The 1091543-nt window shown below is 36.0% G+C and overlaps 12 protein-coding genes, 1 non-coding gene and 3 pseudogenes across 46 annotated transcripts; 8 read left to right on the top strand and 8 right to left on the bottom strand.

Annotated features, from left to right (window-relative positions):
* Positions 1-293: 293 nt before the first annotated feature.
* Positions 294-105094, bottom strand: ERBIN (erbb2 interacting protein). Of its 13 annotated transcripts, none has more exons than XM_019744011.3 (26): positions 104697-105094; positions 70253-70450; positions 67584-67701; positions 52223-52301; positions 50607-50696; positions 48434-48490; positions 44888-44951; positions 42897-42971; positions 42104-42248; positions 41028-41100; positions 40573-40702; positions 40160-40275; positions 38219-38288; positions 33534-33633; positions 26841-26962; positions 25505-25678; positions 24076-24261; positions 19626-19740; positions 17664-17847; positions 14385-15930; positions 10458-10601; positions 7759-7878; positions 5231-5440; positions 4044-4136; positions 3509-3583; positions 294-2330 (listed from the first exon to the last, which is right to left on the bottom strand). In XM_019744011.3, exons 2-26 carry the CDS (start codon positions 70439-70441, stop codon positions 2223-2225), a joined length of 4383 nt encoding a protein of 1460 aa, XP_019599570.2. In that variant the 5' UTR covers positions 70442-70450; positions 104697-105094; the 3' UTR covers positions 294-2222. The 13 variants fall into 13 exon arrangements, with proteins under 13 accessions (XP_019599570.2, XP_019599601.2, XP_019599590.2 ...); XM_019744042.3 differs by having other exon boundaries at positions 5231-5359; XM_019744031.3 differs by having other exon boundaries at positions 25517-25678.
* LOC109453942 (large ribosomal subunit protein eL33 pseudogene) lies at positions 46653-47126 on the top strand (annotated as a pseudogene).
* Positions 63083-63747, top strand: LOC109453235 (large ribosomal subunit protein eL15 pseudogene; annotated as a pseudogene).
* On the top strand, positions 99567-99672 carry LOC141570835 (U6 spliceosomal RNA). Its single transcript, XR_012495287.2, has one exon. It is a non-coding gene; the product is annotated as a U6 spliceosomal RNA (small nuclear RNA).
* A 74838-nt stretch (positions 105095-179932) lies between the features above and the next one.
* Positions 179933-270239, bottom strand: NLN (neurolysin). 7 transcript variants are annotated; one of them, XM_019743911.3, is made up of 15 exons: positions 270009-270211; positions 231993-232252; positions 227901-228049; positions 226957-226986; positions 226289-226324; positions 220188-220295; positions 217878-217980; positions 217102-217262; positions 212764-212899; positions 209631-209997; positions 203019-203220; positions 192539-192725; positions 192083-192211; positions 190722-190858; positions 180491-181815 (listed from the first exon to the last, which is right to left on the bottom strand). In XM_019743911.3, the coding sequence occupies exons 1-15, from the start codon at positions 270047-270049 to the stop codon at positions 181681-181683; spliced, it is 2181 nt and encodes a 726-aa protein (XP_019599470.3). In that variant the 5' UTR covers positions 270050-270211; the 3' UTR covers positions 180491-181680. The 7 variants fall into 7 exon arrangements, with proteins under 7 accessions (XP_074184993.2, XP_074184995.2, XP_019599470.3 ...); XM_019743902.3 differs by having other exon boundaries at positions 270000-270200; XM_074328889.2 differs by lacking the exon at positions 270009-270211 and adding an exon at positions 237269-237480 and having other exon boundaries at positions 203073-203220.
* Positions 270240-270421: 182 nt separating this feature from the next.
* On the top strand, positions 270422-306136 carry SGTB (small glutamine rich tetratricopeptide repeat co-chaperone beta). 2 transcript variants are annotated; one of them, XM_019743982.3, is made up of 11 exons: positions 270468-270665; positions 271964-272085; positions 278692-278795; positions 281829-281898; positions 284198-284297; positions 295126-295230; positions 298813-298951; positions 299059-299121; positions 300903-300940; positions 301168-301251; positions 302375-303772. In XM_019743982.3, the coding sequence occupies exons 2-11, from the start codon at positions 271986-271988 to the stop codon at positions 302484-302486; spliced, it is 915 nt and encodes a 304-aa protein (XP_019599541.1). In that variant the 5' UTR covers positions 270468-270665; positions 271964-271985; the 3' UTR covers positions 302487-303772. The 2 variants fall into 2 exon arrangements, with proteins under 2 accessions (XP_019599550.1, XP_019599541.1); XM_019743991.3 differs by lacking the exon at positions 295126-295230 and having other exon boundaries at positions 270422-270665; positions 302375-306136.
* TRAPPC13 (trafficking protein particle complex subunit 13) lies at positions 305555-340533 on the bottom strand. 4 transcript variants are annotated; one of them, XM_019743941.3, is made up of 13 exons: positions 340394-340533; positions 331873-331941; positions 331203-331302; positions 329995-330079; positions 325170-325297; positions 322346-322418; positions 321297-321341; positions 314612-314629; positions 312270-312403; positions 310804-311002; positions 309442-309542; positions 307094-307244; positions 305555-306969 (listed from the first exon to the last, which is right to left on the bottom strand). In XM_019743941.3, the coding sequence occupies exons 1-13, from the start codon at positions 340437-340439 to the stop codon at positions 306862-306864; spliced, it is 1257 nt and encodes a 418-aa protein (XP_019599500.1). In that variant the 5' UTR covers positions 340440-340533; the 3' UTR covers positions 305555-306861. The 4 variants fall into 4 exon arrangements, with proteins under 4 accessions (XP_019599500.1, XP_019599510.1, XP_019599519.1 ...); XM_019743951.3 differs by having other exon boundaries at positions 307094-307241; XM_019743960.3 differs by lacking the exon at positions 314612-314629.
* On the bottom strand, positions 336471-340503 carry SHLD3 (shieldin complex subunit 3). Its single transcript, XM_074328896.2, has 2 exons — positions 340394-340503; positions 336471-337558 (listed from the first exon to the last, which is right to left on the bottom strand). Exon 2 carries the CDS (start codon positions 337436-337438, stop codon positions 336683-336685), a length of 756 nt encoding a protein of 251 aa, XP_074184997.2. The 5' UTR covers positions 337439-337558; positions 340394-340503; the 3' UTR covers positions 336471-336682.
* Positions 340534-341062: 529 nt separating the features above from the next.
* Positions 341063-368768, top strand: TRIM23 (tripartite motif containing 23). Its single transcript, XM_019743889.3, has 11 exons — positions 341063-341244; positions 346156-346318; positions 349810-349931; positions 351765-352043; positions 352607-352789; positions 355016-355231; positions 356892-357026; positions 362596-362725; positions 363262-363372; positions 364593-364717; positions 366585-368768. The coding sequence occupies exons 1-11, from the start codon at positions 341164-341166 to the stop codon at positions 366762-366764; spliced, it is 1725 nt and encodes a 574-aa protein (XP_019599448.1). The 5' UTR covers positions 341063-341163; the 3' UTR covers positions 366765-368768.
* A 1081-nt stretch (positions 368769-369849) lies between these two features.
* PPWD1 (peptidylprolyl isomerase domain and WD repeat containing 1) lies at positions 369850-390605 on the bottom strand. The gene is made up of 11 exons (XM_019743876.3): positions 390369-390605; positions 387107-387209; positions 385322-385422; positions 385052-385172; positions 383313-383760; positions 379800-379990; positions 378771-378960; positions 375183-375364; positions 372893-372974; positions 371817-371999; positions 369850-370771 (listed from the first exon to the last, which is right to left on the bottom strand). Exons 1-11 carry the CDS (start codon positions 390556-390558, stop codon positions 370628-370630), a joined length of 1935 nt encoding a protein of 644 aa, XP_019599435.1. The 5' UTR covers positions 390559-390605; the 3' UTR covers positions 369850-370627.
* A 62-nt stretch (positions 390606-390667) lies between these two features.
* Positions 390668-424134, top strand: CENPK (centromere protein K). Of its 3 annotated transcripts, XM_088796530.1 has the most exons (11): positions 390770-390939; positions 392790-392844; positions 397971-398121; positions 399889-399945; positions 404020-404092; positions 408034-408080; positions 414145-414227; positions 414326-414424; positions 414761-414887; positions 420718-420771; positions 423251-424129. In XM_088796530.1, the coding sequence occupies exons 3-11, from the start codon at positions 398005-398007 to the stop codon at positions 423407-423409; spliced, it is 816 nt and encodes a 271-aa protein (XP_088652656.1). In that variant the 5' UTR covers positions 390770-390939; positions 392790-392844; positions 397971-398004; the 3' UTR covers positions 423410-424129. The 3 variants fall into 3 exon arrangements, with proteins under 3 accessions (XP_019598590.2, XP_074184998.1, XP_088652656.1); XM_019743031.3 differs by lacking the exons at positions 390770-390939; positions 392790-392844 and adding an exon at positions 390668-390763 and having other exon boundaries at positions 423251-424134; XM_074328897.2 differs by lacking the exon at positions 392790-392844 and having other exon boundaries at positions 390758-390939; positions 423251-424128.
* On the bottom strand, positions 400293-402306 carry LOC148758480 (large ribosomal subunit protein eL18 pseudogene; annotated as a pseudogene).
* A 14741-nt stretch (positions 424135-438875) lies between the features above and the next one.
* ADAMTS6 (ADAM metallopeptidase with thrombospondin type 1 motif 6) lies at positions 438876-701202 on the top strand. 7 transcript variants are annotated; one of them, XM_088796526.1, is made up of 26 exons: positions 438888-439488; positions 440248-440294; positions 446513-446651; positions 448812-449176; positions 459150-459318; positions 465062-465273; positions 465785-465868; positions 466386-466531; positions 541925-541968; positions 546170-546275; positions 574540-574686; positions 582903-583044; positions 599854-599961; positions 609717-609862; positions 611954-612017; positions 627909-628011; positions 633948-634081; positions 635606-635729; positions 636268-636348; positions 646109-646272; positions 646717-646855; positions 666282-666411; positions 674430-674634; positions 682929-683105; positions 685481-685637; positions 697834-701202. In XM_088796526.1, the coding sequence occupies exons 3-26, from the start codon at positions 446555-446557 to the stop codon at positions 697941-697943; spliced, it is 3354 nt and encodes a 1117-aa protein (XP_088652652.1). In that variant the 5' UTR covers positions 438888-439488; positions 440248-440294; positions 446513-446554; the 3' UTR covers positions 697944-701202. The 7 variants fall into 7 exon arrangements, 6 of the variants coding, with proteins under 6 accessions (XP_088652655.1, XP_088652652.1, XP_088652653.1 ...); XM_088796527.1 differs by having other exon boundaries at positions 440245-440294; XM_019743866.3 differs by lacking the exon at positions 440248-440294.
* Positions 701203-807223: 106021 nt separating this feature from the next.
* On the bottom strand, positions 807224-986496 carry CWC27 (CWC27 spliceosome associated cyclophilin). 2 transcript variants are annotated; one of them, XM_019743827.3, is made up of 15 exons: positions 986478-986496; positions 985929-985996; positions 978552-978648; positions 971487-971599; positions 969073-969216; positions 967553-967651; positions 966171-966274; positions 964256-964325; positions 952660-952739; positions 951662-951695; positions 948500-948648; positions 890835-890935; positions 835361-835470; positions 831161-831264; positions 807224-807639 (listed from the first exon to the last, which is right to left on the bottom strand). In XM_019743827.3, exons 2-15 carry the CDS (start codon positions 985968-985970, stop codon positions 807477-807479), a joined length of 1410 nt encoding a protein of 469 aa, XP_019599386.1. In that variant the 5' UTR covers positions 985971-985996; positions 986478-986496; the 3' UTR covers positions 807224-807476. The 2 variants fall into 2 exon arrangements, with proteins under 2 accessions (XP_019599386.1, XP_019599397.1); XM_019743838.2 differs by lacking the exon at positions 986478-986496 and adding an exon at positions 986321-986387.
* Positions 866944-1078388, top strand: SREK1IP1 (SREK1 interacting protein 1). 3 transcript variants are annotated; one of them, XM_088796525.1, is made up of 6 exons: positions 866944-867075; positions 994122-994169; positions 1008041-1008184; positions 1020446-1020518; positions 1022830-1022918; positions 1070947-1078388. In XM_088796525.1, exons 1-6 carry the CDS (start codon positions 867048-867050, stop codon positions 1071039-1071041), a joined length of 477 nt encoding a protein of 158 aa, XP_088652651.1. In that variant the 5' UTR covers positions 866944-867047; the 3' UTR covers positions 1071042-1078388. The 3 variants fall into 3 exon arrangements, with proteins under 3 accessions (XP_088652651.1, XP_074185002.1, XP_019599419.2); XM_074328901.2 differs by lacking the exon at positions 1070947-1078388 and having other exon boundaries at positions 866953-867075; positions 1022830-1024303; XM_019743860.3 differs by lacking the exons at positions 866944-867075; positions 1070947-1078388 and adding an exon at positions 986443-986611 and having other exon boundaries at positions 1022830-1025417.
* Positions 1029195-1045169, bottom strand: SHISAL2B (shisa like 2B). The gene is made up of 3 exons (XM_019743848.3): positions 1044685-1045169; positions 1040403-1040560; positions 1029195-1029369 (listed from the first exon to the last, which is right to left on the bottom strand). Exons 1-3 carry the CDS (start codon positions 1044873-1044875, stop codon positions 1029245-1029247), a joined length of 474 nt encoding a protein of 157 aa, XP_019599407.1. The 5' UTR covers positions 1044876-1045169; the 3' UTR covers positions 1029195-1029244.
* Positions 1078389-1091543: the final 13155 nt, after the last annotated feature.

Raw genomic sequence — 1091543 nt, 5'->3', positions numbered from 1 at the left:
ACCTGTTGCACCTGTAATATTTAAATATAATATGCAGACAATTAACCTAAGTTTAGATCACTGATGAATCAATTGTTCTCTGTGGCTTATTTCCTTTCCCCAAATTATAGTCTGTGTATCTGATTCTAGGTGAAATAGCTGAAAATGTAATAATTATACCTATTTTATGTATTCCTATTAAAAGCAGAATGTGAGTGAAAAATTGATCAAAACCAATAAAAAATGATGTGAATATTTTACAATGCCAAAATTAATATTTTAAAATAAACCATGAATAAAGGGAACACTGAGGCTTGTCTTAAAGAAGCTGTTTGTCATTCTTTTTTTTATAGAGATTACAACACATACAATAAATGAATTTTATCAAAATACAGCACATTTTTCTACTATATCCATAAAAATCAATTCCTATGTAAATAGTACTGAAAATCAACTAAAATGAGTTAAAATTTACAAAGAGTTGTTAAAGGGTTTCAATCAATATTAAAACTATACAATAACCAATTGATAACATCTTGAAAGAAGTGCAATATTTGAATTCACATCTTTTTAAAAGTACTGCCTATTTAATCTGACTAGCAATAAAGGAAGGAGTCTAACTCACTTTTGCAAAAATAATGTAGACTGCTGTTTTTGCTAGTCCTATAGAAGTCTTAATTAAAACAAGATTGAAGAACAAAGGATAACAGATTAAAAATTCCAAAATTATATTTCTTAGTAATTAAAAATGAATTGCAATAAATGAATATTGCTCTAATGAAAGGCTCTAGACTAGCCTTGACTAAAAACAGTTATTGGTCTTCTATGGCACTTTTATCTGGTCCAAATAACCATGCATTAATTCTTACCATTGCATGTTACTCAAATTTTATTTGATTACATAGACAGAACAAAACCAAATAAAATTAATGATTTGGATAGACAAAATTAATAAATCTCTATCAAATACGTTACACTAATGAGACAAAGGCAGTTGGTGGTAAAACACTACTACACTGATACACTTAGAAACCCTTTAAAGACTCTGAAGTGTCGAGTTCACATTTAATGTTACCTGTAGGAACAGCCCTTTATTTGAACACCTTTACACACTGGTGGCCCCAAGGACCCATCCCTTTGCTCTACAATTCCCCACAGCAATTCTCTATCACTGTGTCAGTTTCACAAACTTGCTTTGGTTTCCTAGCTCCATGCGTACTGTTTCCTTTTACTTTACCAAGGCAATGTGAGGCCAAACAAAATCAAGAGGCTTTCCTAAATCTTATATTTTGCATTACAGCAACAATAATCTTATAAAACTGGCCATTTTAGTTTTATTTGCTGCTTAAAGTAAAAATTATGAATTAAGATTAAAATGGCACACTAATTATAAAACTGATTGCAAGTACCACCATTTGCAAAAAAATCAAGGGATTTCCACATCACAGAAAAAGCATGGACATGCATCTACAGAGTTAAAAATTTCCTGTGACTAAAAAATTAAAAATTGAATCACCAGTAACAAATGTTTAGTCAATGGCTATGACAAGAACAGATTCTGTAGAGCTCATAAAAGACAATTATTGTCTTTTTATTTCTTTAAAAAGACATTACATTTTTATTGCATTATTCTATTAATAAAAACACATTAACAGATAGCTGTTTTTTCATTCTTTACTTCCAGATTTTTATAGAAATTAACTGTTTTAATCTGGCCTTGGAAAGTGAACCCACCAGCGCCACCTTCACCTACTCATTCTTCAATTCAATATGCACATAGCAAAAGCCAACACTTCAAATCTCTTGCCCACAAAAAAAAGTTTCAGCAGAAAACCATTAATATCAGTTGAATAAAAATAAGGGCATAAAAGCTATGAGAGAGATAGCTCTGCCATCTTTCTCTTGGCTACAATCAAGGCTAACTGGAGCCTTGCACAGAGTTCAGTCATGTGTATGAAATCCAAAAATAAACCTACAATCTATACAAAAACAACATATGCTTGTTTTTGTAGCCTTGATTGCTGTTTTTAAAAACCTAACAAGAAGTTTCATATGAATTCAACAGTCTTCCCTATATACAGTGGTTCTTTCCCTCTAGCCACAAGTTCCGTTATTTCATTAATGTACAAATTTCAACATAATTTTTTGAGTTCTTTATATATAAAAATAGTCAAGATATTAATTTCCCCTGCAAGTATCTTCCAATAAATCTTGCTGTCTTCCCCCTTTTCTGTCCACAGTTCTTATGAAGAAACTTCTCGTACAATGATGAGTTCTACTGTGTTCTGGAAAGTTTTTAGCAAGGACACTGCTTGTCCATGTTCAATATTGATAAAACTGTAGCCATTAGCCTAGAGGAAAGAAGAAAAATGTTTTAAGAAAAACATTTCATAGTAATCTATTTGCATTGGTGCTTTTAAATTTCTGCCAGGTAGTTCACAAACCTGGCAGAAAATAAGAATCATTTTGGCAATTTAAAACAACACCTAGACTCCTGGGCCCTACCCCTTAGCACTTCAAATAAAATCTCTGATGGTGGAACCCTGGAACCTATATTCTGCCCACATTTTCAGATGATTCCTATGTAGCAGTTGATGACAGGAAGCATTTAGCTAAGACTGTGTCATCAGACATGGTGTTTTGTGTATGCACTACTGTGTTACCTGAAGTCACCAAGCTGCAAAGGTAGCAAATCAAGAACACTACACTTCTTATAATGTAGGCTAAACATTTATTGAGGTCTTACGGTATACCAGATACACAGTCAGTGCTAAGGGCTTCTATGAGTTAACTAGAAAAGTTAACATTCCTGAACTTAAACTGCTAAGATATATCAAACATGTATTCAAAAATATCAGTATGACTTTTTTTTTTTTTCTCCTAAAGTATAAGGGTGGAAATATTTTAATATTTTCCCCCCTTCTTCCGCCTCCCCCCACTCCGGTTCAAGCCGTTGTTTCTCAGTCTAGTTGTGTAGGACACAGCTCCCTGGCCCATGCTGGTTTTAGGAGCCTTACGCCCCCTGCCCCCTACCCCACTGAGGCAGTCAGTCGCTGCTTGTCAGTTGGCTGCTCACGGCAGCTCACGGCAGCTCTCGCCAGCTGCCGGCGGCTCATGCTGGCCGCCAGATGCTCATGTTGGCACACGGTAGTCCATGGAAGCACACAGCAGCCTGCGGCAACCTCCAGCTGCTCACCGCAGCCCAACTCCAGGGAGAGCTGTTGTTCACAATCTTAGCTGTAGAGGGCGCAGCTCACTGGCCCATGTGGGAATTGAACCTGTGACCTCAGTGTTAGGAGCATGGCGCTCCAACCACCTGAGCCACACAGGGCCAGCCCTAGGTGGAAATATTTTAAACTATGAAAGCACTACAACATAGCCTTTAAGAAATATCACTATTTTTATTCACAAATATTTAAAGATAAACTTCATAAAACGCTTATTTTCAAATCCGGCACTTAATAATTTCTTGATGAGACAGATGTCATAAAATGAAAAATAAAGAAAATAGTAAGATGTACTTGATTACCTGAATAATTTTATCACCTGGCTGCAATAATTTTGATGCTGGTCCTTCAGGTTGTACCCTTGTTACAAATATACCCTTTAATAATAAAAAAAAATAATTATTTAATGGGAAGCAATACACATAAATAACAGAGTACGTAAGTATTTGGACCATGATACAAGTTTTCTCTGTCTTCTCTGAAATAACATTGTGATAACCAATCCTACATTATTTTTGCCTCTGGTAATCCTGATGTTAGTATAGTGATTTTTATTAAAGTGATGAAGTTACTACTATTGATGAACATAAAAATAAAAAAATTTAAAAACACCTCGCAATATGAGGTACATGTAAAATATTTGGTTAAATTTGTATTCCAGAGTTAATCTGAACTGATAACATTTCAAAACAAAAAGCTGAACAATACAGAGGGAAATCAAAGATGATGTCTGTCTAGAGTTATATAAATATCTTAGATTTTTACTTATGTATAAGAGGTATTAAATTAGTGAATAAAACTTTATGGGTATTTCAAGGATATACAAACAATACTCACATCATCATCAGGTCTGAATGGGTTTCCTCTTCCCCCAACACCTCCTGATATGCTAAATCCAAGTTCTGGATCCTTTTCAACTCTCACTCGCATCTGAGTTAATATGAAAATAGATCATTATTACTCTTTCAGAAAAAGCTGCAACACAGTAACATCCATATTTAAAGATTGGTAAATTAGGTTCAAGCAAATATCGCTATGTAAGAATTCATCTAAAATAAATATTTGGGCAGATGAAGTGAAACTATGACATGGAATATTATGTTAATGAGTTAGTAAGTTAAAGGCACAGCTGGGATTATAAAGCAAAGCTCCTAACTTAATCTACTGCTGTCTTTTGAGGATAGGCAACTAATTAACACTGACCCTATTGTACTTTTTAGACATCATGGATTTTAATGACACACAAAACATGTATTTTATTATTAGCTTACATTTGTGATGTATCTAAATTACATAGATCTGTCTATTGGGCATTTCATAGATGTATAAAAAATCCCTGTGTGGTTGTTGGATATTAACTCCTTATTTACATTTAGTATATGTTTCAAAGGAGTTGGGATTGATAATCAATTGATAATCCAGTTTTATAACCAAGCTATAAAAAAAGATGCAAGAACTAACTTTTTGTTACAAAATGCTCCATTTTCCCAAAGACCAAACCAAAATGAATAAAGCATTGGTTCTCTACCTAAGTTTCTAATAATATCCTTTTGTCAATAAACTATCAAAATATATGACTATATGATTAGTGATTTTTTAAAAATACTTTGTAAGATTTAATTCTCAATGTAGTTTGGAGACTATAGTCAAGTTTCAAATAACAATAGCAAACTGTAATATACCAATTCAAGTTTAACGGTCTACTATTTAAATTCTTGAAGAAGGTCTGATTACCAGAGTATCATTAACCAATTTTGGAAAAACAACCACCTTGCGGGGGGGGGGAGGGGGGGAACTTGCCTAAAACACTACATCCTATGTTAATTAATCAGAACATGGGAGATCACAAAGTCGAGTTAAACCACTAAGTTTAACACCTTATAAACTTAACAGGAAACTAAACCTTTAAACAAAATGGTAAAAACTATACGTTAATATTCTACATGGAATTATTGCTAACAATTAACCTATAAAATACATTAAAAGTGCAGTCTCGTATTTCAAATATTCTTGATTATTCTTACCTCTTGCCTTGCCAGTTCATGGCCTTGTCTAGGAGAACAATGGGGCTGTGTATATGGAGGCTGGTGGGCCACTTTCAGCATCAAGTAATCAATTAGTTGTTCTCTAGAGGGATGCCTTGCCACAGATGCCTGAGGAAGGGGGTGATGTATTTGACTATAATTTGCCTGAGGCCTGAGAGGCTGGCCCATCTGTCCATTACTCAAAGGCATCTAAGAAAAACACGAAGTGTCTTAAAATGACCAATAATAATGTCTTATTACAAATATTTGGATTTTCTTCTCAGAGCATTTCAAAAGCACTAGAGTTTAACATTCTACATCACACAATTTCATGCCACTTATTTTTTCTAGTTTTACATTTTTAAAAGAAAAATGCTATTAATGTTTTAATTCTAAACTTGCCTGAGTGCTTGCTCATAGATCCACTCTTTGAAGGTTTCAAATGAAAATAAATTGTATCTACATTTAAGTTTTGCTTTCCTGTTTGATATAAAGTACGTGTATGCATCTTTCTCATAATAGCCATGTGTTAAAATGATACACATTATGCCAAAAAATTTAAGTATTAGCCCATTAAAAGGGTATCTTTTCCTATACTATACTTAATCTCTCACATACACAAAAGATGCACTTATTAATGTTTTTCTTTAGAAAAAAGTAACTAATTTTGTGGTAGAATTTTTCCTACCTTTAACAAACCAATTCAGCTTTGTAGGAGAAAATTTATTTATTCCTCATGTGTATGCAACAAATAGCAATTTTTAAACTCTCTAAATATTAATTCCATAGAAAATTAACCAAAAAATTAAATTGTAACATTCTATTTTACTTTTCACAAGCTAAACAAAGACTTGAGATTATTTTGTTGTTGTTAAAAGATTATCCTTGTTTTAACGCCTCGTTTTTTAGAGGTTGATCTTAACTTCAGACTTAAAATCATCTTTGTAGAAATATGGCTAATACTCTGTTAGTGTGAGGAATTTATCTGAAAGATAAGGTTACATTTGTATTATAAGTATCTGCATATGAAAAGATTTTTGTGTAGAAGAAATAAATATGTTTAAGCTATTTAATCATTTAAAACATCACTGCTGATTATTAATAAAAAGGTGACCTCATTTACAAGGAAATTATGGGAAAACTGTGGGAAATATTTGAGCCTCATTTCCCTAAAATTATCCAAAAGTTTGGGAAAAGATTATGGCAATAGTTTCTGAACTACATGTTCTGTGAACCTTGCTGAAGGACACAAAGAAGTTTGTCTTTGGTGAAAAAGATTTTTACTTAAAAAACAGTTCTCTTTTTCACTGTGTTATACTTGAAAAAATAGTTAATTCTGAAGCCTGGAAACATACATGTGTGTTTTATGACAGACATGCTATTAGCACAAAGATGTTACTACTCTGTGACAAATCTTTTATTGGTTATTTACTATTCGATCACTGTAGATTTGAAGCAATTAATCTGTCCACCAGGAATACTTAAATGGTTGTGCTGTTATTTTCTTACTTACATACAACTCTGTAGGCAGCACTTGCTTTTCTCCATATTTATATCATTTTTTCCTATGTGAAGACGCAATACTTTTCTTCTGGGGAGAATTCTCCAGGCAGTAATTACTTCTGACCCATTCTCAAAGACTCCCTGACACCAAGATACTTGGTTGTGCCTGACATTCTACAAAAATGTTCAACATACCCATAGACTATATTAAGCTATGATTAGCAGATGGCTCAGGAGAGTAAAAAGCATAGACACAAACCTAAGCCACAAGATGGATACAAAAAAAAAAAAAAAGAAAGAAAGAAACTGGATAACAGGACTCAATTAAAAGAAAAACATCAACAAAAGGGCAAAATAAATACATATGTATGAACTTACAATGTTACATGGCTGGGTTCCTACTCTCAAGAGCAATGCAAAAGTTTATATAATACATAACTACACTTCATAATTATATCTGGTTACACTAGGACATGAAATTAGTTAAGAGAAAGAACAACTGAAGAAAAGAATTACCTGGCATCAGTGACAAAAAAGGAAACTTTAGTTACAAAAGTAGTAAGAATATAACCATTGTCTATTCTACCACATGCAGAAGTCTTTCAAGGTGATTTCTAATTACATTTAAAGTATTTTTTAAAAAATGCCTTTAATAACAGTAAAACATCCTCAAATGAAGAATTTAAGATAGGTTCATCTTTAACTCTCCAAATATTTACTATCAGGAATACCTAAAAACCTCTAATTCAAATGATAAGTAGATGATGCTATAGAAATCTAAAAATAACAACAAAATGATTCTCCAGTGTGAAAAAAAATCACGGAATAAATCGAGAAACAGCAATTCCATTTCTCAATTACAAACAAACAAAAAAACCAATCCTTACCAAGCAAGGGCAGGGGGATGGGGGGGGAAGTCCTCAAAAAATATTTTCAGAGTTAAAGCACATATGATATTTCTAGTTCAAAAGCCAAAAAACACAGTAAGCTCAAGATACCACTTCATTTATTTCCTGAGCACCTACTTTCATCAAGCTGTCTGGAGGGACATCTTTGTGACTAAGGGTAGCTGACGAGTAGTTGTGCTGTCCTGAAATGAATATATCATCTTGACAAGGATCTCCTGGACAGGATGTCTGGGGATGCTTCAAATTAGGGGAAAATAAAAAGTAAACAAATAATGATCTTCAAGATGTGCAACCAAAATGATGATGACACTTGAGAGATTAGAAAAAATATTGCCAGATAACAGAAAGATGAAGAACCAAATAAAACATTACCACCAACTGCCATCAACCTTAGTACCTTTATTATGGATGTTAACTTACTGTGGTGATCATTTCACAATGTGTACATACGTATATCAAGTCATCATGACGTACACCTTGGACCAATACAATGTTATGTGTCAATTATATCTCCATAAAACTGGAAAAAAATTAGTACTTTTAACCGTCTTCCAAAGTTAACAGCAAATGTTCTTGTAATGTGTGAAAAGTATATACAGATACATGCTGTTAAGCTATTTTGTTATAATGCTTTTAGTTTTATTTACAGTAATACCTAGTTTTTAACAGTTGGAGCAGTAAATTTAGCAGTAAATCAAACTCTTAATTCAACTTAAGAGTCTCAAATTTCAAGAGCAACTAAAATATACTACTGTTGAGCACCACAAGAAGTTTTTTGGTAAAAAAAAAAACCCAAAAACAAACCCTGATGTTCTTTTAACAGCAGTATCACTCAGGACTTCCTTTTTAATGATAAACACTACCAATAAAAAATACAGTCGTATAAAACTTGCTTTAGCTTAATTTTATCATACTAATATTAGTCAGCTCCATATTATCTAAAAGCAGTGGCCTGGCGAAATGCTTTTAAAATTAATTAACTAGAATTCATATTTTTATATATCAAATAATATCCTTATGTTATAGTTTATCTCAATGTTAGCTTTAGAGAAAAACAGACTCAATATTTCATCTCTGAATATTTCTTATAAATATGCTGGGAAGCAATATGCCTATATTTTTCATTTCAATTTAGTTCTAAACACACACAGCTGTATTTTAGAAAACTAGATTGTGATAAACAGCACCATTGCTACTTTCAAAACAGTATATGGCTAGCAATATAGATATGCAAATTACATCATCATGTTGAAAAATAATCTGAAATCTTGTGATATACCACAGGATACATACAAACCTAAAGGTTTATAATTTAATCTTAGAAATTCTACCTGCAACAGATCTATCACGTGCAGTTAGTTGCTAGATCAAACTGTGGCTTAGCATTTTTACTTGTAGTTTGATCTAATTTTGTGTATTTATGCAAAAATACTTTATTTTCTTTCTGTTTTTGAGATGTGCTTTTTAGGATGCATAAAAATCAACTTAGCTCATAACTTGAAGTTTAAATTCAAGCCTGAACGTATGATTATGTTTATGCAGTCTTGAAAAGAACAAGTATATTATAAATGAGAAAGTAAAATGCAACAGATTCAAAGGCTCTAACTTTAAGAATAACAAGCAGAAAATATTACTGTATAAGAATTTGGAAAGACCGACTGTTCCAGGTGATTATAAAGCTTACCCCTGAGTTAATAAAAGCCCCTGGTCTTTACTCTGGGGCTTCAGTTGGATTAAGTATCAGAAATGCAGGGCTCAATAGTCATCACCCTCTTCTCTCCCTGTTTCAAACTGATAAATTATAAAACATTTGCTGCCACTGTAACATAGAAACCAAGTGGTGGCAGGTGACAGAGGTAGGGCAAGACGGGTGATGCAAAGTGAATCCAGCAGACTGCTCCTACTCTAGAATACAAGAGAGCAGAGCCTGGAGTGTATTAAAAAGTGGGTGGTGGTGGTGGTGGTGGGTGGATGCTCAGGAAAAAGCAATGGACACAGAAGTAAGCAGAGTCAATACAGAAATAAAACTGTGGAGGGGATAAAATAAGGTCATAAGGGGAGAAAGGTCTTTTCAGGACGGAAGAAAAGGGGCAGAAGGAAATATTTATTTAGAGGCCATGCTACCACCTCAAGTTGTTATGAAGAGAAAAATCTTGAAACAGAGCCATACCAGAGCTGTTCTGTTCTTTCTCCATCTCTGCTATTCTTATCCCCTACTCTTAATTTTCATTAAAAGAATAAACCTTTCTTCTTAATCACTAATGACTATGCTGAAATGTGGGTAATAAAGAATTTGGGTTTTGCCTTTTCATTGGTACTTATGACAATTTCTCCAGCCTCACATTTAATCATTTCCGGCGAATTATGATTAAACTTAGTTCCACTTAGTTCTTAGTGCTTTTTATTTGCCAACATTCAATCATTAAAGTGAAAATTACTCTTTCCCACAACTCCTCTGTGAACTACATATGTCATAGCCTAAAAACTTTGAGTTTGGAGAGAGCAAACTAATTAAGAGAAAGAGAAGGCACTGTAAAGAATAATTGTTCTGAAAACCTTCAGTGATTCCTACTGCCCACCCCCTCTTAACATAAAAGACAGTTGACTACATTCTTAGTTATGACTACAGAAACTTAAGGGATAAAGACTAAATCAGCTTTGCAGAAAGTTTTAGCACAAAGCTGTGGAGGAACTGGGAGGTAATCAAGATATGTAACCCACAATAAAAGTTCATTTTCTAGAAACGTTAAACATAAAAATGTGAGGTTTATTTCTCTTCTATGTACTAACAGTACTAGTCTACTACAGGTACTCACTCGAAAAGTGTGCCCACCAGAACCTCTTCCGTCTGCAACACTCAAGGCAAGACTGCCTTGGCTGCCATGCAGATCCCTAGAGCTGCCATAGTGAGAGTTGCTTACAGCAGTAAAATTGGAATTAAAGGACCTTGACAGCATGCTCTGAATAAAGAGGGGATAGATTTAACAGAGATTAGTGTAGCATGCAAAATTCACAAGACATGTTACGTACATAGACGTGTTTACAATAGTCTCAATACCACACAGAAATACGCAACATGGAATTTTCAGTGCCACTGAAAGAAATTGGCACTATTTATCATATAGTTACATGACAACATACACACACACACAGTTACATGTAATCCAACTTTCAAACTTAAACACCAAAGAAGAAAGTACAAACATATAGATGCTTTTATGCTATTATTTCCTTTACTCCTGACATATCTTATTAGAAGTTTGTCAGAACACAGAAATTGATGTACAGATGTATCTGTACATATGAAGTTATATATGGAACACAAACTAATTCCTCTATAAAGATAAATTTTACCAACAACCAGTTATTTCTAAGTCAAATGGATTTCTAGAGTCTCATTTTATATAAATTGTCTTATTAAATAAATGCAGAGTTTAAACATACACAATATAGCACAAAGTATATTTGCAAAACACACAGGGCTCTTGGTCAGTTGCAATTTCTAAAAATACTTATCTTCCACATTTAGAAAATGTCTTATATTAGGGAAAAGTTTAATATAAACACAGAGTTTTCGGATATAACATTTAAAAGGCTCCGACTGCTCTATAATTACCAGAAAAAAAGAATTGAAAATGCACATATAAAATTTTTCTTCCATTCAATAGATGTTAAAGATTATATTTTAGGAGTTAGTAGTGGCTTTTGCTGCTTAAGTTTGAAGAACCACTAATGGAATCCCTTCCAAAGACTGAGTTTACATGAATACCTAAACACTAATCCCAGAGCTGCCTGAAAAATGTACCTTAATAAATAAATGCATTGCCTGATTCTCATTATTCCTGCTTGTTTATTCTGAGTTGTTAACTGCTGTTCTTTCATGTGGATGATTTTTGTCATGTCCCTGAATATTGAAGGTCTGATGGTGAAACTGAGAGAAACCGCATTTTGAGCAAGGCTTGTAATTAAGAAACAGAGAAATGCCTTAACAAGCAATTCTTTGTTCCTCTCTTAGGGAATCGTATATACATCTCCAGATTATGAAGTTGATGTCTAATACCAAGAAACTTTAATAGGACATTCCAGAATGAAAATGTTCTATAAATTACAATGTACACTTTTAGTTATTCTGTGAATTCTAAAGTAATGATTGAAGGAAAAGCTAAACTTAATAGGCTTATTATGCCCATACTTTTCCAAACCATTTCACAAAGAATAAGGATTTGGCAGTCAAATTCAGAGGTTCCATAAACATCTGATTAGAATGTAAAAATAATTATACACACAGCTACATATACACACGTTTTGTTTTAACATGTTGTTAACTTGAGAGCACTAACTGACCCTCTTTAAGGATACGTAGATCTGGAACAAAGCCTTTTCTGGCATTGTTGAACATACATGTATGAGGTTTTTGTAAATATTTCCCTGATTGACTAAGAAGGCTGAAGCTCAGAATAGGTCTGGTTTGTAATTCAGTTTTGTGCAGAGACATCCACATAAAACTGCACCCCATCACAACACGTCAATACACTGCAGTGCACGCTAATGCTTGTATAACAGCAACAGCAAGTGAACATGGAAACTATACTGTGTTAATCACATTCTGGTTGAGCAAATGCTGACATTAGTAATAATTCAACTTTGAAATAAAAATGATTATCATTTTTAGTGTCGTTAAGTTTTATTTGTAAATGTCTTGGTATTTTTGAGGTGAGATTTTTTTTTTTTTTAAATATGTTTGGGTTCCAGGTAGTTTGTTAGGGGGTGGGGAAGAGGTGTTACTACTACTACTACAAGGTTTATAAACTAACTGAGGATCAAAAACTTATCTATTTCTGTATTATTACTAAACTCTCAGCTGGGCAAAGCAGCGACTTTTGATTTGGGAATTTACCTCTAGAGGTAGGACAAGCATTGTGAAATCCACTAGAGAAATTTTTCAAATGTCTATCGCGCCATCAGAATTATGTTGGGGTGTAGGGGGAGAAGTTACAGAGGGGCAAAGAGATATCTTCCATCACCCCCCACATTGTCAACCAGTGCTTTCAACTTTAGAATTTAAATCATGTTGCCTTGTGTACTCTCAAGGCTTTTCTTAGTTTCACTGAACTAATTATTCTCACCTCTAAATTACCAGTGGGCACAATTGAGAAACTATTGTCATGTACTCTCCAATTATATGGCAAATTTCTAAACATGAAAAGCAGAGAGGCACAAATGAGCAATGAGGTGGCTGCTACTTGCTTCCTTTATTCCAGTCCAGGCACATCTCTGTCAGACAGGAAAGTTATGGGAGAACAGCTATCTGAGATGTCAATGTATAATACAATATAAAACAAACTCATCTCTTCTTCCAAATCTATTTAATAATTAATGGCCTTCCCAACAACTAGTTATTTAAGACACCAATCTCAAGCTAAATCCCTTTCCTTCAATGACCGATTACATGAATATTACAGTGAGACGCAAACTCATACAAAGTCTATTTCAGAACTGCCTCCTGAATTCACTCCTTTGACTCAATTCCACTGATAATTTCTCATTTATTTTCTGGACTGCTAGATAGTCTCATAACTCAATCAACTTAATTGTAGCCTCTTCCTACTCAAATCCAGTTCCACACTATCACCGGAAGTTTATTTATAAAACAACTATACTACTCCTCTGCTTAAGAAATTTCCGAATTCTTTAGAAAAAGCACACAGTTCAAAGAGCCTCAAAATATGTATCAAGTTATAGCTGAAAAAAAATAAATAGATGAGAATGAAGTTGCCCAACAGCTATAGATAACTCAGATATTTAAGGTTGAGAGGACAGCATTTCACAGAGCTAACAATTATAAGCATTTATTTCTGAAAAATTTGACTTAAGGAATTTTTAAAAATAATGACTGAGGTTGTATACGTTCAACTATTTTTAAAAAATCTATCTTATATTTAATAAACAGAGATAAGATAATTCTTGGGTAAAATCCACTGAGTGGTATGAAGCTAAATATTAAAGAATATGCCTTATACACTTGGGCCACAGAACTGTGGCACTAATATGTCAGTTTTACAGTTAACTCCTTTCAAAAACAAACATCTATGTATAAAGTTATAAACTGAAAAATGAGCATGTTATTTTACCAATGATTTCCAAACTACAGTAGAGCCATAGACACGTGAGTTCAAATAGGTCAGAAATGCAGTTCAGAAAAGAGTAAATGCCATGCCAGAAGCAATCTGTGTCAGTGACAGTGTTAGTCATATAACTGGGGACAAAAAATCTTAGATGAAGTATTTACATTTACAATACATTTCTTGTTTTTCTGTTAACTATATAGCAAACTGTTTATTTTTTGTACACATATTTACATAACCAATTATTACTAGATGATAACAGGTGGTCAGAAAATGCTAAACAGGTACACATGTACATACATTATTTATAGTATGTATGGCAAAATTTTAGATACACACATAAATACATAAAATGAATGTAAGCCTATTAGAAAACACTGGGGACTAAGAGAAGAGAAATAAGCTTACACTACCACCTCAATTGCTTTGAGTCTGGCTGAGTCTGAACTTGGAACTCTATTCTCAGTACGAAGGAAAAACTCCTAGAATATAAGTATATATTCAATAATTCACAGAGTATACTGTTTTACCTTGTTTAAAAAACAAAGAATGCCAAATATTTTAAAGAAAAAGTAGTAAATTCATAAAGAGGAGAATGAAAAAGTCATGTTTAATTACCTTTTCTAACTTTTTGGCCTCAATGTGTCGTAATACTTGTTCTCGCCAATCATGAGGAACTTTACTTTTTCCTGGAGGATCTAATAAAGAATGTTCAGAACCAACCCTTGCATTTGGTCTTTTCGAAGGACTAGTCCGTGAGTAATTGAAATCACTAACTGACATAGTTCTCTCTGGTATTTCACTAACAGAGGGGCGAGCACTTTGAGGCCTAGATGTATTTGGACCATCCATGCTGTATGTTCGTGCAGAAAGAGGTCTCTGTGATCCTGACATCATCGGAGGAGTTCTTCCCACTGCATGTAACTCTCTGTATGACAAATAATCTCCTTCAGGGATTTGGGCCCGCCTTGTGGGACCTGGCTCACCAAGATTTACAGAGGCTGTAGAGGACACGCTACTTTGTCGCTGAATTGTATTACGAGTTGCTCCAGGAATGAGTCTGTCATTTGGTGAGATGGCCCACATTTCCCCGTGTCTTCCTGGGCCAAGTCTCGGATGCAAATGGTATCCAGTATTAGCTCGAACATTGTTATGGTTAGAGAAATTCATATTGGCAGAATGTTTAGTGTAAGTCTGGCTTTCTGTGCTCTCTGATCTAGGAAGGCGCGGAGGAGGAAAACTGACATGATCTATTTGAGGATTTTGTTTGGAGTGCCACAAAGTGTCTTTGACTGCAGCACTGCTACTGTACTGGATATTATATTGTGGAGGACCATATATTTGAGGCATAGAATGTGGGCCACCTGTTGTGGGGCCTATTATATTTGGCTCTTCGGGATTGTGATTTGAATCAAACTTGAAAACAGCCTTTGTACCCGATATTAAATCAGAAGAAGAAGAAAAACCAGTAAACACTTGCAATGGTTGATCATACAAAAGTGTAGCAGACTTGCTCCTGACTATATTTTTTCCATCAGCAGTAGAAGTAACTTTAACTGTTTCAGTTGGCTGCTGAGGTCCATTATCACTAAGAATGTCATAGATTTTCAGCCCTCCAGTCTCCATATTAGTTATGCTATGAGATTTCACAACAGATCCAACTGGTCCACTTCTCTGTGGGGAGAGATCTTCAGTGCTTTTGGAAATACCCATATCAACAGAAGAATCGGGGTCATGTGGTTCAGTCATCCTAGGAGACTGTGGAGTTTCCTCAGAATGCCCATTTACCTTATTTATGCATTCCAGATCAGGATACTTGTTTCCATTTTCCAAGTGCTCTGCTTCTCCTTTAGCATTAATACTTAAAAAGCCCGTTCCAAGCACTATATCCTGTGTCTTTGATCTTTCCACTCTTTCTGGTTGAAATGTATCATTGGTTACAAGTTTATTAAGATTCATATTGATATGGTCTAATTTGTGACATTCATCAGATGTGGCTGTTGAGTCAACACCTTTCTCAATAAGAAGTAATTGCGCTCCAATATTCAAATCATATTCAGGTAAGTTAAAATCTTTTTTATCATGAACCTTGAATTTTTCCTCTTTTGAGTGGTTTAAAATATCTCCATTTTGTAAAACGCTGTTAAAATTTTCATCTTCTTGCCTAAAACAAAGATAATTTTATCACAAACATCATAAAGCCCAGTTTTCTTAGTAATGGGTAACATTAATAACTAGTTAATGCGCGAGTAACACAAAGTTAAAAGAGTTGATGGGAGTCACAGATGAAAGGCATTTATTATCAAGCATGTCATTTAAAAATATAGTAGTCAAATAATATGTATTAAATGGAGACAAGTGAAATATACTAATGAAAATTCATAGATAATGAAGATTAATCTCATCAGCATCATAAATCACTTAGTCACAATATAGATTAATAAAGCTAAACAATAAAGAACTATGGACTTATTCTCTTCAGCTCACCTTTTCACAATTATGCTAAAATATGAAATGCTTGAAAGATGAGCAGATACATGGGAAAAAGCCAGTAACTTGAATAGTGAAGAACACAGAACATTTTTATAAATCATTCTGAAACTATACATTATTAACCATAGTTAATCATTTTAACTAAGTTGCTAGATTAAAAAATATGGATAAAGAAATTACTAAACAATTGCTCAATGATCTACAAAATATTAAAATCAAAACAGAAACTAAATCTAATCACTCTTCTAAGTGACTACATTGTATTTGGCAAATATTTATAAATATGACATTCCAAAATTATAGAAAATATTTTATTTCTACTTGGTGATATGAAAACATATTTGTGTCCTTGTATATGCAAATTATATTTCAACAAATATTCCTTAATATTAACCTTTCCATTAGGTGACAGATAATATTCATGATAAGAAATACAATGCAAAAAGATGTGGTTATATCCCTTTCTTAGCCTTTATTCTATTCTATTACATAAAAAAACACAACTTAAAAAATACTAAACTACTTCCCAACATCAGTAAAATTTTATCATTCAACAAATTAATCATTATCTTAACACCTAAGAGGTTATAAAAATTAATGTTTTACCTTACTTGATCTTAACCTCAAATTCAGAGAAGAGATATAAATGATTAATCATAATTACAACTACATAATGGTTAAACTCATTCTGAGATTCAAAATTCGTCTTCCTTTTCTAATAATATAAATCAATACATACAAAAATTTGACTTAAATATGTTGCCTGGAGCTTAAGAACAATTTAACTCTAAAAAAATAATTAACAATATCCATACAATAAGCTTTGAGTTTAGTAGTTACCCAACTCTTTCTATCAAACACTCTAGCTGACATACTAACATGAAAGTAAAACGGTAATAGCCTTACTTTGATAACCAAACTTCTTGAGAGCCCAAATAGTAAATTTGTTTTAAACTTAAAAGCTAAAATTCCAGCCTGTAGGAATTAAGTGTTGTTTCAGAGTTTGACCTACAAATTTAAGTGTAAGCCAAACAAACAGCACTAACTGAAAGTATCTGAATGAACCCTTTAATGTCATCCCCCCAAAATAATTTTGCATTTCCAATCCAAATACCCCTTTCAACCTGAATAACACCAATTAGACTATAAAACTATTCAACCTTTTAATAAAGAGAACTAGAATGTATTTTAAATCTTTTCTTTCCCACTTAAAAAACAAACCTAAAACGGAAATGTATAGAAGTTAAATAATTAGTAATAAAATGGGGAAGAAACCATATACTGCCAGAACCACTTCTATAATATTAACTTATGCAATCTTTATGTTTTAATCATATATATTTATTTGCCTTACTATCTCTATTTACTGCACAAATAAATCATTTTGTTAAGATGTTCACAAACCTGATTTTGGAATTAATACCAATATGAGTTTGTTTCACTGGAGAGCAGAGTGAGGTATCTTGACTACTATCAGTATTAAGAGAAACTGAATCAGACATCCGAGATGGAGAAGAACAGTTGCTGTTATTCTGATTGCTATTGTGTGTAACTTCATCTGATAAAGAATCTGTATCCTTTGTATCATCTGAAACAAAAAACTTAAGCCGTTGATAAAGTCACCAAGAATTTGTATGAAATAATTTCTAGTGATGACAAATGGTATTCATATTGTCCTGGTTCAAAATATAAGGCAAAGAATTACAATGGATGAGAAGATAACCATAGGCACTTCAGAAAATTCAGTCCTAATACACATAAAGATTAAAGAGTTTAAAAATAGCAATACTTTTAGTTTAAAAAATATATATAACCAATGTTAGGGTCACTCGGAATTTGATTTAGTTTTAACTATTGAAAAGATGATATTACACAATGTTTTCTAAGGTCATCAATTAGTTTTAGTGAATATGCTTTTCCACTCATTTACAATTTTAAGAAGTCATAATAATAAAAAATATGGAGTGCAGTTCACAACAGTGGTAAACTTATCTGGGGAAGAAATTATTTCATACATGTATGGAGTTTTCATCTATTCTGACAATAAAAATAAGCAATGCAGTTAATCAAAAAACAAACACCAAACTCAAGGAATTTTCACAAGGTCAGTTCTCTATTCATGTTTATAAATCACTTCAAAGAATTGTATATGAATAGTGAACTCTTAAAATGTGAGGTGGTTTTGTGTATAACAATTATATAAACAGAAATGCACAACATTCATATTCCATTATAGGCAGGTAGTATAAAAAGTAGTTAATTCTTAAAAATAGTGACAAAAAGGATAATAACATAATGTCTTTACAGCCCTAAAGGATGTTTTTAATTGCCTCAATTCTAGCCAAGTCATAAAATAGCATATATAGACACAGTCATAGATTACATGAATTAAGGAGATTTTTGCTGTTTCAAATATCTCTGTTTAAGTAGTCTGGATTGTGTTTACAGTTAAAAACAGTAGCACAATGGGCTCTGTTTAACTTCAACTTTAAAGTATTAGGGTCTTGGATTACAAATTTTTTAAATAATGTTTAAGCTCTATGGCACTTAAATTCTTTCCAAGATATGTTCCTCTTCCATGGGGCAACTGTGATAATTAGATAATAACGTGTAAAATATTTAGCAGATAACAAGTAGCAACTAGTAAGTACTCAACAAATAACACTACCATTACTACTACGAAACCCAAGCTATCTGAGGGCCACCTTGAAATAGTAAATTTCACTAGTGCCATTAAGGCAAAGGTTGGATAAATATTTAGTGGAGATAGGTATTGATTTGTTCAAGCATTGGTAGGGAGGAGTGAGGGAAGAATACAAGGAAGGGAAAGATATTCTTCAAGTTCCCTTTCATTTCTAAAAGTCTGAGATTCTATGCTACATGAAAGAATGGCTGGGAAGGGGGTGGTGTAAAAATAAGTTCTGGGATAAATAAAATAACAAGCATCTATCATACATCAGGTGCTGTGCTAGATCTGAATACAGTGAATAATCTAATACATATGATATTCACAAAATCCTTCATTAGCCTCATTTTATATCAAATTAGATATTTACATACGGATAAAACTACGTAGCTCAAGGATCACACAGCAAATAAGTGGTAGAAATGGAATCGTATTCTAGGCTTGTCTGTCTATAAAGTCCATGCTCTTATAAGTAGATGTGTATGAAGAAAGAGAAAAGGTCTATTAAGATTTTTCTTTAAAAACAAGAAAGGGAAGAAACAGACTTTTTAAAAAGACATGTTTTAAAAATTGTTGCTAAAAAGTGTTTTAATAACATGACATTTAATAAAATTATTTAAAAAAATTATAAATTTTATTCAGCCCATTTCTATTCTTAGTGTTTTCCTTTAACAGCTAACCTTTTTTGTTATTACTAAGTGCTACCACTTTTGGCTGGTTAATAGAGGTTTCAATTAATGGTGGTCGCATCTCTGCCATTTTCATCTCTTCATCAGAAGAAAGTTCTTCAGATTCCTAATTTAAAGAAAAAAAATATATATTTATGAAAATAGATTGTTTTCTTTAAATGAATAAATATCGTCATAAGAACTTCAAAGAGAAAAGAATATTTAGAACATATATGAGACCTTTTTATGGTAACTGTAGTGACTAAAAGTAGTATATGATTTATTTTAAAATTTTCAAAATATGGCAGTTATTAACAATATGCCAAAGCACCTATGGGTTAATTATATGTGGCAGGCCTTAATTCAAGTGTATTAATGATTACTTGTGTCTGGTTCTATGTCAAGTGCCAGAGAAATAAAAATAAAACACCATTCCTGCCATTGAAAAACTCAGTTTGCGCCAATGAAGTCTCTTCGTAATCCTCAAATTTACTGACCTCAAGGATCACTGGAGTCTAAGGAATTAGGACTGGGGTGTTTTTCTGCTAAAATAAATTAATGGCAATTTTTGCCCAATTTGAAGATAGAATTTTATATTATGCTCCATGAATTTTTCTCTAATATTTGGCAATTATCCCAAGTAATCTATCACTGAGCACTATTAGGTAGGAATAAAAAGACCTACTAATGGAAAAATTTTAGTATTGTACAAAAATCAGATCTTCTGCAGGTTAAAATGTTCTCAGTTAATACGATGAAAATAAATACAAGGTTTTTAAAAGGTATTCTGTTAAAAGTACTAAGACTTTTCGGTACTCCTAAGTGCCATAATAAGTGGTACTCGTAAGTACCATAAGTGCCAATAAGATATGGACTGGGGTCGGCAAACTTTCAGTGAAAAGGCCAAAGAGTAAGTATTTTACACTTTGAGAGCCAGTCTGTTTCAACTACTCAACTATGTTGTTGTGCACAAAAGTAGTCACAGACAAAATGTGTGCCAGTGAAATGGAATTTCATGTAATTTTTCAAGTAATGAAATATTTTTCTTTTGATTTTTATTCAACCATTTAAATAATGTGAAAGCTGTTCTTAGCCTGCAAGCCATACAAAAACAGGCAGTGGGCCAGATGTACGCCATAGGCAGTAGTTCGCCAACCGTGTTCAAGATTGTACTATAATGGAAGAGTGTGACTGGTAATCAGTAGAATAGGAAAAGAATGTAAATTCGGTTTAATCTTGAAGGGTGAGTTACGAGGGAAATGACATTTTGAGTAGAGGAGAGGAAAGCATGGAAATAAAAAAAAGGTAGGGAAGTCAGCTCCACACAGTTGGAACTCAGGATAAAGACAGAAAAGGTGAACTGGATTGGATGTGAAATATTATGCTGCATGAGCTCAAGAATGGGTGGACATGATCGGAAGTTGCCAAGCCAGGAACTCAAAGACCAGACTATATTTTAAAATGAAGAATGTACAGGAAGAGCAGAGACGGGTGGAAAGGAATCTAGCTATCACAACAGGCCTAAAGAAAACAGATGCATTTGTCCTTAGGCAATGGCAGTGTCAGCTGGTAAAGAGAAAAGGAATTTCACAGAAATTTTGGAATTAACAGGACTTGATGACAATGAATGTGAAAAGGAGGGGCAAATGGTCTATCCTAATCTTTGATATCTGCAGCATTTAAATTGCTGACCAGACTTTCACCTTCATGAAATTATATTATACCTGGACTTCTGGGAACTGCAGTCTCCTAAACATCCAAATATTTAGTCTCCTTTACTCACATGACTTAATTTTTCTGCAGTTAGCTCTTTTTTCCCCCCTTTTTCACTCTTTCCCCCAGATACGCATTTTCTTTAATGATTATGTTTAATGTAAACAGTTTTCCAATTGATAATCTAGCTTTGATTTCTCGGCTGAGCTTCAGAGCCACATGTCCAACTACCTACTAAATATGTCTACCTGAGGGTCTTGTCATTTTTTCGAATTCCACATATCCAAAAACAAACTTGTCCTTCCAAAGCTGTTTGTTCTCTTGTCACCCCTATTCAGGCATGGTTATATGACTGTTCCCTCTTCTTCATTCCTTATAGGCAGGGGTATTCACACATTACATCTATAATATTCTCACAACTAACTTCCAGTCCGCATTTTCTACTATCATTATTCAAAAGCCCTCAAACTTGGAGAATTCAGTACCTGCTGCCGGATAACTCTAATACATAGCTCTATCATTAGTAATGCTCTGCTAAAAAGCGTTTAGTGGTTCCCCAAAGACTACAGAACATTAAGTCTAAACTTCTTAGCATGCCTTTCACGGGCTTCATTATCAGGATCCAATCTACTCTACTAATTTTATTTCATACTATCACCCCTGACATATTCAGTCATATGAAACACAGTCTTTTCTACATTTTCCAAACACCTTTCCTTTGCTTTCATTAGTCCTTCCACATTTCATTCAGTTTTAGTCTGTTACTTGAATGGTTTCAAAATACAGGTTAAATGCCTTCTTCATCTTAAAGCATCCTTGGATCTTCGTAGTCAGAAAATATCTTTTTTCTAAATTTCTGTGGCCCTAAATATTTTTATTAGTACTTTTGTTACACACTTAGCAAGTCTAACCTTATATTCTACATATACATCTATCCATCTGCCACCAAGGCTCCAAACACAGTCCTTACACACAGAAAATTAAACTAAATGAGCAATAAGTTCACAGACAAATCTAGTAACTTTTTCATAGTCTGTCATGCTAAGTTCAATGTATACAGAGGGTGCCAAAAAATGTATACATTTTAAGAAAAGAAAAAACTGTATTAAAATTTTAATACTCAATATATACCGATAACAAAAGATGAATACAAGTCACGTTTGACATCTGCAATTACAAGAGGTGCTCAAAGTGGTTACCATCAGCGTAATTTTAAGTTTTTTCCCTTTCTTAAAATGTGTTTACATTTTTTTTGACACCCTCTGTATAATAGTGTGAATGTGACCCATTCAGTACATTCAAAAGCCATGAGCTTCTTCCTATAGTAAATACAAGCCTACAGGATAACCATGAAGACAGATTATGTGCTTTGCACACATTTAAATTTTCAGGAATAAAGATGCTATTAAAAACCCACAATATCCATCTTTCTATACACCAGTGATCTCCAACAGAAGTTTCTATAATGATAGAAACGATCTGGTTCAACATAGTAATCATTAACTCCCCAGATGTGGCTACTGAGCACGTGAAACATTGCAAATGTAACTGAGAAGTTCAATTTTTAATTTTATTTACTTAATTTAACTTAAATGGCCACTAGTAGCTAGTAGATACCATAGTGGACACTGTAGCTACAAATCAAAAACATTTCAGAATTTCACTTTTGAAAGTTACAGCTTTACCATTTTCCATGATCTCCAGCAGTATATAAGGGGAATGGAAAATGATGCAACCACTTTTGGAAAACTGGCAGTTTCTCAAACGATTAAACATACAGTTACTATATGAACCAGCAATTCTCCTAGGTATATACCCAAGAGAAAAGAAAAAACACACCCACACAAAAACTTGTACACAAATATTTATAGCAGCCGGATTCATTACACTCCTAATGTAGAAATAACCCAAATGTCCATTATTTGCCATTACAATGGAATACCGTTTTAGACATAAAAAATGTCTTAAGTATTGATACATGCTACAATATGGATAATCTTGAAGACAATATGCTAAGTGGAAGAAAACAGTCACAAAAGACCACGTATTGTACAATTACATTTATATGAAATGCCGGAATAGTCATATCTATAGAGGAAGATAAAGTAGATTACTAGCTGCCTAGAGCTCAGGGGGATGGAGAGGTTGTGGAGTGATGGCTAAGAAGCATGGACTTTCTTTTGGGGGTAATGAAATGTTCTAAACGTGACTGTGGTGAAAATTGCACAACTTTTAGAATACTAAAGGCGACTGAATTATACCCATTATTTAAATGAGTGAATTGTATATCATGTGAGTTATACACCTCAATAAATTTATTTTTTTTAAAAGTTATAGCTTTCATTGATCCACTGGAAGAAACTCTGAAAGTCTCAGATATTCAAGGAAAAAAAACTTCACAATCAATAATTAATGCTTAAATAAGCCACGTAATTGAAGTATACTTATGACAACCTTTTTTCAAGTTATAGAAATAAAGCAATTACTATCACGTATTTTACAGAACTCGAATAGAACCACGACAATCTAATTTACATAGTAACTTTGGAGTACAATGGATAAAATAGTTTAAGTTTAAAGTGATAAATGAGTCATATTAAAGCAAATATTACGAAATTTCTCTATGGCAAATGCATTAGCATATTTTCTACTGTCAATATCAGGTGTTTCCTATCTTCGGTTAAGAACAATGAAATACTAAATTCTTATCGGATGTTACGATCATTCCAGAATAACCATAAAGCCATACCTCAAAAACATCATCATGATTAACAACATGCTTCAAGTTCTCAGAGGCTTTCATATTTGCAGCCACTGGTAGATTCCCAGGACTGATCTCAGTTTCAGGTTCATTGGTCTTCTGTACAGAGTTTCCTATCATATACTTTTCTCTTTCATCAGCTTTGCTTCTTACTGGAGTAGTACTTTCTGAAGTCTAAGTAAAAGAGAAGATAAAAAATTCACGTTCTTTATGCTTCACATCTGTTCTTTTACTAAAGTTCAGGTGAAAATTTAAAAGTAATTTCACATCTTCCTATGCTGGATAAATCAAGGAAATTTTAAACATGGAAATCTGTAGCACTAAGATAAAATGCTCATTTTGGGAACAGGTGGTCCTCAAAGGTCCATAAAACACATTAAACTTTACAATTTAGCTGAGGCTACATTTCATTTCAGAAGATGCAAAGCTGAAATTCATGAGTGAGTCACGTAGTTCACCAAGCTCAAAATCAGGATGGTTAAGATTGTTTTCTGCTCATTGTAGAATGTATACCTCTAGTGACATGAAAAAATCTTGTTTCTGTGATACAATGTGGGGGGAAAAGTCCATCAAAAGAACACACAATTTAGGGATTTGTGTAGGTTTCTGAAAGCTCCCAAGTAAATGCCAATGGTTTGTGACAGCAATTAAATTAGAATTGGGTAGAGTGAATCAATATTACCAGGGGAAAAAACTATTTCCATAACAATGAAATTTCTGACATTATCTTACTTTGTTTAGGCAATGATTTTTTAAAAAAATTAGCTTCAGGTGTACAAAACAATGTAATAGATATTTATCATTTATATCCCTCACACAGTGATAATCCCCATGCCCCCAATCTACTACCCCTCTGACATCGCACACAGCCATTACATTTCCACTGTCTCTATTCCTAATGCTGTACTCCGCTTCTTGTAACTATATATACATATATATGTAATTGTAGTTGACATTCATTATTGTTCAGCTTCAGCTTCAGGTGTACAGTGCAGTGATCAGGCATCTACATCATCCCTGAGGTGGTCTCCCTAAGGGGACAAGTGTCCAATGGATACCCTACAAAATCTTTACAACATTATTGATTACATTCCCTAAACTGACTTTTGTATCCCCGTGGCAATCTTGCAATGACTGTTTTTTTTTTTTTTTTTTCTTGCAATGACTTTTTAAAGGCTATGCTGACACTCTCCTCGGACTATCTGGACAGTCGGCACCCACAACCAAGTGGTAATAACGGCAATCAGGGAGTTCACTGATTATTACAACTTTTAGTTCAGGTAGCTGAGAACACCACCCTAAATTTGAGAGTCCATTTTATTATATACAAAAAGGATCAATACATCAATGCTCAATTATAAATTTTAAAGAACTTGAAATAGGTTTCGGTCAATTCTTTTGAATTGAGTTTTCTAACCTTCACACCCACATCATTATTTACAACTTGCTGATCTTCGTGTGGTTTTAAATCTTTTCCAGAGTCTTCATTAGTCTCTTCATCTTTTAATCTATGTACAATAGTTTGAACAGTTTTGACCATATTCTTAAGCTCATCTGGGTATGGTGTTGGATATCTCTTTAAATTTCCCTCCTAGAAAAAGAAAATAAGCAAAATTTAAAATATGAGTAAGTACCTATAATGTCAACCTCAAAATTTAATCTATAATTCATCTTAATTACATTGGCTATCTGGCTCATAAGGGTAACTGAAAACAGATGATAGGCCTTTGAAAGCATTTTAGGCTCAATAAAAGTATGGTTTCATGAATAGTCAAAGACGTCCCAGTTATAGCTTTCACTGTTCTAAAAACTTTTTTAGCAGATATAAAAATATTTATTTTATTTGGAGACACCGTGTTTCCCCAAAAATAAGACCCAGCCAGACAATCAGCTCCAATTTGTCTTTTAGAGCAAAAATTAATCAAAAACCTGGTCTATTTTACTATAAGACTGGGTCTTACATAATATAAGACCTGGTATAATATAGAATAGAATAGGATGGATAGGATAGAATAGAACCGAACAGAACCGAACCGAACCGAACAGAACAGAACAGAACAGAACACTGAGTCTTATATTAATTTTTGCTCCAAAAGACGTTTTGGTGCTGATTGTCCAGCTAGGTCTTATTTTCGGGCAAACACTGTGTACGGTGTGGATATTGCCAACATCGTCACTGTTTTGAAACAGATTATGCTTTCTAGCTAGGTATTTATCCAGACACATATAAATCACACATTTATATACTATGTCTTATGTGCTGGGAACCAAACACATAAGGTCAACTTAACTACGGTATCATTTTCTGGGATTTAGCTATTTGTATAAAGGGAAAGAATTATATGCGAAAGTAACTTGGAAATGTGTATTTGCTACTTGTATCACTGTGACACACATTCTCAATCCCATAAAGAAACAAAAGGTTCATAACAGAGTTCTTTATCCCTAGAAGATTATAAATAAATCATTACAGAAAGAAAAGGTGGAAAACAATAATCGGTTTCTTTTATATTTATATACACTACAAAAACTGGTTTTAAATCACAGTTTTATACTGTTCTCAAATTCTTTCACATGATATATGTGATACATAATTAATAAAACTTCAAGTGCCTTGAAAGCAAGGAATAGAACCAATATATTTCTTTGTAACCCCCAAAACAGCACAGTATGGGCATACATGTAAGTATAAATAAATACAATAAATATCAGCAGACCTGTTTCAAATTTGAAGGAAGAAAGAACAGACTCACCCTGGGAGGTGCCTCCCTTTCATCTTTGTCTTCATCACATTCAAATGCCACTTGAGCCCGCTGTTTCCTCTGTTCTTCCCATAATGAAGGATTAAAACTTTCATTATCTGATATGAACATAACTAGGAAAAAAACAAACAAAAATCCATTATATTTTACTTTAATTATGAAAAATTATTACTTGCTCATTATGTTCTTTATGAGACACATAAGTCAAGACTGGTCAATGCCAGCAGCTACAAAGCTACACTAACAACTAGGCTGTAATTCTAACATTTCTTTACAGTATCAATCACATATCTTTTCTTCCCTAAAGCTTATTTTTCTTGTTTTGTTCCTAGAGAGTTCCTGAAGAGAATCTAACAATTAAAACACTATAGATATTACACTTAAAACCTATATAATTTTACTAACCATTGTCACCCCAATAGATTTTAACTAAAACAAAAAACACTATAGATATGTGATTTTGCATGATTCCTTATAAAAAATAACATGGTAATATATAAATTACTTCATCCAAGTTCTCCCATTCAAAAATAATCTTCCTAATTCCAATAGTGCTCATTATGTATTGGGGCTAGGTGAGGAGGGGGAGGAGTTGTGTGGGGAGGGGGAGGAGTTGTGTGGGGAGGGGGAGGAGTTAAAGCAAAAACAGCGAGATATTTTGGTATAAAAAGACAGTGATATATATTACATGACCGTATGTAATTACATCTTTGCATTAAACATTATATATATCTTTACTAAGTAAAGAAAGTGCTTACAAAATATTCCTATATGAAAGTATAAGGAAAATTAAAAATTTAACATAAACTCAATACTTACATATCCTGATCTAAGGACTGTTATAGTTTCTTGCTTATTAGGCTGACCAAAAAGCAGCATAAGCACCGAAGGCTTGAGATAAATTCCAAATCAAATATAAATATCGTACTTTATCTGTTCCTTAAATTGAGGGTCTATTTTTAAGGTAGAGAAATCTTGTGCTGTTTTTTTAAAAAACATGAAAAAAACCCAAAAACCTCAAGGCTCTTCTAAATACAACAAAAGCTATCATCATTAACATTTTCCAGGCTCACCTAAGTGAAGCAAGGCAGGGTTGGGACTGTTACCACGTCCCTAGCCTTACCTTTCCTGACCTATAGCTTAGTAATAGATGGTCCCCCTGTGGCTTAAACTCGGATTGTCGGCCTGTCCCAGTCCCCTGCTTTAGAAAATTACCCTGAAACTCATGATTAATACCCTCAGGCTTATTGATCACAATCTTTATGGGCTAGCATTCTTTCCAGGCTACTCCCATCATTGTTCCTGGGTTGCTGACACCAGTGGAGAACCACAACGCCAGAGGGAAGGCTCCATGTAGACCACTCACACAGCCTTTAGAGGACCGCCCAGATTTTCCCTTTAATACCCTAAGCTGGCCTGAGAACGTTAAGGCAGTTTTTGAAGGTGTTACCCTGCTGCCTTCTCAGGTCACTGGTGCTCTAACAATGTAAAGCTTATTCTATAACCCTTCTCCTGTGTCGGTATATTGGCTAAGCCATGCAGGCAGCATGAGTCCCGGACTTAGTTGCCCTCGGTTTCAAAAGGACATGGTGACCATAAGAACAAAGTAAGGTATGATTCTTGAACGAGAAGCATTTATAACATAAAACAGTATAAACAGTATTATTCTGAACAAATGCAAAGAATAAGAGAGTTGCAAACTGTGCCCACACCCAGACCTATTCTCTGCTTTCACTTAATGGTGTGAATACCAGGAAATGGGTGCCATCGTGGGCCATTTTGGAAGCTGCCTTCCACAGTGAGGGGGGGGTCACAAAAACAAACAAAAAAATCCCAATAAACTCCCCCCAAAAAACCACTAAGAACTAAGCCTCAAAAAAATTAATCCATTTGACCATTACATTATCATCCTATAGAAGTCTGTGTAATGCAAAATACAACCACAACTTGTTTTCTGCCATTAAATGAGTATACCTACTCAAAACGTAAGGGATTAAAAGCACCTAAAATTAGCTAATAGAAAAAACTGAAATTCCTGGGATACCCAAATATAGTCAATTTGAACATTTATGCAAAAGTAGAATAATTACCATTTATTTTTAGTCCTTATTTTGGGCTTGTTACCCTTTATTTATTAATCTCATACTCAAACTAAGAATGCCATGAAACCAAATACTAACAATGGGAATGGAGTTTTGGGATTCAGCTTTTTCTTTGTGTTCATTACAAAGTTCAAGAATTTTATCTTTAATTGCTTTGTGTACTTCTTTAATAGTTAATGAAGTGGACAATTTGTTTTTGTTTGTTTGTGGAATGTAGTCAAACTGCTAGGAATCCCTACTGACATACTTTTATGGTATACTTGGAAAGGCAAGCAGAGCCAAGCAGTTTCCAACAATGTCTATTTCCAGGATTTAGAACAGGGGTGTTCAAACTTTTTTCAACATTTTTCAACAAGGGCCATATGCGGTAAAATACACAAACAGGCGGGCCACTCACTCGAGGTGAAGTACGGATTGCCTCACCTGGTTTATTTAAGTAAACTAAGTATATTTTTGGAATTTGATGCGGGCCAATTAACAATGGATCATGGGCCGCAGTTGGCCTGTGGGCAGCAGTTTGGACACCCCTGATTTAGAAGATTCCCCTCCCATACCAGGCAGTTAATTTCAATCACCAGCCTAACCCAGAGATCTAAGTTTTCGATTATGTCAAAGCAATTTTACAACAGAATTATTTCAGAAGCCCAAGGTAAATAAATAACTCTTACCATGTCTCTCATTCTTGTCAATCCTTGTTCTATCCTTTAGTGTCAATCTCACATCTTTTGAGATTCAGGTTATCAGGTAATATTACTTATTCTACATTTTAGGTGCCACTAGACCTGATAACCCTGACTCAATTCATTGAGGATTATAGTATTTAGTCTTTCTCTTCACTTAAAACCTGCCAATATTCTGAACTATAACAATGTACGATGACACCACTTCAACACTACAATTTCATAGTTCCTTGAAGCATTCAATTGCAATGTCCATCTACACTTCACCCATGTCATTTACAACCATGGTAATACTTAAGACCTTGGCTTCTGTAAAACTTTTCCATCCCTTGACCACTAACTACACTTGTTGTTCCAAATCATTAACTTCCTTATTATTGCGGGTAAAGTTTGAGTTCCTTGAGGTTAAGAAATGAGGTTGTTTCTTTTTCTTCCTGTAAAAACCACTCTAGGTTTTACTTCTCTGTTTGGCTTGGATTTCACGATCTATATATTATTTTAGCAACTCTCACCTTTCTTGCCCCGTTTCCTTAAGTCATACCTATCCAAAAAAACCCAGGATGTGGTACTCTAATCACCCACCTTCTTTGCTCTGCACCGCTGAATTCTACCATAGAAAAATGACATAACCTTGGTGCTTAGAATCACTATAAATTTATGGTATTCCCTCTTCTTTGCTCCCTCTTCAATGCTACCCAGAAATTCTTGTTTATTCCTAGTCAGTCTTTTCTTCCACCCCAAATCACTACCACGTCCCTCACATACCATTCCCCCGACCTCTAGAGGAAATTTTCTCTTTTCACTGAGAAAAGAAATGAAATAAAAACCCTTGGAATGATAATCCCCCTCAACATCCTATTCTCCCCAGCTACAAATTTATTGTTATCTGGATACATACTTCCCCTTCTTCCTGTTTAAGACTGATTTCTCTAATTAAGCCCAAGATATCATGTCTTCTCTTTCAAATTTATATATCATTATTCTCCTTTAGATTATGAGTTTCTTGAAAGCAAGGACTTTTATCTTTAAATACTTAATCTAACACACTGCCTGGCCCATAAGTGGCAATAAAACAGAATGAGTTAAAGGCGAAGAAAGCGTCTATTTCTCTCAAAGTATTTATAAAACTCCAACACCAGAACACTGTATTTTCTGACTTACCTATTACTTAGAGGCATGTGATAAAAGAAAAAGCTTTTCTTATAGTTGAAAAGAAATTCACTCGCTTGATCATACCAATGTAGTTTCTGATTTGGTACTGTGAGTGCAGTGTATTACAGCGTCATCCTTATAATACCCACAGCGAAATACTTTAATACATGAACTCTAAGAGGACTCTGAATATTATAACCTATCTCAGACATTCCCATTAAAGATTCATCTACTCCAAAACATCTCCAAAATCAAAAATTTGAAGTGGCAATATTTTACTTTACTACTTCTATTCTTTGTATCAGAAATAAATTTCTTACCTGAACTGTATCTTTTAAGAAAAAACAGTAAGAAAAGAGATGAGTAAGGTAAATTTGAATCATGAAAGTGGAAAATAGTAAAAAGAGAGATCAAGGCATAAGTATACCCATGATTAGAGCAGTTTAGAGAAGGCGTCAGCAAACTTTTTCTGTAAATAGCCAGATAATATATATACTAAGCTTTGTAGCCAAGAGAAAATATCGAGGATATTATATAGGTATTTGAATGAGAGAAATCAAATTTCCACAAAATTTTTGACAAATTTAAAATAGACTAATAATTGAGTACAATTTTTATAATACAGTTTTAATAAGAAGACTGAAATTCTTATTGGAATTACATTTTGCTTAATTGGGGTCAACATCAGTATGCACTGTCATCAAACTGATGCAAATATTCACCTATAAAAAGTATTATTTCATGGGCTACACAAAAACAGACAACAGGCCACATTAGGCCCAACAGGCAATAATCTGCCAACCACTTTTACTGGAAAAGTACTGTGACTAACAATATTTACCTGATTGTTCCCTGGAAGGGGAACAATGTCACAACTGTGTAGGCTAAACATTAATAACATTAATATAATAAAATCATCAAAGATTAAGAATGTTCTTTGAGGACTTTGGTTCAATCACAGGGGAAAAACAATTTTGAGAATCTTTCTTTGGAATAGTATCTGTATTGCTTTCTTTCTAATTTTTCAGTTTTCATTATTTTTCTGAAACAAGAAAAGCAAAATAAAGAATAAGAATGAATATTCCAAGTTTGCTTTTTCTATACTTTAAGATGGGACACTAAACTATTAAATCTGGCCCACTCTCTGTTTTTATATAGTCTATGATCTAAAAATGGTTTCAAATTGTTAAATGGTTGAGAAAAAAAGCCAAAAAATAATTATTTTATGACATACAAAATTACACGAAATCTCAATTTATCCATCAATAAAATTTTATAGGAACCCATCTATGCTCATTCATTTACATACTATCTATAACTGCTTTCACATTAACATGGCAGCATGGAGTAGCTGCAACAGAAACCTGATGTTCTATGAGGCCTAAAATATTTATTAAATGGTCCTTTATTAAAATTGTTTGCCAACACATGTAATAGGACATTAAAGTCTCTTCTCTACACTAAGAATCCATTCCCTCTCTTTCTATAAAGATTGGGTGTGGATTTAAATACATGAAAGAAAAATCTTGCTTATAAACCCATTCTTTAAGCCTTAATTACAGAAACTCCAATGAATGAAGCTATTTACCTCTGACATCTCACAAGTCTTACCTGCTAATTGAATTCAAAAGCGGAACGGTTTTGCTTCACCCAATTAAATCTCATCAAATATACCCAGGAAATAGTAACTTATCAAAGCCTCTCTCTTAGTCCTTGCAAAGACCAAGAAATAATTAGCACAGAGAAATAATGAGTTTTCTAATTATTTGTCACTAGTTACGGAACCGAAGGAAAATTATTTTAGTTTTAGTCTATTAAAGTATTTCAAAGCTGTCTGCTAATAAACCTGCCAAAAAAATGCAAGAACAACAACAGCCAATTTGATTTTGTCACAGTGCTAAGCCCTTTATATCCAGTGTTTCTCATTTTTATAAAAACCCTGCAAAATAAATACTATTAGCATTATTTCAAGACAAGGAGACTGAAGCTCAACAGTTTAATTTGCCTATGGTATATTTTATAAATTAAAACTAATGAATAATTTAGATTTCCCCACCCCCCTAATGTTTATATGTATTAAGAGTTAATTTAGAAATAACTTGGGGCCATGAAGATTTTCACTAGTTTCAGAAAAATACACACATAAAAATTGTATTTTTAAGTGCCACATATACATCACACACACACCACACTACAATATATATTAGAAACAATGTATTCTTTAGTCTAAAAGGCTTTCATATCATAATTGTGGAAAAATATTTGTGGCCAATAAAGGGTATATTCCCCTTTCTTGGTAAAATGTAATTAAGAACTTAGAACTTACATTTACAGTCAGAATTCTATAGGTTAACTTTATCAAGTGTGTACATCCAATGGTAGTATTGAGTCTACAACCAACAACAGAAGTGAACAAAATATTTCCTGGTTTAACAGTCCTAATCACATAACACTTAACATGTATTCCTAACATTTAGCTAAATGTGATTTAGAAGAGAGAGATCTGTAATCGATGTTCACTGTTTAATTTCAAGGAATCATTGTAATGAAGTATATTACATATATATACCTCTAAATTCCACTATCTATAACCCTGAGATGTTGCCTTCTTCTTCCATTTTCAGAGAACTTTACCGACCTATTCTCTAAATTCCCTTCAAACTAATAAAAGTCTTTGAGACTTAAAATTGACTTCACACCTTTGCTGTGATTAGTATTTTTTAAAAGAAAAGAGATTCTTAAATTCCTACCATCTTCAGTTCTTGGCTGCTGAGGGAACATGTAGTTAGTAAGCACCATTTTCTGGGTCTCTGCATCAGTCTCTTTTTGTAGAGGTATCAGGGGTTTGGACTAGGGAAAAGAAATAAATGTTTAATTTTTTTCCCCTTCTTCCGCCTGCCCACTCCCCACTCGGGTTCAAGCCGTTGTTTCTCAGTCTAGTTGTGTAGGACACAGCTCCCTGGCCCATGCTGTTATGAGCCTTGCGTCAACGCCGGCTGCTGGCTACTTACGCTGATAGCTCATAGCAGCCCACGGCAGCTCATGGCAGCCCAGCTCCAGGAAGAGCTGTTGTTCACAATCTTAGCTGTAGAGGGTGCAGTTCACTGGCCCATGTGGGAATTGAACCAGCAACCTCGGCGTTAGGAGCATGGCGCTCCAAACACCTGCGCCACCAGGCCAGCCCAAATGTTTAATTTTCAATAATCCTAAAGCAAATACATATCCAGCAATTCTTCTGAGTAAGTACTCACCATTTTTTTCTCCAAAGTATCAATATGCAGGATACAAACACAAATTTAAAAATACATAATAAAACTTGAAGCATTAATTTAAAGCCTCATAAAAATCTAAAGAATAAAATTGTTTTTATTATAAAGCAAATTCGTATTTGTACTGCAATTATCACTGATTATCAAGTTGTTGTTTTTTACAATTTTTTTTATTGGGGAATATTGGGGAACAATGTGTTTCTCCAGGGCCCATTGGCTCCAAGTCGTTGTCTTTCAATCTAGTTGTGGAGGGCACAGTTCATCTGCAAGTCCAGTTGCCATTTTCAATCTTTATTTGGAGGGGGCGCAGCCCACCATCCCATGCGGGAATTGAACTGGCAACCTTGTTGAGAGCTCATGCGCTCTTACCAACTGAGCCATCTGGCCGCCCCTCCGGAAGCTCAGCGGCAGCTAGCTGGCCCATGTGGGAGTCAAACCAGCAACCCTGTTGTTCAGAGCTCGTGCTCTAACCAACTGAGCCATTCAGCCACCCCTGATTATCAAGTTTTAAAAGATCTCATATACTAAATATATCCAAAGTCCACTAATTACTTATTACAGTGATTTAATCAAGCTGTACATAAAAATAAGCCTTTTTATTTAATGATATTTTCCCCTCATGTATCTCTTATTGTGCCACAAAACTTTTGAATAAAGAAATTTTCAAAACAAACAAAAGGAATAAATCTATGATGATATCGGAAAATAAGGAAATTATGCCTTCAAGAGCAATTGTGAAAAATCCTTGGAGGTTAGAAATTAAAAGAGAGAAACCAAGAGCAGAGAAACCACAACCTAAAACAAAGCTGCAGGGGTGGGGAAGCTCACGGCCACTAGCACTGTTCTATACACGCCCAAGTGGATACCCCAGAGGTACTTCAAATCCAACATGCCTAACTGGAACTTAACGTCTTCCCCATAAACATATTTCTTTCTCTCTGGTTCCCTATCATGGTTATGGTATCAAAGTTCACCTAGTACACAAGCAAAATCTCTGAGGCTCATCTTTTCTTTTATTCCCTTACTTCTCTCACATACATATACTCTTCAAATACTATTGTACTGGTGTGACTTTTTAAAGTTATGCCTTAAATATATCAGTTCTTCTCTGGTTGTGTTATCATTACTTCAAGCCAACTTTTTCTGCTGCCTTAAGTACGGCAATGCCCTCCAGGTGGTCTCCTCTATCTTCATCCTTGGCACCACCACCTGCTAAATCCATCTTCCATAATGCAGTCCAAACAGACTTTCCAAAATATCAATCTGATCACAGCATTTGCCTGGTTACACTGGATTCCCCATCTCCTACGGGAGGGTTTACATGTATCACAAGGATCACTTTTTCCTCTTAAATTGATGATATATATGAGTAACTGATCATGACTTTAACGACCAAATGCCAAATTTGCCTGGAATAATCCCATTTTACACATGCTGTTCTGACATAATTATCATAGATCCCCCTTTCACTATCAAAAGTACCCTAGCCTAGTATGGACAATAAATTACATAGTCACCCGATTCATAGCAATTTTCCACTGAGCCTGAATATGGCTTCAGAATTCTTAAACAATCTTTCAGAAGCCACATAATTTATCAGAGATGACATGCAAGATAAAAAAAAAAATCTATTTACCATCCTTGAAATACAATGCAAACTGTTTTGATGGCATACACTATCCACTATGACCTGGTCCCTGTCTACCTCTTTGGCCTCATTTCCTCCTCTTCCATCTAACAAGTTATGCCCTAGTCACAATGAACCACTTAGAGTTACCAAATATACTAGACTGCTTCAACAGTAAGGGCTTAGGCTCAAGATACTCCTTTTAACCAGAACACTCTTCCCTTTTCTTTGTTTAAATCCTATTACTCTTTTGAGAAGTAATTAGGCATCGCAGGCATCTACTCTTCTGGGAAACCTACACTTACATCCCCAAGTTATACTCCTCTTCTTTGATCCCGAAGCCTAGTCCTACCAAGTATTTTACCACATTGTATTAAAATGGCCCTTTTAAAAGTGTTATTTGGCCCACCTTATTTTGCCTGGCACAATAAATGGTTCTTGAATGAGAATGACAAAATGAATGAGGCAATGAATAATCAGTCGTTCTGTTCAAGCCTTCAGAGAGACTCATGAAAAATTACGTTATTGCATGTATTGCCTATAGGTGTACTTTCTACATGGTCAATAAAATATTCAGGAGCGATTCATTGTTATAATTCATAATTAAACCACTTTAACATACCTTCTCTCATACACTTTGTTCTTTTCCAAAGCAAAATGACTGCTTCTTAAGGGAGGTTTTATAGCTATGTCGGCTGTTTTACTATTTCTACTCTACTATTTTGTCAGACTGAGGAAAATACAAAGCCCTCAATACCACAATTTTGATTTAAAGTAATTAACAAATGGGGAGGAAGACGAGGAGAATGAGGGAGCATGGTAAATATGGAGCAACTGTATTAGGTATTAAATAATTTCACTACAATGAGTCATCTGGCATAATTTTTCTGGCATTGATTTATCCATCACAGTGCTATTATACTAACAGGCTCAGAGTCCTCAAGATTGGGAGCCAGGGCCCAGCAAATGTTTTGTAACTCTAGCCGCAAAACTTCAAATCAAGTTTCAAATGTAAATACTCAATTAAGAGAGATTAGTTAAGAGTTCCATATATATGAACTGACACATTTAATAGATGAAGTAATCACTTGTGTTTAAGCTCTAATAAAAGTAAAGGTATCATCATTTTAACATTTCCTTCCCTAATTTGCAGAATAAGTAAATACTACAGTCTGATTCGTAAGTGTGGATTGACATCAACAAGTAGGTTTCTTTACTGCAGTACACATCAGGATTGTTAATATAACCCCAAAGAGGAGCGTAATATAGCCCCCCAAACAAATTTGACTATTCAACTTACAAAATCCCACGTGACCAGTGTATCCAAACCTTGGGAAAACACAGCTTTAGATACATTATTATAAGGCATTACTCAAAGTCAAATACTAAGCACCACTTTATGAAAAAGATCAGCAAATTGTATATTCAACCCTGCTACTCTTCTAATGCCTATCAAGCTTCATTTTTCTTTGTGGATCTGAAACACTACATACATAATTACTTGTTTGTCTCTGTCTCCCATGAGAATGTAAACTCAAATGAGAATATAAGAAGATTCTATTTGCTTCACCAACATATCTCTAGATCCCAGAGCAGTTCATGACCTACTGATAGCTTTCAATAAATATTTGCCATTTATAGGAAAGTCCAAGGAATAATAACTCTTAATTCTTTAGAAACACTTCTTTCACACACTTTAGGTGTGTGAAAGTGCACAATTTGAAGTATAATTTAAATTATCAAATTTCTACGGATAGATATCATAGAGGATCAGTCTAAAAACTAAAAAGTTAAGGGTATTGTGTCTGATTTCCTAATCTCATGTATATTTTTACAGATTTAGAAGAAATTAGACAAGTCCAACAGGATTTATTGTCTATGAATCTACACATATTTCACAAAAATTACCTGTATCTAAATATTTTCTAAGATTTTCCTTATATATATAAAACAGTTTACATGTGTTCAAGAGTGTAACTGGGGGCTGGCCAGGTGGCTCAAGCGGTTGGAGTTCCGTGCTCCTAATGTCAAAGGCTGCCGGTTCGATTCCCACATGGGCCAGTGGGCTCTCAACCACAAGGTTGCTGGTTCAACTCCTCAACTCCCGCAAGAGATGGTAGGGGCTCTGCCCCCTGCAACTAAGATTGAACACGGTACCTTGAGTTGAGCTGCCGCTGAGCTCCTGGATGGCTCAGTTGATTGGAGGGCAGGCTCTCAACCACAAGGTTGCCAGTTTGACTCCCGCAAGGGATGGTGAGCTAACATCCCTTTGTTACTAACTAACAAGGGCAACTGGACCTCGAGCTGAGCTGCGCCCTCCACAACTACGATTGAAAGGACAACAACTTGAGTTGGAAAAAATCCTGGAAGTACACACTATTCCCCAATAAAGTCCTGTTCCCCTTCCCCAATAAAATCTTAAAAACAACAACAACAACAAAAAGAGTATAACTGCACTTAAATGAGCCTATTAAATTGGAATGCATACTCATATAGCACAATCGGAATTCCACTAATTTAGAAAAATCAGAATGCCCACCTGATTATCTGAGAGCCACATAGCAGTCAACTGCTGTAGCTTTGTAAAGCTAAAGGGCAAATTCTTTAATCTGTGGGAAAAATACAAACAAAAATTAAACTTTAAAATGAGAAATGTTAAAATATGAGAGTAAACATAATGTTCTTTTAAACAATGTTATATTATTACATATGAAAAATAGAAGAAAAATAGTTAATTCAGGGAAAACCCCAATACAAGTCTTTGAATAGGATATAAAACAAAATACTACCTGCATTTATAGCAATTAGTTTTTAAAATATAATTATTCAACTGAATAAATTTGGCTGGGGAAAAAATAATCTAATAACCTGAAAATATTATCTGATAAGAAAAGACAAAGACATATTAAGCAATGTCTCATAAAATTGCTTTAGATAGTTTATTTGTACTTAGAGAGAAAAAATTGTTATAGGAAGCACTCTTAGTGACAGTCTGTTATAAAAACTGCACTTCTATGTATTTCATTATGAGCCAGTACTTTCATACTCAAGAACACTATTTTAACATTATAATGAATAAAAACCAAGTAATACAAGTACTCATTAGACTGCTAAATAACAATAAAATTCCACTTAAAAATAGAATGTCTACTTAAACCTTCTGTCTTACGCTTATCTACTCTTTTATACCTATCTTCCAAGGTAATTTGTTGCAATTTAGGGCTCTAGTTTTAGGGTATAACGTGTGGGTCAAACAAAGACTTAATTAAAAAAAAATAGCAGTTGTACTTCTTAAATAAAATGGACCAGTCAGAATTATCCTAACCAGTCAGTAAACTGGGTTAACATTAAAGCTCTGTCCTACAAGCTGTATGAGTCACCTTAAATTTGAAGTCTTAATTTTCTCCTCTATAAAATGGGAATACCTGTTGTACCATAGGATAGTTTTGAATACTTTATAAGATACGATGGCAGCAAATCGTAAAAATGCTGTAGAAACACTCTTTCACCATTACAGTAGTTCCACCTTATCCAGAGAACACATTCCAAGACACCCCCCCACCAATAGCTGCCTGAAATCAAGGATAGTATGAACCCTATTTTTTTTCCCTATACATACATAAATACTATTTTTTTTCCCTATACATACATAAATTCATACATACCTTTTTCCTTTAAAGGAAGCACTTTCTGGCTTCTCTTTGGCATATCCAAATTGTCAACCTCACCACACTTGTCCTTTAAGGCCATTATTAACTAAAATAACAGTTACTTGAACACAAGCACTGTGATACTGGTAGCATATACAGTGTGGCTACTTTGGACAAAAGGAATAATTCACACCCAGAGTGGGATGGCACAAGATTTCATCATACTACTCAGAACAGTGCGCAATTTAAAATTTATGAAATGTTTATTTCTAGAATTTTCCATTTAATTATTTTCGGACTACAACTGACTATAGGTAACTGAAACAGTGGAAAGTGAAAACGTGGATAAGTGGGGGGCTACTTTTCTTTTTCACCTCAGGAAAAAATTATGGACAATCTGCTTTTAACTTAAACATTGTCACAATTTAGCAACCCTAGTGATCTATTTGCTCTGCACCTTGGCTATGCTGTCCAAACTATGTGAGTACACACCTAATCACACCTTTGCTTAGAAAAATACAAGGAGCAGATTAGATTAAAAGCTGCTTTGTTCAAAGATGAAGATCTGACTTTTGGGACTAAAAAAGGTTGCTATAAAGGAAAGAATAAAAGTTGTGTAGCTGCAGTCAACAGAAAATGACCAATAACCACAGTATGATAATTAACATGAAGTAAAATTAGATCATTCTTTCCGATAAAAATTCTATTTAAAAAAATAAATATATACAAGAGAAAAACATGCATTAGATTTTCTATCACATATAGGGAAACTTTAATTTCATCCAATCAATATCTTCCATAAACCAATTGATGAACACATTATTACAAACCTATTGTCACTTAAATTAATGACTTTTAATTTTTCCATATCACCCATTTCCTCTGGAAGTGTCTCAAGTTTATTGGAATGGAGAAATAGCACAGTTAAATTTTTCCAGCTGCCAATCTAAAAGAAAAACATAAAATTGGGGATAAAAATTTGGCCTACTGTTTAAAAGACATAAGCAAAATATCATTTTCAAAAGTTATAAAAATACTCTTCTAAAATATAAAATAAATTATATTTCCCATTTTTAATTACTAATTTTTAGGTAAGAAGAAAAGCATTTAGGTATCTCCTGTAAATCAAAATAGCTAAGTGTTATGCAGAAAATAAATAACTTAGTTACATAATTATTTTTGAAAGAAAATAAAACCACACTAGATAGCTATAATAAAATGAAAATAACTTTAAAATACATACCTCTGGGGGTAACTGTTGTAAGTAATTATGATCTGCAGCAAAGGTTCTTATATTAGTAAGCTGACCAATTGATGAAGGCAAAGCCTCAATTTCATTGAAGCTGCAATCCAGTTCTTCCATTGATACTAACCTTTAATGAAGAAAGAAAACATACATTAAAAAAAGATTTCCCATATATAATCCAAAACTTAAGAACGCGTGAACATCTGAACTGGACTTTAACAAAACTAGCAAAACTCTATCTCCACTAAGATAAACTTCACCAGTAAAAATCAGCGTATCTTTATTATAAATATACCCAACCTGTAACCATTGCTTTTTTTTGGCAACTAATTGCTTATTTAAATGTTTATGGAATCTCCTTTAGATGCTCTTTATGCAATTATCTGAAAATATATATGGCAGGCTGAACTGAAAGTAAAATCTTCTAGCTTATTAATTTATAAAAATCTTACCCTCCTATAGAGTCTGGTAGATACATTAACTGATTTTCATCTATTTTAAGAGTTGTTACATTCTTCAATGAACCTATTGAGAGAAGAAATAATATACAATTTTCCAGCTTGAACTAAAAAGCAATGTGAGCATATGTTACGTTTGACATGCATCATAACTTTTAAATGAACCTATCTAAAAGAGACATGACACCAACCCTGTCACTATTTCCCTACCCTATATTTTCAACTTTCACCTAAACATCACGTCTTACATGGTGCGTATTAATCTATTTAACCCCCATGGAAATGTAAGCTTCATGAGAATAGGGACTTATTGTCTGCTTTGCTCACTGTTGTAGTCCTGTTCCTTAAAATAATACCATCACACGGTTAAGACCATAATATAAACTTGTGGTATTAATGGATTAAAGAAACGGTAATAAGAAGATAGTTTCCATAGGTATGTAACAAACTATTCTATGTAGTCTATGTACACTAAATACTAAAATAATAAAATGGGAATTTAAAATTAAAAGTGCTGAATAAATTATAGGAGAATCTACAAAATGTAACCTGAGCTAAAACACCTATGTAATTCAATTGAAAAATATGTAAAAATGATTTTTGGTTTTTATATTTAAACATCTTGAAGATGCCAAGACTTAAGTTTTGGGTTCTTTAATCAAAATTCAATTCTCTTGATGCATCTTCAGACAAGCAACTAGACAACTAAATATTGACCTCATAGGATTTGCTAAACTAGTCTGTTTTCTTGCCTGAGTCTAAAATGAAGTAACACTGAAAAAGTTATCAGATAAGGGCTCAAGAACTAAACCAAATTTAGATCAACTTAACTCTACTTTTTAAAAATTACATTTTATTAGTGATAAAGTAAAAGAAAGTAAAGAAAAACATTGATGTCAACAAAGTAGTAAATTGTATAACTGTTCACAGCAGGAAAAAAATTCAAGTAAGATTCGTGACTGCAGCAGTACAGCAAAACTATCTCAACAAATCAAGCAATGGCAAATTCTTAATTTCTCAGACTTTTACATTAATAAAAATTAATCAATGAATTAGAAAGTGATACAAACCAATACTCTCAGGCAGTTGTTGAAGTGAATTGTTTGATAATAGGAGGTCTTGAAGGTTTTCACATGCTGAAATTCCTTCTTCAACCATTTCAATATTATTTTTAGAAACATCCAAATATGTGAGCTGCTTCAAACTACCGATAAACTATTAGTTAAAAAAAAGAAATTAAATGACTATCAACTGTAAATAATTTGCAAAATTTAGGTTACAAACCTAATACCAAGTTATAACTTATAATTAAATGTTTATATGAGAGAGGAGACTCATAATTTTTTTAAAAAGCCATTAGTAATGTATTCAGTAATAAAGCAAAGAGCTCCTATTAATTTCAGCCCAGCAGAGTGACAATGGACATACATTTTTCTTTGGAAACTCAGCTGTCCATAATCAGTTAGGGAGATAACACATACAGGGATTCTTATGCTTTAGATCTGGGAATGAACAAAATGTCATTTGATAAGACGGAAACGACATGGAAAATATCCTAGTTTCACAATTCTCTGGATAAACTGAATTAGGATATAAAGTCAACTGCAAGTTGAGTGGGAAGGACATGCTCCATGGTATTAAAAAGAGACTATTTTACAAAAATGTATAAGGGAAGTGTTCTGATTTTAATCAAGCATGTGTTGACAGTAAAAATAAAACATGATTTGTCTCTATTGAATAGTACTAAGAATAACCAGGCTTTATTTTTTACTAATTAAAAGTAATTTGAAAATGTACAATTCATAAAACTACAGAGGATATACATAGCAATAAGTAACGCCATTAAAAATTTGACATACATACCCCTGGAATAAAAGTCAGTCTATTACCATCCATCCAAAATTCTTTCAATCCACTTAGTTGCTCAAGTACTTCAGGCTGTTTGGATAAGGAGGAAGATGGGGGAATCCAATTATTTACTTGAATGTCTTTATTTGGTAAAAAAGCACCTGGAAATTTCTAATGACAACTTTTAGATTAAAACATTAAAAAAATAAAGGGGAAAAAAAGGCAGAGTCAAAACTCAAGCCTTTCCGCTCTATTTGTTATTGTACTATTACTAAAGGAGAACTCAAAGACAGACATTTCCTAACAGTAGACTGCATAAAACACATTTAAGCTTTTGATTACATAATAGGCTCAAGTATCTACACAATTAATAAAGAAATAAAAATAAGGGCCATTCCTTTCAAGCGTACAGTAAAAAGATACTCTCACAATCATTACCTGTAAAAAGCTGAATGCTTTTAGGAAAAAAGAGGAAGGAAAAAAGAGATAGGGCAACATACAACCTAAATGCCCAATAAGGAAGGGAAAGGTAAGTAAACTAAGGCATAAAAATATGCGAAGCATATTCTGTTATTTTTAAACTCCCAGCAACTACATGGTGAAATATTGTTTATAATGTGGTGTTGAGGACCAAAAAATTAATCAGAGTTGTAATGGACCTTGGTATTAAGACAAAATTTGATCTTGGGCATTTTTGCCTTTGGAGGCTCTTCTCAATGCCTCAAAGATATTTCTGTCACCTCACAAACCTCTGTCATAACAATGACATTGTGATGGCATAGAGTACCAGTATATCTAATCACCATTAACAACATGAGTAATACATAAAAGGCATGTCATTCAAATTTACTGTTAACATATAAATACAGGTAAGAATTCTAAGTGCAACTTGGATTAAAAGAAATCTTTTATGCTTTACTTGTTGTAATTCTAGTAGTAAGTTTTTTTTATAAATATATAATGTTCGAAGACCAAAATGGACCAAAAATTAATGATTCTGAATGCTGCTCTGGTTCATACAATTAATAACAATTAAGAATTTTCAAACAGTTAATATGGAAATAGATTAATACACATAAGATAAATACTGAGAAAGTACAATAGCTAGATAATTTAAGAAGCACAAAATACACATTTTTTTCACAAGCAGTAAAACCTCCTACAACACATAATAAAAGCCATCATAACCCATCTTCAATTAAAATACAATAAAGAGTATGACAAAGAGTATTTTAGAAAAAAATACCACCATGCTCCTCCACTGACTTAACTGAAAGATGACTGTCTATTTAGTGAACAAATGTACATACAATACCCATAGAGCAATCATACAGCTGACAGTGCTGACAAATTTTTGTTCTTAAGACTATCATATAAAATATACCACAATTTAACAAAAACCAAAAACTTGTAGGCATAATGTAAAAATTTTGATGATGATATTCAGGTTAATAAATTCCTCTTCAAACAAATGTATCTAGCTTATTTTGAGTTCTCTTGGAGAAATAACTAAAGTCAAAAAACTGCTTACATGCTCCTTTTCTTTTTCACTCAGCGTCAGAGTATGCTTTGCATTCAAGGCAAAACATAATGCAGAGGTCTCACCACCAACTCAAAAATAACAGTTGTTTCACTCGATGTTTTTCCTTTAGCTATTAAGTAAAATTATGGAGAAGTATTTTGTCATTGAATAAATTCCTAAGCAATACTCCCCGGGAAGTAGTACTTTTCTTGATGCAGTCTAGTCGTAAAATTTTGATTTTCCCTTATAATCTCTCAAACTTTCCACTTCCTATGCCTAAAAACTTTTAGTTACTTTTTTCCATGGGTTTCTCATTAATTTTACATTTTGCTTTTATTCCTGTCAGATGTTTCTATCTACCTGGTTAATTTTCCCTCTTAAGAACTTTCATATTTTGTCTCTCAAAAATATGTGTATATCTCTACCCAATTTTGTTCTTGATGAAATATAAGACTTTTGGATAGTGAGGCTGGTGAGAACTTACCACTTCTGTGAATTCATTACTTCCCAAATCCAGTCTTTCCAGCTGGGTTAGTCTATTCATAGTTCTGTACACAATGGATTAATAATGAATTAAGTATTACAAAAATATCAATGACACGCTAGCTTCAAATTAATAATGGAAAACATTCATGTGTATTGTCTAATGTTTAACTTTCACATGTTGACAAATTAAAAATAATTTTCTAAGAAAAGAAGTCATCATACAGTTATGACTCAATGACAGGGATCTGTTCATTGTTAGGCAATTCCCTCGTCCCAACATCATAGATCACACTTACAAACCTAGATGGTTCAGCCTACTACACACCGAGGCTGTATGGTACAGCTTACTGCTTCTGGGCTACAGCCTGTACAGCACTGAATACTGTAGGCAACTGTAGCACAATGATAAGTATTTGTCTATCACACAGAAAAGTTAGACTAAAAATATAGTACAAAAGATAAAGTGTGTGTGTGTGTGCGCGCGCACATGCACGTGCATGCATCTCCATCATGTCCGGAAATTTAACATATTAGAAATTAGTAAGTAAAATAAAAGTCACTTAAAATGTTTTCCTGTTTTTTTAGTGAAAAAAAACAGAACACACATCATAATTGTAATGTCACTACGTATACTATTGACCTAACATTAGAGGAAGCAAACTAATTTTCCTCAACCCTTCCATTTAAAATATGCCATTCTATCAACATTCCTTTCATTCATCTCACAACACCGATTTTTCTCAAAGCTATTTTATTTAACTTTCATTTATTGAGTGTCTATTATCAGATATTATAATTGTACTTCCCTTACTCATATCTGTCTTTGTCCAGAAAACACATAAGTCAGTTCTAGTTTGCTTTATAACAAAGCACAAGGTGTTTCCAGGATGTTTCTCAAGAAAGATTACATGCTATGATATTTAACTCCTATGTCCATAATGCTGTATCAGGTGGATGTTTCAGAAAAGTAAAGAGGGCTGTGAGGAGGGGGGAGACTGAAAGAAGAAAACATAATCTTATTTTTCTTAATTCAATATTCTTATAATGATAACAGAGAAAATTCACATGTAGCAATTAAATACTGTATCAACAAGGATAAGTTATAAAAAAGGGTACATAAAAGAAAAGCAATGCCATTAGAAAAATTCAATTACAAATGACATCCTTAGAAAGTTAAAACTGATTTAGGAAAATGTAAATGACATGTATATGAAATAAAAATGAAAAAATATGTTGTAGAGTTCTAAAAGAGCATCGCCTTCTCAACTTGTTGTAGCTAATACTGGCAACTTTGGTCCTACACATACGCCTCAAAAATCTGAGACACAAAGTTTCATTTTTTGATTTTCAAGTCTTTTCATTTAATATCTATCTTCCTACTTTAAGGAGAAAAGGAGAAATAATATGCCTCAAATTTCTTCCTGTTTACCTCTAAAATTCTTTTGTATTTAACTCATTTTATCTTTTCCTCTCTTCTCAGAGGAAAAATATACATCCTTTGTGTTCTTGGTACTGTGTCCGCCAGTATTAAGATGGTATTAAATTTCACTTTACATATCTAAAACAGCTTTCCCACTGCTGTAATCTTTTGATCATAAAAAGGTTCACTCACATAGCCTGAATGCACATGACTTTCTTTATAGTTTGTGAAGCCTCAAAGGTTTGAATCACAAGTTTTAAAAAGAAAGCAGAAAAGCCTTTTCCCACCGCCATCTTGGAGCCTGTGGAGGCCTGCTGGGAACAGGATTTCTAAAACGACAAATATGTCTAGAAGGCTGTGGTCCAAGGCCATTTTTGCTGGCTATCAGCAGGGTCTCCGGAACCAGAGAGAGTACACAGATCTTCTTAAAATTGAAGGTGTTTATACTCAAGATAAAACTGAATTCTATCCAGGCAAGAAATGTGCTTATGTGTACATGGCCAAGAACAACACAGTGACTTCTGGTGGCAAACCGAACTAAAACCGAGTAATCTGGGGAAAGGTAACTGATGCTCATGGAAACAGTGGTATGGTTTGTGCCAAATTCCAAAGAAACCTTCCTGCTAAAGCCATAGGACACAGAAGCCGTATAATGCTGTACCCCTCAAGGGTTTAAACTTATTGAAAATAAAGTGGATTTGTTCTCTTGTAGGAAAAAAAAAACAGGCAGGACAGACATATATATGCAAATATGAATGAAGCTAAGGAGTTAAAATAAGTGAATTACTTATGATATCAGATAGACCATATTAACTGTAGGCTATTTCAGTAAACAATTTACATCTTGGTTATTCAAATTTTCTAGAAAACAGTCAAGTTTTGAGCTAACAAGTCATCAATGCTAGTACCAAATCTGTAAAATATTTAAATCTTTTTGAATTTTAATATGGATAATTCCCACTTTAATTTATATTCACAGCTATCACTATAACTCCAATTGTTCCTGTACTGAACAATTGCTTGGCTAATACATAATGTCTCTTGAGAATCAAAACTAGGTATGTTCTCTGCCCTCAAAGACTTCCGGTCATGGGTTGGGGTAAGGTGGAAGGATACGAATGCAAGTGAGCATGTGCATATGTGGATCAGGTAAGAAGGGAGTGAAATGTATAAAAAAGGTTAGACTAATGTGGTAAACATCGTAACAGATATAAATAAGATGCTATAGAATTTGAGTAACTCCTGGGGAACTGGAAGGTGACAATTAACTCCTGACAAATTACAACAGGAGTCAGCAATGTTTTCTGCAAAGGGCCAGACAGTAAAATATTTTAGTCTTTGCATGTTATCTGTTACAACTACTCCACTGTACCACTATAGAGTAAAAGCAGCCATAGACAACATGTAAATGAATGAATGTGGTTCCAATGAAACTACTTACAAAACTAGGTAGTGGGTGGGCCAGATTTAACCATAGACTATAGTTTGCCAATGCCTAAATTGTAAAACATGCAGAAATGAATTCAGGGTGTTTTAAGACATTTCTTTAATAAATGGACACAGATGAGGCCGGCCCAGTGGCTCAGGTGGTTGGAGCGCCGTGCTCCTAAATGAACAGACTACACAGTGCATTCTGAGTTTGTAGATCTGTTTTAGTTTTATACTCTATTTGCTCTTCAACTGCCATCTCTTTTTGCTGTTATCTTACCAGTCGGGGGCCCTCCACCTTATTTCTAATTTACAACAGACTACAAAACCAGACAAACTCATAAAACTGTACTTAGCGGCATGCACATGAAGACCCTTTGGATCTCTCTATTGAGTACTATGTAAGAGCTCTTGTATATGAACTGGGACCTGCATTTGGGACTCAAGTAGGCTTTCATATTTATTATTTTGACTTTTGTCACACAAGTCTTTCCAAAGAGCTATGAAATCACTAGTAAATATCAAATAGAGATACACAGATTTTTATATTTAACACCACTAATTAAAATATGACTACAAATGTCAGTCTTTTAAAATAACTTGCACTCATATTTCAGATATTAAAAACTTAACATTTCTCTAAGGACTTAAGAATTCAAAATTCTAAATTTTAGGAAGGATGGCACCTTTACTTACTTTGGCAACATTTTCAACTGGTTTTCTCTAAGTTCTAATATTTGGAGTTTAATCAATCTGCAAAACAAAGAAAACAAATCAAGCACCTGTGACAAAGACAAAGAATTTAATTAACAAGTTCATGTCATACTCCAAAATTTTAAAGCAACCAATATTTATTGTGTAATTACAATGTGCAGAATACTATGTTGAAATTTACACAGGAATACAAAGTGATACAAAAAAAGAAAACACTATTTTATGCTCTCAGAATTAGTGTGTGTGGGGGGAGTGGGAGGAGGAGGAATACACACTTCCAGACGTATTCAAAGCACAAAATGATGTCCCTAAATATCAAACTTAGAGCACTTTACATCTCTTTGTAATTGTAAAAATGCCTTCCAAATTATTAGATTAGAGAATAATAATTAAACTTTAGAGTTCAGTTCTGAGAGGAAAACATAAGGGAACACAAGGAGACATGGAAAAGGAGAAATCCTCTGGCACTTCACTAATGCACAGTCCAATAAATGTGGAGGAAAAATGAGCCAATTAACTGGTACAAAGGTGCTAATTAATGCTACAATAGCAATCGTATTACAACATATAAATGTATACCTAAACTTACACAATGTTATGGGTCAAATATACTTCAACAAAAATAAAAAGTGGTCCAAATACCAGACACAGAAGAGGAATCTGACAAGTACATGAGTTTTGTATTTGTATGCATGTGTATAAACACATATACATACACAGAGGGTGCCAAAAAATGTATACACATTTTAAAAACGGAAAAAACTGTATTAAAATTGTAATACTCAACATATACCGAGAACAAAAGATGAATACAAGTAATGTGTATACATTTTTTAACACCCCTGGTATGTATGTATATAAACATATGAAGTATGATAACGTAGCTCCCCTAAGTCATTAGGCTGCAACAATGCTCAGAATATTTTTTTACTGAAATATAACTGACATTATGAAATGCAAAAACTTCCTAAATTTTTGGGATCTAAACAATTGCATAGATGCTTGAGAAAACAAAATGTGGATATTTTACGGTTATGTTTTTAGAATAGAATGCTTTTTCTTCCTATAATACACATTTTATTCTTTCTGGGTAGCCCCCCCCCCAAAAAAAAAACACAACAACAAACATATATATATAATCGACATATAACATTGTATTAGTTTCAGGTGTACAACATAATGATTTGGTATTTGTATATACTGCGAAACGATCACAATAAGTCTAGTTAACATCCATTATCATACATAGTTACACATTTTTTTGTTAAGAGGACTTTTAAGACCTCCTCTCTTAGCAACTTTCAAATATGCAATACAGTATTATTAACTATAGTCACAATGCTATACATTCTCGTGACTTATTTTTGTAACTGGAAACTCGTATTGTTTAATCACCTTCACCCATTTAACCCACAACCACTTCTTACCCCTCACATACCCACAGAAATCAGCAATCAATCTGTTCTCTGTGTCTATGAGCTTGGGTTCTTTTTGTTTTTTCAAGATTCCACATATAAGTGAGATCATATGATACTTGTCCTTATTTTTAGATCTAAAGATGACTATATAATTAACATGTAGCTGGATAGCACTTTCTCTAGCAATTAACTTAAATACAATAATAATCTGATACCTAGTATTGATTCATTTGTTAATTTGTCTTTTCATTTAAAAAAAATTACTCAGGTGTTATGACAAAACTGTTCTGCGTTCAGATACTGGGGGGTGGGGGCAGCAATGGCGTACACCCCAGAAACACATTTTCTCTTCTCCAGAATTTTGATTCCAGTGGAGAAGATAGATAAACCAATAATTAGACCATTTTCAAATGTGATAAATGTTAAGACTAAACCATTACTTATTTCAAATATACAAAAATTACCCCAATTTAAACTTTGTATTTTGCAATTTTTTTCAAAATTGATTCAAGTCTTAAATTACTTTTTCCTTTTAAATTTTTATTGCTTATTGTTTACTTGGAAAAATAAATTCAAAGTAAATAAGTTCTGACGAAACTATAAGAATCATAATGCTTAGAAATAATTACAAGAGGAGCCTATGACACTGTAATTAATAGTATTACTAAAGCAACTTGCAGTTTTATAAACTTTACAAGAGCTAACAAGAAAAGGTTTTAGAAGAAACTATAATTTACCTGCCAAAATTAGCTGGCAAGAACTCAAGAAAAGCATCATTCAGATATAACTGGGTTAGGTTTAACAGCTGAGAAAATCCATCAGGAAGCCTATATAAAATATACCAGAATTTAAATTAAATTCACATATATAATTTCAGTCTCTTATTAAAATCTCTCTAAGAATCTAACATGTTCTTAACAGATAATAGTCCCCTCTTTACTTTTATGAGTGATTTGCAAATTGAACTTTGTCTTTTACAACTTAACGTATTTCAATGCTTGTATCTTTATCTCTTGTAAAAATGTAGTGAGGCAATGTTTGTCTCAGTAAGATAAAATCTGCACAAAATTGTGAACTATGAATGAGGCACAATACACAGAAATGTATTTATGACATCCATAGTCCCTCTTGAAATTTGCCTCAAATAACATCAATCCAAAGGACTAGGTAAGGAACTCTAAACCTTGACAGCATTGACTCTTGGGGCTGGGTCTTCTGCGTTGCTGGATGGTTAGCAGCAACCCTGGACTCTACTGACTAGAAGCCAGCAGAGGAGCACCATGACAGGCTGTGAAAACCAAAAACGTCTCTAGAATTTACCAAACAAACTTGAGGGCAAAGTCGTCCCCATTTCAGAACCACTGGTTTAGACTATTTTCAATTTCCACATCTGGCCACTAAATAATCAAATAAAGATTGTACAATTTTATAATGAGCAAAAGAGAATATTAATAAACTCAATGACATTTTAAGGCCATATAAGAACCTATATATATTAGCTTTACTTTTATTCCCTCTGATTTACAAAATACAGCTCCAGAACTTGATGCTAGAGCAATATTTTCAGATGAAGATAAAGTATCTTTACTGGATTTTGTATGTTTGTCCTGGATTTCACCAAGTACAAAATTTTCTTGCAGTTAGACTATCAGTCTTTGACTCATCTTCTTTCTCCCCTACATTCCTCCCTCTTACACAGCAAGTAAAGCAACACTATGCTTAGAAAAACTCATTAAATACAGTATTATAATATATGAAACCTGGTTTCAGCTTAACTATACTAAGATATGTTTCACTCTATTTATCGTTTTTTTCACCACTTCACTTTTGCAAAATATAACAGCTTTGGTACCAGGAAAGTGTTCTGTTTATAGCTAGTACCATCATAAAAGAATATATATGACCTCTATTATATGGTATAACCAATCACTTGTTTCTTTTCCTTTTCTATTGTTTTTCTCTTCTTGACCTTTCATTTTCTTTTACTATTTTCACAAGTTTAAGTATGCCACACATTTGATTTGCAGGTGAACACTCTCTTATGTTGTGCAAGTATGAGAAGGAGACCTGGCTAGTTTCATTTGTGACATTATCTATCTGTGAAACCTGGAGCAAAACACTTGCATTACCTGTTTGAATGTCAAATTTACTGTGGCAAAATATGGAGTTGGAAAGATTATTTAAAAGGTTCCTTTTAAATCTAAAATTGAAATTTTATATAGATTTAAGATTGACAATAATTGTTCATTAAAATATAGAAAGTAATATTCTATTACTATTTCATAATTGCAATATTCTACCATAGGTTCATAGTTATTCACAATAGTAATTTATAATTCAACAGAGAACTTACTTGGAAATAGGGTTCACACTGGCCTCCACAACTGTTAAAACTTTACAATTTTTTATATTTTCTGGAAACTCCTGTATTCCTAAAAAATGAACAAATAATTAATGATCAAATTAAAAGAATCTATTACAGAGGACAAAGTAATAACAATAGCAATAACTGTGTACCTTGGAAACTGGAAATTTACCAACTGAGCAGATCTAGACAACAACATTAACCAAACAGAACTACCTCCTCAACAATTTCTCTTTTCTCTTGCATCTTTTGTTCATTTGCCTCTTCATAACTGCTAATTATCTTGATTAGTTTTACCTTCCTTTCCATCTCTTAGCTCTTCTGAAAATTAGTGTTTTCTCTATCTGATAAGGACACACAGAGATGCAGAACATAACAGTCTTTCTGCTTTTTTCACGTAAAAAGAAGCACCAATTTTGTAATTCTGGGCTCCAGACTGAGCTGGCCCCTGATATATATAAAATAACAAAGCTGAAAGCAAAGTTGAAGCTAGAGAGGTGGAAAATCCACATCACACATGCCAGTGGCTATGCCTGAAGGCAGTTGTATACCAATACTTTTGTTAAATACCAGAAAAAAGTTGTGACAAGTCATATAACAGTAAAAGCTTCTAAGTACTTATTTTTATTTCTGTAACTTGTCTTAGCAAAAATATAGTAACAGTAATTTATGAACAAGCAATAATCCATACACCAACTTCAAGTAGCACTGTTGTATTCTAGACTAAAGGAATGCCAATTAATAACTTTTTTATTAAATGTATTGGGGAGACATTGGTTAATAAAATTACATAGGTTTCAAGTGTACAATTCGATAATACTCGTACATCATCTATATATTGCATCGTGTGGTCACCACCCAAAGTCAAATCTCCTTCCATCACCATATATTTGACCCCCTTTACCTAATCTTTACCCTCTGGTAACCACTAAATTGTTGTCTATGAATTTTTGTTTGTTTCTTTTCTTGTTCATTTGTTGCTTTAAGTTTTATATCCAACATAATTAATAACTTTTTAAATATTCCAAAACTTCTGTGTTTTTAAGACCCCATTCCCTCCACTAACTTGATATGATTATTCAACAGAGTTGACACTAGAAGATCATTTAACCCTCTCTCAAAAGATTTCATCACTGTATGATTCTAAGCAAGTTTACCACAGTGCCAAGTATACAATTTCAGGTGATGAAAAATAAATAACGCAAAATCACCAACTGGCAAATACAGTAAAACTGTTCCATCAAAACTCATCAATGGATGCTAAAATTAGTGGGTAAAAAACTGCTGTGAAACAGGGTGCTAGTATAGTTTCAAAGTTTCTCTCCAAAAGATACTTATCATAATAGAAAAAAAGTAACTTTACAGTGAAGAAATCTCACAGGCACCACCTTAAACTGCTTCACAGTTAGTATCACCAGTCATCATCATGCGACACCTAATGTGAGGTGCATTGAGAAGGGATGCAGTATCACTGCTGTCACATTCTTGCCAAAAACACACAACCTGAATTTAATCATAAGCAAACATCAACTAAATCCAAATAAGGGAAATTGTAAGAGGCCAGTAATCTTCAAAACTGTCAAGTTGAAAAAACAAAAAGTTACAAAGGAAGACTGAGTAACTACCAGATAAAGAGGAGACCGGAGACCTGACGGTGGCTGAGTACCCACACCTACTACAATTATTACCACACACACACACAAACTGGGAAAATCTGGATAAGACTGGGGGACTGTATCAATGCTAATATCTATATAGGTCTAGAATATTTCAAAATGCTACCATTGGGAAAAACTAGGTAACGAGTACACAGGACCACTCTGTAATGTTTCTTACAACTGCATATGAATTGACAATTATTTCAATAAAAATTTCAATTAAAAAAATCTGGGTTTAATGATACCGTAAGGAAAGGTTTTTATTATTACTGCTGTTATTACAAATTCAATTTCTCTAACAGTTTCAAAATAATTCACTGTTTTCAATTTCAGTTTTAGGAACTGTCACTTTTGCTGGAATTTATGGAGTTCACGTCACTCTTCAAATCAGGAAATGTAAACACTGAGAGATATTTAATGATATTAAGGAATTACTGTCAGCTGTTATTTTTTAAGTGTGATAATAGTAAGAGGGGTTTCATCTTGAAATACTTATGTATGAAAGCTTGTGATTTGCTTAAAATAATCAGAAGTGGCAAGTAGGAGGTACAGACGACACTACAACATATTGATAAATGTTGAAGCTGGTTGAGAAGTACATCAGGTTTATTGTATTCTCTCTGCTTTTGTAAATGCTGAAATAGTCCAAAACAGACTCAGAGAAAACACAGAGAATAGGATTAACAGATAAGGACTTTAAAACAGCTATTGTTGTTAAGGGGAACAAAATGAACAATATGATGGGGAGGAAAAGGTTAAATGTAAGAAATAAATGGAAACTTTACAAATGAAAAATACAATATCTGAAGGAAAAATGCATGGGATAGAATTAAAATAAGATTAGACACTAAAGAAGAAAAGCTAGCCAGACGACATGGCAAGATAAACTAGCCAATCTGAAACATAGGGGGAAAACAGAATTTAAAAATGTGAACAAAGCCCAGTGATACATGAGACAATATTAAGCAGGCTAATATATAGAAGTCTGTTTAGCAGTCACCACTAAGTAAACACACTCTTTAAGGAGAGAACCTCTGCCTCTCTCCTTCACTACTGGAATAGGACATGGCACCATAGTTATTAACAACGTTACTAGATACTTCCAAATTCCTCTCCAGAATAGCAATACCAATTTTTATATTACAACACCTATTTACACAAGATCTTGTTGACATTTGACATTGTCTTTATTTTTTTGCCAATATAAGGGGTGCACCAGAAAGAGACATAAATTAAAACCATTTTCCTGACATTTTCTAGTGACACTGAATATATATTTTTGTTTACTGATCATTTTTATTTTTTTTAACTCCCTGTTCACTGAAGTTTCCACTGGATTACCTTGTAATTATTTATAAGCAGATTTTGAAACACCAGTATATCAAATGTTTTTCTTACAGCCTGTCATCTATTATTTTTATTTATATATTTTGTTATGTAGAAATTTCGATCCTTTATTGCTGTGCTTTTTATGTTAAATCTTTTCTACACCGAAGTCATAAAAATATTCCGTTATATTTTCTAATAGTAATTTTTTTGTTTTTCATATTACTATCCTTAATCCATTTGTAATTTTAGTATATACTGTAAAGTAAGTCTATTTTTACTATTTCCCATATAAAAACATTGTGCCAACACTCATAAAGGCTTTGTCTTCCTTATCCCATTGATTTAGAGAGATACTTCTGTCATACTGCAAATTTTCACATGGTTGTATTCACGGACACTCTTTTCTGGACACTCTTCTACTGATCTATTCCATAGTTTTGTGCTTTTCCTCCGTTTGGTTCATACTGCAGTTTGTGTTAAATTCTTCTCTAGGAATGTGTGATAGATTGATTACATCAGTGGCCTCACTCCCTACACAACTCTGCAAAGTGATGTTCCAGCTCCTCCCATCAAAATGTTAAGTATAAGGTCCCTAATCCTGCTTCTGGGCTCAGTCATCTGTTCTGCTTTGGCCAATGAAACATTAGCAGAGCTGATGAAATCAAGTGTTCAAAAAAGCCCTGGATAATTTCCACTAGCTCTCAGGTTCCTCTTCCCGTTTTGTGAGAACAGGCCTAAAATGTCCGGGCTAGCCTGCAGGAGGATGAGATGTACAGCAGTCATTCCGTCTTCCCAGCAGAGGACTCCCAGAACTTCAATTGCAACTATTGTTATGTAGTTTTATTATTAAAGTTTATCACTGGTACAGACTGAGCTGCAGACTTCCCCTCCTTTCTTTAATCTCTAGAATAGTCTTTATAATTTAGGGATTATCCCATCCCATGAAGGTTTAGTCAAACTTGTCCCTACATAAGCCTCGTAGTTTTTCTGACTAATAATTCAATTCAATATTGTATTCATTGGTCTTTTCAGTTTTCTACTTCTTGAGTTGATTTTGGAAATTTATTTTTCATTTCATCTAAGTTTTAAAATTTAGTGGCTTCATAGTGTTCATTCTTTGTCTTTTGAGTGAAAAGTAATTTTGAAATAAAATGATGGTAATAGGGATGTGAGAGATGTTGCTTTTGGAGGGTATGAGGGACAGAAGAATTTTTTTAATGGCAAAATAAAAACTTGAGAACCCTATTACAAGTCCCAAAATTGGAACCACTAATCTACAAAGCTTTTCTTTTTCCTGAACATTTAACAAAAACTCCAATTATAAATTAATTGTTTACACAATGAATCACTTCATTGTATCTTAGTATCTGTGTAGTTCTTATATTACTGCTAATAGGCTGACTCAATTCTCTAAGTGTAATCACATGCAACTAGAATATTGGACCTTTGTACAACAAACACTTTGCTAAATTTGACTTACCCACCAATAACACCACCCATATTTTTACACTAATTTTCTTCTTTTCTCATTATTTACATACAAAATATTTAAGGTAACTGAATCTTCTTCTTTAGGAAGTTCTTATAAAAGTTCTTCAACCTACAATTTGTTTCAAGTGATAATTCTATTGAAGATACATTAAAATAACTCTCCTAGGATATTAAAATAGGACCCTTTGCTAAATTGGCTGTATTTTTTAATGGGGGTGGCTGCAGGTCTAAGGGATATCTGGTGGCAACTCAGGGCTCTCAGGGCAGATGTGAGAGACATGGAGGAAAAGGGCAAAACAGGAAGCAGTTTTGAATTATGAAAAAGATGCTATAAACTTTTTTTTAAAATCACTTTATGGACATATTTCATTTCTTTTAGGTAAGCACCAATGAATGGAAGTGTTAGTTATATGTCTACTGATATGGTGAATTACACTGATTAATTTTCAAATATCAAATCAACTTTTAATGGCTGGAATGGGCCCAACTTGGTTGTGGTGTATAATTTTTATCATGCACTTTAAAAAAAACAAACAAACATTCCACATGTACAGGGAGGGCCGGGGGAAGAACATTTTATACCAGTCTCCTTAACACCCCCCATCATTTTAAAACTTATCTAAATATCTCATTTCTTTGTCTTTGGTTAAAGTCCATAAAGTGTCTTAAAATAGTCTATATAAAAGATATTATTCCAAGAGGTACAATATTTTTTGTATATGATAAAGTCTACCTAAGGAGAAAAAGACCAAAAAATTATAGTATATTCTACTGATCTAAAATTATATATGGAGAGTGCATAATTTCAAGAATTCTATATTAGACTTCTACAAGTTTAATATTTAATGCAAAATAATGCTTATATCATCTTCCACAATACAAACACACACTTCAAACTAAGTAAAATGAAGCAGTAGATTAGATATTACAAAACATGGTTATCCTCTTCATATAACTGTTATTAGGTACAGAAGAACTCTTTCTATACTGCTGAGAGAGAAAATACTTCCTGACATATAGGAGTTGGTCTGTTACTATCAACTAATCGTGGTCTTACTATGAACTAGCTGCCTGGCATTCAAACGGAGGCCTTGGTATTCTCCTGTTGAATTAAAACAATTTCACAGAATGTTGACAGCGAACCAGGCTATTCTTTGACTATGACAGATCAAGGCAAAAGCAAATTTGTACTCATGTCTGAACAGAGATAAAATATGAACATTGTTCAAGCCACAAAATACCAAACAACCTCCCTCTAAATTAATGAGTGACTATTTCTTTACCAATTACAGCTTTAGTCTTGCTATATAATCTGTCCTATAAATAATTATTAAAGAGTCCCAATTAAAGAATTACTCCTATTTCTTGACAGTTTCTCATCCACAGCAAACCCTCATATTCTTAAACCCTCCCCCAAATCACAAAACAAAAGCCAAGTCCTATAACAAGCTTTTTAACACCCTCCGAGATTCCCCTTCAGTCCCCTTGGGGTTTCTGCCTGCAGCATCAAATAATAAAGCCAAATTGTCCAACCACGCGTGAGTTCCTGGTGATCTCTGCTTGGAGAGGGCATCAATACTGCAATATCCTAAATGTAGAATGTAAATTAATAGTGCTTCCTTACTGTTTCTGCACTTTAAAGCTATGGTAATAAATAAACAGTACAGAATATAACACTGAGTTCCAGTCAAAACAGTCTGAACCAGGAATTGAAAACTCGAATAATTATAATGACCAGGGGATAAGAGATTATGATTTGGACTAGGTACAACACAGGAGTGGTAAGGACTACGTCAGGCACAGTGCGTGCACACTGCTTACCGTCTATAATACTAACACACTTGGCAGTAACCAGTGATCACTGGTCTAAATAATTTTAAAGTTCCAGGTCAGTTTAACATACAGTTTTTCTTCTTTCATTATCTTAAAAAGTAAAAAAATCAATGTATTAAAACAGCTGAACTTAAACAACATTAACTATTAAGCAAATTAGCAATTTTAGAAATTTTAAAACACAAGGGAAAAATATAGTGACTTCCCCAGCAATCTGTAATTTACCTGTCATCAATTTAACTTCTTTGACCAGTTTGTCCCCAATCATCAGATTTTCTCAGGTTCAATGAACTGCTTTCTGCTTTAACCACAAACTTTCAATTCATTCTTCCTGGGTTTTTTGACTCAAAAAAAGGCCTTATTTAACCTCTTTATAATTCCCGTATCAGATAGAAAGATCTGAGCTACTCTTTGTGGTTTCTCTGCCTTATAATTCCTGGCTTTTTATATAGGAAAGTTAATGACTATTATATATAGTCTTCATTTCTTTTATCTCTCCTCCCCACCAGCTTTCCCTATCAACCACTTTGCCAGAATGTTTAATCATCATCCCTATTAGTCTTCTCAAAAAGATAGGCTATTTGAACACAACAGATGATAATTTCTCTAACACAGATTGCTATTTGCAGTGGCTTGGGATAGTAGCTTGATGAACTTTTTATTTCTTTAAAAAGTTAACAATAAACCAAAATTTTAAACATGAAAGTGAAGGGCAAATTAAGATTCATAAATTAACACTCCAGTTTTATCATAGAGTGCAAATGATTAAAAATGAAGTCTTTATGAAATAAAGACAAATAGTAATATCTTAAATTTATACACCTCCTATACACAGAACAGTCCAAAATGTGGTTGGTAGTATCATGAGGCAGGCAGGGAAGTAGTAATATTAATAATATTATATATAGACTAGAATTAGATTAATTTACTATATATAAAAAACAGTAAACAGAGAAGCAATGTTTATAGTTCAATTCCTATTCCTAAAAAAGTGTTTTAATCACTAAACCATATTACCTGGCCAGTTGAAAAACACTGGAAGGACTATGCAAAACATTAGAAACTAAAAAAAATCTAAAAGTAAAAAATCTTAAAACAAGTGCTCTTAAATAAATATAGCTTGCTAAAACATAAATAAAATATGCCACAATGTTTCCTGCCTCTTCCAAGCAGGGAATACAGCTAATGAATATGAAGACAGTATCTGGCACATTAAAAAAAACACCTAAACGGAGAAACTCTAGAGCTTAGATAAACAATTATAACATCTTATTCAAGATTTAACATGATTAGATATTACAGGGTAAAAATTCAGGAGTAATCCAATTTTCTCACTCAGAACCTAAGATAAAACTCTCATCAATCTCTAAAATAGTGGTCATCTGAATATTATTATAAAAATTTTAATAATTTCAAAATCTGATAACTACTACTAATGTTTACTAACCTTTCTTTAATACTTGGGATACAGTAACATTTGATATGTGGCAGTTTATGAATAATATCGGGCTATACTATTCCATCTCTTACTAATTTTGCATATTGCCCTGCTTGTCTTTTCCATTTTTTCATTTAGCAATTCAGCAATTACTTCTTGACCACCTACTATTTTGTGTCAGTACTCTAAAAGATGGGGAAACATTGGTGTACCAGAACAACATTCTGACCTAATAATGCCTCCTTATGCATCGAGACCTTTCTTGACATTCCTAGGTCTAGGATGCTCTGTGCTACTACTTCCTGATGTATATTCTTCTAATTCCCTTGTTTCATTTAGCAACTTATCACGCTATAGAACTAATGATTACTAATGGGTTCCACTATTAGGCTGTCATTTTTTGGCAAGCTGGGTAGGAACTATATTTTATTAATCTGTATACACTGGATGCTAAGTGCCTGATACTCATTCTAAAATTTACAAATGTCTACTTCTCTCTCACTCCGAGGTAAGCTCTTAACATTTTGGAATATATCTTCCACTTTCTTCAATGTACATCAAACTTAACAAAGACTGTCATCCCAGGAGACCAATGACCATGTCATTTTACTTCTCATTACTAATTGCAATCCTACCTCCCAATAAAATACTTGGTACAGAGTGGTCACTCAATAAATATTTGTCGATGTTCAATTCATTTATAACATTGCATAATATACATATTTTTTTACCCTTTAACACTAGTGTAGATATTTCATATCAGTATGGATGGAGCTACATTAGGCTCTATTATCATGGCTATATCAAACTGTGTAATCAACAACAGATGTAACATTCCTGGTCAAGATGGCAGGATAGGTAAGTGCTCTGCTTCCATCCTCTCATGACTACATCAAAATTACAAATGAAGTACAGAACAAGCACAACTGAGAATCGTCTGAACTCTTGCTGAACAGAAGTCCTATAAGTGTAAGGATATAGAGAAGAAGCCACGTTGAGACTGGTGGGAGGGGTGGAGAAATGGAGAAGGCTGGTCCCCAGGCCAACCTGTGGCAGTTGAAGATTGGGAAAGATGTCTTGGCTGTGGAGGTCTGCCCTGGGGATGGTGGGGAGAGGGGTACCAGACCCACAATGGGCTCCCCAGTTCAGAGTCCCAATGCCAGGAAGAGAAGTCTCCATAATTTCTGGCTATGAAAACCAGCAGGATTGTGGTTGATTAGGACAGAAGGCAGCTGGCATCCCAGGAATTCCTACTGGGGTGTCCATACATGGACTTGCTTGCTAGTGGATTTGCTTGCTCTGGCCTCCAGCACTGCAGCATCAGCTTGAGAAATGCCATGGACATATGGGAAGGAACTGAATTGTCTGGCTTCAGAGTGAGAGCTGGAGGGGAAGTTTTTTCCCAGATAGAAGTACTGGCTGAAGCTACTGTTCATCTGTTGAGTTGTCCCCCCACACAGTGTGCAGACACAGATAGCCATCATATCTGAGTCTCCACCAACCTGGCTAACACCATTCGCCCCGTCCTGGTGAGATTCCATGAGACCCCACCCCCACCAACTTGCAGGCCCACCCAAGCCGCTTCCAGTGGCTTTTCCATATAAATGGCCTCATGCTGCAGACTTTTCTAAAAGCTCTTCAAGGTTCAGATACCCCAAACAAGATGCACCTGGCCTCGGTGTGCCATGTACCTGTTGCTAAGCAGCCCCCAGCACCAGTGGTAACCGACCTCAGTTCACAGCTCAGCCTCTCCCAGGTACCTCCAAGCCCAGCACAGATGGAAGACATCTGTGTATCACTTTGTAGCTCATGCCAGGTGGTCCGGGCAGGGCACAGGTAGAAGCTGAACTTGGCCTGTGGCAGGACAGTGCAGGAGCACCACCAGGATACCTACAGAGATGACACACCCAAAAGGCAAACTGGGCAGGCACCAGGGCCCCACTAAAGTGAACCCTGCTCCTGCACAACTTACTCCACTGTAGTCACACAGCTAGTCCTCACAACTAATCAGCCATAGGGTCTATCTCTCACGCTGGTGTACAAAAAGCAACTAAGGCTTAACTACTACAGAAGGCCACACACAACCCACACAAGGGACACACTTGCAACACCTGGCTCAGGTGACCAGGGAGACTGTCCCACTGGGCCCCACAGAACACCTACTACGTAAGAACACAAACTACGTAAGGCCACACTACTATGACCATGACCCATAGCAGCTCTAACTAATACACAGAAACAAACACAGGAAGTCAGCCAAAATGGAGAGACAAAGAAACATGTCCTAAATAAAAGAACAGAACAAAGCTCTAGAAAAAGAACTAAACAAAATAGAGACAAACAATCTACCAGATGCAGAGTTCAAAAACAGCGTTTATAAGTATGATCAATGATCTCAGGGAGAGCTACAAGAGATAGAACTTCAAATGAGAACCAGTCAAAAAGGAAGAATATATAACTGAAATAAAGAATACATTAGAGGGAATCAACAGTAGATTAGACGAAGCAGAGGTCTGAATCAGTGATTTGGACGATAAGGTGAAAACATCCAATAAGCATAGCAAAAAGAAAAAAGAACCCCCCACAAAAAAAAATGAGGAGAGTTTAAGGGGCCCCCCAGATGATAACAAGTGTACCAACATTTGCATCATAGGGATACCAGAAGGAGAAGAGAGAGGGCAAGGAATTGGAAAATGATTTGAAGAAATAATGACTAAAACCTTCCTTAACCTGGCAAAGAAAACAGACATACAAGCCCAGGAAGCACACAGAGTCCCAAACATGAACCCAATAGGCCCACACCAAGACACATAATAATAAAAATGCCAAAGGTTAAAAACAAAGAGAGAGGCTTAAAAGCAGCAAGAGAAAGACATTTATCTACAAAGGAGTTGCCATAAGACTGTCACCTGATTTCTCAACGGAAACTTTGTAGGCTGGAAGGGACTGGCACGAAATAGTCAAAGTAATGAAAATCAAGTGCCTATGACAAAGATTACTCTACCCAGCAAAGCTATTACTTAAAATTAAAGGAGAGCCTTTCTGTCTGGCTGCAGCCATCAGGTAAGCCAAGATAAGCACTTATAAGTACATCAGGAAACATGGAGGAAGAAGTAGCCTGATGTAATGTGGTTTCTTCTCAGGATGCACTGTTGGCAGTACCACCAACGCTCTGCCCTTCACAGGGCCCTCTGCCTCACCCGGCCCGATAAAGCATGCAGGCTGGGATACAAGGCCAAGCAAGTTTTTGTCCTATATTGGGTTAGTGTGAGCTGTGGTGGCCACAAATGCCCAGTTTCTAAGGGAGTGAGCTATGAGAAGCTTGTCAATCACAGTGTTAACCCGCTAAAGTTTGCTTGAAACCTTCAGTCTGTTGGCGAGGAGCAAGTTGGGGGCCACTGAGGGGCTCTGAGACTCCTGAATCCTTACTGGGTCAGTGAAGATTCCACATACAAATTCTTTAAGGTTATCTTCATTAATCTATTCCATAAAGCTATCAGACGGAATCCTGACACCCAGTGGACCACCAAACCAGTCCACAGCAAAGGGAGATGCAAGGGCTGACATCTGCAGGCCAGAAAAGCCATGGCCTTGGAAAGGGCCACAAGTTCCACCACACTATTGGTGGTTCTCACCGTGCAGCTTGGAAAAGGCGCAATACTCTCCATCTCCACCATTACCGCTAATACGAGTAATGTTTGTAAAATGCTTACCTAATAAACAATTCAGGACAGTCATGTTTGCTTAAAAGTGTTCTTCGTCTCTTAAAACTAGTTGTCTGCAGATTGTTTTCATGAATGCATTGTCAAATCATGAAAGTTAAAGTGTAATAATGTTTGAAGACTAAGTGATGGTCTATTTTGTTTCTCATAACATACTTTTGTCTTTGCTTTACCTTAATAGGGAGTTTATATGTCAGTGTTTAAAATGCTGCTTGGCATAATAGGTGAAAAATAAATTCCATGAAAGAGGAGTGTAGAACTAGCAATGTAGATTTGCTGGTGCCTATGATGAAACTTATAGCTTTATTGGGGTAATGCAATGCTGTTGGTTTACTCTCAAGGGGTTGTGTTTTGGAGTTTGGCAAGGACAAACATTTTAAATTGAATTTTGCTTGGAAATGTGAAGGATATACTAATCCATTCTCATGATCATGAAGAAAAATAAGTTGACTATGGGGCTCACATTTTTTGGATTTAACTCAATATTCTGTTTACATAACTGCTGGTTCTGAAAGGAGAAAAGTTTAAAAGAATGCCACCATTATCAGGAAAACTGAACAACCCTGTTGCAGGGGAGTTCTCTTACAAATGAAACGAATCCTAGTTAACCTACACAAAATTGGCTTGGTCTCCACAATACTACTATTGAAGTTCACAAAAGGTGGAGGCTGCTGGTTCAAGCCCATGATTCCATGTGACCTGTAGAATACTGAATTTCATGCAAAGTAGTCAGTAATGGCAATTATGCTGTTGTATACCGAAACTGAAGGAAATTGAATATAAAGTAAATGAGAAGAGAATTATTAGCCTTAAGGTTGTTGTGTTAATTTGTGACCATTATGAGCTCTCTAGCCATCTTAAGGGAAAAACTATGGTTGGCTTTATTTAACACGTTGCGAACGGCAGGGTTTAAATCCCTCATAAAAATCCACTCAGAAAAAAACAAAGATTCTCGTGATCCGTACGCAACGTGTTACGAGCACTTCATTGTCTTATTCAATCAGTCTTACAAGTTATCTTGGGTCAACCTACTTGATCCATTCCCATAAGGCTACTGAGAAAAGTCATGTACTTGGTGTCAATACGACATGGTTTCCAATGTAACCTTATGCACTGTCTAGTTATTTTTTTATCCCTATTCAAACTACCCTCAAAATCCCTACCCGTCCACAAAATTTCCAGGCTGTCAGTTGTGTTCACTTTAATGTTAAAGCACACCACCACATTCTGTTTGTCTCATGTTTTCGAATAGACTGGACTTCTGTTTCCCAGAGTGAACTAACGTGTGTAGGAAATACAGAAGAGGAATTGCCCCAATTTCTAATTCTGTGCTTGTTGACTTAAGAGTAGGTAGTTTGATTCCAAAGTCTAATTGCAGGTTTCCTTCAACCAATTTTTCTATTTTCTTCAGGGGTCTTAAAAGGCTCAGTTAAATGATTTCCAGAAAACATGTAACAGACTCTTAAAACCTTGAGACCTAAATTCCTTTCCACTCAAAAATCTTAAACCATCTATTTTGTGTGTAAAGGTTGTTCAACTAAAGGAATAAATGTCTGTTAAACTAATACATACATATATATATATATATATGTATATATACACACACACACACACACACACACATATATGTATATATATAAAATAATATTTATATAATTATATAAATAAAATAAAATTGAAGGAGAGATAAAGAGCTTCCCACACAAGAAAAAGCTAAAGGAGTTCATAACCACCAAACCTGTTATTACAAGAAATGCTAAAAGGACTTCTTTAAGAAGAAGAAAAGATCAAAAACATGAATAACAAAATAGCAGTAACAACCTATCTATCAACAATTACTTTCAATGTAAATGGATCAAATACTACAATCAAAAGACAGAGTAGCTGAACAGGTAAGAAAACAAAATCATTACATATGCTGCCTACAAGAGACTCACTTCAGATTAAAAGACACACACAGGGGTCAGCCCGGCCCGGAGCTCACGCGGTTAGAGCTCCATGCTCCTAACTCCGAAGGCTGCTGGTTCGATTCCCACATGGCCCAGTGGGCTCTCAACCACAAGGTTGCCAGTTCGATTCCTCAAGTCCTGCAAGGGATGGTGGGCATCGCCCCCTGGAACTAAGATTGAACACGGCACCTTGAGCTGAGCTGCCACTGAGCTCCCGGATGGCTCCATTGGTTGGAGCGTGTCCTCTCAACCACAAGGTTGCCAGTTCGACTCCTGCAAGGGATGGTGGGCTGCGCCCCCTGCAACTAGCAATGGCAAATGGACCTGGAGCTGAGCTGCGCCCTCCACAAGTAAGACTGAAAGGACAACAACCTGAAGCTGAACGGCACCTTCCACAACTAAGACTGAAAGGACAACAATTTGACTAGGAAAAAAGGCCTGGAAGTACACACTATTCCCCAATAAAATCTTTTTTTAAAAAAAAGGAAAAAAAAGAAGACACACACAGACTGAAAGTAAAGGGATGGGAAAAAGATATTTCATGAAAATGAAAAAAAAAAAAAAATGAAAAAAAAAAAGCCAGGGTAGCAACGCTTATATCAGACAAAACAGACTTTAAAACAAAGACTATAACAAGAGACAAAACAGGACCCAATAATCCCACTTCTGAGTATTTATCCAAAGAAACCCCAAAACTGCTTCGAAGGGACATGTACATCCGTATGTTCATTGAAGCATTATTTACAATAGCCAAGATATGGAGGCAACCTGGATGCCTATCAATGGATGAACAGATAAAGAGGTGGTACATATCTACAATGGAATATTAATCAGCCATAAAAAAGAATGAAATCTTGCCATCTGCAACATCAATGGACCTAGATGGTACTGTGTTGAGTGGAGTAAGTCAAAGACAAATGCCACATAATTTCACTTATACGTGGAATCTAAAGAACAAAATAAATGAACAAACAAAACAGAAATAGACTCATAGTTACAGAGAACATTTTGATGGTTGCCATGTAGGAGGGGAATTGGAGAATGGGTGAAAAAGGGGAAGGGTTAAGAAGTACAAATCGGTAGTTACAAAATAGTCATGGGAATGTATAGCATAAGAAATATAGTCAATAATCAGTAGTAGTGTTTCCCCCAAAATAAGACCTAGCCGGACAATCAGCTCTAATGCATCTTTTGGAGCAAAAATTAATATAAGACCGGACATAATATAACATAACATAATGTGGTATAATATAATAATATAATACCGGGTCTTATATTAATTTTTGCTCCAAAAGATGAATTAGAGCTGATTGTCCAGCTAGGTCTTATTTTTGGGGAAACACGGTAAATATCCCTGGTGTCAGATGGGGTACTAGACTTATTGGGATAATCACTCTGTAAGTTATATAAATGTATCATCACTATGCTATACACCTGAAACTAATATACTGCTTGTCAACTGTGATTGGAAAATAAGTTATTATAAAAACACAATGGACACTTGTTACTACTTCCTTATTACAAACAGGGCAGTGAATATATGTATTAGGTTGGTGCAAAAGTAACTGCGGTTTAAAAGGTTAAAATTGCAAAAACCACAATTACTTATGCATGAACCTAATAAATATGTAAATTTAAGGATATATGAATATGCACATACACACGTATCACAGCATTTTAATTAAAAGTCAATTGAAATTTTCTATACTTACTCTCTACCTTGCTTTATGTTCTCATAGATCACATATATATATATATATATATATATACACATATATACATATATAAATTTTATATCTATTAAAGGTAATACAATAATACATTATAATCTGACATTTTAATTTTATATTTTTATTTAATACACAACCGTAATCTTACTAATGTAACATGTTCCCAAGTACAAAAAGTTAGGGAGAAAAAAAATCTTACCATTCTTGCTGACATCCAGTTCCCTGAGATTAATGAGATTTGCAATAGATGCTGGTAATGCTGTTAAATCATTGTCTGGCAAACTCAGTTTGTGTAGAGACTGACAGTTAAAAAGTTGCTATTGAAACAAGGGAGGAAAAGATTTTGATTACTTCTTAACTTTTCTTAAATATTTCATTTATTAACCTTTATACAAAGAAATATTGTAGTGTCATTAAAACAATGAGTTATACCTACACAAATACTAGAAAAGATCTCTTATTGTTTTATGCTATTGAACTGCTCATAATGATTTACATCCTCACACTTCTGCCCTGAGCAAAATGCACTTAGAGAATGAAAATAAACATACAATTATATTCTGTTGATGCAGTATAAAAATAAGGGGCTGTTAAATACAGAAACTTTGGAGCTTATGTTACAAGCATCTTTATTCCAAAATAAATAGTTATATTAATTAAATTCAAATAAGTACAACTGATTTAAAATGACTCAAAATAGAGCATTCTGATTTGGGAGGACAAAATAAATAAGGGGGGGCAAATATAGTTAAGCTAAAATCACAACAGTAAAATGTGGCCTAAAAATGTATTTAACCAAAAGCAATATGTTAAGGGGTCACTTCTGTCCATGCCACAAAAACTGTATGGAGCACAAAGAATATTTAGGGCAATGAAAATACCTTTGTATTTTCTATAATACTATAATGATGAATACAGGTCATTATACATTTGTCCAGACCCACCGAATGTACGTCAAGAGTGAAGCCAACGTAAACTACAGACTTCAGATGATTATGATTTTTCAACGTTAAGTTCATCAATTGTATACAGGTGCACCACTTTGGTGGGAGAGGTTGATAATGGTGGAGGCCACGTATGTTTCAGGACAGCGTAAGTATATGGGAAATCTCTATACCTTCTCTTAATTTTGTTATGAATCTAAAGCTGTTCTAAAGTCTTTAGGAAAAAACAAAAAACAAACTTGTCAGAATGACAATGAATAAGCCCTATTTAAGGACATTCTTCCAAAAAAGAAAAATTGTTAGGTATGATAAGTGATTCAGTTATTTGCACTATCATAGCAAGCCACAATTCCAAGACTGAGATCCTACCGGTTGTGATTAGAGAAAAGGACTAATCTTACCATGTTTCCCCAAAAATAAGACCGGGTCTTATATTAATTTTTGCTCCAAAAGACGCATTAGGGCCTATGTTCAGGGGACGATATCCTGAAAAATCATACTAGGGCTTATTTTCCCTAGGTTAGGTCTTGTTTTCGGGGAAACACGGTAGTCTTCCATGATCTCTAGAAGAACTAGCTAAGGAAGATAAACTATTAAGTTGGTAATTGCGGTTTTTGCAATTATTTTTAACCTTTTAACCCGCAATTACTTTTGCACCAACCTAATATTTGCTGAAGAACAACATATAAGGAAACAGTAAATTACAAAGCACCCTATTACAACCCAGGGAAGTAATTCATAAACATGCAGCCCATAACCTTTAAAATTTTATCCATAGCCACATAGACTTCTTTACAATTTTGGATGGCACTGGCTTTCAACTTTTTTTTACTAATGGCCACCAGAAAAAAGCCTTTTTCAAAACCCTACCATCTAGTATGTATGCAACAGACACATAAATCTAAACCAAATTTCATGTAACAATGGATACATGCAACACACTCTATTTTCTATTCTATTATAGTACAGTTGCCAGATAAAATACAGGATGCCTAATTAAATTTGGATTTCAGATAAACAACAAATAATTTTTAGTAAATGATTTATATATTGCATAACACATTTATACTGAAAAATTACTTGCTGTTTATCTCTAAATTGCAATTAAACTGGGTGTCCTATATTGTTCATATCTAAACTTGCCAGTTCAAATCATAGCTTGTTTTTGGAAATGCCACATATAATAAATTGATTTTTAAGCCACCAATGAGTATATACCCACAGTTTGAAAAACACTGCTGTTTGGGTGGTAAACAGTTCTAACAATTAAATTAAAGCTATTGCACCTTTCCATTAAAGAAAATTGAACAGAAGATAAAGAGGGATTAATATTTAAGGTAAAAAAGTAGTCACAGAAAAATTTTATTTAAGAAGTTGATAATGTGAGGAGATGTTTCACAGCAACAAACCAACTTCATACGTCTAGTTGTTTCTACATTTCAGAAATATTAAGGTCCAAAACATTTCCAAACAACCAGATGTGGGGGAAACAATACTACCTCTTAAAGCTGGTTTGACGATTATGATGTGGTAACTAAAAACAACCCTAATATGTCCTCAATTACAATAATACAAATCAATGTTTTCTAACAAATAAAAAAAGTACTAATTTCAGTTCTTTGTCTAGTTAATTCTACTGGCTGCAGAAATTGTGGTCTTATTATCTACCTTAGTGGCTATAACAAAACTGTAATTAAATACAAAACTTTAAGTTATTTACACAAGTATTCAAGCAGTTAAAGAGATAACTGTTAAAAATTATATTTTAAAAACATTTGACTTGTACTGCATATCCTAAGATAAAATTAAACCAAAATGAAAATAATGCACACATATATATCAGAAGCATTAGACAACATTGGGAATATCACATTTCTAGGCATAAAAATAACCAAAGGCAATTCTTGAAAGAGTTTTAACATACCTTTGGAAGCTCTTCAATCTGATTAGCATCTAAATAGAGCTCCTCCAAAGTTTTTTCAAAAGTAAAAATCTCTTTGGGAACCTGTTCCAAACTGCAATGAGAATAATCAAGAGTAGTGACAGTCTCCTCTTCCCCTCGTAGGCAACGACATGGTACCAACCGCACAAACAAACTTCGTTTTGTAGTCATTTTTAGACACTGGAATATTCAAATAAAAATAAATTTGGTTAAAACATGCATATTATAACCAACAATTTTTTAAAACAAATTATTCCTATTCATTTATCACAATTTATATATCACAGATAAATACCTCCTTCCCTACCCCCAATGAAATGCATTTAACTGCTCTACTATAAAAATTTATATATACTGAATTTCAACCTCAAGCACTTCTGTACTTCACAAAAGATCCGTTTAGTAACCATATGCTTCTAGAAGAACCATGTTTTATGAGTCTGCTCATCCTCAATAAGAAAAACACTAATGCAACAAAGATAATTCTTAATTTCTGGCTAAGAGCTGTTTGTTTCTTAATTAAGATCTTGACTATGCAGTTTTGAGTCGGAAGTGGGAATGCGAAGATATTTTCAGGTCTTCCCAACCAGCCATCACAATCAATCACCTTTTATTTTCCTATGACTCTCCCACATCAAAATTCCAATCTATGCCAAGTATATTTTGTTTCAAGTAAGTATTGGTCTTTTAATTTTCTGAAGAGCTTATAGGTCTTACATTTGTTAAAGGTTATACACGAGAGAACAAACTTGCTTCAGTAATGTACAAACTTCATCATTTCAAACTTACTGGAGAAAAGAAAAGGTTCAATTCTGAATTAGTGAAAATTCTCAAGGCTCATTGTATTAAGAACACAATGTATGTACACAGGTTAATTCCAGCTAGGCTAAGATCATATTAGTCACGAAAAGCCTACTTCAATTAAATAAGAATGACTGCTAATTAGTGTTATCAATTCTTTGTAAAATGAGAAATTCTTGCCCTAGGCAGAAGACTCTGTTACAGTATTAGACTCCTACCAAGCAGGGCCAAAAAGACTAGGTTGAAACCAATGAGGCAAATGCCTCAGGCACAAAATGTAAGGAGGCACCAAGAAAACTCAGTAATCAAATTAAATATTTTAATGCAATATTTTTTAAAAATTAAAATGACTGGGCCAGCCCAGTGGCTCAGGTGGCTGGAGTGACGCTCTCCTAACGCCGAGGTCGCAGGTTCAATTCCCACATGGGCCAGTGAGCTGCGCCTTCTACATCTAAGATTGCGAACAACAGCTCTCTCTGGAGCTGGGCTGCTGTGAGCTGCCATGGGCTGGCTGAGTGGTGCCGTGGGCTACCGTGTGCTGCCATGAGCAGCCAGTGGCCAGCATGAGTAGCCAGCAACCATCATGGGCTGCTGTGTGCTGCCATGAGCGGCCAGTGCCCAGCATGAGTGGCCGGCAGCCAGCATGAGTGGCTGGAAGCCATTGTGAGCGGCCAGCAGCCGGTGAGAGCTGCCGTGACCTGCTGTGAGCAGTCAACATAGTCATCAACCAACTGCCTCAGTGGGGGGGGGGGGGCAAGGCTCATTAACACCATCATGAGCTGCGTCCTACACAACTAGATTGAGAAACAACGGCTTGAACTGGTTTGTGGGGGGAGGGGTGGAAGAAGGGGGGGAAATTAAAATCACTAAAACCATCCATTTATGAACAAAATTGCTGATTTTTAAATAAAAATAGGATCAGTATTACCAATTTTTTTCTTTTGCCTCAGGCTCCAATATGGCTCTGCAAGGCACTGCTTCTAACTCCTTCAATTCCAATTATAGGGTATTCTTAAAGTATTTACCAACAATAGGATAAGTATTTCCCTTGCAATCTGTTTAAAGATCTGACCATTCTTAATCACTATGTGCCAGGCACCGTGCTAATAAATTCTTTAGAGAAACTATATGCATATTCTCATTTCCCCCTCATATAGCTTTCTAAACAATGTGCTATTATTATCCCTATTTTTCCATAAAGAAACTGATTCTGTGCTCTTACTGTTCTATACTGTGTCTCGATATATAATAATATACTTGAACTCAGGTGCTCAAAATTATTCAACTATCAATAGGCCTTTACTACATACTTCTTTAGGGCTTACAAAAATGGAACTACTGATGTGGTTCAGGGCATACCACCCCAAAATATAGCACCTTGGTATATTGACTATTTTAAACTGAAGGAGTCTGAGAAAACAGCAGAAGCAGGAAGGTCATCTGAACTTACCCCGCCCTTCCCCCCCAAAACAGGTCATAAAACCCTCAGGTGACAGGTGCCCTCCCTGTACACAGAGGAAAGGAACAGTCTTATCTTTGAAGGCAAAGGGAGAAGAATCCTAACAAACAGGCTTTGCTAAATTCCAAGTTTACTATAGTTGCCTCACACTCTTTGACCTATTATTAGTTATATATACATGACTGTCCACTCTTCATCAAACCAGCATAAAAATACTCGGGTTTAACAGTTTCTTTGGGTCTTCATTTTCTTATGGAAGCTCACATGTCACTTAAAACTTAAAAAAATGTAGATACTTTTTCTCCTGTTAATCTGCCTTTGTTAATTTTCAGACCCAGCAAGGGACCCAAAGAGAGCTGAGGAAAAATTTTTCTACCCTTCATTATGTCAAACATCAATTGTTTCCATTTAAAATCTTTGTCTCATGGGGATGCAATGTACAGGATACCGTGTTTCCCCAAAAATAAGACCTAGCCGGACCATCAGTTCTAATGCACCTTTTGGAGCAAAAATTAATATAAGACCCAGTATTGTATTACATTATATTTATTATATTATGTTACATAAGACAGGGTATAATATAATATAATATAAATATACTGGGTCTTACATTAATTTTTGCTCCAAAAGTGGCATTAGAGCTGATGGTCCGGCTAGGTCTTATTTTCGGGGAAACTCTGTAGTTACTACAGTTTATTACACCTCTATAAAAACAACAATACAAATCTTGGTCAACAAATACCGAGAAAAATTTACTGAATGCTTATTAAATATCTATGTTTATATGAAGATGTGGTTTACTGATAAGAATAAGCAGTTTTATTGATCTAATAGGAATTTAATTGCTAAAGGAGAATTTAGCTTAGACTTGTGTGTTTATGAGGTAATAAAAAAGATTCCAGAAATGAACGTTAAAATTTTTTGTTCAAGATATTCCAAGACTTCAACTGATAATGAGTTAGGAGGATACTTAAGAACAATGGGAAAGAGCTCTATTTGCTCTGTCCAATGTGGTAACTGCTACACACAGGTGGCATTTTAACCTTAAAATTCAAGTTAAACCAAATAAAATTTAAAATCTAAATCTAGTTTATTGGTTTCACTAACCACATTTTAAATGCTCAAGAGCCACATGTGGCTATGGCCACTATATTGGATAGGGGAATATACAGAACATTTCTAACACTGCAGATTGTTCTATGGAACAACACTGGTGAGATGTCTCAAATTTTACTCTGGTCCATCATATTATAACTACCGTATGCTTATATTTATTTAATTGAATGGTATCTAAGAACATGGAAAATATGGCCTAAAAATCCATTTTCCAAAAATCATAATGGACTTGGGAGTATAATTTCTGAGAATAAAGGACATGAAACATTATCAAATACATGTGATTACAGAAGAGTTTATTTATTTTAGAGGTTATCATCTGTGCAGGGCACTTGAGGTGTGAGGCAATTTAGAGGGCAGAGTAATCATTAACGAAGGTAAAACCTCCTCCAAGATTTTTCTGTAGTGCAGATCATAAATAGATGTAGACAGATGATGGTCCGACTGTAGAACTTCTCAGAAGGGACAATGAATTCAGGAAAGGAATTAGATGCTTATCTCTGGGAAGCTGCAATGAGTTCACATCTTTAATGAAAATTCCTGAGGACAGAGACTGTGAAGACCTCAGATTAAATTCAGTAGGACTCAACCCCAAACAAAAACGGACCCCAATTTAGCAGACTAAAAACTACTGATTGATAAGAAAGGAGGGGGACTTTAATTACTGAGGGCAGAGGAGGAAAGTACCACATGAAACAAGAAATAGATGAGTAACAACATCCAAAGAGATCCTCTCTTACACAATACTACAAAGGAAGTAAACCAAAGGGAGTAAGCCTAGCCTGGTCTAAACAGGAAGTGATCAGAAGGGAGACTGCTAATTAGAATTTCAGTGTTGTGGTAAGTTAAGAGCCACTTTCTAAATCAGACTTAACACGGTAAATGTAAAAATTTTCTAATCAAATGGAAAAAGAGGAGATAGCCGAGAAAGGCATAATAATAAGTCAAAACACTTTCTAACAAAAGAAATTAAAGCCACTTATCACTGGGTTGAATTTATCTCCCTGCTATTTCTTAATTGAGCCAACATTCTATGGAAACCAAAAAAAGGAAGAAAGGTAAGAAGGAAGGGAGGAAGAGAGGGAGGGAGGGAGGGAGGGAGGTAAGGAGGGAGGGAGGAAAATTAAAACAAAAATATATCTTTATGACTTTAAGGAACACCTCTTCTAATTTCTTATTTACCTCAAAACATAAATTAATTCTCAAAAATTCACCAGTGTAAACTGACACACACAAATTTGCTAACTTCTAAATAAATGGCTAGTTTCTTAACCAGTCATTGGATTGTTCTTAATATACTTGTAAACTATGGAGAGTCCTCCTCTATATCAAATAACAAATACCCCTTTATCTACCATTAAAACTCCATTATTTGATCTTACTGAGGAATAAGTTTTTCCAAGAAAATGAACTCTAATCACCAATTATACTTAAATTAAGTAGTTTTTGATGGTTTTAAGTGGCAGAAACTGTTACCTGCTTATCAAATTCCTCCTTTCCAGAATTTTTCTCCTCTTAGGGTGGTAACAGACCCTCTGAAATATCCACTTTTGAGCTTTCCAAGAAGGGTGGATAGGGGACGACGAATGGACCACAGAGTTAAAATCAATGACACATACTCAGAAGTCTGCTTCAGGGTAGAATGAGGGTTGGTTCTGGGGGGGAAAATCTGCTTTCCTTATTCAGGGCCAGATGTGAATGTGATGTCTACTGCTATAACAACCATCCTAACCTACCAACCATAAGTCAACAACAAACATGATTAAAAACCAAAATCAGTAAGACTGACAGAGTAGAAACACAAAACAAGCTGTGGGTCTGTAGGTCTCTAACAGTGTTGTTAGAATTAGCTGAACTAATGCCAACTACTGCCTACTTCTAGATTTCTTGGTTTGTAAGAAAACTAAATCTTCCATTTGCTTATTAAACCATTGCTAGATTTTCTATACCTGTAGCCAACACATTCCAAAGTGAGATCATCTAAAATCCAAAACAATAGCATTGACTAAAAGTATATACATCATAAATAAATAATCTTTTTCCTAAAAATTCAGTAATATTACTAAATGTGTTTCAGAGTTTTAGAGTCACCCTGAATATATCTGGCTATTTGACTCTATGCTAAATGGTTTAGAATTACTGAATTGTTTAATCTTCTCCACAAATTCTACATACAGTCCACTCCGCAAACAATACCTTCATGTGTAACAAGCAAAGCTGGCCACTAACTTTGTCATACAATATACTACTCCCCCATATGCTGATAGTCTGGTAGAATGGAACTGCCAATAAACTGAGATGGAATAAGACTACGGAAAGGGCAGGGTGCAGAAAAGGGAGAAGAGAAGTTTGTGTTTAGAAAATTTAGTTTGAAAGATATTCTACTGGGATTCTGAGTACGCAGTTGGATATGGGTATTCTGAGACGTAAGGAAGAGATCCAAGTTGAGGATATAAATTTGGAAGTCATCTGCTTAAAGATGATATTTAAAGCAACAAAATTAGATGAAAGCATCAAAGGCACGAGTGTAGACAGAAAACAGGTCCAATGACTGAACCCTGAGATATTATAAAAATAGGTCAGAAACAAGAGACAGAACCAGCAAAGGACACCGAAGAAAAACAGTGAGTCAAGAGAAAGCAAACAAAAAATGTGTGATATCCTAACAGCCAAATGAAAAAAAATGTTGCAAGAAGGAAGTTATCAACTACCATATTTTGTCATGTAAAATGTGCATTTTTGCCCAAATTTGTGAGTGAAAAATAACGACGCACATTATACATGGGTAGTACTAATCCCATATCTATATAAATGTTTTTAATCTTTTAAATTATGCTTATAGTTAAAAAAGTATAACTCTAGAAATCAGTAACGAGGTCAAACATATGGTGATGGAAGAACTAACTCTGGGTGGTGAACATACAATGTGATATATAGATGACGTATTACAGAACTGTACACTTGGAACCTATGTAATTTTACTACCTATTGTCACCTCAATAAATATTAATTTAAAAAAGTCAGTAACAATATCCATATGCAAAATAATACCCTGGAATACGATAATTGGCTTTGTTCAACTTACGATTAACTTGCATGATGAAGAGTTCTTGGCCTTCTATGATGTGTAAATATCATAAATTTGTTACTGGTACATAAAATTTCTTGCACCTTATATCTGTTCCTGTGTTTTGTAATTATTTGTTACATAAAATTTCTTGTACCATAATATGTTAAAAAATAAATGCTAGAATTTCTTTATAATACAAAAAACAAGCATACCTAAATGTAAACAAATAAAAATTTGAATTAAAAATTTAAAACAAAAGATTTTTTCTCCTGAAAGTTTGGGCCAATAACGTGGGTGCGCATTATACACAGCAAAATACAGTACGTTAATGAAGGATTAGAATTGCCGCTGTGCAGTAATACAAAAGTCATCAATTATCTTGACAAGACCGATTATTGTGGAGTAGTGGAGACAAAACACTATTTGGAAGGGATTCAAGAAGTATGAGCATCACTTGACGTAACAGACAATTCAGGTAGTTTGGTTATAAAGGACATTAGAAAAATAGAGCAGTAGCAAGGGTAGCATGTGAATCAAGAGCTGCAACAGTGGATTTGTAGGCAGATGGAAATAATCTACTTAGAGTAAGAGAAGATCCCATTGATCAATTTTTATAAAGAGATTTAGGCAACAATTCACAGACTGTCCTAACCAAATCTCTCACCAATAAAAAAGCTGCTTATGAGGAGGAAAACAAAACTAAAGAAATCTTGTTTGCAATGGTAATAATTAGCTGAATAAAATTTACTTATTTTTCAAAAGTATAGGTTACCTTCTAGAGACTCTGATTTAGGAGATTAGATACAAAACTCAAGATTCTTTATCTAAAACAAAATGCCGATGTGATTCTTTTCCCCAATTGTTTCAACAATAATCAATACTGCTAGAGCTTATTTTATTTATACTCAAATCATCATCTTTCCTCCCTCCCCATCCTCTATTATTATTTTGACAAACTCTCAGTTTGGGAATTACTCTAACAATTGAAAAGTGAAATCACCATAAAGGTTTTTAAACATATAGTGTATTCTCTATTGATGTAAAGAGATCACAAGTTATACTTGGCTAGGTTTAAGAGAAATCTTATGTTGGAGCAATCTTTCTAAATGAGTTCAGAAGTTAAAATGCACAATAAAAGTCCTCAGGCATGTTCACAGTGATTAGATGGTATTTAGTGTTTGTATAAGATCATTTTAATCATGTCTATCACAGTGTTTGTTAATCTGTATTTAGTATACCTATGCTTAGTTCTGAGGCTTTTTATGAAAATTATTAACCCATTTACTGGTACGTACATGAAGAGTAAACAATGAAAAGTGATATTAAAAAGAACAAGAATAGAAACTTACGTAATAAAAAAATTACAAATGATGTATTTTTTTTTAACTTTACTGGGGAATATTGGGGAACAGTGTGTTTCTCCAGGGCTCATCGCTCCAAGTCACAGTCCTTCAATCTAGTTGTGGAGGGCACAGCTCACTGGCCCATGTGGGAATCGAACAGGCAACCCGGTTGTTCAGAGCTCGAGCTCTAACCAACTGAGCCATCCGGCCACCCCTATAAATCCTGTATTAACAGCATTTATTCTGAAGGACAAATCAACAACTGAATGTATAAAATATGCTATGCCTACAACATATACAGAAGATGAGAAAAGAAGGTTGATGGAATAGCTAGGTTTCACACTTATCGCTATAAAATCAACAGCAATGTCTCATGCCTACTAGCCTAATTCTAATCCAGTAGAAAGCTGAGTTTCTTCAGTATCCGCTTTGTTAATCAAACTTTTGTATCAAACCATGATTAGTGCATACATGTATAAAAAAAAATCTTAATGTGGAATAAAGTAGTAGACGTATATACTGAACTTACTAAGGAGTTCCCAGCTTTGCAGAAATGTCCATTTTTATATTTTTACATATAATTTACATAATGAAATGGACAGATCCTTAAAGTTTAGCTTGCCAAATGCATACATCCATGTAACCAACAGGAATCAAGATATAAAATCTTTCCATCACCTCAGAAAATTCCCATGTGCTACTTTCTAGTCAACACCCTGACCACGGCACCCTGACCTGAATAACAGCGCTATAACGTTTGTGCGCAGCTGTGAGGAGAATGCAGGGTTCAGTTCTCATGGGTAAGTACGTGAAACTGAAATTGCAGGGTAACAGCCTATAAGCATGTTTAATTTTATTTAAGGAAAAAAACCAACAAGTTGTTTTACAAAGTGATTTTAACATTTAAGACTCCCAGATTTCTAGTTACATCCTTACCAACACTTGATATTTTCCGTCTTTCTTAATTTTAATCTGTAGTTGGTGCACAGCAGTATCTCATTGTGTTTTTATTTTGCATTTCTCTAATTACAAATGGCATAGCGGAGGCTCATCTGTACTTGGACCTCATTTAGATGATAAGATAATGAACGTCAAGCTTGACATTCTAATGGGATCAGACTTTTGAAGAGAATGACCACATTTTGTGTATGGAGGAATATAAACTATTGTGCAAGAAGATACACTGTATTGGAAAACAATTCTCCACAAACCTCTGGTCTCAGTCTTCTAAGCAATGTCATTCACAGCCAATTTAAGATGTTTGTATACGGAGACACTCCAAGATTATTATGTTTAGCAACAGTGAGACAGTCCAACATCCTCTCTCCAGAGATTTGCTTATATTCCAGAGTGAAAATAAGGTCTCTCTCTGTCCAGAGGAGAGGACAGACAGGTCACCAGCGGTCCTCTGTAATGTCAGAGTTTCCTAATTTGGGTTTCCTCTCCTGTAATGCACACTACTGCTTGAGCAGGTACCATTTGACCCTCACTGTGACAATCTGGCTCAGGTAACTGACACGAGATATTGCCTTGGTTGCTGCTTTTGCAGTAATAAACTCTGTCTCTGATCCAGAAGTCCTGCGTTTTCTGACAGGTTAACATGAGAGCTTTTAAGAAGGGTAATACTCAGACCCTTTACTGTCTCTGATTTAACCACCGTAAATTAAGAAACACAGCTACAATGTTTTACACCACCTAACATCAAGATAACAAATCTATTTCCCCATTCCTTGAATTTGGGCTGACCTTGTGACTTGCTTACATAAAACTCAATGGGGCAGAAATTTGCTGGGCAAGTAACAGTGCCTAACGTGTTTCCCCGAAAATAAGACCTAGCTGGACCATAAGCTCTAATGCGTCTTTTGGAGCCAAAATTAATATAAGACCCGGTCTTATTTTATTATAATATATTTTATTATTAATATAAGACTGGGTCTTATATTAATTTTGGCTCCAAAAGACGCATTAGAATTGATGGTCCGGCTAGATCTTATTTTCAGCAAAACACGGTAGGAGCAATACGTTATACCAAGTAGGTGTATTTTTCCTCCCATCTTAAAAAGGACCTCTCCAGCTATCAACCCATTTCTCTGCTCCCCTTTACGACAAAATTCCAAACAAGCTGCCTATACAATATACACTATCTTCAATTATCCCATCAATAGTTCTTAAACCCACTCCATTCACACTTCTGTCCCCATCACCTCAGTGGAAACTGTCGTCCCTATGTCATCAATGGCCTGCCAACCTACTGCTAAATCCAACGAACAATTCTAAGTTCACAGCTCAGCTGACTTCTTAGTAGCATAGCTCCCAACTACTTTACTCATTTCCTTCACTTAGTTGCCAAGACAACACATCTTCCTAATTTTGTTCCTACACCACTGGTCACACCTTAGTCTCTGTGGGGACAAAGTCCTAGAGAGCAGTTTCCAGGCTCTCGGCCTCCCGTGGAAAGGTGCTGGCTCGGGTAGTAGATGGCCGTCGCTGTGACTAGTTACCAGTTAGCTATTAGCCACTGAGATAGCTGCCATGGCTGTGCTGGGGGGCTGGCTGGTTGGCAAAGAAGCAGATGGTGGGTTGCAGCTCCTGCTTCCTGTGTCTCCAACCCAGACACCAGCGAGAATATAGTGGTATGACTCCCCTATCTATGGCTCTGTGGGTGTTCCTTTTCGGCCTCACCATATCCTGCTTTCTTATGTGGGGAGCGGGAGCTGAGACCCTGCATGACAGTCTCCTTTGCTAGCTGCTCCACCTTATGCCAACCTTTCAACACATTATAGTGACAGAGAGCCAGATCTTGGCCCTCTTCTCTATCTATACACATACTCTTGGTGATCATCTAGTTTCAAGTCCTGAAGTATTATCAACTCCTTAAATACTAAGTACTCTAAGGACACCTGTCTTAATTTGGGTTCTCCCAAAAGAAAAGCCTTAAGAAAGGACTTGAGTGCAAGTAGTCCGTCTAGGAAACGACCTGATGGAGCACGAAGAGTATGACAGAGACAGAGGAAAAGCCAATATAAGAAATGGTACTGATATCAGTCATCCCTAGAGACAACAGGGGTTCACTCTACTTAAACCTCCCGAGAAGCACATAGGGGTCTCAGGCTTGTCTGCCCCACAGGATGAAAGGTGAGCTATTGTTATCCACCTGCTCCTGTCTCCCACTGATTTAGAATTGCCTCTGTGGGCACTACCTTTGCCTCACTACCAGCCCATACTTGCTTTGTTTCTGGACTGGCTGGTGTCCCGCATCAGAGAAATCACTGGAGCTCACCATCACTAGGAAGATCAGCCTGAGGTGCTTTCTTGCAGCCCGGGTTAAATCAGAGGTGAGCCGCGAGGATGAGAGGGCAGACCCCACAGCGGCCTGCGGCACTGAAGACTGGGCCAGGCAGCGCTAATCCCAGACGTGCACATCCAACTCCCTATTCTGTCTCCAGTTAGTGATTTCAAGGAACAAGCAGTTAAGTCATGATTTAGAAAAGAGAAAGAGTGAAAATGATGAATGAATCCAAGAGCTGCTTCTGTTTTTGATGGGAGTAGCAGAATATAAACATTAAGAATAGACAATTTCCCAGCAAGTCTAAAGATACAAAACATACCAGTAGGAATCAGAATGGGAATTGAACAGCACAGATAAAAAGTATTTTTGTATTTGAGTACATGTAGACTTTTACCTACCATACAAGGCAAAACAAAAAGGTCTTTTAAGTTCAAATACACAGTGATGTATTTTAGATTTTGCATGACTTTCTATATAAATTACAAAATTATCTCAAGAAATATAGAATCATGGATGCAATTTAAAGGTTTATCAATAAATTATTCTCTAAAAGACACTAAGGGACAGGTGCAGATGCCAGACCACTGCAGTGTACATGTGAAACTGAAGCTGAATTATACTTAATGTCAACTATAATTACACACACACACAGTCACAGGATGTGGAGCACAGCACATGGAATAGAGTCATTGGAGCTGTTCACAGATATATACGGAGCCAGACGGGTAGTAGCTTGGGGGGAGGGGCGTGATCACTTTGTGAAGGGGGTAAATGTCTATTACATTGTTTTGTACACCTGAAGCAAATTTAAAAAAAAGACACTAATCACCTAAGGACTAAGGAATGGAATTTAATCACAAGGTTCAGGACTCATAAGAAATACGTAAAACTTTGCAATTCATGTTACAAACTCAACATAACTGATACCAACACCTATCAAAGCTGACAAGTATACATAAACTAGTCATATTGAGGAATACTTGAAAAAAACCTAAATTACATAAAAGAAACTCAAATGTAGTAGCATACTATACACGACTAAGAAGAATAAATTCTAGGAATGCCAAGATGAATAAACATGAGACAAATCTATTAACAGTAGTACATCATGCAAACAGATGAAAGGGGGGTGAAGGGGGAAAGATCTTCTTGACACTGCCAAAAGGGAATCTAACAAAAGACAACATTCATTCTTGACAACAATCTTAGTAGACTAGAAACAGGATATTTCTTTCCTCAATTAAAAAAGCAACCACCAGCATCATCTTCAAGAAAAGAGAAGAAATATTAGAGATATTCCCATTAAAATTAAAAAGAATATCAGCCCTATCAAGCAAGTGAAAAAAAAACAACCCACAGAATGGGAGAAAGTATTTGCAAACCATATACGTGGTAAGGGACTTTCATCTATTAACAGACTATATAAAGAACTCATACAAGTCAACAATAAAAAGACAAATAAAAAAACTTTAAATGGCAAAAGATTTGAATAGGCATTTTTCCAAAGATATGCTAATGGCTAATAAGCACATGATAAGATACTCAACATCATTAGTCATTAGGGAACTATGAATCAAAACCACAATGAGATAAAATTTTACACCAACTACGATGGCTAAAGGGCAATAACAAGTGTCAGAAAGGGTGTGGAGAAACTGGAACCCTCATATATGATGAAAATTTAAACTGACGTACGTAGTCACTTTTGGAAAAGTCTGGCAGGTCCTCCAAAAACTTAAACATAATTACCATATGACCTTCAATTCCACTCCTTGATATATAACCAAGAGGAATGAAAACACGTGCTTTCAGAAAAACGTGCTACTACTGTTCACAGCAGCATTATCTATGGTGGCCAAAAAGTGGAAACAATCCAATAACCTTCAAATAACGAATGAATAAATAAAATGTTGTATCTCCATACAATGGAATATTACTCAGCTGTAAAAAGAGACAAATACTGATAACATGATACGACATGGATGAATTTTGGAAATGTTATTCTATGGTCAAGAAGCCAGATACAAAAGGCCACACATCATACTTATGATTCCATTTTTAGGAAATGGAATCCTGAATAGACAAATTCATTGAAACAGAAAGTAGATTGGTGGTTGCCAGGGTCGAGGGGCAGGGGAAACACCAGTGACTGCTAATGGGTAGAGGGCTTTGGAGTGTGATGAGATTTTTTGGAATTGGATAGTGATGATAGTTGCAGAGACTTGTAAATGTACTAAAAATTACTGAATTGTACACTTTAAAATAGGTGAATTCTATGGTATGTGAATTATAGCTCACTGAAAAAATGCTTTCAAAAAAGAAATATACCAGGACACAAATTAACGCCACTATTATGTTTTTCTTAATGCTGCATGTATACTACCCCAGAAACAACCAAATTTATTGAAAAGCATGACCTGATTTGAGAATCCTGGACATGAGTGCCACAATGCTTGAAGTTCCACCATTAGTTATTTATTTGGGACCCTCTCCAAACAATCTCTATTAAAATGCAAATTCACCTGCTGTAGACAAGGCTCTAATTTCATAAGGTGAATTTCTTTATAAATATATTTTTTCTAAGTTTAAGAGAAGCTATAGAGAAGGAACTAAGAGCAAAGAACAGAAAAAAGGTAAAAATCAGCAAAAAACAAAAACACATGAGACGCCAGTTATAAATCCTCATTTTTTGGTAAATCTAATGTGTTTGCTTTGGGGTTAATTTAGGGTATGATTATAAACATGACAAACCTTCCAAAGAAAACCAGAACACTCTCGACACTTTATCACAGAAGAATTAAAAGCTTAATTATTAACACTTACAAGTGAAGCTTAAAAATACCACCACACAAGGAAAGTCTTATCTATTAAGTTTCACTTTAGTAGGACTCAGATTAATATTATAGGTATAACATCTATAATTCCATTAAGTCATCCTCAACATCCCTTAGGCCTGAAGGCTCATTTTTTAAGTAAAGTAGCATCATATACAGAAAGAAGACTAGAAAAAAACAAAAATTTAATTTTCTTCTAATCAAATATTACTTTTTCTTATATTTTTTAAACCACATCATTTAGTCCCCTATTTACTGACTGCCTTGCTACTAGGGTATTGTGGGAACATAAAGTATAGTGATTCTCTGATCTTAAAGGACTTAGAAACATGATAGGGGATACAAGACAGAAATTCGTTTTTAAAAGTCAGACTAAAGGGCAACAGTTAAAATGGCACATAGTTAAAATTTTGCTAGAAAGCAAGGGATAAACATTCTGAACACCAGAAAGAAAACTATTACCTTTGTTGCTATTATGTAGAAGAATGATGATGTTTGGACTTTGAAGCGATCCCAAGTGTAAGAAATCACTAGAGTAGAGAATGTACAGTTTAAAACATTATCTTGCTGTAGTGCAAACTTTCATAAACTGTTCTATTTAATCGAAGTGGAATTAGAAACTCCTCTTGACATTCTTAAAGTTATAAGAAGTGGCTGTCCTTTTTTTTTTAATTAAAAGTTTATTGGGGTGACAACTGTTAGTACAGTTACATAGATTTCAGGTGTACAATTCTGTATTCATCATCTATAAATCCCATTGTGTGTTCACCACCCAGAATCAGTTCTCCTTCCAACACCATGTATTTGATCCCCTTTACCCTCATCTACCACCCTGCGCCCCCTTTACCCTCTGGTAACCACTAAACTATTGGTTCTCTGCTTTTTCAGTCTGACTTATTTCGCTTAGCATTATAATCACAAGATCTATCCATGTTGCCACAAATGGTACTATTTCATTTTTTCTACCGAATAGTATTCCATTGTGTATATATACCACAACTTCTTTATCCATTCATCTGTTGAAGGATATTTTGGTTGTTTCCATGTCTTGGCCACCGTAAATAAAGCTGCAATGAACACTGGAGCACATTTGTCTTTATGTATAAATGTTTTCAGATTTTTTGGGTAGATACCCAGGAAAGGGATTGCTGGGTCATATGGTAATTCTATTCATAATTTTTTGAGGAACCTCCACTGTGCCTTCCATAGTGGCTGCACCAATGTGCATTCGAAGTGCCAGAATTTAAATTAAGGTATATAGTAAGTCTCACTACTTGATACAAAGTAAAAACAAAAATGGACATCTATTGATTGCTACTCTGTGCTAGGTACTCTGCTAAAAGCTTACATGCATAATCTCTAGTACTCAGAATAATCTTTAAAGTAGGCTCTAGTTTTATTCCCATTTCACAGATGAGGGAAGTGTGTGATAAATAAGCTTGTACAGGTTTTCCTCTGCTATCTGAAAGCTCACTTTAAACCATTTCACTTTTATGCTTTTTTAAAGACTTAAGTTAGTACCTGTTTTCGCTAACCAAAAGAAATCCAAAAAGGATCTTTGCTTTTACGAAAAAAGGCAGAAAGTGAAAACAGTGTTCAGTGTTTGTTTTGCAGTGGGTCGTAATAGAGGCAGCGTGCACCCCAAGCAATGAAAGTGGCATCCTGCCAAGCTCCTTCCCCGGGAACTGTACGTGCATCTGCCATCGCTTTGAGCTGGAAGTGACTGTGAGCACGTGTCTGCGAGCATCTCTGCTTTATCTCAATGTATTTTGTGCATCTGTTAGCAAGCTGTGCCCTAAGGTGTCAGAAAAGCCTACAACTGGACATAACTAAGCATTTTAATCATGGTGAATGAAATAAAGGTGATGTGTTATTTGGTATGATTTGCTAGATTACTTTGGGGGTCTGGAATGATCAAAAAAATGTTTCCCATATAAGTCAATGTTGATTGCTTCTTTATTCCTGCCGTTTCAGCTTATGAACGGTTTTATAGGAAAGCTCTGCTTTCAGATAGTGGGAAAACATGTATTAGGAAGGTAACCAAGTAGAGCTCCTGAGCTCATCAGCCCTGTTGGCTCCACAGTTCCAGATCTTAACCACTGCAAATGCTCTTTGTAGAAACACCCTACCTATACTTAAAACCTCTTGTGCTTATCTAATCCATGATGTGTGGAAATAGCCTTGATTTTTCAAACATTATTTCTGAAAGTACTTTTGTTAAGTAACAAATTTTAAATTCGCTGTAGAAAAAGTAAGTGGGAAAATGTCAGAGCAGCTAAGAACTGCTGGTGCTTTGTGCCAAGTTCATTCATATGCATTGAACTGACAACCCTCTGCAGTTAGGTATTTTATATACATTTAAATATGAACAAAGGTCACAGGACAAATAAGCAGTAAGTCTCAAGACTCAAAAGTACAATAGCATTCCACAACATCAATGATTTTCAATGAGTGCAAGTACACCTTAGGTTCAAAAATATCAAGGACTGACACGATACTAACACTTAAACAATATTCCTGTTGGAAAAACACTTACATGCATATAGATTTGGGAGTCTTTTGCAACAAAACCCCATGGCCTCCAGACAGTAAGGGGGAAAAGGTGTGATAGATGAGGGTAAAAGGGATCAACTATATGGTGATGGAAGGAGAACTGACTCTGGGTGGTAAACACACAACGTGACATATAGATGATGTATTACAGAATTGTACACTTGAAACCTATGCAACTCTACTAACCATTGTCACCCTAATAAACTTTAAAAAAAACAACAAAAAAAAACCACCAATGGCCTCTGGGTGGGAACCATTCTAAAATTTCAATACAGATATTCTGCCTATACTAAAACGGATAGGAAAAATGACACAGCAGACATCTTTAGAATAACTTCCCAATTCACAATGACCCCTCCTTTCTCTGAGAAAAGGTGACTACAAATTCATAAAATACATGAAACTTTAAAAATACAGTTATATTTTTAAGACAATACAATAGAGCAAAGACGTTCTTGCCAACAAATGGTACCAGAACTGGACATCCACATGCAAAAGAATAAAACAAAATCTAGACACAAACCTTATACCCGTCACAAAAATTAACTCAAAATAAATTAGACCTAAATAAATGTACAACACAAAACTATAAACTCCTAGCAGGTGACATAGAAGAAAACCTAAATGACCTGGGGTATGGTGATGATTTTCTAGATACAACAGCAAAGGCATGATCCATAAAACGAAATAATATGCTTGACTTCACTGAAATCGTAAACAACTGCTCTGCAAAAGACAATGTCAAGAGAATAAGACAAGCCACAGACTGGCAGAAATATCTGCAAAAGACACATCTGATAAAGAACTGTTATTATACACAAAGAACTATGAAAATTCAACAAGAAAACAATCCAATTAAAAAATTGGCCAAAGATCTTAACACACCTCACCAAAGAAGATATACAGATGGCAAATAAGCATATGAAAGATGCTACCCCTCATATGTCATGAGGAAAAAAATAAATTAAAATGATACCACAGCAAACGTATTAGAACGGCCAAAATCTGTAACACTGAGACCATCAACTGCTGATGAGGACAAGAAATTCTCATTCAATGCCGGTGGAAATGCAAAATGGTACAGCCACTTTGGAAGACAGTTTGGCGATTTCTTACAAACCTAAACATACGTTTACCATATGATCCAGTAATCATGCTACGTGCTATTTATACAAAGCAGCTGAAAACATATCTCCACAAAGACCTGTACATGGATGTTTATTGCAGCTTTATTCATAACTGCCAAAACTTGTAAGCAACCAAGATGTCCTTCAGTAGGCGAATGGATTAACTATGGTATAATACATCCAGACAATGCATTATTCAGAGCTAAAAAGAAATGAGCTATCAAGTCATGAAAAGAAATGGAGAAACCTTAAAAGCGTATTGCCAAGTAAAAGAAGCCCTTCTGAAAAGGCTACATACTTGTACATACATATGAATCCAACTAAATGACATGCTGGAAAAGGTAAAACTATAGAGACAGTGAACAGATCCAGTTTCCAGAAGTTGCAGGTGGGAGGATGAATATAGTCAGAGCAAAGAAATGAAACTACCCTGTATGATAACTATGATAAATACATGTCATTATACATTTGATCAAACCCATAGAATGTACACCACCACCATTAGTGAACCCTAAAATAAACCACGGACTTTGGGTGATAATTATGCAACAATGTAGATTCATTAATTGTAACAAATGTACCAGTCTGGTAGGGGATGGTAATAACGGGAGAGGCTACCCACATGTGAGAACAAGGGGTATATGGGAAATCTCTATACATTATGCTCAACTGAAACTAAAACTGCTCTGAAAAGTCAAGTCTATGAAAGAAAACGACAACTGGTCCTGACATTACCTTATTATGAAAAAATGAATGGCTATACATTGATTGGAAGAATCACAATCTCTGCTCTCTGTCAGTGTCACTCATATTCCAACATGCAACCATTTAGTGTTGAATAATACCTCACTCTAAGTTACCACTATCAATTACCTGAAAAAAGTTTTTGTTTTCAAAAACAAATTACCTGAAAGTTTTTGTTTTTCTTTTTAAAGCTAACTCAGTCAAGCAAATCGGGACACCATACTGCCCCAAAATTGACATTTCCTGGGACTATGAGGATTTATTATTATAGCAGACATGTGACTGGTTATATACTATTGGAAATCTTGAAAAATCTCTTAAGCTAAAATCATCTGTATCATATTCTTTGGTGTTTTTAGGGATCTGAATCAAGCTTTGCATTAGACGCCAGGAGCATATCTAAACCTGCCTCCTGAGGAAACTACAAGCTTTGTAACAAGTACTCTTGTAGAGAAGAGAAATGGCTTTCTAGTCAAACATAAATACTTCTCAACGTTCTTAATACAATAATAAACATACCATTTCCTCAAATGCTGATCCAGAGCATCAATAAGCAAAACACAATTATAATATGCCACTCTTTCATTAGAAAACAAAATCCTAAAACTGTCTGCTACTCAGGTTGCAAAAGTCAAAGTTAGAACAATGGTGGTTAAAGGAGTGCAAAAAATACTATATCCATCCATGTCTAATTTACCCTCACGTCAAGTTAGAGTACCAAAAAACAAAAAAATCTATTATTTAGAATTATTTAGAAGTATATTACCCTATTGTCATATATAATTCATTTTCGTTAAGTTTTTTTTGTATGTTATATCCCCTTTTACTAGTTAAAAAAAAAGAAATCGTTATGAAAAAGATCCTGAGAGCCATAGACTATGTGCTATTAAACTTGTCAACAACACTGTCCATTCATTACTCAGTAACTCTTAACTTAAGGGAATTCACACTGTAGAAATCATTTAGAATTTAACGCTAGGAAAATCTTTGTCTCCTCTGGAGAACTTCTGATATGTTTCTTTATATAGAGTAATGAGACCCATTGGTCACAGGAAGCTTGGCTAAACCTGATGTTCTATCACAGCAATGACGCCCAATTACTTAAAAGTTACATATCTCCTCACTCCTTTCTTTGGATCTGATTTTATATTTCTATTAACTATAGTACTCATATCCTATGAGTCACCTCAAATCTTATTTTTAAGAAGATCAAAATTAACAGTAAAAATAAGTCAAATTGAAATATAGGGATTTTATTTAAATAAATAAAAATAAAAGGCTGCCCTTGAAGTATAATTTGAAAAGGTCTCCAGACGGAAAAAAAAGAAAAACAACCTAGAAAGAAAACTAATTGCATACATAAAGTGTCAGACTGGCACAATGGATCCTGACAAAAGAATGCTTTTGTGCCTCAGTTTCTTCATTTACCACAATAAACGTAAGGCTACTTATAGATTAGAAACAGAATTAAGCAGGACTTCATGTATTTGTTCCCTGTCCTCTCCCCTGAGCCTAGAACAGTCCTTAGCACAAAGTTGGTTCTTATATGCTGTTGTTATATATAATGTTTAAAGCTAGGAGAATAGAATCTAGATTCTATTTGTCTTCCAGAAATCTGCCTAACATAGTTGTTCCTACATGGGAAGTAGATTAGACACTGTAGGAAGAAACTGTGCTCTATAAAAAGATACACTGAAATCTCTTCACCTCATATACAATTCCAAGAAATACTCTACTCAGAAAAAACGTGCCAAATACTAGTAATATATACTGCAGTGCTTCACAGAGGTAGTAGGTAAAAAGTGGATAAAAATAAAATAGGATTGTCTTTTTAAGGTAAATGCTATCTGAGTTTGGTAAGGGTCTAAATTAATTTAACAAGTAAAAACTGAGCATCTATTCATTATGTGTTGAATCTTATACTATGAAAAGAAGAATGGAAACACTAAAACCCCATCAATAATAAAAGAAAATTACATAATCATTAAAATGATGTCTTTTATGAACAAATGGAAAATTGCTCATAATAAAAAGAGAACAAAGCTAGGAACAATTTTTGGTTTTCTAAAACAAAAGTATATATAATCTTATGCACAAACACACAAGCTTAAGACAGACAAGAAGGAAACACAATAAAATATTAATAGAGATTATCTCGGAGAGGTGCAACTGCATGTGATTTTTATTTTCTATTTGGTACCTTTCCTTATTAAAAAAAACAAAAACAAAAAAACGCCCATACACACAAATATTCTGAACTGAATTCCAACAAAGATGCAAAGCAATTCAACAGAGGAAGAATGCAGCCTTTTCAAGAAATGGTGCTGGAACAATTGGACATCCATAGTCCAAAAAAAGAATTCTGACCTAAATCTCACACCTTACACAAAAATTAACTCAAAATGGATCACAGATATAAATGTAAAATGATAAAACTTTCAGAAAAAGACACAGGAGCAAACTTTCAGGATATAGGGATAGGCTAAGAGTCAGATTTAACAAAAGCACAATCCATAAAAGAAAGACTGATAAACTGGACCTCATAAAGTTAAAAACTCTTAGTCTGCAAAAGACTCTATTTAAAAAATGAAAAGAGTTATAGAAGAAAATATTTGCAAACCACATAATCTAAGAAAGAATCAGTATCTAGAATATATAAAGAACTCTCAAAACTCAACAGTTAAAAAAAAATTCAATCAGAAAATGGTCAAAAAACATGAACAGATATTGCACTGAAAAGAATATGTAGATGGTGAATAAGCAGACAAAAGATGTTCAGCATTAGCCAGAAGGAAAACACAAAGTAAAAATATAAGATACTACTACCATGTTTCCCCGAAAATAAGACCTAGCCGGGCAATCAGCTCTAAGGCATCTTTTGGAGCAAAAATCAAGACCGAGTATTATATTAAATTATATTATGTGCTAAATATAGCAAAATAAGACCGGGTCTTATACTAATTTTTGCTCCATAAAACGTATTAGAACTGATTATCTGGCTAGGTTTTATTTTCAGGGAAACACAGTACGTACCTTAAGAATGGCTAAAATAAAAAAATAAAGAAAAAGAAATGGTAACACCACCAAATGCTGGCAAGGAGGTGAGGATGTGGAAAAACTGGATCTCTCGTCACTGCTTCTGAGAATGCAAACTGGGACAGCCACTCTGGAAAATACTGACTGTTGCTCATAAAACTAAATTATACAACACAGCAATTACACTCTTAGACATTTATCCCAGAGAAATAAGAATTTATCTTCACACAAAAACTTTACGTGAATGTTAATAGCAGCTTTATTCATAATAGCCAAAAACTGGAAACAACCTAGATATCCTTTGATATGATATGATTACATCCATACTGTGGAATACCATTCAGCAATAAAAATGAATAAACCATTAATATACATACACATCTTTGATGACTCTCCAGGAAATTGGGCTTTGTACAAAAGCCAATCCCAAAAGTTACATACTATATGATTCCATTTGTACAGTTTTAAAGACAAAAATGGGGAGTGGAGGAGTATGGGAGGGAAACAGGTATACTAGTAATAAAAGTTCAACAGGAAATCTTGTGATGATGGAACTATTATTCTGTATCTTGATAATCAATTTCAATATCCTGGTTGTGATCGTGCGCTATAATTCTGCAAGATGTTGCCTCAAGGGGAAAACTAATAAAAAGCACACAAGATCTCTGTAGTATTTCTTAAAACAACATGTGAGTCTACAATCAGAAAATAAAAGGCTTAATTCCAAAGAGAAGCCTGAAATAAAACATAAACTGGGGGAAGGAGAAAAGAATGTTAGCATTTTGATTTTTATTTAAAAAAAATTTTTTTAAGTTAGGTTAACCAAAATATCCAAGAACAATGAAAAAACAATGCAAAACAGTTTATGTATGTAAGTTTTAAATTAAACAGCTACACAGCACTTTTAAAAAGTTATAAATCCAAACTAAAACTCTTAAAACATAGGGCAAAAAGCTTTATGACAATAGATTTGAGAATGAGTTTTTGGCTATGACACCAAAGGAGACGCAACAAAAGAATAATTAGGCAAACTGGATTTCATGAAAATTAAAAAAAATATTTTTGCATCAAGCCACTATCACAGAGTAAAAAGGAAACCCACAGAATATTTGCAAATCATGTATCTCATAAGGAGTATTATAAATATCCAGAATATAGAGAACTCCTACAGCTCAACAACAACAAAACAATATGATTCTACCATGGGCAAAAGGTTTGAATAGACGTTTCTCCAAATAAGACAAACAAGCACATGAAAAGATGTTGAATATCACTCGCCATTAGAGTAATGCAAATCAAAAGCAGGAGATTTCACATCACACAAATCATGATGGCTACTATCCAAAACAAAACAACACAAAAAAGAACAGTGTTGGCAAGGATGTGTTGAAATTAGACCCCTTGTGCAATGCTGGTAGGAATGTAAAATAGTACAGCCACTGTGGGAAAAAAATGACAAGTCCTTAAAAAATTAAAAATTAAATTATCCTATGATCTAGCAATTCCACTTCTGAGTACAAACCACCAAAAACTGAAAACAGGGTCTCAAAGAGATATTTGTACACCCATGTTTGTGGCCGTATTATTCACAATAGCTAAAAACTGGAAGCAACCCAGGTGTCCAAGACAAATGAATAGTTAAGCAAATTATGATATATACAATGGAACATTCAAGCTTAAAAAGGAAATTCTAAAATCTGCCACAACATAGATGAATTCTGAGAACATTACGCTAAGTTAAAAAAGCCAGACATAAAAAGACAAATATTATATGATTTCATTTATATAAGGCGCTTAAAGTAGTCAAAATCATAGAGAAAGAAAGTGGAACAGTGGTTGCCAGCAGCTAGAAGAGGAAAGGAATGGGGAGCTATTGTTTGTGTAAAAAACTGCAAGTTTGCTAGATGAGAAGGGTTCTAAAGACAGTTGGTGTTGACTGAGGCACAGCAATGTGTACTTAATACCACAAAACTGTATATTTAAAAATGGTTAAGAAAGTAGATTTTATGTTACATGTATTTTACCACAATTTTTTATAAAAAGTTACAAATCCAAAGGCAAAAACTTATTAAATATCTGACGGAGCTTCCGTGGAAACTGTACTTGAATTGGGCTTGATAGATGAGTACAATGTGCAGCAAGAGGTCAAGTAGGAGTTGTAGAACAATGACTAAAAATTTTAGTGATGAGAATGCTACTCCTTTCATCTGTAATCGTTTGCCTGTTTCTCAGAAACGAAACATGCCAACATTTACATTTTAATTTTCTAGAAACTGTGGACATGAATTACCAAAAGTTGATCATTTCCTTAAAATTCAATTTCCAAACATTCAATATAAGTAATTTTAACATCTATATTGTATTATTCCTGCATATGTGCCCGTAAAAATGAATTTGATCTCAAATAATACAAGTACCTTATAACAGAGTATTCCAAATTCCTCCCCTTCTTCCCTTGTAACAGTGTTGTCATTAATTTCACTTATCCATAAACTATCACCACTAAAGACAGTTATTAGCAACAATAGTAGATGTCATTGTCAAAACCCATAGAATGTACATCACAGAATAAACTTCAAGGTAAATGAAACGTGAGTTACTAGTGTATCAACATTGGTTCACCAATTGTAACAAATGCACCAGTTAACAGTAGGAGAAATGGTGGTGTGTGTGTGTGGGGGGGGATTTGGAGTATACAGAAACTCTACACTTTCTCCTCAATTTTTCTATAAACCTGAACCTATCAAAAAATACTCTATTTTTTTAATCTGAAATTACAAATTACATACTGCTTTAGGATAAATCTCACCATGGAACTTCATGGCTCAAATACTGATGTTAACATTTTTGTAAACTGAGCTATACTCCAGTCACTTCTCAAATTAAAAATAATCATCTATGACAAACTGGCATCTGCCAAAGGGGAAAAAAGAGGTATATTAATCCAAGATTTCCTCATTTATGTTAACCCAGACTTTTTTCTATAACACCTATTAAAAATATTTGGAACATAGTGCTATTCTAGCTTCCAGTTAGGAGTAGAGCTCTGAAGAAAAAAAAATACGTAGTTCTGGGGATCTAATGCACAGTACTGTAATTGATTATAGTTAATAATACTGTATTATATACTTGAAAGTAGCTAAGAGAGTAGATCTTTAATGTTCTCACCACAAAAAAAATAAAAGGTAATTATGTGACATGATGGAGATGTTAGCTAACCCAATAGCAGTAATCATGTTACAAAATATGTGTATCAAATCAACACATTGTACACCTTAAACTTATACAATGTTATATGTCAATTATCTTTCAATAAAGCTGGAGGTGAGGGGAGATGAAAATTGAAAGGAGGCACAAAATAAACATTCAGCACAAAAAAATAGTGCTATTCTAAAGAAATTGTGTACTTCAGAACATACCTAGAAAAATGCTGGTATAAAGGAAAAACCAATAATCAGGAAACCTTGATTTATTTTTCTAATCTCACTTATATGTCACTAACAAACTAAATGACCTCTAGGATTTCACTTCCCCCTCTGGGTCAATAACTTCCTCTTCTGATAATTAAGAAGAAAAAGAAGGGTGGTTACACAGACTAGACTATTTCTGTCAGTCACTTCCAGTAATAAAATCCACAGAACATGAGGAAAATATCAGCATCCTGGGGAACTTATCTTTCATTTACACCAAATTATCTATTAAATATATTACAAGGAAGGATAAGATCAGGCCAGTAAAAAAAACATATAAATTGACAAAAATAAACCCTAGAAGGTAAGTAAGTAGTGGCAAAGATCTCTTGGGAAATATTTATTTGTATAAACTATGTAAGTAGGGAATTTACTATTATAATGAAATAAAGGACCAAAATAACTGATTTAATGATATACGTAATTATCACTGTGCATCACACTACACCCTAAGCAGTAAAGGAAAATGTTTATAATTAATATTATTTTTTTCAGAAATAAATAAAAAAGCAGTGAAGGAACAACAAGGTTCAAGAAGCCATTCTCATACCACTGAAGATATCTTCAAGGAGCAGAACAGTACTAGAGGGGACCAACTTCTACTTAAATCGTATACTCAATTTAGCAAATTTTCTTTTTCTCCCTATTTCCACAGCCAGATAATGCGAAAGAAACCAAGTCCAGTGTGATTACATGAAAGCTCCCAGTCAGCAAAAATTCCCTACCCCCTCAATGAAGATTAATCAAACTGCTATCCTAATGTTGAAGAATGATATCAAGCAATGAAAGAAAACTGAAGAATTTTACAGTAAAAAAGATGGGTTAAGTACTTGTGTTAGTATGTACGTCAAATTATAAAATATTAGAATATACAATATTTTATGAATCAATTAAAAATAAAAGGTACTATTATTACTAGTACATCTATACTTATATACCTAGAAGACCCAAGCATATCATCTAAAAATCTATTAGCAATTTTCTTAAGTCTCCAGTAGGATGTAGTAGATAATATTAAAAAAAGAAAACTAAATCCTCTCCCTCTTTACATATCCAGATAAGAATACAATTAATGAAATAGCCTCATTCACAATAGCAGCAGCTCTCACCCTCCCCCCATTCAGTTTTGGGAAATGAACGTAACAAAAAATACACATATTTCTTAATAACAACAAGAAATATGCCTAGTAATAAGAAATATGGATATGACAAGAAGAAAACAATAAACACCACTAAAGGGCATAAACTTAAATGGAAAACTTAACTTCCTAGAAAAGGATATGCTATTGTAAAGGTATCAATTACTCCCCAAATTAATCTACAGATTGATTCAAACCATTCTCATCAACATACCAACAAGAATTATTTTTAGAATTTAATAAGAATGATTCAAGTCCACCTAGAAAATTCTTTGAAAAGTAGAGTAATATGACACTTCCAGATATTAAGCATACTGAAATAGGGAGGAGTGGGGGAAATCAAGACAGCATAGTATTGTCATAACAAAAGCAATACAATCTCAACATAAATTACATATATTTGGAAATTTACTACTGATAAAGATAGAATTTTAGAAAAGATGATTTATTCAACAAATGGTGTCACAGCTGGTTAGAAATTTGGAGAATAAATCTAAATAATTATTTTAACACTTAAGCCAAAATAAGAAAACTTAGGTTATTATTTTAAAATCTTGGCACAAATCCTTTCTAACAATACCATTAAATCCAAAAATGCATAAAAACTAACAAATTTGATTACATTAAAATTTAAACTTTTTGGGGGTGGCCAGTTAGCTCAATTGGTTAGCAAGCACTACTCTTAACAAGGTTGCCGGTTTGATCCCCACATGGGCCACTGTGAGCTGCGCCCTCCACAACTAGATTGAAACTATGTGAGTTGGATCTGATGGGTCCTGGAAAAACACACTTAAATTAAAAAGTGAAAAAAAAAATTAAACTTTTTATATGAGAAACAACATAACCAAAGCGTTTAAGAAGAAATCAATTAAATCCAAGTGGAACACAAAAAGCATACAAATACGTAATATTTCTAAAAGAATTCTTATATTTAACTTGCTAACGTCACAGTAAGTACTAGCAGATTTAAATCCAGGCAATCTGACTCCAAAATCTATGTTCTTACACAGTATACCATATATCGCCTGTCTCAGATTTGCGTAATTTTAAGATAGCTAATATCCAATTTGTTCAAGAATGCACTTAGAGAGTAAACTCACACAATTGGTGGAAGTATAAATTGATACAAACTCTTCAGAGGGAAATTGATTCTGTCAATTTTAACGCCCCCCACCCCCCACACACACACAGCAAATGCACTTTGGGTATTTATCCACAAGAAAAAAATTTCATGTGAAAATGAAAAAAATTATGTGCAAAGAGTACAAGAATAAATCTATATTCTATACAGCACTGTCATGTATAACAACCTAGAAACAATCCCTACGATAATTAACACAAATACCTACTTATCCCCCTTTACGTAAATGAAATATCTCTCATTTCTCCTTAGATACTTGTACATACGTGCACACAGATGTGTTATAATATTCATATATATAGAAGTGTTCTGAAGAATACACAACACATTAAATAAGAGAATCTCTGGGAAACGGGATTATGGAGCATTTTCATTTTCTCTATTATACTTTTTTATATTTGAAGTTTTATAACCAGGAAAAAATTAAAATAATTGTTTTATTAGCCATTTGCCTATCAAAAACTTCTCACTGCTTGTACAACATTCAGCCTTCTTAGTATACTACCCTAAAATATCTCACTCTATAGACACTTAAAAGATAGACTTAACATAAATAGTATTGATTTCAATAACTAAGGTCAGGAAGATAAGGAACATGGGTTTTCAAAAGAAAGAGCACACAGGACACTGGGGATATCAGGTATCTCTAACAAATCAAACTACCTCTACTATACACAGTCTCTGCAATTCTACAATTAGCCCCAGGACAATTAAGTAAATCTTTTGAAGTCCCCAGAGATTCACAGGGCATGGAGAGGATCCACTTGCAGCGGCCAGGATCCTTATCTTTCCTAGAAGACAGAGTAAATCTATTCTAGTCACTAAAAGATGGCCCAGTGTGCCTCTTAAATCACGTCCACAATCTTCAGAGATGGAGAGGTCAAACCAACTTTCTCTAGGCTGTGTGATAGCCCTGGCAAGAAGATTCATTTTTAGATACAGGCTTCTTGCACGGGCTATAATACAAAACCACCTCCATCCCAAACCCACTACCCAAGGGTCTAGAATTACTCTTTGGTTTGAAACTCCAAGGACACCGTTATCAGGAAGACAGATACATTCTTGCATCAAAGACACTGCACTCATATTAACATCGAGATTCAACATTATCCCCACAAGGAATTTACCCCATGTATACTATGAAAGTACTGATTCTTTCCTTCCACCTTTCACCTGGTAACCTGGATTACTGAGGAATTAACTATTTCACTTAAGGGTATTTTACCATATATTACATTTTAGAATTTTATCCCTTTAAAAATACTTTAGAAATTAATTGGACTACAAGGACTTCTGGCTGAAAATGTGTCTGAACAAATGCTTTACCTCATCTCCCGCACAGAAAAAACACAAACAAAACTAGTTATCACTGTCAGAGACAATTTACAAATATGGGAAGGAGAGACACTAAAATAAACCCTGTGGTGCTGGATTAGAATTGGAGGTTATCATTGTGAAATCACTCTGTATTTATAGAAATATAGATGTAAATATCAATGTCTACATGTGTGCACATGAAAATGTCTCCTAGCTCTATACATTAAAAAGGCCTGGCGGCAGCAACACCCCAAGAGCAATGAACACAAGAAGTGCCCAGATCTTGGCTTCTAAGTATTTTCCATTAGAAATAACTGAAAAAAGTTTGAAGGTAAGTCTGGAACATCATATTGTGCTACACGGAAGTTCTCAACAAAGGAAGAGCTATGTCAAAAAGAAAATAAGCCAGCTGGAAGAGGTTCCCACTAGCAAAATGAAAAACAATTCCATCACAATAAATGACAATAGAGTATAACCCAGTGAACATGACAGATAACCATGTATATGCAGAGGCAAATAAATGAATTAAAATAAAAATCTGATGAGTAACAAAATATTTACAGTTTCAAAGTACCTACCCCCAAAAAGTTACTAATTACCAATGAGGAAAGAGAACCTTCACACTGGAGATGTCTGGCAGTTACAAACCTTAATCATATAATCAATGACTATCAGTAAGTAATGGGACAACTGAAACTGCCTGCAACCTAATAAGATGCAAGAAGAGGAATGCAGTATCAGGGTTATCCATGATAACCCCGTCAAAGATCTAATCATAAAAATATCAGAGAAATGCAAATTAAGTGTTATTCTACAAAATAACTAGATATATAATCTTTAAAAGTGTCAAAACCTTGGTGCCTGCTTCGGCAGCACATATACTAAATTGGAACCATATAGAGAAGATTAGCATGGCCCCTGCGCATGGATGATACACAAATTCATGAAGCACTCCACTAAAAAAAAAAAAAAAAAGTGTCAAAACCTTGAAAGACAGAAACTGTTCCAGATCAAAGAAGACTAAAGATACATGATAACTGAATGTAATGCATGATCTAAACTAGATCCTTTTGCTCTAAAAGACACTGGGACAACTGGTGAGATTTAGATGTTAGTAATGTATTCTTGTTAATTTCCTAATTTTTATGGTTATATCATTGTATAGAAGAATGTCCTTGTCTGTAGGAAATAAACATTAAAGTATTTGGGGGTAATAGTGCACCACGTGGGCAACTTACTGTCAAATGGTTCAGGAACAAAAAAGTTCTTTGTACTATGCTTCCAAATTTTCTGCATATTTGTCAGTTCCAAACTTTAAAAAATATGAAAAAAAATTACAAAAAAATTTATAGCAGTACTGAAAAAACCTGGGAGGAGTATTATCTACAGATGAGAACAGAGGAATTTGTAGAAGATACAAAGTTTATTTGGGGGAAATGACAACACAACACAACATAACATATCTGAGGAACCATATACACAAAATAAGCATATAGTGAGATCTCCAAAAAATAGATAAGTTTTCTTAGCAAGAAAGATTGCAAAAAGAAGAAGTGTGTCCTGGGCAGTCAGCCAGGTAATAATACCACAGTAGAATAGCTGCCATGGTTAAGGCTCTCTCTGTACTATAGGAGATCTGACACTTGGGCAGCATAACAGTGAAAATAGGAGAATATTATCTCCTGGGGGACTGGAGACTTGTGTAAGAAGACAAACGACCCACATACCCTAAAAGAGAAGCCCATTAAATAGATAAATATTCCAAGGCCAGAACCCAAGGGATTCACTTGGGTTGGCGAAATACATTTAAATGACCAATATGGTATACAGTCTGGACCACAATACAAAACTGTAACCACAACAACAACAAAAATCTAACATTTGAAGAAAAACCAAAGCATGATGGATATACCAAGTACAGTAAGATCAAATTTCCTATAATGTTAATAGAGGAAACAGAAAACTGTGTAACAATAATAAAACCAACTCCTATGAAAACTCAAGAGTTCTTAGAAACACTAACCCCCAAACAAAAAAAGTAACAAAATAATTGAAAAGAACTGAAGACCAAATCAGTGAGCTAAAAGAGCAATCCTCAGGATTACGCCTGAATACCAGAAGACAAAAGACCAAAAAAAAAAAAAAAAAAAAAAACCCAAAAGAGTAACGAAAGCTCCATAAATCTCAACATCCACCTGCATTTTAAAAGTATTGTCCATGGGCCCTGGAAGTCCTGAAACACTCTCAAGGAGTCTTCAAGGTCAAAACTATTTTCATTAATAGAAACAGAACATTGTTTGCCCTTTCCCATTACTATACTGACAGCAATGTAGGTAAAAACGCTATTACAGCTAGTAGTGCATACAGAAGCAGTGACATCAAGCTATACTAATATCACTACATATTCCCAGATTTCTTTTTAAATGCCACTTGCATTTAAGAAAATCTCTAATAAAGCAGTGAAAATAATTTTATTAAATCTCATCACTTCAATACATGTGTTTTACATATTCTATGTGAAGGAATGGAAATCTCAGGGAAAAGCACTTGTCTAATTGAGTTATGAGCTAAATTAGCCTTTTTTCAATGGAACACCATTTAGACCTAAAAGAACAAATGACAAACTATGGTTATACAGACTTAGGACTTTTGCAGGTATTTTCTCAAAAATAAATGCAAAAAGAATATTCAGAATTACATGGGGCTGATCAAATAAACTTTTTTCTACTCATGTTTTAAAGTTTTTCCGGGGTAATAAATATGGACTAATAAAGTTTAGAAATGAGAGGAAGGGCAAAATATTGAGAATCAACAACTGAACATGGAGAAAATATGGGAAGTATATGAAGCTAATTATAAAAATAGGAAGCAAAAGGAGTTGGAAGAAAAAGCTGAATAAGTAGATTTCTTTTCTAAAATTAGGAAACTCAAGACAGGGGAAAGCTAAAGAGTAATCTGAAATATGGGTATAGTATAATTCAAGAGTTAATGATGACAGGCAACAAAGAAAAAAATGAAAATGTGGAGTAAATCAAAGTGGAAGGCAGAAGTGCTGAGCTTATTTCCTTGCAAAATTCAAATGAACATTATAGAGCATAATTCATACATACATTTTCTATGCAAGAGCAAATAGTGTGCATTCAAAAACAGAATCATCTATTGTAAACAACAAAACACAGGGTCCAACATTTGTTGCCAGGAAAGAAAAAGAGACAGACATCTTCAGGACTTTTTCTGGTGTTCCCAGAAAAAAACAAACCAGGTAATAGGGAGAGAAAGAGATGGGCAAATGAAAAGAGTCAAAGTAAAAATGCAAGCATCAAAGTGTGTTTAAAGAAAATCCAGATAATAGCAATTACAAAAAGAACATGACTTTGCTATCCACACCACTAAAATTCTGCATTATCCCAAATACTTTGTAAACACTGCCATAATCTATTTCTAAACCCAAAACAGCTTAAACTATAAATCATGTTATCTATAAGCAATAATTTAAAACAAATGTCTAAATATGCACCTAATTTTCTGAAAATGTAAAGTATGTTTATTAAAGAAAGGTAGTGTTTATTACCAAGAGCTCAGTACCAATATCTTTAAAGTAAATGAATTTTAGAGATTTACCAATGCTATTTGTAAATTGTCTATAATTACACTTCATTAAGAAATATGCAATAAAAATTTGGTTTCCATATTTGAATCTCTGTAAGCCAGAAATACATGCAAAGTTTGCAATAGCTTGTTCTCAAACAGCAGGCAAGGCTTCATAATACTTGAATTAATTAGTTGAAGGATGAAGTTTATCACTATTAAAAACTCCTAAGTACCTTTAATAAATAGTGCCATTAAACGTGCATTTTTTGCAATATAAGCAAACTTTGGAAATACTCTAGACTTGCCAACTTAATGTAAGAAAATGCACAGAATACTAAGAAGATCCAAAATTTGAAATCATTTAAAAATATTTTAATTTATTATCACTTTTTTTAAAACCTCTATTTCCAATCACTTTCATATTTTAAACAAGGCTTTGAAAATACTTATAGTTTAGCAATGGATAAAGCCTAATATTCATCAAGTTAATCCAGTGCTAAACTAACAAAATTTTAAGGAAACCAAAGTAAATTTTGCTTGTTTAGGGGAAAAAAGGAATTAAAGGCAACTACAAAGGTGAACACCTCGCTTTTAAAAAATGTGTTGTCTGCATCTCAACATACTATTATTGCTCCCTCAAGAAAAAAAAAAATCAAGAACTAGAAAATGGGATTTAAGTAGTTATTTTTGAGTGCTACAATACTTTTCATATGTAAAATTTACTAATGCAGAGAAACATCTTCAAAAAGGATAATTCTCTGTAAAAGACTCGCTCTATTAAGGCTTTGTTGCTCTGAGGCCAAGTATAAACCATATAAGGAAACTGAAGTTCAATGCCATTTATTTTGCTGTGCTCTTTCAGATGCCCAAGAATAACCTTTCACTGCCTAATGATACGTTCCAAAAATCATAAAGTAGATCAGTTATGCACTTAAATTCCCTGATAAAGCTACTTTGACTTAACAGGAATTTCTTGATGGTTTACAAGTCTTACCAGCAACTTAAAAGAAAAAAAGATCTCCAAAGACTAACGTCTAGAGGGAAAAAAATCAAAACAATGTATTACTATATATATTAATGTATATCAACTAATATATACCAATATATATTAATATGTACATTAATAGTTACAAGAATTGAAATGTACGTAATAAAATAACAAAGAACAAGTTGTGAAATAATTCGAGCTTGCTCTTTCAAACCTGCCTTTCTCTGTTTTGAACTAAAGAAGACAACAATTTTTCTTGGGGTAATATGGAACATGAACAAGCCGAACAATTTATATTTAAGATACACCTACCAACAGACTACCACATTCATTTAATAATTATTCAGGTGCACAGCATTATCTGTCACCTCCCTTTACCACAAAGTACTGGGTCAAAAACTGAATTTTAAAAGACACCACTAAAGAAACATTTTGTATTTGCTGTGACTAAAACTAGTTTGATCCATAAAGACTGCCGATTGGTTCACAAGTGTTTATAACTCTGACTGGTGGAAAGTTTCCCATGCTTCACTAATTCCTGCCCCCACAGTAGTTACCTATCACTTATTAGGCTGAACTGGCCGAAACATTAGAACCAACACAAAAATGTAAATACTGTCTGTACTATTCAAAAGAGCACATCTATTTACCACAATGTGATACCCATGAAAATCGTTTTAAAACGTTTTACTTCCCCTCCTGTATGTTCTGTTCTAAAGTATAGTGAAGTCCTAACAAATCAAACTTACAGGTGTGTTTTTTAATTATAACTCCCTCTTTATCCCTAACACTTACTCCCTTTTTTCCTTCCACCAAGCCAGTTACAAGAAAAATCTAGCAATCATGAGCTTTCAATTAATTAAACAAGTATTATAAGGTTTTAAATGTCTGAAAGAAACAAGTTACTAAAGAAATATATTACCTACATAGAAAAAAATACATTTACAAGGGTTTGAACTAAAACAATATCTGTACGATTAAAAGCAAAAGCCAAATTGGTAACAGTGTACACAAATGTGGCAGCCATCTCAACAGCAAATCACTCGCTGCAGCGACCTAACTTCCTTCCAAAACAAAAGTTGCCAGGTTCAGCAACTTAATAAAAAATATACATTGTATATGTTCCGGGAAACCAAGACGTCTGGACCTTGCGCTGAACAAAGGCACTCTTTCTTCTGATTGCTTAAAACTTTTCGTCCCACTGCATTCTTACAAGCTCTTCTAGAATAACCAGAGTCCAGATGGTAGGAAGGGGGGAAAATCAGTTCTATTTAGCACCTGAAACACTATCCAGTTCGACATTAGAAAAGAATTAGGACAACGTGGGGATAAGTGAAAAACATGAAAGTATTCTCTCTCTCCTGGCCCAGGACCTTTGTGACTTCTAGACACTTTTCGTGATAATTACCTTTCAGTCGGGCAGTGTCTCAGGGCAGCTTTTTCAAGGTTTCGCCAGACATGATTTCCTTCCCTTCGTTAGTCACTTTGGCTCCAGCCGAATTTCTCTACGGTGAGAGCGGATGTGGAGTGGCCTCCCGCAGGAGGACGAGTAGGCTGCTTTGGTGGGGGCTGGGAAGCGGGCTGGTCTTCGACTTCTGCAGGAGTTTCCCAGCCCCAACTAGGATCTCCGCCGGAAAAAAAAAAAAACTTTTCACTCGTGACACCGCCCGGAATTACCGTGCGAAACTCACTTCCTGCCTTGGCGAGAAGCAGGATCCAGCTCCGTCCAGGGGAACCCGGAAAACCAGCTCCGCGCGCGCCGAGGGGGCAGGGAGGGGGCGTCCGCCGCGAGCCGCTGGCCCGGGGCGCCCCGCGCGCCCCGCACTCCCGACGGTGACAGAACCCAGCCGGCGCGGCCACCGACGCCGCCGGGACGTTGGACGAACCTTGGCCGCGCTAGGCCGCCACCTCCTTCTCTCCGCCGCCGCCCCCAGAGCCGGGCGGCGGGGTTATTGTCTCGATAGCGCCTGCCGCGCCCTACGCCCGCGCCGCCGCCTGGACCCGGAGCCGAGGGGCCGAGCTGGCTCGATGGCGGCCCCCTCCCCGGGCTGTCCGTCGGGCCGGCCGTCCTTCTGGCCGTCCCTCTCCGCCTTCCCTACTTGCCCTCGAACCCTCTCCTCCGCCCTCTCCCGGTTTCCCGCCGCCGGCCCTTCGCTCCCCTCCTCTTCTGCCCCGGCTGTGGGGGCTCCCCCGGGAAGCGCAGGGGGTGGGGGCGGGCGGCGGCTGCGTCTCCTCACGAGCTCGCGGGGCCGCGGCAGGGGCCGAGGCTGCGTCCCGCGCCGCCGCGCCACATTCACTCGAGCGAGAGACTGCGAGGGGCGGGGAAGAGAGGGGAGGGAGGGAGGGAGAGGAGAGAAAGGAGGAGGAAGGGGGCTGGGGCGGAGGAGAGTCAGTGCCTCACAGGCCGCCGCGGCTTCGGCGCCACCGCCCCGGCGGCCAGGGGGCGGGGGGACGAGGCTGCGCGCCGCGGCTCCGCGGCGGGGGCGGGGCGGCCTCCCGCTGGCTGCACCCCAACCGCCGGCAGCTGGGCTGGAGGCCGGCGCGAGCCAGTCACCGCTCGCGGGGGCGGCGCAGGCCGACGTCGGCGGCGGCAGGGGGCGACGGGCCGGGGGCTGGGGTCGGGGGGAGGGGCCGGGGCGGCCGCGGCTTCGCGTGCGAGGCGCCGCGTGAGGCCCGCTCTTGTCCCGGCAGGGGGAGGCCTGTCTGCTGCTCCCCGGCAGCCTAAGGTGGGGGCGCTTAGGACGCGGACCCCGGCGGCTCCGCGCCCGGCCCGGAACACGGAGAGGCCGCTGACCTCCGCTGGATCGGCCGCTAGAGTTTCTTCGTACGACACTTATCGGTGCTCAGGGTTCAAGTGTCGCTCGATTTTAAGACTGCGGGTATCTCAACTGCAGCACTCCAACTTCCTCTAATGGCACGCTCAGTTTGCAGGAAACCACAGCGGCGGCTCCGGGGAGCTTCCCACGCCGGCCCTTGCTCCGAGCTGGTTCGCACAGCAACGCAGCTGGGGCTCCTCCAAGTCTCAGCCTCACCCGCCGGGGAGACAAAGCTGGCGAGGGGAGGGGGAAAACGGCCCGCGAAATTGCCTCGAGATAGTGCCTTTGTTAGAAGAAACGTTGGATACACTCCGAATGCGACGCAGGCTTCCACCGCCAGTGGTTTCGGTGGTGCAATCGTTGAATTGCGCTGGCCCTAATAATTCAGCCTGGCAGGGTTGGCGTTTATTGCAGAAAGAAACTTAAGCTTTCTATCAGCACATATGGCAGAAATGCCTCAACCATAACATTGCACAGTTTTTGCAGTTACTGTTTCAAATATGTTAACAGACAAGACGGCCTTGTTTTACCCGGAGGAGGAACGTAACAGATACGGAACAAACCATTCCCCGCCCCCAGTCTGCTGTATTTAACTGTGTACAGTGATGGTAATTAGTTTCTGCGTCCCTGCAGTCACTATTTCAGTTCTTCGTCTGTGTTCCAGAGATAATTATTTATTATCAAGTTTGAATAAAGAGCTGTATGCCCTACAGATGATTTTTGGCTTGCATCCAAAAGAAGGAATTCATCAAGTCCATCAGAGAATTGTTTACCGAAGTGAGTTGTACGTTACTGAGACTTGAAATAACTCCAAAGATATTCAAGACATTCTATTAGGGGTGGGAGCATTTTAACTACTTCCAGAACTGCTGAAATTAACACAGGTAGTTTCTTCACGTAGAGCAGAGGAAGGTTCACAGTACCAAAGTGTTCAGGCTTAATTCAGTGCTAAACTGGAGGTAAGACAGCATTATACTAGAAGCTAGGAAACGAAACGGCAACCAGGGTATACTAGTAATACGAAGCTAGTTATCCGTTTTTTGTGAACATGACTCTTAGCCATTGTATAAATTCTAAAGTTAGCCTATTGTATTTTTAATCACAAAAAATATTTCCCATTCCACCTTCAGCAACTGGTTTGGGTCTGACCAGACTCAGTGGTATAGCTCTAAACTGAAAGGATCACTTCCCTAAAGCATCCCGGGGTGCAGTATCTCCCATACCAGCTCCAGCTGGATTTTGGGATTCAGATATTGCATTTCGTCTCAGATTGATTCAAGATCCTTTCAAATGTGGCATCATATTCTAGTAAACCAACAGCCCCCACCCCAAACCTAAATGAATAGGACCAGACCAGTTCTTAGGCTAGGACCTGTCCTGACCCTAGCCTGTTTGGAAATTTTAACTGATCTGGGGCACAGATCTGGCTGATTACCATTTAGCTTAGAAAAGTCCCTATAACCCAAAACCTCTTCTCCAATTCACCCGATATTTTCCCACTAGAGTTTAATTCCTTTTAGCATATTTCTCTATCACAAAGCCTTAATCCTGAGAAAGGTAATATTCTAAGCCTTTTAGTTATTTATATCTAACTCATCAGATTGTTTCCCTAAAGCAGCTTTGATGGGAAGGAATATACAGACAGCATATGCTGAGGCTGAGTATGTAGGAGAGGGAAACGTAACAGGGGGCAATGTGGAGAGAACAGAAGTATAGATAATAAAGTGTCCCATTTGATTGTTATGTAAGTCCTACTTACTCATACTGTAAGATCCCCAAAACACCGGTCTTAAAAGGATAGAAGACAGGATGCACTTATTAATATAACCTATTTTTTCTTTAAAAATCCCTTTGTAAAGTATCTTCAGGAATCCTCATCTGTGCTCACACAGAAAAGTGACATAACAGCTACCATGTTTCCCCGAAAATAAGACCGAGCTTATATTAATTTTTGCTCCAAAAGACGCATTAGGGCTTATGATCAGGGGATGTCATCCTGAAAAATCACGCTAGGGCTTATTTTCCGGTTAGGTCTTATTTTCAGGGGAACACGGTATATGGTCAGGGTAGTCAATAATCAGGACTAATAATTCATCTTTGTTATTCATTGCCGTCTATTTAGTTCCAACTCATGAACAGCACATGCAGATATAGCCAAATCTTCTACATGTTCTTTTATTCCAAGGCATTCCTGGTCTGTGCTTTATAGATTAGTTTTCTTAGAAAATCCTCCCACAGTTGAACTCAAGATGGACTTAACAGTTTCAATTATGATTAAAAGAACTAAAACCCCACGTTAAACAAGGCTGCCTAAACCACGATTCTGTAATAATTAACTGAACTCCAGGACCAATTTAGAGAGTAAGCTAATAAATATATGTTGATAGTATAGCTTTATCTTCCCCACTGTGATTCTCTAAATAATTGTCTGTGAAAGACAGGGAATTCTTTGAGATTTCCCTTCCCAATGGCTGGGTCAGGAGAGGAATTACTGTCTACTGGAGATAAAGCCACGTATCTGAATGGAAGCTTCAAGACCTTGCCAAACGCATTCCAGAGAATGTACACAGCATCCATCAGAAAAAGTGTCTTAGCAGAGCGCCTATCCACTGCTTTAAAAAAGGTCCCCCTGTCATCTCCCCACGCCAGTCAAGCAGCTGTGCAGAAACATTATGGAGACAGTAAGCAGAAGACAAGGAAGAGACTAGGATGATCATTCTTCTTTTCTCTCTTCCTCAACACCTAGTAAAGAATTGGTTACCTGAAACCAAAGTTTTTATCGCAGAATTTAGGGAAAAATTAATCTTTGGTCCAGATTAGAGTTAGGTTCAAAAAGAAAAGTCTAGAAGCATTAGATAAATTAGATCATAGGGACTGACTTCCCTATTTTCACTTCCATCTTATCCCCTTGGTAGAAAGGGCAGGAGGTTAGGGTGGCAAGTATGCAGGAAACGGAGCTTGGGCTCAAAAGAGGCAGTACATGCAAGAACAAAAAATAAGGATTTTATAATACTTTGGGGATGTCATCATCCCTCCTATAGCATGTTTCAGCCTTCAGACATTTTCAATAATATTTTATAAATCAGAGAAGTCTGCCTCTTTGTGAAAAACTTTTTTATAAAAAGTTTTGATGTTTTCCCCCCTTGTATATGCTTGATAACCTTTTTTTCTATCATATACATTTTGTAGCCTATCAAAATTAAATTTCTTTCAGATGGCTTACGATATTTTTTTAAGTGTGGAAAAAATAAATAATGTATGGTGATTATTTGTGTTACCTCTGAAACAAGACTGCTTGACTTAGAAACTTGGCTTGGTGACCTTGGGCAAGTTCTTTAACATCTATAAACAAAGTTGAGTTTCCTTACCTTTTGGGGGACTGTAATACTGGGACTATAATACTAACAGCCTCATAGCTTGTTCGGAGAACTACTACATGGGACAATGCTCATAAAGTGCTTAGCACAGTGCTTTGCAGACTCAAAAGTGTTAGCTGTTATTAGCAGTGCACTTTAAAGTGCACTGACAATATATACTATGCTTCCCTCATATAGTGTATCATCCAAACTAGAATACTTTAGAGAGTTAATAGACATTGATAATAATTTCAAAGGGACAACAAATGTAAAACTAGGACATGCTGGGTCAACTGCAGCAAATAGTCACTCTAATAATTTCCAACTTTATTACCTTCCTCTGATCCACCTCCCCTCCCAAATCTTCCCTGGTGTGAATCATAATCTATTTCAATAATATTTTAATATATATACTCTTTTCTAAATCATAACAGTATTAAATTCACAAATGAAAAGGTTAAATATTGCCGCTTAATGCCCTTCAGGGCGAGCTTTCACTTAAGAATATTATCTTTCATTGGGTAACAAAACTGCTTTTTCCTACTCACTTAAGTTGACATTAACTTTACTTTTTTTTCTATAGTATTTTGTTTTAAAAAATCTAGCGTCAAATATACAATGAAAATAGCGAAGTAGTAAGCATAATTTGAGGCATAGTAAGAGGCTAAATGCCCTGCTCTAAAATGCCAACTATGTTACATAAAACATTTTTTTCAGTTAAGCAGCATATCATTCCTTTTTCAAAGTAAGGGTAATGGTTACGACCATATTGTAATCAGTATACAGGACAAATCTTATCTAAATCCGGTTTAACCAGTATTTGGAAAATGATATTTCTCAACTGGATTTTCTAAAATAATTCTGGATATACTTTCATGCTCGTACTTTCCTCCCTTGGAAAGAAATTTATTTTCTGGGAATTGACTGCAAATATCCTTTTAAAATGTCTATTTAAATAATAATATTTTTTAATGTTTCTGCTGTCTTCTGTTTTCTCTAGTCTAATCCCTTTGTTTTTATGCCGTTAAATTAATGTCAGCCATCAGATCAAATCATATAGCATTTTAGTTTTCTTCATTTTTAATTAATCTTAATTTTCTTATTCTTCCAGTTTTCATCTAAAATAGACACTGAATTTCTCTTCCTTCTACCTCTGGAAACTCTCTCTGAAGGTTTTTTGTTTTCTTATACAAAACTTTATGTAGCATATTTTTCATATCTCCTGTTATACAGCATACCAAATATTAGTAGGAATGTCCTTTTCCTTCCAAAGGGTTTGTACTTCTTTATGTAGAAATAAATATGTAGAGAAGAAATAGTTTTCAAATATTTTATTTTACAATTTTCAACATAATTTTTCTTTTTTATTCTTGATGTTTTGTTTCATTTACCTGTTTTCTGGCCACCCTATCTCATAAATAATTGATATTTCTATTTTGTATTCTGAAGTAATGAAACCTAGCCAATAAATTCTTTCTCATCAATATTGTCATATTTCAGAAAAGTTCTATCACTAGCATTACCATGTACTAGGTGGTGACCTTGAACAAATCATTTAATCTCTGTGCAGTAGTTCATGATCTATAAAATAGAATGATAAGCTCAGTCTTATCTACCTCACAGGGTTATCGTGGACACCAGATGAGATGATGTACATGAAAGCATACTATAAACACCAAATAAATAAAAGATACCTTTGTTCTCTTACATTAGTAATACTTTTCATTATAATCAATAAAATATCATAAGCCATATTCAATGTCCATTGACATGGGGGCTCTATAGTATGCACACTTTAGATTACATATTAAATGCAGTGTGTCTATTCTCTATAAAATCTATAACCTGTGAGAGGAGGTAGGTATAAACTCATCACATTTTATATAAAAGTTTGTCATTAATTCAGATGCCAAAAATTCATTAGTTTTGATAATTGAGCCACTGGCTAGATTTTACACTATGAAAACATTGCTAGGCAAATTAGAAGTGTTCATTTCAGGAAGAATGCTTGGCCTAATTAAAGAAAATAAGCTTTGAAAATTCTAGAATCTGAGAATTTTCAGTAGTAGTTGAACAATCAGGAAGAGACCTTAGAGGTCATCTGGTTGCTAACCCAGCTGCATTTTAGAGGTGAGGGAACTCAAGTTTTGAGACTTGCCCAAAGTCACACTACTGGATAGCAGCAGACGCATAATGAGAACCCAGTGTTCCTCCATTTCAGTATATGTTCAGTTATACCACCTTGCCACCACATAGTAATCCAAACATGGAAAACCAAAAACCACTAAAGGAAAGTCTGACAGATAGAACTACTTAAATTTTTAAAACTTCTGTTAGCAAAAAAACACTATAAAGAAAGACAAATGACAGTTTGAGAGAAAATATATGAGAAACAATAGCTAATATCCATAGTATATACAGGGCCCTTATATAACGAGAAGCAAATTAACAATCCAACAGAAGTATGCACAAAAGACATAAACCAAGCAGTTCACAATAAAGAAATACAAAGAGGCAATAAACATTTGAAACATGTTAGAGCCTCAAAAATTAGGTAGGGATCAACCCCATTTAAAAACCGGGATAACTGAAACTCTAGCTAGCTTTTGTTGTTATTGTAGTTGGGGTGGTAGTTCCTTTTCAGCTCTCTCAATGAGCAAAAGGAACTCTAGTGGGCTATATCCAAAGGGCTATGACCGTGACAGAGAAGTGAACCAATCTGATAACTAATAAATTGGAATTAAACTGGCTCGAACATGGTCCCAGAAATGAGACATAGTCTCTCTGGTGCCGCTGTCCGTGCATATCTGTAGGGAGGCTCAACATCACCACCTCACAAAGGTCAGACCTGAGCACACATTAGTGAGCCCCTCTTTGGGCATGTTCCCCTAGGCCAGACAACCAGGCTTTTGGATATGTATTTGCCATTGTTTGCCCAAATTTCAATGATTATATATAGTTTGGACACTATGGATTTTAAGATTTTAGGTTGCTCAAATAAAGGCTGAGAAGGGTGAGATGGTAGCAAACTGTTCTAGCAAATTAAAATGCTGTATGTGTAATGAGTTTAAGGACCTGAAAGGAATTTCCCCAATTCCCCCAGGTTCCTGGACTAAGGTTCTGATGGGGCTGGAAAATCCTGTGAAGGATCCAAGGAGGCAAGTGCAGGAGTAGCCATAGGAGTGAGGGAGGGAAGGGAAAAACGCCTCTCTCCTTCTGACTCTATTTGTAAGGGGAACTCTCTCCACTCTTCACATTTCCTTGGACTTGCTTCCTGCCAACTATTATAAAGACACGGAATAGAGAAACAATATGTGATCAGGTAGGAGAAAAAAAAGAGTAGGCTTAAATAATTTATTTTAAAAAGACTAACACAGGACTTAAAACTAGGAAATGAAGTAAAATCGTTTTAAGAGATCAAAATAAGTTTGTAGACAACACAAATATAAAGGGAGACAGGAAATCAGTTAAAAATCACTAAAAAGAGCAAGTAGAGAGTAAAAAAGATTTAAGGTTAAACTTCTAAAAGCCAAAAAAATGAGATTGATTTCAATATACTAAATATAAGAAAAAAAGTTTAAAAAAGAGGAATAGCATTGAGTATGGGTAAACTGCCAAAAAAAAATCTATAATAAAATAACAGTTGTGAATTAGTTAAAAAGAAAGAAAACTGCTAGAAGCCATTCAGTTTCTGAGTGAGTCTGATATCCCTGGAAACAGGGTTCTGCTGTACCAGGAGCTTTGTAAGTAGAAAATTAGTGGACCGGACTACTCTGACTTCCTTGGGACACTCCGGGGCTCATAGCTCCCAAGTGTCCTCATCTACTTGTGGAAACAAGTATCAGACTTCTACAGTTGATCAAAGCAGCACAGGCTGGCCTTTGTAACTTCTCCCAAGCCCTTGACTCCTCTTCTTCAATACATCCTTATCAGAATAATAAACTATGGTGCCAGTTAATAGATAACCTGCCTGCACAAGGTCACCTTGCCAGGAAGTTGTAGAACTGGAAAACAAACCCAGTAACTTAAGACCAGAGAGTAAGTGCCAACCATTAAATTCTGTGTTGTCCTGTAACTACTTTTAACACCTGTACCAATAGACTCTCCATTTCATACACACACACACACACACACACACACACACACACGGTGCCCAAAAAACGTATACACATTTTTAAACAAGAAAAAGCTGTATTAAAATTGTAATGCTCAATATATACCTATAACAAAAGATGAATACAAGTCATGTTTGACTTCTGCAATTACAAGAGGTGCTCAAAGTGGTTACCATCAGTATAATTATAATAGTTTTTCCTTTCTTAAAACGTGTATACAATTTTTTTGGCCATATATATACACACATATATATACATGCCAACATTTTCACTTTTAATCATTGGGGATTTTTTTCATAATTCACAACCTTCTGTCGAATAAAAACAAAAGCAGTTTTGATTTCATATTGAAACACTTCCTGTTTTTTTGTCTTCCTCTTCCTCTGCTTCTTTAAAACAAAAGCTGGTGGCTTTCTTTTCTTCTCTCTTTTTTTTTCTCTCTATTATAAAGGCAATAGGTATGCCTTGTAGAAAATAAAGGACTTAAAAAATACAAATAAGAGGAAAATCTTCCACCAAGTACAGACAGCTAAAAATAGGACCCTGGTAATGATGGTACTCAAGTCCATTGACATGGTGGCTCTATAATATGCACACTTTTGATTACATATTAAATGCAGTGTGTCTATAAGCTTTCAAATAAGCTTTGAAAACTCTAGAATCTGAGAATTTTCAGTAGTAGTTGAACAATCAGGAAGGGACCTTAGAGGTCATCTGGTTTCTAACCCAGCTGCATTTTAGAGGTGAGGGAACTCGGCCTGAGCATAATTGTAGAGACGAGGTGATTCAAGGCCCTTTGTCCCAACGTAATGCTCATTTTTTGTGTAGCAACAATCAGTGATAGTGCTAGATCCATAACTAGAGTCACACCTTCTTTATTCTTGGGATTGAATATTTAAAAAATGAACCATTCCAATTTAGTACTGCAGTAATTTATCTTGAAGTGATAAAACTGTTTTCTCTTAACTTCATTTATAATCATGTCAACTCATTTTACCAAAAACCACTTGCGTTGGCATCTTCTGCTAATCATTCTTTACACATGTCAAATGGAGTATAACAAAAATAGAGTGAGCATGGCTTCCATACTGATATGCTACGTGGTATCTAATATTTTGGTGTTCTTTTCCTTTAATGTGTATATGACTCATTGATGCTTCTGAGCAACTAGTACAGAAGGTAGTTTAAGAATCACTACTGACATAAATTTCCATCCATAGACTCTACCTGTACTTTTTCACACCACCTCATTTAACGTCTTTTGTGTTGAAAAGTATGTAATAGCCCTAAAAGAAGGTATTATGTGTTTCATCTGTTGCTCCAAAAGAAGCGAAAAACTAGACTATTAACCTGCTGTGTAATCCCTGCACAGACTACAATGGCTTTCAGTGGGAAGCCAGGCTCTGCCAAGAGCAGGGAGGATTGCAGTTTAAACATTACAGGGTCAAGTTCAACATTTGTTCCATTCACAGAACTCCCACTGACATCAATGAGAATTTTGTGCGGAGTAGAATTTCTTCCTCAGTTAAATGATTTCTGTAATGCCATCTATTTTGCCAGAACACATCACACAAAGAATGTAATAAAGAAAATATATGTAGTACTCTTTTTTTTTAGGCCTACTCTTGATTTCAATAAATTGTCATCTACAAAAAAGCATTTTTCTTACAGGACATGATTTAGAAGGTAAATAAGCCATTTGGCTGAGAATGTAAAGACTCATTCTAGGCTCATCTGTTTGCAATTTTTGAGATTTTTTTTTTTTTTTTTTTGGCCTGTACCTGTGATATAAAAATCACAATTGAAGTCAGTCACTAGCCTTTGAACCTTTGAAATTTTATGCCCTATGATATATCACAACTGGCTGATGGGAACATGGAGTTCTTAAAGTTGTTAGGCCAAAGTATGTGGAGCTAAATATCAATTCCACAAATATCTGCAGGTAAATAAAGGCTGCTAAAGATGAAAAGTGAAGGTACTGAATTTTATATAATTGTTGGAAGGTTAGGCAATCAATATTAGCAAAGAGTTTGAACAGTACAATGTAATTTTATTGTTATTCAGTAACACAATAACATCAATGAAAATTAATAAAGTATTTTAGCAAATGAATACTTATAATTAGCCTATTGTTTATGTGACTTGTAATTTTAAGGGAACGTTTAAGGGAAAAGAAAATATTAGATTTTCTTTTTTTGAATAGCTATAGTAATTATTTGATTAACATTTCTATCAGTTTGAGAAATTACATAATTTGTAATGTAATATCATAATTTAAGGTAATCTTTGACTTTTAAGAATTAAAAAGAAAATTGGAGGTTTCCTATAGTCTTAAAAATCTGGTATATGTTTTGCTTAATCTTAATTTTAAAACAGATTATTTCTAAACATCACTAGTATTCTATAAAAAGCTTTGGCATGATGTATTCACACTTCACATAAGGGAGATACTCCTATTTTTCTGTTGCTCAGGACACTTTAAAAAGGCAATCTGGGGGAAAAGAACACAGGTAGGAATTAAAAACAAAATGGAAAACAAAATAGGGACTCTGACCTATGTAACAATTTACTCTGTTATCTCTAAACATGGCTGAACTGCAACATTTTAGAATGAATTGTAGTTTCTACAAAGATTCCATTCCTCTTTCAAACTGTAACTGTGCCAAGCTTTTCAGAAAATCATGAGGTCACACCAAATACGATTTATTAATAGTGTGTTCAAACAGTAAAAAATTCTGAGGAATTCAAACAAATATATCACTAACATTTGTAGAGTATCTATTGTGGATCCAGCACTAGGTCTGGCCATCTCACATGTGATATCTCCTTAAATTAAAAGATAACAAACTATGAAGTTTTAGATAAATCCATAAGGTACATGGGAATTTCAGGAGGAATCAGTTGTTCCATGGTCCAAAGAATCAGGAAAGTCCCCACTTATGAGTAACCATGATAAATAGACTGTCAATTCTTCTGTGGTCTTTCGAGTTGGGAACTATTCACCAGATGTGTGGGATGATACAATTTATGAACTCTCTCCTTGAAAATGGGCTGATTTTGGCTTCTGCTTCAACCAATAGAGTACAGTGGAAACGGCACTATGTGACTTCCCAGGTGGGGGCACAAAAGGCAATGTGTTTCCACTTTGTCCACGGGAATACTAGCTTTTGAAGACAGCAGCTACCAAGTAAGCATTCTGTCTGCCTTGAAGCTGTCATGCGTGAGAAAGATCAAATTAGCACTTATGGAGAGATCATAGGGAGAGACCCTATGACTACATATATTAAAAGAGAGCTGTCTGGCCAGTCTCAAGCTGTTCTAGTCTTCCTTCCCCACTCTACCCTGTAAAACCCCTGCCAATCTGTTACAGCTACAGCCACCATCACATGAAAAATTTCGAGAATAATTATTGCATATAAGTCAGTACATTTTGGGGCGATGTGTAGCTGGGGTGTAGTTCCTGTAAATGAAAGTTGGATCAAGAGAATTGATTAGATTCAGAGTCACACACACACACACACACACACACACACACACACACACACATACACACCCTGCCCCGCCATGGTGATACTTGATAAGTGTTGTGTGCTTCATAGCACATCACATCAGAAGGCACATGATACCTGTGCCTTTTAGAGATGCTCCACTTTTAGAGATGCTCAGATTGAGCAGTCATGTGCTGACAGCCTTATTATCCCTCATGGTAAAATTCTCATTCATCTTTCAACTAATGGTTTCATTCAATGATGATTGCTGCCTAAATCAAGTATTTCATCATTGCTATTGGGATATCATTGCTTCTAGGCCTTTTCAGTAGAAAGTACTAGGAAATATGCATATTTGCAAAGGAAAATAAATGGTGATAGAAGTGATATTTCTAATTCAAATTTAACAGTGTAGCAAAATAATCCTGTAGGATTTTTTACAAATTTTTTTACTTTGTACTTATTTTTCTTACACTGAAACTCTTTGTCCCTAATGTCAACATGATTATTATTTGCATCAACTGACAGTATATTTAAAATAGTTTCAAAATAATAATAGCAATATAGCCTCTACAAATCAGATACAGAATATAGCTTGTGATTTCTTTGTACCTCTATTTGTTCTTAGAATGTGCTCTGTTAGGGCGTCCCCTTAAAATAATTATTTTGCTTTTATCTTTTCAGTTATGTCTTTTTGTGTTACTGACTTGACATTAAGGTCATTAGTTTCCATTCATTCATTCATTCATTCATTTAAGTTCAAGTTAGGTTCATTTGTTTAAGTCTGTTTTTAAATTTTATAGATTGCTTAAAATTTATTTTATTTTATTTTTTGCATATGTGAAACATTTATATACTTACATGGCCAAACTACCTAACAAGACGTATACAGAGAAGTCAATTCATTCCTTTTCCTAGCATGCTGTTTCATCTGAGATAGTCATTTTTATTAGTTTTGGTTTGAGTGTTATATTTAAAAAAGATTTTTCATTTATTTTATGTTATTTTGAGGCACTATGAGGGATGACTATTAGGCTTTCGGCTTAGTTGCTACAGTAATTCTTAGGATCATGACAGCTGTACATTAAGGAATAATTAGTCTTCAGATGAAGTGGTTTTCATTAAAACTAGTCATTTTGGCCTTTTTCTCCTCACTGCTTCCCCATGAAAGCCTTTTAAAAGTGGAAAAGTAGTTCTCTGTCTCTTTTCTTCATAATTATTTACCACCTCTACTGAAATGTGCTTACCTTGTTAAAAGATGTTTTAAAGTGGTTAAAAAATAGAATTCATAATTCTATTACATACATATATTCGCAAGAGGAAAACTAATGACACAATATACAAAATATTAATGTTACATATTTGTGAAGAGTGAAATTTCAGATGATTTCATTTAACTTTCATTTTTATCTATATTTTCTAATTTTCCACAGTGGTGATATACTTGCATACTATTAAAAGGAAATGTGTTTTCCATTATATAAAAAAATAAAATAATCATTTAAAAATGACTACATGAATGGAGAATTATTGCTATAGGTACAGAATTTTTGTTTAGGATGATGAACAAGTTCTAGACATGGATAATGGTGATGGTTGCACCACACTGTGAATGTGTACTTAATGCAGTGAATTGTACTCTTAAAAAGGTAAGTTTTATGTTATGTATATTTTGCCACAATAAAAAGTGAAAACAAAGAAGTTAAAAAATTTTTACTACCGATTAGCCCTAGTATTAAATGCAACTTACTAAATACCATGATCTTGCAATACTTCAGTTCTGTTCTTTAGACAGGTATCCAAAACATCATTACTTGCTTGGTGTATAAGAATGATAAATATAAACTAATATTTACTGAGGGACTGAATAAGCATTTCACACATATTAAGTCATTTAATAGTGCCAAAAGTCCATGTTATAAGTGCCATTGTTATCTCCATTTTGTAGATGAAGAAACTGAGTAAGTCACTTGTCAAAGGTCACTCAGGTAGTAAGTAGCAAAACCAGGGTTTGACCCAAGGTCTGTTTGACACAAATCACTGCTCTAACCACCATGTTACAGCAGTTTGACTGCACCAGCTCTATACTGCTGCAGGGACTTGTTACACGGCATCTTTGTGGTTATAAAAAATTATTTTGTAACTTTCCAGCTATGAGTATACTTTAAAAGGCTGCCATGTTCACTTTAAAACTTACAAAAGTTTTATTTTTTTTTTTCAATTACAGTTGACATCCAACATTATTTTATACTAGTTTCAGGTGTACAGCACAATGGTCAGGCATCCAACATACACAAGTTTTAAACTTTTGTGTTTCAGCTATGTTTAAAAATTGGTTAATTGAGCTTTCATGAAAACAATTCCCATGATTATTATTCTTATTATTTTTACAGTCATGTCAAATAGTGATAATCATGATACATTTACTCTATTTCGGCTAGAGACAGAGTCAATAAGAAGAAGCAATTAAAGATACATTTTGAACACATTTTTCCAAGATGAGGTCAATATCTTTCTAGAGATGGAGAAAAAAATCACACAGTTATCTTTCTAAACCCAGCAACTTCAGAGTCTCCAGCGTCTGGGGCGAGGAACAGGGTTTGGTTTAGGCCCGACTTTAAGAAACATAATCAGCTCACACATTCTTCTTTCGTTTTGGAAGCTTAAAGTACTCTTTGATAGTAACTCCCATGGCAGCATGTGAGTACACTCCTTACTTCTTCCTCATACAACAAAGTTCTTAGGAGTGAGTTCTGGGTTGTTAGAATTTGGACCCACTAGGATCTTCTGGCGTGGCTTAGAGCTCGTGCAAGGATTCTGGAGCCAATCCATTCCCTTAGATGCCATCATGCATTTCAATTCTGAACCAGACATGTGGCCACACTCTAGATGGACTACTAATAAAAGCACATTTCTTTTGATTCTTTCAACTGACCCTTAGACACCGAAGACTCAGATTTGGGATGTAGTCACTAAGCTACCTAGTATTTGAAGAGCAGACGGGCAGCCACAAAATGAAAGTGTCTCTCCAGGGAGCCTGCTTACAACTTTTCATTCTATTGACTTAATTTTCCCAAATAAAATATAATTTATTCATTTAAAAGAAGGAATGCTGTTTCCAGAGCTGTCAAGACAAATGTAAATTTAAGAGCATTCCAAGCTCTGTCCTGAAAGAAACTGTATAAAGCAATTAAAAATGATCAATATTAACAATACTTTTAGTATGAGTACGAGAACGCAGGGTTCAGGCCAAGAATTTGTCCAGTCATGCAGAACTGAAGTCTGAGCATGCAAGTAACTCAGTTGATTAGGGTTAAAGGAAGATAATGAAATAGGCCTTTAAGGTATAAAAAGAATATATAAAAATTAGATGAATATGCAGAAATGCCAAAATCCAGAGGCTTATCCTTCTTGGAGTCCAAAAGATTAGACTCCATTGAGAATATTTTTCACACTCTTAGTTAGGACTCCATGAAAAGTTCTTCACATGAATTTCTACTGCCCAAAATATGCCTCAGCCATTGGACAAATAACAGGCATTAGACATTCCCATTTGAAAAGAAGGTATGTCTACCACTGACAAGAGTTCACAAGGAATAACAAATGCATATTTAATATCCATTACCTTGTTCATGGAGGGAAGCTGTGGGATAGAGCATCTGAAACAGAAGATATCCCCCAAATCACACATACTTCAATTTGAAGTGTATTTGTTAATTGTGAATTACTCTTCCCTATTTTATCTTGATTTAGGCCAGGACTTCTCAACCTCCAGACTACTGACCTTTTGGACCTGATAATTCTTTGTGGTGGGACCCCATGCATTGTAGGATGTTACCAGCATCCCTGGCTCCTATCATTATACGCCAGTTCTAACAACCAAACATGTCCCCTAGAAAAGCAAGCCCAGTCCCAAAACCACTGATTTGCACCAATATCAGAATTAGTTTGTTGTTTCTGCTGGCACACACCAGCTGGATGGCAGGGAACGTGGCCTAACAGAGTCCAAGAGTAAGCTGGTCTAAGACAAAGAAAATTTAATGCAGACAATCTGCCTTGTAGATAATCAACAAGTAATTTATGAAAATTAAATATAGAGCTATGAGCATCTCATTAAAACCAAGTTTATCCATTGGTAGACAGTGAGTGATTGAGGTTGAAATAAAAACCGGACGTAGTTATAATCACCTTCCGGCAGCCAGAACCCAGCTACTGAAGATCCAATCAAGTATTCCTTTTATAGAACTGCATGACTTGATACACGTTGTGCAATTGAGAGCTTGCTTGTTTTTCATTCCTTGACAGCTGGTCTAGCGAAAGGCTGCCAGACGCTTGGGTCACGCAATCAAATCTCAAAAAGCATATTGGGCCTGAGAAGATATAGAGGTGATGACTAAGGACTTTAAGAAAGAAGAAATAATATCTTCTAACTTAAACATAAATTTGATGGTGTTTCTGACGAATTTAGGCAAAGTATATTTTAGCTTTCTTTATGTGTTGTGCATATAATTTTATGAACAAAAATCTTATTTCTGTCAGAAAGTCTTAAGTGGGATGGCACATACACGTAGTTAGTACTCCAAAGAGAAGTACTGCAAAATACAGGCTAAATCTTCTTATGCTCCCCTCCGGTCACTACCTCCTTCAAGTATAACCACTAGATTGACTTCTAAACAGCCTGGATACATTTTGCCTGTTTTTATACTTTACTTAAGTGGAAAAATATAATGGGTGTTATTTTGTGTCTGGTTTCTCTCACTGGACATTATTTTGTGAGATTCGTCCAGGTTGTTGCATGTTACTGTAATTTGCTCTTTTTAATCACTCTGCATGATTCTAACGAGGTAATACATCACAATTAATTACTGTTTGGCTGTTTTCCATTTGGAATTATTAAAAATAGTGACTCTGAACAAAATACACGCTAAAAAAGGTACATTCTTTAGGAGAATACATATATTGACTATATATCTTCTAGTTCTTCCATTAGTCACACTATGGCCTGAACTCTGTTGTCTGCCCAGTGTGAAGCATTTAACAAAAAAGTTGTACAGATGTGCTTGTGGACTAAGAAAGTTTACTCAGTTATATTTATGTCAGATTCAATGATCATACTCGTCACATGTTCATTAATAGATTTCTATCAACTTATCCACTTAAAGAAAAAGATAGAGTTCAGAGATGTTTCTAGGGGTTAACCCTTGAATCAATTTTATTGGCGAATTTAAGGAAGTCCCCCAGAAAAGGCATTTCCTGTATATCTAGCACAGTGCCTGGCACAAGGAGGCCGCATATTTGTTGAATGAATGAATAAATGAACAGATGGATGGCACAATGTGTGTCACATGACTAAGTTAGGAACAAAGTCAATATGGTTAGTGAAAAAAAAAAAAAAAGAATGCTATTTAAGAAAATAATAACATTAACAAGATAAAGCAGTTTGCCCGAGGTTAGACAGCCAGAAAACGGATGAGCTGGGTTCCAAGTCCAGGCTGTAGAAACTTTAAAGCACTTAACCTCTAAACCAGAAAAGAAATGCTCAGAAAAGAAATGCTAATAAGGATGAATGCAAATTCCTGAATTGACGAGCAAAAAATAAATTGCACAAGTGCCAAACTGTCTACTGTTAATGGCCACAGTTCATATAAGAGACCTGATGGCTTGGGTTGATCACAATCTCACCTGAGCCCACAGTATGACGTACGACTGAAAAAGCTAGTGCCTTCTGAGGCTGTATTAATATCCTACTCCAAGCAGGTAAGGTCCTATTCAAACCAGCTCAGCACCTTTCACTTTTCTCTCCCTGACCAATGTCTTCGATAGGATGTTGTAAAAATGTTAAACTCCTTGTCTCTGTGTTCCTGTGTTTTATTATCACTGGAAATAAGTAGGCTTCACCTCATACAGACAAATAACCGAAAACAGATTAAGACACTTCAATTTAACCATCCTAGATTACCAATCTGGTAATCTGGTCCAATTCATGTCCTCTGACTGTTCCCCTCGCTTGACATTTTGGGTTGTCCCTTATTTTTGGTCCACACTTACATGAGAGGTGGCTCCCAACTGTCTTTGCTTATACCTCCCAGACCCAAGACAACCAACTAAAAATCCTGACCTGGGTCAACGTCTGGGCCTTACTAATTGGGAAAGGGAATTGGGTACTTCTCAGTTTACTCTATGATGGAACATTGAATTTGTTTATGGAAGTCTTGTTAAACCAGATACTGATAAGCTAAGGGTGGCCAAAATGATGAAATCCTTGGGAACCATATCACATGTACTACACATTTGATCTTAGCCAAAAGACTGCAAAAGAACGTTATACAAGGAAAAGCTGAAGAAACTGGAGTGTAACCTTGACCAAAAAAGGCAACGGTGTGTGGTAGGCATGGCTGTGTTCTGCATGTGAACAACCATTATGCAGAAAAGGGAATCATCTTAATCTCATTTTATAAGTAGGAAATGCAAATGGATAGAAGCTTTAAAGGGGCACTTTGAGTCTAATGGGAGGAAGAACTTAACCACAAACAGGTATCTATATCAGTCATGTTTATACACTGAATGGAATGTACTCTTTTGAAACTGAAAGATTCAGAGGCAGGGTTGGCTTCAGACTTGAGGGGGAAACGGGGCAAAATACAACAGAGGTAAGAAATCCACAACATTGTTGAGTCATTTTAAATGATCTCCAAAGGTTGGAGTGTTTTTGGATCAATTTTTTGGAAGAGGTTGGTTTTAAAAGTATTTTGAATAGAATGGAGATGATTTTCAGGGAGACAGTGAAAAGTTGTTCAACATAATACAGCTGGGGTTGAGAGAAGAGATAATAGGTATAGGAAGGGATTCTCTGTTTTACTAGATTGGAACAAGAAGTGTACAGAAGAATGAAAAGATAGGAAATTTGAGATAGTGGCAGAACAACTGATGAGTTAATCTTATTCTAGCCCTTATGCTATATATGAAACACAGACTCCTAAAAATTCTTAAATGTATCCTTAAATGTAAAATGAGATCTGTTAATTTGGAAAAGAATTATTGTATTATTTACAAAAACATATCAATATGTTTTTAAAATATCACATGGTATTAAATAATTTCCCAACAAGTCTATGACAATACTTATAGGCTTGACAGTTCTAAAGAAAATATCAAAGTAATATATAAAGTATCAAGATGCTATGCTTCAACATGTTTCTATATTCATAGCATATCTTTGGAAGAAGATACAAGAAACTGGTAGTAATTGACTCTAGGAAGGAGATCTACAGGGCAGGGGTGGGGGTAGGAGGGAGAATTTTCATTTTATGCCTTTGGCACTATTTGAAATTTTATATTATATATATGTATACTTACTCAACCTTAACTAAATTATTAATTAATAAAAATGGTAATCTTTTATTCCTGTTTTAATATCAAAAGTTTGAAAGACTCTATATAAATTTTCCATTGATCTGGCTCTCTTCCTTTCTATATAATTTGGATATTGTTTTAACATGTTCCTTTTGACAAGGATCATGGCAGCTTAAAATACCTATTTGATCCAACTTGTTATTTGAGGCAAACCCTTAAATCAGACTTATCTTCTTCTCCTTGCTATTGGTCTTTGTGGTACCTTGGTAGGAAAATTCCTGAGGCAGAAATGGTTAGAAGCAATTTAAATGGTCACCTTTCAAATGTGTCCAATTTTCTCCATCGCTACTAGTCTAACCTGGGATATCAGATTCTCTCTCCTGGTCACCTCCACAGTCTCCTCAATGTTCTATCTTTAGTCCTGTCTCTCTCCATTTTTTTTCACCACATTGTAGCCAGCGATCTAATCATTTCACTCCTGCTCAGAACCCCTGGATGGCTCACTATTGTCCTCAGCAAGAAGTCCAGACTCCTTTATAGACTTACAAGGCTTTTCAGGATGTGGTCCCTGCCTCTTCACCATCATCTTTTGCCAGCTTCTCCTTCGGTGCTCATTCTTTCCATTCCTGGAGCTCACCGTGCCTTCTCTTACTCCTGCAACAGTCGGCAAGACCATGTTTGTCCGGTTAACTCCTATTCTTGAATTCATTTAGATATCACATCCCTCAGAAAGCCTCTCAGTCCCCCAAATCTGCGTTAAGAAACTCTCCCCTGTGCTTCCAGAGCACCCTGTGCTTCCTTTAATTGTCTGTTATTTCACTGTGCTGTACCTACTTTACTTCCCTTGCTTCCGACACAAGTCTCTTAACTCCATGAAGATAGGGACCATATGCATATGCTCAGTTATATGCCCAGACTTCAGCACAAGTCCTAGAATAAATAAGCACTTATGTCAATTAGAAGTGTGTGCAGAAGAAAGGAACTATTCTTTCTTATGTGCTGAAAAATAAGATTGACATATTTGGTAACGGAGACTCGCCTGACAGGAACCACAGAAAAGAGGGATCTTATCAGTTTAATTTATTAAATTGTGTTCATATAGTTTTGTTCATGAATATTGTCTCCACTGAATTCCTGGAAGGAAGGCATTAGACTGTTTCCTTTGGGTTGAGGGAATATTTATAATCAGGACACACATTAATAAGGCTGGCTCTACTGTTAAAGAATTCAGTAGTGTACAAATTGGTTGTTACACAATAGTCATGGGGACGTAGGGTATAGCATAAGGAATATAGTCAGTAATTCTGTAATAACTATGTATGGTGTCAGATGGGTACTAGAGCAATCGGGGTGATGGATGGGAGGGGGTGGGGGGCAGGATGAAAAAGATGAAGGGATTAAGAGATATGAATTGGCAGCTACAAAACAGTCATGGGGATGTAAAGTAAAGCACAGGGAATATAGTCAATAATATTGTAAGAACTATGTATGGTGCCATGTGGGTACGAGACTAGTCAGGGGGATCACTTCTTAAGTTATATAAATGTCTAACCACTATGCTGTACACCTGAAGTTGATATAAAATAGCATTGAATGTCAATTGTAACTGACAAATTTAAAAAGGGAGGAAAAGATGAAGGTGAATAAGAGGTTCTCATTTTCAGATATAAAACAAATAAGTCATGGGGATGTAATGTACAGCATAGGGAATATAGTCAATAATATTGTGACAGTGTGGTACGGTGTCAGATTGTTGCTGGACTTACGTTGATCACTTCTTTAGGTATATAAATGTTGAACAACTATGGTGGACACCTGAAACTAATATAATATTGTATGTTAGCTATGTTTTAATAAAAATGTTTTTTTAAAAAAGAATCCAGTATTATAAGAATACCTGGCATCTGATTTTATTTGATTAGGACTTTATTAAATTTTCTGGAAAGTCACTTTTTGCTTGCCACCACTCTTTCTCTTATAGTTCCTACCTCTGAAAAGAATACTTCTAAATAACTTCTTTGCACTTTATAGTATTTTGTCCAAACATGAGCACATGCTTCTACCTCTGAATAAAGTGGTATGAACTTCAATTTTTATAAAATCATACATTGTAGTTCCTCAATTTTAAGATGCCAAAGATTTTTTTTTTTCCTTTTCAGGGAAAATATATGAAATTAAATGTAGCCAACAATTTAAGACTCACCACAATTTCAGATATATTATAATATGAAAGAATCTGTGTCTTAAACACACACACACACACACACACACACACACACACAAGCATACATACATTTGAAAAAAAGAATGGAAGAAAACACAGCAAAATATTAAGGTTGGTGAGCTGTGGGGCTACGATTAATTTTTATTTTTTTCTCTCATATTTTTCCAATGTATCTACAAGGAGGATGGCTGTATTTTTTGCATAATAAACACAAAACAAAATTAAAAGATTTGGTATGATATATTTAATATGTCTTTTGCTTCTCTTACAGATGCTTAGGTCTCTGAGTTCTCAATTTATGAAATGAGTCAACACACTCTTGTCTTAACTTTGGGCTATATACTCTATCCATTTGAGTCTAGTATTATGGATCTGTTTTTATTCTTTGCATAGGAATGCATTCTTCCTTCTGGATGTAATTCCATAGAAATCTTTTACATAGTCCTCAGCTCATTATTCTTTGTGTGGCTGCCAATTTTTCTCTTCATTTGAACTTGTATGTTTTAGGACATTCAGAGAATGAATTAAGGCCTCTGACATAAATGCACATTCTGATACAAAAGCGACATTACAAATATCAGGTTCTGAGAACTTGCATACGGTACTAGATTTGGTCACTATTTGATTGAATTAGTTAATGATGGAGAAAGTGCTTCGTAAGTGTTCTGTAAATGACCCTGTTTCCTTCTCATGCTCATGATGCCTGAGACAAGAACAAAGCAGCTCCAGAACCGTTTCTTCCTTCTATTTCTTTTCCCTGTAGTATTTCTTACCCAAACAGTCTCCAGATTTTATGAATCGCTTTTATTTATAAAAATTTAAACAAACAGCTTGGAAAATGGCACTTCCAGCAAAGCAAAGTTAATTCCGGTTCTTGACAGTTTGCCTGAGAACTGCTACCCTGGTTCACAGGGGTACTGAATTCCTGGAAGGAGCAGGACAAAGGTTATGACCTTGAGAGAAATAGCCAGGACAATCAACATTTGTACAATCTCAAAGTACTTTACAAAGAGCTCATTAGGTAGAAGAAACATGGGAAGATGCATGGGCTCCCTCAACTAGTAGTGTAGAGACCTCTGAAAAGAAAATTTTCTAACTTGTTCACTACTTGGTCATTCAAACTTTTGAACCATGTTGGGCACTTAGCCTTGAACTTAAAAGCCTCCAAAATCTGAAAGCAATAATGATACATTGCTTCAGTGTGTCTTTTGTCTTTTTGATAGCACATTTCTATTCTGTTTTAGCTATTTTCATTGAAGAAATCAATTGCTTCTTAAAATATTAATTGATTTTTTTCAACATGCCGCATGAAGAATAGATCTTACCTACCCCCATATCTCCCGTTACCATCACTATGCCAGTGACTCCCGGTTCTCCATCTTTTGCCCAGATCCCTGTCCTGAGCCCCAGATGACCAACTGCCAGCTAGATATATCAATTTGGATACACCAGAAACACCTCACATGCTGTGTATTCAAAACACCATCTTCTTTCCATCCTCTTCTCTCATCTTTAATTTCCTATGCAGGTGAATGGCCTCGCCATCAACTAAGTTTCCAGCAAACTGTCGCCTTTGACCCATCCCTCTCCATAATGGTTCATATTCAAATGCCAAGGCTTGTTGATTCTACTTGCTGAACATACCTCAGATCACTGCTCTCCATTACCCCTGCCTCTCACAATGTCGGCCACTAATATTTCTCACCTCGATTTCTGCACAAGGTTTCTGAATCACACTGTTGCCTGTGTTCTGTCCTTAAAGATCCAATCTGTGCACTGTAGTTAGAGTGATCATTCTAAAATACAAACCTAATCACGTCACTCTCCTGCTACAAATAATATACTGGAAGTCCACTGCTCTTAGAATTAAGCCCAAATTTCTCAACCTGGCTTATAAGATTTTCATGATTTGGTTCCTACTTCTTTCTATAGCTTCACATACTCCCACCTCGCCTTCCCCCAAACCTTGCTGTAATTACAATGAGCTTTTTTGTGTGCTCTCTATTTCCTGGTCTTTGCATATGGTGCATTCATCACTTGGAACATTCTGGTTTCTCTGCATCACCTAAGGCTGGTTATCAACTATACTCAGTCTTAGATCTCAGTGCAAGTGCCATGTTTTCTGCCTTCCCCGCATCACTCCCACCCTACACTGAGTTAGGTGCCCCTCAATACTCCCATAACACCCCATACTAACTCCTGTATTTTAAAAAAAACGTTTTGTTTGCCTGTGTCCCCCAACTAGATGTTAGCTCCCTTAGGACAAATATAACATCTTCCTTACTTTTATATCTCTTGTAAAGTGATCTTGTAAAGGTCTTGTAAGGAACTTAGTAAAGTTCTGGAACCAGAAAGCTCTCAATTACCATTTGTTGAACTCATGAATAAAATTAGAGAAGTAACAGGTTTCCTGGCTATTAAAACGTTTGCAAATAAAGCTTGAGTTACTCAGATTGACTAACTCGGATTAGCAAGTATACCATCAGATCTAGGCCAGACTGGGGAAAATAAGAATTTTTACTTTTGATATAGGATCTGGCCTAGATTAAACTGACTCCAGAACCAGTAGTTCCCTTGCAAGTCTGAGGCATGTGACTTGTAAAAAGCCACTAATCCTTGATTCTGATAGAAGGAACGTCATCCTCAAAATGAGTTATAAATTAGGCAAAGTGAGTTTCTTATCCTTTTTTTTTTGTTGGAGCATTATTCTAGGGATCTGATGGTTTCAACCCTAGATCCCAGAAAAGCATGCAAGTGAAGATGAAGATTAGCGCTGGAGAAATGCAGAGACAGAGTTTTTAAATGAATGGGTTGAATAGTTGGAATATTTTTATGGGACTATGCTAGAAACAGAGGTGAACAAGAGACAATGCCCCTGCTGTATAGAAGGGAAGAGTCAGACAATAAGCAAACAAATAAATCAACAAGATAAAATCAGAAACAGATCAATGCTATGATGTCAATACAGGGTGACGTGATAGAGGGTGGGGGTGGGGAGGTGGCTGCTTACAATAGGGGGTTAGGGAAGGCCTCTTCGATAGGTGACATTTGAGCTGAGACCTGAATGGTGAAAAGGAGGCAGGCAGGCATGTAACGAAATGAAGGAAGAATAATCCTGTTGGAAGAAACAGCAAGTGCAAAGAATAAATTTGCAAGTTCAACGAACAGAAGAAAGAGCAATGTGAATGCGCGGGGGGAGCGGGGGAGGCGGGACATGGTTGCAGATGAAAGCAAGGAGATGGGCGGGGGCTGGCCCAGCAAGGCCTGCAGACTGTGCTGGGGAGTTTGGCTTTAATAATCAGTGCCCTGGGAAGCCACTGGCGGGTCATAAGCAAGTGACTGACTTTACCTAAATATCCTTGAATTTATAGACTGAGGAGGAAGGAGTTAAAAGTGGGGAAAAAAGGGTTTTTTTAACCTCTCCTACTAAATGAAAACCATGTGTTTGTGCTTTCTCAGCGTTTCAGTACTCAGATTGAATAGTTGACATGTTAAAATGCATTTATTACACATTTAATTTCCTTAATTGAAGGAGAACTTGGAAATACCCCTGCCGTTACTGATTCTAGGTGAAGAATCAATATTCCTTGCACATTTTAATTTTTTTTTCTTACTGTTTCTACCCAATGGGAGATTAGAAAGTAATTTTGTTTAAGAACTAAAATTAAAGTAATTACTAATTTTAACCTCTTTTGCTCCCATGTGGTTACTGCAATTAAAATCAGTATTTATAACATTCACAGCTAACCAGCATTTCAGGGTTTTAAAACCTTTCATTCTAGACCTTCAAGTACATAGCTGAAATCTTGCAAATCTTCTGTGGTTAACTGCAATTTACACATCCTTTCTAGTGAAACTCTGAGGTCTATAGGTGAATTGAATCTGAGTGCAATTAAAAAGTTACTTGGACAGCATTCCTTGCTAAGAAATGTTATCTATGTAGCATTTGTTAAGGATTATAAAGCTTGGTTTTTTATCTATAATTCAGAAACTTTACGTGGGTCTCTTTCAAAACAAAAACATAATATATTATAATACTGAAAAAATATTTTTTTCCTGAGGAGCTCAAAGCACTTTACTGATGTTTTCTCATTTGTCGCCACCATTTCCCCAAGGCAAGTAGATGGAAAATGTTATGCACATTCAATAGATGGGGGAACGAGGCCAAGAGAAATGAATGAACATGCCCAAGGTCATGTAATACGTCAATGGCAGAGGAAGGATGAGTCTCAGGTCTTCTAATTCCCAGGGACCTGGCATTTTGTAACATAGAGCAAGGTACCAAACCAGTTCTGGTTTGATTTGGTACATACAAGTCCCCACGTATACAATTACAGTAAATTAATCAGACATCTGTTTTGCGGTATATCTCTATGTTTGGTGTTTACATTGGCCACAATTCTTGTTATTTTTAAATGAAGACATGGGGGAGGTGTTAAAAAATTCAGTAAGATTAAAATATTTATCTCATATATTGCATGTGAGTTGTCTGGCTAGGAGCCTATACGGGCTATAGGAACTTTATCATTTTGCTAAAGTCTACATTTGTTGCCTGCTATTTAAGGAATTAGAAATACACACACACACACACACACACACACACACACACACACTTCATTGTATCATTTTCCCATAGAATGCTTTTCCTCCATAATAGGATATTTGAAAATTGTGAGCTCCTATGAAAAGTTAAAGTTGTTTAAGCTTTCTTTCTTAAGTTTTAAAATGTTTATATGTCCTTTTATATTAGTATTTAAGTTCTTGCTTTTTTGTCTTTTGTCTTTCTCCTATGCCTGAATCTTTATTGTAAAAAAATTCCAAACACAATAAGCAGTACAAGAATAGTACAATAAACCTCCATGTACCCCTTATACTGATTATAATTACATGTAATTATAACCAAATAATTATAAAGATTTTGCAACATTTATTTCATTTGTCTCTTTTTTGCCTTTGCCAAACTTTCAGAGAGTAAATCTCAGATATCAAGTCATCTCATCCCTGTATACTTTTCCTACAAATCTCTAAAAATAAGAACTTTTAGATCATAGTCTTAATGCCACTGTCACACTAAAACTTTAACAATAATGCCATTATATTATCTGAAATCTATGCCTTAATAAAATCTCTCAGATTGTTTAAAAAAACAAGCAATCTTTTCATAGTTGATTTGTTCAAATCAGGATTCAAACATGTGGCATTTGGTCGCTGTGTCAGACTCTTGTACTCTAGGGCAGCTCTCTCCCTTTTCCTCTGCCCACTGCTGTTGACTAGTTGCAGAAATCAGGGAAGTTCCCCTGAAGAGTGTCCCATATTCTGAAATTATGTTTGCTTCTTTGTGGTATCGTTTCACTTATGTCTCCACCTCCTATATTTACTATGCAAGGAAGTTAACTCTGGAGGCTGGATTATATTCAAGTTCTTTTTTTTTTTTTTTAATTGTTGCTGCAAGAACACTTCATAGGAGATACTGTGAGCTTCCTATTACATCATATGAGGAGGCCCACATGTCTGGTTGTTCCACCCTTATTATGCTAAGAGTATCAGAGGGTTCATATGGTGACAGCCTGACCCTTCCATTAAGTTCCCTGTCAGCCTCTCAACTAATGGTATCAACCATTGATGATTTTTGCCTAAATTAGTTATTGCAGGGGTTTCAAACAATTATTTTTTCATCTTACTATTCCTTCCACATTTATTAGCTGAAATTCTTCTGTAAAGAACTTTTTCTCCTCAACTAAGCCTACAAGGTTAAAGAGAGAATTAATGCTTAATTCTTTCCTTTTATTTGACAAGGGAATGGTATCCTAGTTACATTCATCAGTGTCCAATGAGGTGGATTTCGTTTAATTCATGATTCTTCTTGATACTCAAATTCAAGCACTGAAGTTTTGCTTCTAAAAAGAGTAAATATGGAAACATGCAACACAGATGGAGTACTCACCATGTACTGGTTTTTTGGGGAAAGCAATGTAACAGCACACAGACCTCCCCCCCCCCAGTACAAGGCACTTCCCTGTCTCAATCAAATCCTTTTTTAAAAAATTTCTCTTGGCTTTCCTTCACTCTCTGGTGGGTATGAATGGGGTATAGAAACCAAAGGCGGGGTGGGGGTGGAGGGAAGGCCAGGTATAAACAAGAAGGAGAGAACTATGATTCATGGTTTGAAGCCAACCATCCTGGAAAAATGAAATACAATAAACACTTACTTCAAAGGAAACAGAAAATACTTCTCTACCATCTCCAGCCTTCAAGGAAGTGAACCAACTCCAGAAAGTTCTTTATACCTCTGTTCAAAGCATATACACTGAGTTTTATCAGTCTTTTGCCTTAATAATAGTATAATTAATTGGTGAGAGTAGCTAAAATGGGGAGATGCTGATGACTACTTGCAATGCTAAATCTTTTGTGTTGTCCATTAGAACAAGGTCGCTAGGGAGAAATATGCTTACAAACCCATAAACCAAGGTGAATTGCACTTTTGATTTACCTATGAGCTCACAAGGTACGTGGGATACCCACATTAGCAGGCAACATGGCCCTCTTTGCGCAACTACCACAGGCCTAACTGGTTGGATAACTTCTTTCTAATGGCAAGACTTTATTCAACAACAATATATTTTTTATTGTAGATGTCAAAAATAACTTCATCTTTTGCTCATGTAAAAAATGAGGTTGGGAGACTAGCTTTCAGCAATGAAATTTACACCAACATTTTACTATCTTGTAATGTTAGAGATATTTACATAATAGTAAAGATATTTACAAAACTTTAATCTCTAAGGTTATTTTACAATATTTTTTGAATGGTCCAAAAATTCATATAGAAGATTATCTCTCAGAATAGGAATGCTTTGTGTTTCATTCAATTTCCTGTAATGGATATTAATCCCTTAAGATGTAAAACTGACAAATTACACATTCTAAAAATCAAATTTTATAATACAGCCTGACATTCCTCAAAGATAAACAACATTAAGGATAGAAGTCTTAGAATATTTGAAGACAAGGTGGAAGTAGTAAATTACTGACCTTTAATAGACAACAAGCTTAAATGGTGTCTTTTTCTAAAAACAGTTTAAAAGAATCTTGACACTCAATTTTGCTATCAATTTAGTGGTTGTCCTTCCGGGGAAAGTGATCCAAAGGTTAGATTGAATAAAGTTTGAATAATGAGTTTTCAGAGGTTAAAGTGGAAATAATTGATTTTGGCTGTTTTGACAGTATTTCTCATTAATTAGCATATATATTTATGGATGGACATATGAGAGTGGGCATAAAGTGTGAAGATCTTTGTATCACACTTTAATGCCCACCAGGGATAATCTACTATGAAAGAGGCACTAGGCAACCAAATAGACGAAACGAGTTGGTTGGTTGATGTCAGTTAGCCAACGTCAACGGCCACCCCAGTGCTAGCATGATGGGCACACGAACAGAGCCGGGGGAAAGTTGGAGGCTGTACATGAGCCCAATTGCATTGGCTATCACTCCCTAAATCTGATCTAAATAGTATTACTGCCAGATTGGCAATGTGTCAGCATCAGAAATCCATGTTGAGACACCAATGCAACACTATCCCCCAAATAAACCAAACACCCACTTGCTAAGAAGTTGAATACACTGGGCGTCTTCCACTCATTTGTTTTCTGACCATGATAGACAAATATTCTAGTTATATGTTAGCTTTTCCTGCCTACAGAGCCTCTGCCAACACCACTATACTAACATTTATGGAGTATTTGATCCACCAACATGGGATCCCTCATAACAGCCATCAGACCGAGGGACCCACTTTGCAGCAAAGGAAATGTGAAATCGGGTTCATGATCATGGAATTCCCGTGGCTTTATTACACACCACACCAACCAGAACCTGCTGGCCAGTTAGAGATTTTGAATGGTTTGCTGAAGACATGTTTAAGTGCCAGCTCAGAGCCAATACTTTGTAAGGGCACCATTCTCTAGGCTGCAGTATCCCCAATAGGAAAAATTCATGAGACTGGGAACTAAGGAGTCAGAGCAGGAATGATCCTATTTATCTTCACTGTCAATAACCCACCTGGGGAGTTCATGCTGTCCATCCTCATCACAATATGCTCTGCAGGGTTAAAGACTCTGATCCCCAAAGGGTTAGCACTTCTCCCAGAGAACAAAATCAGAATCCCATTGAACCATAAGCAATCTGTCCCTGATCATTTCAAGTTCCTTGTGTTAAAGGACCAGGAAACAAGAAGAGGAGGGATAATTTAGGCAGAGATAATTGACCATGATCATCAAGAGATTGCATGATTATGCAACGGGGCATGGAGGAACATGTTGTGGAACTCAGGTGATCTACTTGGACACCTCTTGTTACACCCTTGCCAAATTGTGATGGAAATAGATGAGAGTAGTATCCTTAGCCTGAGAAGAGCATGGAAACAAAGGGCTCATTCCTCTCAGGAATGAGAATCTGGGTCATGCCACCAGCTAAGCCACCAAAACCAGAAGAGATGCTAGCTGAGAGGGAGGGGATTTTAGAATGGTTAGTGGAGGAGAGATAAATTAAGTATCAGTTTCAGCAACAGCTTAGTTTGTTCTACTAACTTTCCCCTTCTAAGGAAGAGAGGCCTACTGGACATACAGGAAGCAGTGACTCTGAATAGCATAAGGGGTAGCCAGGGTGTGCAACTGACACACAGCCTTCAACTGTCAGATCTTGTAGGGCTTACCTCAGCTGCAGAGATCCATCTTACCCAAGGTCACATCTTACACGAGGTCAGATCCTTCTGGGGGTAGCCCATATCCAATACATGATTAAGGTGAGGATATAAAGGCCTGGCTAATTTGGCCCAATGTGGGACAATTCTGAGACAATTTCACCTCCAGAGCTCCCCCAAGGAATTGGCTGTGGCTGCCAGGCTCTCATCACAGCTTGATTTATCCCTCTGCCTAATACTTCTTTCTCTCCTTCCCTAATAAATATCCCAAACACTAAGCTCTATGTCAGAGTCTACTTCCCAGAGTACACAAATGAGTACTGGTTACAGAGAATCCTGTTTTCATGAATTTTCCTCAGTCTGCCAAATTCCTCTGTTAGTCATGTCCGTGAGGGGTCTATAGATTGCCCAAGCAGAGTTGGCCCCTCACCTCTTTGTATCACCACAGCACTGAGTTTATTCTTTTCATTATAGCACTCACCACGTCATGTTGAATTGTTATAAATGTCAATGTGTCAGTCGGCCTCTCTGGACTGTTAGTCTCACTCTTGAAACCAGCGATGCTCTCCCCACCGGCCTTTGTGTTCCAGTGCCTAGTGTATAATCAGGGTGCAAACTCCGTAGCTGAGCAGTGATGAATGAAGGAAGAAGCCTTAACTTTCAACAAGGCTTTTGTTTCACTCCTTCTTGAAGTGCTAAGCCCTTTATGAACAAACAAAAACGATCTTTATTAGACTATGTTCTATATTTGACTTTGTGTCAAGAAAGTCATACTGTCACATCAGAAATTATTTTCCCTTTGTGTTGAGTATGAGTCAAGTGGTAAATGGCTAACAGTAGCAGAGCAGCAATAAATTTTCCAAGCATGGGTAAAGGGTGAATGAATCCTGTCAACTTCTTTGGCCAACATCCTGGAAGTCAGTGCCTGTCTGCTGATATAAGCAGTTGTCATTTACTGAGAAGCTGCTATGCAACAGGCATAGAGCTAGACCCAGGAGTCAGAGAGAGGAAAGACAGTCCTACCCTAGGAAGGCTAACCTAATGAGGAAGACAGACGAGAAAAAAAGTTCGATATAGATGAGATATTTTCTTCCTAAACCCCTGTAAAACATCAATATCAGAATGAGAGTAAAATGTGAAGGATTCTTTGGAATAAAATAATAAAAACCAATGATAACTAAGGTTTCATGGGACACACACACACACACACACACACACACACACACACACACTTTCTCTACAGGAATCACAAATCTTTCTAGCAGAAGATAGTTATAGAAAGGGAACACCATTTACTAGGAAAAGAAATTAGGTGATTAGGTGATAACGAAGGGTTTGTGCAGCAGAAGCTCTAGGAAGATTGTATCAAAGATGAACCTGGGGCTCAATAGAGCACACTGGAAGACTCGTCTTTTTCTTATCTCTACTTTGATGGGGATGTGGATTTGGGACAGACAGAAGAAAAAGTGGACTCAGAACCCTTTCTTATAAAATGAGAAACTATCAAAATACCATGTTTCCCTGAAAATAAGACCTAGCCAGACAATCAGCTCACATCTTTTGGAGCAAAAATTAATATAAGACCCGGTCTTATTTTACTATAAGACTGGGCCTTATAATATAATATAATATAATATAATATAATATAATATAATATAATATAATATAATATAATATAATAAATATAATATAATATATACCGGTCTCATATAACATAGTGCTATATAAGACCATATCTTATATGACATAATATAAGACCGGGTTTTATATTAATTTTTGCTCCAAAAGACACATTAGAGCTGATTGTCCGGCTAGGTCTTATTTTCGGGGAAACAAGGTAGTATTATCCACCAGTGTTTAAATGCATCGGATAAGAGGATAAGAAGCAGAGGGAAAGCTTCTTACCAGGATATCAATCAATTACGTACACCTGGAAAAAGAACAAATTGTCAGAAAGCTAACAAACCTTCTAGAAGACTAACATAAGCGCTAACATCAGAGAGATAATAAATTTTACACTTAATTAACGTGCTGCCTTTTGTCCACAATGAGGATGCCTCAGCAGCCCCATCCATAGGACTTGCTCTTCTGGAAGAATAATAGCAGATTTGCCCTAAGCCGGCTCTATTCTTTTACTCCTTGGTCAGGAGTCAGAGCAGTGAACAGGCTAGGAATTAGCAAGACCTATAACTAGATATTCATGGAAGATCACATGATCAGGGTAGAACCCTGTCTAGGCAAGTGTCGTGTTCAAAGGAATAGAATAAGGAAAGATGCCAGAAGATAAGAGGAACACAGCTAATTGAGGCAAGATGGAATGCCTGGCTATCATCCAAGTGCCTGCTGCAACACTCCAGGAAAGGCACTAGTAAGCTTTGGTGCTGAAGCCTACATGGAATCTTAAGTCTCAAAGCGGGGTAGATTGTATGGGACTGTTTTTCTTACAACCTAAGGTCTACCCTGAAAGCACACCCTCTCCTCTAGGCCCAGGACTGAATCTTGGTTTCACCACTGCATTGGTGAAATGAGCCAAGGGGAGAGATACCCAAGGAAAATTAACTGATTAAAAGAATATAGATTAACAACAGGAATAAATCGCACAGACATAACAACAAACAAAGGCCAGACACAAAAAAGAACATGTTGTATGATTCAACTGATCAACTTCAAGAACATCACAACTAACATGGCGATAAATGTCAGAATGGTAGTTATCTCTGGGTCCTGGCTGGTGGGAGTGTGCCTGGGAAGAGATTCTAGACATCTTTCTGAGATGTGGGAAATGTCCTATATCTTGTTTTAGGTAGCGGTTACCTGGGTGTAACCAATATGTAAAAATTCATTAAACTATACATTTACAATTTGTATACATTGTGTATACTGTCCATCAGTAAATAGAAAAACTCCACTTATTTTAATCCCAGGTCTCTTCCTTCCATCACACACACACACACACACACATACACACACACACACAAAACAGCCCACCTACTTTGACCAATTTACATCTGAGCTCCTCTTCCTCAGGAAACAGTGTAGGGAGGGGCAACCTTGCCTTTCCCCTAAGTGGGTGCCAGGGATGTAGCGGCATATGACACAGTCCCACAAAAGGGGTTGGGTATGAGTAGAACTTCATTTCCTGAAATTTGGTAGTGAGGTGGACAAGTCCGGAACTCTAAAGGAAAGGGGCATCTAGAGGTAAGACTAGGTACTTACAGGGACGAAAAAGACCTGGCTGCAAAAAGCAACACCCGAGGCCTTTCTTGCCTGGAAGGTATAAGAACAAAAGAGAACCAGCAATGATTTTGCTGAATACCATGGAGCTAATAGCACAGGTTTTGTGATTCCCCTGGTGTAAGAACAGGATTAGTTCTAGAGTCTGCAGTGGCATTAAACTACAGGTAAGGATTGTTGTGTGGCCCCATTTTTGTGAAAGGAGCCAGAGCAATCATTAGAAATACTATCTGAGGCCATAGAAACCAGAGAAACTAGCTCTCACCAAGGGATTCACCTGAAACCTTAGGCCCATTAGCATTGTATTTTAATCAAGTGTCTTCCAAAGAGGTAATAGGCACTCAAAACAAAAGCAATTTTGAGCCTTTTCAGGAAATGAGACCTCTTCTATTGCTTGCATGGCTTTCAGCTTTGAGAGAAATACAATGTGTCACTGGGATCCTACACATAACAGAAGGGCAGGATAGGATCTCACTGCAATTAGCAGAATCATGAATATAAGCATGGCTTGTTCAAGATCAGACATAGATGCTATTGTAATCAGAAGGACAGAGCAGCTCTCCATGCAGTCATTTAAGGACAACCATTTGAGCGTGTTAACCATTTGAGCACGCCAAGACCATCATGCTGTCAGAACAACAGCTGCACTGGAGAGCACGCGGCTCATCAGAGAGCACCACCAGAGTCGGCAGTCAAATAGAAATCCAGTAATTAATTTGGAGATTATTGCAAGCAAGCTACTGATCTGAGTCACCAATGCCATTTACTAGAAGCAGGACAAGACTACGTGTTTATAAAGGTGAAGATACTATGACCAGGGAGACAAACTGCTGCGGGATTCCCCTTCCTGAAACACCTCCTCCAGGCTGCGTCTCCTCTGCTCACAGTTGTTTTTGGCTTTTCTTGCCAACTATCAAATATACATCATTTTAATTGTCTTTAAAGGTATTTCCATTATCTGGCCTCCTTTTGTGTAGCAAAATTTCTTTCTAACATCCTGCCTGATTCCTTCCGCTTTGGCAAGCCTTTCCTGATGTGATTCCCTTTACCTGGGCCACTCCCTAGGTTTCCCTCCCACCTATTCCAACCCTGAGCAGGCTTCAGACTCCACTTCTAGATTCCCCTTCTACAGATGTGCCACTGATCTTGATCTAATCAACCCTAAGTGAGCTCATCCTCAAGTCACTTAGCATGTAACCTCCCCAGACAAGTTAGCCCTTCCTGTTATCGAAACAATGTTTTGTTTTTGTTATTGTTTGAGACAATCTAGCCTGTTCTAGTACCTTAGGAGCCCCCCATATGGCACCTTTCTGATGACATCCTCATCCCTCCCCACCAAGAACTTTATTGCATATTTTTGTGTGAGAGTTTCTCTAGAGTATATACGTAGGAGTGGAATTGTAAGTTGAAAGGTACATACATCTTCAACTTTACCAATTCCAAACTGATTTATAAGGTGCTCGTATCAATTTACATTCCCACAAGGGAAGTAGACTCTGAGACAGAGATTATGTGCAGAAAGTTTATTAGGGAGTACTCGTGGGATCAACCCCTGTGGAGGAAAGGGAATGTAGCAGCACTGGACAGAGGGATAAATTGAACTGTGATGTCATCTCAAAGAAAGCCTCAGCTCACCTCACAGCAAGCTCTGAGGCTGAAATACTTCAGGGTTGTCCTGTTTGGGGCTAGGCCACTAGGCCTTTATAACCCCATGTGACCAAGCTATGATCAAGTGCTACCCCCATTGGATGCAGGCTGTCCCCAGGAAGAGTACATAATTTTGGGAAGACAATTCTCTTTAACTGGCTGATTTATACCACTTTGTCATAAATCAAGTTTCCATAATGTGTAGTTTTGTTTCTGAGCAATCTGTTCTGTTCCTCTGGTCTATTTGTCTATTCTTCGACCAAAACCACATTGTCATAATCACTTTCCCTGCACTGTAGTTATATAATAGATCAATTTTGTGAGAATATTCTTAAAATATTGAGTCTTTTTATCTAAAAAGATGGCTTATCTCTCCAGATAATGAAGTCTTCTTTAGTGTCATTCAATAATGTTTATAATCATTTCCGTATAGGTCTTGCATATGTTTTGTTAGATTTATTTCCAGGTACTTTATACTTTTTATTGCTATTGTAAATGGTATTTTCCAATAGCTTGTTGCTGCTGCTTAGAAATACAATGAAGATTGATTTTTACTTGCAGTCTTAATATAAATTCTTACGTTAGTTCTAATAATTCTTTCTGTAGATTCTTTTTAGTTTTCTAACAATCATATCTATTTCATATTATCGAACTGACAGCCTGTTTCTGTAATAATCCATTACAATACAAAGATGTCTAAAACAAAGCGAATTATTCCTCTTTTCCCTGCCACATTCTGCATTCTGTGTCTTCATCTTCCTGGGTTTACCAGTGTTAACAGCCTTCCACACTTTTCTCCTTGTAATTGACCATATATACCAACATTCAGGGGGGTTTATTAGTTTGCTTTTACTGGAATAGGACTATAACATAATTCTGCAACCTGCTTTTTTCACTTGTCTATTATCATGAAGTTCCCTAATCCCATCTTTTTTTCTAATATCTTCATACATTTACATAAATGAACTCAGATCATATATGCAGAGTTTTTGTTGTTGCTGTTTGTTTGTTTGGTTTGTTGGTTGGTTTGAGTGCCTCACTAAACCTGACTGGATAATGAGTAGACCAAATGCGAAGGACTTGAACTTTCATCAAAAGATTGCTGAACTAGTTGCACGTATAATTTTAAGATTAAATAAAATATTTAATGTATTGATGCATCTTTTAAAAATGATTCACACTAACTTTTTTGATTAACTAACGAGCTATTAGGCACAATAAGAGTTGGACCCACAATTACAAAATCGGTTCAAGTAGTGAGCAGACACACAAACAAATAAGAAGACATGTTCAGTAAAACACTTGTTAGGCATCCAAAGATAAAATAACAATCTGACTTTATTTGTCCTAGAGTAATGTACTCTATCAGGTGACGCCAGTTGTTTCACTGGCACTCGGCCGTGCCACACAGATCATGTCTGTCCGGTAGGATTAAGTGAGAACAGAAACTGTTCCAATCAAGTTGCCAATAACTTTACCGAGATTTTAAAGCTGTAATCTAGTAGTGATTTAAACTAGAACAACGTGAGGAACTAAACATAAGAAGACTTGGTCATTCTTGCTGTGTCTATGCAGTAGAGCATTCTATTTCTATGACAGCATATAAAATCCATCATGTCGAAATTCTAGAACACATGGAGCCTGCTGCAGAAGCATCATGTGCTATCTGCCAAAAAGATATTAAACAAACTGAATTCATCTGGTGTTTTCTGTAAACAATTTACGGTTACTGTCTAGCATCTTGCAAATCTTGACTGTGTGAAAATAGAATTCTAGGAATAACTTACCCTATTTTGTGTGATTTCACTGAAAAGAAAAAGAACATATTGCTTTAGTATTTGTATATTTCATGTCAGCAAAGTTTTACTAGTATAATTCTATGTTAATATTTTACTTGTGGTACTACGAAGTTATAATATTTTCCAAACTAAGTAATTTGTTACTTTTTTGAAAGTTAGGAGAATGTACATTTCATAATCTTCATTGTCATCATCAACAACAAATATTAAACGTGTATAATATAGAAAGCCCTACTGCATAGATGTGGAGAAGGATACTGGAAAACATGCATGCAGTTGCTACTATCTGGAAGTTGACGGTCTAAATGTAGAGCTATGATGTCAATAGATGAAAAAGATAATCACGATACCAGCTTTTCCTGAACTATGAATCACTATGTTCTGGTATTGTGCTACGTGCTTTTCATAATTATCAGAAGCCTCACAATAAACCAAAATGATAGGTAATATGTTTCCATTTTACCAATGAGAAAACTAAACTTAACAGCAACTTGAATTTGACTGTGAAGAGTCATTCCTTCATTTGATAATGACCACTTCTTTAGTATCAGACATTATACTAGGTTGGTGCAAAAGTAATTGTGGTTTTTGCAATTATTTACCTTTTAAACTGCAATTACTTTTGCACCAACCTAATATAATATACAGGAATTCAAAGGAGGTAGAGCTCTACTTGGTAGCTCTGGATCATAGCGTGGTTGCATTTTAGCGAATGGGGAGGAAGAGGGAGAGCGTTCCAAGCAAAGGGTATTCCTAAAGGTCAAAAACATGAAAGCAAATTTGATGGGAATAGCTGGGCTCAAGGGAGTGTAAGTAGGAGAGTGAAGACGAAATTTACATCTATCAACACATATTTCTAAAAGACCGGCAAAAGTCGTTTGGGCATAAATTGTTGAGTGCTTTAAGTGTAAAGCTAAGGAATTTAGACTTTATTCCACAGAAATTGGTAAGTCAAAAGTGATTTAACACAAATTTAAATTCTTTAAACTATGGTAGTAACATATGTGCACTTTAAAAAATTCAAATAGTACAGAAGTATAGAAAGAAGAAGGCAAATTTCTCCTCTCCCCCACCTTACCAGAATTTTACTTCCCAGAAATAATCAGTGTTAATAGTTTGGTTACCACTTTCCAGCCTTTTAAAATTCATAAAAATATAAATCTACTTTTTAATGTAAATGCATTTATATTATACGTGTTTTTGGGGCCACCTGTTTGTTTTTTTTCCAACTCAGTAATGTATCATGAACACCTTTGCACGTCGATACACGCTATGAAGACTTTTGAACAGCCTAAAGCACTCAAGCATTTCAAAGTTTAGAAGCACTAAAATGACAAAAAAAAAAGTCTGGCAAACATATATTAACATAACCAATGTTGTGATAAATATCTTTTTATGATTATCTTTCTACACTTGCCCAATCATTTCTTTAGGCTAAATTCCTAAAAGTGGAATTGCTGGATTAAAATTTGATATATATTTTCAAACTGTCCTCTGGAAAAATGATATCAAGTTATGCTGTCAGAGGACGTGTTTGAATGTTTTTTGTTCTGTACCTTTACCAATATCAGATATTATCAACAAAGAAACTTTTTGAGCAAGAATATGACAATGATCATAGCTGTTGTGTGTCAGGTAGCTGGCCTATTCTAGATCACTGTTTTTAATGCATGATTCATTGTCTATTTAAAGTTGTTACGCCAACAACTGGGTAAGCAGACATTAAGGAAATGTAAGATTTCTAATGTATTAGGAAGGTGACTAAACAGAATTAATCTCACTTGGCAGAAAATTAATCCAACTACTTTAAGTCAATGGTTCTCAAACCTTGGCACACAGAGAAATCATCTGGGGAGCTCTAAAAACTATCAAAGTCTGATATTTTTAAATATCAAATCATTTTAATTGTAGTATGATTTTTTAAATTTTCAATGCACTTTGCAATTATTCACAAATAGTCTGAATATATACACTTGCTATAATAATATGAATAAGAATGTTGAGAAAGAATGCATTTGAACAAAAACATTTAAAAAAAAATGTTTTCCAAAAATGTATGGTACATCAGTATCAAGTAAAGTACAAACACCTAACTGTCATTATTTAGGCCCAGACTTTCTATTCTCAAACGCCTAATAACTATCATAAATATTATTATGGAAAAATCACTCCAAAATAAAGAAATAATTAAAGCCAAAACCAAGAAACTATCAATGTCTGGATCCTACACCCCAAATTCTCATTTAATTGATCTGAGGCTGAGCACTGAGATTTTTTTTTTTTAAAGCCCTTGAAGTGACTCTAATGTGAGCCACAATCAAGAATTTCTGCTTTAAATGTGAATATTGAAAGCTCCTGAACTCCATGCCCACTCATCTCATAAAGATGCCTGATGTTGCTTCCTTTTTCTGTAGCTCTCTGGAAAGTATGATGTGGGTTCCATGTTTTGGGGAGATCTCACGAGATCCAAACCAGGAACTACATAGTAATAGTCTGAAGAAATGTGTATTTCTTTTCTTGGCAAAGGCACTGGATTGTATTACAGGGCTTAACTGCATTTCTACACTTTGAGCCACAAAGACTAAGAAACGTCAGTATTCACAATCTTTAATCAAACATTATGTTAGGCCTCAGGTGAATTAAATACAGGCCAGGTAAATCTGCAGAAAACAAACAAAATAAACAAACAAACCTGGTTCTTAGAACATTCCCCAGAAGATGAAATGTGCAAGTTAAAACAGGTCTGGCCTGACTGACACACAGAGAAGGCAGGATTTACACAAGGCAATGTTAGTAGAATAATGAATAACCTAGTCCTATGAAGAATTGTTTTTCAGGTATTTCAACTGTGTAAGATCTAATTTCTCCCATCCTGTTGCCACATAATCTTCAAACACAGCCATTGTGATTAATGGTATTAGAAGGGAAACCCCATCATGTTTTGAGGGATGAATGTCCCTTCACTTTGCTGACCAGGAGAATGAGTCACCCATTTTCCACCGACCTCATGATATTTTGATGCTCCATGTCCATCTATCATTGCCAAGCAGCAGCTGACACTTTAAAGTGAACTTGTGCCCTTCAGAAATGTAAACTGAGCTCCAAATATCAGTATTCTGAGTTTTGCATTTGCCTGGGTTGATAACTTTTTAGGTATTATAAGAGTAGGTTGCTGATCGTGGCAACAGAGCGTCAGGCCTGGGATTCATTTACTGACATCTCACTGCAAACAGGATGGCTCTACACAGTACTGTGGTACTAAAGCAGCTCTCTGCAGGGGGAGTCATATGCCAGGGGGCTGATTTGCAGCATTTGCAGATTTCTGTGGTGTAAATACTCCCATCATGGCTGATTTCAGGCTACTATGGTTCAATAATCAGCACTCAAAAGCCTCAATATTTAACAATAAGCTCTCTCCAGCTGGTTCCAGCATGCTGCTGGCTCTACCTCACTAAGAATCAACAATCTTCGTTTTCTGGTGGGTAATTGCAGATTGACAGCTACTGTGTTCCCCCAAAATTAAGACCTAGCTGGACAATCAGCTCTAATGTGTCTTTTGGAGCAAAAATTAATATACGACCCAGTCTTATTTTACTATAAGACCGGGTATAATATAATATAACATAATATAATATATAATATAATATCCAGTCTTATTTTACTATGAGACCGGGTATTACATTATATATTACATTATGTTATATTATATTTTACTTATAGTAAACTAACACCGGGTCTTATATAACATAAGACTGAGTCTTATATTAATTTTTGCTCCAAAAGATGCATTAGAACTGATTGTCTGGCTAGGTCTTATATTCGGGGAAACATGGTAAAATATAGTGTAATTATTAGACTCAAGACCATTTTGTTGTTCAAAATTCAGCCTAAGAGTTCAGCAAAGCCCAATTCACACCTATACCACAAATTTCTCAGCATCTATTAATATTTTCAAAGACTCTAAGGGTCTAACAATGCAAAAACCCAGCTATTAGCACTTTCAAAAGGTTATTTATAAAACTATTTATAAGAATTATAGTCTAAAGCAAATTATTTTGGGCTGGGACCATGGAATGAATTGAAACTTAAAAGTTATTTAATCTAAGAACTAAATCAACTTATCAGCAGTAATGGTTACATGCTTGGCCATGCATGCTCCCTTTTTCTCATGAAGTTCAAATGCTCTTAGGAGTGAGCAGCTGTTCCAGATCCCATTTTATTTGACCCAAATTTGAGTCATGATCTCTTTGGAAAAAAAGACTTCTCTGTTTTCCTTGTGAAGTCCTATGTTTACCAAGTGGATGGCTCTGGAATAGAAAGAGGCACTAGTCGGCCTGGCATCTATTTGAGAAAGAAACCAGTCTACGTCTTCCTAGGAAATGTTCGTTTTTTTAAATACACATTGGTAAGAGGCAGTCATTATTTTTGTTAGCACTGTTCCCTTACATATCAGAAATATGTGAGTAAACATGTTAGTATATTACTATTTGAAACAGTCACCTGTATGTGCTTTCTATACCATCATGTCATAAAAACTGCTCATTATATTTCCATACAAAAATAATATTAACATATTGTAGAGAGGTTAAGAGTAACCTGGAGTCTGAACAGATATTAGTTTGTATCCTTCCTTGTATCCTCAATTTGTAAATTAATATCCTCATTTGTAAAAACAGACAAAAAAATAGTACCTACTTCATGGGGTTATTGTGAAGGTTAAATAAAATAATATGAATACAGAACTTAGCATAGGCTTGGCATTTAGTAAATTCACAATAAATCAAGAAATTATTTTATATTGTTATTCTTTTGATCTTTTGCAAGTTTCTTTATTTAACCCAATCTCATATGATCTTTTATTATAGTTATATTAAGTATGTAAGTATTAATATAGCCCTTTTAAAGATAAGGAAACAAAAAAAAACAAACAATCCAATTAAAAAATGGGCAGAGGACCTGAATACACATTTCTCCAAAGAGGAAATACAGATGGCTAATAGACATGAAAAGATGCTCAACATCACTAATCTTCAGGGAACTGCAAATCAAAACCACAATGAGATATCATCTCATACTTGTCAGAATGGCTATTATCAACTAATCAAAAAACAAGTGTTGGGGAGGATGTGGACAAACAGGAACCCTTGTGCACTGTTGGTGGGATTGCACACTGGTGTAGCCACTACAGAAAAGAGTTTGGAGGGTCCTCAAAAATTTAAAAACAGAACTACCTTATGACTCAGCAATTCTACTTCTAGGTATTTATTTGAAGAAATCCAAAACACTGATTGGAAGAGATGTATGCACTACTATGTTCACTGCAGTGTTATATATAAAAGCCAAGATATGGAAGCAACTTAAGTGCCCATTAATAGACAATTGGATAAAGAAGAGATGATACATATATACAATGGAATATTACTCAGCCATAAAAAATGAAATCTTACCATTTGAGACAACACGGATGTATCTATAGGGTATTATGCTAAGTGAAATAACTCAGATATAAAAACCATATGATCTCACTTATATATGGAACCTAAAGAAGAAAATAAACAAACAAAAAAATAAAACAGAAACAGACTCTTAGATACAGAGAACAAACTAATGGTTACCAGATGGGTGGGGGTTGGGGAACAGGGTGAAAAAGGTGAAGGGATTAAAATTTACAAATTGGCAGTTACAAAATAATCATGGGGATGTAAAGTACAGCATAGGGAATATAGTCAATAATACTGTAATAACTATGTATTATGCCAGGTGGGTACTAGACTTATTGGGGGGATCAATTCATAAATTACATAGATGTCTAACCACTATGCTATACACCTGAAAATAATATAAAATAACATTGAATATCAACTATAATTGAAAACAAACAAACAAAAAACAAAAATAAGAAAATGAATGCTCAGAAAAATTAGCAATTTGCCCAAGATGGAATAGTTGGTAAATAGCAGAGCTGGAATGGGTTTTCGTATAACATATTATATATAATTAACCATAATACTACTCTGCTGACTCAAAATAGTGCTAAACTAATAAACAGCAATAAAACTGGCATTCTAACTAGAATAATTTTTTTCATTCATGAGTAAGGTAAATATTGTTAGCTACTGATTTTGGAAATACTATTATTCCTTGAAAACAACCACAAGTTTCTTCTATTAGTAGCAGCAGCAGAAACTATTTCTAAATATTTCTGACATGCCAAGCACTACACTAAACACTTTATATGCTCATCCCTTTTCATCCTCAGAACTACTCTCTATGGTAGGTACTATCTTCTTTTTTACAAATAATCATAATAACTCACATTTATGACCACTTAGTCTGTGCCAGATATTGTGCCAAGTATTTTGGATGCATTGTCTCATTTTCATCAGCCCAACAAACTTCTGAGATAGGGAGCCATCATCATCATCATCATTATTATTATTACTATTATTCCAGTTTGCTAATGAAGATAATATATAGACAAATTTCCTGTTAAAATTATAGACCAGGAAACTTTTTATTAGACATTATCATCTCAGTGTAATTACATAATTTAAAGGTCCTGTCAAGATAATCTTGCTAGAGTCAGGTCCATTAAAAATAATCACTGAAGTAGAGATTGGAGAGAAAACAGTTGCTGAGGCAAAGTTATGTTCAAAGTATGTTTATGCATTCCTCCCAGAGTTGTAGAATAAGAAATGCTGTGAAAAACTTGAATTTTGGGGACTCATTGTATTAGTCAGACCCTATCTAGTTTGTGTAAAAATAAACTCTGTTTGGCAACTGCACACTAAAGAGTAACTATTCTTAACACCCAGTAACACATCATAGCCTTTCCAAAGATAAAAACAGTGATGGGGTCAAAGAAGTATGTTGTTTCAAGGCGTATGTTACTATTAATACAACAGTCTCTCTGCAGGAAGTATACACAGACAGCTCACAAAAACAGGAAAGTCACTCAGGAACCTGCTTTAAAATTCTCAGTCACAAATTAGAGTTAAAGAGAAGAACACAGTCTTTCTCATTCTTTACTCAGGCAATACTGTATTTTCAATCTTGTGAAGGCAGATCTAGACAAATTCAGGAACATAACTTTTTACACCAACACTGTCATTTTACAGATAAAGAAACTAAGATCATGGATATGATGGACATCTAATGTTTTTGCCCGCCCAGAATCCATTTCCCCTTCTGGGAACAACCCATTCCCATGGACTTTTCTTTGGTACTCCTCCTTGACTCATGGTCTTTGGGTTTGGAGAGGGCTGATCTCATCCCCGGTTCCAGGGATGGGCATAGACCAGGCCTGGGCAAACAAGGTCACATTCAACTGTTCACTGACAGGCACGAGAGAATCTAAATTAATTTAATACAGAGGTTAAAATAAATCAGAGACCACACAGTTAATGCCAAAGCTAGGACTATATTCCAAACCTAATGCTCTTTTCATACTCACATGCCACATAACCATTTAAGTAAAAAAAAAAAGTTATTATTAATTTAAAAAATACTGGGGATGCCAAAAAAGGTATACACATGACTTGTATTCATCTTTTGTTATCGATATATATTGAGTATTACAATTTTAATACAGTATTTTTCCTTTCTTAAAATGTATATACATTTTTTGGCACCCTCTGTAGTTGCAGTTCCATTTCAGGGCTAATAAGTCAGACTGCCTCAGGGTCTAGTCTACTTCCTGTTTATATAGTAGGTAGCTGGAACATATGCCCACATGTCTTTCTATTTCCTTAAAGAGGATAACAATTTATACCCGGGTAAGAAGAGGACTGTATACATAGACATCACCAGATGGCCAATATAGAAATCAAACAGGCTATGTAATCGGAAGCAGGAAATGGAGAAGCTATATATTCTCTGCCAAAACAGGACCAGGAGCAGATTTTGGTACTGACGATGAACTGCTAATATCAAACAGAGTAAAGCTAAAAGAATCATAGTGCCAAAATATAACATAAATAATATTCCTGGTGGATTTAAAAAACAGATTTGCACTGTTCAATTTGGTTGACACAGAACCAGAAGAACTACAGATTGAAATGAGAAATATTATTAGGGAAAAATGAAAAAGACAATACCGGAACTGAAAAGGAAAGAAAAGTCGAGGTAGATGACAAAAGAAACACTAAAAACTTAAAGACAAGCGAGAAGCAAATGCTAAAGCCGACAAGAGCAGGGTTAGAATCCTGAATGTAATTTTTCAACAACTATCATGTAGAGATAAAGAGAACTATTACAATCGTCAATGTAAGGAGATGGAAGAAAAAAACGAAGAAGAGATCTCTATCTGAAGATTCAAGAAATAGAAGAGAAATCCACACCTAGACTAGGAATGCTGAATGACCAATAAGGAAGCACATTATCTGACCAAGAGAAAATAAAGAGAAGGTGGAAACAGTAAATTGAAAATCTATGCAAAAGAGACAAAAGGATGACAGAAACCTTCGAAGAAGATGCCTATGAAGAAGAACCTGTAATTCTAGAAAGCAAAGTGAAAGCTGCCCTGAAAAGTATAGGGAAGAAAAAAATCACCAAGGGTAGATGGGATACTGATAAAATTATTTCAAACCACAGAGACCGAATCTGTCAAAATTCTAACAAGAACATGTCAAGAAATAGGGAAAACAAAACAATGGCGACAGACTGGAAATGTTTACTATCCATCCCAGTCTTCAAGAAAGGAGGTGCCATGGAGTGCAGTAACTATAGGACCATTGCTAACTTCCCAAGCAAGTAAAGTGATGCTCAAGGTGATGCAACAAAGGCTTCGACCTTATATGGAGCAAGAAATGCCGGATGTTCAAGCTGGATTCAGAAAAGGAAGAGGCACTCAAGATCTAATTGCGAACATTCATTGGATACTGGAGTGCACCAAAGAATTTCAGAAGGCTGGTCTGTGTTTTGTAGACTACAGTAAAGCTTTTGACTGCATGGATCATGAAAAGCTATGAGTTGCTCTGAAAGAAATGGGTGTGTCTCAGCACTTAATTGTCCTGAGGTGTAACCTGTATTGTGGATAGGAGGCCACTGTCAGGACAGAATGGTTTTCTATAGGCAAAGGTATCAGACAAGGGCGCTATTTATCTCCTTAATTGTTTAGCCTGGACACAGAACCCATATAAAGAAGTGGGCTAGACTCAAAGGAAGAGTGAAATTTGGTGGAAGAAGTATCAGTTATTTATGTAGATGACACCGTCTTACTGGCAGAAAGTAGTAATGATTTGAAACGACTTATGATGAAAATGAAAGAAGAAAATGCCAAAGCAGAACTGCATTTGAACATCAAGAAGACAAAAATCATGACAAGGGAAGAAATATACAACTTTACCATAGACGAGGAAGACACTTTGAAATTGTTCAAGGTTTTGCTCACCTTGGTTCAGTCATTGATTCAAACGGAGACTGCAGCCAAGACATCAAGAGAAGGTTGAGACTTCAAAGCAACAGAAGAATTAGGAAAGATCATCAAGAGCAAAGATGTGTCTGTCATTAGAGACCAAGGCTGGGATGATCCACACCCTCGAATTCCCAATTCTTATGCACAAATGTGAACGTTGGACAGTGAAGAAGACTGATAGGGAAAAAAATTGATTCATTTGAAATATGGTGTTGGAGGAAAGCTCTACGGATACACTGGACTGCCAGAAAGATGAATAACTTGGCCCTACAGCAAATTAAGACTGAAACATTGCTGGAGGCAAAAATGAGAAAACTGAAACTGTCCTGTTTTGAGCCCACCATGAGAAAGCAGGGTTCTTTGGAAAAGACCATAATGCGGGACAAATAGAAGGCAGCAAGAGGAAGACCAAAGGTGAAATGGACTGACTCCATAAAGAGCCATAGGCATGAATCTATAGGAGCTGAGAGCAGGGAGGTTGAGGACAGGACGTCGTGGACATCACTCATTCATAGGGTTGCCAGCAGCTGCCTCAATGGAACATAACACACACACGAAGAGGGCCATCATAATTTACTTCATATTCAATGCTACTCTAAGGTCATTTAAAAACTTATCTTATGCCACTGGGCTATCACTATATATTTCGTTCTATCGATCATTGGAGTATGATTTATGGCCACGTGAAAAGGGGCTAGGTAAGAAATGTGAGGCCGGTGTCGTGTTCCAGAAGGTTTACGGTGATTGCATTGGAATGACTAGATTATAAATAATTTTCTCTCATTCTTTTACTTTCCCATTTTGGGAGGTAAGAATATATTTCAAAAATTAAAAAGCTTACACTTTCCTTAAAAATTTAATTATTCAAAGATCAACTATCTCTGCTTCAATTTATTCAGGCCCTTTTTTTACTCTCTTACAACTCTGCCTTGCTTTTTCTATTTTGGCCATTCATCTCCCCGTTTATTCTTCTAGGAGAAAAAGATGAGACTCAAACTAGACAATATTCTGCCTATTCTGGGGCATAATTTTCCTAAGAGTGCCTGTGTGTAAGTGTCGCTGGATTAGGGCCGGTGTATCATGGCTGCCAAGAAAGCAGCTAACTCCCAGGAAATCAGTACACAATGAAGTCTTGGGAATTAGGAAGGTTTAGGAACCTTCTGGAGGGTTAGGAATTACCCAGAACAATTTTAATTAACTATATCAGTGTGGACTTTCGTTACCTCAGGAAACTTGGAGTTGGTATTACTTAAAATTATATTTGGGTGTTACACCAAGCCTCAAACAGAAAATGTCTGACCTGAATTCCTTCTTTTCCCCTTTCCAAAATAGTTATACACTCTATGCACCCATGTCTCTCAACTCTTCCTCATTCTTCCTCACTCCCTATAATTAATAATTAGTAAGTCCGAATGTGTTTTCTTCACCATTCTCATATTGCTACATCGCCAGTTGCTGTTGGGACTAATAGCTTCTTAGCCACCCTTTAATCTCCTCCTCCCTTTAATCCTCCACCCCAATCTTTAATTTTAATCTTTAAGATCACAAATCCAATCCTGCCATGCCCCACCCCACTTCCACTCCAACACCAAACCATTCAGGGGTTCTTTATTTCCTTCAGGATAACAGCCAAACTTCTCAGCATAGCATTCAAAGCCTGTCAGGATCTGGCCTCTGGGTATTATTTTCGTACCATCTCTCACCAGCTCCTGTACACTCATTGGCTTCCCTTTAGTCACATCAGACGACAGTTTTACAGTCCACTTGGCACAAATTATTGCCTCTATCTGGACTACCTTGATCCTTCTATTTGGGGTTGATTAATTTACACTTGTTGACAAAAGAGTTTATATTGTGTTGTAGCTTTGGTATAAAACATGAGACTATTTATATGCTTTTTATATGCAGTGTTTCTGGAGGATTACATAAGAAACTGGTAATATTGATTGCCCTTGAAAAAGAGAACTATGAAACTGAAATGTAAAAAATGGGAAAGAGACTTTTCACTTTATACTCTTTTGTGCTTTTAGAATGTTGTGTCTTGTAAATATATCAATAATTTAATTAAAATTAAAGATATGTCTGCTCTATGACTAAGCAATTATACTCCTTGGTATATTCCCAAGAGAAATGAACGCATATGTCCACCAAAAAACATGTACAAGAATATTCGTAGCTTTTCTCCTAATAAACAAAATCTGAAAACAACCTAAATGTCTATCAACAAGAGAATGGTTATATAAATGGAAATATATTTATTTAATGGAATACCACCACATAGTATTTAAAAAAAACACCAAAAAACCCTTAAAACTATGATATAGCCTCTCAGGGACATAGTGTTGAGCTAAAGGATTAAACACAAAAGAATAAATACTGGATGGTTCAATTTTTTCAAGTTCAAAAACAGGCAACATGAATGGATGGTGATAGAAGTCAGAATAACGACTATGTCAAGCAAGGGTGAGCATGGAGGCCTAGGAGGTTGGCATGAGAGGAAACTCACTGGGAAGGGGGAGACGCTTTGGTTAGGAGTGTTCTGTAGCTAGAGGTGGGTGGTGGTTAAATGAGTATATACCTATTAAAACATATATATGCAATGGATAGATATACATGTGTAAAAATAATTTAGCTGTACACAGCAGATTAGTGTATTTTACTGTCTACATGTTGATACATTTTTAAGTATTTAAAAAGCATAATAAGTACACACTGCCAATTTGAAAAAAGGAAATAATTTTTTAAAATCTCATTCAAATGTCAAATGATCTCTCCCTTTACACGGACAAAAGTCAATGCAACACCACACTAAAAGTTTATAAAGAAAAAAGCAACAGGGAAAATACTAAGAATTTTTTTAAACTAAAGAAAAAGTTTGAAGCGACTATTAATTGTAAGAATAAAATTCTGATTAAACCAATTATAAAACAAAACCAGAATTTTCTATCATGAACCTCAGACCTCAAAGACTATACTATAATGCTTCAGCCCACAAGAGGCAAAAAGGTTCTTTTACAAATTTATTAAACAACTTTTAGAAAAGTAAATGAATAAGATGGTACTTAAGATTGACATTTTATCAGAGGACACATGGTAACCGGCAGAATTCGGTTTGTGGAAAAGTGGCAGCTAGAAATGCAAGTGACAAGGGCAATATTATGTAAACCAGCTTTATGTGGTCCACAAAGATGCAGCACAGTGATCTTTGCAGGTAAAAGGATAGAAGAATCAGGTGGTCAAGAGAAAGAGAAAGAGGCAAAGAAGAGACTAGGTTCTAGACATCCAGAATATTTACAAGTGAATTTAAAAAGGCATGTGAAATTGTGAAATAAGCTGCTTTAGAATATATCAGCTCAGGAACAAAGGAAGGGAGGGGGAGAACCACCCAAAGTGAAAGCAACATGTGCTTTTAAAAGAGACTTTCAGTTCAGGAGAGGCCGTAAGGTACCAACAAGAAGATGTTTAGGTCGGCCCTCCCACTCCCAAGATTTAATACTTTGAAAATCTAATTTGTTAGGTTTTTACCCTCTTAATAAGTTGTTTTTCTTTTCAATTAAAAAGTAACAGGGCTTCACTGTAGAAAATTTGGGAAATACAGACAAATTTTAAGCAGAACCCAAAAATTGGTCAAGAGATGATGACTCTAGAATTTCAGTGTAGGATAATTTCTAATAGGCAGACAGGACCTAAACGCAAGCAGATCAGAGGTTCTCCTGCCCTGGGAACCCAGATGAGTTTATTATTGGAGATTTGTCATTTCTACTTTATTGGTGCATTTTCCCTCTAGAAGCTTCACGAGGGCAGAGATTTTTATCTGTGTTGTCCACTGCTGTATCCCAGTGACTTGTACTTAATAGACACTCCAGAAATATTTATTGAACTATTTTTCCATACTTATGAAGATTAGCTGCTACTTCTTTTTCCTTCATAATTAAAAGACTTAAAGTTCTTTTCATGTTGCATTTTATGACTTTTCTTATTTATCAGGACAATCTAGTTATTAAATAAAAATGTCTATTAAAGTAAGGAAAATGATAAATGTAAACAAAAGCTTCATGAAGTTCTTATTAATATCACATTGAATTTCTTCTGTGATGCCTTGTTGTACACACTTCCTGAATGGTGTAAGAAACAATTCCTTCAATTCCTTATGTTAATCTATTGCCCATATAACTTACCAAACAGAACTTGAAAACCAATTTAAAATCTATGGCATTGCAACTCATTTTTTTTTTTCTAAAACTAGGATGTCTTTAAAGAAATTTTTTTTCCTCCAAATTCAGGCCTTGCTTTTGAAGAGCGAAAAATGAGCAAGGAGATTCCATGATACTTAGAAGTCTAGTAAAGGAAGTTGAGAATATTGAATATTCTTACAGTAAAAATTTTCAGGGAGGGCAGATGGAATTACTCAAGCTTGAAATATATGCAGAATTCTGTAGTCAACATTCCCACTCTTGGAATTAAAACAGGACCCTTGGAATCTTTCAGAATCAGAGGCAGTCAGGGCCCTTCAACCATTCCAAGGCAACCAAGGTCCAGCCTGGGAGCTACGACAGTTATTTTGGGAAAAACAAAAAAAGCGTAGTTAAGCAAAAGGGGGTTTTATTGGCTTACATAACTAGGAAGGCTAGAGGTGGAACTAAGCTGGGCATAGCGGGGTCCAGGGGCTTAAACAATGTCAGGGTTCTGTCTTCCAGATCAAATCTCAGGAGACCGACTGGTCCTCCTTCGATCATGTACCCTTTGCTGGATCATTAATAGTGACCAGAGAATAAGATATTTGAATTGGCAGGGCATGGGAAAGTCCTGGGACACATACCCATCCACATAAGGAGGAAAATGGCATCAGTCTCACCCAAATCAAGTGAAGTATATTCTCCACAAGGGGCATTCTGTCACCACAGAGAGGGACAAAGGGTACTCCTGACAATGCCGAAATTTACCTGAGCACTAATGCTTCTGGAACACAACCCCCTTTCACACACACACACACACATCTCCTCACCCCTTGTGTGTCAGGAAATGGCTCATTGAGAGGAACCTCACCCATGTGACTTAGGTAAGACTCGTGGTGACCCCTTGTCTACTTATGATAACCAGACACAAACCCTCTAAGTTTCCATTCTTTGTCTCATAAGTAATTAGCTGAACTGTTTGTCCCACTGAACAAGCTGAACAAAATGCCCACCAACTTAGCTTGATTAAACTTTAGTAAGGCTTTTCTCCTTCGCCCTAAACTTGGTCCTACCTTTGAGAATAGGCAGACCTTGGCGATATGGCAGGTTCAGGTCCAGACCACAGCAATAAAGCCAGCCTCACAATAAAAGGGTTGTAATCTTTTTGCTGGTGGATGTTCTTGCCTTCAATTTGTAAAAAAAAAAGCAACAGCTGTGAAGTGTTATAAAGCCAGGTGCAATAAAACGAGGTATGCCTGCTTTAGAGCAAGGAATCCTTAACCACCCCTTCTGAGAATCAGCTGATTTTGTAGGGGGGGGGGGAACATTCCCTGCTTGACTTCCTTATAACTCCATCTAGCATCCCAATCCACACCTGGTTTCTTCCATCCTTGTTTACTCTTCCTTACCTGCCTGACCTTTGAGATGCTTGCATATCAGAGCGGTCTCCCTACTGCAGCGGTCCCCACTCCTCATTGCAATAATCCTTTGTAATAAAATCTCTCCTTGCCTCAGTCTACATTTGGTTTTGTACTTGACACTGGCCAGACAAAGCAACAGATGTCTACCACAACATTCTATTATCCAGTCTGATGGACCTTAAGGGAATGAAAATTAATTATGCCCTTCCTTCCTACTCTCAGTTTTTAATCAATTGAGAAGTAGAAATAGAAGCTGGAATCATGCAGATAAGAGCTCAAAAAGTCAGCTTCATTGATGGATGAATGGATAAAAAAAAATATGGTATACACATACATTGGAATATTATTCAGCCTTAAAAAAAAAAAAAGGAAATTTTTATACATACTACAACATGGATGAAACTTGAGGATATTTGCTTAGTGAAATGAGCCAGTCACAAAAGTCAAATACTGTATGACTGCACTTATCTGAGTTATCTAGAGTAATCAAATTCACAGAAACAGAAAGTAGAATGGTGGTTGTCAGGCGCTGAAGTATGGGGAAAACAGGGATTTGTTGATTAATAGACAGAGTTTCAATTTTGCAAAAGGAAAAAGTTTTGGAGATTGTACAATTAACATTACTGAATTTTATGCTTAGAAATGACTAAGATAGTAAATTTTATGCACTTTTTTACCACAATAAAATACTTTTACGAAAAGTCAGCTTTATTACTAGTAAAGTTGGTTGGAGAATGTGACATACTCATATATCAGTGGTCAAAAAGAGCTTATTAATACTTCACTAAATTAAATTTCTTCAAACTTCAGGCCTTCTTGCAGGACAGGGCCTCCTCTATTAAGATGATCATAAAGGCACGTCCTTAAGGACAGCCACTCTGAAAGAAAGAAGGGCTGAGTGACACATTAGCAGCTCCTTGCCTCAATCTTACCAACGAAGGTGCTTTTTCTCAAGAGGAGAATGAGCAAAGAGGGAGGCCTGAGTCCCCCAAGTTGTCTCTTCTGGAGAGCAGACAGATTTGAGGGGATAAGCATTTACTCCTAACCAGTCTGTTAAAAGAAAAAACACATTAGAATATAAACTGGGAAGGAATATGTAAAACTGGGACATTTTTCATAGTTTTTAAATTAGAATAACAAGATTTGGAGTCATCTTTCTCTTTTCTCAAAATAATTTTATTGGATATTATCAGAGAAGGTCCAAGATAGTGGAATAGGTAAAGGCTATGTCTGCTGCTTCTTATGGTCACATTAAAATTACAACTAGACATAGAAGAAAAGATAGGTACTAACCTTATGGACCTTGGGTTCAAAGAGCATTTTATGAATTTGACTCCAAAGGTAAGGGAAATAAAAGCTAAAATAAATGAATGGGACTATATCAAACTTAAATGTTTCTGCACAACAAAATAAAGAGGCAACCAACTGAATGGGAGAAGATTTTTGCAAGCAACGCCTCCGATAAGGGGCTAATATCCAAAATATACAAGGAACTCATACAGCTCAACAGCAAAAACAAACAACCCAATTGAAAAATGGGCAGAGGACCTGAAGAGACATTTCTCCAAAGAGGACATACAAATGGCAAACAGACATATGAAAAAATGCTCAACATCACTAATCATCAGAGAAATGCAAATAAAAACCACAATGAGGTATCACCTCACCCCAGTTAGAATGGCTATCATCAAGAAGACATATACTGACAAGTGTTGGAGAGGCTGTGGAGAAAAAGGAACCCTCATACACTGTTGGTGGGAATGCAGACTGGTGCAGCCGCTATGGAAGGCAGTGTGGAGGCTCCCCAAAAAATTACGAATAGAATTACCATATGACCCAGCAATCCCTCTCCTGGGTATCTACCCAAAAAATCTGAGAACATTTATCCATAAAGACATGTGTGCTCCAATGTTCATTGCAGCTTTATTTACGGGTGGCCAAGACATGGAAACAACCAAAATGTTCTTCGATAGATGAATGGATAAAGAAGTTGTGGTATATATATATATATATATATATATATATATATATATATATATATATATATATATATATACAATGGAATACTATTCATTGGTAAGAAAAGGTGAAATAGTACCATTTGTGACAACATGGATGGATCTTGAGATTATAATGCTAAGTGAAATAAGTCAGATAGAAAAAGTAGAGAACCATATGATTTCACTGATATGTGGTATATAAAACTGAAAACAACAAAAGAACAAGACAAATAAATGAAGGAACAAAAACTCCTAGACATAGACAATAGTTTAGGGGTCACCAGAGGGTAAGGGAGGAGGGGGCCTCTAGAAGAGGGTAAACGGGTCTAATATATGGTGATGGAAAGAGAACTGACTCTGGGTGGTGAACACATAATGTGAGATATAGATAATGTATTACAGAATTGTACACCTGAAATCTATGTAACTATACTAACAATTGTCACCCCAATAAACTCTAATTTAAAAAAAATTACAACTAGATTTGGGTGGCCATATGGCTCAGTTGGTTGGAGCACAGGCTCTAAGTATTAAGGTTGTCAGTTCAATTCCCACAAGGGGTGGTGGGCTGCACCCCCTGCAACTAAGATTGAAAACGGCAACTGGACATGTAGCTGAGCTGTGCCCTCCACAACTAGATTAAAGGACAACTACTTAGAGCTGATGGGCCCTGGAAATACACACTTTTCCCCAATTAAAAATAAAACGTCTTAAAAAAATTACAACTAGATTCTAGAACAACCAAGCTCAAGGATCATATGAAGACTAGCTGAACAGAAAGATATAAAGAAGAGGCCATATTGAGACTGATAGAAGGGGCAAAGATGGGAAATAGTCTGACCCCAAACCCACAGTAGTGGTGAAGGGGCACCTCAGCAGCTGGGATGCAAAGTTGGTTCGATACCTGCAAATCAATTAAGATGCTATACCACATAAACAAAATGAAGGCTAAAAATCATTTGATCATATCAATAGATGCAGAAAAAGAATTTGACAAAAATCCAGCATCCATTATGATAAAAACTCTCAGCAAGTGGGGATAGAGGGAACACACCTCAACATAATAAAGGCCATATATAACAAATCCACAGCTAACGTCACACTCAATGATGAAAAGCTAAAAGTGTTTTCCTTAAGATTGGGAACAAGACAAGGATGTCTACTTTCACCACTTTTACTCAACATAGTATTGGAAGTCCTAACCACAGCAATCAGACAAGAAAAATAAAAGGCTAAGTGAAATAACTCAAACTGAGAAAGACAAATACCATATGATCTCACTTATATGTGGAATATAACGAACAAAATAAATGAGCAAACAAAACAGAAACAGACATATAGAGAACAAACTGACGGTTGACAGAGGGGAGGTAGGTGGGAAGCTGGGTGAGAAAGGTGAAGGGATTAAGAAGTATAGTTACAAAATAGTCATGGGGGTGTAAAGTACAGTATGGGGAATATAGTCATCAATATTGTAAAAAGTATGCATAGTGTCAAAGAGGTACTAAACTTATCAGGGGGATCACGTCATAAATTATATAAATGTCTAACCACTACACTGTATGCCTAAAACTAATGCAAAGTAATATTGACTGCGAAGTATAATTTTAAAAATAATAGTTACCGGGATATAAAGTACAGCATTGGGAATATAGTCAATAACATTATAATAACTAGGTACAGTGTCCAATGGTAATAGGCTTATTTGGGTTATTACTTTGTGAGGTATATTAATGTCTAATCATTATGGTGTTTTGTACACCTGAAAGTAATAAAAAAAAGGTAAAAAATACCCCACAATTTTATTGGTATACCTTTTTAAAATTATAATTTTGTTAACATTGGAAGTAACACATTTGTAATAATTTGGTACACTCAATTTATTAAGTGGTTGAAAGGGGAAAATAAAAGGGATTATTAATATACAGTTCACATTTTATAATTACGTTAACTGTTTTCTGGCTTTTTTCATGTAAAGTTCATTAATGCTACCAGTGAAGCTAAACAGTTTCCAAATGCTTTTAATTGATATTAATGCCAAAACAAAAGGCTAATTTTGCACTGTAAAGCAGAGCTCTGACTTACATATTTTCATTTGAAAAAATAAGACATACCATACCCTTGGGCACAAAAAATTCAAGGTCAGATACATGTAGATTAGATATATTTGGAATCACATTTTTAAAAAATGACTTCAATTTACTATAGTACTGGATAACCATGTTTTCCAACATCTGTATGGAGAAGGCAGGGCAGATTTCATTTTTCTAGGTTATCAGATGAGAAAAGAGAAGCATATTATGTTAAATTATGCACTTCGGATCATTTACCCAGGAGTAAAATAGCTGGATTTAAAACTCCATTCTTTTCTCTTTGTACTTTCCAAAGAGAGTATGTTTAAACTATACTTCTCTCTCATTAACGAATTTTTGGTGAAAGGATTATCTCAAAACGTGCGGAAATTTGCAGTCGGTTTTTAAAGAGAAAAACTTATTCACATGGCACATAAATTATACCTTAATTGAAAATTTAAAAAACATAAAACAAGGTTGGGGAAAAAAATTCCTCTGTGTGAACTTCAGACAGTTAACGAGTACATTAGGTATAGGCTGTGGAGAGACACTTTGGATAGTAGAGAGTAAAACACTTTGCATTTTTAAAAAAGGATGGATACTGTTATGTCAAAAAAAACATGTGTATCCTCTATCGGCTCAACACACATTTGGTTTGAATAATTTCTACATCCTCAGAGATATTCTCTCTCTAAGGAATCAATCCATTTAGGAAATTACTTCCTAGAACTTGTACTAAAAAATGAAGTGGCCTTATCTATCACATTTGCTTTGAGGGGAAAATGGTGTCCTTTAGATAAAACATTACAGTGACCAAAATACCTCCCATCTGTCAACTTCATATTCCTCTCTTTTAGTTTCCCATTATGCACTTTGCCAGGGAGTAAAACAGACAAGAACCTATTTTTACCACTGGAAGCATGCCAATTTGGCAAGGGGGTGGGACAATGGGCACTCTCATACATAATAAGACTATAAATTGGTTCAGCCTTTCTGGAAGGTAATTTGGCTATATACAGGATATGAAAATTTTAAATATGCATATCCTTTGGCCCAGAAATTCTACTTCTGAGAATTTATCCCAGTCAATAAATTAGACAAATATGTAAAGATGTACATAAAGGGCCTTCATGAAGCATTGTTTGCAATAAGTATGAGTTGGAGACCACCTAAAGCTTTTATCTCTAATGGACTGAATAAATACATCAGTGGAGTATTTTGAGGTGAGTGGAACAATCGTATATACAGTCATATCTTGGTATCCACAGAGGATTGGTTCCAGGACTTGCTGAGGATCCAAAATCCTCAGATGCTCAAGTCTCTTACATATAAAATGGCATAGTACTTGCATATAACCTACGCATATTCTCTGGTATACTTTAAATCATCTCCATATTACTTATAATACCTAATACAATGCAAATCTTGTGTAGTTGTTATACTGTTGCGAATAATGAGAAGAAAAAAAGTCTGTACATGTTTAGTACAGACGCAACCATCGTAGGCCTAACTACACAGTACATGTCAGTAACATGTAACTTTATTTTTAAAAATAGTTTGATCCACAGTTGGTTGACTCCACAGACATGGAAACTTTGGATATGGACGGCCATCTGTACTTGTGTTCATTGCTAAGATAAATTATAAAATAGCATAGTCTGGGTTGCTAGGGTTGCAATAATCTGGGTTGTGAAAAATTTTCTACATGCATAGAAAACAGCCTGGAAGGATGTACAGCAAAATAATGCTGTTTTCCCTGGGTTGTGCAGTTTCAAGTAATTTTTAGTTTTTTATTACTTTTATGTTTTTTGAAACTACACCATAAGCATGTATTACTTGTTAAGTCATAAAATATGTGTGTTCTGGCTTGAAAAAAATTATAACATGCCACCTTAAAAACAATTACTTCAGGAGAAAATATTTGCAAATCATACATCCGATAAGGGATTAGTAACCAGATTATATAAAGAACTCCTACAACACAAGAACAAAAACACAAACAACCTCATTAAAAAATGCACATAGAACTTGAATAGACATTTCTCCAAAGGAGATATGTAAATGGACAATAAGCACATAAAAAAAAATGCTCAACAACACTAATCATTAGAGAAATGCAAATCGAACCCACAATGAGATACCATTTCATACTCATTACAACGGCTAGTATAAAAAAAACAACACAGAAAATAAGTGTTGGAGAGGATGTGGAGAAATGGGAACCCTTCTGCATTGTTTGTAGAAATGCCACTGTGGAAAACAATATGGTGGTTCCTCAAAAAGTAAACATAGAATTAGTATATGATGTGACAATTCCACTTCCAGATGTATACCCAAAAGAACTGAAGGTAGGGAGTTGAACAGATATTTGCACACTAATGTTCATAGTACTATTAATCACAATAGCCAAAAGGTAGAAACCAACCAATGTTTATTGATGAAATTAATGGATAAACAAAATGTAAGATATATATATTATTCAGTCTTAAAAAGGAAGGAAATTCCTGTAGCATGTTGATATATGCTACAACATGGATGAAACTTGAAGACATTTATGCTAAGTATAATAAGCCAGGCATAAAAAGACAAATATTGTACGATTTCACTTATATGAGATATAGAGAGAAGTTAACTTCATGGAGACAGAAAGTAGAATGCTGGTTGCCAGGAGCTGGGGGAGGGTGGAATGGGGAGTTGCTATTTAATGGGTAAGTGGTGATGGTTGCACAACAATGTGAATGTACTTAATGCCACTGAACTGTAAAAATGTTTAAGATGGTAGAGTTTATGTTATGTATTATTTTACCACAGTAAAAAAACAAAAAAACAAAACACAATTCTTTTATATGTAGAGGTATCTGTTTCTATCATGACTAAGAAAGACCTAACTATCATGACTAAGAAAGACCTAACTTGTCAGAAAAATATCTATAGACTTCAGAAAACAGAAAACTCATATTCATCTCAATTCATTCCTCTTACCCATGGCCTGGCCTACGTTGGAAGGTATAAGTGACATTAATCCAAATTAATAGGAATTGAGTTAATCCTCTTCATTTCCCTTAATCCAATTAGGTTATTTATATGTGACTCATTATTTTTCCAGATTATACAGATACCTGAAAGACATGGAGAGATTATGGGGTAACGACAAGCAGATGTTTACTCCAGACATGTCATCTCTTCAGCCCACCTGAGATAGTCTGGCTTGGTAAGTGATTAGAGCTCTTCAGGTTTTCAGAAATAGTCTGGCTCTTACCCAGCTTTTATCTTTATCGGGGACTCAGCTGGTGGGGGCCACTACTGCTTTGACCCCAGTGTGTGCTACTCTCTGAAGCATTTTCAACACCCAGGCTAATGGCGTCAAAATAAAACACATAAGCTTCTCTTCAATCTGATGGTGAGTTTCTGCCCTTTGCAGGGACCCTCTCCCCAGGGCTGGGAGCGGCTTTCACCTCTTCTGATGGGTGAACTTTATCCTGGTGGGGAGCTCTTCATCCCAACGTCCCCTCTGCTGCTTCTTTCAGTGCCCGTGGTGAACTAAGGTGGACACAGTGTCTGGGTTAGGACTCGGGTGAGGATGGAGTGGCACTGACAGCAAGGAAGGCGATGACTGCAGACACAGGCAGGAGCTGGGAGGGAAGGATGAGTGGCAGCCTCTGCTCAACCAGACCCAGGCAATTCAGCCGTTGCCTGGTTCTCTGTAAAAGACCTTCCGACAGCATCCAGATAAGAAATCTACCTTTTAGCATCTTCCATGTTTTGCCAATTTTCCTTCTACTACCAAGAGAAAAATAAAACAAACACAAACATTGTCCCACCTATTCCTTTTTACTACTCAAAGTCCCATTCTTACTTAGTTAAAATCACCTTCTCCTCTAGGAAGAGAAAGGAAGGGCATTTTTTTCTGTTGTTATATCCAGGGGACTCACACTTTGCACTGTCCACAATACTACCCATGGCCTACGGAGCTTAGGAGAACCTCAGGCGGAGAGGACTCCTGATTGCCTGCTCTGTACCTTCTTCCTTAGGTGAATGGGTGTGTCAAACACTACTTTGATTCTCAATGCCAGAGGACATAGGCTAATGAGACTTCAGAGCTAAGAGGGACACTGAAAAATAACTATTTTAGTTGCTTTAGTTTTTGTTCCAGGACATTATATGATCTGACCAAGAATACGGCCATTGGGTTTAGAAATCTCCACCATTTAGTCTAGGAATAATTAAGGCCTCGCCTCTCTCCTTTGCCCCCCACCCCCCAATCATTGCTTTAAGTATCATCAGTGGAGAAGTGAGGTGAGAAGAAGAATCTCAAATTAGTCATTCTTCGTAGTTGTTCACAACTTAAATGTAAGGTTTTTGTACTGAAAGAAGGTGAAATTCATAACTAAAATGAATGATTTTTTAAAACTTTGTATTTGCTAAGTAAGCACTCTCCCATTCTCATGGATATGCAAGAGTTTACATTTTAGAATATACAGAATGGTTAACAACTGGATAATACAGCAAAATAGCTAGTTGAAAAATAATTTAATTTCTGAAAATAATCAGTCAAAAAGTTAGGCTCTCTCTCTCTCTGAATATTTTTAGTCTCGGTTTTGGAAACTGGATTCCACTTGCTTTTGGAAAAACCCTTATTCTCTGACTTGTGGTTAATTAGAATTGGTCTTTCTACCATCTTTTACAGCCCTGGGATTTGGAAGCTTGATGGCGTACTGGGGGCTGCATGCCGTTGGTGAGGTAGGGAAGATTTAAGATCTGCCCATCGAGTTTGGATGGCAAGTTGGACCTGGCTGCTAAGGTTGTCTCCAGAAGCCTAACCAGCTAGAACAGGCAGAGCTACTCATGCAGTGTCCAAAGGACACAATCATTTCAATTCAGACATGGTGAACACTAGGCTTCCAATAAAGCAGGCTGGGCACAGTAGTAGGAAATTCAGATGGTATACACCACTCAAGACTCAGGCCCCTGAACTAAGGGCAAGAGTTAGAGGGATAAGGAAGGGCTTAAGTTTGGGATAATTTGGGTATAGATAGCAGTACAAAGCCCACTCCATCATAGGCAGGGAGAGGGAAGAGATGGGTAACATATCCCTAATGATTCAGGGCTCATCCCTGCAGACACCTTAAGTGTAGGTAATAACATGAGTACTTGGGGAATAATTAGCCCCAGGGATTGTCATTACGATGCTAATAATTGGAAGAATTCACATTCTTTCTGCACTCCTGCATGCTTTTCATATATATAATGTCACACTCACACACACACACACACACACACACACACACACACACAGAAATTTATTGAAAGGAATTGGTTTATATAAGGAATTTTGCTTTATACCATGTCTCCCAAAGGAAGACAAAGGTATATAATTTGGGGTTTAGGGAAGCAAGTATGGAATCCACAGGGCAGGCCATTAAAGGGCCTGAAAGATAGGTTGGAAACTCTCAGGAAGGAGTGGACACTTCAGCCCACAGACAGAATTTCTTCCTTGGCGAAACCTTTCTGTTCTTAGAACTTGCAACTGATTGTGTCAGGCTCAGCCAGATTATTAAGGGTACTGTCCTTTCTTTAAAGTCAACTGATTGTAGGTGTTTATCCCATCTACAAAATACCTTAACAAAACACCTACGTTAGTGTTTGATTGAATAACTTGGTACTGGATAGCCTTAGGCAAGTTGACAAAAAAGACCATAGTGCCAGTTAAGTATCATTGAGTATCTGTCAAGTATCTGATTTTAGATTTGGAATCTGAGATTCTGAGAGGTAATGACTCTTGTCCTAGGAAACAGGCTCTGGTTTTTTGTGTGTGTGTTTTTTTTTTTGGTTGTTTTTTTGCTTTATACCATGTCTCCCAGAAGGAGACAAATGCATTCTAGCCATCTATATGATTCATGTTCCCAAGATCTTACAAATGTGGGAGAGACAGAACCAAAACTGTATTGCTTGTTTCAGAGGTGTATAAATATGAAAACAAGTGAGAATGAGCCTTCTGGTGAAGTGCTCAGTGGTGCCAGTTGTGGAAATCAGGTAGGGTGGAGGTTAAGGGAGGTGGCATAACCTCATAAAAAGATGATGGACTTTGGAATCAGACACACCTAGGTTTGAATTATACCTGTACTACTTTACAAATGCTGAGGCCTTAAGCAAATTATTAGTTTTAAAAAATTCCCTTTATTGAGGTATAATGTATATACAGTATAATGCACCCATTTAAGTATACTCATATATATCAATGAGTTTTAACAAATTTATACATCTGTGTAACCATACACATAATCAAGATACAGAACTAGTTCCTATACTCCTTCCCAGTCAACTCTGACTCACCAGCCCAAGGCAACCACTGACCTGCTGTCCCTATTTATTAAGTTTTATCTAATACTTATCGAGCACCTACTATCTGTCAGGCATAGTTCTGGGTATTGGGATATAGTAGTGAATAAGACAGACAAAAATAGCTTCCATTATGTAGAGGGAAATAGAAAGCGAACAAAATGTATGAGGAAATTTGTGTTGGATCACATGGTGACAACTGGACAAAAACAGGGGAAGTGACTGGGGAGAACCAGAGTGGGGGTGGGGCATGCTGGTCTTTTCAGTAAGGTAGTCAGGGATCGCATCACTGGCAAGGTGATGTGTAAGCAAAGATCTGATGTAAGTGAGGGTACATGCAGTATGTATACTAAGACAAGAATGTTCCAGGTGGAAAGAACAGGAAGTATAATGGCCCAATGGTGAATGTTGCTGGAATGTTTAAAAAACTGCAAAGAATCCAGTGTGGCTGGCGTGAAGGGACAGAGATGGGAAGCAGAAAAAGATAAGAAAAGTAAAGAGGTCCAGGTAGGATAGGACCTTATAGCCACTGTGAAAACTCTGACTTTTAATCTTAGTATAATAGGGTTTTGAGAAGAGGTGTGACATCATCGGGCATGTGTCTGGCTTCTGTGTTGGGAAATGACTGTAGAGGACAAGTTCAGAATTAATATAAAGTGCCTGGTACGCAGTAAATGTTCAGTAGATTTTAGCTATTTGGAGGTTACTGATTTCTTAGTAAAAATGAGGCTGTGACCTCTTTTTGTTTGTTTATTTCTGTACAGTGCAATTACAGATTCATTCATTTCCTTAACATATTTGTGGGACATGACTACACTAGGTGCTGGGGAATGAAAGTTGAGTTTAAAAAAGATAAGACCGCTGCAAATTCATAGAAACAGAAAGTAGACAGGTACCAGAAATGGGGAAAGGGGAAAATAGAAACTTGTTGTTCAATGGGTACAGAGTTTCAGTTTTGCAAGATGAAAAAGTTCTGCAAATATGTAGTACAACAATGTGAATATACTTTACTGACCTACACTTAAAAAATGGTTAAGATGGGGGGATGGATTTAGGACAGGAGTCACCATCCTCCCAGAATACCAGCAGTTTGAATAAACCTGCTTTTCCTTCCACTGGGAAAAAAGTGCTTAAAATGGTGAATTTTATGTTAGTGATTTTCACCACAATTAAAAAAAATATTTAATAGCAAAAAATATGTATATGACAATTGTTAAGGGAGCTAATAGACAAATTAACGAGAAATACTAGGTAGAAACAAGTATTTGTAATGAAAAAATAATGGTGATGTGCTGTAACTGAAGGGCTATTTAAATTGAAAAAAATTAAGACTAGTGAAAAAAGAGAGTATGGCCCTATTTATGTAAAGATAGATGTCTGCTTTCTGACTAGACCCTACTCACTTACAAGCAATATCCTAAATAATATGAAACATTTGTACTTCTTTTTTCCCTGGGATGTGCAATCAACTATATATTTTAGAAAATAATGCCATTTTTTGTCCTACTAAAAACAGATGTGTACATATATGTATGTATATAACACACACACACGTCATACATATGTATGTACGTGTATGCTTATGCATATATACTCATATGGATGTGTCCACATGTGTACATGCCACATTAAACAGATAAATGTCTGGTTGGTTATCTAGTGTCCAGGTAATAAGATGTAATTTGGGGTGATTTTCATTTTTGTACTTTTCTTCATTGTTTGGATTATTTAAATAATAAGAATATACCATTTTCCTTAAACGAATAAAGCTATTTTAAAAATCAAAATGACAACAACTTAACAATACAGTTCTGCTGCATAAGTTGGTAAATGAGAAGTGCTTGGAACATATCTGGAACACAGTAAGTGATAAATAAGTATTGGCTGTTTATTCTGCTTGTGACTATGTGGCAAGCCCTGCTCTAAGTACTTCACAGTATTTTCTCCCTTAACCCTCACAGATAACGCAAGTATTGAGATACAGACGGATTATGCCAAAGATCACACAGTTAAGTAATATTTTACAAACGTCTTTTAACCCTTTTAACATAAATGGCTATTCAAAATGCCTTGGCCCTGTACTTGTATAAGAACTCATTGCTGAGAATATTCTCAACTGATACTATAAATATGTAACTGCTTCATGTGATTCAAAGAATTACCTATAAATTCTCATAAGATTTCTGGAAGTATCACTTTAAATTAAATGAATTAAATAACTATACATTCTAAGACATGTGTAATTCATATAGTGAACTAAAATTTGTATCTCCAACTCCATAGCAAAATTAATAATAGTACCGGTTTGTCCTCAAATAACAATTTATTGTTCACAAAGCATATTCACATACATTGGCTCACCTTGATCTCAAAACCAGTGAGTGAAGCAGTGAGGCAGGGCAGGCACTAATACCAACCCTTCCTTCTTACCCCTGAGGAAGCTGAATCATATATGTATGCTTCAGTGAGAATGCCTTTCGCCACAAGTAACAAAAACCCAACTTTAACTGGTTTAAACAATATAGAAATATACTGGCTCACTTACTTGGATGCCCAAAGGGTGAGGGGGTCTTTAGGGTTGACGTAATCTAGTTGCACTGACTCTATTTTCTGTAATTCTCTTGGTTCTTTCCTTCACCAAGTATTGCCTTCATCTTCAGCCTGATGCAGTTCTGGGCCTCAAAGCTATACACAAGAATGCTGGAGGAAAAGACCATTTCATTCTGTAGCTTTATCTTGAAAACTAGAAAACTGTCCTCAGAAGTTCTTAGCAAACTTCAGTTATCACTGGCTCAGATTAATTCATAGGCCCATTCCCGACTCAATTATTGGCAAAGGGTATGGAATTACCCTTAGATGAATCAAGATACTTGGTGAAAATCTGGGCTCTGCTATAGGAAGGAGGAAAACTGGGGGTGGGTGATGAATACTGGCCGAGCACTACACCCTGGGAAGGGGCAGCCAAGATGAGTCCAACCCAACTCTTCTAATTTAAGACCTGAGGCAAGCCAAGATAGCAGGACTCAGGCCTCCTAACTTTCATGCTTTTCATAAAACAATGTCAACTCTTTCAGATTTTCATTAGATTAGAATGCTCAGTTTTAGTTTTTATGGGAACACCCAAGGGGCATTCTTAAACCAAAAATTTGAAAGTGGGAATTCCATATGACTGGGTGAAGTTGGATGGACTGGTAAAACTCTGCTTTGAAAGCTACATTCTGACAGATCTCTCAGAAGTACAGTATTATTCCTTTTCTTAATTATAAAATATTTCAAGCAATAAAAAAACAAAGGTTTTTGGATGGACCTAGAGAGTATTATGCTAAGTGAAATAAGTCAGATTGAGAAAAATAAATACCATATGATCTCACTTATATGTGGAATCTAAAGAAAAAATGAACAAACAAAACAGAAACAGATTCATAGATAGAGAACAAACTGATGGTTACCAGATGTGGGTTTGGGGGTTGGGTGAGAAAGGTAAAGGGATTAAAAAATATAAATTGGTAGTTACAAAAAAGTCACAGGGATATAAAGTACAGCATAGAGAATATAGACAATAATGCTTTAATAACTATGTATAGTGCCAGGTGGGTACTAATCGGAGGAATCACCGCATAAATTATATAAATGTCTAACCACTATGCTGTACACCTGAAACTAATACAAAATAATACTGAATGTCAACTGTAACCGAAAAAAATAATTTAAAAAACTTAAAAAGAATCTTAACATTGTTCCCTATTTGCATTGAATTTTTAAAGGAAAAAAAAAAAAAGATTGCGGTTATAGTTGAAGGCCCCTAAGTTATCTCTCCTGGCTCCCATTCTCCGTTCTCCCTGATCATAGTCCTGAATATCGTGTCCATTTTCATAAGGATGTCTTTATACTTTTAATGCTATGTATGTATCCAAGATACATAGTGTTATTTTGAACATACATGATTTATATGTGTATACATATATAAAAATATAAAACACACACACACTAAAACTATATAAATAGTAACCAGAATATATCTTCGGCAATGGTACATTTTGCTCAACATTGTTCTCGAGTGGTATTTATATTGATATGTAACACACGTATGTAGCTTTAGTTCACTCATCCTAACTGCAATATAGCCTATTATTCAAACAAACCCCAAAGCATTATCCACTTTTCTGTGGATGGATATTTTGTTTTCATTTCCACTGTTTGACTGTTCCAAACAAAGCTTTTGTAAGCATTCTAGTAGATATTTCATGGTACTCATGTAGAAGAGTTTGTCTGGTGGTACCTACCCTGGAGTGGAATTACTGGATGTGTTCATCTGCAACTTAATAGATATTGCCAGATTGCTGTCAATCTGATGGCTGTGAAATGAAATTGTATTGTTGGTTTCAGAAGTATAATAATTTCTTTTTTTCCTTATATTTCCTATGTATTTGAAACTCTCCAGTTTCTTAAATTTATCCTATTTTCCATATTGAAAAATGTTCTTTCCTTTATCGTGGAAAATTGTAGTGGCTATTATGAGTCTCTTCATCTTGATATATCTTATTTAAGTTAGCCTATGTTGTCCTTTGAAATATATTGTGTTATTTATTACACATAGAGCAATGACAATGAGAAAAGAAGAAACACACATATACAGACACTTGTTTTGGTTCCAATTTGTTATTTAAGATACAGTAATTTTTCCTTGATAATTTCTTGCTCATTTGACTAAGAATATAATGTGATCTAAATTTTTGTATTTTGTACAGGGAATGGAATGTATCCCCCTTTCTTTTCACTGGAAAAATCCCAAGATCAGAAGATTTAAGAATAACCGTGATAACCAATTATTTTAATTAGTATTTGGCAACCCTGTCTAGCAGAATCCTTGGACTTGCACCTGGAGTTTAGAGATGACACTGCTCAATGATTCCACTTTAGCATCTTAAAGCACTACTCTATTTTGATCGGTCTCTACCCAGGAGATTCAGCAGCACTTGGACACGCTTCCAGCAAGCTCCCCAGAGTTTCTGTGTGTTTGTGCATCAGCAAATCAAAATTTACACCCTACTGACCTAGGAAATACAAAGTCAACACAATAAACAACAATGAGATCATATTTCCATTTTGGTTGAGGACAAGGGGAACATTTAATCCTGACAGAGTGAGAGAGAGAAACAGGAGGAAATAAAATGCATGTTGATTGAGACTGTAGTTTTCTCTCGCAGTTTGCTTTGCAAAATCCAGATGGAAAAGGAATAAACATTTATTTCTCTCGCTTTCCATACTTACCTTTTAAGTGTCTTAGTATCAAAAGAAACACCCAGCCTGACACTGTGTTTTCTTTACTCAAACACTGTGGTGTGAGAATGTGAAGGCGGGGAGTGCTGAGCTTTGTGGGCATAAAGAAATACTCAAGATAAAAATCATGATAAAAATGATAATTTCCAAGACTTAAGACAGATGCCTCTGATGAGGGAATTATTTATGTTGGTTATAGGTTCTCAGAGAGGTGACTACACTCTGTGTCCTTTTAGTTTATTGATTAAGCTGTTTAAAAATGTAACAAACTGTTGTCAAGCTGTTTTTCAAACAGCTACTTTTATTGCTTCCTCTAGAGTCTGTAGGTGACAGCTCGATTTTTCTGGCATGCACTCTAAAGGCCAACTTTTGGTAATGTTCCATTAAAAAACGACTACAAACATTTTTATAGATGAGGTAATAAGGAAGTTTTTAGGAGTTTTCTTCTAAATCATACCTTTTATTACTAAAGGTTAATAAGACCTGAAAGTGTTTGGGAAGTGGTTAGATATTCTCTTCTATTATTTTTGAAAAAGGAAACTTCCCTTACTCACCTTGAATTAAAATAATAATTTGTTAATCAAGCATGTCCTTGAAGTCAAACATTTTCTTCTTTTGACTATTAGTGCCCCCTCCCACCCTGATTCCTGAAGTTGCCCTAGTTCACAGCCAGCACTTCCTGCTGTTAAGTCCTTGGCCCTCCATTCTAACACTGACCTCCCAGCACTCACCTTCTGATAGGCACATTGAAACTTCAGCCTCCACACCAACCTTGGTCATTACCATCTCAAATATCACAAACCTCAATGCTCCTTAAGTGGCATTTCTGCCTCACCCTCTCCTGGCTGCTAGAATCCTCCAGCTGCTGAATCAGTGACCTTAACCTGGGAGTCAACATGTTCAGGGTGAGAGATGTGAATTCTGGACACATGATTCAACATGATTCATTTCCTAATGTAGTAACTTCATTTCTATTACCCCAGAGGAACGCAGCAGAGGTAGTGACATTTTGTCTACCGGGACCACGGAAACTGCGTTGCTGCACTAACACATCCCGGCTGAATTCTGACAGGGTCCTGAGAAACTTACTAGGCAGACAGAGGAACTAATTGGAGCTTTGTAGACTTTAATACAAATACACACCACCCTTAGAAAACAAGTTGGCTTCAACCAGGGGAAAGTTAAACTAGGGCTTTAAAAGTTTAAGCAGGGCTTCACTTGTTTCCGCCCCACCACCACCCCCACCCCCCTTTTAATTTTTTTACTCTAACCTGAACTTCAGTAGATACAGGTCATCTAGGTAACAGTCTGGCTTTCCTGGAACAAGTTCATAACCTTACTTTAATTTGGTTGATGAGTTATGAAAGAAGCCAAACCTTTCAGAGCACTATGTATCTTGTGTAGACATTTTAAAAAGGCATTTACTTTTAGGAGTGGTTGCATATAGTTTGCCCTTACTTGAATCCTTCCAAACCTCTTATTTAACCTGCAGGCGTTAGAGTACTGACTGGGACTTAAAATGGGATGTTGTAAGAAAAACCCTCCAAACCCCACTCTCAAAGGAAAAAGCACCGAGAACATTGCCCATGGTCTCACTGGCTACGTTGCCGGCCTCACACCTCTGTTGCACTCTACTGGCATTGGAGATTTGCTCAGAATTTTTCATGCATCTAACTAGTCTTTTGGAAGAAAGAAAGATGAAGGGAAGGGAGGACATGAGAGAAAGATGCTTCAGATGGCTGGTTAGACCCCAGGATGTAGCTTATCTACTAGAGAATTAGTGACATGAAAATAATAAAACAGAAAGATTGAGCTCTGTGAATCGAGGGTTCTGTCTTCATTTAGATAAAGTCACCATTAAGCTACTCCTATTTCCCTATTCTTAACTAACCTAGAACTAGAAAAGGAAATGTAAAATTGAGTCACCTTCCCAAATGGCTTCAGAAAAGTTTTCCTAACCAGGGATTCCCAAAAGCAGAAAAATGTACTGGGGTGTATGAGCGCTTCAGAGATGAAGTGTGAGAAATTTCTCTCTTGCCACCTGATCCCAGTTGGAAATTCACTGGCTGTGTTGCTGACTGAACAAAACAGAGCATAATAGCCTCTGGCTGAAGATTTTATAATTGAAGCTGAGACCGAGTGGGCCATGTGCATGTTCAGAACAGTGATGGCATTGTGAATTACAACAGAAGTCCCACTTGTCAGACACACAAATGTTTAAGACCACAGAAAGACGTCTGATTTGGGACAGGGATGACAAAATGGAGCTTTTGGTTTCCTCCACTTTGCCCTGATTACAAAGGGACTGATGGCTGCTTTGTTCTGGGATCCAGTCTTACATTCCTGTTAGGACCTACCCAATCATTAATAGAGAAAGAAAATTCCTGTCTGGAATTACTCCTACTACTTTCTGAAAGAAGGAACCTTGTCCTCATCACCCAATGGGGGAAGAAAGCAATATAAGTGATATCACAGCCAGATTTTTTGCTTTGTTTGCTAATCATCAGTTTTCCTCGTTTATCTTTAGTGACCGCCTCAATGTTCAACAATAGTAGTAAACAGCATTAAGAAACATGGCGTCAGTTTGACAGTGTCAACATTTAAAATGCTTCTACCCTTTAAACCAGGAATTAGACTTTGGAGAATTATTTAACAGAAAAGAGACAGTTATTTAACAGATAAGCTGACAGATGTGGAAAACGACATATTCACAAAGATAATCTTGGCAGCACTGTTTGTAATGTTCAATGAGTGAAAATGACTTAAAAGTTCATCAACAGATGATTGATGAAATAAATTACTGTACCTTTGCATAACTTATGGGGTGTACGTTTAAAGTCCAGTTCCAGTCTTTGTCATAAAACCTGGAACTCCGAAGTTTTTTGTTTTTTATTATCTGCTTAAGTAGTTGCTATATAGGGAAGTTACAAATAATAGGTAGTCAGGGATTGAAGTTAGGTTCTTTTCCTTTAGTTTTTATTAGTATAATGGAAAATTATTAACACTGATGGGAGATGGAAAGAAGGAATCCTGACTAATTCTAGACCATCTCTAAATAGCTCAATGGTCACCTTAACAGCCTGTTTTCTAGATTTATAGGCTGCACCAATGCCTCTTGGGTATATTCTACTTACCAGGTCAGAAGAGTCCCACATCATTCCTCTTAAAGCTAGAATTTTATAGCCATTTGATCACAATGCATACAAATGGTTAGAGTGAATATTTTCATCTCTCACTTGTGAGTTCTTTAACTACAGGGTCTAAGAAACTCCTGGATATAACAAAGACGGAAGAACACCATTTATTCCCACTGTTGACCTGCTGAAAAGAGAAAATCAACCATTTTGTTAGAAATAAGTCTGTGGTGTCAAGTGGCATGGTAATCTTAAAATTGTGTGGCACAGAGCTTTAATTGTACAGTGGTCAGCCAGTGTGGGGGCAAACAACATAAAAGCTTTTTATACATACCTTTGTTTTATACTTTATCTCAACGAACTTATTACTTGCCTTCCTCGTTACACTGTGATCAGCTTAGGCTCAGGGTTGTTAGTCACTTGTGTCCTCAGTGGCAAACACAATGCCGAGTAGATAATGGACACTTTATAGTCTTCAAATTGAATCCAAAACCCAAAGTTTGAAAACAAATTGTTTAAGACAGCAGTTCTTAAATTTTTCTGATTAATGCTAGGGATCCTTTCCCTAGAAGAAATGCACATATCTGTGTACACAAAAATTGTAATATAATTTCAGGGCAATCATGGATATATGCTTTCTCTCCCCCTTTCCTAGATCTTCTAGGATAACAAAGATTCCAGATTAAGGAATTCCTAGGTTTAGAATATAGAATCAGAGAGAGAAGTGATCTTTAGAAACATGCTCCGCCTCTCACTTTTTCTTTTACAAAAAGCACACTTCTTTCATCCACCTCATACAAACTCTTCCAGAATACTAAGGAGAAGTGCCCCTTCCATAAAAGGTGTAGAAAGCATGTATCTATGTAGTTTTAGATCCATTTATAAATGAGATATTTTGCAGTTATTGTAGAAAAATGCATCCTTACAGCAAAAGGTAATTTTAAAGAAGGTAAGCTTATTTAACAAATATCCATGGACTATTCACTATGATTCAAGGCCTGTGGAGAACGGGATGGAAACCATGACTTGAAGACATCACATTATGGTACATACTCAACTGGGTATTTGAGTTACATTTTGCCTCTTGTATATGTGTGATGAAGACAGTGGTGGGGGGAATGGGCAGAGAGCAACTGTAAATTCTATAAAGGAAGAAAATGAACCTTTGTTCATTCTATAAGAGTTTTTGGCTTTATTATGGCCATATAGGACTGCTATGCTCTCACCTTCAGTTACCACACTACCCATCAGAAGACTGATAGTAACCTCTAGATATGCACTGGCTGATCACAGATGAGGAGTAAGTTAATGCTTAAAACACGATGCTTGAACTATAATCCTGCAGTATGAGGGAGCTGCAACCACCTAAATACCATTTCTAAGATCCAGCATGTAAATGTTTCTTTCACCTGAGTAACATTTTGCTGATGATCATTATATATTTGCTGCATCTTAAACTCTGGAGGAGACCTCAAAGCTGCTCTGGTAGGAATGTCTACTCCAAGGATGAATCCCCTTTGTAAAAACACTCCTGGCAGTCACAGGTTTTGTTTGAATACTCATTAGCAGTAGTAGCAGAATGCATCTGTAATCAACAATAATTATTAGAAACTGCTTCCTCATACTGAACTAAAGCCTCCTTATATTTTCCAACCATTTCTCAGAATTATCCTATTCTTTCTCCCCTATCATTCAAGGATTTGAAAAGAGCTATTTATATTTCTGAATTTGTCTCTTGATGGAACTTCCCTAATTCTTTTATGCAGTTCTCTTGAGAAGTATTTTCAAGGTCATCACCCTCCTGTTGACTCTTCCAAACACTGTAATACTTGGCCAGTCTACTTAAAATGTGACACCTAGAACAGAACATGATATTCTAGCTGTGATTGATCTTACCACACTGAAGTCCAGAGGGATTATTCTTTTGACCTGGACATTCTTCCATCAATAGACTCTTATAAAGCTTTCATTCTCTCCTATTGCCCTCCCCAGGTGTGCTGTACTGTGGGCTTATGTTAGAATACGGTCAAATAAAACTGCCAGGTCTTGTTTCCTGAGTACCACTATCGAGTCAGGTTTCCCCTCCTTTTACTTTGGCAATGGAATGTGCCCAATTTCACCTTAAATTTATCTCAGCACTGAAATAATTTTAAATCACAATGTCATCGTATTTAACCATTCTTGCTCTTTATAAATTTGATAATACTTTCTATGGACTTCATTGTGTCTTCACCCAAAGGACTAAAAATTTCCCACTGTTTAATGTGAATCATTATTCAACTCTCTTAGGTTGTGTCCATAGCTAGGAATCCACCTGGCTAACAATTACCCAGTCGTATCCTCATCATGGCCACAAAGATGTCAACAGAGATGTCAAGAGTCTTTTTGGATTCAGTGAACACTGTGCCTTTAAACCAGTCTTTAAGCCATGTAATTTCTCTGACGACAAATGCTAGACATTTTATCATGGTAGTTAATTTTTAGGTGAGCCTCCAGGAGCTATGAAATAAGCACCTAAAATGTGTGTCAGCTCATGCGATGCAGTGTCGTATTCACCTCTTCCCTTTTCTTGTACACACACACAGGACCAGATGCATTGGACCTGTACTTTATCTGGAAAGGAAACTACGAGATAAATTCAACCAAATAAAAACTCAAGAATCATTTACTGGAGAGAGGTATGTGAGGGGCTGTGTTGATTATCTCAATTTTTCAAAAAATTTTTTCAAAGTCTCCATGTATAGTGTTATTGTGGGTATGTTGGAAAAGACTACATTGATATAGTATTTAGATTTTGTGACCTTTGTTCTTTGCTTTGATATAGTTGGTACTAGATCAGTTTCAGTGGAATTTCTCCATTAAGGATGACTGAAAAAATAAACTTTGGACATTGACTGTTTCAAAGAAAATGGAAGCATGTATGTCTTTTTTTGCTTTTATTCTCACCAAATATTCATAAGAGAAGGCATATTCAATTTTGAGAGGCTATCCAATTTCAGGTGGGAGATGCATAACTGTAATAATGTTGTGTTGAGGGAAGAAAGAAGCCTTGGTCATTGCATCTAGTCAGATGAAATAGGGTTTCTCTTTTAGCACTCTGTGGGGCTCAGTTAACTATGCCTAAACCCAATTTGGGGGGTTAGTATTTTAACGCCATTTCCTTAAGAACATGTCAAATTCTTGTGCATGATAGAAATGAAAAACATGAAAAAATGGTCATAAACAAAGCAGTTGACCCACGGAGGAGGCAGGATTACTCTACACCTTCATACACAAAGGTTAAAGGCAAAACAGTAAAGGAGAAAGTTAAGTCATTCTCTATTAGTTAAGCCAAGTACAAAGTATAAGTACAGATCCGATCAATTTTTTTAAAGAACTATTTTCTCTATTTTGGTCTCTTACACCATGCAGTTTGTCAAGTCAAAAGAGCTACAGATATCCATTTTTCATCATATTAGTTTTAGGAAGGCAAGACAGGCATGAACAACTCTTGAAGATAATCTTGTTATTTTAGGGAACAAACAACGTTTCTCTTAGAGGAATAAAAATCTGCATTACGTGGTATAACATCAGGACTTTTCTTTCTCTTCTCTGTGGCATCTTAAAGTTAAATCCTTCGGCATGTCTACTATATATTAATATAAAATGACTAAGAACTTGCCCTTAGCAACGTACTGATGCCTCCCCCCAAACCTGAAACAAATCTAAATCTTCTGGATCAATAACCAAGAGAGATTTTATTACTTGTGACTCAGTCCATAAATCTGAAGTGTAGGTTGTCCAATGACAATTTTTATAGTTATCCACCCTTCAGAGTGCCTCACCAACACTCTATGCTCTGATCTGGAAAAAAAGAACAAGCAGATGGATGGCCACATTCAAAAAGGCTTCAAAAAATAAGTCCTTAGTTTTGAATTATGGTAGAGAATATTTTTGGGTACTTGATTTTGTGGCTTTTCCTTGGTAGATTTTAAATATTAGTTGTGGACCCTAAATAAAAAGCATATTACAGAGCTTTTGCTCTCTCATGCATTTCAGTTTTTACATTAACGTATGAAAGAAATGTTTAAGTTCGTTCTCTTGGATAATAATGCAATTTTATTGCGTGCAGCCTTTTTCACAGCAAGTATTAGTTTTTCCATGTGAAATAAGATTTAAAATGATAAAGTTATTGTTAAGGAGACACATTAGGCAATAGAAAAAGCTGAAGAGAGTTTTTGTCTGAAACTGGAAAACAGAACAGTCTGTGGGGGAAAAAAGATATGAGAAAAGTACACAGGTTGCTAAGACCAAAAAAAGAGCTTTGGGGACCAGAGGCAGTGACCTTGAGTGAATGTGGGAGAAAGAAGGACCAGGCAATTATCTCAGTCAGGAGGGTAAGATTGCATGTGGACGTTTAAGCTGTTTGCTTGACAATAACCATCTTAGAATTTTCTTCTGTGTCACCAAAGCTCTGGATTTTTCCTGCTGTCTATAATTTTATTGTGCAGCATAATATTTTTTTTTTTATTTAGCACAAAGTCCATTTGGACTAGAGAACAGAAAGGTTTTCATTTTGTCCCTGGCCAGTGAAGTCATACCTCAGGTACCCAGTGGGAAACAACTGGAAGACTTATGCAGAGTACATTCAAAGTTTGTTTTTTTGCTTTTTCATTTAAAAAGTTTTCTTGTCCAGTTGTAGTTTTCTTATTGTGTAGACTCCTAGAGGAAAAATAAGTACTGTGAGTTTACTGGTCTGCTGCAGAATTGGAATTCAGGCCCATATTTAGTTGAAGAGAGATCCCAAGGTTCATGTCAAATAAAAATCACCAGACCAAACAGACCACTGAAGAGCCATTTCCCCGTGGCTGAGTTTAAGCACACGTGTAACACTTGGGAGCAGCTGTCCTAAAGCGCTTCTGTCTAGAACCCACTCTTCTGGAGTTTCTGAACTCTTATGCTCTGCATCAGGTTCAGCTCTCTAAATAGCCATTGGTGACATGTGTACCCGCCACTTTGGGAGGAGGTCAAGTCCCACCACTTCTTAGAAACCGAAGAAGAGATACACTTCCTTAGTGTTCTTATTAGCAAATATGCCAAAAGACTGACAATCTTGTATGCTGACGTGGAAGGGCACCTCTAATACAAGATACAAAAACCTGCAATGTACATTGGGCTAGTTCAGTTAAAACTCATACTGTTTGGTACCCTTTGACTGGACGTTAGACAGAAAAGACACCCAAGTGGAGGACTATAATTTAAGTGTGGCAGAAAGTTGGGAATCACACGGCCTTCAACTCAAAGATAAATGAATGCATTGCTGAGGCATATTCCCCTGGCCCTGAGGTATGTAGGCAAAGAGGTCACACTTGACTGTGAGACAGAGTCAAAGTTGATGCAGAGCTCCCAGAAAATATTTACCAGAGGAATATGGTGATTCATTTATGTCCAGAAATCCCAAGTATAAAACTGCATGATATAAGAAGGATCAAATTATGTAATGTATATGATTCAATTTAAAAATTCTGAGCCCTCTTACATTATATTATCTAGATTACAAGAGTACAAAAAAAATCAAATTACATTCATATGAAACTTTTATAAAAAAAATCAAATCTATTTTTATGAAATTTTATAGTACAATTATTTTCGAATGGGCCTCTTCTTAGGTCACAGTATTTATAATTCCATTTACATCTGTGTAAGTTTTCAACTCAAACAACAAAAGGCAGTCAATAGAAATCTAAATTTTCACTTGCAAAACTCCCTTCAGTTTCCAGGCCAGTGACACATGGTGGTGTCGACTTGTCCTCCAGACGTGGATGGCTACCAAAGAGCCCCAGCCTACGGAGCGTGCAGGCCTCTGCTCATTAAGAACGCCTTTTGGTTTGGCTCACGTTCCAAGAAATTCTGGAGCATGTCCATGCCGTCCAGAGATCCCCCAGGTTTCAGGATTAGGTTTCTGTATTTCATTCCAACCTAATAAAATAAAACATCATGCCTAATAATTCACGGTTATAGCAGTTTTCCAAATCTCTAGATGCAAAAGAGAAAAGGGAAGGGGTGAAGAAACAGGGACCTCAGCTTCATTCTGTCTGGATGTTCCCTTGTGCTGGGCCTGTGGCGCTGTGGTATTTATTTATTCTGGTAGCTAAGCGATCTGAGCTTAGACCTCCAGTCTCCTACACTTCCCTTTATTACTGTCTCGTCTCCCTTGATTCTCAGCAGTGAAATGACAATGTGAGCAAACAGACGCACAAGAAATAAGCAAATAGAATACAGAACAGGTTCCTATTTGTTACGCCCTTTCAAATGGGATTTCAAAAGGGTTTACAAAGCAAGTGTTCAAGAAGGCCACAAGGAGGGGTTCCGTGTACCTGGAAATAGTGGCACATCTATGGCCCACATGACTTCTGATCTGTTTTTATGAGGGGCTCATAAAAAACCCCTGTTCCTTGGGAGAAGGTGGTGGGGGCGGGGGAGGGGGGCATAGGACAACACCACAGTCCCATGGTGCAGGGTAAGACATTTCTGTGGGCCCAACGCTGGGAATGAGGACCTTTGTCAAGTGTTCTTTGAGGACCAGATCTATAATTTTAAAACATATCACAGTTTCGCTGTTTTTATTTACATTTAACATAGGAGCAGATAAAGTGAAAGAGAAGAATTGTAATTCAATATCAGTGTTATTCAATATTTTCACTTCCTTTTCAGCATTCTTTTAGGGAAACGAGGCAAGACAGTTCAGTGAAGCATAATTCTAAATACACATGTAAAAGAAACAGTTCACAGAGTAATACTCCTAAATTTATAGCTATTATATCATTTGATCAATAGGACAAGGAGCCTTTCTGAGTACAAGAACAGCTAGAGAATTTCCAGAGACAAAAGTAATACAACTTTTGACTTGTAACAATGATTCTGCTTGGTACAACCATCAGAGATCAGACTAGTCAAACTGTTCAGGAAAATAAAACGTGGATGAATGGAATCTACCAAGTCAGATACAAAACTATTTAATGCTCTACAGGGTCATAAAATTAAAACTTTTGGGATTATCTTTTGGTTATAAACAGATATCATCTGCCACTTATTAATCATCCACAGGCTAACATCTAACTTTACAGTCTAGGCCCAAATCAGGGGTAAATAATTAGCCAAACAAAATTAACGTCTCATAAACTCTAGGGCAATAGAGTTTGACGAATAGAAATAGAATGTGAGCCACATACATAGCTTAAAATTTTCTAATAATCACATTTGAAAAAGTAGGTGAAACTAATTTTAATAAAATATTTTATTTAAACCAGTATATCTACAATATTATTTCCACATGCATCAATATAAAAAATTATTGAGATTTATTTGTTGTTGCAAGACTCAAATGTGTTTTTTACATTTATAGCACATCTCAATTCTTCAGTTGCACTAGTCACATTTCAAGTGCTGAATACCCACAAGTGGCTATCAACCTAGAATCTAAAATGTGAGTGATGGCTATTCTTGTCACAGACTTTATTATTCTAAGAAGTAGCAGATCAGAGCTCTTCAGCCCAATCGCAGTTTACCTCTTTTCCCTTTCACTCGCTGCCCAATGTGTCTAAATGTGACCAGTGTTAAATTAGTGGGGAGAAGAAAGGTAAGGAAAGACTATATTGTCTGAGGATAGCAGTATAGGAAGAACTTAGACAATGTGAGTTAAATTTATCTGCAGAATCATAAAAATAGTTTAATCCCTTTATGATGGAAAAATTTTAAATATTTACTAATAGCAAAGAAAACAATATCATGAACTCTCATGTACCCATCATTCAACCTCAGTAACTAATATTTATCTGCCGACATTCTTAACGCTCACGATCTGAGAATCTTTTATTTATTAAAAATAATTTCATTATACAAACACAGGACTACTCAGGGAAATCTAAAGTGAAAAATAAATCACCCAAAATGCTGACGTCTGACCAAGTATTCTCATCTTTTACAGAGACCTGTAGTTTTAGGTGGAAAAGAAAAGCAAGTCTTTGATGAGCTATGTAGCTGTGTGGTGTTGTGAAAAGTCAGCTCATGCCTCTTCCGAATGGGCAAGCCAGTCAGAGCAGGCCCCTGTTTAGTCTCACAATATGTGGCTCAGTACAGCTCTAGTCCTCCTCCGCTCAGAGCTCCAAACAAGTTGATTCAATTTCCTGAATTACAGAGCAATGGCCTTTTAATAGTTTCATTTCCTTTGCAACGAAGTTTGGAGAAGAGTTTAAGACTCGTTTTGGTAATAGGATCTTGCTTTTCTTAAAAAAAAAAAAAAAAAAATTAAGTGAATTTTTTGTGTCTCAGGAAGGTACCAGCCTCTGTGGGGGAGAGGACATGGCCTGGGAGACATATGCCATAGGAGAAGGATTCTTTGTCATAAGTTGTTCCGCTTTGTTTGTATAGTAAAGAAACTTGAACTTCGAGGAAAGCAGAAATAAATGGAAGCTCTAAGACAATAATTAAAATTTTTCATGCTAAAAAAAATCCTTCAGGAGGATCTGCACATAGTAAGAGCTCCTGTTACCTGTTCTATGAAGGAACATAACCATCAACCACCTCTGTGGTTTTTCATTCTGGAAGATTAGAGTGTATCTTTTGGCAATTGTGCAAGTCCTCTCTAGAGCAAGATCAGGCGTTCTGGAGTCAGGCCCAGGTTTGAATCTTGGCTTCATCCTCAGCTATGTGCTCTTGGGCCTTGGTTTCCTTACCTGTTCATTGGGAATATGCCTCCCTCACTCAGTTGATGGGGAATTAGAGGTGATGATTTCAGCCCATTGCCTACTCCCTACCATAATACCTGGCACGTATAGTGATATTCAATAAATCTTAGTCATCTTTCACTCCTTTCATTTCCTTTTCTCTCACACTGCCCCAAAGTTCAGTTTCTCCTAAACAGTCCTGGGAAACAAATGCATTCCTGGTTTGGTATGTCTTTAAAATTAGTTTTGTCTACTAATAGAGCTAAAAAAGAAAAAAAAAAAGAAAGAAAGAAAAAAGCACAAGAGACTGTACCTCCACTATTAGTATGAAATAGAATATATAATTCAGTGGGACTATTAAGTAGGAGAGACAAGGCACTCATTTTATCTAAGAATATGTATCTTTTATTTGAGGTAGTACTTTGAGAGCCACCAGAACTATGTGAATGAAGGATGTCCATCATCTATCCGTGATGAGAACATACAAATAGGAAACAGATCGGGTCTCATGCTGTCTCTGGCATCTCTGAAGCAGCACATGCATGTTCCCACTGCCTCCCAACCCTCCCCACTTCCTCCTCATTGTGACTGACTCTGGGGAGTAGAGCCAGAGTCGCCTCCTTCCTACACTGAGTAACAGGCAGCAGGGCAGAGAGCATCCACCCAAGGACAGGGCACCTAGCAGGCGCACCAGCCTGCTTTCAAAGTGGACTTTGAAACCTTTGCTTCCACAGCCTATCAGTCAACGCCTTCCCAACAGCACACCCTTTGTTTCCTATGAGGGTGGAGAGACGGTGGGTGGAAAAGGAACACCTTTGACAACAACGAAGGAGGGAGAGAGTGAAAAGACTGGTGCTGGGAGTCAGGGCGATGAAAATTAGAACAGTGCTGGGAATCTTTACTTGATTAGAAGAGGCCTTCTGGAAACCTTAGGCAAAGTTTCCATGTGTGAGGATAGAAGGATAAATCTTTATTTAAGTGGAGGGAGGAGATCGGAGGAAAAAGGTACCCTGGGTAGTAGTATGCATTAGGGTAGTAGAGGAATGGAAGCAGATGGGGGCGGGGAGGAACTACCAGTTAGGTCCAAAGAGGTACCCATTTGTAACAGTGATAATTAAATGTAACAGTTTTGAAGCAGAGGACAAACACAAAGATGAATAAAACAGTTTCTATTACAGGGCCTTAGGGTCTAAGAGGTGAGATAAAGAAGTAGACAATTAACAAGGCAGATTATTAGGACTAAGAGAAACACAAAGAAGGGCTGTCAGAATACAAAGGAAGAAAAACCTCTTTCAGCTGGTTGGGATTCAAGAGTTAGAAGGTCTGGCCTTGTAAATATTCAAGAAGTAGGTTGGAAATCAATCCTACTTCCTTCCTCGTCCTTTAAATCGGGCAAAATCTAAATCTGTTAGAAAAGGTTGAAGTGTAAGAAAAGTCAGCCTTGGGGTGGTTAGGACAGGAGGGCTGAAGCAGAAGTTAATCCATTTGTAAGGCCGTCAACACAGAAAGTTTCATATTCTCCCGTGACAACATATAGCAGGAACTGGACCCCGGATTCTGTTTGAAAAGCACTCGAATACTTAGCTTGACATTACACATTCTCTGTCAGGTAATTCTTTTTCAGGTTTAACCAAGATTCTTCATGTTTCTGTCTGTTATTGCTTGTAAGATGTAACTACTTCCTTATGACATTCTGTGTTAAAATATAATAGTTATACTTTATCTTGATTTTCTTGGCATTCCTTTCAGCAGTGAGGTTTGGTTGTGTTTCTCCTTCATTGATGGAAAAAACAAAGCTTAGCAATTTCTCTAATGCAAAAAAGATTATTCTAGCTTAATAATATAATTGCCTTTGAATCCACAATGTTTATTACCTCTTAGGAAAATTTCCCACAATGAAGTTGCCTTATAAAAAGAAATGGCCCTAGTTAAATGCCCCCAGTTTTTCAACCCTATGATTAGCTGCTGGATTTTGAAACTACATTTGGTGACCTTCAAGCTATCCTTAACGAGATCTTAGAGCTTGCTGGAAAAGTGTTAATCCCAAGCAGATCCTTTTCCCAATTATTTAAGGGATCACCTGGAGTAGTAAAAGCTATGTCTGATAATGAGACTTCTCCATAATCCACTAGAAACAGACTAGATAATATTTACCAAACCAATTAAACAGTTAAGCTATTGTATCTACTTACTATGAGGAATATATAAAACCAGAGGTAGCAAACTTTTAGGCTATTATAGGTACATGGCCAGTTCTAACACTTTGATAAAAGCCCTCACAAACAGAATGGAAACAATTGTACCACAGAATATTCTATTGCTACCATTTGGTATTCAGCAGGCTAGAGGTTTACATTTGATCCTTCCTATTGCTGTTTTCCCAGAGGAGTGACACGCGTTCTACAGTTCTACTTGCTAAGAAGTGGAATGGTTCTCAGAACAGACTCTGGGCTTTGCAGGATGGCACGAGGTTACAGTGAGAAGGCCTCAGGATGTTCTTTTGCTGATCCCAATAACCATGGCCAATAATGTCCACAATATATGATCTTTCAGAGATTGGGGACGAAGAACAGCAGGCACTGACTCCTTGAAAGGCCATCCTGCTATCTTAAAATGATCCGAACACACTAGGGAAGATGAAGGCCTTGAGACAATGAAGTCTGCATGACATATTGGGATTGCTCTGATTCTCGTGATTTCAGATCAAATACAGTATTTGATCTGAAGCCATAAAAATTCTTTCTCTTCATCACAACATAAAAATTCTTTCTCTTTATACCATAAAAATTCTTTCTCTTCATCACAACATAGTTGTAATAATGACCTAAGTTTTTTTGGAGAATAGGATTATTATTCCAAAATATTAATTTTGAATAAGTGATATTTGAATTTTGTAAATTGGGTGTTATTTTAGTGCAAATATTTCTAAAAAACAAAAACAAACCAAAAAAAACCCGCCACCAAACCAAACAGACAGTACACGGTAGGAGGAGATAAAATGTCTATTTAAAAAGCTGTTCCAGTATCTGCCATAAAAGAGTGTGAGGGTGAGGCGCAAAGGGACTCTCGTGGTCACTGGAGCCACACTCACTATTGTCGTGACAGCAGGGGAGCAATAAATGACATGACATTCCAGAGTATTTGATAAGAAAGGAAAAAAGAAGGGATTAAAGCCAGCTTCATGTCATAAGACAAGTAATAATATACAGCCCTGTTGGATCCAGAATTTTAGTAAAACTGAAAACTGTCTTAATATCACAAGTAAACAAGTCCAAGTAGTTGGTAATCTTGTTTTCTCCAAGTTCAACCCAATTCCTTTGTTTAAATTACGAGTAGTCTGGCTCCCTGCCAAACTGTGAAGCTGGAGAATAGCAGGAAGTACATAGAAGCATAATGGCAGGGTTGCTTCTGCTGGACTTGCAAGTTCCTTCCGGGGGATCCACTGGGATCAGTACTTTGTACCTGGGCTATTAACCTTGGCAGCTGGAAGAGGAGATGAATGAGGAGGCTTCATTGAAAGAAGTACTGTAGCACTTATGCCAGGAAGCCTCACCAACTAATAAGAGCCAGTAAGAGGTCATAATCATGCCTTTACGTACTGAGACTTTGTGTTTCTTCAAACATTGCTTTCCAATTTCTACAATAATACGTACTCTACGTAAAAATAAGAAAAAGCTACATAAAAAGTACAGAAAAATATTTAATAATCACTCATAACTCTACAACCCAAAGATAACAATTGACAACATTTTGATGTACTTTTCCCCTACACATATGTTTTAAAATAAAAATTTGTGGGGTGGCTGGATGGCTCAGTTGGTTAGAGTGTGGCCTCTGAACATGGGGTTGCCAGTTCGACTCCCCTATGAGCCAGTGAGCTGGGCCCTCCACAACTAGATTGAAGACAATGAGCTGCCATTGAGCTTCCGGAGGGGCGGCTGGATGGCTCAGATGGTTAAATCACGAGCTCTCAACACAACGTTTCTAGTTCAATTCCTGCATGGGATGGTGGGCTGTGCCCCCTGCAACTAAAGACTGAAAACGGCGACTGGAATTGGAGTTGAGCTGCACCCTCCATAACTAGATGTAAGGAAAATGACTTGGAGCTGATGGGCCCTAGAGAAACATGCTGTTCCCCAATATTCCCCAATTAAAAAAAAAAAAAAAATTGCATCCTCTGGTATATAGTATTTTATAATCTGATTTTTTTCACTTTGCTTGATAGTTATGTTAAACATTCCAGACATAAGAAAAAGCTTACTGAAGCCTTTCCCCCAAGCCCAAGCCCACTCTTCTGTTTAGAGGATGGAAAAGTCACTTTTGGTTTGGATGATTTGAAAGACTTCATAAATGACCAGCCACTTGAGAAGAGCTTTTAAGAATGGAAGGGTTTCTGAGAATCATAGACAAGGAAGTCGTACATTTCAGGTGGAAGAAATACAATGAATAAATTTGTGAAGATGGAAAGATCTACAGGAACACAGAAATTTGGCTGACACACAGGGAGTTCTGGGAGGTAAGGAAGGAATCTGATTGCGAACCTCAGGGCTGTGAACAAAGAGAGGAATAACAAGAAGTAAGAAATAGAAAAAAAAACAAAAAAGGCAGATCAGGGCCTTTGGAAGTTGACGATTGGGTCATCAGTGGTAATGCTGGAGAGAGGATAATTTTCCAGTTTAGTTGATGGAAGCAAAAACCAGGAAACAGAGGTTTGCAAAGACTGTTTCTTACACTAAGAAATGAGACTGTGAAAGGAAGAACACCTGAGTAGGAGCAATGAGATTATCAGAACCAATAGCAATAACCCCAGTTTTTTTCCAAGATGGCAAATGAGGAAGGCTTGGTATTAGAGACATCTCCTCAGGCAGGAGGAAAGACGATAAGCATTGATGTATAGAAAGAATAACAAAGATGAAGGTACTTGTGCTCAGTGATCTTAATTTTCTTAGTAAAGATCATCTGCCCAGAGAAGACAGAGGTGGTGGGACTCAGGGAAGTGGAACATGACTGCAGAGTAACACTGGGTGTCCAGTTGAGGTTGGACAGCATGACTTTGTAGTTGGGCATGTTAATGGAGTCATCTGATCTTCTCCGGAACATTCTGAATCCCAAGGGCACCATCTCTAAATGACATGATGGAGGAATCCAGGGCTGGGCACTGGCTGAAGGTCATGCAGAGGTCAGGATATTTATGAGAAGTGGTTGACCATTGTAAATGAGTTGGCCAGGGAATGGAAGGAGACTTAAAGGGAACTAACAGCCTGGGTAGGGTGGGATGGAAGATGGAGTGATTAGCAAGTCTAGTATAGAATGTAGGTACTGTGGAGATTTTTTTTGTGTGTGTGTGTGATTGGGGGAGGGATGGTAGTCTAAATTACATCAATGTATTTCAGTGCATATGTGTAGGGCACTATGCAATCCAGAAATATGAAGTTTGAGGAACAAATCAGTTGGTTGAAATAAGCACAGAGAGCCTGATTTTGATAATTTGCTCTCCTAATTTCTGAATCAAACAGAATGAAAAACACACTGGCAAATGCACCAGCCCTAGAAATAATCTGACAGCTGAGTCTTCAACAAGAGTGGAGACAGGGGACTGTAACTCAGGAAGGTTGGCTGGCAGCCACCTGGCAGTCCATTCGCTGTACACGGAAAGGAATGGCTCAGGTTAATGAAGCAGCTTAAATTACTTAAAGGCATTTAGGTTACAAACTATGTAGTAGGTGGGGTTTGCCAGCCACAGAAAAAGGGTGGCTCCCACAGAAAATGTATAAGGAAAGTGTGTAGAGAGTATCAAAACATAAACAAACCATTTATATCAGGAAGGAGTTTAGTTTTCTTTCCCAATCTTCTATAAAACTAAAACATTGTATGGTGCATGTCAAAACTAGCAGCTATAAATGCTTAAATGCATAAACAAAGCTTTGAATTTTAATTATGCAATATACTGGAATGTTAATAAGCGAGAAAATGCAGGGTTTTTTTTAAACTTACAAAATTAATCGTTTGTACACTACAACATGATGTACGATTTAAGAAGATTCAAGACTTTACAGTTAAAAATTAAAAGCTGTTACCAAACCTCTTACTCTAAAATCTACGAGTTAAAGGGGAAGGAGCAACTACGAAATAAACAAAAGGAGAAAAAAAAGACAATACCTCTGGATTCATTATCCCTTCTTTTTTAAAACAGCTGTAAAACATATCCATGGAAAATACTTCACTCCAAAGATATCCATAATATTGGCCATCATATCCTCCTGCCAAATGTCCAAAAGTAGCTGGCATATTTGTACCTTTAAAGAAAGATACATTTCAATCAATGTCATGGCCAAAGTTAATTACCAGGTTATCTGCTAGCTCAGGTTTCCCTACAGGGAGCCCAGGTGTGGGAGGAGAGAGTGATAGGATTTCACCTCTAGTACACCCAAGGTTTCTGTGTGCCCTTGGTCAAGATGTTTACAAACTTCTCTCCTGAGATGGCTCAACCTCAGAGCTGGTTTCGGCCCTAAGCTCTGGAATGCCTAACCGTAGTTTCAGAGGCTTTGTCCACACCCATCAGATGTCTCAGTATTTCAGATTCCCTCAGTCCTTTCTCATCCCTTACACACATAATGTACTGTATCTTACAAATACTCTAATATTAAGCCTATTCTTTGTCACACATCTATATATTTAAATAGTGTGTCAGAAAGGCACTTATTTTACATTCATAATTACTGAAAAAGAACTCTTTACTTGAAAAGCTAAAAAAAATCTTCCTAATTCAATTGACCTTTAGGGCTACTTTAAAAAAGGATTTTGTCAAAATGGCCTGAGGCACAAAGTTGCTGTAGGGTTTACTATAAACAGAGCACACAAGAAAAGTGAAGCCCTAGATAGACTCTACCGACTATTCTGACCTTTGTTATCTCTATAAATGTGAATGATTCCTTTCAATAACAACTTCCTTGGTGGAAAAAAAAGTCACCTTACCAATTACATATACTTACAACTATATGTTGGCTTCAAACATATAAATATAAATGTAAACATACATCTGTGCAGCTATCCACACACCCACATGAATCTCACAAATGTAAGGTTAGAAACTGCTAAGTCAAGCTGCCTTAACAGAATCCGAAACAAGGCATAAGTTTGTGCTTTCTCTCTGCAATGGTACCTTCTGGCAGTTTCTTACTGAAATAATTGGGAAGTCGTGGTGCATCCAGGGAGGGGGAACCCAGGCGGGTGCTGCCAAATGTGAATGGCTTTCTGGGCTCTGGGGTGGAGGCCAATTGCTCACGCCTGATTACACTAAAATGCTGCAAGGCTGGAGCCACCTTTCCTTCAAGCACATTTGGACAGGGTAACTCATGTGGCCAGAGTATGATCATCTGAAAGTCATGGCCTGATTACAGAAACGAGAAACAAATTACACTAGGTAATCTACCTGACAAATGCTTACCTTTCCTGGCAGTGTGAGGAGAATACCCTGTACTGCACAGGAGAAATACACTCAACCCATAGTATTTACCCACCTGGAGTAGCAGCAACGCCTAAAATTTCTGTGCAATATTTGGCATATTCACTTGCAGCATCCAACGACGCATCGGTATGGAGAGACTGATCAACTTTGCTCAAAACAATCTGGCGTAAAGTCAGAAGACCTAATAACATAAGAATGTTTGGGCATGTTTTGTAGAAGAGAACTGTGTGTTCTAATATCACAAGATCATAGATTTCAAAACTGATTCCTGTAGTACTTGTTACAAAAATGGGAGCAGCAAGACATCTCATTTAAAATTTAAATGAGATGTAGTTTTCTTCTTGGACGTAATCCCAGGGTTCAGTATTATATTCAGCGGTCTTCCCGTATTAGCAGTTTTGGGGTACAATCATTATTAAAGGAGAACTAGTTCTATAGAAGAAGATGCCTGCAATTCTCTATTAAGTAATTTAAATTTATTTTCCTTTTCTAAAATTACAAGTCATACCTGTGTTGACCAGTCTAGAAGCAACGAGTTTTTCCAGCAGATCATCCATAATCGGTCTTCCATCTTTATAATGTTTGGATAGTCTTCGGAGGGAATCAATGTCCCACACCCAATTTTCAAGCATCTGTGATGGTGCCTCTACAAAGTCAGTTTCCACATTTGTTCCACTAAATCGTGCAAAATCAGTCTAGAAAGTAAGCATAGAGGGCTTTTAAAAAAAACAAGCACACACTGAATGAAAAACAAATATGTGATGAATTGCAATTAAGATTCTCTAAAACTTAAGTCAGAATCAGTCAATGGCTCCTTTGAATGAAGGTAAGAAAACCTCAAACTTAAATGAAAATAAAATACACCTGCCTAGCAGCATGAAAAATACCCCACAAATAAATCGATATTAAAGTAATATTTTATTCTTTGGAATCCTAATCAAACTTGGAGCAATTATCCAGGAATCAAATTGAAAAATAAATCAGCATAAGCTGATTTTTCTACTGGTTTCTAAGCTGATTTATCTCTGCTACTTAACTACTCAAGTTTTAATCAAAATCACTTAGCGTTAAGTTACAATACTACAGACAGATATCCTTTGTGTGTGTGTGATGTTTTGTGTTTTAAACTTTTAATTAAGTGGGTCTAAGATAACCGTATTTGTAGAAAGCCTGAGTTGTACCTGTCAGGTTGGGCAGAAGATGTTACCTTAAAAGGAGAAGCCACTTCAGTGGGAGTTAAGGCTGTATATTAGTTGGCAAGTGGGGTGAGATAAATGTAGCTAAAGGAAAAGAGAAACAAAGAATATACTCATAAGTTTAAGTACCCCTCTGTGAATGACAAAGGGGCGCTCTAAGAAGTCAATGACCGAAAGTAACCTCATGGGGTGATCCGATCATGAATTCCTAACTGGGCAGGTCATGGTGGGTGGGTAGTCATGTGCCAGGCCTTCCCTAACCACATCCCTAGTAAAAGGTTGTCCTTGCCTTAAATGAGCTCTGTCAATTGTTTTTGTGCATCTAGGTTAATATACCTTTGAAATACTTCTTATTTAGACCCCTCAGAAGACCACCAGCAAGAGAACACAGTATCTAATGAACTGTCTTCTAATCCAATCACAGATATTTTCCAGCTTTGCTTTCTCCCACCTTCATGTAATCTTCCTTACTTTTCTAATTAATTTACTTTTCTATTAATTCCAGAAACGAACTGCAGAACTGTCATTTGCTTGAGCATTTGAGATCTTGCTTTCCTGGCATGTCCTTAGCTTGGCTCAAATAAATTCTCACAAAAATTCCTACAGGTTTGGGTATTTCTTTTGTTGACACCTTGTAAAAATAAAAGACTTATTCTGAGGGTCGGGGCTAAGAGTTTAATTTTTTTGGTTTTTTTTTTTTTTTTTTTTTTTAAAGGAAAGTTTAGTAAATTGTTGAGTCAGATATCAGAAAAGCTCTTGAGCAGAAAGATGAGAATTCATTAGAACAGGTTGGTATTTTTTAACGTTCACACCATCCAAAAAACTTCTGTAACATTGCTATTGGCAAAGGAGACCGAGCATTCACCCTGCCAGGTCACCTGTAAAAAGGGGGTGACCAGTCTGCTGTCTTTCCCTGAACCTTTGTCCTATTTCCCTCTTCAGATGCTTTACATCCAAACTTCTCTTCCTAACTTCATCATCCTGGGGGCTCTACAGGCAAGGGAAAGGAAGAAGAAAGGGAACAGATGGGATGCCAAATCAGCAGCAAATAACCATTCTGCTTTTGGCCCGGGGCAGAGACACAGATGTCAACGCCATCTCACATTCTGCCTCCCTCTCTTGATGCAAAAAAATGTTTTGCTTGACTTCCCATTACAATTGTGCTGATTCTAGATATGAGGCACTTCAAATACTGAAGGGCCAGGGGAAACTGAAATTACTAGGCGCTGGACTAGGCCACCTGTCCTTGAGGACATCCCAATACAAAATTCTCACAGGAAAAGAGCAAGTGTTCCAGAAAATGAAACATTTTGCCTCTTTCTGGGATATAATCTTCTAAAATAACTACATCCTACATTTTGATACAACAAACTTATACAATAATCATAACAGGTAACATCTATGGAGAATTTACTGTATCAAGCATTATGCTAGATCCTTTACATGGATCACCTGATTTAAATACCAAAACAATTTATTCAGTAAATACTGTAATCTCTATTTTTGATATAAGGAAATTGAGGCACACCTAGATTAAAGTAGAAGTAGGATTTGAAACCATGTGGTCTGACTCCAGAACCCACAATTTTAACCTCAAATGCTATAATGCCTCTCCATCTTATAGAAAAATGAAAAGAAAAAAAAAGTAAAAGAAAATGTTAAATTACATTGTTACAAAGTGACTAAATACTCTAGGAAGGGATCTAAAGTAGAAAAGTCTTATATCAAATTTGCCTCTATGTGAAGAGTAAAAATGTGGTTTCCGTGTGTTTCTGTAGAAATCTGACTTCCTCTATGTACTGGAAGATTTTTCAAAGTCCAAACATGAGGTTGAGGTGTAAAAACCAGCCTTGGTAACCATCTATCCTAGACTTGGGATTCTGTAATACAAAGTGCATGATTTTCTAAAGATTATTGTTTTAAAATAAGTACTAACAGAAAAAATAAAAGCAAAATCACACCATCAATTACAATATTTTCACAAAAATATAAATTTTGCATACTCTGCTTGTGTATTTTTCAGGCAGTGTTTGCAGATGAGGGGGAAAACCAATCCCAAATAACAAGAAAATGCATATGTGTGTGTGTGTGTGTGTGTGTGTTTGGTGGTGGGGGAGGGAGTGTTTCAGAAGCTAGAAAAAAAACAAACAAATGAATAACTCATGAGTTAAAATTGAATAAAATAAGAATTAACACAGTTATGACACTCAGAGTAGAGAAGAGAAGACTTATGCTATTTAAGTCATCTTGTGGTAGGAGAGAGAGCAGAGCAAGTGAATGAACAAATCAACAATGTCTTCCAAAGAACAAAAGGAAATGTTTGCAAGGAGTAAAAGCTAAAAATAACTCTACTGCTTACTAATTTCCCGAAAGTTAGTCATGCTCTGTTTCTCTGTATGCCCTCTGGGCAATATCATTTAAATACGTTTCAAATGAGTAGGACAAAGAACCTACAAAATTCAAAAGCTAGATTTCCAGCAAACAACTAAATTTTAAAGAGAAAAGAATCCACAGTCAGCCACTGCCTTGTCTACACAGAAACCCTGGGCAAGTCTTAGGACCCAGCAGCCTCTAGGGGCCTGAAAGGCAGAACAGCTTGCCTGTGGCTTATTACTCATTGTGGACTAGCCAGCAAATACCCCTCCCCAGCTTTAAATTGTAGATTCCAAAGAACCCTAAAAAAATACTTGATATAGTTTTCAATCTGAACAATTTCAAGGTATTGAATATAGCAGCTTGTGAGGCATAGTAACTATCGATACTAATATACTTCCCAGATAAAGCACAGTAGTGTAAAATAAACACGAAGTAAATTAACAAGTGATTTTGCAGGTGACACTTCAAAAAGTTTTAGGGCATTTTGCTGCAGGAAATATTTTGACAACAAAAGCTTAGAAAACAATATCAACTTAGATTCCTATTTGGTTAGATGTTCTTGAGAGGAAGAAAGTTGTGTAAAACTATGAGATTTTTCTTCATTATCTTTTTAAACAGGCAATAGGATGCCTAAAATATACTCTGTTATAGATTTTTATAAAAGATGACTCGGTGCTGCAGAGAGTAACTTCTTAATTCATACAACACAGTGAGAGCTGGAGCAAACGTTATATAAACTACAGCTCAGAAACTCATGTGAGCTTTTGTTGTATTTAAAGACCAAAGTCCTATGGGCTTTTTCTAATTAAGAGGCCAGTTGCATTTACTAGTTACAACTAAAGTGTTATTTTCATGATAGCAAATCCCAACTCAAAGAAAAGGCATTTACTGAAATCTGTAAGTGTATTGTGTTTAGGAAAATGAACAGGCCTCAGGAGGACTGACCTTGGCTGTCTGAGGTGAACCCCTATTGATTTCTTTGCAGTCATTCCACATCCTGACCTGTCTAATCTACCCTTAAATCCAGGGATGATGGGAAAGTTTATATAACAAGGCATTAAAAAAAGAAAAGTGCTACTGTCTCCTAGGCTTTGTCATAAATAGAGGGTTAAAGGTCATAGTTTCCACGTCACATATGCCTGGAATTATCACCGGAAGTAATAATAGTAATAGAGAGAACCTGAATAACATACTTAACATTCTTATTAAGTTTCACAACAGTCTTACAGTTCAACAGGTCAGTATCACCACCATCATTCTAAAGACATGTGAAACAACACAGAATCCGCCGGAGTCTTGAATACTGCACCTCCATACACTTACCCTCAAACGGGCTATACCTTCCTGACTACTACTTCTTATATAGAAATCGCTTCTTTTCAGCTGAAAAGAAATAAAAGTCTTATTCAAACTCTAATGCGAAGAAGGTTGGGGAGTATGCATGCCTTATTCACCACTGCATCTCCAAAATCCAGCATCTGCCCAGAAAGTTGTAGATGGTCAACAAATATTTGTGAAGCGAATGAAGCTATGAGGAGAATGCTTCTATAGGAAGACTCAAACTTCAATATTATCATACTTGACCTGACCTCTCAGCCTCCAACTCAGCACCACCTCACTACTTACTCTGTCTTCTTTCAATATTTAATAAATATTTGCAGCATTTTACTTAATAACACTGTTTTTAATTTTTAAATTTTTACATTTCATGTCTTCAAACTAAACTCTAAACATTCAGTATCTTTTTTTGCTTTTGAACCCTATCCTACCATATCTAGGGTAACATGTCAGACGCACTAGATGATCAATAACTCTGTCTTTAAGAAATCAACTAAACATTTCTTTCTCTTTTAAAAATATTTTTCTAATTATTAAAAAAAAGTTAAAAATACTAGTAAACGAAAGAAATAGCTTGTCCCCAAACAGAAATAAACAATGCATAGATCATCATATTGGGTTTGACTTTAGCATTTATTCTACGTACATACGCTGTGCATGTATTATATATAAACAAATAAACACAAATAAATAAAATAAAAATGAGATCCTTAAAGAATTCCCTTCTAACACTGACCCTGGAAACTATAACAGCATACAGGGTTGGAGGTAGAGAGCAGAGGCTCCAAGATTGTGGGTAGATGTTTACTGTATTATCGGGGCTGAAACCGAAGAGGTCAGCTTATACTGAGGGATACGTGGAACTCGCTACACTCACTTACTCCACATAAGCTTGCATGAGCTTGATTTAGATGGAATGCCATTTAAGAAACTTAGAAGAAAAAAATCCATCTACCAAATGCAGGCCACAGGACAGAGTACTAGTGTCTCCAGTGCATGGATTGAGCTAAGAATGGTTATAGACAAGAGTCGTGAAGAGCACAATGGGCAGACTCTGGACAAATCATTGAACCTTTCTAAGCTTCAGTTTTTCCCATTTGGAAATGGGGAAAAATAATAGTATAATAATGGAAACAGATTGGTAAATCTACTTCAGAGGACACTGTAAGGACAAAACTAATGAATGAATGTAAGGCACGGAATGGAGTCCCAGGCATATGGAAAGCGCTCTGTACATCTTGGCTGCTGTTATTTTTAGCCTTGCCAGTTTGCCTGACCAGGTGTGGTTTTGGCTGGTCTGACCAAACCTGTCCTGCTTCCTCCAAGTATCTATTCTTTGATGTTAATGCTGATGATAAACATACCCGCATTTCTCTTCAAAGCTCCCACCAACCCAATACAGCAGGTCCTCAAATAACGCCATTATTTTGTTCAGCATGGTTTTGTTATAACATTGATAAGATGCCATAGGAACTTAACTCTTGTTTATATCAGTTAGCCTTGGTAAAATTGGTTTCATTATATATCATTTCTCTTAAAGTCGCAGAAGCTGTGGAAGATGTTAAGTGAGGACTTACTTTACTCTAAACTGTTTATTCTGCTCAAGCTTCAGGAATCACCTTCTAAGTAGGCAGCAATCATTAAAACAAAAGAAAAACAAACACAAACCTGATGGTTTCCAATCATCTTCCACAGACCTTCACCCAAATCCCCTGAAGGTAGGCAGCATTTGTGAATTTTCTTAAATGACAGTACTTTGCCTTATGGCAATGTGTTCCTCTCTTAAATTATGACTTGTGTGCTACTTATTGATCCCTGGAGGGTTGAATTACACATAAGCACAGTTACAAGAATACTTCAAATATGTATGGCACTTTATGCTTTCCCAAGTACCTTTTCACACACTATTTAGTCTCACCAGCAGCCCAGAGAAGTAGGTATGAGAACTGTTGTTATCCTCATTTTATGAATAAGAAAAATGAGATGGTTCAAGGAGGTCGAATAACTTGCCACAGGTCACACAGCCAGACCCACCAATACACGAATGATTTTTAATCTAGTTCTCTTGTCATCACACCAGGGTGCCTTCCTGACTGCTCTGGGATATATTTATTTATAACAGGATCTAACTCAACATATTTATAGCAGACACGATGCTCTATTAGTCTTTTGACAAAATTAACAGATTATTTGAAATCACATAATTTGAAGTTTTTCTGTCCTCCATCTCTTTCATTGATTTTATTTTTTTTTACAGCCCTTTCATTTTTAATTACTAAGGCTTTATGGTGATGCTAACGTGTTGCTTTAAAATAATCTCTAACAGTCCAAAACTGATTACGGCTCTGCAGGCACAATCCAACACAGGCATCACAATGGAGGCTGTTAACTAACAAGACTCTTTCTTTTCTACCCAAGTTCAAAAGGCCAGTGATGACTGAGAGGCGAAACCACAATAAAGCCACGGAACAGGAACAGCCACTAGAGATACGACATGTTGATGGCTATCTTCAAAATTACCTTCCCTGTAGTGCACACACGAGAACATGAATGAAACGCCTCCTGAGAGACATGGCAGGCATACTGAACTAGCGCATCTATATGTGTGAAATCTGGATGTTCCTGCCGACACATTTAAACACCACTGTGACAAGCTCCAATGAGCTTTTCTGGTTATCACAGTTGCAAGCTGCCCCAGTGGAGAATTCAAACCCTGAGCTGCGATATATGGAAGCCATCTACTAAATACGCATATGTATGGCAACTTTTTCACTCGCTATGTATTTCCTAGGTGAGTCACAAGTATTACTGAACATGGATGCTATTAAACTCCTTACTCACTACTATCCAGTTTCGGTCAGTAAACAAGGTTTTGAAATTATTATAAAGCTGCAAATATATAGATCTATGCCTATTTTAAGACAAAAGTAGTGACCACTGGTTCCAGGTATGATTACCTTTAGTTCTTAAAATGTTACAGGACATTTGAAAAAATTAACAGACAAATAAGAGATTTTTCAAAGATCACCTTGTGCAGAGATGACCAAGCAAGGGATGGTACTAACACACTGTTCATCTGTGTGATACATGTGTGTTCATGAATGAGGCAAACTCTAAGACTTGAATATAGTCTACTTTGTCAAGACACCAAACTAATGAGTGAAATATATATGTATTTATTTATAATAGAGTCATGAGTAAAACAGTTCTAAAATGACATAGTACAAAGATAGTATTTTCCAGTACCAAGGTGGCTATCACAAAGGATCAAAGGTAATATACAAAATAATGAGAATAACACAGAGTCATGGAGAACTGTACTATGAACATATGATAAGTATATGCTATTAAGGTTATACAAGGACTGTGTCTGAAAACAAGAACACGTATCAAGAGTACTGAAAACCTTATTTGAGGATCACTGTTACTAAATGTGATTAAGATACCAAATTATGTCCTCGTGACATCATTAGCTGATAATCAATACCCAAATACGGGGAAAACTGCTATAACCCAGGAGTTAACTTGGAATTCATTACGGTCTCAGCTTCAAGGGCTCTGTGAATCCTCTGGAATTCCATGTAAATCTGCCTGTACGAGTGTATGTACATTTTTCTGGAAGAGGTAGTCACAGTTTAAATCAGATTTTCATAGGGTCCTTAGATCCCAAAAAGTTAAGTCCACGTTCTAAAAGGAGGCCATTATTTATCTATGTATAAATTCATTACTAGATCTTGGATAATCTAAGAAATATCCCATAAGTCTGAAATTAAGAAAATTATTTGACTTTCATTCATAAAAATATTTTAGAAAAATATAAACTAGGTTTATCTTAATTAAGAAAACGTCAACCATAGCAAGGATACTGATGGAAAATAAGTATTTCAGGAACCCTATTGCTGTGAGAATGAAAATTATCTAAGAAAGAAAATTTAGGTTATCCTGAAAGATTTCTTTTCCTTGGATTAAAGAGAGGGTAGAAACGGTTACATCAGTATATCAGGACTTAATTATCTGAACAGATTCATATCCAATTCCTGTTTTTTAAAATAACACATGGAAGCTCCATGATGTAAAGATAAAATGTTTAAAGAACTAACAGGCTTTTTTTTTAACAAAGGTGATAGTAGTATTTTGGAAATGAGTGGGGACATTTTTGGCTATTACAATGATTAGAAGCTACTCTGGGGGCTAGGGATGCTGGATGTCCAGGACTGAACTGCACATGTTAGGACAACAAAAACTGTCCCATATTCTGCATGTCATTCATATGTCCTGCTAGACATTCAAATAAATGAAAAGCCTATAATTAAGAGAACCTCGAAACTAACTCCATTGCACATATTTTTGCAAAAATACTTTTTACACACTTTTAATTTTCAAGTCACTAACTGCTGGGATCAACTCTGTAAATCAACGTAAGATTACTTTTTTATTTGGAAGTTTCCCAAGAGGTGTTCACGGTTTTGGAAAATCATGTCACCACTGGTGCTTTTGAGTGAATGTTTGTGTCCCTTCCCCCCCACCCCCATAATTCATATGTTGAAATCTAACCCTCAGTGTGATGGTAGGAGGTGAGGCTTTTGGGAGGTGATTAGGTCTTGAAGGTGGGGCCCTCACGAATGGGATTAGTGCCCTTACAAAAGGGGTCCCATGGAGAGCCCTCATTTATTCTACCATGTGAAGAACACAGTAGGAAGGCACCATCTCTGAACCATAAAGCAGGTCCTCACCAGATGCCAAATCTGCTAGCACCTTGATCTTGGACTTTCAATCTCCAGAACTGTGAGAAATGTCTGTTATTTATCAGCCACCCAGTCTATGGTATTCTGTTTTAGCAACATGAACTAAGAAAATGGCAATGCCATTCTTGGACTTGGGTAAGAACACAAAGCACTTACATTAGTCTGTAGTGTTTTGCTGCTGGATCCAGGACAATTCACATACGGTACAAATCCGTGAGCACTTCATTATGTGTTACTACACAGTCTTGCCAAAGCATTACCATTTGAAAACCGTAAAAAATTTCTTTCTTTTATGTTCAGTGAGGACATTACATCAATTTAAAAAGAAATTCTCTAGAGAAAGGCTGTTAGGGAAAAACTAGCAAAATACAAATAAAGTGTAGCGTTTAGTTTGCCGTACTGTACCAATTTTGGCTACTTGCTTGTGACAAATGTACTACAGTAAGATGCTAACAGTCGGGGAAGAGGGATAAGAGGTACATGGGCAATTTTTGCACTACTTTGTAACTTTCCTGTAAACCTAAGATTATGCTAATACAAAGTTATTTTTTAAAAGTTTAGTTTTAGAGATGCACAGAGATTTCAGATCTGGAAAACTTTCCCTACATTTATCAGTTTTTTAATAAATGTTAGGTTGAACTACAGAGCTAGATGTTTTCATATGTCAATAACAATTAAATTTTAGCAACTTCATATGGTTTATCCTAGAATAGTTTGGGTCTATTTTACTAGACTGTGTTTCAAAGTTGAGAATAAATGTACTTTTCATTTTCAGAAATAAAGAAAAATCTGTTGCAATCCAGTACACGCACATACATGCACACACTCACCCACCCTCTCCCTGGCAAATTTTCTCCATGGTTATATTACCTATGATTTTAATTTGAGGCTAGTAAAGAAAGGTATTATAAAATATTTATTATTAAAAAAGAAGTAAGGAGTCTGAGGTAGTTGAAAATCATTCAACTAAAAGCATTAACAAGCAGAAGAGAGAGATTACAGCACAGTTTATCTGTGAAGCTTATACCAAATTCCCATGGAAAAGAAGTAAAAGAAAAAAAGCAGAGTATTTGTAACCCTTCCTTAATGATAGTCTGCTTCCTTTTCCATAGGGTGGTATTTAACGAAGCTCTTTCATCAGTGGATTAACCTCTAAGTAAAAAAATATGTTGTGAAAGAGGACACAAGAAAAGTTTTGTGCTTTTGCAGAAGGCTTATGAAATTTCTGAAACTTTCAGTTTCTGAAAAAACATGTTAAGAAGAGAAACCTGACCACAGTGGGGGGAAAAATCTGGAAAAGCAATTGGCAGGTTTACCACCCCAAATCACTCACCTGTGCACAAATCTGATGCATGACATGACCAAATTCATGGAAGTAAGTCCTCACCTCATCGTGCCTCAGGAGAGAGGGACGATCTGCTAGAGGCTGTGAGAAGTTCACCACAAGGGCGGCCACAGACATCATGCGGCTCCCGTCCGGGAGGAGGCAGCCAGGCTGGAGGCCAAAGCAGGCTGCATGGTTGTATTTCCCTTCCCTAGGAACCAGAAGCAGAGTTCGTGAGATGTGAACATCCTTCCGCAGCAACAACATTGCCCGGGTCTCTCAATCATTAGGTCCTATTTGCTACATGTTTGATAAAAGATGCTTTGAAACATTTAATTCCCCTTTTAGAACCTAGGTCAACATTTTGTTCAAATGGAAAAACTAAAGCAAATATCCGACTATCACTTCACATGAGTTACATCTCCAAAGTTTCTTTTGTTGAAAAATTTTAATGTCGGGATTAAGAATATAGGCCACACTTTGTACACAGCTGCACGCCCAACTTATTTTAATGAGTTCCTGGTTTTCTTCTTCAAAGGTGGTATCACTGAACACTAACTAGTGTTGAAGCAAATCTGAGATGAAAGATACAATTTGAGTCACCAGGTAGTTATTCCTTAAAAACAGAATTGATGAAAACTAAATTCTGTATAATAAGGTTGTTCCTTTTATTCAAGAAGGAAGGAATCAATATTCACAATTAAATGAGCTCCTCTGATAAACTACACAAGCCTTTTGGAAACAGAATGCTTTTAGTTAGCCTGGGAAAAGCATAAATTATACTATAAAGTTGTCTACTTTGGACAATGTGGTATCAGTGATGGTCTCTCCAAAAGCTATGGGCCATTAGACTTTATTTAGGAGTAGGCTCCCTTCTTTTTTTTTTTTGCTAGGAGTCTCTAACAGTACTTCCACGTTTGAGGTGGATTTTTTAGTTTGGTTTGTATATATATTTCTGTCGTATCTTTCTTGGTGACTCTTATTACTCTTGGGTCTTTTCCTGCTGATGCTATTCAAGTTAAAAAACAAACAAACAAACAAACATACAAAAAAAAAAATCCCTAGTCTTTTTCCAGGTATCTATTATGATGTATAAAGCTAGAAAGGGCATTGCTCCTATCCTTACAACAATAACACGCTGGACAATCCGCAAATCACAACTTGTCCTGAAGGCATCTGAAAGCAGAAGTTGAAGGGCAATCAATTAATCTATAGTCTAAGACAAGTATCTCCAAGGAGGGAGAGGAAAGAAGAAAGCAAGTATTTTTTAAAAATGACTTTATTTACCTGAGGCAGATACTGCAGACACTACTAAGAAAAACTTTTAACAAACTGCTAAAGGCTCATGGTGGACCAGCAAAAATCAGGAACCGCCAGAAGCTGTAGATAGGGAAATTCTGCATCCTTTTACAAGGTCCTCTCTGAGATCTCACTGGATGAGGCAAAAAGACTGGGAGAAGGATGAGAGCCCTCAGGAAGCATCAGTCCTGACCAGGCCTGGGAGAAGGGGCAGCTGCTGTCCTAAAGACATAAAGCATTGCCTAGGCCCTTTCACCTTCTCTTCCAGGGAACAAAAGCCTTAAACTTCTGGACGAAGGACAACAAACTCTGTTGCCTTTAAGAGCACTGGTGAAGATCTGCTACCACTGGGCGAAGGAAACAGAAAAAACCCACTACACCTGAAGGGAGAGCAAAAATACACTGTAGGCCCAGACCTACCTCTAAGGGTCGGGTAGGATCACTGAGTCCTAAGACCCAAACCTTACCTAAGAGTGACGCTTCATCAGCGCAACGAGAATGCCCTCTTCCAAACCAGAGCAGTGAGCATCTAGTAACAAATAATCGTCTACTGCTGAGAGAGGAGCAAGAGCATGAAAAGAGACCTGCTCTGAAGCACAGCACAAAGGAAAGACCTAAAACTGATGGTGGAACAAACACTGAGAAAAACTCAGGCAAACCAGCTTCCATCCGAAACACGAGCTATAGGAATGTGAAGCTTTAGGTGCATTGAAGTTAATCACAGCAACAACAAATCTCAAACCCAACTCAACTACTAAATAGATTGAATCAAACACACATCAAAGGCTTAGAAGAAGTAATTATGTGTCCATTTTCAGGTTTTAAAACTATTTACCTCAGTCTTTACTGTCTTATATAAGACATCTGGCTTCCAAAAAAAAAAAATAAATAAATTGTGAGGCACACAGAGATGTCAAGAGGCAAAAAAAAAACACAAGAAAACAGACTCAGACACGACAAAGATGCTGGAGCTGTCAGGCAAAGGATTTCAAATACTTAAAATTGTTCATTGTTAAAGGTTCTAGAGGATGTCACCTCTCACAACTCATTTTCAAAATCATACTGGAAGTTCTAGCTAATAACACAAGAAAATAAAATAAAAGGCATACAGATTGGGAAGGAAGAAGTGAAACTGTTCTTGTTTGCAGATGACATGACTGTCTGTAGAAAATCCAGAAGAATCAACAAAAATTCTTGAAACTGATAAGTGACTACAGCAATGCTGCAGGATGCCTGGTTAACATACAAAAGTCAATCACTTTCCTATATACTGGCAATGAACAAGTGGAATTGGAAATTAAGAACACATTACCATTTACACTAGCACCCCCCAAAATGAAACATTTACAGATATAAATCTAACGAAATATGTACAAGATCTATGTGAGGAAAACTACAAAACTCTGATGAATGACATCAACGAATAAATGCATATTTCACGTTCATGGAGAGGAAGATTCAATATTAGCAACATGTCAGTTCTTCCCAACTTCATCTGTAAATTCAATGCGGTCCCAATCAAAATCCCAGCATGTTATTTTGTAGATAGGGACAAATTGAGTCCAAAGTTTCTCAGGAGAAGCAAAAGACTCAAAACAGACAACTCAATATTGAAGGAAAAGAACAAAATCAGAGAGAACTGACACTCCCAGACTTGGACACTAACTATAAAGCTACAGTAATCAAGACAGTGTGGTGTTGGCAAAAGACGAGACAATAGATCAACAGAGCGGAATAGAGATCCCAGAAACAGATCCACATAGTCCACTGCTCTTTTACAGAGGAGCAAAGGCCATACAAAGAAACACAGATAGTTTTTTAAACAAATGGTGCTGGAACAACTAGATATCTGCATGCAAAAAAAAAAAAAAAAAAAAATTAAAAAATGTGTCTAGACACAGACTTTTTATATCCTTCACAAAAATTAACTCAAATGACCTATATGTAAAATACAATACTATAAAATTTCATATATATGTACATATACGTGTGTGTGTGTGTGTGTGAGCAAATCTAAATGACTTTCTAAATCTAAATGGTTTTGTGATGATTTTTTAGATGCTACACTGAAGGGACGATCCATGAAGGACTCAAAAGCTGAACTTAATTAAAATGAAAAATTTCTGCTCTGAGACAGATACCATCAAGAAAGAGAAGACAAGCCACAGACTGGGAGAAAATATTTGCAAAAGATGTATCAGATAAATAAAATAACTCTTACAACTCCACAATAAGAAAACAACTCAATTGAAAAAAATAAGTATATGAAAAGATGTTCAAATATCATCAGGACCATGCAAATTAAAATACAATGTGATACCACTCCATACTTATACAACACCGACAACACCAAATACTGGTGAGGATGTGGAGGAACAGGAACTTTCATCCACTGCTGGTAGGAATGTAAAATGGTACAGCCACTCTGGAAGATAGTTTGGCGGTTTCTTACAACATTAAACATACTCTCACCGTATGAACCAACAACTGTGCTCCTTGGTATTTACCCAGAGGAGTTGGAAATTTATGTCCAAACAACAATCTGCACACAGATGTTTACAGCAGTTTTATTCATAGTTGCGAAAACTTGGAAGTAATCAAGATGCCCTATAGTAGATGAATAGAATAAACTGTGGTACATCCAGGAAATGGAATTTATTCAGTGCTAAAAAGAAACCAGCTATCAAAGCCATAAAAAGACACGGAGGAACCTTACCTGCATATTACTAAGTGAAAGAGGCCAATCTGAAAAGTCTAGATACTGTATGATTGCAACTATCTGACTTTCCAGAAAAGGTGAAACCATGGACAAAGTAAAAAGATCAGTAGTTTCCAGGGATTGGGGGTGGGGGTGGGGTGGGGAGAGAGGGAGGTAGACCACAGATGATTTTTAGGGCAGTGAAACTACTCTGCATGATACTATAATGCTAGATACGTATCATTATAATTTGTCCAAACTCACAGAATGTACAACATCAAGAATGAACCGTATGTAAACCATGACCTTTTGGTAATAATACTGTATCAATGTAGGTTATCAATTGTAACAAATGTACCACTTTGGTAGGGGATGTTGATAATAGGGGAAGCTATGCATGTGTGGGTCCGGGATATATGGGAAATCTCTATACTTTATGCTCAATTTTGCTGTGAACCTAAAACTACTCTAAGAAATAAAATCTATTTTAAACAAACAAACAAAGAAACAAACAAACAAACCAGAACCATGCCAAGGCTGAGCTAGGAGAAAGCAGGGACGTTGAAAGGGAAGGCAGACAGAGGAAAGGCAGAGGAGAGGATATGTACCCCGACACCATACTCTCAATTTGATAAAAATTTCAGGCAGCCCAACCTTGGGTTGTTCAATGGGCCCATCAGTGTTTCTGGAATGATTTCATGGAGTTAGCTGGAAATGTGTAAACAAGTAAACAGATCTACAAATCTTATTTTTAACCTAGGAAAACTAAAGTAATCTGGGAGGCGTTTAACCTGTTACATTTTATACCTCTTGGTATATTATGAAAGGCAACAAAATTATTCTTGATTTGAGAGTAATATGGGTGCTACTGTGTTGGAGAAACAACAGCTGCATTTTCTTCCAAAAATATTTGGAGAATTAAAAAAAAAAAAATCTAAGAATCGCTTAAAATCTAAGACTTCCTACCAATTAAAAAAAAAAAATCAGTGACATTGAGGGGTTTTTACCTTTCTTTAAAAAAAATAAACTTGATTTATTTAACTTCAAAGGATTCCTTATTCTGAGATTATGCTTTTTTACATTTTTAAAAATAAAATGCTGGTGATTTTAAAGAATGTCCTTAGCTGGCATCTTATGTTGGAACCCTCAGAGTGTTTTTGTTTTGTTTGAGAATCTTAGTATTTGATTAGTGAAAATTGAAATGTGATATAAAAAATGGTCTGTTCCTGAATCTAGTCCATGTATTCTTTTTTTGAGTTAGACAAAAACAAACAAACAAACAAACAAACAAACAAACCCCCAAAACCCAACTTAATCCTTTAGGAAGCAAGCATGTAAGGTGACAGGAAGTGAATATTAAGTAGGTCACTTGTCATCACTCTCACAAAAGATCGTCCTCTGGTCCCCATACCAGACTGCTGGTAGCAACGGCCAGATCTCAAAGAAACCAATTATCTCTTGGCAGAGAGATAGCAGGATGGGGTGGCAAGAACTATCTTTGACAAGGGAAGAGAATATGGAGACAGTTATAAGAAGCTCCAATGTTGAAGGATTAACCCCTGAAAAAGTTCTTGGCTTAAAACTGTATGCTGACACTTTTCAATTAAAAATAGACCTACCTATCTACATTTGACATGGGTTTATTTTTAGCTCATCTCAGAAGTGCAAGAAAGTCCATAGAGCATTGGGATAAGATATCTCTGCCCACTGTCTGAACAACAGTTTTCTAGCCTTTTTGCAATCAGCTACCTGATGTCACCCAAAGTCTGAATTTCAAACTTGTTATTGCTACTGAACTAGATAAATACCGTAATATCCTTTGGCATATTTATAGTAAAATGGATTAGTAACTGTAACACACTGGCTTTGTTTTAGAAAGCAGGCTAGAGAGAAAGTGATCCTTTTCTGTCTGATGAAACACTGTAGAGTCCCAAGTTACCACATGCTACAGATATAATAATATTTTTAATTCTTACCATTAACTGAATACCTAGCCTGGTAATTTGCATATATAGTTTAACGCACAAAACAATCCTGCAAAGGGATAATCAGTCCCATATTACAGATGAGAAAACAGAGTCTCAAAGAGGTTATGTCACTCAAACATTCCAATTCAAGTTTGACTGACTACAAAGATTTTGCTGTTCCTACTATATAAGACTCAGGGGTAGTGGCTATAGATTTCAGAATACTGGCAGACACATCACCTGAACAACAAACATTCTGGGGGTCAATTTTAAATGAAGTAAATGCAGTACACGAACTAGATGCTGCTGCTGCTGCTGCTGCTGCTGCTGCTGCTAGTAGCTGCTAACATGAAGCACTTGCCATATGCTGGGTAGTCTCTGATTAATGCTTTGCACGTAATTAGCCATTTATCCTTACAACAACCCTACAAAGCAGGTAGGATTAGCATTCCCATTTTATAGGCCTGTAAAGAAACTGAGGCACAGAAACATGAAGAACCTGCCTAGTAAGTGATGGAGCCAGACATTCTGGCTTCAGAGTCCACATCTTTAATATCTTTACTAAGCACCAGGGAAGAGAACGATGGAAGACAAGAGCTTTAGTCTGGGTAGGAGTCAAATCCCTAAAGTCCCTTCAAACAATGTGATCGTCAGTACCTTGGATAGAGGTCCAAGTAGAACTGTCCCAAAACTTCTCCCGTGGCTTTGTCCTTCACGGTGTAAAGTGTAACACTTTTATTCCACACATGAGCATCTGTCACTTGCTCAAATGCAAGTCCCAACAACTCCTGGTAGATGTTCAGCAAGCCTTGGGTGACCGCTTCGATTGGGAAGTATTCCTTGAGGATGTCTTGGTCTATGGAGAACTTGAGTTCTTCTGTCTGAGTCATATAGTAATGCAGATCCCAGGCATTGATTTTCCCATCATATTCAAAACCCCTCTCTTCACATTCCTTTTTCTTCAAATTCAAAATGAACTCTCGTTCTGCCTCACCCAAGGGTTTTAATTTCTGGCTTAAATCATCTGTAAGGGAAGTGTGAAAAATCTCAATGATCTATTGCTCTTGGGGGCAAGCATGTTCCCACATACCACTCGTGTGTGGCATGGTGCTTTCTTCTTTGCAGTACTTGATACAGATAAACTGAAAGCGAGGCAGAGAAGCAGGGAGGGAGGGATAGAGGGGGGAAGGGAAAGCAGACTCCATTGTGACAGCACTGCTGTTCTCTTCAAGATAATCTATTTTATGGCTCCTCGCTCCTTTTCCTTTTAGCACCACCCAAACCAGGCCACTTCCTCACAGCATCAACAAAGCTGAAGTTTATCTCAGAGAACTCTGACTCAAGAGTGTTATCAATTCAGGGAACAAAGCAATAGTGAAACTAAACTCATGGGCATGATTATTCTTCAATGAGCTGAGGCTCCCCAGGAAGGCAGGGAAAATAAACCCAAGGCGACCTGTGATCAGTACTAAAACTGCTCAGTGCCTTTGATGGCCATGGGTGTAGTTGTCACTACCCCATTCCTACAAAGAAATCTATTTTGACACAGCAATTCCACTGTTTAGATGGATACCACAATTTATATACTGTGTTTAATTAATTTGACTATTTCACTGTATTTGGTGAAATAAATATGCTCTTATTATTTATTTATTCTTCACAATGTGTTCCTATGTAAGACAAACGTGTTTGGCTCTGTAAGGGACAAGGCAGTTAGGGAGGCAGCCCCACTGTGTGGGGTGAAGGTAACAGTCTGAGGCGTGCTGCGAAGAGAAAGGGGGAAACTCATAGGAGATACGAAGAGATATTCTGATGAGGCCTGTCAGAAAATAAGTGACTATGAGCAGCAAGAGGACAACTCAGACGGGAATATGACCATTTTAAATTGGAGGGAAAACTACTTTAAAAAATTAACTTAATCAAGTCGTTATTAAGGAAAAATTTCAGTAGATGCTGTCACCATTGAAGAAAACATTCTCACCAAATCTGTTAACTCCCTGAGCCATTCTCTCCTATAACATGCATTAGACTAGATGGCAATTACCTGTTCAAAAATCTGTTGTCACCACTCAGTGGAAAATTCAATAAGGAAAAGACCTCATCTTATTCCTTTCCATGGTCTTACCATTTAGTGCACTGCCTAATATAGAGAGAAGTTATTTCATAAATGTCTCATGAATGAATGAATGAATGAATGATATAATAACAAATAGCTACCATTTATGGAACACCTGCTACATGTCATATCTGATGCCAGCATATGAGGTTGGACAATTAATTTCGCAAACTCATCCTAGAAAAAGTGCTACAAACCTCATTGCTGAATATCAGTACGGTCACCTTTGAAGTACTCTCCTTGGGAATCTATGCACTGACTCCAGAGCCTAGTCCACCCTTCAAAGCAATTTGGGAACTCTTTTTCTAGAATGGCCATCAGAGCTATCATTACATTACCCTTGATGTCCTGAATGTCATCAAAATGTCTTCCTTTCAATATTTCCTTTATCTTCGGGTAAAGAAACAAGTCACTGGGGGCCAGATCAGGTGAGTAGGGAGGGTGTTCCAATACAGTTATTTGTTTCCTGGCTAAAACCTCCCTCACAGACAGTGCCGTGTGAGCTGGTGCATTGTCGTGATGCAAGAGCCATGAATTGTTGGCAAAAAGTTCAGGTCATTTTCGTCTAACTTTTTCACGCAGCCTTTTCAGCACTTCCAAATAGTAAACTTGGTTAACTGTCCAGTTGGTACAAATTCATAATGAATAATTCCTATGATATCAAAAAAGGTTAGCAACATTGTTGCAACAAGTTCATGAACTTAACTGTCAGACCTCGTACATATTAATAACTCAAGGTATGTGCATTAAGGACATAGTGGAGTAAGTCTTGGGCTGAAGGCTGATTTTAACCCATTATTAATAATACCCAACTTAATTAAGCTAATAAAAAGACACCAAAGTTATAGGCTACAAACTTTGACTGGTTGTTAAAGGCGAATCAAGTTTGAAAAGGGTCAATGAGGAAAGTTAAAAAAAAAATCATACTTCAGTGAACTCTGATTAGAGACAATTACAATGAAAATCAGTATCTTTACCATGGCTATGTTAGTCAACCATTTTCACTAAGATGAAAGAGAAAAACAGAGTGACTATTGGAATAGTGATACCTAGACTGAGATAGGGATGGGGAAGAGTGATAGAGCACCAATGACTAAATGTCACAGACCTAAGAACCTTGATTTTAAAAAGATTAATGAAAAAGTGCTTTTAAATGAATGTGAATATAGTTATCAGATAACAGTTTTCACGTATATTATTTTATATTAGTTTTGTATATAATAAGTGGCTTCTGGAATATAAAATGCTTATTTTTTTGTTTATATATTTTATTTTCATTTGTTTCATATTTGTCAGCTTATTTCATATGGATTCATAAGTAGCCATGCTATAACTACCAATTACTTATTGGCACTGGGCTAATATAATACTGTCTTTTAGGACGCTAGATGTCTTGTTAGGCATTAGTATAAAAATTCCAAAGATACAAGCTAGAATGAAGCCATTACTATTACTATAATAGTAATATAAACAATGATCAAACCTTAGAACCAAGCACGTTACCTGACACAGAGTAAGTGATCAATAACTTTCTCTTAAATGAATGAAAAACAGGATGTCCTCAAAAGCATATTATGTTCGGAGACCCTCTGTCAAGTTGGTACTATGCAGCAAAACAGTCATAGAAAAAAAGAAATGTAAATATACAAGTGACTGGAAAAAGAAGAACCTAACCTAGAAAAGCTGTTACATGGCTTGTACTCTTCGCAGTATTCATTTCAAGGACAAAGTCAGCATGTGTGCTGTAGCCGAGTAGTTTGGCCACTTTGGCCCGAAGTGGGAGTAGCTGTTGCAGAATCGTGGTGTTTTCCTAGTAATAAACAACAAAAAATAATAATTAGCTAGCTCTAAAACTTTAAAATAGTTACTACATGTATTTTTAGGTTGGTGAGACGTCAAATATTTTTAGACCATCTCAACTTCTAGTAAATTATTTCAATGCTACAGAATTTCTTTTTTTTTTTTTTTAATTCATGATCCAATTGTATTTCTGAAATAACTGACTTTTTAAACCTCAGGAGCTAGGTATGAGGTCTTAATAAAATTTTAGGTACTGTAAACTTAGAGTAAAAATGTATTCTTAAAGACGATAGTGATTCCGCATTTAGTTTCATTGACAGGACTACATCAAATATTGATACCTAAATATTTTTTACATTGTGGTAACATAGTCTTCTTCTTTTAATTAATTTATTTTGTGGTCACATATTCATAACACAAAATTTGCCACTTCAGAAAAACCCAGAAAATAACAAGTGTTGACGAGGATGTGGAGAATTTGAAATCTTTGTGCATTGCGAATGGGAACGTAAATTGCTGCAGCTACTGTGGAAACAGTCCTCAAAAAAAAAAAGTTAAGCAGAGAATTACCAAATGATCCAGCAATTCCACTTCTGGTTACATATCCCAAAAAAGAAGAAGCAAGGACTCAAACAGATATTTGTACATTTGTGTTCACTGCAACATTATGTTAGTAACAGCCAAACGGTGGAAGCAACCCAAATATTCACCAATGGATAAACAAAATGGGAGAACAATGACTTAGTGTGTCATGCGTATGGAGTTTCAGTTGGGAAAGATGAAAACGCCTGGAGACGCATGGTGGCAATGTTTGTACAACAATGTGAATATGCTTAATGCCACAAAACTCTACACTTAAAAATGTTTCAGAGATTTTTCTTAAATTATTACAAACATTTTTCTGTATTTTATTTGTGTTCAAGATGCAAATAATGATATTGCTTTATAGTTTTTTTAAACAATAAAAGGAAAGGTAAATAAATGTCAAGGGCACCCGGATGGCTCAGATGGTTAGAGCTCGAGCTCTAAACAACAGGGTTGCCAGTTCAATTCCCACATGGGCCAGTGAGCTGCGCCCTCCACAACTAGATTGAAGACAATGAGCTGCCGGTGAGCTTCCAGAAGGGCAACCGGAGGGCTCAGTTGATTAGAGCGCAAACTCTCAACAACAAGGTTGCCAGATCAGTTCCTACATGGGATAGTGGGCTACACCCCCTGCAACTAAAGATTGAAAACAGCAACTGGACTTGGAGCTGAGCTGCTCGCTCCACAACCAGACTGAAGGACACGAGTTGGAGCTGATGGGCCCTGGGGAAGCTCACTGTTCCCCAATAAAAAAACTGAAAAAAACAAAAATAAAAAATAAATGTCAAAGAAAAACTTCTCCCAATGATTAAATCAGCAAATTATTTATAGACCTCTTTCTAAGGAACATCACACATCGAAGTCAGACTACCTGGGTTCAAAATTTGTCTCCACCATTTACCAGTTGTCTGACAGTTGGCAAGTCCCTTAACCTTTCTAAGCCTCAGTTTTCTCATCTGTAAGATATGGATAATAAAAGTAGCTAAGTCATAGGGCGATTCAAATGAAAATGTATGTAAAGAGCACAGAAAAGTGCTTGGTACAAGAGCAAACACTACGTAATTATCTGTTATAATTATTATTACTTTAAAATTAGAATGGAAACATGGATAAGAGAAAACACATAGTATAATTCTCCAAGGTCTAAAATTAACTAGGTTGTGTTTGTCGTTTACCTTTTTCAGTTTCCTCAGACCTTCTCTCCAGACTACCAATTTTCTCCCAATATCTATTCCCCTATTCTTCCTTCTACTACTAGAATTCTCTGAGTTTCTGCCGGACACATGGTCACCTGACTACTTTCCCCAGACTTCCTTGAATCTAGTTGTGGCTAGATGATACACAATGGGACAGTGGAATGTTAATGAGGTGATGAGTGAAATTTCTGGGTCATCTCTTTATAGATGCTTGTCTTGCTAGCTGTATTGAAGATGACAACAATGACCCTAGAAGCCACATAACTAAGGATGGCAGAAATGTCCTCCAGCTCTGGACCATTCACCTCCAGCTCTAGACCATTCACCTTTTTAAAAAAAATTGTGGTTAAACACATATACCATAAAATATACCATTTTCACTATTTTTAAGTGTACAATTCAGTGGCACTAATTATATTCACATTGTTGTACAACCATTACCACAATCTGTTTCCAAAACTTTTCCAACACCCCAAACAGAAACTTGGTAACCATTAAGCAATAATTCCCCAGTCTTCCCACCACCTGGCAGATATTTATCCTCTCTGAAGAGGTATTTTTATCTTATTTGAGTCACTGTGCTTTTGGTTAGTACAGTAACTTTTGTATAGTTGCATAATCTATACCCTAATATCCACAGAGACTGATAGCAATAAGGCGCTGTTATGACAAAAATGAAAAATATAAAGAAATGGAAAGTGAGGATGCAGACATTGCAGGCTGGGAAGCTGGTAATCCTCATTGTATCATGGATAACAGTTAAAACTGCTGCTTGCCATAACTAGGAGAGCAGGCCAGTTACCTACTGAGTCTTAGCTGTAGGGGAATTCTTTGGGAAAACTAATAATGTTTGGTGTATATTTGTTGGCATTTGTTGCTTTTAGAAAGGTTACATGACAGAGATAAACACAAGTGAGAATTGATCAGTTTGCAAAGATGGAAGGAAAAGAATTCCGCTAAGAGAGGTTCTGCTTAAGGATGGACCACAATCTGGGGCTTCGGATGCCTGGAAAAGCCAATTGCCCTGTAATCCTAACATCAGGAGAAAGGACTGTGACTCAGAGTTATTGAACTGCAGAAATTTGAGAATCATGCCTTTCTCCTCAAGCCAACTGTTTCAGAGGGCCCCAAAGTGGACTCCAGCTAGTATATAAGATTTCGTAGGTTTAAAAACTATGACCAAAAGGAATCTTTGCATACAGTTATTTTAACATGAGGCTGATGGAAGCAAACAGACAAGAAACCTACTAAGGTTTCAATGGGATTTTATTACCAAAGATATAAGCCTGGCTTACAAAAGCTTATGATTGTTTGATTCCTAAAGCAACCCTCAGGCTTCAAACTGACATCAGCAGGAATCTGCTTCCTGGATATGGTCATGGAGGGTAATGGACAGGAAAGAATTCCCTGCAGGCAAAACCAGGGGCCATGGAGTATAATTGTTAAAGAAATTCCTGCCAGAAAGGAGACTTAGTAAGTACAATGGGCTAGCCAAGGAACTTCACCAAGTGGAATCCTCATAATTCCTGCCAAGCTGTTTCTGAAAATCGGTATGGGCGTGCTACATTTCCCATTCTTTCTTTTTCCAAATGGGAATTTTCAGTGTGGTTATTCTGTTCCTATTCTACCACTGGGTGTGTGTGTTGGGGGTGAGAGGGCCAGACAACTTGTCTTCCCTTTCATACGTTTCATGAGAAGCAACAACTGGGGCGGACTTTGTTATCACTCAGAGAGCCTAGTCCTAGAGGCAGTAACTGGTTGGGATATGACACATGGTGAATGGATTTGACATGGGGTTAACAAGGTGCCCATGGTGACTTGGATAGCCAGAAAGACAGACCGCGGGGCAGCTGGGTAGTTGATTTTTAAAATCCATTTCTAATTTTTACTTTTTTCCTCTTACAAATAGAATCCACTCAGTTGAGCATATGGCTGTCAAATAAAGACTACATTTCCCAGTCTCCCCTGCGGTTAGATATGGCTCTATGATGGAATTTGGGTCAATGGGATGTGAACGGATTTGATGTATGTCATTTCCAGGTCATCCTAAGTGCTTGCTTTGTTCTATATTTTCCCTCTTCCCAACAGGCTGGGAAATGGTGACAACTGAAATGCCCTTGAAAGTCACTTGCTGAGGAAAGAGAGATGGCCCACCAGCCGTGGACTGTTGACTTGGGAGAAGAATACAACTTTCAGTTTATTTAATCCAGACTACTTTTATTAGAATAGCTTCGCCAATGGCCATACCACGCAGGTTGCCAATGAGCAAGCAAAAAGCTAAATCTTGTAGGTGTGAGGAATTAGGAAGCATGATGCTCACACAAATAGGAATATTAGTCTCTGAGCTGACTTCAACATTGGTAAACAAAACAAACCCTTTTCTTAAAATCTTCCATAAAAACAACAACAAAAAGGCAAACATTTATAGTACCTCTTTACACCTTGTATTAAAAGCCATTTCCAACTTCCTTCTGGTTTCAGGGATACAACATTTCTTCATGACAGGAAAATAGTGTGGATATTTTAAGGTAATTTTATACTTGTCATCGACTGTCTTTTCTAAACTTTCAATGAAGTCATCAGGAAGAGCACCTGCAAAAAATCATTTTCTCACACATCAAATTTTCCAACTCATTATTGGTTAATTTAGCATTGACGTGGTGTCTTGAAGAACTCCAGAAATTTTGTGAAGTAAAATTCCAGTAAAATAATGAAAATTCTCACAATATCATTTTGATGTTATTGGAATGGGGTGGTGTTAGAGAACAGGGGGCTTAGGAGATGGTGATTCAAATTATAAATAGGCTTCAGTGCACTTGTGCAGATGGCGTTAGGATGAAGAACAGGCAGAAAAGCAAGCCAAGCAAAACCCAGAACAGAATAAGAAGAGACTAGTTTACTTACACTATACAGGACCTTGTGAAGCAAAAAAATTTTCAGTGCACCAAAGGCTGTTAAACAGCATAAATTATCAAGAAAGATTATGAAATCTCCTCAGGACTGTATCTAGAAACAGTACATACTCTTATTGGCCTAAAATCTACGCATGGTTTGGTTGTCTTTTCTGTGGAAGGGACAGTGGGTTATGTAGAAGGCACAGTATCACTTTTTCAAAGAATTCTTTTAACTTTGATTTGACAAACTATAAGGTGAATTATTTGCCTAAATTATCTAATTTAATCTAGAAAAAAAATAACAAAATTTTACCAAGTTCAGCCTTGGAAAACACAAGGAAGGTATCATCCTCATTGAGGTTTTTGTTAAAGTCTATACATAGCTTACTCATTCTTTTCTTCATTGCTTTGATTTCCTGAAACAAAGACAGAAATACAGGACATTAACAGTAAAATGAAACTTCCATACTTATCATCATCAGTCAAATAAGTTTCACTTTTATATGAAGATTGACTTCTGTACCCAACCCTCAGGAAATACTTTCGTAGAGATGTGCTTGATAAAATACTTTTCTGCAGTCTTCTGTGTTGTGTCCATGAGTATCTGTATGTAATATGTACAAAAAGGCAATCCAGGAGATATGTTAGAAATTGTTGTAAATGTGCAAGAACTAAGTAAATTTACGAGGTATAGTCAAAGCAGAAACTAGTACACAGCTCACCCACAATAAATAGTTGCTGAGTGGATGAATGAATCTAGTGCCCATTAATATTAACAACTAGCATATTTCCTATCTTTTCCAATTCAAAATTTTAATTTAGTAAACCAGTACTTGGCGCTGAAGTAAGTCAAGAGATAAGAACTGAGTAATCAATTCTATGGCTACTTTGGGAAAAGTTATGTCTGAGTTTTGTAGAACGTTTGCAAACAAAGGTGACTCATGAGCCCTAACATTTGTATAAAAAGTATTAGGTGGGACATCAAAGGAAGCAATAGAAGGAAACCAGAAGAAAAAAACAGGAAATAACTTTATTAATCTGTCTCACTCTTCTAAAAATGCAAGATAATGAAATTTATATAAACCACACTGGTTCTCAAAGTGTGGCCCTGAGCAGAAGCATCATCATCACCTGGGAATTTGTTAGAAATCCAAATTCTTGAGACACACCAAATCTACCAAAACACAAGCTTTCAGAGGTAGGTCCCTCTAATCAGAGTTCTAACAAGCCCTCCAGGTAATTCTGAAGGCCACTAAGTTTGAGACTGCTGACTTAACACATATTTAGTGCCATTTGCAAATGTTCTGGTTGTCTCCCCAAGTTCTCTCTCACTTCCTCCCCACTCTGCAGGACTCATGTGGTTGGAGCGGGACCCGATCTGAAGTTCCAAGGATGCGACCTCTGCACCAGTTGGGTAATCCCATCCGCGCTGCAGTAGCGACTGGTTCAGATGACCCAGGCCTGGCATTCCTCTGACTAAAGGGGGACTCAGGATTAGGCATAGGATTCAATCTGGGCTATTAAGACATGAGGGGAGGCTTGATGAGGGTTACTCTATGTGCTTCTGGATGGTGGGGTTTTTAGATTTGCAGCCATTTTAGAAATAAAAGGTAGCCCCCTTTGGATAGTAGTAACACTGAAGAAGGCAGAGTAGAGAAATAGAAAAGTCGCCACTGAGCATCTGGACCAAACTAACCCCTGAAGCCCAAATACCTCTGGACCTCCCAGCTACACAAGCAAATAAATCGCTTTTACTGTTTCAGCAGTGTTGTTAGCTGCAACCAAACACATTTTAACTAACACAGTGTTTGTGCCCCAAACAGAACTGATTAACCAAAGGGCAAGTCAGATAAGACAGATCAGTTATATTTCTCCTGTAACTAGGATCAAGAGGATAGAAGATGTTCAAAGAGCATTTAGGTGGGAGAAAGGTGCCATATCTCAGTGGTGCCTTCAGGTATAGCTGCCATGCTGACATCACTTGGTTTGGATTTCTTTCTAACTTGTGTCTAGTTTTACTGCCTAGAAGAATCGCCTGGAAATAAATCATGGGTTGTTTTTTTCCTTTCCAAAAGAATAAAGTTAATTCTGCAGCCGAGTTTATTTCTGAAACCAGAAGATCTGACGGGCGTTATACAAAAGAAAAGTTTGAGAAGCACTTTGAAGCAGCTAGTCTCTCTGCCCACAAGGGGCATGCATACTTGTATATTAACCATAGGGCACTCCATTCCAAAGTGCCGGCTTAAAAATTCTCCATCATAAGGATTTTATTACCAGTGCCCTATCTCTGTAAGACCATGGGAATGAGAATCCAAATGAACTATGAAGACCTGGAACTAGCTATCAGAGAACAAAACAAAGCAGAGAAAACAAGCCCAGAATACATGGAACAAATAAAAATTGGAAACAATTAAAGAACAATTCAGTTATCAGTTGTTCGTCACTGACCATGACGTTAATAAGAGTTGTAGAATTTATTACCATTGACTATCAAATACATTGTAAATGGATTTGCATTATGCGTTATTTCCCATAATACACGTTTCCCTAGTTCCAGTTTTTTGTTGTATTTTGTTTTATTTATTCTTTTTTGTTCCAATAAGAAAAGGAAACATAAACTCACATTTTGTACTTCTGCTGGAAGATGGAGCCCATTCCTTTTTCCCATTTTAATTGACTTTTCCAAGTATCGTCTGGCTTCAGGCTTTATCTTTCCTAGATCACAGGTTTCCTGAAATTAAAGAGTGTGACAACCATTTCTGTTACAACAGTGCTTGGGTCAATTATAAACCATGAGGCCAAAGCAAATCTATTCATCATCTTAGTTGGGCCATGAAGCACATAGGTGATTATGAAGCAGATCCTTTTGAAGACCTAATTTCTCTACGCTTTAGTGAGCTTCTGTTCATTTAAAACAGAAAAATTAAACACATAAAAAGCTAAGCAGATTTACCTTGCTTTGCCTCAGAATCAAGAGTGCCTGTACCATTTGCAAGTGTGATAACAGAAACATTTGCATAATCTCATTCTGAGCATTCTCTATGACCAAGTGGTCTTTTTCACAAAACATATTCCTTATCATCAATCACCTGAATTTAATTTTCTATTATTTGCTACCCTGGTTCCATTTCAAAGGTAGGAATAAAAATAAAGAGCAAATTCTACACAAATGGAGAGTAGGACTCTTTTGCCAACATACCAAAAAAAGGACAGCTGGATAAAACCCCAGGAAAAGGCTTCCAACACTTTAAAAATACCTTATTGTCATTTGGCAAGAGAGATCAAGGGATTACAGCATGCTGTGTACGTACAGGTATCTGGGGAAAATGAGTCAGCACTGCACACAGAGGAGGAAAGCTGGATAGTACTGCTGAACCTGCAAGGGGCAACTCAAACAGCACTCACTCCAAATAAAGAAGGGCCCTGGGGGAAAACGGAAAATTCCCCTAGCCACAGCAAGGTACAAAAACACCAGACAGTTCTTCAAAACAGGTGGCAGAATATATAGACCATGTTTTCCTGAAAATAAGACCTATCCGGATAATCAGCTCTAATGCATCATTTGGAGCAAAAATTAATGTAAGACCCGGTCTTATTTTACTATAATATCTTATAACATAACATAACATAACATAATATAATATAATATATAATACCAGGTCTTGTATTAATTTTTGCTCCAAAAGACGCATTAGAGCTGATTGTCTGGCTAGGTCTTATTTTTGGGGAAACACAGTACATGGCATACCTGGATGGCTGGTCAGTTGGGGTGCCTGGCAGGAAATGGACTCTGGACAGACTCGGCAGGTGTAATGGATTTGGTTGAGTCAATGAAGGCCTTCTGTCTCTAGAGCCTGAGAGACCTCTCAGCCTTAGAGACCTACCAATAGCTGCACTCTCTCCCCATGAAAGATCTGGGCTGTCCATCCCTGAGCTTTAGATTTTCCCAACTAATTATATCTTTAAAAGAACTGTGCTTAGCTCTAGAGCCTGCATTTGATTGTCACAAGGCTCTTGCTGCAATAGTTCTGTAATGTTTTTACATTTTTATTGCAGCAGATAAATAGTTGTATTCTAACTGAGGGTACTACTTAATACAACAATCTGTATCTCACTTTGCCGATCAATAAAAAATTTTATGTCACAGTAGTAAAATACTTGTTGTGCATACATTACTCACACTTTCCTCTGAGTTTATGCTCAGTGGAGGCAGAGAGCAGTCAGACTCTTTTTTCCATAATAACCTTCTTTAATGTCCTTGGAGAATTTCTGAGCATGCTGGCAAGACTGGAGTTGGAACACTCCCTAGCTGGTATTGGCACAGACTGGGATCCCAGCAGCCACAGGTGTCTGCAATGGGAAGAACTCAGAATCGCTCGGGAGATAACTGGGCTAGGGGCTGGTTCCCTCAGGGATGGCCAGCAGTTCAAATTACAGTGCTCATGTAGATGTGATAAACCCCATGCTTTAAAAAAAAAAAAAAATGTATTGGGGAATATTGGGGAAGAGTGTGTTTCTGCAGGGCCCATCAGCTCCAAGTCGCTGTCCTTCAACCTAGTTGTGGAGGTTGCAGCTCAGCTCCAAGTCCAGTGGCTGTTTTCAATCTTAGTTGCAGGGGGCACAGCCCACCATCCCATGAGGGAATTGAACTGGCAACCTGGTTGTTAAGAGTTCATGCTCTAACCAGCTGAGCCATCTGGTAGCCCCTCCAGCAGCTCAGAGGCAGCTTGGAGGCAGCTCATTGTCTTTAATCTAGTTGTGGAGGGTGCAGCTCACTGGCCCATGTGGGAATCGAACCGGCAACCCTGTTGTTAAGAGCTCAGGCTCTAAGCAACTGAGCCATCTGGGCGCCCCTAACCTGGCTTTAACAGCGCCAGGAAGTCTGTCCTGAGGTGTGGGCCATGGCAACAGGAGTCTGTAGACAGTACAAGACTGGAAGTTGTAAGGTTGAAGAGAACGTAGGCAGTAGCTATGTATAGCAGGGGGAGAAGGAAAAAATCCCCAGTGAAAGGGGCCTGGCAAGAGCTGGGTAAGTTGTGAAGGACCCAAGTGAGCAGGCTGAGATACAGAGCAGAGGGACTTCCCAAGCAGGGCAGTGACCAAGATAGGAGCTAGGCACACCACTGGACAGCAGTGTGTGTACCTGGGTTCTCGGGGTTCACCAGTCACATTTAGCTCTGGGCTAAGGACAGAGGCTCATAGCAAGTCTCACCAGCAAATGTAAGCAGAATTCTTACTCTACACTCTGCTTGATCAAGATTGGCTCTTGTAGTAGGGGGGCCTGGACTTGCCATATCTGGGAATAGCAAGGCTGCTACTTCAGAAAGCCTAGAAGTATACGCAGCATAGTAAACTCCAAATTCATGGTCTAGATTAGGTAAAACCACATACTCACCAAGTAGTTAATATAAGTATAAACACGTAGAAGAAGGATGTTCTGAGATCAATCAGCCCTGAATTAGGTCCTATTAAAATGATTAATTATCTGTACCAAAATATGTGACTTACCACAAAAATGACACATAACAAAAATCTGACTCAATTATAACCAGACATCCTTTGCCAGTCAGACTCTGAGGTCTCGGAAACCTGCAGAGGTCTCTGGTAGGAGTAAGGTGCTTGTAAAATGTGCTTCTTTAGCACATTTCTGGCCCAGAGCTGATCACAGTATAATAATATTCTCCCTTATGCTAGCCAGCCAGCGTCAGAATTACACACTGCTCAAAGATTTTCTAAGAGGGAATTAGCCAACACTTCTAGACTGCTCTGCTGTGGTTGCATCTTCCTTTCTAAACAAGAATTTAATACCCTTGAATCTGAACCAGGTCTCAGGCCTTTCATGGGTGAAGTTTCTCCTCTTTAGGAGTGGGGACGGGGCGGGAGGGGCTAAAGTTCTCTGAAGAAATTTTCAAATTTATATAATCTGACAGCAGGGCTCTTTTTACATCTCTGTGGTGACAAGATTTAGTTTCCGCTCTAACTTCCTCCTGCAACGAAAAGCTTTTATATAAATGTGTGAATGCACACACATACTCTTACACACATATGCTTATATTTTGCATTTTAATTTTACAAGAAAACTGAGGGTCAATGATTCTCCTAAGATCACACAGCTATTAGTGGTGAAAGTGGGGACAAATAAATTCTTCATATTCTTAGTTTTGTTCTTTGCCCGACATGCCATACTACTACATTACCATCCTTAATTCATTATCATTCTTTAGAATTTCATAATAAAAAAAATGAAAAATTTTCTCAATTTCCCCCAAACCTTCCCCACTGTCTTTCCCATGACCTTGCCGTTTTCTCCACAAGACCTCCACATTCTCAGTTGCTAACTTCAGTGGGATTTTCTGCATTGTCCACACAAAGTAGAAATTGCAATGTTGTTAAAAGAACTCTGAGGATTAAGCTAGTATGTTCCACTGAATATCATTTAGAAAAACTGATTCATAAACTTCAAATATGCTAAAGAAATATAAGGCAAAAGACTATGATAATCCAGATCCTATTGCAATAACTAAAACAGAAGTATAATTTGTTCAATTAAATGTTATTTTTGCAGTTTTTTTCCTGTTTGTTTTTTTCAACCAGTTACATTTACTGTTAAGTTTCTGTCCTATTGTACAGAGGACATCCTTGGGAGGCTGTGGACATTCTGGACAGAAAGGCTGCCAAAAGGCCTGCGTGCTAACTACAAACTCAATATGCCATCGTAAAATGTGCTGCTTTTGTGTGGGCCACAGGCAACGTGAGGACAGAGGGGGGAACCACACTGCATGAAGACACATTTGAATTGGGCCTAGTTCAGTTCCATTCAACATACATTTACTGAGCTCCTATTCGTGCCAGGCAGCAGGGAAACAAGGTGAATATCCTAGGGGTGCTTTACGTCACACGAAGGGAAAAAAAGACACATGAGCAGATAATGTCAGTATCATGTAGTGAGTGAACAGAGAGGTAAGTACTTGGGAAGCACCAAAGAGGGGTGCCTGTCTAGTGGGGAAACTAAGGCAAGGTAGTTGATGCTTTATATGGGATCCCTCGGCTTTTAAGAGCTTGACAAAGGTGCAAGTTTCAGTAGTATTGGCTATGACCAATGACTAGACTCAATACATTTCAAAATAAAAAAGGCTTGCTAAGCGACAGGAATTATCATTAATTACCATGCCGAATTTTGGACATAGTTTCCTTCCTCTCCCCTTCCCCTTTTCCTTTCCTTTCCCTTCCTCCCTCCCTTCCTTATTTCCCTCCTTTTTTCCCTTCCATCCTCCCTTCCCCCCACTCCTTTTTTTGCCATACTTTTAAGGTACTGATTCTTGTACTTTATTTTGGTACTAGGTCTCCATGGCTAGTAGCGTACATCACAATACTTAGTCCTGTGACCTATTCATTTATACAGTAACATTAAAACTTTTCTGTTTAAATCACTAAATGGCTAAGATGAATTGCAAGACCAAAGCCCACAGCTCTGAAAAAATATAATTATAATAGATAACCACATGTCTCAATTTAGCCTGCATAATTCAGACTCTACTTCACTACCATGTTTCCCGAAAATAAGACCTAGCCAGACAATCAGCTGTAATGCGTCTTCTGGAGCAAAAATTAATATAAGACCCGGTCTTATTTTACTATAAGACCAGGTATAACATAATATAATAATATAATATAACATAATACCCAGTCATATTTTAATATAACATAAGACTGGGTCTTATATAATATAAAACCGGGTCTTACATTAATTTTTTGCTCCAAAAGACACGTTAGAGCTGATTGGCTGGCTAGGTCTTATTTTTGGGGAAACAGGGTAATAAATTCCTCTTCTGTACTTATTACTTAGCAGGCCACTGGAATAAAATATTATATACCTGGATTGTTTTGACATGAAGATACTGTATTTTTCCCACCAATGGATGGAAAGAGTGTCTATAAAACCTTTTTTATCTTTGCTGGATTTTAGGTAATAATTGAGAAACCTTTGTCAGGACTGTGAAATGAGATTTACCATTTATTAAAGTGCCCAATTCTAGAAGAAAACTAATACTGATAGTTATAGATTAAAAAAAAATACTGCCTATATTAGACTTATTGGGGGAATTAGTCCATAAGTTATATAAATATCTAACCACTATGCTGTACACCAGAAACTAATATTATATTGAATGTCAACTGTAATTAGAAAAAAAAATTTAAAAACACTGCCTAAATAAACATAATTATTTGTCAAGGAAGGTACTTAAAGATAACTAAATCCAACAAATAAGCTCCAATACATAAACAACACAAAAGTTATTTTTTATTGTTCTGATGTAGCCTGAACAGACATTGTAAAAACCCCTAATGACGTCCCCACAATAAACCCACAGGGATGAGGGTAATCAATCCATTAGAAAGTGGAAAAATTACGGAACCAAAGCTAAAACTACTATAAATCATTACAATAAAAACCTGAAGCTGACCAGCCCAAACAAATACACAAATCTGATGAATGTGCTGATGTTTACTATCAGGTCACTATGCTGTGCTAGTCTACTGTACAGGAAGCAATTTGTCCCGAAATTTAGTGGGCTAAGTCTGCAATACATAGAAAATTTAAAAGTATAACAAAGAAATCGAAAGTGACAAATCTCCCATATCTTGATGACATTGATAAGAATCAGAGAAGGCAGAATAGTAACAAAACATTACACTCTATTAATAACATGAAAATTGAAATACCTTTACTTTTTGAGGATAGAAAATCCCAAATGAGAACTAGAAGTCAGGATGAAAACAGAGTAATCAAAGACAATTAGAAAATCTGAGGAAAGTTTTAAAATATATATATACTACTAGAATAGAAATTAGATTATTTTGGGATGAAATGAAAATAGGAGACTATAAAGGCCATGATTTTAATCAAACAGAACAATAACTGGGGTCAAAAAGAAAAAAGGAAACAATTTGACTAATAAAGAATAATCATAAAGTTATTTCATGTTATTTTTGTAGTCCCAAAGATCAACAATACTGAATCACATAGATGATTATAGATCATAGGGTGAAAAATGCTTGTCTGACATGAGAGAATAGACAGCATATATTCTTATATGTCTAAATAAAATCTTGATTACATAGTCTATAGTGAGTTACAAATAAAACATTTGAAATAACACTGCTTTTTATTTCAACTCTTGTCAAAATTTGCTAAAAGGAACAGAAGTTTTGAGGTTTTGCATAATAAAAATGCAAAATAAAACAAAAATGCCTAGGATTATAAAAAATTGGTTATTTTCCAAACAAATTGCTGAAATAAAAATTCAAAGCAAAGATATAATGATAATGCTAGAAAGCAAGTCAACATTGGTGATAAAAAGATCAAAAACACTCAGCACAGACCCACTTACAACATTCATTATCCATGATTTCTGTGAGTCCTGAAAAATGTAAGGATAAAAACAGGAATGACTCTGGTGTGTACAATCAACAACCTGTCATCAATATCATAGCCAAAACTACACAATATTTATAGATAAACAACTCAATTCCATTTGCTTCTAGTTAATCTAATCTAATATAAACCTTGTAATATACTGAAAATTCAAAGAGGTTTTTACATTTAACCATCAAATTCATGATGGCTAAAAAGCCTTAGATTTATGATGTTCTTTTACAGCTGGTCTTTAATTTTTTTTTTTTTTTAAAGATTTTATTGGGGAAGGGGAACAGGACTTTATTGGGGAACAGTGTGTACTTCCAGGATTTTTTGTTTGTTTGTTTTCCAAGTCAAGTTGTTGTCCTTTCAGTCTTAGTTGTGGATAGCGCAGCTCAGCTCCAGGTCTAGTTGCTGTTGCTAGTTGCAGGGGGCACAGTCCACCATCCCTTGCGGGACTCGAGGAATGGAACTGGCAACTTTGTGGTTGAGAGCCCGCCCTCCAACTGAGCCATCTGGGAGCTCAGCTCAAGGTGTCATGTTCAATCTTAGTTGCAGGGGGCAGAGCCCACCATCCCTTGCGGGACTTGAGCAGTTGAACCAGCAACCTTGTGGTTGAGAGCCCACTGGCCCATGTGGGAATCGAACTGGCAGCCTTTGGAGTTAGGAGCATGGAGCTCCAACCACCTGAGCCACCGGGCCGGCCCCTGGTCTTTAATTTTAAGAGAATGTAAATAGCAACGAAACAGAAGCCTAAGTGGTATCATACAACATCGTATAATACTATGCTATGCCCATCATTATAATAATTAGAAACAATACCCAAGAGCATTCAAATGATTTGTATTTTTGGTCAAAAGTTTCTACTTTATTATTATAGATTGCTTTCCTTTTAAAGTGATTTATAACACCATTTACCTGTAAGTGGGAAATTCTCAGAAATATATCTTCTCTCATGCTCATCTCGATATCAAAACGAGAAAGTCTTTCGTCTGCTTCTGTACTCGCTGCCCGTACTTGTTTGTCAGACGAGACATGCTGGGGAAAGTCTAGCATGGTTCGTTCCACTGTTAACAGAGCAAAAAACTATAAGGACTCATCAAATCAGTATTAACATTAATACCTTCTATCTAGAAGAATGATTACTCTGATAAAAGTTTTTCATTTTATAACGTTCTTTAACGGTTCCTAAGGAACAGCATGTAATGCAGGACTTAGCTTTCCCAGTGGTAGTATTCGGAACAATAGGTTGTGCACTGAACACACGTTAAAGGATGTCAGGGTGTAATTTATGAACTAGGAATGTAGAAAGGTAAAGATATAGTTCTTATAGTGAGGCATTTTATAATCTGGGGCGGGAGGGACAGGGAAGAGTACATAAAAAGATAAAAAAACTGTACAGGACAGAGCAGATTCATTGTCAAATGAAGGGATAGTGATTCAAAGGCAACAATAACAAGGGCTGGGGCACTGGGTGATGCCTTAAGGAGAAGGCTAGACCATAGAGGATGGGTGGCAAGAGGAAGAGCTCAGTAGGAGCTTGGAGAAGTAGACATTGCAAGCCTGGGGAGCAGCAGAGACAATGTTTAAGAAACAAGAGGTACAGCATAGGGAATAGAGTCAATGGAATTGAAATCGATATATATGATGTCAGAGGGGCAACAGATTGGGGGGGGGATATCATCACTTTGGGAGGGGTGAAATGTCTAACTATTACACTGTTTTGCACACCTGAAACTAAAAAAAAATTAAGAAAGAAACAAGCAGACGAATTTAGTGGGATGGGGTTTATTTAGAAGTTCTTAACATTTACTACAGACTTCTTAGAGAATTTAATAGAAGTTATAGACCCTCGCTCAATGCAAACATTCATATAAACATAAAAAGTTCCATGCAATTTCAGGAGATTCCCAGAAAGCTCAGTGGACATATCCAGTAAGCATCTGAACACTGGGGCTATCCCTGTGAAATGATGGTGGTAATGTGGTCTACTCTAATTTTCACACATGAGGTGGACAATTAACTTGTTGCAATTATGTTGCTCACCTTTTTTGGTATCAGTGGTATTATTCATCATGAATTTGTACCAACTGGACAAACAATTAACCAAGTTGACTATTCGGAAGTGCTGAAAAGGCTGCATGAAAAAGTTAGATGTCCTGAACTTTTCGCCAACAAATTCATGGCTCTTGCATCACGACAATGCACCAGCTCACACGGCACTGCCTGTGAGGACTTTTTAGCCAGTAAAAACACCCTCCCTACTCACCTGATCTTGCCCCCAATGACTTGTTTCTTTACCCAAAGATAAAGGAAATATTGAAAGGAAGACATTTGGATGACATTCAGGACATCAAGGGTAATGCGACAACAGCTCTGATGGCCATTCCAGAAAAAGAGTTCCAAAATTGCTTTCAAAGGTGGACTAGGTGCTGATCTCAGTGCATAACTTCCCAAGGGGAGTACTTTGAAGGTGACCGTAGTGATGAGGCATGTAGCACTTTTTCTAGGATGAGTTCACAAACTTAATTGTCCAACCTGGTGTTAAAGTTGAAGGTTGGGTTTTTCATACATTTGTATTTTGACTTTAATTGGGCAAAAATCTGATGTCAGTGAAACCTATACTATAGAAAAAAGTAAGGATGGGTTACAGTGATGGTTGTGGTTATGTGTGACAATGAATACATTTTTGCTTTGTAATCTTTAGTACTTTGAAGGTATTATAAATAGGTAAAATTTACTCACATAATATATGGTAGACAGTAGAGCTATACTTTATATACCAAGAAATTGTACAGTTAAACAAGCTACCTCACTCATATCAGTCCTCTTTATTGTTACAAATAAAGGTACAAAAAATTGCCACAAATATTTGAATAAATTCATAATGTGTGTTTTAAAAAATTAGTCAATTATTCTTTTAGGATTTGATTTAGTATATAATTTTATGTCCCTTAATTACAGAAAGAATGGAACAGATTTAAAATTGAATCTATACAGCACTTAAGTGATATAATTAACTATATAGTAATAATTTCTTTTTACTTTTTAAAATGAACTCAAAAAGATTATTAAGAAGCAATAAAAATTGCACAAGAACTTAAATGAGCAGCATAAAATGTAGGAGCCTAAAATTAGAAACGTATTCTTAAACAAACAATAATAATGAAAACCATTTCCTTCCTTACTTTGCCACAAAGACCTGGAACCAGACTCATGCAGTCACTGCCAAACTATAAACAGTGCCGATGCCCAGGACCTGACACAAAACGAATGGGATTTTAATAGCTATTGCTAGAGGCAGAATGAAGTCGAGAACATACACAGATAAGAGAAAGTCAGTCTTTAAAAATGTATTCCTAGTAGGATTAACCCACAAAGACAAATTTATGGGAGAGCAAGAACAGATATCACAAAAGTAAAATTATATTTAAAAGCTGTATTATTAGAGAAAAAGCAGAATTTAAAATAATTCTTTAAGAATATTTCTTTTCCCCCACTGATTTTTATACCGTGTTTCCCCAAAAATAAGACCTAGCCGGACAGTCAGCTCTAATGTGTCTTTTTGGAGCAAAAATTAATATAAGACCCGGTATTTACATTACATTATATTATTACATTACATTACATTACATTACATTACATTACATTACATTACATTACATTACATTATATTATGTCATATTGACTGGGTCTTATAGTAAAATAAGACTGGGTCTTAAATTAATTTTTGCTCCAAAAGACGCATTAGAGCTGATTGTCCGGCTAGGTCTTATTTTGGGGGAAACACGGTATCTGTTAAATGTGTAAGTTACTAGGCTAACATACCTTCCTGGCCATAAGTGAGTGAAAGACGTATCTGAACCCAGGACAAACCCCATACAGGGTGGGAGATGTATATGAAATTGTCTGCCGGGAAAGCTCTGCTTAATGGGGACCAACCCTTTGTGCCTAATGGTACCAATCAGATCCTTTTTATTTAGGAGTTTAAACTCAAGGCTTGTAGCAAGATTTAGTGGCCATTAATGAGAATGAAGCAGTTGGTAGATAGTAGAGTCAGAAACTGAAACATAACTGCAGAGGTCAGAGAAAGTAGCCAAGTCCCCATTATGGTGGGACACAGGGTAGGAAACTCTTGGTGTTCAGGGATTGTTGAGGGTAAAGAGATGACCAGGTCACTAGGGCTGTGGAGGATTCTGGACGACCTTCCAAATTCCAGAAGACATATAAATGTTTATGATATCCAGTTCTACAGATACAGTACTACTATATTGTGAAGCCTGGATACACCACCACGTTGTTCAGCCATAAATGTCCTACAAAATACATTCAACCCTTAAAGGTCACTAGTATGAATTTTTATTTCATATAACTCAAAGGGTTTATACTTATATTATAAAAATAATGTATTTTAAGTGTAGAATATATGTAAATAGAGAATAGCATAAAGAGAAAAATAATAATCAACCTTAAACCCACCATCCAAGATATTAACCATTATTCAAATTTGTGTATTTTCTTCTGGTTTTCTATGTCCTTTCTTTCTATGTCATTAAATACTACTCCTAAACATGATTTTAATGGCTACACAGTGTAACAGAGGGTGAATGTATTATAATTTATTGAGCCATCCTATGGGTGGCCACCTGCTTTTGCTATGATAGAGTACATAAATTTATACATGATTTTTTTTCTGTATCTGATTATTTACTTAGATTAAATGCCTAAATGGGGAATTTCTGGATTCGGGTATGAACTTCTTAAAAGTTTTGATATATATTGTCAAAATGCTCTCCAGATAGTGGGTGTAATAAGAGTGTACATTTTATAGCACCTTTGCCAATGTAATAAAAAAATTTATTAGGTAATTCAATTCTAAGCAATTAATTAATCATTATGTAAAAATCAATGTCTTGTGAAATTGGAAAACAAATTGCCAAGACATAAAGCATAAAATGGTTTAGAATGTCCACAAAATGAAATATTGATGTGATTTTGCATCCTACTCACCTATATATTTCACTTCTACATCGGCCAGTGCCTGCAAACAGTTCTCGTAAGTTACTTCCTCAAGGTCAAGCATTGCAATAGCATCGTACACCTGTTTGGTGTGCACAATGAGCTCCTCAGTTCTTGTTTTAATTTGCTCTGGTGAAAGATCCCATCTTAAAACGTTTCTGCCAGCCGCAGTATAGGAAGACATTGCCTGAAGAGGAGACATCACTTCTCTTCCTAGCGTCATTCTGAATAAAATCCTGCAACCACCAACTCTGAAAAGAATCAGAAAAAGAATAAAATTTAGACATTTTTGTTGGTCCAAAGTCAATACACAAATGGGCGTTATCTAATTAGATTTTAAATTAAAAAGAAGTTTTTAAATAAAATTGAGTACATTTTTTTCAGGTGAACACATATGCACAAAATTAACTGTTCTTGTGTGTTCATTTTTTCTTGAATACTTATAGATTTAATAGAATTTGTACTTCCTAAACAATGAATTGTTTATATAATTAAATCATCAGAAAAATAAGTTTAGGTGTCAAAAAACAATTGTCCTTTATAAATTAAATCAGTAATCTTTTTTATTTAAATGTTTTTCCTGTGCTAATGTCCACCTACTATGTATGTAGACTCAACAAAGTTTTGGTATTCAACAAGGAAACATTTAAAAAGTTCTCTTTTTACGTTGAACACCAATTAAAATTTTTTTCCACCAAAATTTCACGTAATTCTAGAATGGGAATTTGAATTTAAGACTTGGAAAATAAACTCTGGTATAGCTATGACATTATCCTAACAGAAAAAAGAAATTAAGAATAATGATACCAATCCTTCACCCTCTTAAACAGTGAAACTAATAGTTGATGCCACACATCTATCTACCTACACTTATGTGTGTTCATGTATATAGATAATTTTAGAGCTTATAAATAAAAATGCTATAATAGATAACACTGATTATGTGTTTGGGCACTGTACTAAATGCTTTCCATTTATTAACTCAGTTCTTATAAGGACCCTATGAGGCAGACAGATACTGTGGTTATTCTTATATTACCAAAGAGGAAACTAAAACACAGAGAACTTAAGTAACCTGCCCAAGGTCACATAGCTAGTTATATGGTAGAAGCCACGATTAAAAGCCAGGTGGTACAGATCCAGATTCCACACTCTAAACCACTATGCTAAACTTCATTTCTATTATCTGACAAGAACCCTAAACAACCTTATGAGGTAGGTAGGACATTATTCCCTTTTAATAGATGATGCAATTGAGGCTCAGAGAGACTAAGTGACATGTTTAAGGTCATTTGCTCCACAAATCTTTTTTTTTTTTTTTTTTAGGAGGGCGCAGCTCACTGTGTCCCATGCGGGGATCAAACTGGCAACCTTGTTGTTAAGAGCACCGCACTCTAACCAACTGAGCTAACTGGCTATCCTCAGTGCCACAAATCTTTATGAGCATGTACTGTGTCTGGTCACTGTGATAGGCACCGAAGACAAAAGGCAAATCGACTGGGACCCTGCTATTACAATATAGTGGAGAATACAAATTGATAAACAGGAAATTACACTGTATTGAGATGAGTGCTCTGATAGGGGTAAATTGAGGGAACGCTGAAAGACCACAGAAGGAACTTTTCTAGGAAGATTTTCCAGAGGAGCAATGAGCAAGCCAAGATCTGGACAATGTACAGAAACTATCCAAAGGCCAAAGGCCATAAAGAGAGAGAAGTCGGAAAGTTTGAGTAGGAAGTACTGAATGCACAGCCTTGGGAATCATTAAAGAGTTCAACCTTATTCTAAAGGCGACGAGAGAGCCATGAAAGGGTTTTATTCAGGTCAGAGATGAGATAAAACATGCATTTTAGAAAAATCACTCAAATTATAGTGAGTTGAAAAGTTTGGAAAAGAGAGATAATTCTAGAGGGAAGCTATTACTGTAATTGGGGTATAAGATAATGGCACACTGTACTAGGAAACAGGGGGAATTGGAGTGACTTCAAAGATATTCAGAGGTAGAATCAATATGAGTTGGTACTACTGAATGGATGTGTGGGGGAGGTGAGGGAGTCGAGGAGGATGCCCAGGCTTCTGTCTTAGAACTGGATGGATAGATGGTGGTGCCATCACTAAAGTAGGGAATGGAGTTAGAAGGGGGAGGAGGAGGCTTGGGGAGAAACAGAGAAATTCAATTTTGGACATGCCAAGTGGCTGTGGCACATATAAGTGGAATTCATTATTATTAAGTGGTAATTGAAGTTCCAGGGGTGGTTGACGTGGCCCTGGGGACTCTGTAGAGTGAGAACAGAAGAACTGGGCTCTAACTCTAGTTTAACCACTGACGTAGAAGGAAAATCAGGCCAGGCTGGGTCTAGGAGACTGTGAAAAGCAAGCACTGAAAAAAGGAGGGTGTGAATAACAGTACAATGTTGTAAAAATCTCAAGAAAGATGGAAAAGTCTCTGTTGAATATAGCAACCAGAATGTCTTTGTTGACTTTAGCAAGAGCGGTGTCAGTGGGGAGGTGGGGGGGAAGTCAGATTACTATGATCGAGGGGTACTAAGGTAAAGAACTGGAGAGAGTGCACTTAAGCAACTCTCTAGAGTTGGGTGAAAACAAGGAGAGCTAACTCTGAGTAGCTGGAAGAGGCTGGCGATAGAAGGGATGTGTTTCTAAGATAGGGGAGACCTAAATATTGACAGCCTAACTGTCTCTCCACATTAACTGATATCTCATATGTGAAACATACTGGTCAATGGTTACACTCAAGCCTGACAGACTGTTTTCTAATATATTTTCACATTTCTCCTTCAACTAGTTGAGTTATACATTCACCAAGGGTCAAGTTTCACTTGCTCAAAAACCTGTTTATGCCTATTATACTTGGTTTCATGTAATTTAACTGATTCAATGTATGCAAAAAAGAATGACTTGTTGTTTAGGTAAACTGTTATGTAAACACTTTTAAAAAGACAGTTGCTAAAAAGCCAACCTAAAAAAACTGCTATTATAGAAGTTTGAGAAAAGAATTGTGAAGATTAAGAAGATTTCTGACTTTAGATTACTTGTCTTCATGTGTAATCTTGTTCTACTTTAAAGAACTGAAATGGGAAATAAAAAATGATGCATTGTAGGTGTAGTTTATGCAAGGACAGTGAGGAACACCATTCAAATGATTCAGACTTGACAAAAAGTCCTTAGCCTTACACCAACCTATTTGAGAATGAACATACATTTTTGTTTTGTTTGAATACATTATTTAAGCAACCTATCATTTTTTATGATTCTACTTGAAACCATTTTTTTTCAACTAATTATTAAATGACATATAGAGCAAGATCCTAATGGAGGTGGGAACAAATGGCATGTAAAACATGAGCAGAGTAATTTGTTTCGGCTAGGAAGAGAGACTACAATATCAGTAATATCAACAAAACAGGTAAAATGGGAGTAGTTAAGTTAGAGTAAAAAAGTGAGATGTCTCAATTTAAGAATTCAAAGGTTAATAAGCAGTCTGACAACATCCAGGTTATCTTCCTGAAAGTGGATGGTTGATATAAACAAGTTGAAGAGTGCAAAGAGCTGACAACCTAGAATAGATAAACTGTCCCCCTTGAACACTGGAGTCAGCAGCTTGATAGTTAGGCCTGAGAGTAGAAAAGAAGACTGAACCAGGAACCAAATTCTTCAAAGAATGGAGGGGACCAACCGGGTGGTTGGGAGAGGGCAATACGGGCAGGGCACAGAATGGTAAAACCAGATTGAGTCTTGGAGGTGTTTTTATACACTGGTGCATAAGTATTGGTTTGGGAGAATAACTCCCAAGGTAGGAGCTGGGGAACAAAGAAGGTGTGGATCTTTCCTCCTTACTTTGTGGTATGGAATGTGGAAGAAAAGGGATGTAGGGGAAACACTTTCGTTAAAGTTGAGGGAATTTCAGTAAAGGTTAAAAGGAGAAAAGATGGTCCAGAGAGTATGAAAGAGTGGAGGGTCGTTTTTTTTTGTTGTTTTTTTTTGTGTTTTTTTTTTTTTTTTTTTTTTAAATATGGGACAAGTTTCCAGAAATAAGAAGGAAGAAATCTAAGAGTATAGGAAATAAATATGTGCGGCTGTCCAGCCATTGACCTCTTCCCTTATGTAATTATACACACATCGTCTTCTAGTGCCCATGCATCCTCCACACACACACACAGTTCACGATCTTTAAAGGTGGCTGCGCCTACCCTGAGAACTCCTGGGAGAGAAAGGGGTCTTATTCCTACTCAGTGTAACGGAGCAAGCTGGTGTCCTTGACTGGAGCTGGCATCCATCTTATAAGAGTGGAACCTGACTTATGATGAAATGAACACTGTGAATGGAAGAATAAAGGAAGGAAACCAGTACTTCCTCACATCACTAAGCCCCTAGATCAATTAATTCTGAAGTCTGACCCAGAGTTAGACTTTTCAGTTATGTAAGTCTGTTGTTTAAGCCAGTTTGAATGTGGTTTTGTTATTTCCCTTATACAGGATCCTGACTAATAAAGGAATAAAGACTGATAAAGGAATGAACATAGAAAAAAAAAAAGTATGAAAATCAGAATAAAGAAATGATGGCTGACTGGAGGTCTTGGTGATGGCCTAAAACAATATGAAGTTCAGTGTGTGGAGTTGGCTGAAAATTTCCAAAATAGTTATTCCCACAATTCCTCATGGATACACAGACCTGAGACCTTCAAGGAGTCAGCCATGACCATGATTGCTTTGGCTTCTAAGGAAGTTCTAGTACAGGTGAAGAGGTTGCCATGGGATCCCTGAGGTAGTGAAAAGCAAGTAGAAGACGGATGACTAAACATAGGACTTCAGCATCTTAATACCTTGCTCTTTCCACTACTCCTCTTAATACAAACCAACTACCATGGACACATTTTAATTATTGGTAAACAGCTTTAAAAGAAAATTACTCCAAACATTTCACCGATAAGATGACCTTGACTGGTTTTCATTTATTTACTAACATGTATCAAAAGGGTGAGTGTTTGGTCACAGCACAACCTGCTTTTAACTCAGTCAAACTGATAAAGACGGCAGCACCTTCACTTTGGCAAATGGATATACCCGTAATCCCCATAATCACCCTTGTACAACTTCTGTTGTGACAAATGAAACACCACCCCTTTCTTAAAGTAATATTATTCCCTGAATGTGGAAGGAGTAAAAAGAAAGGAACAGAAGTTAGAAATCATGATTTTTGTGGGTTGATAGTACACATTAATTTTTTCATCTTATACCTTATTTTCTCACCTTCTGGGTTTTTGTCTTATTTCATCATGGGGTTTATAATTCTTGTTACCAAGAGAAAGGAATGGACAGAAGGAGCCCCTTATACTTCGAACTAAAAGATTTTGATAAACAGATTTTTCTGTCTGCATTGTCTCTGGTTTCCTCTTCCATTGTCAGTTTGCTGTCCCTCCTCTTCCCCTTTGCAACAATTTCAAGTTCACTCAATCCTTCAGATGTCAGTACGTTTCTCTCTTCCTTCCCTTCAGTGCCCCTGCAGCTCTGGAGAACTGTACCTGGGTGGGAAAACAAGGGCACCTGCAGTGACTCTGGCAACTGTGTGTGTACCCTTGATAATCTGGGGAGGATTTTTTTATTGACTTTCTGCAACTGAGAGCTACAAAAGTTGAAAGCAGGCAACACAGTGTGATCCTGTCTTTCTCTACAAGAGTTATTATGTGCAAGTATGTGAAAATTCAAATCTAGATTAAATCTGATATTTCTATTGTCTAATTAAACACCAGGCGATTTTTTTTCCCCCACAAACTTCCAGGCTTTTTATTACTTCTGTCCCAACCGCACCTTCTTCATTGTTTCTTCTGTCTTTGAAGCACTTTTCGGCACACAAGGCTTGAAATTTCTAACCAAGATATAATACAGAATATTATACTGGAATTGACAGAAAGGTGCATTTGTCAGGCTGTAGTCTCCTGTACACAACAAAAATGAAGTACTTAGGCAAAGAAAGCAAGTGACATAGATTTTGATAGAGATCGCTAGGTTGCAGAATTTCATTTGGACAAATGAGCATGCCACAGCTATTTTTAGTTAATTATTGTCTTAAAACTTCTGCAAAACATTTCATGGAATGTACTTTCAGAAATGTTCTGACTTACTGGATTCCTTTGCTTTTGAAGTAGTCTAAAGGCCTCCGTTTCTTCCCAGCAGGTCTTCCTTGACCATTCCAGTTCATCCAGATCTGAGCTTCTATCACCTTTCATCTATGCCATTCATTTTAAACATTTAAATTACCGTCATCCACCTATCCAAGCGGCTTGTCATATATTCTAAATAGACTAGGACTTTCTCAAGCACAATAACCATTTATATTTATTTTCCCACACCTCCAACTGTAACACATTGCACACTGCTGAGTACATAGTAGATGCTCACTGTATACTTGGAATGAGATGGGATTGAATGGTAAGGTTAAAACATTTCAGCAGCATTATCTTCCGTCATTATCACAAATAAACATCCATCAGGGAAATGTCTTTCATTAGAGCCAGGGCTAAGAAACTCCATTATATCAAGTGTCATAACTTCTGTTTCCCTACAATTTACATTTTATCCATGTTCTCATCCTATAGTGCTCCTCTGTTGAGGTACAAGGTTTGCATGGCATTTCCTGAAATTTGCCCCAATTCTTCAAAACACTGGGCAAATATTCTGCGTATTTACTTTGGAACTAATGTTTCTCTACAAATTGCTATTGAGGGCTGCATTTCATCAATCCCTCCAAAATGGAATTCCTGTGTGTTTATTTTAATGAGCTCTCTAGTTCCATTTCATCAGAACCACTCCCCTCTAATCTTGATTCCTACTGTTCACAAAGTTGTTGTTTTTCTGTCACTGATTTAACTAAGTCACCACTCTCATTATGACTTCTCAGGCCATAGCTCAAGTCCAGGCTCCTTTCATTAGAGCATATAGTGCTCCTTAATCTTAATCTTGGATGTCACCAATGCCAAAGCCGAGCCAGGCGCCTCTCCGATGCTTACTTGCTCCTTTAGGCACTTAGCTCACTTCTACCTGAAAACCTTCATCCAAGCAGCTCTTTATCCACTACAATTGTCCTGTCTAATAGTAGCCACATGTGGTTATTTAAATTTAAATTAATTAAGAGTAAATAAAATAAAAAAATTCAGCTCATCAGTTGCACTATGCACATTTCAAATACTCAACAGCTACCATGGCAAGTGGCTATCCTATTGGACAACACAGGTAAGGAGAACATTTTCATCACTGCAGAAAGTTCTAATGGATAGCATTGCAGTAGACAATCTCATTTCAGGAATGAGATGTACATTTGTACCCTCCTGTAGGCATCCTTTATGTTTTCCACTCTCAAAGAAGGAATGCTCCCTTGGTGTCTTCATTGGAGGAAAGACAGAACAGAAATTGAGGAAGGGATAAGTCATTTACTGAGCAGTTCCCATGTGCCAGGCAGTGTAAAAACACTCATTTAATGCTAACATTCTGGGAGATATGTATGAGTAAGCACTACTTTCAAGAGCAACAGTGTAGTAGAAAAGAATTTTAGTTCTTTCTACAAGGAATAGGGCCAAAGGTACTAACACAACTAGAATATAAAAGTGGCCTTTCTACAGATTGTTTAAATTTCACAAATTCTTTATTTTTACAACTAAGAGTTCATCTTATTTATTAGTTGTGCTTACAAAGATAGAGGTCAGGTTACAACATTGTACCTAAAGGTTCCTGGTACTGGTAATAGACACTCAACACATCAAACATTTGTGAACTTACTGTGTTCTGTCTTTATCTTTTCATGTCTCTCATTTCTGTCAGTCACCAAATGTCAAAGCATCTCTGACTGGTGAATCTCTCCCATACATCCAGTCTCTCTCTTGATAAACAAATTCCCTTATATCCTCAACCTCTTTACAGAGCACATTGTCTTAAAAAATTTTTGTTTTAAATTATGTCAATTACAATTGACATACAATATTATATTAGATTCAGATATATTGCATAGTGGCTATATAACTTACAAAGTGATACCCCGGATGAGTCTAGTACCCACCTAGATTTATCACATGTAGTTACTACAATATTATTGACTATATTCCCTATTCCGTACTTATATCCCCATGACTATTTTGTAACTGCCAATTTCTACTTCTTAATTCCTTCACCTTTTCACCCCATCCTCCCAACCCCCCTCCAATCTGGCAACCATCAGTTTGTCCTCTGGATCTATGAGTCTGTTTCTGTTTTGTTTGTTTTTTAGATTCCACATGTAAGTGAAGTTATATGGTATTTGCCTTTCTCTGTCTGACTCATTTCACTTAGCATAATACTCTCTAGGTCCATCCATGTTATAGCAAGTGGTTAAGACTTCATTCTTTTTCATGGCCAAGTAATATTCTATTGTATATATGTAATAATCTTCTCTATCCAATCATCTATGGATGGACATTTAGGGTGCTTCCATATCTTGGTTATTGTAAATAGTGCAGCAGTGAACATAGGGGTACATATATCTTTTCCAATTAGTGTTTTGGATTTCTTCAGATAAATACCCAAAAGTGGGATTGCTGGGTTATACAGTAATTCTATTTTTCATTTTTTGAGGAATCTCCATACTATTTTCCACAGTGACTGCACCAATTTGCAATCGCACCAACACTTGTTATTTGATTTATTGATGACAGTCATTCTGTAAGGTGATATCTCATTGTTGTTTTAATTTGCATTTCTCTGATGATTAATGATGTTGAGCATCTTTTCATATATCTATTGGCCATGTGTACGTCCTCCTTGGAGAAATGTCTATTCAGGTCCCTGCTTATTTTTTAATTGGATTGTTTGGTTTTTTTGGTGTTGAGCTGTATAAGTTCTTTGTAAATTTTGGATGTTAACCCTTAATCAAAAGTATCATTGGCAAATATCTTCTCCCATTCAAGAGGCTGTCTTTTCATTTTATTGGGTTTCCCTTGCAAAAACTTTAGTTTGATGTAGTCCCATTTTTTAATTTTTTATTTTGTTTCCCTCACCTGAGGAGATAGATCAGAAAAAAATATTACTAAGAGTAATGTCAAAGAGTTTACTGCTTATGTTTCCTTCTAGGAGTTTCATAGTTTTGGGTCTTAGATTTAAGCCTTTAATCCTTTTTGAGTTTATTTTTATATATGGTGTAAGAAAGTGGTCTATTAATAGTTTTTTTGAGTTGCTTTTTTTTTTTTTTGGCATGCCTCTGTCCAGTTTTCCCAACACCATTTATTGAAGAGACTCTATTCACCCCATTGTATAGTCTCACCTCCTTTGTTAGAGATTAATTGACTATATAGGCGTGGGTTTATTTCTGGGCTCTCTATTCTGTTCCATTGATCTGTGTGTCTATTTCTATGCTAGTGCTAGTACCATGCTGTTTTGATTACTATAGACGTGTAGTATAGTTTGATATCAGGTAGCGTGATACCTCAAATTTTGTTCTTCTTTCTCAGGATTGCTATGGCTATTCAGGGTCTTTTGTAGTTCCATGTGAATTTTAAGATTATTTGTTCTAGCTCTGTGAAAAATGCCATTGGTATTTTGATGGCATTGAATTGAATCTATAGATTGCTTTGGATAGTATGGATAGTTTAACAGTGCTAATTCTTCCTATCCATGAGCACGGTATATGATTCCATTTACAGAGGTACCTCGGTTTTCGAACGTAATCCGTTCTGGAAGTCCGTTCGAGTTCTGAAACGTTCGAATACCGAGGCATAGTTTCCCCATAGAAAGTAATGCAAAATGGATTAATCCGTTCCAGACCTTTAAAATCAACCCCTAAAACTGCACATTTAGCATGAATTTTACTATCTAATTGTACTGTAGATCCGTAAAATTTACAGCTTTCGTAAACCAAAATGTTCGTCAACAGAGATGTTTGAAAACCGAGGTACTACTGTATTTCTATCTTCTTCAGTTTCTTTCTTCAGTGACTTACAGTTTTCTGAGTATAGGCATTTTGTTTCCTTTTTTCAGTTTATACCTAGGTTGTGTTTTTTTATGCTATTGTAAATGGAAGTTTTTTTGTTTTTGTTTTGTTTTTTAACAGGACTTTATTGGAGAACAGTGTGTATTTCCAGGACTTTTTATTGGGGAACAGTGGTGTGTTTTTCCCAGGACTCTCATCAGCTCCATCCAAGTCAAGTTCTTGTCCTTTCAATTTTAGTTGTGAAGGGCGCAGCTCAGCTCAAGGTCCAGTTGCCATTGTTAGTTGCAGGGGGAGCATCTAACCATCCCTTGTGTGAGTCAAACCGGCAACCTTGTGGTTGAGAGCCTGCATTCCAACCAACTGAGCCATCCGGAACTCAGCGGTAGCTCAGCTCAAGGTGCCATGTTCAATCTTATTTGCAGGGGGTGCAGCCCACCATCCCTTATGGGAATCAAACCGGCAACCTTGTGGTTGAGAGCATGCGCTCCAACTGAGCCACCTGTCTGCCCTGGAGTTGTTGTTTTTAATTTCTCTTTCTGACAGTTCATTCTTGATGTGTAAAAATGCAACCAATTTCTGACTATTAATTTTGTATCCTGATACTTTACTGAATTCAATTATGTTCTAATGGTATTTTGGTGGAATCATTAGAGTTCTTTCTATATAGTATTATGTCATCTGCAAATGATGAGTTTTACTCCTTCCTTTCTAATTCAGATGCCTTTATTTCTTTGTCTTGTCCAATTGCTGGGGCTAGGACTTCCAATATTTTGTTGAATAAAAGTGTTGAAAGTGGACATCCTTGTCTTGTTCCTGATTTTAAGGAGAACACTTTTAGCTTTTCCCTGTTGGGTATGATGATAGCTGTGGGTTTGTGATATACATTGTTTATTAATATTATGTTCAAGTTCCCTCTATTGCCATTTTGCTGAGGTTTTTTTTTATTATCATAAATTGATGTTAGAGTTTTTCAATTGCTTTCTTTGCATCTATTGATATGATCACATAATTCTTATCCTTCATTTTGTTTATGTGATATATAAAATTAATTGATTTGCAGATATTGAACCAACTTTTCACCCCAAGAATAAATATCACTTGATCATGGTTTATAATCTTTTCAGTGTATTGCTGAATTCGGTTTGCTAATATTTTATTGAGGAATTTTGCATCTATGTTCTTCAGGGATATTAGTCTATAATTCTTTTTCTTATACTCTCTTTTGTTTTGGAATCAGGGTGATACTGGACTCATAAAAGGAGCTTGGGAGCCTTTCCTACTCTTGAATTGTTTGGAATAGTCTGAGAAGGATAGGTGTTACTTCTCTGAATGTTTGGTAAAATTTATCTGTCACTTGGTCCAGAACTTTTCTTTGTTGGGAGTTTTCAGATTACTGATTTGATTTTGTTAGCTGTTATTGGTCTGTTCACATTTTCTGTTTCTTCACGACTCAGTTTTGGAAGATTGTATGTTTCTAGGAATTTATCTTTTTCTTCCAAATTGTCCAATTTGTTGGCATATAATTGTTCATAGTATTTTCTTAGAATACTTCGTATTTCCATAGTGTCAGTTATCACTTCTTTTTTATTTCTGATTTTATTTACTTGGGTCCTCTTTCTGTTTTTCTTTTCTTTTCTTTCTTTCGTTTTTTTTTTTTTTTTAAGATTTTATTGGGGAAGGGGAAGAGGACTTTTTTTTTTATTGGGGAACAGTGTGTACTTCCAGGACTTTTTCCAAGTCAAGTTGTTGTCCTTTCAATCTTAGTTGTGGGGGGTGCCGTTCAGGTTCAAGTTGCTGTTCTTTCAGTCTTAGTTGTGGAGGGTGCAGCTCAGCTCCAGGTCCAGTTGCCGTTGTTAGTTGCAGGGGGCACAGCCCACCATCCCTTGCAGGAGTCGAACCGGCAACCTTATGGTTGAGAGGATGCACTCCAACCAACTGAGCCATCTGGGAGCTCAGCGGCAGCTCAGCTTAAGGTGCCGTGTTCAATCTTAGTTGCAGGGGACGTAGCCCTCCATCCTTTGCGGGACTCAAGTTGTTGAACCGGCAACATGTGGTTGAGAGCCCACTGGCCCATGTACGAATTGAACCTGCAGCTTTCAGAGTTAGGAGCATGGAGCTCCAACCACCTGAGCCACCAGGCCGGCCCTTCTTTCTTTTTCTTTTTCTTTTTCTTTTTCTTTTTTAACATACCTAACTTGGGTTTTTCCACTTTTTCTTTCTTTCTTTCTTTTTTTTTTTTAATTTTTATTGGGGAATATTGCAGAACAGTGTGTTTCTCCAGGGCTCATCAGCTCCAAGTCGTTGTCCTTCAATCTAGTTGTGGAGGGAGCAGCTCAGCTCCAAGTCCAGTCGCCATTTTCAATCTTTAGTTGCCAGGGGGCACAGCCCACCATCCCACGCGGGAATTGAACCTTGAACCAGCAACCTTGTTGAGAGCTTGCGCTCTAACCAACTGAGCCATCCGGCCGCCCCTCCAGCAGCTCAGCAGCAGCTCGTTGTCTTCAATCTAGTTGTGGAGGGCGCAGCTCACTGGCCCATGTGGGAATCGAACCAGCAACCCTATTGTTGAGTGCTTGCGCTCTAACCAACTGAGCCATCCGGCTGCCCCTGTCTCTTTTTTTCTTGATGAGTCTGGTTAAATGTTTATCAATTTTGTTCATCTTTTCAAATAACCAGCTCTTTATTTCATTGATGTTTTGTACTGTTTTTTTAGACTCTATTTTATTTCTGCTCTGATCTTTATTCTTTCCCTCCTTCTCTCTGGGCTTTGTTTGTTGTTTGTTTTCTAGCTCCTTCAGGCGTAAGGTTAGATTGTTTGAAATTTTCTAGTTTCTTGAGGTTGACCTGTACTGCTATGAATTTCCCTATTGGAACTGCTTTGTTGTGTCCCATAGATTTTAGGTCGTTGTGTTTTCAATTTCATTTGTCCCTATGTATCTTTGGATTTCTTCTTTGATCTTGTTGTTGACCCATTCATTACTTAGTAACATGTTATTTAGCCTCCATTTGTTTGTGTGCTTTTCAGTTTTGTTCTTTTTTATTTATTTGGCAGTTGATTTGTTTGAATCAAGATCCAAAGTCCATACACTGCATTTGTTTCTTTTTACCTTTATATATATATATATATATATATATATATACACACACACACACACATATATATGTATATATGTACATATATGTACATATACATACATATATACATATATACACATATATACACATTTCAATTTTTTAAAATTTTCATTGGGGTATACTGGGGAACAGTGTTTTTCCAGGACCCAGCAGCTCCATGTCGTTTTTTTCCTTCAATCTACTTGTGTGGGGGGTGCAGCTTAGCTTCAAGTCAAGTTGTTGTTGTTTTTTCAATGTTGTTGTGGAGGGTGCAGCTCACTGGCCCATGTGGGAATCGAACCGGCAATCTTGGTGTTATGAGCACTGTGCTCTAACCACTGAGCCAAACGGCCGCCCACTTGCGGCTCAGCTCCAAGCTCAAACTGTTGTTTCTCACTGGCCCATGTGGGAATCAAACCGGTGACCTTGGTGTTATGAGCACTGAGCTCTAACCACTGAGACAACTGGCCACCCCCAGTTTTGTTCTTGTAATTGATTTCTATGTTCATATCATTGTGACTGGAGAAGATGGTTGATATGATTTCAATCTCCTTAAATTTATTGAGACTTGCTTTGTGACCTAACATGAAATACTAGAAAATGTTCTATGTGCACTTGAAAAGAATGCATATTCTGCTTCTTTGGGGTAAAGTGCTCTAAAAATAGCAATTAAATCCATCTGGCCTAAAGTGTCACTTAAGACCAATTTCCTTGTTCAGTTTTTGTCTGGATGATCTATCCATTGATGTTGATGGGGGTGTTAAAGTCTCCTACAATTACTGTATTACTGTCAATATCTCCCTTTACGTCCATCAATATTTGCTTTATATATTTAGGTGCTCCTACATTGGGTGTGTAAATATTTACAAGTGTTATGTCCTCTTGTTGGACTGATCCCTTTATTATTATGAAATGTCCTTCTTTGTCTCTTACAGATTTTGTTTTAAAGTCTATTTTGTCTGATATAAGTATTGCTACCCAGCTTTTTAATTATTTTTTTCCATTCATATGAAATATATTTCTCCGTTCCTCTCAGTCTGTGTGTGTCTTTCAACCTGGAGTGGGTAGAGAGCATGTGTGTGGGTCTCATTTTCTTATTCATTCAGCCACCCTGTCTTTTGATTGGAGCATTTAATCCATTTACATTTAAAGTGATTATTGATAGGTATGTAGTTATTACCATGATACTATTCATATTTAGGATATTCCCCCAACCCCTTCTTTTTCTTAGAGAAGTCCCTTTAACATTTCTTGTAGTACTGGTTTGCTGGTGATGAATTCCTTTCGCTTTTTCTTATCTGGAAAGCTCTTTATCTTTCATTCAATTTTAAATGATAGCCTTGCTTGGTAGTCTTGTTTGTAGTTCCTTGCTTTTCATCACTTTGAATATTTCATGCTAATCCCTTCTGACTTGCAAAGTTTCTGTTGAGAAATCATTTGACAGTCATATGGGAGCTCCCTTGTAGGTAACTAACTGGTTTTTTCTTGCCGCTTTCAAGCTTCTCTCTTTATCTTTAACCTTTGGCATTTTAATTGTGATGTGTTTTGGTGTGGGCCTCTTTGGGTTCATCTTGTTTGGGACCCTGCACCTCCTCTGCTTGCGTATCTATTTCTTTCACCAGGTTAGGGAAGTTTTCAGCCATTATTTCTTCAAATAGTTTTCCAGTCCCTTGCTCTCTCTCTCCTCTCCTTCTGGTGCGAATGTTGGTACACTTGATGTTGTCCCAGAGGTCCCTTATATTATCCTTCTTTAAAAAATTTTTTTGTTTTTGTTTTTGCTGTTCTGATTTGGTGTTTTCTGCTTTCTTGTCTTTCAAATTGCTGATTTGATCCTCTGCTTCATCTACTCTGCTGTTGATTCCTCCTGGTGTATTCTTCATTTGAGTTACTATATTCTTCATTTCTGACTAGTTCTTTTTTATGGTTTCTATGTTTTTTTATTTTCTCTAACTCTTTGTTGAAGTTGTCACTATGTTTATCTATTCTTCCCCTAAGTTCATTGAGCATCCTTATAACCAGTGTTCTGAACTCTGTATCTGGTAGATTGCTTGCCTCCAGTTTGTTTAATTCTTTTTCTGGAGTTCTGTCCTGTTTTTTCATTTGGGCCATGTTTCTTTGCCTCCTCATTTTGGAACCAAAGAACCCATCACCTGTCCCATGAAATATGCTTCTTCTTTCAAGCTCCTCATGGGTCTTGTGACAGGGTGAATTTCCTTCTCCATCCCCAGTGCTGTTCCCAAACCATTACTGTGCCACAACTCTGATCTTCTGAGGCTGCTGCCTTCCTGCAGTATCCCTTGCTATTATCAACTGACCTCTTTGCCATTCTCTCACATTTATTAAAGACTTAGCTCTACAGTCCTTTCCATCTTAAGCTCCAAAATCGTCCCTGAGAGACTCTTAAGGGTAGATGGATGAGCTATAACATTCCCTTAAACTCCGTTTATTGACATACTTCACTCCCAGCACCTTTATGTTTATTCTGCTTACCACCACTTAGAGAAGCTCCTCAGAGATGAGGAATTCTGATATTCTGCTATCTGATGACAATCTCCTATCTTTTCTGCTTCTACTTCTCTACTCCTTTGATTCTTATTTTTCTAGCTCCTTTAGACTTCCAACACTTTGATCCTTCTATTTTCTCACTCACACAAGCTTCTTCTGTAGCTCTGCTTAGGCTTTAGTGATTAGCACTTTAGAGAGCCCTACTTTGGGCCTCCTGCTTCTGCATTCTGCTCAAGAGAGCTAAAACATGGTGCGCACATGGAGCCTACTCCACCCTCTCAAAACAACTATGCTTTGAGTACCCAGGACTCCAGAATTCCTTGCTCAAATGGCTCCCAGAGCCTATGTGGGGCTCTTCCTTGGGTCAGTCCTCCTGAGGGTGAACTGCACTATCGGTGCACACATCTCTTGGACTGAGGGGTGGTTTTTAGTAGGAGAGAGTGTGGTTGGAGCTTGGACTTACAGGTGGGGGTGCCCATGAACATGTGAGGGACCCCATGGGGCAAGAGGGGTCCAAGGCAGTCTTCCAACTGTACTGCTGTCCAGGTTACACAAATGTCAGAAGTAAGCCTCATCTATCGATTCAACCATCCTTCACTAAAATCCCAACTGCCCTGCTCCTAGTCCTTCTGCTATATCCAGCTTGAAAACCTTTGCCCAGGACCATATTAACCAGCCATCTTTCCTATTCTTATATCCACCTTACTGAACAGGGCTATGGGTTTTGATGCTGTTACATTAGTCTCTGATTTGAGCTGGACTATCAAGGCTTCAGGAAAATCCATCCATTTCCCACACCAGTTATTTTAAATTGTGACCAGCCGACCAAAATTTCTCCTTTCACTGACACTAGCTGACCTTGCTGCCTACATTACTCAGATATGAATTCCTTCAACTTCCCACCTACAAACATAGCTACACTGACAGTATCCTTTCGTCTTTACTCTTAACTAATATAAGATGTAGCTATTATGTCTGAAGTCAATTTCTCCGTCTGTACATGGGTCCTATCTGATCTCTTCCAGGACACCACTCCATGAAATATTATCTCTTTTAGTAGAATCTTGAATGTCTCACTTGTACTACCTCTTTATACACATATACATGCTTGAGTGCTTAAGTTTCTTCATTTAAATAAAACAAAACGAAAACTTCCTTGATCCTGGGTCCCTCACTAGAAACCACCCTCTATTTCTCTCCTTCCCTTCATTCCCAAGATTTTTCAGCGTGGTCTAGCCAGTCTTGCCATCCTTATAGCCTCTTTATCTCTCTTTTCCTCATCAACCCACATTAGGCTGGGTCCTGGCCTCTTAAGAACTGTCATTCTTTGGTACTTATCTACCTTGACTTTTTGTGATATTTGACAGTGTGGCTACTCCTTCCTTTTTTTATTCCCTCTTTTTTGGAACTTTTTTCTCCCTTAGCATCTGATAGTGATTACTCTTCTAATTCTCTGTCTTTAGCTGTATCTTCAAAACTTCTATCATCTGCTTTTTCATTCTATTCTTTAGAATTCCTTGGTGTTTCTCAAGATTCAGTTTTGTGCCCTCTTTTCTTCTCTTTTCATTTTGTACATTCTTCCTGGGGTGTCTGGTCTCCTTGAGTGGCTGCATACACTACCCATTGCTAAAGACGCCCAAATCTGTACCTCTAGTCCAAATCTCCAGAGTTTTAGACCCATATATCTAAAGCCTATTGCGTAGCTCCACTTGGATGTCAGTGGTCACCTCAAATCCAGTATGTCTAAAATTAAACTGACCACCTTCCTAACCCCCCAGAACTAAATCTGTCCTCCTCCTGTATTCCTTATCTCTGTGACAGCAAAGAGTATGCATTCAGTTGTCCAAGTCAAAACCCAGGAGACTTTCTGGATGTCTTCCAATCCATTCTTCAGATTGCCTTCAGAGTAAGCTTCCTAAACTGTAAATCTGATCATGGCACTCCCCTTCAGTAGCATGTCTCCCTTGACAAACTTATATTCAGGATCATGTACTGACTTCAGTGACTTCAGGATCAAGTTCAAGCTACTTAACATATACTCATAAGGCCCTTCTGGATCTGCCCTTTACTATTTTTCTGGCTTTGTCAATGCCACCCTTGCCCTCAAATCTATGCTCTAGGCATAATGAACTACTTCCAATCTCCCTAAAGTTGTTAAGCTCTCTTGAGGTCTTTGCAGTGTTTTCCCCTCTGCCTGAAACACCTTTCATCTCCCTTACCCGAGGAACAACATCTCTGTCATCTCTTACTTATTTTAGATCATATCTGGGCTCAGACTTCACCTTCTTCAGTAAGCCTTCTTTAACTACCTCCAGCTGTTTTCGGGTGTCTTCTGCTACAATACTCCTTAGAACCCTATAGTTACACTGACCAAAGCACTTATACTGAAGAGTATTCACCTATTTACTCAGCTGTGCCTCCAATAGACCTTGAACAGAGATTGGGTTTTAAAGATATTTGTAGACCCTGAACCTATCAGCATTTGTGGTATATGTATATTTTAACTATGATATGTTTATCCAAAATCCCACGTAGGTTATTTAACACTTTTCTTCTATTATCTACATGTCCAATTATACAAGTAGTTCCATCTGAGAGTGCTTATATAAAGCCCTGATTGGCAATTAGGGAGGATGATGTAGAGTGGATGCAATGGCATATGAGTATACTGGATATTCAAGCATCCTTAAGGTTGCTAATAGTTTTTGTTCTGAATGGACCGCTCAATTGGGAAATCAGACTCACGAGTAATACTCAACAATAATTGAGCACTTCAGTTTGGATATTTATAGCCCCCTAACAAAGGTAAGCATCTGGTATTTGAGTTACTAGTGTTCCAGACAGCAGTTTTTTCATTTAAGGGTTTTTCCTTTTGGCTTAGGATCAAATTGTTTTATGAACAGCATGTTCTAGAATTAAATGCCTTGGAGTAAATCAACATTTACCAGTAAACAGAGACACGTGTCCTTAGCTAAAATTCTTCCTTTTGTGTTCTTTAGTAGAATTAATATCCAGAAAGATCATTCTAGCTTGGTTTCTGAGTTTACAGGAAATATAATTAAGTATGATAAATGTATTTATACGTTTACCCAATCCCACCTTCTTTCTCTTAGTTTTAAAGAAAGACGTGTGTCCTAACCTGTGGTCTTCAGCTTTTGCTTCCTGTGAATGTCCCATTTGATGCCTCCACTTCCTTGCCAATCACTAATTCTTCCACATTATTCCTCTAAAAGGTCTCTGGGAAAGGTCCCTTTTCCTTTTTCCTTGTCCTTCCCAGTCCTTTTCTGACTATTTCTTCTCAGTCTCCTTTGCCGACTTCTGTTCTCTTCTTTGACCCATTCAAAAAAAGTTGGTGTCTCCATGATTCCATCCAGATCTCTAGCTGGAACTCTAGACTCATAGACATCTCAAATGCAACATGTTCAAAACTTGATCTTTCTCATGAATTCCCAGTCTCAGTTTACCATTCTTCATCTAGGATCCTAAGCCAGAAATCTGTCACACATACAAGTGATGAGCACCATCATCATCCCTAATATTTGTTAAGAGCCTATTAATGTGCCAGGCACCATACCAAGAGTTTATGAACATTTTCTTATTTAATTTGTTTCTTATTTAACAAGCCAAGAGGCAAGTATTATGAACCCAATTTTACTGGGCACAGAGAAGTACCGTATTTCCCTGAAAATAAGACCTAACCGGAAAATAAGCCCTAGCATGATTTTTCAGGATGACATTCCCTGAACATAAGCCCTATGCGACTTTTGTAGCAAAACTTAATATAAGACCCGGTCTTATTTTCGGGGAAACTGGGTAAAGAAGTTTGTTCAAGGTCCAGCTTGTGTGGGGCTGGGATTTAAACTCAGGTCTGATTACAGAGCCCATATTCTTACCTACTATATTATACTCATGTTGTAATTGCATTCCAAAAAAGGAAACCATTAGATTTCTTACCAACTGCACCACCTCTCTGATCTTCCAGTTTGCTTATAATGGGGAGAAACTAAGGTAAATACACTAGTTAAAGCATGCATATTGACATCACTTGTCTGGTTTATTATCTATACCACTCCCTGAAGGATTGCTACAAGGGCTGAGAAGGAGTGTCCCACTTGAGCTTTCATCCAGCTCTGAAAAACAGGCCATGTAGGCCTGGGCAGCTTTTAGTCACCCATTTCCAAAACAGTAAAACAACTGAAACTGGGACAACCTGATGGCTACCCTCTGCACCCAAGTCTCATTCTTTTTCAGAGCCCTTTAATGAACTGCTCTTAGGCAAACAGTAAACCACTTGAAAAAGTGTACTCCTAGGAAGTTGCAAAGATTTTCTTAAAGGCAAACAACCTACGGTTTCCTATAGCTAAGATTCAGCTGAGGCATTAAAAGAAAGGTTGCTATGCCACAAATGCTAGTTCTTTATTCCTTGGTGATTGCTCAGAAAAGAAACATTGACTTGTTACCATCATCTGTGACTATGCCTATATTGCAGATTAATAATACCAAAAACATGGCTCATTATAAAGGGATTTCACATGAAGTAAATTAGTTGATTCAGTCGTTTCTTCAGCAAATATTTACTGAGGTCCAATGATGAATAAAACATAGTTATTACACTCCAGGAGCTTAAAGACTCGTGAAGAAGAGACATAGAGATAGACTAGAATACCAGACAGCAGATCCTGTGTGAATAAAGTGATGAGGAATTCAGAGGACAGAGCAAGTAACTCTACCTTAGGGAAGTCTTTCCACATTTCTTAGTTTACACGTACACATGCTCACCTACACACACCCTTAGAATTTGATTCTCCTTTTTTCTATTCTTTGTATAAAATATATTATTATTATTATTATTATTATTATTATTAGCTATTAGTAAACAGCTAACAGAATTGACCTAGAGTATCATAGCTTTATTTTATTTCAACTAGCATTTGTGGAAGGTCTTCTAAGTGTATTCCAGGAAATGTTACTCACATGAACTACTTCTAACTTCTAAATTCTTTAAGTTCAATGTTTTAGGGTCCATGTCCACTGCTTACTTGCTCTATACAATCTGTATTAAATTTTTTTTAAACAAACAATACATCTCCTGAAGACTGTTTCATCTGTTTTAAATCTGTTGGGAAAACAGCACAAATTTATAAAATTAAGCAACAAACAACAAATTTATAAAAGTTGTTGAATGAATTAAAATCTGTGTAAATACTGAACACTAACCATAGATTGGTTGGAGATGTGCTAGGAAGGATGAATGTTCTGTCCCACACCCAGGTCAGGGGAGAAATGAAAACATTCTCCTTCTACTGGAATGTAAGTTCTTTGAGAACACGGGCCGTGTCTTAGTCATCTTTGTATTTCTTGGCAAACGTGGAAGAATGTGTCAGTGCACAGCATATATGTTGCAACTGCTGAATCAATGAGTATGGAAAAGTGATAAGAAATCTAAATTACTCTGTCCTGGAATGACTACTAATTCAGCTCAAGACACCAAGTAAATAAGGTTATAAAGTAACCAAGAGAAGGTGCTAAGACAATAAAGTTGTTGAAGAGAAGTAATTAAGTGAGTGATATGTCATAAAAATACTTTGAGTCACGGATAAATTATCTACAGAACATGCCAGTACACTTGGAAAGCAAAGTACTACAATTTGACTGCTCTTGCTTCCACCTGCTGGTACAGGAAAGTAATTTTTTCAGATCGGGCAGAAAACCTTTAGCAACTCTAGAAAAAAAGCTTTATGAAAACATTGAACTTTCAAAGTGCTCTTGCCAAGGTAACACAGTACACGTCCTATAAACAGCCCCTAACAAAAATGTACACCATGAACTCAACTACAAATATTTGGAGTACAGAGCAGGACTACCCCAAACATGGAGACATTCCAGTGGCTTTTGTTCTGAGTAGCCTCCAGTGGCTGATAAAGCCAAAATATTATCCATTTTTTCTCATTGTACAGTCCTTTTTTTGTACTCACAAAAGTTGCATTTAAATTTGATGACTAAAATGACTAATGCAACTATAATGATCTAATCTTAGCCTTATATAGTAAAAATATACTAGTTATTTTTGGAGACAGTGCCACATACAACCTCAGTTGTGTACAACTTCCTCTATCAGTAAGGCTTAAAAGGAGGAGAACTAATTATATTATACAAAGGCTACCTCAGGTTGAACGATGATTTACTTTCAACTCTTTCTTAAAATGCTAAAGAGAGAAAAAGGCCGTTTTATTTTAGATTTTGGTATGTAATAGAAACAAGTCCTTGTTTCCAAATTTTGTTGCAAGGAAATGAAAAGAGACTCTTTAGTCATCTTTTCCAAGAAATAGGAATAAAAATGAAAAAATGATAGAAAGAAACTGCTTAAGGTTATATGAAGAACTGGACGACACAAATATCTGTAATATTTCTCCTTTTGACAAAAAAAGATTTTAGAAAAAGTTCATACTATAAAATTACAAAGAATGAAAAAAAAAATCTCAGGTTCTGCAAAATAAGAAAAAGGTAATAATTTAATTGATTTTCACCTAATTTGGTATATAGCGCAAGTGGTTTAATAATTATAGGTTTCAAATACATTTATTATAAATGCACATGAAAAGGTCCCTTCTTAAATCCTTTAACTTGCTTAAGTAAAACCACCTGAGACCACAGAGCATCTAAAATCAAGTGCTATGTCACAAATGAAATCAAGACTTCCTTAATAATTCATCAGTAAAGGGCCGACCCACATACATAGAAAACCATAACTCAAAAAAGACATTCCACTTTTATTTTTCTCTAGGAGGATTAATAAATTGCTTCTGGCACATTTAATTGGTGTTTGGGGTATACTTTTTGGAACTGAAATCCTTAGTAAATTACTCATGAGAGAGAGCCATCTCTCCTCAGTACATTATTTAATACTTGGGCCATTTTTGGCAGGGGTGGTAATCTGTACATGGATATTTTGTTGACTGAATGATGACGCCTAAATCCTCATCCCAGCCCTGGCTAATTACTAGTTTCCTTTTTTTTTTTTTTAAAGACTGGTTCAACCACAAACAGGTATTTATTGTTTTTACTTGTGACAACAGTACTGTGATTATGTATTTTTGAGAAATCATCTTTTAGTACTATACATTGAAATACTTATGATTAAGGTAACATAATGCGAGGCATATGTTTCAAAATAACTGGAGGAAGAAGAGGTGTATGAAAAAAAGATTGGCCATGAGCTGACAATTTTGAAGCTTGGTGATTAGTTCATTAGACTAATTTCTTGAATTTTGCTTATAATTAAAAATTTACATAATAAAAGTTAAAAAATTAGTAAGTGTTTATGTGCCTAGCTCTAGCTGCTATTCTAAATTCAGATATGTGGCCTGAAAAATATAAACTCAACATTAAAACAATACTCATACTGACAAGCACATTAAAGAGGATAATAGATGGAGCAAAACAAACCCCAAGAGGAAACGAGAGTCCCAGTAAGGATAACAATATTTGGCCACTAAATGGAGATTCATAAATTCACAATTGGAAGGGGACTTAGAAACCAGCTAGTCCAAATCCTTTAATTGAGGAGGAAGCCCAGTGACGCGTCATGAATGACTAAAGCCTATGCTTAAGCACTTGACTTTACTGCGGCTCTAGTGAATGTTACGTCACAAATGGATTATTAGAGAATATTCAAGTGGTACTGCTTTCTAGTGTATATAAAATTTGTGGCTGACGACTTTAAGCATTGCTACCAGGTGGCTGGCATGCTACGTCATCTAGTTACAGGTAAGCCTCTGGCTGCTGCTGGGCCACTGCCAGTCATGCCTGCCACCACCATCAATAATAGTACCAATGTCCAACATTTATATGAGGGGCACTGTTCTAGGAGCTTTATATATACTAACTCGTTTAACCCTGCCAACAGGACTGTGACATAGACTCTATTATTACCCATATTTTTAGGGAGGGTAAAACTGAGGCAAAGAGATTTAACTTACCCAAGGCCACACAGCTAGAAATGGCTAGGAACCCAGGCAGTCTTGCTCCAGAGTCAATACCATCGAATACCAGACGATACTACCAGTCACACCAATCACTTTGGCGGTTCTGCCATTCTCTTCAAGTTCCCCACAGCTATTAACCTAAGCCCTTATCAGCGCCTGATACTTTTCTTTATTATCCCCTGTCCTAGCTGAGACACAGGCAGAGAAATAATCAGAGGGCATGGCCTAAGTGGCTCTGTGTGGATCCATGCCAAGTCCGGATTCTCCTGTTGCTTTGGCACAGCAACCCCTAGAAGCCACTGCCATTCACACATGTGAGAAATAAGTAAATCAACAGAATATGTGAGGAAAGAAAATAACAATGACACCTTGTGTTTCTGTAGTATGTGTACATTCTTAGCAAATTTTACCTCAAGATGGTGATGATGGCTTCGAATTCTTTGACCATCTATTTATCAAAAGGCTACACTTTAAAGCAGAGGTTTCCTCACCAAAAAAAGATACAAGGCAGGTTTTTAAAAAATTTCCTAACAAAGATGAAAGATGAATAATTACCAACCTTAGAGCCTTTAGATTTGGAAGTCACATTGAAAGCAAAGGAAAGCACCTTCTTGAATATAATACAAGGTCAATTACTTACTTAGGAAGTGCTTATTACGTCTATGCCCTATGCTAAGTGTTTACTATGCATTATCTCATTTGATCTTCATTATAAATGAAAAAAACAGAGGTAGAGAAAGGTTGAATTAATCACTCAAAAGTCATACAGCTAAATAAGTATAGATCTGGGATGTGAACCAGGCAATCTTATTCTAGAGCCTGAAATCTTAACTATTTACTAAGTTGCCTCTTTCAACCTAAAAATGTTATATTGTTTTGTGTAATCCAAGCTGCTAGTTATCAACAGGATAATAGAATTTCAGAACTGGGAGTCATCTAGACTGATTCTACTTTCTATAGCAGCCCTAACAAGACCTGGTGACGTGAGGGTGGGAGGAGAGGGGGACTCGAAGATGATGACCATGTTTGTGTTTGTCATGGATCTGAGTGACAGCTAGAGGACTCAGGAGGAGAAGCAGATTAGAACATTTCTCTTTTTGGGGTGGGGGTTAGACGGATGGGGGAAACAGAAGCTTTACATGCATTTGATTTTAGACATATTGAGTTTTTAATGCCAGGAATATATCCAAGTGGAGATATACAGTAGGCATTTCGAGCGCAGGAGAAAGTGAGCACAGAGCTAGTTGCTAAAGAGAAAAGATGAATAAGGCCTCAAGGAACTTACTGGCTAATATGGCAGAGAAACACATTAGACTTAATTTAGCAAATACTTATCAGTCACTTACATGTATCAGACTCAGAAAATGACAGCATAGTGTTACAGATACGCAACTCTACAGTTACCTTGTACAAGATGTTATAGGTGGATAGAGGAACAATACTTAACTCAGACTGGGGAGTCAGAGAAAGCTTCTTGGAGATGGGCCATGAATAGGAATTATCCAGGAAAGGATGGGGTCGGGGTGTGTGGAAAAGCCAAAGAGCAAGCCTGGAATAGTGGAAAGGACTGGCAGAGGCCCATTTTCACACACTGTCATAGCGTATTCTAGCAATTACACCCAATTTGGAAGTTAGAAACAGGAATTAGAGAACAATGAGGCTGAAGAGGTTGATAGGCAAGAGAGGTTTATGTCGTGCTAAAGAGCTTAAATTTTGTATTGCGGGCCATGGGAAGTCCTGAGTGAGGGTGAGATTCGTATTTTAGCTAGGCACTCAGTAGCTGTGGGAGGTGTGGAAGGCTGATTTTTAGGAGGCAAAGGAGACCAGTTAGGAGGCTGCAGTAATCCAGATAAACAATGAGAATGAAAAGTGAGAGTAGGTGAGAAACAATGGATTCCACGACTATTTGGAGGAAAATTGGCAGGACTTTGTGAAAGACAAGGAAACACAGCACATTTACTATTGGACAACAGAAAATGCAAGAGCAAGATCAGCTTTGGGGAACAGTGCTAGGTAAGTTTCAGACGTTGATTTGTGAGGGCCTGTGAGACATGCCAGGGTGTGGAAGTTGGTGATTTGGCAGTTAGATATATGAACCTGAAGACTAGGCGAGGGCTCTGGGTCGGAGACAGAGATACAGATGTTTTCAAAGGTACAGTTCTCAGAAAGAACTGGGACATCTAAGAGTGTAAAGATACGAACAATAGGGGAATTTGAAAAAGTCTGCACACTGGCTGGATTGAGGGAAGGTTTCAGACAGGAGGGTGTATCTGGAAGAGACCTCAGCACATATGAAGGCTCCAGGAAGAGATTTACAGAAGCTCAGAATAGAAACTTGAGAAAAACCAGCACTTGAGGGTCAGGTGTCAGGAAAAGGAAGCATGAAAGAAATTTGCGGAATGCCCCTAGTAAAGGAAAATGAGGAATTCGTCTCTCTGGAAGTTAAGAAAGAATGTGTGGCCAACAGTGTAATTGTTACATGGAGAACAAGTCAAGTCAGAACTGGAAAGTATCCATTGGATTTGGCAACTAACATCTATGACTTAAAGTATCATCTGATTGGTGACTCTTTTCCTCTCTTGTTCTTTGGCAGCCACATCAATCTGCTAACTCATTGGAAACATGGAAACAACTCAAGGTTCTAAGGTTCTTTCCTATGTGCTATTCTTATGCCATCCTGCTGTCATATAGGTGATCTGTTTAGCTCCAATACCTGACTTCATATTTAATACTATTAAGAATGTGCTTGTTAGAATGGTGTTCTAGTGAGCTAAGATCCTCTGGAACTTAAATTTTTCACTTTTACTTAGACTCACCTGAATATTTTATTATCAGTAGGTCATCTATATCCTTCCCCAAGTCACTGATAAAGCATTTGTAACTTTCAGTATACACACATAGTCAGTTCTTAATTATCCAAATCCTTAGGACTACTTTTTCTCTACCTTGAATGGAAGATAGAATATTATAAGTTACTACCGTGTTTCCCCCAAAATACGACCTAGCCAGACAATCAGCTCTAATGCGTCTTTTGGAGCAAAAATTAATATAAGACTGGGCCTTAAATTATATTATGTTATATAAAATCCGGTCTTATAGTAAAATAATACTGGGTCTTATATTAATTTTTGCTCCAAAAGACACATTAGAGCTGATGGTCCGGCTAGGTCTTATTTTCAGGGAAACAGGGTATGTAGCTACTTGGTATCAAGCACTATGCTAGCTATTTTCACATACATTAGGTCCTGCAATCCTTACACAAATTATAAGAGGTGGTTAATGTTATCTTTATTTTAGGGTTGAAGAAATTGAGGCTTATTGAGATTACACAAACCCGGTCTGCCTCCAAAGCCATGTGCACATTCTCTTTCCTTTATTTATTTTTTTGTGTGTGTTTGTGTGCGTGTAAATTTCCACATACCAAAATTTGTATTTTTGCAGCTGCACTGAGATATAATTCACCTGTAATATTATATAAGCTAAGATGTAGCACATTCTATTGCTTGAAGTCATTTCATTAGTTTTTAGCATGTTTGCCTTGGACAGTCACCTTACTCAGTGTGGCTGTTTATAAATTTTGATAGTTTGGTGGGGAGAGAACACCCTCCCCTGGTCTTCACATGTCCAAACCCTACCACCCTTCAAGGACCAATTATGACCATGTCCTTCCCTTTTATCCTGGTCATCTCTCCCTCTCCTGAATGCCTATCAATTTCTCCATTACTCTCCGGGTTACTTATCACCTTTTACCTTGTTTCTAATTATTTATGTATGTGCCTTATCACCCTAGCTAGGATGTACTGCATTGGCCTTTTAAGAAAGGTCAAAATAAGAAATAGCCCTAATAAAGTCTACTTCTGCACTTATTATGTAAGTATTCTTGAGGCTATTATTCATTGTGTTTACTTAATTTCCACTATACAATGCATCTGCATAATACATTTATCTCACAAACAGTACCAGGAAAACCTTTGTTCCTAATAATTCTTAACAAGGTGTTTTACTTTTGCCCTTATTGCCAGAAAGCTCACAGTTAAAAATCTGGAACCAATTTAAACAACAAAGCTGACCCTAATTTTCCTTTAAATTTTTTTGTCCAGTATTCTTTTCCCTTTATTTTGTTAATCTTAATGTTTACTTTTTAGGTAAGCAATCACAAATTAATTTTGGTAAAGAAGGGAAGATAAATTTTAACAAGGAAATAATATCAAATAGAATCTAGGTTTGCAAATAGGATCTAGGTTTCTTTTAAAAATCTATTCTCGTGCTATTTAGCACAGCCTTCGGCATATGGTAACTGCAGTCAGTTAATATTTGTGGCATGAGTGAATGAAGATTTGGAAGTTACGTGTAGCTTTCAAGAAGCCACATTCTATTACCCACCATTTCTGTAATCTTACAATTTTTCTTTCTTCTATTATTATTATTTTAAAGATTTTATTGGGGAAGGGGAACAGGACTTTATTGGGGAACAGTGTGTACTTCCAGGACTTTTTCCAAGTCAAGTTATTGTCCTTTCAATCTTAGTTTCAGGGGGTGCAGCCCATCATCCCTTGCGGGAGTCGAACTGGCAACCTTGTGGTTGAGAGGACGCATTCCAACCAACTGAGCCATCTGGGAGCTCAGCGTCAGCTCAGTTCAAAGTGCCATGTTCAATCTTAGGTGCAGGGGGTGGAGTCCACCATCCCTTACGGAAGTTGAGGAATCGAACTGGCAACGTTGTGGTTGAGAGCCCACTGGCCCATGTGGGAATCGAACCCGCAGTCTTTGGTGTTAGGAGCAAGGAGCTCCAACCGCCTGAGCCACCGGCCGGCCCCTCTTTTTTTATTTTATTGTTTGTTTTTAATTAAAATTCTTACAATGTTTCAATGTCATCAACAACATTCTTGATGAGCTGTTATACACCCTATTGAGTAGGCTTGGGTCCTTTTTGCCATTCCAAAAAAGTTTTCCATGTTTTTACTACCCTTCAGCTACTTCTGTGCAGTTATGGACATACAGTACTTACAGCATAGGGTCTATATCTACCAGAACAGGCGTGAGACGTATTCCAGGATATGAATTCATCATCATGGTTTCTTGGGGTTCTCCTGGGTACTTTTTTCCACCAGGTAGGGCAGGCTGCTTGTCATTACCTTCTTGGTCTGACCAACGTGTATTTCTGCTTTTCTCAGGATTGCTCTGCTTAATGTCACATGTTTCACCAGTCCTATGTACCTCCCAAGTCATACAAATCCAGAGTCTGGCTGCCTGCCCTGGGCTGACTCCAGGCCCATTCATGAGAAGTTTGTTTCTCAGCTTGGTTGCTTCTGACCCAGTACTTCAGAGATTGATACCTCTTTCAATTTCTTTCATATCCAGGATGATATACATAAAATAAGCTTTACTCCCAGATTATTCATTAATTAGACTATTACTCTACAAATCCACCAACTGGGTCTGTAAGGTACTGAGTGACTATTTGAGTGCCCCCAGTGCTGACAAGGGAATATGGGAAACATCATGTCTTTTAACATACGGCTTTTCTTCTGCCTCAAACCCACCCAGTAATACTCAAAATTGCTATATATCTGTTGGTTACGTTATCTTCTTACTGCATAATACTCTAATTTTTTTTATTACATGATGAGGTCTAAATTAATACTTAGACATAGTAATTTCTCCTGGCAACTTTTTTTTCTTTTTTTTTTTCCTTTTTGCATAAAGAAATTTGCAAGGAACTATTTCATAAAGGGTTTAAAATATGTACTTCCTACTGAAAGTTATACCTGTCACTGTCAATATCAAAATGCCAAATCTAGGTCTGTACTCCTTAGATTGTAGCAGCGAATGCTGAATTTTCAGTTATTATCACCGATGACATTTTTTCATCCATCCACCCAAAAAGTATATTGTGGGGACAGAGCCAGGAGTGCAGTTTCCAGGCTCTTGGCCTCATGTGGAAAGGTGCTGACTCAGGTAGTAAATGGCCATCAACTGTGATTGGATGGCCATCAGCTGTGGCTAGGTGGCCGTCAGCTGTAACCAGTGAGCCATTGGCCACTAATATAACTGCCGTGGCTTTGCTAGCAGAAAATGGGGGCTGGCAAGAAGATGGTGGCTGAGCTAGCAAGAGCAGATTGCAGTTAGCACAGCGGATGCCACCAGTGAGAATATGGTGATATGACTCCATTACTTATGGCTCCATGGGTGTTCCTTTTTGGCCTCACCATGTCCTGCGTTCCTATGTGGGGAGCGGGAGCAGAGACCCTGCCTGTCACCCTGCACGACATATATTTAAAAGAATCTAGTATGTGAACAACTTCATGCTAAATGCTAAAGATACAGAAATAAACAACAACAAAAAAACAGACTCCTGATGTCAGAAAACTTGTCAACTAGTGCGGGAGATAAACACTACTATTAATAATGTGTGTGCCAGGAAAACACTTATGATATATAATAGTATAGATGCCATGCATTGTAGCAAGCAGGTTTCACCTGAAAGCTGTGATTCTCTCTGGCACTACCACCCTGCCTAAACTGTGAGGCATAGAAAGAATTTTGCTCTTGGTCTAAGACCACGAATGGGCTTTAGTATCAAAGATACCAGCTAAATGAGGCTGGGAAATAAGAGGCTATCCTTTTGAATGCCAAGCAGAGATGCAGATAACCTCAGAGTAGGTGGCAGATCAGAAACCCATATTTTGTAAGAGGGACTTTCTCTTATACTTCCTGAAGTTTCTGTTGATTGCCGTTTTGCTTCACTTAATCATTTTTTAAAAGTCTTTAAAAAAAATGTCAGTCTTCATCATAAAGGGTTTAAATGTGAAAATGAAACATAAAAGTACTAGAAGAAAATGGGTGATTTTCGAAAATTTACAACCCTGCGGTAGGGATGAGCTTTCCAGGTATGAGACCAAAGGCACAGCTACAAAGGAAAAGACTGATGTACAAAATTTAAACTTCTGTAGAGCAAAAAAGCAAAAGGCAATTATCAATCCATCCCAAAATTCAAAGACAAAACAACAACAAAAACTGCAACCTCTACGAAGGGCTCCTACAAATTAATTATCTCAATTTGAAAACCCCCAAAATGCAACTATGCAATTCACAAATGTAAACGTAATAGCTAATATTTGAGCTTTTATGCGGCAATGTGGTATGCTGATTGTTAAAATGGCCTCCATTCTTCACCCCTCTATGTATCTGTGCCGTCTTATAATTTGAGATTGCTGCTCCTCCCATCAAGAGACAGTGCCTTTTCCCCCATTTCTTGAATCTGGGTTGGCCCTGTGACTTGCTTTGGCCAGAAGCATGCGGCAGGGTTGATGGTGTTCCCGTTTTCAGCCTCGGCCTCAAGAGGCCTTTATACACTTCCTCTCTCGTGGAACCCTGCCACTGCCATGAGAACAAGCCAGAGTCAGCATCCTAGAGGAGCAGAGATAACATGGAAGAGAGCTAAGTGGCCCAGCTTTGGCCATTCTAGCACCCCAAACATGTAAGAGAGCTTAGCCAAGATCAGTAGAGCTGCCTACACAACCCATGGCTGACTGTAGGTACAGAATGAATCCAGTTAAGACCAGAAAAGTTGCCCAACAAACATCTGGATTTGTCAGCAAAAAGAAACATTTATCATCATATGCCACTGAGATTTAGTTTGTTACAACATTCTTATGGCAAGAGTAATGGATACACCCAGGCAATGTTCAAAGTGCTCTACATTTATTCTCTCTCAACCTTAAAAAGGTGAGATAATAAAAAATATATATTGGTCTCTGCCGCTGGTTCCTGGCACAGAACTCCTAAAATTCTCATAATTTCCTAAGTGATAAGAGCACTAGGAGCATCTTTTGTTCTAATATGTGGTCATTGGCCTTGGTTCCTGACACAGACTCCTGAAAAACCTTTGTTAATTTCCTGGGCAACAGGAGTATCTTTAATGAAGTGACCCCTGGAGGAGGGCTGATCACTGAAAAGACCAAGCCATGATTAGAAGCTTGGAATTTTCAACCCCACCCCCCATTCTCTTGAGAAAAGGGCTGGAAAATGGTGGTAATGATCGATCATACCTATATGATGAAGCCTCCATAAAAATCCCCAAAGTTTGGGGTCTGAAGAGCTTCTAGGTCAATAAATAGATCCACATACCAGATTTATGATGTACCCCAAGTCCATGAGGACAGAAGCTCCTGTGCTCAGGCTCTCGCAGACTTCCCCTTCTGCTTCTCTTTCTCTGGCTGTTACTCTGTATCCTTATCATATTGTGGGGACAGAGCCAGGAGTGCAGTTTCCAGGCTCTCGCCCTCACATGGAAAGGTGCTGGCTCAGGTAGTAAATGGCCGTCAACTGTGATTGGATGGCCATCAGCTGTGGCTAGTTAGCCGTCAGCTGTAACCAGTGAGCCATTGGCCACTAATATAACTGCCGTGGCTACACCAGCAGCAAAATGGGGGCTGGCAAGAAGATGGAGGCTGGGCTGGCAAGCGCGGATTGCAGTTAGCATGGCGGAGTGTGGGTTGCGCATTGCAGAGAAGTGGACGGCAGGTTGCGGATAGTGTGGCTCCTGCTTCCTGTGTCTCCAACCCAGCTGCCAGTGATAATATAGTGGTATGACTCCCCTACCTATGGCTCCGTGGGTGTTCCTTTTTGGCCTCGCCATATCTTGCGTTCTTATGTGGGGAGCGGGACTAGAGACCCCGCATGCCACCCTGCATGACACATATCCTTTAACAAACTGGTAAACATAAGTGTTCCCCTGAGTTCTATGAGTTGCTGTAAAAAATTAATCGAACCCAGGGAGGAGGCTGTGGGAACCTCACATTTAGAGGTGACTGGTCAGAAGCACAGCTGACAATGTGGACTTCAATTGGCTTCTGAGGTACGAGCAGTCTTGTGGGACTGAGCCCTTCACCTGTGGGATCTGATGCTACCTCCAGGTAGATAGTGTCAGATTGAGTTAAACAGTTGGACACCCAGCTGATGTCACAGAGAATTGCTAGTTGTGGGGAAAACTCCCACACATTTGGTGACCAGAAGTGTCAGCAGTGAAGTGCTCTGGGTGAGTAGCAAAGGAGACTCAGGAGAAGGGAGAACTAGGTTTTTTTAATACAGGTGAGTACAATTTTTCCCTTTCGTATCTCATTTCGTATTCATTTGACATGTATTCCGTTCTAGTCACAGTGGTTGCTTGACTTTCTCAAACGCACCCGGCAAAGTATCACCTTGTCCATGCGTCCTTTCCTCTACCTATAATTTCATTCCCAGTACTCAGTATCCCCCTTTTCTGCTTCACTTTTACTCTTTAGTACATTTCCCCATCGAACATACTCAATATTTTCCTTAATTGTCTCTCCCACTAGAATGTAAGTTCCATGATTTTTGGCTGCTTTGTTCACTACTGTAGGCCTAGACTTAGAATATTGTTTGGCACATAATAGACACTCAATAAATATTTGGCAAGTGAAGAACTCAGCCAATCAATTCCCAATTTACTTATGAGGAAACAGACATACAGAAGTTAACTAACTCTGCCTGAGATCAGAGTGCTGGCCTGTGGCAGAGCCAGCATTCAAATTTAGGCCAGCTGGCTTCAGATTACAATAGCCTAGCCTACTATGCTATATGCCTTTCTACTAGAGCGATTGGCATATACATATGTACCCAATAAATACCAATTTCCTTGCTTCTTCATATTTTAATCTAGGTATTTCTCCACAGAAGTTCTATGCTTTGTCTTAAACAAAGAGATGGTAATATTTAAGTTTGAGAAAGTACCAGAATATTTCTGTCCAAAACCAGGGGTAAAGAATAAAAAAATAAAAAAATCTTCCTCTACAACTTTTAAAATTCATTTTTACAAATAATCTCAGTCCAGCCTTTGATACTTATAACTTAAATACTTTTCTTTATTAGTCTTATATTTTTTCTAGCATCACTGTCCCCAAATTTGAGGGCTTGTATCTATTGGATTTGGGGGTACAATCTCAATTTTATTTAATTACAGTCAGATACATAAACACTGTTAAATTTATGAATAACTGTAATTTTAATTTTTCTGATTTTCCAAGACTTCCCATATGAATAAATTCTCACATTAGAAGATAAGCAAATTTTCTGGTTAGAGACTCAGATGACGAGTCCTGAATTTTTGTTTGAGAATTATACTCACCAAATAAACCCTCAAAAATGTAAATAAATGCAAATTATAGTAAGAGAAATTTCCACTTATCAAATTGGTAAGGATTATAAATATTAAAATGCTCAGTGTTGGTAAAGATATAGGAAACTAGCATTTACATACTCTGCTGGTGAGAGTATAATTTGGCAGAAACTTTTTGGAGAATATGATAGTAAGTACCAAAGGCCTAAAAGATATGCATGCCCTTTGATGTACAAATTCCATTGCTAATAATTTACACTAAGGAAATAATTAAGGATTTGGAAAGAGACTTAATAGCAATATTTATTTAAGCACTGTTTAACACATAGTATGAAGTTGGAAATAGTTGACATGTCCAAAAGTAGGGATTAAATTATCATACATCCCCAAATGGACTACGTTGTAGCTGTCTGTATTATGGAAGGATGTTTACATTACATAAAAATTATAATAAACATGGTACAATCTCATATTTGTAAAAAATGTATATGTAGAAAAGATTCTGGAAGCTCTTAATTGGTTCTTCTGGATGGGTACATTATATGTATTTTCATTTGCTTGTCAGTATTTTCTACGTTTTCTATAATGAACATGCATTGCTGTCATAATTTTATAAACCAAAGCTTCTTTTTTTAATTAAAAGAGGAAACTAGGGTTATTATAGCTATAATCTGAACCAAATACTGCTGGATCATCTTTCTCAGTTGTTTTTTAACCATGCCATCCACCCCTCATTGTATATTTTTTAGATTTTGCTTGGCTCACATGCTGTGCATTTTGGCTGAGGTAGCAGTTTAATTGCTATGGCAACAACAATTGAAAAAAAATCTTAGATATAATTTAGTCTAGTCCTTTTCATTTTACAAAATAAGGAATTCGACAGAGATCTAAGAGATTGAGGGATTTATTTAAGGTTATAAGGTTAGTTGTACAGTAATCCCAGTCCTAGCTCCAGATTCCTGGTCCACTTATCAACCCTCAGAAACTGGGTTAATGCTTCCATCAATGATCCTGGATGCCAAGCTGTCTTTGGGAAGGGTTATAGCAACTCTGCCAATAGGATAATCCACGAGAAATCAAAGTCAGTTGACCAAAAACCTAATTAACACTTATGACACAAAAATGAGCTCCCAACTGTCAGAGGAAACAGGAAAAATATACCAAGAGAACATACAAGCCTTCTGTATTGTCTAGTATTGATTCCTTTTGGAAGACACAGATTTGGAAACAAAGAGATTCTGTGATTCAGTCAGGTCTGCCATCCTTGGGAGTGAGGGTATGGGGAGGGGTCCTTGAGACCATTTCAAGGAGTCTCTGAGGTTAAAAGTATTTCATAAGAATACTAAGACAGTATTTACCTTTTTCACTTGGTTGACATTTGCACTGATGATGAAAAGCAATGCTTTGATAAAACTGGTGGCACCTTAGAACAAATCAAGGCAGTGGCACTAAACTGCTCTAACAGTCTTTATATTCTTTACTGACACTCCCTCATGCTAGAAATAATGTCAATTTCACTTTAGAATGTTCTTGATGAAACAGTAAAAATTATTAATTTTATTAAATTTTAATGATTGAATATATATGTGTGGCAAAGCATGCATAAAGCACTTCTGCGTTTTGAGTACAATGGTTTTCCAGAGGATTTGGCTGTCCAAATCAAAAGCCCTTGTGTAACTGATTGAATTATGAGCCAAAATAGCTGCTTTTTTCATGGAACCCCATTTGTACTTGAAAAAAATGACTGACAGACAAACCGGTTATTCAGGCTTAAGTATTTGGCAAAAATTTTATCTGAAATGAAACAAAGTGAAACTGTCACTTCAAGGAAAACAGCTGATAGTATTTGTTACCAATTATAAAATTTCAGCTTTCAAATGAAAATTAGAATTTTGAAAAATTTTCTGCCACTTTTAACTTGCCAGCTTTCTAATACTTGAAGACATTTATGATGATGGATGATGACATTAAAGGAATACAATTGTGTTTGATATTGTATAATGAAATGTGTCAAAATTAGGAAGAACTGTTTAACACAGTGAATCACTACTTTTCAAATAACAATGTTTGATATTACAAAATTATGCATGAGTAAAAGATCCATTCACAGTGTAAGATAGACTCATGGATTTTAATGTAACAGAACAGAAAAGTACATATACAGTTTCGTATTCCACTTTGCAACTAACCTTTATAAATTACCACTTGTCAAACTCTGATGGGCTATCAAAGAACATCCATAATTATCTAAGAAAATCTCCTAAAATATTCCTCTTTTTCCAATTACATATGAATAAAAAGTGGGATTTTCTTAAGACAAAACAGTGCAATAAATATAGAAGCAGAGGTAAAAATCCAGCTCTCTTCTATTAAGTCACACATTTGTTTTGTCAAAGTGCAAAACAACGCCACTTCCAGGATGGGTCTTATAAAAAACAAACAAACAAACAAACAAACCCCAGAAAACAAGTGTTGGTAAAGACTGGAATCCTTGTGCATTGTTGGTGGGAATGTAAAATGGTATAGCTGCTGTGGAACAGTAATGTGGTTCCTCAAAAAATTAAACATATAATTATCATATGATCCATTAACTCCACTTCTATGTATATATCTCAAAGAATTAAAAACAGAGACTCAAACAGATATGTGCACACCAATGATCACAGCAGCATTATTCAAAACAGTCAAAAGGCGGAAATAACCAAAATGTCCATGGACAGATAAACAAGATGTGGTATACCCATACAATAGAATATTATTCTGTGTTAAAAACATTATGCTAAGTGAAATAAGCCAGTCACAAAAGAGCAAATATTGTATACGGTACCTAAAATATTCAAACTCATAGAGACAAGAAGAATAGTGGTTACCATGGACTGGAAAGGGGATAAAAAGTTACTGTTTAATGGATATAAAGTTTACATATGGGATGATGAAAAAGTTCTGGAGATAGATAGTGGTAATGGTTGCACAACAAAGTGAATGTACTTAATACCAATGAATTGTGCACTTAAAAATAATTAAAATGGTAAATTTTGTGTTATGTACGCTTAACCATAATTTTTAAAAAGCTGAAAAAAAGCCAATGCCACTTTTCTCATTTTTTTGAATAATTTTGAAAAATGGTTACTTTTCATAAAATGTTATTTATCCATGTAATGAGTTTATTACTGTTTTTAAATAAACAATACTTTAAAAATCTCTCAGTTTTCATTTCTAATAAAGTAAATATGGAAGGATATAAACAGAAGTTCTTGGTATTGAGTAATTCCAAGAGGTAAAGGGGTCCTGAGACTAAAAAGTTTGAGAACCACTGTCTCAAACTGTATGAATATGTTTGAATATGAAATGTATTCTCTCTTCGTTATGTGAAGACCTTCATTTGTTGGTATAGCTTCATATGACAGCTATACCATTTGCAGCATGCAGACTGACATATGGTCAAACTCATACTATTGTCCCCTGGATGCACCTTAACTATAAAGCAGCAGCACAAAGCTCCACACAGATGAGTGGCAATACACAATAGAAAACTGTTTAAAAGCTTAAATCCTGATATGTTCCAAGGTAGCTGCATTGTTTCTGAAAAACCACTCCATTTAGCGCATCCATGCAAAGAATTCTTTCACCATTTTGCTACTGGTCTGTTGAGGAGGGTGGGGTTAGGGAGCTAGGAGGCAATCCAAAACAGCATCCGAGGCTGCCCCAAACCGTGTCCAAGCAATAATTTCCTCCATTTTGGGCCAAGTCAATTTGCCCAGACAAAAGGTCGAATGTCTTTTGGGTAGGAGGTAAATAAAAAGGGTATTAGAAAGCCTGATTGGAAATCATCAAAAGCACAGCGGTTTCATCTTGCGTGAATACTAAACGATTTGTATGCTAAGTGTGTGAGGGGCAAACGAGAACCGTTATTCTTGAGTCTACAGCTGCGGCACTTTTAATGACGGATCTGCAGTTCTGGATGGGGAAGAAAGACAAATGATTTTCTTATCCGGACCATCTTTCTACATTCTTTTCGGGCCAGGCCTGTGACCAGTCTCGTTAACTGCAGCTGAGGCAGTTCCAAACAAAGGGGAATGGATACACTCCCGAGGGAGAAGACAAGAGAAAGGTGGCCCTCCGGTTCTCGCGCCAAGTGGCCCTCAGGGTAGAGCGTGCGGGTCACGAGGAGGGAGGGTCCCAGGAGAGTCGTACGGATGAGGTTGGGAAACGCTGGGCCCGGGCGCAAGCCACCACCGGGGCAAAAAACCCCGCCCTGCCCACGGTCAAGGTTAACACGCGCACCGGAGGTACCTGTGGAGGTCTCGCACAGCCGAGAGGCACCGGGTGATCATGGGAGCGCCGAGAGGCGGCGACGGCGAGCGCGCTGTCCTCCGGTTTGGGGGAGAAGAAGGCGGGGCGCCAGTGAACCGAGAGGTGGTCTAGCCAAGAAGCCAACAGCGGCTGCGGCGGTAGCAGCGGAGGCAGCAGCTGGTCCTACGCGATCCCTCCCACGTGCGGCAGCTCCACGCCGGCGCCCACGACAGCCACCGCCCCCCGCACCGCCCCCCGCACCGCCCCCCGCACCGCCCCCCGCACCGCCCCCCGCACCGCCCCCCGCACCGCCCCCCGCACCGCCCCCCGCACCGCCCCCCGCACCGCCCCCCGCACCGCCCCCCGCACCGCCCCCCGCACCGCCCCCCGCACCGCCCCCCGCACCGCCCCCCGCACCGCCCCCCGTGCGTCCAGCACCGCCCCGGGGGCGGTTCTGATGAGACCTAGCGGCTACAAGCGAATCGCACCGCCAGGTGGGCTGAGGGGCGGCGGTGGCCTGGGAGCCGGGGAAGTTTGGGCGACCCGTGCCAGTGCTGCGATCCGGGGCCAGGCTCCAGCCCTGAGGACCAGGGGGCGGGCGTACCCGCTGACGGACGCCCGCGGGCCCGCTGCCATCGTCTTGCGTCCTCCTGCCTGGTAAGGGGCATCTGCCTGGGAAGGGTGCATCCCCTGACGCCCCGACCGGGCCTGCACCGCGCACCCTCAGCAATACCCGTCAGGGCGGAGGCGAGGCCCGGGTACCGAAGGGAGGAAGGAGGAGGTCGATGTGTTCTGGGGAGAGTAAGGGAGAGAAGCCTGGAGGAGGCTGGACATCTCCATTTCCCTTCTGCACCCTTCCCCGTCCCCCCATTCTTTTTTTCACCTTCTGCCCTGGGGCTTTATTTAGTACTTGCGACCCCATGGCCTAGAAGCGGAGCTTGCCTTTAAAATAAGCACACAAATAGTAAACATCCTAGCCGCGGGTACCACACCCAGGTTGAGAATTAGGGAACGGGGGAGCAGATGGATGATGCGATTTAGTGGAAATAAGCCATTAATGCCGGCTGGCCCTGCGCCACTATTTGGATGCAATAGTATTCCCAGTGAATGAACATGACCAGGAGCTTCCAGCTTGTCCACGAGAGCACAGCTACTGCAGACAGCACTGGTCGGTTTATAGTATCCATCGACTTAGGCAATGATTTCCTGACATGTCTGGTGATTGAATAGAAATGCCATTTTTATTAAGAACGACACTCAGTGGAACAACCTTTCGTTAATATATTTCCTCATCAAATAACTGTCTCAGCCTACCAAAATACGTGGAGTGTAAATTATGCATACATTTTTAAAAATCTCATGAAATAGAGGAAGATGCTCAGCGTGGATCAGCTTCTGAGTCAGCAGTATGAATTCTCCCTCAATTGAGCACTGAGGCCTTTTGGGGACTTCTTGTATCTTTATCTATACGTTTATCCTTATCTCTATCTGCACCATGTATATATGCTGTTAAGATATAGTGAGATATTCAGTTAGAGTCTAAGCTTATGTTGTACATGTTTTGAGAAAGATTTTACTTTTGCAAGTTTTAACATAATCTATTACTACTGGGTATAAATAAATATGTAATACCTTACCATAACAACACTGTGCTCTCCTGACTCTTTAAAAATAGAAAGGAGTGAAGGTAATACAGATTTCAGTTCTTGCTTTATACTTAAAAATTTTTTTAATTAAATTTGTTGGGGTGACATTGGTTAATAAGATTATGTAAGTTTCAAGTGTATAATATTATAATACATCATATGTATATTGTATTGTGTGCTCATCACCCAAAGCTTAGTCTCCTTTAGTCACCATTACTTTTAATATAATTTATAACCCTTGTTATTTATAACCTTTCTGACCGATTCTGTAAAATAACTTAGTTCAGTGCTTTTCTTTTTCTTATCAAGGAAAAGTGGTTAAGCATTTACAATGTCGTCTATCAAGCACCTAGTTTATGCAGTTATCCGTTTCTTACGGGAACAAAGTCAGGTGGACACTTATACTTCAGATGAACAAGAAAGTTTGGAAGGTAGGTACCTGTTCTTTATGTTCATTTGTGTTATAATTATAAAGACTTAAAATAGCTATAAGCCTGACTTTGATCTATTAAAATCAGAATATTTTGTTGATCTTTCAAGAGAGACCAAACTATAAGGTCATCATGTTTTCATTCTCTGAGGCTTGTTTTGTTTGTTTTAATTAACAAGGTAAGCGGACTACTGTTCATTTTTTGAACTGCTATCATGTGTCAGAACTATGCTATTTGTATTGTGGAGAAATTTTTCTTTACAGTGAATGTTAAATTAGTATTATCCCCACGTAACAGATAAGTAAATTAAACCAGATTAAGTAACATAACACAGTTAATATGTGGCAGAGCTGAGATTTAAATCCTGATTTTTACTCTGAAGATCTTGTTGTCTCTTCTTCCTAACAGAAAAGCATCCAATTGAGACTTGATATATGAAAATACCTTAGTCATCATAAAAGCACTATGTAAAAGTCTAATAATTATGTCACTATTAAGCTTTGACAGCTCCCTACCTGGGGACTTGAAATGAAATGAGAGGCTTGCACCCCCGTTTTATGTGGGCTTTAAATACTAGATTCGGTAATCTGTAAAATGCAGCAGGACTTGGATGACAGATACCATCACATGTTTCCTTGACGGGTTCCTTTTCATCACATGTTTTCCTTTTCTGCTTCATGTTTATACATTATAAAATTTACATTCAATATAACCATAACAAGATAGAATTCTGCAGGTGGGCTTGTGGAGGTTCAATGAGCCTAAAGACTTAATTATTGCAATGAGACAGTGCATTTGGGAAAACTTACTGACAGTACAATTTGAATTTCCCATCTTGAAGCTGTTTCTCCTGTAAAGGGGACACATCTATTAATTTCAATAAGCACTTCCCTTGTGAATATGCTTTTCGGAGGTAGGGATGAAAATTGGGTATTTGTTCTAAAACTGCTTGTAGTCTGGGGAGATGATGTCTTTCCAGGTGGCATTGAGAGAAGCAGGTGACATACAGTCGGACAACATGGCCATCAGTCCATTTAATATTAAGGTCTTTTGTTCTTGATGGTTAGACTATAACTGAAGGTAAAGGTGACTGGTTATCTAAGGAGGATGCTGGTTGTGGCTGCTCTGTAGCAAACTGATAAATGCAGTCATTTAATAAAAGATGTTTCTTTTCTAATCAAAGGCACTATAACACTTTTAAGGGCCAGAAGGAAAATTCAGAATTTTTAAAAAACCAACATGTTATGTCCTATTTTTAGCATGGTAGTCAGCCAAAAATATGTGCCTTCAGCTGTTTGTTATATATGGCATCCAGAAATGGTGCCAATTGGTTTTGATCAACCCCTATTTTTGACTCTTTCTGAGTCTAATTTTATTGAATATGAAATCATTTAGAGATGTCTGCCCCCCTTCGAGACATTTTAAGAAGGCTTAGAAAACAAGCCTAAGTTTAGTACCGGCTTTACCACTATGATGAGCTGGGGTATTAACAGCTTTGAGTCTTCTCATTAGATTATGTCATCCACTCCTCTTAATTGTTGTCATCTTCTGACAACCACTTCATGTTTTGACTATTGTGGCTTCTGCTCACTGTCATGCTCTCTAGCACTACTCCTGTCTTAATTCTTGGCAATTGCTGTATATTCAGAGATGATTCTTCCACTTCCCTTGGCTCTCAGTTTCTTGAACTTCGTTCCTCCAGTGATCTCAACTGCTCACTCCCTCGGTCAGACCGTAGACCAGTAGTTCTCGACTCAGGGTGATTTTGTGATATCTGGAGATGTTTTGGATTGTCATGACCGGGGGGACTGGCATCTAGTGGGTAGGGGCCATACATACTGCAATGCAGAGGGTGTCTCTCAACAACAACGAATTATCTAGTCCAAAATGTCAGCGGGCCTGAGGTTGAAAAACTCTTCCCTAGACCTTGTCATTATGCACACTACATTCCCTCCATAAACTCTATCTTAAATGTTTCACTTCCTGACCACTACTGCCTGTCTTTCCAGCTCACGCCCTCTAGAATCCTTCCCCAAACAATTCTTCCACCTTACCAATACCTCCAATCTCTCAACCCCTTACTTTTTCACACCTCTGTTCTTACCTAGTTTAAATTCTATGATTGATCATTGTAATGATAGCCTTGTACGTCCCTCCCTTCCTTGCAAAACCCAACCCTGTTTAAATCCAGCTCTTCATCTACTCTTTGCCCCACCCATGTGAATGTATATGGATGGAGCAAAACACACAGCCTTGATGACTGGTCCCGCTTTAACTTCATGACCACAAGCCTCAGGTGGACCTTTAATGCTGTCCAGCAGTCACACCATCTGTTCCAAGTTCACACTTTTGCTCTCCTAGATGACCACTTGAACATGTTCTCATGTCTTCTCAAACCTCCAAACCTCCTTCCTTCCCTGTGCTGCCTGTTGCACCAAGGAAATTGAAGTAATAAGAAAATATCTTCCACAGACTCTCTCTGCTCCATCTTGCCACCATCAGCATCTACACCCACATACTCTGCCTGCCTGCCTGTTACCATATGCTAGGGACTAGATATGATTTTTTTCTCCCAAAACTCCTATGTTGAAACCTACTGCCCAGTGTGATGGTAATAGGAAGTGGGGCCCTCATGGTTGGGATTAGTGCCCTTATAAAATAAACATCAGGGAGCTCCCTCGCTCCTACCATGTGGGAACACAGTGAGAAGGTGCTATCTATGAACCAGAAAGTGGTACTTACCAGACATCAAGTCGGCTTGCACCTTGATCTTGGACTTCCCAGCCTCCAGAACAATGAAGAACACATTTCTGTTGTTTAGAAGCTACTCAGTCTATGGCATTCTGTTATAGCAACTCAGACAGACTAAGATTGCAGAGATGAACTAGTCATTGTCCTTCCTAAATGGAACCCCTGTACTGGCACACTGGGTCCCATCATGTGTCACCTACTCCAGGATGTCACTCTCGTTATTCTACCCTCCTTGTCTTACATCAGCCGATTTTCACTCTCTACTGGATCATTTCCATCAGAATATAAACTTTCCTTTATTGCTCCTTCTTAAAAAAGCATAATCAATAAATAATTACTCTTGCCATACTATTAATACCTCTGTCCCCCCAAACTACTGCCTATTTTTTTGGGGGGGGTCTCCCTTTGCAGGTAAACTCTTTGAAAGACTTGTCTTTACTTGCTTTCTCCAATTCCTCTCCAGATGGGCTTTTGCCTCCATCTCTCCACCCATACTGTTCTTATTAAGGTCATCGGTGGTTTCTGTGTTATTTAGTTCAGTAGTCATTTCTCAGTCTGCATCTGATTAGCTGCCATTTAGAAAGTTGCGGATCACCCCCTCATCCCCTGGCCCCTCATACACTATTCACTTGACTGCCCGGATACCTAAAACTCTCTTCATTTTCTTCTTATCTCGTTGTTTGCTCCTTCTCTGTCTCCTTTGCTAGTTCCTCTTTACCCTGACCTGGAGTGCCCAGGGTCTAGTGGTTGATCGTCTTCTCTTCGATATCTACACTCACTTTTCTGGTGATATCATTCAGCTTCTTGGCCTTAACTATTCTTTATATGCCGATATCTCTCAAACGCATACCCTCGGCCCAGAGATTTCTTCTGAACTCCAGACTTCTGAATATCTCCATCAGTAGGCATCAGTATGCCTATTGAATATCTCTATTTGTGTGTCTAAGAGGCACCTCAAATCCAACATTTCCAAAACTGAAATCCTCATCCTCCCACCCAAAATCTGTTCTATCCACAACTTTCCTATCTCATTTGATGGCCACTCTATCTTTTCAGTCGCTCGGGCCAAAAACGGTGTGCGTCCTCTCAACCACAAGGTTGCCAGTTCATTCTGGACTCAGTTCTTTCTCTCAGACTCTGCATGTAATCATTCAATAAATCCTGTTAGCTGTACCTCTCAAATATGTCTAGAGTCTGACCACTTTTTCCCACCTCCACTTGATGTCATCTCTGGATAGAACGAAGTATTCCTCATCGGTTTTACTGTGATGGCCTCTAACTGGTGTCTCTGCTTGTATCCTTGCAACTTTGCTGACCATTCTCAACACCGCTGCCAGTGAGCTTTTAAAACAGGGTATGTCAGATTCTATCATTTCTCTGCGTAAAATCTCGCAGTGACTCCTCATGTTGCTTATTCATTGTCTGAAGGATCTATATAGTTTGGACTTCTGTGATGTATTGTTCCCAGACTCTTCCCTTTTCTCATTTGGCTTGAGCCAAATTTGCTTCCTTACTCAGCATGCACCAAATCCTCTTTCCTACGGGCTTTTTACGCTAGTTGTTTTCTCTGACCAAAATGTTCTTCCCCCACGTAATGGTACTACGCCCATTTCCTTTAAGACTCTGTCAAATCTCTTTCTGAATGAGGCCTACCCTGAGCACTCCATAAATCTGCAGCCTGCTTTCCTGCTCTGTTCCCCACACTCCTACCCTCCTTGCCCTGTTTCACATGTTTATTGTAGAATGTCAGCCCCAAGACGTCAGCGTTCTTTTTGGTTTTATGCACTGATATACCTATCCAAAGCATCTAGAAAAGTGTCTGACACATAGTAGGTGCCCAATAAATATTTGTTGAATTGCTGAATTGAATCAAGTGATCCTGGGCAAATCACTTAGTTGGTCTGTATCTTAGTTTCTAAGTTTATTAGGTGGAGCTATCTGCCCTCTCTCCATCTAAGAGATTTGTTAAGAGAATCTGGGGCAGTGATGGCAGTTACTTAGCATATGAAAGGTTTTGAATAAAGTACTATACAGAAGGGAAATGGTACTATTGAATAGATTCTTCACTTGTCCTTCTCCTCATCAGTACCAAACAGACTTATTATTTGGTGTTAAAGTAGAAAAATGATTATATACAGTATTTCTTTAGATTTTTATGACTTATTCCTAAGTATAGCCTCATGAAAGGGGATCAAATGTAATAATCCTTGTTTCATAAATGAGAATCTTGAGGTTAAAAAAAAGAAATTACTGCACTCAGGTATTTGATACACTTTTTTTTTTTTGTGGCTGGATTAATGATGATAATGAGATAGTCTGGAGTTCCAGGGCTTTACTCACTAAACCATACGTCTCTCTAAAAAAAAGCACGTGTGTTACTATTGAGCACTAAACATTGTGGCAATTAGGTTTACTTATCAAAAAATTGTGTTTATTTATATGTAGAATCTAAAATAGTCAAACTCATAAAATCAGAGAGTAGAATGGTGGTTGCCAGGGGCTGGGGAGAAGAGGAAATGGGGAGGTGAGGGTCAAAGGGTACAAACACTTTCAGTTACGCAAGATGAGTAAGTTCTGGAGACCTACTTTCAGCACAGTGCCTTATAGCTAACAATTCTGTATTATATAGTTAGAATTTGCTAACAGTTTAGGTTTTCAGTGCTCCTATCCACTGCCCTACATACACAATAAAAGGGGGTGAGAGGAAACTGGGAGGTGATGGATATGTCTAACGTATTCACGGGTGTATACTTATCCCCAAATTCATCGAGTGGTATACATTATATAGGTACAGCTTTTTATATGCCAGTCATACTTCGGTAAAGTGGTTTTTAACAAAACCCAAACAATTGTGTTTAACACAAAACGGTGACCTCCTTTAGTAAGACTTAATTGTGTCTAGTGTGTCTGGGTTCTAAGGTTAGCGGCTGCAGAGGTACAGAAGCTGGACTGGATTGCTCAACAAGGTAGAGCATAAAATTCCCTCACAGTCACCATATGGACGGTTCACCAGAAGTGTTTAGATGGTGGTTAGTCAGTTCGGTGTTAAGTCAGTGTTTAGCTCTGACATGTCCACACCCTCCAACTAGCATAGTCTCCACGGCTTTCCACCCGGTCAGCATCCTAGCCATACACCAACTGTAGATAGATGAGGCACCTCTCACCACTTAACATGCTATGTGTTTTACTTATTGTGTTTGTCTGCCTCCTATTAAATGTAAGCTTACATTTAATTGTTAAATAGATAGTGATATTTGTCTGTTAGGTTAACTGCTTGGATTTTTGCTACCTTAGAATAGCACCTTGCACATAGTAGGTGCCTGGTAAATTTGCATACATGAATGAAGTTTTAAAAGCCAACCTATCTTTACATAAATAAGCACACCAGGATTAATATTTAGTGCTTCCTATGTGCCAGAGACTGTTTCTCTTAACGATTTTTAATCAGGTTGAGAATTCTATTTCTCACATTAAAAATGAAAGGTATATATTTTTTAGTTTTAGTCAAGGTATTGGGACATTGGTGGTTAATCAAATATTGGAAGTGGGGAGTAGTTGTTTTTAATGACTTGCTTCAACAAGAATATGATGTAATACATACATTGAGAAATTATATTCTAGGTAGCATTTTTCTTTAAGTGACGAATAAGAAATCAAGTTGTCTTCCCTCAGTAGCTGGTCTATAAACAGAAATCTTTATGCATCTGAACTATTTAGTTTTCCTTATGTTCTGTGATCATAAATGCTGAATTATCACAGATTGCAACAGAGAGCAGACTTCCACCAGAAAAAAAAAAGGTTGTTTCTTTTTTTAGGTGTCTAATATTTTTTTTCACTGTTAAAATTTATTTCAAGTTGCAATTCAGTGCTTGGAGACAGTTTTTAAAATCAGCTCAGAAGATACCCATCTAGCAGTTTCACAGCCTCTGACAGAAATGTTCACAAATTCCTTCTGTAAGGTAAGCTGTCATTGTTTTCTCATTAGTGTCTTATTTAAATATGATGACAATACTATGTTGGATTGTTAATATTTTAGGGGCCATGCCTATAAGTAACTAATTTCTTTCTGGATATAAGATAAGATAGTCCACATGAATATGATTCGGGACCGAAAATAAAAGTCTTTTAATGTGCTTTAGGTTTTCATATTAGTAGCTATTATCATCCTCTCACCTTCTTTTATATGTATTTAAGGATATTTTTTAGTTGACTTTTTAAGTCCTTTATACTCTCTGAGTATTTTTAGATTTCTGACATCTCAATTGACATTCCCCTACAACATGGAATACAAGTTAAAAATGAAAGTTTTAATGTTTAGGAAGCAACCGTGTAGAAATAGATTCACCAGGAATTGAATCATCATTTTGAAGCAGATTTCATCAAATTTGGCCATTGATGGGGCTCTTTAAAACAGGGAGAGGTTCAGGGTCAACGTGCATAAAACTAAGACCGGAGCCCGTGTTTTCTGATTCCTCCTCCCAAGGACTGTTTTCATGCCCACTGGTCTCGGGCATTTTCAGGAAACACGGGCCATAGATTGTCTGCAAAAGTTTAAGGTTAGTGAGTTTAGAGCCCCAGGGTGACCTCCCAGGTGTATTTTCATTACATTTTGGTGCCTCACGGACAACTTTTGTTATTCTAGCTCTGTATTTAAGCTTCAGTACAGAATGAGGAACTTGGGAGAGAAGCTGAAACAGTGCTCCAGCCTGGCAGGGACACTGCTGAGAATACCACGTTGACTGTTTCTAGAACTTGTTGTGAAGAGGTCCTTAGAGTTGCAGTGAAGATGGTAATTTGGCCGTAAATCGCTCCCTCTTTTTATACTGGAGAAAGAATACAGCTATACATTAATTGTCAAACAGATGAATTCTAACGATATGACAAGATGTAAGGGATAGCAGTATGTCTCTGTGTTTCTTGTCAGGAATTCCCCTTCTGTCTCTTTGGTTGCTGGGGTTCTTTCCTTGTCTGGGCTTGTGGGCAGAAGCCAACTTTCCTCCTGCCTAGACTCCTGAGAGGCCTGTGCTTTAGATGGTGCTTGGATTTAGTCAGTCTTTAGCTCCTGTCACTGTTGTACCTGGTACTGAGGAGATCAGAACGATTTTTGTTTTTTCTTTTAATCTCCCACAAAGCTGAAATTAACTTTTACACCGTTTAAATAGAGCTCCTTTAAAAAAATTTTTTTCTGCTATTTCTCTCTGATTGTATTTAATTGTAAAAGTTTGTTGCTTACTGTTATTAAAACACAATTTTTTGAAACTGGCTCCATAGTATATTTGCATAGTATTATTTGTGGTAGGAATCCTTTCGTACTCCTATTCAACAGCTGTGGCTTCATTATGGATGTGTTTGTTAGCAGAGTGTGGCAGAGGAAGCCTAAAACTTCTCTGAAGCGGCATCAAGACTGTTATAATTAAAGAAATTGTCTCACCAAGTATACTTGGTTGTTATATTGGTGATTTTATTTTTAAGATACTGCTTTTCTGTTTTTTCCCCTAAGTTTATATACTAAATGGATTCATTCTTTCTATATAAAGTAAATAACACTTGTCCCTCCATGAGCTGCTCAAGTGCATTCAGTTAATATGAGAATTCATTTTCAAAGTTGTAAAACTGGCAATTTTATTAAAATAATTCAGAAGGATTTAGAAGACAGCATGGATTATAATCCATTTTTCAATATGCCATTTTTTCTGACTCCAGAAAGTTACTCTTCTTCATGCATAAGCTGCCTAGGCTAGAGAAGATTTGAAATAGAAGGAGCCCTAAAGGCAAGTTACTATGGGGCTGTAATGTGTCTTTGAAGTACACTTACATCCTGAGCGATCACAGGCGATTTTAAGTAGTGACCTTACTTGTGAAAGTTCTGAAGTTGATTCTTTACTTTTTGGTTCCAATACTTTATGTTTAGAAAAACTGTTTAGTAGAGAAAGATTTTTTTAAAAAAAAGGAAAAGAATGACTCATATACTTTATCAGTGATTTTGTATTTGTGAATATTTGTGTGTAATTAGCAAAGTATATTTCCAATGTTACAGTTATCAAGTTTATTGAAACTTTAGTCAAGACAAAAGTAATGGAGGATAGATATATTGTAAATATAGAACACAGGTATACTGGCTACCAATTATGCTTTCTTGAAAATTGTAGACTTATTAATAAAGTTCAGAGTCAAGTTTAAAAGCAATACAATTTTTAAAAGATCTTCCAAAAATGGAAAAAATACGTTGTTGTTCCCAGTGTCACTCAAGATATTTCTGAATTTTTCATTTAGCTTACAAGCACCTTTGGTTTGAACATTATTAATGCAAAAAAGGTTTGAGGATGATAGTAGGTATTAAAAACAGGAATGTTATTCTGTTTATTGTCTTCTGATAAAATTAATATATGCACATTGTTTAAAAAATTTTGGACAATATGGAAAGATATACAGAGACTGAAAATTTTACCTCCAAATATTACTACTGTTAACCTTTTGTTTATACCTTTCCAGTCTTTGGTTTTAGCCTTTGTGCGTGTGTATGTGTGTGTGCACATTTTTAAATAATAAGATCATATAATAAATGCTTTTTTTGTAGACTGTGAATTTGACTTAGGAGAATATCTCTTAGTATAGGGAACATTATATTTCAGAATTTTCACTAATATAACCAATCCCTTGAACATATTTCTATTCTTATTCTTTGTATACTGATTCCTTTTTTGTTCATGAAAAAGGATTTCTGGGTAAAGAAAAATCAAGTAAAATTTATTTTGATTCACAGTTGCCCATTATCTTCTAGAAAAATTCCACATATTCGTTTGTCTAATAAAAGTATGTCAGAGGAGTTTCCCCCTATTTCTTGCTAACACTATTATTTAGGTGTTAGATTTCACGACATTGGAATTACAGATGATTTACTATAATATGGGTAATTCATGATTGTCTTACTTATAGATCTCTGGGATGATTCCTAATGTAGGTAAATGGAAATTATTAATTTTTAATTTCAGAATGACATTATGCCTGTCTCAAACTCAGTGCCTGAAGATGTGGGAAAAGCTGACCAATTAAAAGATGAAGGTGAATATTTCATAGAAAAATTTTTTAGTTAGTAAAACTTTCTGAAACTCTGGCGAAGGTGACTCTGTCAATCGACAAAATTCTGGTTTACACTGCCAGACTGGGTTGTCATAACTCACATGGCATTTGTGAAACAGGAATGAATGTGACAGGGAAGAAGCCTGAAAATATAGAACAGCCTGTGGGCCACATAGGTGTATGGCTTGCTTTAAGAGAAGCAGATCTGTCATGCGTAAAACTTGCAAAACTACTTAAGGGTGATTACTTGTAACTGTATTTGCTATGTATACTCTAGGATTCCAATTCTTCTTCATGCTTAATCAAAAGATGACAATGATTTGCAGTATTTTAAGTTTCATATATTTAGTGTTTTTGATTCTTTGAAATTTATTAAGTGCATAAGGCACTTGATGTGTTTATTAGCTAGCACATTGTGACTATATTATCAAATTTTCTAATCGTGAATATTGAAGCATTGTTGATTTTAATAAATAAGTCATTGTTGTGTGAAAACAGATGGCCGTGAGAGGTGGTCAAGCATAAGGTTACTCCAAGCTGTATGTTACACTTATTGGTGTTAATTAAGGCTTCTGGCCAACTAACACCTTCCTGGAAGGTGGCTTTCAAATATTTTTTGTGTGCTTTGCTTCTGAAGAACTCTGGTATAGTCTGATGAAACCAAGAAGAGAGTACATTGTTGTTATTCCCTGACACATCACAGAAATATAGACATCTCTCATAAGGTTGTTTTGATAATTAAAGGAGACAATTTTATAGGAGAGTACCATGTAACTATAAAGTGCTGTATAATGGTTAGTTAGATCTATCTGAATTTTTTCATATTATTTTGTGAATTGCAGCTTTTTTCATTAATGTGTATAAATGTATCTATATGTATACATACATTTGAAGTGGTTTACCGGAAAAGCCATAAAATGGGTTTTAATAATAATAAATAATAATAATAATAATGATAAAATGCTACACTGAGACCAAAAGGCCCAACAGTAACAAGGAAATCCCAATAACTCAGAAAATGTAAATCTTTTTATATGGAAGAAGCAAATCTATTTAAGTACTTAGGCTAATGTAGTTAACTTTGTGCTCAGTCATAAAAGCTATGTTATCCTCTTAGCTGCCTTAGAAGCTTATATTCATTTTGTGGGGGGTGGTGGGGAGAAAAATTAGTTTTTTTAACTTTTAAAAAACAGCCTTATTGAGTTATAATTCACATACCATGCAATTTACTCCTTTAAAGTATGCAAATTCCTTGGTTTCTAGTATATTCAGAGTTGTGAAGTTATCACCATAATTATAGAACATTTTTATCACCCCAAAAGAAACCGTCGTGTACTCATTAGGAGTCATTCTTTGTATGTATTTCTGATTCTTAATTTGCAGTAACTTCTTGTGATTTTAGATGCTTTTATCTACCTGCATTTAATTTCATCGTCCTATTTCTGTTCCCTGCAAATTTACACCCTCCTCCCATTGAGTAGCTAATGATCTATTAAAAAAGAAAGTTAATAGGAGAGCTTCTGTTTTAGGGCCAGCTGGAAGGAACAATAGAGGCTTCTGGGATGCAAATCCTTCCTCCTAATCCTACTGTTTTAAAATCTTCCATTTTGAACACTGGCACTTAAAAGTGAACAGGGCACTTTTCTGTTGAATGGAATATGAAAGATAGCCAATGAGAAATTCCTTATTTTACTGGCCAGTTGTTAACCTAGCTAACTTATTGTGATGTATCTGCAGATGTTCTTCCTGAAAATCAGTATCCTGTAGGCTAGCCATGGTATCTGAAATTCTGTCTTTCTAGAAATTAATCTCCAATAATCTCCCTTTTAAAAAGAATCTGTGTCTGGAAGAAATAGCACATATACATGTTATCTGCCCATCACATGTTAGCGTGATCAGCTTTCCCAGCTTACCAACACAGCAGAGCTCTGAGGGCTTGGTTACTTAGCAGATGTATATTTTGACAAGGAAGAAGTGGAATACAAGTCCAGATGGGGGAGGGTGTTGCGTTGGCTCTAAAAGGAAGGAGAGAGATGAAGATAAAAAGAAGGTAAGAAGAGATTAGATTTTGCCATGAGATAATCGCAATTGTTGCCTTTACTCATGTATTGAAGCCTGAATTTTATAAATACAAACATTAATATAATAATTTATTTCCTGTGTGACTGAAAAATCATGTTGCTGACCTTCGTATTATTGTAGTTTCTATGATTAAAACTTATCTTTCAGACTTTATATTTTTCTTGTATATTGTACTTACTATACCTTCTGATTATTTTAGGCAATAACCACATGAAAGAAGAAAATTATGCTGCTGCAGTAGATTGTTACACACAAGCGATAGAACTGGATCCTAATAATGCGGTTTATTATTGCAACAGGTAAACTGGCACTATTGTGGCATGTTTATAGTTCTAGAACATTTGCATTAACGTTCTGAAGGAGAACTGTAAAATTTATTTATTTAGAAAATTTTGGAAGTTCAGAAAAGTATAAAAAAGGAAAACAGTAAACTCACCACTTTGAGGCACCCACTGTTACTAACCTTTTGGCATATTTTGTTTGATGTGTAATCAATTTTAGATTCAGCTTTATTCATTAGGCATATCATAAACATGTTCTTCTATTATTGAAATCCTTCATCAACATTATTTAAATTGATATAAATTAGTCTATTATTACTTCTTTTATAAGTATTATTACTACTTATAAAATCTTTTTAATATTTCCAGCACCTATCACTGTGGCTGACAAACACTCAGTGTTCTTTTAATAAGTGGATAGATGTATCTTAATTTACTTATCTGTTGACCTACTGGAAGACATTGAAGTTGTCCTTTTTTTTTCTTCAATATTTTAAAGCCGCAATGAACATCTTTGTTTCTAAAATTATTTTCTGATTTTTTTAAACTTGAGTTATCCTTGGAAATGCACTCGGGAGGTCTAACTGTATAAACATCTAAAAATTGTTCATGCAAATTGGAAAGTTATTCCAATTTCTTTTAAAATATTTTGAAAATTAATTTGCTCCCCTAGGAGTGTATGAGTGTATATGTTTTTACCTGTTTTATACCTTTATCAGCACTAAGTACATGAATTATTTATTATTAATTTAATAATGTTATTTTAATAGTAATTGTTCTAATTTATACTTAATTTCTAGTGAGGTAGGGTATTTTAAAAATGTTGGCCATTTTTTCCCCCTCTAAATTATCTATTTGTACCTGTGCCAGGCCTTACCCTGTTTGACCTCAGACTTCTTTCTTTCCTTGTTCTATCCCTTTTAAAAGGGGTCTGACCCCTACCAGCTGCATTTTGCTGGCTCCTTTGTCACTTGAGTTTTGCCTGGGTTTAGCCATGGGACATGCTGGCTGGCAGGAGTTTGGACAGAATGAAAGGAGAAGTTGGGCTATTTCTTCTCCTCTTTTTACATCAGGGAGTTTATCCAGCAGGGGCTGCTTCTCATCCTTGTCTTCAGCTCCCACGCAAGATACCTGCTATGATCCCAGCTTTTGCCAGGTGATGTTGGGTTTTGGACTTTGTCCTGTTTTAGGGAGTAATGGCTTCCCGCTGTCGCTAATCTCTGGATTGCTGTGCCGCCTTCCCCCCATTTGGCACCTCAGCTCTTCTATCAGCTATGTAATGAATTCCTTGCACTAAATTACTCTGTTTTAAATATACAGTTCCAATAGAACTTTCTGTAATGATGAAAATGTTTATATCTGAATCGTCTAATACAGTAACCACTAGCCACCGTGGCTGTTGAGCACTTGAAATACGGCTAGTGCAATTGAGGACCTAAATTGTGAACGTTTAATTTAATATCAATTTAAATTAATTTAAATTCAGTAGCTGCATGTGGCTTGTGGCCACTGTACTGGACAGCACAGCTCTATATTAAAGATACAATCCCTTTGTCCTCAGTGTACAGCTTATTGCTTGCCTTTTAAAGGATGTTCTTCACATGTAAAAGTTTTAAATATTTATATAGAAAAATTTGTTTTCCTTTTTTTTTTTTGAGTTTTACTCCAATGTGTTTAGGCATAAAGCTCTCCCCATTTACAGACTTGACAAATCACTTCTATTTTCTTATTTTTCCTTTACATTTAAATTTTATCATTGCAAGTCGATTTTGGTGACTGGTATGAATGTTTTAACCAATCTGAAGCTTTTTATAACAGTGCCTTATAAAGATGACCTTTCATTATATAGTAAGTTCTTACATTTGAACGAGATCTTTAAGTTAATTTGGCCTTTCATTGAGTTATTCTTACCATATTAGGGTATTCGTACTCTTCTGAGATAGTCCCTTCTCCGCCGACTTTTTCTTTTGTGGTTATTTTTGTTAGAAAATTCTGTCTTCTTTATATTCACACTGAATTTGTTTTCATGTAGCTCCTGTAGCTTCACTCAGTAGGCTTTATTTTTATTCTTAAGGGCATTTATTTACAGAATATGTATGTTTCTTCTTTTTTTATCACAGTACTCGACGGTTTGAAGTTTTCTACCATGTTCATTTGAGTTCTTTTCTCCGTGTTAAATGTTCGCAGCTTCTTCAATAACTTTTCAGATTGTACAGCTTTATGTCTTGCACTTTTGCTCTAAACTTGTTTCAGTTTACCTGTATCTATTACTGTGTAGCTCCAGAAGTTAACACAGTTTATCTGGCATTGGTCTGAGAGAACAGTCTTGTAGGGCTTTCGCTTAATCTACTTCTAGATAACATAATTGTATGTTAGCATTTTATAGCATTATTTACTAAATTCATATTTTGCTTTTGGTTTATTAAAGCCTCTCTTTGTTTTTCACACATTCTCTCTATCCCAGGGGTGTCCAAACTTTTTTCAACGATTTTCACCAAGGGCCATATGCGGTAAAATACACAAACAGCCGGGCCACTCACTCGAGGTAAAGTACGTATTGCCTCACCTGGTTTATTTAAGTAAACTAAATATATTTTTGGAATTTGCTGCGGGCCAATTAACAATGGATTGCGGGCCACAGTTGGCCTGCGGGCCGCAGTTTGGACACCCCTGCTCTATCCTATCATTCAATCATGTATTCATTTGACATGTTCTTGCCAAACACCTGCTGTGTACCCGTGTTCTTACTGGAGGTAAAGTTGGTTGTCTGGATTCAAATGCAGGATCTTACAGCTTATCCTTGTAGATTTTTATCTTGCTACAGTCTCTTATTCATAATCTTTTTGGATCATTTGTAAAGTAATGTATTTGCTTTTGCTCCTAGTTTCATGTCACCCACAAATGTGAGAAGACTACTGTGTCTACATTATGTTGACTACATGATGTCAGTTATGAAGTCAGCGAAGGGAGCAATCATAGGGAAGTGATTAAGAGCTGGGGTTCTGAGCCAGACTCTTTGGATTCTAATTTTCGGCTCTGCCACTTACTACCTTTGTGACCTTGAGCAAATTACCTAACATGTGTATGCCTTAGTTTCCTCTTGGTAAAATGTGGATAATAGTATTTACCTGATAGGATTGTTGTAGAGATCAAATAGTTAATACAAATAAACTGCTAGTAAAGTGTCTCGTAAAGAGAGTTGTACACAACAATAGCTACTACCATTATTATTTGTGCAATGTGTTTTTTTTTTTTTTTTTGCCCTGATCAGAATATAAACAGATTCCAAATTTATTGGGTCCAAATATGTTGTCAGTTGTTTTTCTCTGATGTATCAGTCTAGTGGTAACCCTGTTAAAATAAAAAGGAAATGATGTTAGTTTGATAGGCCTTGTTCTGAATTAAGCTAGTGTCATTTTCCTTCCCTTTCATCGTTTGTAATATTTTTAATAAAAATTTTCAAAATTTAAAAAAGTTTGCAATGAATACGCATGCATACATAGATTTTGCCATTTTTAGTATAGTTGCTATATCACATATTTATTTATCTTTCTGTGCCTCTATTCATTATTTATCTTATTTTTCATGCATTTCTAGGTAAATTGCATCCATCAGTCCCCTTTTCCTTAAATACATTAGCATGTATCTCATTAACTAGAGTTCAAAATTTAACATTTTTTTTGTGGTAAAATTTACATGCAGTAAAATGCACAAATATTAACTGGACTTTCACTGAGTTTTGACAGATGCATATACCCATGTAACTTAAAACCCCTAACAAGTACTGAAAATTACCATCAGCCCAGAAAGTTTCACATGCTCTTTCAGAATCAGTTGTCTAAAACACTCGCCAGAGGCAACCATTGTTTTGGGTTTTTTTTTCCACCATAGATTAAATTTATTCTCATTTAAAATATCACATGAAAGGAATCATACAATATGTACTTTTTCGTGGGGGACTTTTTTAGCTCAGCATAATGGTTTTGAGATTCAACCATGTTGTTGCATGTATCAGTGGTTCATTCTTTTTTTTTAATTGCTAAGTAATATTTTCATTGTTTGAATGTACCACAGTTTGCTTAGCCATTTTCCTTTTCATGGTCACCTGAGCTGCTATTAGTTTTTTCTCTTGTTTTTGTGGTTTATAGTTGTTGTTTGTCTAAGAGTTGGATCCATATGGATTTACTTGACGATACTGGAAACCTACATTTTCTTTCTTCACACAAAAATCCCATTATTAACCTGTTCTAATATTTTAACCCAGAAAAATAGAAAATCCAAATAATTTGTGGAGAATGAATTCCCCAAGCTGTGGTTTTATGTTTGAATTTCATTCTCTGTAATTAGATGTAATTACATAATATTTTAATTTAGCATGTGAAATCTTGAAATACATTTAGTAGCATCATAAAATGTTATGACCAGATAGATATAAATGTTACCAGAAAATTGCTTATTTATAAAGCACAGTGAGCCATACACTTTTCACTATGAATATGGTAAATCTGAGCCTAAATCAATCATTCATTTTTAATGAGATTAAGGCTCATTAGTAGTCTTAGGCCCACTAGTGCTGTATTAGAGGATGTTCTTGGCAGTAACTATGCTTGCTTTTCATTTAATTATTGTTAACTTGAAGTCAATAACTATACTTCTCTTTCGCATTTAAATGATATATTTATTGACGAGTTCAGTAATAGAGCATGCAATTTAATATTAAATAATTAGAAAACTGTATTTGATACACGTATTAAATAAAGCTTTAGGATCTTTTTTTTAAGACTCTAGTAGCTATAAATATCTCAATAGCCTGTAATCTTGCCAACTGCCCCTTGCTATTTTTCTTAGCCAGTTGGCTGCCAAGAGTTGGAAGCTCAGAATAGCAGATCTAAATCTTCCTTTTGATACTAATTTTTACAGTTTTATTACTAATCAAAATATTGTTCTTATATTAAACTTACTAGGAGGAACCCTAGTATACCGTTTATAGAAGTGACTTTTTATATGTTAGAAAATGATCAGTTGGCACAGGTCTTTCTTTTCTAACATTTTTCTTCTATTTTGACCTTTTAGGATTCTAATGATGCTTTAGGCTCAGCTTAGATACCAGGAAAACCTGAGTCCTTCCTTGAAAACCTGTTAATTATTTTTGCTTTTTTTCTATACTCCTAGCACTTACGATGATATGTAACATTTATGTAACTTGATCATATACTCTGTCTTATCTTACAGTTATGTGCACACTTGTTTTATTTCTTCAGGTGAAGGGCAGAGATTGGATCTTGTATCTATTTGTATCTCCTATAGTACCTATAGTACCTCACAGGAGTTCTGCTAATTTTTATAGGGTACATGGAGGACTACAGAAGAAATATAAGAAATTTCCATCAATGTTGAAGTGATTAAGCACTCACATTAACACTTTATACATAAAACAACAAACGATTGAGTATAGGTCTAAAACATTTCTAAGTACTTTACAATATTAAATGATGTTTCATATTAAACTAGATAGTTTTCTATGTCTTCTGTCCCTAGATAATATTCTTATTTCTTTTGTACAATGTCATTGCTGAGTACATTACTTTACCCATAGCAGTCTCATGTTTCTGGGGTGGTTGGATGGTTGAATGACTGAAGCAATAAACAGAATTGAAGATAGACAGGAAAGAGAGCGTGATGGAAAGAATTTGTCTGGAAGGCTTCTCCCGTGATGGGGAATTTGAGTTGGAGCTGGATTTGATGGACAGCTAAAACTTGGAAAGACAGAGGAAGGGGGGAAGCCATTTTAAGTTGGAAAGTGTACTTTGAAAGGCAAAATTAGGAATCATTAGGGCATTGTACCAAGGAATGCTAGTGACAGCGTGAACTCTGAGAAAGATAGGAACAGAGACCACATTGTTTTGTATTTTGTTTTTTGTTTTCACCTCCATAGCACCATGTAGTCATTAGGTTCACTGGGATTTGGACTTGGTTTGTTGAACTTGGCGTTGAATCTCACTCAGTTCAGCCCCTTACTAGCTGTGTGACCTTGGGCAGCCACTTAACCTTTTTGAGCCTCAATTTCCTCACTTGTAAAATAGAGATAATGCTAACCAGTTCTCAGGGTAGTTGTGAGGAGCAATAATGTATATATATATATATAGTCCCTAGCATAGTCCTAGGCCTTTAATATCTGTTTCTTTGAAAAACAATGTCATTCCTAGTTGTAGGAACAGGTTTTTGCGATAATTTATTTAGCAGGATACATATAGTGTGGGAAATGTAAGATACCTGTGATTTCTTGTTTGCCTTATTTTCTATAAAAACAGAGCACAAGTAATATTCATGCTCTTGCTCTAACAAGCTAAAGAAAGCAAGGTTGTTTGAAAATATGGGAACTTGAACTGTATTGTCCTGCTGGAATTCCATTAGTTATGCCCTGATAACCAGACGGCAGGGGCAGAGAGAGCAGACCACATTGTTATTCAGGTCACACACTGGCATGTTTGGCCTCATCTCACAGGAGATTAAAATGTAGCCTGACTTCTCTTCCCTTTCCTGGCTTCAGAGGTTCAGTCTCTCTCCTCTTTCTTTTGTGAATGAGGCAAATCCGCTTCCATCCTAGCTTGCAGTTTGTATGTAAAGCGAAAGTTATCAAGATTGAAACTGTCATTCTATTCCCATCTGCCCACTCTTTCTGGATCTGATTCTCCCTGCTGTATTCCTGGTTTTATTATCAGTATCTGAATCCAGAGATCAGGGTGTCTTCCTCTGTTTCCCTGTCCCTATATTTCCCAAGTAACTCATTTGTTACCCCCTCCTTTTTCATCACTGCTCCCTTAGTCCAGGTTCTTAACTTTTCTAAACTAGTGGCTTCCCATTTCTACTTGCACTTCCCACTCCATTCTTCTGCCAAAAGGATCTTTCTAAATTGTGACATTAATCATCTGACTCTTGGCTTTCTGTTCACTAGTTCCAGATGCCTACATGATTGAATTTAAGCTTCTCAGCATGATACATAAAATCTTTTATAATCTAGGCTCTTCCTTTTCTTTTCACTTTATTATTTTTTCTTCCTACTCCATTCCTCTTCTCTCTACTTTCTATGCACTTGTAATGTGAAATTTACTGATCTCTTAAAAATACCATGGTGGGACTTTTATCCATGCTTTTATGTACTCCTTCCTGTGTCTAGAATATTTCCTACTTTATCTAATTGGTCAACTGCTGGTCATCCTTCAAGACCCTTTAGGTGTTGCTTCTCTTGGGAAGACTTGCTTAATTTCTTTTCTACGCAACCTCCTGACCATGCCCCTATGCCTCCCCTGCCATGTCCTGTGAAGTGGTGCTGCCCAATATGGTAGCTCCTGGCTACAGGTGGTTGTTTAACTGTAAATTATTACAATTAATAAAATAAAAAATTCAGGTCCTCAATGGCACTAGCTTATTTCAAGTACTCTTTAGTTACACGTGGCTAGGGGCTACAGTATTGGATAGCACAGATAAAGAACTTTTCTATCACAGAAAGTTCTATTAAACAGCTCTGCATAGGGTTAAACCACACCTTTCTCTGTTGTCCCTTCCTTTGATACTTCCATTGTTGTATTTATCATACTGTTTATTTATTTACATGTCTATTTCCCTATTAGACAGTGAAAGATTGGAGAGCAGAGATATATTTTTTTCATCTCTTATATTTGGTTTTGAGGTCAGTGTTTAGCTGATTATAGATATTCAACAAAAGTTTGAGTTGAATTGATTCAGTGAATTTTAGAAGGCAGAATTGCCTCAACTTGAAGACTTCTCATGGTGAAGCAGTCATATGGCAGCATGTGAGATAGATATATATATATATATATATATATATATATATATATATATATAATTTAAAACTTATTTATAAACTATTTAAAATTACTGTAAAAGTAATATGATGAAGATCCATACACATGTACCCTAAAATCAGTAGTAACTAACATTCTGCCATTTTTACTTCCTCTATCTCTCTGTCTCTATGTGGGTGAGTGAGTGTGTGTGTGTGTGTGTGTGTGTGTGTGTGTGTATAAAATTACAACTTTCTTGCTGATCCTAAGTACACAAATTATATCTCCTAAGAATAAGGATATATTCCACATTAGTGTCATATGATTCACATGTAAGAAAATTAGCATTAATACTGAAATATCTCAAAAAAAAATACTGAAATTTCTCCAACTTTCCTCCAAATACCTTCTATAGCTATGTCTTGATCCAGAATCCAGTCAAGGCTCATGAATTGCATTTTGATATTTCACTTTAGTCTCTCTTAATCTAGAAAATATCCTTGTCTTTTTTTATTGTTTTTCATGACATAGACTTTTTGAAGAATTCAGGCCAATGATATTATAGAATGTGCCTTATTCTAGATTTGTGCGATTGTTTACTCATGATTAAATTTAGGTTAAATTTTGGTATGAAGTCTTCATAAATGATTATGTGTACCATTTATTGAATTAAATTAGAAGGCACATAATTTCAAACTGTTCCATTAATGGTGTTCTAAGTTTGATATCTTGGGGTGGTGACCACCATTTCTATTATTCCTTTTGTAATTAAAAATAATCTGTGGTGTCAGATCATGTGAACATCCTGTTTCCCGACAGTCTTTTACTCAATGTTTTATCATCCGTTCAATGATCTTTTCCTAAATCATTAATACGCTGATAGTTACAAAATGATGATTTTCTAATTTTATCATATCCTTTACATATATTTCCTTATGTATTTCTGTAGAGAGCTTTCTTCCCTTTACCCCCTTTTCTGTTTTCCTCCTCCTTTCTCCTCCCCCAACTTTTTGGAGTATAATTATAAATTCATAAATTTTAAAATATTCACTATTCAATGTGTTATAATAAGTTACCCTTTTTATTATTTTTGTATTTAAATTATCCCCATTTGGCTAGGGAGAGCCCCTTTAAACTGGCTGTGTGTCCTTTTATATAACTTCATTTGTTTTTGAATACTTGGTTGCTTTCTGAGACAAGTTACTGTGTTTCCCTGAAAATAAGACCTAGCCAGACAATCAGCTCTAATGCGTCTTTTGGACCAAAAATTAATATAATACCCAGTCTTATTTTACTATAAGACCTGGTCTTATAAGACCCGGTATATAAATATGATATAATATAATATAATATTATATATATATAATACCGTGTAGGTCTTATTTTCGGGGAAACACGGTATTCCAGATTTGCCTTGTACTTTCTCTGCCCTAGATGTGGGTTCAGCTATTTCTACTAATGGTATTTAAAAACCAAGATCTGGTTGCAAGAGGTTATCATTGCTATTCAAGTGTTACTGCTTCCAGGTCCTTTTAGAACTAGGAAATATTCTTTTTGAAAAGTCATCCGTTTATACAGATAACATCAATTCACATTCCAGTGTCACAGTGTCCAGTGTTTTTCAATCCCTTTAAACTTCAACCTGTGTGTGATTATGTCTTAAGTGATATTTATACAATTTGAGAATTTGATTTTTATCTAGGCAACTTTGTAATTACTTGTATATTTGAATTGTTTTCTGCTATCTTATTTTTTTAGGTTTTTTTCCTTCCCCCTGGCTTTTTTTTTTGGAGGGGGGGCTTTTCTTGTATTGACTGGGTTATTTTATTTCATTTTTTCCTTCATAATTATTTGAAAGTGATAATTCTATCCTCTTCTTTTAGTGACCATCTTGTCATGCTGTTAGTTTGTATTATTCCATCAAATAAACCCATACTTCTTTTTCACATAAACTACCAAAATAGGTTTGTTGATTCCTGTACTTTTTTTTAAAGTGCAGCAAAGGAGACTGTATACTTCTTTCAAGTTTTGTAATCTTAGTTTGAGAAGTAAGGGTCTCAGTCATGCTATAAAAAGAAAAGCTGACAGAAAAACGGATTCACCTCCAGCTTTCTTTATAGCCTGCCAGCTCCCTCCAAATCCCAACCCCAGGAATCTAAGCAATATTGAAGCAGGAATATTAGTTTGATTACTGCTCTATCTATTATGCCTAGAAAAGTGTGTGTGCATTAGCTAACCCTCAATAGATATATTAGTTAAATGAAGAAAGTATAACTATGTAGTCTGGAGAAGAATGAATGGGGTGGTAGTGGGAAGCAGGGCAGGGGACACGTTGGAACTTTTCAGTTGGAAGGACTTGCACGTTGAACAGAAATTCTACTGGTCTGCTAGTGCCCTGAGGGTTGGAGTCAGCCCACTGTAGGGAAACAGAGAGCTGTCTGCTCTCAAGATTGTGTAGAGGGGTAGTGAGTGCGTTCATTATATTGTCAGGTCCCAGTTATCCCAGCAGAGTTTTGTTAGAAGTAAGCTGGAAGGGATTAAACAGTCCTTAATTGCTCTGAGATTCTGTGCTAAGTAGATGGAATACATTGCCATCCTTCATTTACAGCCAGATTTAGGCACACAGGTAAGTTGGATTTTTTAACTTAGATTTGCTAGGTGATCTTAACCGTACTAGGAAAGTGATCATTTAATGGCACAGCACTCTGAGAAGCCGTTCTCAGTGTGCCTCCCTAGTGACACCAAATGTCCTAGTGTTTTCAGTTTGGGCAAATTAAAAAGGCAATAAATAGGTAGATCAGTTGTGTGGTCCGCATGTTTGTCTTTTCTATAGCAGAGCAAACAGTGAAAGGCAGCCTGCATATTTTCTCTGAATTTTGTTTTCATTAGATTATAGAACTATCTTAGACAGTTTGATTCAGATGTTTACTGGGAGTGATATACAAATTGGGACAAGGGAAATGTAGTTTTATTAGAACCTGAAAATCTAAATTAATGCCTTGAAGGCTGCTTATCATAAAACTCTCTTTTCTTTCTCTTAGGGCTGCTGCTCAGAGTAAATTAGGTCACTACACAGATGCAATAAAGGATTGTGAAAAAGCAATAGCAATTGATTCAAAGTACAGCAAGGCCTATGGGAGAATGGGGTAAGTTCAAAGTCGTGCCAAGTTGTATCAGATATGCTGTTCTTAATGGCTTGGTTTTGAATTTCCTGCTTAATATTGCATCCTCTCAACTAACAAAAAGATAAAATATACATTGAGGGAGAAAATCACTGCAGTTTCTGTGATTTGGGAGAGAAATGATTAGTTATATGGTGAATGGTTGGTTGTTAGAGAAAATCATATAGCCATAATGAGTAGACTCACTTCATGTTTAAGGCTACAAATCTCATGAGCACTCAGATTTTGGCAGACAGTCCTACTCTACTTCCTCCTAAATTCACTGTACCGCTCTCTAGTTGATTGCTTGACACCTACTCTTCTCTCTTCAAATTTCTACTACATCCTCCATGGCGACTCTCAGTTGATGATATTGCTTTGTACCTGAGAAAATAGAGGCATTTTGAAGAAAAGGAGCTCATCTTCCTACTTCCAAATCAAACTACCTGCACTTGTGTCCACACAGACTGCCTTTTCTACTGTTAAAATGGAAGGGTTCTTACCTAAGACTAATGCCTCCTTCATTCATGCTTCAGATCTCATCCCTTTGTACCTTCTCCATCCTCTCCTTTCTTTTCTCCAACATCAGTTTTCCTGTCTCTAACAGTGATGATGACCGCATGTGAAAAGGTCGTACAGAATCAGACACTGGAATCATCCTTTCACAGGCTGCGTCATTTCTCAGTTCCTCTTTCTCTTCAAAGCCCCTGATAGCTGTTTGTACTTACTGTCTGATCTTCATCCTCTCTCATTCTCTCGGCTCACTCGTCTATATCACTCAGCTGAGAGCTCTGCTCAAGTTCACCAGTGTCTATGTTTTGCCAAGGCCAAAGTTTAGTTCTGTATCCTCTCCCTACCCGTCTTTTCATATTTGGCATGATCAACTTATTTTATTTTTTTGAAAATCAAATACAAAAGGTGTTATTTCTGAAATCATTCTTTAGGCTTGTGTGACACCACAATTCCTGGTTTTCCTTTCTTTCACTGGCTGCTCTTTTCCAGTCTCCCTTATTGCTTCTTCCTTTTTCTGCCCCCTTTAAATAACAGTGTGCTTCAGGGCTCTGGCCTTTCCTCTGCTGCCAGTCTCTCAGGTTCTTCTCTCTTCTGATTTTATCCTGTCCCATGGTTTTGAATTCCATCTATAGTTGATACTCATTATTCATGGATTCTGTATTTATGAATTCACCTACTTGCTGAACTATTTTTGTAACCCCAACTCAATATTCATTGTGCTTTTGTGTTCATTCACAGTGTGGTGAAAATTTTGAGTCACTTGACGTGCGAGATCTGAGCTGAGGTCAGATAAAGCGATGCCCTGCCTTTTTGTTTTAGCGCTCAAGCTGTAAATGGTGTCCTTTTTGCAGTTTATTTAGTGATATATATATATATATATATATTGCATTTTGTGCCTTTTGTTGATTTCCCTGTTTACAATGGATCCAAATGTTGGCTGAAGTATTTTCTAGTGTTCCTAAGTACAAGAAGGTTGTAATGTGCCTTATGAAAAAAAATACACGTTAGGTAAGTTTTGTTCAGGCATGAATTAGTACTATTGGCTTTAAGTTCAATGCTAATGAATCAATACTATATATTCAATAAGGTTTCCACAAGCAGAAAAACCCATAAAACAAGGTTATGTATTGATTGGTCGGCGAAAATGTTGTGACCACAGGAACCTAACCCCATATTTCCCCTAGGAGCAATTGTTTAGTGTTTGCTAAATCAGTGTTTGTGGTAGCTTTATAGAACATAACTACTCTGAATAATGAGAAATCAACCGTACATGTTGATGGATCTCTTAAGTTATTACATATCTTAAATTATATGTCTGAATGCCATATTAATATTCAACTTCTTTTCATCTCCATTTATATGTTTAATAGGTATTTTAAACTTAACATGTCCCATACAGAACTCTTGTTCTCTTCTTCTATCTTTCCCATCTCAGTAAATGTTACTATCATTCACCTACCAGTGCTCAGGTCGAAAGTCTAGGTGTCATCCTTCATTCTTATATCTGACACATTTTATCAGTAAGTCCTGTTAATTCCAATTTCCACACATATCTTGAATTCAAGCACTGATTGCTATTTTGCTTATCACCCTAGTCCAAATTACCATCTCTGACCTAGGCTACTGCAATGGCTTCCTAACTGGTCTCCCTGCCTCCATGCCCTGCCCTGCCCCGCCTCCCCTCTTTGTGGAGCCTCTGGAGACCAGCCAAAGAGAGCTTTCTAAACCGTAAATCAGATCATGTCACTCCACTGCAACCAGAATAAAAGCCAGACTCCAAACCATGGCCCTATATTATCTGGCACCTGATTACTCCCTGACATCATCTTTCTACACTTTGATTTCTGTTCTCCCTCCTCATCCTTTGTCCCGTTGCCTAAGCACACCAACCTTACGTCATTCTCAGGCCTTTTGCGTTTACTGCCGCTTCTATTTAGGATGCTCCTGCCATGATTTTCAAATGACTGCTTCCTTCTCATCTTTCAGGTCTTTTCAATGTGGCTGCATTTGAGCAGCTCCCTTATTCATTCTCTTTAATATTATTATTTTATTTGCATATTTGTTGCTTGTCTTCCCCAGGTAGAATGACATTTTCTTAAACTCAAGAACTTTACCTTTTTCATTGTGGAATCTAAAATTGTGCCTTGTGCACAATAAGGTTTCAATAAGTATTTATTGACTGCTGATTAATTGAGGACTTTGATGAAGTATCTTTCATGGTTGACTGGTAGAAAACTAATTAGTGTCTGAGAATTTCTCTGTGGGTAAGCACTGTATTTTATTGAGATCAGAGGTCTGTGAGGTAATTGGTGTAATTTGTTAAAAACAAACCTAGAGCAAATTAAAAAAACCTCAATACTATCTTTCCATATATACCGTTATTGTTTAGTTGTGAAGTCATTTTCCAATAAATAAACTCTAACTCAGTGGAAGAAAACAAAAAAATTTAACAACTCTAGACTAGAAGAAAAATGTTATTTGACTGGTAAATGATGCTAATTTTATCTATCTAACAAGTAACATGTCTTGTTCAGGAATAGTCGGATGATAGCCCACAGTCTATTTTTATCTTTTATGGTGAACTGATATTTACTGTGACTCAGTGTCTCTGCTAGGAAGTAGGAAGAAAGCGTGACCTTACGAAGCACAAATCTAGTTCAGAGTCCTTGAAGTGGTTTTAGCATCATGGAGGTATGTAACCACAAGATTGTTAGTCAGTTCATACCTTTATGGAGCTTAATCATTTATAAAGCAAATTACTTCACATATTAGTCTTAAAAATGGAAGGGTAGGTACGGTTCATTTCTAAGCATTAGGTTCATGATTAATATGGGACAGCCAAGGTGTCAGCAAGCAGAATGGAGAGATTCCAGGCTTACAGAATCTTAGAATTAAAAGTAATTTTAGGGATATTTCTGTGAACCATAGTATAATGAATAGACTAAGTATAATTTGGATTCAAATTGAATACCAAGGCAGAAATTGGACAATGTGTGTGATGTCCTGATGTTCTTTAATCATGTATCTTACACTCTGTTACTCTGTTCTTTTCAGGCTGGCCCTTACTGCCATGAATAAATTTGAAGAAGCAGTTACAAGTTACCAAAAGGCACTAGATCTTGACCCTGAAAATGATTCCTATAAGTCAAATCTGAAAATAGCAGAACAGAAGTTAAGAGAGGTATCCAGTCCGGTAAGTTATTAATGTTAAATGAGTGAAGTATTTTCTGTCATTCACAATTTATTGTAATTAAATTTCAGTGGTTAGTATAATTCTCAGATATTATAATTGTTTTACAGACAGGAACTGGATTGAGCTTTGACATGGCTAGTTTAATAAATAATCCAGCATTCATTAGTATGGTGAGTATATTTCCTTTTCTGCTCTGCTGGCTGTTTTCCATAAAGCTGTATTATTCCAAAACTTTTTAGAAGTAAATAAGGGAGCCTTTGTGATGGCGGTGGTAACATAACAGAGTGGTGATGTAATGCTGTGGCTGAGGTTTTTCATCTGCCCGTGTACCTGTTTATGAGAAAGCCATGGACAGACTTCAGGAAGCCCGTGGATTCCCTGAAATTGTATATAAACATTTTTGTACCTGTGGATATGTGCATTTTTCTAGGGAATCCTTATTTTTTGTCAGGTTGGCATAGGGGTCTGCATGTCTACAAAAGGTTAAAAACCATTCTTTCACATGAAAATAGCCCTAGGAAAATATCTAATAATTGGGGTCTGAGGATCTTGGCTATTGTGGCTCCCAAGCTCTCCTGTCAGCATTATCTGCTTCCTTTCTATCTTAAGAGTTTATTTGAACTTTTAATGTAATTCTCATTTATATGTACCCCATCTTTCAAACCAACAAAATCACTTATAGATCTTTTTGAAAACACACATGCTCTTGTCTGATATGTGGAAACTCTGGTTTAGTGGCGCAGGTTGTTACCTGGGCAGATAAAGCTCCTTAGGTGACTGCATACCTCTGGCTGAGAACTATTGTACCAGATGCTGCACCCTTGGAAGGCAGCCCCACTTCTTACTCATCTTTGTTTCCATAAAAAAATGTCTTGCATCCACTAAATCTTCAGTTGAGATGAAGTGTACAGATGGCTCATTCCTAGTGAGATAAAAAAGTCTTTTGAACATTTGCTAGGTTTGTAGCAGTTGGTAGTTTAAAATTGTTAGTTGAAGTCTTTGTAGACAGTAGTTAATTTTTGAATCACTGACTCTAAATGAGGTATTTGGAAAGCCATCTCTTGCTTTTATTATCAGGGAAATAATGTTCGACTAATTTACAAGTAATTCGGTAACTCTTTGTGTCTCAGGATTGAGGCCAACCAATTTAAGTGGGTCTTACTACCTAAATACAACAGATGTGTCTCTCTGAGGTTTTGTCTTTTCAACATTGTTGCCCAATTTTAGGCCTCAGGTTGTGCTATTGCAGCAGGGTACGAAAATGGATTTCTTTTGGTTTCTGATTTGGCTTAGCCCTCAAGATGCCAAGTACTGAAGTGAGGTGTGGGTTAAAAACATTGTGTGACTCTTCAAATGGGTCAGTTTGATAGAGATTAAAGGAGGAGTTTTGGAGACAGCTGTTAGAGTTACTACTGTCTACAAAGATTAGACTAAAACTAAATTTTACGTGAATATTGTCAACTACCAATTTGAGGCAAGAAAAATTTATTTATGCTTTCAAAATGGAACGTTTCAAAAGTGTATGTGTATAAACAGTTCCCCTCCTACTTAAGGATGGGAAGGATTGAAACTGTTATGCCCCAGGGAACAAGGTCTTAAGAGTACTCTTTTGAAGTGGACCCTCTCAAGTGTAGGAGGTTCTTTAACTATACCTTTAAAGTTTCTTTCTCCTTCTGACTTTATTGATCTGATCAGTAGTAATAAGTATACTGCTGTCAATATCCTTATAGTGTTGTGTAATCTCTCTATCCTTGCAACATGTTTTAAATGACATTTTTTTCTAGTACCTTTTTCATATTACCCATTCATTTTGTATAGCACACTAAAACACTACAAAATCTTAGTACATTCATGGTTTAGCTTTCATTCCTGTTTGGTTTCTTAAAAATCTTTGTTAAAGTTCCCTAAATATTAACTACCTTTAACGAGAGATGCCGTTTTTCAATTCCAGGCAGCAAGTTTAATGCAGAACCCTCAAGTTCAACAGCTGTAAGTATGTCGAAAGAAAGAATTACATTTTCCCCCTTCCACTTGGCAGGATCCTAATTTGAGCACATCAGCTCCAAAATGATAAAACTGCCCTGTACGCCAGTCAATTGGAACTTACACACACACATTTGCCCTAACTTCTTACACAATGTACGTATATTCAAGTGACTGTCCTTGGCCATTATCTTACCTGTAAAGAATGTATGCCAATCTCTTGCCTACTCTAGAATGTCAGGAATGATGACAAATGCCATTGGGGGACCTGCTGCTGGAGTTGGAGGCCTAACTGACCTGTCCAGCCTCATCCAAGCGTAAGTGTTACTTAAAACAGAAATAGTAAAAACGTGTGTTTTACATTTTGTCAATGAAGGGACCAGGGATTTCTTTTTTAACTTTTACTGTTAGTATCTGTGGCCTCACTAGTTATTAAATCTAAAAAGTTGACAAGTTGGAATTTTCAGACTGAAGGGCAGGAATATAGAAGATCTGGATCCAAGAAAAAGTTTTCTGGCAGATTTGAATAGCTACTCAAGGATGAAGATGAAAGTCAAATAGCTACTTAACATATACTTTCATTTAGGTCCACCTATATATTTCAAAATCACATATTACATATATTAATGTTCAATTTAGGAGACTATTACGAAAAAGTAATTCTGGTTTTTGCAGTTATTTTTAACCTTTTAAACCGCAATTACTTTTGCACCAACCTAATATATTGTTTTTCAGTGTGTGTCATCACTAAAGGGACTCCTTGTATCTTCTCATTACCTTCACTTCCATCCATGTTGCTTAAGATACTGTACTCTGCATTTTGAATGTGTGTGTGACGCTGTCACTGAAAATTTTATACGAAGCCACAAATACCATTTGCTGTTTGTGATCATGACCACATAACACCATTTGCAATATTGCATTTTTTTTTAAGTGGCATGATTATAGTGATGTCTAACACTTGCAACTGAGGGTCACACTTCAGGAATTTGTATTAAATTTTTTGCCTTTCTAAAAATCAGTTCTATTCAGTGACTTCTCTGCACATCCCAAAAAGAGTGTGACACCTGTCATGAAGACTATTAAGACTTGACTAAAAGAGCAAATACCTTGCTTTATGTTTGAGCACATACAATAAAAGCGTGTACATTTTAGCCCTCTGCTTATTTGTGGTTAAGCACCAGATGGGATGAATTTCACCCAATTCAGGAACTCATTTTTTAGCTTGGGTGTTTCGTTTCTTATAAAAAGCAATGCCCTATAATAATACCATCTGGAGGCATTGGTAAACTTGCAGATACTAAAGCTGTGATTCTAAAACTTGTTTTTATAGAAAAAGTTCTCTTTGGGTGGTACCCACATCCTTTGCAGTTCTTTCTGCATCAGTGTTGTGAGACTGGAAATCCCCTCATTCATACCGCTTTGCCTCTTTACTTACAGGGGACAGCAGTTTGCTCAGCAGATACAGCAACAGAATCCTGAACTTATAGAACAGCTGAGAAATCACATCCGGAGCAGATCCTTCAGCAGCAGCACCGAAGACCATTCCTGACTTGGCCAGGGACCCCAGTCCAGAGTGTAAATGGTTATGGCTCTGAAGTGTTTGCTGTACATAGTGACCAAAAACCAAAAACAAAAACCCTGAGGAATAAATCTGTCTAGACAGTAGGTTTATCACAAACAGACTTGAACATAACATGACTTCTTTGTAAACGAATCATCAGTAGCCTTGTTAAGTGGCAGTACAGCACTGGACAGCGCACCATTTTCAAATCTTCATCATTGTATTTGTACATTAGACTTAATAACAGAGTGTATCGATTGAACAGTAAGGCTCTTTTATTGGTGAGCTCTCTAGCTCCAAATTCCCTTAAGCAAACTTTTTTGAAAGGGGAGATGACTAAGAGGAAAGGTTTCTCATGCTGGGTTAGAAGTGTACTTGCCACTGAGCAGCATGTCTGGAGAGAAGAAATTTTTTACCTAGGTTTAGCTTTGATAAGGATGTCAGTCACGCATACATACCCTAGGGGCAGGACTGTCTTTAATGCTACTTGTTCTGATGGGTAACAGGGAATCCTGGGAGCTGGTGGAAAGCAGCATTTAGTGGAAGGGTTGTTGTTTTGAAAAGAAAAAATAGATGCTGTGAATGTATAAAAAGTGAAGTAGGTAGGATGCTCAGGTTTTCTTCACAGTTCTTAACTAACCTTGCCTGCAGTTTTGTATTGGTACCATTAGCATGGCCAGTTATGCTAAATACATAATAAAATACATTTAGGAATCCTTAATGGTACTGGTTAGGTCAGTTGTATAACTATTCAGTTTAACTAGCACAATTTCCTCAGTGGTAACCTTACCATCGAAACTCTCAAATATACCTACATTTAAATAAGCCAATGACTTGGCCCTTAAGGATTTTCTAAGTGGTGTTTAGTTATGTGCCCATAAACACCATGTTGTTTTTTTTAAACAGTAATTATTTGATGGATAACAAAAAGCATCTATCACTAACAATTCTTGTTCATGTAATCCTCTGCTATGATTTGGTTTGGCATGTTGGTTTTATGCTTCACCTTAATTTGATACAACTTAAACATAATAGGGGGCTTAAAATATACTGCAATTAGAATACATATCAGTTTGTGGAGAGAAATGGCATTGTTAGGTATTAATGACATGGCTCTAACTACAGTGATGGGTGAGACTGTTCTAATTCCAACTGGAATTTCTTTTGTTTGTTAATTATGGAATTGGTTAAGTTGGGCAGACTTGTCATGATTTCACAAGTGCTTGAGAGAAAACAAAAATAAAGTAATGCTGATGATCAGGGCCTTACTCTAACTATTCTCAAAAGACTACTTATTATCTTGAAGTTTAAAAACCAATGTTTCCTTTCTTTCCCTTTGTGAGATTAGACCAGTGGTTCTATAATTTCACTGTAAGAATCATCACCAGGGTATTTATTAAAAATGCAGATGCAGGACCACACTTTCAATTTTTATTTAGTAAGTCCTATAATAAGGAATCACCATTTTAAACAGTATACCAGGTGGTTCTGCTATAGATCCAAAGACTCTAAATTAGAGCAGCACTAGGTTAGAAATTTCTCCTCAGTGAGACCAGCAAATACCTAATCCCCCTGAGTTCAGGCTACAATGAAGACCTATACAAACACATAGTTTTGGCCGGAGAAGAGCAGGACTTGAGTCTTAGGCCCTCTGAATTAAATGTCCTATATTCCATCTAAATTAACTTAATTTTTCATAAGTTAAATTCAGCTTCTAGTGTTCAAGTGTTATACAAAATGAAGTACTAAATGAAAGTGATGACTGATGAAAAAAAGCAAAGTTGATCCTTAATTAAAATTAGTCACTCTTATTCAGTGTTCAGTAAATAAAAGTTTCTAGTATAACCATCTTGAGTGCATTAAAAATGCTTTCAGGTTGATAAAATTGGTAAGCCTCCAGCTTACTGACTAGGAAAATAGAGAAAATACAAATCAACAGTATTAGAAGTGAAAGGAGATATTACTGCAGATATCCTGTAGACATTAAAAGGATCATTTGAAAATAACACAACGAACTCTAGGTCCATATATTTAACAACTTAGACAAAATAAATCTCACAGAAGAAATAGATATCTTCCAGAAAAGAAAACTACAATAACCCCAAATGATTTCAATGGGGAATTCTGCCAAACACTTAAGGTAAAATAATATCAACGCTATACAATCTCTTCCAGAAAATAGAAGAGGAAGAAACATTTCCAAACTCATTTTATATACCTATTACTCTAATACCAAAATCAGACAAAGACATTATATGAAAAAACACTTTAAAACAATGTCTTGATTTGCTAGTATCTGTTGTGAAGGTAGTCATTCATTTTATAAGAAGTAATGGGAAGTGGTGTTTTTCTTCCTTTTTTCTATTCCAGTTTGGGTTTTTTTGCTAATATACCACCTATAACAAATTCATTCTAGACGATATCTGTCCACTTACCTGGATTTCCATTGAATTACAGCCAGTTTTGCTTTTCAAGTACCTTCATCACGTTGGAATCACTGCATTTCGAAAAAGTTTTGTGTAGTTGGATTTGCTAGCTATTCTTAAAATTTTAAGGAATGCCCCCAATAGCATTCTTCCTTATCTAGAACAAGACAGCATTGAGGAAAATCTTTATATACAGTCTACTTAGGAATGATTAACTCCCATTAACCACATTTCAGTGTAGAAGCTGTAGCTGTTATCATGCTGTTAAACTTAAAATGTCATTTTTATGCAAATTACATTTTCATTTAATATGCCAAATTGTTTATCTAATTTTTATAATATGGTGTAAACAGGTCCTTTCTAAGATGACATTATCTAACCTTTACTTAAAGAATGAACAATATGTGTCTAGGTTATTGCTTATAAAGAGACTTTGTAATTAAGTCAAATTATATAGCACATTTCAAGTGACCATTATATATATGTTACTTTTAAAATTTGAAACAGAGTAAAATAGAAGGCTCAGTCATGAAAAGATGCTTAACAAACAATCAAAACACCCAGTGCAATGGCTATAAAATCTTATTCGTCACTTAATCAATCTTATTCATTTTGGAAGACAGACAGACATTTTATACTTCTTGTACTTTATTTTGCACAGACATTTCATTATCATTCCAATTTAAGGGGCAAATCTCATTCCAAATATAACTTTAACTTTGGACCAGTTTGTCATTGCAATCGATAATTATGCATTTAAGAAAAAACAATTTTTGTATTTGACTTAATGTACTCTTACATTTAAGCAATTATATATACATCCTTGAGCTGCAATTTACCAAAATAAGTTTTTATTTAACAGCATTACCTTTTGTTTTCCTGACAAAACATTGAAACTTTTAGTACATTCATGTTGCAAAGTTGTTTAGAATCTTAACTTTTCACTGTTTTGTTCATGGCATAAGTAAATTAGTGTAATTACATGCAGAAATAGAAAGTTTAATAATATGACATAATTTAGAGTTCAAAATCAAATATCAGAAGCTGGAAATCCTTTAAATATGCCTATGAAAATAAGTGGCTTATTTTTTAATGGGAATAAAAACAGGACTTTTGGACTTAAAAATTATCAGGCTTCTTAATTAAAAGTTAGCAGAGTAATTAATCAACAGTCTAAGAAATAAAACCAATTCTGATCTGCTGTAACTGAAACTTAGATGTGTGTGTTTGTATGTATACACAAACACAGATACATACCAATACAATCATTTTGAAAACAACTGGCCAAATTCATACTGTGTTAGCAAATGTAAGGTTACAGGAGGGCTAGCCCTGTTGTTTTAAACATTTTCTGTTGACTGAGGAGCTGGGATAAACATGGGGTTAAATGAAATATTTCTAAAAGTATTATACAAATTCTAAAGTATGAAGAAATAGCTGTATCTTCTAGATCGAGGCCTGCAACTATGGCCTGCAGGCCAGCTGCCCGGTTTTGTAAACACCACTGTGTTCCTGTTGCCTACTGGATACTCACATACTACAAAAGCAGTGGGGTATTTTCAACAGAAACCACATGGCCTCCAAAGCCTAAAATATTTAGTATCCGACTCTTGACATAAAAATTTTCCTAATCCCTGTTCCAGGGACACATGGCCTCAAATACAGAGCTTTTGCAAAACAAAGTCCAATGGTCTTCTAAAATGAAATCAAACAGACGTTGTGTAGAAAATGTACAAATGTTAATTTAGCATATAACTTACAAGATAAAATCAGTAGATGGTTTTTTTGAAAACAAATACTTAGTACTTTATCTGTTGTAAAGGAAAGAAATTTAAATAATATATACTTATTTTTGCTGTTGATCATTTTACAAAGATGACAAGAATACAGAAAGTTCTGTTGAAACTCAATGAAAAGCGTAACACTGGAAATTTTCTTCAGCTTTCCACTTTAATGGCCGAAGATACCACACAGACTTGTGCGATGTCATCATATTCATATGTTCTCTTTAAAAACGTGTCTGTTAGTCTTAAGCCGGAGATGCTCTATTGAGAGAAAGATACAGGCCTAAGTTTCATTCATTGGTAATTACTAGAGAAAATATGGATATAATATATGACTATGGGTTAATGGCCCCCAACTATTGAAATTATTGAAAAGAGAGCATACTTGCAGTCCCTGTACTGAAGACAGTAGAGTAAGAGCAAGGCAGAGAGAAGAACTTGGATGTAACTTTCCAAGCTGTCTTCCTGAAATGCCGCACCAGTGGATAGAATTGGTATTGCACATTTCCAAAACCAGATCCATAGTCCTTTCACTGCTGGAGGAATCAGAAAAATAGGAATAAATCTTGTTCCTTTCACAAAGAGGTATGCGATATTCTTCCACTACTGTCAGCAAATTTGTTTTCTGGGTGTCTCGGACAATAAAAGCCAGAAACAGAAATGAAAATATGTCATTTTTATTTCTCTTAAGAAAAAGAATCAGGAAAATGAAAGGAGATGGCATTTTCTAGGGTTTAAAGTGGCACTGAGACTAATCTGCCTGTCTGGATGTTGGCCTTCTGGTTCTGTTACTGAATACCGGATCCCTGCTGCTGATGTTAACAGTGTTGTCATTTCTCTGGGAGACTTCCAGACACCTGTGTCTATCTCGTTGCTATGCATCCTTCCGATTTCTGTAGGTACTCCATAGGAAAGAAAGAGATAACACTGAGTCTGGTCTAGTGCTTCTGCTATTTATGTTTCTTTACCATGCAGATAACATAGAAAGTGACTGACAACATTTACAAGAAGTAAATATTATTCGGTTATGTTCACTTTACCATGAAAAGCCTGCTTCTGCTTATAATTAACATCACCAGTTCAGCTTAAACATGTTAAAAAAAAAAACTGTTAATGAAAGTAGCATTTTTTAAAAAAACACACAAAAGGCTCATGATAAAAAAGTTTCTTACTCTACCACCATTCATGACTACTTTCAACTCTTTTAGCTTTTTTCCCCTCATAGATGGCTTCATATTTTAAAATACTTAAATTTTAAATGTTAATTTATTGATTTTTGGACATAATGATTTAATGATATTTAGCTTTTATATGCCTCTGTCTCCCCAACAAACATTTTAAATAGCCACTATGTGGCACAGTCCAGGTTAAATGAATTACATGAATTTTCTCATTAAATTTCACAAAAATCCTTTAAGTATATTGTACGTGTGTGCACGCGCACACGTGTGTGTTGGGGGCAGGGTAAATCCCATTTTTATAGATGAGGAAACTGACAATCTAAGAAATAAGTGCTTTTTAGAAAAAAGTTATTTGAATCACAAAGTTAAAATGAACACCGAAAGAAACTGAATTCATTTTTTACAGCACTTTGTCTTTTGGTCAATATCTGATTTGCTATACCTCAAAAACCTCAAAAAATCCAAAAGCACACTGTAAATGCACAGGATCTTTACCCTGTGTGTGGTGTTCACTGAGCAACTATGATGTGGCAGTGCAGAATAAGACAGGATCCCTTCTCTTGAAAAATTCAGTCTAGTAAGGAAGAGACTAATAACTGTAGCAATATATGAATGTCATTAAGAATGATATTAAAATTTGTTATGGTAGAGAAAGGGAAGATTAACTGCATGGGAGGGTCTAGGTAGCTTCATAGGGGAAGCAGGTATTTTGTAATTTTGAAGGATGACTATTTCCTATCCCCTTCTTTGCAAGGTTGGAATGGATATGGAACTAAAAAGGATTACACACATTCAGACTGTGAGGGTTGGAATTCATCACTGCAATATTATCAAAATGCCCCAACTAATAGTACATACAAGTAGTAATAGGAGTAGCAAAAGTGACAGGGCTGGAATTTAATCCTAGGGTGTTTTTTTTTTTTGGCTTCAAAGTGCTGTGGTCTCTTTGCTTCTCAACAGCTAGATTATACTCTCCCTTTATTATCAAAGTTCTGTTTTCCAATCTATGATTATCCCTTATATTCACAACCAGTTTTTACTTTCTTAATACTAAAGATACAGCTCAGGTATAGCATGGCTCAGAAAAATCTACCTTATTACATTAAATCTATAATGTATTATTCCATAAGAATCTACTAGTTCATGCTTTAGTAATCTGAAGTCTGAGGGAAGTGTAAACAATGAAAAGAATATGGACTTTGAAGTCAAATATATCTGGTTTCAAATTCTGGCCCCATCTTTTCTAGTTCTCTGAGCTTGAGTCAACCTCTGAGTTAGCTTTCTCTTGCATGGAATGTGAATAATTAATAGTTACCTCATAGGATATGATGAATGAATATAATCAAATACAGAAAATGCCTAATATAGTAGGACCTCAAAAATATGTAATACACAGCTATCAGATGAAGAACTTCACGGTATTCAACATCAACATCAGAGAGGCTATATGTCAAGAGGAAAGTTAAAAGGAGACAGCAATTTAAAAGATCTTAAAATTCTCTTTTAGGTAAGTGAGAAGGAAAGGACATCCATCCACAAACATTGGCATTACCTGCAGTTTGTTATTTTACAGGTAATGTGAAAAGGTTCTTCTAGGTTTACGGTATCTGGGATTGCCTCCAAAGATAACCTAACATCTCCATAACCTGGAGCCTAAGAGAAAAAAACAATACAGTTAACATCCGTTATAAAATCTTTCCATTTTAATGACAGTACCACATCAATACATTCACTAAACAGTTGTTGGGTGACCAAGCTGATGTTCTGAGAAAATATTTTTCAGTCATTCTACTGTTCTTCATTTTAACTTCCTTTGCAGTTATTACCTGTGGAATAGCACTATAGACCCTGACTGTTTTTGCTATAATTACTCCATTGTTCACTAGAGTTACAATGAGTCTCATAGGTAGTCAATAAAGAAATTTCAGGAGGTCTGAATCTTAAAGGGATTTTTTCCGAAGATACTGTAGCTTATACATCCATAACTCTCAGTAGGTAAGGTTACCGCCTGAACAGAAAGGGGATGATCACTTTGAAATGATCCAGGAAGAAAAGCATGTCTCTTCAGACATATGGGCAGGGATGGACCACAAAAACATCAAAGCTTGGAACGTGCCATGGCAGGAGGACAGCTAATTGCTACATTTAAAAATAGGCCCAGTGATAGTAGACTTACTGGGTTGATTACTTCATAAGTTATGTAAATGTCTATAATCACTATGTTGTACACCTGAAACTAACATAATATTGTATGTCAACTGTAATTGAAAAATAAAAAGGCCCAGTGATAATCTTTTTTTTTCCAAATTGTTACCTCAAATGGTTAAAGAAAAGTAAATTTTAGAATATATCAGAACAGGTAGTATTTAGCACAAAAGGAGGATTCTATAGCATAGTCTAACAAGCACAAGAAAAAGAAGCCTGGCAGCTATCCCTGCATTCAGAGCAGAAACTAAGTAAAATATCCAACCAATGCTTACAAGGTAACTTTAGTGGGACTCATTTTCTAGGTTTCAGATGATTCAGATTTTAAACATCTTTTAAAAAAAAGGTATGAAATGAGTAGGTGACTGCAGAAAGACTTTTGGGACGTTGCAAAAAAAACTTTAATATAGAGGAAGTCAGATGAATAGTGAGTGTGAATTACATAGGAGGGAATGATTGATAAGCAGTTATTTTAATTCCTGTTTGGGAAAGTAAAAAACTATGTATCACGTAGAAATTAACATTTGCACATTGTTCATTAATCTCAATACCAATTTTCTACGTAGAGATCAGGGAAATTATTAGTCTTTTATCTCTTATTCTCTTTACAGTGCTCTGATTTTTAGGGGTAGACCTAGGAAAATTTAAATTGTTCTAACTACCTACCACCTCCCAAATCAAAACTTTCACCAAGGTTTTTTCCACTCACCATTCTTTGAAGTTGGCTGGTCTGTAATCTTCCCCTTTCACCTAGATTTGTTTTCCACACAATATCCAATTTTCCGATTACTGTTACTCCCTTAATGATGCCTGCTTTTTCTGCAAACTCCTTTTTGGGTTTTAGGCAGTACAAGTACTGGCGTGTATCCATTGGTTGCAAATATGTTCTTGACCCAAATGTAGTTACACTGACAGGTGGAAACAGAGATGGAGAAAATTCTCTAGCATCTTTTAAAAGAAAAACCATGGCTGTAATTGTTCCTTTTGACAGGAACTGAATAATTTACTATCCAAAGATCTACAACGGAACAGCTCAGTGGTTTCAACACAAATGAAAAGGATTTGTACTGAGAGGATTTATTAATATTTTTCAGTTGATATAGAAAATCTTGAGGTTCTTTATAATAGAATGCAATATATTACCTAAAATATTGAATATGTATCAATTAACTGAAAACATACAACAGAAATTAGAACTTTAAGTATCCTTTCCATTTTTTTCTACAATTATCAAAGAAAATAGTTAAGAATAAGAAGAAACATAACATTATAAACTAAGTAATCATTTCCAAAAGATCAGGAAGAGAATGGAAAATTGTTTTCCCTAGTGGGTGTATGGGAGGCTATAAACTTTTCTGTATCTAATCACCATAATAACATAAAAGTAAACTTTCCATTTTTAAGAAAGTCAGGTACTTTGTCCAGCTATTACCTTCTTATCCATATTAATGTCAACATTACATTTATTTATTCTTATTCTAAATTACCTATATAAAGACGTATGTATTTCATTTTCACAAAACATTAAATCCTGCATTTCTACACTCACTCCTTTTGATGTTGGGAGAATATTTCCTCTTAAAATTCTCCCTCATCCTTACCTTTTCTAACTTCCCCATCGTTCCTTCCCACCATGCCTCAGTTTTATCATTTGCAGGAAAAGATGAAAGGTTCCATATTTATTTCACTGAATTATTATGAAAAATTAAAAAAAACAGTACTTTAAATAGTAAAACACAAAATGCAAACAACTAGGATCTTTAATTTTTATGAATAGGTAGAATACAGGAGCTTTTTAGGGCAGTGAAACTATTTTGAAATGTACAGTAATGGTGGATACATGTCATTAGATTTGTCAAAACCCATAGAGTGTACAACACAAAAAATGAACCCTAATGTAAACTATGGATTTTAGTTAATAATAAGTATTAATATTGGCTCACCAATTGTAACAAATGTGCCACATTAAAACAAGATGTAAATAATACGATACTGTGAGTGGGGAGGGAGTCATATGGAAACTTCTTTTGCATCAGTTTTTCTATGAATATAAAAGTTTTCTAAAACAATAAAGTCGTTAATTTAAAAACAACTACAAACCATCTAAGAGTAACATATGTTAGAAAAGTTCATACCTTTCAAAATAAGAACAAATACCTCATAACTCATATTTACCATTCTCCAGCTTGGTGGACTGAATTTAACTCTGTTACATTGTACATTATAGATGGCTCCAACGAGACTTTCTCCATAAACATGGGTGAGGTTGTAATATTCTGAATCTGGGCTTCCAGAAATACTTCATCAGTCTGAGGGTATGAAAAAAATATCCACCAAAGTGTGACGGTATTTAAAATATTAACCTCAACAAAAACATCTGATCTATATAAAGAAAAAATATTAACCACAAATGTGATTAGTTCATGCCTGCAAATCAAAGTTATCATAATGCAAGAAAAGAAATCTTCATCCTAATGTGATTAACAGGGGCAAAGTCAAGTGTTAGTCAACTGATAACTTGTCAAACAATGGATAGGGGATAACTATAATACTTTTTGTATTAACATCCAAAAATATTTAACTGGAATTTTATTCACAAGATCCTAAATCTTTTAGTAAGTCATTAAAATGTTAAAACAAAATTTAGTGTGAATATACCTCTGCACCTATCAGTTTAGTAATATGTTAAGATAATTAGGTTTTCGCAATAACTTTGGAGCATAATATAACTTCAATTGTCATATTACTTCAATTTAGAGAGTATAGGGACCACTAATACAGTGAATTATCTATTTTATATAATCTTATAGGATTTAACTTTAAAACTGATTGTTAGTGGTCATTAGTAATTTCTTGGTTTACTTTGAACGTATATTTAGAGCTAAAAAATATGTGAATTGTACCAGACAATCTTAGAACTTTTAAATAAAACTAAAGCTATTTTGTAGCCTTAGTGATGGTTTGAAAATTGACACTATTCAGTAGTTTAGTCAATGGATAATTTAAATATTTTTATAAAAAATTTTTATTCCGATTATGTTAAACATCTTTCTTTTTATGCTATTTGATTATTATTTTTGTGTGTGCAATTGAAGGATAAGAAACAACTTGGTTCATTTTTTAAACCCACCTATATAAAAAATGATATACTAAAGATATTCAAGAATTAATTTGTTCAAAAGTTTCATAGCACTATATATAGAAACAAAACAAAATAAACTATGACCAAATAATTTGGCACTTACAAGTGTTTTTACCAGTAAATCCAGGGAAATGGAAATCACTTGCAAAAATATAATGATGAAAATATAATCTACTGTTTCCCGAAAATAAGACCTAGCCGGACAATCAGCTGTAATGCATCTTTTGGAGCAAAAATTAATATAAGACCCAGTCTTATAGAATATAAGACAGGGGTTGATATAATATAATAAATATAATACAATACAATACAATACCATACCGGGTTTTATATAAGACAGGATCTGATATAATATAATATAATTAATATAATATAATATAATATAATATAATATAATATAATATAATAGCGGGTCTTACATTAATTTTTGCTCCAAAAATTAATTAGAGCTGATTGTCCGGCTAGGTCTTATTTTCGGGGAAACACGGTATTATCTAAAATAAAATAGATTCTTCAGTCCTCAGCACATGTGCTCAAATAAAAAGAAAACTACGATGATGTATATATCAGTTTAAAAGAATATACCATGTGAAAGCATTTTTCTGTTACTTTTTCTCAAAAAAAACCCCCCAAAAACCTACATATATCCCATCAATCCATTGCTTTAAAAATAACCATAGACCCACATTTCAATTTTAAAAATTCAATTTCTGCATAAATTTACAGAGTTTAGATAAAAATGAAAGAAAAACAAGCAACATAATGGAAAATTAAGTTAGTATGAACAGTTAGTATAAAATAGACATTTGAAAATTTAAGAATTCAGTGCTAAGGCAGTTGTTATTATAGATGTAATGTAACACTGCATATGCAAATACTGCTTAAACAGAAATTTGACAATATGATTTTAACTAACCTGGACAAATTTGATTTTCTCGTGTTTATTGTTGTCAAAGGGCCATCTTTACCTGACCCAGACTTAAAACTAAAACCACTGTGCATTTGAAAATAAATTTCAACTAGTTTATTCAGAGAATTGAAGTAAAGTAGGCTAATTTATACTATGATGGTGAAAATCCCAAGGTTATTTTAAACGAGGTTAAAATGCCTCTTTTAAAAAAACACCTAAGGGAAAACACTAAAAGTGAGAATATAATTGTTTCTGTATGACAATTTAATCGCTGATCATTTTTTTTTCTCACAGAATAAGACAATATAAAAAGTACAAAAAAATACATTTTTTTGAAGTCAAACAGGTCTTATTCACAACTAACTTCTTTTTCCACTATGTTTTGTAAAGAGAGGTTTATTAGGCAGAGATCAAAAAGTGGTGAGTAAGGGAAGCATATAAATTTATAATAAAAAATCAAATTACCACAGAACTGAGGTCACTCTAATGGGAAAATAAAAAAGAAAAATTAGAAAAATCAGAATTAAATGTTAAAGAAAAAGAATAACTTTAAAATAAAATGCATTTCTGCATTTTTTTTTAATTTACTAAATAAGACAGCATTAGTAAAACGAAAGTAAACAGAAAGCAACATAAAGAAATACGACAAATCATTTTTCTAAAAAGGTGAAACTGCGAAGGTTAAATGAATAGAGAAGCACACTATAGGTGAATACTTAAACAGAAGCAAATATTCAAAGGCACATCTTGGGGGATAGAGGTATATTTCATGCCTTGCTGGTTCTATAAATTCTTTACTTACATTGTAATTCTTCATAGATTACCTAAGATTGATATATACTATCCTGTAGAGCTTCTCCTAAATTTATCTAATAATGGAATTCTTTTTCCAAGGAGCATCTTGGGTGATTAGGGTTCTATGGATCATAATTCAGGGAATGCTGGGCTAGACCACCTCAGACTAAATTTAGCATTTATTCTCTTCTTGTTAATAGATTTCATAGTTAGTCTTTTTCTTTTTCATATATATTTCTAAAGTTACCTGTTTATCAAGTACCATTTCAAATGTCCTTCTTTTGTGAAACACACAGCTGGAAATCATATTTCACCTCTGTATGTTCTCGGAGTATTAGTACACTTTATGATCTAGTTGGGGAGGGCTGCTTATAATTGTAGTTATGTCACACCAGTCTCCTCCACTAGATCTAAGTCACTTGAGGACTGGGAAGATGTTCAGCCTATATAGTCCTCTGCAGTACCTGGAATGGAGCTCTGTACCCAGCAGGTGACCAAATGTTTGAATCCTAGCTTCTAATGTCACCGATCTCCTTGCAAGGCTTTCCTATTTTAGAAGACTACAACAAAGTTTCTCAAAACTTATTTTCCTTTAGGTGATTCACATATTAGAATTCTTAGAAGCAGCATAAAAAATGTTCCCGACAATCGTAGGGCTAATTATAGTTGTTGCATAAGGACTATGGCACGGAGCAATAACCATCACCTACTATTAGAGTAGTTTACTAACTCCTATCATTTTCCTGAATTTCCTAGTTGGGGTCCTTAGAATCTGCCTCAAGCTACAGGCTGAACAGCATTTGTTTGCCTAACAGGTATTACTGAGTATCTTAGAGACCCTAAATCCTACTTGTTTACTCCTGGTTTTTAAAGAGTTGTCTATTTTCAAAAGTTTAGAATTTCACTAGAATTGTTATTGCTGAAGTTTGTTGGCAAAATTTAAAGATTATGTCTATATATAATGTTAACTGAAAAAGGCAGCCAAAATTGTTACTATGATTATAAAAACAGATTATATATAAATGAGTAAACTGAGAATATGGATTAATAAAAAAAATCAAACACTTTTTTGTGTGATGAAATTGAGGGGTTTTTCTTTCCTTTGGGGGAATATGTCACTTTTATATTACTCATGGAATAACTATTAGAGCAATTTAAAAAACTATTTGTAAATCACTCTGAATATTATTGTTACAAAACTACTTGTCAAGTATCTTAATGTACCAACACATTTTCAACAAAGAAAACCTAAAATAGCTTAATATATGCTTTCCTAAGAGCCAATTACAGAAAAAAAGACCCCATCTAAAGCCCTATTTATTTCTCATTTTTCTTTTTTTTTTAAATTTTATTTTTTTATTAGTTTTGGGTGCACAAAGCAATGTAATAGTCATTTACACCCCTCACATAGTGATAACCCCGCCCCCCCCCCCATCTACTACCTGTCTGGCATTGTATATAGCTGTTACAATTCCATCGACTCTATTCCCTATGCTGTACTCCATATTCCGTGATTCTATATATACATATATATTTAATTACAGTTGACATACAATATTATTCAACTTTAGCTTCAGGTGTACATTGCAGTGGTCAGGCATCTACACAGTCTATGAAGTGGTCTCCTTAATAAGTCCAGTGCCCATCTGGCACCCTACATAATCTTTACAACATTATTGATTATATTCCTCAAACTGTATTTCATATCCTTGTGACAATGTTGTGACTACTAATTTGTGCTTTGTAATCCCTTTACCTTCTTCCCCATCTGCGCTCTCACCTAGCAACCATCAATTCCCCCCCCCATTATCTCTGAGTCTATTTCTGTTTTGCTTGCTCGTTTATTCTGTTCTTTAGAGTCCACATATAAGTGAGATCATACTGTATTTGTCTTTCTCTGACTGATTTATTTCACTTAGCATAATATTCTCTAGGTCCACCCATATTGTTGCAAATGGTAAAATTTCATTCTTCTTTATGTCTGAGTAATACTCCATTGCATAAATGTACCATGGTTGCTTTGTCCAATCATCTATCGATGGGCATTTCGGTTGTTTCCATGTCTTAGCTAGTGAATAGCGCTGCAATAAATATAGGGGTGCGTATATTTTTTTGAATTAAGTGTTTTGGATTTCTTTGGATAGATACCCAGGAGTAGAATTGCTGGATCATAAGGAAGGTAGAGTTCCATTTTCAATTTTTTAACGTACCTCCATACTGTTTTCCATAGTGGCTGCACCAATCTGCAATCCCACCAGCAATGCACAAAGGTTCTCTTTTCTCCACATCCTCACCAGCACTTGCTGTTTGAATTATTGATAATAGCCTTTCTGACAGGAGTGTGGTGGTATCTCATTGTGGCTTTTATTTGCATTTTTTTAATGATTGAGCATTTTTTCATATGTCTGTTAGCCTTCTGCATGTCCTCTTTAGAGAAATGTCTCTTCAAATCCTGTCCATTTCTTATTTGGGTTGTTTGATTTTTTTGGTGTTGAAATGTATAAATTGTTTATAAATTTTGGATATTAACCCCTTATCAAATATATCATTGGCAAATATCTTCTCCCATTCAGTAGGATGTCTTTTTGTTTTATTGATGATTTCCTTTGCTGCAAAAAATCTTTGTAGTTTGATGCAATCCCATGTTTATTTTTTCTTTTGCTTCCCTTATATTAGTAAAAATATTACTAAGAGTAACGTCTGCAAATTTACTTGCTATATTTTCTTCTAGGAATTTTAAGGTTTCGGGTCTTACATTTAAGTCTTTAACCTATATTGAATTTATTTTTGTATAGTGAAAGAAGGTGGTCCAGCTTCAGTTTTTTGCATGTGTCTGTGCAGTTTTCCCAGCACCATTTATTAAATAGACTGTCTTTACCCTGGTGTAAATCTTTGCTTCCACTGTCACAGATTAAATGACCAACAGGCATGGATTTATTTCTGGACTCTCTATTCTGTTCCATGGATCTATGTGTCTGTTTTTAGGCCAATACCATGCTGTTATGATTACTATAGCCTTGAAGTATGATTTGATGTCAGATAGCGTGATACCTCCGACTGTGTTCTTATTTCTCAAGACTGCTGTGGCTGGCTATTCAGGGTCTTTCATGATTCCATATAAATTTTAGGATTATATATTCCAGTTCTATGAAAAATGTCATTGGTAATTCGATAGGGATTGCACTGAATCTATATATTACCTTAGGTAGTATGGACATTTTAACTATATTAATTCTTCCTATCCATGAGAATGGTATGTTTCCATTTACTTGTATCTTCTTTAATTTCTCTCTTCAATGTCTAATAATTTTACTAGTACAGGTCTTTTATTCATTGGTTAAATTTATTCCTACGTATTTTTTGGTTTTGAAGCAATTGTAAATGGGACTGTTTTCTTAATTTCTCCTTCTGATAGTTTGTTATTGGTGTATAAAAATGCAACTGATTTCTGAATATTAATTTTGTATCCTGCTACTTTACTGAATTCATTTATCAGTTCTAATAGCTTTCAGTGGAATCGTTGGGGATCTCTATATATGGTATCATGTCATCTGCATACAATGACAATTTTACTTCCTCCTTTCCAATTTAAATGCCTGCCTTTAATTTCTTTTCTCTGTCTGACTGCTGTGGCTAGAACTTCCAGAACTATGCTGAATAAAAGTGGTGAAAGTGGGCAACCTTGTCTTGTTCCTGATCTTAAGGGGAGTGCTTTTAGTTTTTCCCCATGGAGTAGCATGTTAGCTGTGGGTTTATCATCTATGGCTTTTATTATGTTGAGATATGACTCCTCTATTCCTACTTTGCTAAGTTTTTATCATAAATGGATTCTGGATTTTGTCAAATGCTTTTTCTGCATCTACTGATATCAGACCATATGATTTTTATTTTTCATTTTGTTATGGTGGTATATCACATTAATTGATTTGTAGATATTGAAAACAACTTTGCATACCAGGAATGAATCCCACTTGATCGTGGTGTATGATCTATTTAATATATTGCTGAATTTGGTTTGCTAATATTTGGTTGAGGATTTTTGCATCTTTGTTCATTAGGGATATCAGCCTATATTTTTCTGTTTTTGTAATGTCTTTGTCTAGTTTAAGGATCAGGGTGACAGTGGTTTCATAAAATGAGCTCCTTCCGGATTTTTTGGAATAGTTTGAGGTGATAATTCTTTTTTGAATGTTTAGTAAAATTATTCACCTATGAAGCCATGTGGTCCAGGGCTTTTGTTTGTTGGGAGCCTGTTGATTACTAATTCAATTTCGTTGGTAGTAATTGGTCTGTTCAGATTTTCTGTTTCTTCTTGATTCTGCCTTGGAAGAATGTATATGCTTCTAGAAATTTATCCATTTCCTTCAGATTGTCTAATTTGTTGGCATATAGTTGCTTGTAGTATTTTCTTAAACTTTTTTTGTATTTCTGTGGTGTCTGTTGTTACTTCTCCTTTTTCATTTCTGATTTTATTAATTTGGGTTCTCTCTCTTTCTTGATGAGTTTGGCTAACGATCTGTCAATTTTGTTTATCTTTTCAAAAAAACAGCTCTTGGTTTCACTGATCTTTTGTATTGTTTTTTTGGTCTCTATTTCGTTTATCTCTGTTCTGATCTTTATTATCTCCTTTCTTATACTCCCTTTGAGTTTATTTTGCTGTTGTTTTTCCAGACCCCTTAGGTGTAAAGATAGACTGTTGATTTGAGATTTTTCTTATTTTTTTAGGTATGCCTGCATTGCTATGAATTTCCTTTTTAGGACTGCTTTCACTGTATCCCATAGATTTGGGGTCGTTGTAGTTTCATTTTCGTTTGTCTCAAGGTATCTTTTGATTTCATCCTTGATCTCATCGTTGAATCCTTCATTATTTAGCAACATGTTATTTAGCCTTCTAATTTTCTAACATATCTATTCTAACAGAATAGTTAGCAATCTCCTCTCAAGCTATGAACGAAACATTTCCTAAGAAAATAAGAAATAAGACTATTTAAAGTTTATCAATCTGAATACTATATTAATGAATAGTATACTAGTAATATCAAAAAATGTGGAACAAATATGTAGTATTCCAACTTCCCTGCCCCCCAAAAGAAATGTGAACTCTTTAACATCTAGTAATCTCCTTGACGAGACTGTACCCTCTCATCAAATATGTATGCTCTTCACTACAGTATTCCACGTGTTTGCAACTCTTCTTAGAATTCCTTCACTGCTCTGACATTTTGATGTTTCCAACATCCATTCCTTCTAGACTGTTTCCCTCCTCTTCTTCCATGAAGCTTCTTCAGACTATTCCAAAATCTCATCCTCAGAATTCCTGTAGTACACCTTTTTATATCATTCTCTTTAGACTCACTGTATACTCTATTAGGTAGTTTCGTTATTTTATGCCTTTTTTCTTTTTTCCTAACAGGTCTTAACTGCAGGTCAGGTTCCTTATCTTAGACATCTTAGTAAGCCCAGTTGTAGACCAAACTTTATACTGAATAAAAACTCAGATGCTGTTGGTAAAAATATCTACCAAATTTGAGATGTGATTGCAAATTTCTGATCATCTGGTTTCAGAGTAATAAAGATATAATTTCCTTTCAAAATATTGTAGTTAAACATCTTTGAATTTATCACTGTGATATGAAATATAACTTTGGGGGGAAAGGGACCAATAGGAAATCTGCTTTCTCTGGAGTTCCTGAAGCAAGGATTAAAATAAAATTTCGTAAAAGAAATTCAAGCAATAAAACCTTTCTCCAATGGCAAATTCTATTTTATCTCTTTTGTTAGGATAGAATACAGATTAACTTCTTTTCTAAAAGTTACTTCTTTCTATATTTTTGCCAAACTTATTTTTCCCAATAAGCATTTCAAGCCAGTTACCAAACTCAGCATCCTAACTCTGCCTGGCACACTGACTTCTCGGGACAAGAATATGCTGAGCTCTACTTGTTAATACTTTTCCATGTAAATATTAAATCTTTTTTGCAGTGTTAGATCTACTACTTAAATTTTTGTAGTATCAGAATTACATTGTAAATATTCAATAGATTGCTAATGTTTTTAGACAGTAACAACAACCATTAAATGAAATTATAGGGCCATCATTTAATAAAAGAGGTGAAAAAGACTCACAAAATTAACAATGAGAATAAAAATCAAGACATACTGATTCCATTTAAATTGAAGACAGCAAATTAAAAGAGATCTACAATGAAATTATTCACTTTTGATTGAACTTTATGCTCATTTTTCACAATCTGCAATAGCAATTTACTTCAATACAAAATGTAATACAACAGAATTTTAGTCAAACAAGATCTTAGTGTTTAATCTGAAATCGCATTAAGTGCCCAACACTTACCTCTGCATTGTAAAATTTGGTTTTCACATCCAGTGGTTTGAGAACCTAGTTGAATAAAACATATCAATCAGAGATTCTTATCATTTGACCATTTATTTTTGTTTGTTTGTTTTAAATAGTAGGGTTTAAAATTATCAAAGGCATTTTCCAATTTTAATTGTAAAATACTTTTCTAATGGGTATGCAATACTCTTGCAAAAACAAGAAACAATTCTAAACGCATTTTTTAAAAAAGGTAACCATTTCTTGACTGGGTGATAGTTACATGGATTTTACTTCATTACATTTTACTATAAACTTAACACATATTTAAATATTTTTCTTTATGTACATTTCACAAACAAATGTTTACCAAAATAAGCAAATGAAGCTCCTTTTATTTTCTTTTAAAAGGCATGCAAAATGTTAAACAAATGAGCAATGTAGCAAAGCAACAGCAAAAACGATTCTATTGATAATACTTTTCTCTTTGACTTACAGAGGAATGAAAAATACACATAGCATCATATATATAGAGCTCTCTCTACGTATAGATCTATATATGGTTGCTTTCCCGCCCACACACATACGTATGTTAAACCAGTGGTTTTTAACTATATTTGATCATTGATCTTGAAAACTGTGTATAAACCAAAATTCTACCTACAATTTCAGTGACTCATGGAGTCTCTGATGAAGCTTGGTCTACTCAGCCCAAGTCAATAGTCTCTCATTTAAATATGTCTTTAGAATTTTGATACTTGACACTCATTGTTTCCCCCATTCTAGGTTCTCATGTGTTTTATCAAGTCATGAAAACAAAACTTTTTTTACGATAAAAATCTTCAAGTTTCGTTATTAAAACATTACATTGGTAATGATAATTTCTCTGATTTTATTTAACTTAATTATGTCTAACTTTAGATTGCTACTAATATGACAAATCCAAAAATATTAAGCTATTTACTTTATTTGGAGCCTTTTTTACACTGTAGATAAAGTAGAAATAACTGCACACTTCCAGGGAAGAAAGGCATCGAAAAACCATTTACCATTGTCATATTCAATACCTGAAATTTGAAGAATTTTCTAAAATACATTTTTTCTCCACCCTGGGTTGTATAACTCACCGCACACACCAAGCTGAAACAGAAAGCTGTCTTAATGATTCTGAAACATTTTCAATTTTGTATCTTAATAGTAAATCTAACACACCTCATTTCTACCTACAATCTGGAAAGAATTTATACCAGTCATGTGAAAGTGTAGTCAAATGAGCCTATAGCAGGGAAAAAAAGCGTTCCAGCAGATGTAAATATAATTACATGAATAAGGAAGCTTTGATTAGTAAAATGAGATATACAATTTTTGGAGCAGGAAGTCTGTACCTTTTCCTTCAAAAGGTGAAATATATTCCAAAATAAATTCCAGAATAACCCATTAGTTGAATGTAAAAAGTAAGTTCATATAAACTAGAAGAAATACAATTTTAAAAAAAATTCCAGCATGGGGAAAGACTTCATAACATAAATGCAATGGGAAAGAAAAGCTTCTTAAAGTTTTTAAAATTGAGTAAATCAAAGACACTAAAGTAAAATAAAAATGCAGACAACAAACTGGGATAAAACACTTCTAACAATACATGGAGAAAACGGTTAGATGTTTAATATACAAAGAATTCTTGCAAGTCAATAAGGAGAACATTCATATCTCACTCAAATTAGGAGGAAAGGAATACATAAACTGTAATACCATACTGGATAACAAGAATGTGAAAATGTTCGGCCTCACAACCAATCAAAGAAACAAAGTAAAATAATGAGATAAGATTTTTTTCATCTCTTAAGGTTTGGCAAAAAGTCTTTATAAGTGATATCACCGTTGATAAGGATGTAGAGAAACCGACTCTATACTGCTAGTGATCATAAGAAATTTAGAAAATAATTCTTCAATAAAAGAGCCTTAAAAATGTTTATATGCTCCCATGGTACACCCACTTCTAGCAATCTATCATAAGGAAATTTTAAGGGGTACATCACAGTGTTATTTATAATAGTGAAAAACTGGAAATAAAATCCAAATTTAGGGTAAACAAAATATATGGTCCCAATGTGAAAGATAAAGCCATTTAAAAATAATGTTTTCAAGAAAACTCACTTATGTTCATGGTGACTCAAGAAGATAAAACCATGGGTAGTATGATAAAAATTTTGTAAAGTATTATACAAATTATTTACACACATCTGTTACCTATATGCCCATACAAAAAATTTGAAGAAATATACCAATATTTTAATAGTGGTTATGTGAGGTGGTGGCATTGTAGGTAATTTAATTTCTCCTTTATACTTATACCTAGTACTAAGCCAGGTGCTAGGAATATAGAATTGATCAAAACACAATACCTGCTCTCAAAGTGCTCACAGTAGAAGCAGTTTAGTAAGGTAAAGATTTTGAGGTTAGATTTAGATTTGAGTTCTATGCCATTATTTACCAGCTATTTAATTCTACAAAAGTCTCATTTTCTATAAAAATGGGGACTTTATACATTTAATACCATTTGTTGAAACTCAATTTCAACAAATATTGACGTATTTTTTTTGCTGGATGCTGGGCATATAGCAAACTTGATGAAACTCATACTTTAATGGTGATGGTAGGCACTCAATAATTTAAGTACAAAAGGCATTTAAAAAAATGACAAGTTGTGGGTGCTATAGAATATACAAAAGGGTGACAATCAAGTGTAGGTCAGAAAAGCCTCTCTGAGGAAGTCATGCTGTAACTAAGAAATGAAGAAGTAGAAGTAAACTAAACTAAACAACGTAAGAATTTCTTTGTAAGGGAAGAATACATTTCAAATCATGGAGTTCAGGGGTAAAAGAAGTCCCGTATGACTGCCATGCAGAGGGAGAGAAGACTGATAAAAGGTGGAAACAGAGTGTCTCGTAAGAATTAGGTTGTGGAGAGCTTTCTAAAATCTACACAAAGTCAGAATTTCCTAAGGGTAGTGAAAGGTCACTCACAAGGTAAATGACTTATCTGAGATCACATAGTTTAATAAATGATGAAGCTGAAATTTAAACTTCGGAAAAATTTGACTCATACCAATCATAGAATATACAAGTGTATTTAAAAATGCCTACAACAGATCTTGTCACCAAAATGAACTGATTAAATAAGATACTATTACATACTTTAATATTATATAATTATTTAAGACAAAGAAAAGCAAAAGTAGAGATGAAGAAGAGACAATAATGAGAGATAGTTAAGAATAGGATTTGCGAATTGATTGGATGTGAGGGTGGTAAGGCAGATGGAGAAGTCTAAAATTACTTTAGGTGGCTGAAATGTTCACATTTGCTTCTCAGAAAGAAAGAAAGAAAAATACAGCTTTACCATTCAAATACATACACAGGCCAGGATACAGAAATTGAGATTTTCTTCTCATAGATTGTCTTACTTTGGTTCTGCATTTCTGAATTCTCAGGGTACAGTACATAGACATAGTTAAACACAGAATACAGAACTGAAAACTTGTGAATTTAAAAATAAATGCTATTAAAATCAGTTGCTAGCATTTCAAAAGATAATAAATGTACTTTTAGAGTGCTACCTGGGTTTTAAACATTTGCATAACTTTTTATTTTTTAGATAAAATTGTCTGTAGGTGCAAAAATGAAACTAGAGATAAATGAGGATAAATTAAGATTTTTTTTTCCCCTATCAAACTTTCTGTTTAAAGTTTGTTTCTGGTAAACATGTAAAAGTGAAACATAAAAGGGTCTGAAGTAGGTTTTTAGGTTTAATGATAACTAGAAATAAAGCAGAAGTTTCAAATAAAGGAATATATAAGCAAAAGCCTTCAAGAACTAGTAAATTAATCCTTACATGTGTGTTCCAATTTCCTTTACTTCATGATGTATGACATCATCAATACAACAATCAGGTTTAAGTTCAGCCACTGCAGCATTGGAGGCTGAAAGGTTTAAACGCTGAGAGCTTGTCTGAAGATCAGCCTTGAAAGAAAGTGGTAAGAAAAATCCAAATGAGACTGGTTACACAGTATGGATGGGTACAAGTGTAAAGGATAGGGGAAAAGGAACAAAGAAGTATGATGAATGGGGAGCAACATTTCTCTGTGTAAATCTTTCTGTATAGCTCTGATGCTTTGAACCATGGTAATGGTTCACACACACATGCACATTAAAAATAAAATCAACTAAGTAGTAGGGTAAATCCAAAATTAAATACCAAAGGCTCACACTGCTGTAGAGTGTGTTTTTGACTTAGGGATATCAAAGCACCCCAAACTGCAATTCACAGAATACAAAGTCACCAAAAGTCTTCATCAAAAATACTATTAAAAAAAAACAGGTAACAAGAATTTAAACAATTCATTGATAAATATTGCTATCCCTAACAAACTGTGAAACAGAAAAAAACTGTAATGTAATACTTAAATTGAATTAAATACCTTCAAAAAAACATTAGGAAATATGAAAAAAAACACCTTGAATGAGAAATTTCAAAACTATAGCAAAAATTTAAAAAAGCATTTAAATTTTTTTTTTGTAAAAGTTGACTGAACTCAAAAAGATAAAGACCATATCAGAAACAAAGACTAAATTACAAGGCATCCCCAGAAAGATAGATCTGAATGAATATTTAATAAGGGACACTAAAGAAAAGGAGGCAAAGAAGAACCAGTTTACATATAGAGTTTGTAAAATAATAAATGAAAACTTTCTGGAAATAAAAGATCTGTATCTATAAATTGAAAGTGTCTACTTGGTATTGAAGAAATCACATCCAAGACCAACTCTGAAACTTATAGAAAATAATCCCCTGGGCTTCCAGAAAAAATTATCAAATAACTTACAAGGCAAGAAAATTAGACTGGCATCAGTCCTCTAAAAAACAACACATACAGCTAGGTAAGAAAGGAGTAACATTTTCAGAAAACATAAGGAACATAAATGTAAACAATGGATTTTAGCATTTTCAGAAAATATAAGGAAAAGAAAATGTAAACAAAGGATTTTATATCTAGCCAAACTGTTCTTCATACATGGAAAAACACTTCTGAACATGCAAGGACTTGGAGAATACTGTATCCACAAGCATGTCCTGAGCCATTTACTTGAGAAATCTCCATCCAACCAATATGCAAATTAAAAAAATAGGAAGATATGAGACAGGGAAAAGGAAAGTGGCATACATAGGTGGAAGTTAAAGGATGCTATTAAAGACTAAAAACTCTATAATAAGTAGCTGTGTAAGAAAACAGGGAAGAGGGAGCATTATAAAAGAGGTAAATACAAAGGTGAGAACTAGAACAGAAATACACACCTTTCTAACTACAAAAAAAACATTTTAAAAAATGAGCAATGAAAACACATTGTGTGGAGGAAAAAAACAGTAGATATAACATAATACACCCAATATGTAAATATCAAATGAGGTGACATAATTGAAACCACGCATGTCAAACTTATCAAAATATGTGAATGAACTTAATTCATCTATTAAAAAAATTCAATTTGGCTCCCAAAGCAAGAACTAATTATATGTCATATAAAAAGACATAAATAAAAATGAAATGACTCAAAAACAAAAATAAAGATATGGGCAAAAGCATACCAGGTAAACAGAAATAGTAAGAAAACAGGATTAGTGATACTGATACCACTACTATGATTTAGGCCAAAATGGATTAAGTGTAGCAAAGGAGGATACTTTTACTGCTAAAAGCCACAATTCATAATGGAGAATAACAAGTATAAATATGTATACACCAAACAGCATAGTCTTCATAAAGCAAAAAGTCTAAGAGACATGAGACTTAAACAGAAACACACTAGTAATATAAGATTAGAATGCCTCACGCAGTATAAGACAGATCAAGTTAAAAAAAAAAGTAAAGATATAAAAGATCTAATATCACAATCAATAGAGTAAATATTATGGATATCCAGCTTTATAGCTGATAATAAAAAATACACTTTCTTCTCAATTATACATGGAATATTCATTAAAAAATAATATTAGGAAACAAAACTTTGGAGTTCTATAAATAGAAATATTACAAGAAAATTGTGATTATAATACAATAAAAGTACAAATTATTAATAAAAAAAAGGCCTTTCTGTATGAAAAACCTTCTATTAAACAACTCTTGAATAGAAGGGAAACACAAAGGAAATTACAGAATTCTTTAAAAAGCAATCACAATGAAAATGCTACATATCAGAATCTGTAGGCTATATCTAAAGCAGTGAATCAGAAAAAAAAATTCATTTTTATCAATGGAGATAAAATAAAAATAAACAAACTAAATCCCCAGCTAAAAAACTGAAAAAGAACAAAAAGCTGAAAAAAAAAAAGCTGAAAAATCAGAAGCACAAGAGATAGTTAAAAGCAAAAATTAATGAGGTATGAAATAGAAATACATTACATATAAAGTAATAAAAGCTGTGTTTTTTTGAAAAAACAATATGCAAACCAAGAGCTAGCTAACTTAATCAAAAATATGCAAAATAAGAAATGACCAGGGGGAAATAATACTGAAACAGAAGAAATGTTAAGAGACTACTTTGTAGACCTGTATGCAAATAAACATCTGCATAAAATGGATCATTTCCTAGAATGAAACAGTTGAACAAAATCTACATTAGGTATAGAAAACAGACTAATCTCCAAAGGAAAAAAGTGAAAATGCTAACAAGTAACTTCCCCCACAAACAGCACCAGCCCATGATTTCACAGAATTCTACAAGCCTTTCAAGGACCACAGAGTCTAAATGCTCCATTTATTGTTCCAAAGCACTGGAAATGAAAGGAAATTTCCTAAATCTTTTATTAAGCAACCATAATATTGATATTTAAAACTTGGTAAACAAACATGAAAAAGAAAAATTTAGGCCAGTATCATGCCACGCTTCTTATATTGTGTTAAGTGATTTTGATGTAAAAAATACATTGACATCTATATCACCTCAAGAGAATCTGATGTAAAAAATGGCTGTGAGTACATCATGAATCTGAATAGCTATTTGAGACTAAGAAGACTCTTGGTGGGCACTGCATCGCTCAACAAACATTAGCTGTTGTTGTTATTACTTTAAACACCAGTGCCTTTATAGAAATTAAAACTAAATAGAGCCAACAGAAATATACATTCGTATTTTATAAGTATGCTATTGTATTGTTTGCTCTTTTTAATACTGAATTAAAGTATATGCTTTTGCTGATTTGTTCACCTTATAAAAATAAATTCAACATTTACTGAATACCAATTGTATGCCAGGAAAAAATTATATATTCTCAAACTTCTGAAGGTCTCTCAAAGGTCTGTAAAGTCAGACCTTTTCATAATCTCAAGCAGAGGTTGGCAAACTTTAAAAGGTCAGACAGCAAGTACTTTAGACTTTACAGGTCATACAGTCTCTGTCGCAACTATGCAACTCTGGCGTTGTAACTTGTATCTGACACAAATAACACATAAATGAATGAATGTGGCTGTCCATCAATACATATTTATGGATACTGAAATTTGAATTTCATATAATTTCAAAACCACTAAATAAGCTTTTGTTTCTTTACAATCATTTGAAAATGTGAAAAACATTCTTAGCTCAAAGGTCTTATAAAAAGAGGCAATAGACCGAATTTGGCCCACAGGCTTTTTGCCAATGCCTGATCTACTGAAAGGCAAAAACCTCATCAAAAGTATGACAAACATATGTACATGATGCAAAAATCTGAATCCAGTTTCTGGAAATTGAGTCATACATAAAATTTGGAACATTGCTCTCTAAGGTCCTTTTCAACTCTAATACTTGCTCATCATTTTCAAACTCACTCATTCTAATTGGACTTCCCTTTTAGGCAATGCCCTAGTGACCCAAAAGCACTACCTGAAGACAGACAGCTTTGACAACAACTTCTCCCCGACATACAGTGAAGTTTTGCTTTCTTTATGTCCTTTGTGAATAAATTTCAGGTTGCTTAATCCAGTTAGCATATTCTCTCTTACTTTCTAAACGACTGCAAAAATCTTCTAAATGGTCTATTATCTATAAACCATCCCATACCATGTTTTCATGTCAGTCTTCCAACACAGTGTGAATACCTCTGTTCAAAAGTTTGCACTGAGTGCCCACTGTCTTTAAAAAAAAAAAAAGGCTAGAACCTTAGCCTCAGCCTCCCTTTGAAGATGCTCCACTATGTGGCTACTACACATCTCTACAATCTTACCTACTCTTACCCAGTGAATTCTGTTCAGTGCTACTAAAACACCATATGTATTTCTATGTCTCTGCTACCCATTACCATGTCCCTCGTATCTTTTTCTCTAAACCCTACCATTCTTTCAAGATCCTCTTGTGTTCCCTCTCCTCCAATAAACCTTCTTGAGTGATGCAATTCCCTGTGATCTTTCCTCCTCTTTCAAATGTTATTGTTAACCACAAGTTATTAACAAAAACATTCTGTTATTTACCTTTGGTACATTTTCTCATCTAACAAACTTTGAGGATAACAAAAAATGATTCTGTGCTCAGCATACTATCCTATAACTGTAGGTGTTCAATTACTGCTTGTTGTTAATGACAAAAAGTCTTGTATCAAACAAATTTAGTTAAGTTTCAAAAACATCAGAATAGAAATTTGAAAGTTTTTTTTTTAATATATCCTAAGCAAGAATGCCACTTACTTTTACCAATATATCTTTTACAACTTGATTGCTATCATTGTGAACGCTGATATAACTGGAAAAGGTCTCTCCCAAAAAAATATTCCTGTGAAATAAAATAAATTTTTAGGCAGAAATCTATTCAAGTTTTATCACAAATATTCTATTTGAGCATCACTGAGAACTTCAAATGGAGAAAAATTTATTAAAGGATAGAGATCGGTAAAATAGCGTTGCAACATTCCTTGTTTACACTAGGCTGCTCATTTATTACCTAGTGCAATTCAAAGTACTGACTTACTCTATAAAACATGATATATATCTTGGGCTTCAACTACTACACAAACGGCCAGTCTCCTGAAAATAACTCATTGAAATCAGGTCCATTTTAAGAGTCTTAAGATTGGTTATTGAAGAGGACAGAAAAAGGCAATTTTTGAAGAGGACAGAAAAAGGCAATTTTTGAAATAACTTATACCCTAAATCTAGAGGAGATCTAAGTAATTGATCTCAGAGTATTTTTCACCAATATATTTGATTTTTCTACGTTATTCTAATAAAAATAATGACTAGTGGCTTTACTTTATATCTTTATAAACTATGTTTTATAAAAATATATATTTATTAATATGTATTACATGAAAATATTTAACGGCTATATTCCTAAGTTTTCAAGACACAAGTCTATGACCACATTCTGTAAACCTTTCAAAAAAACCTGAAAAATTCCTTTTGGTTTCAAATTCTCTCAATGGAAACAGACTGGAGCTAGGGGCTTCTACCTCATTAATAATTTAGAAGAGAATAGCTAAGAGCAAGAGAAGGAATAAAAAATTTAGAGTTCCTAATTAGTTGACAAGTCTGATAACTTATGTTGTGAAGCTGAATAAAGAGTTCTTCTGAAAGACATTTAGATTAAATCAGTTAAAATAAAAAGAAATCCATGGACATTAATAAATATAAGTTCTAAAGAAGAAAGTTAAAATTCTATCACACTAGGAACCACTATTAAAACTTTGGTATGTATCTAATTTTTTTCAATCATATGTGTCTTATGGCTACTTAAAACCCAGAATCACATAGTGCAATTTTGGTAAAATTTTTTTTTTTTTTTTAACCACTTAAATGTCCCATGAGCATTTTTCCAGCTCATAGTTATTTTTTGAAAACCAGATTTGTAATGGCTTTAAAATATTGTTGCATTTCTTATGTGACTACATCATTCTTACCCGAAATTCTGTGGTAAAGTCAACATTTCACCCAACATTAAAATTTCTGCACCATTTACAGTGGAAGGATCATCTCTCATGAGTTGGTTAAAGAGATCTCCTGCAGGAAAAGAAAAACATAAAATTCTAAGCTCTATCTTGTAAATAAGTTTTACTTACATAAAGAAATAGTTGGGAGAAATATTTTTTATAAATACTCTCTTGACAAAAATTATATTTAAAAAACATAATTTCTAATCTTCAATACAATTAATGCATGCCAAAAATTGTTTTCACAGAGAATGAACACTTCAGAAACAAAGGAAAATATGTAATATAAAATATATTATATGAATCTCCAATAATTTTAAATAAAGGGAATCCTAATACATTGATGGAACATTTGAAGATAAATGTAATTTCAATAGTATCATGACTATGAATGCATTGACACTAAAATGAAAATAAAAGTATCTTGCTGCCATGAGATATCAATAGTATCTTGATTTACAGATTATGAGTGAAATCTGTTACTCAGATGAACACCACTCACATGGTACAAAAACGGGCAACAAAGAATGCAGCAGAGTTAGCATAAGATTGGCAAGGACTAGGTTTATTTCAACGTAATGCAGGCAATCCAACTTTCAACTTTTCCCTAGGTACAATTAGAATAAAGCATGTGTCATACCAGGTAAGTCTTTTTCTTCACATGTTACTGGAATGTTGGTGAATAAAGTAGGCTTAGTTAAACGCATCACTGTAAATTTAAAAAAAAAAAAAAAAAACACAAGAAAATATTAATATTGCTTTGGGCTAGCTAGTACTCCAAAGTCAAGTGTATGGTATTCATCAATTTTATACTAATATAAAATATAACTAAATACTTCCTAAAGATAATATTAAATACTTCCTAAGATTATTACACAGTAGTGATTTACTAAAAATATTAATATATGAAAGAATTTTATATGAGAAAAAAGAGAACAATTTTGCTTTTACTTACAACCTAATTAATTGTAAAAATAAAATGTAAATGTAATACCACTCATTGTAGAGAAACTGGAAAATAAAGGAATTCTAAAGTTTAAAATATATTAGGAGAAAAAAGCTTTAAAAAACTCGAGTGACTTCACTGTAAACAATATCAATAAAATATTAATTAAAATTAACCTCACAGGGAAAAACTTTTAGATGCACCATTTTTAACATGAAACAATAATTTTATGCCAAAAAGATCTTTGTAAGCTTTGTCCCTTTGTTAGAATTACAGGCAACTGGAAGTTCAGTAAGTGGACCTTTAAGTAATAATTCTGTGATGAAGTTACAAAAGTATCAGTTAATGTATACAGATTTATGTAATTCCGTCCAAAACTATGATTTGTTCTCAGGACATGACAGAATGTGTCTAAAGTTTATCTAGAAAAACAAATAAATGCAAATAAGAAAATTAATGGGAAAAAATGAGGAAGAACTCGACTTACAATATATTAAACCATTTAAATCCATAACCGACTAGTTGGCTTATTAATGCAAGACCATAGTGATATATGGATCAGATAGTTTTAAAAAAAGATTAGGATACAGCAAAATAAATCAACATTATAAGGTGCTAGGACAACTGGTTAGCCGAGAAAAGTAGAATTTAATTTACAAATTCATTTCAAATATTAAATAAATTACACATGTATCAAATAGACAAAAAAATTAAGCCACAGAAAACTAGAAAACATGAAGTATTTATTAAATCTAGTCTAGCAAGGATAGAACATTCTAATTTTTTTAAAAAAATCTTTTTCAACTATGTCTAGATTGACATTTGACCACATCAAAATAAAGACAAAAATATAAAATTAAAAGTCATAACAAACAAAATATTTTAGAAAATGAATCACAGATTTTTTATACTCTATTAAAAATGGTCATTCAAATCAAAACCAAAAAACTTTAAAGACTATAGGCATAAATGGTCAATTCACAACGTACGTGGTATTATTCACACATGTACTACCTAACCATTAACTATCTATATCATACATGTCAAATTTAGTGCCTTTGTCATCCAGGTCTCAGCTTAAGTGACATCTTTTTCAGAAAAGAAGTAACAGGTCACCTTGTTTCTCCCATCATACCTTGTATTTATCATGCACTGTATTTATTTACTTGTTTATAGCACTTCTACCTAAACTCCATGAGGTTTAGGCTCTCATGTATCATGTTCAGTTTTGTGGCCTCCTCATTTGACACAGGATCTGGCACATAGTATATTCTATAGAGCTTTGCTAAATTAAAGAATTAACACCTCATCAAAGTCCTTAAGTAACTTGGTATTATTTTGAATCTATACAATGTTGTATTAAAAAGATGGCTTCTGAAATAGTCAACAAATGCTAACCTTAAAATTTCTGAAGTTGCTCGTGTAGTTGGTATTTACTGAACATGTACTAGTGGGAGACACTATGCTACTTTACAAACATTAACACATTTCATTCTCATGGTTACTCTACAGAGTTGGTGTTATCATTATCCCCCTTTTACAGATAAGGAGAAGTTAATTTGCATATAAAAGATTACATAGCAGATAGGTGGCAGAAATTTGAACCTGGGTGATTTCTTTCATTCTGTTAAAAAATAAGTCTTAAATTATTAATTATAAGTACGGGTCACGAACCTGGGATGTCATGCCTTATCAGAAAGCATCCCATGAGAATTCAAAGTAGGACCCTATCTCAAACACAGCATTAACCACCTATAGATCAAAGACTTGGGAGAGGGGGTTAAGGAGGTGTTTCTGACCTTCTACTTCACTCTTATTTCTAAGCAAAAATATTAACACTAAGTAAAATCTAAAAGGGATAAAAAGGTGCTCTGAAAACAATATACAGGAGAGTTTTTCTCACAATCTAAATATCTAAGACTCTAAGCTCACTATTAACACCAATTAATGTTTTCAGTTTCTTCCTGATTTTTTTTTTCATTTCAGAAGAAACCCAATCTTAACAAATAAAGAGGAAACACACTCTCAAGGTAATCCCGAAACACTTTTTAAGTGTCCTCGAGTTTACCCAAATGTGTAGCCAATTTATTTGCTTATTATATGGTCAAGCTTCCATTATGTACAAAACTCCTATAAAGCTTACTTTTTGCTGATTCTACGGGGTTTTTTTCCCTAGGAGATGAGACAGTAGGAAGTGGGTAAAGAACCACTTTCCATTAAAAATAAGATCTTTAAGTTATTTGATAAGTTGCCAAATGAAATTAAATTCATGTGATGCCCTCCACATCTTTTTTCTTTGAATTTGACTGTTATTCGAAGGTAGATGCAATGTCAGGGAAAAATTAAATTATGGCAGTTGCCACTTTCCTGGAGAGTAAATGCTGACAGTATTTTAGCAAATGCCCTCACAGATTCACCTTCTTGTACATATTTTTGTTTCCCCAAATTATTTCCATGTCTATGACTTAACAGTGGAACCCAGAAATATTGCTGAGTCCTATCAGCTAGTGTTAGAATCTTGAGTCCTGAGGTTCTAAATACTCTAAAAGGATTCGAAGAAGGAGCTGTGGATTCTGAATTCTTAGGCCTTGATTACTTAAGTACTGTCTAGGTAGAAGAGAAGTGAATCTCTTCTTTTAAGTTCATGGAAATATATGCAATAAAATTTAATCTTCAGTTTCCTAGTTCTGAATTACCTTTTCATTATTTCTCAAATGGTTAGAAAGCAATTTATATAGAATAAATTAGAAAAATTTAAATCTACCATATATGAAGACAAAGAAGCTTTTTTTTAACGTGATTCTTAGATTAAAAAGCTACTCATAAGAATCCTATGACCCCTGACTGTACCTTGTATTTTCAGCTCTGTGTACAGTCATTTCAAAATAATAAAATTATCATTAAAAAAACATCGTGTTCTGTGTTGACTGTCTTATGAGTACCTAACTTTTAACCTTTGAGTAACAATCTTACAGTAAATAAGACCTGAACAATAAAAATCAAATTTCACCATTTATTATTCCCTAATAATATTAATCAACTTTTATTTGCAAGCTTGCTGGCAATACTGAATAATTCTTGATGTTTCTCCAGCAGTCTTGGGTTGAAAAGATGATTAATGAACGAAAAGAGGAAGTAATTACTGAAGAAGTTACCTTGGAAACTTCCTCTATACCTAGTGACTTTTTATTTAAAGACTTTTGGAAGCATTCATGCATATGATGGTTATTTTCTAGACAGTCTCATTTGCGACAATAAAATGGTACTAAAAGGGTTTTAAAAAAACGTTTGGCTAGAGTAAAACTTAACTGGAAAAGATGATCTTTAGTTAAAAATTAGTAGACTCCTCAGATTTTAAGCAACCTCAGCTTACGAAAAATCCCTCCAAAGGGCACATTTACCATGTATTATGAAGCCCCTACCATGCCAACCACTATGCCACCAGACACATATGTCTGCCTTCCAGTGAGTACAGTCTTACTAGCTTTTCTCAGGATTTAGTTTTACTACTTAATAGTAGTAACTCCATGTAAGCTCTGTGAGAGCAGGGTCCATGTTTGTCTCCTTCCCTACCACATTCTAGTACCTAGCTCATGGTAGGCATTTAAATTTGTTAAATAAATACATGCTTTTATAATACTTTTATTCTATAATCACTTTGGTTATTTTTATGAGGTGATGTGTAAACACAATTTATAACACTTCGGTTACGGCAAACCAACAATAACTCCAAGAACCAACCAACTAGTAATCAGCATTAATGGTTATTAAAATTTAATTACCTGTATTAGAATAAATAAAGAATAATTTCATCACTTATCACATTTGATACTTTGCTTCAAAACAGGTTATAACCTTAGATACATTATGGTCTGAGGCAAATTATACTTTTTTTTTTAACCTTTGTTTCAAAACAACACATCAACAATTGTCTATTACAGATCTTTGGAAACATCAGCAGAATCTGGACTGGTCTTGCAATTTGAACTACATTCATGCCACTTGAATAGCTTTCCCAATGGAATTAGTTTTAGTTTTATTTAAAAATATATTACGCTTTATGAGAGTAAATAAAATTACTGTAAAATTATATTTTAAGGATTCACCCAAATCCAAATTATTCACTTTAATTCATAGGAATATCTAATTCAACCACCGGAAAAGTAACAGAACAAAAGGAACAGAATATTTCACCTCTAAATTCAGTATAAATAATAATTTATCACAATTCATTTAAAAGAAGACTGCCAAAAGTAAGACCCAGAAAGTTCTTGACTTAAATGACAAGCCTAGGCATTCACCTGATATTTATTTCTGGGATACAAACTGTATACACATTACCACATAATTATTTTTCACAATGTTAAGAATAAATAGGCTACATTAGCAAAGGTTCAAATAAAAAAATTTAGTCATTAAAAATTTTAAAAATTTATTAATTCTATTGTTTCAGTTCATACTGTTCATTCAGAATATTCTTCTTTTTGACAATCAGTGGAATTCATTACATACTTAAAATAACACCATATTTATGCACAAATAAATTCATTTTCCCAGTAAGAGCCAATCTTCCTTTAAGGAGATTTCCCACATATTCACAGTACATAATGTCACAGAACACCCATATTTGGCCTAAATGTCTCTGAATTGTAGCATTACAAGATGGAAGTTCATTGTGTCTGATAATTTGATTGAGTTTTGCCCAAATGTCTTCCAGAGTTTGGTTGTTACAAATAGTGTGTTCTATTGTCCATCTTGCTCTATAAAAGGAATGTATATTTAGTGCCTTTAAACTATGTTGCAATTTTTCAGACAAAGGAAAAATATTTTCAGTACAATTACTGCTGGGAAGTGAAACACTCCAAGACCTCTTCTTTTGCTGGTTTCCTTTTTCTGATTGTTTATCCAGATTTCTAGAATTAGTCTGTTCATTCAGTGTGTGTGATCGGATTAAGTGCTTCTTTTCTTTCAAATTAGGTTGAAACTCCAATAGATCTACTGTGCAATCATAACTCTGTAATTTAACATCATGTTCTGAAATAGTTAAGTACTGTCTCACATCTTCAGCTGCCTCTTCAGAAATCATAGGTGCTGATCTTTTAGGTTTGAGTGGAAGTTTGGACCCATCATGTGGAAACCAAGGAATAAATCTTGATAGTGGACGTGTAGGAAAGTCTTGAATTGCTTTCTCTGCAATTTTTAGCAGTTGTGTGGGATCACTCTCATATGGTCGATAATGTAATATTACTTCTGTTGTCATTCTGCAGTAATCCAGTTACTCTTATATGGAGAGAAAATTTCTTAGCTGAGTTCCTCAGAGCTAGAATGTAATTTATAATTACAAGACTGTCTTTCTTTCCAAATCAGAGGGAAACAGGACCTAAAGTGGAAGTATTGCAGAGAATAAGATATGGAAGGGATAGCCTACATACCCATAGGCAGGGAGAAAAGGAAAAACAAAAACCAATCCCAATATGTTTTTACCAAAGTGCTACCGGTAAATGTGAATATAATCCACAAAACTGGAAATCTTTTCTCACCAAAATAAGTGATCTGGATTAGATGCCCTATAAGATCACTTCCAGCCTAAAAATGCTAGTAGTCAACATGTTTAACTCAACAGATATAAAGGATTTGGACATAATGATATTAATATATTAGGTAATAATAATCTTAAGACTATTATCAGAAACAAAGAGCAAATTAATAATTCTTAAAATACTGGATTTATAGAAAGATAACTAAAAAAATGTACTAATACTTAAAAATTTGAAGACAACCCAGTAGTAAACATTAAAAACATGAACATGGCTTAACTTTGCATTTAGGCTAAGGACTGGTTTTGTGACAGTCTCCTCCGTATAACTGGGGCACTTAAGCAGTTTCAAGACCTTAGCACGTGGCTCCTGAATTCCAATTTGGAGGAGGAACAAGAAGGCTAGACCCTTATTTCTTTTCCTCTTAAAACACAGAAGTCCTCAAGTTGCCCCACATTAAGTCATTAAGTTCCAGCATACGGTATACAGGGTCAAGAAAGGAGCCTCACAGGATCTGCAAGTTAGGCTTCCTAACCAGGTCCAAAGCTGCAAGAGTTATAAGGCAGGTTTGTTTCATATCCTTACTGTAGAAAAAAAAGAGGTTGCATCCCTTCTCCCCCCCAAATCAGTAGAGAACTACTTGACGAAGGTTCTCCCATTGCAAGGATAACAGTGGAGGGGACTCCTGGCATGGTATCACAATACTCATTTGACAACTGATTCTGAAGAGTTAAAAGAAGTAATCTCACAATTTTTTTTCACCTACTATTAATGCCCACTAACAGATTTGACAACTCTAAATTCATAAATGACTGTCATCCTTAATATGAATAACTTTTAATATAGATCTAAATATAGATAGCACATTCTTTCAAGAATTAATGCTCTTGTTTTCTTCCCTCTTCCTTACACTTTCACACCATAAGATATAGCATTGAGAATTCTTCCACTGTTGTCTGAACTTATTCAGTGTTGTACTCCAGATTCTGAAGTTCTGACTGTTTCTTAATATTTTACATATCTAAGAAAGTAAACTTAAATGACCTTATAAATTTTGGCATCCAACATCAGTAAAATTAAAAACTTGTGAAATTTTGATTAACTAGGACATTGGAGAAGAATAACAACACCAAAAGAATTTTAATAAAGCTAAAACTATTAGTGAATTTCAAAGCACTTGTCCTTTAAGCTGCTAAAATACTCTTTCCCAAGGTATCTCCTGCTTTGGAAAATAAAGAAGAGAAAACTGAAAATTCCTAATGGCAGTCAGCCTCTATATTAGTGAAGTTTAACTGAGTTTAACAGCTTCCAATTTGTATAAAATAATACCTAGCAGCTAATAGAACTATTCCAAATTCCCATCAAAGTAGTTGATAAGGGAAGGATCTGTAAAAATGCTGTTTCCTTCATTAGGAGGCAACATGGGAGTCTTGGAAAGATTGAGGAGGGCCTTGTGTTGAAATATGGCCTCAATCACTTATTAGCTTGGTGATCTTGGAAAAGTTTCTTAACTTATGAGAGTTACGTAACATCTATTCTACAAACTTGATATGAGATTGAAAGATAAAGAACTTTACAGTTCCTTTTCTTCTTTTTCTTTTTCTCCAGGAATAAACAATTTCAGTCCAGCTCATTTGCTCAAACTAAGCTTACAGGTCCTATTGTTATATTACTTAATACTGCAATTTCTTAATTTTACAAATCAGAGACAATCCTGTTAACCCTAACTATCAGTTTATGATTTTATGTTACAAATGGGACTGGTGAGCTTCTGGAACGTTTCTTGCTTAACATCACAACTAAGGCGGTGGTGGAGGGAAAGAAGGGGTAAGGTCCCTCAAAATGGATACAAGAAAGTTAGTGCAATTCAACTGCATCCAAATGTCTACTGAGCATTTTCTCAGCTCAGTCCAATAAGGTATAGGTAACCACATAGAGCATCCACGAAATGAAAAGTGCATCTGTGGTATAGAAAACAGATGAAATAAAGCGGAAAGCATTTCAAATAAAAGTTTTTCAGAAAACAGGAATTCCAGAAAAACTGTCCGATTTTTCCCTAATGATCTAATTAAATCATCGAACTTACTTAAAATTGTTTGCTGTGTACAGAAAACGAAAGTTGCCATGAATTTTTCCATATACACAATATTTTGAAGTAAACTACAGTAAGTTTTCAAAAAACCTAAATTATATGTTAGTACTATGTATTTCTACATCTTTGGCACTGCTTGTCGCGCAATACTAAACTAATTTTACAGATGAAGCTGAAGCCCCGAAACTTTGTCAGTGCCACATTTAGAGACAAGAGACAGAAGGAAACCACTCTGGATGTCAGCTGTCATCCACCAGGTTCACAGAGCTTTCCCCGGGTGGGGTGGCGACGTCAGCTTCTGTGGCTAAAATCTATCTGGTGACTGCAGCAGCGCATAACAGAGTGAGCGATTAATCAGGTACCTATCTATCCCATTCTAGAGGGAGGCTCTCAAACCCAAAAATCAAAGAGCAGAAATTGCTTCCTGCGGCTCGGCCAAGGGACCGAGCAGCAGGGCGAGCACTGACAAGAGTTTAAAAAGGATGAAGCCTACAACCCAGAGGCCAGGTCTGTGAGGCAAAAGCTTCGAGAACTAGAGAAAGAAGGGGAGAAAACACGTTAAGGAGAGTAAGGTTCACAAGTTTACCTTTCAGGGCCAGCAGGTGCTCCTGTTTGGGGGGATTCACTTCCATTCTGACCGACACTTTTGACTCAATTACGGAGGCTGAAGAGGTTCAATCCAACCCGGAAGTAAACAGGAAAGTACACCCAACAGTTATTCTCTTCCGGTGGTATCAAGGTCTCTTCTTACCCAGTCCGTCACGGACCCATCGGCTTTGTTTTACCAAGGACATCTTAGAGACCTGTATATAAAATACTGTTTTTCAGCCACAATCACACATCGCGACTTCAAGAAACCACTTGCCAGGAACAATACAGGGCCTTGGAAACACCTACACTGCGGAGTATAAGATACCGATGAGGCACACTGGAATTTGTAGTTTATACAAAAAATCGCATTGCATGCTGGGAGATGGAGTCTCCCCTCGTCCCTCCGTTTTCTCCCCACGCCCGTTTTGCAAAAGGAGAACAGCTCGTTACTGGAGGAGGAGTTTCACCTCAAAACTTTACTTCTGTTTTATCCCTACTTTTTTCTTAACTTTGTTCCTTCCATGACTTGCAGAGTCCTTAATAACAATAAAAATAAAGCACCCGATCGCAAGGATAGGTATGCAGCCAAACAGCTGGTGACCGGAGGGAGGAGGAGCGAGGAGATGGTCGGAATAGCCCCACCCCGCGTCCTACTGCGCGTGTGCGCCAGTGGTGAGCGCCCAGGCCTGTGGGTAGGTGGTGGCTCTATCCCGCCCCTCAGTTGAAGGCTCTGACGGCTGCTTCTGCGGCGCCGCTCCTTTGAGGATGGCTGCCCTGGTTGTAAACAAGCCTGGAACGGGACTAGACAGTGGCCGCCAGGGCAGCCGGGGGACGGCCGTGGTGAAGGTGAGGGACCTTGCGTGCTCTGTTCTCCACCATTGGCCACTCTTTCGGTTCATCCCGGAGATCTGGCTGCAGCGCCGCGGCCCTGGCTTCTTTGGGCAGGATGCGCGGCCTCTGGGCTCCTCTCGGCTTAGCAAACCTCGCCCTCCCCTCTGTGACTTTTATCACCGCAGGCCTGAGGTGGCCTGGTCTTCTGCTCATGCCGGTCCACTGCTTGGCATCACGTAGGGGGACGTTTGAGAAAAGGAGTTTATGGGCCAATGAGAGTGACCTGGGTTGTTCTTTCCCCTGGTCTTCTGCTTTTAGTTAAGCTCAACAGGCATTAATTAGCTTTAAAAAAAAATCTATTAAATCGAGCCATTATTATCGCCTGGTACTGTGTTAGCTATTTTAACTCGTTATTATCTACTCACGAGGTAGATGTTTATTCCTGTTTACAGGTGAGGAAACTCAGGTTTTGGGTTAACATGGTGTGTGGCAGAGCACGGTTGTTGACTGGCTCTAAAGTTTCCTTTTCACTATTGCATTACTTCTATAATCAGACATCTGTCATTGGGTTGGTCTGCCCCCTCCTCTCTTGGTAGTAGTTTGTCAACACTTTTGAGAAGCCTCCAACAGCTGCATAGCTGGGCATTATGCTACTGTATGTGAATTGCCCAATGCTTCAAGTTTGAAACTTTACCCTGTGTAAGTGCTCCAGGATGCCTTTACTAAAAAGCAACTGGAATACGTGGAATTCGTTTTAACCTTCCACTATATATATGGAAAAATCTGGAAGAGGGGACTGATCACAACGGTTTGTAGAATAACCTTCAGGATTACTTGTAATCTGAGAGGTTGATAATTCTCGTTCCTGGCTACATATTAGAACCACTGAGAACTTAAAAACAAAACAAAAAAAACCCAAAAAACTGATGCACTCTTCCCCCAGTTCTGATTAAGTTGATATCTATATTTTTTACACTTCCAGAAATGATTTCAATGTGGAACCAGGTTTGAGAACCAACCCAGATAATATCTGAAGTTCTTTTAAGATCTTGAATAATAGCCACCTGTGATTTTTCACCTAATGTTGGTTGTATATGATAACAAATGTTACATTTCTGCTTACAACTATGTTATCAATATTGGTGGTGTTGATTCATCTGACCTTTATATATTAATGAAATTATTCTGAAGATGCACAGCATATCAGAGAGGTGGAGGAAGCCTTTTATTATTAGCCATGTTGTTCGGTTGAGATTTTATTTATTGAATTGTGTTTTTTCTAAGTAGAGAATACCTGAAGATTATTTTGTGAATTAACTTGAACTAATAAGTTGTCATTAGAATAGATATTTCTGTATCTACTTTTGTCACCCTGTTTGCCTTAAAAATCTCAAAAATATACCAAAATTTGATGTAACTCCAATTTATTATAGCACATAGTTGGATATATTAGAGACTCACTTTGTTCATTTTCATCTTTACATGTGAAATGTGCATGAGCAGTGCAAAGGACAGCCCTTTTTGGGAAACAGCCTCATGCTATAATTTGTGAGAAGTATGGTGGCATAAATTAAAAAAAAATGTCATTGTCATTTTCATAGATGAAAGCAAGAAGTATTAGTTGGAAGGTAAAGGTTGAAGTATACTAATGCTAGTATTATGTGAACCGGCATCTTACTTAATGAACAAGTTGATAATGACATGGCTTTTATCCTTAGGGAAACAGATTAAAATCTGATATTAGTAAGTTATTTACATTCAGAAAAGAATCAGGAACATTTCTTTTGAACAGTGAGTCTTTGTAAGTTTCTTTTGAATAGTGAGCCTTTGTAGTCCTTTTAAAATATGGTCTGGTTTATTAAATTTGATTTACATGTAATAAGCACATGTAATGAAGTCCTTGTTGGCATATTGGTGAAATTTTTTAAATTAAGAGCTTTTTTCCTATCTAGAACTTAATTTCTTATATTGTTAGCTAAAATTCCTAATAGTCTAGTAACTTTATTTTTTGATCCGTGTTTGGCTTACTGATCAGACTGTGGAATTTTACTAGTGCTTTTTGGAAAATCTTGTAGTAGCAACATGAGTAAGTTATTTTACCTTGTGTAATGATAAAATCAGCGATACAAGATATGAATGAGCTAAGTAAATTTTTGTTTTTTTGGAGCTTATTGTCATAAACAAGTAATATTTATTATGGTGTCACATTAATGATAACATTTATAAAATGTTGCATTTATTTTATATCTAATTCTGTGGTGAATATGTTTTCTGTATTTAGTAAAATTTGATATTTAGGTGAAACTTTTTCCCTGCCTTTTAAAAAAATATAGGATAAATTGGAGTGTGTGTGTGTGTGTGTGTGTGTGTGTGTATCATATATATAATTTGTGTGTAGCTGTTCTGCAGCTATTTCCTTTCCTCATAGGGAACCACTTTTCCAATATAATCAGTTTCCTGTGTATCCTGCCAGGAAGATAGTATGCCTGTATAACAATATATACATAAATATATGTTCCCTTTTTCTCCCCATCTTTACACAAAAGTTAATATGTTCTAGCTCCCTTTTCACTTGGCTTTCATTTGAAATCATTCTGTGTGTATACATGAAAAACTTCCTAACTCTTCTTCACTAGACTACATAGTTTTGCAGTATATGAATGTGCCATAATCATTTTCCAGTCTCGTGTTGATGTATATTTACTTTGTTTCCAATCTTTGGCAAATGGTGTTGTAAGGAATAACATACAGATCTTCTCACACATGTGTGACATATTTGTAGGATAAGTTCCTGAAAGTAGAATTGTTGAGTTTTTCAAATTTTTGATAGGTATTGCAAATTGCCTTCCAGAGAGGCTATATTAATAAATCATTTCACAGCAGCCAGCAATGTATGAGAGTATCTGTTCACCCATTCTTTCACCAACACAAAGTGTTATCAACCTTTTTGATATAATCTGAAAAAAAGTATACTACCGTAGTGTAGCTTTAATTGCATTTCAATGTGTTTTGAGTGAGGTCGAACATCTTTCAATATATTTAAAGAGCTGTTTTCATTTCCTTTTTTGGAATCATACTGGGATGTAAGCCAATTATGAATTATCTGTTTATTTACAGTGAAAGATGTTTGCGTTTCAAAGACTTAAGTCCAAAATAATTGCAGTTAAGATTAAAATTTTAATGGATTAAGTCTGATTTCCACTCTGGGTTTTCTTCTTCCTTTGTTTCTTTTCTTTTCTTTATTTTTTTTCTTTTCTTTCTTTTTTCTTTTATCTTGTGTATTTGTTGTGGACAGTGGTTGGCTGGGCTCTTTTTAATTTTTTTTTTTTTTTTGAGGAGGGCTAGCTCAGTGGCCCATGTGGGGATTAAACTGGCAACCTTGGTGTTATCAGCACCACGCTCTAACCATCTGAGCTAACCAGCCACTCCTGTTTTTAAATTTTTATTTTGTTGGATTTCATTTATATAAGCATGTAGTGTTGGTATTTGGAATACCCTGTTCCTGAGGCTTTTTGGGTCTAACAGGGAAAGACAGGCTGGAAAGCCAGTAAAGATATTCAAGTATTTTGAATGTTAAAACAGACACTCATCATACATGGGGGGGGCGGGGGAGGGGTAAGGGATGCTAGTGGTCATTTCATTTGGACTGAGCTGTGGGTAGACTGGAGAGATATGGTGTTTAGGAATTTATTGGTTTATTAATGTAAAAAAGGATCCACTAGAAAAATGTCTATTTTGCTATTTCCTCAACATTAGCATAAAGAAAGACACAAGAACAGTTTGTCATGTTCTGGGAACTGCAAGCTATTTGATGGAGTTTGAGAATAGAGCCTGAAAGGGTGTAGCAGTGAAGCGATAGGACAGAGACCAGATTGTAGCAGGTCATACATACCGTGTTTCCCTGAAAGTAAGACCTAGCTGGACAATCAACTCTAATGTGTCTTGGAGTAAAAATTAATATAAGACCCAATTGTATTATATTATGTTATATTATTTTATGGTATAAGACTCGGTCTTATATTATAGTGAAATAAGACTGGGTTTTATATTAATTTTTGCTCCAAAAGACACATTAGAGCTGATTGTTCAGCTAGGCTTACTTTCCGAGAGACATGGTAGGTGGCAGGCATAGAAGTTTGTGATGCAATTAAACAGTTCACTGTAGCTATTTAAAAAAAAACACACTAAAATTATGAAACACTTCAGATATATTAACAAATGAAAGTACCAAAAATCCTTCATTGATGTAAATACTGTTTGTTGGCCAATTATAAAACAAAAACTCATGGGCCTGGGAATTTGAATATGCTGATTCTTGTCAGCTTTCTTTTGACTGACTTCATGGCCTTGGGAAGATCATATACTTGTGATTGGAGCTAGATAGACAAAATATTCTCTAACCCAGTGGCATATTTATTAATTGAGAACAACAAATTGAAATTTAAGTCTAAGATGATTGCTCTCTTGCCTTTACATTATAAGTGATGTAAATGGATAGTATAAGATACTTCAAAATTACTTACAGTCTTCTTAACAAGTCCTTTATCATTTACAAGGGTGAATTTCCATCCTAGCACATATTTCAAATTCTGTGTCCAAATTAATGCTGATTTTTTGGAGGTTAGGTAATTGCAGAGATATTGTTTAAGAACCCATCTTTGTTAGAATTATTATATATTGTTACAGATTCAAATATAACGAATCAAGCCATAATTTTTGAAAGATAAAGATGATGTTAATTTACATTATCTTAGTCCCCAGCACTTAACATTTCAAGATTTCACTCTGGTTTAATTTTGGTATGGTCTGTCAGATGAAATGATAAATGGTGATTTAAAGTTTTACAACTTAGACAGTTTTTTATGGATGAATAAAGTGATTTAACAAGATTGATTCAAAGAGCACATATTCCCTTTCAAATGTTAGGTGCTGGAGTGTGGAGTTTGTGAAGATGTCTTTTCTTTGCAAGGAGACAAAGTCCCTCGCCTTCTTCTTTGTGGCCACACGGTCTGTCATGACTGCCTCACTCGCCTGCCTCTTCATGGAAGAGCAATCCGTTGTCCTTTTGATCGACAAGTAACAGACTTAGGTAGGAAAATATATATGTATGTATTTAAGATTTAGAATTTTTTATGTAATACAAATGTCATGGAAAACAATTTCTTTCTTCTTGATTTTTAAAATTACATAATTCCAAGGAGGTTTCAGTTTCTATTAAGCCAGTAGTCTTGTAACTATAAACTAGCTTACTCTTAGGTGGTAGTTTTATTTCATCTTCTGAGGTGTTTATATTCAGTACTTCCTTATATCTGAAGAGTTTTAAGACACCTGAGAAAAACATGCCAACTTTATTCAAAGAAATAAGAAAATTCATTTGCCTGAAGCCATTAATCCATCAAAACAATGTTCCTTTAATAAATGAATAGGCCAATAGTGAAATACATATAAGTAATTTGAGTGTCGGCATGTTTTTATTTACTAGTATCAGAAACAGAAGTATTTGTAGCTTGTGATAATGACTTGTTTTCTTTTAAAATAAGCTTAATGTTTTTTGTGGATTTTTTTCAGTTCCTTGCAAACTTCTGAAATTTCACTTTATATATTTCAAAATGAGTTATTACGGTGGGATACCAGATTTAGAAATAATAACATTTATTAACATTTGAACAGTTATTTTACAAACATGAATTCTATAAGTGTACTCTTTTTGATAACAGAATATTCTCCAAAATAAATAGTTTAAGGGTGTCATTGTTTTTCAGGTCAGTAGCACTATTTGTTTTAAGGCTATTTTAATGTATTCATACTATATATCAGGTGGAACACATTCAAAATAATTTATCCACCAATAAAAGAAAGCAAGAATAACCAGATTTTTTTAGACTAGAGAGCTTTAAAATGCTAAAAAATATGATTGTAAAATGTTTTCTTCTAGGGGAAGATAAGGTTTCTTAAGGTTTTGGTAGACTTTGATTGAAATAAATCCGTAGTATGTCATTTGCCAGAAAACTAATATAGGACAGTATTAGCATTATTACAGATGACATTAACTTACTTAACCAAGAAATTACTTAGCCAAGAAATAATAGGGATGTGAGGGGGAGATGTCTGTATTTTGACATTCTTTTATTTGGCCTTTTATTCTGTAAGATATCATACCATCTTTATAGAAAACTTTAGAAATGGTAATGTTTTGCAAACAGAGGCTGGACCTCTCTACCTTTTTGAAGGGCACTGTCCCTCCTCTCCGTAAGTATCGTAGTATGGCTTGTTAACATCCTCAATGTTTGAACTAGAAATTTATGACAGGCAATGGTTAGTCATCTCCTAGGTTAAAATTAAACATGACTGCTATTGTATTGACATTAGGAAAAGCAAATCAATAACTCTGTCTTGGGTATAGATAGTAATTACTATACCTCGTAGATTAGGTTTTTACTGTGATTTTAGTCTATGGAATATGTGTTAATGAGCCGTGATATAGTTTGATGTCATTATTTTTTAAAATCTATTTTTAATTGTACTATAGAAATAATGTATATATACGTTGCAGAAAATTTGAAAATCTAGAATGGTATAAAGAAGAAAAAAATCATTTGTAATTCCTCCTCCTAGAGAAGAAATCTACTGTTAATGTAAGAGAATCAGAATGAGAATTCTTTTCTAGTCCAAGAAGAATATTTATCAGTACGATTCAGCAATGTCTCTGGTTCTTCTTTTCTGTACACATGGTAAAATTATACTTCCCTGTCCTCTTAGAGTTAGGTATGACTGTGTAATTTCCTTTTCACTAGTGACGTATGACTAGAATTGAGGTGTTAACTTCCAGATAGAAGCTGTTCAGAAGGGGTCTATTGTAGGGAAGAGTAGTTTTTTTAAGGTTTCAGTAGTCTTTGATTTAAATAAATACATAGCATGGTTTGCAGTAACTGCTTTTCCCTGCAGCAGTGCGGTGGTCCAGGGGGTTGGAGGCTCAGTGTCCTGTGCCCCTGATCAGGGACAGTAGGGAACACAACCTTCCTTATCTTCCCCAATCCCTGAGATGTTACATGAGCAAGAAGCACATCTCAATGTTTTAAGCCATTGAGATTTTAAAGTTATTTTGAGAGTTACAGAAGTATTAGTGATATAGTAGGCAGTAGATAGATACTTCTAGGAGTTTATGTGTACATATTCATTAAAATGACAATATTTGGAAAATTGTCATGACAATATTTTTAAATAAAGGACTTGCTTAGTATACTTCTTAGCCATTATATAAGTAGAGTAGATACAACTCAGCTTGTTGCAGAATACATGTGAAAATTGAAAACAATGAGAACGCCTTATAGGGTGGCAAAGTTGAGGGAGAAATGCTGGGTGGGCTGCATAAAAATACTTGGGAAAGAAGGTCACAAAAGTCAGATAGAAGGCTAAAGTTGTTTACCCTAATTTGAACCCTTTTTGGAGAACCACAAGATGTGGTTTCTTTTCTTTCTTTTCTTTTTTTAAAAAAACAAACAAACAAGGAAAGGGGGCTAAGAGGAAGAGGAGCCTTGCAGCTGGTGACCTCATCATCCTTTTATTTATTTATTTATTTATTCGTTCATTCATTCAGTGAATATGTATTAGGTGACAGCTATGTGTCAGATGGTGTTTGTGCACAGAAGTGCACCATCACGGACATATTCCTTCTAATGCTGAAGGATCTTGCTTTTATTTATAGGCTCAGTGAGAGAGAGAGAGAGAGAGAGAGAGAGAGAGAGGGAGAGAATATGAGAATGAGACTATGCATGCATGCACGTATGCATACTCATCTGGCCTTTTCGGGTCAGTTCTGGGGAAAGAAGCATCGTTCCATATTCAAATGTGCCTAGAGTCTTACCTACCTAAAAGGTGTTGTCTTGCTTTAGTGTGAGGATCTGTATTTTTGTGTGAGAAGGAGTTCATACAGTTACAGACCGCTGTAGTGTTTTAGGTTAGAGGAGGGGTGGGGGGAAATGTTATCTTTAGTGTTTTAGTTCCAGTTTAGATAGAGATGGAGTTATTTTAGGTTAAGCATATGTTTCATACAGTGGTTTTCAAACATGAGTCATAGCTTGTTTGTGGTCATGAAATCAATTTAATTGGTTGTGACAGATATTTTAAAAAATGAAATAGAACTAAAAACATCAGTGTGTTGCACACTGTAAGGGTAAATATTAGTGTGTGAACTGTTTGTTTCAGTTATATATACGATACATGATCCTATGAATACAGTGTAAATTGTATTTCTTACTGTAGGTTGCTATAAAAGTATTTCAAAGCACTTGTTTTAGAATATATAGTAAAAGTCAGTGACGAAATAGGATTTATAAAGTTAAATGATAGAAAAATAATAGAACTTTAAAGTATGTTTCTACTGAGAATGCTGAAGAGTTCTGTTTTTTTTAATAATAGTAAGATAATTGTTCTAGCATAAAAGAAAATGGGGAAAATTTGAATTTTTAAAATTTAGACATTATTAATGACTAAACTGGATGACTTAGATATTACTATTGAGGTTTGAGGTAGAATGATTAATACTCCATTCTGTTAGATCTAATTATTTTTATATTCTAGGAGATTCAGGTGTCTGGGGATTGAAAAAAAATTTTGCTTTATTGGAGCTTTTGGAACGACTGCAGAATGGACATATTGGTCAGTATGGTGCTGCAGAAGAAGCCATTGGGATATCTGGAGAGGTATTGATTGATGAAATATTTATTGGTGAAATATTTATTATAAGCATAAATTTCTACATTTAATTTAAAATACTTGCCATTAAAAGCACAATATTACCTCACTTACTCCAGCAAGTAGGACCCCAGAAACACTTTTCGTTACATTACAGTTCTTAAAGCAACAATGCTCCCAGTAGAACAGAAGTAAAACTGAAACTTGAATTCTCCGAAAATACTATACCCAAACTATGTTTTGTGTATAAACTTGTCTCTTTATTATAGTTAGTTCTATCTAAGGGTAAAGTGAAAGAGTAAGAAAATTATGGAAGCGTAAGGATACATAAGCTATATTAAAGCAGAGGAGGCAAAAGTGAAAGCAATCAACAATAAAGCACAAAGAAAGAGGAACTCCATGAAAGAGGCAATTTAGTGTAGAGGTAAAATGCCTTAAAGATACCAGTGGCTCTTGAGGGAGTTACTACTAGTAAATATCTTCATGAGAAGGATAAATTATTTGTAGGTGTATTCTCTTCATCCAGATGGGGTAAACATCCAATAAATATTAGAAAGAAGTATGCTAACAGGTTAAAATACATTTTTAACACTTAAAGAGTTGTCTGTATAGCTCATAGACTGTTCTGGATATAAGAATAGAGGTAGTAAATAATAATGATTTTGGTGATCAACTTTAAAACCATATGTTTAATATCACGGAAAAAATACCAGATTGATTTCCATTTATCTTTTATTAGATCATGATTTCTTTACGTATAGTGAGTCAGTGAAATGAATTTCAAACTGAAGCATTGTTTTCTGAGATTTTTTCAGTTCTTTCACATGCTATATCTTACCTGTATTTCAAAAGACATTAGAATATTGTCTAATGTTGATCTTGTAAATTATTTACCACGTCTGGAAAATAGAAGTCATGAATTTTTTATTTTATATGTGCACATCTCTTGTTGCAAACAAAATTGGTTAACTTTGGGTTCCTTTTTATTTCATGTGATAGTGAATGACATCATTGACGTATTTTCTAATTTTTATTTCTGGAAAAACTTATGCCAAATCTCTCCCTTTCCAATTATGGACTTTTAATATTCACCAAAAATTTCCAAAGTATTCTTGATTATCTGACATGTAAAACTTTCCAACTTGAAATGCTGTTTAGTAATTCATGAAAATTATAAATAATATATAAAAGCTTACATATAACAGGTTATTTATTTATTTTTAATTGATTAAATCAGTGACTTTCGACCACAACCATGCAATGGACTCACCTGTGGCGCTTTAGAAAAAAATGCACAAGCTCAGTCTTTACCCTACTGAAATAAGTATTTGCCAGGTTGAAGTCTTAGAATCCGTATTTTTAAAAGCTTCCCAGCTAATTCTGATGCATATGCCTGGTTATCTAAATAGCACTTGTGCTTCTCTCCTTCCTATACATCATCATGACAAATAATATTTAAAGCAGTGGGTGTGTATTTAATATTAGCTTTTTCAGTCTTTAAAGAAGACCTCTAACCTCTATTGTTCAATTTCTTTGTGTAAAGTGAGGGGATTTTATGGCAGATATCTTTGTACTGATTGTGAATCTATGAGAAGAGTTTTATTTTTGGCTTCAAATTCACAGCATATATTGATAATCAATTTTGGGAATAGTTTCTCACCCGTAGAAATGAATACTTTCTCAGGTGAATAGCAAATGACCTTTGTACTTAATTACTAGTATATTTTCCGATATTAAGGCTGGTTAGTTAAAAAAAGAGATTATGGGCTTTAGTATTTCAAAATTCGTTATGTTACAATGATTGGGGTTCAGTATTAAGACCTGAATTTTTTGTTTGTCAGAGCATCATTCGTTGCGATGAAGATGAAGCTCACGTTGCCTCTGTATATTGTACTGTGTGTGCAACTCACTTGTGCTCAGAGTGTTCCCAAGTTACTCATTCTACAAAGACATTAGCCAAGCACAGGCGAGTGCCTCTAGCTGATAAACCTCATGAGAAAACCATGTGCTCTCAGCATCAGGTGCATGCCATTGAGTTTGTTTGCTTGGAAGAAGGCTGTCAAACTAGCCCACTTATGTGCTGTGTCTGCAAAGAATATGGAAAACACCAAGGTCACAAGGTATGAATAGAATTAAACTGGATGACTCTACCTACGTTACCAGCCCACCATTTGTTTCCACTGACTTGGTTCTTTATGCTAAAAGCAGGGATTGAAGAAGAGTTAAGTTGAGCTTGATAGCTTGAAAAGAAATGAGAGATTTAATTTCTGAATTACAATAATACAGAGAGGCCTCATGATTCTTTCTTTACTGAAAAATAGCTTTCCAGTAGGAAACAAAGTTCTCTTCTTTGTGTGCATGTTTTCAAAATGAACTGTATTGTTTTAACAATATTTATGTCTACAATATTTATGTCTACTGCTTATGATAAAATTTGACAGAGTCTCTTGGGTTCTTATTTAGTGATAAATGAACTTCCAAATTTTAAATAATTTCTTTGCAGGATAAACAGTTTTTGCATGAAAGCAAATTAGTATTTCGTATGCTGTTCTTTTTTGTAAATGTGTTATAAAAACCACTTATGGCTGATGCTGTTTTTTATTAATAGGAGTGATTTAAATAGCTGTTTATATCATTAATCAATACTATGCATTCTTTTCTATAATTGTGTTGTATTTTGTAGCATTCAGTATTGGAACCAGAAGCTAACCAGATCCGAGCATCAATTTTAGATATGGCTCATTGCATACGGACCTTCACAGAGGAAATATCAGATTATTCCAGAAAATTAGTTAGAATCGTTCAGCACATTGAAGGAGGAGAACAAATAGTGGAAGATGGAATTGGCATGGCCCACACGGAGCATGTATGGATTTTTCTTTCTTCTTTATCTTTTTGCTCTTTTTCCTTATTTAACCTCCTAATCTTTATTGAGCAATTGAACTGTGCCAGTACTGCACTAATCACTGCAAATAATTCTTTTAAAAAGTGTCTGTCTTCATGGAATTTATAATCCGTCATGGAAGAGAGACAGTTTCAAGGATGGTAACTGTTTATTTTGTGGGAGCAGTATAGGGTGCCTTGGGAGTGCATAGAGGGGCAGTAATTTAGGTGAATCAGGTAAAACTTCCCAGAAGACGTAATATCTAAACTGAGATTAGAAGGGATTTAGTCAGGGAGAAGAGTGGGGTGGGGAGTGAGTTGTCCCAGACACAGAAGCATCTGTTAAAATGGATAGTTAACTGGGAGGGTCAGGCCTGATGTCTGTTTCTACTTTGCCCAGCAGGGCACTAATGGGGGAGAAGGAAGAGTTTTGGGAGGGGATAATGGGACCAAGCTGATAAGTTTAATTTAGAAGTCGAATTATTATTCCTGTGAAATAATGCAGGGGAGATCCCCTCCAGTGAATTAGAGAGTTGGGAAGGCAGTGTGTTTAACTTTTAAGAAATTGGCTGTGAAGAGAAGAAGGAAGGAACTATGGTGGTAATTGTAGTTGCTTTTTAAAATTGAATTATAGAGAAAGGAATCTTTTTAGATGGGAATATAAAATACAGGGACAGACAAAATGTAATGTTTTTCTTTGGTAACCAAACAAATTTAAAGCTAAGTCACTGAGGAATAATGTTAGAACTGCTCTATCAAAAAACAGTAGCCATTAGCCACATGTGGCTATTTACGTCGAAATTGTTTAAAAATTAAATACAAAAATTTAAATTTAGTTCTTCAGTTTCACTAGCTACATTTCAAGTACACTTCAAGTACCTGAAGCTAGTGGCGACTGTATTGGACAGCACAGCTATAGAACATGTCCATCTTCACAGAAAGTTCTGTTGGACATTGTGCTAGAGTGGAAATATTTTATTCCTTCCCTTGGCAAATATTATTGACACATACCAACTGCTAGACACTGTTCTAGCACTGTTCTTGCTGAGGAGACACCACTGTACAAGTCAGAAAGCTCTGCTTTTGCAGACTTGACATTCTACTGTGAGGAGAGGGACGATAAGTAAGTAAAATCTTTATGGCAGAAGTATTTTAGGTGCTTTGGAGAAAAACAAGGGAAACAGGGAGTGCACATTTATATGGAGTATTCAAGGACAGATTCCTGAGAAAGGGAGATTGAGCAAAGACCTAACGGAGATACGAAAGGGAACCATGCAAGTATTTTGGAGAAGAGCATTCCAGGCAGAGAAAAATGCAAGTGCAAACAGGCCCTGAAGTAGGAGTGTGCCTCCTGTGCTTAAGAAACTGAGGAGGCAAGTGTAGCTAGAGTAGAATGACTGAGGAGGGCCATAGCAAGAGTTGAAGTCAGAAGGGGCCTATGTAGGCACTTGCTCTTCTTTCCACCAGGGACGCTCTCCCTCAAGATATTTGTGTGCTTCCCTCTCTTACCTCCTTCAGCTCTTTGCTCAGGTGTGCCTTTTGCAGGGAGTCTGTCCTTGAACACCCCATATAAAGGACTCTGGCATTTACTCTGAGAGGAATGGGAAACCATTGAAGAGTTTTGAGCAAAAGAAAAATTATCTTTCTGACCTACCATTTTAGTAGGATCAGTCTGGCTGCTGGATTGAGAATACGTTGTAGAGGGGGTGGTACCTAGTGAGACCAATTAGAAGACTGTTAGAATAACCAGGTGAGAAAGGGTAGTGGCTCGGATCAGGTCGATAGAAGTGGAGGTGCTGAGGCATGATTAGATTCTGGATATATTCTGGAGTCCACAGAATTTGCTGAGGGACGAGTTTTGGGATACGAAAGAGTTGTGTTAAAGATGATTCCAATTTTTTTGTCTTGAACAACCTGGAGGATGGAGTTGTCATTTATTGAGATGGAGGAAACTAGGTTTGGGTTTGGGAGAGACTGGAGATTAGGTGTTCCATTTTGCTTGAGATGCCGCTTAAAAAGTGTGATATCCAAAGGCTGTGGTTAAGGGGAAGTATCTAGTGTGGAGATACAAATTTGAGGACTTTTAAGGATATAGATGATATTTAAATATTTATTATTTCACATACACAGTCTTATGGTTACAGTTGTTTAAAACTTATTTTTTTAATTAAATTTATTGGGGTGATAAAACTTGTTTTTATTTCCTTAGGTACCAGGTACTGCAGAGAATGCCCGGTCATGTGTCCGAGCTTATTTTTCTGATCTGCATGAAACTCTGTGTCGTCAAGAAGAAATGGCTCTAAGTGTTGTTGATGCTCATGTTCGAGAAAAACTGATTTGGCTCAGGCAACAACAAGAAGATATGACTATTTTATTGTCCCAGGTTTCAACAGCCTGTCTCCATTGTGAAAAGACTTTACAACAGGTAGGTAGTTTAAACATAGGAAGGACATAGTTTAAGAAGGGGGATTTGTCAGGTTAAGTAGATAATTACCAGAGGTACACACTAATGTGTTTTAAGTCACATTAATAAATATTTGTATATTATTATATGTAACTATACATTGACATTGAGCTTAGGACAACCTCTAACCTTGAATTGCTCCACCAGCCCTGTCAGTGTCTTCTCCTTCATGTGCCCTCCCAACCATAACACCATTGGTTCTAGAATCTAACTTCTTGTCATTCTTCAGTCATGCCAAGCCCTTCTACTCTTCTTTGCCAAGCATGTAGTATTGTTTCTGCTTGGTTGGCTTATATCTCCCTCTTCTGATAGTGGAAAGCCTTCTTCAAAGGCTAGTTCAAATATTTGCTATTCTTTGAAGCTCTCTCTTCCTTATTCTTTTTATTTTTGGGTGGACGGTGGGAGGGGGAGTTGTCTCTTCCAACCTGTACCTATCTCTGCTCTAGTTCAGTGGTTGGTTGTTAACTTTGATGTCACGGCAAACCTGTTTTCTGATGGTTGTGGTATCATAAGCAATTTTTACCCAGTCTGCAGATAATGTACTTTTTAAATAAAGGTTTTTCTAACAAAAATGTCAGTCTTACTCATTTCTGTTTTGGATTTGCATTCATGAGTGGGCAATGTAAGGCTGCAGTGTATCTTATCTTTACTGATATATTGCTAATAATTGTGTTGATTTCAATTCATTGTAGAGCTAAACTTTGTTGACAGATTGTATGTGGGGCGTTAGGGAGGAGAAGGCAAGACTGGCTTCAAGGTTTTTGTTCTGAGCAACTGGAACAATAGAATTGCTATCAACTAATGTGCAGCATATGCAACAGTGATCAAAAACCAATACCACCACTGCTCTCATGGAACTTACATATTGTTGGGAGATCTCTGTGTTATGAAGAATAAATTGGCGTATGTATCGAATATCTGGAATAATATTTAAGAAACTGGAAAGTGCTTGACTTTCGAGGAAAGGGCCTGAAGATCTAGAGTGAGAGGGAGGCTTGTCAGTTTGACCTGTAGTCTTTTAAAAAAAATTTTTAAACCAATACATGGATATCTTAAATTATTTTAAAAACATTTTATAGAAGTACAACATACATATAGAAATGTATTCTTAAGTGTTCAGCTGACTGAATTTTCAGACTGGACATTACTATATAACCAGTGCCCAGATCAAGTAATAGGACATTACCAGCACCCCAAAACCCCTCAGGCTCCCTTCTGGTAACTACCTGCCTTTCCCCTCAAAGATAAACCACTATCCTGATTCTAATGCATATTTTATTTTTGCCTATTTTGGTAATTAATATAAATGGAATCATACAGTATGAACTCTTCATGTCATTTTTTCTTTTACTCTGTATTATGTTTGTAAAATTCCTATCACATCGAATTGTGGCCCATTCTCATAAGTGGTATGTTATGTTGCATTTGTGAATATACCACCGTTTATTTATTCATTCTTTTGTTGATATGTTCTTAAATTATATATTAATTATCCTAGTCAAATTTACATTTAATTCTGAATACTGTAATGTTAAAAGAGCTTTTCTTGAGTTTTGATGATACCTCTTTTTTCCTTATTTCTTTAACATGTTTCTAAGAAATACTGTCTTCTCTTTCCTAGGATGATTGTAGAGTTGTCTTGGCAAAACAAGAAATTACAAGGTTACTGGAAACATTGCAGAAACAGCAACAGCAGTTTACAGAGGTTGCAGATCACATTCAATTGGATGCCAGCATCCCTGTGACTTTTACAAAGGTAATGTACTATGCTTCATTTTTAGGTTTGTTTTCTGACAGATTATAATTGTTTACATTCCATGATAATCAGCCTGAAAAGACAAGGAATTCATGAATCATAGGTTTAAAAAAAACAATAAGCTTTTATTAGTGGAAAATAAAGAGTGGTACAAGGAATCTCCCTGTACCCATCACCCACTTTATCCCTTAAAAACTTTTAATGTCATCTCCCCTTTGCCCATAGCCCTTTCTATCTGCAGTCTCCCAGGTTATTTTGAAATGAAGACCAACACATTTCATCCCAACACCATATCATTTCATCTATGAAATATATGTGTGTATATTTCTAAAAGGTAAAGACTCTTTAAAAAAAAGTAACAAAATACCACTATCACAACTAAAATATTAAATAACAAATAATGTCCATCATCCAATTAGTATTCAAATTTCCCAGATTGTTAAAAAAATTTTTTTTTAAGTTCCTTTTTTGAGGCAGAATCCAAACAAGGCCTGTATATATTTTGGTCTCTTTTAAAGTGGATCCCCCGTAATTTAAAAATTCGTGTGTTCCATTTTGCTTTCTATTTTTAGGGACTTTTTTATTTTAAATTTAATGTTGGTTTGTAATTATGTGAAACATTTACATGATCCAGAGTCAGATCTGTAACGCAAGGTTCATTCAGAGCAACTTAGCTTCAATCCCTGACCCCTCTACCTTTTTTCTCCCTTCCTCGTAGTAACCGATTAATAATTTTTTCTTAGTTTTATTTATCATTTAAAAAATTATGGAGAAATATTTTTATATATTTATTTGCACACTCCCTACATTTAAAGGTAGAATACATTACATACTTCTGCACTATGCCCTTTTCACTTAAGTGTATGTCCTGGAGAACAAAGTATACAGTGACATTTTCTGTTCCTTTGTTACAGTTGCAACATACTTTATTGTGAGGATGTACCACTTTTTTATTGTGGCAAAAAACACATAATATAAAATTTACCATCTTAACCATTTTTAAGTGCATAGTTAAGTATATTCAAATTGTATGAAACAGGTCTCCAGAAATTTTTCATCTTGCAAACTGAAACTCTATACCTTATAAACAGTAACTCCCATTTCCTACCACCTGACCAGCTCCTGATAACCACTATTCTACCTTCTGCTTCTTTGCTTTTGACTACCCTAAATAGCTCATGTAAGTGGAATCATACAATGTTTATCTTTGTGTGACTGGCTTATTTCATTTAGCATGATGTCCTCAAAGTTCATCTATGTCATAGCATGTAACAGAATTTCATTGAGTTTTAAGACTAAATAATATCCCATTGTTCGTATATACCACATTTTGTTTATCCATTTATCCATCGAAGGACATTAGGGTTACTCCCACCTCTTGGCTATTGTGAATAGTGCTGTTATGAACATGAGTGTGCAAATATCTCTTTGAGACCTTGCTTTCAATTCTTTTGGATATATATTCAGAAGTGGGATTACTGGATCATATGGTAGTTCTATTTTTAATTTTCTAAGGAAATGCCATACTGTTTTCCATAGTGGTTGTACCATATTATAAGCCCAGCATTATTGAGTTACTTGATTTTTTTTGTCAAATCGTAGGAATTTTCTTATATATTCTGGATATGAATCCATTATTAATCCATTGCAAATATTTTCTCCCAATCCTTAGGTTGCTCCTTCACTCTGTTGACTGTCCTTTGATTCACAAAAGTTTTTAAGATTGGTATAGTCCCATTTGTCTGTTTTTGCTTTTGCTGAATGTACTTTTAGTGTCACATCTAGGAAATTATTGCCAAATCCAATGTTACAAAGCTTCCCCTCTGTTTTCTTTTAGGAGTTTTATAGTTTTATGTCTCATGTTTAGGACTTTAATCCATATATTTATAATCCAACTATTTATACTTGTTATGTCTTCTTTGTAAATTTACCTTTTTATCACTCTAATGACCTTCTCTCTTATAATGGTTCTAACTTAAAAATTATTTTGTCTGATGTTAAGATCGCCATTTCTGCTCTCTTCTTGGTATGATTTGCATGGAGTATCTTTTTTTCATCCTTTTACTTTGAGCCTATGTGTGTCATTAGATATAAAATGACTCTCTTGTAGAGAGCATATTGTTGGATCTTGTTTATTTTTTTTTCCATTTAGTTAAACTTTGTCTTTTGATAAAGGAGTTAAGTCTATTTATAATTAAAGTAATTATTAATAGGTAAGGATGTACTATTGCCATTTTGTTAATTGTTTTCTGTATATCTTATAGCTGTTTTTGTTTCTCCTTTCTCCTCTGACTGCCATCTTTTGTGTTTTATTGTTTTGTAATGACACGGTTTGAGTCCCTTCTCATTTCTTTATGTGTATATTCTATGGATTTTTTTTTTGTGTTTAACATTGTAAATACATAATACATTTTAATTATAACATTCTATTTTAAATCGACAACACTTCAGTTGCATAGCAAAAACCCTACTCTACCCCCTGCATTTTGTTACTGATGTCACAAATTACGTATTTATCTGTTTTATACCTATTAACAGAGACTTGTAGTTTTAAAAATAGTTTTATTTCAATTCTATAAAAATTAAATTTATGCACCAAAATTACAATAATACAGGTTACTATTTGTTCATGTATTGACCCTTACCATTTTATTATTTTATATATCTTTGTGTTCCTGTCTAGCATCCTTTGGTTTCAATTTGAAGGACTTTGGTATTTCTTGAAGAGCAGGTCTAATGGTAATTATTCTCTCAGCTCGTTTTTCTGGGAAAGCCATTTTTTTCTTCATTTTTGAAGGACACATTTGTCATACGTAGAGTTCTCAGTTGACAGCTTCTTTTTCTTTCAGCACTTTGAAAAGATCCTCCCACTCCTTTCTGGTCTGCAAAGATTCGGTGGAGAAATTGGCTGATAATCTTAAGGAAGCTCCCTTGTATGTGATGAGTCACTTTTCTCTTGCTGCTTTTAGATTCTCCCTTTGTCTTTGTCTTTTGACAGTTTGATTATAATGTGTCTCAATGTAGATCTTTTTGGGTTTATCCTAGTTGGAGTGTGTTGAGTTAGAATTTTTATGTCCATTTCTCTCCTCAGATTGGGAAGTTTTCAGCCATTATTTCTTCAGGTAAGCTCTCTCTGCCCCTTTCTTTCTATTCTTCTGGGATTCTCATAATGTGTACATTAGTGGGCTTGCTAGTGTCCCATAAGTCCCTTAGGCTCTCTTCATTTTTCTTCACTCATTTTTCTTTTTTCTCTTCTAACTTGATGAGTTCAAATGATTTGCCTTCAAATTCGCTTATTCTCTCTTCTGCCTGATGAAGTCTACTGTTGAAACTCTACTGAACTTTTACAGTGCAGTTATATTTTTAGCTCCAGAATTTCAGTTCTTTTTTTTAAAGTTCTATCTCTTTGTTGATGTTCTCATTTTGCCTATTCTTTGTTTCCTGATTTTGTTAACTTGTCTGTGTTTCTTTTGGCTTATTGAGCATCTCTATGACTGGTGTTTTAAATTCTTTGTCCAGCAGCTCATACCTGAATTTTTTCAGGGTCAGTTTTTGGAATTTTATTTTGTTCTTTTGGTTGGGTCATATTTTCCTGTTTCTTTGTATGCCTTGTGATATTTTGCTGAGACTTGGGCATTTGAAAAAACATCCACTTCTCCCAATCTATTAACTGGCTTCTTCGTTAACTGGGAAGACCTTCACAGATCAGCATAGCTAGAGACTCTAGGACTTCTCAGATCTTTTCTGGGGTATATTTTCTCTGGGTTTGTGTGTGTGCTTTTATTTCTCTCAAATTCTCTAAGCTGCTTGCCCCTACATTTTCTCAGAAACTAGCAATCTCTTGTTCCCCATGGTGTCTCCCTGCACAACTGCAGCTCCAACGTGCCATGTTCTTGCCTCTTTCCAGTGACTTTCAAATTATGCCACTGGTCCCTAAGAGGTCCAAGTCAGGTAAGACAGAAACCAGTCTCTATGGCAGACCCCAGAGAAGCCAGAACATTGGACGCTTAGTCCATTCTTTTGTTTCATCCCTAGGAAGAAATGCGGTATGGGAGCTTTCCTCCTGGCTGTGCCAGGTTGGGGCAGGGGCTAAAATGTGTGTGCAAAATTCTGTGAATTTTCCTACCCATTTTGGTGGAATCCCTTCCTACTTTTATGGTGTCCGGGTTGCTGTAGCTTCTCAACTTGTCTCTAGAGTTCTCTCAAAGGTATTCAGGTCCACATATTTTTTCTGAGGGTCAGGACTCTACTGAAGATACAGATGGTAGTTGAAGCACATGGAGTAAATGAGAATATACAGAATGAGAAGCAGGCCTCATATAGATTCTCAAAAATACCAACATTAAAGAGGTAGATAAAAGGAAAATGAGAGGGAGCATCTAAAAAGGTAGAATGAAAACCAGGAAACTTTTGTATCATAAAAGCCAAGAAAAAAGTGCTAAAACAAGGAGGCAAAATGATAATTGATGACACTTATATAGCAGTTATTATATGCCAGGAGCTGTTGTAAGGACTTTTATATGTATTGTTAAAAATTAATACTTGCAAAAATCGTGTAAGTTTGGTACTATTTTTATCCTCATTTTATAGATGTGGGAAGTGAAGTATAGAGGTCATGCAGCTAGTAATATATACAAGTATGTTTATTGTAAGTATGTTCATTATTTGTAATATAAAACAATGAGAGATAACCTAACATCTGTCAATTGGAGATTGGTTAAATTGTGGTTTATGGACTATAATGAAACAATTAAAAGAAAAAGGTAGGTCGTTATGTTTTGAAATGCAAGGATTCCATAATATACTGTTGAGTATAAAAGTTACTGTGTTTCCCTGAAAATAAGACCTAGCCAGACCATCAGCTCTAATGCGTCTTTTGGAGCAAAAATTAATATAAGACCAGGTATTATATTAATTACATTATATATTATACTATATACGACCCGGTCTTATTTTAATTATTTTAATATAAGACCGGGTCTTATACAAATTTTTGCTCCAAAAGATGCACGAGAGCTGATGGTCCGGCTAGGTCTTATTTTCGGGGAAACACGGTAGTTGCAATGTGTATGGTTTTTCATTTAATTTTTTAAAAAAGTATATTTGTTTTGTTTGTATATGTTAACCAGTGTGTGCATAGCAAAGTGCAGAGATACACATGAAATCGTTAATCGGATATTTCTGGGAAGAGAGCAGCAATTTTCATTTTTAATTAATATACTTATTAATATATTTAGCACAACATAAAGACCTTATTTAAAGAAGATTCAATTGAGCTAGAAAACCTGGGGAAATTAAGTGGGTGTATTATTTTTTATTTACTTGTATATAAAAAAATTGTCCATTTTACTAAGGGATTTAACAATACTAAGTGATTGTTTTCTCTGAGAAGATCAGATTCAGGGTATTTTAGGGACTACAACTCAGATTTCAGTTGGTTGAGGAATGAGTAGGAGAGAAGGCAATAATTAACCGAGACATTTTATTTTAAAAAAAGTGTAAATACTAAGGCTTTCTAACTCCGTATCAAAATTAAAAGTTTTTTTGTTTTGTTGTTTTTAAATTATAGGACAATAGAGTTCACATTGGACCAAAAATGGAAATTCGAGTTGTTACATTAGGATTAGACGGTGCTGGAAAAACTACGATTTTGTTTAAGTTAAAACAGGATGAGTTTATGCAGCCTATTCCAACAATTGGTAAGTATGAGTATTGCTCTTTACCTTAATAGGCATTTTATGGACAAAACCTAGCTTACAGCTGAGTTCTTCGGGTCTTGTTTTATGCCAGTTTGGGATGGAGATGGGCTTTTTTCTGGCTCTGAGACACCAACGATTGAGGAAAAATGACAGATTCAGTGGCTGTGGGGTTGAAATGAGGATTGTGGGATAGTAAGGAAAAGAGTATTGGTGAGACAATTGGAAGGAATAAATTGGTGACCCTGGCTGAGGGTTAAGGGAGAGGGGGTAGCAGTAGTGCAGAGTTGGCAGGTACCTGGGTTTCCAGGTCCTATGGACCCTGGTAGAAATTTAGACGGCTAACAGGTGATGAAGCTATAGTCTCCCTGTGTCGGTTTATTAGGAATGGAGTTGTTTGGGCAGCAGTAGATACTGCTGTATGAAGATAATTTGTAAGTGACAACTATAATATAAACAAGAGGTTGCCTTGTGTTTGGTGTGTCATTCACTGTAAATATAAGTTCAGTATTAAAGTAACTTTTTTTTTTTTACAATAGGTTTTAATGTGGAAACTGTAGAATATAAAAATCTAAAGTTCACTATTTGGGATGTAGGTGGAAAACACAAATTAAGACCATTGTGGAAACATTATTACCTCAATACCCAAGGTAAGAGGCAAAAAAGACATCTTAATTTTTCAGATTTTTAGGATGCTAGTTTTCAGTATATTGATTTAATTAGTAATGGTGACATTTAAGCTTTGATTAAACACTGATTATACCTTTAAATATTGGTGGCCAGCCACACATAATTAAAAAAAAATGAATGTAGAAAGACTGGGATATATACTTGGGTACCATAATTACAGCATAAAAACAATACCTAGCTTATATATGTGGGCCGTTAACAGTACTTACCTCTTTCTGCTCTTAACAGTTAATTATTAGTGTTTATGTGAATCTGATCACTGGCAACATGGTGGAGTATTGTACAATTTGTGGTATATGGTTCTGCTCATTTCAGTTCAACATTTATCCCATTATAATATCTCAATAGCTCCATTTCCATTTATCATTGTTATCTGCGGAAGAACCTACAGTGGTTTGTTTTTGACCAAATTGTTTTACATCACATATATTCCATCTAGCATTTATTAACATTTGGCACCCATTATACACTTTTGCCTCCTATACCCCAAAATGAAGCTTATATTTATTGCCACCTGTTCCATTTGTCATCCTACTTTCCACTTAGAAGAGAGACTAGATAATTGTTTTTATTTTAGGACTTTTGATGTTTAGTATGAGCTAATGATTAATGGCACAAAAAAATGGCATTATGATCATGAGGAATGGTTGAAAGTCTGTGGATGTTTAGCTACCATAAAGTAGCTGGAAAAATTTTAGAAGAGTATTAATTCAATAGATATTTATGATATTTCTGCTGTGTGTTTTGAGTACAGTCTATGTGGAAAGTGCTGTCCTAGGCACCTAAAGAGAGTGCTTTGAAGAGATCAAGATGGTGATTTATTTATTTTTAAAGGACTATCTTTTGGTAAAAGAAGTAATCAAAGAACAAGTAGCATCAGTAGGTAGATCACAAGAAGTACATTTTCATTAATTAAAATATCGATATACACAACTTATGTTTGGTAGAGCAAGTGTTACAGATACTGTTGTAGATGGGGAAATGAAAGCTGAAAAGTACATGAACTACTTGAGGTCATACCATTAATGATTGCTAGGTGCTCCTATAAGAATGAGCAGCCTTTCTGTGAAAATAGTCATGGTAGACTATCCATAATGTAGTAATGAGAGCATTAAAATATTTGGTCCATTTACTGAAACTAACAGGTGACTAACTGAATATTTTTATCGTTTTTTGGTAGCTGTTGTATTTGTTGTGGATAGCAGTCATAGAGACAGAGTGAGTGAAGCACACAGTGAACTTGCAAAGTTGTTAACGGAAAAGGAACTCCGAGATGCTTTGCTCCTGATTTTTGCTAACAAACAGGTAACCCATCTGTATTTCAGAATACTTATTTTAGTAGTTTTGTGCATTTCGCATCATAAGGTAGTTGGAATGATTTCAAGGGAAATAATTAGTAGATATTAATGAAGTTTCTGCTGTCTTGCGTGCAATCTATGTGGAGAGTGCTGTGCTTCGTACCTTGGAGTATACAAAAAGAAACAAAGTAGTTGATGTTCACCAGAAACTCCCATGTATTAGGTTGGTGCAAAAGTAACTGTGGTTTAAAAGGTTAAAAATAATTGCAAAAACCGCAATTACTTTTGCACCAACATAACATGTATATGAGTAAATGTGTAAGTGAATCTATATGAGAATCTAATACAAAAAATTGGTAAATAACTTCAATAATATTAACAAAATGGTATGGGAAATGAAGAGAGTAGTTCTAAAGGTGGCATCTTGGATGATATGTGAAAAGTAGGATTAGAGTTGAAATTATGATAAGTTGAAAGTACCAATAAGACTTTGAGTCAGTATGTGAAAGAGAATATTGTAGCCAGAGATTTTATATATATATAAACACACACACACACACACACCTATATCTATCTATACACATAGCTATGTGTATGTGTGTGTGTATATATATATATATATACACACACACACATACACACACACACACACATATAATGGGGGTGCCAAAAAAATGTATACACATTTTAAGAGATGTTATCTATGTATTACTTTTCAAAGTTGAGTTGAATTACTCTAGCGATATGTAGTATGATGTTCGCTCAAAAGATGGCATTAATCAAATGAATGCTAGCATCACCATGTGACAGGCAGGATAGTCAAAGAAAATGGTGGAAGCACAGTTGTCGTTCGAGGAGCGCAAGACCATTATGAAATGGTATTTGATATTCTAGAACATTGTGGAAGTACAATGACAATGGAGGCATATGTGACAGAACCTCCAACAGGCCTAACAATTGCATGCATTTGTGATAAGTCTGAGACACATGGTGCTGTGTGTGATGAGCACAAAGGAAGATGCGGGAGGCCTCGCATAGCAACAAGTCCTGCTGCTCCTGCTGTGTTGTTGGATCCGTTTACACGCTCGCCACAGAAGTCTACCAAACAGTGTTCGCCTTAATCAGAAGTGTCTGGATGCTGATGGTAACCACTTTGAGCACCTCTTGTAATTGCAGAAGTCAAACATGACTTGTAGTCATCTTTTGTTATTGGTATATATTGAGTATTGCAATTTTAATAGTTCCGTCCTTTCTTAAAATGTATATACTTTTTTTGCACCCTCTGTATGTACGTGTATGTATGTAATAGCACATAAGCACCCAACTTCAATCTAAATAGTATAGAACTGATGAAGAAATTATGTTGCACCTACACAATTCAGATGTTAAAACTAATGTGGAAAGTCTGTTTGTCCTGATAATGGAAAGACATCTATCTCCAAGAAATTATCTGGAAAAATATGAGATTATTACTGGTGGTTGCTTCTGGGAAGTAGGGGTGTTTGGAATAGTTTAATAAACTCTTCATTATATAAACCCTACATATAAGTCACTTTTCATGATATACATGTTAATTTTTCTTTTAAATTGATGCCTTATAATGACTCTGGCAGTATCATTCAGGTTGCATGGCCTTTATTGATTTCATTGTAAGGCTATTCTTAGTAATTTTAAATATTATAAATAAGTAAATTATTTAACCAAAACTAAATTTTTTCCTATTCTTAATCTCAGATAACTGAAAAAGGTGAATCTAGGTTTTTAACTTTAGGCTTCTGCTAGAATGGTACCAACAGAATTGTATATAAATAGTAATAATTAGAAAAATATTGATGGACTGATAAAAAAAATTCTAATGTGTATATATCTTTCAGGATGTTGCTGGAGCTCTGTCAGTAGAAGAAATCACTGAACTTCTCAGTCTTCATAAACTGTGCTGTGGCCGTAGCTGGTATATCCAGGGCTGCGACGCTCGCAGTGGTATGGGACTGTACGAAGGATTGGACTGGCTCTCACGCCAACTTGTGGCTGCGGGAGTATTGGATGTCGCTTGATCTTTAATGCAGCAGTTGTTTCAAGTTTTGTGGTTAAGAGTTATTTTGCACATAATGTGTTGTATGGAATTCTACATCTTAAAGATAGTTAATTTAGGATTTGAGTACACATTTTAAAAGAAATGTACATTTGTTATTTAAGTTTTCCAGATTATATGTGACCCATATATTGGGAAGTAGTTACAGAGAAAGCGTAACGGAAGGTTTATTCTTACAGACAACTGAGTGCCTAATGGAACCTCTGTGTGAAGCAAGTGAAGCATAACTGTTTCTTTAACTTGCTTTATCACTGAATTTTGGCAGTATTTAGTAGCAAAAACGGCAGTTACTTAATGAAATAGAATCCACGAACTGCAACTTCGGGTAATGGAATTACTTTTATCTTTAGTATAACAGAATACCTTTAATGCTAAGACTATAAGCTATAGAAAATTAATTTTATACAGTGTTTTATTAAAACTTTCTCCTAAAGCTTTTTGTATAAAACCCAGTGAGTCAGAATGAAATATTATCTAACTAGGCCTGATCGTCAGATTTGTACTAAACTGAAGAACAATTAGTAAAACTGTGAAAGTCAGTTATGTTCTAGTTATTCTTCACTTATGAAAGACCCATTTCCAGGACTGAATCTGGATGTATTATTTCCTACAGAGCTCTAAATTGGTCCTTCTACTTTTTCAACATACTTAAAGTAGTTAGTAGTGTTTCTTTTAAAAATAATATTGCATCCTTAGTGAGAATGACTGTATGTGAAATGTAGTAAGTTACACATAGAACCGGGGTTGGTTTTACATAAGAGAGAGATCAAAGTAGAAAACTACCTTTAAGAGAAGTCATTTAAACAGTGGAGAATGCTTACTACATCAATTACTATAAAATGCTTTACCCAAATAAGTGCATTTACCTTGACAATAAAACATGAAGGCTCTTTATGACAAGGCCTTGAAAAGTTATTTAAGAGAAATAACATGTCTAAGGAAGGAAAATAAATGTTCAAAAAGTTTACATCACATTTATTATGCAGTGTTGTAAAAGTTGAAAATTTTTGTGCTCTTTACTGTTTTTCATTTTTAAAGGATACTTCCTTATTATGGCAGTACAATTTATTATATTTAAACATAGCTAGATTGGGTTTTATGGATTTTTTTAAATACTTTTTATATTTTAGGATGAAGTTGAATCCTAAATCGTAGTTTAGCTACTATGTGGACTTTGATGTGTGATGACAAGATGTGATGTTCAGGTGGTACTGTGTTGATTGAGTCTCTTCAAATGTATTTTTGTTTAAAAACAACAAAACTTTTAGAAAACAAAGCATTAAAAAAAAGGTCCAGTGGTATGGGCAATGTGTAAATAAGTATATATAATTATGTCGTCCCTTTATTTTTCAAGTAAAAGGTCATGCTGTTACAAGTATAGTTTGTGAGTATAAGTACTACTTGTGAATTAAATTATTTAATATTTCACTGATTGCAATAACTGTGAAAAATAAAAATGGTGTTACATTTGCCTGTGAGCCCTTGAACTGTTTTCTCTACTAGGTCTAACACTAACATGTAAACTTACTTTCCTTGTAAATTATTGTTTATTTCACCAATTTTGTTAAACTTTGTAATTCACATTTTTAGCGTATTATTAGTTGTGCTTAGACCTAATTGTAATGTATATAATAGTGTTTGTGATTTTTTTTTTTAAGAAATATTTTTCTCAGGCTCTTACTATTATTTGTGGTTGTATTCTTTCACTAATTATGATTGTGCTAGTTCCCTCTGGGAAACATCAAATTTAAGAATGAGAGAGACATTTTAAATATACTCTATTAGGATTTGCTTCCTAGCTCTGAATTTCTGTATTAAGCCTAAATATTACTGTATGATTTATATAAAGCAGGTTTTTCAAGTGTATAGCCCTGGTCTATAATTCTGGAATGCATTATAATCACCAGAAGCCACTATTTGCATTATACATATGACCAGCACAGACAGCAATAAAATGTTAAAATAATTTTAAAGAAGTCCTATCATTATTCTAAAAATTCTTTTTCTTGAACCATCTATCTTGTAGTAGTGCTAGTAGCCAATTCAAAGTCTTATTTGTGCTGTGGTTAGAGAAACTATAAAATAAAATAGGATAGGGACTCACATGTCAAATTTGAGATGTAGTTTAAGATTTAGAAATAATTTATTCTGTATTTTCAATGTAAGTCATGTTTAAATGAGTATTATAACTGTAGTGTTTTGAAAGGAGCTAAAATTTTGCATTGAGCAAAGAGGAACTTTTTAAAAATGTAACCTTGTTTCATTTGAGAACATTTAGCATTTTAAATAACCATTTTGGAAAATGGCTTGGAAAACTTAGCTGTCATCTATGAACTAATATTGCTAAGAGAAAGATTTTTATGAAACATTGGGATACTTCTCAATTTGCAAAGTAGTAATAGGGAAGATAGTGTTACTTGTCCCCTAAATGAATGAGTGAAAAGGACTAATGAATAAGCATCAGATGGTATCTTGCTAATGTAAAGCATGCTTTAAAAAAACATCTAGCAATTTATGTGTTTAGGTCTACTGATTACATTAAATTTGTGACATGGAATGGAAAAATTCATTAATCGAATATGATTTTGACTCAAAGCAAAATATTTTGAGGGAATGAGGCATCACCACCACTTGGTGGCAGTATTACCAAAAATGTAAGCGCGTAGGAATGAATAAATTGCTAGCTAGGTAAGTCTAAACACCTAAAATTAGGAAGGAAAGGTAAATGTCACAGTGAAAAGTTATTTTATGTTCAACTTTAAGTTGTTTTTAAAAGAAGGACACAATTTTACTTTAACGTAGCACAATTTAGCATATCCTACCATTATACAAGTTTGTGGTACAAAGTGAATAAAGGAAATAATCCTGATCAATAAAAGAAAAAGTGAAAGCTGAGATTTAAAGCATAAGAATGTGAATTCCCTAAACAAGTCTGTTAAACATGTTCCTCTTTTAAGTTCTTGAAGAGTCCGTCTGGAAGCTAGAAAAGGTAGTTCTTAATAGTTACGAAGTAAGTTATAAGGATAAGTGAAGAAAGGAAATCAATATAAGATTTTGAATTCATTGTTTTATTGCTCCAATTTCTTCTAATCTCTCCATTTATTAGATGCCCAAAGTTTTACTCATTATATATTTTTTGATGGCATATTTAATAAGGTAAGAAAAGATATGCTATAAACTTGAGGACAGAAAAATTATTTAGCTACATTAGAAAAAGAATGAAATAGTAAGTGAATCTGTATATAAAACCAAGGACTCAGGTATTCATTTACTCAAATTCTTATATTTGAAAGAATATTTGATAATTATTAGGGCATTTAACACTTGACTGAAGGGACTTCCTATTTTATACATTAAGTTTTACTTACCATTGCTTACTACTTAACAGTGATCAAAAGACAAAACTAATCCGCATAGAACACAAACCTTGTAAAACAAAGGAAATAGTATATACAGTCAGATCCTGGTGCCCTTTCTTTGTGGATCTGACGAAACACGAGGACAGATTTGGCATGTTTTAAGAAGGTAAATGCATACCATTCTTATTATTTACTATGGTTTTGAGTCTCATGAGAAATTACGTATAAGGAGTACTATTTGCCTGAATTCAGTCCATTCCAATGTTTCACCTCCCAGGATGAGAAATATTGCAAGAAAAAGGCAAAGTTTTTAAAAAGTGGCCTTTAATGAAAAATATAAAAATATAAAGCTGCATCCCTGAAACATGATTTGTATGTTCAGCAAGTCTTAAGAGATTTCTAATGTAAACTAATCCTGTGTTTACAATGTGTATTTTTGTTTACACAATACAATGAAACAATCAGTTTACTTGACAGTAATATTTATGATGCTGACATCCTCATAGGGTTTATCTGTTTTGGGATTAACTTTGACGTTGGAGATCCTTTGTACAACTTCCATTCCTTTAGTCACTCGTCCAAATACCGTATGCTTATTATCAAGCCAAGGCTGTGTTGGAGGACAAATGGAAAATCTTGGTAAACCCAGATTTCTTACATCACACCCTCTGGGTGAGCAAATTAAAGATGATTTAAATTTATGCTTCACTTCTTTATGTAATTAAAAAGATTTACAATAATTTCACTTAGTAGATTTTGAGTGATTTCATGTTTATAAGAAAAAATATAAAAGCATAGTTTAATGTAGGTATCTGTATGTTTCAGACCAAAGGGAGGTGGAAAATGTTTGCTAGAGGTAAGTTTCTTTGCATGGCTTAAAGAATTAAAGCTAAAACTTTAAAATCTCTCTGCAGGAATCCTACCTGCACAATTAAAGGCAATTTGGAATAGTTTAAGGAGCATGTGCTTTGGCACTAGAGAGGAGCTCAAATGCTAGCTCTGCTACTTAGTTGACCTTTGGCAAGTTACTCATGTCTCTTTGTTTCTCATCTATTATTTAAAACTTGGTATACTGATACTAGAAGTATTGTGACTATTATGTGAGACTACGAGTATGTAACTGGCATATGATAGTTATAAATATTTTTCATTCATTGCTTAGTGCTTAATTTCAAAAATTAAGTGTATAGTTTTATAATTTTGTGGAACTGCACAGCAGTAGAGTATACTGTTAAACTGTATTCCATCAAATCCACAATGCCATGGATTATTGGTTGCATTCTGACTTCAGATACAAATATGTGGGGAAAAAATGTCTTAAAATCAGGAATTTATATATTCTAATCTTCCCATTCTAAAAATGAGCAAACAGGCCCAGAGGTGAAATAATGTGTTTTGTGGATTGTACAAAACATTAATGGTAGCAAAGCTGACAAGAACTCAAGTATTCTAACTTACAGGAGTATTGTTTTACAAAGTAAAATCGGATTTGTTAGGTAATTTTATAATACATTTGCTAGTCTAAATGGTTTTCATTTTTACATCCTGGCAGATAGAAATAATGGTAGGGAACAATGCAGCTCTTTCTTCCACTGAATTCACTCTTAGATCACAATTATAAACTTCTGACTTACAGAAAATACTGTTCTACTTACCGTTGGTACTACTGTTATGAAAAACTGAGATCCATTAGTATTTGATCCAGCATTGGCCATGCTGAGTGTATATGGTCTGTCGTGTCGTAACGTTGAATGAAATTCATCTTCAAACTCTCCTCCCCATATGCTTTCTCCTCCCATACCAGTGCCTGTTGGATCTCCTGTCTGAATCATGAAGCCCTTAACAGAAAGTATACAAAAAACATTACACTGTTGTTTTCTATATGTATGCTTTGGAGTTTTATGTTTGCCAAGAGTGCTTTGTATTCAGTAAAAACTTTTAACAGTTAGTTACTCCATAAAGTGATTTTATTAAACTCTTATTAATTTATACTTTAATTTGGATGATGTATTTCCATTGTGCAACTGCTACCTAATTTCAATGATTAAAACAAAAATGCAAAGGTCTCCTCACTTATAGACATGTATTATCTTCCCCAATAATCTAACTAAAACCAATTAATAGTGTAAATAAGTTTTAGCATCTGTATAGTATTTAGGTCTTACATAATTGCCTCACTCTTCTTCCTTTCCCTAAGCACTTGGATTTTCTGGATTTCATTTCACTAATTCCTCCAGAACCCTGAAATGTGATTTTTCTTCTGCCATCTCAGACCTCTCAGTAACCAAGAACTACATCACTGCACCACCCGTTTTATGGAATGCTGCTCAACAAAATCCTGGGCAGAGTTCATTCTGCTCTTCAGGTATTAATGGTGACATCTGGGCTCTTCTATTATTTAAATTCATTATCTTCTAGATCTAGACCTTCTCTAGCCACTAGGAACCAGTTACTTTGGCTATTGGTTTTATCTCAGCATGACCCTCTCCTCATCTGACCCCGTTTTCAACTGTTGACAAGAGTATTGCTGCACTGTTTCTAAAAAGGTAACTATGCTACTGTTCCTGTCTTTGATTCTAGATCTGATATTCATGACCGTTCTTTTGGCTTCCATAGTCCATGTTTCCTATTCCTTTCTAATAAAGTGTGAGAGATTAAGACTCCTTAGGTTTAAACCTCTTGTTATGTAATAACATACTATTCCTTGAAGCATAATATTTGCATAACTTACCTTAATTATACGGTGAAATGTATGTCCATTATAATAACCATTTCTGCTGTGAACACAGAAGTTTTCCACTGTCTTAGGGCACCTAGTAAGACATATTTTAAAAATATGAAATCTATTCAGAGCATCTTAAGACAGTTTCTTTGCAGTTCTGCTTCCTAATGGTGTTTTCAATATCTTCTGAATGTTTCAGAAGGACAGTATTTTTTTCATAACCTCTTCTAATCTGAGGACAAGCAAGAGTTGAAAGGACATATAAGCAGTTGTATGTTATTTTTTAATGTATCTTTAGATCAAGATTGCTTATTATTTCAGTTTGACAGAATTTAATTTCAAGGTTACTTATCAGTTTAAAAAATAACAACCATAGCACCTTCAAATATATAGTTTCTGTGTATAGTGGGTTAAGTTCCTAGGAAAGTTAATTTTTTTTTAATAAACAATGTTATGGTACAGTGAAACATCCTCTTGTGATTAATTTTTACCTTTGTAACAGTTAAATTAGAGGTAAAAACCAAAAATTATTTTCCTACATTTATCAAATGCTGGTAACCTTAATAGCATCATAGCTGCTTATAATATGTCAGCTAAAAAACGAGTACACTATATGGGCCAGACACTTTACCAAACTTTGGAGATTGAACAGTCAAGAAAACATAGTGCCTGTATTTACGAATTTTATATCACCATGAGGAGATGACAGGGTCAGCAACCAAAAAAAAAAGAAAAACACTAAATTATTACAAAAAGCATGACACCAACATAAGGAGGCACACCTAACCCAGACTAGATATTCAGAGAAGCTTTCCAAGTTGAGATGTGAATTATGAGTGGGAGTTGGGGAGAGACGTGTGGCTGGCAAAGGGAATAGCCTGTGCAAATGCTTAGGAGGTAAAAAAGGATACTCAACTATTGCAAATGGGATCAAGTTCAGTATGTTCAGTGTAGCAAACGAACTGAAAATGGAGAAAGATAAGCTAGGAGGGCCAGCTAATGAAGACAGCTAGGAAGTCATTAAAGGATTTAGGGCAGAGAAATACAGGAAGTCTTCACTTAAGGTCAATGATAGGTTCTTGGACACTAGGACTTGAATCAAAACAATGTAGAACAAAACCAATTTTACCATAGGCTAATTAACATAAATGGGATAAGTTCCTATAGCTTTCTTTCTGGTCACAAAAACATCACCAAACTTCTAAATAAAGACCCAAAACACTTCTAATATTAATCATTAAAATAAATGTGAGCTATATATACATTTAAAAAGATTAATAAAAGAAAGCTAACTATTTCCCAACCCAATTATTCCAGTTTAGGTAATTTTTTATAAAAATGTTATGGTACAGTGACATATTCCTGATCAAGGACTTACTCACTGAAGTATCTCTTATATTTAATCAACTTTAAATAACAATCACACACGCTGAATATGAAGCTTTCTAAATAATATTAACTAATCTCATGGAAAGTTTAATACGGTACATCATGTAATAACTAGCTCTTCGAGCTGGGAATGGAAGGGAAAAATCAAGAGAATCTTGCATGAAGTACATCAGGGAATAACAGGCTTAAGTGGTTCATGGGTTCTGAGCACTTGAAATGAGATGGTCCTGGATGCTGGAACTGCCTGGTTCTTTGTTCAGTACCACAGTGTGGTATGATAAAACATCCATAACCAATAAATAAGTCCTTTTAAGTAAAGGTGTTGTAAAAGATGCCACCCTTTGCATTAAGACTAGCCAGATACTCTATTGTATTTGGTATTCTATGTTCATTTTGCAAACTTTTAAACTGTCTAGAATACTTTTCTTTTTTCAATGGAAGCCCTTATTTGTTTTATTGGAATTTATTTTTAAAACATGTTAACTTCTGGGACTAAGGAAGAGGTTAAGTAGATGTCTGGCAACTGTCAGGAAGGAAAAATAATTATCCTCTCCTTAAGGATTTGCTTTGAGAGGAAAGCCAGTTAAAAATAAGTGAGCCACAAAACTTATTGTTGGGATGAGCAATTAACAGTAATAATAATATGTTTGTATATCACTTTACAGTTTACATTTAGCACTGTTACATTTTGTCCTTATTTTATAAGCCTGTTATATATGTGTATATATGTATAAAAAAATTTCCCATTTTCTAGTGGAATGATTATCAGAAATCTCAGGGTTGTTGCTCTTTCACACATTTCAATTCTTTAAAATTTCTTAAGTCAAAATAACAAGAGTTTTAAGTTGCATAGTTTCTTCAAATATACACATTTACATTGGTGTTTTAAGATGACAAAAACAGTACATACTCAACAGGAAAAAGTTTGATGTGAATGTCTCCCATGCTTGTGTGGATAATCGCACTGTCTGAAACTCGTTTAGGTCCTTCAGCCTGAGTAGCTGCCATGACTTCTTCTTTAGAAGGTTTCTCATTAAAAACATCTCGGTCAGAATCTGCACTTTTGGTATCTTCTGGTTCTCGTTTGGTAAACTCAAGGAGGAAAATAAAAAGTGATTGAATGAATTAAATTTTTCATCAGGTTAAAAATTATGAACAAGAAAATTTCATTACTCAAATTTAGTAACTTCTTTAATAGCATGTTGATTCTTTAAAAAACAAAATTATTGTTAAGTTATAAAAATTAATTTATGATTTTGATTTAAAAAAATTCATTTCTAATGCAGTATTTGAGGAAAGTAAGAATTCACATCAGAAGAAATCCTTATTTCAGGAATTACTTCCTATTATAGGATGTATAGGCAGTTAAATTATTTTTATACTTATCTAATATGAAAATAATCCATATAATGAAGATGTACAATTTTAAGTAAGATTTAATATCCTTTGGGGTAGAAATATTGGGGGCTCACATTTAACAAGATACAGTTTTACGTGAGGGACCTCTCTACTTCTGCATTCTAGCATGTCCTAACCTGCCACCTGTTGATAGCTTTTCAATCTGGAATCTCTGGGTTTGAATTTCAGCTCTGCCATTTACTAGTTATGTGACTTTGGGGAAGTAAATTTATTTTGTCCATTTCCTCATTCTAAATGATGATAGGAATCCATTCTAAATGGAATAGGAAGTACCTCAAAATGATACCTTGTGAAGATTAAATGAAGGGATGAAGTGCTTAGAGAACAGTTTTTACTATACAGAGGGCACTATATACACATATTAATAATTATTATGAGCAGGACCGCATGCTAGGTAGGATGAGGATTCAAAGACCAATCAGTAATGGATCCTGACTTTTTTTTTTTTTTTTTTTTTTTTGCAGAGCACCATCTAATATAGCTGAACCCTGAAGTTTGGAAGAAAGAACACAAATTTTGAATGAAGTTGTAGAAATCTCACAATCCTCAGGGTATAAGGAGAAGTGAGAAAAACCTTTCAGTTGTTAAAACTCTGGACTTCCCAAAGCCTCTTTCTTTTATCTAACTCTAAATAAGTAGACATCTTTCCTCCCAAGAAAGCTCTACTTGATGCCAAATGAGTTCCAGGAAGGTAAAGCTAGTGCCCCAGGCCCTCTTGCCTAATATTCCTTGATCCATTTGGACAGAATCCAAAAAAAAGAAACAACCAAGCTAGGATGTTATTGCATTAACATCTTATTCTCCTGTTTTCAAAGGAATATTAAATAATATTATTTATATTAATTTTTAAATACCTTGATTTAGCTCACATATGGTATTACTAAAGTTCAAATTTTGTAAAATTTTACTTCATAATACTGGATTTGAAAAAAGGAAATCGCATACATATATATGTACATATATTATAAATATATATATAATATATATATATATACCATTTTAATTTTGCTTAAGACTATGTACATGTAATAAAACTGAAAGCTCATTCATGAAAATGTTAGCTATATAAAGACAGTACGAGTCACTTATTTTTGTTTTTCTATTTCTTCAAAGTTTACAAGGAACATGTGTGATTTAATCAACATAAAAGTAAACTCTGGGGAAAGAAAAACAAAACACAACTTGTTACTTAGGTTTTTAATAAAGTGGATGGAAATTGTATGTGTTTTTAGTGTATATCAAGGATTCTCTTTTGTGATTAATTTTTACCTTCAAAACAGTTAAATTAAGGTTAAAAAAATTATTTTCCTACATTTATCAAGTGCTTGTAACCTTAACAGCATCACAGCTGCTTATAGCATATCAGTTGAATGAATGAGTGTACTATAGGGGTCCAGACACTTTACCAAAATTTGTGGACTTAATAATCAAGAAAACAGTGCCTACATTTACAGATTTTATATCATCATGAGGAGATGACAATGTCAGCAACCAAAAAACAAAGAAACAAACAAAACACGACCAAATTATTCCAAAGAGTATGATACGTGACACCAACATAAGGAGGCACACCTAACCCAGACTAGATATTCAGAGAAGCTTTCCAAGTTGAGATGTGAATTATGAGTGGGAGTTGGGGAGAGACGTGTGGCTGGCAAAGGGAATAGCCTGTACAAATGCTTAGGAGGTAAAAAAGGATACTCAACTATTGCAAATGGGATCAAGTTCAGTATGTTCAGTGTAGCAAATGATCTGAAAATGGAGAAAGATAAGCTAGGAGGGCCAGCTAATGAAGACAGCTAGGAAGTCATTAAAGGATTTAGGGCAGAGAAATACAGTAAGTCCTCAGTTAAGGTCATTGACAGGTTCTTGGACACTGGAACTTGAATCAAAACAATGTAGAACAAAACCAATTTTACCATAGGCTAATTAACATAAATGGGATAAGTTCCTATAGCTTTCTTTCTGGTCACGAAAACATCACCAAACTTCTAAATAAAGACCCAAAACACTTCTAATATTAAACATTGAAATCAAACATTGAAATAAAATGTGAGCTATACCTGTATTAAAAAAGATTAATAAAGTAGATAATTATTTTCCAACCCACTTATTCCACTTTAGGATCATAGGTAGCTGGAGCCTATCCCAGCAGCTCAGAGCAGGGCTCAGGGTAGGAATTACCCTTGGACAGGACACTACTCCATTGCCGGGTGCGCTCGCCCTCTCTCTCTCACACTGGGACAATTTAGACACCAATTAACCTATCGTGCACATCTTTGGGATGTGGGAGAAAAACAGAGTACTTGGAGAAAACCCACATAGACATGGGGAAAATGTGCAAACTCCACACTGACATTGGTCCTGGCCAAGAGTCAATTTTTTTTCTCATCAAAATTATAATGAAACGTTATTTAAGGACCTGTAGTCACATTCGGGCCTTAGGAAGTCTCTGACTGCAGTGAAGGAAAGAATGTGAGGGCAGGGGTCTCTAGGCTTTATAGACATTTCTGCTTGGCTGAACAATTAGGACGATGTTACTCCTAGGTAGTTTGATTTTGAGCCCAATTTTAGTTAACATGCAAAGTACTTGTAATTAATTCTCCCAGAAAAAAAAATTCCTCAGGAATAAACAATTCCAAGATAGCAACGTTACAATGCAGTCAAAAGATAAAAAAAACAAATGTGTAGAGAAGAAAGTTAAGTGTGGGGGAGATGTATTCAAGAGTAAAAACTGTAAAATAGTAACAGAAGAATTTTTAAAACCCCATAGCAAAACTATTTTGGATTCAATTATTACCATAACCACTTACTTCCTATCGTCTTAGACAACACAAATAGTTGTAGAAGCCAGGTTGAAAAATTTTCAAAACAGGATGGAAAACAGTACAGAAATACTTAAAATCAAGTCCTAGTTAAAAATTCTACAATATTAATGTTGTAAGATGGTATTCTGGTTGTTTAGAAAGTCTGCTATTATTGCCAACATTCTCTTCAGTTGAAAGCACAAGCTAAGAAAATAAAACTCCAACCAAACTGGAAGAAACATTAAGATCTATCTCTCAGTACTTCCACATACCATATAAAATCTATTCTTTTTGAAAGATGTGCAGACTATTGTTGGATCAGCTTGAATATTCTGAAGAACAGGGTTTTCAGAAGCTTTCATTTCTATAGTAGTTGCAGCACGATGTTTTTTGGCTATCCCCTGGAACAAAGCCAATTGCATCACTCTAATATTTTCTTGCTTGCCTAAGATCCGCACACACCTGGAAAATACGTTTTATCAAATAAAATCATCAGAATTAACTCTAATTATAACAACTACACAGATAAAAGCAGGGAATAGTTATCTTTATCTTTGTACAAAACAACTAGTGAAAGGTTTTTAAAAAGTATTTCTCTACCCCCCCCCCAAAAAAAAGTTATTTAAAATTGGTAGGCAGCTATAATTTTTAGGTTACAAAAATACAATCATTCACTCATACAGTTTTAACCTATCCCTATTATTTTAACCTATCTGCAAACCTTCAAAGATTTTGTATTGCCAAGAACTACAATACAAATTTGTTTATATGTGAGAATGTACAGCACAAGATTTTTTCTCCTTAAAATATACTTTAAGTTCTTTTTATTTACATTCAGTGATAGTATCTGATTGTAACTATTCTGTACTAAGACCAAATGGACTGTTTGTACAAAAGGCTTATTGTGGTTTCATGCATTTTAACTTCTGATTTTATGTCTAGCAGGATGTAATGCTGAATTCTGTGGTTAAAATATTTGGCAACGTTTAACATGAACCAGGCTAATTTAAATCAATAAGCAAAAGACAGACTATAACTTGTTAAAAAAAAAACAAAAAAAACTTGAAACTATGCATATCTTCTTTCCATTTCTTTTACAAACATGAGTGGAAACTTTTTACATAAGATTATAAACAACCAAAAGACCACAGAAAAATCCAGTCAAAACATTTGGTTAAGTTTAGACATTTGGGACCATTCCACTTGTCTTGGAACAAACAAAACTCCCATTGTTTCCCCGACCGAGGAAATGGTCCCCCATAAATGCATTTTTAAAAAACATACATCATATTAAAGCTTACCGGTTTGTTTCTACATTTATTACTTTAATGCCCAGCATTGTTCCATACAGCACAAAGTGTCCAGTTTCATCAAAAACTATATTAATTAATCTCACTGCATCCACCTTCTCCAACTCACGTTCTACAGCCATTCGTCGGCCAAACTCCATGTCTGGGAGCTGCTGCCTCATCTGCTGTAGTTCAGTAAACATCTAGGAAACACACCACTTATTAACAAAAAGCTACATAATAAAGGGAATGAGAATTTAAATAGAAGCAGAGTATACATGAAGAGTCACTGACAGTCTGTATACTTATATATGTTCTTAAGGAGGATTCCAAACATTAAGCAGGAAATAAAAAGATATCAGTAAGTTCAATCATAAAATATATTTACACTAACTGGTTTCTCCAATTAAAACAAAACCAGTTAGTTAATATAATTACTGCTTTTCCTACAGAAACAACAATATATCTGCTGCCTTTTATAAGCTATAGACTAGCACTTTCTGATAGAAATACAATGCAAACCATATATGTAATATAAAATTTTCAAATAGCCACATTAAGCAAAACAGGTAAAACTAATAATGTTTTATTCAACCCAATATATCCAAAATATTAAGCAATTTAATAAAATTGAGATAAATTATACCTCATATTAAGGTTTGAAATCTTGTATTTTATAATTTTAGCTGATCTCAATTTGGACTAGGCACATACCTAGTGTTTAAGAGCCACATGTGCCTAGTGGCTACTACATTGGGCAATACCGTGTTTCCCCGAAAATAAGACCTAACCGGAAAATAAGCCCTAGCATGATTTTTCAGGATGACATCCCCTGAACATAAGCCCTAATGTGTCTTTTGGAGCAAAACTTAATGAAAGACCCACTCTTATTTTTGGAGAAACACGGTAGCTATAGACTATGAGGTCCTTATTCAAGGATCCTGGGGTCTGACATACGAGTTGTATAACAAGCACTCCATTTTTGTTCAATGAATGAACTCTTATTATTCCACTAATGTGTAACAATTTCATGATATTTCAGAAAATGTTTCAAGTTATTTTGACATTGAGCACAACTACAGTTAGAATATCATTAGATAACTAGGACATAGGATAGATATGGGTGCACTTTAGTATGAAAATTTTGTTTACTTTTCTTTAGAATAGTTAAAACACAATTTTCAAAATAGGGATCACATCTTAATTATTATGTACTATTACACTATAAGCCTCCCAAAAGATACGTTCTTTACATTCAGTTTTCCAGATGTTTAGGGCATCAAAGAGCAGAATTCAAAAGTAGCTCTCCAATGCAGATTAAAATAGGCCAGACTTAGGTCTCATCTACTTCTATCCTTTTTTCATGCTTGTGTTAACTGGAAATCTCCAGGGTTTTTTTTTCGTTTGTTTGTTTGTTTTTTAGATATGGAAAGAACAATATACTCTGAAAATCAAAAGGCAGTATGTGTGTTAGGGAACAAACAACATGTATTTCATAAATGTTAACCCAATGTGATAAGCACATCAAAATCTTTTTACAGTATTCTAGCAGGGCCTCTGTAATACACAGTTGTGTGGCCATATGCAGTGATTCTGGTTAATAAATACTAAAAGATACAACTTCACACCATCCAATTAAATTTCTCATCGGTTATACTAGGACACTTAACTGGTTAGACACCTCCCCCTGTAACATGGAGCTGTGAAATTCCAGTCACTGACTACTCACTAGCATTGTAACTAATTTAATTGGCATTTGCTTTTTTTTTTTTCAAACTCTCATTATGAATCTCAACTTCTATCATAGGCTTTACTACTGTACTGACCATTGACCTCTTAACACTTTAGTTCTGTCACTTCGACAAATGTTGAAGACAACAAAGGAGTGGATGGAACAGCTCAGAGTATATATATTAAGAGATTTACTAAGTTCAATCATAAAATTGATTGAGATTAAATTTATGAGACCAATCATAAAATACCCAGGGACTAGGATTTGAATATTTCTTTTCCTAAGGAATCTTGGAAGAGCTGCAAGTTGGTAGAGTTTTTAAATTATACTTAAATTGAAACTAATAACTCGTTACCAGCCACCACTAAAGAAGAAAACATCACCACCAAGGTTTCTTTTCTTAAAAGCATAGTAGAAAGCTATCTTCTTCCAATAAAATGAGTCATGAATCCGGATGATTTGACTAGCAAATAGAACTTTATGTTTGTCTCAAGTCACATTACTTCAGGCAGATAATCTATCTAGCTTGTTACCCTTGCCACCAAACAGGAGTGTACTTATAAAGTGACAGAATTTTTGAAAAGCTTAATGCCAAGAATATAATGTAAACTGGTCATTACCAAGACTGTGGAATCAACACTGTCATACAGTAAACATTATCGCTACAAAGGTTCAACCCACAGATTCTCAGGGCACACCATCGGCAGAGAACCACCTGATGAAAACAGTTGATGAGACCCAAGTTTCCACAAAAAGCAGTTAACTTTGCATTAATAAAAACTATACAACTATATGCTCTAACAAATTCTTGTTAGCAGTAATTACGTGTCAGATCCTGTTCTTAATGGAGATAATATCATGAGCCAAAACAGATACAGGACCACAGATCAATCGCATAGTTTAGTCTACTGGGAGTTGATACACATTAATCAAATAAGACCATACCAAATGCTTTAAAATAAATAGTGATATACAGTCACATACAAAAAGTTGTCCTAGACTGAATGAAAAGTGAAAAATTCCCAAAAGAATTGATTCTTTGAGATTTGAAGAATGAGTTCAATAGGTAATGGGAGAAATGAGGGGGGAGGGGTCAAAGGAGGACATGATCAGTATGTTCTTTTAAAAGACTGCTCTGGGTATATAGCATGGAAAACAGATTAGGAGAAAGCCAGAATAGATACAAGCAGTAGGCCATGCAATAGACCAGGCAAAAAATCATGATAGGATAGTGACAGTTATGCTGAAATGAAATGGATGGATTTAAAGCATATTTAGGAAGTAAAATTGTCAGGACTCATGAGAAATTAAATAGAGGGGTAAAGAAATAGAGTTATGGAGGACTCAAATTTCTGGCTTGTGCAAGTAGATGGATGTTGATGCCATTCATGAAAACGGAAAAAAGGGATAGGACCAGGCCTATTAATAATAGAAAGCTGGAGAAATAAATCTGGGAGTAGTCAGACAGGAGCGAACAGAGTGGGAAGAGAAGGGGGCCTAGAATAAGTTTTGAGGATCTTAAGAGAATCTGCTTACAAATAAAACAAAACTGAAAAAACAGCCACATAAGTAGAAGGGTAACTGGCTCAGAAGACCTTACATCATAAACCTAGGGAAGACACCCTTGAAGAGCAACAATACAAGACAGCAGACAGTTGAATACTATCTTTAATGTGCTAAGAGAAAATAACTGTCAATCTAAATATCTATATTTAGAAAAATATTTTTAAGAAATAGCATTAAATAAAGATTTTCAGAAATGTAAAATCTGAATAAATATAAATTGCACTTACACTTAGTGATTCATCAAAGACTCTCATGAGTTTTCCAGTTAAAAACCTAAAAATTCTGACTTTTCTATCAGTCCCAATTGTAGCTATTTTCTTTCCATCCGGTGAAAAACATATGCTGGTTGGAAAAGCCTTGCACTTGGCAAATTCATATAAATCTGTGTCAGTTTTATATTCCCAGTTCACATTTTTGGGGAATTTATATTCATGAGGAGGCCCAGTCCAGTATTCAATCATTCCAGATTTGTCAGAAGACACTACTGCTTTGTAAACTGGGTTTAGCCGTATCTGAGTAAGAGGTGATGTATGGAGTTTGTCAAAAACATGAAGTGGCTGGTTATCTCCTCGACCATCATAAATAAAAATTTTTCCTGTACTCTTCTCAGAAGCAGCAACTGAAGATATAGCATCCCCTGGGCAATAGATCCACTCACATTGTCCAGGAAAATAGCTGAAATAGTAAAGAATTGAGGGGAAAAAAGAGGTCAACACAAGTAAGCATCCCTCTCCATTCGTACCACCAAAAAATGTCCTGGCCAGTGATTTAGCTAGTTTTGGATTCCTTGCTCAAAAGAAGCAAAGAGATACAGAATGGAGAGGAATAACTAAGAACAGTTACTAAGTTTTCTCTTCCTGACCTCACCAATGAAATGGTAATAAATTCTGAGGAGTTATCAAACTACAAGAAGAGAATTGCATAGCAAACCATTTACTTCTCTTGGGTAGATAATGAAACTTAGTCAGACCTGGGCCTTAAAATATTGTGGGGCATTACTTTTGGGATCTCTATGTGTCAATCGATGTACAACTTACTCTTAACTAGGTTAGCATGTAACAGTATACATTACAAATCCATTCTTGAAATATTCAAGTTCAAAATATTTCAGTTTTGACTATGCTCAAAAGAAAAACATTTTTATATCACACTCTCATTATTAGTAACTAGAGAGTGGGGCCCTATTCCCACATGCTTGTGGCCTTCCAAGAATAGGGAGATATCATTTCCTCTCCCCAATGCCAATGAAGACACAGTGTAAAACACAGAAGAGAATCCATACCAGAAACCAAACCCTTCTGGAACCTTGATCTTGGACTTTGCAGCCTCCCGAACTGTGAGAAAATAAATTTCTGTTGTTTAAGCCACCCACTCTATGTAGTCTTTTATTATGACAGTCTAAGCAGACTAAGACAAGTCCCAAAACTGTTTCTGATAATGCTATAACTTTCAAGCTGACATTTATTTAGAAATATGTAAATTTAGTGCGTTATCTTAAAAAAAAACATACTTAAAACAAAGTATTAGTCTCATTATTGTGCAGTTTAACCACAAAGTTAGGGTATCAGTATACTTCAAGTTTAAAATCATCAACAAATAACCTCAATTCCAAAAATGTGCATAAGATTTGTAAGAACACAACACCATATTACTGAAAAGAGCACAACAAAGAAGTTAATTCTAGGTACCAGTAAATGAGATATGATGATCCTTCTTGTTAAGTAGTGTTAAACGGATATAATAAATTCTTGCCATGATGCTGTTTGGAAATTTCTGCAGTGATTAATGACAAACTCACAGCAGAAGCCTCCACATAGCATCAAAACAAGAATTCACCATATCTAATTTTCCCAAAGGTACATTTTTTAATGGCATGGTAATGTATTGTTTAGAAATACCTATGAAATGATGTAGTTTAAATATTATTTCCCTAAATTAAAAAATCTATCATTTATAAAGGACTCACCCGAGCTTCAGCATATTGATCATGTCGAAGTTCACGACATCAAACACCTTCATTGCCTTATCGTCGCCCACAGAACAGAACAACGCTCCCTCGGAACTAACTGCAATACTCTCAATAACTCCTATTTAAATAAACCAAATTAAAACATCAAATACCAATGAAATAAATGCACGATTGAAAGCAAAAAACACTTTAAAAGAAATGTTACCCAGTACAGTTTTAAAAAGTCCCCCACCCCCCAAAACAGAAAGAAAAATTTGAAATTCTTACCCAGGTGACTACGAAAATGTTTAACAAATTCAATTCCCTCTTCCACTTTTTTCCAGAACTTAACATGTCCATCATGACTGGCAGTAATAATAAAGTCTGTCCTGCATATATAAAATTGTAAAAGTTGATTTCTAAAACAAATCTATGAATCACTCAATACCCCTTAAAGCAATCATTCACTGACAATCTTTGACTCTTTTATAATAGGTTTTCAAAAAAAACCAAATCTTCGTTTATGCAGGCCACTATATTAGAGTAGATAGAACATTGCAAATGTTGAAGCTCATTTCTGGATATCACAACAGTTGGTGTCGTTAATTTTAATCTTAAGAGCTAGGATCCAAATTGAGCTAGGATGTGACATTAAAAAAAAGAAATCTCACCAGGAATCACGAGACCATGGGGTCCTTTTATGCTAAAATTACCCTATAAGCAGTCCTTTCACAAGGAAAATGTTCTATTTTTCAGAAGCTGATAAATAATTCTCAACATACTGCTTTCATATATAGTAAAATTCAACGTGTTTGTTTTATAACCTAGGCAAGGTATTTTGCTTGTTTAAACTATGAAAAAGATTTTGTACAGAATCATCTTGCCTATAAGGTACATAAAAATAGAAACTATTTATTGAAACCTAGTATGTGTCAGGTACTTGACACACATTAGTCTTTACAGCAACTCTATTAGAGTGGGTATTTTTATTACCATTTTACAAAATAGGAAATAGTTTTAAAATGTTAACTGTATTTGCCCTAGGTCCATAGCTGGAGAATGGCATTAAATTATCAGATCTGCCTAACTTCAAAACCTATTCTTTCTATTATACTCTGTTGCCTTGGGTTAAAAAGAGAAAAAAAAAAAAAATTGAGAGAGTGATAGCAATGCTAGTCCAATATGCTGCTTTATACACTACAGATATTTTATTTAATTAAATTTATATCTTAAATTGTCTCCAAGAAATCAAGAATATATTGATCCAAAGAGCAACGTAATTAATTTACTTCTTTCCATAATTACTGCCAATATCATCCATCACATCTCATCCCAATTTCTATACTAATCTCCTAACTGCTCTCACTGAATCCATTCTTGCCCTATTTAAATCCATTCATTTCACCACAGCCAGAGTGGTCTTAAAAGTAATAAATCTGATGTTATTCTCCTGATTACAGGTTCAAAATCCACATAAGGAATATAAAACGCTGGGATTTAGCCCTTGCCATTTTTTTTTTCTCCAGCCTCATCTAAAACTGTTTCCTTACTTATAAAATGCAGATTATATTGCTACTTCATAAGCTTGTTCTTAAGATAAATAATTTGTGGAAAAACTTTAGAACAGTACTGGGATAATATGAGCTTAACATACAGAAGTATATTACTATTATTATCCTGTTCCAAATCCCCGTTCATCTACCTTGAAGGTGCTGTGACATTTCCACAATGTGTTAGTTCTCATCATTTTCCCCATTAGTACTGAAGAGGCCAGTTACCAATTACTCCCATCTTAAGTAATATACTCTTTCTTCTGGGAAGCTCAGACAATACCTGGTTCATCCCCTTTTGGCATTTTATCTCCAAAAGACATACACACAAACTAAAGAGTTCTTAGAAAATATAATGCATTCCTTGTATGACATAGGAAAGAACATGTAGGACTTAAAACTATTACAGAACCTGTGGAATTATATAGAAATCCATAATATCTTAAAGTTACTTCTACAAGTCCACCTCAAAATTGAAGCATTTAAAAAAAAAAAATCTTGGAAAAAAATGTGATCGACTTACTTGGTGCATACCACATGGGTAATAACATCTCTGTGCATGTAACTGCGCTCGTACATGGATGCACTGGGGAGATTATCAAGATAGACTCTTTCAAACTCTAGAACTGAAAAAAAGCAAAGAAAAAAAGTTATTTTTAGCAACTGAAACTAAATACTATTTTGTATTTTCTTTAAGTTTTCTAAGTTCTATTTTGTATTTTCATCTAGATTTTCTTTAATTTCTGTCAATTCCACATGTAATGAAAATAAAAATCCAGTGTCTCTCATGTCAGTTTTAACTTTTATTATTGCACGGTACTGAAAAGCACTATTATTTATTAAGTCAAGATGAGTTTCAGGTGTTAATATAGATGCTTCACTGTCCCCAGAACTTAAGAATTGAGTTTGAAGATTCCATTAAAAAAAACAAAACAAAAAACCTTAAAAAGCTTCATGAAAATACTACAACCACCTTTCTAACCATGTAGATTCAATTAGTGCTAATTTAAATAAGTAATAAAAAGCCAGGGGCCATCTATTAAGATGTCTCATATCTTTAAGGCACTGATCCTCTTTGAAGTCACTGATATTGGGATTTTTTTAGAGCTGAGAAAATCCTAGAGAATATCCAGTTGAGTGCTTCTCATTTTTCCGGGGCAAAACATTTGTAAGAGCGGTAATCTGAGGACACAGTGATTGCATTACATGCGCTATAAACAATTTTACTAGTAAAAAAATGACATTATAAGTGTACCTAATAAAAGTCCAATGATGGCCAAACTACCTACAAAAAGTTGCTAAATTACATATGATGAGTTACTTCACCTTTTTATAACTACTGTATAGCAGACTCAAAGCTAGTCTGACAAACTATTTTTCCCTTCATTTTTATTAACAGAATCCCCATTTTTATAACAGCAGCTGTAAGATGACCTTTCTCACCTTCTCCTGCCGTTAGGTGTGACCATGTGTCAATGAGATAAAAGTGGAAGAGTTGTGAGATGTTAAAATTGTATGATGGTAAAGAAGTCTCCTTGAAAAGGTGTACCATTCTTCCCTTCCTCAATCCAGCTTGAATTGGGATACGTGCACTGTAATTCTAATAACCATTTAGGATGAAAATGAGGGCCATACCCTAGTGATGTTAGGGCTAAAAGCTGGAAACGGCCTAGGTTCCTTTTGAGCCCCTACATCAATCCTAGACTGCCTACTTTGGGGCTTCTTTTCACGTGAGAGAAGTATACCTCTATCTTTTTAATGTTACTGTCATTTTGGGTTTTTCTGTAATATGCAGTTAAATTTAATCCTATTTGATACACATTCCTTTTGCTGTTTGTTAGTTCACTTGTTGAATAGATTTTATTGAAAATGAAATAGGTTTTAAGGCACATGGGCATAAAGAAGAGCAACACATAGTTCCTGTCCTTGAGAATCCATGAATTAAAGGTAGTGCCATATAATTATTCATAATGTTTTTCTGAAAATGTATACAGAAGTTCAAAGTCCAAAGAACATATTAAAGGGAATGGTTCCATTCCTAGAAAGCTAAAACACTGTCTTTTTAGATAAAAATCTTCATTGATTTTTTTTTTTTAACATTTAATGTGTTTTAAAATTTCAGTTTTATTCAAACTGAATACACTACTGACTGGCTTAAATACAATAAGCATCTAATTAAGGGTGAAGATTTGCACCCCTAATGATTTCTATCTCTGAATTGTATTAAATTTATAAGATCTTTTTCTCATAACACTAATATCAGCACTTCGGTATTTTGGGATTTTCCCATTCCCCCACTTATTTCCATAGAAGAGGATATGCAAAAATATTCTAAATCAATCATAAACACCATAATATTCATTCATTCGGTAAATACTGAGTATCTGCTATATGCAAAGCACTGTACCAAGCACTGGAGCAAAACTAGCTCCTATATCCTTATAGTCCTAGCAGTAGAGAGAAACATTAATCTATGACATGAATAAATATACAATTTAAAAATGTAGCAAGTGAAATGAGGAAAAAGTTGCTATGGAAACATTTATCAGGAAGACCTGGCAGTAAAAAAGGTAATGCACTTTAAGGGTGTCAATGTACAAGGTTCTAAAAAGCAGCTTCTTCAAAATTTGGACACATAAAATTTGAAAGCTACCTGTAAATTCAGCACCATAAACACTACCTCAGAGTTATCAGCAATGTGCTTTAGAAACCCAGCCCAGAATGGAGAAGTCACAGGCTTCCCAGAGGTGATGGCTGAGTGCTAACGGATGAACAAGTCAGCCAAGTGAAAGGGTTGAGGGGAATAATTCCAGGTAGAGAGACACTATGACAGCCTGACCCTCATCCAGAGGAGAAAATGACTATGGCTGGAGCGCAAAGGAGAAATGACGGGTTAGGAGAGGAAAGTATGGAAATATGCTGGTCGGATGAGAAATCATATCATGAAGGGCCTTATATGCCATGTTAGGGAGATTAGGGACTTTGTTTTGAAAATAATGAGAAATCACTTAAGAGTTAAGTAGGGAGAGTGATAAAGTAAGATTTGAGCTTTCACAAAGATCACATTTTCATGGTCCTATACGTTTAAGGAAAACATTTCATTGAACAACTTGAAAAACAAGAAAATTTAATCTATCCCTTTACCCACTCCTTTTATTTGATACAATTTTGTCACTATTCCACATTAGTGGCAAGATGCTTCATGCCATGGTATGTAACGAGCACGGATTGAGAACCACAGACCTTGGCTTTCAAGTGAAAAACGTGTGATCCAGGTAACTTACGTAACTTTCCCTAGGTCAGAAAACTCATTAGTGGAAGAGTCAGGGTGGAAATTAGCTTTACCTACACTTCACGATTCCAAATGGGCACCGCCGTCCCTCCGCTGCGCAACACACTACCACTCCTCGGCTAAAAGCCTGAGAACCAGGACTTTTTTCCCACAACTGCTACACGGAGTTAGAAACTCCAACCTCATATGGCTGCAGGGATTAAAAGAGAGGTGCTAAGCACGTAGTAAGTCTCGGTACAACTAAGCATTAGCATCTGTTATAACAAATCGGTGATTAATAGTATTTGGTATTATAAAAAAGACACTGTACTGCGCCCAAATCACGCTTTCAGGAGGACGTACAAGTACAGAGTGGCCAGAAGTGAGAAGACGACCCTCTGTTCTGAAGGCACAAAACCCCACAAACACACCACCCGTTTTCGAGTCAGGCTTGAACTCTCCTACTCGTGGCTCGCAGCATTCCACCTCGCCCGGGGCTTATCCCTGTAACTACCTTTCCTCTTCTTGGCCAATGTTGCCTCTACAGGTAAAGGCCCAACCCAGCGCTCTTCATTATCCTCTTCGTTCTCTTGGGCCACTGGTACTGCCACTGTCAGCTCTCTTTCTTTGAGCTCCGTTTTTTCCGGTTCCTCCGGGTCCCGGCGCCTTCTCCTCTTTTGCTGGGAATCACCTTCTGCCGCCATGTTGACCGAATCGTCGGAAAAGGCGCGACACACACAGAGCGGCAACCAATCGCAAGGCAGCGGCGCAACTTTACCGTCAGCGGCCGAGCGAGTGTCAGGATTGGCTGCGGCGAATCCAATCAGCAAGCAGCGCGCGCTCGGTCCTGGGCGCGGAAGGCTTGTCTACGTTAGGCTGAGACGGCTTGCAGTCTGGGACTCCGTAGTGGTAAGAAAAGGGCAGGGGAGTGCGCAGTAACGGTTTTTACTTGTCCCCCGGGCTGGCAGCTCCCACGATATGGAGCTGTAGCCCCGGTTGCTGGGACCCTTACCTCCGGGGAACTGGATAGCCGACTTCCAGCCGGGCCTTGAGTCCCGCTCTTCTCCGGCTCTAGAACCTCTCAGGTTAGGAGAGAAAAAGACAAAGGGGTGGGGAATTGAAGGAACTGGTTAACTTGGGTCTTTCTTAAGTGCTCCAGGCATGTCTTCTTTCCTGAGCGTCTTGGTTCTGACACGCACTCTCTGAAGGAGGTGGTTAGCGTTCGTTACTGTTTTTGAAGGAGAGACCCAGCCACACCAAGTAACCTAAGTTGCCCACGGTGGGACCACTCACCCTTCTGCCTTCACCCTGGTCTAGGCGTCCATCTCTTAGCGGCCATCTGGATTTCAGCTCTCATCTTAAACACAAGCAAGCAAAACAAAAAATAAATAAAAAGAAAGATATTTGTTGTGGTAAAAAAAAAAAAAGTAACAAAATTTACCATCTTTATCTCTTTTTGTCTTTTAAATACATCTTGTTCACATGACCTTCCTAAAACACTGCTTTCAAAAACCTATTCAGCAGTCTCCTGGTTGCCTGTTTCAAACCAGATAAATTACTTTTGCTTTGAGGTGGACAGATACAGGTAAAGAACTGAACTGCCCATAGTAAGCACTTTTTAAAGTTTTTTTTAATTTTTTATTTTATTTTAAAGGCTCCCATTATTTGGCCCATCCTACCTAGCAAGTCTCATTTCTTCTCTGCCTTCTGCTCTAAGCGGATCACTTTTTGTGTGTGTTGTGTGTCTCACAAATTTCCCATGCTCATCCTTGCCTTCCAGTCTTAAGTTTTCATGCCTTGAAAGCATCTCCACAGCAAATCTAGCCTTCACCTTTTCAGATTCTCATCTGTCAGACCCCATGGCAAAAATAATGAGGATAAGGATGATGATGATAATGGTAGTGAGCTAGTAGTGTGTACTAAGCACTGTACTTAGCCCTTTATTCTTCCAGGTAGATTTCTCTGATCTTCTCTATCCTGAGTTCTGAAAGCATTTGTAGTCTGTATTGTGTAATTTACCGCACCATAGCACTTCTCACTACCTGAAATCGTATCAGATATTTAGTTGTGCATTTGTTTATATTGTCTCTCAGTGAAAAGGTAAACTCCGTGAAGACACTTTCACCTACACAGCTATAGCCACTGTGTCTGACAAATGGCACACATTAAGAACATAGTTGTTGGATAAATGAATACAGCTTAGAATTATAGGGGTACTTTCTGTTACTTTATTTCATGTATATTAGTCTTTTCCCAATAATAGTATTCATTTCTTTAATTTGGTTTTCGATCTTTTAAGTTTCTATGGGATAGTATTCCCAACTATAGCAGTATTGTTCTTCAATAAATAATTGGGAATTGGAGTACTAACTGAGGACCTTGAAAAGTTGTCTTGTTCTATTTCCAGAAAGATAGATTTAAGGATACAAAATGTGGGAGCAGGATAAAATTAATTTCTTAAATGTTTATATTTATTTGTATTCTAATGCTACATTGAGCTGCAAATCCAGCTAATTTGTTAAGTGTCTGTCCACATAGTCATTACACGCAGCTTCACATTCCTTTTGCATACTGATAATGTATTTTATCAGTTAGTAGTCTACAAAGTAGGGAAGCTCAATCTGCACTTAACTTTTAAGTTAAGGTATACTATTTAAAATATATGTGATATTTGGCTTTTTGCTTAAAAATATTCTAAATTATTTATGGCTTGTAAACTTAACTTTTGTGTATGGCAAGGAAGATGTTTAATGTCAACATTTTTGGATCTAGCATGTTATTTAACCAGTCTTCTAGTTGACATTCACATTGTTAATAGTAATGTTTATAGCTAATACTGATCTAGCCATATATGCTAGGCACAGTTCTAAGAGCTTTACATTATTAACTCATTTAACCCTACAGGGTAAGTAGTATTACTATCTTCATTTTACAGATAAGGAAACTGAGGCACAGACAGTTTAAGGGACTTGCCCAAAGACACATGGCTTGTAAGTATCTCAGCCAGGTTTTGAACCTAGATAGTCTTGATTGCAGAGTTCATACTTGTTTAGACTTATGCAAATATATCTATCTGTAGGATTATTCCTAGGAGTAGAATTTCCTGGGTCAAAAGATTAATGCATTTAAAAATTTTTTGGATATTGCTTATTATTCTACAAAGTAATTGGTCTACCAACAAGTACATGGCTTTGTTCTATGCTCTTGTCAATACTGTTTTTTACCAAATTTTTCATTATTGCTACTCTGAATGAAAAATAACTCCTATTTAATTTGCATTTTTAAAAGTTATGACTAAAGTTAAGAATGCTCTTTTTGTGTATTTAAAAGGTATTTCTTAGTTTTTATTTTTTCTTAGAATTCCCCATTTGTGTCCTTTGCCCATTTCTATTGGATTATTTTGTTGTTTACCTTTTTTTTACTATAAAGTAAAATATAGACTTAAAAAACCACATAAAATAAATGTAAAGTTTATAAATTATTATAAGATGAATACTTTTCTTGATCACCATGCAGATCATGAAATAAAATTTTGATACCTCAGAAGTCTCTCCATTTGGCCTATCCCATTCATAGCCCTCCTCATCTTTCTACCTCCTTTTTTCCCTCCCTCCTTCCCAAAGTGGTTGATATCCTGACTTTTATAGTGATCACTTTTTAATGATAGGTTTAATTTTTTCTTATTAATTTGTAGGCACTCATACATGAACAAAATTAGGTCTTGATGCCATATGTATTATAAATATTTTTTCTTAGGTTTTTAGGTATTAAATTTTGACTTTGTAATGATATCTGTGCTCATGTAAAATTTTAAAAATTCCTATATAAAGATTTTGCTTAATTTTGTTTAGAAAGGCCTTTCCTGCTTATTCTTCATGAGAATCTTGGCTGTTTTTGGCTCTTTGCACTTCCATATAAAGTTTAGAATTAGCTTGACAAGTGCCACAAAAACAAACAAAATCTTTCAGAATTTTAATAAAAATTCAATAGATTAACTTGGGGGAAATTAAAATCTTTACTATGTTGAGTTCTCCAATCTATGAATATGATATACGAGGTCTGACAAGTTCACGAACTCATCTTAGAAAAAGTCCTGCATACTTTATTGCTGAATATCACTATGGTTACCTTCAAAGTACTCCCCTTGGGAAGCTATGCACCACCGCTAGTGCCTAGTGTGCTCTTCAGAGCAATTTTGGAACTCTTTTTCTGGAATGGCCATCAGAGCTGTTGTACCACCCTTGTGACAAGTTCACGAACTCATCTTAGAAAAAGTCCTGCATACCTTATTGCTGAATATCACTATGGTTACCTTCAAATTACTCCCCTTGGGAAGCTATGCACCGACGCTAGTGCCTAGTGCACCCTTCAGAGCAATTTTGGAACTCTTTTTCTGGAATGGCCATCAGAGCTGTTGTCGTACCACCCTTGATGTCTTCAATGTCATCAACATATTTTCCTTTCAATATTTCCTTTATCTTTGGGTAAAGAAAGAAGTCATTGGGGGCCAGCTTAGGTGAGTAGGGAGGGTGTTCTAATACAATTATTTGTTTACTGGCTAAAAACTCCCTCACAGACAGTGCTGTGTGAGCTGGTGCATTGTTGTGATGCAAGAGCCATGAATTGTTGGCGAAAAGTTTACGTCGTCTTTGTCTAACTTTTTCATGCAGCCTTTTCAGCACTTCTAAATAGTAAACTTGGTTACCTGTATGTCCAGTTGGTACAAATTCATAATGAATAATCCCTCTAATATCAAAAACATTAGCAACATTATTTTGACTCTTCCCCCCCCACACACTTCTTCTGCACCCCCGCCTCCCCTGCCGGCCGCTTACGATGGCTGCCAGCCACTCATGCTCGTGCTCCATCCACCTGAGCCACTGGGCCAGCCCCATTTTGACTCTTGGTTTGGACTGATGGAACTTTTTTGGTTGTGGAGAATTGCCTGATTTCCATTGTGCACTTTGACGCTTTATTTCAGGATCATATTGGTACACCCATGTTTCATCACCAGTGATAACACGGCCCAAAACATTGTCTTGCGTCTCCAAAAGGTCTTGGCAAACTTCAGCTCTCTTTTGCTTTTGATCATCGGTGAGCTCCTTCGGGACCATGTTTGCACATAGCTTTCTCATGCCAAGATTTTTAGTTCAGATTTTCCTGTTTCTCTATAGGTGTTTACTTGGGTCTGCTACTTGGGTCTCATGGTCAGCCAACAATTTTGGTGCACAATTTGATGAATTTTTGCAATGTTTTTGTCATTTCTACTCGTTACTGGCCGCCCTGACCTCTCTTCATCAGTGACACATTCTCTCCCCTCATAAAAACATTTAATCTATTTGTATACTGCCGTTTTCTTCATGACATTATCCCCAGAAACTTGGACTAACATGTCCCTGATTTCACTTCCACTCTTGCCAAGTTTAACGAGAGATTCATTAGTGCATGTTTTTGTGTGCCATCACAAGAGTATCTGAGCTTGACTTAGGGCAACGAACAAACATTAAACACCACTCAGCAAGACTGCCACATGTTGACACAAACACAGCTGTGAGCCAGATATACCAAGATTATGAAACCTTACCGAGCTGTTTGTACAGTGCTGCCAATGTATGTACATGGTGACAAGTTCGCGAACTTAATTGTCAGACCTCATTACGTCTATCTTAAGCCAGTCCCTTTATTTATGGACTAGCTCCCATTCTTTTTCCTTCTCTCCTGCATCAGCAATATTTCCTTCTGTTTATCATAATAAGATGTTGTATTGGGGGAAGAAACAAAGATGTGTTTTCTCCCATCTTAAAAAAAAGAAAAAATCTCTTGATCCCATATCTACCTCAACTGGGACCTTGTTTCTTTTCCTTTAGAGAAAAGTTTTTAAGAACACTTGATGTACTGGATATATCCAGTTCTCTGCCTTCTATTCTCTTGAATCCACTCCAATGAAACTTTCACTCCCACCATTCTACTAAAATTACACTTAATAAAGGTTAATAATGGCCTCATTTGTGCATATTTCCCCCAGTGAAATTGTTGTGACAAATCATCCCAAAACTTAGATGTGTAAAACAACCATTTATCATGCTCTGTGATTCTGTGCATCAAGAATTCAGGCAGGTCTCAGCAGGACAACTTGTCTCTGCTTCACAATGTCTGGACCCTTGTCTAGAAGACTGCCTGGGTGCAGAATCATCAGAAAACTGGTGCGTGTGTATGATGTGTATGTCTGATGGTTGATGCTAGCTTTTGGCTGGGAACCTTTTTAGGTATGTGCTCTTCTCCATGTGATCTCTTCAGTTTGGGCTTCCTCACCGCTTGGTATTTGGGTTGCAAGCATCAGTGTGCAGAGAGAGACAGATGTAAGCTGTATTGCCTTTTATGACTTAGTCTTGGAAGTCATGTGGCAGCACTTCCACTGTATTCTATTCATAAAGTCATATTCAGTTTCAAGGGAAGGGTAAATAGGCTCTGCCTCTGGATGGAGAGTGACAACCTGAAATATTACTGTGACTATTATTGGAAAATAAAGTCCCCAATCCATATTGCTAAGTAAGTTGTCCATTATCTTACTTGACCTATCTCTAGTATTTCGCATTTCATCATTCATTCCTTCCTTGAACACTTTCTTATCTTGGAGTTCAGGATACTGTACTATTGATTTCTCTCTTATCTTACTGGGTTCTCCTTCTCAGACTATTTAAGTGGTTCTTCCTCATCTTCTCAATCTCCAGGTGTGGAACTTTTCTCTTTTCTATCTGTACACTTTGCTTTTCTGATCTCACCCAGCCTCATGGCTTTAAATAACTGTATGGTGATGACTCAAATTCTAGCTTCAGACTTTCCCTTGAACTCCAGGCGGGTATATCCAGTTGCCTAACCAGTAGCTCCACTAATAGACACCTTAAATTTAGCATGTCCTAAACTTAATTCTTTAAAAAAAAAATTAGTTGAGGTGACATTAGTTAATAAGATATAAATTTCAGGTGTACGTCATTATAATTTGGTATCTGTATATTCTATTGCATGTTCACCACCCAGAGTCTAGTTTCCTACTGTTACCATATATTTGACACCTTTCACCCACTTCGCCCTCTCCGCAACCCTCTTCCTTTCTGCTAACCACCATTCTGTTGTTTGTATTTATAAGTTTATTTTTGTTTGCAAAACTGAATGCCTAATCAGCTTTCCCCCACATCTTGCTGAATTTGTTTCTTCCACCATCTTCCCCATCTCAGTAACTGGCAATTCCATCTTTCCAACTAGGTAGGTCCAAACTTTTTTAGTAATAATTTGACCCCTCTCTTTCTTTGACACTATTTATATGCAGGCTGACACTATATATATGCAGGCTGTTAGAAAATCCTGTTGGCTGTATTTTAAAAGTATGCTTAGAATTGGACATTTGGTACTGCCTCAGTATTCTCCTGGTCTACATCTTGCTTGGATTATTGCAGTGGCTTTCTAACTGGCTTTCCTATTTCAGTCCTTTTTGGCTGTAATTAACCAGAGTTATAATGTTCAAACATAATTCAAATCATGTCATTCCTTTATTTAAATTCTTCTAATCGCTTATTATTTCAGCTTAAGTCCTTAAAATGTCCTACAAAGCCCACATGATCTCATTTCTCTTTCCTCTCCGACCTCATCATGTTTTCTCTACCTTACATACTCTGCTCTAGTCACAGTGGCTGTTTTACTGCTTCAGGAACAGGCAGTCATATTCCTGCCCCAAGGACTTTGCACTTGCAGGTGGCTCTGCCTGGAACCTAGTCCCCTAAATATCCTCATGTCTCACTTCTTTATTTCCTTCATGTTTCTGCTCAGTTGTCAACTTCTCAGTGAAATTACATTGCCCCTGCCCTAGCATTCCCTGTGTTTCTTCCCTGCTTTGCTTTTCTCCATAGCACTTATAAATAATTTGATGTACTTGAGTATATAGTTAAAATTTTGGGGGGGCGTTTTTGTTGAACTAGAATGTGAGGGATTCTAGTGGTAGGAGGGATTTTTTTTTACCTATTTTGCTTACTGTTACATCTTTAGCTCCCAGGTGAGTATTTGGCAGGTAATAGGTTTTCAACAAATATTGTTAAATGAATAAATATTTTTTTTACTTTAGTTTTTCTTAAAAGGCTAAGAAAATCACAAGACACATGTCAGTGAGTCAGGAAGATCGAGATCCAGATAGTACTACAGATATAGAAGATGTTACAGATACTAAAGAAGAACTTATTAAAAAATGTGAAGAAATGTGGAAAGATATGGAAGAAGTAAGTATTGGGAGATAAAAGTGATAATTAATGTAAGAGTTAATTCCATTTCAATAATAGACTTAGAAAAGACATAATTATGCTGATTCCTAAAAGCCATTATATAATAAATATTTTTATAGTTTTTAGAACTATAAACATTCATTCAAGGAACTTTATACTGGGTGAGCTGTAGAAAGAAAGAATTATGGCAGTCCCTGCCCTCAAGGAGATTATCATCTAATGGAGGCAACAGTCATGATGTTAGAATTATTGTGGTAGAAGCGCAAAGGCTATAATTAGGAGGAGTACTAAACCTAGACTCAAGGGGTCAAGGATAGCATCCTAAAAGGGGTAATGACTGCAATTCATAGGAGTTAGCCTGTGAAAGTGGGAGAGGTAAACAAAACACAAAGAACAAAATATGTAAAGGTTGGGACAGTTGAGAGATCTCCAAGTAGAATACTAGTGTGACTTAGGTAAATGAGGAGAAGAAGGAAGGACTTGTGGAGTGAGACTGGACAGGTAATTAGGGGTAAGAACATGAAGGATTTTGTTGAGTGTATACTATAGGGAGCCATTAAAGGACTGAACACAAGAAGTGACATGATAAAGATACATAGTTTGGGAAAATTACTCTGGTCGTTTTAAAGAAAGTGGAATGCAGAAGAGTAAGACTACAGGTAAAGCATTTAGGAGGTTCTAGTAGTAGTTCTGGTAGTACTAAAGGGCTAAATCCTGTCATTGCAAATAGGGAATGGATTCAAGAGGTATTAAGGAGATAGGACCAAAAAGACTTGGAGGTTAATTGTTGTGAAATGGGGGGAGTTATGGATAGTTTCAGGTTCTTGGTTTGGGCCAATGGGTGGTTGGTGGAGATACAGAAGTGGAATGAACACTTAATTATGTGAATTTGAGTGGAAATGTGGAAATATGAATTAATTTATAAAATGTGTGTAATATATGTACATTTTCTGAGTTAGTGAAATAGAATCACTTCCGTTGCACTACAGTATATTGGTAAAAATTTGTTCTACTTGAATTAGCGTAATGTATGATATAGGTCACGGACATATTTCGCGGTTTATTCTTCCCAGTAAAGTTTCAGATTAGGGCAGAGTAGTGTGATTTTTTTTTCCTTTTTTTTTTTTCTAAAATTATTTTTTAACACAAATCTTTGGTACTCTCTGTATTGTGAATGTATTTTCAAGATAATTTATATAATCTTTGCTTTTGATATTTTTCAGTATAGAAATTTGATTTTAAAAAATAAAAGTATTTTTTTGTAGAAAGATACTGGAGATAGAAATGACCACATATAAAATTTAAATTACCCATATTTTTACTCAGATATAATCACCATTAATGGCTGTGGCTTTTTTTAATGGCACAGAAACAATGTCTCCTGGAGGTTTTATTTTCTTATGGTCTTAACTATCTTATAGTATCTCTTTTGTTACTTTTCTGTAGTGCTTTCCCTCTTGTTCCTTATTTTCCCATTATTTAGCTTCTAATTCACTCTAGTTATTAGTTGTTGTTCTTTTTTTCTTAATTTTTGTACTCATATTTTCATTCTGTATAGAGTCTTGTATCCCCTTTTACTTTCGATGTATTCACCTTGGGACCTGTTTGCTTGCCTTTCTTATCCTCTTGCTTAGAAAGTGAGGAATTTAAACAAACTCTTCTCTTACATCAGATAATTAGAGGAATATAACATTGACTGGTATAAAGGGAGGAGAATGGAATTGTGGGTTATTCTGTGTGACTTGTTTTTCTTTTTAAATCAAGTGTCAGAATAAATTATCGCTTGTTGGAACAGAGACACTCACTGATTCAAATGCTCAGGTATGATTCCTTTTTTTCTTTCTAAAAATAGGTAAGTGGAATTATTGTGTTTTTGTTAAGAAGTGTATCCATCTATATTTATGTATATTAATAAACAGTTTTGCTAATACCTGTATGTTTAATTATTTGTAAAATTCTCTGCTATTTTTTATTTAAGAGAACTACTTATAAAAATTTTTGAATAAGCTGTTATAAGTAAGAGAATATTTTCTTTTTTATCTTTTAACAGGTACACATACATTTAATTTAACTGTTGAGTGAATTGCTCATTGGCTGCTATTATGATACAATAACCTTTTAAAAATTAGACCAAAGACTTTTCTACTTTGTGTTAGGTACAGTAGCCACAGTTTATTTTACTATGTGTGTTGAATCTTAACTGATTTTCCCTAGGTTTTAAAAAAAAGGATTAAGATCTCCATTTTAATAATCAAAGACCTATGGAATTGGTCTAGGAATACACCAAAGGATCAGTGCAACAGATTAAGAATTTAAAATTTGACAAATATGATAGTTCCAATCTCTACGAAAGGGATGAATTAGTTAATAAATGATAGTAGTGCAGCTACACATCCATCTGGGAGAAAATAAAATCCAACCTCCATCTTTCGTTACATAAACAAATTCTAGCTTGCTATAAAAATCTTAAAAGAAAAGTATGGAAACTGCAATCTAGTGACAGGGAAAACTTCTTGGCTATTAATAGAAATCCAGACATTACAAAAGAATACTTAGATGCATTTGATCACATAAAAAGTTAAAATTGTTTTAGTAATAAAAATTCTAAGAACAAAGTCAAATATATAAATGAGTCCAGTGAAAGTTCTCCAGAACTGGTGGGAGCATGTCAAAAGATATAGGGACCAATTAAAGTCACTCCTGCTGTCTAAATTTGGTATCATTTGAGCATCAAAAGGAATACTGGTTTTAATTCATTATAACAATATGAAAAATAATCTATGAGCCTAATAAAACTCAATAAAAAATGAGAGTGATAGAGAAAGGAGGGGGAAATAATAATTTGTCACTTTTGGACGTGACTAACATCAGATCTTTAATCTAAAAATTGATAAAGAAATAAGCCATCTTTTGTGAAAATTCTTGTATCCATCAATAAATATAGAGCTCTTGTATAGGGTAAAACTGAATATTGTATTTGGAAAAGCATTATACAGTAAATAAACTATCAATGTGTTTTCCTTGGGAAATGTGGTTCTGACTGTAGAAATTGAGACCTACTGAATCAGAATCACTAGGGAGAGGGATTATAAGTTTCCTAATGGTTTTCATGCAATGAGCCAAACACTGGCTTTGAAGGAAATACTTATGTAGTTGTAAATAATCAGTATCCTGAGATAGTCAATAATAACATCTAAGGAATCTACAAAATGTATTTTCCTATCATGTTGAAGGTCCCCGAGATTACTCCCCATATGATGGTTCTCTTGGGGGATTCACAGGACTCAGGATATGGTCCTACTCATGGCTGAGATTTATTACATTGAAAAGATACAGAGTAAAATCAGTAAAGTGAGCTGGACCATGGGGTGAAGTCCACAGGAAACCAGGCACGAGCTTTCGGGAGTCTTTTCCCGATTCCTACAAGAGGTGCTTAACTCCCCCAGTGAGTTGTGACAAGTGTGAAATGTCCTCCTTACAGACTCAGTGTCTAAGGTTGTTTGTGAGGGCTAGTCACATAGGCATCCTCTGCCTAGCAGTTATCAAAATACTATACTCTCAGAAGGAAAGCAGGTATTCAGCATAAATCATATTTTTTGCACGCACAGTTTTAGGCACAGTGAGTGACTTTTTTTTTTCTTCAGCATCCAAAATCTTTTTACTACCAAGGCGGGATGTGGGGTTAGTTTTTGTAGCTGTTGCTGGCCCATTGGTCTCTGGTGCGGATGAACTGCCGGCCCTTGAAGGGCACATAGCATTTGGTGTGGTTGTGCGGGATTCCAGGTGCCTTGCCAAAATTCCTGTGTACCTCTTGGCCCTTGTGGGGACCAGAGAGCAGGACGGTGCCATAGCCCTGGGGGAGTCCAAGGTCATCTGGGCGCAGGTGAGGATCTTGCCACCGGCCTTGAGGATGTGGCTCTAGGCACAGCTTCTTACACGGAGTGTACACACCTTCAGTTTGGGGACCACCTGGCCACGCACATCATAGGTTGTAGTTCCTACAGCCACAGTGGTTTGCCCTCCCTGCCAGGAAGCTTCATCTTCCAGATCATCTGGGAAAGGGACAGAGGTGATGGATTGGTGCAACTCATGAACAACCTCTTCAGTACCACCTGGTTGAAGGTGGAGTTGGTTCGTCTGGCCAGAAACCGGTACAGCTTTGACCATCAGCCTTAGGTAGATGTCATGGCTCTTGGGCTGCTTGCGCCAAACCTTCTGTCTTTGTTGTGGCGGATGTTGACTTCTGTGATGATGCCTCCTGCTCCACGAGATCTGGAAAAAAAACCGAGCCACTCATATTATTTAGGTTGGTGGGAACCATCACAGAATCCAAATTCCCCGATGCCCACCCAGGGTCAACTGTGCAAGTAGGCCTGTAAGGATAATCTCAGGCTTGCTTTGTCAACTCTTTTCTGCATACCTGTTAACTGCAAAACTTCAACATTAAAACTCAATTTATTTTCTAAAGCAATAAGTTAAATATTAAAAGAGAAAATGGCAGGATTTCTCAAATTTTTGTGTTTAAATAACTTTAGAAATGCTACTGTTTGTTTATTTTTTTTCTACAAGGGGTTGTTCAATTTTATAACAAGGTCAGAAATAATTTGAGTGTTTACCTTAGCTGGGCTTTGACAAGGTAAGAGCTGTGTTTCATTAATACAGTACGAAGTTGAGCAGTATGAAATTATTATACTATTTTTTAATAGATCAAAACTTGAATATTAGTAATTTTGCATCTGTCAACCTAATATGTGAAGGGAAAGTGACATGGATTCCTTATCATGATAGTTTTGCATAGTTTAGATACTATTTAAGAATTTGTTATCCCTTCCTAGTAATAATAATAATTTTTTAACACTTATAAGTTGCTTTATAGTTAACAGAAAACTTTTTCGCGTTCTTATGTAATTATAAGAAAATAATGTTAAACTCTCCTTTGGTAAAAAATTTAAACACCTATAAATGCATTTTCATGTAATTATATAAAGTTTTCAAAGAGACTTTTTTTCCACTGACTATTCAACAGGCAATGTTATAATATAGAGCAGGGTCTTTGAGCTACTGACTCTGTATCAGGAAAATTGGTTAAAAAGGCAATACCTGGTGTTCTTTTAGTGTAAACGTTATAGTGATATGCACTGCATTTTTGAAATGTGCATTTTTTATCTGGTTGGCAACCCGTAAGAATTATATAGAGGAGATAAAAAATGTTCTGAAATTTAACTAAGCATACAGAGACTTTAATTTTATGGTCTAATTCGGCATAAGATTTATAACATAGATTTGTAATGCTCAAAATTACAATGATTGGAGCCACCTAATATCAGAAACATATTCATCCGAATTTAACTTTGGCTAAAGAGGTACACAATTTACAAACTATTGTGTAGTAAAACTGGTTTTTATGTGGCATGTGGAATTAATTTCATAATTGTCTCTATATACGTATTTAAAGTTATTTTTATCTACTCAGCTAAAAACAGTTGCAGTGTTTTTGAAAGTGCATAGAGAGGAAAAAGAGCATCTTTAAATCAAATTTGTCTAAAAAAAATGATGGCAAGAAATGACATCCTATTTTTTTGAAGAAATGCTAATTTAGGGAATAAACTTAATATATGTACTTAGGTTATTTTATTTTAGGTTGAATGTTGAAGTAGAATTGACCATTTTTAAATACTATATCACTAGTATAACATACGAGCTATAATTAGTGTGGTTTAAAGCAGAATTCTGATTGGAATGATAATTTTTTTTATAGTTTCGATGGCTATTACGTTACCCATTTATGTTAAGACTTTGTATTAAACTATTAAGAAAGTCTACACTTTCATTTATAAGTAGTTAAGAATGTTCCATAAGAAATGATTTTGTTTTATTTTCTTGTTTTTTTTATAGCTGTCATTATTAATTATGCAAGTGAAATGTTTAACTGCTGAACTCAGTCAATGGCAGAAAGAAACTCCTGAAAGTAAGATTCTTATTTCTAGGTTTGTATTTTTGTATACAAATTAATGGCAAATCACAAGAATAATTACTAGCTCCATTTAGCCTTCTTGAAATTGCCTAAATTCCGTGGTATCAGAAAGCCACCTCGTGTTTCTTTCTTTGCATATATTATTTTGTGATTATTGTATTATTATAGGTGAACATATCTGTCTCACATTAGATATAGCAATCTTGATTATGAAGACATTACCACAGTTCATCCTCATAGACACTGTCTTATATGCTAGGTAGAAACTATAAATTGTGTCTTAATGAATGAAACTTAGTGGAAAAGAAAAGTTATTTTAGATACTTATTTGCATAAGGGTACATAGATTATATGTTGCTTCTTGATTTGTCCAACTAAGACCAAGTATATTTTTACCTTAAGTTGAGAAATAGATGGCTTAAAAATCTGTAGTTATAACACCCAACTAGGAGTTATTTTTCTATTATGAAAGCCTACATTCTTTAAGCCATCTGTATGTCTGTATGCGGTATTCAGTATGGATTGTATCCTCTTTTTCCACACACATCTCCCTTCTCCTTTCTCCTGCCCCTCTGTCTCCTTTCCTTTAACTCCCCCCATTTCCTTCTTAATCTCCTTTGAGTTTATCATCTTCTATCCCAGTTACTGGAATTCTTTTCATTCTCTTCCTAGACAGTTTCATATGCATTCTTGGTTGTAATTAATTCATGCCAATGTCTACCATTGTTCCACATCCTCACTACCATCTAGTAGTCTTTTTAATTTTAGCACTTCTGAAAGAGGTTGTGTGTGTGTGTGTGTATACACACACATATATGTAATTGTGATTTTAATTTTAATTAATCCAACTCTATCCTTTTGCCTTCTGAGCATCATATTGAGCATCTCAAAGGCTGTTCATATTCTAATGTTAAAATGTTGGTGTTCCCCAGAGGACTATGCCCAACACTTCACTTCGTGCTCTAAATGCTATTCCAGCATTATATTTTCTGCTCCTGTTTTTATGTGTTATATCTAGGTTAATGACTTCTACATTAGGTTGCTAGGGCTGCCATCTCAAATACTATGGATTGAGTTGTTTGGATTGGGTTGTTTAAATCACAGAATTTTATGTTCCCATAATTCCAGAGGCTAGAAGTCCAAGATTAAGGTGTTATTTTCTGCTGAGGCCTTTCTTCTTGGATTATAGACTGTCATCTTCTCCCTCCCTGTGTCTTCACATAGTCACTGGTCTGTATCCTAATCTCTTTGTATAAAGATGTCAGTCACAATGGAGTAAGGCCCACCTTAATCACCTCATTTTAACTTTTTAAAGACCCAATTCCAAATATAGTCACATTTTGAGGTCCTGGGGATTAGGACTTCAACATTTGAACTTGGGGAGGGAGGGGCTACACAATTTCCATAATAACTAAAAGTGTATACCCAAAACAGACTTCTCTGTAACATCACACTTATATATCTCTCTACCTTCTAGACATTTTTTCCAGAATATTCGACAGAAACCTCAGATTCATGAACTAGTCTTCATTCTCTGACCCATTGAATGGAATCTATTTGATTTGCCATAAAGTTCAGTACCTCTAGATTCTTCCATTTTCATATTTCACATACAGCCTGTCATTAATCATTGAACCTTATTACCACAGATTTACCTTAGGCCTTCATCCTTAGTCCATTAGTTTATTATAATAAACTTTTTGCTTCTCGATCAAGATTTTTTTTAATTATAGAAATTTAAACAATTTAAAGAAAAGTTAAAGGTCTAACTTTATTCTTTTGCATGTGTATTATCTACTTTCTCAATACCAATTATTGAGAGGGTCGTTTTTCCCACTGAATTGTCTTGTCACCTTTGTCAAAAATCATTTGACCATATAGTGAGGATTTATTTCTGGGCTTTCTATTCTGTTGGTCTATATGTCTGTCTCCATTCCAGTAGCACACTGTTTTGATTACTGTAGTTTTGTAGTTGGAAATTAGGATGTGTGAGACCTCCAACTTGTTCTTTTTAAAGGTTGTTTTGGCTATTTTGTGTCCCTTGAGATTCCGTGTGAATTTTAGGATGGATCTTTCTGGTTACTACAAAAAAAAAAAATTTACTGGGATTTTAATAGGGATTACACTGAATCAGAAGTTTGCTTTGGGTAGTATTGACATCTTAATATTGTCTTCCTTAAACACGGGATGTCTTTCTGTGTGGTGGTATCTTTAATTTCTTTCAGCAACATTTTGTAGTGTTCAGCATACAAGTCTTTTGCTTCGTATGTTAAATTTATTCCTAAGTATTTCATTCTTTCTTTTTAAATTATTATTAGTTTCAGGTGTACAAAACAATGTACTAGTTAGAAACTTCTTCTCCCCTCACAAAGTGATAACCACCTGTCCCCATTCCATCGCCCCTCTGACATTGTATATATCTATTACAATTCCATCGACTCTATTCCCTATGCTGTACTCCATATCCCATGTCATGTTGATGGTATATATCAAAGAATTTTAAATTTTAAATTTTATTTTATTTTTTAAAATTTATTGAGGTGACAATTGTTAGTAAAATTACATAGATTTCAGGTGTACAATTCTGTATTACATCATCTATAAATCCCATTGTGTGTTCATCACCCATAGTCAGTTCTCCTTCCATCACCATATATTTGATCCCCCTTACCTTCATCTCCCACGCCCCACCCCCCATCCCCCTTACCCTCTGGTAAATTTTTCTTATTATCATCATCCCTTACACTTGGTACTGTTAACACTGAATACACAGGCTGCCATGTTGGTCAAATACCCACCTTGCTTAGGGTTGCCAGGAAAAATTTTAAAAATCTTTGTATTTTTAGAAACTGCCATATTTCATTGGTTGAAATGATTGAATGAATCTTGAAATGCTACTCTTGGCCACACTGGCTAAGAGGGAGATTTTTATACTTTATGTTCTTAGAATTCGCATTTATTGAAATGATTTAGTAGCCATCCTGGGGCTTCCTATAATCAGTTCTAATACAGGGCCTATTAGAAAGATAAACTATTCTAAATATAAGGGTTGAACTTTTCTAAGTATAAAGATTTCATTTTGCTATACAAAATTAAAATGAAATAGTAGTTTATACTCATCAGACCAGCAAAAATTTTGGTTTGTAATATCTTTTGTTGTTTCTTATTCATTGGTCGGAAATTTTTAGAAAAGAATCTGGTAATCCTGTATTAAAATTCACAATACACATTTCCTTCTGTGAAATTCCATTTCTGGGACTCTGTCCCACAGAAATGAAAGTACCAATACAGAAAGACATAAATAAAAGAATGCTTACTGCATCATTGTTTTTGCAACTAAAAACTACACACAAAGGTAATGCCCCGTCAATAGTGAAATCACTAAACACATTATGGTATTTTCACTCTGTGGAAGGAATATTATGTAGCTATTTAAAATTATGAATTAGATTTCCACTAGATGAATAGAAAGTTTTTCCATGGGGGTTCTATTGAGTGCAAATAAGAATAATGTGTATGATATAACCCATTTTTATACAACCAGCAATGACAAAATTAATAACCTTTGCATGTGTATGTACAGATATATGTATATCTGTACATATATATGTATGCATACATAGGATCATGTGACTACAGAAGGAACACACTAGAGATTATTTTAATTCTGAAGGATTGGGAAAACAAAACAAGAAAAAGACACTAAAAACAAAATGTATAACATCACATTTGTCTAAAATTATATATAAGTTGGTTATATATGTAAAGATATTAAATAAAAATAATTTCATAAAACTACACATATTTCATAAGAATTTTTATAACATACAAATGGAAAGGGAAATGGGTATCTTAGAAACCACAAAGTCAAATTCTTGATTTTTTGAGAGTTAACTAAGCATATGTATAATTTTTGGTTTGTTTTGTTTCTGTAGTAATCCCACTGAATGAAGAAGTTCTGGTAACATTAGGAAAGGAAGAGGTAAGTCACTTAATGAATTTGTAATAACTTCAAATAATTTATAACTAGAAGTGTTTTAGATAAGTCCATCACAGAAAAAGTAGGATGAAACCACTTTAAAATCATAATAATTTTCTGTTCTGATTTTAATGTTTTAGTAAACAGAATATTTCAAAATATTTGAATTTTGAACTCAATTTGAACTCAATATCAGCACTATTGCTAAGTCAGTATATGTGAACCTTACTCTTATACTTAATTTTCAGTTGATTAAACTCTTTTAATAATAAAAGTAAAAAAGTAAAACATAGCTAAATGATCATACATAAACATCTATCCTTTTCAAATCTTCACATAAATGTCAATGAAGACATGGTTTTAAAGTGTAAATCCATTAGGTCAAAGTATAAGAGAAAAGAAAGAATCAAACAAAAATTTTAATAAGGTTGTAGAGCATGGAAAGAGGTAATTATCTGTATGCCTACAGACAGAAGAGAAATGAAAGATTATCTGCCTTACAGAATTAAAAAAATGCCTGGGATTTGAAGGTACCCGGTACTGCTACATTCAAGGTTCAAGTGAGGAGCTAAAAACAGGAAATTTCTTTAAAGTTGGAACACAGACCAAAAGAAAAAAAAAAGTTAGAACACAGACTATTATATTTTCTCTCTCATTCTCTTTTTTGCACTCAAACAGCTAACTGTTTTTACACCCATACCTGAAAACTGGAGGTATGTGGTATGGAGACATAAACCATTGAGGTGCTGGACTCAGGGACACCAGGTTGAGTGTTAGTAGGTGTGGTATACAGGTCAATAGTCAAACTAACAGAACACCAACTTAAAAAAAGGAGCACTTCACACCCCCAAGGATGGATATAACCAAAAGACAGTAACAAGTGTGTGGATACTGCTATTCGGAATGTAAAATATTGCAGCCACTTTGCAAAACAATCTGGTAGTTCCTCAAACAGTCAAAGAGTTAGTTATAATACTCTTTGAACCAGCTGTTTCACTCCTAGGTATATACCCAAGAGAAATGAAAATGTGTGTGTGTGCACACAAAAACTTACACATTAATGTTCATAGCAACATTTTCTTAATGGCTGAAAAGAGGAAGCAACCCAAATGTCCATCAACTGGGAAATGGATACATAAAATGTGCTATATCTATACAGTGGTACATTATTTGTCAATAAGAAGAAATGAAGTACTGGTATATGCTAAAAATCGGTTATACCTTGCAAACATTATGCTAAATGAAAGAAGTTGGTCACAAAGGATCACATACTACGTGATTCCCCTTATATAAAATTACCATACTAGGTCAATCTAAAAGAGACACAAAGTAGATTGTTGCTTGTTGATTAAGGCTGTGTGATTGGAGAGGAAATAGTGAGTGACTGCTCACTGTAAAAAATATGACCAGTAGAAGTTCCAAAATAGAAAGTAAAAAAAAGGAAGGGAAAAAATAATAAAATAAATAATATATAAACATTTTCCCAGAATTAAAGATAATGATTCTTCACACTGAAAAAGTCCACCAAGAGTGATACATGGCATAATGATCCAGCATCATTTTTTTTCTTTGATAGCAGCCATTAGGCTAGCAACTATAGTTTGGACTGGCCGAAATCCAAACTTGATGCAGTGTCAGCATCTGCCTCAACATTCTACTTTCATTTTACCTATACAAATAAAAATAATAAGGGGGTTGAATATTTAGCTTGTTTCTCATTATTTTGCATTTCCTTACGATTCAGTGAGCCAACTCTGGGAATTGTTTCTATCATTTCTAAATTTCATTGATAATTTCTACCTGCAGAAATTGATGACAGTGCAGCTGTTATAGCTTTGTTGATTCAGTAACCATCAGGCATCAAAGATTCATTATCATCTGCTCCATCATCTTTCCTTTTCTCAGAGTGCTTTTGCCAGGGTTATTAGAGCAAATCCCACTTCTGATGCCACCTGTGTCAGGGTTTTCCCCAAGACCACTCTCAGGTTCAGTGATTCGCTAGATTGGCTCACAGGACTCAGGAGAGCTATTATACTCATGATTATGGTATATTATAGTGAGAGGATATAGATTAAAATGAGCAAAGGGAAAAGGCACATGGACCAAGCTTATAGGAGTCATTTCCCAGTGGAGTTGCACGGATGTGATTAATTCTCCCTGAAACTTTGAGACAAACATGGGTAAAACAAGTTCCCCTGAGCCTGTTGTTCAGGGTTTTTATCAGGAGTCAGTCCATATGCATGTAGGGCCTCTGATTGACTCCAGCTACTCAGATGTCAGCCTCCAGAGCAAAATTGCATTCACCATGAATCACACAGTTAGAAATCAACTCTGTAATCAAACTGGTACCAACTGGCCCAATGCTGCAGGCACACACAAGCACTCTATCTGGCAGAATATTCCAAGATCTCAGAGCTGCTCTTCTACGAGTCCACCGGGAACCAGGGACCAGTCCTGAAGACAGGACTTTCTTGTAATGTGCAGAGTTTGTGCAACCTTGGTCTCCTGGGTTAACCCTTTCCTGCATACTTGTCTTTTTTCTTCTCTTAACTGTCTTTTGAAGAACATAAGCTCCTAATTTCATTAACTCCATCTCATCTAGTTTTCTTTTACAGTTTGTGCTCAAGTATAGGAAATATTTGTCCAACTTAAGGTCACAAAGATTTTCTTGCATGTTTTCTTTTAGAAATTTTAAAGTTTTAGGTTTCACATTTACATCTATGATCCATTTTGAAATAATGTTTATATATAAAATGAGTTATCGGTAAAGGTTCATTTTTTTTCATACAGATACGAATTGTTTTAGCACAAATTGTTGAAAGAAATAGATTTTTCTTGAATTTTCTTTGTACATTTATTGAAAATCAATTGACCATGTACATGTGGATCTGTTTCTAGACTCATTTGTTCTCCATTCTGTGCTGTGGCTGTTTCTCTTCCTTTGTCTGTGTTTCTGTCTTTAGGCCAATAACATATTGTTTTATTTACTGAAACTTTATAATGTGTCTTAAAATTAAATTAGTATGAATTATCTAACTTTGTTCTTTACCAAAATTGCTTCATATTTTCGTGTAAATTAGAGTTGGCTTGTCATTCTATCACATATAAAAGCTTACTGGAATTTTGAGATTTTCCTGAATCTATAGTTTAATATAGGGAGAATTGACATCTTTAATGTACTGAATCACAATTCAAATCCATAAGATAAGTTTGATCTCTGCATTGATTTAGGTATCCATTTATATGGTATTTAAAAAATGTATCTCACCAATGTTTTGTACTTCACTGTATCAATAGACTAAAAAGGAAAAAAAAAAGAACTTGACCATCTCAATGAATTCAGAAAGAATAGTGACAAAATCTAATATTAATTCATGAATTAAAGGAAAACTTCATAAATTGTAATAGAAGTGTGCAGGTATATTACATGTTCTGTTAAATTCATCCCTTTAGTATTCCATATTTCTGATGCTATTAAAATTATATTCTTTTTTAATTTTCAATTTCTAATTATTTACTGCTGGTATATACAAATGCAATTAATATTTACCTATTGATCTTGCACCTAGTGAGCATGAGAAACTTTTATTCTAGTAGCTCTTTTCTAGATTCCATAGGATTTTCTATGTAGCTAGTCATGTCATCTGAGATCAAAGGAAGTTTTACTTACTTCTTTCCATCTGGATGCTTTTATTATGTTTTTCTCGACTTATTGTACTGTCCTGGAACATTTAGTAATATATAGAATAAAAGTGGTGACAATGAACATTTTTGCCTTGATCTTAATCTTAGCGGGTAGCATTCACTCTTTCGCCATTAAGTGTGATTGTTAGCAGCAGCAGGGTTTTCATTGATGCCCTTAATTAAGTTGAGGAAAATATCTTCTGTTACAATTTATGAAGTCTTTTTAAAAAATCATAAATTAATATTGAATTTTGTCACTTATTTCTGAATTCATTGAGAAGATCAAAAATTTGTTTTCTGTTTTGGTCTATTCATACAGTAAATTACATTGATTGATTTTTAAAAGTTGATTTGGACTGTTTGTACATTCCTAGGATAAGTCCCACTTTGCTGTAATGTATTAATTTGTTTTTATTTCTTGATAGATATAATTTACTAAAATTTTATTAAGACTTTTGCATCTATGTTGATGAGAGATGTTGGTCTGTGGTTTTCTTTTCTTGTGACATATTTGTCAGGCTTGGTATCAGGGCAATACCAGCTTCATAGAATAAACTGAGAAGTATTCTCTCTTCGAAAGTGTTTGTATAGAATCAATATTATTTATTCCTTAAATGTTTGTTAGAATTCACAGGTGAAGCCATCTGGGCCTGGTGTTCTTTGTGGGAAAATTTTTAACTACAAATTCAGTTTTTTTGCTGCTAGTCAGGTTTCCTGTTTTCTCTGAATGAGCTTTTGTAGCTTGTGTCTTTCAAAGAGTTTGTCCATCTCATCTAATTTGTCAGATTTATTGAGATAAACTCTTCATAGCATTCCCCCATTACCATTTTAATGTTTGTAGTAATGTCACCATTTTTATTCCTGACATTGGTAATTTGTGTCCTTTTTTTCTCCTATGATTAGTCTGGGTAATTCTACTGACTGTATCAAAAAATCAGCTTTGGAGTTCCTTCATTTTCCCCCATATTTCTTTCTGGTTTTTTATTTAATTGATTTAGGTTTTTATCATTATTTTTTCTTCAGCTTAATTTTTGTTTTATTTGCCCTTTTTCTAGTTTTTTAGGATGGAAGCTGAAGTCATTAATTTGAGAGCTGTCTTTTTTCTACTATAGACTTTTAGTGATATAAATTCTCATCTGAGTACTGCTTTTGCTTCATCCCAGAAATTTTGTTTTTATTTTCAGACAGTTTATAATAATTTCTTATTTTCCTGTTGATTGCTTCTTTGATCCATGGGTTATATAGAAGTCTGTTTTTAGTATCCAAATATTTGCATATTTTTCCAGGTATCTTTCTATTATTGATTTTTAATTCCATTGTTAGATATTATTTAATGTAATATCAATATGGTTACATTGAAATCTATATACTTGAGTTTTTGTTTCTATTTGTTCTACCTTTTCTCTGTTCCTTCTCTCTCATCCCACTTTCTTGGATTAATTGTATTAAAAAATAACCCATTTTATGTACACTATGGCTTCCTTGTTTTATCTCTTCATTTTTCTTCATGATTGCTCTACTGTTTATAATATACAACTTTATATTATCACTGATTTAAATGTAGAAAAAGCTAATGGTAACCTTGATATCAAGAGAATGGAACACTAGCTAATGTTTTTTGAAACAAAAGGATACTAGAAAAAGTTCAGAATTTATTGTGATTTCCTATTGCCACACAGTCCTCTTTTATGTTCCTCAAATACGTCAAGTGTATGCCTGCCTCAGGACCTTTGTACTTACAAATTTCTGTCTGGAACATTCTTTTGCTAGATAGTGACATGGGTTATCTCTTGCCTTCTTTTTCGATTGCTAAACTGTTAACCTGATCAGAGAGGTCTTCCCACATCATAATATCTATCATATATCTCATACCTGCTCCTCCTTTCTGTATTCCTAGTTTGACTTATTTTTTTCTTCATGGAACTTATCACTTAGTGGAGTTACATGTTTATTTTTTTAGATTCCTGACTTTGTTCTCTTCACCTTTGCTTCCCTGATTCCTTCAGTAAGCCTGGTAGTGAATACCTGATCAATAAATATTTGTTTAATGAATGACATTCATTTGTGCCTGTTTTTTCTCCTTAGAAAAGAGACCTGATCTACTTGATTACTGAAAACTCACCATTAAATTGCCTTTCAATAGGAAATTAAACTTTATTGCTTAAAAACCCCTTCTTAAATTTTGTATTATATTTAACAATTAAATATTACAAAGAACTTAGTACCTACTATATATTTCCCTTTCAAAGACTGCCTGCTCAGCTTTTTTGCAGTTGATTTCTGAATATATATTTTAGAATTATATGTAAATTTTACTGTCATTCTGAAATATAACTATTTATAGGATTAAAGACTAAGCAATTAATTTATTATTTTGTTCTAGTTCCAAAAACTGAGACATGATCTTGAATTGGTACTATCTACTATTCAGTCAAAGAATGAAAAGTTAAAGGAAGACTTGGAAAGGTATATTTATATTATAATTACCATTAATCATTGATATGTGTCAAATTGGCATTATTGTTTTATTTGGCTATTGTTTGTTTTGCTTTTCCACATTAAAGGGAGCAACAATGGTTGGATGAACAGCAACAGGTATTGGAATCTCTGACAGTACTACACAGTGAATTGAAACATCACATTGTGACAGTTTCTGAATCAAGGTACTATTTTTATGTTCTAGGTTTTTAAACTAGGAAAAAGTAATTTATTTTTTGTTGTATGAAATACATAGATGAAAAGAGGTAAATTCACCAGAAATTGTGAGTCTTACCATAACTTTTGCCATCTATTAGTTACATGATCTTCTATGAATGACTTGACTTTTAGTTTCCTTATATATTAAATAGAGAATATTACTTTCATAAAGCTAGATATATTTGTTTTGAGCAAATGAAGTTTGAACAGAGTTCTTGATCAACCTTATGGGTAACCAGTTACATACACTTACATATTTTTTATCAGTGAAATATTTCTCTTAATTTTTTGAAACCTGTTAGAATCTTTAATGAGCTGAAAACTAAACTGCGTGATACGAAAGAATATAAGGAGAAACTATTGATTACCTTGAGTGAGTTTCTAGAAGACCACTTTCCTCTGCCTGATAGAAATGTTAAAAAGAAAAAGGTAAGTTTTAGAAAAGACATTCATGTAGATATTCATGGATGAATTTGTTTCAGATAGGGTTAAATGTAAGTTTTCTGATAAAGTTTTATGTTTATTGTACATTACACACACATGTAAATGTAGAAAAACAGTCCATCACCACATTAAAATATTGATTGAAAAATTAGAAGCAACCTAGTTGTTCAATAATATAGGATTAGTTAAATACATTTTTTATGTTGTATCCATATGATGGGGAAAATGGATAAAGCACAGATGATTAAATTGTATAATTTGTACCAAATGATGTAACAGTGCTTATGTCTGGGGACTAGGATTGTAGATGAGATGTGTTTTCATTTTTAACTATTTTCTAGATTTTTCCATGAACACGTGTAACTTTTAAAATTAGAAGAATTATTGTTTAAAATCTGTTAATGCAAGTTACTATTTTAATAGTAATTAAGATGGAATAAACCTTTTCCACAAAAGCAAATAAATATTTCAATGGATGACAGAAAATTGAGAACATCCACTTAAATTTCTTTCTTATAACAGAATATTGTGTAAATGAAACGTGGAAGTAGAATAGGCATTGAAATTGGCATCAGAATGATCTTTTTAAAAATATATAGTTTAATCATTTTTCAATGTAAAGCTTCTGATGGCTCCCTACACAATGAAGTCTATAAGCTCCTTAGAGAAATGAATTTATACGCTGGACTTTGTCTCTTTAGCCCCCTTTCCAATCATTCTTTATCCATCTCTTGCATGAATCCATTCAACCATACTATTATTGTTCCAACAGGTTTGCAATGACCTGTCACCTTTTGTGCCTTACACATTATATTCCCTCTGCTTACAAAATGCTTTCTATCTGTGAGGATAGCAAATTCCCACTTATGACAACTCAAACATCATCTTTTGTGTGAACCATTGAATGAAGCTTAAATGTGATCTTATTAGGATTTATCGCATAATTTTGTAGTAATCATTTATGTCGATCTCCTTATTCCCCCACCATGCACTGAGCTCCTTGATGTGTTTAATTCATCTTTGTGTCTTTACTATCTTTCATATCTATTATGTACCTTCTAAGTTCATATTTATTGAATAATTGTAAGTATGTATACTAGGAAAAGGAGAAGAAGTTCTCTTGATTTTCTTACAGTCTGGTTTTTTTTTGTTTTTTTTTTAAGTCTTGCCTTTATTGTTTTAACTATCAGTAGGCTTTACATTTGTTACGGACTATCCTGTTTCCCTGAAAATACGACCTAGCCGGGCAATCAGCTCCAATGTGTCTTTTGGAGCAAAAATTAATACTATGTCTCCCGTTCTATCCGTTGTTACTTTTACCCCTTATTTATTTCTGAATTGTTAACACTTTATGTTAACTGTTTTATTAAGTTCATGATTCTTTATCTACTAATGATAATAATGCCACATTAACACACTTATTTTCTGATCCCAGTCTCCCTGTTTTTCAACTTTTTTTTAACCTGTAACTTCTCCACTAATAGAACCAGAGGTTTGAGGCATTCTGAAAAGGAAACATTGATTACCAGAAGTCATCATTTTTTCATTAAGTTGTATTTGATAAGCTCATTTTTTTAAATGGAATTTATGAACTATTGATATGTCACAAAATGATACTTTCTGTCAAGCAATAATACTGGATGTAATACTGGATGTATTAATAAGCTCAAGCTGTTATAACAAATTACTGCAGACTAGGTGGCTTAAACAAAATAAATTTATTTTCACACGGTTCTGGAGGCTAGATGTTCAAGAGCAAGGTGCCATCAGAGTTGACTTCAGCTGAGGCCTTTCTTTTTTGCTGTGTCCTCACATGGCCTTTTCTCTGTGAGTATAGAGAGAGAGAGAGAGAGAGAGAGAGAGAGAGAGAGAGAGAGAGCTCTCTGGTGTCTCTTCTTCTTATTATTATTATAAGGACACCAATCCATTTGGATTAGGGCCCCACTGTTATGACCGTATTTAACCTTAATCACCTCATTAACAATAATCTCAAGATCCATCCATATTGTCGCAAATGACACTATTTCATCTTTTCTTATGGCAGAATAGTATTCCATTGTGTATATATACCACAACTTCTTTATCCAGTCATCTATGGCAGGAAACTGGTTGTTTCCATGTCTTGACCACTGTAAATAAAGCTGCAATGAACATTGGAGCACACATGTCTTTATGGGTAAATGTTTTCAGATTTTCTGGGCAGATACCCAAAAGAGGGATTGCTGGATCATATGATAATTCTACTCTTAGTTTTTTGAGGAACCTCTACACTGCCTCCCATAGCGTCTGCACCAATCTGCATTCTTACTATCAGTGTATGAGGGTTCCTTTTCCTCCACAGCCTCTCCAACATTTATTATTATTTGTCTTGTTGATAATAGCCATTCTAACTGGTGTGAGGTGATATCTCATTGTGGTTTTTATTTGCATTTCTCTGATGATTAGTGATGTTGAGCATCTTTTCGTATATGTGTTGGCCATCTGTATGTCCTCTTTGGAGAAATGTCTATTCAGGTCCACTGCCCATTTTTTAATTGGATTGTTTTTTGTTGTTGTTGTTGAGTTGTATGAGTTCCTTATATATTTTGGATATTAGCCACTTATCAGAAGCATTGTTTGCAAATATCTTCTCCTGTTCAGTTGGTTGCCTCTTTATTTTGTTGATGGTTTCTTTTGCTGTGCGGAAGCTTTTTTAGTTTGATATAGTCACATTCATTTATTTTAGCTTTTACTTCTTTTGCCTTTGAGGTCAAATTCATAAAGTGCTGTTTGAACCCAAGGTCCATAAGTTTAGTACCTAGGTTTTCTTCTATGCAATTTATTGTGAAGTAAGTCACAGAAAAGTCGAGAACCGTATGACTTCACTGGTATGTGGGATATAAAACTGAAAGCAACAAAGGAGCAAGACAAAGAAAGAAAGAAACAAAATCTCATAGACACAGACAATAATTTAGTGGTTCACAGAGGGTAAGGGGATGGAGGGATGGTACATGAGGGTAAATGGGGTCAAATATATGGTGATGGAAGGAGAACTGACTCTGGGTGTTGAACCCACAGTGTGATATATAGATGATGTATTACAGAATTATACACCGGAAATCTATGTAGCTTTACTAATCATTGTCACCCCAATACATTTTAATTAAAAATAAATAAATAAAAGCTTTTCAAAGTGAAAAAAGAAAATCACTTGTTTAAAGGGTCTCCAAATATAATCACATTGGTTAGGACTTCAACATATGAATTTTGGAGGGCACATTTCAATCCAGAACAGTGGACTTTATCATTCAAAGATGTATACGCAGAAGAAAGAGACAACCAGAATCCGTCCATGAAATCATTAACATTAGGTGAATATCTATTGAGACATTTTTCTAAACCCATACATGTATAGAAACATAAGTAGAATGATGGATGGGTGGATCAATATAATTTTGTATAGGCTAATATAAAATAAGTATTAGAGGGAATTTTACTTACATTTGATAGAAGAAAAGTGAGTGAAGTTGAATTGTTGAACTCAGATACATATTTCTTTGCTTTAAGTGATTTTAGTTCTGGAGAGATCCCTAATATAAAGAAAATAAATTAGAAAAACATAAAAGATTATAATAGTTTGTTTAATTTTACCTTTTAACTTTAAGCAGTATTCATTGACTCCCTGCTATGAAAGATGAGGAAATTAACATTCTTCCTCTTAACCCTTATTCCAATTTGTGTTATTTATTTTTACTTTGGCAAGTCTATAGCATTTATATTCTGTTTTGATACTATCATTAATGTATATGCTTAGTCTTTATATCACATTGTATGGGATTCAATAAGTATCATCTTTTACCATTCATTTTTGAATTTTTAAGTTTAATTCATTGTTTCATTTGATGGGTTTCTTTGACAAGTAATTTGTTCAAGAATTCCTAGGTGCTTTATTTTTTAAATTTTTGAATGCTGAAAATACTTTGTTTGCCTTATACTCAAAGGATACCTTCGGCACATTTTAAAAAAACGTCTCAAGACTTGGTAGGGATTGCTCCATTCTGAGATGGAATGTGCAGTGGAGAAGTCTGAGGCCAGCCTGTAGGTGTCTTGCTGCTTCTGAGTATGTGCCTGAAGACTTCTTTATCTTTGACCTTCAGTGACTTAACCGGATACGTCACAATGTTGATCATTTATTAGTCATTTTGCTCTGAAGATGAGACATTGTTTCCAGGGACAGATTTATGTCACCTTTAATTTTAGAGAAATTTTATTTTATATCTTACATTGTTTATCAAGTCCTTGTGTTGAAACATTTTTTCTTTGTTTGCTTTATTTTATTTTTCCTTCTGTGTTTTCTTTAACTGTCTCAAACCTTTATATTTTAATCCATGCCTTCCTGCTTATTTCTGTATCAATTCTATAATTGTCTTTGCTTTCATCACTAGTGAATCATATGCTGCTTTTCACCTCTCTTTGATTTAGCAAGGTATTAGAGGTGAGGAGACTTTGACATCCAGCTTTACTGAGAAATTACATTTATTTTTTGTGAGGGTTATTTTACTATTTCTTTAATATTTTTGTATTTTTGTAAGACTTTATATGAACTGCATGTTACTCTTTGACTGGTAACTGTAATGTACTAGCTGTCACTATAGTTGGTGACTTTGCAGTTAATTCAATGTGTGAACTCAAAAGCTGCTGATTAGGATTAGTATTATCTTGGAAGATTTCTAGCAGTTTCCCTTAGCGCCTTGTCCTGTTCAACATTTTAAACTGTTATTTGGATAAAGAGGTAGAAGACTTGGTCATCAAAGGTTGGGGAGATATGAAATTGTAAGGGCTAGATAGTAAATACTTGTATATTGGATGACAATTAGGACTGTATTTTTCAGCTGTCCAGGAGTGAGGCCAAATAAAATAGGATGATATTTAGAGGAGGTACATTGAATATTTTTCTTGGGTTTAAAAAATTAAATAAAGATTGAAGGTGACATATCTTAGATAGATGTATGAATAAAGCTGGCATTTTAGATGATAGTATGTTCCGATCGAGGTAAGCAGGGAGAAATAGATGTCCACAAGCTAATGCAATCTTCAACTTAATGAATAGAATTCCAGCATCTACAAATATGGATATGAGTCTTCCTTTTTTGTCTTTGGTGTTTGAGTCATGCCTATATCATTTGGAAACTGGAATAAAAAAGCAAAAAAGACAAATTAAGACACTTTCAGAGAACAACCATAATACTAAAGGGCTGCAAGTCTATGGCTTCTGAAAAAATAATTGAAGGAACTAATGATTAATAAGGAGAAGAGTTGAGGCTCATAATTACTGTCTTCAAATATGTGAGGAACTTTTGCAGGGAATTGGATTGAGATTTATTCTCTGTCATTTCAAAGGAAAAAAGCTACAGTGAGTTAACTTTGGGAACTGTCAAGAACTATAGCAAGGTGAACAAGTTTCCTGTCCTGAAGCTGTAAAAATACAGTCTGAAAATGTCATTTATTGGGATATTTTGATTGGGCAGTTCAAACACTAGACTTTTATATATGAGTGTATGTAATATGTATAACATAACTCATCCCTTATATATTTATAAATAGTCTGAATTGTTTCAACTGTGTTTTTATGAACCTTGCTGTTTAGTAAAAGTAGGTTGTTTACTTTCAGAATTCTTTTTAAATCACCTAATTATAAATGTTTGGCTTTAGTATGCCTTGTGACATTGTAATTAATAAATGTTAATTTTTTGAATTTTATAATAAATACAATCTAATATTCTGCCATAGGCAGAATTGAAGTGTTAATTCTTTGTTATTCATATTTCCCTCAAAGAAAAATATTCAAGAATCAACTGCACAGCTGATAACACTGCATGAAATATTAGAGGTGAGTGTTTTGTATTAAAGATGTAGCTTAGTTACTGATTTGTGAACAATTATACACAGGCTTGAAAAAAAAATACTGCTTCAGAAAAAATACTTTAGTTCTTAAGGTATACACCAATCTTAGACATATTAATTATCTTTAATATAAAATTAGTTTCTGTTTTTTATACAGTACTAGAAATAATATTTTCATTTCTTAAAAGAACATGAAATTAGAGTCTAACTCTTAATCATATTCCCAAGATTACTACTTTAGGAACATTTTTATGATGTTATTTAGTATTTACATGGTGAAATCGTGTGCTGTTACATGGATGGCATCTTAGTTGGCAATGCAGCATTCTATGAAAAATACGTAAGTGAGTTTAAGGATTCTTTCAACTAGGTTGCAGAAATTCATGCACAATTTTTTCTTAAATAACATCAGCTTCTTTTTTCATAATGCAAGGACTGAATAATCCCAACTTTTTCCGCTTGACATTTACCTTTCTTAACAAATATCTTTGATCTTTTTAAAACAATCTTTTTGAACTTTGCCAGTTATCAAATATGTTAAATATTTGATAAGATCTTGATATGACAATCCATTGCAAATTGGGCAGAGAAGAAGGTAAAATAGTCTATGAAGAAAGAGATCTTTAACAGTTAGCATATCTTTTTAAAATCATTGGTAAGATTAGAAGAAAGAGTGCTATTAGAAAACTTGTTTCATTGTAATTTTATGAATTGGATGCTGAAGTCTCTATTTTTATCTAGAGTAGTAGTTTGGTGTTTCAGGATATTTTAATATAGACTATTGCTTTGGAAGTAAAATACAGATTATTAGATTTGTGATTAGCCTCTTTTAACATATTTTTAGTTGTTCTAGTTTATACTGAAACTAATAAATTATTGTTTCTCATGGATGACTTAACTATTTTTTTTAATAAAATCTGTCATAAGTGGAAGATATTGACAGTTATTAACTGGGAAATATATGAGTATTTTTTGAATATTATACTATGAAATTCCATCTAAAACTTATAATTACAAACCATATTTTGTCTCCAACACTTATATTATCAATGATAAAGGTAACCAGTATATAAGCTGCAATTCAGTGAAATATGAAACAATATATATGTTCATTTTAAAGTTAAATATTAGCATTTAATTATTGCTGGCATCTATTAGAATTTTAATTAATATAATTGAAAGTTAGAAATGAAAAGTAAGGATGGTTTTAAATTGTATTAAAATAAGCAATTGCTCTAAAATAGGAATAATATTTAATTATTTTATCATCATACCTTAAAGAATGAGACCAAAAGATTCTTTTTCCCCAGTATGTGTACTTGAAAGAGCTAAAGTTCATGATAGATGAAAACATCATTTCAAGAATTAAGATACTGATATTATTATGAAATGTGATTGAGATGAGAGCTTCATAGTTACACTTTTATTTTTATGGCACTTAATATTTGTATAAATTATGCTTCTTTTTCATATTCCTTAAGTAATATCTTTTAATTATAGCTTTGGTCTGGCAATTCAGAGATACACTGTCTAATTCATGATCTGCCACTATAACATTCCCCTTGAGGAATCTCTTAACCTTTCTGAATTCTGGTTTTGTAATTTGTGGAGACAGTGTATAGTAGCTCAGGAGGCAGAATAAAAATTGATATACATTTAGCATTTTTCATAGAACATTAGTGTTCAAAGAATTTCAGTTATGTGTTTCTCAAAAAAAATTTTCCTAATGTCAGTGGATCTGGGAACAGGTGGTTCTCGGTGCACATTAGCAATCTTTCCCCACCTTATTTGACCAGGGAACCCTGGTTTTCAAGACTAAGAACATCCTTAGGGAGACCAATTCAATGGAATACTTGTACAGTTTGGGAAATGTTAGCTTATATAATTTACTACAAATACTCAAAACTTCTGTTTGTAGTTGTAATCCCTCAACATCCTTAGTAAAGAAATCAAAGATATTCAGGATGCAGTTGAAGGAAGTGATGATGATAGAATTAGTTTTGAAGATTTATCATAAAAACAGGTGTTTTGGAGGAGGCACAGGGCTGGTGATTTCTTGTTCCCCCAAATATTAAGACATGCATGTATTTTGAATTTTGCACATATTTTATTGAGTATTTATTTAACTTATTTTTATTTTTAAGAAGTAGTTACACCCAAATTTCTAACCTAAAGAAATTATTAGTGCCAAAAGAGTGGGAGAATTGTAAATGCCTTTTAACTAGTTTTTAGGAAATGTTTTCAAAGTTAAGATGTAGAGATTCATTTTAAAGTTTCTTCTTTCACTAATATCTATAGTGAATTTTTCTTTTAAAAAAAATTATTTAATACATAGAAATTATGATATAAACAATTATTCAAAGAAAAAAACATTCATTCTTTGGTAAAAAACTGTATTAATGTTTTATTATAGCTGTATCCATTTTTTTCCCAAGTAAGGTTTATTTTGAATGTTTTTCCCTTAGATTCTTTTAAATAGATTATTTGATGCTCCACATGATCCATATGTCAAAGTTAGTGATTCTTTTTGGCCACCTTACGTTGAGCTGCTCCTGCGTAATGGAATTGCCTTGAGACATCCAGAAGATCCAACCCGGATAAGATTAGAAGCTTTCCATCAGTAACAAGATGGTCTCTTTTTTCACACAGTACTTAAAGAATCTTGGATTATGAATCAAGAATAATGGAAACACTGAGGATTACTTGACTAAAGAACACTGTTTGCAAATTAAAGTACATAGTACTTCTTTTATCCTTACAATGACACATGCTGCCATCTATTATTCATTTAAAAATGGTCCTTTCATATTTGAGTCAGTACTTCGGTGTTTTAAACTGAATGGACGAGGATGCAAGTAAAAATATTCTAGACTTAACCATTCTAAAGCATTTAATGTACCTTACTTTTGCAATGCTTTTGGGGAAATTCTTTGTTAATTTATGGTATTGCTAATGTAATATTTTTCTTTTAAACTTCATGACAGTTTCTTTTATGCATTTTTGAGTTCTGTTTGGTACTTACCTTCTTTAACTTTAGGAATTAAAATGGAAAGTCCACTTAATTTGCAGATCGTTTTAAAATTGACTTAGTATCCGATGTAGAAGGAAGCATAATTTAAAAGTATTTAGTAAATCCGTTCCACGTATACTGTCTTATTTTTATATTTGTTAAAAATTGAAATATTAAAAAAAGTATTGGATAGAGGTAGAAAACTGTATTTTAATGTGTATCACATAACAATTGATACATATTAAACCACTCATGATTGTTAATTATTACTAACAAAATTGTGTTCATAAAATTTTTGTTAATCTTTGTGACTTTTCTTTAAATAAAATTCTCTTATTGAAAAATATTTAGCTTTTTTGGTGATGTGGTATGATATTTTTAGAAACTAAATAGACTTTTTGATAGGCAGATAATTGAATATATTGTAGGACTCATTCAGGATTACTTACAAGCTAAACGAGAGAATTTCAAACCCATTTAGAATCCTTAGTTTTGTAGGAGGACTTAGTGTGTACTTTTCATTTGAAAATGCTTTCTACTGTATATCATCCAAGTGTCTTGATTACCTTTAATACTTCATCTTTTTAAAAGTAAGCAAATAATACTCCAACTATACCATGTCCCTTTTTGTAGAAAATACAAACACTTATATTTTAGTAAACATAAGTTTTTTTACAGGAAGATATATATACCTTTCTAGATTACTCCAGTTGGGAGTCAAGGGAATGAGCCACTTTTTATTCCTTGAAGTTACTGGAGAAAGGGAGAAATGGTTCTGGCAATAAAAGCCTGACAGTAATTCTACAGGGCAGGTACTGATGTTGTCCATGGACTTCTCTGTGTTGCAAATTACAGAAATAAGGAGAAAGGCAATAAACAACTCGATTTATTTGGTAAGTCTTCATTTCACATTTTACTGATAAATCTACTGATTAGATCATTTTACTGCCGTATCTTGTGTAAGGCTCTAAAAAAAAGTGATTGCATCCTACTTTAATTTGCAACCTCCTTACACAGCAAGATTATTTGCCCACTTTTGATCTCAATCAGCAAAGTAAACTATAGTAGAATTAGTCTTGATTTGTACTCCATCTAAGCTTACAGTCCTTGAAGCTTTTTGTGGTTGTGAGTATGTTGGAGAAAATGTTTCAAATTCTGAGGATCTATATGTTTTTTCACTTTTTCACTGATTTAAGGAAATCACTGAAATTTGTTAAGATTTAGAATGTATTTTTATTTATAGCTCTTAAATATGATAATGCAAAATATCTGAAAATAATACCATATTCTAGCTTTCCCACACCAGATAGTGATGTTAACATAACTTAAAAACAAAAATTTGTTTTAATCTGCCACAAAGTATATTTAACTTTGTTTTTGGTTGGTGTGTACACATGGATTGATTTGGGAGAATTTAAATCTCTATTTGGTTGAAATTTTAACCCAGTTGAATAAGACCTAGTTTAGTCATATCTGATGTTTTATGTGGTCGTACATCTGTATTAACACTTCTGACTCTGTTATTTTCCTTAGTTTACTTTTTGTTTATTTATCTAACTGTAGTTAACGTTCCTGTTGCTTTTACCAAGGATTATATTTTTCAATTCCAAAACTACCACAGCCAAATGGCATTTATTCCACGTGTGCAAGACTGGTTCAATATTGAAAAATCAATTAATGAAATCCATCACATCATCAGACTACAGCAGAAATATACGATCATACCAATAGATGACAGAAAAGCCATTTGACAAAATACAGCACCCACCCATGATTAAAAACTCAGCAAGCTAAGAATAGAAAAATTCCTTTCCTTGATAAAGAACATCTACAAAAAACAGCTAACGTATTTACTTAATAGTGGAAAACTAGATGCTTTCCTTCTAAGATCAGGAAAAAAGGCAAGAATGTCTCCTTCACCACTCCTACTAACATTGTACTGGAAATTCTATCTAATGTAATGAGAGAAAAGTCCCAAGAATCAACAAAAAAACTCCTGGAACTAAAGTCCAATTATAGCAAGTTTTCAGGATACGAGGTTAACATACAAAAGTCAATTGTTACTTATGCACTTGACATTCAAACATTTATATTACACCAAAGAGAGAGAGAGAGGGAAGAGAGAGATAATTAGTATAAATCAAACAGTATGTACAAGATTTACTAGTATGTAAGGAAACTGACAAAAGTTAAAGAAATCAAAGGAGATCTTAATAAATGGAAACATATTTCATACTTATGGATAGGAAAACTTCATGTTGTTAAAGTCTCAGTAGTTCCCAAATTGATTTATTGATTTAATGCAATCCCAATTAAAAATCCCAGCAAGTTACTTTGTGGAAATCAACAACTTGATTCAGGAAAAAGACCCAGAATACCTGCTACAATATTGAAGAATAGCAAGTTAAAGGACTGACACCAACTTAAGACTTGCTATAACACTATAGTAACCAAGACAGGGTGATATTGATGAAAATGGATGAATTAATCAATGGACAGAATGGAGAGCTCAGAAAATAGACCCTTATAAATATGGTCAGCTGATCACTGACAAAGGAGCAAAAGTAATCAATGGAGAAAGCTTAGCCTGTCTTTTTCAACAAATGTGCGAGAACAACAGTACATACACATGTCAAAAGAAGAGGAGGAGGAGGAGGAGGAAGAATGAAGAAAGAAGAAGAAAGGAAGAAAAGGAAAATTAGACACTGACATTACATGTTTAACAAAAATTAACTCAAAATAGATCATAGACCTAAATGTAAAATCTACACCTATGAAACTTCTAGAAGATAAACTGAGAGAAAATCAAGTTTGATCTTGCATTTGTTGAAGACTTTAGATACAACACCAAAAACACAATCCATGAAAGAAAAAATTGATGTTGGATTTTATTAAAATTAAAAACTGCTCTGTTAAGGACACTGTTAGAATGAAAAAGTAAACCATAGACTGGGAGACAATATTTGCAAAACACATCTAATAAATCACAGATCTAATAAAAATATTCAAAGAACTCTTAAAACTCAGCAGTATGACAACAAACATCCCAATTTAATGGAGGGCAAAAGATCTGAACAGACACTTTACCAAAGAATATATACAGATGGCAAAAAATAAGCAGATGAAATACATCTCCACATTATATGTCATCAGGGAAATGCAAATTAAACAATGAGATACCACTACATACCTCTTAGAATGGCCAGAATCCAAAACATTGACAACATCAAATGCTGTCAAGGATGTGGAGGAATAGGAACTCTCATTCATTGCTGGTGGAAATGCAAAATGATAATAGTCACTTTGGAAAACAGTTTGGCAGGTTCTACAATAATAAGCATATTCTTACTGTACATCCCATTGCAATTATAATCCTTGGTATTTGCTCAAATGCATTGAAAACACATGTCTACACAAAATCCTGCACACAAATGTGTATAGCAGCCTTTTTCATAAGTGCCAAAAATTGGAAGCAATTCAGATATTCTTTAATAAGTGACTAGATAAATTGTGGTACATTCATACAACGGAATATTATTTGGCCATGAAAAGAAATGAGCTATCAAGCCATGGAAAGACATAGAGGAAACTTAAATGCATATTGCTAAGTGAAAGAAGCTAATCTGAAAAGGCTGTATATTCCAGCTATATGACATTCTAAGAAAGGAAAAATTATGGAGACAGATAGAGATCAGTGGTGGCTGGGGAGGGGAAGGGTAAGAAGGGGTAGAATGAATAGGTGGAGTACAGGGACTTTTAGAACAGTGAAAATATTCTTTATGATATTGTAATGGTGGATACATAACATGCATTTGGCAAAACCCATAGAACTGCACAATACAAAGAATGAATTCTAATGTTATCTATGGATTTTAATTAATAATAATATATCAATATTAGTTCATCAATTATAGCAAGTGTAACACAAGCATAAAATGTTAATGATAGAGGAAACTGGGCAGGGGAAATGGAGTATATGGGGACTTCTCAATTTCTCTGTAAACCTAAACAGCTCTAAAAATAAAGTCCCATAAGGATGGGATAAAGGAGAGAGAACAAACTATAAAAGCTCATTTTTATATAGACACTGAAACTGAGAAAATAAATGCTTATTGTTTTAAGCAATTAACTTTTGGGTTATCTTACATACCCTGTTTCCCTGAAAATAAGACCTAGCTGGACCATCAGCTCGAATCGTCTTTTGGAGCAAAAGTTAATGTAAGACACGGTATTATATTAATAATATATTTTATATTATATTATATTATATTATATTATATTATATTATATTATATTATATTATATTTATTATATCATATCATATCATCATATATCATATCATATCATATCATATCATATCATATCATATCATATTATATTAATACCATACCGGTCTTATAGTAAAAATGAAACCGGGTCTTATATTAATTTTTGCTCCAAAAAACACATTAGAGCTGATGGTCCGGCTAGGTCTTATTTTCGGGGAAACATGGTAGTAACAGATAATTTTATCATGAGAATGTTAAAATGCTGTAATAACTGGTTATGGACTTGGGGGTGGGACAGACTAAAGCAATTTTAAAACTCCTAGGTGAGCAAGGATCAAAATGGAGGAAGAAGAGAATAAACATGACAAACCATAAACAACACTTTTCCTAGTAAAATGACCATGCAAACCAAAATGTTAAATAAGTAAATGAATTTAATGCAAAGATAGCCAAGACAGCTGATTTTGTTGTTTGCCTCTGCTCTTTTCTGCTTTTAACAGAACTACATTTTGTTTGAGTAATCCATTTTTGTATACACAGCCATGCCATTTAATTAACCAAACATGGTTATCTGAATCCCTTTCTCAGTGATTTACTTAGGAATACTTTTGATGCAATATTGAATCTCTATGACATTTTGGGAAAGTTTATTTTTTTTTACTGACTAAAAAAATGTGTAGGAAGAGATGGCTTCTTTTGTTCTGGTGGATATTATTGGGTCTGCATGGAACATCTGGGACTGTTTAGTCATTTTGTAACCATAAGGAGAGTCGCCATGGACAAATCTGGCATTTTTAGTATGGCAGAGTCACAAAAGAGAAAGAAAAATTCTGATAATTTTATTGAGCCACTGAATTAACTATCCCTAGAGCTGCTCTACTGGGGAACATGATATGTAAGATAATAAATTTCCCTTCTGGTTTAAGTCAATTGAGACACGTTTTTTATGTTACTTGAAACTGAAGGCATGCTTGCTGGTTGCAACATCCAACAAAATCATCAAATGAAACATTCACTCTTGATGAAATTACTTTTATGGAACAGTCTGACGAATACTTTAAAATGTGAATTTTGAGGTTGTTTGAAGAAATAAATTTCTTCCATTTAAAATGGTCTGGGAATTAACAACACAAAAATAGCAATAAGTGAAATAACATTTTGTTATGAAAGGGAATTCATTAACAAATCCCGTATCAGATTAAATATAATAATTTAAATACAAATTCTACAAGTGAGATAGTCTTGACTGGATAGAGTTAAAGTTTGAATTAATGAAAGAGAATTTGAAGAATTCACCCAGAAAGAGATACAAATTATGAATGAAGAGAGTAGAAGGAATGATAGGCAAGTAATATTTGGATATATAATAGCTAAAAAATGTATAGCATGCAGGACAACAGAAATCCTCAGGAAAACAATGTACACATCGAATATTACACAGGTTAAATAAAGCTAAATCCACACCTTGAAAAAGTTTTGTAAAACTGCAAAACTTCAAAGAGAAGAATTTTCAAAAATACCAAAGAGAAAACATAGTTTAGAAACATAGAAATAGCAATTATGTCTTTCATCTGCAACAATGTATATGGATCCTGAGGGGAAAGAAGACCATTAGCCTAGAATTTCATACCCAGCTAAACTATCATTCAAAAATGAGGACAAAATTAGTTTCCTGACAAATAAAAAGTAAAAACCTTTGCCACCACACATTATCCCTAAAAGAACTGTTAGAGGACATACTTTGACAAGAAGAAAAGTTAATCTAGGAGGACAATGGGGATAAAAGGAACAACCATGAGCACATAAATTTATTTAATATCAGTTATGAAAGGAAGGCATTTGGAAAGAAAAAATGTTTCTGGAAAAGATGTTGCAAGGATATCACACTTCAGAACATCTGGCTATTTGAATAAAAAATACAACCTATGTTTAAAGGAAAAACCCACACAGTTGCCAAGTTTGTATTAGCCTGTTCATAGTGGGGAAAAAATGCAATTTTCCGCATCATATAATCATATAATAATCATATAATCATATAATAATGATTATATGCACGTAAGTTGTGATGTTTCTTTAGGCATCAGAATTGCAGAAGTAAGGAATAAGCATTTGATAGTAAGTTAATTTATGGGAAATACTTAAAGTTTTTTGGAGATGTGATAGGATTTCCCTTTCATTTTTGGCTTACCTTAGGATATAAAGTGTTTTGACTGTGAATCATGATATGCATTCTTACTGTGTAATGGCAGCAGGGCAAAGGGTTGTTTTTGCTTTAGAACAGTCGCATATTATAAAGAAACCAATGGTTTGTTTATTTTTTGCTTTTTTGCTTTTTTGTTAGAAAAAGATATAGCAAGTAGGCAAAAAAACCCAAAAACAAAAACAAAAAAAACTAAGGGAATATGAACTACCCTAAACATAAAAGGGAAAAAGTTGAAATGTACTATATTAAAATTAAGAATTTCTGTCTATCTATAAAAAAAGGAAAACTCATTTGGAAAGACTCAGAAGTCAATGTATAGAATGGGAGAAAGTATTCACACTATCTATATCCAACCAAGAACTCAAATATGAATTACATAGAGTGCCCAAAAATCAATAAAGTGAAGACAGTAATCTATATATTGTTAGCCTGTTTGGGCTTTTATAACAAAATGCTATAAACTGGGTAACTTGCAAACAACATAAATTTATTTCTCATAGTTCTGGAGGCTGGAAGTCTGAGATCAGGGTGCCAACATGGTTAGGGGAGGGCCTTCTTCCTATCTTATAGCTGGTGCCTCTCACTATGTCCTCCAATGGTGAATGCGATGAGAGGTCTCTGTATGGTCCCTTTAATAGGAACACTAATCCAATTTATGAGGGTTACACCTAATAACCTAAGCACCTTTCAAAAGACCCACCTCCTAATACCAATCACATTGAGCATTAGGATTTCAACGTATGAATTTTGGGGGGACAAAAGCATTCAGACCATAGCAGAGAGGAGTTCTAGTTTCCAACTAAGATGGAATAGATGCAGTTCTCTCTAGTCCAGTTACGTACAGCTAAAAACTGCACATTATATATAAAATACATGTTAAGAACACTGAAAAGTGAACTGAAGAAGGCACAGTGGCTAGGGACATGGTGAATTGTGGTTCCATTTACTAGATGGGAAACACAGAAACAGGTTGAATTCTGTTTAAGTCACATGAAGTTTGTGTTGCCTGTTAGCCATATTCAGGTAGACATTTAGATACAGGAGTCATTGGCATATAGATAGTCTTCAAAGCCATGAAAAAGGATACATTAGTCAAAGAAAGAAATCAGTCAATAGGGAATAGAATGGATCTTGGGACTAACCCCTGGGCATTTTAATATTTAGTGATTGAGCAGAGGAGGAGGAGGGAGCATTGGGGTAGTGTTACCATAGACTCAAAAGGTCCGCTTGCCAGTGCACATTAAGCCAAAAAAGATACAAGCAGGAGTTTGTAAGAAGTTGGTGCCAAGTCTGGAGACACAGGTGAGCTCATGCTCTCAAATACCTGGCTCCCAGATGGCCTCTAGCAACTGGGTTATATATGGGGAAAATCATTAATCATGGTTACTATGGGAGCTGGGGTTGTGGGCTCTGCTGATTGGTTGGGGATTAAGGCAGGGAGCAACTGATCATGGCTTTAGGTCCTGATGTCAGTCATGGCAATGTTCGGTCTGGTTTCCAAGGGATGCAGTCCGTGGGGTTGTTCTGCTTTCATGAGTCTGGAGCGGAAACAACTGAGGCCCAGGTGTTATCTTGTTTTACTAAAATATTCTGGTTTGGGATTTGGTTATTGTATCTTGGTCATGGTTGACAGACCTGAAGCTTTATTCATAAATGAGTTTGATGTTGAACAGAACCTAATGTCCTAAGGGCTTAATGATTAAAAGGAGTGGACGTACAGTATATGAACAGGTAGAAGGACCTGAGGTAAGAATGCAAATGAGTTACAGTTCTATCTGGCTAAACAGTTACCTAGGATTAAAGCAAATTGCATGCTAACAAAATGAAGTTCATGTGTGGTTACAGTAGGAGGGGAATTATAAGACTATAGTGTCACAGAAGCTGAGGGAAGAAAATATAGCATTTCTAGAAGTTGGGAGTGATCAACTAAATTGAATGTTGCTAGAGTTCAGGTAAGAAGCACAAAATTGACCACGAGAGATTTGGCAACATGGATGTCAGAAAATCATTTAGACAATCATCGAGTGCTCTATTATTTGGAGCCCATAACACTTACAATATATGTTACTAAATTATGTAACTTATTGCATTTTCCCTTATCACTCTTTGATTTTGTTTTCCAATTTGTAAATGTTTTGAGGAAAGGAAACTTGCCTTATATTTGTATACTTCTTTTCCCTTTGCATAATGCTAAAGAGTAGGCAATTGTTATTAGCATATCAAGGACTTTGCTGTTAGCTTTCACTTCATTTTCTCTTCCTTCTTTTTGAATGTTAGATATTATTTGCACACTATAGTTATGAACCATTGATTATACCCAGTCTCCTCAAGTTTTTTATTCCTTCCTGTTATTGATCTCATTCTAATAAGAAAGTAAATAAGGAAAGAGAGGTTGAAATGAAACTTGTTTTGTTTTGTTTTGCCACTATTGGTGGTAAAAATTTGGGGTAGAAAGACTGAATTTATAAGCTAAATCTAATATATGAATTTCAGTTAGCTTTGCTCATCCATAATATATCATTGTATTGCTAATTGCAAATTTAAAATATGAAAGTCTCTCTGAAAATAAATTATAATAACAAATAACAGTAATTTTTATTTCTTTTTCCTTTTTGTAAAGTTGTAAGTCATTCCAACTATACAGAGATTAAAATAATAAATACCCATTGTGGATGAAAAAGAGTTTACGGAAAGTAAACTCACAGGGTGATCTGATCATAAATTCCTAACTGGGCAGGCCATGGTGGGTAGTCACTCCCCAGGCATACACTTCTTTAGTGAAAGGTTTATCATTGCCTTTAGCAAGCCCTGTCCATTGTTTCTATGCATCTAAGTTAACACAACCTTTGAAATGCCTCTTTCCAGACCCCTCAGAAACTACCCTCAAAAGAGAACCCAGTCTTATAAACTATCTTGTACTCCAATTCATGCTTTCTCCCACCTCGTGTAATCTTTCTTATGTTCCCTCCTTAATTTCAAATGTATAAAAGAAACTGTAAATCTGTTATTCTCTGGAACTTTTGTGATTGTGCTTCCTGGCAGCTGCCATCAGTTTTGACTCAAATAAACTCATAAAAATTCTCTACAGGTTTGGTTCTTATGTCAACACCATGTACATTCAATGCCCGTAGTTCGCAGATGTTAAATATTTTACACTACTAATTCAGGTTGCTTTTCTTTCTTTTTTTTAAAATTTTTATTGGGGAATATTGGGGAACAGTGTGTTTCTCCAGGGCCCATCAATTCCAAGTCATTCAATCTAGGTGTGGAGGATGCAGCTCACTGGCCCGTGTGGGAATCGAACCAGCAACCCTGTTGTTCAGAGCTCATGCTCTGACCAACTGAGCCACCTGGCCACCCCCTTGTTTTGTTTTTCAAACAAAATTTTATAGATTTAGTTGATGTCCACTTTGTGCTCCTCCTTAATTCCATTCTTCTCTTTCTCCCCCAAATAACTATGATCTTCAAGATTCTGTACTCTTCCTGTGCATACATTTGTAAGTTTGAGATATATATTTGGTGTGCTACCAAAAACTTATATAAATGGTATCATCATATATATATATATATATATATATATATATATATATATATATATGATCCTATCTTAATATGCATTACAATGTAGCCTAATGCATCCTTTCAACTCAGTTATATAATTTATCCACAGCAACACCTGTAATAGCCCATCGTTTAACTGTTGTATAAAATTCCACTGTAGGAATAGATTACAGTTTATCTCCCTATTGATAATCATTTAGGTTGTTTCTAATTATTCAATGCTACAAGTAGTGTTGCCATAATTATTAATGGGGATTCACATGTGCAACAATTTCTTAAGGTTATATACTTAAAAATGAGACAACCACGTCAAAGTCTATGCACATCTTCTTCTTTATTAGATATTACCAAATTGCTAGTATTCATGGTTATTGCACTTAATTTTTACTTTCATCAACAGTGTATCAGATGTCCAGTTTGCCCTATCCTCCCAAATACTTGATATAATCAAATTTTAACATTTTTACCACTCTAATGAAAGAGAAACATTTCCATTTCCATGATTGCTGCCAACATTGAATACTTGCTTCATTCATTGGTCCTTAGCTTTTTTTCTCCTCTGACTTTCCTATTCATGCCATTTTCCTATTTTTAATTTTTTGGCCTGTGTCTTGCAAATGAAAAAGGGGCTACATACTAAATCTGACAAGCTCAGAGGAGGCCTGCATGGTTGACCTACCAATTCAGAGACCAAAAGTAACCACATAGGATGGTCTGAACATAAAAATTCCTAACTGAAAGCGTGTTATGGCAGGTAGTCACATTCTAGGCCTGCAGCTTCCTTGACAAAGGTTAATCTTTACCTTAAGTGAGCCTGTCTATTGTCTTTTTGCATCTAAGATAACATATACTTGAAATGTCAGAGTAATCTTCTTTTCCAGACCCACACTAGAGCAGGAGACCACAGAACCCCTTATTGTTATCTTGTTCCCCGCATACCATCTCTAGGTGCTGTAAATGTTAGTTATGAACTGTCCTGTAAATGTTAGTTATGAACCAATGTAAAAGAAGTATGTGTCTCTCCATTTTGCTTTTTATCCAATCCCAGAGATTTCCCCGCTTTGCTTTCTCCCTCCCCCTTAATCTACCACCAATGGATTTCATGTAACCCTTCTTACGTGTCCTCCTTTTATTCTAATGTATAAAATAAACTGCAAAACTGCCATTCTCCAGAGAATTTTCTCAATCTGTTGAGATTTTGCTTCCCGGCAATTGTCGTCAGTTTGGCTCAAATTCATGAAAAATTCTCTACAGGTAGGTTTGGACATTTCTTATGTTAGCACTCGTATCTCTTATAGATTTGTGAGAGTTCTTTCAATGTTCTAGATATTTATTACGTTTTACTTACATGTGTTGCAAATTCCTATCCCATTTTCTGGCTCACGCTTGTCTTTTTAGTGGTTTTAAAAAATTTAATGAAGTTAAACTCATCAGTCTTTTCCTCTATGCTTTGAGCTTTTGTATCTTATTTAAGAAATCCTACAATAATCCTTCAAAAAATTAGAAAATATTTATTTTCACTATATCAAATTCAAATCCAGTCTCATTGAAAGAATAAAGTGTATTGTGTAGAAAGCGTATGGAATTTGGTTTCAATGTGTTGAATCTGGTTTTAATGTCTGGGAGGTAGAATTCAAAATTCATCATCTTTTGAGATAGTCACCTGCTCCAATTTAATAATCCAAGCAGGCATAAAATCAGAATTCTTCATCTCATTTTTCTGAAATACAGGCAATAATCTAATTTTAAGAACTGCCTTGGTTTTAACTAAAAAAATTAATATATATGCAAATATATGAACAATTATAGGTTAGAAGTTATTTTTTACCTCTAAACGTTTCTCATTCCTGATTCACTGGTTCTCAAACACTTCTGTTGCTTCTGTTTTTCAGTCCCTGAAATACATACATATAAACTTGCATGCATACATCCATATTCCTTCCTTTCCCAATTTTTCATTTATTCCATCTTTGATTTCCCGAAAGGGCCCTCTTCACTTAGATTTATTAGGCTTCTGAAGATTGCTGGCACAGCTTTCTTTCAAGTGTTAGGAGGGGGTTTGTTGTCAACTGTACTCTGCCCATATTCTTCATTTAAAAGAAAGGGAAAGCTGTAGGGAAAAGTTTTCAAAGACTAAAGGATTGGTCATTATAAAAACTTTAAAGAATTTCTACTGAAACTTAAATTCATATAGTGTTTAACTTTGCTTCATATAATTCAATTGAGAAATAATGCATGGGTATTGCACTAAAACATTTCCATGCTAACAGAAGTGCTGTGTATAGTATAAAGAAGGCAAAATATTAATATAGCATTTATATTGCAAGATAAAGAAGAAATGAGGGGGAACTGATAGATTGAAATAGATTAAAAGTTATATGGTTACATGGGCAGGTTCATTTTGTGAAAGTTCATTAGACTGAACACTTTCATCAAGTTTTATATTTATGCACTTTTCTGTATACATAGTCTACTTCAACAAAACGTTTAAAAAAAGAGACAGGAGATCAACCTAATTCAATATATGGATCCGAATTTCAATAAAAAGTTTTTTTTAAAGCCTTTATTTGCAATTGAGGAAATCTGATATCTGATGAAATTAAGGAATTATTGTTTTTAGAGTAATAGTGGTGTAATAGTGGTTATTTATTATTTTAGTCCTCGTATTTTATAAATACAAGTAAATATTTAATGGATGCAATGAAATGTTATCTGGGATTGGCTTCAAAATAATCCAGTGGGGTGGAGGAAGTAATGGGGAAAACTCGATCATGTGCTGACACTTGTTGAAACTGCATGATGGATATGTTGGATGGAGTTCATTATGTGATTTTTTTTTTACTTTTGTATGTGTTTGAATTTTCTGTAATGCAAGTAAAATGTAAACATGCAAACACACACATATATAAAGTTAAATCGACACAATCCATTACTCACGCTAATAATTTTTCACCTTTACTCATACTGTTTTACTTAACTCAGTCATTTGGAGAAAAGGAATCTGTTGGAAAATTTTCATTACTCTGTTTAGACGCAGGATGGCACTCTTTGAATAAGTAATTAGCCAAAGTCCATTTCTCACTGAAATAAACTCCTCTACAATGTTGCTGTTTCCTAGGGCAGTTTGTCTTAGTTGAGAATAAAAACTTTTCAGATAGCTTATATAGATAATTACTACTCACACCTTCACTTTAGTTTTCTGTGTTGGCTGTGTCTATCCACCATCAGTTTTGAAAAATTAAACACAAGGTTCACAACTATTTAAATTGATGGTTTGATGCAAAAACACTCTGTGCCCACTCATCTTATTTTCGGTGTTTACAATTATTGCTACGAGATTAGCCACCTCATGTATGAATGTTAATGCAAATATATATATACACATATATACATTTCCCTATGAATCACCTTTATTTAAAACCGTGAATGCCAACCACAGGGCGTATTTCTATGTTTTACATGGCGTTGAGCCAAATACTACTGATTTAAGGTCAAGATGAGGACTATTGACTGTGGACAGATGCTTTCCCCTTTCAACCCTCAAAAAAAGAATGGAAATAACTGTATTCTTGGACGTTCTCAGTCTGATTCATGCCTTCTCTTAGCCAACTATTCATGTATTCACCAGAAGAATTACACCTACTACCTCCGGTGTAGGAAGAAAAAAAAAAAATCAAATGAGCAATAATGTTAGCAGAAGCTTGAAACTTAAGAGCCGGTCTTCAGAAGGTCCTCCTCCCCACCCCCTTCCCTCCGGTCCAATTCCCGTTTCTGGTTCTGGCCATCGGAAATTGACTTGGCGTTAACTACCGCCTGGAATTGAAAGGCGTCAATTCCCCCACCCCACCCCCCAACCTCGGAAACTCTTAAACCTCTTCCTATCCTACACTCAACGGGAGAGACAGATAAATGATGCAGCAGATTACACCGCTGAAAGACAACATTTGTCCTGAGCTATTTTCACATTTTTTTCCTGTTTCCGATTGGTGTGCCAGACTTTGTTTGCTTGCTTAGGACATGGAAAACATATTTGGGCATTTCCCCCTCAGTTTAATGCCAGTGGCTTTCTCCCAGCAAATGAAAGTGAAAGTGCTACGTTGTAGTGGTGTTTTATCCTTAAAGTATAGACTGGTAGCTGGTGTGTGTGGAGGGGGTGCTGGGGCGAGGAACGGGGGCTGCGGGAGGGTGGGATTAGGAAGCTTGAAGAACCAGTTTTGAGGTTTTGTTTGTTTATCTTGAGATCGCAGCAGGGTTCCTGTCCCCCGCCCCCCTTTTGGGGGGTTCTGACTTCGGATTTATTTTCATTTGGGCAGTCATTGAGATTTCATTCAATGTACAGACTTAAAAAAACACTCCACTTGTAGCCTTCCCCGGTTGCACTTTAAAACAGCATCCAGTCTCACCCTCATCTGGAAATAATGCAAGCTTCTCTCTTCCCCCGCTCCCTCCTCCCCCACTTTTTTTTTTTTTTCCCTTTTAAAGCCCCACATAACCTGAAGTCGGTAATCAGATGGAAAATGTGCTGGTTTTAGTTTACTTTAGTCTACTCTCCCTTTTGGTGGCAATTTTACTCATGGAGGTGTATTTAAAAAAAAAAAGAAAGATATTTTGTGCACATGTAGCTTACCGAGTCTTGAAATCTGCCAGTGATGTAAGTTTCCTATAAATTTCTTCAGATATACTGTTTATGTGCAACTTTTAATATTTTTGTTGTGTGGACTTTAAAAAAAAAATCCAAGGAGAAGGACACCAGAGATCTTAACAGTGACATTAGTTCATCTAAAGTCATTCATCCTTTCCCTCCCCCTTCTTTTTTCCAAGAAACAACTAATCACAAACCAGGCTAGAATTTCTAAAAGAGGTTAGAGGAGGAGGAGGAAAAGAGGCGGAGTGGGGTAGGGGATTGAGGTTAGAAGGGCCAGAATTTCTCTCATTCACAGGGTGGAAAAGTTGACATTGTCTAAGCCCGTCTGAATGGCTTGTAGTTAGTTACCCCGATTGTACCTCTACCTCCCCTCCCCCTCCACGTGACGACCCAGGACACATGCGCACCCGACGCAGCCCGGCACATCTGCAGACTGACGTCAGTGTGCTCTGCCTCCGAGGAAAAGCTGCCAAAATTTTCTCCTGCTGCAATTCAAGTTGGCTGGGGGCCGGTAGTGAGGGCTACTTCAACAAAACTTTGCTGCCCTTCCTGCTCCTCCTGTCTTCTTTTCTCCTGATACCTTTTGATGCTCTTCACATGTTATTTGCATAGCAAAGGCACTAAGCTGTCCAGGAAGAGAGGGCACCACTTCCACCCCCAATAAGTCTTTTTTTTTTCTTCCTTCCTTTCTTTTTTTCCTTTCCTTTTTTTTTTTTCTTTTTTTGGAGGTGGGGGGCGGGAGAAAAAGGGGTTTGCAAAGGCAGCATCTCAGGATGATAGCCTGGATGTATTGAAGGCATCTCTTTTTCTGCCAAATCAGAAAGTCCGATCTCTAAAGCCAGGGTTAGCCAGACTATAGGGTTTTATTCTGGCTGCAGAATAACTAACTGACTGCTGTGGCTTTGCAAAGGGGGGCAGAAAAAAAAAGTTAAGAGAGGAGAGGGAGTACGTGAGTCGTCCAGTGCAATCTCTATTGTTTGAAACTTACTTTTTATCAGAATTTGAAGATGAAAACGGTAAGGAAGACTTCACAATATTCAATGAAACCGTTTTTTTTTTTAAATTAAAACTTGTGCTTTGCTTGTCTTCCGAATAACGCGTAGAAAACTTTTTTCTGTGTTTTTTTTTTTTTTTAATGGCAATGAGTGAGCTTGACTGAACTCATTTTACAGATAGAAATCTTTTTAACTCCAGACTAGTCGGGGGGTTGGAGAATTCTGGGTCTTGCAAGTATTTTATGATGCAAAAATATATACGTTTATTATACGAATAGACATGTTTTGTGAAGTATGACTTTATTATGATTATTGTGGTCTTTTAACTCATCACCAAATAGTAATCGGGAAAGTAATAATGATGTGTATTTTAAACCGATTTCCAGTTTTCTTAAAGAAAAACCTTCTGCATTTTATAGTTTCATGTCAGTGTCTTAAATAGTCAGACAAGTGCATAGTTTATGCCTGGGCTCAGAGGGCAGAATTAATGTGCTAGCTGTAGCCCCGATGCTCTAGGATATGTTAAGCTCTTAATAGGCTAATCAAAGAGATGGTAGCGTGTGTTTTTGATTTACTTTTGGCCACTTGGGACGTGCTAGACTCATAACCCTCCGGAGCCTTGAATATCGGGGTATGTCTGTATATATGGTACATAGGATCAAAGTTCAGAGATTTGGGGGGCGGGGGGTGAGTGCTGGAGGGGTTATTGGAAAGCTGCCTTCTGATAATGTGTACTACAATTCCTGTCTTTGGTAATTTCTTTCCTTGTTGTACTAGAAGAAAAGAGAGCGAGAGAGTGAGAAAGCGCACTGAGAGGGAACAAGAGAGTGAGTTTCTTACTCTTGTTTTTATTTGAGCTGCCGGTGCAACGCGTTTGGGCCAAATGCCAACTGTCTGGGTCACACGCGTTTTATCCAAATAGATTTAGCGCTGCTGTCTGGAAATGGGCTGCTGAATGTTAACTTTAGGATCAACTCAACCAGGGCAGCTCAGACTGTTACCCTCTGTCTGGGCGAAGTGGGATTGGGGTGGGGGGGACGGTTGGGGGGCGTGAGGGTGTACAGAAGTGGGGGGAGGAAAGGGATAACTGCACCATTGCTTGGAACTTTTAAAAAGACACTGGAGTGTGATTTTCAACATATTCTTTTATGTTTAAATTTCCTGGACTAGTTTTCTTTCTTTTGTTTTTATTGCTCTTTTTAGCTTATGTTGATTGGCCTGAAACTTAGATGTGGGAATGACAGTTCTCAAAATTCATTGCAGGGAAAGAAATGTAAAATAAAACTGGTGTAGTTGAAGGAAATTGAGAAAATTAATTTTGGAGATAATTGTTTTCCTGTATTTCCCCAAAGTGGTAACTGCAGATCTGGTTTATATTAATTTAGTGTTTAAACGTGATCATTGGTGTTTTGGATTTTTGAAGAATAGCGTAAAGAAGCAAATAAGTTGATTTCAAACAAATCAAATTCATTCATTTGCCACAAATGGCAGCAAATGAAATGTATGTTGTGGTGTTAGTATTTTTGTAATTCTCAAGGAGAAAAATCTCTAACCTCAAGACCTGAAATATTCTAACACTTTTCATGTCTGAGCCAATATGTGTGAGACTAATTCTTACTCTTGTCTACTCTTACCACTTCCTCTTCATTTCCTTAGCAACCACTAGTAGCTCTTAGTGGCTTAGGACGGTCTCTATGCCAGATCTTACCCTGTGTGTGACTTTTGTGAGACAATAAAGAGAGTAAACATGTTAAGAGAGTTAACAGCACATCTTCAGAACACTTCTGGGGTGGGGGTGGGGGGGCAAGAGGAAAATGGTGGAAAGGTTGATAGCTCTCTTGGTTATACCAAAAGACATAGTTGATTATCAACATTTTGAGCTAACCTCATGAGAAAAAAGTATTTCTGTTTTTCAGGAAAGAAGTTATAATACAATGTATATCTAACTTGCCATCAGTGGGGGGTTGGGGGGTTGGAAATAACAGTTTGGGACTATATGTAATTTAGGGCTTGATTTTTGTAGAATGATGTTTTATAGTTTTGCTTTTGGCTCATTTGCTTTTCTTATAAGTTTTGAGTGTGTTTAATTACACCTTTCCTTGGAAACCAATCTCACAAAGTTTATAAATGATCTGGAAAACCTTTGTACTTTCAGCTTAGTGGTGTCCTTGGCATATAGTATAAAACCATAAATATTTGTTGAGAGAATAAATGGAAAATGAAATGAGACATTAATTTACACATATAAAAATTAAATATCTGAAGAGAGCATAGTATTATTGCTTCCTCTGTGAAGACCAGATCAGCCTTAAAAAAACACAAAACCAAAACCAAAACAAAACAAAACAGAATTAAGATGGATGAAAGAAGTTGAGAAGGATGTTATACATGTTCTTTAGCTCCATAATAATAGCTCAGGAGAGGAAATTATTACCTTGGCTACTCCCAGATCACTTGAGTGGGAAGTAAAGATGATAGAGGAAAAAGACAAGTAAGTACCCTTCAGCCAGGGCAGACTACTGGGAGAATTACTGCAGTGCAAGTTGTCTGATCTTATTTCTGCTTAGCTAGTATAGCTTTGATCCATGGAAGCAGGTAAATGATCCCTTTACTGGCTGGTGCATTTGTATTAGGAAAGAAGCATATGTGAAATAAAAGTAAAATGGCAGTTTTGATTCTGTTTTTAAATTTCAAGTGTCATAAACCCAGTTATCATGACCTAAATTCTTTACTGTTTGCTGTAAGACAATACAAAGTAGTTGATTGATTCCATCATCATTTCTAACTATTCCACATTTTTGAGGGAAGCAGGAACATGAAACTATCTTTGAAAGAAAGCTTTTGAAAAGTGATGAGTCAGATAAGGAGGAGAGGGGGGCGAATATTTGTTTAGTCATTAAAGTGAAGTGTGTGGACACTTTACATCATGTGTAATCTAATTTAATCTCTCAACAAGTCTTTGTAAGGTAGATATTATTATCACAGTTTTATAGATGAGGAAACAGATTCACAGAGTTTAAGGAACTTGAAGTCAAGCCAGGACTCAAAGCCTTTGAGCTTTCCGCAACATAATAATGTTTCTGCTGTACAGTGTAAAGAGTTAATGCCTTATGATTTCTGGAGAGTTATGTAATATTTTAATGTTAGCCTGAATTTTGGAAACTATGGAAAAGTCAGTGCCTATACATATTTGATGATGCTTTCCAGCAGATTAAGCTATCCAGCAAGTGTCAGAAAATAAGTTACCCATTCACTTTTATTGTGAGGTGACAAAAAGTGGTTAGATATGTTAGTTATTGTTGATATTAGTTGAATATGAGCCAACTCATTTACTCACTGGTAAGTTTCTTCACTGACACTGGAGGCTTGAAAATAGTGGGGAGTGAAGGCGGAGTGAGAAAGGAGACAGAAACTCAAATTTATTGAGTGCCCACATGCCAGATACTGTAGCTAGTGCTGGAAGCAAGATCGCAGCGGGTTTGTTTAACTTCAGAGCTCCTGCGCTTTCTGCTATGTACCAATGCCCTTTCTACTATAAGCCTTTAAATCAAACGTTAGTCTACTTCTGGCCAAGTAGTTACAGATTACTTGTTCTGTTAATGCTACTGGTTTACTTACCTTGGGTGTTTGTAGGACAGTGCTAGTAATGGTAAGAGTGGAGGTTACAGAACTGTCAAGAGCAGGACATTTTTCGAGGGGGAAAAGAATTGTTCCGCAAACTCAGCTAACTATATTGTAAATTTGTCATTTGTTTCAAAGCCCAGCAAAATAGGGAAAAAAAGGATGAATGATTCAATACAAATCTATCATCACTACTAGATAATTAACTGAAATGTCAATTATGTATTCCTCTTCAATGGAAAATTACTTCAAAATATAGGAGAGACTCATTTAATGTGGGACATTATTATAGAAACACTTAGTTGATCTGAAAAAAGTTAAAGCAATGAGGAGTGAATGTTGTTCATAAAAAAGCAATTATGGAGTTGGAAACTGTATGTAGTAGGTTGGGAATCAAGATAACTGGATTATTTTCACTACTGTTATTGAATAATGGTGTGACTTAATCTCTTTATAGAGGGTTTTGCCTGAGAAAGGATATACGTATGTCTGCTGTCTTGACTAAATCATTGTAGAGGTAATTTTGAGATGAAACAGTTATTGTGTATAAAGTTGCTTAACACTGTTCACATTAATTAACCTATACCGTTTTATGAATATTTTATTTCATACTGGTTGTATGCAACTGCTATTGATTTTTAAGTTAGAGTGCCTTAAAATGTAAGTGTGATGTAGTAGAAAGAATTTGGACTTTGGAGCCAAGTAACTTTGTGTATGACTCTGGGCTCTACTATTTTCTAGCTTTCTGACTACTATGGGCTTCAACTTCTTTATCTATAAATTGGCAGCAGTCTTAGTTATCAATTGCTGCAAAAAAAAAAAAAAAAAAAAAAGATACCTGAAACTTAGTGGCTTAAAATTACACACATTATTATCTTACAGTTCCTGTGGTTCGGGAGTTTGTACATGGTTTAGCTATATTGGGTACTTCAGAGTCTCTCATGAAGCTGCAGTCAAGGTGTTGGCAAGCACTGGGGTCACCATGGAAGGCTCGACTGGGAAGGGATCTGCTTCTAGCCTTCTGTATTAGTGAACAGGATTAAGTTTCTTGTAGGCTATTTCATTAAGGGCCTCAGTTCCTTGCCAGTGGTTATCTGATGGCTGCTCTCAGTTCCTTGCCACGTGAGCCTCTCCATATGGCAGCTTGCTCCATCAAAGTCAACAAGGGAGAGAGCCTACTAGTAAGATGGAAGTTAGAATCTTTTGTAATCTAATCACGGAAGTGACATCCCCTTCACATTGAGGTCTTCAGTTGGAAAGGATCCAGTTACTTAAGGGAAGGGAATTACACAAGAGCGTGAATATCAGGAAGCAGGATCATTGGAGTCTGCCTGACACAGGGGCAGTAATACCTACTTCACAAGATTGTTATGAATATTAAAAGAAGTAACATATTTAAAAGTCTCTTTATTTTTGGTCTGAACTTAAACTACTTTTCCAGATATTACTTGTTAGTCTTCTGCATAGGAACCAAACTTACTATTATTACTAATATTTTCTTTTTTTTTTCTTACCACTTAGACTTTGTAGAATCTATTTCTTTAATTTGTAATGACTGTCCCTAGCAATTTGACATCTTCCAGCGCCTATCTCAAGGGCTACTTTTTTGATAAACTTTCCTTGACTCATCTTTCTCTGATTCAGAAGTCATCTCCCCCATCTGACCTCCTATAACACCTTTTCATAACTGCTTTATGGCATATGTCAGTCTGCCTTGAATTTTTTCCTTATTACTTAGATTATGAGTAATGATTGTGTCTTAATCTTTTCTGTATCCCTGTGTTGTAATAACATCATTTGAAAACATAGGAAGATAATATTTGTTGATTTATGAATTAGTTTTTTCAAAGTTTACCAGTTTAATAACTTGTAGAGACAGACAAGGAATTTTAAATAGTTGTGGTTGTTTTATATGTTGTAATAACTGATATTTCTAGCACCATAGGGAGTGAAAGTATTCCACATACGTTAATTTTCCAGTTAACTACAAATATACTTTTATAAGCCTAAAGTGATTTTATTTTAACCACTATTTATTTATTCATTTACTCTTTCATTTTTTTAACCAATAAATATGTAAGCATTTATTATATGATAATGCCATATATTAGGGATGTGTGATTAAAATCGAATATCTTTTGTGTACTTCTCTATCTTAACAGTAAATTATCATATTAAGAGTAATTTAACCTTTTCTTTCTGACTCAGGCATAGTATTTTGAGTATCAGATACTGAGCTATAACAGTCATATGCACAATAGGAACTGCTAAACCATAGAAGGACTGTTTGCCTGTGTCCCAAGCTGTATTGATTTGGGATTTTAAAACTACTTTTTTAGTTTTTTGTCAGTTTTGTGCTGTTAGTGAGCTAGTTCTAGTCCCTTTGTTAATTTCTTTTTAAGTGCTTGTGTGCTGGGAAATCTGGTAGCCAAGTATGCTACTTTTCTGTATAGAATGTGAATTCATGGACTCTGAGTGAGGTGGTAAGTCGAAAGGAAAGTACATGAGATAGAACATGAAATCTGTTGTGATACTTGAAATGAATTTTTTAAAATGATTTTCTTTTCAGAAAATGGATTTCTTTTTCTTTCAGTTAGATTCTAGATAGTTGATGTTGTCTTACATGCGTTGCCCTATGAGTCATATATAAGACTTCCAGATAAAGTCAAAGGTTACAGTAAATATGGTTCAACTTTTTTAGAAGTTTAGTTTGTGTTACTGTCTGAGTGTTCAGACAGCAGCTAAATGTCACTATGTGTTTATAGATCTACTCTGTAAGAAGAAATGATAGGTGCCTCATAAAGCAACAAGTCAATCTCTGGATATGTGTGTTCTAAAAAGCATGTTACAGAATAGGATCACATACTGTTTCACACTTTCATAAAATGAACTTTGATTGTGAAGTCAGTCTACTTTTTCTTTTATCAAAAGGGGTTAGTCACTGTACCCACACATAATCTTCAAAGTTCTTTAAAAAAGAATTTTTATGATTTCTCTTCAGATTCCTTCTTTGATTATTAAGTAGCTCTGACATTATCCTGCTAAACATTTAGGTTTCTAAGTCTGTGTTTAGTCTTGTGGATTTTATTTAGACTATACAGAACAACAATGGTCTAATTTAACTATATTAAGTTATTTTGTAGTGTATGTCCTTTGGCAAGCATTCAGCAATATAGATCTGTGCATTCAGGATCTTTTTCAGTTAACTTAAATTTTTTTTGTTTTTCTAGGTTAAAAAATGGCCATACTTTAGTAACTAATCAGCCTAATGCTTTGCTTATGAAAATTTTACCATCATTAATTTTTTCATTTTGGATTGAGAAAAATGAATCCAGATATAGAAGAAAGTACGGGATGTTGGAAAAAGTACCTGTTAAACAGTGGACCATCTAATAACTAATTTGCTATGGTATTGACTCTCTAGCACATAGGTAGCCCTCCAAAAAATCATCCAGTTTTCTAAATTATGGAAATTTTGTGGAAGACGTTGGCCTGGATTTTGAGCCTCATCATGGCTTCATCGGAATTTCATAGTGACCACAGGCTTTCATACAGTTCACAAGGTAGGATTTGTGCTTTTGAAACTGACAAAAACTATTGTTATTATCTGATAAGAAAAGATTCTGAATGTTTAGTTTGGGTGAATATTTTCTTTGGGATATGTAATGATAGGAGAAGAAGCCTGCTATGTCAATTTAGTGCTTGTTTCATAAATGTTAAGGGCTCTAGGAGCCTTTTTACCTTGTTCTACTAGTATTTAATATCCAGTGGATTTTAGCCTGGTCTTTCTCAGAAGATAATAGACCCAGGCCTCTCATTCTTCTTCGGAATCCTAAACTTTAATAGGTTCATTCATTGCTAAGGTTTATAGGCAATGTCATGTTAAAAAGGGATCCAAAGGTTTATGTTATGAATGAACAAGAAACCAGACAAATTCTGATATGAGATTTTTCTAATATGGACCCTTAGTGGAAAAATGCTTGTCCTAACTTAAGAATTCTGATCTAAGCACTAAAACCTGGGTAAAAAAGTAAGAGATGTAAGAAGTTCAATGTTTCAAATTCCAATCCACAGGTCCCTATGATTTTCATCTATGGAATTGAACTTTATGTCATAGAAAAGTTCTTAACAGAGAGGTCCCAGGAGCGAATGCCATTTTGTTTTCCATGGATCGGTCCAAAACTTGTAGAATTATTGAAAGCATATCTTTTGGATTCTCCTGCCATGAATGTGTAGTGACAGATCATTTTTCGGTGCTGATGAATCAGATTTTCAAGGCTATTACAGATTGATGTCTAGAAATCCATATGTATAAAATATGGCTTTCAAAGTATATCAACAAAGCCACCATAGCATTTAGTATGAACTTTTATTCATGAGAGGTAAAATAAATGCTATCTTTCAATTTATTTCAATTTGATCATGGTTTCATGGTTTCTGTTTGTGGGTGAACTCCACATACAGACAGTGAGGCATCAGGCAGACATTTGGTTTTCCTAGCTAAAGAAAGATATGGTTGAGATGGTAGATTGGTAATATTTACTATGCCTAAGTGAGGAAGTTATATTTAATAATGTTCTGAATTTTTTGTCAATTGATGATTTTAACAGCTTTATTGAGATACATATATACCATATAATTCATCCACTTAAAGTTTCATTTACAATTCAAATGGTTTATTATATTTACAGAGTTGTACAACCGTGACAACAATCAATTTTAGAACATTTTCATTATCCCCAAAAGAAGCCCTGTACCCATTAACAGTTACTCCCAAATTCCCTTCAAACCATCCTCCACTCCTAGCCTTAGGCAACCTCTACTCTGCTGTCTCTAGAGATTTGCCTATTCTGGATGTTTCATATAAATGGAACCATATAATATGTGGTCTTTTGTGACTGGTTTGTTTCACTTAGCATGTTTTTATAATGTTAGACAATGAACTTTGATTATGAAGCTGTTATTATGAAGGGTCATTTATGCCATAGCTTGTATCAGTACTACATTCCTTTTTATTGCAGAATAATATCCCCTTATGTGAATATACCACATTTTACTCATTTACTCATCAGTTGGATATTTGGGTTATTTCCTCCTTTTGGCTATTGTGACTAATGCCGCTATGAACATTCATGTACAAGTTTTTATGTGGATATGTGTTTTCATTTTGTTGAGTATATACCTAATAGTGGGTCAGATGGTAGTTCCATGTTTAATCTTTTGAATTGAACAAAAAAATTTCAAAAAATTTAATTTTTTGAAGGACTGCCAGACTGTTTCACAAAGTGCCTACAGTCTTTTACATTTCAACTGATGATTTATTAAAATTTTTTCTACAAAGCTATAGAGATTCTGTATAAACTCTCTTGGATAACTTCAACAAGCATATTTTATCTGAGCTAAATTCTGCTCTTTTACATATGTGTATTTTTCACTGTTTTAAATTTCAATATAAAATATTCATATTTCCTGCAGAATTTAGCTCTTAGAATCCATGTTTTTAAAATTAAATTTAAAAAAGGAAAATAGTCTTTCGAAATAATTTTAAAACAATGTTATTTTGAGGAGTGAAATAATTGGAACTTATTTCATCTTTAGATGCCTCACACATGATGATGCACGGTGTTAACTGATATAGTTGTTGTTTATACTGCTACTTCTTTGTTAAATTTTGTTTTCTTCCATGTGTTTTTTTCTGGATTCTCTACCTTGTGATTACAAAGAGGAATTCCTGACTTATCTAGAACACTACCAGCTAACTATTCCAATAAGGGTTGATCAAAATGGAGCTTTCCTCAGCTTTACTGTGAAAAATGATAAACACTCCAGGAGAAGACGGAGTATGGACCCTATCGATCCACAGCAGGCAGTATCTAAGTTATTTTTTAAACTTTCAGCCTATGGCAAGCACTTTCACCTAAACTTGACTCTCAACACAGATTTTGTGTCCAAACATTTTACCGTAGAATACTGGGGGAAAGATGGACCCCAGTGGAAACATGATTTTTTAGACAACTGTCATTACACAGGATACTTGCAAGATCAACATAGTACAACTAAAGTGGCTTTAAGCAACTGTATTGGGTTGGTAAGTAGATGTTTTAATTTTAAATTTCTGATGGGGAAATAAATTCACAATGTAAATGTCTTTCTTCACATTAAGAAAAATGTATATGTATATATGTACATACATACACATATACATATACATACATGCATACATAGGTGGTTTAAATAGGGAAAGTAAGTCTAAATTTTTTGTTATTTTCATTGGCTTTGCTTTTGATAGTCTTTTTGATAATGTTTGCATTGACTTTTGAAAGTAAGAGCTATTTTTAAAACTCTACATTATTAGTAGAACAATGAATGAAACCTCAGGTTTAATTTTAGGTCTAAGTTTTCTGTTCAAGTAAGATATCTTTTATGCATAAACAAAATTCAGTCATTGATGAAGAGTTTAAGATTGTACGTGTATGTATGTGTGTGTATTATTTCAGGAAGCCACAACACTGATTTCTTCTTTAGGTTTTTTTCTATAATATCTTTCTCTAATAGGCAACATAGCTTAAAATTAAGTATGACCTACTTGTAGTTATCAATTCTTGAAGCAAAATCTTTTATACCAATATCTCTTTATGAAATAACTTTTTCCTGAATATATCTGAAGATTGATAATAAATCTTATTTTACTTAGAAAATAGATTTCAAAAGTGTAGGGTCTATCCTGGGTATTTGAGTCTATTCTAGTCAAAGGTAAATACGCAGTTCAAAGTTGGGCCCAGTAGTGGTTGCAGAACAAAGCATACTCTTACACTTCCTTTACCACTTTTACCCTATTTAGTCTAACGTAGATATTTCATTAAAACTTTGTGTAAAACAGCACAAACATTTTGATGCTCAAGTCGTTTTAGAAACTATGTTTCTTCCTTATACTATCACATTCAGATTTTCATTCCTACTTCAATATAAAAAGGCTACATAATTAGAGTTAAGTTTAAATAAGTTCTAAATTTGAAAGGAGTATCGAGAACCAGTTTAGGAAAATTTTCACTATAGGTATTTATAAGAATTAGCTCAGATTGTCCATTTTCTATAATTGTCAATGGGTCAAAATGATTACTTGGAGTTTAAGATTTGGGTTTAATTTCTATAAATAGATACATTGAGTACATTTATTGCTAGTTTCTTTTTCTATAAGCAGTGTCAGTTTTATATACAAAACAGATTTATCTTTTTGAATAAAAATAAATTATCCAAAATAAATAAGTATTTTAAAACTTTTCATTATGTTGAAATACCGCTTGCTGATAAATATGATAGAAAAAGACTCTTCCTAATCATTGATCAAGCCCTTTAAGTTTGGCATTAACATTAATTATGCCGTTGATAGTTTTAACAGGGTGGTGAAATGAACAAATTTGAGATTTAGAAAAAAAACAAAACTAATTCTATTGTGAGATTTGAGGGAAGAGGAATGATTGGAGCTATGAAAATGAGTTAGAACGTGAAGGACTATACAAAGACTATGGTGCTAGGAACGGAGAAGATAGAATGAATTTGAACAACATCTTGGTGAGAAAAATGAGAGGATTTGTATCTTATTAATTTTTTTCCCCCACTGGCATCTAATAAGACATATAGTACATAGTAGATATTTAATAATATTTTAAGAAGTTGAAATAGAATTGAACTGAGTGTGGAATGAAGGAGAGAAAGTAATTGAAGATAGCTGAGGTTTCTCTTTTTGAAGAGGGTGGTTTATGAAGTTTACTAGTTGAGAAAGGAAATGCCAGTGGAATGCTGGATTGGAGAGGAAGATGAGAGTGATTTTGATATAGTAAATGTGAGGCATCTGAAGAAATAAAGGTTAAAGATGTCTAATTGGGATTTGGAAAATACAGCTCTGAAATTTAAAAAAGGATTTAATTCTGGGAACAAGTAATTTGAGAGTTATTAATATAAATGTTTATGAAGTTGTGAAAGATGTTTTTGAGGAGTCAAAAGTGAGAATAAGGTTGAAAAGGGAAACTTTTCTACACTTAGTGGGATAGCAGAGGATCATCCCTCTCTTCTTTATCCTCAGTGAGATTTTCTGTCTTGTTTTCTTTCCCTTTATTTGTGAACGCCTTTCTGTTTCCCTTTGCTTCCTATTAAAACTGCGTGGTCCATGTTAGCTAACTTTGATTGCTTGATTAAGGCGAGGTCTGCCATGTTTGTCCAGTAAAGCTACTCTTTTCCCCTTGGCAACTGATAAGAAATTTGTGAGCAGACACTCTGAGACTATGTAAATATCCTGTTTGTCATCACACTTTTACCCACCAGTTTTAGTAATCCTTGCCTTCATTCTTATTTTGTATCATGTTACATTTTTAATAAAATGGAATATGTAAACAGGTTTTAAAAAAATCCTACTTTTTAAAGGCCCCTATTAACCAATTCTGTTTTTAATTGTTCTATTAAAAAGAGTATCCAATGTAGAGATCATTGAAATCAGTGTTACAACCCTTGCATCATTAAAAGGAAAAAATTTCCTAACATTACAGTCTATCTGCTGTTTAAAATGGTATCATATTTTAGGACTATGGATGTGTTATCCAGGTATTGTTTTTCCAGAGTTTTTAATTTTATTTTGTGTTATTGAGAATTTTTTTTTTTTTTTTTTTTTTAGCCACATGATCAATATCATTCAGTTCCTTAGTTCTTATATGTATTGCTTGGAATATATTTCATTCTTCTTGGAGGCTTTTTCTTAGAGTCTTCTAGTTAATTAATTTCTTGAGTTGCTACACATCTCTCATCTTGGGATTTCTTTTTTCCGAGGTTGGTTCCATATCTTCCTCTTTCTGTATTTACATTCTGGTTTTATTGGAGAATATCTTCAAGTAATTACCTCAGAAAAGGTACCTGGGAAGTAAAATTTCTGATTCCTTACCTATTTAAAAGTGACTTTATGTTGACCTCATGTTTGGTTAATAATTTAGCTGTATGTGAAATTCTAGGTTCAAAAATCATTTTCCTTCAGAACCCTGGATGGTGGAATTGGGAAAGGGAAATATTGAGCATCAAATTTAGGTTGGTACAAAAGTAATTGCGGTTTAAAAGGTTAAAAATAATTGCAAAAACCATAATTACTTTTGCACCAACCTACTATATGGTTTTGTAGCTTAGGAAAAGACTTACAGATCTAAAAAAATTAGCATTGATTCATTTTTGGGTGTCAGAATTCTTCTTGTTCTATTTTTTCTTAAAATTTTTTCTTCAATGAAAGTGATCCTTATACTACTTCCTGTTTCAAGAATTTTATAATAATGTGGTAAGTTGTGAGTCTTCATTCCTTACCTCTACTTAGTTTTTAATGGGTGCTTTCAATTTAAAGACCCGCCTGTAGCTTAGAGCAATTTGAAAAATAATTTCCTAATAATTTTGTCTCCTGGTTTCCCCCCCAACCCTTCAGTAATTGGGTCTCTGCTTTTCTTACCTCTTTTCCCATCTTTTCCTTATGATCTAAGTTCTATGAGTTTCCCCAAGTTTGCGTTTTTTCCTTCAATTGATTTAAAAATTACAGCAGTATTATTTCTAATTTTAAAGAGATCTTTTTTTGTGTGATTGTTTCTTTCTTTATATATTGTTCTTAATTCATGCTAAATAATTTTTTCAAATCTCTCTGAAGATACTAAAGACTATATAGCTAGTTAAAAAAGACCAGTGACTCCATTAGACTTTCTATTTATTTAATTGTATTCATAGTTGCCTTTCTACTTTTTCCATTATTCATTCATCTATTCACCCAATACTTATAAATACCAGATAATAGGCACTGTTCTAGGTGCTAGGAGTTCAACAGTGAACCAGACAAAAATCCTTATCATCATATAGCTTGCATTTTAGTGGAGAAGATACACAATAAGATAAATAAATAAAAATCATAGTATTTTGGATAACGTTAAGTTCTGAGGTGGAAAAATATTGAGTAAAAACTTTAAAGAAAATGAGGAAGGGAATGCTGACATCTGAGTGATAAGATTTCTAGATGGAAATCTTCAGCTACAGAGCCCTGATCTTAAGAGTGTTTGAGGAACATAGCCAGTACCATGGCTAGAGCTAAGTGAAAAAGAGAAAGAATAATGGAAGATGAGGTTAGAAAGAGAACCTGGGACAAGATGGTAGGTTTTAGAGGACAGGATAAAATCAGTGATGACTCCAAGCTTGAGTCCTTGGCAACTAGAAGAATACAGCAGTCGTCAGTGGATATGAGGAAGACTCAGGCATTAACTGAGATGGAGAAGCTATAGGAAGAGTAGGTTGGGTAGTGGTGTATATCATAAGTTCAGTTGGACATGTTAAACTTGAGATGTATAAAATGTTGGATATACAAGTATGGAGTTCAGGAGAGAGATGTGAATTATGGACTTATAAATTTGGGACTCATCAGTATATAGATGACAGCCAAAGCCAGGAGATTCTATGAAATTGCTTAATTGGGGAGAATAGACTAAAGAAGAGGTCCAAGGGCTTAACCTTTGGTCACTCCAGCGAAGAACAGTGAAATAAGAAGTTAAAGGAAAACCAGGCAAATATCCTAGAAGCCAAGAGAAAGAAGTATTTAAAAAGAAAAATGCTACTGAGTCAAAATAAGAGTAGGACTGAAAACTGACCATTGAATTTATCAATAAAGAGGTCATTGGTGATCTTGACAAAAGTGGTTTTGGTGAAATCATGATGGGGTATGGAAAAGAGGCAAAAACCTGATTGAAGTAGGATTAAGAAGAAATGGGAGAAGATAAAAGACTATATAGACAATTATTTTAAGGAATCTTGGAAAAGCAAGAAATGATCAGTTGCTGCAGGCAGAAGTGGGGGTGACAGGAGGTTTTGTTTTGTTTGATAGGAATGATTATGTAGAGAGAATCGAAATTTCTGGAGTGGTATTCTTGATAGGTAAGAAGGGATGGAATCATATGCATAAATAGAATAATTGTCCTTAGCTAGGAGAATAGACAACTCATTCATAATAACAGGAAATAAAATAGATTATATGGACATGAGATTCAGGAAGGTGGGATATTTGTGGTTGTAGGCGTAGGAGGTTGTGCAATGTTCTCTATTGGAACGGAAGATGGAAAGATGAGCTGTTAGGGGGTTAAGAACAGAGGAGAAAATATGAAATATTTATCCAGGAGAGTGGAATACTGAATGAACCAGAGAAACATAATATAATTGCCATGAAGCATTAAGGACACAGTTGAGATTATGATGGTGAATTTAAAGTGAGACTCGACAGCATGTTGGTGTGTTTTCCTCTGGCTAAATGAAGCTGCAGGGGTGTAGACCCAGACTAGCAAAATTGGATTTAATCAGGGTTGTAGTTTAGCCAGATAAATCCCATGAAGGGAGAAAAGAACAAGGAAATGGAAGGTGGAATTGAAGCTAGGTTAGGAGGCAAATGAAGACATGAAGTGGGTGGAGGACAATGAAAAGCATCAGTGGGTCCTGGTGGGCATAAGGACTGTCTCTTGGGGTTGAGATAATAGAGGGATAGTACTGGAAAGATAGAAGAAGGGGGAACTTGAAATTGAGACTATGGCAAAGTTGCAAATATTGATAATGCTGAAGTCTAGTGTGTGACTATGTACCCATATGCATCCACGAGTGTCTAAGGTGAGGTGAAGGATAAGATATTTGGAAGGGAGGAGGTCCAGGAATGGAGAGGGCAGGGATTCAAGAGGCCATCTATGTCAGTAGTTCTTATCCTGGGGTTCATGGATGGAATTCAGGGGGGTTGTGAACTGGAATGGGGAAAATTACATCTTTATTTTTGCTAATTCTGAACTGAAAGCTAACATTTCCTTCTTTTATGAATGTCGCTAACAAACCAATAAAGAAATAGCGGTACCTGTGACTTTGTCTCCAATAGAAATTATTGATATTTCCATGTCATTGAACAGTTTTCGCAGGTTCTTCAAAATATTATTTATGTTAATCACTGTTGTGAAATGATGTTAATTATTAGACCCACTGCATATCTTTAAGTGTTACAAAAGATATATGTATTACTACTACATTTAAAAAATCTTTTGATAACTGTTTTTCACTACAGTGGGTTTTATTTATAATTGTATATATTTTTTCTGCAATTAAAATATTATTCTGAGAAGTGGTCCCTAGGCTTCACCCCTAGACTTCCAGAGGGATCCATGACACGTGCACGCACACGTACACACAAATCTTAAGAACCGATGATATAAGAAGATACTGAAAACGATTATTTCAGGAATGGTACTGCAGAGAGTGACAGTGATCCATAAGCTAAAATCTTTAAGGGATGAGGGAAGCAACTCTGGGTCAGCAGATAACCGCAACTAGCAGAGGGAGAAGGTGATGGCTTGAGATTTGAAGCTGGTGGGTTTTGTTTGGTTGGTTTTTTGTTGTTGTTATTGTTGTTTTGGAAGAGGGCGAGAGAGGGAAAATTGTTTGGAAATGGCCATGAGTCACAAGGACACAGTCCCTACTTCAAGGTCCAATAAGAGGCTGGAGGCTGGTAGGAGAGACAGCAGCCACATTTCAGAGGATTACAGGGAAGAAAGTGTCATTTCGGGAAATTCAGGTTTTTGTTTGAGCCAGATGAAGTGAACATTCACAGATGAGGCTGAGGGTGCAGGGCATTTTGTTGGCAATTGATTTGAGTTTGAGAGGGCACAGTAGAAGTATTTTAAATGGTGAAGGGGGGAAGTAGCAGGTAAGATCAGAAAACATGACGTGTATAACCATATGGGCAATAGAACCCAAGGAATGGGTCTTGGTCTTCTTGTAAGGACAGGTGTGGCAGGGAAAGGGAGTTCGATGGGATTACTCCTGATGGTCCTGAGGCAGACAGTGCAGGGGTGAGTGTGGATGCTGAGGAAAGTCAGAGGCCGGGCGCTTTGGAGGCACGCACAGATTTCTGGGACTCCCACTTAACTCAGCTCTTTCATCATCTGGCCTTCAGCACCTTTCTAATTTCATAATCATTTCCCCCTTCCCTCCCTCTAGCCACAGTTGCTCCTTGCTGTTTATCAAATACTGCACTCATGCTCCTACCGCATTGCCACGCAAAGGCAATGCTGTCCCACTGGTCGCTTCTTCCCTAGGTATCTGTTTGGCTTGCTCCTTTACTGTACTAAGGTTTCTGTTCCAATGTCATCTTCTTAGAGTGGATGTCTCTGGTCACCCTAAATAGCTTGTGTAATTCCCTCACTTCTGATTACTCTCTGTCCCCCTACACTGCTTTATTTTTCGTCTGAACATTTATCTCTACCTGATGGATCATTTATTTATCCAAAGAACGAATTACTTTTTTCTAGCTCCTCCCAACAGAATGTAAGCTCAATGATAGACCAGGCACTTTGTTTTGTTCACTATCGTATCCGTACTGCTTAGAACAGAACCTGCCATGTGCCAGACAGTCACAACATACTTGGTGAATTAATAAAGTCAGAAACAACCCTCAGACGGTAGGGGAATTATAACATAGTGACTCAGAGTACAGGCTCCAAAGTCAATCCAGTGAGCTTGTTACTTACCTTTGCCCAGTCTTGGTTTCTCATCTGCAAAGATGAGCTGACAGTAGTTCGTGCTTCAAAGAGCTGTTAAGATTAAATGAGATAATGTGTGTGAACATCTTACATAGTACCTAACATAAAATCTCTGGGTTTTCTTCCAGAGTCGTTCCATTCTTGATGTTAGAGATTGTGTGTACTTAGGAGCCTTCTGACTCTGTTTGCCCCCAGCAACCTGAGTTTCTCGTCTGGGACCTTAAACCGTTCTTCTTTTTCACAGTCCAGCATGACATAACTCGAGCACTCTTCCTTTTCTGGGCAGTACTCTGGACCCCACTTCCTACACTTCCCTCTTACCCAAGCTTCTTACATATGCCCTCTTTTCTGCAGGAAAACATGCTCAGTTTACTATCATATTGTTAAATCTTCCCGGTAAAGTAATTCATGTTCATCTTTAGAGTTTGTTAATGGCATATGATGTTATTTCTGTCAGTGCTTGCATTTAATTTAGGGACTAATATCTTTAAAGTAAAGCAAGTGGTGGAGAAAATAATATGAAGTGACTAAGGGCTGCTTTTTTGTTTTGTTTTGTTTTTGCATTCCTTAGTTCATTTCGTATAGGTGGTTGCCAACTTCATCTATAAGTCAGAGCAGTTCTGATTATGTCTTATCTTTCTTTCCAAGCATGTGATACTTAACATGAATTGCCCTAAACAGAATCATAGAGGCTAAGATTCAAAGGGACTTTTGAGATTCTCTGGACTAGAGGCTTTCAGCTTTTTTTCTTTTTAAAGCAACAAACCCTTTTCTCAAATGAGATGTTATGTGGAAACTTAATATATAGATTAATAAAAGCACAGCTGATTCCTAAACCCAGGAATCCAAGCCATGTAGGTCTGTCTTTGTTGTCTGGGGCGATCCCCTGAGGGCACTTCCATGGAACCCTTAGGGCTCCCCAGAGTGCTGTTTTAAAACCACTAATTTACACCAACCCTTTCATTTTTCCAGCTGAGGAAATACACCCAAAGAGTTTGTGTTTTATCCAGTGTTACAGGGTAAATTAGTCAGATTAAGAGCAGTCCTCACATGTGCCACACTTATGAAAACACTACCGTGTTTTCCTGAAAATAAGACCTAGCCAGACAATCAGATCTAATGCATCTTTTGGAGCAAAAATTAATATAAGACCGGCATTATATTATATATTATATTATATTATATTATATTATATTATATTATATTATATTATATTATATTATATTATAGATTGGGTCTTATAGCATTTTAAGACCAGGTCTTATATTAAGTTTTGCTCCAAAAGATGCATTAGAGCTGATTGTCCAGCTAGGTCTTATTTTCGGGGAAACACAGTATTAGACAAGGATGGAAATTCTTATTTCTGATGCAGATAACTTTTACTATCTCCTTTCTTTTAATCAGCAAATTTTTATTTGGTATGCACAGTATATCTGAGACACTGTGCCTGTAACTGATATAAAGAAATATGAGACATAACCCTTTGCCTTAGGAAAGCGACTAGTATAGTTTGGAAGATAAAACATGCAGTTGAAAAGTTATACCAACTTTAAATATAGCTTCAGGACTTGAGATGTAGCAAAGCTGTGTGGAATTAATTACAAATAAATTAATTAAAAATAAATAATAAGCTGTGTTGGAGCTCATAGGAGGGTGAAGTTATTCCAGTTAGGCAAGAGGAAGTTTTAAAGAGGAGCTATGACTGAGCTGAGTAGGAGTTGGCTAAATAAATAGGTGTAAGGCAATATAATACTGTGAATGAGAGCAGAGCTTTGTGTGAATTCCAGCTCCCTCACTGACCTCTATACAACATTGGGCAAGTTCTTAACCTCTGAGCCTGTTACTTCATCTGCAAAATGCGGATATGTGGGATGTATATTAAGGACATATCAATTGGTGTAACGTAACCTTAAAATATCAGTAGTTACCACAATGGATGTTTATTTCTCCCTTATGTCAGCATTTCTGATGGACAGCTTTCCATGAGGTCACTCAGGTACCCAGGTTCCTTCTCTTTTGGCTTCTACCTTCCCCAGGTCTTTTTTTTTTTAGAGAGTGGAGAATTCCACTGGGAGGTTTTCAGGGGCTGGGCCTGAAAGTGATATACAACACTCTGCCCATTTTCTATTGGCCAAAGCTCAATTACAAAGCTATACCTAAACACAAAGGATGTAGTTAATTGTGCACAATTTGAAAAGGAAATAAGCCTTAGTGAACGCATAGAGATCTCTGCTACCTCATAGAGTTGTTAGGAAGATCGGAGGAAATAATCTATGTGTCATGCTTAGTACAGGGCATAGCATGTGGAGGCATTTAAACATCCTTTTTAAAGAAAAGGAAAATTCATATAATATTTTGCTGAGTATAGACAATTCATTAATTTTCTATTAACGTGTTTTTTGGAGAGATATAAATTTATTTTTGAGTTTTGGTAATGTTAATATTTCAAATGATTCTTCTTGGTAAATTCTTTGTTTCTTTTTCTTTTAGCATGGTGTTATTGCTACAGAAGATGAAGAATATTTTATTGAACCATTGAAGAATACCACAGAAGATTCCAAACATTTTAGTTATGAAAATGGCCATCCCCATGTGATTTACAAAAAGTCTACCCTTCAACAACGGCATCTGTATGATCACTCTCATTGTGGGGTTTCGGGTAAGTGAACGTATGGCATTTAGAAAGCATATTGTGTTGTTTGCCACTCACTTTTTTCTGACATGTATAATAAAAGTAAATAAGAATTTGAGTAATTAGAATGATAATGCCCAGAGTCATTTCAAAAGTATCACTAGTATCAATAGTTTTAAGTCAATTTTGGAAGCTCTTTCAGAAGTCTTTAAAATGTAAGTCTGCGTAAAATTTGATTTTTTGTTTCTTTGAAGGGGAAGTAGAGCCACCTTAATTTGCTCAGGTAACAGTTATAGCTTTCATGCACAGGTGTTCCCATAGTACTGTGTACTGTTTGGTCAGCCTGATATCTTTATGCTAGGGACAGGAATCTAGACACTTGAATACGACTTGAAGAGTTTTAAGGTGGTATTCAAAGATGGTGATAATTAGGGTACTGTAGAACTACATAGTAGGGACAATAAACCTAAACTTCAGTGGTCAAAGAAGGCTTCATGGAGGAAGTGACTTCTAAGCTGAGGCTTAAGGGATAAGACAAGGTAGCTGGGCAGAAGTGGAGGGAGCAATGGGTTTATATAAAGGAAACAGAATTTACAGTGGTTCTGAACCTAAAGAAAGAATGTCACGTTCCAGGAACTGACAGTTTATATAACTGGATATTAGAATGTGGGTTGGAGAAATAGGGGTAAGAGTCATAGTGGGTGGGGAAGTGGTGGTGAGAGCGATAAGAAGGGGCCAGATCACAAAGGACTTATAAACCATGTTCAGGGGTTTGTCTACCCTAAGTGCGCTGGAAATCCATTGAAAGGTTTATGTAGTGGTGTGGGGACAGAGTCCCAGAGAGCAGTTTCCAGGCTCTTGGCCTCACGTGGAAAACTGCTGGCTCGGGTAGTAGATGGCCATCAGCTGTGACTATAGTTGGCCATCAGCTGTAACTGGTTAGCCATTGGCCACTGATATAACTGCCGTGCCTGAGGTAGCAAGGGCGGATTGCAGTTAGCAAGTGGGTTGGTTGGTTGGAGGATTGCAGATCGTATGGCTCCTGCTTCCTGTGTCTCCAACCCAGCTGCCAGTGAGAATATAGTGGTATGACTCCCCTATCTATGGCTCCGTGGGTATTCCTTTTTGGCCTCACTATGTCCTGCGTTCTTGTGTGGGGGAGCAGAAGCAGACACCCTGCATGACAAGTAGGAATCACATGATCAGGTTTAGGTTTCTGAAGATTACTCTGGCAGCCACGTGGAGACTGAATTAGAGAAAAGCAAGACTAGAGGTAGGGAAATAGGAGGCTGTTTAGTTTAAGGGTTAGGAAACTTAGAGAAACAGAGGACACAGTCTGGCATAGTAGAAAGAACATGGGCTTTGGTGTAAGCTTTGGACAAATTACCCAACTTCTCTGAGTACTCCTCTCAGCACACATTACTTACTCAGTCGAATTGTAGCTATCATCATTGTTGAGACGCCTGTTTCTAGCATTTAAAGGGCTATTATATTTTTTAGAAGATTAGATTTGTTCTATGTAGCTCTACTAACTGGAACTAGGGGCAAATTTCAGCTTAATACAAAGAAGAGTTCACCAGCAAGTAAACTTAGTGAAAAATGGGGTGGGTTCAATAGGTAGATTTGTAAAAAAATGGAGTGCATTGCCTTACAATTAGTGAATGCATTGCCCTTTTGTTTCTTAGTATTGTTCATGGGCTCCTTATTTTCTGCTTCAAGTATAAGTGTTCTTTAAAGTTCTTTCCTCAACTGCCTGTTCTCATAACACATTCTCTCTTGAGTAATCGCTGAGGTTTTTAATTACAAGAGGTCCTGTTGGTCAAGAATAATTGGTACTAGAAAAAGTCCACTTAAAGTGAATCCACTTAAGACATTAAATAAAATTTTAAAATAAATACTAATAAAAAAAGATTTGATTGGTCTTTGTATTGATTAATGAAACTAAATATTATGGAAATGGTGTGCTTTATTTTTGTATTCAACAAAAGTTAGGCTATAAATACAACTACATATAAATTCTTTTAAAACTAGGACTTAAATATTCAGTTGTTTATTGTAATATAATTGTTTTATATTCAGATTATCCTCTTTTGACGTGCCTATCTTGTTAACTGGTGTTACTCAGGCAAATCCTTATTTTTCAATGGTTTAGGCTTGAGTCAAACAGTTCTGCAACTCCACTCTTACTGCCATCATAAAATTCTGTCCTTTTGCGGGAAGATTTTCTTCTTCTACAATCTTTCCCCCTAGGTTACTGAGGCTATTTCCTAAATGGTCCTCGCTTTTAATCTTTGTTGATTTAGTTGATTTAGTTCAGACCCTCACTATCTCTTGCCTAGACCACTGTAACAACTTTCTAACTGGTCTTCCTGTCTCCAGGTTTGTCTTCCTGTCTATAGTTAAGTCTGTCTCCTAGATCCGGCTATATTACACACTTTCAAACACTTCACTGGCTTCCCAATAGTGGGAATATAGTAATAGTTCCTTAATTTCCATCAGAATGTCCCTAGATGTTATTGAAAAAGAAGCATTTTGTAAATTCAGTAAGTTTGGGAAATGTCAGGTTGAGAACTACTGATCTTAGTTATGATACTATTTCAACAGCTTAGTTCAAGTGAGATGTACCTTTGTAGGCATACATTGCCGGTTAACCTGTTATTGGGAGCTCAAGTTTATATCAAAATACGAGCTTTAAAAAAACCCCCTTTGACTGTGGGCATATTTATCTCATATTCAGATATGAATTTTCCTATTTTAATTAGATTTAAGATATGAGTTAAGTTTTTTTTTTGAAAGTAATATCTATTCTTTGAAGAAAATTTAGAAAATACAGGATAAAAAGAAAAAGAAAAAAGGAAAATGAAGTTACTTTTATACAAACCACCCAGAGATAATTGAATGTTCTTATACTCCATTGATATAGATATTATGTTTCTATACCTGCATTATCTACTTCTGAATTTTTTAAATAAATATTAACTTAGCATATATGTGCAAGGCTATTCTGGGTGTTGGGGATGCAATAAATAAAGCAGGAAAACTCCCTGCTTGCATGAAGCATATATTCTAGTGAGGAGACAGTTAACTAAGTAAGCAATCAAATAAATAAATACATGTCCAACTGTCAAGATGTAATAAGTGCTATAAATGAAAAACAAAGCAGGTTAATGAGATAATCTTGAATTGCTCGCTATATTAAAAAATATTTTGAAATTGATCAATTGAAATCTTATTTTTGACTGCAAAGAGATGAATGTATTTGGTTTTGAGGAAAAGTTCTTTATTGTATGTGCTTATGAAGGAATGTTTTCTTTAACATTCTACACTCTAAAGTTAAACTGAGCAAAGCGTATGTGATGAGTATCATTTGAAGAACTACTAATCTTCATTTTGAAAAAAAAAGTCAGTTGTGTATTCTATTTTAGACTAAAAATATATTAGTTACAGATCATTAAGCTTAACATGAAGCAGTCAATTGACAATTGTAAAATGTAGATATTGTTTTGCAATGATCTAATCATGCTGGATTAATTTTTAAAATGAACTGCGGATGTTATCTTTTTTGATTTTATACATTCAGTGTTCTTACATTGTATGTATATCGGACAACAAGTTTTCTGAGTATAAGAACTCTTCATTTATGAATATCCAGCAAAGACATTATATATACATATGTCTAATGGAATGGTAGCCATGCAAACAATTAAAAAGCTAAAAGGTTGAAATTTATGAAAATGATGATTATAATAACAGCCCCTACTTTGTATTGAATGCTATCCAAGGAGAAACACCATTGCTAAGTGTTTATTTTGCCCAATGGTGTGTAATTCTTTTCACAACACATTAAATAAAAATAGGAAGAAATTGGTTGGATCAGAGAAGTGAAAATGATGAAAATAATGGAAATTAAATTTTATGTTTAGACATGTAAGCTATCTAGTCAGAGGAAGGGAAGACTAGGCATGATTTGAATACGTGAGTGGTTTTATGATCACAGGAGAGTGAGCAGGAGAAACTGGAGTTATGTAATACAGAAAAGATTTTAGCTGTTTCATAATAATATTGCTCCAAACCCAAAGGCTTAAGTAATACACTTTTATTATGTCCCAGTTTCTGTGGACCAGGTGTCTGTGCATGGATGGGTACCTACTTAGCCTCAGCCAAGGCTGGGTTCTCATCTGGAGTCCTGACTGGGGAAGAACCCATTTCTCCACTCCCATGGTTCTTGGCAGCATTCCATGGGAGTGGAGAAGTGGATTCTTCCCCAGTCAAGACTGAAAGCTTTAGTTTTTGGGTTGGTTGTCTGCCAAAGGCCCCTAGCAGTTTCTTGCTATGTACGGTTCACTAACTTGGTTGCTTGTTTCCTCTAAGCCAGCAAGGGAAAGACTCTATTAAGATAGATGCTACAATATGATGTAACACAATTATTATGTACAGTACTCCTATACATTTCATCATCTTTGCTATATTCTGTTGGTTAGAAACAAGTCCCAGGTCCCATCCATATTAAAGTGGAAGAGATCACAGAAAGGTGTGGTGAACATCAGGAGGTCCTGGGGGCCACCTTAAGAGTCTGTCTGCCACAACTGGACATAGGGGAATACTTCCTGGCTGTCTTGGGGATATACTATTGAAATAAGAAATAGTATGTATCTGCTTCTCTTGACCTTTAGGAATAAACACACTATACGAGTTTCAAAAATATTTGACTGATACTTCTCTTGGTCCCTTTCATCTTATGTCTTAAAATTTATAACTTCACCAAAGTAATTTTTAAAAGGGAAAGGCTAAAGAAGTTAGAGAAATTGAGAAAGTGCCACTTTCTGTCAAGTATGCCATATAAATTAATCTAATTTTTCTTCACTAAATTGTTCAATAAGTGGAGGTTCGAAAGATTTCTGTTCAATATAAGAATGTGAAAGTGAGGTGTGCAGAAAGTCTGTATGCTCAAGTTTATTAAGTGAAGAGGAATGTAAATGAGGCAAGCATTTCCAAGTGCCATAGCACTGCAAGGTTTCCTGTGTACTGAAGAACCAAAGGTCTAGAAAACCAAGGATACGCTACAGTCCACACTAAAATGTAGTTTAAAGTGAGTCGTGCTGGCATCATGAACTTTCAACTCTCATTCTATTGCCCTTTACCTCTAGGTTTTGGAAAAGGAATACTTTGAGTACTCTCAAAGTGTAAATAGTTGGGAGACCACAAAACTAAGAGCAAAAAATAATTCACAGCTTTTTAGACTAGAGATTTCTAGAACAATAGAATTGCTCTAATTAAGATAGTTTAATAAAAGCATCTTACTTTAAATGCTCAGAAGCATCTTAAGAATAGATTTTTGCAACATTCATGTTCTTCATCAGAACTATCTTAGTGTGTTTAGAAAGTTAATACTCTAGTAGCTTTCTAAACAACTTTAAATGATTTTTTAAAGTACCCATTCTAAATTTAAAAGTATTATAATGTACTTACTGGAATATTATGAAATGCTTACTTGAAAATTCTTTTTTATTAAGTAACTCATTAGATTTATTTTCTTTTGCTTTCATGAACAGTTGAGTATGATTAATGTTTAATTTTTTTCAGAAAATGTAATTTGAAAAATTTAAAGAGTTTAATTTTCTCACTACCGTATTTCTTCATCTCCTCCTGTCACTTTGAAAAATCTAAATATGTTAGAGAATTTATGAGAAGCATGTCTATTTGAAAAACCTATAAATAAATAAATTTAATTAATGGACCTGTCTGAATTAGTTAATTTTTTTTATTGTAGACCTCATAAAAAATGGCAAACCTTGGTGGCTGAATGACACCTCTGCCTTTCCTTCTGCACTGCCAATTAATGGCACACATATCCGCCACAGACAGAAGAGATCAGTAAGCACGGAGCGGTTTGTGGAGACATTAGTAGTGGCAGACAAAATGATGGTGGGCTACCATGGCCGCAAAGACATTGAACATTACATTTTGAGTGTGATGAATATTGTAAGTTTGATCCCTCTACATAATATTTTAACTTAATCATTTGTTGTGGTTTTTGACTAAGGTCATAGATTTTTTATTGTGAAATAATGAGTTCAAGAATTTATTTGTCTACTGTGAGAAAGGATTGATCTACTAATATTTCAGTTCCATAGAAAATAAATTTAAGGATGATTTTATTGTTCATTTTCAGATAATAGCGAGTTTCTGAATAGTATGTGTTAAATTTTGTTTAAGAGGTTTTCTTTAACTTGAAACATTAGCTCACCCTCTCAATTAGTATGTTGTAGTTCATCTTTAGGAGAAAATATTTCTTGAGGTAGACTTGTATAACAAACCTTTTAAAAGGCATTTTGAGGGTATTGTTTTAATTGATATGGGATAAAAGAAAACCTTTTTATATACACAGTGGTTAAAGTCATGAAAAATTGCTTTACCACTCTGTAAAAAAAATAATGAATCACCCTATGATTTTTGTCTGACTTTGTGTCTTTTCTTATTTTCTGGAGGTCAGGTTGCCAAACTTTACCGTGATTCCAGCCTAGGAAACGTTGTGAATATTATAGTGGCCCGCTTAATTGTTCTCACAGAAGATCAGGTAAGAATGAGTTAGTTTACAAATCTAAACTTCTAATAGACAGGCTATAGAATTATGTATTATAAAATAATTTAATTTATTATTGCTCCTCTTAGGAAGTTCTAGTTGAATATGATTTTCAGCACTAAGCATTTAGTATTTGAAGCAAATTTTAAATAGTTTATAAGAATATACCTCTTATGTCATGTTAAAGCTATATATTTGTATATTAGCTGTATATTTCAGTCTAAAGGTGAGCATTTGCATGACAGACCTTCTAATAGTGGTTTTGGTTGTTTTTGTATGCTGATAATCACATATATTCACATTATCATTAAAGCTGGAACTGGAAAGAATGTTTGTTCAATAATACACTAAATTAACTCTAGGTCAGATATTACAGAGATAAAAATTGGCAAGAGATTATTCCTAGAAACCACTGCTTCTAATTATAGTCCCACTTTTAGTCTTCAAAAGTTTTAACAAGTGACCTTAGTAATTTGTTTGGAACATTTCTGGTATGCATGTTGTATTGCAGCCAAACTTGGAGATAAACCACCATGCAGACAAGTCCCTCGATAGCTTCTGTAAATGGCAGAAATCCATTCTCTCCCACCAAAGTGATGGAAACACCATTCCAGAAAATGGGATTGCCCACCACGATAATGCGGTTCTTATTACTAGGTATGGTTTGTTGCAAGTATTTTACCTTTGATTGTTGTGTTTGATATTGTAACTATATTTGGTTCTATCTAAAGCCTCATTTAGGTAATGAGTATAGAGAAAGCAAAATAGTAATTTATTATTCACCACTGAAAAGAATACATTACACTATTATTGTGTTTGCATCAAATGAGCCAAATAAGAAAAAAAGAAAGATTTAGAGTTGATGTAGAAATTTAATAAATAGCTTTCCTTCTACTAAGATCTAGTCATAAGGTTTAATTGGAAGTACACATATGCTTTGTTAACTGAACAAAATATGCTATAAGCAAGATTTTTAAAAGTATGAGAAAATTGTACTTTAAAAATGTCATCACTCTTGGTTGTAAAATATTATTCTTTCATTCAAATTGTTAAAAGGGAGGACATTGGTAGTTACACAATTTACTTAGATGAATGTTTATTTAATTAAAAATATTTTAATTAAGAGATACAAATATAAAGAAGCAGATCTATTATATTATACGTTAAACAGCTTTTCTCTCAGGCAAATTATTTTTTATGATAACCCAATGAATGCATATATTTCTTTCCAGTTTTACAAAACTGCATTCCGATCCGTTTTATTCCTTACTGTCCAAGAACAACTCTGAAAAGTAGATATTGTTATTATTTTCCCATGTAAGAATGAGGAAACTGGTTCAAAATACTTAAGTTGCTTAAATTTATTCAGCTAATAAGTGAAAGAACAGGTCTCAAACCCTGGTGATTCTTCTTTGATTATATTATGCTATTTGTCTTCATTTTTTAATATTCTAATTATGATTGTTTAGAAACACGATTAAATCATAAGTTAAAGATAAGTTTGTCTTTAGACCTCTTACCAGCATTTAAAAATGAAAGCAGTAACAAACAACAATAAGCAAAATGGAATCATCATTCAATCTTGGCTAAATGGACTAGCCTTTGTTCTTTTGATTGTTTCTTTTAATTTGCAAGGCAATATTTAACGTATACTTCATCTGCAGTGTGCTCATGACTTTACATTAAACTCCATGCAGGGGGTATAAAGTATACGAAATCAGATTCTTTAGACCCAGAATCTTGAGTAAGATAATGTGAACTTAGCTTAAAAACAAATTCCGTGTTAGCTGAGTTGTAGAGTTAAAGTTTTTGAGTTTATTTTTTTTACAGTTAGACTTACTTTAATTGCCTTCATCTACCTAACATCGTAAACCAGAAAATTTTGTTTATGACATGCTTGCTGAATAAAAACAACATTGTATAGTTCTATATTCATATGTGTTGACACGTCAGTCTGATAAATTCTGCAATTCCTCAGAGTCTTGTGGTCTGGAATGATTCCCAAATATATTTGAGGAGTTAAAAATATACTAGGAATTGTGCAAATATAGAAAACTTTGTGTAAAAATATATATGGATATCATTAGCGTCAAGGAAATTACTAAAGGAATATGTCTTTCATATAATGATTATAGATATTTACATTGGCTTCTGTATTTATATTTATAAAGCCCTACCTTTGGCCAAAAAAGCAATACCCAGTGGGCTCCGAAAGCTTCACATTTTTATTATTGTATCTGCATTGGATTTTTAACTTTTGCATCAAATGACCAAAGTTATACCAAGAGTGCACATTTATAACTATTCGAGTATTGAAATACATCTGGACAGTTAGCCACCCTTTCTTTGCACTGGCTACAACATTTGGCTGTCTGACTTGTTACTCTGAATTGGCCCAGATATTTTTCAGATCTTCTGCAGAGCTCTTTTTTGCTTTAATAAGCTATACTTTTAGTGGTTTTCTTTTTTTCTTTTTTTTATGTCTGAGATCTGAACATAAAATTTTTAACTTTTCTTTTTAAACTTGTCTCCTAATGGTCAGATTAGCACTAGAAATGATCTCAGGATTTAATAGGACATTACTTCAAAGAGTTCATATCTCATATTATTTTATATTGGTTAAGTAAAGGAGGTTAGAAAAATGCCTGTTTGGGGCAGCTTAGAATGCCCTTTTGAATTGTTATTAAAGTCTCAAAGTAACTTTTAGCTTGTTTCAAATTCTACAAATATCTTTGAACTATTAGGGCCACAGAGTGACTTATCCAAAGAAGATGACTATCATTTGTAATATTCAGGGTCTTTTTTTGTTGTTGGAGCATTTACCAGTGCTTGCCTCTCCCATATAAATTTTTGAATTGTGAAATTGAACATATGTTTAAATCATACTGCTTCTTTTAGTAAAAATAATTATGAGAATTTCATAGATGATTTTATACTAATGTTGAAAATTGCTTCATGTAATTCACTTATTAATATGTTCAGGGTTATGACTCCACCATTTAGAGGTAAGATCATGATTTATGATTGCTTGAAATGTCAGCTCACTAGGGAGAATGGATAATGTGTTTATCGAGAGTTCCAGAGAAAAATTGATGGATATGTTTATCTCTAGTAGGCCTAATTTTGTCCTAGGGATTTAAATGTTTTAAACAGAAAACCATTTAGAACTGTAGTTACTTAGGTAGTAATAGTTACTTTTAGAAAAAAGTATAAAAATTCAAAATGTTATCTCCTCTTAGCAATGGCATTTCATTGTTTTATTTTACTGATATAAATTTAAAACAAATTGTGCTCTACAAAGCTATCAGGTCACTGTGACTAGACAGAAAGAAAATAAAGTAAAAAAAATTAAAATTTTGTTGTTTTCACCTGGTATAAAAAATGTTGAATTAGCACCAAGAACATCTTAAAAAATATTTATATATACATAATGTTTTAATTTTTATGTACACTTATGTTTATTTTTGTATATAAGTGTATATAAAATATAGTGAACATCTGTTATACATCAGCTAACTTTAATCTTTTTTTAAAAAATTGAGGTATAATTGACAAATAAAATTCTGTATATTTAAAGTATACAACATGATGGTTTGATATACCTTGTGAGGTGATTACTATAATCAAGTTAATTAATACATCTGCACCTCATAGTTACCTTTTTTGTGTTTCTTTTTTGGAGTGAGAATGTTTAATATTAATAGCTACTCTTAGTGAAGTTCAAATACCCATACAGAATTATTAACTATAGTCACCATGCTGTATATTAAAATCTCAGCATTTATTCATCCTACAAGTAAAAGTTTGTAACCTTTTACTAACATTTCCCTATTTCCCTCATCCCCCATTCCTGGGCAGCTACCATTCGACTCTCTATTTCTGAGTTCAACTTTTTTAAAGATTCCACATATAACTGAGGTCCTACAACATTTGACTTTATCTCTCTGGTCTATTTCACTTAGCATAATACCCTCCTTGTTTATCCATGTTGTTGCAAATGGCAAGATTTCCTTCTTTTTTTATGACTGACTAATATTCGTGTGTGTGTGTGTGTGTGTGTGTGTGTGTGTGTGTGTGTGTGTGTGTGTGTGATTTTATTCGTTGATCCATTGATGGATGCTTAGGCTGTTTTCATATCTTGGCTGTTTTGAATAATGCGGTGAACATCAAAGTGCAGCTATCTCTTCAAGATGCTAAACTGCTGTTTTACTTTCGGCAGAAATATACCCAGAAGTGGGATTGCTAGATCATATGGTAGTTTTATTTTTCAAATTTTGAGGATCCTCAAAACTACCAGCAGTGTAGACTCCATGAGGCCTTATCAGCTGAGATTAATGTTGGAAGACTGCAGGGTTCTTCAGTGGCCAAGGCTGCAGTTGCCTTCAGCAGCAGTGAAAGCTTCTGGGGACTGCCTGATCTCTCTTTCTCCCATGGAGGATGTCGTGGTGGTGGGGATCCCTCTTGGTGCCAGGTCCAGCTTGTGGGCGTCCATACCAGTGCTCGGTGTGTGGTGGAATTGTGCAAATATAGAAAACTGATTATAGTTTTCTATCACTGTGGAGCTGTGATGGAGATGGACTGGAGTGCCAGTGCTCGCAGTGCAACAGCAGCTCTGGGGTCTGGTGCCCTGGTTCTGCTGCAGCAGCTATGTGTGAAATGCAGGTGTGTGCGAGGTGGCCACGAAGGCGGAGTTTGAAGCATGGGCATGTGCACAGCAACAGTGGTACTTGGGTCTAGGGTGCTGGCTAGCCTGTAGTGTCATTAACTCTGATTCTTGAGATGTGGGCATGTGTGGAGCAGCCACAGGGCTGGAGTCTGGAGCCCGGGTGCACACAGAGCGGACTTGGAGCGAAGGTGTGGAGAGTGGGAGCAGGTGGAGCAGCTGTGGCTCTGGATTTGGGTGTGCTCAGGGTGAAAAGGTGCTGGCAGCCTTGGTCCCAGGGAAGCACAACAGCAATTCCTTTTTGGAGTGGGCACAGCAGCATCTTCCCCCGGTCTGAGGCCGTGCTGGCTATTGGTTAACTTGGTGATGAAAGCTGCCCGGGTCCTCTGTGGAGCAGGCTGCTGGGCCTGTGCTTCCCTGTGGAAGCTGTTGGGGGTCTGGCTGTGGTGAGGGCTGTTGAGGTCCTCAGCAGCAAAGGCTGCTGGGTTCTCTGCGTAACAGGTCACTGAGGGCCACGATGGTGTGTGCCTCATGGCTTGGCACTTTGTTCCAAGTTTCCTCCAGACATCTCCACTAAGCTGATCTCTCCAGAAATTCTTTCTGTGCGGTTATTGTCCATTTTTTGTTCCACTATGTTGCTGTAGGTTCTTAATTGCACTCTTGAGCCCTCCCAGGGCTATTTTCATTTGTGGATAGTTATCTCATTGTTGTTTTATGTTGGGGGATGAAGGTTGGTATCTCCTACTTCACCATCTTGCTGATGTCACTCTCATAGCTTTATCAGATCTTAACATTTTGCCATACCAAAGAGCAATTAGTTTCATGTCACTTTCTAAACTGATGTATGGATACTTCTCTGTGGTGTATCAACTATGTGACATCTTAGCTCTGAACATAAGAGTAAGTGCTATAATGCATAAATTTGTGGAAATATAGTCATATGAAATAAACAAACATTAGTGGTGGAATAAACAAATTGGTCTTTTATTTTTGTGATCCATTTTTTAGTTAAAATAGTAGTAATATATATTGGTTACTTATATAGACTAGATTTATTAGAATTATTTGATGATTATTAGTGTTTACTTAAATCAGCTTGACATTTAGTAACTCTTTTCAAAATAATGGACTATGACACCATATAACTAGGTCAAGAAATGATTAATATTTTGTACTCGAAATTCTGGAAACAGAATTTAAGAAATAGGACTGTATGTATACACTTAAAAAGTTACACTTTCCACAAAACTTTCAGATTATCTATATTTACTTTGTATTGAGAAACTAAATTAATAGTTACTTAGAAATAAAAATCTACTATTTGACAGATTATTTAAAAAATTATTTGTATTTCCACATGAAGTCAGGACATACCCACCACAAAATTAAATTCAAGCCAATTTCTAAATTTATTTTGTGGCAAAAGTGTTAAATCCATTTATAGTCCTGAAAATCGGTAGGAATTTAGTGACATAAATTGTACTTGCATCAAAGTTGAGCGATTAGCATGAGCAGATTAATGTATACATTTCCTGGCTTTGCCTACTATTTAGCATTGGAATCATGTTTTTCATCTTTATGATATTAATATATAATGTATATATTTCAGATAGGAATTATAACCTAAACTCTTCTTTTTGGTAACAGACAGCTTTATTGAGATTATTATAATTCATAGACCATACAATTTACCCATTTAAAGTGTACAATTCAATGGTTTTTAGTGTATTCACAGGTTTGTGCAACCATAATTAATTTAAATAGAGTTCTATCATTCCCAAAGGACGTCTTCTCTATTCCCTTCATCTTCCTCATCCCAGCCCCAGCCTTAGGCAACCACCAATCTTGTTCGTCTCTATAGCTTTGCCTTATCTGGACTTTTCGAATGCATGGAATTATACAACATGTGGGCTTTTGTATCGGGCTTCTTTTATTTTGTATATTGTTTTCAAGCTTCATCCATGTTGTAGTATGTACCAGGACTTCATTCCTTTTATTATCCTAAATTATTGAAAATTCAAGGTACAGATCTTTAAGAATTTCTCTATTAATAGGATATTCTGCCATAATTATACTTCCTTTTCAATTTTCCATTAATGAAATATATAAGACATATAACTACATTTCAAAATACAGATGCAAAAATTTCATACTAAGTCACATAATTTAGTCATTTAATTAAAATGAGCATATTTATCCTCTTACAGGATCACGGCAATTTGCTTTGATGGTGCTGGATTTTAAAGGGATTAGAATTTCCAAAGTCAACTAATGTTTTCAGATGGGAGATTAAAAATAGCTATAAAAATGAATTTTTGGTAAAACTTGGCCTCTAATATGTAGATTTAAACAAGTTTCCTGATATTTTTAAAGAATGTTATCTATCAGAATTATATATTGGCTTCACAAATATACATTAAAACAGAGGAAAGGGAAATTCAGTGTGGTACATTAACATTTATTTGGTATTTATTTATGGTTGTTTCTTTTTAATCCTTAAGGAAAAGCCAGTTAAATTTTTTATGAACTATTACTAAGCTTTTAAGAATATGCTAATGTTATAGGCCACAGAGAGATCCTGAATTCAGATTGTGGATGAATTGATTTTGGCATTTGGACATTTTGAAGCATTCATTATTCTCTTATCACTCTGGCTCGATCGATCATTCTTACTCATCCCCATCATCCTTCTTCCTTTTTAAGTTTCTTTCGCTTGGTCCCCAGTTCATTGATTCCTTACTCAGATGTGTTTGAGTAGATTATTTCCATTTCGATCTAGGGTTATGACAAATTTGGGCAACCTTGATTTCTTGTGCATTTTAGGATACTTTCAAGAGAGAGCGTACTATTGACAGCTATTTCTAGACAATAGGCACAAACTAGGACCAGGTAAAAGAGGATTATGGTCATCCCAGGCATTACCTATGTTTGCTTGTAAAGCTTTAATTACCAATGGGAATAAGAAAATACTTTTCCCTCAGTGTCTCAGTACATGCAATTTAGTAAACTGTCTTTGTATACACCTTGAGTAAAATTGTGCTTTATTTGTAATAGGCACCGTTAAATAATTAAATCCAAGAAGGATGTGTCATAATAAACACTTAACTTTGAGGAATAGTAAGTTTAGTATCTATAATGGTTTTATGGATATATTTATGCAGTTTCTTATGTGCCAAATAAGTAAGTGTTTACAGACATTTAATTATTTAAACCTCACAATAACTTCATGAGATAGATTCTGTATTATCTCCATTTTATAGATGAGAAAACTGAGGTACAGGGAAGCTAAATGATTGGCAAGATCACACATGAATGAGAAGACCCAGGATTTAAACCAGGCAATCTGTCTCCAGAATCCTTTTAGAGGAATTATAGGAGTGTTCAGCAAAAATAATGTGGTGACACATTAACAATAGTGGCTACTGTGGTAGTTAGACTTCTAAGTTGGCCCCCAATAATCTCTGTCCTCCGGTGTTCGAGACTTTGTGTAATCCCCTTCTGTTGAGTTTGGGCTGGGCCTAGTGAATTGACTTTTAACAATGCAGATTCTTCCTACCTACAAAAAAAGTGTATCTCTTTGTCTATTTAGGTCTTCTTAATTTCTCTCAGCAGTATTTCGTGGTCTTCTGTTTTTAGACCTTTTGTTATTTTTTGATGTTATTGTGAGTAGTATTGTTTTACAAATTTCATTTTATAATTGTTTACTAGTATATAAAAATACAATTGATTTTGTATCCTTTTTTAAATTTATTATTAATTTTAGTAGCTTTTTAAAAGATTCTAATGGATTTTCTACAAGAAAGATGATCATGTTTTCTGATATTAAAGGTAGTTTTACTTCTTCCTTTTAATCATAAATGACATTTATTTCCTTTTCTTGCCTTATTTCACTGGCTAGGGCCTCTAGTACAATGTGGAATAAAGATGTGATAGCAAGAGATCCTTGCCTTGTTACTGCTCTTAGCGGGAAGGCATTCCGTGTTTCAACATCAATTGTGATGTTTCCTGTAGGGTTTTTGTAGATGGCCTTTACCAGGCTGACAAAGTTCTCTTCTCCTTCTAGTTTGCTGAATTTTTATGAGGAATGGCTGGTGAATTTTGTCAAATACTTTTTCTGCATTTATTGGGAGGATGATATGTTTTTTCTTTTGTTTATTAATACAGTGAATTGCATTGATTGATTTAGAATGTTTATATAACCTTGCATTCCTTTGATAAACCCAATTTGGTCATGATGTATTATCCTTTTAATAATTGTTAGATATGATTTGCCAACATTTTGTTCATACACACACACACACACACACACACACACGCACACATCTATATTTACGAGGGATTTTGTTGTGTAGTTTTCTTATGTCTTTATCTGGTTTTGGTGTTAGGGTAATGTTAACCTCACAGAATGAGTTAGAGAATATTTCCTTCTTTCCAATTTTCTGCAAAGGTTCATATAGAATTAGCATTATTCCTTCCACAAATGTTTTATAAAATTCAGAAATGAAGACATCTGGATCCGGAGTTTATTTTGTGGGATGATTTTTAACTACCAATTCAAATTATTTAAGAGATATAGAGCTATTTAGGTTATTTTATTCAATGTGCTTTGGTAGTGGAGTCAAGAAATGTATTTCTTCTGAGTTGTAGAATGTATTGGTATAGTTGTTCATAGTATCTTATCTTTTTGATATCTGTAGAATCCATAGGGCTTTCCTCTCTTTCTGATATTGGTATTCTTTGTTCTCTTTTTTCCTAGTTTCTCTGGCTGGTTTTAATGATCTACTCAAATTTAGTTTCTGTGGTTTTCTCTATTGTTTTTCTGTTTCTTTGATTTCTGTGATGATTTTTATTGTTTCCATTCCTATATTTACTTTGGGTTTAATTTGCTATTCTTTTTGTAATTTTGTAAGGGGGAAGCTGTGGTCATTGATTTGCTACCTTTATGCTTTTTCTGGTATAAGTGTTTTGTGTTATAAAATTTCCCCCTAACTACAGCTCTATCACATCTCACAAATTTGTATGTGTTGTGTTTTTATTTCCATTCAGCTCCAAATACTTTATATTTTCCTTTAATTCTTTTTTTGACCCATGCAACATTCAGAGTTGTGTTACTTAGTTCCAAATATTTGTTTTTTTCCCCCTCTGAGATCATTCTGTTATTTATTTCTAATTTAATTCCACTGTAGTCAGAAAATATACTTTGTATGACTCATGCTTTTTAATTTATTGAGACTTGTTTTATGGTCTTTCTTGCTATATGTTCCAGGTGCACTTGAAAATAATCTGTATTCTGCTATTGTTGGATGGAATGTTTTGAAAATTCAACTCTTCTATATCCTTACTGATTTGAACAATTTTAACTCTACTAAGTACTGGCTAAATGCTCTACAATGTGGTTTTCCCAATTTTCATACTTGAAAGCACTATAGGAGAGTTCCAGTTTACTCCAATTTGCCTAACACACCGCTTAGCTTTATAATGCTTGATATATTTTAAGTAGTCAATTAATGTGTTAGTAGTTAGTATTAGACCTAAATTAATGGCATTTTACTATTTAAAAATTTTTTAAAATAAATAACAAGGGACGATTTAGAGCAGTAATTTGTGCATTTATCTGTTATGAACTTGTCATTTCTTTGAGTTTTAGTTAGTAGCTCATTGTAATGTACTTTTTTCACCGTGTCACACATGAATAAAATCAAGGGTAGGTCCAGTTCTATCAGTTTCTTTTATTTTTTCTTAACAGCTCTATTGACATGTAATTCATATATTATACCGTTCACCCATTTAACATGAACAATTCAATGGTTTTTAGTATATTTACAGAGTTGTGCAGCTTTCACCGCTACCTATTTTAGAACATTTCTATCACCCCAAAATGAAACCCTGTACCCATTAGCCGTCACCCTCCATTTCCCGTAGTCCTAGGAAACCACTAAACTACTTTCTGTATAGATTTGCCTATTCTAGACATTTCATAATGGTATCATAAAATATGTGGTCTTTTACAACTGGCTTCTTTCACTTAGAATTTTTTCAAGGTTCATCAGTGTTGTAGCATGCATCAATACTTCATTTGTTTTTATGACTGAATAATATTCTATTCTGTGGATACACCACGTTTTATCTATCCATTCATCAATTGATGGACATTTGGGTTGTTTCCCTTTTTGGCTGTTACGGATAATGATGCTGTGGACATTCGTTTATACGTTTTTATGTGGATATATGTTTTAATTTCTCTTGAGTAGATACCTAGTAGTGGAATTGTTGGGTTATAAGGTAACTATATTAACTTTTTGAAGAAATGCCAAACTGTTTTCCAAAGTGGCTGCACCAGCAATGTATAAGTGTTCAAATTTCTCTACACCCTGGCCAACACCTTTTATTGTCTGTCTTTTTGGTCATAGTATTTCTAGTCAACGTGAAGTCTTATCTTATTGTGGTTTTGACTTGCATTTCCTGGAAGACTATGTTGAGCATTTTTTTCATGTGCTTATTAGCTACTTTTATATCTCCTTTGGTGAAATACATAACGTTCTTTTATTTGACTAGATTGCATTTCTTTTCACATTTATATAAAAAGTTAAAAATGAACATTTAACTTTATACAAAATCAAATATTCTTTTTGAGGAATATATTTATTGTTCAAGTATTTATTCAATAGATGTTGAATAGTGGGAAATGGTCTTTGTAGTCACACAGACCTTGAATCCTACCCCTGGACATCTGTTAGTTGGTGACCTAGGACTAAGTACCCAAGCTCTCTGAGTTTGTAGGATGGTGTAATTTTATGATATAATGTGTATGAGTACTTGGTACACCTTGTAGGGAGACATAGTAATAATTTGGAGCTATTATTAACTATATATTAGGCACAAACCAGGTTTTGAGAAGACCAAGTATAGTGGAATCATAGAAGAAGCATCTAATCTTACATGGAGGAGAATCCAAGCATAACTTCATTCAGAGTATAATACTTGACCAGGGACTTGGAAGTTCAATAAGAATTTGAATAAATGATGGGTACCTGTTCAAGAAAGAAGCACTGCATATTCAGTAACATAGAAAATGTGAGAGAGAAAATGGCCTCCTTTGGGGATCATAAAGCTCAGTATTTTTAGGGAGGAAAGTATGGGTGAGAAATTGTAGGAGATGAGGTGGGAGAGGTAGAAATTCATTTACTGATTCATACATTCAACCTTTATTTGTTGAATTGATAATATGTCATGGTGCTGTTGGCTGCTAGGTATTCAGTGGTGAATAAGTCAAAGAATAAGTTTGGTGGGTTTGAGGAAAATAAGTGAAATGTAGTGAGCAAATGGAGAGAATAATATGCAATAATATAAGAGAAGTTGCAGAGGCCACGGCATGGAAGGTTTTGTGTGCATATTTACAAATTTAGTAGCATAGTATAGAAATAATAATGTTCCCTATTCATGGATATTCAAATTGATTTCTTTTGTTTGGTTTTCAGTTATTAAAAACAATGGAATTCTCTTTGTACTCATGTACAAATATGTCCATATTATGAAATGCAAATCAGGAATATATGGACATGGAAAATTCTTCAAGAAATAAAATAAAGCAAGCAAACAAAGTTACATGGAGGAGAATCTAAGTGTACCTTCATAAAATATTATTTCTTTTATGTTTAAAAAATCAACAAAACTAGTAAAAAAACCTTAGCTTTTATTTTATGTTATTTTTTACATAAGGGATGACATTGGAGAAATCTAAGCAGAAAAGTGACATGATCAGATTAAAAAAATGTCCCTGGCAGGAGTGTGGAGGATAAGTTGTGTGTATGTGATTAAGTGCTAATATATGCAAAGCAGTGAAAAATGGGTGGAAAAAAATTCAATGCCTCTTTTCTCTCCAGTTCAGAAAGGCTTTTTAGAACCATTTGAATTAGCATTTCACTTTTCTTTTTTACTTATCCTAGAGAACCGGATGCCGGGCAAAAATCTTAGTTTCTGATGTTGGAAGATGAGGCGTTCATGATGAGTGAAGTAAAAGGGTAAAGGAAAAGGAAAGGAGATTTGGGGAATAAAAAGAGGAAACTGCATTTAGAGACATTAGAAGTTACACTTCTTTTTTGATTAAATTTTTACACTGTATTATTTTGGGACACTATTTATATTGGCTATATCTTTCCTACCCCACCCTTCCAGAATTTATCAAAAACTAACATCCCTACAAGTGATATCTTTCTCATTTTATAAATTCTCAGCACCTTAATAATAGCCCAATGTTAAAGAAATGTTAACAGAAATAATTCTGAAGTCTTTTCTAGAATAAGAAAAAGCAATGTTTATTTCACCCACTTCTCTCACACTATCTTCTCAATTTACATTTACTTTCAGTAATCTCATTCATTCTCATGACTTAAGTACCATTCAGTTAAGTACACCTATACAGCTTTAAGCACCATTTATATCCAAATATACATCTCTATCCCCGACCCTTCCTCTAAACTCTCTATTTGTAAATTGAATTGTAATTGACATCTCCGTGCATCTCAAACTTAACATGTTCAAGACCATATTGCTAGTCTTTCCTTTAAACCTGCTCTTTCTGCAGCTTTTCTGATTTCAGCTTCTCCCTACATGGCAATTACAGTACTTTTGCCTGTTATACAAACAGCAAAGAGGCTTCAATTAGGGAATTAATATTAAGGAATTAATAACATGACATTGGAAAATTAATATATACTAGGTTTAGCTCTGCAAAATTTTTAAGCATTTCCTCTGTTTCCTTGCTTTACACTGATATTTTTTGTTTGCTAATCTCTGATATCTTTCTTCCTATCACCTAATGGTTAGTTTACATATATCATGAGCTAAACATACATACTTAAAAACTCTATTAAGAAGGAAGAAGATGAATTATAATTCTTGGAAAAGTATGTGAAGTATTTAGGGGATCCTGCTCCTGTCTACTAGTCCATTTCTTTAGAGTTCTGGGCTTAACTTTCCAAATGGGTTTTTGGGCCTGAAAGATAAACTTATAATGATATAGTAACTTTTCAGAAGTTCCTTAAAAAAAAAATTGTTTCTCCATTTTACTGATAATAAAGGATATTGAGAGAGCAAAGACTAAGAGATTTATATAAGGCTTTATATGGCTGCAGTGGAAAGACTAGAAAAAGGAATAGGAAAACTATTAAAAATAATTTTGAGACACACAGAAATTATCTTCTCCAGGAAATACTGTAAAGCTGCATTTATTCATTCATTGAGACATTCAACAAGCATTTATTGTGTACTTACTGTATGTAAGTTGTTGGGAATCACATAACAGTGAGGAAGATAGATAAGTCTAAGTTTTTAGCTTTCACTCTAGAGAGAGATAGATTATGAATAAGTGAAAAAAAGAAGAAATACATAATTTTAATGTGGGATATGTATATAGAATAGAGAGAGTGACAAACGTCGTAAGGAGGTAGAAAAGTCTCTGATAAGGTAACTTTATTTAAAAGGTGTGAAGGATGAGGAGTCAGCCATATTGGAAGAGGAGAATGACAATGGCATGTGTTTTAGGCAAAGAAAACACACATGCAAATAATGAATAAACTCTAGTAAGTAAATGAGGTGGGAAAGAGTTTGGCTTGTATGAGAATATTTGCTACAAGTGCATACACATGCACTCTTTTTTTCCTTGCTGTTTATTTTTGCTTTCTCTTTTTTTTTTGAGCTGCCTTGGCTGGCTGTTCATATTGAAAAAATACTATTTAGGAGCCTTATTTACATTGGTTAAGGCTTGTTGATGAAAGATTTCCCTCAGGGTGATTGGATGTTTGTTCACTTTTTTCCAGGGGAGGCAAAAATGACGGTGTCCTTGGGTCTTTTCTGTGAGACCATTCAGTTTCTCTAGAAAATAACCCAACAATTTCCTGCCTAATTGCAAGTGTTCTGAAAGCCAGATGGGGAGGGTGTGGGAAGGTTCCAACTAAGCATGCTGTTACTGGTTTCAAGCCTTGGACTTTACCTTTGCCTCCACTAGCTAAGGTGTCCTTGAAACTGAGCCTCTCTAGTTTAATTTCAGAGAACGAAACTGGAGGTCAAGGTTGTGGAAGACGAAAGTTTTCTAGTCTTGCAAGAGTATACCTAATCTTCTGTATAAAGATTTTGAACCAATCTCTGTTTTCAACCTCATGCCTCAGCCTTCTCAAAGGTGGTTAATTCTTTTTTTTTTTTTAAATTAGTTTCAGGTGTACAAAACAATGTAATAGTTAGACATTACACCCCTCACAAAGTGATAACCCCCAGCCCCTAATCTACTAGCCTTTTGACAGATTTTGTAGGGTGTCAGATGGGCACACGCCTTATTAGGGAGACCACTTCATGGATGGTGTAGATGCCTGACCACTGCACTGTACACCTGAGGCTGAAGCTGAATAACAATGAATGTCAACTGTAATTTATTATAGTTTCTAATTTTGTTTATAAATTCTTGATTATTCAAATAGTATTGTGTATTTTTCTATATCAAATGTATTACTAGCTTTCCATTTTATTGACTTTCTTTAAAAACATCTCCAATTTAATAATTTAATTTTAATGTTGTCTTGTTATTTGGGACTGGTTAATTCTGACTGATCATTCAGTAGTGTGTGGTAAATATTATACATACAGTAAATTTATTTTTAACTTCATGTTCACTTTGTTTTTCTCTTTTTCCATTGACTCTATTCTTTCCAATGGCAGTTTCTCACTTCCTCAGATTCTTTTGGTTGTGATCCTTAGGCTAGGTAGGAAGAAAGCTTTGATTTCCTACTTCTGGTACAAGTGTCAATTCAATATAGACTGAGTATGCCCTTTGGACTTCTCCCACATAAACTCTCTAGGAAGTCATCAGGATTGCCAGATAGCAAGGTACTTTGTGGTGTAGCTGGGTCCTCAGGAAAATTCAAATATGTAAAATAAGTTGTTTAATAGTTTCCAGAAAAATGTAAGCATATTATTTACCCAACTTGGGTACAGCATGTAAATTAAGGAGTCATATTGTGCTTAGCCGGCAAGTACTCCTTGAAGCCCTTTAAATATGCTCTGGCCTTCCTCCTTGGGCATGTAAATACTTTTAATTTTCCATAGAGCTGTAGAAGAATAATGATTATATTCATGAATCTGAATGTTTATTAAATGAATGGTGACTAAAAATAGTAACACTTTCTCAGTGTGCTTAGTGAACCTTTCTAGTTGAAATAGAGGCAACGATTGAACTATTTTGAAATCATGGTTTTTGAGCTTTTGAAATGAACTTGTTGTATTCTCCTTTCTCATAAACAATGTCTTATAGCAAGAGAAGTTTATAATAAAAATTTCTGTATTTAATTAATTATGATTAGAATTTTGATCGATTAAGTTTTTTTTCATTTTCAAAACTTAACCTTTTTTTCTAGAACTATAGCTTTAAATTAAAGAAAAAATATTTTTTCAAATATTGTTCTGAGTCATTGTGGCATTTTGACTTATACTTGCATTAACTAAATTTGGTTATCTATCTACTCTTATTCTAAACTTTGAATTTGTTTGTATTCAAGTAAATATTTGCACTTTCAGTGAGTTCTTTCTACCACTATTGTTTTTATGCTTTTTGTAAGCCAGTTCTGTTTGCCACTAATTGTAATCAGTCACAGTTTTAGGGATCAGGGCATTATATAGGAAACTAAAACACACTTGTAGTTTTCTTATTTCTTTTGGATTGAGGTTTTATTTTTATTTTTGTAACAATTTTATTTAGATACAATCCACAGACCCTAAGATTGACCCATTTAAAGTATACAATTCAGTCGTTTTTGTATATTCACAAAGTTGTGCAACTATCACCACAATGTATTGATTGAATTGTTTGCTTATTCGTTTTTATTATTTCTTTTTCCCCTCTCCTTTATTTGTATGGGAATTATATGTTTCATTTTTAATTTTTTGATGGTTACTCTTGTAATTTTATCAAGAATATTTAATGAGTAAAACTAATCAGTATTACTCTTTCCCGAACAAATCAAAAACACTAAAGCATGTAAGTATGTCCACTCCACTTAACATATGTGGTATCGTGTTCTGTATTTTATTTCTAATTTCTTTTTAACTCCACAAACTATATACTACCACCATCATCATCATTGCAATTTTTATATAGACAGCAGTTATTTTTATTTATTTACATATATGTCAATTTCTTCACTTTTTTTGCATATTAAGGATCGTTTTCCTTTTTCCTGAAGTACATTTTTTAGAAGTTTCTTTATCGAATGCCTATAGTAAACATTTTCCCCTCTTCCTCCCCCTCATCCTCCTCCTTCTCTTTTTCATCCTCCTCCTCATCCTCCTCCTCTTCCTCCTTTTTTACAATAGTTCTTGAAAGTTATTTTTGCTAGATTTACAATGGTAGGTTGATAGTTGCTTTCTCCCAACATTTTGAAAATATTATTTTATTCTCTTTTGGCTTCCATTGTTGCTGTTAAAATGTGTGAGGTTAGTGTGATTGTCATTGTATGTATGATCTGTCTTTCCAGCTGCTTTCAAGTTCTTCTCTGTATCTTTGCCATTCTGAATTGAATGTATCTCTTGGAATTTATTCTGCTTAGTGTTGAATGTTCCTTTTGTATCTGTGGATTTATATCTGTCATCAGTGCTGGAAGTTTCTCAGGCATTAGATTTACAAATATAGGGTATTTTGAATTCTTTCTAATCTCTCCTGGGTCTCTTTGTATGTTTGACCTTCTCATTTAGCCTGTGTTCTTATAATCTTTGTTGTTTTTTTTTCATTATCTTGATCTACCTGTCACTCTGTGGTGCAGTCTGGGTAATTTTTTCATATCTATAAGTTCCTAATTATTTCTTCAGTTGTGAGTAATCTGCCATTTAACTCATTCACTGAGTTTTTGTTTTAAAATTATACATTTTAAAAAACGTTGTTTTTCCTCAATTCTGCCTAGCTGTTTTTGAAGTGTCCTTTTCCCTGTTTTTAAAAATATTCTATTCCTTTTTTTTTTTTTTTTCACATTTTCATTCACTTTCATTTTCTTCATGGCTCCAGTTCCCCTATGAAAATAAAAAAGTAGGTTAATCTTGAAGCACTAACTGAACTCATATAGTAAATTTACCTTTCCTCTTTTAGGTGTGTTATTTATTTTTTTACTTGGTAATTAGATGGTGTTTTTGGAAGATGTAAAATGATAATGAATTAATTGGACTAGAGACAGAGACCAGTTAGGAGACAGTTTGATTTGTTTTCCATAGTTTAGCATTTAGTATACAACTGTTGATTGAATTGTATAGTGTAGGCAAAAGGAAATTACAGTTATTTAGAGAAGGAATAAGATTAATCTAAAACACCAGTAAAATAACAATCTTCAATGACCACTGAATTTGTAGAGTGTGTATTTTTATTGATTCTTTATTAGTTTTATGTTTCTAATGGATAAGAAAAAAATATATTTTTATTGTAAAATGATTTTTTACCATATGACATCAAGTTACAAACGCACTTTTTTGTGTAATTAGAAATGGAAGACATTAGATGAAAAGATTGTTTAGGGATAGAGAGGAATGCTGCATTATATAATTTAACTGGTCAATTAGGAGTAATTAATAATATTGTTTATTTTAAATATTAATCTTCTTTCACAAATGGAGATTTATAGATAATAGTGAAAAAGTTTACTTAAAAAGAAAAAAATCCCTGCAGTGCTTGTTATTGGAAATGTTTCTGGAAAACCTGAGTAATGCATTGCCCTACTGAAGAAAATTGCCTGGGAAAATTGTGACTGACAGCTTATGTTAAGGTTTGCAATCTTGCATAGGTATCATGCCAAGTTTTCATTTATTCACTTTCTTGAAAGTGCAAAGAGACTTAGAAAATATAGGCTTACCACAGAGTTCCTTTAGAGAAACCATTGTCATATGAGAGGATGTCCCGCTGAGCCTGCCTATAGTTGTAGTCAGTGATTCTTTAAGAAGATATGGAGGCCTGTTGCTAGGTTTTATAAGGTCATTTTGAAAGGCTACAGATTGATCAAAAAGACAAGTTCTTCCTTTTGGTGCCACAGAGAAGTAAATACAGTTTCATGAACTTTGATTTTTGGTGTGTAGGTTAAGGCTATTCATTAGCACACTAAGCAAGTTATAAGGGTTTAGTAACACTTCATATTCATAAAATTAAGCAATACAGTAGAGACTACTGAGATACACATGAATAGGGAATTGTAAACTAATACTAAACATTTTCAGGTGCAAATAGTTGGATTTTCAGAAAAACACTATATCAGTGTGATTTGAGTTAGTCAAGGTCTTCAGTGACTTCACTTGTTGCTTTTCTATTATTAATTTAGTTTCATTTAATTTGTTATTTTTTATCAAGTACATTTTTTGCATAAACAAATTGGTTTGTTTTTGACCTATAATATTTCAATAACACAAATATCATATATCTCCTGTATGAATCATCTATAATATTATTGCTAAAGCAGATGTATACAAAATACCCTCTTCTCCAAATTTATTTGTGTAGGGATATATTATTGGTGATTTGTTCCTATGAATGGATAGCATGTAAATAGCTTAAAACATACTGTTAAATTAAGAACAATAAAATTATTGCCTCAAAAATATTTATAGGACATTGTTTTATGACATAAAATTATGTGTATGTGGTCAAGTAATATGTGTGTATGTATGTGTGCTTGCACAAAAAAGTGCTTATACATGATTTACAATCCCAGTCCACTCATCAAGGAGTAATTTTATTACGTGTTGCCCTGAAAATAAGACCTTGCCGGACAATCAGCTCTAATGCATCTTTGGGAGCAAAAATTAATATAAGACCCAGTCTTTTATATTATATTATATTATACTATGTTATATTATTATATTAGACCTAGTATGTTATATTATATTATTATATTATATTATATTATATTATATTATATTATATTATATTATATTATATTATATTATATTATACCTGGTATTATATTATGTTGTATTATGTTATATTTTATAAGACCGGTTCTTATAGTGAAATAAGACTGGGTCTTATATTAATTTTTGCTCCAAAAGATGCATTAGAGCTGATTGTCCAGCTAGGTTTTATTTTCAGAGAAACACGGTAATAGGTGGGACTCTGCATTAGAGTTTGTCATTCTACTATTACAATTTAATTTCTTGGTTCTTAAAATATTTTAGCATTTGATATTCTTGTTTTCACTTTATAAAATATGTATTCTTCCAGAATGTAATCACATCTTAATCATTTATTATATTATATATATATTCCTTTTTTAAAAAAATCACTTTACTAACTGTGTGTCCTTGGGCAAGTTACTTTATTTGTTTGTGTTTAATTTTCCTTGCCTATAAAATGGGAATTATAATAATGACCTACCTCATCAGAGTGATTGTGAAGGTTAAATAATTGTAAATATCTTAGATCAGTGCGTGGTGCAAATCAGCATTCAAGAAATGATAGCTATTATTAATATTTGGCACTGTAGCGGGATTAATTTGCTTGATAGGAGACTTTTGAATGAGATATGTAGTAGGGTGTTTCTAATTCCCTCCTTTCGCACTCATAATAAAGTGATCTACAGGGAAATCTAGAAGTTTAGCTTGTGACAGACTTCCACAAATCCATAATTTCTTTTGAGACTTCTGTGTAAAGTTTACCCAAAAATATATCCATGTTAATATAAATGTTTTTAGTTATCATTTAAATAGTTTTCTTTTCCCTTCCCCAATACATCCCTATAAAATTGATTTAGTCTTAGCTCAGGTTGCAATGACAAAATACCATAAACTAGGAAGATTAAACAACAGGAATTTATTTCTCACAGGAGGCTGGGAAGTTCAAGATCAAGGTGCTGGCCTTCTGTTCCACAATGAGGGCTTTTGCCCTGGCTTGCAGATGGCTGCATTTTTGCTGTGCCTTCACGTGGCAGAAAGAGAGAGCAAGAGCAAGAGTCAAATGTATTTTCTTTATTCATTAATGAATTAATGATATCAGTACTAAAATGTGAAAGATTATTAGAATTTTTTCAGGATTTGATATATCACATCTGCATATAATTGACAAGTTGTGTAAAGATTCTTAAGCGGTGCTTTTAGATTGGGAGAATATGTAATATTCATAATTTTTTTTTTATTGAGCACTTATGTGCAGTGCATTCTAAATGCTGAAGTATAGCTGTGAACAAACAATTCCTACTATCTTTTGAAGAGCTTACATTTTAGTAAGGGACACACATGAAAAGCAAGTTAAATGAATACAGAATAAGTTAACTAGTGATAAATACATGAAGATATTAGAGTCTAGAGAGTCATAGTATGTGTTTATGTATGTGTGTGGGAATTACTATTTTACATAGTGTGGTCCTAAGATGATATTTATTTTTAGAGACTCATTTGAACTAATGGAGTAAGTCTGGTGGATATTGGGAGTAGGGCATTCTGCTCAAAGGGAAAAGGAGAATAAAGACCTTGAGGCAGGAGCAAGCTAAACATATTCAAGGAAAAACCAATGGGCCAGTGTGGCCAGAGCTGAGTAAATGATGGGGAGAGGTAGAAGATAGGATCAGAGAGGTTCAGGGACCAGCTCATATATGATCTTGACAGTATTTTACTCTGAGTGAGAGAGAAAGGCATTACAAGATCATTTTGACTTCTAGATTAACAACATGCTATAGAAGAGCAAGGGTGAAAGTGGAATTACCAGTTAAAAGTTATTCAGCATTTTCAGTTACATAATGGGAGGTTGGACCATTGTGTTGGCAGTGGAGTCACGTTCTAAATATATACTTAAAAGGCACAGTCAACAGATTTTTTACCAATGTATTGAATGGGATGTGTGAGAGAAAGAGAGGAGTAAATGAATGCTCCAAAGTTTTGGACAGATTGGTTGAATGGAATTGCTTTTTACAAGAGATGGGGAGACATACTGTAGGAACAGGTTTGCAGGGGAAGATCAAGAATTTGTGGTCTTGTTAGTTTTAAGATGTTTATTAGATAGCCAAGAGGAAATGCCAAGTAGTCAATTAGATACATGAATTTGGATTTCAGTAGGGAGTTAAAAATCTTGGAAAAATCAGTATATAGATGGTATTTAAAGCCACTCAACTAGATTAGATCACCGAGGAAGTAAGTGCATATAGAGAAAAAAGGTAGTCCAAAGTCTGAGTCTGGATTACTTCAATGTTTAGAGGTCAGGGAAAAGAGGAAAAGGAGACTGAGAAAAAACAGTCAGTGAGATAAAAGGAGAACCAAGAGAATGTGGTGCTCTGGAAGACAAGTAAAGAAAAGTGTTTTAAGGAGGAGAGCATAGTCAACTATGTCAAATGCTCCTGATTTAATACAATGAGGCCCTAGAAATAACCATTAGATTAGGAAAGATAGAGACAATTGGTGATCTTGAAAAGAGTGGTTTCAATGGAAGGGTGAGATGAAAGTCTGATTGGACTGGGTTCGTGAAAAAATAAATGAAAGGAAAAGAAGTGGAGACAGTAAATATACAAAAGTTTGTTTCAATGAGTTTTGCTACCATGTTTCCCCGAAAATAAGACCTAGCCAGAGCATCAGCTCTAATGCGTCTTTTGGAGCAAAAATTAATGTAAGACCCGGTCTTATTTTAATATAATATAAGACCCGGTATAATATAATATAATATAATATAATATAATATAATATAATATAATATAATATAATATACAACACTATACTATACTATAATATAATACTGGGTCTTATATTAATTATTGCTCCAAAAGATGCATTAGAGCTGATTATCCGGCTAGGTCTTATTTTCGGGAAACACGATATATAGTCAGACAAAAGAAGTAAGGCAGTAGCTGGAGGGATCAAGGAGTCCTTGGGGGTTATTTTGTTTTGTTTTTTAGAATGGGGAAATACTACGTGTGTTATATGATACTAAGAATAATCAAAGACAGGTAAAATTGATAATATAAGAGAAAGGGGAAATCTACAGTAACTATGCCTGAGAGGCTGAAAGAGATGGGATCCCGTACTATATACGAGGCAGTGTCATTAGTTAGGGGTCTGGGGGATGTATAAGACGTAGGAGAGAAGGCAGAGTATGTGCGTCAGAATATAGTTGGTTAGATTTGGTGTGGAGCATCGGGTTGTCTTCTGGTTGCTTCTATTTTCTCAGTGAAATAAGAAACAACCAACTGAGAGTAAATGAAGTATTAAAGATGAAGGAGAGGAGACGTGAAATAGTCATTAATGAAAGTAAAAGAATGACTAGTGAAATGTAGTAGCATTGTTGGAAATTGCTAAGGGCTTACTTGAAGTTACTTCTTTAATTTAAAGTGAAATCAGTCAACATTGTTATGTTTTTTTCTTCAGTGACACCCACCTGATTAGGTGCAGGTGTAGAATAGGTGGAGATTTGGATTTCCCTAGGTTTGGGGTTTTTGCAAGTGGGAACATTGGAGGGAGAGAAGGGAAGGGGACATACAGGATACACGCAGGAGGGTGATAATAATGCTTGACCATGGTATTGAAGCCTGGTAAGGAGGGACACACCTTCATTACACGAAGGTGTTGAGGAACAGGGAAAAGTGGTAAGAAGCTGGGAAGACAAGAGATGGAGGTCAGAGAATGGAATGCTTGATATGAGTAATGACTAGGTTTCGGATATGATCATGGGAGTAGGAGGCTGAGGCAGACGGAAGATAAGACAATTGGAAATAAAGATGTCAAGTAAATGAGAGGCCAGGGTATTAGGATGATGTAAGTTGGTATTGAAATCATTGAGAGTAAAGTTACATAGGTTGCAGGTGTACAATTCTGTAATACATCATCTATATATCACATTGTGTGTTCACTACTCAGAGTCAGTTCTCTTTCCATCACCATATATTGGGTCCCCTTTACCCTCATCTACCAGCCCCCTTCCCCTTCCCCTCTGGTAACCACTGAACTACTGTCTGTGTCTTTGAGTTTTTGTGTCTTCATTTGTTTGTCTTGTTCTTTCGTTGTTTTCAGTTTTATATTACCACATATCAGTGAAATCATATGGTTCTTGACTTTTTATTTCTGACTTATTTCGCTTACTATAATAATCTCAAGATCTATCCATGTTGTTGCAAATGGTACTATTTCATCTTTTCTTACTGCTGAATAGTATTCCATTGTGTATATATACCACATCTTCTTTATCTAATCATCTATTGAAGGACACTTTGGTTGTTTCCATGTCTTGGCCATTGTAAATAAAGCTGCAATGAGCATTGGAGCACACATGTCTTCATGGATAAATGTTTTCACATTTTTTGGGGTAGATACCCAGGAGAGGGATTGCTGGATCATACGGTAATTCTATTCATAATTTTTTGAGGAACCTCCACGCTGCCTTCCATAGCGCCTGCACCAGTCTGCATTCCCACCAACAGTGTATGAGGGTTCCTTTTTCTCCACAGCCTCTCCAACACTTGTTACTATTTGTCTTCTTGATGATAGCCATTCTGACTGGGGTGAGGTGATATCTCATTGTGGTTTTTATTTTGCCTTTCTCTGATGATTAGTGATGTTGAAGATTTTTTCGTATGTCTATTGGCCATTTCTATGTCACTCCAATAGACTTTAATTAAAAAAATAAAGGAAAAAGAAATCATTGAGAGTTATAACAAGTGATAGTTGAGAGAGAGAAAAGGAGGAAGGCAGGAAGGGTTGGAAAAGTAAGAAAGAGATGGGGAGGAAAAAAACAAGTGGGAGTGACCTGGAAAAATGGTACCTTTTCAGTGCAAATCACTTTGCTAGGTATTGTAGTGATTACAGAAAAGTGTAAGATGTAAGGATCTAGGCAATTAATTCTTATATTAAAAAAATACCTGTTCTAAAAGAGGAAGAAAAATGAAGAACTGAGATTGTCTTAGAGAAGAATAGAATAAGGGTTAACTTAATTATTTTAAGTACCCAAATGATATTTGAGTGTAAGATGCTAAGTAATTATTTTTTTGTTTTCACTGAGGATGGCTTATGTGTTTATGCCTGATTATTTCAACTCTGTTCTAATGCACTGACATGGCACCATTAAGAAATCAGCAAAATAACAAGTACTGTTTTGCTTTTTATGACTAGAGGAGGTTTTAAGCAAATTGCTGTTAAATAGTCCTTGAGTGGACCTAATAGAGGAAAAATAAGTAGAGGAAAGCTGTCAGGGTTATACAATGAAACAAAAATAAACCAAAACTGAAGTTAAATATCAAGAGCAATTATGGGACTTTTTTTTTTTAAGCACCTGTTAGGATTTAGGCTGATGTCCCATCTATTTCATACAGAATTGACCATTGAACATTGGGAGTGATGGGCGCTGACCCCTCCATAGTCAAAAATCCTTGTGTAACTTTTGACTCCCCCAAAACTTAGTTGTCCCTTGGTATCTGCAAGGATTAGTTCAAGTACCTTCCTTGGATACCAAAATCCTGAGATGCTCAAGTCCCCTATATAAAATGGCGTAGATCAATGCATACTGTTGGCCCTCTCCATCCGCAGACTCCCAACCTCGGATTGAAAACACGACAGGTATTTATTAAAAAAATAAGTAAGTAAATCTATGCACTTCAAACTTTGTTCAAGGGTCAACTATCTATACAAAATTCACAGGAATAGAGACAGTGGAAATGTAATGGCTGTGTGCGATGTCAGAGGGATAGTGGATGGGGGAGGGGGGTTGTCATTGTGTGAGGGATATAAATGATAAATGTCTAACTAGTGCATTGTTTTGTGCACCTGAAACTAATAAAAGAAATGTTCAAAAAAACAAAATTGACACTTTCTGCTGTGAAAGCTAATTGTTGAAGAGGAGGTTGGAGAGTTAGAAAGAGAAGAAGGGGAGAGATTGATAGCATAGATGAGATAGGTTAGGTGAGGAATGATCAGGGGAAACTGGGTGGCCATAGATAGGAATTGTCTGTTCCAATCAAATGGTGGTGTTTTTGTTCTTATCTCATGATCAAGACAGTTTAGCACTGTATGTTTTATTGTAATGTTTCTTTTTCTGAATTTAAATGTTTTACTTAGATAAAGAGTGTTATCTCAGTCCAGTTCTTGGCAAGAATTAAGAAAATGTCATGTACATGCATAAAAACGGGGAGTGGGGTGGAGAAACTAGAAATGACGTCATCTGGACTATTCACTTTCCAAAGAAAAGGGGAGGGACAAAATGTTTTTAGAGTTCTAGAGTTCTAGTTTGCATTCTTGAGATAACTAGTTTACCTTATTATTGTCTCTGTAAGTTTTCTAAAGGGAAATAAATAATCAGGTTAAACTCTCTTGGCATTTAATTGTATTTATTTTTTTATTTTTTAAGCACTGAAGTGCCATTCTAGTGATTAAGCAAGTGCGTTATGACCTAGTGGGTTAATGTGACAAGTATGTGGCTTGAAGCCAGTGAAATGTCTGCATGTTTCCAACCATACTTAGTTGTTTTCAGACATATAGCTGTCATAATTACTGTGCCTGTTATACTATACTGTTATGATTGCGTCTATTGTAATAGTACAACTAATTGTTTAGGTATCAAACTGGAAGCTGTGTGGTTTCTTTGTACCATCAGTTAGGAAGAATTTTTTTTTGGTATATCTTTTTAATGTTGCAAAAGGGACCAGGGATTTACAGTAGAACTACAGAAGCTTTAAAATATTAACAGCCCATTAAGTACAGGATATGGTTCATGAGGTTTAATGGGAAGTTGTTAAAAGGAGATGGAACTATTCCAATGGTTGGGGAGGGGTTGTTAGTGGCAAAGAACAGGGCAAAGAATAAAAAAAGCTTGTTTTTCTCATAAATAGACAATGTTTGGGTACACTGAACAACAACAGCAACGGAGCTCTTCTGTCCTGATGAGCAGTACTCGGAGCTCCACGAGAATTCCATTTTGTCCATATGGTAACTTCCCTTTTCAGAGGATATCCAGCAATGTTGTGTTAAAAAAAAATTTCCTGTGGATTTGAGATGCTTGGCATTCATTAAATCAAACCTTTGGACTTTGAAATAGCACCTACTTTGTTTAACATTTAAAAAATTACAAGGCTCCTGAGACTAGTCCTTGGAGTAGCCTTTAGTGATTATCCAGAGAATAATAAAATACAAGTTTTTCAGAGGAGGGTATTTTAAAAGCAAAAGGGTATAACACTTAAGAGTATAATATTTAATCTACACCCGAGTCTTTGTTCCTTGGAGAGTGGCACACTTATAGCATGTACCACACGGCCACTGACAGTTAGAATCTAATATGTCACGTGTGTTCCCTGCACATACTTAGGTCTTAGCTGCCGGGTCAGGGTAGCAGGCTTCGTCCACTTGCTTGGTTTAAATACATCCCCCCACCCCGCCACCACCCGCAGCTCTTCAATCCTGAGCAATTTATGTAGCTTTTCTGAGTCTCAGTTTTCTCTTTCATAGTATTATTTGTAACCAAATGAAATTATATTCATAGAAGCAGTGTGTAAGTTATTAAGTGATATACTTGGTATATAGAATATTATGAGATTCAAATAGGTAAATCGGAAGCTAAGACTCTGGCATTTTGTAGCTAGGCCCAGTGATAGGAATCAGAGCTCTACTCAATGTTGATTCTCTTTTCAGCAGACCAAAGTTAGTTTCACCACATATGCTTCAGGACTTTTTTGCTTTGGATTTTATATTAGATCGATATTATTGAATGAACTTTGAAAAACACTGAGAACCCTTTAGAAACCTGAATGAGAATTACAATAAACATTCAATATGACTTTCACACTTTTAATTCCTTACATGGCCTTTTCTTTCAACCCAGCCCATGGTATTGTTCAATATTCACTGTCTGGAATGCTGACAGGTTACAGTTATCTGTTGCTTTGTAATTTGTAGTAAATCACTCCGAAACAGTGGCTCAAAACAACAACAGTCCAGTAGTTTTGTATCATCACTCACAGATTCTCTGGGGCAGCGATTTGGGAAGGGCTCAGCAAGACAGTGCTGGCTCCTTCTCTGAGGTAGCAGTTAGACTGTGGCCAGAGCAGTGAAAGGGGGCAGAAGCACCTGGGGACTGCCTGGGCATCTTTCTCTATTTATGTGGTTCCTCCGTGTGGTCTAGTTTGGGCTTTTTCACAGCATGCTGGCCTTAGGGCAGCCAATCTGCTCTCATGGAGGCTCAAAAAGCCAGTGTCCTGAGAGAAACAAGCGGAAGGTGTAAAGCCTTTTATGACCTCCCCTCGGAGGTCGCAAGCCTGCAGGATTCAAGAGGAAGAAAGATGGATTCCACCTCTTGATGAGAGGAGTGTCAAAGTCATAGATCTGTGGGAGATTATTATTATGGCCGTCTTGGGAAAAAACTGTGTGCTGCACAAGTGATGATTAATCCTGCCTTTTCACATATAGCTCTTGCTTCCTGTGAACCTGACCTCTCTAGGGCCACAATATGGATTTACTCTTCTTTTTCTTTTGTAACTAAACAATTTTCCTGTTATATGAACAAGGAAGAAATAAAAGCTAACTAAAAGTAATAGCACTATTCTTTTTGTACCCTCTTAAATCTAAAATCAGCCTCACTTGGAAAGATTATTTGATACATGTAATGAAAAAAATAAAATCCTCAATTTCCTTTGTACACTTGCCAGAAAATGTGCTACTAAATATTGGTTTGGAAAGCACATATTCAAAGAATGTAATGCCACTGATTTGCATGAAACCTACAGAAACTCTTGTTTGGAGAACAATTTATCCTCTGACAGATAGTGAGAATGTTTATTCTTATTTCATATAGCACTTTTAAAAAAAATATTTTTAATTTTCAATTACAGTTGATGTACATTATTAGTTACAGGTGTACCACATCGTGATTAGACATTTATATAACTTATGAAGTGATCACCTCGATAAATCTACTACCCACCTGGCACTATACATAGTTATTACAGTATTATTGACTATATTCCTTATGCTGTGCTTTACATCCCGATGACTATTTTGTAACTACCAATTGGTACTTCTTAATCCCATTCCCTTTTTCCACTCATGCATGCTTCCAACCTCCCTCTCGTCTGGCAACCATCAAAATGTTCTTTATATCTATGACTTTGTTTCTGTTTTGTTTGTTCGTTTATTTGTTCTTTAGATTCCTCATATAAGTGAAATCATATGGCATTTGTCTTTCTCTGTTTGACTTACTCCACTCACCACATACCCTTTAGGTCCATGTATGTTGTTGCAGATGGCAAGATTTCAATTTTTTTATGGCTGAGCAATATTCCATTGTACACATGTACCACCTCTTTTTTATCGTTTCAGCCATTGATGAACAACTAGGTTGCCTCCATATCTTGGCTATTGTAAATAATGCTACTATGAACATATGGATACACAGGTCCCTTCAAAGTAGTGTTTTTGGTTTCTTTGGATAAATATCCAGAAATGGGATTACTGGGCCCTTCTATGTCTCTTGTCATAGCGTTTGTTTTAAAGTCTATTTTGTTTGGTATATATATTGCTACCCCAGCTTTTTTTTTTCATTTCCATTTGGATGAAATATCTTTTCCCATCCTTTTACTTTCAGTCTGTGTGTGTCTTTCAATCTTAAGTGAGTCTCTTGTAGGCAGCATATGTAGAGGTCTTGTTTTCTTATCCATTCAGCCACCCTATGTCTTTTGATTGTAGCACTTAATCCATTTACATTTAAAGTAATTGTTGATAAATATTATTGCCATTTTATTATTCATATTTTGATCTTTGTTTTCCTTTTCTTAAAGAAATCCCTTTAGTAATATTGGTTTGGTGGTGATTAACTTTTTTAGTTTTTCTTGTCTGGGATGATTTTTGCTATTGAGTTGTATGAGTTCCTTATACATTTTGGATATTACCCCTTATCAGATATATGGCTTACAGTTTTTGCCTCCATTCTGTAGGTTGCCATTTCATTTTGTTGATGTTCTTTTGCAATATGGAAGCTTTTCAGTTGATGTAATTCCACTGTTTGTTTGGCTTTTGTTGCCTATGTTTTTGGTGGTGTATCCAAAAAAATCATTGCCAAGAACAATGTCAAGGAACTTTTTCCCTATGTTTTTTCCTAGGAATTTTAAATCTTACATTTACATCTTTATTCCATTTTGAGTAAATTTTTGTGCATGTTGTAAGATAGGGCTTCAATTTCACTTTGCATGGGAATATCAAGTTCTCCCAACACTATTTATTCAAACGACTATCCTTTCTACATTGAATTTCTTGGCTCCTTTGTCAAATATTAGTTGACTGTATATGTGTGGATTATTTTAACAAATTTAACTCTTCTGATCAATGAACACAAAATATTTGTCCATTTATTTGTCTCTTCAGTTTCTTTCATTAATGTTTTATATTTTTAAGTGTACAGATCTTTCACTTCCTTGGCTAAATTTATCCCTAAGTATTTTATTGTTTTTGATGTTATTGAAATGAGATTGTTTTCTTTATTTCTTTTTTAGACAGTTCACAAGTGTATAGAAACACAACTGATTCTTGTATGTTGATTATATGTCCTTCACTTTACTGAATTCATTTATTTGTTCTAACCATTTTTCTTTTGGTGGAGTATTCAGGATAGTCTATATATAAGATCATATAATCTACAAACAGAAGCATTTTATTTCTTCCTTTGTGATTTGAATGCCTGTTTTTTTTTTTTTCCTTACCTGATTGGTCTGACTAGGACCTCCAGTACTCTATGTTGAATAGGAGTGGTGAGAGTGAAGAGGGCCCATGTTTTGTTACTGATCTTAGAGAAAAAGCTTTCAACCTTTCACCATTGAGTATACTATGGCTGTGGGCTTGTTATATTTGTTATATGGGCCTTTTTTATGGTGAGCTATGTTCCTTGTATACCCAATTCGATGAGTTTTTATAATGAAAGGTTGTTGAACCTTGTCAAATGCTTTTTCTGCATCTACTGAGATGGTCATATGATTTTTATCTTTCATTCTATTCTTGTGACATATATATATATGTAATATATATATATAATATGTATATATCTAATTTATTGATGTGAGTACTTCGAACCATCCTTGCATCTCAGGGGTGAATCCTACTTTATCTGGTATATGATCCTTTTAATCTGCTTGTTCTTTGTTTGCTAGAATTTTGTTGAGCATTTTTGCATCTTTATTCATCAGGGTATTCAAAAGGAGTTTACAATGACATTTTTTCTACAAACTTATTTCATCAATCTTGCAAATTATCAGCTATCCGTATGTTCAATAAATGTAACTTTTTAAGCCAAAAGAGTAATAAAAACATTCTTTTTATCTTACTATCTATTTTCCCTCTGGAGAAAGGATAGTTTTTCTAAATACTTTTTGGCTTTAATGTTTGAACTAATTTTCAAGATTGGCTTTAAATAAATGGCTGTAGAATAACAGATAATATGAGAACATTTTAAAAATCATCTTTTAATAGAAAAAAGAAAAGCATTGCCAATTTGAAATGTTCAGAAAATTTGGCAGAGTTGGCAGGGAATATTTAGAGAACACTACTTACATCCTGAGATTCTAGGTAAGTCATAAAGGAATATAAAGTGCAATATTTTAAAATTTTATGATTATCATGTCTTAGATGACTCTAAAGTTACTTTAGAATTAAGACACTTAAACTTTTAAGCAATTGGAGAGTTTTACATTTGAAATCATTAGGCAGTTTGGCTTCTTCAATTTTTACAACTTGCTAAAAGTGATCTTTAAATTCTAAGAATTAGAAATATTCTAACTTTGCAAAGAAAAGGAGAACCTAGAGACTCCTCAGGAAAATGGCTGATTTCAGGAGTAGATTAGGGTCAGTGCTCAAAAAAATGGTAGTTTAATGTAGCAAGAACCCAAAGCCTGTTTGAAGGGGTTTACATTGGCCAACCTGGGACCAATTAAGCCCCAGAATAATTAAGTACCATAATAAATTATAAGCCATTGAAAAAACAGTAACTGATGTGTCTATAAATCATAGAAAAATAGAGGCTCTTGTTTATAGAAGAACACTGAAGCCTGACTGGTAAATATAGAGGAGATCTGGAGTTAGAAAATCATTATGATAAACATTAGATCAGGCTAGGATCATGTGTGCATGCTAAACTATAGGGAAATTTTGATGAGCAGCAGGATATTTGATTGACTTCAAGTCTCAGGCTACTTATTAAGTTGCAAGAGAGGAAATAATCCCAGTAATTATGCAGTGGAGAAATAAGGCAACAGCTTGACCTGGTGATAAGAGTTTACAGAATGAATGATGGACAGATAGACCTGGTAAGTGTCTAGATATTATATTCAGGTCAAGATGCCTGAGTTCATCCTCATCACATCAGACAAATGCAAAATGAGGAATGTTTTATTTTAAAAAAAGGAGGGAAGACTGTGTCCTTTAAAAAGGTCAATGTCATAAATGACAAAGAAAGGCTGTGGAGGTGTTCTCATCAAAAGAGCCTAAAAAGACATGACAACTAAATGTATGTAATGTCTGATCCTACACTGTTTCCTGTATTGGAGGAGAAAAAAATAAATGCTATAGAGGACATTATTGGGTCTACTGACAAAATTAAAATATGGACAGTTTAGATAAAAGTGTTAATATCCGTGTAAATTTATGCAGTTGATGTTCTCTGTGTTTATACAAGAGACTACTGCTAGGTGGGTTTCTTAGGAAATACACACTGACATTTTTAGAAGTAAAGGGCCATGATGTATGTAACTCACCATCAGATGATTCAGAAAAATTTTTTTATGTGTGCGTGTGTAGAGAGCATAAGTACAAATAATAAAACAAATAGAGTAAAATGTTAACAGTAGGTGAGTCTAGGTAAAAGGTATATAAGTGTTCTTTGTGGTATTTTTGTTTTTGCAACTTTGTGTGAATTTGAAATTTCAAAGAAGAAGGTTTTTTTAAAAAAATTTTTTTAAGGGAGCTGAAAACACCAGTTGATGTTAGAATTAAAGAAAAGCAAATAAAAGCAGAGTCAAAAACTTCCCAAGACATAATTTCATTATTTAATAAGCTGGTAATCGATTCATTACTTTGAGACATTTGCAACTATTTCTAATAAAGACATGAAGGAGATTACTTGATGAAGGCATCAAAGTGAACGACATGATATAATTATTTCTGATGTCTGTGATTCTTTCTCTCTGTGATTTTGGCAACTGGTATAACCAAAGATGTGAGGAAAAGTTGTTGTAGTAAAGATAAAACGCAGTAACAGTGAGCTTACTGATAATGTCATAAGTTATTGTTTCTATTATTTGGGGGTATTCAGATGTGTAATAAGAAAAAAGGGCCCAAACTATTATCACTTCTTTTAGGATATGTAGAATTACAGAAGAAACCGTATACATTATTTTCAATGACTTGAATGACTATGAATTTATACTGCTGCTTGTGAAAACAGTTGCCTGACCTGTGCTAGTATATTAACCATTTATTTGTCTATATCTTGCTTTGAATCCTCTCTTTGCTTCTGTCCTGCAGCTCTGAATTAGATTCATTAATCTTCTAATCTCCCCTAGATTTCATCAGTTCACTGAAATCTCCAGTACCCTGCTCTAACAATGTCTTCCCTACTTACTTTCTCCTCTTGTCTGTGACCCAGTGATAGAGTTCCTCTTATGAACTATTTAGCCAGGAGGAATTCAGACCAATCTTGACCAAAAGTTTAAAAATGCTTGACTGAGCAAGTCACACCAGGTGATATCTCTCTCTGTAGTAGACCGGGGGTGTATGATAAAACGTCATATTTCTGAAATTTTGTTAATATTAACGTACTTATACAAAACTATTTATGGAAAGGGAAAGAGACAGATTCCAAATAAATGAATAAAACCTGGTTTTCAGTGACTTCCTACTTCTACTTTCAGAACTGTTTCCGAGGGCTAGAATTGCTATGTAATCTGTTAGGTCCCTAATTACTTCTGCTTCGAAGAAACTCTATGATTCCAAGCTTGGAGAGTTCTCTTGAACACCTTATATCTTGTTCCTCTCATTAAACCAAAGAAATACATTTGTAATGATAAAATTCCAGGAATGGCCATTAAAGGTGACTTTTTTTTTCATTTGAATGATGCCACAAGTGATTATTAAATCTGCCAGTCTATACCCATTGATTAATTTCTTCTGTATAAAGCCCGAAAACTGAAATCAAATCATGCCCATGAGACCACCCCTTCTCCCCCAACCTCATTATTACCATAGACAGGAAAAAACAAACTTAGCCAAATGCCAGAAACCTATGTAATGATAAATATGTACAAGGAAAGGGATAGGTATTAAATTTTACTAAGAGCTACATTTCTTGGGCCAAGCACTATTTATACATTTCAGTTTCAAAGAGAGAAATATACAGATTCTTTTTAAAGAAAAAAATATTGTCTCAGACCCCCCAATATTAAATTAAATTCTTTCTTATTATCAGTGTTATTTAAATATGTACAAATATAAAACAAGTATAAGTTCTTTATGCTTATAGCTCTTATAGACTCATAAAACCAAAATAAATTACAATTTTAATAACAAAAGTATGAAACCAATAAAAGTCACATCACTATTACTATGAAGGCAAAAACTATTATTGAAACTAAATTTCTTCTTAAAGTGAATATGACACAGGTTTCTCTGAGTTCAGCAGGCCTGTACTGCTGTCTGATGACTTCTCCCATTATTTTTCTCTATTCAAACTGTTATAAGCCTTAGTTTATACAGCATTATGCCCTCATTTGGCCTTCACTTGGCACAAAAACAGTTTTTATGTAAGTATTCCTCTGTTGTTTTCTCATTAGGCTATGGCAATTCTAGTACTATTTGGGGATAACGTGATCCAGAATACAAATGTCAAAGCAGGCATTGAAACTATACTTTGTTTTATGATGTTTATTCACTTTATATGTTTAGTCTTACCATGCCTACATTCATTATTTAAAAGAAGATGGTCTTCAAAATGAAAACCTAATACCATATATATCTATATCTATCTATACCTATATCTATATCTATCTATATATCTGTATCTATATCTATATATCAGTAAACCCCTGACCAGGAGTTTGTGGACTCCCAGGATGAGAGACACTGCATTATCAGATTTAATCCTTAGAACAACCTTAATAGATTGATATTATTTTTACCATTTTGCAGATGAAAAGATTGAGATTCAGAGAAATTAAATAACTTAACCTCAGATCACATAGAAAGTAGGTTTAGGAGAACCCTTAGATGCATTGGGCAAGAGAAGGGTGCTAATTGGAAGAGTGATAAGGATGAGGTTGCATGTTATATTTAGTGTGGCAGTCTTAGAACAGTTACTGGACAAAATCTGTCATTTATTTATTTTCTCTTTTGGTCTCAAAACTTATACAGTTATCCTAAGGTCGGAAAGTGCTATGCTATGTTACGTTCACTGTGGCTCGCATGCACTGAATAGTCTTTGTATGTGGTAGCACATGGTAATCTACACTTTTTGCTTTTTCTCTTTCTGGCCAGAAGATTAACCAACAAACCTCACTTGGGAAAATTCCAGGGTAATCCATGAGTTTAATCCACATGAGGTTCACATCAAATGAGTTATTGATGCTCTCCTTCTTCCCCACCCTCTGAGACCGTAAATGTCACTACTATAAAACTGCTGCTGATTACCTGTTTGGAGAGTAAGAAACTTATTCATGCAGCCAGTGCCCTGTTCCATCACTCAGACATCAGGTTGGCTTGAGGTTTACAATGACCTTACTGTCAACCTGTCAGGCATTTCTAACCTTCGATTTAAAAGGCACACTGTAACCATATATAAAGTATGAAATGCTAGTCCTGTGCTGGACATAGAATTATAAAATTTTAAAAATGTAATACTGAGTACCCAGATAAAATGGTTTCATGGCTGAGGATTGAAGGAATTAGCTAATCTATGAGGTACATTTTATCTCTTATTTTGAATACGCTTTAAATGGAGTGAATATGAATCTATTTTTCTGTTTAAGGGTAAATACACACACACACACACACACACACACACACACACACACAACGTATAAAGCTAGCTTTCTAGCTTTAACACTGAAACTCAGATTAACAGTTTAGATTTTGTTTCTTAGCACTAAATATTTTTATTAAAATAAATAAATCACCTATACCGAGATCAGTAAATGTCAATTATCAAACACACTGCCCCATGTTTTGAACCAAAGAATGCCTTTTGTAATGGAATTTCAGGTGCCATGGAAGGCCAACATGAGATCAGTTTGAAATTGTACAATTTCCAAATAACTGAAATATAAACTGGCTTGCGTTATTGTTCTTCCATCCACAACAAATCCAGCGAAATCCTCTTTGTTTCCCAATAATCATCTTGTACTCATCAGGAGCAAAAAATTAATAGAAATGTTTACAGAAATGTTGATTAAAGAAGCTAATGGTCAATGCTTGTTAAGCATGCTTGTTAAGATATTGTGTCCAAGGCCCTCAGTCCTATGTGTGGTAGTATAAATTAGTATAATATTACTGAAAGGCATTTTATAAATAGGAATCAACAGCTTTAAACATTTATATACCTTTTGATCCATCAAGTGCATTTCTAGGAATCCTTTTTAAGGACATAAACAGATACATGATCAAAGATTTGTGTACCAGGATATTTGTTGCCATATTATTTATAATATAGAAATATTGGGTGCAACTTAGATGTCCAGTAAAGGAGGATATTTAAATTTAAAATTTCAAACATAGAATAGATGTACTCATTACTCAACTTTAACAAGCAGTGGTTTATTTTTTTAATGGGCGTTGAACATCTTTTCATATGTCTATTAGCCATCTGTATGTCCTCTTTAGAGAAATCTCTCTTCATGTCCTCTGCCCATTTTTTTTTAATTAAAGTTTATTGGAGTGACAATTGTTAGTAAAGTTCCATAGATTTCAGGTGTACAATTCTGTAATACATCATCTATAAATCCCATTGTGTGTTCACCACCCAGAGTCAGTTCTCTTTCCATCAACAAGCAATATTTTTTAAAAAGGGAAAAGTGGGATATTTTCAATGTCAACCATGATGTGATAATAATGTATGGGTTCAAATTCAATCAGAGGAAAAACATCTAAAGATGTTGCTAAGATACCACTGATCTAATTCTTCATAAAGCACTCACCACCCTGGTACTATTATAGCTTACTTAGTAAGTTAAAGAGCTTATATTGTTAAAATGTTCAAATATTAGGCTGGAGAGTTTCTGATAAAATAAACTAAAATCTGGTTGGCACAAGGAGCTTCTCTTTTCTCTGACCATAGAGGTCATTACTGCCCCATAATTCTTAGTCCATCCTCCACGCTCGCCCAAAACAAGAAGTGGTGCATTGTCATTGACCGCGTCGAACCTTCCATTTGGGCAGAGTGTATACTCGGAGATGGTTCACATAATCCATTATTCCTTCTGTTAATTTTAAACTTCCTACAACCTCTTCTGAGGTATTATAAAATTGGCTGCACTAGCCCCTTTCTTTGTAAGCTACTTAATAATTGGACATGGCACATCCCATAACAAATGGGAAGAAGGAGTATCCCTCTGTCCTGATGCTTTTCCCTCTGTCCTAATGCTTTTCCCTCTGTCCTGATGCTTTTAAAATATATTGGGAATCAGAATTGATTTTCAGAAATTGTTGCTCTTTATAGAAAAAAATGACTCATAAAATATAAATAATAATATTCAAAATGATAAAAATGTAAATGACAATAAATATAATAATTAAATGATAACAATAGTTTTTTCCTGAGTAATACTATGAAACAACGCTTTTCAAAGCACCTTATACATGTTAGTTCATTTAAACTTCATAGCAGTTTCATATTTATTCTGCTCTCATCCTCACTTCATAGTTAATAAAACTGATGCACACAGGAGACTTACCCAAGGTTACCCAGGTAGAAAATGGCAGAGCTGAGATTTAAGCTTAAGAGATCTCTCTGATTGTAGCTTGTAGTAATTGCCACCCCCAATATTTATTGGTATTTATTTATGGCAGGCACTGGGTCTACATTCACGAATAAAACATCCATGCTATCTGTACTTCTGGAGCTTATATTCTAAGAAGAAAAGACAGGCACTAAACAAGTAAACAAATACAAATTTACTAATTGTCATGAATTCTACACAGGAAAAACATTATACAATGAAAGAAAACAGTAAGGGATGTACTTAGATCAGGGTGGTCAGGAAAGGCATCTCTGAGGAGTGACATTTAAGCAGACACCTGAAAGATGAGGAGAGGTCATTTGTGGAGGGCAAAGGGAAGATTTATTCAGTCCTAACAACAGCATATGCCCTGAGGCAGGACGGAGACTGATAGGTCTAAAGTGAGATGACACCAATATAGGGAGGGAAAAAATGTATGAAATGAGGTTGGAGATCAAATAAGAGTCAGGGCTTCACTCTTAGAAGGGCCTGATGCTTTATTTAATGCTCTGCTGTCACCGTCTTGAAATTCTTAATTTTTGAACAAGGAACCCAGCATTTTCATTTTGTACTGGACCTTGCCAATTGTATAACCGGTCCTATTTGTGAGTTATGGGAAGGAAACTGGATGGTATTATAATGGGATGTCTCCAGTGTTTTATGCAGGGATTCGACCTGATGACTCGACATTAATATATAGAAATTAAAATAGAATGTGACAGTCATGACCCAAAGTATAAATGTCCAATTCCAAATGAGTACATTCAGAATTCAACTTGTTCAGGAGATTATGTGGCTCAAATCAGATATTCCATAGGAGCAATATTGAGACTTTTTATATGTCCAAGGCAGATGACAACTAACACTTTTGCTAAACATTTTTTTATAAGTTTTAATCAGTGGATTTAAGCTTCTTCTTAAGAAAAATCTTAGCTTTGCCTGAGATACTCCTGGCTTACCATCTAGGTGAAATTACTGCTATGGCTTTTATAGTATTAGAAAATCCAAGAGTTATGGATTTTCCCTCAGTAAGAGACATGGAATATATGTGCTTCTGGCTCTTTCTAACGGCGCCAACCTTAAATTGTCTGTGTACCAAAAAATAGCTGAAGTAAGTGATTTTTTTTCAGGACAATAGTCCAAAGGAACTGTTAGTTATCCACTCCTCTAGACTGAGGAGTATGATATGTTACCATGTCTGGGTCATGTTAGTCTGCTTCAGTGTGGACACTCAATAAATGTTCGCTAATTTCAAAATCACCTTAAGTCTTCACAGAATTGTGTTTATTAAGTGATACTTTACCTCTGCAGCTCTAAAACTATTATCAAGATAAGATTTCATCTGTTTCCTGAATGTAGTTTCCTATGTGATAACTTAAAAAAAAAAAAAAAAACACAAAGAAAACCTTTTCATTATGAAGAATTTCTATTAGGAAAAATTTGTATCTTTCAAAGGATTGATATGGTTTCTTTTATCAGCAACAAAAATGATATAATCCTTAATTTACCCTTTTGCTTTGACTGCCTGGAAGCTTATAGCCAAAATTTAATCTTTAATACAATAATAGTTGCCTTTCTAATCCCAGAATAAGGGTATCATATTTGCTTCTTTCTTTATTTGACCACTTAAACATCTATGAAAAATATTCTATCATACTCATAGTAACAGGAATGTGAAAATATATTTAAAAAAATTTTTGCCCATTAAATTAGTGAAATTTAAGAAATGATAAGTTATGTTTCCAATATATATTGAGTGGTACTATAAAGTAATTATTATTAGATCTGTGGGTACTGATATGGAATAATTTGCAAAATATATAGCTAAATTAAACACACACACACACACACACACACACACACAGAGTACAGAACCTGAACACTTTGGTCAGAGATGTTCTGCTGAAACAGCTCTCTGGAGAAAAAAAAGCACTCTGATTCAAAACAGGTTTAGATTTCTATGGTATATGAGTAAATACTCCTACAATGGCTGATTTCAAGCTACTGACATGAAGTCACTGAACGTTGAGTTGGGAAGAAATGTATTTTATTGGTTCTCATGAACCAGTAAGAGCTGACTCCAGCACACTGCTGAATAGTATAGTGCATATGTTAAGAATTCAAACAAGTAAATATGAAAAATGCTTATGATGTAACCTTAAGTGAAAAGGCAAGTGTATGTATTATACATTTATTGCATATTTGTAATAATTACATATGATTATGTATATAAACACACAGGTACCTATGTGTGATCCCATTTTTTTTTTTTTTTTATTAGTTTCAGGTGCACAAGACAAAGCAAAACTTAGACGTTTCCCATTTTTATTTCAAACATACATACTGTAAGTGTGTGTGTATGGGGTGAGAGTTGAAGGAGCGAGAGATAGAGAAGAAGAGAGAGAGAGACACGATTGTTCGTCAGGTGTTGGGAAAGTGAAAGTCCTACCAACAAAATGAGTCCTCTCCACAATGTAGAAAAGAAAGAAAACTGATTTGTTAGTAGGTAAGCATAGTAGAGTTTATGCATATAGTAGCCTTCTAGAGGCTATAAAGATAGGATGAAATCTCCCATGATTTATACAGCAAAGAAGAGGAAAGAATAAGAATTTCTCTTATCACTTTATGCCAGTCTTTGTACATCTCACAAGAGCCCTGAGCTAATTCTCGTGGTGCACGTTTACATATCATAGATTATTTGGCCTGCAACATTGTTTGTATCTCTCCACTATAAAAATGAGGGAAGAGACAGGGTTCACTCCCTAGAGAGATTTGTTTATTTTCCAAAGATTTTAGTAGGACTTAGATTCACTATATTTTCAAGGAAATACTGTACAAAGAGGGGGCGGGGGATGGCAGTGGTCTCTTTGCCGTTTATAAATGGAGAAAATAATTTTCATTTAGTCCTACACATGTTGAAATGAAGATTAGAAGGGAATGCCCCAAGTATTTATACTAATTATTTGGTGAATTGTTTGTATTTTTTAATGATTGCCTGTATTTTCCAGGTATTCCTAATGAACACATATATCTTATAATCAGGAAAAAAAATGTTCTTTGATCTTAAAATGAGACTATATCATTATATTTTATCATTTGAGATTTCATTTTTAAAATCTCAAGTTGTTTATTGTTAATCCTTCTATGCACAATTTCCTCACGATGTACTACTTTTATTCAGTTCTGGGGAATACATAAATAAGCACAGAAAATGTCCTTGTCTTCAAAGAGTTTTTAATATATTCAGAGAGTTAAGTTAACTTACATGGAACAATAAAGCAGTGAATGATATAAGCAAATGACACACAGCCCAGGACTAGATTGTATGTAGTATGGTGCTGTGGTATTTCTCCGAAAATAAGACCTAACCGACCATCAGCTCTGATGCATCTTTTGGAGCAAAAATTAATATAAGACCCAGTCTTGTTTTATTGTAATATAAGACTGAATCTATAATATAATATAATATAATATAATATAATATAATATAATATAATATAATATAATATAATAATATAAATACCAGATCTTATATTAATTTTTGCTCCAAAAGATGCATTAGAGCTGATTGTCCAGCTAGGTCTTATTTTCGGGGAATCAGGGTAAGATGAGAACGAAATCAGAGCATTCTTAAGTTCAAAAAAGGTTATTTGGAAGAAGTAGATTTGGGAAAGTTTTGAAGGTTACCTTTTTTTTTAAACGTTTTTTATTTTATTTTATTTTATTTTACTTTTTTAAATTGGGGAACAGTATGTACTTCCAGGGTTTTTTCCAAGTCAAGTTGTTGTCCTTTCAATCATAGCTGTGGAGGGCGCAGCTCAGCTCCAGGTCCAGTTGCCTTTGTTTGTTGCATGGGGCACAGCCCACCATCCCTTGTGGGAGTCTGACCGGCAACCTTGTGGTTGAGAGGACACGCTCCAACCAACTGAGCCATCTGGGAGCTCAGCGGCAGCTCAGCTCACGGTGCTGTGTTCAATCTTAGTTGCAGGGGGCAGAGCCTGCTATACCTTGTGGGAGTTGAGTAGAACTGGCAACCTTGTGGTTGAGACCCCACTGGTCCATGTGGGAATTGAACCGGCAGCCTTTGGCATTAGGAACACAGAGCTCCAACCGCCTGAGGCACCAGGCTGACCCCAAAGGTTACATTTTTTAACTAGATGAAAATCTCATCGGATGAGTTTAATGTCATAAACCAAATCAAAAGTCAGGAATGAACTTAGAGATTTCTATTAAAAAATATAGCTAATATATCAGTTTCAGGTACACACCATAATTTTTCAACATTGATGTCACTAAAGAAGTGATCACCATGGTAAGTCCAGCAACCATCTGACACTATACCATGCTATCACAATATTATCGACTATATTACCTATGCTGTACATTACATACCCATGACTTACTATACCTGGAATAGTACTTACTATACCTGTACATTACATACCCATGACTTTATACCTGGAAATTTGGAACTCTTATTTCCCTTCACCTTTTCCCCCCTTATAAAATCTTTCAGTTACAGTTGACATTCAGTATTATTTCATATTAATTTCAGGTGTACAGCATAGTGGTTAGACATTTATGTAATTTAAGAAGTGATCCCATGACTAGCTGTGTACTATTCTGGCACTATGCATAGTTATTACTATATTATTGGCTATATTCTCTATGCTTTACATATTTTGTAACTACCAATTTGTACTTCTTAATCCCTTCCCCTTTTTCATCCATCCCCCAAACCCCCTCCCATCTGGCAACCATCAAAATGTTCTCTGTATCTATGAGTTTGTTTCCGTTTTGTTTATATTGTTCTTTAGATTCCATGTATATGCAAAACCAACATTGCATTTGTCTTTCTCTGTCTGATACACTCCATTCAGCACAGTACCCTCCAAGTCCATGCCGCCACAGATGGCAAGAACCCATTACCTTCTATTGCTGGCCAATATTCCATTTTATATATGTACCGCCTACTATTTATCCACTCATCCATTGGTGGACACCCAGGCTGCCCCCATGTCTCGGCCATTATAAGCAGTGCTGCAGTGGACATATGGATGCGTTCACCCCTCAAAGTAGCGTGTTGGGTTTCTTCGAATAAACACCCAGAAGTGGGATTACTGAGTCCTTCTTTGTCTCTTATTATAGCCTTTGTTTTAAAGTCTATTTTGTCTGATATTAGTGTTGCTACCCCAGCTTCTTTTTCATTTTTATTTTCATGAAATATTTTTCCATCCCTTTACTTTCAGTCTGTGTGTGTCTTTTTATCTGAAGTGAGTCTCTTGTAGGAAGCATATGTAAAGCTTTTGTTTTCTTATCCGTTCAGCCACCTTATGTTTTATTTTGTTGTTGTTTGTTTATTTTTTTATTAGTTTCAGGTGTACAAAACAATGCAATAGTTAGATATTTCATCTCTCACAAAGTGATAACCCCCCTCTCCCAATCTATTCTCCCTCTGACATCGTATATATCCATTACAGTTCTATTGACTCTATTCCCTATGCTATACTCCATATCCTGTGACTATATAAAATTATAGTTGACATACAATATTATTCAACTTCAGCTTCAGGTGTACAGTGCAGTGGTCAAGCATCTACACCGTCCATGAAGTGGTCTCCCTAATAAAGCATGTTTTGTAGGTTTCAGCCCCCTTGTGTTTTTGATTAGAGCATTTAATCCATTTATATTTAAAGTAATTGTTAATAGATATGCAGTTAGTGCCATTTTATTAGTCATATTTTCTATCTTTTTTCTTTTTTTCTTTTTGTCTTAAAGAAGTCCCTACAAGATTCCTTGTAATACTGGTTTGGTGGTGATGAAGTCCTTTAGGTTTTTCTTGTCTGAGAAACTTTTTATCTGTCCTTCGATTCTAAATGATAGCTTTGCTGGGTAATCTTGGTTGTAGATCCTTGCTTTTCATCACATTGAATATTTTGTGCCAACCCCTTCTGACCTGCAAAGTTTCTGTTGATAGATCAGGTGATAGCCTTATGAGAGCTCCCCTGTGGTAACTAATTGTTTTTCTCTTGTTGCTTTTAAGAGTCTCTCTTTGTATTTAACCTTTGGCATTTTAGTTGTGTCTTGGTGTGGGTCTCTTTGGGTTCATCTTGTTTGGGACTCTGCGCTTCCTGGGTTTGTATATCAATTTCCTTGACCGGGTTAGGAAAGTTTTCCATCATTATTTCATCAAATAGGTTTTGAATTCCTTGCTCTCTCACTTCTCCTTCTAGTACCTCTATAATGTGTATGTTGATACACTTGATGTTGTCTCCTTATTTTTTTGGATTCTGTTTTCTTTTTGCTGTTCTGATTGGGTATTTTCTGCTACCATATCTTCTAAATCACTGATTCTACCCTCTGCTTCATCTAATCTTCTGTTGATTCCCTCTAATGTACTCTTTTTTTTTTTTTTTTCAAGATTTTATTGGGGGAAGGGGAACAGGACTTTATTGGGGAACAGTGTGTACTTCCAGGACTTTTTTTTTTTTTTTTCCTAAGTCAAGTTGTTGTCTTTTCAATCAATCTTAGTTGTGGAGGGTGCTGTTCACTTCAAGTTGTTGTCCTTTCAGTCTTAGTTCTGGAGGGCTCAGCTCAGCTCAAGGTGCCGTGTTCAATTTTAGTTTCAGGGGGCGCTGCCCACCGTCCCTTGCAGGAGTCAAGGAATCGAACTGGCAACCTATGTGGTTGAGAGGATGCGCTCCAACCAACTGAGCCATTCGGGAGCTCAGCGGCAGCTCAGCTCAAGGTGCCGTGTTCAATCTTAGTTGCAGGGGTGGCTGCCCACCATCCCTTGCGGGACTCAAGCCCTCTAATGTACTCTTCATTTCTGTTATTGTATTCTTTATTTCTGACTGGTTCTTTTTTTATGTTTTCTATCGCCATTTTTATGTTTCCTATCTCTATGTTGAAGTTCTCCCTGAGATATTTGAGCATCCTTATAACCAGGGTTTAGAACTTTGTGTCTGGTAAATTGCTTGTCTCCATTTTGATTAGTTTTTTTTTTTTTTTTCTGGAACTTTGTTCTGTTTTTTTTTATTTGGTACATGTTTCTTTGTCTCCCCATTTTGGTTTCCTCCCTGTGTTTTTTTCTATGTATTAGGTAGGACTGCTTTGTCTCCTGGTGTTAGTAGAGTGGCCTTATGTAGTAGGTGTGCTGTGGGGCTCAGTGGCACAGTCTTCTGAGTCACCTGAGTCATGCACTCCAGGTGTGTACCTTCTGTGAGTTATGTGTGCCCTCCTGTTGTAGTTGAACCTTGGTTTCTGTGGCATGTCAGTGAGAGGGATTGACCCTCCAGCTCACTGGTTGTGAGGACTGGCCATGACTGCAGTGGAGGAATTGTGGTGCAGGAGTTGACTCTACCGAGCAGGTCTCCCTCAGCAGGGCTCTGGTGCCTACCCAATCTGCCCCTTGAGTGTGTTGTCCTTGGAGGTGGCTTGGTGATGCTCTGGCTTATTTCAAAGCTGGCCACTGGGCATGCCAGTCCCTGGGCCACCTGGGAGAGGACCTGCTGCAGGTCAAGTTCAGCCGCAGCTTGTCCCCCATCTGGGACCACCCAGCAAGAGCGACAAAGCTGTCCGCAGATGGCTGCCACCCACACCATGCTTGGAAGTACCTCTAGAGGCCAAGCCATGAACAAAGGTCAGCTGTCGCTAGTGCTGGGCTTAGGGCTGTCCAGCCAGAGATACAGGACATGCTCAAGCCAGATGCTGCTTGTCTGGTTTTCGTGAACCTTTGAGAGACCCTAGGAAAATCGGTAGCATGAGCCAAGGCAGGTGGTTTGTACAGAAAAGCCACTGAAAGCGTCTTGGGTGTGTGCGAAAGTTGTGTGGGGCAGGGTCTAAGAATCACTGGGGTGTGATGTCCACCAGCTTGATGGAGACTCAGATATGGGTGTCTGCAGGCCGGGAAGGGGGAGAGTTCAACAAAGAAACAGTGGCTTCCATCAGCTCCTTCGTCCAGGAGAAAGCTGTTCCTCCAGCCCCAGTCCTGAAGCCGGACAGCTCAGTTCCCTTCCTACCTCTCTCCTCTCCACCCCAATATGTCCCGTTGCCTCTCCAGCTGCTGCCCCAGTACTGGAGCTCAGAACCAGTGATTCCACTGGTGAGTAAGTCTGTCCACAGTCCCTTTAAGAGGAGCACCTGGGACACCAGCTGCCCTCCATCTCTCTCAGCCACAATCTTCGCTGGTTTTCACAGCAAAAATTATGGAGACTTCTCTCCTTGGTACTGGAATTCTGGACTAGGGAGCCCAGTGTGGTGCTGGGACCCTTTGTTCCTTTAGGGGGGACCTCTACAGCAGAGATATCCCTCCCAATTTTTAAAGATGACATATGGGTGTGGAACCAGCCTGTTGCATATCTCCGCCCCTTCTGTAATACCAGTCTCCAGGTGGGTTCAGTATGTCCTTAGTTGTAGGGCTTTGGTTCAACAAGATTTCAGCAATTCTCAATGATGGTTGTTTTGTAGTTTAGTTGTAATTTTGATGAGGTTGTGAGAGAAGTAAGCATAGCCTTTACCTACTTTACCATCTTGACTGGAACCCCCACCTGAGAGTTTTCTAGTCTCTATAGTAGAGGAAGGCAAATGAAAAGAGTCAGTGAAATGGGTACTGAGTGACACTGTGAAGCAACAAATAATAAACCATTTCATGACTAATAAGTTTCAGACCAATTGAGTTGGACTTGTAGTCTAAAGGCAGATATGCTTTGCATAACATCAGGATCCAAAAGAAATCCTGTTGCTGGTGAAATGATAGCTTAAATAAGCAAAAGGAGTTTCTCCTCTTGAACAAATTGATTTCTGATAACAATATTTACTACAGGGAAATGGGAAATTAGCATTAGGACGCAAAATAGACATACTAGGACCAACTTTAGAAAGTTAAGTGACCTTAAGTTTTATCTTTATTAAATCTTTCCTTTCAAAACAGAGCTTTCTAAACCCTCTCAATGTCATGACCTTAATGAAGGTAGACTTTCATCATTTGATTGTTTTTTCCAAATAAAAATAAACCCTGAATTAAGAAAAATAATTTTGTGCAGTAAGATATTATGTAGATTGATCTTAATGGAATTTTATGTGGTTGGTTATATATGTGGTCTTGTTTGATTTATATATGACATCCTTTTAATTTACCTACAGCAATTACAGGTTGGTACCTGGGAAGCAGGATGAATATGTAGGATGTTTGTTTGGGAGAACTTTTGGTATTTGTTCCTATGAGGGAATGGAAGCAAACAGGATTGGGCTGAAGGAGGAGTAGGGCTGTGATGCAGTGAGAACAAAGGCCCCAGTCAATCCCATGGGGAGGCTGTTTGGAGCAGTTCCAGGTTGAAGGAAGGGGGCTAGGTCTGTTTACCCTTACGCTGACCAGTCATCTAATGTAAGCTGCCCCCAGGAGGGGATGTGATCTTGAGCAAGGTGATCTATACAACTGAGAATAACTCCCAGAGAGGACTGAAAGCTGAGGACTGGTAGCAGTTGGGGAATAAAGTCTTCAAACCTAATTTAACATTGTAACTATGAGAAAATCAAACTTAACATGTACATTTTAGTTTTACATTATACTTTTTAGGAATATTACATAAGTACAAGATCTATTGATATATTCTCATTTAAGATTCTGGATTTGGAGTATTAAAGGTGACTTATTCCAACTCAAAGAGGTGTCTTTTTTTTTTTTTTAAGATTAATATGGAAGCTTCGCTTGAGTGTCCCCCACCTCCAGAAATATTAAGTTAATTCTGTTAAATCACTTATCTGTAACATCATTCTGCATATGCTGAATATTGAATAAGAACAGTGAGTTGTCATTCATTTTTTTTAGTTTTTAATTCCATTTGTTCATGGGAATTTTAATTTCAGTACAGCTCCATGATGATCTTTGTAATATTTTGGAGGATGCTGATGTCAGGCGTAATTCTCCATTCCCTTGTTCTGGCTCATACATTAACTGGCCTATATTAAAAGAGCCCCCCCACCCTCACCCCCATTCTTTTTCTTGGAATGGAAGCTTAAAAAGAGAGAATCTGTCTTGGTTGTTATGCATGCCTTTTTTGCCTCTTGGATAGACTACTATGATTTATTTTCTTTTGGCCTTTCCCTGAAAGTCATCCAGAAGCAACAGTATTTATAGAACAGAGCAGCTCTACTACTGAACATGGCAGGGGGCAGGGGGCTGGGTTATCTTCTGGAGTTTGTATTGTCTGCAAGAACAGCAGTCAGATGGATTGAATTTAGATTTTACCGATTTAACACTTAGAATAATCTAGACTTTAAATCTATTACTTGTTTGTGAGAATATGGGATCAGTAAGATGATAGCTTTAGGAACATGGATTTTGATGAAGCTAGATTAGAACAGGCACACTAGTTATATGTATGAGTCTCACATATTCTATATAGCAGAGTTACAATTTTTGAAATGTAAGTCCACAAGGCTGAAAATATCAGGAGTGGTTGAAACATCATTTTACTCAGTTTCTAGGAGCATTGCAACTAACTTTTATGTTCATATAGTCTTGTTCTTGGATGAATTCAAGTATCATTGGTAGATTTTCATAGAATTTCTATATTAAGTATTTTCATCTTCCCTCTCTCACTCTTCCTTCCTCCTCTTTGGCTATTTTAAGACATAATCAGAATGGAAATTATAGGGATAGTACTTTTATAAAGACTGACAAACTTTTACGATTACCATTAACAATTTATAGTAATTCATGTAGGTTCTCTGAATAATAATTCTCACTTCTACCTTTATGTAACACTGAAGGTTTTGTATCCCTTTGTTTCTTAGGTGATTGTATTTATGAGGTTAGTTGTGTTTATCTGAGATCTGATAAAATGATCTGTTTTAAGCCTGGAACATAAAAGATTTTTGTTTTTGAAGTTTGTTGATGACTTTGTGCCTGTAACATCCAAAGAGGTGTTTTTGGTTTCATTTGATGACTATAAAGGTCAAAAACAGAACCAGAAACTTATCAGCTAACATTTGATTATATAGGAATGCCCATGCCCTGAAACTATACATGTATTGTATTAAATCTCTTAAGTGCTAAAAAGTCTGTTCCAAAGTGAAGTAATTGACAAGACACTATTATGTCTTCTAATAATCTTTGTTTTACCTTGTAGAAATAAATTACATTGCATGCTTCTCTAATTCAGATTTGAACTAATTTTTCATAAAAAATGTGACCCATCTAAAAAATGACACCGTAAATATGGCCCTTAGAACAAATAGACCCTTAGAAATTTTGTTCCAAATAACTTATTTAATACTGTTGTGTTCAATTAATATTAAGACTTTTTCATTAAAAATTTACTTATTTACAACTGATATTTGCATACTGTATATCAGTGTATGGAGAGCACTTTGGCATATTTTCTGGTCCTTATCATAATAATTCTATGGCATGGTTAAGATAGTTATATTATTGTCCCTAATTTATAGAAGAGTGATCTGAGACATATAATTAAAAAAAGTAGATCTCCTAATTCCAGTGGTCTTTCTGCCACATGTGCTATATCCCATGGATGATCATTTGTTTTGATTTTCATAGATGTGAAGCAGAATTTCTCTCTGTTTCTGCCACGAGCAGGCAAAACCTCTTTTCAAAAGGCAGGAATAGGTGTTGTGTAGGTTGTAAGAGATACCAAACTTGATCAGGCTGGCAAGAACTATAAATTGGTAAGGCGGTCTGATCTGGTCAGCATATCTACAATAAGCAGACTGTATCAAAATAAGTCAGGATTCCATGGTCAGGAACTTAGCACGGAAGCAGGAGAGCTTTAATGATGATGGGGACAGTAGGGCTGTCAATCAGTTTCAAAACTCCAGGGGCACACCATTATTGTATTCTCTGTGAATATGATCTTCTGTAGTTGTGCACCATGGCAGTGCTCCATGATATATTAAGAGTACTAAAAGAGCAGTTATGCAGTGAAGAAGCTCTGAAGACTGAGGCCTTTTATTATGGCTAGCTCTGATAATCAGTAAGTCATTTTCCCAGACAGAATCCTTTGGTCTTAAAAAGCTGAGGTCAACTCTCACAGCTGTAGTTTCTCCAGGGATAAATAGTCCTTGTGCTTAGCCAAAAGCCTTTCACATCAATATTTGAAGAAAGAGAACCATATCCTGAAGTCAAATTGAGGATTATTTATGCCCCTTTCCAAACACAGAGAGGTTGGCTTCTTAGATGGTGAACTGTGTTTGGCAAGGTGACAGGAGTTCAGAACACCAGAGTCCTTATCGTATCTTCATGTGCTTTCTGCACTTCAGTTTTGCGAAGTTCATAATAGATTGTGAAGGTTGCTCTTAGTTATCTCTAAGAACTTTCAGTTATGGCTTAGATCAAATTGAAATATTCTGGGATGGTTTTTAAATGATTTATAGTTAGGTACAAGCTTTTAATGATGTTAACATTTCTATTTGACACAGAATATCATTCTTTCTGAATAGTTGATGATTTATTTTGATTTGAAATTATAAATCCCAAAGATAATTTTCTTTCCATGAACATTGTGTTGTTTGGCAGGTAGTTTTCCCTAAAGATTATTTAAAAGTCTCTTACCCTTAATTGAATATGTTACACAGCATAGAAGTCCACTAAGCAATGCTTCCAAAAAGTATTTTCATTTAGTGGATATGTACAACCCCCTTTTAGATTTGATGAAAGGAGTCAATAATAGTAAAGTAAGCTCAAATGGATTTTCAACATGTTGAAACACTCAGTGCCAAAGAGAAAAACAAGTATTGTTCTGAAATGAATGAACAATAATCTTTGTATTTTATACCAGAATGTATCATGGGAGGGGGGGAGATAAGAATTTTAAAAATTCATGTGAATGCTAAAATTTTCCTTTTACTTTGCTAATGCTCGCTTTAAAAATTTTCCAAGTTGCGTTATTTGCAGTCTAGGCATAGGGATATATAATTTTCCAATTATAAAAAAGATTGAAGCCCTTGTTATATCCTGTTGGCCATGAAATCTTGTAGTGTCTTACCATACTGACTTAAGTGTAGAAATAGAAAAAACAGCATTTGAAGCAACTTATGTTGAAATTATATCAGTAACATGCTATAGCAGTCTCTATTTTTTTCCTTCAAAAAGATGGAGAATTAGATATTGTATTTACATGAGGATTATAATATTTTTTCCATGGATTAGTATGTATTCACAGAACTAGAGTACAATAAATACTTAGTAATATGAAAATACTTTGAATATAACTTAATATATGATGAATCAGAAACTCTGACAGGACCTTGCATTATCTTGGGTACCTCTTTATAAATTATACAATTATACAATACCATGGAAAAATGCTAGTTGTTTCAATTTTACCTTTTGGATTTAGATGAAAGGGTTTGTTACATATATTCCTTCTACATTCTTTGATGCCAAATTTTCATAAACAAATTGTTTTTATTCAGTGATATTTATGAGTTTCCTTTCTTAAAAAGTTCTCTACTGAAATAGGAGCACTCAATTTGGTTTTTAAAATTACATTTATGAATGACTCCTCTACTGGCATGAAAATTGTAGACTAGGTGATGTTTGTCTCTCCCCCCAATGAAGGCAGAAGTCTTTTTCTGAAGTCAGTAACACTTTAGAAAGAGAACAGAAAAATATGTGATTGAAAGAATTGAGCCCAGTAATTCCTGCTATTATGGTGACTTTCATCTGAAACATGTGGAGTGCTCTTCAAGCTCTATTTCCCATTGTTGAATTAATATAACAAATATAGAATATGATTTTGAGCAGTATGTTTACTTTCCTAGATTTAAATTTGTTTTTTTAGGAAACAGTCTGAGCAAAGTACATACTTAGCCTTGAATAATTATTTTTAGAGGACAAATAATATTCACTGACAGAATACTCTCTGGGTAAAAAAAACAAAAAACAAAAATGAAGTTATTTTATTAACTTTGGTTTAGTTATTAAGTACTTTTCTGTTCATGTAGAATATTTCATCTGGCTCTCCTGGCAATGCTGTGAAGCTGAGAGAGACAGTTGGGGAAAATAATGGCACAGTGAGATGACTTGCCAAAGGGACTGTAACTGGTAGCTTCAGAAAGGACTAGAACTCAGATCTGACAGGCTAACTGTGTGTTTTCTTCAGCCGACCACAGTCTCATTTTATAACCTGTTGATCACGATGCAGCCAAAATTTTAACATTGTAAAAATGAGCACTTTCAAAAATCTACCAGAATGATTCCTTCAGGTACTCTACCATTACTTCATACAAAACAGGTTTTTTTTTGAGTGATAAATACAAAATTTCCATGGTAAAAATAATTTTTACTCGAAAAGATAGAGAATGGAAATAAGGTGATGCAGTGGGTTAAGTCACCAATTTCTAGCCCAACCGACTTAGATCTTTATCCTGGCATGAATTTGGTGGTACCTCCTAGTCCCTCATGGATTTTTCCACATCAGACAAAACCACTGAATGGTTTTGTGCAGTCTGGCAGGATTGTTAGTTGCAGTGGTGTAGAAACGGAAACAATTTGGGAGTTGTAGGTTGAAACTTAGGTGCCTGGTTCTATGAAGTGGTATTGGTACTGAACTTTGAGTACCAAATTTATGTATATATTTAAAACAATTTTTTTAAGGTGGATGGTAGTGGTGGCTATTTGAGTGTCTTTGGAATACTGAGACATTCAGTATAATTGTACATCTTGTAAAGAGGAATTTTGGAGCAGGATGGGTTGTAAATTCACTGCAAATTTAGAATCCAAACAAAACTCATTTCATGTTTGTATAAACTATTTTAAGCCATTTTGTTCTTACTAAAATTTTTTCTCTAGTCTGTAGTTTTTGTTTTTAATGCCAGCTTCCCCTTTTTCTCAATGGGATTCATATGCATGGATCTGAAGAATCATTTCTAGATGGTCCCAAAAGAGATTAATGCCACTCTACTTGCTTACATACATTATAATCTTTTTTGCAAATCATTATTGAAGATCCACAGAATTCACTAAGTTCTTCAGAGAGCTTATATGGTAGAGAGATGATGTGATTGACATCTTCCTAACGTTCACTTTAAAGAGGCGTTAGACCAGCATAGTAAACCATTAAAAAATGTGAAACATTTTATAAGAGAGATACAGCATTAGGGGTGTATTTTAGCAACTCCTCTACATGAAATAGATAAATTTGGAATTGTTTCGAGGACATACTCTCTTTCTTCCCTGAACTCTTTTAACATTCAGTCTTAGTCTCTGGATTAAAGGACTAAATCACAGTACTTTTTAACAGCAAACTCTCAATGTGTGAATGAGATAAGGAAACTGGTTTTGAATTACAAAATTAATATTGCCTTAAAATCTACAATTTCATTATTTTTTTACAAATTGATATTGTGTAGTTGCTTTGCTAGTAATTATAACACATGGAGTCATTTTATACATAGTTTTGAGTGCAGTAAGTTCTATTAATCATGCTTTTATTATTTCATCCACCTCTCCTCCTTTACCTTCCCTCTAGCGCACACCACAGCAAACTCTATCCCAAACCCAGTTAATGTATGCCAGTCGACACTAGAGGCTACTTCATTAATAATCTTACCACTCTTGAAAAAATGTGTGATATCTTCATTTAAAATAAAAAGCTAAATAAAAGTGAGTTTAGATATGGAAGGAAAGCAGAGCTAGAAAGTTCTAAACATCTTCAATGTTTATTCTCCAAAATATAACAATTTTAACATACCCTAAAACTTTAGGGAACAGCTGCTGCGTCAATATTTGGTTGGAACTTAAAATCCCTAATAAATTCCAACTTCCCAGCAAGCTAGAGTTTGAACAAAGCTATAAATGTAGTGTGGTGTCATTGGCTTGAATTAATTTGAAGAAACATACGCAGAGGGTATCCTTCACAGTGATGAAAATGCATATAAACAGAAGATATTAAATGCTTAACAAGAAAAGGTGCAAAATATTTTTCTCTAAAACAAGAATGGAAAAGTGTGGCTTTCTGGGGCTAGCCAGTTGCTATCTGGATCCTGGAGGTGAGGTCCTGTTGTTTGGCTGTTCCTTTCATATTACATGCCTTCCATTCTTATGGAATATGCTTTTGAGATAAACCAGGCAGAAACAATAGTAGTCTTTATTTGACCTAATTGTAGAGAGTCATAATTGTCACACTACAACCACAAACAGGATGCAGTTCTCCTATTTGCTGAGAGCAGGGCTCTTTCTTTTGAGGACAGCTAGTTAGTAAGAGATGTACAAAAATGTTTTATTTTCAAGATAAAATATTTACAAACAGACTATTTCAGTGAATTTTTATTAGCTATGTATGTGTCTTGCTCTAATTTTTTGTGATTCCTTGTATTTTTCTGACTATCAATCAAGCTTATAAAATAAGTTGATGAATTGAATGTATGAAATACATAGACAAAACCTGAAATGATGTAAATTTTTAACTATTTAAATGTAAGCTAAACATATGCCTACTAAAAGTGGGAACCCTGGTACTAAAAAATCTCCTCCTAACATGAATGGTTTCTTAGCATTAACTTATTGTGTAAATGTGTGTGTTTGTGTTTCAGCTAGGAGTGAGTAATGGAACAATGAAATTAGGGGATGGAAGGAAGCAATGTAAAAAATAAAGAAACAATTAAAATAAAACCCGATGTTATGACGGCAATTATAAATTCTAGACATATTTTCTGAAATAATCTCATACCTGAAGAGTACATTATTAGTTTTACTAAACATGCACCTAGTCCTATTATAATTACTAACACAGACTCTAAAATTTTAATTAAAATGAAGCTGATAATGTTAATGGAATTGAAATAGAACCTTGGCCATGGTTTAGAAAGGGTGTTTGATTTCCCATGTTTAACCTTTGTTTTACTATTGCTCATGAGTAGAGTAAACCCAGTTCTATTTATCCAACGGTGGCTTTGTGTTTTATCTCTCAAGTAGTCACTATTTTGAAACCTAAGTGGCTAACTGCCATGACAGGCTAACGATGGATTTAGAGAAGGAATTTGATTTGAGTGAGAAAAATGACTATCTTTAGTTTGGTCAACCTTTCTTTTCTTGGTTCAGTAATGCCAGATGTGGGCGTCACAGTTCCATTTTCATTTTGCCATAATGATTCCTTGGTATGGGTCATATATAGTACAGGGACTGAGTAAGTTGATAATGGGAATTGAAACTTTGGGTGAAGACAAATTTTCCAATTATCTTGGTATTTGGGGAGTTATTCTGAATTCTAGAATCTTGCTCTTTATGTCTAAAAAAAGTCCCCACCTTGGATTATTGCCTTGTCTTTGAGCAGTTTTAACATAACATTGTCATCACATTTTAAAACTATTCATTCACACAATGATTCATTTCACATAATATGTTGATATTCACATCAATTACGATGATTTTGTGACAGAACATCACCACTTCACGTTGCTACACACCCTTGGATTATGATGAATCCACAAGAGTGGCCATCAGGACTTTTGGTCAGAAAAATTTTCAGTTTTGGAAGCAATGTGAGTGGCAAGGAATGAGAGGAAAAAATTAGAAGATATACTAGATTTGGCCAACAAACAGCAAGAGCACTTTGGGGATTTCGAATTTGATTTATAACTATTCTTTTAAAAAGTTGACTACTTTTACAGTGCTCCCAAAACTAAAAGAATAGTGTTTTTGGAAGAAAGGTTGAGGAGTCTTTAAATTGGCAGATGGAGAAAATTTACCAGCCAAATAGGCCTTCATACTTGCCGCAAAACCTTTACTGACACTTCATTTATCTTAACTACATTAGGACTAATAAGTTTTTAGGTTAGCAACCTCCAAGGAAAGCCTTGTTGAAGATTCAGAATAAACTGTGAGGCAGTTCTCAACTTTCAATTAGTTACATTATAATACTATAAATATCATCTTTCAGTGGGAATCTACAGAAAGTAGGATAATTTTAATTGCTTCATAATCTTTAGTAAAAGAGTTGTTGTTATTTCTATATTATGAAGTTTACTGGTGTGAAATTTAGAATTTGTGCTTAAGTTTTAATATACAGATGAAAGAAAAAACCAAGTTACTAGTATTATCAAACATAATTGCAAAAGACCAATTCCCATTAACTACTGAGTGGGATTAACCTAATCAATTAGTTCACAAATATTGTTCACAAAAGCAACAATAATTAAAATATCGATAACATTTATTAAGCATTTATTGAGCTAAAAATGCTCAGTATATATGCAGTACCTAAGTTTATCCATAATGCAATTCTAGGAGCTATAGTTACTGTTATTTCCCCAATTTTATAGATGAGAAAACAAGTTATACAAGTAGATGGGGAGTAGGATGGTTCTAGAACTAGAATCTATGTTAGAACCCTCTTAGGAAGATACAGTAGTAGAAACTATTGCCTTTGCTCTCAATAGGCTTACAAACTAGTTGCAGAGATAACTTGAAAAAGAACAACAAAAATATGAGGCAATATATAATTAATCAATAATTTGAGTGCAGCTGGAGCTCTAAAGAGAGATCAACAAGAGTCAACAGAAAATGCTTCCTAAATAAGATGAATCTTCGATTTATCATATTTGTATAGAAAGAAAGTAGAAGAGATAAGGGGAAAGAAAATTAGAACATGTATGGAAGAAGCAATTAACTTTGCATTTGAAACCAGTCATAAAAGAACAGTGAACTTGTATACATTAGTCATAAGTAGCATAAAATTTCTTACTTATCTCACATATAGGGATAAAACATTTTCATCAAAATTTAGAAGGTCTTTATTATTTTTTAAATAATTGTTTTATTTTTCAATTACAGATGACATACAGTAATATGTTAGTTTCAGGTGTACCACATAGTAATTAGACATTTATATAACTTATGAAGTGGTCACCCCAATAAATCTAGTACCCACCTGACACCATACATGGCTCTAACAATATTATTGACTATATTCCTTATGCTACACTAAATCCCCATGACTGTTTTGTATCTACCCATTCGTACTTAATCCTGGCCTTCTTTTCAGCCATTCCCCCAAACCTCCCTACTATCTGGCAGCCATTAAAATGTTCTCTGTATTGATGAGTTTGTTTCTGTTTTGTTTGTTTATTTTGTCCTTTAGGTTCCACATATGCATGAAATCATATGACTTTGTCTTTCTCTGTCTGACTTACTCCACTCTGCACAATACCCTCAAGGTCCTTCCATGTTGTTGTAGATGGCAAGATTTCATTCCTTTTTTATGGCTAATTAATATTCCATTGTATATATGTACCACCTCTTCTTTACCCATTCATCCATAATGGATACCTAGGTTGCCTCCATATCTTGGCTATTGTAAATAATACTGCAATGAACATATAGATGAACAAGTCCCTTCAAAGTAGTGTTTGGGTTTTTCAGTTAAATACCCAGAAGTAAAATTACTGTGTCCTTGTCTTTTGTTATAGCCTTTGTTTTAAAGTCTGTTTTGTCTGGTGTAAATATTTTGTCTGGTCTAGCTTCTTCTTCTTTTTTTTTTTCCATTTACATTTGGACGAAATATCTTTTTCCATCCATTTACTTTGGGTCTGTGTGTGTCTTTCATTCTGAAATGAATCCCTTGTAGGCAGCATATGTAAAGGTCTTGCCTTGTTATCCATTCAGACACCCTCTATCTTTTAATTGTAGCATTTAATCCATTTACATTTAAGGTAATTGTTGATAAATATATAGTTATTGCCATTTTATTATTCGTATTTTTGATATTCTCCTTCTTTCTTAAAGAAGTCCCTGGAACATTTCTTTGTGTGTTGATGTGTTGTGTGTTGATTTGGTGTTGATGAACTAACTACTGTAGCTTTTTCTTATCTGGGAAGCTCTTTTTCTCTCCTTCAATTCTAAATGATAGCTTTGCTGGGTAGAGTAGTCTTGGTTGTACGTCCATACTTTTCAACACTGAATATTTTGTGCCAGTCTTTCTGGCCTATAAACTTTCTGTTGAGGAATCAGCTGTCAGTGTTATGGGGCCCCTTGTAGGTAACTAACTGCTTTTCTCTTGCTGCTTTTAAGATTTTCTCTTTGCCTTTAACCTTTGGAATTATAATTATGATGTGTCTTGGTGTGGGCCTCTTTGGGTTCATCTTATTTGGGACTCTCTGAACTTCCTGGGCTTGTATGTCTATTTCCTTCACCAGGTTAGGGAAGTTTTCTTTCATTATTTCTTCAAATAGGCTTTCAATTTCTTGCTCTCTCTCTTCTTCTGGTAACCCACTGATGCAAATGTTGGTACACATGATGTTGTGCCAGAGGCCCTTTGGGTATTTTCTGCTACCTGATCTTCTAAATCACTGATTCAGTCCTCTGCTTCCTCTAATCTACTGTTGATTTCCTATAATATATTCTTCATTTCCATTATTGTAGTCTTTATTTCTGACTGGTTCTTTTTTATATCTTCTATCTCCATTTTTATGTTTTTTATCTCTTTGTTGAAGTTCTCCCTGAGATCTTTGAGCATCCTTATAACTAGCATTTGGAACTCTGCATCTGATAGATTGTCTCCATTTTGTTTAGTTCTTTTTCTGGAGCTTTGTTCTGTTCCCTCATTTTAGACATGTTTCTTTGTCTCCCATTTTTGGCTGACTCCCTGTGTTTGTTTCTGTGTATTAGGTAATGCTGCTATGTCTTCTAGTCTTAATAGAGTGGCCTCATGTAGCAGGTGTCCTGTAGGGCCTGGTGGCACAGTCTCCCTGGTCACCTGAGCCAGGTGTTCCAGATGTCCTTGTGTGGGTTGTATATGCCCTCCTCTTGTAATTGAGCCTTGATTTCTGTTTGTACCTCAGTATGAGGGATAGACCATTGGGCTGATTGGTTATGAGGACTCGGTATGACTACAGAGGAGGAGCTGCTATGCTGGGACTGACCCAATGTAGCAGGACTCACATTAGTAGGGCTCTGGTGCTCCCTATTCTGCCCTTTGTGTGTTTCAGCTGTGAAGGTAGCTGTGTGGTGCTCCAGCTCAGTCTGAAGCTGGCCATCAGGTATGCTGGCCCTGGAGCCTCTTGAGAGGAGCCCTCTCCCAGCCAAGTTCAGCTGCAGCTTGTGCCCTGCCTAGGGCCACCTGGCATGAGCCATAAAGCAATTTGCAGATGGCAGCCACCTGTATTGGGTGTGGAGGTGCCTGGGAGAGGCCAAGCCATGAACCAAGGCCAGCTGCTGCTAGTGCCGGGCTTGGGTTGCTCAGCAAGAGGTATGGGGCATGCTGAGGCCAGATGCTGCTTGTTTGGGTTTTGTGAAACTTTGAGAAATTTTAAGAAAGTCTGGAGCATGAGCCAAGGCAGTCAGTTTGTACGAAAAAGCCACTGGAAGCGGCTTTGGTGGGCCCACAAGTTGGGTGGGATGTGGTCTCAGAATTACAATGGCTGGGTGAATGAATGGCATCAGCCAGTTGATGGACCCTCAGACATTGCAGCCTGTGTCTGCATACTGGGAGGCAGTAGGGCTCAACACAGAAATAATGGCTCTGCCAGCACTTCTGTCCGCAAGAAAGCTGCCTCTCCAGCGCTCATCTTGAAGCCAGACAATTCAGGTCTTTCCTCTATGTTCCTAGTTGCTTTCCAGCTGCTGCCCAAGTGCTGAGCTCTAAGAGAGTGAGTCTGTCAGTGAGTAAGTCCTTGTGCAGTCCCTTTAAGAGGAGTGTGTGGGACTCCAGCATCCTTTTGTCTCTCTCTGCCATAATCTCCCTGGTTTTCACAGCCAGAAGTTGTGGGGACTTTTCTTCCTGGCACTGGAACCCTGGACTGGGGAGCCTGGTTTGGGCTGTGACCCCTCGCTCCTCTGGGGGACCTTTGTAGCCAATATATTCCTCCTGATTTGTAGCCACCACTCGTGAGTGTGGGACCAGCCCTTGGGTGACTCTGTCCTTCCTACCATTCTCAAGGTGGTTTCTTCTCTGTGTCCTTAGTTGTAGGATTTCTGTTCAGTTAGACTTCAGGTGATTCTCAATGATAGTTGATCTGTAAATTAGTTATAATTTTGGTGGTTGTGAGAGGAGGCAAGCTCAGCATTTACCAATTCTACCATTTTGACCTGAAATCAGAATATCTTTAATATATTTCCTAGTATATTGTAGGTGCTCAAAGGAATTTTGGTAAAATGTCTGACATGCATTAGTTGATTAAAATTAAATATTTAGTGTCTTAATATTCCCTATTAGGTGTTTTTTTCAGTGAGAAATAAATCAACATTATTTAATTACTTATTTTCTTTCAAGAATCTATTGAAAGAAAAGATTTAAATACTCTTCTATATATATTTTGAGGTGGTTTTTTTTGTACATATTATTGCTATAGTATCAATATTTACTAAAATTTACATTACCCAAATTTGTTGTAGGGAGACTAACTCCCTTTAGAAGTAAAGAGGCAAAGAAATATAAACTATATATATATATCTTTTTCACTGCTGTATTCATAGAACTTAGAACAATTCCCAGCACATGGTAGGTTCTCATTAATTATTTGTTGAATAAATGAATGAACACACACACACACACACACACACACACACAGAATTTGTTGAGTAACATCACACTTTTTAATCTGAGAATATTTAAGCATTTTCCAAGTGTTATCCATTGGCAGTATCACAGTCATTTTGTTTAACTAGGGACTAAAGAATAGTGAGAGATCATGTTTACTCAGTGCTCCGTAGTGATTCAAATATTGGGGATAAGAATCTTCAAATGTCCTCCCTCCCAAATGTAAAACTTTCCACTGTGTCACCCTCAAGAAACGATAATGGCAATAAATTATTTTTCAAAATTGGTGGGTTAGAATCCCATAGTTATTTAACTTCTGTAAATCTCAGTTTGCTTAATCATAGAATGGAAATAATACCATTTTGCTTCCTACACCATGGACGTAGTTATGAGGTCTAAATGAGAAAATTTCAATGGGAACTATTAACACTGTACAAATGGCATATATTTTAAATTGTTTTTAAAATACTAACAATGTTTTAAGCCAACACATGCAGTGTACAGAACAGTATAATGTTAAGCCTGTTATTACTATGGCACTGATTATGGAATGCAAGTATATATTAATAAGGTAAGTTTCATTCATTCATGTGAAGATCTAGGGATGAGTCCTCAGGTTGAAATAAGCCTTGCATATTTGGGGAAGAATGTAGGTCCGTGTGGTCAGTTCAAGTGAGTGAGAAGGAACATAGTGCTGGAGAAGTAGGCAAGACCGGATCATTTAAGCCTTACAGAGTATGATGACTAGTCTGAGTTTTTTGTGAGTGTAATATTATCATTATGATTATTTGAAAACAGTATTCTGCAACTGAGAATGGCATCGTTACCCTTCCTTATAACTGCAAGTGGACTCAAGATAAGAGATCTTAAGTTTCATATATACTCAAGTGGATTATAAGAGAAGAACAACTATGTATATGCCGGGAGGCATCCTGCACATTATTTTAGACTAAGAAAAACCATTAATGGTCCCCTATGATTATTGAATACTCTGTCTTATATTATTATTTATTGGTATTGTTGTCGCCTAATCTATTCTAAATTTCTTTTGGCCATGGATTGTGTTTTAAACAACCTTGTGTAGAACAGGTTGGTTGTTTTGGTTGTTATTGTTAAGTTTTTTAAATACCAAAATAATATACTATTAGGTTAATAAACAAAAGTCTCTTTCCCCATCCCTTCCCTACTGTTATTTCTGGAAGTTAGTGCTCTATCTCTAAATTAATATGATTTTACAATAGTTTTTTGATTTATCCATTTTATATATTTTCTTTTATTTGCTTCTCTTGTGGATAATAATTTAGCTGATTTAAACCACTGACTGTATCCTTGTCTTTCTAATATATTTAATCATTTTAAATATAAATGAAATATAATCATTTCCTCTTTTGGTTACCATTTAAAATTTAAACAATACACCTTTGTTTCTTATTTTATCACATATAAGCATCTTTTGTTTCTACACCTTGCAGAGAACAATGTAAGTGCTGACCAGATATTTTAAAAAGCTGGCTGAAACAGCTTTGTTCATATGGAGCGTAGAACAAACACCATCGTTACTTTTCTTCTCCGTAGCAATTAAATACTGATCCTTGTCTTACAGCTCTTAAGTGCATTTGCTCTTGAACTATATACGATATATAATTCATGTATGTGGGTTAGCAATAGATGACTTGATGGATCCTGTCTGGCTATACATACTTTCATGTTAGTCAGTTGTTTAAGTGTCTAGTTCCTACACAGTAGAAACCAGGTCAGTTTAATTTTCTTGGTATTTTATCTGGCATAGCTCGACATATAATGAGGGCATTCTGAAAATGCTTTTTTGATATTTATCAGTAAACTTATTCAAACAAATCTTGTTCAGTTATTAACAGCACAGAAGGCCTAGTAGGGCAAGGTAACCCAGATAGTTATACTGTGTTGTGATCCTCCAAGCTTTTCATTGTTTTCTGCAAAGAAAACTGGTCAGTATATTGGGAACTTTTAATCTAACGCTTTGAGACTTTATGAAGTTATGAAAGCATGTTGGGTTTTTATACCTTATACCCTTTACCCCGCGAGACTGCCAGTATTTGGCTGGGACCTGAAGGTGATGGAGCAAATTTAGCAAGACCTCCACAATCATACTTTTTTTTCAGAGGGTGATGAATTCTGGCACCCAGTTTTTTAGAGCACTTAAACCTTTCTTAGTAGACCTGTAATGATTAAATGTTCTAATATACTTAATAAATTATTTGCAATTTGAATTGGAGAGCAATATAAGAGGAATCAAAGCCTTATGTCACCTTATTATTTTTGTTAGACTAAAATTATTTAACAAATTGGAATATTGACTAGATACTAGGATAAGGACGTATAATGGCAGACAAATACAATGCAATATGTTTAGAGAAGAAAAATAGTGTAGACTCCAGAGGATAAATAACGGACTATATTTAAGTGAATTGGAAAGCCCCTGAGCAGTAAAGGAATAATAAGATTAGTGTGAGTTAACAATGCAGTGTTTTGGTTAAAGCCAACAAAGTACAAAGTCATATAAATAAGAATGAAGAATGTAGGAAACTTGAGATGACCTTCTCATTGTACTTGCCACTGGTCAGACCCTTATGAGAGCATTGTTGCTGGTTCTGGGCTCTACCACTAAAGGACATGGTGAACTTGGAGAAAGTTCAGAGGAGGACCACAGAGATGATTAAAGGGTTGAAAAAGAAACCTAAAAGAAAAATTTTTAAGTAGTAGAGATTATTATTGTTGCAGAGAAGAAAAGATTTAGAGGTATTTAATTTGCGTATAAAAGTTAGAGACCAGATGTTCTGAATCTTCTCTGAAGGTCAAACAAAAAGTAATCAAATTAACCTGCAGCATGATGGATTTAGATTAGATAGGAGGAAAATTTTACACTTAATGTTAGAGTAAGTGCCTCTCAGGCATGTGAAATCTTTTCTAACACTGTAGATCCTCATTGATAACCTCAAACTGCTCAAAGGGCATTTGAAGCATTTATCATTCTAGTACCTCATCAGGTAGACCTACATTTTAAAAAATGTTTTCTGACTGAGAAAAATTAACAGTTGATTGCTAAATTATGACTTATGATCAATCCTTGTAGAAAGTGTATCTGGTTGACTTGATAGAGGTGATGTAATTTGAGTTGTAGTCAATTCTGTTAAATAGACAGTGTAGTATAAAGTTGCATTAAATCAGAAGGGTAGTCAATATGACCTCTTCCCCTACTTTCTTTTAACTAGACCACACTTTAGAAGACAAATGACAGTTGTTGCTCATTAATAGGATTGATGCTAAATATCAGTAAAAAAGAGAAAGGATTATGTTGAGGTTTAAATATATTTTTATTTAAAATGTTAACTTTTATATACATATTTACAAATGATAAAGTGCTGTGGTGTTGTTTTTTTCTAAGAGTAACCCTTTCATATGCAATTTTAAAATGCAGCCAGGCTTTCACAATCAATGTTGTTAAATAGTTTGACCATAAATAAAAATTATTTATCTTTGCAAATCAACTACCAAAGTACTGCCTAACTAAACCAGACTACTGGTTGTTTGTGGCTAGATTTAAAAAGCCTGTATACTAACAATAGAAAAATTCTTCTCCCTATTGAGCAATGTGCTACATGTATATTATGCTTTTCCTTTTTTGCTTTAAATAGCTTTGTTGGTTTTGAGGTTTTTGAGCAAGAAGACAAAATAAGCTGTGTACTTTATTTTAAGGCAAAGAGCTGTTGTGGTCTGCCATGTTCTGTAAAACTAAAAAGATGCTATAGTAAAATTTTAGAAAAAAAATTTTAAATGTAGTAAGTAAAGTTATTTGTATAAACTGTCCTTATATTATAAATAATATAAAATGACTGATGATTTTTTCATTGCCTATAAAGCATTTCCATTACATGTTGATGTTAAATGTAGTTTTTTTCTTAATACTGGAGGAAGTTGTATTCTTTTCTTTTTCCTTTTTTCCCCCCTTCTTTTACCCCTCTCCTCCCCCCTGTTCAAGCCATTGTTTCTCAGTCTAGTTGTGTAGGACACAGCTCTCTGGCCCATGCTGGTATTATGAGCCTTGCGCTCCCCCCGGCTGAGGCAGTCGGTCGTCAGTTGGCTGCTCAACCACCTGAGCCACCGGACTGGCCTGAGGAAGTTGTATTCTTTATAGGGGGTAATTTGTTTTCGAAGCAAAGAATAACCTGGTAATTATTTTTTAGAAAAAATTTTTTATTCAAAAATTTTATATAGTTTTGTTCTAGGTGCTGTAATTGTTGTAAATATTTTAATATTAAAAATACATGGTGTGCTTGTTCATCCAACTGTAAGGGAATATTGGGATTCTTGTTACTTACTCCATAAGAAGACAATATATTTTTCAGGGTGGTATTTATTAATTAGGTGAATTTAGTATACTTCCTCTTCTTCCCCTCCTCTTCCTCCTCTAGTGATGGGAAGATATTATTATATACCCTCAATACTGCTGATGGTATTTGGGAGGAAAATGAGTCTTATGTGAGTAATTGAATGTGAAACACATGAATGCTGTGATAATTAGAGAAGGGATAGATCACTTCAGTTTTCATGAAAGATGAGGTCTTTGAACTGAGCTTAAATGATGCTTAGAATTTTACAGTAGAAATAGCAGGAGGATATTGCATGAACAAGGCATGGATACAGGAAAGATTAAGATCTTCTTAACAAGTGGTGAGTATATAGTCAAATTAGAGTAGAAGACATATCTAGGGAGAAGTAAGCTAGATTTTGAGCTGTCTTGAGCTCCAAGCTAAAGAGTTTAGATTTTTGGAGACAACTGCAGTTTTGAATGAGAGAATGGCATGAGCAGAGCTATGCTTTAAGAATAATAAGCTATATATAAGAGATACAGTTGGATAAAAGATACTTGCATTCATCCCAATAAGAAATACTTAAGGATATAAATTAAGGATATAAATTAAGAAGTTGTAAGTAGGGTTGGAAGTGAAAGGATGAATATATCTACACTGAAGAAAAATTATCCAGTTCATGTGAAAGAACAAAGGAAAAGGAAGGCACAAAAAAATAACTCTAAAATGACCAACTTCAGTCCAATAAATTGTACTCCAGTGGTAGAAAAGTGTGAAAATGCTTTCTCTTTCTGGTAATGCCTGATTATATCTTTACTGATCTTAGAAAAGTTTCTAAGCTTCTTAAGATGAGGGGTATGTTAGTCTTGTACATGTTTTTCCCTACCCCGACACATGATAAGCTCTCAGTAAATATTTGTTGAAAACTGGCTTAATTTTTTGATCCATTAAAATGAGCGAATCTTTTAGTAGACAAATTTTTAATGGGTCAAACCTATTCCATTATCTGCTTTTCAAGGCAACACTGTATTAAATATGCCTTTAAATATTTTTTGCTTTCCTGACAAACACACAGAAATTTCATTATCCAACTGTGTTTTGATACCTTAAAAATAACTTTCTTTCTACTAACTGTTGACAAAGGTATTGGGAAGTGGGCTTGTGGAAGCATAAATAGATAACAGCCTTTTTAGAGGGCATTCGTTCTGTAAACACTGAATACCTACTGTGCTCCAGGGATTGTGCTGGGTGCTGGCATACAGTAGTGAGCAAAACACATCAGTCCCTAATCTCAAAGATTTTGCAATCTAGTGGGAAAGACATGTACATGAAATTACCAATCTGTTTTTAAGAGTTATGAAGGAAAAAAATTTGGGAGCTCAACAAGTGTTTATTAGGGGAACCTTATCGAATCAGGGAAGATTTCTCTCAGGAAGTGCATTGACCTAGGATCAAAAGATTAGTAGGAGTAATCTAGGAATCTGTAGGAAAGTTTCAGATGGAGGGAGTAGCAAGTTCAAAGTGCATGAAATGGGAGGAAACATAGCATGTTTAGGAATCAAAAAGAAGGCAAATATGGCTTGAGTTTGCAAAGAGGGGATAGAGGTGGACATAAGGCTAGAGAAGTGGGCAGGGGTGAGATCATGACAATATGAATGAATGATAATCCTTAAATGTGTTTCACTTCTAGGAATTTATAATAGAAAAATTATCAGACAGATCTGCAAAGATATAGTGATAGTCATTGTGTTTAAGTTTGTATCAGAAAACTTGGAGACACTTTAAGTTTTCAACAATAGGGAATTGTTTAAATAAATTTTGCTACATCCATACAATGGAATTTGCATATGTCATAACTGACGTAGATCTTCAAAATATATTGGTAACTAAGAAGAAGGAGACAAACCATGTAATATTACATTTTTGTGATGTGTGAAAATATAGTAACAATGTATACATTATAAATAAATATAGTATGATTTCGTGACAAAGCAAAGAATAAATTATTTGGTTAATGAGGAAATGGAAAAAGACTGAAATAGTAATGAGAAAAGGCCCAGAGGACAAATGTAATAAGTAATCTGTTGAACTGATGATTGCAAAGGGGTGACAACCCCATATTGGTAGGCTTTTTAACTTAGATGTGAAAGTCTCAATCTTTTCCAGTAGTTTGGGGACAATTTTGCAAGGGCAAAAGACATTGCTGGCTAACTATCTCTATGTTTCCCAATAGAAAATCCCTACTAGAATGAATGGAAAATTCATGTTATGATGTGAATAGCCACCAAGGTATTTTACAAACTAATGGTAAATCTTTAATTTATTCCATGAACAAAATCATGGGCAGCCTCTAACATATGTTAGGAATTAGTAGCTAAAAGTATCCCAGTATTTATTAAGCAAATAACCATGACATATCTTGAGAACTATTGTATAAAATGTTTACATAATAATAAATAATGTTGCCTCATTAGATAGTATACATATGGTTAGTCTTAGGTTTTAGGCATTCAAAAATATCAGCAAGTAACTTTCTTCAGGTAATAAATGTCATTCAGATAAAGAGATGAATGTTATTAAAGATGTAACCTGTGAAATGAGGTACATAAACTTAACCAAATTAACTGTGTAAAGTGGTGTTATGGACTGAATGGTTGTGTCCCTCTAAAATCTGTATGTTGAAACCTTAACCCCCAGTGTGATGATATTAGGATGTAGGGCCTTTAAGAGGTAATTAGATTTAGATGAGGTCATGACGGTGGAAACCCCTAATGGAATTAGTGCCCTTCTACGAAGAGAACAAGACCGGAACCCTCATTTTCCACCCTGTTAGGATATAGCACAAAGGTGGCTGTCAGTAAGTCCGGCAGCGGCCTTTCACCAGACACCACACACCTGCCAGTATCTTGATTTTGGACTTCCAGAACGATGAGAAATAAATTGTTGTTTAAGCCACACAGTCTATGGTATTTTGTGGTAGATGTCAAAGGTGACTAATTCAGCCATTGGTACTAAGAAGTTGGGTGCTGCTGTAGCAAATACCTAAAAATGGGAAACTTCGGAACTTGGTAATGAGTAGGGGCTGGAAGAATTTTGAGGTGCATGCTAGAAGAAGCCAGAATTGCCTGGATGGGACTTTTAAAGACAATTCTGGTGAGAGCTCAAAAAGAAAAAAAGGAGAGTTGCAGAAAAAGCTTTCATCTTCTAATGGAATAAATAAATAATTGTGAACAGAATGTTTGTGTAGAAATATGGATGATAACGGCCATTTTGGTGATGTCTCGGTCAGAAATTAGGAATATGTTGTCAGACGATAGAGAAAAGTAGGGTTTTCAGGTGGGAATTCCCGCCCGTTCTCAGGAATTTTTTTCACTTTCCCGTTCCCGAATCCCGAGAAAAGTTGGTCAGGAAATCGGGAAAATCAGCTCCTTGAACCCAAGTGGTTGGCAATATCGTCCATCACTTTGTGGAAACGATCCATTGTGGAGAACAGAGAACAGTTTATATCTCGGGATTAGGAAATGGGAAAGTGGAAAAAAATTCCTGAGAACGAGCGGGAATTTCCTCCTGGAAACCCTAGAGAAAAGGTGGTTCTTGTTATAAACTGGCAAAGAACTTGGCTGAATTACGTTCATATTCTAGTGTTTTGTGGAAGGTAGAACTTGTGAGTGATAAAGTTGGATACTTAGCTGAGGAGATTTCTAAGCAAAGTTGAAGGAGCAGCTTGGTTCTTTCTGACTACTTATAGTAAAAATGTGGAAAGAGAAATGTATTGAAAAAGGAATTGATCAAAAAGGAACTGGAACTTCAAGATTCGGAAAATTCTCAGCCTGTCCATATTATAAAAGGTGAGGAAGCATATTCAGAAGAGAACAGTAAGGATATGGCCGACTGACCCTTTCATGAGGAGATTCGTGTGGGTGTGAACTGCAGACGTAATCAGCCATCTCAGCAGAGCCAGCAGTGGAGATAAGATTATACCAGGAGAAATATTGCCACCTGGGACTAATGCAGAGGACATAGTAAAAGGGAATGAAGGAAGGCTGTGAACATGTTACATCTTCAAAACAAGGCAATTCAGAGATGATCTCTGGGCCTGCTTACTCCCACCCCAGGTGCAGCGTGCATGGCCTGGGAAGCAAGACTGCCTCCACCTTGGTTTCTAAGAACAGGAGAGCTGCCTGGGATGGCCTTTGCAGACAGTCACGTGGGCAGTGCTCTGCCTAGCTAAAGGCATGGGGTGACGTCCCTACTGCAGAGGGTCCAGAGGGCAGCACATCACCCAAAGAGGATTATTCTCAAGCCTTAAGATCTACTGGAATTTGCCATGCTAGGGTTTGGATTTACTTGGGGATCCATTGCCCTTTGTTCCTTCTGATTTCTCCCTTTTGGAATGGGAATGTGTATTAAATGCCTGTCCCTCCATTTGGTTTTGGAAATACATAGCTTTTTGGGGTTTCACAGCCGAAAAGGAATTTTGCCTCAGGATGAATTATACCTGGAGTCTCATGCATATCTGATTTTGATGGTATTTAGATGAGACTCTGGACTTTAGAGTTGATGCTGGACTGAGTTAAGATTTCTGTGATTGTTGGCATGGAATAAATGTATTTTGCAGGCAAGAAAGACATGAATTTGGGGGGCAAAGGTGAAATTTTATGGACCGAACATTTGTTTCCTACCCCCGAAAATTCCAGTGTTGAAGTCCTAATCCCCAATGTGTTTGTAATTGGAGGTGGGGCCTTTGGGTGATACTTAGTTTTAGATGAGGTCAGAATGGTGGACACTTATAATGGGATTAATGCCCTTATGAGATGAGGAAGAGACACTAGAGCTTTCTCTCTCTTCATGAGCAAGCACCAACAAAAGGCCATGTGAGTACACAAGGAGAAGTTGCCTGTCTATAACCTAGAAAGCAGGCCCTCACCTGACACCAAATCTGCCAGCACCTTGATCTTGGACTTCCCAGCCTCCAGAACTGTGAGAACTACCTGTCTGTCATTTTAACCACCCAGTCTACAGTATGTTGTCACAGCAGCCCAAACGAACATAAGTCGTCTTGTAATCTTTTTCATTTGTCATAAAAAGTTGTGTACATTCTTGCGTGCATTGTGTTAAAGTAATTTTTTCTCTGTGTTATTTTATTACAATTGTTTTTATAACTGAAATCAGTTTTATAATGCTGGTGCCTCAGTGAGTTTAAGAAAGCAGAAAATCGCTGTGTCACTATCACTTGGCTTTCACCACCACATCTAAGAGAACGAAATGAGACAGCACAGTACCCAGGACATTCTGTTTGGAAGTAAATCAGTGACTCAGTGTTAAACAAATGAGACTCAAAGTTTAGATTTTGATTTATTCCATTTCAAAACTAAATCACTGAAAGGAATGCTTCTTTGCAAAGACTATTGCTCTTGCATAAGAATGGAATGTAGTTTTTGGAAAAGGTTTTAAGAACCCATCCAGGTATTTCATCATTGTAAGGTAGTGCTATGTTTTGCAGATCTTGAAATGGAACTTAATCGTATGTTTTGGTCAGTTTCTTCTGATAGCCATGCCTAGCCAAAAACGATTAGGAGATTAAAGAGTTGAAAGTAGTCACGGCAGAAAAGTATATTAATATTATAGTAACAGATATTCAGCCAACCTCTTTGGTTTTGATCTTGCTCAATCAGTCCTACCTTGAGAATTTAGGATAAGGGAATGACAATGTATACATTCATCTACTTATCCCAAAACAGAACTCTTATTTCCTTTAGGTGCCTGGCTTTATGTGGATTCCTAAGATCACATTTCTTAGCATTTTTTTATCTGCCCAGAGGCCTTTATTATTCTTTCATGAAAAGAAAATAAAACAAGTACTACAGTGACAAGGTGGTGTTTTTCTATCTAAATTCAGAATCCAGAAACCTTTTCTAATCATATTTCAGCTTTTCTGCCCTGTCTTAGGACTCTGGTATACTTTTTAGCCCAGCCTAAGTTTAGACCAAAGGCCAAAGTTTAGGGACTCCTGCCACGTCTGGGATGGTCAAGATTTAGTAGAGACTGATTTGTTTAAAGGTGGCTGAGAGCAGGCAATGGGGAACTCCTTTTACTTAGTCTCTTTTGTTTTCAAATCTTATGGCAGCAAGATAAGTCCTAAAAGCACACCAACTATATCTTTGGGGTAAAGCAAGAATCCTTGCATTATTTTTCTTCGCAGTTTTTTTCTGAACTGGCACAGGTCTGGAGGAAAATCAGGCAAAACCATAGTATGGCAGAGAAAGTTGATAGGATATAGGGTTAATGTGATGTAAGGTGAAAATGAGAAAGTCAGGAGAAAGAAACCATTTCTCGAATTAAGCCAAGTATGAACCAGCTTCTTTCACCTCCTGTATACATCTCTCAGTTTTCTCACATCTTACCTTTAAGCATCATTTTTCAACATTATGCCATATAATCCTCATAAATGATGTTTAAAAGTAAGATGTGAGAAGACTGAGAAATCCTGGTTTAAGTGTAATGTGGCTTGAATTAGATAACTTCTCAAGATTTTTATCATCTGTAGAATATGGCACTGACAGCAAAGAATAGTTTGTAGGAAAGAATCAGAAATTCATACATGAAAAAGAAGGAATGATAGTATTGAGAGAATGGGCGGAATCAATAGCACACAAAAAAGAAATTAAAAAGCAAAATGTGAAAGAATAGTATGTTTATAAAAATATAAAAGTAAATGAATTAAAGCAATTTTTAATTTTTTACATGTCTCAAATGATTACCTTGAACTTATGATGAATATTTTATTATGTACAGGTAATACAGTGTTGAGCAAACACATACAATCGAGGTTTGGAAAAATATTTGTATTAATCAGTCCTGTATTGAAGTTGAGGAAGTTTATCTTGAATAAAAACTTAGGTTTTTTAGATTTATCATTCCCAATTTTGATATAAATACAACTTGATTCTATATTACAATTCATGGGTAGGACTCTGTAAAGTTTTTAAGCCATGGCTAAAGTCTACTCATAACTATAAGAATAGCCTGAAGAAGAATAATCTTTTAGAGGTATGTATCTTGATGGATATAGCCAAATATAAAATTATTTTTCTTGTTAACCATATCAACTCTTCCTTCCATCAATCAGGAATTTCTATTGTTTCAAACTGAACTAAGCTAGTATGGCCAGGCAAACCCTTAGGGGTTGGTGAGTGAACATTGCTCTCAGTTATAATGAAGGGATGTTTTAGCTCAAATTCCATTCAGCATACAAATATTTATTAAACAAACAAGGAGGTACAAAATAGTTCATGCTCTTTCTTTTGTAAGCTTGACATTCCAGCTGTCTGTTATTTAGGTGCTCTGGCAACACTTTGTGTGAAAAATGAACTCAATGGGTGTGTGAACATATTTTAAAGCAGAATTCTGTTACCCTTATATTTATCATCTGGCACCATGATCCTCCAAAACAATGAATGGACACACAAGACCAATCTCAGATGCTTTATCTAAATGTACAGCCTACATAGTTTGCTGGATCCTCGTATGTGTTCATGCAGAATTGGGGAGTGCCTCTGAAATATTCTAGCCAATCTACAGGTCTGGAATGCCACTAATTTCTTCCTTTAATGAAAAACACATTTTCAGTATTTATTAAACATTCATTAGGCTAATTATCAATCATTTCTTGTGTTGATCATCAGCGAGGCATAGCTGAAACAATTTCTAATTAAACGTTGGTTATATAGAAATGTATATAATAGAGTGAAAATCATTATACTCTCCCTACTCTCCCACTTCTTCCTTAGATACCCACTGTTATCCTTCCAGGCTTTTATTTATATACAAACTTAATTTGTATACACCCTCATATAAACATACTTAAAATATTTTTTCCTACTTTGCAAACTATTTTCGATGCTTCTTTTCCCTATAGGAAAAAACAAATTAGGTTTGGTGTACAAAGTACGTAATAATCTGTCTCCCAACACCAACTTTCTAAATTTATTTTCTGATATTTTATTCTATACAGTCAATGTTCCACTCAGCCTCTGTGGACTTCTCATAGTTCCCTGCATATGCTTTACCCTTTCCAGACCCTGTGCCTTTGATTATTCTGTTCTCTGCCTGGAATGCCTTTCTTTACTTTTCTTTCTTTCTTTTTTTTTTTTAAGTTTATTTTTTAGATTTATTGGGGTGACAATTGTTAGTAAAGTTACATAGATTTCAGGTGTACAATTCTGTATTACATCATCTATAAATCCCATTGTGTGTTCAGCACCCAGAGTCAGTTCTCCTTCCATCACCATATATTTGATCCTCCTTACCCTCATCTCCCACTTCCCACCCCGTTTCTTTACTTTTCTATTTTATCTGGCTAAGTCTTTAAAATATGTTTCAGATATTATGTCCTATATGAGTCTATTTCCTAGTTTTCTACTGTGGAAGCACTCCTTCCTCTGTATTTCCATGGTATTTTATATATAACTTAACTGTGGCAACTATCATCACTATAATAGCTAACATGTATTGGCTCTATTGTATGTAAGTTTAAGTTTTTTTTTACATTTACTTAATCATCTTTACACATTATTTTGTAACTTACCTGCTTATGTGTCTTTTCCCAAATAGACCACAACTAACTTACTTAGTCATCTTTAGATTCTAGTATATGGCACTACTCCTGGGCATATGATAGGTGTTCAGCAAATCCATAAATGAAAGAATGAATATAAAAATGTTACTCTTTGGTATTTTGTATTAAAAGTAATGCATATCTCATAATGAGGACTCTCTGAGTATAGACTAGAGGAGGATAAAGTGTGAATTGAATTGAATGCAAAAGCCACGAGGGAATGGCATGCCTTTGGACTACAGAGTACCCTATAGAGGATTCTATAGGTATGTTAGAGGATTGGGGAAAACTGAGGAAAATGCAAATACAATTATCTTAGGCTAACATGCTTTCGCTTGCATTATTTGTTGATGGCTTTAGCCTTTTGAAGGTATTCTGGGGAGTCATGATAGAAGGGAATAATATTCATCAGAAGTGTAACATAAAAGGTGTAGGCAAAATGAGACCAATGAGAGGAGAGGAGAAAGGACTGCTATGAGGTGGAAATACCAGTTATATTTGTTTGTGATCTTTAAACTTTTTGCTTAATTTGCTCCCTAAAATCATTTTGAAAAATTATGTACCACTTTGCATATTTTAAAGTTGCTATCTAAAATACTTTTTATCATAAGCTAAGTAGCTACAGAGATTCTAGTGAAAAACATATTGTATGTAGTATATATGCTTTAAATAAATTTTGTCAAAACTTTGGAGTTGCCTATTTCATTGAAGCATGAAAAATGTTCACCATATAATTTAATTGGCTAAATCAGCCCTCATTGCCAAACTACTTAGTTATGTCAGACTTATTGTTTGTCAATAATAAGCCTGACTTCATTTTTTAGATCAAATGAACACGTTAATACATTCCATGACAACCATATCATGTCTGAATTCTAATTGTGAGGTAGATGTATAAGCAGTCCAACAGACTGGTGGAAAGACATAGAGTCTTGCCAGGATGAAATAAGCATCATCCCCTTCAATTTTTCTTACTTTGCTCATAAGAGATTATCCCCAAGATCAACATGTTCCTGAATTATCCCATTTGCATATGCTCTGGAGACTTGTATGCCCAGGGAGCAATACACCACAACAAGGTTTGGGATGGGTGGGTGAGAAGTAAACTGGAAACGGCGGTTGTGAAAGACAAAAAGGAGGGAAAACTGGTGGCTTGCAGGTACATTCTCAGACAGATGAGTTTTAGGAAAGGGCACATATGGGAGATGAAGATTTGGAAGTAGATTCCACTTCAACATTTATATCTGCATTACCTGTGAGAAGTCTTTATTTACATTTTCTTGAAGACTGCTGGTATGGTTTGTGTCTATGTAACATCACAGGTATTACGTACATATTATGATCACAGGATAAGTTGATTGTGACACCCAGAATATACTTTCTGGTGCTTTGGTAAATACACCAAGTACCCTCTCTACCATGTTTCCCCAAAAATAAGACCTAGCCGGACAATCGGCTCTAATGCGTCTTTTAGAGCAAAAATTAATAAAAGACCCGGTCTTATTTTGCTATAAGACTGGGTCTTATATATTACTATATTTTACTATAATATAAGACCGGGTCTTATATTAATTTTTGCTCCAAAAGATGCATTAGAGCTGATTGTCCAGCTAGGTCTTATTTTTGGGGAAACATGGTATGTCTTACGTTCAAAAGTGCACCAGATTGTACAATCACGTAGTTTACCAATTGCAAGAAAGAGAGAGGTTGAGTGTGTGAGTGGTCAGAAAAGAAAGTTACACAAGAGGAGAAGAAATCCCTTTCTTCAAATGTAAGGAAGCAACATTTGTAGAGTTTGAACAAGATAAAGATGAAGAATTGATTAGGGGATTAATTAGCAGCCCTTCCCCCAGTAATATGGTAATATACAGTACAAGAGAGCTTTTACAACTTGGATTTTCCTGCAGTTTGCGAAATTTTATTTTTTACTTGAAAAGCTTTTTATTTCTAGAATGAGTCATAGGCAAATAAAAATATTCAGTCTTTTTAAGTTTATTTTTTATTCTCACTTTAGAAACTCCTAATATGTTTGGTTTTAAAAACTGGTTTACAAGAATATTATAAAAATGCTTAAAATAAATGTTCAAATCAATATTGATTCAGCATTCTCAATGTAGTATGTTTTAAAATATACAGCATATTTATGGACTCCATCATTTGTATTAAGTTGTAATGCGACACAGCACTAGGATAAGTCTGGCCAACATTAGGAAAGTCCCATTGATCTATTTATTTAGCTGTTTATGAAAACCACTTAAACATATTTGTGTGTGTGTGTGTGTGTGTGTGTGTGTGTGTGTTAAGGAGGGCGCAGCTCACAGTGGCCCATGTGGGGATCGAACCGGCAACCTTGGTGTTATCAGCTCCACGCTGTAGCCAACTGAGCCAACATATTTGTGTTTTAACCACACTAAATTGCTGGTATACAACTAGGAAAACTATCAATTTCATTCCCATTGCTGTATTGCACTAGTTTTTGTTTTGTTTTTTGTTTGTTTGTTTGTTTGTTGTTTTAAACAAGAACTTGTGTTAGAGTTGAAAGAACTCCAAATAGTGTTTGTAGCTCAGAAGTATAAAATACAGTCTGTTGGCTATAATAAGAAAATATCCCAGCAGTTTCATTGGGAATAAAAAGCCACCCGTTTGCTGTTTGCAGAAGCAGTAGCAATCTGCAGACAAGCTATTCTAGCGTCAGAACAGTCAGGTAGATGGTTTTATGGAACTCACAATTACAAAAATCCACTTTAACCTTATTTTCTTGCTGGCAGGTGTCCCACTGGCTTCCAGCCAGAGGCTGCGAGTGTAGTGCAGCCGGCGGTGTTCCCCCAGAGTGCTGAAAATGCCAACACTCCAGCTGGCTGCTCATAATTGCACTGATTGTGGTCTGACAACCAGAGCTCCAAGAAAGAAATGTGACGAATATATGAAAATATTTTACGAATTTGATCAGATTACAAATTTCATCTCTCTTTTTTCTCCTCTATAGATATGATATCTGCACTTATAAAAATAAGCCCTGTGGAACACTGGGTAAGTATTTTTTTATAAAGGGAGGATAGTTCAGATTGTCTCTTTGGTCCACTGGCTTTACTCATTATTATTAATTTGGTCATTTTCTTTTGTGATACATCTGAAATTATTCCTATAAATTGTTAAATCTGACCTTTGTAGGAAACAAGTAGAATGATGATTAAAGGACTTACTAGGAAACAAGTAGAATGATGATTAAAAACAACTTAGAAGATGATTCAAAGTCATCAAACAATAAAGATAAATCAAAAATTTCCACTCATATTCATATAATCCATCTCTAATGTATTTTCCAAATACAGCATCTTCAAATCTCAAGCTAGAAAAGAAAAGGAGAAAACAACAACAACAACAACAACAACAAACTTTGGAGATACTTAAAGGAAGAGGCAGTGAGAATAGTGCTTTGTTTGATGCAATTTGATGGCAATAGTATATCCCCATAAATTAAGATATTATTGGAAATTTTTAGTACCTGACCAAAAAAAAAAAAGAAATTTTGTAAAATATTACAAACAGTAGTAGAGAGAAAGAACAGGACTGTATTTCTTGTGCTTCCCAAATATCATTTATATTTTAAAAAGCATTTCTGTAGTATTCTAGAATTTAAAAAAATCACATTTTGTTGCAGAGCGTAACTTCATACTGGTAAAAGTTAACTGCAAATACAAATGGCTGGGAGGAAATGGTAGCTTTCAAGTAGACTAAATTATTAAGCAACTAGAGTCATTTTAAGAAACAGGAGCTTTTTTTCTTTGATAATTCTTTAGTGTCATTAAGACTTATTAAAGACTCACAAGTTAAGCAACTGAAGCAGAATTCTGTAGTTTCTCTATAACAAGTCTCAATTTTCTTATCTGTCAGGGGAATAATTATGAAATCTATTCCTATGCACCTCTTAAGAATTTTGGGAAGATCAAATTAAAGTAGAAGTGGAAGAAAAGGTATTACCCAACTTCCTGGGGAGTTCAGTGAATTATCTCTTTAGAGTTTAAATTTTCTCTTGATGATTTTACCTGCCTTCCAGTCTTCTCCCACCTCATTTCCCTCAGGATTTATGGCCAAAGAAGAAATCCCAATTAGCCAAGGATGAGTATTACCATGGAGAAGTTTGCTAGTTAAAAATGTAATGCAGAAGAAGCTGTCTGCCGAGAGAGCTTACATCAAAATGATTTTCTTTGTAGTATTTTAGGTTAACAAGACCAACATAATCCAGTGGAAGAGACCCTGAACTTGAAACTAACAACTGGCTCTGACAGTTTCAGTGCATTACCTTTTATAGTTTATTTAACTTTTTGTTCCTCAATTTCCTTATCTATGAAGTAGAAGTAGTGTCTGCCCTTATGCTGCAGGGATATTGTGAAAATCATTGAAGAAAATATAACAGTGTTTAGTAAAGAAGTACTATAAAAAATGAACTTATACTATTTAATGTGGAATCTATACTGTTTCATTTACCCTTTCTATTATTGTTCAAATTCTGTAAGTACTTACTAAGTGCTAAATCAGTTTTAAATTCAGTAGGCACTAAGCCTCAAAGAAGGTACAAGCTAGAACTTGTATTTCTCTAGTGTATGTACACACACACACACACACACACACACACACACACACACATATATATGGAAATATATGCATATATATGTACATCCATATGCATATATCTATACATATTCTATTCTGCTTTATGAAGGTAGATTACTTACAGTGAGATGATATGTTCTTCATTGGGACATTACTAATAACACTGCCTAGTGCTTTGTCATTTTTGCCAAAGTAGATTTGAGGTGTTTTCCTAATCTACCTCTCCTTTTATTTTTTTCAAAATAATATGTTCAAATTTTTATAGTTTATTAATTTCTAGAATCAATACATGTTAATGCATTTTTAAGCTCAATGTAAATTATTTTTCAAATTACAAATCATTACAAATTATCTTCTTTACTGCCTCAGTGAAAACTGAATGAACTACATAAATACACAAGGTTTGACCTTCTGATGTGGAAAATATATTATCGGTACAGAACTGATGAGGTTTTTTCTTTTTGAGTGGTCATTCTGGTATCTTTCGCATTGGTTAGAATGCTGATACTTGCATATTCTCTTTCTTAGTACCTCTGACAGGCAATTGTAGCATGGCTAAGCAGATTTAAGGGTGCAAACTATGGCCATCAAACTGAGGAAATCTAAATGACCCAAATAGTAATCAAACCCCTATTAACACAATCACACATAAGAACTTTGACAGCTTCAATTTTATAGGAACACAGAAAATGGTGGGGGGTTGTGAAAATACATTAGCTTTTAGATTGTTCTTTTATTTTACATAAGATTTACCTTTATATTTTCAATAAATAGTAGTTATTTCCCAAATAAGTTCTTTCTTAAGTTGAGCTAACAATTTTATATCAGATATAGAGGTAAATCTGTGTTTGCAAATACTCCTTGGGGAGTCATTGAGAATTCTCAATTAAAAGTACAGTCACATGGCACATACCAACCACAACAACAACCACAACAAACAAAAAGCTAACCGATAGAATAAAATATTTGAGGAAATACAAGAAATGTAATTTAATGATAATTATTTTTAGTAATCTTTTTTTTTAAACCAAAGTGCATAAAGCTCAGAACAGAAACAGTTTTGGCATTGTTCTTCCCATGTCATGGACGATATTGAACCCAATAGCTTAAAGCCAGATAATGTACTGCAAACTTCTTTTTTTCTCTCTCTGTCTCCCTTTCTCTCAGTGGAGCTTGAAAGTAACATTTATTTTTTATTTATTTTTTATTAAAATATTTTTGATTAACCAAAAAAATTAAGTCACCTTGCCCCTCTTTTTACATCTTCTTCTTCAACTAGTCGCTCTTTTTACGGCCTCTACTTCAGGTTCCAGGACTTCTAAGTGAATGGAAGGCAACACAGGGTGACACTAGTTATTTATAATAAATCTATATGGCAGAAATCAACCCCTCCCCCAACTCCTGCCCCATCCACATAAAACAGTAGGAAAACTAAACAATCTAATAGCAAATCCAGCACTAACCTCATCTCTGTTCCAATGTGGTTATTATGTTGATAATTTATATTAGAAGATATGGAAAAACAATTTCTAGAGATTTCTTGTTAGTAAAAATATAAATTGAATAGCTTTTGCTGTTCCAAATTAGTGCAACTGGGAAATTGTACCTAGCACAGAACATTGTTTATTGTGCTAAATAAATAGTCATTGAATTGGATTAAAATCACTTTTGGTGGGAAGATAATTATTTATATTTGGATGATGATAGTAGACTACCAACATAAAGTGTTTTTCCTACTTTTCCTTCAGTTTCTTCTAAGTAACTTTCATCCCTATGTGTGTTAAGTATGATTTGGTATCTGTTTCCCTATAACACATGACATTTTATCATTTTGAAATAAATCTTAAAGCTTTTACATACTAAAATTCCCAAGGGAAGAATACTTTGAGTAACATAACATTTCACTAGAATCAGCGAATTAACACCATAGTTTTTGCTTTATTAGTAAAACTCTAATGCATTGAAGAGGGATGGGAGAGGGGAGAACTACACTGAATATGTGAATGACTTTCCTACCATTAAAATACTTAAAGAAATTGTTGCATCACTATCAGGACTAATTTCAGAATATTAAAAAAATGCAAAAACTTCCCATCTTTAACAGTTCTCCTTTTTCTCTTTTGAATCATTCATTTTTGTTTTTATAAAAATGTCATTTTTAAAAACCATTTGGGATTCCCTTTTTTTTTTGTAACTAAAAAGTTGCTTGTATATTTTTATGAACCCACTAAATTTAAACAGATCTCTTTAGAAAAATAATGTGGATATATTTTGCTTTCTACAGCCTGTAGAATGTTAAAATAGAAATGCTTTCTTGAATTCCCTCTTCTGGCTCAAGTTACTAGGTGGTCCCAAGTTACCAGAAGTAAAATTTATAAATCTAACCCCTAGTCTAGACATTTTCCAGCACTGACTGCAGTTCAAAAAATATTAATGTCTAGCCGGCAAAGTGAAACTCCCCCCAGTGATTTTGCAAATGACTAGAAAGTTAACCTTTTGCCAACTGCTCCTTCTGTGCATGGAGGTTATTAAAAAGAATCCAGGCATTTATAAGCATGGGCTTTTTAAGACTGAAACACCTTGGCTTGACCCTTTGTGTCTCCTTGTGTTTATTCAGGCTTGGCCTCTGTGGCTGGAATGTGTGAGCCTGAAAGGAGCTGCAGCATTAATGAAGACATTGGACTGGGTTCAGCTTTTACCATTGCACATGAGATTGGTCACAAGTGAGTGAGTTTAAGAAAATCAAAATAAATTTTAGAGCTCCACTCTTTTGAGCAAACTCATAACTACTGTGTGGAACGCATGTGCTCAACCATATTTTACTGCCTCTTTGTCTGAATTCAGTCGAGAATGTTATCATTCTGGGTGTTGGGATAAATCATCTTAAGAACTGGAGACTTGTTAAATAATCTTTCTAATTCAATGACTAGTATTCTCGGAGTGGTGAATGCACCACACTTAAGTTTTGTTATATATGTACATTTGAAGTAATTTACCTTTAGTACGGTCTACTCAACACCCTGTTCCTCAAAGTCAAATGGTTGAAATGATCTTTCTTTTCCTCAAGTGACAACACCTATATATTTTAAAATCATCATTGACACCACTACCATAAAATGTATTTTGAGTTTTCACGCTTTACACAGCTGTGAGCATATCTTTTCCAGGCCTAAAATTTGTGTGATCATTGCTATGTTACTTATATTTTCAGGTGTACTTGTATGTTATTGGGGAAAAAAATACTGCTGTTATAAGAGTAGTGAGATATCCTCCTCACTATTTTTTAAGAGGATCTAGAGTTTTTAATATTTGTTTTAAATAAATGTGTGCCAAAAACTGTCCTATGGCTCCCCACTTTCCCTCCAGCAATAAAACCCTTACTTTCTGTACTTCAAGCAACAGACAATAAGTAAATGTAAAAGCCTGTTTATGTGGAGGAAGAGAGAAGTTTGAAAACTTTAAAAGGATAGTCAAACATTTTTATTCAAACAAACAGCCTATTTGCAAGAACTCCTGACATTTGTATGATTTAAGTTTTACAGTCTGCTTTTTTGGTAGAGAAATGGGTGAGGGAAAAAAAAAAAAAAACCAATAAAAATGAATGTTTATTATACACTTGCCTCAGAGGTCATTCCTGAAATAAATCTGTAGTTCAGCTTTTTTTCTTTTTTTTTTTGAAAGTGGAGAGTAAAATTGGGTCAATCTGTTGCATTATTTTGAAAATTGCAATTGAAATTTTACCAAATTGGTATTGATTTATGTGTAACTTCAAGTAACCGGCAAGTTTCAAAGTTGATTTGATTCAGACATTGGGAAAAGTCAATATTATATTCTTAATGAAGTCCTAAAACTATCGGTATCCTAGTTCCCATTGCAATACGCAGCAGGGAACAAAAGGGAAAAGCCCTGTGAAGCGGTCAGTTTATCTTCAACACACTTAAAAATCTGGCTCATTAATGACTGTCATAATCTTATGCAGCCAGACTGACTATAATAGATTCTGTTAGATTCAATTAAATTGAAAGGTCAAGACAAGTAACCCAGCGGATGAGTAATGTGTGTATGAGAGCACTGTTACTTCCTGCAGTCACAAGTTAGTCTATGCCAACATATGCCTATGCATTGCGAGCCCCTTCTGGTATGGACTTAACTAGCGGGTTGAGGGTTATCTCTGTATCTTTGAAGATTCTAACTGAGCTGCTCTCAGCCTTCCCAGGTTTTTTTGTAGGCCTAGTGGGTAATTCCTTTTAATTTTTCCTATGATGAATGGTTTATACCTTATGTGTAAAAATTGTGAAAAATGTGAATGTACCTCTTAAGATTTTATGTGCCTTGGAGTAACTTTATCTTACAGCTAATTCTTGTTTGATAGTGTGAGTGTTAAATATGCGGGGGTGGGCTGGGGGTGGAGAATCTATTATATATTGAGAGCCAGAAGAAATATTTCTATTGAGACTATTATTTGACAGACTAAAAATTAGCTTTCTTTCCACATCCAGTTGATTACTATGTGACCATTCCAACCCCTTTTTCCCCAGACCACTAGGCAGGATGTGTTGTTTAACATATTATCTTTTTCAATATGTTAAATTCTTATTTGGTCAGTTAGGGAAAATCTATTTCATGGATAAAGATTCCTTTACTTGCATTTAAGATCTTAGGGTTTAGCTTTGAGGCACTTAGCAAGTCAACTCTGGCACATCTCGTAATCCCTAAAATACAGTGCTCTCTATTCCTGAAACAAAGTAACAGCTATGGTAAATACATCGAGTATACGTTTCAGGTAAAGTGTACTGAATTTTTGTAACTTTTATTGTTTAGTAGGGTAGATGTTAAGTGATGTGATGATACCTGCAGATTCATTGCACATGAATTACTGATAAGTGTCCCTGCTGAGGCACTGGAATGTGATTATTGTCTATCATTCAAAAAACTGTGTAAAATATGGTATTGCACCCACTGTATACTTGTGTAGGGTTATAATACCCATTTTAAACAGCCATGTGATAGCTTTCTTCTTTGGCTGGGCCTTAGTGACCACTTTTATTTCTCTCCACGCCTTTGTGAAAACAACAAATTAGTTTTCTTGTCAAATGAAAAAAATGAGGTTTATGCTATATTTAAATGACATGTCTAACTTTAATGTAGGCTATAAACCAAAGGCACTTAATGAAACTGTATATAAAAGAATGTTTTCTGAAAGATATTTTTGAATTATGTAGTTGCCATAGGTTTTAGAAGTGGAAAAATATCTGATGTTGGAGAGGGGTTGCAAGAATTCAACCAGACCTCTAGTATATTGAGAAAGTGATCTAATGTATCCATACTGTACAGAAATAATCTTAAAAAGAGATCTTAAAAATATTCATGTTTTTTAGAGATGCACATTGAAGTATGCAGGACTGAAGAGACAGGACGCCTGAGATTTGCTTTTAAAAGAAAGGGAAAAAAGAGAAAGATAAAGCAAGAATAGCAACATGTTGAATTTCATAATCTTGATGTTGTGTGGATGGGAGTTCATTATGCTACTTACTCTCTCTACTATTATATGTCTGATTTTTTTTTCACAAATAAGAATAGGTCCTAAGATCATAAATCTGTTAGATGTGACAACTCATTTATTAATTGATAGTGATTGAGTGAACTAGGACTGTGATTCTGAGAAAATTTAAAGAAGTGTTAAAAGAAGTATTGAAAACTGCAGGGATATATTTGGTCTTGCTTTTGGAAATCAGCATCAGGTTTTGATCTTACCAATAGGAATATACTTTCTATAGAAGACTGGCTAGGAGATATATTTTTTTAAAAAGAAGAAATGTGGCAAAACTTCAGGATAAAATTGTTAATTAGATTACCTGTGTTAGGAAGCTCCTATTACTGTTTTTTTTAATCCAACCTTCCCTTCTGCTGTAAGTACCTAAGTGCCTTTATATGCTTGATCAGTGCTGTGTTTTCATAAGAGAAGGCTAATTATAAACATATACCAAGGTATTTGCAACTTTAATGCCTTCCGTCTAGTTTTGGTATCAAAATAATATTAGTCTTATAAAATTAGTTAAGGAGTATTCTGTTTTCTGGAAGAGTTTGCTTTCTCATGAGTACATTTTAAAACATACTTAGGCATAATTTACATATAATAAATGTACATCCATTTTGTGTACAGTATGAAGAATTTTGACAAACGTATATAACCATGTAACCACCACCACAAATCACATATCCACCACCACAATCAAGATATCAACATTTCCATTACAAAAATGTCCCCTAGGTCCCTGTACTGTCTCCACCCTCCTTCCCCTTTCCCTGGCACCAGACAACCACAGATCTATTCTCTATTACTATAGATTAGGCGTGTTTTTTCTATAATTTCGTTTAAATGAACTTAAATAGTGGGTTCTCTTTTGTGTCTATGTTCTTTCCCTCAGCACCATGTTTTTGAGATTCAGCTATGGTGTTGTATATCAGTAGTTTTGTTTTGTTTTGTTTTGTTTGTCTGAATAGTATTTCAAATCACATATCACATTTTAGATTGTTTTTAGTTTGGGGCAATTATGAATAGGACTTCTGTGAACTTCCATTTACAGGTATTTGTATGGTCATATGCTTTCATTTATCTTGGGTGTTACTGCTAGTAATATGATATGTGTTAGTTTCACTTTTACATTCCCACTAACAATCTATGAGAGTTCTGATGACTTCAGATACTTGCCAACATTTGTTATTATCCTTTTGATTTTAGCCATTATTATGCATTTTAGTGGTATCTCATTGTGGTTTTAATTAGTTGATTATTTTCTGATAAACTAATGAAGTTAGTGATGATGAGCATCTTTTCATATGCTTATTTGTCATTCATTGTCTTCTTTGTCTATTCAAATCCTTTTCCCATTTTTTTTAAAAAAAGATGCTTTCTTCTTATTGAGTTGTAAGACTTCTCAATATCTGGGTAAAAGTCATCATCATATATACATGATGTGAATATTTTCTCCAAGTCTGTTGCTTACTATTCATTTTTTTAAAGGATTTCTTGTGAAAAGCAGAATTTTGATTAGTCTAACAAAATTTTTCTTTCACGATTTGTGTTTTTTGTGTCCAAAGAAATCTTTGCCTACATCTAGATTGAGAAAAATTTCTTTCATATTTTTGTCTAGAAGTTTTATACTTTTAGCTTTTATGTTAAGATCTGTGATTCATTTTGAGTTAATTTTTTTTTGTACGGTATGAGGTAAGGGTTAAGGTTGCTTTTTTTTTCCATAGAAGTATCCAGTTATTTTAACACAATTTGTTTAGGAAAATTGGTTGATTTATACTTTTCTGTTATGTCTTTGTCTAGTTTGGGTATTAGTATAAAGTTAGTGTTATAAATTGAATTAGGAACATTTCTAGTTTCTAAAAGAGTTTGTGTACATTAGATGGATGTTATTTCTTCCTTAAATGTCTTCTAGAGTTTACCAATGAGACCATCTGAGCCAGCAATTTTCTTTGTGGGAAGATTATAAATTAATAATTTAATTTTTATAACATGTTATCTAAATCTTTTGTCTTTTTTATTATGTCTTTCAAAGTGTTAGACTATTTTAGCTAAATTGTCAAATTTATTATGATATACTTGTTCCTTATATTCCTTATTGTCTCTGTAATATAAATAATTATTTTCCATTATTCATTCCTGATATTTGTAATTTGTGTTTTCTCCTTTTTTCTTTTTTCCAGCTTTATTGAGATATAATTGACATATAGCATTGTATAAGTTTAAAGTGTACAATGTGATGATTTGATACATGTATATATTATGGAATGATTATTGTGATAAGGTTAGTTAACACATTCATCACATCGTGTAGTTACCCTTTTTTAGTATGTGTGTGGTGAGAACATTTAAGATCCCCCCTCTTAGTAACCTTCAAGTGTACAACACAGTATTGTTAACGATAGTCACCATGCTTCTTACATGAGACCCTCCAGAACTTATTCATCTTATAACTAGAAGTTTGTACACTTTGAACAAAATTTCACCCATACTGCAACACCTGACAACCACCAATTTACTCTGTGTTTTTATGAGTTCAGCTTTTTAGATTCCTCATAAAATGTGACATACAATATTTGTCTTCTCTATTTTATTTCACTTACCATAATGCCCTTAAGGTTAATCCATGGTGTCACAAGTGGCAGGTTTGCCTTTTTTTATGACTGAATAATATTCCATGTATACAATGGAATATTCTGTTACACACACACACACACACACACACCATATCACTTTTTTTTTTTTAACCATTGATCCATTGATGTACACTTAGGATGTTTCCATATTTTAGAATTGCTTTTTCCATATCCAATAAGTTTTAGTATGCTGTGTTTCCATTTATGTTTGCCTCAAGATAGTTTCAAGTTACTCCTTTGATTTCTTTTTTGACCCATTGATTATTCAGCAGTGTGTTGTTTAGTTTTCATGTATTGGCAATTTTTTTTTTTTTTGCTTTTTCCTGTTTTTCATTTCTAGTTTCATACTATTATGATCAGAAAATAGATTTAAAGTGATTTCAGTCTTTTTAAATTTGTTAAGACATGCGTTGTAACCTATTGTGTGATCTATCCTGGAGTATGTTCTGTGTGCTCTTGAGAAGAATGTGTATTCTGCTACTGTTGGATTCAATGATCTATATATGTCTTTTAGGTCCATGTGACATAAAGTGTAGTTCAAGTTCAATGTTTATTGATTTTCTGTTTGAGTGATCTATACATTGTTAAAAGTTGGGTATTGTAGTCTCCAATTATGGTTGTTTGCTTCTCCTTTTTGTTCTGTTTGTATTTGCTTTATATATTTAAGTACTTCAATGTTGGGTACATAAATATTTACAACTGTTATATTCTCTTCATGAACTGATCCCTTTATCATTATATATGACTTTCTTTGTCTCTTGTTTCAGTTTTGGAGTTAAAGCCTATTTGGTATGGTATAAGTTTAGCTACCCTATTCTCTTTTGGTTTACATTTGCATGGAATATCTTTCTCCATTCCTTCACTTTGAGCCTATATGTGTCATTGAGGTGAGTCTCTGGTAGGCAGCATATAGTTGAGTCTTAGTTTTTTGTTTTTTGTTTAATCCATTCAGCCACTCTCTGTCTTTTGATTGCAGAATTTAGTCCATTTACATTTAATGTAATAATTGATAGGTAAGGACTTAGTAACACCATCTTATCAATGGTTTTCTGGTTGTTTTGTAATTTTGTTCATTTTTCCTCTTCTGTTGTATTTCTTTGTGAATTGATTTTCTGTTGTGATGTGCTTTGATATCCTTCTCTTTATGTTTTGTGTATCTACTATAGGTTTTTGCTTTGTGATTACCATGAGCCTTACATAAAACATGATATAGACATAACAGTCTATTAGAAGTTTATAACTTCAATTGTATAGAAAAACTGCCTAATTACTCCCCATTTATATTTTAAATGTCATGATTTATATCTCTTTATATTATATATCATTAAACAAATTATAACTATAGTTAGCGTTATATTTATATTTTATTTGTTCTTTAACTTTTAGTTGAAAGTTAACTTCTTTAACTTTTATAGTAATTAACACACCTCCATATTACAATATTGGAATATTCTGAATTTCACTTTATACTTTCCTTTACCAGTGTGTTTTATATTTTTATTTGTTTTCATATTACTTATTAGCATCCTTTCATTTTACCTTGAATAACTCCTTTTAGGATTTCTTGTCGGTCTCGTGGTGATGAACTCCATTAGCTGTTTTTGGTGTGGAAAAGTATTTATTGCTCCTTCATTTCTGGACAATTTTGCCAGGTTAAGTGTTCTTGGTTGGCAGCTCCCCCCAACTCCCCACCCCCTGGCACTTTGAATACATACCACTTTCTCCTGGTTGCAATGTTCTGCTGAGAAATCTGCTGACAGACTCTGAGGATTCTCTTGTATGTGAGGAATTTTTTTTTCTTGCTGTTTTTAACATTCTCTTTGTCTTTGATTTTAGACAGTTTTATTTTCATTTATCTTGGAATAGATAAATGAAAATTGAAACTATTTGAGCACCTATTAACTTCATTAACTTGGATGTACATCTTTCCCTAGATTTAGAAAGTTCTCAGCCATTATTTCTATAAATAAGCTTTCTTCTCCTTTCTCCCTTTCTTCTCTTTCTAGGACTCCAATAATGCATAGTTTTTTGTTTGTTTGTTTTTAATGGTGTAATTGTGTAATTGATATAAACTTTCTCCACTTTTTTTCATTCTTTTTTGTTTTGCTCCTCTGAAGGGATAATTTCATTGACTTCTTTGAGTTCACTTATTTTTTTTCTTCTTCTGCTTTGTCAAGTCAGCTGTTGAAGGTCTTTATTGAATTCTTTAGTTCACTCATTGTATTCTTCATCTCTAGGATTTCTTTTTTTTTTTTTTTGAATGGTCTCTATTTTTCAGTTGTTGAACTTCTCATTTTTTCCATGCATTGTTTTTCTAATTTCATTTAGTTGTATATTTGTGTTTTCCTGTAGTTCGCCTAATTTCTTTAAGAGAATTATTCTGAATTCTTTGTCAGACAGTTCATAGAACTCTGTTTCTTTAGCGTCAGTTATTGGAGCTTATTAGTTTCCTTTGATCCTGGAATGTTACCTAAGTTTTTGTGGTCTTTGTATCTTTGCATTGGTATCTGTGTATTTGCGGAAGCCATCTCCTCTTTCAATCTTTTACAGCTCTTGTGTGGTGCTACTAATGTACTTTGTTGTCATAGCTGGTGTTAGATGTGCTGCATTTCTGCTGGGAATCACTGGTTGGGCAGGGTTGGAGGCTGTGCTCAGCAGTTGGTTTGGATCAGTGACTTGCTATGTGGGTGAGGCTCTAAAGTGGGTGCTGGGCTGTGATAGACTGATGTTGGGAATCCAAACCTGACAGAACTGCCCAGCCAGAAGGGGTCATTGGCTGAGCTTTGCAGATGAGGGCAGCCACTAGTTGGGATCTTTGCTGTGGTACCAACATTAGCAAGAATGTGAATGCTCATTACTGTGAACCTTGCCTCCCTTCTCTGTCTTTTGCTGATTTGCCTAGTGATCCCTGTGAGGCAGTATCTAAGTGGGCCTCCTGGTAAATGTCCTAGAATTCTCCAGAAGCTGGATGACCACTTTGGGCTTTCCTTTTTCCATTGGAGAAACCCTTGGTGTGGTACTTCTTTGGCCAGGGAGAGGTGCAATATTGTCAAAGTGAAACTGCTTCTCTTACCTTTCTAGTGTGGTTTTTGTCATTTGTGTGTGTGTTATTTAAGGGGGTGCTTCTGCCTCTCTCCCAGGTTCTAAGATCTTCACAGAGGTATCTGATTTGTGGATACTTGTTAGTTGCTCTTTCTGTGAAGGGGACAAAAATTGGGAACTAACCTATTTTGCCATCTTCTCCTTTTTTCTTGATCAGTATAGCTGTAGGTTTATTACTTCTACATCTACATTTTTTAAAACCTTGCTTTTGATTTCATTGATTTTCTCTATTGTTTGCTCATTTTTAAATTTCATTGCTCTACTCCTTATTTTTTTCTTTCCTTATGCTTACTTTGGGTTTAGTTTCCTGTTTTTATTCTTTTAAAGTAGAAGCTTAGTTCATTGATTTTTGCATCTCTCTTCTTGAATAAAAACGGGACTTAGAGCAGTAAATTTCTTTCTGAATCCTTTAGTAGCATCTCGCAAGTTTGTTAGTCTGCATTTTCATTTTCATTCAGTTAACAATGTATTATATTTTTGTGATTTCTTCTGGAATTGTGATCAGATAATATACTCTGTGATTTTAATCCTTCTATATTGACACTTGCTTTATGGTCTATCATGTTTTACATGTTGTTGAACGTATCTTGCACCCTTACGAAGAAAGTGTGTTCTGTTGTTGTTGTTGGGTGGAGTGTTCTAGCATTGTCATTTAGATCCATTTGATTGATAGTGTTGTTCAAGACTACTGTATTCTTACAGCTTTTTAAAAATAGTTTATCTATCAATTACTACTAGAGAAGTACTGAAATTTCCAAATGTATGTGCAGATTTGTTGATTTCTCCTATCATTTCAGTTTCACATATATTTTGAAGTTTCCTAATTAAATCCATCCACCTTTAGGATTATTACGTCTTTTTGATCAATCAGTCCTTTACCTTTTTGTACTTAGTAATATTTGTTCTAAAATCTACTTTGTCTCATTAATTAGCAACTCCAGCTTTCATCTTATTGTTTGCATGGAATATCATTTTTTAGTTTTTTTATGAACTTACCTATGTGTTAATATTTAAAATGGATTGCTTTTCAACAACTTATAATTGAGTTTTGCTTTTTTTATCCAGTCTGACAGTTTTTATCTTTTAATTGTATTGGCTACTTACATTTAATGTAATTAGTGATATCACTGGGTTTTGTCATTAAACTTGCTGCTTGGTTTCTAGTTTTCCGATTTTTTCCATTTTTTAAAAATTTTAATTAATTTAGTATTTAAAAAACGTGTAGTTTTTTTCTTTTTTATTGTCTCTTTTAATTAAAATATATTGGGGTGACAATGGTCAACAAAACTACATAAGTTTCAAGTATACAATTGTATAATACATCATCTATATATTGCATTATGTGTTCAACACCCAGAGTCAGTTCTCCTTCCATCACCATATATTTGACCCTCTTGACCCTTTTCTACCATCCCCCCATACCCTCTAATAGCCACTAACCTGTTATCTGTGTCTATGAGTTTTTGTTTATTTATTTGCTTGTCTTGTTCCTTTGCAAGTTGCCTTTGGTTTTATATCCCACATATAAGTGAGGTCATATGGTTCTCCACTTTTTCTGTCTGACTTATTTCACTTAGCATAATAATCTCAAGATCCATCCACGTTGTTGCAAATGGCAGTATTTCATCCTTTCTTATGGCAGAATAATATTCCATTGTGTGTGTATATATATATATATATATATATATATATATATATATATATATATATATATATCACATCTTCTTTATCCAGTTGTCTATCATAGGATACTTTGGTTGTTTCCATGTCTTGGCCACCATAAATAATGGTGCAGTGAACATCGGAGTACATGTATCTTTACAGATAAATGTTTTCAGATTTTTTTGGTAAATACTCAGGAGAGGGATTGCTGGGTCACATGGTAATTCTATTCTTAATATTTTGAGGAATCTCCACACTGTTTTCCATAGTGGCTGTACCAATTTACATTCCCACAAACAGTGTATGAGGGTTCCTTTTTTTCCACAGCTTCTCCAATACTTGTTATTATTTGTCTTGTTGATGATAGCCATTCAACAGGTGTGAGGTGGTTTTGATTTGCATTTCCCTAATAGCTAGTGAAGTTGAACATTTTTTCATCTAGCTGTTGGCCGTTTGTATGTCTTCTTGGGAGAAGTTTCTGTTCATGTCCTCTCACCATTTTTTAATTGGATTGTTTGTCTTTTTGTGTTTTAGTTGTTGTGTTGTATGAGTTCCTTATGTATTTTGGATATTAGCCCCTTATCAGAGGTGTTTACAAAAATCTCCCATTCAGTTGGTTGCCTCTGTTTTGTTGATGATTTCGTTTGCTGTACAGAAGCTTTTTAGTTTGATTTAGTCCCAGTCATTGATTTTAGCTTTTACGTCCCTTGCCTTTGAGGTCAAATTCATGAAATCCTCTTTGAATCCAAGGTCCATAAGTTTAGTACCTATGCTTTCTTCTATGCAGTTTATTGTTTCAGGGTCTTATGTCTATGTCTTTGATTCATTTTGAGTTAATTTTGGTACATGATTATTGGCTATACCTTTGTGGTTTGTTTATCTATTTTTCAGTGGTTTCTCTATGGTTTGCAATGTTGCACTTCATCTGTAATATAAAGTATTATATGTTTTTTCTTCCCTCGCATCCTTTCGTTATTATTGCCAGAGATTTTTACTTCTTCATATGTTGTAAGTCCTACAAGTCTGTGTTATTTTTGCTTTAGGCAGTCAATTATCTTTTATAGAAAGTAACAAATAAAAAAGCATGTTTTATACTTACACATATATTTACCATTTCAGGTGCTTTTAAAAAATTCCTTCATGTGGATCCATGTTTTCATCTATTATGTTTTTTCTGCCTGAAAAACTTCTGTTAGTATTTTTTATAAATTCCTGGCAACTTTTTCTAACTTTTATTTTTCTGAAAATTTTTAATTTTATTTTCACTTTTGAAGGATATTTACATTGAGTTAAAATTCGCTATTGGCTGATTTTTGGAGCAAATTCACTGAAATATAAAAGAATATGATGCATCATGATGACTGCATGGACTTTAATGATACTGGATGGTGAAATGCTTAAAGAATTGTGAGATGAAACTGGTGAGATAGACAAGTAAATGATAAATATAACATATAAATAATAAGGAGCTTGCATGTTATCTCTTAGGACAGTGGAAAGTGACTGAGTAATTTTGAACATAGATGCCATGTTCAGACTTTCATTTTTGGTAGTTCATTCTAGAAGCGGCAACAGATATGACTTTCACATGGGAAACATGGTCTTAGTGATTAGTTCTTTTGCTACATTACTGAATTTGATTTGCTAATATTTTGTTGAGGATTGTTGCATGAGAAATATTGGTCTTTATTTTCGTTTCTTGTAATATATTTATCTGATTTTGGTATTAGGTCATTCTTTATTCTACTGCTGGTATTCCATTTACATGTGTATTATACCTTCAGATAGTGCCCCAGAGTTTATGGATGTTGTATTCTGTTTGTTTGTTTTTCCTTTTCATTCTTTTTTTTTTCTCTGCAGTGCAGTTTGGGAATGTTCTATTGACCTATTATCAAGCTCACTGATTCTTTCCTCGGTAGGCTGTACTGAGACCATCAAAGGCATTTTGTAACTCTCTTACAGTTTTTGATTTCTAGCATTTCCTTTTGATTTTTTTCTTATAGTTTTAATCTTTCTGCCTACATTACCTATCTGCTCTTGCATATTGTCTACTCTTTCAATTAGAGCTTTTAACATATTAATCATAATTATTTTAAATTCCTTGTCTGTTAATTCCAGAATTTTTGTCATATCTGGGCCTAGTTTCGATGCGTGTTTTGTCTCTTTTTACTGTGTTTCAAAATGCCTAGCTATTTTTTAAAATTTAGAACCAGACATGATGTATTGGGTAATAAGGACTGAGGTAATGTGATGTGTCTTTTAATGTGACATAATAGGCATTCTGTCAATAATTTTTAATGAATGGATGAGTCATGAATGTTTATATTGTAAGGTCTAAGTCTAAAATGAAACTTGAAGTTCTTTAAGGCTTTCGACCTTTTGGAAGAAGCAAATTAACTTCTTTTTAGCATGGAAGCATTTTTAGTCAATGGAACATGACTGAAGCATTTTACTCTGTCAGTTGATTAAGCTTCAGAGCTGTATAGTACCATTGTTATTTATACAAAATACTTATACCATGCATGATAATACTATTTTCTTATTTTTCCCCATTTACATTAAATTTTGTAAATTTATTATAAAATTTTATATTTTTCAAATCATACCATATTGCTATTATTATTAATATGGTACTCATTATTGTCTTTTTATAAATATTGCATTTTGGTCAGGCCTGTAAGATGACAAAATTATGTTACTAATGTGTCCACATACATACTGCATGCACATACATACACATGTATATTATATATACAAAATATATTTTCATGTAAACGAGTAGACAGGCACATATGTAAGCATGTTCCCAAAGTAGCTAAAACAATGAAATTAGTTTTTCAGGAAAGTTATTGTAATAAAGTTTAACAATCAAATTATTTCAGTAATTAAGCCTTTGCCATGTTATCCACTAATGACCAATAATAGATAAGTCCAGTCAGGTAATTACAGCATTAAGTATCTTGAATTATAGAATAAAGTAAGTACGTATGCGTGTATGTGTTAAAGAAGTAATAAACCTACTGAAGTAGAATTTAGTCAATATCAACTTTATTAAGGGATTCCCTTCATTTTGCTGGAAAAACAAAGAAATCAATTTGTTGGCAGAAAGTATCGTACTAATTGGTTGATATGAATTTCAGCTGCCATAAGCTAATTTAGTTACATTTTCCCCGTAGTACAAGGAAAATCATAATGGCAAAATTCCCTTTTTCTAGCTACCTTCCCTATCTTTGCTGTGATTATTACACACACACACACACACACACACACACACACAAACACACACCAACACCACACCTAAAATCTTGGTATATCTCTAATAGTTTGTTTCCTCTGGTCCCTTCCATCTTTACAGTTTGATGAAAGGAAAAAAGTACAAAGTAGTAGTAGAAACGATGTAACTGTATTACAGTGATTTCATCATTGGCTTTGGAAACCTAACTTTCAACTCAGAAGTGATTATACTAAATGCAAATTTTCTTTATACAGGTATGGAAAGAGTCTAGATTCTGCAAGGCACACCCCTCCCCCATTAAATATTTTCCTGAATAAGTTCAAAATCTTGAGTTCACTTAGTTTAGTAAATTGTATATAAAGTCAAAAAGTAGAATTGAGTTCCAAATTCTGTTTTAGAAAACACATGAGCAAATTGTAATAACTATCCTATTGGGTAACTATTAAATCTAAAAATGTTTGCCAGATGTGGGCATAGACGGCTCTGAGTACACCCATTAAATTTTGTCTTTGCTTTATTATAACAAGTGATTCATAGCCAAGATACGTTATAAATAAGAACAGATCAAAGCGATTACAAATGGAAAATAATTTTAAAGAAAGATGTCTCGTTATTCCCTTATATTTTTCTGCTCCAATGTTAGTTTTGATATTTTATAATTGTCACAATTTAGACTATCATCATCTCATCACTTTTTAGAATGAAATTTAACAATTTTTAAAAATTAGGAAACTTATTTAACTCTGTAATTGTATATGTGTTATCTTTTTGAAGAACGGAGTCAGCATCTATTTTTTTCTTTAGTTGCTGAATTTAAAAGTACACGCTGTATGTACTAGTGATTGTTTAACAATATGCAAGACAGAGTTTAAATACCATGATTATTTAACAAAAAAATGATGTTGATATATTAGCAACACAGTAAAATTAAGATTGTTTACATGCAAAAATTGAATTAGGCATTTTAAGATTTTCCTTCTGTTTGGTTTGAAAACATCTGTTACGATTTTAAAAAGAATCTCCAGACTAAATGCATATTAAATTTATACTCAGTAGTCTGTGTTTACTCTTTTTAATTTTACAAATCTCCCAAAAAAACCAATAAGAATTGTGTACCAAAATCAAGAGTAAGCTATTATTTTCTAGTATAAAATATATTATATTACTTTTGCAGTAAGTGGTCATATAATATATGGTGAAATGATATAAAATAGAATCATAAATGAGCTGCCTCTTATATATGCTAAAAAATAAAAGTAAATAAGGAATTATCTCCATATGTATATATCTAAAATCTCCATATATGTATAGGAAACTATGTAATTTACTATAGAAAAATATTTGAGAAAAGCATGTTGTGTCAGTAGATTGATGCATATGATAGACTGAGTCACAGAAGCTTAATTTAATGAATAACATTTATTGCACAATCTTTCAGTGTCTCTATAGTAACCACTTTGTCTCTGAGTGGTGAAATGACTTATTTTGACCCAAACTCTGCCCTTTCCTCCTTTTTGTTATTTATTATATGATTTTCCATATCATTATTACATTATTCACCATCAAGAGAGGTGTATGTACATAGGATGCTTCCCAAATTCTTTCTCTTACGTTTTACAGTTGCTGTAGTTAGTCTTCCCTTTTGCACAATGTGATTCAAGAGATTTAATGAGTACCTGCTGTACTTACCTAACATAAAGTATATTGTGGATTCAGTGATGATGAGAACAAAGCTCCTATCCTGAAGGAGCACCTCATTTTTGTTCATTTTTGCTATGTCATACAGTTGATCAATTGCCCAACTGTTGAGCAATTACTTCAAGAACAACTTCTGACTAACTCTCATCTCATGAATTAAATAAAAAGCAAAACCGCTAGGCTGGGGTTTTGTAGTGATCATGGTCTATCTTTATGAAGGAAAATGAGAAAAACTCAAATTTTTGAATTTAGACTTAATATAATAAGAACCATTTACCTGTAGAACTTTTTGATAATACTTACAAGTCCTTTTAGAACTTATTCAATACCTTTCACTTATCTTTTCCTTTATTAAACTAGCTTTTCTCCTAGTAATATTAATTCTGTGGAAAAATTTAAATATGTTCCATTTTGTTTAGTAGTCACTTCCAACAGTGTTGTCATATACTATTTTTCATTTCAGAGGCACAAACTTTGTCTGTAAAATAAGTTAAGTAGGTTTATGTGGAGGCTGTCCTAGACATACAATAACAATGTATACCATTATTTCTGGAGTAAAATGTTCAAAATCCCAAAAAACAGCCTTAAAACTTTAGAAGTAACATTTTACAGTTTACAAAACTCAGCTATCTTGTGTCGCTGGACTGAGAGGAAAATTTAGTTGCTAAGTTTTAGATCAAAGTATTCTGTATCTATTCAGATACTTGTAATTATATAGACATTTTATTTTGAAATGTTTTACTTTGAAATACTTTGTGTAAATACATGTGTGTATATTTTAACATATCCATGTGTGCACTGTTCAGATTTAACCCATGTTAATATTGTCCCATATTTGTTTCGGAGCTTTTATTGTTGTTATTTTCAAAGGTTCCCTTTTCCAATATCATGTTATTTTATTTACCATGGTTTTATAACAGATATTGAAGTTCTCTCCTTCATCAAAATTACTTTGGCTCTTTCTGGCCCTTTATTTTCCTATATTAATTTTGGAATCTTGATGTCACTTTCTACAAAAAGCGTCTGCTAGGACTTTAATTAACCTTTTTATTAAAATGACATGGATAGGTTACCAGGAGATTTGCATGATTCCTGAGTGTTTCCCCATGTACCGAAGGAAACTTGTCCTCATTGGGATAAAGTCCAGAACCTAGGTTGAGTTTTAGTGAGAGGACCATCCAGTAAGGATTGTGCCCCAGAGAAGATAAACCCTGCTGGATAGGGTGGGTGTTGAAATCAGGCCTAATGAACAGAATAGAATGCCTTCCCCTCTTTCCCCGCCCCCTTTAATGGGATAGTTGCAGTTCTTAAGATCCTATGTTATTTAAAATTGTGTTTTAAAATATTATTTGCAAATGAAAAATTGATTAGCAACCAGAGTTTCAAATTCATAATATTACAGTTATTTTCCCTACATAAATTAAACTACTAAAGGCTTTGATCAAACCTAACAAAACAAACCTAATTGTGTCATCTTTTTCCTTTTAAGCCACAATCCACAGTCACTGTCTTCTGTATCCCTTTGGCCTTCACCCTTTATTTTTGAGTGGAGCACAGTACATAACCATCCCTAGTTCTTAGCAAAAGCACGCAAAATCATGAGTAAAATTAATAAGTAACTAATAAAATAACTACGTGTTCCTATGCTACATAGCAGACACAGCTTTATTTCTGTAAATTGATCTAGTTCCCTATACGCCTTGTTGTATAACCAATAGGGGTCTATTTAAAGCAAATTATATTCACTAATTAATTAAGCACATTATATCCAGTTCCCATTATGAAAACTTTACTAATTTAGTCTGGCTTAAGTAAAAATCCAATCAAGGAACAGTCACTATCATGAAAGTCCTGTGCATAGCTGTGTGTATCCCAGAGCGTAGAGCAGAAGGGAGCCTGGGCTACATATCCAGGACTTTGATACTCCAAAGCCAATGGAATCCCTGCTCAATAAGCACTGGAATACTACTGTTCAGGAGTCTCAGGAGCAGGTGAAATAAACAAGGGATGGAGTTACTGAGACTCAGGTATAAGGTAGTGTCTTCTTCACAAGAAACAGGACCAGAGCCAAACTACAGATTACCTCAAAAATTAGCATACCGTAGAACTGGACCAACAATCTGTCATTAATGCTGCTCCACAAAGCTATTGGCTTCAATCTCTTTAAACTCTCCCTCGCAGTGAACAAAACTGGTCCCAGAACCCACAGGTAGAGTTGAGCCTTCCTGTAAGTGTGAGCTATGTAACTCCAGTTAGGGGATTTACAAGAACAAGGGAGGCAGGAAGGAATGAAGTTCATCATAGTGAATGTAGAACTCACATCGGCTTCTATGGATCCCATGTTTATAAGAGAATGTTTGTTAGCATTTTATCGGCATTTTAACCTTGTGAGTCTCCTCAATTAATTCAAATTAGGTTTCAAATGATAGAGTTTTCATCCACTTCACTAAGCCCCTATGCACTTCATCACCAGTTATTAAACTCTGATTATATGGGACTGTGGATAACATGAAATATAAAAAATACTTTCTGCTCGGTGAAATAACATACTCGTAGCAAAAATGGATCCCAGTGTCAAGCCATACATAAGCTTAAAGATTTATTATTAGCAGCCACTTTGGAAGACAGTTTGGCAGTTGCTTAAAAAACTAAATATACTCTTACCATAGGACCCCAAAATGCCTAAATGTGGAAATCAAACTATTACTGGTTTTGGAACATATGATAGAAGTGAATTCCCATGACCTTAAGGCAAAGAGGAATTTTTTTAAAAACAAGACATAAAGAACACTGATCATGAAGTAGTATATGTTGACCATTTTAACCACATTAAGATTAAACATTTAATTAGAAGACAGCATAGAATGAAAAGGTGGGACAGTGTCAGAAAAGATGTAACTCCTGCAAATTAAATATGCAAAGTATTGAATATTTTGCAAAAGAAGAAATCCAAGTGGCCAATAAGCATATAAAAAGATGTTCAACTGATTAATAACCAAGAAAGTGCTAATTATATCCATCATGATTAGCACAAATTTAATAGTCTGACAATAGCAAATATTGGTGAAAATGTCATGCAAAGAGGATTCTTATACACCACAGGTGAGAATGTAAATTGGTGAAACCACTTTGAAAAGCTGTTTGGCATTGTCTAGTAAAGTTGAAATTTTACATAAACACGTATCCTAGAGCAGTGATTCTCAAATTGTTCCATGGACCCCTGTTTTGAAACTATTTTTAGACTGAACTATTTTCATAATACTAAGACTTAATTTGCCATGCATTTATCTGTTTTTTTATTTATTTACTTTTGGTTTTTAACTGTGTTGATGTTTACAGTGGTTGTCCAAAAGCAGTGGTCATTGTGCCAGCACCTTAGTGTGAATCAAAGCAAACATAATTGTAATTTGTCACCACCATGTCAGTTGTGCTTAAGCATGTCCTTGACGAAGCCAAAAAATGATTAATTTTATTAAATCATGACCCTAAGTACATATCTTTTAAAAATATTTTGTGTGACAAAATGGGAAATACGTAAAGCACTTCTTGCTCTATATCTTAGTCTGATGATTGTCACAAAGAAAAGCACTTGAGATAACCTAGCTACTTTTTTCCCCGGAGCACAATTTTTATCTGAAAGAACTATTGAGAAACTATGAGTAGCTGGCAGAATTTCACTTGAAAAATAAACAAATTAGCTTGTTATTCAAGGAAAACAACAAATACTGTATTGCCAATGATAAAATTTGAGCTTCTGAGCAAAAGTTAGAATTTAGGAATGATTGTATGTATTGTGATCTTGACAGCTTCCTAAGACTTTTCTGATTGGATTGGTGACATTAATGAAACAGAATGCATACAGATCATTGATGTGGTTTCAGAATCCACTTTGCGATTAACATTTAAAAAATTACTAGTTGTCAAGTTTTATTGCAATATCAAAAAAATCTAGTTATCTGAAAGGGCTATGAAAATACTCTTTTTTTTCCAACTGCATCTTAATGTGAGGCCAAATTTTTGACATATACTTCAACCAAAATACTACAACAGGTTGAATAAAGAAACAGATATTAGAGTCTAGCTATTTTCTAGTGAGTCAGACACTAAAGAGATTAGCAAAAATATAATTATATGATTCTACTCTTCTCACTGCAATCCTTTTGTTTTGGAAAATAGAAAACTTTCAATTGATATGGTTATTTATATTAAATATGGGTTTCTTATTACTTAAAATGAATTACTATTTTTAAATCTCTCGGTTTTCATTTTTAATATGATGAATGACACTGCACACAACCTCATAAACAAAAGGTCTTTGGGGTCTTCAATATTTTTAGGAGTGTAAAGGATCCTGAGACCAAAAGTTTATGAAGCTGGTTTCTAGAGATACTCTTATATATATAACCAGGAGATGTGTTCAAGAAAGCTCATAGTAGCAGCATTGTCCATAACAGGCCCTAGAAAGAACCATCCCAAATCCATTGTCATGGAATGGATAATTAAATGGTGTATTTACAGTAGAAATCAACATAGCAGTGACAATGAATCATGTACAACTAGACAGCTCAGCAGAGATCACTCTAACAAATTGTGTAATGAAAGAAGCAAGTTATAAAAGAATATATACAGTGTGGTTCTACTTCTATTGATTTTAAATCCAGGCAAAATTAACATAAATTGTTTAGAGATGCATAGGGAATGGTTACAACAAAAGTCAGGATAGTCGTTCTCTCTCAGGTGAGAAGAAAAATGCTGGGGGTGCCAAAAAAATGTATACATATGACTTGTATTCATCTTTTGTTATCGGTATATATTATTACAATTTCAATACAGTTTTTTCCTTTCTTAAAATGTGTATACTTTTTTTGGCATCCTCTGTAGATTGTGAAGTTGAACACAAGAGACAAGCTTTTATTATTCTGAAAATGTTCTATTTCTTAAATTTGGTAGAGATGATATGGATGTTTCTTTATACTTATCCTTTAAAATGTAAATACTTTTTATTTCTTAAGTATGTAATATATAAAATATCATATGTATGTAAGAGACTAAAATTAACCTCACAAAACACAACAGCAAAAAATTTAATTAGGAAGTATAACAAGGGAGTTAATTGGGCTGGTGACCAATTTCACTTGTGTTACATGCATTGCCTGTTATGAAACTCAAATAGAGTCAATAAACCATCAAACTTTCCCATTATTTTTAAACAAAGCTGACATTTATCTTTTGGCATTTTTTTGTAAGAATGATTCATGAGACCTCTATTCCTTGAGTTCTTGTTCAAGATGATTTTATACTCACTTTGGCTGGATGCAAAATTCATGCTAGGCATTGCTCCAACATGTGCTCGTTCGTATTAAATGTCACCAGGGAGAAATCGGAGGTTACTACCATGTTTCCCCGAAAATAAGACCTAGCTGGAAATCAGCTCTAAGGTGTCTTTTGGAGCAAAAATTAATCTAAAACCTGGTCTTATTTTACTTATAATATAATATAATACATATAATGCCGGGTCTTATATCAATTTTTGCTCCAAAAGATGCCTTAGAGCTGATTGTCCAGCTAGGTCTTATTTTTGGGGAAACATGGTATGACTGTTTTACTATTAATTTGTTCTTTTGCCCCAATTGCCCCAAATATATCTCATTTTTGAAGACCAGTAAGTTTACTAGGATGTGGCTCAGTGTGGATTCATTCTGTGACAGTTTTCCCTAGGACAGATACTAGTGCACTTTGATCAGATTGTAGCCATTTTTATTTCTTGAAAGTTTTCATGAATTATTTAATCATTTTTATTTTTTTATTTTTTTATTTTGGTTCTTTTGGGACAACAGTGATGCATATGTTGAATTCCTTTACTTTGATCCTTTTAAGCTCTTTATCCATTTTAATATTGCTTTCTCTTTTTACTCCTGTGAGAAATGTTTTTAGTATTTGCCTTTTTTTTTTTTTTTGCTACCTCAACATGGCTTTTTTCCTGTGATGGGTTTATTTTTTTCCTTTATTTATATCCTCTGACAGTTCATATTTTCATCTCCTGTCTTGCCATGTCTTCCCTGATTGCTTGTATCTCTGCATTAAATTCTTGTTTTTATAAAATGAAAAGTTTGTTCAAAGTCACGTGCTCAGTTTTTATCTTTTCTGTAGCAACATTTTTTTCTGCCATGTCCATCTTCTATTTGCACTTTTCTGTTATTTTTTTTAATTAGATGTATTTGTAGATCCATTTATTGTTCCTTTTGAATCACACAGCTTTGCATATGTTTGATTTTTCTAGATAAACTATTTCTAGAAGTTTATGTTGGATAGGGGCCAGAGCTACTTTCTCAGCAAGAATTTATTAATAATAAACAGTATTGTATGGATTCCAGTTCTTTAACCCTGTTTTTCTTTGTAAAACTGCTAGTGAGGTAGAATCTTTCACCTTTTCTCACTGGCAGAACGCTTCCTACAAATATGGTTTGTGTCACTAACCAGTTAACTCAGTCTATATTTCTGACAACTAGAACAAGGGAGTATATTTTAACAGTTTGCACCCTTGTTCCAGTTGTTTATAAGAAGGTACTGTTAGTTATGCCCCTCAGATTGTTGCACTGCACTTTGGAGAAACATGCTATGTTCATTTTATCTTAAATCATCAGTTTTGTTGTCTTTTTCTGTGTCTTTCTGCATTCCTCTTTGATTTTTCTGTATTCAGGTCATACTTTCACATACATTATGATATTGTGGTTTATGGTTTTTGAAGTTTCCTGCTTCTCATTAAATATAGAGTTTGTATTTCTGTTCCTTATATATCTTTCTTTTAAATTAAAGTTTATTGGGGTGACAATTGTTAGTAAAGTTACATAGATTTCTGGTGTATAATTCTGTAATACATCATCTATATATCACATTGTGTGTTCACCACCCAGAGTCAGTTATCTTTCCATCACCATATATTTGATCCCTTTTACCCTCTTCTATCACCCTCCTTCCCCTTACCCTCTGGTAACCACTAAACTATTGTCTACGTCTATGAGTTTTGTTTCTTCATTTGTTTGTCTTGTCTTTTTGTTATTTTCAGTTTTATATACCACATATCAGTGAAATCATATGGTTCTGGACTTTTTCTGTCTGACTTATTTCTTATTGCTTTTGGATGATATCTTAGAGGAAAAGGGGGAAAACTTTTTATCAACAATGTAGAAATAAGAAGTGTCCTTTCAACTTTTGAGATAGGAACAGAAATATGAAGATATGAAAAAGGGAAAGGGTCTTTTACTTGTATCCACTGGGAGCTTTAATTGAAAATCTTCAACACTATTTGGGGGAAGGCAACAAAACAATTAACTTTGTTGTAACAGATATTACTGAGAATTTGGGCCTCATTTTTCTGAAAAATTCAGACTAATTTGTAGTACTTTGCTTTCAGGATTACTTAGCTTTTCATATTTGGTATGTTATACTAATCAACTACAAACTTCTGTCTCATTGAATTTGACATTTGATTTTATGTACTTACGGTATAGGCTAATAAGTGAGTCTATTACTATTGCATGGATGCTAGCAAAAGACATGAAATTTCTGGGTCAGAAACAAAGGATTTTATTAGTTAAGAGCGCAACAAACAGCATAGGCATCAGCATATTTATTTTGATTTGTCTTGGCCCCAAATCTCACAGGGGCAATACAGTATGGCCCAGATGAATGCTGCACATGCTATGGGTTTGCATGAAAACTGAGAAATACTGAGCTTGGCGAATCTACCACTTTTTTTTTTTAAATTTATTGGGGTTACAATTTTTAGTAAAATTACATAGATTTCAGGTGTACAATTCTGTATTCATCATCTATAAATCCCATTGTGTGTTCACCACCCAGAGTCAGTTCTCCTTCCATCACCATATATCTGATCCCCCTTACCCTCATCTCCCACCCCCCACCCCTTACCCTCTGGTAACCACTAAACTATTGTCTGTGTCTACGAGTTTTTACCACTTTTATTGCAAATACAGTAGTCCCCCTTCATCTGAGGGGGATATATTTCAAGATCCCCACTGGATGCCTGAAACTGTGGATAACACCAAACTGTGTGTGTGTGTGTGTGTGTGTGTGTATACATATATATATATATATGTGTATCTGTATATGCTAATAAGTGAGTCTATTACTATTGCATGGATGCTATAAATATACTATATATATAGTATGTTTTATTCCTGTACATACATACATACCTACGTATGATAAAGTTTGTTTTTAAATTAGGCACAGTAAGAGATTAACTCAATAACTAACAATAAAATAGAACAATTATAACAATGAGAGTTGCTTGAACACAAGCACTGCCATATCATGATAGTAGATCTGATAACTAAAATGGCCACTAAGTGACTAATAGGTAGGTAGTGTATATAGTGTGGATATATCGGCGTAAGGGATTCTTCATGACCAGGGTGGGACAGAGCAGAAAGGTGCAAGATTTCATCACAGTACTCAGAACAGTGCGCAATTTAAAACTTATGAATTGTTTATTTCTAGAAATTTCCATTTAATATTTTTGGAGTGTGGTTGCCCTCAGGTAATTTAAACTGCAGATAAGGGGGACTCCTGTAGTCAGTAAACCTGCTCTTTCTCCAGGAGTAGATGTTCCCTCATTTCTTGAAGTTATCCTGAGAAATGGCCTGCGATAAGAGCCAGCCTTGCAGACTTAGCATACCCAGCATAATGTGGGGAATCACAAGAAGCCCAAGGAAGACCGTCTCTCCTAACCTCCCATCCCCCACCTCTGTGCCTAAAACCCTTCACGAATGAGAACCATTATTACCTTTATGTAATCTGAAATGTTTTATTAAACACATAACATCAACCATAGAAGTGTTCTCTTGTTAGTACTGTTCACTCATCATGGTGGGCCACAGGTTCACCAAACTCTTTTTTGTTCTTGTTCTTCTTTTTGTAATTATTATTTTTGAAACTCAAGAGCAGCGAGTTCAGTTTATTTTATATTTATCCATCCATCCATTTATACATCCACCCTTAGTTCTTGGCACATCATTATCAATCCCAACATATGGTTTAATATATGCAAATGTGTATTTATTTCTATATTCCCATTCCCCGCTCCCATTTGTTTGCTCCCATAGATAGCTTCTCTAGTAATTTTGATAGTATATTTGATTCCATATGTATCCTTGTAAAATATTGAAGGTTGTTTTGTATATGTATGTGTTCATTTTTAACTAGTTAAGTTTAAAATGATTTCGCACTTATAGAAAATTTGGTATAATATTTCCCATGTGCTCTTCACCCAGATTCAAAAATTGTTAATATTTTGCAACATTTGCTTTATCTCTCTTTCTGTATATATACTTGTATTTCTCTTCATTGTTTGCGAGTAAGTTATAGGAATTTCTCTTATCCCCAAATATTTCAGCATCTGTTTCCTAAGGAGAAAGATAATCTCTTACATAACCACAGTACAATTATGAAATTAGAAAATTTAACATTGAAATACTTCTATTATCCAATACACCATCGTACTTAAATTTCATCAATTGTCCCAACAATGTTCTTTATAACCTTTTTTACCCCCTCCAATCTAGTTTTCCTTGTACTTAGTTATGTCTCTTTAGTCTTGAATCTGAACAATTCCTTGGCCTTTCTTTGTTAGATGAAAGTGTATACGTAATTTTGTTTACATATTTGATATAGTGTAATAGACATTGTTCCTTATCTTATTGTTGCACTATTTTTAAGACGAACCCAAACTTATGTAGACATCAATCTTTTTTACTCCTTAAACTTCTGTTTAGTATTGCACAATATGCATCTGCCAAAGTTTACTTATGCATCCCCAGGGACAGACACCTAGATTGTCTTCAACTCCTTGCTATCATAAATAATTCTGTCGCGGACACCTACATATGTGTCCCTTTTGGGAATATTTCTAGGGTATATATCCACAGGATTGCTGGATCATAATATATCTGCCTATTTAATTTGACTAAGTACTGCTGAATTGCTCTCTGGAACAGCTGCCCTGACCACACTACAAATGTGAACTAAGATCCCAGTTTCTCTACAACACTGCTAACACTTAGTTCTAGGTAACATTCTAATTTTTGCCAGTGTCATGGTTTTAAAGTAGCCTCTTGTTTATTCTCTCTGATCACTAATGAGTTTCACTTCTTGTGTTTTTGCCAAACTCTTCATTGATAGAGTTCTCTCAGCAGGGAAAAAAATCTTTTCCCTCATGCACTTCAGAATGATTTTTTAAAACCTATGTACCCTATTGTGTTTTTCAGTTGATGTCTAAAATTTTGTATATTATGTCTAATTGCAAAGGACAGAATTTCTTGGTGTACTAAAAATGTTAGTTTATAAAAGATAAAATTGTTTCATACCTCTTTTAAATATATCCAGTTGAATCTAAATGCCATAGCAATTTGGTAACTATTGTTATGCATTTAAGAAATACACAGATTCTTCTTTTATAGTAAAAATTTTTATCACTTTTTTTCTCCTTTAACTCAATATGTCTACTTTATTCTCCCTCCCAGAATATTTCCCTAATGTATATTTTACTATTTTTAATATATTTAAAAATATATTTTATGCTTAAAGGTGTTTTTAATTATATCAAATGTTTTCATAACAAAAATATATGTAAATTGCAATTACATGTAAAAATTTCCTGTAATCAAAATGGAATTTTTTTCTGGATTATATGTTCATTACAGTACTTATTAATTAATGATTGCTCACAAGAGCACATATATATTACAGATTTTAATAAATAATTGAATATAGAAATAAAGTTTTTATTAGAAGATGTATCTTTAATTAGATGTATTTTTTCAATTACTGTATTTATCTCTGTATTGCTATAGAATGAGGCAGGATTTCAGCACCAATTCAATTTATTTTGTGTCTGTAGATGATGAATGCTTTGTTCACATAAGTAAGTAGATGAAATGAAATGAGTTTATTATAAAAATATCACTCAATCCTTTAACTTCTTTTGAATTATTTGTCAAAATGTAGCCATGGTGATCTATGCTCAAAAAATATTTTTGACAACCCATCTGTTAATTTTATTATAGCCTCCTGTAAATTTGATGAAAGCAAGAAAGTACATGATAAGTTATTCAATCATTGAAGTCATTCTCTTTCTCAATACTGACACCAAATTCTTCCAATTTCTCTTTTCTTGACGCTCATGTTTTTAAACACCAAGGCAATGAGCTATTGTAAAATTATGGTCGGGTGAAAGATAAGGTTTTCTTTTGTAAGTGGAAGAAATATGATTTCAAAAGGAGAAGGCTGACTTTTCTTTTTTTAGAAGAGTACATAAGGAAATTGAGGATCTCAAAAATGATTTTCTAGAAGGCATCTGTGCCTGCCTGCACCTGTCTTAACATGACTCAGGGATATTTAAAAGGCCACTGCTAAAAGGAAATAATATTTTTAAAGTTATCATTGTTTGAAAAGAATTATAGTAGTATTCACACAGTACCACTAACCTTTGAGATAAATATAGACTAACTAAGTTTATTGAATTAAAAATTTGCAGAAAGGAGCTTTTTATATAAGTTTGTGACTGATTGTTTTAACAGAATATATGTCTAATTTAACAAACTGTAAACTCCATCATCATCTTCCTAGCCATTCAAACAGGTTGGCTCCAGTGTGTTGATGTAAAATGGGAAGACTAAATAGTGGTGTTCTTGGAAAGTTATTTGGTATTTTAACATAGGGCTCTGGGTACTTTCATACACTTCTCTTCCTTTGCTTATGTTACTTCCTCCACCTGAGTTACTGGTTCCTCTTTCCTGCCCCCCATATATGAACATATTATATGTGTTCTTTATAGCTCTTTTATGTTGTATTTATGAAGACCCAATTCATTCAGCTTCCTAAGCATGTCTCAAGTCTAATTCTACCTCTCTATCCAGTACCCTAATTCAGACCCACATCATTTCTCAATTTCTCAGTCTTCTATCTGTTCTCCCTGTCTCCATTCTCTTCCCACTCCAGTGTCTCCATCACATAATTACTATAATGACCTGTCTAAAATATAGATCAATTCCATATTCTCCCACTGAAAAATCTTCAGTTCTTACAAATCTTCAATGTCTCTACACAGCCAAAAGTGTTAATATTTACTTTCATTTATTATCTTGTAGTTATCTGTTCTCAAAAATATTTCCAAATTTTTCTCCAGCAACTGCCCTCATCTGTTTTATACTCTTGTCACACAAATCACTTATTTCCTTGAACACATGGTGCATTTATTAGAATGTCACAATGGAAACATAATTTCTTTTAATAATAGTCAAACTAAACTTATGGCTACTTGTGAATAAAGGCTAAAATTTATTCATAGGCAGTGGGTATATTCTTTACAGAAAAATTTTATGATTTATCATTGAAATATGTTTTCAGATCTCATTGATAGCACAGGAAAAAATGACAAAGAAAAGCTTTGAAAAGTGAAGGGAGGCCATGGTAAAGAAAAAGTCTGTCTCCATAATCCTTAAATGTATCAAGATTTTTCACAATGTGTTTTAAAAACATACATACACACAAACATAAATTACATATGTATTTAATTCTCCTTTATTCATATTAGTAAGAGAAAGGACTCTGTGTTTGGACTATAACCTAAAACTCAGTGGATTATAACCATCCTTTTGTAATTCCCTTCTGGATTCAGCATAATGAAGTAATGCGAACTCGAGCATGTTGAAAGGCAGGTTCTAACACTTTCAACACTTAATTTTATGATCTTTAATAGATCTTTTTACTAAATTTCCGTTTTTCTCATCTATAAAGTGAGAATTAATTCATATTCCCTATCTGTTCAAGGAGAGATGGTATCATATGAGATAACGTTTGAGATGTATGATCAATTTAAAGAGATTTAGAAATACATTGTAACATTGAATTATTCCTTAGTCTCTTGAGCTTTAATCCTATATTTCCTTAGAGGATCTAGTCTATCATCATGGGAGGCATATATTGATAAGGCTAATAAATGATCAAATAAGGAAATAAAGGATGTATTGGAGGTTTGTTTGTTTTATTTTTTTTCTTATTTCTTTTATGTTTCTTATGTTTCTTCCTTGTTAAAACAGTTTTGGTATGAACCATGATGGAATTGGAAATTCTTGTGGGACGAAAGGTCATGAAACAGCAAAACTTATGGCAGCTCACATTACTGCAAATACCAATCCTTTTTCCTGGTCTGCGTGCAGTCGAGACTATATCACCAGCTTTCTAGAGTAAGTAATCTCTGGAGAGTGATGATGAATTACTCCAGAAGTAAGCCATTGGTAGAAGCCTAATATGTAGTGCTTCAAATTTTGCATAATGAGTAACTTTTATAGGGCCCAGTGATATTTCAGGCTGTTCCCAAAATACTTTAATGTATCATTGTGCCAAATGTTTTCCTTTGTACTCAAACAGAACTTACTGAATAGATCAGAAGAACTGGAGTGAGGATTTAAGTGGAGTGATCATGTGAGTGTTAGAAATGTTCAATAAATGGGAAGCAGTGTCAGGGAAAAAATGTAGATTTACATAATTTAATAGAGTGTAGGTCAAACTTTAATTCAATGATTACATATTTCATTTTCTTGGTGAAAAAAATTGAATTCTATAAGAATGCCAAAGTATCTAATAGTAACAAACAACAACAACAAAAAATCAAACACTCAGGAAATAAAAAGGAGAAAATGAAAATTTGTCTTCAACAATTTATTAAATGACTCATCTTTTCTACTGTTTGGGACCTTTTTTGCTGGTCCTTTAATGTATAGTCCAAGTCTGGTTACATAACTGTGAAGAATATAAATTAGCTAATGTATAACTTTTTTTAAGAAAGCAGATTTTCTTCCACATCTCACCTGCCATAGGGCTTCAGTATTGAACTTTGGAAACTAACACACTTAGGTCTCACTTTCTAACTGTGTGACCTTGGGCATGTTGCTCCACCTTTATAATCTTCAGTGACCTCATTTGTTAAATGAGTTTAGGTAATAATACATCAGGTATGTATATAATTATGTATAATGCTATAATGCATTAAAAAACATTTAAGAGACATTTCATTAAGTGGTAAAATATTATTATTTTAAATAATATCAAGGTTTTAAGCTTTACTGCTCTATCACTACCTTCAATATTTTGTGCCATTTTTTTCCTTGGGGAGGAGAGATTGAATACTCCATGAAAAGTGAGTCATGCATAAAGCACAGGCAAGCAACAGAAATCTTTTTAAAAATTGTCGTTGTTCAAAGTTCACGTTAGCATGATAATAGTATAAAATTTTAAAAATTCAGCTGTGTTATGTAGGGTAACATTATTCATTAAAGTTTTGGTTCACCTCTGTGAATGGCCAGATCATATCCTGAAAAGTTATAATTATATTTTTTTAGAAGCCTCAAACAAGAGATTTTAAATTACCTAACACAATGCTTTGCTCAATCGCAGATCAAAAGATAAATGTTTAAAACCATCTCTTTTGAATTAACTTATATAATAATGAAATTGACAGAACTGAAAATTCATTTTGGAAAGTAGCTCTTCTGTAGAACCTAACAATTTTTAATCCTAGTAATAGATAATTATGACACTGTACTTGCCCAATGCCAAAACTGGGTGAAGGGCCATAAAGATAGACCACAGATAATTTGTTTGACATCTTTTGGTAGTTTTTAACACAATGCACTAGCAATATCATTTTCCAAGATGTTTTTAATGAGATCATATTACCTAAATGGGGAGATCTGCTCCCCCCAGAAATCAAGCCAGATCTGCAATTTCTCCCTTGACTACGCTCATATTTTCATAATGGAATCTTAGTGTCTGTCACCAGAAAGACAAACTATATAGCATGCTCGGTATTCCTGTGCATTTTCAAAGGCTTCCGTCCTCTTGTTCTCTTCAAGTACCATTTTCTTGCTCCTCTGTCCTATTTCTATTGCACAGCCCATTTGCTAGGACTGTCTCTGTATGCATAGTAAATACAAGGACCAATTTTTCGTCTTTTGCCAGCACCTGCCTACCTGAAACCATGTCAAGGCTGTTAAAACACTCCAAGGGGGAATCCTGAAATTGCTGATAAAACACAGTTAAGAAATCACCACTGGTTTGGTGAGAAATGTAAAATTATTGTTAGTTGCAATAAAGTGTTCCATTGAATTAATTTAATAATCCAAAAAGCATTAATTAAGTGTTATTGCCTCTTTGCATTTTATATGTGTAAGCATGATTAGAGTTGACAGCGTTCTGATGTGCTTATTTATCCTGTAATTTATAAAAATATTTCTGTTGTGTATTCCTGTGGGGATACTCACAAAATTAAAGGCATTTGTGAAAGGTAGTTGTGTAAGACAATGGGTAGAGATTTGGGGGAAAGTTGGCTTTATTCCCTATCTTTAATAACTAAATAACTCTGATCATAATCTGACCAAGCAATAAAGGTTCTTAAAACACAAGGCCCTTCAAAAAGGTCAGTTCATTGGAGCACAAAGACATAATAGTAACTTGCTTGAATTTCTTTGTTCCTTTTTACTAATGCAGTGGACTTAATTGCTTTAGCAGCTATGTGTGATATTTTCTAAAATCCAGTGATATTTTGATCAGGGATTGAGGTTACATTTATGTTTTATAGTTGGCTCAAAAAGACTCATAACATTTTATTTCAGTTTTTCCTCTCAAGAAAAAGAAATCTTGAAAGATGAATTGTTTAGGAACTGCAGCCCAGCCAACAAAATGCATACCTTTCTCTACTTAGTGACTGTATAGGCCAAAGATGATGGTGGATTTTAACAATGAGCTTTCTATGATTTATAGAGATTCACTATTCACTATGTTCAACTGAAAACAATTCCATGGCCTTTAAATGCCAATAGAGTAAAAAGTCTCTCGTGTCATTCTGAAACACTACGTGCTATTGATCAATCAGGAGATGGTGTTTACCAACTCCCAATATTTTTTTTCAGATTTCTTAAACTCGGTGATTCAATAAGTGGTTCATGAATCGCCCAGAAGCCGTCCTGATTAAATAATAAAGAACCCATTTCCGTTAAAATGGACGTGTTATGCCAGCTTCTGATGTTTTCGGCGGACGGCTTTGCAGGTAGTGTCCTTCCTATCTGCCTGCGGGACTTATTTATTTATTTACTTACTTAGAAAATAGAGGAAACTGACCCTGGTATGATGGCTCACTCTCACTGATGACAATGGGCTAATTTACCAGGCAGTGGAAGGCAGCCAAAAGTCATTTAGGCCAGTTTTTTTCATATATTTTCCACCACTTAGTGGTAGTACAGAGTAATTTCATATAGTTTTCAAAAATTCCGAGGCCTCTGTGAATCAATTCTTGCTCTATTTAAATTAAAGTCTGTTAAATTGTTTGAACTGTCAAAGATACATAGCAAAATTTCCTACAGTTCCAAATTAAATAGAGACCAACCATTTTCACAGAAAGGATGGAAGCTGGAAAAAGGCAAGGCAACGTTATGGTTGAAGGTGAACTAGGAAGAAAGGTGAGTAGTAGAGCTGCAAGAGAAGTGATACAAGATGAACAGGATGACCAAGGCACTCACATTTTCTCTGTAGCAATTATGTTTGAAGGTCAAAATCAATAATCTATTAGACAGAAAACAGTTTTACCAATAGGACCTTTTTTTATATATATATATATGTATATGGAACCCATGGAACAGCTTAGAAAAAAAGGTTTCTTCTCTTTCCATTTATTTGACACATTTTGGGGACTTCATTCAAACCCATAAATATCTTTGGTAAGTCATAATTACATGTGGAGAAAAAGAGAATATAACTAAGTAAACCATTATTAGTACAGTGTTTGTATATTGGAAGCCTCAAGTTCAGTTGTGTTCAAGCACTGCAGTCTACAGAGGGCAAGGGAGAAAGGTCTGACTTAAAGTAACTCATTTTAGGAGGTGATGCATTGTTAGTTTTGTGAAGACCGATAGAGCAGTTTATGAGAACATAGTAGGTAAGACACTTGATTTGCTATAGATGATGCCAACCTAATTCATTTTTGCTTAATTTAGGTATATTAGCATAATTTTATGGAAAAAAAATAGGAGATGGCATTAAATGTTAACTTTTTGTTGTTGTTGTTAAGAGACTGTTAAGATATGTACAGGGTTATATAGAAAGGTTTGTTTTTAGTTGACCAACTGTATGGTATAATGACGGTCTATACTTTATAGTATAATAGAGTGAAAAATAAATCTAAGATTACAATTAGGGGTATGTCCTCATGTGTTCTGGAAACAGAGCCAAGAGTGCATATTTTACATAGGGATCTGTAAATTTTAGTTGAAGACTCAACCCTGGCTCATGTTCCTATTTTCAAGCTAACTCTTGAGCTATGTAAATAAGACTTCTCTAAATTAGAAGTAGAATACATAAAATACGACTTTGCTATCATGCTGCAAGAATTTTTTGGAAACGTAAATATACTTTGATTTACTAAGAATTTCATAATCAAGGAAAAAGCATATTCTCAAACTTATATACATTTTATTGCCTTGTCTTAGCATAAATGAAAATCGAGTCTATGAATTCAATAATTATCTATATTGCTATAGATTTTAACTAGGATTGGGTTTTTAGTTGTGAAATATATGCCGCTAGGGAAATAATCATAGTTCTACTTTTTGTGTATACAGTTTTGCTCTGGACAAGAATATCTGTGCTTAACAATAGTAAGTTGTATTAGCTTCTTATAGATGGACACTACTAACAATATCCTTCATTTTATTTGTTAATAAGTGAGGTTTATGTTTTCTGGGTAGAAAAATGCTCATATGACACTAAGGCACAAACTATGTTTAAAAGTGGTATTTGATGGGCAAATTCAAGAAGATTTATATATAATATCACTATTATCATTTTGATAATAGTAGCATAAATAACACTAGGCTCATCATAAGAATTGTATGGTTACATCGATTAGTTAGAACCCTATATTAAATAAAAATTACAACTTCCATTTTGTTAAAAGGAAACAATTACGAAATATATAAAAATAACATATCTAATATCTTTAAGAAAGAGAAAACATTTATACCAGGAGACCTATACAAAAATATTTATATCAGCATAATTTGCAATTTGTAGAAATTAGAAATAATTCAAATGTTCACTTCATACTTGTAGCATAGTCTTAAATGAAATATTAAAGAACAATGTAAATAAACAGTCTATAGTTATACTCATCAATATAGATATATCTCACAGTCATAATACTGGGTGAGTGAAAGAATCAAGTCACACACAAAAAAAAATCTGCAGTATGTCTCTTGTTTTATAGAGTCCAAAAACATTCAGATGAATAATTGGGAGGTAAAACTACTAACAAAAACAAGGAAATTATTTATAAAATCAGGATATTAGTTACTTCCTGGGGGAAAATGAGGGCTGTGATTAGGGTAGAGCACTTGGGAATTTTTTAAGAAAAAAAAAAAAAAAAGCTCTTACCGGGTTAAATATACATCTCTCACATCCATCTCCTCTACTTTCTGTACCTATATCTGTGATATTTGATGATAGTAATTGATGACTCAGGAGCATGGAAATACCCAGAATTGTTATTTTCTAAGAGTTAGTTAATAATTTATAATGGTGAGCTATAGATTTAACTTACTTGAAATTAGCAGGAAAGTGGCAGACAAATTTTAGTAACATTATGCAGAAAGCATTTTTGTTGCTTAACCCTCAATTAAGAATTAAAATAGAAAACTACCCCACTCCCCAAATACTTTAAACAAGATATTATTGTACAATATACACCAGATATGGTGACTAGGAGGAAAATATGTAATACATTCTCTACCCCAAATGTAGAAACAATTGAAGTCAACCTGTCCCACACTTGCTTTCCCAGAGCCATTAATAGTAGGTAAGACACTTGACTTGCAAGCATTATTAATTTGTACAAATACTACCAAACCCATCTCAAAAGGCCTTTGTGGATGCCATGTTCCTAAATATACATGTTCATTTTTTAAAGATTTATATGATTTTTCATTATTTTACTTCATATGGTTTCTTCTTCTGTGAAAATATACTGGAAAAGGGAACAAGACTTGTTTAGATATTTAATTAGACCACATTAATACAAAGTGATAGGTAATTCCAAAGAACTGAAACAAAATCCACTTTGGGATAAGCTTTCTCAGAAGAATGTTTCAGAAGACCACAGTACATGGCATTCTTCATAGTCTGGAGGCCCTCGCAATGGTCATCTGATTTGGTATTTTTAAAGAACATGAACCATGATTGGAAGACCATTAATACCTGGGAAGAAGAACTTTAACGAAGTAATTAGTTTTACTTCCTCCTGGATGAAGTCAATTTTCAGTTTGCTAACAAGAAAGAATATTTTCCTTAGAGTATTTATTCTTAAACTTTGAGGTCCTCATAATTCTACCTCTACATTTTTAGATTAATTTTCTGTATTCTTAAAGGTAATTATGTGTAATAATTTTTCATAGATTTTGAGTTGATGCCACTTAGGTGAATATATTTTATACTTTCTTTGTTATGCTATTGGCATATATTTTTACCTATAGGATCCTGTATTTAAGTACTTCAGTCCTTAAAATTTTCCCATTGATTTTTAGTAGTATTTAACTTGATATTTAATTTTTAGTACAAATTTAACTCCTCTCAGCAAGACTTTATTATTTGGTATAGATAGAGATGAAATTGATACTTTAGAAAGAAAATTAAAGATTTAAACTACTAATTCAATTATTTCACAAATATTCCATATTATCAAAATGGACTGTCTTCTTCCATTATATTTTTCATGTTGACGGTTTTATCATTAACCTTAATACATAATTTCGAATTTACTAGTACAAATACACTTGCCTACCATTTGTGTACCTGTATAGATTAAAGATATTTTAAATTTTAAAATAAAAAAGAACTTTCTATTGTGAAAATTTACCAAGAAAGAATTTTTCTTACCAAGGTACATGTCAATTTCTAAAAGTACAATAAACAGGAAATAAAAAGAGTTCTGAAGTGAAAACTGGGTAGCTGGGTGAAAAAATTTGTTCTCTTTTAGTTAGATACCTTGAACAGTGACAAGTGAAATAATTGTAGTAGCCAAGAGCAAAATTCATCTATATTAGTAGCACTTTTAATAGTCCATCTAAATATTTTTATTGATTAAAAATTAATCAAGAGGTGCATAAATGAAAGGAAAAATGTATAAAGAAGACAGTATTCTGTCCCCTGGGTCTTTGAATCTATCACCTTATAAATAATATTGTTCTGTTTTTAAAAGATATTAATTTGCTGCTGTGCAAACACAAGTTTTTATGTAGCAAATTAACTTTTACATTTTAAGATATGATAAAATTTTAAGTAATATGAAACTCATTGTTATGCATGATTCTTTCTTACTTATCTATAAATGAAAATTTGTACTGTCCTAAATAATAGTTGAGGAACTTCTACTTGTGAAATTATTTTCCTTTGGCAAAGTAGATGGAAAAGATTTGGAAAAAAAACACAAGTGCTGGCACAATTGACAGGAATGTTGGAAAAAATTTTTAAATGTTGGCATAGGAATTCTTTAAAAATTCTAACTTACTCACATGTGAAATGAAAGTAAAAAAGCATCTGTCCTATTTTATGCACACTGACTCAATAAAAATGAACAATTATATTTAGCAAAGTATAAAGCTCTTTAAACTAAGGTATTCTGTCTGGTTTTTGGCGATCTTTATGTTATTTGTTCCACTGAATTAAATATTATGTTTGAGTGCAAGCACACTTTGAAAAGCAGAAATTATATAGAGAGGAGAACATTCCCTTTCCTAACTCTGATGACCCTAGATGAAATATGAAATTTTTGAGAGACTAAACACTTCTAATATACTTGAGAGCAGAACTTTGGATCTTGGCCTCATCTGTCATTCAGCCCATTTATTACTGAAATATTTCAAGAACCTTTGGACATGTCTTACTTACTACAGCACCTATTGTTCTACTCAAGGTGGAAGTATATAGATTAGATCTTTAAGGATTACAACCACAATTTTTTATTTTAATTTTAATTTTCCACATTTTATGTTTTTAATTCTACTACCAGATGTGGTTATATTTTCACTGAAAACAAACAAGAAACTTAGAGCAATGTGAAATTCTGTTTTGATTCCTTCAGAAATTAGTTGAAATCAGTGTTTTAAGGCCAACATGACATTTTTATATTGTTGCCTGAGAGATGCTTTTATTATGTCTTGGTGCTGGAAAAACTACTGGAGCTCTTATTCAGGTTTCAGTAAAGCTATTCTATTTTGTCATGTGATTATTTCTTGGTAGACTGTATTGTTTTTCATGCATCAAGTTATTAAAACAAAGAGCTGAACAATGGTTTCATAATTGTGATGGAAATCGTCCATAGTGTTCCTAATTTCCTTTGATCCTTTATGTTGAACAGTTCAGGCCGTGGTACTTGCCTTGATAATGAGCCTCCCAAGCGTGAATTTCTTTATCCAGCTGTGGCCCCAGGTCAGGTGTATGATGCTGATGAACAATGTCGTTACCAGTATGGATCAACGTCCCGCCAGTGTAAATATGGGGTAAGAAGTCTCAATCCTTATGTTTAGTTATTTATACGTGTTCACACACATTAGGATGGAATTTTGATGAATACAGTTTCCCTCTGGTAACATCATGTATGCTAATGTGGCCTTTGACAGTGCTCTTTTTCTGACACCATTTGTATGGTATCTATTTCTAAATGTTTGAGTAATCCAAAATTAAATAATTTTCAAATACCTTGTGAAGGGTGCTGGTAGAATTTTATTAATTTCTAATGTATTTCTTCTTTCAGTCCTGAGTTTATGATGCCACCTTTAGTTTGTTTTATGAAATGTTACGGTGTTGAAACCTCTCCCCGCACCTCCGCCTTTTCTGATTCTCTAATTAATTGGGTTAAGGACATTTTATATTGGCCAGGAGCTTTTACTTTAATTTATACTTTCTAGTACTGAGTCATTTCAAGTTGCTTCCATCCACTGCCCACATTCCTACACAACAAGCAAGTAGGGAAAAAATGACGTTAACTCAAATAGAGAAACAAAATGGCTGTGGGGGAAAAAATAGGTATCATAATTGATTCTTCATGTCTGCCTAAAGATGTCTCAGTGTCTATTTCAGAAGATTCTTCTCAAATTTCATAGAGAAAGATTTCAGTGTCTAGGATAGGGATGTGTTTATAGTAGGTGCACAGTATAAGCATGCTGAGAGAAAGAGTAGGATTTTTTAATAAATTGTCAAAAAATATTCAGGAGTCAAAAATACATTTATAACTTGGTTCCTATTTTTATGCAAATAGTGTTGAAAATCCCTTTTTTTAAAGAAATAACCATAAAAAGAATTAAGTGTTAAGGTAATTAAGACAAAACAATGTATGCATTGTACTGTACTAATTATTCCTCATGGGTACAATACAAAGGAAAATGATTTTTAAAATCTCCCTTGGGTGACAAGTCTCTTATTCATGGTTGGCTTTGGTAGTACATTTTGTGTGCTAGATTTAAAGAATGTGTGCAACTATCTGAATATCTAGAGCCTTGAGTAAAACTTTGGCCTTTCTGGTCTCTCTGTGAAAAGTCTTTACTTCTATTCTCATTTCTGTATGATTTTAGTTTGTTTTTTTCTTGGGTTGCTTTTTCCCTCAGAAAAAGTCAGCCAAACTTTAATCCTAGTCTTTGTATACACTGTTAGATTACTCTTATCTATGGTCTTTCATTAATTTGTTAGCAAGTGAAATAGTTAATCTATGTTTAGTTTTTCTATTGGAAACTTGGTTTTAGCTCCACCTACATATTTCCATATTAGATAATTTATGTATTATTAGTTTTACAGGAACTATGAAAGCACTTTTTTCCTTCAATAAATTAATGAAACACTTTTAACCCAATTATCTTATTTCTATGTAAGTATATCATTTGTTTCAGACCTCTTGGTTTGAAGTGAGATAAATATAGTAAGTGGGAAATTATACATTTTCAGTTTATATTCCTTATATTCATCTTTTAGGTTCTACTTCTTTATGTGTTATATTTATAAAGACTTTTGTAACAGATATGAAATAAAATTGGAAAACAAGGGAAAGACATTAACATTTTACAATCCTATACAATTTCATGTTTTTTATTATGAATCTTTTCACATTGATTTGCAGCAAAATGATTTCCTTACACTCATGTACTATATCAACATGCTTATGTTACTTCTTTATGAAGTGCTATACATTACTAACAAAGTTTCTTGAGTCATGGGAGATTCTTTATAATCATCCCACCTCTTAAGGTTGTACCTAAAAAATTGGGTTTACACAATTGATAGCACCCAGACACACACCATGTTTTATCAGATGAACCCTGAAGATTTTAAAGGATTCAGAGTACTACTTTAGAAAACAGTAGTGGCTTTGAAGTTGAGCGTTCAGTCGGTAAACAAACATGCTTGAGATGGTAGCTAACAGGGAGACAAACCAGCCCTGATTTAGATAGCTGACTGTTGCATCCCGAGGTGAACACTAAACATAAATAAGACTGGGGGCTTAGGAGAGCACTGCAGCCTTTTAGTGAGGGCATACTTCTCGTGCTGAAGCATCACGAAGTGATCCCTCTTTCAACTGGAAGGTCCCTCATGTTGTCAGGGAAGATTTTAAACAACTACAAAATGACCCATAACTGCTGAAGCAATCAGCTTCCCGTCTCTCCTACTGGTCATCATGTGGTCATTGCTGAGGTTACCAGGGATTACGTGCGTACTGATGAAAAATCTGGCCTGAATTCTTTGTGAGTAGGTTCATTACTTACATTTTGGGATTTATGTGAAAACTTTGCTTTTTTGTTTTACTCTAGACAACATTTTCTACCATTCTCCTTGTATATCATCCATTTATGTTTTCCAGGTATACCGTAATTCCATTAGAAGTATGAGGAGATTGTAATGGCTTTAAATACAAAGAACAAAGCAGTATAGCACAACATACAGAGTAATATAGGTGTATAATGTAATAATTTATAAATGATAAATAGTTTCTGTTGATTACACTCTTTTTTTCTGAGATACTTCAGACTGCTTTGGTTAAAATTGTAATTATGTTTTATAGCTGGAGAAACTAAAAATACAGAATATGATTTACCTACCCCAAGGTAAAACATACAAATGTACCTAAATCTGTCAGTTCTGCTTTCTATTAGATATAGTAAATATGTTAATAAAGATAGCAGACATTGTATTTCAGGAGACACTTTTATCGGTTTTCATCAGGTGATGCCTATTTTTAAGCATCTCCTCAAAACTCTCCATTTTGTCCCAGTCTTTTTTGTGAGAGAGATGATCAGAAGAGCTTCCCTAAACTTATTTTCAGGATCATAAATTCTCAGGTGTCTAGAACCCTGAGTCTTGATTTGAGTTTTATTTTCTTTTACCTTCTACAAAAGGTTAGCACCTCTTCAGGGCACGATGCAGGGACAGACAAGCAGCATGCAAAAACAGGTTCCAACAAGATCATCCAAAAAAAAATCCGTTAGCAGTTTTCTAAGAGGGCGTTGATTCATCCTTGATGAAAATGCATTGCAAAAGAAACAGTATCAATTTAGTCCAAAATATGTTTGTTTGCCTATTTAGAGGCAAATTGCTTCCTATACATCTCTGTAGAATCTATTGTCTCATTCCTCTTCCATTTTCTATTAGTCTACTCTCTCTTAGTAGAAGAGAATTATTAAAATTAGATTAACAAAAACATTTCACAACAACAATAATAAGTTTAAACATAGGAAAGAAGTCGCTGATGAGCCTATATATTGTAAGACTGTGGATGATCTCTTGACTGCTTTCCAGAAAGCACAGATTAATTCAGGGATCAGTCTCAAACATAGTTTCTTTCTTTTTCTCTTTCTTTCTTTCTTTCTTTCTTTCTTTCTTTCTTTCTTTCTTTCTTTCTTTCTTTCTTTCTTTCTTTCTTTCATTAAAGTTTATCGGGGTGACAATTGTTAGCAAAGTTACATAGGTTTTAGGTGCTCTGTATTTCTTTATTCTGTCACTTTAAATCATATCCCAAATGTTGTTTTCAAATACATTTAATGGTTTGATATAGGTTAACAATATAATATCCAGTACATAATTTACTGGTAGTAATCAAGAGGTGATTTCCCCAATGCATTTTTTAACAGAAATAAAATATCCTGAAATTCGTATAGAACCACAAAAGACCCCAAATAGTCAAAGCGATTTTTGAACAGTGTGCCAAGAATACACAATGGGGAGAGGAGAGTCTCTTCAATAAATGGCACACAAGGGTTCTCTTGGGGAAACAGGGAAAACTGGACAGCCACATGCAAAAGAATGAGACTGAACCCTTACCTTACACTGTATGTATAACCCCAAACTATGGACCCAAAATGGATTAAAAACTTGTACGACCCCAAACTATAAAACTCCTAGAAGAAAAGAGAGAAGAAGTTTCTTGGCATTTTTCTTGGCAGTGATTTCTTGGATATGACACCAAAAAGCCCAGGCAACAAAAGTAAATAAAAATAGACAAGTGGGACTACATCGTACTAAAAAGCTTCTTCACAGCCAAGGGAACTGACTACAAAATGAAAAGGCAACTTATGGAATGGGAGAAAATACTTGCAAGCGATATATCTTATAATGGGTTGATATCCAAACTATATAAGCAACTCTTACAACTCAATGCAAAAAAGCCCAAATAAGCCAATTAAAAACTGGGCAGAGGACCTGAAGAGACATTTCTCAAAAGAAGACAAGCAAATAGCCAACAGATGCATGAAAAGGTGCTCGATATCATTAATCATCAGGAAAATACAAATCAAAACCACAATGAGAAATCACCTACACCTGTTAGGATGGTTATTATCCAAAAGACAAGAGATTACAAGTGCTGGCACAGATGTGCAGAAAAGAGAACCCTTATACACCGTTAGTGGGAATATAAATTGGTGCAGTCATTACGAAAAACAGTATGGAGATTCCTCAAAAATTAAAAATAGAACTGCCTATTATCCACCAATCCCATGTCTGGGAGTATATCCAAAAGAATTGAAATCAGGATTGCAAAGAGATATGTGTACTCTGATATTCACTGCAACATTACTCACAGTAGCTAAGATATGGAAGCAGCCTAAATGACCATTGACAGATAAAGGGATAAAGCAAATGTGGTTTATACACACAATGGAATATTATTCAGCTTTAAGAAAGGAAATCCTGCCATTTGTGACAACATGGATGAACCTGGAAGATATTATGCTGAGTGAAATAATGCCAACACGAAAGGACAAATACTACATGATACCACTTATATGAGGAATCTAAAACAGTCAAACTTACAGAAGCAGAGAGTAGACCAGTGGTTGCCAGGAGCTGGAGAGAAGGGGAAATGGAGAGATACTAGTCAAAGAATACAAAGTTAAAAAAAAAAAAAAGAATACAAAGGTTAGTTATGCAAGATGAGTAAGTACTAGATCTCTGCTGTATAGCATAGTGCCTGTAGTAAACAGCATTGTATTGTATACTTACAAATTTGCTAAGAAGGTAGATCTTATGTTAAGCGTTCATATTATATACACAAAAATAATAATCAAGAGGTTGGGAGGAAATTTTTGCAGGTGATAGATGTTTACGGCCTAGTTTGTGATTATGGTTTCATGGGTGTATTCTTATTTCCAAACTTACCAAGTTGTATATGTTAAATATGTACAGCTTTTTGTATGTCAGTCATACCTCAATGAAATGGTATAAAAAAGAGAGAGAGATGATGCTTAGCCACAGGTAGAACTGAATATCCAGGACAAAACTAGAGAAATTTTATAGACATCATAGCCTTGTTTAATTTATGGAGAATTATTATTATCTATGAAGCTTATCACATCATATAGACTTAAGAGTTAGCATGTAAATGTGTAATAGTGTGTTGTACATTGTTATTACTTACTTTAATGGAGAACTGTACAGTGTTTTATTAATGGGCCATGTATTCTGAACCATAAGTGAGAATACATGATCTAATACATGGTTTCACAATGGAACAGAATATTTTTCGACAGTGTTTTAGATAGAAGGTCTGTTTACTAACAGCATTACCTATGACCTCAAATCGATCATCAATAGATTTTACTCAGACACTTTTTCCAGTGAACAACCACCTTGTTGTTGTAAACTTCAGATAGCAAAGGGTATGACAAGCATGCAAAGTGCTTTTCATTTACCTGGCACATGGCAGACATTCAATAAATGTTTCCCTTTATCTGTATCTGTTATCCATGATACCATTTCTGTATAGCAGGTACACTGGTAGTGCTTTAGGAGAATCTGAGCCATCTGTACTTTGGGAGGCATATTAAGATATTTCAGGGGTCACATTTTGACTAATTCTCATCCTTCAACCTCAGCTCAAATGCAATTTCTCTTCAGACAGGCTTTCTGTCTGACCAATCTGTATGCAAAGAGTTCTCCCAGTTACTCTCTTTTACATTATGCTTTTTATTTCCTCCATAGGTCTTATAACAATCCATAATCATTTTGTTTATTTGATTACTTGTTAATTATTTAAATGTGCTCTAGATATGGCCTTCCCTAACAACTTTATCTAAAGTGATCTGCACACACACGTGAACAAACACTCTTACTTCCTGTCATTTTTCCTTGCTTTATTTTTCTCCTTAAAATTTACTCCTTTCTAACATACTATATATTTTACTTGTTCATCTTGTTTATTGCCTGGTTTCCCTACTAGAATCAGTTTTCCTTGTGGGCAGAGATTTTGCCTGTTTCATGCACTGTTCTATCCCTAACATTTAGGACAGTACCTGTGTCATGGCAGGTGCTCAATAAATATTTGTTGAATGAATGAACTGATAGTTATAATGAGAATATAAGTTTCATGAGAGCAGGAATTCCACTTTTCTTGTTTATGGCAATTTATATAGTAATACAATGCCTGCTCAATAAAAAGAGCTCAGAAAATACTTGTTTAGTGAATGAGTCAGAAGAATGATCTGGAGAAGAGATGGTGGGGAGAGGACCTTTGTGAGCACTATGTGGCTGTGTATTTGAAGAATTGAGAGAATGCCTTGTAGCTGAAGCTCTCAGCAAGCACCATATAAATGAGACAGGAAAACAGAGTAGGAACCTAATCTGACTGCACTTTATAGGCCACGTTAAGAATTCTAGGTTTTTATCTTAAGAGCAATGGGAAACTATTGAAAGGTTTATAATGAATGAGACCAAGAGTGATTATTGAAGTACAGAAGATCACAGAATTTCCAAGACACATAGGAAACAAATATAATTTTGTAATCTGGGAAAACCATATTGGAAAATTGAATACTTTTGTAACATGATCTATGTCCGCCTCGTTCCCCTTTTCTCTTCCCCTCCGAACACACCTTACACAGAGAGTAACTGAAGCAATTCTGCCACTGATGATACTCCCTGGTAGCAATGCCCTTGCTTTTCTAGGTAAATGTAAATTTATCCTTTTCATAGTGGAGGGTACTACACCATAATTCTCAGGTGAAATGAATAGAGGTGTTTAAATGTAGAACTGTATGGGCTCCATAATTTCGACTTTAAGATTGCAGAATACCAGTGTATTGTGGTGGAAACAGAACATACAAGAAGAAAATATGACATAACTTTGTAAACTTTAAGACTTTTCATTAATGTTGAATCTTTCCAGGTGAAATGTATTTGTGTCAAGGGCTTTATTTTATTTACAGATCATCAAACTTTTTAATGTTTTCTCTTCTACATTCTTCAATTAAGTGACTAATGACAGAATAATCTATAAGTGGTCAAATATATACATTTGTTCCATACTTCAGGTGTTGAGAGATTTTTAGGATCTAATATTAGAAATGAAAGGTCAAAGGGAATATATGTTTACATATAAAATTATATTTATTAATTTATAGTAAAAAAATACAGCTTCCCAGTTTATATTTAGTCAACTCTTCTAAAATCTGAAAATTTTATCATCTAATGAAATCTACCCAATTAGGTCAATTTATTATCAAACAATTGTTTGGTAAACATATAATTAAAATATGAGAGTATTTTTATTAGCATGCTAATGAACAACTTTAATAAGAATGCCATCAAGCTATATCTGCCGGAAGTACAGCTCTTTGCCGTCAGGGTAACCTGCTAGAGAGAAGATAGTTGAGTTCTCTCAGTAGGTTATCTTCCTCCTGCAGAATGCTTTATAAAGACTGACATATTTTGTCTCTCAGATGCTAGTTTTTAATGTTTTCATGCTTACTCCCCTTTGTTTACTATTTTATCACTACCAATTAGCTGAGTCAAGTCGCTTTCTTATTGAGAATCATTCCAATAAAAAGACTTGATTAGTCTTTTTTAGGGTATTGTTAGCGTCTACACTTTTTTTTTTTTTTTTTAAGAGATGCAGATAACTTGGGAGAGGATAAGAGTGAAATACTTAGAAGTACATATAAGGAAAGTTTAAAGAAATTGAGTTTGAGTGGCCTGTAAAAAAGAAAGCTAAATGTTGGCCTCAAAACCATCTTCAGGCTTTAGAACATTTGTTATAGTTTAATTGCTGGTAACAAATTGTTCTCTTTCCCTACCAAGAGCATAAAAATACACAGTGGCCTTAATTTTTACAGCTGGGAGGTTGTAGATTAGGTAGTAGGAAGAATTTCAAGCTATTAAACATTGGAATTTTGCACTGAGAGAGATTGTAGAATCACTTTGCTTGAAGATTTTAAGGCGGTATAAATATTCTACAGTGTGGTCTGATATAGGCTTAGGGAATAAAAGGCTGGGAATTTTTAGCACCTTAGTATTCTTTTGGATTCCAAATATGTATGTTTATCAAGCACATAATTGACAAAAAGTTGACTTGATTTTTATTTTCCCTTAAATTTCAAGCCAAAATTATAGGTTCATAGTCACTTGTATCTTTAAAGATCAGTAATTTTTACTCTGGATTTGCTTCTTAGGGATGTATATTTTTAAAACCATTTAATTGTCTTTTTAACCTCTTCCAATTGATGATTATTTCATCTTATTTCTATATTAGTTTTTTGTTTACTTATTTATAACAAAAACATGTATATATACCTACTTTTGTGTGTGTGTGTGTGCCTTTCTAAGACCTCTTGCACTTAAATTACTCACATCATAGAATTAACCTATTTAAGGTGAAATAAGGGTATATTATTCTCTCGCTTCAGATGGCCAGTAAACACCTGGAGCCAGGCCACGGGGTCACCATATGTTGGTTTTCAATTTTCCTTTGTGTGATATAATGATAAGTAACTTTTATAATCATTGATGCTCCTTCTTGACCTCTTCAGGACTCTGCTCTCCCCCTTGGTCATCAGGATCCTTTATTGCAAACAGCTGTTGAGAGATGTTACTGATAGGGTAATGAGGACAAAGAGAACGTTTCATATCCAGAGCCAAGGACCCAAAATGGCATAGGGTTTAGGGTTTCTCAAGGGCAGAAAATTTGTGTGTATGTCTTTTATGGTCTTTAAGTGGTTAAAATAAAAATAACAAATAACACTATCTACATTAAAGATGGCATTTTCTCTCCATATACTGTTTTACTTCCTTAATAATATAATAATTATAAAATCATCTTGCACTTCTATGATACCCCTTTCCCCTTAAGAAAACTGCTAATTTCAATTTTCCCAGGTACATCAAAGAGCTTTTCTTTCCATTTTTAAATATCATTTAACAGCTACAGATGCTTGAAAAGGATGGAAATATTAGAAACGATAATTCCAATTTCTTTTATTGTTCTGAAAGGATCTTTGACTATAAAATAATCAGTTATTCTATTCTGAAGAAAGGAGCCCTAGTTCAGTTCTTTACAAAGTTATTTTCTGAATATCAGGCAAATTATTTTACATTAGATAATTACTTTAAAACTCCACTCTCTATACATGCTTTTATTATGATTTATATTTTTATTGTTAATATTTGCAAACTGTGTTTCATCTGAAAAATTAAATAGACTAGAAATCTGGAAGATGATTTTAAAATTTTAAATAAGTAGGAATATTTTAAATATGAATATGCTTACAACAGTAGTTGACAGTGTCCCCTGAAAAAGTGTTAGTTCCTTTCTTTTCTCCCTGCCTACAACATCACTTCTAAGAGGTGATGAAGTTATCTGCTAGAGTTTTTCCAGTGATGGGAAATTCAGTTTCATTTCATCATTGTTCAGCTCTTTCAGGGGATATTTTTATACATTGAACTGAAATCTACCGCCTCTTAGGTTTTTTTTTAAACTTCCTTTTTTCCAGTTTTATTGAGAAATAATAGACTTATATCACTGTGTAAGTTTAAGTTGTACAGCATGATGGTTTGATCTACCTGTGCCGAAAATGGTTACCACAATAGGTTTAGGTAATATTTAGCAGCTCATATAGATACAGTAAAAAGAAAAGAAAAAAATTTCTCCCTGAGATGCATACTCTTAGGATATACCCATTGGTTGAACTGACTTCTCTTCTAAGTTGGCATGTATATTTTGTCTCCAATCCTTTATATAATTGGATTTTTAAAGTATAGGAAAAGGGTTTCAGTTTCAAAACCATGACAAACAGCAAGCACAATCACTCCTCCAGATATAAAAATAGAAAATAGTAGATAAATAAAATTAACAAAACAATTAAGTATCATTTATTTAGCTACAGCATGTATTTCTGTGATGAGAAGAGACATAGATATAATGGACAGATTGTGAAATGATGCCAGCATAATGCATAAGTCTCGTTGTTCATATATGATTGTTTACGAATGCATTAGTGATGTAAAGGTATCAGACAAGCTTTCTCAGAAAGAGAAAATCTATAACACTGTATAAAGACTTATAGAAACAATTGAAAGTCCTATAGAAGGTTCTTTATTGGAATAGTGGGTAGCTTACTGACTTCATTTCCAAACTTTTGAGGTTATGAAGGCAGATACAAAATCTGTGAAGATACATCCTTTTGTGTTATTTTATTTTAAGTTGATTGATCAAGAAGCTATTCCCTGAATCTAATTTTTAATTTTTACAAAGTGGTCTCTGTTGGAGGCAGGTACCCTCAAAGACCTACATCTCTTAAGAAGGAAGCATCACAAGCCACAGGGTTAAGGTCACCAAGGATCCACTGATTGGGATGCTGAGAAAAAAATGCCAGCAGAGATTTAACTGTGCAACCATTTAATTAGTTCTGTTGATGTTTTTGTTTTTTTTCTGGCTATAAAGTTAAACATAGTTTTTAAGTGGTCTGCTCCAACTCTTATTCTTACCCCCCGCCATAAGCCCTGTTTTTTTCATGTTATTTTGCAGAATGTAGGGGTTTTTCACACAATGCATTTATCACCTTGCAGCAGGAAGTTTCTATATATCCGAACCAAAAAAGGAGGTAGAGGTATGCCAGAACTGAAGGGTTTTAGTTCAAGTGGTAGCTGGTGAGCTGATGTTGCCCATATGGGAATAGGAGACATCGCATTGGCCCTGCACTGAGAAACTGGAACTGAGACCCTTTCATAAAGTCACAACGTTAGAAGGGTCATCTCTACTATGAAGAAAGAACTAAACGGAAGTGACAAATAAGCTTGTCTGCCCTTTACTCTGGGTGGGGAAAAATAGCTCCCATGAGAAATTGAAGCCCTAAGCTTGTGCCTCACATAAGAACAGAGTAAGACTTTATACAGTCTACATACATGGTGCTCACAAAATAAATCAACATGAAAACTGCCTCAGTGAAACCTTGGAGTGTATGATAGAAACAAATGGATGAGCCTACACTTCTACCACTCAGGAAGGCACAGGATACTCAAAGAAAAAACAATATTCATTGAAGGTAAGTTTGAATACAAAATAACAAACGAAATGAGGAAACAATCCACTGTGAAGTCAACGAGCAGAAGGATTAGCCCCCCACGAGAAAAAGATATGGAAAATATGAAAAGAAATCAAGAGAGACGTGGTGGTTAGAATGAGAAGATCCAATATAAATTGAACAGGAGTTCCAGAAGAAAGGGAAGATGTATAATAAAAGAGATAACAACTAATAATTTTTCAGACTCAAAGAAAGATACGAATTCTCAAAGCATGAATCCCAAATATAAATGAAAAGAACACGTGGGTAAAGTGGTGAAACAGACAAAGAGAACTCTTGAAAGCAACTATAAAGACTTTCTCACAAAGAAACTCCAGTTAGACTGGCAGGTGACTTTTCATCCGCCTCCATAAAGTTTCCAGATGACAATGAACTTAATGCCTTCAAATTCTGAGGTAAGATTAAATATCAGCTTGGAATTCTATATTCAATTAAAATATCATTTTAAAAATGAGGGCAAAGTAAATATATTTTCAGATAACTAAGAACAAGAGTCCCTTTGCTAAATTAACTACTAAAGGACGTAAGTCAAGAAGAAATTGAATTGAGAAGATAGTGGTGGTGAAGCCACTGGATATTAAAGGCATTGGTAAACACATAGGTGCATCTAAACATACATAGATGATCAAGTTTTGGGCAATGAATGGTTTACAAACTTTTAGACTTTTGTACGCAAGGAAAATTTCTCTCCAAAAATTAGTGTATCAACACAGGACTGCCAATTTTTAATTTTACCAAGGAGAAAACATTTTGTAAATGCTGCCATAAGCAAACACACCCTTCCCTAAAGAATCTTACAGTCTACTGTAACACTTAAAAAGCAAAAAGAATAAGACTTCATAAATAATCGTAGTCCATTAAAATGTAACATTTAGTTTCCTGAAAAACCTAACCACGTGGACATCATTCTTCTAATTTTGTCACAGAATATTAAAAGCTTGATCACAGAGCAGTACCATTCCATGGCATTTGGGCTATGTGTCTCATTATACTTTACCTTCTCCCTGGTTCCCATAAATTCTATGTGACAGTATTTTTTCCAAACACTAACATAATGCCCGGTGCACTGTTGAGTAGCTGCTCAACAAATATTCTTGAATGAATGGGAAATAATGCCATTACTTTTGTTTTACCAGGCAATTCTGATTGGTTAGAAGTTGATCCCATGAAATTAAGAGATTCCATTTCTAATTTTCAGCGTCATGTGACAGAAATTTCCCTTAGTGGAGATTGTAGGTAACTTCTCTCTCCTTACTTAAACACAAAGACAAGCATAAAGATCCAAATTTCTCCTAGAGAGTCTTCCCAAAATGAATTGTAGGATTAGAGAAGACAATTAATTGCCCTAACACATAGGCAATGATTTATTAGTACCTAGAGGTCGTGAGACTAATCCTAATAAATCTTAACTCCTCCTATAAAGAATCACGGGTGTGTGAAAGATAACTATGATTTTTCTAGAGCGAAGCAGGTGGGTAGACAAATCATTAATCCCTCTCACTAACTATACTCCATCACTTTATATATTTTGTTTAGAGAAATCAATCCACCTTCTAGGATGGTTGTTATACAAATTCCTCAAGAGGCAACACATTTTAGCTTGCATTTAACTTTACTGAGCTTGGGACCTACCATAGGGTGCTCATTTAACAGCTGATAATACATGTGCAATTGAAACTGACACACCCATGCAAATGGGTCATCCATGATCTGGGATCCAGTGGTTTTGATAAAGAAGGGTATTTCTGAAAGTAAAATTCTTCTCAGCTTCTTTCAGGAAGTGTACCTCTTGCTTTCTTGGTATGAAATGAAATTTTCTTGGGTTTTATCTTTCAAGAGAGATTTTTTCTCTTGGGAAATCTTAATTGGGATATCAAAATGTTTATTATCTGAGTTGATATATGTTAGATGAGAGATCAATTTGAAAACTCTTCAGAGCTTTCTCCAAGACTAGTTTAACATCTTGGGAGATTTTCCCATACATATAAGCAGATTTCCAGTCCCATACTTTACACAGTGAGAAGTTAATGCCCTAGCAAAATTTGAATCCATAGAAACTTGCTAAGGTAATAAAATCCCATGAAAATTGGGAATCTACATTACAAAACGTGTCATTCTCTAAAAGATAAAAGGCCTCACTCAGAGGGTTCTATTGTGAATTTTGAAACTAAAGTTTTGGAGAAAAAGAATCTTGAGCACTTGTCTTTGGGTAGAGATTTTCAAGGCCCTTTTGGAAAACAGAGTTTCTGTAACTTGACTAAATAGTATGTTTTTCCTTTCAATGATAGAATTTTCATTGCATAGTTCTACCTAAAGTAAATGTTAAGTTTTTACTTCTGTCTAAAGTAATATTTAGGCCTAATAAAAAAGTCATTAAAGATCAGGAGTATGGTCCAGGATTATGGATAAATTTTTATCTCTTAATACATTGTTCTAGCAATGCTTCTCTGTTTTTTTGAACACATTTTTCTTTGAATGTGGGTATTTTTGACACATGGGAACAATATTTTAAGACCCTAAAATGTTAGTCCTACTGCTTTTTAAATATCAAACTAAATGAATATATTTAGGAACATGTATTAAGAAACCATCTCTTATAGAAAAGGAAAAATAAAGTAGTGTAAGTAACCTGTCTTAAAACAGAAATGGAAACTTTGAAAGAAAGTAGAATTTGAAATAAATCGGATTATAAGAACAGGAAGTTTTATTTTGTTTTGTAAATTTAATTTTATATATTTTTTATATTAGTTTCAGGTGTACAAAACAACATAGTGATTAGACATTTACACCCCTCACAAAGTGATAACCGCCCCCCCCAACTCTACTACCCCTCTGACATCGTATACAGCTGTTACAATTCCATTGACTATACGCCCTATGCTGTACTTTACATCCCATGAACATGTATACTATATACTATATACTATAGTTACATAGTCAACTATACAGTTATAATTGACATTCAATATTATTCTACTTCAGCTTCAGGTGTACAGTGCAATGGTCAGGCATCTACACAATCTATGAAGTGATCCCCCCAATAAGTCCACCCATCTGATACCCTACATAATCTTTACAACATTATTGATTATATTCCCCATACTGTACTTCACATCCCCTTGGCTATTTTGTGACTACAAATCCCTTCACCTTCTCCCCTATCCCCCTCCCATCTAGCAACCATCAGTTTTTACTCTGTATCTGAGTCTACTATTTTTTGTTTTGTTTGCTCATTTATTCTGTTTATAAGATTCCACATATAAGTGAGATCATACAGTATTTTTCTTTCTCAGTCTGACATATTTCACTTAGCATAGTACATATTCAATAGGCCCATCCATGTCGTTGCAGATGGTAAGATTTCATTCTTATTTATGACTGGGTAATACTCCATTGTATAAATGTACCAGTTTCTTTATCCAATCGTCTATTGATGGGCATTTTGGTTGTTTCCATATCTTGGCTATTGTGAATAGTGCTGCAATAAATATAAGGGTGCATATATATTTTTTAAATTAGTGTTTTGGATTTTTTTTGATAAATACTCAGGAGTGGAATTGCTGGGTCATAAGGTAGTTCTATTTTTAGTTTTTTGACAAACCTCCATACTGTTTTTCATAGTTGCTGTACCAATCTGCAATCCCACCAACAGTGCACAAAGGTTCCCTTTTCTCCACATCCTCGCCAACACTTGTTGTTTATTGATTTGTTGATGATAGCCTTGCTGACAGGAGTGAGGTGGTATCTCATTGTAGTTTTACTTTGCATTTTTCTAATGATTAGTGACGTTGAGCATCTTTTCATATGCCTATTGGCCATTTGTATGTCATCTTTAGAGAAATGTCTCTTCATGTCCTCTGCCCATTTTTAAATTGGGTTGTTTGTATTTTTGGTGTCAGGAAGTTTTATCTTTATATTATGATTGACAGTACATGTTGTTTTTCTTTTCTAATGTTTTAACTCTCGCCTAATCCAATAGTTCTCCAAATGGAGTTTAAAGCAGATAAATAAAGTAAAATGGAGTTTAAAGTAGATGAAATAGATAATTTTTAAAAAGTATTTTAAAAGTCTAATAGAAATTATGTGTCTCATTCTCTGCCTGGTGAGAGAGTAGGAGGAGTAGGGGTCCTAGAGAAAGGCCCAAATTAAAGAGATCCCTTTAATTTGCTATTCTCTGTGGGGCATTTCCATTTGTAGGAATGTTTGACTAAATTCAGTATTTTACCAATTATTTCTGAATTGTGTTAATGTGACATAAGTTATTTTTAATTTAATTGAGATACAATTGATGAATAATATTATATTAGTTTCAGTGTACAACATAATGATTCAATATTTACATATATTGTGAAATGATCACCACAGCAAATCTAGTTAACATTCATCACCATACAAAGTTACAAAAAATTTTTTTCTTATAATATGTGACATAGTTCTTATAGTTATGTTTTGAGAGTTTAAAGAGCAGTTGGAGAATAATAGCAATAGAATTGAATGTCATATATAAATTTATCTTTGCATCCCAGATTAATATGTTTTATACTAAGTGGTCCTAGTTTAAATTAAAATCTTGTAATGTTACTAATGATGCTAGCTGGTGATCCTATAAAAAGTGAAACTGAAAATTTTGAGTATTTCTTCAAAGTAAGCTTTTTTTCTTTTTTGTTTTTTGGCTGTTATTTCATACACTTTAATCAAGGATATGTTGGACAGCTTATTTTAAAATTTGATAATGCGTGAACAGAATGAGGTATTTTATATTGCCAATATTAGAATAAATGTTGTAAGTCTCCCACGCTGAAGTAGGATAATGAGAAATCATAGTGAAGAAGATAAGACAACTCCAAACAACATCTGAGATAGGTCAGCTGTGAAAGTGGCACATAAATAGCAGCATTGGTTTAAAGCCAAATTTCCTTTTTATGACAGTGGGCTATGTTGATGCACTGCAAATAAAATTGCTAGATTGTTCTTTAGTCATCTTTGAATTTTACAAATTACTCGCTGCCCATTCCTATGGTCTCTTGTTTCTTCTTCCAATGGTCCTTATTTGAAAATTACAGTAGATCTAGGAAGTCATCTACCAGGCAACACTCCATTAGTAATTGGTAAGTTTGTGTTATTGTATATTTTTGAGAGTGATAAACATATATTTACTTTTTACACATTCATTCTTTTTCTCTACTCATCTTCATTAATGAAATTTCTGCACATTATTTTTAAAAGCTCTTAATCAATATTAAAATCTAAGATACTTTCCCCACTAAAGTAAGAGTTATAAAGACAAATGGTTAAATGATTCTGCAAAATGGGTAAGCCACCTTCTATCAGAGCCTTCTCCAAAATCCTCATCTTCGATGCTTCGGCACCAGCAAGAGACAAGTAATGCTTAGTGACTGTGGGTATATTTTATGGAAGAGTGGACATGATTTTAGTCTGTACTTCTGATCAACTTGCTTTTGCCTTCTTTCCTAGGAAGTGTGTAGAGAGCTCTGGTGTCTCAGCAAAAGCAACCGCTGTGTCACCAACAGTATTCCAGCAGCTGAGGGAACACTCTGTCAAACTGGGAATATTGAAAAGGGGGTAAGCTCAAAAGAATTATTAGCTACTTGATAAATTTCTGGTGTTGATACTCAACCACTAGGAAATCATGCATACTAATTAAAATGTACTTGAGAAAATAATAAATTCCTAGTCTAATGAGTTAATTGTCATATCTTGATATCTGGAAATATGCATTGTTTAGGAAATTACAGTAACTCTTTTTTGGGTCAGTTTCACTTTCTGTATGTATGTGTATATTGTACAGAAAATGTCTAACAACAATCTTACATAATATAGTCTGCTTAGTCATATGTCTGTTTCTTTTTCTGATAAATAATTCCCAAGAAAATTATGTGACCCCGAAATATTTTATACCTATAGTCTAACTAGAGTCACTTTTAAATTGCGGTTTGGAAGGGCTAGAAATGGAAGAATAATTAAACAATTTATTGAGCATAGAAATTGGAGCTAAATTATTTTAGTTTCATCAGTCTCATTTTTCAAATATATCATTATTAAAAATTGTTGAAACAGATAGGAATAGTTTATGCTATTCCTGAAGTTCTTTAAGAATTGCTATATATGTGAATTCTAGAATTTATTGCTGTGTACTGAATTTACAATAACTACTACTGTCATCTGTTCCCAGTTCTGACTTCTTCCATGTTAGCTGGGCTAGTTTCAACAAAGATTACACTGAATTTCAGCTTGCAATCTGATGTTTAAATAAAAAGAATGAAAGCTTTTGGGCAGCTGTCACAGTTTATTAATCCTTGCTGACGGCTTCATTCAAGACCCATGACCTAGTGCCATGTTGATGGCTTTTCCATGCTGAGTTTGGAAATGTTGGTAAATTATGCTAAATGTATGAATTGATAGGGTCATTTTTAAAGGATTAAGGATCTTTTTTTGAAACTATGTAAGTAGCCAATAAAAATACAGAGACCTTCACACACTACCAAAAATTCCTTCTTTTTTTTTTCTCCGAAGTAATAGAAAATATTAGGAACCACATTCTTGAAACAACAGTCTAGGTTTATTTTGGAACGAACAATTCTTGTCAACGACAAGTAGCAATTTAAATCAATCTGTACTTAGAAGAAATACACAACTGTAAGTAGGGAAATTCATAGTGAGAATCTGCTTCTTTTTTTTGCCATTGATTGATTATCATTCTTGTAATCTAGTCCATTGGCCACAGTTTCTGTTTGCTTGCAATAATACTGTCACGAGGCCTGATGGCTCCTTTTATTTCACTTTATGTTTTCACCTAAAGCATACAATTTTATTCTTTTAAAAACCTCTGAGTTCTCCTAAAGCAATCTATAAATTACATAATCACTCCAAGTAAGTAAATCACAAGTAGTGGCTATCTGAGAAGATATAGCTCAACCCCACCAATCATTTACATGATAAACACATATTTAATATCTTATCATTTATGCTTAATTACAGGACCCTCAAATGGCATATTTTATAACTGTGTGCATATATGTGATGGAGATGATATATTTCCTGAAAATTACAGACAATTTTGAGTGATATTTAGAAGACACTCTCAATAATAGTGAACAGTATTGAATTTCAATTTAGATAAACAAATGGAAGGGAAATATAATTCTTCTAAGCATAAATAAGAATAAACACAGACAAGAGAAAGTGAATAAAATAGGCCAAAATATATTTGATTTCTAAAGATTCATATTTTTAATTTAAATCAATAGTTGTCAACTTTTTGATCCCTAACTCCTGTTTTCAAATGAAGTCTACATAATTCTGATATATGTATATATATATATACATATTTTCTTTTTAAACTTTTTATTTATTTTAAGTGTATTTTTCCAGGACCCATCAGCTCCAAGTCAAGTCATTGTTTTCAATCTAGTTATGGAGGGTACAGCTCACACTGGCTATTTTTTAAAATGGAAATTCTCTAGTTAAAAGAACCCCTTGCCTGCCTCCTTACCCGGTCTTTGGACCCTTGTCACCTTCTGACATAACTTAAAAGAACATCTGGACTCAATGAAACATTATTTAAGAGCCTTGTAAGTTTAGCAAAGCTTGTGTACCAAGAGGTCTTTCATATACACAACATTAGAGTTTGGTTTCATAAGTCAATATGTTGGATTTCACCATCTAAAATTAATCTACAAAACAAATCTTAGCTGTTGTTTCAGGGATGTGGAAGTTCGGTAGCCTGCTTTAGGAATGGCACTAAGAAATTTTAAAATGAATGAATGAATGAATGAATGAATGAATGAATGAATGAATGAATGAGTGAATGAATACAAACACATATGTAGACTCCTAGAAAGAAAAAGGATAGCACGCTAGGAGAAAACTCTTAATATATTCCTATCATTAATTTTGAGTTAATGAATAGTCTTTCAAAGAACTAGATCAACCTATATTTTTAAGGAGAAAAAAAAGTACAAAGTATTAGACATGTGAGCTGAACAGTTCTTAATTTATTTTTAATTTATTTTTTACTAATTGCATTTGTCATACTATGTATTTATGAATTTTTGTTGTTGATTTCAGTTTTGTTTTTTTTAAGAGAGAAGTGTGTTTACTGTTGCCAAATGCAGATTTTCCACCTAAGGCTATATTTATCTGGAAATTAAACCACAGTTCAGAATTTTGACTCAAATCAAAAACCCATGCAAAGAGCTAGTGACAGAATTAAAGTGGAATTTTCAATTGGTGAGGTCAACTTTGTGTGGCCAGCCTGTATTCGTGGTTTTTTTTTGTAATTAAAGTTTATTGGGGTGACAATTGTTAGTAAAGTCACATAGATTTCAGGTGTTCAATTCCAGTCTGTATTTTTGTCATCTAAAAATAGTTGGCAATACCAATAACAATGATGATGATGAATATTTTTAAAGTACTTACATTGTGCCAGGCACGTATTTGTTCTGTTTAATGTTGACAAAAATCCTATGAGGTGGGTACTGTTTTAACCCCATTTTACAGATGAGGAAGATAAGACTTGAAAGCCCAAGATTATACAGCAATTTAATAGCAGAGCTGAGATTCCAGCCCAAGTCTTTCTAATTCCAAAGTTGAAAACTGTGCCCCTCTATACTGCTTCTGATTTAACTTTACCTTTAGATGGGGAATTTTGCAGAGAAAAAAGCAAATTTTCATTGTCACAGGAATAAAGTGAGTCACTAAGCTTTGGATGGGTGGTAATAATGTAGTTTACCCTTTAATACTAAGTGGATTTTTCACTTATCCACCTGTAACAGTTTGTCTCAGGAATCACAATAAGAAGGTACTGTGACAGAATATTGAGCTAAGAAAACACGATTGTGTTACAATTGGCAAAATAATGACTCTCCACTTTAAAATGAGAGATAATCTATTTCTGCATTTTTCACAGAGATATTGTTAAGATGGAATGAGATAATATCTCAGTGAGATTTTTATGGGCTTCCTCCAAGGGAAGGTGCTAGTATATATCACTAGAACATCATCACTACTTTTGATTATTATTTGCCAACCTTAGGTGATTGTGGGCAGAACATTTTTTTTCAGCCTGTCTTAACTGATAAGCATCAGAGAGTATAAGCATGAGTTTCTCTCAGAAACATGAATGGAATAGATACAACTTCTGATCTTAAACTGTAAATTTCAAAACTACTCTCATCAGAAGAAACAAGCAAGAACCTACATCCTGTCTAGCCAGAAGGATAAAACCAAAGCTGCTCATAGTTTTTTGAATAAATCTTTTTTTGTTTGTAATGGTCGGGGGAGAAGTATTGCTCAAGTGATAGCATAGACATATCCAGAGGACTGGATCCACAATGATCTCGTCAAACTCTGGCTGCAAAAGATATGGGATCCCTGCCCGAGGGCGCAGTTCCACAAATGTTCCATGTAAGTATGGGAACTGTTCCATGCACATTTAGCAGATGGAGTAAGAAATATGGCCAAAAAATTAAAAACTGATCTTTGGGTGAGTCCTGGGGGGTCTGACATTGCTATTACAGCCATTGGATGTTTGCCTGAATAAGCCATTCAAAGATTGAATAAGAACCATATGGTCTGAATGGATGTGTTTAGGGACAGTAGCATTAACCAAAGGAGGAAATTTGATGAGCCCAGACAGTGCGCTGGTTGGTACTGTGTGTCCACGGACCAAACTCCTACATATCAATCAATATAACTTTTAAGCCAAACACACTTTAGACATGGCATCAGCAATAGCACTTTGGACAACAATCGGAGGGATGCCATATTTGATGATATAATAAACAAAGATTTAGACTGTAAAAATTTTGATAGCAGTGCTGGGATTGTTACTGAACAGGGTATTAAGGATAATCAAAACCCAATCCTTGCAAACTCTGATGGTGACTACAAAAAGGGTTTCAATTACTTGGTTTATAGCTGAAAGATTTATTTAGTGATTCTACAACACCCAATTAGAGATATAGCCCAGGATTTGGACTTACATATATATGACATTGATTCCTAATATCTTTTCATGGGAAATGTTGGGCTGGATTAGAATAGGATGATTATATGCTCTTCTAAAGCACTGGATATATAATAGGATATTTGCAGCCTTAGATCTGAGAGTAGAATATAATATGTTTTGACTGGGTCCCAAGCTATGAACACAGCAATTAAAAAAGGAGTAGCTCTTCCAATTGCTCTAGAAATTTAAATAGTATGGGATGACAAGTTCTGATTTAGGATTTGGGCTGAAAGAAGCTTCAGCATTCCAGCACCTGCTCAGCGGAAAGATAAGGCTTTTAATAGCGCTGTCCTCCAACTTTCAGCTTTTCTGACTTGGGAAGAATGTTCTATATTGAATCACCAATATCACTTCCTTTAAAATCTTAGGATTTCTTTAGAGGCCTCTCATTCCAGATGCTGGCTTGACCCAGTGCTGGCTATGGTACAAGATCTACCATAATCACATCTTAAAATTACTCTAGTTAAAAATTATGTATATTTTAAATATTTTTTTAAATGTTTAAAGCATACTCATCTTGAAAATTTTTTGTGTGGAATTCTGACAAATTCTCAGAATTAGATTTTTTGATTTAGCATGTCTTTTGCTTGAAGACAATTCCCTGATGTGGATCATGAAATTCAGTGGTCTGATAGCAAGAGATGTATTTAATAATTGTTTCTTAAGAAAACTTTTAAAGCCTCACGGGAATATATCCTCTTTTTAGATAGTTTTAAAAATATATTGTTTTATTTAGAAGGAATGTGAAAAACAAAAATAATCTAAGATTTTATTGTTGGAATGCAATAGTTTCACCTTTCTGAATCTGATTAACTATACTTGAACTAGCCAAAAAAAAAAAAGGCCAAATTTATCCAATCTATATGAATCATTTGGGCTGAAGTAACGTTGGTGATACTTAGAATATATTACTTGATAAGATATAACCTGTCAGAACAAATATTAGAAACTGGTTCTCATTGAAGACTTAACTCTTCTAGTTTAAGAGAGGAGGTGAAATTCTATGCCTATGGAAATAGAGCTTTTACAGGTTTGGCAACTTCAGGCAAAAAAACAAAAAAAATTAAAAAAGAAGAAGAAGAAGGATAAAAATAGAAAACAGAACACCCGAAATTCTCACCTTTCTGTGCTCATAGGATTTATCTACTTCAAGTTGCTTTATTTGGCGTAATCCAGTCATATTACTTATGACTTACATTAAAACCAGCATATATTGATTCATGTAATCACCTAGAAAATTAATTCAACTAACTTGATCCACATGAAGTCCCTATGGATTTCTCAAAACACTTATTATTAAGTTAAATAAGTTTCTTCTCTTAAAATCATGTGCTACATCAAGATACTACTACCAGAGGAGGGAAGTAGTAAGAATTCCAAAGAGGTCCTTTCCTATAAATACAAGGTGGTGGGGAGGGGGAGCTAAACAAAACATAAAAGAACACTATGCCAGAGATCAAAATCAAACAAGTCCTTTGAAAGATTTTTAACTTCTTTGAAGGTATGTCTGCATAGAAATAATTTCTAAAGTTGTCCTAATCCAAAGCCATATTGGAATCGAAAACTAAAGGTAGTCGTCATTTCATATTTAGGGAAACTAAAGAAAAGAAATAAATGACTGACTTTGGACTAAAGATTTTGTTAGAATGAGAACTCAGGTTTATAACACAGACTACACACAGACTGAAGTTGTTAGCTTGTTAACTACTTGACTAAGTGTGAATTAGTTGTTAAAGTAGTTTCTTGTCAACTGCTAAATGAATAATACTTATAATATTATTATGAAGTCTTCATTTTTTACCTATTTGTCTTTGTTGTTTAACTTTCTGATATGATTGTCTATTATGTTATAACTCCATGGAATAGATATAATCAATAGTGTGAATTTATACAGTAAAAGGTTCTAGCACAGCAGTTATGAAATACTACTGCTATATAGGTGTTAAATAATGATGAGAACTGAGCAACAGTTTGCAAACTGAATATTGCATTTATCTTTTACCATAAGAATTTTAAAAGGAAAACGAGAATTTTTTTACTTTTTTCCCTGTCCATCACTTTGTGAAACTCCAGGAAACATGTATAACAATATTATTAAAAACTTTGGAACCTACATCTTTCAGTATTCTTAAGGCCTTCACAATTCCTTTGTCCTCTGAAAAATGGAAAAAGTGAATGTTTTTCTCTACCAATTATGAGTAGTCAAGGAGGTCTGAAATAATATGTGGGTGTTGCAACTAAGTGGATTTTTTTAAATCTCTAGTGTTATTTTGTATTTTATGTATTAAAAATAGTCCAGTAAAGTATATTAGAGTATTCTTTAATGTCTTCGGATATATAATTCTACACCTCCAGTTGATTTTTTTGTGCTGACTTTTTTTTTTTTTTTTTTTGGTAATTTTGGGTAGATAATCCCTTTTCCGCCAGTAAGTGACCTTGGGCAAGTCACCCTCCTTCAAGCTCTGGTTTCCTCATCTGAAAAATGAAGTACTTAGACCACATGAATGCTCAAGTTCCTTTGAGCTTTAGATGCAGCTCTGTGATTTCATAAAATGTAAAATCAAGCTTAATGTTAATTAAAATCAGTAATGCTAAATTTCCAACTTGAAACAAAGTAGGCAAATTTTTAAGATTTGGTATTTTTTAAAGTGTTGTCATTAATTGAAACCATGGGAAAAAATGAGTAATTGCTGGTTAATACAACATGACTCAGTATTCTCACAGGAAAATAGATACAGGCATAAATATTCTTACACACAGCTACTTCTAATAACAAAAATGTAAAACTGGAGTTTAGTTGGCCCAATGTTGTGCCTTTTATATAGGTGAAGGTCTAACACAATTGGTATATCACATACAAATAGTTGGTCTTCAAGATCGATTCGGTAAGTCATAAGCTGGCAGATGGAACATTCTCTCCCTCTCAAGTGTACATTACCAGCAGCCCTACTCTCAGAGTTGATAATATATTATCGGTTCAGCCAACTACCTCTGCTTCATCGCTTAGGTCAGATGATTTTTTTCATGGTAATTTTCATTGTCAAACCTCATAATCTGCCTTAATGTCCTACTTAAATATTTATTAGATTAAGGGTCAGAATGTTCTGCCTTATAGCCAACCAAATTTTGACTTTCTCTTGCCTAATGTTTTATGGACAAATAATAACTGCTCAGCACTTCTCTAAAAAGTCTTTCATGTTACAACTATTCAAATGTTTACTGAGTGCCAACTACCAGGGAAACAAAGATGAATTTGACTTGGTTTACCCTCCAGTATTTCCAGTTCCTTCCTGACATGTAGGAACCAAAACAGGACACAGAATTTTAAGATTTAACTAATGTATTCATTCATTCAATGCATTTTTGTTGTTTATTTACTACATGCTAGGTACTGTTCTAGACATTTAGCATTTCCAATAGAACATTCTGTGGTGATAGAAATGTGCTAGATCTGCTCTGTCCAAAATAGCCACTGACTACATATGGCGATGAAGCCCTAGAAATGTGGCTAGTGGGTCTGAGGAACTGAATTTTTAATTTTAATCAGTTTAAATGTAAATAAGCACATGTGGCTTTTACACACCAATGAGAGGAGACAATGAAGTAATTTGAAAAACAAACCGGGTAATTTAAAGCAGTGTGAAATGGAAAGACTGAACTAAAACAGGAAGATGTAATCACGATGACACCCTGGAGTGGGGGGAGCGGAGTGTAGGGGGCTTGTTGAGGTGTACTACTTCAGAATAAAGGTGGTCAAGGGAAGACCTCACTGTTGAAATGACACTTGACATGAAACTGAATGATGAGGGTACAGCAGCATAAGGAATTGTGAGAAGAGTATTCCCAGGACCAGCAAATGAGCTCCCTATGGAAGGAAAGCTTAGTGTATTAAGGAAGAGAAAGAAGGCCAGTGTGTCTGGAGCAATGAGTGTGTGTGTGTGTGTGTGTGTGTGTGAGAGAGAGAGAGAGAGAGAGAGAGAGAGAGAGAGAGAGAGAGAGAGAGAGAGAGAGAGAGAGAGAGAGACTGAGAAAAGGAGGGGCAGGGACTAGATCCCAAAGGCCACTATTGACCAGAGTTAAGGGAAGTAGGAAACCACCACAATCTTTTAAGCAAAAATAGAGACATAATGTGATCATTTGTTTTTAAAAGATCTCTCTGAATGCTTACTGGAGAATGATTGATTATAGGTAGAAAAATGTGGAGGCAGGGAGACCAGGTAAGAAGCTATTCCATTTGCCAATTTGGTCTAGGGTGGTGGCAGTGAAAAAGGTGAAAAGTAAAATAATTCTGGGTGTATTGAATTAGTATAATAAACTGATTACTTTCTAAGCATCACATGTCATAATCTCTTTATGTTTTAATATGAGGTTGAATTTGTGTCTAACATTGCTGACAGTTGTTCAACTCTATTGCCTATTGTTATTTATATAAACAAATGACTTTCATAGCATCAGTATGGTTTGTCAATGTTTGATGATAATTCACAAAAAATGTACCAGTAAAAGCCTAGAAATGCTTGTATTTTTTTTAAAGTCTTTCATTTTTACCATATTCTGCAAGTAAGATTTATCATGTTAGAGTTATGAGCTGATTATTTGATGTCTGCGTCTCGATAAATTATTCCTGACTTTCTACTTACGTGCAGTATGTGTGGTTTATTGCCGAGGGTAAAGCTGAGAAGAATTCCAGGACACATGTTCATGTAGGGGCTATACACACGGCTAGTCAGCGTATATAAGGGTTTTTTTGTACCCAATCCCTAGTGTCTTGGCATTACTTTTATTATGTCTGCAGTACTCATGTAGATGAAATGCCACAACACATTCTTTTACTATTGTAGCCTCAACCGGGCCTTTTTTTTTTTTTTTTTTTAAAGAAAAAGCAATTACCATCATAAAAATTCCTTACTGGGGAACTTTCCATATTGCGTTATCATTCCATGAGCCTAATAATAGTGGAATATAAAGAAAAAAATGTTTAATACTAAAATATCTAAAAAAGACTTTTGAGGTCTCTGTAATGAGAAACACTAAAAGTCTGGAGTAGGAGAAATAAGGAAAAAGAAGTCAAGTTTTTTAGACTTCTGGTACGTGTCAGAGATTTATAAATCATTGCCTAGCTAAAGATAATTTGCAAATCACATGCACCTTCACCAATGTCTAAACACAGTTAAAGAACCCTCAGTCTGTTATCTATTGGGAGAATGCTAATGCCTATAATTGGTCATTGCCTGACCCTTATGTATTTCTATCCTGATAGGTCTATCTGCCTAAAAGCTAATTCTGTGTTTTCTGTGAAATCTTGCAGTGGTGTTATCAGGGAGATTGTGTTCCTTTTGGCACTTGGCCCCAGAGCGTAGATGGGGGCTGGGGTGCCTGGTCACTATGGGGAGAGTGCAGCAGGACCTGCGGGGGAGGCGTCTCCTCATCCCTAAGACACTGTGACAGTCCAGCGTAAGTAGCTAAAGTAAGCCGGAGCCAACAAAAAGACACAGTTGGAAATGATTCAAAGCTGTGGTTTCACATGTTATCTGTAAAAACGTTTCACTAGTGAGCCAAGTGCTTGTCTTCAGAACAAGCAATAGGCACAGGAAAGCAGGAGTCTTGTTAGACAGACTTTCCTTTTCTTCCCTGTCCCTTACTATATAACTGAAAACAAAAGAAAAAGAAAAAAGAAAAGGATTGTGTATCTATCCCAGGTATAGCCAGACTTTTTAATCTAGTACTAATCAGATAGATTTCCTCCTCCAAAAACTACTGAATTATGGATGAATTGGGTCTGGTCTTAGCTACCCTACCATTATTCCCAGGAAACCTAAGGTCTTTGCACATGTCACATAAAATTATTACTGCTACATTAGTATTAAAAGGACCAATGAGAGCACTTCAAGGGTTGAAATGCCTTGATTCGCATCACAAATCACAATGAAAAGAATACTGCCCATGTGTTAAAATAGTTTCCATTCACATGCCCCCGTTAATCATTTTCCGGAGTTGCCACCACTTTTCTCCCCGTGAGAGCTGTGTGCAGGTCAGACTGCTCCTCTTCCTCTTTTTCTCCAGTCAGAGCCCCCCTGGAGTAAGGCTGTCCCCACCAGTACTCTTCGCTAGCTGTGTTGCTTCTCCCTTCCACCAGTGCTCATTGCAGGCAGACTATTCCTCTGGTTGGTCTTCCCTGTCCTTCCAGAAGCTAAACTGCTCCGTTAGCAGCTGCAGGTCAAGTGCTTGCATTTTTGTCTAGAACTCAGGTTGACGACCTTCTTTGCTGACAAATACTTTGGTGCAGAATGATGTTATGATATCAATTCTGCCTTTCCCCTCCCCGCCCCTCTGGGGTAAAAGATGGTCTATTTTTTTTCCCCTTATTTTAACTCACGATCCCTTTCTTTGCTTCTTCTCTCTAAATGTCTCTTTCCTTTTCTTTTTTCTCTTTTCAGCTTGAAATTGTTTCCCTTTATATCAGTTGTGTGTGTTTCCATTCTCCTACTTTTTATCGTTATTATCCTCCTGCTAAATAAAGCTCACTGTTACCCACTCATAAACTAGTCATGCTACCACCATCCCCACTACCTTGTTTTCATCTGACCAACCCATTTCTCCCAAGCTGGTTCAAGCTGGGACATTTCTTTCCTTTGCTTAGAGTCAGCATTCACTGCCATTCCAAATAGATTCAAAATTGTAATTTTAATTACCCCATTGATACCAGTGAGCCAAAAGTATAATTTAGACAATCCTTTTTAAACAAGTACAGAATAATTAACCTAAGTTCAAATGCAGGCTACTGTAAATTAATAGCCAAATACTTAAGATACCTAAGAGAATGACCGGACCTCTTTTAAAAGGACAAGTTAGTTTTCTCCATTCAAAAACAGCATTCAAATAATAACATATGGCTTTCCCTAATGTTAAGTACTTCAAAAATTAACTTATGTAAATCAAATATTTGACATCTCACTTTTTCATTGATTTGAGTATAATATAAAGTATTTATGTAATGCAAACCCATCTGATGTTTAGATTTAATGTTTTAAAACTGTATGTTTGAAATGAAATAGAAATTCATTTCTGCATTAATTACTTTAAATTCCAGAGAGTTATTTAGTGTCCTCCCCTTGTTTCCAGTCTGGAAAAAAACAAACTTTCCATTTCCTACTTGGTAAATATATAGCATCAGATTATGGGTTTTGTTGAATATGATTCAAATGACTTTTCATTATAAATAAGTGATTTTAAAACTCTCATCGAACTGATCACCTGTTTACTATGATAGTTAGAAAGTATATTGATTTAATTGAATTATCTTTAGAATGTAAATCATGATAAGAGTCTTATAATGTTACTCATAGTAAATTGACTTAATTTTAAATTCAACAATCATAGTCATTATTCCTAACAATCACCAGCATGATTTGAATAACTAATAAATTGTCAAATTTTGTATTTTCTTAAAGTAAATGTGGATATGTTTTCATCAAGCAATAATATATGTACTCTCTATGTGGATAGATACATTATATTCACATGTTAAACAAAATGTGTTTTCAGACCTTCAGGAGGTGGAAAATATTGCCTTGGGGAAAGGAAACGGTATCGCTCCTGTAACACAGATGTAAGTAAAACCAAACTCTGCTATGAAACATTAGCTTACATTTCACTCAGAATAGGGAACTTTCTTTTTAATTGTAAGCTATTTGATCAGAAATCCACATGTGTAATGGTCACATAAATTTTTATAATTGTTAATGATGAAGGGAACTGGCTTCAGGTCCATCCATTCCATCAACAAGAGTCAAGAGGAAGCTCCAGCACTAGGAGAAAATACACTCTCCTCCAATAGGGATCAAGAGAGAGCTACATACCCGTTGAGCTGCCCTGGTCCTCCAGACTCTCACAGCTTTGCCATCATTCTTTCTTGAGCCCACCGAGAATATCTTATTATGTTTTATATCCCATATTATGTTTGCTGCTGCAAGAAGACCCAGACTCCCGCATCATTCTCATCCCTGCCATCCAAGCCCAGAAAGCTATTTCCTATCCCTGTCCAACTGCTAAAACTTCTGTGTCCTCAGGAATTATTCCTCATCAGCAAAATCACTTATATCCTGACATCTCTGAATTTCTCTTCCCTTCACCTTCTTGTTCTAATGGAAACTGGCTTTCCCCGAGGATACTGAGTCCTCTGTAGCTCTTTGAAGTTGGGGACTTGTGTTTTCTCCCTTAGCTCTTGAATGACCGGGCCTGAAAGTGGATTGCCTATCTTTTTTATATCTCATTACTCCTTCCAGATAATTCTTCCTCCCTCCTATCTAAAAAGTCACAGCTTTTAATTTCAAGTCATCAGACTATTACCCACTATCTTCACTCCCATGCTCTCAAACCCTATTACCTTGGTTATTTCATAAGTATGTAGATGATTTTTCCAACATCTCTTCTGGATTTTTCCATACTCATACAAACATATTGTTATTTCTCCTATTTTGAAAAAACAAAAACCTGCCCGTTATTTTCCCATGTCTTTTTCTCTCCTTGAAACAAAATTTCTCAAAAGAGATATCTGTACTTACTATATCTAATTCCTCTACTCATTTTTTTCTTAAAATCGATCCTGTCAAGTTTTCACCTCCATCATTCTACTGAAAATGATTTGTGACATCACAGGTGACTTCCGTATTGCTAAATCCAATAGTCAGTTCTGAGTGTTTGTCTAACTTCATCTTCACTAGACTTCCATGACACTACAACTTCTTGGTTGTCCTTTTATTTTACTGCTATTCTTTCTCATTTGCCTTTGCTCATTCCTACTCTTTTCTCTGGTGTCTAAATGGTCGAGTACCCAGGACTTAGTCCTTGGCCTTTTTCTCTGCCCTACCAATACTCATTTCCTTGATGATCTCATCAATTTTCATGGCTTTTGATATCATTCATATGTCCTTTGAGCCACAAATTTGTATTTTCAGCTAAGACTTCTTCTATGGATTTTAGACTCATATCTTATTATTGATTGAACTTTTAATAGACATCTAATATTTAACACGTCCAAATGTTATCTCTAAAACATTTCTACAAACCTGGTCTCCCAGCAGTTTTTCTCATCTCAGATGTCAACTCTGTCTGGCACAAGCCCCAAACCCTCAAGTTATTTTCGATTCCCTTCTCTGTCTCACAGCCTATATCCATTCCTCAGAAAATCCCATTAGCTTTACCTTCAAAATGTATCAGAGATCTGACTACTTCTCACTACCTCCACTGCTACCACTTTTTCACTGGATTACTCTTTATGGCTTTTTTAGAGTTCCCCATGCTACTCTTGTTCCCTACATCCTTAATAAAGGAGGCAGAGTGAATCAGATTATATCCTTTTCTCAAAACCCTTCAATACATCCCCATTTTTACTTAAATCCGAAGACCTTGCAAAAGCCTGCAAGGCCTACACACTCTGGCCTTCCATTACTTCTCTGAATTAATCTCTTATTATTTCTTCCTCATTCTCTCTGCTCCAGCCATAAGGGCCTCCTTCTTTGTACATGGTGGATGTGTTCCCAACTTACAGTTTTACATTGTCTTTTCCCTTTGCCTTGTATTCAATCCCCCAAAATATCTACATGCTAACTCTCTTACCTCACCTTTACTCAGCTGTCACCTGCGCAGTGAGGCCTAGTCTGAATACCATATTTAAAATTGCAACTCTCCCTGCTCCCTACAACCCTGGGAATCCTAGTCTTCCTTACCCTGCTCTTATTTCTCCCCACACCACCTTCTAACACACTCTCTAGCTTATTTATCACATTTAATTCTGTTAAATTTGCATCTTGAAATAATGAAATATAGCCTCAGTTACAATGATTATTTCAAGTTACTAGCATTATTTTTGCATTCATTCAACAAATAATTGAGTGCCTTGTGAATATCAGCGTGTGCTAGAGTGAAAAAAGCAATTTCTGCCCTCAAGGATCTTATAATTTCCTGGGAAATCACTTACATGCAAAAAGTTACAATACAGAATGAGGAGTGATATGATATGATAGAACAAGTATGCGATGCTATAAAAGCATATAGAATTGGCACATTGCCTAATTAGGGATTTAGGAATTACTTTTCATAGGAAGCTCAAGATCTGCGGGGCAAATAGGAGCTGAACAGAAAAGAAGAAAGTGACAATGAGCATTTTAGGCAGAAGGAAAATTAAGTGCAAGGTGTGGAGGTTGAAGATCTTTATCTTGAGGCATGAAGAAACCACTGAAACATTTAGCCCCAAGTGTATGCTTTATATGAGACTGGATTGGAGAAAGGCAACGTTACAACAGAACAACAATGAAGTCAAGAAGAATGTAAGGATACTGATGAAAACAACTAAAGTGTTGAGCCATGTGTTCTATGTTAGGAATGACAGTGGAGTCTAAAGACGGCTAACGGGAGAAAGTTAAGGACCTAAATTTAAAAAATCCATAAAATCAAAGAACCAGTGTTGTAGGAAAAGCAGAGTGAAGGAGATAGAAGGTGAGGGGATCAGGGAATGGAGTGTGTTTGAATTTTAAATGTGAGAAGTGAGACTGTTCTCGATGACAGACCTGGAGTATATTCATGGTAGTACGTATCTACCCTTGAGTGGAGGTAAAGGAGTTCAAGGAAGGCCAAGGCTAGGTGGTTTGGGGAGTCTCCCATGTGGATGTTGAAGTCGCTCGGTGATGTTAGAACTTGGAGCATATGGTGGAACTATGAACCAGGTATCAAACTCTTTAATAAATGAGGGGAAAAGACCATCGTGAGGTTGGTAGGAAGTAATGGTGAAGCCAGATAATGATTTGGCTGAATAACATGAATCTCAGAAGAAGAGAAGTTTTAGACAAGGGTAGAAGAATTGAATACTTAGTATATGTCAGACTATATGTTAGGTAGGAGTGAGAACGCCAAACCTACCTCTCATTTTCCATTGTTACATAATTGTTTGGGTAGGCACGCACTTTGGCGCTGATAACATAGGTAGTATATAATATGAGTAATGTTTGATAGGTAACAGAAAAAGAAAACAACATGCCAGACATCTCAGGATTGTTGCGTTTTACCCATCAACTGTGTTTTAGATGCTCAAATTATAGAGCTTGCTGTTGGCATGTTGACTTTTCTATTATTATCTTTTTCTGTTTCAGCTTTTATCAAATGATAAGGCGATACAGTTAACATGACTATATCATGAGCATACAAATAATTAACTTTTTTCCCATTAATCTTGACTTTACTAGTTCAGAATTTGAGGCAATTCATTTACTGCACTGAAATTTATTTTCATATTATCCAAGTTAATAAAATTGTCTGAGCATAAATTGTGTAAGCTGGGGCCTTTTAAAATGTAATCTGACATGTGAAAGTTTCAACTTTCAAAACACATAATCTAGCCTGGCGCTGTCCAAGAGAACTTTCTTCAATATTTCTTCAAATATTTTATATGTGCACTGTCCAGCTTGGTAGCCACGAGTCAAATTAGCTATTTAGCACTTGAAATGTGGCCAGTACAATTAAAGAACATAATTTTTAAGTTTAATTCATTTAAATTCGAATAGCCACATGTGGCTAGTGGCAACTGTATTGGATAGCACAGAGCTAGACAGTCTAGCTATGCAGTAGAAAAATAATTGTTATAAAGAAGATTGTAAATATTATATGTAAAAGTTATCAAAATAAATTAGTCTTAGTTCATTTTAGAAACAAATGTAAGAAGACACTTCCATTTTTGGTAATGACAGATTAGGTTATTCTGACAAATTAAAAAAAAATGCTAAATAAGATTTGTTTTCTTTTATTATTTTAAAATCAACAGGGAGCTGACAAGATAGTGAGGGAAATGCCAAAAGGTTAAATTATTTGAGCCAGGGGAATTCAAAAATAAAAGGGGAGCATCAGAGCACCTAAGATACTTTTGCCCTACTAGTATTTAGAGGAAAAGAAGAGATAAACTGCTCTAGTATCTCTTTCTTAAGTCCTGTATAAAGTGTTCCCCCAAACTACTCACCTGGTCCCCTAGCTAATTTCCTTCACGTTTTATTGGCCAGGAGGACACATGCTCTTAAACCAGTCACTGGCAAAAGGAATGGGATTACTATAATTGGTTTAGACTAATCCAGATATGCTTTTAAAATAGGTTAAGGTAACCTTCCCTGAGAGGTAGATACCTGAGTAAAGATCAGAATTTAGTTAGCAAGAAAGCAGGGAGTGATAGATAATGGATATGCTACAGATGTCTGCATCAGAGCCCTTTTAAATTCCTTCTTTACAGTAGTCCTCCTGCTGTTTGAATGGGATACATTCCAAGAACTCCAGTGGATGTTTGAAACCACGGATAGTACCAAACCCTACAAATATTGTTTTTTTCCTATACATGCATACCTATAATAAATTTAATTTATAAATTAGGCACAGTAAGAGATTAACAACAATAAGTAATAATAAAATAGAACAATTATAACAATACACTGTAATAAAAGTTATGTAAATGTGTTCTCTCTCTCTCTCAAAATATCCTGTAGTACTGTATTCACCCTTCTTGTGATGATGTGAGATGATACGCTGGACAAAGGGATGATTCATGTCTTGGGCAGGATGGAGAGGGGTGATAAAAGATTTTATCATGCTACTCACAACAGAATTTAAACTTAAATTTAAATGGAATTTAAACATAATTTAAAACTTATGAATTATTTCTGGAATTTTCTATTTAATATGTTCAGATTACAGTTGACCTCGGTAACTAAATCAGTGGAAAAGGGGGACTACTACACTGGCAGAAGTAGCAGCAACAGTAGTAGTTGTAGCGGTAATAGCTACTGCTGATTTACTGAGCACTTACACATATCAGAGTTATTATTTTAACTATATTTTCTTCCTATACTGAGAGTTCTCAGTAGTGACTTGGGTTGCTAAGATATTTTTAATTTCCATTTTTCAATATAAATCTAGAAAAGCTATGATAATTTAAAGTTTTGCTATACTCTGTTCTGTTACAACCTTGTTTTTGTAATACAAATTAACTCATAAATGATTGAGTTGTTTTGTGCCACTAAGCAATACAGCGGCTAAAGTCAAACTACATTGATACAGCTAAATAACGGGAAAATTGTACTGTACATGAAGACCATTCGTCCCAAATTCTTCTTTTTTGCTCAGTTTGGTCACATGCTCTGTTGTAGAAGCCTCTATTGTGTATTTCTGCCTGTTCTTTGTACATTGGCCTCTTGTTCTTACAACCCAGTCCTCAATCCTTCCTTTATTAACTTTTTTCACCTTTTTTTTAAAAAAAAAGATTCAAATCCTATGTTTACTCCAGTTATATCTTTGTTGAGAATGTGCCACGTGTTTTTGAAATTGTGCTACTGTTTTCTTAGAATTGTTACTGTTTTCGTTAGTGTTCTGTCTTTGAGTTGCCTGCCTCTAATGCTGTTTTCCCATATGCCTATAATTTTTAGTGTGCAATTTTGCAGAAAGAGGTTTTTCAGGAATGTATATATATATATCACATTAGAGCAGAAACTCCTGTATTTTAAAAATCTATTCTAAAAGTTTCTATTATATAAACTACATTATAGAATAGAGAATTTTATAATAAATCATGAAGGGTGAAATGACTGGAGTTAAGAATCAGTAATGCAAAATAAAAATAAAAAGAATGAGTAATGCAAGCTTCAGTATTTTCCCTTAGCATAGAATGGATGTTGCTACAGGAGCAATATAGGGCTATTTGTTTGTATCCTTTAGGTTCATCTTGGGACTTTTTTTCCTAAAGTTATAATGCTTTAAATGTTCTTTTATGTTATAATGACCAGGTGTCTGTTTTGAGCTATCCTACTTTAAGGGATTCAAAGGAGTATACTTGTCTTTTACCAGATCGGCCTCCTTCCTTAGCACATGTTTTATAAATTTAATACTCATCATATTTAGTAAGTCTGTAAATGAGATCTGGGAGAAAACTTTCCAATTAGTTAGAATCAATTTGAGAATCAAGAACTAGAAAACAATTCATACGCATTTTTAGCTTGGTCATTTGTGATCCAAGAGCTTTTCTTGAGACTTAAATCAGGGTAATATAAAAGATAAATTCCAATGACACTGGAAGAATTCTCAAATCAGTGCCCAGGATGAGATCATGTCAGGCCGTCAAACTGCAGGAGGAGTAGGGCTCTTTATTTAGTGGCATGAATCTTTGCTCTGTGCTTTCTAATTTACGCCCTCATGTATTTGATCAATCTTACTTATATTCCTTTTAAGATCTTTACACATAGTCTATCAGTTTCCTGACCCTCTTGTTTCCATGGTTGACCAGATGGTACTATAGATTACTGCTTAGTTCTCATGTTTTTATGCATAATAATAATTATCGTTATTGTAGCTCTCTGATTAGAGTTGAGTTAGCTTCATTACAATCACAACTGAAAAACAGAATATATTAGAAAATCACAGGGAAAGGAAAATAATAGAAAGCAGGGGTCAATACCTTAAATACCGTGTTTCCCCCAAAATGAGACCTAGTCGGACCATCAGCTCTAATGTGTCTTTTGGAGCAAAAATTAATATAAGACCCAGTCTTATATTATATTATATATTATATATTATATTATACCCGGTGTTATGTTAACATAAGACTTGTTCTTATATTAAAATAAGACTCAGTATTATATTATATTATGCTATATTATGCTATATTATATTATATTATATTATACTATACCCAGTTTTATATTAAAATGAGACCGGGTCTTATGTTAATTTTTGCTCCAAAAAATGCATTAGCGTGGAAGATCCGGCTAGGTCTTTTTTTCTGGGAAACACAGTATGTACCATAAATTCCTTCCACCTACTAAAGGCGAGTCACAAGTTTTGCTCTGAATTTCCTAGTGACCTGAGTAAAGAGGCAAACACTATCACTTCTAAGATTCATAATGCTTGGTAGCTGTGACAATAGGAGACATAACCACAAAGGAACACTCTACTATTTTGAAGCTTTATTAACTCCTCTTGTGTGGATCCTACACGGCGGTAAATCAGATTGAAACATACATGGTTGATAGCACTCCTTTTGCTTAGGTTAGAGGGGAAATTAGTTCTAGCTTAGAACCTAGAACCAATGTAGGCCAAACAAAAGTGGCTAGCACAAAAAAAAGATAGCCACACTTTCTCCCTGATTTCATTCCCACCACAGACATTTGCGAGGTATAGGAGTGGTATGAAGAAAAGAGCTTTCCAGCGGAATGGCCACAGTGTTCCCAGAACTTCCTGTCCCACTTACCCCAGTTTCAAAGAGGTCCATAGAGATAGAAAGGCAACTTACAAAGAAAAGAAATCTCAATCTTTGAAGATTTTAAAATAGATTTGAAAAGGGTCTCTAGTTATAAAATTGGCCTGACCACTCTCAATAACAACATAACCGGTCTAGAGGCCCAAGGTATTTACACACAAGACTCTGAGGCTTGATTATCTGCAGCAGGATGTCTTGGATGGGCATCAGCATTGGTCATACTCAAAAGCCTTCGAAAACATCTTGACGAGGACTCTTTCTTTGACATCCACATGATGGTCTCCAGGACAGAAGAGCAGATAAAGACAATAGCTGTGGCAGGAACAAATGACTATGCTTTTCATCTTAATACTACTGAGAAACCAGGAGTATTTATTGAAGACACTTAGGAGAATTGGATGAAGTTTGGTCTTACCATTAAACCAGGAACTACAAAGAATATTTGGTATCATAAGGCCATCTCTATGAGATGGCCTTGTGGAACTATGGTTTGGAGAGCAAAGTTTTATAGATGTAATAATACTATGAGTTCATTAGCTGAGGACACAGTTCCCCTCTTTGGACACAAAGATAAGTGACTGATAAGGTCCTGACAATTTTTATAAATGTGCGTATGTAGGATCTCACATGCCGATCTGATAATGCCATTATGAGAAGTAAAGCGCCCAGATCTGTACCCAGTCGGCTGAAAAGTTCTCAAGAGCTGCTTAAAAATATAATTTTGATTTTTATGTGTATGGAATCTCCTTTTTACTGGCCTAAGAGAATATTGACTATTAATCAGGCTTTTCTGCTTTCCTGAGCAAGTTTTCATGCCAATGACTTAAAGCTATCATGCAAAATGTTCTAAGGGTAAGCCTTTGTGTACATAGTATAACTTTTAAATAGCAGAATTTATCGGTGTTGTGAATGAATACCTTACTTGATAACTTGATTTCTGTAAAAAGTAAAAATATGGCTATATCTAAGTTTATAAACCAAATTTTACATCAAAGCCTACAGAAGAAATATTAGTTACTGTGAAAAGGACTTACCCACATTTTTAAAAAGAATTTTCTGATGTGCTTAGCTGTTTTCAAAACTGAGAAAATCCTTGTGTTTTTCCTGTTTCATATTATTTGTGATTTGTGTATCTGCTTGATAATGTGACTAGGATAATACTTCTGGTGGAAAACCTAAGCTCCACTTTGGCTGAGATGGAAAGTAATATTATTCTTGCATCTTAAATATCTCATTTTCCTCCTTTACTTTATGCATCAAAATTATTTTAAAAATTATGGAGTAAAAAAGGGTTTTCCAGGTCATCGGTGTTCTGTTCTAAAGTTTAAACATAGATTGTATATTAACAGGGTATTTTCTCAATCAGCTTTGCCAGAGTTACCTGCTATTCTGCAATTATCTTCTCCTTTAGTCATTGCTTGAGGTCATTAAACAGTGTGATTGCCTTGGTTGTGGTACACAGGAAAAGTACAGCCTGTAGTTAGAGGTAGAATTATAGTGAATAAAGTATGGACTTTGGATTTAGACTGGTTTAAATTTAAATCCTGAACGTAACACTTGTTGCTATTTGACCTTGGCAAGACACCTAATCTCACTAAACTTCAGGGAACTCATATGTCAATCTAGTATGATTATATCAGACTTGCAGGGTTGTTTGAGCATTACAAAGAGGTGACGTGTAAAAAATCTGGTGCTGCTCCTAGTACTTAATCTGTACTCAATACAGCTACACTGTATTGAGTTTATATTATTACATACATTTATGTTCTATAGATTAAAAAGTACTTTCATGCATGATCTCATTACATCTTCAAATCACTGTTATAGAGAGGAAGGACAAGTATTTTTAAAATGAGGAACTAAAGCTCAGCAACAGGCTAGTACTATGGAAAGGATTCAGTAAGGTATAGCATTTCTGAGCACTGACCTAGTGCTCTTGTAACAGATACAGCCCTTAGAAGGTAGGGGTGGCAAGGTAAGCTTCTCTGAAAGAGTTTGGTCACCTTTGTCATTGTCCTACTTCCAGTCTAACCTTATGCTGTATCAGAACCAAATAGCTGTGGACATTCTGAAACTATACCCTTTGCCCTCAGGGAGAGGTGTGAAGTGATGACAAGGAACAGAATAGATCCGTTAACTAACAGCGTTATGATCGTATCTCAGGTTATAATTAGAAACAAATATATATCAACCACTCTGTTCTTATTACTATTATATATAATATAATATAATACATATATAGCAAAAAATAACAGGAGCAGTGTCATTGCTTATCTTTAGGTTGGTATGAATTTTATGATATGCATCATGTTTGGAGACATAAGGACTAGCTTTTAAATACAGAATAGAGCTTGATTATTTTGTTCTTAAAAGGGATGTTTAAAAACTTACAAAGGAAATTTTTGTTCCTTAACCTTTTTATAGGCTTAGGGGAAAGGGTTATGCTATGGATAGGTGGAGTTTTAATTAAATTCAGACTATCCATGGCATATTAGAAACTAATTTTGAAAACTTGCATAGAAGATTATCATTATCAAGTATGTCAGCCAGAATCAAGCTTGTCTGGACAATGTAGGTTTATCGGGCTTTTGTTTTCTTTTTTCTTTCTAAATAAATGTACAGTGAAACTCCAAACAAAAAATCAGAAGTTATGTGGGACAGAAAAGATAAAGAGGTTGAATCAAAACTGAGGTTACAATGATTCAGTACTTTCATGGAATACAAAATTTAACCTTAGAAGTGTCCTTATGAATTACTTTAATAAGATAATCACAGTACCTGATAACTGGGAAATCAGAAATTTTGTTGGCAACTTGTAAGAGAGGGTGTGGAAGCAAGGCCTTTGTTAGCCCATGTGGCAATTTTTGTGTAATTTAGAAAAAGATGCCTATCTGGGTGAACAAACAGAAATACGTCCCATGTCAAATGCATAACTTGCTAGGGGTTGGATTCAGACTCCACTTATTCAACTAATGGGGCATAACTGGCTAATAATATGTTGCTATCCTGGAAAGGAAGAAAATAAGTTTGGGGAGTGTAGAAGGTTAGTCTAGTGTAATAGTCAAGAAGTAATAGTGCATTTGGTGTGAAAACAAAAAAGTAGAAAGGAGCAGAAGGTGGAAAAGAGATAAAGAAAGGATGTAGAACAAAATGCCAATTTTGCTCATTTCGCAGTTTTCCCTGAGGCATAAGAATCCTAGTATCTTCCCCCTGCTCATCTTCTTTCAGAAGAGGAGAGGAGAGGAAGAGAGGGAAAAGGGTTTTCATTCTCGGCAGCTCCTCACTCTTTGTTATCCATAAGACATAGTACAGTATTTTCAGAATTTTCCTCATTTGCAGAACATTTGGGGATGTATTTCTCTTAAAGGTTAGGGCATTTGGGGGGTGTATTTTGTAAATGAAAGAAAAATGACACAGAGGGGTTCCAGGACAAGGTCACCCTATTCTTTGAGACAAAACCAGGATTAGAATCCTAGTAATAGAAATGCCACTGGAAAGTTTGTCCGAGAAGCTGAGGTTTCTTTCTATAGCAACATTTATGCCCAATGAATTATTGTGTTTTAGATTTATCTACCAATAAAAAGTATTAAGTTTAACCAAAAGGAGATGTTTTTAAACTATCAGTAAAATTGGAAGCATGAGATAGTCTATAGAATCTGCTAACAACACAGATCCCTGAAAAAAAAAAAGGTGATAAAAATAATAATATTAATTTTTTATTTCTTTGAAAATACTCAGATCAAAAGATGCTGAGACCTGCAGCTTTGCTTTCTGGATTTATTTGGGACCCTGCTGGTCACTTTTTAAAAGGAGAGGATGCTTGATTAGCGTTAACACTAGGAAGCTCATAACCTGTCAAGCTTTACAAAAAAAAAATGTGTAATGCCCACTGTTTTCTGTTAGGATTTCTGCATAGTGTCAGCATTTATAATCCCTAAGTAATTTAAAAAGCATTACTCCTTAAACTCTTTACTATTTTTAAACAAAAACAAAAATACATTTTATGTAATTTTGTTTTAATAAATTACTCTTTTCTTTGATCACTCTCATTCTTTGGAACCGGCATATACAGCTCCTGCTGGGCTTCTTTCTAATCAACACAAATTCAGAGCATTCACTGAACAAAACATTGAAATCAGGAGAACAGAAAGACTAGAACACTAGCTTGGGATATTCTAGAAACAGAAAGGAGTGGGGTCAAGTTCCCAGGTCTACAATTCTATTAGGTCTTTCCATCTTCCATGCTGCTCAGTGGACATCCTAACACACTCCTGCCTAAGGGCCTTTGCATTTATGGTTTCCTGGGACACTCCTTTCGCAGCTACGTACATCAGTCACTCCCACAGTTTCTTTTTAACTCGGCTGAAGTGCCACCTTACCCAGGAGGATTTCTCTGACCATAATATTTAAAACAACTTCCCTCCATCTCACTATCAATCTCCCTAATCTGCTTTATTTCTTTCTTTCTTATCTCCAACTACAGTGAGCTCTATGAAAGCAGGGACCTAGTCTACTTTGTTTATTGCCTTATCCCCAGAGCCTAGATCATATGTGACACAGAGTAAGCATTTTATATATATTTGCTGAACAAAAAGAAAAACGCTTTAGACCAGTTCTTGGTGCCTTGTTTTAAGAAGACTAATGATAAATTAGAATGTGCCCATAGGAAAGCCATCAAAGTCTAGGTGCCTTTTAGTTAAGGGTTGGATTTGCTCAGTGTGGATTCAGAAGGAGCAAGACCACTGGGTTATAGGAAGACAGATTTTGGCTAAAAGTAAGGAAGAAGCTGATAATAAGTGCAGCTGTTTGAAAAGTATGTGATCTGTCTGTAGATATTTATACAGATTATATGACTACTTTGGGATAATGGTAGAGGAAATTTAAGCATCTTGTGCAAATTCGATTATATTACTTCTAACAATTCTTCAAAGTGTATGATTTGGTATTGATTGACTCAAAAAATTAATTGAGTTTGGTTCTTCTGCAAAGTGCTGCCAGTATCTATTATGTTAACACCCTAAATCAGGGATTGGCAAATTCCACCTCCTGGGTCAGATTTGGCCTGCCACCTCTCTTTGTAAATAGAACCTTATTGGAACAGTCAGGGGACTGTTCATTTACATATTGCCTATAGATTCTTTCACATTGTAATGGCACAGTTGAGTAGTCCCAAGACACTGTATAGAACACAAAACCTAAAATATTTGCTATGCAGCCCTTTATAAAAGTTTGTCAACCTCTGCTCTTAACCAATAAGCTGCAAAAAATAACTTACGGAAATGTACCTGTATTCAGCCTACTAATTTCTTCTCCTCCATCTCCTCCTTCTTCTCCTCCCTCCTCCTCCACCTCCTCTTCCTGTACCTCCTCTTCCTCCTCTTCTTCCTCCTCCTCCTCTTCCTCCTCCTCCTTCACTATTATTATTATTGTTGTCGTTGTATCAGTAAAGATCTAACCATAATATGCTAGATGGGAAGGGATTGGGGGCTGAGTGAGAAAGGTGAAGAGATTAAGAAGTACAAATTGTTAGTTACAAAATAGTCACGGGGGTGTGAAGTACAATATAATGAATATAGTCAATAATTTTATAAAAATTATGTATAGTGCCAGGTGGGTACTAGACTTATCCAGGGGATCACTTCATAAATTATATAAATGCCGAACCACTACACTGTATGCCTAAAACTGATATAAAATAATATTGAATGTAAACTATGATTTAAAAAATATATAGTCAGGGGATGTAAAGTACAGCTTAGGGAATATGGTCAGTGGTATTGCAATAGCTATGTACGGTGTCAGATGGGTAGTAGACTTGTTGAGATTATCACTTTGTGAGGTTTGTAAATGTCTAATTAGTATGTTGCTTTGTACACCTGAAACTAATTTTAAAACAAGAGAAAAAATCCAACCATAATAATGTAAACCACTCTGAATATTTAAATAGAGGTAATTTAATGCAAAAAAAATAGATTACATGGGTGATGGAAGAGGTTGACCAGCCCATAGAGCAGCATCCGCAGGAAGATGCCACCCCTCCTACGGGGAAGACCCAGGAAGGAGGTGATTGTATCAGAGTCCAGAGGCTGGAAGCAGAGGATGAGGTGGGAGTGGGGGCTTCTGTTGCCTGAAGCTGGCACCACAAAAAGATTCTGCTTCTGAGATGCTGCCTAAGGTGGAGGGGGCTTCTCCCACTAGTGCCTTCCATTGCCTGAACCCAAACAAAAGTCAATTGACACCAAAGCCTGGAAAAATGGAGTTTTCAGGGTTCGTTCCCCTAAAATATAGGGCAGAGAAGGTGAAGTCGGAGGATGAGGCTGAGGTTGCCTAGACCCAAGACCAGCACAGCTGTTAATGGTTATTCTGAGCAACCACATGTCAGAGCTAAACAGTTTACATGAATCCTCACCTTGCTATTTCACCTGTATACAGCACCTATAGACAACCTGTTACATGCCATCCTAGACTTAATTGCCTGAAACAGTGCTGTAAATTTTCTGTTTATATCTTGTTTCTCCAACTAGATTGAAAGCCATGCTTGGATGAACTTTTAGGTGGTTGGTGCTTTCCAAATACTTAAGTTTTATGTGAAAACTTGTAACTAGAGTTAAAATTATTTGTATTTTTAAAAATTGATATTTGCCTAAAAGCTAGTCTTGCTGGATGGCAAAGGCACTGACAACCTTAGCCCTTGTGTGGGATTCCCTGAAAATGGCTAGAAAAGGAAAGCCTTAGCACACCATGAAACAAAAGACTCTGGAATCTGGAAGCCTGTATTTCCACATGATACAGTATGTAGCCTATGGCTAATAGTTATTTTGCATTAAAAAAAAAGGCAAGAAGGGTAATTTGACAAGCAGAATCATTAGATTTGGCCTTGCAGTGTCACATTTTAATGTGCAGAAAAACATTTAAAATGCAGGCTCTTAACAGAATGTACACCTGCTGCCACTAGTTTCAGAATCCGAGGCTTTGAACTTGATATGGTAGACATTTGAACCACAGTGTATAGGAAGTAATGATGACCATGCAAATATTTGTACATTGTGGTCTATTATTTTTGCTCGTGCTTCAAGGGACTGTTTACTGATCTCAGAAAACTACGAGTATAAAGTAAATGTAGAGATCTAAGGGAAGATTGTAAAACAACCTCAAAATTATCTCTGAGAGTGTAACATACTCCTCATTTATTCACAATTAAAACTTTTATCTGATGATTTCTTCTGTTCTTCCATATTTAAGGGGGATTTTTCTCGGTCACTGTTTCAAAAGTAGTAGCTTTGTGTTTTAGGTGCTACAGCTGCAGAACTCCAAAAGATAAGTCAAATTAGGTCATATTGCTCAAACACTCAGAGATGTTATACTTTTATTTCTTTATGAACTTAAATATTGAATTTAGGATGGCCCTGTGGTATTTGGAAGCTAGACCTAGCTACATTGGCAAGATTTCCATCCCAAAAAAATTCAGGTAGAAGAAGCATTCCAAATTTTTGAAAACAAATAATTCTCTCTTCACCCTCTCAACATCCTTCTCTCTCCTCCATCCAACACATGTATATGTTTTAAACCAAATTAGTATATTATTTTCTGTGGTGTCAAAGATTAAATGTAAATCTTAATAAGTCCAAATTCCTTGAATTTGAAGGTGTTTAAACTTGAGGCCTAGCATTTTGCCCAGTTCATTCCATGTCTAAAATATGGTTTTTGTCAGGGCTAGACAGTAAACAGCTATAGTAGTAGTGATCCAAACCACAATTAATAGTGCTGAATGTCATGTTACAAACCTGCCTCTTGATTCCTTAAAATAAAGAGTTGGGAGTAGCTGTGGCAACTGGACCTCAAATACTGCTCCGAAAAAAGATTTTATGTTTTAGTTTCTTCACCTAGTTTTTATGTGCATTTATAAGGAGATACCTGATGGATTGATTGCAAAGTGGGCTATGACATACATCTGAGTATAAACTTATATGGAAACTGTCTAACACTTAACTTTGTTTAAATGACTTCAGTTATTTCTTCTGTGGCTAAGATTACAATTCAGACACTTCAGTCTGAATACTGGTTGTAAAACAGTAAAGCAAATGCCAGAATTATGGCCAGAGAGCAAGGCAGTGAGCTAATGTGGTGGAGTTCAGGCAATTTTAATTTTAGGGACATTGTCCCTTGGTTTTGGAATTTTTCAACAATCGTACCATTTATGATTTTATTTTATTTTAGCCATGTCCTTTGGGGGCCCGAGATTTTCGAGAGAAACAGTGTGCAGACTTTGACAATATGCCTTTCCGTGGAAAGTATTATAACTGGAAACCCTATACTGGAGGTAATGTATAACCTGGCAGAGCATTCATCATGCTTGAGAGCTTTGCAAACATAAAAGAATATATAAACACATACAAACACACACACATACATTCCTACATGTACTAGTAAAAATTAGTGCTTGCTAATGAAAGCAGGAAAGTGCTTATGATTCTATAAAGGTCTCATGTTTTAGTTTCCCTGTAATAAAGTTTATATGTTAGTACAAAACAAAAATCATTTTTAAAAACATTTCTATTTAACCATGTACAAAGGTCCTAAAAAGGATATAAAACTAAATGATATTTTTGAGTTTTTGAAACTCGGGGTATACGGACGTTACATTATAATCACTGAATATTTGGAATTATCACCCTAAAAACAAATTATAACAATATAAATCAACTCAAAACAGGCCAAAGGAATCTGTCCTTTCTTGGGGAAAGGCCAAAGATCTTTTATAGATTTTTATTATCCTTGTTTATTGTTGGAAAACATTTTTGCTCTTTAATTTGGGCACATACCGAACACTAATTGTTCAGCAAGCACAAGAAGTTTTCTTCTACTTTCAAAATAGAAACTGAATTTAAAATTTTCTCTTGGGAAAATTGAATGTATGTTTAAATTTTTGTATTGTTTATTTTGTGAACATCTTTGAAAATTTTTCAACCTAGAACAATATTAAAAGAATTTTACAGTAACAACTGTTTACCGACCACCACAAGTCTACCATTAACATTTAGTATATTTTTTTGTATTATATGTCTAGTCATCTCTCTATCCATTCATTAATCTACCCTGTTTTTTTGGATGCACTTAAAATAAATTGTAGTCATTAATATACTTTCTCTAAGTATTTCAGCATGTGTAACATTAATCACAGTTTCAATATTTATTTACCTTTTTTCTTTTGAGGTAACATTATGTACAATGAAATGCATAAATCTTAACTATGTGTTCTCTGAGTTTTGTCAAATGCATACACCTGTAAAACCCTACTGAGATATAGAACATTACCATAACCTCCAAAATTCTCATATACCTCATAGTCTTCCCCAATGAAGAGCTGCCTCTACCTAGTTCTTCCAAGATGCAGTTACGGTTGTGATTTTTTTTCTTTCCATAGATTAGTTTTCCCTATTCCAGAACTTCATATAAATGAAATCACGTCTTATTTACTCTTGTGCAAGTCTTCTTTAAGCCTAATGTTTTTTTAGAGCAATCCACATTATTGCATTTCATAGGAGCTCATTCCTTTTTATTGCTAAGCAGTATTCTATTGTAATAACCAGTTTGTTTTTCCATTCTGCTATTGATGGACACCTGAGTGTTTGTAGTTTGCAGCTGTTATGAATAAGCTGCTATGATATTTGCATACAAATCTTTTGTGGGCATATGTTTTCATTTCTCTTGGATAAATATTTAGGGGTGGAATTGCTAAGTAATAGGGTAGGTATGAGTTTTAAAAGAAGCTGCCAGGTATTTTTCCAAAGTGATTGTACCATGTCACACTCCCACCAACAATATATGAGAGCTTTGTTTGTTCCACATCCTTATCAACATTTGATATTTTCAGTCTTCTTCTGGTGGGTTTATGTAGTTTTAATTTGCATTTCTGATTATTAATTATGTTGAGCATGTTTTCATGTACTTCTTGACTGTTTATATATCTTCTTTTGTAAAGTGTTTCAATCCTTCACCGATTTTTAATTCATTATTTATCTTTTTATTCTCTAGTGGTAGTCATTTATCAGTTAACTTTGACAAATATTTTCTCACAGTCTGTCACTTTCCTATTACTTTTTAAATTATATTTTAGATGAGTATAGATTTTAATTTTTATGAATTCTAGTTTTTAAATTTTTATTTTGTTTTATGTTTACTATGTTCTGTGTCCTGTCTTGGAAATCTTTGCTTACCTCAACTGAAGAAGATATTTTCTTATGTTTTCTTCTGAAAGCCATGTTTTTGATCTTTACATTTAGATCTACAATCTAAACATAATTTCAGGGGTATGGTGTGTATTTGTAGTGTATTTATGGACTAGATTTTGTTTAATCAATCTATTTGTCAACCCTATGCTAGTAGCACACAGACTTAATTACTGTAACTGTGTAGTCTTGGACACAGGTAGTTCCTCCAACTGATGTGTTTTTCAAGAGTACTTTGGATATTCTAAGTGCTTTGCAATTCCATATAAATGGTAGAATTTGTTGTTAATTTCTACAGAGAAACATGCTGGGCTTATGGTTGATGTTGAATCTATAGATCAATAGAGGGAGAACTGATACATTCAAATATTGAATTTTCCATTTTATTAACATGGTATTTATTTTCTTTAATTTCTTTAATTCCTCTCAGCTATGTTTTGTAGTTTTAGGTATAAGGTCTTACCTATCTTTTGTTAAATCTATTCCTGAGTAATTTATATGTTTTGATACTAATCAGGTTTTGTTTTGTTTTGTTTTGTTTTTTGGTTTTTTGTAGATTGCTTAGGATTTTCTGGTAAATAGTTATGTTATTTGGAAATAGAGACTATTTCAATCTTTATGTCTTTTATTTCATTGTATTGCCTTAATGCACTGGCTTGGCCATTTGGTATAATTTGTTCATGTGCTGATTATATGTGATTTTCTTTTTTATTCTGTTAGTATGGTGAATTACTTGATAAATTTTATAATGCCAAACCAACCTTTTATTCCCAGGATAAACCCCCTGTGATTATGATGATTTGTTATCTTATTATATGTTATTGTGGTGGATTTAATTGCTAATATTTTATTTAAAATGCTTGCATCTATGTTCACGAGGAATACTAGTTTCTAAATTTTATTTATTTTTGTCAAATCTTTGATGAGTTTTGATATCAGAGTTACTCTGGCTTCCAGAAATAGAATCCTTATTTATTTTGATTCTAGGATTGGTATTATTTCTTCCTTAGAATAATACATTTCATAGTAAAACCATATAGGCTTGGTATTTTCTTCATAAAAAAATTTTCATTACAAATTCAACTCCTTTAATAAACAAAGAGATATTCAGATTTTTTAATTCTTAAATCAGTTTTTGAATTTGTATCTTCAAGAAGTTTGTTACCTCCATGTTGTCCAATTCACTGACAGAAAATTGATCATAACAGCCTGTTATCTCGTTTAATATCTGTAGGATCTGTAGTGATGTATGCTCTTTCATTTCTGATATTTATAATATGTGTTTTATTTTTCTTGATCAGTCTTACTGGTTTATCAATTTTACTAATCTTTTCAAAAACTCAACTCTTGGCTTAGTCCTTTCTCTATTACTGTCTTTTCTCTCTTCAATTAATTTTTGCTCTTATGTTTATCGTTTTCTTTTTTATTATGGTTTTTTTTACTCTTTTGCATCTCCAAAATTTGATGTGTTTTTATTTCCCTCAGTTCAAAATATTTTCTTATTTGCATTGTGATTTCTTCTTTGACCCTTGGTTTATTTAGAACTATGTTATTTTACTTACAAATATTTGATATATTCTAGTGGGTTTTTTTTGTTACTGGTTTATAATTTAATTCCGTTATGCTCAGAGAATACTCAGTATGATTTAAATTTTTTTAAATTCATTGAGTTTTTTTGATACAGCTTATTATTCATATTGGTGAGTGTTCTATGTATATTTGAAAAGGATGTGTTTTCTTCAGTTGTTGTATATAGTGTTCTATAGAGATATCCATGAGGTCAAGTTGTCTTGATAGAGTTTTTCAGATCTTATGTGCTTTCTGAATGTTTCTGCTCTAGTTCTATCAATTACTGAGAGAAGTATGTTAAAATCTTCAACTACTATATGGTTTTGCTTTCTTTTTTAAAGGTTTTGTCTCGTGTATTTTGAATCACTTTTATTAGATGCTTATACATTTGGGATTGTTTTGTCTTATGGTAGAAGTAAGTGTCTGAAATAATTCATAGATTTAATAATTAGCATCTAGGTAGTTGTGTGCTGAGTGAATTAACCCTAAATTCATAAGCTTTACCTGAAGGTAATTGATAATGTGTACTTCCATTTAGCCAATCTTAAATCCCTTCTTGAAATAACAGCAGTACATCTTCTGAAAACTCACTGTAGCAGAAGAATCTGAAAACATTTTCAGCAGTAAAAACACAGAGGAAATTTATTCCTATTATCACATACTGTAGTGGGCTGAGGAATACAACCGTAACATTTTATGTCTTGCCTATCAAATACTACCTTACATAATTAAAATTGAGTAAACAAAAGACTCATGTTCTCTTTTTAAAGCCTGATGCATAAAAAGCTACATTAAATTTCAAAGAATTGCAATTAAAATTGGGAAAAGAAGTATATTGGATAGTAATGAAAAAAATCCCAGTAATGTTCATGAAAATTTAGAGTACTTTTATTCATGAGAATCTTTCAAAAATATAAATATTTTGATTGTCAGTTCAGTAAGAAATTATTCTATTTATTACTTGTTATTCCTGTGCTCAGTACAGCAAAATGTATGATTAACCTAAGCCTAATAATACCATTATAAGTTATATAGAAGTTCTATAGCCTGTAGACAAAGAAAATGGAAGAAAACATGAACTTAGGCCAAAGGCTGTAAACTGGCAGTTCATGAAGGTTTTACTTACCGTACATGTTTTAGCCTCCACAGTATTTTTGAAAACTTTGAATGAGTTGCCAAGAAGAGCTTATATTTTAAAAATCTAGGTTTTCATTTTCTCTTATGAAAACAGGATGTCTGACAATATTGGGCAATCTTCTTGTAAAACAACAGTCAACTGTAACAATGATCTCCTTTGGTAGAATGTTCTCTCTCCCACTTATCAATGTCTTCACTACCCAGTTGGCTTCTCTCTTTTACTTCACATGCCTTCACCCTTCAGCAGCCTGGTTTCTACCTCACTGAGACCTAGGCATATCATTTCATTTTTCTGCTCTATTTTCTTTATTAGAAGTTGTCTTTATTTCAAAGAGAAATTTTATCACCATAATTAAAATAAGACCAAGTATTTTAAACTTCATGAGGTGAAGATCCAACAGAAAGTATTCTTAAGTCATATTTTTAATCAATAGTTACATGTTTGTAAATAGCTTTTTCCTGCAGTTTCAAATAAAATAAATTCATATTTATTGCTACTTTTCTAATATACTATGGTCATGATATATACTGTTTGTTTTTTTAAATTGTTATTATTTATGCCTATTTTTCACATCAACCTTAAAAACTACAAATTTCAATGACAAAATGAAAACGCTCAAGTTATTATATGCGTTTATTCACAAAATAAAATTAATGTTTTAATAATTCAATTTTAATGCTATATGTAATATTTATCTTTGATTTATTAATCTCACAAGAATTATTCAAATTTAATGCTATATAACTAATTTTATCTTTGATTTGCTGATCTGATAAGAATTTATATCCATGCTAAAGCCATGTTCATGAAATATGGTATATTTAAAGTAGGTACAAATTTAGTTTTATTTTACAGCTACCATATCCCTGCTTGAAGTAGCAGACTTTTTGTATCAGCTTCAGTAACAAGTTACATATGTTGCAGGAATTCCTATTTGTCATATGAGGTTATTGTCTCAAGCCTCCTTAAACTTTATTTCCTTAGTTGACTTTTTAAAATAGTTTTAACTCCATTTTTTTCAATCAACATTCAGTACCTTCACTGTGCTCCCTTTTGACCTAAAATATATTGTAAATATGTATTGGAAATACCTAAAAATTTTAAACTTTAATACTGCTTAGTGTGTCCTTCATCAAGTTGCACAAGCAATGAAAATAAACATGAGCTTTTAGCAAAAGAGGAAAGAAATCTACACGTCTAGCTATATAGTCAAGGAATGATGTCTATATGAATTACAAATTTGCTGTGAATAACATTGAATCACTGTTCCGTAGGAGAATCACTGCATCTATTTATTTCTTTTCTACAATGTTTGTCCAGGTGGGGTAAAACCTTGTGCATTAAACTGCTTGGCTGAAGGTTACAATTTCTACACTGAACGTGCCCCTGCGGTGATTGATGGGACTCAGTGCAATGCAGATTCACTGGATATCTGTATCAACGGAGAATGCAAGGTTGCTCAGATTATGAATTTCACTTCTTGTTGTTGGGGGGGGTTTGAGAGTTTTCTTATTTTCTTCAGATAGTAGCTCCTAATTAATACCATGCTCAGTTTTAGTAAAGAAAGCTACAATTTCCAATAAAGATGACAATATACATATAGTTAAATGTAGAATGACCCATTGATATTCAAGCACCATGCAAATATGATTTATTCTGGTGTTTTAGCTATGTTTATAATGGTGGCTTGAGCTATGAAAATATTTTGGACTTTAATTTCCATTACTCAGATTCTGTTCTGTTTATAAACAAGATGATAGAGAAAGAGAGGGAATGAAAATTCAGCTCTTATTCATGTAGCTACCATATGTTCTCATTGGAAGATTGTTTGAAAAATTTCGTAGCATAATTTTTTTCTCAGTGTGAAACAACTATGTTCCTCATACTTTGTCTCCTTTTAAAGAATTTACAATGGTTTTCATTATAGACTTACTCTTTATCTTATTAAAGAATTTACTCTGGAGAAGTAGCCAGACTAGTTTGGAGTTGTAGGAGCAAATTCATGCTGTTTTCCTACACCTGTGTAGGAATCTTATCATAAGCTATAAAAACCACTGTTCTCAATTTTTTTCTTGTTTTACTTTAAAAAGAAGCACATATCCCTAAAACTGAGAAGGAAGAGATAAAAACACTGTATATTTTACTTAGTCTATTATTTCTTACCAAATTTTCTATCCTTCTGACTACTGGCTTCCAAATGTATCTGATAATCGTGTGTGTGTCTGTTGGGGGTGGGTGTGTACTTGAGGGAAAGGTTTTGTGACAGTATTAAATTTTTTTTTTAGATAACTAAGACCTAGGTACAGGTTTTACTCAGAGATTACATGCCTGGTGTTTATGGCTAAATGTCAAATACACAAATTTAAGTACCAAAATATATAAAAATCCACATTTCTATGATTAAATGCAAATTTGAAAGGTAGAATTTCAGCTTCTAAAATTTTATGCTTTTATCTCCTTTTTGTTTATGGCAATTGTATTCAGTTAAAATGGATACAGGTATTCGTTTTTAAAGGTTTAGCCAGATATGAATTCCACGCCTAATCCTTGACACTAACAATTGGATATCTAAATGAGCCAGTGCTTTTAGAAAGGGCAAATCGTAACACTCAGTCAAGAGTCTTGCTGTTATAACCCTGCATAGTTCCAAATACCATTTTTCTTATTTCTTGCATTTTTTAATTTAAAGTAAGAGCCCACTGTTAACTGATTGGAGCATGAATTCTATAAATGAAGAAGAAATCTAGGTTAGAAATATAGACATACATTCCTGGGGAATCAGAAATTTTTTCTTGAAACTTATATGTTGAGAAATGTGAGCTAGAACTTACTGGAGAGTGAAGGTAAAAGTGGAAAGAGGAAAATATTTCCTGTTTTGATTTCCTTTACTGGAAAAACAAGTAAATAAATAAGTTATATTTATTTCGTTAGTAAGAATTCCTCTTTTTGACACACTGAATATTCTTCTCTGTTTTCAGCATGTAGGTTGTGATAATATTTTGGGATCCGATGCTAGGGAAGATAGATGTCGAGTCTGTGGAGGGGATGGAAGCACATGTGATGCCATTGAAGGGTTCTTCAATGATTCGTTGCCCAGAGGAGGTGAGTGTGTAGAAAGAACTCTTCCTCACACCTCTGGTGTATTTGGAATAGCCAAAACATTTGATTCCCCTCCCCCCTTATTTAAATTTCTTTATTTAGGTAGACATTGTTTTTTCCCAAAATTGCTTTCAGTTCTTTAAGTATTAAATGTGGCTACATGTAAGATATTTTAAGTAAATGTTATTCCCTTTCTAGTACTTGACTTCGTTTGGCCATGTTTCTTTGAGATGGGAATTCCCACTGTGCATTGATGTGAGGATCCTGATTCAGAAAAAGAAAAAGAAAAAACGTGATCTAATAACATACATGTTGAGGCTTTAAAGCTATCTTGAGATAATTTTAGAGAAAAAGAAAAAATATTCTAGAGGTATTCTTGAACCCAAAGGGGAATGTGCCCATATTTCATAATTTATAAAGTGAAAAGTCAAAGAAAGCTTCGAAAACTAAGGACACTGTTGTTATTGAATGGTTATTAAGCACTCGTTTTCTGACTGAGGCTGCAGAACCTACTTATTCCGGGCTGTCTTCTGTGTTCCAGGCTACATGGAAGTCGTGCACATACCAAGAGGCTCTGTTCATATTGAAGTCCGGGAAGTTGCCATGTCAAAGAACTATATTGGTAAGTAGCGCATTATTTGTTTTAGCAGTCAAATCCCCCCAGCCTTACCCTAGGCAAACATTCATCTCTTGTCTGATTGCATATTTAATTTTATTTATCTGGAATTTCACATAAATGGGATAATACAGTATATACTGTTACATCTGGCTTTTCTTTCACTAGACATGTTTTTGAGATTCATCTGTATTGCTGAGTATATCCGAAGATCACTCCTTTTTATTGCCAAATAAGGTCCCAATATGTGAATATATCATACTTTGTCAGTTCACTTGTTGATGGATATTCAGATCATTTTCAATCTTTGACCATTATGAAGAAAGCTTCTTTGAACATTTAGAGATAAGCTTTGTGTGGACATTATATTTTCATTTCTCCTGGATAAAAAGCCTAGAAGAGAAATGGCTAGGTTATATGATAATTACATGTTTAACTTTACAAGAAATTACTAAACTGTTTTCCAAAGTGGTTGTAGAACTAACGTAGAAGAGTCCCAGTTATTCTACATGTTTGTCAAAATTGTCAGTCTTTTTAATTTTACCTATGCTGATATCTTTTTTTCTGTGGGAAGTGTCTAAACAAATATTTTGCCTAGTTAAAAAAGTGTTATGAAGTTATGAGTCATTTATGTATTTTATACCAGTCTTTGTTCAAATATATATTTTAGGAATAGTTTCTCACAACCAATAGCTTGTTTATTTCCTGTTCTGAATGGTGTCTTTTAATTTTAATGAAATCTAACTTACTAAATTTTTTATGGTTTGTACTTTTATGTCCAACCTTTGAAATTTTGCCTACCCCAAAGTTGCAAATATTATCTTCAATGTTTCCCCCAAGAAATTATAGTTTTAGCTTTTACATTTAGATATATGCTCCATTTTGAGTTTATATATAAAGTATATAAGGGTTGAGGTTCAATTTTTTTTCATATGGATATTCAATTACTATAACACCATTTGTTGAAAAGACTATTATTTCTCCCATTTTATGCCTTAATACATTTGTTAGAGATCAATTGAACATGAATGTATGGATCTGTTTCTGTTCACTCACGTTGATATATATGTCTATGCTAAACCAAAACCACTTTGTATTGATTGATAGAGTTTTCCAGTAGATTTTGAAAATAGGAATTATTAGGTCTTCAAATTTGTTTTTCTTTCCTCAAAATTATATTTGCATTTTGGGGTCCTGTACATTTCTATATGCATTTTAGAATCAACTTGTCAATTTCTACAAAAAGAGAATATATGGAATCTATAAATAAATTCGAGAATTGACATCTTAAAAAAATATTATCTTCCAATACATGAAAAGATTTAACTATATTTATTTAAGTTAAATCTTTCACCATTTGTCCACCAGTGTTTCTTTTTCAGTGTATAGGTCTTGCACATATTTTTTCTTTGTCACTAAATATTTCATGCTTTTTGATGGTATTGATATTTTAATTTTACTTGTCAATTGTTTATTGTTATTACATAGCAATACAATTGATTTCCTTTGGCATTGACCATATGTCCTGTCACCTGGTTATACTCACTTACTAGTTCTAATCGTTGTTTTGTAGATTTACTTTTCAACATAGACTGTCATGTCATACTTGAACAAAGGCAGTTTTGCTTCTACAGTTCCAATCTTTATGCCTATTATTTCCTTTTTCTTGCCTTATAATAGTGGTCAGGGCCTTCAGTACCATGCTGAATAGAAGTGAGGAGAATGGATATCCTTTCAATGCTACTGGTCTTCACAGGAAAGTGTTCAGCTTTTTTTAAACATTAAATTTGATTTAGGAAAAAATAAATTTGATTTAGCTAGAAGATTTATGTAGATGCCTTTCATCATATTGAGGAAATTCCCTTTTATTTCAAGTTTACTGAGATTTTTCTTCATGAATAGGTGTTGAAGTTTTCTGAATCTATTGCATGCTTAGTTTTTGTTTTTTTTTTTCCTTTTGCCTGTTAATATAGTAAATGCATTGATTCGTTTTCAAATGTTAAATCAATCTGGCATTCTTGGGATAAACACCACTTTGTCATAATGTGTTAGCATTCTTATATATTGCTCAACTGATTTTGTTAAGCATATTTCCATCTATGTTCATGGGTAATATTGGTCTGTAGTCTTTTTCTTATAATGATTTTATTAGTTTTGATATCAGGATAAACTTAGCCTCAGAAAATGAAATGGGAAGTGTTCCTTTCTCCTCTATTTTCTGTGAGAGTCTGTGTAAAATTGATATTACTTCTTAATGTTTGATAGAATTCAACTGTGAAGCCTTGTGGGCTGGAGTTTTATTTGTGGAAAGTTTTTAATGAAAAATTCGATTTCTGTAGTAGCTATAAAGTTGTAGAATTTGTTGGCATAAAGTTGTGCATAATATTCCCTACTATCCTTTTAATGTCTGTAGGGTCTGTAGCAATGGCTTTCTCCCCGTCCCCCACCATGCATTATTTTTTAAAATTAGTTTCAGGTGTACAAAACAACATATTGATTAAACATTTACACCCCTCACAAAGTGATAATCCCAACAAGTCTACTACCCATCTGACACCATACACAGCTATTACAACACTGTTGACTATATTTCCTATGCTGCACTTTACATCTCATGACCATGTTTATATATATACATACATATATACTTTACATCCCAAGCCACATATATATACTTTTTTCTTAACTCCTCACATTGGTAATTTATGTGGGTTTTTTTCCCCCATGATCATTTAGTGAGGGCTTTATTAACTTTATTCATTTCAAAGAATAAGTTGTTGGTTTAAATAATTTTTTCTATTATTTTTCCATTTTTGTTAACAAAATGCCCACTCTTTATTATTTCCTTTTTCCTTTTCACTTTTGTGTTAGCTATTTTTCTAGCTTCTCAAGATAGAAATTTGGATTACAGATTTTTAAAATATTTTTTCTACTCTAAAATAAGAATTTGTACTACAGATTTCTAAGTACTGCTCTAACTTCATCGCACAGATTTGGATATGTTGTATTTTTATCATTCAGTTTTAAATATTTTCTTAATTACCATGTGACTCATTGCTTAGAAGGTATTATTTAATTTCCAAATATTTGGGGGTTTCCCAGATCTTCTTCATTATTGATTTCTAGTTTAATTCTATTATTAGCAGAGAACATACTTTGTATAATATTAGTTCTTTTGTTGAGGTTTGTTTTATGGCCCAACATTCAGTCATCTCAGTGAATGTTTCATGTGCACTAGTGGAGAATGTATATTCTTGGGTTATTGGGTTTAATGTCTCATAAATACCAGTTAGATTAAATTGGTTGATAGTTTTGTTTCAGTCTATTATATTTTTACTTATTTTCTGCCTTTTTGCTTAAGCAGTTTCTGAACATGTTGAAATCTCCAGCTAGAATTGTGAATTTGTTTATTTCTCCTATTATTTTGTAAGGTTTAGTTTCAGAGTTTAGTTTAGTGCAGATTCATCTTTAGGCTAGAATCTGCTCAGACTTAATAATAAAACATGATTCTCTTTGGGTCGCTACTGAATGCCTAGTGGTTGAAACTCTGAATTCTCACTCTGGAAATTTTTCTGCTAATAGCTCCCTAGTAGGTGTTTGTTTGTTTGTTTTTGTTGTTGTTTTTCCCAGATTCATGGAATTTTATTCTATACATACAGAGATTACTATTCAGCAGCAGATTCCCTCCTTCTACTCTAGTTCTCTGATCCTGCAAATTCCAGATATCTTAGCCTTTCCAATTTCTGATCTCCATCTTCTGAGTGAGACCACTATGCTCTACTTGGATTCTCTTGTTCTACACTAATAGAAAGTGCCTTCAGGCAGAAAGCTGGGGAGATTCTACAATGCACCTTGTTTCCCTTCTTGCATACATCACAGTCCTGGCCAGTGTCTAAGAACAGCTGATTCATATATTTGTGAGTTTTCTACTTGTTTACAGTTGGAGGGCAAGTCCACTACCAGTTATTTCCACAGGAAAAGAAGTGATGCTTTTATTTGATACTTGATCCTTTGAGTTAGTTTTAGACTCTCCAGAAACCCTTAGTGAGACCTGGATGAATTCTATTCTCTTTATAATATCATCCCCTTTTTGTTTAAGTCTTTTAAAAATAAGAATACATCTAGAATGCATATTTAGATAGCACACCAGTATAATCAGACTCTTCCTTCCTTTATTTAAGAAGACCCCTTTGTTTTTACATCGTAATTTTGAATTCTTTACTGCATTAGCAAGACTCAAAACAAAAATAATATTTGTAACATCACACTTTTCCCCTTTTATAATTCTGTGTTCATAATGCCACATTTTCCTCCCTTAGTAAATTATTAGTTATTACTTCTTAAATGCTTGATGTTTTTTGAACTACATTATCATACCAGCAAAGATATGTTTGGATTCAGTCATTGAGTAGTTGAGAAAATGGAAAGGGAGAGCTCAAATTAAAGGAGAATACAAAGCTGTGGGGTGGGGGTTATTTTTATTTTTATTGTTTCATATTATACAGTCTCAGATGTCTTTATATAATTTAAGTAATTTTGATGTTTTAAATGAGACAGAAAACCACTGTGAAACTTGAAATACAAATTTTTAAATATAAGAAAAATTTAAGACTAAATAATCCTTAAAATTGGTTGACATGTTCCTATCTCAAAAGGTTAGATTTATTTTTGATAAATGAGTCTTCATAACATATCAAATATCAAGAAAGTATAACTATGTATGCCAGAAAGTACAAATATATATGCCAGGCAGATTAGAGGGGGGGTATGAAAATGGTCTATGCTATTGAGGACAAGTGGTAGAGGTCCAAGGAGTCAGAGACTGCACTATGACCCTTTCAGTCATTTTGGGCTGCTTGTTCATCTGACCTGATAATGTTTTTGAAGAAGCTAGAATAATAACAACAAAATTAAACTGACGTGTTCATCATTGTGAAACCATGATAACATTATCAAAATTATCAGTCTTATTTATTTATAGGAATTTTGTATAATAGTGCTAATATCCTTTTTCTGTCACATATTTTAAACATTTCTAATAATTTGTTTTTCCATAGAGGTTTAACAATTATGCACGCATATTTATTAATCTTTTCCTTTTAGTTTCTGAGGTTTTGCCATGCTTAGAAAAGCTTTTTATATTCCATTGTTATTTTTTTAAAAGTTTTCCTACATTTCTCCTAGCATTTTATGATTCAACTATGTTTATCTTTAAATACCCACCTGGCATTTATTCTTTTTCTCTGTTTTTGTTTAAAAAAATTCATTTTTGATAAAAAATTTCAATTACATAAAGTAAATGTTCAGTAAACGTTTAGATTTGCCATACACCCACCACCAAGATTTAATAACTATTAATATTTATGTAAATGACATAATTTGCTTCACTATCTTTATATAAACATATAAATATTGTTTTGGGAAATTATTTTAAAGAAAGAACAGATATAAATCACTAAGTATTTTAGCATTTATCTCCAAAAAGTCAGGACATTTTTCTACATGACTACAATATCATAAGAGACCAAACCTTATTAAAAATAATTTCCTCAAATCATTTAATGACTAGTACTTATTCACATGTCACCAACAAACTGACCTCAAAATAGGAAGAACCATTGTTTTTTTACAGAGCTTTTTTTTCGCTGTAGTATTACTAGCATAAAAGAAATATTAAAACCTATATCTAATATAAAAACTTTAACGTGTTTGTTTTTTGTTTTGGTTGTCATTTTATTTTGTTTTTTGGAATTATATTTTATTTTTAACAATTTTTTAATTTTTCAGTTATAGTTGACGTACAATATTATATTAGTCTCTGGTGTACAACATAGTGATTAGACATTTATATAACTTACAAAGTGATCACCCTGATAAATCTAGTACCCATCTGACACCATACATAATTATTAAAATATTGTTGCCTATATTCCTTATGCTATACTGTACATCCCCATGATATTTATAACTATAATACCAATTTGTACCTCTTCATCTCTTCCCCCTTTTCACCACCACCCAAACATCCTACAAGCTGTCAACCATCAAAATATTCTCTGTATCTATGAGTGTGTTTCTATTTTCTTTGATTGGTTCTTTTGTTCTTTATATTCCACATATAAGTGAAATCATATGGCATTTGACTTTCTCTGTCTGACTTACCCTTGAGGTGTATCCAGGTTGTTGCAGATGGCAAAATTTTGTTCTTTTTTATGGCTGAATAATATTCCGTTGTATATATGTACCACCTCTTGTTTATCCATTCATCCACTGATAGATACCCAGGTTGTGAACATATATTAGCTTTTATAAATAATGCTGCAATGAACATACGGATCCACATGTCCCTTCAAAGTAGTATTTTGGTTTTTTTCAGATAAATACCCAGAAGTGGAATTACTGAGTCCTTCTTTGTGTCTTGTCATAGCCTTTGTTTTAAAGTCTATTTTGTCTGGTATAAGTATTGCTACCTCAGCTTTTTTTTTTTTCCACTTCCATTTGAATGAAATATCTTTTCCATCCCTTTACTTTAAATCTATGTGTGTCTTTCTATGTGAGTCTTTTGTAAGCAGCATATGTAAAGGTTTTGTTATCCATTCAGCCACCCTATGTCTTTTGATTGGAGGATTTAATCCATTTACATTGAAAGTAATTGTTGATAGATGTGTTGTTATTGCATTTCATGATTCATATTTTTTAATTTTTTTTCTTCTTCTTAAAGAAGTCCCTGTAACATTTCTTGTAATACTGGTTTGGTGTTGATAAACTCCTTTAACTTTTTCCTGTCTGGGAAGCTATTATCTATTCTTCAATTCTAAGTTATAGTTTTCCTGGGCAGAATAATTTTGGTTGTAGGTCCTTGCTTTTCATCACTTTGAATATTTAGTGTCAATCCCTTCTGGCCTGCAAAGTTTCTATTGAGAAATCAGCTGATAGTCTTATGGCAGCTCCCTTGTAGATGAATGTCTTTCTCTTGCTGCTTTTAAGATTTTCTCTTTGTCTTTCATGTTTGGCATTATAATTATGACGTATCTTGGTGTGGGCCTTTTGCGTTCAAGTTTGGGACTCTCTGCGCTTCCTGGGCTTGTATGTTTATTTCCTTCACCAGGTTAGGGAAGTTTTCCGTCATTATTTCTTCAAATAACTTTTCAATTCCTTGCTCTTTTCTCCTTCTGGAACTCCAATGATGTGAATGTTGGTACTCTTGATATTGTCTCAGAGGCCCATTAAACTCTCTTCATTTTTTTGGATTCTTTTTTTTTTTCAGCTCTGATCAGCTGTTTTCTGCTACCTTAACTTCCAAATCACTGATTCGATCCTCTGCCTCATCTAATCTACTGTTGATTCTCTTTAGTTTCATTTCAAGTATTGTATTCTTCATTTCTGACTGGTTCTTTTTTTATATTTTCTATCTGCATTTTTATATTTCCTATCTCTTTGATGAATTTCTCCCTGAGCTCATTGAACATACTTATAACCAATGTTTTGAACTCTGCGTCTGGTAGATTGCTTGTCTCCATTTTGTTGAGGTTTTCATTGTTTTGTTTTGTTTTTTGAGTTTTGTTCTGTTCTTTAATTTGGGACATATTTCTTTGTCTCCCTATTTGGCTTCTTCCCTGTGTTTATTTCTATGTACTAGGTAAATCTGCTCTCTCTCTTGGACTTGGTAGACTGGCCTTATGTCCTGTAGGGCCCAACGGCACAATCTCCCTGGTCACCTGAGCTAGGTGCTCTAGGTGTGTCCCTTGTGTGGGCTGTTGTGCCTTGCTGTTGTAGTTGAGTCTTGGTTGCTGTTTGCTTGACATAGGGAGGGATTGACACTCGGGCTAATTGGCTGTGAGGACGGGGCTGTAACTACAGTGGAGGAGCTGTTATTCCGGAGCTGACCCTATGGAGATTTTACAAAAGACTGCACCATGAGCTAAGACAGGCCGTTTGGATGGAAAATTCACTAGAAGTGACTTGGGTGGGCCCACAAGTTGGGTGGGGCCAGGTCTCAGGGAATCACCAGGTTTAAGAGAACATTGTTAGCCAGGTTGATGGAGACTCAGATATAGTGGCTGCCTCCATCTACATGCTAAATGGGAGGAGGGCTCAACAAAGAAATGATGGATTCTGTCAGCTCTTCTGTTTGGCAGAAAGCTGCTCCTCCAGCCCTCACCCTTAGCCAGGTAATTTAGTTCCTTCCCATATGTCCCTGGTACCTTTCAAGCTGCTACCCCAGTGCTGGAGCTCAGAGTGAGTGAGTTCATCAGCAAGTAACTCTGTGTGTGGGCCCTTTAAAAGGAAGGCCTGTAACTCCAGCAGTTCTCCGTCTCACTCAGCCATAATCTCCACTGGTTTTCATAGCTGGGAGTTGTGGGGACCTTTCTCCCTAGCACTGGAACCCAGGCTGGGGATCCTGGTGTGGGACTGGGTAGGACCTCTCCACCAGGCGAAACCTCTGCAGCTGATATATCCCTCCCGATTTTTCACCACCACATGCAGGTGTGGGACCAATCTGTTCCATGTCTCCGCCCCTCCTACGAGTCTCAAAGTGGCTTCTTCCATATGTCCTTAGTTATAGGACTCTGTTCAGCTAGACATCAGTGATTCTCAGTGATGGTTGTTCTGTAGTTTAGTTGTAATTTTGATGTAGTCATGAAAAGAGGCAAGCACAGCATTTATCTACTCCACCTTCTTGACCAGAAACCTCTCTTTTTTTAAACTGTATTTTTATTGAGGTGAAATTCACATAACATAGAATTCAACCATTTTTAATTGAATGATTTAGTAGCATTGTATACATTCCAAAATATTTTCATTATCCCAACAGGAACGCTGTGTCCATTAAGCAGTCCGCCTCCCTTCCCACCCCCAGCCCCTGGCAACAACCAATCTGCTTTCTTTTTCTATGGATTTACATATTCCAGATATTTTATATAATTTGAAGCTTACTGTATGTGACCTTTTCTGTCTAGCCTTTTCCACTTAGCATGATGTTTTTGAGGTTCATCATCACTGAAACATGTATCAGTACTTCATTCCTTTTTATGGCTGAATAATATTTTATTGTATTTGTTTATCCATTCATTCATTGATGGACATTTGGGTTGTCCACCATTGGTTACTGGGAATAGTGCTATTATGAACATGTCTGTACAAATATTTGTTTGAGTACCTATTTTAATTTCTTTCAGATATGTACCTAAGAGTGGAATTGTAGTATTGATAAAGAATTAGATACAAATTCAGCATTTTTTTCCCCCAAAAGACTAGTCTTTTGTCTTAGGTTGATTTCTTGTTATCTATACTAATTTAAGGTGCTTCCTTTGTCATATACTAATTACCGTATGTGCTTGGGTTTATTTCTGAACTATCTGTTTGGTTCCATTGTTAACTGTCTGTGTGTCGGTACCATTGGTTCTCCCCAGCACATATTCATACAACTACTATTTTAATATTTGGACAGGAAAGTCACTTTCTATGCCTCCCCCATCCCTAGTTATTTCTTTTGTCATAATTTTCCTTGCTGGTTCCATATGTTTATTTCTCTAGATAAACATTTTATTCCTTTCTATTGATAACATTATAAATACTTAATATCTTCTTGACATTCACATGGAAAATTACCATTTTAATTTGCACTAAAGAAAATGGTCAAGAATCCCATTTCTAAATGGACATGTATATTCATTGTATACTCCAGTGCAGTTATTAATCAGTGACATTGTGGTAAATGAAGTTTCATATTTTTAGGTGGACTGTGATTTCTTTTATTTTTTAGCTTTAAAATCTGAAGGGGATGATTACTATATTAATGGTGCCTGGACTATTGACTGGCCTCGGAAGTTCGATATTGCTGGGACAGCTTTTCACTACAAGAGACCAACTGATGAACCGGAATCCTTGGAAGCTCTAGGTCCCACCTCGGAAAATCTCGTTGTCATGGTAAATGTGTCTTTGCCACTTCATTTTCTACTGTTTGTCATCTGTCCTGTGAGGTATGAAAGGACAGGCTTTATTATCTGTTTTATAGGTGGTGAAATTAGGTGAATAAAGGTAAAATGGTTTGCCTAAGGGTATAAAATCTGTGTAAAGTTAAGGCCATAGCACTCTTTGACTCTTTGACCATTTTCCATATGACTCTTTGACCATTTCATGCCTGCTTGAATAACATTTTTATAACCAAATAAGTTATATGAGAGAAGTGGCTCTAAATTATCCATGAAAATGGAAAGAGAAAATTCAATATAAATGCATGTGTTCTAAAAGTTGTCTTAAATTTCCTATAAGACTTACTCTATGACATTTTCTTCTTCAAAAGAAATAATAAATATCTGAATGGAGGCTCATTGTATTTTAATTATCTTCACCAGTTGTTTTCAATGGCAGGTTCTCCTTCAAGAACAGAATTTGGGAATTAGGTATAAATTCAATGTTCCCATCACTCGAACTGGCAGTGGAGACAGTGAAGTTGGCTTTACATGGAATCATCAGCCGTGGTCAGAATGCTCAGCTACTTGTGCTGGAGGTAAGACACCCACTAGGCAGCCCACCCAGAGGGCAGGATGGAAAGTAAAACATATTCTGAGCTATGCTTTGTGTTGCTAAAAAAGCTAATTGGAAACATTTCTTGCAGGTTTGCTTCAAGCTGTAATTTAGCAAAAGAAACTTTGCTTTAATTATATTATATTCCGTTTGTTTTTAACCTCATGTAATTTGTACAGATTTGTTGGTAAAATACATCTTGGCACAATGAGTGTCTCTGCTGGTGCTTCTCCCAAGACTATCTTGAAGGTGGGCAGTTTGCTTTTCGTGAACGCATTCTTGGTAAAGAACATCAAGAGTTTTAAATAAGAAAATGAGCAAGAATCAGACGACACAGATACTACTTGTAATGGGGGATGAGAATGTATGTCTGTGTGCTTGTGTGTTTGTGTTTGTGTGCTTGTGTGTTTCCCACAATCCTATTCAAACTCCCTTCTCCTGGCATCAAAGTTAAGGGGCTATATACTGGGATACTACAATAATTACTGGTGTCTGGGTATGTGGGTTAATGGTGTATGCTCACCCCCAGGATAGTCCCTCAGAAAGGTAGCTGCTAGGCGGTGGTTGGTGATGTGTTGGTTGTCCCATGTGCGTTTTTCATGGGTGCCTTTTCCCCACAATTTACTCTATTCCTAATCCTCCTCCCTCTAGTGGCCACCAATGCAATTCTTTACCTCTGGCTGGGAGAGCAGGACAGTTGGCTTCCTTCAAAGCCAACACCCTTGCTGCTGCATGGACTGGTGAGTAGAAGTGCTGTGCAAGCAGCATCTTCCTTCTCTCTGGAGACTAAATGCATCGCCTCCACCGTACACCTTGATTGCAATAGGCAAGGAAGCAAACCTATCCCTCAGGCTTAGGCTGGACTAAAGCACCTCACCATTCTGAAAGCAAAGATTGAATTTTTGAATAATGACATTTAGAATGGGAGAAATTGAAATAAAATGAATTATCCCATTTTACCCCATATTCCAATGTATTACCTAGTTTTACTTTCTAAACTTCTTGGAAACATATGCTTTAACATCAGATCTTGTCCTATATTCAGTGAATCTCTAAATACCTATGATACCTTAAGGCTCGAACCAGAGAAATTATTTTCACAGAAATGATGATCAAATAATAGACTCAGTATTTTTAGACTCATATAGAATTAATCATTGATTAACTACAACTCCAAATTCAGTAGCAAACACCATACAAAATAAGAAAACATAAAGTAAATGAACAATAATGTTTTCTCCTATGTGAAGTATCATGAAACATGGTTATGTATAATTTGTGGTATATTTAAAAGGATCTCTAATTCCCATCCATTTTATTTGTGAAATGGCTGGTGAGTTGTACAGTTTTTAAAACTGTAGGGAATTACTATTTCTTTTAGTAAAATAAAGGATATTTAAAATTAATTGTTCAAGTGAATGCCATTATATTATTCCTCAGTGGCATTTATAGATAGATATTTCTTTGTTTCAGTTAAGTTCCTTTTTCTTCAACCTATAAGTTAACTTTCCCCTTTTCACATACCAAAAAAAGTCTTCCTGATAACAGTACATATATAATTCAGGCCCTGAGGTAAAGTGAGATAGACTTATTAAAGAAGAAGAAAAAATCATTTAAATTTAGGAAATCTAATGAGGAAAGTCTAAGTGTTGAGGTTGATTAGCTTGGTGAAAAGAAGGCTAAGGGGAAAGTGTATTAGTATCTTCAAGTATGTGACAGAATGTTGAATGGAAAATTCTTAGTGCCTGTTCATCTTTGTACTGAAAATTGCTATATTTGGGAATGGTTTAGACACAGTCTTGTCTGAGGCCAAGGAGGGATTAAGTGAATTCTTAGTGTTCCTTCTAACCCTATGATTCTTTTGTTCAAAAAGGGGATAGTCCAGCAAAAAAAGAAAAAAATAGGGCCATAAAAAATGAATTTAGAAGAAAAACAATGGTTTTATTAAAGTAAAGAAATATGAAAAATCTAAATGGGTGTTTTTCTTTTCCGTAACACTTGTATTGAGAAATCATAATAAAAAAGTGATTTCTTGTGAGATGGGATAAAAGAAAAGGAGGAAGAAAAACCCCCCAAAAGGAGAATTTTCTCTTCATTATTTATACCTTTTTCTTCTCTTCTGAAGTCACTGACCCTAGATATTGAGGTGGTTCTGGGAATTAGAATTGTGCTCAGTTAAACGTGATGATGACAGCATTCATGGGGCCATTGCCTTCTTTGGAAGAGAGATGTACAGTGCTTGAAAGTTGGCAGGCATAGTGTGAAGCACTCCCATTTGTCTTGGTGAGTGGTTCTCAAAGTGTGATCCCTAGACCAGCAGCATCAACATCGCTTGAAAATGTGTTAGAAATCCTGATTTGCTCCGCCCTTCACATCTTAAATCTACAGACTATAAAGTCTCTGTGCTGGACCCAGCAAGCTGTGTTAGCAAGCTCTCCTGGTGCTTCTGGTGCTCACGCAAGTTTGAGTACCACTCGTCGTGGGTGACAGAGTAACTGAAACCTAGCACTCTATAGATACATAGAATCCATGTCCTCCTCACTGGAGTCTGTGCATCTTTCCAGACTCATTTTGCACCTATGACAAGATACTGGAAGATACTAGGCACTCAATACATATTCATTAATGAGTGAATGAGCAAAAAAGGATTAATAATTTTGGCAATTATATATTTGTGCTAGTTCTTTCCAGTATGGAAAATGAGAGCTTAGAATTGCTGGTTTTTCTTAGGATGTGGGGCAAAAGGATTACCAGGGAGAGACAGTATAATTTTGATAAGCGTGGATAAGTAAAACCAAGCTTCTCTCTTTTGTTTTCTTTAGTTTGAATAGGTGGAAAATATTTCCTAAGACATAGAGTACAGGTATCAATTATTGGAGTTATTCTTCTTACACATACCCCCACTTTTAACCCCAAGTTATTTAAATACAGGAAGCTTATGAATGAGGGAAGTAAAATCCCTTAGGACTCAGATATCTTGGTCAAAGAGAGAACCTGAGTCATCTGCTTGGTAATGGTAACTGGAACTTCGTCTATTTGAGGAATCTTAAAGGAAAAAGTCAATTCCACCTAGTTTTCACTAAGTAACTAAAGGTGAATACTAAAGTCAGTTCTCAATTGGGATACTTCACTCTCATCTTTCCAGGGTGGTGCTAGGTGTCTTGAGAACTTTTAAAATTGGAAAAAGAGAAAACAAGAAAGATCTCAAAGAACTTTCTTTTGCAATCTCACAAGCCTCTCCAATGTCCTTACCTATCACTGCCCTGCATGTGTTTTATTTAATGGCAAGACCTTTGGACTTTGTATTTGGGAGCAATGGTGATAGCTTTTTCTTACGAGATCTTTTAAGATAAGTTTTGAGACTGTTTTTTTGTTGCTTAGCAGACCCAATGACAAATCTAATGCTGCAGGAAACACTGCTGGTGATTCAATCCAAGTTATGGTCTTTTCTCTGAGTCAGTGATGAAACACTTCCTTAGCCTGAATAAGAACATTGAAATGCTGTGGGGTGTTGTCTTTGGGATAAATGTGATTTTCAATATACAGTTGTGACTCTTCCTCTGAGAGAAATCCAAGCTCAGTGAATTAAAACTAGGCTATTTTCTGAACCATTATTACTCCTGCTAGAGTTTTCTCTTTTTTAATTTCTTATCCAAAGTATGTATACTCTGTAATTTATCTGGCTCCCAATTTTATACGCTGCCATTATATTTATGATTAATGTGTTAATTGATAGTTTGGCTGGATAATGAGAATTGTATTATTTTAAAATACAAATATTTGGGAGGATTTTTTAATGTACTAGTAATTTATCCTACTGTGCCTTTACACTCTGATTTCTAAAGATTCAAGTAACAAATTCTGTATATTCATCCTTTGATTTTAGTCATACATACTCTCTTTTTACTAATGTTTGGCTTGATGTGTGGTTCTCAAATTTTAGTGTGTATCAGAATTACATGGAGGGCTTGTTCAAACAAGATTGCTAAGTTCTGCCTCCAGTTTCTGATTTGGTAGGTGTGGCCTAGATTCCAAGAATTTGCATTTCTAACAAGTTTTCAGAGGATGCTGGTGCTACTGGTTGAGGAACTATACTTTGAGAATCACTGGGTTAGACACCTAAGGTTTCATAAAGCTAATGTTTATTTACAAAGTGATAAATATTTTAGGAAATAATCCACATTATAGCCAGTCTTTTTAATGATAAATGGTTCTGCAGCTCAGCTGTGTAATAATAAATAAAAATTTACATTTTATAAAACATTTTCTGGTGCCCTGTTTCATTTGATCATCCTCAGCACCAGGAGACAGGTAGTCATTGCTATTATTGTTCCTATTTTATAGGTAAAACTTGAGTGAAGTAACTTGCTGACATAAAGACTTAGAAATTGAATCTCTAGTGATTTTTAAAATGTAGCATTTTCTCTCATAATAAAAATGGTTCTTTACCTTGAACAAAGCCTTTTCAGTAGTTGACAGCGTCAACAGAGCAATATGCTATATCACCACTCAAAAAAATCTCCTTCGCTAGCTTGAAATTTCATTTTTTCAAATGCTTTCCCTAAAACAGTGCATCTCAACTGTGGCTGCATGTTGCAATTGCCTGGAGAACTTTAAATAATTCTGATGTTTGGGCCCTGCCCCCAGAGATTCTGATTTAATTCGTTAGGAGTGTGGCCTGGGCACCAGATTTTTAAAAGCTCCGTAGGTAATTCTTCTGCGCAGCTAAGGTTGAGAAGTAATGCCTTTGAGGCTGATTGAAAGTTTATTTAGTCTTCAAATGATTTACATTCAGATGCAAATACCTCTGGGAGCATTACTATTAATAACTCACATATTTGTTATTAATTGGCTGCTAATTGAATGCAAAGGTTAATGAGATTTAGATGTAAGTATCTGGGGTGGTAGATAGGGCATCAGAGAAGAGAATGCAAAAGGTGATAGAATGCCAATTTCATAATTTTGTTTAGTTTTGGCATTGGCCTTGGACATGCCTTTAAAAAGCTGCTTCTGTAGTCTATTTACATGCTTTCTTCTTTATCTGATAGATCACTTATAAGCATCTAATTAATGCTTTTAAAACTAACTGAAATTGTGCTAAATATCGTTTCTTAGCCTTTTGGCTAAGATCAAGTGAAATTGTGCTAAACAGATTTTGAAAGCTCTTCATTTTTATTTCAATTTTTGTGGTACCTAGGGAGCTAAAATGAGTAAGTGATAATATACACAACCGACTTCAATTTAGACCCACAAGTCAGAATATAAGAGGCATGTGACCTGTTTTAACTCAATATTTATGAAAAATGATAACAAACACTTTTTTCTCTTTGTGACTTATAGTTTTAATCAGAGAAGCCCTTCTGTTGTTTTTAAGAAAATGTTTTTTGTTGGAGAATGAATTTTTGTAAAATGCAGCAGTATTCATGATACTTTCCTATCTTTCTGAATGTACTCTCATTTCCCAGTATTCAAACCATTCCCTTGTATCCCCACAACCCCCCTAACCCCTTCTCTTATTTAATACAACTCTTAGGCTTTAAAGCAAAACCTTCCAAAGCAAATTAACTGAGAGTTGATGCTGTTCTGTTGCCTTTAATTTTGTACCTGTCCTGTTACTAAATAAGCCTTAAGGATGCTTTCTTCGTGGTTCAAAGAAAGGTCAGAAATACATATTCATTCTGCATGTATTAGTTTTAAATTTATACTCTAAATATATACAGTTTTGTCCGGCAACCCACTCTATTGACATTTCTGATTACTTTCTCCGAATTGTTTTTTTTCTAGGGTTTTCTTTCTTCCTCTTTGTGTAGAAGTACAAAAATTGTATACCAAAGAACTCAATTTGAAAACTGAAATCACACAAACACATGGAGACCAAATAACATGCTACTAAACACTGAAAGAATTAACATTGTGATCAAGGAAGAAAGCAAAAGATACCTTGAGACAAGGGAAAAGGAAAACACAATGACTCAAAATCTATGGGACATAGTGAAATCAGTCCTAAGAAGGAAATTCATAGAAATACAAGCCTACCTCAAGAAACAAGAAAAATCTCAAATAAACAGTCTACTCTTACATCTAAGGAACTGAAAAAAGAACAGCAAATAAACCTGAAAGTGAATAGAAGGAAGGAAATAATAAAGATCGAAGTGAAAATCAATGAAATAGAATCTTAAGACATAGTACAAAAGATCAATGAAACCAGGAGCTTGTTCTTGGAAAAGAAAAACATAATTGCAAAACCTTTAACCAGACTCATCAAAAATTAATCAGAGAGAACTGAAATAAAATCAGAAATGAAAGAGAAGTGACAACTGACATACAGAACTACAAAGGATTATAAGAAAATACTATGAACAATTATATGCCAACAAATTGGACAATCTAGAAGAAATGGATAAATTCCTAGAAACATAATCTTCCAAGACTGAGTCAAAAGGAAACAGAAAATCTGAACAGACTGATAGCTACTAACAAAATCGAATCAGTGATGAAAAAACTCCTCAAAACAAAACTCCTGGACTGGATGGATTCATCGATGAATTTTACCAAACATTCAAAGAAGAATTAGCACCATCCTTCTCACACTATTTCAAAATAATTCAAGAGGAGGTAATTCTCCCAAGCTCATTTTACAAGGCCAGCATCACCCTGATTCCAAAGCCAGACAAACACATGACAAGAAAAGTATAGGCCAATATTCCTAATCAACATAGATGCAAAAATCCTGAACAAAATATTAGTAAATTGAATTCAACAATACATTAGAAAGATCATGCACCATGATCAAGTTTGATTTATTCCTGGGATGCAAAGTTGGTTCAATATCTGCAGATCAATGAACATGATATACCACATAAGCAAAATGAAGGATAAAAATCATTTCATCATATCAATAGATGCAGAAAACGCATTTGACAAAAATCCAGCATCCATTTGTGATTAAAAACTGGAAATAGAGGGGACATATCTCAACATAATAAAGGCCATATATAACAAACTCACAGCTAACATCATGCTCAACAATGAAAAGCTAACATCATGCTCAAAGATAAAAGCGTTTTCCTTAAGATCAGGAAAAAGACAAGGATGTCCACTTTCACCACTTTTACTCATCATGGTATTAGAAGTCCTACCCACAGCAATCAGACAAGAAAAACAAAAGGCATCAAAATTGAAAAGGAAAAAGAAAACTGTCATTATTTGCACATGACGTGATACTATATAGAAAGAACCCTAAAGATTCCACCATAAAACTGTTAGAAGTAATAAATGAATTCAGTAAAGTAGCAGGATACAAAATTAATATTCAGAAATTGGTTGCATTTTTATACACCAATAATGAACTATCAGAAAGAGAAAACAAGAAAATAATCCTATCTACAATTGCATAAAAAAAGAAGAAACCTAGAAATAAATTTAACCTAAGAAGTAAAAGACCTCTACTTGGAAAATTATAAGACATTGAAGAAAGAAACTGAAGAAGATATAAATAAATGGAAGCATATACTGTGCTCATGGATAGAAAGAATTAACATCATTAAAATGTCCATACCACCCAAAGCAATCTATAGATTCAGTGCAATCCCTATCAAAATACCAATGGCATTTTTCACAGAACTAGAACAAATAATCCTAAAATTTATATGGAGCCCCAAAAGACCGCAAATATCCACAGCAATCTTGAGACGGAAGAACCAAGTTGGAGGTATCATGCCCCCTGATATCAAACTGTACTAAAAGACTGTAGTAATCAAAATGGCATGGTACTGGCTTAAAAAGAAACACATAGCTCAGTGGAACAGAATAGAGAGCCCAGAAATAAACCCATGCCTATGTGGTCAGTTAATCTATGACAAAGGAGGCAAGAATATACCATGGAATAAACACAGTCTCCTCAATAAATATTGTTGGGAAAACTGGACAGATAACCTGCAAAAAAATGGAAGTAGACCACCTTCTTACACCATATACAAGAATAAACTCAAAATGGATGAAAGACATAATTGTAAGACATGAAACCATAAAACTCCTAGAAGAAAACATAAGCAGTAAACTCCTTTAAAATGTCCTTTGAAATATATTTTTGGATATACCTCCTAAGCAAGGGGAACAAAAGATAAAACAAACAAATGGGACTACATCAAACTAAATTTTTTTTGCACAGCAAGGAAACCATCAACAACATAATGATAACCTACTGAAAGGGAGAAGATATTCGCCAATGATATATTCAATAAGGGGTTAATATCCAAAATTTATAAAGAACTCACCAGAAAAAAAAAATAGTCCAATTAAAGTATGGGCAGAGACCAGAATAGACATTTCTCCAAAAGGGAGAAATATGATGCCAACAGACATGTGAAAAGATGTTCAATGTCACTAATCATCAGAGAAACCAAAATTAAAACCAAAATGATATATTACCTCACACCTGTCAGAATGGCTATCATCAATAAATCAGCAAACAACAAGTGTTGGTGAGGATGTGGAGAAAAGGGACCCCTCATGTATTGTTGGTGGGATTGCAAATTGGTGCAGCCACTATGGAAAACAGTATAAAGGTTCCTCAAACAATTAAAAATAGAACTGCCTTATGACTCAACAGTTCTACTTCTGGGTATTTATCCAAAGAAATCCAAAACATTAATTCAAAATGATATATGCCTCTCTGTGTTCATTGCAGCATTATTTACAATAGCGAAGATATGGAAGCAACCTAAATGCCCATCAATAGACGATTATATAAAGAAGATGTGTTGCATATACACAATGGAATATTACTCGGCCATAAAAACAAATGAAATCTTACCATTTGCAACAACACAGATGGACCTAGAGGGTATTATGCAAAGTGAAATAAGTCAGAGAAAGACAAGTACCATATGATCTCATTTATATGTGGAATCTAAAGAACAAAATATATGAACAAACAAAACAGAAAGACTCATAGATGCAGAGAGCAAACTGGTGGTTGCCAGATGGGAGGGGTTTGAGGGGGCTGGGTGAAGAAGGTGAAGAGATTAAGTACAAATTGGTAGTTACAAAATAGTCATGGGGATGCAAAGTACAGCATAGGGAATCTAGTCAATAATATTGTAATAACTATGTATAGTGCCAGATGGATATTAGACTTATCAGGGGATCACTTCGTAAATTATATAAATGTCTAACCACTGTGCTGTACACCTGAAACTAATATAAAATGATATTCAATGTCAACTGTAATTGGAAAAAAATTTTAAATGTCAATTTGGTCAAGTTTCTGCTTACAAAGAGACAGCTCTGCTAAACATTCATTGCTCAAGATCTCAGGGGAAAAAAACAGATAGGTATGCTTAGATTGAGGAGAAGGAGGAAGGAAGCAGGTTTATTTTTAGAAGCAATTTTATTTTTGTTTAAAGATCAAAGAGCACTGATTTTTCTTACATAAACTATGGGGTTACTCAAGAATGTGTATGATCAGTTGTCACTGACCATTTAAAATGTTATCATTATTTTTTCCTCTTACATTTACGTAGCCTAATTAATTTTTCTTGTATGTTCCCTGGATGTCATCTTAAGCCGTGTATGTGTGTACGTGTGCATGTGTGTGAATAGCATATAAACTTAAAATATATTTTACATGTTTCTTCTAAGACATATTCTTTTTATCTTACATTTTGTGATTTCACCTGAATCACCTGGATTCTTATACATTTTGGAACTGGTCTCTGCTTTTTCAAAAGATTTTTAAGATGCTTTACATTGTTTCCAACTACTATTTTGTATTTTCCTGATTTACAGCCACGTTTTCCAAACTGTACCATGGGGGCACCAGGATATTGCAGCGGACTCACAGAGGCCCTGCAGACTAGATTGTACATTTTCAGTGAAAACAGAGTGACTTCAGTTGTACACCACACGAATCATTACTGTTAAGTTATTTGGACCTAGCTACTTAATAAGTGAAACTTACTTATTTTCTCCTGAAAAGATTCCTGGGGCACTAAGGGTGCTGTAAAAACGAAGAAAGTTTGAGAACTCTTCATTTAGGGTAAAATGAGTGTCATTAAAGTTGGATAAAACTTAGTCATCTCACTTCCTTTTAATAGATGTTGAATTTCATTTCATAAGAGGAAAAAATGCATATAAACTTCATATTCAGGGTCTTGATGATGTTCAGAGTTTAAAAATGAGGCCCTTCTGCACTTCCAGTTAAGGAACTACAGGTCTTAACTAATGTGTAATTTCTCCTTAACTATTCCTTAAATATTTAACATAGGCACATCTATATTAAGTATTTTTTCTGATGTGCCCTCCCGATGATGTTCCTTCCTTTGTCTCTGTTATGTTATTTCAGTTTAAGAGTTTAACATTGATGGGTGATTTAAGAAAAAAAAATAAATAAAGAAAAAAAGAATCTATACATTTAAAAGAGCCCCTGATAGCAAATTCTTCTTTGCAACTTAATACCTAATAAGTTATGTAATAATCTACACTATTCTATTTATTAATAACATATTTTTTCAACTTACTTTAATGAAGCTATCATGCAGAGTATCTTAGCTCCTTTAAAAAGTTGGATATTTCTGCATTGTTTCTGTGGAAACATTGTATGTTCATGTTATATATTTTATTGTTTTCAGGAATGATACAACAGAAATATAACGTACACTTAAACGTATAGTAAGTCCATTCTAAAAATAGCAAATATAAATTGTTTTTCCAAAGCAATTATTAGAGAAAATATAATGCAATCTTTAGGCCAGCACTAGTACCTGACTAAAAGAGAACAGCTCTTGAAGTATCAGATAAAACAGAGGCAAATCACAGAAATTATTTTTACACCTGTCCTTTTAATTTCTTTGCTAGTTTTTAAGTGACTATCACATTTAACATCACTAAAAATGGTCAAGAAGGGTTTTGAGACTTGACTTTTATAGACATAATAACAATAACAATGACTAACACTTGTCCAGCTTATAAAGGACATGTACACTGTATGTAACTGTGACTAAAACTCAAAGTGGAGGAGGCTCAAAATGGAGCAGAGGAAAACAAACTGCGAGTGTTTATTAAGATACAAAATAGACGTGATTGAAATTAAGTGTGAAAGACATAAAAAAGTTGAGTCTTATAAGTAAGTTTGCTTCCATTTGATTTAGGATTTAGCATCTAAAAGTTAAGTAAAAGATAACAGATGGAAATTTTAAGTTGAAGAAAGCCCTTTACTCATTGTCATTTATTTCCCTTTGAAGAAACATAGTTATGTAATTAGTTTTTAAGAAAAATTCCCTCTGAAGTTTATATTTGTGTGAGGTTTTGTACTGTACTATTGTTTGGAACTGTGAGGGTCCTTTTACGTTTGATTCCTGTATATACCAAACTTAGACATAAAAAAGATCATTGTGATATTTTTAATAATACAAGTCCGTTGTAAAAAGTGACTTGAGTTATAACTTCATTTATTATTCCCTAATTTTCTCTTTGGTCTTTTAAAAAGAAAATTTTTGTAAGACTAGACAACGGTCTATCATTGCATTGGCCATGGAATTCCCCTATTCACTCTCTCCCACCATCCCTTTCTTTCAGGTCATTTTCAATGTTGAAAAAGAAGAGTACACTTTAGCATACGGGATTAGTTGTACCAGGTATCATAGCAGGGCATCTGTGAACGTCACAGCTCCCAAAAATATACGCTCTGTAGCCATCAGTTGCACCTGGCTTGATTCTCATGTATCATACCCTTGAGAGGAGTAACCTCTAGATAAACTCATGCTCATGGCTTGTTCACGCTTCTGGAAGTTAATATGCTTGTTTGTTTATTTGTGCATAATAACTGTATTTATCTTTTTCCTTAAGCATTTGTCTTTCCCTATATAATACCCTTTTTAAAAACTCTTGAAATTCTCCTGCGTATTTTCAATATAATTTAAGGTTTCTAACCAGTCTTAACTAGACTTTCTAACAAGTCTTATACATGAATGCTTAGTTTGATAACCTGACATTTTTTACTGTTTACCCCTGCATGTTGTGACTTGCATCTTCTCTAAAGCCAGGATTTATAACTGAGGGCAAGAAATCTCTGCTGGCCTAGAGCATTTCCTCTAGTGCTGTTTTCCTTCCTCTTTCATATCATTTCTATTGCTTTAGAGCAGGGGTGTCCAAACTTTTTTCAACGTTTTTTACCAAGGGCCATATGCAGTAAAATACACAAACAGCCGGGCCACTCACTCGAGGTGAAGTGCGTATTGCCTCACCTGGTTTATTTAAGTAAACTAAATATATTTTTGGAATTTGCTGCGGGCCAATTAACAATGGATTGCGAGCCACACTTGGCCCGCAGGCCGCAGTTTGGACACCCCTGCTTTAGAGATTATATTCTCTCATGTGATTAGGGTGTAAATATATATTTACTCACTAAAAAGCTTAAGTAAGACTGAAACCAAAGTTTGCGTGCCTTCTTATTATATTAATGATCTATGTGTCACAGGTTATGCTTCACTTGACAAAAATTCTGTCCAAAATATAATCTTTAACCATCATAATATTATGTATCTTTACCAGATATCATGCATAAAAAACTTTTGGAAAAAATAAAGCTTTTTGTAATGATAAGCATCATCATCCTGATTTTATAGGACCTTATGCTGTTACTATTTCTACTGTTTTTACTTGAACAAAATGAAGAGTTTAGTTTAAAAGCTATGTAGCTTGTTCATGATTGTGTCCTTATTATAACTCGAATTTGAAATATTTACTTTTTGGTTCCAAGGAAAGGATTTTATATATAATTAGAGAAAACCTTCAGTATTGGTAATAAATCCATCACAGTGAGTGATGGCTTTCTTTTACTGTCAGCATTCTTCCACTAAAAAAGTTTTAATAAAGTATCAAAAACAAATAAGCTCCTACTAAAGATCATGGAGATTCTTTTTATTATAAGTTGAGTTAATTTTTTATATTAGGAAGTTTGCCTCTCACGTGTTCCTATTTCACGTTAGTGTTCTGCCTCTTGACATGTCCAGCCCTCTTGATCTGTACCCCACACTGGTAGGAACTCAAGCTCTGAAACAAGACTGTAAAACCAAATGAAATCTGACAAGTGCCTGTTTTCCAGATTTATTATTCTGCAGAGCACAGGGGGAAAGCAGACATAGAAGGAAAAAAAAAAAAAAAAAAAAATATATATATATATATATATATATATATATATATATATAATGTATAACATATATATAAAGTTATATATATATAACTTTATAGAATTTTTAGAATTTTGGATCTCGAGAAACATTAGAAATCATGTAATTTTTTAAAAAGAATCCTATTTATTTATTTTAATCTTTTTAAAAATTTTATTGGGATGACATTGGTTAGTAAAATTATATCGGTTTCAAGTGTACAATTGTGTATCATCTATATATAGCATTGTGTGTTCACCACCCAGAGTCAGTTCTCCTTCCGTCACCATATATTTGACCCCCTTTAACCTTTTCTACTTCCTTCCCTCCCCACTAACCCTCTGGTAACTACTAAACTGTTGTCTGTAACTTGATTGTCTCCTTTTACAAAGGAGAATGAAAACTTGCCTTTCATCATTTACCTAAACTGCCTAGAACTCAAAAGAGGTAACTAAACATAACAGAAATTGGAGTGAGGAAAAATATAGTAACAAGATAAAGTGAAAGGGAGTAACATCATAGACATTTGGCTATGAAAATAGTTCATAGGATCGAATGAAGATCAGGGAAACAGAAATCAGACAACAATATAACAAAATGGGGGACAATAAAATTAAAAATATTAGACCTGGAATTCATTATTTTATTAGCTAAGGTAGCTCCTGTAATAGAATTGTAATGACACTTGCCTTATCCATCCCCGCTTTAGTGTAATCTTATTGCAGTCAAGACTATCTCACTCATTTTCCTCCATATGATAATGAAAAAAACATGCCTTAGACATAGTATGAATTCAGGGAGTTAAGTAAAGTTAGATACTTTCTATGGAAGAGATTACTGTTAATATCTAATGAGTAGTAGGAATTCCTCCAGGGATAGTGTGATTTCAGATAAGTGGAATATATTTATGCTCCACATCATTATCACTAAACACCACTGCTCTAGAAAACTAACAGTATTTTTGGAGCCATGTTTTCCTTAGTCCTGTTTCCTTGGGACATCTAGTTTTGCTAGGACAGAAGGGAATACACTGGAAAGGCAGAGAAAGAAAGCCTTTAAAAGGTAACAACTAGCAGGAGGCTTATTAGAAGATGGAAGTATATGGGTGGAGCTGACTGGTACCCTGGATGCCAGCTGTTAGATCCAAGGCAGATGGGCTTTGCTCTGCTCTGTCAATGCTTGTGTCTGGCCAATAATCACACAGCACAATAGCCAGATTCCAGCAGTGAAAGGCAGAGCAGAGAGACATTTTTTTCCTGGCATTTGTTGTTCTTTGGATGCTATCTGCACTGAAGATTCAGATTAAATTAATATAGCTGGCCATATGCTTTGTATACTGTAGTTATATAGTCTTGTCTTGGTTGCTAGCTACTTTGGATGCTGTAGTTAAGCAAATTGTTGCTTTAGCCACCAACCACATTTTTAGTATAAGCTCTGACTTACTCACTACTTTCCCCCTTCTTCCACTTCAGAAAACTGTGCTGTGATATAGTGTGCTACACCACTAAGTTCAAATTATCTAGATTTTGGTTAGCTCATCAATGCCAAGGATACTTTTATACCTTTCTTTTCTTTCTTTCTTTGTTTCTTTCTTTGTTTCTTTGTTTCTTTCTTTCTTTCTTTTCCTTCCTTCCTTCCTCCCTCCCTCCCTCCCTCCCTCCCTCCCTCCCTCCCTCCCTCCCTCCCTCCCTCCCTCCCTCATTGACTCACTCACATGTGGTTATAGACTGCTAGCTTACCAATTCAATGGTCTAGAACTGAAATGCTGGGTTTTAGGATTAGATTTGAGATGACCTAGAAGGTCTTCCTGTAGCCCTTAACCTCCCCACACCATTCCTGGTTTAACACAATAACTGTTTTGAGTGAAATTCAAGTGGTAATTTCTGTGCATTTTAAGCACTGTCTCTACTTTCAGACAGTGAACTGCCCCAAGAAAAGCAATATATTGCAAATATTGTTACCCATGTGTATAAAATTATGTCATTATCTGAAAGAAGAAAGAGATAGGACAGGAGAACATAAGCAGCTTACAAGGGAAGTAAAGGAGGGACTTGAAAAGGAGGTGAGAAATGAACAAGAACTGTGGTCTCTGAAGTGAGGACTCAGGACTGGCCCTAGGAATGTAGCTGTTGAACAAAGACCTATGTTCTTCCCGTGAACCATCACTATCTCCCAGAGTAAGCACAGCAGATGAAAGGTTCCATCCAGGACTCACCGCATGGTGGACTTCTTGCTCATTTTCCTGTGGTATATGCTTCAAAATGTTAAAAACCACTTCTTGTTGTGTAACTAGAGCAGTGGTTCAAACTGGGTACTTCCTCCTCCCATTGGACAAAAACCTTTGGTGGGCAAACAGGTCATCTGTAACTTTTAACTACTGGCAGAAAATTAAATCTAAGATCTGATCATTTTAAATTTACAGACAAAAAGTATGGGTTACGTTTCCATGTTAAGAGCCATCATATTTGTTTCTTTAAAGGTATGCAAATCAAAAGATTCTAAACAGGATATATCCATTTTAGAGAGTTTAAAGTAAATAGGAATTGGTAATGGCATCTTTATACTTAAATTTTATAATATGAAACCATTAATTTTTTTTTAAGCATAGTAGAGTGGCTGCATTTAATGAAAGAATGGGTATAGAGTTTGCATACCAGTAACTTTAGGTGTGTAAGAATAAAATACAATTAGTGCAGTTTTAAATTTGACTAATTAAATTCTGCAGAACATCTGCATATCTCCAGGGGATATATGGACACTAAAAGCCACTAGAATTTTGTTTTCAATTAGGCCTATACTGACTGGTCATGTGCACATTTTATGTTTTGGGTTATAAACTATAAGTCTTCAGATTTGAAAGCATAGTGGCTTTGTGTAACTGGGTGTAATTATTCCCGACAGGGTTTAAATCAACTTCATAGCAATGTTTTACAGATTACTTTAAAAGAAGCTATGTACAAGAGGTTTGGTCATAGAAACATTCTAAACTTAATCATTTCTCTCGTTGACTTAGCTTAGATTATTTCCAGTTGATCGGTATTTTCTACTTTCTAAAGCTAAAAGCTGCATTTTTTTTTCCTCCAAAAGTATGTGTCTAAAAATATGTCCATTAGGTGCATTGGTTTAGAGAGTTATCCTGTTGCCACTGACTTAAAAGGAAAAGAAAAAAAGAAAAACAACCTGTAAACCTGCCAAGTGTGGGGGTAAAAGTTGGAAGGAGATTTGTATGGTGTTGGAGGAAGATAGTTCATTATTGTAGGAAGATTGGAATAGATTACTGGTGTAGTCAGTTCTTAAGTGTGAAATACCACTGTCTAATATAGCATTTTAGAAGAAAATTAATAAAAGATGAATGTGAAGAAAAATGCATCTTCCTAAAATATAGAGTATTTGTTTATTCAGCTGTGTATTCAAGGACTTTAATTTTTACTTCATAAAAATAGCATTCTAAAATTGTAAAACTGAAATACACCCCAAAATACCCTAATTCCTAGTTTTTAAGAAGTCTGAGAGACATAACCAAAATGAAGTCAATTTGTAATTCTTAGCACCTAGCCCAGTATCTCATAAGAAGCACAGTGCCTTGTATGTAGTAACTATTCTCTGTTGAAAGAATGAATGAGTGAATGAATGAAGGACCTGCCAACCACATTTAGCTGGCGTTTTTGGTTTGTGTAGTATGTAATTTTAAACTAATTACTGGATCCTACGAAAGAGCACAAATAGTCTTAAAAAATAAAGGTCAAGAACGAAAATATAAGATTGTGGATAATTTTTCATTTTGTTCTTTGTAGTTTTGTATATTTTTCAAAATTTTAACAATAAATGTTATATAGCTATTTTTTTTCAAGATACATACGTGGCTAGAATTTATCTTAAAATGAAATATAAATCTCACCTCTAATAATATCTGTGATACAAATTGCAGAGGCCTTGCTTTTACACTAAAGTCTACTTTTAAAAACTAATGTAATTGTAACCAAACAACAATTCTAGGGTTAATTTAAAGGAAGTAGTATTTTACCTTAGAAATTGTAGAAACTGAATGTTTTGGCCACTGATACAAAGCAACATCGTTCCATTTTCTAGTATTGAAAATGTTTATCCTTTTCTGAAAAAGAAGCAAGATACTAAACTGAATGCCAACTTTTGTTGCAAGTATAATCATATTGTTTTTATTATTAAACATAGTTATAAAAGTTGGGTAAAGTTGTCTTTTATGTAAGTGGGTGGTTTGAGTCTCTTCTCTCCAAGTATAATCATATTTGAATGACTTAAATAAAAAGAGCTATGCTGACCAATAAAAATAATCCCCTGCCCTCCCTAATGTTGAACCCCGGTGGATGGATATTCTGAGCCACTGTGGCAGTTGAGAGTTGAATCCTATGACTAATGGTGGAGATTTTTCTCTAGGTAGATCACATGGACTTAGTTATCTGCCCACTGGAATGACACAATGGGGAGATAGCTGATGAATATTGTGGAACATCTGTGAATGGATCACAGCTATGCCTGATGTGAATCATTCTTCCCTCAAAAATCTAAAATTTAATAGTTAAAAAATTCCAAACCGTTGTCACATAAACTGAGATGTTTGGCCTTTTCTGGGAGTTAGGAGGGAAAGAATACAACACATACTCTGAGACCTTTTGCTAGTAAGTCATTTGGCTCTGTTTTAAACCTCTAAATTTAGGAAAACCTTAGAGGTTGTCGAAGGTCATTCACTAGTGAGAACCTTGGGTCACTCACACAAGTAATAAAATATACCTTCTTCAACTGATCTCCACCTTCATGGAGGCTCCAGGACTTAATAGTTTTCCCTAACAGGGGAATAGATTTCCTAGCTTTAAATTCAACAAGCTTAGTTAAAAGTGTGCAAAACATGATGACTGAAGCATTCCCAACTCAGAATTTCCATGACTCTTTTGGGACCTTGGGGGAAGCAGTTGGTATGCATTTCTTTAGGTGACCGTTTCCTTTACTAAATGATCCTGTTTCACATTGATTTTCCTAATTTGAGATCAAACTCTTGTCTGTAAGGTACTATTAAAAGCAATTGGAAAAAAAAACAAAAAACCTAAAGGTTTGTATGGCACTAGCTAGGTGTGGATCTGTGGTTTCCTAAGTACTGCTAATGCTACTTTTACAACTCTTTCTGGGTAATGTAGCCTTCCTGCTATTGAGATGGGGTAGTGAGTAGGCAAATAGCTCAGTCTGTACTTTGATTTCAACCCCAGGAGTAACCTGCTACCTCTATGTGATCTGAAACATTTGGCATTTCTTATAGTTTGACTTTTTCTCTGACATCTTGATATACTTATCTTTACTTCTTTTGATTCCTCGACACTAAAGAGAAAATGAGTCTACATGAAGTCTATTCACCAGGGATGTTTGCAAATAAGAGTGTTTGTGTGTGTCTTTGTGTTTTGTGAAATGTGAGCAAGTTGTGGTGGATGTCTCTGGCAATAAATAATAAACATATACTTAGAATTTGACAAGTTTTATAATGAGACTATTTTTAATTGTGGCAAACATTTTTAAGTATTTTTAAGAATGAGATAAGTATTTTATAAGTTAAAATTTTAGGAAATATATATATTTATATAAAACAATGGTTTAATCAACAGGGGACCTTTTCTGTTAAAGCAAATAGACTAATGGATTGTAGTCCAAAAGAGCTTAACTGTAATCTTTAAATTCTAGACTTTGTGGGCTGTTAGAGATATAAGTCTATAAATGGGAGAAAAGAATAAAATGTCTGAATGTGATGTGTTCCTAACAAAGATTAAATTAATGGGATTTGTCCTACAAAACATCAAAAAAGCAAATTTGTCCCTATCATTTTGTTTTTAAATAGATATACAACCATTGTTTTGCATTGAAACGTACATTAATAATTTTATCTGATAACATTTAGGGAAAATGAAGGTTTTGTTTTGTTTTTTAAGGAAAGCACGAAGAAGATTATTCTAATGGGAATACCAGTTGTTTAAAATTACCAATAGTTTCTTTCCTGAACTTGAAAACAGTTGTTTCTAAATATGAGAACAATAACTTTGCCTAAATTTGCAGTATAATGACCAGGACTTCTCTCCTTTTTAGAGAAGCAGTCAAGTGTTTCGGGAACAGATAAGAGAGCCGCGATCCAGTGCGGTTGATTCCCACAGAGGAAAGCTATGCCTACCTAACTTAGTGGACAGTAAACAACTCTTCAGTTAATGATGTTCTCCTTTTCTCAAGGTGTCCAAAGACAAGAGGTGGTCTGTAAAAGGTTGGATGACAACTCCATTGTCCAGAACAATTACTGTGACCCTGACAGTAAGCCACCTGAAAATCAAAGAACCTGCAACACTGAGCCCTGCCCACCTGAGTAAGTAAGAGAAAGAAGTGAGAATTATTTTCTCCAACTACATAGAGGAAAACATTAGCTATTCATGTATGGAAACATATTCATTCATATGATAGGAATAAATTAAATTAAGAAAAGGGGATAAAACATCACAGAGTGTGGAATTCTGACATCCCTTTCATTGAGCAAAGATTCCTATTTATCCGTAGGTTTCATTTAACTCCTTTAAAGCAAGAACTTCAGTAGGTTGATCCTGGCACAGTGCTGGAGAGTATCATATTTCACCATTCTACAGCGCCCATCTTTTCACACTTTACATCTCTGAAATTGGGATTCATCTTGCAGCTAACTTACAATAACACTCAGCATTCCTTTTTCTTTCTTAATGGTACATAAAATAATGGTATCTTAGATCAAGTAAAATACAGTAGGTTGGTGTGCAGTCCTGCCTTTTCCAGATATTTCTCCCAAAGGCCTAAAGACTTTTAAAATGGTTTAGAAAGGTTCTGCAATGGCATATCAGTGCTTTAATTTGCTGACCCACTTTAAAGTTCTGTCGTATCTTCTAAGGGTCGGGCAGAGGCACAGAGGTTGACTTCACTCTCTTTCTGTCGATTAATGTAGCCATTACAGCTCACTGTAGAGGGAGGCACAAGGAAAGCATCAATTCATCTTAGTTATGACTTTTAAAGAATTAAAATTTTAAACTATGAGACCTGCTATTAGTGAATCACACGTGATCATCTGTAAGAACAGAAAAGCTTCTTGATTGAGCAAAAGATGATGGTTAGGTGAAAAAAGACAAAGATGGTGAGTTGTTCATGAAAATATTGATCTTTGTAGGGATTTTGCCTATTTGACAACTGCAACACAAAACATGTGTGAATGGCATTTCATTATTCTTTCAGAGTAACCATTATCCCCTCTGGTTAACTAATTGTCCCAACATGAAATTGATAAAGAAAAAGAGAGTCATCAAATGAATTTATATACATCCCAAGGTCTCTAAAACTGGAAAGGGAAGCTCTATAATGAAGTAATCTCTTTTTCTAAAAATGACTACCATGAAGTCACAAAATCCGGGGACTTACAATGGATAAGGAATTCAGTTCTTTAATACAGTTAAAGCAAGAGGCATTTCTTAATATTTGTTCCCAAACAATAATGCCTTATAAACTTGCATTATCCAAACTCAGTGTCTGCCTGAATATTTGAATCTCAAAGGGAGAGAGATATTCACTACCAGTCTCTTGAAAAGGTTTAGGGCAGTGGCTACCAAATAGGGAACACAAGGAGTCTAGAGTGATAGCAGTTTTTATTCTAAAACTTTTTAAATTTTATGTCTCCTTTTTGTTTTTGAAATGTGATCACCATGTAACTTATTCCTTAAAATCCAGACATGGGAAAGTATAGAAATATGACCTATGATATGTATTACAAAAACAAGATATTTAATTTTTTTCACTTTCTTTTGCTAATTATTTTTATATGTTTGTAAAACTGTATAAAGCAAAGTGATGCTCAAAAACCGTGGGGTAAATTTGGTTTCCAGTAACTTCAACATATTTTCATCAAATTATGAGTCTCAACCCATCAACCTAATTCACTGACACTCAGGATTATAAGTATTATGTTTGGCATTTGATCAGCCATGTAAGGCATCTGAGTGGGCCTGGTCACACCTATTCTATTTTGGCCTCGGCTTTTTTATTTGTTTAAGCTTAAATGCTATTTGAACAACCTTTGAGATTTCAATGGTTGGCCATCCCACCCCATATATTGTAGGCTTGGGTATTACATGGGAATTTGGTGGGGGTTTTTTCTGTTTTTGTTTTTCACACTTTAAGGATAATTGACAAATTTGAATTAACATGCATAATTAAAATTAGGTTTCCTATCTCCTTTTGTAGGAAATAAAACGTTATTGACTTCTTTTTTTAAGTTTGGAGGTTAGAGGATGGAATTTGAAAAAAGATAGAGAGAATATGTGAAAGAAAATTTAGGCTGACAGTTTTCTTTCTTGGAAAGAGCTAAAGAAATATACTTAAAATATTACTCTTTATTAGTCCATGTTTCCTTAGTTCCTTTAAAATTTTTCCTCTATTACTTTGAATTCAGTCTATGAAAAAGGGAATGGTTGTCGTATATAATAAGATTCCCAGTAGACAATGATGTTATAGAGATAAAAATCATAGAAAGACGACTGAATTCAGTAAGACTTTAAATGAGTGTGGAAGATAGGAAAGGAGCTAGGTTTTTCACAGATTTGTTTTTTGTAATACATATTAAAGCATACATTTTTTTTAAAAGCAGGTAAGGAAAAAGAATAAAATAAAAAACACCTATGATACTTGTAATGCCACTGTTAATATTTTGATATATATATTTCTAATTTATTTTTCTATGTCTACATAGTTTAGTTTTTGAGCCACATTGTCAAATTGGTCTCCAGAGAGAACATAGGAATGTATATTCCCACTAACAGTATGTAAGAATGTCATTTCCCTGAGCTGAACAACACTGGCTATTATTACCTTAAAAACAATTTTTGCCTATTTTATAGGGGGGGAAAGCCTTAATATCTAATTATCTTTTATTTAGTATACCTTGGATTGCCAATGAGCCTGAACATTTAAAAATTATGCCCAGTGGCTATTTGTTTTACTTCTGTTTTCCTTCTCATCTTCGTGGCCTATCCCATTTTTATTAAAGTATTTATCGTTTTGTTATTGATTTGTATTAACTCTTAATGTGTAAAGAATATTAACTCTTTTATCTGTGTTCTAAATATATTTTCCTAGTTTGTCATATATTTTTGATACTATTTATGATGTTATAATCTATTTTTACTTATGAGTCTTAAAATATTATATAGGCAAACAATCAAACTTTCGTTCTTTCATTGGTGTGTCTAGGAAGCCTTTACCCACTCTAAGATTACACTTTCAAAGTTTCCTTTTTCAATGTAAAGTTCAATCTATTTTAAATATATTTGTCTGCTTTGAGGAAAAGATCTATATTTATCTTCAGATATTATTGTTTTTCCAATACCATCCATTTAAAATCCTAAATGGTATTTATCAGAAAGTATCTTTTCAAATAATGAAATATTTCAAATGTCTTTTAGTCATATTGGAGACTTTATAGGTAGAATATAGAAAAATGGAAGGCTGTAAGATGTATCCTTGTGTTTTATAAAGAAAATGACAGAGGACTAGAAGGAATAGACAAAAGAGGCATTGGTAGAAAAATAAAAATAACAATAATAATATATATTTGGAAGATCTTAAAGGACCAGAGGAAGCCTTGCTGGGAAAATTTAATGTGCTCAGAGCAGCAACTCTTTTATAAGAAAGAGTATGGTAGTCAAGATGGTGAGGTGACTAGGGACAGGAATAAAACAAGAATTCTAGAGACATTGAATAAAAATGGTGGGATTCATGACATAGGCTGAAAAAATTGGAAAAAAGGAAAGGGAGGAGTTGATATTAAAGAGCATGACTGATAGGAAACATGACTGGTAGGAAGCCCCACCATCAGAAAAGGAAGTAATGCTGAGTTGGAATCCAAAGAGAAAGGCCAAGAGTTCAGTTTTGAGCATGTTGTCTTTTAATAGCAAGACTATTTCCATATATGACCTCATGTGAAGAAACCTTGGATACTGAATATTATCCCTGTATGATACTTTGGTGTTTAAATTTGTGAAAATCAGAAAGGTGGAAAGAATGGAGTACTATACACTATGCTAATCCTGTGATCAAAAATGAAAAGACATTTTTAAAGTATCTGCAATGTGGAAGGCACTGTGGATGGGAGAAATGGTTCCTTTACCTAAGAACAATTTAATTGGGCAAATACATATAAAAATGACCATAGTAAATGGCAAAATATGTAAAGTACAATTAGAGAGTTATAAGCAAAAGTACTAAAGGATACTCAGACTGGGGAGAGATTTTTACCCAGGGGTTAGGTTTAATTTAATGATATCTTTTATGATATACTGTTTAACAATTATTTTGAGTCATTGCACCTCACCCATGAACAACTATAATCTGTTGTTTTAAGTTTAGAAAAAGATTCATCGGAGTCCTCTATAACACTCCAAAATTTAAGACCTCAGAAGATGCATAGAAATCATGAAAACCAACTCCCATTGTTTTACAAATGAGGGCATGCTGATCTCCAGTAATGTTTTTCCTATTATACCAGACATCACTAACTTTGTAAGTTACAAATCAAATGTCTGTTGACACTTTAATACTTTGAATTTTGTTTAACACATTCTCAATTGCCGCTTTCAGAGATGTTTATTACATTGTTGTTGTTTTTTTAATTTAGAAAAATCTCAACTATGGAATATTTAGGGGATAGAGGCTTCTACCTAATATTAGTTTCACTTTCCAATTAGCTGAGGAATGAGCAGATTTTTCTTTTTTTTAACCAACTTTTTGTTTTGAAAATCTTTCTGAAAACTATTTTAAAACTTAGGAAAGTTTTGGTATTTTAGTAACTAGTCAATAGGTTAGATACTTGAATCTCAGTAAAAATGTTATTGTCAAATTCTGAGGATTTTTTTTTTTTTTTTTTTTTTGCTATGTGATATTTATAAAAAAGGTTGACAATTACACCCTTGATTCTGGGACAAAAGCTGGGAAATTTCAATATCTATCTCAATCGCTCAATCAGTCTCTCTTCTCAGTCTCTCTCTCTCTCTCTCTCTCTCTCTCTCTCACACACACACAAAATCCCAATATCTAATATCAGTTTATTTTCATATGCACTGCCATTTCCCTTTGAGTTAAAAAGGGAAAATAATATTCTGGTTTTATGGTTCTTCAAAAATATTCTGGTTAACCTAAGTTCGGCAAAAATTTTTATAGTGTCTCTCTTATTCCCTCCTCCCAATAGTATTACTATTTGTCTTATTAATGTACAGATACTGCAGATCAAATTACATAGGCTGCACCAAGCTGCTCTTATTTCAAACACTCAAACATGAATCCTACTAATTGTTAGCATCTAATGGATATAAAGGCACATGTGAGGATGAAGACAATTTGATCACCAGGTCTTCAGCTCAGAAAGAAACAGCCCTGGTATTGTTCAGACTATAACAATTCAGCAAGTGATACTCCCAGTGAGAATTTTTGTGTTCATATTTTTACCACTGAATCTAGAGGAAGAAAAAAAAAGAGAAATAGGGAGAATGTCATCAAAGGGTCAAACACATGGACAATGAAGGTGAAGGAAGCAGTCTGTCTTAAACTGGACAGAGGAGGGGAGAAACTGAGACAAGTTGATGCAGTGGTAAAATTGCAAAACTATTTAAATATAGAGTGTGATTTAATCCTTTAGAGGGACATGGGAAGGGATGATTTGCTGAGCAATAAAGATGCAACAACAACTATCTATGAAGCCTGAAGTCAGAGGTACAGTCAGAAGGGAAATTGGGAGGGTGGTTAATATTTTTACTTTCAGACCTTCCAAGTTAAATGCTAGAGTGATACATGTAGGCTAAGAGATGGTTGGCGATAAAAGAGAGGACAAAGTATAAAAAGGCGGAGGTGGCCCTGACCTCGTGCAGCAAAGAACAGCAACACCTCCTGAATCACCGCTGTTACTCTGGGCACCTGTGTTTAATTTGACGGCCTCCATCCCTCTTGCATTATGAGACCTAATGAGATCATGGCTGGAGGTGGTATGACTGAACTTTTTGTGGCTGAGTTACACACATTTCTGTTTTATCCCCTAATCTCGGTGATGAAATCACTGTTGTGAATTGAATCAGAGTTTCACTATGGCTGGCATGCAAGTTATTATTCTCAGTACACATTTTTTTCTTGACCAAAAATGGTACTAACAACTCAGATCATGTTCATCTGTGGAAAACAAAACAAAGAATATGAAAATCACTTTCAATCTCCTCAGGAAAATGACTTAGAAAAAAATATGGATGTCATATTTTTAAAATTCAGCATTAAATAATTACTCTTTAAATGAATTTTGTATTGAAAATTTTTAGATTTTTGACAAGATATATTTTAATTTTAAGAAATTGGTTAATTACGATGTTTCCAAATGCTGGTTTCCCTCTATAAGTAAAGATAAGACAAAATAACAATGAACAAAGCCCTTTGTAGCTTATTTAGCTAAATCAAGCTTAAATTTAGGCTACTAGTACTCTGACTTCACAAAGGCACTATCCCCCACATACACATGGCACAATTTGTTCTTAAGCTTTCATACTCCTCTCTCTGGATAGTCTTTCACCCAAGAGCATGACCATATCCACTGGGGATAGTTGTGTGATTTATGATCATGGGTTGAAGAAAATGTCTTGTGACCTCATGCTTGTGACCTAGATCCTACTACTTAGCAGTGTTAAAAGTGAAATATAGTGGAAATAGCAATGGGTGGGGGATCTAGTCCTAGTTCCATTATTGTTCTTCTCATGATTTTGGAGAACCATTTTCCTAACACTGGGTTTTACTTTCTTCTGTAAAGCAAAGCACAATGCCTTGAGCATAGTAGGCATTCTGCATATATTTATTAAGTACAGTGATATGTCAGCCAGGACTCTGGTTGGAAATAACACAACTTTAACTTCAGCTATTTTCTGCACATTAGAGGATTTATTGTTTTATATAAGAAAGCTGAGGAAATGGTGAGAGTGGACCTAGCTTGAGGAATGGCTAGACTCAAGGATTCAGATTCCATCAGGCCTCTCTAGCTCCTCTGTATGCTTTCAAATCAGCTAATGCCACTTGACAGGGGCTGTGGCCACCAGCATTTTGTATATCTTTATCCACCTTTGTGACCAGAAAGGAAAGGGTCCTCTTTGCTCTAATCGAGATATAAAAATTCTAAAGCCACATTCTCATTAGTCTTATTTGGATCATGATTTACACCCCATGGACCAATTAATGTTCCCAAAAGGGTGAGTTGTACAGAAGTATTTTATACACACACACACACACACACACACACACACACACACACAACAACAACAACAACAACAAATTCTGAATTTATATATATAAAAGTTAATTGAGGACTTTAGGAAAAGGAGTGATATACCTATAAATGTGAGACATGTTCATTTTATTAAGACATTTTAGTTTCTTCCCGCATTAGCTGTACAGAGGCTGTTTTTAAGACTGAAGGGGTCAAAGCGAGGGATTTCCATGTTTTCACAGAGCTGGCTCAGGGCTCTGCTCTTGCTGCAGGTGTTTTAAGAGTCCCATGTCTTCAGGATGGTTACCTGGGCCTTCTCTGCCCCTGTAAGGACAGTTAAAGGCCTTCTATCTTCTGCAAAGTATGACGTTCATTTCTGGGAATCAAAAACAGCCCTAGCTCCTGTAGTATGGTTTTAACACAAAATCCTCAATTGTGGCAGAACTTGCCTCAATTTAGTAATAAGGTAGCTACTGTTTGTTGTATGTCAAACACTCTTTTAGAAGCTCTCAGTGGTATGCTGAAGCGAGCTGATACTGGCACCTGAGACCCTATTAATAGCCTATCTTCTCTTGTTCATGTTTAGTCTGTGAAGGTGGTAGCTTGAAATTGGTCTTAGTGAGGTATTCACCCCACAAAAATTGGCAAATACAACAAGTCAGGACTCCCTCCCATGACAATCTAGTCTTTAATTATTTCCCAGCACATGACTGGCAGCTTCATATGTATTACCTTACTTAATCCTCGTGACAATCTCAAGATTGATATTGTTATCCTCACTTTAGAAATTAATAAAAAAAAGGAAAAATGTCAAAAAGTTTTAAAGATACGTAGTGTAATACTTACTTGAACATGGTTCTGCCTGCTCCGAAGCCCATGCATTACACTTTAGAAGGCAACTGACAGTGAGTTATCTTTTCCTTAGCAGTTTTTCCATTTGTCATTTGTCTCATCAACCAACACTGAAATGTCCGTTCTTCTAGGAAAAGGATGTAGTTTATTGATAAAAGTTCCTTCGCTCAGCTGAAAATCTCTGGCTGCACTGAGGAAATGCTTTTCTGTGTTTCTTCCACTTCCTGCTGCAGGTGGTTCATTGGGGACTGGTTGCAGTGTAGCAAGACTTGTGACGGTGGAATGCGGACAAGGGCAGTGCTCTGCATCAGGAAGATTGGCCCTTCCGAGGAGGAGACACTGGACTACAGTGGTTGTTTAACACACCGGCCTATTGAGAAAGAGTCCTGCAACAACCAGTCATGTCCACCTCAGTGGGTGGCTTTGGACTGGTCAGAAGTAAGGAAATCTGAGGCTGTATGTTTTGAGATGTCTTAACTATGAATACCAAAGCATTTAATATTAAGGACACCTGAGCATGTGAGCATCTTAGAACTCAACAAGTAAGGACTACACAACAGTGAATTTGGCCATGTTATATTTTGTTGCTGCTTGTCAGGAAGTAAGGGTTTTTTTGGGTCGGGGAAATCAACGAAAACTAGTCTGATTAAAAATAAGCCTAAAGTAAATTTTCAAGAACATTATAGTGAGTACTCATATAAGTGGTTTTATGCCCTTCTTTACTAGTCTTGAACAGCATCATAGGCTCAGAATTAGTGACATATTGTATCTTTTTTGCCAAGTAATGTTCCAGGCTAACTATATAACTCTAGATATGAATCGATGTCAATTTATTATCACTTGTTTTATATATATATATATATATATATATATATATATATATATATATTTAATTGAATCAGGAAAAGAAACATGGAGTTGAAGTTGTAACATTCCAAAAAAACACATTCATATTTTTATCATTACCTCCATTTATATGATCAGTGAGGAAGACCTGGCTAAGAGAATGCTTTTTAGGCATACATGTATATAAAAGAGTCTAACATAATCCAGAGGCCTCAGAAAAATGGTCTTATGAAAAATGAGGTAAGAGGTAAATTCTTGACTCCTCATTCTGCATGAGACATACACATACACACACTATACCATTCTCCACATTTCCCAAAGAAGAGCTGAATCCTTAGTTTTGGTTAAGAAAAATGAGTAACTGGTTATATAACTAAAGGTCATTCTTCCAAGTTAACAAACAGGATGCATTTTTTTTTTTTTTAACATCGTGGTACTTCCTTTAGGTATTGCCTGTAGACCGCGTTAAGTTTGTCAAAAAATAAACAAAAAACAAATTAAACATAGTTCTTTAGGAACCTCTGGATATAACTTTTCCCCCCTGTGAATCTTACTGCTTGAACGACCTTATCTTGCTACAGGCATGGTGCTAAAAGAGGGGCTGTGTTTAAAATGGTACGTGGAAATAGAGATTTTGACCAGTTGTGGTTATCCATGGAATCCTTGGCAGGTATTGGGAGTGTTCCCCCAAGTTTCCTGGCCATAGTCCAGCCTCAGTAATTACATTCTGCCCACTAACTTTTATTTGTGTTTCAATCAAATGTAGAGATAGCCTTGGTATTATTCACTCAGTGATTGTGGAAAGTAGTATGAACTCTTCTGTTCCCTAACAGTGGGTGGATTAACTCCTAAATTCCTTTTGAAAGGTAAAACCTATTGATAAAGGATAGACATTCTAGAAAGTTGTCCACATGTTAGTAAAATAATTTTACTTGCAATTCAGTGCCCGAGACCCTTATAGAATCCATTGATAATAGTAGATAATAGAATCTTTGATAATAATGACAAATTTATTATTGGAAAACCACAATGGGAGACCTGATGATTGGCTTCAATGATGTTAGGCTTTCAGGTCAAGTCAGTAAGTATAACTGAGTCTTACTAAACACACTGGGATAGGCACTATGGAGAATACGAAAGAGTCTTATAAGCTTGGAAAAATAAAAAATACCCATTAAACAACGAGAGAATAATATAATACAATGTTTAATAAGATGGTAGATTGTGTGGTATAAATGTATAAGTGATATAGAAATTCAGAGCTGAGAAGGTCAGAATGGCCTGGAGTAAGGTCAGAAGGCTTTTTAGTTGATGGGAGTTAAACTGAATGTTGAGGGAGTATAGGATTTGAAGTAGGGAAGAAAATAGGGAAGCTGGAGAAGGTATTTCTGATAAGAGAAACAACTGACCAGAAACACAAAGACCATGTGGTAAAATAGTATGGGAGAAAAGCATCTTAAAGAATAAATAGAAGATAAGATTGAATAAAGTAGTGATAGGTAACAAGACGTCCTGAATACAGAATTCTATACCACATCATCTTTCTACAAAAAGTGGATAAAAGTAGACAAGTTCATGAGCAGAAACTAGAAAAAATTTATGACAACCACTAAAACACCAAACCTCACGCACAGACTCATTTCACATTGGTCTCTTACCTATTTCTGTATTATTATATTTTTTATTTTAACATAAAACAACCAAATATAATCACCTTGACAGATAGCTTATGTATATTGTATGTTTCCATTCCAAATACCATTTTAAGGATTTCTTCCTAATTCAACCACGTATTGGTTGTAGTTACCCTCCTTCTAGAATTTTGATTCTTATCTAGCCAATCTTAGAACTGACTTGCTTAAGTGTCTCTAAGAGGCTCTTAGGTATTCCGGAGGCTGCCTAAAGAAATATGTGTAAGCTAAGGGAGTTTTTAATTACATTTCCGCTATCTTCTTCAAGATAGTTGAGTCAAAGCTTAGGGAAAAGAAGTTGTGCTGAGGGCATGAAATGTCTGTGTTGGGATGACAACACATGGGTAGCTGCTGTTGTCTCTGCACAGACAATGCAGAAAAAGCAATTCTAGTGTAAGCATAGATCAAGAAATGCTGCCACTGCTGGCTCAAAAAATTCTGCCATTGCTGGCTCAAAAAATTCTAGTTGGACACCACCTATGCCATCATCTTCCTCCTTTATTCAGGAGGAAAGAGATAATTTTGCCCCATGCAGTCTCTCCTGTTTATTTTCCACTGCTGGGGTGCCATCTCACACTTCCATTTCCTTACTTTACCAGGAAGCCCACCTCTTCCCTAGATGGGTTAAAAATAAGTGAAAGTAAATACATGAAGTGAAATAAATGTCAGAGTAGCACTGGAGAACAAAGTGCGAACAAGGAGACTTCCAATAAGAATGGAACACCTCCTACTAATGAAAAGAGGAGGTCCACACAAACAGAAGAGCAGGCACTGTTCAACCTCTTTCAGTTTACTTTTGCAAACATTTCACACACTGTTCTTTTGACATGCCCATGAACACTTCTCTTTCTGCCCTCTCCCCACTTCCAACTGTCAGCTGTCTGAGCTCTGCTAATCACAAGGGTGAGGTTCAACTGGTGAAAACATGTTGCAGCAAGAGGAATGTACCCTTTGACCTTTTTCCTTTTGTGCCGGCTGCTCTAATATAAAATTTCCATTGTTGCAAAGCCAGGAACCGTTTTTCGTTTTCTTCATCAGCAAAACCTACCAGTGCTGTGGCAAAAGGAAAAACAAAAAAAAAGCTAAATTATCTTGGTGGAAAATGGCTGTTCGGCAGCCTTTTGTGAAACTAATGCAGCCACGGCTTTCCCCTTTCCTATAATTTAGCCTCACTCTTGGGGTCACCCATGCTATGTTGGACTTAAATCGTTTTCTGTTTTTGCCCTCTCCTGGCATGTAACTCTTAAAAGCATTTCTGCATACTGTGCATGGGCTCCAGCAATCCTAAACCATTTTTCGATGTATCAGGATAATTTCTTTTGACTCCCACAGAGTACCCATTGAAAATGGCCCATTTTTTGTACTTCCTCTTGTACAAGTGATGATTAGCATCATACTCAATTGACTTTACAGGACTAACATTTAGGTAGCATTACTTTAGAAGGATGGGGGGAAATCTACCGCCAAAGGGCTCTGCTTCATGTTAGTAGATTTACCTTGTTTACTCCTAGGTTCTACTCTGGGGCTATAACTAAGTAAATGAAATCCACCTCTCCAGAGAGGATTTAGTCTAACCCCAAAACTTTAACATTTCTATCCTTTACAAGTGAGAGCCAAATTGTTTTCCCTGGTGTGGTTTCAAATACTTTTCTTCTGAAAAATCTGTTTTTGTTTCTTAATCATAGAACATTAAGCAAAAGCATCAATGCATCTCTTAACAAAAATCACCCCCTATATCCCACTGAGATGAAAACAAAACACAAATGGTGTGGTCAGACTTTAAATCATTGTGAAATTCTGAATAATAAATAAAAGAGGCAAATAGATATTTGCCTGCAATAAGGAAAAATAAAAATAATTTTACTAAACGATTGTCCACTGAAATAATATCTTCCACCCAGCTATCTAATGGTTTATTATGAGAATGACTGGAAGGGATTTTAATATTTATAACTGTACTTTAATGTAAAAAATGATTTTTTATTCACTGACTTAAGTATTTAATTTCTGATTATTACTAATGAATTGTATTGCATACTCGAAAAGTGTACAAAAATATACCCTTCACATGGGTATAGACTGACGATTATTATCTCTGAGGAATGTTCTGAAGCATTTATAATTAAGTTAACGCACATCTATCATATACATAAACATGGCTACAGTTGGGTTTTCTAGAATTTCTTTTTTTTTTTCAGATAGCTAAATAAAAAAGAGGCTCTCAGATAGATGAACATATTTATCATAAGACTAAAGAGAGGCAAAGATGAAATGTAGGCTAAATAAAGCTGAGGAAAAAAGTAAAAATAAAAACAAGCTGCAGGACGTCTCTGCTTGGACATCTCTGACATAAGGTCAGAAGAAATTTCAGGATAGAGTCTACTTAGAACGAAGCTGTTCTAAGTGGCATCCCCGTGCCCTCACTACTTTATAATCACCCTTAAGAAGTGCAATATTTATAGAGACCAGATTTGAGATTCTGGCTGTAGATGTGTAATATTTGTGGCTTGATCTGCAGGGCTCAAGGGCTGGTGTAGTCATTGAATCAGAACATAGCACAAATGTAGTCTTTAGTCATTCACACTATTTTGAGAATCCAGTTGATTATCTCTCTACTTCTCATGCTATAGGATAGAATATCTTTTGCTTATTTAGTGGAGTTCGGGCTGTAATTTTCTAAAATTATTTCTTACCTCAGTAGCGTCATTGTATGTTTGGCTTTGCATATAACTGCACATTGTCCCACAGAGGGTTTGTGTCTTTGTACATTTATCTACCAGAACTTTATTCCAGGAGGAACCTGCCATCTGGATTTCTTTGCACCTCTCAGGGCCTCAGTATCTCGCTTGTAAAATGGATGTGAAAATAGAACTTCGTGAAGTTCTGTGAAGGTTAGGTAGTTTATGACATGCCAAGGACTTAGAACACAGTCAGACATAATAAATATTAGTGTTGCTTTCTCTTTTTATTCTTCTGTTCTTATCAATCTTACTTGGATTTCTTGTTTGTTTGTTTGTCTGGTGGTCTGTCTGTGTTTGGTTTCCTGGAGAAGTCTCAAACACAAATGCGTTGTCAGTTCTTGCATTGTCTGCCTCCCCTAATTGTAAGCAGGATATTTGCATAGGCTCTTATGAAAGACTACTACAGTCTTCAAATAAAAAAAAACCTGAAGCTTCTTGCTCCTGGAAAAAAGATATTAGAATAAGCAAGGGACATATGTCCCAGGATTTAAAATACAAAACGGGAGGGGTGTGGCACAGGTGCATTTTTCAATGAATGTTCCCAATACAGAAAACTAATCGTAGCCTCAAAATACTAAAACCAAATTCATTATACATCCTATGTGTTTCTGCCTGTATCCCTGAAGTCTGAAGTACCCTGCTATCTTGTACTTTACCTCAACTTATTTTTTATCATAATTAATACTTCTTATGTGTTCTCATGCTTGGTTTCTACCAATGCTAAGAGCTACTATATATGGATCAGAAAACTTAGGACTTAGTTCCAGCTCTACCACTTGCTATCTGTTTACTCTTGATTACGTTGCTTGAACTTTCCTCGTCTGCAGCAATTATCAAAAAGTTGTTTAAGAATAATGTGTTTGAAAGTATTTTGTGAACTGTGATTCTCTAATGGAGTGTAAGGTAGTAGTGTTATTATCAGTAATAATAGTAAGTATTAAGAAAGTGATAGTAATCCTCTAAGGCTTTGGCTACTCGCCTTGGTGGACAGTGGAGGTGTGAAGTCAAGAGGACCAGATACAAGTGGGGCAAGTTCAAGAGACTTGAATCAGCGCTTTATTCATTCCACAGATTGCCTGATTGCAAGATATGATCGCATGTCTTGCCTTCTTAAATATAAAGTAATAATGTTGTTGTGACGATTAAATGAGATAATATATGCAAAGCAAATGTGATAGTGGCTAACATCCAGGAAACACTCAGTAAGAGTTAGCATTAGCTCTGCCATTTAATATCTGCATGAGTTTCTACCAATCACTTATTCTAAGGTTGGTTCTTCATTTTAAAAACAGAATAATAATTGTCATCTCATGGGATTTTTGTGAGGACTATGTACATTATAGCATTTAACATAACTTTGGTATATACAGTGTTTACTAAATGGTAGCTGCTATTATTATTATTACTATTATTATTATTAATAGTTAGTTGTAGTAGTCATAGTAGCAGCAGAAGCATTAACTTTGTGCCTGGGTAGGGAATGCTGCAAATTATTTATTATGGAAAGATGAATCTGCAGAGATAAGCAGAAACTTCCTATCTGGGTATAGTAAGCATATTTAAAGATTTGACTTTTTTTTAAATTAAAGTTATTGGGGTGACAATTGTTAGTAAGGAGATTTGAATTTTTATCTTGAAGACAATAGTGAGCCATTGAAGGATTTCTTTTTTAATCAAAAGAAAATATAATTGGATGTGTGCGTTAGAGAATGGATTGGAGTGAGGCAAGAGCAAGAAACAGGAGACCTGTTAGAAAGCCATTGCAATATTAGACGTGACGATGTTGTCTAGAGTAAGGTTAGTGGTAGTGAAGACAGAGAAATCCACAGATGTGAGAGAGATTTATGAGTTGGTGTAATAGAGCCTAGTGATTGATTATATGGGTAAAGTGAAGCAGCAGCTGGAAATAAGGATGTAGACTTGGCAGTATAAAGGAATACTAGGGATCAGGAATTTCTCCCTTAAGCCTTAAGTCCCTAACTAAAGCCTCTTCTGGAACCATGTTAGAAAGAACTGAATGTTATCCGCATTCAAAATGCATCTTAAACTTGTTATAATTTGGAGAAAATGTATTGTTATTACACTCATTGTGATGAAGAGGATTCATGAGATCCTTAGTTTTCACCTAAAAACAAAACCAGTTAATATTTTTCTTTCTTTGCATGGCATGCACCAAGCTCCAGGATGGCCCTGGGCAAAGCCACTCGGTTGTCTAGTAATCATTAAGACATCCCCATCGCACAGCTAGTACATCTTGATTTACCTGACGGTAAACCAAAACCATCATTTTCCAGATAAAAGACAATATATATTTATTCAGTGCATACTCAGAGCCCTGTGCTGGATCCTGGGGGTCAGGGTGGGGTGGTGTACAAACATAAAATAGAAATGAAATAATTTTAAGGAGCTTATAATCTATAGGGATGAAAAGATATTTAAATACATAATTATAAAATAGGCAGATGGTGATTAGGGGCACAAGAGTTTATATATTCTACATCCCCTTTTATGGTACTTAACCCTTATGTTCACATGTTTATCTCCTACATAAAACTATGAGCTTCTAAAGGTGTAAAGACGGTCTTATTCATTTTTATGCCTTCTTCTCCCCTCATGTAGTGTAGTTCCTATAGGAGATCTGAAAATGTTTTTTAAATGATAAGTATAGAAACAGGGCTTCAAAATGTTGAAGGTAAAGTTCTCACTTGACTGAGAGGAAGTACAGATTTTAAGGAAGGGTTCAGATGTGCAGAGGAGACAGCTGGGGGACTTCAGTCAGCCACATGTTAAATAGGTGACTCTAGAACAGAGCATGCCTGTTAACCCCGAAGAAGAGGTAAAGAACAGCGTTTGTGATGTAGGAGAATCACCTTTTCCTTAGTATGAAGAACAGACGGGTTCAACTAAAGAATAGTCAAAGTCATTACGTTTAACTGAAGGACAGGGAACAGTCCAGAGATTTTCTGTGCAATAAACCATCACTGTATTCTTAGCTACCGCACTAAAAATACACATGTAAACCAACCCCAAGTTTGCTTCACAAAGACAAAGTCTTTGGTCTACTAATACCACAGTCTTCTTTTCTGAAGACTACACCTAGCATGTAGGAAACCAAGGATTCCACAGTCCAAAAATTAGGAATCTTATCACAGCTGAACGTGGCCAAGGATGGGGAGGAATCGAGGAATAAACCTACCCACAATAAAAGAAGAAAATAAGTGAGCCAAGAAAAACAAATTTTGGATTTAGCTCTTCATAAAGACCTTAGGGAAAAAGATAAAAGTGCTTCTGCTAAAAAAACTTAAGGAATTTTCATATCGGAAAGACTTTGCCTAGAATTTAGTGTGTATGTGTATTGTATACCCAAACACCCATTTACTTTAAGAAAGACTTTCCTCAGATTTTCTTCTGTCTTTAGACTGTTGTTACTCATTAGTATTTGTTTTCTTTCCAGTGCACTCCCAAATGTGGTTCAGGATTCAAGCATCGGATTGTTCTGTGCAAGAGCAGCGACCTTTCCAAAACATTCCCAGCTGCACAATGTCCAGAGGAGAGCAAACCTCCTATCCGCATCCGCTGCAGTTTGGGCCGCTGCCCTCCTCCTCGCTGGGTGACAGGAGACTGGGGCCAGGTAAGGCCATTGGCCTGTGGGCTCCTGCTGAAGCAGCAGCAACTTGAGACACTTGAGGTCCCTGGTTGGGTCAGTGTAAGGGCTCAAGAGATGAGTAACAACACAGAGAAATCTAGGTGTAAGACACGCGTGTGCAACAATGCACAAACAGCAGCAGCTGCACAGAAACCTTAGCCATGTTTCTCCCACTTGTACCTATTCTTTGCTTCCTAACATCTTTATCCTAAAATTAAAAGCAAAATAGTCTAGATGGCCAGAGATTTGAACAAGCTACCAAACCTTTGGATTCTAGTCCCAACCCTCTCAACTGATTCAAGAATGAATCAGTTAACACCAGTATCTTAATGTTCTCACTTACAAAATAATTCCTCTTAATCTCTCAGAAAAGATGTGTGTGGGAGGGGAGGGGAGATTTAATTAACTGGATAATGTGATTCACAGTCTTTGAAGTATCATTAATACTTATTCTTCAATGGATTTTTCTGATGGAGACTATGAATTGTGTTTTGAGATGTGTTTTTATATTAGACCCACTTCCATTTTATGTTCCAATTCCTGTTTTTTCTTTCTTCTTTTTCACTTACTTTTAAATTAAATTATCTTGCTGAAAGCCACCTTAAATCCTTTAAAAGCAAATTTGTATTTTTGGATAGAAGGAAAATTAGGTATTGTTCTTTTGAATGTCAAAAAAGAAATCTATTATGTTACATTGAAAAATAGGATTCCAGAAAGTAGATGTCTAGACTATCAATGCCCTTTTGCTATGGTTTTATAATTAACCTTGTAGCTAGTCATTTTCTAATCTCTGAGATCCAAATAAATTATAATGGCATTTGGTAACACTGGTATGATTTTGTCTGTGCTCTGGGCCAGTGATTACTTATTAAAAGTGGCATTTCTTAGAAGTAATTATCAAAATTCTGGCCAAAATTCAATATTGCTAGAGTATAGCAGTATCTATAGACCTCCTTTGTCACCTTGGGGAAGATAACAGAAGTATGATTATAAAATAGTGAACATTTGCATTTGTATAACAAATAATAATTTGGTTTTATATAACATATATACTTTAATTGGCAAAGTACTTAAGTTGAATACACATGAGCATTGTATGCAATTAAGTGTTTCACTGTAGAACTATGACAGTTTCACAATATATAATTGATATAATACTATTAAAGAATCAGAACAAACATGCTCTCATAATTTTTATTTAAGCAGGTAGGAATTCCCTTGCTCATACACTCTTCCTTGCAATGCACTGCTATATAAAGGTCAGTTGAAAATTTTTGCATGTCAGTGATTTCACCAAATTTACAGTTATCAATTTGAGATTATTTCCTTAAATGTTGTCAAGTCCTTTTCTTCACATCTGCAGTTTCAATTCAGTTTCCTAAAATTGAAATTAGCCAGGGAAAAAGCAAAGATGCTTTAATACATTTTTATGGTACATTTATTTGCCATTATGTATTTAGAAACTTAAAAGCATCTATGAATGTCCTTGCAAGTCCTGTATGTGCTTTTAGAGTTTTGGCAAACAAATCCAACAGGGCCTTGGTTTGTTTACCTTGTAAACATCATGGTGGCCTGTCTTGGCACCCCTTTGCTCCTCAACCCTTTGATCTCAAAGCTCACAGGCTTTCTAGTACTCTGGGTGGCAGGCCCAAAGAATAGACTCTGCTTCATTCTTCAGCCTGTACAATCCCAGCTAAAACCATGCCACTCAGAGAAACTTCAATCCTGAAATAACTAGATTTTGGAGTAGATTTACAAAAACAAAACAAAACAAAACATAGGGAGACATGCTAATTGGCTAACACCAGACCACTTCTCAGGTTTGTGTGGCTGACAATACCTTAGAAAACTAGAGGTACTAAATTTAAGCTCTTTTTCTTTTTTAAACTGGCCTTATTGCCAACTCCCACAGCAGTCCCTGCTGTTACGCTGAACTAATATTTTGATCAGTTTCAGAGCACACCAATAGACCATCATGTTGTTTGCCCACAAGCCTATAATAAACAGCAAGCATCAGTGATGTGCCTTTTCTGGGATCTCTGGTTATTCTACTTCTTCATGGGGATTTTCTGATTGTACTCCTATTAAAGTTCACCAGTGCTACCTGGAACTGCTGTCATAATAGTCCAAGAAATCTCCATCTGTTATCTTCTGCAAACTCTGTTGTTTCCATTTTTTAGGGTAATAACATTGATCCTTGAGTTTCCAAACCAATTCTATATAGAGGGACCTAATCACTCATCTCTCCAAGATGAACTACATACAAGCTTTATATGTGATATTTGAAAAGACATAGTATCTTTTTAACTTCCTCAAAATTGTTAAGATCAGTATTTTGTTTCTCTCTGCCTTGGGTTTAGTGTTCTGCTCAGTGTGGCCTGGGACAGCAGATGCGGACTGTGCAGTGTCTCTCCTACACTGGGCAGGCGTCTAGTGACTGTCCGGAAACTGCTCGGCCTCCATCGATGCAGCAGTGCGAAAGTAAATGTGACAGTACCCCCATTTCCAATACTGAAGGTGAGTTTCCCATGGAAAGGGGGCCTGTGGTTTCCAGTGACTCACCTAAATTGGTTCCCAGGTTTTGAAGAAAACCACCAGTGTAGTATAGTTTTCATAGAACATTTGTGAAAGCTGCCTATGTATTGGATATGTGAGCAGAAAACCGAAGTTGTTTCCTGATTCTTCCACCAACTATATGACCTTGTTAAGTCACTTAACCTTTCTGGAGCTAAGTTTACTTATCTATACAATGAGAGATTGGAGTGTAATCTCTAAGGTCATGTCCAAACATTTTATGTTTGACTTGTGCTAGAAATGTAGAGGTGATTTCTAATGAACCATGCTTAATAGTGAAAATGTCTGTTTCTTTTTGGCTATAACAATGGATACCATCTTGAAGATAAAAAATAATACCTACTATACATATAACGAAAGCGTGTTTGAAACTACTTACATTTTAAATGAAAATTTTCTCATAGTAGAAAAGTAGAAAAAGATAATTATATAGTGGTTTATATGGGAGGACAAGGTCTAAAATATCTTTGTTATGTGTTGGGAAATCCTTTTATTAATAGCAGATGCCCACCCAAATTCTGAATTTTCTTATATCTTCTTTAAATAGATGTACTTTATTTATTCAGTTAGGCATTCATTTGAAATTTCCTGATTGCTACTATGTGCAAGGTGCTATAACAGAAACTATGGGATGTATAGAGATAAACATGGCATAGGCAGGAAGATCAGAATGTCTTCTCATGAAAATTGTGTCATGATCAAATACATGCACACAAACATCTGAAGCCACGGATTTAAATTATGTAAGAAATCCAGCTCTAGGGCTCTGCAAAAAATGAACAAACAAACAAAAACCTAACCTGAATATAATTTATTATTTTTCAAATGAAAATGATATGTTCATAAACCTTTTACAAAGAGATCTATTCCTTTTGACTAGATTTTTCCAGTTTGAAGAATTTTCTTTAAATCCTTTATTTTTTTAATTAAAGTTTATTGAGGTGACAATTGTTAGTAAACTTACATAGATTTCAGGTGTACAATTCTGTAATATATCATCTATATATCACATTGTGTGTTCACCACCCAGAGTCACTTCTCTTTCCATCACCATATATTGGATCCCTTTTACCCTCATCTACCATCCTCCTAAATCCTATTTTTTAATGTTTCCATGGGAATTTTATGTTAGGAAGACCAATCATCTTGTATGACAGGATGTAGAAACTTTGCATCATTGCAAATGGTCTGGTTTTTATATCTGAGTCTCAACACAATATACTTATTCTGTAATTTACTCTTTCAAATAAGTATAGCCTTATCCTACATTAATTGAAAACCACAACTTTAATGACACTTGTTAAGAATTGTGTGGGTTCTGAGATTTTACTCCACTTGCAAGCTAATCCAGGTTACTTACTCTGCCAGTGGGTGCTGACAGAAGTCACAAGACTCCTGGGTCACAGACAAAGGACTTTATTATAATACAGCAAGCAGCATGACCTTAAAAAAAGAAATCACAACTTTAATTTGCAAAATCTCTGGTTCTAATGCCATCTGCTTCTTTTTTTGTCCCTTTGATAAGGGACATTCTGGAAAGCTAACTTGCTTTCTCTTGAGAATGGCTCAAATTCCATGAGAAACAAGTATTTTTTGTAGTAAAACTATCTCTTTAAGTGATCTAAATAAATACATCTGTCTTCTATTCTATAAGACTACAGTAAGTAACTTTTAGCCACTGTAAATTATTAGCAATCAATCACAGAGGTTTGGGAGTCTGTTTTTCTGTCAGAGTTGGAAGATAAAAGGTTAAGGTGGAAGAGAGGCTACAACTATCATATTAAACTACTTTATGTTGGGTAGTATGTTAGGCTCTTTATAGTTATCATCCATCTTACGTATCTCATATACATAAATACCTGTTTGTGTGTGTATTATATAATCATGACAGCAACCTTCTGAAAGTTGATATTACTGATGAGGAAACAGGCACAGAGAGAGATAGTGACTTGCCCAAATTACAAGACTAGGAAGTAGTATAGTCAGGATTTGAACCCAGATTTGGCAGAGCCCAAATGTATATCAGTTTCAATTACATTCATATGCTATTTGCAATTTACTCTTTTTCTTTTTGCGTATCACAAAAAATAATTTATATATATATATATATATATATATATATATATATATATATATATTTGTTTTGTTTTGTTTTGTTTTTTTAATTATAGTTGACATTCAAAATTATTCTACATCAACTTCTAGTGTACAGTGCAGTGGTCAGGCATCTACACAAGCTATAGAGCGATCCTCCCCCATAAGTGCAGCATCCATCTGGCACCCTACATAATCTTTACAACATTATTGATTATGTTCTCCATACTTTATTTCATTACCTTATCAACTAGCAATTACAGTCATGGGTATTTATCCAAAGAAATCCAAAACACTAATTCAAAAAAATATATGTACCCCTATGTTTATTGCAGTGGTATTCACAATAGCCACGATATGGAAACAACCAAAATGCCCATTAATAGATGATTGGGTAAAGAAATTGTAGTATGTTTGTACAATGGAGTATTACTCTGCCATAAAACAAAATGAAATCTTACCATTTGCAACAACATGGATGAACCTAGAGGATATTATGCTAAGTGAAATAAGTCAGACTGAGAAAGACAAATACCTATATGATCTCACTTATATGTGGAATCCAAAGAACAGAATAAACGAGCAAACAAGACAGAAATAGACTCATAGATACAGAGAAAAAACTGATGGTTGCTAGATGGGAGGGGGTTTAGGGGATGGGGGAGAAGGTGAAAGTATTAGAAAGTACAAATTTGTAGTCACAAAAGAGTCACAGTGATATGTAATTTACTCTTTAAAATTGGGTATTTTAACACAAAGACAGAGTTTCTGGTTATGAAGTAGAGACACTACTTCTGGCATTCACAGATTGAAGCTTAAACATTGCTGAAAGAATTGACTTTTAACATGCCCACAATAATATATGTTGAAGATATGTTTAGAACTTCATTTAAGCCACTTTGGTAATTTCTCCAAAAGCTTCTCTGTAGTGGGTAATTATACATAATCTTTGCCACTGAAAATGCAATGCAGTTTTTAGAGTAGGCAGAATATCATTTGTAACTGCACTTATTTCTGTCTTAAAGAAATTCTGTTAAAGTGTGTAGTTGTTAATCTGATGTTACTTGGGTTATTTGTAGAAAAAAACTCATGGTCATTTTATCTGCCTGGCCAAATAACCTTTTATTAATAATAACCTGAAATAAGCAGTGAAGACAATATTTTTAGCCTTTTCAGTAAAGGAAGAAACTTTTAGGAAATTATTAATTCTACAAAGTATGACTAATCTTAGAATTGTTATTTCCCTAAAGCTGTTGACTGATTTAAAAGAGTATTACTCTCCTTTACAAAACTAGAATTAAAGTACAAACAGTATGTCTGTTGTAACTTGTTCTGTGTTCTCTTTAGCTTCCAAATAGTACATACTGACTGTATTTAATTACCCGAAACTATCTGTTCATTTTATCAGCAGCTAATTATTGAATGCTTACTATGGCCAGCCCCTTCCTTTCGTTATGGAAAATTCAAATACATTTATAAGTTCATAGTCTTACAGAGAAGATACTTTGAAAACAAAGAAGGAAGGTGGAATGCGTCATGTGGAGCAGTTTACACAAATGAAAGGCCAATAGCTTTCACCCTGTGGATGAAAGCAAGTTTCGTAGCCTAAGTGGTCTATGAACCGGCCAGAATGTGTAGTTGGAAAAACTCAGTGTGCAACTTGGGAAAAGTAGATGAAATGGTAGAGTTGAATCATAAATTGTCACTCATAGAGATAAAAATGGGCAGATAACATGGATTTCAAAAGAAAAGAGGCTCTTCCATAAAAGTAATGTGAGAGTGACCTGATACCGCTTCTGTAGATCAGAGCAGGGAGAGAAAAATGCCTTTTACTAAAGGAAAGTTGGGAAGAGAATCCAGCAGTCCTGGAAGAAACAGGTTCTGGTTAATGCAGAAGGGTAGAAGAGGACCCCTTTTTCTCCAGCAGAACCAGGTTTCCTTGACTCCTAGTGACAGGCTACTGAGAAACTAGTTCGGCTTTATCCCAAGCAAGACAGGGTAGGAGATCCCTTGGGATCTAAAATCTTCCGGTGGGGTCTCTATGGCTAAAATGGGCCAATGATAGAATCTTGAGAATTGTTTTAACTACCAAAGTTTAGGGAATGGTTCCTCTCCTAACATTTTATTACGAAAATAATAAAAAATTTTAAACATACAACACAGCTGAAAGAATTTTACAATGAACATGCACCATCTGGATTCTAGCATTAACATTTTGCTGAACTTGCTTTGTATCATTGATATTTGTCCATCCCTCAAGGTGATGGTTTTTAAATCATGCGCTCCATTTATCCAACCATTAATTCATTTATTTAGCAAACATCCCTACCATGTGCTAGGCACTGAGACTATGAAAGGAGTACGACAATATCCCTGTCCTCCAATGGAGCACAATTTAGTAAAGGTGGCAACATGCAAACAAATAATTATCACAATATGGGCAGTAGTGTAACAGGGGTTAAGAGAAGCTACCATGAGTACACAAAGGAGGAGGTAATCAGAGGCATTGTGGAGACGGCAAGCTTGAGCAGGACACTGGAAGTTAAGAAACAGTTTGCCAAGAAGACATTGAGCTATTGGGCATTCCTGGCGGAAGACAAGTGTGTACAGTCATGACATTGTGGGATGGTTCAATATGTCCGCCACACGTTGGCAGATGAGCAGACAGTGGAAATGAGCCTACAAAGAGAGAGACGGGGACTTGGTTTTAGAGGGTCCTATATGCCGTGGAAGAAAGTTAGCACTCTATCTTCTAGGAAACAAGTGAAGGAAATTGGGGAGTGACATGCTAAAGATGGCAGGAGTGTAAAGAAATAGAGGGAGGGTAGCCTTGTGTGGGAGAAGAGTTCGGAAGTTGTTCAAAGAATCAAGGCTTGAGATGATGAAGTCTTGACCTAAGGCAGATATAGTAGGGATCAAAAGGAGGATAACGAATGGAACAAAGGAGAATAAAATGGAAAAGAGAATAAAAAGAACCTGATGCACAATTAGATATGGGGATGAGAGATATGGAGGTGTTCTGTATGACTCCCAAGTTTCAAATTTAATCATTCATCATGATATTAATTGTGATAAGGAAGTTAGGCACCTGTAGAGAAATTAAGCACATTTGTCCTCAGAACCCATAATAAAATAATAGAATTTGAATAAGATTTTTAAAAAATAAAAATAAATAATGGAGAAAGATTAAAGAAAGGGAGAGAGGTTAAAGCAACAACGGATAATAAGAGAAAGAAAATGGAGAAATAAAAAGAGAAAAAAAAAAGAGAAAGAAAAAGAAATAAGAGAAAGAAGTGGAGCATCACAAAATTAAAAGGAAATTGTGGAAAGGAAACAGGAAGAAGGGAGATAAAATCTGCCATGTTCCACATCTGCTTTAGTTTTTATTCCCAAAAGCCTTCAGCTAAGAGTTAAAGCATTATAGGCTTCATCTTGACAGATTGCCACTGATGATGGTTACACTGTATTGCTGCTGAGAGGGAATTATAGACATGCTGGGTATCACTGCATTTGAAATACTACTCAGAGTAATTTTTTAAAGTACATCTGGCAGCTGGGACTAGCCTACTCAAACTCACCTGAAATTCTATCCCAAATGCCATTTTATTCATCTTTATGCAGTTTCAAGTTCTCTTGTAGTTTATACGGTGAGTCTTTTCAGCTTCTCAGTAGCACAAGGCACTCTGTCATCTAGTATTTATTGCTACCAGGTAATGATTCATGCTGTGCCATGAGCTGGTAACCAACCCAGGAAAGGCGTGATTAGTGTACATTGGATTACCAGCCCAGCTAATGGTGGCTTTGGTCGTTCTCAATGTCCCTCAAGTAAATGACTCTGAGAAAGCCTGGGCAGCTCCAGAAATCTATAAAATCCCTGAAACAAAACAGCTACTCATTTTGGGTTTTAAAATGGCATCCAGTGTATTAAAATCAGTGAAAGGGATGGTGAAGGTGAACTTTTTGATTTCAAGGAGGTGAGAAAGACCAATTTCTTTTTTTCTTTACCATTTTGAAGAGCTCTGATCTGCTAATGTCTGATTTGGAGGGAGCTCTGGATTTGTGTGGGGATCAAAGCACCTTGAGGTTGAAAGTAGGTGACATCTAGGGAATAAGACTGGGTAGGAGGAAGCATAGAAAGTAAAGAGAGAGTGGAGAGGCTTAGTCCATGGCAAGATGAAATCAGAATAAAGTTCCATAGTTGATAACACCTTGCTTTGAGGACAGAAAGTTAGTGTCCTGTTCCCATTGCAAGGAATTTGTTGAGTTCCCAAGCAAAACTTGTTTCATCCTTTTCCATTGGCATACGTAAAATATCCAGGGCTCAAGCACAATTTTTTTAGGAAAAGTACGCTGAGTCCACATCCACGCCGGTACCACACATGCAAATGCTCAGCCTTTGCCATCTCCCTTCTCACCAGGCTCTGCCTGTGCATGGGTAGCTTGACAGAGGCATACCTGGTTGTACATTTATAATCCAAAAGACAGACCTGTAGATGATTCAGTCATAACTCTCTACTCACGGTGTTCTTCCTGTGAGCTTCATAAAGAGCTTCAGGCACAGAGGGCATGCATTCTCCAAAGACAGATGCTGAGTGGTCCAACCTGGTCATGGAAGAGTATGCCCCTGTGTGTCCCAGCTCACTCCAAGGATACAATTTAGGCTGGCTTTGCAATGCTGTGTGCATTAAATGCAAGAGCGCTGCATTTCAGGAGTTGCTATTATGCTCCTTGGACTAAGTCACGTCAAAGTCACAATGATACTGAATACAACTGCATCCTAAATTAATAAGCCTCTGTTCAGTATGAGTATTTTGAAATCATGTCTTTTAGGTCTGGGTTTTGAAAGATTAATGTAAAGCACCTGGGGAGAAACCCATTAGAACATCAATGAAAAGTAGAGTCATGTGTTGCCTATGAAACAGGTTGTCTAATTTTATCATTCAACTCTACCAAAGCCCAGATTCCCACTGAGACCCACTCCAGCATACCTGGCAAGTTACTTAAGGTTATAAGGAGGGGTCTAGTTCCCACTGCAGGGCCCAGGCGCTGACTTTCAGCCCTTGATATATTCCCAAATCTCTCTGAGAAGAATTTAGGGATACTCCACAAATTATCATTCCTACCAGAAGTCCCTGACCTTGGGTAAAGTAAAACTATTTTCAAGGGGGGAAAAGGGTATAAAAAAAGGAGAGACTAGGTAGGTCCACAAAACATTTCCTAGAGACCACACAATAAGGACCTCTGACCCTTCCAATAGCCTTGTAAGAAAAAAAAGGTAGAAAGAGTGTCTTTTCATTCTTTTCCCGGGAGAGTACTTAGCTGGTACATAATGATAGTAGAAGAGAAAATCAGACTCCTTTATCTTAAAATCCTTGACCCTCATGGCTCAGATTCCACTGCTTAAAAAGCAGTAGATATAAGTGTATCTGCATGAAGAAAATATGATAGTAAAGACCAAATCTTCAAAATAGATCAGTTACAAAGGGATTATATTACAAAAAAGATTCTACTTAAACTAAAGGATTCTTTTTAATAGATCTTCTGTTTATTTGCAGATTATGTATTACTTGGGTATAGAGAAACTTTTAATTTTTAGACATTTTCTAGAAATCAATGCCAACTGAAGATCATTCAGAAATTAAAACAGAACATTTCTGTTATTGTTTTGATTTCAATGGGAAAATGTAGTTTAATTCATGCACAATTTTTCAACAATGGTTTTATCACCAATGTAAGCTGTACTGTGTATTAGCTCAAGGGTGGGAGTGAAAAGACTATTTCATATTTTTAATGGACTTGGAGGATGAGGCCGACTAGTGAACGATGAGTTTTATAATTAAGGCCTCTCAACTACATCAGCAAAATGTCAGTGAGTTAATCCAAATGCTCAACAAGTCAATCCTCTCTAGCTAAGCTAAAAAGGTGACAGATGGGCTGAATGTACCAATATAATTTAAAACTGGTCCTAATATTTTTAAGATGACATTTAGCTTTCTATAATCACGGGGCTTTAAAACTTCCCGGTGTGTCTAAAATCACCTTTCACTTTTGTAATTTTACAAAATTTAAGAAGAAAGGTGCAGCTGAAGAAAAGTATTCAGGCTATTCTGAATGCCCATGACCCTCTGTTCAAAAAACATTTTCCCATTCTCTAAGGTGGCAGAGCAAATCTCCGGTAATGAGGCACCTAACGGTTGACTTATCATCAGTGGTATCAGCCAAGAGTACAGAAGCAATGACAGGCAGAAACCTTTTTTGCATTTAGATGCCAAGAAGACTGCCAAAATAGAGTAATTTTGGAGTCAGACAAACCTGAGTTCTGGTCCCAGTTCTCAGACCAACGAGCTGTGTGACCCAGCATGAGTTTCGTAATCTTTTTGAGCGTCAGTTTTTCTGTCTATGTAAAGCTGAGGTTTTAGATGTTTAAAAGGATTAAAATATAAATATGTAAAGCCACCTAAGGCAGTGCCTGGCACATAGGAGGCATTTGGTAAATTATTTTTAATGTTATTCTTACTAGATTAAGCTCTTGTGGAGGTAAAAGACTGAGAGAATGAAAGACCAGTCATGGTTGACCTTCTTTGGTGAATAGATTTTCATCAATTCTGAGACTGATTCTTCCTGTTGGGCAGTCCCTGGAAGGCACAACCAGGAAGCGGGATATTCCTCGGGCCTCCTCCTTTGTGAGAACCCCTTGCACTCCATCAAGGCTGAATGTCCTTATTCAGCCCAGGAGTTACCGTGTTAGCATCTCATCAAGGCCCATGTCTGAGTGTTGGCAGCCACCCCTAGGCCCCGCCAACTTTCCCCCTCCCCCCATCTTCCTTCAGGTCTCTCCCCACCCCCACCCTAGCGTCACTCATCTGCTCTCCGTTTACTATCTTCCTGTTAATTTGCTCGTGTGCCATTGTGTAACCCTTCCTGAGAGCCTATATACATTTTGATGTGGGTCCCAGAGAAACAATACGGGATGGTTGTTCTCACAGGCAGATGTGTCAGTGACAATAATAAGAACCGGTAAACTGAGTGCTTCCTCCACGCCGGGTGCTGTGGCATATGCTTTAGAGGCATTATCGCATGTGAGCCTCACAGCATCCCATGAGCAGGTCTTACCACTCTTTCCATTTCACAAATGAAGAAACTGTGGTCTAAAGAGGTGATGTAACTTAGCCCAGGACAAACACTGGGAGGAAGCAGTACCAGAATTCACCTTCAGGCCCATTTGACTCCAGATCTGCTGCTTCTTACCACTGAGCTGTGCAGCTCGTACAGGCAGGTCCTGGGACGCTCCTAAGCAGTTGCCACCTCGCTAAGCTTGACACCGCTCCTAGGACCCAAACAATTTCAAGTTAGTCAGAATTAAGTTAGTTGGGAATTAACAGAGGTGTTGGGAAGTTCACAGAGGGACCCCCTGGCAACTGGCCTCCAGCCTATCCCTCGGCTAGACCCCGCACCTAAATGACCAGGAGAGACTTCTCATTTCCAGCCCCCACCTAAAGAGCCAAACAATATAATACCCGAGTATATTTGTAATGGCCTAAATGGACAGATAGAGGAGCTGCTGGAGAGAGAAACAATTTATTTTTATTTTATTTATTATTTATTGTCTATTATTTAAGCAGATTCCAAAGTCTAAATCTAAATGGAAAATCTGTGAATTTGCTTGTATTTTACTCATCTCAGAATTTTCCTGGTTCAGGAAAACTCTTCCATAAATGGAGTAGAGTCTCCCAATAAAGCCGTATGGATTCCCAGGAAATACTCTTCTTTGTTTTGTCTGCAAATTGACTTGTGTCTATATGACAGCATTTTCTCAGCAGTAATCTGAATATCGCATCCTCATTGAGAAGTTCAGAGCACAGCTCACTGTCATCAGGTGATAAGAGATAATAGTAACTAATAGTGCTCCTAATAATTGCAATTCAATACCCTACACTTTCTATACACTAGGTGGTAACATAGGATCTCCATGTTCCTTCTGAGGGTGGGAACTCTCATCATCCCTGTTTACAGACGAGGAAACTTAGGCACAGAGAAGTTAAGCGGTTTGTTCAGACTCATAAAGTTAGTAAATGTAAAGCTAGGATTAAACCCAGGCAGTCTAGCTTCTAATTTTATTTCCTTGTACTAGTAAAACAACCAGTCCTCCTCTATCTGTTTATCAACTAAATCATTTTTATATTTTGGCAAAGAGGGTCAGAGCCAAAGTGTATTTTGTACTTCTAGCAGCCCCACCAAGCCCTGTTGCAAAGGCTGAGCGGTGGTCTCCTCGGGAGGGCTGCCCATTAGGATGGCGATTTGGGATGAAAGATGAGTGGACTTGTGCCAGCTTTTCTCATCATTTTAATAACTATTACTGTGACACTATATCCCTCTTGTATACAACTGATAAAAACTTTTTTTTCCACAAAAATATTCTTAGTCTAAACTTGTTTTGGTTACTTTTACTGGTCATGATAGAGAGGAAAGAGGAAAAAAAAGGTGGCCTCTAAATTAAAAGATGTGGATACCATTTCACCTCAAATTCAAACTTGATTGACCAAACATCATCTCATCTCTTTATTTTACTTCAAAGTTTAAAGAACATTTTCATGTCTCTCCTACCTTCCTTCAGCCAAAACTGAAATTTATTGAGAGTCCTAGTGTGGAAAATTTCTATTCAAATTTTCTATCTATTATTCTCTTTGTAAATCAAATCTTCAGTAAGGGATTTGATGGTGGCAGAGCTTATATTTTCAGAGAATTGAGGGTTACAGTTTAAAATTTTAAGTCTTTCACTGAAAGACCCTTGAAAGTGAGATCAATATGATTTGTTACCTTTTCAATAGTAAGAACTGTAAACTTTCCCATTTCTTTGCATTTAATTTTCCAAGATTAGCATGTGGCTTGTGTACCATGTACAGGACTTCTTAGAACATTAGTGGATTTCCAAAGCCAGGAAAAAAACAAGCAAATAAACAAGCAAACAACACCATCCACAGCTCTGTTTTGTTACACTGAACTCTGCCTGATTCTAATTACCTGAAACAATTTACCCAGGATGCTTCAATATAACCACCTGGAAAAATGAGGGTGGAACTTTGATTCTGGGAGGCATATGGAAATTTAATTACTAGGCTTACAAAGTATTTTAAAATCCCCAGATAAAAGTGACTAGAGGACTGGAGAAGAATCTCACTCTTAGCAGCAGTGGGATTATGTCGGGGTGGTGGGTATTGCTGAAAATCAAAGGTCTGTGTCCCTCTCTACACTGGCCTCTCCACCCCATCTTCTGTAACCAGCCTCAAAGGGAGATGGAGAAAGAATCATGTATTCACCTTCTGGCTGCAAGAACTGCAGACTTCAACTGTGGCAGTTCTAGTACTAAGGAGAAAACACACATAGGAAAAAAGAAGGGCATGTCTCACTTCCAAATTAAAAAAAGACATTTCTACATGTTTCCATAACCCACAGACTGCTGCCATTTGAGGCCAACCCCTCCGAGTTTTCCTCTTTGTCTCGTGTAGTTGCTGAATCTAGGCCACTGTCAGCAATCCTTTCATTCACCCAGGCCCATCCCCACACCTCCCAGATGCACACATTCTCCTGAGACGTGTACTTTGGTATCAAACAATGCAACTCATGTTTGATTTTGGATAACCTTGCACTGCTGAATAAAATAACCCTTGAGAAAGAAGCAATAAAAGCACTGTAAGAAAAATGACTCATGTTTCCAAGCTGTCTAAAGTGATCATTTATCCCAACAAATGGTAATTCTTTCAAGACACGGTGGGCATGCACCATACTTATAAAAGTGTGGGAGAAAAGCCTTGCAATCTTTTTTTATTTTATTTTTAATTTGTGTTAAAATATATCAAATAATGTTTCTGGTAGGCTGTACCAGACAGGGTATGCTTAAAAACAAAAACAAAAACCACACGGATGTGAAAGCCAAGCTGAACTGGCGCAAGGGGCGGTCCTTGCCGAACACCCGGGCTCATTGGCTTGTTTCTGGGCTTGTTTATGTGCCTCTAATTGTTTTCCATTTTCTGCCTCCATTCGTTAGAGTGCAAAGATGTGAACAAAGTGGCTTATTGCCCACTGGTGCTGAAGTTCAAGTTCTGCACTCGAGCATACTTCAGACAGATGTGTTGTAAGACCTGCCAAGGACACTGACCCACGGAAAGCCAGAGAGAGAGACTTGTCATTTCATCGTGGAAATGCGTCCATCAAAGAGAGCCACCCAGAAGAGGATTGATGTCCTTGCAAATGCATTACCCTGTGGAAAACGTAACCACTGGTCAGCCTTAGCTGACAGGATTTCAATATTATTTTAACTTCTGTGAAGTAGGATTTATTGATCCAAAGTGCTGGACACAGTTATTAGGAGGGAATGCCAGATTGGAGAGATCCAAACAACACAGGGAGACTTGCTTACTGTGGAACGTTTGTGTTCTTTCGAGTAAATCCAATAGCCTGTTTACCTCCTTGGACCATTAAGATAATTTTTATTATAGACTTAGCAATGACACTGAATCCATTTGTATTTAAAACTGTTTAAAATGTAGCTGTTATGACTTGGTCAACTATGGAAGTAAAGAAGATTCAGAAATCTTAAGTCATAGCTTAAAAATATTTACTATACTTTATCTCACCACAACAGCACCACCATTTAAATTCTAAAACGGGCTTTGAACTGTAATTTAAGGAGCAATTATAACTCAAAAGTAATGAAAGTTCGTATTATTTTCCTTCCTCCTACTTAATTTCCTTAGGAACGACCCCCCTGTTCTGAACACTGCTGTGAGCCATATATAAACTATATTAAACTGAACAACAATGAAGGACTTAGTTTGAAGCAGTGCATCAGTTACTGCAGCTGTGCGAGTCTATAAATCCAGTGCTGCGAGACTGTGGCCAACTCGCCATTGTGCGAGTGCAGCTGAGATTTCCATTAAAACTTTAAGAGAAAACCATTTCGGTTTCAGGCAGAAGCCAGACCTGGGGTACGGTAGAGACTGAGGGACCAGGCCCTTTGCTACCACCACACAGGATGCCTCAGCTCGTATTTGAGTTGCTCCAACTCACTCGTGTTTACATCCGCACCAGCCACAGAAAGGCTTCTGCCCCACTGGCTTGCTGCGTGCACGTGGAGCTCACTGAGACCACAACCATGCAAATGATAGACTGGCTCAGTGACAACTAGACAGACCCTTTTGCTGACAATTACGATGGGTTCCAGATGTCCCTTCTTTGATATGGCAGAAGGGCATTTATTTATATGAGAGCAAGTGTGTGTGTGTGCGGGCGCTTTTGAGTGTATGGATAGGTGAGTATGCTTGCACATAAATGTGCTATTTCTGTGAGTTTTAAAGTAGGCAAGGGATAACAACCAAAGAAGAAAAACTCATGAAGACTAGAGATCATCAAGCCTAATTTTAATAATCACTCAACCAAGTATTTTATACTTTTTATGGATACTCTGAATGGCAATTAAATGTGAAACCCAGTTGCTTGGACAAGTCAAATTCTAGCATCAAGTTCACCTAAATTAAATTGACTAGCTCATAGTCTTCCTATCCACAAGTTTCACATTATGCTCATCAAAAAATCCGACAGTGAGATTTTAAAAAAAGAAAGGAAGAAAAAAGAGGGTACTTATTAATATTCTGTACTTGAACACTTGTAGCTTGCAGCCGGTTCTTGATGAATGTGCTTTGTGCTCTACACATGTGTCCACCATGCTACCCCAACACCTCAGACTCAAATCAAATGGCTACTTTGTAAAAAGATACTACTTGCAGCTAAAGAGTGTTTGACTTAAATCCATCCGTGTGCTCTGAAACTCCATGTCAAGGGCAGCACATGTACCATGACCTAATGTGGGTGATTAGGATTTTTCAGCAAGGAAGGGAGACTCACAGATTTTAAAAACCAATCCAAACTTCAGGTTTGCTGTGGAGAATAAGCACAGGATGTCATTCCGCATGCTCCGTCACAGTCATCTATGTCTCATCACTTGCTTGCTCTCAATCCACAACTCACGTCCCTAACCTTTCCAGAGAGAGCTATTCACGACACATGAGAGTTGTTGCCAGGGCCCCTATCTCTGCTGCCCTCAGAAGAACAGCCCGCTGTAAGTGCCATCTTAGCCACTCAGTGCAGGGAAGGCAACCCCAGCACTGAATTCCATTGGTGCTTTGCAAAGAGCAGTTAACATGGTGCTAATGTGACCTAGTGAAATAAACAACAAGGGTGGTTTCTGTAGCATCTTAGGCATAGGTTTGCTATCAGGATCTGCTTTCCTCCAACATAAATATCAGCTCATGTTTTTATTTGAAGAAGATTTCTTACATTACTGACTAACGGCTATTTGTTACCTCACCTGGAAACCAACCTTGCGAGGGCCATCCCCCTGGGCACCACATAGCCCCACACTGGTGCTGGAAGAGGAGGGCAGCCAGTGTCCCCCTGCGGTGTACACCAGCAGCAGAAAGCTCCCAGGGGCAGCATCAGATTACCTTTTCAGAAGGAACCAAGCACAGAATTTAGCAGGACCAAACATCTTCAGATAGGCCCTGAATTTAAACCTGAGTGGGGAAAAACAAATCACATTCCACAGTACATCACAATACCGCTGCTATTCTGTAGCCAGCTATATGGCTACCCGACGCTCTTTTCCTAAATAGTGACCCTAGATCAGGGATGTCCAGACTTTTTTCAACGTGTTTTTCCAAGGGCCATATGCGGTAAAATACACAAAACAGCCGGGCCACTCACTCGAGGTGAAGTACGTATTGCCTCACCTGGTTTATTTAAGTAAACTAAATATATTTTTGGAATTTGCTGCGGGCCAATGAACAATGGATTGCGGGCTGCAGTTTGGACACCCCTGCCCTAGATCATCAGTGGAGGCCGAGCCAGTCTCACAGGCCCTCCGAAAGTAGTGAACCCTATAGACTACTTAAGGAACCTCAAGAAAGCTGGGACCCGTGGCTGAGAGCAGTATCTGCCACTGGCATACAGGCCTGCCAAAAATCAAAAGGTAAATGTACCCAACTGATTAAACCTCTTGAGACACCTATGACTCCCCAAACACTCCATTTCATTAGGAATATTTTTATTTGAGTGAATGTCACATAGGTATCCTTCATAATGCAGAACAAAATTACCTTTGTATTATTGTGATTAGTTGTTGCTTATTATTTTATACTCAGTATTAATGTGGTACACTGTTACTTTTTTTTTTGCTTTTGTAAATTATATTCTAATTTATTGCCATGTTTCCTAACACGTGTCCTTCATTCTCCTGCTTGTAATGAAAATGAAAAGTCATTGTAACACTTGATGGAGTGAAATTCCACACCAGGCACAGATTTTTTTTTTTTTAACATAGATAATTTAGTAAAAATAAAAATTCAGCTTATAAGAACGATTCAGATGGAAGTTGTCTATTCTCTGAAAAGCTGATGTTGAACTTGCAGTAGAAGGGATCTATCCCTTGGATTACTACATGTACATTATCCAGATTTTCCAGGTACTATCCAGGATTGAGTTAATTTGTTGCATCCTTAATACCCTCCCCAGAGATGATATCCATTTGTAATATCTAAATGCAAGAGCTTCGGACATTTCGGGGGGGAGGGGCAGTGGAGAGCTATTTCCTCAGATGCCACCAGCCAACCATTCTAAGGGTACAAAGGAAGTCCAGATTGGCCACTGCCATGTACGTCCAATCACTTGCTTACAACTCTTTTGCTCCCTCCTTTTTTGCCTTCCATGTAAATTCTTTAGCATAGAGGAAGATGCAAGAGACTTCATTGTGGAAAGGATGCTGAACAAAACAATTCGTACTTGAAGGATTTTACTCCTCAGAGTCAATGGGGAGCATAGAAACATGACGGGCATATTGTTCCACCTTCAGACAGTCTCTGCTGAGCTGGAGCACACTATCATATGCAAAGGTAACAGCAGTTTCTGACACTCAGCAGCCAACATTCATGCCTGGCAATTTGAGTACTTTCATAATGACAGCTTTACCAATTACATAAGATACGGGATACCCAAGCACGGTTGTGCTTTCATTCACTTACTCCCATGCCGCATCCACATACATTCAAGCTTAATACATTAGAAGAAATCAGGTGAGATGATTAGATAGTCTTGGGGAGTATTTCCTCAAAGTCATCCTAGAGGCCACAAGTGGCTGAAGTATTATGAATGCTCAGTTAATGAGAAGACCCTGGGACCCACCGTTTCAACTTCTCACTGTATTTGCAAAGAGTTGTTCTGCTAGGGGCAGGGGAGAGGGAGATACCAAGAAACAAGGCTCGCCTTAGCGTCCATTCCTCAGATTCAAGTCTGTCTTTTCATCTACAGTTGTTTTCAAGCTTTCGTTGAAATGTTCTTCTCTCTTTGGAATGTAAAGGGCACAACCTGCCTAGGGCACTGAGCACAATCTACCCTCCTAGAGATTCTGCTCCTCCCCAGGGAGCTCTAGGATCACCCCTAAGATGTGATGCCCCAAAATGCCAGGTGACATTTTTTCAAGTAAGTTAGGAAGAAAATTGGGTATTGATTTTGGTAAGAAAAAAAGTGTATGAATTTGTTTGGCTAGGACAAGATTCATTATTTTTTAAAGATGGGAAAAGAAATGTAATTCAGGGAGAGAAATCACAGCCCAGGCAGACTGGAAGTTTCTAAATAGGTGATCACAAGAAGGAGAAAAGATCATTGACTGAATAAAAAAGTGACAAGTTGTGTTTGGAATTCTGTCTCATTCATATCATCAGAATATGTGGAATAAACTAACATGTGTTTTTAGAAAACACAGCTGTTCACAATAGTTTTGTGCCTCAGACTTCAAAACCTCCAGCTGGAACTTAAAAGGAAAATGGTCTTTTCTCCAGTCTTTTTCTCAGAAGGTTATTCCTAGCATTTTTTGTCCCTCATTTCATCCTCAGATGATATCTGAGGCCAGAGATGGGACAGTGGTTTGAGGGCTGGCTGTACTCTGGGGCGGAACCAAAGTGATACCTATATTGTCTTTTGGTCAATAGTTCCCTTTAGCCCACTGAAAGCCTTGAGCTGCATAGTTGATGAAAGCTGATTTCCATGACAACGTCCTATCAACACTGAAACATCCAGTGGTTACACAAGGGCCCAACAGCTTCTGATGTCCCCACTCCAGAGCCTGAATATTCCTGTTCCCCTCATGGCACAGAACATGCCTGACCAGTCTGATTCCACTGCCCAAGACCTTAAGGTTTGTGAAGTTCAGTCGAGAAGTCTTTTCTTGCATCTTGGCTTGGATACCTTACCTGACAGAGAAGCTTGTCATGAGAAGGGGCAAGTTATCCCACCGGCTCTAGGCCTCTCAGAAATCAAAGTGCCTGCCTCTGGACAATGGCTTGACAGTGGGTGGCTTCTACTGGCTCCAGGCCGATGTCATTCTTGGACAGGCCTGATCTGTGTCCCCAGAAAGGGCAGTTATGTGCCATAATTGTGAGATGAGGCCCCTGAAATCCCAAGCAAAAGTGGCAGCAGGAAGTTCCCGTCCTGGGCCAGTCCAGGCCAGGAGTGGCCTCTGTGTCTAGAGAGTGGCTTCAGCTATGGTCATTCATTTATAAAACCAGTATTTGCTGCTGAGCACCTGTTGTGCTGGACACTTAACATATGCTTTCTTATTGAATGCGTTATTATAAAACTAGGAAGATGATACCATCAACTCCGTCTCCAGGTGCCGAAACTGAGGCTCTGAGAGGCTAAGTTACCAAGAGCCACAGAACCAGTGAGGGGAACCTCTTTGGAACACGGAAGGGAACTACCTGGTCTGCATCTGGGACAGGAAGTTCAGAGGATGTTGCTCTGCTAGAGAGAAACTGACTCACCAGGCCAGAGGAAACGGGGTCCTCCTTCCCGGGAAGCAGTGGGCCCAAGGCCATCAGCGGAGCCCCAGTGTCAGGAAAGGGTGAACTTTGGGCTCCTTTCTCCATAGGTGGTCGTAGTCAGTATGAAAATTCCTATGTCCAGTGACAAAATTACAGGTGTGGATCCAAAGTGGTTTCCAAGGACATACTTAGAGTTCATGGGAAGAGGAGGAAAAGGAAGGTCAGAGATATTCAAGGATGGACAGTGTCTGCAATGGCAGTTAGCAGCCAAACACAACATGAGGACTCTCTCCTCCCCTGAAATGTCCTGTTTTGAATCAGAGAGCCTGTTCCTGCCGGACAGCCCCCCACACCATTTCTTGGCATGCCAGATGGCCTCATTGACCTATTTCAACACAACTGGAACAGAATGATTCCCGTGTTGGCTTTGGGGTCAATTTTGAGAAAGAAAGGTGGGTTTTTCTCTGTTTTAGTCAGAACGGGGCCATCAGGGCTTGAAAACTCGGGCCATCAGGTTGCTGCCAGCAAGCACATTCTTTGACCTCCTGTGGTGGGTCCACAGAGTGGAACCAGGTGTTCTTTCAGCCCATGCCAGAATGTACTGGCCGCCCAACTGGCCACCTGTCTCCACCCCATCGATGGGGCTTTGGCTGGCCTCTACCAAACAGCTGTGCTGGGAGCTACAGGTGGCCGCCCACGCCTGCGCCCAGGCCAGCAGCTGCATTGGCCTGACTCAGCCTGGCAAGATGGACCTCGTGTCCCTCTGCCCCTTTACCCCAACTCCTCCGGAACCAGGGCACTCCAGGGGCTGAGGAGAGGAAAAACCAAAGCTGAAATACACTAAGGAATTGCATTTGTAGTTCAAATGAAATAAAAAAGAATACTGTTTTATTTTCCTTCCTTCAATATCATCAATTTTGCTATTTTATCTCAATCATTCAAATTAATCTGATATAAATAAATAGACATTTAGTTCTTGTTTGTTGGGTATGCTATTGTTAGAATAAAAATCTCCTGGTTCTGTGTATCTACATATGAGTAAATAGGCAAAGGAGGATGACATCCCAACTTCAAAACAATATCAGTATCTTGGAAACCATTTTAGATGATAACTACCTACAGGAGCATTATTTGATATTCTGAAAAACACCCACAGAAATTGCTAAAATATAATATGAGTTTGAATTAAAGTGGGTAGCAAAACCAAAAAAAAGTTATCACAGCCAAACTTTTTGCATTAAGAAATCATTTGATTCACAGTTGTAAACTTTAAAACAGAAAAAAGGCAAAATTGAGAAATTATTGTTTTATTTTGAGATTAAAAAGGAAAGTATATGTTAAAATTATGAAACAAGATGATAACCTGGAGCCAGATTTAGCTTTGTAGGTTCTCTGAATGTAGAATGAGCCAGGAAGATGTTATACATACTGCACCTACAGTCCAAATCCTCACCAACATGCTAAGAGCCTGCTGGAGGTAGCATAGGGGACCCACTATTTTATTTCATCCCATATTTACTCTCAATTGCAGAAACTACATTCACCAAATATCTTTTATGTCTGGTTTTTAAAATCTATACGTTAGAACTTAACTCTCCAGAAGAGAGCTGTCCCTTTCCATGTAAGCACCGGAGATCAGTCTGAACTCATTCTAAGAGTAAAGTCATCACTCAAAACAGTTTTAAAATTGCTTGTTTAGACTATCTCCCAGGGCAGAATGGATTTGATTTTTGTGAAAGTCTAAAACCAGATCTGGTGAGTAAATTGCACATAATCATTTTGGCTACAAATATCTTATGCGTCTTACAAATTGACCCCAAGTGATACTACAAAGGGAACTTTCAAACGTGTTCTGAGTGACTACTTTGAAAGATTTCACTCATTTGGGTACAAAAGTGCTGATGTTTTGTCTAAAAATGATTGATATTACTTTATAATCCAACTTAAAATTAATAAAATACAATATTTCACTAGACGTTTTGCTATTTCCAGTTCTAGAATTAGCTGGAACCTGGACCACCTGAATGGTGTGCTTTCTATGAGGGAGAAGAAAGATCTTGGATCTCTCAGTACTGAGTAATAATCCTTAAACCCAGGAAGCCAAACCTCTTCTCCAGACCCCGGAAGTGGGCCAACAGCTGCTCTTACAGGGCTTTCTTTCCTGGGGTCTCTGGAGTAAAAGCTCTCCTTCCGGAGGGGCTAATTAACCCAGGCCCTTCAGCAACAGTAATGAAGCTGCGGCCGAGTGTGCATGATTAGGCGCTCTGCTTCCTCAGCACTAAGGCTTGGCAACCTCAGGCCTGTGCCCCGATTTACACAATTGTGTGTGTGTGTGTGCCATTCTGTACTCGAATACTTTCCCTTTTGCTTAAATGATATTTCCAAGATAAGCCTGTCCTTTGACCAATCTTTAACTGCTGTGCATTGACTAACCATCCAGTATGGACAGTCTTCTCCCTTCCCCGACCTTCCTCCTAGAATTTAAGGAAGTTGTTAATGGTGTGTAAACAGATACTTAAACATATGGAGAGTCTGGTGTTGTAAGGAATTCCAAGAGTGCTTCTTTCGAAGAGGATAGTTACTCCCTTATTTATCTAACTTGGAAGTGTGAATTTTCACCATGAATATTTTGTAATTGTTATATCTTTTTTTCCCCCTGAAAGAACCAAATCATTTTTAATTCACACCTCTCTCTAAACAGCTTCTAAAAGGTTCCTTGAGTGGCCAGAAATTACTGTTTCCTAAAATTAACAAAGACAGCTATCATCCATTGTCACTCTGAATCAAGAAGAACACTTCACATTAAACATGTTTACATCCCCCCCCAAACAGTCTAACCTGATGGATTTTTTTCACCAACTTTATAATAATTTAATTGCTGATAATTGTCTAGGACAAAAGCCCTGATAAGACAGACAGATGGGGGGGTCCCTTCAGAGCGTTGTACTGAAGAAAAGAGTGATTATGTGTTTATTTAATGGAATATTTTTTATAAGAGTGAGAGACGCTGAGAAATGAGAAATGTTTCCTACACTGTTGAAAGTGTTTAATTCAATGTCCTTTGCTTTAAGCAGGAAATTATCAACTTTTGTTTATTTATTTTGGAATTTTAAATATGTGCAAAAGTAAAAAAAAAAAGGTTTAATGACTCCCCCTTCTTTACCCAGCTTCCACAATTGTCAACACCTGGCCAATTTTGTTTCCATCTATACTGTTTTACTATGGATTATATAAGCAGATATTGTATCATTTCATTATTAAATACTTTGAAATATATTCCTAAGAGATAAAGGCTTTTAAAAAAAGATTATACTACCATTAATAAATTTATAATCATAAATAATATTCATGTTTTCATTGGAAAATTGAATTTGCTCTAATACTGTCACAAAACTTGTGGAAAGTAATAATAATTGTGTATACTGGTTAATGAGCATCTATTATGTGCTCTGTTCCAGACAGCATAGTAGGCATTTTCTGTCTATTATCTTATCATCACTATTATTGATTTTATAGAAGAGGAAATTGAAGCTGAGAGAGGTTGACACACTCGTCCACTGGCAAGTTAAGCTCAAAAGGACTGCAGAAGACCAGGATTTACGAAAAATAAATTCTTCCAACACCAGTGACTGTCCTGTTTTTCTGTTGAAAATCACATTCAGGAAGAGGAACACAGAGCATTGATCTCTACTTCTTGGTCCCAGAAGAGTGTTATAAAAACACTCTTGGATAGCTCACGGATAAAACAAATGGTCCTTGTCTGGCCCTTCTGGATGATGGCTGCTTTGAGCCTTAGTCACATAAGACAGCCTTGCCTTGGTACAATTGCCTTCTTGCTGCAAATCATTTTAGCCATACTTTTCTCTACAATCAGCATGGTCAAAAGGCATCCCCAATTAATGAAACTTCTCTTGAATTTCCCTCTCAGTCTCCAGCTCCTTTGCAAAATTTCCAGCTGTAACCATTAGTAATGAATAATTAATTGTAACCAGGCTCAACTGTGGAATAAAGTGTGTAATTAAAATTTATCTTTGTAGGGAAGTGCCATGATGTGTGCAAATAACTTTCAAAGGACTGATTTTTTTTTTAATGGGGGGAGGGAGGAGGTGTAGAGGGCAAACAATAAAACAAATGTCACAAATGTTAATAATTGGTGAATGTAAATGATGGGTACATGGAAGAAAAGAGTTCATCGCCATAGAAACTGTGTGTGTGTGTGTGTGTGTGTTCATGTGCATGTGTATATATTTGTGCGAAGCCAGATATTTGGGAGCTAATCGTTTAGAGATTCCCAAGCTGAGGCCTGCAGTTCCTGCTGAGCCTATATTGAGTCTAAGAAATGTTTTATTTAGCTTCATCCAAGTTTAGAGCAGAGATTTGTGTGATAACTACCAAGGTTTTGCCTAGCCAAATGATATCATAGCTCTGTTGAGAAAAGCTTGAATAATCTCCTATCATTTCACCCTCAATCACTTAGGAACAACTAACTACTCATCTTTATTAACTGCCTTATTGAATTATTCATGAAAGCAAAGGTATTCAAACCCACAGAACTGGCCTTCCTTTGTTACATAAAGGAAACTGTAACAGCTCTTAAAGAGTTAGTGTAATTAAAATGAAATTTTTACTATCTTGACAAGCTATGGAAAATGTGATAACCCACAAATAATTTAAAAACAACACTTTAGCCTGTAGCTTGAATTCTCTTTCATGACATGTACCATCACTAAAATTGTACAGAAGACAAATTACAATTTTAAGCAAAAACTGAACAAACAGATTTCCAGGATGACAGAATGAGACAGTATCATAGAATCTCTCTTCCCGCAATCTAACAAAATAAAACAAACATAAAAGAGAATAAAAAGACCAAAAAACAACAACAACAACAAAAAAAACACAAATCACCAGAAGCAAACAAACAAGAGAGGCAGAATAATTTTCTGCTGCCATTAGTGGAAAATGGTAGCCAAAGAAGTCTCATGCAGCCCCCATTCATCATAAATAGTACTTAGAAAAGAAGGGGAATCAACAGAATCCTGAAAAGTCTTCCCATGTAAAACTCTCAAACATGGGAAGCAGCAGATTGAGGGGCTAATTGGCTGGCTCTGGAATAACAGGGAAATCCAAAAGCAGAAGTCCCTGCTTACCACAACTTTAGAGATAAGTAACCAGGATCTGTGAACAACAGTATGGACGTTCCTCAAAAAATTAAACACAGAACTACTATATATTCCAGCATTTCCATGTCTGGGTATATAAACTCACAAGACTTGCAACAAATGTTTATACTCGACCTGAATCACGCTAATCTTCCATTAACTGGACTTCCAGAGCGACTGGCAAATCTGCCCAGTTTGGGCTTCCCTTAGCCAAAGAGGGCCCCACACCCATCTCAGCTCTACTTCATTCAAGTACAATAGTTGTAGCTGGGTTCCCCTTGCTAATCTGTTTCTACCAACTGATAAAAAATAATAAAACTACACACACAATAAATAACGCTATGCCTAGAAGCTATCACCGCACGATTATTTACAGCAATGTGTGCTCTCACCCAAAATTATATTTTTAAAAATTGTTGCTTTCTCCCTCTCAAGTCAATGAGGCTTAATCACAATAACAATTAGTACTAACCGATCATCCCTAGCATTTTTTTACATCTGCCATATGCATTCTTCAAAGTCACACTGTTTATGTGTTCTGGGTCCATAATTCATAACCTAAATGACAAACAAGATTTATTTAAAGTATTACCTTTTACCACAATCTCACTCACCACTGGAAATTTAGCATTAACAGGCTTACCTTTCCTCACAGGCTTTACTCCAAAGACTTCATTATGGAAACCGCTGACACCAACGCCTGAGCCCCACTGGTCACTCTCGTTGCCACTATTTAACAGCCATCTATAACACCGTAGTTATTTTCTTCCAACTTCTAGGACAGTCTCACTTTTCTACTTTAATTATAATTAATGAAAACAACCCTCTCCTAATTAAGTTCATTCAATGTCTTCTAATCAAGAGCATCTTTGTCAATTTTTTATTTCCAAAAATATTACATCAACGGCTATTCCACACAAAAAAAACAAAAGCAAACAAAAAAAAACTATGCCTTATCATCTGAGATTAACAGCCTTTGTTGTAACTATTTTAGGTTTTCTTTTATAATATATTTAAAAATTTTTTCAATTATAGTTAACATACAATATTGTATTAGTTTCTGGTGCACAACATAGTGATTAGACTTTTATATAACTTATGAAGTGATCATCCTGATAAATCTAGTATCGCCTGACACCACACATAGTTATAATAACATTATTGTCTGTGTTACTTATGCTATACTTTATATCCCCATGACTATTTTGCACCTATCAATTTGTACCTCTAATCCTTACCCACTTTGCACATCTTCTCAACCCTTCTCCCATCTGGCAACCATCAAAATGTTCTCATCTATGAATTTGTTTCTGGTTTGTTTGTTTGTTTTGTTTTTTAGATTCCACAAATAAGTGAAAACATATGGTATTTGTCTTACTCTGTCTAATCTATTTCTCCTAACAAAATACCCTCTAGGTCCGTCCATGTCATTGCAGATGGCAAGATTTCATTCTTTTTTATAGCTGAGTAATAGTCCATTGTATATATGTATATATATTCCATTGTATATATCTTCTTTATCCATTTATCTATTGATGGGCACTAGGTTGCTTCCATATCTGGGCTATTGGAAATAATGCTGCAATGAACACATGGATAAATAATGTCTTTTTGAATTAGTGTTTTGGCTTTCTTCAGATAAATACCCAGAAGTGGGATTACTGGGTCCTCCTTTGTCTCTTGTTATAGCCTCTATTTTAAAGTCTATTTTGTCTGGTGTATGTATTCTACCTGAGCTTTTTTCTTTTTGTTTCTATTTGGATGAAATATTTTTTTCCATCCTTTTACTTTCAGTCTGTCAATCCAAACTGAGTCTCTTTTAGGCAGCATATGCAAGGGTCTTATTTTCTTATTCATTCAGCTACTCTATGTCTTTTAATGGGAGCATTTAATCCATTTACATTTAAAGTAATTGTTGATAGATATGTAGTTATTGCCATTTTATTATTCATATATTTTATTGTTTTTCCTTCTTCTTAAAGAAGTCCCTTTAACATTTCTGATAATACTACTTTGGTGGTGATAAGCTTTCTTTTGTCTGGGAAGCTCTTTATCTGTCTTTTGATTCTAAGTGATTACCTTTGCTAGGTAGAGTAATCTTGGTTGTAGCTCCCAGCTTTGAATATTTTATGCCAACCCCTTCTGGACTGCAAAGCTTCTGTTGAGAAACCAGCTGACAGTCTTATGGCAGCTCCCTTTTAGGTAATTAACTGCTTTTGTCTAGCTGCTTTTAAGATTCTCTTTTTGTCTTTAACTTTTGGCATTTTAATTATGATGTGTCTTGGTGTGGGCCTCTTTGAGTTCATCTTGTTTGGATGGGTATGTCTATTTCCTTTGCCAGTTTAGGAAAGTTTTCCATCATTATTTCTTCAAATAGGTTTTCAATTCCTTGCTCACTCTCTTCTCCTTCTCATATCCCTATGATGTGAATGTGGGCACACTCAATGTTGTCCCAAAGACCCCTTTAACGGTCCTCGTTTTCTTGGATTCTTTTTTCTTTTTGCTGTTTTGATTGGATGTTTTCTGCTACATTATCTTCCAAATCTCTGATTTAATCCTCTGCTTCATCTAATCTACTGTTGATTTCATCTAATGCATTCTTCATTTCACTTACTGTATTCTTCATTTCTGACTGGTTCTTTTTATGTTTTCCATTATCATTTTTATGTTTCTTATCTCTTTGTTGAAGTTCTCTCTGAGATCATTGAGCATCCTTATAATCAGTGTTTTGAACTCTGCATCTGGTAGATTGCTTGTCTCCATGTTGGTTAGTTCTGTTTTTGGAGGTTTGTTCTGTTCTTTCATTTGGGGCATGTTTCTTTGTCTTCCCATTTTGGTTGCCTCCCTGTGTTTGTTTCTATGTATTAGGTAGAGCTACTATGTCTCCTGGTTGGTAGAGAGGACTGATGTAGTAGGTATCCTGTGGGGCCCAGTGGTGCTGTCTCCCTAGTCACCAAAGCTGGGTGGTCTAGGTGTGTTCCATGTGTGGGTTGTGTAAGTCCTCCTTTTCCTTTGAGTGTTGGTTGCTGTTTGCACATCAAGGAGAGGGATTGATTCTCAGGCTAATTAGTTTTGAGAACTGGCTGTGACTACAGTGGAGGAGCTGTGGTGCAGGGGCTGACCCTACAGAGCAGGATTCGCTTTAGCAGGGCTCTGGTTCCTGCCAAGTCTGTCCTTTGGGTGTGTCGCTTGTGGAGGTGGTTGGGTGGTGTTCTAGTGTGGTCTGAAGCTGGACACTGGGTATGCTGGTTTTGGGGCCTCTTGAGAGAGACCCTGGTGGCAGGCCAAACTCAGCCGCTGCCTGTGTCCTGCCAGGGACCACATGGTGTTAGCTAGAAAGTGATCTGCAGGTGGTTGTCACTTGTGCTTGGCTTGGAGGCCCCTGGGAGAGGCTAAGCTATGAACCAAAGCTGATTGCCACTAGTACCATGGTTGGGGCTGCTTAGCAAGAGGTACAGGGCACACTGAAGTCAGATTTTGCTTGTTTGGGGTTTGTGAATCTTTGAAAGATTTTAGGAAAGTCCACAGCATGAGCCAAGATTGGTGGTTGTATGGAAAAGCTACTGGAAGTGGCCAGGGTGGACCCAAAAGTTGGGTGGAACTGGATGTCAGTGTGGGATAAATGGTGTTAGCCAGGTTGATGGAGACTCAGATACGGCACTGACCTACATGAGCAGGCTGGGTGGGAGTGGGGAGAGCTCAACAAATAACAATGGCTTCTGCCAGCACTTTGCCTGGGAGAAAGCTGCCCCTCCAGGCCTTACCCTCAAGCCACAGAACTCAATTCCTCCCTATATGTTCCTGTTGCCTTTCAAACTGCTGCCCCAGCACTGGAGCTAAGAGCGAGTGAGTTTGTCAGCCAGTAAGTACATGCACAGGCCCTTTAAAAGGAAGATATGGGACTCCAGTAGCCCTCCATTTCACTCTGCCACAATCTCTGGTCATTTTCAGCCAAAAGTTGTGGGGACTTCTCTCCCCAACACTGCAACCCTGGGCTGGGGAACTTGGTGTGGGGCTGGGACGCCTTGCTCTTCACACAGGACCTCCAAAACTGAGATATCCCTCCCAATTTTTAACTGCCAAACATGGGTGTGGGACCAGCGGGTTCCATGTCTCCTCCTCCCCTACTAGTCTCAAAGTAGCTTTTTCTGTATATCCTTTGTTGTGGGACTTCTGTTCACCTAGGCTTCAGGTGATTCTCAATGATGGTTGTTCTGTAGTTTAGTTGTAATTTTGATGTGGTCATGGGAAGAGGTGAGTACAGAATTTACCTACTTGACTGGAACTTAGGTTTTATTCTGATATTTGAACTCAATCTTGCAATACAAAATCTAAAATTTGATCATCCTTCAAATGTATTCAAATTCTCAAAACTTCTTGGATATTTTCCAAATATTAGACTGCCTTTCCACCGACCACAAATTTATCAGCAACCCCAAAATCAGCATCATTACTACTAGACTTAATTTGACTAGAAAGTGTACTATCATTTCTCACTTCCAAATAAAATTTTTCATACTAATTTCTTACCAGAAACTCTAATTAAATTTTATATATATATGTTTGTCTTTCCTCATCACATTAATTATAAGCCTGATTCTGTTTGGTTTCCATGAGTAATCTCCAGAATAACCAGAACATCAATAAGCAAGAATCAACCAGTATCTACTACTAGTCATATCCCATAACTCTATAATGCAGTGATACCTAGAGCCTCTTCATTATAAATCCAGAAGGTCCAGTATCATAAATCCCCCACCACCCCAATCCGTTAAACTTAAATACAATTTCTACCTCATCATTTTTTAAGACATATAAAACTACCGTAACCTCCATTAACAGACCCAAAAGAAACATTCCTAAGACAGTTATATTAGAAACTCAAACCTCAGGACATTGCTCAGTAGCCATGGCCATTGTATAACCAAAAACCACCAACATTCCCCCCAAATAAATTTGAAAAAATGATTAAACCTAAAAGATCCACCAAAATTCATCACAATACCACAACCAATTTCACCACTTGCAATCAACCCTAACCTACCACAAATAAGTGAAGATTTGGGGGGAAAAAACAAAAAACCTACAAAACTAATCAGAAAAACAGTACTCAAAATAAGTACAATATACATCATCATTATTCTCACATGGAATTTAATAATGACATGAAAAAACATTATTGCATTTCAACTATAAAAATATTAATGACCAACACCCGAAAATCTCACCCCCTATTCAAAATCATCAACAGTTCATTTATTGACTTACCAGGCCCATCAATTATTTCATCATGATGAAATTTTGGCCCCCTCTTAGGAGCTTAATTTTATAAATTCTAATATGACTATTCCCAGCTATACACGATACATCATACACGATAACTGCCTTTTCCTCCATAATCCACATCTGCCAAGATGTGATTTATGGTTGAATTATATGATATTTGTATGTCAATGGAACATCTATATTTTTCATCTATTTATTCATTCATGTAGAATGAGGCTTCCACGATCGATCTTATACCTTTCTAGAAACATGAAACATTGGATTATGCTATTGTTCACAGTGAGCCACAGAATTCACAGGTTACATCCCATCATGATGACAAATGTCTTCGTGAGGTGCAACAGTCATTACAAATCTCCTTTCAGCCATTCCTTATATCAGTACCAGACTAGCTGAAGGGATCTGAGGAGGATTCTCAGCTGATAAAGTTGTACTCACCTGATGCTTTGCCTCCCACTTCATCCTCCCACTCATTATTTCAGCCTTAATAATTGTTCATCAATTATTTGTTCATGAAATGGATTAAATAATCCATCAAAATTTCATCTGACATGGATAAAATTCCATTCCACCTGTACTACAGAAGTAAAGCTATCCTAAGACTTTTGTGTTTAATGCGAGTACTATTAAATTTAGTCTTGTTTTCACCTGCCCTTCTAGGAAACTCAGGTGATTATACTCCAGCAATCCCGTCCAAACTCCTTCACACATTAAGCCAGACTGATATTTCCTATTTGTTAACGCAATTCTACCATCTATTCCCAATGAGTTAGGCAGTGTACTAGCCCTAATTTTCTCAATTGTAATTCTAGCTATCATCCCAATATTTTATACATCTAAACAATGAAGTGTAATATTCCAACCACTTAGTCAAAGATTATTTTGATTTTTATTAGCAGATCTACTAACATTAACATGAGTCAGAAGATAACCAGTTGAACACCCATTTATCATCATCGATCAACTAGTACCAATCCTATGTTTCCTTCTCTTTGTCATATTTATACAATTCACAGGTATTATTGAGCACAATCTTCTCAAATGAGGAGTTTTGTAGTGCATTTATTACTCTGATCTTGTAAACCAGAAAAGAAGACTAATACTCCCCAAGAATGCCAGCTGGGAGTTCCTCAAAAAATTAATCATGGAGTTACCATGTCTGGGTATGTACACAAAAAAATTGATAGTAAAGACTCTAAAAGATGCATTGTTTTCAAAGCAGCATTATTTGCAACAGTCAAAAGGTGGAATCAATCTAAGTGTCCAACAACAGATGAACATATAAAGAAAATGTGATACATACATACAATGGAATATTATTCACCCTTAAAAAATAGGACCATTCTGACACCTACTACAACATGGGTAAAACTTGAGGACATTTATGCTAAGTGAAATGAAGTCACAGAGACAAATACTGATGACTCAACTCTATGAGGTACCTAGAGTAGTCAAATTCATAGAAACAAAAAGTAAAAGGGTGGTTGCCAGGGGCTGGGAGTAGTGGGGAAGGGGGAGTTAGATTTAATGGGTACAGAGTTATAGTTGTAGAAGAAGAAAAAGTTCTGGAGATGGATAATGTTGATAGTTATATAGCAATGTGAATATACTTAATGCTACTGAACTGTGCGCTTAAAAATGGTTGTGGTAAATTTTATGTTATGTATGTTATACTACAATTAAAGAAAGTCCACAAAGACTTGCCATCTACTAAAAGCTGTGCAAGTTTGGGGAAAAGATTCCAAGCCCACAGGAAGGAATAATCCAGTGACATAAGTGGGTCATGATACCAGGCTGTGGTGGAATGTTTTGTCATCCCCAGCTGTTCCCCTTTCCTTTATCCTTTCCCTTTGCCATATGACTTGAGGTGGCCCCTGCTATGAAAAAGAGTCCACTCTCTTCCCCGTAGACTTTGGGCTTGGCCATTTGACTTACTATGTTTAATCAATGGAATGTGAGCAGATGTGACATAACGCTATATCCTGGCCATTGGTGATTGGCTCTCTTTTTTTCCTTCTGCCATGAGATAGGCTTGTCCAAAACCAGCACTGCTTGGATGATTTCTATTTTGAATGTCCATTTCAGTGCATTGGAAGCACACATCCACATTAAGAGCAAGAAGAAAATGTTGACATGTTATCTCATATTCCACATAGCAATGAAGCGACTTTCTTTCCCTACCCTCTCTTCTCTCCACAACCGTCTCCCTCACTTTTCCCAGTAGCAGAAATTATTCGTGAAAACATTGCCCTAGATGGAATGCTCTTTTCTGCCATACCACTGGCTTCTCAATCTGGTGACTACTATAGGATTCCATTATAAGATCTGTCTTCCTTCCAAATTGACCTAAAGAAATGAAGAGCCCCTTTTGAGTTCATGGGCAAATCCTGGAGCGCTTATCAGAACATCAGAAGGGAAAGGCCATTGCTTCAGACAGACTGGAGTATCCCAACCTAGAGTGGAAGGAATATTTTTTCACCATAGCCCCACCCCTCAACTTTCTTCCTTAGCTCACATGAATACTGTGCACTGTTCTTACTTTTATTCCCTGTTCCAATATTCAGAATTTTTCTACTCCTACTTGAGATGTGTAAGTTGCTAAATCTGGGGCAGATCCTTTCTTTCCCAATGTAACTACAGGAATTCTCGCCTGTTCCCTCAGTGTCTGCCCAAAATAGGTACAGTTATGAGAGCTGCTGCTGCCCACAGAGTGCAGGCTGCTGTCCACTGAGCTGCAGAGCAGACAGATGGAAAGAGAGGAGTTTTGCTAAGGAGGCCTGTGGTAGAAGTCTGGATGCACATACTTGCCAGGAAGAAAATAGCCCAAGAGGATGTTCTCAACTTCTTTTTTATTTTTTTTAACTTTTTCATTTATTGTAAGTGTGTTTTTTCAGGACCCATCAGCTCCAAGTTAAGTAATTTTTTTCAAGCTAGTTGTGGAGGGCGCAGCTCACACTGGCCTATGTAAGGATAGAACCGGCAACCCTAGTGTTACGAACATCGTGCTCTAACCAACTGAGCTAACCGGCCGCCCCTCAACTAATTTTTGATTGCTAATTTCTAGTTCCTATTCTGAACACAGAGTTATAAACAGTCTGTGCTTGGAGGGTTTGCAGTCTAAGCTGCTAGTGGTATGCCCTGTGCATGGGGCAAGTCAATAAATATTATATGATGAACTGGCAGTCTGTCAGGAAGGAGGAACAAACTGGCTCTCTGAATAGTTTCAGCGCGCAATCCAAGAGGAGAGAAATGGGATTCCACCAGAAGTCAAAGTCTGGCCTACTTGAGAAGTAGCAACGACATGATAAATAACCATATCTGTTTATGAGCAGGGAGCTTTTTATACCACAGAGCTCAGGTACTTTGGAACACAGCTCCCAACCCTGCCCAGTGGCCTCAGGAAGCTTAGAGGGACAGGTTCATCCCATTTTTGAGGAGGAGAAGTTGAGTTATGAAGACATTAGTCAGCTTTTCCATAGTCATATGGTACAAATAGCCCCAGAGTTCGGTTTTCTGCTTCCCAAGGGAGGCATTTTTCAGAACTCTCGCCTTCTTCACAGGACTCTTCTGATACAGTGTCACCCGCCAAACATCCAAAAAATTCTACAGCCCAGCACGGCTTTGGCTTTGAATTCAATTGGCAAACAATTGGCGATGCGAAATGGAGACCTGCCCCCAAGAAGCAGAAGAACAAAGGAGCAGGAATGAGTGCGGCCCGGGTCAGTGTCTTCTGCTGGAGAGAAGCAGACAGACACCAGAAACCTCTGCTGTCCCTGATGTGTGGCCCCCAGGAAACAAATAGGAGAGCCTCACCCTCCAGTGCTCAGGTTGTCATCTGCAACGCTGCAAAACACGGTTGGCAGATAACAGACTCCACACTGGGCTGGCTCAGCTTAGACCTATCTCTGAAAATGTGCCCATGGCTCAACCCCCACCCACACGAGTGCCCACAGGAGCTGTTGTCTCCATTCAGCTAGTATGGGACAGTCTGAAATGCCTCGAACCAACTTCAAACAATAAGAAAACTAAAGCTTTCCATAGGCTTGGTTGCCAAGTTGATTATCAGCAAAGGGAAGAATCAGTATGCTAAATTATCCTGAAAGAATGAAATGGAAGCCAACTAGTTTAACCAAAGAGGTAGGATATATAGTTTTTAAAAAATTCACCAGACATCACCAAAGAGGCTAAAATATAAAGCAGGCGTTGCCAGTTGGTAGAGACTTGGCATGTTGAGTGTGGTGGACCAGCTGTCCAAGATGACAGGATTGTTGTTGATGGGTATGGGCCTCCAGGGAAAAGGGCTTTGGATGGTGTTGCCATGGGCCGATCACAGTTGTTTACATCTGTTCCCTGGAATATTAAAATAGTATTGTACTCCAAGTCCTGTACCTCAGAAACCTAGCTGCTGCCCCCTTGGAAACATAATCAGCTCTGTCTTGAGAAGAATCCTCCAGGCCCAGGTCAACCAGAGGACACAAGGTGACACTGTTGCAGAAAAAGCACTAGATGAAGGGCTCAAAGAGCTATATTCCACCTGTGCCTCTGTCATCTATCTGTCTGACATCACTAGCTTCAGTTTCTTCAAGGTAAAGTAGAGCTCATCTTTACCTACCCCATGCGTTGGTAATGACTTCCTGTGTGTAAAATGCAAGGTCTCAAGGTTGTTGGTGTCCTGGGGCTATTCCCATTGCCTGGGCTTGTGGTAGATTTCAAGGTGGTCCTGTCCTGCCATCTCAGTCACACGTAGGGCTTGACCTGACACTCCTCCCTTGATTCTTGAGTCTGAGTGTATTGCGTCACTGGATATTCCTATGGATTGTTCTTCCTGTTGGATGATTGCCAACTAGTGACTATAGCGACCTCCCTGCCCCAGCGTATGTCTTTGTTCCTGGAGCATGTTTGCCAGAATCCATTGCTGGCTCCAATCCCAGCAAAGATACTGAAGATTCTGGCAAGGCTTATAGTGTCTCCAAAACCTGCCCTCAAGAATCAATCCTACAGAAGGTAGTTTGCCAATCCTGAGAACCAGTACTATTATCTCCATATTGGAGGAGAGAATTGAGAAGCCAAGACTGAAACCTGAAATGTAGCACTTAATGAGATGAAAAGCTTGAGATGATCACAGTGAATGCATAAAAACAAACATACGGAAATCATGAGTTGAACTCAGATTGTGAAGGACTAGAATTGATGAATTTAGGGGTGTTACTTAACCTCTGTTCTCTGAGAAGGGCCCCCTCATTCATCAGGTGAGAGCCTCAGAGCTATATTTGTGTCATGTGGACCTGCTTTCTTGGCTATAGCTGATTAGGTGGACCCTTGGTGTGGAGGCGCCAGTGGAATTTCCCTGGAAATGTGGATTTTGGATTCAAGGATACAGCCAGACTCTGGGCATGGCTGGACCTGAGGGACATGTAAATTTGTACTCTATGGAGTGGAAGTCTTCTGTCATGTACATACAGGTGCAGGGAAAAGTGACCTAAATAGAGAAGAGAGAAAGAAGACACATAGCGATAGCCAGAGATGTGAGTCGATATGGCCCTAAGGAGAGAGTGGTTTCTGATAGTGTCCCAGGGTCTGATTCTAGTCTCTTATGAAATGTAGCTCCTTTCCTGCTATTCCATGAGACACTTCTGAGTCCTTATACCACATCCTCCTTTTCCCACTTACACTAGATTAAATTCATTCCATTTTTTTGCAATTTGAATAACCTTCAGTAACTCAAGAAACTTACTGGTCAAATGAAGACATTTGGACTTTATTCCATAAGCACTGGGGACACTACCTAGCCAGTAAATCAGTAGCTCCTCAAACCATCACTTAAAACAAATGCTGAAATAAACTTGCACATAATAGTCACTTAATAAATGATTCTTGAATTACAAAATGAAGATAGGACTTAAGTCATGTGTAGGATACACATGTATACTACAGTACAATAAAGGAGAGGAAGATGATGAAAACAAACTGCCAATAGGTCTTACCAATCTTCACGACAATCAAATGATCTGTTATTTAGCAAATGATGCCTGGGCCCCTCCATCTCTTCTAGGTAGTCTATTTTCAGAATAGGATTTTGGATTCAAGGATACAGCCAGACTCTGGGCATGGCTGGACCTGAGGGACAGTCTATATACTCATAGTCTGGCATCTAGTGGTGTTTAGATGATATGAGAAAGAAAATAGTTATGGAGCCTTCTTTTATGTACGGTAATTACAGACAGATAGATGTGTCCTTTAAAGTATTTCCAAGTAAAGGTGTTTCCCAAATACATTTCATATAAATTCCCATATAAATATTAGACAAATGCTAGGAGGGAAAGCCTAGACATTTCCTTTTCAGTGATACTGTACTTCTGACTCCTTTCATGCTATATTGGAGACTGTACTAGGCACCAGGGATGAATGGACACAGACAAACTGGAGAATGAACGTATAAATGACCACAGGAAGAGACATTAAGGAATGAGATCTTGGATCAGAGAATATTTAGCATGAAGATGAATTCTTAGTCTTTACACCTGTCTTTAAATATTTTAAAGATTTTCAAGTTGGAGAGACATTAGACTTGTCATGAGATGTTCCAGAGGAGGAAACTACAGGGACATCTTTTTTGTCTAAAACAAGGAAAACTGAAAAAAATTAAAAGAAAGCAAGCAAAATTATACTAATATTATGTAGTTGGTATGGTTTTTCTACCTAGTTTTCCTGGAACAACTACTGTGCTTGGCCTCACAACGGGCCAGTCATGGAATCTGTACCAATTGTTTGGCATGTGAATCAGAAATTTCCCTTTCCATTGGTGTCTTAGTCTATTCAAGCTGCTACAACAAAATGGCACAGCCTGAGTGGCTTACAAATAACACAAATTTATTTCTCACAGCTCTGGAGTGTGGGAAATCCAAGATCAGGTGTCAGTATCTTCATGTCTGTTGAGGGCCCTCTTCCTGGTTCATACCTACTACCTCCTTGCTGTGCTTTCACCTGGAGGAAGGGGTGAGGGAGCCCTGTGGGACTTCTTTTAAAAGAGCACAAATCTTATTCATGAAGGCTCCACCTTCATGACCTCCCAAAGCCCCCACTTCCTAATACTATCATCCTTGGGAGTTAGAATTTCAACAGACGAATTTTGGGGGAGCATAAACATTCAGACTATAGCAATTTGGTCATGTTGCAAGCAACTGAAAGAGTCCTACCCAGGACCTAGAAAAGGACAAGACAAAAGCAGACTGTCTCTCAGCCGTCAGTTCTCACCAGGGGCCATGTTCACAGAGGGACAAGAAGTAGCTTAAAGGGAACATTGGGGGAAGTTAAAATCAAGATGTCCTCTGCACTAAGTATGGTCCCTCCAGCTTCCTGATTATTTAATAATGGTAATATTCTTCCTTCACAAATTATTCATTGATGAGCAGAAAATATGCATGGTATGTACCACATAAAAGAATGAAAAGTCAGAAAAATGCTGTAAATATTTAATACTATGCTCAACTCCAATTCAAATGTATTACTCAACTCATCTTTATTAATATCTATCTTCCCCCCCCCAGATTGTAAGTTCCTTGAGGACAGGGTCTCTGTCTTTCTGGTGTTTTTTTTTTTTTTCCTTTCTCTCTCTCTATCCCAGGATCTGGCACAAATATCTTTTAAAGAATTGAAATGTAAGTGTATATTTGTTTCTTTTTAATAGTTTTCAGCATTTAAAGGGAATTACTTACTTGAATTCTGGGATTAACCTAAAGCTTCAAGTGCATTATCTTAGTCGGCTTGGGCTGCCATAACAAAATACCATTGACAGGGTGATTTAAATAACAGATACTTATTTCTCACAGTTCTGGAAGCTGGGAAGTTCAAGATCAGGGTGCTGGAAGATTTGTTTCTTGGTGAGGGCCCTCTTCTTGGCTTGCAGATGGTCACTTTTTCAGTGTGTGTTCACATGGCTGAGAAAGCAAGAGCTTTGGTGACTTTCTCTTCTTATAAGGGCACTAATGCTTTCCTGGGGACCCCACCATCATGACCTCATCTTAATCAAATTACCTCACAAAGGCCCCACCTATAAATTCCATCACATTGGGGGTTAGGGATTCAACATGAATTTGGGGGAACATAAACATTCACTCCACAACATATACTTATTAGGAAAAGAAACTCTCCCAGACTCAAGCCTGGTCCATTATTCCTTTTGGAAGAAGGAGAGAGTGCTCATTAAGGCAGTGCCCTGGGTGAAGTTCTAATTTTCCATTTCCCTAAGGCAGTGGAGGGCAACCTGCCATATAGGGATGTTTGAAGCAGGCTCTTTCATATCCCAGGATGGGATTGTCCCTCCTGACAGGTTGTTCTACTGCTGTGAGATTATATTAGTGCCAAATGTCTAATCTTAGCTCTAGACTTGACAAGACATGGAAGCTTCTGCGTAGTAATCAGCTAAGTTAAATTAGCGCCACCAAACCCCAAACAGAAAACACCATGACTCTGCAAGCTGAACCTCCACAGGCTGACCCAGGGAAGTAGAAAACGTTAGAAATGTTTAAGCAAGATTTTTTTGTGGCTTCAGCCCTTTTGACAGCCATTGTTGTTGCTCTCTGACCCCAGCTGACTATCCTCAAGGCCTCTCAGATCACCAGAGGGCAAGGACCTCCAATTTCCCTTCTATAAATAGTTGACAGTCACCATCCAATAGCATCCACTGGACACTGAAATATTGAATATATGGAAGATGTGAGGGAATTTGAGGGTTCATCTTTAAAAAAAAAAAAAAAAAAATAGAGTAGCATGCTTTATAGGGTGAGGGTGACCAGACAGAACTTCGATCTCCATTCCTGGAGAGAGGGAAAACTTAAAAATCATTTAATTATGACATTTGGGCTTAATATTCACAAGCTCAAAAGTTTTCCAACACCCTTCCACAAAGCCTCGCAGCCTCCAAATGACTTCAGCTGCTCCGAGACAATCCACTCTGTGTCTGGGGCATCAATTTGATTTACAGAGCATTTCAAAATATTTATATATTTTTTAGGGTTTCCATCATGGCCTCAGCCAATAACCTGCTGTGTTTGAAAATGTCTGGGCAGTAATTGTCATTGTTTGCAACAACTATTTTGGACTCCAGTGAGCGCCGTGGCATTTTGTAGAATCTAGGAATGCAATTACCAAAGTTGTATACATAATCCAAGTGACCTCCTGGCTTCAGAAGCTCAACCCTTAGGAAAAAAAGGATAACAACAGCAAAACGTTTGTTTAATTTTTCTTCTGTAGTTGGTCAGTGGTCGGTGGATTATATCATGGCCAATTTGGCAAAAAGATGATTAGTGTAACAATTCCTTATAAGTACAAAACAATGTTGAATTAAACATACAAGAAAGAATATTACTGGGATGATGGGCTCTTCTGACCCACTTTCCTACCTAAGTGTTTGTGCAGGAAATTATATACTGAGGGGATGTCTGGGTCCTGTAATGACTCATCCGTCATGATGCAAGAGATTATTTTGTACCAAATAAAAGAGGGCACTCTAATGTCATTTAAAAACAAGTCGGTAACAGTCAAGAAGTTTATGTAAAAAAACAAAACAAAAAAACTATCCAATAAGAAAGAGACAGTTTTGGAGTAAGTAAATAAATTTACAAGTTGCCCTGCATGTCATTAGGGATTTAAGTTTCTTGGATCTTAAAAGTTTCTGACAGTCTCAGGTTACTCCCAAATTATTTTCTTCTCACTTTTTTTTTTTTTTTTTTTTTTTTTTTTGCTTTCGGATGCTATCTGGAAACTGCACTGTGAAAGCCCTCACATAGTGTAAACAGAGTTGTTAGACCTAGGTCAAGAATCAATAAACAGAATCACTTGATTCCCAAGCAGATCAGTGGTTTGGGTAACTCTAGCTACAAATACAGAATCGCCAGAAATAGTCTAGAAATTTCCAGGCTTCCCTTAAGAAAAAAAGCAGTCATTTGTCCAATAGAAATGCCACGATCATTTTGCTAGTATCTTTCAGACGTACACAATAGCTCCCATCTATCTGTCTATAAGCATGTGCAGTGCCTGTGGATCTGAACCTCAGTGAGTTTCAAGCCTATACCACAGCTCTCCTTCAGATCTAGCACTAGATGAATGACATCACTCCGCGTGCTGCGCAGGGCCTTTTCTTGATGGTGGTCTTTGCTTTCCAGCTTGTTCATAGACTCTCAGGCCACCGGGAAACTAAAATGAAACTGGCCTTAAGCAGGTCCTCTGAAAGCCTAAGAGGGCCTGACCTTCCGTGAAGTGACTCAAGACCAGAGAAATGGGACTCAGGTGACCCTGGGCTCTTGCACTCTTTGGAGTCCATTTTTATTTATTCCACTTTTCTACCAACCCCTTCACTTCACCAACTGTTTCCTTATTCTTGCATGGAGTTATACTAAGTATAGACAAACATCTCCCCCACATCCCCCACCCCACCCCGAAACAACACCTTTGTTCTGAAGCACTGCTCTAAAACCCCAGCCAGAGATCCGAGGACATCTACGAGAACAGCAAACGCAGCGCGCCTAGGCACAAACACGCCTGGCTCTGAAGGAAAGCATTGTCAGCGAGTCTCAGTGGGGGAAGAGCTTCGTGAAGACGGGCTAATCATTCCCAGTCGAGCTGGGTGCTGCAGGGCTGTGTGTAGACAGCTGTCACCATTGGTTACGGAGGAGGCCGCCGGCCTGGAGAGTCTAAGGAGGGATCCTGAGCCCAAACTCAGGACGTACTCAGATAATGGCAATAATAATTACATCTAAAGTGTCTGCCACCTCAAGAGGTGACCTCATACGCAGTCTCTTGATAAATCACCCAGAAAGCTCCAGCAGGAAGTTGTCCTCGAGGAGGATCTCCAGTATTTTTTTCTTTTCAGATTATGCACATGACCAAGATAAAATATCTTAGTGGCTACCGTTTACATAAATTATATGGCTCTGAAATGCCTATTTTGTATCCAGACAGGCAAATGTTTCAGCCAAAGGAGCTTGTATAATGTCAGCTTTGCTAGGTACTTCCTCCCTCTTTCCATAATATTCAGTTACCCCCGTTTGTCTTTTATTACTGTAAGCACGGCTTTTGATTAAAGGAAATGAAAGCATTGACATTTTTTGTTCACTCATTCACTTATTTTAAAAGGAGACTGATGCTTTTGTGATGTAAAGATGTTCCCCTGGGAAGCAATGACAGTTTCTGCTGGAAGAACTGGTTTAACAACAAATACATTATTCTTGCAACATTTTTCCTTGTGCCAGGAAAGCAAAGTGACTGGAGCTTCGTAGAGGAAAGCTGCTCTGTCCATATGAATTCAAAGCAGTGGAAAGGGCTCCAGAACCTCCTGTGTTCACTGCAACTGTAGGCTAAACTGCCTTACACCATGAGCTAGCAAATTAACCCTTTAATATGTCTTTACCTCTATTAAAGTCTAGGTACATACCAGGGGATTGAGGAAACTACACATTTACCATCCATCATTTATGCCTGAGTCTAAATGAAAGATTTAAGAGCAGATTTTGATAGAAGGGAGTCATAGAATTTTAGAGGCCAAAGACTCTCTAGACAACATCAAACCCACCACCCAGTCCTACATTATACTTTCTAAATGGTCCTGGAACACCAGTCAGCCTATGGGACAGGTCTGTGGAAGGGTTGTGTGTTGGAATTTCTATCACCAAGTGATATTGGTCCTAATTCTGTAGTTTGGAGCAAAATACAAGTTATTCTCATTCTCTCTCTCTCACTCTCTCTTTCTCTCTCTCTGAAAAGCCTTTAAATATGTGAGTGTTTGTTTCCATTCAGTCCCCTGTTCTCTGGGTTCTGGTCTCTGTTCCTTCAACCTTTCTTTATATGGTAAGACTGATTCCAGATCTTTCATGTCCTAACTGCCAGTAGATCAGTGTTTTAAAAATGTGGTGCCTAGAACTGAACACAATATTTCAGGTGCTGTGTAGATCACGTTCTGTGATCCAACCAATACAATCCTCTTCTCACAGTCCACTCTCTTATTGAGCTCAAGACCAAATTTCTTCCTCATGGTATCAAGCCATGTCACCCTTATCCTGTACTTATTTGAAATGTGAAATTTATACTTATCCATATTACATTTTCCTTGATGCTACCAGTCTTGGTTGTATCTTGATTCTGACATCTTTTGTACTTGTTATCTTACATAGTTTTGTGTCATTCTCAAATGTGACAAACAGGTCTCTTATATATGTTTATTAACATCATGTATAATAACACTGAATAAGTTAGGGACAATGCCTGAGACTGTGACATGCCAGGCAGGACCTCTCCAGATAGAAACAGATCCACTGAATGGCATTTTTGGATTCTGTTCTTATTTGCTTACCACCATGATTAATTTGTCTTATATCGCCCACAATTAGCACGGTGTCTGGCAGCGTAACTTAACTGTTTGTTGAATCAATGATATCCACCATATTTCTTCACTCAATGCACAAAAATAGACACTTTACATACGTATATATCTATCTACATCTACATCTACATATATCTTGTGAAATGGAAGATAAACTCTGAGACCTACATTGTCTTCCCCCATCTATTAATGTAGTAGTACATGTAAAAGGAATTGAATTTGTTTAAAATAACTAATACAGCTAACACTCCCCTGCTCCCCACGACCAAGACCAGGACTTTGGCATTGCATACCTGCCACAGTTGGGAGCTCAATCTTTGGAGTTTGACAATACTGCTGATTAAATCCTGGTCCTCATCAAATATATGGTGATGGAAGGAGAACTGACTCTGGGTGGTGAACACACAATGGGATTTATAGATGATGTGATACAGAATTGTACACCTGAAATCTATGTAACTTTACTGACAATTGTCACCCAAATAAATTAAAAAAAAAAAATCCTGGTCCTCAGCTTTCTCTGCCATTCCCCAAGAACTGAGATGGTATGATACCATACAAAGAACTGACTTGCATGGTATCCGGGAGGCTCTTGACTTTCACACTTTACTTTCAATGATCTGTTGTTTGCTCTCAGCCTTTTATTATCTTTTCCTAATGTCCATGGTTTAACAACAGCCATTCAATTTCATTGGCTTTACAGTTACTATTTGCCTCCTATACCTCATATTCCTGATACTTTGCTCCAACTCATATATTCCCTCCCAATGATATAACATCCCAATTCACCAACAGTAGAAGTTTTAACCATTGGACTTCCACATTGTGCCAGGGGTTATTTGTGCTCTGCCTACCACTAAATAGGCTATAAGTGATGCAGCTCCAAAACCGGTATTTTCATCTGTGCTCCCAGACTACTCCTGATACCAACTTCCCCAAGAAGCAGAAATATTGCATTTTTTTCAATTTGTTTCTGTACATCCTTTCATCTGCTACCCAGCATCTTAGTCATTAAAAACACATTACTCAGGTTCTGGTCAAGATGGCAGAGTAGGTAAATGCTGTGCTTACCTTCTCTCACGACCACATCAAAATTACAATTAAACTGTAAAACTGTGTCATGCTGGGTGTCATGCAGGGTCTCAGCTTCCGTTCCCCAAATAAGAATGCAGGATATGGTGAGGCCAAAAAGGAACACCCACGGAGCCATAGATAGGGGAATCATACCACTATATTCTCACTGGCAGCTGGGTTGGAGACACAGGAAGCAGGAGCCACACGATCCGCAATCTGCCGTCCATTTCTCTGCCAACCCACCTCACTTGCTAGCTGAAATCCACACTTGCTAGCTTAGCTATGGCAGTTATATTAGTGCCTAATGGCTAACTGGTAACAGCTGATAGCCAACTAGTCACAGCTGACTGTCATCTACTAGCCGAGCCAGCACCTTTCCATGTGAGGCCAAGAGCCTGGAAAATACTCTCTGGGATTCTGTCCCCACAACAGCCATCATTGAGAATCACCTGAAATCTTGTTGAACTGAATCCTACAACTAAGGACATACAGAAGAAGCCACCTTGAGACTGATAGGAGGGGCAGAGATGCAGAACAGGCTGGTCCCACACCTGCCGGTGACCATTAAAAATTAGGAGGGATATCTCGACTGCGGAGATCTCCTGCAAAGGAGTAAGGGGTCCCAGTACCACACCAGGCTCCCCAGCCCAGGGTTCCAGTGCCAGAGAGAGAAATCCCAATAATTTCTGTTTGTGAAAACCAGTGGAGATTGTGGCTGAGTGAGATGGAGGTCAGCTGGAATCCCAGCTGCTCCTCTTAAAGGCACCACGCACAGACTTACCAACGGAATCACTGGCTCTGAGTTCCAGTACTGGGGCAGCAACCGGAGAGGCAACAGAGGCATACAGGGATGGGGGGAACTGAGTTGTCTGGCTTCAGGATAAGGGCTGCAGGAACAGCTGTCTCCCAAATGGAGGAGCTGACGGAAGCCATTGTTTCTTTGTTGAGCCCTCCCCCTTTCTGGCATGCAGCCGAAGGCAGCCGCCATATCTGAGTGTCCATTCAGCTGGCTAACACCAATCATTTGCCCCACCCTGGTGATTCTGAGGCCTCTGGCCCACCCAACTTTCAGGCACACCTGAGCTGCTTCCAGTCTTTTTTGTACAAACTGCCTACCTTGGCTCATGCAGCAGAATTTCCTAAGGTCTCTCAAAAGTTTGTGAAACCCAAACAAGCAGCATCTGGCTTTGCTGTGTTCCATGCCTCTGGCTGAGTGGCCCTAAGCCTGGCACTGGTGGCAGCTGGCCTAGGTTCACGAGGACTGGCCTCTCAGGCACTTCAAAGCAAAATAGACTTTAAAACTCCTGTGTTCTTCCCAACCCCAAATACTCATGTGCATTTCTATACTTGTAGCAATGAACAGTCCAAAAATAAAATTAAGAAAATAATTCCATTTATAATATCAAAAAGTATAAAGTAAATTTAACCAAGAAGGTACAATATTTGTATATTGAAAACTATAAAACATTGTTGAAAGAAATTAAAGAAGACCTAAATAAATGAGGAAGAGGGTGCCAAGAGAGAATCCTATTATTACGTGCATTCTGGTTCACAATGGTTGGAAGAGCTGGCACAGAGAGATGAAAAAGCTGGTAGCATGGTGGAAGAGGGGAGATATACTCCCCAGTTTCTAAGAAGCTCGCAATCTCTCAGCTGACAAAGCAGGTGTTGTATGATAATGAGTTCTGGGAGGGAGGGAGCGAGGGGGAGCTCTATGGATCAGGGTAGGTAAAGGAAGCAGGATTTAAGTAGATCTTTAAAAATGGGTGACTGGAATAGTTGGACAGTGGTGGAAGCAGAGCGCTGGGAATGCCAGGTCGAAGGATTTTATGAACAAAGGAGGAACTACACCAGGAACATTCAGGAAACATGCTTATGTTGAGAATTGATGAAAGATAATTTTAGGAGGTGATCTCAGGCCAGATGGAGAGGGCCTTGAATGCATTATACATCAAGATGCATAAGACATCTGATTATAAACTTTAGTTAGTAGGGAGCCTTCAAAGCTTTGGATACTCCGTTAAAAAAATTGTCGTGTTATTATTTTTTTCCTTTTTAAAGTGTCCCTGTCAGACTAGTCCCTGCTATATAAACTTATTTCCTTCCTATCATGTTGTATGTCTCTTTGTTGACTTTGTTTTAAAGAGCAGTAGGTGTGACTCTGACGCTTCTTGAGTGTCAAAGTTGATCTGGGACTGTTCAGAGGCTTTCTCCAATAGGTAGTTAAGTTTTCTTTTCTTCCATCCTATTACTTCCAGTTACATCCCTCAGGGACCCTGTGAAACAATTCCACGTTCTCCTTATGTTTATGTTCTGAGGATGCTGATAGAGTTTCCACATTCCCTCTGCTTTGAGCTTAGCCAAGGTATACATGTTTAATTCTTTTAATCTCTCCCCCGAAGTCACTCCCTCTGGCCTCTTAATCATCCTAATTGCTCTTCTCTGAATGGCAGCCAACTCAGTATGTGCATCTTTCTTGTGAGGCCATGAGGAACATAGTATTCCACGTGTGGTCTCACTAGACCCATATATTACCTCCCAGTTTCATCATCTCATGGCTGGACATGTGGGGCTCTCCCTGCTCCCCACAGTGCACCCTGGCCTTGGTAAATCCCTTATCTCAACAGGTTATCTTTCCATTTCCAGGTGGCCTGTTCCGGAGCTTGGAACCTGTGTTCACCACATGTTCTCCCCCAAGCTCCCATCCCAGGAGGTCTCTTACTGGGAAGGTGGCCCAGGACCAGGCTGAGGCTCTGTGGAAAATTGCAACTAAGTTTGCATTAGTAAACCTTGGAAGAAGGGAGGCTGAGGAGTGCCCAGAATTAAAGGATGCTGTGGCCTGCCATGAGCTCTCTGGCCTGCTGAGCTGTAAGCATTCAAGAAGGTGCAACTTGGAGGCTGCTTCTCTGTTTCCAATTATCCTTTTTATCTCTGCTCTGGCCCCTCTCCTTACCTAAGCGTTTTCATAGCTCTCAGCCATTACTGTTTAGCTTTGTGAGGATAAACGTGAAACCAAACAAATTATAAATATCCTGTTTCAAGATGTGTTATCATTCTGTGAATAGAAACCCCCAGAAGCCTGAGTCTTTTGAAAGCTCTAGTCTTTTTCTTTTTTTCCTTTTTTTTTAAGCTTTGGGGGGAAAAAAAAATCCTCTGCCACTCTAAGGATGTGGTGGCAGAGGTTAAACTGCCTTTGAGAAAGCCAAATGTTTGGATTTCAGTGAAGGTTGACATGGAAACCCACCTGAGGCTTCCTCTTGTGTCTCGGGAGGAAATAAAACCCGAGATGGATATTCCTGTTGCAGGAGGAAGAGCAGCTTGGTGGGGTAGCAGGTACCTCTGATCTGGTTTGAGGAAGAAATTGCCTGGGGGCCCGCAAAAGAGAAGTCCCAAGCAAGAGGAAACAATAAGCCAGAAAGGGCATAACTGTTGGGTGTGTGCAGGTGCCCTGGGAGGCCCCAGCCGTCCTAGAACTTTCTACTGCCAGGGGCCTGCAGCACCACAACTGGAAAGTTGTATTTATTTGAAGCCCTTTATGTGAGCAGTTTAATAAATAGCAGCTGGCTGGGAGGCCACGTCAGTGGCAGATGCAGCGGCAGTGTCCTGATGCCTGGAGGCCGGTGTGTGGCCAGGTGGGCACCGTCCTCCTACCGGAAGGGGGGGCTCAGGGGGCGGCTTTGGGCCCCACTGTGATCCGGGGCCCAAACAGGCTGTGGGGTGGTGGTGGAGGGGCAGTACCTGGCGACCAACCAGCCTGTCTTCCTCTTCCCATTGGTGGGCTGCAAATCAAAATGGAGCTTTGCCCACTACTCACACCTTAGGGTTAATTGCTTCAGTCACGGCTACACTTAGGCACATGACAACCACAGTGAAAACGTTTTTTTTGTTATTTTGATTTTGGGGGTTTGAAGCGAGGGAAGAGGAGAAGCAAGAGCCATGAGGGAAGGAAGAGGAAAATATCAGAAGAGGGGAAGCTGTAAATGAGGAAAGGGGCGTAAGTCTGGTTCCTTCCACTTCCTGGTTGTCTCCTTTTAATAAGGAATCTCCCTCACAGTGGGACTCTCCGCTTCTACTTTGGGTACTTGAGAATGCCCAAGAACAGAAATCTTGAGAACCTCTCTCTTTGGGATTTTGAAGGCCTCCATCTTCTAGGCCACTGTTTCTTTTACATCTGGGGTCAAACCACTAGGTAAAATACAGGATGACCTGTATTTTGAATGTCAGGTAAACAAGGAATAATTTTTAGTGTAACTATGTCCCATACAATATTTTTTGCTTGTTTTTCTAAATCTGGCAACCCTAATTTAGTAAGTATTTATGATTCTTTTAATTCAGTTCTTGTCGAGACAGCAACTCTTTAAAGCGGATAGGCACACTCTCACCAAGCTGGCCCCCAGGCACAATTTCCTGCCTCCAGCTTGTCCCCTCCAAAATTGGTGCAAGTGCCACTTTAGGCCAAACCCTCAGGTGTTTTCTGGGGCAGGTGGAGAGAGTTGAGGTGGGAGCACAGATCAAAGGGGCAGTAATTTAGGTCACCTAAGCCAGCAACTGAATCTCCAACATGAGATAATGTTACTAGCAAGTGTTGTATTCTCATTTATTGGAGGCATTTTCAAGATACGCTGTGAACATAAGAGTTAAATAGTAAACGCTTTTTGTAAGCAGGCAACTCTAACTGGGGTTTACATTTGGGATTAATAGTAAACTCCCCAGGCCTTGCTGACAGAAGAATGTAGTTGCCCGGGTAAACAATATTTTCAATCAGGACTCAGGACCAATCCTCAGAGCACGCAGCCTCTTCCTAGCAAAGAGCATTTCCCAACTCTGAAGTAATTTGCGCAAGGAAAACATTTTCAAAAAATGGATATCTTAGATACCATAAAAGGAAAAACAATTCTCTCTTTTGAAGTAATAAATACCATTTGTAGCAGAATTCCTTCAGTTTGCATTTCTAAATTATTTCCTGATAGTGCCTGAGTGGTGCCTACTGCCTAGTAAGGAAGAGTCCACTGGGAAAATGCACGTGTGGGGCTTACTGTCCTCTACATGTTACACATTCTTCTTGGTATATAATACTCAGAATGCCCCCCACTTATTGGGTAGGCTTCGCGGGGCTGGCCATTCAGACTTGGAGTGGAAAGCCCCTCAGATGGTGGAATTCTGTTACACTGTCTCCCAACAGTTACTGTTCCTTCAGCCTTCCCAACCAAAGGGGTATGATGAATTATCAACATTTCCTGAGGGATACCAACGTTCCAGCTAACTACTTTCCTCTCCTTCTTCTCCTCACCTCAACACCACACTCTGGATTTCAGCGAGACACAACATCTCCACAAAGAAAGATAGAACTTTGACTACAAACATGAATGTTCCGAGAAGTACAGAAAACATGTTGTTCTACTGGGAGGTCTCAAACAGCTCCAGGACTCTCTTGAAAACAGGCTCTCAGTCAATTCCAAAAGTGCTGCTCACTCTGCCCCCTAGTGTACGTATGCGCGGCTCATCCAATAAGGAAATCCTTGGGCCCCACTGCCAGGTGATGCTGTGAGCAGCTTTGGAGGATCCTGCCTCCCAGGGGAACAGGGAATGTTTCTTACTCTGTGTGTCATGTGCTTAAAGCTTGAGGAAGGCTTGGATTCCTTTCCGTTTCATTCCTTCAACAAATATTTGTTGATTTCCCACTGTGTCCACATCACTCTTCACCAAGCTGTCAAGGGAGGCTGGCTTGTGGATGAATGTGGGCTTCTGAGTCATCGTGGGAAGTGATGAGGGCCAGGGAATGGCCAGGAGAGAGGTGGGTATAATAGTAAAGCTGATGTCTGCCCAATGTCTAGCATTGTGCCTGGTACAAAGCAGATGCTCAGAAAAATATTTGTTGAATCTGTTTGAGAATGAGCTATTCTGGGTGATTAACTTTTTTTATTAGCCCTAAATTAACTCCTTTTTATCTCATTAACTATCTGTTATCAATAATACCTTAGTAATGTTGTGTACTCAACAAAGCTGCATTGTTGTTTTTATCTTTTCTTTTTCTTGGTTGATTGAAACGCTTGCAGCATGTCAGATCTTGGTTCTGATCTTGAATTGTGACTGTCTGCTGCTCAGTCCTGTAGCCAGAGGCATTATAGGAGATGGAATGAGTGTGCACTGACACTAAGCCTGGTCTGGCTTTTCTGAAGAAATCCCTTCTGCGAGTTTCTTTGTTGAGATGCTGTATCTCACTGAATCCAGCATGTGATGTTTTGAGTCAGGATGGGAAGGAGAATAAAGCAGTTAGTTAGAAAATTGGTATTCCTTGGGAGCCTTGCTAATTAACAGAGTGTATGTATGCCGGACATGGCGACATGGTGGTGGATAAAGTTTGCTTGAGTTAAGTGGACGGCTTCTCCTCAATCTTTGGCTGGTATGTAAGAACATATCTTGGAGACACTCATCAAATTTACGTGGCTGGCTGCTCACCTGCATGAGATTTCATGGAAAGGTTTGCCCAAAGAATTGTCATGAGAAAAAAAAAAAATGCTACTGACTAGTCAAACAATTAAATATTTTCCAAACAATTAGATATTTATTGAGTCTATAATGTGAAAACATTCCGCAGTGCTAGATGTGCCAAGAGATGGAGAAGGAGAAAGCTCTGTCGCTACCTGTTGGGACCTTGTCATGTGGTGGAGGATTCAAAGCTAACTAACATATGCAAAACAATCAAGTACCATTATAAGACAAGGGATGTAGAGAAGGCAGAAAAAGGCATGGGTCTTAGGAGTTGAAGACAGTTGGAAGGCAAGCAGGTACTTGAGCTGAGAGGGATAATAATGTGCCAGGCCCAGCGCTCAACAGACTGAGCAGATTGTTTCTGCAACCCTCACAACAGCTCTGTGCTAGTTGTACTGTTGCTGCCCCATTTGCTACATGAGAAAACTGAGCCTTATAAAAGTTCAGTAACTTGCCCCAGGTCACTCAGCAAGTTGAAATAAAAACATTTGTATTGAAAGTAAGAAGGGTGGTAAAGAATGTAGTTTATTGGAAAAAAAGTTTCCTCTCCCCCTCCTCTCTTTAAAATGCAGATAATAGTTCCTACCTTTCAGGATTGTAAGGTGGGATAAATGAGAGTATTTGTGAGTGTTCTGAGCTGCCTGAACACTCAGTGGGAAGTCAAACCACATAAGGGAAAGGGGGGAGTGAGGACAGACAGCGCATAGAGGGAAGTGTGACATGACTAATGGGAGCAGTGGGAAATAAATTTGGAAAGGAAAACTGATCTGCTTTACAGAGGACCTTAAAATCTAAAAGGGAAGGTGGTGACTAATGTGGAATTAGATACTTTAACAAAAGTGATTGTTCTTTTCAGATTTTAAAAGAAGTAGATACTCATTAATATTTTGGGAAAAAACACAGGAAAGTGTAAAGAGGAAGATAAAGTAATTCTACCACCCAGAGATAACTATTTATAAGCTTTTTTGTATTACCTAACTTTTATCCTAACTTTATGAAATGTGTCATAAAGTAAAACTATGATCTTAACTTTATGTAATAAAGTGATTATATATGCATAATATGTACAAGGTATATACTTATAATATTTTTATGATTATATTGTATAATAAACTCTGCTTTTTTTTACTCTGTTATGAACATTTTTCTCATCACTAGATAATATTTGACAAAAAGTTTTTAAGGCTATATAATGTTAATAAGGTAAAAGCACCATAATACACTTAACAGTTTCACTATTAAAAGCTGTTTAGGTTGTTTCCAATCTTTTGCTATTCGAAATAGCACTGTGATGAATATCTTTATACATAAAATTTTAATTGCATTTTTAAAGTGTATTTCTTTAGGCTGCATTCCTAGAAATAGAGATACTAGGTCAAAGAGTGTAAGTGTTTTTAAGACTTTTGATTCATATTGCCAAATGGTTTTCCAGAAAGTTTGAATCAATTTGTACTCCTACCAGCGGTGTATGAGAGTGCCCATATTATGGCATCCTTGCCAACAATGAGTTTTTCTTTTTAACTTTGTCAATTTCATAGAAAAAAAATAGTATCTTGCTTTGTGTTTCTTAGATTACAAGTGAGGTGAGACAATTTTTTTTTCATAGTTTATTGGCCATTTGTATTTCTTATTTTGTGAAGTTTCTCCTTTCTTGATCATTATTCTAGAATGACACTGTCTAACAGAGACCTAATGAGAGCCATGTATGTAATTTTAAATTTTAAAGTAGCTACATTAAACAAGTAAAAAGAAACAAGTAAAATAAAATGTAATGATAAAATTAATTTAGTAATGAAAATCTTAATAATAAAATTTAGCCAAATATATCGAAAATATGATCATTTCAACATTGGTACTAGTTGCATTTCAAGTGCTTTTTTGGTCTAGGAAACTCTGTGTCCGTCAATTCTAAAGGATAGCTTTCTTAGGTAGTGCAATCTTGGTTATAGGTCCTTGCTTTTGATCACTTTGAATATTTTGTGCCAATCCCTTCTGGCCTGCAAAGTTCTGTTGAGAAGTTAGTTGCCAGTCTTATGGGAGCTCCCTGGTAGGTAACTAACTGCTTTTGTCTTGCTATTTTTAAGGTTCTCTCTTTGTCTTCCACCTTTGGCATTTTAATTATGTGTCTCGGTGTGGGCCTCTTTGGGTTCATCTTGTTTGGAACTCTCTGCGCTTCCTGGACTTGTATGTCTATTTTCTTCGCCAGGTTAGGGAAGTGTTCTATCCTTTAACTATCTTCATATTTATGTATTCCTTTTTATTTTTGCTGTTCTGATTGGCATTTTCTGCTACCTTATCTTTCAAATCGCTGGTTTGATCCTCTGCTTCATCTAATCCACTGTTGATTACCTCTAATGTATTCTTTATTTCACCCTTTTTATGTTTTCTATCACCACTTTTATGTTTCCTATCTCTTTGTTAAAGTTCTCACTGAGATCATTGAGCATGCTTATAACCAGTGTTTTGAAAGCTGCATCTGGTAAATTGCTTGTTTCCATTTCATTTTGTTCTTTTTCTGGAGCTTTGTTCTGTTCTTTCATTTGGGGCATGTTTCTTTGTCTCTTCATTTTGGCTACCTCCCTGTGTTTGTTTCCATGTATTAGGTAGGACTGCTATGTCTCCTGGTCTTGGTAGAAAGGCCTTCTGTATTAGGTATCCTGTGGAGTCCAGTGGTGCAGTCTCCCTGGTCATCTGAGCCGGTGGTCTAGGAGTATCCCGTGTGTGGGTTGTGTGTACCCTCCTGTTTTATTTGAGTGTTGGTTGCTGTTTGCTTGTCAATGGAAGGGATTAACACTCAGGCTAATTGGTTGTGAGGACTGGCTGTGACTACAGGATTATTTCATTTTGCACCTATATTTTCAACATGGTTTCATTTTAATTTAATTATTTAATTTTGGAATTTGCTGCATTTGTTTTTAAAGTCTACTTGATTTATGGAAAAGATCACTATAGTTGTACTGATTTCTCCTTGTAGTTTTTAATTGTTTCTGTCTTATGTATTTTGATAGTGTGTTATTTTGTGCCCAACAGTTCATGATTGTTAATACTTGTAAAGGAGTATGATCCTCTTTGTCCTGTCTAATGATTTTTGCTTTAACTCTACTTGGTTTGACATTAATATTGTTATCCTGGTTTTGGCGTCTACATTCTCCTAAGAAATAACTTCCCACTCTTAAAGTTTTAACCTTTCAATTTTATTTTGCACATCATTTTATGATCATTTTAATAGTTACCTTTTACTTTATTCTTTTATTTTTATTTTTTATTGGGGAAGGGGAACAGGACTTTATTGGGGAACAGTGTGTACTTTCAGGACTTTTTCAAGTCAAGTTGTTGTCCTTTCAGTCTTAGTTGTGGAGGGCACAGCTCAGCTTCAGGTCCAGTTGCCGTTGTTAGTTGCAGGGGCACAGCCCACCATCCCTTGCGGGAGTCGAACTGGCAACCGTGTGGTTGAGAGCCCATGCTCCAACCAACTGAGCCATCCGGCACTGGCCCATGTGGGAATCAAACTGGCAGCTTTCAGCATTAGGAGTACAGATATCCAACCGCCTGAGCCACCGGGCCGGCCCTAATAGTTATCTTTTAATCTTAACTGTTAACTTGATCTTGGTTCTTTTTACTGGTCCTTTTATATGGCAGTTTCTCCCATTTTTGAGTTTTTAATTTTGTCTTATCAATTAGACAGCTGAAGTATGCCTTTAAGTAATTCTTTTCAAATATCTATCTTACAGTAAGTGCGCAATAAACATTTTCTGACTAAAGGAAAATGAATGAATGAAGGGTGTTAAGCCTATGCACATCATAGAATGCCTTTCTCTTCTGTCATTAACATATGACAATTTAATTAAAAATAAATTTTTCCCTTAAATTTCTAAAAAAGAAAAAATCTATAAGCATTGCTGAATTATCATTTAGTAGAATAGTAGAAGATAATTGGAGAATTGGAGTTTTTGTTTTGTGATAAATCTACTTTTTACCCCTGAGTGATGGTTTCATGTCTCTCTCTCTCTCTTTTTAAAATAAACCTTTAATTTTTTAATCTTTCATATAGTTTACATGTAAACATTTTGCTAAGGTATGTCTATGTTTTGGTTTCTTTTCATTGGTTTTTGCCTAGAAGAGAATGAGACTCTTTTATCTGAAAATTTAAGTCTTTTTTCAACTCAGGAAAGTTTTGTTTAGATATATAATTGTCTGTTTTGTATGGATGTTGCTCTAGATCCATTTTCAGGAACATGACTAATTTTGAGTTTGTGTTTCAGGTTCTAGTTCTTATATCTATCATTACTTTGTATCTATTGGTCCATTTTATGTGTAGTTTAGAGGATTTTTGCAAATGGCCTAAAATAACGAGGGTGATGTTTTTCTAACTAGTTTGATTTCTCAAAATTGAAAAAAATATATAAGGTTTTTGTTTGTTTGTTTGTTTTGGTTTGGTTTTTTTTTTTTTTTTTTTTTTTTTTTGGTCTTTCACCCCCTTTTCAACAATGTCAGTTGTGTACTTTTCAGGCTGTGGTGTATATTTTACTTCTGCTATTACATTTATTTATTTTTATCACAGTTATTTCCTTTTCGTAGCAGCCTATTTGCTATTCTGATCTTGTTTTATAAAGTACATGTGTCCTGTGTCTTATTAATGATGCCAAACAGCTTTATCAAATATTCATATGATTATTCTGATAGTTTTTAGATCTCTGTTTCAGTAAGAAGTTCTCTTTCTCTCATCAGTAATTTTCTTTCTTTTATATATATTTTTAAAAATGTTTTGTTGATTAATAACTTACACATACATACAAAAAAGTACATGAATTATAAACAAACTTCTCCATGAATTTCCTCAAAATGAGCACCCGTATGTAACCACCACCCAAATCAAGAAAGAGACCAACACCAGTATTAGCGAAATACTTCTCATACCCCTTCCCGGTTACCACCCCCATCTCATATCCTGACTGCTGTCACCATCTGTAAGTTTTATCTGGTATAAAAATTTATATAAAAAAAGATCCCATTAATTTGTTTTATTTTACTTTTTCCATTTTCTGAAACAAGAACAGATAAATCCAGATCTGGTGTTAGCCAACAAACAAGATGTTTGCTCCTTTGTCACTTTCACTATCTTCTTGCGTGGATGGATTTCTCCTTCTCAGAGTCACAGCACAAATGAAGTCAGTGAGGTGTACTTTCTAGTCCAGTTTCCTGGAAGGCTGAATGGTTATATCCTTCTCTCCCAACTCTCTGATCCCTTGATACTCTGAACATGTGGTGCATAAAAAAGATAATTCCCAGCACATACTATGTATTAACTAGGCTTAGGTTCAGTGTATGAAATAGAGAAAAGAAATTAACAGCCACTTACAAAAGATAAACATTTATTTCTCTCTCACATAGGAATCCAAAAACACGCAGACCAAGGCTGGTATGAGAGTTCTGTTCCACGAAGTCCTTGACAACCCAGACTTTTTCCAGCTTTCTGCTTTGCCATCCCTATAGTGTGGTACTCATTCCCAGGGTGCAAAGTAACCATTAGAATGCTGGGCAGTAGAATGGAAAATAGATGAAAAAGGGGAGCAAAGAGAATGCACCAGCTATCTCTTAAAGAGACTCATGCGTCTTCTACTTATGCTACTGGTCAGAACTTAGTTCACGGGGACACCTAGGTGAGGGGGAAGCCGTGATATGTAGTCTTCATTCTTAGAAATCATCATCTAGCTAAACCCTCTTACCACAGAAAGCCAGGATATGGGAGGACAATTAGAAGCCTCTGCTACACTAATAGCAGAGTTCTCTCTGTCTCCATCTGTCCCACAGCACATTGCATTATGGGAGGTGTGGTTTCCACAGCCATTTTCCTATACTCCCATTCTGTTATGGGCGTGTGGTCCTACAGGATGTAGACGGGGAAGCACTTACGAAGACACGAGGGGACTGTAATGTGTTACTCCACAAAGCAGTACCCGCACCATGCAATGACAGCTGCCTGATTTTCTAAAGGACATACTTGAAAGTCTGACAGGGAGCAGGAAGTGGGAAAGAAATAACAATGTCTTTGCCTTCTTTCAGGCTTTGATTTGTTCAATTTTAAGTGGCAAAATGTATCATTTTTTATAGAATTTCTCAATTCAGTTCTAAAGGTTTCGTATTTAGTAGAATTGCCTCTCAGGTTTTAGAAATAGATTGACAGTCAATCTTGGTTTTCAGTTTTTCTCCATTCATGGAAGAGGTTATATTAGGAACTGTAAATCAAACACAACATGTTTTCATCCATGTTAATAATTAATTTTACCCAGAAGTTGAGATCATGAGAGCCATGTTTTAGAAGGATGCTCAACTTTACAGAAGACATTTTAGAAGTTTGAGCTTGGAGTCATGTAGACAAGCCAGGAGGTAATTACAACAATTTAAGCCTGAAGCAATGAGACTCTTGATAGGATAGGGACACTAGGGATGGACCACAAAGTGTGTATCCACAAAACAATTCCTCTCAAAGGAAACACAGGGTCTCAGTTAAAAAAAAAAAAAAAAAAAAAAAAAAAAAAAAAAAAAAGGCATTATCAATGAATGGAGAGAAAAGATTTAACTTATATTTTTGTTGTTGCTCTGGTGGACAGAAAGAATGGTATTGCCTCTGTAGGAAAATGGGAGGGTTGGCAATCTGACTTATAGGAAAACATTATTTTAATTTGGGATGTGCTGAACTGGAGGGAAACGCAATTTGTGGAAGAAACTGAAGATTAGTTTAGCCAGCATTCATTCACTCTCCCTTCCAGCTTGTCCTCTATCATAGGGCCTAGAGGGCATTCTTTTCTGAGCTCCTTTCTTACAATCAGCAACTCTAGTTGAGTAATGTCATTCACTTTGAGGTGCCAGCAACCCCTTCTAATTATTCTAGTGATTCCAAACCTATACCTGTGGCCTCTGCTTCTTTCCTGGGGTTCCAACTCACATTTCCCATTTCCTACTGAGGACTCCACTTCTCTCCCTCAGGCACCTCTAAGTGAATATATACCAAATCAAAATTATCTTCTGCAGTTATCCTATTTCCTATGTATTCTATTTTCATTCCCATTTGATAGTCCAAACTTGACACCTGGGAGTGGTCCTTACTCCCTCCTTCTGTGTCCTCCATATACAATCTATTAACAAATTTGTTTTTTCTATTTTTTACATATCTCATTAGTTTATTTTATCCTCTGTCTCTCCCTGTCACCTTCAGAGCCCCTAATCTTGTTCAACTTCATCAGCTTTCTAACAATGCCCTTGCTTTCCTTCCACTTCACTCAAATCCATCCTCAAACTTCTTTTAGAGTAATCATTCTAAAATTCATTTATTTCTACAATGAACATTCTACATTCCTGATTTTAAATATGTGTTGTTTATTACCTCAAATAGTAGTTCTCAATCCCTTTTGCATGGAGCTTTTTTCTGTCAAAAACATTCTGAATACCAACACTACAGCTATACTCTTATTACCTGTTAATTGAGAAATTACATAAACCAAACACTACTTCAAATTCAGTGACAATTTTAAATTTATTTTGTTATTAATAAATATAGCATGAACATACATTTAACCAACAATAATATGAGGTCTGACAATTAAGTTCACAAACTTGTTGCTAGCCTTTTTTGATATCAGGAGTATTATTCATTATGAATTTATACCAACTGGACAAACAGTTAACCACATTTACTATTTGGAAGTGCTGAAAAGGCTACGTGAAAAAGACGACCTGAACTTTTCCCCAATAATTCACGGCTCTTGCATCACAACAATGCACCAGCTCACACGGCACTGTCTGTGAGGGAGTTTTTAGCCAGTATACAAATAACTGTATTGGAACACCCTCCCTACTCACCTCATCTGGCCCCCAATGACTTCTTTCTTTACCTGAAGATAAAGAAATATTGAAAGGAAGACATTTTGATGACATTCAGGACATCAAGGGTAATACGATGTCAGCTCTGATGGCCATTCCAGAAAAAGAGTTCCAGAATTGCTTTGAAAGGTGGTCTAGGCACTGGTGTCGGAGCATAGCTTCCCAAGGGGAGTACTTTAAAGGTGACTGTAGTGCTATTCAGCAATGAGGTATGAGCACTTTTTCTAGGATGGGTTCATGAACTTAATTGTCAAATCCCGTATATATGTATATTCAGAAACAAGATGTAGTCAATCTGTAGACAGTGAGTGATGGATTATTGGACTCCTTGTAATTACTACCCCCAGTCCAGAACCACTGCCTTAAAGAGGACATCCAAATAAATGAGTGTGAGCTATTTACACTCTTGACACTAGTGTGTCTAGTCTCATTTCCAGTCACTACTCTCCTCACCTTCTTAACACACATTAGCCACACAAGCTGTTCCTGTTCCTCCCATCCCTCACTCATCACTTTTCCCAGCAATGTCTTTCCTTCCTTTTCTTTGCCTGGAATACCCTCCCTCTATCCTTCAAGACCTGACAAAAATGTCAGAAGAAACTTTTTAGATTCCTCTTAGAGTTATTCACTCTCCATGCAACTCATCACACTCCATGCATCAGCTCGAGTGAAGCACTTAAACTGGGATGGTTCCCTGGACGTAAAAAAGGAGGCTCTATGGACAGTAACCTCACAGGGTGTTCTGATCATAAATTCCTAACTAGTAGGTCATGGTGTATAGTCACACTCCCAGGCATGTAACTTTTTAGTAAAAGGTTTATCTTTGCCTTAAGCAAGCCCTGTCCATTGTTTCTGGGCATCTAAGTTAACACACTTTTGAAAAGCTGTAACCACCCTCAAAAGAACCCATAATCTTGTTAACTATCCTGTAATCCAATCCTTGCCTTGCTTTCTCCCGCCTCCATGTCATCTTCTTTATGTTCCCTCCTTAATTTTAAATGCATTAAAGAAGTTGCAAAACTGTTAATTCTCCAGAGCAGTTGAGATCTTGCTTCCAGCACTTGTTGTCAGTTTGACTCAAATAAATTTTTTCAAAAGTTCTCTACAGGTTTGGATGTTTCTTATGTCGACAGGTTTTACATTTGTCTCCCTCACCAGAGCCTGGGCTCCTGGGTGGCAGAATCTGGGTTTTATTTATCTTTGTGTGCTGGGCTCCTAGCATAGTGCCTGGCACATAGTAGGTGCTTGCATGGTAGAGGCTGGTGAATTCATAGTGACTACTAGAATATCTTTGGCAACCTTGGAAAGAGCAGTTTCTTGGCAGAAGAAGAAAAGCAAAATAGATTTACCCTTAGTGCTTGGGTCTTTCCTTGTAATTACCACTCTCTACAGGAACAAATAATAATCAATCTTATTCCTAGACATAAAATTGTGTAATGTTACAGCTGGAAGGAACTGTAGCTGTCATCCAATGACTCCTTCCTTTTACAGATCAGGAAACAGTCAGCATGGAGCCTTTCCTTTTCCAGATGCAGCAACAGTTTTCAGCTTTCTCTGTATTCTGGTTCTTGATTAATTTTCTTTGGATCCTGATTTGTCTACATTCCTCTTAGGTTGTTGGAGTAAGGTACTCATTTACAAAAGGTATAAAAATTATTTTAGTCTTTAACATGAATGCCTGCAACGCATAGGTAATTTCTATTTTAAAATGATTTAGACATTTCAACCTTCTTTTTTGGCTAAGTTCTTTACCAGGCGGTATCTAAAGAAGGACAAAATTGGCCAATTTGAATTCTAACTTCATTTACTTCTCTTGCCAGGCTCTGGTGGAAGTGTGAAGGGGCAGCAAAGTGACAAAGACAAGTGACCAGAGGAAGAGCAGCAACCTGGACATTCAAACTCTGGAAAAATGAAAATACACTGGAAGCACTCTCGTTTCAGAATTCAGAACCTGCTTGGTTTCTGTAACTTTTAACTGTTGAGTCTCACAGGCCAGGTCTTAAATAGGAGATGGGTATTTTTGTGGCCACACGGATGAAGCTGTGTGGGAGGGATGATTTGCATAGAGCTCTGAAATAAGTAGCTTGGGGGAGAATATGGAGCAAATCTGTCTGTGGCAAGATGCTGAGCCACTGAATTATCTTCAGGGAACTGCGTACAACGTGGAAAAAATTTAACTTTCTTCTGTTGTATCCAACGGACTGCATGATCACTTTGAGAACAACAAAGTGGAAGCTATTCTTCAAAAGTGTGTAGAAGAAAACCTAGCAAAAGCAAAACTACAACCTAGGACTTCTGAAAAGCCTGCCCAAGATCTAAGATAAATCACTGCCTCTTCATGGAGGGAAAACCTGGGCATCTCTCTGCAATTAAGAGATATTCCTGCTGATGAAATATGATAAAAATGAAAATCTTCTTAAATCCAGTAGCCTATAGGTATGTAAACATCCTTACCAACCTGTGTTCCATCTTTTGGCAAGTGAATGTGACCTGAACTCATGTATTTATACTTTATACAAATTCCTAACTCCAAGGGATAAAAATTGTCAGGCTCCCAAATTCAAGTCTAGAGAAGTTAGAATCCTGATTGTTTACAGTGCTTCTCCATCAAATGGAGCTGATGTTAATTAACTCTGGCATCCTAAATTCATTTTGCATATTCAATGGTTGCTATGAAAAGCTAGGTCTGAAATAACAAATGCACAGACAGCACCATTAAGCAGGGTGCAGACATCACATATTTTTCCTCGGGTTGCTTCTGTTACCAATCAAACTTGCAGACGTGAGACTAGAGCGTTTCTGACAGTAAGTCCCGCAAAAAGATGCTATTCATTTATTTTGGCAGTGGGTTGTACTATTTGAAGGAGGCAGCTGCGAATGGCTGCCCAACATTATAACTAAAAAATCTGTCCTTTCTTAACACTTGCAGGAGATTGGGTTATGGCATTTTAGGAGGAGATGGAACAGATAAAAGGCTGTATTGAGAAACAGCATGTTGTTCAAATGCTATGAAGTGCTTGTAAAATCCCTGGTGTGCAATACAATGTTTTCAGTTATTAAATGAACATAATTTAAAAGGCAATTTAATTTTCATTATTTGTATTACTATCTAGTCTACCGTATTGGTCAGTTATTTCTTTGTAGACAATTTTCAACTTGTGCAGCTCAGTAGTAATTCCTGGGTATATTTAGATCTCAAGCCAGGAGGTTTACATTGATATTTTAGAAATTATAGTGAGCATTTTTCAATTTATATTAGGTTCTACAAATACCTCATTTAAATAGGGTATACTGGACATAAAACAAGCCAGCAATACAATAAATGAGAAGTGGGTCTTTATTTTTCACCTGATACTTTTCTGGACAATACAACTGTGAGCTCACTTTGAGGGGATGCCAGAGCACGCAGGAAACATCCACGTATGTAGCCTAGGAGAAGACTGGCCTACTATGAGAGTGGCTTTGTCTGGGTTCACGTGACGAAAAAATTCACATACACTCCAATGATAGACACATCTTTTTCCTGTTGTTTGTTGGCAGGATGCCTGCTATCAACTGACAGCAGGCTGGGTGCTAAGCAGAGTTGGGGGCTGAGAAGAAAAGGAGAGGATAATAGAATGCCCCAAGCAAGTTTAGCTCATTTTTTCCAGCATAAAAATTATACAGCGTGTGTATCTTTCCTCCATAAATCACCAGGCAAATATCCACTATCTTTATGATATTCTAAACAACTTCTTTGTCAATACTTCTGGAATAAAATACTACTAGCATCCAGGGCCACAGATATACATCATACATTATTGTCTTTGCCTATAAGCTAGAGTCTAATGAGTCTCATTCATTCCATTACATAGTTGTATCTGCATCTTAGGGTGTTGGAATAGAGATTTGCATTTGGAACTGAGATTTTTATTTTTTTTAATTCTTTCTCCTCAAATTATTCCCCTTTTGTTCTGCTCTGCTTTAGACCAGACACTCCTAAAAGAGTCTATGTCTTAAATGTACTGGGCATTGTTGGGGATACATACATACAGTTCCATGGAGTCAGAAAGGAACCAGGCCTGTTGTATTGATACTGTGATGTGTGTTACTACTGTAATACCTGACATGTGTGAACTGGCCATGAATTGCTCCCCTAACAGTTGCTGTGCCAGGTGGAGCTAATTGGAAGTATAACCCATGACTGTTTGGGGAAGGCAAAGTCATACCATCTCCTGGGCAGGCCTTTCCCTTCTGTTTCCCAGTAGGGATCCCATTTCCTTAATATGGCTCATGGTTTTATTGCAGTCAGTGCAGCCAGTGGAAGACAAGAGGCCATTTGCTTTCTGCCCATCAATCCCTATGGACCTAAGACCTTGGGATATGTGCATCAGAAGGCAGGCCACACAAGCCTTGCTCTTAAATTATTGGAGAGTACTCAGACAAGTCAGCTAACTGCAAGAGACCAATGAATCAGACTCTACGTGGAAAGCGATGTGAAGAAAAACCCAAATGCTATCAAGTGATTAAGCCAAACAGATTACTTATCTGTTGTTGTCTATGGCATCATGACCTGCTCTAAGCCAGGCAGGCAAACTATGGGCCTTCAGCCTGATTTTGTATGGCCCACAAACTAAAAACAATTTTTACATTTTTAAGTGGTTGCTAAAACAAACCCTAAAAGCAATGAATATGGGATAGAGACTGTACATGGCCCATGAAACCTAAAATATTTACTGCCTGACCTTTGACAGAAAAAAATTTCAAGCCATGAAGCTGCAATAATGAGAAGTTTCTCATTTCTAGCTGCCACATCACTTCTCTTTGCTCCCTAGAGTCCATCTATCGGTCAGTTTGGCTTTAACTTAAGGGACTCCATGAGAACCATGTATAGTTTGGTGGTTTCCTGAACCACCTTCCGATAGGCCTTACCACAATCAAAAGCTGCCATACGTTGTGTTCCACAGATAATTGGATGGAAAACCAGGGCCTTACAAAAAGTTAGATTGAACACCGATTAGAACAATCCCTTCTCACTTTCCAGCCCATGACGGAGCTTCCAGAGCAGCCCAACCTCTTAGTGAGTACATATGTTTATCAGATCTTTTGAGCCATTTGATATTTGGGTGTTTTTCTTCCAATACCCTTCTTTAAGAGTTGGCCCACCTCCAAGGTTTGGGGAAGATAAGATTCTAAATTAATTCCTAAAGTTTCTGGTTAAATAGAGGCTGTCTTTCAATCCAGGTTCTTCCTCTTTGTTCTTTGATCTGAATCCCAGGAGAGTCATGAGTGTTTCTCCTGCTGCAGCTTTGTCTGAATATCGCCAGTAAGCTCTGAGGATGTGCCCCTAGGTTGATTCCTGGGGTAGGGTGGAGAGAGGGAGCATCCTTTGTCTTGCTTTCTCTTTGGGCCAAACTTTCTGTTCTTGAAGGAACACAAATCCCAAGGCTAATGTGCTCCCTCTGAGGCTCGGTATCCCCCCCATAGAGCAGACTGAGTAAAAAATAACCTAGCCTCCGTCACCATTTCCTCACGACTCTCATTGCCCCACTCCTCTTCATCCTCTTTGATGTTACCCTAGCTCAGGCCCTCGTCATCTCTCTCTGAGACCAGAGCAGTAACTGTGGTTACTTAGAAGCATATAGTGCCTCTATATTGCTTCAGACACTCATGCTCCTTCCACCACCTGAAATTCCCTCCCCTGTGCTTTCCTGAACTTGCTTTGCTAATACCTAATCATCTTTCAAGTTGTGGTCAAGGGTCATGCTAGAATTGCATTGCATCCCCTCAAAATATGTTGAAGTCCTAACTCCCAGTATCGGTGAATATGGCCTTGCTTGGAAATAGGGGTTTTGCAGCTATTTGAGTTAAGATGGGGTCATGAGGGTGGGTCCTAATTAAAAATGACTGGCATCCTTATAAAAAGAATAAGTTTGGACACAGACAGATTTGCCTAGAGGGAAGACAATAGGAAGACACAGGGAGAGCTTCATTGACAAGCCAAGTTATGACTGAGCCTATCAGAAGCGAGGAGGCTATGGAATCGATTCTCCTTCACAACTCAAGAAGAAACCATTCCTGCTGACATCTTGATCTTGGACTTCTGGCTTCCAGAACTGTGAGAGAGTACATTTCTGTTGTTTAAGCAAGGCAGTTTGTGGTGCTTTGTTACAGCAGCTCTAGGAAACGCATACTGGTCACCCTTAGTGTTGAGCCATTCTTGATCCACATAAAGTCTAAATGACAAGCCTCTCGTGTACCCCGGCTTGTCCCACATATATCCCACAATCCAAAAAACCGTAACACAGTAAAGCAGCTTTTCCAATTATAACGTACACACGAATAACCTGGTATTCTTGTTAAAATGCAGATTCTAATTCGTGAGGCCTGGATTGAGGCCTGAGATACTGAATTTCTAACAAACTCCCAGGTAATGTCAATGCTGCTGGTCCACAGGCTGCACTTTGAAGGTCAAGGCTTTATGGTACTTGTTTACATGTCTGTCCATGATGCTGTAATGTGCCTAAAGGCAGGGACTACATATATGAATACCCAGTACTTGGTGCAGGGCTGGAAACATGACAGGCATATAATAAATGCTGGTTGAATTGTTGATAAATGAATGAATGAATCTATGTTATTAGGATCATGCCTTGGTATTGAAGGGTTCATGGTCATCCTCAAGTTATGCTGGGTATATAATAATTGCACTGCCAAATGTCTCCTAGTTTTCCCATTCTTCAACCTTGTTATTCAGTTGAAACTTATCCTTGGAGAGAAAAAGAAGCTTCAATCATACACTTGAACAAAAACATTCTGGAATGCTATAGTGATGACAGGGTGGTGTATCACTGCATTTAAGTCAACTCTTTAACACCAGTTAACAAGAGCCGCCCCCTTCCTCCAACCCTCCACTTCTACTCTTTGAGCAACTGCCCAGAAGCTGGTCACTGAGAGTTGGAGGAAAAGCAAATGTACATGACTAAGCTCATAGTAGGACTCTGTCACTGTACACTTAAAACAGTTCACTAACATAGGTATTATTATCCCTATTGATAGAAAATTGAGGCTTCAGTGGTTTGTCCAACGCTATCAAACTTGTGGGAAAACAGAACCAGAGGGCAAACAGATGTAACTTCAAAGTCTGTGTCTTTTCCATCACATTGTAAAAGAGAAAGCTACTGTTCTAACTGGCCACACTGTTGGGATATCTATGCTGCCTTATCTCCTCCCAATGGAAAATTGAGAACAGGAGATATTCCTCGATAGCACAGAGGCAGTTACTTAACTGTTAGAATTCTGACAGTCACAGAGATGCCTCATTTTTTTGACATCTTCAAGAAACATGATGTTTGTTCCTTTAAATGATTCCTTCCTTTAAATTTTAAAAAATCGTCTTAACAACTTTGGATCAAATAATTCTGACATATAATACCCTTGTTTTTCCTCCTTCAATAAGTTATGTCCTTTCTTAATGCCTCAGGGCTATTGTTAAGGATTGTCAGCACGATGCTGAAATTCATTCATGTTGTAAGGCATTATTGACATATATTGAACTGTAAATGGTCTCAGGCTTAATATTTTCTGAGACCATATTTCTGCTGTTACAGTGTTGCTTTTCTATTCCTTCCTTAATCTGCAGACTATTAGCTGCTCTACTATCAATGAATCTGCTTCTTATATTGTCTTGTTTCTGATTTGCTAATTCAATTCTCAAGGATGACAAAAACTGATACACAAGCTTGTTAGAAGTATATACAACGGAAAAGTGAGTACAATATGAGTTGAGCATCTAAGCGGTTTCCTTCTGAGTTAGCGAAAGACATTCGGTGCTTTAAACAGTTTTTGATCTCCCAGAGGTTTCTGTTCATTTCCTGGTTCTGAACATTACATTTGGAAGTTAAGGTCATCTGAAAAATGATATCTATAAAGGTGCAATGGTGTTATACAATATCTTAGCTTTAGATTCCCTTCTCCTATAGAACAACTAATTACAATAAAACCTCACTAATCTGAAACACCCTAAAAGGAGAAAACATTCTGGATTAATTTTTTAAAAATTTGATATAAAGTATTTTTTTTAAGTTACATGGGTCTCTTGCTTTCAAAATCAAAACGTGACTCACATTAGCTGCTAAGAAAATATTACCAAGACTTCCTTGGGAATGTATTCTGTTGAATAAATAACAATATCCATTTGGCTTTAAATAGTATGTCTAAACACTTTATTGCCTTAAGTAATTTAAACTTAATGCTGTAATCTTTTATAGGACTGCCCCCTGTAAAATCATTTCTGAATAGTTAAAAGGTAAACGTTAGTCTCACCAGGCTGAATTGTCACAAATTCCTAATGAGTGGGTTCTAACTTTATATGTATTTTAACAGCTAAAGAGTCATCTCAATGACCTTTTGACATCTCTCAATTTAAGGTCTTCCTTTACCTTTGGGAAGTCGTTTTAAAGCTGAAAGTTAATTTTATTTATACCTACTTATCAAATTATATACTACAGCTCCTCACTTTGAAAAATGAGATGAGAACAAAGGAAGAACAGCAAAGATGAAGAGGAGAGGGGTAATTGGTCCAAATTAAATGTGATCTATGTAAGGCAGGTTGGGGGCCAGAGGACAGGCCTTGCTCTGGCTGATTGGAATGTTTGGGTGGGTAATGAACAGAGGCCACAGGCCCTGGAGGCAGCCTCGTCCTTATTGTTACTTACAGACAAATGACCCTTAGGTTCATCTAAAAAAACCGCATTTGCAAAGTCAGTGTGATTTATCTAAGAAGAAATCAGTACCAGCAAATTAGTTCTTTTAAACAGACAAACAAATTTTAAGGATTATTTTCTAGAAGGGTTTTTCATTCCAAATAGGGAATAAGAGATTCCCTACAAACTGAATGTACTTTCACCTCAGATAATGCAACAAGTTTGAGTTCTAACAGGATTTCCTGCTTTAACAGAAGTTTTCCTTAACTAAATAATTGTAGTTAGCAAAAAAAAAAAAAAAAAAGGAAACCATGTTTTAAATGTCTTTTTTCTTACCTTTTGTTCTCTTGTAATAGATAACAAACTTCTTGTTTCAAAAAGTTTTTATGATTAGTGAAATAGGCTAAAATGTTGGAGTTCAGAGTTAAACAAGGCAGAAACATGCAGTTTAAAGAAATTTACAGCTTATCAGCCAGAACCACATCTGTTGTGCAAAAAAATCTTCTTAACATAATTATGAATGTAAAGAGTTAACTTTGATTTCTGTTGATCATGTAGATAAATTAAGGGCTCTTTCTTTGACAATAATAGTACTATCAAAAAAAGCAAGAAAAAAGAGTAAAGAAAGGACATTTTAATGAGATGTGTGGTCACACAATCTAAACAAATTCTTAAGGAAATATAAACACCTAGGTGCAAATTAAATACTTTCTTAAACTTCAGTTGTTTTTACTGATTTTGCCAATCTTATTTTTTTTAATTTTGATTTAAGGGAAAGGCTATTTCCACACAGTGCTTCAAAGAGCAGGAAATTCTCTATCAATGATCTCCTTTAAGCTTTTTGCTCATCCGACATCAAAAGGCTTCAACTATCTGTTTGTCCCCCAATTATAGAGACAGCCTTCTTTTCAAGCTCCAAAAAGAATCTAGACTGTTCCCTGACTGTGGAAGGGAAATCTGCATTCTTCTAGACAAAATGGAAATTATACTTGCCTATACCTACCATTCTTCTATCTTTCTTTACCAAGTTGGAAATTTCTAAATCAGAAACCAAGGGGAAAAAAAAGAGGAATATCCATATATCAGCGAGACTCCCCAAAGCTTGTGAAAGCTCTTTAATGGTTTCTGGCTAATTAGAAAGATTTCTTAGGAAAAAGACACTCATTTGTTTTTTTTGAAATTCCCTCTTCTTGCTATATCAGTGATTTTTAAGATTATATACAAATTTGCACTAAATTACTAAGCTCCTAGATGTTTTCAAAACTGCTTTTCAGAGAAGCTCAGACCTTTTTTGGAGCATTTAAAAATAGATTTAAACCAAACTTTTAATTAAAAGCCAGTATAGAGAAAAGTGGTATTATCACAGTCCATTTTGCAGGTGGATGATGAAGAAACAGTACGTTAGAAACCTGAATTACTAGTGTTTCTAAAATCCAAATACGAGAATGATCCTGTCCAATGACTCATGCCACTCATAGGATTGTTTCTGACTTATTCCGTATCTCTGATGCTGGAAAATTAATGGACAAAGTTCATTGACATTGCACGCTTTGGTTACCTATTTTTCCAGCCCTTAAAAAAATAAATATTACATATATTTGCTAAATACTTCCTCTGTCTTGTGCTTTATTATGAGAAATGAACTCTAAATGTTTTTTGGCCAAGATAAAATATGTTTGGCTTCAATATCATGCCAGACATTTTTTTTCTTAAGTTTCTAAGATCTTTGGTGGACTTCTACTTCTTGGAATCCAGGGTGTTGGAGTGTGTGTGTGTGTTGTTTTTTAAGTAAATGTTGAGACATTTAAGTAAATGTTTTCTAGTAAATTTGATTCTTTATTTTAAACAATTTCAACTTCCCTCTCAAAATTGTGGTTATGGGTGAGAAACCTGTGGTCTCAGTGTTCCAATGATCCAACTTTCCAATTACTCAGACTGCACCCCCAGCAAACCCCAAAGTCTTTCGTCAGAGAGGCCGCTTCAACAAATTCTAATGTCTTTATTGATCTCCTTTCATCAATGCGTCAACAAATATTTCATGAAGTGCCAAAGAGAACAGCCTCTTTTTCTTCCAATATTCAAGTAGGTACACCCATATTAACTACAGAAAGGGATTTTGTTTTTCTGTGAGAATCCTCTTCATTTGAATTGGGTGTTCTGTCGGCTTTTTGTGGTTAGGGAAAAACATTTCAACAATTCCCTACCCTTCTGCTGGAAAATCCATCTCACCCTAGTCTGATATCTTATTTTTGTGTAGAAAGAGGTAAATAATTGATTTATCCTCTCTACTGCATGCTCTACATTGTCTTGCAGACTTCCCTTCCAGGCTATCTGTGAGATTTGAGAATGTATATTTCCTTGCTCTTGTTTGCTGATTGTACAAAGGATTTTTATCTTGCTTTAAGTTCAGTCTCACAAGCTAGGATTTCCTTTCTTTAGTAACACTTTGTCCCCTAAGCAATAAGAATTTAAAAGCCTTTTCTTGAGTTTGTTCAACACTCCATTTTACTCTTATTTTGTTTCTTTTTTCATGTATACTTTAAGAAGGTCTTGCTCTACCTATTTTTAATTTCTGTCTTTATTTCCTTGGAAAGCCAAACTGTTGCCTCTTTCTCTTTCCTCCCCTCCTGTCTTTCTTTCACTATTATTTCAAATGACATAAAAGTTGAAGTGCAATATCCACCCCATAGGGCTCCTACTTTTTCTATTTCTGAAAGCCCCACCAATAAGAACTTACACCCATACTGAATAGCTATTCTCAAATTAGAATCACCTATTGTCATCCACCTAGTGTCATTTGTCCTTTGGGGTGTAATCTAAGCTCTGTTCAGGTGAAATAGAATACACACCAGAGGGAACAAAAGAACAAAGACCATCATTTTCTGAGCTCCCACCTACCTAATCACTAGCAGCCAGGACTCTGCACAACAAACACTTCAGGCCTAGGAGTTAAGTGTTTCACACCAGGGTATATGTCTGAAACATATATCCATTTATATAACAAAGAATAATTGATAAATTTCATACAACACAAAAGACATAACATTGCACATTAAATTCAACTTGAATAAAATAATATGGCAGAAGTTATATTAATAAGGTATTTTTCCAAGTTGCAATTGAAAGCTCACATATTTTTAAAACAATATTCAATATAATGAAATTCCAAGTCAATGAAATTAGAATAGTGCCTTAGACTTTGCTATAAGCAAGTTTGGTTTGTATTTAGTTAATTCAGTTGTTGTTCTAAAGTTTTTCTTTTAAATAATACTTTTTTAAAAATTTAAGTGATGAATGGTAGCATTGCTTTCATTCAAGTTTATTGTAAGATATAAATTAAAAGACCTAATGGATTATGTGGTTTAAGGTGGCAGTGAAAAGGTCTGGTTCTAAAAATTTCATGTTAGCCATAGCAACAACAACAACAAAAAATGAAAATCTAACGAAACCATCAGCATTTTAAAACATTAACTCTACCCCCTAAGAGAATCAGCAGCAGCAGGAGAAAAATGCATTTTCCTAAGATGTGTTATTCATTGTCTGAGGAGGTGACTCCTGGGATGCAGTAAGGAGAAAAGGTCAGAAAGGGTTAACTAAGAAGCAAGAGTGGGGGAAAAAAAAAAAAAACAGCAAAATTTTATCAGATTTCCTGTGTCCCTTGTTTCAGAATTTCTAGCTTTCATGATTGTGTCAGGTGTTTTCTATGTATATACAGTCGAGGCCTTATATCACAATCTAACTTATACCTTTAAACAAAAATGTGCAAGAGGATTTTTCAGGGCAGTGACATGACTCTGTATGAAACCGTAATGGTAGATACATGTCATTACACATTTGTCCAAACCCATAGGATGTACAATACCAAGAGTGAACGGTAAACTATGGTCTTTGAGTGAGGATGATGCTGTGTCACTGTGGGTTCATCAATTCTGACAAACATACCGCTGTGGTGGGGAGGTTTATCATGGGGGAGGCTGTGCGTGTGTGGGGACAGGGGACTCTCTGTACCTTTTTCTCAATTTTGCTGTGAACCTAAACTGCTCTAAAAATAAATCTATTTTATTTTTTTTTGTTTTAAAGACTGTGCACAGCAGAGACCTCTCTACTTCTCCTGCCCCCTCTCTGCAGGCATTTCAGTTCAGCTTTCAAAGGCTGTGGAATAACAGAGAAAGCACACAAGTGGCCTGCAGACATGTCCTATATATAATGTGACTGTAGACTTTATCAACTGCATAAGGGAGTGAAGGGGCTACTAGTAATGATAGTGTAGGGACAGCCTGCACCTGGGACTATTCCAGCAAAACCGGATGTATGATCACTCTACCTAATATTCCACAGTTTACCAGCATTTTTAGACTATAAAAGTAATGTAGCAACATGATGGAAAGTGTGAAAACCTAGGAGAAAGAAAACGTAATCTCACCATCCTAAAACAACCACTCAGTTAATAATTTTGAATTCGTTTCCAATGTTTTCCATATTTCTTTTTTACAATTGCACTCCTAATGTGTACGTGATTTTTTGTACCCTGTGTTTTGCTCTTACTATGATGTCAGAAATACTTTTTCTGTTGCCAGTTTCAAAATCATTTTAATGTCTATCTCCGTATTCCGAGGAGAAGAGGTACCTTTATTTAGCCATGTTTTTCCAGTGTTTGAATTGTTTAGCTGCATATAAAGAGAAAGTCCTTGCTGTTCAAGGTGTGGCCTGTGGACAGCTGGCATGGGGATCTCCTGAGAACTTGTTGGAAATGCAGAGTGCAAGCCCCACCCCAGACCTACTGAATCTGCCTTTTAAGAAGATTTCTAAGTGATACACATCAAACTCTGAGGAGCGCTGAGTTTGTCTACTTATAAATTATGCTGCTCTGAACAACTTTGTGCACATATATTTCCCCTGTTTGTGGATAGTTTAGTTGCATTCAATGGCCAGGTATGAGATTATGAGTTCAAAGGACTTGCTGATTTTCATGCTGGCCAGAATTGCAGGAGGGGGATTTTAAGAGCCACAGTGGTGGGTGTAATGGCGCACTATAACCTGAAGATTGGTCCAGTTCGTGCCCTCTGTCGGGTAGTAGATTATGATTGACCTGTTGGGGCCCTCTGGTGTTAAAAGTCCTCCAATGTAAAGAACAAACCTCATATTCCCATCTGAAGGCAAAGCTAGAGAGGAAAATAACTTTCTGTTCCATCTCCCTGCCCATAGACACACAGAGCTCCTTGCAGTGCCCATCAGATTGCAAGGCTGACAACTCCTAAATATTCCAGATACAAGCCAGAAATCTCCTTAAATTTCATGTCCAGGGAATTCATTCCTGACTTTCTTTGAGTCATGAAGAGCAAGAAATGCTTCTCTCGGGGGCCTTTAGATTCACCTTCCAAGCCACAGTAATTCTAGCTTTGTTCTGGCATCCATAACCCAAAGGATCACTGTACTGCTGCTTTGATGGCTCCCTAAGTCTTGCTTCTTCCCCAGGAACTGCAGACATTTTCTTTTACAGATAATCTCAGTCTTTTTGGAGCCTGTGATTCCCATGCTTATGCCATCCTCACTGGGAACCATGTTATCCAGACTTTACTCACCACTGCTCTTGTATATGACCTGCTTTTTATTCCAGCATCTCTAGTTTTTCAGTCGGACTCTGGGTTGCTGTTTTTCTTGGGCCAATGTCACATTTGGAGGTTTATGGTATGCTTCCCGATAGTGACATTGTCCAGATCCTCAGTTTAATTCTTAGTGTTCTTAAGCCTGCCCATCAAAACTGCCACACATCAGGCCTGCTTATCTGTGTGAGTGTCTGGGACCGACTCTATCAACAGCATCCTGGACATCTGGGTTTGTCTTAGGATTCTTGGGGTATCAATATTCATCCTGAAAAACTTGACTAGATCGGTAATGTGCCTTTACTGTTTCTTCTGAGGACATTTTCTCCAATTTAGTTGTTCTCCCCGCTCCATCACTGACAGAGCTTAACATTGTTTCACAGAGAAGGGGAAGAGTGTCTTCCATGACCTACTCTTCCTTATACTATTCAACCTGTGAGTCCCACTGTGTTTAATAAGTCATCTTTTGTGTTCAAGCCTGGTACTATAATAGGCATCATTTGAAACTGTGTAAAGGAGAATGTGTGTGTGTGTGTGTGTGTGTGTGTGTGTGTGTGTGTGTCAGAGAGAGAGAGAGAGAGAGAGAGAGAGAGAGAGAGAGAGAGAGAGAGAGAGAGAGTCTATCTGACCTTTACACGTAGTTCATTTTGCTCTGAGACAGGCCAAGTGGAGAACTTGGCCCCAAGATAGCTACCAACAATTCCTTCCTGTATGCAAGAGCCGTTCTCCCATTAAACAGTAGACTCTATGCCTTAACTTTTCTGAGTTTGGGCTGATCTGGGAATGCTCTGACCAACAGGATACAGTGAGGCTAGGTCATAAGAAGGCTTTCAGCCTTTGCCTGGCTCTCTTGGAATGCTCACTCTGGGGGAATCCAGCCATGACATAAGAAATCTGACTACCCCAAGACTACCATGCTGTGAGGAAGCCCAAAGTAGCCAGACGGAGAAGCCACATGGACAGAGATATGACCAATCAGCCCCCAGCTATCCCAGCCCACATGTCAGACATGTGAATGAAGAAACCTTTAGAAGACTCCACCCTCTGCCTCCATACAACTGAAGTTATATGAGAGAACTCAAAAGAAACTCATCCGGCTGAGTCCTTAAAGCCCCAGACCCATGAAAGATAATTAGTAAATAGTTATTGTAAACACTAGGTTTTGGGGGTGGTTCGCAGTGCAGCAATCAATAACTGGAATACCAAGTATCTATTTTTCGTAAGGACACTTGTCAGATCCAAGGTAATCAAACAACTGTATCTGTGATTATGCCACAGGGTTTGAGTCTGCTTTAATTTGCCATTAAAAGCTATGGCATGCTAAATTATTCTGGAAAGGGTAAAGTGTTATGGCTACTTTAATTTGCTATCCAGATGTGGCTAGGATGTGTTATTCTCCAAAGCTGTGTGATGAACAACATCGCTTCTGCACTGATGGACTAGCTATGGTCTAGGACTTTATTGAGGGTCTGACACTGTTAATATTCACTGTAGTATGAAAATTGGAAATAGTCATAGAAAGTTAGAGGAAGAGGGAGCCATATATACAGAAATCACCTAGTTCAGTCACCAATTTTTTTTTTCCAGATTAGATAAACAGAGGTGCACAGAGGTAATGTGACTTGCTCAGATCACAGATCTGTTTGGTGTCAAAGCCAGGACAAGAATTGAGGTCTCCTGACCTAGGAGTAGCTCCTTTCACCATATTACTGTCTCTTGGAAGTTAAAGAAACACTGAGGAAGTCAGTATGCAATGTGGTTTTCTCTTCTCTTCCATTATCGGTGTATGTCCTATGTGCTGTTGATCTGTACAATGGGTTAATCCATAGCTTATATGATTATTATGAAGGTTAAAGGAGATAACTTATGGAAATTATCTGGCACTTACTATGTACTCAATAAATGTTAAGTATTGGCTTCAAGAGCCTCGTAAAACAAATTCTTTGGGATTAGCTTCTGAAGGATCTTGAAATTGAAGGAATTTTTCTCACAAACAATACCCTAGGTATGAGAAATTCATCACTAGGGAGTGCTACAGAAGGGAATTCAGTATCCACCCAAGTTCTAACCCAGACAAGTAGACATTTAAACGACCTGTGAGGAAAGAAAGAAGGGGATGTAGGTAATTAGCACGAGTGCATGGAGTAACTCACCATCCTGCAAAGGGAAACAGAGAGGGCTGAGTCAGCTCTGGACACAAGACTGAGAAGGGAGCAGGCCTGGATGTCTGGAGTTCTTTCTGTCAACTTTTTATAAAAATAAGTACCTCTAGCTCTCTGTCTGTCTGCTGAGGAGACGATCCATCACCCGGTCTGTGAAAGTGGCTTTTCCTTGGGCCCGTCTCTCCAGACTTCTGTTGTGGTTACTTGTCTCCCTGTGGTTATCCCCATGTCTGCTTCTCTGTCTCCCTTGTATCATATGTGCTGTGTGTGTAAAACTCTTTATGTGGAGTCTGGGAATGGTTTTTAATACATTCAGAGCCATAAGCCAGAACCTCCACCTTTAATACCTGCTTCTGCCATTTCTCATCAATGGAGCTGCGAGCACATGTGGGAAGCAGCCGGCCGTGACGGATTGGGGCCTTGCTGCACAAGGAGAAGCAGATGGGAGAAAAGGGAGCTATTGTACTGCACACCTGTGCAGCCATCGGGACCGGAAAAAAAAAGGTGTTCTAGAGGCCATGAGCAACAGTGGACACAGCCCAGGTTGTGGACACAATGAACAAGGGACGCCGCAGAGTAACCATCACGGTGATGTCAGGCGATGAGTGGGAAAAACCATTTTCACTAGTTTTTTGCTCGCCACATGGTAAGGTGAAGTTGTTGTTTCAAAACTGTTGGCAGAAGCCTTTGGAGCGAGACTGATGAGTTCAAATTCCAAGTCTGCTGCTGGTTGGCTTTATGATCTGTGGTAAGCTATTTAACTTCTTTGAGCTACAATTTCCTTACCTAGAAAATGGGGATGATAATAATGTCTGCTTTGCAGGCGGGTTGTAAAGAAGATTACATGGAAATAGCATAGGAAAAGTGCCTATCACCTCCCTGGAGTATTGCAGATGCTCCATAAATGACAGCCATTATTATGTTGATAATGATTTTCAAAATACAGGCAGAAAATGCTTCACAGTGAATAAAATTAACCTACTCATTTGGACTAAACCTCCCACCCAACACTTAAAACCTCACTTAACCTTGCTGGACCTACTAAGTGAGCATCATTTTGTCTGACCCATTCACAGGTTTGGTGAATTGTAACCTTAGGTCTAGCTGGACTCCCTTTTCTCTGCAGCATCAAGATGTCTAGCTCCAGAAGATGCAAGGACCACAGGATGTTTATCTGGGGGTCAGGATGGTTCTGGACCTGTTTTTAAGTCAAATTTAGGGATTTAAAAAATGTGATGATTAATTGTTTGAGCTCCTCCTCAAAAGGACACAAAGCATCTGCTGCTAGTGTTTGTGCTTTTAAAACCTTAATGTTCTCTATAACGAGGGAAAAAGGAACTTCTAGCCCCACGTGTGTTTTGCAAACAGTTTTATAATAACAGTGAATTGTGTTTATAGACTCAACTAATGATAGAAAAAGAGAAACAACCATTTGTTGAGTGCCTGCTACTATGTGCCAGGCATGTCACAATCCTCCCTTTAGGATTGCCAGGTTCCCATTTCACAGAGGAGAAATCTGAGGCTCCAAGAGGTGAAGTCCTTGCTGGCGATTGGTGGAGTCCGTGTTCGGATGTGGGTGTGTCTGATTCCAAAGCCCTTGCTCTGTCCAGTCCACTTTACCACTTCCAGGCTCAGTTCCATTTGCTTGACGTTAATATCGACCCCATAGGTGCTCAGCCTCACAGATTTCTTGGGCTGTTGAGATGCTATGAACTATCCTTGCTCTCATCTTTGGAGTGGTCCTGCTGTTTCCACTCTGGGTCCAGATGACAGAAACTCTCTGTGCATATGTCAGTTATTTCAAGATGTTGAGTGTGAAACTTTTAATCAAGTATATCAGGGGAAGGCCACATCTGGAAACAATTATCCAGATGTTATAAACCACTTTGGCCAGCAGTTGCCAGACTGCTGTCCAGGTGATGAGTACAGGATACCCCCTCCATATGTTCTGGAGAAACCGAGAGCTGGAAATTTGTAACTACTCTGCTGCATTCTTCCTTGGAAAGGACATGAGGGACCTACATCACACACCTCTAAGACCATGGGTGACTTGGTGACTCAGAAGAAGCTCCAAGCCAAAGAATAGTGGCTCCGTTTTCCTCATGATCCCTAGCACGTACCCTGAAAGAGGAGTGAGGGGGTGGTCTGTGCAGCTGCAATGCTATGGGCACCTGCTCCCCACAGCTCAAATTCAGGACTTTGTTTATGGGTTGCTTTCTTTTCCCCCAAGCTTCTACAGAGAAAAGTCTCAATCCCAGAGCCTCCCCAGAGAGAAAAAATGTGCAGTCGGAGTTAACTGCTCCTGGGAGACAGAAGGATGGAGCAGGTACTTCACCATGTCGTCGTTTTTTAAAGAACTGGAATCACCATCCACAAGTGGGAGGGCTCTGTGTGATTCACACGGTTCTGTTATATGACAAAAATGATACAGGTATCTAAGTTCTAATCAAACTTTATGATTTCTTACCATATCGCACAACCTTTTGGTTCTGATCCCAGTGTTCATTGCTGCTATTAATTGTCAATTGAAGCCAGCTTATTAAAAAGGAAGCAACATGGCATCAGGCAAAATGGGTGAAAAGCATCTATGTGAACGTTAAATTATCTGCATTCAGATCCATTGCTTTCTACCCGTGTGATCTGGGATGAATGAGTTAGGCTTCATCTTTGTAAGCTTCAGTTTTCTCTCCTGAAAAAATGGTAATACCAAACTACGCAGGGCTGCTGTGAGCGTCTGAGGGACGACACATGTAAAGCACTTAGCCCAACGTAAGTACTCAATGATTGTCATTGTTGGGGTGGTTGCTGATGACCATTTATTTGTTCTAAGAAAACTACATGACTTCCCGATAACTGGAAGGCGAGTGGCAGGTGTTAGGGGGTCGCTTGTGTTGAAACGCAAACAACTGGCAAGTGATTTGGGCCAGAGAAGAGAAAGGCTGGGTGGGAGGGGCTGAGCTCTAGCTGCTGCTATTCACATTCGAGCTAGTGGACGGGACTTCTAATCTAGCCCAACCAGTTTGATTCAAAACCAGCTTCTCCACAGGAATTTCACACTTGCAAATGAGGATTTTGATGGTCCTTGTAAAATAACCTCTAGTTTAGTCTGCACAGCTCTGCCATTTAAAAGCCAAAGTCCCTAAAATGGGCTAAATTGACTGCACAATTGCTCTAGTCTGATCCCTGCCTTGAGACCACAGAGGCAACAGGTCTCTTCTTTCCAGTGCTGGAGGATTCTCTCACATTTCTGAGTGAATGAGCCCTGTGGTTATTTCCAAGCAGAGGGAGCCAGACAACACTTAGGCTTAGAAAACAAATGTGAACCCTCATTAACAGCCACCATTTAATAATATGTTCAAGCAAAAATGTCAATTTAACTTTAAATAATGCTTGGTCCATATAGCCAGCAGAACCCTTTCAAGGTGACCCCGTTTACAATTTTTTTGATTCATTCAATATTTGCAATTGCCTTTATATGCCGTAAGTATTCATTTATGTCCTAAAAAGATTTTTGTTTTTAATTTTTTCCCCAAGAGTGAAATAGTTGAACTCTTGGAAAATTTAAGTGTAATTTTGCTTTGCTTTATCTGGTAACTCTGATTACTTTAGCCCCAGGCAAAGATGCATTAGCTTCAAACAAAACAAAACTATGTTGCCTTCAAACTATACGTTTGACTAAAATTTCCACCTTAAAGCAAATTGATGTTTATATAGTTTAATACAGAGGAGACTTATTCATACTCTGATTTCTTGGATGATCCTTTTGTATTGACTTCTTTCTTGCTTTCCCTTGAATGTGGGTCTGTCCTTGGTCCTCTCCAATCTTATGATGCCCCTGGCCTGACAAGTGCTCCTGACTACAGAGATCTTAGTTACTTCTATTGCTTTACCTGTCACCTCTATTCAGGTACCATCCAAATAGTGACGCGAAGAAGAGGAGAATCATCACTGCTTCAAATGTATTGAAATTGAGAAGCCCACCGGACATTCAAAAAGGAAAGTCCAGGAGATGCATACAGAGACACTCTTAAACAAAAGCTTTATTCAACTTTTTCTTGCCTATAATCATGCCTTGAAAAAGCTCTTGTTTTAATGTATCACGAGCCATATCTGTTTGCCAGAGAGGCTGATGAAACGTCTATTTTTCCTTTTTTCTTTTTTAAGACTGTGGGGTCTCCTGTTTCATCCTGTTTATTCAAATGTTATTAATTAGGTTGGTGCAAAAGTAATTGCGGTTTAAAAGGTTAAAAGTAACTGCAAAAACTGCAATTACTTTTGCACCAACCTAATACAATATCCTAAAAAATCTCTGTGCTGTAGGGATCATGTGGATATGAAGATGGTTTCAGCGGCTACCCATGAGTGCTGTAATGTTAGGAAACATAGGGCAATGCTTTACTGTTGAGGACATGGGGACCTCACTGTGCGAGTGCAAAGTCAGGCATCTCGCTCTGGACTGAAGGAAAGAAATTCAAACGGAGGACCAGATGGAGTCTTACACAGGCCCTGTCCAAACCACCACTGGGCTAGGAACAGCAAAAAATGCCCATGCTATCCCTTCCTCGCTTGGCTGATGACAGGTAGGAAGCAAATTAATTCTCTAATAAAAGTGTAAGAAAAAATTCTTGGTGTCCAAATGTCACTAAGTCTCCTTTGCCTGCGGATATAAAAGAAGTCACCTCAGTGTCACTTCCTCAGCCTCCTCAGAGCCTACGTACATCATCTTGGGGAGTCCCTAGGACTTTCCTGCATGGGTTGATATTTTCATATCATCCCATCTGGACCTGTATTTGGTATGTAGTATTTTGTCACCTTTTTTACTTAGTGTATTGTGAACTGTCTCTTATGGATTAGATATTCTTCTGTGCCACGATTTTATGGTTATATAGTATTCTATTATATGGCTAAATTGTTTAACCAGTCCTCTGCTGTTGTACATTTATTACCAATAGTAAATAATTCTGTGGTGAATGTCTTTGCAACACATCTTTGCTCACGTGTCTAATTATTGTCCTGAAATAATTCCTGGGCATGGAATTGTTGGCTAACTGTGCTCCTCATAAAAGGATAATGCTATTATTATTAATAAATAATGATAACGATATTAAGTACTACCAAATAGTGGGCCAATGGGAAGCAATTCCTCCGGAGAGAGCTCTTGAAAACAAAAGTAAAACACAACCTATTAAAAAATGCATTTCAAAGAAGAAGAACCATTCCAAATTCAACAATACAAAGGAACAGTCCTGACTTTTTGAAGCCCTTTCATAATCTGACATTTTTGTTTCCTAAAATTTAAATTATATAGTGTTTTTATGTAGGAGTGGTAAACATCTATTTAAAGGACAGTAATGAATAGGTTGTTTACTAGTGATATTTATCATCAAGAAGTCATGCAAGTCTGGACAGATGTTTTACACTTTATTTGAAAGCTCAGCATCCTGAAGTTTGTTAATTCTCTACTAGAGAGATTTTAAAATCCCAGTGGTCCATAAGGGAATAAGCGGAATGTATGACTTGTATCGTTAACTAGATTTTCAGAGAAAGGAGTTGTCACCAACATATTTTGACCAAATGTCTTATTAAAGGCACCATCAAGAATGGAGCTTGGAAACAAGGGTAGCCCAGACACCCCTGGCAGCTCCATCATTCTGTATTTTAATAACGCATTGGCAACAGGATGAAGTAGTTTATGTTCCAGACTTTGCCTCCTGGTATCTAGATTTTTATAGGTGTTTTGACTGAGGTGTAGAGGAGGCATTTTTTTGACCCACTGATTTCTATTCCAGATTGTGGGATGTGAATAATTTGGTAAATTAACATCAATGGGTTAGACTGTTCTCTGTTACTAAAGGCCCCTGGGCTGCCTGTTCCACTGGACGGTCACATTAATTTGCAACCACATGAGGATGGCTGCTGGGCACATACGCCCAAGTTAAATTTCCTTTTGCAGGTTTTCCCCCTATTTTGGATATTCAGGTAGCCACTGAAGTCTGAGGCAGCTCTCTCTTGTGCATTCATAATTCTGGCTAAACCTAGAGCTTCCAAAACTAATATCAGAGAGGAAAGATCCAAACCTTAGTGCTTTTGTGGCTTTTTTTTTTTTTCCTGGGGCCAGCTTTCGGCCATGTTTCCAATGATCCGTCTGTACTCCTAGTCATATACTAAATGCATAAACTGTGTGTGCTACAAATGATGTTTTTCTAGCCTGTCCGTATAGCCTATTAAACCAGAGTTGGCAGTTTTCCATCCCTTAGGAGAAGCATTTGGCATAAATAATATTGTCATTTGGGAAGGCTAGACATGGTTTGAAGAAGTGACCTTGTATAAATATTGTCTGAGGTATGACTGAGGCTAAATTATATGACAGAGAGCTAGTATAGTCTGGGCTCTGGGCCCTCCTGGTAATGAAGTTGCTTCTTGTAGTAAAGGAATCATTTGAATTGAAAATGTAAACAACTACATCTGAGGCTGTTAAAAAACACAGGAACCAGTATATTTATGAACCCCCCCAGGGTCCAGAGGATGGCAAAATGGTGCTGGAATTTCTTTGTCATTCCAATGGCTGTGTCCTTTTAACAGACAGGATGTCCTAGAAAGTGCCTTTTGTCTTACCACAGAAGTTCCCTCAGAGACTGCTGAACACTTAAGGCATTTGTTAACCCTCCACCCACATTTGGGATGAGCAGTCGGCACTGAGCACAGCATTTCTGGTCTGTTTGTGGGTGGCCTGGTATATCAGTCGCACAACAGTCCCCCAGAGACAGTTACTTTCCATTCCCCTTTTTACACCCTAGTTTAGTATTTCATTTCCTCTTTCTTGGCCTATGTAACTCTGATGGCCTCCTAATTTTACAGAACTCCTCCCCTTCACTTTCTCCTCTGTCTATTAATTGATTTGCCAGATCTGTCTTTCTGATTTTTATTTTCATTAATACATTGATTTATCCATTCATTCAATAAATATTTATTGATTGTCAACTGTGTGTCAATCACTTTGTTCCTTGCCCTAATAAGATCCACAATCTAATAGGGGAAACAGGTATTTGACAAAAAAATCCCAGTACTAGACATAGAATTTTAAACTAGTGTGAGCATTCTGTAGGAAAAGAGCAAGATTCTTTGATAGTGTAAAACAAAGGAACCTTATCTGGACTGAGAACTTGGGGAGGCTCCTCTGAAAAAATGATAATTTAGTTGCAGTGTGAGCATATATAGATCTCAACTAGGCAAAGGAGGGACCTGGAGAATGGCGGCAGGATGGGGAGGGAGGAGTATTTTCCAGAGTAATAGGTCACAGCAGGGGAGGCCTGGAGCCTCTGAGAAATGGAGAGAAGGCCAGCGTGGCTGAAGGGTGGGAAGTGAGGGCCATACCAGGAGGGCTATGTAGGCCATGTTAAGGATTGTGGTCTATATCTACCATGCAGCGGGAAGCCATTAAAGAATATTTAAATATTTGAGCAGGCTGTAATTGATGCGATTTGCATTTTTTTAAAAAAATATTTTATTGGAGAAGGGAACAGGACTTTACTGGGGACAGTGTGAACTTCCAGGCCTTTTTTCCAAGTCAAGTTGTTGTCCTTTCAATCTTAGTTGCAGGGGGTGCAGCCCACCATCCCTTGTGGGAGTCAAACCAGCAACCTTGTGGTTGAGAGGACGCACTCCAACCAACTGAGCCATCTGGGAGCTCAGCAGCAGCTCAGCTCAAGGTGCCATGTTCAATTTTAGTTGCAGGGGGCGCTGCCCACCATCCCTTGTGGGATTTGAGGAATTGAACCGGCAACCTTGTGGTTGAGAGCCCACTGGCCCATGTGGGAATCGAACCGGCAGCCTTCGGAGCCACTAGGCCGGCCCTGATTTGCATTTTGAAAAGACTGCTTGGGCTTCAGTGGGCAGAAGTGATTGGCAGGGGGAAAAGAGTAGAGGAAGGAGAGATAACGTAAACCTGAGTTTTAGCAGCAAAGATTAGAAGTAGACAGGTTTGAGCATTGTTTATGTGAAAACAACAAAAAAACAAAATAAAACAAAATAAAACAGGATTTGCTGATGGATTGGACATGAGGGAGAAGAAATTGTCAAGGATGATTGTGAAGCTCCAATTTGTGCAACTAGATTGGCTGAGCTGCCATTTACTAAGTGGATGGTTACTAAAAAAGAGGACTAAAATCATGAGCAAAGGGCTCGAAAGCAGGAGCACGCTTGATTTTCAAGGAATAGCAAAGGGGAGAGAAGTAGGAGATGATGGGACAGAGGTGTGATTGGGTAAGGTGGCAGATCGGATCATGTAGGGCTTTGTGGGCCACTGGAAAAGTATTTTGGCCTTTAGCTGAGTGAGATGGGAAGCTATAGGAGGTTTTTGAGCAAAAGAATTAAATAATTTGATTTACAGTTTTGAAAGATTACCATGGCCGCTGTGTAGAGAAAAGATTCTAGGAGACAAGGCTAAGAAGGAGATCAGTTGGGTGACAATTACAGTAATCCAGGTGGAAGATGGTGGTGGTTGCTTAGATCACAGTGGTAGCTGATAAGGTGATGAGAAATGGGTTGATCCCGAATAGATCATGAATATTGAAGCAGCAGCATTTCCTGATGGATTGGATATGAAAAAGAAATAAAGAGAGCAATAAAGGACGACATCAAGAGTTTTGGTTTGATCTATTGGAAAGATGGATTGCCATTCACTGAGATGTTGAAAACTGCAGAAAATTCATCAGTTTGGTTTTGAATATTAGGTTTGAAATCCTTGTTAGATATCCAAGTGGAAAGATTGTGTAGGCTGTTGGAAAATATGGGCTAAATTTCAAAGAAGAGATCCAGAATAAAAATATAAATTCAGATATATTTGGGGTAGATGATAGATGATACTCAAACCCATGAGAAAGGATGAGTTCACCGAAGGAATAAAGAACAATAATTAGAGAAGAGGAATAGTATGTTTAGAAGCTAAGCATAAAGAAGGTAATTCTAGTCAGTAATCAAGGTTGACATCACCAGTAATCAGACATACTGACATCACATACCCCTTGATATGATATACTGAGAAGAGTATAACATCACCTCTGTGGTATTTTTGCCGAAAATATAACCATGAGAAAAACATCAGATAAATTCGAATTAAGAGACATTCTGCAAAATAACTGACCAGTACTCTTCAAAATGGTCGAGGTCATGAAAGACAACAAATGTCTGAGAAACAGTCACAGATGAAAGGAAACAAAAAAAATCCTCACAACAATACAAAATGTGGGATCCCAGATTGGATCCTGGAACAGAAAATGGATGTTAGTGGGAAAACTGGTGAAATTAAAATAAAGACTGTAGCTTAGTTAATAGTATTGTACCCACATTATTTTACTGGTTTTGATCATTATACTATGATTATATAACATGTTTGCATTAAGGAAAGCTGGTTTAGGAAAACAGAGAAATTTTCTGTTTTATTTTTGTAACTTATCTGTAAGCCTAAAATTATTCCAAAAGAAAAAGTTAAAGAAAATTAAATGTATGGCTTTTGAGCATATAAACCCTAAAGACGTGGCTGCCCTCATGTCCAGTTTTTCTGGCTTAGCATAGAGATAATAGAGAAATAGGCAAGAGTACCCAATGGGGTCTTTAGACTGTTAAAGACTTTGGACTTTCCCCTAAGAGCCAGTGAAGGATTACACAGGGAATGTGGAAGAAGATGGGAAACTAGACATGTTTGTTTTAGGGAAAAACAGACAAGAAAACAGAATAAATACTAAGTTAGGCCCAGACTCAAGCAAACACCCAATTACTCTCAATTATTCATCCTGTTCTCCAAACAGAGTTGACCATGAGTTAGTTCATGACTCACGAGGGTGTTAGCACATTGTAACGTCTGGCTGGGAAGACTGCTCAAATCCCAAAGGATTATCCTTGAGGAGCATTGCAGCAGCCTGTTTTCTCCTGGCACTTCTACAGTTCAGGCATAACTGTAGAGGGGCTTTTAAGCTTGTAGGCCGGAAAGGTAAGTTGAGTGTACATTATATCTGACCCTCTCTGTCCTGAATCATTCCAGAACAAAGATTGCAGCTGGATTGAGATACCAACCTGCAGTGAGTGAGGAAATGACACACGAGGAATGAGGAGACAGGCTCATCCTACATCCTCCTTCTTAGTGAACTCTGCTGGGAGAGGGGGTTGTGGTGAATTGGGGTGGGGTGGGAAGTGGAGTATTAAGGATTCCATCACATCAAAGTTCCCAAGGGTGTTGTAGAGCAGTTGGAGATGGTGACAGGGAAGTGCTAATTATAGAATTATGTACTAAATATTAGCCTCGGGGCAATTGTAAAAGTGGTTCCTAAAGAAGAAAGATTTTCTGGAGGTGGGATGTTTGTGCTGTGGGGACAGAGCCAGGAGTACAGTTTCCAGGCTCTCACCCTCACGTGGAAAGGTGCTGGTTCAGGTAGTAAATGGCCATCAACTGTGATTGGATGCCCATCAGCTATGGCTAGTTGGCCGTCAGCTGTAACCAGTGAGCCATTGGCCACTAATATAACTGCTGTGGCTACGCTAGCAAAAAATTGGGGCTAGCAAGAAGATGGTGGCTGAGCTAGCAAGAGCGGATTGCAGTTAGCATGGTGGATTGCAGCTAGTGAGTCGAGTCGGTCAGTTGGCAGAAAAGTGCACAGCAGGTCGCACATTGTGTGAATCCAGCCTCCAGTGAGATAGTGGTATGACTCCCCTTCCTATGGCTCCGTGGGTGTTCCTTTTTGGCCTCACCACATCCTGCGTTCTTATGTGGGGAGCAGGAGCAGAGACCCCACAGGCCGCCCCGCGTGACAGTGCCTTGGCCAAAGAAAGGGGTGAACTATTGAAAAAGATGTGCCCTTTAACCTCTCTGCTGTCCAATGGGGAACGAGCTAAGAATCAGGGAATCACTGGAGTATGATTACCTCCCCATCCTCCCAGCGACCAACCTACCTCATGTCAGCACTGATGGCTAGCTCTGCTCTCAGAAACTCTGAAGTCATGCAGTCCAATACCCTAAGATACAAATCCTACAAAATGCTATTAATAGTAGCTGTCAATCCTGAATGCTTACTATATGCTAGGCTCTTTATATAATTGTTTCGAATCCTTTCAACAGCCTTTCAAAGTAGTTATCATCATCCCCATTCTACAGGGGATCTTACTGGTGAGGAAATAGAGGCTTAGCTTGTCTGAAGTTACACAACTAGTGAGTGGCTGAACCCAGATCTGGCTTCCCACAGAGTGGCAGAGCTTTCCCTTAAATCTGCTGCCTTCCCAATGTTGAATGAGCACATGGTGGAGCCAGGAATAAGTAACCCCCTGGGAGAACATCCGCACCTCTGGGAAGTGCCCCAACTGGCATTGACCATCACTCCAGGTAGCCGAACTATATAGACACACAGCAATGTGCAGGTTTTCAGGAAATTTCACTGGAGAGGTAGAATCAGCAGCCCATGACTCACTAGGTTGAATTTGGGGAGGAGGGATGCCTGATAGGGTTACTGCAGGCAGTTTTCATAACTGAGGTCTGTGAAGAGTGAGGGGGAGGGCATGAGAGCCATGACCCACACACCTGGGTTCCTGATGTTAGAAAATCACGAGGCTATTCTGTCAGTGTTGGCCTGCAGCTACATTTTTGGCTTAAATTTTGGGTGGCTTTACCAAGCCTCAAAGGCGGAAAAAACAAATTATGTTGAGAGTTTGACAGTGAGCAAAGTCCAGGGTGCTAGCTGGCTCCTTGCCACAGACTTGACATGTGAAGAGGAGCAGAGAAACTTTCTCATTACCATCAAAGTCTGTCATCTGCCCTGGGCGTCCCACAGAGAGAAAGGTAGCCAGGTCTCAACCCCACTCCTTGGAGCGAACCCCTTTGATGCAGAATTACAGAGGAGTCCAGGCCCCCAGAAGACAGTGTGTACCGACCCACCACACCGATAGAACAGATCTGCTATTAATTATTTTCATTAAGTGCAAGCAATGGGCAAGAGTATTTTGCATGTTGTAAAGAAGTCAGAGTTTTCCAGAAAAGGTAAAGGAGAAAAAAAGAAGTCAACATCTCATTGTAGGTGTTGAGAAGAGGGAGTAACGTCTGAACTCTGTAGCACTATTTACAAGATCAGCCTCGTCATTTCCTCATTTTATCTCCCACTGTTGCCCTCCTCAACCTTTGTTCCAGCATATTGTTCTCTTATTGCTCTGCTTTTGCGTGTTTCCCCCCCCCCTCCCTGGAATAGCCCCTGCCTTATTCCTCTCCCTGCTCCCTGTCACCTGCATAGCTCCTACTTGTTCTTCACAACTTGACTCAGTATTCCCTGCCTACCTAAGCTTAGGTAGGTGCCATCCCATGTGCACCCTGTGGATTCTTCTAGCAAAACACCAGTTTTGTTAGCTCTGGGAAGGCAGGAACTGAATCTTACTATCATTGTTCCCGAACTCTTCACGTCCTAGCTTCAGGGATACACAGAGAACAAGAAAGTAAGGACATCCAGCTGTAGACAAAACACCTCTCCATAAATGTCCCACTGGCTCCTCCTATTGAGTTAACCTGCACCTCCGTCTGGGTTTCTCATCACTTCAATCCTCATCAACTATCTTGGACTTTTCTCTTCCCCTACTTCTTTTATTTAATCACCCACTAAGTCCTGTCCATTCAAATAACAATAATATTAAGTGCTGAATATATGTTGTCATGCAGGGTCTCTGGTCCTGCTCCCCACACCAGAGGCCAAAAAGGAACACCAACGGAGCCATGGGTTATATGGAGGGTTCATACCACTATATTCTCAATGGCAGCTGGTCGAGACCCAAAAGCAAATATCCACCTGTACCCCACCAAGGGGTTTTCCTGCACCAGTCTTGCTGGCAGTCAGGCGATACACAGGAAGCCAATATCCGCCAGTTCCACTGTATGGTGGTACGTTTCCAAGCAAACAGTGAAGAGGTCCATCAAATCAGGGATGGAAGGCAATTCCCCATAGTCCACTGTCATTCGCCAGGGCTGTGCATTGGCCTCACAATGTGTGCCCTCTCCAAATGGGATGACCTTGACCTCACCCGCATCCTCCACTGAGGACTCAGCAGTGTTTCCTCCTGGGTCTACAAGTCCCACATGTGGGCTGCCTCAGCAAGCACTTCCCAGCCTACATGGCTCAATGACCTTCACTTTCACCGGTCTATCTGATTGGAGAACCATCCACATCTTCCCACCCCTCCACGTGGGGACTCCTGAGAACAGTCGCTACCAGGCACCACACACTGTGTGGGGTCACATGTCCTACTGTGCAGGGTCAGACATCATTCTTACCTGGCCGGGATCCTGCTCCCCGTGCCAGGTATCCGATTGGGTGGAGGCCTCTGTATAAAATGTCCACAACTCTAGAAGCCCATGGCAACAGCAGACCACCAAAAGGAAGACAACATTTGCTTTGGCCAACAGGGTGGCGTGCCATCTGGAGGCTTGAGAGGACCACCAATTCATTGAGGGGTCACGTTTTTCCCAGGTAGATCACGTTTCCTGCTCCTGGCGCCGCTCCTCACGGGCTTCCTGAGACTGAGTGTTCATACACATAAACTGCTCCCTGCCCTTCGGAGAGTTTTGGCCAGCACCGTACCCTGCTCGCTGCGCCATGTGTCATGCAGGGTCTCTGGTCCTGCTCCCACACCAGAACGCAGGATATGGTGAGGCCAAAAAGGAACACCCACGGAGCCATACATATGGGGTTCATACCACTATATTCTCAATGGCAGCTGGTTGACAAAAGCAAACATCCGCCAATACCCCAACAAAGGGTCTTCCTGCACTCCAGTCTCATTGGTGGCCAGGTGAGACACAGGAAATAGGATCCACATGACCCACAATCCACCATCCACGCTTGCTAACCCCACTTGCTAGCCGCAATCCACCGTCCGTTTCTCTGCCAACAAGCCAACCCCCTTGCTAACTGCAATCTGCCCTTGCTAGCTCAGCCACAGCAGTTACATCAGTGGCCAAGGGCTAACCAGTTACAGCTGATGGCCAACCAGTCACAACGAAGGCCATCTACTACCCGAGCCAGCACCTTTCCACGTGAGGCCGAGAGCCTGGAAACTGCTCTCTGGGGCTCCATCCCCACATATGTTAAGTATTGTCAAAAGCACTATATATATGTTAAGCCATTTAAGTCTCACAACTCTGTATGGTGGATCCTATCACACTACTACTTTGCAGATGAAGATATTGAGGCAAAAGAAGTTAAGTAATTTGCCTAAAGTGACACAGCTAAAAAGCATTGAAACCAGGATTGGAACCCAGGTGTCTGGCTTCAAAGTCAATTCCTAAATTCTATGTCTCAGTCTCAGGCCACCATGATCTCATTTCCCCCTGCAATCTATTTCCAATCGTGCAGCCACGGCAATTTTTCTAAATCAACTCTCCTTAAAACCCGGTATAGCTTCCTATTTCCCTGCAGATAGAGTCCAAACATCTTAAGGCAACAGGTAAGATCCTTCCCCTGCCCACCTTCCAGCCTTGTCTCTTGCCACTCCTCACCTTAACTCTTGGGTCCAGAACTTTCTACATGTGGCACACACTGGCCTCCTCCTCTCCTTGCCTGGCCGATCCCTGTTCACCCTCAGGTTCTCAGCTGAGATGTCACTTCTTCCAAGAAACTTTTCCTGAGCCCCTGATGCCTTGCTGATGCCGTGGCAACCCGTGCTTACCCTTTTGAGGCAACTCTCCCAGCCTTACAAAGTCTGCTCCACTTCTCTGTCTCCTTTATCACTGTAAGCTCCATGAATGTAAATATTGGGTCTCCCTTTCAGTGAATCCCCCAGGAACAACACTGTCATGCGGGAGACCCTGCTCGCTGCGCCATTTGTTGTGCAGGGCAGCCTGCAGGGTCTCTGCTCCCGCTCCACACATAAGAACGCAGGATATAGTGAGGCCAACAAGGAACACCCATGGAGCCATAGATGGGGGAGTCATACCACTATATTCTCTCTGGCGGCACTATACTCTCACTGGAGGCTGGATCGGAGAAACAGGAAACAGGAGCCATACAATTCTCAACCCTCATTGCTCCGCTTGCAGGCTCAGCCACCATCTTCTTGCTAGCCCCCATTCTTTCTCCTCTCTGCTAGCGTAGCCACAGCAGATATATTAGTGGCCAATGGCTCACTGGTTACAGCTGACGGCCAACTAGCCACAGCTGATGGCCATCCAATCACAGTTGATGGCCATCTACTACCTGAGCCAGCACCTGTCTATGTGAGGCCGAGAGCCTGGAAACTACTTTCTGGGGCTCTGCCCCCACAAACACATTATTCAGTAAACATCTATTAAATGAAGGAATCGAGAGATAACCTCTAGGTCAAAGTTCTGGCCTTGGCTGATTCCATGGAATCAGGCTGATCCCTGCCACGTCCTACCTTTTGTAACATACAAAATTGCCAAATTCATGAATGAAGACAATATTAAAGGGCAGATGATATGGAAACGGGAAACACAAAGGGAAGCTACTTTCCCTTTGAAACAATATCAACTTCCTTTTTCCAGGGGATACAGAAGCCTTCCTGGGAACTTTTACTTGAGAGTTTCTAGCTTTAAAATTAAAACCTTTCTACCTTTCCACCAGCCAGAGTGCCATGTTGAGAGGTCAGGCCACCTGGGGCTTCTTCAAGTCAGCACTACGCATTTACTGGCCTGGAGACTTAGATAGCTTTACTAAGCCTCACTTTACTCACTGATTAAGACCACCTGGGTTCAGTTTCTGGCAGTGCAACAAATTAGATAAACTGAATGACGCTACCAAAGCACCTAAAATGAAAGTGAAAAAAGTGTTTGTTTGTTTAGCACTTTGTTCAAGTGTCTTGAAAGTAAAGATTCTGTGAATCCCAAAAGGGAAGTAACAGCAAGAACCTAGAGGTCACCGAGGGACAAGGTGATTTTCACCCAGAGGTTTTCTGCAGAAGCCAGGAAACTTGAACTTCCACTTTGATGTATGTACATGACTCCAGAGGTAGAAGATAAGCCTAGAGCTTGCCCAAAGTGGAGATTGAATAAGATACCTTAGAACCAACTGAGCTCCCAAAGGCATGAACAAGAAAAAAAACAACAAAAAACCAACAACCCTGTCTCAGAGGGGAGAGCTCGGAGACTTGCCTGTATTGACCTAGTTACTGGGTGGAGGGACAAAACAACTTCTCCTCCAAGATTATAATCACAACTGAGCTCTCATAAGGCTTTATCAGTCTGAATTCAGGCCACCTGTGAGGTCAAAAGATTTTGAGTGAAGAATTTGTCTTAAAGTAGTACCATATTAGTGCCCCCAGGAGACTGGCAGAAGCAATTTGAATCTTCTTGAGAGGAATTCAATTTCAATCCAGGCCTTACAGAATTTTTTTCAGATAAAATTACAAGGAAAATAAGCAATTCACAACAAAATAAAACAAAAAACACACTAGAAAACAGGACACTATGATAATTTAGTGCTTACCAGAGGGTAAGAGGGATGGGGTTTTTAGATGAGAGTAAAAGGGAACAAATATATGGTAATGGAAGGAGAACTGACTCTGGGTGGTGAACACACAATGTGATATATAGATGATGTATTATAGAATTGTACACCTGAAACCTATGTAACTTTACTAACAATTGTCACCGCAATAAACTTTAATTTAAAAAAAAAGAAAAAGAAAGAGTAGAAGAAAACCAGTTTTCAGATATCAGAATAATCAGACACAGTATTAAAATTTTATGTTTAATTGCTTCAAGAATAAAAAGAAAAGCTTGAAAACATGTGCAAGGAACATGAGCAATTTTGAAAAAGAACCATAAAAAAGCTCCTAGAAATAAAAAATTAATAAATGAAATTTAAAAATCAGTGGGTGAACTAAACACGGTATTAAATCTGAAGGGAAAACTGGTAAACTGGAAGATAGGGGGAAGACATTACCCAGAACGCAGCACAGAAAAACAAAAGAGATAGAAGATATGAGAGATCAAATGGAAATAGACTGAGGTCTGGCATACTTTTAATTAGAGTATCGGAAAATAATAGAATGAATGCAGAGGAAAAAATACTTGAAGAGGTAATGGCTGAGACTTTTGTCAGAATAATTTAAAGACTCCAATCCAGGACTCCCAATGACTCTCAAGAAGAATTAAAAAAAAAATCCACATATAAACGTATAATAGTAAAACTACAGAATACCATAAAATAAAAATAAAAATAAAAACCCAACATATTAAAAGCTCTCAGAGAGAATGGTGCAGTCACTTTGGGAAACAGTTTGGCAGGTTCTCAAAATGTTGAACATAGAATTGCTACAGCAATTTCACTGCTAGATATATAGTCAATACAACTGAAAACATATATCTACACAAAACTTGTACATTTATGCAGAACTACTCATAATAACCAAAAAGTGGAAATAACCCAAATGTCCACCAACTGATGAATGAATAAACAAACTGTGGTATATCCACACAATGGAAAATTATTTACCCATAAAAAGGAATGAAGTACTGATACATGCTGCAATATGAATGAACCTCAAAAGCATATGCTTAACTGAAAAAAGCCGGTCACAAAAGGCCACATATAATGTATGATTTCATTATATAAAATGTCCAAAATAGGCAAGTCAGAAGAGAAAAGAGACAGAAAGTTGATTAGTGGTTGTCAGGGAGAGAAGGGCGGAGGCAATAGGGAATGACGTTTAATTATTGATGTGGGGTTTGGGGGGTGGTGGTGACGACAGTGTTCTAAAATTAGATATTAGTGATGGTTGTGTAACTCTGAATATACTAAAAACCCCTGAATTGTACACTTTAAAAAAGCAAATTTTTTCGTATGTGAATTATATCTCAATAAAGCTGTTATAAGAAAACAGAGAGAAAAGATAAATTGCCCTCAGAAGATCAAGTTGCACTGACAATTGACTCTTCTCAGCAGCAGCAATAAAAGCTGTACCCAAACATTAAGTACAAGTGAAATAATGAGTTAATTATGAAAGGTAAAGGTATAAATCTTTTAGAAGATAAATTAGGAGAATATCTTTATGATAATCTAAGGGTAGGAAGGCTTTCTTTAAGCAAAACACATAAACCACAAAAAAAAAAATTGAAAATTTCACTTCTGTTAAATGTCTGTCATCAAATGACACTGTATAGAGAGTTAAAAAAAAAAGAAGTCATAAGATGAAGAAGATATTTCAACACATGAAAATCAGTAATCAAAAAGGACTAGTATCAGACTACATTAAAAATTACTACAAATTAATAAGGAAAAGACAACAGAACTCAAAGGCAAAATGAACAGAAATAGGCACTTCATAAAAAAGGAGTTAACCTCGTTAGTGCTCATCCTTTTTAGTAATCAAGGACATGCATATTAAAATGATAATTTCATACCCCTCCCCCCAGATGGACACAACGTTTAATACCGATAAAGCCAGATGTTGGCAAGTCTGTGGAGTAATGAAATCTCTAATCCGCTGATAGCAGGAGTACAACTTGGTATTAGCCCTTCAAAAACACTTGGGCATTACTTAATAAAGTTAACATGTGCATATCCTGACCCCATCCATTATACCTGTAAGTATGCAGCCTAGAGAAACTCTGCCTGTGTGCGCTAGAAGCCACGTGGCAGAAGGTCCCCAGCAGCGTTGTTCATGACAGCTCCGACTGGTGACATTCCCAATGTCTATAAAGAGTAGGTAGAATAGATAGCTTCTGGTGTATTTATACAGTGGAAAAACACACAGCAGAGAAAATGATTGAATTACTATTGCATGTATCAACAATTACTATTGCATGTATCTAAAAACATAATGATGCTATAAAGAAATAAGCTACTAAGGCAGTTTGATTCCATTTATATAAAGAACAAAAACTGGCAAAACTAAGTATTATACTCCAAGAGATGCGTACGTAGTTGGTAAACCACAAAGAAAAGCAAGGGTATAGTGAATACAAAATTCAGATGTTTCTTTTGCAGGGAAGAGAGGACGATATAAATGGAGAGAAGTCCACAGAAGCCTCTAAGATACGGGAAATGTTCTGTTTCTTATCTTGGGGAGTGGTTACAAATTTCATTACTATTTTTATAGTTCTACAGAAAAAAATTATTCATTTTTATATATGATGTATTCTGCAATTAAATGAAAACTCTGCTTCATGTTATTATGGCAAAGGTCAAATGACATGAGACACATAAAGTGCCAGGCATCCAAGAAATGCTTAATAGGATATGTGTCTAAATGTTAAAAATAGAATAAAATAAGTCTTCCCTGAGGCCAGTACTGGGGGAGGAACAAGAAGGCACAGAGGAGTGGACTGCGGACAGCAGGACAGATTCTCATGGGCCCCAAGTAAGGAGGCAGAGACTCAGACATTGGCTGGAGTTCCTCCAGTCCTTGAGGAATCTGCCAAGCGAAGCAGGCAGACACATTCCAGAGGATGGCATGTTTACAACATCTTGGCCCGACACCACTGCCATACAAGCAGCCAGCCCACATCCCTTTCTTCTTATCTACAAATGAGTCCCAGGACACTATATCCTTCCGGGGAGAAAATACTGACTGTTTTCTAAGGGAAGATGGCCTGTATTCACTACGGGTCCTCTCCACCTGCCAGCCCTGCAGAGATTTAGCAGACAACGATGTGGCCACCAAACAATGCATAGTTACCTCACCCTTGCCCATGGGTGGAGGGTCTCAAACACACCTGGCTAGAGGCCAGGTCTCGCTGGGTGTTCTCAGGGTCTTTTAAAAAACCTTAACTGAACATCTGCTAACTGCATGACACTTTGCTAGACATAGGATATTATGGGTTAAATTGTGTCACCCCCAAAGTATGTTGAAGTCCTAACCCCCAGTACCTGTGAATGTGACCTTATCTGGAAATAGTCTCTTTGCAAATGATCAAATTAAGATGAGGTCATTAGGGTGGGTCCTTTCCCAAAGCAACGGTGTCTTTCTAGAAGAGAGATTTGGTCTCTGTGTCCACACAGGGAGACCGCCATGTAAGATTAGAGTTCTGCTGTCACAAGCCAAGAAACTACCAGAAGCTAGGCAAGAGTCCTGGAACAGATCCACCTTCAGTGTCTTCAGAGGGAGCATGGCCTGCCCACATCTGGATCTCAGACTTCCAGCCTCCAGAACTGTGAGACAATACATTTCTGTTGTTTAAATCACCCAGTTTGTGGTACTTTATTTTGTCAACCTTAGGCATCTAATACAAATGTGTAAACATAGAAGTGAAAAAGATATGACTTCCTGCCTTGAAGGAGCTTACTGTCTGTACATTTCCAGCAGAACAAAATAAGTAAAATCATTAAACAACAACAACAACAACAACAATAACAACAAAAACCAAGGAAAGTCTTCTGGCTGTGCAGGCTAGAGAGTAATTCTAACTGTAGAGAGTACAATATACAACTTCACACTTTCAATTTATTCTTTCTTCCACATATTTGTATATTCACAGGGGCTATAGAGTAAATTAATTAAGAGTATATATAGGCTTTGAAATCAAATAAATCCAAGTTCAAATGTCAGTTCAGTTGGTCTCTGGTCATGTGACACTGGGAAAGTTTTATATCTTCATGAAGGCTCATTTTCCCCATCTATAAAATGAGGACAACCATACCTCCCTCATAGAATCATTGTATGTATTAAATAACACAATGTATGGAAATATGTACATTTGCTTATATCTTGGTACAGTGTCTGACACATAATATGTGTTCCACAGATGGACAGAATTAGCAGCAGCACTACCATTCATCCAACAAATGTTTATGGGGTCTGCTATGAGCCAGACAACCTGTTATGGATACAAAAATAAGGCAATGGTTGTTGCCATCAAAGAGCTCAGGTCGAGCTCTGTCCAGTCACGGAGACAGGTGTGGAAGGAAACAATTACCAATAAACAGAATAAGTGCTGATCAAGGTATGGGCCAAGGGAGAGTCAAGTGAGCAGTGACTTGTTCTGAATTGGGGATCAGGGTACATGCAGAGAGGTGATGCCTGAGGTGAGTTTTGAAGGATGAGGAATAGTTTGCTGGGGAGAGGGCCATTCTAAGGAGCAAGACACAGTATGTGTAAGGGAACAGAAGCAGGAAAGACTAGGCAATGTTTGGAGTAGGGCAAATAGTTTGGTGGAAATGAAGCATAGGATCCTGAATGAGGAGATGCTCTTGGAAAGGACCACGTTGCAAAAAGCTCTACGTGGTAATCTGAGGATTTGGACTTCATCTATAGACAACGAGAACTTCTGAGGGACCTTTTGTTTATAAAAAAACAAAATGGATGGCAGTAAGGGAGTGATTTGGTGAGATTTGCTTTTTGATGCATTGCTCTAGCATGAGTGTGGAGGTGAGAAAAGAGGAAGGAAACCAGTTAGGAGGTTATCACATTAGTCAAGACCGCGAATTACAAAGACTTGAGCTGAGTCAGTGGCGGTGGGTGCACTTGGGCAATAGGCGATAGTTAACTAACGTCTGTGATGCCTCGTGGCTGTCCTGCGTTTCTCAAACACACTTCCTATGGTTGGGGAATTTCCCAACTTATGAGTCCACCTCCTCAAAGAAGAAGCCAGAAACTCACTTCCCCAGCCTCCATGTCAGAGGGAGCACAGGAATCTGATTTGGGCTCTGCCCCTCAGATGTCTATTAGGGCTTGTTTTAAAAAAGAAGTACATGAAGAAGGAAATAGCATATGGAATTCATTCTGACAAGGATAGTGGTGGGACACTGAGTTTTGAGAGACAGCGGTCCTAGCCATCACTTTTCACCCTGAGGTTTGTTATAATCCATAGGCCCTGTGCCAGCAGTGGCAGTGGCAGGGTTTCTACTGGACAGCCTGGCGGGGCAACCTGGCAGGGCATTGTTTTTGTCTACAGATCCTCCAAGGTCGGCTCTCAGACCTTCCTGAAGATGCTGTGCTATCTAATAATTTAAAAAATTCTTTTCTTTTTCTTAAACTAGCTTGAGTGGCTTCTGTTGTTTGTAACTAAAAACATAATCTGATACAAGTAGAAAAGACAAGATTTGGTGATAGATTGGGGGTGAGGAAGAGGGTGAAATCTAGAACGATGCTCAGATTTCTGTCTTGAGGACCCGGGAAAATAATGCTGTTAATTAAGCTTGGGAATGACAGGGGCAAGCAGCTTGGGGAAGAGAATCAGGAGCAACAATAAGCTCAGGTTTTCAACATGTTAAGTTTGAGTTTCCTTTGGAACAGAAAGGTCATTCACAGTGAGACATATGAATCAAGATACCAGTAAGGCAGTTTAAAAACAAGTTTTGGACTTGTTAGACTATATTCATAAAGTAAATTAATAATAATTGAGCACTTAGATTGTACCAGATACTGGGGAAACAACTGTGAACAGGACATGACAAGATCCCTGCTCTCATAAAATGTATAATCTAACAGGATAAATCAGAAATAAGTAAACAATAAACATAAAATATGATTTCAGGAGTGATACGTGCTACAAAGAAAAATAGAGCAGAATAAAGAGATACAGAGTGATGGTTGGAGGTGGGATTGGAACAGTTATTTTAGAAAGTATTTTCAGGGAGGTGACATTTGAATAGAATTAGGGACTGAGCCTTACTCGGTTTGGGAACAAGGAAAAGCAATTTAAGCAAAGGGAACAGCAAATGTAAAGGGAAAATAAACTTAGGGTGTTTAAGGAATAGCAAGTTGAAAAACAAGTGTTGGCCAATGTGGCTGGAGTGAAATGAGCAGGGGGTGAGGGGAGAAGGTATGATCTTGGAGAGGTGGTCAGGGATCAGATCACATAGAGTCCACCTTGTTGACGATGATGAGAAATTTTTATTTCATTCTAAGTTGCATGAGAAGCCATCAGAGGATTCTGAGCAGAGAGAGAAATGATGTGACCTATGTTTTTAAAGGTCAATGCTGCCGTGTGGAGTAAAGTCTTTGGGGAAGCAAGAGTAGAAGAAGGCTAAAAAAAAAACAACAACAACAGAGTAGCAAAGGTAGACCAGACAGGAAGCTAGTGCAGTAATCCAGGCAGGAGATGATGGTGACTCAGACTAAGGAGGTGATAGGGGCAGCAGGATGGTGAGAAATGGTTGGATACTGGATATCTTTAGAAAGTACGACGAAGAGGACTTGCCGATGGAATTACTGTGAATGTTAGGGAAAAAGAAATCTTGGGGAACTCCCATGGTTTTGGCCTAAGAAACCAGGTGACCAGTGGTATGGTTTAATGAAGTGGGTGAGAGCAGTTTTGGGGAATGGTGGTGGAAATCAAGTATTTGGGTTTGGACTTAAGTTGGAGATGCCTGCAAGACACCAAAGTGGAAAGACTGAGGCAAGCTTTATCAATTTGGAAGTCATCAGCTATCTCAGAAACAGTATTTAGCCATTTTCCTTCCTTTCCCTCCCCTCCCCTTTCCAAACCTCCCCTGCAGCCTTGGGAAGTTTCCTGTCATGGGTGAGTTATAGAAGGAATCTTTATCTTTCCTCTCTGGCACAAGTCTTTGCCCAGCAGGTCTGTGCTGAGCCTACCACAAGTAAAATAATAGAAAATAGGAAAAGCAGAAAAAACAAGGCACGGCATTGTTTTAAAAGTGCATTGCATTGCATTATGAATTTTAAAATTGTAAGATGAATGAGTATGTATGTGTGCTACATATTTTAGGATTTAAACTTCTACAGGCAGCAATTGTTCTGCTTTATGTCTTCTTGGGAGGCAGTTTAGAGAAGTGGTTAAGATCACTGGCTTTGGAATCCCTCTTCTTGGATCCAATTTAGATGTGTGTCATCTTGGTCCAGTTACTAAATCTCTCAGTGCCTCACTATGCTCATCTGTAGAATGGGGATTGTAATAGAACCACCATTTTAGGACTGTTGTGGAGATTAAATGACTAAATGTGTGTAAAGCCCTTAGAATGGTGCCCGTGTTGAATGCACTCAATACCACTAGCTGTTAATGTTAAGTAATTTTTTAGGAATGGAGGCACATGGTGGATCTCACAGAGGAAATGCTCAAGCAGAGATGAAAATAATCCTATAAAAGTGTTGTCGGGCTGCCGGCTGGCTCAGTTGGTTAGAGTGCAAGCTCTGAACAACAGGGTTGCTGGTTCGATTCCCACATGGGGCAGGGAGCTGCGCCCTCCACAACTAGATTGAAGACAATGGTCTGCGGAGGGGCGGCCAGATAGCTCCGTTGGTTAGAGCGCGGGCTCTCAACAAGGTTGCCTGTTCAACTCTCGCATGGGATGGTGGGCTACGCCCCCTGCAACTAAGATTGAAACCGGCGACTGGACTTGGAGCTGAGCTGTACCCTCCACAACTAGATTAAAGGAAAATGACTTGGAGCTGATGGGCCCTGGAGAAGCACACTATTCCCCAATAAAATAAAAAAAAAACATTAAATTAAAACCAAAAAAAAGTGTTGTCAAGGAAAACTGTATTGAGGATGGAGGGGGGCTTCTAGATCTAAAACCTTCTAATCTTGGATTCTTTGTCATTCTGTGAAATAACTCCTATGCTGCCTGGGAACGTGATGTGTTGATCTTAGGACAAAGTGTGAGGCTGGTGAATGAGGAACTTCCCGGTCTCCTTTTGATACCACTTTTATTCAGACGCTTATTCTCATCCCAGGTACCAGATGACCTGCTGTGCTTCCAGTTTATTTGGTTCCCTGCTTTTCCACTCCTATCCTGCCATATAACCCTCCTCCCCATCAACGTGAAAAATAACCTATCCCGATTCCTGATTCTTCAGGTGAGAGTCTTTGCTAGCCAGCTGACCATAAGGATTAATCTATCGTCCTTCTAGGCAATATGTGTGTTTTTAGTAGAGGCCACTGTGGAGAGGTAACAGCTGAGTGGCGATGGGGACACTGAATGAGGGAGATTGCAGAGCCCACACTAGACAGTGTGATTTGGACAGTTGCAGGTTCCCAGGACCATCCTGCTAGGGCCCTTGGGAGAGTTATTCTAGGAGGGATTCAACTGATTTAAATTATAAGCTCTGGGAAATAGGATATAAAGTTTGTACACCACAGGGTGTCACCATGCTTGTATGTAGCATTGGACTGTAATTTCTCTGGAGAGAATGGATAAGATCTTTCTGTCTGGGAAGAACAGTAAAACTCCCTTGCAGCTGTGTTTCAGTGTTGTGTTGCTATTCTGAGTCAGTCACCATATCCCTGAACTTGCCTCAGAAAGTCCAGGCCATGTGTGTTTGCATTAAAAAGCACATAATAGAACCTAGACCTTCCAGTGTCATCTCCAGGTGCTTCCTTCCAGATGTAACTGGACAAGACACCACTTCTGCTCTGCCCCTCCCTCACTGAGACTGTGAGAAGGGTGGTCCTGGTCCAAGTATTTAATGGGGACGGGATGTCTCACAAGGGGAAAGAAAACTTGCACTGGGTCTTAGTGTAACTAAGTGAGCAGCCAATACAAAGTTCATGATCTCTGCCTAACGGGACATGATGGCCAAATGTAATACAATGATTCCTGACTGGATCCTGAATTAGAAAAGAATTAAGAACTGTCAAAGATATTCTGGGACAACTGAATAAAGTTGACTATGGATTGTATACTAATTAGATCCTTGCGACTCAAAGTGTGGGCTATGGATCAGCAGCAGGTATGTCACCTGGGAGCATGTTAGAAATAGTTTCAGCTCCCACCCCAGGTAGTTTATATGCACATTAAAGGTTGAGAAGCACTGTGTTAGACAAGATGATTGCATCAATGTTGCATTTTTTTATGTGGTAATAGTGTGTGGGAGAATGTCTGTGTGAAGCAGGTGCGCCATTAGAATCTTCTAGGCAGGACTGGCCAGGCATGGAAATATGCACTACACCACGAAGAAGAAGGATGCTGGAGTCAGACCAACCCCCTGGGAAGGAGTTGCAGGGTCCCACAGTGGGGATTCATCCCCACTGTGGGACAACACGTCAACAAGGTTAGGATTCGGGTGTGTCCCCTTAACTCGGTGGGGAGTTTTTCCTCTTTGTTAGATGACACAGCTTAAAATTCCTTCCTTCATATGTTGTAATTCCCCTTGGTTTTCTGCAATGCTGTACTGAGGTCAGACACACCCCCTATAACTTTGAGTGTTGGTTACAGGGGAGAAGTGAGACCTGCCCTGTGTTCACAGCTCTTGGTGGAGGCCTTTGCAGAGATAGCAGCATCGATCCCCAGGGGTGGAGGTCCCTGGGTTGCAGGCAGCACTTTCTAGGAGGGGAGTTGAGCTGCTGCCAGATTATGGTCTCATCTCAGTGTCTGTCTCCTCGGCAGGTCTGAGTCTTGGATTCAGGATTACTGACTCTGAGACATTTCTTTAATTGCCAAATCACATAAGGGGAAGTGGTAACGATGAGTCTTCCTCAACTCCCATATTTCTGTAGCTGTAGAGGATTTGATTCATGCTGGGGTGTTTATTTCAAATAAAGACTAGCACAAACTGAAAAGACCTGAGAAATTACCTCCTGCCACTCTTGTTTCTAAATTCCATTCAAGTTTGAAACTTATTTGAACAATTTTCATTTTGAAACATGAAAAGGTGGAAAAATCCAGCCTCTGTTTGCTAACAGTAGACAAAGATAAGCATCTTTCCACAAAGGTACAACATTATGTTACCCTTCTGGAATCTTGGTAGCTAATTCAAGTTGTTTTTGAAGCACAATGCTACCCATGAGGCCTAAACCAAAAGAACCAGACATTCCAGATTGACTCAAATAATTCCATTTTTTAAATGTAATGTTCTGGCACCTCCGTGGTTTCCATATTTGTTCCAGTTTTCATCACACCCTGTGATATTGAATGGTAAGATCAAGAACAAAATGTTTCTTTGAGTAACTCAGCTGTCTTCCTACCTTGTGGTTGTCAGGTATAGGACACCGTTTTTTCAGGAATTAAAGGAAAACAAAATTTCCACTCAAGAGTTTAATTTTCTTTCAATAAATATAAAGGGGAAAAATTGTTTTGTGGTTTACTATGGGGAAGGAAAAGTTTTATTAAAAAAACAAAGGAAGGAAATTCTCAATGGAAACTATGGATCTTTGATGAACTTTCCATTTCTGCATGATTTGAGAACTATTAAAAGTCAAACTAAAACCTACTTTGTTTCTTACTGTGTCTTTTAAGTGTGTGTGTATGTGCGTGCGTGCAGGGGGGTGGGGGGGTGACATTAGTAACTATTGAGCCACACGACTCTCAAATACATAGTAATTTAGCTTTGCAGGCAAGTCACAATGCTTCTAGAAACCCCAAGACAGGAAAGTTAAATCTTTTTCATTTTCTTTGGAACTATTTGGGAACATTCACAGCTCAGACCTGGGATGTCCATCCTATAGTCCCTGTAGCATAGCTATTTTGTCTCTGACTGCACAGAACAAGAGTTTACAACCGAACAAGAAAACAGCTCTCCTGTGCTACGTCTAGTCTAGTCTGTGTAGGCCAGACTTTATCAGTTTCTGGTACACCGTGTGATAATTACCTCTTGCCAAACTCTCTCGTCTGAATTATTCCATAAAACACACTTGATAAATGGACTTATCAAGACCATTAGGTTTTGAAGAACTTAAATTACTCCCAGATGACCCTCTTTGCAGTTAAAAAAATAACTTTAAATAACACGTGAATGTAAACATATTTTCAACTCAAGAGTTCTATTTCAATCACTGAAGCACATTCTGGCACTAAGTGCTTTATCTATTTTTGACGTTTATGACTTTTGTGTTTGCTGGAAACAAATATGATCTCAGGTGGCTGTATCTATTTTTTATATTTATGACCCTTTTGTATTTGCTGGACACAAGGTCTTGATTTTCTATCTGTAAAATAAAATGATAACAGCTGCTTCGTAAGGATCTTAGGAGGATTAAACAAGGTAGAAGACACAGTGCTTATCACAGTACTGGGTACATAGAGAGTACTCAGCGAATCTTACAAGTTAATTCCTTTAGCTCTGTGCTAGATGTACATAGATTGGAAGGTAATTTAAATTTATTAATTTCTATCAGTTTTCAAATTAACTTATTTATCTTTCATTGCAAATTAATGGATTTCCATAGCAATTCAGAGCTAATTTTTTGTGTGCATTAGTTAAGTTTTAAAATTTAAGGCTCTTCCTTATCTGTGTTTAGGACCCTCTGCTTTTTTGGTCCTACTCCACACCACTTCTTTTAGGGTCCCAAATCACTAGTCCGATAGAACCATGTACTGGTTCAGTTATACGCTCTGCAGTTGCTTTTCCAGTTTTATTGAGATATAATTGACTTATAACATTGTCTAAGTTTAAGATATAATGTCTTGTATGATACACTTCTATGTTGCAAAATGGTGACCACCATAGCATTAGCTAACACCTTCATCACCTCATATAGTTACCATTTCTTTTTTTGTGTGGTGAGAACATTGAAGATTTACACACTTAGGAACTTTTAAGTATATAATACAGTATCATTAACTATAACCACCATGCTATACATTAGATCCCCAGAACTTATTCATTTTGAAACCAGAAGTTTCTACTCTTTGAACAATATCTCCCTATTTCCTACCATTCCTTAGCCCCTGGTAACCACCATTCTACTCTCTATTTCTATGAGTTTGACTTTTTTAGATTCTGCATGTAAGTGATATCATACAATGTTTGTCTTTATCTGACTTATTTCACTGAGCATAATGCCTTCAAGTTCCATCCATACTATAAAAAAAGTCAGGATATCATTTTTTTGTAGCCAAATAATAGTTCATTATATATGTATATATATGTATATATATATATATATATATATATATATATATATATATATATATATCTCGATATCGATATCAATATAGATATAGAATTAGATTTACATAAAAGTCACAAAGATTGTATAGAGAATTCCCATAGGCCCCTTAGCTAGTCTCCCCTCACGTTCACATCTTAAGTTACTATGGTACCTTTGCCACAACTAAGAATCCAGCACTGGTGCATTCATTGAGCACTTTTAACTTATATTGTAGCTGACTCTTAACTGTACATTCCTTGGAGCCAGGCCCTGTGGCCACCAAATTATTTGTTTCTGTAACATGTACAAAGTCTATGCTTATCATTGAGCACCAAGTGAGCCCTAAAATACTATTTGTTGAATGAAGGAATAATGGCCTTCATTACCTACCTTAACAAAACACCTCAGTTTGTTTGTTCATTGTAAGTCAACTTTTCTGCTGAAGTAAAACATACATGTAGAAAAGTGTGATCATGAACACAGAGCTCAATGAATTTCCACAAAATGGACACATTTATGTAACTATCACCCAGATCTTCAAACAGAATGTTTCCTGCATATTTCCATTTCCCAGAAGCACCCCTTCCATTAACTATGGACTTTCATTTTGACTTCTATTGCCCTCAGTTTTATTTTAATAATGGGACATAGTGTCATGGTTCATGATTATAACGTAACCCACTTTTATATTATTATCAATGTATATATCATTGCATCATTATACACAATATATAATGTAACCCATTTTTATGGGTTGTTATCAATATTATTAATGTTACTATATCCATGCAAAGGGCTTGAATCTACGAAAAAATTAACTGCTTGCTTAAGAGAAGTACCATGAAGCAGATTTTCCAACAGCCAAACAATGTCCATTGTCTTTGTAGTTTACATACGGGTTTCTACATCAAGGTCCAGCGTATGGCTGGGTGGACCCACTCTGTGCTGAAGGACAATTCCAGTCTGACATCAGTCAGGCTGGTGTATGAAGTAGGACATAAACCATTTGGATTTCTGTTCCCTAGAAACACATGGAACAAAATAAAGTTTGCCAAATGGAAATATAAAAAGAACCACTGGGGAAATAAATGTTATTTTTAAGCTTCTAAGAGGCTATCACCAATAACTGGGAGGAGGGTGGAAAGAATTTGAAAAGCAGGTGACCTTTTAACAGGCAGAACACAGCAGGGTCAGCAAGTGCCTGTAGAATGTAGTAACTTGGAGAAAGAGATGCTGAGAGCCCAGGATGGGAGGGTCTGACCTCGTTGGACACAATGAGGATGGACCTGGCTTTCTCCCAATCCTGCGAGAGGTGGATAGCAAAAAGGAAGTCATCCTCCAAAAATGGGAGCTGAAAGCATCCCTGGGTACTAATAAAGGAGCAGATTTAGAGATCTGGGAACTGGTGGGTTGGCTGCTGGCAGCCAGGTCTGGAGTGTCACCCTCTCCTCTCCTCTTTAGAGCATACACGTCCTTGTAGAGACACCACGGTGACCTGTCTTCTGGGTGGAGACTGCAGAGGTGAGGCACGTGAGTTAGGGGGGAATGGCTGCACTGTCAGTAGAGGGACCTGCTCTGGAAAGGGGACGGGGGGAGGGCAGGCACCTCTTTGGGGTTCAGAGGGGAAAAAAGCCATCATGGCCTGTCTCAGCCTTTCTGAAATTGCATCACTGCTTCACTGCTAGTTCTCAGATGGGTCAAGAATTGACAGCTACTTTGCAAAGCATATGCCAGTTACACAAAGTGCCTGCTTTGTGGTGCATATTTAAGGCAAGACAGAGAATGTTGCCAGTTGGTCAGTCTCGTTTTCCTCACAAAGATAGTGTTGAGAAAACTGGTTTTACTAGGGACAGAGTTTGTGCCACACTCTCCTAAAGGAAAAGCCTCCCCAGACCAAGCAAAGAGGTCTGCCAATAGCTGGCTGTTCCTACTTATCCCTTGGCTTACAGACAGTCACAACTCCAATCACAGCAGGACCTGTAGTGTCTTGGTATTCTGCTAACTCGTAGGGTTGCGTGTCCTTTATTAACTGGACTCACATAGATAGAATGTGTAAAACCTTCTGGGAAAAAAAGGCCCTGGGAGCTTGAATTTGTTCTCAAACTACCAGCCTTTCTCTCACCACCCTCTTCTACTACCACAACTTTAGTCAAGGGGACTTTCAGGAGATATGTAGAAGAAGGCTCATGTGAGCTCACAGAGAAGTTCTGAATGGCTCGTAGGCTTTGCTTATCCTAGATATCTGGAATCTTACAAAAACATCACACCTGTCTCTCATAAAGGGGGACAGGGACTTTCTAGAGGGGCACATCACAGCAAGGCAGAAAATGCACTAAATGCTCTTACTCTTCCTTCGCTTAGACCTGATCCTTTCCCCTGCATTTCTCTGAATTTTTTTCAGTAAGAGAAAGAGACAAGAAGAGCTTTCCCAAATAATACACTGGCGCTTGGGACTAACAATTAAAACTGAGTGTTCAACATCAATGTTGTAAAAATCATCAGCCATTTATCTTCATGGAGAGTTTTCCCATTAGCTGCCAGCTTACTGTCTTTTCTTGGCCTCTTTCTCACTCGAGTGGGAGATGCATTGTGTTCTGCCACCAGCCTCCATCTTCACAGCAAAACCTGTGACCTCCACGTCACAGACACAAAAGGTCATCCTGCTGCTCTGCATGCTGGTTCTCTGCCCTCAGCAATGTGGACAAGAGCAGAAGTTGTCAAGTTTCTGTCACTCTTGGATATATATTAGAGGACATTTTTAGTTGGGGCTTGCGTGCTCCACCAACCAGCAACCCTAGGGCAAACATGGAGATGGTGCAGGGGTGGTCTGCCCACAGCTGACTCTTGAACCACACCGGTTTGAACTGCACCGGTCTACATACATGTGGTCTCCTTTTTTTTTTTTTTTTTTTTTTTTTCCAGTAAATATACAAGTACAGGCGACCCTCGGTATTCCTGTTTCACATCCACAGATTGAACCAATCTCGGCTGGAAAACAGTATTTTCGACCTGGGGTTGGGAATTCACAGATGCAGAGGGCCAGCTGTACGCACTGTTGTATGCCATTTTATGTAGGGGATTTCAGCATCTGCGAATTTGGGTATCTGTGGAGTCCTGAACCAATTTCCCGCAGATACCTAGGATGACTTTAGTTAAGTTTCTGATGAGTCAAAAGTTATGCGGATTTTTGGCTGCTCGGGGTCTGCACCTGTAAGCCCTGTATTGTTCAAAGGTTAACTGTACTAGTAAAAATTGGGAATATCTTAGATGCCCATAAATTGAGATAATATTTAAATAACTGACCATACATCTACTAACAGGACTCTGTGAGCTTTAAGGCAGTATTTGCTAAAAATACATAAAACATTTCTGATGCAATATTAACTTTAAAAAGTATGATATAAAATAATACATTTATAATACGACTGCAGCTGAGCAATGTTTAAAACCTGAAAATCTGTTGCAAAGAAAGAAAGAGAAAAAAGACTGGAGGGAACTGCATGAAATTAATTGAAATGGAGCCCAGAGGTGAGGCTTTGGGTGATTCCTTTTCTCTGTATAATTTTCCACCTTGTAATCGAGCACGTCCTACTTTTTAACTACGAAACAAGAAACCTTGAGCTTTGGCATTTAACCAGTGCGCAAAAGCAACAAACAGCAGAGGCGCTGTGGCCGGGCACCCAGAGCTCCAGGGGCCACGGGGAGTATTTGGCTGAGGCAGCCTGGGCAGGGCGGGTCCCGGGTCGGGTCCCTGGGACAGTGTCCGGGACACAGGACCCTGCTCCGGCAGGAGCCTTCAGAGAGGAGCCTGTTTTATCTCTGAGCATGGATGACGTCATCCTAAGAAAACCAGAAAGTGCTTATTAATCACGAAGTCAGGACTAATCCTTGAAAAGAACTCGAGTCAGGGTGAGACGAGAGGGTGCCCCAGACGAGATCGCGATCTCAGACGCCGCCGGGGGGCCGCAGTCTGGGCCGCCGCGCCGCGCCACCGCGGGGGACGCCGTCCTCGCCGAGGGGCGCAGGGGGCGCGCGCGCAGCAGCCTGCAGGCCCGCGGGTCCCCGCCACCCGCTCGCGTCGCCCGCCTGGCTCCCGCCCCGGGCAGGTTCTCTCTGTGCTGCGACTCGACATGGTCGCGAACCGAAGAGCCGTGCTCTTAAAGATGACTATCACCGCGGTGATGAGACAATTGTTTGGCCGAGATCTGTTCCAGTAGCAGAGCCAAGAAGGGTAAATTAGATCCTGGACTGTAATTGGAAGACACTTGGAGAGAGATGCCATTCTTCTTTCTAAAGCATAGGGGTTTCCAGCCACCTGTTTTAATAAGATCTGTATTCTAGTCACATATTATTCATGATTTTATTTTTATTACAATTCTTTTAACGATTCACCCTGTTGTGAACACACTGCAAACTGCGGCTTTGGGGGAGCACCGGAGGGCTTTGTCAGCTCCGCTGCCCGAGGATGGCTGACTCCGGGCTCCAGGGCTGCGCTGGAAGCCAGCGTCCCCCAAAGGCCTTGGAGAGGAGCCCCCGCAGCAAACAGAGAACCGGCACCTAGCAGCCCTGAGGGGCGGGGAGGCTGATCCCTGAGAGACCGTCCGAGGGATAATGAACCTTGGGTGCCATCGGTTCTCCATGGAGAAAGTCATCAAAATCACACTGGTCCAAAAGAGAGTTTGCCTAAAAGCTGCCTGTGCCCTTGAGGAGAAAAGAAAGTGATCAAAGCACTCAGGGAAGTCTGAGATGTCAGTAAAAATACCTGGCAGTGAAATATGTTGCTCTTACGAATGGTTTTGTAAAATCTTCTAAGAAGAATTCTGGGCAAGGCCAGATACTGTTTTTAGGCCCCAAGCAGGAGGAGAACTTGAAGCATTTTAAGTGGGAAGCTAATGGGCTCTGCTCAGAAATGCTGGGAAGAGTGCCCAGGAACAGATGGAATGAGGGACAACTCCATCTTGCCTTCACAGCATTTCTCACATGAACTTAGCCTCCTGGTCAGCCTCGCAGGGGCCCCCACTGGAGTCCCTGCAGCTCAGTGCCCCAGCTCCCCCATGCTATCTATGCTTGTCTATTCTAGCTCATTAGGCGAATTTAGTTAAATAGTGAACCACAGAGGCCTGTGGTCCAGGGGGCAGGGTGGAGAAGAAAGTACCTGGAACCTGGAGATGAATGGAGATGGAACAGGAGGTCGGGTGCAGGTGAGCAGAACTGGCACCCCATGAAAACATCCCCACACACTAATTGCTCTGCTAGTTTGTTTTAATCATATCAAGGCTTATCACAATCATTCTTTCCGTTTTCTTTCTCTTTCAAAACAAAGGTTTCACTAGGGTTGCTTTTATGAACTTCATCAGTACAAGCTAGTGCTGCATCATGTTAGATTGTCTTGGCAGGGAGAGGGCATTTTATCTGCTTTTGATCACTGTTGGAGTCAGGCCTTTAAATCTTTTGAACTCACATCCATTGTTCCACATTAGCTGCTACTGATTCTACAACCCTGGTGCTCTCTTGATTATATTTCTTTGGCTCAAACACGATGTCTTTTCTGTCTCCTGGGCTCAAGGAACTAGGGATGCCGAGCAGGGTTCCTAAGCTATAATCAGCAGTTTGAGTCCCTATGACCTGTTTGGAGCTCATAGTAACCAGAGTCAACAACTAACTGGGTTTAGGAAAAACAGCAGCAGGTTTATGTAGCTGGGGAAAGATAATCCAGTTCCAAGACATGGGAGGAACACATAGGGATGTTTGGTAGCTGCTAAAACCAGAACTTCTCAAACTGGGGTTTTCATTAGAATCACCCAGGAAACTTAAAAATACAGACTTCTGTGGTTGGGAGCGGGGAAAACATCTGTGTTTTTCAAAGCTCTTGGGTGATTCTGACGTCAGAAAAGGCAGGGCCCACTGGCTTATGGCTCGGGCTGCTGTGAATCAGGGGCAGCACTCAGCCTAGGCAGCTCGGTGTCTGGGGGTGGGGCTGCTGATCAGAACGTATGAGGTTCTGGGAATGCATTTGGCCCAGTTTCCCCAAACCACAGCCTTGCTCTTGGGGATGACCTTAAGATTTGGGAGACAGAGCTGAAGAGATCTGCTGAGCACCCTCCCACTTGGTTCCCAGCTTGGCCATCTTACAGGAGCCTGGAGCTCAAGGCTAGACAAGGGTTCTCAACCAGTTAAGCTTTGACCTTAGGAGATAATAATAATATTAATAATAAGCATTACTAAAACAAATGCTATTGTAGTTTGTATTTATTAAGCACTGTACTAAGCACTTGACAAGTATAAGGCCATTTAATCCCTCACAACAATCTTTTGAGGTAAACCATATGTGCAATCTACAGATGAGGAAACCACAGTTCAGAGAGTTTAGGTGAATCATCTAAAGATTCCCAGCTAGTTGGTGGCAGAAACAGAACTTGAACTTAAGGCTGTTTGACTCCAGAGTGTGAGCTCTTTTGATGTCAGTTTTCCTGTGTCATAGGCCTGTTTAGTACCAGAATGGGTTTGAATACAAATTGAAGAGTTGGGATGGTGGTGGTGAGAGACACTTAGGGAATGAATGACAGTCAGTGCTACAAGATGCAAAGAGCAATTCATTTGAAAACTCACATTTTACATATTTGAGGTTGTTGGTTCAAGGTGGTTATTTGCAGTCTGAGATGTTAGTAGGTCCACGACACCTTAACATCAACCTGAGGATTACGTAAGGGCATAAGCAACCAAATCAGAGGAGCTAGAGGATGATTAAGTTCTAAACTTTATTTTAACAGACACCTATTCATACCTTCCCAGAATCATTTAAAAAGAAACTGGTGTAATTGTATTAATATAGTCCTCACATTTTACCAGTGTCTCTAAAGTGTTCACCAACTTAGTTCGAGGTAGAGATTGGCAATGACTTGGAAACCATGTCGTCCTTGTAATATTGACTTGAGAGTACCGTGATGGAAGAGTAAAGAAAATGACAAAGCACCCTTTGGAGGCTGATGACAGAAATCTATGTATGAAAATAAATCATACCTTGGGGATCTTGGAGGATCTGCAAGCACTACAGATTACTCACCAGTTGTAAGATCTCCCAGCATTAATCCATCTTGACAGTGGGAAGGACATTACCAAATGACTACATGGCCTGCTGGCTTCTTCTAAACTCCTGGCTTGAAAAGCAAACGAATGAATATTCACTCTGGAAGATGGAATTATTTCCAGTATAGAGTCTGTCTCATGGAAGTTCTTCAGGCGAGTAGACCAGGATTTGAAATTTTATTTTTCTGTTGACTACATTACAAGAAATTCTGAAGCTTCTAAGTCCTATACAGACATACCTCAGAAATACTGCAGGTTTGGTTCCAGATCACCTCAATAAAGCAAATATTGCAATAAAGTGCATCACACAAACTTTTTGGGCTTCCCTCCACATACAAAAGTTATGTTTACACTATAGTGTATTAATTGAGTAACAGCATTATGTCTAGAAAAACAATGTAAATACTTTAATTAAAGAATACTTCATTGCTGGAAAATGCTAACCATCATGAGTCTTCAGTGAGTTGTAATCTTTCTGCTGGTGGAGGGTCTTGCCTCAGTGCTGATGGCTGCTGACTGACTGAAGAGGTGGTTGCTGAAGGTTGGGGTGGCTGTGGCAACTTTTAAAAATAAGACAACAATGAAGTTTGCTGCACTGATTGACACTTCTTTTTATGAATAATTTCTCTGTAGCATGCAGTGCTGTTTGATAGTATTTTACCTACAATAAAACTTCTTTTAAAATTGGAGTCAATACTGTCAGACCCGCCACTGCTTTATCTCCTAATTTTATGTAAGATTCTCAATCCTTTGTTGTTATTTCAACAATCTTCACAGCATCTTCAACAGCAGTAGATGTTGGCTCTTCCTTTCATTTGAATACTGAGAGGCCATTGTAAGGTTATTAATTGGCCTAATTTCAATATTGTTGTGTCCCCGGGAACAGGGAGGCTTGAGGACAGGGAGAGAAATGGGGGAATGGCTGGTCAGTGGGGCAGTCAGGACACACACATTTGTCAGTTAAGTTTGCCATCTTATATGGGCACAGTTTGTGACGGCCTGAGACCATTACAATAGTAACCTGAGAGATCACTGATGACAGATCACCATCACACATATAACAATAATGAAAAGGTTTGAAATATTGCGAGAATTACACGGATATGCGAAGTGAGCAAATGCTGTTGGAAAAATGATGTGATAGACTTGCTGGACACAGGGTTCACACAAACCTTTAATTTGTAAAAAAAGAAAAAAAAAGCAGTATCTGTGAAGCACAATAAAACAAGTTACGCCTGTACTGGAAGCAGTTTCTTAAGGTTTAACAAGACTCGTATCAGGCAAGTGACCACCAAAGTTCTTTTTTTAGCCCTATGGTAATTTTAGACGGCTGTGGAGATGTCAAACCTACTATCATATTGGCTGTGAAGAGAAAGAAAACAGCTTGGCTCTTGAAGGTGCTTTAACATTTTTAGGTCGATGTGTACTTCACTTCCAGCACATAAGATGGTTGGAGAATAGTGTACTTGCAGAAAAACAAGACAAAAACATCCCCCCCCCCCCCACTGGTGGGATAAGTTTTACTCACAAACAGTAAGGATGATGTGGGATAGGAGGAAAGGGAACTAACTGACATTCGGACGCTGGAAGAGTTTTCTGGCCACCACGGATTTTGAAATGGCTGCCTCTTCTTTAAGTAGTTCTTGATGGGATAGTCGGGGGGAAAAAAGCCCCATTGTTAACCAGGAAGTCTCAGGAGGCATCAAGTGTCTTAGATATTAAAAGGAGAAAGGCAGAGAGAGGGGGAAATGTACCCATCTAGCATATTACGAACCCTTGCTAGCAGAGAGATTTTCTTTGAAGGGAGGCACTGAATACATTTCCCACGTTATGCGTACAGAGAGGGTTACCCAGGACCTGGCAGCAGCTCATGGACCACATCAGAATGTCATCCAGGAACACAACCATCCTCTAGCCCAGTTGGTCATGAAGACCTCATTCTTAAACCTGGGGCTATCACCGGCCTATGGAGAGACACTTTAGCTGCTCAGGGAACTCACAGGCCTGGGAAGATGCCTTTGTTCTTTACCTTACTGGATGGCCTCTGAAGTGCAGACTTGGTAAAGAATCATATTTCTCAGAGTGTTGCAGAAGGTTGGGGCCAGAGGCAGAGAGCTGTGAGTCACAGAAGTCTCTTTAGTTATTGTAGAGTCTGAAGTCCCAGATGTTTTTCATGAACAAGCCATGGGCCTCTGAAGGTGAAGTGGAACATCGTATGGCCCAAGTTATAGAGTCTTGTCACTAAATCTAGAGGCCTGTTGGCCCAAGTTTTATAGGAAGACAAGCATTTGACTGGACTACATGCTGTGAGGGACAGTGAAGGGCGCAGGCTAAGTCATGGAGAACAGGAAGCACTTCTAGTTTCCACCTAAGAAGTGTCTTCGTTCTAAAAGCCATTGTATCTCAGGGAGTATTGACTAGATTCCTCAGAAGTAGAGTCTAAGAACACAGTCCACAAAAAACAGCACAACACAAACTGCTGGTAGGAGAGGCAGGAAGAGAATCAGAACTACGCGTGGAAGGAGAGAATTAATTCCAGGAAGGTAGATTCCAATTTGTCAGGAAGAGTATCTTGAGTGGTCTTTGAGAGAACAGTCTTTCAGTGTTTCCATAGCACTGTGAGGCACTTGCCAGCACGTGGAGCAGGCTGACAGGGCGTGGGGACAGGGAAGGGCTGCCACGCAGAGCGGTGCTGGTGAGTGTTGTGCAAGGGAACCATGTCTAAGAAGGCACGATTCACTCAGTGAGCAACACAGATTTGATACTTGTTATGATGCTTTTTCTTGCAGATGTGGTAAAGCATCTTGTTTAAACAAAATTAGTACATTACCACAGTTTTTTGACATGTGGAAGTAAAGTGTCTTTTTCTGATTCATGGGAGGCCACCCCATGGGTTAGCAATGGCCTTTTCACCTTGCAGAAAAAAAACACAGTACTCAAAAGTCATTCCATGCAATAAATGATATTAAAGCAGTAGATTCAATGAAATACTCTAAGAAGAGTATTTCTTTCTTACCTTTATCAATACTATGGCTAAGATGGAGGCAATGAAGATTAATATTTTTATGTGAGAGATAAAGAGATCATTGAAAAGGAATCTTTCTACTTTAATCTGTATCAGAATGCAAGTACTTTATATGTTCTGAAAATTCCTAAGGATTTTCTTTTCCAATTCTATCTTGTTCTAATTGACTTATGCTAGGGAAAGAGACCATTTCCTGTGGTCGCTAGATGGGATTTGAAAGTGGCAGGAGAATGGATAAGTGGGAAAGAATCAGTACTTAAGCCAAACCCCCTTGGCTTACATGTGAAATCCTTGATATACTTCAAAAGCATCACTTGAAGCATATCAAAAGGTAAATTTGACTTTCAATTGTGACACTGTAGGTAATGAAGGGCCGCTAATAAAATTCTCCCAAGTTATTTCCTGTCCTATGTCCTTGGGAAAAGATATAGGAGAACGAGTTGCAATTAAGGTAAATAGAATCACAGTCCCAGAAAAAAAAAAAAAAATCCACTCATCTTTCTTACAGTATAGTTAGTGCTGTCAAAAAAGGGATACCTAAGTGATTATTCTGTGTAAAGCACAAAGAGCCTAATCTTTATGCTATGATCAGGGACATTTCACTGATTAACTTTTTGAATAACTAGTTTGCTATTTACTAACTTTGAGGCATTTTTTACAAAATGATGGCTGTGGGAAGGTTATATTAAAATACCTGGATCAATCACCCATTGTTTCAGTCAACCCAACTGTTTTTTTTTTTTATCTGATAAATAAATGACTCACTTAGCCTTGGAGAACTAGAAAGACTTACCAAGATCATTAATTACATTTCCCCATCATGTAAACTTTGTGTTCAGGAAGGGCTGTAGTAGGCAGTACTAGGAATTGAGAACAGACAAGCTGTCCTACTTGTCTTCTGGGCTTCTCAACTTGATTGCCTAAGTATATTTGACTTTATGCAGTTTCTGTGAAAAGTTCTGCCTTTCAAAGATCACAGCAAATTTACCTAGTAGCTTATTACATAAAGGAATACTATAAGGGATTGGTTCTTGGGTAAGAAAAAAAAAAGTAAGCTATTTTACCACTTTCAATTCGTGTGTCCAATAGAGGTTTTTCACTCCCTAGCACTCTGCTTTAGGGCAGTGTCTGCCTAAGGTTGATTTTCAAAAAACGGGCATCAGAATTAGTTGCAGGAGCTTGTTAAAAATCAAACAAAAAACAACAACAGATTTTTGGATTCCCACCCCAAATCAATAGACTTGTCATTTCTGAGGACTGGGAAACTGATTTTAACAAGTTTCCTGACCTCTCCATCTCCTCCATGGTGATTTTGAAATACATTTATATATATATATATATATATATATATATATATAATCTCACATTCTGTGTTGTTCCTCTAGTGGGGTGAGGGGGAAGAAGAGAGAGATACAGAGATTGATTCTCAATTTTTTACCAAACCATGAACAGAGAGAGATTAACCTTTGTTGAAAGTTCTTTCTCTGATGAAATAAACAAGGAAGTAGTTGGAGAAAACCTGGTTGTGTTTGTAAAGGGCACACAACTGGCTATGTGGCTGATAAGCCTGTGGCTGAACATTTGAAATCACAAATTTATAAAGTCATGAGTTGCATGGATATTTAGAGTATTTTTTTTTAATAAGTGAGATCACATTATCATATAACTATCATAGATTGAATCCCAAATGAATTGGAATGTGTTACTCTTTATAAAGATAAATTTGATTCTTATCAAAGAATGTATATGAAATTTTAAAAATCCTGCAAAATATCTAAACCAAAGTTGAACATTCAAAGATATCTCACATTAAAGATTTTTAAAAATATATAATTAATTCTTGGATTGGGCCATCAATTTTTGTCTGTTAACAAGCTTTTATAATGCTGACTTGTCAAGTAGTATAGGTACTGTGTAATTTCTCATACTCTCATTTCATTTAACTCACTCATACCCCTATACATCTTAGTTCAGATTACATGCTGTATAAAAGCAGAAGTCATTAAAATATTTATGGCCTCTTCAGACTTCACACTGAAAAGTCTACCTTACAATCTACCATTCTCAGTCCTTTCATTACATTGGACTTGAAGGGAAATCAGTTTAGGTTGCTCTAAAATGATTAGAGAGCCTTCACATGAGAGTTGTGTTTGTGGTCTCAGAGTTCCCTCCACCTGGGGGCCTGGCTGTGGCCCTGGATGGGGGGTTGAGATGAGCGTCTCTTGGGGCTTCCCTCTTGGTTTACTACTGTGCTGAGGCCGACGGCAGCAGCTTTCCCAGGCTTGGACTCTTGCAGTCTTGGGGTGAGGTGCAGTTTTACTCCTTTGTCTAGCCCATCATAACTTCCCGTTCTTACTCTGTCATGTTTTTCAGATCTGCTCTTTGCTGTTGCTTTCCCAAGTCTGATTCTGGTCCAGGCTCTAATTACCTCACACACACCTGCACTCTCCTAACATCCTCTTTCCTGTCTACAACTTTTCCTCTCACCGTTTTTTTTTTTTTTTTTTTTTCCTTCACATAGTTGTTAGAATCCTCTTCCTTAAGCATCATTTCCATCACACTCTTCCTCCAGCAGCTCCCAATTGCATCAAATCCAAGCTCTGGTCCTCTGCTCCAAAGCCCCCTCTCCCTGCCTGGGCCGTTATCTCCTTTACAGCTGGACTCCACTCCAGCCAAGCAAATGTCCTGACACTATGTCTATACAATGCTCCAACATCTGGTTAATCCAGTCAACTATGTCAAATCTTCAGTTAATCATCTGGATGTTTTGTCTACAAGACGCCAAACATCTGGATTGACTGAAGAAATTCACTACATTGATGGAGGTTTTTTAAAAACTGAATTGACCAGATGTTTTGGCATCATGTAGACACATTGCTGTCTCCTACATTTGTCTTAATAGCTTGTCTGCACAACGTTCTCTCCACCTGGAACAGGACCTGTCTCCTCGATGCCACATTCTCCCTTCCTTCCAAATTATGGTCACAAGTCTCTCTGCCACAAAACAGTTCTAGATTAGTCCCGCGAAATCGATCTCTTGGTTCACTTTAGCATTCATTTAATTCTTACATATATAATTCTTGTCAACTGAAATCACTGTGTTTTGTGTGTTTAGTGTTGGGTGTGGTCCTCCCCTGCACCCCACGAGATTATAAACTCTGCAGGTAAATGTAAGCTGTAAGTAAGACAATTTGGCTTGTAAAGTGAGAGGCGTGGCAGCCTCTGTGATCAAGGGCAGAAGCTCTAAATGTCAGTTTTGTTTTAAATTCCAGCTCCTCCACTTACTGTGTGACCTGTATTACTTATATAATGTCTCTAAGCCTCGAGTCTCCTCCTCATTTGTAAAGTGGAGATAATAATAGAGCCTACCTCATAGACTTGTTTATAAGGATTACAAGAGTTAATACAGATAAAGTGCTTAGAAAGAGTGTCTGGCATAAAGTGAATATCCATTAAATGTTAACTCTTACCATTATAAACTTTGTAAAAGCTTGGTTTTCTTGTCTATTCTTTCTTTTGACTGAGGCAGCTTGGTAGGTAAGGCAGCTGGTTTTGCTCCCACGTGCAAGCGGAGAAAACAGATATTAAGAGGTTATAGCACTTGCCTGTTAAATCAGTTGTAGGTCTAAAACCTGATAGCCTTCCTTTCTACACATTACACATTGGCCCTGGGTTCTTTCTAGTCTCAAGAATTAGATATTGCTTTTCATAAAGAGCATATACTTAAGGAAGCAATATATGTAGAAACGTGTTTTTCAACAAACAAGTGGTTCCTCCAAACTGGTCTGTGGATCTTTCCCCATCTGTTCAAGTCAGAAAAAGGCAATGTAGTGAAGTTTCCTAAAGCTAAATATATTCAAATGTTAGAGCTGCCCCCGAACTGAGGTTGTAGCCTTCCTTCATTTTTAGTGTAAAAACATCACAATTTATAAAATGATGGTGATATTAAATTATAAAATATGGACCAACACTATATTGGATATCATTTTTTTAATGTACTGGTTTATTTATTTATTCAACAAATATTTACTAAGTGACTACTGTTTATTAGGCATGGTTCTAGGCACTGGAATGATAATAAACAAAACTAACAAAAATCTCTGCCCTCATCTGGCACCTTAGAGAGGTTAATTACTTAATTACTTAAACAAGTAATTAACCTCTCTAAGGTTGTTTGCTCGTCTGTAAAATGATGAAAGAGCCTCTACTACATAGGGCTGTGGCTAAGAAATAAGTTAATAAGGCAAAGTGCTTAGGCATTTATAGTGCTACTGAATATAATCAGGGAGGGAGATTGAGAGAGACTGAGCATGTAGGGAGGGGATGGGTTGCAATTATGAAAAAGAGTGATTACTGAAGGCCTCATTTGAAAGTGCCATTTGAGCAGACTCAAAGGAGCTGAGGGCGTCGGCCATCTGGACATCTGGGGGACGAGCGTTCCAGGTGGAGGGACAGTGCAGGGCATAGCACCTGAGATGGACCACACCTAGCGCATCTGATGAAGTGCAGAGTATGGTGTGGCTGGCATAGAGTGAGCAATGGGGAGGGTAGTAAGAGAGGAGATCGGAGATTGAAGGGAAGGGGTGGCGGTTATCGAGATAGAGCTTTTTAGGCCATTGTAAGGACATAAAGTTTTACTCTGAATGAAATGGGGAGCCAGTGAAGTGTTTTAAGCAGAGAAGTATAACAATGTGACTTACGTTTTAAAAGGTTTTGCTTAGCTACTAAGTTAACGATAAAGTATAGGGAAACCAGGGTGAAAGCAGGGAGACCAGCTATGATGTTATAATAGTCCATGTGAAAGGTGATGGTCCTTTTGGGAAAGACCAGTGGCAAGTGCTAAATAATGGTGAAATTCTAGATATATTTGGAAGGTAGAGCCAACAGAAGACTATCATAACAGACTGGATGTGGGATGTGAGATAAAGACAGGAATCCAGACTATTTGGCCTGAGATCCTGGAAAAATGGCATTGCCAATAGCAGATGGAGCAGGTCTGAGGGAGGCAGGCCTAGAAAGTGCAGCTGAGAGTTCAGTTTTGGATATGTCAGGTTTGACGGCACATGATCTGCACGGAGGACATCATGAAACTCCATGCTGAAACGGACCTAGGCCTCACATAATATCATGCATAACATTACTATATTAGTTTAAAAATCACTTGTTGAATTCTTTGGTTGCCTGGGAAGATAGTACCTACTCTTAACCAATCGATTCATTTACACCAACAATATAGTATAACTTTAGAACAGAGATAAAATGATCATATTCTTCTTATCTGAAATAAAAGATTTCCTCAACAACAGAGTGATTTATACACATCACACAAACAAAAGCAAACTCACAAATTCTAAGTTTCCTCATAACCATTGAGAACCATGGAATGTATACTACTTTAGTTTATTTTCTACACATGATACTCTTCATTTCAAATATATTGGTATTAAAGTATTTGAATATTATAATAAAGCTCTGGCCCACGGGAAACTCATTTAAGAGTTTCCTGCTCTCAAAATCATCTTGATTATTAAAAAGTGCCAGAACTTCAGCAACGATATCATTTTTGGCATCATGAGAATGAGAACAAAATTTTCTAAAAGATCAAGAACACCTTTTTGACTGGTGCTGTGAAGAAAGCCTCCAAAAGATGTTTTGCTGATCAAGTAACATAAATTAATACTATGATCTAACCTTAAAGGAATAATTCCTAGCAGATGTGGAAGAGAGAGACCGGACTCCTGCCTGCATTTTATTTAGAAGTCAGTCTTCTCTTTTCTCCAGGTAGGATTCTCCATCCCTAAGCCAAAATTCCTTTAAAAAAATTAAATGATGAATATGTACATTATAACTTATAGGGAATAATTTGAGGAACTATAATTATATTCCTCCCTCCTTTCTTTTTTCTGTGAGATTTGGTTATCTTGAGTTGGACATATGACTGAAACAAAAAGGACAAGCAGAGGGAAAAATAAACGTGAGCCAAGTGGCTTTGAAAACTCCATCAACAGAGAATCTGAAGAGACAAACGAGTCATAAAAACATAGGGTGAAGATATTGCCAGAACTTAGAACTTGACCAAATTGTGTGAAGTCATCACATAAAACAGAAATACTCATGAAGACTGTGATCTTGGAAAAAGGTTAAAAAATCATCGTGTGTTCTTTAGTGCCAACTAAAGTTACTATATAAGCTTTCAGCTAGCAGTGAAACAGAATGGGAAAAAAGAACCGGTTGTATCCTGGGGCTTCCTTTGGTGGCTTCAAATCAGTCATGGTGAGTATTTACACCATGGAAATCAGCAAATTGCTAATCAGGGCTTTACTTTTTTTTTTTTTTTTTTTAGGAAGCCAGCTTACCCTTATACCACTGAAAACAACTCTGCATGGGGATTAAGGAAGCCCCCAGCACCTCTGACAGATATTCACATATGGCTTTGGCAAGGGTGGTTTTTGGGAATAAATGAGTATTCTACAAGCAGGGGACTTCTAATAACTACCTCAGTAAGATTCAGTGTTTTATTATTTCTCTTGGAATTCAAATAGTATCAAATCCTTATTAGAAAGGCTTTCTCTAAAAAATGGTCTTGTTTCACTTCTCTTCATTAAAAGCTATAAAAAGAAAGGAGATAAAATATATATGGGACAGGAAAACCTCCTGCTTTCTAGTAAGCAGAAGTGGTGCCACCTGATAAAACTGTATGGTTACTGGAATGGAGTCAAAGCCATAGAGAAACCAGACCTGCTTTTTTTTTTTTGTGAATGACAGTGTTAAAAATGTAACCCCTCTTAACTTCTCTACACCCCGAGCATACAAATTGCTTATACTGATACAACCTGCAGTGGTAACTCATTTCACACCTCCATTTTCTTTCTTGTAATCAGCAAGATTAAACAGCATGTTTGGGCAATAGTTGGCATTTATCTAACCTTTTCTATACAGGCCACACTGATAAAGCAGAACAGGCTTATGTACCTCACACGTCAGATCCTATCAAGAAATGTGGTAGTGACAGTTTGATAAGGACACCATAACTTATTGAACTTATTCTAAAAACAACAGCAGCAAACCATTCATCTCCTCACACTTTTTAATGATCTTGTTCTATTGTGTCCCCATGTTTAGATGCAGCCGATGCATTTCTGTTTGGCCACGTAGCATACAGTGAGCTGAGGGCACGTGGCAATGTGCATTTTGGTGTTATACCACTAAAAAATTCTAGAGAGTACACATGAAACTAATATAATATTGAAAGTCAACTGTAATTGAAAATTAAAAATTTGAAAAATTCTAGAGATCTGCATTTACTTCAATTACCTATAGAGAAAGGAGAGATCTAGGGTTAGTTTTAACTTTCACCTTGCCAACAGCTTCAACCAAAGTGAAAACAATGGCTTGTCAGAAAAAACACTGGCAGTTGCTTTTTCCTTTGTTCTCCAAAATGTCTAGTGTTGTCACAGACGATGAACAAGAATGCTAACACTTTTTACTGTTTTAGGATAACATAGCTACCTAGGGCAAGACACATAACAGAAAAATAAACCCAAATATATAACAAATTAAAATGAACTAAAAGGCTAATTTTCTTTTTTCTTTTTTTGTCTTTAAACTGACTGGTTTTGCAATTTATTATGGCCCAAACACGTTCTGGTGACATTTCCCAAAACTTTAAGCACATCTAATATTATATTTAACAGATAATTTAACTACATTCTTGAGCTTTAAAAAATTGTTATTGCTATTATTTAAGTTCAAAGTGAATTTTATTACCATGGTGAAATTCTTCCGATAAGATTCTAATCTCTGCGGAATTTCAGATCTTTCTGTTCCTTGTGAATAAAGCAGGATAAAGAGCATTCAACCAACCTGAGGGTTTAATTTTGTCATTCAGTTATCCTTTAAACCTACAAATATCCTTCTTCTGGTTTGTGCTCTGGAAGCCTGTGGTTTCCTCTGTTCTTGAGACAAGACCACACTGGTAAAGGGGGACACATTTGAGGAGGAACGGTAGAGAAATCCGTAGGGTCTTTCAATAAAAACACATCTACTGGTAATGCATTTCATAATAACTGACGAGAGACTCTGTGAACGTGGAAAACAAAATTTTGCTTTGTGAATATCTGTAATGTGACTGATCTTACAATTTTGTGGTGAGGGGAAGATAGGGCTCACTTCCAAACACTGGCTTTTTTTTTTGGTGGCTTTGAGTCTGATCACCCTCCATTTGAATGGGTTGACACCTCCAATCTGTCCCTCTCTTCCTTTTTGAAATTTTCTCCTGCTTCCTGAAGCAAAAAAAAAAAGGGTTGTTGTTAGTATTAGGAGTTCTGTCTTCTCACTTCAGGTTTTAGATATGATTATAAAGAAGAAAATATGACATGTATCAGGCAGACCCAAATATATAGAGAATAGTCTGAGGATCGAGTACTCACCATCTACCTCAAGATGTAAAACATTACAAATATAAGCAAAGCTCCCTCTCTTCTTTTTGCCTTCTCAGAGGTCACCACTCTTTCCATACATTTTATGTTTTTGCTACATATGTGTACATCCTTAAATAATATATAATGGTATGTTGCATGTTTAAAATTTTTATATAGATGGCCTGTTTTGTTTTCACATGATTTTTTTTTTTTAACTTTTACTTATTTTAAGTGTGTTTTTCCAGGATCCATCAGCTCCCATCAGCAGTCATTTCAATCCAGCTGTGGAGGGCACAGCCCACAGTGGCCCATGTGGGGATCGAACTGGCAACCTCGTTGCCAAGAGCATTGCACTCCAACCAATTGAGCCAACCGGCCACCCCTTTCACATGATTTTTAAGATAAGCTAATACATAGATCTGGTTTCTTGATCTTCACCAATACAAGGTATTTGATAGTATGGCTATACGACAACTTATTTATCAATTTTTTAGTTCATGCTTCGATTATATTTAAGACAATTCTCCTTTAGCAATGTGTGAACATTTCTTTAAGGTGCAGACCTAGGATTAGAATTTTTGAATCACGGATATGCACATCTTTACCTTTACTGCTAGCTACTGCCAATCTCCAAAGATCGAATCACCAGCAGTCTATTTACCAAGCCCTCTGGGTTCAAAGTTTCAGATTCATTCACTTGGAATGGGGTGGTGGTGGGGAGAAGAGCAAGAATTTGGATTTCTAACCTGTCCTCAGGGGACGCTGCTGCTGCTGCTGCTGCAGTGTAGTGCCTGGGACTGCAATATTTTGAGAACAGTGCTCTAAAGAAAGCCTGTTGGATCACATTTTGAAAGTGAGAGCTGATGAGACACTACGTGAAAAGATGTGGCTGGTGAGGTTTTACTAGGTAACTGAAAGTCAGCCTGTGGTGTACTTTTAGCATTCAAATTCTAGAAAAAACTGACTAAATGCAGCTGCTATACATTAGGTTGGTGCAAAAGTAATTGTGGTTTAAAAGGTTAAAAGTAACTGCAAAAACCGCAATTCCTTTTGCACCAACTTAATAGTAAATAACCACTCTGAGTAACTGTCATCCAATTCTCAATTCTTAATGAGTTCTCCGGTCAGGTTGGGGCCTCTGCTGTGCTCCTGTCACTGCTGTGCTGAGAGGGCACAGCACTGGGCAGGTGGCCTGGGGTCAGGCCAGGGGGTGCAAGGAGCGTGGCTGACATTGTGTGTTAGTGTCTTGACCGCATCCAAGCAACCCAGGTGTTAGCCCACATGCAGGTGTGGATGTGCGCTTGGGGTTCCTCAAGATTGCAGGCATGGGCTATTGAGTCTAACTGACTGGGTTATTTTTAGATATTTATATGCGAATCAAAAAAATTCAATATCTTATATAATTTAAAAAATAATATTCCAAAGTTAGTACTGTGGTAACAGAATGCCAGGGAGGTTTTCCTCATATAGTCTTTCTTAAAGAACTTCTTATAAAAAATCTTGACTAGGAAGCCTTCACATATTATAGGCTTGCACAGTCTGCAAATGGTTAACATGAAAACTAGAAGGAAAGTGATTTATTTCAGATTTAGCAATATAAAAGGTCAATTAGGGAGAAAAGCATGTACAGTAACAAAAAGCATTTGCTTATGTCATTCCACAATTTACATAACAAGATAACTGTTTTCCAAAACTAGACAACAGGTTCAAAAATACTTCTTTTCACACCCTGAAGTGATGGTGTCGGAGCGATGACTGTTCTAAGGCCATTTACTGCAGGCACTTGCAGCTAGTTCTGGTATCACTACTCTCACTCTATCTTCGTTCTTTTCTCTCTCTCATCAGCTTTTTGCTTTCTTCCCTTCTTCTTTTATTCACTGGGTTCCGAGGATCATAGATTTCAAAAGTGTCTGAGTCTTGCATGCTTGCATCTTTCACTTTTCTGCTTTTATCCTCAAACTGAAGTACATGTGACATCCTAGAGGGAGAGAGATGGTTCAGTGATTTTGGCATAAAAATGGAAAGTGGAAATTGTACACAACACTATCCCTGGCACGATGGATGCTAAGGGTACAGAACACAAAGACGGGTTTATTGTTTACTGGTGCTTATACCACATGGAAACGAACTTCTCAGAAAACACACAAATTTGAAAAACATGTCTGGAGTTTGCTCTGTTGGCTTGAATTTCTAGTAGTGAGTCTTTTTGCTTCATTCTTCATTTGAAATTCCTTCCCTGATGGGAGGTTAAAAGAGTGCTACCCTGAAGTGCTCCTTAAACTAAACTCGGGGAACATTCGGCCAGCTTCCTTTAAAGAGCACACTCACTTTAGCCAGAGTAAGCCAGGTTGCAGAGCAAAACTTCTGACAATAAACCAGCCCTATATGATTTTTTTGTTATTTTCAGTGGTTAAATGGGTCAAGAGTGGGGAATCTGTCAAGCAAATTCTTGTTCAAATAGTGTTATGACTCCCTTTTCTGTGGAGTTGTTGGGTTAAAAAGAATTTTTTTTTTTGGTATGAAAGGAAACTAAGCTTTTGGCACAGCTCCATGGACTAATTTCTCCCTCTTACTGTTGATTACAACAAATCTAACCATCCTGCTTTCCTTCTTTATCAAATGCTTACTGGTCTTAAGGTATCAACATGTGCTTGAATCCTAAGTGGTCATAAGCCGGCTATCCTTAGCAGTAGGGAAATATGCAAGTGATTGGCTCTGCCCCCACTAGGAGGTGTTAGGAATAAATGGGGATGTCAAAAGACCAGATTTCAGGGAAGCTGAACGAATTTGGAAAGAAAAAGTTCATTTTTTTAATATATAAACAAATGTACTAAGGCTTCCCCCCACTAATTATTTAAGCAATTTTTAAAATAGGTGTACCCAGCACTTTTCTTTATCACAGCAGATAGGGCCAAATTGCCTAAAGGATTAACAGTCCCCATACCACACACCAATTGTAACTTGCAGATGAAACCCAAATCTTACAGTAGTTTCTTTATCCCTGCAGTAGCACAAATGTTGAGTGAAGGTTACTTATGTGACAAACTCCCAAGGATACACTTGGATTTTAAAGAATCCTAAACAGATTTTGGGAGAGAAATGAAACATTACAATATCAGTGATACTAGTGACAAGGTTTCAGTAGCGACTGTTCACCAGGGCTGACAAAGCTGAGTGTTCCTACCATTCCCACCCCCTGTGATCCTAGATACAGCTCACTGGAATGCAATGAGTACTAGTGATATTATTATATGGATGACCTAGAGTCTAATTTACTAAAAGAGGCAAATCACATTCACATTTCTATAGTTTATTATTAATGAAACATTATTTGCATCAAATTCATAACTGGTCTCAATAATACATAAACATGTCCTCTCACACACGAGAACTGTTGACTTTTCATACTTCCTGTTGCTTTAGTGAACACCTTTAGAAAATGCATTGTAGGATCATTGCTTAGATGGATTCCTCAGATTCTGATTTTCTTGTGCTTTCAATTCCCTATAGTATTTAAGTATTAGCTCCTGAGAATAAAACAGCCCCCAATTCCTAGAAAAAAGACTGGTTATTCTACAACCTTGGGAATGAGTGACCCCTAGAACCAGTTTGAAACACAATCAAACCGGATTTAATCAATTAATGATGATTTGCCTAGGCCTAAATGATCAGCGACGACTCACTTCATTAAATACACCTCTGAAAGCCAACTAACGAGTGACAGCCTTATGCTTTTGAGAGTTGGCCAGTGGCCGACTCACTCCAGTGAACACGCTTTGGAAAGCCAGCCAATCACGGACAGTCTCTCCTGAATAATGCGACTTCTGAAGCTGATGTCAACCCCTAAACAATCCATAACCCCCAAATTTATATAAAGATTTGCAACCTGCTTTGCTCAGAGAGACTGTGCCTAAAAGCATAACTCTCCCTTATTTCAGTTTCAGATATCAATAGGTGGTCTTTTTCTTTGATACTTCTTACAATCTGTGCTGCATGTCCCACAAAGTACACTTTTTAGAAACTTGAAATGTATTACCTCTGTTGAGGTCCCAGTTTAGAAAAGTGGCAAGACTGTCCAGTTAAAAGTCCTTTACCGTACATCACGGGGAGCCCAGCCCCTACTGCATTTCAGTAAGTGCTTAGCAACCTTCCAAGTTGACTCTTGTGCAGACACCCAAGCCTAAACTAGGAAGGAGCTGGAATCATATGCCCCTTAAAGTAATTTTATTCAATACTCCTATATTGATATCAAAAAATAAAAACCACATTTCAGTTAACTTATTAATACCTTTCCATATATACATTCTTCTATTTAAAAAACTATCCCTTTTTCTACCCTAAAATATAGACAGGTTTGGTGTAACATCCATTTCTAATAGGGCCTATCCATGTTTCAAAATGACTTTACCAGAATTTGTCAATTAAAACCATAAAAAGGCCCCTTTCTCCTTCCTATGCCATGAGACAATCTTGCAACTATTGGATTTAGTTGGCTCTGGTATAAGAAATGACATCTAGACATGTGAACCACAGCACAAAGTCCACAGAAAGAAATAGATTGTCCTGCAAATTTGAAAAAACAGAGTCATAAATTAAAGTAGCTGTCTTCTTCAACTGTTTGTTTCATACACCACTGCACTAAACAAATCCAACACTGTGATTAATAACAAACCTAAACCCAGAGGAAAGAAGGGGCTATCAGCTTACAAACTCCTTCAGCTTTAATATCCTAATACTTAGCATGGCTGGTTACTCAGCAATAATATTTAATCTTTAATAGAAATAAAAGCATAATCAAAATGCTTCACCCATTTATCTTTCAACATGCTTCAATCACTTCATTTTAAAAAGCAAACAAAACAGTTATTAAGATTTTCGGCATAATAAACTCCTGACCTGTGTGCCTCCATAAATCACAGACTGCATGAATTGAAAGCATGCCCACATTTTACAGTCTCCTGTGAGAATACACATGCAGATTTATAATACAGACTTAATTTGAGTACATAAGGGTCTGGTCGTTTACAATCTTGTATGTACCAATAACTCAGTACTAGCCACTCTGTGGCTGGTCATGGAACTGGCCCAACAAGAGCAGTGAATATTTACACACTGATCATTTACATATGAAAATTTTAGAATTTGTTCACTTGAAGGCAAAGACAAAAATTTAGTTCTGATTAATAAAAAGTTTTATATAAGCTCAGATTCTCAATAAGAACACCGACTTGAGTGTGTTACAGAAATATGGAGGCTTACCATTTTCACAGAGGTTATGTTTGACAGGTAAGCTTTTTTTTTTTTTTGTATGAGACTATGTGGGATTATAAACAAAAGTAAATACCTGATTGTTGAAAAGAATCTGGACACTGATTTGACATCCAGTTTTTAAAGTTCTCACACAACCGTGAAATAGAATGAGATCTGACAGCACTTAATAGTGATGGGGAATGCTAGAGAGGTACTCATTCTCAGACATATAGTAAGTAACTCAAAATAGAATTCCAATTTTAATAATTTACTTCTAACTGAAATGCATTTAAATTATTTATGCTTATATAATGAAAACAGCTATCTTTTTCACTGGGAATTCTATAAACCATGCTTTCCCATTTCCAAGTCTCCCTAATTTAGGAACTGATTACCCAACTCTTAAATTATAGGTGTCCTAACTGTTCTACCACTGTACTGTTTCTCCTTCTTCTAATCCTCCAAAGGTTCTAAAATAATCTTTCATATTTCTTTTATAGCATTCCTTTGAGCAGGAACTATTGTCTATTATATTAAGCTTAAATACCTCAGCCTGACCCTTAAAACCCCCTAACAACTGGATCTTCCTACCTCACTGACCTTATTTCGTTTCTTTCATCAATTCTCAACATTTTGTAATTGCCTGTTTACTTAATTGTGAGCAGACTGTCAGTTATTCCAGACAGTTTGACTCTTGTTCACAGTTGTATTCCCAGTGCCAAAAATGGTGATTTGTGTTGTGAATCAAAGCCTTCAGCCCCTTTGTGCTGGCCAGGCCTGCTGGCTGTACTGGCTCGTTTGCTAAACTAACACTTGACCCTCCTTTTGTGTACGGGGACTGTCCTTTATTTCTGTGCTAAACTTCTAAAATGTCTAACAGGATCTGCAGAGTCTCCTGCTCAGTACACGCCCACCTTCTCACGACCTCTCCTAGTTCGGCTTACACTGAGTGTGGCTTTTCCACGGCACTCCCTCAGTGACGGCTGGTTTTTATTCCTCCGAGACTGCACTGGGAGCATACGTTCCATTCTTCTCCATTTCCTCTGGTACCTAATGCGGAACTAGACAGGCTGTGTCCTGAAGCAATGTTTCTCAAAGTCTAATCCGTAGAGCCCCGTACCAAATGCAGGTTGCACATTAGAATCCACTGGGTCGTTCTGAAAACTATCAGTGCCAGACCTCCACCTCCAAAGGTGCTGATTCAATGGTCCCAGGATGGGACCCCAGCATCAGTCACTGAAAATGTTTTCCCGGTGATTTTAAAATAGAGCCAAAGTTAAGACCTGAGCACTAAATTGAAGAACCTTTACACTTTCAGGTCGATTGATTTCATCAGCCATTTGTTCTGGCCCCTTCAAAGATGAAGAACAGGTGCTTCCTAATGACAAACTAGTCACACACTTAAAGAAGCTTAAGTGGCCTCTGAGCCTATTATTTTAACTGAATAATCTCAAGTGTATTATCCATTTTTTATATATGGCTTGAGGATGAGGCAAGGGGCTAGATTCAATTATTCATTCAACAAACATCTGAGTGCTGTTTACATGTGAGACCCAATGTCAGACAGCAGGGACACGAAGCCAAATATGACCCAAGCCCTGCTCTCCTAAAGTGAATAGTCTATTTGGGAATGAACACACAGCCACCAGAACAAATGCATATTTTGGAACTGCCTGCAAAGTGTGAGGCAACAATAATACCGTGTTTCCTTGAAAATAAGATTGGGTCTTATATTAATTTTTGCTCCAAAAGACACATTAGGGCTTATGTTCAGGGGATGTCATCCTGAAAAATCATGCTAGGACTTATTTTCTGGTTAAGTCTTATTTTTGGGGAAACACGTGTAAGAGTGTCCATTGATAGCACTCTACAAAAAGCTTTCACATGCTGTCTGGTATTATCTTCACAATAACTGCATGGGCTAGGCAGGAAAGATGTTATCACCCCCATTTCATAGGCAACCTGCAAGATTCGTGGTCAAGCAACTTATAGCTGGAAAGTAAGTAGTTGGCTAGATACTTTCTTGAATGTCTTCAGAGGTAACAAATTTTCATCTCATGAAGATGGATTTAACTTTAGGAATAAATCAAAGTTAACTCAGTGCTAAGTCTAGTGAGCAGGATAGAAAAAATGATATTGGGTAGTGCTTACTTTGGAATACAAAATTTAAAAAATACAACTTTGTTTTTTTTTTTTTACTTTTTTATTAAAAAAAAAAATGCAACTTTAAAGAGATAAGAATGATTATTTGTGTGGCTCCCAGGCTGGTTTTGAAAGCATTCCAAAAAAGAAGTTCCAAAAATGTCTTGAGCAATGTGGAAGCATTTTTAGGAAAAGGTACCTCTTTTTTAGGTGAAAGGTTGCTTAAAAACAAAGAAGCATTAATTTTCACTGTCAATTTTGATCCTCGCATTGCTTTTAACCAGTGCTCTCTGGAATCTCAGTCCCAGTTTCTCCTAATATTTCCTAAAATGAGGATGCTAGGTAGGGACACGCCCTTCGGCTGGAGGTCCAAGGGGCAGAGCCCAGGGCCCATGTGTGGTGGATGATATCGTGTGTGTGTGTGTGTGTGTGTGTGTGTGTGTGTGTGAGTGTGTGTGTGTATCAAAAATGCAGATGCAGCCATGAAAACGCTCCGGTTTTAAATCCTTTAGTGGCTCCTCACTGTCTACGCAATGAAAACCACATTTCTTACATGGCCTCTATACTTTGGGTTTCACTCCTCTCTTCAAGCTCCTATGTCACCTTCCTCCATCACATCTTATGCTCCAGACATCCCAAATTATTTGCAGTTTCTTGAACAAAAACTGCTCTCTCCTGCCTCACTGCTGCCTCTCTATGGTGATCCACTTCTCCTCTCTGTCCCATTAGCCGAGGTGTCATCTCCTTGGGAAACAGGCCTGCCATGTTCTTTTTCCAGCAGGGTCAAGATGCTCTTCTGTACAACGCTCTAGGTTAGTCTCCCTCATGGGGCTGCAGGTGGCTCTGTTTTATTGGCCTTGGTACCAGCACCAGTCACCAATGCTGGGCAAGAAGGTGCCCTCAATAAATGTTTGCTGAAGAAATAAATGTTTCTGGGTTGCCAGTCACCTCTAAAACCTTTGGCTAGAAATCGGGTTTTGTTCACCTTTCTCCTTGGTATTATGAACACACAATTCCAAATTATTTGGTGATTATGTTTATAAACGTTTCAATTTTCCAGGTAAGTACTCCACAATACCAGAGAAGTATAGTCTAATACAAAGCTAAAACAAAGTATTTCTACCACCAACTTTATGCTATGAAAAGCCAACACTTACCTTTCTCAAATGGGCCCGTTCCACTGCCTAATGATTGACATTTGTCTCCTGTACACTTAGTCTCTGTGAGGTGTGGAATGGAGGGGAAACACATATATTATCCTCAGACAGCCTTCCTTTACTGGGCTTGAAAGGCCTTGCCATCCTTGGTGAAATTTTGTCATCCACATAATTTGTCTTTAGTAAACAGTGTTGATAGCTTCTCATTTCTCCATTCAGTTAGAATTCTTAAGAAACCCAAGTAAATAACTCTATGGGACTATGCATTAGAAACTTAAATGATCCGGTTTAAGGTTTTTTTGGGGGAGGGGTGGGGGTGGGAATAGCTTGAAAGAAGATTTGTATTTGAGAAGCAAAAACAGTCATTTTTGTTTTTTAAGAAAAATCTCAGTGAGACAAAACAATTTTCAAGTTTTGCCCACATTTGACTCTTTGAAGGGACCATATCCTGTTCTGTATCATCGATGGGCTGCAGAATACTTTTGGCCGTGTCCTTTCTCTGGAATGCCCTGCCACCTCTTGCCCACTGATCTATGCCCCCTGTTCATTCAAAGCCGAGTTTAATTCTCATTTCCTCCAAAAAATCTCTTACGGGCCTCAGGACCTGCTCTTGCCTTTGAGTTTCCGTAACACTTTCTATGGAAACTTTTGTGGATTGCAGTCAGAAGGCCTGGGTTTGAGGTACAACCCAGTCACTAAATGTTTCTGTAGGAAAGTCACATTGCTTTTCAGACCTCTGTTTCCTCATCTGTGAAGAGGGGATGGTAGTATGAACCCTACTTACCTCACAGAGTCAGAATGGGGTTCAAACATCATGCCTGCAATAGTGTGGTCCAAACACTTATTATCATTTCAATTTATTTTGCACTTTGTGTGCACATGTTACATATAAACTGCTTGCATAAATGCTTATCATTTTTATAATATTCTATTATACTGCATAGCCTTTTTCAAAGTGTTTTCAGGTACATCATCATACACATAACTTTTTTGATCCTACCTAACACTGAAGGCTTATACATATATTTTAAAATATGTCCCCTCTATACCAAGCATAAGCCATTCAAAAAGCAGAAACTATTTATAGAATCAAAGAACTATAAAAATTTTGTTTTTCCAACTTTTATAGCATGAGCAACATAGTCACTGTTTTGTGTGCTTTTTCTTTGTGCAAAGTGCAACAATCCTGAGAGGCAACAAGATAAAACAAACAAAAAAATTACCTGTAACTCCATAGCTCATCAATAACTGCTGTAAACACAGATAAATCGCTTCCTGTACTTTTTCTATGGATGTCTATGTATCTATGTATGTATATAGTATGTATACATACATGTGTATGTATATATGTATATATTTGAAGGTATCATAATGTATATATTTTATAACTGCTTTTCATACCCAAGTGTACCACAAACATCTTTTTACATGAATAACTAAACTTCTACATCATTTTATTCATCGTGTAGTATTTGATCCTGTAATTTACAATCAATCCCATATTGTAGGATTCTTAGGCTTGTTCAAATTTCCACCTCTATAAATAATACTGCAAATAACATCTATGTGAATAATAAATATTTGGATTTTTAAATTTGTAGTAAATTTTTGTTTTTTGGCCTGGCTCAGCATTCTTTCTTTTGGTAGTTCTTTTCCTTTCAGAAACAATCTTTTCCAACTCTCAGTCCATATGGATGAAGTGTGATAACACCCCCTGTCCTTGTCCCAGGAAGGGGACACTTGGTAGAGGCCTGTCCAGAATAACCAGTGATTAGATCAGGGCATGGGCATTCAAACAGCATTGACTCAGGACTTTTTCTGGAACTGCTGGTTGGCCACAATGGAAACATAAGCCTAGAGCTTCCGGAGGCCGTCTTTGCCACCCACTTGAGGAAGCCTACCTATAGATGTGGCCAACTGAGAAGAAAATAGAACAGGAGATAGAAAAAAGAGACAGAGATTCCTGACACTGGTTGAACTCTCTCGTAGCTCCACTCCTTAAGCTTCCCATGCTGATACATTCCTCATTTTTGTTGAAGGTATTTGTATCATTTGTAATAGAGAATCTTTACTAATGCTTAGGATAAATTCCTACTAGTAGAAATCTTAGGACAAAGAATGGTGCATTTTAAAGGCACTTCATATATTCTGTCTTACTTCCCTTCAGAAAAGATATACCATTTCACAGTATCGTCATCTGAATGCCTTAATTTGCTTTGATTAATATAGTTAGATTAATTTTGTTTTCATTCTCCCCCCTATGTTTTTGGCTATTTGTATTTCTTCTTCTGTGATATGTATGCTTGTCTTCTTTGTCCATTTAAAAAAAATGGCACATTCATTCTTTTTCATATAGATTTGTGAGAATTCTTTGTATATCAAGAATGTAAATCCTTATTCATCGCATAAACTGTAAATATCTTTTCTAGTTTGTCATTTGTCCTTTAATTTTGTTTTTTATGGAGTTCCACCTACCTACCTATTTCCTTTCTTCCTCCCTCCATCTCTGCTTCTTTTCCTTCTTTCCTCCCTTCCATAAAAAAACTTTACCATTTTTGTGAGCAGTCTCTTCTTTTATGATCTCTGTCTTTAAAATCATACTTAAGAAGTCTTTCCTCATATTAAGACCATGTAAATATCCATCTATATTTTCTTCTAGCACTTTTACACTTCTTTTTTCACTTGTTAACCTCTTGTCAGTTGAGAAACTTCTTTTGGTATACCGGGTCAGATAAAGTTCTAATTTAATAATTTTCCCCAAAAGGCTACCTAATTGTTCCAACTTTATTTGTTGAATAATGCACCCAATGCTTTAATTGTCATAATTTTGGCATCTGATGGGGTAGATCATTACCCTTTTAAAAGATATTTCTCAAAATTTATTTACTTTTTAAAATAGATTTTACTTTTAAGAGAGGTTTAGTTTTAAAGAAAATTAAGCGGATAGTACAGAGTTCCCTTATACCCTCAAACAAATTTTCCCTGTTATTACTATCTTACATTAGTATGGTACATTTGTTACACTTAATGAATCAATACTGATATCTTATTTTAAGTAGACTCCATAGTTAATTTAGTTATAGTTAATTAACTACTTACTCTATAGTTAATTTCTTAGTGTTATGGACTAGTTTGTTCCCCCATTCCCATTCATATGTTGAAAGCCCTAACTCCCAACGTAACTGTATTTGGAGACAGGGTCTTTCAGGAGGTAATTAAGATTAGATGAGGTCATAAACTAGCCATAGAGAGAATAATGACATTACGAACCCCAAATATCACAAACCATATTTTCTTCTATGATTCTCAGTTCACTTTTGATACTGTTTAAACATAAATGACATTTTTGTTTAAAATTCTTGACATTTTTCCTGTGATCTCTAGAATATATTTATAAATACAATTGAACGATTCTTTCATTTCTGTATTTTAACGATCAAAATGTAATATTTAAGTGAAAACGTTATGAATTTTTAATTTTAGGACTTTTCTCCATCACGAATTACAAGTAATGTAGGGTTCTCTTTTCATAAATGTTCAAAGCTCTTTAGGAATTACGAAGGTAAATGTTTAAAGTACCAGCACTTATGAAGAAAGAAGTGTGAATCCTTTTTCAACATGAAGTAGATAGTAGAGATGACAGTAATTCATATGAAGAGACAGACAGACAGACAAAATATGAATGAGTGCAGAGATCAAAGTGTGTAAAAAAAGTCTAAGAAAGTGAAGTCACTGGCGTTCTTCATGTCCAGCAGGGCATCACAAAGATGACTGTGAGGAGCTGAAAAGGCTGAAGAGGAGAAAAGAATCAAGGCGGAAAAGTAAAAATGAAGGAAGTCTCAAAATGGGCAACAGAAACAGCGACTTAAAGGAAGCAAAACAGAACAAAACAAAAATATATGCGGACAGAAATGGCCAGACCTCAGAAGAGAGATTTAATAATTAACAGTGGAAAAATAGGAATAAGAAAATGAAAAATATTTGAACAAACAAAAACAAATACAGGAAAACAGAGCATTAGGTTAACCAAGCACAGAATAAAATGGACACTGGCCTTTGAGAAAAAGAAACCAAAGATGAGAACACGTGGATTTTCTTTTACTGTTCACCGTTAACATGGGAAAAACCTCCTTTGTTCTGAACTTTGCATGAATGTTAATATTTTTCCCTCAGTTTGGGGTTTTGAAAAGCCAACTCTTAAAATTGCCTTCCCCCCCACCCTCAGTTAAAAAGAAGAAAAAAATCCTCACATTATGGAGTGTCTTTAATAAATATTGAGTATTGTTGGAGCAAATGTGAAAAGATGTAATTTTCAAAATATCTTCAGCAACATGGGAATACAGTTTCTCAGCTTTCTTGCCTATCTAACATATTTAATAGTCAGCAAGACACAGGTGGAAAGATTACAGAGCCTTTCCAGAATAAATCAGGAATAATTATTCTTACACCTGCTCTGGGTTTCACCAACTGCTCAGCCAATAACAAATAATCTATGGCCAGTGAACTAACAAAACAACATGCGGAAGATGGAGACCCCAAACAAAAAGGCCTGTTAAGCAGCTGGGGTACATGGCTATCTGCCTGTCTCTCAAAACAAATCCATCAACAGAGCAAACTTCCTTAATGTGATAGAAACTTATTTCAGGGCAAACTGTATGAAAGCACAGAGTCAATACAGAAGAGTTTTCTTCATTCAGAAGAAAAAAAGGAGAAAAAGAAGTGACATCAGGGATTGAATAGAGGGCTTAGAATTAAAATAATCACCTTTCCAGGGCCAGCAACTCTGACAAGATCTATTCATAAAAGGACCACATTGGTCTTCTGCAGCATTATTTATATCCCTGTATAAAATGAACACACTAACTAGGGAACATGGTGTATAATCACAGTCCTTCTTACTTCATTTTTATCATGACTTTGGAACTTGGCTAAGAGAGAAATGGAAGCAAAACACTTACATTACACTGAGCTTATAATGCTGTTCTCCAAAGAGATGATATTCTTTTGCTTTCTATTTAAATTATACTTCCAATTGATGTCCCCCTCCCCTTTTCTTTTTAGTACTAGCCTCAAGGGAAAAAAACCAATATTTCATTAATGAGGCATTACTGTTCACTGTAAACAATCTCAAATCTCAAATTTATTTTATTTCAGAATGTTAAGAATTATGATAGAAACTAACATTAACAACTGCAACTTATTATGGGCTAACTAAGAAAAGGTCATAAGAACTGTCAAACATTATATAAATGATATAAATTCTAATAATCATTGTAATAGATAGTAGTCAAATCTAGAGAAATAAATTCTTAAAAATATCAATGACAACACTGAAGATGAGAACAAAACATTTATTGATCACCGATTGTTCTAGACACCCTGTTAAATCCTTTAAAAATAGCATCTCATTCAATCTACAAACTCATCTACCAGGAAAGTACAAATATTATCCCCCCAGTTTACATTTTAAGGAACAGGGTTAGAAAGGTTATATAACTTGCCCAATATCACACAGCTAGTCAATTCTAAGCTGGGGTTTCAGTCTGACTCCAAATCCCATAATCACAACCACTCTACTTATTTCCATTATATTCCTATGAAAAATTATGGGTAAATGCGGCAGGAACTTCTTGTTCAAGTTAAACAAATTTTTAAGTAACTTTTTGATTTTTAAATCTTCAAATAATACAAGTATTATAATATTAGGAATATGGACTTAGTATCTCCGATGATTTAAAGGGGCTAGATAATTCTTGACTAAGATTTAATAAAGTCCTGAAGTCACTTGTTTGGCCTTATTACTACAGTTTGAAAGAACAGCACTACTTTATTTGAAAAAATAAAAAAATATACAGGCTAGCTCAGTTAGAGAAATTGTTGCAATACAAAATCACAAATAAGAGATAATGTCTTCCAAAACAAACAGAATTAAACTATTGAGCCAAGCATGATTGTCTAATTTCTGAGATCTATAACTTCCTAGCTATGTATCTTGACCTAAGTTACTTAACTTTTCTGTGCCTCAGATTCTTCCCATATAATTTGGGCATAAGAACATCATCTAACCTATAGGTTTAAAAAAGATTGATTTGTGCTTTTTAAATAAATGTTCATTAAAAGTTAGCTTCTTACTATAACTTTTATTTCTACTAAAAAACAGCTCAAACCCAACATTTTACTTATCATGGTCAACTGAATTATCTGCACACAAGGAACAGACATTATTATTACATTTAACTTAATTATCTGCATTAATACCAGAGAGGAGAAGGGATATTAATAATTAAAAACGGCCGGTAGTAGAAAGATTATTAATGAATGTCTTTGGAAAAGGATTTTATGGTTTGTATTTATTTATATGTAGGCATTCTAGATGTCATGGGGATGCATATCATATAAAATAAAAGTGAGAGGTTGTCCACTCTATGACTTTGTTAAACCTTTATGCTTTTGTTCAGTACCAGAGAGATGGAAAACATTCCGATTAAACTTCTCATAAAAATATTTATATACCTATACCAGAAAATGGCAATAAAATATCCTAGATTTTGTTCTTTTTTTATTCCTCATGCCACTTATTTTCCACATGTGATCTTTTACATCACTTTGAAGGTAGGGGGTTTGTCTAAAGACTGATTATTTCCTTTCTGGCACTAGGGCTACAATTCAGGTAGCGGCCACCTGTTAAATAATAGGGTCTTTTTATTGACTCCATGGTCAATTGTCTAAGCTTCTTCCAAGTGTGGTTAACTAACAAAATAATTATAGCATATTATCCAGCCACTGAAGCTTTAGAGGAAAAAATGTGTTGACCACTAACGGTCCAAGTTGCTTACCAGATATTATATAGTATTATATTGCTACAATAAGTTAGCAGTGAGGTAGTGACCCAGGAAATGACAGAAAGATCCATGTAAGAAAATGAAACTGACTGAAAAATATACATAAGGCCTCTTCTATGATAAAGGACACATTTAATATCAGTGGGAAAACAGGATTATTCAATTGTGGTGGTTAGCAATTAAAAAAATAGTTATAATATTAACCTAATACAATACAACAAATCAATTCCAGATGGATTACGGATATAAATTAATAATAAAAAACAAAACAATACAAAGACTACAGAAAGATACAGCTAGGTATTTATATAATCCTGGGGTTATGAAGAGCTAAAGAATGACACTGGGCAGAAAACATGGAGAAAAAGATTGCCAGATTTGGCAATGCAAATTTAAAACTCTGCGTTAAAACCAAAACAAAACAAAAATCTCCATAAACAAATTATAAGGCAATGACAAACTGGTAAAAATATTTAAAACAAAAAATAATATCCTTAATATTTAAGAGCTTTTGTAAATCAACAAATATATAATCACATTAGACTACATACTTGACAACTACCACTACAACAATAAAAAAATATAAATGGTCAATTAAGATATTTAAAAAGCTCAACTTGACCAGTAAACAAAGAAATATGAAATAATACAAAGTAGAAATTGGCAAAGATCAGTATATCTAAATCTGTTATCTGTGACATATTGCAACACATACATGCTCACATAATACCTATAATACCTAGAGTAAGGAGAAACCAGCAACTTCATACATTGTTGGTACAGGTATAAATGAGTCAACTTTCTGGAATGCAATCTAGCAAAAATGTCATCAAAGACCTACCTGAGCTGACAGAAATCAGAGTGGCTGAGGGGAGAGAACTGGCTGAAAAGGAGCATGAGAGAATCAGCGGGTAATGTAAATGTTCTATATCTTGGTTTGGTGGGGTTTCCATGGGTGTATACAATTGTCAAAACTCACAAAAGTGAAGAGATACAAATTGTGCATCTTCTTATATTTAAATTTTGCTCAATTAAAATAATTTGTTTTAAACACAGACTTAACTCAGCAGTTTAACTTCCTTTAGCCTAAGGAAACAACATGAATTTGCAAAATATTTAACTTTTGGATTATTCACTGATGAAGGTTTATAATAAAAAAAAAAAAGATGAATTTTTCCATTCTTGGAAAAAGTAAGGATAGATAAAAGCATCTATATGTTTATCTGTGAGATATAAAATTACTAGTGATTTTTCCTTTCCTGTCGTTTTTCAATGCTTTATATCTTGAACATATATTATAAACACAAATTAGGTTATTTGAAAAATCAGTATGACAATTAGTATTAATTTCACCTAATAACTCCATGAAAGAAAATGACATATTATTTAAAACTGTCTTTAAAGAAATATAAACAACTATGTATAAATTATACACCTTGCTTCACTAAATTCCACCTGGAATCTTACTACTTAGGTTTTTCCATCCAGCTTTAAGCATCATTTAGCTTTCAGATATGGTTAAAGTGTCAGAGTGCTTGTTGATAATTTCTTGATTGCCTGTGTACAATGGCAACTTTTATTTTGTACTGGCTTTGTTGTTATCTGGAACTACCACCGTGAAATGACTTTTTACTATATAGTGTGCTAATCCCAAGGACCTTTGCTCTTTAAACTTTCTTTCCAATAGAAATAAACTACTTATGCCTGTGTAGCTTTTATCTGTTCCAAAAGGCTGTCTGCTAAAAAGAAAAAAAAAAGATTCTGGAGAGAGTCCACAATCTATGACTGTATATTCCCAACAGAAAAGGTAATTTTGTCTACTCTCCTCCTTTCTGTATGATTGCTAAATTTATGTTCACCACTCTGGATTCAGCTAAACACCTGCTTTACTACACTTTTCTCTTTTTCTCAACAGATTTTAAAATATTAGGTTGGTGCGAAAGTAATTGCAGTTTAAAGGGTTAAAAATAACTGCAAAAACTGCAATTACTTTTGCACCAACCTAATAGAACCATTGAGTACTACTAGCAAATTTAATGAATATACCGGGGGTGCCCAAAAAATGTGTACACATAACATGTATTCATCTTTTGTTATCGGTATATATTGAGTACTACAATTTTAATAAAGTTTTTTCCTTTCTTAAAATGTGTAGACATTTTTTTGGTACCCTCTGTATATACATTCCTTCTAGGTCACAGATAACATAACTGATGTACGTTAACATTCACCTTTTCTTTATATACTTTTCTTTGAGGTTATTACAAGAGGACTGTATAACTACCATTCTGCCAATTTAATTTAGAATGTTTAGTTTGTGCTGCTTGAGTCATTTGTCAAGCCTTACCAATTTTACCCAAGTACCATGCACCCTCCTCCGTCTCTCACACCTAATATTTCCCGAGCACTGCCTAAAAGTCAGGCGCTGTGTTGACTACTTTGCATGAATTATTTCACTTAATTCTAACAATAACTCTGAGGTAGGTATTGTTATCTGTACTTCACAGATGAAGAAACTGAGGCAATGCAAGAGAGGCTGCTTGCTCAGGTCATTCAGGAGTCATTGTCAGAGCAGGGATTTGAACCAGGCAGTCTGATTTAACAGCCCACTTTATAATTAGGAGATAATCCAATAGGTGGGATTGTAGAGAGCATCCATGATGGTGCATTTCTTTAAAAGAATGTGGAAATACGCCAAAGATGAGAACAGGTGAGATATATGCTGTAACCAGCTCCAGAAGACAGACATTATTTAGAATCAAAGGTCTCTGAAAGTTACGTTAAATTTTTGTTCTTATCCTCCTGATTCTTACTTTATGATGAAATCCCTGTTGGTAAAAGCTGGGTTAATGGAAGCAGCATAGGTTCTTATGTGTGAGCGACAGTCTCACCATTTATTACTGTGAGATTATGGACAAATAACCTAATGTCTTTGAATCTCAGTTCCCTCATTTATAGAATGGGAATAATACTAATTATCCGATGGAGTTTTAAGAAACATATCTACCACAACTGGTCCCCAATCCATGAGCTCCATGAGGCTCTTGTGAGGGTTAATGAGAGAAGATAACATAAAGGTCCTAGCAGGGTACCTGAAATACAGTTGGCACTTGAAAAATGGTGAGCGGGGTGGTTAGGGGTGCCAACCCCCATGCACTCAAAAATCTATATATTACTTTTGACTCCCCCAAAACTTAACTGTAGTTGACCCCTTGCATCTGCAAATTCAAACTCAGATGGAAAATAGTATTTTCGCTCCACGGTTGGGAATCCGTGGGTTTTTGATGTGGGGTTACTGAATCCGAGGATGTGACTCACACAGATAAAAAGGGCTGACTGTATTTCTTGAAAAAAATCTGCTTATGAGTGGACTCCTGCAGTTCAAACCCACGCTGTTCAAAGGTCAACTGGATAGCACATGCAAATAACTGCTTCAAGAATGAATTGGTGGGATCCTGAGCCACGTTTCTCTCCTGCTACCAGCAGAAGAGTAAGAGTAAACAAAGCACAGAAAGGGTGTATATTTACTTTGAAGTCAAGTATAAGTGACTTGTACTCTGTCAGTTATTTTGTATAATCTTATTAATTAATCTGAGTGACTTATAATTGGCTAAAAATATACTTAACCAGTGCTTTTAAAAGAAACAATGAAATTTTACATTAAAGGATCTTGGCAGACATCCAAAAACAAAATATGTCTGTGAAAATAGAAATGCTCTACAAGCAAAAGTAATGAAACTAGACAGAGACCTTACACCTCTCACAAAAATTAACTCAAATGGACCATAGACCTAAATGTAAAATGCAAAAGTATAAAACTGTTAGAAGATAACATAAGAAAAAACCTACATGATCTTGGGTATGGTGATGACTTTTTAGGTAACACCGAAGGGGTGATCCATGAAAGAAATAATGAATAAGCTTGACTTCATTAAAATTAAAAAATTCTGCTTTGTGAAAAACAATGAGAAGACAAGTCATGGACTGGGAGAAAATATTTGCAAGAAACAACTGATAAAGAACTATTATTCAAAATATACAAAGAACATTTAAAACATAACAATAAGAAAATAAACAATCTGATTGAAAAGTGGGCAAAAAACATTAGTAGACACTTCACCAAAGTAGATATGCAGATGGCAAATAGAATGTGACAAGATGATCAACGTCGTAAGTCATTAGGAAAGCAAATAAAACAGCAATGAGATGCCACTCCACACCCATTGGAATGGCCCAAATCCAAAACACTGGCAACCAAATGCTGGTGTCGATGTAGCGCACTAGGAATGCTCGTTCATTGCTGGTGGAGATATAATATGGTACAGCCACTCTGGGAGACAGTTTGGTAGTTTCTTACAAAACTAAACATACTCTTACCATATGAAACAGCAATCATGCTCCTTGGTATTTATCCAAAAACAAGTTTACATAAACACCTACATACGGATGTTCATAGCAGCTTTAGTCATAATTGCCAAAATTTGGGAGCAACCAAAAATTCCTTCAGTAGGTAAATGGATAAACTGTGCTGTACTCAGACAATGGAATATTATTCCGCACTAAAAAGAAATGAGCTATAAAGCCAAAAGGAGACACAGAGGAACCTTAAATGCATATTACACTAAATGAAAGGGGACAATCTGAGAAAGCTACATAGTGTTTGGTTCCAACGATACGACATTCTGAAAAAGGCAAAACTATGGACACAGTAAAAAGATCAGTGGTTGTCAGGATTAGGAAGAGAGGGAGGGATGAATAGTCAGAGCATAGAGAATTTTTGGGGTGATGAAACTATTCTGTATGGTTTTGTAACAGTGGATACATGTCATTATATACTGGGGTGCCAAAAAAATGTATACAAGTGGGCACTTTGGTCAAAGTTGCTCAAGCAGTAGTTTGTCATAATCAGAAGTGTCTGGATGCTGACAGTATCCACTTTGAGCACCTCTTGTAATTGCAGAAGTCAAATGTGACTTGCATTCATCTTTTATTATCGGTATATATTATTACAATTTTAATAGTTTTTTCCTTTCTTAAAATGTGTATACATTTTTTTGGCACTCTCTGTATTTGTCCAAATCCATAGAACATAGAACATCAAGAGTGAACCCTAATGTATGGACTTGGAGTCATAATAATGTGTAAATGTAGGTTCCTCAATTTTAACAAACGAACTGCTCTGGTGCAGGATGTTAATAGTTGGGATGGCTGTGTTGGGGGAGGGGGTGGAGGGCAGGGAGAATATGGGAACTCTGTATTTTCTGCTCAATTTTGCTATGAACCTAAAACTGTACTAAAAAAACAGTCTATTTAAAATTTTTTTCTAAAAACGAAGTCTCCAGATTCATTTAGTTTCACTGGCAAATTCTATCAAATATTTAAGGACGAAATAACACTAATCTTACACTATCTTTTTTCCCCAGAAAATAGAAGAGGAAATATTCCCTACACACTTTATGAGGCCAGCATTACCCTGATATCCCCACTACACAAAAAACAGCACAAGTGAAAACTGTAGAGCAGTGCTCCTCATGAACATAGACACAGATTCCACTGACAAAGTATTAGCAATCTCAATTCTGCAAAAATAAAAAGGAAAATACACCATGACCAGGTGTTGTTTATTATGTGATTGCAAGGCTATTCAATATTTGAAAATCAATGCGTGTAATTTACTATATTAGCAGTCAAAGAAGAAAAAAACACAAGATCATATCAATTAATGCAGAAAAGTATTTGACAAAATTCAACGTCATTCATGTGAAATACTCTGAGCAAACAAAGTGGAAGGGAACTTCCTCAACATAATACAAAGTATCTACAAAAAACCTATAGGATAATCTTAGAAGGAGAGTTTTTCAGAACCAAGAACCAATCTTCAGAACCAAGAAGATTACTCAGAGCTGAGGATCTTGAAGAATTACACTGAAATTGATACCAACTTTATTAAAAACAGAAGCAAACAAGACTGTATTTTTAAGAAATTTACAAAGACAAAGCATTTTTTCTAAAATCTATTCTCTTTCACTAAGCACTGCAAAGTACTTTAAATAAGTCTTGAGATTCTAACAGCCCTAAAAGCAAGTCATAAAAATGATTTATTTACTTGGGAGTATAAATTGGACTGACATTTTGGGAGGGCCATTTGAAAATATTTAGCAAGAGTCTAACATACATACCCACAGATTAGAAATTCCAGTTTTAGAAATTTATCCTGAGAAAATTAGCAATGACAAAGATACAAGGATGTTTATTACAGTGTTGTATATATAATAGTAATTTAGAAAACCGGAAAGAGCCCAAATATCCAGTAACATGAAGCTGATCAAGTAAACTGTAGTTTACCATATAATGGAATATTACATGGCCATAATAAAAAAATATAAAAATTATATAATAATGTATGACAAGGAAAAATATTCACTATATATTGCTGAAGGAAAAAAGCAAGTTATAAAACTGTAGTATTATATGTTCTTATTTCTGCTTAAAATATGTATATGCATACAAATATCTGGTGGGGTATACACATGTATAAAGTAATATTTATTGTTGAGTTTTGGATCACAGGTGATTTTTATTTACTTTTTTTGAGAAGTCTGTATTCTGTTTTTTCTACAGTAAATATCCTTTCCTTATATAATAGAAATAATTATTATTTACTTGAGGCAATCATGCAGTTGTTAGTGTTTCCCTAATTCTTATAATACTGAATACTGTATATACTATGGGAAAGTGGTGGAGGGGAGAGAAAAAGAGAAGGAGGGATAAAGGCAGACAGGCCTTTATATTGTGTATTATTTTATCATGTATATTTGTTATGAAGTTTTGGGTTAATCTTAGCTTTAACAATCTGGAAAGAATTTTTGATGGAACATAGTAGTGAATAGTTAAGCTGCACACGATCACAATATACTCTCATAGATTCAATTTTTCTCCTCTTCTTGGAATGCTGAGTTTGTTGCGTAAGGAGCAGGTGGCTTTCTTTTTTATAAGTCTCTCGACTGCCTTGTCAGACACAGCTCTCTCAAAACTTTTTTGGGAGCTAACCAAGCTTTATCTAAACAAACCCAAAATGGCATATGGACTTCATCCACATGGTCATATGAATCCTTTGGCTGATGACTCCAGCCATGTATCTAATCGGTTTTATAAAATCCATGCTTGAAGAAGGATTCTATAATATATGAGAGTGTAATGTGTGGGGCAAAGGAATGTAGTGGCAAAGAGACCCAAGCTGCTACCCTGAAATCCGGTGCCCACCACTGCCACCAGTATTGGCAGTATATATCCCAACAAAGGGGAGAATCCTAATAATTTTGGGTGAAAAATTTCTATCATGCATTTCAGCTTAGATCTACTAATAACACTTCTTTAAATGCCTTGTTAGACAGTGAAATCTGGAAATAATTATCAAACACCATATATAGTGTTTACAATAGAATCATATTTCTTTTCTTTCTCGTCCCCTCCCATTTTTTTTTTGCATAAAAAATAGAATGCTGCTGAATGGTACCCAAATATCTGTTGTATACCATGCCAATACAGCAGCCTCGCCAAAAATGCGAACAGAACAGTTTGCCAAGTAAAAGAAAACATAACAAATTGGTAATGGTTTCTATCTTGACAGAAAATGAAAATGATCCCTCAATGTGTGGTCACTCATGCGGACACATAAAAATGTCTTAGAAGCAATCATTTTACCTCAGATAACAGACCCTGACAGAGTAGTACAGCACTGGCTGACTTTTACTTCTTAGAAAAGCGGCAACCGTGACCTACAAAACAGTCTGGGAGCCATGTAATTTATGCATAACACACGTGCACATGCCAGGCACTCATAGTATTTGCTATAAATCATCTTGAATACAAGACTTCTTTTCTGAGTGGAATATACTTTATGAGAGATGATCTAAATCACCAGAGACTTGATAAAGCTGAACTGGTTTATTTATGAACAGAAATAGTGTTGCTTATAAGGTTACAAAATTTCAATAGTCTATATCACAATAAAAGGGCATTATATAAGGGCCCCTGATATTATATATGATTCTGTAAGTGCCTTAAACACTAAAGGATTTTATTAGATGTTAGATAAAACAAATACAAAAAAAAAAATGTGCAGGTACATAGCATACAGTTCTGACTTTCTGTTTGGGAGACTGCAATCGAAAGGCAAAACGAACCCCTTAAAAACCTGGTAATAGTTCCTTTAACATATTTCCCCTTCCTTTACCACTTATTTTTGTTCCCTAGATGGAGAACTGGCTAACATCACTGACCAGCGATTTTCCCCCCTATCTGGTGAAGTTTTCCCATTTGTTTAACTTTCTAATGAGAATGTTAGAACAATGATTGTATTGTGAAATCATATAAAAAACAAGAACGACACTTTAAAAAAACACTAATTGATACCTGAAGCTAATGAGGAATTCAAAATCAGAAAATACAAGGGGCTAGGAAGAACCTTGGGAAGTTAAGTTGTCTTGCCAAGTTGAAAGTAAATTTGAATCCTGTGGGTTATGAATTTCAAATAGAACTTCTGGGTTTAAATTTGTTGGTGACTTTCCTGTTCAATAAAAAAGGACTTAAATGGCTTACAAAAAGGTTAAAAAAACTTATTGGGCATCACAGTGCTCTTACAAAACACCCTGTTGATGAGTTAAGTGTAAATGAATCAGAAACACATGGATCATATTTCCTTAAAAAAACGCATATGGATTCAAAAATAAGGGGAAGACGACTTGGCAAAACATTTTGAGTGTGGTGACTGAACCCAAAACACTTGAAAGATATTTTGAGACATTCAAGGAATCCAAAACAGAACTAAACCTGTCCAGTCACATAAAACCCAGAAAGTTCTATGCAATGTGCATTTATCTCTGTGGGTCAATCAATACTCACTGAACCTTCGCCTTTGGCACAGAACTATAGGGGCAGCCAGCTTCTGTCTTTAAGCAAGTTTGAATTTAAGTATAAACAAATATACATAAATAATAGAAACAAAGATACATAATAATAGAAACCCAGGGTTTCACAAAGAATTTGGCATCATAACCCAGATCGTACAGAACTATATTCAGAGAAATACACAAGTATTTCCAGGGTCCTAGGGTAGGTAGGATTTATTCCATTCAAATCATCACGTCCTCAGCCTTTTTGATTAAAGTTATATATCGTTTCAGAGTCTTACTTGCTTAACTGTTTTGTTAATGAGTGTTTTCATGTCTTTCCTCATGTGTGTCCCAGCACTCCTTCCTCCACCTTCTACATTTGTGACTGTTCAACAAATCTTGCTGACCAGTTTCCTGGAGGATGCGAGAGCTGCACACGGTTTTGAAACAGGGCAGCGACGCTGTTTGGCAGAGAGGAGTGAAGCTGTGATGCGGGTTGGGGTAATGGCACATGTGATAGGTCAGAGGCGCCAGAGGGTGAGTCATGTGTGGGGGGTGACCCACTGGCTTGCTTGCAGCAATGTGCCTGAGCCAGGGTGCAGTGGGGGATGGAAGCAGCGAGGTGTGGGGAGGCCTAATATACTACATGTGAAGTCAGCTGGAGGACAGAGGAGTGTGATAAGGGAAAACACAATTCTTAGTCTTTTTTTCTTTCTTTTTGCCAGTATAGGATAAAGTGCTAAGCACAGGACATGCACAAGTCATTAATTCCTTTATTTCTTATCAGTGTCTTAAAAAGCTGAAAAATATCCAAAGATAAAAATAAGTTAACTATGCATGTATTTCTAGGTTCCTGTAGGTCATAAATTTGAAGAGAAACTTAGTAGGATTATGAAATGGATTGTTGAATTCTAAAGTATTTGTGGGAAAGTGCAGAAATTAATAATTTAGAATCCTTTAAATCTGTTTTTTAGTTGTTTGATGTGAGTCTTATCGTTTCCACAATATTAGAAAGCTATTTAGGGCTGGGATATGGTCATATATGTCTTGTATATTTCCCACTGGCTGGCACAATGCTGGGAACCCACTAAGCATCCAACACATGCTTATTGAAATGAAATGAAGTAAAGGGTGCTGGAGCCCTACAATGGTGCTCGGAGGCTATCTTTTCATGGTTCATATAAAGAAATCATCCTTCATTATCATCTACTTACCATCCTTCATCATCTTCTACTTCTGTTTCAGAAACATTATTTTCAGGAGTATCAGCAATTGCTTGAGTGAGTTTAGATTTAAACTGGTTCAGCAGCGCAAGGGTCTGAAATAAGAGTAAGACTGTTAAATTTTCTGATAAGGATAAGTATAATTTTAGAAGAGATATTTAAATTTGTTACAAAATATGCTACCAGGATGTAAAACACTTAGGTAAAATTTTAATTTTGAAGGAAAATAACAAAATTGCCTTCCAGCTGTAACAGTGACTGATATTCACAAAACTTGACATTACTCGGTTTGCATTTGCACTGACATTGTACCTCAGAGACACATGACTATTTTCTTATTTGGGGAACATAAATTTGCTTATATAGAAGACACTTAAATTTTAAAATGCATGCTTTTATAAATAGCTAACTTTTCAATGTCCACAAGACAGGGAGGTACTTCATTAAGATATGCGAAATCAAAAACAAAACACCAACCAATAGCATATTTCATTGACCAAATGTCCAAAAATGTAAAAATGTTGGGGAAGGTGAAATAAATGAACACATTAACTGTTGGAAGATGGGTACACTGGAGTGATTTAGAAAGCTGTTTATATGTATTAGAAACTTTCAAATGATCATTCCCTTCGATCCAATGATTCCAATCCTGGGAATACATGTAGAAAAAAATCTAAAACACAGAAAATGGCTGATGGGAAAGAAGTGCGCTGTAGCTATAGTCACACAAGTGGAAAAATGGAAACATGTTAAATGTCTATCAATAAGGAACTAGATAAATTTGGTAAAAAGCAATGAATATGCTTTTTAATATGTTATTAAAAATTCTACACATGAAGCATTACACTGTATAGTTAAGTGAAAGAAGTAGTATATAAATATCATGCTCAGTATGTTTTTTAAAAAAGGAAGCATTCCCGTGATACTTGTTTGGCTCCATGCCCTTTGTAGGTAAGAAGAAACAAGTGCTTACAATTTTGGTAATCACATTGTCTCCTGGCTATATCTGAACAATCTCCTCCAGAATTTGAGCAGAGAACAGAAGTTAGAAAAAAGATTTTTATTCTACAGTTTAAAAAAAGGACATAATCATAAAATGGGATAAAGTACTACCTATATATAAAAATCAAGTATCTAAGATATTGATACATTGAATTCAGTACTAAAATACATTTCAAAAGGAAAAAGTTGTGTGATAATTCAGTCTGTGAACAACAGGTATAATAAGGAGTCACAATAAACTGCTAGGTTTCAGAATTAATCTCGCAAATATTACTAAGACCACAGTGCACGGAAAGATTAAGTAGCTTTTGGTGATCTAGAACCTAAGCTCAATAAAGACAGGGGGTGCCAAAATAACTGCAAGACACAAAGGCAGTTACTGCTAGAAAATGATAGTGAAGCGTGCCTTGTATGTTTCTGCAAAATTTAATGCTCACAAAAACAACAGCTGAAAATACACACATGGCCACAGCTGTTGAAGGAGAAGAGTTTGGGGGGAAAAACCTAGACATTCCTATAGAATATCCTCACAGGCATTCTAAGGGCTGCCTAGTGTATTAGGATTTAGATATTTTACCCGTTTCTAGAGTAGTGGTTATAGGGCAAAGCTCTTCAAATAATGTTAACAGATAAAGAAGGCATCCCTTGTTTTTAAACCTTACTCATTAAAATAAACATTTTTGCTTCCCAACTTTAATTGCATTTGCTTTACCATAAGAAAAAAGTTTTACAATATTAGAAAATAAAGAGAAGCAAAACAAAAATATCTATTATTATACCACTCAGAATAACCGTTGTTGACATTTTGGTATATATCCTTCATGGCGTGTTATGTGTGTTTGTGTGTAGGTATGTGCTTACATACCTATGCCTACATTATATAAATACACATCTCCATATGAACATGTCTCTATCTATCTATCTATCTATCTATCTATCTATCTATCTATCTATCTATCATCTATCTATCTATCGCTTAAAAGTAAACTCCATCCATTTATAATGGTGGATTTTTGTACACTTGGAAATGTCTTTTCTGAGGGCATATAGAAAAATGAAAACAAAGGAGAGTTCTTAGTGGAATGAAATTTTAAAACTTCCTAGCAATTTACGCTAGCACTGGATCTTTTTCCTTGAGTTGTAAGTGGCAAGGCAGTCTGTTTTTAGAGCCAGTTAATGTGCTACTGGCATTTGCTCAGAGAAGGGGTCTGTAACAAACACCAAAAAATATCCTCTTGGCCTTGCTTAGCTTTATTCAAGATTGGGCTTTCTCTAGCTCCATTCTAAAGGCAAGAGAAGACACTAAGCAGAAAAGCAAATATCACAGAAATAATGGTGCACAACATAGGGTGAAGAAGATAGGATCTGCATGGAGGCATTTCTGTTTGGCACTTACAGGAGAATTAGTCTTCTGGCTTTTGCTGAAGGAATGCACGGCCAACCACTTACAGCATAGCATGGCTCTCCAGCACAGTGAGAGAGAACCTTCCCAGTGTGGAGAAGCTGTTTTGAAGGGGCCCTGCCTTGGGAGGCTTTGTGCATGCACATCTACACATAAGACTCTCTCAACTGGCCTCTGTGCCTCCATCCTGCCCTGAGTCCAGTCTGTTTTTCATACTGCAGCCAGGTGGGAGGGATCTTCCCAAACCGCAAATGAAATCATAATACTTCCTTCCTTTGATGGCTGCCCATTGCCCATAGAGAAAAATCTTAACTTATTAAATACCTTGCAGGAGATGGCTTCTGCTTACCTCTCCAGCTTCATCTTTTCTCTCATTTATTTTCCAGTCACACTTAAGATCTTTTAGTTCTTTGCAAAGAGATCAAAGACTTCTGATATACTGTTCCTTTTGTCTAGCCACATGTCTCCTGTTCAACCTTCAAAGCTCAGCTGACAAATCGTTTTCTCATGGCCTCCCCAGATTCTTAGGACATCATAGTTCCCTCCCTGTACCTAACCTGTCATAATGCTCATTCTCTTTTATTGGTATTCCTGTACTTGTTTAACTGGCTCCTTTTCCTGATAACTCAGAGAGAGGACAGATGTAGTTACCTTGTTTACCACCAAATACAGTAATTCGTACATGGTAGTTTAGTTTCTTAATAATTATTTGCTGGGAGGGGAAAAAAGAGGACCGCATGAATAAGAGGGATCCTTACTATCTTTGTTAGTATATTCACTACAGTTGCTATTCAAAGGACTTTGTGATTCCATGAAAACAAGTTAATAATGTACTTTGTCTTAATTTTCTTTGGTGTTCCATTTCTTCTGAAAACCATACAAATTAGTTCTTTGTAATTATAATTTCCTATACCTGACTTCTTGTTGAACTTTCCCTATGATTATTTTCATGCTGAGTACTGATGCATGATCCTTCCTTATTAGTAATTAGGTGTCATTTATAATATTAATTTATCCAAATATGGGTGGGCTTTTAAACTTTTTTCAGTTTGCCTATTTTATTCATATGTCTAAAATGGCATGTTCTCACCTATACATGGCAGCACCAAAAATAAAAGATTTTGGTCTGCCCTCCTAGCTCTTCAACATGAAGGACTGCTGGGGTACTCAGATTTATTTTATTGGTGCCGAGTGCCACGTGTTGTGTATGACTGACTTCCAAACTGTTGAGCTAGCTTCCTATCCCTTGATTCTTGATTTCTGACAATCTTCTTAAATTACTAAAGGTACAGGAATTACTTGCAATAAGCAGAATTTTGTAACATTATTCACAGTAGAAGTCAACTACTGAACCAAATGCTTTATTTACAGGCAATGTACAGTTTCAAGTGGAGCTGGCCAGTCAGTATGTGAGATGCTGGGCCAGAAGAGATCCCTTCATCATTTATAATCACCACTTCTCTATTTCATAATATTTACTTAGGCAAAGGTTCTACCCGAGTATCTGATAATATGTGGCTTTACAAGGTTCCTATGCTTGATATGGGAGTAAAAGGTTGAAACCTGCAAGTTTTAGGCTTTTTATCTATGTCTGAAAAGAACTCTATCATTTGGACCTTTTCATGAATGGCAACACTCCTTCCATCTCACCCCATATAAATACATCCTTTTTCATTTTTAAGAAGTAGTGCTTCCCCTGATGTATAATCAAATCTGGCTCCATTAACAACACTTGAAGACAATTAAAAGGCAATGAATTACGTATGGATTTTTGCTTGTGAAATTACCTGTTCTTCCCGGGATGTTCCCTTCTGTGACTGTTGCTTCTTCAAAGTTTCATACTTTTGCTTTTCTCTCCTGTATTCTGCAACAGCACCATCTAGAGCAGTCTCTTCCTCTGAAGAATAACAGAATATTCTTAGAATAAATAGTGAAAAGGCTGTGCATTCATATTTATATCTATGCTCATATCTCTGAAGAGGAGGTCAGAACCTGGGATTGGTTTTCCTCCATTTAATTAAAAAATCAAACGAATAAACTCCACAGTTCCCCAACTATTTCCTAGATCAGAAAGTGACTGATGTTAATTTATCAACCAATTTTATAAACATCTGTATTATATATTGGATGATTATAGTTGTTCTCGCTTGTACTTATGTAACTATAAATCACCTATCTCACTTTTACAATTAAGATTTTCCTAAAATTCAGCAATACCATTTAATATTATTGACTTGCCTTATAAGATATAATCTTTCAATATTGGTTGATTTTTAAATTACCTGCCACTTTCGTTCCCCAGTTTAAACAATAATAATAACAACAAACAACTTCCATTTGATGGCATCATAAAATATAAATGTATCTAAAAAATAAGTCAGTTAGGACAGTTACCAGAAGCAGACAAAAACAATTTTCACTAAATTACAAATTAGAAAACAAATGCATGGATTTGATCCTACGATAATTCCACATGAAGATTAGTTAACATCTCGGTTCATAGAGTACAGTTTTGCCCCCCGCAAAACAAGTACTTGTACTAACATTTTACAATACCTTACATGTACACATATTAATGAAAATCTGTGATTTGAAAAAACAACAACCCATCTTTTCTCATCTTTGGCTGGCAAACAAAAATGAGCTACATGTAATCAAGAGTGCCAGTAATCGTTCTGTTCATGCCTGGGTTTGTTACTTGCCTGTTTGTTACCTAGTTTAAAGAATATTGTTAATGTGCAGTGTATTAACAACCAGCCATTTTGTTCAAGAGATTTTCTAGTTAATAACATTTTGAACTATGAAACAAGTAGTCTTTTCACGTTACTTAATATCATGATTTTGATATTGATCAAAGGGTACAAAGGTTTAATTATGTGGGATAGACAAGTTCTGGAGAGCTAATGCATAGCATGGTGACTACAGTTAATAATATGGTATTGTATACTTGAAATTTGCTAAGAGAGTTGATGTGAAGTGTTCTCACCACACACACGTGTACACACACAAACACAAATACAAATAAACTGCAACTATTTGAGATGATAGGTATATTAATTAGCCTGATCGTGGCAATCATTTCACAATGCCTTCTCTAGTTCTTAGTTTCCTGAGATTTTTATTGCCTACTTTAAAGATATCTTTCCTCTCCTGCTGTTTTAATTTCTAGCCCTAATGAACAGGCAAACAGCTTTAGAACAGCTGTGAGGTTGGCTGGTCTTTTATTACATACATTTGTGATACCAGGATTAAGCCTGCTAAGGTTCCATCTTGACTGCATGGAAATTGTAACCCAAACACTTTTATATGGTACACACAGCCAAAAACAATGACATCTGCTGCACAAACCCAAACGTGTGAAAAATCTGGTCAACTCTATTTCCTAATGAGCATATCATATTAGTATACGTTTCTTTATAGTGTGGTCAACTATAAATGAGCACAGTGTATTCATTTTCATGTTTTTATTTCTCAGCAACACATGCTGAGCTGATTTCCTTAGCTCCATGTTTCAGTTTGCGAATTCTCTGTTTAGTTGTATCTAATCATTTTTTGAGATATAAACCGAGTCATTGATTTTAATAATTATTTGTTTGATTCTTTTTCAAATTCACCCACTCTTTTTTGATAGCCTTAGTCTTATACTATGATTTTTTTATTCCTTTAAAAATCTATTTAAAATATACTTGTTGTCTCTTTCAGATTGTTCTTGGGGGATCCTTCTGTTATGTCTTCTGACTCTCTCCCCAGAGTGGTCATTTCTCTATGTGTTTTCTAATGGTTCATTGTGAGTTTATCTTCAGCCATAGGAATCCTAGGCACCCAGGACTGTGTAAGAATTTCTAGAGAACTTTCGCATTTGTTTCCACCAGGCCATTAAGAGGCCCCATTGGTTCAGAGCCATTTATTTTCCAAGTTAATTTCTTATGTTAGGATTCCTGTACCATACAGGTAGTTTACATTAAGGCTGTATAGCCATGCCTGGTAGAGGTTTAGAGTTTTGATTTTGATTTTTTATGACAGACGTTTTTTTCCCCCTCCCACACATAGCTCTGAAAAATGACAGGCTTCTTTGTGGCCTTCCTGACCAGGTGAACAGTTTTTCTAGTTTCCACCTCTCCTGACCCAAGGCCACATCTCTATACAAGTGTGAGATTGAAACCCCAGCTTCTTGCTATTAGAGCCTACATCTGGTTCCAATATCCCCCTGGGCAACTATAGTGTCAGCTTGCTCACTTAATGCTCTGGTTATGTTTCCTCTTTGATTCTGGTACCTAGGAATTTTCTCTTTTCTCTTCTCTTCTCTCTTTCTTTCAATCTCTTTCTCTCTCTCTCTGTCTCTTTCTCTCTCCCCCTCTTTCTTAGCTAAGTATTTAAATTGGGCTGTACTGTATTTTATCCAGTATTTCTATATATTTGTAGGAGAAGGAAGTTATGTGTTAACTCAGTCCATGTTGCCAGAACAGAAAGTAGTACGTTCATTTCTTATGTGCTTGAATCCCCCTGAATAAACAAAAATTGAATAAGCGACATAAAACTGACTAATAAAATACACAAGGAGTTTGAAAATTTCAGTTTCTCTAAGTACAACATGCTCTGTACTCTTTTATTCTTCTTATAAATCTCAATATAGACTGGATGATAATTCATAAAGAATAATGCAATATGATGACTATTTGACGTTAACTGAAATTTCTATAAAACATATGCTAAATAAATAGGAATGAAAAACGGGGGGAAAAAGCATTTATGAAGGACCTACTATATGTTAAGCACCATGCTAAGGTGCTTTGATTATCTATGAACAAAGTGTTTACCTATCTTGAGGGATCAGGATTGGACCACAATCAGAATACAGTAACATGGATTTGAGCCCAGGTCTGTATGATACCAAAGGCCCACACTATGCCCTACTGTCTTCAATGAAAACTTCAAGTCAGAAAATAAAATTTAGTATCTATCCCCCATATACCTGGCACTCTGAAAAATGCCATGAAAGATATCTAAAACATACATGATACAGACTTTTTGCTCTAGAAATTAATCAAACTGGTAAAATGAACATACATATGTGAAAATAGTTAAGAAATCACCCGTTGATTATAAATGTTGAACTGCTGATTCTTGGATAGAATACCAGCCTTCTAAAGGGCTTAAAAGCTTCCCTATATTTCAGTGTTAGAAAACAAAAAATTAAAAATATCTTAGCTTTTTCTGAGATAAAATCAGGTAATCTATATGAAAGGGCTTGGTGAAGAGAATGTCCAACACCACTATAACCATCAGTTTACTACTAGAGCATCCGTTTACTAGAGCACCATCGCTAGAAGTTACCTTGAGAATTTTCTAATCTAACTTCTCAGTTTATAGGTGAGGCAACCAAGGTCCAGGTAAGTGAGGTTATTTAGCTAGCATCCACTGTGGATCAGAAGCAGAGCCTGGGCTAAAACTGGTGTTCTGACTTTTAGTTTTTAGGTGACAATCTGCAGTAAGACTGAATATTAAGTACTGTACTTTTGTCCCTACATGTCATAAAGAATGCCTCTAACCTTTCCCCTAAGAGCTAGTCAGAAACTTAATCCTTGCTTCATTGATCCTTTTCATTATGAAACCTTTTTGTTCTGAGAATAAAGGGGTAAATACTATCAATTATTGGTTACTTAGCTTATGAACCAATGGTATCCATCTAGAAATTTCATTTAATAGATAAAAGGCTTATATCCTCTACTGTCTCAGGGCCAGAATTCAAAGAGCTAACAGATTCAAGTAACTACACATTCATTCATTAAAAAAAAAAAAAAGCATATCGAGTGATTATTATATGTCAGAAACTGTAAGCCTGCTTATAAATGATTCTAAAAAATCTGGATCCACTACCTCAAGGAAATTTTTGAAAAATTCCCATAATAAATGAAAACTTTTATATAAAGGTGATATGTTACCAATAATAAACAGAATTTGCAAAGGGATAGATTTTAATGGATATAGAAAACTAACAGCGCTACTGAAATCTCGTCATACATTCTGAAAGCTACAAAGTATGTTTTTATCAAATTTTATATATACCAGACCTTAAATTAAGTCCAGGAAAAGTACCAGACTTGAAAATAGCTAACACGATAGCTAACATTTCAAGTACTCACTATGTGCCAGAAACTAGTACCTGAATTACTTGTTTAATCCTTATAACCAACAGCCCTATGAGGAAGGCATATTATTAGTCCCAGTTTGCCAATAAGGAAACTAATGCAATAGAGGTTAAATCACTTATCTCAGGGATTATAAACATTGGAATATAAACCCATGCAGTCTGGTTCTAAAGTACAATTTCTTAACCAGATTGTTTTTTTTTTCCTTCTTCATGTCTGAGATACAAGAAAACTTAGAAGAAAATATTCAACTTTGACATAAAAAGGCATCAGGTCACCAACTGGTGTGGTGATGAAATAAAATCCTAAAAAAAAAGGTCCTAAATTCCTCTCAAACTATAACAAATGGGAAGTACAGAATCCTTTATGACTTTTTCTTGATTCTCCTTCAGTAATCATTATTTTTCCCTCATGTGAACCTTTAAACACTTCGTAGCTCCTAACCACACTACATCATAACTGTCTCTTTGTCTGTATTGCCCCCTAGGCTATAAACTCACATAGCAGAGACGATGCCCTGTTTGTGGCCTAGCATTATGCCTTGTATATAGTATGTACTCAATAAGTAGTAGCTGAATGGACTAACGAACAGACTGATCATTTTCAGGTCTTGGATTACAACAGTGTCCATAGTGGCTTATTGCTCTTGCTAGATGGAGCAGCTCCTGCAGGGGTTTGGAGCATACAAATACTTTTTCAATAGATAATTGCCTAATAAATTGAGTTGTAAGGAATTAAGTAATTTCTGATACTTTTTAAAGAGGTGAGAAGAGTAGAAGTCAACTTTAAGGCAGTCACTCCTGATTAAAGCCTCTGAGCACTGAGCTTCTGGGTAGAATCCCTGTAACAGTAGCGGCTATTCACTGAGGCTTTGCCTCTCCTTGAGGAGCTACTGGGGAGATTACATATCCTCCCCCTAAGTCAGAAAGCCTGTTTTTTGGTTTGTTGTAAAAAAAAAAAAATAAAAAATCCTTTATAGAAATGATATCAATGGGAATATTCTATGATATTAAAATGAGGGCCTACATGTAATATATTCTTTATGACCGTTTTTTGGAATTATAATCCATAATATTTATTGAGTGACTATAGCTTGAATCGGTACTAATTTTATTTTAAAGGTAATCGAAAATTGTTTAGATGATATCTTTAAAAAGTGAAGAAGAAGAAAACTGATCTCTCTATCCAATGAAAGAGCCAAAGAAAAACTTATTCACAATAAAGAAATTATTTAATGGAGGTGTCTAGATGCACACTTACAAAGACTATGCAGAAATTTAGTCAAAGACTGGGCTAAAAATTCAATATTTTTTTTCTGTACTATGAACTAAAATAAGAAGTCTACAACTTACTCATTTTATTAAGCAATTTTAATTCTCAGCGTATTTTTTATTTTACAAATTGAACAATACTGGCTCCATCTGGTGGTCAAAATAAGCCCCTAGAGTTTCATGAAAATTGGTCAAATGTGGTTAAGTGATTTAGGGACTACTGGGAAGTATGTTTGAACATTGAACACTGAATGTTGGCATATACTTCAACATTGACATTGATTTAATGGAATTCAGTCTACATTTACATGGAGTGTATTTCTCTTTCTCTGTTGTTCATCCTAGATTCACTGCTTCATGTTATTTTGGGTCTTAAAATAATTCTCAAAATGAAGTAACAGAATATTTTCCTCTGTCTTTTTCTACTAACATATTTAAAAAATGTGAAGGTAACAAATTATAATACAATTATACTTATTCAGATTTTCAAGTTGTATTCCGTTTTGGAATTTAAACTGTAAAAATACTCATTGATTTTTAGCTGTATTTTCCATTAGACATTTACAGATAGGGTAGCTTGTGACTTTATGAAAGTTCATATCTAGGGGTTCTCTACATTTATATTCTAATGACAGCTTAATCTTAATTTTAAAATTCAGTTTAAAAGGAGTATGTCCAGAATCACAACACAAAATATTAGTTTTAAGAAGTTCTTAGGCAGCAATGACCTGCTCATTTTATAGATGAAAAATCTAAGGTTCAGAGAGGTTAAATAATTGTGCTAAGCTGGGAATTGAAAAAAACAAACAACAACCAGATTTTCTGACAACCCAATATTGTTTCCTCTCTATACAGTACTATGTGTCTTTTCTCGTTGTAGTGCATAATTACTGTTGGTATATTTCATTACAATCTAATAATCACTTTGAAATTATACACATTTATGGTACCGTGTGACAACTTGGGAAATGGCATGAATCCTCAAAATAGGTTTAATTCTCTAATTAGTTTTCTTAATTTTTACTTTTGTATTTTCCCTGAAGATATTAGAAATTTTTAAAAACTTGTTTTTAAAGCCCCACTATTACCAAATACAAAATTTGATCTTGCTTTTTTTCAGAGCATTGTTTTGTTGAGTTTATAATTCAGATAGCAGTCATGTTGGTAATATCTTACAGTCATAATAGCACATCAATTAGTTTAAAAATAGCACACAAAGTATTATACTAAAAACCAATTCAAACGAATTTAAATTAACTTATCTAATAAACTGAGAGATGAAGAGAACTTAGATCAGTAAAGACAACTTCTGAACACTAAACATTAAATCTGTTTAAATTGGGCTTGTCTTATCTTTTACTAATAAATTAATAGATTATATCTGATAAGCTTTTTAGCAGTTGTTTCTCCATTCATCTTAATAATGATCATAAAAACCAATTACAATACATAAATGATTACTGAAAATTATTGAGGTACAGGATGGCTTTTCTTCTGTCAGCTGACAGCTTTCCACCTGTCAGCTGCAATGTGTTGCTCCTGTTCGAATTTACCTCGTTCTCCCTCACATGGACCTCGGGACTAGCACAAAGGTTGATTGATGTTGCCTCCGGTCCCTCAACAGAGCACACTTTGTACTTCTCCAGGTGGTGTGACCCACAATTCTTGTAGTTTGATGGCCACCTTGACAACACCCCTATGTTGCCCTGTCATTCTGGATGTGGCAACTACAAATTACATACAGTGTCTTGTAGCAATAAGAAAAGAAATATAAAATTCTTCAAGATTAAAAAGATTTCATAAAACCAATAAGGGAGACTATGAAAGAAAGAATGCTACCTAAAATTTCCTGTGACTGTGATCACCCTAGCAAATTAAACACTGCAGAAGACCTGTATTTCTAACTGTACTAAGGTAGGTTCTATTGTTTTGTAGTAAACTCATATGTATTTTTCTCCAAGTAGTTATAAAAGTTTACCAACTGGTTCAAAATAGTCCTTAAATACTTGCATGTGTGGTATGGCAGACTATCCTTTACATCCCCTAAATGGCTGAGGAAACTGAAGCAATACAGGGGCTTCTAAAATACAAGTATGACCACTACTACCGGCACCATCACCATTTTTCAGGACCTAGCACATCTGAGATGTAATTCTAAGAACTCTGCATGCTTTCTCACTTAATACTGTAATAACAGAAGGGGTATTATTATCTCTATATTATGCATGAGGAAACAGAGGTTCAGAGAGGTTAAGTATCTTGCCGAAGGTTATATGGGTAATAAATGATAAGAGCAAGGATTTGAAATCAAGCTGTCAGACTTCAAAGCCCATGCGTTTTAAAAATTCCATTGTAGTGCAAACAGTCATGGGGGAAGAGGGGCCCTGTTAGGTGTGGGAGTGAGGAAAATGAAGGGAGCTCCACTGTTAAGTAGCTTATAGGCTGGAAAAGGGATAAGACATACTCTCTAACTGTGTGGTGGGACAAATGATATAAGAGGTCCGGATACATACTTATGAAATCCATGCAGAAGAGGGAGAGGAACAGCTGGGGAGAGGCTGTGAAGGAGAAAGAAGACAAAGCCATAGCAGGTAGGAGGGACAGTCATAACCAAAGCATGAAGGCAACACAGTGCAGGATGCACATGAGGAAGAGGAAAAACATTTTTGGAAAATGAGGAATGGGTGAATAAGATGGGGGATAAGGAGAATAAGATAAAAATCTGATCATGAAAGTCCCTAAGTGCCAGATAAAGGAATTTTAACTTTCTTTTGGTAAGCAATGAGCAGCCATGATTTATATCTTTCAGGTCTACACTGCAAGGAAATCATTCACAATGTTTGTGAACCTTTTATAAAACTAAATGAGGTGTGCTGAACCACCCTAGATTGTTATGTTGTTTGAACTCATTTCTAAGAATTTTTTTGAAAGGGTATTTTCTTATGGTACTGGCTTGAGTTAGTAGATAAAATGGGGGGGCAAAGTTCCAAGTTTCCTGATGCCCATACCTCTTTCAATCAATGAAAACAATGCATTCCTCAGTAGTTCAGTGAACAAGAGAACAAAGGCGGTAAGAGGAGAGAGAGGCAAAGAGGGAGTCTGACTCCCAAAATCTTGTTGAGATTTTCACCAATTACTTTTGGAAGAAACTTTGAGAAATATCCTGGTAAAATTATTTTTCCACATCTATCAGAACATTCTAATTTAAATGTGAAAATATGTGCAATTATTTGAAAGCACCATGCCCAGTTGTTTCTGGCTGTTCACCGTCTCAGAATTTTTTACCTGCCTAGAACATGTTCTCTACTACAGGTACACACATTCTGATGCAGACTTCACCTCTGTTCCCCAATCCCCATCTTTAATGATATCTCTAGCAAGCTACATTTTGAGATGATGTGAGGGTAGGAAAAAAGGTCACCAAACCATGCTTCATCTGAAGTTGATCTGTGTCCAAATGTGCTTTCTGGAAAATAGGGGTGGAGGGTGAGTTGGATGGGGATCATCTTGCTCAATCTTAGTGGTATTGCTGTGAATTGTAGGCCAGCCCTCAGTCTGCTGATTCTGGCTTCCAGTTAACAGGTCATATTGCTCGTGGCTTATTTTATTTTATTTTTTAAGGAAACAATGGTTTGCAGTTTTATAGTGGAAAGAATATTGGACAGAAGATAGGACTCCTTAAATCTACTGTTTAAGTTAGCATGAGTACTAAATATCTTTAATGCTTTGGTTTCTTCATTTGCAAAATGGAAACTATAATACTTGTTTAATCTACTTCTCAGGGCTGTTACAGAACCAAATGTAATGAGGCATGTGACAGGACTTTGTAAACTGTTCATGTTATATAAATAAAAGGTATTATTACCTGGCAGTGAATACATGGCACTGTATTTTGTCTATAAGCTACTTTATTAGTTATGGTTCCCTTCAAATGATCAAATCTCATTTGATGAAGCAAGGAGCAGATGCACTATTTTTCATTTTATTAACATATTTGTTTGAATTAAAAATATTTCTGTATATTAAATCAAAAATTCAAAGCACCAATAAAACTTATAATGGAATGTGGAAAATGCTTTTGTGACGTGAATTATCAAAGTTTAATTTGTATTTCTACACATTTGGATATTCAAATGTAGCAATCTTATGACGTTTACCTATAATTCTGAATTTGCTTAAGAATAAGCAGTATCTGCTGGTACATTGATAGGATGGAAAATGCTTTGCTGTTGCCATCTTCTACTATAGCTAATACTTGTACAAATAGTGCTTTTGATGTGCCAGTCAGTATCCCAAGTGCCTATGCAATAATCACTCTTTAAATAAAGTAGGATAGTTGCTGCCACTAAAAAGATCAGGGTATTACACTTGGAAACCTATCTTTTCAGAAAAAAAGCTGAAAACTAGAAAAAACATGTGATGAGTGACTGTGAGTGAGCTCTGACTTAGCAGGGCACCAAAGTTGGACCCAAGAATGTGAGTTCCTTGAGGCAGAGACTTTTCTGATTTATTTGCCATTTGATGTCCAGAGCCTAGAACAGTACCTACACATTTTCAAGCATTCAATAAATATTATTTGAATGAATTAATTTTCTTTAAAAAAAACAAACAAAACAAACAACAAAAAAATGGTAAGTGATTTTTCAGGGGAAAAAGGATCCCTAGTGAAAGGAATTGAAAGAGAATAGGGAGAAGGTCAGGACAAAGTAGGCTGCATAACTGGCTTTCCTTGTCCCAAATCTTGAAGAGCTGTAATCATCAGGTACCAGGCTTAATGTCTCTGAACATTTTTTATGTGGTATATAGCCAAACGTGATCAGGAAACAACAGAAATATAATACTTATCAAGGTGATTTGTCAACTAAAGTTAGAGTCTCTGAACTCTATGTTACAAAAATACATTCGCTAGGGAAAAGAAAAAAAATAATTATTTTTTAAGTGCCTTAGTTTTGAAATAGCATTAATTAAACCTTTAATGAAGAGGGATTATTTTGGTTTATTTGTCTGATTAATTTCATAAACTGAAATTGTTACTAAAGCAATCTTACACTTTTTCTTGGTGAGGTGGAAAATTTCTCACCCTCTTATTGTGGATTAGAACGTAATTACAGACACATTCTCACTGATTAATTTTTGAAAAATCTTTGGCTTAGTCACAAAACAAAGTCAACACATTGAATGGATTGAGTTCAATATTTCGAATTAGCAACTTCACATTCTATTCCCAGCTCCGTCACTCGCTGGAGTAAAGGCTTAAGTCCACCCCACAAATGCTCTGTCTCTATTTTCTTACATGGTAAATTCAGTACTAATTACTATTGCCTTAAAGGTATGTAATGTAGTTAATTAATTAGTGTAATACACTGTTAAAAATACCCAGAATAATAAGAGTGTGAAGAAGAGGAAAATAAGCAAGTCAATATTGGGAAATATTTCTAAGAAGCTGATTGGATTCTATCCCAATAGTCTGCCCAGCATCTTCACCAGATACAACAGACTAGCAAAGTCTTTGACTGGAGTAAATACCACAACATTGTCTCTTCAACTACAACCAATTGGCAAGAATAAACATAATCATTCTTCTATATATACACCTCATATGGCAACTCAACCCAGTATGGAATAAACCCAAGGGACTTCTCCGTGGGTTTTGTAGAAGGAAAAGTACAGAGGACTTATCTTTGATGTTGTTTTTCTATAGCAGACTCAGCCAGTCTCCTTAAGTCACAGGAAATAAACGCAGCTTATAAAAAGGAAATCAATGCAGCTATTTCCTGGTTGGGATTACATGGAAGAAGCCCAAACTGTAAGGTTGCTTCTAGAGAGAAAGTACAGCAATATAGTATCTAATATACACTGTCAAATAGTAATAATACAACTATAGACTTGAGGGAGAGGGTAAAAATGACTGTATGAAAAACTCCATACCTTTTCCACTCTATGTTCCAGACACACAACTTGTAAGATAAGAAAAGGTATCATGATTTCACTTATCTCCATGCATTTGCACGCATTGTATCCTCTGTCCAGAACACCTTTATTCAACTAACTTACTCACCTGAACCAGTAGCCTCAAAAATCTGTAAAAGTGAGAGGTGTCTAGTGTATAAAATGACCCACTGAGAGGTGAAAACAAAATGCTAGAATTCTGTTTATGTTTTGTTGTATGTTTGAAACTATTATTATTTATTTTTGGTGTATATATGTCATATATAATACATAATACATATGAATTACACATTTAAAAAATACATATCTTAGAATATTCACTTTATTTTATAACCCAAATGTCCATCAATTGACAAACAGATGAGCAAAATGTGGTCTAGCCATAAAATAAAATATTATTTAATTATAAAGAGTGAAGTACTTGATGTATCCTACAACATAGATGAACCTTAAAAACATTATGCTAAGTGAAAGAAGTCAGTCACAAAAGGCCACATATTATATGATTCCATTTATGTGAAATATCCAGAACAGAGAAATCTATAGAGACAGAAGGTACATCAGTGGTTGCCTAGGGCTGGAGGCGAGCAGGTGGACACTATACAGCAGATAGTAAAGGCAGGGTTTCTTTCTGAGATGATGAAACTTCTAAACTTGACTGAGGTGATGGCTGAAGATGTCCATGAATATGGTAAAAACCACTGAACTCCACACTTTAAATGGGTGAACTGTATGTTATATGAACTCTCAGCAAAACTGTTTAAAATAAAATTAAAAAACAAAAAACTTTATTATACTGGTGCACTAAAACATTTTTTGAAGACTACTCATTTCAATAACTGATAATTCTGCTTGGGTGAATGTATCTAGAAAGATATGTTGCCGTCTAGATTTCATTGTCTTTCCTTTGCTCCCCTAAATCTTCATGAGAATATGTACCATGCTGTATTAATATCTGGTAGTTTGTCACTTTTACCTGCTAAACTACAAACCTCATAGTCTCACCCCACACTATGAATTAAAATAATTTTCAGGTGGCTTAAGCAATGAAAAGTAAAAGTACAATAATAAAAGAACTAGAGGAAGATAGGGATTAATGTTTAAACTATCTTGACCAGAGACCTGGGAAGCTTCAAAAAGTACTGACACCTGGACCTCACCTCGTGAGCTTTCAAATTTACAGGTGATCCTAATGTGCAGAAAAGTTTGAGAACCACTGGTCTTGTGATGAACGAGAGATCAAGAAAGGCATCTTAGAGAAATGATCTTAAAAAATGACTTGAATATGGAGGCAAGATTCATTACATATGGAAGGCATTGCAGTAAGAGGGAGCTGTGACAGTAAAGGCTGAGATAGGAAATAGGTGCTATGTAGAAAAACGCAGGCTGCACGGCACATAGGATCCACTGTGAGAGATGAGACTACTATGGCAGGCCAGGTCGAGGCCATCTAGGGCCTTCTAAGGCATGCAAAGGATTTTATCCTGGAGGAAATGAGACGCCATTAAAGAATTTTATGAAGGGGATTGACACATGATCAAGTTTGTGTTTAAGGAAAGCCACACACAGAATGTATTGGCAGGATCTGAGAGTAGCAACAGAGATCTGCTGGCAGCCTGTTAGCAGGTTGTTAAAATAACCCAACAGAAAACACACACACACACACACACAAAACTGTGGCTAAAACAGTTGCGGTAGGGCATAAGGCATAAACTAGAAACTTGTAGGAAAGGGGTGGAGTTTGCAAGAGAAATGTTCAAAGAACAGATTTGTTTTGAGGATATTGCAGTACGTAGAGATCTGAATTTAATGCCATTCATTCAGAAAAATATGAGAACACTAATCCTGTGCTGACACATGATAAATGATGTTTTTCTCTAAAAATACCTCTAGGTATCTAGACAATAAAAGTTTCCAAAATAATTATCCCCGAGGTCTTGGATTTCACATTTATTTTAAGAAATCTTAAGAAAATTTTCATTTCCTAAGTAAAATAATACATTTCCTTGAGGTTGTAATTTCCACATTTACCAAGGTTCTTAAAAGAAAACTCAAATCTAAAAAAAAAAAAGAAAAATCCCCTAAAACACCAACTAAGTAAAATTAAAGCTGTCTTGTACAGTACCATAAGCTCTCAAGTGAGATTTAAAAAGTCTTCCCAAACAGTAGGGCCTTGCACACATTAAAGTTAGTGGTTGTCAAAGTGAAACTGTTGTCTGATTCTATTTCATCAAAAGTATGTATTATTCATGATTTCTCCCCTATATAGATTATTTCTTCTATGGAATCGAGGTTCTATAAACTACTGAATTATTGAACTCATTACAGAAATGCCCATGTTACAGGGATGTGCCCTCTCCTGTAGTCGGACCCATTTCGTCATTTCATCTCCCTCAGTGAGGAAGCTTTTCTTGACATACCGTGTTTCCCTGAAAATAAGACATAGCTGGACCATAGCTCTAATGTGTCTTTTGGAGCAAAAATAATATAAGACCTGGTCTTATTTTACTATAATATAAGACTGGGTCTTTATAATATAATACAATATAATACAACATAATATAATACCAGGTTGTATACAATGTAATATAATATAATATAATATAATATAATATAATATAATATAATACTGGGTCTTCCTTATATAATGTAATGTAATATAATATAATATCGGGTCTTATATTAATTTTTGCTCCAAAAGACGCATTAGAGCTGATTGTCTGGCTAGGTCTTATTTTCAGGGAAACAGGGTAGTAGTTTTCACTGCTCTGAATCTCATGAAGTCTTATGATTCATCTGCACACTAAATTTAGCACTTGAAATATTAATAATTAATACCGTTTAACTATGACTATTAGTTATTAATACTGCTTGACTATTAACTATAAAATGTTTCATGTGAATAGTCTCATTCTACCCAGTAGAGGCTATTTTAGAACAAGGGGGAAGCATTCTGAGGGTTTTTTCTGGGCTTAGCACAGTGTTATTAGACATTTATTCTAACCCAATGGTTTTTGAACTCTTTGGATCAAGACCTATTGTAGGAAATATACATTTTCATCTGAAATCTACACACATACATGTTTAGTATATAGCTAATAGGAAAAATTTTATATACAAGGTTGAACCATATAAAATTACTGACATTGTATTATTTTATCTACAAAATAATAATTTCATATTGTTCAACGAAATAGAATGAAAAAAATTTAAAATTTCATACAACACTCTTTACCCTCACTACATGTGATGCACGCCGATGTTCTCTTGTCTATGCCAGTCCATTAAATAAAAAATGTTGATTAATATACAATACTGATTTCGTGATCCACCAGAGACTTACTGGCTACAATTTGAAAAATCTCACCCTAACCTCTAACCTATATGCTCAGTGCACCTCTAGCACCAGCCTTCACCTAACAGGATGAAAGGCTTCTTAGACACTCACAAGTAGCCCAGCGCAGCGGGGTAAAGATGTAGTAAGAAATACGGATGATGAAACTGCCTAGAAAAATAATCTGTACACTTAGCAGAAGTGGCAAGGATCATACTAAACGGAGGGAATTCAGAGATTGGAGATTCTGATGAAATCTTTTCTGATTTGACAGCTAAACTGATCACATACTGGAATGTGATTCACACGGCTGACTAGTGATGCTCAGAATGAGGGTTAGTGCTTGGAGCGCAGTGACAGGTTTTATAAGGCTCTCTCCAAAGCTCTCCCTGAATCCAAAACAAGTTTACACGTATGCCAGATTTCTCTGCATAAAGAGGGGAAGCACATAGGGAATATTTCTGGCACTTCTTTTCTTGCTTTCTAGAAGATCATCTTTATGCAAAATGAACTGTATAACATGTGCATGCCGTATATCATTTTGTAAAAGTGAAGCTTATCCAGTTCTGTTAATCACTAGTGAAACGGTACAGATGATACCAGATTGCCGACGTACTGCTTATATTCTAATTAGGCTTTTAGTTGATTAAAAATGATGTTTATATAAAGATCTTGTACAGGTGTTTAATTATTAACCATTTTGTCAGTGAAACACAGAAAACATGAGCTCTTATCCAAATGACTTAAGTATGAGCAGGCAGATGCTGATACAGGCATGGGCGAGTGGCACTGTCAGCACTCAGGTGCAGCTAAATGAGACTAGACTTCAAGCCAGAGCGCAGGCATCCACACAGGCTAACATGGGAGCAGGAAGAATGCTGTTAGCCTGCTCACTGGAGTTCAAATCGTGTGTCTGCATACCACCCCCTCTCATCCTTCATGTTACCAACAGCTTTATCTGATGGAACAGTGTTGACAGAACTTGAACTGTTGCCAGCCCTACTGATGAGGAACAAGGTGGAACAGTTGCTGGCTGGAGGGAATGTTTCCTTTTTAGGAAGTAGCAGTAAGATGATATATGAAAACATGGTTGGAATGGACTGTCGCAGGTTGCTGATATAAGACATATTTTTAGTTTTTAGAAAACAATGGCTCAAAGACAGTCAAATAAGTGGCCAATGTATACAAGAAGGCACTCAAACACTGAGATGAAAAGTATTAAGTAAATAATAACTGGCCACGTAGATAAGCATACTAGCAACCAAATTGAGTTCTAGTTGATGTGGGATTATGTTTGGTCCTTTTACATCAGCAGATTAAGCCTGAGAAGAATAGTAACGATAAGAATAAGTCCTAGTCAGCCGAGAGGCCTGACTACTTACCATGCCAACCAAAAACTACCGACAACCTACGATGCCAATATAAAAATGAGATGGAAAAGAAATTCTTTGTCTAATTGCAGGAAAGAAGTAAAACTTGAGGCAGTTAAATTTTATAACTGTAAAAGCTTACAAGGGCAAATGGCAACAGTAGTTTCATTAACAAACATTTTTCTTAAACTCAGCATAGATGTATTCATTCTCAAGTCCAGACCAATACGAGCTAACTTCTTTCATCTGCTCCATCATCCAATTTCATGTTACAACACAAAGGCAGCCACTGTATTTTCTTCACTGAACTCTGAACCTGAATGTCTATCACTCTATTCTCCTCAAATTTTGTGAAATTGGACATGTTTATCCACAACGCAAATGATAAATGATGTCCCTGATACTCACCAAATGGAGCCACAAAATCCAGAAATGCATATTGAAATGTTAAAGAGGAAATAAATCACATTCTGGACAGTTCAGTGTTAGATTATTTTATTACATGCATTGGATAAGATGTACACATTGATGGTGTATGTCTGTGTGTGTCTACATAGCTGTTATGCTAGTATCTCAGCATACTAGAATACTTCAAATAATTCCTTCTAGGTAAAAGAGTTTATAAATATCGTTTTCTCTACCACCTAACAAAAACAGGTGATAATCATGCCTCCTAACCTTACTTGACTGATTAAAAACAATTTTATCTAGCATTTGAAATATTTTGACTGTGGTTTTGGCTTGCATAGTTGCTGGAAGAGATAATTTGTGGTTGGGAAGAGAGGAAATGATGTGGGTAAAACATGGAGGAATCTGATGGCAAAGCAACATATCCTGCATTCCATTGTGTAAAAAGTACATACTGGCAGTAAATAAGATATCAGTAACTAATTTATTAATTATTTCAAAAGGACTTCAATCTAAGATATAGAAAAGAATAGATTCTTATATTTAATAAGCAGTGCTTGTTTTTTCATTTTGAGATGATAGGCAAAAAAAAACAAACCCCAAAACCCAGCAGATTCATAATCACTTTTCTGGAGCTAACGGCTCTCTTGGCTCACGTGCAGGGTTATACAGTATTCCACAAAACCCTGTACTATATTGACTGCTACTGCTATGGACAGAGGACTGCAGTTGCTATCAGTCAATTTCAGTCCTACCAGCTGTGTTGATGCTCATGGGGAAAAAAAAATCAATTAACTTATCTGAGCCACAACAATTTCCTTCTGTAAAATACCACTTGTTCTACCTTTCTCATGTGTTCTTGTAAAAGAGAAATGAGGGGAGGAGAAAAGAAAACAGGCATTAACATTATTCACAGGTATGTGCTTGTGTTAGACACAGGTGATTGCCCAAGTAATGATTCTTCTATCTTCTTTTTTGCTAACAAAATCCAGATTTGGTTTAGGCAACAGAATGCTCAGTATCAGAAGACAAATTCTGTTTTAAGCCATTTAGTTTATCTTCCATCTTTCATTTCACTCACTCATTCTCCAAATATTTTTTTGAATGCCCATCACATGCCAAATACTATTCTAAGTGTTAGGAAGACAAAGAAAACCTAGGAAGACAGACACAATAAATAAGTTAAATATATAGTATATCAGAAGATGATAAGATAATTCAGAGAAGAACGAAGTAGGGAAGGGCAGTTACGGAGTGCCAAGGCGAGGTGGTCAAAGAGCCTCAGTGAGCATAAGACCTGAGAAGTAATGGAATGAGTCATGTTTGTATTTGGAGGAACTTCAATCCAGACAAGGTAACAGCATGCGCAATGGCCCTGAGGCAGGGAGCACGCCAATATGTACTTAAATCAGTACAAAAGAGATTACTTGCCAGAACAAAGTGAATTTCAAGGACATGAAATCAGAGAGGTTAAAAGAAGGTGAGGGGCAGAGTATGTAAACCCTTGTAGGCACACATAGGGTCTTTGGCATTTAAGACATCATTGGTGGGTTAAAAAAGAAAAGGAGTGACAACGTCCAACTTAGATTTTTAAAGGATCATCCTGGTTGTTATGTTGAAAATAGGCCGCCGGTGGAAACAGAGATCAGTTAGGAGACAACTGCACCATCTAGGTGGGAGATGACTGTGGCTTCCCACCAGGGTATAACAGTGGAAGTGGTCAGATTATACGAGTATATCCTGGGTTTGCTGATCAGTTTGATTGGGGGTATAAAAGAAAGAGAGGAATAAAGGGCAACTCTAAGATTAACTGTGTTAGGGAAGATTTCAGGAACAGCAGGTGTGGAAGATAAGATAAGTAGTTCAGTTTGGGACATGTTAAGATGCCTGCTAAACACTTTGGACATTATAAATATATAGATATTTAAATGCGTGAGAGTAAAGTTAAATATATGACATGAGCGAAGAAGTAAGTGTAAGAAGCATAACAGAGAAGAAACTGGAGGTCAAGTAAAGACGGTGATTCAAAGAAGAGGGAGTGAGCAGCAGTACAAAATACTGGTGACAGATCACTTAAGAGGAGTAAGCAGCTGACCTGTGAAGATGGAAGTGTAAGGAGTATATTTAAGAGGGAGTAGGAGGAGAGGAATTGGAAATGGCAAGCATTTACATTCTTTCAAGTTTTTCTGGAAACAAGGACAAAGTTAAAGGGCAGTAGCTGGAGGACGATGTGAGGACAAGAGAAGTATTTTTAACAGAGAAAATACTGCACGTTTGCATGCTGATGGTAAACGATCTGGCAAAGAGGGAAATCTGAGGATGCAGGAGAGAAAGAAGAGGACTGTTGGGATGTGTTCAAGGAGGGGAGAGGCAGCAGGATCTAGTGCGGCAGAGGCGGCGGTGGCCTCAGAGTATGAGCAGCTCGTCTGTGGTTACAGGACGGCAGGCACAAAAATGGCCCAGATGCAGGTGAGCTGGTAGCTGTGGTGACAGGAATTTTCTTCTGGTTGCTCACAGTTAAGAAATCCCACTCCTCTTTGCCAGTGATTGGTCCAGGTCACATGTTCATTCTCAGTAGACCCAGTTTTGGCTGATGATATGTAAAGGGAAGTCTACGGTATGGGTTTCTGGGAAAGATTTTTTTCCCATAAAGAAAAAGGTCCAAGAGGTGAAAGGCTTTTTGCATCTACCTTTCCTTCCTGCTTTGTATGCCATTCTGCGAAGACATGATGCTTAGAGCTGCTGTAGACATCTTATGACTGTGAGGGAAAATCTACAATGGTCCAGTAACTTTGCAAATATGGGTGAAATGTGAGGTTCATTAGGACAGAGGTTTGTGTTTGTTTTTCCCCCCCAGCTTTATTGAGGTATAATTGACAAGTAAAATTGTAAGATGTTTAAAGTGCAATGTAAGGATAGGATATACATACGCTTACACATTGTGAAAAGATTTCAGAGGTCTTTATTTTGTTCCCTGGTGTATTCAAAGTGTCCAAAGAGCACCTGGCACATAGTACACACTCAATCAGTATTTGTTGAATAAATGAACTATGATCAATATGGAACATGTTTTATAGGAATTCACAGTTAAGTAATATACACAAGCAAAAGAGATAATTACACTAGCATGCTCCAAGTTGTAAGATAGGGCTACGTACAGGATGCTAGGAAGCTGAGGCAAGTTTAGCTCATCTTGACTCAGAAATACAGTCAACTTAGCTGACTGAAAATCAGCTCTTCCCTGTTTGGATGTTAATTATAAAATGTTTTGCTCCCATATCAATATTTCCGTAACTTCTTGAATTTCTTTATAAAAATACATAAAAAATAAATATATTTTACATAATCCTTGTATTTTCCTTGGTAAGACACAAATAGGACCATGATCTTGGGTCACATTTGTTTTATTCATTAACTTCACTCTTTCCCCTGGTCTCCATCTTTTTTTGACCTAGGAGTACACTCATACTGATGAAACATTTTACCACAGCTATCAACAGTTTTTATAGAAAAGCATACAGGATGCCCTGTTTTAAACATTTAAGAGTTTCAATGTCTGTTTTTTTCTTCAGAAGAGTTATATTTCTATGTTCCATGCCAGCATGCTTTTTCCTCCTTTCATTTTAGCAGATACCATTATCTTTTTTTTTCTAGAATCATTTTTGTATACCTGAGTACAATGAGCTCCTTCACTATACACCAGAAGATAAAGTATTTACAATTTTATTATAGGAGCACACATGTGGCATTATATGCACAGAAATAAAATTAAAGCAGAAGTGTCCAACGCCTGGACTAAAACCATATTTATACTGCTGAAGGCAAGAAAAATTATTTAGTCTACAGTAACAAGTAAGTAGCAGCAAAACAAATATTTGGTTGACTGTGGAAAGCCAATGTTTTCATTACTTGTTACAAGCATAAAAGCTAAAAACAGGCTGACCAAGCACATTCTGACAGCAAATAACACATGTATTCATCAATATTTTGGTGTATATAAAACTGTGACTCCTAATTTATGGATTTATATGTAATGAAGGTATAACCAACTTTGCCTTAAATATATCATATGCTATTATGCATATACATATATATTCATATTGTCCATTTATTTTAAAAAGAACTATTGCAAATTTTTCTTTGAGACTGGTATAAGATACAATACTTCCTTCCCTCCAAAGTACTTTAACCTAGTGTAATATACTAACAAACTTAATGAACTATTTATCTACTATGGAAATAACTGCTTTGATAATCTGCAACATGGGTACAAATTGCTGAATGCTTGCTATGCTAAAAAGTCTGTAATTGGTGACACATATATTGTTTAATATCTTATAAGAAAATTATTATTACTCTGATCTTACAGATAAGGAAACACGCTCAGAAATGACTTGTCTAAGATTGCCCATTCCCCAAATCAGAGTGAGTAAAGAAGCCCATATCTGTCTGAGATAGGATTCTGCAAAATCATATCCCTGATAGTGTGGCTGAGGGGCTAAAGTATCTCGCAGATGTATGCTTTTGCATTTGGCAATTTAATTCTCAATCCTTTTTAAAAAATTAAATTATAAATATTATACACAGACACAGACACAGACACAGACACAGACACACACACACACACACACACACACACACACACACACCGGGGGATGACAAGAAAATGTATACAATTGGACACTTTGGTCAATGTGGCTCAAGCAGTAGTTCGCCGTAATCAGAAGTATCTGGATGCTGATGGTAACCACTTTGACCACCTCTTGTAATTACAGAAGTCAAATGTAACTTGTATTCATCTTTTGTTATCAGTATATATCGAGTATTACAATTTTGATAGTTTTTCCCTTTCTTAAAATGCATATACATTTTTTGTTACAAGCATAAAAGCTATTAGGTTGGTGCAAACATAATTAAGGTTTAAAAGATTAAAAATAATTGCAAAAACTGCAATTATGTTTGCACCAGCCTAATAAAAACAAGCTGATCAAGCAGTGTATAGAATGGATCACTTGTGCGAGATTCTAGAAGAAAAACACAGTTTAAGTTTCCTTATAGTAGTGCTAAGAAACATGTGTTAAGAACCCGAACTAGGGCACTAGAACAGGACAGATAAGAGATTCCACAATGGGTGAGTGTGTAAGACCTGTCATCTGAATATGGCACAGGTAAGGAATCGGGGCGAGGACAGGGGAAGAGGTGATGAAGTGATACAAACAATCAAAGGCTACTGAAATTTAGAGAGTGGACCATTGATAGAACAGCTTGAATTCAGATGAATTGAAGAAAACTTCCTATAGCTGGGCCTTTTAAAGGCTAAGGATCCCAGCCTTATAATCCTATAAAAGCATGTTCTTCTAAACAGTGTCAAGTAAGGAAGCAGTAATTCTGGCCTGTGATTCTATAAAGCATATTCCTCTAAACAGTGTCATGTAAGGAAGTGGTTTTCAGACTCGCAGATTTCAGAGATCTGTAAACATTCCAAACAAACCTTAATGGATGACATGCTTTTTAATTTTACAAATTAAGAACTTTAAAAATCACTTCTATTAGCTGTTGAGAATAGAAATTGGTAAAACCACTTTGGGGGAAAAAATGGTAAAATCTAGATGAGCTGAAAGCGTGCCGATGCCACAGAATATGGTTTGTGTATAGTGTATTTACTAAGAACATACATGAGTTGAATCAGGGCTCTGATACTTCCTACCTGCAGGGTTTTGGACAACTTACTTAATTACTCTACAACACAGTTTCTTTATCTGTAAGATGTGGAAAATAACAGCATTTACCTAATGTTTTGAGGATTAAATAAATTAATACATGCAAAGCACTTAGAACAGCTCCTGGCACAGAGCAGTGGCACACAAATTACCGCTATGATCATGATGATGGTGATGACAACTCACACAGCAATGCCATTTCAAGACAAACCCCTGAAACACTCTTGTTTATGTGCCCAGGAGACATGGGTAAGGATGCTGTTCCCCAAAATGTTTAAAATAGAGCATATATGGAAATAACCTCAAAGCCTGTGAACAGGAGAAAAATAAACTGACATGTTCACTGAATGCTTGTACCATTTAAAATGAATAAATATGTACTACACAATAAAACATGGGTAAGTGAGGAAAGCATGTTAAGTGAAAAACCAGGTGCAATTGGATACATACCATTTGATACCACTCATATCAGTGGCATAATAACGATATATTATTTTTAATGGCTACCTATAGACACATGTAGTAAAAGATAAAAACAGGCACAGAAAGGGAACACACTCACTTCTGAGTAGTAGGTACTTTTGGGAGGAAAGAAATGAAACTGGAGCATATAGAGAGGACTTAAATGGTATCTGGAAAGCTTACATTTGAAAAAAGAATGTACAATAAATATGAAAAAAAAAATTATGAGTAGTTAGGTAAAAATAAGGTTAAATCCTTGTACTTTTACGTATATTTAAAATATTTTGTAAAGCAAAAATCGTGACTGTCCCTCAATTTGAATACATTTTAAAAACACACTACATTTTAACATTTTTACTTATTTTGAAATAATTTTAAACTTACAGAAAAGTTGTAGAATGACAATTCTTATTTTTATGCAAAATCACCAACTTTTAATATTTTGTGACAGGTTTTAATCATTTTCTCTCCCTTTGCACATATCCATTTCTTTTTTGAACCACCTGAAAATTGTTTGCCATACATCATGGCCCTTTACTCCTAAATACTTCAGTTTGTAATTTATCAGAAAATGATAATTTCTTATGAAACTATAGCATTGTTATCAACTTCAGAAAATACTAATGCAATGCTTTAATGTACCGTCCATATTCCAATTTTATCAAGTGACCCAATAATTTCCTTCCTAGAATTATTTTTTCCTTTGTTTCCAGGATCCAACCCAAGATCATACATAGCATTGAATTTTTATGTCTCTTTGGTTTCCTCTACTTTTCTTTGTATTTTATAACATGGACATTTTTCTAATAAACAACTTTGGATTTGTCTGATGCTCCCTTATGGTTTTAGGTTCAGGTTAGGCACCACTAGCTAGAACACTGTAGAAATGATTCTGTGTCCTCAGGGTACTGTTAGGAGATACACGGTGTCCTTCATTGCTGATGTTAATTCTGATCAGCCAATCAAGGTGCTACATGGTTTCTCTACTGTAGAGAGAACAATGCATATATTTCACACTGCAACCAATAAGGGAACACTACCATCATACAAATATACTGCTCTTCATCAAACATTTTCCCTAGATTTAGAATCCACTGTTTTTTGGCCAAACATCTTTACTATGAAAATAGTAATTTTTCAACTCTACTCCTCCTTTCACATATACTGGTTGTGTAAGGAGGACTCTTCCTTTCTCTTCTAAGTATTCATTCATTTGAATCACTATGGACTCAAGAATTTCTATTTTTCCCCCAATGGTTAAAATTATATCTCTGTCCTTAAACATTTCTTTTTGCATTTTAAAATTGAGATAAAATTCACATAACATCAAATTCACCATTTTAAAGTGTATAATTCACTCGTTTTTAGTATGCTGTACAACCATCATTGTCTAATTCCAGAACATTTCCATCACCCCCCAAAAGAAACAGTGTATCTGTCAATGGAAACATGGTTAGTAGTCAGTCTCACCTCTCCACAGTCCCTAGCAGCCACTACCTTCTTTCTGTCTTTTTGGTTTGCCTATTCTGGACATTCCATATAAATGCAATTCTACACTACGTGGTCTTCTCTATCTGGCTTCTTTAACTGAGCATAAGGTTTACAAAGTTCATCCATGTTATAGCATGAATTAGCACTCCATTCCTTTTTATGACTAAATACATTTTACTGTATGGATATACCACATTTCATTTATCCATTTATTAGTTGATGAACACTGGGTTGTTTCCCCTTTTTGGCTATTATGAATGATACTGCTGTGAACGTTTGTGTACACGTTTTTGTTTGACCACTTTGTTTTTAATTCTCTTAGGTATATACCTAGGAACGGAATTGCTGGATCATATGGTAATTCAATGTTTAACTTTTGGGAACTGTTAAACTTTTTCCAAAGTAGCTGTGCCATTTTACAATTTCATCAGCAATGTATGAGGATTCCAATTTCTCTATATCCTTGCCAACGCTTTTTAAATATATTTTTTAAATATAGTTGTCCTAGTGGGTATGAAGTAGTATCACATTGTGATTTTGATTTGCATTTCTCTGATAGCTAGCAATGTTGAACACTTTTCATGTGCTTATTGGTCATTTGTGTATCTTCTTTGGATAAATGTCTATTCAAATGCTTTGTCCATTTAAAAATTGGATTGTTTAATAGTATATATAAAGAACCATGAAGATTCCACAAGAAAACTACTAGAACTGATAAATTCAGTAAAATAGCAAGATACAAAATTAATATTCAGAAATCAGTTTCATTTTTAGACACCAATAATGAATTAACAGAAAGAGGAATTAAGAGAATAATCCCATCTACAATTGCATAAAAAAAAATCTAGAAATAAATTTAACCAAGGAAGTAAAAGATCTATACTCAGAAAATGATAACACATTGAAGAAAAAAACTGAAGACATAAATAAATGGAAATATATACCATGCTCATGGATAGGAACAATTAACATCATTAAAATGCCCATACTACCAAAAGCAATCTATAGATTCAATTCATCCTTATCAAAACAGCAGTGGTATTTTTCACAGAACTAGAACAAATAATCCTAAAATTCATATGGAACCACAAAAGACCCCGAACAACCCCAGCAATCTTGAGAAAGAAGAACAAAGTTGGAGGTATCCCACTACCAGATATAAAACTGTACTACAGGGCTAGAGTAATAGCATGGTACAAGCTTGGTACTGGCATAAAAACACACACATAGATCAATGAAACAGAATAGAGAGCCAAGAAATAAGCTCACACCTACAGGATCAATTAATTTATGACAAAGGAGGCAAGAACATACAATGGAGTAAACATGGTCTCTTCAATAAATGGTGATGGGAAAACTGGACAGATACATGCAAAAAAATGAAACTAGACCACTTGCTTATACCATAAGAAATAAACTAAAAATGGATTAAAGATTTAAATATAAGACACGAAACCATAAAACTCCTACAAGAAAACATAGGCAGCAAATTCTTTGACATTGCTCTTAGTAATATTTTTTTGATATATCTCCTCGGGCAAGGGAAACCAAAGAAAAAATGAACAAATGGGACTACGTCAAACTAAGAACTTTTTGCATAGCAAAGGAAATCATCAGCACAACAAAAAGCCTACTGAGTGGGAGATGCTATCTACAAATGATACATTTGATAAAGGGTCAATATCCAAAATTTATAAAGAACTCATACAACTCAACACCTAAAAAACAAACAATCCAGTTAAAAAATGGGCAGAGGACCTAAATAGATATTTCTCCAAAGAGGACTTACAGATGGCAAATAGACACATAAAAAGATGTTCAATGTCACGAATCATTAGAGAAACACAAATTAAAACCACAATGAGATATTCTCACACCTGCCAGGATGGCTATCATCAATAAATCAACAGACAACAAGTGCTGGTGAGGATGTGGAAGAAGAGAACCCTCTCTCCCTAAACTGTTAGTGGAATTGTAAATTGGTACAGCCAGTATGGAAAATGGTTTGGGGGTTCCTCAAAAAATTAAATGTAAAACTACCTTATGACCCAGAAATTCCACTTCTGGGTACTTATCCAAAGAAATCCAAAACACTAATTCAAAAAGATATATGTGGGTCGGCCAGATGGCTCAGTTGGTTAGAGCGCGAGCTTTCAACAACAAGGTTGCTGGTTCAATTCCCACATGAGATGGTGGCCTGTGCCCCCTGCAACTAAAGATTGAAAACAGCAACTGGAGTTGAGCTGAGCTGCACCTTCCACAATTAGATTGAAGGACAACGACTTGGAGCTGATAGGCCCTGGAGAAACACATTGTTCCCCAATAAAATAGAATAAATGTTAAAAAAAAAAAAGCCTTTCTATATTCATTGCAGCATTATTTACAATAGCCGAAATATGGAAGCAATCTAAGTGTCCATCCATAGATGATGAAATAAAGATGTGGTACATATATACAATGGAATATTACTCAGCCATAAAAAGAAATGAAATCTTACCATTTGCAACAACATGGATGGACCTAGAGGGTATTATGTTAAGTAAAATAAGTCAGACAGAGAAAGAAAAACACCACATGATCTCACTTATACGTGGAATCTTAATAACAAAGTAAATGAACAAACAAAACAGATACAGATTCATAGATAAAGAGAACAAAGTGCAGGTTGCCAGAGGAGGGGGGGGCGGGTTGAGGAGCTGGGTGAAAAAGGTAAAGGGATTAGGAAGGAAAAATTGGTAGTTACAAAATAGTCATAGGGATGTAAAGTACAGCATAGAGAATATAATCAATAACGTTACAACAATTATGTATAGTGCCAGGTGGGTACTAAACTAATTGGGGGGGAATCACTGCACAAATTACATAAATGTCTAACCTCTATGCTGTACACCTGAAACTAATATAAAATAATACTGAATGTCAACTATAACTGAAAAAACATAATTAAAAATAAATAAATATGATGTAAATAAAAAAGAATTCCAAAAAGTGTACATTTATGATTATATGCACATTATATTTACATGTTATTTTAAAGCTAGTAATAATATTAACTGTATAAAGAATTTATTCACCATTATAGTACTTAGCAGAATGAAGTGACTTAATGTTTGATGCTCAGTAAACATTGCTATTACACAGTGAAACTCACCATTTTTTTTCTTTTGCAGAATAGTTTTTGGAATGTCTCTTAATTTTTAGAGCAAATTAATACTCATAATATAAATACTCATTATATAAATACTCATAATATAAAATGATGGCTAATCCCAGCTCAGAGAGAGATTAAAAAGTAAGAAAGTTAAAGAAGCTGAGAAATCATTTTCTGGGATAATTCTGGGAAGAAAGTAATATAATATGCTCTTTCCCTCCATTTATTTGAAAACCACTCCCTAATAATTTTCTTTTCCAACACTAATATTAAAACACATAGATTTTAAAAACCAACCAATCAACCAACCAACCAACCAACCAACCAACAATTAAACTATTATAACTTTCTGGCAACTTAAAACCAGTAGAATTCAGTACTAAACGTTATACAGCAGGTCCTCAAACAACATCGTTTTGTTCAACCTCATTTCATTATAACACTGATGAGATGCTGTTGGAACTTAACTCTCATTTGTATCACTTAGCCTATGGTAAAATTGGTTTTGTCAAATGTCTTTTTGCTTAACGTCTCAGATCCTGTTAATGACGTTAAGTGAGGACTTACTTTACTGTGTATTTACTTCTTTACTGCCTGTCCTACCTATCCTATGTCCAAATGGAACGTAAGCCCCATGGGAACAGACTTCATCATTTTGTTCTCTGTTTCATCCTCAGTGCCTTGAATAATGTATCTCAGTGCCACAGAATATAGTAGCACTCAATAAATATAGACTGATGAACAGAAAATTAAATACAGAATCCTAATGCATGTAAAGAAAAAGCAAGCCTATGAAAAATAAGTTTTTTATGATATAAAAATATCAACATTGTGTACTACTAGGAATTGACTATATATGTGGTTTCGTAGATCATTGCTAAATATCTAAGCTATACTAGAGTTCAAGAGTTTATAAATTCCTCTTTCAAGTAAGATTAAGTTTTGTCTTAAGTAAAATAAATGGTTGCAAGCTTCATAAATTATGTATATTTAGTTGAAATTATGTTTAAATCAATGAAATTTTTATTGTGAGCCTTCAGAATATATGATATAGATTGATACATAAAATTAATACAAGGCAGTACATGGCTACGTAGCATAAGAAGTTCACTGATACTCAAGTAAATGTGTCTTGAAATACGTCTGAGGCTTAGAGCTAGAAATGAAGAACAGTGAATCATCTGGCAAGGTAATCAGCAACCACATCTTTTGTGGATTTTCGGTAGAATTTAAGAGAGCTAGGGAAAGGTTCATAGGAGGTTGAATGTTTGACATGGGACATGAAGGACAATAATTCCAGATTGAAATGGTGGAAGATGTCTAGGCCGATGGAATTGCATCAGCAACATGATACAGACAAGAAAGAGAGGGGTGTGGTCAAGGACCCATGAGGGCATTTGGGGAGAATATGGAATCTGCGTGTGTGTGGGGGGGTGGGGGTGGAAAGTAATGGGAAAAAGGACTTGATTATCTGTATTACAGCAGATCCTCAGTACTCTTCAGTAGTTTGCTAGAGAACAGGATGGGCAAAGATCCAGGGTTTTGTTTACTTTTTTTGATTTAATTCTCTGGACAATCACGTGAAGTTGGCAGATACACCTCTCCCTACACCCCTGAATCCATGTGACTCTAAGTGGTGCTGATTCTATCTCTGGCTTGAGAAATGGCATGTGACTCAGGACTGGCCAATCAGAGCCTTTAATTCTACAGGTACAATAACGGATTCAGGGATGGGCACATGACAGTATCAGCAACAATGAGATGGTTAAAAGATTTTTGTTGAGACTTCAGAACAAAGGCAAACATCCTTGTCTAGTGGATAGGAATCTGGGAATATGTGAGAAGTTCCTATGACTATTCAAACACATTAGGGAAAAGCCTGAATGGCACAAATTAGGGTGTGTATGTGGACATGGGGTAGGGATATGAAAACAGAATCAAGAGTTACAGACATAAAGAGGAAAGGTCCACTTGACATCACTTTAGCCTCAGAGAAAGCTGTGCCTGAAGTCAGTTCTACCAATAGCCCCAATGTAAGTCAGGTTTTCAGCACAGTCTGATTAGCTATTTGAAATCGTAAGATTCTTAACTGATAAGTGTCATTTCCGCTTACAAATGAAGAAACTGAAGGACAGAAAAAGTAGATAATTTGTCCAAGACCAGGTTTTAAATAACAGATTTATAGCTCTAACTCATATCTGATGGCCCCAGGCCCATGTTGCTAACTACAATTGTTTTTGTGTGTGTGTGAGTGTTCATATGTGTATGTGTATGTGTGTCTAAGAGAGGGAGGGGAAGAGGAAATCAGAGTTTAACTTTGGCTGGTTTATTTTGGTATATAAAAACAGTAACTACTACTCACTGAACACTATGCTAAGTACTTCAATAAAATTTCTACAGATGCCAATAATTACTAGCTTGTCCATAGCCACTTCTAATTGACTCTTTCTTGTCTGTAATTGCTGCTTTCTCTATTAGCCTCAGAAGCTGGGGCCAGGGGTGGCATACGAGCCATGTATGCTCACGAGAGCTTATGATTGGTGAAGCTAATCAAAATATGAGATAGACGAATCAGATTCCTTTTTTAAAAAATATGGTGAGACTGACCTAGTTGGTGGTATGCAAAAGGACATTCAGTCATTGGAGACCATACATAACGCAAAATTCGAAAGGAGAATAGAAAGAGAAGATGGCATTGAAAGAATACAGGGCAGATGTAAAAAGAGAAGCATATACGAAGAGAAAAGCAGATCACATAGCTTTTGAAGGCAAACAGCCTCAGTTTCTGATCACATTCTATATATACTCTTTGGTTCATGTCTTTGGGTGCCTGTGAGATTCCACTGCATGCTTACAAGAATCTTTTTCACCTTAAACTAACTTGAATCATTCTTGGATAATAAAAGCAATAAAGTACAAACCAGAACAATACATCATCTTAGTGAATTATCACAGTGAATTAACCATGAGATGGTTATTTTCAAGGTAAAGAAACTGAGATTCAGAGAGTTTAAGTAAATTTCCTAAGGGAAATGATTAGTGTAAGGTGAAGTTAGGATTAAAGCCCAGATCTGCATGTCCTAACTGCACAAGTCTAGCACTAACAGGAATAAGGAAACACTAGAGACAAGGAAGCCCATTAGAAAGTGACTATACTATTTTAGGAAAATATAGTGAAAAACACACCTAGAGCAATGGATGAGGTAACAGACATGAAAGGACAGGTGAAAATGGATAGGGTTGTCTACGGGGTTAGGGAAGAGGGGTGAGTAAAGAAGTGGAAGAAGTCAAAGGTGATACTAAAATTGTTTTTAATTTACCTGACTGGAAGACTAGTGGTGCCATTAGTGACAGTAGTAGAAAAATTAGGTCTGGGGCTTTTTTGTGTGGGGAAGAAAATACATTGAATTTTGGTCACTATTACTTTTAAGTAAACTTGTTTAAAAAGGGAGTTGGCATTGTAAGCCTGAAGCTCAGAGGTAGAAAAAGGGATCCGGGAATTAATTTAAAGAAGTAACTTCACTTTAAGTCTTTATAGAACTCAGTAAACCATTAAATATACAGGGGGAAAAAAAATCTAGTATTGCATATATAGAAAGCTTTAAATGAAGAGAAACCACTACATTTCATTCTAAAATGAGATTGCTTTAGATTTCTAATTTTACTCTGGCCAGTATTATGGTGACAAATTTATTGGACCCAAATGACAAAATAGAACAACAAAATGTAGTTATTTAGTTCTGTATAGTTAGCAACACACACACACTCACTCACTCACTCAAACATTTATATCTTTAAAGGATATAATAATGCTTTAAATTGTACAGCAAAAATGCATGGCTATAACACACAAAAAAGGACTTGTTTTTATGCCCTGTATTTCTCCATGGAACTTAAAATTCTTTAACAGACATTATCTCATTGTTTTAAGAACTGTTATGAAACAATCTGACATTTATATAACACCATTCATTTTCAATAATCCCAAAGGGCTTTACAAATCCTGGAAGAATGACTTTGCTCATGTTCAATACGCAGCCACCGAGAGACGGCGGTGGGGTGGGTGGGTAGAGAAGTGGACGGGGCTGCGGTAATGTTCTGTGGGACACAGCAGTAACATTATACAACCATTGACGGAAGGAAGTGAAAGACACTATTAAACTGAAACCATGAAGAAACAAGCAGAAAAGATCCAAGGTAAGATTGCATTACACTTGTTAAATTTGAGAAAAAAATTAATACCATGGGTCTTATTCTCATTTTTGTGTTTTACTAGAATAATGTACAGATACTTTCAAGATTAAAAAAATCGAGATTATCTGCTAAATCAGGAACTCCATTTTCTATTGTGCTTTTTGTGTGGGTAGTGTCTGTTTTCCAACTGTCAACCGCATCTAAGATGCTAAATTATAAGTAATTATGCATATGCATATACACACTTCTCCTCCCCTCCCCTTCCTTCCCGTTTGGACGGAGACTGGGATGCTAAAAAACAAACAGCCAATTAAAAAAATTATAAAGGTTTTATTTTGTTCTTTTGTTTTTAATTTATCAGGTGTATGTGTCAGGGTTCTCTAGAGAAAGAGGACCAAGAAGATTATATATATATATATATATATATATATATATATATATATATATACACACACACATATATATATATGATTTCTTAAAATACTGTACACTTTACATACTCAAACCTTACAATAAACAAATACTCATTTCACAAATGAGGAAACTGAGGCAAAGAGAGGCCAAGTGTTGTAGGTATGTTATTGTTTACCTAGCGTGCTTTTGATCCCTTCTTCTGGTAACAGATCCTGCCCCTGATGACAGAGTGAAACATGATCAATGAATCAGTATCTGTCTCCTGGGTGCTCAAGAAAGCTAGAAAGAATCTAGGGTGAGTTGTCTGATGATAGATCCTAGAAAGAGTACAAGAGCTCCTGCATCCAAGGCTCCGGAGTGGCCCCTGAGGGGTCTTCCCACCCTTCCTGAAGCTTCGCTATGCAGTGCTTTGTTCCGTTTTGTATACTAGCTCAGTAGCCCATCCTGTGGCTTAAGTTGTATTTGGTTGTAACCAAAAACCTGAAGAAATATGCAGATGCATTATATAATTTATCCATCAATGGACGAGATAAGACTCAAATCTAGACTTTTCTGACATCAAAGGCTGTGCTCTTAACCATGACACCTCAGTGGTTTTTGAAAATTGGGATCCTGTAGTATTATCTGTCACCAAAAGAAATTATAACATAGTCCTGATTTTATATCTTGGCTTCTTTAGTAAATTTTTTGAAAGTAGTTAAGCTAACATGGAAAATCTTATAAAATTACTCTATAAAACATAATTTCATTGTTGAAAGGGAAAATCTTTAGTGGGCATATTTGAGTTGGGATATTTGGATATTATATAAAAAGGACAGCCAAAGGTATAAGTAAATGGTACTTGAATCGTGCTTTTTCTCAATCAGTGGGAAGAAATGAAAACAAAACCTTCAGAGAAGCAGATGAACAGTGGAAAGAGAACAGACTTTCTCTTGCAGGTTAATATAATGGAAAGACTCAAACATTCAGATTCTTCTAGTTCAACAGTTGTGTAAACTGGGCTAAATTAATCTCTCTGAGCTTCAGTTTTCTTATCTATAAAATGGGGATAGTAATGTCTATTCTAAATAGGGTCACTGTGTGAGAATTAATTATAGTTGTCCTCCATATCTGCGGATTTTGCACCCGCAGATTCAACCAATAGAAGATTGAAGATATTTTGGGGAAAAAAATCCCAGAAATTTCCCCAATGCAAAACTTGAATTTGCCATGTTGAGCACTACATTGAATCCATGTGAATGACGTGATATGTAGACATACGCTGCTGTAGCCTATATGCGAATATAGGTTATGTGCAAATCCTAGGACATTATATGAGGGACTTGAATATCCACAATTTTTGCTATCTGTGGGTCCTGGAACCAATCCCCCATGAGCACCGAGGGATGACTGTAAATAATATATATAAAGCTTATAGTAGAGAGCCTGGCACATAATCAGCATTTATAAAATGGTATTGCTATTATTGTTGTAGCTGTCATTAAAGTTTTCAAGTCCCTTATATGTATTACATTTCACAATAAATACAAGATTGAACACACACACACACACATACACACACACACACGAGCACACAAACACACACGCAAGAGATCCTAACAAAGAATTAAAAATCCCTGTCCATTAGATACTACATTCATCCTTTTGGTTTCCAGCTATGTATTATTCCCAGATTCTTCTCAGAAGCCTTCTCCTGTCAGTCTCCTAACCATGATAGCCTGACTGAGTTTAATGAACACATTTTCTTAGGATTTTCTTTTGTGAAGTGGCTATTGAAGTTTTTTGCCCAGTTTTCTTTGGGTTATTTGTCTATCTCATCAATTAATAACAGTTCTTTAGATATTCTGGTTATGTTGTAAATATCTTCTCCTTTGCTGTGGTGTGCCTTTTTACTCATTTCAGGGTATCTTTTGATAACAGGTTTTTAATTTGAATATAGTAAAACGTAGCAAACATTTCCTTTGCGATTATTTTTGTGTCCTAATCCTTTAATCTCTAGACCAATGACATTCTCCTAAAATATTTTCTAGAAGTTTTATTGGAATGTCTTTCATATTTAGATCTATAGCCTTTCTGGAATTGATGTTTATGTATGGCATGAGTTAGGGGTCAAATATTTTTCTATCCTCAAATTAATAACCCAATAGTTCCAGCACCATCACTGGAAAGACTCTCACTTTCTCACTGCTTTGCTGGGCCACCTTTCTAGGCTCCCTATTCTATTTCAGACATCTGCCAGTCATTGCACTAGTCCCAAACCATCTTAATTACTTAACTTTATAATAAGACAGTATCAGGTAGACATAGAATTCTCACCTTCTTTGTTTCCTTTATAACTGTTTTAGCTACTTGAATTCCCCACACATTTTTAGAATCAGCTTATCAGGTTCTATAGAACCTGTTAGACTTTGATTAAAACTGCACTGAAACTAAGGAAGTTTGGGGAAAATCGACATCTTTACAGTTCTGAATTATCCATTCTAAAATTGTGGTACCGCTCTCTATTTCTTTAGATCATCTTTAATGTCATTATGTGAGGTTTTGAAGTTTTCTGTGTCATGAACATGTATGTAACATTTATTCCATTTTTATTCTAATGTAAATGGGATCTTTTTAAATTTCATTTTCTAAATCTTTGTTGCTTGTATATGAAAAATAGACTTGATTTTTGCATAATTAATTTATATCATTATTTTATACACTCACCTATTAATTTAAAAAATTTACCTGTAGATTCTTGGATTTTGTATGCATATAACTGCACCAGAGGAAAAAAACAGTTCCTTGCTTTCTATACCTTTCAATTTGTTATTCTTGCCTTATTACACCAGCTATGATCTCCAGTAAATCTTTATGAATGTAATAATGTTGAATAAAAGAGATTATAACATGCATCCTTATCTCATGCCAGATTATCACTATTCTGTATATCTTCTGTATGTTTTTTAAGATACCCTTTATAACAGTACAATCCTATTTCTAGTGTGCTGGAATGTTTTACTAAAATAATGAATACATGTTGAATTTTATTGAATGCTCTTTCTCCTATCAAAATAATAAAATGATGTTTCTCTTGATTGCATTAATGTGGTAAATTATATTGGTTGCTTTTGAATGTAAAGCCAAATTTGCATTCCTGGAATAAATCCAAATTTATCAGGATGTATTATGCATTAAAAATACTGCCTCCTTTGATATAGTAGCATTTTGTTAAAAATTTAAGGAGGTTGGTCTATAGTTTTCTTTCCTTGCAGTGTCTTTAGTAGGTTTTCTTATTAAGGTTACATTGGCTTTGTAAACTGAAAAGTAAAGTGCTCTCTCTTTTTCTATTCTCTGGAAGAGCTTCTGTAAGATTTGTATTGTTTGTGTAAGTCTTTAATTATGGATTTGATTTTTCTAAGACTAATATTTAGAATCCTTCTTTTTCCTAGATTAGTCTTCATAAGATGCATTATTTCTTAGTAGCATAAGTGTTTTTTTTATAACATCATCTTGAAAGGATTTAGTGTTGGAAGGATCTGTAATTATGTCCTGTTTAAAATCATTGATCGTTGATTATTTACACCTCTTTTCTTATCCAATTTCATTAAGAATTTATCAATGTCATTAGTTTTTTAAAAGAACGAGTGTTTTTCCTTGACACCCCTATACTATTATGTATGTTTTCTAGTACACTAATGTCTGCTTGTATTTTTATTATTTCCTTCTTTCTTCTTTCTTTGCATTTACTTTACTGTTCTCTTTTCTAACTTCAAATAAAAGAGATACTCATTTAGTCTTGCCTTTGAATTTCAAGAACAAAGTAAGTATATTTATTTTAAAGACTGTACCTGATCATTTCAGTATCTGGAATCCCTTTAGGATTGTTTCTATTTGTTGTTTCTGCTGGATTTTACTCAACAGATTTTGCTTCTTCGTATGCCTATGTTTTATTGTATGCTGGATACCGCATTTGCTGAATTGTTTGTAAAAAATGTAATGCCTACGATGATGGTAATTTCCTCCACTGATGATTTACACTGGCTTCTGCTAGTGCCTGAAGTTGCTAGCAATTCAGGATCACTTTAAACTAATTTCAGAGACTTATAGGATTTGAAGCTGTATACCTATACAGGCCTGTCCACTTCCAGTTAACCTTTACTGACAAAGAAAAGTTTAAGGCACCCAGACCCAAAGTGAGAGGTATTCACAAACATACCCTTTCTAGGCCCTGGACTCCATTCCCTTCCCCCTCCCTTAAGAGGCTGCCAAAATCACTGCACTACTTTTCAGCCCTACCATTATGCCTTATGAATTCAGCAAATTTTCATAAGGGAAGAGTTGCCCCAAATCCTGGACCTCCATTCTCCAATGACTCTTAGCCCTGAAATTCTGTACTTTGTTAGTTCTCCAATGTCTTAAAGATTTCTAATGCTCTTTTTAGCATTGTTTAATTTGCTATAAAACCAATTGAGTTTTTAATGTCAACTATTAGCTTTTTCATTTCTATATTTCCATAATTTGCTTTAAAATCTGCTTATTCTTTATATTTTTAAACTTATCATTTCTTGAAATATACATACTTATTTAACATTTAATGCCTAAAAAAATCTGAAGAATCTGTGAGTCTGATTCTGTTTTCTGTTGTTTCTATTAGTTTTTTGTCAGAGTGCCTGAATTGTGTGTGTGTGTGTGCGTGTGTGTGTGCGCGCTTTCATTCAGTGCTATTTATTTTCTTTTGAACTTTCTTTGAGGACAGGGAATGAAAATAGGTTCCTCCTGAAACAATTTATATTTGCCTGTATCACATTTCTGGGGGCACTAAGGATCCAGGAACATTTCCAACTAAATTCTTGGCTGGAGAATTTTGAGGCCAGGCAGGCAGGATGAATTGGGACTTCAAACTGATGGGGAGGCTGCCCTGTGGCTATAGTTCCTAGGAAATGCTCTCACCCCAAAATACTCTGTGCCGTGATTCAAGACAGGCAACTTTCCTTCTAGTCCTCTGATAGCAGTAAGGTGTCTATTTATTTCTAACTCTCCCTGCTACTAAGGATGAGGTCCTTTGCTCCCCCAGCTATATAGGATAGTCTTCTATTAGAACCTCCCTACCTTGGAAGACCTTAGATTTTACATTCCCTCTTTGTGAGACCTCAAAAAAAATACTCCAGTTCAGCCAGCTTAGCAAATGTCATTAGAGTTAAAGCTAGACCTAGTGCTCCACTTACATCTCTTAGTTCATACCTATTCCCTGGCTTGAGTAATCCTTGTTTTTTTGTGTGTTTTTTTCCCCAAGTTCATAGGAACACATGAGAAGATGTTTTCATATTTTGAAAGCCAACATTTTCAGTTGTTTACAGTGGGAGGATCAGGTTGGACTCCTAGTCTGCTATGTTGCCAGAAACTGATTTTCTATAACATTTAAATTTTTGTCATCCATTCCAAAATTACATGTTTAGTCTTTGAAAAGGCACAAGTATGATAATAATGGGGTCTCTAAAGGGCTCTAAGTTTGTTGAGGGGGTTTTACAAACAATTATTCTCACCAAAGCCAAAGTAGATTTTAATAAATACCAGTTACAACTTTACAGACTGTATCTATTCAAAGTTGGATCAAACTGAAAAGTTCTAGTTCTACTACTTTTCTGTGTGAGTATGGATAAGCCCCTTAATTGGCTGGCCTGAAGTTTCCTATGTATATAACGAAGGGATAGGGCTGGATGCTCCTTTCAGGACCCAAACTCTGTGATAACTGCACAGAAGTATGTACTACAGATAGAGCACACTTAAGATCAGAGTTTCTGATGCTCAAGACATTTCTCAAAGTTAGCCTACTTTCACATTTTAAACATATTGCAGCATAATGTTTTAAATAAGCTTCATCAAATGTGGCCATTTTAAAAAAAAGAATATAAACTACTTTTGTACTTCAAAATAGATTCTTAATGATTTTTAATAGTTTGACATCATTTTAGTTCTGAACACTTCATTATTCCCTTTGTTCTTTCTGGCATTTCAAATTCTTTAATGTAGCTATTAATATAATGTAGGGATTACCTGGTTTTTGCATGAAAAATCACTACTAACAAAGCTGCATCTGTACCATGTGCCAGGAGTCCATGTGAAGAATTTTGAAAATACAACCATTTAAACTGTCAGCATATTGCATTAATTATATAAAAAAAAAATCAACCTAATACCATACAGATTAAATTGTCCAAAGTGAGTTTTAATGGAACATGTTCACAGGTTTACACTACGAAGGTGTGAAAAGAATATCTTTTTCAAATTTGATTAAGTGCTACAAGATGTTGAAGAAACTCAGCACTCAAATGAATTAATGTTTGATGTCATTTTTGGCAAAGCCTCAGAAAATGTCACATAAAAGAAAAACATCATGAGAGCTGGTCAAGATGGCAGAGTAGGTAAATGCTGGGCTTACTTCCTCTCACAACCACATCAAAATTACAACTAAACTAAAGAACAATGATCGTTGAGAACTGGCCTGAAGTCTAGCTGAACTGAAGCTGTACAACTGAGGACATACAGAAGAAGCCACCTCGAGACTGGTGGGAGGGGCAGAGATGTCGATCAAGCTTGTTCCACAGCTCTGTGTGACCATTACAAATCGGGAGGGATATCCTGGCGGCAGAGGGTCCCCCCCAGGGGAGTGAGGGGTTCCAGTCCCAGCCCAGGGTTTCAATACAGGAAGAGAAGTCCCCATAAATTCTGGCAGTAAAAGACAGCAGAGATTGTGGCTGAGTGAGATGGAGGGCGGCTGCAGTCCCAGGTGCTCCTCTTACAGGGCCCACACTCGGACTTACTTGCGGATGGACTCACTCACTCTGAACTCCAGTGTTGGGGCAGCAGCTTGAAAGGCACCAGGGACATATGGGAAGGAACTGAGTTGTCAGGCTAAATTTAGGGTGAAAGTGGAGGGGCAGCTTTCTACCGGGCTGGAGGAGCTGGTTGAAGCCATTATTTCATTGTTGAGTTCTCCCCTACTGAGTGCAGATGTAGGCGGCTGCCATGTCTAAGTTTCCATCAACCTGGCTGACGCCATTTCTTTTGCCTTGATTTCCTGAGACCCTGTCCCACCCAACTTTTGGACCCACCCAAGATGTTACCAGTGTCTTTTCTGAGTAAACGATCTGACTTGGCTCGTGTTGCAGACTGTCCTAAAATTTCTCCAAATGTCACAAAAGTCAAATAAGCAGCATCTAGCTTTGTTGTGTCCCATACCTCTGACTGAGCAGCCCTAAGCCCGCACTAGTGACAGCTGTCCTCAGATCACGGCTTGGCCTTTTGAGGAACCTCCAAGCCAAGTGTGGGTGGCGGCCATCTGCAATTGCTTTGTGGCTCATGTCAGGTGGCCCTGGGCAGGGCACAGGCTGTGGCTGAACTTGGCCAGCAATGGGGTCCCTCCCAGGAGGCCCTGGGGCTGGCACGCTTCAGACCAGGCTGGAGCACCACCAGGTAACCCCCAGAGATGACACACCCAAAGGACATACTGGGCAGGCACCGAGCCCTGCTAAAGTGAATCATGCTCCGTAAGGTCAGCCCCTGCACAGCAGCTCTTCCACTGTAGCCATGGCCAGTCCTATCAGCCCAAAGATCAATCCCTCCCATTGATGTGCAAATAGCAAACAAGGCTCAACAACAACATGAGGGCACACACAACTAACACAAGGGACAAACCTGGGACACTCAGCTTAGGTGACCAGAAAGACTCTGCCACTGAGCCCCACAGCACACCTACTACATAAGGTCATTCTACTAACACCAGGAGACATAGCAGCCCTACCTAATACATAGAGACAAACACAGGGAGGCAGCCAAAATGGGGAGACAAAGAAACATGTCCCAAAGAAAAGAACAGAACAAAGCTACAGAAAAAGAACTAAATAAAATGGAGACAAGCAATGCATCAGACAAAGAGTTCAAAACACTAGTTATAAGGATGCTCAATGATCTCAGGGAGAACTTCAGCAAACAGATAGGAAACATAAAAATGATGATAGAAAACATAAAAAAGAACCAATCAAAAATAAAGACCATAACTGAAATGAAGACTATATTAAAGGGAATCAATAGTAGATTAGATGAAGCAGAGGATTGAATCAGTGATTTAGAAGATAAGGTAGCAGAAAAAACCCAAACAGAACAGCAAAAATAATCCAAAACAATGAGAACAGTTTAAGGGGCCTCGGGCACAACATCGAGCATACCAATATTTACATCATAGGGGTACCAGAGGAGAAGAAAGAAAGCAAGGAGTTGAAAACCTATTTGAAGAAATAATGATGAAAAACTTCCCTAACCTGGTGAGGGAAATAGACATACAAGTCCAGGAGGCACAGAGAGTCCCAAATAAGATGAACCCAAAGAGGCCCACACCAAGACAAATCATAATTTAAAGGTCAAAGTTGAAAGACAGAGAATCTTAAAAGCAGCAAGATAAAAGCAGTTAGTTACCTACAAGGGAGCTCCCATTTAGACTGTCAGCTGATTTCTCAACAGGAATTTTGCAGGCCAGAAGGGCTTGGCAGGAAATATTCAAAGTGATGAAAAGCTAGGACCTATAACCAAGATTACTCTACACAGCAAAGATATCATTTAGAAATAAAGGACAGATTAAAAGCTTCCCAGACAAGAAAAAGCTGAAGGAGTTCATCACTACCAAACCAGAATTATAAGGAATCTTAGAAGGACTTCTTTAAGTTAAAAAAAAAAAAAAGACGAAAAATATGAATAATAAAGTGGCAATAAATACATATCTATTAATAGTTACTTTCAATGTAGGTGGATTAAATGCTCCCATCAAAAGACAAAGGAGGGTTGAATGGATAAGACAACAAGAACTTTATATATGCTGCCTACAAAGGACTAATTTCAGATTGAAAGACATACACAGACTGAAAGTAAAGGTATGGGAAAAAGATATTTCATGAAAATGGAAAACAAACAAACAAACAAACAAGCAAGCAAACAAAAGCTGGGGCAACAATACTTATACCAGATAAAATAGACTTTAAAACAAAGGCTATAACAAGAGACAAAGAAGGACCCAGTAATCCCAGTTCTGGGTATTTATCTGAAGAAAACCAAAATACTACTTCAGGGGACGTATGCATCCATATGGTCATTGAAGCATTGCTTACAATGGCCAAGATAGGGAGGAAGCCCAGGTGTCTGTTGTTGAGGGAATGGATAGAGTAGGTAGTACATATATGCAATGGAAGATTGTTTGGCCAGAGAAGAGGATGGTTCTTGCTATCTGCGGTGGCATGAATGGACCTGGAGGGTACTGTGCTGAGTGAAATATGTCAGACAGAGACAGACAGATGCAATGTGATTTCGCTTATATGTGGAATCTAAATAACAAAATAAACAAACAAAACAGAAACAGACTCGTAGATACAGAGAACATTTTGATGGTTTGCCGAATGGGAGGGGGCTTGGGAGTGAGTGGAAAAGGGGAAGGGATTAAGAAGTACAAATTGGTTGTTACATAGTAGTCATGGGATGTAAAGTACAGCATAGGAAATATAGTCAATAATATGGTAATAACAATGTATAGTACCAGATGGATACTAGACTAATCAAGGGGATCACTTCTTAAATTATATAAACGTCTAACTGCTATGCTGTATATCTGAAATTAATACAAAATAATATTGAATGTCACCTGTAAGTGAAATATTTAAAAAGGGGGAAGAAGGAGAAGTGGATTAAGAGGTTCAAATTTCCAGGTATAAAAGCAATAAGTCATGGGGCTGTAATGCACAGCATAGGGAATATAGCTAATAATATTGTGATAGTGTGGTACGGTGTCAGATGGTTGCTGGAATTATGGTGACTACCTCTTTAGGTCTATAAATGTTGAATAACTGTTGTGTACACCTGAAACTAATATAAGATTGTATGTTAGCTATATTTTAATAAAAATCTTTAACAAAAAGAAAAACATCATACTTAAAATAAGGTCTTGACGGCAGTCTGTAATAGTTAACAACTCCATTCCCAAATGGGAATGCTGGTTATAATGAAAATTTTAATGACAATATTAGTCCCTCTACCTTGAGACAATCGAAAATAACAAAAGAAAATAAAAAAACAACATAGCACTCACACCCCTCACCTCTTTTACTTTTTAAAGTGGACAAATTTGTAATTATTTCAATTCAGGCTCCAAATATTTAATGTAATCTATATAATGTTTCCTTGCAGATTAATCAGTGGCCACTTGAGAAATGAAAAGGTGGCAGGCTACCAGGCAATGCCAGTCAGTTTTGTTGTTGTTATTATTGTTTTGCTTTAATTTATAAGAGGTATAAATAATTCCTATCAGCAATGGAGATGAAGTCCTGGGTGTCAGTGCCCTCAACATGTTCTAAACTCTAGAGCTGAAAATGGTGGGAATTTTTCATCTCTGAACTACATTTATACAGTTTTTACATCCATTGTCTTCTGTACCTTACTCTGATATGAGGGAATTAAGAGGAAGAAATATCCCTAAAAGCAAGTTGTCCATTTAAGAGTTATCGGTCACTTTCACTTGAAAAGTTTTTTAAAAATCGTATTCCAAACAAGATGATAATGAACTAGCACTATAGCAAATAATATGCACTTGTATTTCTGGCATTAAGATTAAAAAGTCCAGAAAAATAAATATCACAAAGTAAACTCTGGGAGCCTTTGGCAGAAGTATATGGGGTGATCTTTCTTTTCATCTATATGCCTTTTTACATTTTTGATATTTTTACAAAGGACATATGTTATTTTTATAATTGAAAATAATACAGCTTTTCAAAAATAAACAGACAGTTATGACCAAAGATTAATACTTACCCGTATCAATTAACAAACCTATTTTTACTGGGTTAGGAAGAGCACTGATATCAATAACAGAAAGACACATTGCAGTTATGACAAATATAAGCTAAAGGCTCTTGTCAAATTTCCTGCACTGGAATGACATCAATCAGCAGGCAGAAAGAAGGCTTATTTAGAAACTATATAAAGACAGTGAAGGGCTGCAAAGAGATACCCCTAACACACTGGTTCTTAAAAGGAGCAATAGATGAGTCCTAAGTTACTATTAGGAAGTCGGCAAGATAGTACAGAATTCAAGACATATAAAATACATGAATTCATTAAGACTTTATTTTTCATTGCACATAAAATTAAATATGCCCATAATGTATTGTTCTAAAATAAAGTTTAACAAGATTTGCTTTTGATGGCCAGTGAAAAAGTTTGAGATGGATTGTCCAAAAAAGAACAAAGTGCTTCACGGACTCTCAAATTAAAGATGATCATCTCTTATCCACCTTCCCAAAAGATTAAATTCTTTGTCTAATGGTAACTGTATGCACATCTTTACACTTGTTATGTACCTTTGAAAGTCTTTACAATTTAAAAAAAATTATTATTGAAAGACATATTGTTAAAAATATAGTGTGCTTTCTGGCACAGGAAGGTAGCAAAATGTATTCAATAAAATTTTACTTGAGAGACTGATTGTCCTGACTACAGAGGGAAGTTTTATTTTTCAGGACTTCCAGGGAATGAGGTGTTCCACACACTGACTATTTCAGATAAGAGAATCTTATCTTTAATGAATTAAAATGATTTAAAAAAAAAAATTTTTTTAACCAATTAAGTTAGAGTCATTGCCCATTCTGACTTATTAAACAATAATAAACACAATCTGAACTTTTCATAATCAATCAGGGTCTTTATAATGAGCATCTGACATGTTCTCTCAGAATAGAATAAAGTATCTTCTACAGCAAATGTATCCCTGATGTTCCACTCCTTTGTTCTTGTGTTTCCTTCCCTACTGTCAGGCAGTCGTCTACCTCTTGGCTGCTGCCAGAACAAATATCTGTAGCTATGCCTTTCTCTCTCTTGTTTCTATTTTTAATTTTTTATCCCAATAAAATATTAGGCTATAAAGATCCACAGGTCAGCTCCTGCCCTTGCTTTTCTTTTGCTTGTTCATTTCTTTATTTTTTAATTTTTGAGATATACTTTATATGTTATATTATAAACTTTTATGAATTTGCCCTTTTAAAGGGTATTCTCCCTCACTTTTATTATTCTCTAATCTGTTTTAAACTTAGAACCAGATAATCAATTTGTCAGCACCATGCCCAAAGTATTAATGGCTGGCCTGAGAGGCTTTCTAGGAGTCAAGGGCATACACGCTTTCACTTTTCTACGTAAATAACAACAAAAGTTTACACTAAAAGTTAGATTAAAAGTAGACGATGGGACAAATAGGTCTGATACTTCTGGCCTCCAAGAAAAAAATGATGATTCAAGAGTACTGGAAGAAAGAAAACTGCTTTGGAAAAAAGAATTTTTGCTTACTTTGCTCAAAGAGAGAAATTAATTCTATCGTATCAGGCACAACACAGAGCTAACATTCCCAAAGGGTTTCTGTTTCTTATAAAAACCAAGATTAAGCGAGTTCAACATTATATGTTAGATAGATGAAAAGTAGTCAAAAACTATACACTTTCACAACCTATCAAGCCGGAGGGGCCCTAGTCTGACCTAATCCATCATTAAAAAGATAGAAGAAACCTGAAATTGTCTAGTGCAATTTGAGAAGTACTGAGCAATTCAGGGATGTGTTTCACGAATAGGCTTTAAAATTTTTTCTTGATTTACAAGCTCAGATTGCCCTTCCTCCTTTAACTTCTGGCACTAACCATAGAGCAGGTATTGTGTGCTTCGAACTTTGAAAAGAGGATCTGACACCTTATCTCCCTAAAGCTGATTAGAGAATATGTCCAAACCGGTATCTTTATGTGACTATGTTCAGTTTAGTACTAGTTTTGAGATGATGAAACTTAAAGGAACCTGGAAAAGACGGACATATAATTTAAGGAAAAGGATTATATGGTTTATTAAAGAACTTGACAGAACCAACACAAGAAAGCAACTCTATCTCCAATTAACAATCAATCTTATTCAAAATCTATTACCTCCCACAAAAATCCTATGCACAGACCTGGATGATTTATAGTCGGACTAAAGAGACTCCCAGGCTGTAATCAGGATTGTCCTACGGTACATCTCTTTGACATTGCTGGTATCTAAAGTAAAACACCACATTTATTGTTTAAATTGAGGTGTGAGAGCTTACAGCAAACTCTGTATTCAGCTAAGAAATGTAACTGTTTTGAATTTTAGAGTCGAATTTCACGCTTCTATAAAAAATTCTAATTATATAACTATCACAATAGTTTTATTCCTTGACAGTCTATTTCTTTAATTTACTGAAGCCTCCTTGTATACATTATGTGAAGCCTTTAAAAAGTAATAGATGGCAAACCTATGGCAAAAATCATGAGGTTATAATTAGGTAACACATTTTTTCTTATATAGAGGTATAATTATATCCATTATCTGACAATATCCTTGTGATGTAAGGAATATCAGATCTTGAACTTTAATGGGAAGATTGAAGGGAAAATGGTCCCAAATACATATCCTCGTATATTTTTACTACATAGGAAAGCTTTTTTATGGGGGAATGATATCAGCATCGTGGATGAGTGAGATACTTTCTTTGTCTCTCCACTGCAATCTACAACTAGTGGGACATCTATAACTCAACAAAGATTATACTGCTCAACACACTAGAATGTCTGAGAGAACCACACATCTGTATAGCTTAAGGTGGCTGGATGAAATGCACAGGGGAGGAGGAACTGGGGGAACGGGAAGGACACTGCCCTGGTTCCTCAGCAGTGGTGGCTAAGCCTGCAGCTCTAGCATGCACAGTAGCAGCAGCAAAGACAGGGCTCGCAACTCTGCCCCCATTACTATCCTAGAACAGAAAAAGGACGGCAGCAGCATCAGTGTCCGTGACTCTAGTTCCCTCCCTTAGCTGCAGAGGTTCCACACCACCAGAGAGCCCCACAGCAGAAGTAGAAAAGGTACATGATACTCCTGCCTCCTGGCCACAGCAGTGCCAGCAGCCATAGGGAACTGGGCAGCAGCAGATGTGGTGCTTATAACTTGGGTTTTCGCAATGCCCTGCCATCTGATCTACCACCCACCACAGCAAAGTTGCCCAAGATCCAGACAACCCCAGATGCAGCGGGGGCACACGCCATCCCTGTAGCCCTGGTGTCAATACCTGAAACCATGGTGACATAGCCAGTAGCAAGGCACCAGCGAAGCGACCCTGAAGGCACAAACAGCAATGAAGAAGACACCTATGACACTACTGGCAGAGGTAATAGAAGATGGAAAGTGCTGGCTCTCAAATATAACTGAGTCAGCTCAGGTAAGAGAAACCACAAACTTGTGCTATAGCAAGTACCACCTACTAGGGGTGGGGAAGGTGCGGGGAGAAAGGCATCTCATTATCAACCTGCTGAACTGCTAAAGTTAAAACAACACTGTACCTAAATAAGAAAATTGTTCCTACTTCAAATGCACCAGCAGAGGAAAAACCCATCAAGCACCATGAATAATCACAATAACAGGGTATCACAAAAATAAAGTGACAGTTCTCCAGAAACCAAACTCAAAATCACAGAAGATTGTGATCTAAATGATAGAGAATGCAAAGCAGTTGTCAGAAAGAAACTCAACAAAATAAAACAAAACTCAAAAAGGCAGTTCAATGAGTTCAGGAATAAAATTAATAAACAGACACAGTACTTTACCAAAAAGATTGAAACTCCAAAAAAGAACCAAATAGAAATTCGGGAGCTGAAGAACTCAATAAATGAGATTAAGATCGCATTGAAAAGCACTGGAAACAGGGCAGACCACACGGAAAAGAGATTTAGTGAACATGAGGATAGAAATCTAGAATTGACTCAGGTGAAAAGAGGAGGGAGAAGTAAAAAATTTTTTTAAACAGAAGAACTCTACTAGAACTATCTGCCTCCATTAAAAAGGGAAACATAAGGATAATGGGTATTCCAGAAGGAGCAGAGAGGGAGAAGGGAACAGAGAGCTTATTTAAAGATATAATACATGAGAACTTCAAAAAACTGAGCTGGACATTCAAGTACAAGAACCTAATAGAACACTTAGTTATCTCAATGTAAAAAGACTATCTCCAAGATACTTTGTATTATAAAGAGGGAAATCAGTTGAGAAGACATAACGTTCATTAATATATATGCACTCATTTTAGGAGCACCAAAATATATAAAGCGATTATTAACAGACCAAAAGAGAGAATTTGAAAGCAAATCAACAACAGTAGGAGGCTTTAACCCCCCAATGAATGGATCATACAAACAAAAAGTCAACAAGGAAACAATGACCTTAAATAACACATTAGATGACATGGAATTAATAGACATATACATGATAGTCCATCCAAAAGCAACAGGATATACATTCTTCTTAAATGCACATGGAACCTTGTCAAGGATAGATCATATGTTGGGACACAAAACAAGTCTCAATAAATTTAAAAAGACTGAAATTACATCAACCATTTTTTCCAATCACAATAGTATAGAACTAGAAATAAACTACAAGAAAGCTGAAAAAAATCACATATATGCGGAGATTAAACAACATGTTACTGACCAACTATTAGGTCAACAAACAAGCAAAGACATTTAAAAATACATGGAGACAAATGAAAATGAAAATATGACAAATCCAAATCTTTGGGACCCAACAAAAGCATTTCTAAGAGGGAAGTTTATAGCAATACAGGCCTACCGCAAGAAGTAAGAAAAGTCTCAAGTAAACACTCTAACTTATACCCTAAGGAACTAGAAAAAGAACAAATAAAGCCCAAAGTCAGTCGAAGGAAGGAAATAATAAAAATCAGAGAACTAAATGAAATAGAGTAAAAAAGACAATAGAAAAAATTAATGAAAGGAAGATCCGGTTCTTTGAAAACATAAAGTGAACAGTTACTAGATTCACTAAGAAAAAAGAAGAGAAGATGCAAATAAATAAAATCAGAAATGAAGAAGTTATAGCAAATGCAACAGAAATACAAAGGATCATAAGATGAAAGCATATGAAAGGCTATATGCTCCAAATTGGAAAATCTAGATGAAATAGATAAGTCCTTACAATTATACAACTTTCCTAGACTGAATCATGAAGAAATAGAAAATCTGAATATATCTATCACTAATAAGGAAATTGAAATAGTAATTGAAAACCTCCCAAAAAACAGAAGTCCAGGACCAGATGGCTTCACTAGTAAATTCTATGAAACATTCAAAAAAGATTTAATACCTACTCTTCTCAAAATATTTGAAAAACTGAAAGGGAGGGAACACTTTCTAACTCATTTTATGAGGCGAACACTACTTTGCTACCAAAACCAGGCAAGTACAACACACACACATACACACACACACACACACACACTCACACAGACACACACACATAATTACAGGCCAATATTTCTGATGACCATATAGATGCAAAAATCCTCAACAAAATATTAGCAAACTGAATATAATACATTAGAAGCATCATACACCTGATTAAGCGGGATTCATTCCTGAAATACAAAGATGATAAAATCAATCACAATGATACACTACATTAAAAAAATGAAGGTTAAAACTCATGATCACTTCAATAGATACAGAAAAAAGCATGTGACAAGATTCAACACCCATTTATGGTAAAACTCTCAATAAAATGAGTATAGTTGGAAAGTACCTCAACATAATAAAGGCCACATATGACAAACCGACAGCTAACCTCATACTCAACAGTGGAAAAGCTGAAAGCTTTTCCTCTAAGATCAAGACCAAGACAAGTATGCCTACTCTCACCACTTCCATTCAACATAGCTCTGGAAGTCCTAGCCAGAAAAATTTGGCAAGAAAAGGAAATAAATGGTACCCAAACTGGAAAAATTCATGATTTGTGAATGACATGATTTTGTATATAGAAGACCGTCAAGACTTCACCATAAAACTAATAAATATAGTAAAGTTGCAGGGTACAAAATCAATATACAAAAATCTTTTGCATTTCTATACACTAACAATGAACTATCAGAAATAGAAATGGAGAAAACAATTCTATTTACAATCACAACAAAAAGAATAAAATACCTAGGAATAAATTTAATGAAGATGCTGAAACACCTGTATATTGGAAACTACAAGACATGGTTGAAAGAAATTGAAGAAGATACAAAGAAATGGAAAGATATTCAACGTTCATGGATTGGAAGAATTAAAATTATTAAAATGTCTATATTACAAATCAATCTACAGAGTCAATGCAATCCCTATTAAAATCCCAATGTCATTTTTCAAAGAAATAGAACAAAAAAATTATAAAACTAGTATGAAACCACACAAGACTCCAAGTAACCAAAGCAATTCTGAGAAAACAAAGCCAGAGGTATTACCCTCCCTGATTTCAGACTATTCTACAAAGCTATAGTAATTAAAACAGTATGGTATTGGCAGAAAAACAGACGTACAGATCAATGGAACACATGGAGAGCCCAGAAATAAACCCACACATATATACGAGTAGACAACTAATTTACAACAAAGGAGCCAAGAATACAAAATGGAGAAAGGAAAGTCTCTTCAACAAATGGTGCTGGGAAAACTGCACAGCCACATGCAAAAGAATGAAAACAGTCCACTACCTTATACCATCCATACAAAAAAATTAACTCAAAATGGATTAAAGACTTGAATATAAGACCTGAAACCATGAAATACATACAGCAAAACACAGGCGCTAAACTCCTAGACATCTGTCATAGTAACGTTTTTGGGATTTGTTGCCACTGACAAGAGAAACAAAACAAAACAAAAATAAACAAATGGGACTGTATCAAACTAAAATGCTTCTGCACTGTAAAGGAAACCATCAACATAACAAAAAGCCAACCAACTAAATGAAGAAGATATTCGCAAATGATATTTCTGATAAGGGGTTAATGTAAAAAAAACAACCTCATATAACTGAACAACAACAAAAAATAAATAAATAATCTGATTAAAGAATGGGCAGAGGATCTGAATAGACATTTTTTTTCTAGAGAAGACATACAGATGGCCAACAAATATATGAAAAGATGTTCAACATCATTAATTATTAGGGAAATGCAGATCAAAAAGCACAATATGAGATCACCTCTCATCTGTTAGAATGGCTATTATCAAAAAGACAAGAAATAACAAGTGTTGGAGAAGATGTAGAGAAAACAGAATCCTTACACACTGCTGGTGGGATTGTAAATTGGTGCAGTCACCATGGAAAACAGTATGGAGGTTCCTCAAAAAATTAAGAATAGAATCACCATATGATCCAGCTATTCCATTTCTGGGTATTTATATGAAGAATATGAAAATGGTAATTTGAAAAGATCTACACACTCTTAAGTTCATTGCAGCATTATTTATAATAGGCAAGACATGGAAGCAAACTAAGTGTCCGTGGATGAATAAATGGTTAAAGAAGAGGTCATAAATATAGTCAATGAAATACTACTCAGCTTTTAAACAAGATGAAATATTCCCATTTGTGACACCATGGATATACTTTGAGGGTACTATGCTAAGTGAAATAATTCAGATGGAAAAGGACAAAAATCATATGATTTTGCACACATGTGGAATATAAAACAAAACAAAAAAATAAACAAACAAAACAAAAACAAACTCATACATATGGACAAAAGATTGTTGGTTATGGAGTGAGGGAGGGCAAAATGAGTCAAAAGGGTCAAATGAATGGTGATGAGCACCCAATAGTATATACAGGTATCAAATTATAATGTCGTACATCTGAAACTTATATAAAATACCCATGGTACTAGAACCACAATCAGGTAATATCAAATTGCAATGTATTTAGGATTGTTCAATTGCATGGATCCTGAAGTATTTATTAATATAAAGTAACATTCTTTCCTTCAAATGATTTTTAATTATTTTATTTTGTCATAATGGAACCGAAGGAATTAATAAAAATACAGTAAAACATTAAAAACAGGAATAGCAGATCTTATTTATCTTTACATTTATAATAGAGAAATAGATGAGTTCTGATTTTAAAGTAACTTGCCTAAGGTGACAGAATAGATTTAGAAGGAGAGTTCTATATTCTATTCTTAGAATATAAATTCCTAATTATCTCTACAAATTTGACATAAGTATCTAGCCCAGGAAATTGGGTAAAACTATAAAACCAAAGGGATATTACTTCGTGATCAAAGGTGATTTCCTAAGATAACAGAAGCCTTGAAGAAAGTATCATGCCTATTAGACACATGGACAAATGCGAGACCTTCATTCACACAAAAAGGACAAAACTAGATTACTGATGCATGGACATGAGAAAGCAAAGCTTTCTTGTTCTTATGGCTTTCTTCCCAAGTGTTTCTAATTTGAGGATGATACATTAAATTCTAAAACAAAGTGTCAATGGTCAGCAAGTATTAGACTTGCCAGATGAATTCATAAAACCAGGAAACACTACTACTATAGTTTTATTTGAGAATGTATACAAGACCACACACATACACCTTTTAAGAAAATGTGATTATAGAAGGCAATTGTGAGAATGCATGAAAGTTTATTTTGAGATTTTAATTTGTCATATTTATATGTACCCATATGGATTATAGGCTTTGACTGCGATGAACACAGTATTAAAATTCTTATTTTCAATTTGTAGGATTTGGATGGGAAACAAAATGGAACCATGATAACTATATTTTTCTCTTGCAAATTTAAAATTATTATTTTTATATATCAATTTAAATTTATTTAAGGTTTTCTCATTATCTATCTTACTTCTTAAAAGAAACGTGAGGGGTGAACAAGGCATTTTATGATAAGAAAACTGAGTAACAAAGGCTTAAATAACTTCACTGCCAGTAATTGGAATTAAGAGCCTTAATACTTTCTCATTTATTTTTTGATAAAATATAATATTCTAAAGTATTCTTATGATTATTAGTGTTATATATGACAAACAGCAAGCAATACTATCAAATTGCTATTAAAAATAACAAAATTAATGTATTTTCAATTTCTTTTTATTAGCAGATGGGGTATATGCATCCTGATGAAAATTCATATGGAAGATAGGTCTACATTACACAATTTACCACACACCAAAATACCCACAAGGCTTGTTTTAATATTGATTCTATTTCTAAGTTTATTGGCATATTAAATTGCTAGATACAGCATATCATGTTCAAAAGACCAAATCATTCACAGTTGCCATAATACTCAGATAATTTAGTCTTGGACTAAAATAAAATGCTTTAGAAAAGCCTGATATGTAGCCATATAGCCCAATCAAGAAATCTTTCCTGAATAGGTTCAGGAAGGTATTCGGCTCAACTGATGCATGAAGTTATAGAGCCATGGTCAAATGACACTGTCCAAATTCTTTTCATGTGATAATCTTACTATGCAAATGCATACGAGAACCTTTGGATCTGTTCCCAGAGTTTACATAGCTCTAACCTTGGAATATCTGGTGGCTGAGAAGATAGGCTAAGTTCTGACATACATTCAAGGATGCCTAAAATTCTACGTTGTTTCCATAATGCTCTGCAGTGAGATGGCTCACGGCATAGTTTTTAATCATGGGGAAAGAAGCACTACTACACTGGAAAACTGCATAGGGACACGTGAATATCAAATAAAATGTTGAACATCAAATCAAATGTGAATATCAAACAAATGTAGTGTTTACTGAAATTCACAAATTTTTGACATGAAATAATTTTCTATTATCTTATAAGCAATACTTGCCAATTTTAAAAGAAAAAAGTAGTAAGTTTAGAAGAACTACAATCCCAGTGAAAAGGTAATCCATCATGTATCATAGTTAGGGGCTAAAAACAAATTTTGTTAACCATTCTAAGATAGTGATAATACAATATTGCTCCTAATAACACTTAAAAATATTACAATCAGAATAAAATGGACAACTTAAGTGTCCACATCTTGGTTTCTAAATACAAACTCCAAAAAGAGGAACCAGAGTTCCTTGGAGAAGCAGTTGATTCCAAATGTGAAGAAAGCAAAACACAAGATTAACCTGGAGCATCTTGTGCCACAAAGTAAGAAAATATTCAGAGGATGGGGCAAAATGAAAGAACACAGAAGCCAACCTGAAAAAGCTACTAGGGGCCAACAATGGTATTACTTGAACAACAAAATAAATAATGACAATTTGGGATTATAACACATAGAATAAAAGAAATGTATATTGACATAAATAAGTACATACCTAAATAACAGAAGAGAGAGCTCTTTCTTACAGAATAATTCCAAGCAACAAAAAAGTAACAGGAATTAGGGAAACAGAATCATCATTAGAACACCACAGTAAATAACTTGACTATAGGCCTGATCCATCCATGGATGCTAAAATTAGTGGGGAGAAGCTTAAAAATAAACAGAATACTTATATAGTATCAAAGTATCTTCCCCAAAAGATTTATAATCTTAAAAGGAAAAAGAGTAATTTTATAGCATTGAAATTCAGCAGATACCACTTTAACCACCAGTAAAAACACAGTAGACAGCTTGCTACCTCTGATATAATGCACTGGGAAGGACGTATCACTTATGTGGCAATCTTGCCAAGAAATGCATAACCTCAATCTAATCACAAGAGGATATCAGACAAACTCAAAGTGAGATATTTTACAAAATATCTAACCAGAACTCTTCAAAGTATCAGGTTATGAAAGACAAGAAAAGACTGAGGAATTGTCACAGATCAGACGAGTACAAGGAGACATGCTAACAAAATGCGATACGGAATTCTGGATGGAATCACAGGACAGAGAAAGGACAATCAGTGGGAAACGAGTGAAATTCTAATAAGGTCTGCAGTTCATTAATAGTACGGTATCAACATTAATTGCTTGGTTTTAATCATTGTACTATGGTTATACAAGGCCTTAACATTAAAAGTATAAGGGAACTCTATTATTTTTGCAACTTCTCTGTAAGGCTAAAATTATTTCAAAATAAAACAATCAAAAATAAATAAATAAACTGGCTCATTCTGAGATTAGAAGAAATGATAGCAACCATATGACCCAATTTTTTTGGAAGCTAATTTTAACTTTCTCTAAATTATTCAGACTTACAGAATATCCAGGTATTACTAGATGACATAAGGGAGATTAAATTCAGAAAAGTAATTACTAACATAATTCTCTTTCTAGTCATGGCAAAAAAAAAAAAATGAAAAAAAGATTTTAACATAGCCAACTTTCGCATAAATAGACTGAAATAAGCTCCATATAGAATCTTTTTTGTGTGTTATGAAATCATTCTTTAAGGCTCAAATCTTTCTTCACCTAATTTTGTATGTAATATTTCAAAAGCAGATAAACACAGCACTGTTTATGTCTAATATAGGCCTTAACCATACAGCACTATTACAGTAATTATCAATTTGCAATTCTCTCACTCCTACTAGATTATGAACTACGAAAGCAAGAAATATCCATCAATCTATTGCCAATTTCACGTTTCTAGTTCAGCATGGTTCTTAAGACATGGGGTACTAACAATTATTAGCTCAAAATGATAAAGAAATTAAGTAAAAGATCTCTCTAGTAAAAGGGAATTATTTTCATATATTTAAAATGCTTTTAATTATAAGAAACAATCCCATGTAATTTACTATTATAAAAAGGAAATAAATTTGAGAGTTCTAATCTGCAATTTGGAAATTGAATATTATATGCTTTAAAGCTAAAAGTTTTAAACTAAAGCTCTTCAGTGAAATAGCTTTTTTGAAGTTTCTAGCTTTATAAAAATCATGGGGAAATAAGGAACATATTTAACCTGTATAAAAAAGCAATGTATAATTTTGAGCAGCTTTTGATCAGTTTTATCAATATTTTAGATTTTCTGTATCTAAACATAAGGGTCAAATAAAAACAAATAAAAATTAGTTTGCATTTAGTACTATTCAAACCAATGCACAAATGTTTACACAAGTCTCAAACATAAGGCCTAAACACTTTTCTTAGAAGTTTTAAAGGGCATGCAATATAAAAAATAAATATTCCATTCTGTGTACTTCTAGATATATAGGATGGCAACATTTAAGTTTTGCCTGATGTCAAGTATTTTTTTTTTTTTTAAATTTAGGAGTAAAAGTTATTATGTTTGATTGAATTTATTTCTCAGACTAAAGTCCTACGTGGAAATTTATTTTATTGGCTCACTGTCCAAAGAAAGTAGTTTTCTTTTCTTTTTTTTTTTTTTAAGCAAAATTCAACTTAGGAAGGAAGGAAGCGGGAAAAAGGAGGAAAGACGGAGAGAAGAGGGGAGGGTGAGAAGAGGAGAAGAACTATGTAAAAATATAAGCCTGATAAATGCCCTTACCTTCACTTCTTTCTTCTGCTTGTTTTGCTGAATTTTCTTTTTTTTGTTTTGCTGCTAAGAGTTCCCGCTTTAATTGCCTTGCTTCTTTTCTGAGCTCTTCACTATAAAGCAAAAACAACCATATCACATTAATACATAATATACTGAGAGAAAGATATTTAGCAAAAGCAACTATATCTGCTCAATCAAGTGATTATTATCTTCCCCATGGATTCCCGGCCTGAAAGAAGAGTTTATAATATACAACCTACTTCATCAACCTCTAACTTCTTAATCTCCTGCAATCTATCCTTCTTATACGCTTCTGAAATTGCTTCTGTATCGACCAAATTCAGTGGCCTTTTCTCAGTCCTCTTCTTCCTCTTTGGCTTCTCTATCATTCAACATTAACCACTCCATCCTTCTTGAAATTCTATCCTAATCAGACTTATGTACCACTTTAGAGCCTTGATTTTCCAGTTCTCCTAGTTGTTCTTTCTCTTCTCATCTTATAATTGTTGTCATTTTTCTTGTTCCTATACCCTGGCAGTTTTATCTAATTTCATAACATCAACTATCAACTTCACACAGGTTATTTCCAAATCTAGATGTTTTGCCCTGATTTTGGTCTTAACATTTCTGTTATAAATATTCATGTACATTAGCGCTACCCAACAGAAATATAAAGGCGACTTTAAGTTTTCTAGCAGCCACATTTAAAAAATGGTAAAAGAAACAAGTCAAATTAATTTAACATATTTCGTTGAACTCAATAACTCAGTATATCCAAAATATTTTTTCCAATGTGCAACCGATATAAAAATATTAATATATTTTACATTCAGTTTTTGTACTAATCTTCGAATTCTGGTGTGAATTTATACATCTCAATTCAAACTATCCACATTTCAAGGGCCCAGATCTAGATGGACAGCAGCGGCTACACGTCTCAGAAATCACAAACACTCTACGTGCAAACTTGAAGCCATCTCCTTCCTGCCTAGATCTGTTCCTTCTTCTGATGTTCCTATTGGATCGTGGAATCATTTTCCGTCTAATGACCAGAGTTTAAACTTGCTGTGGGACTCTTCTATCTCCCTTTCACTGAATCACTGTAGAAGTACATCATTTTCCAGTCTCTCTCACATATAACTGCTCTTCTTGACTTTGACCACCAATGCCTAGTTTCGGCTCTCATTATGTACTTCTTAGGTGAATATAATCACTTCCTATTCCCTGAGCTCAGGGAATAGCAACCACATTTGTCCACTAAATACCCTTATCTTTTTATTATACTGGTTTACAAAATTTTTACTTTGGTAAGTAATTCAGAAATTTTAGATGATATTTTCTGAAGACTAAGGTCTTTGAGGGGATGATTATTTTGAAAGTTGAAAAGGAAATGCTGCATGATGATGCTTGAAGAAATTTGTTATAAGAATAATTTTAAGTATGAGAAGAATGAGAGGCAATGAAAGTATATATTATTGTAGAGGCAGTAGAGCATAGTTATTAAAAGGATTAACTTTGAATTCAGAAAGTCCCAATTTAAAAGCCAACTCCATCACTTATTATCTGGGTGACCTAAGAACAATTACTTAACTTCTCTGAGACTAAGTTTCCTTAAGTATAAAATCAGGGTAAGATATTTAAAATATTGGGCACTCAGTATACATTCAAAAAATGGAAGCCATTATTATTTAGGTCATATGTTCAAAACAGGAGTACAGTTAAGGGCTATTTGCCATGTAGGAATATTTATTATGTTATTTATTACAAATGTATGCCACCTCTACTACATTTGGAGATCAGCTAGGTTCATTATCTTTTAAAAAGGAAAATGAGTGCATAACGTTAGCTTCTAAAAATCTATCCTTAAATAGTCAAAGATCTAGATATACTACTGAAGTAGCCATAGTAATATACAAAATGAACAATGATGAATAAAAACTCGAAAAAGACTAAGTGAGATAGAGAGGGGTGTCTGTCTATAAAGATTATTAAAATATGCTTCATTATTCTGAATTCTTCAAGTGATTAAGGATTTACAACACTGTCAAAATCTTTCAGACTATTCAAACACCATCTGTCCGTACTTGTGGAATCCATAACTCTTGGAATGAAGTGTAAGTTTTTAGAATAGTCTTTAGATCACAGTTTAGTTTTATGGTTCCCAATTTTATATTCTCTGGAATATAATCCTATCCATTGACACTAGAATATATTTAAATCTGATATGATGAGAATGAAAATTGTAAGCCTGGAACATACCGCTTACAAAGCAAGCATACAAACTATGGGCTTGCTTTAGAGTCCAGGCAATATATTCTTGGCTCCCTCATAGCCTAGTTTCTGCTCGTATGGTAAAATAAATGGCTTCTATAAGCTGCTATTAACTTTAAGCTAATTAACTTTTTTCTCTAATATTATGTTTCAAATTTGAAGTCATCTGATTTTTAATGTGGTTTGTATGACATCACCATTATCCACCAGATAATTCTGCATCCTATATATTTTTTAACCTGATAAATCTGTAATTAGCTCTGCTCCAATGGGGGAAAAAAAGGATTCCTTAAAAAAAAAAAAAATCAGCCCAATAAAATAGCAGCAGCCTAAAAATTATACCAGTACCCTTTACATATTTAGTAATAGCAAAGAAATTAGTAATTTATTCAACAATTTCTACAGCATCTAATATTTGTTCAGTACCATTCTGAGGGCACAGAAATCAAGATGAGTAAGGAGGGAAAAGCACCTAACTTCCATAGATTCTTTAAATCAGTTTCCTCCCTCACCACTTAATCTTCTCAAAAACCTGCGATACAGCATTTTACAGGTAAGAAGGCTGAGGCTTACAGAAATTAAATACTTAGCCTCAGGTCACACATTTTATCAGGAAGTGACAGAGCTAGAAACTACAAATGGGATTGTCTGAATTCTAAGTCTGCTCTTTCCAAGATGTACACTGATACCTTGAGAAAGTCTCCAAGGGAGGGACGTAAGTAAAGTACATAAATAATAACAGTACATAATAAAAAGCGGTAATTGCCACGACAAAGAAATGACTAAAGCATTTTCAAATTCAGAGAAGGAAAGATTATCACAGACTAAATAAGGGATGGCTTCACAGAAGAGGCATTTAACTGGACCCTGACAGATAATTAGGAGTTAGCATGTGGAGATACAGTGAAGAAGCATCTAAGTAGTGTGTCTAAACCAAGAACAGAGAGTAGGGAAAATATAGGTGCATGTTAAAATATTATGCTAAAGCATCTGTTTTAAAAAGAGGTGGCAGGGCTGGTAACAAAAGATAGCGTGAGGAAGAGAACGTGGGGCAAAGCCTAAACGCCAAGCATTTGTGAGTGGCCAGGTAAGAACATTTTCCTCCAATTTTTCCACATCTTTGAGCTTCCAAATTTTTTTTTTTACAACCAATTTCTGAACTGCTTTTATTGTCATCATTTACCCACTATCCACCTATTTTAGTATCTTACTAGTAACCTGTACACTCTTTAAATTGCTATCATCTAAGAAGTAACTTACGACCTCCTCATCAAAAATTTCAGCAGCGTCCCTTTAGATCGTAACTTAGGCCTTCAGAACAAATCGACTTCGTGGACCACCTTACCTCTGACCCTTTGCTATCTCAGACATACTGCCCAGGGCAGCTCTCCTCCTCCCTTTTGATATCCTTTCTCTGTTTCCAGTGGGTTTACTTTCTACTTCTTGCTCCTCAAATATAGGTGCTTCTCAGTAGCCTCGTCCTAACCTCTTCTCTTTCTGTCTAGAAATTTCATCCACGTTTAGGACTTCAATTCCATCTAAATGCAGTCAGTGTGTAAAATCAAATACATAAATAAGCCTGATGCTTTTTACATACTTCCACTTTCAAGCTTAAATTCCCTTTTCTAACTGCCGGATGGACACTTTCATTAGATATCCCATAAATGCATCAAATTTACAATTTTAAAAGTCAGATTGATCATTTTGGCTCTCAAAAACACGACATTATTTCTATGATTCCTGTATTTGGTAAAGCCACAAGAATGCTGGGTGTCAGGCCCACTTCTGGTATCACTTCCTTACTTTTCACATCTGATAAGTAGTCACATCTTTCTTCCTTTACAAAGTCTCTTTCTTTCTTTGGTCAATGACAGCTCTCTGGGATTGACTATTACAACCATCTCCTATGTGGTCTACATGCCTCTGTTCTGAACTTCCTTCCATTCATTTTGCACACTGAGGTCAAATCCTACACTTCTACTCCCTGATCTTCATTACTCTCCAAATCCTACTGAATTGTGCTCTAATTTCTTTTCCAAGCATTTAAAGTCTCTCTCATGAGCTACCTTCAAACTACTTTTTCAACTTTATCTTCACATATTCTTTACAGTTACTCTAAATTTCAGCCAAAACATACTACTCATAATTACCTTGGCAAACTTTAAGCGTCAGCACACATACCCCTTTGTTCATGCCATTTCCATTACTTAAAATGGTCTTTCCTCCCTATTTCTGTCTACTAAAATCTTCCTAATTTTTCAAGGCTTCATGGAGAAAGTGGCACTTGAGCACAGCCTTGGAACAAAGTTGTCAATCTCACTGAGCCTTAGTTTTCTCATCTGTAAATTGTCGCTATGTTCAGCATATGGATTATAATAAGACTAATGTAAAGGTTAATAATTAATATGAGTAAGACCACTATCTCACGTTTAGAAGACATTTTTTTAGTGACAAAATATATTACTATCAACTCATGACTGTTAAATTACATAATCAGTTTAAATAATTTAAACAGTAAATAAAAATCAGTGATTTTAAGTAAAAATGATAAAATGATACCAGGGGGCAGCTGGATGGCTCAGTTTGTTAGAGCGCGAGCTCTAAACAACAGTATCGCTGGTTCAATTCCCACATGGGCCAGTAAACTGTGCCCTCCACAACTAGTTTGAAGACAATGAGCTGCTGCTGAGCTTCCAGAGGGGCAGCCAGATGGCTCAGTTGGTTGGAGTGTGAGCTCTCAACAACAAGGTTGCCGGTTCAATTCCCACATGGGATGGTAGGCTGCACCCCCTGCAACTAAAGATTGAAAATGGCCACTGGACTTGGAGCTGAGCTGTGCTCTCCACAACTACACTGAAGGACAATGACTTGGCGCTGATGGGCCCTGGAGAAACACACTGTCCTCCAATATATTCCTCAATAATATTTATATTAAAAAAATGATACTAATTCCTATACTATTAAAGATACCTACTCTAATATTGTTGATGGATTGTTTTTTTCTTTTAAAAACTAACATCCATTCTAAAAGATTAAACAGAGCATTTGGGTAAAAAGCAGAGGTGTTAATCAGAAGACCTAGACCCAACATCAAGTGGCCATGAGAGTGCAACTAACCTTCCTTCTTTGCTTCAGTTTTCTCACCATCTAAGACTAGTTTGAGGAAGGTGTAAATTAGTATTTCTGAAATGCATAATCATAATTATAATATAAATGCAAAAGTGAGTATACTCTGTAGATCATTTATTACAATTCCTTTGGATTTATGATCTTAAAGCCCATTCATTACGTAAGGAAATGGTGAGATGCTGAATATAGCCATCTTCATCTTAGACACAAAGAAGTTGAAGTATAGAGATAGTAAAATATTTTTTTTCAATATTGCCCAAGTCAATGATAGAGTGGCAAACGTGACACAGACATCCCAATTCTTTAAGCAGTTTTTCACTTAATTTGCTAACTTACCCACTAAATGAAAAGTACACTTAGACATTTTTAAGCTGAACATGTTTTTATACAATTGAAGACACTATGAATAAGTGACTGCACAGGAAAGTTTTTACAACTACAGTATGTTTACAATTTTATCAGACTTTAATTTACTTTATAAAAGTAGTTTAGAAATCTTGCCATTTTTTTAATTGTGCAGCTTTTCAACTTGAGATTGAAGATTTAAAATGGCAATGACGAGTATCTTGCATAATTTTCAGTCAGTTTTTATTTTTTCCCAGATGCTTTTCTCATTTCCTCCCGTTTCCAGGAATGTGCCTCAGGAAAATTTTGAGTTATATTTGTTCTTTTTTCTTATGGCATGAGAAATATTATCTTAATATAAAGGTGGTGAACTCAAACACTGACCTTCTTTAATATTCACCTTCAAAAAAAACCAAGAAGTAAAGTTGTTAAGACCTGAGTGTGTGATATGTTTTTGAAGAGAATTTAAATCTACAAAAATGAATGGAATATGTATAAATGTCTTATATAATACAGTAAATGCATTTGCTTAGAGACCTAGGTAAGCAGACTGACAGCTAAACGCATATCCATTAGAGATCATTGTTTATTGGACCATGGATGTAATACTTGTAGTTAAAGTCTGCTATTTCCCAACATCTGATAAGAATTCATAACACATGGAAATGATTGAAAACCAAACAGTACACCCTTCATGGTTTTTAGTCTATTGCTTTAATCACAAAGATACCCAATATGTTTGTAATGAAACAATAGTTTCGCTGTTGATGAAATCATAAAATGGCTGTAACAAAAGCCCATCATAGGCATTAAAACTATCGATGTATGGCATGATTTTTAGACTTTGGTATCATCAGCAGTAGCAGGGATGCAGGTCTATCATATATCAGAAAGTATTAGAATATGCTGTAGTTTATATAAAAATTTTGAAAATGTTTGCATATATCCAGGAAATATCTAACCAAATTAAATCAGGGAAATCCATTGTATGTTCAAAGCTCTGTTCTACCTATTACTAGCAGTATGCCCTTAGACAATTGAGACAACCCATCTAAGTCTCAGTTCATCTTGAAATGAGAGTAATAATAAGGTTGTAAGAATGAAATACAATTCCATGGAAATTACTTAGCATATTTAACATGGTGCTTGGCCCAGAATGTGTACTCAACATTAGTTTGCTTCTATTATTATCACCATCACCATTATTATTCCCATCTCCACCACCAACACTACTTCTATTCTTACCATCTACAGAATTAGTTACTGACAAAATGAGAACTCTGGCTAACTCAAAAGATTAAAAAGGCAAATCCTTCCATTTTTCTCATTGATGCATAGATTTCACAAGCTTATTGACATGTTTTTGCATTTGATACACTGCTTGGATTAAATACCAGAAGCTATGAAAATAAGAAATGTAACAGTTCAAAAAAACTAAAAATTACAAAATTATCATATCCTCATTCTGGTCAGTAATACATGGAACTCAATTACTTATATTCTTTCATTCTAATCTAATTTAGAAGGTGAAAAATAAACAAGTCAACAAAAAAATGTATATATACTTACAAAATCTATGAGGGAGGGTAACAGGAACCTACATTAGTTTAGTCTAAGTGATCCTGGAAGGCATTTATTAGCAAATAAAATTTAATTTGAGTGATAATGTTCTACATTCCCTTTATAATATGCTAGATCAATATGTAAGAATAGAAAGACTATATACCTATCAGTAAGTATATTGCAATATAGAATGAAGGAGAAATCTGAATGTACCTGCATATAACTGTAGACTTACAATCTTACTCCTTTCATACGAAAGATCACATTTATTTTTAAATAAAAAGTTTAGACATCTGATGTAGATTGCTATTAATCTTTGTAAGATCTCTTTCAAATCTTAAAAAATAGTGTCATCTTTTCCAAAACAGACTAAACAAGAATGGATACTGCATAAAATCATAAAATGTCCATGACAACAGTAGTTGATATTGCTATTCTGTCTAAACACCAAGTAAAAAGTTCAGTATCAAATATGTTATTACACAGCAAGAACTTGGCTTTGTCAATATTTCACAGAAGTGGAGCAAATTCATTGTGGCAGAAATGCGGTCTTTAGCCATATGCCGCTTCCTCAATCCAACTTTATAAATGATATTAACTCAGTATGAAAAACAAATGAGTTTTCCATTTCCAGTAAGGCAGTATACCAGGTAACCTGCAAACTCGCTTGCAATCAAACACCTAGAAATGTTGAATAAGTACATTAAAAACAAAACAAAAAACAAAAAACAAAACCCAACAGCCTTTAAATGCATAGCTTAGCTCACTAAAAACAAAGGGGTTTAAAAAAAAGGAGAGGACTGAAAATCAGAGCAAAAAGCACTGAAACTGTTATTGGGATACTCTGAGTTACTGGTGTTGGTAACCTAGGAACATGAGTTTTAACATGAGGTTTTAATCATGATTAGGATTTGATATTCCTACACATAAAGCAAAGGATTCGCCACTCATTGGGAAGGTGGGAATAAACACATCTGCTTATAAAAACAAAGGAAGACCACAAAAACATTGTGTGTCTCGGGTTCATGCAGGTAAGTAAGCAGGTTCTCAAGCTAATGCATATTCTTAGGGTATCTAAGGAACATTTTTAGTTAAAATCAGCAGTGATCTATAGCACTCCATCGCAACTGTTAGAACCAAAGGCGAATTCTACCAGAAGGAAGGTATCCTTGATCCAGATTTCACAGAACTCTCAAAAGTTCTAAAAAAAGAAAATAGCTCCTAATAAAAATATTTCATAATGTACAAGGAAACAAGGCATTATGGATGAGAACCAGGGGAACAACAATAACAGAACCTGACTCTCAAAACTTCAGATAATGCAAAAATAAAACAAGTGTATTTATTAGATGGAGAGAATGAAAGAGAATAAAATTTGAATATAAGACCTATAACAATAACTGGAAAAATAATCAAAATAACTTTTACAAGGGATAAATAGAATAGCTAGTTAAACTCAATGAAAATTTGAATAGCTGAAAAGAGAGTGTGAGTGAATTAGGAGATATATTGAAAGTATGCATGACACAGGATACAAAACACAGAACGAAAAATCAACTACAGGAGGCTAAAAGTCATGGAAGACAAAGTAAGAAGGTCCACTACATGTATAAGTGGAATTGTAGAAAGAGAAAATAAGGAGACTGAGATTGAGAAAATAATGTCTGAGAATTTTCCAAAATTGACGAAAAGCAATTCAGGAAGCTCAATGAATCCAAGGAGGATAAATAAAACAAAAATTTAAATGAAGACTTATCATACTGAAAATACAGAGCACCATAGACAAGTGATCTCAAAACAACCACCATAAATTAATAAGGACAAATCATTTAAAATTAAGTTGACTACTTTCTTTGACAGAGAAAGTAAATTGACATAGTGTGAGAAGAAAACAATCAAGGACTTATTACAAAACAAGACATGAATGATGTCTTTCATTATAGCCATTAAAGCAAAGAACAAATAATGGCTGTGTACTTAAACAAAAATGATTATGGATTAGTCCAAACTAAACTATTCAAGAATGCTAAATAACAGGTCAAAGCTAAGCTTGAGATTTATTTCTACTAAGATACTGTAAACTAGGTCTCTACCCATATTCTGGCATATGATGCTGCATTAAGTATACAACAGAAGACAAAGCATTTATGAATGTAGGGTATACGGATGGAATTACGAGGTAGGAGGAGTAATAGCAGCAGCACGAATGGAAAAGACTAAGGGGATTTAGATTACAGTACAATCAGAGTCAACACTGTGACGTGACTGCTAAACAAGTGTGCATGGTCGTAGGTCTCATTAAGAGAAGTGTAGTACTTCCTATACGCATGTTACACTTTTTGTAATTGTCCCATAGTTTTAGATAGTCTGTTCTGTTCTGTTCAATCTTTGTTCTCTTGGTTTTTTGGTTTTCAAAGAGTCTGTCTTTTAGCTCAGTGATTTTCCCCCCTCAATGTCCAGTCTACTAATAAGCTGTCAAAAGTGCTCTTTATTTCTCTTACAGTGTTTCTGATCTGTAACATTTCAATTTAGGTCGTTCTTAAAATTTTCATCTCTCTGTTTACATTGCCTGTTTTTTCATGCTGTCTACTTTATCCATTAGAGTCCTTAGCATAGTATATTAATCATAGTTGTTTCAAATTCCCAGCCTGATAATTCTAAAATCCTTGCCATGTCTGGTTCTAATGCTTGTTCTGTCTCTTCAAATTATGTCCTTGCCTTCTGGCATGCCTTATAACTTTTTCCTGATAGCAAGACATGATGTACTGGGTAAAAGGAACTGCAGTAAATAGGCCTTTAATAACGGGGAGGTGAGGTGTGGGGGAAGAGAACGCATCCTACAGTTATTGGGTCTGTCTTTTAGGGATTCTATGTATCCAGACTGTGAACCCCACCAGTGTTTCTCAGGTTTTTTTCTTCCCCACTTAGGTGGGGAGGGATGGCTAGGATGGGCTGGAATTGGTATTTCCCTTCTCCCATGTGGAAGGCTAGAGCGGCTGGAGTTGGGTATTTCATTTCTCCCACATGGAAGTCTATAGCCAGCTGAAGTTGGCTATTTCTTTCCCCCAGGTCAGTCAGGCTCTGATAATACCACAGGTTAGGCACTGGTTAGCTAGCTTTCCCTGTGGGCAAACCAGAAGAACAGAGTACTGTGGCATATTTCAAAGTGGTTTCTACCCCCCGCCCCACTACTGGAGGAAGCACTAGGGGATTTTTCTGAGATATTTACTGTGAGAACCCAGTTGAGCTCTGGGAAGTAAAGCTCAATATTGTGGGCTCCCCCCAATAACCGGGTTTTTAACTCTCAGACTTGTCCACAATGAGCCTTCAGCAATTTATCAATCACAGTTCAAGTTTTCTATCCCAGCACTGTTCCCACTGTGGTTTCTGCTTGTGTTCAGGCAAGGTGCAATTCCCTGTATCCGTCTGCCTCTCTCCAGACTTGGGGGGAGAGGTTTGCCCTGTGTCCTCACTTCTCTTAGTGATCCAAAAAGAGGAAAAAGCAAGAGTAAATTGATAATTTTATTAAGAGAATATTATATTTTATTTTACTTGAACATAAAAATATCAAATAGAAGTGAAACTAAAGAAAGTTCTAAATTGCATAATAATGTTTGTCTCTAAGAGCTTTCCTAAGAAATTCCTCCATTTTATGAAAAAAAAGTTATGAAAATATTAAGAAATTAAAGTCAATTTTTAAAAACTACATGATTCCATTTTAGGCTGTACTGATTAACTTCCTGCCCTAAAGGTTGAGGAAATTAGTATACTTAACATTTTTTTCCACTTTTTCCTTTTACCATTTTCCAATTTGAATTAGTTATATTATTGTTGTTTTACATTGTTAATGTTCATAGCATTTATTTGCAGAATTTTCACAGTTGTATAGTCTTAGTTTTATATTTGAAAGGATCACTGTTTACCACCATCTCTTTTATCCCATTACCTCTGTCCTGAGTTCAAGATATATCTGGAATAATTAACTTAATGTTAATGATAGTTATTTTTGGATGTTTTCAGATGTGTTGTTTTGGATTTCCTGTTTTCTCCTTTCTTTCTGATATACTGCCTCAATTTTTATCAGTGGGCATCATTTTTACAACAACTAAAGTCATTTAGATAAAAACATTTAACGAGCTACATTCATCACAGTTATCTAACACTGTGATTCAATATGTAGTACATGTTAAATCAACGTAGGCATAAAGTAAAAGAGAAATGGTATCAGAATACCAATTCTGGAAACCATCAGAGGGAGGTGTGGGAGCCAGGGAAGAGGAAGAATTTTGTGAGAAGACAGACATCTCAAATGTAGCACATAGAATAAAAATCACGAAGAAACTGAATCAGACAAAATAATGTAAACCTAAAAAGCCTGAGGTCATTTTTGTGAAGGTCATACTTGGTGACAGATAACCATTATATAAATTATTTATTAAAGATTTTTCATTTCCCACAGTGTTCTTGCCTTGCTAAGTTTGCTTTCTTGACATAAAAATCATTTCAACATTATATACAAAAAACAAAAATGTGAATAAATGATTTCTAAGTACAATACATGGTATGGATTAAATAGGGGAAAAAAGTGGCGCAGAAGTTTTCCTGGTGTTCAGCTAGACTTTTAGCAGTATGGATTAGAATTATACAAATTGGCTTCCAGAGGATCATAAAGTTTTACACAGTGTTTCACAAATGGAGTTGCATGTAGGTGATACTGTTAAATCAAGGAAACTTCACATTTTCAGTGTAGGGACCGATGGCCCTGCCTTTAGCACTTAATGCACACAGACACCCTGAGGACCCTCCTTCACCTGCAGGCCATTCCATACAGCTTCTGTGACGAGGACATTTGTGACGAGGACAAAAAGTATATAATGAGCTTCTATACCACTCAAGAATGAGTCACTCTGTTTTAGGTCTATAATCAAGTATATCTAAGTATAGTCTTTCTGATAATGACTACAACATGATGATGATGATGATATTATTATTTTAATACCTAGTTTTTCTAATTCTAACTTCAGAGAAGAGTGGGTGGGTGGGAGTTCTCAAGTCCCCCGGGAAGTAGTTTGCTTGCTTTTTCAAAACAGAAGACCCATTAGATAAACGGTGCTTTTGCTTACCTGACTTTGAAATTTGCCTTTCCTTATTGCTTTGTCTAATTGGCAAGCTTGGGCTTTTTTGGTACAGATACCTTCCCAAATGAAGTTCACCACATCTGTTTGACCCTGGGACTCTGCTTTGCTTGCCTTCAAGTTACTTCTCAAACTAGAGCCAGGGTAATTTTTTAAAGCTCAAATTTGATCTCATTGCTTCCTTGCGACAGCACCCCTTAATTCTCAAAGTCCATACACACAAACTCTACAAGGTTCTTCACAGTCTCAGCTCTGCTTTATTCTCTAGCTCTATCCTTGGTGCCTCACCTTCTGTATGCATTCCATACATTCTCAAATCATATTAGTTCTCAGAATGCATCATAATCTTTGATACCTACTCCTCATGGCCTAAACCCTCCTGCCTTCCACTGCCCTTCTCCTCATAACTCACATTTATCCTTCACATCTGTTTCCATGCCACTTTCTCGACAAAGGCTTCTGAATGCCCAATACTGGTACACAAGCTCCCTATATTTATTCTTACCGTTATAGTTACCATATCATATTTTAACTTCCTGCTACCTCCTTGCAATCTCCATTGGTCCAATATAACAGTCATTTCATTTTTTTTCAAATCTAATAACTAACACAGAATCTGACACATGAGCAATACTCAGTGTCCAGTGAATACGTCCAATCAGACTAAATTGCTGGTAGTGCTAATTTTTCTTTTAGATTGCTTAGTGTGGCAATTTTTCACCATTTTGGTAGACAAAAAAGTACATTTAACACTAAAAAATTCACTTCTCTAAAGCACTGACAAAGTGTCAATTCTAAATGTGTATACCCTTCAACTCAGCAATTCCAGGCATTCATCCTACGGACTCAAAAGTGTTCAAGCACCTGGACAAATGCAAAAAAAAAAAAATGTTCTGGCTGTTCAGTACATTGTTTATAAAGGGAAATGTCTATTTAAAATAATTATATTACATAATAAAGATAGAGTATTATTTGATTCATATAAAACCACATATTTGTGAATGTGTGTACATGCCAACATACGAAAAAACAGAGAAAGATTGGAAAGGTTTACCAAAAAAAAAAAAAAAAAAGATTAGTTCTGTAGAGTGCAATACCATGTGACTTAATGATTTTATAAACTAATAATTCTGATTATAAAATAAACTTATTTCTGTTTGGAAAAAGAAAAGTTTCTATGTTAGGTGGAATATTTCAAATGATTTTCCCTGAACATCCTTGGTGGGTATAATGGTTTATTGTTCCTTCTGTGTCCTTCTTTAAAGTTAAAAAGAAAAAAAATTATAATTAACAAGTTAAATTTAATCAACTAAAAATACTCTGATGTCCAGGATACTTAATCCATCATTTTTAAAGATTTAAGAACCTAGTTGTTAAAATATTTTGATTTTTAAAATGGTATCACTGAATAATCTCAAATATTTTAGAGTATTTTAATAGAGTATATTAAGTCAAGAAAAGAAAAGAGGGTGTGGCATAACTGAATGCTTGCTTATACAATGCTTACATTTTTCTATTTGTAAGACAAATGAATTTTATCATAGGCTATATTCCAATCTGTACTAAGTAATAAGTCTATTCCCATAACAACAGTATTGAGACTTTAAGCAAAGGTTTCTTAAAATTTCCATTGTTATTTTATTATCCATCACCTGGACAAATAAATTCACCGCATGAATTTGATAAAACTACAAGCTCAAGTCACTCAAAAACATTTTGTTCAAATTTGATCTCACATACCAAAACTAAACATTTTTTGAACCATGCTGATATATGCTTCTGTTCTATGGCCATTACACCACTAAGAAGGTATTTTGAAGAATGAATACAAAGCTTTACATTTTTTAAAGCTTCTTTCCTATCCTAAGAGGCATGGGGGCAGGAGACAGGGAAAGAGGCAAGAAACAAGACAGTGAGAAGGGAAGAGGAAAGGTATTACAATTTTTTTCAACAGTAAACACTAAAGCTCCAAATTTAGAGGAAAAAATAGCTGTCGTTCCTCTGTAGCTACAAAGCACAAACAACACAGTATAAATGCATTACGGACACAATAGGCACTAATTCACAGCAGGGGCCATCAGTTTGTGCTTCCTGACTTTAAATTCTCACCTACCTTGTGGCTTAAAGATTTGCTCTACATTAATCTACAGATTCTCTACTTCTAGAAGTCTGGCTGGCATTTAGCTGAAAACAAGTAGCATCGTCAGAGGCATTAGTGACCGGATGCAAGAACTGACTAATTCCCAGGCTATTGCAGCAGAAAAGGCCTGTTTTTCTTTTCCATAAGTCTATGTCGACAACCTCTCTGTGGGTTTCCTACTCTGTTACCACCTGGCAGACAAACACGACCAAAAAATTTGCTTGAACTGTGCGAGACCAACCCTTCAAGAAAATAAGGACAAGATGTGAGCCAGGAAAAGCACTTTGGAAACTACTTGCACCTAATAAAAACATATTTTTAATTTAGCTAATGTGAAATCCAAACTAGTTCAGTCCAAATGGAAAAGATGCTTTATTTATATTTATGTGAGTTCTTAATTTAGGCTTGATTCATGCTTCATGAATAAAAGCTACCATTTTATAGAATAAGGTGCACATTTGGCCTTCTGGTACCCCTACTGCTTTTTGTTAAACTAATATGAGATATGTGGCAAGATTCAATATTTGTTCTTAATTCTGTCAATAAACTAGAATTTTCCTTTATGGAGTATATTTATTAAAAAGTTATAATCAATAAAGTAATATGATCAGAATTTCACATAGTTACTTTCAGCTTCTTCTCTATTCCCAAAATGTTCCAAGTAGTGTACCAATACGCATATCCATATATACTATCTCATTTAGTCCTCACATCAAACTCTAAAGGAGTTCTATTTTTATTATACAAGTGGGAATTGGATGGAAAGAAAGGTGTGAGGAATTGGACAGAGAAAATGGTATATGAGAAGATAAGGAGGCATAAAACAGCAAAGCAAATGTGGTAACATTTCAGTTTACCTGGAGGATAGTATACAACTAGAATGGCAAATTATAAACCTGGGAGAATAAAGATGATGTAATAAAGAGTGCACATAATGCACTCTTAACACCACAACAACAGAGTTTGATTAAACATAGGAACTTAAAGATGGTTTAGAAAACAATGGGGGAAAGTGGGTGTTTTCAACAGAATATAGTTTAAACAGTAGTTCTAAAACTTGAGCACATATCAGAATCACCAGAGGACTTGTTAAAGCACACATTGCTGTGCAAAAACTTTTTAGTTTGATGTAGTCCCATTTGTTTATTTTTTCTTTTGTTTCCTTTGCCTGGGGAGACATATCCAAAAAAACATCGATAAGAACAGTGTTAAAGAATTTACTGCCTATGTTTTCTTCTAGGAACTTTATGGTTTCAGGTTTTACATTTAAATCTTGAATCTATTTTGAGTTCACTTTTCTATATGGTGTAAGAAAGTGGTCTAGTTTTATTTTTCATGTATCTGTCCAGTTTTCCCAACACTACTTATTGAAGAGACTATATTCACCCCATCGTATAGTCTTGCCTCCTATGTCAAAGGTTAGTTGACCACATAGGCGTAGGTTTTATTCTGGGCTCTCTATTCTGTTCCACTGATCTATGTGTGTATTTTGATGCCACTACCATGATGTTTTCATTACAATAGGCTTGTAGTATAGTTTGATATCAGATAGCGTGATACTTCCAGTTTTGCTATTCTTTCTCAACATTCCTTTGGCTGTTCTGAGTCTCTTGTAGTTTAATTTAATTTTTAGGATTATTTGTTCTAGTTCTGTGAAAAATGCCATTGGTATTTTGTTAGGGGTTTCAGTGAATCTGTAGATTGCATCCAAAACACTAATTCGAAAGCAAATATGCACCCTTTTTTCACTGCAGCATTATTTACGATAGCCCAGATAGGCAGGCATCAATTAAGTGCCCATCAATTAATGACTGGATAAAGAAAATGTAGCACATATATACGATGAATATTACTTAGTCATAGAAAGAATGAAATCTTACCATTTGGGACAACCTGGATGGATCTAGAGGGTACTATGTTAAGTGAAATAAGTCCAACAGAAAAAGACAAATGCCATATGATCTCACCTATATGTGGAACCTAAAAAAAAAATCAAAATGAACCAAAAGACAAAACAGAAACAAACTCATAGATACAAAGAACAAATTGGTGATCACCAGAAGGGAGGGGTGCTGGGGCCATGGGTAAAAAAGATGAGAAGAATTAAGAAATACAAACTGCCAATTATTAAAATAGTCACTAGGACATAAAGTACAGCACAGAGAATATAGTCAAAAACATAATAGCTATGGATGGTGTCAGATGGGTACTAGGCTTATCAGGGTGATCACTTTGTAAGATACGTAAATGTCTAATCAGGATGTTATACACTTGAAACTAATATAATACTGTATGTTGAATATAATTAAAAAATAAATTTAAAAAACTTCAAATAAATATAAAATATACTGTTAATATGCAAAATACCCACTCAAAAAATTTTATGGGAAATTTTAAGCTAGAAAGATTAATGTTGTCGTATTATTGTAGCAACAACATTAAAGACCACAAAACCATGAGTCCTGGTCATTTAAGATGGCAGAGTAGGTAAACACTGCACTTGCCACCTCCCATGACCACATCAAGACTCCAACTAAGGGGCCGGCCCCGTAGCTCAGGCAGTTAGAGCTCCATGCTCCTAACTCCGAAGGCTGCCAGTTCGATTCCCACATGGGCCAGTGGGCTCTCAACCACAAGGTTGCCAGTTCAATTCCTCGAGTCCCGCAAGGGATGGTGGGCTGTGCCCCCTGCAACTAGCAATGGCAACTGGACCCGGAGCTGAGCTGTGCCCTCCACAACTAAGACTGAAAGGACAACAACTTGAAGCTGAATGGCACCCTCCACAACTAAGATTGAAAGGACAACAACTTGACTTGGAAAAAAGTCCTGGAAGTACACACTGTTCCCCAATAAAGTCCTGTTCCCCTTCCCCAATAAAATCTTAAAAAAAAAAAAGACTCCAACTAAATTATCGAACAATCAACCTGGAGAACCATCTGAAGAGTAGCTGAACAGAAGTCCTATAATTAAGCATATAAAAGAAATCACATCAAGATTGATATCACAAACTAGGTGGCTTAAAAAAAACAGAAAAATAAAAAAATAAAACCCCCCAAAACAAAACACCATGATTAGTTGTATGGAATGGGTACCCATCATAAAACACAGTCAAAACAACTACAGAAAACATTTAACGTCTAGCCTGACAATCAGGAGTCTGGGCTAGCACCTCAGCCTTCTCTGATGACATCTATCACAGGAGGGTAGTGTGCTTCGCAATCACATGCAGGGCAATTCATGGGGTGATATATGCACTCGGCCCCAACAGCGTTGGCAGGCAAATGCTGTATTTAGACAGATGTAGATTTTTGATGTTTTATTTACTACATATGTAATTACTTCTGCATTTTATTCACATTGAGGGTTTAAAGAGATTTTAAAATCTAGTATCATCATATTAAATATTCTAATTCTTCCACGAATTCATATTTTAATTCATTTAAATATCAACAAATGAAAAAAACTCTAAAAAAGTGCTGCTTATTATGGTTAAGAATGTAACGGTACAGCAAGTATGGCATGGCAGTTAAAAATGCATGGTTATCTGAAGTGAGACTACGTGGGTTGAAATTTTGCATGGTACTTAAGCTTTTGACCATGGTTCCTCAATTCAAAAATGGGTCTAATAATAGTAGTAACTACCTTATAAGGTTGCTGAGAGCATTTAATGAATTAACATAGAAGGGTGTGTACATAAGATGTGCCAAATAAATATTATTGTTACATTTTAACCTCACCAATAATAAAATGCTGATATTACAGTTTCAAAAATCAAAATAAATCAACAATTACATTTTAAACTTTCACACTCTCCGGTAAAGGTCTCACTAAGAATGAGAAAATCAACACAAAAGACTCAGTACAGTCCCTGGGATATAATAAACACTCATAATAATAATAGAACCCTAACAGGAAACGATCATAAGAAATCATCTAATTCTGCATCTAGAATATTGCCTTATTGCCTAGAACATAGTACCTTCATTAGACAAACTCTGATAACAGCGGAGTGTTTTCTTTTGCTTTTGCTCAAAACACTGTAGTGATTTTACCAGTACCGAGAAGCCTACTTCCTACCACTTCAGTGATGTTTACTCTGAATTCTAATCAGGTCTGTCTACCTTTCAAATTTTCTTTACTTTGAGGTACAATTTACATACAATGTAATGTATCTTAAGTGTATATAATTCAATGAGTTTTGACAGAGGTATACACCTGCGTAACCCAAACCCCTAGAACGTTCTCATCATCTCAGAAAGTTCCCTAATCCCCCTTGGCACATGATCTCTGCCATCCCTACCACCTCCCCTCCCTTTGCCCACAACTACTGCTCTGTTTTCTATCACTATATATTAGGTCTGCATGTTCTAAAAATTCATATAAATGGAATCACACAGTATGTTCTCTTTGGTGGCAGGCTTCTTTCACTCAGCACTATACTTTTTAAGAATCATAGAAACTACTACAGTACGTATTAGTAGTTTTTTTATTTTATGTTTTTATTGCTGACTACTTACTATACTGCCAATGAATATACACAGTTTGTTTATCCATTATCCTTTTGACATACATCTGAGTTGCTTCTAGTTTTGGCAATTATAAGTATAGCAGTTATAAACATGCATGCACAAGTATTTTTGTGCTAAATGCTTTCATATCTCTTTGATAAATACCTGGACATGGAAAATACCTAGGCATGATGGGTCACAGGGTACATGTATTCATACCTTTATGAAAAATGGTCAAATTGCTTGTCATATTTTACACTCCCACCAGTGATTGGTGTTTAATTGTTCTGATTCGCTACATCCTTACTAAAATTAGATTTTTCCCAGGCTTTTTTTTTTTTTTTTTTAAATTTTAGCCAATCTAGTGGGTGTTATCTCATAGTGGTTAAACCGTGTTTCCCTGAATATGATATTGAAGAGTTTTTCGTGTGCTTATTGGCCACCCATTTGTCATCCTGTGAAATGTCCATTCAAGTCCTTTCCCCATTTCAAAAATTGTTTTCTTATTTTTGAATGGTAAGATTCTAGATACAAGTCTTTATCAAATATACTGTAAATATTTGCTGTTGTAAATATTTTCTCCCAATCTGTGGCCACCTATTCGTTTCTTAAATGTCTTTTGATAAGCTGAAATTTTTAATCTTGTGGAAGTCTTTGCTATCCCTTTAAAGTACAATTGATACTGAAATGATGTAAAGTGCAATCACAATTCTGATAATCATTTAGTAAATCGGGAAGAACACACAATGAGGCCCAAATGAGTTTTTAGTAAGAGACCTAAATCTGTCACTGACTTTGATCTATGGTTTCTTCCACTACTCTGATACATCTGACCTAATGGCTTTCCATTTTTAAGTCTTTTTTCCCTCTGACTTTTAAGGCCATGTTGAATGACTCCCTGACTTCTAGTATTTCAGCAATGCTACCTTATTTATGCAACTATATTCACTATTATCATGATTCCTTTTTTCAAGGCCAACAAATTGGGTATTAATATGGAACAGGCACTCAATATGCCCTCATGTTGCCAAAAGCTGCTAATAAGTCCTTTGTGGGTGTGATTCTTAAATTACCTAACAGTAGGTCCCTGTCAGGGGTTCCACTTTTATAGGTTTGCATTGCTGGATTTCTTAAACCTGGTAGCCATCAGGTGAAATCCTGACTGAGCATATCCTGCCCACACATAGGCATTTGTCTTTGTCTTTTTTTGGGCCATGGAAGAACACCAGAGAGTGAGTAAATGTGGTGAAAAAGGAAGTACAGTGTTTATTAGGCAGTGATAAATGAACTGAATACTGAAATTTAAACTGGTAATAAATGGTGCTGCCTAAACTTTATTATTTAAAACAATATATCGCCCAGCTGTTAACTTACTCAAACCTTAAATCAAATAAGAGCTTACAACATCTCTAATCTGGTACCTTCTCAGGGAGAATGGACTGGAAAATGCATTGTCAACTGACACTTTTCTTTTTGCTCCTAAAATGTTACTATTCTTTATAGGTTTTTACACATTTACAGATTTTGATCAATATACTTATATTTTCAAACTGGGCTAGTTACATTAGCTAGCCACATCTGGTTCATCACAAAGTGTTATTGTATAGAGATCATTTACAGAAATAATATATAATGCAGGTTTGATTTTCAGAATTATAAAAATGGGATTTATTATACAGAAAAGCTATGAAAAGACAACTAAAAATAATTCAGCCTCTCTTGCCTCCAAATATACTTTCAAATGTTTCTCTCAAACTCAAACAATTTCTATCCCTTAAAACTAGCACTGACTTAATATGATCTTCTTTTCTTCTAATGAACATAATATTCCTGAATGATCCAAGTCCCTAAATTCTTTCTGGAATTACTTTTTGCAACTAGAGCAATAAGAGAACCTCATAAATTTCTTACCCCAAAAGTCACCTCTAGATAATAAAAACTTGCTGAAAAGCTAAACTATTAAAAGTTCAGATTAAACTCTAGGAAACTTTCATATCTATCTATTCATTGATCAATAGATATATACACTGAATTTCTTTAAGATAAGTATGAAAGTGGTACAACAGCTCTCAAAATATAAATACAGGAAACAGTTTTGAGAAAAATTTAAAAAGCTAACTCTATTAGTTTTACAGCAAATGTTTTATAATATTTCTTCTAATTAGGAAAACTATTTGCATTCACTTTGAAAATATACTCTACAAAAACTTTAATTAAATAATAAATATATTAACATTTGAAAAACTAAAACAATTAGAACAAATCAATTGTGTCCATAACTATTGGTACTAGGTGGCAGTGCTAGTGATGTAATTGGTCCATCAAAGGATCCCTTTTTGCTTTTTTAATAAAATGTGGGATATATTCTAAAATATCACTAGTGTTGAAGATTTCAGTCATCTAAAAACACACACACACACACACACACACACACACACCCACACACACACCACAAAATCTGCATCCAAAAAAAATGATCTGTAAGTTGTTGGACTAAAGAAGATGGTGATACTAATAATAATTCCCCTTAAGCCAAGCTTCCTCTAGATAGCTGAATTTATGTTTTATCTCCTGTTATAGATTTCTTATAAACAGTCATTTGGTTTCTTTGCTTATCTCTTGGAGGGCTAAAATAAGACTGCACTAAATCAAGAAAGAAATTTATTCTAGAAAAGAAAATATGAGGAAAATTGTCTGAATGAAAAAAGTTACTCCCCTGTGTTCAATCTGATAGCTATTCATACTTCCATACTCTCATCTGTCTTTCCTATTAAGCAAAAAGGAGAACCCGAAGAAGTTTTCTATACAATCGTTTTGTATTCAACCAAATATCACTTGAGAAATGGTCATGATGGGACATAACTTAAGTAGGTACAGTCTTACCAGATCACCCCTAACTGCTCATTGTGTGGACTTGCTTTGGTCATTATTCGAGAAACATTTATCTCTGTAAGGTTAAAAGAAGGTGTTCTACTTGTTTGAGCCTTGTAGCACTTGGTTTTGATTCATAAACAGAGTACAACTATACCTTACATTATTTCTTACATTGCTGTCAAGAAGCAGTAAGTTAATTGAAACCTCCTTATTTTAAACAAAGAATGGAGCCCTGCTCTCTATCAACACTATACAAGGTGAAACAGCTACAAAGCACCTGACTGTTCATTACACCAACACATTCAGAGAAAGATATATATTATCCAGCTGCAAACACAAAGTCTCTAAGAATGCTGATTTCACTCACTGCTGACAAAATACTACTTAAAACATCCTTCTGCAGTCATTACTTAGGAGTGAAAACTTTCTTCTCTTATTTTCTTATTTATTCCCAAATCATTTTTTTTCAAATATGATAACAATAAATCTCTTTTTCAAAAGGCCAAGAATTGCTAATCGTTAGACCATTAATATTGAGGTTATCAAGCATTTATTCAAGACAGCAAAAATTTAAACATGACCACACGAACTATAGACTTGGTTCCCAGCACCAGTGATCTCATAGCGGCCTGTAGGCACCGCCGGGAAGGAGAGGAGAAGAGAAACACTAACCACCATGACTCTAAATGTAGTAAACTAGACTCTATTTTTTTTCTTGACAAGTTCTTAAAAAAAGAAAACAACTCCAAAAGCCCTAATTCCTAGGTACACTGAATAGTGTTCTTGTAGAGGAATCAGCATATTTGTCTTTAACAAGTGTATTCAAAAACTGCTGGAATCAAAGAGAGAAGCACACTACCAAATCCATGGATAGTTTATGACCCTAAGCTAGGACAGCGACGGGTATTTATGAGAATAACATATAAATGTCAACATCAGTGCTGAAAATTGGAATGTTAATAGAGCAACAGCAGTAAGAAGAGCGTTTTCTAAGACGTGCCTTTATTTTATCCTAAAGCACAGAATATTGACTCTATTGAGAATCTCTATCCAAGATCAACGTTATAAAGCAAACACTGCATGAAAACATAACATAAAGTTTTAGTACATCTCAACCATAAGGTGTTATAAAGCAGCTGCTATGTGTAGGGTATTGCACAAGGCACCGGAGTCAAAATTAGGTCAGCAGTCTACACCCATTTGGATGACTGCTATCAAAAAAAGCAAACAGAAAATAACAAGTGTTGGCAAGGATGCAGAGAAATCAGAACCACTGTGCACTGTTGGTGGGAATGTAAAATGGTGTACTACTAGGGAAAACAGTATGGCGGTTTTTCCAAAAATTGGAAGTAGAATTACGTTATTACCCAGCAATCCCACTCCTGGGTATATGTCCCAAAGAACTGAAAACAGGATCTCAAAGAGATACTTGAACCTCATGTTCATAGCAGCATTATTCACAATAGCTCAAGGTGGAAGCAACTCAAGTGTCCATCGATGAATGAATGGATAAAAAAATGTACATAAATAAAATGGAATATTATTCCGTCTTAAAAAAGAAGGAAACTTGGATAGATATTATACAACATGGATGAACCTTGAGGACATGATGCTAAGCGAAATAAGCCACTTACAGATAGACATACTGTATGATTCTACTTATATGAGGTATCTCGAGTAGTCAAATTTATAGAAACATAAAGTAGAATTGTGGTTGCCTGGAGCTTGGGAGGAAGGGAAAACAGGAAGCTGTTTAATGGATATAGTTTCAGTTTCACAAGATGAAAAAGCTCTGGTGATTGATTGTACAACATGAGTATACTTAACACTACTGAACTGTATATTTAAAATGGTTAGGATGATAAATTTTGTGTTATCTGCATTTTTACCACAAATAAAAATAAAAATAATTTTTCTTAAGTTAGTTAATTGGGATGACAACTGTTAGTAAAGTCACATAGGTTTCAAGTGTACAATTCTGTAATACATTATCTATATCATGCTGTGTGTTCACCACCCAGAGTCAGTTCTCCTTTCATCACCATATATTTGATCGCTTTTACCGTCATCCATCTACCATTCCCCCTCCCCACCTTACCCTCTGGTAACCACTAAAATATTGTCTTCATCTGTGAGATTTTGTTTCTTCATTTGTTTGTCTTGTTCCTTTGTTGTTTTCAGTTTTATATACCACATATCAGTGAAATCATATGGTTCTCGATTTTTTCTGTCTGACTTATTTCGCTTAGCATAATAATCTCTAGATCCATCCAGGTTGTCGCAAATGGCACTATTTCATCTTTTCTTATGGCAGAATAGTATTCCATTGCGTATCTATACCACAACTTCTTTATCCAATCATTTAACAAAGGACACTTTGGTTGTTTCCATGTCTTGGCCACCATAAATAAAGCTGCAATGAACATCGGAGCACATATATCTTTATGGATAAACGCTTTCAGATTTTTTGGGTAGATACCCAGGAGAGGGATTGCTGGGTCATATAATTCTATTCTTAATTTTCTGAGGAACATTCACACTGCCTTCCACAGCGGCTGCACCAATCTGCATTCCCACCAACAGTGTATGTGGGTTTCTTTTTCTCCACAGCCTCTCCAACACTTGTTACTGTTTGATGATAGACATTCAACTGGTGTGAGTTGATATCTCATTGTGGTTTTTATTTGCATTTCTCTGATGATTAGTGATGTTGAGCATTTTTTCATATGTCCGTTGGCCATCCGTATGTCCTCTTTGGAGAAATGTTTATTCAGGTCCTCTGCCCATTTTTTAATTGGATTGTTTGTTTTTTTGTTGTTGAGTTGTAAAAATAAAAATACATTTAAAAAGTGAATTTCAGGGGTGAAAAAAGAGGGCAGAAATTATGTCAATACTTTGCATATATTAGTACTCAATAAATATTAAATATATTAAATTCTTGATGATATGCTGAAAAAAGGCCCAGAAGTTTTACACGGCTCCCTCAGAGGAATGCAGGGGCATTCAAGTCAAAAGGAGCCTTGAAGTTTCTCAAAAATGAACTCCATCCACTCCCTTAGCACCTCTAGCAAAAGGCCACCAACTCCCATTTGAACATTTGTACTTCTTTGTGATACGGCTGCCTCATTCCATTTTGGGCCTGGTCTACTGTTAGAAAGTTTTTCCTTATTGTTGAACCCAAATCTGCTTCCTAGTAACTTCCATTCATCGATTGTGGTTCTGTCTTTAGGAACTCTAGGGAGGAGAGAGATAATCTAGATCTTCTTTCATCTGAACACCTTTTAATGTAAAGGCGTTAGGGGACAATGCCATAATACCATAGTCTCTAGTTCCTTTGCCAGCAAGTGTCTAGCTAGTTTCATTGCCCTGAAGGATGGGCAATAGGACCCATATAATTTTAAGTCATTTTCTCTTAAAATAGAGTTTAAAATGTTCTGAATAGATATTTTCAAATGAATCATAATGATAATTCATTTGAAATCATGTACAATTTTAGGTTTTCTTTCTATTTGAAAATGCAAGCCTTTAATTTAATAACCGGAAGGGCTTTACTTCTTGAATCACTGCAGTCAGACTCTGAAATTCCACTTGGCTCTTTCCTTCCCCCAAGTAGCTCTCAGACATCTAATAATGCAGTCAGCAAAGTGCTTTGGGCTGAAGATTATGACTGAGCATATCTGATTAGTGGTTATTTCATTTCCATTTGTGTTGAAGATTTTAGCTGTTCAGCACTAATATCTAAAGTGATTAAAATGTCTTTAGTCACTGTGATCACTGGGTTCACTTGAGCACACATAAACATGAACTAATACCAGGCATTACTTAGTAGCAGATACAAAGTTACTGAAGCACTCTAACTAATTACTTATGTTTTCCTCTCTAAGGCAATCTGTTGTGTTTAAATACTAGTGAAAGTTATTTCAGGAAATACGAAAAGTAATTTAGGTAACAGTATCAAGCTTTAAAAATAATACCAATAGGCTATGCTCTCTAAATTATATTGATAAGCTATGTCATGCACTGAAATAATTATAAACTTTTTGGAAAAGTCTGGTTTTAAGTACTTAATTGAAATTTTTATTAGCTTCTAAAAGGGTTGGACTTCACCTGAAAAGGGAAGAGAAAAATGAGCTAAGATAAATTTCTGTGTATTGCCAATCATTCCTGGGACCGATTAATGGAGCCTGAGACTAAATTTACAAATGAAATGCCTTAATAACACACACACACACACACACACACACACACACACACACACACACACACACACACGATTTAATTAGAATTGAGATGCTAAAATAAATACTCTGTCATATATGTAGCAAAACTTTGATTCTATTCTCTCTTGCATAGAAAGCTATCTTTAACTTTTCCATTGTGTTCAATTTAGAAGTCCATAAAAGGCTGAGTTTCCTGATAACATATAGTAGTGGTCTTTTCAGAATCATAAAATAAAGGAAAACAGTAGAGATGTGAAAATCTTAGCAAGCCTCAGATTATTGCTAAACAAGTAAGCTAATGTCTGGCAATAATTACTTTCTTCCTTTTTACTGACATACACATTTGACAAGCAGTGAGCCAGGGTTTTCCAAGAAATAGCTCATAAAAATACAGATTCATCAGAGAATCCCTATACAGCACCTTGAAAGATTAAACTTCGTAACATTAACAATCATGGAGATTGTTCTCGTGTAATTGATCCCTTTAAAGTGATAATTACAAAGGACCTGAAGGATGAAATCTAGGGTTTACTGGCAAAGCCATTTTGAGGAAGGGTTGGAATTGGAAAACCTAGAACTCTTCACCTGTAAGGAGTTGTAGATTTAATTCTGTTGGCTGTTGAGAGCCATTAAAATAATATGAGCAAGGGGGTTTGACATGAACAGAAAGTGTTTTAGGAAAATCACTCCATCAACACAGTGAAGACCAGATTGAAGATGGAAAGCAGGGAAACCAGTTACAATACAACACTATAAGCAATATTTCTATAGAGGAACAGACAGTAAATATTCAGACTTTGTAGGACACACGGTCACAATGACAACTACTCAAATCTGCCACTGTGATGTAAAAGCAGAAATAGACAAAAATGTAAACAAATGAGTCTGGCTATGTTCTATTGAAATTTTCAAAAACAGGTGAGTCAAGAAATAGGTGCAGGATGGATTTGGTCTATAGGCTGTAGTTTGCCAACCCCTATTCTAAGTCAAACATAAAAACTAGAACTTGGCATATACAGTGGCAATGAAGATGTAAAGTAATTGATCTTAAAGATTCAAGTGGAAGAAGATCTGGTAGGTTTTGGTGACTGGCGAGGTGTGAGGTAGACATACAGAAATAAGAGTCTAGGATGACTTCCAAATTTCTAGTTTGGGCAAGGAGGTGGGTGAGGACATAGAGAGGGACTCTGGGATGGGGAGTGAGTTTGGTGAGAATGGTGAAATTTCTGTTTTGGGTATGTTGACTCTGAAGTTCATGTAGGCATCTAATTGAGACAATTTTAAAGTGAGGGATGTAATAAAGCAGAAACAGGAAAGTAGAGCATGCTTTTCCACCTCCATACCTTATCAGTCGCCACATCCTGTCAACTTTTTCTCATAAAACTCTCAAGTTCCTTTCCTACCCCCCATTCCCAATGCCTTGGTTAGCCCGTTATGACCTGGGCTACTGACATCGTCTCAGAACTGGTTTCCAGGCATCCAGCCTTGGGCCCTCTAACACACTGTCTACACTATGGCCAAGGAACCACTCTAAAATGTAAATCTGATCATGCTCCCACCAGGCTTCTCTTCAACAGCTCCCGGCAATGCATAAGCCCTTTTATGGTCTGACTTCTAGCTACTTACTGTTGACAAACAGTAACGAGCAACCACAGCAGCTCTCTTTTGCCTTTACATGGTGCACATTACCTTTGGCTGAAGAAACCTCCTTCAGAGAAAAACTTGTGGGAACTATACTAAAATATTAACAGCTCTATATAAGGCAGTGAAAACCTTTTATTCCTTTTTACCTGTCTTCTAAAATTAAAAACGCACAGAATAACAAACTTCCTTTTCTGCTAACTCCTGACCACTTCTTGGGAAGGCTTCGTCTTCGTATCTGTTATCCCTGAGGACACCTGGGTGCGGTCCTCCCTCCCCTGTCTGACTCCTGCTGCTCGTCCTCCTGAGCATCCTGAAGAGCTCGGTTCTCTGCCTGCCACTCTGAGCCACTTGTTCCCACCAAAGTGACTCCCAGACACAGATGTAGAGATTTGGCTCTGGAGAAGGCAAGCCTGGAGGACTATGTCCCGGGCAGGGAGCTTCTCTGCAGTAATTTCCTCCCAAAGAGAGCACTTAGAAATTAGTTCTAAGGGAATTTATAATTTGCAGTCTTCTGGCCAAAATGGTCTTGCTCAGGCAGTTACCACGCTCCTTATAAGAAGTGTCAGGAATCCTCTTGGATTCCACCCTCTGTGGTCACTCGGTCAGTGCCATACCTAGTTGCCATTTCTTCTTTCGCAACCAGCTTTTTCCCATCTTCTCTTTTCCATGGTCTTTTCAAGTGCTCTAATCTCTACCTTGTGTAACTGCCCCAGATTCCTAACAGATCTTTTTGCCTCCTGTCTTCCACCACTGTAATCCATCTTAACATTAGTGCTCAGAAACCTTAAACAGGCCTCTGGAAAAAAGCCAAAACAGTCTGCCTCAAGACCTCCATACTCCAAACCACCAGGATTTGCCTGTGGAGACAGATGTACCTCTCCCAGTTCCCTCACCAGGTCCCTGTGCTTTCTAGCTTCCAGGTACTTTCTCAAATCCCCTTTGAAAAGGAATGACCTCTGTCTACCTGTCTTTAACCCACTCAGTTTTAAGGCCTAGCTTAAATGCTCCCTACTCTGTTAAGCTTTCCTTGTTCACAAAAGTCCATTTGAATTCCTTTACTGTTACCTATATCACACATACTTGCTCACCAACTTCCATCCCCTGCTTCATGCCATGCTTCCTTATGCCACAGCTTTCTTTCCCTCATCTTCTTCCTTCTTGGAATCTTGACAGAGGCCACCATAATTCAATGTACAGTAGATGAATACCAAATGTTTCTTCTCAACAAGTATTTTAAGGACCAAGACTGTCCTCACATCACTAACCTCTGTGCACCTAATACATTTAAGGGCCTAATGAAAGTAGATATTAGATACAAGTATACTACGTATTCATTAATTCAATAAACACTTCTTAAGCACCTAGTATATGTCAGGCACAGAAGTCAGGAATTCACAAAAAGGGCTGAACTAAAATGATAAAAAGAGTCTGTGACATAAGAAAAAAATATACATATTTGGTCTATGCCCTTGAATTCTGACATAGAGCTCCTAAAACTCTAGTAATTTCCTGAGTGATGCTGGTGATAGGAGCGTGTTACACAAAGCTCCTACATCCCTTGGAATTTCCTGGGAGATAGGAGCATCTTTTGTTCTAATGAGGTCACTCTTGGTGGGCTAACTGGAGAACTTCAGGATGGGGGCTGGTCACCAGTGAGACCAAGCCACGATTAGAAGTTTGGAACTTTCAGCCCCACACCCCATTCTCTGGGGAGAGGAGAGGAGCTGGAGACTGAGTTAATAATCATCCATGACTGTGTAATGAAGCCTCCGTGAAAATCCCTACACTATGGGGTTTGGAGAGCTTCTGGGTTGGTGGAGTTCAGGTGGTTCACTCTAAACTCCATTGGGTCAGAAGCTCCTATGCTCAGCACCTTTCGGGATCTAATATTATGTACCTCTTCATTTGGCTGTTCATTTGTTTCCTTTATAAAATCTTTGCTAATAAACCAGTAGGCAAAAGTGTTTCCATAAGTTATTGAGCCATTATAGCAAATGATCAAAACTGAGAAGGGGGTTGTGGAAATCCCCGATTTGTAGCCACGTCCGACAGAAGTGTGGGTAACTTGGGAACCCACCACATACTAGCGATTGGCATCTGAAGGAAGGGGCAGTCTTGTGGGATGTGAGGGTTAAAAAGCTACAGTATAAGGGGGTATGGGATGGGACGGGGGCAGAAGTTAGGAGCAAGTATGTATGAAACCTATACGCTAACTCTGGGTAGTGCATATCACAATTACATTAAATTCTAGGACACCTACTTGGTATCTGTGGAGAATGGATTGGTGTAGAAAATGCACACATTTGGTATCAGAAGTGTTGTGAGTAGAGAAATCTTTTTTCTTTTTTTCTTTAATGGTACAACCATGCATTTTTTGAAAGATTCTTTTCCTATTAAAGAAGAGAGACTAGATGGTTTCTCAGTTCCTCTTGAATCAAGGTTTCATAACATGATTCATTACTTTGTATAAATACCCTAAGTACATACAATCAAACCTGAGTATAAGAAAATCATTCTAAATTCAAACAGAAATGATTTTACAAATTTGGTCAATTTAGATTCCTTTTCTTTGAGGCAAAAAATCAAGGGCTTACTAGGTTATTTTAAGATTCAAAGTTATAAATTTCAGATTTAATACTTATGGGGAAATGGTCTTTCCAGAACACTTGTAAGTCAAGAGGCAGAGGACACCTGGGTATTAATTCTGCTTTCTTCCTCTGGATGAGAAAGTGTCCCTGCTGACACTGAGATTGGTTCAAGAACCAGAAAAGTCTGATAATAATAAACATTCCCTTAAAAGGAAGCCTACAGATTGTAGTTCAAGTTCTTCTCAAATTGTTATGAAAATGGAATAACCCACAGGTTGTTACTTCTTTTAGAATAGTGAATGTGCTCGTAAAAGGGTGGTGACATGAAAAGAAATGCACTATCCGAATGTAGGAACCCTATCTTACATGTACACTGTTATTAGCAACTGCTGGTACCTATTAGGGGCCATAGTGGCCTAAGAAAGTACTATGCTGAGATATATTGCATCTGCCTCTGCCTCGACTTCACTTATAAAACACTGAATCTTTGATTAATGAAATTGGGAACTAAAGCTAAAAGGCACACATATGTATGTTTATATGTTCTCCTCTTGTCAATCTATAACCCACCCAAATCACTGTACTTGAATTAGAGAAAAACTAAGATAGCAAAGGCAACCTAAACACTTTGATTAAATAATGCTAGTTACTAAAGAATAAATCAATTATGTGATCAATAGTATTTGTGGAGAATGCTCACTTGATTAACTGGAGAGTCACTTTTAAGAAAGAACTCTTGATCAGAAAACAATATGTAGATACTTAAAAAATCTCTAGGAAAAATGCAGTGTTAGTAAGCTTTTAATTTAAGAGATATGATGTCAGCTTTTAAAGATGATACCTCAAAAGACAAAAGAGATTAAAAATGCCTTCCAAAGGAAATACTGTTAAAAGTTTTCAACTTCAAAATTACTTTGAAAGGAAAGGGGTTCCTAAAACTAGCAACAGCTACTTCAGATTTCATATTTTGGAACAAGTTCGGTAAAATTATACACTAAATTAGTAAGTTGTAAAGTTGTAAGACTCTAAATAAGAAAGATTCCTGTTCACTGTTTTGGTTTTGTTTGTTTGTTTGCTTTTTAAGTCTAAAATGGGAAAAAAGAGTGTTAAAATGGGTTTCATTACACCTGGACTTCTTTCTTATTGGCTTACGGACAAGCCATTTTGCTGTATAAGAGGTAAAACTAATCCTAAGTATTAAGCACAACTTCACTGAAATCTTTTCTGGATTCCTTATGACAAAGAGACTGATTAAAATCTCATGAGTTTTGAAACCAAATTTGGCACTTCAGTAGCCAAAGTAAGCAATGGAGTCACATTAAAAACTTAGTGTACAAAGTTCTTTTTAAAAGTTGGCTAACATAAAGTAAGCTATTGAGGATTTTAACATCTTTATCCCAGGGCCCAAACCAAAAATGCAGTTACATATGATAAAGACTACAATAGTGCCATTTCACACCAAAGGGGTTACAATTCCTTCCTGAAATGAAGTGTGCCTTAATACATCTACTTTGACGCAAAAAAATAAAAATGTAAACTTTAAAAGATAAATCTCATTCCAGAAATACAGAAGGAGGGCTAATTTTCTGAGGGTTTTTCATGTGTACCTGGAAAAGTCTTGAGCTTGAATGACTCGTGAACCGCAATTACGCACACCCACAAATGGCCTACTGCAGACATGAGTATTTGTTTGTAACACTTGGTGGGTACGAAGTGGCAAGCACAAAAGCCATCCTTTTGAAACTTTTCCTGGTGTATGGAAAATCTTAGTTTCTCATTTATGTAAACCAGTCCTGTAACTCACATAAATACAACTTTTTAGGGTAGAAACATTACAGCAGCCTTGCTTTTCCTCAGCTAAACTTAGACCATTCAATGATGGGCACATTTTCTGGGCTCCACCTTCTGCAAACAAATTTAAAAGTACTGAAAAGCAACCAAGGCTTTACATCACAGAATAACAGATTTAGGAACGAAGACCGGAGAAATGTTACAAACAGTACTGTTACCCTGTTGGGTCATTTAAACAGTAAGATTTATTGTCTACTTCTAGTCTAAATTTTAAACCATGGATTTTGTCAAAGGTTAGTACTAATGTACATCAAATTAAACTGGATGTGAATGGGCCAACTCACTCCTAACCACATACTAAAAGTAGGAAAAGGATTTGTCTTTTTTTTTAAAGAAAAAGGTCACATGCCTGGGACCTCAGCAAACAGTGTTATTAAAGAGAAAACTCCGTGTGATTCCAAGAATGGCAAAAACACCTTCATAGAAGAAACTCTTGATTACCAATTGAATGAAAGTAAAAATATAATAGTCAAGTGAAATACAAAAACAGAGCATTGCACAGAATGCTCTGCTAAGCCACAACGAACAATCAGTGCTGTTTGTGCCTGACTGCTTGAGATTCACCTCTTTTCTGTTTCTTGTTCATTGTCTCCTACAGCCACCAATGAATGTTAGGTTACCTCCAAAGTGTGGGAGGGGAGTTATAAACACTTGGAAAAAAAAAAGTGGGGCCTCAGCAATATTCAAATTTAATTGCAAGCCATTTTCTGAAGCTTCACTAGATACCATTTTTATTTATAAATTGATAAGAATAATATACTCTCAGCCAAGTATTTTAAATGCGATAAGTAAATACTTATTTGAATATAGTTTCCTAATATTTGTTAAACTGGGTGTGAGATAAATTTGTAAACTAGTTTACTTCTTCATTAAATGTTTTCTTTTTGTCTATTTTATCTACCAGTGTCTATTTTATCATTAAAATTACACTAGGAAGTTTAAAGTCTTTGTTTGGGCTTGATTGCCCACATTTCAAGTCCCCAAATTAAGGCAGGCTCACAAAGAAAAAAGATATAGCAGCAATATATATCATGACAAAACAAGTCTTTTTTTCCTTAGGCAAGAATACAGTGGTCTCCCTCATAAAAACAAACAAAAAAAAACTTATAATATAAAGATATCCTATAAAACAAGTAAGTCACCAGAGAAGTCTGAATAATTTTGCTAGAGGCTATAATTCTATAGACGTTTAGAGGAAAAAAGAAATTATTGGAAGAGACTGGATCTTACAGACAATGAAAGAATATTATAAAATTTAAGTTACACCAAAAACCTGACCAATTTGTGGCAAACTATTCCTTCAAATAGAAATGAATCTGTATTACCTATATTTAGCAAGATAACATCATAAAGAAATATACAGCTATTTCCACTGCTAATTTACATAATGGAAAGTGGAAAAGTTTGCTGTTTCCACATCCCAAGCCAAAGTATATAATCATCTCTGCCAAATGTTCAGCAATCTACAGGAGATACCCATAGCCAGGATTTACTTCTGTTTTATGGACATGCATGGATGGGAAGGAGGAACATAGATTTAGCCTATAATCTTCTAAATATGTGATTTAGACTTTTCTTTACGTAGAAAATAATTGTTCATCTATTCAGTAACTTTTTGAAAACTAAATTCTCCAATTATAATGTTGGAAAATGTTTACTATTTAAAAACACTGTATTAATACGTACTGAAGATGCGGACTGGAGATATCCCATTGTTAGGTAAGTTTCTTCAGTCTACTGTTATGTGCCTGAAAGGGTAGCTTTTTATTTATCAAATAAAATTATACTTACACATCTAAAAACCGTAAGAAAATACGCTTGCATTACAGTGTTCACCATTCCTGTTTTGTTAATTCAGATCTTAAAAGATGTGTCACTGCACTATGAAGAGGAGGGCCTATGCAGGCTCCAGAAACCTTCAGTTGTTGTCTGGGAGCCAGGGGAACTCCCAGAATTGCAAATTCTTTTCCTGTTCTACAACTGAATCCAAGGACAATCTTTAGAAACAATTCTTGTTTCACCAAATATGAAACTTACTTTTGGAGATGACTCAGGGGAAAGGATTAAGAGCTTAGGTGTACACAGTTTGAAGAAACAACACAGTATAAGCATATGAATGGGAAACTTTTGAGCACTAGGTATAGTATACACATGTGTCCTTGGCCTTTCCGAAGGAACACTTTAGTTTCAATCAAAACAAACAGCAGAAAATACAAGAAAGGACATACATCGGTAAAAACAAAGTTAAGAAAAATGCTTGGAAATCTCTCCATTTTCCTTTTGAGTGTGTCACTGAACTGAGCATTACCTTTTGGCCAGGCTGAGAACAGTGATTATCATCTAGTCTAACTTAGCATGAAAGGCGTTTCATAGAACTCCAAAAACCAAATTATAAACATGAGGTTAATACAAAATATGAAATTATTCCACATCTTCTGCAGGGTATTAGCAAATTACATCAAAGTTCCATTGGTTAAAAAAAAAATTCCTTTGGTGCTTATGACATGTAGAAGAATACTGAGTTAGTATGAGGAGACATGATATCAGAGTTTTATAGAAGAGTTCATTGAAAGTTCGAATCAGAAAAGAATAGAATTTTGTTGCTGGTTACAAAGATGACAGAAAAAAAATTGTACTTATTACCCTTTTATGCAAACAGATGTGATTTCATATACAGAAATTTTTCAAAGAATTTATTTGGTTTTACTTTCTTTTGAATGTATAATATAATTTAGATATTAATGATGCAACATGATTTATTTTTTTAAAGGGGCGGGCAAATTTTGAGGTTGCTTCCCAAAAAATTTAGTTGTTTTCTCCATCTCATGTTTAGTGATACCTCACAAATTTAGATAATAGTCATTTACTATTCTAATAGCATAACTTCATTTAGTGTGATTGATCAACAGCATCAAGGCTCCTGTTGGCCCCAAAAGTATGGTTAAGCTACCTTAACATTTAAACAGAATTTCTGGCAAGTATGTTCAAAAAAGATAGAAGCAATCAAAACGATGGATTTAACTTAAGTAAACATTAACCTGGACTCAATTCAGAGACTCAGCATTTTCCTCCCACCCTGTGTTGGCAAAGATGGTAACTATCGTCTTAGCACGAAGCTCTGGGTAAAGACCACAGGAAAAAGAGAATCAACACTTTAAGTATGTCATAGAGCTAACAACTGTCAAATAAATCCACATTGCAAAAAAATGTATGAATTGAAAGCAAAAGCCTAAGAAAGGAATACAAATGGTTGTTTAACTTTTAAGACAAGTTGTGCCATCATTTAACACCAAAACAATCCAACAACCCCTTTTATCACACTGAAAATACCTCTCAAGGTCATTTAAACTCTAGAAGGAATCATCTCAAAAGCGCACATTAATCAATAAGAGGGTCCAATTAGAGAATATAGATGAAAGCATTTATTCCTCTATCACTGCCAGCAATACAATTCAAAGTATACTCTGAAACCTGAAATAGTATAAACAAGATATATAAAAACCTGTCTTTGAGGGCCTTCAGAACTAAAATATATGTCATCTATTTGGTCTGGTTTAAGTAGGAGCTGATTTGAAAGCCGTGAAATGAACTTGAATGGAGTTTTGAAATAGCCATAATTAATCTGTATAATACAAAATAGTAACTTGCAAACACACGGGCTTACTCTATGTCAGGTACTGCTCTAAGAGCTTTATATGTTAACTCATACGCTCACACAAATCTTATCTCTAGTACTACTATAAGCTTGCTGTACAAATAAAGCTGAGGTAATTACTTGCCCTAGATCTCTAGATCTCACAGCTAGGCAGGGCCAGATTCGTTTAGTTCTACAGGCTGTGCTACCTGCTCTTAAATCACTTTGAAAGCAGTTCCCAAAGTATGGTTTGTGGATCCTGGAAGATCCTGAAACCATTTCAGGAGAGTCCACAAGGTAAAAGCTATTTTAATAATAACAATATTCAGATGCGATTTTCCCCTTTTCACTGTTGTAACATTTGTACATGATGGTACAAAAGCAATGCTGGGTCAAACGGTGTGGCATGGACCCAGGCAGGGGCAGCGCACTGTGCTAGAGTCACTGCATCCGTCACTGCCAGGCACTCACAGTCAGAAAACGTTTCACTTAAGAATATCCTTGATGAAGTTGCAAAAATTATTAATTTTGTGTGACAAAATAGCCCTTGGCTGCTTCTCTAGTCACCACTCATCTTCTGGAGCTCTGTTTTGCTTCTGAAGTAGGATTCCCTATTTCCCTACTGGGAAGAAAATGTACTGAGCACAAACATGAAAATTAGCTTGACAATTATAATTCTATAATGCAAGAAATTGTTACCCAGCATTAAAAAAAGTAGTCTTTTGACAATGTGGAGAACAATAAAAATAAATTAAAAAGCTATGAAGGTCAAATAACCAGCAAACCTATTTGAGGACTCCTAAATGTTTAAAGAACACAAAATTAAATGTGTGATTCACAAATAGACCATATTTATAATGTAAGGCAAATACTGATATAAGCACAACATAATGTAATATACTACCTATTCAAATTCTATCTATCCTTAAAGATCCAGCTGAGATACAAGATTTTTAAAATATGCCTTAATCACACAGCAGATGCTTAATAGATGTGAACTCTTAACTGAAAAACTAAATGAATAAACTGACTAACATGATTCTCCTTGCTCAGACCTGTCATTGAAATTATTGTCAGGATATCTTTAGCAATCATGCGTGTGTGGCCTTATGTGTACTTCTAATGGTATTTCACACTCACACATACACACTCTCACACACACACACACATACACACACTTTTGTATATGTATCCAAATATAGGTTACATATTTATTTCTTGATACCATTTTTTCCCTATTGCGTTCCAATGGATCCCAAATTAAATGTTCTAAATTAGGGAAAAGCAATTATCAATTACAGCCTGTTTCCATAGGAAATTTTTCTTTAGTTCTAAATAACATACAAATAAAATTGCAAGTATGATCCATTTATGAGTCAGTAAGCACTCTGACATTGAGCCCATAATTCTAAGATTGGAAACTGACTAAATATTTTGGATCTAACACAAAACATAACAATAAAAAAATAAAACATGTGAATCTCAAAAGGTACAGGTAAGGCCTGTTTTTAGAAAACCCAAATAAGAAAAATCATTTTATAAGAAAGGACATTAATAGCCTAATTATTCTCTTGTAATCAAATTTGTCTTAAATAATTCTAAAAATACTAAAACTGAAACTTTCATTTTGCACAATCACTGGTATTTCATTTGCATGATCATAGATTCAACATTCACTCATTCTTTAACAATGGTTGAATACTCGTAATTACCATATACTAGAGAATGATTGGCAGAAGCTGTGACCACTTTTCTAAATGGCTTCCTGGCCTTTTGCTTGCATGTACCCTTTTTATTGAGTGGAGGACACATGTGAATTGAATAGCTGCTTACACAATTTAATATGTTATTAAAGACAGGTGAGCGGTTTGGAAGCTTTCAGAGTGAAGCACAGAAAAAAGTATGCCAGATTCACATTCAGACTCATTGAGACTACTACCATATTTCCCCGAAAATAAGACCTAGCCGGACCATCAGCTCTAATGCATCTTTTGGAGCAAAAATTAATATAAGACCCGGTATTATATTATATTATATTATATTATATTATATTATATTATATTATATTATATTATATTATATTATATTATATTATATTATAGCTGGTCTTATATTACATTATATTATGTAAGACCTGGTTTTATATTACATTAAAATAAGACCGGGTCTTATGTTAATTGTTGCTCCAAAAGACGCATTAGAGCTGATTGTGAGGCTAGGTCTTATTTTCAGGAAAACACGGTACCTGAGTTGACAGTTATACCAAGGTATAGGCCTTCCAACTCCATACTTGCACAATTCTATTTAGGTGCTGTGATAGCTGGCATAAAAGGATTAAGTGGGGCAGGAGATTAAATGCTACTTGTTGGGAAAACAAAAATAGTGTAGATGACACATCCTAGCTATTTAAAAAATGGATTAAACCTGAATCATTTTTTTCCTTAAATTAAGAAATTCAAATAGCAAACAGTATTCTGAAAGAATCACTTGAAAGATTCTGAAATTATATTACAGAATATCATTATCTTGAAAATATAAAAAGAAAATATTGTAACTGATGTAATTTTTAATAACTATGATTTATCGAATGCTTACCTACTCATCATAAAACAATCTGGTAAAATTGGTATTTTTATTCCTATTTTAAAATGAAGAAGCCAAGGCTTAGCTATATTAAATAATTCATCCAAAGACACTAAATTAAAAAACGGCACAGCTGGTATTCCAGACTGGGTCTGTTTGACTCCAAAGCAATACTCTTTCCACTACAACAACATAACACATGTTGATTCCTACAAATGAGTCTCTTTTTTATAGTCAAGTTTCAATTACTAATGGTAATGGGAAAAGGAACAACATGGAAAAATAAATCCCACACAAACATGTTATAATAGTTTATGACATGGAATAAATTACAGTAAAATGAGTTCTGGGGCTGGGTGAGATTCTGTATCAGATGGCTTCTCAGGCACCTTCTAAGTCTCAAATTAAAAAATATTCTTAATTCATTGAAGCTTAAACAGGTTATCTAACCTATTTTCCACCCATTACAGAAATTTACAACTTACATTACATAAATTTACCTTAATCACAAATAGTAAGCATATAATTGAAAGGAATAATATGGGCAGTCTTCTAAGAAAAGGATACAAAGACTTGCTTTTATTTAACTATTTTCTTTCATTGAGTTTGTTTAAAAGAAAAACACATTGAAAATTCAAAAGGCCATTTTAACCCTGGCTAATAATGCTTTCTTAAAGATGTGAAAAATTTGCTCCAGAGAAGAGTACACTGATCTGATTTTTCATTCCCATGTACTTTACCTGTTCTTAAGACAACAAAAGATAAGACAACAAAAGTGCTCCCCCACACACACACAGAAATTTTTTTCTGAAGAAAATTAAGTAGGACAACTCCAAGAAAATTTATCAACTAACAATTTATTCTTGGATAATCAAGAGGAAACTGAGAAAGATTTCTAAGTGTTATACAAGATAAAACTAAAAGCAACAGATATGAACTAACAGTTGTCTTATATTCTGACCTATGTAAATAATCAAGTAGCAAGAAACAAAAATAACTATTAACTTATTAATTGAAATAATTAATGAAGTATAAAGTCAGAACTTACTGCTTGGTCTTTTAGTTTTTCAGAAGTAAGCTCATTTAAAAAAATCTGATTAATCAAGGAAATTTGTAAGCTGTCAGGTATAATTTAAGCCTTAAAATGCAAGTGTACAGTGCCATCAAAAATAATGGGGTCATTTATAGAACATTCCAAACAATCACAGCAGAATATACATTATTTTCAAGTGCACATGGAACACGCAACAATATAAGCCATAACCTGGACCAAAAAACAAGTCTCAATAAATGTAAAATAACTGAAATTGTACGGAATATGTCCTTTGACCGCAATGAAATCAATTTAGACATCAGTAACAGAAAAATATCTGGAAAATTCCCAAATATTTGGAAAATAAACAGCACACTTCCAAATAACCCATAGGTCAAAGAAGAAGCCACAAGGGAAATTAGGATATATTCTGAACTGAGTGAAATTGAAAGCACATTTCTACTAGTCCAGGTTCAACCAGAGAAACAGGACCAGTGGAATATATATGTGTGTGTGTGTGTGTGTGTGTATATACACACATACATATATATGTGTACATATACATATATATATATATATATATATATATATATATATATATATATATATATATATATATCTCCAGTAAATCCAAGAGATCTGGATCAAGCATTTGAGGAAGCAGGCCATCTAGAAGGGCAAGCTGGAACTCTCCACAGAGCATAAGCTGAAGCTGCTATCCACAATTGGAATTTCTTCTTCATGGAAGCCTTAGCTCTGCTCCTCAGCCTTTCAACTGCTTGAATCAGGCCCCTAAATTATCTTGGATAATCTACTTTACTTCAAGTCACTAATTATGGAGTTTAATCATATCTAAAGAATACCTTCATAGCAATACTTATATTAGTGTTTGATTGAATACCTAGGGTCTATAGCCCAGCCACGGTGACGCATAAAATGGACTATCATAACATATTAAAGCTGGTGAGATGCAGAAAAAGCAGTGCTTACAGAGAAATTTAGAGCTTTAAATGCTTACATTGGAACAGAAGGAAGTCCAAAATCAACTAAGTTTCGAGCATAAGAAGCTAAAAAACTAAACTAAACTAAACAACAACAAAACAGAAAGAAGAAAAAGAAGTAGCAATTAAACAGAAAGTAGAAGAAAGTTGGAGGATTACTTGAATTTCAAGTATATTATAGATTATACAAATAGATACTTCAAGAACTTTTAAAGACATGTAAGAGGTGCCAATTTGGAAAATTCCCAGCTCCAACTTCTCCTTGCTTACCATGCTTTAGATAAAACTTACATATAAGTTGAGAGCTGGATGTACCCTTGAAGGTGGAAGGTAGTTCGATCCCTTCATTTCCAAGAAAAGAACACTCAAGGTCAAACAGCCGGGGGAAAAATGCTGTGCAAGGACTAGATAGAGCCCTGCTTTCCAAACCCCTCCCCAGAGCTCTTCCTACTGCAATATCTCCACGTACCCTTACACATCACTAAAAATCTGCCACACTGAGGCCGTTGTGCTATAGTAACCACTGGGAAAACACATCACCATACCTACCAGCTCATTATCTTTTACTTCTTAAATGTATCCATAGGCTAGCACATGAGGTACCTTTACGTGAATTAGAAAAGGGCACCCCTCTAGAGGAACCGCCTAGAAAATAAATACCTTTTCTTGGATGAGAGATTAGAAAAAGACACCCCTTCCTGGTGCGAATGGGGCCGTTCACCAGAGCACAAGGCTTGGAGTGGAGCTCCAGCTCAGACTCCATGGCTAAGCTCTCTTTTACAGGTCACAATCTGCTTTCAATCATCTTGTCAAATGCAGAAAATCAAGTAATGTCATTCTATAAAAATATTCCATTCATAAATGAGTCAAATATGAAAAACATATTTTAAAAAACATATCTTAAAACTCTTAAGCTGTATCTTAAAACTCTTGGCATACCAAAGTTCTAATATTGTAAATATTCAAGCAGGATCACAATGTTAAGAATAGACAGGAAAACTTTACTACCAATAAGTCATTTTAAAAAGTGTCATTTTATATTTGTTTTATTTAATAAGATTTTAAGTGCTATATTAAAAAACACATAGAAGGAAAAAATAAAGCAACATGTTTTCCTAAGCAATAAATGTCATCATTGAATTTTCAGCAGGGCATTTATCTTTCTAAAATAAAACAGTTGCGTTCACTAGCTAAAGTTAGAATTTTATCTTTTAAATTTGTTTCCTTAAGTGAACATGTCCATAATCACATCTGTAGACACATGCTATTTTTGTTTTATGAAGTTGTCATTAGATTTTTATTATAAACAGGATGTTCTCAAAAATAAAGTTTTCATTTTTCATAAACATTCAAAATGAAACAAATAAAAATAGTAATGAACAATTTAAAATACAACAAATTAGCAAACCCATTATCTCAGAAGAGACCATTTCTTTTACTCGTGAAATTATCCCTACAAATCTTACGCCAGTTTAGTTCTTGCTGTTGGCAGTATAAACGTGCCTTAACACACACCTTCAGGAATACCAATTAACCTCATCTGACTTAACAACATTTTACTTGGAATTTCCCATGTATTTAGAGTACTCAGTCTGTCTACGCCATTTGATACTTTTTAATGTATTACTTTCTTAAGTAATTTCCTGTGCTCATGTTTTACAGAGCATGATTTAGACAATAATTACATCTATGCAGAGTATCCTCTGTAGTCAAGAGAGGGAATGGGATACAGGAGGTGGAAGAAGCAGGATGCTTATGAAGAACAGCAGTGATTAACTCTCCACGGAGGCTTGGTTTGTCTCCCCAAATTGTCCCTGTGGACTGGATTCATCTCTTCTGCTTCACTGGTATCATAAATACACACATTCCCTTAAATATTACTCTGGTTGCCATACATACTTAATAATTATTGTCATTTACCGGACAAATTAATTTTTCATTTTATTTTATGAAATATGCCGTCGCTGGAAGGGGGTACCAGAAAGTTAGCTCTTCTATGGTTGTTAAATGAGAGTTGCATTGTGCGTCATCAAAGGCACTTTAAACTCTATCACCATAGGCCATCAATGGCATCATATTTTAAAAGTAGTCTCATACATTATTTCTTTTGACCTGACCACATCCCTATTGAGAAAGGAAGGGCAGGTATTAACACATTTTCCAGATGAGGAAACAGATTCAGAAATGTTCAGATATCCTTTAAAGTAAATGATGCTGGTATCAGAATCTAAGTCTTCATAGATCACAGGTGTCATTACACTTGATTAAGATTCATTACACAAATAACATTTTTAGCATACTGCTCGAAATAAAATTTGTTTTCATCTTGCCATGAGGTAGATTCATTCCTCTCCCTAAAACTACCACCTCATTTACCATAGGGACTTAGTATTCATTTTCAAACTGTGAAAAGTAAAATAAACATAATTATCTAATGTAGTAATCTCACCAAACCGTTCACTCCTCTCCAAAAATGTAGACATCCAATATTCACCCAACCTTGAATCTTTCAAATTGATTTACTCTAGTTGAAAAAAAGAAGTTGATCTACATTTATCTGCACACTTGAATTATAACACATAAATCAAACCAACTGAGTAATATTTGTACTTTACTATCCTGGAAGGTCCCTCACGATCTGGTCCCAACCTATCTTTCCAGCTTTATTTCTAACGATATCCTCTTCTCTAGTCACAACAGATTGTTCTTCAAATACACTCTGTACTTTTCTCAGTTTCCTCTACTGGAAATTCCCTTCCCACCCATTCCCTTCCCCACCCATTTCCACTTATTCAAACTCTACCTCTTCTTCAAGGCCTAGTACTAATGCTATCTACTTTGCATACATGCAGACTTCCTGATCCCGAAAGTCAAAATTAATCTCTCTCTCTCCTCCATGAAACTACTGTACTTTCTCTGAACCTATTTTATATAGAGTTCATTGTGTACAGATGGCTATCTATCTGGCTCAGCTGAGAACTTTATTTGTAGGCAAAGGTAGTATCTTTCTTTATCTCTATATCTACCACATGTGTATTGTAGATGTTTGAAAAAAGTGTTTGCCGAATGCAAATTACCTAGCAAAGGGAATACCGTCTTTATTCAGATTTTCATCATATCTCACCAGGACTTGGACCATTAAAGCAGCCTCCTAGTCAGTCTCCTCAACATCTAGTCTTGCTCCCTCCAGTTTATTGTCCATATTATCACCACAGTGATCCCTCTAAGACAAAAATCCTAACCATGTCACTTCCCAATTTTACACCTTTATATTTTTTCCCACCATCTAAAGGACAAAGTCCAGTTTCTAAATATATCATGCAAGGCCCAAATTGATCTGGCCCCAGACTACTTCTCCAATACTTTATAGTGCAATTCCTACCTATATGTGTCCATGTGTACACAAGTTCCCACAGTTATCAGGATACCAAACTTTCACCTATCCCCTTGCATATACTATCTGCATCCTTGGTCCACCATTCTAATATCTCATTCTTTATAATTCATCTCACAGGAGATATAAAATGGCAGTTAAGTCAAACATATCTATACTTAAATCCTCAATTGTCCATTACATGGAGAGTAATCCTGAGTAAGTTAAAGTCTGCAAATGCAATTGAGGGAAGACTGGAAAGCGCTCAAGCTTCGCCATTCTTCCCCTTACTCTCTTTGCAATACCACTCTGCTCCTATGCTTTGGTAGGGAACTTCAGCATTTTATGTAAAATAAAAAAACTAAGAGCCAGCATTAGAAACTAAGCTCTAGGTTCTCTATAGGTGGAATTAATTAAGTTCCAGATTTAAAAACAAATAAGCTTTAATCTTTGTGTTTTTCTAGCTCCTTATTCACTATACACTAACATGTGAAGAAATAATACAAAGACATTTTTAAGTCTTTTTTTGCTTACAGTGTGTTCTATCTCAGCAAGGATGTACATATAAGATATTTTCATATATTGTTTGCCTCATATTATCTTTGGTGAAATATATGTTCAAATCTTTTGTCCATTTACTAAATTCGTTTGTTTCCTTATTTTTAAGTTTTAAACAACAGAGTTCTTTATATATTCTGGATACAAGTCTTTTACCAGATATGTGATTTGCAACAATGCGTTGCAGTCTGTGGCTTGTCTCATCCCCTTAACAGAATCTTTTGCAGAGCCAAAGTTTTAACATTTTCATGAAGTCCAATTTATCAGTGGACTTCATGATTTTTATGTCTAAAAACTCATTATCAAACCCAAGTTCACACATATTTTCTCCTACGTTTTCTTTCAGAAGCTTAATCGTTTTTGAGTTAATTTTTGTACAAAGCATGAGGTATGTGTCAAGGTTCATTTTTTACATAGAGACCTTCAATTGTTCTAGCACTATTTGTTGAAAAGACTATAATTTCTCAAATTGTCTTTGCATTTTTGTGAAAAATTAGTTGACTATATTTGTGTGGATCTATATCTGGCCTCCGTATTCTGTTCCATTGATCTATCTCTCTATCTATTTTCTTTTCTCCTCTTTAAGATTTAATAAGTATGTAATGCTCTAGATTATGGAAAAGCTTATACTTAAGTAGGCTTCTAGTTCAAGGTATCACAACTCTATATAAGGATTTCTTTCTGTTCTAGGAATCAGAAATGGAAATGTAACAACAAAAAAAGTTACGTTAAGTGGAACATGACTAATGTAAAGCAGAAAAAGAATGTTGTCTCTACTACGGCTAGACAATTGCTCTGCCTAGAAAATGGGAGTTTCTCCACCTCTAAGAGCCCAGATGAGGCGAATCCTTTTGGCATAATCTATTTCCATGTCAGATTTATAGCTTTGTAGGGGTTGTAATGTTTACATTTTGTTTTAACCTGGTGTAGGTGCCAGGTGTTCATTTATCTATACTAAACTTCAGCAGTTACAAAGTTTTAACAAAGGACAATTCAAAGATACATACAGTATGAACTTACATTCTTAAAAAGTTACTTTAAAAACTTTTTAAAAGAACAGACTGAAATTAATTTTCTTACACAAATATGCCTTTTATATTTTTTTTGTTGGAATAAACATTATTTTAATGAGAGTTTCATGAAAAGTAGTTGAGTCAGTAGGAACTTTTATACTTACGTTCCATGAATTAAGGTAATTCAAACACCCTTCAATATTATAGCCATAACACCAACAGCCCAAAGCTGTGATGCTGCAATTCAACCATCCTTAGATTGCAACCCCACTCAGGTGCTTCATTTTTGTTGCAGGCTATGCTGAAGTACCATAACAGGTGTTATGTCCCTTTCTTCCTACTGAAAATTGTTGCTACTCGCTGACGCAGCCTAGAAACAAGGATAGTTTGACTGGGAGAAAGGATCCTCTCACTTGGTCTCTTAGTGTAGAAGGACCATTGTCTTCTGCAAACGTCTGCATATAGCATTGAAAAAGAGCTAGTCTAGCTGCAATTTGCTTTTAACCTTATTTACCTTTATTCACCTATGCTTCTAACATGTAGGAAGAAGTTAAGTAAAATGTGCATTTTCAAAATTAATTTGCTACAAAAACTATGTGCAAAGACCTTTATCTACTAAAATGTAAACACACTTTGTTCCAACATTCCTTCCATACTACAAACCATAGGCTAAAAAAATGAAAGCAATAAAACGTAATTTTTAAAACTTTACTGGAATACTGATAAATCCAACCTGAGAATATAATAATGAGCATAAAGCCAAATAATTCAGGCTGGTGATATCCTGGCCTTTAATTTCTGGGCTACTCTCCAACAGCATCAGGATTAGATATTCTCATCTTCTGGCTCACAAAATGTACTTTCACAGGTCTTTTTTCCTAGGTGACTGGGCACATGCATACACACTGTACCTAAAACTAGCTGAGTCGTACCAAACAGCAGCAGGACATAACATACACGGACTGTAACACTCCAGTCTTTGTCTGAGGCCTACACGGTATCTCTCTAAACTCTTTGAAGCCAAGCCAAGGGTTTTCTTTTTAACTCCCTTAAACAAAGTCTGTCTTTAAGGTATTTCAAGTTACTGTCAATATTGTGAACAAATAGGCATATCTGGAAATTTTTTTCATTAATTTGTAATGATTAATAAAAGTAAAAAAGTAAATTCTTATCTAAAAGGAAGAAGAAATTGGCAGGAAGTCATTATATAACTTTGAAAGTTAAGAAAACATTCTTTTTCACAGAATCAAGAAAATCAAATACACAGCAAAGGACAAATCTAACTTCCTATCTGTTGAGTACATATATACCTTTGATCTAATGAATTTCTAGAGTAAAATGAAAACACAAATTAAAAAGAAATGATTCAGTACTTAAGCTCATATGCCAATTAGTATCTGCCTTTGACCACAAGTACTTTTCAGTAGCAACAGAAACCTACCCATTATCATACAATAAATTTGATACTGTTTAAACAAGACAAGTCTTTAAAGAAGCAGCTAAATCAACACCATAAATTTTAGAAAGGAAATCAGACTAAGTTGATATCACAAAATTAGCAATGAACAATATCAGGAAAATGTATTAAAGATCTTTTTAAAAAAATTGAGTAGAAGAAGCCACCAATATACTCCAAAGTAACAATGACAATCCCACTTATGGTTTAACATTCACATAAATGTATTTAAATAGTAAACAGATTGAAATCAATATCAATGTACACATATATTTAATGAACTGATATATATAGCATAGCAGTATCTAAATAAAGACTAAGGAGGGAGATCAAATATTACTAACATATCAAAATTGGCAAAAAGGTAGGAAAGAACTGCAATGAATTCTGTGAGATTTGTCTTCAAAGTACGTCATTACTGAATAGTTTATATTGTGTCTACTTTTAAAAGAATGAGCTTAAATAAAGGCAAAGATTCAATAAAACTAACAGAATGAAATCCATTCATTTGGAAGATTAATGTCGATGACGTACTACAGTCATTCTTCAAAAGTTGTAGAACTTGTAGAAAAGCTGATTTTGGCTACGAGAAGGGACCCTCTCACTTCGTCTCCCTAAAATAGAGTGACCATTGTCTTCTGCAAATTTCTGAGCCTAGCATCGAAAAAGACAGATAATCGAGATCTAAACTTGCTTTTTAATCTTATGTTCCCAATAGTCACAGGAAAAGGTTAAATAATGTGTATTTTTATCACTAATTAATTGGCTACAAAAACTGGGAGCAAATCACATGCCAGACATATGAATGAGATTTTTGTGTTTGGGGGAGGAGTGGATCCTAGACACGCATTTGGTAAAAGTCAAACAAAATTTAAAAATGTGTCTCTAGGTCATTTGGATAGTTCTTGTTTTAAATAGTGTGGTCCGAAAACGTCTCTCTGAAGAGATATTTGAACAAGGAATTGGATGAATAGAAGGACTGGTTACTAAGAAAATCACAGAAAAGAAAGTTTCAGGCCGAGGTATCTCAAAGTACAGAGGCCTGAAAGAAGAACGTGCTTGGTGGGGCTGTGCAACAATAAAGACAAATATGCCTGCTACGAAGTGAGTAACAAGAGTAAGGTGGGCAATACCTGGCCGAAGTGTGTGATAGAGCGAAAGGGTGTGAAGACCAGAGCACAGAGGGAAGGGGTTGTCTTTGCTAGAAGAATACAGATTCAGACGCAGATGGATAGATCTGGTGGGAGGAAAATGAGGAAGCTCTCTTGCTACTTCTGTTTTCCTAATGAAATCAGGAACAAAGGTGATCAGCCAGAAGTGAGAAGAGGGGTGAAGATGTTGGGCGTTATTAATTAATGTGACTGTCTTCCAGGAACAAGAAAATCAATTAAGAAAGGTATTAGAAATAAAGTAACAGCTATTCATTCCCTGTCTGCCCACGTTCCCACTTTAGAGAGCCTATCATACACATGCACAGCCCCGGAAGAAAGAGCCTTACTGTAGCAGATAGTTTTCGGTTCTGCTACACATAATAGAAACCCCAAATAATGTGGCTTAAACAACATGAAGGTTATTTTATCTCACACAGAAAAAGTCCAGAGATAGGCAATGCAACGTGGAATAGTGGTGCCGAAAAGTCCTCAAGGCCCCAGGCTCCTTCAGCCTCGATGTTCTGCATGCATGTGGCCTGGCAGGAGAAAAGCACGGAGGAGGGCTAGCCTCTTCCTTCTTTCCATTAACAAAGATTGCCTGAAAGTCTGACACACTCACTAGCCAGAATTTGGTCACAAGGCCATACTTGCTACAAAGGAGACTGGTGAATGTCTTTTAGCTAGGCAGTCATGCTTCCAGTAAAAAATGGGGGTTCAAATTACTAGGTAGGAAGGGAAGGCTAGATGACGGAAGGACTCGCCATCTCTGTCACACTCATATACCTCATGGCTTTCCAGCCCCCCGCCACTATCATCATCCTCTCTGATAACATAACGAAATGGATACCTAAGCCAAGCCAAGACAATTCTCTCTCCTGAGAATTTGTACTTGGGACACAGAAATCAAGTCAATTTACTTCTGAAGAGCTGAATTGCAAGAGGGAACAGACTAGAGTTCTCTAGAGAAAACACAAGATTGTAAAAGATAATGGAACAAATGAACAGAGAATAGCAGAAAGTCTGAGGCTGCAGAGCGAGGGAGAAAATATAAGTTTCTGATAACATTCTTTCCTGTGAGGCCTGTATGCAATTCTTTCATCTAGATTCGATGCAATTCCTCTATGCTGTTATATAGAATTCCCTTTACTTGAGCCAATTTGAGTGGGTTTCTATTCCCTATAACCAAAGGAGCCTTAAAATATCTAACAAGAAAGTTGTAATTTAATATTCTATGCATATAAAGTGTTTTGCATCTTCTGTGAAACTTGTGGAAGGCATGCACTGTGTTCTCATGTAAAGATAAGATAATTCTATCTGATAAGATAGAATTTTCTTTAGAATTTTGTACTTTTTAAAAGTGACATAATTAGGAATTGGTACCCTTCTTTTCAAAATTCAGATAATATAATCATGTATTCTTTATTGTATCTCTTTTTGTCCTGTCTGCTAGGAAGTTGACAATTAAATTTACTACAGTCACAGATGTCCACAGCAATTCTTGGTTAAAGCACAGAGACTGTAGTAGATTGCACTATTGCTTCTAACCATTTACTGCTCCTCCCTGTGAAAGATTTATACTTCACCATATGGACATCAGGCTTGGCCATATCACTTGCTCTGGCCCATGAAATGATGAAGTGATGTATTCCACCTCTAAGTCAAAGCTTTAAGAGCCAGCATATGATTCCATCATGACTGTTTCACCTCTGCCATGCCTCTCAGAACGAGGCTGTTTTCTTCATCCTGGAACTTTGAATAAAGATGCTCCAGAGCGGATTCACAGATCCCACCAGGAAGTAGTGAGAGCCAAGAAAACAGACATTAGCTGAGATTTGGGGACTGTTTGTTCACATAGCATAACCTTGCCTAGGATGACTAATAAAGGAAGCAATTGGATAAGAAACAATTCAGGATGTATGTTTATGTGTAGGGACATCGAGGTATATCAGAAAGGACTAACAGGACAAAAATGTCTGCAGGCAGCACTAAGACATCCAGCGTTCCTATCTCAATGCTTATCACCACCATGTCACCAGTCATCCAAACCGGAAGCCTCCGGGTCCCCTGGAATACATCCTTTTCCTTCATATCTCCTACATCCAGTCTTTTACCCCCTTACTATTTCTCAAATCCATCTCGGCAGATAGTACCTTTGTTAGCTAGACGCTTATTGCCTCTCCCTTGGGGTTAATGTAGTAATCTATTAATTTGTCTTTCTGTTTCTGTCTCCTTCCTCTAATTGACCCTGACACTAATATCAAGTAATATCTCTAAAATGACGTCACAGCTTTGCTGGAAACATTCCTTGTGAGAGTAGCACTTTAGCTGGACACATACGACTTGGCCCTGGCCAACCCCTCCCTAGGCTCCGTACAGGTGTCAGACCATTGCGAGTTCGAGCTTTGCCACTTTCTAACCATAAGTCCCTTAACCTCTTTAAGTCTAGTTTTTTTATACCTGTGAAATGATAATAATAATACAAATTATGATTTGTTGTATGAGTTAAACTAGAGAAATAAACTGATTTGCCAAAGTGCTTAGTCACACTGTACAAGAACAATAGATATTTGCAGAACAACAGAACAACTCTCTGGCTATAGAGCATCTACGAACACTTCACAGCCCTTATTTGCTTACACAAGTGTCTCCCTTTACCTTTACACGAAGGGAGACACTCAGCAACTTGAGTAGAGACTGAGATTTACTAATCTGAGCATCCTGGAACCTCCTTTGTGCCAGGAAGGACAAAGGAGGAACTCAAAACGTGCAAAAGTGAAGTAATATCTGAAAAGTAGTAAAATCCCTGAACAGTTAGAGGGGAAGGGGGCAGAAAAAAAGTCTAGGAATAAAACAAAATAAAATCACTAACTATACTTTTCTGTCATATCTTTGTGTAATTTCATGTGCTTTTAACGTCATGCTAAACAAAGAAATTTGCGTCTTGGGTAGACCTTCTCTTCTTTATTTTACCCAAACTATACTTGCTAATTTAATTTACAGGTGAATTCATTAGGAAGACCAGGAAGGTAGGAAAATAGTGAACATTTCAAAACTTTTCAACGTGACTATCTATATTCCAGGATAGAGAACACTTCCTCAAATGCTGAACAACTTAAAGAATGTTTTTCTGCACATAATGTTAATACTACATTTGAAATGTACAATTCCATTGCTTGTAAACAACTGGTACTGCAAGATCAACAGAATGTAACTCTTAAGGATAATACGAATCAATACATTCTAAAGAGATGCAAATACCTCTTCCCTATTTTGACAGGAGAATCTCCCCCACATGTGCATTTCACTGCCTCCTGTCTGCTATACAAAATCTAATTGTAAAAGCAGTAGGGTTGTCATATTTCTGAAGTGTATAATTGAAATTCAAGGATTTTTTTGTTTTATGTTGAAGGTGATTCCTTGGATATGGATTAAGGTTCTCAATGAACTAACAGGATATTTTTAAAGTGGTATTTTATTTCAAACAGCCCAAGAAACAGTTTTGTCCGGAATATCTAAAATTCTTGCTATAAAGATCCAATCAGAAGAAAAATGGAAGCTTGCCAGAAATGCCAAATAATGGTATGGTTTATATTATAATTGTTATTATTCCAAAATTTTATACATAACAGGTAAAGGCAATAAACAAACCGTCTAGTCTACAGTGGGAGAGGATGTGACATTAAAGGGTTGGACTTAATGCTAAAATGTTATTTCTTTTAAATAATGGCTTTAAAAATGGTTTATCTTACTAGCTTTAGGGTGAAACTTATGAAATTGATATTTGACTGTTCTTGACCTACAAAAATAGCAATTTTATATTTAGCTCTTTTTCACCTGGTATTTTGAACTTTTCCGGAAATCTATATTGCCTACTTAACTTCCATAATTCTTTGCATGCACTTTTATAAGGGCACTTGCCATATTGAATTGTAATTAATTGTTTATAATTCTTACTCTTACACGATTTATGAAAGTTCGCAGGCAGAAACCATTTCTCCTTTATTTCCACGTTCCTGGAGCCTGGCACTGCCTGGCAGGTAGCAGTTCCTACACAATGACTTGCAACAAGGGTAGCATATATTTGAGAATTAGAATGATTGGTTATGAAAGAACATATAAAAAATAGAAATCAAGTTCTAGTAAACGTAAGCTTCATTGAAATCAGGATTGTTCCAAAGCTTCGTATCTGCTGTTAAACCCAAATATTTCTTGAAAATACAGTATCTGCACCACTACTACTCCTTACCAAAGAAACAATCACTGCAAATTTTCTTTATTCAGAGATTAATTACCTAGTACACAGATCTTACGTTTCTTTTTCTAACTGTCTTTTACTGTTTGCTTCAATACAACATCTTGAGGCAAAGAAGGTGAAAGAAAGAAGAAATGCTCTAACTGGTTAATTTCATTCCTTGCTTGTCAATGTTTCGATGAGAGGAAGAGGGGGCTTCTTAGAGATGATGATTCTAATGGTTTTAAATGGATTGTGAGAAAGTCTTTCCATTTGTCTTTGTTATTGTACTCTTTTAAAATTTGTACCATCATTTCAAACTGTGTACTCTCTTTTAAATTTTTGAAATTTAAATGTACTACCTTTTTGAATGTGCTAAAGCAAACAAAGTTTATGTACAAAGACAACTCTGTACTTCACAAGTCTAATCATAAAGTAAGAGAACCAGAATACAAAGTATATTAAGACTCAAAAATTCCCAAAGGCTGAGAGAAAGATTATTAATGTTTTTGAAAAGGCTGGAAATACTGGGGAAAAAATTATTCAAAGTTCCGTAAGAAATCCTAGTCACATATTTCAAACCCACCACAGGGAGATGTGAGAGACTAAAATTAGAAACAGCTCATCCGGGTGTGCACCAAGGCCTCAGGAGGCCTTGGGCTTCGCGACTGTTAGAATTTAAAGTTATAATTTAAAGTTCAATCCCACTCATTACATCTCCCATGTCAATCAACTGCAATATTCATATCCAAATTCCTTATGCTATCATTATAGTAAGAGATTTCATATTCAGCCAACCTAATACAGCTGAGGAAAACACAAATTCTAATTAACTTTACCAAATATGACAGTTGTTTTATGGAAAAGGGGTAGTGCCACAGTCAACTAAATATGACAGGTAAACAACACAGCTAATCAAAACAGAACCCGTTTGAACACCAAAACTAATACCATCAAGTTAACCTTGAAAGATGACTATCAAATCTTTAATGATTGCTATTTGATGGGAAGTGTCAAGATATTTTACTTATATTTCAATTTGATAAAAATAATTTAGAAGAGCAATTACAATAAAATAACAAATAATACAAATTACACAATAAAAGACTGAATGTCCAGAATGATTGTAATCATCACAACAAACCACTGATTTTTTCACTATCTGGTCTACTTGTTACATCTGATTTTACTGTTTGGCCATTTATTATGAATCAATACACAGATGCTAAAAACAAGTAGGGCAGACAACTCAATTTGGTTTACTGTGATTAACTTGCAGCAGCTGAGCTCCACCTACAGGCAAAAAGAAAGGCTTATTCTTTACAATAAGCTTTAAAATAGGAATTTCCAAAAGACAAGCTACAATTAACTATCCCCAAACTTTCAATTAAGCTTGAGTGCACATTAGAATTACCTGGGGTATTTTTGGTTTTTATTTTATTTTATTTTTTGTTTTTCGCATTTTTATTTTGTGATAGCTTTAAAGAAGTTGTGCCCTTCCAAATAGAAGTGATTTCACTGACATCTATGCAGTAAAGATGAATGCTTAGATGTGGCAATAGTAAGTTTTCTTTTTGTTGGCTTTTTGATGTGATGGCACCAGTGATTTCTGAGCAAATATTATTTCCCATACCATTGGTTGAGAAATAAGCCTGAGGGATGAAAAGATTGGTGTTAAGAATGCTGGGTCCTACTGAATTTCAGAAAGGAGATTCCCTGTACATCTTCATCTCCTCAACCTCTGCAACATGGCTTTTGCCAGTACCTGGGGTATCCCAGCACCTGGGGTACTTTTTAAAACTTCTATGGTCCCATACCAAAAATTCTGATTGACTGATCGGGTGAGGGACCTGTTCTCAGGTAACTAAAATGTACAGTAAAGGCTGAGAGACACTACGTGCTATACACCTGAAACTAATATAAAATAATATTGAATGTCACCTATAATTTAAATAAAATCACAGGGATATAAAGTACAGAATAGGGAATACAGTCAATAATACTGCAAAAACTATGTACGGTGTTGATGGGCTGTAGACTTGTGGGGGCTGTCACTTTGTGAGGGGTGTAAGTGTGTAATCGCTATTTTGTTTTGTACACCTGAAACTAATGAAAAAATAAATCCTGACCAGCACATGTCTTTTAAAAACATTAGGAATACTCAAATATCGAACTTTTTTCTAAAGTTAGTTTATTTCCACTATACTGACCCTTACCCTTTTTAAAGATTAAAACTAAGTTTAGTTGATATAAATGTCTTATCCCTGTTAGACTGCAAAAAAAAAATCTGAGGTGACACTAGAATTTTTAAAAATCCACTTTGATGTTATTCTAAACCTTGGAAGAAATCAAGGGAGTGTATGTTTGGTGGGGAGTATGGTTCTTAACTCTGGATGCATATTAGACAATCTGGAGAGCTTTTATAAAGCATTATTGCCCTAAATTAATTCATGTACGTTCTTCGAAGTTAGAAAAGTGGTTACTATGAGGAGATGAGGGGGGAAGTAACCAGAATGGGGCAAGAGAGAGACTATCTAGGTAATGGCAATTTTCTGTTCCTTGATCCGTGTGATGGATATCTGAGTGTATTTGGTTTGTAGAAAATCAGCAAGCTGTGTACTTAGGATATTATGCGCATGCACCACAAAATACAGTTCATACAGATATATTCTGTATATAATTATACTTCAATTAAAAGTTAAAAAGTAAAAGGAGGATGTGCCTGGGCTTCACTGCAGACCAAATGATTCAGAATCTGTGGGAGTGAGGCCCAGGCATCAGTATTTTTAAAAATATTTCCCCAGTGAATCTAATGTGCAGTAGGGAGTGAAAACCATGAATCACAAATGCATTCGTTCATTTTTCCATTCTCTCATTACACATACTTTAATGACCAATACTATATGCATAGTACAATGGACACAGAAGATGTAAAGATGAATAAGATGGTCTCTGAGGAGCTCATGGTAGGCAAAGGATAAAAACCAGTAGTCAAGCGGATAGGGTTAGAGAAGTTGGGCTGGATAAGAAAGAGTGAGATTGAGGCATTTAGAAAAGGAAGGAGGCAAGGGACGGATACCCTAAGGAAGCCAGGATGAGTATCATGAGAAAAGAAAGGAGAGAAGGTAAGAAGAGCTTTGGATTTTTTTCTCCTGAACCCCTAAATACTAAAGACATTGCTGAGAACACATATGAGGGAAAAATTCTACTCTATGTAAACCTGTTGCAAATGACATTGTTAAACACCATTTCCCAGCTTAAATATTACATACTCAACAAACCCGCTTGTAGGTCTAACATCCAAAGTGATAAACAGCTTTAACAGATTCCAGATGTTTCTTTACCAATAAAAGCAATATCAAAAATGTTCAGTAAAATTAGACTTTGAATGGCTCCTTGCCTAAAGGGCTGGTATGCTACTCTAGTCCCTAATCCCTACTGCTCAAATAAGAAAATGACCGAAGGATAATAGAGGACTTCCAGCACATCCAGATGAAAAGTTTGTATCTAGCAAGGTCATTGATTTTGAAATAGATAATGATTTCACACTGACATCCTCTCCAGCTGGCAGCTATCCATTATAATTCAACTAGACTGAGCAGCAAATATAATTATTTAATTAATCCTTTTCACCACATTATAATTTTTTAAGACTCTTAGAGGTTTCCTGGTTTGGTTTGGTTTTTAACATAAAACTAACTTGAGACGTAAACTATAGTGAAGCTGGTATAACTGACCAAAAGCACTAATGATTTCCAGAATTTTTTATATTTAAAACAAGGAGTCATGAGACAATCATGGAAATTTCTAAATAAGGGTGAAAAACTGTATTTTCCATTAGAAATTCTGTACTTTCTCCTGACCTCATTTTTCTTTGATTTCTCTTTGTAGGTAGGAGAAATAGGATGAAGGAGGGAGACGTGAAAATACTGAAAATTCTGGAAAGTGGAGAACACTTACAAATAGATGTTGGGTGTTTTCACTCTTTATTAAGGCAAATTTTTCCACATTAGCTTACTTTCATTCTGAAAGAAAATTCGGCTTTGCTAAATTATAAGTTCTATTAGTTACAGGTTACATAAGTATTTGAAATTGTATTAAGATAGATTGTATACAAGATAGAGTTGAGGACTTAAGGAAACATTTAAACATAAATATTTGGTTCATTTATTAAAATTCAAATGTATTTTTGTCAGATTATAAATGTAATCTTTAAAAATGCATAGTTCTTAAAAATCAGAAAACATGTGTCTTGAATGATAGAGAAAAAAAGTAACCTTGATTATATTCATGATTTGACTAAAAGTTACAGAGCTGATGAGAGGCTCATCAGCTCCATCTATGTATAAGCATATACATGATCACTAAAAATCTTGTCTGTAGTGCCCCAAAGTTAATTTACTATATTAAATTATGCAATAGTAATTACTTGAGTTTCAGATGAATGGTGCTGCAGGAAAAAAAGATATTTAAGGTAACTTCTAAGTACCATTTCTGAATGTAAAAGGTTATACCTTCAGTGGAAATTTCTGGGAATTACTTTCTGATTACATAAAGGAAAAAAGTTGAGTGAGCTAAGCAATGACCACATGGAAATATTTTTTATTTTTCAGTTTTTCTTTATGAGGTTGAGAAACATAACAACAAAAAAAGAATGTTTATATGCAGTTCCATCTATCTTATCCCCAAATGTAGGCCATCCAAACAAAACAAATACTATGACTTTTTAAAGCAATATTATTTAAAATGTATACCACAAAGTTGTAAAAAATCACAAAAGAGAGTTTTTCAATTAAGTTGAATTTCAAAAGAATAAAATATTGAGTCACAAAATTTAACATTCTTTATCATCAGACAATTGCTGAAATTTCTTTTATAATATGACACCATTGAGATTAGGAAGGGTATATAGTATAAATCAGACTTGAAAAGGTATTTGAAAATGTTTTCAGGCCCACATACTTCCTCAACAAGTTCTGACAAATTTTACTCACCTAACTCTGAAGCTATCTATTTTGTTCTATACAATTACTCTACTGCTCTCCTTGATATTAAACAAACACAGCTTTCCACATCAAGCTAATATATTGCTTGCCCCATCTATAAAAATCTACAAAAGCTTGTAAAGAAGAGATCAGAGAGAAATGAAGTAGAATTAGACTCATCGGACCACTAATGTATGTAATTACTTTAAAACTGGTCTATTTTCTTTTAGGCTTCCAAATGGGCTAATTTAGGACAACTGGTATATACATTAAATGTTATGAAAATAGTATTTTAAAAAATAAGTTTCACAGAGGACTCAATCTTAATTTTAAATAAAGTATAAAAAGACAAATACTCTGTTACGTAGAAGCACAATAATTGACTCACCTTCGGCTAGCTGATTTCTTCTCCACGTCTCCCTCTCCAGCTGATTTAACACTTGCACTTGGTTCCTTTTTTAACTTTTTCGCAATTCTTTCTTTCATCAGGTTCTTCTCATCACCATCATCATGCTCTGCACTTTCAAATTCTCCATCCTGTAGAAATTGAAATGGAGGATTTGCGGGCGTTCCATTTCCCCTTCCAGTTCCAAAGATCCATCTCAGACTCCCGTCATTGAATTTTGGGCCAGGTTTGTTTTTGTTTTGTTTTATTTTATTTTGAATTAGTGAGGGCCTGAAGAATCTGCTATAGGTAGGAATACCCCTGGGGTCTGCTCCAGGCAGAGTATGTAAGTATGGGATACCCCACTAAGGGTTGTTTGCTCATTTCACACCCAGCCCCTCTCTGCAGCACAGAAGGGGCTCCCTCTGTGTCACCCTGGATATTGTGTATATTTATATTCCCATTCTTTCTCAGTGGGAAATACGGCTTCAGAAGGCAGTTGGCCAGCACACTGACCTCAACCTGGGATTAATACAAGTAGAAGAGGTGGAGGTGGAACAGCTGTGATTTCTTCCAACCTAAATCATAGCAATTACTCCTCTCCTCAAAACCTTCAGTGGATCCCAAACTCACGCAAGAATATCTGTATCTCCTTGACAATATCTCCTACAACTCCAGGCTAGCCACACTAGCCAACTTTGGAGTTGCTGCTCTCTTCTGCATGAAACACTCTCATTTCATATATCTGCATTCCTCGCTCTTTCATCTCCTTCAGATTTCTGCTCAAATGTTACCCTCTCAGTGATACTTACCTTGGTCACCTTCTTAAAATGGCAAACCACCCACCCCACCCACATCCAGTACTCTATTCGTCTTTCCTGTTCCCCCCCAAAGCATTTATCACCCATCTGATATACTATATATTTCAATTTTTATGTGTTTACTGTCTCTCTCCCATAATTAGAGGATGCACTCCATGAGGGCTAACATTCTGGACTGTTTTGCTCAGTGCTATTATCTTGAACATCTGGAATAGTTCCCTGCATTAATAGAGAGAGAGGAGTAGAAGAAGAAAGAAGGAGGGAGAGAAGAGGGGAAAGGAGGAAGAAAGTACCCCAATTAGAGTTTTTTCTGTCTTGTGATTCTTTGATCAGGTGAGTAACGGTGAGGCAGGATTCTTAACTTGAGAATGTGGACCCTTAGAGCAATGGTCCTCAGACTTGATAACATGGATTATTTGTCAAAAAATATAAAATCCTAGCCCTCATCCCAATCTTTCTGCACCAAGTCTCTAGGGATAGAAATTGTGAATGTTTTCAGTGAGATGATTAAGAAATTCTTTAGCCCTAAAAGTTGACAGACACTGATGTAGGTCTTCCATGCTTAGTCCTCAGGAGGGCTAACAAATCCCCTGTAAATTCATAAAATTTTGTTTGTGGATGTAGTATATTTCCTGGGAAGGAGGTCTGTAGTTTAAGTCACTGCCATGGATCTGGGACACAGAACAGGTTAGAGGCCGTACACTACCCTTAGATGACCTCACCTTCATCAAGACCATAAGAACGTGTCTTCTACATCAGGCCTTGATCCTATCTTCCAGACCCATATTATTGTTACACAGATGTCTCTAAGAACTCCGAATCTCAAAATCTACACATTTAACCGCAATTACTTTTCATTTTTCTCCCCACCTCAAGCCTACTCTTTTGTATCCTTCTAACAAATCGCCTAAGTCAGAAACCTTGCGCTTATCCTAGACTCCTCCTCCTGCCTCACCTCCTAGTATGGAAATCAGTCACCTCTTAGACCACTTTCAAGTCTCTCTTTCCCATCTCACAGCTGTGGTCTTACATCAAACTCTCCTCTTGCCATAGCTTCCTGATATGCCATAGTCTCCTTGATTCCAGTCTGTTTCTTCTCATTTGTCCTCTACTAACATTGCCAACAGTGATCTTCCTAAAATGCAAAGTTGACCATATAGCACTCTTCTTTTTAACGAATATCCTTTAACTGTTCCTCATTCGTTTTAGGGTGAAATTCAAACACCTCACCATGGCCTATGATGCTGTCTAATATTTGGCTTCAATCTGCCTCGCCAACCTCATCTCACTCACTCCTGTTGCTACACTCTAGTCACACTGGTCTGCTTAGAACACACCAAACGCTTTCGTGCTTCAGAGTCTTGTATACATGTAGTTCCCTCTACCTTAAACACTCTTCCTCCTTGCTTTTCACATAAGGCAGGTTCCTTCTCAGACTTTAATGCCAGCTTGTGCTTCCTAAATAAGGGGTAATCTCTCCTTGTTACCATGCTTCAGCACGTGCTGCTCTCTGAATTAGAGGAACCCTGCCCTTCACCATGTTTTTTTCTGATCTCGTTAACTCCTAATTCCTATATGACACACACACTCATCTCTTCCGGGAAGGTTTTCTTGACCAGTCAGATATATAGATCATACCTTTACTACATATAGTCAGAGAGAACCCTCTCTTTTGACTGTGGTAACAGATGAAGCGGTATTCACGCATAGAGAGTGATGTACTTCTAACTGAATTATACAATGCACAGATAAAATGGGTTTTTACATAAAGTGGCAAATGGATGACTTGAAAAACGTTATCTCTTATACAAAAAGGAAACTCTGCCTTCTGTTTTATCAGTTTTAATAGCCAGTACAACTACTAAATAACTACTAAATAAGATCACTACAGTCATGAAAGAATCTTTCGAATTGTCTACTATAAATGATTGATCCAAACATTTCCCATACATCATGTAGGATGCCCGTGCAACAACACTTAAACTTTGAACATAATAAAATCAAATCAATGATATCTGAATTTTGAGTATTCAAGTAATGTTATATCAGAGGGAGAACAAACAGGATGGAAATTCATACATAAGATTCCATTTTGTAGGGAAACACACACACACACACACACACACACACACACACACACGTAGACATATACTTGGAAGAAAGTATTACAATATCAAAATAAATGATTTATTTTTCAAATCTTTCAAATTTTTTCAAAATTTTAGATGTATAATTATAAAAGTAATACATATTACCTTTTAAGAAAAACAATTTAATTTTGCACAAAAATTTTGAATTTTCTATAAATTGTTCAAACTGTGTTAATACTAAAATTAATACTCACATCATTTGAATCTCCTGCTGCATCACCTTTTTCACTATAAAAATTAAAGGGAAAAAGCATATTTTAGCTTCAAAATTAAACTAATAAAATTATTCAATAATCCAAAAATTTATTAGAGTATTTTGCTTGATTAATAGTTCAAAACTTTATTTCAACATAAGAATTTCAGACTGTCATTCTAGAGCAAATGAAAACATTCTAAAAAGGAGTCATTTTTATAAACAGAAGAGGTATGTTCCATTAACACATAAATGAAATCAATAGAAAAGAAAGAAAAAAATGCAAACAATAATGAACAATGCTATTTTTATGAACAAAAGGCTATAGAAAACAATTTCTTCCATTGGCTTGATGTATTCAAGCTGAAGAAACCAAATCTTTCAAATCCAAAGATATTAAGAAAAGATTGTTTCGAAATAGAATTTTTAGAAATGAGCTAAAAGCAGTACAATAGTATTTTAGTCCCCCTTTGAGATGATAACCCAATATGTCATGTTCAATTATATGTAACAGTGAGACATCTTCCCTTCTCAAAGAGAAGCAACAAAGATGGTAAGGTGATTTTTTGCTAATTTCTGAAATATGTAAGAAATAATACTCAGATTGGTCCAAGCTGTGGCAACTTCTTCATAAAATCCTTCAACTGTGATTTGCTTACCCATGATACCAACTGAGACAAAAATGCTTCAGGGAAAATGTTAGCAAAGCAAATGTGAATTAAACATTAAATTGTTAAACCAAACAGTTTCCTAGTATTCAAAGTATCCCAAAACTTAAGTTTAACAATTAATTTTAAATTTAATTAGTACAATAGAGACAGATGGCAAGAAAAGTGAGTGACTAGAGGCTCTACTGCCTCCATTATCAAAATGCTGTAGTGCTTTGGCTCGGTGGAAAAAATTGGACTCATGAGAACTGACTGTTTACTCACAAAAGAAGCAAGAACATGATCTGACCCAGACAACAAGGACTTGGGGTCACACTGGCACCATACTAACCTTTCAACAACTGGGACAGAACTGAGATGTGGGTCATCCTTAAGCAAGTCATGACTACTTTTGCTTTTTCCTTTCATGCTCTGAAAAGGAATGCGTAACGTAATCAATCATGAGCGGAGGAAACAGTCTTCCAAAAGGACACATTTACAATTTACACAAAATCTCGAACAATTATACCATGGTTAGCAAAAGAAACGTGTTCCTGAAAATTCCAGTAGCAACTAAAGCTTTATAAATAGGAATCTTACTCTCCCACTGACTGAAAATATTATTTTAGAAATAACTTTTCTTTCAAAAAGTGACATCCTTACAAATAAGTTCATTGATTACTATTTCCAAACTCTAAATCCTCATTATGATTTACATACAGCTAACCTAATCAATTTTTGACCCATATATAAAAACTTAGAAGATAAATCACAAGAGTAATTTGAAATAAATGCACACTATTATTCTTCAAATATACTGTTTATACTACACAGAATCACTTTAAAAATGTACCTAAGCAACCAGATGATTGCACTATGAGGTATTATTTAACAAATCGAAAACATATTATGTGCAAGCCACTCAAGTATGACAATATTCATCAATGACCAAATATTTATTAAATGCTTTAATTTCAAAGTTCGTGTTCTCAATAAATTCATATTTTAGTAGAGAAATAAGACATAGGAACATAAAGAAAATTACAACTATAAAATAACTATTATTCTATTTATGAAGTATATACTTTGTGCCAGGCACTGTGTTATAATACAGTATTCCTACCCCTCACTTCCTCTTCTCCTCATATTTACGGAAGAAAAATAAAGACACAGTAATTTACTAAGGTCACAATGCAAGTCCGTGGTAGAGGATCCAGGATTTAATTCTGGGCCTGTCTTACAACCATATACCAAAAATCCAAATGTATCCATTTTTCTTTTCCTAGAGTCCCCTATGGGCCCCAAACGCTGGCCGTGTTTCGGAGTTACAGACTATCCTACGGACTCCCCCACCACAGGGTGTTAAAACTTCAAATGTATACCTTGTCTCTTGAGGGGAGAAGCTGCTCACCACCCCCACCCGTCAACTAATCAACTAAGGGTGAACACTAAGCGGTTACAGTTGAGGAAGAAAGGGTAATAATTTCCATTTAATTTGAAGGAAAATTTTGTTTTGAAAAATTCATTACAAAATGTGTTAATTGAAATGTTTAAAGTCAGCTACAGAGAGGTGAAAATACCTCTTTCCCTTAAGCCCCATTTACCACTGCTTTACAATTTTGAGAACAGCTTTCTAAATCTCACAGGTTTTACTTTGAGGCAGATATATACCTTTTGAAATATATCTCCATGATGAAAATAATAGAGTTTTAAAATATATGAGGTGTTTGTTTTTCCTCCAAGGTTATTGTTATCTGATGGTATAAATAAGAACCTTAAAATAGGTCATTAATTTTTAATAAATAGGTCACAAAATTAACTCCTGTATTAACATGGAATTCTCCACCTTTTAAAGATTTAATCAATTAAAACATGCTAATAGTCTAGTTTCACAAGACAAAACAAAAATCCTTTCCCAAAGAGTTAATCTAAAGATGCTATTTATCTGTAGATTTAAAAAGTCATAGAATCTGAATTATACAATTAATCTATATTTCTAAATCCATAGCCTTACGTAAACCAAGGAGTGATGAAAAGACCAAATGTCAACTAATTACTTGATAATATGTTTGTCCAACAATGAAAATTGATAAGTAACTTTAAAAAACAGAAGATGGTGTAGTAGAAAAAAGACAGGACAAGAAGAAAGATGGTACTTGGACCAAATGAATTTCAAAGCCTAATATTCAGTAATTCTAAGGGTTTTAGTCCAAAACTTACACCACTTAGGAAAGAAGAATGACCTCATCAGGCCCCAGAACCCTTGCCTACAAAATGGAAAAAAGAATGATAGCCTTGCTTATTTCAAACAGAGAATTAAATATGTGCAACAGTGTACAAGTAAACATCAAATGACCTTAGAATAAAAGTTGAATGTATTTTGTTCAGGTTTTCCTTCTCTAAAATTTCTTCCTCCTGCCTCTCTACCCATCAATGTTTATCTTCCTCTACTCTAAAAATACTCCTGTATTAATTCTCCCCGTGTTGCTCCCTGGAGTCACAATCATGAATGTCACAGCCAGGGTAGCCTCGGGCCCTCTAGTTCAGCTCTTTAGTTCCTAGATCAGAAAATGAGAGTGATGCTAATAAATAGCAGGAGGAAGGTTAGAATTCACATCACTAGGTTCTTGGTCCATTTGTGAGCTACCCCATTTCACTGATTTGTAAAAGTTAGTTTACAACTGTTAGTTTAACATTTAAAAAAAATAAGTTCTTGTTTATTCCCTAAAACAGAATAGCCTGAAGGGAAAAGAAGAAACTTGTCTGAATACCAATTTAAAATAAGATTTAATAATAGGAGGAACCTGTGAATTAATCTGAATGATCATTACCATTTCAATTTTTAATTAACTTTTTAAATTAAATTAGAATAGAAATAAATGTATGATCAAAAGCAATTTTTTAGATGTCCCTTCCACCTATATAGTAGACTTTGCATCCTGCAGGCAGAAAAAAACAAATTGTGGAAAAACTGGAGAAATTCAGAGATAGTCCCAAAGGGAGTAAAAATGAATTCAGATATTTCTCTTTAATGCCTATTATTTCTGAATGACCTATTTTAAAGTTCTTATTTATACCACTAGGCAACAAAAACTTTGGAGGAAAAACAAACACGTAATATATTATAAAATAATTTTTTAAAAAAATTACATAAAAGTAGCTGGCTAGTTAAAGGGTTGAACAAAAAGCTGCTGAACAAAGTACTAAATATATTTGGTGAATTCAGTATAAGAAACTCCACAGTAAATTCAAAACTGTCTATAAGCAAATCTAAAAATGAACATCAAAGGGGATATGCAAAAATTACACTATTATCTAGCAATTCATACACAAGAACAAAGAGGCAGTGGAACAGTGGGAACTAAATACAGTACAAGAAGAAAGAAAGAGAGAGCGAGAGAGAGTGAGAGAGAGAGAGAGAGAGAGAGAGAGAGAGAGAGAGGGAGGGAGGGAGGGAGGGAGGGAGGGAAGGAGGGAGGGAAAGAAAGGAAAGGAAAGGAAAAGAAAGGAAAGGAAAGGAAAGGAAAGGAAAGGAAAGGAAAGGAAAGGAAAGGAAGGAAGGAAGGAAGGAAGGAAGGAAGGAAGGAAGAAAGGAAGGGAGGGACGGAGGGAGGAAGCAAGGGAGGAAGGAAGGTGCACAGTGGTACAGAGGAGCAACACATGGGTCAAGGAGTTGGAAAGTCTGGGTCTCAACCTCTAGCTGTGTGTGATGGTTAATTTCATGCTATGGTACCCAGTTGTTTGATCAAAAGTCAGTCTAGATGTTGCTACAAAGTATTTTTTAAATGTGACTGACACTTAAATCAGTAGACTTTGAGTAAAGCAGGTTATCTGCCAAAATGTTGGTGGGCCTCATCTAATCAGCTGAAGGAATTAAGAGCAAAGACTAATGTTTTCCCAGAAGAAGCAATTCAGCCTAAAGACTGCAACATAGAAACCGTGCCTGAATTTACAGTCTGCAGATTTTGGACTCAAGACTGCAATATCAACTCTTTCCTAAGTCTCCAGCCTGTTGGCCTGATTACAAATTTTAGACTTGCCAGCCCCAACAAGCATGAGGCAATTCCTAAAAATGTATCCACCTATTAGTCTCTCTCTCTACACACCTACACACCTACACACCTACACACACACACACACACACACACACAGAGGGTGCCAAAAAATCATACACATTTTAAGAAAGGAAAAAACTGTATTAAAATAATATTAATATACACCAATAACAAAAGATGAATACATGTGTTTACATTTTTTTGGCACCCCCAGTATATATATTTCTGTTTCAATGAAGAACCCCAACTATTACATTCTGTGACCTTCAGCACAGAACCAGAAAAACTTAGCAGTTAAAAAAAAAAAATTTTACAAGCCATTTAATTTAGTCTCCCATCCAATGCAGGAATCTCCTTGATATCACTGCTGACTAGTCAACCAGTGTCTCAACACCTACAAGAAGCTTATAACCACACACACACACGAAAATCACTCCTTTTTAAATGGCTTCCATTATTGGACAATTCTCTAATTGGGGGGAAAAAAAATCTATGTGTAATTTCCAACCCTCCAACCAATCCTAGTTCTACCTTCTCAAACTAAAAATGAGCTACAAACAGTTCCTGTTTTCAGGTATGCCAGATAGTTCAATTTAGATACAAAAAGGTTGGTAGGCAGAATAATGGCTCCTAAAGATGGTCACATCCTAATTCTCAAAACCTGTGAATCTGTTACCTTACATGGCAAAAGTTACTCTGCAGATAAATGAAGGATTCTGAGATGCGGAGCTTATCCTAGATTATTGAGAGGGTGGGAGTCCAATGTAATCACATGAGTCCTTACACACATGGAAGAGGAAGGCAGAAGAATCAGTTTCAGAATGACGAAGCACGAGAACGACTCAGCCAGCTACGGCTGGCTTTGAAGGTGGGGTAGGGTCCACACACCAAAGGATAGAAGCAGTCTCTAGAAGCTGGGAAAGATACGGTCCCAGATTCTCCCCGGAGCCTCCAGAAGGAAGCAGCCCTGCTCGTACCTTGTGACCTGGCCCAGTGAATCAGGTTTTGGGCTTCTGACCTCCAGAACTCTCAAATACTAAGTCTGTTTTGCTTCAAGCCACTAAATTTATGGTAATTGGTTACAGCAGAAATATGAAATTAATACAAATATATTAACATCTTTTTAAAATTAGTTAAATAGAAACAACTAGCAAGCTCAGTAAATTAATGTTTTATACAATTGAATGGGGCGAAAACATTTGCTATATCAGACTGTTTACCACTTCGGACAGCCTCCGTGAAAATGGCCTAGCAGCACCCTCCAGGCCGTACCAGTCCTAACTAACCTCCCAACTTTGGGGGAAACTTGAACTGCATAGGAGAAACGAGAATGGGACAAAACATTTTTACTTTATTCGCAAAAGTGGTATATTTGTCTATCAATATAACTTTTTCTGGGTGAGAAAAAAGTGTTTTCATAACATTGGATTTGAGGTAAAAATGTTAACATATCTTGAAGTGAGAGAAATACTGTGTGTATCATTATTGTGAATGTGGCATAATTTAAACACTATTTTAAAATCCAGTTATTGAGATACTTTTATTATAAACCTACCATTTAACTTGCTTCATGAAAACTACTTGTCTGGTTGTAAGCTTTCACTTGAAAAACACTGTCTGACATTTGTCTTTAAGTTATATACAAAGATGCAGGAGTAAACTTTACACCGATACAGAAACTTGAATGCAACAATTATTTAAGCAAACAATATGAAGGAAGGGATCTTTAAGATAAAGCCTTTCAAATATTTGAAGTCTAGGTTCACATTTTCACTTTGTTTTTACTTCTCCAAAGTATATCCAGTTCCTCAAGCAATTCCCCATATGAGATGGTTTTGGCATCATCCCCAACCTCCTCGCAACCCTCCCAGCCTTTGGATGCATATAGTTTGTCAGTATCCTTCTTAAATGTGTGCAGAACTGAACAAAATGCTGCAAATATGATCCCCCAAAATGCAAAGAATGTAACATTTCTTATTCCAGAGACCTTACTCTTAATAATTCAACTAGGGCTTACAGGCTAAGTCTTACACCTATTCAGCTGATTTCATTAAAGTACAGAATTGACATGTACTCCTATTACATTTCAACTTAGTAGTTCAGATAATCAGGCACAGATCAACAACAAAGCACTCTCTGGACAGACGTATTCAGTCAGCTATAAATCCACCTGACCGTACTATCTCCCAGATCACATTTCCTCATGGTGTCCACAAGGATATCAGGAGAGGCTCTGACAATGTGCTTTCCTGAACTCAGGATACGTTATTACGGCATCCTCCTATCGTGCGAGCCTATCAAAAAGGAAATGAACTCAGTCTAGCAAGTCACTTAACCCGAGTCTCAGTTTCCTCATCTATAAAGAAAGGAAGTTGGACTAGATCCCTTTGAGCTATAAAATTCTATTATTCTAAAAGAGATTTTTATCAGGTCGTAGAAAGATACTGAAATAAATAAAGAAGGAAAGCTAACCCACGTGGGAGAGGCACCTTGTCATGAATAAATGAGTGGGGTGAAACAGTAGGTGTAATCCCACACTGATAATCCATAAACCAGAGGGGACTCTATCTTAGTTCTCCTTTCACATAAAGTAAAGCCTCAATTCAGACTTTACCAATTATTAACTTGTGATGTTAGACTGGTTCTGGAATAAAGCTTAACAGTGTGAAGTCACTGAAAAAAGAAACTTGATAAGGAAATGAATAATGAAACAATTATTTTCAAGTCCTCTAGAAATATTTCATTTCATGCAACCACTGAAACTGCAAATTGTTCTTAGTCATTGTAAAAGACACTTACTTGACTCTGGCTCTAGTCATTACATATATTTAAAAACAGTAGGGCTAACAATACACTAAAAAGATTATACATCACGACGAAGTGGGGGTTCATCCCAGGGGCACAAGGATGGTTCAATATATGCGAATCCATCAATGTGATATATCACATAAACAAAATAAAGGACAAAAATCATATGATTAAATCAACAGATGCAGAAAAACCATTCGACAAGAGACAACATCCATTTATGATTAAAATACCTAATAAACTCGGCATAGAAGGAAAATACCTCAAGATAATAAAGGCCATATATGACAAACCCTCAGCTAATATAAAACAAAACAAAAACAAAACAAAACAGTAAGGCTAAATTTTAAAACATATATATTCGATCAGTCATATTTTTCTAATATTCAGGCTTGCCTTCCCATTTCTTACCAAGGTTCAATTTATCCATGAGGTAAAATGTATTCAAAGGGAGCTCATAGTCTGAAGAACAGTATAAAAGCAAAATAAACTTACCACTTCCATTTCGATTCTCTCTAGAATTTATTTCATGCCCTTTAGAGAAATTTTCTTTAAGCCATTAGATTTCAGTGATTTTGTTGTTGTTGTTGTTCTATTTTCTCAAGCTAAATTTATCTATGACTCCATTATAGAAACAGACAAAACAGCTAAAATCTGCAGGCCAAAGATTCTGCACAGTTGTGCCAGGACCCATTCACGTGTGGAGAATGGGTTGTTGGTGGGTCATGATGTCCAGGTGGACACCCATGCTCTCCAAAGCTGCTCAAGTGACTGGCCCGGACCCCATGAGAGTGCTCTGGAGGGGCACTGGGCCCAGCACGCTGAGCTGCCCGGCCCAGAGCGCTGAAATGCTCACAAGTTTCTCCCCACCCTCTAAACTGCTTGAGCATGAGGGTGGCAGCGTCTGCAGGATGGTTATGATCATATTAGAGATAGTCTGATATTCTTTAGCTCTCTCTGAGAATAAATACAAATTATAACATGGAGTGTATTGTTTAAGATATTTAATGTTCAGAAACATTTTCAAGATTGCATAATATATCAAAGTAATGATATCCATATCCTAATTCCAGGACTCTAAATGGTACATATTATTTCCATGTTACAAAGAGGAAAGTTGAGGCTCAGAGACTACATCCAAGGCCACAGAGTATCAGTGGGAAGTGAAGTGTCAATATAAGTCTGTATGGTCCCAAATTCATACTATTTCTACTCCAACACACTGTCACTCAAAGATGCCACAAAGTTGACCATCAAGGAGCTCACAGCCTAGAACTCTACACAGTAAGGCAGAAAGAGAAGGGTATCATGTTTCAATGGTATACAATGAGGACACAGTCATATGTTTCTTTTGTAATAAAGCAAGATGGATGTTTTTGAAAAGAAAATGTAAGTATCCCAAGAAAGACCAGGGTTAGATCAGAAAAAGAAAAGATTAAGAAAAACTGGGAAAGACATTTAGAAAAGATGCTATTTTAGGTGTTGAAAATAAATATGATTTTTTTAAGAAGTGTTGAAAAGAAATACGACTTTGACATCCAGAACTGGGATAGGACACTTCAGGCAGGTAAAAGAACATAAACAAAGACACAAAAAAGGGAAAACACAAGGCATTTACGTAGAACAGCAAATAGTTCAGATCTGCTAATGCAGCGGTTCCTGCATTTCCCTGATAAGAATTCCAGGGAATGCATCAAAAGGATACCCAGGCCCCTCACTTGGAGATTCTCAATCAGTACATCTGAGATGGGGCCTAGGAATTTAATTTTTTTAAAAATACTGTAAGTGATTTTTATCGGCAGGGAAGTTTAAGAAGTATTATATTAGGCTAAAGGACAGAGTTGGTGAATGGGAGTCATGAAAGCAGAGGCTTGAAATAATAGGCCAAGGGATTTGGTCTTATTTCTACAGTCACCAGAGAGTAACTGTAACATCTTAATGAGGCTTCAGCACGACTATTCTGACAGTAACGAGTGAAAAGGAAAGAAAAGAAAAAAAGATAAGACACCAGTCTATAGACTGACAGAAGCCCAGGCTAGAGATAATGAAGGCCTGAACAAGGGTAGTAGCAAAATAAGTTAAGAGGAAAAAACAGATTTGAAATACATCATGGATTAAAAATTGGTACAATGGTGCAACTAACTGGTTGTGCAGAGAAAAAATAAGAAGAAAGAACTACATCTAAAATTCTTCTTTAGGGGATACTGATATAAAGGGATAGAATAGAAAGAGAAATCACAGAACAGGAAGAAATTTGAAAAGTAAAGGTAATGAGTTAAGCCATGGCTAGGGCCTGGGTAACTAGTGGGATATTCAAATAGAGAGATTCCCAGTAGGCAGCTGGGGAAAAGCAGAGAAGCCAGCCCAGAGATAGAGATTTGAGAGTCATGAGAGTCAAAAACAAACATTTGATAACTTTATCACACAGCATTCCCCAGGAAAGAGTCAAATGAGAGAAATATGACGACAGGATACTAGGGTTATAGTATCATTTGCTATACTATCATTTGCTATATAGTATCATTTGATACTAGGGTTACTAATTTGTTAATGGACTGTGGAGTTGCAATTTTCTGGGCAAAGAGGGAAGAATTTACTTAGTCTTTCTACTGTTTGAAGTGTTTTTCAGGATTAAGAGCAAATGTAAACAGCAAGCTAACACTATCTATGGTGGTTATCTTTTCAACGTTTTAGCAAACACAAATCGCTTCTGGAGTATTGAGTTCACTATACTCAGTTAAACTTACTTTTTTTTTAACTTTGTGAAATAGTAAGCAGCAGAAAGAAAGTAAGCTTTATTTACCACATGATGTTGTTACAAACAGAAAAAAAATCAAACTAGTAAAGTCAATCTCAAAGTAATTGTGAACGAAACTTACTTTAGACCAGACATTTAATTCAACATAAAGACTAACAGGAAAACTCCTTTCTCCTACCCTTGCTCATCAAGGCTGCTCATCCTAGAATCTGGAAACCTACAGGAGTTTGGGAAGGGCAGTAGGCCAATTGTACCCTAGAATGCTGTGCTACCAGGGAAATTCATCGCCACCTTTGAGATGGCTTGGGTTTGAAGTAGGCAGCTTCTACAGCATTCAAAATCATATTAGAGACTTAAATAGCTATAGAAACTTAAGTTCAAATTTCTGATTCCACCATCTCCTAATTACATGGTCTTGGACACGCAACTTAATCTCTCTGAGTATTAGTTTGTTCATTTACAAAATAGAAATAACAACACGCATGTCTCATGGTTGTTATAGAGATTACATAAAATAAATATTGAGCACACGTAGCAGATTAAAAAAATCATTATAATGAAGTATAATAAGTGCTTAGAAGGCTACAGATTGCCACTGAAAGAAATTAAGCTCCACCTGGATGGGAGTTGGGTGGGGGAGGGAAGTAGAGGGAGTCGGGAGCTGATAATGGAGCTAAATCTTAAAGGAAAAAACAAAAATAGGCCAAATAAAGGAGAGAGCACACTCAAAATAAAAGGCAAAACGGGGGCAGGAGGACTGTGGGGAAGGCAAAAGCATACACGAAAACATCAATGAAAGGGAATCTTGGCAATTCCCAGATCTGATATTTGTAGTTTTGTCCATTTATAAATATACCCACAGGATCATGACACAGAGTTAATCTCTCATTTTAATGAGGCACAAATTTGAATCATGAATAGTGCAACATTAATGCTTTGACATCTAAAAAAGATGGCTTTATCGAGGGGGCAGAGATGCTAGAGATGCTGATAAGGAAAAGGGAAAGGAAGGATTTATGTGAAGATGAATTTAATTTTGACAACTAAAGTAGAGATGCTTCCTAAAGGAAACTCAGAAGGAGGGATAAGAGCCCAGAAGAAATATTCGGTCTTGTCTCCTAGTTCAGAATGTTATTATAGAATACAGGTGATAATTGAATCAGGGTCTGAAATTGATCACGCAAGAATACTGAAGTCAGCAAGAAAAAGATTATGACTAAACTATTTCCTATATATGCTCATTTTAATTCAGTTTTAATGCAAGGGGTTACAGTGGCTACTATATGCCCAACATTAGCCTAACAAAACCATGCTCCATGGTGAGGGCAGCAAAGCACATGGACAAAGAAGTAAAGACAAGGGTACCGATAACATGCTTCTAAGTCAATGCTATCGTTAGTGCTGGTGAGAAACAGGTACTATGTTAAGCAAGGAAGGCACTGCTAGGATATAGAGTTTTAATTACTATAATAAAGACTTTGAACTTAATCCTTCAGATCTGTGTTCACTAATTTTCAAGAAAGGAAGACATGGAATCTTTGGGAGTGAACACCCTTTAGATGATTTTCTTGGAGTATACTTATCAGAATCTCACTGCTCTAAACAATGGCAGGGCAAGGAAGGTGTTTCAGCAATGACTATTGGGATGAAAGTGACATTGACAAAAACCACATTTAAAGGCCTGTGGGAAGCACTGGTGGGGTAAAAGAACAGGAGGCAATGTACAATCCAAAGACATGGATTTTATAGTAAGACAGACATAGGTTCAAATCGCAGCTCTACCTACTTACTGGTTCTATGACTTTGAGCAAATTATAACCTATCTATACCTTAATTTGTTCATTGGCAAAATGGGAATGGTAATAATAATAATAATACCTATCTTAAAGGGCTGTGGTGAGAATTAATGAATAAATATATATAAATCATATTAAAATGAATTTAAGAACTGTGGTCTGTCACTGTTTACTATAATAATCATTACCATCTAGCAAACCAAATAAACAAATAGCAATTAAACAAATAGCAAATAAACAAATATCAATTAAAATCTGAATCATAAAGTTGAATCATTCTTTAACTCTAGTTCTAACTAACTTATAAAAAAAAATGCCAGGTTTAAAAAAACACACTATAATTTTAAATGGGCAAATCATCTCAGAAGTTGCAAATTTTACTGACCACAAATCATTTTATGAATTAGTTCAATGAATGCTTACTGAATGTGTACCATGTAAAACATGCCACATACAGCAGGAGATACAAAAATGAGTGAGATATAGACCCTTCTTTAATAATTCAGAACAAAGGGCAAATTAAAGTTTTACCTGACTAACTCGATTGACTTCCTCCTCTTCTTCCTCAGCTTCCTCTCCAAATGAAAGTAAACTAAAATTTCTAATCACAATAAGGAAAAAAAAAAAAGGAAAGAAAATAAGGAAGAAAAAGTTAAAACTTATAAATATGCTATTTTCAAAAAAATAGAATTTACGAGAAGAAGCAAATTTTGATTATTTAACAATAGTCTACTTAGTATTCAGTAGAAATACACTAAAGATCTATATTTGCAGCATAATGGTAAGGTTTTGGTCTCAGACTACAGATGTTTCACATATTAGACTAAACTAATAACCAAAAATCCATCCTGAGTAGTACCACTAATATAAATATACTAAGTCAAGCATGACAGAAATAATTAAGCTTTTTATATTTATCAAAATTAGTTTGCAAAATGGACAATTTTGAAAAACTAATAAATATATAGCCCCAAGAGCACTACAAATGGGAAACAATCTAGTGTCTGCCAAAATATGGCTTAATATTTTAAAATTAAAAAGTTACACAAAATTGTCAAATAGAAAAATATAAGCAATAAACTTAACTAAAAAAATAGCTCATTGGGAGAAAAAAAACGACCCGTCTGTCTTCTTTAGCCTTCAAACCAAAGATATCCCAAGGAAGATAAATAATAAGTTATTAAAACTCTCTTTTAAATATTCAAAAAATAAAAAAGATTTGGCAAAAAAAGAACTTTTATTTCAAAACCTAGATGCAATCAATGACTACCCATCATCCCTAATATATTTACTACGAATTAAAAACAAAATAAAAAACACCCAAATTTGGGGCTTGTTGATGAGATAAGTTATAGTGATGAAATATTGTACTGGAACACAGTGAGAGTGACCTTTCGCCTAGCGATAAATTATTCAAAATATATGAATCAAAAAATAAAAGGAAATCAAGTACATAGCTATATAAGAAGTTATTTTGCCACAAGACATCAACTGCGTATTAAAGTGTCTGCCTCATATTTGACAGTTGATAAAAGCAACTCATTTTTATATTGTAGGGTATCATGGAAAGAAAAGAGTATATATTGAATAACTACTTAGTATTCAACTGGGCGTTTTCAAATTTGCCTTCTCATTTTATCTTCATAACAACTAGGTGTCGTATTTATTATAATCTCCATTTTACAAGATGGGGAAACTAAAGGCCAAAAAGATTAATAAACTTGGCATCTTAATAACTGGGTTAGGCAGGATTATACTTAGAACTGTCTGAATTTAACACTTATAAGTACAATAAAGTCTTTAATATGCAGACTACAATTCAATAAAAGAATAAGTTAAAATCAAACTCTAATATCTATTTTAATAAAACAGACAAATTAATAATGTAAAAAATACTGTTCATAAAATACTGGAAACTTATTAAAAAAGAAATTTGTATTTCTTTGAAAACTACCCTAAGGAAATAAAATAGAATACAGAAACAGCCTTATGTTTAAAAATATTTATCATAGGATTATTTTTAATAGCACCAAAAAAGGAGTGAAAAGTTATGTAAACATACAGCCATTATATCCTTCATACTTTACTTTTCAAGTTCCTTATACTGAGCATATATTAATCGAAAAACAAGTAAAACACAAAAAATTTCTTAATAACGAATTTATATAATTGCTATAGTAATCATATTTACTTACTAACACAGATTTTTATATGAACATCTGAGACAATGCTTCTTTAGCTAAAGTTTAAGTTATATACTGTATCTGAATACAGGAAATGGCATTTGGAAAAAGAAAAATACACAGACACTCATCATTTAGATATCTCTCTGGCCCAAACTGGCCTCCCCCTCACCAGTAAACAATTTTTACAGAAGGAAATTAAGTGAACTAAATGAATCAGTGCTGCTTTTCAAGCTGAAGAAAAATCTTTCTACTATGATTACTTTGTGCCTTTGGGTTTCAATTTCTTTACTTCTTCCTCTGGTTTCTCTTTTTTTGGCTTTTTTATTTCTCTTGGAATGATGTCATCAAAAGGATTAAACAAAACCTATGAAAAGAAATGTTTTGAAAATATTATTTCATTTTTTAAATTTCACAAAAATTAAAACCAACATTTCATTGCATTGACGTTGGTATCTACGTATATTTTGTTCCTCACAGAACCATTGTAAGTATAGAGAATGTATACCATATAAAGTGCTTCCATTTACATGGCCTCACTGGAAGTTCTCCCAATAATCCTATGTGCTATTTTTTTTTTTTTTTTTTTTTTTTAAAGATTTTATTGGGGAAGGGGAACAGGACTTTATTGGGGGAACAATGGTCAAATTGTTGTCCTTTCAATCTTAGTTGTAGGGGGTTCTGTTCAGCTTCAAGTTGTTGTCCTTTCAGTCTTAGTTGTGGAGGGCGCAGCCCAGCTCCAGGTCCAGTTGCCGCTGCCAGCCGCAGGGGGCACAGCCCACCATCCCTTGCGGGAGTCGAACCGGCAACCCTGTGGTTGAGAGGATGCGCTCCAACCAACTGAGCCATCCGGGAGCTCAGCGGCAGCTCAGCTCAAGGTGCCGCGTTCAATTCCAGTTGCAGGGGGCGCTGCCCACCATCCCTTGCGGGAGTCGAGGAATTGAACTGGCAACCTTGTGGTTGAGAGCCCGCGCTCCAACCAACAACTGAGCCATCCAGGAGGCAGCTCAGCTCAAGGTGCCATGTTCAATCCTAGTTGCAGGGGGCAGAGCCCACCATCCCTCGCGGGACTCGAGGAACCGAACTGGCAACCTTGTGGTTGAGAGCCCACTGGCCCATGTGGGAATCGAACCGGCAGCCTTCGGATTCAGGAGCACGGAGCTCCAACCGCCTGAGCCACCGGGCCGGCCCTCCTATGTGCTATTAATTAAAGGATATGTTATCCTTATTTTACATAAGGGAAAAATATTCAAGAAAACTGAATATATAGTAAGAGAGGTGAAATCAGCTGTTTTGACTCCAAACCAAATGCTCTTAAGGACCATTCTCAATGGCTTTCTCAATGAAGAATAACTCTTAAATTACCTAGGAAGTCACTTCAATGGGTTAAATAAACCTAATTCTTCTAACCTTACGTTATGAGTTGAGCTTTTCATTCATTATCAGCTAAAGTTTCATCTTTGAATTAAAAATCTTCAATTAAAAAAAATCTTAATCAGAAACTGAGCCTAAATTATAGAGATAAAATCTGAGTTGTGATGCTAATTTAGTATAAAGCCTTCATCGGATAGTTTAAAAATACTAGTAATCAATTACTCTTATATGACAATGTAAGTGCTGTATCTCATAATAATCATGCTCTTACCTCACAACTTTTTATTTTGTGTGGATTACGTGGCCTTTCTTCATCATCAATGTCTACTTCTGTCAGCCGCAGCATGTTGTATACTGTATCCCCTGTAATCTACCAAATAAAAACAAAAATTTAATTGTAAATTGTAACATTCATTCTTTGAAATAAGGGAACACTTTTGAAAATATTTTTTAAATAATTAAAAGGGAATTTCATATGGTTATATAAGAGCAAATGCATTAAATAATGCAAATAAAGCAACTTCAACGTTAAGAGGTAAAAGTACAGATGTAGTTCAATCCCTCAGTAAAATTTTTGGGAAATTTCCAATATATACTTAATATCATCTTTTGTTAAAAATTAAAATATAATGCCAAATAACCTCCTACTGAATGACACCTTTTCATTTGAACATCATAAATAAATTTAGACTTTAGAACAAGGTAGAACAAGCAAACAACAACAACAAGGTGGCAAGTGCTTTGCACATATTATATCACTTAATCCTCACAAATATCCTACTGTCATTATCTTCCTTCTCCAGATGAGAAAATTGAGGTTTGAAGAAGTTAAAGAGCCAACAGTGATGGCCTTTCAGGATTCTAACCATTATGCTATACGCTTTCTCTAAATACATAAGTTATATAATATCAACTGTAAACAATATTTCAGAATGGTAACCCCGACCTCATTTTATTATACACTTTTATTTATTTTAAATAATAAGAAGTAAAAATCGACGAATACCAGACAACCTGTGTTGGAGTAGCTGAAATGTGCAAATGCACATTTCTTAACCCATATTGTCAAGTATTAAGCAACAATATTGCATTGCATATTTTTAGCAATGACTCCATTCATTCAACATTTCTTAAAAGTTTTACAATAATACCAGTTTTAGAGTTGTGCTAAGTTTGTTCCCTTTCATCATCACAAAATCAAATTTTGCCTACGATACAGAGAAACCATTCTTCCTGAACCAGCAGAGGGAGCTGAAACACTAGTGATGGCTAACATGCCTAAGACAAAACACAGAGGGCTATACTTATGAAAAGAGAGAAAGAAAGGAAAACCTTCAGAATCCCTTAAAAAAAAAACTGTTGAAAATTCTACGGAAATAACATTACCCGATATGATGTTAAATGTAAGCAGGATAATAGGTACTATGAAAAGTAATATATCAGGTAAAAAGTTTTAATGTTAATATAACTTCCACTTTAAACTTAAGGCAATTCGTCATTAACAAAATAAATTTTAAACTACTGAATTTTATTACCTAGGTATCTTTCTAAAAACATAAAAACAGTAATACCATTAGTATGATTTTAGAAAAAAGAAAATTTTTAAATCAGAACCAATGACTTATTTGAAACACACAGAAAATTCAAGTGGCCCTTTATAGTTTATTATAACAAGAATATAGTCCATTCCTTCTGGAAATAAATAAATATCCTAGGGACCATTTTTATGAAGGCAGCTCTTGGAAAAGTTGATCATCCGTACCACAGAGGCCTAAGATAACGGACACTAACCTTTCCAAAGATGGTGTGCTTATTGTTAAGTTCATCTGCTCGACCCAGTGTAAAGAAAAACTGGCTGCCATTATCATGAGGACCAGCGTTTGCCATGGCAACCAGTCCTCTCCGATTAAAACGCAACCGTGAATGGAATTCATCCTGAAGCATAAAAAAGAAAAGATTGAGTGAATGACCTCAGTCATAAGGCTTTTCATATTCAGCTAACCAGCAAGGTCCCATACAAGTTCTAATAAAAAACGCTGAAGTTTTCTTTAACTGATTTTCAAGTATAATCAAACCTAGTATTTTCTATTCCTTCAATGCTATTAGACTTAACTTCACTAGCCTGTATCTTCTAAATATACTCAGCTACAAATTTAGCCTATTTTGTGGAAAGCTGCCTACTTACACAGAGAAAGGGTACTCAAAGGAGAATGGATATCTAAGAGTCATACCCCTATTCTTCCCATCCCTCAGTCATCTAAGCTTTTAGAACCTTCTATTTTTATTCCAAGAAAACTACCTTTGAATCATTGTGGAGTCTTCAACTATTACTCCTCCCCACCCTGTTCCTAATATCGTAGAACAATTGCTTTCTTCATCATCTTCTTCTTCTTCTTTTTTTTTTTTTTTTTTTTTGTAATTTAAGGAATCTACTATGATTGTGTTATGTGTTTTACTGTATTTTTTAAAGTCCTAAGTTGAACCTTCTCTGACCTGGCAATGGTCGCAGTTGCCAGTTTTCAAAAGATCAGGAGCAAGCCTTCCTAAGGTGGCTTGCTTGCTATGATAGGGCTACACAACATATATGTAGCTCATCTCTTAGTTAACAGAATTTCTATCCAGACCTGATACTAGACTCATTTATAATACAGCCATGATACATAATTTATTACATGACATGTAATAAATAATTCTCAAGAGACTTGAACTCTAAGGGCCCTAACTCTGTCTGTACACTGTGTTTATAATGACCTAATTGAAAAACTTAACAAGATGACTACATTGCCTTAACATAATAAGCAAAACTCTCAATTTAGAATGAAAGTGTCAAAAAAGAACTATTCTGTTACACCAAATAACAGACTAAAGGAACGCTTCCTACTCGATGGAGGCTCTAAAATCATAAGACATCTAAATTTGGTAAAATATAAATACAGTTTAACAGTGACACTTGGCGACTTTTTTGTAACCATTCCACAGTTTCTAAGGCCCTTATCTGGAAATGAAAGCAAACAGTTCAAGTATTTTTCTCGAGAATCACACAGAGACCAGGAAAAAAATGAAAGGAAACTCAAGACACTTCTTTCCATGAGTATAAGCACTAAGACTTCAAAAATGCCCACACCTTAAAAGCTGTTAATATTTACTCATCCAAAGGACATGATACTGATACCAGCAGATGGATAAATAACTCAACTTTTAGTGTTCACATGAACCCACTACTATTCTTAGTATCTAAACTATGACATTAACTTTTTTCTTTTTAGATCTTTGTTGGCAGTTAACAAATCACTGACCTATCCTTGATTAATATTCACACCTTTTTCTAACATGTTTTATGTTGCTTCTTTCTTCTCTTCCCCTTGTGATTATCCCGTTGTGGTATGCATTTTGTGTTACAGGGGTCTACTGTGTAAAATTTAGAATAAAATTTTTTTAAAAATGAAATCTGCTATGGACTGAATTGTGTGTCCCCCCCCCCCCCATTCATATATTGAAGCTCTAAGCACCAGTGTGGCTGTACTGGAGATAGGGGCTGTAAGAAACGCTAAGAGTTAAATGAGGTCATAAGGGTGAAGCCCTAATCCAACAGGGCTGCTGCTCTTATAAGAAGAAGAAGAGACACAAGAGCTCTCTCTTCTGCCATGTGAAAACACAGCTAGAAGGCAGCCATCTGCCAGCCAGGAAGAGAAGCGTGTCCAGGAACTGAATGTCAGCCCCATGACCTTGGAATTCCTAGTATCTCCAGCACTGTAAGAAATACATTCCTGTTGTTTAAGCCACCTTTCATTGGTATTTTGTTATAGCAGTCCAAGCAGATTAATACAAAGTGTTAAATAAAATACTTTAAAATAATAGGGCATATGCAATGTTCTAAAGATGTTTTATTACAGAGCTCCAGAGATAGATACAGTTAGATATCAGGAAATATGTCATGTAGTCTTTTTTTTTTTTTTGACTCACATTTTCCTCACCACTACGTTTAGCTCCACCCGAATTCAATCTAGCATAAAAGTTTGCAATAAGACAACTTAGAAAGAATGCTTGATAAAGTGCTACTCTTATACCTGTATAATTCTAAATATGTAATAAACACGATTTTGTGGACTAATGTAAATACATTTACTTCTTGTGGAATACAATCATTTTCGATTAAGTAATCCAAGCTGACTTATAAATAAATGATAATAAAAATTCAGTCTCACCTTGAATGGGGCTCCATAGATAGACTCTCCACCAGTGCCTGTGCCAGTAGGATCTCCCCCCTGGACTATAAAACCAGGTACAACTCTATGAAAAATGGTGTTGTCATAATATGCTGAAAAAAATAAAAATAATTTATCAAAGTCTAAAGCAAAGCCTATCTATAGTTATTAGAGTTAATACAACTAGAATCACAAGGACTCCCCCCGCCCCCAGGATGTTAAATAGGCTCCTAACCCAAAACCTTTTCTTTTCTACTTGTTATAAAACATCTTCGGAAAACAGCACATTTCTACAGAAACCATGGTGGTGGCTCTTTCTTATTTAATTCCAGGATTCCCTCAAACTCTGGATTACAGTTTAAAAAAAAAAAAGAGAATCTTGGTATAGATAAAAGGTTCTCCACTGGGAGGAGGAACAACAATTTTGTTCTCTGGGGGATATCTGTCACTGTCTAGGAATTCATGGTTGTCACACATAGGAGATGCTACTGGCATCTCGTGAATAGAGACCAGGAATGACAGTAAACATCCTACAAACCACAGGACAGACACCAACAAGAACTACTGGCTCCAAAACCGTCAACATTGCCAAGGTTGGGAAACCCTATAGAGATTAATGCCTTATTTCCTAATTTTTCCTCTTCTCCCCATAGAAAATTAATTCACACCAAAAATACACAAACCCAAAATACATCAAAATTACTCACTGATTATAGATATAGCACCATCAATACACCCTCCCAAGAAACTTTCAATATATAAAATAATCAACATACTATATAATTGAGTCCAGTTGGACTTTCAGTAAGTTTATTAAATGATTGAAAGAAATTATTCATATTTACATATAAATATATTATTTGGAAGCCATAAACATACAATAGAGATCATACATAATCTCCTGATAGTACTTACTATCTGAAACCTAGATTATTAGGGAGACTTTACAGAGGAGAAGGAAGCTGGGTATGGCAGAAGCATGGCATCTCAGCGAGGTAAAGCATGAGCAAAGAATTTGGTGGGGGTGGAAGGACAAGAATTAGGGTTTGACTGAACCAAAGAATTAATATTAAGGAGGAGCAACAATGTCCAATAGGCACAAGAAAAGATTTTCAACATCATTAGTCATTAGGGAAATGCAAACCCAAACTACAATGAAATACCACTTCACACCCACTAGTATGGCTATCACCAGAAAAATGGAAAATAGCAAATATCAGTAAGGAAGTAGAGAAACTGGAACTTTATACATTGTTAGTTGGATTGTAAAATGGTACAGTTACTGTGGAAAAATAGTGATACATTTACTGACATAATTGATAAAGTACCTATTACACAGGTACTTTACGACACTTTATGAGTCAAAACATGGCTATGGTTTATCGCAATTCACCAAGTATTAGGTTGGAGCAAAAGTAATTGTGCTTTTTGCAATTATTTTTAACCTTTTAAACCGCAATTACTTTTGCACCAACCTAATACTGTAATATAGGGACTTGTAGGCACCCTCATAATTATTTACATTTGCAAGATATAACTGGATATAAAATAAGTCAGAAAAAGTCGAGAATCATATGATTTCACTCATGTGGGGTATAAAACAAAGCAACAAGCAAACAAGACAAACAAAAATTCATAGACACAGACAACAGTTAAGTGGTTACGAGAGGGTGAGGGGGGAGAGGGGTTGTAGCAGAGGGTAAAGGGGGTCGAATAAATATATGGCAATGGAAAGAGAACTGACTTTGGGTGGTGAACACAAAATGTGATAATCTATAGATGATGTATTACAGAATTGTAGACTTAAAACCTATGTGGTTTTACTAACCAATGTTACCCCAATAAATTTCATTTAAAAAATTAACAAATAAAATCCATTTAAAAAAATTGTATTCTGTAATCTAACAACTATATCCAGTATATCCATATGGATTGGAAGAAGTAGGACTGCAATGGATTTTTGTATATTGATTTTGTATCCTATAACTTTACTGTATTTGTTTATTGTTTCTAATAGGGTTTTCTATGTAAAGAACCATATGACCTGCAAAAAGTAACAACTAGACTTCTTCATTCCCAATTTGGATGCGTTTTAGTTCTTTCTCTTGCCTGATTGCTCTGGTTAGGACTTCCCGTACTATGTTGAATAACAGCGGTGAGAGGGGGAAAAAGTAGAAAGGAAGACCAACTGATTTTTTTAGTCCCTTCTCCCAGTGAAAAGCGGTTGGGCTATATTCACAAAAGCTCCCTAATGCAGACAAGTTCTCCTTAATTACAAGGAGACAAATAGAAACTTGATCGCAAACAGAAATTGTAAAAACCAAGGCGTACAGAATATCTCTCCTGTATCCCTAAGTAAACATATACTCAGATTAACTCTGTATGCAGCAGTCAGTTCTGTGTTGCCTCTTGTTATCCGTGCAACCATAAACTCAATTTTCTTTTTCTTTTTTTATTGAGATATAATTGACATATAGCATTACATTGATTTCACGTGTTATATGTCAATATGTCAACAACATAATGATTAGTTACTTATTTGACATTGTAAAATGATCACCACAATAAGTCTGGTTAATATCCATCACCATACATAGTTACAAAAATTTTTTTCTGATGAGAACTTTTCAGATCTATTCTCTTAGCAACTTCCAAATATGCAATACAGTATTATTGATTATAGTCACCATGCTGTATATGTAATTTTGTCATTATAAAATTAACAATATAAATTAACTCCCAAAATTGTTCTAAAGATTAACTAAGGTAATGTGGAGGAACCCTATACATTTTCAAGTTCATTAAAATTGTGAGGTCAACTTTAATAGTTTTACTTAATTCTACAAATTCACATTCAAATCTGATATAAAACATACCCCAGTCGATATCAGAAAATGAAAATAATCCCTTAGGCCCATTATGTACAGTCAATCAACATTTTTGGAGGCACACGATCAGATTTGCTTTTTCAAAAGATTCCAGTATGGAAAATGGATGGGAAGCGACCAGACTAAAGAGAGAGACAGAGAGAGAAAGAGAGAGAGAGAGAGAGAGAGAAACAAGTGCTGTCTCAAGAGCTAAAACATGACTATGGCTTACTAGAGATGCTCAGACTCAAGAATTCTCTAGAAAGCAGGATCTATGAGACTTAGAGATTTATTAGATGTGAGAGAAGGGGTCATGAAAGAGGTCTTTATTACTTGTGCTTTCAAATTTTAAAATTACCTATTTATTTCTTTTTCCTATTTCTTACTAAGTCTTTCAGTGATGCTGGTTTTTCACTTTAAACTTTTCTTTTTTATTTTCCTAATTATATTCTTGTTTGAAGAATAGAATTATTAAAATAACTATATGTATTGAGTAGGACTTTTCTATAATTTCTCTACACCATAATGTTGTATAGCATGAAAGCTAGAATTCCAATTTTCCACAAAATTTCCATACCTACTATTTTTACTTCCTTGCAATTTATTAATAATCATTGTTGAATTATGCATTGACAATTGTCTTTATAGCTATCCATGTGCTATATAGATGCACTGTTTGCAATGTTTGACTTTATTCTTAAATTGTTATGTACCATTCCCATGAGCAATTTTAAAGAAAGAGCGCTCACTTTGGCAGCACATATAATGTTAAAGAAAGAGGTTTTATTATGTCATTATGCATGTTCATAATATTCTCCTGAATTTTCTCCACTACTGAAAAAGAAATTTACAAATATCTCAAATATGAAATGAAGTTCATATTTGGCTGCTCTGGTTCCGGTATTAGTCACTGTAGTTTTTATATCTGACTGTATAATGAATGGGTATCGTGATAGATTTTGACTAATCATATTCCAAGACTATTTGCATTTTTAAATCATGTATATGTTTTTCTTCTTCTAGAATCCTGTGTTTTATGTTTAATTTTGTAAATATTATCATGAACAATTCTTTATTTAGAAACTTTTGTGATCAGTCTGCCCTATTTACTTTAGCCTGTTTTTCCTAACCAGTATTTTAATTTTGTAAAGTTATTTCTTTTAACCTCTTAATATATACTTTTGTTTGTTACTTATAAAGAATTATTAAATTGTTAAAAGAAGTAGGGGATAAAAGATAACTAATAAAGCACGGACTTTAAAGAGAGAAGTCTGAGGTAAAATAGAAGAGATTAATAGTTACATAAAGTATAAAAAACTCAGTTTTCTTATCTACTTCTCTTTCTACTCCCCACTTTGTTTTGCAGACCTAAAATTTTACTCCTTCCTCATATTCGAGAGGAACTAATAAAATTATCAAAGCTAATAAGCTTCCCTTTCCATCTCTTACATCTTTTTTAACCTACCTTTTAAACTTACAGTGATGTAAAATCTTCACTCACTTTTAAATGTTCACCTATCTTGCAAATACATATAATCCAAGATTAAGTCTGTGTAATTACAGATTTTTTGTTTTAGTAAAAAACTAAAAACTTCCTTCTGGACATACATATACTGTATGATCTCATTTACATGTAGAGTCTAAAAAAGTTAAACTCATAGAACCAGAGAGCAGAATGGTGGTTGCTGGGGGGTGGGGAGATGTTGGTCAAAAGGTACAAACTTTCAATTATAATTTGAATAAGTTCTGGGAATCCAATGTACAGCATGGTGAATACAGTTAATGATACTGTATTGTAGACTTGAAATTTGCAATGAGAGTAGATCTCAAGTGTTCTTACCACACACACACAAATAAATAAAAATGAAAAGGTAACTATGCGAGCTGATGGATACGTTACTAAACTCGATCGTGGTAATCTCTTCACACTGTAATCTCTTCACACTGTATATGTACACTAAACCATCCTATTATACATCTTTTGACAAATCATGTTATACAACCTAAATATATACAACTTTTATTTGTCAATTATACCTCAATAAAGCTGAAAAAAAAAGACTAAGAACTTCCTTCTAACTGTGAATACCATTTCAGTTGAGAGCCATATATGAGGTGGTGCTCCCACCTCTGTTTTCATTCATTTGTTTTTTTTAAATTCTGCACTCATGTTAATATTGATATGTCACAAGATCTTAATATTGTTCTAATATTGACATGTTACAAGATCTAGAAATATCATGACTTGCTGTATAAATAAATCATAAATCATTAGTCAGAAAATTAAAATTAGGTCCTCTGAATTATATTTTTAAAACCTTGACTTCATTCAGTTAGGAGTATCTTCATTTAAATTAGTTGCTCAGGGTTCTTGTTAGCCTTTGCGATAATTCCCTCACGTGTTCAATTAACAGAATTGCTCGAGTTATTTTTCTTATTATTTTCCTATTCTTTTTTTCTTCTTCTGTATTCTTATAAATAGGGGAATAATTTTTTTGTTGTTGGAATTAAGTTTCATCATCACCTAACTTAAGAACCTTCTTTCTTCTTCATGGTCATATTATATCCAGATGTTTTCTGTTTTTTCCATTCACCTAGTCATGGATTGTAATTTAGCATTCATCCTTTTTAATGTTTTTATACTTTTACTCTTCTACTGTAAAATTTGAGCTTTGGATTCCTCAAAACTTCTTTCCAGAAACAAGTCTGACTTTTGTGTCTACTGTGTTTCTTGTCTCTGTTGACAGTCATTGGAGGCTTCTCTGACTGAACAACCTACCTGTCTGACTCAATTTCCTTCCTGCCTTACACAACAATTATCAGTGATGGTCTTTGCAGACGTCTTTTTTCTTTTTTTGGCAGTTTTTGTTTGTTTGTTTGTTTTTGGTCTGGGTATGTTTATTCCTTAAGTCTCCACCTGGTAATTATCTATTTGTCTAATTATCTACTCGAAGAGCTTTCGCTGTACCCACTATTGGTTATTTTGGGTTCTCTTTCACATCTTGCTCTTGACTCAAAATGCTGTTTTCTGATATCCTGATTAACCATTGTCTGTCTCTAAAAATCAAATATAACTTAGTAGGACAATGATTTGCCACCACTGGAAATATTGGAAACCGCATGCCATGGATTCTAAAAGCCAACAAGTTACAAAACTGTTTGGAATGTTTAGTTCTATGAGGGAACATTCTGAAGGGGAAAACACTCAAGTGAATGTATAATTCTGTAAAGTTTGTTAAAAAGAAAAAATGTCACTTTATGACTCAAATCTGAAAAAAATACTAGAGAGATTGATGATAACACCACTAAATACTGGATGGAAGGCTTTGTGGAAAAAGTGGAACTTTGGACAGACAGTAAAAAGTAGGTAGACTTGAACAGTAAAAAAGGGAAGAGGAAGTATTCCAAAAAGAAAACTGAGGATATGAGGAGATTGAGGATATGAAGAAGGTATGAGGACATGTGTGAAAGTGAGAATTGGAAGGAACTGCTCAGGAAATAAAAATAATCGTCAACTAAACCCATGTTATTTAGAGCAATGAAAAATAAAGCTGGAAATCTAGGACGCCAAGCTGCCTAAAGATTCAACTACTAGATGAATAAATGAAAGGTAAAAAGATTAAAGGTGAGAGAAAGGAAGACAAGGCAAAAGGCAATTGCAATCATGTAGGTAAAAGTCAAGGTAGTCTGGGGAAGAACCTGGTAAATTTGATTTTGTGCTGGTTTAGTTGTAGCTGACAGTGGAAGTTACAAGTAGAAAAGTCCACTAAGCAATTAGATATGTAAATTAGATCTAAGAAGAGAAGAAATGACTGGAATTTTAAATTTGATAGTCATTAGGATGGAAGTAAGACCTGAAGAGTAAAGACAATGGATAACTAGTGGCAATCTTAGGGAATACCGGTATTTACAGCATGAGAGAAAGAAGTGGAAAATAGCCAAGGAACCCAAAAGGATCAAAGTATTATTTGGTGAGATAAATTTCTCTGTTAAAAATGTACAGATTTATTTGGGAGAAATTTTATTTCCTTTCTCCATTTCCTGACACATAGCTCCATACCATGTCACTCATATGAACTCCTGTCAATCACTACCACTATTTAACACCAGTCTTCAATGCTGTAGAAAAATACACAGCAGTTTATTTCTAAATTAACAACATTTCCCCTACCGAATAAAACTCGAGAGTTAAGATTACCTTCCAAACAAAGCTGAATGAAATTTCTGCAAGCCTTAGGAGCTTCTTTGGACCACAATTCTATGTCAATATCTCCAGCTGTAGTTTTCAATAAAACCTGTAGAAAGAAAATAACATCTTTATATCAAATTATCATTTGCTTGATAATCAGCTGAATGGCTTATCAACTTGAAGCATTCACTAATGAGTTTTCAATTTTAAAATAAAAATTAGAAACTTTGCATGGCTTTTGTTTTTATACTAAAAAAATTTCAAATATTCCGTATAAGTTATACATTTATATCTTTTGAATACCATTTGCAGAAATAATTTAGGATTTAACAAAAAATAGCATATATCACTTTTTAATCACAGAAAAAAACTCATTCATTAAAAATAAATAATTTGTGCCTGACCACTGCACTGTATTCCTGAAGCTGAAACTGAATAATACTGTATGTCAACTATAATTTAATATATATATAGTCACGGGATACAGAGTACAGCATAGGGAGTAGTCAATGTAATTGTAATAGATATATATGACGTCAGAGGGGCAATAGATTGGGGGAGGAAGGTGATCACTTTGTGAGGGGTGAAATGTCTAACTAGTACATTATTTTGTACACCTGAAACTAATAAAAATAAATAATTTGAACTTTTTTTTTAAATTGGGAATATTGGAGAACAGTGTGTTTCTCCAGGGCCCATCAGCTCCAAGTCATTGTCCTTCAATCTAGTTGTGGAGGGCACAGCTCAGCTTCAAGTCCAGTGGCCATTTTCAATCTTTAGTTGCCGGGGGCGCAGCCCACCATCCCATGTGGGAATTGAACCGGCAACCCTGTGGTTCAGAGCTCGTGCTCTAACCAACTGAGCCATCCGGCCACGCAATTTGAACTTGTTTTAATCAAGAAAGTTTCCCATGCATTTCTTCCAATAAAATTGGTGTAGCAAGTTAAGAAATTAAAGAACAATGAACGCATGAAATTGTGCCACTGTAAGACAATTTTACCATTATCATTTTAAATATAAACACTCTACTTTCTCATTCAAAATCATGCCATTCCTATTTACAAAGGAACATTCTTAATCTAATTCTGGGTTGTACATTACTAAAATGGTATGTCTCAGAATCATCATCTACAGTAAATGGAATCTTTTGATGGCCTCCCTTCTCCCACCTCATGAAGGTGGTTACTCCTTGGTGCAACCAATTATCTTGCAACAACGGGAACTCCCACTGAGCCTACAGGAGGAAACAGCTGATAACTGTCTTATTAATAACCAATAAGAATGTTAGACTCTAAATTTGAACACTGCAGAAGGCCAACTTCTCTAGTATCACTTTTTCTCCTGCAGTCTACCTAAGTAGATCAGTGATCAGTGTCAATGATCAATAGGCAATGATTTGTGACCATCAAAATCATTTAGAATGCTCTTGCAATAAAGTGGATGCAGTTTGGCTATGTATGTAAAAACATGAGACTGATTCTCATGGGAAATCAGTGTCATTGAGATAAGTCACACTTTTTATTTTCCAAAACTCCTTTGGCTAATTTCCACAAATTTTTTGAAACAGGAAAGAAGCTTAAAATCGTTCAGTGAAGTCCCCATCTTATACAGATGCCCCAAAGAAATTGTAAATTGCCTGGAGTAAGGAAGCTTGTTAATAGCAAAGCAAGAATAGCATTTCTCTCTGCTCCCTCCTCATCCACTGTATTTTGCTAAAATTACCTTTCAATTTGTTTCAGAAGCCCAGATTACATTGCCATAATTTACACGATATTGATAAATTTATTGAATCTTTTTGGGCTTTTACTAGCTACATAGTTATTTTATAACTATTCTTTAATGACCATGGGGTGAAGGAGGTGAAAATATCTATATTATGGTTGCTTTTAAACTGGCTTCCTTAACTCTTAAAGAAACATAAAATAACTAGAAATGCAAATATGCATAATTTTATCAATCCATTATACTTCCTCTGAAGAAAGAAGGGAACATTTGTTGAGTGCCTTCCATGTGCCAGCTTCTGTGCCAAATACTTTACATATCTTATCTCATTTAATCTTTACCTACAAGGTAGTTATCATTACTCCCATTTCACTTATGAAGAAACAGAGACTCAGATAAAGTAACTTTATCTAAGGTCTCACAGTGAATGACTTAAGCTAAAGGCTGCCAGGCTGCAAAGCCCATGCTTTTTTCATACCACCGTACTGCCCCCACAAAGTTCTCCATAAATTCCGTACTCTAGTGGAAAAAAATACTCCATCAAGCTCCAGGGCCCTGCCCTAGAAATCCCCAGGTTACCCTGGTCACAATCGATTTGAACAGAGAACAGTGCCTAAATCAAAAGCAATCATATTGGCTGGACATGAGCAAGGCCTTTTAACTGGGCTTGGCACAAAACAATGTCCAAAAGAGGTAATCGTATCTTTTATGGCTGGTGACAAACCAACCCAACTGAATTCTCATTCTCCTGGGAAGTAACATTTGGGATGCTAACGGAAAGGCTGAGTAACTCCCTCTCCCTCAGATTGTATCTAGAACAATACAGTGTAACACCTTCTGGTTTTCCATGACGCCTGATGGATATCCCAATCTTAAAAGTACATACACGTAAAAAGACAATATCCTGTCCCGCCTCAGCATCCCCTTGTACACTTGAAATAAAGCCTGATTGTTTAAGGGAACCTAGGCATGTCTTCTCTTTCTTGCAATTCTAAAGCAGTGATCTCCAAACTTTTTATAAGTGTGCACTACTGTTAGCAAAGAAGCAAAAGGGGATGGGAAGGGAAGTAAGAATTTGGAGTACACATAGAGAAAATATGACATTAAAATCCATGTAGTACTATATTGCTCTATTATAAGAGTCAGACTAAAAAATTGAAAGGATTACATAAAAACACTATTTTAATTCTTACTTTACTAATGGTACAATGAAACTTTTGTAATAGCTTTATTGAGATATAATTCATATATCAAACAATTTACCCTTTTAAAGTGGTTTTTAGTATAATCCACAATTATACAACCACCACCACTATTTCCAGAACATTTCAACACCCCATAAAGAAATCCTATACCCATTAGGAGTCACTCCCGACTTCCTCCTACCCCTACCCCCAGGCAATCACTAATCTACTTTCTGTCTCTATGGATTTGCTCACTGAACATTTCATATAAATGGAATCATACAACGTGTGGTCTTTTGTGTCTGGCTTCTTTCACTTAGCATAATGTTGCTTTCAAATTGCAGAGGCCTATCTTCAGGTTCTATATACTTAGTTTTTAAATGTCTTGAAAATCAAAATGCCATTATATTCTTACTAATAAATATGTGAAGGCACAATATATATTTAAGACAAAGTTCACCATTAAAACTAAAAAATGGAAAACCACACTTCAAGTGATTTTCATAATTTCTAATTTTTCACAGGTTTCAGCTCTACCATTTTCTTATGGTTTGCTTATGTTTACATTATTAATATTATTTTCAATAAGAAACTGTGAGGGTTGGTTTAATTAACCTAAATACCATGGAATGTACTTCCATTTACCAAGGCAGTAGGAAAAATTACAACATGATATATAGAATGTGATTGAATAACTGAATTTATATATTCCTTTTATATATAAAATATTGCACATAAACAAATAAAGGAGAAAATAAATACAAACGGAAATATGTAGATTTTTTTCCTGCTCTCCATGAATGGTTTCGCACACCAGTGAAGTACGTACTCACTGGTTTAGAAACCACTATTCTGAAGAACAAATTAATGCACCATCCTTTCCTCTACAGGCTCTGAAGTCAGGCTGCCCAAATTCAAATACTGACCCTTCCACGTATGAAGGGTAAGGTAGCTTCGTTACCTTGGGCATGATGTCTAACATTTCTGTGACTCAATTTCCTTATCTAAAAAAAGGGATAATAACCATATAGGTTTACTGTGATGACAAAATGAGTTATTATACATAGACTGCTTAGAACAGGTCCTGACAAATAGTAAATGCTCAAAAAATGGTAATTATTTTTGCAACTATTATTCTTATCCAATTTTTTTGGACAGAGGTCACTTAACATACTAAAAAGAATGCATATGTGATTGGGCCACCTTGCTTACCAGGGTTTCTTAATATTTTCACTGATAAGCTACTGAATTAAAAAAGAAAGCACATGGCGATCTCCTTTGGCCATACGTTCCTATTGGTCATCACTATTTCATCAGGTGTCAGTAGCTCCTTTTGTTAAAGTTGCCAAATAAGACAATACTTTGATAATAAAACGTTTCTTAAGAATAAATATGTTAATATACGATTTAGATTAAATGATTATAATATGTGGAAATTTAATCTTCAGTGGATAAGGAAATTTCTATCAAGCTTTATATTTCTGGGCGTCATCTTCAGAGGCCAGAGTTACAACATACCACAGCAAAACACAGCACATTTATGGACCATCGTTAGGGGTCAACCAGTGATGTAACGTGTCAATTACTTCCCAGGTGATATTATAGTCTTTAAAAGGAGGAATTTTGTCCCATTTATTCTGAATATCTCTACTTCTTTTCAGTTCTTAATGTAGCATTAGACATTATAAGCATTAAACAAATATTCATTGAGCAAACTTGTTATTACATCTGCTTTAAATTCATTCCAGGCCAAAATTCATGCCATGCTCTCTGTGGTACAGAGCTTTAAAGTTTCAATATCGTCAATCAGCCTTATGCTGGAAAAAGTTCCAAATTGCTTTTGATGTAAGTCTTGGGCCATGATTGATGTTCTCCCTCAGCCCAACTGTGTGCAGAAAGAAGGACAGTACTTATCACAGTTTGCACACACTTATTTGCATAATTATTTGGTCAGTGTATATTTCACTCAACCGACTCCATGATAATAGGGACAAGGCTGACTTCTTTCCACCGTATCCCTAAAACCTAGCATAAAGCATGGCATGTGCTAGGTACTCAATAAATATTTGAACAAAATATCTCCTATTCGGACATGTGTGTATCTTTATTAAAGGTTTTCATCTTTATGACCATGTCAAATCTTCCTCTACGGTAAAGCAATTAAGTCTGCCCTTGTCCGGCAGCAGTATAACTTCAAACTCACTGATGCTTAATACTTTACAGAAGAGAAAAATAGTAGTAATTCATCTCTTCATTCACTCATTCATTCATTCATTCAGTACATATTTGAACTTCTCCTACCATGTGTCAAGCACCATTCTAGATGCTTGTCTCTGCCCTCATAGTGCTTGCATTCCATGGGGGGAGAAGAGGAAGAGGAGGATATAATAAGCAATAAATAATAAGTATTGTAGAAAAAAACTAAAAAAGTGAAGGGGCCCAGGGAATGCTGAGATGCAGGGCATGAATGAGATTTGCTATTTTATAGACAGTAGATAGGAAAGGCCTCTCTGCTAAGGTGACATGTGAGCAGCCCAAAGAGCATACTAGAGAAAGGAACAGCAAGTGCGAAGATTCTGCCCATCTGGATGGGCAATGTATTCAATCTCTACTAGTGTTTATATAACTATAAAGAGGTAGGTATTCTGGATTTTCACAGTGATATGGGATAGGAATGAGGAGTGGGGGAAACTTCAAATAACAAAGAATTGAAACAATTGCTCCACCCAAAATACTAAAATTTTTGCTAGGGATATCAATTACAACATTTTTGGTTTTGATTTCAAATTGCCCTCATTATATTAACAAATGTCAGTCAATAAAAGACTGCAGACATATTTATGATACAGTAAAGCAACACAATTATATCTAACATAAATTTAGTTTACCCTAATTCAACTGTATAGCTTCAGTCCCCTATTTCCTCTATTACACTGCTTCGTTATGTTTCATATGTGATACAGACTACCGTGTTTCCCCAAAAATAAGACCCAGCCAGATAATCAGCTCTAATGCGTCTTTTGAAGCAAAAGTTAATATAAGACCCGGTATTATATTATATTAATTATTATATTATATTATACTATACTATACTTATATATTATATTATATTTTACCTAGTCTTATATTATAGCAAAATAAGACTGGGTCTTACATTAATTTTTGCTCCAAAAGACGTATTAGAGCTGATTGTCCGGCTAGGTCTTATTTCGGGGAAACATGGTAGGTCTCAGTCTAATTCAGGTGATATTTATTCCATTACTGACTCCTCTGCTTCATACTGCATATAAACACCTTGAAAGAGGTGACCTACGGTCATGCGGGGTCTCTTCTGGGGTCTCTAGTCCCAGTCCCCAAATAAGAATGCAGGACATGGTGAGGCCAAAAAGGAACATCCACAGAGCCATAGATGGGGGAGTCATACCACTATATTCTCGCTGGCGGCTGGGTTGGAGACACAGAAAGCAGGAGCCACATGATCTGCAATCTGCTGTCCGCTTTTCTCTGCCAACCAACCTCACTTGCTAGCTGCAATCCGCCATGCTAACTGCAATGCGCTCTTGCTAGCTCAGCCACAATCTTCTTGCTAGCCCCCATTTTGCTGCTAGCGTAGCCACAGCCGTTATATTAGTGGCCAACGGCTCACTGGTTACAGCTAACGGCCAACAAGCCACAGCTAATGGCCATCCAATCACAGATGATGGCCATTTACTACCTAAGCCAGCACCTTCCCACGTGAGGCCGAGAGCCTGGAAACTGCACTCTTGGCTCTGTCCCCACAACTACCTTAACTATCAAATCAATCAGGAAATCATTCTCCCATTCCAACGTGGGAACATTTCCCATTCCCCACTTTCTCTAACTCACATCATCTAATGTTTTAAGATCAGCTCAAAAGATACCTCCTAATGAAGTTTCTTTCCTTCTTTACCTGTTGCTCAGTTCTGAGGACTACCATAGCAATATACTCCTCTCTCCATAGGCATGCCTACCAGACATAAGATTGCTCTTTACCTGCCTGCCTCCCAAACTAAACCATAAGGTCTTCTAGGGCAACAACTAGACCCTATTTATCAGTCTTTGTATCCCCCAAACCGAGTACAGTGCCTGGTGTCTAGCAGGCATTTATAGTAAATGATTGTAGAACGAATGGAGAAAGACCTATCTCCAAATTCAGCAAAGAAAAATGTCACATTTTAAAATGTACTTAGCTTTTTGTACCTAGGACCCTAGAAAACACCTGCATGAGTTAGTTGAAGCAAGAAATGGGGCTACAAGGCTGGTAGATGGAGAAATCTCCACTTGACTTTTTCAAGTATATGCTGAAAATTACCAATATATGGTTTTCGATGCAATCCTGATCAGAGACAAGGTTAGGACAAGGCTTCTTGTGATCTCTTCCAAACCTAAGATCCCAGAACTCCCTTAATTGATGAGGTATCACTTTGGGGAACCCAGATATCCCAGATGAGGACCTTACCTTCCCGTTTGTGGGAGGCTCCTGGATGTAGATGTTGCTCATGCTGGTCAGTGATCAGAACTCGGCTCCTAATTAGGGATGAGAGAGAACGGCCGATCACTAAAGCTATAAAGCTGATAGATTATCAGCACACGCTTCCTTAAGTCGGGCGGTCGCGGAAAGCTCCAGTGTGTCAATAACCCGCAAGACAGTGACACCAAACACTATCTTTCCCCAAAACTAGTCCCCACGGACGCCGCCATGTTGCTCCCGGACCGGAGCACCGCTAACCCCGAGAAGGGGAATTCCAATGGCATCCAAGGAACGAGAAAAAATTAGTAAGCTCCTACAGATAATTTAAATTTACATTACAACTTTAAAAAGAACGATTTCTAAGTCTTGGTGTTGTTTACTTCACTACATGCATGAACAGGTCTCATTCACTCCCCGAAGTTGGCGGCAATGGTTCCGACCATATGTGCTCTGCATTATCACTCCCCCGGAAATTGCACCTGCTGCTACTTGGTTCCGCTACAGCTAAAGGCTCCGAGGGCCTTCGCGGATTCTCACCGAGGTGCCGCGGCGCGGGTGGGAAGAGGAGGCCACCTCGCTGTGCGTTGTCCTCGCGGCCGGCGGGAAGCGAGCGTGCTCTCGAAACCCTAGGGCTCCTGCGACCTCTCTTGCCAGCGCCATGGCAGTCCCAGGTGAAAACCAACGGCAGGGCTCCTGGGTCTGAACGAGGAAAGGGAGCGGGTGGGGTGGAGTGGGGTGCTCTGGGGTACTGAGTGTCGCCTATGAGGATTTAGGCGGAGGCGTTAAAATTAACAGGTCTGTTTTGGTTTACGAGAAAAAGTTTACACTCCAAAAATAAACTCAGAAGGAAAGAAAGAAACTCTTTCCCCCGCCCCAGCCGAGCACCAACTGCACTGGATGGGATTATAGGACAAGTGTAGGAGGGTGGGAGGCAGTCCCTGTAGGCCTAGGGGAGCGGGTGGCCGAGAAAAACGGACCTTACTTTGAAATGCTTGAAAGTGACATTTGGGGTGCGAACGCTTGGCATATCCAGCTCGCCAGAGGCATTGTTTGCAATGGAAGTCGCTGGGGCCGAAGAGCTCTGAGGTTCCACTTCTCTCTCTTCCTGTTGTATGTAGTTGCTGGGTGGCCCTGCACCGATCGTTTTGTCCTTCTGGGCCTCAGTTTCTGCATCTGTAAAAGATGTGTTGATTTATGTCTGCAGTTCTTTCCAGCCCTCAGGTTCTGTATCCAGTGGGTACCGGCCTGAAAAAAAACGATGAACCCTGCAAAATAAGTGCTTCCCAGATTTTCCATCCACAACTACCAACTTACTTGGAAGTTCTAGTAGGGGAGGGCATCTCCTTAAACCACTTTGGCCACAGTGTGTTCTGCAGAACACTATTTTGAAAAATGTACCCCTCCACACACGCACAAGTTGGATATTCAGAATGCACTTTAGCATAGAAAAGACTCCGAGAAGTGCTGTGATTCCGAAGCCCTAACTTTGTTTTATCCTTCTCGTCCCCATATTATTTGTCCACATTTGTTCTGTGGCAGCCTTTTCTGAACGGTGTTTTCCAGATAGCTGTTATGGAACGGTTGTGCTTTTGTACCAACTTCAGTTTTGGGAAGATCACAGGGAGAATTGTGAGAGAGCAAAGATACACTCATTCGTACACGTAATATTTGTTAGTGCCTGTGGTGTGCTAGGCACTGTGCCAGGCTTTGGGAGTACAGTAGTGAGCAAGACAGTTGCTCTTCACACAGTACTTATAATTTAGCAGTGAAGAGTGACCAGAAAGTCAGACAGATGTATGGCACGGAAAATACAAAACCTTCAGGAGCACATAATAAGGACCCCTAGTAGGTGGCAGGAGGAGTCAGGAGCACTTTCCAGAGGACGGCTGTTTAGGATGAGACCTGAAGAATTGCAGGAGGGTTGGAGTGTAGAAAGAGAGGTTACAGCCAGAGGGACTGGTATGTAAATGGAAGAGGAAATGTGTGAGAAGAGGAGACAAAAGATGTTTGCTATGAATGGAACTAAATATAAATGGGAGAAGTGAGAAATTCACTAGAGAGATAGTAATAATAGCTGATATTTATTAAGCATTTACTATGTGTCAGATTTGTCAGACACTGTGTCACTCATTGTATTTATTTAACATTCACAACCACACTGTGAGATAGGTATTAATATTTCCATTTTACAGATGAGGATACTAAGGGACAGAGAAATCAAGTAACTTGTCTATTATGAGACAGCTAGCAAGTGACAGGTCAGTCTGGCTCCTCTAGACCCCATGTGCTTATCCATTTTGCCATGTTATAGTATAATTTACAAGGTAGTTTCCAGCTCTTAAAGGACCTTGAAAGCCATGACAAAGAGTTTGGACATTTCCTAGAGACCATAGGAAGCCATGTAATGGTTTTTAAGCAGGTTCACATTTTGGAAAGATCATTCTGGCTGCACAGTAGAATGGAGGGGAGCTAGTTTGGAAGCACAGTCACCAGTTAGAAGTAATTCTGGTATGTTATGATAATGCTTCAGGTGTGGTCTCAGTAGGAAAGGAGAGAAGCAGATTGAAGATATATTTTGGGGGGTAGAATTACTAGGAATCAGTGATTGATTCAACGTAGGTGGGTAAGAGAGGAAATGAGGTATACCTGGGTTTCACTGTTAAGCAGTTGGGTGGGGACTAGTTACTAATTAATACAGGCAATAACTGAGAAGGAGCAGATTTAGGGGGATGATGACGACTTCATTTTGGGGCTTGTGGTGAGGTATAGTCAGACATAGGAATGGAAATATCTAATAAGCAATAGAGATACAATTTATAGCTTAGGAAAGAAGCCAGAGTCAAAGACAACAGTTTAATGACATCCACACATGTCATAGGAGTTAAGGCCATGGGAATGGATGCCTTTGCTCAGGTGGAGTGTGTAGAGCGTGAAGGGAAGGTCTGTGGCCGAAGCCTAGAGAGTATAAACATGTGAGGGGCCATAAGAGAAAGGCCGGTCTGCACAGCAGATTGCTTAGGCGTCCTGATACGCCAAGGCAGCCCTGCTGAGCTTTGCGTCACACAGCTGCATCCACAGTTGACCTGCTGTCATTGTTGATTTCATTACTGAAGCAAGCATTTTGAACACTTACATGTTACAGGCATTCTGGAGGACAAAATGTCACAGTCCGTGCCCTCATAAAACTTGTCTGGTAATGAAAATGTGCTGCGTAAGAAAGAGGACAGAAGTGATTTTTTTTAATGTCCTTGTTGAAGTTCTCTTAAACTGAGGCCAGTATTATAGACATGTTAACCCTCTTTCAATTCAGAATGCTTCAAAGTGTAATAATCTTAAATTGTGCCATTAAGCTAGGATGATAAGACAGAGATAAGCTGTTGCAACCCAGCAAAAATTGAGATAATAATCATGAGAGCACTGTAAATGCATAATGCAAGTGCCATTAGAAAATACAGATACAGAAAGTGTTACGATAATTTCTTAGATGATTGATCCAGGTGGTGTATTAAAGGAAAATAGGACTCCATCAGAAACCTTTTGAGATAATCATCAAGAAGGACAAGTATTATGGTATGCTTTTTTATTTTTAGGTATAATGCTCATATGGATTCAGCATGTCATTTCTTGGGCGTTCGTACTAGCGACGATTAGGTCTGACTATAAAGTGAGGAAGCTGCTTTCCACAAATGAAAATCAGCCCCGTCTTATTTCAGCTGTCTTTCCCACTGCATTGTGTACAAGCTTCCACCATTATGTAGGAACAATGAAGTGTGTTCCCTCTTAGTAAGGGAAATCAGAGACTCTTAGTTGTTATTAAAGAAATTACATTTAAACATGGGTTTCAGAGTTTACTTTCTTTTAAAAGCTGCTTTTCCCATTCACAGTTGAAATTAGTTCTGACATTCATTTTGATGATTCTCCTTTGCCCAGGAAGAGTTGACCTGGCACAGTGGCAGCGTATGTTACTGATGTGTTTGGCACAAAAACTCGCTCTTTTTTTTTTTTTTCTTTCCTTCAGGGAAATCTATGTAGCCAAGATAGGGTTTTCTGTAGCCAAATTAACATTACATCTAGCGTATCAAAGGAGTCAAATTGTTAAAATCTTAGTAATAGGAGAATTCTGAATTATACTACATCCAATTTCTTCTCACTCTTAAATCTTACTACACATAATTTCTTTCTCTCTAGTCTATGTTGCACATGGCTGCTGAAATCATTTTCCTAAATCATTTATCTGATCCTGTCCTTCCTGGGAGGCAGCAACTTAGTTCTTGACTCGTATCTGTGAATTTTTGTATTTGTCTTCAGGCGACTTAACCTTTCTGAGGCTCAGTTTCCTTGTCTCTATGAAGACGGAGTTGATGATTAAGCCTGCTTTCATTTCTAAACTACTGTAACACCAAAGCTGTCCATCGCTGCAAGAATGAAGTGCACACTCCTAAGCATGGCCAAATCACTCTTGCTGCCGTTTCCTCCCACTGCTCCTCTCGTGCATCCTGCGTTCTGCTGCCGTGGCCAACTATTCCCAGAAGTGCTCCTGTGCCTTTCTACCTACACACTTTTGTCATCACTGTCCCTCTACTACTGGCCATATCTGCCTGCGGGAAGCTTTCCTGATCTCTTAGCTGAAAGTCTTGCCTGCCAGTTCTTCCTGCATATTAATAGAGCTGTGTGTCTTTTTATACTGGCACGTTCTAGCAGATATTACAGCCATGGGTACATTATCCCAGGTAACCTAGTATATGGTGGGTTCCTTTAATGTAGGAACTTTATTCATCTTTATGGCTTCTGTCATATCATTTCAGATGTGAGAGTGATAACTATGCACATAATCGGTAAATAATATTTAGAGGGTTGATCACTAAAATTGCTGCTGAGCAGAATCTAGTAGTCAAGTAAATAGACTAAACTAGACACACTTTTGATTCTGTTTCATTCGATAATAAATGTTCTTAAACTGGTAATTCCTATAGCTTTTCTTCATCACAGTTTATCTGCACTTTCTGAAGCAAGTGGACGGAAGCATTTTATACATTTATTTAAATGTTAGCTCTTTCATGTCAGTCGTTTAAGCAACTCTGAGTTACTTTCATTCCTGATTTGTTGGGTTTTATATAGTAGGGGTAATTCCCCTTTGTTGGTACTGTGAGTTGCAAATACATTTTCCAAGTTTTCATGTCTTGAGTTTGCTTTTGGTGGTCTTCATCATTCAAAGTTTTTTAGGTAGTCAAATTTATATTTTTATTCAATGTCTTTTGGATTCTCGGTCGTAATTATAAAGGAACATTTGCAGGGAGGCGGGCTCTATTACTCTGAACAGCCCTAGCAAACTTTAGAGAGGAGCGGAACAACGGACAGCGTTGGAGGAAGGGCCTCGCAATAGAGCCTTACTGTTCAGTTTGATGTGCATTTCGCGTACGTACAGTTGTGTTGGCAGAGTTCTTATTCCAAACAACAAAAACTGACTAAGTTAATTTAAGCAGACGAGGAAAGCTATCAAGGAGCTCACGAAGTGTAAGCAAAGTCTGGATAATAAGGCTCAGAAAATAGGTAAGACCAAGGGCACCTGTAGCCGACATCCTGCACAGGCCCAAACCTGGTAAGGACTGCGGCTGCCGGTGCCACCACTGTCACTAGAAGATGGATCCTGATAGCAGAATGGATTAACTGTCCCCAGTTCACTGTGTCACTTATCTCAGATTTGTTGTGCCAGTTGCATCAGCTTCAAAGTCTCAGGTAGAAGCGTTTAGTTAACCATGCAGTCTTGAAACTTATAGACAAATGAAGCTTGAAATCTTAATTTAACCAAAGGCTGCTGAGGAAATAGCTGATATGGAGTTACTTTATTTAGCGTTCTTGTTTAGTTCCCCTACTTGTAAAAGTTGTAACTATGTTAAAGATGACTTGCTCTGAAGAAGTTTCATATTTTGTTCATTCTAAAAATATGAGATAGTTGAATGAGGAGTTTTATCAGTGTCTTTAGTCATAAATGAGTTAATTCCTAATACATGCTGAGATGAGATCATTTTGGATCTTTCCATTACAACATTTTTAGTTCATTGTAGGAATTAATGGTGCCGTTAGCACGGTTTTATTTAGTATTTTTCAGCGTCTCCAGTTTCCGTGGAAACAGATGTAACGTTGACCTGGATTCTCTGAGCTTTTTTTTCAATTATTTCAGATTGAAAGAGCCTCTGATTTTATTATTAATCCAGTTTTATTCCATAGTTCTGCTACAGTGCAGCATATGTGTTCCTACTTTATGCAATAAAGCCCACAATATTTATGAGAAAAAATGAGATTGGGCACAACACTCAAAAACTTCATCAGTGATACATTTTTAAAAAAAATAGGGACCTGATAAAAACATTAATACATTTTATACATGTTAATTGGTTAAAAGATACATAAATACTACAATAAATAGGGCACTATGTCTTTTAAGAGACCTGGTTTGCTGTGGAGTGGAGTTCAGAAGAATTGCAGCTTGTGAGTTGTTCTGAGGTAATGGTAGGAAGGTGATAGTTGAAATCAGGTGGAAAGTTGTCACACCAGATGTGGATGGGCGGTGTTCACAACACAGTGATCTCAGTGTGCCGGAAATGTTTTGAAGTGTGTCTGTTTGTGTGTTTGGTGTATTCCTGAGGCTCAGAGCAACTGGATGAAGTTTTCTGCATTCACCTAGTGTTTTTCTTGGACAAAAATCATGTTATGCTCAAATTGTTCTCTTATATCAATTGCACTGAAACAAATTTATGTTTTTAAAACAAGCATAGCAGAACTGTTTCTACTAGAACAACTCAATGATTACATTTTAAAGCAAAATTGGGATGGGGGGAATGACTAACGTTTTGACTTCATAACATTAAAGAAATAGTTTGAAAATGATCTTTCTTTTAAAATTAACACTTTAATATTTGTACTATATACACTTTATTAGTAAATTGGGATAATATCTCCATTTGAAGGGTTTAGGAATTAGATACCTTTCATTAAGGAAATAGATTGATACTGCGCCCTCTGATTGGTTGATTGCAGCCTTTATCAGAGGTTAAAATCAGTTTCAGCTGTATATATATACATATATACATATGTGTGTGTGCATATATATATATATGTATATATATCTGAATATGTATATACACATACACAGTGGAATATTATTCAGCCATAAGAAGGAATGGCATTCTGGTATGTGCTACAATATTGAAAATATTATGTATTATGCTAAGTAAAATCAGTCAGACACAAAAGGGCAAATATTGTGTGATTTCTAGGTAGTTGAGATACCTAGAATAGGTAATTTCATAGAGACAGAAAGTAGAATAGAGATTACCAGCGGCTAGAGGGCAGTTACTGTTTAATGGGTACAGTTACTGTTTGGGATGAAGATGAAGTTTTGGAAATACTCATAGACAGTGGTGATGGTTGTACAACATTGTGAATGTACTTAATGCCACTGAATTGTACACTTAAAAATGATTAAGATGGTATGATTAAGTTTTATGTTATGTTTATTTTGTCATAATAAAATCGGTTTCAATTTATTTCATCTGCTATTTATAGCTTCAGTATTACCTGCATGTACCAGTAATTATGCAGTGATACTGTAAATTTAATTTCTAAACATTGATCAGACTGAATATGTGACTGACTAGTTTGTCTTCTCTTGTCAAAATTCAAATGTTAAATTGGGATTTTTTTTTTTTTTTTACAATACCTAGCAATTATTTTTCTGGAATTTCACCAATTTCTTTAAGAGAGTCAGTTTTTTTCTTTCAAGGGAAAGCAGAAAAAAAGATGTTAACCTGAATGTTCACATATATACCTAACAAATTAATTATTTTACATTTGAGAGACAGGCTGAAGTACCCTGGAATTCCTTCTACAGTGTTGTAGAATTTTGGAATGTTTAAGCTCTTGACTATAATATTGCATTTCTTGAATTAGAAAAAAAATATGTTCTTAAAGTGTTTGTCAAAGGAAATAATTTGAGTAAATGGCTTTTTGAATAATTTCTAATAATCATAATAATTGAGTCGTGCTACTTAGCTGGGTCAAGATGATTTTATTTTAAGAAATAAATTCTACAAATGGTTTTCTTAGCTTTTTCATGTGATGAATTTTTTACGTTTTTATTTGTTTATATGTCTCCTAAAATGTTATCCAATTGTATCGTAGGTTGCAACAAGGATAGTGTCCGAGCAGGCTGTAAGAAATGTGGCTACCGTAAGTACATTTTAAAAAATAATGTTTTGTACAGTGAATCATAGTCTGATGTTTTAGGATGAAGTGCTCTATATATGTCAGTTATGTCCATTTCATCTAATGTGTCATTTAGAGCTGCTATTTCGTTATTTATTTTCTGTTTGGATGATCTATCCATAGCTGTCAATGATGTATTTAAGTCCCCTAGTATAATTGTGTTTTGGTTGATTTCTCCCTTTCGTTCTGTCAGTAGTTGCTTGGTATATTTCGGTGCTCCCTGATTGGGGGCATGAATATTGATGACTATTATGTCTTCTTGTTGTAAAGTCCCCTTTACCATTATGAAATGTCCATCTTTGTCTCTTGTTACCTTTTTCACCCTGAAGTCTGTTTCATCTGATATCATTATGGTTACACCTGATTTTCTCTGGGTACCACTTGCTTGGAGTGTCAATTTCCACCCTTTCACTTTGAGTCTATGCTTGTCCTTGTAGCTGAGATGTGTCTCTTGGAGACAGCATATGGTTGGGTTTCGTTTTTTGATCCAATCTGCTACTCTGTGCCTTTTTATTGGTGAGTTCAGTCCATTTACATTTAGGGTGATTATTGATATGTGTGGATTTCCTGTTATTCTATCTTTAGTTTTCTGGTAAGGCTGTGTCTCCATTGTTTCTTTGCCTTTTTGTTGTTGTCTATTATTTCTGTGTGGTGGTATTCTATGATGTTTCCCTCTGTTTCTTCTTTTATTACAGTACATATTTCAGTTCTGGATTTTTTTTGAGTGGTTACCCTTAAGTTTATCTAAAAGAAAGTTTGATATTTAGAGTATTCCATTTTCTTCAGCACGCTTACTTTCTCCATTCTCATATTCCGGTTCAGGCCTTTACTCTCCCCCTTTTTGAGTTTTGGTTGCCACAAATTGTCCCTGTTGATGGTGGTTGAATAGCCTCCTTTAGTATTTCTTGTAGTGCAGGTCGTGTATTAGAGAATTCCCTCAGCTTCTGTATGTCTGGAAAGGTCTTTATTCCTCCTTCGTATCTAAAGGATATCTTTGCTGGATATATTATTTTTGGCTCATAATTTCTCTCTTTCAATAGTTCGAATATTTGGTTCCACTCCCTCCTGGCTTGTAGAGTTTCTGCTGAAAAATCTGATGATAATCTAATGGGCTTTCCTTTGTAAGTTACCGTATTCTTTTCCCTGGCTGCCTTGAGGATTCTTTCTTTGTCATTAATTTTAGACAGCTTCAATACAATGCGCCTTGGAGAAGGCCTGTTGGGATTGAGGTAATTAGGTGTTCTATTTGCTTCTTGGATTCGAGGATCCAGTTCTGTCCACAAGTTTGGGAAGTTCTCATCAACAATTTGTTTGAATATATTCTCTGTTCCTTTCTCTCTTTCTTCTCCTCTGGTATGCCCATTATTCTTATATTGCTCTTTCTGGTGGAGTCAGAAAGTTCTTGTAGAGTTCTTTCATTTCTTTTAAGTCTCAAGTCTCTTTCTTCTTCCACCTGTGTAATTTCCAGGTTTCTATCTTCGATGTCACTGATTCTTTCCTCCATCTGGTCAACTCTACTACCTAACCTGGTTATTTCATTCTTAATTTCTTCTATTGAGTTCTTAATCTCCAGAAATTCTATTTGGTTCTTTTTTAAAATTTCAATTTCTTTCGTAAAATGCTCATGTTGTTCTTTGATTGTGTTTCTGAGTTCATTAAACTGCCTTTCTGTGTTTTCTTGCATCTCATTGAGTTTTTTCAGAACTGCAATCTTGAATTCTCGGTCATTTAAGTCACATATTTCCATATCTTTAAGTTCCTTTTCTGGAGACTTTTCACTTTCTTTCTGAGCTGTCTTGTTGCCTTGGTTATTCATGGCAACTACTGATTTGTTATTTCTCTTCCTAGACATCTACAGGAGTGGCTTCTGCAACAGGTTGATAGGAAGAGGTCTTTCTTTTGTTTTCCAGTACTTGTTGGTAGAATATTTTAATTTCTCTCCAACTGCAGCCTTTTTTTTCTCTCTCACACGGTAGTGCTATGTTTTCTCTGCACTATTCCAGCTTCTCACACAATGGGGGAATTCTCTGGGAGATGGGCTTCTCCTCTGTTAATAGTTCACCTGGGTCATAGGGCGCAGTGTCCGTGTGGGTATGCCGAGAGGTTTCGAAGTGCCAAAGCTCTTCCTGCACCAGATTCAGAGCCCGTATGTTTCAGCAGTTCTGTTTACTCCTGCAGGGATCCGCCCAGATAGGTGGGGTCAGGGGCAGGGTGAGTTGTGAGAGGTGGCCCAGAGCAATGGCTGCGACCACCACCACAGCCGGTCCTGCTTCCACAGCTCCCTCCCTTTTGCCGGAACTAGTTGGGCTGCGAATCTGTGTCTGCGGTCCACAGTTCTCAGAACAGCAAATGTTCTGTTCTTTTGATCTGACACTGCTACTGTTCTGCTTCTAGCACCGGTCAGGTGGGGGCGGGGCGAGCTCAGGGAGGGTAGGGAGGGGGCGGCTAGTCTCAGTGCCTAAGGCTTCCGTTCTCTGCTCAGCAGTGAGGGCTTAAACGACCGTTTTCAGCCATCTTCCCTCAGTCCCCTCTCTGAGGTCTCTGCCATGAGCGTTGGGTTCAGCCATGTTATATGCTGCCCCCTCAGCCCTGTGGGCCATAAGCGGAGCCCTAGCAGTCCGAGTTCTTCCCTCTCCCGCAGCTGCGTAGTTCCGGGAAGCAGCGAGCTTGGAGCACTGAGCTAGGTCTACGTCCTGCACCTGCACAGCTCCATCTCGGCACTTCTCCCTTCCCTCCTCCCCCGCTTGCGCGATTCGCCCACCTTTAGGTGAATTCAGTAGTGGGCCTCTTCGTCTTGCCTGTCTGCTGTGCTGGGAGTCCTTTGTGGAGTTATTGTTGTTCGATTCGTTGTAAATTCCAGGGGAGCTTTACACAACCTCACCTCACGCCGCCATTTTGATCCTCTCCTCTAGAAGAGTTACTTTTTAACAAAATAAAGGTGATTTTAAAAAAAATTTCCATGCAAGAACATGTGACAAAAAAGCACTCTGGCTGTAGATCTTGTTAGAAGGGCCCCGAATAAAAGCATGCTGGGCGAAGCAAGTCACATGCCTCCCAGCAAATGCTGAAACCTGGTTCAAGAGAAGCTTCATCAATTAGCGAAGTGAGTGCATAAGTACACATATTCTTCATGCAGAGAAAAACCCCTGAAGAATGTATTTGCATGCAAGCAAGGAAAACTTTTCAGTTGTTTAAAGTTGTTTATATTTTTTTCTGCTTTATTTTCTTTTAATCCTTGCTAATGTCCACACTTCATTTCTTTATTCAAGACTTAAGAGCTTACTGTATGTATAAATGCTGCATTTACTTCAAAATCCGGAATGGATTTCCCAATCTAATAGTATCAATTATCTACTTGGACTTCTTTTAACTTAAGACTTATAGGAAAGCAATCAAAATCGTTTTTTGGAAGTAGAATATTTGTTGATCTAGTCTAGTCTAATAGACTATTTGTTGACCTAGTCTCCTCATTACTATTTTATTTTAGACAATAATAGAAGCATCTGTAGTAATTAGAATTATTTTGGAGAAGCCAAATAAGGAAACAGCTTTGACAGTCTCCCCAAGTTTAGTTTCTTCGGCTTTATTATTCAGATCTTTGATTTTAGTGATTAAGTTATTAAACAATTTCTAATTTGTCTTTGGAAAAATTTAGTATTATTTTCTTTTGGGTTAAATTTATATCTTATAGCTGTTGGAGATAAAAGACTTCTCTATTTACACATTTTAATGAAGAAACTACATTTTTTAAATTATCTGTTATTTGTAGAGGTAAGAAAAAGGTCAACAAAACTCTGAAATATTTTTAATGCCTAAAAATGTGGATATTCATCAGTCAGTTACAAAAGAGTACTGCCTCTCTGTTGTGAAAATAGTGATTTAGATGGTACAATGTAAACAACGTTAATACTTGATTGTAAAATATTTTGTCAGTATGTTTCCATAGTGGTTATACTGTTGTTTTAAAAAGTTTCAAGTTAAGGGTTAGTGTATTACCAAATAACATGAATTTCCCTTTTTTATGTCAGAGTTTCCTCAGCAAATTTAGAAAAATTGTTATTTCTTTTTCTTTTTCTTTTTGTAACTACCAATTTATACTTCTTATTGCCTTCACCTTTTTTCACCCACCTCCATTTAACAGCCGTCAGTTGTTCTCTACATCTATGAGTCTGTTTCTGTTTTGTTTTTTTGTTTATTTTGTTCTTTAGATTCCACATATAAGTGAGATCATATGGTATTTGTCTTTCTCTGTCTGACTTATTTTGCTTAGCATAATACCCTCTAGGTCCAACCCGTCCATATTGTCATAAATGGCAAGATTTCATTCTTTTTTATGGCTGAGTAATATTCCATTATATATATGTACAACATCTTCTTTACCCAATTGTCTGTCGATGGACACTTAGGTTGCTTCCATATCTTGGCTATTGTAAATAGCACTGCAATGAACATAGGGGTGCATATATCTTTTCAAATTAGTGTTTTGATTTTCTTCAGATAAATACTCAGAAGTGAAATTGCTGGGTCATATGATAGTCTTGTGGTTTTTTTTGGGGGGAACCTCCATACTGTTTTCCGTAGTGGTTGCACCAACTTACAATCCCACCAACAGTGCATGAGGTTTTTCTCCACATCCTCACTAACACTTGTTTTTTGATTTATTGATGATAGCTGTTCTGACAGGTGTCAGGTGATATATCTCGTTGTGATTTTAATTTTCATTTCTCTGATGATTAGCGATGTTGAGCATTTTTTCATGTGTCCATTGGCCATCTATATGTCTTCTTTGGAGAATTGGCTGTTCAGGTGCTTTGCCCTTTTTTAAATTGGATTGTTTGTTTTTTTGGTGTTGAGTTGTATGAGTCCTTTATAAATGTTGGATATTAACTTCTTACCGGATGTATCATGGCAAATATATTCTCCCATTCAGTCTTTCCATCATGTTGATGGTTTCCTTTGCTGTACAAAAACTTTGTAATTTAATGATTCCCATTTGTTTATTTTTTCTTTTGTTTCCCTTGCCCAAGGAGATATATTAGATAAAATATTACTAAAAACAATGTCAGAGAGTTACTGCCTATGTTTTATTATAGGAGTTTTATGGTTTTAGGTCTTACTTTTATGTCTTTAATCTATTTTGAATTTATCCTTGTATATGGAGCAAGACGGTGGACCAGTTTCATTTTTTTGCATGTATCTGCCCAATTTTCCCAACACCATTTATTGAGGACTGTTTTTATTCCACTGTATATTCTTGTCTCCTTTGTCATAGATTAAATGACCATATAGACGTGGATTTATTTCTGGGCTATTTTGTTCCATTGATCTATGTGTGTCTTTTTTGCCAATACCATGCTATTTTGATTACTATGGCCTTTTAGTATAGTTTGATATCAGGGAGCATGATACCTCCACCTTTGTTCTTTCTTAAGATTGGCGTGGCTATTTTGGATCTTTTATGTTTCCATATAAATTTTAGGATTATTTGTTCTAGTTCTGGAAAAATGCCACTGCTATTTTAATAGGGATGCATTGCATCTATAGATTGCTTTGGGTGGTATGGATATGTTAATGATGTTAATTCTTCCTGTCCATGAGCATGGTATATTCTTCCACTTATTTGAATCTTGTTCAGTTTCTTTCTTAAATGTCTTATGATTTTCCAAGTACAGGTGTTTTACCTCCTTGGTTAAATTTATTCCTAGGTATTTTGTTATATTTTTGTATGCAATTGTACATGTGCTTGTTTTTTTTAATTTCTATTTCTGATAGTTCATTATTGGTGTAGAAAAATGCAAGCAATTTCTGAATATTGATTCTGCATTTTTCTACTTTACCGAATTCATTTATCAGTTCTTATAGTTTCTTAATTAAAAACCTTTGTCTTCCTCAATATAAAATTAATAAATTAATGTTTCAAAAGAAAATATACCATGGTGAAAGCTTTAAATCACATCACTGTTCACCACAGGATTTATGATTTACCAGTTACATATTCCACCACTTTGGCAGAAAGATGAACTTTTTAAAACAGTTTATAAATCCAACATAGAAAAAAGAGTATACATCTCCATATTGCCCTTTTTTATGTACAAGAATAAAACAGTAAAATCGAGTGTCTTGCATATATTAAGAACAGCACAAATGTCACAGTTAAATTTCATGCAGAAGCTGATGTGAGTATTAAAAATGTAATAAATGTATGTACAGAATACTGAGACTGTAATAAACTGTGACAGAACAATGTCCTGTACTACTTTAAACTTTTTAGCATAGTTGTATTTATTAATATCGATCTTTGGTTCTAAACTGCTTGACTAGTTTTAAGCTCACATAGTTTCTTAAGCTTTCATGTTTTTTAGACACAAGTAAATGAGTATAAAAGCACTAAACCTCTGGTTCACTGGTACAGAAATTACCTCAATTCCCTTAGGTCATCAAAAACTAGTGGCAAAAATAGTTCTTGTATTCAACCTGAACGTGCCTCAGGTCTATTAGTTTTTTGGTAGAATCTTTAGGGTCCTCTCTATATATAGTATCGTGTCATCTACAAATAATGACAGTTTTACTTTTTCTTTTCCAATTTGGATGCCTTTTATTTCTATAGCTAGTAAGATTGCTATAGAAGGTAAGAAAAATGGTTATTTCTATAATGAGTTTTTATTTGACTTTTTAAAAATAACTTCTGAATACTAAAAGCTACAAAGACACCAAGCCTTTGTGCATGGAATAAATGTTTTAAATAATTATGGTAGTTCTCAGAAAATATGCTCAAAAGAAGTTCGGTACCGTAGACTATAATTGAGCATTTGGTCGCAGCAGCAGGAAATAAAGACATACTTAAATACCTTCAATAGACTGAAAATGCTAGTCTATTGCTATACAGTCATGACCTTTTCTTTGCCTATCGGTCTGCGAATTGGTGTTACACATTGTCTTTTGAGTACAAATCATATCCAGAATACGTTGTTTACTTTTATTGTTTGTTTCTTCATAGATGGGGAAGCTGTTAAGATTCTCGTAAAGAAGTCTGAATGCAAAATCCTTCTATCATTAGTTGTCAAATAGGGGTGATACTACCTTCCAGAAATCTGTGGAGGTTTTCTTGAGCTATCCATAACAGGGATGGAGAGAGCAGTAAGACATTCAGTATAATATGTAAGGTCCAGGGAGTATGAACATCCTGCAGTGTGTACGACACTCTTGGGCAGTGAAGAGCTGTCTGGCCCAAAATGCCAATGTTGTCTGCTTTGAGAAACTGGTCTCTTTTCTCGTTGTTTGAGACTTCTTTTTCCCTCTATCTTTCACATTCATCTGTCCAATGACTAATTTGAAAGCTGCTTTTTTTTTAAAGCAATTCATCTAAATCAAATCTTTCCTAAAGTATAGCTTTGTTTCATAGAAACAATCATTCCTTTTTTTCCCCATACTAATAGTTTTTGGTGTTTCTAATATTATATAAACAAATTTTGTGACAATCAATAACAGACTCTTGGTGGAGTACATTATCAACAGGTGGAGTAAAATATATAGGCATTAGCTGAGGAAAAAGTGACCAAGGAGTTGCAGTGCTAGGAGGAGTGGGAGTGGGCAGCGTCACATAAGCCAAGGGAGTAAAGATTTTCAAAATTGAGGAGAAATTGTCAGGTGTGACAGACAAATTTCATTTGTAAGAAATGGATTGAAATATGTTCATTAGATTTGCCAAGTAGGATGCTTTGCTGACCTTAGATCCGTTTAAGTAGAGTTGTAGGTCATGAAATAAGCTATGTAGATTCAGGCCTCAATGTTGAGTAACAAAAAGTGGAGAAAGCCTGTGTTGTCTATTTTCAAGAAATTTACATGAGAACTGTAGAGAACTGTCTTAGTCCTGTGGGCTGCTATAACAAAATACCACAGGCTGGGTAGCTTGTAAACAACAGAAATATATTGCTCACAGTTCCAGAGGCTGGAAATTTGAGATCAGGGCCCCGGCATGGTTGGGGGAGGGCCCTCTTCCAGGTCACAGACTTGTTTTCTCCTCATATGGGGGAAAGAGCTAGAGAGCTCTGTGGAGTCTCTTTGATAAGGCACTCATCCCATTCATGAGGGTGCCATCCTCATGACCTAATCACCTCCTACAGGCCCCACTTACTAATACCATAGCCTTTGGGGGTTTAGAATTTCAACATACCAATTTGGAGAGAGACACAAACATTCAGATCATAGCAGGAACATATTGAATACTTCCCAGAAGGGAATGTGGGATAAATGGAGAATTTTATATTTAAGATGCAGTAGTCCCCCCATTATCTGCAGGGGCTGTTTCCAAGATCCCCAGTGGATGCCTGTAAGTGGGGATAGTACTGAATCCTATATACACAATACTATATATACTTTTTTCCTAAACATACATACCTTTTCACTTAAAAGAAAAACTTTGTAGCTTCTCTTTGGTATATCTGAATTGCTAGTATCACTACTCTTGCACTTTGGGGCCATTATTAAGTAAAACAAGGGTTAGTTGAACACAAGCTATGCAGTCTAATAACCAAGTCGATACTAAGTGAACAGCTAAGTGAGTAATAGCATATACAGTGTGGATATGCTAGACAAAGGGGTGATTCACATCAGGGACCTGATGGAGACAGACTGTGCAAGATTTCATCACGCTACTCAGATCAGCACATCATGTACAGCTTATAAATTGTTTACTTCTGGAATTTTCCATTTGATATTTTCAGACCATGGTTAACTGCAGGTAAATGAAACCAAAGAAAGGAACATCTCAGATACGGAGAGACTACTATATAACATGTTTCTATAGACCGAGGGGATATTAGAGGAGATGCTATAGATGTTGAGATAGAAGATTAAGCTAAATTTCTCTAAGAGGTATGTCAAAGACGCCTCTTCTGTTTGGGGGAAATACAGGTGAAAATGTGTATGGCTGTTTTCAGGTGTGGGGATGAAAGGAGAAGGGCATGTTGCCTAATAGTCTTAATTTTCTCTGTAAGTTACGAGGCAGGATTGTCTCTCTGGGGAGGGGGCATTGAGTGGAACAGGGAGGTGGTTGAAGAATGATTTAAATCAGGTGTAGGTTTGGAAAAGTCATTGAGGGAAATAGGAGAGGAAGTTGACCAAGGATGAATAAGAAATGAAATGATCAGTTTGGCTGCCCAGGGGTAGGCACAGCCCAAAGAAAGGGTAGCTTTAAGCCAGATTAGTGGTTTTACAGGGAAGTACAGTAGAACAAGAATATGAAAGAGTCGAAAAGGCTTATAAAAGAGTGTTCAGATGATTAGAAATGAGAGGTTTGAGAAACTAGGAGAAAATGAAGAGGTTGAGTGACTGAAGGTGTCACTGATATTTGCAAATAGTTTCTCCCATTCCATAGGTTGTCTTTTCACTTTCATAATAATTTCTTTGCACAAAAGTTTTAAGTTTTGATGAAGTCCAATTTATCAATTTTTCTTTTGCTGTTTGTGCTGTTGGTATTTTATATCTAAGAATCAATTGCCAAATCCAGGGTCATGAAGATTTAGCCCCATACTTTCTTCTAAGAATTTTATGGTTTTAGCTTTTATATTGTTGTGGTCATGGTCTTTAACCCATTTTTAGTCAATTTTTGCATATTCTGTGAGTTGAGGTGTCCAACTTCATTCTTTTGCTTGTGGAAATCCAGTTCCCCAGCAGTCTACTGAAGAGATTGTTCTTTCCCCGCTGAATGGACTTGACACTATTGTCAAAAATCAATCGGCCGTACATGTATGGGTTTATTTCTGGACTTTCAATTATGTACTATTGTTCTATGTGTGTAACCTTGTGACAATACCACCCTGTTTTGATTACTGTAGCTTGGTGTTAAGTTTTGAAATCAGCTGCTGTGAGTTTTCTACCTCTGTTAATTTTCAAGATTGTTTTGGCTATTCTTGGACCCCTTGAATTTCTATATGAATTTGAGGATCAGAAATGAAAAAAACACATCAGTTTTTTATAATCAGTTTCTACATATCTGTGGTCAAAAATTTAAGCTTCTAGTCACCTAAGAATTTTCTGCTCATTATCTACTTAGAGTCTATTTAGAAAAGAAGTCACAAGAATTATAATTTGGAATACAATAATTTTCTTACTTTGTTCATTTATTCCCCAAAAGAAAAAAAATAGGAAACTTTATTTGTAACTTAACAAGTAACTTGTCTTATTATCAGTTTAGGGTCAGTTTCATTGATGCAAAGCTAAAGTGTGAATGAGACAGAGCCTGCTGACCATGTGGTTATTATTTAAGTATTTTATTTATTTTAAATATTCATTGCAATATGAGGTACACGTATTTGGGTGCAAAGCTGGCTTAAGTAAAGGTAAAATTGAATCATCAGTAGTTCTAAGAAAAATGGCAAGCTGCAACGTAGAAAGTCCTCCTTTCTGCTCCAAACACGTAGAGATGCTACAGAAAAATACATTAGCATCACAATAACAAAAATAACCCAGTTCAAAAGAATGAAAGGGAAATCCCCTAGTGCTGGAAATGAAAAGGTGCTCACAGCAAGAGCACGGAATGATCACTGAAAACAAATGAGACCCGCAGGCCTTCTGGGCAGACTTTCATGGACTATGGAGTGAAGCCTTTAGAGCCCTGCAGGTTGGCAGCGTGGCTGGCGTGAAGGCTCTTGCATAAAGCCAGGATGCTCAAAAAGGCTGAGAAACAGCGATTAGAAAAATGCCGTTCACTGTCTAGGGAAAGTGGTGAAAACATTTACTATATGTTTGAGTTCCTATAAAATTATAATTAAGAAAAGGAATAATCAAGAATAGTCAAGAATTGGGAATGCAAGCTTACACCAAGTGTACGAGGAGTGAATTTACACTGCCTCTAGTGAGGCAGGAACTGTTTTTCCAAGCTAAGAAATTAACATTAAATATTAGTCTGGTATCAAATTAGGTTAAGAAACTTATGTCCAGCTACATGCCATTACTTAAAAAGCTGCATGGAAAACTAAAAAACTAGATAGAAATTCTCAAAAATAAAGGGATGAGGGGGAAAGAGCAGATATTAGGTTGAATACTGTAAATATTCAGCTGTTTTACTCATAAAAATGGCAACTTCATATGATTCAACTAATAACAGAAAAAGCACTAGTAGTGCAATTTTAATATCAGACTTGAGGCAAGAGCAGTACTAGGGACAAAGAGATTCAAGAACAGTCAGTCAAGAAGGTAGATTAATAATGATCTTGAATTTGCTTACTAATATAATCTCAAAATGTGTAGCAAAAACTGTGTCACAAGGAGAAAAGGACAAATCTATAAAAATAGAGGTACTTAAAAATTGAAGTCAGTGGCCAGCCCGGTGGCTCAGGCGTTAGAGCTCCGTGCTCCTAACTCTGAAGGCTGCCGGTTCGATTCCCACATGGGCCAGTGGGCTCTCAACCACAAGGTTGCCAGTTCAATTCCTCAAGTCCCGCAAGGGATGGTGGGCTCTGCCCCCTGCAACTAAGATTGAACATGGCACCTTGAGCTGAGCTACCTGCCGGATGTCTCAGTTGGTTGGAGCGTGGGCTCCCAACCACGAGGTTGCCAGTTCAATTCCTGGAGTCCCGCAAGGGATGGTGGGCAGCACCCCCTGCAACTAAGATTGAACTCGGCACCTTGAGCTGAGCTGCCGCTGAGCTCCCAGATGGCTCAGTTGGTTGGAGCACGTCCTCTCAACCACAAGGTTGCCAGTTCGACTCCCGCAAGGGATGGTGGGCTGTGCCCCCTGCCACTAGCAATGGCAACTGGACCTGGAGCTGAGCTGCGCCCTCCACAACTAAGATTGAAAGGACAACAACTTGACTTGGAAAAAAGTCCTGGAAGTACGCACTGTTCCCCAATAAAGTCCTGTTCCCTTTCCCCAATAAAATCTTTAAAGAAAAAAAAAATTGAAGTCAGAAGTTACTACACAAAAATGATGGAGAAGATTTGCACAACAAATTAGACATAGAACCCTATTCAACCAATAGTGATATGTATTCTTTAAAAATACATACCAAATCTCTTCTTAAGTTTACTACATGATAGGTCACAGAAGAAATCTCAGCAAATACCAAGGAACTGATATCATATAGACCCCATTCTCTGAAAACAGTGTAATAAATTTAGAAATCAACAAAAGCATAGCCTGAAAATCTCCATATGTTTGGAAACAAAAAAAAAAAACACTTCCAAATGATTCATCTGGAAGGAAATCACAAGAAGAAACTTGTTTCCAGCAGTATGGCGGACGGGACCTTCCTGTAAATAACTAAGAAACATGTATAAAATGTGCAATCCATATTTCAGATATATTAGTGAGTTGGGAAGTAAATAAAGAATTAAAGAATACTCAGAGGCCAACAACCAAAGGAAAGCAGAAAGTGTAAGAGGTAAGTCTTGAGGATACTTACTGAACTCAGCGTTCTTGAACTTCTATTTGCATGAGTTAGCAGGCTACGGGGCCCTGCCAAGATTGGGTTCTAATAGGAGATGCCCTTGTATAAACCTAGAACTTCCAAAAGTCTTTACCCTCAAAGTAAGAGAGAACTAGAAATAAACTCTAGCACAGAGTTGTGGTGAACCATTTGTGGGTTGTGAAATCTATTATATGGTCACTATCAGCTCTGGCTTTTGGAATATCAAATGTAGTAATGCTCCATGTAACTGTTGTTTACTTTTTGTGTGTCAGTGTGTGTTTGTATGTGAATGTGTATACATGGTTGCATTGTTATTTTTAAGCATCGTTCAATCATGGTCAAAAAAATTTGAAAGCTGCTGCCTTAGAGAAATTATAGCATGTGTGCTCAAACAGACATGTGCAGCTACTCATTTCAGCGTTGTTTATAATAGCAAAAGACTGGAAACAAACTAGTATTCTATCGGTAGAAAGGATAAATAAATATTTTTATACAATAGAACATTATCTATCAGATAAAATGAGATAATTACATCTACTTATGTTAACATAGATAAATCACAAAACATAATATTGAGTGGCAGAAATAAATTGCAGAATGATAGGTAAGTATAATTGAGTTTACATTTAAAAAATAATAAAACAGTATGCTGTTTGATAAAGACAGAAACCAACTTCTGAAGACAGAAAGAGTGGAATGGAATTAGGGCAGGGTTCCAAAGGATGGGGTGAGCTCCAACTTGGGGTGTGTGTGTGTGTGTGTGTGTGTGTGTGTGTGTGCGCACACGCCAGCATTTCCCTTAAAATATTGTAGATGAAGATGACAAAATGTTAACTTGTGGGTGGTAGGCACTTGGGTATTGGTTATATTATTTCCTGTACTTTTCTGGTGTTTGTAATTGATTTTTTTTAAAAATGTATCATGCTAAAGTAGATAACTTATAGTTTTCTTAGAAGGAGAATCTTTAGGGGGTAAATGATGTCAGAATTAAAAGTTTAGGTGTTCTTTAGAAGAGCACATTCAGTTATGTTAACTAATTATGTACCTTTAATTAGACAAAAACTCTAATTGCATGAGTATACGAGTAGTCAAGCAGAGAAGGAAAGGGTACTAGAAAGGAATTAAATATAAAATCCTAACTCCAGTATGAGAATATTTTCTTTAGTACATAGAAAGGGAAAATACAGGTATTCAGTACCCTGACAAAAATGCTTATTGAATTAGAAGCCTTGATGAAGAAAGGAAAAAGTTCTCAGTCTCTGAGTGTTGCATTCAGGGAAAGAAAACCACCACCCACTGAATCAAAGTTAAAACTAAACATTATATTCTTAAAATTGTAACTTGTTGCTTACCATGACACAAGGAAAGAAAAACATCTGTAGTGTATCTATTGTTTTGTCATTCGCATTTTTTTGTTTTATCTAGCTGGTCACCTAACTTTTGAATGCCGAAATTTTCTCCGAGTAGACCCCAAAAGGGACATAGTTTTGGATGTCAGCAGCACAAGCAGTGAAGAGAGTGATGAAGACAATGAGGAACTGAATAAATTACAGGCATTACAAGAAAAAAGTAAGTAGTAAGGTTTTTCCCCTCCATCCTTTAAAAATGTTTCAAAATGGTCTGCCCTATTGTGTCACGTTTATCTGTTGTTCTGTCGTATTTATCATTATCTTTTCTATTTAATGTAAAAGGTACTGCATAGGTAAGGACCGGTGTAAGTAATTTGCCCCAAATCAAACAGCTGATAAGTGATAGATCTGGGAGGCGGGTCTGTTTCTGAATCTATAACCCAGGTTTTGTTGTTATTTTTCCATCACACTAGGATGATTCACGTGGTACAAAGAGTCCGATTTTAGACTTGGTTTCTAGCCTTATTTGGTCATTTTTTTAGCATGTGACTTTCAGTAAGTCACTTAACTACTCTGAACTTCAATTTCCTTGTGAGGTAACGCAGAGGATTGGATTATCAAATCACACTCATTCAAGTCAGAGATCTTAGCCAGTATCAGGCTGTAGTAATAGTGTAAGGATATCAGTGATCATGAGGCATAGGCAAAGCAGCAAGAGTTCTGGCACCACCAGTGCAGCTCCCAGGTAGTTTCTTTCTACTTCCCACTCTGGCCAGGATTAACATAAGAGGTTTCTACCTGACTTACACAAAAGAAAGTTATTTTAGTCATGAAACATCTCAATTTTATGTCCAGATAGTTACATTTTCCAGGGATCCATGCGCCATAAATCCATAGATTTCAGGACTATTTACTGTAAATAATCTTAGACAAACCAGGTACATCCGGCTATAAGCAGTCCCTAAATAAGGATTCTCTTGCCAACAGCTTGATCACGGACTTCTAGCTTTCAGAACTGTGAGAAAATAAATTTCTGTTATTTAAGTCCCCTCCCCACCAAAAAATGATTCTCTATCTAGCAAGCACATTGATTTGTTTCCAGGTGGTCTGTCATTAGCATGTCTACAAAGAGATTTCTTTCCTGGGGCACCCTCCTCTTCCCTCAAAGAGAGCAGAGATTGCAGACCTGGTGTTTAACCATTTCTTTCCCATCTTGTGTATAAATAGCCTATCCTTGCAGTGGGGTTTTTAGGGATAAAATGTGATGGTGTGTGTGTGAAAATACTTTGTGAACTACAAAATGCCATATGGTAAATATCACACAGAAGCAAAATGCAGCTTATTTGAATATGGGTTTAGACATGGGATGAGAGAAATGCTAAAAGGTTAAACTCATTTTTAGATTATCAGGTAACAATAAACACCTAAAATTTTTTAATCTTTTCACATTATATCCAAGAAAGTAAGTGAAGAAGTCAAATGCCAGGCAGGGTACTAGGACAAGGCAGAAGAGAGAGAATGTCCCAAAGAGGGCAAGCAAGAGTTACATTACATATGAGTATGTACAGCTTCAAGGTAAAGATGGCTGCTTGAATACACATACTTACTTTTGCTCCCTACTGAAAGGTCACTAAAGTGATAGTAGAAAAAAAAAGTTTTTTTTTAAAGACATAAACCCATAAGGACAAAGAAAATGCGATAGGAAATAATAGTAACAATATTGCTGAAAAGCCGTTGGGTTAGTGATAACAGACTGCACACTTGATAAAACTATTAATCCTTTAGCTGAGAAGTAACCTCACATACACTCTAAACCCCACTAAAGATGCTAATGAGTATCCTTAGGTACTTTTGTAAGTGAGAATGTATGTAAGACTAAAAACAGGGGGTTGGTTAAAAAATCTAAAGTGAAAGATGGTTAAAGACTCTCAGTTCCCTTCCCCACCCTGTGAAGCCTGATGGCTTCCGTCTATCACCTCAGCAGACTACTCTAGGCCTACATTCTAGACAGGGTCCTTAAACTGGTATATACCATACATGGATGACATCAGGGATTCTTAAAAGACAGCCATATTATCGGTAAAGTCCAGATTTCCAAGCTTGCTTGCTCAAAGCTTTCAGTCAGCTTTTCAGACAATCAAGGAACACTGAATTTCATAGGAACGACTCTAGTATGAAATACAAATACCAAATCCAACAAACAAACAAAATCAACTTGAAGGATACAGAATTTGTGAAGGGAAAAGAAAACTTAGCAGAAATAATATCCACTCTCATAGAAAGATAAGATATAGCATCCATTAAACATGAATAAGGTACTATAAAAAGAACGAAAACAAAAGAACTTTTAGAAATTAAAAAAGTGGATTTGAAAAACAATAGATATGGAAGATAAAGTTCAAGAAATCTAAGAAGAGCAAAATAAAAGAAAAAAAGATAAGACAATTGAAGCGTTCAGTCTAGAAAATACTTCATTCAAATGAGTCCCAGAAAAAGAAAACAAAAAATATATAAGAACTAAGGGACATTAAGTTCCAGGTGAAAAGGTTCAAAAGTACCAAGCACAGTGTTAAAAATAGACCTACACAAAGTTACACCATTATGAATCTTTGTATCATAAGAAACAAGAAGAACATTCAAACTTTCCAGAGTCATAGCTAAAACAGGTCAGAGGTGAGGGATCGGGAGTCAGAATACCTTTGTACTTCTCTAAAGCAATACTGGAAGCTAGTAGATATGGATAATGCTTTCAGATTTTTGAAGGAAAATTATACCCAAATTAGAATGATACGCTCAATGAAATTATCAACCAAATGTGAAAGTAAAATAAAGGCATTGTCAGACATTCGCAGCCTCAGAAACAATTTACCTCTCACATACCCTTTCTTAGAGCACTTATTCCAGAGTTTTTCTACTAAAGTAAGGGAGTAGATTAAAAAAAGGAAGACCTGGAATATAGGAAATAGAAGAGATAACAAAGGAACACCTAGGATGCTGGTAAAGGGAGACCCCAGGAAGATAGCTTCACCAGGCGTAGAGAGCCCCAAACCACAGAGAGCAGAAGAGAAGATTCTAGGAGAGAAAACCTCAGGTCATCAATTCCATAAGACCGGTTCTACCCCATCCATCTGTACTTCCCTAAAATAAAAATAAATAAATTCATACAATTTTAGAATTAGAAAGGATCTTAGAGAACACATAGTTTAATCACCGTTTTATAGAAAAATAAAAATGAGGACGAGTAACTTCCCAGAGTCACTAACTGATCACAGTAAAGCCAGCGCCATGATCCAGGTTTCTTGACGACAGTCCTATGCTGTTTTCATTATAATGTGCTGTTCTCCAACCTTGGAGATCACCCAGTTTGTTGGTTCTTGACCTTTTTTCACCCTCACCACGTCAGTCTTGAAGGATAAAGTACACTCCCATCATGAATAGTCGTTTATTCTAGAGGTGATTTTCAATCAGAAGACCTGGGACAAAGCCACTCTTGGAAGAAGGGGAAAGGGTTAACTAAATATAATCTCCATGACAGGGAATAGTTGGTTAATCTTCCTTATTAGAATCAGCTTTCTCCTAACCTCACATTGAGAATGACTGACTCACTCCATCTAGCTTTTCTTTCTCTCTCCTCCCTCCCTCCCTCCCTCCCTCCCTCCCTCCCTCCCTCCCTCCCTCCCTCCCTCCCTCCCTCCTTCTCTTCCTTCTTTCCTTCCTTTATTTAAGATATGCTTGCCCATGGTCACCTACAGGCTCTGAACGTCCTTCCAAGTCTCATGACTCCCACCTACAACAGTCCTCATTTCAATATATCATGCGGATTACAATAATACAGGATTATAAAAGAGATCCATATTATTTCATGGTCACCTAATACAAACCAAATGACCCCTACCCAAATAAACAATAGCTTGGTTCCTAAGGACATAGAGAAAGGGAGTGTAGAGGCTGTGGTTTTTAATTCCATTGATAGCTTTCTTTTACTGCCTAGAACTTCTGAAGGGGTGAAGGTAAAGCAGTTACCTATTGCGTGTGAGTTCTCATCCCTCATCTTTTAGTAATCCCGGGACTCCTTAAATTCTTGATCTTTAGAAATAGAGAGCTCTTGTACCAAATATCTTGAATATGATAAGATTGTCGTTGTTTTTAATGACAGAATAAAAATAGTGAGTGAGGAGAAAGGAAAGAATTTTTTGTGTGTACTTATGTAAATAGTTGTTCTGCTGTTATGAAATGGAGATGTAAAATGGAAGAGAAATGTCACCGCCCCAGAAAGAACAAGAGTCAAAACTTATTTTTGTATTGGTTCTGTTTTCTATTTTGCGTCTGTATATGTTTGCTTCTATTATATTGAATATTTTTCAATGCATTTAGTATCTTAATATCTTTCACTTAAAGATTGAAAAGATTAGTATTTTTCATTAGAAACCAACAAAAGTCTAAATGACTAACGCCAATTTTTTATGCAAATTAGAAAATGTGAGAGTAGGACTTGACATGGACGGGAACAAGCATTATCGTCTTATCATACTGTGACAACGTGGGACGCGTGCCTCCTTAGAAAATTATTATCACTGGTGCTATGAACAGGGAAAGATCAAACAATCAGTGCATAGCAAGGATCATAGGGTCTTATTGACTCAGTGTGACATTGTGTGTGTGAACATGCTTACTGTCTAGTAGCACTACAGTACTTCAGGAAGCTTGTTAAAGTTTTATGCTGTGTCTTGAACTTCCTGAAGAAGCTTTGGAATTGTTAGTGGTAGTAGCAAATGTCTGAAGACTTATTTATGTTACAATATGTATAACATCAAGGTAAAAATATTTGACTATTTACAAAGGACCCAAGAAATTCAAGGAAGTGGATTTTTTCCATACTCTATTTTACTTAGTGATATTTAATATTAAGCAGTAATTTGCCTGATGTTAGGAGATAGTTCTCTCATACCTCACCCCTTAACCTTTTATAATATTCTTTTAGTTTAATAAAAAAAAAAAGCTGTATTTTGACAAATCTGGGGCGGGGGGGGGGGAAGCTGTGTGTAAGCACCGGATCCTAATCACTGACTCCTGCATCTTACATAAGAAACCACCGCTCTTTTTTTTTTTCCCGTAAGTTCCAAGCTTTATTTATTTACCAAAGCAACAACAACAAAATACAAAAACCGAAAAACATTGGGGCAAGGAGGAAAACAAATTTTACACAGAAGTATTACAACGGTAACTACCTTTGGTGAAAAGTGTAATAAACGTCTTCTGCATCTGTTCATAGGTACTAAATCTGAAGCCACGTAGAGCTATGATACTCAAGAAGGTAGAGCAGTTACACTAACATATCAAAGCATATTTCTTTTAATAAATTGACAATAGGTACATTAGTTACCAAAAAAGAAAAACCAAGTTAAAATTGTGTGTGTGTGCGTGAGAGAGAGAGAGAGAAGCTGGTGGGTGCACTAAGGTACACTAGTAAAGAAGCAGGTACAAAACGGGTCCACGGGAGCTAAAAAGGATGACTGATTTGAATTTTTTGAGACTGAGAACCAGAGGAGAGAGTAAAGGGGAAGAAGCAGCAAGGGATTCATCAGGATTAGATCCACAAAATGATCAATCCCAAAGCCAAACTGCAGGGGGCAGGTCCAAGATAAAATCTAATGGCTGCTGTAGATAGATGTGCCCGAGTGTCCAGGAAAAAAAATCAAATCCAATTTCTTTTTTTGCCCTTTTGAGGGGAGAGGAGAAGAACAGAGACCACCACTCTGGTTGATCATTACAAAATTTGCATGTTAAAGTACATAAGGACCTTCTGGCCTTCTATTTTGTTCTCCAAAGGTTGGTTGTATCATTTCCAAAGAAATTATAATTTTGCAAAACCTCAAATTCTTTTTCCTGTATGCCTTGTACATTTCAACATTCTATCTCAGAAGAAACCTCAATAAATAGAGGTGGAATACTTTTATTTGTTGCAGTATAGAAACACTGAATTATCTAAAATAAATGTTTGTCTTCAGTGCTTGAATTCTCATATCCTGTTGCTGTCAGTACTGCTAGTTCTTAAGGGTAGGTAGCTAGGAAAAACGTTTCTTGAATTCTAGGATTATTTTTTGTTTTTATTAGAATTAATTTCTCTATTTAATCTAGTTAGTGGTCTCATTATCCATAATTCCTAAATGGAAGAGGAAATTATTCCCATAGCTACTGTTATTTGTTTAGTTTCTCATAACTTTTTTTGGACATGTTTATAATAGTTATTCTGAACTTATTGTAGCTGCAAAAAGACAGCTACTAAAGAGAAAGCTAAAGTGATTAGTTTAATGTGAGGTCAAGTAGATTTGAAAACAAAGGGTATTACTAGGGATAAAGTAGGTTTCTTGTAATGATAAAAGTGTCAGTTAATCAAGAGGACATAAAAGTACTAAGTGCTTATATACTTAATAACAAAGTTCAAAATATTTGAAGAGAACCCTGATAGAACCCTAGAGATTTCAACATATGTCTCTTAATAATTGATGAAACAAGTAGACAGTAAATCAGAAAGGCTATATAAGACTTGAGTAACACTATCAAGCAGCTTGACCTTTTTAACATTTATAGAACATGTCATCTAATAACAGCAGAATACACATTTTTTTTTTTTGAAGCACACACAGAACACCTGCCAAGATAGACCTTATTCTAGCTATAAAAGAAGTCTCAATAAATTTTAAAGGATTCAAGTTATGCAAAGCATGTTCTCTAGCCACAAGGAAATTAAACTAGAAATTAATAACAGCTTCCTGGAAAATTCCCAAATACTTGTAATTTAATACACTTCTAAATAACTCATTGGATCAAAGGAAATTAGAAAGTATTTTGAACTGAATGAGAATAAAGATACAACATAACATTATGGGATGCCCTTGAAGTAGTACTTAGAGGCAAATTTACAGCACTAAATGCCTGTATTAGAGAAGAAGAAATATCTCAAATTTATGACTTAAACTTCTACTGTAATAGACTAGAAAAGGAAAAGCAAATGAAACCCAAAGCAGGAAGAAGAAATGAAATAATAGAGATCAGAGATAAAATCAAGAAAATGGAGAATAGGATAATAATAGAGGAAAATCAGTGAAACCAAAAGCTGGTTCTTTGAGAAGATTTATAAAATTGAAAAATTGCTATCCAAACTGATCAGGTTAAAAAAAGTCATAAATCACCAATATCAGAAATGAAAGAAGTGGCAATATTACAAAGTATACAAATACTAAAATAAGGGAATATTATTAACCTCATGCCAATAAATTGGACAATGTAGATGAAATGGATAAATTACTTGAATGATACAAACTACCAAAACTTTCAAAAAGAAGCAGGTAAACTGAGTGACCTACATCTGTTAAAGAAGTTAAATCTTTAATGTTAAAACTTTCAACAAAGAAAACTCCAAAGCTGAATGGCATCTTTCATGAATTCTACCAAACATTTAAAGGAGAAATAATACCATTTCTAAATAAAATCTTTTAAAAGTTAAAGTAGGAATACTTGCCAATTCAATTATAAGACCAGCATTACCCTAAGAAAACCAGATAAAGACACTATAAGAAAAGTAGACTTTATAAATAGACAAAGAAAATTTTAAGCAATTAAAAGAAGTTTAACAAATCAAATCTTACAATATGTAAAAATGATAATACAGTATTATGACCAAGTATAGTTTATCCCAGGAATATAAGATTCATTTCACATTCAAAAATCAGTCAATGTAGTTTACCATTTTAACAGATTAAAAAAGAGCAGTTATATAGTAATTACAACACTTTAAGAAGTTATTTGAGGCAGTCTCTTGTCTATTTCTGGTAAAAATTCTCAGCAGACTAGGAAAAGAAGGGAACTTCATCAATTTGTTAAAGAATGTCTATAAAAAAAAACTGAAAGATTATGTCATACTTAATAATAAAAGACTGAACATTTCCATAGCATAAGGAACAAAGCAAAGAGGTCCACTCTTACCACTTCTATTCAACATTGTAGTAGAGATTCTAGCCATGCAATAAGGCAAGAAAAAGAAATCAAAGTCATCCAGATTGGAAAGAAAAAAGTAAAAACTGTCTATTTGCAGTTGACTTGATCACCTCTGTAGAAATCCTATGGAAACTACCAAAGAAAGAAAGAAAGAAAGAGAGGGAGGGAGGGAGAGAGAAAGAAAGAAAGAAAGAAAAAAAAACTTTTAGAACTACTAACTGAGTTTAATGAAGTTGTTGAGTACAGGATAATCAATAGGCAAAAAATATCAATTGTATTTTTGTATGCTGGCAATGAACAATCAGAAATTAAAAATTTTAAAATATATTTTATAATAGCATTAAAAATATGAAATACTTAAGGATAAATCTGACAATAGATGTTCAAGACTAAAACATACAAAACATTGCTGAAGGCAATTAAAGAAATGTATGAATCAAAAGATATACCATATTCATGGCACAGAAGATTCAGCCTTTTTAAGATGTCAGTTCTTCTCTACTTGATTTATAGATTTTAAACTACTCATTATCAGAATTCCAACAGGCTGTTTTGGAAATTGACAAGCCAATTCTAAAGTTGTTGTGCGAATGTAAAGAACCTAGAATAGCAAAAATACTTTGAAAATCAATAATAAAGTTGGAGGGAGGACTAACACAACCTAAATTCAAGAATGACTGTAAAACTACAAGTAATCAAGATAGTATTGATATGAAGATAGATCAGTGGAACAGAATAGGCCCATACATATATGGCCAATTTATTTTTTATCTAAACTTTTTATTTTGAGGTAATTATAGATTCACATGCAGCTGTAAGAGATAATACAGAGTACCATGTACCCTTTACCCAGTTTCCTCCACTGGGAACATCTTCCAAAATTGTAATACGGTATCACAACCAGAATATTGACACTGGTAAAGTCAAGATACAGAGAATTTGTATCACAGCATGGATCAGTCATATTGCCCTTTTATAGCCACATCCACTTCCCCCTTGACCTTACTACCTTAATCTCTGGCAAGCAAAAATTTGCTTTCTATTTCTATAAAATTATCATTTCAAAAATGTTTTATGAGTGGAATCATGCAGTATGTAACCTTTTCAAATTGGCTTTTTTCATTAGCAATAATTCTCTGAAGATTCACTCAAGTTGTTGCATATATCAATAGTCTATTCTTTTTTACTGTTGAATAATATGGCATAACTATACCACAGTTTGTTTAATCATTCACGCATTGAAGGACCTCTGAGTTGTTTCCAGTTTAGGGCTATTACAAATAAAACTTCTATTAATATGATTTGGGTGAACATAAAACTTCATGTCTATGAGATAAATACCCAAGAGTACAATTGCTGAGTTTTATGGTGGTTGCATGTTTAGCTTTCTAATAAACTGCCAAACTGTTTTCCAGAGTGGCTATACTATTTCACATCCCTACCGCAAATGTATGAGTGACCCAGTTTCTCTGCATCCTCTTCTGCATTTGGTATTGTCAATATTTGTTTTATTTTAGCATTATGGTAGTTCTGTAGTTGTATCTCAATGTGGTTTTAATTTACATTTCCCTAATGTCTAATAATGTTAACCATCATTTCATTACTGTTGAATGTTGAGTCCTTAATATATTCTAGATATTAGCCCTTTGTTGGATATCTGGTTTGCAGATATTTTCTCCCAATATGTAGCTTATCTTTTCATCCTCTTAATAGGTCTTTCACAGAGTAATAGTTTTTAATTTTGATAAAGTCCAGTTTATCAATTTTTCCTTTTATAAACTGTGCTTTTTGTGTCAAGTATAAGAACTATTTGCTTATCTTTAGACCCCAAAGATGATCTCCTGTGTTTTTTTCTAAAGGTTTTATAGTCTTACATTTTACATTTAAGTCCATGATCCATTTTGAGTTGATTTTTGTATTTAAGATGTGAGACTTAGGTCAAAGTTTATTAGTTGGTTTAGAATGACCAATTGTCCCACCACTATTTGTTGAAAGGCTGTCTTTCCTTCATTGAATTGCTTATTTTTACTTTGCCCAAAATCAGTTGGTCATAGTTGTATGGATTTGTTTCTGGGTTCTCTATTCTGTTCTATTGATCTATGTCTATCCCTCTATTAATGCTACACAGCCTTGATTAATGTAACTGGATTAGTTCTCCGCACTTTATTCTTTTTCAAAATTGTTTTAACTATTCTAATCTCTTTTCATATAAAATTTAGAATGATGTGTATATTTACAAAAATTCTTGCTGAGATTTTGATAAGAATTTCATTAAACAATATATCAATTTGGAAAATATATCAATTTGGAAAAAACTGACAGACTATTTTATTAAAATTATCTACTTTATATTAGATGGGTTGTGACAATTTGTTTTTTGAGAAAGGGGTTTATATTGTCTTAAGTTGTCAAATTTATGTTTGTAGAATTGTTCATAGTATTTAATTATCCTTTTGATGTCTGCAGGGTCTGTAGTGTTTTATTCCTGATATGGGTAATTTCTATCATTTTTCCTTTTTTTCAATTTTATTAATTCCTCATCTTTATTATTTTATTTTATTGACTTTGGCTTTATTTAGCTTTGTTCCCCTAGGTTCTTGAGATGGAAGCTTAGATTATTAATTTGATTTTTCTTCTTTTCTTAAGTATTTAGTGCTGTAAATTTCCCTCTCAGCACTGCTTTAGCTGTGTTGCACCAATTTTCATATATTTCAGTTTAATTCAGTTTAATGTATTTTCTTATTTTCCTTGAGATTTTCTCTTTGCCCATTGGATTATTTAAGTGTGTTTTGTTTCCAAGTGTTTGGAGATTTTCCTGTTATCTTTTATTGATTTCTCATATGAATCCATTGTGGAAGAAACAAACTATATATTATTTCAATTCAAGTTTGTTGACGTTTGCTTTATGGCCCAGGGTATATTAAATCTTAGTTCATGTATAGGCACTTGAAAGAAAAATGTTGGGTGGAGTGTTTTTTAAATGTTGTTTTGAGTCTGTTGATTGACGGTGTTGTTAAGGTCTTCTGTATCCTTGCTCTATAGTTTCTATCAGTTGTTGAGAGAGGGATATTAAGTCTCCAACTACTATTGTAGATTTGTCTGTTTCTCCTTTCCAATCTATCAGTTTTGCTACATGTATTTCTCAGCTTTGTTGTTTGGTGCATACACATTTAGGATTGCTGTATCTTGTTGGTGAGTTGAAACTTTTGTCATTATGTAACGTCTCTCTCACACTGCTAATTGCTAATTTTTTTGTTTTGAAGTCCATTTTATCTGTTATTAATATGTCACATAAATGTTCCTTTGATAATGTTTGTGTGACATATCCATTCTATCATTTTACTTTTAATGTACCTTTATTATATTTTAAGTGAGAGTCTTGTAGATTTGTATGTTAGGGCTAACTGTCATTTTATTATTTATTTTCTGTTTGTCATTCTTGGTTTTTTTTTCTCTTTTTCCTGCCTTTGGTTTATTTGAACAAAGCACCTGTAGTGCTTTGATTTATCTATGGTGTCACTTGAACACTTGTAGAATTCCATTTTTATTTATCTATAATGTCTTTGAATATATCCATAGTGTTTTTAAATTTTTCTATGGTGATTGTATAGTATTTTTAGTGGTTACTCTAGGTGTTATATGTGCATAATTTATCATAGTCTATTGGTGTTGTCATTTTACCAGTTCAAGTGAAGTGTAGACACCTTACCTCCCTTTCTGTCCCTCTACCCTCTCCCATTTACAATACAGTTCTTCTAAGCATGTCCTCCACATGCACTTAGGACCACATCAGATAGTATTATAGTTTTTTCTTCCACCATCAAACATAATTTAGAAACTCAAGAGAGTAGTAGTATTTGAAATTTTTTATAAAAAGCCTATAATTTATAAGGTTCATAATCAAAATAACCAATGGGAATTATGCTAAATGAAATATGTTGGAGAGAAAAACAAATACCATCTGATCTCACTTAATGTGAAATTAAAAAAAAAAAAAGAAACAGAAAACTAATCTTATAGATACAGTGAACAGATTAACAGTTGCCGGGAGTGGGGATGAGGGCGAAATAAGTGAAGGGGTCAAAAGGTAGAAACTTCCAGTTATAAAATAAATGTCATGCATGGTGACTATAGTTAATAATAATGTATATTTGAAAGCTGCTAAGAGAATAGATTTTAAATGTTTTCATCACAAGAAAAAAGTATTTTTGCAACAGTATGGTGACTAGACTTATTGTGGTGATCACTTCTCAACATGTACAAATACCAAATCAGTATGTTGTACACCTGATGTAACGTAATACAATATTATATGTCAATTAGAACTCAATAAAAAAATCAAGAAAGTGGAAATTGTTACAAGAAAAGTGCTATATCTTAACCAGTGAAATTTACCCACAACCAAAATCTAAAAATGTATACAGACCATATTTATATGTAGTCCCATGGTGAATGACGTGATTTTTTTCCCCTCAACACACAGGAATAAATGAAGAAGAGGAGAAGAAAAAAGCAAAAAGCAAAGAGAAAATCAAGTTGAAAAAAAAAAGGAAAAGGTATTTTTTTAAATATCACTTTTTAAAAAGCAAGACTGTGAATCAATGATAGATTATAAAATATTTTCATATATAGTCCAGTTTGTTTAACATTAATATTTTTTAATGTGACTTAGATGCTCTGTTGTTTCAATAAAATAAAGTCCGTCATGTCAGGAATCAAAAATAAAGTCAACACTCAGCCACCTTAAATTTTCTTTTTGGAGCAAATTAAGGTATAAATAAATAACACTCTTCCCCTTCTTTTATATATTCTACTTGTATTCTATTTTAAGTTTTAGAACATCAGCTAATCTTTTAATGGGATATATGTTCAAATTCTTCATATAATATATTTGATCCTCCTATATAGGAAGTTGGAGCCTAATATTTGTATTCTCGATATCATTGCCATGTCTAAGAAATTAATTTATTAATTGAATATATGTACTCACTTGTTGTGCTAAAAATTCCGTTAGGTCTTTCAGAACCTTCGTCAGCCACCTATGAATTTTTATATCAATTTTTTTTAACAATTAAATAGTTAAAGAAATTGATGAAAATAATTAAGAAGCAACTTTTCCGTGGTTAATGAGTGCAGTTTCATTTATACTAGAACAAACATATACACGCAGACATTTTTTAAGGCACTTGGCAATGGTAATATCTGGCGTAGACCCTGGTTCTTTGACAGTAAATTCTGCAAATCAGGTGTTGTCACTTTGTAGTTTTTATAGAGCACTTAATAATACATACATTTTCACACCTCCACTATTTTATAAATTGGAATAGTTATCTTATTTCAAGTGCTAGGAATTAAATAGTAATCTTTAACGTAAAAACTAAAAGGAAGTTGGAGCTAAGTGTATCGTGTAGTCTGACTAGTATGTTGCTGAATCATTTGCATTAGCACAGTAAGGTGGATTGCTTATAGTAAAAGTGAGATTATCTGTTTTCTTCCAAATTCTAATACACTTGTTTTATAGTAACAGAGTATTTATTCTGGCCTGGAATTATATGAACCTTTCTAGGCATGCTTAGCAGAGATAATGACACCTAATAGAGTTGCTGTGCCACAGTCTAACAGTTTGTCTTAAAAATGAGAATCCAGGACCAAAAAGCCAGAGAAAAATGTGCAGGCAGAGAAGCTTTAGTCAGAATACTGAGGTCAAGCAGTGCCTTGAGAACAAGAAAAGAGAGCAGAGTTGAGAATAACAGAGTTGAAGAGAGAGCAAGAGAATACATGAGAAAATAAGCTCAGGGAATGGCCAGAAGTCTAAGTAGAGAAGAGGAGAAAGGAACACAACAGCACAGAAAACCTGGGCGGGGGAGAGGGGATGCAATCAGGAGTTCACACACGTTACTCTGCAGACGCAGCCTTGTGGTCTCCCGTGTTAGTGTTTCCTCTCCTGTATGTCTCTCTTGGGTTTTCTTAGCTTGGGTTTTAACTTCTGGTGACTAGATCACTGAACTATCTCTTGAGATGCTTTTTATATTTTAAACTAGCTCAGTTTCTGTCTTGTAACACATATTTTGGTTTTGAGTGTGGGTAGATTGTTGCACACTCCATGTAAAATACTGAGATGGCTTTTTCTGTTTTTTGTTGGTGGTGGTGGTGTTTTTTAATATTAGAAGGAATTCTACAGCTTTTTCCAATTTAGTATTACAATGACATTAGAAAAATAAAGTATAATGATAAATCATCCTCATTCATTTACATAGAGTGTTCATTTAAAGCATTTTTTCTGTATCTAGTGAAATTATTTTGGAATGCAGTTGTTCATCTGTATCACTGTATCTAGAGGAATCAAGTCCTTTAACTTGAAAAATCAAAAGAATCAACAAAAGTGCTTTTACTTTGCTAATTTTCAGCTTTCATCCATTTATACTGAGGTATAATTATAGCCCTTTTTATATAATTGCATCCTTTTGTGGCTCTTTTAATAGAATATGCTAATAAGTTATTACATACGCAAGTGAATTATGTATATAATGAGGGTCAGTAAATGCCACTTCGTATTTGCCTTATAAGATTTTGAAGGGTACGAAGCGGTGAAAAACGGAAAATCAGAAAAATCATTTCATCCTTACCAAATTTGAAACTTATTACTAGAGTTAAGCAGGATAGAGATACTTGTTTTGCTAATTTCTGTGACCAAGTAACAAAAATTCTAAATTCAGCATTTTAAGAGAATACAAATGTAAAAGCATGAGTTTCTTTGTTTATACCCCCACCTTGCTCCAAGAAGGGTTTAAAGCAGTTCAAATTCCATTTAAATTTACCTCTCAGCTATAAAGGCAGTTATCAGTCAGTATGTATTATTGCCCATAGGTCTTATTCATCTGGTTCCACTGAAGACGACACTTCAAAACAGAAGAAACAAAAATATCAGAAGAAAGAAAAGAAAAAAGAAAAAAAGAGTAAGTCAAAAAAGGGGAAACATCACAAAAAGGAAAAAAAGAAGAGAAAAAAGGAAAAGCATTCTTCCACCCCTGATAGATCTGAAATCTCCAAAAAGTAACTCAGACTGTGGCTTAAGTCATTAAATTTAAAAATTTGGTTTTGAAAATCACTTGACCTTCCTTGGAATTTGCTATGTAATTATGCTTTGCAGTTAATCACAGCCTTTTCCATATAGACATTTTTTTTCTTATATGGGACCATTATCCTCTGGCAATATATTTTTAATTGTTATGACTATAGAGTATTGAATCAGTGTTATCGCTTAATAACCATGCCACAAGTATGGCTATCTGTACATACAAAACACATCCTTTTTGGTATTTGTTTTCTGTGTGTCTGACTAGTGTTATTGCTTCATAAGTTGTTTGTGAATGGCTTTACTAAAGTCAACACCGATAATCTACCTAGTGGTCAATGGATATTGCGGAATCAAGTGCCCACCTTCCAATGATCCAGTGAGGTAGGGGATAATGTTTTGCTCTTGACACTGATGAACTTAATACCTTTTTATAGCCTATGGTAATGCAGGAAGACAGTGAAATTCTTCACTGTGTCTACATCTCTAGCCTTTTCTTTGGATGTCACAGGAGACAGAAAATGAAGCTGCTTTATTGGTCTTGATTAGGACTTTTAAATGAATGGTGTTTGCAGGAAGAGGATAATGAAAATATAACAAAGTGTCACTGTTTTATGACATGCAGAGTTTCTAGTACCTGCGTCCTTTGTTTTTGTAGCAATTAAAATATTTCTTCCTGTTTAAAAAGATGAGTCTAGTTCAGCCTATTAATCTCATAGAGATGATACTGTGTTGGGCAGGATTTTTAGGATAAATACCTGGGTTGTACAAATGTGCCATATTGGCATGTCTTAAAATGATACCTCAAACACAGACCTTTTTATTTAGGAGAATGACAGCTAAATCTTCATTAGAATTGACTTTTATTGTATTCAGTATGTAAATTTTATGAAGCTTGTTTCTATGAGAAATGTGGAAAATTTTTATAAATGTGAACATATGTATTTATTTGAAATAATTTGTAATTTTGAAGCAGGTCTCACACTGAATTTATGATTTCATAAATGACCAGTTTGGGGGGTTTCTCTTTTACTTCAATCATAAACCTCAGGAACAGTGACAAAAATTTAGGATTAAGAATTTTATTCTGTACTTTTTAAAATTTAAAGCCAGGGAGTTGCATCATGAAAGTCTTTCTATAACATGGAAATTTTATATAGGTAAGCATTTTCAAACACATGTTGGTAGATATAAATGTTTCTTACGTTTTTAATTTCAGCAGTGATCAGTGTTAGTTATTTTGCTTAACACTTGCATATCCCTTATGCCCAATAAGTTAAATACTTACTGTAACAGCATCAAAAGTCAATCAGTTATCATGGCACAGCACCAAAGATTGCAAGTACCTCACTGTGGTGCAAATAAAAATTTTCAAATTGGTAACCTACTGATATGGCTGTAGATGAGTTTATTATGATGAAATCAGGTACCTTTTTCCCCCCAAAATAAGACCTAGCTGGACAATCAACTCTAATGCATCTTTTGGAGACCGGGTCTTATATTAATTTTTGCTCCAAAAGCTGCATTAGAGTTGATTGTCCAGCTAGGTCTTATTTTTGGGGAAACATGGTAAGTACATGTAACTTTACAGGCTGGGAAGGTGTACTGGTTCTTTCTTCACCCAACACCCCTATCTGGCATGACCTCAGTAAGAGTGGAGGACCCTCATAACTCCTTTGAACATATGCTCACCGTGCTCAAATCCTACGAGTGCTACACCCACATCCCTATGGTGGCATTATGGCCGTGGGAGCTCTCACACTTCCAGCTTTTCCATAAACTAAGTTAGTCATATGACCTCCTCAAAAAGAAATTACCTTGTTTAAATAGTTCTGTCTGTTGTTTGGGGGGAAAAACACAGAGCTGTTAGGTTTTTAAGCATTTGTTTTGCCTTTGCTGTATTTTATGTATTTTTGAAAACTATTTTACGGAAATACAGTTCTTTGGCTATCAAGATGAAAAAAATAAGTGAAAAAAAACAACTTTAAAAAGTGATTGGAGAATGCTGCATGCAAAAGGATAGCCTCATCCCACTGAGTGTATAATATGGTTAAAAATGATAATTATTGTGAACAGGGTTAATTTAATTTTGTTTCAAATTTAAGTTTAATTGTAAGTTTTATTTCTGTAGTAGAGATTATAATTTGGCTCATTACATTTGTTTTCTGAATGGTGACACAGTAACGGTTCAGAAGAGTTATATAAATTCAGCCCTCATTAACTAATATAGTATGCAAATTAAAAGATTTTATAAATGCTCAGTAATTATTTTCTCCCATAAACAATCTTGGAATTTATTCTTAAGTAAATTTTCCATCATTTGAGATTAGTTTTTGGAATGTCTCATCTGAATAAAATTCATTTATTTTTACTAAAGTAATTTTCTTCTAAAGTGATCCTGTTCTTCTTATTGGGATTGGATGCAAATCTCACTGATGTATTTTAGGAGAAAATTAATGAAGTTTCCTCTCAGGCAGTATGTAGCAGAAAGAAAACTGAATTGAACAGTAAAAATCCAAAAAGTCCTGTACTTTCTAACTACCTCTGTGACCTTTAGCAAAGTCATTTTAGCTTCTCTGGGCCTTGGTGTCTTTCATCTATAAAACATTGTACCACATTATCTCTGAGATCCCTTCCAGCCCGTTAATATATGAGTAATGATATTTTAGTAAAATTCAAGTGGTATTATTCATTTTTGAAATTACTACAGATAAGCAGGTAGCATTCTGTGATGGTAAAGGTTGAATTTTTTTTGATACAGCTATCAAACACATTCAACTTCTTTAAGTAGGTAATTGATATTTAGTTCATATGCTTACTGTCCAGTGTATGTCATTTTCACTAGATGCAGGCAGAATTTATGTTTAGATTTGTGTCTGTAACCAGATTATCTAAACAGTTTGAAGCTATTGCTTTTGGATAGATGGACCTTCTCCCTGCACAATTCTCTGTTTCTTTTCTCCTTATTATCTGTTGGCTAAAATCTCTCACAGATTCTCCGGTTGTTCACACTTAATACATCCCTATTTACATCTTTGGTTCTCTGAGGCCAGAACATCAGAAAATAAGGAGTAAAACAACTGTATGTGTCTATATTTACTACTCTAAAATTATATAACCCTATGTGACCTTCAGTTAAATAGGTTGAAGAGTTATTACTCGTGTTGACAAAACCGCCATTGAATCTTTTCTTCAACAAACATTTGTTGAGGGCCTAGAATGGCAAACACTCTGCTAAGTACTGGGGATACAGAGATTAAAAAACCTCATTTGCTTCCATAAGGAGGTTCATAGTTTAGTGGGTGGGAGAAACAGCAGAACACATCGTTCTGTAATCAGTGCAGTTATTGATCCAAACATGGGTTTGTAGAAACACAGAGAGAGGTACATAACCTAGTCTAGAGAAGTTAGAAGAGGCTACCTAGAGAAAGTAATGCCTGGAGTCCATTTTGTCTGAGGATGAGGGTGGCAGTTATGACAGTTCAAGAAGGAGAAAGTTCTGTGCACAAAGACCACAGTAGGAAAACTCGGGGGTTTTTGTGTGTGTCAAGAATTACATGCAATATGTAAGGCAGGAAGTGGTAAGAATTGAAACTATCAGTCTAGGTTCTCAGGAACAAAAGAAGGAGGTCTTACGTTCCATGTTTGGGAGTTTGGACTTGAATCTGTAAACAGTGAGTGAGACGTCATGAGAGAGTTTTAAGGAAACAATTTGTGTTGGGGTTTGGTTTCATCCATTTCATAATTCAATTCCACAAGTTTTAAAAGATGAAATTGCTGTCATTAGAAGGCCACGTAGAAAATAATTTGAATCTGCATGTCTTATGCTTTATTATTTGTACTCTTCTTCTAGACCGACTTTTCTGAGATCTGATTATGACCAGAAATGTGTTTTGTTTCTAATTTTATTTTAGATTATTTTTGACTGACAATTTGGTCACTGTTAGCATTTGTTAGGTCCAAATAACTCATTTAAAAATATTTTTCAGTGTACAGACTGTGGTAATTTGGTAAGGCTTCTTGCTTTTAACATTTTGTCTCAGTCTGTGAAACCTCAAAGTTACAGAGACACATGCCAGTTTGTACCGGATGAGCCTATGGCTGTCCTTCAGGTAACCTGCTGTGGCTGGGAGTGCTTCAAGGACTCCGGCTGCTACTACTGGTAGTGGTGGGGTTCAGTCTTCTTGGGCAGTTGGCATCCAAGAGCCGTAGATTCTTATGCCAGCATGATGAGAATCCCACTTGCAGAATCCAGGGTCTTCTGACCTCAATTCTCTTCTCCCAACTCCTCTCAAAACGTGCAGAGTGCCAGAGAATTGGGGTGCCTCCCCCAGAGCGCGACCGCGATGCATCCAGCCAGGCCTGGCCCCATGCATGGCCCACAGGTGAGGAGGTCTCGGGACCATGAGCATTTGGTTGCCCTGAGTCTCCAGTTTCTTGCTCCTTGTGGCATTTATGGCATCTGCCCTTGCTCTTGAGCAACAAACGTACAGCTATGCCAGTGCCTTTCCTAAACTTTCTCAGCCCAGACTTTCACCTGAGGCGACATCTAATTAGTAATGTAATTGTTAATGTCTGTGGATCAAGATAGCTGATTTTTCTCGGATTTTAAAAATCAAGCTAGATAAAAGAGCAAAACGTACCACAAATGATTTTATGTAATTTCACAAAAATGAATGAGAATTCTTTGCTTTTGTGACTATTATAAAATGTCATTTTTCTAATGGTAACGTTTTAACTTTCAAACTTCACATGTACTCTAAGCAATTTTCATCTTAAATCATTGGCAAAATTGTGTTCTTTTTGAATGCGAAATCTAACACTGGCAGTAGGATGTTGCAATAATGATCTAGAACTTTGTCGATATAGCCACATGTGGCTATTTAAATTAATTACATAAATAAAATGCATTTCTTCAGTTGAACTGGTCACGTTTCAAGTGCCCAGTAGTCTCATGTGGCTAGTGGCTGTCCTGCCAGACGGTGCATGTATGGAAACATTTCTGTCTTCTCAGAAACTTCTACCAAGCAGTGCTGGTTTAGAAGGTATCTTCAGTTCTTGGTAGAAATTTTCACAACCTAATGATCAAATGTTTCTAACCCTGAGCTTTGCGTGCCTGAGAGCAAAAAGGCGTTCCTTTTTTCCCCCTATCAAACCAGAGGAGCTGTATTCATCACATGTTGAAAGGCTAGTCTTCCAACTATAGAAACTTTGCACAACACAGTAGGTGTGTTCAGCAGAGCCAGTTTAAAATTAATCCTTTTTTCCTATTAAATTCCATTATAAAATCACATCTGTGTTCTTATACTAGAAATCATACTTAAAAGAAAAATCTTTTAAGACAATTATAATTTGCAGAAACTGTAGTTTTATTTCTAGATGTCTGAATGATATTACTACAATAGCCTTAGGTGGGATAAGAGAACTTGTTTTGATAACTTTTATTGTAGAACTTCCTTAGGAACTTTATGACTAAAGGATTTTTGTTATGGTTATCCCTTGGTATGCAGAAAATATTTATTATGCTGATTATACATTGTGATGCATTTTGTTATTGAATGTTAGCTTTTATAAAGGCAATATGTTGTTTGTGTGCCCAGCAAATCCTCTAAAAAAGGCATGGGTTGAAATCTAAAAGACTTAACAACATGCCACCTCTAGTTTATAAGACCATTCCCCCGGATATCTACCTATCCAGGAACCATCTCTTATAAAAATAACTGCCTCTAAGTACCAAAAAATTGTGAAATGCTGGTAATATGACATAAATTCCTCATTGTTCCTCACTGAGATAGGTTTGCTTGTCTGTGTTATAAATTTTTTGACTAATCGGGGGGATCGCTTCATAAATTATATAAGTGTCTAACCACTATGTTGTACACCTGAAACTAATATAAAATAATATTGAATGTCAACTGTAATTGAAAAATAAATAATAAATAAGAATACAAAAAAATCTTTTAATTTCTCCTGAAGTATTAGGATAATTTCGTGTAATGTACACACGTCTTAATTAGTAAATAAAAGTAAACTTATGTACATGAAAAGCTATCAGAACCTTAGGTGTTTAATAAATTAATTGAATGATAAAAAATGTCTTGCTTTGTGAGTGGCGAATTTTTGAAAAGTATTATTACAAAGTGTTTCAAATGCATTCTTTATTTTTATTGTTCCATCTCTCCAGTGAGCTTTTACAACACAGGATTTTTAATAATACACAATGTTGATTTGTGTTGTATCCATTGTTTTTTCTTGAATTACATCATCAGCTTCATAGGATGTTTCATTTGTTGAATTTGAATTGGGGGCTTTGGTCTTCTTATTTGAGTTGCCTGCAAATACACGGAACAAAATGAAATAATTATGTGAAATTATGACATAAAATTTTACTTAAAAAAAACTTTGTAGTGATATTGAAAACATGATGTCCAGAAAATACTATGTAGATGATTGGGAATTGAATCATTTCAAATTTGTCTTTAAGCATTTGCTCCTGGAAGTTAAATGGGGGAAATACTCAGTAACAGAAGTCTTTTATTTCCATGCTTACCTTTCTTTCTCCATGCTTCCGTGGAGGGAACTACACATTTAATAAGAAGATAACAATTTCTGGGTTGCTTAATAACAGTGTAACTGTCCCTATGCACAAAGTGAACAAAGCTATACTAAAGCCACTCATAATTTGCAACACTCTTAAGGCTTTGCCATCATCCATGTAGATATAATTTTTAAAAAGAACATATTTGTATCACAATCTCATTCACCTATATATAAATATGAGTCCACAGTGCACAAGGTTAGAGAACTTTTTTGATGGTAAGATAATGTTCTACTTCTAAACATCCAATCACGTTTCAACCATATAATTTGATTTTTAAAAGTTAATTTGTTGAAGGCACACCATTTTCTAGCCCTGTGCCCAATCACCAAGCAAAGCTGTTTAAAATAAATGTAGTAGGGAAAGTCGACATGAAAATTTGATAATCTGATAAGTTTTTGATGATTATTTGCAAAGTAGACTCCTTAAAAAAATGTATTTGATTCAAATTTAACTACCAAATACTTAAGTAATGGGATATCTATATGAGTGCTCGATACTATTTTCCTCATATAATATTTGAAAAACAAAATGTAGATTTATTTTTCATTTGTTTAGTATTGTTTGTACTCTTCAATATCATAGCAGGTAAAGGTTACAGATCAAGGATATAAAATGTGCATTAGTTCTTATTATCTGGGTAGAATTTGTACCTTACATAAACATTTCTTTAAACATCTAAATTTTGAATATTTTATTAGAATTCCTGGAAGTCCGAAAAGTAATGTTTAATTCAAGCCCTTCATGTTTCCTTTTCACATACTCAAATTCTCAATATTTTAATCATTTCAAGGTGTTTTTAATCTACCATGTCACATTCTGTTTTCATTGTTTTCTCTTTTTTATGGTAAATAAACTCAGGCAGTTATTTCCCAACTTAGTTTGGGGTTCTCTCTGTCATCTCCTTTCTGACAGATCTAGTTTCCATTATGCATTTTTCTGGCAACAACTGAAAGAGTTTTCTAACCTATCTACTGCCCTCTGAGATTTAAAGGCTCGCAAAGTACATTCCATCCAATATTACAGATTTTTCTTCATCTAGGATGTGTCAAGATCCCCATTCTCCATCCCTGACTCATTGTTTCCTTGGCTACTGGGTCCTTCTGAACTGTGTAGGTACAAAGATCATTTCTTAGATTGGCCTCTTAAGCAAGGCAGTTCCCCTAACAAAACCAGTTTACTATACAAACAAGAGATTTGTTAAACACAATACTGACATCATTTGAAGCAAGAGCTTTGATTAGCGAGTTAACACCCATGATGTTCACTTTCTTCCTGTGGCTAATACAAATGCAAAGGTGTTTTCAATGTATATCCCTCTGGTGAGTAAGAGTAATGGGACCTATGGAAAAACAAGTGAAGTGCAATGAGTGGAGCTGTAGTGCTAACAGGAGTCCAGCTAACAGCATCCATTTGGAAGGATTTTAAAAGAGAAAGGAGGTAAAGCAGCAGGAACCTGAGCTTTTCCAAGTTTTGCTTTCATAAATAAAAGCTAATTTCTTAACTGACAAAGTACAGATAAAACCAGCTGCCTCTTTTCTGTCACTGGGTTACAATTTGGATTCGATTTAAAATAAGAAATCTCTCATTCCATTGAGCTCCCACGGAAGGCCTTTTCTTTACCTGAGTGCAGATTGCAAAGATTCGACATTACTGTGCTTTCCTGGGTTGACAATAGTTGCTCTTTCTGCTGCTCACTTCCCATTTTCATTCTTCGGGGGTGCTGTGGGGTGGGGGGGCTGCTCATATGAAAATCTCAACCGTCCTTTAATCCTATATTTCTCAGACTGGCATTTAAATTAAAGCTTTAGACTCTTCCATTATTTAAATCCAATTCATCATTTAAATCATTCATCAAGTAAGATCTTTCCATCTATCCTCATCACAAATTCGGCCAATATATTTTTTCTGATGAGCTAAATTTTACATTCATTTTCAAAACCATTCCTCAGGGATCCATTTATTCTATAGCTCGTCTATGAACTCTGCTCTTGCCTGCCATTTCGAAATACCAAAAAAAAAAAAAACAAAAAAAAAAACCACCTACTGAGGACCTCTGTCGGTCTTCATCTCCTGGCTGTCTGGCATAATTGTACTTAAGCTTTTCTGCCACTGCCTGCCTATATCCTGGCTTCTGTGTAACCATTCTGCAGAACTACAGCAGCTTCTAATTACTAATCGGCTGGCTTATGTTATCATTTAGTAGAAAATCTACACATCCCATTCATCCCACAGTTCTTCGTAGTGGAAACAAGCAATCTTTATATCGTGAAAGGATTTGGGTTGTTTTTTTTTTGCAAGAGGACATTTTCCCTTCAAATTTAATATGAAACACAGGACTGAATCTGAAGTAAATAGTGAGGTGAACAAAATTATTTCATAACACTATTATGAAATAAGTAGGTCTATAACCTACTGATGGGCTCACCTTTTCCCTTTTCAATACCTTGCCATCCCCTCAGGGATGCACAGGTCTCTTACGTAAATATAGTTAAAAATTTATTGTGAAAGTTTGAATCTTAGACTTGCCTTTTTGCTTTGCCTGTCTATCAATTACTGAACGCAGTTCTATCCACAAATGTTTTTCCTATCCTATTTTTTCCACAATTGGCATTTTTTTCTTATTCAGCATTGTTCAATTTTTCCAAACATTGATGACTCACATAACTAACAAAGGGATTTAGCTGTTACTTTAAGTCCTTTAAATGAGTTTTCACGAGAAACTAGCTTCTATTTTTCTTGTTGGTTCCAGCGTCTGCTAGAATTGCCTAACCCTGTACCCTGAGGAGGACTCAAAGACGCTAAATGGAGCAGGACCTCTGCTGTGCAATGTGACTTTCTACATTCTAGGAACAAAACAGTCAGGGGACGGTCCAGGCTCATTATTTTAAGTAGAAAGTTCCCTTCAGGAGATACAAGTGGCCTTTTCTGCCACTGAGCTCAAATTGCCTGGTCCTCTCCTAATATCTTAATGAATTCTTAAAGCCTTTCTGAAACAAAGAATGGTGTTATGAAATAATTTGGCAGCCTAATTAATGAATCTTAAGCAGAAGGAGGTATTAAGCCTACTAAAAAAATAGCTCCCAAAGTTATCTATAAATCGAGTACAAAATAAAAATTTGACATTGTGATTCATATGTTTATTTGGAAACCTGACCCTTACAAAAGTAGCCCAGAAACTGAAAAAGAAGCATAATGGGAGGGAGGAAAAGTCTTGCCTAATCAGATATTAAAAACTATATAGCTACAATAATTTTAAAAGTAAATAAGGTAAAGGGCTTAAGAAGTACAAATTGGTAGTTACAAAATAGTCATGGGGATGTAAAGTACAGCATAGGGAATATAGTCAATAATATGGTAATAACTATGTATAGTGCCAGGCGGGTACTAGACTAGTCTGGGGAATCACTTCTTAAATGATGCAAATGTCTAACCACTATGCTGTACACCTGAAATTAATACAAAATAATATTGTATGTTAACTGTAATTCAGAATTTTTAAAGGGGGAAAAGGTGAAGGGGAATAAGAGGTTCAAATCTGAGATGTAACATGCAGCATGGGGCGTATAGTTAATAATAGTCTAATAGCATAGGGTGGTGTCAGATGGTTGCTGGACTTAGTCATGGTGATCACTTCTTTAGGGCTATAAATGTTGAACAACTCTGGTGTACACCTGATATAGTGTAGGTGAGCTATATATTTTTTAAAGTAAAAATCTTTAAAAATAGAGAAAATGATAAAGCAAACATGGTGAAATATTAATATTTGGGGATTCTAAGTGAAGAGTATTCAATAATTCTTTGTGCTATTTTTGCAACTTTTCTGTAAATCTGAAACTTTCAAAATAAAAAGTTTTGGAAAGTATATTACTAGCTTACTAAACTGATAAATTTAACAGAACAGAAAATCTAAAAACAGACACTAGTATATATTAGAATTTAGTTTATGACAAAGGTGACATTTTAAATTGGCAAGAGAAAGATGGATTATTCAATAAATATTTGGACAATAGTCTCAGCTTTTGCAAAATAAAAATAAAGGCAGATCCATGCTTCACTTTTTCCACCAAAATTAAAATTTCAGGATTATGGAAGATTTAAATGTTAAAAATTAATGAATAAATGAATTAGAAGAAAATATAGGTGAATATATTTATATCTTATAGTGAGGTGAGAACTTTCAAAGTATAAAACTAAAGGAAGAAATCACAAAAGGAGAAACTGAAATTGAAAAAATTGTCACATACAAAATTAAAAAGGAAATAACTGAAAAACATTTGCAATATATGTGAAAAAGAGTTTAGTTGCTGTATGGAAAGTTCCTACAAAGCAATGAAAAATGAGCACTCCCATAGAAAAGTGTGTATAAGATATGAGTAACAATATGCCCCAAAAGAAATGACAAACTTTAAAATGTCCACTTTCACTCCTAATTAGATAAGATAAAATACTGCATTGTTTCTTTCAATGAACTTAGTAAAACTCGATACCTTTTGAAGTAATAATACCCATGAAATAGTATGTTTCTGGACTACAGTTAGCAACTTGTACCCAAAGCCTTTAATATGTACCCATCCTTTGGTCAACAATTCCACTGCCACATATTTATGCAAAGAAAATACTTAAATGTTCAATGTATGTGTGTAATAGAAAAAAAATGGAAGCTAGATCAAAGTCAATGATTTAATAAGATATAGTATACTCGGACTTTGGTTTCTAAACACCATTCACAACTAAAATGAACCAGGCTTCTTGGAGAAGTGGCAGATTCCAGGGCTGGAACAGGGAAGGTACAGGATGCTCTGGAACATCTGTGACTGCAAAAAAGTGCTCAAATAATGATGGACACATTTTAAAAGGACACGGGCTGATTTAAAGTGCTCCCACAGGCTAATCTGAGATAATTCAAGGATCACAATAAGTAATGATACTAGTAGAATATTTTAGAATAAAGAATCCAAGTCCGTATTGATATTAATAAATGAATGAATAGGTAAATAAATAGGGCAGGAGGGAAAGCTCTTCCCATAGATGAATAATAACTAATAAATGTTGAAGAAATTATGAGGTTAGAAAAATCATCACTTTACAAGTATCGTAATAATTCTGAAGTTATTTTGAAATTTGAATGAAAAAAAAATCCGTTAACCATTAATGGGTGAGTACAAGTTTGAGGAGGAACAGGATATTTTCATAGTTTCAGCGTACCTCCCCACATATTGCTTAGTAAGTACAAAAGGAAAAATAGTCACTTTGCAATAGATTAATCCAGCAAATAAAATCTTCAGAGAATCCAAGTCAATATCACTAATAATGGGACAAACCAATATTATGAGCTTCTGATATGATGCCCTGAGAATATAACTTCTGTGATGTTCCTGTCAAAATCTATAATCTCTTTCCAATCATGAGAAAATATCAGACAAACTTCAACTGAAGGATACTGTATAAAATAACTGGCTTTTACTTTTCAAAAAAGCCAAGATCATGAAAGACAAAGAAAGGCTGAGGCTTGAAGGACAGTTAAGAAATACGAGAACTAATTACAAGATGTAATTCTGGACTAGCTCCTAGATAAGAAAAAGAAAAGCTATTAAAGATATTGGCAAAATTTGAATATGAACTGCAGATTAGATAATATTACTGTATCAATGTTCCATTTTCTGACTTTGATAATTACACTGTAATTATGTAAGAAAAAAAAATCCTTGTTCCTAGGAACTATGTACTGAAATATTTATGGTTAAAGGCATGATATCTGCAAATTATTTTCAAATGGTTCAGAAAATATTCATAGAGAGAAAGTCAATGATGAAGAAAATGAGACAAAATATTAACTATTAGTAAGTCTGAGAAAAGGAATTCAACCTTCTCTATACTTGCAACTGTTCTGGAAGTGCAAAGTATCAAAATAAAAGAACAAAAACTCAGAATTCCATCAAGATAATAAAATGGAACAATTAAAAATGATGGCAAAGGTATTTATTTATTGGCATACAAAGATATCAATATTGTTCTCTGAAAAAAAAGGCATGTTATAAAAATCATTTTCCCCCCATTTTGTTATATATACACACACAATTGCACAAAATTTAAAGGCCAATTGATATATATATATCCATAGATGCATAGAAAAAAAATCCATGGCTATTCGCTATGATGTTAATATCTATTATAATACCTATTATCTCTGTGTGATGGGATCATGGATGCTGTTATTTGATTTTTTCTCTATATACTCTCATTTTCCTACAATGAAAGTGAATTGAAAGAAAGTTTTTGTTTTTGTTTTTAATGGGGCTGTCCTTTAAGAAGAAGAAATATAGCAGACCATTCTGAGCCATTTCAAGTCCTGGTTTGCTGACAGGCAGAATAAACAATATGATCTTCAACTTGCTTTTTTTCTCAGTATTCCATATATAATTTATGTTTTTCTCCTAGACAACTGTGTCTTACTGCTGATTTGCTTACGCTTTTTCATTTATATCACCTGCCTTTACAAAAGAAACTACTAACTACAGGCTTGGAGTTGTCTATTATTCCCATGCAACTGTACTATTTATCTGCACAGGCAGCTCTGCTAAAATCTGCCCTTCTAAATGTCACCGATAAACTCTGCTGTTAAGAACCCTTCTCTCCTTGAATCTCTACCCCTCTCCTCAACTGCAGGGTGTCTGTCAGTGGATACTTCAAACCACAGGATGAATATGCTTTACTTCCTGGAGCCTCTATTTTACACAAATATTGGGAGGAGAAGTCACATAAGTCATTATAGAAAATTCCCATACATTTAAAAAATAAAGTAGGTGACTTCAAGTAATTTAAAGCTCACAAGACGTAAGGTAGGCCTTTTCACTCAAGGCCTTGGAATTCTGGAGGCACGCGTTCCTTTCTTCTCTACCTTGAAGGATTCTCCAGTGGAAATGTTTGAGAAGCAGGGATCTAAGGCATTCACTTCTGTCATTGCTCCTCTGTTAGCCAGTCATTCTTCTACATCTTGCTAAGCCCTCATCCTCAGAAAGATGCCCTTCACACAGCCATCTTCTGCCCAGAACTTTCCGTCCTATATAGTACAATTTATAAGCCGTGGTGTTCTTCTAAACATTGGCATTTGAAACATGCATAATTCAAGAAAATAATTATGGCACACAATTTAAAGGCCAATTGATTGCTGAGCAAGAGGACCTCTCCACAAAGTGAGCCCCGGAGGAGTCCACTTCAACTCTACAGTCACTACCAGAGACCTGCTTCTTTCAGGATCAACTCAGAATGTATAAAGCCTTAAATTATATACATTAAAAAAGAATGAAACCCAATAGAATAACGACACATGAATGAAAAATCTTGGCAAAATGGTTTAAGATTAGACTATTTTAAACTTATTGTCATTTATAGCAACGAAGTCCAGTGTCCTAAGCCAGTTTTCGTATGTGCACAAAAACACATTTATTTCCCTTGAGGTCATTCCAATTGCCTGTAATGAAAGCAGTCTCAATTATAAAAACTAATTTAAAATAATGGGAGATTGACTCTTAAGAACAGAAAGTTTTGAAAGAAAGGAGTGGTAACTGGTAAAACCAGTTTTCCTCTGATATATGTTTACTTGATTATTATGCAAACATTTTAGCATGTTCTTGATCTTGAAGGCATTCCTTAAATGGAGTAGATCTGTTTTCTCAATAGTTAGAACACTGGCATCTATTCCTAGATGGGAGACTCATTGTAGTAGTAGCATATTTAACAATGGTACAGCGATGGTTTTTATCACTTCAAAGGGGCGCTTTCAAATATAAACCATTTTCTCTGACTATTCCAGTGACATTTGGTTTACCTATTTTGTTTTGGGCTCTCCGCTATGTCTGATTTGGTTAAAATCAACCCAAGGCCCCAAAATCACCTCATTTGAAAGCAGCAGGAAGGCAGTGATCATATAAAATCCTGCTTTGCCAATGCAAGCCCTCAGGAAAGGTGTATTGAATTCATTTGCTGACTTATACACAATGTTTCTGAGAGGGGCAGAGTGGGGACATTTCATTGCAAGAAAGCAGCCTCATCTAACTACTTAGGAAGTACGTTAATGGATCTCCTTAGCTAAACAGCAATAAGACTACAAGACTTGAATTAACAAGCCAACTAATTCCAGCATTAGATTAGGGTTAACCCATATGCTCTATTTCAATCAAATCCTGAAACTTGTATTTATGGAACACAGGCTCTGCGACCTTATCAAATACACCGCTACTGCATGATGGCATTAGCTGGGGTCTTCTGGTTGCTGGGTTCTCAGAGCCAACATGAAATAATATTTGGAGCAGTCCCTGAGATAAACCAGGGAATAACCACTTTTTATTTAGCACAGTGCATTGTATAGAGGAGGCACTCGATGAATGTTTGATGACTATCATGGTGATAAGAAACAATCCTTTGATCACCTACAATACAGGTGCAGTGCTATCCCATTCGATTCATTCGGCAAACAAACATTCAGTTAGGTGTTCTAAGGCACTAGCAATACAATAGTGAGCAAACAAGAACAAAAATTGCTGCTTTCCTGTTCCTTTCTAGTTGGAGTGGAGAAAAAGTTAGAGAGTAGATAAGTTATACCCAGAATGCCAAAAAAAATGTATACACATGACTTGTATTCATCTTTTGTTATCGGTATATACTGAGTATTACAATTCTAATACAATGTTTTTCCTTTCTTAAAATGCGTATACATTTTTTGGACACCCTCTCTATATAGTATATGAGTGGTAAAATGCTTAGGAGAAAAATAAAGCAGGGAGGCAGTGTGAAAGGTTGAAGGGGAGTTAAAAATGCAGATAGAGTGACCAAAGAAGAACTGCCTGGGAGGGTGACGTTTAGTAAAGATTCAAAGAAAGTGAAAGTGCAAACCATACAGGTATCTAAAAGAAAAGCAGTCTAGACGGTGGTAACGGCATGTACAAAGGCCCTGAGGCAGGAATTTCCAGAAACAGCCCAATGGCCAGTGTGGCTGGACATATGGGGATGAGAGAAATAAGGGTGGAGAGGGCACAGAAGCCCTGGTGGATCACAGTTACGATGCCATATCTACTGAGAGAGATGGGATGTGATTAGGGTTTTGAGCAGAGGAGTGACATGACCTGACTTTGGTTTTAACACGCTCACTCTGGCTGTTCTGTGGAAAACACACAGCAGGGGAGCAAGGACGGAGTAGGAAGAGGACCTCTTATTTTTTTAAAGGCACAGTCCAGTTTGCAGTTTTAGCAAGTTCCCTAGGTGATTCTTATACACAGTAAAATTTAAGAACTGCTACCTTAAATTATCTAAGCAATTGAGACAAAAATTGGTTTTACAATCTGGTTATTTCATGATCACTAATCCACTGCTTCATTTTGCCTGTGGAGAAATTGGGTCTAAGCCATTGGACTAAATTAGGCTAACAACCTATCATTTCGGCCATGCAATCTCCAAACTTCAGAAGGAGAGCTCCAAAGGGATCTTGGCCTCTGGCTCTGTGACACAGGATACCCTCTGAGAGAGCTCTCTCCTGTACAGAGAAGACCCCAGCTAATGCCATCATGCAGTAGCGGTGTATTTGATAAGGTCGCAGAGCATGTGTTCCATAAATACAAGTTTCAGGATTTGATTGAAATAGAGCATATGGGCAGATAATTTTCTCAATTTTTAAAAATAACGGTTTTCATTTACTTTTTTTCCCCTACCCCCCTTCCCCCCAACTTCGAGTCAAGCCGTTGTTCTTAGTCCAATTGTGGTTCATTTACTTTTTAAATGGAAGTTAGTGAGCATTTGTGTCTTATTCTAAATATATATATTCTACATATATTGTATATATTCTAAGATACAGAGGGTGCCAAAATATATATACACATTTTAAGAAAGGAAAAACTGTATTAAAATTTTAATACTCGATATATACCGATAACAAAGAATGTAAGTCATGCGTATACATTTTTTGGCATCCCTGGTATATATTCTATATATATTCTAAATTTTTATTAAAATATATTCTAAATATATATGTAAAATAAAATTCATGATTACTGCTTTTTAAATACAATAGAAATTTAAATTCACAAAATTTTAACAATTCTGAGTTTCTTAATGCTAGCAATTAGCATTTATGTAGCACTTTATACTTACATAACAATGAGACCCAATTTCATGCATAAAAATTTCTTTCTACTTTGTAGTCACGCTACACACACCACTATAACTTAACTAGTTCCTAATCTATTTAAGAATAGAGACGGTCTTTAATTTATTTTTCTATTTCTTTTATATGCCTCCGAATTATTTTATATGCCTACTCCAAATTCTGTACACCATACGTGTACAGGCAAGTAAAGGCAAGTAAATGCTTAACTGACCACTGACTAACCCATCTGGAATAGTGCAATGCTGAGAATTAATGATCAGATACTTTGTTCCTCTATTTATTGGACTTCTTTGGCTCCATCAAAAACAAAATTTAAAAATTCCAAGAGTATAAAACCTCTATAACTGAGAGATATATAAATATATTAAAGTGGATATATTGGATCAATGTATTATTTTTCACAAGCACATTTACAATTTACACCCTGCCACTATATTTCCTTGGGCACAATTTTCTCTAAGGCCAATTTAATGTGAATTTTTATAAAGGTGCATAATGAATTGACTTTTTTAAAAGCATTCATTGACACTATGATCTCTTACCCAGGTACAGGTTATTTTTTTGAACAGACAGGTAATTAGCCACAAGTAATGGATACTGATTACCTTCTTGAGTGGAAGAAGCCTCTAGGTGTTGAAGTTTAAGGCCATTGTCTAATCTTTGAGGCTTTGTGTACAGAAATAAATAGCAAAGGACACAGACGCTGATGACAAAGGCAAGTAAAACAAGGGCAGCAATCCCCAATCCAGTCAGGGCACCAATGCTGAGGAAAAAAGAGAAAAATTGGGACTGTCAAACAGACTGGTTTACATAGGAACTAAAAAGGCTTAAATATTGTTAATTCTTGCTTCAGTCATTGATAACCAAATTATATTTTAGTATAAACATTATATGATTGAAATCTACAGCTCACCCCTTTGTATCATCAAACTCTTATTATATTTTCTCTAAACATGTGTACACATTTGTTAATATTACTATAGAATATCATGTGAATTCATATAACAGGTAAAAGTTCACATAATTCTCTAGGGATAGTTCAAAACATCTCAATCAAATATACCTCTGTTATTAATATATTGTAGGAGGTAAGATCAGGACCATCAACAAAAGATTAATAGAAAAATAGTTATTTCTACAAAAGTAGTGAAGCAAATGTTTACCAGAAATGTGGAACTTTTCATTTGGAGACATGTATGGGAGATATATTGTCTACTAATATACAAAACCACAACTGTTACAAAAGAGAAGTTTAATTAAAGGAAAGCAATAGTTATGAAATTCATAGAAAGTTCCTTCAGTCTGAATTTTTGCTTTCTAAAAGAGCATAACACCAATGGCTTCTAGCATCAAGGAAGAAACCCTTATACTTTTCTCTAAAAATAAAGTGTATATCTGATATTATTTTCTCTGCACTGAATTTGTTATAATGCCTTCTGATACAGTTATAAGGCTAATCATTTGAGAAATAACATAGTATACATAAACCTGTGAACTTAATATTTTTACATGGGAAATGGAGCTTGACAAAAAGAGAATTATCTTCAAAGACTAACATGCAAATGTACATTACTTTCATGAACCATATGTATGTGTGGGTGTGTTTATGTATATAAAATTAGATTTAAACCTGCTCAAGACCAGATGCTTCTGTTGAATTTCCCATAGTGTTGTGCACACTTATTAGAAATGTTTAATAGAGTACTTAGCTTGTAGTAAATGTTCCATAAATAGCGGTAAATAATAATTTCCCGGTGATTGATCCACTTATAGCAATTGAAAAATCATCCTCATTTAAAAGTAATGATCTTTTTCTTCATTATCTTCCAGGCTTGACTGTAGGCTTCTGCTGTTTCCCAGAGATTAGGGTCCTGACTAGTTTGACATGTACCAAAAAGGAGGGAAGAGAGAACTTGAGTAGGGATGCTAGCTGTGTCACTGCTTTGGGAGCAAGGAGAACAGAGTTGAAAGTGAGGGGCTAAGCTCATCCAACTTATTCCTGTTTTAAGGAGCTACATCACCCTTGCAATTTAGAGATTGCCTGCTTTGCCGCAGATGTGGAATCAGACTTCCAGAGATTCTTGGGCTTGGTTTATTAATGTCAGCCCAGTTTCCCTATACCTGCACACAAGGGAAGACTGGGTAATTTTGTGACTAGAGTCAGTATATAGTTAGATACTTAAAATGGAGTTTGCCCTCACATGGTGCACTCTCTTCCAAGGGGTAGACTCCTGGCTCTGGCAAGTCCTCTTTCATGCTTGTTGGCACCAGAGTTGACTTTTGTAGACCATACATGTCAGGGAGGGTTAGGACTCTACACAGACACATGGGAACATAATCCACTTAATTAACATTATCTGCTGCACGAGAACTCTACGAAGCCACACATCTGGAAAGATTCCTAAAATGAGACCTAGTTATTAAAAAATCTTCAAAGTAAGAGAGTAAGTTAGTCAATTTAAAAATAAAATTGTCAGGTTAATTAAATTCAACATATATATTGTGGGCTTTTAATGTACACAATTTAAAAACCAGTCCAAACAGTTTGAAGGAAAAACAAAAACAATGCATGCTGTTTTCTGCTTTCTGTTATAAAAGGAGATTGTTCATAATCTTGACAGACTGTTACAATGTCACAGTTCCACTTTATACAAATGTTGCTTTATGCATGCGAACCTCTAGATAAAGATAGAGCTCTAGGAATCTCCTAAAACATTCATTTCAACAAACACTTACTGAATTCATGTGTCACCCTGAGCAACAGTCATTACTTTCCTAGGTCCTGAAAAGGCTACCAAAGGAAAGCCTAAGAGGTTAGGAACCTGTAAGAGGAGAAAAGATGGGAGTGGGCCAGACAGAAAAGGGCCAATTATTTTTTCCTCACAGCACCGTATGGCAGTTTGCTTTCCAATCCTTGACAGAAGGTCTGAAGCTTTAGTCACATTAACGCATCAGTTATCCTACTCAGCAACTTCACGTACCTAGCAGTATTTACACACCTGTCCCTTTCTCCAGCAGCTGCAGACTCTCAGAACAAACGCTAGTGACTTCTGGGATATTTTTCCCAGTTGAACTATTTTAAATTAGGGGTGGAGAGCAAAGAATAGGAGAGAAATGAAGCTCTAAATTTTTACCTTCGCAGTGTGTTCTCAGAGCTCAAACTAACAAAACCCCCAGGTTTATTTAGCATTGCCAAGTGATGCGATCAGTTGAAATGATTTTTGTATTTTCCTGGGGAACTGCGGTGCACTGTCCATTTCGTCAGTGCGGAAGGGAGACCCCAGCAAACTGTTCATTCCTTTGTCCCCTCATAAATCTTAGGAAAAATTAATAGCTGCTTGTCACTTTGCAATGAGTCAGGAATCTGAGAATCCCAGGCACTTCTCAATCGAGTTTGGTTTAGGAGTTGCCAGCCTCTTTTGGAGGTGCTGCCACCATTATTAACACCTCCAAAGACTAAGTGCTGGGTTATGGTATTATTTTCCAAAAGGAAAAATAATATGCCAGTGTCATATGGACTGCTTCCCCAAATAATAAGGATAAGTTATTATTATTATTATTATTATTTTGAGATTTTGCCCCACTCTGACACAATACAACTTCGTTAGTTGAACTCATTGGTAAGCGGTCACTCCTGAGATTTTTTTTGAAGCTCACCAATATGTAAAAAAAGTTATTTGACTGCTTCAGGAAATAACATACAAAGTTCTTTGCTGTACACTTGGCATGTGTGCCAAATTCTGGATTATTTTAGGAGATTGGGAGAAATAATATTCTTCTGCTTAGTAGCAGTCTCTCCTCTCTCTCTCCCTCCCTCCTCCTCCCTCCCTCCCTCCTTTTCATTCTCTCTCTCTCTCTCTCTCAACTAAACATAAGCTAACTGATTTGTAAGCATCAATTTAAGGTGGTGTGGGAGTCCTTTCCTATAATCCTGACACAACATTTGTTCTCCAGGCAAAATGAAAGAATCAGGTTCAAAGTTTGCAATCCTTTGGAATGGAAGGGGAGAAAGCACTTCATAATGAAAAATGTCTGCTTAAATATCTAGTTGGAATGAGTACATTTTCCATAGGAAAAAGAGGTGAGAAAGACCCCACTTCAGAAAGTCTCATCACTTTTCAGCAATGGCCAAATGGTTCAGGCTTTGAGAAAGGGAGTATCCTGGAAATGTTCTACAGAACGTGTTATCATAACACCTAAAGCTCTACCTCTCTGTGGGTCTCCAATTCGGTTCGGGATCAGGGGCAGATCGAATGAAAAGGGCAAATTATAAAATCCAGTCACTTGAGAAGGCGCGCGCACGCACACACACACACACACACAACTTTTTGGTAGTTTAGAGAATACAGCCAATTCATTCTTACCCTCCAAAGAGACTTAAAATACTCTGATCCTTGTTTAATGCCTTAAAATGGGTCCCATAGGAGCCCGCTTTCTGTTCAAATGCAGCAAATGCCCAAACATATAAAGAGAATTAAAACCTCCTCCTTAGTTTACGCGTCTGGCCTCTGCCAGCAGAGCCGCCTCCTTGGGACTGGTCCCTGGCGAGAGTGAAGACCAGTGCGCTCCGGGGAGGCGGGCGGGGAGCTGAGCCGGGCCAGCCGGGCAGCTGGGTGTGCGCGGGGCGCAGAGCCCGCCCTCCTCTCGCGCGCGCCTCGCCTGGGGTCCCCGGGCGGAGTCACACCTCTGGCTGCCACAGACAGACCCTCGCCGGGCGAGTCCCGGCTCCCGGGGCATCTCGGAGCCGGGGGAGGTTTCTCTGCAGAGACCTCACCCGCCCTCGGAGGCTCCGCGTCCTTCCGGAGGGACGCGACCTGAGCAGGTCCCGGTGTGGCACTGCTGGTGGCCTCCCCAGACCCCGGCACGCTCTCCGCCTGCCCTGCCCACCTGAGGCTCCACATGTAGCTGTGCTTGTAGGGGAAGTAGCTGCCCGGCTCGCTGCAGCAGTACTTGAGGTCCGCGAAGCCGCAGCAGTAGAGGAGAGAGGCCGCCTCGCCGCGCCGGGGGCACTGGAAGGGCTCCACGAAGCTGTGGTTGACGCTGTAGTAGCCAGAGCACACCCGGCTTGCCTCGCCCATCGCGGGCGGCTGCGGGCAGGGCCACGCGAGGTCCCGGGTCTGTCCTCGGACCGCACACGTCCCGCGCTCCCGAGCCCCGCCGACCCCCTCCACCCGGGCTCCCCACTTGCGATCTGGGGTCTGCTGCGTCGGCGTGCAGCCTTCGCGCGCCTCCTCAGCTCTCTCTCCTCCCCTTGTCCACACGGTGTCTGGTCGCTTTACTCGCGCATCTCCCTCTCGCTACTGAGTGGTCGGTCCTTTTATCTGCGGGTCTCCGACCCTGTACCTCTTCTCCCTCTCCCTTCGTCTGCTTTCTTCGCGCTCACCTGACACCTCTCCACTTTCCCTCACTTCATCAACAGCCTGGGGACCGTAGCTGTCCCCACTCCATGACAGAAAGAGATTTCGCCTGAGGGAAAAGTGGAGATGTAGGACATGTTTGCCGCGTGGACAGGTGCAGCTGAAGTTGCTGTTCTGTCTGCCCAAGCGCAGGGCAGGTGGTTTCCAGGCAAGCAGAGCAGGGCTGGGGAGCCTTTACCCGCCACCCACCCAAGGAGTGAGCTAGTGGGCAGAACAAAAGGAACTGAACTACTAACAACGGGGTATTGAGAAGTACCCCTTCTTTTCTGAGAAGTACGCGTGAAACATTAAAATCTGCCAATGTGAAAATCAAAAACAAAAAACAAAATTCCCTCCAAAAACTAGCCATGCACTCCGTGTTCAGTTAAACAATCTGGAAGGGGGAGGAAGGGCCAAAGATTAGGTTAAGAAAATGAGAACTTCTTCAGAGGCAAGCAGAAAGAGGAGGCAAAGGAAATAGGGAGAAAGAGACCATCAATTTTAAAGTGCTGCAGAAAATTCTACTCCCTTTTTTGCTTGGTTTTCTCATTTCGTGATTCGTTTGTTCACAAAGTCTTTTAAAATAACAACAGTAATGGAGGCTCGTTGTAATTAAGTCAACCAATACTTTGGTGTGGAAAGGAGAAAATAATAATAGCCTCATGATGGGAGAGAAGGCAACCCGAAAACTCACAGAATGTCTGAGACAGATTGAGGGTTGTTCCTGCCTCTTTGTTTTCTGCTTCCTTCCCTTGGCCAGAGGGTTGATTGGAAGCCAGCATCATGAATTTTACCTTGTTGGTCGCTGGGTGTTTCTGTGTTCCCGTAAATATTCTTGAGCTTTGTTCTGGGATGCAATTAAGAGACTCGGAAACAGTTGGATTCTTTCAGGTTTGCTTTTAAGCTCTGTTAGGATCAGGATCAAAAACTTGACCTGAGGAGTAAGTTTTTCCCCACGACCGAGGTGATACCCTTCTGAGTAGTCCACCTGATACCTTGTGGATTGTGAGGCTCACCATTTGGACTGCTAGAAACAAACTATTCCAAAGCCCTGTGAGAGATTCAAGGAGTGTTCCCTCTGCTCCTTTTAAGTGGCTCTTTTCCTAGTTTCCAGTGTTTTCCATATAGAAATGTGCTGATCAGTACTCAGCTGCAGACTCAAGGAGATCCTCTAGTGATCCGGATGTCTCTTTCTCTCCAGCTCTCTTCTCTCTGGTACTCTGTCCTGCTATCTTTAGCCACGGTGGCTTTCCAGGGCTCCAAGCTCTGTCTTCTCAAGTCGGGAAGACCACTGATCTCCACTTGGGTTCCCCCACTCTGTGCTGCAGCCTGGAAGCACCAGGCAGCAAGATGGGGCAATCTTAGGCTCCCCTCATCTGTTTCCTCTCTCAGGATCGCTGTCCTGCACCTTTTGATATCCACTTTCAAAACCCATTGTTTCTATATTTTGTGTACTTACTTGTTTCTGGCTAGAGGATAAATCTAGTCCCTGTTAAGCCATTTTATCTGGACTTGGCCAGGGGATTGGACCTGATCCAAGCTAGGCCATTAATGTTAGGTCTCCTGGAGTTGGGATTTCGCCATGTGGACATGAAGCCACAAGAAGCAAGTGTATAAGAAAGAGAAAACTGAAGCAAATGAAGAGGAGCATAAAAGAGGGGTAGTGAGATGATGGTTTTGCAGTTCTTGTTTAAGTCCTTTCCTAAGACCATGGCATTCCTACCACTGCGTTTTTTTGAGCCATCCATGCCTTCGAGTAAAATCCCTTCTGGCTAAAGTGCATTCAAATTGGGTTCTATTTGCAACCAAAGGGATCTGGCTCACATAGCCCATCTTCAGATCAAGGTGAGGGGAGGAGGCAGTTGGAAAGGAAAATCTGAAGCCCTTGAATCCATGGAGCATGTTCCCTTGGATGGGGGAGCAACAGGCAGCACAAGCGGACTTTGCTTCTTGTGCAAAAGGAAAAGAAATTTTGAGATGAAAAGAAAGGAAATTCTTCTGAACAATGATATTGGTTGTCTCAATAAACTATACAGAGTGTTCCTTAGAACATGAGCCAACAAGGTGGAATTTGAGTGCTTGAAGAGAACGGAAAGGTTAAGAGTAAGCCCTGAGGGGAACATGCCTGGGTGAGTGGAACAAAGCCTTGGGTACATCGTTGAGGGTCCAGATATGGTTAGAAATCATAGCTTTTTGGTGGAACTAACTTGTTGGTTCATGTCATTTTCTCTGACAGTGAATGTTCAATAGTCTAGGAAACGTGGCTGGGAAATGAACAGCAGGATTTGTCAGGATGATTCTCTGGATTGTGCTCTGGCCCACCACTGCCTCTGTAATCACAAAAAAGCTCCTTAACCCTTTCTAAACCCCAAATACACACAAAACACCCACAGAGAAAGGCAGGCACACAGCTGCTAGACTCTTGGTAGAGCCTTGGTAGCTTCAAGTACCTCTTGGTAGAGGCTTGGTAGCTTCAAGTACCTCAGGGCCTCTCAAGTCCAAGCAAACAAAGGAACTTTTAACACATGAGGCTTAAGGGTGGTGTCGAGACTGTGGTTTTGAACAATACCAGTTCAGAAGATGCACGTCACTTGCTTGGCTTGCCTGCTGTGTGGTCCCATATCACCCAGTCTCTAGGTCTCTGCTGCCAGGCAGGAGCTGTTCTGGCAGGGAGTGAGGGTGGGACTGGGCCAACACCGAAAGAGAGCCATAAATCACATCTTTTATTTTCTTGTATCTTGCTGGTTCTCTACAAAGGTTGTACTCCCCTTCAGGGAATAGTTAGGGAACATTTGGGAAATGAGCGGACAATTTTGATTGCCATGATAATTGAGTACCTAACTGGCAAAGAGGGATGTGGGCCAGGGATGCCAGACATCCTGACATCCTGCAACAGGTACAGAAAGAAGAAGAACTGGCTGTGACTTTGAAATGTTCCAGAGGACATTCATGTAGATGAAAAACCAATTTATAATTATCTGTGCCTAGCACCTGTTCCTGTGACACAAATAAACACAACGTATTTCTTGAGTTTTCCAGGAATGTAACTACCATGTAAATTGAGGGAAGATTACTCTTTGTTTTCTCTGGCACTTTACCAAGAGTTTTTTACTCTTTCAGAAAATGATGTACCAATGGTAATGCTGTTTGAAATTTTGCATTGGAGTTGCCAATACCACATGCCATCTGTGTCAGCCTGCGTTTGTACTGTCACTCCATGGTGATTTATAGCTAACTGCGTGCACAGTATTGTTGTAAATGTTATAGCTTTGGGGACAGTTGTGCTGGAGCATTTATAAATGGAAATACATATTTTATTGTAGATTATATTCCATTTATTTCTTCTTTACATTATAATAAAGTCATTATTTATAATTAGTGTACTAATTTGCTGGGCTGTCATAACAAAGTACCACAGACTGGCAGGCTTAAACGAGAGATTTATTTTCTCACAATTATGGGAGCTAGAAGTGTGAGATCAAGATGTGAGCATGGTTGGTTTTTCTGAGGGCCTTGAAGGGAGAATCTGTTTCAGGCCTCTCTTCTTGGCTTATAGTTGGCTGTCTCCTCCCTGTGCCTTCACACTCTCTTCCCTCCCTAAGTGCTTGTGTCCAAATTTCCTCTTCTTGTAAGGACAAGTCATAATGGATCAGGGCCCACCAACAGGCCCTCATTTTCACTAAATGACCTCTTTAAAGATCCTATCTCCAAATACAGTCATTCTGAGGTACTGGGTGTTAGGGCTTCATTGTGTGAATTTGAGGGGTACAATTCATCCCATATGATTAGGTATGTAGATCCATCATATTATATATAAATTTTATTTCAAGATAGTAAAAGAAGAATTATAGAAATACTTCTTATAAAATGGGGAACATTGAGTCTGATAGCTTTGAGAACTACTGATATAACGTCTCAGTAGGACAGTGGCAAATGGTGTGTCTCACAGGTGAGTGACGCTTCTTACTTCTAATGAGTAGCAAACAGGCTTCACCATGAGCTGGCACAATAGAATTAATGGAGAGAGGTTAGGAACAAGATTATCTGGCTATTGGATAAAAGCAAGATAAGGATTCAAACGAAGCTGATTCGGCTGGAAAAATAATGAAGAGGCTAGATGAGTACTTAGCTCAAAAGCCTTCAATAGATCCTTATTTCCAAACCTTCTGTAATCAGTGCCACTCCACTTTTCCAACCTTATTGGTCTTGCTCTTGTGTAGCATGCTTCCCTGCTCAGGCAAATCAGTTTTCCTCCTGCCCCAGAAACATCGTTATGTTATGTTTCTCTATCCACGAAATACCACGACTTTCTTCTTTCTCTCGAAATCTCTGCCAGTTTTCAAAGTCCAGCTGCAGGATTTTCCCACCTTGTAACTCCCCGCAAATTCCCTGCAACTGATCAAATGGAGCAATTACTACCTAGGTAGAGGAGAACCTGAAAAGATATACCTGAAGAGACCATGAGGAAACAGGGGTCACAAGAAAGCTGAAATTGTGGCTTACAAGTTATAAGGCAGCAGAATATATGCATAAACATGTGGAAGACCAAAGGAGTGAAAAGATTTATTGGCAATAAAAAGAGGTTAGATGCAGAGAGGAGAGTTACTCTGTGAACATAATGGCGGCAGAGGGCAGGGTGTCGGTGAGCTCTTGCTGCTGAAAGGGTTAATAACAAACCCTGTCGCTAGAGCTATGCTGTATCCCTCAGGTAGCAGTCTCTAGGAGAACTGGGTATTCCTGGGTTCCTATGAATGCCCCATGGTTGGAATGGAAATTCTCCTTAATATGTTCCACACAACAGCTGTCATTTACTCTTTGGGAACACACAACTAAGGTCGAAGAACCTCAAGACGCACCTCCCTCCGCAATTTCCAAACCACATCATGCCTATAATGGATATTTGTTGCTGCCTCCCTGCATCCATTCTTTCCTTCCTCCTTTCTAAGGTTATGCATATATTAGTTTCTCCACACAACCCCTGAGCTTCAAAGGTGGTTGACCCTACCCGAGCACCAGGGACAGGCCCTGACTGATTGGCTGCAATCATTAGGTCAAGGATTAAACATAAGCCCTAAGCATGTCGAATCAGGGTGAGTTTCAAACTCTTGCTTGAATGCTAGGAAAGCTGCCAGTCACCTCCTGGCTGTGGAGGAAAGCACAGGCCTCGATGCAGCTGGTAATCTGCCATCCTGGAACCATGATGGGAGTCTGCCTTGGGATGAATCGGACACTGCAGATGGCAGGACTGAGAGGTAGAAAGAAACTGGGTCCTTTTCCTACATTAAGTCCCTGGATCAGCCAACCCTAGCAGGCTTTTGTTACAGGAGCCCATTCATTGCTTCTGCTGTTTAAACCTGTTTGAGTTGGGTTTTCTGTTACAACTGGAAGTTTCCTACCACGTTTTCCTGAAAATAAGACCGGGTCTTATAATAATATTTCCTCCAAAAGACGCATTGGGGCTTATGTTCAGGGAATATCATCCTGAAAAATCATGCGAGGGCTTATTTTCTGGTTAGGTTTTATGTTCGGGGAAACACGGTAAGAAACACTGTGCCTCTCCTGAACAAGCTGCAAGGTAAACTTATAATTCACAACCAAATGAAGAAAGAAGTGTCAGGTTTCATCCAAGACCTGCATGTACCTGGTGAACATTCTGGCCCATGAGTAAGCTGGACGGGCTCCTGGCTCACGGCCCAGTGGACGTGGCTGATTTATGTCCTCTCATTGGGGATGAGCACCACCGTATCAAGATGTTCAAAGAGTTTGTGCCCTCACACGAGTACGTGACTGAACAGAGAGAGTTAGGGGACCCAGCCAGTGAGTTTGAAGACAACTAGCACTTCATCGGGATACGAATGTTCCATGGAAAGCACGGCACACTGTGTAATACTCATGACTTGAACTGTGAGAAGAGCCTTTCCCAGCTCTAGGAGCCTCAGTCTTCCTTTGGTCCCTGAGGTGGGGCAGAAGTGAAACAAGGTTACTGTATCATAACACAAGCCAGCGACTGATTTCTGACCTTCTTTCCCTGGTACCTGAGGGATGTGGGGAGAGGAAAAATAGTCTCCTTCATTTGAGGAGGCAGTTTGATTAGAGTTTCATTTGTCACTATGTTATTTTCTAATTTTTAAAAGGTTTTCTCTTACTGCGCTAACCTGCATTTAATCGTGATTAACCTACTTTTAACAGTCACTGTTCAAGCTGCCCTCCCCACTCTAAAGAAAAAGGCTCTGATTCATTTAGCATTTCCTATGAATCAGGTACTGTTATAAAGAGCAATTCATCCTTGCTCCTTCTCCCAGATTAAAGTGAAACTTGTTGTTTGTGTTCCTGGGGTCTGGTATAAGGATGGCAGAGGCACTGTCATAATTGAGGCTGTTAAGTATGATGAGAATGGGTGGTCCTGGCGCAGGGGGGTCCCAGAGAGTGGCAGAAGTGCGGTAACCTAATACATCTAGATCTTTAGCTTTGGTCGATTGAACCAGTGTAAAAATTAATAGTCAGTTTACCAAGATTCTGTTCGATACATATGACTGGAGAAACTAGTCTAAACCAGTATTTCCTCAAAGAGTCTGCTTTCTCTCTGCTAGATTATGTAGGCCTGGGAATCAAGGAGGGGATGGGCTCTGCTGGTCTGAAAGTTTGGATATCTTGGGGAGGAATGCTCCTACCAGGAAAAACGATCTTGTCTTCTGTACATTGGGACCTGAGGCTGCCTCTTGGCCATCTCAGATTCTTCTTTCCTCCTGGGGAAAATTCTTTCCTTGTTCTACTTCTGTCCATATTCTTTGGATGTAATTTCAAGTACTGCTACCGATATTCAAATGTCTGTAGGGGCCTCACAGGTCAAGTCTAAGCTGGGCCAAGTACTGGCTATGGCAACAGCAGTGACGCAACGGCTTTGTGGAGGTGACATGGGTGTGCTCTGCGGAACAGAGGATCATCATAGCAGCGCAGGTGGCCTCAGAAGCCTCCAAAGCTTTGGGGGCAGTAGAGACCTCTGACTTGATGAAGGACAGGAGGGCTTATTTGAAAAAATTAGCTACCTCTTGAATTCACCTATCAATAAATGCAGGTAACTGGGAGATGGAAAGTGACTGGAAGTGCTGAAATAGAGGGTGGAGCTGAAGCAAAGAAAGGCTTTTAATTACCATTCATACATCATTTTACTACTAGAATGGTGCAACCTGGAAAAACACAGGCTGAGTAATTTTCAAGCCTGGAATGCTTTTAATGACTACCACCTTGGAAAGGGAAAAGATAAACAATTTTTTTTTTTACCATACCTATATAAGGTTTTATGGTAGAATTGTCTAGAAAAAAAATTGTTACTAAGTTCCATGATTGATGTGTTTTATAAATTTTTGAAAATTTGGTTGCCTTTTCCAATATGTTACCAGGAAAACCCCCAAGAATGCTTAGATTTTTAATTTAGAAAAATCAAATGTTTAAGCATGTAGTATATCCCTTATGCTAGTTATATTATGGCAATATTATTATATTATTATAACTGATACAAACTTACCTTATAACACTCAGGTGAAAATCATTTCTTAAAATCAAATGAAATCTGAGGCAAACCCCAGTCTAACTAGAGGGAAATTTAATCTCAGTTATATTTTAGGGAGCCTTTTCCTGTTCTCCTGGCAATGCAAATGTCTGGAGAGATTATGCAATTTCAAATAATTTGTGAGTACCAAGAGTGGGCTGGTAGGAACACTGTGCCCCAGGTACAGGAAACAGAGTGTGCATTTTTGCAGGTAATTAAGAATAATAATAATGCTGGTGAAAGCGTTGCTCTGCTTTTTATTATCACCACGCACTGGCAATTTTAAACAGTGGTAAACATTCCATTGTGAAAAGAAATTGGGGGTTATAAATTTTAAACAATTGCTGTGCATTTTAATAATATTTATGTAGACTACAAGTTAGCGCCTTTTATTATTTATCCTTCAGTAAATATTTTATTCTACATGGACTTCAATTAGAAGAATCTTCAGTTATGTAGTTCTTCCCGGCTCCCCCACTCCCACCTCTGCCATCAGTTACATGCATTTATCTAAGTATACATTTCTAAATATAAGGAGTCATTTGCACGAATCGCCGTGTGCTACATGCTCCTGCATTTAAACAGTAGATTCAATTCAAAAGAAGTAAATATAGTACACTCATCGTACAGATGAAGCAATAGAACTTTAGTCACTTCAATTCTCCCATCCTATATGTCAACTTGGAATGTTTATTCGGGTTTAAAATTTAAAACAGTGAATCAGAATGCAAATGGCAGAGCATAAAATTTTTGTTTGATAAGTGCCTTTTAATCCCTACATGAAATATCCTGTTGAGTTTGCACAATAACTTTTAAACTGAAAATTTATATTTTATAGTGTTAACTCTTTTGAAACTAAGAAATGAATCAAGAAAATAATCGTTATTATGTGATTAATTCTTTTAAAAATTTGGCTGATGGAGGTAAGGATGTCCTAAAAATGATCAGCGCCTGGTGTCAAATGTGCTAGTTATGCCCCTGCCCTGGTGTTCAGTCCGTTGTGGGTGCCACTGCTCTGGCAGTAGGGTCTGTTTAAAGGTGACAGGTCTACCCACCACAGTCATGGGACAGTTTCTGTGGCTCCTGAGTGTTCCTGTCCTGTCCATCAATAAAATAGCCACTTGCTGCCTTGCTGTTGGCAACGTTGGGGCCATCAGGAAATGCCATCTACTCCTTATTCCAGTGTTGGGTCAGGCCACTCCCCTTTCTTTCCTTCCTTAGTACCCTACCCTTCCTGGACTCTTCTGCTTGTTGCTTAGGCTTTTGAAAACAAAATTCTCATAACACAGCCCTGATGCAGAGACGCACAACTATCCTTTTGTGTGTGTCATTAGAAGGAGATAGGGTAGGATAGGGGACAGGGAACGTGGAGTAATACACCTCATCGTTCTGTCGTGAGAACAGTAGAAACATGAAAGAGTTAAATTTCCTCTTCGGTCATCTTGCCACTTTTGTCAAGCGTACCCCAGAAGTGCATTTAAACAGCAATTCTTGTGAGTACTATCAATTTAGAGGAGTAAAACTGACTGCATGTGTAGTACTCTTAAATCATACAAGCTTAGAAATATTAAATTCCATTTGAGTCACTGAGGTTGTTAATTACAGTTTGGCTTTATATTTGCGGGACATGGCTGTGTTCTTCACTGATTATATTATTGTTCTGTAGTCTTGATAGTATAATGTGTTATTGTGTATAATGTGGCTAATGGTGTTTCTTGGAAGGTGGCAGAAAGATCACATTTTTGTAAAATAGAATTCATCAATTAAACCATGCATTATTAACTGAGCACTCAGTTGTGGATAATGTTATGCAAGGTGCTTCACTCACCCTACAGATTGCTGGGAGTCTGTCTCAGGATGCTCCCTTCTCCTCAACACTGCCCTCTGTTTTCCTTTACAACACCGCAGCTACTCAACTAAAGGGTTAGCTTTTCTTGTGTGCATATAGAACACAAGTCACTAATCCTCAGAAATTATCCGTGGAGATTCTGTGAGGTCTCCTACACTTGGCAAGAGAAGAAAATCTCCCTCTAATGGTAGGACTGGGAGCCGTGGGTGGATACTCCAAACAGCCAAGGTATGTCCTCAGGCTCTGACTCTAGGTTTGTGCCCAATTAACCATCACAACCAAATTATTTCCCTAGACTAGACCACCCATTCCTGAACCATCGTCTGGTTGCCTCTGCAACCTCTGCGTGATCTGCTGTGTAGCACATAATAAACTCTCATGAAACGTTAGTTCTCTTCCTCTGTCTTTCCTTTTCCCCTTCACTGAATACATGAACAAATGAAGTCTTTCTTGGGGCATGCCAGTTTTCTTTGTTCCATGGCCACATGGCAGAACATGCTGACATCTACTCCCTCAAGTTTTCATTTTACATACAGGCATACTTAGAATACCTCAATTCTGCCAATCTTCAAATTCCTGGGAGGGTGAAAGGTCCATCATTTGTCTAATCTATTCGCTTCAGACAGAGTGACTGAATTACCCTAGTGACCCCAGGCTGGGATGACAAGGCTATGCATAGGGATAGAGAGTAAGGAAGAACTTCTTCAAAGGAAGTTCTGGGCAGAAATTCCCATAGGTTTTTTTTTTCCACTCCTTATCTCTCGCTTCCTCACAGTCTTGGTCCTGTCCCAGATTTGATACAGCAAGTCTCCTGTCACCATCCTGAGTTGTGTTTGTTCACTGTTTCTCTACTTTACCAATGACATTGATGGCTCAGCCATGAGAATTCTCAAATGATAGTGTTTTCTTTACCTCCCGTTCTCCACCAGCTCTCCCCACGCCTCAGCTTCTGTAGCACTAATGAGGTCTATTTGCTTCTTACCCTTCCATTCCTACTCCCACTGTAGTTAACTCTTTGTATTCCATCAGTGCATTTCTGATTCCACTTACCCTAGTTAGAAACTAATAAAGTTCCCTTTTCAACTGCTGGAGCTCAGGAGCTTGATTTGAAGACTAAAACCCAAATTCCATTTCTTCACAGAAATAGTTTTGTCAGAGCTGAAATTGTGCTTGAGTGCAATACCTCTTATCTCTGGTGCATTTTTGTATCAAGTAGGCTTTTTATAGGCTGATATAAGAGCCCAACTACAATTAAACATCAACTCTGAAATGTTTGTTCCTGTAGACTCAATTATTGTCTTAGGAATAGACTTTTCTGGGGAACAAAAACCATTTATAAATGAGAAACCCTTTGATATCTCATATATAGTCTGGACCATGTGCTCTAGCCTATGCCCAAAGCACAGTGTGGGTCTCCATGTTCAGAACAAAGGTTCAACATAAGGACATCAAAGCTAGGCACAAATATAATAGATAGCAACATCATACCTCAGGGTTTATTAAAGAGACGTCGGTGCTGGAATTTGGGGTGTATGTGGGGAAAGGATTGCAGTAGTGAGGGCTGGGGCCTGGTATTAGACCCTTCTAGTCAGGCAGGGCAGAAACCGGTGTGGGACTCAGGAAGGAGCTGGGCAATGGTCACTGTCAGTCATGGACCGGGGAGAATATAGGAAGCCCCCAACAGGTGTCTGGCTCAGTGGTGTTGAAGTTGGGGCAGGTGATGATAGCTAGAAGGTATAGTTGTCATTATGAAGGCGTTCCGGGATGGGGTTAAGACTGGAAACCCAAGCAGAATCTTGAGAATGAAATGGGATCTCCAACTGGGAACAATGAGAAGCTTGGTCCTTCGAACTAAAATGTATCAGGAGGGGAAAGGAGAAGATATTGGGGGGAAGAGATGCTTTCTGGGCACAAGAGGCCCGTTATCAGAATGAGGCATTAGGGGAGAGAATGGTGATGAGCAAACTAGGGCCTCAGAGAGAGCCCAGAGGCAAGTGCTGAATCTCCACATTCTGGGCCCATCCTGTACCTGCACATTAAACTGGTCCCCAGAGGACAAAGAATGATTGACCGGTCTTCTTTATTCTTAGTACACTGCCAAGACCCAAGTACAAGGCATTTTGCTTGCCTTTCTGTTGCCTAGCAACAGCCACCTCCTTGATTATCAGAGTTGTCATAGTTTTTCTGTAGCTATCTACTCGGAAACTGGGTACATGGGGCCTACAAGGAAGAAGGCAAAGGCCTGCTTATTCAACCAAATACAAGCTCCCTTAAAAGTACCAGCAAGTGTTCTCAGTACAAGCTCAGATTGGGAGCAGCAAGGCTGCTTCCACACTCACCCCAAATATGGAGCAGGAGAGAGGGAGAGGGAAGAAGGGAATCCTAATGATTCTATCAATCCCAGAGTTATCAGAAATGGAATGAAGCAGAAAAGTAAATAAAATATCAGATAAAATTATGTTAAGTATCATAATATATGTTTTAAATGTATATGAAAATACAATTTCTTCATCATTCTCTTTCTAGTATGGAGATTATTTAATTCTGTCAAACACTGAGAAAAGCATATACCTTGCCATTCCAAAAGGTTAAAACTTCCCAGATTAAAATGGTCACAAATGGTTTTTAAGAATTGCAGAAATTAAATGCTACCATTTTTAACTGTTGGGAAATTCTGTTCTCTGAAAGATAGAACCAGGACCGAGATCGTCAATCAGATAGCATAATGCCACAGACTGTTTTGAAAAGTCAAGAGTGGAGATCTGGGGGTGGTAGAAGAGGGAAAAGGGGATCAAAAATAAAAAAATAAAATAAATAGAAAATAAAAAGGAGGAGAGATCTAAGGTTCTATTCCCACTGGAAAGATCATCAGATGGAAAACATTCTACCTCCAGTGATCAAGTTTGAATCTGGATGTACCATGCTTAGGAAAAGAACCATGAGTTGAAAGAGTCTCTGTGTTTGTCCATTAAAGTCTTTAAACCATGTATTTATCAGCCTTAGCCCGTTGGAAAATATGCCTATGCATTTTTCTTATTTTAAATCAGGGATGTAGAATCTTTTATTATTAGATATCGTGGAGGCTCCCACTCAAATCAATATTCTCAAGCAAGTAAAAAAATTGTACATAGTTCTTTTGGTCTTTGTGGGCTTTTAAAAAATCATTTTTGTTTAAACAGAGAATTTTTTTGCCATTTCACTCATCATTTATTTATTCAGTGAGGTATACCTAAAAAGAGAAATCTTCCAGGTCATTTTATGGCTAGTGCTGGTAAAAGTTGTAGCAGGGGAGAGGGGACTGGAGGAGAGAAAGGGAGGGGAAGGAAAGGAAGGCAAAAAAAGTGGAAGGGGGTGAGAAACTGGAGTGAAAGGGGCAGAGCTAACCTGGCTCCCGCATTCTGTAGGCGATCAAGACCACAGGTATATGTCTGAGAAAATTATTATTATTACTACCCTTGGAAGTTTTTATTTCCTTCTTGTAGTAGAAATTACTGCCTGATTTCTTTTTCAAACGTCAAAATTTGTTTTTTCAAGAAATTACTAAGATTTTCCCACCTGAGGGATAATGTCAGGATGTAGCCAGTTTACTTAAAAATATTAGAAAGGTTGGTCAATTTGCATAGCAATTAGCCCAAAAGTTTTTTCTCTCTCCGTTTAAAAACTGTAATTCAGAAAACAAATCAAGCAATGCCAACTAAAATACTATACCTGGATTTTTTTTCTTTTATAGTCATTTTTCTTCTTCATCAAAGTAATGCATGTGGACAGGTAAAAATTCCAATGGTACTAAAAGGCTTATGATGAAAAACAGTAGTCCTTTAACGAGTTTCCTTCCTATCTGCCCCCTCCCTCACCCTAATACAATCTCAATTTCTGGAGGCAGTAACTTACAATTGGCTTAGCTATTAATTTTGATAATTTTGATACTTTTCTTCATATTTTAAAATTGCATATTTTCTATTTATTGGTTTATCCATTTTGGACATTATCTGTCGATTTACTTTATGGCATAGATGATTTAGCTTTTTTCAAATATATTCCTTCATTCCCTCTTCCCCTCCCAATATAGTCATATCTACCTGTTTAGTCTGCTTTGACACTGTAATAATCATATTATATATTAATTAATAATAATTATAATTGTTCACTACTGAGGTAAATTATCTAATATGCTTCCTTTCTTGTACAATGTTTTATTGAAGTTCTTTTGTTCTTCACTGTACATCTCTTTCATTCTCCACAAGTGCCAGGTGTGTGTGTGTGTGTGTGTGTGTGTGTGTGTGTGATACTGGCTGCTGCCATTTGGGGTAGGGGATTGGGTGAAGGAGGCTGCATATTCCACCATTCAGTGTGCTTAATTAGCCTGTTTTTAGATCCATGCTTCTCCTCCAGGTAGGGGGTACCTGAGTCCTGTGTCAGGCTCCTGAGTACCTATGCCTCCAGTGAGTGGCTGTGGTCTAAGGGGAGAGTGTTTTCATCACTACTGGTTGGTAACCCCTCTGCAAACCTTAGGTTATAGCTTCTTCTTTAGCTTCTTCTCCAATCCTCAATGCACTTCCCATCAAAATGTTTCATGGGGCGTCCTACATAAGGATCATGAATGGAAAATGCAATCCAATGCCATTGAAATATGTACTTTAAATGGGTGAATTGTATGGTATGTGAATTATATCTCCATAAAGCTGTAAAAAGATGATCCTTACATCAAAACTGTGCAAAACAAGTGAGCACTACTTTTCTAATGAAATAAATTGGGTGGGTCTATATGTGTTTATAAAATAATTTTAATTTGCTTTTAATATTGGAGATGAAAAATAAAACAGTAAAAAGGCTACAGAGAACAATCACATTGATATCAATAAATAAAATAATGTATACACTAGAAACTCAAATTTAAACTTCTTAATATATAAAATATATGAAAGTCTGAGATATAATATGGACATATGCAGCAATGAAAATCAGTTTCTGTAAATGTTTCATTTTTCTATAGAAGTCACTGTCATAGGAATAATTCTCAAAGAAATTAAAGATCGAAACAAATAATACACCCCAAAATAGAAAAACATAAAAGTCAACTTCTATAATGAATGGTGTTTGTAACATATATACACACTGTAAATAAAAAACACTGCCACACTTACATTCCTGATTTAATAAACTGTGGCTTTAAATAACTATAGGAAATACATTGTAATGATAAAACATGCATATAAAAATGTAATAAGAAATGAAATCTTGGATGCGATATAATGAAAATTATAAGCATGGTTTGAAAAAAGTCCATCTCTCATAAATATATGATTAAAATAAAGTTTAGAAAAGTCTTCTATTTCATCCTACAAATAAAACCAGAAAATCAGTAACAGGGACTTTGCTTTTTAATTCTCAAAAACATTAATAAGGAGAACAGAAATTTCCAAAAAGATAAATAGCTAAAGGATATTAAACTACGAGGAACTCATACATCTTAATGGACTAAACCACAGGATTTCATATATGAAATGATAATCTCAATGTGTATGCATATTATACATTAGGGAGTTATTTGTTGTTAAGGACTAATTGTAAATAATGACAGTAGAAATGGTTAATCTTACAATTTTAAGAATAGGCCGATGGAAACTTCTATTTTCTCATCTTGGCTGTTTCAGAGAAATAGCTCTATCTCCTCCCATATCCTTAAGCATATCATCTGGATGCAAGGCAGAGCAGGTTCCCCAACCAAACTACTGATTGCTTTTTTAGTTTTGGGGAAATGATAAAGAGCCATATCAGTTTCTTGTGACTGCTGTAACAAATTACCACAAATTGGGCATCCTAATTCGTAGAAATTCTCTCATAGCGTGCTGAATTCAAGGTGTCAGCAGACCAAAAAGTAGAGTAAGAGATGCCCCTAATGTTCTTATCATTTAGAAAATTGTAAGGGTTTTAGGAGTTCTGTGCTAGGAACTGGGGCAGAGGCCAACATATACCTTTTCTATTATTTCACATATACCAAAATAAATTTCAAGTCTAAAGGCATTTTGCTGGGAGAATTCCCTCTTCTTCTGAGGAAGTCAGTCTTTTTCTATTAAGGCTTCATTCAACTAATTTGGTGAGGCCCTCTCACATTACGGAGGGTAACATGTTTTACTCCAAGTCAGCTGATTTGAATGTTGATCTCATCTAAAAAACACCTTCATAGAACATCTATAATAATGTTTGGCCAAATATCCGGGTACTGTAGTCTAGCTAAATTGACAGCTAAAATTAACCATCACAGTGATCTTTCCTTTAGAATTCCTCAATGGGTTGGCTGAGGTTGCTGAATCTGCATTGCAATCCAAGTCTTCCTCACAATTCTGATTCTTCCCCCCTTTCTTTTCACAGACATCCGATCAGAATCATGGTCCAAAAATTCTTCCTGCCCATTCCTGCTTCCTTCTCCTGTATTTTCCCAAGGTGTTGCCCTGTCCCTCCCCTACCTGTTTTCCTGTTACACTCCTAACTCTGCCTTCCTGTGCTTCCTGAAGGACTTACACACCATCAGGGGAGAATTTGGGAATAAACACTTGCAGGCCTCTTTTTTTTTTTTTTTTTTTTTAAGCCCTCACTCCCCTTATTGCCTCCTGCCTGTGGGAGAAAGTTGATAACGTGACTGATCAGCTCTGATGTTGACTGGGAGTCAGCTCTGACAATTTTTACTAGGGGGTAAGGTCATTATATGCCACAGATTGGTGCTTAGGGGTGACACATTTTTGTGTGTTCTATTTTCTGGATCCATGGCACTGGCAATTAGGAGGGTCAAGGTGTGTTTCCCTTGTGAGAAGTTGGGGTGAAGCCTGGCTGTTCTTTCTGTTTGCTCTCCTCCCACTTGCATCTTGGCTCCAGCCTAATGCCCCAGTCACAGGCAAGGGAGCCTGGTTGAGGTGGGGAGACCTGGTGGGGAGTGGCTTTTCTTCTCACTGTTGTGGCAATGTCCTAATTTTGGCTTTGTGAGGAAAGGAAGGATAAAACAGCAAAGACGACAATGGGGGGGGGGGGAGAGGAAGAGAGAGGCCTCACTGAGGCCCCTTTACGAAGCCACATGCCTCGCTTCAGTTACCAGAATGATCTGTTAAGAGGGGCTTATCCAGCCATTAAATATTTTAAAAATGCTTTTGTAATCACATTTTTTCGTACGTGACTATTTATATTACAAGGATTTTCCCTCAGTGAGAATACTGATGGAATATTTTGGACTCCTAACAACATTGAGAAAGTTACTCTGTCGGTCCTTTAACATTTTTATGTTGAGCACCACACCTGGCACTGGCAATACAAAGTTGAATGAGATACAGCCTTTATCCTTAAGAAGTTCTTGGTCTCGTGAAGAGAAAGCCATGTCAGCAAAAACTAGCAATACTCTAATAGAGACATGTATACTGTGGGGCTGGGGGTTCTAGCTCTATCTGGGCGGTAGAAGGTGAATGAGTGAGTGTCCAAGAGAAGATATCCCTTAGGTTGGGCTTAGAAAAAGGAGTAGGAGTCTGCAAGGTAAGTGGGGGTGAGGGAAAGCATTCCAGGTTAAGGGAACTCTTTCCCCGGTGTGGAGTCTGCCAGATATTGGTATGTGCAGGAAATAGAAAGTAACTTCGTAAAAGGGACAAGGTAATCAAGTACCTCACAGGCCATCTAGTATGGCAGGCTTTTTCTTTTCTTACTTTTTTTTTTTTTTTTTTTTTTTTGCTTTTTCAGAAACTGGTTGATAGTAATGCTATATACGATTTAAGGATCTATTGTACGAGTATATTTAACTTACAGACCTTGTGTAGGAATTACATCTTCCATTGCTTGTACTAGTCATCTGATTGTCGAGAACATTATTAACTTTTTTTTTGTTTTTTAAGGAAAACTTACTTTCTTACAAGAATGACTTTCACCCAAGGCAATTCCAATAAGAATTTGCCAGTAGGTAAAGGAATGAGAGTAGCATGAACAAGGGAAAGAGTTATCAGAGGCTAATTAAATGAACTCACAGTGTACACGATTTCAGAACAGAAAGCAAACACACGAAGACAGGTACATACTAGAATGTTGAGTACTATTTAGAAAAAAATCTCATATTCATAGTTCAACTTTTACAGTTTACGTGAGGATCCTGAGGAGTATGCTTCTAAAAAGAAAAAATGATTACTGTCAAGCATGCCACATCAATTTACCCTGTCAGTCTCTGACCTTCGGCTCCTTCATTCATTCTTTGATTTCTTCATTCAACAAGCATTTAGCAAACACTAACAATGAGCCAGTCGCGACCTGTAGCCCAAGATAGGAGAGGGAGAAATAAAGGAATGAATGAGGAAAAACGAAGAGGGCTAGGTCTTCTACTTGTACAAGTGAGTGAACCTGAAGTCACATGGAGATCCAGAGACAATCTGGTCCTTGGCTTACTGGCCTCTTTCATTTCTTCTTTGCGTGGGTCTCTTATGCACTGAACCTGATCTTTTTTTAGGAACAATGCTTGAACTATGTGATTAAAGCTGTAGAAGTTTCTAGTATGAGTTCATCTAAACTAAAGCAAAACCATAGGATTGCTTCTACTGCCTGCTCCCATATATTTGGAACCATTTACCCTTTGAAACACTTTCATTCGAACTTGTATACAGTATTTTTTTATTATTACTAAATAAGTTAACTACTGAAATATTTTGCTGGGACATATACAAAAAAGACAAACTTCATGCAATATTCTATTAACATTGTTACTGTAGATAATTGGTTTTGGCCTTGAAACATGTTTTCCAACACAGATGGGCCCTGTGACGTGTAAACGCAAAGTGTCTCTAAAAACTTCTGATGAAGAGTTTGGTTGTTAGATAAGTGATATCTACAACCCTAAAAAACTCAACTGAATAGTAATACTTACAAATTTGCAAACTTAAAAATGACTCCTAAAGATCTGGAGCTCTTGTCTACCCAATTTCAGGAGAATGTAATGAAGTTTAAATAAATAGAAATGAATTTAAATGAAAGTTCATAGGTGATACATTCTAGCTACACTGTCAGAATGTGTGCAATTTTTTTAATACTGATTGTGGCATTATAATCATCTTGCCAATAATGAGCATCATTCTCTTATCCCTTGTGAAACAGCTACTGGTACTTCATTCCATTATCACAAAACAAAATTTATTACAGGAACTATGGAGTAGAATGATATCATTTTTTGTAATTTAACTTAGGTATTTGGTTTTCTTTTTTCCTTAGATTCAAATATCACCTTTTAATAATAGTATTTATCTTGATAAATCAGAAAATTCCCAACAAGGTTAACCAACTTAAGTATTCATGTTTTCATGTGGTGTACTAGTTATTTATTACTGCATAACAAATGATCTCAAAGGAGTCTTAGTAGCTTAAGCAACGACCATTTATTAGCTCACTGTTTCTGTGGTCAGAATCTTGGTGCAGCATTAACTGAGTGTCTCTGCCTCGGGATCTCTGGAAAGGTTGCATTCAAGGTCGCATGTATGATTACAGTCATCGTAAGGCCTTCCCATGCTTCCAAGGTACCTCACACAGCTGCTGGCAGGCATTATTGGCTGTTGGGTGAGCACACTAGTTCTTTGTCACTTCAGCCTCTCACAACATGGCAACTTGCTTTCCCCAGATGTTTTGTGACTTAATCTCAGAAGTGATGTCCCATGGCTTTTGCGATCTTTCATTTTTTAGAAAGGAGTCTGTGAAATCCAAGTAATAGGAAAATATACATATTGCTCTCTGCTCCCAGTGCCTGGCACACAGTGCCTAAAACCTGATGGGTCGGCCGGTAGAGGAACGCACATGGTCAGGCAAGTTAAGAAAGTTCTTATTGTAAGAGACAAAAGTTTATCTGACTGAGCAAAGACCGCTACTGTCCAGGCTGCACGCCTAAAGGAGACTTGCAGCCCCGAAGAAGGGGGTGAGGAGGGTTTTGTAGGGGCTGTGCTGACAGGGGAGTATTATTTGAACAGAAAATGCTGAGTGCCTGCAAGCCAGTAGCTGTTTTGTGGCATCTTCTGTTATCGCAAGTTCGGCTCTGTCTGCAGGTGCAGGCCAACAGATATTTTGTTGTTTTCTTGCAGACATGGCTCTGTCTGGTCACGGTCAATGTCTCTGAGACCTAACATTCAGAGACCTAATGTTAAGTCAAGGTCTCTAACATTCAGAGACCTAACAAAACTCTTGCAATTTCCTAATATTTGGTGTTTGACTGTAGTTCTTGACACAGAGCTCCTAGATCCCTTGGGATTTCCTGGTTATAGGAGCATCTTTTGTTCTAATGAGGCAATTCTGGGTGGGCTAACTGGATGGTCAGGATGGGGACTGGTCACCAGATTAGAAGTTTAGAACTTTCCACCCTATTCTTTATCCTCTGGGAAGGGGAGAGGGACTGGAGACTGAGTTAATGATCAATCATGCCTAGATGATGAAGCCTCCATAAAAATCCCCAAAATATAGGGTTCAGAGGACTTCCAGGTTGGTGAACACATGCGGTGCTAGGAGAAAGGTGAGTGCCTGGAGAGAGCATGGGAGTTCCTCACCCTTTCCCCTACACCTTGCCCTATGTGTCTCTTCCTCTATCTGTTCATCTGTATCCTTCAGTATATTCTTTATAATAGATCAGTAAATGTGTTTCCCTGATTTCTGTGAGCCATTCTAGTAAATTATCAAACCCAAGAAGAGGTTGTGGGAACCCCAATTTATCGCTGATTGGTCAAAGGTACAGACGACAGCCTGGGGTTTGCGATCGCCACCTGAAGTGGGGTCCGTTAAAGGATTGATCTCTTACCTTGTGGGATCTGCACTAACTCCAGATAGATAGTGTCAGAATTTGATTGAATTATAGGACACCCAGCTGGTGTTGCCTAGAACTGTGTGATGTGTGGAAAACCCGCACATCTGCTATCAGAAGTACTGTAGGTGTGTGAGTAAAGAAACACACAGGGGTATTTTCCCTAGAGTCATCAGGCCCAGTCCACACTCATGGAGAAGGAATTACACAGGGTGTAAATGCCTGCAGGCAGGGATTACTGGGGACACTTTAGAGGCTGCCTACCATACGTGGTGAAGTAAGGCAGCTTTACTATTTCATTTTTCAAATGGTAAGATAAGACTGCACAATATCATGATTGTGACAATGGTTTTTAAAATTGGGTTTTATGTTCCAACAGTACTGATAAACATTTCTGCCCTAACCCCGGGGACACAGCGTGTTAGTTTTTAGAGACATGGCATGGTGGGTCTTCCTTTTTTTCACATTTGACCTCCCCTCCCTACCCTGTCACGTTTATATGTTGCCACCTCAATCACTGTAGGCTTGCCCATGTGACTTGCTCTGACCAGTGGGACAGGAGGTGAAGGAGCACTACCAGTTCTGAGCAGAAGCTTTAAGAGGTATTCTGTGTTCCTACGTACCCTCTTGTATGCCCGCCTGCTAGAATGAAAAACACAGAACGAGACACAGACACAGACCTCATCCAGAGTCAGGCCAGAGCCAGCTGAGCCACAATCAACCTGCCAACTTGAAAGTAAGAAATAGATATTCATTGTCGTAAGTTGCAAGGTTTTTGGGGTATATTGTTGCTGCAGCAAAAGCTGGCGGATGCAAATGGGGACAGCAGTGAGAGAGCAAAGTTCCCAAAGAGTATCTACTTCTGTCAGTATTCTGTTTCCAAATCCCACTGAGACTGATTGAAGCCCAGTCCCGTAGATAATTGTATTGGAGGATTCTGTGTTTCAAGAGCACTTAGTCCCCAATGCCTGCTGTTTGACTTTGGAAAAATTCTCAGTACCATCAGTAAAGTTTTTAGCAAAATAGGATTTTTTTAAAAAACCATTCATGTCAAGCTATTGTGTTTTAAAACTTAGCAAATGTTCAGTTTTTTAAAATTTCAGATATCATATTCTACCTCTGTCAAAAACTTTTCAGTTTGTTTTACTTTATAATCGAGATGGTTGCCATTGAATCCAAATGGTGAAAAGGAAACTTCTAAAATGAAATAGTGTGGTATTATTAACTCAGCAGGATAGCTGTTTAGATGGTTCTGCAATTGTGCTAGACCCCTGAACACAGACGAAAAATCCTGAAAGGGAATTGGTAAACAACATGTTGCCTTTAAGTATCTCGGAACAGTGATGTACATCAAGCAATTATATTTCTTATCTGGAGAAGAAACTGAACAATGTAGGAGACACTCATTATAGAGGTTAATTTTTAAAAATTGTTTCATTTATTTATTTCTTAATCCTTTGCCTGCATATTCAAAGAAAAGCCAAGTATTGAAAAATTATTTAAAATACTACCAGGATCAGAAATCATCTTAAGCATAGCATTTGGGTTATTCAGGTATATCTTGTGCGTGTGTGTGTGTGTGTGTGTGTGTGTGTGTGTGTTCTAAATCTGCATATCTGGAGTGATTGCTAGTTCTTCCAAAATTCATTTATTGGTAGCTCAGCTTTCTGTTCTGTGACATAATAGTCTAATTGCTATATGATATGTAATTTAGAGACAGAAAAGGTGAAATGTTCAAAGTTACATTTGAAAAAATATTCAAACAGTTAATTACAACCTGTGGTTAGGTTGTCAATGAATTAGTGTAATGGAGATCAACTTCCACATAATTTTCTATGTTCATGATGCTTTGTGAATCACCCCTCCTAATTCAATTATTCCTCTGTAAACTTTTTTCTTTAATTTTAGTATAAAGAGAATAATTTGAATCAAATACAATTAATTTAATCTTCCATTCCTTTCCCTGCCCCTCCCCTGTCCTTTCCATTCTCTTTCTGTCTCACTGTTGTTATCTAGTTACAACCTAGTACCTATTGCACAGATTCCTACCCAGTCTTCCTATTCCAGGCATGTTTCCCTTCAGCTCATCTAGTCCCCTAGTGAGGTACCTCCCTCACCCCAAGAATTTGAAAATGAAGGACCGTGAACAAGGCATGAGTAAGAGCAGAGACAGACACATGAGGTAAAAGCAGCACTGCTCCAAAACCTGTAGGAAATCTCTCCTCTGGAACCTCTTGGAATGAATTACCATATCCAAACATAATTAACATATTTATTGAACACATAAAAATAACATAATTAGAATATTAATTAACATATCCCAAGAAAGAGTGTGGGGAACCAGACTGTGCGAAATTGACCAAACTAGTTTTCTCTGGAGGCATCATAGGCATCATGGAGGTTCCAGAGGCTACTGCAGAAGTGCTCTTCCGAGGTCCATGATTGGACCAGTCCGCAGGGATAGCTCTGGGGAGCTCTTAGCAACTACCACTGTCAGACCAGTGCCTGGGCTCCACCCACAGCGATTCTGGTTCAGTTCACCTGGGGTGGTGCCCAGCTTTGGCAGTTTTTAAGAGCTTTATTAAGATAACTTTGACATATAAAAATGGTATGTATTTAAGGTGTACAACTTGATGTTTTGATATATGTATACATTGTGAAAAGATCACCACAGTTGAGTTAATTAGCATATCCACAACCTCTACATAGTTACCATTCATTGTGTGTGTGGGAGGGGTGAGGGGGTGGCGTTGGTATCTTTTAAATGCTCTTCAGAAGATTATAATCCAGGCTTGAAAACCTCTGGTAAATGCTAAATTCCAATTTTAAGCAGGCTTAGCAGGCTACCTGGGTTCATGTCTGCCATTAGCCCCAAGCCAGCTAATAATTCATCCTGATTCCCTGTTTATTAAGCCATGCCCTGATTGCCGGGAGTTCAGCTATAGGAAGAGTTCACACTCATCAAGCAAACTAATCTTCAAGTGCTTGCACATTGTAAAAGAGCTTCTTGTATTGATTTTCCCTGCCATTCGTAGAAAGAATGTGGTCAGTATTAACATGAGAATTTCCAGTTCTTATGACAGTTATATTTCTCACAATAAATAAATAAATTGGAATTCCTGTGTTCATTCTAGTCTCCTGTGGCGTTTAATTATCATGGTTTTGTCTTTCACCCCCTCAGTGCAAACAGGGTCCTTGCCTGGGGCCTTCAGAGTAGAAGGTGAGATTTAGCAGACTTTGCCTACAGCCTCTGCTCCCCTTTCACCTGCTCCTACTGTCTACCCCCTGCAGCTAGCCACATTAGATCTCTCTAAACTGCAGTTTGGGGCATGTTACAATTCTGCTTAACAATCTTCCAGGACTTTCCCCCACTGTTTTCTGGTCCCAACCTACTTTTCTTCTCTCAGTGTTTTCCTTGAGAACCCAACCCTATGCTCCAGGCAAACGGAATCATATCAACTTCACATTTTCCTGCCTATTAATTTTAAGCTTATTTTAAGTTCCTTCATCTGGCACACTCTCACTTCCACCCGTACCCATCCTTATCCTTAACCATCTTACCTGGTTAATTCTATCTACTTTTAAATGTGATCTCAATCACGTGGCCTCCCCCCATCACCCTATAAATAAGCAAAGTATTCCGTCTGGACATGCCTTTATCACACCATCCCAACATGTGTTCTCAGTCTAGAACTCTCTCCTTGCCCTTTCCACCAGCTAGTTCCCCTTCATATTTTACTCAGGTCTGAATTTCCATCTTTTCCTTAGGGAGGCTTTTTCTCACTCCTAGGCCTCAGTGAAATTCTCAAGATATATTGCCATAATGCTCTCTGCTCCTCTGTTACACCAATCATCACATTGCAATTACTTGCTCAGTCTGTGATCCCTGCTGGTCTGTGAGTTCTGTGACCATAAGGACAAGTGTGTTTTCTTCATTGCTGAATATTAAGCATTTAGCACAGTGCCTGGCCCATAATAGATGTTAAATATATATTTGCCATATGGATGTTGAATGAATTTGATTTCAATTCAACAAATTTTACTAAGTACTTACAACATTCCACATGGTGTTCTAGGTTCCTTAGGTGTATCAGTGAGTAAAGAAGATAAAGATCCCTTCACTCATGGAGTTCAGATCCTGGCAAGGAGAAACAGACAACAGACATGTTAAATATGGAAATTATATGATATATTAGAAAGTGATAAGTGCTATGGAAAAATGACAAGGTAAAGTAAAATGAAAAAGTAAAGTATGAAGAAAAATGTGGGTATGCAATTTGCAGCTTTAAATGAGATGGAGGGCAGGTTGGGTCCCATTGCAATTGTGGCGTTTGAGCAAAGACTTGAAGGAGCTGAGGGAAGTCATGATGCAGACATCTAGGGGGAAGACTGTTTCAGGAGAGATGGCCAGTGAAAGGGTCCTGAGAATCCCTGGTGTGTTGGGGGAAACAGCAGGAGGCAGTGTGTCTGGAACAAATGAACAAGGAGTAGGAGAGGAGCTCATTGGGAATCCTTAGGGCCATTTTTAAAGGCTTTGGCTTTTATGCTGAGTGAAAAGGGAAGCTATTGCGGGGTTTTGAACACCATCTGACTGATCTGACTTACATTTTACAAGAATTACTCGGCCGCTGGGTTAGTAATAGACTACAGGGAGGAGGGCAAAGGTTGAAGTGGAGAGATCCTTTAAAAGGGAAGAGAACGTGACAGGACCATGTTGCTTGGACCAGAGTAGTAGCTTTGTAGATGGTGAGAAATGATCAAATTTTGGATTTTTTTTTTTAAAGGTAGAGCCAACAGGATTTTCTGCCAGTTTGCATACTAGATGTAAGAGAGGAAACACAGATGACTCCAAGGTTTTTAGCCTGAACAAATGGAAGGATAGATTTGCCATAATCTGAGAATGGGAAAGTTGTAGGTTAAGTAGGTTTGGGGGCTGGAGGGTGGAAATCAGGATTTCAATTAGGAACAGGTTGAATATAAGATGTTTAGTAGACATTCAAACGGGGGTATCAAGAACCCAGTTGGATATATGAATTTCAAGGTCAGAAAGGAGGTCTTGGTTGGAGATACAAATATGAAAGTCATCAGCAAGAAGGTGGTATTTAGGCTCATAAGCCTAGAAGAGATCATTGAGGGGGTGAGTGTAGACAGAAGAGAAGAGGACCGACAACCAAGTTCTGGGACACACTAGCATAAAGACATCTAAGAGAAGTGGATAAACTAACAAAGGATTCAAAAAGAGACAGGAGAGAGGGAAGATGAAAACCAAGAGAGTGTTCTAGAAGCCAAGGGAAGACAATATTTCAGGAAGAATGAGGAATTGTGATAAATGCTGCTAATAAGTCAGATAAAGACTGAGAACTCACCATTACATTTAGCATTTGGTCATTGGTGACTTTTATGAAAGCACTTTTGGAGGATTGATGGGGGTAAGAACCTTTTGAGAGTGGCTTTAAGAGAAAATGGGAGGAGAGGAATTCAAGATGAATGAACCCATGTCCTTTATCTCATTCTACCTTCTGTTAACATCATTATGTCTTCCTCTTATCTCCTTTTCTAGATTATAAACTTCTTGAAGACAGGAAGAAGCTGTCTGACAACTGCATCGCTGCCCTGGAAGCTGGCCGGTGTCAGCATACAGCAGGCACTCAATAAATGTTGGTTGACTGACTGGCTAAATGAACATTAAGGGTGAAATTATCCTTATTTCTTATATTCCTTATCCTTTTTTGTCTTCTCCTGTTCTCTTTATAATTCTTCCTTCCCTCCCCCAGACAGATGCCCGATGCTACTTTCTGACGGCCCCAGCTTTTCCCATACTCCCTTTACCCCTCAGCTGCTTCACAATTTACCCACATTAAACTTATTCCTTCAGAAACAGGATAAGTAATCTAATCTGAGAAGTCCAATTTGGGAACCTAGCATTTCTTAGTTGATTTTAATGGGTAAAATCTATGTAAGAAATGTATTCCAACGCTGCATAGTAAAGGTCAGTAGGCGCCAGATCTCACAATACAAAGAAGAAAAAGAAAGAGAAGCTGAAAATATGGAAGTGTGGTTTTTTTCCTTCATTTAATCTGAATTATACACATTCAACAGGAATATTAATCAGCTTTTACTAATACAATAAAACAGGCCAAAATAAATCAAAGTACCACAGAGCTGTTCATAATGGCCTTCTCATGGCATTAGCTTTTAAAGTTGTAAAATAGAATTAAATTTTTTCAAGTGAGGCATAGACTTATCTGTCTAATGATTTAATGTACTTTCTTCAAATTAGTCACTGTAATGGGTGGATTTTAGGCTGTTATATAGTCTTTAGTTAATTCTGGAGTATAAAATTTGGATTGCTGGATTTCATTCATTCATTTATTTTAGGGATATTTACATATGTTAACCATTGTGGTTTTTAACAACAATAATAAAAAAATACATTTAGAGCAAAGGCCAGATAATATCACTTTAAAAATTAGCAGCCACTGTTCCTCATTAGGGTTGATAGGCTAAAACTAACCATGAGTTTCCTCGTTTCTTTTCTAACCTCTTCTTTGCAATTATGAAATGTCATTCAACTATGAGCCTCAAACATTTATACAAATGTTTTGAATAATTGAATCCTCAATAGATAGGAGCTACGTGGTATTGAAAATGAAAACATTAAGGTACAAAGAAGGAATCAGACTTAATTCAAATTATTTGACAACCAATGTGAAAATGAGCTCTAGCAACAGAACTATCCAGGTGTGAAGTCTGAAAGCGTCTTGGTAAATACTTTCTACCAGGTCGAAGGTAAGAACTGTATAAATTCAATAAACCAAATTATTTCCAGAGGGGGAAAGCACACAGGAAGGGTAATGAGTATGTTTCTGCCACCTAGTTATCTTATTTTTCCAGGCAATTAGCAAAAAGCGTCCACATGATTTTTCCTTGGTTTAGAAAGACTGCCTAAAGCCAAGATCAGCATCTGGGGTGAAGACACGTCTCAGTAAGGTGAAAGGAGCTGAGTGCGATCTGTAAATGATAAAGGTCGTCAAAGAATAAAAGTGTATATATTATAAATTCATTAAAATTTTAATCAAAGGAAAACAGAAAACAATGAAAAAGTGATTCATAGCTACTGAATGTGTTCAGGAAATAAAAGGATTATCAGCTCAGCAAAGTGTAACAGTCATGGTTCAATTTATCCCTGAAACTCCATGTGGTCTAGGCTAGGCTGCACCAGCTGGAGCAATTCAAGCTTGCTTTTGTATTAGTCAGGCAATTTTGCAATAAGATAAAAGAGTTAAAATCAGCTAGCCTTTTCCATTTCTCTTTCCAGCCCTTCCCCCCAACAATCAAGCTATCAGAACAACAAAATGAAACCAAAACAGTCTCTCAGAACATTTTATGAGTTTCTTCTCTATCATTATTCTATTTTGGCGGAGCAATCTTTTTTGACAACAGTGTATTTATCTTCTTTGCAATGCCTGGATTCATGGTTTTCTGCCATCTACTGTAGTAAAAATTTAGCTGGATAAAAGGTAAAAAGAAAGTCCATTTTGAAAGTCAATTTGTAATTTTTGCATTTTTAACTATTTTTTTCTCACCCCACAAATCCATTTCATATGGATTTAAAAGATTGACTAGTAAAATGTTAAAGTTCAGAAATTAGAATAAAGTATAATTTAACAGCTGTGAAAATTGCGGAAATATTTTTGTAATTATAAGCTTAGAAACAATATATAAAATAGTAAAGAAAATTTTGACAGTTTTGAGTGCATACAAATAATATTTTTACACAAAAAACAAAACAAAAAGGAATTACAGTTTTTATTTCATAGAGAACTCTTGGAGGAGAATCCCATCTCTGTTATATCATCAGATCTATTATTGCTTTTATTATACCATAAAGACCTTTTATAATATACTTTAAAAAATCCTCAATAAATCATAATAAATCATAAACCGAAATAAATCATAGAAGATGGAATAAGTGAGAAAAGAACATTATCTTAAAGCCTTTAAAAAGTAAATGAGCAAATGCTATGCATAGTCAAATTCTCATGAGAAGAAATTCATGGACTCAATAAACATATTGGAAAAACTTTCAACTTCATTTTTAAACAAAGAAATGCAAACCGATCAATGAGCTATACTCCGCCCCCTCCCCGGGAACTGAAAAAATTATAAGTATACACATTGCTTGTGAGGGTACAAAATAGTGGGCACTATGGTACAGTCTAGTGGCTGTATAAATTACTTCAATATTCTTAGACCCTATGTTGGGTCCAAAATATTGGATCCACTATAGATCAAGAGCTATAAAAATGTCTAAGTTCCTGCTTCCTGCCAAGATGGCAAACTAGCCTGGGTTGCAAGCTCCTACCCTCAAAAGCAACTCTGGAGTAACTATAGAAGTGAGAGGGAGTCATGGATTCCAGGAACCAATACCACCACCAATAATAATAATAATTGAAAAATCCACTGAGGATCCTTGTCTCAGACAATTATTATACTGAGAGTTGTAAAATGTTGATTTCCTCCTTCTATTATTTCATCAAAATTTATTACCTGCATTCTTTTATAAAGAAGAACTTTCCTTTTTCTTTTAAGTGTAGCTATGGACTTTTGGAGGGTATAATGAATTGTCATTATTATTCTCTTTAATGCTCAAATTGTTCCAAATTTAACCTATGAAAGTCCCTATAAGTCAGCTCCTATGTCCCTTTGACATGACCCAATTAGTTTTCAAGCATTTTTTTGTTTGTGAGACAATATGTCCCAGACTAATCTTCATCTTTCCCTGCCCCTGATCTGGAATCAGCCATTTTCCAAGACAGGCTATTCCTTTTAGTGGGAAATGATACCTAGAAACTCACCTGGAAAGAGATGAATCTTTAATGATGAAATTTCAGGCATTGCTATCAGTATTTTTGTAAGGGGACTTCAGGAGTAGTCACGTCCTTCTGAAATCTCCAGTCACACTGTATATAACATTGTTCCTCAGAAACATAAGTCTGACCTGTGAGCCAGGAGCTTCAGGAAGCTGGATGAGACTGAGTAGGAGTGATTAGAGAAGAACCTACCATCTTAATTTCAACCTCAATGCCCTCAAACAAAAATGACTTTAGGAAAAAAATACGGGCTTCCCTCCCCCACCCTAACTTTTCTACCTCATCTGGGTCATTAAAATAGACAAACATAGTCCAAAACTGAAACTTCTTCTGGATGTCTTCTTTATTTCCTGACGTACTCTGCTCAGAGAATTCACTCATTCTAAGTTGTATTGAGTAAAAGGCTTATTTGTTCAAGGCCTTATTATTATTAGTCTTCAGGCCTTAGGCTACACCAGCATAAACTTTCCTCTGGTCTTAACAGGAAAATGTGGAATACCCAGTTACAGAATGTGAATGTGTGTTGTTTGTATAAATTCTATGTAGCATAAATACCAATGTATCTCTCGTACCCAATCTAATTTTTTAGTGCAAACTTTCTTGCTACAGCCATGCTGAGTGGACAGTCAGTGATCCTGTCCAAAGTTCACTGGTCTAGACATAGTCACCTCACTCAGATTCTTTTTCTCAAGAATTTGAACCAAGAGACCTAGAGGGAGGTTTTAGTCATTAGTGGTCTAGTGTGGAGTTGGGCTGATGGCTCTGTATAAGGTGAGGAAGTTAAAAATGATGGTTAAGAGGCCATGACAATTGGACTAAACTGTAGAGAATCAGGGATGAAGGAGACCATATCATCACTAAGAAATAGAGAGCTTCTGATTCCAGCCCTCTGTGTCATTGTCTGTCCTTGGAGTGTCTAAAGTTTCTGTGTCCCTGAAATTAACTTCTTTCTTTAGTAGAATTAGTTTGATTGTTCTTTGCAACTGACAAATAAATATTGGCTTTAATACTATACTATATAACTGTGCACATCCTTTTTTCCATTCTTTTTTGTTATAGGGAACAATTGTGCTCTGGGTTATTTTTATCTGTAGTTGTCAGATGAATAGGACATTGTCAAATACTTTCTTAGGAAAAAAACTGCTATATAAAATATTAAGTGAATACATCTGCTTCTTTTGAAAGAGCAATCAAATTTTTGTGAATCTGTGCCTCTCCAGCTAAGATTTGAATCAATCAATCTATTGTCCCTTGGACAACATGGGTTTGAATGGCCTGGGTCCGAATATAGGTAGATTTTCTTTTCATCTTGTAAATAGATGCCCTATGAGTAAACTTATGGTATCAATAAATACAGTACAGTACTGTGAATGTATTTTCTCTTATGATTTTCTTAATGACATTTTCTTCTCTCTAGTATACTTTATTGTAAGAATACAGTACATAATACATATAACATACAAATATATGTTAATTGATTGTTTATGTTACTGGTAAGGCCTCCAATCAATTGTAGACTATTGATAGTTAAGTTTTTGTAGAGTCAAAAGTTATACGTAGGATTTCAACAATGCTGGGGTTGGTGCCTCTGACCCCCATGATGTTCAAGGGTCGACCAATCAGAAGACAGCAATGCCTTGCTCTTCTGTAAGCCTTTCACATGTCCAGTCATGCGATCGATCAGACTTTGGCAATTCACCTGTAGTGGTGCCTATTATAGAACCAATCAATACTCATGAGAACGTAAATGTTTATGATTAGTGAGTCATAATAAAATAAAAATATGAAACATAATAAAAATATGAGGGGGGTAGAAATTTTGAATTGAATTAGAGAAGAATAAAAGGCAACATAAAGTGAACGGCAGAACGCAGTTTGGTGTATGTGTGATCTTCTCCTGGGTCTACCCAGCTCCAGAGCTGCCTCAGTTGGCTCCAGGCCTGGGCGCTAGGACAGTAAGTTCTGCTGTGAGGTGTCGCTCCTTGTAGGAGATGCTATTGTTGCCGCAGCCCCCAGCCCCTTCATCAGCCTGGTGCAACCGTCCCCCAGCTGCTTTACATGTTAGTCAGCAGTAGCTCACAGGCATACCTTTCTTCTGAGAACAGCCCAGGACAACAAGAAATATCTCACCTGGAAATGCTTTACACCTTCCCCTCAAGGATGGCCCACAGTCAATGTCTGCTGATATGTCGGTGCAACCGCCTGGGCCCTTGTTTCCAGTTAGAATAACTCTGTGGTGTTATTCTTGCTCTAGAATTCCCCATGGGATCAGGCTAGGCCTAGACTTTAACTGAACGCACATCTTTACCTGGCTTTTCCCCAGATCCCATCCTGCTTTCCACGTTCCTCTACACGTTTCCTTAGGGCATTCTCTCAATGAAACGCTTGTACAGTCATTTCCATCTCAGTTCTATTTCTAGGGAATCCAACTTAAGAAAGTCATCTAACGTTTAACCTGACTAAGCAAAGATGGTCTTCCACTTTGCTACTGCATATAGATTAGCTAGCGCGTCCATGGAGGGATAAGGGTCCAGGCTGATCCTTTCGTACTCACTTACAGGCATACCTCATTTCATTGCACTTCACCGATGTTGCATTTTTTTTTTTTACGAACTGAAGGCAAAACCCACCACCAACAAAAAGATCATGACTTCCTTTGTTGCTATACTTGCTTTATTGCCATGGTCTGTAACCAAACCCACACTCTCTCTGAGGTCTGCCTGTACAGTTCTCCTTTGTCTGAATTCTTCTCCATCACATATATTTATCATTTAGCATCTGGTGCCAGAATTGTCTTCAGAGTTTTCTTAGCTTCTTTGTTTAGGAAAATGCCTTGATGAGCTATTTGAAGGTGGAAGGAGAGACCCTGAGGGCATGTTTTTAAAGAAGGTGATAAAACAAAAAGATAGATAAAATGGTCTGCATAATAATAAATACAGATTTTTACACTGTGGTGAATCTAGAAGGGTAGAGAACTCAGAGAGGAGAGAGGAGAGAGACTTGGCAATAAGATGAGAGAAGAAAGAAAATTCCTAATAGTGGAGTAGCCAAAAGACATTTAAGACTGAGGATATCTAATATGCAATTGTAAGTTGTATTGTTATGAAGTAAACTCCCTATAACCCTGAGTCTTCGGTACAAATTTAATTTGTTAGAACAGCCTTGTGGGCTGGTGAAGGGGAAATAAAAAGTCAGTGCCGTAAAAATGCCAGCCCCATAGTCACCTTTTTGCTGACACTTAAAGTTGTTAGTGACACGCTTTCTTGGGGGTAATAGGTCAAGTGTCCTGGGGACACTAACAGAGACAGAGAGAAGCAGTTGTGGCATGAAACTGACTCAGAACAGGTATCCTTCTTATTCCTCTTTATTCACTCCTTAAGGAGTGACAAATCCTCCTTGTTCCCCAAAACTAGGAGAAAAGGACAGAAGAAGGGAGGGAAGGGCTGGAATCGGGAGCTCTCTCTCTCGCTCTCTCTCTCTCTCACACACACACACACACACACACACACACACACACACACACACACAATTGGAACCTAGCTATTGCAAACTCACAGTCTTTAATGAAATTCTGGCAAAGTGAAACACAAAGAATTTAAATTTATGACATGGTTACATAACCGTTATTTCTCCCCACCCCCTCCCCCACTCCACTCCATCCCCAGAATAGATAACATCTGAGACTATTAGTGCCGTCCTTGAGAAGATTAAGTGCTTTTAGAAAGTGTACCCTGGAATAAACAAAACACAAGCACAATCTGGGAACTAAAAATCATTTTCTAAGAGGAAAGAGTACCTTTCCTTTCCCCCTCTTCTATGTCCCACTGATTTTTTTCATGTCCTATCTCAAATACCCACCTTTGTTAAGTGTCTTTTGACCTGTTCCCAATCAATGATGTCTTCCTGCTTTGAGCCCTCTGTAACTTACAGTTGGAAGAGTTCTTCAGTTAATATTAAATTTTGCCGTGTTTCATAGTGTTATATCCAATCAGGACTCATCTTGGGAAATACATCTTGAGACAGAAGCATATACTGGGTAAAATGTGAAGAGTTTTACTGGCCACATGGAATTCTTCCCATCAAGAAAGCCAATCATGTGCCAGGCCAAACCTATTTCAGAGACAGGATTTCATAATGACTTTATAAACTCCAAAAATGCAAGAACAACAGTGAATACTTGTATAGCATGTCCTGTGTGCAAATTCTTTATGCATATTAACTCACCTAAGTTTCACTGTGATCCTAGAAGTACTGCTCTTATTTTAGGTAAGATAACTGCAAAACAGAGACGTTAAATAGCTTCTCTAAGGAAGTAGCAGAGCCAAGATTGAACCCAAGCGGTCTGCCCTTAAACTGGTAAGTCATACTGCCTGTTGTATAATTTAAAAAATCCTGGTCTACAAATTCCATTCTCTCCACAACAAAGCACCATAACCACTCACATGACAAAGCTGAGGAAGATAGACAAAGGGGCATAAGATCAGGAAATTGATATTCTTTTCCCGTCTTGGGAAATCTCTGATCCTGTAAATCCTTGAGTTCTTCGTATTTTCTGCTTTTTAACAACAACAACAGAAATATGATTCATAAATACTAAAGGATCTAGGCCTTTGCTATACATCTTGTTGCCTCACATCAACCCTCAAAAGTCATAAATGTATATCAGAAAGTACTGGAGTGAGTCTGAGGTCCAGAAATGTATATATTAAGGTAATTATTCTAGCTTAGTTATGACAAAAGATAAGGGAGCTATACGCCCACTCATTCACTCTCCTTTGAAGAGCTCCTTTGGTGATAAATGGGGACCAGAGCAAACTTGAAAGCTGTTTTCCCTCTCTGAGTTAACCAATTATTCTATTTTAATATATTGTCTCTCTATGATGAAGAAAATTGATCTCTATGTAGAATATATAATTATTTGTGTGTCTCTCATTTTCGTTTTGTACTGGATTGAACAACTGAAAGGCAAGACTGAATCTTTGCATGCCTTGTATTGCCTTGCAGAATGCTTTATACACTAAAAATGCATTGAATTGGACTAAGAATGTTAGGTATGTATTGAACCTGTCAAGGTTTGAGCAGAAATAAGAGAGGATTCAAAAAGAAAAAGAATCAAATGAAAATAGAAGAAATTTAAAGAAACGACTATTTACAAAGGTGTGGGTTAATTTAAGGGAAGGTGGTGAAGCACTTAAGGGCCAGAAAAAGCAAGAAGCTGTCAAGCTGAAAGGACCAAGACAGGGTGTGGCTGCTGGAATCTGGCAAGAGCTGAAGCTGTGGGAGAAAGGCTGCCTAGCAAGAGCTGTGAACTTGAGTGGGGGACACAGCCACTGCCAAACTGTGACTTCGCAGAGAGAGAGAGAGGATGAGAGAACCAGATGATGGAGCTGGACCTCTTTCTCTTCCCATAATCAGATCTCCTGGAAGGGCCTCTTAATGTCTGAGCCAACTGGAAGCCAACAGAGAGAGTGATACAGTTCAAGAGTAATCTGGAAGGGCAAAGGGAGAATATGCAGCAGATGTACGAGTATATAGCAAGGTTCATTCATTCATTCATTCAACACCTATTGATTACTTAGTATGTGAAAAGCACTGGACTCAGTAATGTGAAAGAAATATGAAAATGGCACAATTCCTATGGGAAGTGGTTACTTAGATTTCGGAAATGATTCGTAATGGATTGCAGCAAAAAAGCATTTCCTTTTTTTTTAAGTGCGAAGGGCCAGGTGGGGTGAAGAGTCAGGGCAGAGGAGCAGAGGGGTCACTGCTACAGGGCTGGGACTGCCACCACTCCATTCCCTCCCTCTCTCCCTCTGTTGCTCAGAGCCCCCACAAGCACAGACCAAGCTTTGAATCTCTTAAGTGTTCCCAATAGTATCTGAAAATGGTAAAAATGGGCTTGAAATGGAAAGTGACAATTTACTCTTCTGTCCTCCTTCTTAGAGGAAAAGTCTGTTTTACTCTAGTGATCCTCTCCATAGCTCTAAAAATATGCTTACACATGAACATTTGAGGATCAACTGTAGACATTATTAACTTACTTCAGAAAAATAGCCCCAGAAAAAATACCTCCAATGATCCCCACGGTCCACCCAATGACCCTGACTGAAGGTCACCAGCTGAGAAGCTCCACCAGGGCTGTGGAGCCGCCATTCAGCTCCTCAGCATCTTACACATAACAAAATATTTAATTTAATTTTTTTTCAAAGTAATACACGAATGGTTTCTAGAATCCATTCATATTATAGAGCTTATAATGACAACAAAAAAATAGACCCTGTTCTCTATCCTATTCCATTTTATAGAGGTATTATTTTCAAATCTTTTACCTCTTTCTTCTGGTATTTATCTCTATATTGCTAAATATATAGTGGTAACATTTTGACTTATATGTACATAAAAAATATTCTTGGTAGTGATATGGATAAAAATCATGCTTATAAAATCTTTAATCTCTGCTTTATTTTTTCAGTCTTTATTTCTCCACATCTCTGGATGAGTTTCCCAAGTGAAAATTCAATACCTTATAGATTAACTGATTGCAACAGGGCATAAAGAATGTATCTTAATGCCCCCAGGTGTTTAATAGGTATATTCTTGAGATATGCATAAACTACATTAACAAATTGATTTTAAGTTCATTTAAAGAAACTTACAAAAGATAGACCTATGTATGAGCCCTTTGTCAAAAATTTTGTTTTTAAATCCCTGTTCATTAGTATTATATGTCTTATGCAGTCTACCTCAATGTCATATTCATTCTAACGTACCCTTACATTCAATTTATGACCTATTGTGACATGAAGATAATTTATTTCTCTATTTTCTTTTCTTGAATTTTGTAAAGTTTTTCCCATTAAGTGAATTACTGAGTTTTTTCCTCAATGATCTCATTTGTGTCCTAAATTTATTTCCCCCCCAGAAATGTCCATATGTGCTAGATGTGTATACTTTGTTCAACAAATTTGTAAGAAGATTATTATGTTCCAAAGTTGTTTTTTCAAAGAATCAATTCAGTTCCATTTCTGAATACCATCTTTCCCTGTCATTATAAAAATCTTTCTGAAAGCATTCTTTCTACTAAATAATTTGATATAGTGTCCATTTGAAGCATAGGAACAAGCAAAATTATTTCTAAATCAGAGCAAAGTGTTAACTTATGGCTGAAAATGCCGTTTGATTCCGTAAACCTTTATTAGAGGGGATGCGGACGTCCTCACCACAGCGCAAGGCACTGGAATATCCGACACAACACCTCAATTCAAGGAGTTTATGGTGTCTGAAGTGACACATGAAGGAAGTAAAATATGAGAAGTATGAAGTTTGAGAGCCAAAAGGAGTGATGCAGGCCAGCGGTTATAATGTCTTCAAAGAATGGAGAGGTCAGTGTGGGTTGACGTAGTTGATGGAAGGTTTTATGCTGTTGTTGAGATCAGAGAGCCTTGAAAAAGAGGGAATTGAACAGGGAGTAGGCAGGGCAGGATCATGGAGAACAGGAGACACTGCTGGGGCAGAAGTGACCTGTGGTCTCTGGGAGATACCGAAGACACTGACTTGTTTGTGTTGAGTTGGAGCAGAGAGAACCAGGAGCAATCGGGCAGAGAGAGCTTTCCTTCCACACTGTGGAATGTGACATTGGGATGACTATTATTGTATGAATATCTTACTACAGATTTGTTAGAGACTCTCAAGTCTCCACTTACGCAAAGTAGACCTTAGAAAAAATGTGGCATAACACGCACCAACAAAGTTTAGCCAAGAGAAGGAATTCTGTGTGGGGTGAAACTACAAAGTGGCTTGAAGTGGGGAAGATTATCTCAAAGTAAGCACAAAGCATGCGAGTTCCTGCTGAGAGAGCATGGTATTCTTTCTCTGGATTTTCTTGGTTTCCGTGGGGGTTACTTAAGGGTTATTTTTATCATTCAACCTCTCCACCCTCCTCCCCCACCCCATTTTTCTCCTTTCCTCGTTTGCATTCTGATTATGCCTGGAAGGATTCTGGAAAGGCTAGAAGTGTATTTGGAGAGCCGCTCACACCAGTTTTGTGACTAGTCATGCATGGTTCTTGAGATTTTGTGTTTATGCCAAAATGCTAAAGCTGCAGGTGCTAATATGGAAAGAATATAAATGTATCTTAAAGTGTGTTCAACGAGCGAAAACTTTAAGTTGCTAAGACTATATAAAGTCAAAATAAACGTCATGGAAGTGGGGATTTTTTCTATTTTCTTGACAGCAGGCTGAAACTGATCAATTCACTGAGCAACAGTTTATCAACAAATAGTTTGCTAAAAAACCAATTTACTGAGTACTAGTTCCCAAAATCATAATTTCTGGACTAGCAATTAGCTGACTGAGTAATTCATTAAAAGACCTATTTGCTGAATTATCAGTACAATGAAAACTTCATTCCATTGACTACTACAGCAGAATGCCATATTCACTCATTCCAACCACACGAGTGCAAAGAAAATGTGGCTATTTTAATTTTCAACAATTAATCCAATCCTTAGCAGCACTCCTTCCCACACCCAAACTCCTACCCTACTTGTTAGTGTGGGCCAGGGGAACTTAAATTAAGGATTTATCATTATATTCGGATTTCAAATGTTTCATTTTGGTCTATGCCTTTTCAGTAAATGTTTATTCTTTCACAGTTTTTCACTCTCCACTTTGTCCCTGACAAAGATGGCTGCTGGGGTTATGGCCCTATGTGTTCTTGTGGCAATGGCAGGGAGAAGGGGAGGGGAGAGTGCTCCGACCTGTGAGTAAATCCTTGTGCTTCTGTGGAAAGAATGTCACCTGTGCATCTTGCCCCTGATCCAACTCTGGCTCCTGTTGCTGAAGTCTGCTAAGGTTCCTGGAGAACTTGTGATCCAGTTTCTTTCGAAGTAGTCTAGTCAGACCCACCTCAGTTGTTGGTGATGCTGCATATTCCTTCTAATTTGCAGGGAGACTACTAGGGGGATTCACAGAACTGTGAATCCTATTTGGTTCTCATCCTGGGTCATGGTCCTGGAGACATGGCTCTCCCTGACCCCATAAAGCTTACCAGCTGGCAACATCCATGTGCTCTACCACAGGCCACTGAGAAGCTACTAGCAACTTCCCATACCACCAGTAGCTGGCAGATTTGGCAGCTTGGCAAGACTATGCAATCTCATAACCCTTCCAATTTTACTCTAAAGCAGCTGCCTCAAGTTTTAAAGGGCTGCTCATGTAGTTGTTTGGCACTGTGTGATATGAAGGTCCTTAGGTATCCCCATGACCTCTGCTTCTCTCTTCTCAGCCTATCTTCTCTGTGATATCAGTCCAGAATTTATAAATCAGACAGCAAACATCTCGTCTTGCTTTCTCTACTTCTGTCCTCTTTCCTTCTCCATCATCTCCTGGAGCCTGAAAGGGTCAAAATCACTACTTGTTCCTGGCTTGCTAGAACTTCCTTTCCATCATATCCTTCTTTCTGAGGGAGCTTTCCCACTCCCTTCCTCCTTTCTTTGGGGGCTATAATGGCTTCCTGCCTAAGAACTTAATTTATTGGGGAGAAGAAAGAAAGCTTTAACTCCTGAGAGACTGGACTTGGTTTTAGTGTTCCCAGGGTCATGTTAATCTTCCACCATTTAAAGGGTAATGAAAGACTGACCATTTGTGTATCACATGTTGGGGGTGTGAGTAGAAAAAAGGGAAGGGATTAAGAAGTACAAATTGGTAGTTAGAAAACAGTTATGGGGATGTAAAGTAAAGCATAGGGAATATAGTCAATGATATGATAATAACTGCATAGTGCCAGGTGGGTACTAGACTAGTCAGGGGGATCACTTCTTAAATTATACAAATGTCTAATCACTATGCTGTACACCTGAAATTAATCGAAAATAATATTGAATGTCAACTGTAATTGAAACATTTTTTTAAAAGGGAGGGATAGGTGAAGGGGAATAACAGGTCCAAATTGCCAGGTATAAAACAAACAAGTCATGGGGATGTAACATATAGCATGGGGAATATAATTAATAATATTGTGATAGCATAGTAAGTTGTCAGATGGTTGCTGGACTTACCATGGTGGTCACTTTTTAAGGTACATGAATGTTGAATAACTGGTGTACCCCTGAAACTAATATTGTATGTAAGTTGTATTTTTAATAAAACAATTTAAAAAATATATTTGAAGTACAGTGGAACACAAAGTATTATTGTACTGCCATCTTTGGGACATACTTTGAACTACACCTTTGTGCATTTAAATAAATTGTTTTTCAAAAGCAATGTAGTTACGTTTTAAATGTATATGCAGCAGTGATTGTGGTCACCAGTGCAGAGCCTGAAGGCTTTTTAGCTATTAGATCAATCATAAGGAAGTGAATCAGCAATGACTAACACCTGTCACAGAGCTACGATGAGGATAAAGCTGGTCTCCCGAAATGATTAGTTGTTAAAGTTGGAAGGAACATTAGAAGTCAGTCCTTGCAAATGGCTTCCTGACTGCTGCCCCTGAGCTCAACTTGGCGATTTAACAACAGAAAGAGTAGTTGATTTCAGTTCTGCGACGTGCCCAGAAAGAGGGAATAGGCAAATCTCTGGCACAAGGGAGAGACAACAGACATCCATGCTCTATATGTATGTATCATCTATGTATCTATATACAAATGAATGAATTAACGAATGAATGAAACTCTTGTGTCAGGTCCTATTCCTTTCTAACTCTATCTGGGTTGAGGGTGTGTCATGCAGGGCGGCCTGCGGGGTCTCTGCTCCCGCTCCCCCCACATAAGAACGCAGGATGTGGTGAGGCCAAAAAGGAACACCCATGGAGCCATAGGTAGGGGAGTCACACCACTATAGTCTCACTGGAGGCTGGATTCACACGACGTGCGACCTGCTGTCGGCTTTTCTGCCAACCGACTGACTAGACTCACTAGCTGCAATCCACCGTGTTAACTGCAATCTGTGCTTGCAAGCCACCATCTTCTTGCCAGCCCCCATTTTCTGCTAGTGTAGCCACGGCAGTTATATTAGTGGCCAATGGCTCACTGGTTATTCACACGACTAGCCACAGCTGATGGCCATCCAATCACAGTTGATGGTCATTTACTACCTGAGCCAGCACCTTTCCATGTGAGCCCAAGAGCCTGGAAACTGCACTCCTGGCTCTGTCACTACAGGGTGGAAATCAGAATCAGCCTTAGAGTCTCTCATCCTAGGAATATGAGTGGGACATGAGGGGAACTATGTGGGGGTGATGGGATTTTTTTTTTTTTATCTTGATCTAGTAGTGATCACATATTGGTCATATAAATAGGCAAAGTTGTCAAGCAGTTCACATTAAGGTTTGTACATTTTTACTTCATGTAAATTGTGGCTCAATAAGATACTGTTAAAATTTCCTTTCCTCTCCCTCAAACTTTCCACCAATTAGAATTCTATTGGGGTTTACTAGCTGCTTTTTTTAAATAACATTCTGGTGGGGTAACAGTAGGGATTAGATCAGCCTGGAGTATCTTACTTTAGGAAGCAGGAAGGAGGTAGGAAATTTCCAAAGACAACTTGCCTCTACCCTGTAACTTTACTCAGGAGTCAAGTAGTTCCAACTGTTTCAAATGTCAAGAAAGAACATCTCCACCTACTCCTTGCCTGCACCCGGATGGCTGGAGCTGGAGAAAAAAGATGGCTGTGCTAATTTAGTCTCACATTACGTTTATCACCACAAATCTCAAATCGGCTCTCTGCAAAGCCTTACAATCCTATTATATTTCATGAGTAGATTTGGTTTCCTACTTCCTAAAATTATTTCATACCCTAACGCTCTCTCTCTTTAAACTAACCAGACTTCTCAGCTCAGGCTTTGCTTTGTATTTCACTGAGAAAATAGAAGCAATCAGAGGAAAACTGTCTCACCATCCAGCCACCAATGCAATCAAATTACCTGTATTTGTACTCTGTCTCTCTCTTTGCTCCTGCCTCAATGAATCAGTGGTTATCAAAGGGAGCTAGCTATATGTAGAATTTTAAAAATCCTGATGCCCAAATCCCACTCCTACAGATTCTGAATTATTTAATCTGGTGTGAGACATCTTCTTTCTTTTTAATTCTCAAGGGATTCTAATATGTGGGTGGAATTTAGAACCAAGAATTTAGAATGTCTGAGCTCCTATAAATGGGCAACTCCTGTGCTTATAAAGTGGATCTGTCTTTCATCTCCTCAAAACCTTTTTCCTTCCCCTTTTTCCTACATGATGAGTTTGTCTGTCTCTGCTAAGAAGTCCCATCAGTATACAAATATGTCTGATCCCTTCTGTCTTAGTCACAGCTGCTCCGTGGACGCCACCTTTTCCTCTTGCTGCCACCCATACAGCAAAGCTCAGTAGGCTGCCTCCATTCTACAACCTTCAACTTTTTCATCAGTCTACTTTTGTCTCTATCATTCAACATTGAAAGCATCACCGTCCTACACGTTGGCAAGGCCAATGATTTAATTTTCAGCTGTGACTTATTCTAATTTTCAGCAACATTTAGCACAATTGATGTTTCTTGAGCACCCTTTCCCAAGGTGATGGAGCCCTCAGTCTTACATGGATCCTCGAACACCCGTCACTATCATCTTCCTTGCTGGTGCTTTTCCTCAGACTTCTTTGCCAGCTCCTCTGATCCCAGCTGCTCTTCCTGGCTCAGTCCCTGTACCTGATCTTCAGCCATACCATTTCCCAGGGTCATCTCATCCAGTCCCATATGTGGGTGGCTCATACATATGTGTCTTGAACTCTTACCTCTTTCCTAAGAGTTGGCTCATACTCAATTGCCTCTTCAGCATCTCAACTTGGGTATCAAATAGACACACAAATTCTTTTTTATCTATAGCCACCCCAACCTGCAAAAACCCAGGCTCCTACATCTCAGTGAATGGCATCTGAGTTACCTAGACAAAAAATTTTAGCAGCATCCTCTATTCCTTTTTCCCCTCATTCCATATCCAATTCATAAGCAAATTTAGATATTTTCAGAGTACTACCACTTATTCCCCATCTCCCGCTGTCACCAGCCTGATCCATGCCACCATTATCTCTTCCCTCAGCTATTTTAATACTCTCGCTGTCTATCTGTCGCTGTTGCCACTCTTGCCCTATAGTCTTTTTTCACACAGCAGCCAATGAATCTTTTATATGTAAATCAGATCATTTTACTACCAAGCTCAACCACCCCCCACAATCCCAGGGCTTCCTATAAGACTCGGAATCATTCCACACTCCTTAACATGACCTACGAAGTCTCAGGCACGCTCCCATTCTTATCGTTCTCCCTTTCATTCACTCTGCTACAGCCACGGGGATTTATATCTATTCTTCAAAAGGCCAATCTTGTCATCAGACCTTAGAGTCATTACTCCTGTTTATCCCTCTGTCTGGAAAGTTCTGAACTCTGCCTCATTGTCTTCTCCTCAAGGAAATCCTCCCTAATGAACAATGTGAGGACAGAGGGAGAGGATTTTTTTTATGCTGTTCATGGCTGCACTGCCTAAAGCCTGACAAAGGAGGCTCTTGGTAAATATTCGTTGAAGGAATGAATGTTTTGTGCTGCCTTCAGCATGAGATCCTCAGGGTTCTGTATCAACTATAAGACACAGGCCATAAGGTCATTGTATATCTGTAGGAAACAGATGGTTGATTTGAAGAGAGTTTAATCAAAAGGACTTATAAAGTATGGATGGGATATAGGAAAATGACAAGAGGCAGTGTGGCACCCCAGGGCTGGTACAGGGGGATGTTGTTGCCAGCACTGTAGAGTAGAATGAGAGAGCTGCTGAGAAAGGGTCATTTGCCAGGAGTCGAGACATTCAGTCTCACCTGCTACTACATAGCAGGTGGAGCTAAGGTTGAAACCCAGAACTTTTGACTAACAGTTGAATGCTCTCTCTTATAACATGCTACTTTTCTTAGGGGGTCATGTCTGTGGGTTATGACAAGTCATGCTCAAGATTATGTTTTGTAAAACAATGTAGGGAATGACTGCATATTATTTATTACCACTTTGTAGATGGTACAAGGAAATGAAAAGGTAAAGTCTCCTAGGGACTGAGAAATGAAGTTGCCCTCTAAGAATTAAATTATAGTATTAACTCATAATAAATTACAGCACAGAATGCTATGTTACTTTAAGGAGGCTGAATTGTTCTCAGGTCTGCCAGACTCAATTATGACTCAATTGAAGTTATTAGCATTTATGAAGGAGGATGTATCAGCCAGAGGGAGGTTGGCCATCCTTCTATGCTGAAGAAAATGAGTCCCAGCAGTCAGTGCTGGTGGAGCCCAGCCACACCTGTCCTGGAGAAAGCATGCCTGAACCTCCTCCTGGTGGCAGAAATATTCTTTTCTCTGGATATGGGTAGACCAGGCTGTTTCAGCCTGATGTTTTCAGATGTTCATGTTACAACTAACATTCCGTACTCTGATGCTATGATCACAAGATAAATATCTGATTATAATTTTGTTTTCCATGAAGTATAATTACAGGAAGAGAACGACTTGACCAGAAAACATAAGTATCTATTAACATTGGCAATTCCATTTCTCATTACAAATTAATCAATTGGCACTCTGGTTTGTGCATCAATTTTTGTGAAATTAATGTGATTCTTAGTGTGTTAGTGGGATTCTCCGGAGACTCTGCTGACAAATCAGGTTTTGAAGTTATAAGACTGGGACTTAGATCCCCAGATTGAGATAAATTCAGCAAAGAAATGAATGGTTTAGCTTGATAAGGAACTGCCACACTGTTCTCCAAAATGGCATGGAGTTCCAAGTATTTCATATCCTTGGGAGTTGTTTCTCCCCCTATCTCCTACGAGGTGTGTAGTGTCCTATTGTGGTTTTATTTGCATTTTCCCAATGATTAATGATTATGATATTGAGCATTTCTTTTTGTATGTTTATTAGCTATGTGTATATCTTCTCGGATCAAGTGTTTCTTTAACTTTTGCCTGACTTTTTATGGGGTTGTTTTCTTTTTGAATTTCAAGAGTTCTCTATATATTATGGTTATCCACTTTTCATCAAATATGTATTTTACAAATGCTTTCTTCCAGTCTATTACTTGATTTTTATTTTTTCAGTTTTTCAAAAAGCAGGTTTTTAATGTTGATGAATTCTAATGTATCAATATTTGTTCCATAGTTTGTGCTTTCTGTGTCATATCTACGAAATCTTTGCCTAACCCAAATATTTTCTTTTATTTTTTTCTAAAAGTTTTAGATTTTACAGTTTTAGGTTTTACACTTGAATTTCAAACTTTGAGTGAATTTTTGAGTATAGTGAAAGAAATGGGTCAAAGTTCATTTTTTTGGAATATAAATGGCCAATTGTTCCAGCACCAGTTGTTGAAGACTATACCTTCTCCATTGCATTGTCTTGGCATCAGTTGACTCCGTGTGTGTGTGTGTGTGTGTGTGTGTAATTGTAAGAGTGGCAGAATTTTAGAACAGGTTGAATTCTAAACACCAGAGATCTGGAAAGGGAACTTCTGAGTATTTTCACGTGAGTGTACTGAATCCACAGATTGTTCTGAATCCTCCCGGCCTGCAGACATTCTACCCTGTGGGGGATAGAGGCCTCATCCGCACTTTGGAAGATGATGTAGACACCTCAAATGAGATAGGGGCCTTATGAGAACATGCTAGTCTCTGTCGAGGTCTGCGTCCGTTTAGTTTTCCGGGTAAAAATCAATAACTAGGGTCAGATGTACAATGGTCAAGTGTTGGGCTTAGGAAGGGAGGTGAAGAATTATACACCAAAGGAGCTGATTCACGTGTACCAGCAGAAACGAGGAGAGCATGCCTAGGAGTGGATCCAAAGGCTGCTGGATCAAGGGGTGACAGAATATAAAAGATGGATATGAAGACACTCTTCCAATAAGACATTATTTAAAACTTTGGTAAGGGCCCTGGAAGAAGATTTTAATATGGTACTTGGAAGCTTAAAAAAATGATGGTTCATATTAAATAAAGTTGAGATGCCAGAACTCCCATGGCAGAGTATAGAGGAAGAGATTTGCTAAAATGGATCCACTATGAGGCTAGAAAACGCACTAGCTGACTCTGTTCCTGGAGAGAACCCAGAGGACACTTTATTTTTCCAGGGCAATAAGGGACGTGCTAATGAGGAGAACAGCAGCATCAATAAAGAGCTGGGTGGTGTCCATCCTCTATAGGCCAGGGCTCATTACAGATGCTATTATTGTATTGGGCTCCCAGTGGCAATGGGGATGATAGGGTCCTGGATTAGGAAAGGCCAGGAGAGAGCAACCTGACCATCAGAGGCAGACTGGGCATAATTAGTGTAACGGGTGGCAAGATCAGAGGGGAGCAGGAGAGGCTGACCTGCAGGGATATGGCTAATAATGGTGATGATGGTATCGCTGGGGATAAGGCAAGAGGGTAGGGTATTACTTAATACACAGATTTTGAAGAGATCCAGAATGGATGAACATAAGGCTGACATCAGCTCTCTCAAAGGAAAGTGACAATTTCTTATCCAGTTTCCACACTTGAGATGGTTATCTGAACATGAACCTGTTTACCGAAGGAGAAGCTGCATGGACATTAAGCTGGTCCCTGCAAGACTAATACATTTATACAGGAGTGAGTTCTCTAGTCCTTCCCCCAAGGGCCCTATGACCATTTACCTAGGTAACCAAACAATGGGGAGAGGAGAATATCTAGATCTTTCTAGGGCTTTAGATATAGGATCTGAATTGACACTGACACCCAGGGACCCAACATCTATTAGGGGTAGAACAAGTGGAGGGAAGGTCATAAATGGAGCCCTGGCCCATGTCTGCCTCACAGCGGGTCAGCTGTGGGTCCCACATGGACCCACTTGGTAATCATTCCTCTAGTTCCCAAACATATGATTTTATGGACCTACTTAGCAATTGGCAGTACCATCACATTGATTGCTTAACATGTAAAGGAAGAGCTGTTGTAGTAGGAAAGGCTAAGTGGAAGTCTCTGAAACTTTCTTCCATCTTCACCAAGTAAGTTAATCAGAAACGTTACTACAAATCAAGGATAATGAAAGCGATTCAGAGGTGGTGGTTCTTATTACATTCCCCACTTAATTCACCAGTTTGGCTCCTTCAGAAACTGAATAGATTGTGGCAGATGAAGTACACTGCCAGAAACTTATCCAAGAAGCCCCAATAATAGCTGCTGTGCTGAATGTGCTATTTTTACCAGAACAGATTAATACATCCTCAGGTATGTGTCATAAGACTTCACCATAGTTCCAAAGGTCTC

The sequence above is a fragment of the Rhinolophus sinicus genome, chromosome 3, assembly GCF_057876585.1.
Source record: "Rhinolophus sinicus isolate RSI-liver-muscle chromosome 3, RSI-T2T, whole genome shotgun sequence".
In the NCBI taxonomy this organism is placed as follows: Eukaryota; Metazoa; Chordata; class Mammalia; order Chiroptera; family Rhinolophidae; genus Rhinolophus; species Rhinolophus sinicus.
This window is presented reverse-complemented; position numbering and strand designations above follow the sequence as displayed.

Excerpts from the sequence above, each read along its gene's own strand:
- ADAMTS6 (XM_019743866.3), top strand. The coding sequence starts at position 446,555 with ATGGAAATTTTGTGGAAGACGTTGGCCTGGATTTTGAGCCTCATCATG. Across the intron at positions 628,012-633,947 it reads CTGGAAACCCTATACTGGAG|GTGGGGTAAAACCTTGTGCA; the intron begins GTAATGTATAAC and ends ATGTTTGTCCAG. Across the intron at positions 674,635-682,928 it reads TGGCTTTGGACTGGTCAGAA|TGCACTCCCAAATGTGGTTC; the intron begins GTAAGGAAATCT and ends TTTTCTTTCCAG.
- SGTB (XM_019743982.3), top strand. The coding sequence starts at position 271,986 with ATGTCGTCTATCAAGCACCTAGTTTATGCAGTTATCCGTTTCTTACGG. Across the intron at positions 272,086-278,691 it reads TGAACAAGAAAGTTTGGAAG|TTGCAATTCAGTGCTTGGAG; the intron begins GTAGGTACCTGT and ends ATTTATTTCAAG. Across the intron at positions 281,899-284,197 it reads TGACCAATTAAAAGATGAAG|GCAATAACCACATGAAAGAA; the intron begins GTGAATATTTCA and ends TGATTATTTTAG.
- SHLD3 (XM_074328896.2), bottom strand. The coding sequence starts at position 337,438 with ATGACAACAGAAGTAATATTACATTATCGACCATATGAGAGTGATCCC.
- NLN (XM_074328887.2), bottom strand. The coding sequence starts at position 237,396 with ATGCAGACAGAAAAATCTGTTTATCAAAATCTTTTAGTTCGAAGTATA. Across the intron at positions 217,981-220,187 it reads TTCCAGCAGAAGTACAAAAT|GAAATCAAAGCAATGAAGAA; the intron begins GTGAGTTTATGT and ends TCTTTGTTTCAG. Across the intron at positions 192,212-192,538 it reads TTCTAGACTGGTCAACACAG|GTCTTCTGACTTTACGCCAG; the intron begins GTATGACTTGTA and ends TTATGTTATTAG.
- TRIM23 (XM_019743889.3), top strand. The coding sequence starts at position 341,164 with ATGGCTGCCCTGGTTGTAAACAAGCCTGGAACGGGACTAGACAGTGGC. Across the intron at positions 352,044-352,606 it reads GAAAACACCAAGGTCACAAG|CATTCAGTATTGGAACCAGA; the intron begins GTATGAATAGAA and ends TGTATTTTGTAG. Across the intron at positions 352,790-355,015 it reads GCATGGCCCACACGGAGCAT|GTACCAGGTACTGCAGAGAA; the intron begins GTATGGATTTTT and ends TTATTTCCTTAG.
- TRAPPC13 (XM_019743941.3), bottom strand. The coding sequence starts at position 340,439 with ATGGAAGTGAATCCCCCCAAACAGGAGCACCTGCTGGCCCTGAAAG. Across the intron at positions 309,543-310,803 it reads CCAGCCAACTTCAAAGAATG|GCTCCAGGTTATGGAGATGT; the intron begins GTGAGTGGAAAA and ends TTTTTCTCTTAG. Across the intron at positions 306,970-307,093 it reads CTTCAGTACAGGGACTGCAA|AGCATCTCCGGCTTAAGACT; the intron begins GTATGCTCTCTT and ends TTCTCTCAATAG.
- CWC27 (XM_019743827.3), bottom strand. The coding sequence starts at position 985,970 with ATGAGCAACATCTACATCCAGGAGCCTCCCACAAACGGGAAG. Across the intron at positions 952,740-964,255 it reads AAGTCAATCGAGTTAGTCAG|AGCATGAAAGGAAAAAGCAA; the intron begins GTAAAACTTTAA and ends ATTCCTTTTCAG. Across the intron at positions 831,265-835,360 it reads GAACATCCCGGGAAGAACAG|ACCCTTGCGCTGCTGAACCA; the intron begins GTAATTTCACAA and ends CTCTTATTTCAG.
- CENPK (XM_019743031.3), top strand. The coding sequence starts at position 398,005 with ATGTCAGTGAGTCAGGAAGATCGAGATCCAGATAGTACTACAGATATA. Across the intron at positions 398,122-399,888 it reads TGTGGAAAGATATGGAAGAA|TGTCAGAATAAATTATCGCT; the intron begins GTAAGTATTGGG and ends TTTTAAATCAAG. Across the intron at positions 420,772-423,250 it reads CACTGCATGAAATATTAGAG|ATTCTTTTAAATAGATTATT; the intron begins GTGAGTGTTTTG and ends TTTTTCCCTTAG.
- ERBIN (XM_019744011.3), bottom strand. The coding sequence starts at position 70,441 with ATGACTACAAAACGAAGTTTGTTTGTGCGGTTGGTACCATGTCGTTGC. Across the intron at positions 50,697-52,222 it reads AGTGTGAACCCTATTTCCAA|GCTTCCTGATGGATTTTCTC; the intron begins GTAAGTTCTCTG and ends TATTTTATATAG. Across the intron at positions 42,972-44,887 it reads GTAATGAATTCACAGAAGTG|CCTGAAGTACTTGAGCAACT; the intron begins GTAAGTTCTCAC and ends TTATCCAAACAG.
- SREK1IP1 (XM_074328901.2), top strand. The coding sequence starts at position 867,048 with ATGAAGAAACAAGCAGAAAAGATCCAAG. Across the intron at positions 867,076-994,121 it reads ACAAGCAGAAAAGATCCAAG|GTTGCAACAAGGATAGTGTC; the intron begins GTAAGATTGCAT and ends ATTGTATCGTAG. Across the intron at positions 1,020,519-1,022,829 it reads TTGAAAAAAAAAAGGAAAAG|GTCTTATTCATCTGGTTCCA; the intron begins GTATTTTTTTAA and ends TATTGCCCATAG.
- PPWD1 (XM_019743876.3), bottom strand. The coding sequence starts at position 390,558 with ATGGCGGCAGAAGGTGATTCCCAGCAAAAGAGGAGAAGGCGCCGGGAC. Across the intron at positions 379,991-383,312 it reads TCTTTGATGAATCACTAAGT|ATGTTTACTGAACTACAGCA; the intron begins GTAAGTGCAATT and ends TGTGTTTCCTAG. Across the intron at positions 372,975-375,182 it reads ATCAAACTTTTTCCTGTTGA|GTGCCCTAAGACAGTGGAAA; the intron begins GTATGTACTGTT and ends ATGTCTTACTAG.
- SHISAL2B (XM_019743848.3), bottom strand. The coding sequence starts at position 1,044,875 with ATGGGCGAGGCAAGCCGGGTGTGCTCTGGCTACTACAGCGTCAACCAC. Across the intron at positions 1,040,561-1,044,684 it reads AGCTACATGTGGAGCCTCAG|CATTGGTGCCCTGACTGGAT; the intron begins GTGGGCAGGGCA and ends TTTTTTCCTCAG. Across the intron at positions 1,029,370-1,040,402 it reads GGCTTCTTCCACTCAAGAAG|GCAACTCAAATAAGAAGACC; the intron begins GTAATCAGTATC and ends GTGTATTTGCAG.